Here is a 1,028,795-nt window from a genome sequence, read left to right as displayed (position 1 = left end):
AATCAACAGAATTAGAAATGAAAAATAAGTAACAACTGACACTGCAGAAATGCAAAGGATCATGAGAGATTACTACAAGCAACTCTATGCCAATAAAATGGACAACCTGGAAGAAATGGACAAATTCTTAGAAAAGCACAACCTTCTGAGACTGAACCAGGAAGAAATAGAAAATATGAACAGACCAATCACAAGCACTGAAATTGAAACTGTGATTAGAAATCTTCCAACAAACAAAAGTCCAGGACCAGATGGCCTCACAGGCAAATTCTATCCAACATTTAGAGAAGAGCTAACACCCATCCTTCTCAAACTCTTCCAAAATATAGCAGAGGGAGGAACACTCCCAAACTTATTCTACGAGGCCACCGTCACCCTGATGCCAAAACCAGACAAAGATGTCACAAAAAAAGAAAACTACAGACCAATATCACTGATGAACATAGATGCAAAAATCCTCAACAGAATACTAGCAAACAGAATCCAACAGCACATTAAAAGGATCATACACCATGATCAAGTGGCGTTTATCCCAGGAATGCAAGGATTCTTCAATATACGCAAATCAATCAATGTGATACACCATATTAACCAACTGAAGGATAAAAACCATCCGATAATCTCAGTAGATGCAGAAAAAGCTTTTGACAAAATTCAACACCCATTTATGATAAAAAGTCTCCAGAAAGTAGGCATAGAGGGAACTCACCTCAACATAATAAAGGCCATAGATGACAAACCCACAGCCAACATCATTCTGAATGGTGAAAAACTGAAACCATTTCCTCTAAGATCAAGAATAAGACAAGATTGCCCACTCTCACCACTATTATTCAACATAGTTTTGGAAGTTTTAGCCACAGCAATCAGAGAAGAAAAAGAAATAAAAGGAATCCAAATCAGAGAAGAAGAAGTAAAGCTGTCACTGTTTGCAGATGACATGATACTATACATAGAGACTCCTAAAGATGCTACCAGAAAACTACTAGAGCTAATCAATGAATTAGGTAAAGTAGCAGGATACAAAATTAATGCACAGAAATCTCTTGCATTCCTATACACTAATGATGAAAAATCTGAAAGAGAAATTAAGGAAGCACTCCCATTTACCATTGCAACAAAAAGAATAAAATACCTAGGAATAAACTTACCTTAGGAGAAAAAAGACCTGTATGCAGAAAACTATAAGACACTGATGAAAGAAATTAATGATGATACAAACAGATGGGAAGATAATACCATGTTCTTGGATTGGAAGAATCAACATTGTGAAAATGACCATACTACCCAAAGCAATCTACAGATTCAGTGCAATCCCTATCAAACTACCAATGGCATTTTTCAGAGAACTAGAACAAAAAATTTCACAATTTGTATAGAAACACAAAAGACACAGCCAAAGCAATCTACAAATTCAGTGCAATCCCTATCAAACTACCAATGGCATTTTTCACAGAACTAGAACAAAAAATTTCACAATTTATATGGAAACACAAAAGACACAATAGCCAAAGCAATGTTGAGAAAGAAAAACAGAGCTGGAGGAATCAGGCTCTGTGACTGCAGACTATACTACAAAGCTACAGTAATCAAGACAGTTTGGTACTGGCACAAAAACAGAAATATAGATCAATGGAACAGGATAGAAAGCCCAGAGATAAACCCACACACATATGGTCACCTCATCTTTGATAAAGGAGGCAAGAATATACAATGGAGAAAAGACAGCCTCTTCAATAAGTGGTGCTGGGAAAACTGGACTGCTACATGTAAAAGAATGAAATTAGAACACTTCCTGACACCATACACAAAAATAAACTCAAAATGGATTAAAGACCTAAATGTAAGGCCAGACACTATAAAACTCTTAGAGGAAAACATAGGAAGAACACTCTTTGACATAAATCACAGCAAGATCTGTTTTGATCCACCTCCTAGAGTAATGGAACTAAAAACAAAAATAAACAAATGGGACCTAATGAAACTTAAAAGCTTTTGCACAGCAAAGGAGACCATAAACAAGATGAAAAGACAACCCTCAGAATGGGAGAAAATATTTGCAAATGAATCAACGGACAAAGGATTAATCTCCAAAATTTACAAGCAGCTCGTGAAGCTCAATATCAAAAAAACAACCCAATCCAAAAATGGGCAGAAGAGCTAAATAGACATTTCTCCAAAGAAGATATACAGATTGCCAACAAACACATGAAAGAATGCTCAACATCACTAATCATTAGAGAAAGCAAATCAAAACTACAATGAGCTATCACCTCACACCAGTCAGTATGGCCATCATCAAAAAATCTACAAACAGTAAATGCTGGAGAGAGTGTGGAGAAAAGGGAACCCTCTTGCATTGTTGGTGGGAATATAAACTGATACAGCCACTGTGGAGAACAGTATGGAGCTTCCTTAAAAAACTAAAAATAGAACTACCATATGACCCAGCAATCCCACACTGTTCATTGCAGCTCTATTTACAATAGCCAGGACATGGAAGCAACCTAAGTGTCCATCGACAGACGAATGGGTAAAGAAGATGTGGCACATATATACAATGGAATATTATTCAGCCATAAAAAGAAATAAAAATGAGTTATTTGTAGTGGATGGACCTAGAGTCTGTTATACAGAGTGAAGTAAGTCAGAAAGAGAAAAACAAATACCATATGCTAACCAATATATATGGCATTGAAAGAAAAAAAATGGTTCTGATGAACCTAGGGGCAGGACAGGAATAAAGATGGAGACATACAGAATGGCCTTGAGGACACAGGGAGGGGGAAGGGTAAGCTGGGAGAAGTGAGAGAGTAGCATTGACATATATACACCACCAAATGTAAAATAGATAGCTACTGAGAAGCAGCTGCATCGCACGGGGAGATCAGCTCAGTGCTTTGTGACCACCTAGAGGGGTGGGATAGGGAGGGTGGGAGGGAGACACAAGAGGGAGGCGATATGGGGATATATGTATACGTATAGCTTATTCACTTTGTTATACAGTAGAAAGTAACACAACAATGTAAAGCAATTATACTCCAATAAAGATGTTAAAAAATAAAGATGTAGTATATATATACCACATGTGTGTGTGTGTATATATATATATATATATATACACATATATCCAGATATATTGGAATATTACTCAGCCATAAAAAAAATGAAATACTGCCATTTGCAGCATCATGGATGGACCTAGAGAATGTTATTCTTAATGAAATAAGTCAGAGAAAGACAAACACTATATGATATCACTTATATGTGGAATCTAGAAAAAAAAAACATATCTATATACAAAACTCGTAGACATAGAAAACAAACTTATGGTTACCAAAGGGGAGACGGATGAGGGAGGGACAAATTAGGAGTATGGGATTAACAGATAAAGACTACTATGCATAAAACAAGCAACAAGGATTTACTGTATAGCACAGGGAATTATATTCAATATCTCGTAATAATCTATAATGGAATATAATAAAAAAAATACTGAATCACTATGTTGTACACCTGAGGCTAACACAATATTGTAAATCAACAATACCTCAATGAAAAGAAAGAAAGAAAGAAAGAAAGAAAGAAAGAAAGAAAGAAAGAAAGAAAGAAAGAAAGAAAGAAAGATAGAAAGAAAGAAAGAAAACTAAGAAAATAACAGTGGAATTTTATGATTTATTACCACTCTAGAAGAAAACAGTGCTTGAATATGCAAGTCGGTAGCCCATTAGTAACATAACACAGTCACGTGAAGTATGGTAGTAAATGCCAGGGTGAAGAATTTTGTATTTTTCAAAATTTATGTTAGCAATTCTAGATTCTTTGCTATTTCATTTAAATTCTGGAATCTGCCTGTCAGTTTCTACCAAAAAAACCTTGTGGTGATTTTGATTGGAATTGCATTGATATTGAAATTTTTCTTTTCCTTAGAAAATACATTTATAAAATAACAAATAGGCAGAGGTTATAGGCTGTAGGGAGTCTAATTATTCAAAATTACACTAAGAAAATATTAACAGTACCAGGGGCAATGGCTGCTGTGGATTTCTCATTTGTAAGTAAATTTGTTAGCTTTCTGGCATCACTGCCCTGTGGGTAAATATGTTGTGTTTCTTGAAGACATATTTAGAATTGCCAGTGACAGTGTTTGTCTTCATTTGGTCATTTCACACTACTTTCTTCTTTTCCTACTCCCCCTGCCTCCAGTTTGAAATACGTGCTTCAAATATGGAACTCAAAAGTAGGAAAAATTTTATGTGTTAGTTACATGGTTTAAAATAACCATCTTTAAGAGACATGGTTTCTGATGTAAATTAAATTACAGTAGTACAAGAGGCAAAACAGCATGGTTGGGTAGGAGGTAAATGTATGTTTCAAAAAAGAACTGTTTCAGCCAGATAATGACAGGTTTCTTCATCCTGCTACCAGCGATCTAGACGTTTCTCTCTGTCTCTCTCCATTAGTAAGACTATTTGATCAATCCTTTCAGTTTTAGATAAAATTATTCTAAGATAGTAAAACTATCAGGTGCCATTTGAAAAGGGTTTTGAGGAAGAAAATGTACTAGCCACCCCATTAACTCATTCAGAAATTAAATTAATTTGGGAGATGATTCAACTCCATATTTTAAAACTCATTTCCCCCATTTTATATTTCAGTAGAAATAGCAAGCACATTGCTTGTTTTAACACAGAGGGTTTTTTCTTTTCTTTTTTTTTTAAGGTACAAAACTAAACTAAGCATAGGAAGGGGCAGTTCTTTTATTCTCTGTATCCTCAGCTTAAGTATGTTGTTGATATTAAATGACACAAATTTGTTAAATGAAAATTTAGCCATTATCTGTTTGTGTAAATATCCTGGAAATGATATCCAGTCAGATACCCTTCTAACAATTGCAATCTCTGAGTCTTATTCCATCAAATTGGATTGGAAGAAAACTTAGATCACCTACTTCAACCTTCTCATTTTATAGGAAAGAAAACTGACATTTTAAGTAATTTGTCCAGGTTGTACAATGACTGACTTGAGATCTTGAGCTCAATTTACTATTTGTGTTGGGAAAGATAGATCCAAACACTTTGGTTTTTTGAATGAATTTCTCACTGTAGTTTCATCTTGGTCAGAGAACAGAACTTAAGATGTCCAGTCCCTATTTTCTAAATGACTAGTTTATTAAAGACTTTAAGTTTATGACCAAGGTCAGAAGCAGAGACCAGTGAGATGAGCAAGAGACAGAGGGAAAGGATGCACAGTGGGGTAGTAAACATAAATAAAAAAGGAAGAGTCAGTCTTAGAAAATAAACAAGCCAGGCCATGGAGGGACCAAGGGTTTAGAATGGAGAAAGTGGTTAATTTTATTTTTGTGCTACTTTATATCTTGATCAGTTTGGTTATTCAAGAATCTGGAAACAGTTGAAGACCTATACAGGATCTCAGAAAGAATCCAATTCAACTTTATCATTTTATGGATAAGGAAACTAAGGTTCCCCAATGCTGCACTGTGAAGGAGAATCCAAGTCTCTCCTCATCCAGGAGGCTCTTCATTGTATTATGTTACTATTAATACAAATTTCTTGTTCGTGAGATAAATTAATCAGCTTTATAAAGTCATACATTAAGCTTGTAATTTTTCTTTATAGGTTTCCATACTTAAAAACGCACTGTTTAAAGCAGAAACTAACACACCATTGTAAAGCAATTATACTCCAATACAGATGTTAAAAAAAAAACCTCACTGTTTAAATCTAACTTAATGTTGGTATCAGAATGCCACAGGGACAGCCTTCAAGCAAAAGATACTGTTTCAAATTTATATCTAATTAAATTTTAGCCTTTTTAAACCTAATTGTTGACTCAGGGAAGAAGTAAATTACAAAAACAAAGTCAGAATTTTACATAATAACTTTAAAATCCCTCAGAAAAACTTCTGTGTATGTCCCAGAGCTGCCCCATCTGAATCCCTAATTCTGTACATCCATGTACACCCCCATAGTTTCTATGTTAAAAAGAGGCTGTTAGCGTGTGAATAATGACCCTCATGTACTTAATTCAAGATGCTTAATTATAAATGATAAAATAATATTTATATCTTGTTTTGGGCTAGGGCTAAGAGACAAACTTGTGAAACTATTAATTCTAATCACCTGCAGGTTGCTTCAGGTTTTCTATTTGGATAATCACATCATCTTTGCATAATAGTCTTGTTTCTTCCTTTCCAATATCATTTTTTCTTTTTCTTGACTTACTACACTGACCAGGCCCTCCAGTACAATTTTTAATAGAAATGTGATTTCAAGCATTCCTGTCTTATCACTGATCTTAAAGGAAATGCTTTCAATACTTTACCATTAAATATAAGATTTGCTGCAAGTTTTCTTCTCAACTTAAGGAAGTTCCCTTCTATTCATAGTTTGCTCAGGGTTTATTTTTGTCATGAGTAAATGTTGAATTATATCAAGTGCTTCTGCATTACTAAGATCAAATTATTTTTCTTCTTTAATCTATTGTGAATAGGGCTTAACAGAACCTTTACCCATTAAAAGATGATCTTTGCTTAACTCTAGCTTAGTTTACCTAGTAATCTGATAATATAGTATGTCAACTATGTTGCTAGGCAAACTTGTTTCTGGTAAAAATGATCCCTGATTGGTAAATTGCTTTGGATTGGGAGGAATTCAATCCAGTATAAGTGAACTAGAAATACCCGATAGGGGAGCCAGAGCTCTGGGCTTTCCTGAGTGTGTAACTCTTATAACCAGGTGTGTCATCTATGAGGCGTCTGGGAGCTGGGCTTATGGAGTTGTTACAAGAGTTACTGGCTTCTGTGGAGATGCGACCTTTAAACTGGGGTGTCTACATCCATCTGGCATGAATCTTGTCTCCTGGCATCTGAGACTTTATCTAGGGAGGCAAAGAAAACAGCTCGTGGATAGCTGGTATGAACTGCTGCCAGATGGCTGCAAAGACTCCCAGAGAAGAAAGTGTGACATTGTGCCATTAAGCTCTGGTCCCTGTGCTATACAGTATCTTTCTGAGGATATTGGTACCAAGGAAGGCCTGTGATACTGTTAAGTCTGGATGTTTAGCTGCCCCTAAGACTCCCTAGTTCGCATTGCAGTTCTATTAATGCAGTGAAGTATAATCATTGATTTTCTAATGTTAAATTAATCCAGTATTTCTGGGATAAACCCAACTTGATTGTCACCTATTTGGTTGGTTTGCTGGATTTTTTTGGATAATATTTTGTTTAGGGGTTTTGCACCTATGTTCAGAAGTAAAATCAGACTAGTGGTTTTAGATCCTATTGTCTGCTAAAGTTGTGATATTAAGATTATATTAACCTCATAAAAAGAATTGCTGAGTGTTACTTCTTTGTTTATACTCTGGAATAGTATACGTTAGATTGGCAGTGTTTGTCCCTTAGATGTTGGTAGACCTTCTAAGTAAAACTGTCTGGACCTGGGGTTTTATCTGAAGAAAGTTTTAAAATTAGGATTGAATTTCTTTAATGGTTATAAGACTATTTAGGTATTCTATTTCTCTTTGAGTCCAAGTGATAAGTCCTCACCCCCTGGCCATGAATTTGTCCACTTCATCTAAATTTCCAAATCTTCTGACATAAATGGCTCATAATATCCTCTTAACTGCTTTTTGAGAGTGTGTAACATCTGTTGTAAGGTCCCTTTTCATGCCTAAATTATTTTCTTGACCTTTTTTACTTTTTTTCCTTGCTTAATCTCGTCAGTTTTGTCAATTATATGAGTCATTTGAGAGAACCAATTTTTTATTTTGTTAATTTTCTCTATTTATGGTTCTATTTTACTCAATTTCTGCTTGTATGCTTATTTCCTCCAATTTTTAGAAGTGTATTCTGTTGTTCTTTTACTAACCTCCATAATTTGTATCAGTCACAAAATATTTTTCAGTCTTTCTTTTAGAATATTAACATTTAAGGATATAAATTGCATTCCACACACTTTAAAATTCAGTGTTTCTATTATTGTTCAGTTTTTAATATTTTCTATTTTCCATGACAGTTTCCTTTTGATCACGTGTTACTTAAAAGTACATTTCTCAATTTCTAACATCAGGGGTTTTTTTCTTATTTTTTTAACTATTGTGTACTTTGTGTTATTAATTTCTAATTATTCATTGTTGCTAGAGAAGGATGTCTGTGCGACACTAGTTCTTTAAATGGGATTCGTTTCATGGTGCAGTAAGTGGTCAAGTTTTGAAGTTGTTCCATACTGAGATTAAAAATGTAATTTTTAATTACAGTTGTTCCATACTGAGATTAAAAATGTAATTTTTAATTACATTTTTTGGGAATGTAATTTTTTGGGAATTTTGGGGAATTCCCTGGCGGTCCAGTGGTTAGGACTCTGTGTTCTCATTGACAAGGGGCCAGGTTTGATCCCTGGTCGGGGAACTAAGATCCCACAAGCCGCGTAGCATGGCCAAAAAAAAAAAAAAATGAGCTTTTGGTTCTGTTTTATGTCCATCAGGTAAATCTAGTTAACTGTGTGGTTCAAATCTATATCTTTTCAGCTCGGTGCTTTGTGACCACCTAGAATGGTGAGATAGGGAGGGTAGGAGGGAGAGAGACGCAAGAGGGAAGAGATATGGGGATATATGCATATGTATAACTGATTCACTTTGTTATAAAGCAGAAACTAACACACCACTGTAAAGCAATTATACTCCAATAAAGATGTTATTAAAAAAAAATCTATATCTTTTTTTTGTTTCTTTTAAATCTGCCAATTACTGTGAGAAGTGTGTTAAAATCTCCCACTATGATGGTGAACTTGTCAATTTCCATTTATACTATGCCAGACTTATATATTTTGAAGCCTATATTATATTGAAGGATAAAATATATATTTTAGTTACATATCTTTCCATGTTATTAGCTGCATGCAAATTTTAGAATTGTTATATCTCCTTGTAACCCTCTTCATCTTGAGAAATACCTTAAAGTCTATTTTTTTCCCTAATATGAATAAAGCCACTTCAGTCTTGTTTTGGTTAATATTTGCCTGGTATATTTATGTTTTTCTATCCTTGTCTTTTCAACTTCTTTGTGTCCTTATGCTTATGCTTCTCTTTCAAATAGCATATTGTTGTATTTTGTTTTTCTAATCCAGTCTGATAATCTTTGGCTTTTAATTTTTTTGTCTAGTTATATAAATTGGAATTATTGATACATTTTCATTTCTACCAGCATGTTATTCTGTTTTCCCTTATTTCACTTTCTTTAATTTCTTACCTTTTTTTCTCTGCTATTTTAAAATAAAATTTCAAACTCAGTATTCTTTTATGGTTACCCTAGATATTTTAATGTAAATCCTTAAGTTATCAAATTAATCAATATTTTTATCCTTCTCTTTTTCAATATAAAGGGCTTAGAACACTTAGGTCAAGTCTTTTTTTTTAATGTTTGTTTTCCACATGAACTTACTATTTTTTCAAATTTGTTTGCATGCATATAAATATGTCCATGCATTTAAGCAAAAGAATTTTCTGGTTAATATTAGTTAGCTCATATTAGAGCTTCCTGATTAGTAGCTGTTTTATTATAGGGCTTTTCTTTAAAGAAGATTTTGTCATTAGTTTATTTCATTTAGTAGTCCAGAAGGTCTAATGGGAGCCTGGCAGCACTTTCCTATGGAAAGGAAAAAAAGAAGGTAACTTTCTTCCAACTAAGTTTAACCTTCAATCAAGTAAGTAATATGACAGAATTTAAGATTTGGGAACTTTGCAAGATTCTTATGTTTTTGTTATAGGAATTGAATTGAATTCAAAGGATGAAAATTAAGCTAGCAGGACCCCGTGAAACACATCAGAGAGTCTGGTTTATCATTTTGAAATTTGTTTTGTGGTGGTTTAGTACGGTCACCCATTTGTTGGTTACATGTATTTGATTCCCCAAGTACAAATACCTAAAAACAAAACCAAAACTTTATCAACTGTTCTTTAAAAAGAAACAAAAAATTTAAAAGAAATGATTCCTAAAAGAGAAAATAATATGGGACTCCAGAAGTCATCTGGTCTAACTCCTTCAATTTATAACTAAGGAAACTGAAGTTCAGTTAAAATAAATGATGTAATAAACAGAAAAGAAATTAAGGGATGGTTGTTGGACCAGAAAGAGCCATGCCACTATTTAGTTTATGTCTGTTTTGAATAATTGAATTAAAAGCCAAACCATTGCCATCTGTTATTAACCACTAAAGCCCATCAACAGTTGTAAGTCTTGTGTCAGAGATGCCAATGGTATGAATACTTTGGATAACTTTTTACTTTACTGTGACTCCAGCCCCCACTCAGAAACCCATGGAAGTCTTTTCACTGGTTGTGCAGGAGGCTGATGGCTGCAAGCCTGCTGCCCTAGTGCACCTATAAGAAGGTTCTACTAAAAGAGAAGACATGCTAAAATCTTTAGTAATCACCCCCAAAGTCCCACAACATGCATTCTTGAAAGGTACTGATTTTTCGAGAGAAGTTTGGAATCCATCAGGATTCCACAGTTACATCCTGGCTGGGTACAGCTGTCCTGTGCCCTCAGCCGGTTGAGAGGGCTTTTTTCTAAAAGGTGGCACTGGCCAGGGAAGCCACCCACAGGCTCCTCTAGTTCATTCACTTCCTCAAGCTGGTGAGTTCTCTGGTACTGATGGGCATCCTGGTGGGAGAGTTTAGGAATGATTCCTGACCCTGCCAACCAGCCCCCATTCATTGCTTTCTTGTGCTCCCTCAGCTGCCCAAACAGGATTCTTCCTTTTGAACTTCTATTTTCTGCTCTTTGAGGGTCTGGTCACTTCTAGAGCTGGGAGTTATTGTTTTCACCCAAAAGAATATTTTCCCTTATTTCTAAAACCTTGCTTCAACTATGAGAGACCTTGTGACCCAAGCCTGTGTTTATCCCTAGTATTCTTTCTACCTTCCTTGGATAGGGATGGTTGTCCCCTCTTGTGCAGCTCCTGGCCCGCAACCTCCTGAGGGCTGGTTGCCACAATCATTGCAGGTACTGCTGCCTTTTAAGCAGCTCTGTGCAAACGATGGGAACCCTTTCACAGTTCTTCCCTTACTGAATGAGAAGAGGTCTTTCAAAGGCAATGGCAGAATGCATCCCAGCTGATACAATCTCGTCCAGTTAACTAGGGATTAGCAAGATAGGGGTGTCAGGCTCACTTCTAATTTCAAGTCCTATGAAACAACTAATTATGATTTAGGCTAGGAAAACAAAGACTGAACTCTGCAAGAGAAGAGGGTTTTCCTCTGGAGCAGAGAAGGCCTCTTCTAGTGGCAGTGAGGGCACTGGGTTTAGAATTAGGACTTCTGAGCTAGATTGCCTGTTCTGTCTCTTGGGAGATGTGTGCTCTGCACAAGTCACTAAATATACCTGAGCTTCCATTTCTATCACAAAACGAAGGATCTGAATGAGATTCCTGAGGGACACCATTCTAGCTCTAACGTTCTCTGGTTTTGCAGAGAAGAATTATAGTCTATTTACATTCCTGAGTCCATCTAATCCCTGCGGTTCTTGGAATGTTGTTTTAGCAAAGTATAAACTGATACAAGGACAACCTTATGTGTAAATAGCAGGGAATATTCTTTTTGCAGTGTCCCACTTTCTATAAAAACAAGTCTAATGGCTGTTATATAACCATTTAAAAATATTTTATTAAGCATTGATTTTAAAAATGCAAGAGAAGAATATAACAACTCAGAGCAAATGCTTGAAGGTAAAACAAATATCACTATAAATATTGCACGTATAAAATCTCTTTTTTACATCTTCACACAACTCATTTCTAAAATATCCTTTTACAGAGATGTATAAATAAACTGCTTCCAAACTGTCAACGCTTGATACATTTAGTTTCTTATCACCTCACTAAGTCTGCAGATTTCCAATCGGCTCTCTGCTCCTCTTCCGTGCAGGCAACAGAACTTCCATCAGTGATACCGGAGCTCTCCTACCTACATCATGTGAAGAGTAAATGTCTCTGAATGCTCAATATTTCAGGTTATAAATTTTATTTTCCTACTGAGAAAAAAATAGATCCTTCAAAGGCAGTGACAGAACGCAGCTTAAATGGACACAGTTCACTGTTAACATTGCTTGTTCTTCAAGGCGTCCAGGAGCTTCTGATTCTTGGTCTTGAACATCATGATAAAGCTGTTGGGCATGATTTTGCCTCGCCCATCTTCACCCACTTGGCCCATAATAATGTAGTTTAGACCTAAAAGAGAATATAGGATTAATTTTTTTCTCTATGTGTGTTGGTTTGAAACAACTTCGACTATAACTCACCTCTAGGTAAATGTTCTGTAAATGGTATAATTAGACATTTATCCTATCTAGGATAAAATCTGGTTTAAGACTCTCATTGGAAAAAAATCTAAATTTAACTGAATAGCATGTTCCAGCTCTGCTAACACTAGGAAAGTGGATGGAATGATTCGATCCGGTCATGTCCAGCTCTGCGGAAGGTCTGATGTATTTACTGAGTGTCTGCTATGAACGATACACTGTTTCTGTGAAAGGCTCTCCTTCCTCAAGGGGCCTCCAGGGCTCCCCGACACGCCATCTTCAGATGGTCTCTCCTGGTGTCACAAGGCTTCTGGATCTCCCCAGACATTTGGCAACTAATGATCCATTGTCTTCTGTTGTTGTTGTCTTGAACTTTCTATTAACATCTCCAACATTTATACTATGTAAGTTTTTTGAGGCCATGGTTGGATCATATACTTCTTTCCATTCTTATAGTCCCTTGCAAAAAGATAAGTACTAAAAAGTACTTTATTCTGTTATACTATTTTTTATATATCAGTGTGTCTGGCTAAGGTAGGCCTAGACTGGGGCCCAAGCTGAGCTATGTAGGGTTCAACTCTGAAGATTTATACTGCTTCAGAAAAATGTCATAAAGGAAGTGTGTCTTACCACCCCCTTTATTCTTCCTCTCCCCGGTGTGTCATAAGAGAAATGTGTTTCCTTTTTCTCTTGCATAGGCCTTCCTCTGTGGGCCAACACTGGCATCATAGTGGTCTTGAGCCTGTGAAGCCTTGCTTGGTAGGCTGAGCAGGTAGATGCCACCGAAAGGCTGCACTGTTAGCATCATTATGAGATTTGACCGTGTCTAGATGTGCATTATTTGCTGTTCCGGACAGTTCTGGAAAGAAGTGTTACCTTTTACAGAGTCTTTGCTATTCCCTCTAAAGAGTCAGTGTGAGGCTGCTGGCCTCCCGACTCTTCTCAACAATCTGAATTCATAGTAAAGCATTCTGGAGGTGGATATTCTATATTTCTGTGTGTGTGTGGCAGAGGTTTGGTTTGTTTCGCTTGTAGGAGAGGTGTGTAACAAGACTGAGGAAAGGAATGAGCTGATACTGGATAGAGAAATCATGGTATAGCACACAGTGGAATGCCAGGCATTACTGCCATGCCGAAAAAGAGATCTATACATGCTGTTGATGGAAAGCTGTCCACATATACATCACGAGGGGGAAAAGTTTCAGTAGATCATGTGTAGCATGACCCCTCTGTCTACGTGTGTATGTGCAGGCTTTATATGGATAGAACTTTGTGGAAGGAACTGTTCATTGTGCCTCTGCGGAAAGGGAAAGGGCTTCACTTTTTATTTTATATCCTTCTCTACTTATTTAAACTTTTTAAAAACCATAGAGCATACATTACTTTTATAAGTTAAAGAACCTGTTTTAAAAAAAAAAAATCATGTACCTTTGGCTCTGGAGTAGCTTTTCTTTTTCCAAAATTTCTTAATAAACTCATCCCCATCTATGGATTTAATAATCCTATATCTACAAATGAATCCCAAATCTTTCATTCTAGCCCATAGATACCTCTCTCTTCTGAACTCCAGCTCTGAATTTCCTGTTCCTTGATGGATATCTTCCTCTACACACAGTAGTGGCACCTTAAGTGCAATAATTCAAAATCTCTTTCTCCTGATGTGCTCCTTCTCTGTCTGTTCCCTATTGATCCAACTTCAAACATTTCTTGGACTCATTGATCATTTCCATTACCTCGTCTTCTTCCACAAGTTACCGGAACTGGGATTGGAGCCCAATTCTGGCTGACTCCAAAGGCCCTCCTTCGAAACCACAAGTGGGCAATACCTTAGCCCTGACTTTACTTCCCTAGACCAGCCATGGCATGGAAAGATCCATGATTTTCTCAAAGAGGCTCTCCCGTCCCCTTCTCTGTCCCTGAGCTCCTCTGGAAGAAAGACTGAAGTTTTCCTCAGACTCACCTCTTCTGAGGAGTGGGCACTGCTTGCAGACCACGATGACCTTGGCACTCATGTTCTTGCCGGCCTGCTGAATTGCCAGATTTCCCTCTTTATAGATGTTGATGATTGAGACCGTGGCGTGCAAACTCCCACCTCGAGGGATGGTGGTGATAACAGTGCCGGCCAAGACTGCAAAAGAAAATGTTTTTGAAATAATGGGACAGTGAAGGCAAATGTAAGCAGAACTGAACGTAGTTGTACATTTCTCTAAGTTTCAGATGGGAAACATTTTAATGTTAGAAAGAAGGTCCTAATAGAGCCATTGAATTTGATTCTGTACATTTGTCACCAAAACTCAGGTTGAGAAAAAGGAGTCGTGAAGCTGTAATGTTACCGCAGCTGTTAGGCGTTGATACTGAGTAGGAAAACCAAAATATCTGCGGAATTGCAATCAGTTGCTGAGATGAGGACTCGTTCCAATGTTTTATCCAACGTATGGATCAATTACCAAATAAGGGATGGGCTCATGCGCCTCTACCTGTGAATACTCAACAGGACCTTGTACCCTTAGAGGCAATGCCATACTAAGAGGCTGCATGATGGGGGTTTGAGCCACGAAGATCTGAGTCCTTGTGTCTGTGTGGGTGAGCACCTACCTTTCTGTGTCTCCCCCTGGTTCCTCTCTTTAGCTGGCCTCTCTCCTTGAACTTTTTTTTAATAAAACACATATTTATTAAATGAAGAATCGGTCTTACAAATATCCACTCCCTTAAACCTTCTCCCAGGCTTCTACAGCAAATGACCGATTGCAGGTGCTGGAGGAAACTAAAGAGAATTGGAAGCAGCAGGTTGGGATGGAGGTGGGGGGAAGGAAGAGGGAAGATGGGGGTCAGAAAATAAAAGCCCCTTTTAAGAAAGAGTATCATAAAAGCAGTGAAGGTAATCAGGGTTAGCAAAAACCAGAATTATTTTTGTTCCTTAGACCAACCCCCCCCTTCATCCCTTATTTGTCTTCTCTCAGTGGATATCAGGTGCTCTCTCCTTGAACTTTGATTCATCCATAGATCCCCATCTCCCTCTAATGATCAGTAAATATCTGTCTTTTTCTGGGTCTTTCATATTCTCTTCTTTATCCATCCTGTTTAACGCATTTAACAAGTCAAAGTATAGAACTGAGGTATAACTTAAGACATTTTCTTGCTTAAAAAAAAAAAAATCTAGCAAAATTCAGTTGCTTTTCATTATGTCACTCTCTTTTTACTATGTGACACTCAGAGAAGAGTCTCACTTCTGACCCACAGAAAGAAAGATGCTGTGTTTCTCAAAGGCGTGCTTTTGGCATTCTGGGGTGGGGGGGGGCAGGGGACATTGCATGTGAGGCAGGACTTGCATTGAATGACTTTCTGATGAATCCTGTCTCTACCCAGAAAACCAGTAGCACCCGGCAGTTATTGTGACAATCAAAACCTGCCCCTAAAGGAGTGTTATCAATGCTGGTTGGGAACCAATGGGCCACTGGTAATAGTATTGGGTCATTTTGCCATGGAAGTGAGTCACAGTGGAATAGATCGAGTTTTGGACTTGGCTGATATGACCCTTTCAGGATAAAGTGAGAACTCACTGCTTATGTGGTACGCAAAGCTCATAACATCAGAATTCTTCTCATGCCTTACTTTGACTCTCGGTCAGGAGTGTTTACTGCAAAACGTCAGTCAGTAGCCGAGTGAAATCAGGTGGCTCTGAAGGACAGGAAGGGAGATTTCCTTAAGCACCTCCTACAGAAGACCACACTGGGTGTGGGAGCAATGACACCTCGTGCTACTGGTTTTCATTTTCATGCTATTATTTGAATTTCGGCATGCAAACTCCAGTTAGATTTAGGGCCCTAGATTCTTTAGTGCCTTCATACCTTCTCTACAACATAGTCCGTCTGGGCTGCAGCTACCACTTGAAGGCATAAGAAAAAGCAAGCAAAGCCTCATCTGGGAGGCCTTTGTTCTCGGTAACCTATTTAAAGGCTGTACCAACTTTCTTTTCCTGATAAGACTTCTCTTCGATGTTCCTTTTAAACATAACCAGCATAATTAAACTTGGGACCTTTTGCTCTTAAGTGGTTTTCACAGAAAGTGCAATTTTTTTTTAATTGGAAAAAAGCTCTTAGAAATTCTAAGTCATTAGGTAATATCTCCTCAGGTTCCAGTTTATAAGAGTTTCCAAATGGATTTCAGATTTCCAAGTTTTAATTTACTACTTTGGAAGGACACTACAGAGGAAATACTTGAATTTCTTCTGGGAGAGGCCAGCTTGGATATGTTTCTAATTAACTTCAGTTGAATTACAGATGTGTGAAAAAATACTCAGTACATGAAAACTATGTGAGCAAAAAGGAATACAGGTTTTTTCAGGAATATGGAGCCAGCCAGAATACACAGAGCGGTAGTATCACGTACCAGGAGTCAAATTATTAAGTTTACGTGGAAAATGTATATTTTCTGTACATGAATTTTTCTCAGGTGTGAAATCTAACACTTCAAAAGGCACAAGTCAACATACCCTAGTGTGTAAGAAAATATTTTCTTGGGTAAATGAAGAGTGTAACTGACCCTTTACCATCACAGTCACGGCAATTCCTTTGAGATTAAGCATGCGGTTTCAGGTTTCTGATTAAAGAGGAAAGGCTGGGTTTTATTTCTTACCAAAGTTACTCAAGCAATAATTGCTCTCCAGAGTCCCCGACCGTCTACACTTCTGCTGACACAGGGCCACGGTGGGTTTTAAACCTTCATTCAAAGAAGAAAGACGTAAGATTCAGGAAAATGAATTCAAGTATAATTGGTGTTTAGATCTGAATCTACCAATTTAAAATTCCCATATATTTCCCCGGGCCACCAATCTGTCATTGCAATGAAATAATTAAAAAGCATGCATAGGCAATTCTTCATGCTACCAACTCCTGCTCTAATTTCTTCAGGGTAACTCAATACCCTCTGCTGAGTTTTAAACCTGAGATCAAAGATAACCCAAATTTAGCCCTATTCTCTTCTTCCTTTATATATAACTAATGCTGTAACCAAAAATAGATACAGTCTCATGTGCCCTGCTTAGAAAAACCCAGTACAACAAATGTGAACACAGGAGATGTAGGTTAACTCCTCATTTTCCAAAAGGAATCCTATGGGGCTCCCCCTGAGGGTGGAGGGCGCTTTCTTGGTGCATCTGAAATACACAGTTGCCCAAATGTGAGCAGGACACGTTTCTGGGAACACTGCTCATGTGGTAAGGTGTGCTATAGCTGTAATCAGATGCAACCAATCACTAAACATTTATTTTGAGCCTGGAAGGATTACTCGTAAGGCATTATTCATTGCCTAGAAGGATCTTAAGAACTGAGAAGTAGACACATTTGAAAGTACAACTAAATAGATAACCACAGTGGTTCTCAGTCAGGGGTGATTTTGCCCGCTAGGTGACATTTGGTAATGCCTGGAAATATTTTTGGTGATCACAACTAGGGGATGCCACTGGCATCTAGTGGGTATATAACCAGGGATGCTGCTAGACATCCTACAGTGAACAGGACAGCCCCCAACAGCAAAGAATTATCTGGCCAAAAATATAAATAGTGCCAAGGTTGAGAAACTGTCATATGATGAAACGAAATGAAATGAAAATAATCCTCATTATCATCATTAAAAATGTTTCCAGAATATTTCCTAATGATTCACTTATATGTGGCAACATGCTAGGAAGAACTAAACAAAGCTGTCACAGAACAGTACTTGGTGGGTAAGAATTTACGACTGTAAGATTGCCCTGCTAATATGTTCTGCTCACTTTTCTGTGAATTTACTCTTAATTTGTACCCCTACTTAACTCCAAAAAGGATCCAAAGTGGATTATAGTATTAAAATATATACAATTTAATGTTAAAATACACACAATAGCATATATATACGTCTATATGGAGAAAGAGCTCAGAAAGCATTTAGAGGGACTATTGTTCCAGGAGTTGGGGACCTGAATTTACCTAATTCGCTGAGTCAAAAGGTAGTGGCATTAGTGGTTCTCCCTGTCTGATGAAAGAGCATCTTTTTACGTGGGCCACTGGAAACCAGCTCCTTCTCGGCCTCAGAATGTTAGTCTGGAGGTTGGGTGGGTGTCCCGCATGGTCCCTTCTCTCCCTTCGGGACATCCCTGCTCTCTTGCCTTTAAGTCATCAGCTGTCCCACCCTGACCCTCCTCATCCTCCCGTCCTCTCTCTGCTGCCCTGCACTCCCCAGCATGGCACCTGGGTCTCAGCCCTCCTCTCCATGTGCTCCCGCGCCCATCTCGGTGGGTCCTCCCTCCTCGGGGACGATCCCTCTCGGTGCCGCCACAGCCCCATCCTTCCCAGACACGTCCCCTCTACTCCATCTCCGCCCCTCAGTCCCAGGCTTACATGTCCTCCTGCTGAAGTCTCATCACCAATCTCCCAAATGTAGACACCCTGTCAGCCAGTGTAGCCTCCTCTCCTTCAAGCTTATTTATTTACTCTCGGACTCTCATGAGTACTTGTTTTCTGTCTGTAGAGGTTCAACACATTGACCCCTCGCATTCTTCCCACTCCACCAACCTGGCCCGTCTTCACTTCCTTAGCTATTCCACTTAGTTTCCATGGTCTGTTATCTCACTTTCTTGACAATATGTTAAACTCCCTTTCCCCTCTGCCCCCCAACCCTTAGGAAGCCTGAAGGAGCCTCTGCTTCTCTTTCTGTGCCTGCACGTAGACAGCTGAGGACACAAATGGATCCTCATCCAAGTGACAAGCTGTCTCCAATTTCCACAGCTGTGTTTCGGATTCCCCCAAGCCCCCCGGGGCTCCCACCTCCCTTCTTTCTCATTCTCAGCAGGTGACCTTGCCTATTTTCTGGGGAAAACAGAGATCATAGAAGAAAATGTCCTCGAAGTCCCACCAGACCTCCGAGCTGTCTTTATCTGCTCCCCTCACTTCTTTCCTCCCCTGAGAGAGGCTGCCCACGTCTGGTCTGAGGTCTGTCCTTCCGTGTGTCCTCCGGAGGCCAGACCCTCTCATCTATGTGGAAATTTCCTCTTCAGTTTATTCCTTCACTCTGCCCTTCTGTTCTCCTGCTGTGCCGGCTACTTCCCATTGGCTTTACCACGTTCACACCCTCCCTTAGGCTCGAACCTGTGGACTGAGTTGCTGGACTTAGTTTCCTCGCCCTGCTCCACACGCCCCTCACCCCCATCTGGCTTCTGCCTGCACAGCTCCACTCATAACCCTTGCCAGGGTGTCCAGTAGCCTCCACGTCATGAAATGAGATGGTAACATTTAAGTCCTGCCCTTGTTTGAAGTCTCATCAACACTTGGCTCTTCTGACTACCCCCTTCTCAAAACACTCTCTTCCCCGGCCCCCATGACACCTGGGTTCCCCCCACGTCTGCTGCCTCCCCTTAGCTGCTCTTTTCATTCTTCTCTGCCAGCAGATCTTCCTCTTCAAAGACCTGGAGTTTCTAGAGATTTAATTCCAGCCCTTCTTCTCCTTTCCCCGTAACCTCTCCCTAGGCAATCCCATCCTGCACCATGGTGTCAACCACATATACATTGAAGACTCAAATTTAAATCTCTTGCTTAAATCTCTCTTCTGGCCTAGAGGCCCATAGATCTAACTGTCTATATAACAGCTCCATTTGCTTGTCTTACAGACACCTCTAACCCCACAAGGGCATAGCTTAACTTATATTTTTTTAAAGTCAAATTTAAGTTTATTATACGTATTGTATATATTCTTATGTCAATGCTCTTGCCATATAATAACATATTCAAATAACTTTAATAATATTACGCTAACATGCTTGGATATTTACTATTTATTTGCCAAAGAGTCAGCTGAATATTGTACATGTTATTTCATTTAAATCTCATAATAAGCACAGCTTAACTTATGAATCTACCCCTCAACCTATGACTCTACTTCTATGAATGGTAACGTTGTTCCTCTGAGTTGTGCAAGCCAGGGACCTGGGAGGCATGCTTCTGGATCGCCCTAGTCCAATTAACCGCCGAGCCCTGTCAATATCTCCCAAGGTCTCTGGCCTGCACAACTGTCAGCGTCTCTTGACCGTCTCTGTATTTCTGTCTGGTGCAGTTCCCCTGGACAACCCCAAGAACACGCTGCCCCTCCTGACCCCTACAATCCATTCACCTCACTGGGGCCTCACAGAGTGATCTTCATCAAGTGTGAATCTAATCCTGAACTTTGCTTAAATCCACCAACAGCTTCCCCCCGAACTTAGGATAAAATCCCAACTACTTAGGGCATCAGAAGCGAGGTGGTAGGGCCTAAAGATGAAGCTAGCAAGAGAGGCTAGGTACTAAGTGCAAAGGAGTTTGGCCCCTGTGCTGTCCAATATGGTAGCCACTGGCCACGGAGCTTTTAAATTTTAATTAAATTAAAAACTCAGATCTTTAGTAGCACTCGTCACATTTCAAGTGTTCAACAGTGGCCACTGTATTGGATGGCACAGGTGTAGACAATGAATTTAAGTGGGAGAAGGACACAGTCTGCTCTGTGTGTGTGTGTGTGTGTGTGTGTGTGTGTATGGGGCATTCAGTGGGGAATTAAGACAGAGGAAGGGGACCCTAAGAGTGTGGCTACAGTTGCTGTGGACCATGCTTGGGAAAACGAGTGGAGAAGCAGAACTGAGACAGAAAATAATGTGATAGAAATGAGTTACATTTGCTATGTTTTAATTTAAATGTCTAGCAGTTGCAAAACTCTAGGAGAAAATTACAAATTCATGTTTTCAATTTCAGAGAAAGTTTAGGACTGGAGATAAAAGCTTGGGAACCACAAGATAAAAGCTAGGGAACCACATGAGTGCAGACAGATCATTCACTGGAAAGAATAAGGACACCAGGGTCCGCTGAGATGGGCTGGAGAAATATTGCTGTAACATGCGGCAGTACACTTGCAGGCCACAAGGTGGCACACTGTGGAGTGCTCAGAAAAATCAGCCCTTCTAGAAGTGCCTGTACTCAGGAGAGCCCTGCTCAGGGTACCTGCAGAAAATGGTGGGTAGTAAAGCTGGGTTTATCTCAGCCTATTTCATATCTTAACCTTAGATCCTTCCTTCCCACTTTTTTTCTCCTCCCTGGATTTAGATTTTGAAATCTCAGGCCTGAAATCCTGGTGGGTGGAGCTGACAGGGTGTAGAGACAAGGTACAGGGACCCACACTTGCCCCTCCATTTCTTAGATAATACCAGAGTTTCCCGACTGGCTTCTATAATACCTCAAATATATATATATATTTTTTAACATCTTTATTGGAGTATAATTGCTTTACAATGGTGTGTTAGTTTCTGCTTTATAACAAAGTGAATCGGTTATACATATACGTGTGTTCCCATATCTCTTCCCTCTTGCATCTCCCTCCCTCCCACCCTCCCTATCCCACCCCTCTAGGTGGTCACAAAGCACCGAACTGATCTCCCTGTGCTATGCGGCTGCTTCCCACTAGCTATCTATTTTACATTTGGTAGTGTATAATACCTCAAATATTTTTGATTGATTTACTCCAATTTGAAAAAATAATACATTTTGTATGACACATTTTGGAGAATACCCCCTCCCAAAAAAGCCCAAATACTGGCAGATGTGAAAACAGGCAGGTATCAGGGCCCTGAAACTTTAACCTAAAACACTACAGTTCTATGTAGTAAAAAGAAAAACATAATTTTATAAGTGCCAAGAAAGAAAAAGTAGACTTGTAATGATCTGTGCCAAAATAGGGTTCCTCGCATTTTTAAGTGACCATAATTTTCTTAGATAACATTTTAGAATTATTAGCTTAGAAGCATTCTTACACCTTACATTTTTCTTTAATTCATGGAATCATATTATTCTCTTCCATAAGTTTTCATCTTATTTAACTTATTTTAGTCTCAAGTATTTTCCTCTTATTTAATTTTTTTTTCTACTTCAGAAGAATTTTTCTTATACGCCTCAAGTTTGTGTACAAACTTCAAACGAGAAAAACTTACCTGTAGTCACAGGAAAGGTGGTGGTAACAGGTGGTGCTGTAGTTGCCGGCAATTTCTTTGGCCTGAATTTGTAGTGACCGATAAATCCATCTGCAGTTAAACTTAAGTCTGATAAAAACTGAATGAGAAGTTCATTTCTCTCAGATACAATTGGCCTAAAAGAAAAAAAAAAGTAAATATATATATATTTAAAAATTTAGGTGACACCTCTCTGAAATGTAGAATTTTCTAACTTTCCATCAGTTTCTGACGATAGGTTATTCTTTGTTTAAACTGGAAAGCTGAAATACTTAAAAAGATGATGGTCTTAATCTGCTCAGCATTAATGCGAATAGCTAACATCTACTGAACGTTTGCTCAGTTAGGCACGTGCTTTATGAAAACTGTTGAATTCTGTCTTCACAACAACCCTGTTATTATCCCCTTTTCATGCAATAGGCAAGTGAAGATCGGAGAGTTCAAGTGATTTGCCCAAGGCCCTCGGTTAGTATGTGGGAGAGTCAGCCTTTGAAAGGACCAGGTGCGTTTAGAGACGCTGGTAGACATTGGGACCAATGTAAACACTGAAGCTGCAGCTGGTTCCTCACAAGCACCGCAGGGTTTGCCCTGACTTGGCAACCACACAGCTTCTTTGAACTAAGACTCTGGGTTCCAGCTGGCCTGGGGAGCTAGGGGTGCTGGCCCTGGGGAATCAGATGGAGAACTTCGGTGAACAAATTCCCACACCCTGTGAAGACACCACCAAAGGGATCACCTCAGTGGGCTGGTCACCTAGGGATAAGAAAGCCATGCAGGGTTTAATGGGACTTTCATTTCGTTGTTAATGAGAGTTCCTATGCGTGCCTGAAATGGAAACCTTTCTGTTTATAATCTGGGTAGCAAAATGCTGTGAAGGAGAAAGACAAAGTGATTACTTTGTTTTGATGGTCATGAACGACATCATTAAGAATTCTAATTTTAAAGCAATTTTAGGGGCGTGCTGGTACTAAAGGTTTAGTGGCGATAATAACTGAGGCTCAGAAGCTCTGTTAAATCTTAGGGGATAACTATATTATACAAGACGGTAGTTTCATTTAATCTTGCTATTGTTATTTAAACAATGGTTTAAAAATGCTGTTTGGCTAATTCTATTTTAAAACTATTTAATTCAGAAGTGGAAAATTTATTTAATTGAGTTAATTGGTGGTTTGACTAAACTCCTTTTTTTGAGGCGTCTTCTCAGCTGAATCACTTCTTAGCCCTCACGGACAGTAAGTAATGAGGCAACCTATCAGCTATTTTGAGTGGAGTGGGTGGAGGGGTGGGTAGATCTGGACTTGACCTAACCAGTTAGAAAAACTGCAGGATCTTTTCTGTCCTGAAGGTTATTGCCTTCTTAGCCAAGGGCTGAGACAAACCTAAGAGCAAGCTCTGTGACCCACATTTAGAGTTCCAGTCACAAAAGTGACCAAGGTCATTTAAATAATGCTTCTGAGAATCAAGCCTGGAACAGAAATACTTTATCTTGCTTTTGAAAACACATTCCGTTGAATAAATACAGTGTGCAGGAAACACAGTTTTCAACTAAAAGTACAAATAAGACACGTTAATCTTGTTTAGATGATAAAATTACAAAAAGCACTTCTTATAAGCAGCAAAGAAAACCTTAAGATCCAACCAGGTCAGCCTTCTAGGCATGATGTTATAATCGTAGTGATCATTCACTGCCTTTTCTATGAACTCATCTTGGAAGCACGATATTGGAAGCTGAATTTTCTCAAGGAAGAGTATTTTAGTAACAAAGGTATCTTTAGTTATGCTGCTACTGAGCTTTAGTATGAATGTGACAGAGTCACAGTGCCGTGAATATACTGAGGGCAGAGTGTTGCATCTGCAAATTAATGTTACAAATCGCTAGGAAGGCAAGGGGGCATCTCACGTGTACCCACTCCCCACTGGCAAATCCCAGGAATGGACTGAGGATGCTGACCGGTGTCTTACAGAGCCGGCTATGTGACCTGTCTCTGCTTTGCCATCCACAGCCTTCCTCTTCTTCAATCACTACAGCCAACCAGCCACCAAGTCCTGCCAATTTTGCCTCCTAAATATTCCTTGATCCACCTCCTCTTCATCTCTACCACCCTTCCGTACCACCTCAGCTTCACTGGGACCACTGCTATAGCCTCCTCGCCAGCGCCCTGCTCCTCTTGTCTAGGGCGGGCGTTCTAGAAGCACCGGTCCTGTCACTTCCCCTAACTGCACTTTGAGAGCTCCCATGTCTGCAGGACGCGGACCCAACTCCACTCTCTGCCTCCTCGCTCTCTGGGCGCCCACGCAAGGTTCAGGCTCCAGAAGACCATATATCTCCCCTGTGGATCTTCAATAACGGAGTCCCCTCTGCTTGGAATGAGTCTGTACTAAGTTCTGCCTCTAACTCTCACTCTTGCTTCAAGACTCAGCTTCAAGAGGCATAATCTCTTTTCCCAAACCTCCCCTGACCTCCTGCCACTTGTCCCGACTGGACCAAAGGACTCCTTGTCAGAAATCCACCAGGACATTCCGTTGCCAATTTACCTATCTGCCTTGTTTTGGTCCTTCCCACTACTTACCTCTGTATCTTTTATTTTATCTTTGTGTTCCAGGTCCCTAACATCGTGTCTTCCACATGGCTGGGGTATATATAGTAAATGTTTCTGAACTGAATCCAGTGGTATCGATACCAATTTGAACCGGGCACAGGGATGCTGAAGTGATGTCCCCATTGCCCCCACCCACCCTGAGTTTTGTGCTTCTCCTTTCCTTTTGTCTACAGATTTACCCATACATATGCATCATGAAACCATATATTCTATAGGTTTGCATTTTTTTAAACTTGATATAAATGAAAGAGTATGGTGTGTCTTTTTCTGCTATTTTTTTCACCCTCAACATTATAACTGTGAGGTTCATCCACTGTGCTCGGGGCTGTATAGTGTGAACTATAACAGAATTGAACTATTCTCTTGTTGATAAACATGGTGCTGTTTACTCTCCCCCCAGTACAAATAATATTAATGAGAACATTCTTGTAAATGTCTTGTGATGCACAGGGACAAAACTGTCCACGAGGAGAGTAGGGTATATGCTCTATATCAGGTCAGAGGATACAAGCTCATTTTCAAATTTTTTAAAAAAATTATTTATTTATTTTTGGCTGCGTTGGGTCTTCGTTGCTGCGTGCGGGCTTTCTCTAGTTGTGTCCAGTGGGGGCTACTCTTTGTTGCGGTGAGCGGGCTTCTCACTCCGGTGGCTTCTCTTGTTGCGGAGCACGGGCTCTAGGTGCGCGGGCTTCAGCAGTTGTGGCTCACGGGCTCAGTAGTTGTGGCGCACGGGCTAAGTTGCTCACGGCATGTGGAATCTTCCCGGACCAGGGCTCAAAGCCGTGTCCCCTGCATTGGCAGGTGGATTCTTAACCACTGCGCCACTAGGGAAGTCCTTATTTTCAATTTTATTAGATATTGCCAAACTGATTTCCAAAGTGATCGGATCAATTTACATTCTTGTCAAAGATTTATTCACTGTTCTGCTTTCTTCTTTGGGGCATGACTTTCCATGTCTTTTGCCCATTTTTTCTGAGTTGTTATCTTTTCCTTAACAATTTTTAAGGATTTCTTGATATGTTTTGGAACCTAGACCTAGGTCTTTGTCAAATATATCAAATATTTTACAAATATCTGTTTCCGTTTTGTGCCTTCTCTTTTCCCTCTCTTTAAGGTGTATTTTGATGAGCAGAAATTCTCATTTCAGTTCCCAATCCATCTGTAATTGACGCTTGTGTGATATGAGATATGAATACAATTCACTTTTCCCATAGAAGCAAAAGTTGTCCCTGCCTCATTCTTCAGTAGGGTCATCCTCTACCTGCTGATCTGTGCGTCTCTGGGATATGTCTAATCTGCAGAGACATGTGGCTATGTTTCTGGCCTCTCTGTGGTGTTTTCATTAGTCAATTTTTCTATCTCTCTGTTAAAACCACACTGTCTTAATTACAACAGCTTTCTGACCTGGCTCCACCATGGTTGGTCAAATCCTCCTGCCGGTTTCTTCTCCTTCAAAACTGTCTTAGTTTTGTCCCCTCCCCTAGCAATGCCATGTACATTTTACAGCTGGACTGTCAGGTTTAATGGAAAGCCAATCTTTCAAATTTTTAAATAATACTGATTTTTCCTTTTCAGGAGAATAGTACATAGCTCCATTTATTTAGGTCTTATTAAAATATCTTTTAGTAACGTTTTATAATTTTCTCTATTAAGGCCTTGTACATGATTTGTTAGATTAATTCTTGAGGCTTTTTTTTTGTTATTGCTATTAAGATACCTTTTTAAAAATACAAACTTTTTTATTCAAGCTATTTAAGATAGTCTTATATAAGTTAACGTTTTCAACTAATAAAAACATCAGTTTACAAGTCACACTTTAATTTGGTAATATATAAAATTAAATTAATAGATTTTTCTAAATTCAAACCAACCTTGAACTCCTGGTCATAAAGTATTTTTTGATTGTTAGATTTGGCTTGCTAATATTTTTTCTTTTAGGATTTATTTTTCATCACATTCATAAGTGAGATTGATCTTCAGTATTCTTTTCTTTGCCCTTATCTTGTTTTGGTGTCACTTTATACTAGCCTTGTAAAATTTGTTGTGGAACAATCCCTATTTCTCTCTGGAAGAATCTGTGCAGTGTTGGAATTATCTGTTCCTCAAATGTTGGTAAGAACTCATGGAGAAAAACAACCAGGGCCTGTCTTTTCCCCCCCTTGATAGGAAGACTTTTCAACTACAGATAAAATTTCTTTAATCATTATTTTGGCTTTTTCTTTTTCCTGCGTCCATTTTGCTTGGAAAAAAAAAAAAAAAAAAAGGAAAAGTATTCTCTCCAATGGTTGAATGCAGTGTTCTCTATCCATTAGACCAAGCCTGTTGCCTTCAAATCGTCTACATCCTAATTTCCCATATTGAAAGAGATGTGTTAAAAATCTCCTACTGTACCAGTGGACTTTGTAGATTTTTCTTTTAATTTTTATTATTTTTCTGAATTAGATATTTTGATGTGCATGCAAGTTTATAATTATTATACTTTCCTGATAAACTGCACCTTTTATCATTATATAGGAACTATTTCAGACCTGCTTTCTGCCTAAAATTCTTTTCCCTGATGTCAATAAAGCTATGCCAGTTTTCTTTCAGTTAGCATTTGCTTACAATAGATTTTTCTATCCTTTCATTCTCGAATACTCTGTGTTCTTATTTTTTGGAGACGTGTCTTATAAACAGCATATAACTGGATTTTACTTTGTTATCCAGCCTGACACTCTTTGTCTTTTCATCAATGATTTGATCCATTTGCATTTATATTGATTACAGGTACATCTAGATATATTTCTATGGTCTCCTTTGGTGCTTTTTTAAAAAAATATTTATTTATTTATTTATTTATGGCCGTGTTGGGTCTTTGTTGCTGCTCGCAGGCTTTCTCTAGTTGTGGCGAGCAGGGGCTACTCTTCGTCGCAGTGCGCAGGCTTCTCCTTGCGGTGGCGTCTCTTGTTGCGGAGCACGAGCTCTAGGCGCGCGGGCTTCAGCAGTTGTGGCACGCAGCCTCAGTAGTTGCAGCACGCGGGCCCTAGAGTGCACAGGCTTCAGTAGTTGTGGCGTGTGGGCTCAACAGTTGTGACATGCGGGCTCAGTAGTTGTGGCTTGTGGGCTCTAGAGCACAGGCTCAGTAGTTGTGGCACACGGGCTTAGCTGCATGTGGGACCGACCAGTGATAGAACCCGAGTCCCCTGTATTGCCAGGCGGATTCTTAACCACTGCACCACCAGGGAAGTCCTCCTTTTGTGCTTTTTATTTGTCCTGTCTTTTAAAATGTTTCTCTTTTGTTGCTTTCTTTGGATTGAACTTTTTCTCATTGCATGTTTTCCCTCCACTGTTTTGGAAGTTAAAGACTCTATTTCTACTTTTTTTAGAGGTTGCCTCAATTTAACATCCATATTTACTCTGGCACATTATAAAGTTTCACAATATCTCCACCCTATTCTCAAACAATACAAGGACCTGAAAATCCTTCACCTCTACAACCAGTATCTTTGCTCAGTGTTTCTTCCTGCATCTCAGTCCTTTATTCTGTGATCATCATCTTTCTGCCTGAAGTAAAGTCATAATGAAGTTTCTTTAGTTAGGGTTTGTTGGTAGTAAACTGTCTCGGCTCTTATTTAACTGAAAATATCTTTATTTCACCCACATTCACAGAAGAGAGGTTTTTCTGGGTAAATAATTCTAGATTGACAGTAATTTTGTCTCAACACTTTGAAGATATTCTTCTAAGATCTTCTAATTTCCACTGTTGCTATTGAGAAGTCAGTTGTTAGGCTCTTTCCTTTGTGATAATCTATCTTTTCTTTCTGGATGTTTTTAACATCTTTCTCTGTTGTTCCGTGGTTTTACTAGAATACATGTAGGAATGGATATATTAATATATATGTTGCTTAGGATTTATTGAGTTCTTGAATTTGATCATTCATATTGTTCATCCATACTGGAATACTCTCAGCTATTATTTCTTCAAACATTAAATTTCCTACATTCGGTATTTTTTCTAACGGAACCCTCGTTAAGTATATATTACATCCTTTCACTCTAGCTTCTATGACTCTTAACCTTTCTTTTATATCTTCCATCTATTTGTCTCTTTGCGCTATGTTCCAGGGAATTACTTCACATCTATTTCTCAGTTCCCTAATTCTTTCTGGAACTATGTCAAATCAGCTGTTTCACACATGTATTAAGTTTCTTGTTTAACTTATAGCTCAGTTCTGGAAATTCTGTTAGGCTCTTTGTTAAACCTGTTTGAACATTTCTGAAAGTCTCTTGATTCTTGTTCATACTTTCAACAGCCTGCACTTTATAGGTTCTCAATTAATATACTGTATATGAATTTCTTTAAGCATACTTATTTCACATTCTGGAGCTCATAATTTTACTATATATGCCTCTGTGGGTCTGATTATACTTTTTGTTTCTGCTGATTCTTGTTTATGTTGGCTTTTCCTTTCTGTTTTGTTATTTTTTTGATTGGGAATTGTATTTCTTGAAACTTCATTTGTAGGAATTCTTAAAGCCTAAGTTAAGATGCATTCTTCCAGAAAGGATTTGTGTTTTCCTCTGTCACGCCATGTGGGCACTCTCAACTTGGAAACTCTTTGAAGTAAATTTTTGACTACGTTTTTGGGGGGACAGTCAGATAGTGTAAATTATAACCTCAGATTCACATGTGGGCTGGATTTTGGTTAAGAATTCCCATCAGATGCATAACACAGGGAGATCAGCTCGGTGCTTTGTGACCACCTACAGGGGTGGGATAGGGAGGGTGGGAGGGAGACGCAAGAGGGAGGGGATATGGAGATACATGTATACATAGAGGTGATTCACTTTGTTTTACAGCAGAAACTAACACAACATTGTAAAGCAATTAAAGTCCAATAAAGATGTTAAAAAAAAAAAGAAGTCCCATCAGAGACTACTTCTTCCTTTCACCAAAAGCCAAGACCAAAACAGCCAATCTTCCTTATTATCTCCCTTGGGGAGAAGGGGAAGAATTAGTTCAATCACACTGGTGTCACACATCTGCAAAGCCAAATTTGGGTATAGTAAAAAATGTTTAAATTATAACTAACTTGAATGTACTAAAAATGCTTACTATTATCAAACATAATAAATATAAATGAATTTAAACCGGAAAGTACCTGGCTTTAACTCAAATGTGTCTATGGGAAATCATAGAACTGCATGTAAGATCAAGTGATGCAGATATTCTAATTATGTTGAAGCAACAGAATAAGAAAGGCTATTTAAATTGGCACAGTGGTGACTTTGCCGGCAAGCTGTAGTAATGTCATTGCCACTTTTCCTAGTATTGTATGTGACGGTGTGAAATATCTTGCACCAAAACAGTCATGTGTTGCACCAAAATACAGCACAGAGGAATTAAGCAACTTGCCCAATGTCATGCATCTAGTAAGTGGCAGAGCTCTTAGCTCCATAAATATTTGCTGATAAATACACAGTACCTTTCAGGCTCACTCAGCAAGAATTTGAGCAACAATGCGAGGTGGCGTAAAGCCCCCAAAGTCCAGGGCAGGTAAAATCACCTGGATCTGTCATAAGCTTCCAGGTTTCCTCGTCTGGATTCCCAATAATCAGCCCCCTAGTTTTTGCTCAGAATTTTCCTCATTCCACTCTGATGCTTCAGCTCTCCCTTGCAGGGCAGTGAGGTATCCAGGTCAGGTCTCTGGCTCAGCATCTGCCCCAGGGGCATCACCAACTCTACTTTGGTTTATCTGTTTGGCTGCCGAGCCCTCTCTACACTCTTGCTAATGCTGCCTCGCTCTCTGGGTTGGCTACTCTTTGTGTTGATGATGTACGGGACTCCACTGCCATGGAACCCAAGAATTTGAGAACAAAACAACACCACAAAATCTTCCAGAAAATACAATATAATTGGGCAATTTAATAAGAAACAAGTTTAGAGCCCCTAAAATATTAATGAAATAAAACAGGTGCTACTCACGCAGGGGGGCTGTCGCCACAATACTTCCCAATTCTTTCAGCGTCGTTGATCTCCCCACCGTTAAACACGGCCACATAATCGTACCGGCAGTAGTTATCACGCTCAACATCAAACTTCTCAAACTTTAATTCTATAAGCTTTAGTGAAAGCACAACATTAGAAGTGTCAGAGGAGCAGTGCGGAACAACCTCAAAGAGAATTCTTCCTCTCCCTAGATTTGTAGGGTACCACGATTTTCCTTCTTAAAAAAATGTATTCACCGTGTTTGAATTTTTTCTTAGTGTTTACATACTTATTAGTTATCAAAATTGCGGTATTCTTTGCTTTCATTTTTAATCATTCCGAAAGACCATCTCAAGCCCAAATCAATCCTAATTAGGATCTTAAACGTGGGAACTCTGTTCGCTTACAGCTAAGAAAGTATAAAAACACTATATAACCCCAGAAACCTATGTTAAGACTTAAATTGGGCTTGTGTTGGAGTGGGAAGCAGGGCTATACACCAACTTCATTCTTCTCTAGAGGAAAACTAATAGAAATAAAAATATTATCTACAATGTCCCCTATAGTAGTGTGTGTTGGGGTGCATGAGACGGGTGGACACAACAGTTCCCCTTTCAAGAAAAGGAGACTCACATTCTCACCACGTGTAAAGAAGTCAAATTCTTTAGGACCAGAGGTTCAGGGAAGTGGGAACTGACTATGATGTCTTCTGGAAGTATGTTTGAAAACTGTGCCTGCCAAACACAGTCTACTTGGTGATCTGGTTGATTTTTGAAGAGGTTGCAGAGAAGCATGGATACCAAAGTCAGTGTTAGATTTCTGAAGTATTTCTTAATTTTTTTTTAAATTATTCGAATCAATACGAAGTTTTGATGTAAGAGCAATCATTCCCCTCATAAGCAGAGTTTTCAAGACTCCCTCCAACGTGTGAATCAGAGGAAGTCTCACTGGGTTCATAAATACCCATGGCACCCAGAGAGCTGGTCCCCACTCTTGCTGGATGGCGGGTGGGCAGGCAACCCTCCTTGCTGCTTATGGAACATAACAGGCACTAACTCCTGTTAGGACAGGCACACTGTTACTAGTTGTTAGCTAGCAAAGACTTAGACACAGTAATGTGGGTGAAGGTGGTAACAGCAATGGCACCACAGAGAGACACAAAGGTAAAGTGTGGCTTTGAACATCATTGCCACTTATCTACATATTTATCTACTTTTAAAAAGTCAGCACCAGTGATGGGTGAATAATTGCTTATTCATACTTAACACTGCTTTAAGTTATATTAAAATATTTCCTCTTTGGGTCCTGTAACTCCTTACCAGTTAGTAATAAAATGTGTTCTAGGTTATTAAAAAATTGGCTGAACTTTTTCTACTTAGAAATTAGTCACAGAACTTTTGAAGAGAAAATAAAAATACGTAAATAAATAGGAGGGTAAAGGGGAAAGCTATGATTTTTTAAAAATTAAGCCTTTAATAGAAGAAAATGCCCATAGATTTACATAGAAATTACTTAGGACTTAACTTTCTCATATTATTTTTCTCATTTGGACAGTTTCCAGTGATTTCAGACACTACAACCATGATTAAAAACTCAGCTGGCTGAAGCCAAAAGTCATATAAATAAGATAAAACCCAAATTTAAATTTAAATAATCCAAGAGAGAAACAATGGAAAAAAGATGCTAAATTGTAATCTGTGAGTATAATTAAATTCAAATTATGTAATCTAACATATTTACAAATGACACAGGGAGAAAAATGATCAATACGATCTCAAGAATTACATAATGGCTTAAATGTTTGAGATATTTAATTTTTAAATGTTATTTTAAACTATAAAATGTTTAATAGATCTATCGAATCTTTCATTATCAAATAAATGAACATATTTTTCATCTTAAAAATAAAACTGAGTTTTGGGATTATGATCAAAGTGTGTGAAGTGTGTGTGTGTGTGTGTGTAATCAAATCACTAACTTGCAGGGTATATTTACCTGAATAATTTTCCACTAAAGAAATGAATATATGTCAAATAATATTTGTGTAAGCAATACAAAAGATCAATTTAGAAAAGTTTTTTTAACAGTATTATAATGCTCACCATACAGTGTTTTGATTTAAGTCTATAATGTTTGTAATAATAACAATTTTTTAAAAGTTATTTTCGGAATTCCACAACGTAAGCTTGGTCTATTCTCATGCTAAGTTCTACCCTGCAATTAATATCTGAAAGTGGTCCCCAAAAAGGGTAAAAATTCATATAACCACATACTAATAAACAATGGAAAACTAGACCTTCTCTGTTGATTGTTTTAGAGCAATGAATAAAGTTATTTGTGGGGAACCTACACAAATTTTATTTTAAACAACAACCAAAAGAAAAAAAACCACACACCACCAGTTTTCTCATCAGACACCTTGTTCTTAGAAAAGATGATGTGGTATGCTTGCATTGGCTTTGTTAAAGTGAAGCATTCAGGCTGTTTCTGATTTGGTGACTAAGGGGGCCATTATCAGGACATAATGCTCTGTGAGCAAATGGTAACCTGAAGTGTACATGTACTTGGGGATTTGTTATGCTCCCATGGTTAGCCACTGCTGCTTATAACCCCATGCTTACAACATCTTCCACAGGGTTAAACAATCTCATGTGGAATTTGCAGACCATTTGTATTTCAAAACCTGTTTTGAAAATTACAATTCTGTAATAGGAAATTAAATCCATGACTTTGCAAGTCAAATAGCACAAAGGCAATTTTAACCTGGGTCTTTGCATGAAGAAATACTGTGTCCAGGGGGTCTTCCTCACCCTGTATCTTTAACAGTTCACACTAATTCACACATGCATACTTTCTTCATGTTTTCAGGGAATCTCACCTGATTCTTTGGGGCTACAATGTGCCACACACAAGTGACTCCTGCAGGGTAATCGCGGTCTGGCCAGTTGGGGGTTTTAAAAGAGCCGGAAGGTCTTTCAAGGAGTCCTCCACAATACTGATCCCCTGAAGTTATTGAAAATGAAAAAAGAAAATCCAAGTTTACGGCAATGCAACCATGGGGAAATTAGGAATTTGGAATATTGATAGTATAATAAAGACAATGGCAGATGCTTTTAAATTTTCTCTTAAAAAAATGGTTAGTCTCCTCTAAACCCACCTCCCTCCCTAACACACACACACACACACACAGAATGATCTCTAGGTTACCTGACATATCATATCAGCACAAGAGAGAGAAGGAGTGAAATCAGGGCCATAGCTTCCTTCCTTTTTCCCATTTTTTTGGATGAGACAAAACATTTGGGCATGCACTCATTCAGAAATCATGCAGGCTCATTAGAACTCTCAAGGCAGGGGTATTATTTACTAATAATATTTTTGTCCATGTCCACGGACAAAATCTGAATTAGCTGTTATAGACAACTCTCATTCCTAGAAAACTTTTTATACTATACATCTTTCACCATTTTTTAAAAATAATTTTGTTTGTAAAAACAATACATGTTTATAAATTTTCAGCAATACAGAAAAGCATTAAAGAAGGTGGGAGTGATCTCTAGATTGGGCCTGTGTTGGGCAAGCTCCTTTTTGGCCTGAGAAAGTGACTGCTCCAGAAAACTCTCCTGGACTAACAGGTACAGGTGTCACGGGGGGCCGCTCCGTCCCGCGCAGCTAACCATGACCCTGGACTTGCCGCCAGGCATGGGCAGTTCTGCTCTGAATGAACTCAGAGCAGAACCAAGAAGGCTCTCTCCCAGGGGCCTCAGGAAGGGGTGCCACCGGGTGTTGCCGGGACCTGCTGGAGGTGCCCTCACGCCAGACAGCACAGGCCCTGTGCGTTATGACGGGGACCGTGCTTCTTCAGCCAGTGTCCCTCTGCTGCCCTCTGTCTCCAAACCCCTGGTTCCTCCCTCACCTGCACACTGAGATGGCCTTGTGTGGGGATGACACCATCCCCCTACCTTTTCCTCTATCCCTCCCACCCCAGACCCATAACCTCAGGTAGAGCTCAGACTCAGCAGTGCTGGAGGTTCTCCCTTTATGCACAAGTCTCATTATTTCGCTAGGAGCTTCCAGAAGTTTTACCACAGCTAAACTCAGCAGCATTTCTGATGGTTAGGATATTAAGATGGAGATTTAGTTTCACACTTGGTCTTCAAGAGAAAATTCTGCAGTGCTAGATTCCTGCCCTGTGCCGATATTAGCCTCACTTCTCTGGGACTGAACTGGGTTTCCCAAATATGCCTAGACTCCTAGTAAAGCTGTTTCTTCATTGGTGGGGGAAAAAAAAATTAAAATTAAATTCGGGGTAAGATTACCTCAAATCCCACTAACCACAATGAACATGTGACAAACATCGTTTCAGACCAATCTCTATGCGTATGTATTGGGTTGGCCAAAAAGTTCGTTTGGGTTTTTCCTGTTAACATCTTACGGAAAAACCCAAATGAACTTTTTGGTCAACCCAACACAAAAAGGTTCACAGAAATAATTTTAGAAGGACATTTTAATACAAGTTTTACATTTAATTTTACTTGGACTTAACTAACATAGAAACACTGAAAGGAATTAATATACTTTAATAAAAATATTTCTGTGACACAGAAGCTAATCATTCTTAAAAGAAGTCTCTAAATTTAAGACAATGTGTGATAAAAATTGAGCCTGGAGTAATTCCTGTAACTTTTTAAAAAATATATGTATTTATTTATTTTTGGCTGCGTTGGGACTTCGTTGCTGCGTGCGGGCTTTCTCTAGTTGCGGCGAGCAGGCTTCTCATTGCGGTGGCTTCTCTTGTTGCGGAGTACGGGCTCTAGGCACGTGGGCTTCAGTAGTTGTGGCACGTGGGCTCAGTAGTTGTGGCTCACGGGCTTTAGAGCTCAGGCTCAGTAGTTGTGGCGCACGGGCTTAGTTGCTCCGTGGCATGTGGAATCTTCCCAGACCAGGGCTCGAACCCGTGTCCCCTGCATTGGCAGGCGGATTCTTAACCACTGCGCCACCAGGGAAGTCCATCTGTAACTTTTAATTCATGGAAAATTTCAAGCATATACAAAGTAAACAGAACAATATAATGAATCTCTATGTATTCATCAACCAATTTCAACAATTATCATCATTTTACTATTCTATCAATATCATTACCCAATGCTCACCACCTGCATTATTATTATTATTATTATTTTACAGGTTTAGGGGAGGTAAATTCAATACTCTGAAATGCACAAGTCTTAGCTGTAAAAATTTGAAAAATGGATCTGCCCGTGTGAGCCACACTCCTATGATGATAATAGAATCATTTCCCACCAAATTCCTGTATCCCTTGTCAGTCAATCTGCTGGCTCTTCACACCATTTTTCTAAAAACTTTCACCTTAGATTAGTTTTATTCTAGAGCTTCATATACATGGAATTATACGGTGTGTCCTCTTCTGTGTCTGACTTCTCTTGCTTAGTGCAATTTCTGAGATACATTCATGTTGCTGTGTGTATTAGTAGTTTGTTCCCTGACATTGCTAAGTAGTATTCTGGGGTGTGGAAACCAGAGTTTGTTCACCTATTCTCCTGCTGATATTCATTTGGCTTGCTTCCAGTCTGGGCTTCTGTGAATAACGCTGCTATGAACATTTTTGTATAAATCTCTTTAGGGACATGTATTTTCATTTCTCTTGTATAAATATCCAGGAATGCAATTGCTGGGCCAAGAGTAGATGTAGATGTTTAACTTCATAAGAAACTACCAAAATTTTTTCCCCAAGCGGTTGTAGCATTTTTTACCTCTCAAGGGATGAGCACTTTGGTTGCATCACATCCTTGCCACCATTTAGTGCGGTCAGTTTTTTTAGCCAACCCGGTTGGTATGTAATGGTATCTCATTGTGGTTTTAATTTGCATTTCCCTGTTAACTAGTGACACTGAACAGTTTTTCATGTACTTATGAGTCATTCATATATCTTCTTCTGGAAAGTATCTGTTCAAGTATTTGCCCATTTTTATATTTATGGGGATCTTCATCTTTGTACTGTTGAGTTCTTTATATATTTTGAATACAAATCCTTTATGAGGTAGTTTTGCAAATATTTTCTCCTATTACGTAGGTTGCCTATCCATCTTTGTAGCATTGCCTTTTATAAGCATTAGTTTTGATTTTAATGAAGTTTGCATGGTACATATTTTTCCATCCTTTTATGTTGAACCTATTTTGTCTTTGTATTTCAAGTACTTTCTTTTAGACAATTATGGTTGGGCTCTGCTTTTTAACCCATTCTAATAATTACTGTCTTCTAATTAGAGTATTTATTTATTTATTTTAATTAATTAATTTATTTATTTATTTTGGCTGCGTTCGGTGTTTGTTGCTGCGTGCGCGCTTTCTCTAGTTGCGGCAAGCGGGGGCTACTCTCTGTTGCAGTGTGAGGGCTTCTCATCGTGGTGGCTTCTCTTGTTGTGGAGCACGGGCTCTAGGCACGCAGGCTTCAGTAGTTGTGGTGCATGGGCTCAGTAGTTGTGGTTCGCGGGCTCTAGAGTGTAGGCTCAGTAGTTGTGGCACATGGGCTTAGTTGCTCCGCGGCATGTGGGATCTTCCCAGACCAGGGATCGAACCCGTGTCCCCTGCAATGGCAGGCAGATTCTTAATCCCTGTGCCACCAGGGAGGTCCCTAATTAGAGTATTTAATCCTCTACGTTTAATGTATTTATTGACATGTTTGGATTGAGTGTGCCAATTACTATTTTGTTCTATTTGTCATACCTTTCTCTTGTTCCATCTGTTCTTCCTTTCCTGCCTTCTTTGGGCTGTTCAATAATTCTCATATTCTATTTTAATCTTTTGGCTTTTAGCTAAAATGTGTGCATATTTAATGGGTTCTCCAAGGACAGCTTATTTAGAGTTAACAGTGTATTTCTTCATGTACTGTATATTTCCATTTGCTTCTCCATCCTTTGTTCTATTGTTGTCATATATATTATGTCATACATTACGCTTGCCACAATAGACTGGTAAAGTTTTTTGTTTGTTTTGTTTTGAACAGACACATGTAAAGAAATTAGAGAAGAAAATAAAATATAGCCTTCTATAGTCACCATTTCCAGTGGCCTTCAATCCTTCCATTATCTTTGGGTTACCCTGTGGGGTCACTTCCCTTCAACTTGAGAAATTTCCTTAAATATTTCTTGTGATGCAGGTGTTTATCTGAAAATGTCTTTATTTCATTTTCATTTTTTTTTTTACCATTACTATTATTCCATTTTTTTAAACATCTTTATTGGAGTATAATTACTTTACAATGGTGCGTTAGTTTCTGCTTTATAACAAAGTGAATCAGCTATACATATACATATATCCCCATATCTCCTCCCTCTTGCGCCTCCCTCCCACCCTCCCTATCCCACCCCTCTAGGTGGTCACAAAGCACCGAGCTGATCTCCCTGTGCTATGCGGCTGCTTCCCACTAGCTATCTATTTTACATTTGGTAGCGTATATATGTCAATGCCACTCTCTCACTTCGTCCCAGCTTCCCCTTCCCCTCCCCGTGTCCTCAAGTCCATTCTCTACATCTGCATCTTTATTCCTGTCCTGCCCCTAGGTTCTTTAGAACCATTTTTTTTAGATTCCACATAAATGTGTTAGCATACAGTATTTGTTTTTCTCTTTCTGACTTACTTTCATTTTTGAAGACTAGCTGTAGAATTCTGGGTTGATACTTTTATTCCAGCACTTTAAAAATGCTGTTCCACTGCCTTCTGGCCTCCATTGTTTCTGATTAAAAGAAAGCCATCCTTGATACCATTGTTCTTCTGTACGTAATTTGGGTTTTATCTAATTGATTTTAAGATTTTCTCTTTATCTTTCAATTTCTGTAATTTAATTATGATGTGCCTAGGTGTGGCTTCATTTTTATTTATCTTATTTGGGATTTGTTGAACTTCTTGCCTCTATAAATTGATGTTCTTCACTAAATTTGGGTGGCCTTAAGCCATCATTTCTTGAGATATTTTTTCTGCATTATTATCACTCTCTTTTTCTTTTGGGACACAAATTACACATGTGTTAGACCACTTGACATTGTCTCACTGGTCTCCGAGGCTCTCTTTCTTTCATCTTTTTCCTCCTGTTTCTTCAGCTTGGATCATTTCTATTCAAATCCACTGCGTTTTTCTTCTACCACCTCCAATCTGCTTGTAAGCCCATCAGGTAAATTAAAAAATTACATATTCTGTATCTTTCAGCTCTAGTATTACCATTTTCTTTTTTTATATAGTTTCTTTTCTGAGATTCTCAATCTGTTTATTTTTTACACATATATTTCCCTTTAAATCCTTAAACATTTATAATAGCTGCTTTAAAGTGCTTGTCTGCTAACTGTAACTTCTAGGTTATTTTGGGGTCAGTTTTTATTGACTGCTTTTTTTCTTGAATATGGACACACTTTCCTGGTTTCATCACATGATTGGATACTGGACATTATGAATGATACATTATAAAGTCTCTAGATTCTGTTGTGTTCCTATAAAAAGTGACTTTTGTTCTAGCAGGTATTCAACTTGGCTAGACCCAAGCTCAAAGTCTGTTGCCCTGGCAGTGGGCAGCAGTTGTAATCTCTGTTTTTTTCATCCTTCAGATGATGCTTTTGTGTCAGGCCAACTGAGTTCTCCCTCATATATGCAGAGTTTAGCCATTAGCCAAAGATTTAGCTGGATTATACCTAAATTTTTTGTGCCTCAATTCTTCTTTGGGATTTCCTCCCAAAGGTTCTGGCTGCTCTCTCAAACCAGCGATGTTGCACTATAGCCCAAGGCAAGAAAAGATTAGGAGTGCCTGCAGGCAGAAGGCTGTAAGTTTAACAGATCTTGACCACTGTGGTTGTCTTCCAAGGTAGAGGTTTCTACCCTTGGGAGCGCACATGTACTGACACGAAACGATCCCAACTCGTACTATGAAGTGTAAAGAAAAAGTTGTGAAACAATATGAATGTATGATACCACTTATATATTTTAAAAGCTATTGCAAAAGTTCATACATATAAGTAAGTGCACATAGACGGTATGGGAACTACCAGCCACGGCTATTTCTAAGAGGGGACTACAATGGGGTGAAATGTTTCTATAGCTGCATGTGTATATCTGTGTGCAGGCTTCACATTTTTACTCCATGAATTTCTACATTTGAATTTTTATAAGAATATATATGGGCTTTAAAAAAGACTGATTTTTTTAATGGTTTATCTCAGAATATTGAATATAGTTCCCTGTGCTATACTGTAGGACCTTGTTGTTTATCCATTCTGTATGTAATAGTTTGCATCTGCTAATCCCAAACTCCCTGTCCATCCCTCCCCCACCCTCCCTCCCCCTTGGCAAGACTGATTTTTTTTTTTAAGATTTTTTTTTCATGTGGACCATTTTTAAAGTCTTTATTAAATTTGTTACAACACTGCACCTGTTTTATATTTTGGTTTTTTGGCTGCAAGGCATGTGGGATCTTAGCTCCCCGACCAGGGATCGAACCTGCACCGCCTGCATTGGTAGGCGATGTCTTAACCACGAGACCACCAAGGAAGTCCCAAGACTGATTTTTTAATGGTCTCTTGATGGTTTGGTGGTATTTATTAGCTCTCTGTTTGAGCAGAATTGCTCTTAAACTTTAGATTAAATGAGTAAATCCATATAAAGTGCCTAGAACAGTGCCTGACACAGAGGAGGCATTCAACAACCATGAGCCCTTATTATTGCTGTTATGTGGAAACGATACCTCTTTCATTTGGTTCAGCAGCAGAGAACATGGCCATGAAGCCATTCCCAGCTGTGTTGGCATCGGAAATCATCTGCACCATCATCTTGTTGCCGCTGGACACAAGAGCGCCGGGCCGGAACGTGCCGCAGAAGCGCCCGATGCGCTGGCCATTGGAGTGGCCGTTGTACACGTCCACAAAGTCATAGCGACACAGGTTGTCACTCTCCAGGTCTATGAATCTGAAATTAAGAACTACTACTTTTCCCTCGGGGACCTGCCAAGAAAAGGGCCAAGTGGAAAACCGTGTCATGAAAACATCTGAAATCTTCACATCTAGCCAATTACTAAAATGAGCAGATAAAAGTTTAATAACCAAAATGATGCTTTTTCTTCCCTCAACTCTGAACTAGGCCAGAAAAGATTTTCTACCATAATGCATTCCTAGTAAAAGATAAGCATTTGTTCTCTTTTGACAAATTCCACAGTTCTCTAGGGTACAGGAGCTTATTCCTAGGGAGTTTGTCTCAACAAAGCTGCAAAATATTGGATCAGTCTTATTAATTGATAAGTCATTGCTGACAAAGAATACCAGTCCTGATTGGACCTTAGCACACATTTGCATATTTTAAAGCACCATGGCACTCAGAGATAGTGCTTGGCAAAGCAACATTTGAAATGCCATTTTTCACAAATAATACAATAGGACGATCTCAATATACAGAATGTTTCAATGAAGTTCAAACTGAAGGGGTGATTTGGCAATTGTGCAGTTAATTTACAGATAATCCACTTTGGGTCCTGAAGAATCCCGATCAACTATCTACACTGATTATATTAACTGAGTAATTGTTGAATCATCTCTTTTCAAAGTCGCCGAGTTTTTATTTGTTGTCCAGGTGAAAACTTTGTATAACAGGCAGCCTTGAAACACAATACACTGATGAAAAAGATGTGTTTTCACTTTCTCATGAGACTTTCTTCACCATAATCTCCTCCTCCCTCCTTATTCCCTGAATAGGTAGAGGAAATAGGCTACAAAAGCATTTGTCAGGATTCTTACAAAAGCCCCATTTCACAGTATTTTAATTTCTTCATCCAAGCTGTTTAAAGTCTTGATCAGCTTTCTTTCATACTCAATAGAATAAGAATTTCATTCCGTAAAAGCATACAGATGACAAAGGTCAGTGATTAAAGAAAAAAAAAACACAAGCAACACTGATTGCTTCATCTTAGTTAACTATCTCAGACTCAAAGATCAACAGATGCTTTCATATAAATATGGCTTCCCCATGCTGGTAAATGCCATGAATTTTTTTTTTTCCTATAATAAGAAGTGTTTCAGTGTTATTTGCCTTTTTTGTCAAACACATACACACCCAATGTAGAAGCTGTAACAGAGTAGTCACAAGAAGAGGGATATTTTGGCTTTGACATGGTTGCATTCTAATTGCTCGAAGCTTATCTTAAGTGTGAATATCAGAAGCTCTAAAGCCACAGTCTAAGAAGCTGATAGCAAAAAAAGCAATTAAATTTTTAAGCATGCTCACGGTGATAGCTGTTGTAGAATGCCTTGGTTTTATGTTCTGCTTTGTTGCATACAATCTCTATTTATCCCATGATCAGAAAATGATCAAAATGTGATGCCACGTTTGTAACCCTGAGTATAAGCAAGCTTTCTATGAAATCACTGAAACATTCCCAGCCAGGAAAAACATTTTGAACTGAATTAGTTAGGACTGTCATTGTATGAATAATGACTATTTGTATAAATGTATCGATAAACTCTATGGAGGGCAATTCAAAGCTGTGAGACTCATCCACCCACAGAGTGAGTGTAGATGAAAAAGGGAAGAGGTCTCAGGATGGAGCCCTGGAGCATTCCAATGTCACTGGGTCTCCAAGATGAGGTCAAACCACCACAGAGGCTGAGTCAGTTAAGTAGGAGGCAACCAGAAGGATGTGGTGCTCAGAAGCCTGATGAGGAGAGTGGGTCAAGGAGGAAAGACTGGTTGGCTGAGTCAGGTGCTGCTGCTGAGTCAGGAAGATGAGGACTGAGAAATGACCACTGGGGTTAGCAACCAGAGGTCACCGGTGACTCGGACACAGCTGTTTTGGTGCAGCAGTAGGGACAAAGCCTGCTAAGAGAAGGATCGAGAGAAAATGGAGTGAGAGGAATTAGTGATAATGAATGTAGACAAGCTTTTCAAGGAATTTAGCTGGAAAGATGAACAGAGTAATAGGAGGGTATCTGTAGCTGGAAGGGGATATGAGGACCAGACAGGATTCTTAAATGGGCTGTATTAAGGCATGTTTGCAGGCCAGTGGGAATAATTCTGTAGAGAGGGCAAAACTGAAGTAAAAGAGAGGGAGGATTGCTGGAGAAATGTCGTTGAGCAGGCCAGGGGAGATTTGATCTGAGACAGCGATGGAGGGGGCAGCCTGAGATAGCAGCACAGATGGTCGGCCCAGTGAGAGGAAGGAAGGCAGATGCAGGTAGGTTAGTACACAAGGTTGTGATGGCATGTGAAACTTTTCTTCTGATTGCTTTGCTTTTCTCAGTGAAATAGGAAACAAGGTCATCAGCAGCAAGAGGGGATGTGAGAGGAGCTACTGGGAGTTTGAGAAAAGAAGAGTAGGTGCGTAAACGGATGAGGGAAATGTAGCAGGGCTGCCGTGAGTGCTGAGGGTCCACTTGAAGTAAATGAATTAAAAGTGAGTCCTTTCTACTGTATGACCCAGCAATTCCACTCCTGGGTATATATCCAAAAAAACTAAACACTAATTCAAAGATACATGCACCCCAATGTTCTTAACAGCATTATTTACAATTGCCAAGATATGGAAGCAACCTAAGTGTCCATCAACAGATGAATGGATAAAGAAGATGTGGTATATATAAATACAGTGGAATACTACTCAGCCATGAAAAAGAATGAAATGTTGCCATTTGCAGCAACACGGATGGACTTGGAGGGTATTAGGCTAAATGAAGTAAGTCAGACAGAGAAAGACAAATACTGTATGATATCACTTATATGTGGAATCTAAAAAATACAACAAAGTACTGAATAAAATGAAACAGGCTCACAGATATAGAGAGTACACCACAGTGGGGAGAGGGCAGGGAGGAAGGGCAAGATAGGCATAGGGGAGTAAGAGGTACAAGGGAGTAAGAGGTACAAGAGGTACAAGGGGAGTAAGAGGTACAAGGGAGTAAGAGGTACAAGGATAGAGTGTACAACACAGGGAATATAGCTAATAATTTATAATTTATAATAACTATAAATGGAGTGTAACCTTTAAAAATTGTGAATCACTATGTTGTACTCCTGTAACCCTTGTACATCAACTATACTTCATTAAAAAGGAAAAAAAAGTGAGTCCTCTCTTCATGGTTGCGTTCTTTTTCTCCCCAGCCACGTTCAGCTCCCTGGGTGGAGGTGCAGAGCGGCTGGAGCTGGATTTAAGCAGTGCTGGGTGGGGAGGTTGGGAGGTGGAGGGGTGTTTGCCAAGTGAGGACTATGGTGGGGGAGAGGATGTAGGCAGGAGAATGACCATAATGGTGGACCATGGAATCCAAGTTGGGTTATAAGCATAGAAATCAGGACTCAGTAGGGTGAGGGCAGTAACAACCTAGATCAAGGTAGAGGCAAGGACAACGACAGTGGAAGTGGGTGGCTGAGGAGCGATGGAGGAGAGGAGGCTAAAGACCCAAAGGGGTCATCCACGTAGATATTGAAATTCCTGCGAATGATGACAAGGAAGGTGCTGAAGACAGTGACCATGAGCCAGGGGCTAAAGTTTACAAGAAAGGAGGGAGACTGTCCTGGAGTCTTTGGATGACTGCAACAAGGCGGGACATGGGGCATCACAGTCTTGTTTCATTGGTAGTTTCTCAGTTCTCTGACACTGAGAAAATTGGGTGACTGTGGTCAGGCTGTTGAAATGGAATCCAAGCCTTGGATACTCATTCCCAATGGGATAAATCTTTCCTTCTCCAACATTCTTTATTTGGTCTCGATGCAATGAAAAGTTGAAATTTCTCTGAGAATGAGACACAAATATATCAGCAGCAGAAAATGGGTTACATCGTATAACTTTGAACACAAAACCCAACAACCCTGACAAAAACTCTTTGGAAGGAAGGTTTCAGGGGGAGATCTGTACCCATTGTGGGTCTATTGGAACCACAGACGAATGCCATCTCACACTGAAGGCCAAAGAGAAATTCTACTGCAAGTGAGATGCACACTGCATCAAACCGTTTTGCTGTAACACAAGAGCTGTTCTTCATATTTATATAAGGAACCAAGATTGTCTGATGCTCTGTGAGGTGAACTTTGCTAAGAGTTCCTGTATTATCATTCTAAAGGACTTTGGAAAGCATATTCTCTGAAGATGACCTTCCACTTGAAGAATCTATGGCCTGTACCCTTGATTTTTCTTTGTTAGGGATATAAAAAAATATAGAAAGAAACAGAGAGTAATATAACACACACGTGGGTGCCAACCAGCCAGAATTGATTATTGTTAACATTCTGTCAACACATTTTTTAAAGTCTCCTTTAAAAAGTAAATACATAATTTCAGATAAAATGAGTTTTCCTTTGTCCTCATTCATAGCCTCATTCTCCCTCCTTTCTCAGAAGCAACCACTGTCACAAATTTAGTGAGTTTTCTTCTGTGCCATGCAAAATACTTTTATATACATGTATATGTATCCATGCAAAATACACAGTTATGTTTTTGTGTCCATTTTCCCTGAAAGATGGAGCTCTAGAAGGTAAGGATCCCCCCTGCCTTGTTCACTGTTGCATCCCCATCTTCTGGACAGCACGTGGCCCCAAGTAGAGGTGCATCATAAAGATTTATTAAATGAATGAATCCATCAAGAGCTAAATGGACACCGGCTTCTTTGCACAAATCCTGGACGAGGCACCTTCTGGGTGGCTCTGCCTCTTGGGTTTTAATCTCATATCCCACCAAGCAGCAAAACTCCAGAAGGCCCCTCTCCTTTCTACGTCATTCTTTACCACAAATAGAAGACACATATCTTTGGGGAAACTTTATATCTCAAATCTCCCGTAAATGCTAACACTATGCAGAAACTCAAGTAAGGTCCTTTTTTGGGGTAGCAAATTAGACAAGGCTACCGAGTTGTTGAGATTCTATTGACCAAGGGATTCATTATCTGCCTGTAGAAAAATAATTCTGGGCTTGTGATTTTCCCTACCAGTAGCCGAGTCCTGTGTGGGCCAAAGCCCAGCACTGCAGCAGTGACCTCAGCTCACCCCACAGCCCCTGGGGTGTCCTTATGGTCAGAGGCAAGTACGCCAAGTTGCTGGATGCCAACGCCAGGCTTGCTGCCAGAAAATGAATGGGGAATTGCATTCTGAGCTGGTCATTTGCATTTTCAGGATACTATGAGCAAATGCAAATAGAAGCCAGCTTCTTTGGTGTGGAGGAATAGATTTCGGTAGAAGTGGGAACGCTCCTTTGTGTCTGTATCTTTTCTTCCCCCAACGCATCATTTACTAATTTGAGCAAAAAGATCTGTTGCTGCAGCCTGTCTGATTTTTTAAAAAAGCCCTCGTTTTAATCTTCTTAGATTTTCTTCTTCCACAAACAGACCTTTCGGAAAGTGTGTTCTAAAATGCAGGCCACATTTTCATTTACAGCAAGTTCAAGAGGCACGGCAGCTCTGCGTCAACTCACTTACATCTCCAAATGTAATCCAGAGAAATGTATGTACAAATTACACACAAATATTTGGCTAGGCTTCAAGAGGGGGATAAATCAGAAGCTTCGAGATCTTATTCATGTGTCTCTTCTATTTATTTATTTTATTTTTTTTGGCAGTGCCATGTTGCTTGGATCTTAGTTCCCCGACCAGGGATTGAACCTGTGGCCCCTGCAATGGAAGTGAGGCATCCTAACCACTGGACCACTGGGGAATTCCCATTGTCTGTGTCTATTTAAATTTATTTATTTATTTATTTATGGCTGTGTTGTGTCTTCATTTCTGTGCGAGGGCTTTCTCTAGTTGTGGCAAGCGGGGGCCACTCTTCATCACGGTGCGCGGGCCTCTCACTATCACGGCCTCTCTTGTTGCGGAGCACAGGCTCCAGACGCGCAAGCTCAGTAATTGTGACTCACGGGCTTAGCTGCTCCGCGGCGTGTGGGATCTTCCCAGACCAGGGCTTGAACCCATGTCCCCTGCATTGGCAGGCAGATTCTCAACCACTGCGCCACCAGGGAAGCCCCGTCTGTGTCTATTTAAATACTCCTCTTTTTAAAGGTGGAATCTTATAAACATTTGGAAAATAAAACATACATTTTGATTCATGGAAATAACATGTGATGTTCTGAAAAAAAAAAAAATTTTTTTTTTTGGTTAGGGTTTTTACCAAAAAAGCCCCCTTTACACCCTTACATCTGGAAGGAGGGTGGAAACCCCCAACTACCTCAATCCCAGCCCATGAGAACCAGTGGAGATGAGGTTACACTCCTCTGCTGAAAACTGTCCAAAGCTTTCCCAGCGTGGCAGGAATAAAATCCTCACTGTACCTATAATCACACACTTAAGTAGTGTATAAAAGGTGCCGGTATTTTTCCAAGCCCTTTCCACATATTATTCCACTTAATTACAGCAACCCTATGAAGTTGATATTAGCCCAGTTTTACAATTTACAGGTAAGGAAACTGAAGCAATGAGAGGTTTAAGGTCCTGTATGATACGGCCCCTGACTATCTCTCCGACCTCATCTTTCCTTGTCATGCAACAATCTGGCTGTTCAAGGAACCCTCCAAGCTGGTTCTCCACCTCAGGGCCTTTGCACAGTCTGGCCCCTCTGCTCGGCACACTCTCCTCCCTGATAGTCCCAAGTCTGCCTCTACCTACCTCATTATTTAACTCTCAGCTCAAGTGTCACCTTTCCAGAGGGGTCTCTCCCGAACCCTTCAGTTGCTTTAGATCATGTTGACCATATAACCGTGTTATTTCTTTACAGATTATTTATCATCTGTCTCTTCACCAGAATGTACCATCCAGAGATCAGAGGTTGCCCACAGCTACTTCAAGACTTAGCTATTACAGGAGTTCAAAAAGTAGTTATTGAATAAATGACTGGAATCCTTATAATCTTAATTTTTAAAAAGCAGTGCAGACCACAACTCCTATTACTAGCACGTAAGTTTACGTAACAATGTGAACTAACGAACAGGTACGAGGCAAGCAGTAGTGGCACCCTTCTGAAAAGGAAGAAACAGCTCAGAGCGGTTATGATGACTTACAGCCACCCAGCAAGTCAGCGGCAGAGCCCAGGTGTCCTGACTTCTACCCGACTGTGTTTCCCATGGCCTGACCGTGGCAGAAGCTGAGGAGATGCTCACTGATCTCGGTTCCTTTCCCCAGGCACACAGGAAGTTGACATGCTCCAGCCTGCACTGCAGTTAGGTTGGGGCCAGGTGCCTGGGTCCTGGTCAGTGGGATGCAGGTGAAGTGAGGTATCCATGTCCAGGCCGAGCCATAGAAGTCCTCTGCACAATCCTTTCGGAGTTCTCTTTTTGCTCTAAGGAGGGGACTCAACGGAGGAAACAGGAAGATTCTAGGAGATGGCAGAGCCACACAGGAGCTAATGCTCAAAGGAGAGCTGCCCGGGACAGCCATCCAACTGCACTGGACTGTGGCATGAGCAAGAAATTACCATTCGTTCAGACTCCAAACAGAGAGAACAGACTTGTGGTTGCCAAGGGGGAGGTGGGGTGGGGGAACGATGGATTGAGAGTTTGGGGTTAGCAGACGCAAACTAGTATATACAGGATGGATAAACAACAAGGTCCTCCTGTATAGCACTATATTCAATAGCCTGTGATAAACCATAATGGAAAAGAATATGAAAGAGAATGTATATGTATAACTGAATAATTTTGCTGTACAGCAGATATTAACACAACATTGTAAATCAACTATACCTGAATAAAATATAGAAAAAAAAAAAAGAGAAAGAAATAACCGTTTGGGGCTTCCCTGGTGGCGCAGTGGTTAAGAATCCGCCTGCCAGCGCAGGGGACATGGGTTCGAGCCCTGGTCCGGGAAGATCCCACATGCCGCAGAGCAACTAAGCCTGTGTGCCGTAACTACTGAGCCTGGGCTCTAGAGCTCAAGAACTACAACTACTGAGCCCATGTGTCACAACTACCGAAGCCCACGCACCAGAGCCCGCGCACAGCAACGAAGAGTAGCCCCTGCTCGCCGCAACTAGAGGAAGCCCGTGTGCAGCAACGAAGACCCAACACACCCAAAAATAAATAAATAAAATGAATAAATGTATAAAAGAAATAACCGTTTGTTGTGTCAGGCCATTGAGATTTGGGGGGTTGTTTGGTACAGCTTTACACTTTGGGTTAATTATCCTGATTGACACATGGATAGTGACACGTGCCAGTTGTCCTGACCCAGCAGCTCGGTGACAGGCAACTGTGGAGATATCTTTGTTGTTTTTTGGTGCCTATAAGTTCCATATGAATCAACATTGTAATATGGCCACCAAAAAGCAGACACGGTCTCAGGCTGTGTGAATAGCAGGCGAGGTGACAGACGATTTGAAGCAGTCAGAAAAGAGTGAATTCAGAGGCATCACCGAGGTACGTGCTGTAAATTCAATGGCTCCTGCAAAGTCTAACTGGCTCCTCTGGCACCACCGTCGTGACCCCTGACGCCTTTATCTGTGGCTGGGCAGCGAAGGTGAGAAGACAGTGAGCAGCCATGGGTACTGCTCGAGATGGGAAAAGAAATGGGTCTTCTGATGGAAGACCTGGCTGTGAAATGAACAAGAAGCTGGTCATGCATCCTAAGCCTGAGGGTGAAGATGGAAAAACCAGAGAGGAGAAGGTGGCTCTGGCAGGGCCACTCAAGTCTGCCACAGGAAAATGCAGATGGGAAAAATGTGAAGGCACAACAAAGCAGCACCCAGGGCAACAGGAACTCTGAGGGAAGTCCAGCCAGGATGGGGAGACAGGCAACTGGGCAAAAAGCTACTCATTTAGGTTTTGCCTGGGGGAGGAGAAAAAGTCAGGTTTTAAATGTAGAGTATTCTGTATAGCTGATTCACTTTGTTACAAAGCAGAAACTAACACACCATTGTAAAGCAATTATACTCCAACAAAGATGTTAAAAAATATATATATAAATAACATATATAGAAATTTTTTAAAATGTAGAGTATTCCTTTTTTTTTAAAACTCTGAATGAAGTAATTTTATTTATTTTTACTTTTTTTTTTTTTTTAAACATCTTTATTGAAGTATAATTGCTTTACAATGGTGTGCTAGCTTCTGCTTTACAACAAAGTGAATCAGTTACACATATACATATGTTGCCATATCACTTCCCTCTTGCATCTCCCTCCCTCCCACCCTCCCTATCCCACCCCTCTAGGTGGTCACAAAGCACCGAGCTGATCTCCCTGTGCTATGCGGCTGCTTCCCACTAGTTATCTATTTTACATTTGGTAGTGTATATATGTCCATGACACTCTCTCACCCTGTCACATCTCACCCCTCCCCCTCCCCATATCCTCAAGTCCATTCTCTAGTAGGTCTGTGTCTTTATTCCCATCTTGCCACTAGGTTCTTCATGACCTCTTTTTTTTTTTTTCCCTTAGATTCCATATATATGTGTTAGCATACTGTATTTGTTTTTCTCTTTCTGACTTACTTCACTCTGTATGACAGACTCTAACTCCATCCACCTCATTACAAACACCTCCATTTCATTTCTTTTTATGGCTGAGTAATATTCCATTGTATATATGTGCCACATCTTCTTTATCCATTCATCCGATGATGGACACCTAGGTTGCTTCCATGTCCTGGCTATTGTAAACAGAGCTGCAATGAATATTTTGGTACATGACTCTTTCTGAATTATGGTTTTCTCAGGGTATATGCCCAGTAGTGGGATTGCTGGGTCATATGGTAGTTCTATTTTTAGTTTTTTAAGGAACCTCCATACTGTTCTCCATAGTGGCTGTATCAATTTACATTCCCACCAACAATGCAAGAGGGTTCCCTTTTCTCCACACCCTCTCCAGCATTTATTGTTTCTAGATTTTTTGATGATGGCCATTCTGACCGGTGTGAGATGATACCTCATTGTAGTTTTGATTTGCATTTCTCTAATGATTAAAGATGTTGAGCATTCTTTCATGTGTCTGTTGGCAATCTGTATCTCTTCTTTGGAGAAATGTCTATTTAGGTCTTCTGCCCATTTTTGGATTGGGTTGTTTGTTTTTTTGTTATTGAGCTGCATGAGCTGCTTGTAAATCTTGGAGATTAATCCTTTGTCCGTTGCTTCATTTGCAAATATTTTCTCCCATTCTGAGGGTTGTCTTTTGGTCTTGTTTATGGTTTCCTTTGCTGTGCAAAAGCTTTTAAGTTTCATTAGGTCCCATTTGTTTATTTGTGTTTTTATTTCCATTTCTCTAGGACCTGGGTCAAAAAGGATCTTGCTGTGACTTATGTCATACAGTGTTCTGCCTATGTTTTCCTCTAAGAGTTTGATAGTGTCTGGCCTTACACTTAGGTCTTTAATCCATTTTGAGTTTATTTTTGTGTATGGTGTTAGGGAGTGTTCTAATTTCATACTTTTACATGTACCTGTCCAATTTTCCCAGCACCACTTATTGAAGAGGCTGTCTTTTCTCCACTGTATATGCTTGCCTCCTTTATCAAAGATAAGGTGACCATATGTGCGTGGGCTTATCTCTGGGCTTTCTATCCTGTTCCATTGATCTATATTTCTGTTTTTGTGCCAGTACCAAACTGTCTTGATTACTGTAGCTTTGTAATATAGTCTGAAGTCAGGGAGCCTGATTCCTCCAGCTCCATTTTTCGTTCTCAAGATTGCTTTGGCTATTCGGGGTCTTTTGTGTTTCCATACAAATTGTGAAATTTTTTGTTCTAGTTCTGTGAAAAATGCCAGTGGTAGTTTGATAGGGATTGCATTGAATCTGTAGATTGCTTTGGGTAGCAGAGTCATTTTCACAATGTTTATTCTTCCAATCCAAGAACATGGTATATCTCTCCATCTATTTGTATCATCTTTAATTTCTTTCATCAGTGTCCTATAATTTTCTGCATACAGGTCTTTTGTCTCCATAGGTAGGTTTATTCCTAGGTATTTTATTCTTTTTGTTGCAATGGTAAACGGGAGTGTTTTCTTAATTTCACTTTCAGATTTTTCATCATTAGTATACAGGAATGCAAGAGATTTCTGTGCATTAATTTTGTATCCTGCTACTTTACCAAATTCATTGATTAGCTCTAGTAGTTTTCTGGTAGCATCTTTTGGATTCTCTATGTATAGTATCATGTCATCTGCAAACAGTGACAGCTTTACTTCTTCTTTTCCGATTTGGATTCCTTTTATTTCTTTTTCGTCTCTGATTGCTGTGGCTAACACTTCCAAAACTATGTTGAATAATAGTGGTGAGAGTGGGCAACCTTGTCTTGTTCCTGATCTTAGTGGAAATGGTTTCAGTTTTTCACCATTGAGGACAATGTTGGCTGTGGGTTTGTCATATACGGCCTTTATTATGTTGAGGAAAGTTCCCTCTATGCCTACTTTCTGCAGGACTTTTATCATAAATGGGTGTTGAATTTTGTCGAAAGCTTTCTCTGCATCTATTGAGATGATCATATGGTTTTTCTCCTTCAATTTGTTAATATGATGTATCACGTTGATTGATTTGCGTATATTGAAGAATCCTTGCATTCCTGGAATAAACCCCACTTGATCATGGTGTATGATCCTTTTAATGTGCTGTTGGATTCTGTTTGCTAGTATTTTGTTGAGGATTTTTGCATCTATGTTCATCAGTGATATTGGCCTGTAGTTTTCTTTCTTTGTGACATCTTTGCCTGGTTTTGGTATCAGGGTGATGGTGGCCTCGTAGAATGAGTTGGGGAGTGTTCCTCCCTCTGCAATATTTTGGAAGAGTTTGAGAAGGATAGGTGTTAGCTCTTCTCTAAATGTTTGATAGAATTCGCCTGTGAAGCCATCTGGTCCTGGGCTTTTGTGTGTTGGAAGATTTTTAATCACAGTTTCAATTTCAGTGCTTGTGATTGGTCTGTTCATATTTTCTATTTCTTCCTGGTTCAGTCTCGGCAGGTTGTGCATTTCTAAGAATCTGTCCATTTCTTCCAGGTTGTCCATTTTATTAGCATAGAGTTGCTTGTAGTAATCTCTTATGATCGTTTGTATTTCTGCAGTGTCAGTGGTTACTTCTCCTTTTTCATTTCTAATTCTATTAATTTGAGTCTTCTCCTTTTTTCTCTTGATGAGTCTGGCTAATGGTTTATCAATTTTGTTTATCTTCTCAAAGAACCAGCTTTTAGTTTCATTGATTTTTGCTATTGTTTCCTTCATTTCTTTTTCATTTATTTCTGATCTGATCTTTATGATTTCTTTCCTTCTGCTAGCTTTGGGGTTTTTTTGTTCTTCTTTCTCTAATTGCTTTAGGTGCAAGGTTAGGTTGTTTATTCGAGATGTTTCCTGTTTCTTGAGGTAGGCTTGTATTGCTATAAACTTCCCTCTTAGAACTGCTTTTGCTGCATCCCATAGGTTTTGGATCGTCGTGTCTCCATTGTCATTTGTTTCTAGGTATTTTTTGATTTCCCCTTTGATTTCTTCAGTGATCACTTCGTTATTAAGTAGTGTATTGTGTAGCCTCCATGTGTTTGTATTTTTTACAGATCTTTTCCTGTAATTGATATCTAGTCTCATAGCGTTGTGGTCGGAAAAGATACTTTATACGATTTCAATTTTTTTAAATTTACCAAGGCTTGATTTGTGACCCAAGATATGATCTATCCTGGAGAATGTTCCATGAGCACTTGAGAAAAATGTGTATTCTGTTGTTTTTGGGTGGAATGTCCTATAAATATCAATTAAGTCCATCTTGTTTAATGTATCATTTAAAGCTTGTGTTTCCTTATTTATTTTCATTTTGGATGATCTGTCCATTGGTGAAAGTGGGGTGTTAAAGTCCCCTACTATGATTGTGTTACTGTCGATTTCCCCTTTTATGGCTGTTAGTATTTGCCTTATGTATTGAGGTGCTCCTATGTTGGGTGCATAAATATTTACAATTGTTATACCTTCCTCTTGGATCGATCCCTTGATCATTATATAGTGTCCGTCTTTGTCTCTTGTAATTGTCTTTATTTTAAAGTCTATTTTGTCTGATATGAGAATTGCTACTCCAGCTTTCTTTTGATTTCCATTTGCATGGAATATCTTTTTCCATCCCCTCACTTTCAGTCTGTATGTGTCTCTAGGTCTGAAGTGGGTCTCTTGTAGACAGCATATATATGGGTCTTGTTTTTGTATCCATTCAGCCAGTCTGTGTCTTTTGGTGGGAGCATTTAATCCATTTACATTTAAGGTAATTATCGATATGTATGTTCCTATTCCCATTTTCTTAAATGTTTTGGGTTTGTTATTGTAGGTGTTTTCCTTCTCTTGTGTTTCTTGCCTAGAGAAGTTCCTTTAGCATTTGTTGTAAAGCTGGTTTGGTGGTGCTGAACTCTTTCAGCTTTTGCTTGTCTGTAAAGGTTTTAATTTCTCCATCAAATCTGAATGAGATCCTTGCTGGGTAGAGTAATCTTGGTTGTAGGTTTTTCTCCTTCATCACTTTAAGTATATCCTGCCACTCCCTTCTGGCTTGCAGCGTTTCTGCTGAAAGATCAGCTGTTAGCCTTATGGGGATGCCCTTGTGTGTTATCTGTTGTTTTTCCCTTGCTGCTTTTAATATGTTTTCTTTATATTTAATTTTTGATAGTTTGATTAATATGTGTCTTGGTGTGTTTCTCCTTGGATTTATCCTGTATGGGACTCTCTGTGCTTCCAGGACTTGATTAACTATTTCCTTTCCCATATTAGGGAAGTTTTCAACTATAATCTCTTCAAATATTTTCTCAGTCCCTTTCTTTTTCTCTTCTTCTTCTGGGACCCCTATGATTCGAATGTTGGTGCGTTTAATGTTGTCCCAGAGGTCTCTGAAACTGTCCTCAGTTCTTTTCATTCTTTTTTCTTTATTCTGGTCTGCAGTAGTTATTTCCACCATTTTATCTTCCAGGTCACTTATCCGTTCTTCTGCCTCAGTTATTCTGCTATTGATCCCATCTAGAGTATTTTTAATTTCATTTATTGTGCTTGTCATCGTTTCTTGGTTCCTCTTTAGTTCTTCTACGTCCTTGTTAAATGTTTCTTGCATTTTGTCTATTATATTTCCAAGACTTTGGATCATCCTTACTATCATAATTCTGAATTCTTTTTCAGGTAGGCTACCTATTTCCTCTTCATTTGTTAGGTCTGGTGTGTTTTGACCCTGCTCCTTCATCTGCTGTGTGTTTTTCTGTCTTCTCATTTTGCTTATCTTACTGTGTTTGGGGTCTCCTTTTCACAGGCTGCAGGTTCGTAGTTCCCGTTGTTTTTGGTATCTGTCCCCAGTGGCTAAGGTTGGTTCAGTGGGTTGTGTAGGTTTCCTGGTGGAGGGAACTAGTGCCTGTGTTCTGGTGGATGAGGCTGGATGTTGTCTTTCTGGTGGGTTCGTCCACGTCTGGTGGTGTGTTTTGGGGTGTCTGTGGCCTTATTATGATTTTAGGCAGCCTCTCTGTTAATGGATGGGGCTGTGTTCCTCTCTTGCTAGTTGTTTGGCATAGGGTGTCCAGCACTGTAGCTTGCTGGTCGTTGAGTGAAGCTGGGTCTTGATGTTGAGATGGAGATCTGTGAGAGATTTTCGCCGTTTAGTATTACGTGGAGCTGGGAGGTCTCTTGTGGACCAGTGTCCTGAAGTTGGCTCTCCCACCTCAGAGGCACAGCCCTGATGCCTGGCTGGAGCACCAAGAGCCTTTCATCCACACGGCTCAGAATAAAAGGGAGAAAAAATGGAAAGAAAGAAAAAAAGAGGATAAAATAAAATAAAATAAAGCAATTATAATAAAAAATAAGAAAAAAAATTATTAAGAGTAAATTTATTAAGAAAAAAAAATTTTTTTAATTTTTAAAAATAGATTTATTAATTTTTTATACTAAAAATAAGAAAAAAATTATTTAGAAAAAATTTATTAAGAAAAAAAATTTTTTAATTTTTTAAAATAAAAAATGTGAAAAAACTTATTAAAAATTTTTTTAAAAATAGAAAATAAGGAAAAAATTATTAAGAAAACATTTATTACGGAAAAAAAAATTTTTAAGCCAAAAAAAAAAAAAAAAAAAAAAAAAAAAACGGACGGACCTAACCCTAGGACTAACGGTGAGAGCAAAGCTATACAGACAAAATCTCACCCAGAAGCATACACATCTACACTCACAAAAAAAAGGAAAAGGGGAAAAGTTAATATATCCTGCTCCCAAAGTCCATCTCCTAAATTTGGGATGATTCGTTGTCTATTCAGGTATTCAACAGATGCAGGCACATCAAGTTGTTTGTGGAGCTTTAATCCGCTGCTTCTGAGGCTGCTGGGAGAGATTTCCCTTTCTCTTCTTTGTTCGTACAGCTCCCGGGCTTCAGCTTTGGATTTGGACCCGCCTCTGCATGTAGGTCCCCTGAGGGCGTCTGTTCCCCGCCCAGACAGAACGGGGTTAAAGGAGCAGCTGATTCGGGGGCTCTGGCTCAGTCAGGCCGGGGGGGGGGGGGGGGGGGGGGGAGGGAGCGGTACGGAGGAGGCGGGGCGAGCCTGCGGCGGCAGAAGCCGGCGTGACATTGCAGCAGCCTGAGGCGCGCCGTGCGCTCTCCCGGGGAAGTTGTCCCCGGATTACGGGAGCCTGGCCGTGGCGGGCTGCACAGGCTCCCGGGAGGGGCGGTGTGGAGAATGACCTGTGCTCGCCCACAGGCTTCTTGGTGGCGGCAGCAGCAGCCTTAGCGTCCCATGCCCGTCTCTGGGGTCCGCGCTGATAGCCGCGGCTCGCGCCCGTCTCTGGAGTTCGTTTAAGTGGCGCTCTGAATCCCCTCTCCTTGCACGCCGCGAAACAAAGAGGCAAGAAAAAGTCTCCTGCCTCTTCGGCAGCTGCAGACTTTTTCTCGTGCACCCTCCCGGCTAGTTGTGGTGCGCTAGACCCTTCAGGCTGTGTTCACGCCGCCAACCCCAGTCCTCTCCCTGCGATCCGACCGAAGCCCGCGCCTCAGCTCCCAGCCCCCGCCCGCCCCGGCGGGTGAGCAGACAAGCCTCTCGGGCTGGTGAGTGCTGCTCGGCGCCGAGCCTCTGTGCGGGAATCTCTCCGTTTTTCCCTCTGCGTCCCTGTTGCTGTGGGATCCGCGCTGATAGCCGCGGCTCGCGCCCGTCTCTGGAGCTCGTTTAGGCGGCGCTCTGAATCCCCTCTCCTTGCGCACCGCGAAACAAAGAGGCAAGAAAAATTCTCCTGCCTCTTTGGCAGCTGCAGTCTTTTTCCCGGACTCCCTCCCGGCTAGCACCGAAGCCCGAGCCCCAGCTCCCAGGCCCCGCCCGCCCCGGCGGCTGAGCAGACAAGCCTCTCGGGCTGGTGAGTGCTGGTCGGCACCGCTCCTCTGTGCGGGAATCTCCGCTTTGCCCTCCGCACCAATGTGGCTGCGCTCTCCTCCGTGGCTCCGAAGCTTCCCCCCTCTGTTACCCGCAGTCTCTGCCCACGAAGGGGCTTCCTAGTGTGTGGAAACCTTTCCTCCTTCACGGCTCCCTCCCACTGGTGCAGGTCCCGTCCCTATTCTTTTGTCTCTGTTATTTCTTTTTTCTTTTGCCCTACCCAAGTACGTGGGGATTTTCTTGCCTTTTGGGAGGTCTGACGTCTTCTGCCAGCGTTCAGTGGGTGTTCTGTAGGAGCAGTTCCACGTGTAGATGTATTTCTCATGTATCTGTGGGGAGGAAGGTGATCTCCGCGTCTTACTCTTCCGCCATCTTGCCCCTCCCTCTATTTTTACTTTTTATTGAAGTATAACTGATTTACAATGTTGTCTTAGTTTCAGGTGTACAGCAAAGTGATTCTGTTATACATATATATATATATATTCTTTTTCAGATTCTTTTCCATTATAAGTTATTACAAAATATTGACTATAGTTCCCTGTGCCATACAGTAGGTTCTTGTTGTTTACCTTTTTTATATATAGTAGTGTGTGTATGTTATCCCAAACTCCTAATTTATCCCTCTCCCCCTTCCCCTTTGGTAACCATTAGTTTGTTTTCTGTGTCTGTGGATCTATTTCTGTTTTGTTTATAAGTTCATTTGTATCTTTTTTTTTAAAGATTCCACATATAAGTGATATCATATGGTATTTGCCTTTCTCTGTCTGACTTACTTCACTTAGGATAATCTCTAGGTCCATCCATGTTGCTGCAAATGGCTATATATCATCCTTTTTTATGGCTGAGTATTATCCCATTGTATATATGTACCACATCTTCTTTATCCATTCCTCTCTGGATGGACATTTAGGTCGCTTCCATGGCTTGGCTATTGTCAATAGTACTACAATGAACATTGGGGTGCATGCATCTTTTCAAATTATGGTTTTCTCCGGATATATGCCCAGGAGTGGGATTGCAGGATCATATGGTAGCTCTATTTTTAGTTTTTTAAGGAACCTCCATACTGATCACATCTTTTCACAGATGTGCCTCTTCTGCTTTTCCTATGGCTCATGGTATCACTAGGACCCTACCGCGGATGTAAGTGATGACACATCTTCTGGGCAAGTTATGCATTCGTCATCACTTTTCCTGAGAACTGGAGATTCACTACTTAATTTTTCACTACACGTGAGCTGTCTTTTTAGCTCTTTGTTCTTGAAAGGGTTTACTGCAAAATAAAAAAGCATTACCCAACAATAAAATAAAAAAGCACTACCATACAATAAAATATTGATTTATAAAATAAAGAGCTGTAGATTTATACCAAGCCATAAATAACGAAACCACTGTAGCAAGAGCACTCAGACTGTCTTACAGCAGGACAGCTCAGCCTCCTTTCCCCAGCATATATTTCACGTACAATGAACCTATACTTCCCATGTTGTCCATTGAACCAGCCAACTGGTAGCCTGGTGGCTTCGGTGTCTCACTGGTCACAGCACCCACCACAGCACTGGTGCCACCTGGCTTCTGGGACCAGAAGCATCAAACACTCATCCCTCTACCACCCAAGACTGGAAGGAGTGGCTGAACCTAGTGGCTAAAGCCCAAGCTATTTCACGTGATTAGTGGGTATCTTGAATGCTGTCCTTGAAAGGTCTTAGCTGTGTTGGGAAAAAAGAGACAAGTTTGCACTGGTTGTCTTTCACATTCAGCCACGTGCTGAAGAGAGAACTCTGCCTACTGCATAAGTGTACGATGCCCTTCTAGACAAGACCACGGCAGAAGATGGAAGCACAAAGGGAAGCTCTACCAAACCCAGCTTGCATTATTTTAAAGCAACTCTCAGGAGTAATATTTCTTTTAAAACAATAAATAATCCATGACAAATGGTAAATCACATGAGATGCCCTGAATGACAGGTACACCTCAGAACTGTCCAGGACAAATGAGGACGCCTGGCTATCCTGGCCGCAGGGCATCTGGGTCCCTCCTCTAAAATTTGAAGCTGCCCCAGTAAAAACCAGAGGTTGACTAAATGAAGAGCTGCTGAATGGATAAAAGGATGAGAGAATGGCTTCCTGTTACCTGCAGAATGAAGTCCAAACTCCTTACACTAATGCTGTGTGAGGCCCACCCCTCTGACATTCTGGTCTCATCTTCACCCAGCCCTTTGTATCTTGGGCTCGAATCTCCCCATCCTCGAAAACAGCCAGCCCCTTTCTGTTCCCACCTCTATGAGATCACGTGCGTATCCCCTGCCTGGATTCTTCTCTCCCCATCTCAGTCTATCGACTGCTACCCCGATTTCAAAGTCTGGGCCAAATGCACCTTCTCTAGGAACCCACCAGCCTCCCACTGCTTGACCAGTGTCCACACTCAGGGGGATGTTATCTTCCCTCTTTCCGCTCCCAGAGCCCACTGTTCTACTGTTCTCGCCTCTCTTTTGGTAGACCCCTCAGCATCTACGGGGCCCACAGGGGCCCACAGGGTCTGGGGTGTGTGCTCTGTCTCCAGGCAGACTGTGAACCTTTCTGGGGCAGGACTGCTCCATCCTGATTCATCTGAGTCTGAACCCACAGGCAGCTGGAGTCCAGGCATCAAAAACATGCAGGGAAGGTGAGGATGGAGATGGGGAAGAGTTTTCTATCTTCATTTTAGTCTCAGATCTGCGAACAGTTTGGGGACTTTCTATGCCATTTGATTATTTGTTCTGCAAATCAGCAAGTAGTCGTTAAATAATAGCAGCTGGCACAGTGACACATATCCAGGTGGAGAAAACATAAACTCCGAGGGTCCCTGTGACACAGAACCTGGCAGTGCCTCCCTGGATCAAGTTAGGGCTCCATTAGGACATGTGAGAGAGAAAGCCTGTAAAAACAACACCCATCCCAAGCAGTCTGGTTTGCTATAATCTATCAATCTGCATATGATGGATTATAACTTTTTTAAAGAAAGGATAGTCATTGCTTTTTCTTAGCTGTGTTTCATGATAAAAGACTACAGATAGGTCATAGAATTAAATCTAGCCAATTTCTTCACACCTTCAAAAAATAGAACAAAGTACTTAAGTCATTTTAGGATATATTTTCAATTCTCCAGAAGCTGTCAGCATGAGTTAATCCAGAATGGGATAAACATGATTGGTGGAGATTCATGGAGAAAAAGCATCCCTACTCTAAGCCACTGGTCGGTGTCGTCTGACAGCTAGGCTTAAGGGTAACAGACATAGAAGCCAGGGTTGTTTTTTGCTAGCCAGGGGCCTTTGGGTCATACAGAACCCGTGTTTTCTCCTTAATGACACGTGGGTGTAATTTTTTTGAAAGCTTTTATAGATAGCGCTGATTTCTATGCGACGACCTAAGAAAAAAATCTGAAATGATATTTTCAAGAAAATCCTTTGGTAATCTGTGATATCATCTGAAAAATCTATAATGGCCCAGGAACACAAAATTCTATATCTTACTAGGAATGAAAGAGAAAGCCTTTCCCTTCTGGGATAAGAGAAGTCACAGGAAGGTAATAAACACATTTCAAGCAGAACAGATGCAAATGTGAGCATCTAATGTTCTCTTGAAGGAGTAAGAAACAGGGTTCACGTGGCCGCATTAGGTTGTTACAAGAAAGAACTCAAATTGTTTTCAAACCTAATTCTTTTATCCAAAAAAATCATGTCCATAGTTTATAATTTAAAATAGCACTACAAGGCTTTAACGGAAAATAACAGCCCTGCCCCTCTTCCCATCCCTGATTCCTCAGGGATAACCAATTTAACTCTTTCGACTGTTTTATCTGGCATTTACCTCCTTGCTTCTTAATAAAATGCTTGTGCTTCTATTTCTTGATTTATCCTTTTAAATCTTTATCTCTTTACTTACTACTATTTCCCCTCTTCCTCCATGAAAATTCTGGTTAAATCAATATTTAGGATTTCCAGTACTACGACCACATAAATATTATTCACTACTGAGCTAACTTGTTACATTTCTTGCACAATTTTTTGTTTTTCTTAGGGCTAATTTATTGCCTTGTTCTTTTAAGTTTCCTTTGTTTTCCACGTGCCTGTTACTAAAACCCCTCTCAGTAATGGTCAGCCATGGGTGTTTTATCAGTTCCATTTTCCTCTTGGAAATATCGATTCTGGAGCCTTCCACCCTCCTGCCCTCTGTCTCTCCGGTCTGGTCTGGTTACTCGCAAGTCCTGCTGCACAGCTGTTAGGCTGGGATTTTGCTTAGCCATTAACTCAGGAAATCCCCATGGGGCTCCTATGTCTTCTTTCTTGCTTGCTTTATTCCTTCATTTTTCTGGAGCTCATCCTCTTGTAGTTTTCTTACAAAGGGTATACAGAGATAAAGAGTTTCAGATCTTCCATTTCTAAAAACGCCTTGGGAATTCCCTGGCGGTCAGTGGTTAGGGCTCAGCGCTCTCACTGCCGAGGGCCTGGGTTCGATCCCTGGTCAAGGAACTAAAATTCCACAAGCCACATGGTGTGGCCAAAAAAAAAAAACCCCAAAAACAAACAAACAAAGAAACAAAAAAAATAATGCCTTAATTCTGTGCTCACATTGGTCTGACAGTTTGGCAGGGTATAGAATTGTAGCTTAAAAATAATTTTCATTAGAATTTTAAAGGCATTGTTCCACTGACTTCTAGCTTCCAATAAACTAATGTTCCTTTCCCTTTCTATGTGATTTCCGCCCCCTCCAGAAGCTTGCAGGATTTTCTCGTCTAAGTTTAACAAAGATGTGCCTTGGTGTTTATCTTTTTCATTCATTGTGCTGAGTATTATTTCTTTGATAATTCCCTCCCCTTCGTAGTCTCTATTCTTTTTTTCTAGAACTCTCCCTAGTCAGATGGGGCTTCCTGGATCCTCTAATTTTCTTACCTTTTCTCTCTAATATTCTGCTTTCTGAGTGTCTTCTTCAAGTTTATCTTCCAGCCCTTCTATCAATTTAAAAATTAATTGAAATTAAGTTTTCATTTCTACCAAATTATTAATTTCCAAGAGTGTTTAACTTATATTTTCTTTTTTTTTTTTAAGCATCCTGCTTTTATTTTACATGAACAATATCCTTTTTGATCTCTCTGAGGAGAACAACATTCATTTTGAAATTTTCTTCTGCCCTCTGCAGTGTCTCTGTTTCCTTGGAGTTTTTTGGTTTCTGTCTCTTTGGGATCCACTCTTTCAGGTAAGAGGCTTTCCTCAAATGTCTAGGAACCCTCGACTGAGGCGAGGCAGATGGGAAGCTCTGTGGCAGGGCTAGTCACCACAGCGTGACTGGGGACAGACTGGCTTTTTCCTGGGGTCTCCCAAAAGTCAGTGTCTGGAGGTCCTTCCCTTGGGGCTGTTCATTTTCGGTGAGATCCTTCAATGTCTTGTCCGAGGGGTAAAGACTTTGCTGCAGCTTTCATGAGAAAAGCAGAAGGAAAGGGGATTGGGAGGACCTCCCCAACAGCCTGGCCCCTTCTGCTGGACCTGCAGTTCCCAAGTCCGGAACCTCTCTGGTTCCCAGAGAAGAAGCCCTGCCATGACGGAGGGCGACAGGGAAGGGAGGCAGCCCCCCTGCTGCTGGGAGTGGGGGAGGGAACCTGAGAGGTTAACTGCTCTTAAAAGGCTTTCAAACATAACTCCAATTTATAACCGCCCCGCTCCGCTGCCTTCCAGGAAACCTGGTGCCTCCAATTCCGTGGCAGGGATTCCGTGGCACAAATCACCTTGCTCCTCAGTGGCAGTGCCCCCTCCCCTCTGAAAGACACGATTTCATTCTCTTTTGCTAATTCAGTTACCATTGACCATCTGCTTTCTTATCCAAAATTTTGTTGGTATCTCTCATGTACTGTTAGTACCATTCCAGTTCCCTTTGTCTTTGTGGGTTTAAATTTTTAAATTTCCTTACTGTAATTTTGGTGGGATCTTGAGAGGGGGTACATATAAACACGTGTGTTTAATCTACCATGCTTAACCAGAGGTCACTAAAGTGATTTTTATTAAGAAGTAATAAGAATGATATGACACTACAGTCTTAGGTTACTTGTAAGAGTATGTTAGGTATAACATTATAAAATTATGTACAAGAGTACATTTAAAAAAGAAAAGCCAGATTCTATTAAGCACTTATCAAATACCAAGAATTATGCTAGATGCTACGGAGTAGTGGTCCCCAATCTTTTTGGCACCAGGGACCGGTTTCGTGGAAGACAATTATTCCACGGACGGGGTGCGGGGGGATGGTTCAGGCGGTAATGCGAGCGATGGGGAGCGGCAGATGTAGCTTCACTCGCCTTCCCGATGCTCACCTCCTGCTGTGCGGCCAGTTCCTAACAGGCCGCGGACCGGTACCTGTCCGTGGCCCAGGGGTTGGGGACCCCTGCTATGGAGGACTAAAAAGAACTAAAAGCTACGTTACCATTTTTAATGGCTTTATTCTAATGTATGCCTGTACCATAATTTACAGAAACAATCACATATTTTTCTGCTTTTATATGTTTCTAATAATTTCTAATAAAATTAGTATGTTTCTAATTTTTCATTACTATAAATAATGCTATTATAATAACAATAATATAGGGCTTCTTGTGTTTAAGGGAATATTTCTGTAGGATGAATTCCTAGAAATGGATTTCCTAAGTCAAGGAGTATGGGCATTTTAGATGATTACAGAATAGACCCAGGAAAAGCTGAATTAATTCACAGTCCCATGTTTCACACCCTCAACTACACAGATGCTGTCAAGACATGTCAATCTGGTAGGCAAAAAAATAACATTTTGTTGTTGTTTTAATTTCACAGTGAGCATCTGCAGCGGAAAGCTGGGTTCACTTAAGGTGGTGGGGACGAGAGGGAGGATGGCAGGGAAGAGAAGCTTCACTAAAGATGACCTCGAGGCTTCAATCCCCGCAGGCACCATCCACATTAGAAGGACAGTGAAAAGGAGAAAAAGGTTTTGTGTTGTTTTGTTTTAGAGGAAAGCAGGGTGGAGGGACAGAGGGTGTAATAAGTTTGCTTTTGGCAAGTTTAAGATATTAGAGGTATATGTTTCAGTATCAAAAGGCAGCTGGAACGATGGCTGGAGGGAGGGGAACGACTTTAAAAGGTGTAGTTCTAGACATAGAGAACAAATGTATGGATACCAAGGGGGAAAGGGGGTGGGATGAATTGGGAGATTGAGATTGACCTATACACACTATGGATACTATGTATAAAATAGATAACTAATAAGAAACTACTGTATAGCACAGGGATCTCTACTCAGTGCTCTGTGGTGACCCAAATGGGAAGGAAATCCAAAAAAGAGGGGTTATATGTATACGTACAGCTGGTTCACTTTGCTGTACAGCAGAAACTGACATAGCAGTGTAAGGCAACTATACTCCAATTTAAGAAAAAAAAAGGTGTAGTTCTGTCAGGAAAGAGGACGTGGAAAACTTTTACAAGAGAAAACACAATCTGAGGCCAGAGATGACCCTTACTGTAGCCAGATGTCTCCCAAATGCGGAGCCATAAGAAGAGGGTAAGAGAGAAAGAGGGTGTGTGTGGGCTCAGAGATGCCAGAAGCCACAACCCAAAGGGCACATCCTGGGGATGGCGGTGAGTAGAGTAAACAAAGGCGGCACCTCCATTATTTCCACAACTGTCTTCCCAAGACCAACAACCTAGCTAACTCTGCTTATAAATTCTCCTCCCCTCAGATCCCCACCCACAAAGGAAACTTTTCAAAAAACGTAAATGAAATTAAAAACAAAAGAAAAATGGATAAACTACCGTGCTATTTAAGAAAAACCTCAGGATTCCCAAAGGAGAGTTTAGTCAGCAGGAGAAAAGACACTGAACCCTTCTGTTCACATGGTGTGACATTTAAATTAAATGTTCTGTGACAACACATTTAGGAAAAATCATAAAAAGAAGACACTCGTGGATGGGAAGAACAAAATTGGAGAGAGGCTCAGAACAAACTCACTAGTTCAGACTGCTTGTAACTGGCACAGATGGCTTGAAAAGTCACGGCAGGGCAGGGGTCATTACGTTCAAACGTGGCCTGGCATGGTGTTCTCCTCCACCTCCATGCTGTCCCCTGTCTGTTCTTGTTTCTTCAACTGCAAACCTTGGGCTTATTCATAAAATGAGAAGACCCAAGTTTCACCAAGCACCCTTTCCTCAAAGCCCCTGGCTGCCCTAGAGTGTGGGCTGATGTTGAGGGGAGGTGTTATCTTGTGGGTTTTCAATTCAAGAAAATGATTCTTTTTTTTGGTCACGCAGCATGCTGGATCTTAGTTCCCTGACCAGGGATCAAACCCGTGCCCCATGAAGTGGAAGCATGGAGTCCTAACCAGTGGACCAGCAGGGAAGTCCAAGAAAGTGATTCTTAAAACCAAAGTCCTATAATGCCGGACACGGCAGTTCTGCTTGTATCATTCCCCATTTGGCCACAAGTGTCAGGTAGGGTCTTGGTGTTTCCTTGATATCTCAGACCCCATTCAGGCCAAAATGTCCCAATCCTAAAACACTTAAAAAAAAAACAAAACTTCATTGAGGTAAAACTTACAAACCATACAACTCATTCATTTTAAGTGTACATTTCAATGATTTTTAGTAAATTTTTACAGTTGGGCAGCCATCATCACAATCCAATTTTTTTATATATAAATCTTTTTTTACTTTAATTTGATTTTTAATTTAAAAAGTTTTTTTGGCCATGCCACATGGCTTGTGGGATCTCAGTTCCCAGGCCAGGGATTGAACCCGGGCCACGGCAGTGAAAGCGCCAAATCCTAACCACTGGACCACCAGGAAACTCCCTCACAATCCAATTTTTGAACACTTCCATCACTCCTCAAGCCCATTCAGTCATTCCTCATTCTCATGCCCAGCCTCAGACAACCACTAATCTCTACAGATTTGCTTTTTCCAGATATTTCATATCAATGGAATTATATAACATGTGGTCTTCTGCATCTGGCTTCTCCCACTTAGCATAGCGTGTTTGAAGTTCATCCATGTTGTAGCATGAATTAGTACTTCATTCCTTTTTATGGGTAAGTAATATTCCACTGTATGACATAACACATATCATTGGTTGATGGATATTTGAGATGTATTTAATTTTTGGCTATTGTTAACAATGCTTTTATGAACATATTTGTGCAAAATTTTATGTGGATGTGTGTTCTCATTTTTCTTGCACCTGAGAGTGCAATTGCTGGATCATATAGTAAATGTCTAACTTTAAAAGAATCTGTTTTCTAAAGTGGCTGCACTATTTTACATTCTTACCATCAGTGTACAAAAGTTACAATTTCTCCACATCTTCAACACTTGTTATTATTCTGTTTTTTGATGATAGTCATCCTAGTGGAGGTGAAGTGGTATCTCACTGTGGTTTGGGGCTGCATTTCCCTAATGACTAATGATGCTGAACATCTCTTCATGTGCTTATTGGCCGTTCATATATCTTCTTTGGTGAAATGTCCATTCAAATCTTTTGCCCATTGTTTTTTTTTTTTTTAAATTGTCAACCCTAAAACGCTTTCAAATTACAAATAGAAAGAAAAGCATCAAAACTTAACTTGTAATAAAGATGAGCATCTGAGTCACACTGCAAAATCTGGTTTTGCACATCGATTTCATGCCAAGAGGGAGGGGCAAGGCACCCCTAACAAGTTTGTTTGATGAAGTTATTCTCCACAAAAGAACTGTGAGTTGACAACAGTATCCTTCAAAGAATGCATTGGTTAAAAACACTGGTTTCTCACTTTAATTTCTCAATCCACAACAATTTCTACAAAAGATGTTGGAAAAACTGGAAATCCACACAGAAAAATATGAAGCTTGACTCCCACCTCATACCATACACAAATTAATTTGAGATGGATCATAGACATAAGTGCAAAAGCTAAACCTACAAGCTTCTAGAAGAAAACATAGAAGAGTATCTTTACAACCCTGGGTAGCAAGAAAGCACTAACTACAAGAGTAAAAACTGATAAATGGACTTCAAAAATTTTTAAATTTCTGGGCATCCAAAGAAACTCATAAAATGAGTAGATAAACCACAGATGGTAAGAAAATATTTGCAATACGTATATCTAACAAATAACTTATATTCAGAATAAACACAGAACTCCTATAACTTAATGATAAAATACAAATAATCCAATAAGAAACATGGGTACAAGACTTCAACAGACATTTCATAAAGAAAGACCAATATGCACATGAAAAGCTTTCAACCTCATTAGTCATCAGGGAAATGCAAACGAAAATCACAATGAGACATTACTATACATCCTCTAGAATAACTAAAATTAGAAAGATTGATGATCATCTAAGGTTTATCTATGGTGTGCACCTCAGTGGTGTATTGGTGCTGCTCCAGAGCTCATCATGTTTTCACTCCAAAAGACCTTGGACTAGAGATTCAATATGGGTTCCAATGCCGTGTGGCTGACAGAGTCTTGGTGCTCCAGCCGGGTGTCAGGCCTGAGCCTCTAAGGTGGGAGAGCTGAGTTCAGGAAACTGGTCCACCAGAGACCTCCTGGCCCCATGTAATATCAAACGGCAAAAGCCCTCTCAGAGAGCTCCGTCTCAACGCTAAGACCCAGTTCCACTCAATGATGAGCAAGCTACAGTTCTGGACACCCTATGTCAAACAACAAGCAAGACAGGAACACAACCCCACCCATTAGCAGAGAGGCTGCCTAAAATCATAGTAAGTTCACAGACACCCCAAAACACACCACCAGACGCAGTCCTGCCCGCCAGAAAGACAAGATCCAGCCTCATCCATCAGAACACAGGCAAGAGTTCCCTCCACCAGGAAGCCTACACAACCCGCTGAACCAACCTTACCCACTGGGGGCAGACACCAAAAACAACAGGAACGACGAACCTGCAGCCTATGAAAAGGAGACCCCAAACACAGTAAGTTAAGCAAAATGAGAAGACAGAGAAATACATAGCAGATGAAGGAGCAAGGTAAAAACCCACCAGACCAAACAAATGAAGAGGAAATAGGCAGTCTACCTGAAAAAGAATTCAGAGTAATGATAGTGAAGATGATCCAAAATCTTGGAAATGGAATGGAGAAAATACAACAAACTTTTAACAAGGACGAAGAAGAACTAAAGAGCAAACAAACAATGATGAACAACACAATAAACAAAATTAAAAATTCTCTAGAAGGAATCAATAGCACAATAACTGAGAAAGAAGAACGCATAAGTGACCTGGAAGATAAAATAGAGGAAACAACTATCGCAGAGCAGAATAAAGGAAAAAGAATGAAAAGAATTGAGGACAGTCTTAGAAACCTCTGGGACAACATTAAAAGCACCAACATTCGAATTATAGGTGTCCCAGAAGAAGAAGAGAAAAAGAAAGGGACTGAGAAAATATTTGAAGAGATTATAGTTGAAAACTTCCCTAATATGGGAAAGGAAATGTCAATCAAGTCCTGGAAGCGCAGAGAGTCCCATACAGTATAAATCCAAGGAGAAACATGCCAAGACACATATTAATCAAACTATCAAAAATTAAATACAAGGAAAAAAATATTAAAAGCAGCAAGGGAAAAGCAACAAATAACATACAAGGGAATCCCCATAAGGTTAACAACTGATCTTTCAGCAGAAACTCTGCAAGCCAGAAGGGAGTGGCAGGACATATTTAAAGTGATGAAAGAGAAAAACCTACAACCAAGATTACTCTACCCAGCAAGGATCTCATTCAGATTTAATGGAGAAATTAAAACCTTTACAGACAAGCAAAGGCTAAGAGAATTCAGCACCACCAAACCAGCTTTACAACAAATGCTAAAGGAACTTCTCTAGGCAGGAAGCACAAGAGATGGAAAAGACCTACAATAACAAACCCAAAACAATTAAGAAAATGGTAAAAGGAACACACATATCGATAAGTACCTTAAATGTAAATGGATTAAATGCGCCTACCAAAAGACACAGACTGGCTGAATGGATACAAAAACAAGACCCATATATATGCTGTCTACAAGAGACCCACTTCAGACCTAGGGACACATACAGACTGAAAGTGAGGGGATGGAAAAAGATATTCCATGCAAATGGAAATCAAAAGAAAGCTGAAGTAGCAATTCTCATATCAGACAAAGTAGACTTTAAAATAAAAACTATTACAAGAGACAAAGAAGGACACTGCATAATGATCAAAGGATCAATCCAAGAAGAAGATATAACAATTGTAAATATTTATGCACTCAATATAGGAGCACCTCAATACTTAAGGCAAATGCTAAGACCCATAAAAGGGGAAATCAACAGTAACAAAATCATGGTAGGGGACTTTAACGCCTCACTTTCACCAGTGGACAGATCATCCAAAATGAAAATAAATAAGGAAACAGACACTTTAAATCACACATTAAACAAGATGGTCTTAATTGATATTTATAGGACATTCCATCCAAAAGCAACAGAATACACTTTCTTCTCAAGTGCTCATGGAACATTCTGCAGGATAGATCATATCTTGGGTCACAAATCAAGCCTTGGTAAATTTAAGAAAATTGAAATCGTATCAAGTATCTTTTCTGATCACAATGCTATGAGACTAGATATCAATTACAAGAGAAAATCTGTAAAAATTAAAAACACATGGAGGCTAAACAATACCCTGCTAAATAACCAAGGGATCACCGAAGAAATCAAAGAGGAAATCAAAAAATAACTAGAAACAAATGACAATGAAAACAGGATGACCCAAAACCTATGGGATGCAGTAAAAGCAGTTCTAAGAGGGAAGTTTATAGCAATACAATCCTACCTCAAGAAACATCTCAAATAAACAACCTAACCTTACACCTAAAGCAATTAGAGAAAGAAGAACAAAAAAACCCCAAAGTTAGCAGAAGGAAAGAAATCATAAAGATCATATCAGAAATAAATGAAAAAGAAATGAAGGAAATGATAGCTAGGATATCATAAGACCCCGAATAGCCAAAGCAATCTTGAGAAAGAAAAACAGAGCTGGAGGAATCAGGCTCCCTGACTTCAGAGTATACTACAAAGCTACAGTAATCAAGACAGTATGATACTGGCACAAAAACAGAAATATAGATCAATGGAACAGGATAGAAAGCCCAGAGATGAACTCACGCACATATGGTCACCTTATTTTTGATAAAGGAGGTAAGAATATACAACGGAGAAAAGACAGCCTCTTCAATAAGTGGTGCTGGGGAAACTGGACAGCTACATGTAAAAGAATGAAATTAGAACACTCCCTAACACCATACACAAAAATAAACTCCAAATGGATTAAAGACCTAAATGTAAGGCCAGACACTATAAAACTCTTAGAGGAAAACACAGGCAGAACACTCTATGACATAAATCACAGCAAGATCCTTTTTGACCCAACTCCCAGAGAAATGGAAATAAAAACAAAAATAAACAAATGGGGTCTAATGAAACTGAAAAGCTTTTTCACAGCAAAGGAAACTATAAACAAGTCAAAAAGACAACCTTCAGAATGGGAGAAAATATTTGCAAATGAAGCAACTGACAGAGGATTAATCTCCAAAATATACAGGCAGCTCATGCAGCTCAATATCAAAAAAACAAACAACCCAATCCAAAAATGGGCAGAAGATGTAAATAGACATTTCTCCAAAGAAGATATACAGATTGCCAACAAACACATGAAAGGATGCTCAACATCACTAATCATTAGAGAAATGCAAATCAAAACTACAATGAGGTATCACCTCACACCGGTCAGAATGGCCATCATCAAAAAATCTACAAACAATAAATGCTGGAGAGGGTGTGGAGAAAAGGGAACCCTCTTGCACTGTTGGTGGGAATGTAAATGGATACAGCCACTATGGAGAACAGTATGGAGGTTCCTTAAAAAACTAAAAATAGAACTACCATACGACCCAGCAATCCCACTACTGGGCATATACCCTGAGAAAACCATAATTCAAAAAGAGACATGTACCACAATGTTCATTGCAGCCCTATTTACAATAGCCAGGACATGGAAGCAACCTAAGTGTCCCTCGATAGATGAATGGATAAAGAAGTTGTGGCACATATATACAATGGAATATTAGTCAGCTGTAAAAAGAAACTAAATTGAGTTATTTGTAGTGAGGTGGATGGACCTAGAGACTGTCATACAGAGTGAAGTAAATCAGAAAGAGAAAAACAAATACCATATGCTAACACGTATGTATGGAATCTAAAGAAGAAAAATGGTTCTGATGAACCTAGGGGCAGGACAGGAATAAAGACGCAGACGTAGAGAATGGACTTGAGGACACAGGGAGGGGGAAGGATAAGCTGGGATGAAGTGACAGAGTGGCATGGACATATATACACTACCAAATGTAAAACAGATAGCTAGTGGGAAGCAGCCGCGTGGCACAGGGAGATCAGCTCGGTGCTTTGTGACCACCTAGAGGGGTGGGATAGGGAGGGTGGGAGGGAGATGCAAGAGGAAGGAGATATGGGAATATATGTTTATGTATAGCTGATTCACTTTGTTATACAGCAGAAACTAACACACCATTTTAAAGCAATTATACTCCAGTAAAGATGTTTAAAAAAAAAAAATAAAGAAATAAAAAGAAAGATTGATGATGATATCAAATGCTAGAATGTGGAGCACACAGAACTTTCTGCCATTGCTGGTGGGAGTGTAAAAGGGTCACCACTTTGGAAACTGATCTGGCAGTTTCCTATGAAGTTAAATGTGTACCTATCCCATGACTCATAAATTCTATTCCTAGGTAGCTACACAAGAGAAAAGAAAACACATATGCATTAAAAAGCCCTACACAAAAAGTTCACAGCAGCTTTATTCATAATAGCTCAAATGTCCATCAACAGGAGAATGGATAAACAAACTGTGGTGTACTCATACAATGGAATAATATTTAGCAATAAAAGAAACAAGCTACTGACACAACAGTATTGATAAATCCAAAAACATTATGCTGAGTAAACTCTGAAGAATAAAAAAGAGTGCTTTCCAAATTATTCCATTTTTACGAAGTTCTAGGACAAGAAAAACTAATCTATGGTGCTTGTACCGTGGAGGGATGCTGAATCGTCTGGGAAGGAGTGAGAGCGAAGGTTCTGGGTACTGGAAATGGAGGAGGTGTCAGTTACACAGGTGGGTGCATTTGTCAAATACATTGAATTATAAATATTAAATTTGTGCATTTCACTCTATGTAAAGTATACCTAAAAAAAACCCTCCAAAACTAAAATAAGCAGAAATACACAATGTCATGCAGATGGTACAAACATATATGTATCAGTCTACTGAGTTTAGAACAGTGCTTGCTGCTTACTTAAGGCTCAATAAATGTTGGCTAAAATTACAAGTATTATGTATCATAACACAGCCACTAGTTAAGTGCCATCCACAACACTGTGCAAACTTGAAACCTGCTATTGAGGAATTTTGAAATTGATATGAACCTGAACAAGAAATTGCTATAAAGTCTAGTTATAGTCCATTGCCCTGTGATCCAGTATAAAAATCTCACAACTTACTACAAGCCATATCTAATTTATGCTGTCCTGTTAATGAAACCCAGTCTCCTTAAAACTGAGTTACCTTGCCAAGTTTACGATTAACCTCTCTATCCAAAACTTTACTTCCGTTCTTGTCCCACCCCTGTTCCCCTCAGGATTGAAGAGTATCAAAGAAAAGGGGGGAGTGAAACCAAGCAGGACCCCGTGGAGCCTGCAGAGGTACAAAAGCCACCCCCCTTCGTGTCCCCTGTTTCTTGTGTGCAGAGAAAGGCTTTAGTCTCTTGGGCCTTCCTTTAGTTCCAAAGCACAGACTCGACCAGTTACTAATTAGAGAAGTGGTGGAATTCAGAAACAAAGGAAAAGCAGTTAAGCAAGAAAAGTAGCGTTAGCCTAAACAATAGTTCAGTGATAAAATGAGTCCTAGTTCCGCCTCAAGGGATAGACATAACAATGTGAAGCATATCTTCCAGTTGTTCTGCAGAAACTAAGACCCACACTAAAGTGGAGAATAGTGACTACATGCTGGCCACAAGCTTGTAGACCCCAGACTGGCTGGAAGCAGAAGGTTGATGGTTAAGATTCCAAAAACATCACCCTGTTACCATGCCACAAACCAATCAGAAGGAAGTCCATGATCTGCAACCCTCATCCCAAATGTTGCCTTTAAAAACCCTTCCCTGAAAGCCATCAGGGAGTTTGGGTCTTTTGAACATGAGCTGCCCATTCTCCTTGCTTGGTGCCCTGCAAATAAACACTGTACTTTCCTTCACCACAAACCAGTGTCAGCAGATTGGCTTTGCTGCACAGTGGGCAGGCAAGCGGACCCAAGTTCAGTTCAGTAGCATTAATATCAACTGTATTCTTAATCTGAAGTAACAGCCATTACATAAATGAGTGAAAACAGAAAATATTAGTGGTTAATTTGACAGTTTCCCAAGGGAGTTAAAGCTGAATTGTTGTAGAGGGTTGTGACTTGTGGTTCTTTGTCTCTGCTCAGCAAAGTACCTGAAACGTGTGAGGAAAGTGCAGCAGAATGTGTTGACAATAACTCATCAGTAAAACACAGGAATGCGATGGCTGTAAACTCTTCTCAAACGAATGCAAGTTCCTTGCAGGCAGGACAAAAAAACACAAGGGAACAATGATAATTCTTTTGTTTCTTCTAGGAAGGCTATCCAATTTTTTTCAATAAATTAATCAAATATTTATCAAGGACCTACTATGTGTCAGGTCACCTGCTGGGCTCTAAGGAAAGGATAAACATAACTGTGGCTTCTGCTCTTAAGGAGAGCACTGTCTTGAAGAGTGTTTCTCAAACTTTTGGCCTCCAAGGACCATTTAACAGATACAGGCAATGTACACAGTTTGTCAACTCTAGGCCTGTTTTTAAAAGTCTAAAATTAAATTCATTTACTATCTTACAATTAATAGAATTTTCACATAAACAAAAGGGATGATTCTAGAGTGTGCCAATACATTTGGTAATAGTACCAAAGGCAGTCAGTTTTATTTTTTATTCTTGTCTCTAAAAGTTAGAAAATCCTAAGCATCATAGGATGTCAAGAATGGCAGCAAGTGTTTGCTGGCTTTGTCAGAAAGTTCTGGAGAGTCAAATCAAATTAGGACCCGGAATAACAGAGTGATTTCTCGTTACACACGGCAGCATTCTGTAAAATGTTAGACTGATGGATTTACCACACTCAAGGCCTAGAAAGCTGACTGTTTCAATTTGGGCAAGAGCAGTGAATGGGTTCCTGATTCTGTCTTGATAATATTTAGCTCTAGAAAGTATTTTTTCACTTTCTGCTGCAGCATTTGGGTGTAGCTTGAAAATATGCCCAATGTTAAGTTATTGATTTATTTCTCTGAAAAGTGAAGGAAAACATCCGGTGTTGGGAATATCCCAAAGTCTCAGCAACCAAACACTTTGTACCCCAGTTCAAACTCAAAAGATTCCAATTCCTAATTTTCAATGTAAAATAGTGACATTATGGCTCTGAATAATAGGTTTAGGGTAGGCAAGAAATAGGATTTATTGCTATAATACACCAGAGCAGGTCATTTGAAGCAGAAGAAATGTCTTTATAGACATTAACAGTGAAGTGAAGTGATTTTTTTGTTTTTTACTATATACCTTCTTCATCTCAAGAGCTTCATGAGCACCTTTATCTTCAGCTGCCAGCACACCTAAGCATAGTCCTATACTGCAGCCAGTTCCTTGAACCCCACACTTTAAAGAAGGGGCTCACTGCTGCCATTTGATCAAGTTTGTAACATTTTCGTTACTTTTTCTGAGGCACTGAATCAAGAATAGGAAGCAATCTGTTACCTGCCGCCTGTTCTCTCTGCTGGTTAAGCAGTATCTGGAAGGACATTTTGCTGTGGGGTCTGATGTACACCCCAGCTTAACATGTCAAAACGGAACCCCTGCTCACCACGGCAAATCCGCTCCACCCTACCTTCTGTGCCACCTTGATCTCCTCCTTCCGGTTTGCTCGGGCCAAGAATTCTGAAGCCATCCTTGGCTCCTCTGTTTCTCTTCCACCCCACATTTTGTCCATCGACAATTCTTATTGGCTCTACTTTAAAGTATATCCAGACACTGACCATCCCTCATCTCCTGCATGGCTCCCATGCTGGTCCAAGCCATCATCTCCTCTCATCTAAATTACAGAAAGACCTTCCTACCTAGTCTCCCCTCTTCCACCCCAGCATCCTATGCTCTATTCTCAACACAGCATCCAGGTGATCCTTTACAAGCACAAGTCACATTATGTCACTCCTGGCCCAGAATCCTGATGTGGCTCTGGATGGTTAGTTTCACGTGTCAACTTGGCTGGGCTGTAGCACCTAATGATTCAATCGACCACTAACCTAGGTGTTGCCATGAAGGTATTTCATAGATGTGTTCATGTCTACAATCAGCTCACTAAGTAAAGAAGGCTGTCTTGATAATGTGGGTGGGCTTCATCAAATCAGCTGAATGGCCTTAAGAGCAAAACCTTTCCCTGAGGAAGAAGGAATTCTGCCCCAAGACTGCAGCATCTCAGCTCCCGACTGACAGAATCCAGCCAATTGACCTGACCTACAAATTTCATATTGGCCAGCCTCCATAATTGCATAAGCCAATTCCTTGAAACAAATGTCTTTATATATGTAGGTATGTATGTATATGTGTGTATATATTTATATATACATGTATGTGTGTTTATATGTATACATATATGTACACTATATGCACATGTGTATATGTTTGTATGTATATATGCATGTGTGTATATGTATATCCATGTCCTACTGGTCCTGTTTCTCTGGAGACTGCTGATACAGGCTTCCTGTGCCCAATGTCTTCCATTTGTCCCTCTGGATCCATTCTCCTCCCATCTCCATCCTACTCCCCTTACTGGGTGGTTGACCTAGATCAATGCATCAACCACTGTCTTCGGGTGCTGTGGCCATGGGAAGCCCCAACAGGAAACGGAAAACACGGAAGAGAATTAGGTCAGGATATTAACTTCCCTGGCTCCTTCTCTGTGAGGTCCCCTTGGGTTGACTCCTGGGTTCTAGTAATATCTCCTCTAGGCTTCCCTACCCTTTTTAAACAGCTTCTCTGTAAACAACACCCCATCCCCAACATGCTACTTCAAGCATGCTGTTTTCCATGGAGACCCTGACTGATAGGCTCTCTATCTCACGCACACTGGTCTCCAGGCCTTATAGGATTTACCCCACCCTTCCCTGTCTGACCTCAGTGTCTGCTCCCTTCCCCTTTGTTCACTCCACAGGCTTCTTCGCTGCTCCCAGCACATGCCAGGCATGCAAAGCTCCTTGAGGGCAAGAATCTCTGTCTGCCCGGTTCATTGACATATCCCTGGTGCCCACACACTGCCTAGAACATGGTAGGTGCTCAGTAAATATTTTTTGCCTAAATCAAATAAAATAATTTCATTGATTCCCATACCAGCATCCTTCCTTGTTGCATCCCTCATAGGTGCTCCATCTTGTGTCTTCGTCATAGCTCACAAAGTAACACTAAGTGGGAAGAAAAATCTTGCCTCTTGTTGCCTGGCTTTGCAACAGAAGCTACCATGTCTGTTTCCCTCATAAAAGCCCCCAGGATCACTGAATACATATCTTGGGAAAGTGTGAAAATCACTACTCAGCCAGAGGCAAGTATCATCATCAACAGGATGACAATTTTACTGTTAATTCATCCTCACAAGATGTGAAGAATTCCCCCCAAATGACTTTTTTTTTTTCAAAAGATTTATTGGCTAAATGGAATGAAATACCTAAACTTAAATATAATACTTAAGGTGATATTATTCAATGTTATAAATGCTCATTCAACCAAGCAATTCTACAAATGTGAGAATTATGCTATAATCTAATCTCTTTCATTCAGCCTTCTATCACTTACATTTTTATAAGGATGTGCTGGCTTTAAAAGAATATAACGTTTTTACCAAAGTGAAGTAGCTAACAGAACACACTCTTGGTGGTGGTGGTGGGATGAATTGGGAGATTGGGATTGACATATATACACTAATATGTATAAAATGGATAACTAATAAGAACCTGCTGTATAAAAAAAATTTTTTTTAATAAAATAAAATTCAAAAAAAAAAGAAAAGAACACACTCTTAATTCATATTAACTGTTTATCTATTTCTCTACTTAACTATTTACAAATTCCAACCCTGAATGGTTTTATACATAAAACTAACAGCTTACAAAGTCAACATTAATATTGCAGCACTGTACTTTTTCATATATGAGAAGTGTAATGCATATTTATAGTGACACTGTGCAGTGGAACAGAAGGCACCGAAGAAGTTCACACAATGATGCATCTAAGAATGTTCACCCATATTGGAGAGTAAATATTCAGAAATCGACATTAAATCCACAGGGTGTGTTGTTCTGTTCATGTCACTGATGTTATGCTGACTGACTGGTGGTCACCCAGTACAACCATAAGGTGACTGATAATGCACAAACGCAGGGGGAGGTGCAAACAGCACACATATGGCACACAACTAGAAGCAAGGAGGATGCAGGAAGGGAACATCTCTTTTAACGGTAGCATTCTGCAGATTACAAACATTTTCAGAATAAGTCTCCTTCCCTAGAGATCTTTGGCAATAAACGGATACTCTTCTGCAGAGATCTATAGCTTCTGTGCTGTCCTGCCTAAAAGGAGGTGTAGTCATTGATCTATTCATTCATTCACTCATTCATTCGAACATTCACTCATTTATACATTCATTCTTTCATCAGCTACTATTGCCTGTGTCAAGCACTATGTTAGCTACTAGGAGAACAGACAACTAAAATAAGGGTCTTGTCCTCAAGAGCTTTTCAGTTTAGTAGAGGAGACAGATTAGTAAACAGATGATCAGTGATCAGTGTTGCAATAAAGATACTCCCCGGATGCTACGGGAACACAGAGGAAGTAGATTCCAGTCTGCACTGGGAGATAGACAGTCAGGAATGCTTTCTGGTAATTCCTTTCTGACTTAATAATTCTATGATTTATTTCTCTACTAAGAAATATAGTTTCATTATTTTCAGATATACAAATAGCTAAGATTTATAGAGAGTAATAAAACAATATATGCATTGCTCAGATTTATAGGGATAAATATATATAAGACTTATGGAGAATAATAAAGCAAGTTCATTAAAATTATAAATCACAATTATAATATAATAATTAAAACAAGTATATTGGGCAATTCCTAGGGTAGTTGCATGGCTCCTGATAATTGCCTTGCACTAAAAAAAATTTTTTTTCTACCACATATATGTATCCCCCACACAATAAATGCTTAGTTATAATCCCTAAAGAACAACAGTGCAAGTTCCTATTAGCTTGATGACTGTGCCAGAATCCCCCCTAAAATCTCAGTTGTTTTGGAGTATCTCCAGGGGATGTCTACACAGGCCCACAAAGCTGTCTGGCTCCCTAGTGATAGCGTTCACATGTCTTTCCTCTCTTACTGCTGGAAAGCAGTTCGGTGGCTCCTCATAAAGAAGAGAATTACCACATGATCCAGCAATTCCACTCCTAAGTGTATGCCCAAAGGGATTGAAAGCAGGGACTCAAACAGACACTTGAACACCACTGTTCACAGCAGCGTTATTCAAAATTGCCAAAATGTGGAAATAACCCAAGTGTCCATTCACAGATGAATGGATAAATAGAATGTTCCAGGTGATGGATGTGCCCACCAAGTCCCCTGAACGGGCCGATGAAGAGGAAGCATCTATCTGTTTCAAGGGTGTTATTTTCTGATGCTCCTAAGATTCTACACCCTCCCAAGTTGCAGAGACTTGTGAGCCAGGATGAGGACAACACCTTCCTCCCAACTCTGCATCACTCCGTGTCACCTGGGACCCAAGACAACATTACGCACCAAAACTGACCATTCAGCTCCTCCCCTGTCCACATCCCGAAGCACCTTTCAAAAGTAAAAGCCAAACAAACCAAATATAAAGAAGCAAAGAAGCAAACCAAATCCACTACCCTCTCCACAGGAGTTAACCTTAATTCATGAGCAAGGCCTTTCCACTCGTAATCATCCAGAAGACATTTTGTACTCATATGGGCAAGAAACGTCAGAAGTTGCTTAACGCCCCATCCCTAGTCATCTGCATTCAGAGTAGTGATGACCTCACAATTTCCCCAGGAACCATCAGTGGGGAGATGCTTTGCATCATCCAGGTTTCAGTTCAAATGTCACATCGTCAGCCTCAGTCTCTATTACATCACCTTGTTTTATTGTCTTCATGGTACTTATTCCCACCCTACTATTTGTGATCCATTTTACTGTCTCTCTTCCCCCCAGAGAGTAAACACCATCAGTACAAGAACCTTCACTATTATATCTCCAGAATATAAAACAAGGCCTGACACATATTAAGCATTCAATAAATATTTCATGGATGAATAATACTTTTTTTTCGAGTACTTACCATGTGCTAAGCACGGTTTTGAATACTGTACATGCAATAACTAATTTAATGCCCAAAATGATCCTATGAGGTAGAGAGTATTATTAGCCATATTTTATAGATGAGGAAACTGGGACATGAAGAGGTTAACTAACAAACTCAAGGTCATACAGCTAGTAAGTAACTGTTTCGGTAATCTACTGCTGCAGAACAAAAAACCCCAAAATTTGGTGGCTTAAAAAAACAATGTACTCTTATTTCTTATGGTTTTGTGACTTCACTGGTCTCAGCTGGGTGATTCTTGAATTATCTCATGCAATTACTATCAGTTCTCAGCTAGGGCTTAAGTTGTCTGAAGGCTTAACTGGGGCTGGTCCTCCAAGGTGACTTTCTCACTCATATGTCTGGCACCCCAGCTGGGAATACTGGAACAGCTGGGGGCTGTCTGAGCATCTTTCTCTCTCTCTCCATGAAGCCTCGCTACAAGGCTAGCTTGGGCTTCCTCATAGCATGGCAGTCCTTTTATGGCAGCTAGATTCCCCCAGAGTTCATGTTTTAAGAGACTAAGGCAAAAGCTTTAAGATTTCTTATGCCCCAACCCCAGAAGTCATGTAGTATCACTTCTGTCTCATTCTATTTTTTCATAGGGCCAGCCAAGATTCAATGTTTGGGGGTACTAGAAAAAGGCGTGAATACCAGGAGGTGAGGTTATTTAGGGGTCATCTTTGGAGATTCACCACCGTAATAGGAGAGCTGGGATTTGAACCCAGGCAGTCTGGCTCCAGAAACTGCACTCTTAACTATCAATAATATATCATGGGGTATCTCTATTAGGAATAAATGAATAAATTCATTACTTAATTTGTATAACTAGTGGGGACTATGCTGATGATTTGAGCCTCCAAAAGTGAATTAAAATCCCCATCTCTAAAGACAGAAAATTATTTGCAATTCTTAACTGACAATCCTTCATCTGCCTCTAAACACCCTAGTTTTAAAAGTTAAGGGGCATTCTCAGTTGGTGCTGGGTGGGAGGTGGTTAGCTTGAGGAGAATCAGGGAAGGTTTGGAAGCACTTCTGTGGACAAAGTATTATGAAAGACCGTCCAGCTTGAAATGCGTTGGCTTGCAGACAAGTTCTACACAAACACCACACTTTCATGGCTTATTACAGTCCTGGAAGAGAGGTTGAAAAAAAAACATTTATTGAGTACTTTCTTGCATCAAGGGCCGTGCCAAGGGCCTCTCATCTACCACCTCCTTCAATCCTCATGTTACCTTTACGACGCAGGTCTGGCCATGATAACCAACTTTGGAAAGTTCTGGAAACTGCATCACATTCCTAGTAAATAGCTGAAAAATATTTCAGTATGACTCGCCAATGCCCTTTCTACTAGTCACTGAGTGATGCCATACTTACAACCCTCCACCGTGAACCTTGTTACCCTGTGCTACTGTGATTCATTTCCGGGACATCTCCCAGACTAGTGAAAGCCTCCTTGCCACCCCAAGCCCTGTTCTGGGACATGGTTTTCCAAACATTACAGTCTCTCTGCCCAACCCAGCATCTGATCTCTGGAAGGTACTTTAAAAATAGTTGTAATGAATTATGATTTCTTCCCAGAAGATCAATCATAGCCCAGGGCTTTTAGAAAGTCTATATCAGACCTCTATCAGACACTTACTGAGACAGGCTGGGACCGGGGACCCTCTGCTGCAGTGCTCGCACCTGGAAAAATGTCTCCTCAAGCAACAAAATATAAAGAAACTATAAGGGACTAAAAATAACTGCATGCATGCCCAGTTGGGGCAAATTATGGACAACAAGATACAAAGAGATCAAAAACCCAACTGCCACTTCTGAAGAGCCAGGAGCAAAAACAGGGGTAATGTGCACGTCACTTGCACTCAACTCCGCCAAAAGGGTGGGCAAGCCACCTAAGCCACACCTCCAGCCCCACCCCTGGACACACCCTTATCCTCACTCCATATAAGGAACCAGCTCGCCGCCCTCCCCAAGAAATGAGCAAGGGAACATGTTACTTGTTTTCGCTCCCCCCCTGCTGCAGCAGGGGCCCCAATAAAGCACGGCCTGAATTTCTTGTCTGGCCTCTTATCAATTTCTATCGATTAAGGAAGGTCAAGAACCCTGGTCCGTAACACTATCAATTCACTTCTAGGAAAGTAAGCAGCAATCAAATCTCCACTGGCTTCCCTGTGTTTCTTATCAGCTTGGTCCATAGAACAGACCATCTGTGACCAGAAGGTCTCTCCCTCCCTCTGCACTTTGGAAAACACTATTTTATTATATGTCATGTCCAGGAGTGTCTTGGGGCTGAGGTGGTGAAAGAGAGGTGATATTTAGTGGCAGGGCTTGTGCAGCTTTAATTGCAACTCCCCACGTCTCTGTGGTTGTTCCATTTATTTTTAGATATTTATATTGGTTTTACAGAGACTTGCCACCTTGACTCTTAGGAGCTAACAAATAATATATCTGAAGAAAACACTTCTATTCTCCCAAGTCCCTAGAGAAGAAATTCAAGAGTATCCCCAAAGCGCCATTGCCACTGTCAATAAAGCTGCTAAATTATAACGTGCAGGGGCGTTTTAGTGATTACGTTTTTCATAGGATCAAGGAACAATGATCCACACAGATAAAACTTGACTGTGCAGCAGCTATCCACGGGAACACTTTCCAAACTCTAAAAGCAGGACAATGTGAAAAAAAAGAGAAAGCCTTAGAATTAGGAGCCCTGCAAATGCTTCTCTGGTCTCCAGCATACAGCAACCAACCAATGAAACCACTCTCTTTTTCTTTTTTTTTCTGTCAATACCTGATAGATTGCAAGGAATCTGAAAATTTATGGAACAATTCAAATTTGCCTATAATTTCATATCATAAATTGAACTCTGGGATAGGAGTGTGAAACTAATTCCATCAGTCTTTTTAATAATACAATCTTTAAAACCATTTCTGGGTGTTTTACCTCTGTTAAATGCTTTCTCATTACACAGCTCTTTAATAGAGGGGTTTTAAATGTGTTACCTTGGTGCTCTATTACTATAGTGATGTTTCAGGAAAAATGACTTTTTGTCATTAATATATTACTAAAGAGAATCTCTTTCAGAAAAAAGAAATACCCAAAGAGGACTTCATTTTCATGGTCTCTCATTTTCTTCTCTACTCATTAAGCCCTTTCTAAGGCATCTGCCTTCGACCAGCTCTAAAAATACAAGCGGTACAAATAAGCACATTAATAAAACATCATGTTTTCAATCAATAAAAACATATTTGATTTCCATGTGAGACAGCAAAGAAAAACAAAACAAAACAAGCAACAGAAGCCCTTAAAAGCAAGCAGGAAACTAAACAAATTTAGAAAAATTGGGCTGAGGCCCCAGTGGGAAAACGTCACCTACTTGCTTATTTATTTAGGATTTATATTTCCCCTGCTTCTCAGAAGGACTGAAGGCAGCATGGAAAATGTTTTAATGCTTCCAGTATTTTATCAATTGAAACCTAACTGGGACAGTTTAAGTGTCATAAGAATCACAAAGTTTCTGAATTATTCTCTCCTAATTAAAAAACAGACAACATGTAGCTATAGTGCTCTTTTCCCATTCATATAGCGCTCAAGTTTGGGTATGCAGACATTCTCTGTTAATTGCACTCATCTTTACTAAGGAATTAGATATAAATAATATTAAGTCAAGCATTGGGTAAAATTACTCTTCAGGCAGCTGAAGTAACGAAGCTTAGTCCAACAAATGTATAGGTACATTAAAACAAACCCCATAGTTGACTGGAATTTAAATCTCGATATAATTCTAAATCCTACATGTATTGTAAAGCCAGGAAATATGTGTTTAAGGCCAAAATTCCATTCCGCTATCTGTCCTGCTGTGGTTATGCCAGGCAAATAACAGTTACAGTAATTTTAGAACCCCTTGCCATACCCTTAGGTATAATTAAGCGACTTAAATGTTGAGTTCCTGTCTAAATTCACGATTTGTTTTCTCAAATTATATACCTAGCACCAATCTAAATAGAACATCACTATATGTTTCAATTTTCATGCAATTCCATGCCCCACCACTGCTGACCTGCTTTTCATGAAGCCATATGAAGGTTAGTGGGAAGAGGTAAATCCCAATCACATTTTCAATCTATCATTTCTCTAAAGTAAATGTGAATGCCATTTAAACTTAACCAGGCTTTTGGAGGATGGATTCAGTATGATGACTTTAACACACATAAGTAACAAAATCACCCCATGGTAAGGAATGCCTTTACACAATTGTTTATTAGGTGTATTTGGAAATATCAAGGCATGTGTTGTAAAACAGCCCCGTGCTGTCAAACAAAGGACATATAACAATTTCTCAAGTCTTAGAGCAGCACAGATGTAAAATGGGTCATAACATCTTTTACTCTTTGCATGAGGTAATAATTGTTTTCATTTAAATAATCTAAGAACTTCAATCATTTTTAAAATGTCAATAAGCCTTATTCCACATTATCAATACTTAAAACTACTTACAGTGAGTAGCATAATTATTTACACAACATAATTGCTACTGATTTTCTTATCTAACTACTCTCTACCAGATTATAAACTCCGTAAGCATAGAAACTATGCCTTGACTTTTTACCCCTGGGGCCCAGCCCAATGCTCAGTACATAGCGGATGCTCAATAAGCATTGAGCGAATGTTTATTTGTTAAATAAGTGCATAATAGTGCATTTGTGTCACCGAGTCAGAAAATGTGCTAATCTTTTCAAACCATTTGCAGGGATATTAGGCAAGATACAAGTTCTTTAGACCTCACTTTTGCCATTTGTGAAATGGACATACTAACATGTATCCACTGACATCACGGAACTGGATGCAGATGAAGTAACCACATGTTATTATTTTAGATCTGCGACCTATATAATAACCAGTATATTTAATTCCAGTTGCATAGAAAAAAAAAAGGTAGTTATCAAAATGACAGTACGTGTATTACCTGGGGAATCTGAAGACCTTCTACATATGACAATTTATGCCTTTTTCCTCTGCATGAATTAGCTAAATAAGGAAAAATTTGCCACATACTTTCGGCTTAAGTAGGACTGACTCTATTCACTGCTATAATTCTCCTTCCATTTCTGGCATAAGTCTGTGACTTTCTGATTGGCCCACATTATTTACTTCAGAGTTAAAGGGGCCACCAAGTTTTAAACTGCTCAAATGTTTGCTGGTTTTTTCCTAAGCCAGATTTCTGCTCAAAATAATAACTGAAACCTTCAATAATCTGCTCTCTAATTTCAGTACCTTCAAACTTTTTTTGGAAATAAAAAAGAGATATAAATCATAAACAAATACCTTGTAATTTCGATAATGTTTTATAACAATAAGACCACATACATGAATAATCTCATTTTTAAAAACTGTTTTGTAAATTATGCCCACCTTTAAATCTAAGAACAAAATCATTTTCACTGACATCTGCATACCAACTGCTGTTTCTGTTAGATAACAACAGGAATTCAGATGCAATATTTAGTTTTAACTTCGGGAACCAATTTAAAATAACAATTCCTACATACCTATTTGAGGAGAGTTCCCAGAATGTTCTAGGCTTCAAGTTTCCTCTAATTTGCATAGTTGCTATAAACCAAGTTTCAGCTGGTTCCACTTAGCTGGCTATACCATATGCAGCCCAAGTCAAACTCTGAATAGAGTTGCTTTCACAAGGTATTATTTTGCTACTAAAGCCTCTTTTCTTTTTTTTTTTAAATTGTGTCAAATCATCAATATGAATCTCTAATTCTCCTGGGATTATAAAATGAAGAAGTTATTGATGAAAAGATCAAGGAACCGAAGGATTGGGTGACTTGCCACGTTTGCAATGAATTTATAAGGAAACCGTTAATAGAATGGTGATCTTTGTGCCGGTGGAGCCAAGAAGGCAAGGTGCCTGTTGGGTTTTATTTCCCTTCCCACCCAGAGCCTGGGGAATGCATCATCCCAGGCAGCCTCCCATGCTCACATCTCCCAGGTATTCATCTGTGTGTCTCCAGCACCTACAGCCGTGCTTGGTGGGCTCTTGGTAGACGTGCCTTGCCAGTGTAGCAGTGAGCCACAGCCCACCGGCTGCGCTCTTTTTGACACTGGTCCACTCTCTCTGACTTGTTTTAGGGATCTCAGAGGTCTCTTACTGTCTCCTGCACAGTCTTGCCCCTTTGGGCACATGTACCCAGCAGGGGGACCACTGTGATAGAGCGGTCCAGGTGGTGGTATGTCAATACTTGGAGTTTCATTTCTTGTTGCCGGGCTTGGTACAGGTGCAGTTACTAGTTCTTATCCTTCAATCACTTTGGGTGACTTTTGCCTCAACCCAGTCACGTTGTCCTTCCAAGCCTGCTTAGAAGACCAGCCACCATTTTCCAAAAATTATACTTCCCTTAGCTGTCAAATCATACTTAAGTCCTACCCACCCCCCATGTATGCAGACTTGGTATTTTATGCAGATGCCCCTTAGCTTACAATCCTGAACCTCAACTCTTATGAGAAACTAAGAAACCCTCAACTCCATCATTAGTAACAAAATATTTAACAATTTCTTAACCCTCAAATTCTCTGATTTGAACTCTAGCCATACGTTTTTCAGAACACACTCAGCAAAATTAATTAGTAAAACCTAAGACTAGTTGAGGTCACCAAGAGTTGGTGGCCAGAAAGATAGAGTTGAGTCAAGAGGCTTGAGTTCCAGGCACAGCTTCAGCACTACAGAGAACAAGCATCAGCTTCCTCGTCTGCAAAGCAGAAGTAAGCAGCACGGAGCGCGTGCGTCCTCAACATATCTTCACATGAGTAAAATTAACCTCGAAATTTCTCTAGAACAGCACTGTCCAAAGGAACTTTTTGTGATGATGGAAATATTCATATTATATACTGTCCAATATGGTGGCTGCCATCTATATGTGGCCATTGAGCATCTGAAATATGGCCAGGGTGACTGAGGAACTGGATTTTTAATTTTTAACTTAATTTTAATTAGTTTAGATTTAAATAGCCAATGTTGATAGTGTATTTAGACAGTGCAGCTGTTCAAGAAATAGCAAGGAAAATTTTAAAGTCCTATCATTTAAGGGCAAATCTAAATTTCCATTCTGCAAGCTGTACTTCCATCTCAGAAAGTCCAATACAAATGGCTAGAAAGTTTGCTTGTGACCACTAGCCTTCACCTTTCTCAAAGTATACAGACCTTAACATTAGGCTTTTCCCACCTCCACACCCCCACTGACAAGATAGAGTTTGATGAAGAGGATTTGGTGGTGAAAGCCACCTTGCTGGGACACACCTCTCCAGTCTGGAAGAATGAACTGCCAAGCAGATGAGTGGTGAGAAGCAGGGTCTTTCTAGCTATGGGAACTTGAGTTTGGGGGCTACTCTCAGGCTCTTCCATCTTGAGGGGTCTCTATGATGTTGAATAACCAGTGGGAATTCTATTCTTGGTTTACTGACGGCAGGAGCTGGAAAATGGACTGGATCCACTGGTTTCCAGAAGGCCTTTAATGGACTGCCTTGGATGAGGCCACACCAGAGCACAGCCCTGTCTGGAGCAGATGTCAAGCAAGGGTCCAGAGCCTGGTGCGTTGGGCCTCTTGGCTGGTGCCACTCCACCCTAGCTGCATTCAGAACTGCTAAGACAACTGCTTTAGGCAGAAGAGTCCACGTTTCTTCATCTCCTTGGTTACCCCTCTTGCCCATTCTTCCATCTTCTCTCTCCTGGAGACCACACAGCTTCCTAATTGGTCTCCGTCTTTTCACTCTTAACCCCCTACAATTCATCTTCCACACAGCAGCCAGAATGATCTTTTAAAATCAGAACATCTCACTCCTTTGCTTAAGATTCTCCAGTGGCTTCCTACTCAAAATAAAATTCAAACTCTTCACCATGGCCTACAGGGCCCTGCTCACCTTTTTTACTTCTCCCATCGTCCCCCTTACTCATTCTGTTCCAGACACAGTGACCTCCTGGCTGTTCTTCAGACAAATCAAGCTTGTCTGTACCTCAGGGCCTTTGCACCTGCCGGTCCCTCTGCCTAAAATGCTCTTCCCCAGACTTTCACATGGCTGGATCCTTATCACTCAGGCCTCAGCTCAAATGTCACCTCCTCAGAGTGGCCATTCCCAACCACCTCATCCATAGCTACTTCTATCCCACCACTATGTTATGTTTGTTGGGTTTTTTCTACATATTTCTTGAGGTATATTTAACATATTATAAAACTCACCCATTTTAACGGCACAATTAAATAATTTTTAGTAACTATACCAAGTTGTACAACCATCACCACAGGTCATTTCCACCTTTGAGATCCCTCATGACGATTAACTGTTAATCTCCATACCTATCCCCTGCCCCAGGCAACCACTAATCTACTCTCTGTCTCTACAGATTTGCCCTTTTGGAATTATACAGTTATTATCTAATATTCCACTGCTCTGTTTTATTTTATTTAAAAAAATTTTTTATTGTGGTAAAATATACTAACATAAAATGTACCATTTTCGCCATTTTGAAGTGTATGGGTCAGTGGCATTAAGTTGTGCAACAATCACCATCACCATCATCCATCTCCAGAACTTTCTCATCTTTCCCAACTGAAACTCTGTATCCATTAAATACTAACTCTCATTCCTCTACCTCCCCAGCCTGTGGAAACTACCATTCTACTTCCTGTCTCTATGATTTTGATTACACACAATATTTGTTCTTTTGTGACTGGCTTATTTCACTTAGCATAATGTCTTCAAGGTCCCCCCATGTTGTGGCATGTGTCAGAATTTCCTTACTTTTTAAAGCTGAGTAATGTTCCTTTGTATACCATATTGTGTTTGTCCATTCATCTATGGATAGATACTTGGGTTGCTTCCAACTTTTGGCTATTGTGAATAATGCTGCCATGAATATGGACGTATAAATATCTGTTCAAATCCCAGCTTTAACTTCTTTTGGGTATATACCCCGAAGTGGAATTTCTGGATAATATGGTAATTCTAAGTTTAATTCCTTGAGAAAGTATCCTATTGTTTTCCACAGCAGCTGCACCATTTTACATTCCTACCAGCAATGCACAAGGGTTCCAGTGTCTTCACATCTTTGCCAACACTTATTATTTTCTGTTTTTTTAATAATAGCCATCTTGATGGATATGAAGTAGTATCTATTTTATTTTTATAATTCAGTTATCACTATGTAATATTTTCTTGTTTACTTGTTTGTTTAAACATTAACTGCCTGTCTCTCCAAACTAGGAGAGACATGAGGGCAAGAAGCTTGGCTGCCTTGTTCACCAAAACTCCAGTAGTACCCAAGACCCAACACACATTTGCTGAATGAATGACAGACCTTAGGGTTACCAGCTTCTACAAGCTTTAGTGCTACCACAGTCCTCCTTCTTTTATCAACCCAAGGATATACAGAAGCTAGGGAGCTCCCTTCTTCTACTCTGACACACCAGAGGACCATGAAGAAGAACTGAGAATATTTTTCCCAACGATTCAGTGCTTTTCCTTGTGAAATACAAAGAAATGAAGATATTTTGAAACTGAGATCTTGAGAGCATCCAAGGCCTTTGGGAACATTCTGCTGAGGCTGTAATTATAACCAGGAGAATGTGCTGGGCTCCTCTGGAAGTACTTGGTGCTACTCATATGCAAACGTAAAAGAGACAGCCCCTTGAAACAGAATCAAATGGCTAAGAGTGAAAACTATAAAGCTTTTCACTAGAAAAGCAAATTGTGCAGTCCTTTCTTGTGCATTACCTATGCTTTCTAAAAATATATAGTTTTCAAAAAAGGCTGGCATTTGCTACTCAACTTTTGAGAATTAGTTCAGGCAGCCTGGGCAAACCACAAATAAATATGTCACAGAGACTGCTTGTTGTTTGCTTGTTTTCCCTTCTTTCCACAGTTGATAGAAGACTTTTATTCAAAAGAAGACTCTTGAATTTTAGCGGAGCTCATGGATTCCTGACATGAAGACTTCATTTCAGGCCTTCCCTGCAGCTAGAAGTGGCCATGTAACTCATAACTAGCCAGTGCAATGTAAACAGCAAGGTGCAGGTAATTCTGCACAATGTCCTTAAAGGGAGGATCTGTGCCCTTCCTCTCTTCCTTTTTGTTGGCTAAACCATGAACCTGATGGCTGGAACTTGAGCACACATCTAAGTGGATACTGAGTGCCTAATGATTTGAGGTTGCCACACCAATCTTGGATTGCCTACCTCCAGATTCCTTTACATGGGAGAGAACCAAGCTTCTGGTTGAGCGATTGTTACTTTGGATCTCTGTTACTAGGAGCCAACCTAGTCCTAACGCACACGGAATCTCTCCAGTAAGATTACAGGAGAACCCAAGCACAGAAATAAGTGCTTTCTACATACACATAACAAAGTCTATTGTTCCATCAAAGTCTGAGCTGCTTTAAAGCTGATGCCAAGCCCAGCTTAGCCAATATACTAAGGGGGTGGCAGTGATCTGACATATTGCCTACCAGTCAGAAGAAAGGATGAGTCAATACCAGCAACAACGGTAACGGTGGTAGCTAATGTTTAGTGAGCACTTCTTATATCGCAGACACTCAGCCAAAGAGCTTTATACATACCATCTCATGTTATCTTCACAACAGTCCTGAGGTTTAAAGATAAATCCATCACACGGCTTATAAGTGATGGAATGAGAGCCAGCATGCCTCACCTTTACATTGTATCCATAAGGAGCATCCATTATACTTCCTCTTCCCCACACATAAAAATAAGGTAGTCAGGCCTCTGCAAGGGCACACCCCTCCTTTACCAAGGACAACTTTCACTGGACACCCTTCCCCACCTCCAACACTAACAATGCCCCGAAGACCCAAAACACTGGGCTAACCATGGAGTCTACTTGCTAGGCACATGGTGCCTCTCAGTCACTAATTTCTTTGGGTCATTTTTAACTTACAGCCATTTAATCATAACTGAAACACAACTATAACATAAAAACCAAGTTACATGTTTGTTTCAGAGCCTTATTTCACATTTATGCTAATATCAATATTGCAGAGCTATTTTTCATGACCATCCTCTCCTGGCCCCATGTGTTGCAATAACATAATGAAATCTGTACCAATTCATTAGATAGCCGATATTTTACAGGAGCGCATCAATGCATATAGGAGCTGACTTTTATTTAAGGAAGGAGACCCCCTCATATCTGCCTGTCAAATGACCTTCTTGATGGGAAGGCCTCACTGCAAAATAGGCTTTACTTTGTAGAAAGTTGGACTTACCCAGTGCTTGATCAAGTCAGTTTATATCATTGTTCTAGACCTCAGCTTCCTCATCTATAAAATGGGGATAATAATACCTCCTCACAGTGATTTCAAAGATTCAGTGAGATTATGCTTGTTGCCTACTTGGCACAGTGCCTGGCACCCAGTAAGTGCTCAATAAGAGGTACCTACTTTTAAAAATCATTAATTCATGGGTGGTACAATCTGACTGAATGAAGCTTTCAGTGAACTAATGTGTTCAATTACCAAACAACTTCCCAAAATTGAAAAAAATGAAGAAGATAATGGTCACTACTATGCTCACTTGGAAAGATGACTCACTCTGGCTGACTAAATCCGGACTTATTTTTTTAAGGCTGGCTGTCTCTAAATCTGATTTCTTATCTTGACTCAGCATAATCTATGCCATTACTAACCACCCTGGGCATTTTGTTAGTTTTTGTTTGATATTTAGGCTTTTTCTCCCCTAAGTTATTGCTATTCTCTATTCTTAGATTGCCTTTAGTGGTGGTTTTAAGTCAGAGACATTAAGTGGGATTGTTTTTTCTTTTTCTTTCCCCTCTTTTTCCCCCTAATGGTTATAAAGTAGTCAGAGGTGAGTACTACCTTTGATCTTCTATCCGTCACTGGGAGACATTTATGAAAGGCACAGGCAACAAATAGCTTCTAGAAGTCTTTATGATGGGTTTTTGCCTGAAGATAGCCTTAATTTTGAATCCATGAAACTCAGCTGAGTTAGACTGGGTTTTCAGACACACATCTGCTTTAAGAATTTATCCCTCCAAGCATTATCTCGAGCCCTTTCTAACTGTTAATGCAGGGCACCACTAGTTCTATTAAAAATCTCCTAAATAGTTGAGATAAATCCAACATTTCACTATTACAGACATTTGTCCCCAACCCAAATTCTGACAGCAGAGGAAAACAGCAGCAGCTCTTCCACTGTTTCCAATATTCACTTTTGGAGAATACCCTTTTAAAAAATGCTTACTGTGATTTTCCAGGTACATTTGCTATTTGGAGGGTACACTCCAGGAAAACCTTCGCTGCCAATAAAGCCAGACTCTCCAGTAAGAATGCCGCCACATGTGAAAACAGGTCTGGGAAAATAAAAGAGGAAAAGAAATTTGAAACACTGTCTAACAATTTAACGTCAATTTCAGAAAGATGCAGTCTATTAATATGGATAAAGTGAATACTGACAATTAACTGCCTGCATCATATACGGGATTTGAAATACTTGTTAGCTCTTAGAATAAATTCTAGCCTGATAAAACATTCAGTCCAGCTGCCATCTGTCTCCACCATGATAACAAGATCAATCTATCCATCCATCCATCCATATGCAATCAAGTCCTCCACGTAAGTGGCAAGATCTTACAGGAAAATGGTAAATGGAAAATTTAACTGCGGGGAGTGAGAGAGTGAGAGAGAGAGAGAGAGGGTGAGAGCTAGGCTCCGTGAAGTGAATGGTTTTAAAGCTAGGCAAGTAATTGGTTAATATGAAAAAGTTTTAATTTTCTGGATTTGGAGAGATGCCTAATTGTCTCTTTGTTTGAAAATCGTTGGCCATTGGCAGAGCCTCCCATTGAAAAGGGAGGTTGATGGTGATAGAGGTGGAAAAGGAGATGGCAAAGTTGGCCATAGGGCAGGTCTCCCGGCCCAGGTCCTGGAGCCATCTGGCAGCTCAGAGGCTGAAGAGTTAAACTTGCCAAGAGCCGCTCCCCGGGCGCCGGGCAACTCGCGTTTTCCCCTAGGCTTCTGTCTCTGGGCAAAGCCTCTCCGGGGAAGAAAACAGGAGTAAACCAAAGTCCACACATTTGGGTCCCAGTGCTTCCCAGCGCCCGCCTGAACCTTCGGGGAGAGGAGAGGTGGTGGCCGGCCAGCTGCGGGGCCGTGGGGCGGGCGGAGCTGGGGGGCGCCGGAAGGAGCCCCGAGGACTGGCGCCACCCCGGGGTCCTGGTGGCGCGTGGGTCCCCGGCGCCCCGAAGCGGAGTGGGTAAAGCCAAGCCGTGGGCGAGGGAAAGAGAGGGAGGAAGGAAGGGAGCGCGGGCGGGGGTCGCGTTACCTCTCCGGGGGCTGCGGCCGCGAGGGCTGGGCGGCGGCGGCCAGCAGCAGGCAGAGCGGGGCCCAGGCGCCCGCGCCCCTCATGGCCGGTGGAGACGCTCGGGGCTCGCCCCACCCCGGCGCGCACCCCGGAGCACCGCGCGCTCCGCACCGGCCCGGACTCCCGCCCCGGCGCGCCCCGCACCCCGGCGAGCCCTCTCCCGCTCTCTCGCACGCGCCGCCGCGGGGTAGCCCAGGTAGCCGGGCGTGCGCGGCAGGCTGGGCCGGGGCGCTTTTCTAGAGGCGATTACGGTGCAGTCTGCCTCGCCGCTTAATTTCCCCTGAGGAGTTGCTCTGGCAGCCACAGGCCACTGCTGAATATCCCGTTTGTTCTCCGGCGGCGAGAGGGGGCGGCTCCCAGGCCGGAGCCGCCTCCTCTCTCGGGGCGGGTGGGGGCGCGGGCGGCTCCTCGCTGGCACCCCGGGACCCGCACCCCGCTCACATCCCTCGGGCAGGGGTGGTGGAGAGAAGGATGAAAGGGATCCCCTACCGCGTGGTACCCAAATGGGACCTGGCGCCTTGATCCACAGATGATGGGGTGGGAGGGGGGTTGGAGGGGGGTAGCCTTGGTTTGCTTTGCTTTGGGGAGTGTTTTTCTCTAGTTGCTTCTAAATAAAAAGTATTCGCGCTTGCTGATTGCTGGAAAAGAGGGTTCCTCCTTCCGACATCTAGATCCAAAGAAAGAAAAGAGAAAGTAGAAGAGAGATTCTACTATATTTTAACTCCTACTCTAATTCTCTTACTTTACACACACAGAATCTCAGTAGATTCTTTTTGCTTTTACTGGTGTGTGAGAATAGGGAGATAGGTTCTGAGCGGGAGGCGGGGGGCGGTTTAGAAGTGAGTTTTCAGCCGTGTGATTAGTGAGTGACTTGTCATTACCGTGACAAATAACGGAGACAAACTCCGGATCGTCGGCTCTCACCACCCCATATTACGTCCTGAGAATAGCGCTTCTTTGCTGGCGCCTCTCTGTTCTTCAAAGATCTTTTCCAGCGATGCCTTTTTCTGTAGTATTGATTAGTTGAGATGTACAGAGAATTTGTTTTTCTAAGAACAATTGCAGTCTTATGGAATCAAGGCTTTCCTTTATTACTTTTAATTAATTTTAATTAAAAATAATTTTAAATATTTATTTTGCTAAGTGCTTCCCAATAACTAGGGATTAATAAAAGAAAAACAAGAATGGAATGGAGTCATTGGGTTTTTCAATGACCACGTCACCACAAGGGGATATAGCTGAATTCAGATGCCTCATTTGTGTTGTTCCTCCTAAAGTATTTTCACCATTCTAAGCAAAAAAAATTAAGCCTTAAAATAATACTTATCAAGACTTCATTTCTTTCTTTTTTTTAATTAATTAATTTATTCATTTATTTTTGGCTGCATTGGGTCTTCATTGCTGGGCGCATGCAGACTTTATCTAGTTGCGGCCAGCAGGGGCTACTCTTCCTTGGGGTGGGCGGGCTTCTCATTGCGGTGCCTTCTCTTGTTGCAGAGCACGGGCTCTAGGCACGTGGGCTTCAGTAGTTGTGGCACACAGGCTTAGTTGTTCCACGGCATGTGGTATCTTTCTGGACCAGGACTCGAACCCATGTCCCCTGCATTGGCAAGCAGATTCTTAACCGCTGTGCCACCAGAGAAGTCCTAAGACTTCATTTCTAATAATGAGCCTACAGTGTTAAGAACATAAATACTCCGGGCAAGGAAATAAGCAACAACTGGCAGCAGAGAATAATCTCACTTTTTAGAGGAGGGGAATCCAGGAGTCAATAGTGGGAACCAGAATTTCCCTGTGGGGTTTAGATTTTCTTACTATTTTTGAAAATGCGAAGGAAAAAAACACCAAGAATTACAACTTGTTAAAAATGTTCTGAAGGCACCACACCCTGTATGACTTAAAAAAAAAAAAAAAAAAAAAAGGATTACAGAATTTGGCAAACTATATTACCTCCTGAAACCTACACCCTCAAGGCAATAAAATTGTTTTAAAAGAGCAAACAGGAAAATTAATGATTGTTTATTTTGCACACATTTCCAGAATATGCTGTCCAACAGCCTACATATTTTAGATGATATTTTATTAAAAAGTAATAGTTTTAAATTACGAAGTGAAAATATTGCTTAATTCACTTTCTGGTAATGATTTGAAGTGATCATAGCCAGCAAATACTTCATTCTTCAAAACTAAGCTAAGTTTTCAAAATTTAAAATTAAAAAACAAAGTGTGAAATATGACTAAATGGATAGAAAACTATTTGAACATAAATATGCAACAACTCTTTTCTTAATTTACAGACTGATGACTGTGTTTATATCCTCACTAAAAAGTTAGGGTTCCAACACTGATAGTTCTGTTGTTGTTGAGACATGTAGAAGGACACTGATGTTACCATGTGATTTTAAAAATTTACTAAGACGTTATTATTTGCCCTTAGAAACGCATATTTAACTTGGAACTACAGTTCTGACCAAAATTATAAAGCTTAAATGTCCTGAGAAGCTTAATGTGTCAAAATTGAGACACACCCAAGTGGACTCTGGAGGTTTGTGTAAGGTCCATTTCTGTGAGACCAATTTCTGGACTTCAGAGATGCAATGTTGGTGTAATGGTAGCGAGCCGCAAAACTCCAGGCACTAGGAAAGGAGAGAGGTGGAGAGAACCAAACCCCTGTGGGTGCAGAGTGGTAGGTGAAGTGATCCTTGTTGTCCAAAGTATATATTACCCAGTCTCTGCAGTTAAACAAGTTGCACAGAGACTCAAAATCATGGGAATATGAGAATATTCACCAATGAACTGACCACTTATAAAATTAGACCCCACTCAAAGTACTTTGTTGCATAGTATTAGCACCTAGCTGGGCCCAGTATGTCAACATCTTTGTTGGTTAGTCACTGGTCAATTCATCAACCTTGCAAACATCTGAAAATGCAACATAAATACAATGCACATTTAATCCATGGTGCAGTACTGATCTTGTAAAAGATCCAGAATCTCATAAGATGGATGCAAGTAATATTGAAAGAAGTGGAGGAATGATGGACTTCTTTGACAAATGAACACCTGGATGAATCACTCCAGTGAACAAATGAAGGAAAAAAACTAAAGGTCGCTGACCAAAAAAGAATGATTTTTAATGCCAAAAATATTAAAGAGATACCCATGCGAACAATTGATTCCCTATGATACTTTTTCAAAAGTAACATTCTACTTTATGATGTTGTGAAAATCAAAAGTGTAGGGAAGAATGTTTATATTTTGCTCGACTGTAATTTCATAGGGAAAATTGTGCTAAAAAATCCAGATTTGATTCATTCTTTGTTTATTATGAGAATTGGCACATAGCTGCAAATATAGATGAAATTTTGTTAAATACAAAATAAATTTAACTTTAAAAATTTCAGCTTCATTTTTGAAGGTAAAACCCTAAACACTCTTTCAATATCTGCTATGAAACTTTGGAACCTGTTTTAAGTAAGTGGCCTTTTCCAGTACAGTAAATCCCAGGTATGGATTCATTCAAAATCTCAGATAATTTTTCCAACTATCTTGAAAAGCACCTGAGCAACAATCCAGGGGACTGCATCAGATTGAGGGGGAGAGGCCGGGAGAGGACATAATGGTGGGCTGGGCTCTATCCCTGGACCCCTCCCATTGTTCTTTTAGAGGCATGAGCCATATCTAGAACTCAGGTGTGGTCTGTGCTTCCTTGAACGTGACATTGCTCCAGCTGCACCACATGGGTCTCTAGATTTATAAGTGCTCCAAATGTATAAAAGGAATGAAAAGTATCTGGAAAGCAAATAGTGTGGAAATTCTTTTATGCAGCCCAACTTAGTGACAATACTGTTCGTGACATTTCCATAACATCTGTCATTCTGCAAAACTATCAAACTGGAATTTCCGCCATGTTCTTTTACCTAGGAAAATATAACGTGTAGAGTTATGATATTAATACTTTACTGATGAAGTGCCTTTTCTGAATTCAGCTTTTCAGATACTATCAACGTTTAGGAACTCTGTAATCTTTGAATTCTTGTGCGCAGGTCTATCAGTAGATACTCTTGTGAACAAGGATTTTTAGAATTAAAAGTTAGTTCGATATTTTTTTATAACTTTATTTATTTATTTATTTTTATAAATTTATTTATTTTGTTTATTTATTTTTGGCTGTGTTGGGTCTTCGTTGCTGCGCGCGGGCTTTCTCTATTTGCGGGGAGCTGGGGCTACTGTTCGTTGTGGTGCACAGGCTTCTCATTGCGGTGGCTTCTCTTGTTGTGGAGCATGGGCTCTAGGCGTGCGGGCTTCAGTAGTTGTGGCACGTGGGCTCAGTAGTTGTGGCTCGCTGGTTCTAGAGCGCAGGCTCAGTAGTTGTGGTGCACGGGCTTAGTTGCCCTGTGGCATGTGGGATCTTCCTGGACCAGGGCTCGAACCCATGTCCCCTGCACTGGCAGGCAGATTCTTAACCACTGCGCCACCAGGGAAGCCCTAGTTCAATATTTTTTGATGTTTGGAAGCATACTATTCCTCCTAAGAATAGAACATTACAGGGGAATTGTACTGGTTAGGCTTCTTAGCTACAAGCAATTGAGTCCACTCTGGCTGATTCAAGCAGTATGAGGGATGTATTTTAAAACACAAGGTAGTTCACATTACCATTAAGAAAACAGGAGAAACTTATTCCAAGGCTATTTTTCCCAGAATAGTGGCAAAAAACCTTGCTTCAGAAATGTCCCCGTGAGAAATTTGTTGCCACTACTGCCACCAAGGCTAAGTACTAAACGCAGGTACTTCAACTTGCCGACACTGTGACACCTGTGAGCACAGCAGATGCATTTCTGCCCCGAGAAATTCAATCTCCCAATACTCGTACCCCAAAGGCCAGACAGCTCTGCTGCCACCTACAAATGAAAGCTCATCACTGACCTTCTTTGCTCAGATGGATCTCTTGAATCAGTCTCATGCAAGTGCATATGGTAATGTCTGTGTCACATGCCGGCATCGCAGCTTCAAGAGAGGCTAGGAACACAACTCTTTGTGGGGAATAAGGTCTGCATGCTGTAGAAATTTCCCCAAATATTAAAAAGCTACTCAAAAAATAATGGCAGGCACAAGTATGATTAATGTCCATGACAGGGATATACAAAGTTCAATTAGCCTGTCTCTGTTGACGAAAACGGCTCCAAGGTAGTCTTTATGTATAAGGGTCCCAAGGCAACGTAATGTGTGTTGAATGAAACCAACTCCACTCATCTGCCAACGTTGGACAAAGAAGTCAGCAGCCCTTTGCTGGTTTGGAATGAAACTTTGTCCAATGGAAGCACTCCACGATAAATCATCACCCTCCTCCTCCTCATCATCTCTAACTTTTACTGAGCACTTATTATACACCAGGAACTCTGATATAAATGCTTTACAATAACATTTCGTTTAACTCTGCCAAAAACCCTATAAGGTAAGAGTGATAATCACTATTTTACAGGTGAAGATTCTGAGATTTATAGAGGTTAACCGCTAATCCCAAACCTGCCATACGTAAATGAAATGCTGGGATTTGAACCCCGGTTGACTGGAAAACCCAAGCTCTTCATCAATACTGCACGCCAATCCAGCAGAGCCTCATTTGGGACCCATGAGTTCAGTGTAGATGGAGATGGTGCCTAGAGTGAATGGATATACGCTGTGTATGCACCAAGGATCACCGATTCCATTCACTGCTCCCCCGGGCCCCCGCCTCACCTGCCCTGTGGGGCATGTGACCTAGGACTGTCCAATCAGAGAGCTCTCCCAGGACTTTTCTACCTTTGGTATTGAGGAAAAGGTTCTGCTACCCTGTTTCTTCCCCTGGAAGCAGCATGTAAGCAAACATTACGGGAAAGGAAGAGAGAGCCTGAGGTGAATGATTCAGAGCAACTGGACACCCAACTTCCACATGAAGATGGCCCTCCAAGAATTAGAAAAAGATTCTGTTGAGAACACAGGATTCTACCACATAATATGGAGACTTGGCCATGAGAAAAGATGTCAGTACCAGTGTTAATTAAAAAACGAACTTGATCCTAAAAAATCCTCAGTGTGTGGGCTATTGATGATAATGAGGACCATGAAGTGAAGAGTATAATTAACACCACCAAATCAAACCAAAACGCCTTGGAATTATTTTATTATGTTGACTTTGGGGGATGAGTCTTTGTCTATAAGATAGATTAGTATTAACTGTAGGTAAGAAATATCTTTTTTGTTTGTTAGGTATACTTCCCATAATTAAATAACCTCAATAAATTGATCCAGATATGGATGCTTTTTGCAATTAACTCATCTGGTTCTCTCACCAGGACTCAATATTACTCACAATCATGAGTCATGCCAAGATGGTAGTTGTCTTCAAGGAAGATAGGGTTACTTGGAGGAAAGTGCTGGGACCCCAAAAGTGAGAGGAATGCCACCATGACTGCCCACTAACAAGGAACCAGGAGTCTGGAACAAGAAATGCCAGAGCACCAGAGGGTATTAGCCCAGATCCCTTTGCCCCAGACTACCCTGCGGTTCCTGTGCCCTCCTCACTGATTCTCAAAGCTCGAGGCAAGCATTTGGTGTCAGCACCCAACCCTAACCAACACCAAGGAATGAAAACTGAAGCTCTCTCTTAAGCTGCGTGGGTTTCCATCTTTGGTCACCATCTCTTGTTCCTTTTATTTTTTAAGAAAAAATTTCCCTGAGTAGAAAGGAAATACATGCTCATTATATAAACTCTGGAAAATACGTAAAAAGAGAAAGAAGAAAATCACCTTTAACTTTGCTACCCAAAGACGACACTAGTGTCCCTTTAGTTTTCCGTCCTTTCTGATGTGCCTCTTCTACTATGAAATTATATCTAGGGATTTAAAGAGTTTGTTTTCATTCCAAGTCCTTCTTCGATTTTGGGAAAGTTACCAATAAAGAAAATCAATGATAATGATCTTATAGTGTCAACATTACTGCAGTGACAGACTGAACATGATTTCCTGAGAGGAATGGTAGTGGATCTTTTTCTATTTTCTCCATTCACAAGTCACTTCCTGCTTACTCATTGGTCTTCTAAACTACTGTTTGGAGAAACCAATTCTAAACACAGGCAGAACCAACAAATCTACCTCAATGCAATTGCCTTTTATTTGTTCCTCAAGGAAAAGATTCACATTCATTGCTCATTAAACATCTGGAATAAAAGAATTTGTATTTCTAATTTGAGTCTGGTTTGTTATGAGTTTCAAGATTGCTAAAGGTTATTGCTTTTGAAAAGGTAAGATAACTACCTAAAAGGCATTATCCAAATAAATATTATATGCGAACAAAGACATTAAAACTATGAGACTGAATCATTACGAGATTCTTCAGAGCTCTGTGAATTTTGCAGTTGGTTTTCTTTTAAGTGTTTCTGTAGAGAATTTGCAATTTAAGAATTAACTAAAATTAAATGAAATTAAAATTTAAGAATTTCTCTAAAAACTTTATATATAAAGAATTTATAAATATAAAAAATTATATGTAAAGGATTTATATATACTATAGTATATGAATATATGTTTATATATAAATATACATAAAATTATGGCTATGAACACAGTCCTAAATCCATGATATTAATAAAACTAGTTTCAAGTATGTGTCCTGAGTCCTTTGCCCTCAGAGTTCTAAAAACACTTTATAGTCTTGTAAATACTTTTGAATAATCCAAACAAAAACTTCATTTTTCCTAAGAAACAGGTCAAACTCTGAATACACATTTTTCCACTAAGATAATTGCAAAAGAAGATATATGTGGGAAAACATCACTTTCAGTAAATAAATAAATAAATAAAGCCAAAATGCTTGAACATCAACATATATTTATTGTGGACATTAAACGGTTATTAATTTTAAAAATTAGCCTGAGACTTGTTTGATGGAATTTAATAGGATTACAGCTCTTGATAGAGTCCAGAGCCTTTTCTCAGGGACACTGCAATTTCCACATCTTAACTGAGGGATGTTTGCCAGACGCTAATGACAGGAGTACTCTGGCCTGCTGTGTAGAGCTAATTGCACAAATGGGAAGTTGTAGCAACAGAAGTGCTGTGACTGTGCCTGCAGCTGGCGATTGTCTGTTTCTCAATTGGTAATGTTTCCATTGGCAGTATCTAGAGGAGATTTTTTTGTTTGTTTCATTTTCCTTTGACCTTTGTAGTATATTCTTGGTATATATTGAGAATTCTGAGCAAGGTAATAGGTATATGAATATATGTATAATATATGCATTATTTCCTACACATTATTATTCATGCATATATAGATATGGATGCAGGTTGGAATGTGTGTATGCATCTGTGTGTGTGTGTATCTTCTCCAGACAGTGTTGAGGAAGTAATAACAAATTTTTACTCTTTGACGTTCCCTTTTCTCAATTCAAAACTGACCATCCTCTCCTGTCTACATGTTTTTCCTTCTAATGCTACAGTTTTTTTTTTTTAACATTCACTAAAGCTTAGTTAGATTTTTAATCTCAGCTAATCCAAAATCTTCCCTTCCTCTCTCCCTCTCTTCCTTTCATAAGTTTTTGAGAGGCTACTTTATGCTTTATGCCAACTGCTGCCCTAGGCCCTGCAGATACAGTGTTGAATAGAACAGACCCAGTTTGTATCCTCACCGTTGAGAATGTCCTTCAAGTTTATTTCTCTAAGTAATTAATCTCATTCATTTTGTATTGTGTTGGTTCAGGTCCTCTGAGAGACAGTCACTAGTACAGACTTAGATGTCCACAGATATACTGGGGGAAACACCTGTGGAGGATAAAGGGATGAGGAGGCATGAGTAGGTAGGGAGCCTCAGACTGCAATGCAGGTCTGGCCCCTGTGAAAGGAGTTAGGGAAAGAAGTGGGATTGGGTTGGAAGAACTTTAGGTGACAGTGCAGCCCTGAGTAAAAGCTGGGCCAGGGCAACAAGGACCTCTAGCAAGGAGCCTGTTACAGGAGACCTGTGTTGGCTCTAGTACTTCCGCCATTGGCTGGGAACAGCCTGGGTGGCCTTGGCATGTATCCTGTAGTACATCCCTAAAGTACAGCAGCTGGAGGCTGACAGCTAATGACAGTCCTTACGCCAGGTTCTCTCCTGAAGGGACATCTGTATGGTGTACTCCATGGCTACCACATGGGTAAATTTTAGGGTTTTATATGCAGAGGCAACTTTATTCTCAAGTTCTTGGAAGAGGTGGGAGTGGGAGCAGGAGAAACATTTCACTGCTGCCTCCATGGAAAGATTGTGGTATCAAGAATTTAACTGTGTAGCAACAAGGTCCTACTGTATAGCACAGGGACCTATATTCAATATCCTGTGATAAACCATAATGGGAAAGAATATGAAAAAGAATATATATATGTATAACTGAGTCACTTTGCTGTACAGCAGAAATTAACACAACATTGTAAATCAACTATACTTCAATAATATTTTTTTTAAAAAGAAGAAGAAATAATATGAATTAAAAGTTCAGGTTATGAATTGGCAATGATGGTACACAATTAAAAAGGTGAAATTTAATAAAAATAGTTTTGTGTGAAAAAAAGAAGGAATTTAACTTTGTGACACCCAAACAAGTACATACCTGTGTCCTTCCCAGTTTTAGCAGAGAGGTCATTATATGGTCCAACTCCACTGAAAATACATACAGGGCTATTTTGTAATGATGCATTTCTTCGGATGCCTAAGGCTCCAAATCCTGTATTTCACTCTTGTCCCACAACAGACACCTACCAGCAGTAAGGTGTAGAATTAGATACACAGAAGGCATCCTGTAACACCTATCTCTTCTAGATTGCTTGTGTCACCTACAAATCTAGGACATCTTGGATTGCCTTTCCTCTTGTTTTAAAGCAAAATAAAGCCCAAACCACACCATCCCATACCATCACCACCACCAAAACACTTGTAGCTGAGGAAAAGAAAGACCAAGCAAGAAAAATCAATTAAAAAAGAAAAGCTACAAAATGACATGATTATCTCCAGAATAATTATACCCAACTGCACTTCAGTTGAACCCTCCTCCAGCTTGCCCTCTCATCAGATAGCTCTAGTGGGTCTGAAAACTTACACAGCCCAAAGGATTTTAACCAACAACATACCAGGCCAACAACTCTCCGCCTTCAAAAAGATTACCACCAAGAAAAAATTGAAATACCAAAATCAGCAGTCATCTGAACTCTTCAGGGCAAAAACAAACAGCCGAATAGTAAGTGTCCAGATGGGTAGTATTTCAGATGAATATCTGGTGGTTGGACTTTTTTTTTTTTTTTTTATCTCTGCCAAAAGCACTAGAGAAACAGGAGAAACTTGTTTCTTGGCTTCCAAAAAAGGAAATATGAGAACATTAGACACAATGAGAAGGTGATTGGGAGATCGTCTCTAATTATTGCTGCTCCACGACATTTTTGTGGTTGCATCTCCACTTATCCAAAATACTACCTCCTTACATTAGTTAATTTTGAAACATAACTATGATGTCTTTAATGTTATTCTAAGAAACAGTAAATTAAAACACGGTATAATTTAGCTAAGTATCTAAATCTGTGCTGTTCAGTAAGAGAGCCACTAGCCACCTATGGCTATTTAAATTTAAATTTATATTAATTAAAATGAAGTGAAATTTTAAAATTCAGTTCTGCAGTTGTACTAGTGCCCAATAGCCACAGTGCTGATCTAGATGACTAATTAGATTTTAAATAAATTGGCCTAATATACAGGATAGTCAAACAGCTTCTCACTTGCAAGTGGTTAAATAAATAGTGCATTTCCCTTCAGCAAATGCTTATAACTTCTCTCTTTGCTTTGAGAACTCCCCTCCATGTTTGCCTTCCTCCCTCGTCCTTTTTTCCCTTCCTTTGTTTATTCTTCTGCTGTCTGGTGTGAAGACCAGTCATGCTCCCAAACATTCTCAGCAGGTTTAGCCTGCCCCTCCCACCTCTGGTGTCTAAAGCCCAAAGGAAAAGATAGACCCTACATCAGTTAAAATTTCATAGTAACCAGCTGGAGATTTGTATCCTTCCTCTTGGGAATGAGCTTTCCCGTCAGGTTAAATTAAAGGTTTTGGAATTAAACAAAATCATAGTATCTTAATCCTATATTTTATTTACCCAAGTAAAGATAAAAAGAACTTAGAGTTATAAAAAAAAAAAAGAAAAATATATTTGAACATTAGGCAAAACAGCTTTAACTATCTTTTCAGAGGAAACTTTAAAAAAATCAATGGCTGCTCTCTGAAGACATAATTCTAAAAATGTTTACAATATGTAAAAATCTTACCAGTGTTTTAAAGAAATCAGAAATATTTTTATATTCACAATTAGGGACACTACGTCTATTGCTTAAATCATTATTAAAATCTTGCCTATCAAATCAGACACTAACTTTGAATAGAGTAACCTTTACATGAGTAAAAACATTCATTCATTTTATCAATTGTGCAGTGTGTATGAGTTGTCTAGTGTTAGAGCTAGATGTCATGAAAATGGATATTTCGCTATGCTTCTATAGCTGAAATTACACTATCTCTCAAGCCCTAGAAGGCAGAGAGCCTCGTCTTACCTACTGAATTGGAACCTAAATCACTGCCAGTTTCTTCTCAGTTTATTTTGGGTAGTTACTCAGTGGTCATGACTTCCCTTGTCTTCCTCTTCTTCAAGGGGTGATCTCATTCATTTGTCAAACATTTACTGAGCTGCTACTATTTACCAGGAACTAGGCACTGGGGATATGGTGGCAAATAAGACAAAGTCCTTGCCCTTGTAGAGCATGTGTTCCAGTGGGGAAGGAGGACAATAAGAAAGCAAACAAATAAATACATGAAAAATGTTGACACTAGTTAAAGCTCTAAAGAGAATTAACTATGTCATCTATCCGTCCATCCAACCATCCATACATCCATCTACCTGTTGGGCACATTTCACTGAACATCCAAGAGTGAGGTCCTTCTTCATTCAGTCCTCCTTTAACCCTTACCTGTCTCCCTTCCCTCGGAATCCCTTTGGCCCTTTTTGCATGCTGGGCAGCTTAGCACTTTATGAGATATTACATGCATTATCCATTCTGATCATTGTAATTGTGGCAAGAATTAGGGTAGATATTATTCCCATCTTGCTAATGAGGAAACCAAGCCTGGGGTATTGACATATATGAGTACTCCATTCTCTATTAAATATCCATCTCCCTGGGCTTCCCTGGTGGTGCAGTGGTTAAGAATCCGCCTGCCAATGCAGGGGACACAGGTTTGAGCCCTGGTCCGGGAAGATTCCACATGCCGCGGAGCAACTAAGCCCGTGCACTACAACTACTGAGCCTGCGCTCTAGAGCCCGTGAGCCACAACTACTGAAACCCGTGCTCTGCAACAAGAGAAGCCACCGCAATGAGAAGCCCGTGCACCACAACAAAGAGTAGCTCCCGGTCAGCGCAACTAGAGAAAGTCCGTGCACAGCAACGATGACCCAACGCAGCCAAAAATTAAAAAAAAAAACAAAAACAAAAATCCATCTGCCTACTTTCTTTTTAAAATTTATTTTTTCTTGAAGTATAGTTGATATACAATATTATATTAGTTTTAGGTGCATAACATACTGATTCAGTATTTTTATAGATTATACTTCATTCAAAATTATTGCAAAAGAAAGCTTACAATTCCTGGTGCTGTACAATATATCCTTGTTGCTTTGCCTACTTTCTTATAAAGTTAAACATACACTTTTGACCCAGAAACCCCAGTCCCACATATTTTCTCAAGAGAAATAAAAATGTATGTCTACACAAAGACTTATATACATGAATGTTTATTGTAGCTTTATTCATAGTAGTTCAAAGCTACAACAGCCCAGGTGTTCATCAATAGGAGGGTAGATAAACAAACTGCTGTATATGCGTACAGTGGAAAACTACTCAGCCACAAAAAGGAACGGACTCCTGATACATGCCAGAACATGGATGAATCTCAAAAACATTATGCTGAGCAAAAGAAGCCAGCCTAAAAAAGTGCATGATATGATTCCATATATATGAAACTTTGCATCAGGCAAAACTAATCTGGTGTGGCAGAAAGCGTATCAGTGTTTGTCTGGGGCCAGAAATGGGAGCGGGTGGTGGGTGAGTATAGATTGCAAAGGGTCACAAGGGAACTTTTGGGGGGGGTGGACATGTTCGATAGCTCAATTGTGGTGGTGGTTACATGGGTGTATGCTTTTGTCAAAACTCACTGAATTGTACCCTTAAAGTGGGTGCAATTTATATCTCAATAAAAACAATGTAAAAGTACATATCTACCTATGAATTGTATATACACGTGTGTGTATGTGTGCATCATTTCCCTCTCATCTGTATAAGAAGGGCTATGGGGATATAGGGAAAGTTCCAGACAAGGAAGAAACCGTACCAAGAATGAGAATATTTCTTAGCTTTGAGGATAACATGCAATGAGCAGGTAGAAATAGATTCCAAAATATTGGAGCGAGGCCACTGCACAAACTTGAAGCTCAGCTCCTGGTGGGTGAAGCCTCTAGCTGCTCCTACTAACTATCGGCTCGTAGATTCCAATAGGGTATAATAAAAATAGAAAACTGACATGGCACTACCTGTGGCCTGGCCTTGGTAGGTCCTGGGGGGCAGCCAGGGCTCCCCTGAGACTCCAGGGGCCTCTCCGGACCGCAGCTGCTCGCTGGCTCCCCCCAGAGGCTGGGGGTCTCTGGTGGGAATGAAATAAAAACCTTTCCCAAAGTGTGGGCTCCAGAGAAGACAATGCTTACAAAAGAGATGACCAGAAATTGGTCCTTTTGGAGACTCTGACTTGGTGCTAGTCACCTGGGACTCTGTGGTGTTGGATTGCTTGGTTCCAGGTTCCTGGTCAGAATGACACGCAGCAGCGGAGGTCGGCAGCGCTAGAGCTGAAACGGACGTTCGTGGTCAGCTCCGCATTCCCGTGATCACAGCACCTGGATTGTCCTTCCCCACTCTTAGTGCAAGTTGTCCTGATGAGGACGGCTCCACCCTGACTCTCTGGGGAAAGCAGTGACTCAGGCCGCAGTAAATCAGAGCTTCACACTCCCCTGGCTGCAGTGATCACTTCAGGGATGGGCATATGACTGCTTCCTCCCCAGAGCCCATGGGTTGCCATGAAACATTTTTGGAGAATGAGACATTTCTGAGAAGCGTGGGATGTGGAAGTCTTTTTGCTCTGAAGCTGAAACCTGAGAGGATGTAGGGTCGGATCTGCTGTCACCATCCTGATACTTCTGGAGCCCATCTCAGAGGAAATCAGATGAGAGACAGATAGAGAGCAAGTCCTGGAGACAGTGGTTGGGTCCGGAATCCGGCCATGCCTGATGAGTCCGTCCTTGGCCTTTTTGTTTGCTCACTCAGTTCCCTAGTAAATTCCCTTCTTTTTTAAACCAGTTGGGCTCAGGTTTTCTGTCTCATGCAACTGGAATGGCAAACTCCTGCTGCTTCCCCTGCCAGGAATACCTCCACCCACCCCCATCGACTGGCAACTATCTCCTTCTCTTTCAAGACTCAATTTATGCACCAATCATCTATGAGCCTTTTCTGGCTCTCCTGTCTCAGGGGGAACTGACCCTTCCTTTATTTTCCTCCACTGTACTCTGTACACATCGCACCTAAATTTGTATCATCGCACCTAAATTGCTTTAGAACACTTATTCTTATCATTGTGGCTCTCTCTCGATGAGGCTGTAAAGCTGTTGAGGGCAGGAACTGTCCATTTGTGGGCTTTGTATCCTCAGAGTCTAGCCCAGTGTCGGACACATAGTAGGTACATAACTAGCATTTGTTACATGAATGAATGAATGAGTGAATAGCACAGGAGTCTGCACCCAAGTTTTCCTATAAGTGATATTCACATCTCAGCAGGTGGACAGAGTAAGGCCATGGAGAATTTGGGATACACAATGGAAGGAACCCATCTGTCCATCGGTCAGTCATTCAGTCAGTCTGTCTATCTGAATCTCCTTAGGCATCACTCACAACTGGGATTCCCAGGCTGGGGCAGTGACTCATGCTTGGGAATAGGAAATTCAGGGCTGTTTAAATGTCACCTATGCCCAGCACTGATTTTTGTGACAATCCTTGCCCAACTCTGCTCTCTCTCTCTCAGGTGGGCATCTTGGTGAGCAGCTCTGGAGAGCCAAGGGCACAAAAGCTGAGGGAATGAGGTGGAAGGTGATGGAACAGTTTTTAAGCATTTAATAAGTTCTTATTGCTCCATTGAATTTGTTTCTTATAGGAACTTCTTTTGTCCCCATTAATATGAGAAGCCACTTGGAGTTGCAAATATGACCAATGGCAAAATTAAAAAATGACATTAGTGAATGTAAACAGAAAATGTTTGAAGCATCATTTGAAACACCAAAAGTATTCTCAAGACAATACTATCAGTAAGTAGGTCTGATCACCTCTCATGTTGTGGTGTACTGATCTTGTTGACTTTTCCTGTTTCCCAAATCAGAAGGTCACCAACCCCAAGCTCTGTAATCTACTAGCTAGGAAACCTTGGGCCAGTCGTTCAGCATATCAAGGGTATAATTTTATCACCTTTTCAGTGGGACAATAAAACCATCATCCCTACCTACATCTCATAGTTGAAATGAGGATTAAATGAAGGGAGAAATGGAAACTGAAGTGAGATTGGACGCCTTTTAAGTTCCCTGTCCTATACTGCACATATTACAGACTGCATCTGTCTTGATTTTCTTGGTTGCAAGTGACAGAGAAAAACAAGCCAAACAGCCTTAAGCGAAAACAAGATACACTGACACTCATAACTGAAAAATCCCCAGAGAGATCTGGGCTCCAATGGCATCACTGGAACCCAACCAATCTCTCTCACCTCTGTTCTCCTCAGAGTTGGCTCAGTTTCCAAATATTACTGTCCCTTGACAGTAAAACAATGTAAAAATGGTCACAAGATGCTTCCAGGAGCAGCAGACCTCATTCAAGTCTGTTGGAAAGGAGTAATTATCCTTTCCTTAAGAGTCCCAGTAAAATTGTCATTGAGTTTTATTGACTGTTTGGATCATGTGCCCATCCCCAAACCAATCATTGTGACCAAAAGAAATGTCATATTTTTTCTGATTGGTGAGGCTGAGTGACATGCCCATACCTTGAGCCAAGGCTACAATCAACCCCACCCTTATTTCATGAACGGAGAGAGGAAGAGTTGGTGATCCCCCAAGGGAAATTGTGCTGTGGTTACCAGTAGGGAGAATGGAGGTTAAGTGACAAAACAACAGAAGTCAATTACCCATATGTAACTCTTAAGACCTCAGGCCACACAAGAGTGGTGATAGCAGCTTGAGGCAGATGGGAGGGACAAAGAGGGTCACAAGAGCATACAAACTAGAATTTCTCTGGTTTTATCCCTACCTGCTATGTGAGAACTCCAGACCCTCAGCTTCCTCCCCTATTATTTAGGGAGTCCCTGGAGACTTTATTTATATATTTTTGGCTGCATTGGGTCTTCGTTGCTGCCCACGGGCTTTCTCTAGTTGCTGTGAGCGGGGGCTACTCTTCGTTGCGGTGAGCGGGCTTCTCATTGCGGTGGCTTCTCTTGTTGCAGAGCACAGGCTCTAGGCGCACAGGCTCAGTAGTTGTGGCTCACCAGCTCTAGAGCGCAGGCCCAGTAGTTGTGGCGCACGGGCTTAGTTGCTCCGCGGCATGTGGGATCTTCCCCGACCAGAGCTCGAACCCGTGTCCCCTGCATTGGCAGGCGGATTCTTAATCACTGTGCCACCCCTGGAGACTTTAGCAAGGAGTCTCATGTACACTTGTTAAAGAGTTCTTCTGGGTATTGCTCAGGACCTGTAACCTCTTCCCCCTTTGCTGTGGCCTCTTGTGATGTTTTCTGTGGCTGCCAAGGCCAAGGTATGCAAAGCACAGTGCTGCTGCTACAGTGCACAATGCCCTCCAGGGGCAGCCGAGATGGTGTGCATGTTGCTGAAAGGATCAAACCCTTTAAAAACTGGTGTCTCTTCTCACTTCTCCAACAGGGACTCCATGTGAAGACAACACCCTTCACTCCCATTTTTGCCATTCAGCCCCTCTTACCTGACAGATGGGGCTCAGGTGGTGCATGCCCAGCCAACAGGTAAGCCAGGGGGTGGAGCTGGAGCACAGCTATTTGTGGTTATAAAGCCGAGGGAATGGAGCCCAGGGACATTCCTGGATGCAGTGCCCTGTTCAAGTCCCAGTTCAGAGCCCAAGTCCAGGGACACAGGTGGGCAGATAGTTGAGGAGCACCGATGTGGAGAAATGGACTTGAGCTTGAGTTGATTGCCTGATGAGTATCCCCTCTCCCAGAGTTGCTGGCTGGGCGAGACTGTGCTTATTTGGCCACAGAGATTAGTCAAACCACCCTGTATGTTATTACTTACTCTTTCCTGCAGTCCTCTCCCACTGTGAGTCCCTGCGGGCTGGGCTGGCCATCAGTTGACAGGGTAGATTACTGAGAACCATGCTTTTTCTGCAGGAGTTGCTTACTATTGCTCTTGGACCAGTCCCAGGGTTCCAACTCTTTCTCCCTTAAGGAATGTCCTCTTCTTCATGCAAATCCATGCCTGGAAGGGATGGTAGCGGTGGAGTTGACTGCCCTGCTGGTCCTCCAGGCAGTCCTCAAACACTGCAGAGTGGGCATTATACATAATGATAACAACATCTAATACTGATTGAGAGCTTGCTATGTGCCAGGCAGAGCTTTGTGTGTGCTATCTTCTTCACTCGTAACAGCAATCCCCTGAGTTAGGAACTATTATTATCCATAGTTTACAGATGAGGGCGTCGAGGCAAAGAGAGGTCTAGTAGATGTAACTATACCTTGAACTGGCTATTTGTCTGTCTTGGTCACTGATGTGTTTCTGGTGCTCAGCACAATGCCTGACTTAGAGGAGTTATTCAACAAATATTTTTAAAATTGATGCATATGCAGGGGATGCTGTGGTGGGCCTCCTTGATCTCTCATTTAGGACCAAGACATTCATTCCCCCAGTTGCTGGGTGTCAGCTGCTAACATCTCCCAATTGGCACATGTCTAGGAATTTCCCACAGGACAAGATTTACAACCCCTCCCCCAAGGATGGCACCCAGTGGCTGGTCTATGTGGGAATTAAAAGATCAGTCCCAATTTGAAGGGCCATCCCAGGTCCCACTGGAGATGGAATCAGTTAGGCCTCTGTTGCATCTCCATTGCAGTTCACTCTCTCTCTACCCAGTCTTGCTTTCCTCCTTCTTTTTTCTTTTTTTTAAACATCTTTTTTGGAGTATAATTGCTCGCTTTCCTCACTTCTTTATAGATGTTACTGTTGACTACACCCCTCAGTGAACCACCTGCATGCAAACCTATCTCAGAGTTTTTCTCCAGGCAGCTTGATCCAAGGCGGATGGAATGTGTCATTCACTCAGCCTTGTGGCTCTCACCTCAACAATCCTCTCTAGAGACTGGCTCTTTTTCTAGAGCTGTTTGAGGTGACATGGCCATGGGTGCTGCAAAAGCCTCTGCCTTCCTCCCTGAAACCTCCAAAGTTCAGGAAGATGCCACCTCTCATCACAGCTGCTCTCACTGAAGCTGGAACTCTTTGTTCAGCCCTGATGGCCAGAGATGGCTCTCTTGTCCCAGTGCCCCAGGCCACAGTGATAGCTCAAGACACAAGGAAGAAAGCTTCTACCCTTGGAGATTCTCTCAGGAGCTCCACCCCAGCTTCACAGACCTTCCTATGAACCCTCCACCCTGGTAACCCTCTTGGGTCAGACCAGCTGCCAAGGTGTCACTTACTAGCACCACTGTTCCCCAGTGAACCAATGGCCATGAGTTCGGTCTTCTCCTTCCTGCCAGGTGAATTTCCTTGGAGTCTCTTGCTCTTCCTTTCTCCATCTGCCTATTGTCAGGGCCACATTATGCACATCTGAAGCACAAAATGGGTCCACTTCCTCCCCCCGGCTCCTCTGTAAATTTGCCTGACTGTCCATTCCCCTTGCCTCTCCCCAGGAACCAGCAAGCTCTGAGAAAATTGAATATATTAGAACAGGGAGGGAGGGTAACGTGGGAGGGACATCTGCTTACTGAGATACGATCCAGACAATGTCTCGTTGTGTACAGCAGAGGAGTTAAGGAGTCAGATAAACCCAGCTTCCTAACATACCATCTGTAAAATGGGGATACTTCACTAAGTTGTTAAGATCAATAAGGTAATGCGTGTAAAGCACTTGGCATTGTGCATGGCATGAAGTGAGTGCTCCATACGTGATATTTGTGCCAGTTACTTGGTTTTTGTCTCTCAGTTCTAAACCTACCACTGTCTGCTCTGCTTTGTGGGTCTGGGACTCTGCAGATCACAGTTTTGCTTTACCAGCTACTCCTTGTTGGGCTCTGCCAATGGGGAAACCAGAGGGAGACTACAAGGCTGGAGGAGGGAGAAGGAACGTGCTCCTTCCCTGGGGGCTGGGATCTACTTCTTGTTCCTGTGAGCCTCACGTCAGCAACGCTTATTCATCCCTTCCAGGGGCAGTCTGAATCCAGGTTGCAGTTCCCCCTCACTTGAAGAAGCTGCCTGATCACACCCCCTTGGAGACACGGGCCCCATCCTGCGGAGGTCCTACGTCCCACCTGCACCCTCCTCCTCTCTTCCCCACCTCTAGGGGAGGTAGCTGTTTCCCATAGTTGCTACTGCTGTGATTTCTTAGTGCCTTCTTTCTACCTTTTCAGTCTCCTGGTTAACAACATTATACCTAGTTAACAGCTTTTTAATGTATATGTATATATTAAATTCTCACTGTTCAGATAACTGGTATGGTTTCTTGTCTCCTGACTGGACCGTGATGGATATAGCAGTTTTTCCATTTTATGAATGAGAAAACAGGGGTTCGTGTTGGTTAAGGAATTTTCCAAGGTCACAGAGTGGTTCTTTGGCGTTTGAATCCTGGTCTGCCTTTGGCCGGCACTGCAGTGGCATGTTCTACATGATATAACACAGCTAAGGTAAGCCACGTTGCAGCCACTCCAGGTCACCCTCAGGTTTTCATCCCTGCCTTGGCCTCACCCAGTTGCCTGATGGGATGTACTCCACCCACTACTCTGGGGCTTGGAACTGAGAATAAAGCCCAGCTGCTGCATGGATAAAAACGGGCCATTGAGTGCCTCTCTAAAACCCTGTATTTAAAAAAATTATTTTGACCAACTTCTAAATTTCTCATTAAGTGAACAGGAATAAATAGTAAATCAGTTATAAAGATTTTAGATGCTAGTGAATCTAAAAGGATTCACTAAGGGTGATAAAAGTATCTTGACTGAAATTGATTCTCTAAGCCTGACCTAGAATTTTGTGGGGAAAAAAATTCTCAAAACACAGCTATTTTAATTTCACTTTTATTTTTAAAAGTGTTTCATGAAGCACTTTTTGATGGAGGACAGGTGGTCAGAAAGAAGAAAGGGAGTTAGACCGAAAGAGAAATCTTTCACATCAAACAAGGATGGACTGCACATCTTTAAAAGATGAGGAACCAGCATTCTAATAGATTATTTGGGGAAAAGACACAGTGACATTCCTGGGAATCTGGCCAAAGGAGGAACTATTACTGGATGTTTCTGACTTTGTTCAGAATATTCCTGGAACTCAATATCTTTATAACGCCATAGAGATAGAAGCTTTTCCTAATATGAAGAATGCCACAGTCCATTAGCAGAAATTGAACAATGTTTTAATTTTATTATAATGAATATCTAATTAGAAATGGTACCCCAAAGAAAAACAAATGAGATGTTAAATAATTATTGTCAAGAAATAATGAGTAATGTTATTAGATGAATGGAAAAGGCTGACCCCAACATGTTGGTGAAAACAGAAAATACAATCCAACTTCTGGATCACTACCTAGGAATGAGGGCAGGGTTCTCATTCCAGGCAGTGATAAGTTGTTATGTTTTATGTTTCTCTACTAGAAAAACAAAATCATGTAAGCAAAGAGTCATTTTTACAAGTTTGGAAAACTAAAGCCACAAAATTTTGTCATCACCAAAGAATGTTCCTAGGAAACTCACTGACAAATATAATTTAAAAAAAAAATTGTTTTCAGAATCATGCCAGGGAGTTGAACATTCAGAATTTATTAAATATTAAGTGTTGCCAGATAAAAGCCAAAATAAATGAATATTTCTCCTATCTAGCTACTTCCCTTCTTTCTAGTATTCCAATATCTTGCTTTCTCACCGACTATATTCTACTTGGCTATTTTTTGGAGGTTCCTACTGTTTATGCTATTTACTCATTACCAAATTTTAAAGAAGGAAAAAATGACAGACTCCACTGACTTTTCTACCAGTCTGAAAGGGCTTTCTAAAGTAGCATATTTTACAATCTTTTATATGACTGTTACTGAGAGCACTTTTAAAACATTTCTTAAAATTCTTTTTCTCCACTCTTCAAGTCAGCAAGGACAGCAGAGAGAACACAGCAAAGTCAATGTGCTGTCCTGGATAAGATCACAAGCTCCAAGGGTCAAGAGATCAGAATTTGGAGTTTAGCTTCAGCCATTCACTAGCTGTGTGACCTTTGGGCAAGTTACCTAACCTCTCTGTGCCTTAATTTCCTCATCTATAAAATGGGGTGATGATAGCAGCCACCTCATAGGATTGATGAGTAATATAGATGATATGCCCAGCACATCGTGTATGCCCAGGGAGTTACTATTTAATGAAAATGCAGGGGCCCAGAACAGGATTGGAGTGAGGCTTACCTCTTGGCAGGGCATCAACTGTGTATGATAAACACTTCCATGAAGTTCATTGGAACTTTTACTCATTCATATTTGTTGAACTCATACTGTATAAAAAAGAGCTTACGAAGTGCTAAGTAAGCTACAACCCATGCTTTCAAGAAATTTATAGTCAAGGTGGGGCATGAGGGAAATATCCAAACAACTTAGGGACGGAAGAAAAGAAGGGACTTGAGTGTGGAACAAGCAGTGTGAGCTGTGGAGAGTCTCAGGGTGGAGCATCGTGGCTTTCCTGAGAGCCAGGCGTAGGCGGTACAGGTGGGTAGGGTTGGACCAGGTGACAGGGACATTTCAGGGGAGGGAACAATATAAAGCAAGAAAAAGAGGTGGTGAATTGTGCAATTCGTTTGGGGAACTAACCTATTTGGCTGAAGCACTGGGTGATGGTGAGGGGATAGTAGAAAATAAAGCTGGTTGGAATCAAACTTTGGAGAGCCCTGAATAGTAAGTAGATTAGGGAGTCTCGCTGGTTGGTTGGTTGGTTTTTGTTTTAAATAGGTAGTAATAGGGAGCCAATGGTAGCATTCAAACATGCTCAAGTCTCTTTTACCTTCTTTTCCCCTCCAGATAGGTCTTATCTCTCTCTTCTCCCTTTCAGCCATATTTCTTGAAAGTCTTGCCTAAATACTTTGTCTGAAATTCAGATGTTCTGAACCACTGCAGCCTGGCTTCCGTCCTGTCATTCTGCTTGGAACTGCCTTATTGAGTGCACCAGTGACATTCTTTTTTTTTTTTTTAATTTATTTTATTGAAGTTTAGTTGATCTACAATGTCGGTCAATTTCTGCTGCACAGCAAAGTGAGTCAGTTATACATACATATACATTCTTTTCCATATTCTTTTCCATTATGGTTTATCTCAGGATATTGACCATCGTTCCCTGTGCTACCAGTGACATTCTTGATGCCATTTTGCAGTCCTTATCGCGTTGACACACTGACCCTTCCTCCTGCACTGTCTTCGCTCAGCCTCCATAAACCAGCACCTCCTTGGATTTCATCTAACACCTCGAGCAGCTCTTTCTCAGCTCCTTAGCAGGCTAATATCCCTCTGCCCATCCTGAACTATCAGGACACCTTGGGGGTCTGATCACATGCCTCCTCCCTTCTCCACATCTCTTCCTGATGGATCTCACTGCTCCTCTTCATTTCCACACCCCTTACCACTTCCGTGCTGAGGATGGGTACCCAGATCTGCATCTGCTTCTGAGCTACATTTCCACTTACTTTACAGACAACTCCTCTTGGAGGTTCTTCAGGCACCTTAATCCCAATGTGCCCAACTGAACTCGTTGGTTACCCCTATCCTGTGATCTCTGTCTTAATAAATGGCGCCACACCCCACACGTTACCTAAGCCAGAAATCCAGCATCATCTGAGCCTCTTTCCTCTTCTTTATGTCCCACATTCTGCCACCAAGGCTTATTGCTTCTACCTGTGCCTGTTCCTTGAACCCATCTACCTCTCTTCATCCCCATTGCCATTCTCTTATATTCTCTGCTAGTCCTAAGTGGTCTTCCTTTTCCCTGCGTCCATTCTTCATGTTGCCATCATATTGGGTTTTTTTTTCTTTTTTGCAGTGAAAATATTGTCCCCTTAATGGTACCCATTGCTCTTAGGGATGAGCTGCAGACTCATCACAGCTTACAGGCCTTACAGGATCTGCAGATCTGGCCCTGAAACAGCAAGTGGGTTTTACCCTAAGAGTGCTTAATGCCTCGGGATGCAGGCCAAATGCAGGGAGTCCATCAGATCTTTCATTCTCTGGCTCCTGTCTGCCTTTCCGTTCATCCCTGGGCTTTCACTTACGTGCACCCTGCCCTCCCGTCACCTTGAACCTCTTCCAGGTCCTGGGATGTGCCACGGTCTTCTCTGTGCCCAGCCGTGCACCCGCTGCTTCCTCTGCATGGAGCATTTATCTTCCCTTCTGCACCTGTCACGTCCTGTTTGCTTTTTAAATGATTTTCCTGGGTCTCTTCCTCCAGGGAACCTTCTCAGGTTTTCACGTCTAGGTTAGTGGCCCCTATTAAGTGCTCCAGTTTTTGGTTAGTCCTTTTTGTTTGCTATAGCGTTTATGCTTCTGTACTGTGATTGTCAACTCACTTGCCATGTTCCTCTTTTGGACTGTAAGCTTGGTGTGGAAAGGACCATGTCTATCTTATTCATTGCCTTATTCCCAGCACCATTCGCCAGTGCATGGCACATAGTAGGTATTCAACAAATACGTGTTAGGTGAATGAATGCATGAACTCAGCAGAAGTTATTACTACAATAACGAAAAAATCAGAAACAGCAGCTATTAAATATTACCATTCATTCATTCACTCATTCAATCACTAGTTACTAAGGATTTATCATGTGCCAGGCACTGGCTTAAGAAACTGGTAATGAAAAAGCTACAGAAATATGAATACATGTTTATAATGCAATATAATGTAAAATAAATAAATAAACAAAACCAGAATACCAAACTGGGTGTACACTATGATTACAACTCTGTAAAATATGTAGGAGACAGCCTTGTTTTGTGCAGTGGTTTTAAAGGTTTTCTATTTTTAGTTAAAGGCTTTTTGTCCAAATGAAATCTGAGAAGCCCCGAAATATAAAACAGAAAAAGGCAGAGATTTTCTGCTTGATACAGGGATGGGGTCCGGAGCCTGCCCACGCTTCCCTCCTCCTCTCTGTCCTCTATCCCACCACCTCCACCCCCTACTCCCCAGCCGGAAGGCAGCCACTGTGGCATGTTCAGAGAGGATTAGTTGAAAATCCCCAGAATAGACTTCTGGTTAAACACTGCTGTTTAAAAACATGCACTTTTCTTTGATCCCTTCCAAAACGCCACTAAAATGACAGCAAGCAAGCTAAAATGGCCCAAGTCCACAAGGACAGAGGGAAGAGGTGGAGTCAGTGTCAGTTCTATGGGAACAGAAACAGGGACCAGGTGAGTGGTGAGTAACCCAGCAGAGCTGAGAAAACGGCAACCCCGGCGTCTGCAGATGGGGAACTGTTAAGAAGGAAGCCCGTTCATGGCACCGCACCCCAGAAAGGCCCTGGGATTGGGGGCATAGATCTTCTGAAAGAGAGGGTAGGAGGCAGGGCTGCAAACAGGAGGTTCATGGAAAGTCTTTTGAAGGGGCAGTCAGATTCCCAAATTCCTTCTCTCCACCGCCAAATGACTGCCTTTCTCCCACCCCAGCAGAAACCAGGTTTACTCTTTGGGGAAAGTGAACCAGAGGAGGCTCCAGACTCAGGGATATGGACCAGCCAAGTGTGTACAGAGACTCCGCACTGAAAGAGGAGAATTAACTGATTGGTCTAGTGTTAGACATGCAACCCAAATTGGGTCAGTGTGTCCATCCTTGACACTTTTATATTCTGAAGCTGGGAGAGAAAAGCAGTTAGAAGAAAAGAATGAAGTCAAACACAGATGAGAGAGATTGTGTGTGTGTGTGTGTGTGTGTGTGTGTGTGTGTGTGTGTGTGTGTGTGTGTGTGTGTTGAGGCCCTGGATCTAGTCCTGGAGGTTTTTGGCTTTGACTGGTTCCGGTAACTCTTCCTTCAATTCTATAGGCTACCCAGTATCCTTCTATATTAGTTTTCTAGGGCTGCCATAACAAAGTACCTAGCTTAAACATCAGAAATTTATTTCCTCATGGTTCTGGAGCCTAGAAAGTCTGAGAGGAAGATGTCAGCAGAGTTGGTTCCTTCAGAAGCCTCTCTCCTTGTCTTAGAGATGGCTGTCTTCTTCCAGTGTCTTCACATGGTCTTCCCTCTGTGTCTGTCTGTGTCAGAATCTCCTCTTCTTATAAGGACACCAGTCCGATTGGATGCGGGCCTACCCTAATGACCTCATTTTACCTTAATTACCTCTTTAAAGCCCCCCTCTTCAGACACAGTCACATTCTGAGGTACTGGGTGTTAAGTTTTCAATATATGAATTTTGAGGTGGGGTAAGGACCCCAAATTTAGCCCATAACAACATGTATGGACAGCAAGTATTGAATAAATAACGTTTCCTTTTCTTTCTTTCTTCCTTTTTATAAAAGCTATTCCTTTCTTTTCTTTAAATTGAAGTATAGTTGATTTACAATGTTGTGTTAATTACTGCTGTACAGCAAAGTGATTCAGATATATATGCATAATCCTTTTTAAAATATATTCTTTTCCATTACAGTTTGTCATAGAGGTTTTTTTAAAATTAATTTATTTTTATTTATTTTTGGCTGTGTTGGGCCTTCGTTGCTGCATGCGGGCTTCCTCTAGCTGCAGTGAGCGGGGGCTACTCTTCGTTGCGGTGCGCGGGCTTCTCACTGCGGTGGCTTCTCTTGTTGCGGAGCACGGGGTCTAGGCGCGCGGGCTTCAGTAGTTGTGGCGCACGGGCCTAGTTGCTCCACGGCATGTGGGATCTTCCCAGACCAGGGCTCAAACCCGTGTCCCCTGCATTGGCAGGCGGATTCTTAACCACTGCGCCACCAGGTAAGTCCCTGTCATAGCATACTGAATATAGTTCTCTGTGCTATACAGTAGGACCTTGTTGTTTATCCATTCTATATATAAAAGCTTACAGCTGCTAACCCCAATCTCCCACTCCATCCCTCCCCAAGCCCCCTCTCCCTTGGCAACCACCAGTCTTTCTCTATGTCCGTGATTCTGTTTCTGTTTCAAGATAAGTTCATTTGTGTCATAGTTTAGATTCCACATATAAGTAATATCATACAGTACTTGTCTTTCTCTTTCTGACTTTATAGTATGACAATCTCTAGTTGCATCCATGTTGCTGCAAATGGCATTATTTCGTTCTTTAAAAGCTATTTCTAATTTCGTTTCTGCCACTTGGACCCGAAGAGCTCTGATTTACCACTCCCTCAGCTTTGTGTACTGCCTGGTGCACATCAGAGTCTTCCTTAACTGTTCTTTAAATCTGCACTGCCCTTCACCTTTCCTATATTTATGTCCCTTGAGGCAAGAAGTGGATCACAGTTTGTACAGCCTATGGTGCCGGGTGATCAGATTAGTAGAGGATCTACTTATTAGCTGCTTGATCTTGGTGAAGTTCTCTGTGTCTTAATTTCCTCATCTGTAGAATGGGGATGATGATAATAGCAGGTTGCTGTGAAGATTGATGTGTTAATGAATGTAAAGCATTTAGAGCAGAGACTGGCATATGGTGAGTGTTATACAAGTGTGTCTATTATTTATTCATTCAGTAGTCTCTATAGGAAATAACTCAGGTCACGTACGTGGTGGATGCTCAATAAACATTTATTAATTCTACTTTGTAAATGTATGTGCTATAATAAGTGGTTCTTAAAAGTATCCTCAAACCTTCTTCAATCAGTATCTTGTTATTTGCCAATGTAAGGATATCGTTATAAGTTTCTTTTTCATTGTTTAGTCAGTGGCTACCATTAACAGCTATAATTCTGGAGCACCTATCTTACTTTAAGCAAGTTGATACAATAAACAGGTAAAGAGCCATTTTCTTGTACTTTAGAAGCTCAGTCATATAGAAAAAGAGGTTGGGATAAAAGTCAGTGTTGCTAACTCCTTGTCCTGGCTCTCCCCCTTCTGTGACACTGGACACAGAAGTCCTGTGTTCTCTAGGCTCTGAAGTCTTTACTTACAGACCGAGTCTGGATTATGTAATCTTTAGATGAAAGAACATCTTATCTGAGCTGCTCAGACCCTTTAAAAGTTACATTTTCCCTCTTTTCCTACTTTGAATAGAACCTTTGGTAATTCTAACACATAGTTAGATGTATTCCCCACCCCCCTTCCATCAGTTATATAAATGAGCCATACATTATTAAAATTTGGCAAAGATTAGTATCAGGTATAGTATCTTTTGATAAGTTAAGCATTTTATTTTCTAATGAGTAGCCATCCCTTCCAAAAGAAATCCGAAAGAGGGTAAGAAGAGAATAAGAAACGCTATTTTGTTTTATTGAATTTTAACTCCTTGGCCATTTAAAATTTCCTCAGAATAGTGTTTTGAGTCTTGACCTTGCAGTCAATTGGTCAGTCTGCCACTGTGGAGACTCCGGCACTGCTGGGGGTAGCCATGGGGAGGATGCAAAAGAAGCAAAATACATGATGTCTGCTCTCGATGGGGTCCCATCTCATGCTGGGAATGCTCGTGCTAAACGCTCAGAAACAGGAACACAGGCAGGGGGAAGCCTTGTCAGCCAGGGCAGCTCTCCCCATCCCCTGGCAGCTCTCCCCGACCCCTGGCTCTTAGCTCTGGGGGGCAGTGGTGTGCCCTGTGTATCTGACACACAGAGCACGGCATTGGTTTACAGATCCTCCTTTATACCTTATTTTCAGTAATAGTAATACAATGAGAAAAATAATATGAATAGAAAAAAACCCACTGTGACATTTTTCTTTTATTGAACTTTGTATGTATAATCATGCCAATAAAAATAAATAAGTAATAAAATAAAGGATTCCAGGATCAAAAAAGGGGGAATAGTAATGGATTACTACTTTTTAATTACATTACTATTTTTCAAATGGAGGGGGAAAATATACCTACATATTAGTCTGCCACAGAAACTAATAACATGGCAGGTGAATAGTAATTAAACAGCAAATAAGGAAAATGACAACTAAAAAGGAATCAATTTCAATTTTTAAAGGTATTGTTCAAATGCTGTTAAATTTCACATATGAACTAATTTCTATTTTTATCAGACAAAAATGTTCCACCTTGCAGTTTGCACTGTTTCACTTTAAAATTTTAATCACAAATTAAAGCTCCAAGTGGTCACAGAAAAATGAGAGAATTAAACTGAATGAGAGAATTGAAGTAGCTCAAGTTCTGTTATAATCAAGACTGCCTCTTATTTCAAATCTAGTGTGTAAATGCAAAAACAGAGAACTCCACCGGAATTGGAGACATGAAATGTGCCCAAAGCAAGCATGAATGATTCCAAACCATTAGGAACTAAGCTATCAAACAAACTCTTGCAGATTAGTCCAGTTATGCAAAGGCTTCTGTGAGTTAACTTCCATGTAGAATACAATGTTTATTGAATGATAGGTGACAAAATGTGCTAATTTTACTTATTACAAAGTTGAATAGTAACCACAGAACTTTTTCAGAATTTAGACAAACAGAAGATTTTGGGAGAAGAAGAGTATTTCACATTGTATCTGACATTGTGTAGAATTGCGAGTGTGGGACTATGTAAAAGCAGACCAACTTAGTCTGTTTTATTATTGTTTTAAATCTCTCTACAGACTATTCACTCCCTTATTGCCTGGGACGATTCGTGTGACTACTCTTGGAACACCAATGGCACAGGAAGTGAGGAAAATTAATATAGGAACTATAACTTAAAGCCACATGTATTTAATTGGTAAGACCCTCCCTGCCTCTCTGTTCCAGGCCAGTTCCCAGCCGTGGGAGCCTCAAGAAGCCCCTGCACACCCTCTGGATCTTGCAGCCGGGTGAGGAGACTGCCCAAGGCTGCTTATCATAGACTCTGAGATGATGGCAGAGGCTGTGTGTCTATTGGGTGAGTGCGAAATAGGAGTTAGGGTGTGTATGCGTGCAGACGGGCATGTTTGCCTGTGACGTGAGGTTAGGGAGGCTGGTGAAAAGCACTAAGAATAAACGTAAAACGAATTTGTGCCCTCTCCTGGAAACAATGGGAAATTTTGGTCTGAAAATTAATGTGGATTTAAATAGTTTCTCCGAGTTCAAAATACCTCACAGACATCATTTAATTCATATTTTCAGTTTCCCTATGAGTTTGGCAAGAGATTTCTGTAAGCAGGGGGAAATTGTGGAAGGTATATTCAGTGATTCCCCTCACTCCAGGGTGAATTTATTAAACGGTAGATGAGTTTTAGACATATCTATAGGAAAGGAAAAGAATGAGACCAAATCAGTAAGAAGTAATTATTTAGGAGCGTAATATGACAATACCTGGTACAGTTGAAGATAGACATTCCCAATGATCCAGCCGTTCACTTCTCTTTTTTAAAAAAAATTTATTTTTATACAATTTTAAAGGTTACACTCTATTTACAGTTATTACAAAGTATTGGCTATTTTCCCTGTGTTGTACAATACATCCCTGCAGCCTATCTTACACCCAATAATTTGTGCCTCCCACTCCCCCACTTCTGCATTCCCCTTCCCCTCCACCCCACTGGTAACCACTAGTTTGTTCTCTATATCTGTGAGTCTGCTTCTTTTTTGTTATATTCACTAGTTTGTCATATTTTTTAGATTCCACATATAAGTGATATCATAGAGTATTTGTCTTTCTCTGTCTGACTTATTTTACTTAGCATAATGCCCTCCAAAGTCCATGCATGTTTGCAAATGGCAAAATTTTGTTTTGTTTTTTGAAATTAGCCATTCACTTCTAAATATACACCCAAGGGAAATCTCCTGTATGTACACAAGGAGACGTGTGAGGATGTTTCGGACAGACTGAGTTTCTTAGGCTCAGCCGTGGTTTTCTCAAGACCCCCCAGGAAAATCACCTTCTTTGGAGCCACAAAGAGGTCGTTTTGACCATCGTCGTAGGGAAGCTCATGAAACTCCACCTCTGCAGAAGCCATGCTGTCGTCACGCTCTTCCTGCTCAGCCAGCTGGGCCCATCGTCAAGCTGCTCCCGGTCTCCCAGGTCACCGTGGTACAGCCCAGTTATCACCCGGCCTCAAACCTCACAGTGCAGCCCCTTCGTTCCCACCCTGGACCCTCCCTGTCACCACGGAGGTACAAGATACAACAGAACCACTGGAGGCACTCTGGCTTGAGAGGGCCCAGATGCTGCGGGCTGCAGGCAGGAAGGGGAGGTCGCTGGCTTGTGCCTGCTCACAGGTGGCAGATGCCACTGCTGTTTCTTCAGGGCTGCCAGGAGGAGCCTGCAAACAATGCCGGAAGTGCAGGATATTAACACCCCAATGAAGTAAGTGTTAATCACTGATTCTTTTTTGTTATATTTAGTGTTATTATACACTAACATTATTTTTTAAATTCCATATATAAGTGATATCATACAGTATTTGTCTTTCTCTGTCTGACTTATTTCACTTAGCATAAAACCCTCCAAGTCCATCCATATTGTTGCAAATGGCAAAATTTCATTCTTTTTGATGGCTGAGTAGTATTCCATTGTGTGTGTGTGTGTGTGTGTGTGTATACCACATCTTATAGAGAACAAACTATTGGTTACCAGTGGGGAGAGGGAAGAGGAGAGGGGCAATATAGGGGTAGGGGATTAAGAGATACAAACTATTATGTATAAAATAAGCTACAAGGATATATTGTACAACACAGGGAATATAGCTAATAATTTATAATAATTGTAAATGGAGTATAACCTTTAAAAATTGTGGATCACTATATTGTACACCTGTAACTTAGATAATATTGTACATCAATTCTACTTCAATAAAAAAATCAAAAAAACATTTCAACCACTGAGATGATGGAAAAGAATCCATGGATGATTTTTCTCCATCCTCTCCCCAAAGGACTCTTCTAAGAAATGATTCCATGTGGTCTCTGGAAATTTCCTACATGACTGAGCAACCAACTGTGCCTTCAGTTGGTTGTGCGGGGGGCCAGCTCAGCCAAAGATCACCTTCTGTCTGCTTCCCCTTCCTCATGCCTCAGTGCCCTGTTCCACTTCACTCTTGCTTCCCCGGGTTTGCATTCTTCCAGTAAAGCTTCAGAATGTAAAATTTGCCTCAGACTCTAATTTCCAGGAAACTCAGACTCAGACAAAGAATGCTGACTGCAGCAAAACTGTCACAATGCTCAGACATTGTTTTATGGACACACAAAAAATAATTAAACCATTACCACAGAGAAAAAGAAGGAAAACTAGAGCGAAAAAAGGGAATTTCAAAGCTGGAAACTAAAATGAAAACAAACATGGACTCACAGTGCAAAGAATAGCCTCTGACCTGGAAGAGTTCACTGCTATTTTTTCTCTGCTGCTCACTAGCAAGCTGTCTTGTAAACTTTTTTTTTTTAATTTTATTTATTTATTCATTGGCTGCGTTGGGTCTTTGTTGCTGCGCCTGGGCTTTCTCTAGTTGCAGGGAGCAGGAGTTACTCTTCGTTGCGGTGCGCGGGCTTCTCATTGCGGTGGCTTCTCTTGTTGCGGAGCACGGGCTCTAGGCGTGCGGGCTTCAGTAGTTGTGGCACACGGGCTCTAGTTGTGGCTCGCGGGCTCTAGAGCGCAGGCTCAGTAGTTGTGGCGCACGGGCTTAGTTGCTCCGCGGCATGTGGGATCTCCCCGGACCAGGGCTCAAACCCGTGTCCCCTGCATTGGCAGGCGGCTTCTTAACCACTGCGCCACCAGGAAAGTCCCAAACCTTATTTTTTTTAATGATTACAATATAGTGAAAAGCTTTTGGTTCCTTAAAACCTGCTTAAACCTATGGATGCTAATGACTAGTCTAGAAAAGAAAAAACAATATTCAGAAGAGTAATTGTTGTTTCAGATACAACTTTAGTACATTTTATTTTGTGAAACTGACCAGAGTTTCAAAGGTTCATCCAAGAGTTCTGGGGTCAGGTGACCTGGGATTAAAAATCCAGATTTAGCCATCATTTAAAGGTTACTGCATCTGTTTAAGTTTCAACTTTCTCTTCTTTTAAGTAAGGATAAGAGAGTACCTAAGTCATAGGGTTGTCTTGGGTTTTAAATGAGATAATTGAGTGTCTGGCACTTATTGCTCACTGAATATCGTCACCCATTATAGTCCCGATGAGGGAAATCAATTCTTTGTGAGCAAAAATCGGTGCTGAACAAAGCTACATTTATGCTTGTTATCTTGAGGTAGATAAATTCCAGTTGGAGCTTTTACCATGAAAAGACCATATGATTTTTTTCATCATTTTAAGTGTGTGTTTGTGTGTGTGTGTGTGCGTGAACTCAACCCATTTTACCAAGCACCTACCTTAGGTCTGGCATTTTTCTAGGCAGGAGGATAGATAGAGATCAAGATAAATTAGGTCCTTGTTCCTGAGGATTTCTTGTTCATGGAAAACAGCTTATTATTGTTTTGTTTATTTGTTTGCTATTTCAGAAGGAAGTGATCAGCACATCAGCACTTGACAGGGTGATAAGAAGCTAACAGCCCAGGACAGAATGGAAACTTGGGTCAGATGTAGTGCACTGTCTTTACCAAAATAGTTCTGTAGCCTAATTTTGGCTGTGGTTCTTTCTACCTGGTCTTTGAGCTACCCAATATTCCTTCCTATCCACAAATTTGTTATTTCCTAAGTCAATTGGAATCCATCTTTAGTGCTTAAACTGAGAATCCTCTCTAAAAATTTTAGCGAGAACATCCCCTTTTATTGTCTAAGCCCATCTGAGCTGGACTTCCTATTCCTCGAAGCCAGAAGCACCCTGACTGATGCAGGAGTACCGGCAAGAAGTGTTATCAGAGCTCTGAGCAATAACAAACAGATGGTTAGAGTGGGGTGTGTGCAAAGCTGAATTTAGTCCAGTGCATCTGCTGCAAGCAAGGAGATTGTGGTAGGCAATAGTCATGTGGTGACCATAGTATGGAAAGGACTGCAGGTCTGAACTTAGCTCTGCCGCCTGGCTCCTCCTGGATCTGAGGATAAGCATCATGCCCTCTCCACTGCCCTCTTTGTTGCGGGTAAAGCATGAAGGAAGAGTGACAGGCTAGCTTATCCTTTCCAATTATCGTGTGTTCTCCTTACCCCAATCCCATTCAACTTTGATATTGCTAGCTAAGGGTTTGCATGCCTATCATCATGCTGGTTCAGCAAGGTTGGCTGTCTGTGGTCTAGACTTTCAAGGGATAGGTCTAATTCTGAGATGCCCAGGAAAGCACCCTCCCAGTTGGCCCCTTTCCAGATAAGCGCACTTGTTGAGAATCCCCAGGGTGTACGGGACAGCTATTCAGTGTTGAGTCCTTGTTCATAGGGTCATCACGACATTAGGTTATGAGGCAATGCCCTCACACAAAGTAAGAGTACATTTAGAAATTATCTTGAATAAATAACTACTGGTTTCATAACTATGCTTATTTTTCTGTGTTTCCACTTGGACCTAGATTTTGGCTTAATTATTTCTTACTACTTTGTTAGCTCTTTGATGCCTTTAAGACATATTTTTTTTTCTAATTTAGCCAGTATTTTTTGTTATTTTCAGTGGGAGAGTGGTCCAAAATATCTTGGTAACCACATTGTCATAAATGGAAATCTTCCATTGATTTTTAAATTTCATTACTATATTTTTCATTCTTATGAGTTTCAAATGGTCTTTAAGTCTCTTTGACATTTTTAAATGATTTCGTATTGCCTGCCCAGTTTTTCAAGCTTGTTGTATTTTTCTAAAATAGTTAAAACTAGTTATTTCATATTTTGTGTTTGATATATCCAATATGAGGTCTTTGGAGTCCTTTATTGACATCTACTCTTTCTGCTGGATCTTGCTCATGGTGCCTTATTTCCTAGTATATTTACTATTTTTGCCTGATGGTTGTCTGTTTCTTGGAATTTGTGTGTTTGTGTGAAATTCCAGAACTAATAAAAAAAATCCATAGATTCAAAGAGCCTTCTCCACTCCCGTTAACCCTGCCTCCCCCCACAAAGAAAAATCCCTAGGAAGACAAATTTAAAAACATATACATATAGTGGGAATATAAATTGCTGCAGCCACTATGGAAAACAGTATGGAGGTTCCTTAAAAAACTAAAAATAGGGACTTCCCTGGTGGTCCAGTGGGAGAGAATCCGCCTTGAGATGCAGGGGACGCGGGTTCGATCCCTGGTCAGGGAACTAAGATCCTACATGCCGTGCGGCAACTAAGCCCGTGCGCCACAACTACAGAGCCCATGCGCCCTGGAGCCTGTGCACCACAACTAGAGAAGAGAAAACCTGCACACCACAACAAGAGAGAAGCCTGCACGCCACAACGAAAGATCCTGTATGCCGCAACTAAGACCTGACGCAGCCAAAAAATAAATTAAATAAACAAATAATAAATCTTTAAAAAAACCCCACAAAAATAGTTACCATATGATCCAGTGATCCCACTCTTGGGCATATATCTGGAGAAAACTCTAATTCAAAAAGATACATGCACCCCAATATTCATAGCAGCACTATTTACAATAGCCAAGACATGGAAGCAACCTAAGTGTCCATTGACAGATGAATGTATAAAGAAGATGTGGTATATACACACAGTGGACTACTACTCAGCCATAAAAAAAGAATGAAATAATACCATTTGCAGTAACATGGATGGATCTAGAGATTGTCATACTAAGTGAAGTAAGTCAGGCAGAGAAAGACAAATATCATATGATATCACTTATATGTGGAATCTAAAAAAAATGGTACAAATGAACTTATTTACAAAACAGAAATAGACTTGTAGACATAGAAAAGAAACTTATGGTTACCAAAGGGGAAGGGGTGGGGAAGAATAAATTAGGAGTTTGGGATTAAAATATACACACTACTATATATAAAATAGGTAACCGAGGGACTTCCCTGGTGGTCCAGTGGTTAAGCCTCTGGGCTGCCAATGCAGGGGGACTGGCTTTGATCCCTGGTCAGGCAACTAGATCCCAAGTGCTGTAACTAAAAAAAAAAAAAAAAGATCCCTTATGCCGCAACTAAGACCCTGCCCAGCCAAATAAATAAATACATTAAAAAAAAGATAACCGACAAGGATCTACCATACAGCGCAGGAAACTATACTCAATATCTTGTAATAACCTATAATGGAAAAGGTTATTACATATATATATACATGTATGTATAACTGAATCACTTTGCTGTACACCTGAAATATCACTGATGAACATAGATGCAAAAATCCTCAACAAAATACTAGCAAACAGAATCCAACAGCACATTAAAAGGATCATATACCATGATCAAGTGGGGTTTATCCCAGGAATGCAAGGATTCTTCAATATATGCAAATCAATCAATGTGATACACCATATTAACGAACTGAAGGATAAAAACCATATGATAATCTCAATAGCTGCAGAAAAAGCTTTTGACAAAATTCAACACCCATTTATGATAAAAACTCTCCAGAAAGTGGGCATAGAGGGAACCTACCTCAACATAATAAAAGTTGTATATGACAAACCCACAGCCAACATCATTCTCAATGGTGAAAAACTGAAAGCATTTCCTCTAAGATCAGGAACAAGACAAGGGTGCCCACTCTCACCACTATTATTCAACATAGTTTTGGAAGTTTTAACCACAGCAATCAGAGAAGAAAGAGAAATAAAAAGAATCTAAATTGGAAAAGAAGAAGTAAAACTGTCACTGTTTGCAGATGACATGATATACATAGAAAATCCTAAAGATGCCACCAGAAAACTACTAGAGCTAATCAATGAATTTGGTAAAGTAGCAGGATACAAAATTAATGCACAGAAATCTCTTGCATTCCTATACACCTACAACAAAAAATCAGAAAGAGAAATCAAGGACACACTCCCATTTACCATTGCAACAAAAAGAATAAAATACCTAGGAATAAACCTACCTAAGGAGGCGAAAGATCTGTATGCAGAAAACTATAAGCACTGATGAAAGAAATCAAAGATGATACAAACAGATGGAAAGATATACCATGTTCTTGGATTGGAAGAATCAACATTGTGAAAATGACTATACTACCCAAAGCAATCTACAGATTCAATGCAATCCCTATCAAATTACCAATGGCATTTTTCACAGAACTAGAACAAAAAATTTCACAATTTGTATGGAAACACAAAAGACCCCGAATAGCTACAGCAATATTGAGAAAGAAAAACGGAGTGGAGGAATCAGGCTCCCTGACTTCAGACTATACTACAAAACTACAGTAATCAAGACAGTATAGTACTGGCACAAAAACAGAAATATAGATCAATGGAACAGGATAGAAAGCCCAGAGATAAACTCACACACATATGGTCACCTTATCTTTGACAAAGGAGGCAAGAATATACAATGGAGAAAAGACAACCTCTTCAATAAGTGGAGCTGGGAAAACTAGACAGCTACATGTAAAAGAATGAAATTAGAACACTTCCTAACACCATACACAAAAATAAACTCAAAATGTAAATCAACTATACTTCAATAAAAAATTTAAAAATACATATACATATACACATATCTGCATTTATAAGATTACATCAGCTTGAAGAACAAATATGGAAGGATGCACAATATATTTTTAACCTGGCCATATGGGCATGGAGGTAAAGGTGAGGGTGGAGAAAGAATGATGTGGGTGATGAGGAGAAGGAGGTTGCGAATAGCAAAGCAAAAAAGGAACAAAAGATGCAAAAATTTATGATTATGTTTAGGTATTTTTATAAATGTATATATGTAGAAAAAAGCTTAAAAATAAAATGCATAAACAAAGAAAAACCATATATCTCTGTATAGAGATATTCAAAATAAAATAACTGGAAATTGAATCTAAAAGTGGATTGAGAAAAATGTCCTGCGGTCACATGCAAAGATGACTCAGTCTTAAGAAATATATCAACATTATTCAATATACTGCATCAACTAATTAAAAGTAAAGAATCCTATGTTAGAATAAACATATGTCCCTAGAAGAGGAATTGATAAAATTCAGAAACCATTCCTAAAATATAAAGAACTTCTAAAGTTGGTGAAAAAAAATATCAGCAATCAATTAAAAAATAAGCCAACGACCTGAAGAGGTTAAGTGGCCAATCAAAATATGAAAGAACAGTAAATAGTCATTAAATTGTTAAGGAAACACAAATTAGAGACCTTCAGTTGTCACATCTGCAGCAAATATTCTCTGAATCTGGTTTTCAAATTTTTTTAAAGTTGTCTTTTTATTGACATGCAGATTTTAAATGTTCTCATGTATGCAGATTTGTCATTCTTCTTATGAGTGTGATATCATTTTTACCCTTGAGATTTGTAAAAACGGAAGAGATTATAATAACATATATAATAACATTGTCAAGGATGTGAGGAAACCAACATTCTCATCCCATGTTGTGGATGGGAATGCAAACAACAGATTTTGAAATATAATCAGCTATATGGCTGTTAGCATAACTAACACCTTCTTGGACCCATTTTAGTTCGTCCTGTCTCTTCACTGATGCTACCTAGGACTATACTGTGTGGTAAATCACTTCTCTGTTGTCAAGGGCTTTGTAGTTAAGATATTGTTTAATAATCATTAGGACCAGGTGGCCTCTATGCTCTGTTAGTCTCCAAACAATGATGAAGACCTTCACTGACATATTCCTGGTGCCCATGAGACTAGTCACCCATTCCTAAATCTTGACTTAGGAATGGATGTCCTGTTTCCAAGCACCAACCCCCATACCCTAGGTTAACTATAAAGTTGTTTCAGTGGCCCCTCGGTGGTACTGAGTGCAGCTGCGAATGCTGGATGGTTGTCTGCCCAATCCCCATTACACCCTGTAAGTTACCCTGTAATAAATTGATCCATTGATTAGATGGAGCTGCCTGATAATTTTTTCAGTCTCAAGATGCCTTCCCAGTTTTGCGGGCACTTTTCATTCCTTCTGTCCCCCAGCATCAGGTAACAAATATTAAAACATTAAATATGTTCATCTTTAGAACTTGCAATCCTGCTTTGAGGAATCCATATTGCAGAAATAAATGAACTAGCCAATACAAGGATGTTTCTTGCGGCACTGCTTATAATATAAAACTTTATGGGAAGTGGGGGGAGCAGAGACAGCTGAACATTCATCAGTAATGAAATGGTATACTTTACAGGAATTTACAAAAATGAGGTGGTTTTTTTCCATTATTGACATTATATTACATTGATTACTTTATATGGAGGGATGTCCATAATGTACTATTAAGTAAAGAAAGAGAGATACAGGAAGTAATAAACGAAGTGTTGTTTTTGCTGACCCAGGATTCATTAACCTTTCTGGTAAATGTGGTTTTCCTTTTGGGAGTATTATGAACTGGATGTTTATGCCCATGGCTCCCACCCCGCCATATTCATATGTTGAAATTATAACTACCAATGTGATGATTTTAGAAGGTGGGATGTTTTGGATACTTTGGATATTAGTTCATGAGGGTGGAGCCTCATGAATGGGATCAGTGCCTTTATAAGAAGAGATATGAGAGCTTTCTCCATTTCCTCCTCCTCCTCTTCTTCCCCCTCCTCCTTCTTCTCCTCCTCTTCCTCCTCCTTCATCTCCATCTCTTTCTCTGTCTCTGTGTCTCTGTTTCTCTCTCTCTCAGAGTCTGCAAACCAGTAAGAGTATCCTCACCAGACACCAGATCAAATCCAGCTCTTGATCTTGGATTTCCAAACTCCAGAACTGTGAGAAGTAAATACTTGTTATTCAAGCCCCCCGGTCTAGTATATTTTTGTTATGGAAGCCCAAACTAAGACAGGGAGCCTATTCTCAGTCCATGTGTACCCATGACACATGACTGGAAGATCACAATGAGAGCATTCCTCTGGCCTCAGGAATGGACATTTCATCGATCCAATCAGAGGCAGTGAGTGCAAAACCTCGAACTTTCGTTGATTCTGTTGAAAGAGAAACGTACTCTTTTTTTCCCTGGGTTTGGAGCTGTGAAGATGTAAGCTATTGCCACCACAAGGGAAGATTTGCCCAAGAATGGACCAATATAGAGAAGACCAGCACCAAGACAAAGCAAAACCAGGTGCTGATTTAAGTCCCTAGATCCAGCTATTCTTGAAGCCTTCTCAGTTTAGTGAACCAATAAATCCCCCCTTTTAGTTAAACTACTTTCTGTTTCTGTTACTTGCAACCAAGAGTCCTGATTAATATGTAGAATGATGTGAATGATTTGATTCTGACTTTATAAAACAAGCCTTTACAATTATGCATTTGTGTTTGAGTAAATGTACATATTTCTTTAGTGAGGAGAATATACACTAAACTGTTAACATTGTGCTTCTCAGGGGGATGGAATTGGAGGGAGTGAAGGGAAGATTAATAACTTTTTCTTTATACATATCTGTAATGTTTGACTTTCACACAGGTGTTCTATCTTTTGCAATTTTTAAAACCCTATGAATTTTCATATGTTTTGTGTTTTTTCAAATACAGGAATTTATAAAAGGGGAAATGATGCAAATTACCCAGAAAAAGAAAAAAAAGCTTAAATTTGATACTAGAAACATTTTAAAACAAATAATCATATCAGCTGATGAAAACCTAGTAAAACTTTTATGAGTTAATTCTTGATTTCAGAACTTAAATGTAATTGATTATTGCTTTTTATATCCTTATTTTGAATGCACATGATTAAAGCTTTTTAAAAACATCCTTATTCCTAGTTAACCTGATGCACATATGGCTTTAATTCAATATATTTAGGAATAGGAAACAGGATTTCTCCTCCATGATTAAAATATACCCACCCCTATATTAAGAAAACAAAATAATAAAGTATTTCACTATTGTCCTGGAAATTTGTCTTTCTCAGATTTAAATTCTGAGTTAAAAAACGAATGATAACTTCTTATAACTTATGAAATATGCTTTGAATGATGCCTTCTGATAATGTTTGAGACTTTTTTTCACACTGGCATCTTTTATTTCTTGATTAGAAATGTAACCAAGGGTCTGATCAACCTAAATCAAAAACCTAGATCTTGGGGCTTCCCTGGTGGCCCAGTGGTTAAGAATCCTCCTGCCAATGCAGGGGACACAGGTTCAAGCCCTGGGCCAGGAAGATCCCACATGCCGCAGAGCAACTAAGCCTGTGCGCCACAACTACTGAGCCTGCACTCTAGAGCCTGCGAGCCACAACTACTGAGGCCCTCGCGCCTAGAGCCCGTGCTCCACAACAAGAGAAGCCACCGCAATGAGAAGCCCGTGCACCACAACGAAGAGAAGCCCCCGCTCGCCACAACTAGAGAAAGCCCACGCGCATCAACAAAGACCCAACGCAGCGATAAATAAATAAAATAAATAAATTTATTTTTAAAAAAACTAGATCTTATAATTTTATGAAAACACAATTCAAGGCATATGTTGTTACAGTATTTACATTTGCATTATTTAGTAAGATGGTTTTTTCCCTCCTGGATGTTGGGGAAGGGAGATCAGTGAGAACATTAATGACAGAGCCAGGAGAAAACACTGCCAGCTCTTACCTTTGAGTGGCATTTCACAGGTCTTAACCTCACAGCCCATTTTAAACCCACAAAAGGTTATTTACTTTCTCACACAAGCCTCTAACCCACTTGAGAGATGGGTTTAGTCAAAGGTAAAGCCCCTGTGAATTGGTAACCTGGTTTTGGGAAAAGATTTACATAGTAACTAAGGTGTTGGATAAACAGACACTTACCATTTATTTACAAAGACGCCTCATAGCTATGAGTACTATTTTGATTGTGTCTTCAGAGCACAGTATAGCTGTCTTGGAGCTCCTTTTCCCAAGGAGAGGATCAGTTTAAATATAATTAAAAGTTGGTAATTATTTCCTTGAATTTGCATATATCAGGTTATTACGTTGTATCTGCAAACCCAGTATGCCATGTTTATAGGTAGGAACTTCTAATGTACCATATATTAAATATTATCCATTAAATCCACCAAAATGAAAATCTTGACAAATGACAGTAAGTGAAATAAATAAATAATGTCCTTGGGAAAAAACACAGTAATATGTAAATAATTTTTATCTTATAAAATTAATCCCATAAGAGAACATAATTGACTTTATTGATTTACAGTACCGTCAATATTCTTGTAATGTAACATTTAGTAGCTAGCCTTGGACATTAAATTTTAAACTCAGAATCACCATCAATCTTTTATTTAGATCTGATAAGCTTCTGCGGTTTCTCCAGCAGTGGCATCTTAATATGGTTCTCCCACATGGAGCGACTCACCTTCAGGATATTATTTGTCCTCTTTTACAAATCTATAAGCAAAAGTGTTACCTATTATAATGGAAATAACATATGACTAAAAGTTTTTCGCTTGGCATTGGGATGAGGATTACATTGCCTTGACTAACAGCTTATATATATTTTTTCTCAGCTTTATTAACTCTAGCCAAGTCCTTAATTTTCATGAATGGAATTGAAAATACTGTTCTTTTAATCTTCTGGGTTGAGTTCTGGGTCATGCAAAGATTAAGTGAAGTGATTCCAAACCTAAATCCTATAATTATGAAATGTCTGTTTTAAGTTGCTGCTCCGTCTTCTTTTTCCCTCTGCTTCTAAGTTGGGAAGAGAGCTTTCTGAACTGCAAATTAAGATAGTCTTGGCTTGTTCATCTGTGGTAAAGCAAACAGATTTAAAGAGGCCATCTACTTAGTTACCATTTGTTTTGTTTAATCTGAGATTAGGCCTAGGTTTACAAAAAATTTACTAAATTTAGAGTAGACAGAAGGCTTTAAGAGAGCATTACTTGGTAGTAGTTTCTTCCTACAGCCTCCTCTGAGTGGTTCGTGAATGGGCAACAAAATGTAAATAAGCTTTGACAAATTGGAGGATGCAGTTTTAGAGGGAATCGAAATATCTACAAATTGATCAAATAACAAACTAAAGGACTTCTAAATGGCAGCATATGTTTTTTAACCATTTTTTAAAGGAGCTGGTAATAATTCCTCTAATGATTTACTGAATGTGTTTTTACCACTGACCATTACCTAAGGGAAGAAAGACCATGTGACTCTTTACTGTAATGGCCCAGATAAAGAAACCCCCGTGGGAGGAAAGACTTAGAACTACAGTCTCATTTCTTTTTTTAAAAAAATTTTTATATCTTGATTGGAGTATAATTGCTTTACAATGTTGCTTTGTTTCTGTTGTACAACAAAGTGAATCAGCTATATGTATACATATATCCCCATATCCCCTCCCTCTTGAGCCTCCCTCCCACCCTCCCTATCCCATCCCTCCAGGTCGTCACAAAGCACGGAGCTGATCTCCCTGTGCTATGCGGCTGCTTCCCACTAGCTATCTATTTTACATTTGGTAGTGTACATATGTCAATGCTACTCTCTCACTTCGTCCCAGCTTACCCTTTCCCCTCCCCGCATCCTCAAGTCCGTTCTCTATGTCTGCGTCTTCTTTCCTGCCCTGCTGCTAGGTTCACCAGTACCGTTTTTTTAGATTCCATATATGTGCGTTAGCATACAGTATTTGTTTTTCTCTTTCTGACTTACTTCACTCTGTATGACAGACTCTAGGTCCACCCACCTCATTACTAATAACTTAATTTCATTCCTTTTTATGGCTGAGTAATATTCCATTGTATATATGTGCCACATCTTCTTTATCCATTCATCTGTTGATGGACATTTAGGTTGCTTCCATGTCTTGTACAGCCTCATTTCTAATTGGAGTGTGGTGAAAAAGACACTAGTTACAACTGGAACAAGGGGTCAGGATGGCTGCTTGCCTTGTCTTGCAACCAATAGTCAGCAAAGCTTTGCATCAGCATATGAGACAATTTTTGCAGCCAATTTGGGGGTTTAAATTGTAGAAACTCTCAAAGGGACTAAATTGAGGACATTTCTGAGATTTAGTATTTGACAGTTTAAGAAAGACTACGATCGGTAATGTGACCTTCCACCTTAGAGACAGTATTATTAATTGATGAAGTGTATTAGTTTAGTTTTATTTTTTTAACTCTAATAAACTTAAAGGAATGTCTTAGTGGTCATTCAAAGTGGGAAAACAGGGCTTCCCTGGTGGCGCAGTGGTTGAGAATGTGCCTGCTAATGCAGGCGACACGGGTTCGAGCCCTGGTCTGGGAAGATCCCACATGCCGCGGAGCAGCTAGGCCCGTGAGCCACAACTACTGAGTCTGCGCGTCTGGAGCCTGTGCTCCGCAACAGGAGAGGCCACGATAGTGAGAGGCCCGTGCACCGCGATGAAGAGTGGCCCCCGCTTGCCGCAACTAGAGAAAGCCCTCGCACAGAAACGAAGACCCAACATAGCCAAAAATAAATTAATTAATTAATTAATTTTTTTTAAAAAGTGGGAAAACATATTTATGATGCTGTGCTTTTCTGCTTGTTGCTTTCTCTGCTTGAAGAGCCTGCCAGGAACAGGATGGTGAAGGAAGGAAGGAAGGAGTAAGGACTCAGGGCCAGGCAGCCAGACAGACCTGCGTTCATATTACAGCTCTACATTTACTGGCTGGCTGGTTGCAAGTGTGAAACTGATCCTCTCTGTTTCCTCAGGGGTTCAGTGGAATCAATGATAATTATACTGAGGGGATGTGGAGATAATGAAGTAACATATGCAAAGTACCTAGCACATGGCAGATGCTCCAAAATGTTGCTTTACCCTCTTTCCCTTTGTCTGCCCGGTAAATCACTCATCCTTCAGACTGACTCAACAAACCTCTTATCTTCCAGCTCTCACGACCCTTCTCTTATCATGAAAATGGAAAGGGTGGACTACATTTGGGATATTATTCCCAGGACGCAGAGGACTGCGTTCCTTCCAAAAGACACAGAAGCAATTGTCTTCAAACAGCCAAGATTCCGTCAGAAGCTACAGTAGCAGACTGCTTGGATCTTCAAAGTACCTGGGCCCCTGAATCAGTTAAGGAAGATCTCTTGTTCTCTTTTATATGATCCAATCATAAATTCTGTAAAATCAACTGACTGATAAAAAAAGCTCTGCCTTTATCATTGACCTCCCAACCTAGTAACATTTCACCTACTAATCTTCCCAATTGATTTGCCCTTTGGTCTAGTTTTCCACCTGCTGTTTGTCTGACTGGGAAATCTGCTATGTCTACAGAACCTGACCAGTCAGCATTCACACCAACTCAGGTTGCTACACTGGCTGTCCTTTCAAAGACTTCTTTCCTCCATCTCAGATCTTCAGAGCTACGCTCACTGCTCCGCATAGGTTTCCATCATATGTCTTTGAAGAGGGGCTGCTAAATCAATATTTTTGCTCTCCTTTGCTGCCAGAATTCGATGATCTGTCACAGTTCTTGCCCAATTCGTCTAATCATTATTGTTCAAATGTTTTTAGCTTTGTTTAAAGTATTGGGTTAAGTGGTTTCATAAGCTACCTCTGAGCTAAACTTTGAAGTATAACTTTAGCAACATTTTACTATACTTTTCCACAACCCAGAGTACATACTATTTTATGCTTAATGGTTAATCATTAATGGCATACATCTTTTGCAACTATCCTCCAAGATTTTTCCAGTATTTTCTATCTGGGAAGGTTTTTACTGATAATCATCCTATCCTGAATCATCTCACAAACCCTTCTGTCTTATATTACATTGCTCCTAACCTACAGACCAAGCACAGCTTACTCTAAATAATGTTGAATAAGATGCTATGGTTCTGTAAAGTCTTTGATATTCACATCTGAATGCAATCACTTGTAGATTCATAGAATAAATCTCTCTACAGTGGGAGTGTTTATAAGTTGCTTATGTTAAACAGTTCCCCTATCACGCTTTTCACATTAAATAAAGTAACCCTTTCAAATCAATTTTCTATTGTATCTATGATGTAATCATTCGATGGTATAGGTCAGGGTTGGCCAACTTTTTGGAGGGTCAGATAGTAAATATTTGGAGGGTCAGATAGTAAATATTTTAAGCTTTGCAGGCCACGCAATCTCTGTTGCAACTACTCAGCTCTGCTGTGTAGCAGTCACAGACAATTTATAAATGGATCAGCATGGCTGTGAACAATATAACTTTACCTATAGATACTGAAATTTGCGTTTCATATAATTTTCACAGGTCATAAAGTATTACTTTTCTTTTTATTTTTTTCAACCATTAAAAATGTAAAAACCATTCTTATGGCCTGTACAAAAACAGGCAGAGGGCTGGATTTGCTCTGTAGCTGTGGTTTTCTGGGACAGTATAGTTTAAAGGCAGAAGCAGATCCAGGTTTTGTGAGAAGAGAACTCTTTACAAGGGGGCCTTTTTTTTTTTTTTTTAACAGTTTATCATTTTAATGTTTCAATTTGCATTTACTAAGGATGAGGATATTTTCTTAAGTAACATCAGTAAAACTAATAAATTTATGAAATTTAACAGTAACACAATACTTTATTCTAACCTACAATCCCCGCTCCATTTTATTCAATTATGCCAATAATGTCCTATGTAGGACTGTTTTCAGTACAGGATGCCATCCAGGTCATGTAATAAGTAAAGTCTGCACAGCTCTTTAGCTTAAGGGGTCCTTCTTTTTAAAAAAAAATATAAAATTACAAAAACGAAATTAGATACAAGGCTTTGGGAGGGACCCGTGCAGATGAGAGGCCCTTGAAAATGGAGTCTCCTTGGTGTCCTGGTGAATCTGCCTCTGGTGACACTTGGACAATTCTGCTGTGAGGTTCCCAGACCTGGCTGATTATTCAAGACACCAAGAGAATTTTCTAACGACAGGTTGCAAAGCCCCAACAGAGTGCCTGAATTAGAATCTCTGTCTTGTGAAACTCCCTAGGCAATTCTACTGTGCAGCTAGGTTTGGACACCGCTATTTTACTAACCAATTTATAATAGCATATGAGTCCATTAGAACTAGTACCACAAACACATTTGTTGCCTTAATTGTGTAGCCTGTCCAGAAGTAGGTTTTAACCATTGTTATTGACCCATAGCCCAAATATTTAGTTTTATCCAGAAAGCTCGTGTGTTAAATGGTCTCAGCAGAGCAGATATACATACTCTTAGGCCAGGCCATCTACTCTCTTTTTAGTGAAGGTTAACCCATCCATAGTGGATTGGCTCTTCACCATTTAGACTCAGTCTAATATTTTTATATATTAATCTTTAATTTTAAAACTCTTTTTAAAAGTCTTTTATCTTTGAGTTGGCATTACATTTCAGATAATCTATGAAGTAAATAAATGGCAGTTGAAGAACATCTGAAACTTACGTCATCACAGTTGGGAGAGTTAGTTTATAACCTTAGGCACAAGGTTGTAGCTAAGTCACTTGTCATTGCCTGATTAATTGTCAGATTTATAGAAGCCTGTTTTCATATTCCTGTGAGTATAATGCATTCTTTATTCTTCAAATATAATATTATTTCCATGATGCTGAGAGATCTTCTTAGTCAGAACTGGGTAGTTCTGTCTGTAGAGTAGGTAGATACTACCACATCCAGTCATTTATTCATTTAACTCATTAACTCATACATTCAACAAGTATTAAACAACTGCTTACAATATGCTAGGCACTGTGCTGGGTGCTGAGGATCTAAACCTGCAGCCTTGGAGCTTAGATTCTAATGGGGAGACAGAAACAGTAAACAAGGTAATTTCACATGGTGATAAATAATGTGTAGAAAATAAAATAAGGTAAAGCCATGGTGAATGTGTGTGTATGAAGGGAGGGAGGAGACAGGGGCCACTACTTACATAGTCAAAGGTGGTGGTGACGTTTGAGCTGAGACTCAAATAGTGACAAGGAGTCTGAGCTGTGCTGTCCAGCACATGGGAGATTGAAGCTCCTGAAATGGGGCTGGTGCCACAGGTTGAAATGATAGTACTTTGGATATAGTGGGTTAAACAAAATGTATCACTAAATTTAATTTTACCTGATTTTTTGACCCTTTTAACGTGGTTATTAGAAAATTACATATATGGTTTGCGTTATATTTCTATTGGACGGCATTGATCTAGAAAGAAAGTTAATTCAATTCCAGTTTTTTTCCAGACTGCACACGTGCCCCCAGGGATCCTTATGGATTGGGGATGTTATGAGTTCCTAAGAGTTTGAGCTAATATAACCCTAGCTAAAATGTACTGAACAGTTAGCATGTAGCAGGCACTTAGTAAAATTGCTTTACATTCATTCCTTGAATTCTCACATTGCTAGGACATAAGAAATATTTCCAACTCGATTTTACAGATGAGGAAATGGAGGTCTACAGGGGCCAAGTAACTTCCTGAGATGACAACGAAATCATGGCGTGAGAAATCAGACCCACGTCCAGGTCTGATGAGCGAGAGGCCAGGAGTTGCAGTGGGAGGAGGCCGGAGTTTAGAGGACGGACAGGGTCGGGACCACCGCGGGCTTTCCTGCAGCCTCCCGGGTCCTGAAGTGCGGGTCCCCTGGTCCCCACCGCCGTCCCACCGTCCAGCCCACGCCCCGCGCCCCTGCGCCGGCTCCGGCCGCCCTCCCAGCAGCTCCCGCAGGCCAAGGCCAAGGCCAAGGCCAAGGGCGAGGCGCCGACCTCCCCAAGACACAGGCCGACCCCGCCACCCGCGCCCTCGTCCTCTGGGACCCACCTGCCCCGCGTGCCCCGCGCGCCCATGACCCTCGGCCCTCGCCCCGCTGCCGCTCCAACCCCTGTCCCATGGCGACTACACCCCGAGCTCACCCGGAGAGCACCCCGCATCCCTCTGGCTGCTCGAAATGTATTTCCCGAGCCAGCGTCGGCCCTGCAGGAATTCGTGCAAAAAATCCAGCGAGAGCCGATTTCCTCCCCCTTCCCCTACTGCATGCATCTCCCCATCTGCTCCGCCGGCTGAAATAGGCCTTTCTGGGGACCTTTATCGCTCGAGGGTCATCTCGCCATCTGGAGTGACCAGGGTGCTTGAGTCTGGTGTGTGTATATTTGTCCACAGCTCGTTAGATACCATTCTCTGGAGAGGCAGGATCCCCACCCCACCTCCACCTTGGGGGTCCAGCTTTTTCTCCCCGATTGTCCAGAACTTCAGGCTGCGCCTCCACAAAGCTGCCTGAGTGTGCAGTCATCCAGCACCATGGCCGCAGCGGGGACAGTGGGGACATCGTTCCAGACACAACAAGCAGGCTGGACGCTAAGAGGCCCCAAACACCTGGGCAGCGATTCCAGAAGCGGCTTCGCGTTTTACAGGAGGGCACTGGTTTCCTCTTTGGGGTATCTTAGGAGGGGCTGTGAAGAGTCACTAGCCCCTCGGGGTGGGGTGGGAGGTGGAGCCAAGCAACACCAGCCTTGACAGGTGTCTTTGTCAGACCTATTTATGGCATCGAACAGCAAGGACGGGGAGGAAAAGGTTCAGTTTTTAAAGTACCCTGCTGCTTACATGACGAGCCCCGTGTTGTTACGCCCAGGAAGAAAGGGAGAACTTCATCTTCACCAGACCTGAGTCTGACTCACATCGCAGCTGTGACTCATTCTTCCAGGACTACTTCCCCAGCCACGAAGAAGCAAATGATGGCCCCAGGGCTGAAACGATTCCGTGAACCAGTCTGACAGGGAGACAGGGTAGAATTGCCACCTGGTGCTAAGAAAAACCCTCAACGTTTCCTTTTTATTCTCTTTAAATTCATTTTAGCTGGATTCCATCTGTGTAACCAAATTAAAGGGAGGCACCATGATTTATATGACTTGCCCTGGATCTCCTTACGCGTTCATGTGATACATAGGCGCCTATAAATTAACAAGCTTTACATTTGGCAAGACATAGGTAACATCTGAGATCAAAATGAGGGGCTTCTGACAGGATTTCACATCTACCATTTTTTATATGTGACCCTTTCCTAGGATCTAAAAGTGACAAAAAGAAAACACCATAACCAAAAGCAAAAATTCAGATGAAAACCAAAAAATCAAACCAAAACAAACAACAAGAGAACATGAGGACATGCGCCTTTTTCTTACCTTATATGCAAGATATGATCATGATCTTCTTATAGTTGGTGTATTATATGCATATATCTGTAGAAATATTTATTTCCTTAAGCTCATTTCTTTTTGTACTTTTTGAAATTTCTGTGTAACTAAAATAAGAATATGAAAGAATTCTAAACTGATATTTATAGATTATCATCAAAACAGATTTATAGATGGTAAGGATGAAATAATACAGTGAACCAGTGAATTAGGAGCAGGAGTAAAAACCCACTCAGAGCACCTTTAATTAATAATGTAGCTCTTAGAGGGCTTCCCTGGTGGCGCAGTGGTTGAGAATCTGCCTGCCAATGCAGGGGACACGGGTTCGAGCCCTGGTCTGGGAGGATCCCACATGCCATGGAGCAACTAGGCCCGTGAGCCACAATTGCTGAGCCTGCGCGTCTGGAGCCTGAGCTCCGCAACAAGAGAGGCCGCGACAGTGAGAGGGCGCGCACCGCGATGAAGAGTGGCCCCCGCTTGCCGCAACTAGAGAAAGCCCTCGCACAGAAACGAAGACCCAACACAGCCAAAAATAAATAAATAAATAAATAATTTTTTTAAAAAAGTAGCTTGTTTAACAGTGAAGAAACGGAGATTTTAAAAAATATTATATAAAAAAAATAATGTAGCTCTTGGAGAATTACATTTTGTACTGATAAATGCTCACATGCCTTCTCCCTACCTCTCAGTTTTCTACATATATTTTTACCATTATATAGGTTCAGGATAGGAAGGTTGGGTACTATGTGAGCAGGCAGTATATGGGACCTCTTTTATTAGTCCTATGATTTTAAGAAGTACTTATATTTGCAAAGGTAATGAAATTTCTTAAATTCTACCTTCTTTTAGGAATTCCTTCAGCTCTTGGAAAAAAAAATGGAGGTCAGAAACTGTGAGTGGACTCCTCAGACAGAAAGGAGAGAAAGAAATTATTTACAAATGCTTCAGAAGTCGTCATGACTCAGCCATAAAAAAAAAAAAAAAAGAATGAAATAATGCCACTTGCAGCAACGTGGATGGACCCAGAGATTGTCATACTGAGTGAAGTATAAGTCAGACAAAGACGAATATCATATGATATCGCTTATATGTGGAATCTAAAAAAAATGGTACAAATGGACTTATTTACAAAACAGAAATAGAGTCACGGATGTAGAAACAAACTTATGGTTTTGGGAGGGTGTGGGGAATAAATTGGGAGATTGGGATTGACATATATATGCTGCTATATATAAAATAGGTAACTAATAAGGACCTACTGTATAGCACAGGAAGTCTACTCAATACTCTGTAATGGCCTATATGGGAAAAGAATCTAAAAAAGAGTGAATATATGTATATGTATAACTGATTCGCTTTGCTGTACACCTGAAACTAACACAACATTGTAAATCAGCTATACTCCAATAAAAATTTTTTTTAAAAAGTCATGTCATGTCTACGTGTAGAATTTCCTTTGTACAGATTTTGAGTGGGTGTTGTATCATTCGCTATGCTCTGTTCCTTTCTCTCTTTTTTCTCTGGCCTTCCCATTACGCATATGTTATACTTTGTGTAATTGTCCCACAGTTCTTGGATATTCTGTTCCATTCTTCCCCAGTCTTTTTTCTCTTTGCGTTTCAGTTTTGGAAGTTTCTACTGATGTATCCTCAAGCTCCTTGGTTCTTTCCTGAGCGTCTAGTCTACTAATGAGTCATCAAAGTCATTTTTCATTTCTGTCACCATGTTTTTGATTTCTAGCGTTTATTTTTGATTCTTTCTTAAAATTTCCATTGTTTTGCTTACAATTAGCCATCTGTTCTTGCATGTTGTCTGCTTTTTAAATTAGAGCCCTTATCATTGTTGTCCTAAATTCCTAGTCTGATAATCCCAGTATCCCTGCCTTATCTGAGTCTGGTTCTGCTGCTTGCTCTGTCTCTTTAAACTATGTTTTTGGCCTTTTAGTAGCCTTGTAGTTTTTTATTTAAAGCTAGACGTGATGAGTATCAGGTAAAAGGAACCCAGTACTTGTTCCTGCAGAAGTTTCTGCTCATGGATTCCTAACGTGGCAAGTTATAATTCTTTGCATCCACCTGTCTGGATCTCTAATTTTGAGGACAGTGGTTTGCTCTGTGATCTCACTTCTCCGATGGATCCAAGAAGAGTTGTTGATTTTTTTGGTTTATTCAGAGTTTTAGTTGTTGTTAGGATAGAGTGACAATTTGTAAGCTTTTTACATGCCAGACCAGAAACTGGAAGTCCTCAGTCAATATTCTTTAGTTGCAGGAAATGGAAACCTTCTGGCTAACTTAAGGGGAAAAAAATTTAAAAAGAAGTAATATATTGAAGGCTATGGGTGCCTCACAGGATTACATAAAGTCATATGCAGGCAAGTCATGGAAAGTACAGAATCCAGAGACACTCTGAGCTCGCAGGCCTGCCTTGGGTCACATGCCCCACCCCGCCACTGCCAGGGAGAGCAGTCCCACCAAGGTTGAGTGGGAGGGATTCTTCCTAAAAGGAAATTTAGGGTACTGCTAGAAGAAGCAGGGGGTTGCATTATAAGGATAGAAGGAAATCAAGGGAAAGAGGAAACCAAGCAGCTGCTGAAGTTCCAGCTCACTTCTGATGGCCTTTCACTGGGATAGAGGACCACAATTAATTTTTTAGATCAGAGACTCATGGAATTCCTTTCCAATGTTATAATTCTGTACATTCTTTATATTTAATGGATTTTTGGTTATTAGGGGCTGAGTCTCAATATGAAAATTATAAACACTATGCTGATACATGGGAATGTCACTTATTATTTGTGAGTTTTGTTATTTTAGATTTCTCTCACTTGACATATGTTCTAAGTATCCATGTTATATCTCCCTTCATCTATTTAAAGTCAACATTAAGGGAAAGAAATCCTAGGTAATTCTGTTCCTAATGTTCCTTTTTTCCTTTGAAGTGGAACCAAATCTCTGAAGAGAGTTCAGTCTCTGCCTGATCCAGAGTCTGCTTTGTCTTCCAAGGAGAATTAAGGGTGAAAAATCAGAGGCCTAATTGACTACTTGCTAATGATTGGTTTGGGGAATAAAGAGCTATGATTTCCCATTTCCAGCACTCCTGATCACCATCTTTTTCTGCTTAGCTAGTTTATCAATTTGGAATCAGTTGCAGACAACAGAGTCCACTCAAGCGAGCTGGGGCTGAAGGGGATTTGTTAACTGGCATTGGTTGGCTTAGACACCCACTGAAAGGATTGGAGGAGTAGGCTCAAGGTTGAGCTTCCTGGAACTAGAATTACAATGCCTTGGTGAGTCAGAGAGCTGACAGGAAGTGGCAGAATCAAGCTGCTAACCGAGTCCTTAACGTATACTATACATAGTAGAGGGTCTGCATTCACACTTTGAGAACATCGACGTCAGGCGTCAACAGGGGAAGAGAAGTCAGCAAAGGAGATTATGAAAGAGTAGCCAGAGAGATAGGAGGAAATCCAGGAAGTACGGGGGTCACAGAGGCCGAGGGAAGACTTTCAGCAGAAGGGAATGGAAAAGAGGATCTAAGAAATGTCCAGGACACAATAAGGAGGTTGTTAGAAATCTTGTAAAAAACCATTTTGGTGAGATTAATGAAGCCAGAATGCAGTGGGTGAAGGAGTGGGTGGGAAGTATGAAAACAAAGACAGGTGTACACCACTCTTGCAAAAAGCCTGGCTGTGAAGGAGAAGAGAGAGGGGAGTGGTCGTTAGAGTGTGACATAGTGGGGAGAGGGTGACTCTTTTTTTAGAAGATGGGAAAGACTAGTAGCACATGTTAAAATGTTCATAGGGAGAATCCTATTGAGTAGAAGTAGTTGAACATACAGGAGAACAATGTGTAATACATGGAGTGTGGTTCCTGAAGAGATGGGAAGGGGTAGGATGAGAGATTTGAGGAAAGAGTGGGAGTGGGAGGATCAAAGAGATGAAATACCTGCAATGGAGAACAGGAGGGTCACTGGGCAGCCCCGAGTCCTAATATATCAACAGAAATCTGTACTTTAAGAAGATATTTCAAATACCTGACATACAGATCCTAGAATGGGGGACTGGCTGAGTGAAGGTGAGATGGGGGCTGTGCAAGTCCTATTAGATATAACTGGGACACTAGCAAACCTTATGGATCAGTTGTTTCTGATTACATGCAATAAATACAACTTAAACTAGATTACATAATGAAGGTTTATAAGGAAAAGTCCAAAAATGTGTAGGCTTCAGGCATAGATTGATCAAGTCTCCTTTTGTGATTTACTCTATTTGACCCCACTCCATGTGCTAGCTGTATTCTTATTCTGGCTTCCCTCAGGGTTACACTTAGACTGCCAGCAGCTGCCAGGGTTAAGGATCCCAGAAAAAATTGGAACCATAAAGGAAAAGTGGGGAGGGAAAGGGAAAAAAATACCTGCCTTCTGTCATCTTCCTTCCATCCAATCTCCCAGCATTTCTCTCCTTGGCAGGACCTAACAAAAGCCAGAGAGAAGGGGGCCTAGAATCAGCTCCAATACAGAACAAATGAGGGGAGGGATGGGGAAATGGATCTGACGGCAAACAGGCAGATATCTGGCACAGGCCCAAGGTGGACAGAAATCCTCCCAGCACACAGAACCTGAGGAACTCGTCCTACAACCAGCTCATGAAGGGCTCGGCCTTCCTAGATCATGGGAGGTGATGGCTGCCATTTATTGGTGGCACAGTATGGTATTAGAAGTGGTACAATATTGTGAGCGGGAGTTTGCCTCTCAGTGATCCAATTCTTCTCCGCCTACAGTGAGTTGGGGTGTAGCTGAATGTCTCACTGAGAGGAACTCCTATCGCATGGAGATCCTAGGTGCTGGGAGCTGGCTGCAGTTCTAAGCCAGGACTTTGGGTTGATTTTGGGAAAGGGGGCAGGAACACTTAGATTATACATGTAACGGGGTCTAAGGCATAAGGCAGCATAAGGCTTGCTTGCATAAGGCAAGCATAAGGCATAAGGCTTGCATAAGGCAAGCATATATGGAAAGGAGAGTGTGGGCTAGCCAGCCAAGTGTTGGGCTGTGGTTGCTATTGTTTGGGGCTGCCTGCATGCATTTTCTTCCTTCCTTCTGTAACCAGGTGCTCCAGAACTTGGACGGGAACCCCACATTGGTAAAGACACTCGGCTTAGACAAGCGCCTTACATAGTGCCCATTGGCCCAAACCTTCGGTCTCCCAGTGTCCTTGCCCTCACACTCCCCAGGAGTTGGGATTACAGAGGTATGCCTGTGTACCAGACAGCCAAGGGGATGGATGATGAGGTGGACAGCAGTTGTTTTTGTCTGCCCATCATCCCTTCCTTTGGGGAACTAACTCTTCCTCTCCCTGTGGTTCTGGAAAGAGCTGTAAATCACAAGCACCCATACCCTGACATCAGAAGAGTCCATGTGACCTAAGCTAAGCCAATCAGATACTCCCTCCCAGGAATTTGAACTGGGGACCGATATAACAGGGCCAGAAAACAGCTGAAGTTGCCTCTCTCTGGTAGCAGTACCCTGGAAAGACGCTGGCTTGGGGCCGGAGTCCCCAGCTGGAATCTCAAGCTCTGTCCTGCTCTTCATCCTTCCTGAGGTGTGGGTGGTCAGCTCTGTGCATTCTGGGAACTCCCTAGTATTCTTCCTACAAACCTTTTCGTGCTTAATTGATTTTTTCTGTTCCTAACAACCCCAAACCCCTGAAACAAGAGTCAACATGAGTTAAAGACTTAGCAGTCACCACAGAGCTTAAGAACTGAAGTTGAATCTCCCTTGCTAGTATTATTTAGGACAGAGATGATGCAAAGTTACACAGATCACAGGGTTCTGGAACAGGCTGTATTTGCACAGAAGTCCACGGACCACATGTGCCCTTGAAAAATAGTGAGGTGTAAGGAAAAACTTCATTATCTGGGTTATATGAGTATTTTTTTAGAAGATATGGTTTCAAAGTAAGTCATGAATTTTCTCTTTCTGTTGGGGGGGGATGCCTTGCTGAGCAGCTTGTGGGATTTTAGGTCCCCAACCAGAGATTGAACCCAGGCCCTTGGTAGTGAAGGCACAGAGTCCTAACCACTGGACCTCCAGGGAATTCCCATGAATCTTCTTTTTCATTTAACTAAAATTGTAAAAGTAATATACTAAGGGTGCTTCTTCAGGACAAACTTAACATTCTTCCCTTCTGCCTGCTGATGTCTGTGTCATAGATACTATTAATTTAGGAATAATCTGTTTGCTGAAGGATATCTTCTGGACATGCACAGAGGCGTACAAATGCAGTCTTAAACATGATGCTTACAAATAATTTATTCTTATTTCATACATTTGTTTTTCAGCAAAAAATGAACAGTTATTTATACAGATTTTCATATTCAAGATCGTAGGGAACAAATGTCTCAGAAAACCCAAATCATGATACAACAGAAATGAGTCACAATTTTGTTCAGCTACATGCACAGAACTGACCAAGTGATCGTTATTTCTATGGATTATTTTGCTTAATTTATCAGGTAATAGGGGATTATGATTAAATAATCCTTTCCTGGCCAAATACACCAACGATTTGAAACCACAGTGTAGTCCCTGCTCACACATCCTGAGAAAGCCTCGCCTGCTAGCTAACACAGCTGTTTAAGATCTAGGTGGTGACTGGAGTTAAGGTAGCCTAAGAATTAATTTAGCAAGCAGTGGAAAAACTAGAAACTATTAGTTTCTTTTTTCATGCCTGCATTTTCCTTTACTCCCTTCTTCCTCCATTATCACCATTAAATGAACTTCAAAAATACTGACACAAGGAGGGCTCTATTTGGTCACTGTTAAATCCTCCCTCTGTCTCTGACGTGAGGAACAAAATGAGTATGGCCCTTCAATTAATGCCCTTGACTGCAAAAGGGGACCTGCTGGTTGTACATTCTTGTAAATCTGAGTACAGTCATTGTATTTAAATCCTCAGTTTAGAAATGGATGAACCTCCTAAGGCAGATGGTTTGAGAAGGCCTAAATACGCATGGAATCCTTTTAGAAACCTTTTGTCTTCAAGGCTGAGTTGGAAAGTGAAGGCTTCAGGGGTGATGGCCATGGTCTGGGAGAAGGCTGATACGAAAAGAGTTCAGAGCTACCACGTGCTTTATTTAGAGAAGACAGCGGCCACAGCGTCCTCCCCAAGCCCTGAAACACAGCCTTTTCCTGGTCTATGGATTGATGGCGTGAGGCTTTATTCTCCTTTCCGCTCCAGAGAAACTAGGAGCGGAGTGTCCAGGGCTATACATTTTACTGGCTATGTTATCCACTGTGAGTGAACCCTCATCAAACTCAACTGGGCCTCATTTCTTTATTGCCTTGGTACTCAGTTGCTTAGCTGGAATAATTTTGCTCATAGCCTCCATAAAAGACCAAGCTGGTAGAAAAGGAGACCTTCTGCGCTAAGCCTTGCTGGGAGAGTGAATTTAATGATGTTTCTAACTAGAATTTTAAAAAGACTTAAATTTAGCCTTGTGACACACCTATAACATAGCTGACCTGTTTTCTTCTTTTAAAAAAATTGTTTTACCCTTTTTTAAACTATACACTATTTACATTTTTCAAGACCTTGTAGGTCTTTATCATTTGGGTAAGAGCTCCAGGTGATTAAACTCCCAGGACAAAGATGAGGCTTTCCAAAAAGCGCTGGTTCTCATCTATGTGCAAAGGCCGGTTTTTACAAACAAATTGCTATTATAAACTTTTAAAATATAAAATTAGAATTCTTCTCTAAAAATTTTGCTTATTAATTTTCGTTTTTGCATCCAGCATGTTACAAACAGATGCTTTCTAACTAGAGATGGACCTAAAAGGAGAAATGATATTAATGTGTCCCTGTACTCCATCTGGAAACAAGGGTTATTTACACGGGGTCCTTTCTCAATGTTGTGGTGAGCTGTGAGGAGCAGGGCCATCTCTACAGCATGGTCAGAAAACCAACCGAAGACCCCTCCACTCCTGCTTGAGTGCTTATTGCATATTTTAGGTGGAGTATAAGGCATGAGAAAGGTGGCCAGCCACTTTTACACGCTGGAGAATAATGCTGCACATTCAAGAAATGCCACGGTTGGAATAGCTTTCAGAGACTGTTCAAGAACAAAACGTATTAAAGGTCGTGCGTTACATTTAGAAGCACAATACACTGGAGAACATTTTCAAAAGCTCAAACGCAAAGCTGTGTTCCACTGAGTTAAACAGTCAATAAATGAGCATTTTTGCTGCCTCTAGGTATGTGTTCAGAGCTTTCAAAAGTCACATCCTGCCACAATTAACAGCCAAATGAGCATTCTCGGCCTCTGACCTATCCGTAAACACTAATTCTGCAACTCACTCACAGGCTCTGAAGAAGCTGTCTGCAAACAAAAGAAGCCCACGAACCGGTTAGAAATCTGCAAACCAGAAATGCAATACATTTGTCCTTTTTTTAACAACGACAAAAATTTGTGTTGGCTTTTGGAATAGTGACCAAGAAGAGTAGACTTTCTAACCTTTTGGGGCTTCCCTGGTGGTGCAGTGGTTAAGAATCCGCCTGCCAGTGCAGGCGACACGGGTTCGAGCCCTGGTCCGGCGCCGCAGAGCAACTAAGCCCATGTGCCACAACTACTGAGCCTGCACTCTAGAGCCTATGAGCCACAACTACTGAGCCCGCGAGCCACAACTACTGAAGCCCGCGTGCCTAGAGCCCGTGCTCCGCAACAAGAGAAGCCACTGCAATAAGAAGCCTGCGCACCGCAACAAAGAGTAGCCGGAGTGCTGCAACAAAGACCCCAACGCAGCCAAAAATAAATAAATAAATTAATTAATTAATTAAAAAAAAAAAGAGTGGACACCCACTTTCACAATTAAGAAATAATTATTCATAATATTGAAGGAATAAAATCTTCAGTAGGAAGACATGCAGCCTATCACAACAGAGTACAGCAGTACTCAGCTTCCACCAATGATTGCTGCCTTTTTCAGTTTGTCTAGACTTGTTCGCTTTTTGTCAGGCGATATAGGTCAGAGAATACTGGCAATCCTTCAAGAAAATGATTCAACAGGTGATTTACAATTGGCTGATGCTATCCTCTCATGCTTTTTTGCCTTATGCCCTAATTTTATGGAAACAAATTAAAGACGGTAAACCAGGAGTACATCTGCTACTCAAAATATACCTAGGCACTTGTGCTCAGGTCAAACGCTACAGGATGTGGTCAGGCTGCCAAATAGAATTCCTCGCCTGCCTATCTGAGCACTAATGCCCTGGGAGTGCACATGCTTTTCTAGGGACAAAATGTAAAACTCAGGCAAAATTGTCCGTAGTTCAACTTGTCCCATTCTAACTGTGTGAATCTAATCCTCCTTGTTCTCCCTTCTCCCATGCCTGCTTCCTATCTTTTTCACATCTGATACTTTTTCTATGTAGCTTTCTCCAGATTAATTTTTTTCTAAAACAGGTTTCATAGGTTACAACACAATGACCTGAAAAGAGGAAAAAGGCTAAAGAACATTAGGTAATCTCAGCTAATCTTTGGAGATATAAGCATTTAAGCTCACATTTTTAAAAACTTAAATATGCTATCTGTGAAATGCAGACACTTAATGATATCACGGTTTAGGCACTTTGGATGAACCTTGCTTCATAGTGGTTTGAAAACGATGAAACTTCCGAAAGTGATCGTTATTAGTGTCTTTATTAATTAGCAGTGATGATAAATTTTTCAACTCTTTGTACATATGCCTGCTCTCCCTTCACCTGGATTATGCATTAAACTTTCTAGTTATTTTTACCAAGAAAACTCACATAGGCCTAGGAGCAGACAGAAAAAAAAAAAAAGGAATGAAATCGATTGTGGGTAAATTAGCATGTTAATTGAAATAAGATTCTATGCATTGCTCTTAGGCTAATAGGAGAAAAGAACCAAACTCAGTGGCTTGGGACATTGTGCTTATGGCCAAGGTCAGAGTTGGATCCCTGGCCAGAGGGCCTTTCTGGTGCTCCTACCTCTGTTCCACCAGCAGATAAAAGGGTAATGGCTATAATAATATGGCTGGTTCCTTGCCCAGCATCTTACATGCAAAAGGTTCCTAATGCTCACTAAAGGGATTACGCGAACAAGCAAGTGAAAATCAACTCAGAGTGAAGTCAGCAGTGGCGGACTTCAGCAGATGAAGAACAATCCAAGATGATAGAAAGTACTTAAGTAGCTGACAACATTTTGTTTAAAATTTTATCACCTAAATTCAAGGATAGCCATCTCTAACCTCGCTGTTTTACAATAAGGTAATCAATTAAAGGGGGAAAATATATAGATATCCAATGAGTGTCGGTGTGCTTGGCCAGGCATCATAGCCATGTGAACTAGTAACTCTCACAACTGAGCACACAACCGTCTCCACGTTCTAATTCTGCCACCTTGGACCAACGGTATAACCCTGAAGTGGAGACAACTCCTGCCGTATGTCTCCCACTATAGCTTTGTGCAGATTAAATCAAGTTGTTTAGAGATCTGAAGATTAAAATCCCTGTTTGTTATTGCTGTTGGCTCTCAGATTCAGCACCAAATCAGAAAAAGTTATAAAAATCACCTCTATCCTCAAATTTTGCATTCTTCAAAATGATTCCCCTGAAGTAGTATGATGAATTAAGTGAAATGGTTTTTGACTGCGATCACTTAACAGGCAGGATTTATGAATGGAAACATGGGAAGGCCACTCTGGCCAGCTCTGAAGCCCCATACTTTCTTCCTGGGCTATTTACAGAAAGTGTATGGCCAGGGGAAAAGATCACGTTTAGTTTTCCAAGCCAGTCATGACATGACCGAAGAACTCACTTCCTCTCTCTGGGAGGTCACCTTCTTCACCTGAAGGTGCAGATACAAGAATGGCAGGGAAGAAAGGAACCTCCCCTTAGCCACCTAAATCAGCCTGAGTCAATTCCAGAGACCAACCCACAGGGTGACAGGCATGGAAGTCAAACACCCTCATTTCCCAGGCATGACTCTCTGATGCTGCTCCTTGAGATGTCATCCAGATCATGACTAACAAGTAAAAATAAAATGCATTACATAACGGGCTTCAAAATTCTACTGCTGAAATAGGTTGTACAGAGATAAGGGAGTGCATTCTTACTTGTCATTTGTCCTACATTTCTAACAGCTGAACACAATAAACTGACTGAATTTTAAAGGATGTGGCAAAATGAAGAGTGTGAAAAAATATTTTAAAAGCGATTTTATTCTGATTGTCATATTACCCCTGAAATGTGTAATATACCTGGAGAGTTCCATGCAAATGTGGAGACTGAGTAAATATTTGCTGATTCTCAAATATCATCATTTATCTTGACCGAAATCCGATATCACTTAGCAAATAACATATATAGCTTCACAAATCAACCCTGGTCTTATGTAGTGTATACGGTACCTATTTGGAAACATGAGGTAGAGCCAAACCACTGTTTTCAACTAGAATGTCCTTTGTCAGTGCTGTATGTGGTATATAAAAACGAAGATGGAATGGGAAAGGGAAAGTGCAGGAGGGAAGAGGCAAAGGGAAGGAAAATCAGTCCCCACTCTGCTGAAACCTTCCAGGGGAAAAGTGTGTCATCTTACTGGGCTCATGCATCATAATCACTTGAAAATTATATGGGTATATTTTTATACTTAAGTGGCCTCTGCTTAAGGACAAAGACACAAGGCAAGAAGAGAATATTCTTTGAGGACCTGGAAGATCGCCAACAAAAATTTAAAATGACAAACAGAGGCTTTATTTCTTGTTCTCAAGCTCATCAACCTTTTTTAGAAGTCTGTCTCTAGAAAGTTTCTTCTATTTTACAAGGAAGATCCAAAATGCTCCTCAACCTGTTTTTCTAGCTTCCAAACCAACATTTCTGGGGGCTCTAGAAGAGACGACAATGACATGCAAATGAGTCTGCATGTGGAAATAGCCTGATTTCCACAATTGTCCTTGAATACATGTACTGAATTAAGTTACAGCTGAGGATTAACATCCGTGGCAGCCACAACTCTCAGTCTCTGTAACCTAACAGGAATCTCCTTGCACTTTGCCAAACATGAGACACTGACACCCATCAGCAAAACGTGCAAAGTGCATTTACGATCTCACTAAGAGGTCCTAAGTTAAATATAGACATATATAAAGTTAACTTCTGTGTGCAATTAACACACAAGGATACTGGTTCCTCCAGGGAATTGTGCCCAGCCTCTCTGATTACAAGTACAGTAGTGATTAAAAGCATAAACAAAAAGAGCAATCTTGGCAGGAGCACCAGCCTACCAGTGCTGAGGTAAGTGTTCATCTACCTTCTGTGCTTGATCTAAATTATACCATGAAGTCAAGACTTCCCCATTCAATGACTTATTTGGCTCTTCACCCAAAGGACTTCTCAAGAAGTGTGATGAGTATTTAAATAAGCCACCTCAGTGGTTTGTGTTAGTCTAGAGTTGCCATCTCAAGTCCAGGATAGCGTTTATGAGAAATGTCTTAAGTAACACTAGCCAATGTGGTTGTCAGATAGGATCTCAGGAGCGTGTTTCCCTAATTTTTCAACGATTTAGGGTGACCGCCATTCATTTCCATAGTCTGGATCCTAATGAGACTTCAGTGCTTAACTAGGCAAAGGTCATCTTATTTAACTCAAAATTTTCAGCTATAACTCAAGTAACATACTCCTGACTTTCATATTACAACTACCATATTTACTCCTGAATACTACGATTTTAACTTTAAGCAAGGCTAGATGGGCTCAGTCTAGAACAGTGTCCTTTCACCTTCCCAGATGGCAGCATTAGGAACCACAGCCTCATTAGTGGGTTGATTTCTTCTCCTTGTAAGAGAAGCCAAATGCTCTGCAGGTCCTAGGAAGCCACTACCGGTCCTACCAAAAACTTACAACCCATACCATCTTCCTTCCCTCCTGAGTAGAATGTTAAACCTTGATTTGCAATAAAGTTAAGAAAAGCTTACACCTATTGCTCTCCCCATGCAAGAAACTATGTTTGAGTACCAGTCATTTGGGCATTGCTTCAAAAGGCACATTTATTCCAGTGGCAATTTGAATCAGTAGAGAAAGAGAGAATAAGATTAAAAACAAAACCAAAAAATAGGATGGGTTTTGTGGAATACATTAAAGTAAATAGCAATCTGGGACCTATACAAACCACTTAGCTCCTTCCCAATAGTTTAACCAGAGTCCCTAAGGTAGAATAATTCACAGTTGTATCATGACACACACAGGCCTTCAAAAAATACTGTTTAAAAAAGTAGCTGAGAACTCTCAAGCAGCTTGCCCTGATGTCCAGTTCAAGTATATGCAATGCAGAAGAGCTGCAAGATTCAAAACTACGTGACAAAGAAAATTCAGTGCCGATCACAGACTTTGATAAATTATGAAAAATCATTGTATATATTATTATTTAACTAACATCTAAGAAACATTTTGAAATAATTAACGTGTGTTCACATTCCATGCATTTTCTAACAGGTTAAGCCCTGGGTTAGTGTCTCTGTGCTCTTTTCCTACAAAGCTCTATTCTTTGACAAATCCAAGCATTCCTCACACCGAAACGGAAGTACTCAGGGATTCTGTCTACTTACCCTCTTTACTGCATGCCTGACCTCACAAGGGCTGCTTGTTATTACCTCTGGCAAAAAAGACGACTGGAAGATTGAACTGGTTGGGGTTTTATGTGGGGTTCTATTCGCTGCCTTAGAAGAATCCCTGGATGTCACAGACACCACCTGCATTTTTTCCAGGGGTAAGAACCAGCCGCCCTCTCCCTCCTGCTTGCCCCACCTCCCTCTTCCAAAGCCCTAAGTGCACTGAGACCCTTGTCGCACTGAACTTTTTCCCTGTGGTTTTGCAGCACCCTCCTCGAGCAAAGAAGGAAACACAACAAAACTTGAAAACAAACCAACAACAGAAACTTCAAACAAACAGGTGGGCGAGCCGGCAGTCTCCTCCAAGGCGGAGGCTCACTTTTTACTGCAGAATTCGGTGTTGTTGAGGAACTTCTTGATGACCAGCCCCAGGCAGACAACCAGCAACAACATGTAGCCCACGGTGCCCGAGAAGGTGGGCGCGTCCGGCGGCGCCTGGAGGAACTGGCGCAGGCCCTCCTCCACGTAGTACACCTGGTCGTAGATGCTGAGGAAAGTGAAGATGTGGAAGAGCTGGTGGCTGTGGCCGATGATGTCGAAGAGGCCCGGCTGGATGCGCTCGGGGATCTTGCTCACGTTGAAGAAGGCGGCCACCACCAGCCAGAAGTAGCGGCGGTAGAAGTGCACGAAGAGCGTGGGGTTCTCGCCCCGCAGGTCGAAGAGCCAGCTCTCGAGCATGATGGGGCAGGCCATGCTCAGGGGCATGACGAAGACGAAGGTGCGCAGCGCGAACGGATAAGAGCACCAGTCGGTGCGGCTCTTGCAGCAGGCCACGGTGCAGGCCACGGCCAGCAGGAAGGCCACGGGCAGCACGAGCGCGCGGTAGGCGGCAATGAGGCCCGTGCAGTCCACGTGCCAGCCCAGGCGCTGCTGCACGTACGGGGTCATCACCCTGGCGTCCAACAAGCTCAGGCCGGGCAGCAGGTAGTAGTAGTAGGCCACAGTGCTGCCAAAGCCGTAGTAGCTGATGGACGCGTAGTCCAGGTAGAAGAAGGCTGCGCGGAGGCGCAGCGACAGGCAGCTGAACACGTGCGCCGTGCAGCTCATGGCGAAGGTCAGCAGCACGCCCGAAGCGTAGCACCACAGCGGCAGCAGCCACGGATGGTGGAAGGGCACGTCGCGGCCGCTCAGGAAGAACAGGCGGCAGAACTTGCTCAGGAACAGCAGCAGTGGGATGAAGTGCGTCCAGAAGTTGAGCGTCTCGTTGGTAGGCTTCAGCACCGAGGCTAGGCACTCCTGCGCCGTGCACGGCAGCCGCCGGTAGCCCGACAGGATGAAGCACTCCACAAAGTCGTCGGGCACCTCGTCCCAGCGCAGCAGCGGCTTGGCGGAGGCCGGAGGGTCTCCGGAGAGTGAGGGGTGCGGGCGCGAGGCGGCCTCCGAAGCCGCCGCGGTCGTGCCGGGCGGGCCCTTTGTGCCCGCGCTCCGAGGCTGCAGGCGCCGCGGCATGGTGCCCGGGGCTTGGCTAGGGCGCGCACTGGCGACCTCTGGCGCCGGCTCCGGCGCGCTCGCCAGTCCCCGCCGGCTGCCGTCGGAGCCTTTGTGCACGCGCCGGGGGCGTCGCTGCAGGTTCCAGAGAAGACCTGAGCCTCGGAGCAGCCGTTCCTAAAAATTAAATAAATAAGTAAATAAAAATAGTCATCGATTTCGCAGCCGCGTAGCGACCGGTAGGAGCGCACGGGGCTCGGCGGCCCCTTCGCCAGGCTCCCTGCTACCGGCTCTCGTCCGCCCGCGCTGCTGCAGCGGCGGTGGCGGCGCGGCTGACGGTGGCGCTGCTGCGGTGACTGGGCATCGCGCGGTGCGGGCGCAGCAGCAGCCGCCCCCGGCGCGGGAGGAGGGGATGTGGGAGCTGAGGCGCTGGAGGGAGGGAGGGACGGGCGCACTGGGGGAGGGCGGGGGCCTCTCTGGGTAGTGTTTCGCGGCGGCCTCGGGGGATAGAATTGTTCCTGGGCTCGAGTTCCGTACCATCCCCCTCTCCCTCGGGTCGCAGAAGCCCGAGCTGGCCCGTTAATGATTGATGCGGGAGACCAAAGGCTGCGCCCGCGACTCGGCAGCCCGCGCCGAGGGCGAGGGTCGGCGCGGGGATTCGAAACCCGACAGCCACGCGGGCGTTCGACAGGACACTGGAGAGCCGCGTTCGCTGGGGGCAGGGAGCTGCGGCCGCGGGGGGAGGGGAGAGGAGCGCAGCCGGCGCGCCGGAGCCGGAGCAGGGCGGAGGGATGCGCTGACAGTAATCTCCGGAGGGGGCGGGGGCGCTCCGGAAATCGGGGGCCTTTGAGGCCATGTCTGGATCGGGGCGTGTCATTGTCAGATACCTGGGACTGCTCCTCTCTTTCCGTGCGTGTGCGCGCGCCCGCGCGCGCGGTCCTCACTGTTCAGCACCATATCAAGCATTAGTTTGTCTCCTTTCGTCTAGCGGACTTATTCAGGTGCGTCACTAACCTCCTTTCGTCCTTGTCCGGTCCAAACGAACGGTCCTCTAAACTGGCCTGTGGTCGCGCTCACCAGGCCTCGGGGGCCGCAGCTCACCCGTGCTCCTGTTCTTGTGTCTTTAACTAGGAATTTTGTTTGGAGCCCAAAGTCCTACAACTCAGAGCGGGCTGCTCAAACTCCACGTTTTAATGAAAAATTTCAGGTGAAGACCAGGCGATTCAGAAATCCTGTAACGATCTGAGGAATTTATTAAGAAGGGGTTCCCAAGCAGGGCTGCGCCTGAGTCAAAGGCTGATCATAAGTAGGGGGCGTTGATGACGGAGGACTTCAGGGAGGAGGTGCGTTCTAGCCCGAAATGAAAAGAGAACGGAGACGAATTCGTAGAGACTCGGAGGGGTGGCTTGGAAAAAGCTTATGCATAATTTAGCAGAAGTACCTGGCAGGCTAAGTTTGGTGGCTGGAGCCCAGAAGAAAGGAAGACTGAAGAATGGAAAACAGTTGTGATGCACTGCGCTGTGAAAATATGCCCGTAAGCCTTGTGAAAAGAGGGGCTAAAAAACCTGTCTCCTGTAAAATGTTCATCATTTCACGGAAGTTTCTCTTAGTGATGCCTTGGGGGTGCGACTGAGTCTGACTTGCATCACTGACCTGCTGTATAGTGTCATCGCAACAAGGGCTAACCTTTAAGAAACCAGGCACTGTTCTAAGTGCTTTACAGTTAAAAAATTTTTTTAGGTATTATTATTTTTCCCATTTTGCAGGTAAGGAAGTGGAAGCACCACAACGGTGAATAATATGCCCAATTGGCAGAAGGGGGATTTGAACCCAGCAAGCTGCTGCTGGATCTCGTGTATTTAAAGCAGAACATCCAACAACCTGATTTGCTCAAAAGAAGCTAGTAGGGAAGGATAGTGTGATTTGAGGAAATCCTTTCATGTTCATTTTATAAGTGAAAGGCCACCTTCATCACTATAACAAATCCTGTAGGTACGTCAAGGAAGATTTACTTAGTGGTGGCTCAGAGGACTTAAGTTATGGATAAGAATTATTTATAACTAAGAAATCATTCAGTATTGTAAATGTCTAAAATTACTTAAAGGTAGTAGAAACAGTCCCTTTAGAAGTTTCCGCCTTCTCTTTCAAAAAAGTGTTTGCCATTAGTAACTGCTTTAGCAAACTCTTACACAATTAGACCAAAGGTACACTTGGGTCTTGAGCCTTTCTGAACTATCACAAATTCCTTATAAATGGATTTTAAATAAATGAGATTTTGCCGTAGTTACTTAACTAGTATTTTGTTTTGCCACTGTCTATAGCCTTGTTGTTTTAAAGCAAAACCTAGTTTCCTTTCACATCTGGACTAAGGATCCAGGCTAATTTGTAAAAGGGATTAAGATTCAGGCATTTATAACTCAAACCTGGGAATGATAAAACTGAATCCAGGGCAGGCTGGAAAAAAAATTTTTTTTCTCTTCTCTTTGTTACTCCGCAAACAACCTGAGCTGTAGAAAAATGTTGATCTTATAATAAACCCCATATTTACCAACCTCTTAGTTGCATAATCAGCTCACTTACATAATCGGGGAGAAAGCATAGAAAGTTCACATCAAGTGAAATAATGGAACTGACTGTAAATGAAAGTGAAAAAACTCTGGTTAGATGGAATAACATTTATCTTTATGACTAAGAGTGGTGAGACTGGCTATAATAAAAGATGGTGTTCTTTAAAACATTCAGTATTTTATAAAGTCAAAAGATCTGTTGTAACATTCTTATGTCTTTCGGAAAGCCTTTGTGAGTTCTGCTTTTCTCTTTTCTCATGCGTCTCCCACCGCACATGAGGCACAAAATCAGCTGCTGCCTTGAAGTGGTGTTCCCGAAAGCTCTCTGATGCCAGCCAAGACAGGTGTCCTGGCTATACCTTGACAAAGCCAAGTAAAAAGGAACTAAGGAAACTGCAAAATTCACCTAACTTATTTAAAAAAAAAAAAAAAAAAAAAAAACTATGATTTTTCCTTAATTACTACCAATATGTAGAATTAATTTTTCTTAAGGTTTTTGAGATGTAAAACTGTGTTCCCCAAACCTTACAAAGGCTGGCTTTTGTAGTTTATTTTAACTCCAGTAAACTAACTGCCTCTTGTCTGTGAGAACCACGATTCCGTCCCCTGGGCTTGGCTAAACAGATAGAAGCAGCGGGCTGGCTGCCATTCCCTGAAGGTGCACTGGGAGATAAGGCATCTCTAAGGTAACCAGAACTACCAAGTTCCTGATAGAGAAGAGTCACCAGATATTACATTGGAAAGCCAGTGCCAGCATTTAGAGGCAGAAACCAGCTAGTTCTCCCAATTGAAATCTTGTCAAACCAAGGCTACAAATGTGTTTTTCGCAGTTCTGTGGAGGCTCTGTACATTTGGGTGCTGAGGGGTCCTGGCTGCAAAACACAGTCATAGGTAGGAATTGTAGCAAGCAGGACAAATGGCTTTTGCCCTTGTGGTTTGCTTTGGTGATGTTCTTATAGACCAACTATAGGTTTATTTGTGTTTCTCTCTGCAGTAATAAGATGAAGCATATATAAAAATTCCCCAGCAAATGTGATGTCCTCTAATAAGGATGATGAGATATTTGTAAAACCTGCAGAAAAAAATGTGCTATGATATTTGTTAATACTACACCTGGTTTTGGAGGAAGTAATTTTTTTGCTAGTCTCGTTTTTAGAAAATCAATCAACCAACCGAACAAAACCTACTATGGACCCAGTGCTTAAATGCACCCATGACTCTGTATGAAGAGAATTCTATAAGGTTTGGTCCCTCTCCTTAGAATATGCAGTCTAAACAAAGTGCTTCCCTTTCCTCAAATTGAAAACAGTCATAATGTTATCATCCAAACTCTTCCATGCTGTTTGGGATTAAAATATACACACTACTATGTATAAAATAGGTAACGTGGGAAAGGGACGGTGGGAGGGAGACGCAAGAGGGAGGGGATATGGGGATATATGTATACATATAGCTGATTCACTTTGTTATACAGCAGAAACTAACACAATGTTGTAAAGCAATTATACTCCAATAAAGATGTTTAAAAAAATAGATAACCAACAGGGACCTACTGTATAGCACAGGGAACTGTACTCAATATCTTGTAATATGTTGTATCTTCCAATATACCTATAATGGAAGAGAATCTAAAAAAGAAAAGATATATGTATATATATATATATAAAACTGAATCACTTTGCTGTACACCTGAAACTAACACAACATTGTGAATCAACTGTATTTCAATACAAATTAAAAAAAACAAAAACAAACAATCACTTCCATGTCAGATGTGGTCACTACCAGATAATAGGGTCCCGGCTTCCTAATGGTGGAAAAGCTTCTGGCAGTGGCATCAGGTGTAACTATGGCAACTTTTTCAGGGCAAAGTGCAATCCAAAGCCTGGGTAGAGGGCTCAAAGTGAGACAGAGAGTGGTGGGAGACTGAGTTCTTACCTGGCACCGTTCCTGCCTGGTTACTGACATGGTGGCAGGGTTCTCTCTCTCTTTTTTTTTGGCTGCACCGCAAGGCTGGTGGGATCTTAGTTCCCCGACCAGGGATTGAACCCGCACCCTCGGCAGTGAAAGTGTGGAGTCCTAACCACTGGACCTCCAGTGAATTCCCAACAGGGATCTCTTTTGAAGGAAAGCTAAGGGAGCCTTGTTGAGGGTGTTTTTGCCCTTTGAGGTTCTATGCCGGGAGTGACAATTCCATATGCCCCTCTCTCCACAAGCTCACCTGCTCTCTACCAGTGGTCTCCAGAGTGGGCTGCACATGAAGACCGATTAAGGTGAAGAATAAGATGTCACAACTTCTGTTTCAATAGAGCTCATCCTTCTGAATGTCCATACTCTGTGAAGGTTGTGTAATACGCTTAATGTGGAACCCATGGAGGTAACTTACAAATAATACGTTGGGTCGTGGGGAGCATCTAAACACTGGCAGGTAAAGGGCACGTGATCGAAACTGTTTGACGACTTCTGCCCTAGAGTCCATTGCCCTTGTTTGTCCGGTCTGCTTCCATCCCCTATCCCAGATCCAGGATGGACTCCCCTTTCCTGCCTCTCAGGTTGCTGGAAAGGGTGTTTCGTAGTCACCGTCTGTCCTCCTACAGTCCCTAGGCTCTGATTAGCCCTGCCCAAGCCTTCAGCCCCTCCCACAGCTTTCCTGAGCTAATGCAGTCTCCATTCTGGAGTTATTTCTCCCAATTCTGCCCTTTCTGTTTCCTGACTAGAGCCTGTATTGTCTTCCTATAAAATCCTCGTATTTACGTGTTACATTCACCCTAATTCAGAGTTACCCTTTGGGGAAGAGACTTTTTTGGTAGTGTCTTTGAGGTGGCTTCCATTTATTTAACTTTAGAAACAGTGATACAAGTGTGTAAGATAGATGACTGAGTGCCTGCTTCTCATTATTTATTGACAGTTTTCCTTGAGACACAGTGCTTTGCACATAGTAAGTACTCAACATGTACTTGCGATTGGGGCAATTCTTTTCAGTACTGTAGATCTTTAAAAGGTTAGAATCTTAGAATAGGCATGTCCTGTAACCCTTTGGTCATCTACAGAGTTCGTCATCTAGTCCAACTCTCTTCCCATTTATCATAGTTGTTTCAGTTTATTGATCATACACTGTATTCAGGTACTGGGATAGGTACTTTACCTATATTATCTCTAATTCTCAGAATACTCTTTGTAAGGTAAATCCACTGTCCTCATTTTCAGACAAGAAATCAGAGGCTCAGAGATGTGAAGCAGTTGGGTGGCAGAGCCGGAGTCAAACTATTAATTCCAAACTCCCCACTCTTTCCTTTATGGGGCACTGTGCCTGGCAAGGCTATGGTGTAGCGAGCCTTGAACAGCTCCAGCAAAGGCACCTATTACCTCATATGGTCTCCCCTTCCATTTTAAGCATTTTAAATGGTTGTTGTTGGAGAACTTTGTAAATAATTAAATGAGCACAACTGATGAGAAAAAAGCCACTGTTGCGTCTTGGCCTAAAGCTCAACCATAAGTGTTATTGAATGTGGTCACTGGTTGGATCTGGTTAGAAAGTCCCCGAAAAGAATGATGCCAAATAAGGCGTGTGTGCATGCAGTATGTGTCAGCTGCGTATTGATTATCCACGGCTGGAAGGTACATTTCATACAAAGAGCATTTTCCTGTAAACAATTAACATCTGTTGTTACCAGGGGGCTTGCCATACCCTCGATCTCTACAAAGAGGCAAATAGCAGATTCTGTGATTTCAGAGATGATCCTTGCATTTAGTACAATATTATTGACTACAGTGATTGATTAATACAGAAAGGAAAATATTCTGCTATGGTTTCATTTAGTTTTTTTTTTTTAATTAAGAAAAATGTTTATTTAGGCATAATTCACATGCAACATTATATTAGTTTCAGGTGCACAATGATTTGATATTTGTATCTATTGTGAAATGATCACCACAATAAGTCTAGTTAACATCCATCACCATACATAGTTACAAAAAATTATTTTTTCTTGCATTGAGGACTTTTAAGATCTACTCTCTTGGCAACTTTCAAATATGCAATACAGTGTTATTAACTGTAGTCACCATGCTGTACATTACATCCCCAGGACATTTATTTTTTTAACTGGAAATTTGTACTTTTTGACCGCCTTCACTCATCTTGCCCACCCCCAGCCCCTGAATATGTTATTTTCTTCCTCTGTCTGACTTTTTTCACTAGCATAATGTCCTCAAGGTCCATCCATGTTGTCACAAATCGGACGATTTCACTCTTTTTTATGGCAGAATTATATTCCATTGGTGTATCCATCTATCTATCTATCTATCTCTTCTTTATCCATTCATCCATCTGTGGACACTCAGGTTGTTTCCATATCTTGGCTGTTGTTAATAATGCTGGAATGAGCATGGAGGTGCAGATATCTTTTCGAATTAGCATTTCCATTTTCTTTGGATAAATACTCAGGAGTAGAATTGCTGGATTGTATGGTAATTCTATTTTTAATTTTTTGAGAAACCTCCATACTGTTTCCACAGTGGGTGCACCAATTTACATTCCAATCAACAGTGCACAAGGGTTTCCTTTTCTCCAATACAGGTTATTTCTTACCTTTTTGATAATAGCCAGTTTAACAAGTGTGAGGTGATATCTCACTGTGGTTTTGACTTGCATTTCCCTGATGATTAGTGATGCTGAGCATCTTTTCATGTACTTGTACATCTAGCTTTTTAATATAATGATTTTCTTTTTCTTTGAGGTACAATGTCTATTTGTTGAAAATATTTATCAACATAATTATCTTGGGACCAATCACAAAACTAATCGAAGGTATCGTATCTTACATATATTGATTTTTTAAAGAGTGTGATCTTACATTCACCTTGTGCCCCATTCATGTGAAAACCACAAGAATGTGGGGTTGCAAATAATAGGATTTTCCTCCACACATTTAATTCATTTCTACACAGTGAACAAGGAGCGTTTTTTTAAGGAACATGCGTAGTCCCTTGGTCACCCAGTGGCACGTTTCCTTTGAGCCATGTGTTCTGAGAATTCTATGGTCAAAATGCATTAGTTTTGTTTTATTCTTGGTCCCTGCCCTGCTCCTCCACACTTCCACCAAACTCAGCTTTAGATACCTCATTCTCATACACACTTAACTCACTGATTAGAGATAACCCAGTGTTGGATAGGGATTATTGAATAAATCTATAGTGAGCATTCAGGAGACAGGCCAGTTGTTTATTTAACAGGCAATAATAAACACCACTTATGCACATAGCTGGTACCTATTGCTCAGGGCATGGAAAGGCAGAGGAGCAAGTTGGAGCACAACAAAGAGAAGTCAGAATCATCCCTCTTCTCACTTGGAGGGGCAATGGGCCCACAGTGTTCTAATGCAACCCCTTTGTGATTACTTATTTAATGCAGCCATTTTGAAACAAGGAACATTTCAATGCTGCTTCAAACACCATTAAGCTTCTGATGTTTTTACTTCTAAGTAATGTGCTAGACAGACACCTGCACCCCACCCATGGAGGTCAGGGCTGGGGTGAGGGTTAAGCACCATCTGGCAAGAAAACTATGGAAAACGAAGAGTCGTGACTCATCCACACTTGTTCATCTCAAAGAGAACTGTTATTCCTGGATTATTTGTTTGTCCCTTGGTTTCCATCTCTGTTCTCTGATTTCTCCTTTACTGTACCAATGCCCAGGCTCACTTCTTCTTCTTCTTCTTCTTTTTTTTAATAGATCTTTATTGGAGTATAATTGCTTCACAATACCGTGTTAGTTTCTGTTGCACAGCAAAGCGAATCAGCCATATGCATACACATGTCCCCATATCCCCTCCCTCTTGAGCTCCCTCCCATCCTCCCTATGCCACCCCTCTAGGTCATTGCAAAGCACCGAGGAAGACCTAAATAGACATTTCACCAAGGAAGGCATACAGATGACCAAGAGGCACATGAAAAGATGCTCAACATCACTAATTATTAGAGAAATGCAAATCAAAACTACAATGAGGTATCACCTCAGGCCGTCAGAATGGCCATTATCAAAAAATCTAGAAACAGTAAATGCTGGAAAGGGTGTGGTGAAAAGGGAACCCTCCTACACTGTTGGTGGGAATGTAAATTGGTACAATCACTTCTAATTAACAGCTTTGAATGCAAGAGCATGAAACTGACTTTGTTTTCCACTTTAAATTGCATGAATGTCCACTCCTATGTTTTGGAAGCTTCCTGATTATACTAACTTTATTTAATTGGGTCAGTGTTGGGAGGGAAGGGGGATGGGAATGGAATGACTCTTCGGGTTACAATTCTATCTCCTATTGCAAGCTCCAGACTGCATCGGAAATCCTCAATTACCATTTCTAACAGGTCCTTCAGTAATGTACATATATTCTATCTACTGGCATCAAATTCCTTCGCAATAATTTAGGGGAGACAGGCTAATCCAGGTCTGGTAGATGTCAATGCAACACTTTGTTTTCTCATATTATTAAACAAAATTAAAACAAATATCGAGTAATTAGATGTGGGCTTGTCAAAACCATAAATTTGTAAGACATTTTAAACAATTCAGAAATAAAGTAGAGGGACTTCCCTGGTGGCGCAGTGGTTAAGAATCCGCCTGCCAGTGCAGGGGACACGGGTTCAAGCCCTGGTCCGGGAAGATCCCACATGCTGCGGAGCAACTAAGCCTGTGCGCCACAACGACTGAGCCTGCGCTCTAGAGCCCGCGAGCCACAACTACTGAGTCCGCGTGCCACAACTACTGAAGCCCGCACACCTAGAGCCCGTGCTTCGCAACAAGAGAAGCCACCGCAATGAGAAACCCGCACACCACAACGAAGAGTAGCCCCCGCTCGCCACAGCTAGAGAAAGCCCGCGCGCAGCAGCGAAGACCCAACGCAGCCAAAAATAAAAAAAAAAAAAAAAAAAAAAAGAAATAAAGTAGAAAATGAAAATCTCATAAAAAAGGGGATTAGAGATGGAAGAAGGGGTGAGGAAAGGCTATTTTTCTTGTTTTATTTGGTAATTTAAAAACCGGTAGTGATTTTACACTTATGTCAAGAATCTTTTGACTTTGCTGTGAAGAATGTTCTATCTCAGGAGAGACAAAGCATGGTACAAATACTATAAAAGAAGGAATAAAATGGGGAGGGAGGAGAGGATTTCTCTGTGTGAGAGGGACATGGAAATAGCCTGCCTTAGTTTCCAAATTGGAATGGTATTGTATTAGGGCTGATGTGGTTCTTAAATTCTACGTCAGCCTCATGGTTGATGGCAGAGAATCATCGCCCCAGTGGGGGACGGAGGGGAGTCCCTTGTCGGGGGGAGGGGGGGCTCCTAAATCCTGTCCCATGTGGTTGGTGGTTAGCTCACGGAAGAAAGGGATTTTTAATCTACATCACTCATCTTTTAAGACAGAGGTTGCTAGTTACCATGCTCCCTCATTCAATCCTCTCTCTCATCCGCTGCACCAGCCTTCCTGCTGTCCCTCTAAAAGCATGTGCCCAGGAGAGGCTTCGTGTGGCTGTGCACAAGCTGTCCCCTGCACCACAGCCTGGCAGCAGGGGCAGGGAGGTCTGACAGGCAGCCTGTAATCTGCCGGCCACACTCTGGGCCCAGGCATGGGCTGTCTCCCCAGAAGAAAGGGTGCCTCTCCCTGACTCACTGCTGGGCCGACAGCTGCCCCTGGGCCCTTGCACTTGCTGTTTCTCTCTGCCTCAGATGCCTTCTGCCCTGACATTCTCCCTTCATTCAGTTTTCTGATCAACATCACCATCTCTCAGAAAACTCTGCCACCCATCCGATCTAAAATGACAGCCCCCGTCACTCTCTGCCTCCTCACCCTGCTTTATTTTCTTCATATTTTACTAGCTGACACTGTGTAATATATGGCATGATATATACTTCTTCATTCTTTCTCCCCTCCTGAAATATAAGCTCTGTGAGGGCAGGAACTTTGCTCTCTGCTGTATCCCCAGCACCTATCAGAGGGCCTGGCACATAGAAGGCACTTAATCAACATTTGTGAAAGGTTTAAAAACACCCATTTCCAAGGCTTTCTAAGTCCAGAGTTAGGCTCAATTCAGAGCATTTGTACTGACCCTGTTCAAGCAGACTCTTCTCTAATTAACTGATGTCCACAACCCAGAAAAGCTAAACCAAAAATAGAAAACACAAAAGCTGTTGGCTGAGAACCTGTGACTAGGGCTGTGGTGTCTGCACTTCAGAATCAATCACTTGGGGACCTTAACAACAAAACCCCCAAATGAGGCATGCCACCCCACTCTCACCACTCCCCTCAGCTGAACCACTGGAAAGAGCCCTGTTCACTTGGTGGACAAATCATTTATCTGGAAAGAAACAACATATAACGTGGGCTATTATGATAGGAAGACTTACCAGTGCTTTGATTTGAATTTTAAAGGTCAATTCTAACAAAGTAGTTTGTATCAAAGAGAATTCCTCAAATCTCTTCTATTAATAGCATCATTTTGCACCCGGGCAGCTCTGCAGAGGCTATTTGGGATTGTCTCACCATGGTTTCACCTTAACTGAGATAAAGAAGCAAATGTCAGCGTGGATATAGTGCCACAGAGATATAAAAAATTTACACCCTCTTTCCCTATGGCCTGAGCTTTTAGAACTTAACAGATCCTTTTCCTGAAAGTCTGATTTAAAATGCTTGGAGGTTTGCAAATTTTAAAGAGCTTTTAGGACCACAACACTAATTTAAAAAATTTTTTTTAATTTAAGTATAGTTGATTCACAATATTATACTAGTTTCAGGTGTACAGGGTAGTGATTCAATATTTTTATAGATTATACTCCATTTAAAATTATTATAAAATATTGGCTATATCCCCTGTGCTTTACAATATATCCTTGTAACTTATTTATTTTATACATAATAGTTTGTACCTCCTAATCCCCTACCCTTATCTTGCCCCTCCCTTCTTCCCCTCCCCACTAGTAACCACTAGTTTGTTCTCTACATCTGTGAGTCTTGTTTGTTTTATTTTTCCGATTCCACATATAAGTGATAACATACAGTATTTGTCTTTCTCTCTCTGACTTATTTCACTAAGTATAATACCCTCCAGGTCCATCCACGTTGTTGCAAATGGCAGAATTTCATTCTTTTTTATGGCTGAGTAATAGTCCATTGTGTGTATTTACCACATCTTCTTAAGCCATTCATCTGTTGACGGGCACTTGGGTTGTTTCCATGTCTTGGCTGTTGTAAATAGTGCTGCTATGAACATTGGGGTGTGTGTATCTTTTTGAATTAAAGCTTTTATCTTTTCTGGATATATACCCAGGAGTGAAATTGCTAGATCATATGGCCTGGACTTGAAACATGGCTTTGTTATATATCGGCTGTGTGACCTTGGGCAAGTTGTTTAACCTCTCTGATCTGCAAAGGGAACCCGTAATGTTGTCTTGCAAGTTTGTTGGGAAGATTGATGCATAAAAAGTGCTAGATACAGACTAGGTATCAATAAAGTGTAGCTGTTACTGTTGTTCCTATGCCCTCCCCCCAAAACCTTAGTCAAGGAAAAACAAGCCCAGCCACAGATATTACAAAACACTAGTTTAAGATGGTAGAGCTTTCAAGAGTGTTTATTTTTTAGTAGAGATCCTTGAAAAGAAAAAGCCACTGAGATATAAAGGGATGAACTTTAGTAATGGGGTGGACATCTGGGCACGGTCCAGCTACATGCAGGGGGACGGGTTAAGTGTTAGGGGAACAGTTTTCCCTGATGGTGCTGGGAGGAAGCCAGTGTGAGGAGGACGCGTGAACACATGAAGACAGATAAAGTGGTGTCCAGGCAGGCAGGCAGCCTTAGGGCAGGTAGCTAGCCATCTAGCTAGCCTGAAGAGGGACACGGCACAGCAACCAGAAACCTGGAGGAGTTGAGATGCACACTTGTAAGTCTGAGTAGCTGACATCAGGGCGATCCGTCAGGAGGTGGGGAGACCACAGCCCTGTTCTCATGTTCAGTCCTGGAGACGTTGGTGGTGGGCAGACCGACAAATCCCAACAGCAGACAACTGCTTCTGTGCTTCCCTTTTAAGTCTGGCAAGAGTAGCTTGTGTATGTCGATGTGTCAGTTGCCATTTATTTTTATTTACATAAAATCATATTTTTAGAAATAGAGAATCCTGGGGAAAAAAACGAATTAAATTCTAAACCATTAGAAATAGTCTAAATGCTCTTCTAATCTTTCTCAATATTCCTACAGATGTTTCACATAATTATAATCCATGTGTGAATTCCTTCTTCTGTTCTAAATGTAGATATTTCCATGAATTAACATAGTACACATCCTTTCCATTTTTAATACCTCTGTAATCTTTCATCCAGATTATATCACAGTTCTGCACTGGAAGTATTGGGGATGCTAAGAATTTATCATAATTACCAATTGCACTATTATGAGAATATCTTTGGCCATTTTTTTCTTTTACGTTGTTTCTTTGCCATAAATTCCCCAGAGCAGAATTATGAGATCAAATATATGAACAGTTTGGTGGCTTCTGACACGATTGACAAATTTCTTTTGCAAAAAACCCCTGAGATCTCCCTCTTCAATGCCCTGTCAACCCAAAGCCCACATAGGTCTCACATCCCATGTTCCACAGGGACATGACCCCACCTTTGCCCTGGACCCTGGATAGACACACTTCATGTGTGCATCAAGATTTGAGCAAGGCCGGCTTCGAGGCAGAGGTAAGAGTTGGTGCTGGGCAAGCTGACTCATACTGGCCTCGGCCCAAGGCTGACCTCAGCCCGAGAGAGAGAAGGCAGAGAAGAAATGCTGCTTCTCTTTCTATTGATTCTTAGAAAACATATGGTAGAGGGAAACAGGATACAGAACTGAACTGGAAAAGGACTTTCCTATGTGTAGTAACAGAATTTACTGTACTATACTGTTATCAGGTCTTTTAATGATAAAAGATCCTATTTGTTCGTTTAGAAGTGGAGATAACCGATTCTTCATTCACCAACTGCTCTCCGTTTGGTTGTTCCAAAGGAAAGTGGTGAGTGCATCACAATTTCATCCCAAATGTGTCTGTAAGCTCCATGAGGGGGGGGTCCCTGTCCAGCTGTGCTGCCTCTCTATTCCCAGCACCTGGTACAGCACCTGAAGTGCAGGAAATACCTGTTAAATTCATAAATGAATGAATGTATGCCCAGAAATAGGAAATCAATGAGACAACCCAGTTCTTTTTCAGGGGACTTTCTATCCAAGAAGCTTTCTTGCTTTTCTTTAATAGTTAACAGTGACAACACAACACTTAGCAGACGTAATGTGAACATCAGCCATACCCCGATGTAAAGAGCAGCCCAAACAAAAGGAAATTAATTCCAGAAATTCTCTCGGGAAATGCTATTTAATCAGTACTTTTTAGGGAACCTGCAGGATTATTTTGAATTCGGCTGGTGCACCGGTTCTGGTTGAGGGAATGAAGATCTGATGAGTCAGCCATGCAGCCAGGCCTCTACCTCTAAATGGTCTTTCGTGAATTAATCGTTAGACCACAGGCAGGGCCCCACCCATGTTTACTTTCCATTTGCAAGATTATGTTTCACAAATCCCCAAATAACACGGAAAATAATTTTTCTTCCAAAAAATCTATTAAAAACATAAAACTATAGCATGAATAGGATTTCTTTTCCATTTCCAGTTCCAACTGGTTGTTGTTAATATAGAGAATAGCTATTGATTTTCAATATTATTAATTTTCAATACTAGCCATTTTTTTCAAAATCCTTTAGTATATTTTTGTTGTTGAATCTCTTATGTCTTCTCATTATACTCTCACATCATTTGCTATCATCCTTTTAACACACTGCTAGATTTAATTTGCTAATATTTTATTTAGAATTGTTTATCCCCATCTTCATAAGTAAAATTGTTCCATCATTTTTGTGTTGTGTATTTTGTAGTAGGTTTTGGTATTAAGGATATGGTAAAATCATACAGTGAAATAAAGTGCTTTCTGTCTTCTTCCATGGTCTGGGATGGTTTGGGAAAGATAGGAATAATTATGTAGTGCTTATTCCAGAATTATATCATTTTATAACATTATTAAATATATCAACATTGTCTAGAATATTATAACATTAAAGGTTAAAATTTATGTGATTATGGTGATGTAGATGAAAAAACTTTGACAAAGTAGGTTTTCTAGTAAAAATTCCAAATGTAATAGGAACAAAAGGAAGCTACTTAAATTCGCTGATAACTATGAATTACAATCGGCAACATCATATTATGAGTGAAAAAATCAAAGCTACTGTCATTAAAATCAGGGACAAACCTGGGATAGGCACATTCACCACCATTCAACATTTTTTGAAAGTTTTAACTAATGTGTTTGGGACTCTTCCATAAATTTAACAAGTGGTATAAATATTGGAAAAGAGGATAAACTTTTTGCAGTGGTGTGACTATATACCTAGAAAATTCAAGACTCTGTTAAAAACCAATTAGAACAATTAGAGATTTTAGCTCAGTTGCTGAATGCCAGGTAAATATGCCCAAATCATTGTTTCTTCTATATTAACAATTGTCTATTAGATATGGGAGAAAAATCCCATTCAAAATAGTGACAGAAAGAGCAGATTCAATGATAAAGGCACAAGAATTTTATTTTTAAAAACTCTAACATTTTCTTGAAGAACCTAAATAAATGGGGCATTACACCATGTCCATGGATAGAGATTTAATATATGTGTCAGTTTCTGAACAAATTAATAGGCATATTTAATACAATCCAAATCAAAATGTGAAAATATATTTTCTTTGAAATTGAACAAATGATTTAAACCTTTGTATGGAATAAAAATATTTAAAATTTATTGGATAAATTTAGAAGGGTAGTAAGGGAGTACTCGCCTTACCAGAGAGAGAAAACGTACTATAAAACAACTAAAATCAAGACAATATAGGTGTGACACAACTACAATAGAATCCAGAGATAGACTAGTCAGGCTATATTTGAGAACTTGTGCCATGAAATGTGTGTTTCAGTTAAATGGGAAGGATGCTTCTTAAATGGGATTAGCACAATTAACTGTTCATCTGGATGTTTGGAAGGATAAGGTCCTGAGTGAGATTGCTTGGGTTAAAATTTCATTTTTGTGTCTTAGTAGCTGTGTAAACTTGGCTGGTTCCTTAAATTCTCTAATCCTTAATTTTCTTATCTATGTGAAGTGAATCAAGTGCTTACAGAGCTCCTGGCATATGGAAATTGCTCAGTAAATTTCAGCTATTATTGTTGCTCATTATTATTATTTCTTCTCACTGTATAAAAATAAAGCCCAGATGGGGGCATATATTTAGAAAAGACAAAAACTCTAATTCAAAAAGGTACATGCACCCCAGTGTTCATTGCAGCACTATTTACAATAGCCAAGACATGGAAGCAGCCTAAATGTCCATCGACAGACGAATGTATAAAGAAGATGTGGTACATATAGACAATGCAATATTACTCAGCCATAAAAAAGAGTAAAATAATGCCATTTGCAGCAACATGGATGGACCTAGAGATTCTCAAACTAAGTGAAGTAAGCCAGACAAAGACAAATATCATACGATATCACTTATATGTGGAATCGAAAAAAGTGATACAAATGAATTTATTTACAAAACAGAAATAGACTTATAGACGTAGAAAACAAACTTATGGTTACCAAAGGGAAAGCGGGGGGTGATAAATTAGGAGTTTGGGATTAACAGATATACACTACTGTATATAAAATAAACAGCAAGGACTTACTGTATAGCACAGGGGTATCTTGTAATAACCTATAATGGAAAAGAATCTGAAAAAGAATATATATATATGTATAACTGAATCACTTTGCTGTACACCTGAAACGAACACAACATTGTAAATCAACTATACTTCAATAAAAAAGATTGTATTCTCCCCCTCAAAATAAATAAATAAATAACAAAAAATCCCAGAGGGATTAAAGATCTGTTTAAAATGTAAAACAATAAAAATAACAGAAGGAAGTATAGGAAAGTATTTGTATAATCTCAGTTTGAGGGAGACAGCCTGTAGGAAGACAGAAAACCCAGAGCCATAAAAGAAAAATCTGATGAGTTTGACAACATAAAAATTAGAAACTTCTGCCTAGGAAAAAATGGTAATCAAAGTCAGTATAGGACAGACAAGAAATTAATATCTTTAAAATACAGAGAACTCCTACAATCTGATAAGAAAATAGAAAAAGAAAAAATGGGCAAAGGGTATGAATGATCAGGTCACAAATTAAGAACTTTATATAGCTGAGAAATGTCTGAAAAGATGCTCAGCTACACTAGGCCAGCGAAATGCAAATTATAATAGTACTGAGTTGACTTTTTTTTTTAATCCAACAGACTGACAAAAATCTGTCAATTTATCCTCCAGCTCTGGCTGGAGGATAGAGAAACAGGTGGTCCGCAGTGTTGCCGGCCAGAGTATGCCTGCTACAACTCTCGATAAAGTTAAATCAGTTGGCTAATTAGTTAAAATTAAACTTCCACATACCTTCTGACCCAGCAATCCCACTTTTGCAACTCTAGCCTATAGAAATGAGAGCACAAATCATTAAAGGATAGGATATCCTATCCTATAAGGGAATAGGGAATTTGGTACACCAATTTTTTAGACCATCCCTTCAAAAAAAGAAAAAGAAAAAAAAACCACTGGAAATAATCTGAAGGTTTCTCAAATAGAGAAATGGATGAACAAGAGATGGACTATTATGTCCACAAAGAACACATTCCATGTTATGTATTGATCTGGAGTAACAAAAGCTAGTTCCTGAGTCATGACATAATGGCTGACATTTATTGAGCACTTACAACGTGCTAAGCCATTTAAATATGGTCTCTTCATTAAATATCGTTGTCAGGGTTCTCTCTCACGGGATCTGCATCCTCCTCCCTGGTGTATTCCAGGGTTTGGCTTTCTCTGCTCTGTTTTATCTGAATTGTTTTCCAGAAATTATTGTCCATTGGAGACTTCCTTATCTGTTCTCTTTGTTGTTTTAATTTTATCCCTCCACCCCCCGGCAATTATCTATACAGATTGTCTCTGGAACAACAGGAGACACATGTTTGGTCCACTCTCTTGAAGCAGAATCCTTTAATTTCATGTTGTTAAACAACAGGGAAAAAGCTGCCCTGCATTTGCATGCTTTGATTTATATATAGATTTGTATGAGGGCAGAGGAAAGTAGGAAAGAGTAGACAATGAGTTTTAACATTTGAATTGACACATTGGCAATCTATTGTCCTTGAGTGGAAAGCTCCCATGATTTTGTAAATAACATTATTTCACTTTACAACTGTGGATATCCGTTGTAAACAGATTGAATCTGATTCAGTTGTAAACTGATTCAGTGACCTGAATCGACGAAGGTACAATATCTATTATCATTATATTAATTTGTCAGTTTTGAATTATATACTCACAAAGAGGGTAAAACCCCAAAGCTGCCAAAACACATCATGTTAATTAAGGCCTCCCAGCCAAAGAAAGTCTTTTAAAATCCCAATAGCTAGGAATAATGCATCTTGTTTCAGAATTTAAGAGCACTATTCCTTAGATTTCTAGTTTAAATTTAAAAAAGATCTATAGATAAAAACCTATAGGAAAAGGAAATTACATTTAAGAGCACCTTTGTGCCATGTTCTGAGAGCATAAGGAGATTTAAAAGCTACCTTATTCTTCTTAATGTGTATACGTTTATAAAATTATTTTCTTTGCTTCTCTGCTAGTCAGTGGAGCACACTCATTAAAAGTCAGGGGAACAGCGTGTTCCATTATCAGCACACTAAACCACAGGATTAACGAATATTCTAGCAAAAGCAATCACATTTATTAACGTCCCCATGGAGCTGTGGTCTGAAACAATAAACTTAGCCATAATAATTTGGTATCCATTAGTCAAATAAATTAATTCATCCATCCACGGTTTCGAGTATATTTACAATTTAAAAAGGATAACTTTGGGAAAAGAATAGACCCAAAGGAGTGTACACTATTAATTTGCATTACTTGGCAGCTCCTGATTCTGGCAAACCACACGCAAAGGGTTATTGAGCTGGGTTGACTCAGTTGGTAGCCGCATTCCGTAGTTGAAGGGGGTGGCAGGAATTTAGAACCAAAATGATTGCCTGGGAAGGCAGCAGGGGCACAAGAAGACAGATGGCAGAGAAAAGGGAATGTGTTTTTCTGTGCATTTACCAAATATAATTAAGTACCTCCTTTTTACCAGTGTTAGGTGCTTTTCAAAAAGGATTGCATTTAATCCTCTGACTAACCCTTACAGATGAAGAAATCAGATGAGAGAGAGAGATACTTGCCGAATGTAGCACAGCTAGTAAGTGGGAGAGCAGAGTTTTGAATGCAGTGGAGCGATCTGAGGTCAAAGCCAGAGCTCTATTCTCTGTCACACTGTGTGTGGACTGTTGTCTACACTTGAAATTATTTGCTTAATCTCTGAATCCCTTGCTAGAGAGTAAGCTCCTTGAGGGCAGAGGCTGTCTCCCTGTGGATCCAGGTGTCCCTCATTGCCCTCTACAGAGTCTTCTGTTGGGAGCAGGGCACTTCCTGTTCCATTTACTTCCCATTTGGTGCAACCTGCTAGGAATTTATTCCTTCACTTTAGCCAGGCCTCTGGTGCCCCTTCTGACATTCATCCTTTCTTGGTCTTCTGCTTCCACTCTTTCCCTGGAAACCATTTTTCGTGCAGCAGCCAGACCGATCTTTTGAAATGTAAATCAGGTAGTCTTGATCTTTGAATAAAATCCAAAATCTTACCCGTGGCCTCCTGGCCCAATTACGGGCCCCTGTGAACATGTGCCCTCAGGACTCCAGCCTCATGCCTGTGCTCCAGGCACAATGGCTCTCTTCCCCTTTCTCATCACTCTGAGCTTTGTTCCACCCTGGAGCCTTTGCACAGCTGCTTCCTTTGCTCTTTGTTTTAATTATCCCAGAGAAATACATGCACAAGGAAGCATGTGCAAGGACGTTTATGGAAGCAACTTTGAAATACAACAACTGAAAACAACCTAATGTCCTGCATCAGTAGAAAAGGGCCTATCCACTACAATGTATATCCTCTGTACAGCCGGTCCTCCGTATCCACGGCTACCGGGAGACCATCGTCTTCAGAAAATTCTGCAGCAGTTGGCAACACTGAGATACACGCTGATGGGGGTATACATTCCTACAGTACTTGTGGAAGGCAGTTTGACAGTATCTATCAAAATTAGCAATTCAAAAACCCTTTGTACAGTTTCCCTTTTGGAAATTCACCCTACAGGTATACTTCCACAAGGAAAGTGACATAGGTACAAAGTTCTTTATTGTAGCACTCATCGTAATAGTAAACATTGAAAACAACCCAGGACTCCATCAACATCCATCCAGGAGGCTGATTAAATTACGGTACAGCCATACAGTGGAACACCATGGTGCTGAAAAAAGGATGAAGATATTCTCAATACTCTGGTATGGAAGGGTTTTCAAGATATGTAAAGTCACTTCAAGGTGCAGAATAGTGCATAAAATGGGAGGAAAATAGGAATTATATTCATATTTGCTTGAAATGCATGAAGAATAACTGATGGTAATAAGAAACTAATAACAGTGGTTACCTATGAAACTTGTATGGGAATGGTGTAGATGAGGAGCAAGAAAGGGGAGGAAAACTTCACTGTACATTTTCAAATACTTTTGGGGGGACTTCCGCGGTGGTCCAGTGGTTAAGACTCCGTGCTTCCGGGCTTCCCTGGTGGTGCAGTGGTTAAGAATCCACCTGCCAATGCAGGGGGCACAGGTTCGAGCCCTGGTCTGGGAAGATCCCACATGCTGCCAAGCAACTAAGCCCGTGAGCCACAACTACTGAGCTTGCGCTCTAGAGCCCACGAGCCACAACTACTGAGCCCACGTGCCACAACTACTGAAGCTCGCTCGCCTAGAGCCCGTGCTCCGCAACAAGAGAAGCCACCACAATGAGAAGCCCGCGCACCGCAACGAAGAGTAGCCCCGGCTTGCTGCAACTAGGGGAAGCCCGCACACAGCAGCAAAGACCCAAAACAGCCAAAAATAAATAAATAAAATAAATAAATTTATTAAAAAAAAAAAAAAGACTCAGTGCTGCCAGTGCAGGGGGCACGGGTTTGATCCTTGGTCGGGGAGCTAAGATCCTGCATGCCACGGGGCTAAAATATAAATAAATAAATACTTTTGGGGCTTTAACTATGTGAATATACTACCTCCCCCCCCCTACATACACAAAACAAGGAAGAGGTGGGTCTACATATTCTGACATGCAAAGGTCTGCAAGACAAATTGTTAAGAAAAACAAGCATGCTGCAAAACAACATGCAGACACTTATCAAGGTTTAGAAATATAAGGACAGGGGATTTGGAGAAGGGCGCAAGAGGGGGGCTTGATTTTTAGGGGTGGGCTGGCCAAAGGCAACTTTCCTTTTAGCTGTATGGGTCAATTCTTTTTTAAAAAGAAGAATATAGTATGCATTATTTATGAATTAGTTATAAATAAAGGAATAAAAAATATATCTTGGGTGGAGTACTGCCAGGTGATGACCAGATTAAGGGTTGGGTTCTGGGAGTAGGTGATTGAAATGTAGTGAAGGTGAGGCTGGAGTTAAAGAGGTACCAGACGTGTTGAGCCAAGCTGTTACCCAGAGCTACACACATGGTAAAAAGCCCCAGTGTGATGCTGGGAGCTGGGCTGGGACAGCATGGGGCAGCTCTGAAGGCTGAAAGATCCTCTGAAAGTCTTCATCAGGAGAGGCAGCTCCATGACTCCCACGAGGGCATGGCTGGAGGTTCTAGAGCTGAATGGTCTCCAAGGAGAGATGGCTTTATCTGGTGGTGGAAGAGAAATAGAAGAGAATTACTGTCCAATATGGAGGCCACTGGCCACATGTGGCTCTTGAGCACTAGAAATGTGGCTAGTGCAACTGAGGAAATGAAGTTTTTTATTTTATTTTGATTAACTTAAATTTAGGTAGCCACATGCTTATTTGTGTTTATCACATTGGACAACACAGAGCTAGCCTGAAGCTGCATGAGGAACCGATTCTGGTAGTTTGAGGTATAAAAGAATAAGTAGCCTCTGCTAGAGATACCCAGGGGTGGTGTAGTGGCCTTAGGAGGGGACCTGGATCCCAATGATGCAAGAAGAGGGAAAAAAGTGCTCTGGGGAAAGACTGAATATATAGGAGGTTAGAAGGTATTTATGGGAACAAGGATCTAACATTTCCATCATTGCAGAAAGTTCTACTGGACAATGTTAGTCTACACATGCTGCTACTGAGCCCTTGAGATGTGCTGTGAGCATAAATACACACTGGATTACGAAGACTTAGTCCCAAAAGAAGAATATAAAATATTAATAATTTTAAATATTGATTACATGAAATGATATTTTGCATATATTACATCATATAAAAATATTATTTAAAGTAATTACAAAGGGGGAGGGAGGGTGGGGGAGTGATGGAGTGGGAGTTTGGGATTAGCAGATGTAAACTAGTATATACAGGATGGATAAACAACAAGGTCGTAGTGTATAGCACAGGGAACTATATTCAATATCCTGGGATAAACCATAATGGTAAAGAATATGAAAAAGAATGTATATATGTATAACTCAATCACTTTGCTGTACAGCAGAAATTAACACAATATTGTAAATCAACTATGCTTCAATAACATTTTAAAAAAGTAATTATAGCTGCTTCTTTTTTAAAGTAGCTCCTAGAAAATTTAAGTTACATATGTGACTTGTATTATATTTCTGTTGGACAGAGTTGATCTAAAAAAGTGCAGGGGAAAAGATTGAGAGGGAGATCAGGTCAGAGCAGGGCTGAGGATTGTGGGGATAAGAGGTGCTTTAGTACATTTTGGTCCCAGGTGGTGTCCGGTCTTCTCTCAGTTTGACGGGAAGGACCCCTACGAGACCTGCTGAGGGCCTGGGGTCCCAGTCTAGAAAGCAGTAGTATGGCTTGGGGTGATGTCGAGGGCTTTGTTTGCGGTGTCAGCTCAGGACTTTCCAGATTCTCTTTTCCCCGTGAAAATGTACTCCCCTCTAGTCTTAACTTGGGTGATACTGTCTCCACATCCTATCCCTTTATATGGTAGAGTTCACCCTAGTTAAGACTAGCCTTTCCTTAAATATGTAAAAAAGGTGCTCAACTCACTTATATTAAGAGAAACACAAAGCAAAATACAAGGAGATATTTTTCACATAGCAGATTGGTCAAGATTTAAAAAAAAATTAAGTATAAACTGTGTGGGCAAGATACAGGAAAACAGGGTTATGGGAATTTAGTTAGTACAACCTTTGTAGAAGACCAATTGATAGTGTCTATCAAAACTTTAATTGTGTATTTGCTTTGACTCAATCCTGATATTTATTCTACAGATACACACAGTGCAAAATAACCTTTGCAATAATGTTTATACAAGACATAATTGGGAATAACTTAAATGTTCATTACTAGAGAGTGATGAAATACGTAATGAGTATAATTTCAATAGGATTATAAAATAATCATGTAACTTCAATAGCAGGCAGCTGCTAAAAATAGTAAGGCAGATATAAAGCAGATCCAAACGTACAGAGAAGGATCCAAGATATAGCATTAAGTTAAAAAAAAAAAAAAGGAAAAAAGAAAAGAAGCAAAGTGAGAACAGTGTAGGTAGCACACTGCCATTTCTGTCGGGGGTGGAGCTCAATATATCTGTTCAGTTCTATGTTTATACGTGTATAGATTTTTTTGAAGGTTGTATAAGAAACTAGTAACAATGGTGGCTTCTAAGGAGGGGAACTGTATTGGGGGAAGAAGAGAGACTTAGTATTTTGTACCTTTAAGTTTTTTATGACCCGTATATATTGTCAATCCACTAAAACCAAATAAAACATCTAATGACTTTTTAAGTAGGGAATTACCTCTTATCACAACACCATAGAGCATCTTTTGCCTACACTTCACAGTTTAACTCTTTCCTGGTGCTGCAACTCTCTCTTTTTGCTTTCTAGAGAGTTAGATTTACCCTCTTACTACTTAGCAACTGAAGGGAAAATTGTATGTATTTATTTATTTGATTGTCAAGTACAGTATCTGGATTTACCAATTTTTAGATTTCAAGGATTTTGATTTCTTTCCCTCTTACTTTGTCCCTTTCTTCATGCTTATCGTTAAGTTAATGAGGGTTTTTAAAAATATTCACATTGAACAGCAGCAACTAACACAACAATGTAAAGCAATTATACCTCAATAAAGATGCTAAAAAAAGAAATATTCACATTGAAAAATCAAAGTTCTCTTATTCTTCCTCTTATTCTTTGAGTACTCTTGAAATAAACATTTAAATTTACACAGAAGTGAAATAAAACCAAAATACCCGATGTAGTGTGCCCTCTAGTGGTTAAAGTAAACACTCTCAAACTCACCAGCCCCTTCTTTTCTCAAGAATCAAGAACTTCTGTGTTTTACTAAAAATAGAATTACCATATAATCCAGCAATCCCACTCCTGGGCATATATCCAGACAAAACTATAATTCAAAAAGATACATGCACCCCAATGTTCATTGCAGCACTATTCACAATCGCTAAGACATGGAAACAAGCTAAAAGTCCATCGACAGATGAACTGATAAAGAAGATGTGGTACCTATATATAATACAATGGAATACTACTTGGCCATAAAAAAGAACAAAATAATGCCATTTGCAGCAACACGGATGCAACTAGAGATTATCATACTAAGTGAAGTAAGTCAGAAAGAGAAAGACAAATACATACCATATGATATCACTTATATGTGGAATCTAACATAAGGCACAGATGCACCTATCTATGAAACAGACACAGACTCACAGACATAGAGAACAGACTTGTGGTTGCTAAGGGGAGGGATGGACTGGGAGTTTGGGGTCAGTAGATGCAAACTATTACATATAGAAAGGATAAACAATAAGGTCCTACTGTATAGCACAGGGAACTATATTCAATATCCTGGGATAAACCATAATGGTAAAGAATATGAAAAAAAATGTATATATGTATAACTGAGTCACTTTGCTGTACAGCAGAAATTAACACAACATTGTAAATCAACTATACTTCAATAAAAAATAAATTAATAAAAAAGAATGTGTTTTAAAAATATGAGTGAAAACTCAGTTCTAAAGTGAAAGACAAAAAAGCTATGAAAACATAAACATAGCAGATGTCTTAGTCTATTCAGGCTGCTACAACAAAAACACCATAGACTGAGTGGTTTAAACAACAAATGTTTATTTCTCATAGTTCTGTAGGCTGGGAAGTCCAAGATCAAGGCACCGGCAGATTTGGTGTCTAGTGAAGACTTGCTTCCTAGTTCACAAACAAGCGTCTTTTCACTGTGTCTTCACATGGTGGAAGGGACACAAGAGCTCTCTGGGGTCTCTTTTATGAGGGCACTAACTCCATTCATGAGGGCTGTACCCTCATGGCCTAACTAATCACCTTCCAAAGGTTCCACCTCCATAACCATCACATTGAAGGTTAGGATTTTAACATGTGAACTTTGAGGGGACACGGATATTCAGCCCATAACAGTAGGTATATTCCTTAAATCAGAAACAATAGTAGCTAAGGAAGAAAATGATCAAAACATATTTAACTTGCTTTACCATCCATCTCTCTGGAGCCAAATACACAGATCAAAGGTGACTTTCCAAAGTTTAGATTTAGTTAGAAAGATAACTTAATTGGATTGGAAGCAGAAAACTAACTCTAATTTGCCCAGGAAGGAAACAAAGGATGCATCATAAAGTAAATAGCCATTGGAATTGGTTAATGAAAGAATGCCTGCTTTTAGTAAGTGATCTAAGAACAAAAGTCATAGAATTTTTTCAGAAAGTGTATCACAGAGGGTGATTTGATGGTCAAAGCCCTTGTTTGCAAAGTTTCCTTGGGTCTGGGGATGGTAAACCAGGGCCTCTTTGAAGAAGACTGGAAACCTAAGGAGTGTTGGGATGTGGTCTTCCGAGGGCAGCTTTGTCCAACAGGATGGAAAGTTCAGCTCAGAGTGGGGTGAATGGGGGCCGTCTTGATGGAGGTGACTGACAATTCCACCCATGTCAGTGGAAGGAAAACAGAATAGGTGTGGACTTCTTTTCAAGGAAGAACACCCAGTTCCAATGCCTTTACTCTGGCACAAATGCACAAGATATTAACATGCCACATTCTCTCGGATTTACCACCTGTGAAAGAGGCCCTTACATAGACTTGGTCCCTGGGCTAGCCCTTCCTTTCTCTTGGATCTTGCCTTTTCTGAAGTTGACAATTCTTTAGTGGCAGAAAGGAACACTAGTACAGGAAGGAATGGAAGAGATGAAGGAGGTATCATGTCTATCTTTTTCATCCTGGATCTCAGATGCAGAGGTTTCAAATAATCATACTTCTCATTTCAAGGTACATTGTCATCGTTGTCTGGGTAGGGTTCCTCTTGTGACTGACTGATTTATTAAATAGTTTACTTATTATCTCCTCTTCCCTTATCTGCTTCCCTTTAAGCCTTCCCCCAAAGGCAACTATTATTATGTGTTTAATGTGTATCTGTGTGTATGTTTCTTGCAAAATATATATAATTGTTTTGTGTACATGTATTTTTTTTTAATAAGTACCTGATTATTTTTTATTTTATTTTTATTTATTTATTTATTTATTTATTTATTTTTGGCTGTGTTGGGTCTTCGTTTCTGTGCGAGGGCTCTAGTTGCGGCAAGCAGGGGCCACTCTTCATCGCGGTGCGTGGGCCTCTCACTGCTGCGGCCTCTCCCGTTGCGGAGCACAGGCTCCAGACGCGCAGGCTCAGTAGTTGTGGCTCACGGGCCCAGTTGCTCGGCGGCATGTGGGATCTTCCCAGACCAGGGCTCGAACCCGTGTCCCCTGCATTGGCAGGCAGACTCTCAACCACTACGCCACCAGGGAAGCCCTGTACATGTATTTTTAATTGAGTGGTACTACAGTATATCTCTCATCCTGTTCCTTTTCTTTTCCTTCAGCAGATGCTTCTGAGATCTATTTATACTGCTGTGTGTACTTTTCATCCATTGTTTTTAACTGTTGCATAATATTCCATGATGTATATCTACCATTTTAACAATCCACTGGCCAAGAGATGGATAACCAATTGTCTCTAACTCCCTGCTACCACAGATAATGCTGTCTCTTAATGAATCTGAGTGAGAACATCTTTGGGATATATACTGAGGGATGGAAATGCTGTGCCATAGAATATGAATATGTTTAATTTGACTATAGTACCAGATTGTTTTCCAGAATGGATGAACTAATCTGTACCTCCTATAGCAGAGGGCCAAAAACGTGTTCACAAATTCTCATCAAAAGGTGGAAACTATTTCTCTTCCCTTTGAATCTGATTTGACTTGTGACTTACTTTGAACTGTAGAACATGGCAGAAAACACATTATTTGAGTTCTGACTTTGGACCTTGAGAGTTCTTGCAACTCCTATTGCTGAGCTGGGACCCTTCCACCATCATGTGAACAAGCCCGGGCTAGCCTGCTGGAGGATGAGCGACCATGCGGAGAGAGGACCCAGGTGCCCCAGACACTTTGGCTGAGGCCCCAGACATGGGAGTGAGTGGAGAGTAGTGGGACCAGAGAGTAGGCTGCCTGGCAGAGCCCAGGCCAGATTGCAAAGCCACAGAATTGTGAGCTAAATAAAATGTTTGTTGTTTTGCGCTACTAAGTTTTGGGTGTTGTGCTATGCAGCAATAGATAAGTGATATTTCCCCCCCTGACATATCTCACATTCCCACCAACACTTGACATAATCTGGCTTTCTTATTTTTACCCATCTTATAGGTATAAATAATATTTTATTTAATTTGGATTTTTAGAAGTATACTAATAAAATTGAATATTTCTGCATGTGCCTGGTGGACTTTGGGCTTCCTCTTCTTAAATTGCCTGTTCATATTCTTTGCCCCTTTTTCTTATGAAGTTGCTGACTTTTTCTTGATGATTTTTTGTTCTTGTGTATTAGAGATATTAATCCTTTTCCATTTTTAGACACTATAAATATCTTCTACTATTCTGTAATCTATTACTTTTTATCTGTGATGGCCTTTGTTTAATAAAACTCCTTAATTTTTATGTAATCAAATGCCTCAAGTTTTTGCCTTATGGTTTGTGTTTGTAAATTTTTTTAATTGAAGTATAGTTGATGTACAATATTATATAAGTTACAGGTGTTACAGTATAGTGATTCACAATTTTTAAAGGTTATACTCCTTTTATAGTTATTATAAAATATTGGCTGTATTCTCTGTGTTATACAATATATACTTGTAGCTTATTTTATATATAATAGTTTGTCCCTCTTAATCCCCTACCGCTATATTGCCTCTCCCCGCCCACTGGTAACCACTAGTATGTTCTCTATATCTGAGTCTGTTTCTGTTTTGTTATATTCACTAGCTTGTTGTATTTTTTAGATTCCACATACAGGTGATATCATAGAGTATTTGTCTTTCTCTGCCTGCGTTTGTCAAGGTTTGTTTAAGAAATGCTTCTTAACTCCTAGGGTCACAAAGACATCCTACTACAATTTCCCCCATTAATTTTAGAGTTCTCCCTCAGATAATTAGAACCTTCATTCATCTTGAAACCACTCTGCTAGTTTGAGAGGTGAAAAGGGCATTTTCCACCCTGGTCCCATGTACCAAACTGGATTTTCTTTTTCTTCATAATGAGTCCGTTCTCCCAATACCATCTGTTGAGCAATGCATTCTTTCCCCCATTGAGTGGTGGTGACACCTTTGTTGTGTATTAAGTTCTCCTGTGCAAATGGCACTACGTTAGCTTTTCTAGTCCACTGGCCAATCTTTCAGTCTTGTGCTATTATAACACTGTTTTTGTTTGTTTGTTCTGTTTTGTTTTTACAATGGCAGGAGGTTTGATATTTTATTCTTATGTTCTAGGCATTCAGCCATGTGCTTTCTTTTTTTTTAAATAAATTTATTTGTTCGTATTATTTTTGGCTGCGTGGGGTCTTCACTGCTACGCATGGGCTTTCTCTAGTTGCTGTGAGAGGGAGCTACTCTTTGTTGCGGAGCACGGACTTTTGGCGCGTGGGCTTCAGTAGTTATGGCACATGGGCTCAGTAGTTGTGGCACACGGGCTTAGTTGCTCCGCGGCATGTGGGATCTTCCGGGACCAGGGTTCGAACCTGTGTCTCCTGCATTGGCAGGCGGATTCTTAACCATTGTGCCACCAGGGAAGTCCCAGCCATGTGCTTTCACTCCAGATTCTCACTTAATTCTCTCAGAAGGCTGCAAGGTCAGTATTATTTTTTTATTTTTTACTTTTTTAACTTTTGGAGGTGACTTTATTACCATGATTGTGAGGATCTAGGTCAGTATTATTATCTGTATTTTACATATAAGGAAACAGAGGCCCAGAAAATTTAATTTCATTGCCCAAAGTTCATGTATACTCTTAAATGGTGGAGCTGGGATTTAAACTAAGTCAATCTGGCTTGAGAGCCTGTGTTTTCCTTTCTACAACATGCCCAGCTTGTCAGCTCCTGGTCTGGTTGATCTTTAAGCTCAATGAAGAATCCTGACCAATTGGGAAAGGGAAAAAATGCATCATCTCAGTCTCTTGGCAAACACTGGCATGGTTCTAGGTTTAATTGGCTCATTTTTTTTTCACTCAGTACTACCAATGCTCAAAGTTTTAAAAAATCCATATTCTGAGCTAGATTTAGGTCACTTATGTGATAATTTTAAAAATAAAGCTCCAGGTCTTGGGAGTGATGTAGTGTTTTCTAACTATAGTATATGCAATTTAGCTCAATAGTTAAAAAAAAAATGTCAGAAACCTAGGTCCTCACAATGTAGGAGACAGTGTTGTTATTACCCACTCTCTTCCTTTTCAGCAGAACTCAGATTTTATTCAGATGGCGAATTCCCTGGCAGTCCAGTGGTTAGGACTTGGTGCTTTTACTGCCTGGGCCTGGGTTCGATCCCTGATCCGGGAACTAAGATTCTGCAAGGTGCAGGGCAGCCAAGAAAAAAAAAATTTTTTTTATTCAGATAATGCACACCGTACTCAACCAGGTGCTGCATATAAGCCAATCATGGTCATTCTACTCCCCTTGCCATCAGTTGGTTTAGGCATGAGCATCAACCCATTTCTGGCAAATAAGACATGAAGAGAAAGTCTGATAGAGTGGCTTCTAGGAAGTTTTTTTCTTAAAAAAAAAAAAAAGATATACAAGCTTTCAGGAAGAAAGGAACACTTTTTCCTCTGGTGTGATGTTGGGAGCTGTGGTAGCCATTTTGTGACTGTGAAGGAAATTAGCCTGAGGAGCAGGCTGACCCACTGAAGGTGGCAGAGCAGAGTGATGGAAAGAACCTGGGTCTTTGATGAGACTGAGCTGCTAAATTAACAAGTCCTGGGACAGTCTTGCCTCTGAACTTCTTGATGAGTGAAATAATAAAATTTCCTTACAGTGTAAGTCACACAAGTGACGAGTCTCCTGTCAGTTGCAACTAAAGGTATCCTATACGTGCTTCCTAAGGTGATGTAAGTATAAGTCCTCAAATATCTCTTGTGAATTTAAGTCAAGAACGTGACCTCTGTATGGGCTAACCACATGCACTTGCCCCTGCTCGAGGTAGGGAGTGGGGGAGTGAACAGGGCATATCGTACCACAGTTCCCATATGCCTGCCTTCTATCCCAGCCCCTCTCATCTCCAAGGAGCTTACTGTCTAGTAGGGAAGACAGAAAAATGACATGACAGTGGGTGAAGACCTGCCTGGGACTAAGTGTAAAGTACAGGGTAGCCCAAAGGACTGAGAGACCCACTTATCTGGGATGCATATCCAGGAACAGAATTGCTGGATTGTCAGGTAAGGGCATGAGGATGGTTGGGGCAGGAGTGGGCTAAGGTGTCAGAGGAAGAGCCTCGAGTTGGGTGTTGTGCATGGGAATTATCCGGGGGAGGCCCGGGAGGAACAGTATTCCAAGTTGAGAGGAGGTGTGCATTAAGAGATGGAGACAGAAACAGGCCCCCGAGGGGGAGCTGGAACCCTTGGTGTGGCTGGAGCACAAGGTTATCAGGCCACAGAGAATGGGGCGGAAAAGAAGGCATTTTCCTGTTCCTCCAAAGAGGTGAAAGGAAAGAGTCTCTTTTTCTGTGTGAAGTGATGTGATATGTGCTCAAGTTAAACGAAGTATGAAAACGCTTCTTTGTGAGTTAGCTAATGTATGTCGATATAGAAGAAACGTTCATATAAGAATTTTAGAAATGGGTCTTTGGAATGATTGTTTATTGGAAGATATTAAAAATGTTATTGTCTCTTTGCTCATCTGTTGAATAATCAATAGACTGAAATAGACCAAAGGATCTATATTAAAAAGTAAGTTTCCTCCTGCCTCTGATCCCCAGAATCTTACATTTTCTTTCCTGATGGAGAGCACAGTGGCCAGTGTTTAAAGAACTGTATATATGCATAACAAACAAGCCTTTTGTACTAGTTATCTACTGCTGTGTAACAATTTACACCAAAACTTAGTGGCTTAAAACAACAAACGTTTATTATCTCACGTTTTCTGTGATCAGGAGTCCAGTGGCCTAGCTGGGCCCTCAGACTCAGGGTCTGTCACAAGGATGTCATCAAGCTGTCAGCTGGGAATGCAGTCACCTCATGGCTCCACCCCGGAACATCTGCTGTCAAGTTCCCTCAAGGCCTTGTTGGCAGGATTTACTTCCTCACAGGTTGTTGGGCTGACGGCCTCATTTCTTCACCGGCTTTTGGCCTGAGGCCTCCATCAGCTTCATGCCCTGTGGGCCTCTCCACTGGGCCCCTCAGAGCATGGCAGCTGACTTCATCTGAGCCAACAGTTGAGAAGAGCTAGAAAAGTCAAGGAAGACAAGAAGCCAAAATTTTTTTAACCGAATCTCAGAAGTGACATCCTCTCACCCTTGCTGTATTCTGTTCATTAGAAGCACGTCATTAGGTTGAACCCATACTCAAGGGGAGGGGATTACACAGGGCATGGTTACCAGGGGTTGGAGAGCATTGGAGGTCATCTTAGAAGCTGCCTGGCTCACATGTGTACAAATTTCTATCTATTGATGGCTTTTTTTTTTTAAGCATAAAGTTTCCTACCTTGCTTTTGTCACATAGCAGTGTATCTTGGAGCAATTTCCAAGTCAGTGTATAAAGATCTTCTTGGCATAGCATTTTGGCCCTGCACCACACTGAACATGCTATGGATGTGTTTGAACTTATGAAACAGTCCCTTAGTGATGGACGGTCAGGGCATTTTTGATGTTTTGCTGCACATATTCTTTACTGGAGTGAGAAAGCATCCAGGAGGAAAATTCATTCCTACAAGTGGAATTGCTGGGTCAAAGGGTATGTTCACTTCACATTTTAGTAACTATGGCCAAATGGCCATTCCAAACCCCAAAGCAGAAGAATTGTCTACTTCTCCACAGCTTCTTGAGGCATTTTTTCCCACAAGTTTTAATGAAAAGAGAAAAGAGAAATCGCAGGAGAAAAACTAGAAACCAAACTCTAATAAGTGAGACAAATTGGAGTCATTAATTTTTAGTAACAAAAAGTGGAACACTATTTGTTTACTTTGATCTGGATTTACCAGGGTATTTTCCTAGTGTAATATACAAACGAGAGCAAGGACCCTTGAGTTGAGGCCCCAGTGTACCTGTTGATCATTTCTGGCTCTCGTCACTATAATCTTAGATAATGCTTCCCTCTCTGAGGTTTGTGTGGGTCCCTAACAGCACTCAACAGTTAGCTTCTCAGATTCCAGCTGCATCTGTGGACATGGCACTCATGAATATCGAAATCAAGTTTATAATGAATAATTATTTACTTTGGAAACTTTACAGCTTTGGCTGTTTTTGTTTTCTCTACGGATGTTTCAAGCATTTGAAAGACAGGGAATGTTGGGGTAAAAGAAGTCTTAGAACCCAGATATAGCTCTCCTCCAACTGCCTTCCAAATTCTGGAACCCTTTCTACAAGCAGCTTCTGTCTGTGTATTTTCATAGAGAAGTACTTATTTCATTAAGGTAGATTGTTCCATTGGTAAACAGTTCTAGAGGTTAAAAAGTATTTTGTACATTGAGTTGAAATCAGAAATTTGTTGTTTTGTGCCTCCATCCAGGGCTTCCTCATCTGTCTTAGGGAGCAACAGGGAAAAAGCCTTTGTTCCTTAGCTCCCATAGCTTCCTTCAGTCTGCTCTCCTCCAGGCCAATGACTTTATTTTGTATCATTCTTTCTTCCCGGGAGTTGATTTCCAGATGCACCACCACACTGATCGCTCTACTCTGAACACACTCCTATTCTAAGGTTCAAAAAGATGTCAAGCATGAGGGCACCCACACTGCCAGTTTTTCTGCTAATACCCACTTGAGAGTAGGTATACTTTTAAGACCACTGATTGCTGGTATGTATAAATGACAAAGAGCTGTTGTGAATTCGAGAATGCTCTGACAGTTTCCACAGCAGCATTATTCACAACAGCCAAAAGCTGGAAGCAACCTAAATGTTTATCGATGGATAAACAGCTAAACAAATTGTGCTACAGACATACAATGGAATATTATTCAGCCTTAAAAAGGAAGGAAATTCTGACACATGCTACGTTATAGCTACATTATAGGAGACATTATGCTAAGTGAAATAAGCCAGTCACAAAGGAACCAATACTGTTTGATTTCACTTGTATGAGATATACAGAGTAGTCAAATTTATAGAGACAGAAAATAGAATGGTGGCTTCCTGGTGCCGGGGGTGGTGGGGCAGGGAGGGGAGATAGGAAGTTAGTGTTGAATGGGTACAGAGTTTCAGTTGGGGAAGATGAAAAAATTCTGGAGATGGATGGTGGTGAGAGTTTGCACAACAGTGTGAATGGATTTAATGCCACTATACTGCACCCTTAAAATGGTTAAAATGGCAAATTGTATGTTATGTGTATTTTACCACAGTAAAACAAATTGTATCCTATCAGTCACAGCAGCATCTCCAAACATGTGAAAAACAAATTGTATGTGTGCCTGAGACCTATGATTCCTACACTCTACAGTTAGTTTTGGCTCCTCAACGCCACACCCGACATGAAATCTTCATGCGATCACACTGTAAGCCTCTGGGAGCCATTTGTACCATGTGGCCCTATTTCCCTGGGCGCGGCTGATGAGACCAAGAATGAGCCGCTGATCTGAGCTGGACTATTCAGAAACTCACGGCTGTGATTTTGGAATTTGGTTTCAGGAACTTTTTGTTAGTCTCTGTGTACGGTGAGAGGATATAGGTTTGGGAGCTACAAGGTAGCCATCTTCCATGTTCATTTATTATTTATTCAACAAACGTTTATTGTTTGCTTCTGGGTGCCAGGCACAGTAATAAGTTCTGGGATTCAGCCCTGTCCCTCTCCTTCTCAAGAAACAGAGCAAGCCAGACTGAGAAGATATTACCTCTAATGTCATCTATAATATGTTTGTTATCTCTAAGATTTTGTGAACTCTTCCCTCCTCAATGAACAACACAGCATACCATCGTTTTATCGTATTTAACTTCCCCCTCTACATTATTTTGTTAGCACTTCTTTTTTTTCAGCACTGGAGCTAGCACAACTGCTCAATGAAAGCTTGGTTGACAATGACAGGACACTAGGAAGATTTTTAATTGACAAGAGCACCAGGACCACTCACAGAAGTTGTGTGTGTGTTCACAAGATCTACAAAGGATGGTGGGTGTTTTTATTCACCAGCTGCAGCAGTGCTACCACGTGGCAAAACAGTAAATGATGTTTGTAGTCCGTTGAGCCTGTCTGTAGAAATCACACAATTCTTTTTTTTTTCTTTTTCCTTTGGGCCACTCTGCGTGGCTTGTGAGATCTCAGTTGCCCGACAGGGATTGAACCTGGGCTTCCGCAGCGGGAGTGCTGAGTCCTAACCACTAGACCACCAGGGAACTCCCGAAATGACACAATTCTCGAAAAGAGTTTTTTAAATTGAGGATGAGAGGAGATTCGTATTATTTCAAAATTTGCACAGGAAGGGAGACTTTTCAGTCTGTTTAAAATTAGCAAAATTTGCATTTTCTTAAAATGAGATAACATTGTGCTAAGGTCTCCATCCTGCTCTCTGAGAGCCTCTAGTAACTCCTGGGAGTTAGCCCCAGAGGTGACCTCTTAAGAGCAGAACAGATACCCCCAAAAGTTCTACAGATTCTTTGACGAGGCCTTCCCTGACTCCTCTTATGCAGCACCAGTCTTCTGTGTTCCCAAAAAACCACCTCTGCTGTGGGTTTCATTCATTAGCAAATAGTCATTGAGTGCCTGCATGGTGCTTACTCTGTTTCAGGCACTGCAGACACAGCAGTAAACAAATCGGACTAAAATTTCAATCTTATTACACTTGCTGTGACACATCTGTCTCCTTCACGCCCTGTAAGTCCTCTGACAACAGGGATCTGTCTCATGCCATTTCACTGGAACCATACCTTCTACCCCTTTAATTCCCCAATAACAATTTCAGAGCTCAGTTGCTTTGAGAAGACTATTTATTAGGACCATTCCCATGTTAGTTTTCTGGTCGGATCAAAGCTGTGCCTGCCAGCTTTCTTCTAAGATGAAGAAAGTTCATTTTAGATCCTGTGGTAGGCTGAATAATAGCCCTCCAAAGATGTCCATATCCTGATCCCCAGAAACTGCAGATACATTAATTTACATGGCAAAGGGGCTTTGTGGATGTGATTAAGTTAAGGTTTTTGAGATGGGAAATTATCCTGGATTGCTGTGGAGGACCCAATGTAATCATGAAGGACCTTAGAAGAGGGAGGTGGCAGACTTGGAGAGAAGATTATAAGTTTGAAACAGAGGTCAGAGAAGAGAGAGGATGCTATGCTATTGGCTTTGAGGATGGAGAAGGGGCCACAAGCCAGGGAGTGTAGGTGAACTCTAGAGGCTGGAAAAGGTAAGGAAATGGATTCTCCTCTAGAGCCTCCAAGATGAACACAGGCCTGCTGGCACATTTTACACTTCTGACCTACAGAACTATAAGATAATACATTTGTGTTGCTATAAGCTGCTAACTTTGAGGTAATTGTTCTGGCAGCAACAGGAAGTTAATATAGATTTCTACCCGTCCTCCCTCTAATCTGCTCACCCCACTGCCCATTCTCCCTGGTGCACAGAGCAGGACATTTCTACTCTGTTCCCTTATTTTCCCAAGTCATGGAGGTGTCCTGGGGTTTCTTAACACAAGCCTGTAATAGCCTGTGTTTCTGTCATAGGGTTGTCTGACCATTGGCAGTCTTTGGCATATCCTCAGGGTCCCCAAGTTTTCTATGAGAATTAAAAATTCTGTATTTTCAGTTCCATGCTTGGCTAAAAAATTAATATATAATTAATATATATTAATTAATAATTCAACTTACAACCCCAAAGTCAGCCTCATCCTCGTAAGAACACTAAAAGCATTCTCATCAAAGTCAGGAACAAGACAGGGATATCCATTAGTACCATTCTTACTTATTGTTATTCTGGATGCACTGGCTAATGTTATTACACAAAAGATAGAAAAAAAAAAGTGGGATGAGAGGAGGTAAACTAATAGTTATTTGCCAATGAAGTGAAAGTCAAAAGAAAATGTGAAAAACTATACAAATAATAAAAGAATTCAGCAAAGTGGTAGGTACAACATTCATGCATAGTAATCAATAAATAAAATTACCTAGGACACATAAATAATGGAAAAACATCCTATTTGCAGTAACAGAAAAAATTTAAAAACTAAGAATTAGGGTAACAAGAAATGTGCAAAGTCAATAAAAAGGAAACAGAACAAAACTTGGAAAAGAAGAAAAGTATGCCATGTTCCTTAAGAGAAAGACTTACCATGATAGCACTGTGAAAAGAGAGTCTTATGTGCTTAAGACCACTGCAGCTGGGCTTCTGTTATTGGCAGCCAAATGAAATTGATCAGAGAAATAGTCTTGTTTTATTTTCTCTCCATAACTTCATTCTCCACCTAGCCTTCATATTACCTGGTGGTCCAAGCCAAGCCCACCTTTGGACTGCCAGGCTATGGCAAGTGAGTTCTCCCTAGGAGATGTTGCCCTCTGCTCATTTTCGTGACTTGCCCTGGGCACCTTCAGTCCTCCTTTGTCACACACACATACACACACACACACAAACTTAGGAACACCCATTTCTACAATACCCTATCTGGACCATCCTAGGTTTTACTATATTGTTGATACAATAATTGCTACACAGTAAGGGTAATCTCCCCAGGATCAAAGCTAAAATAGCAATTTTTATTATCTTCAACATGTCACCAGACCATTCTTGGGCTATATGCTTTCTGACACTGTTTTTATATACCTCTTACCTCCCTACATCACGGGCATTGTAGTTTAAAAAAATTCCACTGCTAATTACTATTGTCAAAGGAATTCTATATATCATCAATAAGTACATTTTTTTTGCTGGGGGGGTGGAGAAAAGGGAGAAGCTGTAATTGCCACTGAAATTTTACTTGTCAGGCTAGCATTGTGGGGTGGGGCAGGCGATCAGGTTAATCAGAAAGAATCTTGCAGTCCACACAGACCACACCCTCCTTGGAGGCTGTTACCTGACTATTCCTAGAAGCAGCTAGGATCTCTCAGCAGATAAGCTAAGTCGGATTTTTAGCTCTCCCTTCCTCCCTTTTATCTTCTTTCTGCAGAGCCTGGCACATGCTAGAAATTCAATAACTGCCAAATGAACAAATGGATGGGATTGTCCTTTCACCAACCTATATCCTGAAGCCTAAAGAGCAGGGAGAGCTGCTTAAAAATTCTCTAGAAAGAAAGTGCCACGAAGTAGGAGCAGTTCGTTGGCACAATAGAGGAGACGTCAGCCTTGGGGCAATCATTTTTAAGGTCTCTACCTTTCACTGGTGTACTGTGAAATGCTGCTATTGTTTCAGCCTCTCCACTCCACCTTTCCCTCCCACCCCCCCCCTTATTTTAAAAGAAATTAAAACATTTTGGGAGGCCCCTAAAAGTAAATGGGCCCTAGGCAATGCGCCTTCTGTGCCTAATGGGTAAGTCAGTTCTCCTTGGTGCAGGGGGACTGATTGTTAAATATTTTGATCATTACCCCTGCTGAGACTTACATTGTACATGAGAAGTAGATAACTCATAGGCCCACAAGCAGGCCTGTGTGGGGCACTTGTCCACCGTGTGTGGTGAAGCCCTGGTGAACCCAAGACCCCCTTCCCAAGAGCTCCCTGTGGCTCACCTCCACCGGATTGTTCCCAGACTTGCCCATTTTTCAAGAAAAACTGGAAATCCTGAGTAGAAAAAAGTCAAGTCTCCCAATTAAAAAATGCTCAAAATTCAAAGAAAAAACCCTCTCTGCTTGAGCCAAACAAAACACCTCTGTGGACTGCATCTGGCACTACTTTGTAATCTCGGTCAAATGTAGCTTTGGGGAGAACCCTTGAAAACAGATGACAGGTGTGGGACTAGAGAACCAACACGCCAGGAAGAGAAGAATGGTATGGGTTCAGTGTGATTGTAAAAAAGTAATACTAATTGCAGTAAATTGTATGATTTTCTTACTCTTCATGTGTAGTCACTTGGCAATAATAATTGTGAATCTAATTAAAAATTTCAGGTTCTGTAAACTTCCATTCATATTCATGCCCTTTCATCCTCCTTGATTTGTGGCTTGAGTAGCAGGGCCACAACTTACACGTACCTATCGAGGAGAACTCTACTCTTAATCGTGATTGTGAGTTTTTAAGGTGTACTTAATTAGGCCTTAATAAATGCCTATGTACCATTTCTAGTCAGGTCATATCTGTTTGACTTCCTTTGGGGCTTTACTGTATGAAAAAGAAGAGAGAGAAGAAGTCTATGTTCCTTTATGTTCAAGTCTTTAGGAGTAAACATTTAATAAAAATGATTTTTATGTGAAGTAGGACTTTAGGGATTTAAATGAAAAGTATGTATATATTCACTTTACAGTGACAAAGTCAGCCTGCAGCATTGCCAGAACATGACTAGGCACGGCCAAGCCCACAATTCTCCCTTCATCTCAGCTGATGATTTCATTTTCTAATCCTAGATTGTAAACAGACAATGAAGATCTGGTGCGATGAGCATCTTGAGTGCGAACCAGGTTCCTATGGTAACAGAAGCAGAGTCTCTTTCTTAGGCTTGGTAGGGGAGGGAGGTCTGTAAGTCTTCCTGGAGGAAGGGATATCTTCAATAAGAGTATAAAAAGAAATTGATTAGCCTTCAATTAGCAGTCAGGACAAGGGTGGGTGGGGAGAAGCCCAGAAGTGAAAAAAGCTGGGCTCGAAAATAAATTCAGCAGGACTGGAGATTGTAAAGCATCATTCCATTTCAAGTATAGCACTTGTTACTTTCTGACCATTTCTTGTTTGCTTATTTGTTTACTGTCTGTTCTTCTACCCCCATCCCCTCACACAGAACAGGAGCCCTACCTGGCCTGCTGATTCCTCAGCCTGGAACATACGACTGTTAGTCTTTCCATGTGTCAGATCCAGTTTCCCTCACCACCACGCCAACCTCCCCTCCCTCTCCCCCCAATACCATCCAACAGACAAAATTCTGCTTCCTCAGAGTTGGCTCAAATGCTTCCTTCTCTGTGAAACCTCCCCCCATCTCTTTGCCCAACCCCTACCTTTAGAATTAATTCTTTCAGGGTTCCCACAGCTAATGACCCTTCCTTGCAGCATAAATTGAATTCTACAGCGTTAGTTTGCTGCTCCCTTCTCTCCCCTATTCCTCATTAAATCTTTTTTTTTTTTCCTCATTAAATCTTTTTTTTTTGTTCCTCATTAAATCTTAAATCATATGAAGATAATGTGTTTTAGGCATCTCTGTAAGCCTCTCAACATTTCGTGCAGGCTTTTACACACAAAACGGGCTCAAAAATATTTTGAATAAATGAATTCAGGAGAAGGTCATGAACCCTTCTTCCTCCCTTCCCCCAGTGCTCAGAGCAATCTTTTCAAACTTAAAATCTGACCACATCACAGCCCTACTTAACTGTGGTGAAGGCCGCTCTTCATCCTTGGAATAGAATTCTAACTCCCTAAGCACACTGGTTACCTCAGGGCCCTGTGTGAGCTTGCTCCCATCCACTTCTCCAGCCACGTCGATTCCCAAAACCTGGTCTAATAAAACGGGACTGCTTAATGTGACTGCACCACAGGGCTGTCCTGATTCATGCCACCAGGCTTTTATTTCAACGACTCCCTCTGCCTGGAATGCCCTTTCCGTTTTCCTTGCCTGGTTTGGCTCAGGAATGACCTCAAGCAAGCTTTCCTTCTTTGACTATAGATCCTATTAAGAATTTAAAAAACCAAAACCCAAAAAGCTAAGTACAGAAAGGTTTATGGTGCTGCCCTCCATTTATGTGATTAAAAATGAAAAAACCGTAAAATGTAATTCTTAAATGACACACAACTTACATGGATGCTAGAATTAGAATACCATCTGTTTATAATTTTTCTTTTCATTCACCCGCTCTCTGCATGTACCCATTTTGACCCAGAGTCTACCCGATAACCCCACTGCCGGAATCTCAGGTTGGGTCAAATGCTTCCCTCCTCCGCTTCCGGACACCACTCTATTTTAAATTAACTTGAACAGACTGCAAGTTTGCCTTTCCCACTAGGGTGTGAGCGACAGAGGTGGCGCGAACACCATCTCTGTCCACGGAGCGCCGGACCCCGGTCGGCTCCAGATTTATTTTCTGAGTTGAAGTAAAGGCTCCTCCCCAGCTGACGACGCATTTCTTCTTTAAGAAGACTTTCCGTCCTCGCCCAGCAAGTGCAACCGGCTCGCACCTATCAAGGGTTGGGGCTGGAAAAAGAGCGACCTATCGACCGGCCCTGAAAGCCAGGACGAGAAGATTCTCTAAATTCTCGGGCCCAATAACGCGACACGCCACGGAGACGCCCCCAAATATTCAGCGGAATGGGCGGGCCCGGGAAAAATGACCAACACCGGAAGTCACGTGGCGAAGCTCCTCTTGAATTTCGCCAAGTCGGCAGTCGACTATTCGGTCTTGCACGCGCCTCAGGCGGGCTCCGCTGAGATCCAGTCTTTCGGCGCTCGACTCGCCCGTGCTGCTGCCGCTGCCGAAGGAGGGGCAAAGCTCAAGATGGCGGACAAAACGCCAGGCGGCTCTCAGAAGGCCAGTTCAAAGGTAATTTCTGAGACGACTTCGTAAGTCAGTGAGTGTATCACTGTCGTCTGGGGACTACAGGCGCTTCTGGCCAGAGGGAGGAGATTGGGGTGGGGGTCCGCGTTCTGGTCGCGACGGTAGGCCGGGCGCAGACGCACCGTGGTGCGCAGGTTGAGAGGCCTGGTATCTCCTCTTAGTCCCAGCCTGGATTCGGCTCGAGACTGGCGGGCCCAGGGCGGGTGGCGTGAGTAGTTCGGCTCCCGCTTAGCAGTGGAGTGAAGTCAGTGATTTAGACTGAGGTCTGAAGTCGGGAAAACGCGCCCCTGTATTTCAGCTTATTGAGCTCTGAGGCCGCGGGACAGAGCCTGGGAGAGGCGGGAAGCGCTTCCCGGTGCTTAAGTGTCTGCTTCTGTTTTCTCGGCTCTTTGGGTTTGGACCTCGCACGCTTCCGGCCTCGCTCAATTGCCTTCACGTCCTCCAGGGAATAAATAATCTCTAGGGCCGCAAATTGTGAGGGGAGGACCAATAGTGGAAGGAAGCGGGGTGGGAAGTGCAGTTCTCCTTTGCGGTGATGCCTCGCCAAGGTTAATGCTACGCTCTACACGTGGTCTTAGCTCACATAAGAGGAAGTGTAAAATGAGCCCTTCTTTGGAGGGCTCGTTTTCGAGGACTCGGGGTCTTCCGCTTCTTCTGAAAGGAAAACTTCCATAGACTTGGAAGCCACCTAAGATTAGTAAATTGCTTTTGAGTTTACAGGGAACCGCGTGCACGTATTGTGAAACCACTGAGCTGTAGAAGTGGTTTAGCGTTAGTTAGGTTGTGATTAGCATCAGGTCCTAAGTTGCCATCCTGGACGGGTCATGTAATCGTTTTCTGCTTTGAGTTTTTCATCTCCATCCAACACGATATTAAAAGTAATAGTGCCCGAAGTAGTTGTTAAGCTTTTTGATGCTGATGCAAGAAGTGTAATACTTAAAGGTTCTAAGGACTTACGTCTTAAAGAGTGTGTATGATAGGAAGTAGGTTATTAGGAAGTTACGTTTACGGTAGACGGGGCTAGTCTTGTGTGTACAGTTTGTTCTGGGAAACGTAAGCTATTATACACTTGCTTTCTCAGTTTCTATTAAATCATAGTCTTTATGCCATTTGGTGAATGATGTTTATAATTAGTTCGTAATTAGTAATGGATTTACCAGAAATCTTCTAGTTATGTAGAAACTGTGGTAGAGGGCCAGTCTTGGCTGCTTTACAACCTGCGTTTACTCCTTGTTTGTTTCTCCCCTCCCCAGAACATTTCTCCTTGGTGAGGAGGGGCATAGTTGGGTACATGACTGCCCACTTCCTCAGCGGACTCTGACAAAAACAGCCCTGCTTACTATTAGGGAACTATTACTAAAGCTAGTGCATCCATAAAATTCACGCAGAAGCCTCACTATTTTTGTTTCTACTCAAAGTAATATTTAAGTATCTTCTGTTTGAGGCTTTGGCTACATTGAAAACATATTAATGTATATATATGTTCAGGCCTCCTTCTCTAGTAGTACTTCTCACGGTTGTGACTGTGTGGCTGCTCCCTGTAAGTAAATTGTTGGATCTTCCAGTAATCTTTTTAGTTTATATTGCTTTAGATTATAATCAGTTGATGCTGTTAAGAGATTTCCTACCGATGTCTGTAAAATATCTCAGGAGAGTGCATGATGTAGTGGAGAGATTATGGATTTTGATAACAAACAAAAGGTATTTGGATTCAAATCCTGACTTGGTAATAAATTATATTTGCGATATCAAGGCAAATTGCTTAAACTTTTCAACCTCAATTTCCTTGTTTGTAATATGGACATAATCCCTTTTCTACAGGGTTGATGTAACGATTAAATGAGTGAATATCAATAAAGTACATAAAAAAACTTAGTTCCTTTCCTCTCCCCTTTGTTCTTAGAGGAAATAAAAAGTACTTACTTTTCAAAATGTCAGGCTAAGTTCTAATCCTGAGATTTAGAATCTGTTATCAGTTATCATAATGACTGCTCAGATTACTGCTTTTTATTCCTAACACAAGTCCAGAATTTATTGGAGAGAGTATAAGATCATTTTGGTTAATATGACGGTGTTTGGAATTTCTAGCCTTTGATCTCTGTTTTGATTTCTTCCTCTGGGGAGTGCAGATGAGTGACATAGTCTACCATACTGATGGAGTAAAAAATTCTTTAGTTTCATGTTCATTCTTACTCTTTGGTAGTTAAATTCCCATTGCTATGGGTAGGGATGCTTGTTAATCATATTTCTAGACCCTGAGGAAAATGTTAATTAAAAATGTACAAGAGGATGTAATGTACAGCATGGTGACTATAGTTAATAATACTGTATTGCATATTTGAAAGCTAAGAAGAGAGTAGATCTTAAAAGTTCTCATCACAAGAAGAAAAAACTATGTTTGGTGATGGCTATTAATTAGACTTATTGTGATGATCTTTCTGCAGTGTATACAAATACTGAATCATTATGTTGTATACCCAAAACTAATACAGTGTTGTATGTCATTTATACCTCAGTAAAAAAAAAAAAAAATGGAGGTAATTGAGGTAATTTAAGGTATTGAGGTAATTTAACAAATAAAATGTATAATAGGGTTTTTTGCTATTGACAATGGTAAAATTATTTGATGTGTCTTAATTACAAAATAGATTAAATTAGATAACCTCTACAGTTTCTTTTAGCTTTAAAAATTACATTTTAAGTTTGTATAGTCAAATGATTTAACCTTTATGTGTAGTTGTCCCTAATGAAGAGACCCTTTATTTTCTGTGTAATTTTGCTGTACTTTTTATTTTAAAGCCTGACAAATATAGAAATTCAGTAAATGTTTTAGGAATTAGCTAAAAATTTCCTGTGCGTTTATTCTTGTATCACCAGACTAAAATGATGCTTTGGGGGAGAGGGGTACCATGTTGTAGCTTTGATTTTGGGAGGAGAAGCAAAGAGCCTATAATTGCTTAGAAAAATGTTAAATTTAATATATAAAATTAGAATTTAATTTATAAAAACTAATTTATTTTGATTGTAAGAGTTGTTTGTTTAGCACAATGAGGATATGAAGAGAATGTGGTATTCTCGTTCCCTCTGCAGCTCGTGTGCTGGTAATACTACTAATATAATGGAATTGTGTGCCCTGTTATTTCACTCTGTGACAGTGCTTATTTTTTTGCCATAGTGTCAAAAATTGGGTTAGAGAGGTAAATGAGCTAAGTAGGAAATACTGCTGGCTTCCTTGGACACCCAGTGCTAAATTGGTGTGGGAACTATTTTAATTGACTGCTGATTAACAAAAGTATTTCAGTTGTACGAAATATGTATTGATAGAATGAGGATCCATTCAAGGCTTATCCTTAGGTATATATTACTGCTTGTGTACATTTTTTTGGTGGTACCTGAAGGTATGTAAGAATTAAATATGATCAAAAACTCCAAACAAAACACAAACCTTGAAAAATTAGGCTCTGTTTGCCAGTTTTAGTTTCAACTGAATCTTTATTATGATATGGTTGTAAGATAAGATAACCGTCTTATCTTAAAATATAAGGTGGTTAGTTTTCTGGGTGGAAGGCTGTGTTTTGGGGTGGAGAGAGGAATTAGAAACTTTTGTTTCCTTGATTGGTGTCTTTTAGAAATTGGAGTATTTATAGCACTGGTGCTCGAATATGACTATTAATATGGTTTTAAAAATTTTCTGTCTTATTGGATTGAATTACTTGTTTTCTGAAAGTTTAGTTTTTATTCTCTTCTAGTTTTTATTTCTGAAGCTTTTTTTTTTCCTGGAAAGTATAATAAATTGACAAAAAGATACTCATTTGCCAGTAAGGCAAATGAGAGGAGGGCTCATTTGGTATGCAAGTTGAAGACTCCTGCCTCTCTATCCCTTTTTACAAAGAGCATCATTTTTGAAAAACAAAAACAAACAAAAAAGAGCCCAAAACTTCCTACAGGATATTAAACTCAAAAATATTAATATTACAAATAATTTGCCTCTTATACTGTTAAGTAGCTTTAACAGTTTATTGCAGATTGGCCACATGCTAGATATTTTGCTGAAATAATTTTTTGTAAAAGCAAGATACATTTGCCAATAGCACTTGAGGCTATTTGGTACTGTTAGATGTCTCTTCCTTGAGCAGTTAATTTTTTTCACCAGGCTCTCCTCATTTTAGATTAACTGCAGATCATTCAAAATGTACTTACAACGTTTCGTGTATTGGTAGTGTTTTGGATGTAATTTTAAGGATAATTTCAGGTTTATCATTTAACTCAATAGATTTGATGAATTCTTTTGAGAGGTAGACTTTGGTTTGTGTTGGAAAGTGGTATTCAGCTAGGTAGCTGTTACTTGTTGGTGAGTGGACAGCTTAGTATGTTGATAGTGAGGAGTGCAATTTTGTTGTGTAGGTACTTGTTCCAACTGGGTATGTCAGCAAGTTTATTGAGGCTCCGTCACTTGCCAGATTTTGTTTGACTCTGAGGAAGAAAAAATTAAATAAGATGATAATCAGTTTTGGGGAACATGCTGTCTAGTGGAAAAAGAGTCAACACATGATAGTTCAAAGCGGAGCCATCAGAAGCGTCTAAACCTTTAGGGAAATAAATGACAGCTGGTTGATTGGAGGGTGGGTGGGGAGGCTTCAGGAATAGAGGAGTTTGAGTCTTTTGAAAAATGAACAGAGTTTTGAAGGGTAGACATAGAGGTATAAAAAAGAGATGGGTGAGGTAAAGAAAATAAATCACTGGCAAATGAGTTGATATATGTTCTGGTTTAGCCAATGTATATAGGATATTTGCATAGGGATAAAAGTTTCTGAGACGGAAGGATAAGTTTGAGCTAAATTGTGGCGGCTTTAAAACCTATGGAATAAAATTAGAGAGCCATGGAAGATTCAAGGCAGGAAAGTCCTTTAGGAAAGCTCTTCTGGAGACATAGTTTAGGAAGAATTTGGGAGTGAGGAGGATTAGTTTGAAGATTTTTGTAGTGCTGCTGATAAATATTAAAGATTGCTTCAAAAATCTCACCTCAGATACTCTTTGGGAAGCTTTTCTGACGTCGTCCCCACTCCCATTAAGATTTGCTTGCCCTCTGTGCTCTGGTGGTATAGCCACACTGTTTTACTTGTTTCTCTTATTTATTAGCTCCTAAGGACATTTATATCTCTGATGTAAGGCACAGTACCAGTAAGTGGTTGCCCAGTAAGTGGGTTGAATAAAGGGAAGGTCTGAACCACAATAGTGTCTTTAGTAAAAAGGGTCCCCAGAGAAGAGTTTCAGTAGAGGTGGGGTGAACAGAATTTGATTCAGTTGGTTATGGGGGATAGGGAAGTAGTCAAGGATGACCCTGGTATAATGCTGCTGGCTAACACTCACTGAGCACTTTTATGTACCAAACACTGTTCTTAGTGCTTCACCTGTCTTTGTCCTTCACAACAATCCTATAAGGCAGGTGCTATTCAGCATTACAGATGAAGGAACTAGGCCCAAGCTTACAAAGCTGGTAAGTGCTAAAAACAGGAAGTCTGATTCCAGAGTCTGTGCTCTTAACATTTTACTACTTCCATATTATGACTGATTGAGAGTTACCATTCGGTGTCAGAAGTAAGAAGGTCAACAGGAGAAGCTAGTTTGGGAGGAAACTATATTTTATATATATAGGATGTGAGGAACTTGCAGATATTCAGGTGAAGATGTCCAGGAAGTTGTTTAAGAACAGATTGGAACCCAGGAGAGGCACCAAGGTTGAAGATAAGGAATTGGGAGTCATCTCGGCACAATAAAAGTGTTGATATGCTTCCTATGGGAGTGATTGTTAAACTTGTGGGAATGTAAGTTGATGCTTTAGAGGATGTGAGGAGGAAGGAGGCAGATGGGAATGGAGAGCGGACTAGGCAGAGTGGAGGTGTTGGAGGAATGTTGCTGTGGGTAGCTTGCTAATTTGAAAACTCAGGTGTGGCGGTTTTTCAATTGAAGTAAAGTAGGAGCAGCTGGAAAAAAAAGTTTTATGGTATCGTTTAGTTGGCTTCACCCCTATCTCCTCAGCAGCCATCAGAATGATCTTTTTTTTTTTTTTTCCCTTGCTGTCCTTCCCCACATCTGTACTATATTTGCTTTCTCAAACTTGAGATAAGTTTTTCTTGTGTCTGCTTCTTTATTGCCTCAAATCTCCCTTATTTTGCCCTTTCATTTCTTGCTTTTGGGTCTTTTCATTTGGATGAGGAATTGTGCTGTGGACTTCAGAAGTTTTTTAAACATCACTAATTTACTGTTCTTCAGTAAAAACATAAAACCCAAACCCAAGACAAATAACATAGTGCAGTTCCAGGTTAAGTAGAGGGAAAGACTTGGCTTCAGAAGTAGCGTTACATTTACTGCTTACCTGGACCATTAGCTTTAAAAGTTGGTTATTCCTTTAAAATTTTTATTCACTACTATTTGCATCTCTTTAACTGTTCTCAAGCGTAAAATTTCATTCTGATGTTGTGTAGCTATAACTGCGTATCAGTGGAAAATGTTTGGTTTGCAGTAAATATGACTCAGGTTAATTGAAATCAGCTGATGCATCGTCCTAAGCCATGCTGTTATTTTTAAATCCTAGAAATGATGATTTGGATGTGGTCGCGTAGATTAAAGAAAGGCTAGCACTTTCTTAGCTGCTCTTTTGTGCTTATTCTTCTGGGTGAACTTCAGAATTATTTTTGGCAATCCCCCTTGTCCCCTTGCAGAGACTTCCCTTTAGGATTTTGAGCTGTGGAATGAAATTGCATTAAATGCATAAATAAATTTAGGTGCAGTTGACTTTGTCTTAATAATGAGTTTTCCCATCTAGGAATGTGATGAATCTTTTCAAAAGTTGACTTGAATAACAACCCTTCTGTGAAGTTTGTATTTTCTTTGCACAGGTGGTACATATTTCTTTAGTTGGTTTCTAGGTGTTTTATGTTTTTTCTCACTATTATGATTACCGTGTTATTTTTGTTACCTAGCAGGTTAACACTGGTATATTAGAAGGCAATTGAATTTTTTTTCTCCTCAATTCACTCAGTCTCTTGACGGAACTTTTTTTTTCTTTTTTAAGAGGAGTTATTTATTCTCTTGTATTTTTTAAGTGTCTGCAAATGGGTGCATTTCAAACTTGATTCAAAGTAGGTTTCACAGGGTTAAATTTAAATATAAAAAAAATTTTTTCATGCTATTTTGCCTTTTAGGAAAGGTTAGCAGGGAGAAGAAGGTGAAATAGGAGGGACACAATAAAAGTTGGGGACAGAAAAAAGATGGGTAGAAAGAATGGAGATGGCTGGTGGCTCAGTGCTTGGTTGTCTTGGGCTGATTTTGCCTAGGGTCCAGTATGGAGTTCAAAGGAATAAATTGATTCAGTATGAAAATCCGATCAGCTGTTCTTAGCCTTATGTTTCAACAAGATAAGTAAAGCAGTACTGTGTGGACCCATAGGAATCTTATTGGCTTTTTTCTACATCATACAAATCTTCAATTTTTTTCTTAAAAATGAGTATATTGTCTTGTGCATTACATTTGAAATCTAGAACTGGGAGCTAGGATCGATGAGGTACTTGTGATCTCAAGATTCTTGATTTCACTTTTAATACTTAAATATATATAAAATAAGTAAAATCTCACTACCCAATACCTTGAAAAATAAAAACAACTCAGTGCCAGAGTTAAATTCTGGGCCTCCAATTAAAATTTCAGAAAGATACCACATATTATTTATTTAGTTAATAGTGTTATAGCTTGGCTTCTTCATCCTTAGCTGCATAGTGAAAAATCAAATAAATTATTATATGCCATATGTAATCTGAAATGTAGATCAATTAAAACAATATCAGGTGAAACTTTAACACTTGACCTTATTGGAAAGTGCCATTATTTGAAGCCTGAACTTGACTGACACATTTACTTTGGATCACAATTCTTTTTTGTAAGTCAGAGATTGCCTTTGTTTGGTTTTATTAGCTGAGAAGAAATTGCTACAAGTTTGGAAAGATTGTCTGTATAACACGAGAAATACTTGTTTTGTTAGCATAATACATTTTCTGATTATTTAAATGTTGGCTTTTATTTTTAATGCTTGCAGACCAGATCATCAGATGTTCATTCATCTGGATCTTCAGATGCCCACGTGAGTATAAAAGGCAATCGTTGTCTTTTTTCCTTAAAATTTAATTTCTTATTGTATATATCCCTACTTGATATGTCCCTTATGATTTTACTTGATAAATAAATAGGATTGCATTGTATGTGCATATTTTCTTTAACCTTTTTTGCTAGATGTTCTGTGTTCGTTTTTTGTGTTCTGTTAGTCACGTAAGTTGGCTGCTCAAACCATGTTAGAAACCAAGTGTGTATATTTCCTTTTTTTTTTTTTACTGTGCTTGTAAAATTTTGTACATAGGTGTGTGTGCTTATACATTTTTTTTAAGAAGTTTTGCGTTATACACATTTCTTTTCACAGTGCACAGTACACCTATTGCAAATCCCTGCAAGTCAACAGATACAGCTCTAATCTAGTCTTTCTAATGGCATCGTAATGTTCCACGGGGGAGGTGCAATTATTTATTAAGCTGTTTCTCTGTTGATGGGCATAGACATTTTGTTTCAAGCTTTTTGACATTTTGAATAATACTGTGATAAACTTTCCTTTAGATGTGTTATTATAGCAGTGCTAAAAGTGTGGTCTTCAGACCCCTGGGGTTGCTGAGAATTTTTCAGGGTGGCTGAATTCAGAACTATTTTGTAATAACACTAAGACATCATTTGCCATCACTATGTTGACATTTGCACTAATGGTGCAAAAGCAATTGATGGGTAAACTGTTGGCACCTTAGCATGCATCAAGGCAGTGTCACCAAAATGTGCTGGTAGTCATTGTGTTCGTCCCCACCAGACACAGTAAAAATATGCTAGTTTCACTTAAGAATGTTCTTGATGAAGCAGTAAAAATTATTAATATTAAATCTTGTCCTTGTGTATGGGTGTTTTTAATGTTCTGAGTGATGAAATGGGAGGCACATATAAGGCACTTCTGCTTGCCAGAGTGTGGTGTTTGTCTTGAGGAAAAGTAATACTTGTGGGATTGTTTAAGTTGTGAAATAAAACTGGCTCCTTCTTTCATGGAATACCATTTTTACTTGAAGGTACAACTGACAGACAAACTGTGGTTAGTCAGACTTGGGTGTTTGGCAGATATTTTCTTGAAAATGAAGGAAACTAACCTGTTCTTTTAAGGAAAACAACTATTTGTTAGTGATATAAAATTTGATCTTTCAAGTGCAAGTTAGAATTATTGAAAACTTTCTGTACTTAAGAACTTTTCTGATGAAATCAGTGGTATTAAGGGATGGGATTAAGGGATAATTAGTGAAATATTTTGATAGTGTAAAATGAAGTTTGTCAATATTTGAACATTTGGGTTGATTCTAGTTTCAGTACTACATATATGATTTTTAAAAACTCGTTTTCCTTTTCTCGAAGATGGATGCATCTGGACCCTCAGATAGTGATATGCCAAGTCGGACACGACCTAAGAGCCCAAGAAAACATAATTATAGGAATGAAAGTGCCCGTGAAAACGTTTGTGACTCTCCTCATCAGAATCTCTCAAGAGTAAGTGTTGATAAAGATAAGAAAGGATAGATAATGATTTTGATCTGCCCTTGATTGAATTTCGTAGTTGAATATCTTGGTTTTGTACTTGTTGTTTCATCTTGTACTATTTGAAAATAGAATTCATTATTCTTTTTGGGTTAACAATAAATTCAAACTCATCTAAGGAAATGGTTTTTAGCTCATATGTAAGATATGTTTCATTTAAAAATTTTAATTTTATTTTAAAAAATCAAGGAGTGTTTTGAATGTAAAATGGTTAATAGATTTATTGTTCTCCCCTTATGCCAAACCTTTACTGAACCAAGTGCCAGAGGCCAGTCACTGGAAATACACAGATGATTAAAACACACTTCTTGTTCTCAGCTTATACATAGTCCCAGCCTGGGAAGCTAACAGGAGCAGGTGCTATTCACTCTGGTCAGTGCAGTTCCCAGGGCGATGCAAGCACCCAGAGAAGAAGCATCTTCACTGCCTGTATCTGCAAAGTACTCTCGTGTTCTTTTAGTCTTTTTTAAATTTCAAATAATGTTTTCTTGTCATGGTTAAATTTGGAAAATATAATAAAGAGACAGTCATTAGCAGCCAGTATTGATACTGATAACACTTTATTTTTCTTGTTTAATATTTTTAAGCATAAATATATTTTTACTTTGCTGAGGTCCATTTTACAGGAACACATTTTAAAAGATTCTTCAGGTCTAAATTTTTTTAATTTTAGAAAAAACTCTATAAACAAACTTTTTAATGGATGATTATATTTTTTGAGTAAGTATTCCATAATTTCCTTAACCATTTCTCTCTTAGGTGTCTAAGTTTAGCTCTTAGGATATAAATAAAATTGAGGACAAAAATTTTGCTTTGTAAAATTATGTTTCTCATTGAATTTGTATGTAATTCTACCATTTGTTTAAACTTCAGAAGTTGAAACCAAAGGTGCTGAATGATGGCAAAACATTTTCCTTTCTATTTTGGGAAAAAATTTACTTTGAATATGTTCGTGAAACCCAGTATTGACTTTTGAGTTATGAACTGCTTTATTTTTTTTTAAAGGGATTTTAATGTAACCTTGAAGTAGTTTGCAGCAGTATTACTTTTCCATTTTGTATCTTGCCAAGGGCAAGCCTGTTTAATAACCAAGGGATTGATAGTTTAATTTCATAATTGGTTAACTTCTCATTTTGGTAGGTGAGAGAGAAACCTTCAGATTTCAACTACAGATTAGTATTTTACGCTGTATTTTTGAGTTTTATTTTATTGTTTTATATAGCAGGTTCTTATTAGTTATCCATTTTATACATATTAGTGTATATATGTCAATCCCAATCTCCCAGTTCATCACACCACCGCCACCCCTCACTGCTTTCCCCCCTTGGTGTCCATACGTTTGTTCTCTACATCTGTGTCTCAATTTCTGCCCTGCAAACCAGTTCATCTGTACCATTTTTCTAGGTTCCACATATATGCGTTAATATACGATATTTGTTTTTCTCTTTCTGACTTAACTTCACTCTGTATGACAGTCTCTAGATCCATTCACATCTCTACGAATGACCCAGTTTTGTTCCTGTTTATGGCTGAGTAATATTCCATTGTATGTATGTACCACATCTTCTTTATCCATTCGTCTGTCGATGGGCATTTAAGTTGCTTCCGTAACCTGGCTATTGTAAATAGTGCTGCAATGAACATTGGGGTGCATATGTGTTTTTGAATTATGGTTTTCTCTGGGTATATGCCCGGTAGTGGGATTGCTGGGTCATATGGTAATTCTATTTCTAGTTTTTTAAGGAACCTCCATACTGTTCTCCATAGTGACTATATCAGTTTACATTCCCACCAACAGTGCAAGAGGGTTCCCTTTTCTCCACACCCTCTCCAGCATTTGTTGTTTGTAGATTTTCTGATGATGCCCATTCTAACTGGTGTGAGGTGATAACTCATTGTAGTTTTGATTTGCATTTCTCTAGTAATTAGTAATGTTGAACAGCTTTTCATGTGCTTCTTGGCCATCTGTATGTCTTCTTTGGAGAAATGTCTATTTAGGTCTTCTGCCCATTTTTTGATTGGGTTGTTTGTTTTTTTTAATATTGAGCTGCATGAGCTGTTTATATGTTTTGGAGATTAATCCTTTGTCCATTGATTTGTTTGCAAATACTTTCTCCCATTCTGAGGGTTGTCTCTTCGTCTTGTTTGTAGTTTCCTTTGCTTTGCAAAAGCTTTTAAGGTTCATTAGGTCCCATTTGTTTACTTTTGTTTTTATTTCCATTACTCTAGGAGGTGGAGCAAAAAAGATCTTGCTGTGATTTATGTCAAAGAGTGTTCTTCCTATGTTTTCCTCTAAGAGCTTTATAGTGTCTGGTCTTATATTTAGGTCTCTAATCCATTTTGAGTTTATTTTTGTGTATGGTGTTAGGGAGTGTTCTAATTTCATTCTTTTACATGTAGCTGTCCAGTTTTCCCAGCACCACTTATTAAAGAGACTGTCTTTTCTCCATTGTATATCCTTGCCTCCTTTGTCATAGATTAGTTGACCACAGGTGCTTGGGTTTATCTCTGGGTTTTCTATCCTGTTCCATTTATCTATATTTCTGTTTTTGTGCCAGTACCATACTGTCTTGATTACTGTAGCTTTGTAGTATAGTCTGAAGTCAGGGAATCTGATTCCTCCAGCTTCGTTTTTTTTCCGTCAAGACTGCTTTGGCTATTCGGGGCCTTTTGTGTCTCCATACCAATTTTAAGATTTTTTGTTCTAGTTTTGTAAAAAATGCCATTGGTAATTTGATAGGGATTGCACTGAAGCTATAGATTGCTTTGGGTAGTATAGTCATTTTCACAATATAGATTCTTCCAATCCAAGAACATGGTATATCTCTCCATCTGTTTGTATCATCTTTAATTTCTTTCATCAGTGTCTTATAGTTTTCTGCATACAGGTCTTTTGTCTCCCTAGGTAGATTTATTTCTAGGTATTCTTTTTGATGCAGTGGTAAATGGGAGTGGTTCCTTAATTTCTCTTTCAGATTTTTCATCACTAGCGTATAGGAATGCAAGAGATTTCTGTGCATTAATTTTGTATCCTGCAACTTTACCAAATTCATTGATTAGCTCTAGTAGTTTTCTGGTGGCATCTTTAGGATTCTTTTTGTATAGTATCATGTCATCTGCAAACAGTGACAGTTTTACTTCTTCTTTTCCAATTTGTATTCCTTTTATTTCTTTTTCTTCTCTGATTGCTGTGGCTAGGACTTCTAAAACTTTGTTGAATAATAGTGGCGAGAGTGGACATCCTTGTCTTGTTCCTGATCTTAGAGGAAATGCTTTCAGTTTTTTACCATTGAGAATGATGTTTGCTGTGGGTTTGTCATATATGGCCCTTATTATGTTCAGGTAGGTTCCCTCTATGCCCACTTTCTGGAGAGTTTTTATCATAAATGGGTGTTGAATTTTGTCAAAAGCTTTTTCTGCATCTATTGAGATGATCATATGGTTTTCCTTCTTCAGTTTGTTAACATGGTGTATCACATTGATTGATTTGCGTATATTGAAGAATCCTTGCATCCCTGGGATAAATCCCACTTCATCATGGTGTATGATCCTTTTAATGTGTTGTTGGATTCTGTTTGCTAGTATTTTGTTGAGGATTTTTGCATCTATATTCATCAGTGATATTGGTGTGTAATTTTCTTTTTTTGTAGTATCTTTTTAAAAAAAAAAAAAATTATTTATTTATTTATTTTTGGCTGTGCTGGGTCTTCATTTCTGTGCGAGGGCTTTCTCCAGTTGCGGCAAGCGGGGGCCACTCTTCATCGCGGTGCGCAGGCCTCTTACTGTTGCGGCCTCTCCCGTTGCGGAGCACAGGCTCCAGGTGCGCAGGCTCAGTAGTTGTGGCTCACGGGCTTAGTTGCTCAGCGGCATGTGGGATCTTCCCAGACCAGGGCTCGAACCCGTGTCCCCTGCATTGGCAGGCGGATTCTTAACCACTGTGCCACCAGGGAAGCCCTTTTTGTAGTATCTTTGTCTGGTTTTGGTATCAGGGTGATGGTGGCCTCATAGAATGAGTTTGGGAGTGTTCCTTCCTCTGCAATTTTTTGGAAGAATTTGAGAAGGATGGGTGTTAGCTCTTCTCTAAATGTTGGATAGAATTCACCTGTGAAGCCATCTGGTCCTGGACTTTTGTTTGTTGGAAGATTTGTAATCACAGTTTCAATTTCATTACTGGTGATTGATCTGTTCATATTTTCTGTTTCTTCCTGGTTCAGTCTTGGAAGGTTATACCTTTGTAAGAATTTGTCCATTTCTTCCAGGTTGTCCATTTTATTGGCATAGAGTTGCTTGTAGTAGTCTCTTAGGATGCTTTGTATTTCTGCGGTGTCTCTTGTAACTTCTCCTTTTTCCTTTCTAATTTTATTGATTTGAGTCCTCTCCCTCTTTTTCTTGATGAGTCTGGCTAATGGTTTATCAATTTTGTTTATCTTCTCAAAGAACCAGCTTTTAGTTTTATTGATCTTTGCTATTGTTTTCTTCATTTCTATTTCATTTATTTCTGCTGTGATCTTTATGATTTCTTTCCTTCTACTAACTTTGGGTTTTGTTTGCTCTTCTTTCTCTAGTTCCTTAAGGCGTAAGGTTAGAGTGTTTATTTGAGATGTTTGTTGTTTCTTGAGGTAGGATTGTATTGCTATAAACTTCCCTCTTAGAACTGCTTTTGCTGCATCCCATAGGTTTGGATAGTCGTGTTTTCATTGTCATTTGTCTCTAGGTATTTTTTGATTTCCTCTTTGATTTCTTCAGTGATCTCTTGGTTAATTAGTAGCATATTGTTTAGCCTCCATGTGTTTGTATTTTTTACAGTTTTTATCCTGTAATTGATACCTAGTCTCATAGCGTTGTGGTCAGAAAAGATACTTGATACGATTTCAGTATTCTTAAATTTACCAAGGCTTGATTTGTGACCCAAGACATGATCTATCCTGGAGAATGTTCCATGGGCACTTGAGAAGAAAGTGTATTCTGTTGTTTTTGGATGGAATGTCCTATAAATATCAATTAAATCTATCTGGTCTGTTGTGTCATTTAAAGCGTGTGTTTCCTTATTAATTTTCTGTTTGGATGATCTGTCCATTGGTGTAAGTGAGGTGTTAAAGTCCCCCACTATTATTGTGTTATTGTCCATTTCCTCTTTTATAGCTGTTAGTAGTTGCCTTATGTATTGTGGTGCTCTTATATTGGGTGCATATACATTTATAATTGTTATATCTTCTTCTTGGATTGATCCCTTGATCATTACGTAGTGTCCTTCCTTGTCTCTTGTAACATTCTTTATTTTAAAGTCTATTTGATCTGATATGAGTATTGCTACTCTGGCTTTCTTTTGATTTCCATTTGAATGGAATATCTTTTTCCATCCTCTCACTTTCAGTCTGTATGTGTTCCTACGTCTGAAGTGGGTCTCTTGTAGACAGCATATATATATGGGTGTTGTTTTTGTATCCATTCAGCGAGCCTGTGTCTTTTGGTTGGAGCATTTCATCCGTTCACGTTTAAGGTAATTATCGATATGTATGTTCCTGTGACCATTTTCTTAATTGTTTTGGGTTTGTTTTTGTAGGTCCTTTTCTTCTCTTGTGTTTTCCACTTAGAGAAGTTCCTTTAGCATTTGTTGTAGAGCTGGTTTGGTGGTGCTGAATTCTGTTAGCTTTTGCTTGTCTGTAAAACTTTTGATTTCTCCATCAAATCTGAATGAGATCCTTGCCAGGTAGAGTAATCTTGGTTGTAGGTTCTTCCCTTTCATCACTTTAAATATGTCCTGCCACTTCCTTCTGGCTTGTAGAGTTTGTGCTGAGGAATCAGCTGTTAACCTTATGGGAGTTCCCTTGTATGTTATTTGTCATTTTTCCCTTGTTGCTTTCAATAATTTTTCTTTGTCTTTAATTTTTGCCAATTCGATTACTATGTGTCTCGGCGTGTTTCTCCTTGGGTTTATCCTTCCTGGGACTCTCTGCTCTTCTTGGACTTAGGTGGCTGTTTCCTTTCCCATGTTAGGGAAGTTTTCACCTATAATCTCTTCAGATATTTTCTCTGGTCCATTCTCTCTCTCTTCTCCTTCTGGGACCTCTATAATGCGAATGTTGTTGCGTTTAATGTTGTCCCAGAGGTTTCTTAGGCTATCTTCATTTCTTTTCATTCTTTTTTCTTTATTCTGTTCTGTGGCTGTGAATTCCACCATTCTGTCTTCTAGGTCACTTACCTGTTCTTCTGCCTCAGTTATTCTGCTATTGATTCCTTCTAGTGTATTTTTCATTTCAGTTATTGTATTGTTCATCTCTTTGTTTTTTCTTTAATTCTTCTAGGTCTTTGTTAAACATTTCTTGCATCTTCTCGATCTTTGCCTCCATTCTTATTCCGAGGTCCTGGATCATCTTCACTATCATTATTCTGAATTCTTTTTTCTGGAAGGTTGCTTATTTCCACTTCATTTAGTTGTTTTTCTGGGGTTTTATCTTGTTCCTTCATCTGGTACATAGCCCTCTGCCTTTTCATCTTGTCTATCTTTCTGTGAATGTGGTTTTTGTTCCACAGGCTGCAGGATTGTAGTTGTTCTTGCTTCTGCTCTCTGCCCTCTGGTGGAGGAGGCTATCTGAGAGGCTTGTGCAAGTTTCCTGATGGGAGGGACTGATGGTGGGTAGAGCTGGGTGTGCTCTGGTGGGCAGAGCTCAGTAAAACTTTAATCCCCTTGTCTGTTGATGGGTGGGGCTGAATTCCCTCCCTGTTGGCTGTTTGGCCTGAGGTGACCCAAAACTGGAGCCTACCCAGGCTCTTTGGTGGGGCTAATGGCGGACCCTGGGAAGGCTCACACCAAAGAGTACTTCCCAGAACTGCTGCCAGTGTCCTTGTCCTCACGTGAGCCACAACCACCCCCCGCCTCTGCAGGAGACCCTCCAACACCAGCAGGTAGGTCTGGTTTGGTCTCCCTTGGGATCACTGCTCCTTCCCCTGGATCCCGATGCGCACACTACTTTGTGCCCTCCAAGAGTGGAGTCTCCGTTTCCCCCAGTCCTGTCGAAGTCCTGCAGTCAATTCCTGCTAGCCTGCAAAGTCTGATTCTCTAGGAATTCCTCCTCCCATTGCTGGACCCCCAGGTTAGGAAGCCTGACGTAGGGCTCAGAACTTTCACGCCGGTGGGTGGACTTCTGTGGTGTAAGCGTTCTCCAGTTTGTGAGTCACCCACCCAGCAGTTATGGGATTTGATTTTATTGTGATTGCGCCCTTCCTACCGTCGCAGTGTGGCTTCTCCTTTGTCTTTGGACGTGGGGTATCTTTTTGGTGAGTTCCAGTGTCTTCCTGTCGATGATTGTCCAGCAGTTAGTTGTGATTCCTGTGCTCTCGCAAGAGGAGGTGAGAGCACGTCCTTCTACTCCGCCATCTTGAACCATTCTAGGCTGTATTTAATAAACATTCCTCTCTTTTAAAAGTTTATGACTCAAAATTATCATTCAAATAAATAACTGAACAATTAAAAGTCTACAATTCGTTCAAACCATATTTACAAGGAAATTGCTTCTAAGTTACGTAAATGAAGAATTCATTAAAATACTGTTTTCTCATATTCAAAATTAATTGATGGCTGTTTACTTGTCTGAAACCTAGAACACAGTATGTGATATTTTCCCAGCAATGAAAATGAAATTATTTTGTTCATAAACATCAGTTTTGTTGATGAAGAATTAGGTAATTTACTGAATTACAAAAGGAAGTGATGCGATTTTTGTACCTGAATTGGGGGTTCTAGATGGTAATGATTCCTGCTACTGAACCATGGAAATAGATGCCTCTTTCTCCCTATTTGAATATCTGTTTTCTATCACTGCTTCTTTTGCCCAGAAACATCTATACTTTCCTTCCTCAAGTGCTTTTATTCTTGCCGCCAAGTAGGTTGCATGAGTTCTAAGCCTTTGTGTCTCTCTTTGTGTTTTATTTTTACTTTATGTATTTAAAAATGGCTTTTGTAAGTTACTCACCTTGAGGTTAATACGTTAAATTGAGAGTGTGTATGTAAAGGTGTGCTTTTTCTTTCTTTTCACAGCCTCTTCTAGAAAACAAACTTAAAGCATTCAGTATTGGAAAAATGAGTACAGCTAAGCGAACTTTAAGTAAGAAGGAGCAAGAAGAATTAAAGAAGAAGGTAATGCTTAAAATGTATTTTTAGTTATCTTTATAAGTGTGTCTAAGGAGGCGTTAAGTGTATGGACAGTAGAGAAATGTTTTTGAAAAGAAATGTTTTTGAAAGATTCTTGACCTCCCAGCTGAGCTGTATTCTCAGCTCCCACCCCAAGTTAAGTCTATAACACAAGATATATTCGGAGAAGTCCAGCTTTATCCCTGTCCCCTCCACCATTTCCTCTCTTCTTTGTAAGAGTTTTGATTATTTTCTGGTCTTTTTGTATAAGCAAGTTTGTATAAATGTATGTTGTGCCTGCTCTTTCTTAGATGAACAGTAGCTTGCTATATTCAGTACACTTTTCTCCACCTTGCTTTTTTCACTTAACATTATATCTCAGAGATTACTGCAAGTATATTGAAATATTGCTTGTTCTTTTTTTAAAGCTCTATAGATATGCCATAGTTTATTCACTGAAATCCTACATTCACTACAATGCCTATTGAGGGCATTTGTGTTTTGGTCTTTTGCCGTTTCCAGTAGTGTGCTTAGGGATAGTGTTAGGAATATAGGTTTATTCCTAGTGTATCTTTAGGAGATATTCCTGTAAGTGAGATTACTGGGTTGAATGGTAAATGCATAGCTGTAATTCTGCTAGATAGTGTTAAATTGGTCTCTCATATATATGGGCAGGTCCATTTTGCATCCCTATAAGCAGTGTTTGAGAGGTTGGTTCCCCATAGCCTTGCCAATATTTTTGAAGGACTTTTGCCAGTCTGCTAAGTGAAAAATTGTATCTCGGTGTAGTTTTAAATTTGCATTTCTCTTGTAAGTAAGGTTGAACAACTTTTCTTGTGTTTGATTTTTTGAACTGTCTGCTCATATCTAAACCAATATTTCTCTAAGTTAGTAGGATATCTCTGTTTTTAGAAACTCTTGTTATTATGTATATTGTAACACTTGTCTATGACATAAGGTACAGTGTTTTTACTCAGTTTGTTGATTGCCTTTTTATTTTGCTTCTGGTGTTTTTTTTCCATGCAGAAACTATTTTTTGTTATATGGCCAGATTTATTATCAGTCTTATGATTTCTGGTTTTTCAGTTTACATATTTTTACTCCAAGCTTTTAAAGGAATTTCCTCATGTTTTTCCCAATACTTAAATTTTTAAAAAATTAAATCTGATTCATTTGCAATTTCTCTTGGTATGTGATGTGAAGAATTGGTTCACTTTTATCTTTTTTTCAAATAACTATCAAATTATCCCACCATCATTCATTGAAAAGTCCATCTATTCTCCACTGATTTGAGAGGCCCCTTTTATTGAATACTAAATTTCCGCGTGCAATTGGATTTATTTCTATATTTTCTATTCTGTTCTATTGGCCTTCCTATTCATACATGTTTTGGGGACATTTAGAATAATTATAATTGTCAAGGTTCTTTTGAGGTTTTTTTCTTTAATGCCAACTGTCTGGAGATACTGCTTCTTCAGACTTCTAATACTCATGTCTTTAGTGGTTTGTGAAGGAAATGTTTATATTCAGAGTTAAACTGTTGTGCCTTAGAAATGTCATAAACATTAATAGAATAATATATTTTGTGTAGTCAGTTGTCATACAGTTGGACCCTTGAATTTCCTCTAAACACATTTACTTAGTGGGTGCTTTTCTTGTTCCACAAATTACCTGTAGAGGAGCAAAGCCCCTCTTAATTCCAGTGTTAATTAGTATCTTAAATATCTGCTAAGCATTAGATATTACTGCCTGTTAAGGTTGCTTAATAACCTGCTTTCCCCATTGGAGGGAGAGGTTTTGTTTACATTATTCTTGGATGAGTTTCACCGTATGTACAGTAATTTTTATATCAAGTGATGTTAATATTTTCGTGTGTATTTAGGAGGATGAAAAGGCAGCTGCTGAAATTTATGAGGAATTTCTTGCTGCTTTTGAAGGAAGTGATGGTAATAAAGTGAAAACGTTTGTGCGCGGAGGTGTTGTTAATGCAGCTAAAGGTTAGTGTGAATATTATAGTCCTTGAGCAAACCCAGAAAGTCTTGGTTGAATTGCTTTTGAGTTTCATGTTTCCTTTCTATCAGCACCCTCTAGTGGTGATAATGATTAGTAAAATTAATGGCCAAATGTGGATTAAAGACAAATTGGAGCCAGATAAGTTTAAAAAATGTTTTTAGTACCTTTCAGGTTTCAAGATGGCAGAGAACTTTGCAAACATTTTCAAGTATTTTATAGTTTTACTGTATATTCCTAGGAGTGGAGTTACTACTCATATGGTAACTATTTGTTTAACCTTTTGAGAAACTGCTGTACTGTTTTCCAAAGTAGCATTTTACAGGTTTTATAGTTTTACTATAAAATGATTAAATTAGTATTTTTGAGAGTAAGGCAGTAATATTTGAATAATATTTGAATTAAATTTCATATTTTGTCACTAGTGATACATCTTAATGCTAAAAGCATTTTACTAAGTTGTGTTTATTTTTAATAAAAATAGTAAGTAAACAAAATCTACATAATGTGAAATTAGTTTTAAAACTTAGTATTTTAAATTTCAGAAGAACATGAAACAGATGAAAAAAGAGGTAAAATCTATAAGCCATCCTCAAGATTTGCAGATCAAAAAAATCCTCCAAATCAGTCATCCAATGAAAGACCACCATCTCTTCTTGTGATAGAAACCAAAAAACCTGTAAGTCATACTTAAACAAGTGACCATTTATGTTCAGAGATGACACTGCCAGTAATATTTTCTGTACTTCCACTGTAAGCAGGACTTTGGTTTCTCGTTTCTAATTATTTTGGTAGTAGATGTTGAGTTTTGATGCTTAACCTTCCTAGATGAGAGATAATAAATTAGGGCACATAGATGATACTCTTTTTATGTTTGTTGAGCAGTGAACATTTGCTGTTACTCATAGCATACTGCAAGTTGAAAGTTAACTATAGTTTAGGCATAAATGTAAAGTAATGGGATTGTCTTTTTAAGCAATGCTGAACTTGGGTATTTAAATGTCAGCATGTGTAGTATCAATTACTTTGGAAGACTGTGTACTCCAACAATGTGTCTGTTGCCTGGAACGTTTTTGGAATTTATTTGGATTTACTATTAGAACTAGTGACACTTTCCTTTAAATATTCTCAGTGTTAGAAAGTCTTTATGGTTTGAGAGTGGGATTTTTCATGGGGGATGGTCGGTAGATGTGGGTCTTGTCATTTGGAGCCAAATTTGAGGACATGTGATTATGCTGAATAGTGAGACTGATTTTTCTTCTGTGACTTTTAAAAAAGCTCTGAAAGCAACTTAAAAAACAGCTTTATTAAGTGTTTTTTTAATGTATGTTGACAGTTGTGCAACAGTCACTAATCTCTAATTTTGAAGCATTTTTATCATCCCAGAAGGAAACCTTATACTTAATTTCAGTCATCCCTAACCTCTGGCAACCACTAATCTACTTTCTATTTCTTTGGATTTGCCTGTTCTGGACATTTCATGCAGATGGAATCATACAGCATATGGCCTTTTGTGTCTGGCTTTTTAGCATAATGTTTCAAAGTTCATCTACATTTTAGTATATATATCAGTACTTTGTTCCTTTTTATGGTTGAATAACATTCCATTTTGCAGATATACCTCATATTGCTGATCCGTTTATTACTTGATGGACATTTGGGTTGTTTCTACTTTTTGGCTATTATGAGTAATGCTTCTGAAAACATTCATGTATAGGCTTCTGTGTGGACATATATTCTTAATTCTCTTATATTCCTAGGAGTGGAATTGCTGGTCATATGGTCACTAATTGTTTAACCTTTTGAGAAACTGCCATACTGTTTCCAAAGTAGCTGTACCACTTCACAGTCCCATCAGCAGTGTATATGAGTGTTCCAATTTTTCTACATCTTCATCACCACTTGCTAAAATTATTTTAGTCAACTTAGTGGGTGTGAAGTTGTACCTAATTGTGGTTTTGATTTGCACTTGCCTAGTGATGTTGAGCATCATTTTATTTATCATCCACTTGGAGTCTTCTGTAGAGAAATGTCTTTTCAGATCCTTGGCGCCGTTTTTAATTGAGTTATTTGTCTTTTTATTGTTGAGTTGTAAGAGTATTTTACAGCTTCTAGAGTCAAGTCTCTTATCAACTGTGTTGTTTTCTCCCAGTTTGTGGGTTGGCTTTGCCCTTTTTTGTTAGTGTCCTTTGAAGAACAAAAGCTTTTAATTTTAATGAAGTTTATCAGTTTTTTGTTGTTGCTTTTTCTTTTGTTTCTCATGGTGTCATATCTAAGAAACTATTGCCGAATTCAGGCTCATGATTATTCACTCCTATGTTTTTAGGTCTTATATTTAGGTCTGTGAACCTTTTGAGTTAATTTTTGTATATGGTATGAGGTAGAGGTCCAACTTCATTCTTTTTTATGGGAGGATATTCAATTTCCGTACTTCCATTTGTTAAAAAGACTATTCTCCCCCATTGAATTATTTTGGCACTTTCAAAAGAGGGATTCCAAAAGCATTTTTGGAAGCAGTTTTAAGAGAGGAATTCCAGCGGTGTTACTGTTTGTTTCAGTAATTCATTTCCTTCTAAGGTGATTGTTTTGAAGGGTGCATATTTTTGGTAGTTGTTCATAGCAGTTATTTACATGGCAGTTCAGTTACTTTATGTTTATTAATTTTCCCTCCAGTACCCTTCCAACAATATTCCGGCCTAAGTATTGTACGCTTTGGGGCGGGGGCGGGGCAGGGGATAAAGTTGGTAGCTCCTTTAAGACTGCTGCTTGTTGTTTTAATAATGTGTTAAATTCTCAGTTTTAGAAAATAGGAAGGAAAGTTCAGTGGTAACAGAAGCATTCTTTCTTTTTAATTTAAATAATTAGATCATAATTGGCACTAAAATAAAAGTTTATTTAAAGTGATCTGATTATCGAACCATTAGTTTTGTTTAACCTTGTTTTCTTTGAAGTATAACTTATCATATCCTTCGTAGCCACTGAAGAAAGGCGAGAAAGAAAAGAAAAAAAGCAATTTGGAACTCTTCAAAGAAGAATTGAAACAGTAAGTTTTATAGTGTTGAGAATGGCTCTCATAGGTATTTTGAGCTGATACTTATAGATGCACATATGAAGAATGTAGTCTACCAATTCGTTTTTGGTAACTGGCTTACCATGAAGCTGTTTTAGATATTTTGTGGGTTATGTTTGAAAATGAAATTAGCATTTTGTCCAGCATCTAGGTTGCTTCTATTATGTGGATGCAATTAAATTGATTTAACTAATGTCCAGAGTCCTGTTTGCAGTGGAAACAATATAGTCACTGAGATATGGGTGAGGAGTGGTCAACCTTTAGCTAAGAAAGAACAAATTAAGTGGTTTTAATGTTGAATTTCCTTCTCACCTTAAAAGTGGGCTTTGTATTCCACTGCTTACATGATATATCAGGAGTTTGCTCATGACTTGTAGCTGAGGGACTCTTTAATCTTGGTTGTCAGTACTGGCATTACACACAAATATTTTAGGTTATTTCAAGATGATACCTGGATAAGTTCTGTTATTAAATGTGAACAAACAAATTTTGGCTCGTTATTAGTGATTTATATATATTTTCAACAGAATTCAAGAAGAGCGTGATGAGAGACATAAAACAAAAGGCAGGTTAAGTCGATTTGAGCCGCCTCAGTCAGATTCTGATGGTCAGCGTCGTTCTAGTAAGTGACATTTATTTTAATGTTTGTTTTTGTGACGAACTATTCCAAAAACTAAGAATTGTTTTCTTTTCCCCCTTTTAAAGTGGATGCGCCTTCAAGAAGAAATAGATCATCTGGTGGTAATACAGTTTTTTGCTTTTTTTAATTCATAGAAATTGTCCAAACTTTGTATTTTGCAGGTTATAATTTTTTCTTCTCTTTGTCCTAGTTCTCGATGATTATGCACCTGGCTCACATGATGTAGGAGATCCAAGCACTACTAATTTATACCTTGGAAACATTAATCCACAGGTAATATTAGAAAAGTAAGATGAATGTTGGCTCATATGCTGTATACTTTTGTAGGAAAACTGCTTTGTCAGTCATTAAAAAAAATGAAGTCAAGAATCTGAAGTAAGCAGATGTGGTGGAACTAGATAAGTCTCCCAAATTATCTTGTGAAATTGAGCCTTAGCGGTATGGGCCGAATTTTCTTGCTACAATTCCTAAGGGCTTGTCTCCCCTTTCTTTCTTTTCTTTTCTTTTCTTTTTTTTTTTAAATACATTTATTTAGCTTTGCTCTTCTTCTTATTATTTCTTTTAAATATTTTTGGCTGCGTTGGGTCTTCCTTGCTGTGCGCAGGCTTTCTCTAGTTGCAGTGAGTGGGGGCTACTCTTCGTGGTGGTGTGCGGACTTCTTGTTGTGGTGGCTTCTCTGTTGCGGAGCACGGGCTCTAGGCATGTGATAGTTGCAGCACCTGGGCACTGTAGTTGTGGCGCACAGGCTTAGTTGCTCCGCGGCATGTGGGATCTTCCCACACCAGGGCTCAAACCCGTGTTGCCTGCATTGGCAGGCACATTCTTAATCACTGTGCCGCCAGGGAAGTCCCTGTCTCCTCTTGCTGTAACTGGACTGTCCTCTGATTTTGAAATGTTTTGCTAGGTGCTGATTTTATTTATCAGGATATGACCAGTGGTAGACAATATTCTTTTGAGACTGTCCCCTTCTGATGCATAGCCTACTTCCTTATGGATTTTTTTCTTTTTTCATCTTAATAATAGCAAACTAATATTTCTGCTTTGTCTTTTATATTTTAATTCTTTCCCCTGCTTCATTCTTAATTGTTATGGGGAATATAGTGCTTGTTCTGCATAATAAGATCTTTTAAAAAATAATATATATTTTGGACCTCATTGCATATTTACCCTTTTTTGTTTTCTCTGTTCTTGATTACACTGGCAGCTGGGTGCTGGAAAAAGAAAAAGTGACCAGATTCTTTATTTCTTTCATTGCCAACAAATATTTCCTCCTTGACTTAAGTGTGGTAATCACTGCTGCCTGAAAAAGGTTGCTAAATGCTGAACAAACCATTGCTGTAGAAAGCGTATTTTAGATGCAGGATCTCAGAAGGAGGAAGAGTGAAGGTAAAGGTGTGCTTTTGATTTCTCCAGCCACCCAGCCTCTTCACCCGGCCACTTACGTAAAACAGAATGTTTCTGGTGTGAAAAGATTTGTGCATGCTCCATGAAGGCAGGATTTCACCCTTGTAGAGGTCCCAGTACTTGAATGGAAAGCTGTAGCATTGATAGGTCTCTTCTCATTTTGCAAAAACTGGTCTGTGCTGCATAGAGTTCTTTTTTCTTTGCTTACCAAAAATATCTTACGCCTTTTAATAGATGAATGAAGAAATGTTGTGCCAGGAGTTTGGAAGATTTGGGCCCCTGGCCAGCGTGAAAATTATGTGGCCCAGAACTGATGAAGAAAGGGCAAGAGAGAGAAATTGTGGCTTTGTGGCCTTTATGAATAGAAGAGATGCTGAAAGAGCTTTAAAAAACTTAAATGGTAAGGAAGCCCATCTGTAGAACTCAGATATTGCTTTGGTTTTGAAAAGTATTTATAAAAACTTGAGAGGAAAAATGGACCAGAAAGGTAAAGGTTAAACATGAAAATTAATTTAAATCACCAGAGAGCCTTTATTTTCTTTTGAGAGTTACCAGGGTGACTTTTCTTTTCTTTCTTTTAGGAAAGATGATTATGTCTTTTGAAATGAAGTTAGGTTGGGGTAAAGCTGTGCCTATTCCTCCACATCCAATATACATTCCGCCTTCCATGATGGAACATACGCTTCCCCCACCTCCGTCAGGACTGCCTTTTAATGCGCAGCCTAGAGAGCGGTTAAAAAACCCCAATGCTCCCATGTTACCACCACCTAAAAACAAGGAGGATTTTGAGAAGGTAATTTAAAAAATGTACATAGGGCCGCATCTAATTTGTAAATACTAAATCTGTGGTAGTATTTCTTTTCAACAATTTATAGAAAGTGTGTGTGTAATTCTGTTTGGCATCTCTTAAAGAAAATGAAATAACTTAGATGTGTTCCCTGCCTTAGCCCATGGAAACCCCGTATTGGGATACTAGGTCATATTTTTATTTGTGGCTATCATTCCTTTTTTGACCACTTATTAAGTTTTTTTTTTTTCCTTTGTCCACTGTTGTATCCAGGTTTGCTTAAGTGTAGTATCTAAATTTACTTTGTTTTGAGAAAGTGATACTTTGTATTTGGTTAAGTGCCTTTTCAGTTAGAAAGACTCCTAAATAGTTAAACTGTTTGGATGGCAGCTAGCTAATAACTTCGTTTTCAAGATCTAAGGTATTAGAATATTTGAGAGCATATATGGTTTTTAAAAAGTTAGCTACTCTAGTAAAAGCAAAGGGTATTTTCTTTTTATTAAACATAAAACCAACTTAATTTCAAGTTATACAAATTTGTTGGTTCTATTATGAATTAATTACACTTAAAATGACAGGGCTGGTTTTAAAGGCTTGGGAACAAAGTAGCAAACTGTATGGTCAGAGGCAAACAGTTAATGATTTCACAAATTAAAATCTTTATCTGATAATTCTCAGTGTAGTACCTATTTCAGTGCATTGATGTGCATTCTGGCAGGAATGTTCTGATTCTTTGCATTTGGTGAACGTTTACTGTTCACTGAACACATCCATTTGCATTTATGTAATTGCTTAGTGTATAATTACTTCAAATGCAGTGATTGCCTGCAAAACTTGTGATTAGATGTGTAGTATTTTCAATGCATATGTATATTTTTGCTTGTTACTTGTTAACAATACTCACATATTCTATGTTTATTATCTGATGTGACTTCATATACAGACTCTGTCGCAAGCCATAGTCAAAGTGGTTATCCCAACAGAAAGGTACATGTTTTTCTTTATTATTACTGATCTAAATATAGACAATATCCCCTTCTGAATTAAAAAAAAAATGGTGTTGAGGAAAAGGTAGTATCTTGACTGAGCAATGGTTCCTTCCCAGTACTTTTTGGGGGGGATATGTGAAATTTAATTAACTTTAGTATACTTTGCAATTTTATGTCATTATCTTTTTTGTTTTATTGTTAACAATGTAGGGTATTTTGTTGTAGCTTTAGTAGTTAGAATGTGTTTAATAGATTTAATTTGGAGTTGTTAGTCTAATAACATTAGATTATTGGGATGGGAAAATAGGTGTTTTAAATGTATCTTAAATTTTAGATAATGTTACATTTTGACCCAATCTGTTATTTTTTTTCTTGGTTTCTGAATTGTCTGTGTTTAATATGCAACCTTAGTTTGAGTTTTCCTTACTGAAAGCATAGCTTTATTTTTCCTAAATGATTTTAAGAAGGAATTTCTATTATTCTCGTGAACACTGACCATAACTAGAAACTTTTTTCATGGTAACAAAGGTGTTTGGAATTCTTTTATTTTCCTTTCTTCCGTTTTTTCTTTTTCAACATAATGTTAAAGCAGAAGAAAGAATTCATGCCGTAGGTATGCTCTTGCTCAGTCAAGCTAAGCCTTTTCCCAAACACAGGAACACAACACTGGTTGAATAATAAATGAACACAAAAGAATACCAAATTCTCTTTGACATTGGCCTTGGTGAGCAACACCAGCTGAAGTGTCTGCGGCAGCGGGGGACCAGGAAAGCAGCATGGGATGGATTGGGAAAGTATACAGGTTTTGACCAGACATTGGTACGATCGACTCCAGTAAATGTGGTTTTATTATAATTGAGAGACAATTTTTGTTTTTTTGTTGTTGTTGCCCAGAATAAGATAATTACCATTTTAAAATAAAATAATGCACTTTAAATTATATCATCTTTTTGTACTACACTGTTTCGTTCTGATAGAAAAGTCACCTTTTTAAAAATAAGCACATAATCCTTAAGGAAAAAAGAATGATTACAGTTCTTTAAGAATCTTAAATTTAAGTTAGCAACAACTAATTGTCAGATTTTGATTTTAAATAATCATGAAACATTTTAAAACTTTTTTTAAACTTTAAATTTTCTAAAAATAGATTTATCAGTTACAAGCCTGTTTAAAACTGTAGTGGGTTTTTTTTTCCCGCTGGTAAAGCACTCACAGGAAAGTAGTATATTGGCAGCGCTTAAAAAGCATATATCCAGTATTAGCTTTATATGTGGCTCAGCTTATTTCTAAACAAAATTTTGAGTGTACATTTTGCTGTAAAGTCTTGACTCACCATTACAATGGACCCTTTGTTTTAAACTCGCTAAATCATTTTTCATCTATCTTTAATATGCAAGTCAAGTTGCTTTTGACTTAATTCATGCAAGTTTCTGGATGTGTAGTATTTGTCCACCTAGTCATTGATTTTATATATTATGATACATAAAATTTCCCTTTAATTTGACATATACCAGTGGGATTTTTGGGACTGAATCAATACCATATCTCCCTTCTTTTAAAACAATGTCATTAACCATATGGATGTTGAGAATACATTCTCGTTTGGATATCAAGAACTGCATATTTGCAGACCAATTAATACTTCTGTGAAAGAATTTTTAGATTTAAAATAGATACTTTTGGGTTTTTTAACAGTTTGAGGTTGAATTAATAATTTTAATATATAGTTTTCCCTCTGTTAAAGATTTATTAAACCTTCATATTTTTCTTTGACCTCTATTAGGAGGTCAAAAAAATTCATTTTTTCACTATGTAGAGATTTTAGTGTCCACTTAAGTAGGTTTGTTTGAAAACTGAGAAAATAATTATAGTCAGCATGAGATAAATTATTTTACTGTTCATGTACTCTGAAGCAGGGCTTTATAGAGCAAAAAAAAGGTCTTATTCTATAACTATATATTTATTTATATTCTAGCAGTTATATGAACTTAATTTGAGCTGGGAATGCTAAAGGTGTAATTTAGTGTGTGCCTTGTACCAGGAGCCAATATCCTTTTGCTTTTCCCATTTGTTATTTGCCAACTCTATATGGTGGAGACTGGTGAAATGAGAAATCAGAAGTAGCTATCATAAGCTGAATCATTTTTGCCTGACACTGTAATCAATGTCTAAAATTGTGTTTGGAGCCTAATAAGGTATCAGATTTAAAAAATACTTTATAAGCCCAGTCAACAAAATGACGACTAAAATGTTACATATGTTTATTTTTGGCTTAAATATTGGGGAGTAATTGTTATGAAAAATGGGAAGGGCATATCACCATGTCCCTTATTTTGGAATATTTTGGAAACAGGACTCCATTCGTTTAAGGCTTTGGCAATATAATTGCTTTATTGATTCAGAACACACAGGCAGAATTATGCATGTCATGAACTATGTGAACTAGTTTGAAGTGTGGTCCAAAGGGATGTTGCCTCATTAAAGGTCAGATTCAATAAAAACTCCCATCTGCTATATATGTACCAGAAAAGCACAGGAGTTGGATGGATTTTTTTAATTATTGTTATTAAATCAGACCTTAAACTTGTTAATAGTTGTGCATTTTTATAAATTATAGTCATGTATATAACATTTCAGTATCACTATAAAAGTGCTTGGTTTAGGAATGTTTTAAAACTGAGATAGCGTGTAAGTTTTTAGATGGTTATGATAACATGTAAGCTTTAAGTTTCTGATTTTATATATTTGCAGCTTTCCAGTTAGTTGTGATTCATAATTTAATGTTTTGCATTTGGAAAGTAAACTTAAGTGGTATTTAGAAATTGAAATCTTTATTACTGTGAAGCTGTGTTGTGGTTTCCCACCCTCCCTTCCCTTCCCCTCCCCTCCCACTCCCTTATCCCCATTGCCCCACTCCCTCTTAATGCACAAGGTATTAACATATGCTCCAGGTTACTTTCTTGGTATAAAATTCTGTATTAGTCAGCAGAATAATCTTTTTCTGCACAATTATAGTAACTTAGGTCAAGTATAGTTTTATTTAGTGGTAGGTCTGAATCCATTTTCTTTAACTGTGTTGTTGTTGTAGGAATTTGCTCGCCCTGATACATCGAATGATAGAGTTTGTTGTACGTGAAGGGCCAATGTTTGAAGCTATGATTATGAACAGAGAGATCAACAATCCTATGTTCAGGTGTGCATTTTTTTTATTGTGGTAATAACATTTACATGTAATATACCACTTACCATTTATATATGTACAGTTCAGTGGCATTAAGTACATTCATGTTGTTGTGCAACCATCACCATGACTTTTCACATTTTTCATAACTGAAACTCTGTATCCCTTAAACAATAACTCCCCATTCCTTTGGTCCCTCAGCCCCTGGCAACCACCATTCTACTTTCTGTGAATTTGAATACCCTAGGTACCTCATCTAAGTGGAGTCATACCTTATTTGTGCTTTTGAAATTGGCTTATTTCACTTAGCATAATGTCTTCAAGGTTCATCCTTGGTGTAGCATGTGTCAGAATTTCCTTACCTTTTAAGGCTGAATAATATTCCATCGCATGTATATACCACATTTTGTTTATCCTCAGATGTGCATTTTAAAAAATACTTTAAAATTATTTTTTGGAATTAAAAATACTCAAAAAAGTCCTAAAAGTATGAGGTTATTTTCGTAATGGGGTGAGAAGGCAGTTTTAATAATTAGACTAGAATGTGCCTGGGTCAATTTTCCAGTGATTTCCATGGTTTGATTAATTAAATAGCTTTGTTTTTAGCATTCTCTAGGAGGAAAATATTTTTCATTGTGTTTTTCAATGAAAGAGTCTTTCATAAGCAAAATACGGTAGAATAAATGAGGTTTATAAGAAACTACTTATCTTCTGAATAGTTATATCTAACACTTCATTTGCAATTTACTTAAGTCATTTAAAAACCACTGCTTTTGAAGTTATATCTTGGGAAGACCTCTCCATTGCCAGACACAGTACCCGACACATAGTGTTCAATAAAACTGATTGTAAGACTCAGCAAGATGCATACATACCTTCTGAGTATTAGTGTCAGTCACAAAGGCAGTCTGGGGTTGGGGTGAGGAAGGGGATAGATGGCAGTGGGTGAGGATTTCTCTTCAGGGATCTTTGCTTTGGGTTTTATTTAGAAGTAAATAGGCAAGTGATATTTCTCATTTGTTCATATTTACTTGAAGATAGTTCTCCATTAAAGAATCCAATGTTTAATTTTTAGTTTGTTTTTGTTTTAGATTCTTATTTGAAAACCAGACACCAGCCCATGTTTACTATAGGTGGAAGCTTTATTCTATTCTGCAGGCAAGTATAATCAACTACTTTGTTAATTTTGACTCTGAGGTATTAGATCTTTCTAATAACATTCTGGACACTTAACTAGGGAGATTCTCCAACTAAGTGGCGGACAGAAGATTTTCGTATGTTCAAAAATGGATCTTTTTGGAGGCCACCACCGTTAAATCCATATCTGCATGGGATGTCAGAAGAGCAGGAAACAGAAGCTTTTGTAGAGGAGCCTAGTAAAAAGGGAGCACTTAAGGAAGAGTAAGATTTTTACCTTTCTTGTTTTATATTCAGAAAAGTTGCTTTAATGGTCACTTTAATTAATGGTCTTAGTAAGATGTGTTAACCCTAAAATAAAATGGTTTTTAAAATTTGTAATTGTTTAAAATAGTAACATCTCTTAACGTATGCACTGTAGTTTAAAAAATCTTGGCAAGTATTATAAGTGTGTGTCCTACTCAACTTGACCTCTTCCTACTGATAAAAATTATTGATGATCTCTTAAGTGATGGTACTCCAGCAGTGGAATACTTTATATTCTTATAGAAATTATTTCATGGCCCTTAGAACTCTTGCCTCTTTGAATGCAACGTAAAGAGGTAAAGTTATTTTATGGCTTAGTGAAGTCAAATGGGTGACTGCAAAGCTGCTCCATGAAGTGCCGTGTGCGGCCACCATGGAAACATGTTATTATTAGTGCTCAGTCAGCACTGCTTCAGGGCAGTTAGCCTGGTTTAAGAAGCAGAAACAAATTTAACTATTGAAATGTTTAGAGGAAATTCTGTATACCTGAAGGGGAAAAAAAAAGGCCAAAATAGTTTTTAGCTTATAGGATTATATACTTCACTGTCAATAAATCTTAATGCTAGTTGCATTGATGCATTGTTTGCGAGAGCATTGCTGATAGAGAACTATACCATTTGAGATACTATATTTGCTTCTGAAGATGTATGTTCATCATTACTTTTGCCCAGGGATCTGCATACTCAGCCCATAGGCTAAATCTGGCTACCTCCTGTTTTTGTAAATAAAGTTTTATTTGAACACGGCCATACCCATCCCTTTGCATGTAGTCTGTGGTTGCTTTGGTGTTATAGCAGCAAAGCTGAGTAACTGTGACAGAGACTGTATGACTTTCAAAGCCTAAAATATTCACTCTGTGATCCTTTACAGAAAAAGTTTGTCAACCCTTGCTTTATAGCCTGTCCTAATCCTATGCAGAAGTGCTAAAGTAACAGACTTCCTTCAAAGGAGAGTGAAGGCCATGAAGGTTCTTCTTCAGTGTAATAGGATAATAGTGGGACATTCGCGAAGACTCTTGAAAAAATGCCTATAATTTTAAATTTACTTAATTTGTAAACTAAAAGTCACTAAAATAATTTATTAGTTCCCGGGATAGTTTTCTTCCCCATATAAATTCTTTAAAAAAATGTAACATATTTGGAATACGTAACACAAATCAGACTTAACACAACTTAGTCTTCAGAATTTTATCTGAGTGGGTTTTAAAGAAATTAACGTGCGAGCAGAAACTATAATGGCATTTGAAATTTGTATTTATAAATACTTATAAGTTAAAAAATTCGTATTCAGACAGAGGGACAAATTAGAAGAAATTCTGCGGGGGTTAACTCCAAGGAAAAATGATATTGGAGATGCAATGGTTTTCTGTCTTAATAATGCTGAAGCTGCTGAAGAAATAGTGGATTGCATTACCGAGTCATTGTCCATCTTAAAGACACCCCTTCCCAAAAAGGTATGGGAATAATTTCTCCTAATGGAACATTTAGTTAAGTAAAGGAGAGGTAATAGTTGGCTTCTGTTTGAATTGAAATTGGTTTCCTTTTTGAATGAAGAAGTTGACTGAAGAAATCTTTCTCGTGCAGTTTCATTTTCCTTCTGCCTGGGAAACTTATCTTAGTTATTAACACACAGATTATCAACAGATTGAAATGTAAATGAGTTACAACTTTTGTCCCTGCCAAAGTCATGGTTGTGGTGATACTGAATTTCTTAAAACTCTTCTCATTAGTTAAATTATGAGATTATTAAATTATGGCTAAACATTGGCCTTATGCTGTTGATTCAAAAAATTTCAATATGGAAATTTTTTTAGATACGTTTTTTGCTGTTGGTTTTTATTTTTAATCCATTTTATGCTATCTTTTGGTATTCTAGATTGCCAGATTATATTTGGTTTCTGATGTTTTGTACAACTCTTCAGCCAAAGTTGCCAATGCTTCCTATTATAGAAAATTGTAAGTATAGTGATGTAAGTTGATATGCCTGAACTAAAATATTTAAGGGTAAATAAGGAGCTCAGAAAAGAGGATAGTTTTGTTAATTAATACCCTCAATAATAAGAAATAATTTGAATTTCTTCATAGTTTGTTGAATATTCTAAAAATTGGATTGTATTCATTGAAGTAAACCACTTTAAGCTAAATTATAATCTTTTGAAAGTTTTTCCATCAGTTTCTTGATTAACTTGATAAAAGAACAAATAGGAAGAGTTAAAAAATCACTTTATTCCTATTGTGTATTTAGCCACTTGTGTAATAAATAAGCTGAAACACTAGAAATAGTGGCCAACAAAGGACCAAAACAAAGGAGCATTAACTATTTATAGAATCAGTGTTCTCTGATCATCATTGTATTGATTGTAGTTCATTGTTAATGTTTTCCTAGGCAGTAGGAAATTACGTTGCTGTATAGTAATATATAACTCTTCCTCAGTTCCCCACAGTTCCTTCTTGGTGTTTATTTTATGAATTAGGGAAGCTTTTCTTTAGGAACTGGCTCTGAAGGGAAATTTGGAGGTTTGGGCCCTAATCTTAGCTCTGCTATTCCTTCTTTTGCCTTGGACAGGTCACTTACCTTTTCTATTTCCTGTTTTATAAAACAAAGAGGTTGGACTAGATGGCTCAAGGTATCCTAGATGTAAGAGTTCCTTGTTAATTAAGGGAACTAGTTCTTAAGGCTCTTCGTGCGATTTTGCAGAAGAAAAATTCAGAATAATAGGAGTTAAAGTTATAGTTTTAGAGTTTAAACACCTAATTCTTATTTTTAAAGATTTACTTGATTGATTTATTTATAAAATTAAAAGTCCAGAGTGGTTTTCATTGGCTAGCATGTTGAAGTAGATAAGGATTTTTAAACACATTCTATTGTAAAAAACATATTATTTGAATTTCAGTTTTGAAACAAAGTTGTGTCAGATATTTTCAGACCTCAATGCTACCTATCGTACAATTCAAGGCCATTTACAGTCTGAAAACTTTAAGGTACGTTTATTGTTTGGGTATTTTTGCCCTAGTGTTTTAAATGGGAAGTGGGCGCCGGAAGCACATTGGAGGGCTAAAAGAGTATGTTAAGTAAGTGTAAGACATAACTTAGCTGTTTCAGAAATTATTGTTTTAAAATTTACTGCCATTTTACCTTCAGTATCAAAAAAAGTCTGAAATTTAAAAATATGTCTAGTGTTTTGTTGGGTGTCTGTTTTAGTTTTAAGGATTTTATTTAATCATTTTAAATACTGGTCTTTTCACAGAAAACACTCAGAAGATCACTTGTTTTATAGTGGTATATATTATTTGGCTGGATTAGGAATATAGTTATTCATGTTGAAAGTATATTCAGTTATTAATTTTTTATTAACGCTCAAGCTGTAGACCAGTGTTAAGAAAAGCCAAACAGAATACCTTACTTATAGTTGAAAAAATAGGTACACTTTCATGGGAAGAATACTCATTAAGGAAATTTTTAGTTTGGGAAGATGCCCAATGACCCCACCATTTTAGGGGATTCAGACAAACAACTCCATTAAAATTTTTTTTGACCTTAAATTTTGACCATAGGACAGAGATTATAGAAAAGTTTAAGGAGGGGACAGAGAGAAATGTTAGCCAGAATCAGGAAGTACTTCATTGGACCATAAAGGAATTCAGGTCAAAATGTGGGCTACCTTGATATCCAGCTTTCATAAGTTTTTAAGCTAGTGTTTCCCAGAATGTGGCCTCATGTGTACCACCAGTGGTATGGGACCTTGATCTTAGGTGACTGAGAGCAAACAGTTACTGTTTCTTTTTTATTACATTTATTCTTAGTTTCTTTCCTCTTTTAATGGGGAGGTAATATTGATTTAAAAAAAAAATATTGTAATGATGAATAGTTATTTCCCTTAAACTTTAAAAAGAATATTGGTTTAAAGGAAAATTTAGCAAATTGTGATGGTCATTATCATGAGATGACGTTGGATAGTTATTGCCCTAAATAATAATTCATTGTCTTTTTCCTGTTAGCAACGGGTAATGACCTGCTTTAGAGCATGGGAAGATTGGGCAATTTATCCAGAACCATTTTTGATCAAACTACAAAATATTTTCTTAGGACTTGTAAATATTATTGAAGAAAAGGAGACAGAGGTAGGTATTCAGTGTATTTGTCCGATTATCTTAAAATTTATTTCTGGAATGCTGTGGAGGTATGATATGTTACAGATGTGAGTAACATTTCTTTGTGGAAAATGCCTACTGTTTACCACTAAACAGTGGATTTTTGTTGCTGGGATTGCTGGAGCCCAGGACTTGAAATTATATGTAACAGGAATTCTCTGTTTTGTGTCCTTATGTGAAAATTAGTGACGTTTTTTATTTGATGACATGAAAGGATTTATAGTATATTAGTAGAAAAAAAGCAAGTAATAGAGCAATGTATATAGCATGATTTCATTTTGTTAAACTAAAGATAGCTGTGTAAGTAAACATGTACCTGAAAAGATGCACCACAGTGGTAGCAGATTGTATTCATCACCATTCTGGTTTGTTTTTTTTTTTAACCTCCTCAATAGTTCTTAAATCCATCATCTTCATTTCTACCATCCTAATCCAGCTATCATACTTTCACTTTCACCGCTCCAAACACATGGTCCTTGTTTCAGTTTCTTAAGTATGTTTCCTCCTACCATAGACCTTTGTACATGTTCTTTCCTCTTTCTGGAACATCTCTTCTTTATCTGAGACACTTCAGATCTCAGTTTGAGCATAAATTCATTGAGCCTTCTCAGACCTCTTTAGGTGGAACCTACTTATTACACATTCTAATAATACAGTGCACCTCTTTGTTATAGCAGTCATCGTATATTGTTGTGATTATCTGATTGCCTGGCTCCTTCTCTGCCCCCCGTCCCCCCCCCCACCCCCCAATTGTACTAAGCTCTATGACGGGAGGGACTAGGGGACCAAGGCTCGTTTTTGCTCATCATTGTATCCTCAGTGCCTCACATGGTACCTGGCATAATTAAGTACTTGGTAACTATTTGATAAATATTGCACAGATGAATGTGTCTTTGTCAGCTGGATGATAAAAATGTATTCTTATTATATCCTCACATTGTACCTGGGAATGTTAGTTGGTTTATACCGGATTGCAAGTTAATCTTTTAGCAATATGACTTTAGCAAGCAAAAGAAAATGTTACAGTAGTATGTGTTTTTATAGGATGTACCAGATGACCTTGATGGTGCCCCCATTGAGGAAGAGCTTGATGGTGCACCTCTAGAAGATGTGGATGGAATTCCTATTGATGCTACTCCCATTGATGACCTTGATGGAGTCCCTATTAAGAGCCTTGATGATGATCTTGATGGAGTGCCTTGTAAGTTCAAACTTCAAACTCATTAAATCTAGCTAATAAGTTTGATTCCAAGCCCCTTTAATTTCCACACATGCTGATATGGAAAAAGGTTATAATTTCTCAGTAAGGTTGTCAGTCATTAACTTTTTTCTGTCTTTTAGTTCTGACTTTTCAGAATTGAACTACCCAGTAATACATTTGTGCCAAGAAAAAGGTTTCCTTTCTGGTCACGTTTATTTGTTGGGACAGTCAGCCTCTTAAAATATTAGCAGGTTTTTCCTGTCTTAATTGTTAGGAAACTATAGGCAAAATCTTGTGTTCAATTGTATGCATAATCCCAGGTGCTTGGTTTTATCAGTTTTATTTTTATTATTAGTTTTCCTAACTTATAGATTCAGTTTTCCTAGTTGCCTGGAATCATTTTTGGAAATAAGAAGTATACATAATCTTTAGTACATTTGGATTATATGTTAAAATATTGAATAATATATGAATTCTGCAGTTTAAACAATAATTAGATAAAGGTACTAAAGTTTCTTTTACTTTCTCAGCTTCTCCATTTGCTTGCAATAACCACCTCTATGTTCTGGGTATATATGTGTGTGTGTGTATATATATATATATATATATACACACACACATACATATATATGCATATGTATATATATAAATTATATTTATACTTATATTTAAAAATTGGACCTCAGGTGCAGAGAGTTGGATTAGTCATAATCCTTGTTCTTGACACTAGCATTATTAGTCCATGTGTGACCTTATTTAATTTTACTTTTTAATAATAAGTGAATATTCATGAGCTCTTTAAGTCATCCTCTAGTAGTCGGAGTTAATGGCTCATCTTTCTTCAATAGTGGATGCGACTGAAGACTCAAAGAAGAATGAGCCTATATTTAAGGTTGCCCCATCAAAATGGGAAGCTGTAGATGAATCTGAATTGGAAGCACAGGGTAAGTAAAAATACAATAAATACGAAGCTTTAAAAAATTGAGTACTTAAAACTTTACCAAATCATTGTGTGTGTGTACGTGTACATTTTCCTTTTGTATTTTATAACATGTTTCAACCTTAAGACCCAGTGTTGTCATATTTTATGTCTAGTGGCTACGTTTTCATTGTGGTTGCTGTTTAAATTTTCTTAGATCCTTCAGTTTGGATGCTTCAAGAGTAATCAGAGAAATCACTAAAAACCTTTTAGGTTAAGCCATTTCAGTAGAAAATGTAGATGGGAAGCTGTACCTATTTGGAAATTAGAGGTCAGTTTCAGAAAAACCAAAGCTTTGTCTCTTTTATAATGCTTGACTTCTTAGATGCAGTTTAGACCTACCTTTCATACTTGCTTGGACATGTATCCTAGAGCTTATAATCTATAATTGTTAATTTAGTATTTGTAGGTTCTAATGAAATAAATCTTACCATCTAGCATAGAAATAAGGATGACAACATTATTTGTCACCTCATGAATTTGAATAAAATTATAGTGTAGGTGTGAGGAAAGAAATACATTTAGTACATAGAAATGGCTATTCAAAGAAAAGATAAATGTAGATAACTTCTGTAATATAAACTTTCAGTTCTAAAGCTGGGCTTCTACTGTGCTGCTGCAAAAATGCTGATTTACCTTATGGAATTACATCCTTTTTTTCCTTCCATTCAGCTGTAACAACTTCTAAATGGGAGTTATTTGACCAGCATGAAGAATCAGAAGAAGAAGAAAATCAAAAGTAAGAATCTAAGTTTCGAATATACTCAGTTTCTTATTGCATATGCACTCCCTTTTTCATTAAGAGGTATGCTTGAAATAATAGTGAAGAGGAAAACTTAACTCTTAAAAAAACTTGTTTTAAGAGGATCATTTTTAGTTCTTCATTGTTTTTCCAGTGAATAAAGAGCTTTTGCTTTCTGGTTTTGACGCATCTGGTTTCACTTTGCTTTTGAGTTTGTTTTCCTATGCTAGGTTATACATTCTTACTTTGTAGTTACTAAATGGTCAACTGCATTTATTTTAAGTCTTTGTCATCAAGTATTGTTTTGGCTCCACAAAAAGTGTTTTTTAAAATGTGAATGGGAAGGTTATGCTCCTTTTTGGGGGGGATTGTGCATTGCTAAGAAAAATAATGCATTATGACCATTATGACCGTTACGTTATTTAAATGTTAACACCTCAGAAGAACTAAGAATAACTAAAAGAAAAAAACCATTTTACCTTTATCGTATGGAGAAATTATAGTTTTCAATTTTGCTCTTTGGTAATTACCCCGGTTGATTTTGAGTTTAACACTGAATGTCATTATAGGAATTCCTGCTCCCAAATTCTCCTGTAAGTTTATGCTGGTAGTTTTTTTTTTTTTTTTTTTTTTTTTTAAGATAGCACTTGACACCTTTAAAAATCATTGCAAAGAAAGTTAATTTTTTTTAGTAGGGAAAGAGATGGCATCAAAGCAGAGGTTTCTGGGTTTTTGTTTTTTTTTAAATCTTCTTTTATTGTTTTCATATGGAAGAGTGCACAAAAGGAAAAGTCCCTTTGTGTCCCAGCACAATTTGAGCATTTGTATGGATTCAGTAAGTGGGTGTTAGCATTTAGATTTAAGGCAATATGATTGATCAGCATTTGTGGAAACACAGTTTGATATGATGAAGAAAACTTGGCAATGGTGATGTCTTTCCAGAAACAGTGTGATCAGAACAAGTCAGCAATGATTATGACAACATGTTTACAAAATATAGATGTGGTTCGCTGATGGAAGTACCTCTCTGAGGCTGTTTAGGAGTACAGGAATTGGGAACAGTCCAGTTTGTTTTCATTTTTATGTCTGCAGTCCCATCATTAGTAACATCTCTCACCATTGTAGAATCACTGCTTTTTAAAATCAGTATGTGTATCCATAAAATAATTATTTAATTTAAGGGAAAGGAAGGGTAGAAAAGCCATTGCAGAACTCAAATATTGTTCAAGCGGTTTTGTTTCTAAAGGTGCTAATTTTTTTGCATTGAATTTGATATGTTAATGTTTGAAATGTGAAAGCATTTTTGTGTTGATGGTAATTGTACATTCATATAGTGAAGCATGGATCACTGAAAGTATAATTTATATTTTTGATTTTTCCTAGGAGCTCCAAATAAGTCATGATAACATGAAAATAACTTTTTGAAAGTATAAAGCAGGGAAAATACTTTTTCACATGCTACTGCTTTCTGGTCCTTGAAATTTTCTTGCGCCTCACTGCTGCTCTCTAGTGGCTGAATCCAAAATGCCTTTTTACCAAGGAGCTGCTTTTTTTGGGGGTGGTGGTGCTGAGCTGGGTCTTCGTTGCTGCGCGCAGGCTTTCTCTAGTTGTGGTGAGCGGGCTTCTCATTGCAGTGGCTTCTCTTGTGGAGCACGGGCTCTAGGCACGCGGGCTTCAGTAGCTGTGGCTCGCGGGCTCTAGAGCACAGGCTCGGTAGTTGTGGCGCACGGGCTTAGTTGCTCCGCGGCATGTGGGATATTCCCGGACCAGCGCTTGAACCCGTGTCCCCTGCATTGGCAGGCGGATTCCCAACCACTGCGCCACCAGGGAAGCCCTGGAGCTGCTTTTTGACACTAGTAATTATTGTCTTTGTGGCAGAAGGGTGATTAAAAAATATACATAGCACTACTAATGCTTTGGAGAAAAGTTCCAGTAGTAATTTAATTCGTTGGTAGTGAATTCTGTATGGGTTTAGAGTCTTGAATTTCCAGTTCTTTAAAAGAAGAGCAAGATGAGGCCGTGGTGAGATCTGAACCTAGAGCTGGTAACTAAGAGCTAAAGTCAAAGCCAGTTAGAACAGATCACTCAGGCCTTACAAAATTTAAATAGCAGCTGTAAAGTATGTATGTATTTTAAATTCTCAAATTGTGTAGTTCATTTTAAAAGTCTTAAATAATATGATTAGTGTTTAGTGCCTAACCACCTATATTCTTTCTCTGTGTGTATAAAAACATGCATATCTATTTAAAGCATAAATTATGTAATATTGTACATATTATTCTGTGACCCATGTTTTTCACTCAAGTATCATGGGTTTTGTTATTCCATGTCAGTCCGTATGTTTATCTGCTCTGTATTCTGCAAACATTCAGATAAGTGTACAAGGAAGTTTATCAAGGAATATTTCAAATCGCAAAAAAAATTTTTTGAAAAAATTGTAAATAACAGGCTGGAATTGGTTAAGTAATCTCCATTGCATAGATAACACAGTTTCATTAGCTGTGTTGCATCTTTATTGATTAACTCTTTCCAGAATAATCCTTCAGTAAATAATCTGTATTTACACACACACACACACACACACACACACACACACTTTAACCACTAAAAGCATCTGAGACACTTGTAAAACTATTTTGCACCATAAAACAAGAAATTCTCGTCTTTTAAAAAATTAGCTAAGAACTGCATTTAGGAAGTTTCTGACAAATTAATGAGAAATATTAAGTAAAAGTTTATTTCTGAAAAGAATATGTTTTTTAATCGTTGGTTTTGACTTTTTCCTCTTTTTTTCGTCACCTAAGTATTGTATTGAGTTGTGCCTATATGTGCTACTAATAATTTGTGGGGCTCTGAGAGTATAAAGTGTGAAAAGTATTTTATTGGTATTCTAGAAAGGACCTTTAGATGAGAAATAAAAAAGCTAGTAGCATAGTCCTCTCTTTATTTTTATCTACCTTGCTTAAATTTTTCTCATTCAGTGCGTGACTCTAAAATAATTAAAATTTTATTTGGAAAGAATTTGGTTATAATTGTTTTTATATTATTATGAATAGTTTTAAATATATACTAAAAGAACTCCTCTTATTCATGGTAGAGTGTAGTTAGTACCCAAATACCAATATATAAAGGCTTATCAGGTTCAAATATTAAGGGAAAATGGCATATATTCTAGGCTGTGCCAGTAATGGTCATATCACAATATTGTTTATGAGGAATTTTGTTTGTATATACATAAACATTTTGAGTTTGTACATGGAAGGCTTGTTTTGCCCAGATCCAACATTTACACTCACAAGGCCCAGTCCCAGAGCATACGACCTTTTTTTTTTTTTTAAAGTCCCATCATTCTTTGTGCTTCAAGAACATTGGAGAACATTTGTTAATCCTATCCTGGCAATGATGAGCAGCTTGTCATAGTTGCTTCCCTGTCTGTTTCCACTCGATTGCTTCTGGAAGGACAGGAGAATTTTTCTTCGTTGTATCCTTAGCTATGGTAGTCACTTAGTTTATCATTTTCTTTTTATCTGACATAGAACCAATACAACTTTCATAATCAACTATGACATGAATACTAATGTGTGCTAAAATTTAAAATTAATACACTGTTTTATTCTTAGGGTTATGTGTTAATTAGATAAGGTCTTTTACTTGCTGCATAGAAACTCTGTGACTCAAACTTATGTATTTTCTAGCTTACAGGCTCTGCTGAAGGAAGGGTAAACATTTGGCTTTTTAAACATTAACTATCATGAAATCACTCTGAACTATGAAGTATGCAGAAATCACTGATTGATTATTCATTTCATTTAACTGTTGAAAGTTTGTGGCAGAAGGAAAAGCACAGAGATAACATTAACATAAGCAGAATTTTTAGAAGTGTGATTATGTTGAAGCTCAAATTTTTTCTATGGAGGAAACATAAGAGTTTTATAAAATTGTTATTTGATCAGATATTTAGTAAAAAATGTTTTAGTGATGAATTGTCCTCTTATGTTTTGTTAACATTATTTAAGCTCTAAGGCAGTGAAAAATCAAAAAGCTGTACTGTAAAATGTAATTTTTTTCCTTGCTGTCGTGACATACAATGTATTCTGCTTATTTATTTCCAAAGTCAAGAAGAAGAAAGTGAAGATGAAGAAGATACTCAAAGTTCCAAATCTGAAGAACATCATTTGTACTCTAATCCAATCAAAGAAGAAATGACTGAGTCCAAGTTCTCTAAGTACTCTGAAATGAGTGAGGAAAAACGAGCTAAACTCCGTGAAATTGAGGTTAGTATTGCATTGAAGTTTAAACTACACTACATTGGCCGCCTTTCACTTTTCCCACCAAACTGTGCTTCCTCTTAGCATCGTACCTTGGTCCATACTGTTCCCTCTCTGTCTGGAAACCTTCATACCAGCTGTCTTCCTTCAGGTCTCTTAGTTCAAGCATCTCTTCTGTCTTTCTGTTACGATTTTACATGTGTTGTGGTATGTGTATTGTTTGTTTGGTTTTTTTTCTTGCTTGCTTGTTTAGTGTGTTCCCCACTAGGCTGTGATTTCTGCAAGGGTAAGGGACCATGTCTGTTGTCTGTTCATCATCATATCTCCAGTGCCTGGCACATAGGAGACCCTCTGCAGATATTGATGTAATGAATAGATTATATCTCACATTATGAAATCCATCACATTTTGAGCATAAATAGCATGTAACAAAAAAAGTGAGATATTTTCTGACATGTTCAAGTTATGTATGCATGGTACTATAGTAGGCTCATTTTCAGTGTCTGCACGAGTGATGGGGAGAGAGTAGACGTTGATTGGGGCTTAACAATAAGAAGGGGAATAATTTATGCAGGAATCCAAACTCTCAAGACTTCTCTCTCTCCATTCCCTTTTCTATTATAATGCCTTTTTAAAATTACCAAAGGTATTCAGACACGTCAGTGAGGGGAGGGTTCTGTAATGGGAGACTTCCGTATTTCTTGCCCCAAGGTGGTGGAACATTCCCAGTAAATATTAGCAATCGTGTAGCAGTCAGTCCAGAATCTCAAAAGTGTACATGAGAGTGAATTTTAATACTCTGTCCATTCATTTAACAGTATTTTATATGCCTACTGGTTGTCAGTGCTGTTCCTCTTACTAACTAATAATACCTACCACCTTAATTTCCACTTCTCCACTTACTCACTGTTGGGCTGGTACAAGTTCTTGCCCACCTCTTTCTCGATATCACCAAGCCAAAAAGTTAATAGAGAAAACGTTTTGTTTCAACCTTACACAGAATCAGTATGATGTCAATTTTAAGTAGAGAGGAGGGATTTTCAGAGTTAGTAGGTTGATTCATTTTTCCTGAGGTATATTCATATACATTCTTTATAAAATTGTAGGGGGATAAGATGTTGTGTTATCAGTGAATGTGCTCACCCGTGGACCTTTTTCAAGCTGCACATGGCCCTTAACTCTCAGAACTTCTCCCAGTCTTACTGAACTCTGCCTTACTGACCTGATGGATCTCTTGGAGTAGAAACAAAGATTGAGTTCAATAAAAAATGTATTTTCTTGATAATTGAATTACCCTCTTATAAATGCCAAAACAGACTGTTTCTAAATGTTCTGTTTTCTTATTGACTTGAAAGAAAACCGTATGATATAACTTTTTTGTTAATTTGGATGGTTCTACACTGTATATGTATATACTGATATGTGCTATACATGCATACACAGAGGTGCACATACCAACACACCTTATATATATACATTTCCCTACTTTATATGTTCTTTGAGAATCTGGCCTCTCTCTTTGTTAGGTACTCAGCGATTGTTCATCCTGCTCTCATAGTGGCTACCCTATCGTAATTTACTTACCCTTTTGGGATTTGGACGTGAGCCAAATCCTGATTTTAAAATGTAGATCTTGGCTTTGTTATAGAATTATCTATTCTTCTCCCTTATTTACTCTGAGATTTAGTCGCCTGGAGTAAAGGTCCACAACTGGTGGCAAATTTGAACTAGAACTCAGGGCTCATGAGCTTTATTCATGCACGCTCTCTTCTCTGCCCCTAAATTCAAATGTCAGTTTCTGAATTTAGAATTCAGTGAATACCTTTTTATTGGAGAACCCTTAAATAAAGAATTAAGTTCTAATTAGTTTTATTATATACTATAGTATATATAGTATGTATAATGTATATTTATAGTGTAGTTTTTCTTTCTAAAAGCTCTTTTCTTCCACACATGGGTCGTAATAAAGATGTCTATAGCTGAATCTTTTTTACCATGGGATTAATAAAAACCAAAGGATTTGTGTTATAAAATATTGACATTCTCTGCGAAGCACTTAGAAAACGTGCAGCCATAAATTACAGTGTTTACTGGAAGCACGTTCTTAATCTTTCAGATTCTGCTTAGAGCAGTGCCTAGGCTGGCGTTTTTTTTTCTCATTCTGCTGTTGTCTCCGTTTCTATCAATAAGGGTTGGAGGAGTGGAACTCTAGGTGGGGAGCCAGGTGAAGGGTCTTCTTTGTTGTTGAAGTAGAAAGATCCCTTTTCTGCCCTCATCCCTGAGGAAAGAGTGAATAGTTGAGGGGAAAGGTGATATACTCGGCACTGTCCCAGGGCAGCCAGGGGATAGATGGCTAACAAGCCATTCCATGGGCTACTCTCTTTTGAGTTGGGACCCTTTGTGACCTGTTTCCTGGGTGCCCTGGACTTGTGCTTGTGCCTGGGTTAGGCCACGTCAGCAGAAACTGTAGCTAGGGATTTTATAATGATCTTCAAAAGGTGCTCTAGGAATGCCTTTCTTTCACCAAAGTAACATTCAGGTCTATTGTTTGACTCTTGGATGCTTAACTCTTAAACTGATTTACCACAAATTAGAACAGTCATTTTTGTCAAGTCATCTCGTGTGGCTGTGCAGAGAGCACGTGGGCCAGTGTCTGATTACTTGAATTCTGCATAGTTGGGCTTGTCTGACAAGTGGCCTTCCGATTAGAGAGTTACACATTGATGTTATATTTTGACTGAGTCCTTAATCAGTTACTGTATGTTTTTATGTTTTATGTTGCTATACTTATGCTTTTCGTTTTATACACTTGTTTCAAAGAAAAGAGTGTTTTTTAAAGGAGCAAAGCACTGCTTGAGAAGCTATAGTGATAAAAAGATTTAAATATGTGTTATTTCACAGCTCAAAGTTATGAAGTTTCAAGATGAATTGGAATCTGGAAAAAGACCTAAAAAACCAGGCCAGAGCTTTCAGGAACAAGTAGAACACTACAGAGATAAACTTCTTCAACGAGTAAGGAATAAGTATATGCAGTAATATGCATTTTCCAGAGTTATTTGTTTGACTGCCTACAATATTGATATATTGGGATATTTAAGGAAAAGAATATTTCAAATTATATCCTGAATATTGGTAGCTAACTAGGGACATTTGAAACTTGACGTTTTACAGTTATTTCAGCGTGGAAAGCAGTCTTAGGGCAACAGCACACTGTTTTATTCCTGATACTACCAGTGGAGCATGAAATCCTGCTAAGAACATGCTTTCAGAACTGGAAGATCCTATAGAAAGAGTCACATTTGTGACAGTGAGACACCAACAACCCTGAGAAGTAGCACAGAGTCAGAGATGGAGTTAGGGTTTGGGAATTTCATTTAGGACTCCTTTTCCATTGTGTCCAAGGAGGGACAGCAAGTGGTAGAATATCTCATCTGTGAATTCTAAGCTTTTGAGGGACCTCGTATTCTTATACATAAAGTGTGTAGGGAATACAGAGAATTTTAGAACAAGGAGGCCTACATGATAATTGTTGAAAGAACCTAGGAATTTTATTGGGAGTGCTATTAATTTTTACCTATATCTTGACTGTCATTACAAATAAAAGATTATAGAGAGAAACAGAAACAACTAGAAGGGAGCTTAAAATCAGACAAACCTATTAATGGTGACGGGAGCACAACAGTATGGTAAAGCAGCTTGTCGCTGTGCAGCACTGTGGACTCCCGGTGCCACTGTCTGCTCTGCACTCCCAGGCACGCCACTGAAGCCTGCTTTTACTCTGTGGAACTGGGTTGATAAGTCCCAATTTTGCAGGATTGTGAATTAGATAATAGCTACATTACTCTTTATTATTGAATTAAAGTGTTTAAAATATCTTGAGTGTTTTAACTGTAGTCTGATTTCTATGAAAGTATCAATCAGGAAAATGTATCCTACAGATCACCAGAGGAAGTCAGTCTCCTCAGCATCACTTTTAAATTTGTGCTCAGTATGTTGTATTTGGAAAAAAGATGTTATGTATCTGAACCCCATGAGTCCCTTTGGAGATGGTGGTAGATGTTTGATCTGCATGGAAGACTACACCTTGAGATGCCCACTGGGTCTAATGTAGTAATACATGTATTACCATTTTAGTCTCCTTGCATTCCATGGTTGTAATTGGAGGGAAGAATGTACTTTTTGAAGGTATATACTAGGGGTCAGCAGACTAGGGCCATCACCTCATTTTTGTAAATAAACTTATTAAAACACAGCCATACCCCTTCACTTATTATCTGCGTATTATCTACTGTGGCTTTTGGACTAAAGTGGTAAAGTAGACCGGTTGTGGCCCACAAAGAAAATATTCACCACCTGGCCCTTATGGAAAACATGTGCCAGCATCTCGTGTAGGCTTTTTATCAGATATCAGTTAGCTTTCTTGATGCATACAAATCATAGAGAAATTTAATTCCTGTTAGTGGAGAGCTAAGTTGGCTTTGTGGGTTCATTGTCTATTGCCACTCCTTTAATTATCAATAGAAATCATAATTTCAAGTGAGAAGTGGCAGTTGTAGCAGTTGGGGATAAGCAAATAAGTTATTTTTTGGTTTATATAATTATATAGTCATGTAGTCAGTTTGTACTTTTATAAATTAGGATTTAAAATTTCCAATATGATTGGTACTTGTTTCTCACTAATAGTATTTTCTGATGGACGATTATTGTGAATAGCTCTTTCTCCTTTTCAACATATTACTTCGTAAGGGCTTTCCTTTGATTAAATCAACTTGCTGTACCATTAGAATCACTATTGACAATTGTATTGCAGTCTGAGTTGGAAAGGTCATTGTACTGTTAGCTTTTTCCAATTTTTTTTTTAAGTGGAGGGACAGCACTCTATAGGTAGTGGCTAAGAGAGCCCTGGCTCTAGAGCTTTGGCTCAAATCCTGACTTCACCATCCTGTATGACCACAGGCATGGTACTTAGCCTTTCTGAGTCTCATTTTTCATCTCTAGAATGAGGATAATGCTATTCCTAGGTATGTTTTGAAGAATTACATGAAATGGTATATGGAAAATTGTTTATTAATTGCTTGGCCTGTGGTAGGCACTCAGAAAATGTTTAGCTGCTGTCACTGGCATCACTATTATTATTCAGTATAAGTAGAAGAGTAGAAGAAATGACTGGTTATCTGGAAGAGTAGGTATTTAAAAAAAATAGTTATACCTTCAATAGTAATTTAAAAAATAGTTAACTAGAAGAGGCAATATTGTTTCATAAATGAGATTAACCAGGTTGGTGTTTTTAATGGCTAAATACTTTCTCTTTAAAAAAAAAAAAAACAGGAGAAAGAGAAAGAATTAGAAAGAGAACGAGAAAGAGATAAGAAGGATAAAGAAAAATTGGAATCTCGATCCAAAGACAAGAAGGAAAAAGATGAGTGTACTCCAACAAGGAAAGAAAGGTATAACATTTCTCATTTAATGCCTATACTGGTTTCAGGATTTGGAATCATGTTTCATTTTGTAATATTTTCATCACTGGTGCCAACCAACTGGAAAAGTATTTTTGTGTGTGTGGTAAACATGTTTGGCTTCTGCCTGCAGGAGGCAGAATTAGCTGAGAAATGGGGCAGTCAGTTGGCACTTGGCTTAGTTATCTGGGACATCATCCCTTTACATGGTTCGTATGGTACCTTAGCCTTAGTTCAGTGCAAGAATTCAGTTACCGTATTAGGTATCAAACCTAAGGCTTAAATAACTAAACAGCATGCTAGATCTTACCTGTTGCCTCCAATATAAGCTTTTCTTCTGTGCTGAGGCTGATATCTGTAAACTTGAGTCTCCTGGTCCTGTTTGTAAAGGGAGTTTGTGTACATAGGCCATAGGGACTTGGTCTTCACTTTAAGTCTTTATTCTGATCAAAATCATTTCTCTTTTAGTTTTTATTTCTTACTTTCACAGTTCCTAAATCTCTGATTAGTAGAGAAAATTACTTCAGTTAACAGAACTGAGGTTTTCCTAATAAAAACCAAGCAAATGCCAAGAAAAAAAATTTGGCTCAGTCACTCTACATATAGTTACAAATAACAGTTATACTAATTGGGTAAGTAGTAAATCTATCACTTTTTTGTTTTTTATTATTATCTTGATATAATTTCAGATTTATAGAAAAATTGCAAGAATAGTATAAAGAATTCCCAGATATCCTTCACCCACATTCCCCCAATGTTAAAATATTTCTCCTTTTGCTTTATTTTCTTCTTCCTCTTCCTTTCCCCCCTCATCCCCAATCATTTAAGAGTAGTGTGCTTACATGATGGCCCGTTTTCATATTTAACTACTATAAAAGTTTCAAGATCAAACAACAACGACAAAAAAGTTTCAAGAGCAGGAAATTAACATTTTAAAAAACACTATTGTCTAATCAGAGGCCTTGATGAAATTTGGTCCATTGTTCCAATAATCTTTCTTAGAGCAGGAGAAAATCTGATTTAGTTGAATTCAGTTTTTGTCTAGATCAACCTATCTTTAAGACTTATTTGTTCTTAGTATAAAAGGCTTTGAATGTTGTTGGAAAATAACATTAATAAGGTTAGTGAAAATAAAGATAGTGTAAGCTGGTAGGAATTAAAAGCTAATTTAGTAGAAGGAAAATGAATACCTGATCCTTTGCTCACTTACGGAATGTTTTGGGGGCTTTGTTCCATAGGAAAAGGCGACACAGTACGTCCCCTAGCCCATCTCGCAGTAGCAGTGGTAGACGAGTGAAATCCCCATCACCAAAATCGGAGCGATCAGAGCGTTCAGAAAGATCTCATAAAGAGAGCTCACGGTCCAGGTCATCTCACAAAGATTCTCCTAGAGATGTTAGCAAAAAGGCCAAAAGGTAAACGCAAGTCATTTTTTTGTAATATTTGAAATGCCAGTTTCCTTGTCATTCCACCAGCTTTTGAAAATAATGTGGTTGGCAGCCATTTTTTAAAGGATTTTAGAAAACCAAACAGATATACTTTCATTTTAGAATCTTCCTTCCCATCTCCCCACCCCAGCCTTGTCATGACTAAAGCACAAGAAAGCTTCCAACAAGTAAAGACCAGCCAAGAATTTTAAACATCAGTTTCCTGTGGAGTAGGGATAGCTGCTTTCCTTTCCTTTCTGTTCTTTAGCTTCTGTAGAATATTCTTTGATTTTTGTCAAGGCTGAAAGAAAAATACATTCTCCCTCCCCACCCAACAGTAATCTTATTAGCAAGTTCTTGTGTAGAGGCTTATGGACATAGATACCATTTCTTCAGTGTTTAATTTAGTGTGTTATATACCTTCCTCCTCCTAGTTCCAGAAAGGTGGTTCAGAAATGTTTTATTTATCTAGTGTTTTATAGAAGAATTTTTCTGAGAGCTAAAACTGCTTTTTATCCTAAAACGTTTTTATTGTAACCATTTTTAGTAAAATCTTTATACAACAGATAAGTTTCTTTTTCTAAATGGTGCTTGTGCATATATTTATATACATGTTCATGAAAATTATGTATATGTATATATAATTATTTGTTTTGGTAATTTTCATGAATAGCACTTACAGAGTTATGCTGTCTTAAAGGACTCCCTCAAATGATATTGCAGTAGTTGGTTCTTTTCCCTTCAAGAAGATAGGCTGCAAAACTGCTGCGTTTAAAAGTTTGTGAATGATCTTGGATGCCATTTTGAACTTTGGCTTATATAATCTGGGGAGCTTGTTAAAATGCAAATTCCTAGTCCCTGCCTCTTGAGATTTTGATTCAGTAGAGCAGTGGTAAGGCTCAGTAGTCTGTCTTTCTAAGCGTGCATACCACCAATGATCACTGATGCGGTGCATAGGAAGTACAAAATCTGTGTGTGTGTGTGTGTGCGTGCACACGGTAGGCAAAGTATAAGCTTGGAAAGTTTACAGCCTTTTTTATTTCAGTGACTTTCATTGTGCTCTCTTAAAGATCACTTTAGATAATTTAAGGATAGTCAGTTTTGATCACATGAGTACTTTGGTTAAATTGTTTTTGTTTGTTTCCTCAGATCTCCATCTGGTTCAAGGACACCTAAAAGGTCTAGGCGATCACGGTCTAGATCCCCTAAAAAATCAGGGAAGAAATCCAGATCCCAGTCCCGATCTCCACACAGGTCTCATAAAAAGTCAAAGAAAAACAAACACTGACATAAATTTTTAAGATGCTGTCACTTATTGGAAATGCGATTTTGTTTTGTGCCTGAACGGTCTGTTTTTTAAAAAAAAAACAAAAAAACAAAAAAATCTAATGAAAGAGCATTCCTGGGGTTTTTCTTTGTTTGTGAATGCATGTGTAAACTCATAAGTAACTGCATCTGTAGACCTGTCGTTGTTTTATATTGTATAAATTACTTTCATTGTGGCTGTTTCTCAAGGTGAAATTTTTATTGTGCTAATGAATTTCATCAAAAATGTGTATAATGGATCTGCTGGCAGTAGTAATATTTTGTTTTAGGATGTTGTGACTTAGCAAAAAATAATACAGATGTCTTCCCCCCTTTTGTAGCTTTGACAATTTGAATTAGATTTCAAATAAAATCTGAACAGAAAACTATAACGTTGTTTTTTTGCCCTATCGATGACATCAAGTCCCTTAAAGTCCTACTTCAGTGAGTTTAGCACTTCTGCTGTGTTTCTTATACCTAATGCACTTTACAAGCTCCATTGTTCAGGTAGCTAAAGTTTTATATTTACTGAGATGACTGTCAAAATTTAGGGACCTGAGACTCATATTTGGTAGGTTTGCCAACCAGTTTATTTGGTAAGGTTCCCTTAAGTAATACTAATACCCAGAGATCAAAAGACTAGGCAAATGTGGTGTAGTCTTTTGTTAATGCAATGCCTGGTTAAAATATTTTTTTCTTTTTTCAAAGAAGCAATATGGTTTCAATACACTTAATCTGTGTCCTGAGCAACTACTTATTTTCAGGGAAAAATTAAATTTCCATCTTTTGATTTCATCTTCTGTCATTAGAAACATTTACTTAAAAGAAGTTTTCTAGTAATAGTTGGCCATAGAATTTTTTTTTGAAGGTTACCCTTTTACAGCTCTCTGTAGGCTGTCTTTCAAACACTGGTATCAGAATATTTCTACAAGGTTCAGTTTAAAGCACCTTTGTTGGTTTTTTTTGGTTTGTTTTTAAAGAATTTAGTTTTAGGTTTAGCTTTAAGTAAAATTTAAAAGTAAAATAATTTTCAGGAAACTTAACATCCAATGGTTTGTAAATTAAAGGTGCAAAAAGTTGATTTAAACCATTTACAGAGTTGAAATCTGTAATACAGTGGTAATAAATTGCAGTATGAGGAAGAAATAAAACTTGTGTAATGTTGAATATAATATTGCTATAATGTAATAAAGGGTTATGTAGACTTGAACTGACACTACTACTATTTGTGAATCTTGCTTTCAGTTTTTCACTTAGGCACTTTATACAATGGTTTGATGTTTTTTCCCCCCTCTTAATAGAGTAGAAAACTGTTCTAATAATGGATTGTTTTGAGTTAGCTTGTTTTTCAAAAATATCTTTTCAAGTTGTTTTACTTAGTCTTGCCTAGTCACAAAATAAAAAAGCTGTACTCATGATTCGAGGAGTAGGAATATCAGCTGAGCAGTGAGGCATGTTATTGCCAAACTGGGCAGACCTACAATAGCTGTAGAAATGAGCCAATCAGATTATTTTACTTAGTGGTTCTTATCAACATGCAGTATTGCTTGAAAGTTATTCCTTTATCATTCACTCTTTTGTTTGTCCGTATTGTTAGGGTGATAATTACTAAATGTTGCTCAGAATAATTAAACATGAACATTTGGTGCTGGTTTTTAAAAACCTACAAATATAGCCACTTTTAAAGAGCATGTTTTTCTCCCCTGTTCATTGCCTGGGAGAATGGAATTTTATATAATTACCTTTTTTGCAGAAATAACAGTGTTGAGTTGCTGGTGATTGCGGGCACTCTGTCATTCATTGGTATCTAGTGTAGGCTTAGAAATGATTAGTCAGGAAGTGATTTTGCCAGTCAAGTTGCAAGGAGTGCTTCTTTTTCTCTCTTTAAAAAAATATCCTGGAGAAGCAGGAGTGTGTAGAAATTGTTAGGTCAGTTTCGGGTGCTTATATTTAGTATTTTTTCTACTGCAGTGGGACTTAGCAGTTCTTTTAATCTGCATCCAGATATAACGAACATCGTTTATCTATCTTAGAGTGGGTGAGACTGGCTTCCTTTTGGGTGATGGGTGGGGATTGTGTAGGCTTGGTAGAATATGTATTCTGTGAAGTTTGCTAATGTTCGTATTAGATTGTATTGGATTTTTTTTCCCCTGGAATTGCAAATGGTATTGTTAGATAGGTTATTTCCAACTTAATGAGAAAATATCCAGAGTAAGTGTGTTTAATTCTCCATGGATTCTTAACGGTCAGAAATTGGTGAATTGTAAGGGAGGAGATATTCTCTACCATATTTTTATAGCATGTTATTCCTGTTTCCTGTCTAAAGAACACTTAAATAGATAGCGAAACTTCTACAGGTTGACTAAAATGTTTGTAGGTGTGGCCATCCAGTTATAGGAAACACCCTGTTTCAGCTCTGTGATAGACGGTTATCCTCCACCACAGCTACGTGCAGGAGGAAATCCTGTTGGCTGCTCTTTTTATAAAGGACGTGGCTTAAACCCTTCACTCTCTAACATGCACAGGGATTCCTTACCAGGTTAATACCACTTAATCTCTCAGTCTTTAGCAGGTGAGAGAAAGTAAATCATGTTTGTGAATCTTTTCTTTGACTTTGTATTTCCTTATTACTGTTAATAAGCTTATGGGCACTTCTGGACTGCAACATGTTGAGAAGTTAGAGACTAAAGAACTAAAACCAAAAGCCCTGACCCAAAAGATCACTTTTATTTGGCTCAGAGTGTTCTTGGCATTTCTGCTAAAGTTTGCAGAAATTACTATACACTGACCTAGTTTTTCTTTATTGCAGACCATTCCTGAGACTTTTATCCCAATTAAAGAATCTTAGAGGGAGGAAATACTTGCTTATGATTTTTGCATTTTTTCCCACAAACTTTAATATTCTTGAGCACTTGAAAATATTTTAAAGAAATTCTAATCGTGAGCCAATATAGTTTATTAGAAATATTCTGCACATATTTGCCTCTGTTGTGGTATAAGTTCTGAAAAATTACATGGCCATGATAATAGTATATGATTATTAAAAATGAGATAAAATAAGTATTGTCAAAGTGACTTAACCTGTTCTGATGACCACAACAGTGTGATTTCTTTAGCAGAAAAAGTTGTTTTTAAAAATAAATAGTACCACTTTTCTAAGAAAATAAGAGCTTCTTTTTGCTTTGTTGTTTTCCTCTTCTATTATATATTAATGGAAAAGCTACAGAAAATTCAGTGCAGGTACTAATGAAGACACTAGTATAAGTTTAAAGGAACATGTGACTGTAAAAACTCATGAAGTGCTTGGTTTCTTCATATTTCACATGCATGTTTTAGAGTAGATTTTAGGGAGTATTTAATTCATTTTCCTTTTGGCATTTTTCTTTATTTTGTTATCAACTTCCCAGGACTTAGATGATACACAAATACAGATCCCAGGGGATGTGTTGTGATGCTGGACTAAAAGGTGGGAATGCGCTGCTGTCCAGAGTGAGCCATGTTCCAGTGTTGAAAATTCAATGCCTCAGTGTTTTTTCAGTACCACCTCATGGAGCGTCAGTGTACACGGATTATATGTATAATTGGTTATTTGTATAGTTTTGTAGATCTGTAGATAAATGCCCTCATTCATTTTTATATGTAATTGTGCTTGGAGTATTTTTGTGTTTTATTCTTTGACTTCAACAGGGTCTTGTACGTTATATCTTTGGTGATTTGAAATATCAGGAAAGACAAATTTTCAGAAATGAGAATAATACAGTTGAAATCAGCTTAGCTGAAATATTCTATAGCAAGACAATTTCTTTTGGGTGAACTGATTCCATAATTTAGTTACTCTTGATGTAAGGATTCAGTTTATTGTGGAGTTGCTTTCCAGACTGTCACTTTATAGTTTTTCTACATAAAGATTATATAGTTGCAAACAAAGGTTGTGGAATTTCCTTTTTGTTGTTGTTTTTTGACTTTTAATTACTTTAATAAAATACGTTGTTTTCATAGCAAACTTTAGACTGTTCATGTAATTTTCTCCATACAGTTTTTCTAATGTAAGCCCAGCAAACCATATCTAGTTTTCAGCAGTGTTATCCCAAGTTAAATAAGTGATGTGTCGTATTTATCAGTTATAGCTAAAATGTTACTACATTTTACATGTTTAAACCATAATAAAATATTGTCATGATAGATGATTTTTTTGATTAGGAAATTTTAGTTCCTTATTGGTTCCACTTTTTAAAGAGAGTTTGTTCAGTTTTATGGAGGCAATTTTCAAACATATATGAAAGTAGAATAATAGGATGAGCATTCCTAGTACCCGTCGGTCTGCAAATACCAAGTTATTAGTCTCTAAATGTCTCTAAGTGTTTTCTTTTTAAAACATAACCACAGTATCACTATCACATTAAAAATAATCAATTGGTTCCTTTAAAATCTTTTAAATTGTGGTAAAATACTCATAACAAAATTTACCATCCTAACCATTTTTGGGTGTACAGTTTAGTCGTGTGAAGTTATGTTCACATTGTTATGCAACCTGTCTCCAGAACTTTTCATGGTACAAAACTGAAACTGTGTACCTATTAAACATTGCTCCCCCATCCCCACACCCAGCAACCACCATTTTTTACTTTCTGTGAGTTTGACTACTCCAGATACCGCATGCAAGTAAGTGGAATCATACAGAAGTTGTCTTTTTGTGACTAGCATATTTCACTTAGCATAATGTCCCTTCAGGTTCATCCATGTGGTAGCATGTGCATTGGTTCTTTTTTAAAGCCTACTTTTTCTTTTAAAATTTCTATATTTCCTTATAGAATTTGAAAAGTTTTTTCTGCAAATGGCACATTAGCATTTTCTATTTCGAGTAAAAACTTAAAAAAGAAAGTAATACCAAGTATATATGCCAACCACCGACTTTTTTAATCACTTTTGTGCTGTGTTCTCTTTAAATGATTATGTATGATATGATTTCACATCAACATTTCATAGCATGGGGTGCAAAATACACTTTCAAAGCATATGTGATTTTGAAATTGTAGTGTATTAATATAAATGACCATACTCAAATGCTTTTTTAGTTTATTTATTGCCTGATGAAAAGGAAACTAAAATTTTGGCATCTAGTATACTCAGTGTTTAGATTAGACACTCATTTTGCCACAAAGGAAGAAAAAACTTTTGTTTTAATTTTTTTTTTTTTTTTTTTTAGTTATTTTTTCCTATTAGAAAACACAGAGCATGAAACTGTTTAGAATAAAGAACTTACTTTCTGATTTTTAAATGAGATGTGGCATAGCATAATGGAGGAAGAGGAAGAGGCTGGTCTGTGGCCTTATATTTGAACTTATTTGAACTTGAATACCAGCTCTTCCCCACTACTAGCTGTGTGATCCTTTGGAATCTGTTCTTCTTGCCTATAAGATGGCAATAACCTTGCCTGTTTATTGTAAGGGTGAAATCACATTAAATCACTGGCGTGTAGTTGTCATACGGTGATAGTTTAATAAACTTTCAGTGTTCCTGGAGACTAATGATGGGAACATCTTTTAACTAAAAATAGATTAACACTACAATTCTGTAGTACTGGTATCTTCAAAAGATATATTTGTGTCCTTGATTTGTATTTATTCAACAGATTTTGTGGACTTACACTTGGGGATATGTTGCTTTGTTGCACACTGAATATCACTTCATAATTTGCTGTCAAGTCTTATAGATGACGTTTAATTCTTGATCTCCTTTGAGAAAAACATTTTCATTAAGCAGGTTTTTAAAGATACTTTTAAAATTGTCATTTATTATTATAAAATTCCATTAACCAAAGTTCCTGAAAGGAAGCTCATAAAGCAAAATCCAAATGTAAACGGCTTAAATAGGGTATATGTGTAAAGAGCCTGGAAAATAGTATAAAATAGGATGAAGCACTGGATTCTTTGACCAAGTTCAAAGTAAAAAAAAAAGAAGAAAAGCTATACCAGTTACCAGAGCTGAGCAACAGTATGTGATGTTCACAGAATGAGTGGACAGAACAGCATGAGGGAAGACTAAAAAGAGGGTTAGTAATGTGAGGGGAGTTGAACTCCTGTATTTTGTGTATATTTGCAAGTTACGATTTGTATTTTCAGATTATGCAGAAATAAGAAATGTACCCTAAAACTACTTTTAGAAAGGAGAGCTGAAACTATGTAGAATTTGAAAAGGAAATTACACTTTAAATTTTACTCAGAAATAATGGCTTTGTAGTAAAGTATCTTTCAGGACATTTGTAATGATCTTTGGAGTTCTCAGCAGCTGCACCAACATGAATCTAGAGGAGCAAAACTTTGGTTAAAAACACTATTTCGTTCTCCATATAGCTGAAACACTGAAATCGAAACGAATAAGTACCTCACTATCCATTGGCTACCTTAGCAGCTTAAGTAGTCCTGTTACATGAAGTGCTATTAGATGATTTTTCTTCTTTCAGCATATTTTGTTTCGTTGCTGCAATAACTATTGGGTGTGAGCAGTTTGTTAAAAAGCATTTAGGAAGATGCTTTTCAGATGGTTTTTAGCCATGCTAAGGTTTTAATAAAGGATGTGTCAAACTCTTTACTCACTTCTGGGAAAGTTAGCTATCTGGGTCTAATACAGGCCTCCCTTACAGCGTGTAGTGTGGTATCAAAAACCAAAAGGTGTTCTGAGTAGGTTTTCTAATCTTTATAGTCTCTAATCACAACATTTAGCTAATGGGAATTTCAACTCTAAATTTCGAGATCACATATGTACCTTATGTAGTTCATAGGGTGCTTATCCTCAACTTCTCCTGATATATCCACCTTACTTTAAGAATGTGTCCTCTCCAGAAAAATCTGCAGCATGACCAAGTCTGTGCTAAATACTACTATATATGTGTGCCACAAAGCAAAAGTATCACTCAAGTACTTCTCAAGAGGCATCAACGTCTAAAAGTACCAGTTGAATTCTGAATTGATTGCCCTAAGAGCATGCTTAATTTTACTCAAATAGTAGGCATACGTTAGAGAACGTCTTTAAGCAGGGAATCATCTTTTTACCTGTTCTCTTGACTGACGTGGAACTTGTTGAAACCTGTCAGAATATTCTTCATTTGCATGTATTATGAAATCTAATGTATTCTTTTTCTATTACATAATAAAACGGTGACTAACAATATATGAAGAACGAGAGAAAGTTTTGGTGCTAAGATAAAGAATTACTCTGCCTGCTGTATGTTTCAGAGCTTATGGTACCATTCACGACAAGTTGCAGAATTCTACTGGATCTGTTTCCGTGTATTTCCAGAACAGCTTATCTTATAATAGTCTTCATGATTAACAATCACGGCACATACACTGATATTGTCCTACTCAGTGAATAGTTCACATGATTCTCTTCAGGTACCATAGCCTATCACAATGGAATTCAAAGTACGTAGCTACAGAGATCACCACATCATGGCTTTCCTTGTACCTTATACGTCCTTGGAATATAGGAAAAAAAGCCTTCAAGCTATTTTTAGTGCCTGAGTATACTAGTACCTACCCCTCTTTATCCTAGACTTTGGCCTTTTGTCAGTTTGTCTTGATGTCCTTACATGCACCCATTGGGGATCCAAAGGCCCTTGAAGACCTTGCAAAGCTCCTCATGTCTGTGTGGAAGGTGTTTTACCTCTGTTGAAAGAGACCCTTTTGTTGAATATGGAGGATGATGTGATGTACTTTTGGAGAAAATAGAGGACTTGCCTGACCTCCTTACCTCTTCTGATTGCCTTGTAGTGCTTTTTTTTTTCCCTCCCCACTTTCTCTGAAGTTTTTAGTTCTTTCCTTGCAGAATGTGTTGAAGACAACAAGGTAAACATGATAAAATACCTGATTGTGGCTAAAATGATACTTCTCATTGATTTGTACAGATGCTTACCTCTGACCCAAACACTGCCCAGGGCAAGAAGGAAGACTGAGGCGAAGACACAAAATGTTAGACGTAATCTCTTCCATCATCTCATGTATGAATGAGTCTAGTTGTCAGACCTCAAGACCTTAGAGCTTTTTGGATATTTTGGGTGGAATGTGATTTCTAAAGAAGAATTTCTGACCTTGATCATCTTTAATAAATCTAGATTAGCTCCTACAGGGCTTGATAGAAAGTTCACAGAAGCTGAGTGCCTCCTTGAGAACCAAGTTCTTTGTATTTTGTAGCCCAGCAGGACTTGGCCAAACAATATAACACAATACCCGGACTCCAAAGACTCCCTTCAACTTTGCCTCGTTGCAAGACGTGGCTTCCAATCACTTCCCAGCTGTGTGGCCTTGGTCACAATGCCTATTTCCTTATCAGCACACGTGCACCATCCCCTTTATAGGGTTCATCAACAAACTCAGCATTTGCTGCGCACCTGGCACTGTTCTAGGCGCAGGGGGTATATGGTGATGATAGAACAAGGTCTTTCTCGTGGAATTTACATCTTAATGGGAGGAACCGGACAGAAAATCAAACAAGATCATTTCCAGTGGTAAAAGGTCCTGAAAAACAAAAAGCAGGCGGTGAGACATAAAGTGGATGAGAGGTGCCTCTTTTAGATAGGGTAGTCAAGGAGGGCCTTGTAGTGGTGGTAATGTTTGAGCTGAGACCTGAGTAATAAGGTAGGACTGGCTGTGTGAAGATAGGGCACTGAGTGCTCCAGGCCCAGGGAGCTGCAAGTATGGCTGTGTTAAGGAAGGAACAGTGTTGGTGTGATGAATGGAAAGCAGTCAGTGTGGCTCCAGTGCAGTGAGGAAAGGAAGGCGTGGAATGAGGTGAGGTTAGGAAGAACTTGACAGTTTTAAGCAAGGGAGTGATGTAGTTTCAGATCACCGGCCACTGTGCAGAGAGGCAAGAGGGGAAATGGAACTTAGGAAGTTCTTGGCTGTGAAAATTAAATGAGATCGTATGAGTGAAGTATCTGGCATTGCCCTGAGCACATAGCAGCTCTCTAATAATTCAACCTCTCCTCTCATCATTTTCTTGGATCTTGTGATTCCTTTCTTCCCAGCAGAGGCTAAGCATTCACTTTAAGATTAACTTCACTTGACCTCTCTTAAACAGATTCAACCAGATCAGGACACAGCACCCCTGTTGCTGGTATATGGGGAAATTATAAATTGTGTAGACTACATAGCATTCCTTCACTGCCACCCGCTGCTACTACTGCCTACTGCACTGCAGGGTGTTAATAGGCACTACTTGGAAAAAGGAGTTGTGTGGTCAAATCAGTTGAGAAACACCAGGCTAAATAGGCTTCTTTACAGCAGTCCTTCTCAGAACCTTGACTATGGACTATGCATGCCCAGGCAGGAGACATTATGTCATATTTCCCAAACGTATTTGATCTCAGAGGGCTAAAGTTCCACTGAACATACTTTGGAAAACACTTTCAAACTATGATTGGGCAACTTTATTTTTTGGAGTCTGATAATCTGATTAATGGGTTGGTTAGATGAGTCAGAGTCCTTGGGCACAAGTCAGTGAGACCATCTCTCGCTAAATTAAGCAAAAAGGAATTCAGTGGAAGCCTGTCTAGACTCAGAGAACTGACAGTGCCATATGGAAAGCCAGATGTGGAAGTCAGCAGGAAGTAGAGCACAGCAGGCAAGGGAGCTGGAATCACAGTGGTGGGCAGTCTGGCCAGGCCCCCACCAGGAAGGATCACAGCTCCAGCCTTCTTCAGCCTCTTTGTTCTTCTCCTGGAGGTTTGGGTTCCAGGAAGGGGGCACCTGATGGACCTAGCTTTCCAGTCATAAGCTTTTAGAAAATATATAACTTTAATGGCTACAAACAATCCTTTACTGTAGTTTGCAAAGACCCTGTTAGAAACTTGGGTTGTTTCCACTTTTTTCTAAACAATGCTGTGATGAACATCACCATGTATAACATTTTTGTTTTCATTCTTCAAAAAACCTTTTGGATTATTCCCAGATATGGAATAATTGGGTCAAAGAATGTAAACATTGTAAAGGTCATGTGATGCATGTTGCCAACTTTCTTTCCAAATAGGTACCATTTTAGACTTTATGTAATGTTGGGGGATGGGTATTTCACCACACCTTTGCCACCATTGGGAACTTGTGACATACAATTTAAAAAAGTAATTCAAATTGGATGAAATTACTTGCTCCCAGCTGGGGAGATATCTGGAATCCATAAAACAGAGGGTGATTTTGGCAGGCTATATAGATGAATGAGGTAACTGGTCCAGTCATCTGAAGAAATGTGTAGGTTTAAAGCAATCCCACTTGCAGGAGCCATACTGAGTGGCAGCCATATCCCTAGAGCCACACTAATTTCCTCTGACATCTGAGGCAAAAGGCCAAATACTCCTGATATGAATCTATTGTAACTCAGTTTTTTAAAAAAATCACTATTTTATATTATCTTTAGAAGAGAGAAATTATATATAATAAATGTAAGTCTTTGGGTGGCTTTAGCTGTTTTCAATTTTTTGTGTAATTTTGGCAAGTTAGTTTTCCATGTGCATACCTGTCTGAGTATGGTTATGTGTTACAGAAGGGGGCTGGGGGAGATAGAAAGGAAGACACCTCTGGTACATGAAAAAATCAATCCAAGCAATGCTGTGTGTCCTCTTTTCCAGACCAGGGACCACCTAGGCAGGTTTCCATTTTTCTACTATATCCTGGTATGTGGTTAAGAGGAAACTTCTCCTCCCAGATAACTCGAGATGGAATACTGCGAGATCTTCCCTCACTGCGTCAATAAAAAATTGGACCTTAAGGTCCTTATCTTCCAAATCTAGTGTTTGATTAAGCTAAAGAGTAGCAATATTGAACGTTAAGCATGGTAGATAGCAAGGTGGAAAGGGGAACCATACCTCCCAAGCTTCCTACCCCCATCACCATGCACCCAGTGATGAGACACCCCCAGCTTCTGGGCCAGGAAGGAACCAGTGCTTTTGGTGTGGGTTTGCCCCTTTAACAACAGGCGTCAGATCAGCAGTGAACCTCCCTTAAGCCTCTACCGCCATCACCAAATGTCAAGAAGAGGTCCTCACATCTCCTGTGGTCCAAAGAAAACCACAGACACCCAACTTTCCCTCTCTCCCTTTCCCTTCTCACAGCTTCTCACAACTGATTCGACCATTATTTTTCTTTCATCCACCAAGGCTGCATTTTCCCAATCCTTCAGCCCGGGTTATGTCAGTTATCATGAGGAGCCCCAGACTCCCACGTCACCCTTCACCTCCAACATTCTAATACACCTTCAGGCTGAATATTCCCTGTTCTGTTCAGGATTCACGGACCAACAGAAACAAAATCCCCAGTGTCCTCAATCTCCTTTCTGAATGTTCCTGCTGCCTTCTGGTTTTCATTTGAGCAGAATGTAACAGGGAACATTCAGAAAAGGTGTTGCAGATACAGGAGATTTTGCAACTGTTGGACTGTGACTCCAGGAGGACAAGGTTTATGACCTCCGTGTATAATCTCATTGGGAAATAACATTGGAGATCTTTTTTTTGAATTTTTGAATTTTATTTTATTTACTCTTTTATACAGCAGGTTCTTATTAGTTACCCATTTTATACATATTAAGTGTATACATGTCAATCCCAATAACCCAATTCATCACACCACTACCCCCGCCACCCCCCCCCCCCGCCGCTTTCCCCCCTAGGTGTCCATACATTTATTCTCTACATCTGTGTCTCAATTTCTGCCCTGCAAACTGGTTCATCTGTACCATTTTTCTAGGTTCCACATATATGCGTTAATATACGATATTTGTTTTTCTCTTTCTGACTTACTTCACTCTGTATGGCAGTCTCTAGATCCATCCACGTCTCTACAAATGACCCAGTTTTGTTCCTTTTTATGACTGAGTAATATTCCATTGTATATATGGACCACATCTTTATCCATTCGTCCGTCGATGGGCATTTAGGTTACTTCCATGACCTGGCTATTGTAAATAGTGCTGCAATGAACATTGGGGTGCATGTGTCTTTTTGAATTATGGTTTTCTCTGGGTATATGCCCAGTAGTGGGATTGCTGGGTTATATGGTAGTTCTATTTTTAGTTTTTTAAGGAACCTCCTTACTGTTCTCCATAGTGGCTGTATCAATTTACATTCCCACCAACAGTGCAAGAGGGTTCCCTTTGCTCCACACCCTCTCCAGCATTTGTTGTTTGTAGATTTTCTGATGATGCCCATTCTAACTGGTGTGAGTTGGTACCTCATTATAGTTTTGATTTGCATTTCTCTAATAATTAGTGATGTGGAGCAGCCTTACATGTGCTTCTTGGCCATCTGTATGTCTTCTTTGGAGAAATGTCTATTTAGGTCTTCTGCCCAGTTTTTGATTGGGTTGTTTGTTTTTTTAATATTGAGCTGCATGAGCTGTTTATATATTTTGGAGATTAATCCTTTGTCCATTGATTTGTTTGCAAATATTTTCTCCCATTCTGAGGGTTGTCTTTTCGTCTTGTTTGTAGTTTCCTTTGCTTCGCAAAAGCTTTTAAGGTTCATTAGGTCCCATTTGTTTATTTTGTTTTTATTTCCATTACTCTAGGAGGTGGATCAAAAAAGATCTTGCTGTGATTTATGTCAAAGAGTGTTCTTCCTATGTTTTCCTCTAAGAGTTTTATAGTGTCCGGTCTTACATTTAGGTCTCTAATCCATTTTGAGTTTATTTTTGTGTATGGTGTTAGGGAGTATTCTAATTTCATTCTTTTACATGTAGCTGTCCGGTTTTCCCAGCACCACTTATTGAAGAGACTGTCTTTTCTCCATTGTATATCCTTGCCTCCTTTGTCGTAGATTAGTTGACCATAGGTGCGTGGGTTTATCTCTGGGCTTTCTATCCTGTTCCATTGATCTATATTTCTGTTTTTGTGCCAGTACCATACTGTCTTGATTACTGTAGCTTTATAGTATAGTCTGAAGTCAGGGAGCCTGATTCTTCCAGCTCTGTTTTTCTTTCTCAAGACTGTTTTGGCTATTCGGGGTCTTTTGTGTTTCCATACAAATTGTGACATTTCTTGTTCTAGTTCTGTGAAAAATGCCAGTGGTAGTTTGATAGGGATTGCGTTGAATCTGTAGATTGCTTTGGGTAGTATAGTCATTTTCACAATGTTGATTCTTCCAATCCAAGAACATGGTATACCTCTCCACCTGTTGGTATCATTTTAAATTTCTTTCATCAGTGTCTTATAGTTTTCTGCATACAGGTCTTTTGTCTCCTTAGGTAGGTTTATTCCTAGGTATTTTATTCTTTTTGTTGCAGTGGTAAATGGGAGTGTTTCCTTAATTTCTCTTTCAGATATTTCATCATTAGTGTATAGGAATGCAAGAGATTTCTGTGCATTCATTTTGTATCCTGCAACTTTACCAAATTCATTGATTAGCTCTAGTAGTTTTCTGGTGGCATCTTTAGGATTCTCTATGTATAGTATCATGTCATCTGCAAACAGTGACAGTTTTACTTCTTCTTTTCCAATTTGTATTCCTTTCCTTTCTTTTTCTTCTCTGATTGCTGTGGCTAGGACTTCCAAAACTATGTTAAATAATAGTGGTGAGAGTGGACATCCTTGTCTTGTTCCTGAACTTAGAGGAAATGCTTTCAGTTTTTCACCATTGAGAACTATGTTTGCTGTGGGTTTGTCGCATATGGCCTTTATTATGTTGAGGTAGCTTCCCTCTATGCCCACTTTCTGGAGAGTTTTTATCATAAATGGGTGTTGAATTTTGTCAAAAGCTTTTTCTGCATCTATTGAAATGATCATGTGGTTTTTATTCTTCAGTTTGTTAACATGGTGTATCACATTGATTGATTTGCGTATATTGAAGAATCCTTGCATCCCTGGGATAAATCCCACTTGATTATGGTGTATGATCCTTTTAATGTGTTGTTGGATTCTGTTTGCTAGTATTTTGTTGAGGATTTTTGCATCTGTATTCATCAGTGATATTGGTGTGTAATTTTCTTTTTTTGTAGTATCTTTGGTTTTGGTATCAGGGTGATGGTGGCCTCATAGAATGAGTTTGGGAGTGTTCCTTCCTCTGCAATTTTTTGGAAGAGTTTGAGCAGGATGGGTGTTAGCTCTTCTCTACATGTTTGATAGAATTCACCTGTGAAGCCATCTGGTCCTGGACTTTTGTTTGTTGGAAGATTTTTAATCACAGTTTCAATTTCATTACTTGTGATTGGTCTGTTCATATTTTCTGTTTCTTCCTGGTTCAGTCTTGGAAGGTTATACCTTTCTAAGAATTTGTCCATTTCTTCCAGGTTGTCCATTTTATTGGCATACAGTTGCTTGTAGTAGTCTCTTAGGATGCTTTGTATTTCTGCAGTGTCTGTTGTAACTTCTCCTTTTTCCTTTCTAATTTTATTGATTTGAGTCCTCTCCCTCTTTTTCTTGATGAGTCTGGCTAATGGTTTATCAATTTTGTTTATCTTCTCAAAGAACCAGCTTTTAGTTTTATTGATCTTTGCTATTGTTTTCTTCATTTCTATTTCATTTATTTCTGCTGTGATCTTTATGATTTCTTTCCTTCTACTAACTTTGGGTTTTGTTTGCTCTTCTTTCTCTAGTTCCTTAAGGCGTAAGGTTAGAGTGTTTATTTGAGATGTTTGTTGTTTCTTGAGGTAGGATTGTATTGCTATAAACTTCCCTCTAAGAACTGCTTTTGCTGCATCCCATAGGTTTTGGATCATCGTGTTTTCATTGTCATTTGTCTCTAGGTATTTTTTGATATCCTCTTTGATTTCTTCAGTGATCTCTTGGTTATTTAGTAACGTATTGTTTAGCCTCCATGTGTTTGTGTTTTTTATGTTTTTTTCCCTGTAATTGATTTCTAGTCTCATAGTATTGTGGTCAGAAAAGATGCTTGATATGATTTCAGTTTTCTTAAATTTACTGAGGCTTGATTTGTGGCCCAAGATGTGATCTATCCTGGAGAATGTTCTGTGTGCACTTGAGAAGAAAGTGTAATCTGCTGTTTTTGGATGGAATGTCCTACAAATATTAATTAAGTCTATCTGGTCTATTGTGTCATTTAAAATTTTTGTTTCCATATTAATTTTCTGTTTGATTGATCTGTCCATTGGTGTAAGTGAGCTGTTAAAATCCCCCACTATTATTGTGTTACTGTCGATTTCCTCTTTTATAGCTGTTAGCAGTTGCCATATGTATTGAGGTGCTCCTATGTTGGGTACATATATATTTATAACTGTTATATCTTCTTCTTGGATTGATCCCTTGATCATTATGTAGTGTCCTTCCTTGTCTCTTGTAACATTCTTTATTTTAAAGTCTATTTGATCTGATATGAGTATTGCTACTCTAGCTTTCTTTTGATTTCCATTTGCATGGAATATCTTTTTCCATCCCCTCACTTTCAGTCTGTATGTGTCCCTAGGTCTGAAATGGTTGTCTTGTAGACAGCATATATATGGGTCTTGTTTTTGTATCCATTCAGCGAGCCTATGTCTTTTGGTTGGAGCATTTAATCCATTCACGTTTAAGGTAATTATCGATATGTATGTTCCTATTACATTTTCTTAATTGTTTTGGGTTTGTTTTTGTAGGTCCTTCTCTTCTCTTGTGTTTTCCACTTAGAGAAGTTCCTTTAGCATTTGTTGTAGAGCTGGTTTGGTGGTGCTGAATTCTCTTAGCTTTTGCTTGTCTGTAAAGCTTTTGATTTCTCTGTTGAATCTGAATGAGATCCTTGCTGGGTAGAGTATTCTTGGCTATAGGTTCTTCCCTTTCATCACTTTAAGTATATCATGCCACTCCCTTCTGGCTTGTAGAGTTTCTACTGAGACATCAGCTGTTAACCTTATGGGAATTTCCTTGTTGCTTTCAATAATTTTTCTTTGTCTTTAATTTTTGTCAGTTTGATTACTATGTGTCTCACTTGTTTCTCCTTTGGTTTATCCTGCCTGGGACTCTCTGCACTTCCTGGACTTTGGTGGCTATTTCCTTTCCCATGTTAGGGAAGTTTTCGACTATAATCTCTTCAAATATTTTCTCAGGTCCTTCCTCTCTTCTCCTTCTGCGACCCCTATAATGCGAATGTTGTTGCTTTCAATGTTGTCCCAGAGGTCTCTTAGGCTGACTTCATTTCTTTGCATTCTTTTATCTTTATTCTGTTCCGCAGCAGTGAATTCCACCATTCTGTCTTCCAGGTCACTTATCCGTTCTTCTGCCTCAGTTATTCTGCTATTGATTCCTTCTAGTGTAGTTTTCATTTCAGTTATTGTATTGTTCATCTCTGTTTGTTTGTTCTTTAATTCTTCTAGGTCTTTGTTAAACATTTCTTGCATCTTCTCGATCTTTGCCTCCATTCTTTTTCCGAGGTCCTGGATCATCTTCACTATCATTATTCTGAATTCTTTTTCTGGAAGGTTGCCTATCTCCACTTGATTTGGTTGTTTTTCTGGGGTTTTATCTTGTTCCCTCATCTGGTACATAGCCCTCTGCCTTTTCATCTTGTCTGTCTTTCTGTGAATATGGTCTGTGTTCCACAGGCTGCAGGATTGTAGTTCTTCTTGCTTCTGCTGTCTGCCCTCTAACATCGGAGGTCTTAAATGTGAGTTCCTGTGTGCAGATGTGGCTTGAAAGTCCTCTTCTTCTCCATGATAGACACTGAGGTCCTCACGGATCAGGTAGCACCATGGGACGATGATTACAGAGTGATGAAAGATCCTAGACAATTCCCAGGGTGCCTTCCAGCCACGTGTATTTAAACTGGGTCAAAGCATCATGTTGCCTAAGAGGGGAATACATTTAGGAGTGAAGGCATTTGCATTCAAGAGGCTGCCTATTATTCTGAAAATGATCCTGGGCCAGAGTCAGGCAACTTGGGTTCTTCCATGAACTAGCTGTGTGACTTGGGCAAGAAATGTGCTGTCCTTGCACCTCAGGGTCCTTGTGAGTCAAACCACTGTTTCCCAAACACCAGTCCACAGACCAGCCACATCAGAATCACTGGGGAGATCTCAGAACTCAGATTCCAGGTCCCACCTCTGAGATCCTGGTTCAGCAGGTCTGAGGTGGGACTTAGGACCTGATACATACATACATATATATATATATATATATATATATATATATATATATATGGCTTTACTTTTAAGTATGGAAAATTCAAACATATGCAAAAGTAGAAAAAATAGTATAATGAACCCCCCGACTACATCACCTGGTTTCAACAATTATCCCTTCACAGCCACTTTAATCTGTATAAATCCCAGACATGTTATTTTAATCATACATATTAAAAAAAAATGTTTATTGGAGTATAGTTGCTTTACAATGTTGTGTTAGTTTCTACTGTACACCAATGTGAATCAGCTATACGCATACATAAATCCCCTCTTTTTTTGGATTTCCTTCCTATTTAGGTCACCACAGAGCATTGGGTAGAGTTCCCTGTGCTATACAGTAAGTTCTCATTAGTTACCTATTTTATACATAGTATCAATGTTTCTCTACAAGATACAGACTTTAAAAATATCCACTATGCCATTATACACCAGAAAAAAATTAACAGTAATCCCTTAATATCATTAAAAATCCTGTCAGTGTTCACAAATCCACAATTGTCTTATTAAAAAATGTGGTTTTTTCCTGTGTGTTTGAATTGAAACCCAAGTAAGGATCCTGCATTATGATTGGCTAATGTATCTCTTAAGTAACTTTTAATCCATTGGTGTCCCTCATTTTAATTTTTTTCCCCTTAAATCTTTTGTTGAAGAAGCTGGGTTGTTTGTCCTGAAGAATTTCCCATAGTCTGGATTTGGTTGATGGCACCTCTGCCTCCTACCAGGTTTATTCTCTGTAAAGCAGTCATTTGATCTAGAGGTTTGATGCCTTGGGTTCAAAAGCTTTGGCAAGGAAACTTCATAAGAGGTGGGGTGCACTTCCATTAGGGGCACATAATGTCTGCTTGTGTCTCTTTTTGTGACATTAGCCGCCACTGATGGCCATTGCCTGTGTCTATTAATCCATTATGGTTGCATATGGTGATGTCCTAAATTTATCATTCCTTTTCCATTTGTTAGCTGAGATGATACAGAGAAACTTCCCCTCATCTACTGTTTGCTCAGGCCACAGTACAGTTCAGATAGGAAAGGCAACCTAAATGCTTGATTTTTGCCCTTTATTTTGCAGTTTGCAAAATCATCTCGATGCAGGGAATATCACTACCATCCTCCAAAGTGACCATTAAAGTTTTATTATTATTATTAGCATCATTATAACCTCATGGATTTTTAACATGTTTGATGTGCTTTTATCCATTGCTTCCTGAGTCTTTTTGACACATGACATTGGTCTTTCATAGCTTCCTTGTTTTCTGAAATGACAGAGTCTCAAGACTCATCTTGTGCATTTTTTACCCCCAGACGTAAAACAGCCATTTGTCAAGCTTTAGTGGAATGAGTTCCACTAAACTCATTATTTAAATTATTAAAAGACTCCTCAGGTAATTCTGATTTGCAGCAAAGTTTGGGAACCACTGGGTTGTATGAGATTCCTTCCAACTCCAAAATGCTATTTTTTTCTTCTTGCTAATTATAGTAGCAAAAATATATTTGAAGTGATTTTAAAATATTTATATGAAATACAAATATATTTCCATACCTGATATTCTTTTCCTTTGCTCACTGCACTTTAAATTGGTACAACTTTTTAAAATGCACTTTGACCACACCCTGAATATTTTCATACACTTTGACCCAGAAATCCCACTTTTAGAAATCTGGTTTAAGGAAATAGTAAAAAATATATATGTATCTGGAAAAAGATGCATGCACCAACGCTTTATTTGCAAACTGTAAAAAAAAAATTAGACATAGCTTGAACATCCAAAAATGGGGGAACAGTTTGGTAGATTGTGGAGAATTTACTGGAAGGAATATTATGAGGCCATTAAATAATGCCTGGGAGGACTATGCAGCCAAGATGCAAAATTGCATTTATGACGTTATGTTAAAATATGCATACGAGGGCTTCCCTGGTGGCGCAGTGGTTGAGAATCTGCCTGCCAATGCAGGGGACACGGGTTCGAGCCCTGGTCTGGGAAGATCCCACATGCCGCGGAGCAACTAGGCCCGTGAGCCACAATTACTGAGCCTGTGCTCCGCAACAAGAGAGGCCGCGGTAATGAGAGGCCCGCGCACCGCGATGAAGAGGGGCCCCCACTTGCCACAACTAGAGAAAGCCCTCGCACAGAAACGAAGACCCAACACAGCCATAAAAATAAATAAACAAAAAACAAACAAACAAAAAACCAACTGATGGATAATTAAAAAAAAAAATGCATACGAAAATATTTAAAATGGAATATATCAAAATGAGAGCAGTAGGTTAGTAGACTTAAGGGTGATTTCTCTCTGCTCTCCCCCTTTTCCAAAGTTACTTAAACGTGTATTTAAAAATTCTACGAGTCTGTGATATTTCATGGTTAAGTGACTTGCAGTGCCCTGTCATTTAGAAACAACAGGGCTTGGGGAAAAGGGGCACAGAGCATAAGGCACAGCCCAGAGTTGGTGGGGGGGTGTTACCTAGGGAGTGATGGGGGAGGGGACACAAGCAGCAGGCTGAGAAGGGCCAGTAGGGATGACAGTGGATGCGACTGTGGCTCCCCTTCGGTCTTACCTGAGCTTTGTCTCCATCATGCTCACGAACAGTTCAGCTACAAGCATGGGCTTGGAATCTTTCCAAGCTCCTAGTCTCCTTGGTGGACCCTCAGGCATTTCATCGGGGCTTGATGGCAGGGATGACTGTCAGCCTCGCAGGCTGAGGAATTTGGCTTCAATATATTCAGGTAACCAAGGGAGTCAATGAAAATCTGTTTGGGGTTTGCCCTTTCAATTATTTAGACTTAGAACAAGCGTCTTTGGGTTGTATTTATCGGTATGTGAAGCATCTTTTCTCAAACCACTCCTCACATCTGGAAGGCCCTCCCCTGGCTTTCTCTCTCTCTTGTTAGGAGGTGGTGCCTGAGGGGAAGCTGAGGGTGAGGAAAGGGATGAGCCCAGGCCAACTGCCAGCACCCTTTGACCCCGTCTTTTGAACTCTAGTCATGAGCCCTTATGGCCCCAGGATTTCCCCCTCACAGGAGAGAAGACGTGAGATGCTGGGATGGAAAAGCAGAGAGAAGCCACATTACAGGACTTGGAAGGCCATGCTGAGAATTTTGGACTTTCTTCTCTAGGAACTACAGGGGGTTTTGAGCAAAGAAGTGATGCAATCTGACCTATAATTTAGGAAAACCACCCTGGCAGCTGAGAAGGAAAGACATTGACATGAGGTAAAGTCAGTGGGAGGGCAGCCAGAGCCAGGGGCCAGGTGAACAAAGGGATCTTGAATGGACATGGCAGCAGCAGAAAGGGTAGCATGGATTTCCCACTGAGGAAAAGGCTGCGATTATTTACCAGCGTCTGTTGCCTTTTCCTCCTTGGCACGCAGCTGGACCACGTGTATTTGTCCCAGTGCTGCTGTAACAAATGACCACAAACTTCGTGGCTTAACTCAACACAAATTTGTTCTCTTACAGTTCTGGAGGTCAGAAGTCGAAAATCCAGGTGTTGCAGAGCTTTGTTCCTTCTGGAAGCTTCAGAGGAGACTCCGTGTCCTTGTCTTTTCCAGCTTCTAGAGGCACCACCTTGGCTTGGGCTACTTCCTCCATCTTCAAGGATGTTACTCCAACCTCTGCTTTCATCTTCACATCTCCTTTTCCTGACTTTGACCCTCTTGCCTGTCTCTTCTTAGGACACTGTGATTACACTGGGCTCACCCATATCATCCGGGACAATCTCTTCATCGCAGGATTTTTTAACTGAATCACACCTGCGAAGTCCTTGTGGCATGTAACATAGAACACAGGTTCTGGGGACGTCTTGGGGCCATAATCTGCCTACACACCACTCATCCCAGGCTCCCACAGTTAGGTGGGGTTATGAGGCCAAATTCCAGCCATTGGAATGTGACCAGAGGATGTGATTTCTACTCTTCCCTTCCAGGCCTGGACCATAAAGTCTCCCTTGTTGCCCTCCACACTCTCTCCCTTTCCCTGTGCTGAGGACACAAAGGAAGCAAAAGGCAGAGATGTACGTGCCTGGGACCCTGGATGGCCAAGCAGAAAGCCGTCTGCCACCGAGGAACAGCCACATTGGACCTAGTTGAGTGGAAAATAAATCTCTGTGTTAAGAAACTGAAATTTAGGAGTTTGTTGTTAGCATTACTTACCCTAATACCTCAACTGGCTGACTGTTATTCAGGATTGAGAGTGAGAAAGAGGGATGGTTTAGAGTCTTAGGAGGTGGGGAGGCTGGAGGCCCTTAGTGAAGATAAAAATTCAACTTGGGGTGTACCTTGAGACACTTTTGACTGAGATGTCGGGTGGGTGTCCCGTTCCATATCCAAAGTCGAAATGTGAAAATAAGAATACATCCATAAACACACACACTACTATATATAAGACAGATAACCAACAAGGACCTACTGTAGCACAAGGAACTCTACTCACTATTCTGTGACAACAGAATATATTGTTGAGAAAAGAATATGAGAAAATATATATGAGATATGAAAAAAGAATATGAGAAAAGAAAATAAAAAAGAACAAATATGTGTATATGTATAACTGAATCACTTTGCTGTACACCTGAAACCAACACAACATTGTCAATCAACTCTACTCCAATAAAATTAAAATATTAAAGAAAGAATACATCCATACCTCAGAGTGAAAACTAAATAAGGCAAAAGATCTGAAAGACATTCTATAAATGCTTCTTCTCCTTTCAGTATTCTCACTGGGTTTTTATAGGAGCCCATTTCTGGGAAGTACTGAGCGTATTTAGATGCAGCAGATTCAGCTGTAGTCTTGCTTCAGTCAGGCACCTGAGAGGCTTCACGGCAGCGAGTGGAGAGTTACAGGGCTGGGACGTACAAAGTAAGAGAGAAAAGGGACAGGGCTTAAAGGACGAGGGGGGAGCGGGGAGGGAGCAGCCCGGCTGGTGGTCAAGGTTTCTGGATGAAAACAGTTTTGGTGAGGGTTTTAAGTATTTTTTTTAGTTCTACATAAGCTCAGAAATAATAAAAGAAGTAACTTTAAAAGTTTAAAATTTAGAGTGTAAGAGTGAAAATTCCTGGTGGCAATGGCTAACGATATATTGTTTCGATTTTCTGATTTTTTTTTCTATTCATGTGCTAACACACACACACACCCATTTTCAACTTGCTTTTTATACTAACTAGATCTTGAATATACTTCCTCGTCATTACCTATAAATCTGCCTCATTCTTTAACTACCATTGGTAAACATTTGATTCCAGACACCGTATCAGTGAACATCCTTTGAGCCCCGGGAGAGCACTTCAAGGAATCTATCCACTGCAGGACAAATAAATCCCTTGGAGTGGGATTGCTGTGTCAAAGTGTAGAAACACTTTATAACTTTCACAGGTATTTAAGTTTCCCTCCAAAAAATATACCAATACCCCCTTTTTGAGGGGCAGAAGTTGTGGAGTCAAGGAGGTGGGGCGTGGTGTGGAGGGAGGGTGGATTGTTGTGTGGGGACATGAGGGAGACGGGAGGATGCGGCCTGCCCGCCGCCTGGGGGCCCAGGGACCCAGCCCTGGGAAGAAGGGTGTGTGCTTGGCTTGATGCTCTGTTGTCACTGTACCAAAGCTCTTAATTTTTAACAAGGGGCCCCCCGTTTTTATTTTGCTTTGGGCTCCACAAATTATGTAGCCGGTCCTGGTGAAGGAAGAAACAGGGGCAGAGCCAGGGAGCGCTTGTCCTCGTGGTGACGGGGTGCTGCCTGGACAGCCCTTGGCCCTGAGGTCAAAGCGAATGGGCCTTGGGCCGGTCCAGGGACGTCTGGACTCCTCAGGAGGGGGGCTCACAGTGAGCAGGGGATTGGGGCGCCCCGCAGAACCTGTGTCCACTGGCCCCCTTAGAGTGTCCTAAACCAGTGACCCATCTTGGAACCCCACTGGTTCTAGAGTGTGGTCCCCAGGCCAGCTGAGGCAGCATCCCTGGCGACTGGTTAAAAACGCGGATTCTAATGCCCCACCCCAGACGAACAGAATCAGAGACTCTGGTGGGGCCCATCCATCTGTGCTCCCGCCAGCCCTCCAGGGGTTCTGATGGGCGCTGAAGTATGAGAACCCCCGTCTAGACCAACTCCTATCCTCAGGTCGCCTCTCGGAGCTGGTTTCCAGAAGAGCGTAAACCTTCTGGCCTCTGAAAGGCAGAAGTGAGCCCAGTGAGGGAGCCTGCCTTTTTTCTTGCCCAGGCTGGGGCTTCTCCCTCCTGCTTCGGCCTGAGGGAAAAGCTTTGGACCATTACAAGTCTCCTGGGGTGTCAATGTGCTTTTTCTCCCTCTCCATCATGAACATAACCTATTGGGCTAATGACATGCTATGCAGACCTCATTTCTGTGGTCCCCTGGTGGATCCAAGATAGAGTCTATAATAAGTCCTCCTCACGTAGGGGGATAGAGGAAAGCTAGGCAGAGATGAATATCCTAAAAGACATATTAATTATGTGAGTTCTGCTTTGGAGAAGCTAAAAACCACTGTGTTAGCTAATAGCTTTATGATCATCTTTTAGACTCCTGGAAGTTACACATATCTAAGGTAAATATCTTTGTCAGGAAAGGGGCCTCTTGGGATGCACACAGTATGAGAATATTAGAATTAGAAAGGGCAGCTAGAGATGGTAATAAAGTTGAGTCTCATCAAGGAATAATATTGAAAAATGCTAACACGAATGGTTTAAACTCTCTGAAGAGTCAGGATGGACTGTATAGCATGGAAATTACAGGCACGTATTGGGCCCTATGTTGAGTCCAGGTCTGCACGGCCCCCTCCACATCTCCTTGGGCTAGGGAGAGCCGAAGCTATTTGAACTTGTAGAGGCTGACGCTCAGGGCTGCACACGTTTTGAATGCAGGCGAGGGAAGTGCCCATCTCTGACTGAGTGGCGGCCTTTCACTGTGCCTTAGCGACGGGCACCGTAGGCTGAGGACAAAGCTGGGGCTCCCGGTATCCCCTATTCTGGGAGCTGGGGCACCCCAGGCCTCTTGCACCAGGTTCAGCTGATGACTTCAGAGGTACAGGGAGAGGTTGGAGCTGGACCCTGCCACTGCCTGTCTTCCTCATTTTTTTTTTTTTTTTGCCTGCATGTGGGATCTTAGTTCCCCGACCAGGGACCAAACCTGCAACCCCTGCATTGGAAGTGCAGTCTTAACCACCGAACCGCCAGGGAAGTCCCTGTCTTCCTTCCTCTTAATCCTACAAGTGCTTGTGAGTTTGTCTGTCTGCTGGGCACTCCCTCCAGGAGTGTGGAGGGATGAACAAAGTCAGCCTCTGGGGGGAGCCCAGCGGTCCTCTCTCTGCCCCTCGGGCCCTGTGACCGGGGTCTGGTTCTGTGCAGACAGCAGGAGGTCTGCAGATCCCTTCTGGGCGCCTGGGCCTTGAAAATCTTTCGGTAGCACCTTCCCCTAAAAGGGATCTCTCTTTGCCTCCAGCCAGCTGCTGCAGCCCCATCTGTGCCTGTTAGAGATGTGCAAAGGGTGAGCTGGTGACAGACTGATTCACAGAATTGTCCCTAAGCTGCAGGTGTGAAAAGAAGATGGGTTCAGAGCATCATAACTGAGGAACAAGGCTCAGTGGAGTAGACGTGACTTTCCAAGTCATTGACACCGGCAGGAAATGTTACCTCTGGTCCCAGCAGCTTGTTCTGGTCTGATGTCCCGCACTCCCTGGGGCTCCCTCCTCCCCGTGGGGTCACCCAGGGCTGCCTCTTGTTCATTGTCTGCAACACATATGCAGCGAGAGGGGGCACGATGTCCTTGGATGGATTTGCAAGTGTGTGATATTCTCTAAAGGTTGTGGGTACCTTGACCTTACAGGCTTTAAAAGAAAGTCTTAATGAAGCAGTAGTCTCCAGATGCTCATTTCCTTTTTTATTTTTACCTGTAAGTGACCTTTTCTTCTAAGAATGGGCTTCTGATGTGCAAGGTTTTCTCGTGTTTGCTGCTTTTTTTTTTTTTTTTTTTTCCTTCTGGGCTCATTCTTCGTGACTTGATTACCATGTCCCTAGCCTCTACCTTGGATGCTACAATTGGACGTTACAGCTGGTGAGAAGAAAAAGGCTCCAACAGATGAATTCTTAAGAGACCGAGGTTCTGTATTTATCTCAGCAGCTTAAAAAAGATACAGGGAAGGGAAACACAGAGATGCTGTGACACACAGGTGGAATTATGGCTAGGTGGGATGCTTTTCAAAGCTTTAGATGGCACTGTTGGGTCTGTGAAAAAAACCCGTCTCTTCTCCTAGGTGGCTCCATAAACTCTGAAGTCCAGTCAGGTGGCAGTGCGGGCTGGATTTCCACTTACTGCCTGAGGGATCTAGAACAAGGATATTCTGTGCAGTATTTCTGCATGGAGGCTTTTGTTTTCTCCTCTAGCTTTGAAATTTACATTCCTTTTAATAAAACGTGCTGGTTCAAAAACATGTACGCATATGTGTTTTGTCTATGTTACTTCATTTCAAAAATGTTTGCGTTTTTACAAGTTATTCTTGTCAAGAATTCGGTGAAACAGAGTGGTGTTAGTAGCTCCATGTTTTAGGTGGGAAACAGAGGCACGTTTGAGGTCTGGTGTCTTGTCCAAGCACAGTGTTCTCACATTCCTTGTTCAAAAATGAACGAGTCAGGTTTTCTTTTTGTTTTTAATTTTAATTTTTTTTATTGAGGTAACATTGGTTTATAATGTCATATAAATTTCATGTGTACAACTTTATGTTTCTATTTCAGGATACCCTGCAGCATACTCACCACCAGAAATTTAGTTTGCATCCATCACCTTTATCTATTCCCCCACCCCCACCCCCATGGCCCCCTCCTCTCTGGTAACCACTACTCTGTTCTCTGTATCTACATGTTTATTTCTCTTTGGTTTGGCTTGTTCATTTATTTTGTTTGTTTGTTTTTTAGATCCCACATATGAGTGAAATCATATAGTATTTGTCTTTCTCCTTCTGACTTACTTCACTTAGCATAATACCCTCAAGGTTCATCCATGTTGTTGCAAATGGCAAGGTTTCATCCTTTTTATGGCTGAGTAATATTCCATTGCATATATGTACCACATCTTCTTTATCCATTCATCTGTTGTTGGGCACTTAGGTTGTTTTGATGTCTTGGCTATTGTAAATAATGCTGCTATGAACATTGGAGTGCATATATCTTTTTGAATTAGTGTTTTCATGTTCTTTGGATAAATACCCAGAGTAGAATCGCTGGATCATATGGTAGTTCTATTTTTAATTTTTTGAGGAACCGCCATACTGTTTTCCATAGTGGTTGTACTAGTTTTCATTCCTACCAACAGTGTACGAGGGTTCCCTTTTCTCCACATCTTTGCCAAATAAGCCAGGGTTTTTAGTTGAATGCAACAGAAACTGACTAGTGCTGATTAGGGGGAAAAACAGTTACTGGGCACCTCCTAGAATCACCAGGACGGCAGTGAGCCAGGCTCACAGAATGAGTGGGAATAGAGGTGCTGGGGCACAGACGGCTGTCGGGCTGGATTCTCATCTGTTCTGCATCTGCGAGGCTGGGTAGTAGAACTGTAGCCACAGTCCTGGGCCCTCCGTACAGAGCTGGGGAACGTGAATTTCAGCCCCGCTTTGGCTCCTCTAGTGGAATGGACTCATGTTGGGGAAGTTTCCAAACATGGGAAAGGGATTTGGTTGCTGGCGAAGTGTCTGTTCATATCTTTTGCCCATTTCTTTATCGAGTTGATAACTCATTAAAAAAAATTCTTTCTGAAAAGTCCTTCTTCAACATCTATCTTTGGGAAATTTCTGGGAAACAATAAAAAGCTTAAGAAGCTGAGAGCTAGCTTATCCCTAAACCATACATTTATAATTAAATATATTTATTTCTCAGACTAAAATATTTATTGTCAGCGGTGTATTATATAGGGTTATTTGGGAATGTTTGGTGTGTAGAATTAATAAGGGGTCCTGAGATGCCTTGATCTCTCATTTTTCTAGCTATCAGGCACAATCCCAGGGGTGAACAAAAAATAAACAACTGGAGAAAAAAAAGAATCTCATTTGCTGTGTTTTTGATTGTCAGAAAAGATAATGTTCTCAAGACATAACCTCAGAAAACTAAGGAACAGTTTATTTGGAGCCCCTTGTTTGAATCTCTTAGTTTTTCTGTAATTGTAATAAAACACTTAACCCAGAGTGCATTGATCTGCTAGAATTTCATACCACTTGTTTCAACTGCACAATCCATTCTTCCTACCGCATCTACGAACATGTATCGAACATTCAGGACAACCTATCATTGAGGAGACGTAGAAACACCCAATCTCGAAGTGTTTACCAATTAGGTGAACTGAGTCGGTTCCCCGTGAGAGCCCTGCATTTAGCTACTGCAGTTCATGAAGGAGCAAGGCTGCTGGACCTCCCAGCCTCGGAGAAGTCAGCCAAGGACCTCACCACTCGATTTCCGGCTTGAGGATCTGGTCAAGATATTTCACAGGCTTTTCTAAGGGTTATATCTTGAAATTTCCCTGCTTCCTGGGCCCACCACCATTCGACTCCTCTACTTTCTCCCTCCCCCTTTCCCTCTTCAGACTCTGCACACACCTGACAGCCACAGGGCAGTGCCCTCTGTCAGCATGTTTCCTGAGAAAAGGGAAGAAGCTGTCCAGTCTTTTGCCTCAAAGGGCCAGTGCAGGCCCAGTGCAAACAAGGGAAAACTCAGTTCCCAGATCAAGAAACAAAATCCGAAGATCCCTAGGCATCTTGGTGGAGTGGCGTTTTGCTAGATTTAGACCAATTCTCTGGTCCAATTACAAGTAAGAGTTTTCATTTAGTTCCGTGATAGGCTTTCTCGTGGAAATCACGTACACTTGTATCCAGGGACCCTGGCACCAATGCTGTGTGAAGAGTTGATTCCTATGATCTCAACTCTGTGGGTTAAGACTGTGAGTTTGTGACACAAACGGACTTAGAATATGCCAAGCATTCTTCCCCTTCTTACTCCTGCACTCTCGCCCAGACTATGCTTGGCTGGCTCCACTCTTCCTTCCATCTTGGTGTCCTGGACGTCCTTTCCTCAGAGACGCCCCTCTGACCACTCTCCGAAATGCTCCAGCTCCTCATCTTTCATGGTGCCTTCATAGACTCACAGACATAGAGAACAAACTTGTGGTTGCCAAGGGGACTGGGGGATGGAGAAGGGATGGATTGGGAGTTTGGGGTTAGCAGATGCAAACTATTGTATAAAGAATGGATAAACAACAAGGTCCTACTGTATAGCACAGGGAACTCTATTCAATGTCCTGTAATAAAGCCTAAAGGAAAAGAATGTAAAAGAGAAAAAAAAATACAAGAAAAAATGATCTGAAGTTGAATAGGTAAAATCCAACTTCCTTAGTTCTTTAAAATTACTTGGATAAATCACCAAAATTAATGTATAGTCAAGGAAATAAAAAAGAACAACCAAAGCATCTTTTTCATAAAAAAAAGACTGTGAGTTTGTGGAACTGGTGTGTTGAGAGCGTAGGAGTCCCGAGGACTAAGAAACCGCTTATTCTCTCATCTTGTCCCTTACAAGCCTCTGACTTCTTCCCATAGGAGGAGAGAGAGAAATATTCTCTCATCTCTCTAAGAGGTTTCTCCATCATCTCTCAGCTTCACCCCTTTAGTACCCTCAAGGTGGCATTGGGCTAAACATTGCAGTTTTTGAGCCCCTCTTTTGCAAGTCTTGTATGGGGGTGTCTAGTACCAACCTGTGAAATGTGGAGAGTACTTGACACTTATTGATTTGTTCTTTTTTTAAAATTTTATAAATTTCAGTTTTATTTGACATTTAAAAGAGCTATGTTGACAAATATTACTGTAATACACAAGCCTTCGATATCATAATGTATATTGTATTCTTCAACCTATTGATTTGTTCCTGACCATATGGAGTTTTGGCCAAAACTGAGACTGACAGAGGCCCATCTTAACATTCTGTTGTGTGTGTATATTGTATTTGCATCTTCATCATCATCACCTCCCAGCTTGTTCTGTATCATATTTAAGGTACCTTTGAAGGATACAAAAAGCGAATAATATGGTGTAAAAGGAAGTAGGTAGAGTTTAGGAAGGAGTGATACAAACAAGAAAAACAAGCATGAATATATAAAAATGGAGTGAGGCTAAAACCAACACAGTTTCCGTCCGTGGACCAAAGTTGGGCTCTGAACTTTCTGGTTAAAAGAGGAGGAGCAGCTGGTCTTCGAATGTGAGCCAGAAGGAATTTCTTTTGGGTCCAGGTAATCAGTAGATTGTGATGATCAGAGTACTTTTAATCTATTTAAATCAGATTTATTTTTAAAAGCTGGACAACTATAGTGATATTAAATGTCCTCTGTGACCCAATCTTCCTCCTAAAAGACTCCAACATCAAACCAATAAACAACATAAGATCTCCCCCAAAGAACCAAGTCTGCCCAAAAGACACAAAAGTATTTTCACCTTCAGAATAAAGTTGGTGAAATACTCTACCCATGAATATTTCTGCAGAGGCAGTTTTCAGTTAAGAAGGAAACAAGAGTGGACGGTGGGTTTTTTGATGGTGCAGCACCCATTTTATCATTGCACCTGAACCAGTTGCTACGAGGTGGTCAAGGGACCCAAGCAGGATGAAGGGAATTCCCTCCCTGGAATTTGAATCACTTTTTGATTTGACCTAGGGACAGAAGATGCTTGGCGTCATTCACTCCAGCGGGGCTGTGTCTGGCGGAGGCTGGAACACAGTCTCCTGGGCACCCGCCGTCCCCTGACCAGAGCACACTGGCTCTGTCCCTTGTGAGCCTGGGACTTCCACCTTCCTCTCTCCTGTGACACTGCCCTCCCCTCCCTCCCAACCACCCCCATAGCTTTCTAATAAAATCTCCATTCATTTATGATGGTCAGACTCCATTCCTGTTTCTTGGCTCCCAAGTATTCTGACACTTTCTCAACGTGGCTTCAGTGTCCTTGGTCCACCGTCAGGAGCCAAAAGGTTAGAAAGTTGTTTTTTTTTTTAATTTTATTTATTTATTTATTTATTTTTGGCTGTGTTGAGTCTTCGTTTCTGTGCGAGGTCTTTCTCTAGTTGCGGCGAGCGGGGGCCACTCTTCATCGCGGTGCGCGGGCCTCTCACTATCGCGGCCTCTCTTGTTGAGGAGCACGGGCTCCAGACGCGCAGGCTCAGTAGTTGTGGCTCACGGGCCCAGTTGCTCCGCGGCATGTGGGATCTTCCCAGACCAGGGCTCGAACCCGTGTCCCCTGCATTGGCAGGCAGATTCTCAACCAATGCCAGGGAAGTCACCAGGGAAGCCCCAAAAGGTTAGAAAGTTTTTATCTCGGGTTGTTCAAAATTCTGCTTATAAAATATCCCCTGCACGGAACACTTTCCCACAAAGAATCTATCAGGTTTATCTGTATGCTGAATTTCTGAGGTAGCTAATATGTCTTGCGTCTAGATGCCCAATTATCAGGAAGAAGATGCAGCCTCTGCACATTCTTTGGTTAATTAGATCTGCTATGAAATCATTCATTTGATGTCCACCTAATGAAGCTAATAAAAGCCTCCTCTGAAGCGGGCTATTCTTCGTACCTTAAATACTGTACCTCGCTCAGCGACGCTGGCAGCTGAGCTAACAGACTCATTATCTTCCAAATTCTGATGTCTATTTTCACGCTCCGTTGATTTCATTAGATACAAAATAAAATCACTACTTATTAAAATTGCATTAAAGTCCTAACTTAAACTGACAAAAGCTTGGAAACTTAGAGACCGGGCTGTTGTTCAGCCTCCCGTATACGAGAAAGTCCTGCATTTTGCAGACTGAGTGGATTGGGCCTGGCCTGTACTTTATGGCCTAAACATTCGGTGTTTCCCCAGGCTGGGTGGGGAGCCAGCAGTGCCAGCTGCCAATGAAATTACTTGGTTTCTCATCAGTCAGTGATTCAACCATATTTTAATGGGTCAGCGGTTATTTTCTGATGTCTGGAATCAAATGAGGCAAATGTGAGGATGGGAAGAGAGACAATTTTTACATGGCCAACTGCAATGTCTTCAGAAAAGATCACCAGTAGAGATGTTTCCACTGTTGATGCTTTGGGGCTGCTTATGGAGAGGCCGGTAGATTGGTTATACTTGCATATCACATCATCAATGTTACTTCCCGCAGAGAATGTAAAAAACAAAAAATAACCAAAACCAGCCTTGGTTCTTATAGAAAATAGGAACAGAGGGTTAAGTGGCCACGACTTTCCAAAACCAACGTGTAACCTGACTGTATCCGGGGGAGAGAGGCAGAGTGGGCATCCGAGGGACGCTTGGAAGCACGAAGCTGGCGGTGGCACAGGGGAAAAGGCGTTGGCTGAGAAAAGAACTCTGTCGGGGTGAGCTTGTGACCTTCAGCCAGTTATTTTGTGGACTTTGCTTCCTCATCTGTAAAATGGAGCTGTCGTACTATATTATACTATTACTCTCACCAGACAACTCAGTGTGTGTGTGTGTGTGCACGTGTACATGTGTCTTTGTGTGTGTGTGTGTGTGTGTGTGTAAATTTTTAAAAGCTGCCCCCCTCAAAATTGCCCCTCCTCAAATTGAGTACCACTGTTCTAACCCATCCTTCCTGTGGCTGCCAGGGAATGTCCCCTTTGGACCCCACATGAGGAATTTTGTTCTGATCACCTTGAAGACTGCAGTTCTGACAGCCTCTAAATCAGTGTTTAGGAGGACAGTGGCCGGTCATCACAGGCATCGGAGGAGGGAAAACTCTGCCTCTTCTCCTCCCCTCTTCCCACATTTCCGCATCCCCTGATTTCCATTTGAACTCTCCCAGCTGATTCCTGAAGTTGGGACCTCAAGGCAAAGATCCAGGAGGTGACAGGACACTGTCCCTGATGCACTCACTGAGATCCTGGCGGGTGCACAGCTGCTCTCTGGGTGCCATGACATTCTAATGAAAATTGCCATGCAGTTGAAGAATGATACAAAAACGTTAAAGAAAAACTGACAACAAAGCCACTGTTTGTTGACCGCTTGTTATGTCTGAGGCGCTGTGATAAAATACTTACATACACTATCTTGACTCCTTATGACAACCTAGTAAACATTATTATCCCATATTACAGATGAGAACACTGAGACTCAAAGAAGTTAGGCAATTTTCCCAAGGCCTCAGAGCTCCCTAAGTGGTTGATCCAGGATTGGAGACAAGCAGAGCTCCTTACCACCTGGCCAAAGAGGAATCATGGAGCAGACTGATTTTTGGTTTGTGTTGCAAACAATTTATGGGTCATGAAAATAATTCAGAGGTTAAGGACAGTATTAAAAAATTAGAATAGACTAGAAAATATCAGAGGACCTCTCATGTTTCGTGAGTGGCACACATGCGCACTAGTTTGCGTGTGTGTCTGTGTGTGTGAATGAGATGGAGTGAAAAGGGTTAGGTGTTGGGGAATCTAGGTTTTTCCATCCAGAAATTGACCATTAATTAGTTTTTGCATTTCAAACGCTCTCATTACATCTCTCTCTTCTTTTCTTATCGTTCTTCCTAGCTCTGACATTCTATGATCTTTTGAGAAGCACACACAGTTAATTTGTATCTTAGCAGTTTAGAGCATGACCAGGTCCCTGGGCACCGAGGAGCTTTATGGGAGATGTCACCTGAGCAGAGAGGAGGAGGCTATCTTTCCCGGGCAGGGGGACCAGCCGAGCCAGGGCCTGGAAGTGGGGCTCCGGGAGTACAGGAGTGCAGGGGTAACACAGGAGGGGTGAGAATGCAGCACTGCTCATGCTGGGCTGAGGACGCTGAGCCAGATCTTGGCAGTGGGGAGCGAATGAAATCTTTGGATCAGGAGAACGGATTGATAAAAGTGCATTTGATGCTGGGATTGCAAATTTCTCCGAAGCTAGGCAGGTACCATGAACGAATGAAGTGCACCAGGTGTGGGCTCTGGTGAGCTGTCCATCACATGGTCCCACTGAGGGGACAGCCACCCCTCAGCTCTGGAAGATTATCTTATGAGAATGCAACTCCAGTGTTGCTAGATCTTCCGATTTTTCAACAGAAATCTGAATTTTTATGTGAAATCTCCTGATTGGCAGTGTAGGCAACTGTATTAGTTATGGTAAAAGGCAATGCTGCTGTAACAAATACATTTCAAAATACAGTGGCTTTAAGAAGATGGACCTTTATTTCTCTGAGGTGGTGGCCCAGGCTGGTGGGCTGGGAGGTTGGGGGCCAGCTGAGCTCCACGTGGTCATTCAGGGACCACGCTCCCTCCATCTTGCTCTGCCATCCTTTAGGGGACCGTCCTTAACTGCAAGATCAAAGCTGGGTCACCAGCCTGTCTGTGGTCCAGCATCTCTGCAGCTGCGGTCTTTCTGCTTTTGATCGCTCTCATTTCTCTCTCCCTCACTCCTTCTTTCCTTCTCTTCCCCTCCATCCCCCTCTCCTTTCTTTCCTTCCTTTTCTTGCTTTATCTTCTTCTCTTTTTACTTCCTCTTATAAAATATACCACACATAAGAAAAGTACATAAAATATACATTATAATAAACACCCTCTAAGTTAAGAAATGTAATATCATGAGCTCCCTGAAAGCACCCCCACCTGCCTTCTCAATCAACATTTGCTTTCTCCTCCACAGAGGTAACCACTACTGACTTTCGTGGAAAGCATTTTCTTGATTTAAAAAATATATAATTAAAAAAATATGTAAAGAACATAGTGTAATTTCTCCTGTTCTTGAACTTCATAGGAATGAGACAATACTGTATGTCTTGCTTCATTTTTACTCAACGGTGTCTGTAAGATTCATGTTTTTGTTTATACTCTAGTTCATTTCTTTTCATGTCATATTCCATTGTTTGACCATATAATTTATTGATCTGTTTTGATGTTTTGGATTTTATAAACACTTCTGGTCTGTCTCCTCGTGCCCATGTCCACAGATGCTCTAGCAAATATGCCCTATGTGTAGAACTGCTGGGTCATAGAGATGAACTTTTTCAAGTTTATTAGATAATGTCAAAACTTTTTTCCAAAGTAGCAATAGTTTATGATTCCCACCAGCAGCGAATGAGAGTTCCTTCCTCACCAACAGTTGGCACTGCCAGATTTTTTATGTCTTTAGCAATTTGGTGGTGTGTAGTAATATTGCTTTCTGGTCTTTAATTGCATCTCCTTGATTACTAATAAGATTGAACATCTTTTCATGTATATTGGCAATTTCAGTTTATTCCTTCGTGAAGAGCCAATTCAAATCTTTTGCAGTTTTTTCTATTAGGCCACCTGCCTTTTTCTTACCAAGCTGTGAGAATTCTTTGTGTAACGTGGATTGAAGTCCTTTGAAACTTACATGTGTTGCAATATCTTCTCTTATTCCACGGTTTGTATTTCCATTTCCTTTATGCTATTTTTCTGCTGAACGGAAGCTCTTATTTTTAATGTAGTTAAATGCATATATATATTTTTTCTTCATGGTTAGTGCTTTTGTATGTTTACAATTTTTTTTCTCTATTGAGATCATTAAGCTATTCTTCTACGTTATCTCCTAAGAGCGTTAGTGTTTTATCTTTCACATTCAGGTTTGTAATTTAGCTGGGCTTGAATTTTATGTATTGTATGAGATAGGTGTTCAATGTCAACTTTTTCCATATGGACATTCAATTGTCCTAGCATCATTTATTGAGAGACTGTCTCTGTCCTACCCCTTTGCAGTGGCAACTACATCACAGCTCAGGTCCGTATATGCATGAGTCTGTGAAGGAGCTACCTGGTCTATTCCAGTCCATGCTCGATTTTTCTGTTCCTGCACCAATATCACACTGTCTTAATAAAGAGAGCTTTATACCAAGTCTTGATATCTGCAACAGCAAGTCTTCCTATTTGTTCTTCTTTGAGGTTTGCTTGGCTTTGCTTGGTCCTCTACACTGTATATCCACTGTGAATGAAAAATGGTGCTTGCCTTCTCAGTAAATAAAGGATGCTGCAGCCATCAAGCCACTACAGCTGCCCCTGACGGTGAGCCTTGAGGGAACTCAGGATGGAGACAAACAGGCTGCCCGCTGCCAAGCTGTCAGCCACGGAAGGCACCCCCTATGGTGCACCCTGAGGGGACTCGGGCTGGGAAAGCACAGGATAGTGGCCTTACCTAGCTAGCTGAGGTACATATCAAAGGAATGATTTCAATGAGCCCAGACTCTTGCATCTTCCCATACATTAGGAAAGTGCTAATTTCATTAACTTGAGGTGGCTAGTTTTCTTTAATTAGCAGTAATCTTTTGATGTTCCAACTACCTGGTGTTTTGTTGCAAAAACCTCTATGTATCCTGGGTCCTTCCTTCCTTCCTTTCTTTCTTTCTTTCTTTATTTTATTTGGTTGTGCCGGGTCTTAGTTGCGGCAGGCGGACTCCTTAGTTGCGGCATGCCTGTGGGATCTCATTCCCTGACCAGGGATCTAACCCAGGCCCCCTGCATTGGTAGCGCGGAGCCTTAACCACTGTGCTACCAGGGAAGTTCCCTCCCTTTCTTCTTCCAGTCAGTCCCTCAGAGATGTCTGATTGGCTGCATCCCAGGGTTAAGTCCTCAGTATTGTCTGCCAAATAAAACATAATTCTCAACTTTTAGGCTGTGCATTTTTTTTCAGTTGACACCACGAACTTTCAGTAAGTGGGTATGTTAATCCAAATAACCAAGTTTGTCACTAATAGAAGCAGTACCTTCTGAGTAGAACATTTATAAGGATTTGCATATGTTACCCCCAAATGGCACTCTAGAAAACACGATACAAATGTGCACCCCCAAAGCAGGTCAGAACAAGATTTAGCATGGCGAAGGACCATTTATATGTTTTGTGATTTAATTTAGGTGGTGGTATAATGTTGACCTCATGCCTCTAGTAGCTGTTCAAAAAGTATGTGCTGAATATAAGAATCTTTTGTATGAATAGAAATGCCGAGTGTAATGGCAAGCAGAACGTGTTTTCCCTTCTCATTGTAACTGTATGTGTGGTACTCATGTGGCTTTGATGCTTGAAAATAATTGATTATATACTATTCTGAAAAGAAGAATGAGATACACTTAAAAGCAAGTTGAGTGTTTTAAAAAGGTCTTTCTTAACTCTAAACCTTCACAACAAAAGCGAATTGTATGTATGTATATAGTTCACAGAAGCGTTTCAATGGAATTATCAGATTTGGGGTGCATGGAGTTTGCCAGCATCTTTTGCAGTGCTCATGAGCCTGGAATGGAAATATTTACTGTTAAGTTAAGAAGGAAATAGCATGAAGTTGTTCAGTGAGCTGGAGCCAGGGCTGCAGGTTGAGCATAACTGCTTTGGGTTGCACAGGCGTAAACACAAACCCTCAGCAACGGAGAAGCTAGAAACTGGAGGATTAATATTAGACATACAATCCTAAACCAAAACCGGAACATAAAAACCAATCAGTGGCTCTAATAAACCGTGTGGTTCATGACCTAACCTAAGTGAATGGGGTGATCTGGCATGCCAGATGGAAAGTGTAATAAACAAACAAAAAACCCCACTTCAGCCTCTGTTAATGAGCATTCTGACCCTAATCTAATCACATGCAAATCAGGAATTGTATAATCGGAACTCACCACACAGGGGAAGGAATTCATGGGGTAGAATCTGCATTGTACCAGGAAGACCCTGAACTGGACCACTAAATGTTAATGGAGTAATTAAATGAAGGAAAGTTGCAAAATCAAATTTTACAGGCAAGATGTTTGTACATTCCCTCATTCATTCACTCAACAAATATTCAATCTTTGTTCAGTGCCTCCATATGCAAGGCACTTGTGCTAAGTCCTAAAGCAGTTTTAAAGATGTACATGATGGTATTATAAAACGTTCAGACAGATTTCTTAAGTGGCAATCTACTTTTAAATTGTTACATTTCCCATAAAATACAGTCCTTGTCTTTGAGAATCTTCAATTTCTGGCACGGTGTTTCTTAAAGACTAGGAGCCCTACCACTCATGGTATGTCAGATTGTTTTCAGGAAAATGAAGAATAATTTTCAATTTCGGTCTGGGGCTGGTCTGTCTTTAATACCTACTAATTTCCCCCTCCTTTTAAAAACAAAACAAAAAAGCAAAAACAAAACAAAACAAGACAAACAACAACAACAAAAAACACAAAAAACCAAAACAAAAAAGAAACCAAAAACAAAGAAAGGCTATAATCTCACTGAATTTAATAACTTTCTTTTGTTTTTTATTACATTTGTATTTGGTTACTTTTCATTTGTAAAAACTGATAATGGTTTTCCATTTATAGTGGTGATAGACAATTTCTACCTGAAATAAATATAGGTTAGCTCTTGAACAGTGAATCAGATAAAATAAAATATTAAATAAACAATAAAACAGGTGGTATCTGGACATGACAAGAAGGAGTGAAAGTGGAAGAGGAATGAATGAGGTTTGGTAAACTGCCAGAGGAGAAGTAAGAGACGCACACACATATCTGCTCAGCTAACTCAGTGGTTCAGACATGAGCTACAGACAGAAAGAGCTCTGGGAATTGGCTGCTTTTCTTCCTGTAGTAATCATGGAAGGCTCCCTGGAGGAGGCTTTTCAGCCTATCTATGGATGGGAACTAGCATTGGAGCCAAGGGCCTTGCAAAACGGGGGAAATGACTGTGAAAGCCTGAGGGTCAAGGCGTGTGCTGCAGTTGACAGTGGTCCCCCCATTTAAGTGCATCAGAATCAGCTGGAGAGCTTTTCCAGGACCCTGCCCTTGGAGATAATGATGCTGTGGGTCGGGGGAGGGGAGTGTTTAAACCTCACTTTGAGCAGGTCCTTGGACCACAATTTGAGAGGGCCTGTGAATCTAGAGACTAAACACAGAGCTGGAGGTCAGAGCCCATTGAGCATGGAGTCAGCATCCCTCTTGTGGTCATAAACTTGCAACATGGCTGGGCTGCTTCCACTTTCCTGTGTCTTCACTGCAATCCCGGCTAACATCAGTTTCAGCACTCTCACGTGGCCCATGAGGCTTATACACATATTTGCTACAGGTTTGGTGGTGTTTTTGTGGGAGAGATTGGGAGGAGAATGCTTGGATGTGGGAAGATGGAGAGAGAAGATCTGCTATGAGTTCTCTGTTCATGCTTTCTATATAAGCCTCGTGCAGGGCTAGGCATCCAGTACTGGGTCCTTGGAGGACAGGATGAAATAAGGATGCTAAAATTCTGCTGGACCTAGCTATTCATGGGTAAAATTAGTGCCTCATTTCCAGTCTTCGTGAAATTTCTACCCTTCTCTGGTGGGAGGTTATAAGGACGAGCTTCTGTAAATTGCTTTGAAAGTGAACCATGATTATGCAAACAGATGACATTATCTACCTTCTACTGACAGCAAGAATTGGTGATATGGGGAGTCTTGCAGGTAAATAAAGACTTTTTGAATCAGGAGGAACCATGGGATTAGACTAAATGGGAGCCCCCAAAGCACACAGTGCATCTTCAGCACTTTGACTTGAACTACCAGATGGATAGTAATCTGTTAGGGGATATTCTGAGTGGGTTATTTAAAAGGATGTAAAAGATTGCTGACCCAGGCTGGGACTGTGGGCAAGCTGTGGGCACATCTGCAGCTATTGAGTACATATTTCTAAGGGTTTCCAGCAGAACATAAGCAAACAATTGCCTGCCTGAGTGATATGGGAGTTTCATAATAGCCATAAATACTTAAGTTGATGGCCAGCATGGTTGGACAAATCCAGCTGTGTGCAGAAACAATGTCGTTCAGCCAAAACATACCAAATGGCACCATCTCTCTTGGGTTCTTCTCCAACACAGCACACCAGGCAGAAGGGCAAAACTTGAGCAATGGATACCCAAGTGCTCTGATGTGGTGACACCGGCAAAAATGCTGCAAATAGGGGAAGATGTTGTGGCTTTCAAGTCATTATGGACAGAGTTCAACAGGCCAGGGATCCAAAAGCTTCCAGAGCAGTGCCATGCATATTAATTGAGAAGAATTACTTTTCACCAGAAGGAGAGGGCTTTCTTCTGTCATTAGTGACCATTATTCCCATTTTGTTGGTACTGCCATTCTGTCAAGCACATCATCATATGCTATGATGCTGTCCATCTTATCTTTATTCTCTGGGTACAGAGTCCAGGCGGTGGCAATGGCTGAACGTTGCTTCTCTATAGTGAGTATAAAACCATGACCACTATGGTCTGGGCAGAGGAGATTTGAGGGAAAAAGAAACAAAACATCCATCATTAAAACGATAATGGAAAAATAAATCTGGAGGAACCCAGATGTTTGTCATAAAAATCAAAACAGATAGTTTAGTATAATAAATTCCTAATTTCTTACGTTGTACTGAAATTTCATCGAGTCAATTAGATCCTGAAATAAATGAGAAATGGGGCATTGGCTGGAGATGAAGGGAATGATATATTTTTGTACGAAGGCTAGGAGTTTAGACATTTATTGGATTGGAATTTGACCTGTGGCATTAAGATGTAGATTGTCTCCCAAAACTGTAAGTGGGGCACGGATTTGCAGAAGAAACTTTTCTGCATAAAAAGTTGTGTCCTAACAATGAAATCTTGCATAAAAATAGACAGCTAACAAGGCGAAGGAAAAGAAACACTCAACAGATCAACAGAACATTTTGTGCTCTCAAAATGGAAGTGGCAGAAAGCACGCTTAAGTCGAAAGGTTGCTCCTTTGAAGGAAGTAAAACCACTTGTTACATCGTGACTGAGAAAAGAGAAATCTGTCGAAAGACAAGGATATATCATCTGAAAACTAATGAGACGTTACATTCTGAGCCAAAATTGCGTCCAACTTTTCAGCATGTAACTAGGCAAGATCTGAGCCAAAGTATAAAGAGTTGACCTAAAACTTTGGGAATTCAGAACTCAGAAGCTGCCACAGAAGATGAAAGCGGGGTGTGGGCCAGGGAGGGGGGAAGACCAACTATAGACGGAGGAGATGCAGAATGCAACTATCTAGGTCAAGACCTACTTCTTTCTCTGATTTTTTCCCCGCTTGGATTTTCTATCTTGTGACTGCCAAAACAATGTATGCATGAAATTCTGCATTCCCCTGCATTCACCGACACACCATAGAAATTACACACATAAGCATGGAGGTCACCTGTGGAAAATCGCTGGCTTTCTGCATAATAGTTTGTCTATAAGTTACAAGGACGGAGATAACTTGGCCCATAATGGAATTTGCTTTTGTGCGTGGCGCTGAGTACCATGAGACTCAGAACATGCCCAAAGCACTCGTCTTTCTTCAGAAAAAACTGATGTCACGATGGGTTGCTACTGTAATTAAGTGCGGGCATAGTTTCTTTTTTTGGTTTCTACTTAATGCCCGCAAAGCAGCTATTTCTATGGCTTTAGGTAAATACAGAAGTTGAGAGTGAAGGACTAGTTCTGGAAATTTGTATTATTTTTACTTATTTTTGTGCCAAGAACATTCCCTCGTGTGGTTGTGCAGGTTGTATTCTGCACAAAGTTTCCAGCATCTGCTCCGCTGGCTGCGCACCCTGGCCTGGGGCTGTACCTGGGGTGGGGACGGTGGGGAGGAAGCATTTCTTATTAATATGTGTGCTAGCAACTGCTCCACAAGGAGCCTGTACTAGCCACCTGATAATCCTGCGCAACAGAAAAGGGAGTGAAAAACCAGTCCACCCACCTGCGTGACCTTAAGTTATTTATTTAGGTGTTCACGCCCATTAACACCAGAATGGCTGCTACCGGGCTTCCCAAACTCTAACGTGCAGACCAGTCACTCAGCGATCTTGTTAAAATGCAGATTCTGATGGAAGCCGTCGGAGGCCTGCGATTTTGCATTTCTAACAAGCTCTCAGGTGACCTTGATTCAGCCGATCCACTGACCATATTTTGAGTAGCAAGGCCCAGGGGACGTCAAGGCCAATGAATCCCAAGGTCAAACTCCAGTCATGATGGCCTCATCCTTCTGCTAACCACTGAATCCTTCTCCCATCTTTCTGCCCCTACAAATCTCAACCAGAACACTCCCTACCCTGAAAAAAAATCCCTCGCTGAGCCAGATCCCCAAATGTCCTTACCAAAAAAGGGGTAGAAAAAGTGATATGGCATCCTTCTTTTTGCAGACCCCAGAGTTCACTCCTCCCTAAGGAGAAGATGCCCTTCACCTGGGTGGGGGGCAGGAACTGTTATTTACTAACCACTCTGAGCCACGCTGTGTGCCTTCCTTCTGCACTTGCCCTGGCTTTTGCTAGCCATTCGAGGAGATGGCTATTATTATCCCATTACTACAGATGGAAAACTGAGGCCCGAGTAGATGACATACTTTGTCTGGGAACATAGAACTAGTAAGTAAACTTGCAGGGAATTGAATCCAGGGCTGATTTCAAATTCTGTACATGAGCCACTATATCTTTTTTTTTTCATTTATTTTTAATTTTTTAATTTTATAAATTTATTTATTTATTTTATTTTTGGCTGCGTTGGGTCTTCGTTGCTGCGTGCGGGCTTTCTCTAGTTGCGGCGAGTGGGGGCTATTCTTTGTTGTGATGCGCGGGCTTCTCGTGGTAGCTTCTCTTGTTGCGGAGCACGGGCTCTAGGCATGGGCTGCAATAGTTGTGGCATGTGGGTTTAGCAGTTGTGGCTCGCAGGCTCAGTAGCTGTGGTGCACGGGCTTAGCTGCTCCGCGGCATGTGGGATCTTCCCGGACCAGGGCTCGAGCCCATGTCCCCTGCATTGGCAGGCGGATTCTTAACCACTGCACCACCAGGGAAGTCCCATGAGCCACTATATCTTGTTTCTCCATCTCAAGGAACTTAATTTCTTCTGTCAATAAAGAGAATGTTTTCCAATTGACGGCCTTTTATCAGAGACTGCGGTACCTGTGGTAGGAGTCACATTGAAGGCATGGGGGTATTACACTAGACAGATCTTTGTTTTAAGCAGAATTCTATTACTGCACAGACACGTGGATGTCCCACGGAGTTTCTACCAGTGTGACATTATCTCTGCTTCCTCATGACAGTTGATTTTGGTGACTGGTTGACTATTTTTAAAGTACTTCCGATCATGGACGCAAACTTCAGTGGCATAGCTTCTCCAGTTTTTCAAATGTTGTGTTTCAAAAATACAGTGAAAGTCATTGCTCCTGACCGACTGGGGCCAGGTGAGTGATGTGTCCAGAAGGTCCACGGTGAGGCGGCTGGCCGTCTCTCAGGGCCTATAGGGAGGTCCAACCTCCAGGCATCCAACTGTTGGGGGACAGGCTCTCCATGGAGAGAACAGATTTGCTCCAAGGAGCAATTACTGCAAACTGGAGCTCCAGCCTGGGGATGAGGGTGGTGGTTAGAGCAAGGCATGCTGCCCGCTCCCAGTTCAACTCCATTTAGTGTGTTCATAGCTCACAAGTCCTGGGAAACTGAGGGGGACAGCGGGGTGGGGAGGGGGAAATGAAATGATTTTCCAAATGCTTCAAGACCACTTTCTAGCTGAGGATAGCACAAGACACAGCTCTTACTGCTGTTGGGAGATGTTTGGCATGGAGATGTGAAAAGAGTTGACAGAAGCTGAGTCTCTTGTTTCCAGGCAGTCACTTCTCCAAGAAGCCTCTTCCTAGAAGGGATTCATCCCTACACACTTGGGCATGAGAAATAGCTTAATGCAGCCTGCTGAGATGAGCCATCAGGCCAGACCATCAGAGTGGTAGATGTAGCCCACACTAGTCCACCTTTCCTGAACTGAGCATTGATATTATGACATTAGATTGCATTGACTGGGCTTATAAGAACCAGCACCTACTGTCCCAACTCTATAGTTTTTTTTATTGTAGATCGTGGAGACATATTTAAGGACATAGTACACTTTCCATACTGCGTAATTCCTTCTTAAGGACCCATAGTAATTAGCCAACAAATATTTATTGAACACTTATATGCCAGATAGGGTGCTAGTATTAGGAATAAAGCAGTGAACAAAGAAATCACATGAATGAGTCTTACAATACAAAGAAGAGAAATTATTTTCTTAGTTCTCTATGTCAGGCAAAGCTGTCAATCTCCTGAGCAACTTTCCTTCTTTACAATGCCTACTAGGAAGCTCAGAGCCAATTTTTGGACTCACCTCTTGCAATTGCACAGGACCTCGTGAAATGAATTGTTGTACAGACCATACCCCTGGCTTCATGTTATTTTTCCCTTTGATCATTTTTCTTGTGTTTATCTCTGTGGGCTACCTCACATTCCTGCTTTTTTTTTTTGAATGGGAGGTTATAATTAAATAATAATAAAAGAGCCCAGCAGATCAGGGGTTATGAGTGAGCAGCCCAATCAGTGTTAGTGTGAGATAATGAGAAATATACATATATTGGTCTCTGCCTTTGGTTCCCGGCACAGGACTCCTAAAACCCTTGCAATTTCCTAAGTGATAAGAGTACTAGGAGCATCTTTTGTTCTAATGAGGTGACTCTGGGTAGGCTCCTGGGTGGCTCCTGGATAAGGGCTGGTCACCAGAAGGACCAAGCCATATTAGAAACAGAATTCTCAGCCCCAGCCCCCATCTTCCAGCGAGGGAAGAAGAGCTGGAAATGGAGTTAATCACTGGTCATGACAACATGAGAAGCCTCCATACATTCCAACAGTAGGGGGTTCAAAGAACTCCTCGCCAGTGAACACGTGTTGGTGCCGGGAGAGTGGTGAGCCCAGAGAGGGTGTGCAAGCTCCGTGCCCCTTCCCACATACCTTGCCCTGTGCATCTCCTCCATCTGGCTCTTCGTCCATATACTTTATCGTATCCTTTTACAATAAACCGATAAACATAAGTAAACTTCTCCTGAGTTCTGTGATCCGTTCTAGCAAATTAACTGAACCCGAGGAGGGGGTCGTGGGAAACCTCTTACTTAGGACCGATTGGTCAGAACCCCAGGTGGCAATCTGGATTTGCGATTGGCATCAGAAGTGGGGGGCAGTCTAGTGGGACTGAGCCCTTAACCTCTGGGATCTGACACTATCTCCAGGCAAATAGTGTCAGAATTGAGTAAAGTTGCTGGACACCCAGCTGGTGCCACAGAATTGCTTGGTGTTGGGGAAAGAATCCACATGTTTGGTGACCTGGAGTGTCAGAAGTGAAGTGAGTAGCAAAGTGTTCTGTGGAGGAGAAAGACACAGGTGGGAACCTGTGGGTTCTTCTCATCCAGCTGGTGATAAATAAGGCCAGGGAGAGGTGTGAGTGGTGAGGTCACTGGTGCTGATGTAGAGGCTGGGCTGGAGTTCCTCAGGATGACTGGTGGCTACATACTAGAATTTGAAGGTGGGAACTCAAAAGAGTTCCTTCACAGCCGTCAGACGATTCAGGCTATTTCCTTTTTTGACAGTTAAGGCAAGCCCCTCTCCCCCCACCCTGAACTTGACCATTTCATTTCAGCTTTTAAACTCAATTAAGCAGAGCGGTTACCTCTGGAGGTTCGTGGGCTCTGTAATGGGTTCATGAGTATTCATTATATTATTTAAAATCATATAAAAAAGAAAAGGGCCACCCTTGGACTAATGACAACAGCGTGTTTTAGCATTTATTTTTATTATTATTATTTATGTATTTATGGCTGTGTTGGGTCTTCGTTTCTGTGCGAGGGCTTTCTCTAGTTGCGGCAAGTGGGGGCCACTCTTCATCACGGTGCGCGTGCCTCTCACTATCGGGCCTCTCACTATTGCGGCCTCTCTTGTTGCGGAGCACAGGCTCCAGACGCGCAGGCTCAGCAATTGTGGCTCACGGGCCTAGTCGCTCCGCGGCATGTGGGATCCTCCCAGACCAGGGCTCGAACCCGTGTCCCCTGCACTGGCAGGCAGATTCTCAACCACTGCGCCACCAGGGAAGCCCAACAGCGTGTTTTAAATCAAGGATTATGATTAATCCAATTCTGTGCACTCAAGTTCCCCTGACAACGCATATTCGCTGAAACGATGACTGACTGAATCTATCTTGGTGCCCGGGGGGCAGGCATTCCCCAGAGGGGAATCTTGTGGTTCCACAGTGACACAGACAGGCCTGGACGGAAACTGGCAGGGTAACCCAGCCTTACATCTTTTCTCGACAGACTATGGAGGAAGGTCTGGGAAGATCTCTCTGCCACGTCCCACAGGCTGGGCTCTGGGCCTACAGCACCCCAGAACGTTTGGCCTCCTATCTGTCCAGGATTAGGTAAATGCCACAGCAAGTTTCCAACAGCAGTTTCCTTTCCACAGCCCGGACCGCAGAGGACGGACTGAGGAGCCTTGTGGAAAAGACTCTGAATTGCAATAAACTCAACAGTGAGCTGAAATTAAGGACAGCCCTGTGGCCTGACTCCTCTGGCAACGAAATTATGTGACTTCTTATAGGTCTGGGTCATTACTATGCTAACGGGATAAGTGGCTTAAAATGAAAGGACATCCTGAACCCACGTGGGAAGACAGGCATTATCAAGTCTTTGGGTGTCATTAGTTGTGACGAAGGTTGGAATTAATCGTGACACGCAAAAACGGTAAAACATTTGCAAGCAAGGAGAGGGTGGAGATGCTGGAACCTGTAAATTGATGCCAGCTGAGCACTCACTGGGGGAGTGTCTGGCAAATGGATTTACTATTTTGCCAACTTCAGGAAAGTGTTACAAAATGGCAGACAAAACTGTTTCTATGCAAACAATTGTTTAGAAAAGGGTCCTTACAGCAAATAACTGCAATTCAGGGGCTTTCTGAGTAACCACAAAGCCAGGGACTAAATTTTAGATATTCGACATTATTTTTCTTGGAACCAGGCTGAATACTAACATTGAGGTTTTCTTGCCTCCCTAACTCCCTCTCTTTCCCCAGTCTTTTAATGTGTCAATATCACTTCAGTTTTGTGGGGAAACGGTAGAGGGAAAAAGGGAGAGGGATAGAGACAGCAGAGGGAAGGGCAGTGGGTGGGCCCAGAAATGGAGAGATGGGAAGTCACTCCATTAAACTATCACCTTCATCTGTAAACAGGGATTAAAAATGTCTGTCTGTCCTGACACGCTCCCAGGAGAAATGCCATGCTGCTTGAGAAAGCTGTGAATAAAATTCGATCTCTACTCTCCCTCCCTCTATTTGCATAAAATCTGTCCAAGAAACGTCTCACCCTTACATTTTATCAGAACCACAGGGGGAAAAAAATTATCTGAACTCTACCCGTGGCATTATGGATTTTTCTGGAAAACGAGGCTAGGTCAAGTTCTTGGAACATTTTTCTACCCTGAAAACTGATATGAATTAAGTCACTTTCTAAGACTCCTTGCACTCCGAAGATTCGTACTTCAGTAAGACTCACTGAAGAATAATGGCGCAAACAACATTTTTTAATTTAGAAGGATCTTGCTGAGAAAGGCTGCCCCAAATAGTACAAAGATAAATTCGCAGTAACTTTGTCAAACTTCTAAAAACTCCATCAGGACAGGAGGCAGCAAAACGTCTCCAGGAGATCAGTCTGTTACCAGCGGCCCGTGAGCTTCAAGACCGGTCGCAGTTCGTACCGATTCAGCCCAGGGCTCAAGAGGGGTTTAATCATCTGGGCATCTAGCTCCCCATCACCGTTCAGTTACTGGAGGCTATTATAATTGTCCCCATTTTGCGGATGAAATTGGGCTATGGCTTAGTCTCTTTTGGTGAGCGATTGAGAGAGAAAGAGAGAGGAGGAGGAGGAGGGGAGGGAGGGAGGGAGGAAGGGAGGGCTGTTTCTCATTATCCTAAAAAAAAAAAGTACTTAAACCTTAACTTAAAAAATGATCTACTTCCAAAAACTGCGTTTCCTTTAGGGTGAAATCGTTTGATCTCATCTCTAACACCAAGAAGCAAAACAAGTATTTTACTGTAAATTGGAACAAAGAGTCACCCTCCGACCCCCCATCACCCCAATTCCCGAGGACGTCAGTCACAGCGGACGCGTCATTATGATCGGAGGTGGGGAGAGCGTCTGCTGGGGGCTAATAAAACCGAAGAGGCCCTCTCCGTAGGTGGAGTAGAGCGGGGAGAAGACGCCCCGCTGGCACACACCTCCGGAAAACTGAAGCTTCTTCTTTGACCCAGGGGTCAGAAAGATTTATTACTTCCTCGGTGAGGGAGAAGCCTCAGGCCAGCTGGAAGGGACGAGCCGGGAGTGGGAAGCCTGAGAGCCCCGCTCGGCCTCCTCGGAGCGCTCCGGGGCGCGGGTGCGTCCTTGGTTCCCGGAGAGGCCCGGCGGTGCCGACCCCGGGGGAAGAGCGGAGTGGGAGGCCGCTGGGGGATTTCTGCCCAAACTTTATCACCAACTCTTTCCGAGAGCAAAACTGTGCGGTTAGGCACGGTAGGGGCACGGAGAATCCACGTTTCCCAGAGGTCGGGACGCCCGAGCGCTCCGAACCCCGCGTCCGTACCCTGGCGCTTGGCGCACGGATTGCTACGGCCTACGCCGCGCGGATGGCGGCCCAAGCAGCGCCGCTGTAAATCGGCACCCGCATCTCCAACCCCCAAGGTGGCGGCGGCGGGAGCTGGGCGCTGCAAGGGGGGGCGGGCGCGGGACGCGCGGAGGAGGAGGGCAGCACGCCGAAGGGGAGGAGCCGCAGCGACAGACGGCGGCGCGCACCAACCCGGCGCCGGCTGGCAGGAGCCGCGCAGAGGCTGGCCCGAGCGCGTTGCAGCCGCTCCGCGTAGGGAGAGTCGGGTAGCAGCATCCTCCCGGGCGCCGGCTTTCGCGCGGCGGCTGCGGCGGCGGCGGCGGGGTTTTCTCTGCCCCGACGCCTCGTTGACCTGAAGAGGCTGGTGCCGCGGGCGAGGCGGGCAAGGGAGCGCTGCGGACCCCGGCTCCTTTGCCTAGAGCTGTGTGTGTGTGTGTGTGTGTGTGTGTGTAGGGGGTTTCCGGGCCAGTCGGAGGCTGAGGAGCGGCGGGGGCTGCCGGCAATGCCCGCCCGGGCATCCTTCGGGTGATGGAAGAAGCAGCTGCTGCCGCCGCCGCTGCACAGTCGCGCTGCGCCCCATCTACCACCGCCAGAGACATGGGAAGATTCGGGGAGCGGAGGCCGAGAGCAAGAGAGGCGGAGCCGCTTTGCCGGGAGCTGGGTCGCGTATAAGCCCCCTCCCCCTCCCCTCCCTCGGCCAGCTTCACCCCCCCAGAGCGAGGAAGGAAGCTACAGTCCCGAGGGGGCGTTGGAGACGCCGATGGAGCCGGGCGCACTGGACTCAGCGGAGCGCAGAGCAGGGCTCCGGGCCCGGTGAAAGTTTCCCTTCCCCAGCCGCAGGGCGCCCGCTGCCCGGAAACTCTGCCCAGGGCTTGGGCTGCCAAGTCCCTCGGCCCCCTCGGAGGCGCGCGGACCCCGGGCGGAAAACAGCGCTCGAAAAGGCGAGGAACGAGTGACAGCAGGACTGACCGCCGGGCCGTGCTCCCGGGCCGCTCCGGGGAGCGCCCGCGGCTCCAGGTTAGCGGGGTAGCCAGGCAGACCCGAGGGTGGGCGTGAATTAGGGGGAGGAGGTGGCTGGGGAGGAGGATTGGGGCGCACCAGCTTACTCCGCTTCCCCTCGCAGGTCCTTCTCAGAGCCGCTGCCATGGGAGAGCCAACCCTGGGTGCCGGGGACCAGCCGCCGCTGCTGCCGCGCCTGCCTCGGAGTCGCGGCCCAAGTCCCAGCGCCCGAATCCGGGCCGCTGCGTCCTCCTCCCGGGTTGCAGGGCCGCCTCCGCCGCGCTGCCGGCCCGGGTTGTGCCTGTGATGAGCCGCAGCCCGCCGCGAGCCCTGCCCGCGGGCGCGCCCCCCCGGTTGCTCCCGGCCGCGCCTGCCGCCGGGCCGCGCGCCTTGCTCCCGCCGTGGCCCCGGCGCCCGGGTCGCCGCTGGCCCGCGTCCCCGCTCGGAATGAAGGTGTTCCGCAGGAAGGCGCTGGTGCTGTGCGCGGGCTATGCGCTGCTGCTGGTGCTCACCATGCTCAACCTCCTGGACTACAAGTGGCACAAGGGGCCGTTGCAGCAGTGCAGCCCCGACGGGCCGCTCGGTGCCGCGGCGGGGGCGGCTGCGGGCGGCTGGGGGCGTCCGGGGCCTCCTCCGGCCGTGCCGCCCCGCGCACACACCCGCTCGGACCCCCGTACCCCATACCGCTCTCCCGTCGCCCCCGTCCGGGCGGCTCCGGCAGCCGGGGCGGGGGCGGCGGGGGCCGCAGCCCCTCCGGGTAATGGCACTCGGGGCACCGGGGATGGCGGGGACAAGAGGCAGTTGGTGTACGTGTTCACCACGTGGCGCTCGGGCTCGTCCTTCTTCGGCGAGCTTTTCAACCAGAACCCCGAAGTGTTCTTCCTCTACGAGCCAGTGTGGCACGTGTGGCAAAAACTGTACCCAGGGGACGCCGTTTCCCTGCAAGGGGCGGCACGGGACATGCTGAGCGCTCTCTACCGCTGCGACCTCTCGGTCTTCCAGCTGTACAGTCCCGCTGGCAGCGGGGGGCGCAACCTCACCACGCTGGGCATTTTCGGCGCGGCCACCAACAAGGTGGTGTGCTCGTCGCCACTTTGCCCCGCCTACCGCAAGGAGGTCGTTGGACTGGTGGACGATCGCGTGTGCAAGAAGTGCCCGCCGCAGCGCCTGGCGCGCTTCGAGGAGGAGTGCCGCAAGTACCGCACTCTGGTCATCAAGGGCGTGCGTGTCTTCGACGTGGCCGTGTTGGCGCCACTTCTGCGCGACCCGGCCCTGGACCTCAAGGTCATTCACCTGGTGCGGGATCCCCGCGCTGTGGCCAGCTCACGCATCCGCTCGCGCCATGGTCTCATCCGTGAAAGCCTGCAGGTGGTGCGCAGCCGGGACCCCCGAGCGCACCGCATGCCCTTCCTGGAGGCCGCTGGCCATAAGCTGGGCGCCAAGAAGGAGAGCATGGGTGGGCCTGCAGACTACCATGCCCTTGGCGCCATGGAGGTCATCTGCCACAGCATGGCCAAGACGCTGCAGACGGCCCTGCAGCCCCCTGACTGGCTGCAAGGCCACTACCTGGTGGTGCGGTACGAGGACCTGGTGGGAGACCCCGTCAAGACCCTACGGAGGGTGTATGACTTTGTGGGGCTATTGGTGAGCCCTGAAATGGAGCAGTTTGCCCTCAACATGACCAGTGGCTCAGGCTCCTCCTCCAAGCCTTTCGTGGTGTCAGCACGCAATGCCACGCAGGCCGCCAACGCCTGGCGGACCGCCCTCACCTTCCAGCAGATCAAACAGGTGGAGGAGTTTTGCTACCAGCCCATGGCCGTGCTGGGCTACGAGCGGGTCAATAGCCCTGAAGAGGTCAGAGACCTCAGCAAGACCCTGCTGCGGAAACCCCGGCTCTGAGAGGGGTTCCCGGGAGACCAGACTCCCTGTGGTGACACCCACAGAAGGATTGTGGTGTGTTTCAACAAAAACAGCCCAGATCCAAACTGAGGAAGCCCACACATTCTGTTATAGATACATAATATAAATAACCACACAGGCACTTGCTGTCAGTGTTTTGAGTCATTGAATTTCAAGGAACAGCCACAATACACACACATCTCAGAAAAGGCAAGGCTTGAAAGTTCTGACCCGCTGCCCTTCCTCTTCTCTCCCCTGCCTTTTCTCCCTTTTCTTACCCTCTCCCCTACCTGCCTTCCATTTTGAAGTGGGATGTTGATTAAATCAAGATCCAGTAACCCAAATCTTGTTTCCAAAATTTTCGTGGTATCTGTGAACATGTAGAAGAGTCATTTGGATGTCGGGGGTGGGGTGGGAGGTGTGGGAGGGTGGAGAAAGGGGAAGTGGTCCAGGAGCAAAAGCCCCACTGGGCATGCTAAACCAAGGAGGCATTCTTCTAAGTAGACTTTTGTGTAAAAAGCAAAGGTTATACGTGAGTATTAATAAAGAAAATAATAAATAATATTCTTTTTTATATTTGCCTCCATTACTTTGGATTTGCCTGTGTTCCTTGTCCTGTGCAGCTTCAGACAGAATCTGCTTCTCCTCCCCCCACCCCCTTTTCCTGTCTGTTTCCTAGAAAACAGCTAAGATGGGTGGGAGCAGCTTCAGACTCCTTGATAAGAGCCTTGGAGTTGTGTTCTCCCGTGTAAATCACAGCCTGTCAGGTGCCCAGGAATGGGAACAAATCTTCAGATTCTAAAGGCAAAAACCAAGCAGGGCAGTGGAGGAAAAAGCACAGCACTACTTTCCTGTTGCACTTGGAGCACAGAAAGGAAGAAGCAACCCCTCGAGGATCTGAAGGCATTCGGTTTTGATTACTCTTGCGTTAACACTGGGAAACCTTGAAGCAGAGACCAGTGTTTTGGTCCTGAGCTTAGTTCAGAAAAAGGATTTTTTAAAAAAGAGAAGTATGTAGTTCAAAAAACTTCTGATGATAAGAACACAAACCTCAAAAATTAGCGTGAACGTTTTTGTTGGCAGCGGTAGCAAGTTCTTTGGTTAGAAAAGTGACAGAAGTATTTGAGTTTGGAGTGTTTTTCTGCCTCTGACACAGTCCACGGAGGCATATGAAAAGGGAAGTTTGATCTGGGAACTGTAAGGGTACCCACAGGTTATCCCCCTTATTCCTGGCTTCCCATCCAAATTAGTGCAAAAGAGAATGTGAATTTATAATGGTTTACTTAGGTTGCTTGTGGGGTACATTGCTTTTCTTTTATCATGTTTTCTGAAAGTAAAAAATTGCGAAGAAGCTACGTGTTGCTGACAGTATAAGTCTTCAACCAAGAGCTTCTTTCAGATATGAAAATAAATTATGGGAAAGAGGAAATGAAAATGAATTATGAGTTTGTATGTTGGATTTTGAGATTTGGTATTTTCCAGGGAAAAAACCATTGCAATTTTCCTGTAGTGGTAATGGTGTTGCTGCTGTCCTGAGCCCATTTGTACTGAAGCATTCTGCAGAATGTTGTATTATGATAAGAAGTTACGAAGCTAAATAGGAGCAAGAGAGTGTAGTTGTATATTACATTAAATACGGTACAAGTTCAAGTTCATCATAATTTTATTTTACTGTAATTTATTGTGAGATTTGTGCAAGCCAATCTGTATAGGTTAAATGCTGAGGATTTCATTTTAAGGAAAATATAATGAAAAGGAATATGTACATGGGAAATACTTTAAGTATAATTTTTATTACAATGTGAAATCTAACTACACTGTGAAGAATTCTGAGAGTTTAAAAGCACAGAGGTTAAAAAAAGGGATGTATTTAGCAGTGGATTTTATAACACATTCTAGAATGGTTATTTCTTAATTTACTAAAATCGTTTATAGTAATTGTGTTTATTAATCCAGATTACAGCTATAACACATTGATCATGGTTTCTATGATATTTTCATGGTAGCGCCTATGCCGAATTATCTTCAGCAGCAGTAGAATATTTGTAACAACTTTAATTTAAGAATACTTTAAAAGTAAATGAACAAAATAAATATTAATGTTGGATGACTAGAGATGAAACAGGTTTAGCAGGAAATTAAGACAGCATCATTAAAAAGCAACCACTCTGAATAAAAGAACCATTTAAAAACAAATTCCATGTGGCATTAGAATCAACTCGTTTCACTTAATCACAGTAAAATTCATGCTTAGTGTTTGAGTGAAGGATTTTTAAGCAGTTGAATTCATTCTTCTCTCTGGATAGCTAAGGACTTTGATTGCATTAAAGTGGAATCACGATGTTTTTGAATCTTGTATTTAAAAAATGTGAGATGCCACGTAGAGGCTTTGTAGCCTGCAGCACATTCGCGGTCTCTGCTCCGATGAAATTTTAAGCTAAACACCAACAGTTCTCCCCTTGCTGTGTGTGAACGGGGTTTCCGCCCATAATATCCTTGTTTTGTAGCAGCTGCCTTCTCTCCACTCTGCCACTCCTGGGCTCGGTAATTTGACAGGGTGAATTGTTGCTCCTGGAGATTTGTACTTCGCTGCATTCTAGGAAAGCGAGACAGGTGTAGTTCCCACTAACAGCCGAGATCGTCATATCAGTGACATTCACCTTCTACAAGTCTGAGAAGGAGAGAAGCAATTTTGGACGTTAGTCAGCTTCTGTCAGCCCCCAGAGCAAGCAGACTTGTGCCACAACAATTTGTGACAGCCTGTGACCATTTCTGAAGCAGCAAATGTGAAGGAGTTCCTTTCACCGTTCCCAACTTGGCAATAGGTCCATCAGCAGGAGGACATATTCTTCAGAGCAGGTTATCAGAGTGATTTTTATTTTCACATTCTGCTTGACTGATAGCACGCCTGATTTACCCCATTGACTTTGGAATGCCTTTGTTAATTAGAAAGCTCTATTTGTAAAACAAAGTCTACTCAGTGCATTTAGCCAACAAATATGAGTTTGGAACAAGGGCAGCAGCTCAGGCTGAGTGCTTGAGTTTCAGGGAGCTCAGGGGCACTCAAAGGCCTCATTCAGACTGACCCGTGGGTACCTTGTGGGCGGGCATGGGGGCAAATCCTGTACCCTTCAGTGTCTACTACACAGTGGGTACTTGATAACTATTTATTGAGTGAAATATGTAACTATCCAATTTTGAAAGTGCTCAGAAGGGAGAGAGTGGGGAAACGAGTTACCTGTTTGGAGAAAGTGCCAGGCTGTTCATCAAAGTTTGCTGAAGAGAATGGGCCTTAGGCTCTATTTAGATGTGGGGCATAGGCACTAGGAACACCTTCAAGACTTCCAGGGGGATCTGCGTATAGACCAATATTTCCCGCTGATGAATGAGAATTTCTGAACATGGAGAGGTAAAAGTCTCCAAATGAGGAATTCTGTTTTTATTATTTGTTTTTCCAACGGCATGAACAAGATAAAAGGCAGGGATCAGAACATACCGGCAGAATAAATGCTGCCCTGGTACCTAAGGGATGTTGTTCATGATTGCAGAAGCCTGTGATATTTATTTATGGTTTTGAGTGCTGTGAATTTCACGCAGGCAGAGAATAGTTACTTGCAGGAAGCGAGTCCTATTGTGGATAGTGGACGAGACAATGGCTGCCTGTCCCCATGCATCCCCTGCCTGGCCGTGGCCAGTTCTGTCCAGGATTTCTGTTGCACACTGGAGAGTTGTGGCTGAATTACCCTGTCTGTTTGAAATTAATGTGAATCTGAGTGAGGCCGTTAAATGAATATTCCCTTGGTCTGAACAATGAAATAAACATCATGTTGGAAACCCAGTCTCTAGAGATGACTTCAGAAAGACTAAGAGGAAAGTAAAAAGGCGTGTCTTATCTGTAGTCGTGAATAAAGACGAGGTGTCACTTTACCACCCTCCCCCGACCTCCTTCCCTTCCCTCTCTACACACAGCACACATGCCCGCCCGCACATACAAGTGTGTTTGTGCACTGTCTTGAGGTCTGGAAGAGAGAATGTTTTTATACCAGCTAATGGGTGTGTGGTGAGGGACACTTTTTGATCTCAGGCCTCTGAGAGCTCGTGGGCGATGATTCTATCAGAACCAGTGACAGTTCTGTGTCAGGATCCAATGTGGACAGGTAGAAAATGTCAGTTGCAATCTGCGGAATGGCTTGAGGTAGCTGATGGGATGTCCCAAGGTAAATGCACAGTTTGTAGACCCCTTTTGTCACTCACCTTGAGAAGGACCCTTTCAAATCTGTCATGGCTAAGAACACAGTTGGTTTCCATACCTTCCCTTCTTTCTGGCAATCCAGCTGCTACTTTTGCAGTTCAAGTACGAGCCACTGAGCTGCTTGGGTATGGGCTCTGGTACAAGTGTTTAATAATTGAAATTACAGGGCTTGACTTTTATTACATCTGATACAATTCTGCACACCCTTCATCAAATTATGCTAAGGAAATGGTTCAATTCTGACTAACACATTAAGTTTGTAGAATGGGAAACTTTATGAACCAGTGTTTGGGGGGTGGTATTGTTTATAAGCTTGAAGGAGCCTTGAAGAAATAGGGCCTGTCTGTATACCTGGCAGGATGAGAGAGGATGGCCAAGGCCAAAGCTTAACTTTTGACCAAGCCAGTTATTTGTAATCAGACATCAAATGTGTTCTGGGGCTGTTTGAACATTCAGGTTGGTGACAGTCACCCTGCCAAGTAAATGACTGTGAAAATGGTCACTGTAACCAAAAGCTATACTCAGAACCATTCAGTAATGGCTCCCATCCTGAGTGTGTAGACAGGGCTTGATAGAAATTCACCTTGAGGCAGTGAATCCTCGAGACAGGACCAGCTACATAATTTGTGGGGCTCCGTGCAAAATGAAAAGGCAGGGCCTCCTGTTAAAAAATCATTAAGCATTTCAATTCTGCAGCAGCAGAGAATTAAATCAAGCACGGGCCCTTCTGAGGGTAGGGCCCACAACCTGTACGGGTATTTGCCGTGAAGCCAGTCCTGCATCCAGATACAGAAACGAAATGCTTAATTATAGGACAGAATAAATAACAGTGGCCTACAACTCCCTGGAAAGTGGCTGCAGGGTATCGTGTGTAACTATAATTAAAGCACAGACATCCTAGCGAGACAAGTGCACTCTGCATGATGGAATTCTAAGGAGGTGAGTGCACACATGACAAATAATCCTTGACGATTGTAGCAAGTGATTGACAAGGCCCTCTGAGTCATCAGTTGGGCTTGAGACAACTTGGGACCAATCCTGTTCAGGATGGATATTGCTTTAGTAACTTCTGGTCCTGATTTTTCTTCCCTTGTAGCTAACCTGTTTATTCTTTTTGTTTGTTTTATTTTCTTTTGTTTTTTCCTGTCTTCCAGAATTCTTTTTATGAAAACTTAAAATTTCAAACTTCCGCAAGAACTAGTCTCTTTATGTTAACTTTGTCTAGTATTCATCAAGCCCATTTGATCTGAATATTTCCTTCTTAAGTTCAAGAAGTTATTTTCTATAACTTTATATAAATACAAATATAAATATATATATATATGGCCTGTGCCGTCAGGGGAATCCTTCTGGCAAGAACAGGTCAGATAGTCTTCCATGAGGATGGAGAGCTCGACCTCCTTGTCCTCAGCGTGGGGATGCTAGCAACTTCTGCTGACAACCATGTTCCCTTCCTTCTGAAACTACTGTGGGACTCTCTGCATTTGCTTCGTGTATAATAGACAGGGAGAGTCTATGCATAGAAAAGCAGAAGGTCAGGTTACAATGAACGCAAGGAGTAAAGGTGCAGGATGTGCTAAGCCAACAGCTAAGCCTCCTTATTGTGCCCAGTCTCTTTGGCTAAGTTTATTTCATTATAGGTGTGGATGTCCCGCTCTTCTCTGGGGAAATTTCTCTGCACTCTCCTCCCCTCTCCTGCCTGCCATGTCTTCTCTACTTAGTAAATTCCTACTCATTATCGAAGAGCCTAGATCTGTTTGAAGCTTTTATTTATCAGCCCTGCTCCAAGATGCAGACGTGTCTTTCTGTCTCCTATTCCCTCCGACTGCCTCGTGCATGGATCTATCGGTATGTATCCCTGCAGATTGGGATTCTTTGTTTATAATCCACTTCCTCTTCTAGCCATGGTCCTTCGAGAGGAAAGAAACTGGATCGTATTTGTGTGTGTGTCTCCCCAACACTGAAGCAGCATCTTGCTCTTAGGTCTTTAAAAAGTGAGTGCTGGGGACTTCCCTGGTGGCGCAGTGGCTAAGACTCCGATGCTCCCAAAACAGGGGGCCTGGGTTCCATCCTTGGTCAGGGGACTAGATCCCACATGCATGCTGCAACTAAGAGTTTGCATGCCACAACTAAGGAGCCCGCCTGCCGCAACTAAGACCCGGCACAGCCAAAAAAAAAAAAAAAAAAAAGTGGAGTGCTAAATAAAAGAGATCACCCAAGAAGCCACCACAGCAGAAGGGATTGAGGGGAGCAGACACTGTCAGAGGCTTTCGAGTTGGGATGTGACATTCCACCATGGTCTGAGCTTCATATGTGTGCCAGACAGAAGCGGAAAAAGCCAGACAAATCAATACGGACGAAAAGGAATTCCAAAAAGTCCTGTGGAAGGCCACAAATGTGGTCTTTCCATATTAATGTTTGAAACAGAGGAACAATAAATTGGAGCCCCCCAAAGAAAGGTAACAACTGAATTACAGTCAATAGAAATGATACAATTCTTTTGGTCCTACCCATGCACGTAATATATATGTATTCTTTTTACATATTAAAAAAATTTTAATACAATTTTTAAAGGTTACTTTCCATTTACAGTTATTACAGAATACTGGCTCTATTCCCCGTGTTGGACAATACATCCTTGAGCCTACCTTACACCTGATAGTTTGCACCTCCCACTCCTCTACCTCTACCTGCCTCTCCCCCTCCTCCCCACTGGTAACTACTAGTTTGTTCTCTATATCTGTGAGTCTGCTTCTTTTTTGTTATATTCACTAGTTTGTTGTATTTCTTAGATTCCACATATAAGTGAGCTCATACAGTATTTGTCTTTGTCTGACTTACTTCACTTAACCTAATGCCCTCCAAAGTCCATCCATGTTGCTGCAAATGGCAAAATTGCATTCTTTTTTATGGCTGAGTAGTATTCCATTGTGTCTGTCTATCTATCTATCTATCTATCTATCTACCTATCTATCTATAGATATAGATATATATACAATGGAATATATATATGCACAATGGAATCTATCTCTACATATAGATAGATATATACACAATGGAATATATATATATATATACCACAGTTTCTTTATCCATTCATCTGTTGATCGACACTTAGGTTCCATATCTCAGCTCTTGTAAATAGTGCTGCTATGAACATTGGGGGGTGCATGTAGAAATGATACAATTTTTAAGGGCCCACTAGGAAAATGTATTGCGGTCATGTAGGCTGAGCCCGTGTATTTATTTTGACATGCGGAGCTCATCACTGGTATGATCATCTTTTAACTTTTTCAGGGACTGGAAAAGTTTCAAGGAACAATGTGGAGGTCTGAACATTACATTTCCATTTTCAGATGTCCCAGTTACTCTGGCAAACTCTTATTCTCTCTAGGACTGAACTGGCTCCTGGGAGGAATTAAAATATTTGATGTTCTCATATTCATGCTCAGCATCTTTAGATGAAGGAGGTTATTATGTTATTTCTTTTCTAAAAGAAAAATAGAAATGAAACACATTTTCTTTCTGAAAGAATGGGCATTCACATTTATAGTTTTTAACCCTGTTATTTAACCAGCCATACTTGCTGGTGAGACCAGTATCCTTCCAGAATGTGAGCTCCGAGTGCACTTTTTTAGGTTAAGTCTTCATTTATATTTTTACATTTCCCAAGTGACTTCTCGATGTGTTGTGCTTTTTATAAGTTTGTATCACCATTTTAGTTTCACTTTCAAATGCCCTAATTGTGATGGTGATAATAATACTAATACTGTCATTTACCCTTTGTAGAGCATTTGCTATGTGCTAGTCAGTGTGCAAAGTACTTTATATGTAGGATTCTATTTGATTCTCATAACAATCCTATGGAATAAGTATTATGGTCTCCATTTTTTTCTTCCAGTTTTATTGAGGTGTAACTGACATATAGCACTGTATAAGTTAAATATGTACAGCATAATGATTTGATTTACATACATCATGGAATAATCACCACAATAAGTTTAGTGAGCATCCCTCATCTCATATAGACACAAAATTAAAGAAATAGATTTTTTTTTTCTTTGTGATGAGTGTCTCCACTTTACAGAAGGGAAATATAGGTTTAGATGCTTAATTTTCCTCAGGTCACACAGCTATTTAAGTGACAGAGCTTCTTTCTTTTTGCTTGGTACATGAGAGGTCACACTATTTCCATATAAGGGATACCAACAAAATAGCAAAGCTTTTTATTCCAGCCAAATGCTTTCTGAGAAATGCTTCCTAAATGCTGGAGGCATTATGCCTTCAGCCAGAGAACAGGTGTTATCAGTATTGTTAGAGATGCATTTTTTGCAGCAGAAAGAAGGAAGCAATTGTTGGTCAGAATTCCTCTTGGAATGACCTTTGTTTAGCAAAACATGTAATAGGCCATTTTGGTGGTGGGAAGAAGGCGTGGAAAATCTGAACAGGAAATTTGGGGATTGGGAGAAAGAGTTTGAAAGGAGAGGGGAAGAGGTAGAGGGAGGAGACAAGCAACATGACGGGATGCTGGAGCCCAAGGAGGGGACCCTGAAGTGATGTTCCGGGAAGAGAAGGGAATGGCCAGTGACAGGAAGAGCCATGTTCAGCCTGGAGGTATTTGCCTTCCTCAGCTGCAGTGTGTAGTAGCCTCTGTTACTCCAAGCCTTCAGCAAGGCTGCTACATGCTTTGCCTTGAGTGGGTGGTGCTTTGCAGGCTGAAGGGATCAGAGTAGTGCCACCCAGGATGACATGGCGTGAAAAACTACAGGAGGTGAAAGGCAGGGAGGCAATTGCAAATTCAGTGGAAGCAGGAACTCAAGCTAGAATTGACCTGTGGGAGTGTGGGCTTACCCCAGGACTCCCTGGAGGCGTTGGGCAGGGAAGGAAACTTCTCTCCCACTGTGAGATGGGGCTTCTAGGCAATCTTATTTAAAATTTCAAGGATGAGGTGGTGTGAGCACTGCTCAAGGAGTAGGGATGTCCAGGAGGTGGATATATGGCTTGTGACTCCAAGGCTTTGCAGGTAGGGACTTAGTGGGCCGGTGGAGACCTAGCAAAGTTAGGAAATACTGGCATGTCATAAAGGTTGATGTGATAGAGACAGCTCAGTCATCTACAGGTGTGGAAATTGAGGTGCAGAGAGGCTGAAAGATGTCCTCTGTGTCTCTAGTCAGAGAAACTGCCCAAACTAGAAATCACAGCTCTTGGTTTCCCGACACATCCTTGCCCTAAGACTTATTTCCTTGGCTCCTACCAGCTTTTTGGCCACTCCAGTGTTTCACAATATCTCTATAGAATGTCTGGGAATCAGAGAAGAAGTGCCCTTTGGGATTCTGGTCAAGTTTTAGTAGGAGATGAGGTTGAATCCAAAGCAGGCAGCTGGGTTTCTGGGTGGTCTGCAAGTGTCATTCTCATAGGCATCAGTCAAGGTTCTTTGGTTGAAAAACAGACTCAATTACAGTAAGTAAAACAGGAAATAAGCTGGAAAATATATTGGGAAGCCACAGAATTGAAGAACAGTTAAAAAGCAAGGCCGGATACACTGGTTTTCTTGTTTCTTTCTTTTTTCCCTCCCTCCCTTCCTTCCTTCCTTCCTTCCTTTTCTCCCTCCCTCCCTCCCTCCTTCCCTCCCTCCCTCCCCTTATCCCTCCCACACTCCCCCCCCCTCTTTTTTACTCCCTCCCTCCCTCTCCTCATCCTCTCCCTCTCCCTTTCTCTCTCTTTCATTTGCCTTGCTTCACACATTCAGAATTCAATGTCTAGGAAGAGAGAGTTGCATTGGCTGAGGTTGGGGCACCTGAGCAGGGCACCTTGACTGACAGTCCCACTGAGGCAGGAGATAGATGGGCTCCAGGCTGAGCAGCTACAATCTGTCCCCTGTGGACAGATACTCCAAGATAAAGATAATAGCAGCAGCAAGGAGGAGCTGAGTCCTGCTTGGATAAAAGACAAAGAGACCACATATTTCTCATTCTTGAGGTCAAGGAGACCTGACTACACATGCACAGAAACGCTCCTTGGGGGTCAAAAAGGGAGGGGACACCACCCCATAATAAGTGGTGTCAACCTTCCCACAGGCCTCTGTGCTGGAATCCATCTTGGCTAAGAGATGTGTGTGCATGGGGTGGGGGGACCTTGAGATAAACCAAATATGGACTCAGAGCCAGGCAAAGCAAGATGATTGGCCAGAGAACCTGGCAGAAATGCCCCATATAAGTGATTCGAACTACCACAAATCGTGACTCTCTCTCAGAGCCCGCCGGTGTGTGTCTATTCACAGGTACTTTTTCCCTCCTAATAAACACTTTACTTGTTTTACTACTTTCTGCCTCTTTGTTGAAATTCATTTCTCCAAAGCCGACAAGCCAGGGCCTTGTCACTAGCCACTGGCCCTTGTGGTCTAGTGGTTAGGATTCATTGCTGTCTCTGCTGTGGCCTGGCTTCAATCTCTGGTCGGGGAACTGAGATCCTGCTTCAAGCCACTGCAGGCCGAGGCCACCCGAGTTCACCACCAACCTGCACACAATGTGGGAAAGTAGTTTTCCACAAGAAAATCAGGGTGCAATGATCAAAAGTAGGTGAATAAATTCCAGGTGGCCTTAAACCAATAAAAGTCTTCTACATTCATTTACATACTTTCTTATTATCTCCTGTTACCTTGAATAATTGGGACCAATCTTCATCAGAGCCCACTACACAAAAGGTGGTTCGCTCTGCATTGCTATGTTAAAATGTGGGCAGCGATATACCTTATTAGTGAATTGGGCAGCCATGCTCGTTGGATGTAAATAAGAACATTCACTTATTTAAGTGATGGGGATTAATTCAGGTAATGAAATTCATGTAGACAGTGCATTTTGTGATGTGCTTTCATTCAGGTTTTAATAATAACGCCACCTTACACTTCTGCAATGCTTTGTAGTTTACTAAGTATGGCAGGTATTGCTGGTTTCCTACCCACTATCCATTATCCCCTTCTTTCTTACTCACAGAATCTTAGGAGGCAATATGCTCAGCTAAAAATATTTCCCAGTCTCCCTTGTAGGTAGGAATGATCCTGCTACAGCCAATGAGATGCAAATGGAAATCTGCTGGGGATTTTTAGGTAAGTGTCATGTTTCTGATAGAGACAGAGCTTTTTCTTGCCTGTTTTGTCTTCCTACCTGCCTTCTTTCCTTGTTCCCTTCCTCCTCTCCCCCCTCCTTTCTGTCTATCCGTCTGTCTGTCTGTCTTGAGTCTGGAAGGGGAGACTCTATGCTGTGGCTGAGACGTGGCCATGAAGGTAAAGGCCACTTGCAGAAAGACAGAAGCCAGGGATGTTGATGAGATCATGAAGTCATCACACCATTCGAGGACCACCAGCCTTCAGAATACCTGTGTTGTAGGAAAAATAAACACCTAATTGTTTAAGCTACTGCTGTCAAATTTTTTGTTACTCGCAGTCAAACACAATCCTAATGAATACACTAAATATTCTCACTAATACTTTATTAGATTATTAGAAACTTGCCGCCACCCGGCAGAAGTAGGAGTATGATCCATCCTTTATAGGAGAAGGAACTGACTCTCAGAGAGGCTAGTGGCTTGCTCAAGGTCAAAGTACCTACAGTAAATGTCAGTTTTGAGGTCCAAATTAGTACTCTTTCCAAATTAGTACTCAACCACTGGTTCTCAACTGTCCTTTCAATCTGCTTGGTGGGGAGGATTGAGGGCCAGCCTTTGGAAAACTGTGTGTGTGTGTATATATGTGTGTGTGTTTGCCATGACACTGGCATTTAGTGGGCTGGGAGCAGTGTTGCTGAATATTCTGTTGTGCACAGGACTGTCCCAGGTAATGAAGAATCGTCCTGCTCCAAATGCCAATAGTGGTTCCTTTGAGAAATACTGAGCTAAATTAAGCCAAAGAGAATTATGTACTTACTGACTCAGAACCAACAATAAAGCTGCCTCATAATGATACTCCATAAATGTTAGGTGATAATGATATCACCACCATCGTCCACATCATCATCATCATCATTGCTATTTGGGGCATTTAAGGCGGTAATGAATTTAAAGTTTGCATGTTTCTATAGCTACATTCTGCTGCTTTAGGTCAGGTGTAGAGAAGATGGCTGATTGGATGATGGGTAAAGGATAGGGAAAAAGTAGGAGAGATGCTGAAACTCTCAATGAGGGCAAAGATTTGAGATTATATATATACAGTTCTGGCAGGATAGATTATAGAACAAGCAGTCAGGAATTCTTGAATCCTATATTTCTGAGATGGTGCAGTTGTTCTCAGTCAAGGGCTAAGGTAGTTGTGTGGATTGAAGGGGAACATGTTAAGGAGCTGAAAAAGTCTAGGATATCAGATAGGTTCCCAACGTGGACACTCAAATCATGGATAATGGTGGTCTAGGCCATGGTCGTTGATCTGGGCGCTCAAATCTTGCACTTATCCCTGGTGTTTGAAGTTGACACTGTCCTCTTCTACAACTTGTTTAGTCTCTTCATGTCCCAATGCACAAGCTAGCTCATTACTGCAACTCTGTGTTCATGCCTGTGGAAGCTTCTGTTCCAGCTTACACCAATGCCTCCTTTCTTTGAGGACAAATCAGTACTTAGCTACACAGTATTTTTTTTTTTTAAGAACATTGAAGTTTTTTTTTTTTTTTAAAGGAATTCCTTTATTTTTATTATTTATTTATTTATTTATTTATTTTTGGCTGTGTTGGGTCTTCGTTTCTGTGTGAGGGCTTTCTCTAGTTGTGGCAAGCGGGGGCCACTCTTCATCGCGGTGCGCACGCCTCTCACTATCGCGGCCTCTCTTGTTGCGGAGCACAGGCTCCAGACGCGCAGGCTCAGTAGTTGTGGCGCACGGGCCTAGTCGCTCCGCGGCATGTGGGATCTTCCCAGACCAGGGCTCGAACCCGTGTCGCCTGCATTGGCAGGCAGATTCTCAACCACTGCGCCACCAGGGAAGCCTTACACAGTATTTTGTATTGGCTTTAAAATATTTGATGTGTCAGTCTGGTCTATATTCCAATTTAACTCTAATCTGGGAAACAATTAAACCATACTTTTCACTTCTCATTTCCTGCACGGAAAGTAATGAATGAAATATTTCTGGAGTGACTGAACTACACCATTGCTGAGGTAGAGGTGGAGCAGTGTCGTGTTAAAGGCCCCCAAGAAACCAATCAGCAGTCTGTTCCAGATTGGGCACTGTGTGTGCTTTGCCTGTGGCTGGTGACACACACACACACACACGCGCGTGCGCGTGCATGCGTTGTCAACAGTATTTATCAGGTACCAGTGTTTTTCTCTATGCGCATGCTTCTATCACACCTCTGTTGTGGTGACTGTGGCCTTTTGGCTGCCTGGCATCCAACCGCTGATTTTCTTTTGGGAATCCATGCCTCCTGCTCTTTTGATGCACGTGGTTCTGCTGGGGCTAACTCCACCCTAAACACTAGTGTTTGCCATGGTGGAAGTCTGACTTCCCAGGACACAGTGATTGGTTAAGTGTTGAACACATGACCCAATTAGAGCCAATGAGATACCCCGAGATTTTTGCGGAGATTTCTGGGATAAGCGGGCACTCTTATTAAGAGGAGAAGAAATATGGACTGGTACCCACATGGCCTCCAAGAGAAAAGAGCCAAACTACAGGAAGCAGAGCCAAAAGACTGAGAGAGAGAAACCAAGTACTGGTGGAGAAAGAGAAACTAGGTATTCATGATGTCATTTTAGCCCTACTTCAAACCGGACCTGAAGTCACCTTACCCGAGCTTTGCAATTACAGGAGCCAGCTACATTCCCTTTGCACTTGAACCACTTTGGATGGGTGTTTCTTGCTTGCGATGCAAAGAATCCAAACGACGGCTGAATTTTCCCAGAGTGTTTTAAGCTGTCTCTCCTATGACACCAGCTTCTCTAAGGCAGGGCCCCCGTCTTATCTTTGTATTTCTAGGAGAAGGCACAGTGCCTGGCACCTGGGATGCCTCCAAGCCATGTTTATTTAATTGTGAAGGGAAGTGGGGTCCTCAGATCAGTAGCATCAGCCCCTCCCTATCCAGCCAGATTGGAATCTGCATTTTAATAGGCTTCCAGGTGATCGATGTTCACATTCAAGTTTGTGGCCGACCTATAGGCAATTTCATTTTGCCAACATTCAGCCTGGAGTGGTTCTGTACGAGGAACACCATCGCAGTTCAGTAATTCTGGCTGCATGCCAGGCTTCTTTCAGTGGGCATCTTGCTCACTTCCATAAATGTATAGATAAAGATGCTCAGAAAGACAGGAGCAGCACGTGTAGCTGGTCCAGTCCCATGGAGTGAGGGACGTGAAAGCCCCCCATGGCTTCACCATGGATACCTGGATGCCTCCCTGCACCACATTCCTGGCCACCTGTCAAAGGACCAAACATTTGTTTACTTATGAATATGCTAACAACCCACTAGATTCTTCTTGATTTGGAGAGCCTGAAGAAAGCTACTTGAAACCTGAATTCTGTCACTGTCTAGGGAATATTACATGTTAAAATGAATTCTGGGCTTCCATCCTGCAGCATCTGAGCCATGTGGCTGACTCCAGAATTTGATTTTTACTCTTTTTGAGTGTGCATTTTTAGAAGGACCAAAGGCAAACAAGCATGGTATAAATCACAGAAAAAATGACGGATATTCTCATTTCTTAGCATGTTTTCAGGTGATAAGAAAACTTGACATACCAGACCCTCTAAAGATTAAATGCTGGTTAAAAATGACAATGTCAATCTTGTTCTTTTTTTCTGATTTCTGCTCACCTCAGTTAATAAGAATATATTTCTACCATAAGAGCTTTACACCCAATCATAACATGAATTTTGAGTAAATTTAGAGTCTCATCTAAGGGTCATATATGCATGTTTTATACATATGTACATGTAACATAAATAATTTGCATAACTTTTGATTAATACAGGGTAGGAAGGATGAGTCACTTCTTTTCTGTAACTTAAGAATTTGTTTAAAAATGGCTGGTTGGAGACTTCAAGCTGAGGGTAGGCGAGGAACACAGTCATATGCTTCCTAGCTGCGGTTTGCTCTCCAGGACGAGGGAGTGATGACTGATGCAGCACCGTCCCCAGGGGGGACGTGGTCCTGGCATTGCCATTGGCAGTTGCTCTTCAGAAATAACTTCAGACTTTTGGCTTTCATTGCTCAGTGTAGAGCTGAGAGTCAGCTGTGGATCCGTTATCTGGGCTGCCGTGATGTCAGGATGCCTGATGCTAATATCTAAGGACTTCCAGGAGTTCCTAATGGCCTAGTGATGATTCCCTAACCACTCTGATGAGAGCTGCCCAGTGTGGTAACTTACATTTTAATATCCAACATGTTACTCATCCTTTGTTTCTTTGTGGCAGGTTAAATACCTTCGTTTCCACAATATTTGCCAGCCAACATTGTTTACAGCTCCAATAAATGGTAGAGAGCAAAGACACCACAGCCTAAACACGACACATTGTGGCACACCCTCAACCGGCCGTAGCCTGGAGGAGCACTTATGGGGCAAGAGCTCAGGACAGTTGGCCACACCAGCTCTCATTGCTAAGGCTGAAGCCTCAGAGTGTGAGGAAAATCAAGATCGTGGCCATAGATGGTTATCTATATATTATATCCATTTATCTATATAGATACATACATGTATATGCTTGTGTGTATACATGTATTTTAAAGGAAGCCATTTTAGGGACAGACAGCACTTTAACATATCAGAGCTGAGCAAAGAGGGGGAAAACACCCCCCTTGGGCTTGAGTGCACCTCCCAGGTGGTACCTAACCTAACAGCTTAGGGCCTGAGTGCACCTATCAGCCAGCTGGTGCAGGCAATGCCTTCTTCCTCCAGGAGAGGTACCAGCCCTTTTAGATTTGCCAAACTGGTGGTTGGTTGGCTCACTTTTCAAAAGCAACTTTATACTGACAGTGAATGGGTAGGAAAGATCCTCCTGCCTTCGACCTTCAGAGGATGATAATAATTTGCTGACCTCCACTGGGTGTACTGTTCTGGCCACTGTGCTATGCATATATGTCATCCACCCAGTGAGCCTCTAAGGTAGCCACTTCTCTTAGCCCCATTCACAGACAAGGCTCAGAGATACAGTAACCTGCCCATGGTCACACAGCCAGTAACCGGGAGAGCCAGCAGTCTCAGCCCAGAGCCCAAGATCTTACCATGCAACTCTTTTTCCCAGTTAAAGAGTTTGTAGTTGTTCTCATTTCAGACCGACATAACTACCTTCTAAGTTGAAAACCTAGAATAGACCTAATGATTTGCCACGAAGAGGAAAACATCACACAACTCCTTCTTTACATGTGGGTAATTATGGAGGGATCTTTGTTTTTGGCTTTTTCAGGCTTTCTATTCTTTCTTTCTTTTTTTAAAGAAAACTTCAAGTTGTTTATCCAGAGACCCAATTAGGATCTAATTTCCTATTTGAATCATCATCATGTATCATCCCTATTTTGAATCAAATGAACAGTTTGCATGGAAACGTCCTATCTGGGTGCAAGAGGAAAGCAATTATTTCTGTTTTGGTGCCATTTAGAATCAGCTGACAAGGAATGATTTAGGAGGACTTATTTACATGTTTTCTTAATCAGAAGTGTGAGTGGGGGACTTCAGTGACCCCATTGCTAATAAAGATGCACATTGAAAACTTAGTCACACGTGGATGTTGGTTTTTTAGAGATTGAGTCCTCAAGTCATTATGAAAATATCCGGTGATGTTCTGAGCAGGTTGAAAAAAAAATTGCCAAACCTGTCATCTTCCACAGCATTATGTACTTAAAAATAAGGATAAAGACATTGCCTGTGTGTGACAACTGTTACTGTTTCATGTCATAGCTCTGTGTTCACCGACAGGAGACGGCTGTGGAGCACAGATTTGGTTATCCAGGGAGTACACACAAATCGCTCTGGCCTGTTGAACAACCAGTAAAAAGGTAGGGAGATTTTGATTAAGGGTGGTGTTATGGGCTGGTGACATCACAGACTAGTATGGGCCAAGGACCCAGAATGATGTATGGGCTTATTAACTTCCTCGAGAAAGGGTTCCTGGGTTTTCCTTAACTTTCCTTGAGTATTCAAAGAAAACGTTATATCTTTGGCTTCTTTTCCCGGGTGGGAGGTGTCTGATGCGAAGACATTGTCATTTACCAGCTGGGGACCATTCTGATCCCTGTTTTGTTATTGACCTTCTATCATCGGCAAGAAAATTAAAGGAGATGAAACTTCTGCTGCAGCCCAACGTTTAGAGGGCTCGATGTCTAATACTGAAAGAACTCTTCCTCACAAGAAAAAAAGCAAGCCCTCCATTGACAAACTCATGTTCAAAACTCTGATTTGGGAGTGAGGGAAACGGCCCTCAGGGAGGAAAGGACGGTGAGCAGGGGTTCTAAGCCCGGTAGTAGAATGAGAGTTAGGATTAGGTTTAAGATTAGGTTTCCTTCAATACAGCATCCTTAGCAATCGGTAACTTTTTTTTTTTTGAATACATAATTGCACGAAGGAGGAGACAGAGCAGAAGCACATTTTTCCTATCCCCAAAGCTAAAGCTACAAACAGAAAACAGTGTTGAATCCACAATCCAAAATTTTGACTGGAGGATGTTGCTAGCTGTGTTCTTCCAGGACTTTCCTTTGGCCACCATCCCTACTCTGTTCAGAGAGATGCCCCAGACCAAGGGATGACCAGGCTTCCAATTTCCTTCTCTATCTTGCTTCCAAAGTAGTGATTAAAGGTAGACGGCTGGGAGGAGTGAATGAAGGACCCTCCAGTGAAACTTTTAAGACACTCACTAATTGGTAAGTTTTTATTCTTCCATCTGAGCTTAATATTTTTCTCTCTTCCCCTTTGTTGAAACTTGGACAGCAAACAGCCTAGAACTATTGATATATCCTTCACTCTCCTACCTCAAGCAAACCAAAACAAACATTGAATCCACAAACATGTATTTGAGACACTGATTTGGGACTCATGGAAATGGTATCAAGCAAGGAAATTTAGAGTTTTGGTTGAAATGCCCTTTCTCCTTGGCTCATATAGTTTTGTGTACAGCTTGCAGGGCACCGAAGGAATTAATCTGGAAAAAAAACAATCAAAGGCTTTTAACATTAAACAGGCTTCTCATGTTCATAAGCCATCTGTGCTGTGACTTAACCAGCAGAGTCCTGATGTTGCCACCCGAATGCTCCTTGCCCAGGAAGCGAGCCTGTGCTGTCCTGATCTAGAGACGGCCCCCAGTCTGGCTGATTTCACGGAGGGAGGCATTGGTGATGGGGCTCTGTTGTCCTCCAGCTCAGCCAGATGTAAACAGGAGTTGGGAGCCGGACAAACATTCCCAGGGTCCTGTGGGGCCCACAGCATCTGGATTCCTTCCTTTCTTAAGCAGTGGGTCTGATTTCACTGGTATCTTCTCTACTACCTGCCTGGGTCCAGGGTGGTTATGTTCATGCCAAGAATATTCTTCCACTGGGCAAAGCAACAGTAGCTTGGAAATTCAAATACAGATTCTCAAAAGTATATATGCTTAATAATTCAGCAGAAATTTAAAGCACTGTAATGTGCAAGGGACACAGACAAGCATATTCTCTGCCCTCTTGGAGTGTACATTGTAGTAGGAGAGACAGACTAATAAACAGTTTAGGTACAGTGTGACAAGTGCCACTGTAGGACAAGTTCAGGGACAGTGAAAGACTTGCATGGAGGGAGGAGGACCTAATCCCTACTGGGTGGTGATGTGGGTGCTAGAAGTCTTCCAAGAGGAAGTGATGTCTCTTCAGGGGTCTGAAAGGTGAAACAGGATTTTCTAAAAGGTGTGGGGTTGAGGCCAGGCTAGGGCACCAGGCAGAGGGAACAGTGGGTGCAAAGGCCTGGGAGAAGTGGAGTGGGGCTGGCGTCTAGAGTGGGAGAGATGAAGCTGGTGAGATTGGAAGTACTGCTGGTGGCTTCCGAATAGCATCATCCTCTTCATCTACAGTAATAGAACCACCAAAAGCTAGCAAGGCATATGGCTGCCCAGAATAAAGACTACATTTCCCAGCCTCCCTTGCAACTGGATGTTGCCCATGTCTAAGTTCTGGCCAGTGAGATGGAAACAGAAGTGAGTGTATATCCTGTTGGCTGTGCCCTTAAAGAGTGTGTCCTTCCTCCTGCCCTTTCCTGCTTCCTGTGGGCAGGAATGTGAATGAGGTCATGAGCCTTCTGGGAACGGCCCTGCCCCAAGAGTCCTGTTCCTGGAAGCATCTTACAGTTATGGGCTGCTCACACTCAGATGACTATGTGAGAGAAGAATAAACTTCTCTCTTATTTAAGTTACTGGTCTCTTGGGTCTCTGTGACAACAGCTGTATTTCTGTTCAAAATAATTCCAGAGGGAAGCTGTGCCAGATGTTTCTTTCTTCTATTTGAGTAGCATGCCTTATTGAGTGTCTGCTCTGTGGAGGGACCATGTAAAGCTGGAGTTACTGAGGTCACCACGCTGGACAGAGTGCCCACTCCCATGGAACTAGACTCTAGTGAGGCTGTTTGTAAGGCTTTGCAAGCAGAATCATAATAATGATGATGATGGAAAGGAGTATGATTGTTAGAGCAGCTAACATTCATCAAGAGCTTTCTCTGTGCCAGACACCATGCTAAGTGCTTTTCATGTTATGTCATGTAACCCTCACAACGGCCCTATGACCTACCTGCTATTATGGCCCCATTTTGTAGATGGAGAATGAAGAGGTTAAGTACCTTGTCCAAAGCCACATTAAGGAGTTTGTTCTCTATTTGGAGAGCAGTTGGAAGCAGGGTGAGGTCTGAAACATATGTGGGTATAAATAGGTGTGGCCAAAGGTGTGGGTTCGGGTTAATAGGTTAGTGCGGGGTTTAGGCTTGATCTAGACCTTGCTCTTTCAGGTTACTGCTGCCTCCTGTTGGTGGCTGACGCCTTAGCTCTCTGCCAGACCACACAGTTTAGTCTCTACAAAGCTAGCTGCCCCCTGCTTGCCAGCTCCAACCACAACCCCAACGGGAACCATTATAAACATTTTATCTTTTAATGCTTAATTTTGAAATAATTTCAGACTTACAAAATGTCGCAAGAATAGTACAAAGAATTTTCTTATCCCCTTCACTCAGATTCCCCAAATGTTAACATTTCACATAGCCACAGTAAAATGATAAAAACCAGAAAATTAACATGATGCCATACTGTTATGTAATCTAGAGACAATATTCACGTTTCTCCAATTGTCCATCTAATGTCTCTTTTCTGGTCCAAGATCCAATCTGGGATAGCATGTTGCATTTAGCTGTTATGCCTCCTAGTTTCCTTTAATTTGTGACAGCTTTCTCCTTAGTCTTTGTCATTCATGACGTTGACCTTTCGTGGAGAGTACTGGCCAGCTACTCTGTGGAATGTTCCTTAATAGGATTTGTCCAGGTTTCATGATGATTGAATTCAGGTTATGCGTTTTTTGTTTTTGTTTTTGTTTTTGTTTTTTTTTAAGTTGTTTCAAACTAGTTTATTTAGGGGTTCCATTTTCACTCCTCAATAGATTTTATGTATTTCTCATATGCTTCTTCACTCATTAGTTCATCTAGTTCTGAAGGGTTACTGAGTGTCATCTTGATCAGCCAACCATCTTCATAACAAGATTTGTTGACAAGTCCTGGATTTTCTGCTAGAGCTTCATTAATTTCAGTTACTTCTCCTGATAGAGGAGAATAGAGTTCACTAGCAGCTTTCACACTTTCCAAAGCACCAAATTCCTCTTGTTTGTTCAATTTTGTCCCAACTTCAGGCAGACTACAGTAAACAACATCTCCCAAAGCTTCCTGTGCAAAATTGCTGATTCCCACTGTTCCAACACCGTTTTCTGTTGTTACCCATTCATGTTTGTCTGTGAATTTACGACCTCAGAGCTAAGACATTAACTGGTAGAAAGGCAGCCTCTGCTCGACATTCACTGGACAGGTTAGCCCTTGGCTTTATGAGCTGCTTCTCTTCAAATACACGGCTGGCCAAAATACTCAAGGATTCTTGGAAGAAAGACCCGACAGCAAAGCGGGGCCGGTGTGCAGCGCCCGGACGGCGCCCGCCCGCAGTCCCCAGGGCCGCGGCGGGCAGGGCGCGTTGGGCGCAGAGATGGCGCGCAGGCTGCAGATCGCGGCCCGCACGCTGCGCGCCACTCGCAGCGCCATCAGGTTATGCGTTTTTGACAAGAACATCACAGAAGTGGTATTGTGTCCTTCTTGTGCAACGTATCAGGAGGCACTTGAGATTGATTTGTTCCATAACTGGGGATATTAACTTTGAAAACTTGGTTCAGGTGGTGTCTGACAAGTTTCTCCTTTGGGAAGTTACTATTTCTCCCTCCGTAACTAGTAGGTATTTTAGGGGGAGATACTCTGAGACCATGTAAACATCCTGTTTCTCATACTCGTGCCTATTAATTTTAGCACCCATTGATAACTCTTGCCAGAAACAATTATTACTGTGGTATTTGTCAAATTCTCTACTGTCATCATTCTTTCTACATTTATTAGTTAGAATTCTACTGCAAGAAAGAGCTTTCCCTTCATTCTCATTTATTTGTTTATTCTCAATTGTTTATTTATATCTGTATAGATTAATGCCTTTTATTTTACTCTATGGGCAATTATCTATTACTATCTTTATTTATTTTATTGCTGAAATTGTCCCAGATTTGGCCACTTGGATTCTGTGTCATTTTGACATATCTCCATCATTTTTTGAGCATTTCTTACTCTTTGGCGCCATAAGATGGTCCAGGTTCATCTTCTTTTCTTTCCCTGTCCTGGAATCAGCCATTTCTCCAAGAAGCCGTGATTTCTTTTATTGTAGAATGGTGTTTAGAAATTAAGATCTGAGTGCTAGATCTGGTCATCAACTAGAACAAGTGTAAGCCTCTATACAAGGGGGCATGGTTGCATGTTGCCACTTTTCATTCTTTTCAACTTAGTTTTATGGCCTGTGAGATATTGGGATAAAAGCCACTGTTCTAACAGTCACAGAAATATCAGTGTGCGTATTTATGTTTATTTACTATCTTTTGACAAATATTTATTGAATATTTACTGTTCTAACAATTCATCTTTTTACCTGTGAGCATCAAAATTTATTGCTACTAGAGCTGAAAAGAAAATAGATTATGGATAATCTAACTCTGATTATATACATGTATGTGTTGGTGTGAATAGACTAGATCTATTTAATGCCTTATCACCTGGTTAACTCAGCCCATTTGCTCAAGCTACTGGTCAATTTAGTAAATCAAAAATCAGCTTGGCTAGTTGTTTGGCATAGTTAGATCCTAATCAGCTAACTACATTTTTCATTTTTTAAATAATTGTACTGTTGTGTAGAGACAGCTTTAGTTAGAAATTCAATTTCCCAGTTTGTAATACATTTGCCAAGATGGTTGAGTCATATCAAATCAGCATAGCTAATACTTCTTCTCCTGATGGATATCATAGTTATATGCATAGTCAACAGGTAATTTATGAACTCTAAGGCCAAATCTCCCAGTGCAAAAGCTAATCCTGGTCTGTTTTGGTGAAGGATGTCTCTATTTCATTTTCGATGGATTCCTAAGCAAATTCACTCTATAGATCAAACAGAAGTGCAGTGAGGAAACCCTTGGAACATGATTCAATCATGCTGATTTAGCCAACAATTTCCCACATGGGTAATGCAGTTAGAGCAATCATATAAATCAAAACACCTAATTCTTCTTATCCAGAAAGTCAAAGACTTTTCTACATTGTATTTGATGTATTTGGTGGCACATAACAGATTAAGAAGGAAAAATACAAGATTTCAAAAGAGAAGTTAGGAGGAATTATATTCTTATAAAAAGATTTTTTTTGTGTTGCTATTGTCCAGAGCTAGTTCCCCAAAAGATGAGCAGTTCCTGATATGATCAAACCCAGGTTGTGATTATAAAAGTAGTTGCTGTTCAAGAGATACATCTGAATAGGTTGTATACCAGACTTGACCATGGCACCATCCTTCCAAAGAGAAGGACACCCCCAATAGCCTTGGAAAGATCACCCAGATATCTCTATTACCTCCTGTGTGCCTCACGGGACTATTTCAACAGAACAGTGCTTCTTATGGGTAGTTCTTCCCTTAAAATTGTATTTTGAAAAAATAAGGTCCATTCAAGTCTTCCATCTTAGCCTCTTGAGACACACTGTGATACCATTTTGAAGCCACTTGGGAGCATCATTTCTTCATTCAGAGCTCCTGATGGAGGGAAAGTCAACTTCTCTCACCCCAGCACAGAGACTCCTCTTCCAGTTGGCTCCTGCTCCAATGGATAGTCCTCAACTCCAATTCTCCTTCGTAGATTACCCCCGAGGGCAGATGTTGCTGCCATCATGAGAATCGTGGGGAAGAGGAAAACTCGAGACCGACCCAGATCAACCAATTTGGCCACAGAATATGCTCTCCCTCAGTATTTGTTAAAAACCTAACAAACAACCTGGTGCTTGTTAAACACCTTCTCAGGACCACCCCTCAGCCCCACATACATTTTGAGTCCATGTGTCGTTTCTATTGGTAATTGCCCCTAGAAGGTTCAGAGGGGGTTCTGCAAACCAGTTCTTGCACCTTGAAAACAGCACTTATGTTCTCCTACTCTCCTGGGATTCTGTGCCCTTATGATTCTTTAACATTACATTCACTTCTTCAAAAAGGTGCTCATTTTCTATGTTAGAAACATGCCCATGTTCTACCCTGGAGAGCTAGGCCATCTGTTCAAGAAATGCTGCAGTGAGATCTGACACGACATGGACCTGTTTTGATGGTGAAAGGAAAGGAACATGGCACAGACTCACCCCAGGGCCTTTGCACTTGTGGTACCTTCTGCCCAGAATGTTGTTTCCTGAGATCTTTGCATGGCTGTTCCCCTCTGGCCATCAGGTCTCGGCTTAAATATACCGTCCCCAGAGAGGCTTCCCTGACCGCACAGGCACTCTCTTTCCTGTCCCAGTTTTATTCTCTTCATAGCACTCATCATGACCTGATATTATTTTGTTGGTTGATTTGTTTACTCGACACTTGGGGGCCTAGAATAGGAAGCCCTTGGGAGCCGGGACCTTGTCTGTTTTGGTCGTGAGCATATCCCCCTGGTTTAGAATAGGAACGGCGAAAACTTACCACATGTTCACGATGCTTGTGTCAATTTGTACATAGAACCGTCAACTTTACCTGGAAGAAACAAGTATGTACCTCCTTCATTTGTATGCTGTGGTCTCAGGTACATCCCAAATTGTAAATCCACATGCCCCTGTAAGCTGCCTGTCTTTTGGAATTTTATTATTATGATCACCCTCTTTGTAAGAGATTAGAAAAGATGGATTTTGGTGGCAAGTGAAGGGTCATTTGCCTCTTACTTACTTCCAAGCCTTCTCCCCTAGCTGAACATTACATAAATTAAGCAGTTGCAGCGTCCAGGCCAGCAAGCTGTCAACTGCACGCCAAGTGTACTTCACACCGTAAGTCAGTTCATAATGTAGGGGTGCCGATAGGATTTGCTTTACTCTGGCATCCGAGTCTGGCTGTGGCTTCTCAGGGGCAGAAGAGAGTCTGTGCCACTGGCCACCTCCCGGGGTAAGCCAGCTCTGAGCCCTGCCATCTGATGTCTCTCTCCTAGCTCGTCTCTCCTCACCCCAATTAATATCACGAAAGGGCAATGTTTATGTAAAACCACATGCCGAGCGGCCTTTCGCTCCTAATTTCAACTATTAAAATGCCATTAAGAATTGCACAGCACATTTCAGCACTGTTTTCCTTCATTATTTCTTGTTGAAGAACAGCCACGTGGAAAGGAATCCGTTTTGTTTCTGTGCAAAGTGGAGCTCGTTTTTTTTCAGGATGGTTTATGGTACCCACTGGTGGAATTTATATCCCCAAATCCAATCCCCCCCCTACCCAGAGATGGAGTTAGTAGATACACTTTCTGTCAGCGAAACTCAGGGCAATCAATACGAACATACCAAGGCATTTCTTTTAAACATTTGGCTGAATAAATCATCGTGGCCACCACGCCGGAGACAGCCTTCATTTCAACTGTGGAACGTTTTGGAGCCTGTGAAATCTCTATTCTGTTGCTTGTCTCTTTTTGATAAAGCATCAGCCTTTACTGTACCATGGCAAATGCCTCATCAGAGGTTACACCTGCTGCTCCGATGCAAAGCTGGTTATCCAAAGACCAGTTCGTATGTCACGGGAAACTCTTCATGAATATATAGTCTACCCGCAGGGCTTGTTATTTTTGAAATTTTGGCCCAATTTACATTGTTTGGAGATTAAAACACACGCAGTTTCATCTCAGCTTTGACCTTTTAAGTTGCTACAAGTTAATCTTCGGTTAAAAGCATAGAGAGTGGGAATAATTATATTTTGTGAAGGAAGCAGGCTATGCGCACAGAAGGGGACCACGGTTATGGAAATGTGTCTCTTAGAGAACGTTTCAATGCTAGAAATGGTATCAACAAAGAAAGACGGTGTTTTCGTGCATCTTTAAAATTGAAAACGTGCACTTAGATTCTGGATGGCTGCTTTGCAAGCAAGCTGCTCTTGGGTGTTTTTCTTTGCCCTACTTGTCTTCGTGGGAGGGATGGTGTCCCCAGGCAGACGCACCCGAACGGTTCATTCAGGGAGCCAGTGTGGTTGCATCTGAAGCCAGGGTCCCTTTAGGCAATGTCTTCCTGACCTTGGAAGGAAGAGCAATTTTTGCCTTCTCTGCCCTGTTAAGGTCCCACAGCTAGCTGGGTGGTAGTCGCTCCCCCGGGACCCTCCATTTCCAGCTGAAATAATGACGAGCTTGCTCATCATTGCCTGCGCTGAGCTCAAGGCTTTGCATCATGAGTTCATCCAATCCTCATGTCCACCCCTGAGGAGTGCACCAGCTACCCCATTGTATTGCTGGGGGAAACTGAAATTATTCACCCGGTGGCTGGCAGAGATGGGAATGGAACCCTGGTCCGTCTCACTCCAGAGCCCATGGCAGGCTCCAAACCATCGTGATAGGTGGCCTGTCATCTATGGAATTCGGAAGGTCCTTCAATCCCACCATTTGCTAGACTGAGGAGATGAGCAGAAATGCCGAGAACTCTCTATGCCCCGGTGTCCAGGGGAATACATTCTGCAGAGAGGGCCTGACGATATTTCCTCCCTGGGGACAAGAACGACCAAGCCTTCACGTAATGACATCTCAGGAGTTGTGATTATGAAGTAAAATCAATGGCTTTTTAACACACATAGGGATGGCGTCCTCCACAGTCAAAGCCTGAGCCACGATGGGCTGATTCCAATGACACCGCCAGGTCTCTCTTCCTCTGTCTCCTCGGCTTCTGTATCCCGTCCTGGACAATGAAGCTCCTCTTAGAAATGGAGGAAAAGCACAGGGTTTAGTGTCCTAAGATGAGAGGTCAAGCCTGAGCTCCACTGATGACAAAATAAATGACCTGAGGCCATGGAGTCAAGCTCTGAGCCTTCGCTTCCTTCCTTGTAACTTGGAGCTAATTAGAACCTCGTCATCATCTCCAGTGATGGGCCAATCTTTATCCTTTGAAGGTGGGTTTGATTTTTGGATTAGAGCTAAAAATCTTTTGCAGAAAGGGGCTGTGAATAAGGTGAGCTTTCTCTCTGGGAGAAGCTGGGCCCATACGATGAGACGGCCGAGTCATAATGCTCCTTTCCTCGTGTGATTTGTGAATTGGCTCTACGGAGATTTCGGAAATGCCTTCCTCTTGGCATAATTGTTGGAGGAAGTATAGCACCTTTTAAACTAAGATGAAAGTGTCCTGTTTGTTAAACTCTCTTATGGATCATAGGATGCTTTATGGATCTTTATTTCCTTTGAGACTGTGATTGAATGTTTACTGCCTCTCAGATTTTCCTGGTGAAGATCTCAGCCCTGGGAAGGCACTTAATTCTTTTACAAGATGGTGAAATTTGGTGAATAGGAATACCAATCCTCCACCCCCTCTTTATGACACAACTTTAGACAATTCATTGAAACTCTTGAAGGCTCTGTTTCTCAATTTAAAAATGGAAAAATGCTGCCTTCTTTACAGGATTGTTGAGAGGATTAGAAATAACGTACGAACAGCATCCAGCACATTGCTGGCATGAAGTAGGTACTCAAATTATATCTGTCCTCATTGAAATTGCCTTAGCAGAAAAAGATAACTATTTTCACAGTTGGCTTTAAAAATGTAGGTTATTTCCAACAAACGATGACTCTCCCAAGCATTTAAGGACAGTCATACAGTTTTTTTGTTTTTGTTTTTTTTTAATAGTGGTTTTCTTTTTTTTTTTTTAATTTTTCTTTATTTTGGCTGCTTTGGGTCTTTGTTGCTGCGTGCGGGCTTTCTCTAGCTGCGGTGAACGGGGGCTATTCTTCGTTGTGGTGCGCGGGCTTCTCATTGCAGTGGCTTCTCTGTTGCGGAGCACGGGCTCTAGGTGCGCGGGCTTCAGTAGTTGCAGAACGTGGGCTCAGTAGTTGCGGCATGCAGGCCCTAGAGCACACGAGCTTCAGTAGTTGTGGCACGTGGGATCAATAGTTGTGGCGCATGGGCTTAGTTGCTCCATGGCATATGGGATCTTCCCGGACCAGGGCTCGAACCCGTGTCCCCTGCATTGGCAGGCGGATTCTTAACCACTGCGCCACCAGGGAAGTCCCAGTCATACAGTTTTTAATAAATGTTTACTAGTGCCTATTTTGTGCTGAATTCATGATGCGTTAAACGAGGCCTGGGGTCACTTCAAGCAGTGGGAAGAAGGGAGAAAAAGATTAAGAAGTAAGGATAACGGCAGAACTGAATGAAGTCCCTGAACAGTAGACAGACACTGCTACAACCCATCCCACTGTGTTGTGGAAACTTCTACAAGGTGAAGGCAGAATAAAGCAGTGGCTAACATCTTTGCTCTGGAGCCACTGTCTGGCTTTGAGTCCCAGCTCTGCCGTTTACTGTGCAACTTTAACTTCACTGAGCCTCAGTTTTCTCATCTGAAAATGGGATGACAGCATTTACCTCATAGGGTTGTTGTAAAGTTTAAGTGTATTAATATATGTAAAGCATTGAGAATCATGCCTGGTAATATTTGATAAATGTTTACTTAGAAGTTATTGGACTGACATTTATTGAGCATCTTCTCTATGCCAGGCACTGGTCCAGGCACAGGAGAGAGTGTTGGCAGAATACTTGCCCTCGAGGAGCCTTTAGACATGTAATAGAGGCACCAGGCAGGAAAATAGAGAACAAGGAAACACCAAATGTATTAGGGAAGGTGGCCAGGGAAGGCCTCTCTGAGCAAGTGACATTTGATGTGACATATGATGGATGTAGGGTGATCTTAGAGTCTAGATCAAGGATTGGAGGTAGAGAAAGACTAACTTTCACGAGAGTTTCACCTGTGACATAGTCCTGTGGTCAGGATCTCCCTGAGATATTATGTTGTTCCACAGCCACTCCTTTCAATGGAATTAGACACTGGGTAATTATGGGAACACGTCATCACAAATGGTAGACTCTATGCAGAGGCGGAGGAGAACTAAATCATATACATGTTCCACACTGTTAGGAGGGCTATTTGCTCCTTCTCCTCACCAGATAATTCCAACTCTGCTTAGACCCATTTCATAGATGTAGACAACTGAGCTACTGACAAGACTAAGTCATATACTACACACTTATCAGCATTATACATTAATATAAAATGCCAGTGTTCTTCAGACAGCCACCTGAACTCAGCAGATTACAACACAGGAACTGAACGACAGACCCACTAATTGTCTGGGCTGGTGCTTGTGATCGTACATGGTATAATTAGCTCAACTCTTGCGGTGGCCCTGCTGTTGCCTATCCAATATGTATTTTAACTTTATTAATAGAATGGTCATTTTGTGTGGGGTTGGCGTTGTGTCCCACTAGAAACGCACACCTCTCAGTCTCCATTGCAGCTAAGAGTGGCCATGGGACACTATTCTGGTCACTGAGGTGTAAGCAGAACGCTGCTAAGGGGGTTTTGGAAAAGCATTCGCTTTCTGGATGCAATGCTTCCCCTTTCTGTTTCTTTCTTTTCTTCCTGCCTAGAATGTATATGCGATGACTTAAGATGCAGCAGCTATTTCGGAGCCATGTGGCAACAAGCATGAGAACGGAGGCCTGAGATACAAGACTTGTGGGACAGAAAGAAGAGAAGAACCTGGAATCCTGATGCCAGTGTTGAGTTTCGGAGCTATTGCGAGACTGCAGACCCCCAGATTGCTTCATGCATTAGAAGCAATCCTTATCTATTTAAGTCCCTGGTAGTCAAGTTTTCTTTTATTTGCATCTGCACACATTTCTAACTGATACAAATAGTTTCCATAACAATGGGCTAGCAGACAGCAATAAATTTCCCCATTTGGAAATGGGCACTCGATTTTATGTGAAAACAGAGGGCATATGAGCAGATAATGAAAACAGTATACGGTCTAGTTCTCTGTAGGAGAATTGGCTTTTCTAGCTACTGCTTTGTCTTAACTTATGGCATCTGGCTTCCTATGTCTTTTGTTCCTTAAAAAAATTTAAATTGAAGCAATCATTTGTGAGGACGCCGACAGGCCACTTACATCTCCAGATCTGGCAGGGTTCCTTCTGCTTCTATTTAGCCTGATTTCTTGTCCTGGCTCTTCTCCTCTGGGTCACATCCCCCAGCATCTTCTTGGCTCTGTCTGCCACCCAAATATTGCTCTCTCTGCAGTTAATGATTTCGGAGGCAGTTCTTGTCTCTTCATTTTGACCGGGAGTGACTTGACCTAAAGCCATGAGAATGGCTCAAGAGAGACCCGTGTAGTCCTAATTTCTTTTCCTGGCCCTTCAAAAAAGAAATTCAACAACCAATACATTCGGAGGTAATTGTATTATCTCAATTAACCCCCTTGTTTTAGCTCCTGGTTTACTGGATGAGAAAGAGGAACGTGGTTTTAGGCAAAAGGCTCCTGGTGTGCAGTTACAGCTCGGAGTCTGGTGCCCCCCTACCCACTCTTCTGTGTAAAAGCGAGAAAGTGCTGGGAACAGCCTATGCCTGCTCCTTTAGCTATCAGAGAGTAGGGACTCTGATGTCTGCCAAGATGGGACCAAGCCTTCAGATTCCTCTTTGTTTGTGTCCACATCTGCCCAGAGATGTCCCAGATTGAAGAAGTTCACATATTTCCTTTCCTGAAGTGATGAGGGTCACGTGGAGACAGCCTGGGGTGAAATGCAGAAGTGAATATGGTTATTTACGAATTGCTCTTACACGTGGGAAATAATCACCTTCCGAGTCCCTCCTTTTCCAATAAACATATAATTGCATTCTAAATCAAGAAGTGCCAATACCTGCAAAAGCTGAATGTGGTAAAAAAAAAAAAAAAAAATTCAAATGAATGGGCCTCTCCAAAGACGTTTTGCTATGCTGTGTGCTCTGGCAGCTACCGCCTGCCAGAGGAGCATGCCTCATCTAAACTCCTGGTTGTGTCAAAGAGATTTTTTCCCTAGTCTCCAATTTCATTTTTTTTCTCCCTTTGTCCTTGTGTTATTTATGGGACAAGGCTGAGAGTGAGTTGCTGAGGCACTTTTCAGCATATGCTTCATAAGTTTTATGAACCTCAATTGAATTTGCTTTTTTGTCTCCCTAGTCTAGGCTGAATAACTCTTTTCTGGAGTATAACCTATCAGCCTGCTGAAGGCAGTGGATACAACCCTCCAGCCCTTGCAGCCAGCCAGCCAGCCTAGACACTTCCCAATCATTTGCTTCATTTCCTGATGCAATGGGGCACCTGAAATGGGGCTCATCGTTTCAGCTGAAGGCTGCGGGACAGGGCATCGGTCACTCCCTCTGCCCCTCAGCTCAATAAATACTCATCTCGTGGATGCTGCCACTTCTTCAGAAGTGAAGGCGCCTCTTCTCTCTGGAGCTTCCCTCCCTCACGCGGTTTGTGAAGTGCTAAGCTGACTTGAAGTGCTGGAAAATCCAAAGCAAATAAATTTGTTACACCAAGGCAAGTGGACCAGCAGGTGGGGCATCTCTTCAATAATCAGGCAAAATCTGAGTTGAACTACCCAAGTGTGGTGGACATTCGTCATTGTCGGCTTTCTCAGCATCAAAGAACCCTTCTTATTTGAGACAAGCCTCTGCTTGTGGGAGTCTTGGGGATGGGCAGGGCCCAGATGTCCATGACAAAAATCAAGGAGAAGGACAGATACTCTTTACTCCTTACTCCTTGCTTGCTTGGCAAATAAGACGCTTCCCTCAAGGCTTGGAATTTTCAGGGAGTGATGCAAGGATGCAGGGTCCATTGGAGCAAGTTGTAGCAGGCAGAGGTGGGTGCTTTTGGCTCTCCTGGGGGTGACCTGACAACACCCTGCCCGGATGGGAACTTGTCTATGTTCTTGGGCTGCCCAGGCTGCCTTTTTCTGTCTGTTTCCCAAGCTTACATCTTCAGTCTTCCAATGGATTCAGAGAGTGCCTCCATCCTTTCAATACATCCCTTTTGGTAAGACCTACAACCATAACTGGCACGTGAAGGAAAAATTAAATCTCCATTCCTCCCTCCACCACCCAACCCATTAGAACAAAATCAGGAGAAACTGATAGGTGTTCCCTTTCAGTCATCATTTCTACTGAGATGGACAACAGCCCATTTCTTGTATGAGAAGAATGGCACTCCTCACCCATCCCTATCATGATCTGAATTAAAGTCAGGATTGTTTTCTTTATTGCATTTTCAGGAGAAGTTTGGAGGAGGTGACCGATTGCTCATGTTTTTACCACACTAGTAATACATGAATGCATAGTCCTCATAAAAGACTCCAGCAATGCAGGAATATTCAGAGGGAAACAATGTAGGAATATGCAGACAGCCTCCCTGACAGCATGCCCCCAACCCTCTTGCTTCCTGCCCCAAGAGACAAGCACTGTGAACACTGCTCTGCATTCGTTCAGTCCTTGCACTTTTAAACACATAAATGGGACATACTGTGGGCTTTGCTTTGTGACTTGGTTTTCAATTAACAATTTGTCTGGAAGATCTTTCTATAAAGGCTCAATATATTCTTTTAACAACTGCACAGTATTCCATACCATGCTTTATTTAACCTCTTCCATTTAGGAAGTAGGAAAAAATTTTTTTGCTGGTAGAAAAAAATGCTGCCGTGAACAACCTTGTATATCTTTGTGTTTATACATAATTTTCTTTTCTAGAATAGATTTTTCTAGAACTGAGTTTTTTCTAGAATGATTTCCTAAATCAAATATTATATGTATATTTTCAACAAGGACCTACTGTATAGGACAGGGAACTCTACTCAATATTCTGTAATAACCTATATGGGAAAAGAATCTGAAAAAGAATGGATATGAGTATGTATGTATATATGTATAACTGAATCACTTTGCTGTACACCTGAAACTAACACAACATTGTAAATCATGATATTGTAATATAAAATAAAAATAAAAAATATTGTATACATGTACAATTTTGATAAGTGACATCCAACAGCTTTTGAAAAAGGTTTTACCAATTTACAGCCCCTTTAATAGAACGGCCTAGAGCCCAATTCTCCAGCCCTTTCAATGATTTTATAGGCACTTAATTCTCTTTCCACTTAAAATTGCCAAAGTGCTTTTGATTTCCTGCAACAGAATCCTGCCTGATAGTCCACGCTATGATCACAGGACTCCTCTGCTTAAACCACTGCTGTGCAAAAAAACCAAACAAACCAATCAAAAAATGGGCAGAAGACCTAAATAGACATTTCTCCAAAGAAGACATTTCTCCAAAGAAGACATACAGATGGCCAACAGGCACATGAAAAAATGCTCAGCATCGCTAATTATTAGAGAAATGCAAATCCAAACTATACAGTGAGGTATCACCTCAATCTGGTCAGAATGGCCATTATCATCAAAAAGTCTACAAATAATAAATGCTGAGGTGTGGAGAAGAGGGAACCCCCCTACACTGTTGGGAGGAATGTAAATTGGTGCAGCCACTATGGAAAACAGTATGGAGGTTCCTTAAAAAACTAAAAATAGAGCTACAATATGATCCAGCAATCCCACTCCTGGGCATATAGCCAAAGAAAACTCTAATTCAAAAAGATACCTGCACCCCAGTGTTCATGGCAGCACTATTTACAATAGCCAAGACATGGAAGCAACCTAAATGTCCATCGACAGATGTATGGATAAAGAAAATGTGGTATATATATATACATGTGTAAAATAATGGAATGTTACTCAGCCATAAAAAAGAATGAAATAATGCCATTTGCAGCAATATGGATGGACCTAGAGATTATCATACTAAGTGAAGTAAGCCGACAAAGAAAAATCTCATAAGATGTCACCTATATGTTAAATCTAAAAAAACAAAAAATACAAATAAACTTATTTACAAAACAGGAAGAGACTCACAGACATAGAAAACAAAGTACAGTTATCAAAGGGGGAAGGGGAGGGGAGGGATAAATTAGGAGTTTGGGATTAACATATACACACTACTATATTTAAAATAGGTAAATAACAAGGACCTACTGTATAGCACAGGGAACTCTACTCAGTATCTTGTAATAACCTATATAGGAAAAGAATCTGAAAAAAGGAATATATACATATATCTGAATCACTTTGCTGTATACCTGAAACTAACATGACATTGTATGTCAACCGTACTTCAATTAAAACAAACACACTCACATACAAAACCCCACTTCTGTGTATCAAATACAGTCCAAACTAAAACATTCTGTGCTTCCCTTGAGTCCTACTTTTCCTCAAGAACCAACCACAGTCTCTCTTGCCTCTAGCATCCAGAACAACTCAGGCCGCCTTTCAGGCTCTCCAGAATTCTGCTCCATTCCCAAGTTAGTCAGTGTGGGTTTGTGTCCTCACATTCATCCCGTGCTCCAAACGAATGTATCTCCCACTGGTCTGCCTTCATCTGTAAGAATAATGGAAAAATAAGTGAAAATGGCTGGCATCTACCCACATGTACTCCTGTCTTCATGCCTTTGCTTCTTCCCCTCTCCGGCTCAGTTGTGCCCCCCAAGGCCCATCCTTTCCTTGTCGGTGCGTGCCACGCTCAGGACTGTCCCCACTGCTCTTGAAGGCTGCCCAGGGGATGCTGGATCACATTTCTCCCTTCTCTACTTTTGTTTGGGTTGTGCTCTGGTACACACTGTCCCACTCTCAGGTGAACGCAGCATTTGATTATATCAGAGGGTAAAGCCACTCTTTGGTCATTATTTTACACCTGTGTACATTTTGCCCCAATCTAGATTATAAGACCCTAATGTAAAAGGGAGCACATCTTGTTTTCCTTTTGTATTCTAACATGCTTAAAACAAGAGAAAAGAAAAGAAAAGAAATTCACTGAATACTTACTATGGATAAAGTGCTTTCCTAAGCATGACCTCATTTAATATTCATGATAACTCTGGAAAGATCTTATTGAATTTCAGAGGTGTGAAACAACTTTCCCCTGACAAATTCCCAAAGTTCAGACTCAGATCTGCCTCAGCCCAGTGCCACAGTGCCTCCTAAATCCATTGCCTCATCAATGGCCCCTTAGGGCTTTATACTCTTAGCGGGGAGAAGCGGTGAATTCCTACTGCGAGTTACTAACTCATGAAAAATGAAAGTGTGCCTTCTTTGCCTAGAAAGATGATGTCTCAGGACTCTCAAAGTTTTCACTCTGTGTGCCTGTATTTTTCTTCAGATATTTAAAAAACGTTTAATTTTGAGATAATTTTAGACTTTCAAGGAAGTTGCAGAAGTAGTACAGAGGGTTCCATATACCCTTTATCAGGCCATCCCTAAGGTTAAGATCCTATAGAAATGTAGTATAATTATGAAAACTCAGAAATTAACATTGGCACAGTACTATTAACTAAACTACAGATGATTTTAGAATTTCCTGAGTTTTTCTGAGAATGTCTTTTTCTGTTCCAGAATTCAGTGGGAATGTGCTTAGGCATAATGTCCCTTTAGTCTCCTCGGATCTGTGACAATCTCCCAGCCTCTCCTTGTTTATCATGGCTTTGATAGTTTTGAAGAATACTGATCAGAGATATTGTAGAATGTCCCTATGTCGGGATTTGTCTGATATTTTCCCGTGAGTAGACTGGAGCTATGGATTATTGGGACGAACACCACAGAGGTGATGTGCCCTTGTCAGTGGGACATGTTGGAGGGTACATGATGTCATAATGACATCACTAGTGATGTTAACCTTGATCATTTGACTAAGGTGGTTTCTCTGCTGTACAATGACCATGTTTACCTTTGAAATGAATACATATTTATTTGGGGGGAGATAGTTTGAGATTATGGAAATATCCTGTTTCTCCTTAAATTTTCACTCACTAATTTTAACAACTATCAGTGGGTTGTTCCTCCAGTGGGCACTATGGTGGTGCTCTAATAGTGATTTCCTATTTCTCTCATTCCTCCTACACTTTTTTACTGGAATTCTTCTGTAAGGAAGTGTTGTGCCTTCTCTTCTATCTATTAATTATTTAATCATTCAATCATTTATTTAGCTCACTATGGACTCGGGATATTTATTTTAATCTTTGGATTATGATCCAATACTTTTGCTATTTATATTGTTGCACACATTGTTCCAGCTTTAGCTATTTCAGGTTGGCTCCTGTGCTTTGTAGCATGCCTTTATCTTCTTATTTTTTTGTAGAAAACCTCTTTTAAATTTTCTGCCAGTGTGAGATGCTCCAAGTTCATCTTTTTTTTAAATAGCAGAATGGAGTTTTACTTTGATTTACTGGAAAGATAGACATTAATAAGCAGCCAGTTGATAACTAGTCACAAAACATAATTGTTGGGCATCAAATTATTCTACCTTTCATTGTAAGCTAATCAAGATTTTAGACACAATGCAGATTAATGGCCATCTTATATTTTTCCTGCTCCAGCCCTGGAATCAACCACTTCTCCAGGGGGCGTGGGTTCCTGTCATGGTTGCATGGTATTAGAAACCAAGATCAGGGTAGTAGGTGTGCTCATTGCTACTGGGTTATTACTATTTCTAGAGATTTTTTTTTTTTAATTAAAAAATTTAAAAAATTTTTTTGGCTGCACCACACGGCACATGGGATCTTAGTTCCCCAACCAGGGATCAAACCCCTGTCACCTGCATTGGACACGTGGAGTGTTAACCACTGGACCACCAGGGAAGTCTCTATTACTAGTTCTAGACTCTCTCAGGAGACACACTGAGCTAGGACACACATGTGTGTATATTAACCTATGCAGACATCTATATTTCCTTCTGTATTTTTGTAGCTGTATATATACTACAATTAACCATGAGCCTTGATAGCAAAACCAAAGACACTACAAGAAAAAAACAATGGGACAATAAGAAGTTATCATTTAATGGGTACAGGGTTTCAGTTTGGGTTGATAGAAGAGTTCTGGAGATGGATAGTGGTGATGGTTGCACAACCGTGTGAATGTAGTTAATGTGGTTAATATTTTAACCACACACAAAAAATAGCCATAAATTCACGTTGCTACCTCCCACTCCCATCTAGCAGGACAGGGATTATTCTAGCCTCCTTCTTGCCTTATTTGGAACTTCTTCCTCTAGCAGTAGGAAATTTAGCTCTCATTATCAGCAATGTATGTTCTTGTATGTTCAACTCTAGCATACATAGAAAATGGTTTCAAAATTGCTAACCCAATACTCCTGTGAGAAACAAAGTTACCAACTAGAGTACATTCTTTATGTCTTTAGCCTTGTAGTATCCAGTCAAGATATTGTTTTCCAAAGTTACTTAGCTCAGTTCCTTCCTTCCTCACCATCTTCAATGTGGTTATGTTGTTCATTTGTAATACACTTGGATTCATTTGTCACAAGTGCTGGCTTGACGGTCAGTGAGATAATGCATGTGAAGTGCCTAATGCACTGCCTGGCATGGCTCAGGGTCTGAAGAAATATGAGCTGAACCTGAATTTGTGGCAGTGATTAGCGTTGTCCATCAGCTTCATTACTCCAGCCCCGTGAAATGTCAAAAGAGCTTTGATCGGGTTTCGAGTGCCATTCTTGGCTGTGACTCAGAACTAAGGTAACCAGCCCACAAAAATCAAGTCAGAAGTGCTGCCCTCATTAGCATCATGCTCTAGGCAGCTGAGTTACCTCTCACAGGACGATAACTCTATGGGCTTAAAAGGTGAGTAACCGTAAAAGGTGTGAATCATGCAAGGGACAGGGAATTTCAGGGGTTAAAAACTATCTAGAAACCCAACAAAATTAGAGCCTATTCCTTCATCTTCTTGTTTCTCGAAACAGCCCCATTTCTCCACTCATTTGCTCTCCAGTAACAGTCACCCTCTGATCTCTGTAGTGGATTCTAAAGGTTCAGACTCACCGGTGTCAAGGGATGCCTCCCCTTGGGCAACTGGAGATTCAATTAGGATTTTTTTGGTTGCAGGCAACAGGAAAAAAACCCTAGCTACCTTAAGCAGAAAAGGAATGTGCTGGAGGATATGAGGTTGCTCACAGAATGGAAGAGAAAGCTGCTGGACCCTGTGTCAGAACAACAGGGACTTAGAAGCTCTGGGAAACTCCACAGCAGGAAACAATTGTCACTGTGTCCAGGCCATGGCTGCCAGAATGAATCAATTCCAGAAACGTCTCTTTGTGTCTCTCCACACAAGACTCAATTTCTGGGAGTGTTCTATTGGTTTAGCCTGGGCCACATGCCCACCTCTGGTTGTGGGAAGGCAGAGCACCTTGAATAGAAACCCGCCAATGGGGAGAGGGGGGTAAACTGCCAATAACAGAAGTCCAGTACTCTCTGTGATATGGTCATCTTTCTTCCATCTATTGTGAGCTCTAAGTTAATTTAGCAATAAAAAAAAGAAGTTGAGCAATAGACTGTCTTTCCCCATATTCCCTACATGCATTCGCTGTAAATCCTACAAAGTTCTCCCCTCCCTGCCAGGGTAAGTGTGAGTCAGATGGTGACACATGGTTGGCTTTGCTGTTGTCCGAAATGTGCTCTGGCTCATCCTTCAGGGTGGAGTGTAGCAAATGGTCAGGGTGTGTCACTTGGACGTTCACCCAGCTTCTCTTGAGACAGTCCTTTACTGTGGAATTGGGTGTTGGTTTGAAGCCCTGGGATTCCCCTGATTTCACATTTTATGAAATCCTCAAATAAAATGCAAATAGAAGTTAGGTTGGGTGTGAAAGTCAATTTAGTACAATACCAAGTTGAAGAGCGTGGAAACTTGGAATTAGAATGACTGGAATTCAAGTCCTGATGTGGCCACTCACCAGCTGTGTGTTCTTTGATGTATTATCTTCTCTAGGGCTCAGCTGCCTCATCTGTAAAATGTGGGAAGGTCTCGTAGTCAAAGGCACAAGCAATGGGATCAGACACTTGGATTGATTCCATGGTCCACAATCCCTAGCTATATGACCACGGGAAATAGATTTAGTGTCTTTACATTTATTTAATGTCTTTAAATTCTTTCCTTATCTGGAAAATGGGATAATGATATTGCCTCCCTCCAAGGCTTGATCTGACAAACAAAATAATTGACATAAGTTGCCATTGTTATTATTATCACAGAATTTCTGTTTTGTTTTATTTTTTGGCTGCGCTGCGCAGCTTGTGGGATCTTAGTTCCATGACCAGGGATTGAACCCTTGCCCCCTGCAGTGGAAGTGCAGAGTCCTAACCACCGGACAGCCAGGGAAGTCCCAATTACAGAACTTCTTGAGGATTAAATTCCTGTATGTGAGGTGCTGGGCATAGGGCCTGCCCTACTACACTAAACCTTTAATAAATGGTGGCTGTTGGTATTATGTGGCTTAATGGCAGTTTGTGAATTACCTGTTCTTCCTTTCATTTGTCTGGGTAATTGAGTTCCTGTGTTTGTACATATATTTTAACCAAATTGCCTTGTATCTGGTGAGAAACTATGTAGCTTTTGTTTTCTTCAGAGACTAATAAAAGATTACAAAGACCTCAGGAGACTTTCAGAAAAAAATGTTTATTAAACTGATTTGATTCAACAGTCTAACTTTCTCTGGAGCTACTGAAATGGTGAGCCTTGTCTTTAATTGCAAGGTTCTATTTGTAGAGCTCGAAAGGTAGTGCTGAAGATACATTCTAATAATTCAGATGAAGAAAGCAACAGACAGTCCTTTCTTAAAAAGCCTGGATCCTTTGTCCCCAGTTTCCCAGGGATGTGCTGAATTCTCTGCTTTGCTTGTGGAGACAGGGACGTTTGACTGTGTCCCGATAGTAGGAGTGGTCCACAGATCCCATGAAAGTGATTTTCTTTTCTTTCCTTTTTTTTAAAATTGGAGTATAATTGCTTTACCATGTTGTGTTAGTTTCTGCTGTACAACGAAGTGAATCAGCTATATGTATACATATATCCCCTCCCTCTTGGACCTCCCTCCCACCCTCCACCCCCATCCCACCCATCTAGGTGGTCACAGAGTACCGAACTGAGTTCCCTGTGCTATACCGCAGATTCCCACTAGCTATCTATTTTACGCATGGTAGTGTATATATGTCAGTCCTAATCTCCCAATTTGTCCCACCCTCCCCTTCTCCCCACCCCCCGTGTCCACATGTCTGTTCTCTACATCTACGTCTTTATTCCTGCCCTGCAAATAGGTTCATCTATACCATTTTTCTAGATTCCACATATATGTGTTAATATATGATATTTGTTTTTCTCCCATGAAAGTGATTTTAAAGCTAAACTCCTCATCGGCTTTTGCATCCGAGTGTTTCTCTTTCTACCGCTTAGATTTCGTTCTTTGTCATGAGTTCTACCATTTTGTTTTTAATGCCTTCTGAATTCTTGGACAACTGGCCTTCTGTCCTCATGATTGATCACCTCTGTGTTTCTCTAGAGGCTGCCTTACCTCTTCCCTTGAAACCTTAGCCTCTAGCTCTGGTTACCCCATGATTTCTTGCTGACAGTGTCTTTGGGATGGAAATTGTTCCATCATCCATCTCTTCTGAGGGGCAGGCTGTTTTGAAGAACTAATTTAACTTCTCAGTAACCACGCTCACCCCCTGTGTGGGCTGTGGATTCTTTGACCCTCAGACACCCTGCCCTACGAGGGCCTGGCTTCTTAGCTGCATTTCTTGGTGCCCTTTGAGCTTCCAGTGTGGGCGTCTGTGGCCAGCAGGTCAGCTCAATACCTTATATCTTTGGGACTCCTTAGAAGCCTCCTTTTCCAACAGTGCCCCATGATTCAGTCTTCAGTTTCTTTTGTAATTCCTCTGTGTCTAGTGGCACATACATGTTTCATATTTATGACAAAGCTACAGTTTTCTGGAGACTTAACTATTTTTGAAGGGAATTTACCTATTAATTTCTTTTTCTTATTGAAGCATAGTTGATTTACAATATTATATTAGTTTCGGGTGTATAACATAGTGATTCAATGTTTTTATAGATTATACTCTATTTAAAGTTATTACAAAATAATGGCTATATTTTCCTGTGCTGCACACTATATCCTTGTTGCTTATTTATTTTATACATAGTTGTTTGTATCTCTTAATCCCCTACGCCAATATTGCCCCTCTCCCCTTCCCTCTCCCCAGTGGTAACCACTAGCTTGTTCTCTGTACCTGTGAGTCTGTTTCTGTTTTGTTATATTCACTAATTTATTTTTAGATTCCAATATAAGCGATAACATAGAGTATTTGTCTTTCTCTGTCTGACTTATTTCACTAACCATAAAACTCTGCAGGTCCAGCCATGTTGTTGCAAATGGCAGAATTTATTCTTTTTTATGGCTGAGTAGTATTCCCCCCACCCCACCCCACCCACACACATATATTCTTCCTAATCTGTAAAATAGGGAAAATACACCACAGGATTGTGAAGATTAAATATGATAACATGGTAATTGACTGATGTGCCAAGTTATTTCAATGAAAGACAAGAAAGTCTTTTCAACAAACTGTTCTGGAACAATTGGATAGCCCTGCAGAGGGAAATGAGCCTTGACCCCTACAAGTCCACATTTAAAACTAATTTGAGATGAATTATAGACATAATATATAAAATCAGAATCCTAAATCTTCTAAAAGAAAGTATAGGAGAATATCTTAGTCAAAGATTTCTTTGTCAGGATGTGGAAAGCACCAACCATAAAAGATAAAATTAGTAAGTTAGACCACATCAAAATTAAAAAATTTTTGTTCATCAAAAGATACTGTTAAGAAAATAAACATACAAGATACAGACTAGGAGAAAATATTTGTAATACATGTATCTGCATAGATCTGACAAAGAATTTGTATCCAGAAAATACCAAGAATTCTTACAACTCAACAGTAAGACAAACAACCCAATAAAAACATGGACAAAGGATTTGAGCAGAGAAACTCACAAAAGAAGATATATGAGTGGACTAAAAATACATGAAAAGATATTCAATATCTTTATTCATCAGGAAAAGGCAAACTAAAATCAGAATGAGATACCACTAGATATCCATTAAAATGACTAAAATTAAAACAACGGATAACACCAAGTTGTAGAATACCTGGAACATTCGTATGCTGCTGGTTGAAATTTAAATGGTGCAACCACTGTGGAGAACTGTTTGCCAATTTCTTATCAAGTTAAACATACATCTACTCTATGACCCAGTAATTAAACCTGTAGAAATTTATCTAAGAGATAAGAGATATGAAAACTTATGTTCACAAAAAAGGCTTGTGCAAGCATATTCATGGCAGTCTCATTCCTAATAGCCAGAAACCAGAAACAACCTACATATCCATCAACAGGTTGAAAAGATAAGCAAATTATGGTATATCCATGTGATTGAATACTGCGCAGCAATAAGGAAGAACAAATTACTGATACATAACAACATGGGTGAACCTCACTATGCTGAGTGAAAGAAAACAGGTACAAAAGAGAACATACAGCATGATTCCATTTATGTTAAATTCTAGGACAGAACTAGATGAATCTAGAGTGATAGGAATCAAACAATCGTTGTCTTCATAGGAGGGAACTGACTTGAAAGTGACACAAAGCAACACTGGGGTGTGATGGACATGATTTCTATCTTTACAGGACTGGTTGCACGAGTGCATAGAACTGCCAGAACTCATTGAGCTGAACACATAAGATGTGTGCATTTTACTGTATGTAAACTATTCCTGAAAAAAAAAGGACAATGTGATAAAGGGCACAGTACAGGGTAACTTCTCAGTAATGGTGGCTGTGGGTATTACAGGCATGGACAACAATACCAGTAGTTTTAGTTTTGATCTGCTGCCCCAATAAGTCAGAGGCTCTGTCAACCATCTCCTTTGCCTAGCAGGGTCCTGTGGACTCACAGGGGACTTTTAGTAGATGTTCTGATTTGATTATTGTTACGCACAATGATGCACCTGAATTCTTTTTTTTTTTATTAAGGTATAGTTAATTTACAATGTTGTGTTAGTTTCAAGTGTACAGCAAAGTGATTCAGTTATTTATATATATGTATTTTTTCAGATTCTTTTCCATTATAGGTTATTACAAGATATTGAGTATAGTTCCCTGTGTTATACAGTAAGTCCTTGTTGTTTACCTATTTTATACATAGTAGTGTGTATATGTTAATCCCAAACTCCTACTTTATCTTCCCCCCACTCCGCTATCCCCTTTGGTAACTGTAAGTTTGTTTTCTATGTCTCTGAGTCCCTTTCTTTTTTTTTCTTTTTTATTTATTTATTTATATTTTATGGCTGTGTTGGGTCTTCATTTCTGTGCGAGGGCTTTCTCTAGTTGTGGCAAGTGGGGGCCACTCTTCATCGCGGTGCGCGGGCCTCTCATTATCGCGGCTTCTCCTGTTGTGGAGCACAGGCTCCAGACGCGCAGGCTCAGTAGTTGTGGCTCACGGGCCTAGCTGCTCCGCGGCATGTGGGATCCTCCCAGACCAGGGCTCGAAACCGTGTTCCCTGCATTGGCAGGCAGACTCTCAACCACTGCGCCACCAGGGAAGCCCTGAGTCCCTTTCTGTTTTGTAAATGAGTTCATTTGTATCATTTTTTTAGATTCCACATATAAGCAATATCATATGATATTTGTCTTTGTCTGACTTACTTCACTTTGTATGATAATCTCTAGGTCCATCCATGTTGCTGCAAATGGCATTATTTCATTCTTTTTAATGGTTGAGTAATATTGCATTGTCTATATGTACCACCTCTTCTTTATCCATTCATCTGTTGATGGACATTTAGGTTGCTTCCATGACCTGGCTATTGTAAATAGTGCTGCCATGAACATTGGGGTGCATGTATCTTTTTGAATTACGGTTTTCTCTGGGTATATGCCCAGTAGTGGGATTGCTGTGTCATATGATAGCTCTATTTTTAGTTTTTTAAGGAACTTCCATACTGTTCTCCATAGTGGCTGCACCAATTTAATTCCCACCAACAGTGTAGGAGGGTTCCCTTTTCTCCACACCATCTCCAGCATTTATTTGTGGACCTTTTAATGATGGCCATTCTGACTGGTGTGAGGTGATACCTCATTGTAGTTTTGATGTGCATTTCTCTTATAATTAGTGATATTGAGCATCATTTCATATGCCTGTTGGCCATCTGCGTATCTTCTTTGTAGAAATGTCTATTTAGGTCTTCTGCACATTTTTTCATTGGGTTGTTTTTTTTTGATATTTAGCTGTATGAGCTGTTTGTATATTTTGGAAATTAATCCCTCATCGGTAGCATGGTTTGCAAATATTTTCTCCCAGTCTGTAGGTTGTCTTTTTGTTCTGTTTATGGTTTCCTTTGCTATGCAAATGCTTTTAGTTTAATTAGGTCCCATTTGCTTATTTGCACCTGAATTCTTAACTCACACATATTCTCTCTCTTTCTCCTCATCTCTCTCTCTCTCAAACACACACACACACACACAGAAAATCATGGACCCTCCCTTCCTTTCTTCCTTTCTCCTTCTCTCCTTCCTTCCTATTCATTTCTCATCTTTATCCCACCTCATTCCAAAGTCAATTTAACGCGGTTATAATAATAGAGTCAGCTACTGGATAAAATGGTGTAGGAAATAAATGTAAACCTAAAGCCACAAGGAAATAGACACCATTTGGTTCTCAGCCCTTGCTCGAGGTAGGCTACAAATTGGGCTCTGAGCTTCCTAGCCACAGCAACAAAAAGGGAAATATGATTAGTCACTAAACAGCCCACAGAGCAGATTCACAGATGCCCTCAAACAGCATCTTGAGCTGGTACCTGTTATTCAGAGCCCCAGGTGTCCAAATTTGTTTGCCCGAGTGGTGGATTAGTGGTGAGGCGAGAAGGAACTAGAGATTTATTTGCTCTTGGCTCAGTTTTCCTGGCGGGGAGACATTGAAGGTTTCCTTCTGGAGGCTAGTGTTGCCAGGGCTCTCCATGCAGTGGAGATCACATTATTTGTATTCTGAATCTCTGTGGTCATCCTCTGGGTGAGCAACCCACTCCACTGCCCAGTTCATCCTCACGCTGTTTTTCTGCAGTTTCAGTTTTGATGTTGACACCTTTTCTTGAGTGGTATTCTGGCAAGACAAGCTTGTTGCTGAATGGCCCTTCCCAGCAGAGGTCTCTTTCATTCGTCTTGGCTGTTTTTCTTTGATTATGGTAGACTTATTTTTTCCCTTCCCCTTCTCAGGGTTATTTTAAACTTTAAAACCTCTTCTTAGGGTTTCAGCCGAGCTATCAAGTGCATGGATGCAGAAATTTTTTAGATGGAGAGCCCTCTCCCATTGACCCTTTTAAGAATGAGCTTCCTAATAACAGGGAGTCACTGGCCTTGCAAGATATTACAGATCCATCTCCCTCTTGTCTTGAAGAGTTACTTTCCCTAAGAACCTGCTGTTTCGTAGCTGGAAATGAGATTTTCAGGCTGCTCACTGGAATTAAACCTTGACTTCCAAGAATGAGCAACTTGTAGTGTCAAGTACACCAGACTGGGTGTTGGCAGATGTAGATTCCAGATGAACTTCCAGGGCTGACCCACTGTGTGATGTTAGGCAAGTGCTGTAAACTTCCTGGGCCTGCTTTCCTCATGGTGTAATAGAGGAAGTAATCTCAGAAAGTCGTTGTGATGATCAAACAAGATATAACACTTGAAAGTGTTTTGAAAGTCTCAGTGCTTTAAATTCTAAGTCTGTAATAGAGAGGAAATGAAGGAAATAGATTTTCAGTAGTATGGAAGTTGCAGGTTGTATTCAGTGCCTTGGTGTAAAATGTAAAACATTTACTCTTGATGGCTCTCTGAAGTGTTTGTTTTTTTTTTTTTTTGGTCTGAAGATTTTGGAGTCAGACTTGCTTCTTTAACCTCTCTTCCTCTAAATATTTAACTTCTTCCTCCTCACACTGATCTCTAGGCATTACAAAAATAGCTCTTACCTCCCTTGAATAGTATGTTTCAGATAATGAGAATTTCAGAACTCATCATGTTTCTCTTTTTGCTTTGGCTACCAGTAACCTCAAAGCCATAACTATTGCTTAGTTTAAATAAACATGATACTCATGGTGCTTGAAACATTTCCTTTTGCTTCTTCTTTTTCCTACCTGATGTCTGACTTTTTTATTTTTGGCATTTGAATAACCTTACTGAAGATATCTTTTTTTTTTTTTGCTGCAAGTTGTTGCGGATTATTTTTGGCAGTATAAATAATTTATAAATTAATTTGGAAGTATAAATAATGCCGGCACATAACAACAGATAACAAGCACTGTCCAATGGGGAAAATGTATTCTGAGTTCTAATTCAGCATTTCTCCTGCTGTCTCAGTGGTTGAAAAGAGGACTCTCTTGAATTCTAAAGCATCAGTTGTAGCAGTCAGTGACTCCCACTGAAGGAACTGGGTGCCAGGTGGGAGTCACTGACCACTTGAGAATTCTCTAGATTTGTTTAGGAGAAGGACAAGCTTAGGACTGGTGCTTTCTCAGTAGCTCAGAATGGTCTGTTCAAACAGATTTCCTGGTCTCCATTTGTAGATATATGTGTAGCCAATGCTTGGCACTCAGAGCAGTTCTCCTCAAACTTTAACATGCCTATGAGTCACCTGTGGATCTTATTAAAATGTGGATTCTAATTCACTACTTGTGGGATGGGGCCCAAGAGCCTGCATTTCTAACAAGCTCCTAGGTGATGCTGATGCTGCTGGTCTGGGGACCAGACTTTGAGTAATGAGGACTTAGAAGTCACTCAACCCAATCTGTTGAATGGATGAATCTGACTTGTGCATGAGTCATACTTCCTAATTTTAGAACCATTATATTGCTAGACCTGTCTTCTCTTAAGAACCCTAATTCTTCAACGTTCCTAATTTCTTGCTGTCAGTTGAGCATCTCTTCCACTTCTTGATGAGCTTTCGCCTTTCTTTTCTTCCCTCCTGGCCTGCACCAAACTCAAGTCCATTCCTAAAGGGAATATACTGTGAGCTGCAGTGTCACTGAATGGGTCCAGTCTCTCTAGTCTTAGAGGTAGACTAGCTTGTACTTTTCCTTAGAACTGGGGTGATGGGGAGAGGGGTGGGGTGGGTCTGCAGGGTTTTGTGCCTAGTGGGTGCTTCTTAGATATTTGTTGCTTGATTGATTTGCCTGTGACTGTAAAGGTTTTCGATAATGGAGACTGAAAAATTGACAAAAATTGGCTATCCTTTACCGACCTCTCCCTGCCTACAGAAGCAGAGGCTAATGGATGCAGTAGTGATTGAATAAATCACTGTGAAGATTAAGGCCCTACTCTGCAAGGGACCAAAGTGAGAGAATGGGTACTGGGGTCCAAACACTGGTGCATTTGGGTCAGGCTCTCAGGCAGTTCCTGTAATGCTGGTTCACCACAAATTAGGCAGCAGAGACCAAAGATATTCACAACTCAGTGGCTGGAAAATGTTACAAAGTGTACTGTGAGGGTTGCATATTTGAAACCATCAATACTGCCTCTATACCACATGCTCTCTGCCATGGTCCTTTTCCACTCTCGTGATTCTCCGTCACTTTCCTCCCTGCTTCAGTCAGAGAGATGAATCAGAAATGTAAGGTGCAATTAGCCAGGATTCCTTTACCTGCCCACATGACATGCAAATTAGTAATACAAAGTAATACTTAACGCTGGCATCTTAGAACTTACATATCTGCATAAATGACTCTCTCTACTGAGTCCTTCATCTTGGAATAAGATTATAGTTGCCCCCAACAAGGAAAGTTTCCATTTATGTTGCAGAACATCAGTCACGAGGTGTGTCAAAACAAACTTGTTATCAGTCATGCTTACAGCATGCAAGTTCACTAACAATGTATTTAAAAAAATAAATTAGAGTAGATTCAGGGATTTCTGTCTAACCATTTCATTCTCACTGACTTGCATTTGATATGGTCTCATGAATGAGTGGGAGAGAAAGGTTTTGTAACAATTAGTGAGTGGTAACTTGCGTATCCATCAGGTGCTGAATGGCACTTCTGCCATCTTGAAAAATTCAGCTGAAGTCCCAAAGCCAATAATGATTGGGTGATAAGTTCCTAGGGAGTTGCTGTTAGCCATGTCCCTGCAGCCCCTACTGAGAAGGGGTCAAACCAGCCCAGTGAACCTCAGCCCAAGAACCACCTCCAACCTATATGAAGAGAAGACGAGAACTTCAAAAGGATCATCAAGGAAATGAGTGACGTGGCTTTGGCTCTTCCTTCCAAGCCTGGGATGGGGGCTCCCCCAGGGCACCAACACTGAATCACAAAAGCACTGATCAGGTATGTCCACTTTACCCCATCCCGCTTTCCCTGCTCCTACCCGAGAAGAGAACTGGGTGGAGGTGGAGGAGGCGTGAAAGGGTGGTGGAAATACAGACAACTCTCCAGCCTCTGCAGGTCAGTGCTAAGCTTGAGGGGACAGGGTATCAGTGGTTGAAGGAGAGGAGGTTGAGCCTTGAATTGCATGGGACTGATATTTTGATTTTGAGTGGACCAGGCTTGAGAGTGAGTCTTGATGGCCAAAATGAGGCTTGTTCTTAGAAGTGGCAGAAACAGGAAAGTTATGGGATCAGTCAAGTATGTCAAGGGGTAGAGGAGGGCGGTCTGATAAGGCAGATCTGAGGGCAGCGGCTAGAGGAAAACAAAGCTGTTTCCTGTTTGAACCCTGCTTGCTTCAGACTGTTCCATGAGCTGGTTTCCCACGTGAGCCTGGGTACACCCATGGGAGTATGTTCTGTCCGTGACCATCACCTGACCTGGGTGTCTCAGGGGAAAAAGTGTAGGGAGACTTGGGGCTACAACTTCTTTATCTCCCAGCCTCAAGGAAGACCATCCTGGTGTGGAAGGGGCTTTCTGAGGACTAGTTGTGGGTGCTGTCCCAAGATACGTCCCTTGAAGATATTCTCTCATTTGACACCTATTTCTTTGCATAAGCAAACACATGTTTTTTTTTTGCCTTTATGGAGTCTTTAAAAAAAATTTTTAAAAATTTTAGTTTTATATTGGAGTATAGTTGATTAATAATGTGTTAGTTTCAGGTATACAGCAAAGTGATTCAGTTATACATATACATGTATCTATTCTTTTTCAAGTTCTTTTCCCATTTATGTTGTTACAGAATATTGAGCAGGGTTCCCTGTGCTATACAGGAGGTCCAGGAAGTTTTAAATTGAAATATAAATATTTCCAGGAGGGCAGCACCTGAGGTAATATTAATTAGTGGCTTTGGGGAATTGTTTGGTGGGATCAAGTCCCCATCCCTGCTCAGAAGCCTTCAGTGGCTCGCCAGTGCCCATGTGATTAAGTCTGAATAGTCTCGCCTGGTCCACAGGGGCTCTCAGAACTAGTGCCAGGCTACTCTTCTGGACCGGACTGCTCCTGAATTCTCCCATCCTACCCCGCAAGTCAATATTACAGCTCTTCCGGAGTCCGTGCATCTTCTTGAATGTGCTACTCACTTTTCCCATGGATTCCCATCCTGCTGTCCTCCCATCACTGTCTTTAAAAAGTCTACCCATTGGACTGTGTTCGGATGCCACCTCCTACAAAAAGTCTTCCTTGAGCTTCCTAATTCATTTCTCTCTCCCTTAGTGATCCTTAATGCAGAAACCAGCCCCTACTTTGATAACATAGCACATCAGGAGTTAGAGAAAGAGAGGTAAAGTTTCAGCAAAATGAAAGCTCGTGAGAATTTTATCTGACAAACACTGAGACTTTTTTCAAGTGTATCATCAGCAACTCCCCTTCCTCTCCCCCGCATTTTTTTTTTTTTTACAGTTCTAATGTTTACCCTTCCCTCTCATATGCAGTCTAATGAGATCTTCTCTCCCCTGAGTGTCATCTGGGTCCTCTTACCCTGCTGACCACAAGGCAATTCTCAGAGGGCTTTGCTTGCAAATTCTATGTGTTAACTGGCTGATGAGCACTCCCCTCCTCCCTTCCCTGCAGACCTTAGTACCACAAGGCTTTAAAAAATTCCTGTGTCTGTAGCCATAATATTTACATCACCCTATAGCTTGGTCTGTACACAATTCTAGCACACAGTACTCCTTGCCAGCTTTAGAATTTTCTGTCTGCTCCCCTGACAGATTGTATAATTCTTGGCCATCCCTTCATGCGGTACACACGTTCTACCTACTTCATGTAGAGAACTTTGTAGGGGCTTAGAAAATATTTGGTGAATGACAACTCATGAGATCTAAATCTGCAGGTGAAAAACTCCAGAGAGAGGCTAAAAGAGAGCTGTTGGAGGAGGTGTAGAACTAGCCGTTCTGTGGACCAGCTTCCGTCATGCTGCCATTTTGTCTGAGATTGATCTGGAATCAGGCTGCAACATCCCTATTCACATAAGGCTACAGACCTCCAGCATATAAGGAACATTACACCTTTCTCCTTGACTTACCTCTTCATGCCTGCTCAGGCACTCACGTTGGGGTGTGTGTGTGTGTGTGTGTGTGTGTGTGTGTGTGTAAGATGGGGGCAGGCAGCACACGTGGGCTTGGGAGTGAGGGAGGTTGTAGTTTTGACCGCTTACTCCAATGTTTGAGGAAGAGGGTTTGAGTTTTCAGTCTGGTCTCAACACCAGGTCTAGGATATTTCATTCTTCCCTGGCTGGTTGGCAAAGTGCAGTACACATGTTATACCCAGACTAAAGAGCGTGTGAGAGACACACGAGTGTTTCCAGGGTTAATTCTCCCTTCTCCATGAAGCCTGCAGATTTTTACAGTCTACACACATCACCCCTTTACAGAAGATTCTACAGCATTTAATACTTGATACTACTCCAGCCCTTGATTATAGCCATTTTTGGTTAGTTTCTTTAATAACGTCTGTCTTTCATTTGCTTCAAAGCTCATCTCTTCCACTGCTCCCTTGCTTCCTGTCATATGAAGCAGTGTTGAACATGTAGGAGGATCTTGGTAACTATTAACTGTTTTACTCTCTAATTAGATCCACTATGGAGTAGCTACCAGAGGGTGCTGGGTTTTAGGGGGTGTAGGAAAGTAATTTGGGGGAATCACCTCTAAAGACCAAATGTATGAATATTAATTTAGGTTGCTTCTCCGTAGACCTCATGGGATTTAGATCAGATCAACAGACTTTTCAAGAAATAAACCACAAGTAGCTGAAAAACACAAAAGTTCAAATTACATCCGGTGTAACCCTGTGAGAGAATTTCTACAGCAGAGGAAGTCTGTTATTCTTAACCTGAACTTCAGTCTTCTGCGATAACATGGGGGATGCAAAAGTGTTTCTAATCTCACTGATAAAGTTATATTCTTACCCATAAATCTATCTGCAATGAGAGGGACCAACTGACTGAGAGCAGAGAAAAAATTTCCCCAGTGACAGTACACAGTCTATGCATATGTGTATATATATTTAAATCAAAGTAATTGGTTAATATTATGGAAACTTCATCTCGGTTTTAAGTGGTGTTTCTCTTAATTTGATGTGCATTATTTTAAAAACATGACACAGATGTAGCCTTTAACAGCCCCCGACCTCTGGCATTATTCATACTGAAGCTTTCAACCAGCCGAATAGGAAAGCACTTTTAACTACAGTCCACTTCATTAATGTTTCTGCTGTCTAAGCAGAAAAAATTGGGATATGGCTCAGCAAAAGGCTGAGGAAAACATAAAATAGGAAGAGTAATGTATCTATTTCTCATAGAGTTTTCCTATGTAAGGAGCATCTTAATGATTTTCTTTCAATTAACATAGTTTCACACATCTGAGAATGAGAAATGCAAGAATATATTGTTAGGATAATCTGTATTTCCCAAGACGTGTTCAGTTTGGAGTTGCTGGTCTTCATTCAGCTCTTGCTCTGCCAGTCTTCTCCTTCTGGGCCCTCACAGCTTGGTGTCAGCTCCTGATCTTGCTTCTGGGCTCCAGACTGAACTTTTTAGCTCTCTAATAAACATTTCAGAAAAGTCCTATTGAAATTTCTAACTCAGCAAGCTAACAGTGACCTCAAGATATTATCCCCAAGCAATATTTGCATCAATACCATTGACATCCTCCACATGCCTGAGTCAACTTTGACTTATTTTTCTATCTCCTACAATCAATCTGTGGTGGCTGAGTCTTGTTGATTCTGCCTTTGAAATGTCTACAGAATACGCTCTCCAGTTTCCAATTCTACTTCCACTGCCATAGTTCCTGCTTGCCTGGGTCATGACAGCAAAGAATTGTCCTAATTGGTCTCATGGGCTGCCATCGATTCCCTCTCAAAAGCACCCTCATGAGGCCTCCGGGTTGTCTTCCTAAAGAATGACTTGGGTGATGCCCTTCTCCAGCTGAAAAACTTGTGGTGGTTCTGCCACTACCTATTGAATCTGTTTCCAACCTAACTCTTCAGCCTCATTTTCTGCAACTCCCAGCCATCTCCCCACACTGAGCTCCAAAAGACAACTCACTTTGCTCAATGAGATGCCCACTGTGCCTTTGCCTGGGCTCTTTTCACCCCCAAGAGCCTCCAGCAAGACAACATGCAAATATCCTGTATCTTCCCCTAGCCCCTCACCCCCATCTGGTCCAAGCATCATTTGTCCTCTGTTTTAAAAACAACCCTTCTTGGCAGGCTTTCTGGAGACTTTGTTTACATTTCTGTCTCTCCTGTGCACCAGATCTGAGCTCCTGGAGAGCAGGGACTATGTAATTTTTATCTTTTTTTTTTAATTTAGAAGATTCAAATTAGTGATGGATATGTATTCACTGCTCAATGAATTCTTCTTGTTGAACGGATGAATAAATGAATTGTTACCGCCTTTGTGAATATCTGATCCTCTGAAGCAAAACTATTTTTCTCCTTTATGTGAGAATAACATTTTGCATATTCTTCCAAGATTTTTCTCTTTGCATTTGGCTTTTAGCAGTTTCCTGTGATGTGGGTTGGTATATTTTTCTTGTATTTATCCTGTTTGGGGCTTGAGTGGCTACTTGAATCTGTAGCTTGATGTCTTTTTTCAGCTTTGGAAAATTCTTTGTTATTATTTCTTCAAATATTGCTCTGCCCCTTTCTTTCCTTCTTCTCTTTGGGGCTCTAATTCCATATGTTAGATTTTTCTACTGGGTCCCCTATATCTCTTTCAATATTTTCCATCTTTTTTTTTCTCTCTGTGCTTCATTCTGGATAATTTCCACTGTCCTATCTTCCAAATTATTAGTCTTTTTTCTAGCTGTGTCTAATCTATTAAATCTATTTATTGAGTTCTCAACTTCTGATATTAGTTTAGAATTTCCATTTGATTCTTTTTTATAGATTCTAATTCTCTGGTGAAATTCTCAATCTTACCATCTATTTTTATTAACCTAAAAATCACAGGAGTTTTAAAGAATTTAAATAACTCCTTGGATTGCTGGAGGGGGAAGGTCTGTTTCTACTGTCTTTCTCCCCTCTTGGTCATCTCTCTTGGATGTCTGAAACATTTTATTGAATGCCAGATATGCATATAAAAATTTGTAGAAATTATAATAACACTTTCTTTTTCCAAAGAGAATTTTAAAAATCTTCCAGCACTCTGGTGCTGCTGATAGCTCTGCCCAGCATGTTATAGTCTTAGAAACCACTATTTGCCTTTCCTTAGGTGCTTCATATGAATCAGTAAATGCCTCAAGGGTAAATGCTGCTCAGATTGTTGGGTTCACCCCTCTGCTTCCCTCCTCCCTGCATCTTGGCCTTTTAAGTCCTGGCTGTCTTGCTGGCTCTGAACTCCAATTTTTGTCTCCCTATCTCTGTGAGATGGTGAAAGCTCTGCTCAGCCTTTTTGTCTCAGCAGTTGCTTTCTGCTTGGCTTCTCAGCCATCACACACACTGTGTATGAATCAGAAAATATCCTAAAGAGAAAAGTGATATGAAATATTGGGCTCACCTCAGTGAGTTTCTCCTCTCTCTGGGCTCCTGCAAATCCTGGCTTCCTTAAGAGTTTCCAATGTCTTCAAACAGATTTTTTTTTTTTCATTTTAGCACATCTTTGTAGTTTGTTCAGTGGGATGATTGCTCTGCTATGACATAGTCTGCTGTAGCTGGAAGTGGTACTCTGTGTATTCTTCTATTACAGCATGCTCTTACATTATAAATTTTCAGGTGTGTTTCTTTCTCCTCATTTATGACTTCCCTGAGGTCAGGAACAGTATTTTCTTTCATTTATCTTTCACAAAATGCCAATTCATTCATCAATTCATTCAATGATTTTGTTTTTGAGCAGCTACTATGGTACAAATGCTGAAGATACATCAGTGAATAAAATAGACAAGGTCTCAGCTGTTATGGAGCTCATGTCCTAGTGGGGGAGAAGGTACACAAACAAACAAATGAACAGCAAAAAACCCCACCCCCAAACCAAATAGTAAAAGATGTTATGTACAGGATTAAATTAGAATGCTGGGGTCCAAGGTGAGTCACCATTGAGATCTAAATGATAAGAAAAAGTCAACCATAAGGAGATCTGGAGAATTGCAGGTAGAGAGAGGAAGCAAGGGCAAGGAAGGACCCAGCATGTTTGCTAAAGTTGATGAATTTTGTGAGAGTCTAAATTAAAGATTTCAACATAAGCTTTTTCTTTTTTTTTTGAGACCATTAATTTATACACTTTGAAACAGTTCAAATATTTGCTAAATAACTGTCTCTGAGGTACTTTACTCATTTAGGAATCATGAATGTTACTTATGGTTTTTAAGAGTTAAAATATCTGCAATAGGCATAGCTCCCTATAGGAGGGTCCCTTGCTCACCAGGGTGGCAGAGCTGAGTAGAAACAATAATTGTTCTTTTCTTACCTTTGAGGTTATGTGTATCTGCAAACATGCTATTTTTGTTTAATAATTACATAAAAGTATTATATTTTTAGGTCTGCTCTATATCAGTCAGGATCCCAACAGTAAACAGAAGCCCATTCATATAGTTCAAGAGACTGCAAAGAAGATCCTGCTTAGAATAAAAAAGAATGAAATAATGCCATTTGCAGCAACATGGATGAACCTAGAGATTATCATACTAAGTGAAGTAAGTCAGACAGAGAAAGACAAATATCATATTATATCACTTATATGTGGAATCTAAAAAAAATGATGCAAATGAACATACTTACAAAATAGGAACAGACTTCAAAAACAAACTTATGCTTACCAAAGGGGAAAGGGCAGGATAAATTAGGAGGTTGGGATTAACATATACACACTATTATATATAAAATAGATAATCAACAAGGATCTACTGTATGGCACAGGGAACTCTACTCAATACTCTGTAATAACCTATATGGGAAAAGAATCTGAAAAGGAATAGATATATGTATATGTATAACTGATGCACTTTTCTGTACACTTGAAACTAACACAACATTGTAAATCAACTATACTCCAATATAAAATAAAAATGAAAAAAACGTTGATAAGGAAAAAACAAAAAACAAACAAACAAAAAGACGAGGCTGCTTACAGGGGTAGGGACAGGGCTAAGGGAACAATCAGGGATGGTGAGGCCCCCAGAGATGAGCAACGGCAGAGCCATTACTGCCCCAGATCTGGAGGGACACGGAGCAATACAAAGTGTGTTGCTTCAGCCCCGTGCAAGCTGCAGTCAGGGAGGGATGCAGCCACTGCCAGAAAACATGGCTTGGAGCAGGGAGGGAGCAGGAAAATGTACCCTGTCTTCTCTTTCCTCCTGCCTTGCTTTCAGGTGTCTCCCTTGGCCAAACCACCCAAGAGCCAGCTGGCAGTGGATCCTGGTTGATCCAGCCCATGGGAGTCAGTCTCCAGGACTCAGAACTGCAGAGAGAAGGGCCAAGATGGACCCAAGGAGAGGCAGCCAACCGACCACAACACCAAAACTCTCAGTTTTGCAAGCAGTAATGAATTTGAAGAGAGTTTACAGGATTCATTTGGAGCTCCAGCCTACTAGATTTTTGTGATATAAAGTACATATGTACAATGGAATACTACTCAGCCATAAAAAAGGACGAAATAACGCCATTTGCAGCAACATGGATGGACCTAGAGATTATCATACTAAGTGAAGTAAGCCAGACAAAGACAGATACCATATGATACCACTTATATGTGGAATCTAAAAAAATGATACAAGTGAACATATCTACAAAACAGAAACAGACTCACAGACATAGAGAACAGACTTGTGATTGCCAAGGGGGAGGGGGTGGGAGAGGGAAGGACTGGGAGTTTGGGATTAGCAGATGTAAACAATTATATACAGGATGGATAAACAACAACGTCCTACTGCATAGCACAGGGAACTATATTCAATATCCTGTGATAAACCATAATGGAAAAGAATAGAAAAAAAAGAATTCTATATGTGTCTAACTGAGTCACTTAGCTGTACAGCAGAGATCGGCACAACATTGTAAATCAACAATACTTCAATAAAAAAAATGTAAAAAAAGTGCTTTTCCCAAACCAAGGGTAGAGAACCCGAAAGATCTTCAGTCATGTCTTTAAAGACAGAAAATTATTTCGAAGCAAGTTGAAACCAGCTTGGGAGAATATGAGGCTATGAGATTGGAGTGCTCCGTGGAGTTTTGAAGGATTATTTTAAGGCAGAATCTTGCACTTGTGATGATGAAGGAAGAGATAGACCAGGGGAGAGCGGGCATCAAGTTGCAGGCCCGAGAGAGGGAAGAAGCGGCCTGCGGTGGGACACGGATTTCTCAAGGTATAGTCAACAATATACCAAAAAACCCAAAATCTAGTTATATCCTGAAAATCTGCTTGCTCATGAAGGGTTCGTGGCATTGATATCAGTATGGTTTTATGACACAGAAGTAGTTATCGTTTCAATTCAGCAATTTAAAATACCAGAATCTTAAAAATGTTATTGCCCAGGGTACACAAAAGCACCCGGACACACTTGTCTGCACACCTTCCTTGTCTGTACACCTGAAACTAACACAACATTGTAAATCAACTATACTCCAATATAAAATAAAAATTGAAAAAAACTTTGATAAGGAAAAAACAAAATATAAATATCCAAAATATCAATGTTCCTAGGCCTGAAGACTTGGTGGACTTGGGCTAAGTCGTGTTTAATTCATGCCCGTGTTTTTCTCTAAAATATCTCAAACTGAACAATCTCTCATTCCACATCTGAATATTGTGTAACTTTTCAGTCAATATTTTTTAAATGTCTAACTTAAATTTCCATCATTTCTTTCTCACATTGGAAATGGGACAGTTCTTAGATGGGGTGTGGCAATGGGATAAATCTTATTGGTTCAACGGGTATGTATACTCGTTTGTTCCTGAAAGTTTGAAACAATTTAAGTCACATATTACTTTTCAAAAGCTTAGTGTTTACCATTCTAAAGTACTTTATAAAATTTTAACTCATTAAATTTCCAGCAATGCTGTCAGTAGGTACTATTATTATTATCCTCCTCATTACACGTATGGGGCAGCTGAGAAGTGTGGACAGAGGGTTTAAGTACCTAACACAAGGCTGCACAGTTAATAAATCGGATTAAAACTGGGATTCAAACCCAGGAAGTCTGGCTCCAGAGTCTGTGCCCTGAACCACTATGCCAGGCTGTCTGCATTCAGTGGAGGCTTGAGTTTACAATAATTCCACTACTGTGGGGTTCAGATTTCCATACCATGAATTGAAGTGTTTATCAAACAATTAAACCAAGATTTTCAAAAGTGCCTAGTAGATAAGTCCTCACCTTAAAAAGACTGTTGATTAGACTTTTACCATTAGAGAATCCATTAATGTGTCTTTGGGCCAAAGACACATTAATGAATTCTCTTATGGTAAAAGGGAAAGATCTAATTAACATTTCTTAAAATGTGTTCCTTGCAGGAATGCCCTTATAGGATGCTCCCTGTAAAAAGGTTTCCATCATCAAATAAGTTTGGAGAACCTCACATGCTATATACGACATTCATAACACACATATTAAAGGTACTGAAAAGTCCTTCAGGAAAGACACTTTCTTAACTTTTTTCAGCCTAGAATTTACCAAGTTAAACTGACCAAAGGATTATTTTTTCGCAAAATTCTTATTAACATCCTATAGCACCAGTGTCGTACAATTTTAATCGGGTTCCTTAAAATCAAAGTGTTGGCTCTGAGGCTTCTAGAAGGCAAGCAAAAAGGGGCTGAAAAAAATGACCAAGAAGTGAAACAATGATACAGACGATTGTCTTTTTGCTTATACTGTCTGAATTCACCTTTTAAGTCTATGATAATCTGCTAAACTGACATTTCCCATCATGGAATAACATATTGTTGGATTTCTTCCTGATCTTGGTCAGCTCTAGATGTAAGCTTGGGAAGTATTGTGGAGAAGCTCACTTGCCCTCCCCATGTGTGCTGTGGATGTCTCCTCAAATAGCCTTGCTTTGTTTGATATTTTACAGTGATTTCTAAATGCTCAGAAAGGGCAGATTCTAAATCCAGATCTGGTGAGAGACGTTGTTACTTATCTGAGAAGAACAGCTATGCAGTGCACACACATATGTGAAAAGATCTTTTTAAAACAAAGAAATGAGAGAGAGAGAGAGAGAGAGAGAGAGAGATCGAGAACTTGATATAGAGATTTGTCATGTCCTGAAGATTCTGTATTCGTCATATCACTTCATGCTTTGTCTACATCTGGGGACTGGAATTCCCAACCACATTCTGAGAATACTGTTAAAAAGATTGTATGCTCCCTTCTCTGCCATACACTCTCTCTCTCAACACAGTCAGGTTTAAGTTCACCGTATTTTGGACACCTGGTTCTGACTATGGTGTTGAGCCCCTGGCTTTGTCCTCTCTCCCTACCCCTTCCTGATGGTAGTCACCTCACCCCCAATCTTTTGGTTCCAACAATCCCAAGAGCAACACAGAGGACAATTTCCCTTTCTCACGGTCATTATTGCTCTTCCTGTTTCTCTCCCTCAACCGGGATCCCAAAGCCCAGGATGGTCGGGAACCACTGTCTGCAGGGACCCTGGGTGCTGCCCTTCAATTGTCCATTAGACTCGGGCCTGCTTGGGCAGGAAGGAAACTGCTCTCTGAAAGTGAACCTGTGACCTGTGCAAAATGAATTCACTTTTCCATGGCACTAGAGGGCTATTTAGTAAATGACTATCATTGCACAGAATTCCACCCTGGTGTCCTGGAAGACAAGACTGGTGTCACACAGGTGAGCTATTTTCTCCCTGAGCAAAAGTGTTCCTACACAGAGGGCTCTGGGGGGCCCATGTGCCTGAGTCTTGTAGGCAGACTGAAGGATGTTTGGCTGAAGGTCTGCTGGCACGGGACAAGCATGGGGATTGTGTTTGGCCCCTGAAGCTTCTAGACCTGGGTCAGGAGGATTTTCTGGGGGACTCTGAAAACTGAATTCTTGACCACATTTTGTTGTGGCAACATCAGTGATGACCACAACAGTGGTAACAACTCCTTAGGTGGCTCCTATCAAATTCTGGCACAGTTGAGGATACTTCACACACATTATGTCAGTTAATTTAGCAATAGCAACATGAGATATGTTCTGATATCATTTTATGGATGAAGAAATGAAACTTGAGAGGGTTAAACCCCATACTTAAGGTCATGCACATAGAATACGATGGAGTGAGGGTTCAAATTCATTCATTTATTCAACAAATATTGACATTCTAGGAATAGTTCTAAATGCCAGGGATGTAGCAGGGAACAAAATCCAAAAGTGAATATAGTCTATTAGAGGATGAGAAGACTAATGGAGAAAAACAGAGCCAGATGAGGAGATAGCATTTGTGTGGATGACTGTTCTACTTCATGTGGGAAGGGATCAGGGATGTCCTCTCTAACAAGGTGACATTTAAGGACAGAGTTGAAGGAAATGTGGAAGCAGGCCATGTACATATTCCAGAGATAAGGGAACAGTAAGTGCAAGAGCCCTGTGGTGGGCGTGTGCTTGGCCGGGTCAAGGACGGAGAAGACCAGTGTGACTGGAGCAGAAAGGGTGAGGGGGAAGTGAGTACTAATTGAGGTCAGACAGGTGGCCAGGTCATGTAAGGCCTTAAAGGGCACTGTTAGGGCTTTGGTACTTACTCTGAAAGCCATTGGAGAGTTCTAGCAGAGTATTGAGGTAAAATGTGGTATTGAGGCCTTACATTTAATTTTATTTTCATGATATAATAAAGGACATTTTAATCCAACAGTAATTCATTTCTATATTACATACTTTGAACATTTCTCTAATTTCTTAAATGTAATTAACCAATTAACTACCAGAGATTCCCAATAATGTAACAGAAAGAAGGTAATTCATAAATTTCTGTTTTTGAAACTATGAAAAATTATTAAAACATACCAGGTAGAATTCTTAACATCTTTACTTTTTCATGGTATTTGAAAGGCATTATAAAATATCATAAAAGCCCTTCAGGAAAGAAATCAAACAAAGTGACAAAGGGACTATCATACTTTACAAATGCAGTATAGTATTGTCTCTGGGGTCAGAGGCCTTACATTTTAAAAAGCTGATGTGGAGTATAGACTGTCAGGAGGCAAGGACAGAAAGTAAAATACCATCATGAGCTCTTGTAATAATCCAAGCAAGAAATGATGTATTGAGGCCAGGATGGTGGCCATGGAGGTGATGAGAAGTGTTTGAAGCCAGAGGCTACAGGATTTGGTGATGGTTTGGATACAGGATGTGGGGAAAGGAGAGGAGTTGAGGATGATGCCAAGGTGTTTGTGCCAGGAAACCGAAAGGATGCCATTGTCATATATTGAGATAGGAAGACGGTAGGAGGAGCAGGTGGGGGAAGGGTTGGGAAGGGCAGATCAAGAGCTTGGATTTGGACGAGTTAAGTTGGAGATGCCTAGTAGATACCCAAGAGGTGAGACTGAGTAGGTTGGTGTACATATAAGTCTGGAATTCGGGGCGGAGGTCTGAGTTGGAGATCACGAATCTGGGATTCTTGCTGTTTTCTAAACCATGAATCAGAAGAGATCACAAGGGAGTGAGTGTAAATAGAGGATAGAAGAGGTTGGAAGCCTGAGCCCCAAGTTAGGGACATGAGATGGGCATGAACATAGGAGACAGAGAAGAACCAAGGGAGGGTGAAGTCCTGGAAACCAAGTACAAATGTGTATCAAGGAAGAGGATGTGATCTTCTATGAAAAAATGCTGCTGACATTTCCAGTAAGATGAGAGCTGGGAATTGACCACTGGATTCATTCATTCAACAACAACAGCAGATGAATAAATTCAGTAGAAAGGAGCTGTTTTGGCAAAGTAGAGAGGCTGAAAACCTGTTTGGAGTAGGCTCAAGAGAGATGGGAACAAGAGGAATTGGAAGCAGTGGATAAACAAAACAAAACAAAACAAACAAAACAAAACAACCCACCAAAACTCCTTTGAGAAATTTTGCTGTGAAGTGGAGTTTTGGGATGGCATGGGGAGCAGAATTAAAAGATTTATTTTTTAAAAGATACTTGGTATTAGGGCAAGTTTATATGCAGATATAAACAATCTAGCCAAGAAAGGAAAAAAATGATGCAGAAAAGATGGGGTAAATGATGGAGCAATATCGTTGAGTGGGCAAGAAAGGAGGGGGAAATCTTGGGCACAAGGGGAGAAATTGGTCTTAGAAGTATGGATGGTTTATCCACTGAGGGAGAAGGGAGGCACAAAATAGAGGATCACATGGGTGGATGGTAGGAGCATGTGAAAATTCTTCTCTGATTGATTCTATATTCTCAGAGAAATTGGAAGCCAAGTCGTTAACCAAGAGGGAAGATGGGGAGGAGATGTTGGAGGGTGTAAGAGAGGAGACAGGAGAAATCTAGGAGTGAGGAGAGTGAGTGGACTCAGGAAACAGATGTGGTGGCAGCATGAAAGGCTGTAGATAATGGTCCTGAACTTAAGTTGGGACCTGTCAGCCTGGTTGTGTGCTTTTCTCCAGCTACATCCAGCTGGAGTGTACGAGTGTGGATCAAGGAGGGTATGAGGTTAAACTACGGCTGTGTTTTTTTCCAGATGAATAAGAAGAAAGGAGGAAAGGGCAAGGGAATGATTACAATGGTGAACCATAGATTCTAAGCTATGTAGAGAGGGAAGTGAGAATCTGAGCAATAAAAGTGGTAGGATCAATAGATTTTATCCTGGTGGGTCAAAGAGTTGTTGCAGTTGGGGTACCAGAGGGAGTGATGTAATTGGTGAATGGGCAGCAGGAGAGTTAAAGTGAGATTGCAGAGAGCATGTAGTTATTGATACTGACAAGATTTAGGGCGACCATGTGACTGAGCAGTTGAGGTAGGTCAGCAGTGGTGGGGGGAAGGAACAGATCATTGGAGGAAGGGTAGGTCTACGAACTGGGAAGCCAGAATATTGGAAGGTTCACTTCCATGGATCTTGAAATCAGTGAGTATTAAGACAGGCAGGTGCTAGTTTGTGAACTTGTAGCTAAGAGCAGTAAAGAATGAGGGAGTGTGACGAGGGTCTTGAGATCATGGCAGCAGGAGAGGTAGTGGACGTCTAGGCTGATAGCTGGCTGTGCAAAGCTGGGAGACTTTTAGGAGATGTGAGATGTCAGTGAGAAGCAAGCAAGTCACCCACTCCACCTCCAGGCCCTGTGAAATGATGACCGTGAGACAGAAAATAGCTCACAATGCCTGAGGGCTGAAGGGGAGGCAGCGTCCTCAGATGACAGGCGGTTTCAGATGGAGCAGGGAGGTGACGGAAATGTTTAGAAAAGATGTTGCGATGTGGGATTTTGTGGATGTGCAGTGAGCTTCAGAGGACACAGTGGTAGAGTTTCAGGAGTTGGGGAGGGGTGGGAGGGAGAATCAGAGTAGAGGACGTCTGGGATGAGGGCTGGGGTATAAGGGATGACCTGGAGTAACGCGTCTGTAGAGGCTGGCAAACGGGGATCCAGATGGTCTCTACAGCAGACAGTGATGTTGAGGCTGTGAGTGTTGGTGGTGGGAGGGGGCAGGAAAGGTGTGTGGGGTCTTCCCAGGAACACACAGAGCTTTGGAGCCCCCTCTTGTCTCCTGCCAATGAGGGTGTGGGGACATGGCTGGGTGGTGGTATCCAGAGCACCTGAGCTTTTGGCCTCATTTCCATTCCTGTGGACAGAGGCCATGAACTAGGTGCCAGAGTTTGTGCTTAGCACTGAGGACCAAAGCAGGTCAGTGGCTCCTGTGCCATGGTGAGACTGTCACATGTGGGTGTCCTGCACAGGAGAAACAAGATCATCTAGCCACCATCTCTCTTCATTTCTTCACTCTGCTCTCCACTGAGTTGTCTTCATTTTCAGGAAGATTCTCTCCATGCCATGGTAAAGTCAGCCTAGCAGCTCCAGCCTTGCATCCATTCATATGACCACCCCTTAGGAAAGAAACCTCTCCCCCAGTGATTCTCCAGAAAGATACCTTGGGTTCTTCTCTCTGGCGTAGCCTGGTTCATATTCCCATTGTGGCCAAGAAGATGTGGAACTGCAACTGGCCAGGTACCCGCCCCCCCCATCCTGGAGCTGGTTCACATGAACTGAGAGTGTGGGAGGATAGGTCCCCGAAGGAAAAAAATTAAATGATTTGCATCACGTTTATTTGGAGGAAATCTGAGTGAAGAGATTGAAGGCTGTGGGGACAGCATGTCCAGCCTTCCTCTGTTATCCTGAACAATTCAACATTGGCCCCAGTTTTGCATAGATGTTCAGCTGAGCAAAAGCCCAGCAGTTCATCAGACCCATCCATTTTGGAAAGCAAGTTAGGCATCATCCATTGTTAATTACCTTTTTCCAACATCAGTTAAGATAGTCTAGGTTTTGTCACTGTTACAAATAACTACCAAAGTCTTAGTGGATTAAGCTTAATTATGGTTCATACGAAGTCCACTGTGGGTCCCGGCAGCCATCTGTCATGTGGTTCCTCAGGGACCCAGGATGCTTTGGTCTTATATGGTTTCACCATCTCAACACGAGGCCTCCCCGAGAGCATTGTACCAGGATGAGACGAGACTGGAGAATTGGCGGGGGTGGTGGGAGTGGGGGAGCTTGTCACCGTCTCTGCTTGACGTGACAGACTTCACTTCTACTCACATCTCATTGGCCAGGACTTGTCACGTGTCTGACGGGAGACACAGGGACTCCTCTTTGCTTCCATAGATACCTGTGCACTCCTTTGTCATAACACCTGCTTTACAGTGTGGGAACTAGCTGTTTAAGTGTCTGTCCTCCCCCAAAGGCCGTGGGTATCTAATTCATCTCGGTGTCTTTGGTGCCCAGTACCAGCCAGACACATTACAGCATTAAAAAAATGTATGAATTGAATTAGTCCAACCTATTCATTTGGCATAGAAACCAAATAAGACCCCTAAAGATGAATGAGCTCAGAGAGGGGAAGTGATTGACTCAAGTTTGCATAATTAGAACCAACACAAGAACCCAGTGCAGCTGACGTTTAGTCTGCTTCCAGCCTGTGCCACCATGTATTACATGCAGGTTGTGCATTATAAGGGGGACACCTGGCTGAGCCCATGTCAGGCCTGGTGTCCTTGTTATAGGCTGTGCTTGCTCAGAGGAAGCAGAGGCCTTTTCTTTCTATAAAGCACTGTGTGCTGCTCAAGCCAGGTACCTTGGAGGCTGCATCTGCTGGGAGAGAGTGTCTTTTCCTGATTTGCATTAAGGTACTGAAACATGGACTGAATGTTTGTGTGCCCCTAACATTCATATGTTAAAACCTAATCTCCAATGTGATGGTATTAGGAGGTGAGACTTTGGGAGGTGATTAGAGCACTAGGGTGGAGCCCTCATGAATGGAATTAGTGGCCTTATAAAAGAGACCTCTGAGAGCTTCCTGTTTTTTTTTGTTTTTGTTTTTGTTTTTGTTTTGCCATGTGAGGACACAACGAGAAGAGAGCTGTTTAATTGCCAGGAAGTGAGCCCTCATCAGACTCTGAATCTGCTGGTTCCTTGATCTTGGACTTCCCAGCCTCCAGAATTGCAATAAATAAATTTCTTTTGTTTATAAGCCACTTAATATATGGTATTTGTGTTATAGAAGCCCAAACGGACTGAGATGTACTATAAAGACCAGTAATGGTTCCTCTTTTGCCATGGGACATGTCTAGCACCTAATACCCTTTAATCACCCAGGGTCAGGTGACCTAGCCTCTAAGGCCCAGGAAGAGAATAATCACTCTCTGGGCTTCCAAGAATAGATCACAGATAGATGCTCTGATTCTTCACCCTTCCAGCCAGGGAGAGATGGGAAGACCCCCTTTACCCCCCTACCCTTGTACCTTTTAAAACTTGCATAGGAACTGAATTGCTCAGCAGAACAGCTCTGAGGAGGCCTCTGCCATCCCCTAGACCCACGCACCACTTTGAGCCTTAAGAATGGCCAGCTTGTTCTGGATCTTTCCACATTTCTTCTTGAGAGACTTCTTGGACCAACCCCCTGTGGATCATGAATATTTTGGCCTTAATCCTTACTCCCCATCTGATAACCCCTCACTACCTGCATGTTGCCTTATCCCTACACTGCTCTGTACATCCTAAAATATGACCCTTCTTCCATGCCTTTGCATCTGTCCAAACCCTTCCATTATGCCCTTTGGAGCTCCTGGTTTGTCTTTATCAGACATAAATTGTCATCTTTTCCCCCGAATGTTCCCTTTACCTTCTCACTCTAACTGGAACCTGGCTCTCCCTGAGGACTCTGCTTCCTCCACAGTCCTCTCAAGGAGAGACTTTGATTTCATACCCCATGGATCTGAAAGCCTGGAAAAAGGGTAAGTCTCTTCCTTAGCCCCCTTTACTGCTTCTAATTAATCATTGCTCTTGCTTCTAACTTCAAAGACCTGAGCCCCTTTGAAGCACAGCATCAGATGTTACCACCTGCAGCACCTGCTTGCTGCTGTCATTCACTGACCTTAGTCCTTGGTGCTTCCAGCATCTGCTTTGCTGTCCTTATCTCTACTGCCAATGATAATGACAACGATAGTTAGCATTTACCAAGTGCTCTCTTTTCTCCTGGAACTCTTCTAAGCTCTCTAAAAACATTATTTTATTTAACTCCTATAATACTATGAGATGGGTACTATTACCATCCTCATTCTATAGATGAGTCAGCTGAGGTGCAGAGAGTAATCAAATATCACACACAGTTAGTGACAGAGTCAGGGCTGGAAATACAGTCGGGCTCCAGAGCAAGTGCCCCTAAATACTATATTAAGCTATTTCCCTGTCAACGTTCCTGGCAACCTTAACATCTCTGCAGATGACCCACTTGACACCCTGGCCATTCTGCTCCTTAATCTCCGTGGTTCCCCTGTTCTACCACAGCTGCCCACTCCTGCGATCTTTGCTTCAGTTACAACAGCATTATCTCCAAATATGGATTTCAAGTTCCCTCCTGTCTGGCATCAACCCCTGTTTCTCTTTTTCTTTTTCTTTTTTTTTAAATTTTAATAAACTTTAATTAGCATACAATAGGGAATCACTGGAGTTGTTTTTAGTAGGAGCTTGGCCTGAGAACATGTTAGGAGGACCGATTTCCAATACTGAGCATGTTGGATCAGAGAAGAGGAGGAAGGAATCAGAGAAACAATTCAGGAATGTGTCCCAATATTCCAGGAGCAGAAATGAGGAGGACTAAACTCAGGAATGAAATACAGGGAACAAACGCAAAAGATATGGTGACTGAAGAATCAGTGACTTGGTCTGGTGTGACAGAAGAGACTGAGGGTATCACAGGGGAAACTCAAGTTTCCCCTGAGGGCAAATGGCCCTCAGAAGAAGAGCTGATTTGAGGGACAGTGAAATATTGTCTGGCTTTGGGCAAGTTGTCAACTCCTGTTTTTCCTACCCTCTACTGTAGTGATCCCACTCCAGAAATTCCTCAGCCTCATGGAAGCCTCAAATCCAACAACTCCATTGACTCTGTATTATTTCACTTATAATAACACCCCTGAAATCCTCATTTCCTTTTGGTGGACGATGGCAACAAGCTAGGGGAGCACTTCCTGTTTCAGTTATGTAATGCCGTGTAACAAATCACCCCAAATCTTAGTGGTTCGAAACAACAAGCCTTTTATTCGCTCACAATCCTGTGGGTCAGAAATAGAGCAGGGCTTGATGGGATGGTTCTTCCGCTCCAAGTGGCATCAGCTGGAGCCTCTCATGAGGTTGTAGTCAGATGGTGACTGAGATTGGAGTGTCCATGATGGCTTCTGTCTCATGTCTGGACCCTTGGTGGTGATGGCAGGGATCTCTCTCTTTCTCTCTCTCTCTCTCTCTCTCTCTCTCAATTCATACTGCACTGCAAGTGTCCATCCTGGGCTTCTTTACACAGCAGTTGGATCTCAAGAGTGAGTATTGTAATTAACAAAGCTAGAAGCTGCAGAAGTTACACTGCATCACTTCTGCTGCATTCTCTTAGTCCGAAACAAAATGTATGGTGAGCCCAGATCCAAAGGGAGGGGAAACAGACTGTGTCTCTTGTGGGTGAATGGCAAGATTACACTGCAAAAGAGCATGTGGAAAGAGGTGGGGAAGATTGTTGACACTATCCTTGGAAACAATTTAATTATGACACAGCATTACAATTTCTCCTTGGAATGGGCTTGTACCTCCCTTATCCTCTTTCTCTTCCTCCTTGCCTGGCAATATTCCTGAGCTGGTCAAACCCAACTATCAATTGACTCCATGTTTGCACCTGAGTAGATGAATGTTTCTGGAGAAAGACCACACAACTTTCTAATTATTCTCACTTTTATATTATTACCATGAGTCTCAAACGATCTCTGAAGACTTCTAGACAATCTCCACACAGTTTCCTGATGTTCACCCTTCCACTCTCCAGCAGGACCATTTCACACCTCTTCTCCTTCCTTAAATCCCCAACATCATTCTATCCCTCTAGCCCACCCTGGGGTTAACTTTACCTCACAAATTATATACACAATCAGATGAGAAGTACCTCATTTTCCCATCATCATATCCATCAACTTACAGGAATCTGCACTCACACACTTTGCCTTCCATTCTGTTGAAGTGGAAAAAGAACCCCTGATGCCACCCAAGGCAAACCCTTCCAGTCGTGCATGGCATCCTTTATCCTTTCTCACCTCATTAAATACTTCATTCCTGCATCTCTCCCTCCTCTCTCTAACATCATCAACTTCTCAGTCTCTGGGGATATCTTCTTGTCTCTATTTGCACTCTCTTCTTCGTGATCACAAATAATCTCATGGTCTTAATACAATCCGTCCTTTGATGATTCCTAAATTATATCTCTAGCTAGGGCTTGTTTATCCTGCTGCCTACTTCATGTCTCCACTTGAATGTCTAATAGGCATTTCAAAATTAACTCAGCTAAAACAGAACAATGGATGTAACCCCCTTCTCCTACCCTAAACTGCTGTTCCTCAGCTTCCCACTGGAGCAAAGCCCACCACCATCCATTCTGTTTCTCATGACAAAAATCCCACGGTCCTAACAGATCCCTCGCTTTTCTCCATCCATCCCTCCCTCCCTCCATCCATCCACCCATCCACCCATCCACTCATCCCTCCCTCCCTCCCTCCCTCACTCCCTCCCTCCTTCCATCCCTCCCTCCATCCATCCATCCTTAAGTCCTTCCACTCTACTTCCAAATATTCTGAATATGACTGTTTTACCATCTCCACTGCGATCATCCCAGTCCAAGCCACAATAACATCTTATAGCTGCCCATCCTGCCTTCACTTTCACTGGCAGCAACTTACTTTATTACTAGTTGGGTAAAGCCATCACTATGTGGTTAAAATCACAGTGAATTGCATCAGACTGCCTGATTCAAATGACAAATTAATTAAAGAAAGTGAGAGACAGCTTATTAAGGAGAATATCAGGCCATCTCACTCTTCTCCTTAAATCCCTTTAATGACTTTTCATTGTAATTGAACAAAATCAAATGGTTAATCATGGCTGAAAAGGCTCCTGCCAAACTTTCTGAACTCAGTTCCTATATTCAACCTCCCCTTTTCCTACTCCGTTCCAACCAGCTGGCCTTTCTAGCCTGAGAACATTCTCCTTCCAGTCTCAGCCCTTTGAATGTGATACTTCCTGCATGGCTGCTCTGAGAGCATCATTCACAACTCAGTTCAAGTCACCTCCTCCAAGAGGCCTTCTTTGATTACTGTAGGTAAAGGAGATTTCATGTGACCCTTTGTAGACTCTATATCAGATTACTCCATTTTCTTCATAGCAATCACTATCTAAAATTTGCTTATTCATCAAGTTCCAAGTTTATTGTTAATCTTCCTCACCAGAATGTTAGTTTCTTGAGGCCAAGGACTCTCTCTTGTGATTCTCGGAACCTAGATGAGGCCTGGCACAGAGTATGTATCTGTAAATATTTATTAACTAACTGGACCAATGCTTCTTAATTTATTGAATAATATGAGTAATTCAAACACATGAGAAAAATTTCAAATAGCATCAAGGCATAAAATGAGTAAAATTATCCATCTTTGTGTTCTCAGGACACCATCCCCCTCACCCCCATCTGGTTCTCACTCCCAAGAAGTAAGTTGGTTTTGGAAGTTTGTAGAATTTATCATATTACCATCACTTCTCTCCTCTTCTTTGTCCATTTTTAAAAGTTACATTATTGTTTAAAATGTCTTCTTTTGGTTAACTTTATAACCATAAATAGCACACATAAACCACTATTTCTTGTCTCCCCATTATGGAAGAGGAGAAAATATACACAGATACTTCCTTCCCCTTTTCTCTGGCCCCTCCCCTCTTAGCTTCAGTCATTACTTTCACATGATCAAGGTTTATTACATTTATATTCTGATCTGTAACTATAATTAAGTCTTCTGTGCTTTGATGATAGGTTAGTTTCTTAAAATTGAATACTATTAAATGGCAATTGGAAATTATGATTATGTAAATATTATTCAGTGTAGAACCAAGTAGTTTGATTAGACTTGTGGAGAAGGAAAAATAATCCCAAATTACCAAACCCATGAAATGCAATGGAGAAAAATCCAATCTTCAAGGTCAAATTAATTCTCTGTTTTCCACCCCATATTCTTTTACTTGCTAAAGTCACCCTGCGGTTTAATTTGCTTTGACATATGACATTTCTTGACAGCTTTGTTTTGTTTTTTCCAAAATCTCTAATTGCCTTTTTTTCTGTTGATACGAAAATTATAACAATAAAAAACTTTCTGAGGGCCAGGCACTAAATATTTTGCATGTATTATTTCATTGAATACCCACAATGACCTATGAAGTAGAAATTATTTTTATACCTATTTTTCAAACAAGAAAACTGAACCAAAGAGAATTTAAGTAACTGTTCAAGGTTACACACATAGCTTGTAATTTGAACCAAGCAGTCTAATTTTGGAGACTGAGATTTTAATCACTTTGTGATGTCTTTACCCAATTAGTAAGCATATCAAACTTCTTAATTACACTGTTATTGAAGTAAATATTTTTTTCTAAATTGAAGACCTTTTGTGGGAAGGTTTCTGACATCCTGTTTCAATTTAAACTTTCAGGTTTAGTACTGCTGCATAGTTGTCATCTTGACATTTTTTATTTTATTGTACTTCTGGTTTGGTCCATGTCTTCCTCTTTCTTTTATTTCACTTAAATTTTTGCTGGCATGCAATGACAGGTAAGTTCTTCAGAATGGGTAACTGGAAAGTAAAATTTCTGAGTCATTGTATGTTTAAAAAGTTCTTGCACTATGTTGCCCTCACACTTGACTGATAGTTTGGCTGGTTATAAATTTAGGTTGGAAATAATCTATTAAAACTTTGTCAATATTGCTCCACTATCTTCCAGCATCCAGTATAGTTGATGAGAAGTTTTATGCCAGTTCTTTTGAAGATATTTTTCCCCCTCTGGAAGTTTTATGTTCTTTTTATCTTTGATGTTTCAAAATTTTATAAGAATATGTTTAGGTGTGGGCCTTTTTGTTCAGTAATTGGTACATCCCAGACTTGTGCTTCCTTCTACTCTAGGAAATTTTCTTCTATGATTTATTTGTTGATTTTCTTCTCTCCAGTTCTTTTTTTTCCCCTCTCCTTCTAGAACTCCTGTTGGATTGGTGTTGGAATCCTCAGAATGAAGTTAAATCTACCATGTTGCTTAAGTTTTTCTCTTTTTTTTCTTTAAAAAATTTTTCCTTCTTTCCTTTCTTGTTTTTTGTTTCTTTATAATGTACAATCTTTCTTTGACTTTGTCTTCTAGCCCTTCTATGATTTTTCTTTTGACAATTACTTCTTTAATTTCTGAAAGGTTGTAGTTGTCTCTGCACATGTTCAAGTGTCCTGTTCAATTTTGATGGATGTGGTGTCTTTTTGAATCTGTCCATGTATCCTTGGTAATCAGTTGCTTTGTTTACCTTAGAGTTTCTTTCATGTTGTTGATTTCCTTAACTGTTTGCTGAGACTTGGCTGCTTATTTCTCTTTGTAATAAAAGGATTAGATTTTCTACTATGGGCCACTAAAGTAAGTTTCTTCTGGAGCTGATTAGATCTGTTTCTACAACTGATATCATCCTTCTCTTTCAAAAAAAATGTCTGAGTTACTCATCCTCCGGGGTCAGTATATAACCCCTTGTATTTTTATTCAGGTGAAGCCAGAATAAAGTGAGTCTTGTGGGAAGATTTAAGAGAAAAAGACATAAAAAGTCAATGTGTGGCTTGAGGGATAGATGTGCAGAAGGGGAGTCTGTCTTATAAGTGGAGGTTCTGGCATGGGTTAGTATTTAATGTGGCTGATTGTGTACAAGGGAATCTTAGAGGGTTTTTTTGTTTTGTTTTGTTTTTTTAAAGAAAAAATTTTTAGAGCAGTTTAAGGTTCATAGCAAAATTGAGGGAGAGTTACAGAGGTTTCCTGTATACCCCCTCTCTCCTTACACGTGTAGCTTCCTCCATGATCCACATCTCCCACCAGAGTGGTACATTTGTTACAACTGATGAACTTACACTGACACATCGTTATCACCCAAAGTCCATAGTTTACATTATGGTTCATTCTTTGTGGTGTACACTCTATGGGTTTGGACAAATGTGTAATGACATGTATCCATTATTCTAGTATCATACAGAGCATTTTCACTGCCCCAAAAATGCTCTGTGCTCCACGTATTCATCACTCCCTCCCCCCAACCTCTGGCAACCACTGATCTTTTTATTTTCTCCATAGTTTTGCATTTTCCAGAATGTCACGTCGTTGGAATCATATAGTAGCCTTTTCAGACTGGCCTCTTTCACTTAGTAATATACATTTAAGGTCCCTCCATGTCTTTTCATGACTTGAGAGCTCATTTCTTTTTAGGACTGAATAATATTCCTCGTTTGGATGTACCACAGTTTATTTATACATTGAACTATTGAAGGACATCTTGTTTGCTTCAATTTAGAGGATTTTTGAAGGTTGCGGGTTTTTTCTCCCCTTCTCAAAACTCAGAAATCAGAACCGTCTCCTCCAGCCCCTGGACACCTACAAAGTCACTTCCCAGCCATAACCATTAACAGCACAGCAGACCTCTAGGACTCAGAATATAGGGCCACTGTTTAAATCTATATTGTTTAGAGAAGGGGATGGGCATGCTACCCCTGGACCAGCTCTGGCCTCTTCCTAACTTGGTATTCTGTATTATTTTACTAATAACATTTTTTTCTCTTGTGAATATAAGATCATTGTGAAAAATTTGAAAAATTCAGAATTTAAAATATTAAATATCACTCAATATTCTACCACCCAGAAAAAAGGTTACAAATTCACTGTATACCTTTCCAGTTTTTTGAGAAATAGATAGCATACGATGTACATAGTTTTATTTGACTTTAGAAAAATTTATAGTTTATGTCTTTAAATATTCTTCAAAACATGATCCTTGATGTTGCATGATATTTATCACATGGCTACAGTACAGTTTATTTGCCTATTCTTTACTTTTGATTTTTGGAGCATTTCTAGATTTTCTATTATGAGTCATACTATGAGAAATATCCTTGTTCATAAAGCTCCTCCCGCCCCCCATCTCTTAGTTCCTTGGATTAATTCTTAGGATGGCAGATATAGGCCAAAGTGTTTCAGCACATTTTAAAGCTTTTGGTACATACTGCCAAATTGTCCACCTGTTGAGATAGTATCAATGAACACATTTTTTTGTTAGTATGTAAGAATTCCCTAACATCTAAACTTGATGTTATCTTTTAAAAAAAGAGAATGGGAAAAAAGATTTTCTATCAGCATGATAGAAGAACATGTTTTTCTATGTTCTTTTTTGATTCTTACCAAAATTAAATATGTCTGTCTGTCTATCTTTCTATCCTATTCGCATTTCTTCTTTTGTAACTTTTCCTGCTCAGATCTTTTTGCCTATTTTTCTGTTAGTGTGCCTCTCTTCTATTATTTATAAGACGTTTATGGATTAAGAATTCTTCTCTTCCATATATATATATATGGCAGAGAAGAATTCTTGAATATATGTATGTGTATACATATATGTATATATATTCAAACAATTTTTTTAGTCTCTGAATTTCTTTTTAGTTTTGTTTAGGACCTTTTTTTGAATAGAGAAGTTTTAAGTTTTTTGCATGAATCCTTTCTCTTATGGGTTTACGTCTTTGGCACTTTTGAAATTTAAATCTTTAAACCATCTGGAATTTACCTTTCTGCAAGTGTGATATAGAGATCTAACGTTATTGTTTTGCTAAACATATGGCCAACTGTACCAGCACCATCCACCGAATAATATTTTATTTATCCACCAAATAGAAATGTTATTTTTGAAATATACTTAATTCTTACATACGTTGGGATCTGCTTCAAGGATATCAATTCTTTCCTGTCACTGTATCTGCTTACTGAAGTGCTGCTACACTGTTCTAATTATTGTATTTTTACAGTATATTCTTATAAGTGGTAGTGAATATTCCAATGACTTGCCTTTCTCATATATTTAAAAGCAATTCTTGCCTACTTATTCTTTCATATGAACTTCAGAATAATTTAATCACACTCTTTCCTATCCCCAGTCTACTTAATCTAATGTGTTAAGCCTATAAATTAATTTGAAGAGAAGTAGCATCTTCTCATTACCCAGGCTTCTTTTCCCAACATGATCTATCTTCTCATTTATTCAAATAGCTAACTTGTTGTTATATTCAGTAAATTATCTACAGTGTAATATCTTTGATAAACCCATAAAATCATGAAAAAATGTGATTTGACCCAAGCGGTCCTGGAACAGAAATCAGGAAACTTGGATTCCTGCTCCAGCCCTGCCACCAATTGACTGTGTAAACTTGGATGATGAGCATCTTTGGGGCTCTGTGTTTTCACCTGTAAAATGAGGAAGTCTTGATAAAGACTTCTCTAAGATCTCTCCAGCAACAGCATCTGTGATTCCATGAATCATGATGCAAAATTTGTACAGCAAGTGGTCCCCCACCAGGAGAATGTTACTCTAGCTCCCTGCACTGGCATCATAGGCGTGCACAGAACTCTGAACACATCCACCCACCATTCCTTACATGAAAGTCAGTAAGAAAGAGAAGAACTGTGCACACTATGGAATTAGTTTCATTTCTTACATTTTCTACCTTTCAGTGCTGTGATAAAAACAAATTTAAAACCACCTTACCAGGCCATTGTTGCTGTTCCAAAGCTGGGTTGAGATGTGAGCTCTCAGTGGGAGGAGGGGGGCCTCATGGAGGGGCATGGAGCCGTGGGCACTGTTACCATTTTGCAAAGCTCCAGGGAAGCGAAACAAAAGAAATGGAGCTGCTTTGAAGGTCCCTGCCAAGCTCTTCTTAAGGGCAACGGGATTAGGAGGAAAATGAGGCTTCTAAGAGCATGACCAAGCATTTAATACCCCCTGGCACCCACAAAACAAAAGCACAGTCATCTCCATCTCACCAGTAAAAAGAAAACACGAAGGACAGTGGCTTTGCTTGATCTCATTAATTGGATTATAAAGTTTTTATGGAAATTCTACTGCAACGAGGTGACCAAAGCTTTATGGCCAGGACAGAATAACTCAGAGCAAAGCTACAGGTCCACCCAAGAGCCTTCATCCCTAGAAAAATGGGGCTTAATTTCCACATCATAAATGGTTTGAATCTGCACAACTTTTCCTATTGCTTTTGAAAACAATTCAGTTTCAAGAACAATGGAAGATTGAACTCAGTTTGGTGATGGCCATTAATAGTTCTCATGCAGAAGGATATTTTGGAAAGCTCTTTTTTTCCCATTGTCACAAAAAAATGAACTGGTGATGCCTAAGCCAGCGCTAGAAGAAGAGCTTAATATATTGGCAGATAAAAACACAGCACATACTGAAGGAATGTATTATGGACGTAAGCCATAAAAATGTTTTCAATTTCTTTTGGTGTTAAGCTACAGTGTAAGAAACTAGTCAATTTCTGGAGACTCACTTGAGGCAATTTGCATGTAGAATGTTTATTGCAGGATGGCAGCTGTGACTATGAATAAATGCAGCCAGTTCTTGTGAACGTTGCCTCCCATCTCTGTCCAGGCTACCAGCATCTGGAAGTTGTGACCACGCTGCATTAAGAAAAATGATTCAAGGGACTGAGAGACAGTGTTCAAAGTTTATATAATTTTAACTTAATTTGCAGCTAATTGATGTAGTCCTTTATGAGGTTTCTGTGAGTCTTCTTAAGGAACTCTTCCAACATCAAGAGAAATAAATGTTTTCTCCCAACTCCAGAACCTTCCTTTTCTTTTCCTTTGTTCTGCTTTTAAAAGGATAAATTCACCCTGTCGGTACACATTGAGATCCTGTCCCTTTTCTTTTTGGAAAATAGCTTACTGCGAAGCCTCCTTTACAACTGGATTCTGGGGAAGCATTTAATTACACACCAAGGAAGGAAGGTGCTCATGTGGATAAAAGAATGATGAAAATGCTATGAAAAGTGACAAGGATTGAAAGAGAGGATAATATGCCAAATTATAAAACCAAACAGACAAATGTCTTTGACTTCATTCTAGACCTAAGAAAGAGGGAGTGTTTACAAACCATCCTGCAAACAGAAGGCTTGTTTTCTCTGGGAGCCCTGGGAAAGGAAGGGGGTGGAGGCAGCAGAGCCAGCCCACAGGTTGCAGCTCCTGGGAATTTCTCGCTCCAGATGCAGTGAGGGCAATGGACCAGCTCCGCTTCCTCTTCCGGTTGCCTTTGAGGTCTGGTCCTAATGCTGAGCAGCCCGCGAGCTCCACGCCAGCCTCTCTTCCCGCTGCCCTCCACAGGCTCCCAGAGTTTCTCAAGAGCAAATGTCACCAACGGAGGTTGGCCTTCCACGACCTGCAGGTCTAACTCAGCTCTCCCAGTTGTATTTGCTCGTGGCATCCTGTGGGTTTCCTTCCCGGCTCTCACAGCCGTCTGTAAATGTGCATTGACTTGTGTGCTTACTGGTTTCTCTGGCCAGGTTGTACATCCCCGTCAGGGCTCCGCTGGGCTCCCCAGCACCTGGAACAGGCTTGGCACACAGCAAGTGCCCAGTACATCCTCGGTGACCAATGAGCGAACTTTGTGGTTTTCCGAGGAGGACTCATCTCCACTCCCGTCCCTGCCTTGTCCTGGCAGAATTCTCCAACAGCTTGATTTCCATCTGTCTCCTTTTTACTTTCTCACTCCCTTCTTCTGTCCTTCCCTCCTTCCCCTATTCATTTGTAACAACTTTATTGGTTTCCTTGTTTTTTCTCCCATACAGCTCTAGAAGGAAACAGATGGGTAGAGGATTTCGGATGAATACTGAATATCACATCCCCATTGATGAGATCATTTTGGAATTTTCTAAAAGTACTCTTTGTGGTTACATGGCCAGGGAGAAAATATCCCTGGGTTTTTGAGAGTGGGGATGCTGCTGCCAGGTTTAAGTCATTATTAAAGAGACAAAGACTCACCAGGATAAAGCTGCTGGAAAGTTTTCTTTCTTTCTTTAGCAGTAGAGCATATTCAATAAATAGCACTCACCTGGAGGTACGCTGGATGAGATCTCCTTCTTTCATGTGTGTGTGTATGTTTATGTGTAATTACTTGTCACTGTATCGAAATGTCATATCTGGGAGAAATTATCTTCCTTTAGACATTTCCAATAGCATCCACTTTGGGACTGCCAATAGGAGATTACTCGGCCCCAGAAAGAAGATTTTTAATGGCTCATATTAATAGCATATGATTTTCCTCCTCCCTTTAAAAAATGTGGGCAAATGTGTCAGAAAAGCAATGTCGTGCCTTGAGCATAGGAAAGACGTTCCAGGTATTATTGCCTGCTTGTTACGTTTGATTATCTCATCCCTTACTCTCCAGAAAATGAAGTGCATACGGACTTGGCTCCTTCAGAGAGGCAATCTCAACTTTGTCAGGGTTAAGCCCATCGGCTGGGTGTTGAGCCGTCTCTAGCATTGATACTACAAGCTGGGTTGTTAGATTCAAAGAGCAAATGGACACTGCCATGGTACTTGGTGGCTAAATGCCCTCTCTTCCCAGTGATGTCCACAGCAGTTTGACTCTAGGTCAACCACCTCTCTCTCCCACCTTCATCTCAGCTTGAGAAAGGCTGCCCTTGGTGCAAAGCTGCAGCGAGTCTCGAGTCTCGACATTTCAGGGAAGACAGGGAGATCTGTCGGTAACCTAGCAACGTGGCGACATAAGCATCCGTGTGCTGTTTAGTTTTTCAAATAATGAAATGATAGTCGCAACATTTTGCATTTAAACAGCACAGTCTCCAAAGACCTTACAGACTGTTGTAAATAGAGAACAGGAGTCACAAGAACCTGCTCTTCTGGAGATGGTTAGCTCTATTTTACAGATGGCTAAGCTAGAGTAAACACAGCACGAAAGTCCATTTTACATGAGCGGCAGAACTAGCTAGGAAGCATGCAGAACTTCCAACCAATGGAAAATGCTAAAGAAAAGGATCTGTAAACCAGCTCATGTTTTCTCATTAAACTTTTCAACTCCTAGGGAGCAGAGAATGTGTTCTTCATATATTTTGAAAAGTAGTTGCCTTACTGATTGCTAAATGGTAGATGAAGTCAGTGGGTAGGTGGTCTGCCTTGCAGCCTCACTGCTGAAAAAAGAATCAGCTCTAGGAAGGGTTTGCAAGATGTTGTTAGTTTTCTAAACTTGTGGTTATTCTGGGATTGTTTTCTGAAAATGAAATTTATTTCTGATCTGAAGGCAGATGCTGTTATTTATCTACTCCTTTTTTGCTAACAGTGTGGTTTTTAAAAATTGGCACAATTTTTTTTTATGATACTCCTTCCGTTGAGAGATAAGGTCTTTGTAATTTCTCCTTGAGTCTGGTGGGCTTATGACTGATTCAACCAATAGACTATTGTGGAAGTTATGCTAGATGACTTTCTAGGCTGATTCATACAAGGCAATACAGCTTCCCTCCTGTTCACTGGAACATTCACATTGGGAGCTCAGGAAGCCATGAAAGAAGTCCAGCTACGATGAGGCCGCCATGCTGTGTGGAAACCCAAGTCGCACTGTGGGGCTATGTGTAGGCATTCTGGTTGACCCCCCCAGCTGAGCTCAGCCTTCGAGTCATTCCCACCCGGCCACCAGATACTTGAGTGAAGAAGCCTCCAGATAATTATGCTGGCCACCACCCCACTCTGGCCATTCTCATTGTTCCATCTGAAATCCCAGACCTTGTGAAACATAATAGCCATCCTTTCTGCACCTTTCTAAATTATCAGTAAGAATGATTAACTCATCATTATTTTATGCCACTATGTTTAAGGAAGTTGTTTAAGCAACAGTAATAACCAGAACACTCAGAACCCCTGTCGTCCACCCTCCTCTGCACGTTTATGTCCTGAAGCAGAGGCTGTGGCCCTTTCTTGACTCCTGAGGGTGAGTATTTATTTGTCTAAGGCAATTGTGGCCATCTCATTTCTCTTACTATGTGTTTAGGTTGCGTATGGTCGGGAGATGCAATTCTGGTCAATTAAGTGAGTAGAAGAGTTTGCTGGGGCTGCTTTTGGGAAAATTTCCCTTCTTCTCCATAAGATTTGAAGGACAGACTGGTTCTCCATGCTACCTTTGGATGCTATTGTCTGCATATGACGCCTACACCCGTGGTACCCATCCTAGGACTGTCAGGAGAGCAAAGAGGACAAGCCACACACTGAAGGGAACAAGTCAAAGAGAAGGATGGAGAATCTACGTCCTTGATGACGCTCAACACTGATGACGCTCAATCCTGGAACTATCTCTGCTTTTGCACTTCTTGTTACGCTAACATTTTCCTCATTGTTTAAGCCTGTTTGTGTTGGGCTTTCTGAGAGCTTCAGCCATAGATTTCACATTTCAGAGCATAGGTTTTGGTCCTAAAGATCTAGATTCAAATTTTGGTTCTGCCACTTATTAGCTGTCAAACTTTGAGTTGTTCTCTGTTTTCTTAGGCTAAAAAAGATTTTCATCATTGAATTCTTGCAAAAATAAAATCAGTCACACAGAAGGTGCTTATTGAGGGCCTGCTGTGTGCCAGGCGCCATTCTCAGCTCTGGGGAAATGGCTTTGTATCAGACAGATAAGCTTCCAACCCTCATTGTGGCTACATTCATGTGAGGGAGATAGATCGTAAATGAGGACATAAACAAGATAATCTCAGGTACAGGCAAGCACGATAAAGCTAACATAAGATGAGGTCTGCAGAATGCTTAGCACTGGGCCTGGCACAGTGCAAGCAATCTGTAGTGGCATCTATTACCTTTATGATTCAAGTTAATAAATAGTATTGAAATTGCCATTAGGGAAAGTAAGTGCGCATGAGTGAACTTTGATTTTGGTCTGAGGATTATAGAAACATGAAGGCTGTTTGTTCCCCCTCCCCCATTTCCATCCATTAGGATTCAGTGGGTAAGGCCTTCTCTGCAATGCACTGGCCTGAATTTTTACCCTTCAGGATCTTGCAATTGGCTCTTCCTGGGTGCTTCCCCTCCCCAAGTGAGCCAAGGAGAGATGTGTGGCTGGTGGGAGAGCTCCATGGACAGTCCCCCGCTGGCTCTCTTCTGACCCTTGGGCAGCCAGGGCTATTGAAGTATGTCAGATGGAGGTGGCCAAGTGCCAGCATGTTCCCCTCCATGGTTGTCCCCTGCCTCAGGTCTTCCAACCCTGCAAAGTGGGTAGATGGGTAACACTGGCTCCTAGAGTCCACACTGAGGCTGTGCATTGGAAGGCGTGAGGGCTTGGCTTGTGATGAGGCTTGTTTAGACTTTAGAGCAGCAGTTCTGTATAAGTACAGCACGCTAATCGATTGTGCCACTGGAGCTCCTAGAGCAGCAGTTTTCATTCTGAGTATCCCAAATACCTAGAAATTGGAGAATAATGACAAAAACAACGCAGTATGGATTTTTGGTAGGGACCTACAGGCCAGGCATTTGTGAAGTATTTTTAAATTATAGTAGTGTCTAAGAAAGATTAATGTATGAAATGTCCAATTCTCAGCTCCAAGTGGCAGAGCAAATTCTCTCATAAAATGGCCCGCTGCTAATCCCCTTCAGTGACAGAGGCTGGACCATGTTTTCTGCACTGTCTTATTTCTCTGTTAAGGCATCCAACTATTCCTGTTTGCTTTCTCCCTAATATTCACAATGCTAAATAGTGCTGAAAAGCAGTTTTGAAACCTACCCACACCTCCAGCTGAGAGATTTAGTTGAAGGGTTCTCTGCCCGTGTGTTTCGAAACATTGCTTATGCCATGCACTGCCTTGACCCTGGTTATCCCGAAGAATATCCCCTTCTCACGTTTCAGCTTGCTGAGCCGGGTTGGAATTCAATCTGGCTGTCTTGCCAGGCAGCACTTCAGACCTGACTGAGGTCTTCAGGTTGCTGCTGTCAAGTGTGGAGAAGAAAAACAAGTCACGTCTGCCCAACCCTGTCTGCTGGGCTCCTGAGAACGGCAGCTGTGTAGCCTTGGTGTCCTGAGTGATGGGCCACGACCACTCAACTGTGCAGAGTCTCGCCTCCAAAAATGCACATGCAGCCCTTTCTTTTTGTGTGTGCATTTGCAGCTGCTCACTGAGGCATTTCCCTGGAGCTCAGGAGAGCGCATTTTTTGTTTAAAGGGGATTTTTGGTTTCAAGCGCTTCTTGCAGTCTTGTGGAGGAAACCTGTTGAATCACCGCGGGTGGCCAAATGCAGTGGCCAGAGGTGGCATCTGATGGTGTTTCTGATGGAGGGGCCACCGACAGTTCCAGCCTTAGGCATCTGCAAAGGGATGAGGAGGTCTTATTAAGAAGGGGTGTAGGTAAGTAGTTGCCTTCTGGGACCCTACCTGTCATCCCACATTTTCCATCTCCTTTTTTGGTTATAGAGAAAATCCCTGGGCTCTTAGACAGACCTAGGTTTGAAAGCCGAACTTGCCATCTAGATACGGTTTGACCTTAGGTAATACACTTAACCTCTCTGAGTCTGTTTTTTTTTTTTTTTTTTTTGCCTATGGAAATGAAAATAATGTTTAACTCACAGGATTGATGGAAGAATTAGATGAGCTCACTGTATAGCACGGGGCTCAATAAATGTCTCATTTTAGACGTCCTCTTTGAAAATACAAGTGTCACATCAAGGATTCCTCCAATACAATGAGTGCTTATCAATGAGCACTCACTCAACACTTAACGATAATTAAAACAAGGATTGGCAGGAATTAAGTGGAGAGGGTCAAAGGGGAGAGAGAGAATCTTGTAGGAAATGGGTAATAGCACCAAAGACGTTGATTTTCTCACCTCACAGCTTTCCTGGATGTCAGGCCTTTTATGGAAAGCTAGTATGTGTGTGTGTATATATATATATATATATATATATATATATATATAAAATATATATGTTAAAATCAGTTCTAAGGTATATATATATATATATACATACTATATATAATATGTATATATGTTATACATATTTTAAAATCAATTCTAAGGTACACATTTTTAAAAGTTAGTATCTGAGTTTTGAATTCATTTGACAATTTATGACATTAATAATTACAATTTTTTCATGGTATATGAAATAACATATCTCGCAATTGATGGCATCTTAGTTTGGATGAATAGGGTAATACTTTTTATAAACAACAATAGTTTCAGGAATCTAGGGCCTTCTTTAGGATCTCTTAGAACTGCACTTCCCAAAACTGTAGCCACTAGCCCCATGTGGGTTTTGAGCACCTGAAGTGTGGCTAGTCCAAATGATGATGTGCTGTAGCACAAAATACTTACCAGAGTCTGAAGACTTCTGTATGGAAAAAAATAATGCTAAGATATCTCCTTAATACTTTTCTGTTGATTACATGTTGGAATGATAATATTTTGGCTATATTGGATTAAATAAACTATATTATTAAAGTTGATTTCATCTGTTTCTTTTTCCTTTTGTAAGGCTACTAGAAACTGTAAATTTCCATATGCAGCTGGCGTTTTTTTCTCCTGGAAAGTGCTGCCTTAGAACAAAGATCTCAGAGTTGGTCTGCTGTGACCACCCGGTAGAAGCTGGATGGGCTTCAACCCTAAATTTGGTTCAGATGTTGAGACTGATTATGCCACATAACAAGAGGGTACGAAAAGGTTTGCTACTCACGTAATGAGGCTTTCTGGGGAGAACAGTGTAGGTCCTAGGCAGTTCCAAAAATACCCTGAGAGCGGAGGGATAGGAGACTGGGGTGAGGGTTCCCATGTGCTGGCAGAGGCTTGAGTGACTAGAAAGTCCCCGGAGGGAACATCTGGGCTTTCTTTTCAGCTTTTCCAGATGTGGGGCAGAAGGGGAAGGGGGAGGGGGAGGTTAAAAGCTGTCAATTCCAACTGCTGATCATAAAAGAGTCAGACTTCTTATTACATGACCTAATCCTGTGCCTTCATTTTACCCATGAGGACTCAGACGCAGAAAGGGAAGGTGACTTGCCAAAGGTCACACAGCCAGCTAGTGGCAATGCTGGTGCCGGAATCCAGGCCTCTGGAGACCAGAGATTTTTCCTCCCCTTCACAGCACCTGGTGGAAAGTCTTCTTGGAGGACAAGGAAATTCTTTCTCCAGGGGACAACAGTCTCCATGTTTTGTGGATCTGTTGGGAAGAAAGAAGTGCTGAAGGATGGCGGTCAGGCTCCGCATCAACCACCTGGGACTCGCTCTCTCTCTCTCCCTCTCTCCCTCTCTCGCTAGCGCAGCTCCAGGCCAACTTGCCTGATGTTTGCTGACAAGCTGGCTCAGGAAAGTGACTTGAAAAGTAAATACTAACTCAACCTAAAATGAAAAGGAAATCAAGAGCTGAAAAGGAAAACAAAAGAGAAAACCCCCCAAAAATCAAACAAATCTGTGAGAACAGAGTAGACATTGTGCACTCACTTTTTTGGATGTTAAAGTGGCTTTGAATCAAGCCAGAAAGCTCTCACACCTACATTCTATGTGGATTAAAAACTTCCACGAGAGGTTATGAGTCCAGGGACAGAGGGTTCCCATTGCAGGTGCAGAGCTTAAATGCTTTACAAAGGAAAGAAAATAAGCTCGTTGGGGTTTGTTTGAATACTTCCAGGAGAGTCGTTTCAAGTTGACAGCATGCATTTTGGAAGCCCGAGTACTTAAAAACACACTTGAGAAGGAACTGGTTTTAAAATCTGAAACTTTGCCTGGTTCTTGGTTTCTCTGAAGTGTCAGTAGTTTTGTGTTTTCTATTTATTGTATCACACAAAAATCAGTCTGAATTTGTTTTGATCTTTCTGATTTTCTCCTACCCAGGGAAATTGAGCTACCTTCTCAGTGGAAATAAGTTTGCATAAAGTCTCCAATAATGACCAGTTTCAGCTGACACTCGATGGGACCCTGGAATACGCTCTCTCTGCTGCCTTCCAGGAAGAACAAAGGGTAGAAGAGGTTGATTGAGAAGCAGATAAAGAGCTCCTCCTGTGTCATGGCCAACCAAGAGAATTTCATCCCTATTTGTGTGTAGGGTCAGCCCACAATTGTGTGGCAAATGAGACATGATGGATAGAAAAATGTGACAGCTGTGGATGATACCCAATTACTTATATTTAGCTTTGAACTGTCTTTTGTTGGGTTGTGTCTTTTGAATATGGGGAATTTTATGGTTATAGCAATACCAGCATATATCAAATTATATATTCTATGCCTACCCTGGGGAAATAACTTGTGATATTGTCTCTATTGATTCTATTATTTACTATCTGAAGGGCATTTTTTTGCTTGGAGAGGAATACTCGCTACTACCTATCTTTCCTTTCATGCTCAATTTATTAATTTTTTGGACTTTATAAAACAATAAGCATTCACATAATTAAATAATTAATATTCTTCTAAATATTTGCATGCTATTCAACACAGCTAATAAGTCAAAATTTAGGAGTTTGAGAAGATATTTTCCCCCCTCACAAACTTAGAAAATTATTTGATTAAATGTTTTCACACAGTAAATCTTTACAAGTCCTATGTATCAGGATTCTCCTAAATGCTCTAAACACCCAAGAGGGAGGTAAAACACACAGAATATCACAATGATTGCAGCCCTTATTCTTATAATTACACTATTGGTTGCAATGTTTTATTGTTTCTATCCAAATCTGTATCCTCATTCTCATCTGTATTCTTATACCTTCCCAGGGTGGCAGTAAGTTTACCAGACCAACTTAGATGCCAAGTTCTGGGATGTATCAGCAGATTCTTGGTCTGGATGTAGGACCTGTTTTTTAAGTTCGAGATGATTTAAACCAGAACCCTGGTCAATGGCCCTGGCTGGGTGCACTTTTTAATTGTTTCTCTTGCTAGTCATGAGATTTTAGATTTCTGAGGCTTTTAGGCTTTTGATATTTGTTGTTCTTTCTCACTATCCTGCCATTATTATATATTGGCCAGGTCTTTAAGTCTTATTGGAACGTAGTTATGCATTCCTAGAATCTCATTTTTATTAATAAATGCATTTAGAAGATTAGGTTTGTACGGTAAGTTCTCTTCTTTGGGTTACATATTGGATGCTGTGATGTGCCTTCCAGCTCCTCCCCTGAGGACTGGGGCACTCATTTCCCAGTGGGTAGGCATGTTGCCTGCTGACGGCTCAGCAGAAACTGTCCTTGGGCAAAGGAAGCTGCCTTGCCCCAAAGACAGGTTGGTGTAGTGGTACAAATGCTGATCCCCTTGCTTCAATATTCTAAATCTTCAATATGGGAGCCATTCCAGTTTTGGAGCTCCCCATGGGCTTGGCTTAGGCTTTGCTGCCATGCATCACAATTCAACTCCCCCCACCCCATTCTGCTTTCCTCACTTGCTTACAGGAGTCTTTTCCAACAAGACACTCTAACAAACCTCTATTTCAGAGTTTGTTTCCAGGAAGCCCACCTACAAATGTTTGTGCCAGGCATAGTCCTAGCAAGCGGCATCCAAAGTAGAATTTTGGAGCTGGATCACTGATCAGGTGGCAATGAGGACCCCATCATTGGTGGTAGCCCCCTGATATGTGGTGCAATTGCTAAAACATCCCTGGTGGTGAACCGGGATGGGGTACTGGTGGAAGGGAATTCACTGGCAGATGCAATACCTCAGCAGTCGAGAGGTTCAGGGAAAGTAAACTTTTTTAGGATTATGGAATTGGATGGTGGTTGGTTGGAGATCTCAAGGTACTGAGAGAAGGAAAGGCTGAGGGTGATTAATCACCAATTTCAGATGAAGTGTGAAAAGCAGAGCCAGCCCGCATGTCTGGCAGCTTGTGAAGAGATTCTCATTTCCTGCAGCCAAAGGGCAGAAAACAGTCAGCATCAAATCTAGGACTTCATTATAAGAGTGATGGTGCTCCAGAAGAGGTTGAATTCTTAAACATGGCAAGTCTGCCACCCCAAGTTTAGGGTTCTCATGAGAAAGGTGTAGGACTCTGAGACTTGGAATGGGGCCATCTGGGTTGACGTAATTAAACTCAATGCCTGGAGTCCCCCAAAGTCTCTGAGCTTGTAGAAATGGTCAGAGTCCTCACTATTAAAGACTAGTGTATTCCTTTCTTGGAGACAAGAAGGAAGTCTCTGCCTTGAAAAACAATACATCAGCCATGCCCGCCATCCCCAGGATCTATCTCCACCTCTTCTCTAGACCAGTAACTAGAGTTAAGCCACAGTATAACCTGGCCAGAGAAGTGCTGGGTCTGCTAAGGGAGGAGAGGGAACAGCAGTACCTGGGCAGCACGTGGTTCTCAGAACTGGGAGAGTATGAATGGGAGGCTAGATCAAGTCGGGGTGAAGGTGAAGAGGAAATACAAGGTTGGTTAAAGGGGAGTTTATGGATATGGGAACACCCTCACAGGATACATGATTTAACACCTTGGCAAGGACCCTGGGGGATGAGGCTGACACGTTGCTAGCACATTGCTCTTAGGAACTTAGAGAAGGTGACGGTCTACACTAGGTGAAGTAGAAATTCCAGAACTGTGGCAGATGGTGGAAGGGATCAAAGGCTCAGAGAACTGAGGATGCTAGAGAGAATACACTAAGGAAGGATTAAAAACTACCAATTAACTTTCTGGCGTTCCATGAGAAAGCCAGAAGAATAAGGTCAGAAGGATACCAGCCTCACTGAGCAGTTCAGTGGTGGCTGTGTTCTGAAGGCCAGGGCTAACACAAGGTGATGCTGTTATAGCACCTAGTTTGGTGACAGCAATGGGGCTGATAGGATCCACAGGACTTCACTCTCAGAAATGAGGAGGGCACAGTAATCATAATAAATGGCAAGATCAAAGTGACAACCAGAAAACCTGACCCACTGAGAGCTATGGAGATGGTTAGTAAAATGTAGCATCGCTGCAGGTGAGATAGATGGGCAACCACAAAGGATTGCTCAATCCATACAATCAAAAGACATCAAGGCTAGATGATCAGGAGGTTGAGGGAACTAATCTAATAAAAATTCATGATGTCCCTTGTCTAGTTTCCAGGCCTGAGCCGGTTTTTGGAGTTGGAATTTTTCAACTGAAAGAGAGGTAGAGTCCCTAGGAGGAAGGACCCTGCAACACCATGGCAAGGGAATATGATATAATTCCTCTGGGTAATGATACCCCAGAGGGCATTCCAATCGTTTACTCAGTTAACTGTACACTGGATAAAGGGGAATATCCAAACATTTCAAAGACTGTTGGCAACAGAGTTGATATTAATACCTGGGGTCCCTTCCTCTTCAATAGCATAGTCTAACTCACAGAGTACATTGAGTTCATGGACTCATCCAGAGGTCTTTCCCTGGAACAGACATACTTGGTAGTTCGCAGAACCGCCATATTTATTCCTTGGTTCTAAGCTAAGAGATACCGTAGTGGAAAAGGCCAAGTGGAAGACTTCGCTGCAGCTGCTCTCCTCCTAATGGTCAATCAGGCAGTAACTTTGGTGGCCCTGAACGCACCACACCTCCCAGTATTCACAGCTTTGAGTTGTCCCCTCCAACACTGAGTCTGAGCTTGGGAAAATGGGTATGAGCAGGCATGATAAGACGTGATAAGAGTTTGCACATAAGGGCCTGTCTTCTTGGAATGCTTGCTCTTGAGATTGGCTGCCATGTAAAGATGTTCTAGGTAGCTACGTGAAGAGATGATGTGAATTGCCAGCCATCTCTGCTAAGATGCCAGCCATGTGAGTGAAGACATCTTGGACGTTCCAGCCTCAGCTGCCATCTGGTTGCATCTGCGTGAGAGACTCCAAACAAGACCAACAGAGGGATGATTCAGTTAAGCCCCTGTTAACCCACAGAATTGTGCTAAATAATAAAATAGTTGCTGTTTTAAGCCACTCCATTTTGTGGTAATTTGTTATTCAGCAAGAAATAAACAAATGTAAATAAAAAATATAACATCCTGGGGGAAATGGCAGCAATTAGCATAACTGATAAAGACCTAGACCATCTCAAAGGGCAGAATTTTGAGTGTTGCATCTGGTCTATACTTTTAATGACTGGTTGGTCAGAGGCCTGGCAGGAGAAAGATTAGCAGACTGGGGACAAAGAGGTCTAAGAAAGAGGTGCCAACTAAAAATCGGCATTTGCCATCTGCCTCTACAAGGATTAAGCCACTGCAGCCGCTGACCTTCAACACACCCTGAAAGGAGTTCAGGGTGGAGACCAGGAAAAAGGCTCTCTGTACTCTGGCAAAAACTGGCAGAACAAGCCTTCAGAGTGTTAGATATTTTCAGGAGAAGATTTTATAAGCCCATTTTTTGCCTCTCCTTCTGTCTAGAAGAGCAATAAAATCATTCATGGTGACACCTGCTGCTTGTGACTAGCAGCAACTTTCTGCAAAAATCTGTGCTTGATTGCATGTACCTCCCTTCACCAAAATCATATATATAATGACCTTCCCCTCTGCCTCTTCGGAGCAGTTTCTCAGAGCCATCTGAAATGCTGTCTCCTGGGCTGTAGTCCTCATTTTTCCCCAAATAGAACTTAACTCACAACTCACACGTTGTGTGTTTTTTTTCAGTCTACAGAGGCATGTGGATGGACCTACAGGAGTGGCCACAAGGTGTACCCTGTGGGTCCTGGAGGACATTTCACTTCTCTGGTCCAAGCATCTCTCCTCCATGCTGTATGTGAGAACTACATTCCTAAGTTGAATGTCTCTGTTATTTTTGTACCGGTTTATACCTTCCTAGGAGCAAGTAGGTCATTATATGCCTAAGGCTGAAATGACTTTCCTGATGGTTGGGTCTGCATGTGGTGAGAAAACACCAAACCTTCCTTCCTGGGGGATGGACTAGGGTTCAGATGATTGTGCAATCACTAATGACTTTTTTCTCATCTATTGGTTTGAACTCTGAGGTTTGCACAGATTGTGAACGAGAACTGCTACGTCAGTTCTAATTCATCCTTAACTATGTAATCTGAATCTTGAATCCAAGAAACCTGTCCAGAGATAGCCAGGATCACACTGCAATTTATATTATTTGAGGTAGAAGGTCATATCTTTCCTTGATTAAGAGGCCTGAGTAGGTAGTTGGCTTGGCCTTTAACTTGAGTAGGTACCTGGCTGCCTTCCCAGCTCACACTTCATAGAGAAGGACTCCTGTCCTCACAGGGGTCTTGTCCTGCCCGCCAGGTTTGTTCTCCTGACGCTGTCTTTCTGGCCACGGTGGATTGGAGCCAAGGTGAGCAACTGATCCACGCTGAACCAACCATATTTTTTCTCCTTGGAACTTGGAACTGAGCTATGACCCAGTTAGTCCTGGCTGGTCTATTGAAGCGAGAGGACAGAGGCTTGGGAGCTGAGACATATTCACCCTTTGCTCACACACGCACAGAGAAGCATCAGAGGCCCTTCAGAGGGAAAAGAGAAGTGGATTCCACAGAGCTTTCCTCTTTTTGGCTTCCAGATCCCACCTTCCTTTTGCTTCCTGAATATTCTTATATCTTTATAAAAATTCTTATATCTTATGTCTTTATTCCTATATCTTATGTCTTATATCTTTAAGCCAACTTGAGTTACTTTCTGTGACTTAAAACCAAAGAGATTTAACTAGCATAGACCCATTTTCCTGAACATACTTCTGGTGCCTGGATATTGCTGCTTGATTTTCCTTTCTTCCTTCTTCCCTCCTGCTCTTCTTTCCTCTCTCCCTCCCTCCCTCCTTTCCTCCCTCCCTCCCTTTCTCCCTTCTCTCCCTCCCACGTTTTTCCTTTTTTGCTTTTCATTTACCCCCAGGACTGCATTGCCATTGTGTATTCAGGTTACAGAGAATCCCTGTTCTAACCCAAAGTGGTTTTCTTGCCAGGAATCCCATAGGTACAAACCCTCAGCTTTGAAGGCTAAATTAAGCTTAAGGGTATACCTCCCAGAATATAGCTCACAACCTATTATCTGAAGAAAATAAGCAAAGTCATTGTTCTTCCCTAAAGGCAGCCTCCTCTTAGTTAAGTACGTATGTCTAGTTCCATTTGTGTGATCTTCAACAGCTCTTTGCACTGAGAAGGGAATAACAAACCCCCAGAGACAAGGGACAACAAGAGGGCCTTTCACATGAGTTTCTTCATCTTTTCTCAATGTTCTTTAATAGAGAAGAAGAGAGACTTGACAGTCCCTTCACCTGTCAGTCCAGGAGAGGTAAAAATGCAACGCATTTGTTTAAATATATTTGATAAATCTCCACTCAAATTCAAGTACTCTTGCTTGTCATGGCAAAGAGAAAACAACAAAAGCCTGGAAGTAGGACACATTTTCAGAAATAGGAGGATGGTTGGAAAAACTATGATCACCCACACTTTAGAGAATTGAGCGATTATTAAAAAGAATGATTGGGGGCTTCCCTGGTGGCGCAATGGTTGGAAATCCACCTGCCAATGCAGGGGACAGGGATTCGAGCCCTGGTCCTGGAAGATCCCACATGCCACGGAGCAACTAAGCCCGTGCGCCACAATTCCTGAGCCGGAGCTCTAGAGCCCGCAAACCACAGCTACTGAGGCCCGCGTGCCTAGAGCCCGTGGTCCACAACAAGAGAAAACACCGCAGTGAGAATCCTGTGCACCGCAACGAAGAGTAGCCCCCGCTTACTGCAGCTAGAGAAAGCCCGCACGCAGCAACAAAGACCCAGCATAGCCAAAAATGAATAAATTAAATAAATAAATTAAAAAAAAAGAATGATTGGTTATTAAAAAGAATGGTTATTAAAACCAGCAATATGTATTATAGTAAGAGCTTTATCTGGGGCAAAGTTTGTGCCCCACCCCCCAATAAGTCTATCCCTTTCCATGAAATTTAGCTGGCCACATAGCTGCCAGGGGAAAAGACTACATTTCCCAGCTTTCCTTGTAGCAAAGTGTAGTCACGTGACCAGGCCCTGGTTAATGACATATGTGGAGAAGTGAGATAGGCAACTTCTGGGCATGTCCTTTCCTCCCTTCTTTCCTTCATCTTATTTCCTGAACGTGGCTGTGATGGCAAACTTAGGCCATGTGGATGAGGGGTACTGCTTGGGGAGAATGGGTAACAAGATAGAAAATTTTGGATGCCTGGCCCACGGTATGGGGAAGAGTTCCAGAGGGCCCCTTGACCATCTACCTAGGGACTGTTAAGTCAGATAGAAAGAAACTTCTGTCTTCTTAATTTGGATCTCTGTTACCTGCAGCCAGACTTACAGCCCAATTAATACCTCATATAAGTAGGAAAAAATTTTCAGTTGTAGAGTCATGTGTATAGTATGATATGATTTTAAAATATCTGTGAAAGAATTTGCCTTGTATGTATGCATATATGCTTGAAATGTTTAAATGATCTTCAAGAAAGGTGGGAAAGTATATGGCCAAGCTTCTAACTTTGATTTCCTAAGAGGTGGGGTAGAGAGAAATTGTTCACACTTTCAACATCTTTTTTTTTTTTAACTTATTATAACAATCAAAACATTTTTTTAATTTATAGAAAAAATTATTTCAAGTCTTCCTGAAATAGGAGTAGCTAACATGAAGGTGCTAATTAAAACCGTGCAGTTGGAAGGCTTTTGGGCTATAAGTTCAGGAACAGAAACCCAGCCCGCTGTTCTGCTGTGGCAGGATGCTATATCTGCCTGAGAGACTTATGTGTGGGGGGCTATTCTTTTTTTTTTTTTGGCTGCATTGGGTCTTCATTGCTGCGTGAGGACTTTCTTTAGTTGCTGTGAGTGGGGGCTACTCTTCGTTGTGGTGCGCAGGCTTCTCACTGCGGTGGCTTCTCTTGCTGTGGAGCACGGGCTCTAGGCGCGTGGGCTTCAGTAGTTGTGGCTCGTGGGCTCTAGAGCGCAGGCTCAGTAGTTGTGGCGCACGGGCTTAGCTGCTCCGTGACGTGTGGGATCTTCCCGAACCAGGGCACAAACCTGTGTCCCCTGCATTGGCAGGCGGATTCTTAAACATTGCACCACCAGGGAAGTCCTATATGGGGCTATTCTTACAAACTTCTTTCTAGATAGAGGTCCTGCTGGCTCTTTTATGTGGTTGGGTAAATGCTACTGAGGAGGACTGATTATTTTGTAGTAAAAAGAGAGGAACTATTTTGTTTCATACAACATTATCTCTCTATTTGCTTCTATTATGGAGCAATTGTGTGACGAGGTGGACAGAATAAGTGAGGGAAATAATTAAACTGTGGAAAGACATCTCCCTAGTGACTTCTGACCAGCTGACCACATGGCCAAAACTCAGAGTGAGAAGGGGTGTCTGAGAGCCATGAATTTACTGCCCGCAATGAATACAGCAACATCACCCGCAGGACGCAGAGAGATTTGCACATTTGTTGATACGGCCCCAGTTGGAAATGAAAATTTGGAAATCCTGGGCTTCAGAGTCAGTAACCAGCAGCAAAAGCTTTCAAATTCTTCTTCTAAGCATTTGTTGAGACGATATTTTTTCTTTTTGTACTCTGCCCTACCTCCCTATTTTTCTAAGGAAAGAATGATGCCACAAGACTATAGTTTGACAATAGTTAAAACGGCACTATTCATTGAGAAGAGGAGCTAATTAAATTTTTCCACTTGACCAAGGAAAGGGAAACTAATAGCTTCCTCTGGTTTTCCATATCTGGGTAAAGTGGTCAAAAATCACTGAGAAGAGAAGGATGTGGCACAGACACATTTGAAAGGACATCTTTTCCAGGACCAAAATGAAGACTATCCAAAAAGTACTAAATAAATTCTAAATGGAATTCTGAATTTGAATTTGGAGGTTGTCTGGCATAATAGAAAGACTAGGGAATTTGGAATCAGCTAGGTGTGGGTTCAAATCCTGATTTTCCACTTATAGCAGTGTAATAGGATGTTAAAATAAAACTTTTTTTTGGTATCACTTTTGGCCAGGGCTTTAAGACCATGATATTAATTTACATTACAAAGTGGGGAATGACACCACCACGTAGGACTTGCAACAAAGTGTTTAACACCATTTTGGGACTCTTATCTCCTCAGCATCAAGGATATAAAAGGGTTGAATAGAGATTAGAAGATTTTTATTTGGAAAGGTGGGACATTTTTCTTTTACCTCAAGCCCAGGGAGAAGGTCTTCAGTGGGACCATCAGTGAGTTTGACATGTGCCCCAACGGATTGATGTTTGAGTCACGCTGAAGACATCAGAAAGGTAAGAGACTGTTGTGGCTTCGTTTCACCAAGAGAAGAGTGAAAAGATGCTGCATAAGGATGACTTTCACTCCCCACGCTGACTGGGGCAAAGAGCCTATGTTTTCTTCTGACCAGATGTTGCCCAGGAGGGCTGTCTTAGCTGCCAACCAGGAAGGTTGCCTGAAAGGGCAAAGTGAAGTCAGGGGAGAGTGTGGTTGGGTCCTGCTGGGTGAGGTTTGTGGGAGAAACCCAGTCTTTGAGGAGTCTCTGAAGAACCCACAAAAGTGCCCCTTGAAACAAAGAGTCAGTTGTATACAGCTGCCCATCCTAGGAAGTGCTGGTGTCACAGCACTACGGTGGCAGGTGGGGTAGGATTGCTAAAGAAGACTCACAGGACCTCAGTAGTCAGCGCTTATCAATCTACAGTTCATTGCAGGAAAAGGATGAAATAGAGCATCAGCATTAAAGCCAGGACATACATCTCAGCCAAGGGCGGCCTCACAGCAAGGGGTCAGGAGAGCCCAAGTTCCAGGTGTCTTCCTCTGTAAGGGCTGAGGTGGGATGCCCCTGCTCTGTCAGCTCAGGAACCACTGATGTGTGCACAGAATACTTAGGAACCGGGGAGCCCAGAGGAGAGTCTGGGCCAGGGTTTCTCATGCTCTGCTGGTCACGTGGGTATAATTTGCTATGCAGCCAGCTCCAATGGCCAAGGTTTTTGGGGGGGGGGGGCTCTCACCAAGACCAGGTGCAAATCATCAGCCTCACTGTTATCCAAAAAGATGCTGACAAGTTTGTACAAACCACCCCAAACTCTTCAGACACATGGTTATAAAGTGACACTATTAATCATGCCTTGGCATGTCAGTGCCATGCTGGTGCATTTCATATCTGAGTAAAACAGCTCAGAATTATTCCAGGCTTGCTGGCATTAATCCTCTCCATGCACCAGCTCATGACTATCTCTGTCTAATAAGAATATTTCTGCCCCTGGCTTCCCCCTGCCCTCTAAGCCTAGAAGAGGTGAACGTGGCCTAGGGATTGGAGGGGAACAGAAACTCAAGATGAAGAAACAGAAAAGGAGCTGACCACATCTATTTCCTTCTCAAAGCATGTCTGACAGGAAGAAGATGTCATTTTAAATGTAATCGAATCTTGTGACTCTTCCGTAAGACTGGATATTTTAATTATTGAACTGAGACTATTTTCATGAACTACACATAGCTGGAAAATTCTTTTTTTTTCTTATTGGTGATGATTGACCATAAAACCATGAGACTTGTCTTCAATTTCATCTAGCAAGCAGGGAAAAAATTAGGCCTCACAGGATGTGTTTGAATAGGTAGGAGGAGAAGATGATCAAGCCACACATGAGCTTGATTCTTTTCATATATGGATTCCATGAGAATATCAAAGGTGAAATTGGACAAGTGTTAAGGAATGTCCCAGAAAAATGAGAGATGTTAAATAAGTAAAAATTGATGATTAAAACTCTCCCTTTCCCACTTCAGACCTAACTAGAAATAAGCACTGGAATCCTATTGCTTTCTTTTTTTTAAATTTTAAATCTAAATTTAATTTTTTTTATTGAAGTATAGTTGATTTACAATGTCTCAGGTGTACAGCAAAGTGACTCAGTTATACATATATATATATATATATATATTTATCTATTCTTTTTCAGATTCTTTTCCATTATAGGTTATTACAAGATACTGTGTACAGTTCCCTGTGCTATACAGCAGGTCTTTGTTGTTTGTCTATTTTATGTATAGTAGTGCGTATCTGTTAATCCCAAGTCCCTAGTTTATTTCTCCCTCCCTTTTCTCCTTTGTAACCACAAGTCTTTTCTTTTTTTTTTTTTTTTGCTTTTATTTGCATTTATTTTTTGCGGCATTTATTCCCAGGCCATAAGTTTTTGTTTCTTCAGTTTCTTCTGGGATATCTTTTTCTTCTGGGCAATCTCCTCTTCTGGTTTAGGAACAATCTGTTCTTTTTCTGTGAGGATCATCTCAATGTGGCAGGGAGAGCTCATGTATGGGTTGATCCGACCATGACCTCTGTAAGTCCTGTGCTGCATCTTGGGGGCTTTGTTCACCTGGATGTGCTCAATGACCAGAGAATCTACATCTAAGCCCTTAAGTTCAGTATTACTCTCTGCATTTTTGAACATGTGCAGTAAAAATTCAGCACTCTTTTTGGGCCTCCGACCCTGTGTCCAGCCCCATTGTTTGGCCTGGGCACACCTACCGACTCCACCATTGTAACAACGGAATGGCACACATTGCTTCTTTAAAGTGACACCCTTCAGATACTTGGTGGCTTTTCGGATATGCATACCCTTAATGGCCTGGGCAGTTTCACGAGTGTTCTTAAAGTGAACACGAAGATTTGAACCTCTTGACTTGCATGATTTTGTGGGTTTTTCTGGGTCAAGTGATAACAAACCATTTTTAGAGGTCACCTCAGGCCGCTTATTGGAAAAGGAAGCGCAAGTCTTTTCTTAACAAAGCAAAATGTTTACTTATATCGTTTGATTTTATGATGAAGGAAAAGGGATTAAGATACCAGTTTCATGAGTTTTCGAGCTGGTTTGCAGGATTAAGAGAGATCTTGAACAGCTGGGAAGATTGCAGGGTTGACACATGGGATGTGCTCTTCCAGGCCACTAAGGCACGTCACCAGGAACGGAATGATAGCTCCTTTTCCCCAGGCCCCCTTGCAGTTCTTGGTTTCTGGCCATCCGATGAGGGAGGAAGTGGTGTAAGCCACTTGCAGACCTGGCTCTTAAAAGCCAGGCAGACTCTCCAGATTCCTCTTTCTCTGCTACTCTGAAGTTTTCTAGATGAAAACAAGACAGAGGAAGTTCCCCTGACCTGTATAGGGCTTTGTGTGAGCAAGTTCAGCCATAGAAATGTTGGGTTAACTGTAGGTTAAACCATCCTGACTAATATATGGGAAAAAACCTAGGAAGAAAGTAAGCAGCAAAAACATAAAGCAGTTTTCCCAAAAGAGATCTAAAGGTGGAATCAATATTTCTCCTACATCAATATTTGTTGAAGAGAGCAGGGAATAGGGAAAGAAAGAAGAAATGATATTAAATAATTTTACCTTGTGGTTACACTAAAAAAAGAAAAACTTCTAAAAAAGAATAATACATATAAAGAAATGTATAAAAATCATACAATTTTCACAAACTGAATATGTCCATGTAACTGACAAGTGAGTAATAATAATAATAATAATAATAATAATAATAATAATAATAAATCAACCCAGAGTATTACCAGGATCCTAGAAGCTCTCTTCATGACCCTGTCAGTCACAAGCCCACAGAAATACCTCTGTTCCGACTTCAAACTCTGTGGTTGCGCCTAAGCTCTGCTTGACCATGTGGTTACAAATGAACCTCACTCCCCAGACCCACTTAAGTTTCCATATTACCCAGAAACTCCAGGCTTCTCAAAGTTTCTTAATTTTTTTGCTTTCATAACTAGTAGAAAAAAAATAAGTTAAAACAATGAGGACTTGAATGAAACAATTATCAAACTGAATTTAGTTCTTCGTGGGTTTTATTTTCATTAATTTTAATTTCATTTTCTTGGGATAAATATCATATGTGTGTATGTCCACAAAAATTTATAAAACTAGTTATATGTTACCAAAAAAGGTCATCTTATTACATTTTTAAAGGTAGAGATTTTACAGGCAGATTGTATGGTTGTAATTCAATACAATTAAAAACAAAGACTGGAAATACCAAAATATCACTGCATGGAGAATAAAAATAAATAGAAAACACTTGGTACAATCCAAAATCAAAACTGAAGTTACAGTCTTTTTAAAACCATGAAAATAATGCTTTATCTTAAAACCTAATAGCCACTGCAAAAGCTATTCTCATAGAAAAATCCATAGCCTTAAATATCTTTATTATTATAGAAGGACTGAAAATAAACATTGCCTATCTCAGAAAAAAATATAATAAATCAAACAAAATAAGCCAGGAAGTGAGGATTACCATATTGCATCAATTCTAAGGCCCACTTTCCTTTTTCTTTTGACATCTCTTAAATCAGAACATGTCCTCAATTTCTGCTGACCATGTAGCAGTGTGACCTCGTTATTATCTGTGCCTGTAAGAACTTGGCTGTTCTTCCTGGTGGCATGATTGAAATCCCTTTAGATGTCAGTCAAAAAACCATTTAAGCACTGTTTGAAGAAGGGCTACGAATACTGGTTGATGTCTGAAATACTTTGAATGACACTTCCAGTAAGAGAGAACTAGCATCAAAACTTGAAGAGTGAGTATCAGCAATTCGGAAGAAAATCTTGGAAACAGTTGTGGGATGCTCTTAGGAAATGCTGTGTCACCAGCACGGAGGACAAAATTGTGTGGAAAAATTGGAACATTGATGACTGAGTGGATGATGATTTAAAAGAGCTGGTCTCTCAATCAGAAGACATCTTAGAAGTACTTTAAGTGATTTTATGTTTTCTTTTATGGATGCATAAGAGAAATATGATTAAAATTTATGCCTAATGAGTCTAAAAGAGCTCTTCCAATAAGTAAAAATTAAACATTCTAAGTGATAAGAAAGCCTTATGTCCTAGATAATGTCGAAGAGTTTTATTTTTTTAGCGGTGTCCAAAATAATGATGAAATGTGGTTACATAGCCAAAAGTTAAAGTTATGAAATAGAAAACCGAAAGAGTAGAATGTATAAATAAATGGAAAAACTAGATTTTTGCAGCGATTGGTAACGTATACATAAACTCTTCATGAGTCTGATTAAGGACAAAAGTGTGGGAGCAAAAATATACAGGATTAAGAGTAAGAAAAGAGACAGAACTAACAGAGAAGGTAGACTGAAACAGTAAGAGAATATTACATGCAAATCATCAGCAACCTATTTGAAAATCAAGAACCGGGGTTGGTTGGACCTAGAGTCCGTCATACAGAGTGAAGTAAGTCAGAAAGAGAAAAACAAATACCGTATGCCAACGCATATATACGGGATATAAAAAAAAAAAAAAGGTATGGATGAACCTAGTGACAGGGCAGGAATAAAAATGTAAACATAGAAAATGGACTTGAATGTAAAGCAATTATACTCCAATAAAGATGTTAAAAAAAAAAAAAGAAAATGGACTCGAGGATATGGGGTGGGAGGGCGAAGCTGGGGTGAAGTGAGAGTAGCCTTGACATATATACACTACCGAATGTAAAATAGATGGCTAGTGGGAAGCAGCCGCATAGCACAGGGAGATCAGCTCGGTGCTTTGCGATGACCTGGAGGGGTGGGATAGGGAGGGTGGGAGGGAGGCTCAAGAGGGAGGGGATATGGGGACATGTGTATGCATATGGCTGATTCGCTTTGGTGTACAACAGAAACTAACACAGTATTGTGAAGCAATTATACTCCAATAAAGATCTATTAAAAAAAAAATACCAGGGGTTGGCCAACTTTTTCTCTAGGAGGCCGGGTAGTAAATATTTTAGGCTCTGTGAGAGGTAAATCGAGGCTATTACGTAGGTATTTAAATAACCATTTAAATATTTATAGAGAAAGATGTGGCCAAGATGGTGGAGCAGGAAGACCCTGAGCTCATCCCCTTCCATGTGTACACCAAAATTACAACTATTTACAGAGCAACTACTGATGAGAATGACCTGAAGACTAGCAGAAAAGATTTTCCACAACTAAAGACACAAAGAAGAAACCACAAAGAGATGGGTAGGAGAAGTGGAGACACAGTATAGTCAAGATTCATCCCCCTGGGGCAGGCAATCCACAAACAGGTGAACAATCACAATTGCAGAGGTTTTCCCCAAGGAGTGAGAGGTCTGAGTCCTGCATTAGGCTCCCCAGCCTGGGGGTCCTGCACCGGGAAGATGAGCCCCCAGAATGCCTGGCTTTGAAGGCCAGCAGGGCTTGCGTACGGGAGAGCCAGAGGGCTGTAGGAAACCAAGACTCTGCTCTTAAAGGATGCACACAAAAATCTCACATGCTCCGAGTCCTCGCACAGAGGTAATACTTTGAAAGAAGCCTGGGTCAGACCCCCTTGCTGATCTTGGAGAGCCTCCTGGAGAGACAGGAAGCAATTTGGACACCCCCTAGGGACAAAGATGCTAGCAGCAGCTATTTTGGGGGAGCTCATTCTATCCTGAGGACACTGGTGATGACAAGTGCCCTTTTTGGAGTCCTCCCTCTAGCCTACTAGTGCCAGGGGCTTACTGCCCACCGGCAGGCCAGCACCAGTCTTGGGACCCAGTCCCCCCCTACTTATGGGCCGTCATCAGCCCTGGACACTCTGGGCTGTGCAGCCAGCTGCACAGGGACCTGGCCTGGCCCAGCAGGAGGCTGGCAACCACCACACCAGGCAGGACCTGGCAGCCAACTGGGCTGAGTGCCAGCTTCAGTGACCAGTGGGTCCACAGCAGTCACCCCTACCACAACAGAAAGGCCCACACAACCCAGATGAGGGGCACCCCTAGAGCATAAAGCTCTGGTGACCAGCGGGGAGTGTGCTGCTGGGTCCCACAGGAGGTCTCCTATATACAGCCACTTCTCCAAGATCAGGAGACGTAATTGGCCTACATAACATGTACAAATAAATACAGCAAAGTACCGAGTGAATGGTATATTATAACCAAGGAGAAAAGGCAAGGGAGGTTGCCTCTAAATTATCAAGAAATTTATCAATAATTAATTATATCAGCAAATAAGAGAAAAGCAAATATGATCAGAGCAATAAATGCTAAAAAAATTTGATTAAAAGCAACTGCAGCAGTTATTCCTAAAAAAAACCCCTCTAAATAAATGGCAGTTAAGAAAAGCTATTTAAATATGATTAATGAGTGAAGACGGTCAAAATATACAAACTTCCAGTTATAAAATAAATAAGCCATGGGGATGTAATGTGCAACATGGCGACAATAGTTAATAATACTGTATTGCATATTTGAACATTGCTAAGACGTAGATCTTAACAGATCTCATCACAAGAAAAAAATTTGTAACTATGTATGGGGACAGATTTTACCTAGACTTATTGTGGTGATCATTTTGCAATATATACAAATATTGGATCATTATGTTGTACATCTAAAACTAATATAGTTATAGGTCAACTATACCTCAATTAAAACAAAAGGCTCTTTTTTGAAAACGAAATAGGAAACATCACTATATGTACTGAAATGATGAAGGCAAGTCAATGAAATTCAAAAAAGACGTGCCAACTATTACCTTTATCATTCTATATTATTTTGGAGGTTCTATTGTATATACTAAGACAAAATAAAAATAAAATACAGTAAGTCCCCTACATACGAACCTTCAAGTTGCAAACTTTCGAAGCTGCGAACGTGCATTCCATCAACGTCTGGCATGAGTGAAATTGCAGCTTGCCCTCCGTCTGCTATTGCTGACCTTCCTTCAGCTCTACCATCTCCCTCCTCCAGTCAGTAACTCTTCTTGCCTGTTCACTCGATGCCAGCTCCTGGATGCCAGCTCCTGTATTCCAGGTGTTATACTGTACTACTGTACTTTTCAAGGTACTGTACTGTAAGATTAAACATGTTTTATTTTTTGTGTTTTTTTCATGTATTATTTGTGTGAAAAGTATTATAAACCTATTACAGTACAGTACTATAAAGCTAATTGTGTTAGTTGGGTACCTAGACTAACTTTGTTGGACTAACGAACAAACTGGACTTAACGAACGCACTCTCGGAATAGAACTCGTTCATATGTAGGGGACTTACTGTAGTAAGTATAAGCAATGGAGAAAAAAGAGGGAAACTGATCATATGATTCTACACCTAGAAAAACCAAGAAATTCTAGTTTTAAAAATTTCTAGGAAAAGAATTTTTCCTGGAGAATGAAGAGGAAATAAGAGAATTTGGTGATGTGGGACACAAGCTTTTCTTTATTCTAGAAATAAGACATGGAAATGGGAAAACATTTCATTGATAACAACAACAAAAATTTTAAAATATAGATAAGAATGGTACAGAACCTGTAAAATAAATGATAGTATGAGATGGAAGGATGTAAATCAACATCTGAATAACTGGAAAAACTTTCATGTTCTTGGATTGGAAGTGTTAATATCAAACAAAATCAATTATGTCACTACTAATATGTCAATGCAATTTCAATTAGAATTCCAATGAGAGCTTTTGGGGGGATAATTGATTATGATGATATTACATTTCATATGGAGGAAGAAATGCCTATGAACAGCCAGCAAAAGTATAAAAAGAAGCATAGTAAGGAGGCATCTGTTTAACTAAAAAGCCATCATAATAAATCAGTATGATACAGGCATAGGGATGGCCATATAGATCAAAACACAGATGGACACTTCAGAAATAGATCCCATTTTATAGGATTTAAAAAAAAATTTATTGAAGTACAGTTGATTTACAATGTTGTGTGAATTTCTTCTGTATAGCAAAGTGATTCAGTTATACATATATATATTCTTTTTCATATTCTTTTCCATTATGGTTTTTCACAGGATATTGAATATAGTTCCCTGGGCTATATAGTAGGACCTTGTTGTTTATCTATCCTATATATAATAGTTTGCCTGTGCTAGGATGATTTTACATATGAAAATGTGGTATTTCAATTCAGTGGAAGAAGAATGATTTATTTAATAAATAACGTGTGCAACAGGCTATCTATCTGGAAGAAAATTAAAGAGGACTCGTATCTAGTATCATTTATAAAAATAAATCCCAAATAGATGAAAGGAATGAGACTTGTAGGGTCTCTTTCAACGGATGGACTTCACATTTTGAAACTCTACTTTGGCCACTGTATCTGGAGTCAACCCCGTCCAAAGTCCTCACAGGATGAAGGGGAAGCTGGCATCCTCCCATCTGCCTAGCTGCAAGGGAGTGGAGGCTTTGAACACAATGAAGGAAGACAAGGAGAAGGCATACTGAGTAGGCGACTGGTGGCATGTGCTGAAGAAAGCCAGTTGGAGAGAGAGAGAGAGCGAGAGAGAGTTTATATTGGAGCATTTTTGTCATTGGCTGGGATCCATTGCTGTTGCTGCAAGACAGGATGGCTTTCCCTTGCTTTGATTGGCTTTGGCTTCTGGCCAGGTCTTTGCTGTGGTATCTGCAGCCCCTAGGAGGACAGGAAGACTGACTTCTATCTTAGGTACCAAGAAGGAAAGAGTCCAAATATCATGTCTAGGACACCCGCCACCCCCTGTCCCCAACTCTCTAGAACCGCTCTTTTGCAGGAGGGAAAAGAAATGTAATGACTGCTGCCTCTTCCTTCATATTTAAATACTCTGAAGAAAAGGGGATGAAAGCCAGGAAACTAAGCAGAAGGCCAACTGCTTTCTTCACCCACTTTTAAAGGATGCCTAAGACAGGTGTGGGGTCATTAACCATTTCCCCAGCATCCTGCACAGGAGGACCCTTGGGTGGGGTGTTTGGAAGTGAGCCGTGAAGGCCCATCGGATAGTCGCCCTTGAAAGACGTCCTATTCCTGGTGCTTCTGGCATCTGGTCCTGAGAGACAGAGGGCCCAGCATCACCTGAGGAGCGGTGGGTGTGGGGAGGAGAGAAGAGAGGTCAGCTGAGCAGAGAGCCCGGGAGAGGACCCTGCACTGTCCTCTCAGGCCTGGGGCTTGCTGGGGGAGCCGCTGACCTGAGCTGAGGACCTCAAGGAAGGGAAGGAGCCCTCTGCCACGCTGCTCACGGATGCAGAGGACGCTGAGCTCGGATCCCGAGGCGAAGCATCGCTGCAGCCACAGGTAACCGTCTGAAGGACTAGAGGTGCTGGCGAGGGCAGGGGTGGCATTCTCCCCAGATGCCAGATTACCCTGCCCTGGCCAGAGAGGTGTTTATTTAAGGGCAGAGGCCGGGCACATCCAGAACCTTCAAGGCTTCTGTCAGGGGTTCTCTGACAGAGCCGGGGCCTGGGTGGGGCCTCTGTGCCCAGGAAGTGACAAAGAGGCACAGCACTAACAGTGACCCCCCCCAACCTTGCCCTGTCTCTGGCTCTCACCAACAGTGCCAGCTCGGGGAACTTCCCGAGCATGCAGTGGTCAGGGCAGGCTGCCCCTCAGCAAGGGTGTCTGAGGGAAGAAGTGTGGTTTTGGGGTCAGACAGACCTGGGCTTGAGTCCTGAGTGACCCACTTGCTAACCAGCTCTCTGATCTGGGGCAGGTCTCAGTTTCCATGCTGTTCATTTGTGAATTAAGAGATCACACAGAGCTGGGGGGAGTGGTCAACAGGAATGAATGACATGGCATTTAGCACAGTCTGGCACAAAGTAGGCACTTAATCAATGTGAATTTCCTTCCTTCTCTCTGAGGAAGCAAGGTGGCCTTCCACGGCAGGCATCCTGGAGGTCCTTTTGTTTTCCTTTTGTTGGGCTCACCTGGCCCTGCCTCTGGTGGGTGCAGCGGGCATGGCTTAGTGAGCTCTATCTCCCGGCACCTTAGCTTACATTGCTACCTGCTGCTTTATCTAATTTCTTTACTGTTGTTTTGCTTTGCCTAGGACAGTGCCTGGCACATAGTAGGTGCTCAGTGAAAGTGTTCAATGAATGAATGAATGAGTTCGTCTCTTCTGTCCTTAGACTGCTTTGAGTGAGACCCCCAAAATTCTATAATTTGCACCTTGACGATTACTGTCACTTGGAGATCCATCTCTGTTTTTTGGTTTATAGTTTTTCACAAAGAACTGTCACATTCTAAGGTCAGTACCAGGTTTCAGACCACATTCAGACATTATATGTATTAATACACACCCAAAGCCTGCATTAGAAAGAACTATTTTGCTGTAAAATAAGCCAAAGATTTCTTTAGAAATTATTGGCTACTGGAAACTTACTTAATTGACAATTTGCTAGGATTTCTTGGCAATCATCGTGCCTGCTCAGGAGTTTCTGCAAAGTGAGCAAATCTGACTTACAAATGGTTTTCAGATGTAATGAAATTTTTATGAATACTAAGCTGAACAATTAACGAGGTTGAAATAATGTTGTATTTTGGCAATAAACATTTATTAATTTATGTTTTGCTGGTTTCTTTTCACATTTGAGAGCCAATGATTTTATATTCTGGCCTCAAACATTTTTGTAGGTCCCTGAAGAACTCATGTGACATGAGCACTGGGCTGAGAGCGTCTGTTGGAGAAAATAGTCTCAGAGGATTGTAGACTCAGAATGTCTGTAACTTATTCTTATCTAGAGTGGGTCATGGGCTATCTTGATAAAGGGAAAGGACATCTTAGGAGACTGTCTTTTAGCTCTAGCCTCTTCGGCATTCAGCCCTGATTCTCCTTTTAGTGTCTTTTAGTATCTTACCCCCTACCTATTTCCTTTTGGTTTTCACCCTCTGCACTGAAACCTGTTATATCATTTGCCCTCAAGGCCACAATTCTTGGCTTATCAGGCTCGCTGATCTGCATTATTAAATTCTTGCATCGTTGGGCTGAGTCATTCATTTTTGTATTCCCTTAGAAAGGAAAGTTAGTAAATGTAAGTTGAAGGTAAGAAATAGTAGATGAAGTCTTTACATCAACTAAAAGGCATCTTCCCTTCCCAGGTAATGTGGCTATATCCCGTGGCCTCTGGTGGAGGTGTTCCTATCTGGAAATCCCCTCATTCTGTGTCCCTCTTCCTCATTCTGGCAGACGCCTCCGGTCTTGTCCCTTTTCAGAGACAGGACAATGGGATGAGGGGGAAAGGAATGGAGAGTGAATATCTGAGAACAGCTTATCAACTGCTTTATTAGACTGCTACGCAGGCTATGGTCTGAGGGCAAGTAGTATCTGTACCCGCTGGGGGCTTGTTGGAAATGCAGAATCTCAGGCTCCACCTCAGACCTGCGGAATCAGAAGCTGCATTTTAAGAAAGTCTCTGGGCGAATTCGTGTGAACATTAAGGTTTGAGAAGCCCTGGACCAGACATCATCACCTGGATGTCCCTTAAGTACTCAATGTCCACAGGTCTGAATCTAAGCCCATCATCTGCTCCCACAACTTGCCCCCTCCTGAGCTTCTTCTCTTCCTCTGCGTTTCCAGGGTGCCTGAAATTATATTTCATCACAGGACTTGTTTATTGTCTATTATGTTACTTTTTTACTGTTTTCTCCCAATTAGATTGTAAGCTTCCTGAAGACAGGTATTAAGTCCATTTATTTTCTGTCACCAACAGTGTTCGCTGAGCCTGAAACACGTTTTGGCTTCTCTAACCTCAGTTTCCTCATCTGTAAGGTGCAGGGGCTGGGCTTCATCTCAAAGACTCTGTTTACCCATAACATTCTGTGATTCTATGATGTGCCTTAAAGAATCAGAACTGCAAGTTTGAGAAACACCTTGGAAGTCACCTAACTCGACAACTGCTCCCCAAACCCATATTGCCCCATGATACTCTGGCTAAAGCAGAAGCCCCTTCAGCCACATCCACATGTAATGACTGTCCCACTTAAGCGTGGACATCTTTAGTGACAGAGAAGTTAGGACCTCTGCGGTCAGTACATTCCATTTTCAGAAGGCTCTACCTTTTTAGAAACTTATTTTATATTTTTGAGGCTTCATAGCTAAATAAAAAGAGAATGGATATTGGAATAGGATAGAATTGGTCTCCAATTCCACAAGAGTTACTAACTGTGTGAGTTGAGCAGACTCTAAGATGAGCCCATGAGCCCTGTCTCCTGGTGTTCCTGTCTTTGTGTAATTCACTTTCCTTGAGTGTAGGTGAGCCCTGTGACTTATTTCTAACCAACAGAGTGTGGTAAAAGTAATGGGTTGGCACTCCTCTGGTTACATTATGCTATGTAGCCAAGGTGATGTCACTCCCATACCTATGATATATAAGACTCCATGTCCCTCACAGACCACCTCTCTATCTTCAATGCTGGCTTTGAAGAAGTAAGCTGTAATGAATTTTACAGCCACAAGGAAATAAATTCTGTCATCAGCCTGAGAAAGCTTAGAAATGGAACCTTCTCCAGTCAAGCCCTCAGATGAGAACCCATCTCTGACTGGCACCTTGATTTCAGCTCTGCAGAGGACACAGCTAAGCCATTCCCGACCTCCTGACTCTCAGAAACTGTGCAATAATCAATGTGTGTTACTTTAAGCTGCTATTTGTGTATTTTGTTACACAGCAAAGAAAATGAATAACGTACTGTATAATCTTGGGCTTGCTTCTTAACTTCGTTGATTTTCTATAAAACATAATAATACCTACCACCTAGGGTTCTTGTAAGGACTAGAGACAATTTGCTTGCCGATAGTGGGTGCCATCAATGGTAGCTTTTCTCCTTGTTATTGTTATTTTCTCCTTGTATCTCCTGAGGCTTCATAGCCAACTTCATGAGAGAGTTGTCTTTGGAAGCCATCTCCAATTCCTTGCTTCTCGTTCACTGGTCAGCCTTCTCCCATGTAGTTTTTGTCTGCATCACTCCATTGTCAAGATTACCAGCAACCTCTAGTTTAAAAATCCAATGTCTCCTTTATTCTGTCATCAGTTTACTGACCTCTCAGAAGATTTTGTTATAGCTGACTGATCACTCCTTCTTGAGATACCCTGTTGATGTCCATGATAGAACACTCTTCTGGCTTTTCTCTTTGATGCTTTTTTTTTTTCCTACTTGGCTGATAACCCATCTCTACCCAGTCTCTAAGTTCTAATACAGCATGGTGTTAAGCCCTCCATTTCCTTACATACTTCTCCCTTACATGATTCATCCATTTTTTCCATGGTTTTCATTAGCATCTGCAGGCTCCCAAATTTGTAGGTCCTTCTCTGAACAATCCTCTGAGCTCTAGACTCATATATCCAACTGCCATCTTGACTCCTCCATCTGGCTACCTCACAGGCATCACAGATTAACATGTCCAAAACTGAACACTCTATCCTCTTTATCCATTCCTCTGTGGATGGACACTTAGGTTAGTTCCATGTCCTGGCTATTGTAAATGGTGCTGCAATAAACATTGGGGTGAATGCACCTTTTCAAAGTATGGTTTTCTCCAGATATGTGGCCAGGAGTGGGATTGCTGGATCATATGGTAGCTCTATTTTTAGTTTTTATAGGAACCTCCATACCGTTCTCCATAGTGGCTGCACCAATTTACATTCCCACCAACACTGTAGGAGGGTTCCTTTTTCTCCACACCCTCTCCAGCATTTGTTATTTATAGACTTTTTGATGATGGCCATTCTGATTGGTGTAAGGTGATACCTCATTGTAGTTTTGATTTGCATTTCTGTAATAATTAGCGATGTTGAGCGTCTTTTCATATGCCTTTTGACCATCTGATAAAGAAGATGTGGTATATTTATACAATGGAAAATTACTCAACCATAAAAAGAATAAAATAATACCACTTGTAGCAACATGGATGGACCTAGAGATTATCGTGCTAAGTGAAGTAAGCCAGACAAAGACAAGTATCAAATGATACTGTTTATATGTGGAATCTAAAAAATGATACAAATGAACTTATATGCAAAACATAAACAGACCCACAGACATAGAAAGCAAACTTATGGTTACCAAAGGGGAAAGGTGTGGGGAGGGATAAATTAGGAGCTTGGGATTAACATACACACCCTACTCTATATAAAACAGATCATCAACAAGGACCTACAGTATAGCACGGGGAATTATACTCAGTATTTTATAATAACCTTTAAGGGAAAATAATCTGAAAAATATATATGTATATATGTATAACTGAATCACTTTGCTGTACACCTGAAACTAACACAACATTATAAATCAATTATACAAAACAAAACAAACAAAAACCCAAAACCAAAACTGAATGTTCCATTCCCCACTCTCCCAGACTATTCACCAGCCTTCTTCCTCATCTTGATAAATGGTATCACCATCCACCAATTTGTTTCAACCAGAATCACCCTTGATTTCTTGCTTTCACTCATTCTTCCTGCCCCCCTGTAAGCAAGTCCTATCTATTACAACTAAAATAGTATGTCTTGAATGTGTCCCCTTCGTTCCCTCTATACTGCCACCACTCTGTCCAAGCCCCCAGGAGCAGCCCCTTGAACAGGGACAACATCTAACTACTCTCTGCTCTTTCCCTCAGGCCTCTCTTCAAACCATTCTTCAGGCCACAGCCAATGATCTTTTAAAAATTTAACTTGAATTATATCCCTCTACTTTTAAAAAACTTTACAGGCTTTTCTTTGTATTTAACATAAAATTCAGACTTTTAAATGGCCTAAAGCCCTATATAGTGTGGGTCCTCCCACCATTTTCCTGTTCTTTCTTTTCCCGTTGTTACCTCACCTTAAATATTCTTCCCCTTGTTCTCTGAATAGTGTCTTCCTTTCAGTGTTTTGGCTTCAGTTTAAACATAACTGCCTTAGAAACATCATTTCTTACTGCTCTATTTACTTTAGAATTCTGCTCCTCTTCTCTAATTCAGCGCCTTGCTTCATTTCCTTCTTTGCACATTTTATACTTTGTAATAATTAATTTGTTTGCTTATCATCCATCTGCCCCACTAGCCCATAAGTTTCATGAGGGCAAGTTCTGGCTGTTAGGTGGCAACTTGGTAGATCTTTATTAAATGAATGAATGAATGAATGAATGACAATAATGTATTCTATTCTTACCCTCTGGGTCCACCCAGAAACAGTGTCATCCCTCTCACGCACTCTGCCCCTTCAGTTCCTTGAAGACACGCTCCTTCCCTATCCCAAACAAGGCTTCTTCTTCCCTAAAATAAAATATTTTCCAGCTTTCCCTTTGTCACGTGATTTTGATGTCACTTTATAATCCTTGTTATTCATTCAATAAATCTACTCAATAAAATAACAAATATTATTCACTCTCCTTTGGACAGGCCTCAGCTCTATTTTGTCAGGTTCTTATTAATATGTGTTCCCCTGCCCCCAGTAAATGGGTATTTCCTAGAGTTGAAGAAACTCTTGTAGATGTTGACTGACTGGTCCAGCTCAGAGTTGACGAGGACTGTCATATCCCTCATTTCAGAGTCCATACTTCTATTGATTCATCCCAAGTGGGAGTTTCAAGAAGTCTAGAAGGGAAGGTGACATCATCACAATAGTGGGGAGGCGGGAAGTGTATCAATTACATGACTTTGGGTGAAAGTAACAGAAAGCTCAACTATTAACAATGGATTGAACAATAAAGATGTTTAATATCTCATATAACCAGAAGCCAGTCTTTAGGCTTGGTTAAGAAAGTGGTTCAGTGATGTCATTAAGGACTTAGGTCTTCAGTGTGTGTCTTTGTCCTTCAGTTTGCCTTCCTCTTGCTTGCAAGATGGCTGCAGTAGCTCCAGGCATCACCAAGCCCAGAGGTAGAAAAGGCACCTTTCTTTTCTTCTCATGCATCTTTTTTTTTTTTTTTTTTGGGTCTGGTAAGTTTAGGTTGAATTTATTAAGAAACATTATCAAGTTTATAGCAAAACTAAATTCCAAAATCATTCAGTACTCAATAATCGTGTCTGAGGACAGTTCTCATTCAGAAAAAATTCAGTCTCAGTCCTAAGCTCCAAAAATTAAAATGTAACTTTACCACCATTAAGACATTAAGCTGCTATAAGGTAGGACAAGTCATTATATTCACCTTCTACTTCTGACAAAAAGTCGTGGAACTGATGATATTTAAGTCCATAAGAGTAAGTAAAATACCCCATGGACAGTTCTGTTTCAATAACACATGAATATTTTACACAAGTGCTGATAAATAGTACAAAGAATAAAGATAGACTTTTAGAATTTTACATTTTAATAAATTTAAAACGTAAAATTTGTAAATTTCTCTAAACCTTTTTCTGTCCCACATGTATTTTTATCACCATCAGTTGTAACACATCTTAGCAGATTCCACTTCAGGTTGTAATAAATTAGTGTTTTTTCAACTTCTTTGGAAAAAAAAATATATTTTAAATTTTTATTACTATTCAGAAAAGCTTAATCCAAATGGTGTTAACTGAGGCACCAACTAACTTTTGACCCAGTAGGAAAAGATGCAATAAAAAAATAGTAAAACTAGGACAAAATCAAATACACAAAGCACTTACATACATAAGTAACATTCAAAAGCAAGCTAATTGTAAAATGTCTCAAAATTCTACTATTACATTATAAAGTCACAACTAATATAAATCTAAAAAATGTAGCTGGATCTCTTTTTTCTTTTTCTTTTTTTTTTAATTTTTGAATTTTATTTTATTTTTTTATACAGCAGGTTCTTATTAGTCATCAATTTTATACACTTCAGTGTATACATGTCAATCCCAACTGCCCAATTCATCACACCACCACCTCCACCCTGCTGCCGCTTTCCCCCCTTGGTGTCCATAGGTTTGTTCTCTACATCTGTGTCTCAATTTCTGCCCTGCAAACCGGTTCATCTGTACCATTTTTCTAGGTTCCACATATATGCATTAATATACAATATTTGTTTTTCTCTTTCTGACTTACTTCACTCTGTATGACAGTCTCTAGATCCATCCATGTCTCTACAAATGACCCAATTTTGTTCCTTTTTATGGCTGAGTAATATTCCATTATATATATGGACCACATCTTCTTTATCCATTCGTCTGTCGGTGAGCATTTAGGTTGATTCCATGACCTGGCTATTGTAAATAGTGCTGCAATGAATATTAGGGACATGTGTCTTTTTGAATTATGGTTTTCTCTGGGTAAATGCCCAGTAGTGGGATTGCTGGATCATATGGTAATTCTATTTTTAGAATTTTAAGGAACCTCCATACTGTTCTCCATAGTGGCTGTATCAATTTACATTCCCACCAACAGTGCAAGAGGGTTCCCTTTTCTCCACACCCTCTCCAGCATTTGTTGTTTGTAGATTTTCTGATGATGCCCATTCTAACTGGTGTGAGGTGATACCTCATTGTAGTTTTGATTTGCATTTCTCTAATAATTAGTGATGTTGAGCAGCTTTTCATGTGCTTCTTGGCCACCTGTATGTCTTCTTTGGAGAAATGTCTATTTAGGTCTTCTGCCCATTTTTGGATTGGGTTGTTTGTTTTTTTAATATTGAGCTGCATGAGCTGTTTATATATTTTAGAGAATAATCCTTTGTCCGTTGATTCATTTGCAAATATATTCTCCCATTCTGAGGGTTGCCTTTTCGTCTTGTTTATGGTTTCCTTTGTTGTGCAAAAGCTTTTAAGTTTCATTAGGTCCCATTTGTTTATTTTTGTTTTTATTTCCATTCCTCTAGGAGGTGGATCAAAAAAGATCTTGCTGTGATTTATGTCAAAGAGTGTTCTTCCTATGTTTTCCTCTAAGAGTTTTATAGTGTCCGGTCTTACATTTAAGTTTCTAATCCATTTTGAGTTTATTTTTGTGTATGGTGTTAGGGAGTATTCTAATTTCATTCTTTTACATGAAGATGTCCAGTTTTCCCAGCAGCACTTATTGAAAAGACTGTCTTTTCTCCATTGTACATCCTTGCCTCCTTTGTCATAGATTAGTTGGCCATAGGTGCGTGGGTTTATGTCTGGGCTTTCTACCTTGTTCCATTGATCTTTGTTTCTGTTTTTGTGCCAGTACCATATAGTCTTGATTACTGTAGCTTTATAGTATAGTCTGAAGTCAGGGAGTCTGATTCCTCCAGCTCTGTTTTTTTCCCTCAAGACTGCTTTCACTATTCGGGGTCTTTTGTGTCTCCATACAAATTTTAAGATTTTTTGTTCTAGTTCCATAAAAAATGCCATTGGTAATTTGATAGGGATTGCATTGAATCTGTAGATTGCTTTGGCTAGTATAGTCATTTTCACAATGTTGATTCTTCCAATCCAAGAACATGGTATATCTCTCCATCTGTTGGTATCATCTTTGATTTCTTTCATCAGTGTCTTATAGTTTTCTGCATAGGTCTTTTGTCTCCCTAGGTAGGTTTATCCCTAGGTATTTTATTCTTTTTGTTGCAATGGTAAACGGAAGTGTTTCCTTAATTTCTCTTTCAGATTTTTCATCATTAGTGTATAGGAATGCAAGAGATTTCTGTGCATTAATTTTGTATCCTGCAACTTTACCAAATTCATTGATTAGCTCTAGTAGTTTTCTGGTAGCATCTTTAGGATTCTCTATGTATAGTATCATGTCATCTGCAAACAGTGACAGTTTTAATTCTTCTTTTTCAATTTGTATTACTTTTATTTCTTTTTCTTCTCTGATTGCCGTGGCTAGCACTTCCAAAACTATGTTGAATAATAGCGGTGAGAGTGGACATCCTTGTCTTGTTCCTGATCTTAGAGGAAATGCTTTCAGTTTTTCACCATTGAGAATGATGTTTGCTGTGGGTTTGTCACATATGGCCTTTATTATGTTGAGGTAGGTTCCTTCTATGCCCACTTTCTGGAGAGTTTTTATCATAAATGGGTGTTGAATTTTGTCAAAAGCTTTTTCTGCATCTATTGAGATGATCATACGGTTTTTATTCTTCAATTTGTTAATATGGTGTATCACATTGATTGATTTGTGTATATTGAAGAATCCTTGCATCCCTGGGATAAATCCCACTTGATCATGGTGTATGATCCTTTTAATGTGTTGTTGGATTCTGTTTGCTAGTATTTTGTTGAGGATTTTTGCATCTATATTCATCAGTGATATTGGTCTGTAATTTTCTTTTTTTGTAGTATCTTTGTCTGGTTTTGGTATCAGGGTGATGGTGGCCTCATAGAATGAGTTTGGGAGTGGTCCTTCCTCTGCAATTTTTTGGAAGAGTTTGAGAAGGATGGGTGTTAGCTCTTCTCTACATGTTTGATAGAATTCACCTGTGAAGCCATCTGGTCCTGGACTTTTGTTGTTGGAAGATTTTTAATCACAGTTTCAATTTCATTATTTGTGATTGGTCTGTTCATATTTTCTATTTTTTCCTGGTTCAGTCTTGGAAGGTTATACGTTTCTAAGGATTTGTCCATTTCTTCCAGGTTGTCCATTTTATTGGCATAGAGTTGCTTGTAGTAGTCTCTTAGGATGCTTTGTATTTCTGCGGTGTCTGTTGTTACTTCTCCTTTTTCATTTCTAATTTTATTGATTTGAGTCCTCTCCCTCTTTTTCTTGATGAGTCTGGCTAATGGTTTATCAATTTTGTTTATCTTCTCAAAGAACAAGCTTTTAGTTTTATTGATCTTTGCTATTGTTTTCTTTGTTTCTATTTCATTTATTTCTGCTCTGATCTTTCTGATTTCTTTCCTTCTGCTAACTTTGAGTTTTGTTTCTTCTTCTTTCTCTAGTTCCTTTAGGTGTAAGGTTAGATTGTTTATTTGAGATTTTTCTTGTTTCTTGAGGTAGGCTTGTATAGCTATAAACTTCCCTCTTAGAACTGCTTTTGCTGCTTCCCATAGGTTTTGGATCATCATGTTTTCATTGTCATTTGTCTCTAGGTATTTTTTGATTTCCTCTTTGATTTCTTCAGTGATCTCTTGGTTATTTAGTAACGTATTCTTTAGCCTCCATGTGTTTGTGTTTTTTATGATTGTTCCCTGTAATTGATTTCTAATCTCATAGCATTGTGGTCAGAAAAGATGCTTGATATGATTTCAATTTTTTAAAATTTACTGAGGCTTGATTTGTGACCCAAGATGTGATCTATCCTGGAGAATGTTCCATGCGCACTTGAGAAGAACGTGTAATCTGCTGTTTTTGGATGGAATGTCCTATAAATATCTAGTAAATCTATCTGGTCTATTGTGTCATTTAAAGCTTCTGTTTCCTTTTTTATTTTCATTTTGGATGATCTGTCCATTGGTGTAAGGGAGGTGGTAAAGTCCCCCACTATTATTGTGTTACTGTTGATTTCCTCTTTTATAGCTATTAGCAGTTGCCTTATATATTGAGGTGCTCCTATGTTGGGTGCATATATATTTATAATTGTTATATCTTCTTTTTGGATTGATCCCTTGATCCTTATGTAGTGTCCTTCCTTGTCTCTTGTAACATTCTTTATTTTAAAGTCTATTTGATGTGATATGAGTATTGCTACTCCAGCTTTCTTTTGATTTCCAATTGCATGGAATATCTTTTTCCATCCCCTCACTTTCAGTCTGTATGTGTCCCTAGGTCTGAAGTGGATCTCTTGTAGACAGCATCTATATGGATCTTGTTTTTGAATCCATTTAGCAAGCCGGTGTCTTTTGGTTGGAGCATTTAATCCATTCACGTTTAAGGTAATTATCGATACGTATGTTCCTATGACCATTTTCTTAATTGTTTTGTGTTTGTTTTTGTAGGTCCTTTTCTTCTCTTGTGTTTCCCACTTAGAGAAGTTCCTTTAGTATTTGTTGTAGAGCTGGTTTGGTGGTGCTGAATTCTCTTAGCTTTTGCTTGTCTGTAAAGCTTTTGATTTCTCCATTGAATCTGAATGAGATCCTTGCCGGGTAGAGTAATCTTGGTTGTAGGTTCTTCCCTTTCATCACTTTAAGTATATCATGCCACTCCCTTCTGGCTTGTAGAGTTTCTGCTGAAAAATCCGCTGTTAACCTTATGGGAGTTCCCTTGTATGTTATTTGTCATTTTTCCCTTGCTCCTTTCAATAATTTTTCTTTGTCTTTAATTTTTACCAATTTGATTACTATGTGTCTCAGCATGTTTCTCCTTGGGTTTATCCTGTATGGGACTGTCTTCGCTTCCTGGACTTTGGTGGCTATTTCCTTTCCCATGGTAGGGAAGTTTTTGACTATAATCTCTTCAAATATTTTCTCTGGTCCTTTCTCTCTCTCTTCTCCTTCTGGGACCCCTATAATGTGAATGTTGTTGCGTTTAATGTTGTCCCAGAGGTCTCTTAGGCTGTCTTCATTTCTTTTCATTCTTTTATCTTTATTCTGTTCTGCAGCTGTGAATTCCACCATTCTGTCTTCCAGGTCACTTATCCGTTCTTCTGCCTCAGTTATTCTGCTATTGATTCCTTCTAGTGTAGTTTTCATTTCAGTTATTGTATTGTTCATCTCTGTTTGTTTGTTCTTTAATTCTTCTAGGTCTTTGTTAAACATTTCTTGCAACTTCTCGATCTTTGCTTCCATTCTTTTTCCTAGGTCCTGGATCATCTTCACTATCATTATTCTGAATTCTTTTTCTGGAAGGTTGCCTATCTCCACTTCATTTAGTTGTTTTTCTGGGGTTTTATCTGGTTCCTTCATCTGGTACATAGCCCTCTGTCTTTTCATCTTGTCTCTCTTTCTGTGAATGTGGTTTTTGTTCCACAGGCTGCAGGATTGTAGTTCTTCTTGCTTCTTCTGTCTGCCCTCTCACATCTTTTTTTTTTTAATCCTAGAAGTCTTCCCTCCCCCTCCCACTCCCATATTTTCACATCTCATTGGTAAGAACTGGGCCACATGTCACCCCTAAAACAACCAATGGGAAAGAGAAGCAATCATGATGTTGAGATTGATTAATGAAGCTTCTCTGGAGTGGAGAAGGAACAAGTCTCTTCTGAAGCACAAGGCCCTGTCAGCCTTGAATCAACTCCGGGTTCTGCTAGCAAGGAAGGCAGGGCAGGGGATGACAAGCAACAGCAACTGCTTTAGGGCGGGTGATGCTTTTGGGTACGCAGACCTGTCTCTATGTCTCATCAATGTCTGCAGTGGTTGCCCTCTCCTGAAATGTGAACTTATCTTTTTCAAATTCTCAAGCACTTTAAAGGGTTTTCTGTGGGGTGAAACTTATTCTGGACATACTATATTTCATCAAACCTAAGAAACCATAGACTACAAGGTTCACCATTACCTAGTGAACTTCTAAGATAGAAAAAGTTATTTTAAACTCTTACGTAATGTCTTAACAGTCATTCTGCATTGTCCTTGATCGGTCATACTAACCTGTGCTGCTTTGAAATTCCTTTCATCTCTTCTGAAGGATTTGTCAATTTCTCCTGCATTCAGTTGCTTTGCTGGATGTGGGGCAAATATAACTGCTTCATTTCTTGTAGATTTCATCCTTTTTGAGGTCTTGAAAGAAGTTGATTGTTGCTTTGTGAGAAAGTATAGAATGGCAGTTTTCCTGTAGCAACAAATACTTGCTTCACAAATGTCAAATTTACAGCCCCTTCCTCTGTTTCTTTTTGCATCCACAATAGCTCATTGTTCGAATACCAAAATATAGGATAATCTTTGGAGGGCCTTTTAAACGGCATTGAACCTCCACACCTGTCCTTGCAGCCATGCATTGAACTCAGCTGAAAGTATGATAGCATGAACAGCTGTGACCAAGTTTGCCACACAGAGGCCATGACAACTATCCCGTGATTGCCTTGATTCTAAGGCACATTTTGATTTTAAAAGATGTTAAAATGTGGAGGGCGGGGAAGCCTGTCTTAGAATCTGTGAAATATGGTACATCTAAATAGCATGGTAGTCTGTGGCTTAATCAAAACTATTGATGGTTTCATGTCCCTCATTAATGGCCAACTCGGGCATGGGCCTGCGTGGACTAAAAATGCAGAGACTGGCTGGGCAGCCATGGCCCGAGTGGTTCTAATTAGATCAGAGTGATGTGGAGCAGGGCTCTTTGCTGAGCTGGCTGTTCGACATGAATGGTCCCCACTGGAGCCTGTGATTTTCTTATTGCTAATTGGACAAAGGCTTGTGTCGTCTGTCACTTCCTGCATTTGTTTTCTGCTTCACTGCACTCTTTGCCAAGGCAGTAAGATGTGGCTAGAAAGGAAGAGGGGTGTGTGTGTGTGTGTGTGTGTGTGTGCATGTGTGTGTGTGTGTGAGAGAGAAAGAGAGAGAGAGAGAGAGAGAAAGAGAGAGAGAGAGAGAGGGAGAGAGAGAGGCAGGCTTGCCAGTCTTGAGTTTAGTGATGAAAAACACTCATCTTTAAAAAATAGGTTCCTGGACTTCCTTGGTGGGGGAGTGGTTAGGAATCTGCCTGCCAATGCACAGGGAACACGGGTTCAAGCCCTGATCCAGGAGGATCCCACATGCCGTGGAGCAACTATGCCCGTGTGCCACAACTACTGAGCCTGCGCTCTAGAGCCCGCGAGCTGCAACTACTGAACCCAAGGGCCACAACTACTGAAGCCCACGTGCCCATGCTCTGCAACAAGGGAAGCCACTGAAATGATAAGCGTGCACACCGCAATGAAGAGTAGCCCCCGCTCGCCACAACTAGAGAAAGCCCGTGCGCAGCAATGAAGACCCAACGCAGCCAAAAATAAATAAATAGGATAAATAAACTTATAAAACAAAAATAAAATAAAATTAAAAAACAAACAAAAACAAAAAACAAAAATCGGTTCCTGAAATAATGGGATCCAGTAGGCCATGTGAAATCAAAGAGGAAAACACAAGCCCTGGGTGGGATTCTGGCAAAGGGGCTCATGGGCACAATTTTCCTCCAGGACCCCGTCTCTGAGGCAAGGTCGGGCTCCTGCTGTGGCTGGGTCTGGACACTGCAAATCATGGAAAACAAAACCAGACCCAAGGTCAGACTGCTTTCTGATGAACCTAGGGGCAGGACAGGAATAAAGATGAAGACGTAGAGAATGGACTTGAGGACATGGGGAGGGGGAAGGGTAAGCTGGGACGAAGTGAGAGAGTGGAATTGACATATATACACAACCAAACGTAAAATAGATAGCTAGTAGAAAGCAGCCACATAGCACAGGGAGATCAGTTAGGTGCTTTGTGACCACCTAGAGGGGTGGGATAGGGAGGGTGGGAGGTAGACGCAAGAGGGAGGGGATATATGTATATGTATAGCTGATTCACTTTGTTATAAAGCAGAAACTAACACACCATTGTAAAGCAATTATAGTCCAATAAAGATGTTAAAAAAAGATGACCAATTAAAATAAAAAAGAAAGGAAAAAAAAATGTGCGAGAACCGTCTTGTCTGATGTCAAGCAAGTGAAAAGGCCCTCTCGGTTCGGATGATTCGCTGAAAAAAATGTGCCCTTTCGGCCAAGCTCCCTCTGCCTTGAAGTCTGTTGTTTTCAGCGTCTCAGTCCCCGGCCCACCCATTCTGCATTGTGTTCGCAAACCATCCTAACATGTCAGCATGTGCTTGTCAGCTTCAGAAAGGAAGGACCAGACGGAGGTCTGTTCCCTATGGTGCCCTTTTTCCCCCAGCACAGGCAGGCTGGGGCAGAGGCAGTTTCTGTTTCTGTTTTAGTAATCCACGCCTTCCTTCTCAGTCCTCCTAGCCCCCAAATCATGGTTTCTTCTTCTAATGTTTGCATTGTAAAATTTCGCCTCTTGGTAAGGAGCAGAGGGAAAAAAATAGTTCTTTTCTTTCTGGAAATAGTAAGTGGGATTTGCACTGCAGGTTAACTGTTTGTGCTCTGCACTCTGATAAAACTGGCGGCAAAACCCGGCTCCTTCCCTTATAATGTATAACCCGGGGCAAATCCCTTAACCTCCACAAATCTAGGCTTGCTTATTTGAAAAATGAGGACAGAAATGGGAGACATGTCTCCGATTGTTTGGGGATGACATGGGATCACTCATGCACTGCCTGGCACCTGCTAAGTGTCCAACAAATGGTAGCCAGCACCGGTGTATTATTTTTATGCATTTGAGGGGCTGTAAGTTTCTTATTAGTCATTACAGAGTCCATCACTGTCAACCCCTCTGTTTCCAGAGGGAGGATTCTCGCCTTGACTACGTGTGCATCTCACAAACACGCTTTCTGTGGGCAATCACATCTCCCTCCATCCTGTATCCCCAGTTTTGTATTTCTATTGTGGTCAAGCCTCTCATCCCAGCCCCAGATTTACACATTCACCTGCTGACAGGACCCAGCTTGCAACTAACACTAAAACTGAACTCTCTCCAAACACGCTTTCCTCCATGGTTTCTCTCTCACCAGCATCTCCCAGTCACCCAGGGCAGCAGCCAGCTCATCCCAGCCCCCACTTTCTCTCCTCCTCACTCCTGCCTTGGTGCCCCTTGATTTCTACCATTTTATGCAACGAGCATTCCCAACTGGCTTCCTCATTTCCATTTTCTCCATCTTCCAATCCATCCTTCACTGTGCTGGTCTTATCCATTCACGACACTGTTTAAAACCTTTGGCGACTCCATGTTACCTTCCGTGTAAAATCCAAACTCCTTAATGGGGTCCTCAAAAGCCCTGTGATTTGGTCCACCCCTCCTGCTCATCCCATCTCTTTCCCTTTGTCTTTAAATTCCTCACACTCCAGCTGTGCTGGATTGCTTGAAACACTCTTCCTGATCCACGGACATGTCTTGGACTTTGCATAAACTCTTCCCTCTGCCTGGAATGCAATTTCCATAATTTTTCTTTGTGTTATTTATTTCATCTCAGTTGAGACTCCCATAAAGCCTTTCCTGACTAAACCCCTCAAATCTGGCTTTTGTTCCCCTCACATTGCACATTGCATCCTAGGCATTCCTTCATCCCAGCTCTTACTGAAATGGAGCAGGACCCTATGGTCCTTCCCCACCATGTCCTCAGCCTGCCTTTTGTCCACGGAAAAACTTTAGCCAACGAAGAAGTTTAATCAAAGAAGTGAGAAAATGCAGAAACAAAGGAAAACATCCAACAAGACTAAATAATAATAGTTTAGTCAGTAAGCAAGGTCAAGGACCTTGAGTTCCTCCTCAAGGGCTATAGATAATATTCTGAGCCATATCCTGTGAGCTGTCTTATAGACACTAAAACCCCCGCCAGGTGGAAGATGTTAACTACATGACGACCAGACTGTAACCATGACATAAGCTGCCACAATTCCAAGAATTAGCCTCAAAGAAATGGGAACAAACTGACCCTGGAACTGAAGATTCATTGTGCTTAAAACAATCAAGATGATGCTGATCAGAACATTGATGACCAATTTCAAGATGACTGTCAGAGCTGACTGTGCTGTTTCTGCATGTGACCCCCTCCCTCCATCTATAAAAGCTCTTGCCCACTGATTGTCAGTGGGGGGGAGTTGGCCTTTGGACAGGAGTCCGCCCTACCCCCGGTTGCTGGCATCCAAAATAAAGCAAACTTTCCTTTCCACCAACCTTGCCTCCACCAACCTAGCCCGACCCCACTTTCGGTTACATTACCACACTCCTTGAACGAAGGGAATTTTTTTTTTAAGCTTGGTATCCACCATACTTTGCATTAGGTCTGGCACACCGTACAAATATAATATGTTTCCTGAAAGAGTGAACAGAAGAAGGAAGGAAGAGATGAATCATTTTGATGGGAATAAATCAAGAAGGTAGGGACTTCCCTGGCGGTCCAGTGGTCCAAAGCAGAGGGTGTGGGTTCAATCCCTGGTCAGGGAGCTAAGATCCCACATGCCTCACAGCCAAAAAAACAAAACATAAAACGGAAGCAATATTGTAACAAATTCAATAAAGACTTTAAAAATGGTCCACATCAAAAAAAAACCCAAACAAACAAAACTTAAAAAAAATAAATAAATCAAGAAGGTAGATGGTTCTCCAGGATAATATGTCTGCATCTCGGTGCTTGCCGCAGGGGATGGCATCCTGAGATGAATTGCCTGCGTTCCATCTCGGTTATCTGCACACGGAGAGAACCCTAGTTGCTTCCTGTGCTCTCCAGAATCAAATAACATTGCCCACTAGGGTCAGGTCCCCGGCCTGGGAGGAATTAACCAGCCGGCTTCCCAAGTTCTGTCCTTCTGACAATGGCGATCACATAAAGAGTTTAAGTCCACTTTCTCAGCTACTCGACCTCGGAGTACTGAGGACTTTGGAAGAACGAAGGCTAAGCTGCATCTGTAAGTCAGTCCTGACCCTGGTCTTTCTCACTGGATATCATTGTTTAGTTTTTGTATCGGTTTTTATTGTTAAGAAGGCTTGTCATGGTTAATAACTTTCTACCCTTATTTCCTGTTTATCTGTAACAAGAAAGAAATTTTGATAGGGCACGAATTCATCTGTAGATATGCGGTGCTCTTTGAAAGCTTGTGGGTTTTTATGCTTTTTTAACAGATTGTTGAGACTTCTGATGCTCTGATTTACCCTGAACATATTTCAACTCTGAGTAGCTCTGATCAGTTTAATTTTCAAAACATTTATCTTCAGCGCACTGAGGGAGCTTTAATATGTCCTTAATCTAGTTTGGTGCATTTCCAGTGGTTTTGTCTCTTGTTTCTGTAAATAGAGAAGTAAAGCAATGGGGAGGGAGTAAAGGTAGCATTTATCAGGAGGAATTGTCCTTCTCTCCCATTAACAACTTCTGTGGGCTGTTTTTTCATTCATTTATTATAGGTCAAAAGTTACTTTTTGATGAGAACTAATGTCTTTTGTTTCTTTAAAGGATCTTTAAAGGGCCAAGAAGGCCATGCCTATTCCTCAAGTGGGTAAACTTGACAAGGGAGGTTAATGGATTTATCCAAGGTCATATAACAAATGAGTGTCAAAGTCTGGGAAGAACAAACACCCAGGCCTAGACATGGTGTCACTGTGAGATTTTGCTAACTCTACCCTGGTGGTCTGATCCTTTATAGCTTAGGGGACAGGTTTCCTTTATCTGTCAGTGTCTTCCTTTGTGAGTAGACAGTTTTCTTCCACATAAGCACAGATTCGCCCTCCTTTAAAGCTGACCTCAGGATCCTTTAATTCTTAAGCTCATCATCCTCAGGTATTCAAGACACAATGAATGGGACACACAGTTCCTAGGATGTTTGTAGATGTCTCTTCCCAGGTGACACCAGCCTGCAGATGAATCAGAAATCATGATCTGGACTCATTCCCTGAGAAGCCCAGCATCTTCTAAGCCAGGTGTCCCCAACCCCCTGGCCGTGGACAGGTACCGGTCCGCAGCCTGTTAGGACCCGGGCCGCACAGCAGGAGGTGAGCGGCGGGCGAGCGAGCGAAGCTTCATCTGCCGCTCCCCATCGCTTGCATTACCGCCTGAACCTCCCCCCCACCACCCTGGCCGGTGCCTGGTGCCAGAAAGTTTGGGGACCGCTGTTCTAAGCAGTAGTTCTTAACTTAGCTTCACGTTTAAAAGAAAATTCCAGAATTTAGGCCCCAACCTCAGAGATTTGTATTTAATGGGTTTGGAGTGAGGTTCTGGCATGGTAATTTAAAAAATTCTCCTTGAATGACTTTAACGTATAACCAGGGTGAAGAACAAATATTCTCGGCTATCTTGCCGATTTGGTGTGGAACCACTTTATCCTTAAAAGCAGGCTTTGTAGAACCATGGCCAAGCGGGTTGGAACCTTGCTCTATTTTTTTTTTTAAATTAATTAATTTATTTATTTTTGGGTGGGTTGGGTCTTCGTTGCTTCGCGCGGGCTTTCTCTAGTTGCGGCGAGCAGGCCCTGCTCTTCGTTGCGGTGTGCGGGCTTCTCATTGCGGTGGCTTCTCTTGTTGTGGAGCATGGGCTCTAGGTACATGGGCTTCAGTAGTTGTGGCACGTGGGCTCAGTAGTTGTGGCGCACGGGCTTAGTTGCTCCGCGGCATGTGGGATCTTCCTGCACCAGGGCTCTAACCCGTGTCCCCTGCATTGGCAGGCGGATTCTTAACCACTGAGCCACCAGGGATGCCCTCTATTTTTAATTTAAGCCACATTTATTGTACTCTGCAGATGCTGAAGAAAAAATCTCATCCTTGGGAATTACAAACTGATGATATAACTTCTCTGTAACGAGGCTGAGACAGACAAAGGAAAAAGAATCACTCAAGAGTCTTCTAAAGCACCTGGATGGGTAGAATTTGAATGGAACAAGCTGGCTTGCCTTTGGAGTGGGTAAAATTATGCCTCTTGAACCTGTCAGAAGTCCTTGAAATAAAAGGGACTAGTGGCTATAATTCATTTAGTCTTTCCAGAAGCCTTTGATAAAGTTCTTCATGAGAAGAGAACCTGGTAACTGGGGAGGGAGACTGCAGAACTGCCAGGGATTAGGACTGATTAGGAACTGGGACCCCTGGGGTCAGGAACAAATGTCTGTTTTCAGTGTAGCCAGCTTCAGCGGGGACCCGCACAATGATCTGATCAACAAACTTCGTGATATCTAAGATTCTCTTTTGTTTTTATTACCCAATTTTACAGCATCTTTTAAGAGACAAGGGTTATCAAGCCAAGTGGTTAATGACCAGCTCTCTGCCCTCCTCCTTGTCTATGACAGCTTGTCCAGAACAGGGCGGCAAGGTTGAGTGGCTATTTGTCTGGCTTTGACCCCAGACCTTGATTCACACTCTGAAAATGTAAGATCCTCTAAAGTGCTGTAAAGAAAATGAATCATGGGTATTCCAGAGACTGGAAAGGCTGATGGGATGTGGTAATCTACATAATCAAAGGCAGACAGGGCAAGAATTATAAGCAGAAGAGCTGCTAGGAAGTTATGTGTCTCTCCTCCCATCTCTGGGGTCTGCTGTATTTGCTGGGGACATTTTGTTGCTCAGTTAACCCAGGCCCCCTGTGTCTTAAGTCCCCTGGAAGGTTGTGCTTCGCCGGTGTCTATTTCTGCTTCTTTTAACCTTAGCACTTTTCTCTTTCTTTGGCAAACTACTCATCACCCACTCAATCCATGGAGCTCAGGAGGGAGCTGTGACTCACCGCCCTCCCAGCACGCACCTATCTTAGCTCCAAGGTGGGCATGTTCCCTCAGCCTGGCCATTAGCATATTCCATCTCTTTGGCCTCAGTGACTTGTATAGGGCTGGTAACCTTGCCCAAGTTGGTCCAGTGAATTCCAACCCAGGGATTTTGTTGGAACTCTTGAGAAAGTGGCTCCTTCGGTCCATTGTGTTTGCTAAGCTGGTGACCAGGGGCCACCCTGAAGAGGGTAGCTTCTTGAGACAGGGAAACAAAATGGAAGAAGGCAAAGCCAAGAGGTGGAGCATGACACACTTCTTGACAACATCTTTGGAGTGTCAGGATCTAGGCGTATTTACGAGATATGTCCACTGGACTTCTCTGTTATATTAGTCAACAGATTTTTCATCCCACATAGTCTTTCCTTAAGCTTCTTAAAGCTGTATTTCTGTCACTTACAGGATCCTTTCATAAGAGGTCCCTAAGTGAATACCCTCCTACACACCTTAGTGACCCATCCCATTAAAACTAGTCTTTCCTGTCTCCTTAGGGACAGGCTCTCTGGACAGTGGTAGTGGCAAGCTCATCTAAGAAATGAGTCTGTGTTGAGGAGCCAGTCAGGGGGTTGTCTCAGGTAAAAAGTTTACATTAAATAAAAATTATTTTATTGAAGTATAGTTGATTTACAGAGTTGTGTAATTTCTGCTGTACAGCAAAGTGACTCAGTCATACATATATATATATATACACACACACACACATATAAATATATATTCTTTTCCATTATGGATATTGCAGGATATTGAATATAATTGCCTGTGCTATACAGTAGGACCTTGTTGTTTATCCATCCTATACATGAGTTTGCATCTGCTAATCCCACATTCCCACTCCATCCCTCCCCCACCCCTGACCCTTTGCAACCACAAGTCTGTTCTCTATGTCTGTGAGTCTATTTCATAGATAAGTTCATTTGTGTCATATTTTAGATTCCACATATAAATGATATCATATGATATTTGTCTTCCTCTGTCTGACTTACTTCACTTAGTATGATAATCTCTAGGTCCATCCATGTTGCTGCAAATGGCATTATTTCATTCTTTTTTATGGCTGAGTAATATTCCATTGTATAGATATACCACATCTTCTTTATCCGTTCATCTGTCGATGGACATTTAGGTTGTTTCCATGTCTTGGCTATTGTGAACAGTGCTTCTATGAACATAGGGGTGCATGTATATTTTCGAATTATAGTTTTGTCTGGATATATGCCCAGGAGTAGGATTGCTGGATCTTATAGAAACTCTATTTTTAGTGTTTTGAGGAATCTCCATACTGTGTTCCATAGTGGCAGCACCAATTTACATTCCCACTGAAAGGTTTACATTTTGACAGCATTTTTCTGGAGCCAATAGTTCTTCTTTTCAGTTAACCCAGCAGAGTGATTGTGAGGAACACAGGGAAGGAGGGGATCGGGAATGAATTGTCACTGAGCATCTTCTACATGCTGGGTCCTGTGTCAGGTGCTTAACATAATGTTACCTCATTCTTACACAAACTGTGTGTATATTATTATCTTTGTTTCACAGATGGGAAAAAATATCAATAACAATAATAAATAGCTACAATTTATTGAGTGCTATGTTCTCATGTTAGCTATAATTCTACTTTATTCATTACAATAGTAACCTGCAAGGTAGAGATTAGAACCTATATTTTATAGATGATGAAGCCAAGGCTCAGGAATGTTAAGTTCACTGTCATGCAGCTAAAAAGAGGGCAAATCTGTATCCAGACAGACTCAAGTTGGAAGCCAAGCTTGATAGGAAGCAGGTCTTCATTATAGGCTTGTGATGGGGCTGGATGGGGAGATATTTGGGGCTAAGGAGGGACTCTTGCCATGGACGCACAGTCAACAGGAATAAGTCACAGATAACGTTGACCTGAGCTACCTGACTCAAGCCCTGGCATACTGAACACCAACTTTAGTTGGGACCTCTGGTCATGTTACTTGCTTGATGAGATCTAAAGGAGTTTTCTACCTGGGACTTTATAAAGAAAAGAAGAAAGTATAATTAAGAGCACAATGTAGAGCACAGTTGTCATCTAGCCTATATATTGTAAAATAAACCCTAAACATACTGGATGCTCCTTAATTTGAGCATCAGTGTAATTACCAGTTGGTAAATGTGGAGCTGACTGGGGCTTGGGATGTCTGCCGGGCACTGTTAGTATTCTCTCCTAGGTTGTGCCAGTCCTGGGAGTTCTGTTGGTCCGTGCTAATGTCCTGTGGTGATTTGTGTCCCACATGGATCCATGCCAGCCCCCTTCAGATGTGCAGCTCCTTTCTCAGTTAGAATGGATATCCAAGATACAAAGAGTTCTCTGTCTTCTAGAATGCAGCCCCTTGGAGCTCAGTCTTTAAGGTTTATCAATTGCATTTCAGTTGTGTCATTTACTTCTGTCCCAACTGTTACATTAATTAAACAAGGAGGCCATTAGACTGGCTCCAACGCCTTGACAGCCTACGTAAACCAACCAACATCTGAGCCCATAAATGCCTCCAGGTTACAAATCCAAAATGCTAAGGACAACGAATCACAAACAGTCAACCAGCCTTTACACTACAGGCAATCAAATCATTTCCTTTCTTTGCTTTTGCACCTTCTCTGCATAAGTCTTTCCCACTGTGCCTGTCTGCAGAGCGCTCCTAACCACTTCTGGTTTGGTGCTGCCCCAATAGAAGAGATTTTTGCTCAAACTCTTGAAATTTTAAATATCTTACTTTAAATATTTTATCTTTCAACACCACCCATGGCTATGATGCTGTTGTAGGCTGGAAATGGCTCCCACAGACATCCAGGTCCTCATCCCTGCAACCCGTGGATGTTGCCTTACGTGATGAAAGGGATTTTGCAGGTGTGATTAAGTTAAGGCTTTTGAGATGGAGAGATTATCCTGGATTATCCAGGTGGGCCCAATTACAAGGTCCTTCTAAGAGGAATGGTCAGGCGGCTCAGAGTCAGGAGAAGGAAATACGATCACAGAAGAGGTTGGAGTGGTGCGGGCAAGGGGTGATGAACAAAGGAACATGGCAGCTTCTAGAAGCAGAAAAAGGCAGAGAGACTCTCTTCCTGATCCTCCAGAAGCAACCAGCTCTGCCGACACCTTGACTTTAGGCCAGTGAGGCTGATTTTGGACTTCTGACCTCTAGCACTATAAGATAACAAATTTGTGTTGACTTAAGCAACTGAATTTGTGGTAATTTACAGCAGCAATGCTCCAAACCATAGCTTAGATGCTTGAGGGACTTTTTTGTTTTCCTCCAGCAAATGCTTTTAGCAAACACATGCCGCACATTGTTTTACTGATGTTCGTGAAGGTGTACAAATGACTTCCCCTGAGCCACCTGGGGTGGGGGGTTTCAAGGGTTCCTCTGGCTTGAAGAGGGGAGAGAATAACTTTTGGTTTGTGTGCATCCTCAAAAACGCTCCCCTTCCTTACAAGGTCTCGATTCTCCACTTGCTTCCTGTGTTGCACTAACAATCGCCTCCCTTGCCACAGCAGCTGCCCGTAAAAACTGTCCCCTTGCTCTTTCACTGGGTTTTACTGTGATAGAAGAGTTTTCGTCAGTTGATGGATACAAAGTTAACCATTTAATTCACACTTACATGTTGTAATTTGAAGATAGTGGTGGAAGGCCAGGTTCTACTGGGTTACTGAAGGCCTTGGGGGGTGGTGAATTCATCACGGGACTGGGCTTCAGCTAGACAGGAGAATAACTTGACTTGGGATATGACTTGTGTGTTATTGGAGACAATTAAACTCAGAAGAGACTGATGATTCAGCTGGATTTTATACATCCATAACTGAGCGTATTGAATGCCACCGACTGGTATTGATACTTACCATTTGGAGCCTAAGGAAGAAGAATTATCAGAAGCTTCCTTGGTAGACAGGAAGTCAGAGCAAAGGGAGGTATTAATATATCAGAGTTTGGGGACATTTAATTCAGGACAGTTTTCAAAAGAAGGCACTTAAAAAATGTTTGGGGAAGTCTAGTATGTGGAAGTTGGTGCATCAGGGGTGGAGGTTCCTCCGCCCCTGTAGTGGCCCCCAAAGGCCCTCAGAAACCCACCAGGGCTCTTCCAGGGACAGGCCTGGTGTGTCAGCCCTGTGCCATGGCAGGATATGCCTCCTTGCTGATGCCAGCTTTGGGATCTCTCCCATCCAGCCTGACAGAGCTGAACAAACACTGTCAGTGATGGGGTCTCTGGGCTTCCCTGCTGTGTGCTCCAGGCCAACCACGCCCCCTGAGTTCCAGAGACTGTTCTTAAACTTGGTACAATATAATTGATTAGGATTGATTTTTCTAAATTACAATTACAGTTTGGTTTTGTTTCTTTAAAATTACGCTCTGGTCCCCTTGATTGGAGTTTTGAATATTCCCAATCTTTTCAGTTACACGTTTACAGTCTCTGGGTTTATTTCCACAGATGGCTGAACTCATGCATTATGTATGGGTTTTACAGGTGGTGTCTCGGAGGGCAAGTCTGTCCTTGAATGTTTGCTGGGTCCTATGGTCACTCCCATGTTTTATCCACATGTGTGGTGCTGTCTCCCCGTTGAGTGGGGCTGCTGATACTCCTCACGGGAAACCGACCCCTTAGCATTGCCAGGGTACCTGTGAGGGAGTCAGGATGTGTTTTCATCTTCCCCCCAGATTCCTGTACCGGGAGGGGATTGTAAGTGTTGACATTGGATCAGAACCGTCAAAAGCGTATAAACTCAGCTTCAAAACTTGAGAAACTTGAGTTGTGGTTCTCTTTGTTCTGCAGCAGGGCTAAATCCCCCCGTTTCTCAGCAATCTAGAACAGAAAAACAAAGAAACACATGGAACCCTCGGGTGCAACTCAACTGATGAGGACACTTCCATCCCAGCATCCCTGTCCTCAGGGTGGCCGTGCTCACTCAGCTTGGGTTGGCTGAGGACCCAGATTTCTTACTCTCCTTTAATCAATTGCGATTTCAGCTGTGGTTGGGTGGGACTTCTTGTAATTGTGTTTAATTAACATTGATGTCGAAACAAGAGTTCCCCCCTACCCACAGCCCCGGGGGTCCTTCAGGGACTGCGCCTATAGTAGAGCTTCTGGTCGCCCTCTCTGCTTCCTTTTCTCTCCCACCTCCACCAGCTGTGCCCTCCCCTGGTTCAGAATTCCTGTGAAAGGCTGAACGGGAGGAGCAAATACACCAGCACACGTCAATCACGTGCTCCCTGTCCCCCACCCCCAACTCCCGTCAACACTTTAGTCGCACACTGTAAGGTTCAAACTATCGTCCTGTCTCCCAGGGCATCAGTGTTCGTTCAGAGACCCTCAGGGCTCCAGCCCTCTCTCCACAGAGGGCTTGCTCTCATCTTCTGCAGCTGTGCCACCTGCCTTCCTCCCTTGAACTTGACCTACTAATGCTTCCCTCCAGAGGATCAGCACAGTGTGGGAGATGCATCAATGGGCTAATTACATATGGTGGAGAAAAGTTTACCCCTCAGAGCAGGAACTCTTTTGAGGTTAAAGCCACCATAAGCGCTTATGAAATGCTGATGCCTGGGCAGAGAGAGAGAATCATTCCTTCTGCCCCCTGCATCATTTCCAGGCCACAGGAGAAAGCCAAGGCTAGTGGGTGTTGGAGGAAGGAGCTGTCATTGGAATAAGTGTGATGGCTAGAGGTCACCTTACCTGAGCAGCTAAATGGAGTTGTGTGCTTTGTCTTTTTAATGTGGGTGGGTCACTGTTTTTATGGCTGTACTTATGTCATCTTTCTTATAACTGGCTTGGCTTATTGGCACCGCTGGGTATTGTGGACTGAGAATTATTGGGAGTAATTTTTTCCCCTTCAAATGAAAAGCCTGCCCTACTTCTTCCGAGCTTATCCGTCAAAAGTACTTAGTATAACCTGACTGGTGGTAAGTGAGTGACTGAATTGGGTTTACTTGCAGCTTCTTGGCGTGTGTTTCTCAGAATGTTAGCCTACCAGAATACTTATCAGACATTTGATACACCCACGGACCACCGTTTTCATAGAAAAAAGATGCAACACAATTTTTAAAATAGTAAGGTGAAAACTGCATTCAAAATGAAAAACAATGTTTTTTTTTTTTTTCCCGGTGAGAGACATGATATAGTTTACCATCTTTCACTAATGTGTCCATATCCATATACAGACCCATTATAACGTATCTGTTCAGTGGGGGAGAGTTTGAGCCACAGATGAGTTTCCCTATAACCTATTACTTTTTGGTTTGTATTTCTCCTAAATTTGAAAATCCTTATTCATAATTATGTGTTTGGTAATGGAGGGACATATAGGGTGACTCTGTCAGATAGTTCTGGATATCTGCATAGGAAGGGCAAGAACCCCAGATTATGGGGTGCTTTCTCATTATTGTCTTTCTGCCCATCAGCCCCTTGTCAATTAACACGTCCTACTAATGGGGATATTTCAACGAGGAAGATGATGGCAAATGAAATCCTTATTTCTTCTTTGGTTTTGTTTGTAAGTTTTCTTCATATTCTTCTGTAATATTCAGATATGGATTTTCAATATGCCCATTAATAAGCCATATATTTCTCTCTATCAGAAGACAAGAGAAATTGTTTTGGAAAATAGCTACTTCCAGGGATGGAGTTGTCTGTACCACTGTTTGTTTCTTAAAAATCCAGATGTCTCATTTCCAATATTAAAAATGATGGCATTTCAGCTCTGAAGTGAGAGTTGCAGGCTGTTTAAGACACTGAAAGTTCAAGTGTGATATGTAACTTGAACAACACAGTTGAAATGATTAGTTACAGAAATGGTTCCTACTGGAATCCAGAGTCATGAAGTAAAAAATCATATTATCCATTAAAAAAAAAAACTACGTGAGTCCCTTTCTCCTTGACATTCAGGATATTTTGGTGAGTCAAACACAGAGGACTCCCCGTCCATGCTTTAGGTGGTACACGGAAAAACTCTATACTTGGTGACCACAATTTGATTTGATATGCCACTTTTTATTGTTAAATCAAGATCATGGCTTAAAAGAAAAATACCGTCTGTATGCCAATGATTCTCCTGAAAAGAAAATTCCAGGTCTAGCCTGCTGGTCCCAGAGGAGGATGGGATGGGAGGTACAGCAGGGCTAGACCGGTGACCACCCCAGTGGGACCCAGCCTGGATTAACAGACATGCCCCCCGCCCCCCAACAAATGACTCATGACACATGAGCTAAATAAATGCTTACTGTTTGTATTGCTGAGATTTTTGTATTTGTTTGTTATGTAACAATAGCTGACCAAAATACCTTATTTCTATCATTACCTTCCTAGAGTCTATTTTCAACACAGCAGATGGAAGGATCCTTTTAGAAGCCAGATTTTGTCAGTTATGTGCTGCCCATGCCATCGGTTCTCATTTCACTAAGAGTCAAACAAAAATTTTTACAAGAACCCATATGGACTACCTCTTCACCCTACTCATTTCCTCCTGATTTCATCGTCCACAAGCCTCCTCCTTGCTAGCCCTCCTCTAGTCACACTTATTTCCTTGCTGTCCTTAAACATTCCAGACAAGACTAGAACTCTCTCCCTGCAGGTATCTCCATGGTCTTTGCTCAAATGCCATCTTCTCAGAGAGGTCGCCTCTGATCATCCTACTTAAAATCCCAACTTTCATGCTACTCCTCATCCTGTAATCTCAACCTCCCTTACACTGCTCTATTTCCTTCCCCTATGGTGCTATCACTCAGTAATCTACCACTCAGTAATCTACCAGACAGTCATTGTTAAAGTCTGTCTTTTTGTGCTAGAATGTAAGTTTCAGAGGACAGGAAACTTTGTTTTGTTCACTCAGTATCCTAAGCACCTAGAACCATGCCTGACATAGTGTAGGTGCTCATTAAATATTTGTAGAATAAATAAAGGTCAAGAGGTATACTGGTGACCAGAGAGGTTCTCTCTGAATAATGTAATGTGTGGATGGACATTTCTGCTTGCTTGTCAAAGCCCTCGCTGGCCACCTAACAGCATTTTGTCAGTATGATCCAAGCACACCTTTCCTGGTCTACCTCACCAGGTACGAAACAATCATTTCCAAAATAAAGAGTCTTTTCTGTAGCAAAGGTTTTTAGTAACAAAGAGAACAAAAACTTGCAGGGCATTTTTTACTTCATTTATTTATTTCATATAAGCCTAGAGCTGATTTACATTCTATTCAATGGTGGTATTATCCAAGCGAAAACTGAAATACCCACTCGCAAACTCACAAGATCACAAAGACCTTTCACCTTGAAAATCGTGTCCTAAAGTTTACTCTTGTTTTCCCTCTAAGCGGAGTATTTATAATTAAACTGGTTTAACAAACATTTTGGCGAAAAGTATAGTTTGACCCATTTTTTGCTGTTAGGCATACAACTTTGAATGGTGTTTCTGTGGCTTATAACTCTTCTTCAACTTTGGGCCAAATTTGTTAATTTTGTACTGGAATGTATTATTTTGTATTTGTTGTAGAAAAATGGAAAGATTTTTTTAAAAAATTTATTTATTTATTTTTTATTTATTTATTTTTTTGGCTGTGTTGGGTCTTCGTTTCTGTGCGAGGGCTTCCTCTAGTTGCAGCAAGCGGGGGCCACTCCTCACCGCAGTGCGCGGGCCTCTCACTGTCGCGGCCTCTCCCGTTGCGGAGCACGGGCTCTAGAGCGCAGGCTCAGTAGTTGTGGCTCACGGGCTTAGTTGCTCCGCGGCATGCGGGATCTTCCCAGACCAGGGCTCGAACCCGTGTCCCCTGCATTGGCAGGCAGATTCTTAACCACTGCACCACCAGGGAAGCCCCAAAATGGAAAGATTTTACCACAGAAGGAAAAGAAGTTTCCCTCTGTGCTCTGAAGTGGAAGTAAAGCTTTATGCCCTCCTCTGACAAGTTTTGTAAAAGATGATGTTCTTCGAGGGAGGGGTGACCTGACAATTGAGTTTCAGATACTTTTCCTTTGTGCTGCTTGTGTGCAGTTGTCATTCGATGAATTCACCTGCCTGGTCAGACACCAGAACCTCAGAAGCAAGCTCTCGCTCGAGTCTTGTTTGCTACCTACGTGTATAACATTTTGAATTATAGTATTTACATGATTATTTCTATCCCGACTTTTATGCTCCAATGAACTACTTTTGAGTCATCGATCCATCTTTGGGAATGTGGTGACACAGTACTAAGGACAAAAATGCATATATGACAAACATAGCCGTTTTGCCCAAATAAGGAGAAAATATATTAATTAAGATGAGTTGCGCCCTGTAAACTGAAGATTAGATAACTGAAGGATTAGCTAACTGAGAAGTAGCTGGGGAAAACTGAGTGATACTATCCTTACCAGACACGGACAAACTTTAAAAATAGAAGAATTTTTGTGAAGATCACAGTTAATATTACATTTCATATGAGTGCCCTGGCTGCGAACCAAATGGTTCTGTCACTTCATTTCTGAAGCCGCCAAACAGCTTGCAGACCCCTTGTCAGATAAAGACTGCCTGTTAACTGCATCCCAAGCCTGAGAAACACTGCTCTGGCCTCCAGCTACTTGAAGTGTGGTCCAGGGACCAACAGATCAGCATCACCCAGGAGCTGGCTGGAAATGCAGAACCTCAGGTCCCGTCTGAGACCTTCAGAATCTGAATCGGTATTTAACACAGTCCTCAGGGCATTCAAATGCCCTTTAAAGTTTGAGAAGTGATGCTCTAGACAGCCCTTCTTAAGATGGGTGTCAGGAGGGCGGGATTACTCTCCTAATAAAGAACAGCAGCCTTGTAGGCCTTCGAGGATGGCAACGACACCAGCTGAAGGGGCAATTGAGGGCCAGCAGAATAAGCCACCCCTGAAGGTGCCACTTGGGCGTGTGGATTATCTCAGCCTGAAGACGATCGGGGCCCAGCAGGCTCAGGAAGAGCTTTTTACCTCCCCTTTAACTGCCTAAAAGAATTTAGATAGGGGGTCTGTACCAGGAAGAGAGCTATTGCCAGAGAGAATTTTTATACCCAAAAGACTCATCTGCGTGGCGAGGCAAACATTTGTTCCCAAACGTTGGCTCTTCCCATCTTCCTGTGAATTGTCTTCCTCCTCTTTGAAGCCCCAGATCCCTACTCCCTTCTCCTTAGCTCAGGATGGTATAAAAGCCTCAATTACCTGACTGCGGGGGTGTGTCATATTGTTATGGGGCTCCCATATGTACAAAATTTGTTTTTCTCCTGTGAATCTGTCTTACGTCAATTTAATTACTAAACCAGCCAGAGAACCTAGAAGGGAAGGAGAGAAGAGTTTTCCACCCTACGCAATCCCTGACTGTATCAAGAGTCATCTCTTGGGCTTCCCTGGTGGCGCAGTGGTTAAGAATCTGCCTGCCAATGCAGGAGACATGGGTTCAAGCCCTGGTCTGGGAAGATCTCACATGCCGTGGAGCAACTAAGCCCGCGCGTTGCAACTACGGAGCCTGCGCTATAGGGCCCACGAGCCACAACTACTGAGCCCGCGAGCCACAACTACTGAAGCCCGCACGCCTACAGCCTGTGCTCTGCAACAAGAGAAGCCACCGCAATGAGAAGCCTGCGTACCGCAACGAAGAGTAGCCCCCGTTCTCTGCAACTAGAGAAAGCCCGCATTCAGCAACGAAGACCCAACACAGCCAAAAAAAAAAAAAGAGTCATCTCTTCATTTCTAGCAGGCACAGACTGTTGGGGGAGGGTGGGAGGGGCAGGGCTGGCTCTTGGTCAAGGTTTCACCAGGAAAAGGATGCACTTGGAGACCAAGCCCAGCTCCTGATGCAGTTCGTATCTTTGGACCCAGTGGTATGAAAAGGAGACAATTTGAAGTGATTTGGCGGGTGACGTTGCACGGTCACGGGGGCTTGAAGGGAGCAGTTATTTTTTCTTCTTTTGTTCAGGCAGCAGCTGTGGCTCCCAAATGCGTTGCCTGCTGGGGATTTAGAACTTGATGATTCACAAGTTTTGTGAGTTGGTGCTTTTCTAGCCGGACAGTGGTCTCGGCCGTGCGCATGGTTATAGCCTGAGGGTTGAGACTTAGACACAAATGAAGGCAGCATCCTCATGACCTCTGTTACTTCTTAGCCATTGTGTGGTTCCTTGTTGCCCCAGCAAGCAGGATGCCAGGGACGCGCCCTGCGGCCCCTGCTGTCACAGTTTGCCCTGCTCTTCCCCTTCCCTAGACTGTCCCCCCGCCCCACATTCCCAGCCTGTACTGCCCGTCCCAATCACCACTTCCTCTTTGATGATTTTCTGCAACTGGGTGATACTGCTCCCTCCTCCAAAATCCCTTTCATCTAGTGGTTTGCAACCTTGGCTGCACATCAGAGTCATCTGAGAAGCTTTAAGAAATCCTAACGTTCAGGCCACAGCCCAGACCAGTTAAGTCAGGATCGCAGGGGGTGGAGCTTGTACAGCTCTCCCGGTCCCTCCAATGTTCAGCCAGTACTGGTACCATAACACTTGTCTGGTCACTGTGAACCGCATGAAGCTGAGGTACATCTGTCTGGCTTTCTGCCCCTGGTGCTGGGCCATCAAGGGTTCTTAGTGCATATTGACAGACTTGTGCTAAGTCTGCCTGCAGCCTGTTACAATTGCGGAAGAAGTCATGGTCTTTGGAACTATACGGTTCTGGGTTCAAAACTCCCCTCTGCCGTGAATCAACTGCGTGATCTTAGGCCAAGACTTAACATCCCTTTCTCCCAGGTCCACGCACGTAAAGCGGGAGTGGAAATGTGATGCTCCCAGGGTGGTTGTGAGGATGAAATGAGATATTGTATCTGGAAAAGTGAAGCCCATATCAAAAGGTCAACTAATATTTGTTTCCTTTTCTTCCTTTTGTCATTTTTCCTTTTTCCCTTTAGGCATGGTGCCAGGTACAACCAAGCTTTACCAAGCCATGACTGAATTCAGTTCAGTTCTGTTAAGTCAGCATATCCTGAATGTTGGCCATCTGCAAGATAATGAGTGGACAGTGGGGTTTCAGGGAGGGGGACCTGGTGATTTTGGTTAACTGAAGGCTGCCTGTAGACCAGGCAAAGGATGGGTGAGTTTCACAGTATGACTGCATTGCTTAGGCCACATCCTGAAGTAAGGGGCATTTGAATCTGATCTCTTGTGTTTGGTCCTTGCTGAGGTGCTCCCCTCCCACTGACCAGTTCCCAGTGGGGAGGGGGCACAGAGGAGGATGCTGATCTGCAAAGAATCTGCCTCCTGTGGTGCCAAGGTGCAGATGGCCCAATCCCCTCCTTTACCTCCAGGCTGGCTTGGTGGAGCTCCCCTCTCCTCTGCACTCATTGCTAAAACTAATCAGTCTGCCTGTTGAGGTGATGCAATGAACCAAGATGTCTTTGAATTCATGTGCTGTCTGGACTCATCATTAGTCATCTGTGCCATCTTGACTGATCCCATTAATGATGTTGACACTGGCAATTCCTAACTTGGATTATCAGCAGTATATTGTAAGCCTCTAACAAATGTTTGTGAAACTGAAGGAATGACAGGCTGATGGACAATATTTGGGAAGACTATGGAACCTTCCATAGGCAGGCGTCTTACTCCTTGCAACCTCCCCAATCCTAGCCTAACAGCTGCCCACGCTCAGTGATAAACACACCTGAAGGCTTCTTGGCTGATCTCACAAGTACTTCAAGAGTGTGCTTCAGGATCGTCCTATGAACATCAGTTATCCTTGAACTGTGCTACGTATCTCCACACACAGGGATAAGAGACTGGGGCAACACTATGAGTAACTCAGAATACAGCATGGAAGGTGGTTTCTTTAGAAACAAATCCCTGAAGTGCTCCTTTCAAAAACATTTGAATTGATCAAATAATCTACCTGTTTCATTTATTTTTTATTTTATTTTATTTTTTTAACGTCTTTATTGGAGTATAATTGCTTTACAATGGTGTGTTACTTTCTGCTTTATAACAAAGTGAATCAGTTATACATATACATATGTTCCCATATCTCTTCCCTCTTGCGTCTCCCTCCCTCCCACCCTCCCTATCCCACCCTCCCTATCCCACCCCTCTAGGTGGTCACAAAGCACAGAGCTGATCTCCCTGTGCTATGCGGTTGCTTCCCACTAGCTATCTATTTTACATTTGGTAGTGTATATATGTCCATGCCACTCTCTCACTTTGTCACAGCTTACCCTTCCCCCTCCCCATATCCTCAAGTCCATTCTCTAGTAGGTCTGTGTCTTTATTCCCATCTTGCCACTAGGTTCTTCATGACCTTTTTTTTTTTTCCTTAAATTCCATATAGATGTGTTAGCGTATGGTATTTGTTTTTCTCTTTCTGACTTACTTCACTCTGTATGACAGACTCTAACTCCATCCACCTCACTACAAATAACTCCATTTCATTTCTTTTTATGGCTGAGTAATATTCCATTGTATATATGTGCCACATCCTCTTTATCCATTCATCCGATGATGGACACTTAGGTTGCTTCCATGTCCTGGCTATTGTAAATAGAGCTGCAATGAACATTGTGGTACATGACTCTTTTTGAATTTTAGTCTTTGTCTTTCTGTTCCAGTCTGGAAGGAGAAGGGAGGGGAAGAGGGAGGGGAGAGAGATCAGCTGAGGAAGGGCATATCTCGGCAGGCAGGCCATCAGAGTGGGCAGTTTGGAAGTCTCTGCTGTGAGCTGACACTGCGGTCACAAGCAGAACTTCTCCTCCTCAGAAACCTCAGTTCTGCTCTGAAGGCCTTCAACTGATTGAATCAGGCCCACCCAGATTAGCTAGCCTAGTCTCCTTTAAAGTCAACTAATGATGGATGTTAATCACATCTACAAAATATGCATTCATAGGAACACCTAGATTAGTGTTTGAATGACTGGGGATTATATCATAGGCGAGTTGACAAGTGAAACTATCACAGCTGAGGAGAGGTAGGGACGTCGTACACGACCTCTAGAACAGTAACGGTAGAAATCGATGTTTCTCTGAGCTAGTTCCCTGTCCCCGGAATGCCAGAGCTTCTTGAATTCTCCGTGAGGGCTCATCCAGGCTCTTTTCACGGGTGCACACTCTGTCTATCCACTGAATGTAGCACTTAGCCTCTGTCCGATTCTCTTTTTCTTCTTATTGTCAGTGGTTCTCCCCAGGGATTGAGTGAGAATCATCTGTGGTGCCTTTTGAGGAAAAATATGCTTGTCCCCTTGGAGATTCTGACACGGTCCTTTTGTGGGGAGGGCATATCAGAATCTCTTTGCAGGAGTTAGAGAGAGGTGATGAAGGTCATGTGGCATTTGAGAGACTCTTCAGTGAAGCTGTGACGCACATCTCGTCCCTCCAAACACACACCTCCAGCCTGGACATTTTCCTTAAACTTCAGATCCTTGTAAACCTCTGGATAGCTCCATGAAGCTCTACATGGGAACCTCAGGCTCAGCATGTCCAGAGCTGAATCCACTGGCTTTTCCTTGTTCCTCCTCCTAATACCCTCAGTGAATGGAGCCATCAACCTATTGTCACCTAAGCCTTAAACTTGGGATTGTTCTGGGCTCCTCCAGCTTTCTCACCTTCCATATCCAATCAGTTACCAACTTTGTAGATTCTCACTCTGAAACCTATCTAGAAGGTGCCCCCTCTCCATCCTCCTTGATTCCACCTGAGTTAAGTCTCTTATCATCTCTCTCCTGGGCTAGTAAAATAGCATCCTAACTGGGTTATTGCACCAACTCCCAGTCTTACTTGCACTCCGTCTCCTCACAATACATGTAATTTTCTTCCCTGTTTAAAATATTTCAATAGCTCCCCATTCTCAAAGGATCATGGCCCAGACTGCTTCATTTGATCTACATCTCCAGAATTATCTCTTATTCTTGCATTTTCTCACACTCAAACACATGAACAGCCCCATGTGGAATAATTTATAGTTTCTCTAATGTGCCAGGCTGCTTCATACCCCTTTGTCTCTGCCCAGGCTGTTCCCTTTGATTGGAATGCCTTTGCCATATTCTAATGATCCACCACACCTCTTGCCCCACGGACCAGCACCCATCATGTCTGCTTGGTCAAATCCTCTCATCTTTCAAGACTTCACTCAAATGTAAGTTCCTCCTCGAAGCCTTTCTTGACCATACCTTCACCCCCCACCCCCATCTTGAAGCCAGAGCCACTCTAAGAACAGATCATACATGAAAATGGTATCATTGTAAAAATTAAAAGTAATGCGGATAAACCAAAAGGCTCTCTTGATTCAGTCCTCCTATTCCCACTCCTCTTTTTGTTATCAGTCTGCTGTGGATCATTCCAGACTTTTTTCACTAACAATTTATCTTGAAAATATTTCCATGTGAGTGCGTATGTATGGGTCCATCTCTACATAGAGTATAACTGCTTCAGAGTATGGGTATAATACAGTTTAGTTAACTCTTCTGCTATTTTTTTTTTAACCTTTTAAAAGGAGTTTTATTGATGGTGTGCTATGCAGGCATTAATATTTCTCAAAAAATTTCAAATAGAAAGAATTAAATTGCTTTGCTTAGCAATCTTTTTTCCACTAATTTATCTTTTTTTTTGAATTTTTGAATTTTATTTTATTTATTTTTTTATACAGCACGTTCTTATTAGTCATCAATTTTTTTTTTAGTCATCAATTTTATACACATCAGTGTATACATGTCAATCCCAATCTCCCAATTCATCACACCACCACCTCCACCCCCCTCCGCTTTCCCCCCTTTGTGTCCATATGTTTGTTCTCTACATCTGTGTCTGTATTTCTGCCCTGCAAACCGGTTCATCTGTACCATTTTTCTAGGTTCCACATATATGCGTTAATATACGATATTTGTTTTTCTCTTTCTGACTTACTTCACTCAGTCTTTAGGTCCATCCACGTCTCTACAAATGACCCAATTTCGTTCCTTTTTATGGCTGAGTAATATTCCATTGTATATATGGACCACATCTTCTTTATCCATTCATCTGTCAGTGGGCATTTAGGATGCTTCCATGACCTGGCTATTGTAAATAGTGCTGCAATGAACATTGGGGTGCATGTGTCTTTTTGAACTATGGTTTTCTCTGGGTATATGCCCAGTAGTGAGATTGCTGGATCATATGGTAATTCTATTTTTAGTTTTTTAAGGAACCTCCATACTGTTCTCCATAGTGGCTGTATCAATTTACATTCCCACCAACAGTGCAAGAGGTTCCCTTTTCTCCACACCCTCTCCAGCATTTGTTGTTTGTAGATTTTCTGATGATGCCCATTCTAACTGGTGTGAGGTGATACCTCATTGTAGTTTTGATTTGCATTTCTCTAATAATTAGTGATGTTGAGCAGCTTTTCATGTGCTTATTGGCCACCTGTATGTCTTCTTTGGAGAAATGTCTATTTAGGTCTTCTGCCCATTTTTGGATTGGGTTGTTTGTTTTTTTTAATATTGACCTGCATGAGCTGTTTATATATTTTGGAGATTAATCCTTTGTCCAACTTTTCTGCTATTGATGGACATTTTCCCCCCAGTATTTTGCAATAACAGTGTCACAATGAATATCATTTTGTACACTTCCTTATGCATAAATGCCAAGTATTTCTTTTCTACAGGGATGCCTAAAAGTAGAAGTCTGGATAGAAGGTATACATATTTGATTCTACATTTCTTGACGTATTTTTGTATTTGGTAGTTTTTTTCTTTCTTTTCTCATGCATCAGTAAAAGTTCTTTGCATATTTTGAAGAATGATCCTTAGTCACACAAACAAAAAGTATATATATATATACACATATATATTTCTTCACTTCATTTAAAAAATTTTGCTTATTGTGTCTTTAATTATAAGAGATTTTGTATTTTTATGTAGTCAAATGCATCATTCTTTGTTTTTGGTTTTTATCTTTCTCAGGAAGACCATCCATATGCTAAGGTTATTTACATATTCTATTTTATATTTTTTGTTATTCTGTAGCTTTATTTTTTACATTTAGCTGTTAAAGTTACTTGGAATTTAATTTTATGATGTTTGAGGGTATTACCTAATTTTCTTTCTTTTTCCAAATTGAAAGTCCACTGGTCCATACTATTTATTGAATAATAGTCTATTCATCCATGCCCCCAAGTTGAAATGACATTTTTTATGTATTAAGTTTCTAAATATATTCATGAGTCCATTTCTGTCCTTTGTAGTAGATTTTCTTGATCGCTTTGCTTATTTCCGGGTCAATACTACACTGTTTTGGTTACTATAGCTTTATCGTATGTTTTGATACCTTATAAGGAGTCATTATTTTTTAGCTGTCTGTCTCTACTAGATATGGGCTGGATGGGACTGAGTCACATGTCTTTGAATTTTAAAGATCTTTTACATAGTTTGCGTCCATGTGTGTTGAATGATGCAAATGAATAAACCAGAAGCTATTGGTGCTACTGATGCTATAGTTTGTATTCTCAAGGTCTCAAAGATCGCCGTGTAAAATAGCTTTTCCAGTCCTTACTTCCTATTGCAACTCAGTATCTTAATGTGTTGCTTCATAGGAATCTTCTTCTTCTTCTTATTTTGAATAAATAGTGCATTTACAGTGTACAAAACCCAAAAGCTGCAAAAGTGAGAAATCTCTCTTTAATTCTTAAGAGGCAATCATACTACTAATTTCTTCTTCAACATCCAGAATGACAGCACACCATCTGTTCTGCACCTTGCTCTTTTTGTTTAACAATATATCTTGGAGATCATTCCATATCAGTACTTACGGTGCTGTTTCATGAGATGGCTGTGCCATGTTTTATTTAACCAGGATGGCAATTCAGTTGCTTTAATAAATATTCATTATATGTATAAAATTCTCAAATATCTGGAATAAAAATTTTGCTTATGAAACTGGGGGGTCAAAGGGTATTTGAATTTTCAGCTTCGATTTATATCATTAAGTTGTCCTCCAAGAAGTTTCCAGAAACTTCATGAATGAAGACCATGATGGCATTTGCCACCAGGCTTCAGACTTGGTCAGACGTGTGCCGAGTACCAGGGAGAACACTACAGAGACGTTAGCTGGGACCCTGACAGTGAAAGGAACTCTGTGTGTGTGTGTTTGTGTGTGTGTATGTGAGTGTGATGTATACACGGTAAGAAGTTCAAGGAAGAACCTTAAGCGAATTAATTAGGGTCCTGTTTAAAGCTCTAATAATGAATGCAAGCATTAATGGTTTGAATAAAGCTCCTTTGCCTTTATTATTCATTAGAAACTGGCAGTAAATAATAGGTTTGAATTCCACCGTCCTGATGCTGCTAATCAAAGCACAGAGCATTTCTTAAGATCATAAATTATTATCCTTCACAACAGGAGCAGAAAGGGAATTTGGTTTTATGAATTGCTAACTGGGACACTAGCTAGCCTCTGTTCTGGTCTTGGTCTGATTCAGAGGGAAAGAGGCTGGTTATCACATCTTGAAGCTGGAACCCCGTCCAATTGGGCGGGACACACATTTCCTCAAACTCACAATATCATACCTACCTGGAGTCAGCTGGGATAAGTGGTCCAGCCCAGATTAAACAGCCCTCATTCTCCTTGTGGGTAATGGTTCATGATGTTCAGATGGAAAGAGATTTTTTTCCAAGCAGGAAGAGGGCTTTGCCTGTGGGCCAGGAGGCTATTTTGTTGTCTGCCCTCTTAGCCAGTTGGTACTGGGTATAGACGGTGTATCTTCCCCTCTCCATCCCACCTCATTTCCATCCAGTGTGTCTTATTTCTCTCCCTTCTCTCCACTCCTTCCCTCACTAACATTTGTCTGTTTTGGGGGGATCTTCTCTTTCCCTGATGTGTCTTTTTCCACGCAGAGGAAAAGAAACAAAACACCGAGTTCTCATCCCTCCCTTTCACATGATAAAGGCAGAAATAAGATGAATCCTTCTCTCCCGCCTTTCCTTCCGTACTTTCTCCTCTAGCACCTCCTGCCCTGTTTTGCAAGTTTCTGGTCCCCCGCAGTGTGAAAGGAGAAGGAGCTCCCCTCTGCCTGACTCCGCCTTCCCTTCTCACAACCTTCCAGCCCGCTGTGCTCTCTCCACGCGTCACTGACTAGGCCAGTAGCCCCCATGGCTCTTCCTGGCCCAGAGGACCCCTGCATCTCCCTTACATCACCTTTCAGTCCCCCTTCACCTGGCACTTCGAGAGCAAGGGCTTAGCACTGCCAATTGGCGTGGACAGTAGAAGATGGTTTTAAATACATAAATAAAACAATCGTGCTTTTTAACAAAATTTTATTAGGATTAAGTCAAATTAGAAAACTTCCTGCTTTGCCATTTGCCACATTTACCCGGAATGACCATGTTATACTTAGCTGAGTAGAAAACAATTTGTGCCCCTGGATTCTACTGTTTGGAAAGCAAGAGAATCTGCGTAGTGGCGTGCCCGGCACCACCATGGTTCACGTCTAAAGCCAAATAACTGGTCAGCAAAGCCTATGTTACTTCCGAGCTTTGGGTCCCAGGAAGATGCCATTCCTAACCTGTGACTGCGGTCTGCTTTCTTGGAGTCTGATATTAACATTTGTATTTCAAGAGAAGCTGTGTTTGAGGTATCTTAATGGCTTAAAAGTTGTGCAGCTAAATTAAAAGCTATTGCGTTGGTCTCCCCGCCATGGGCCGTGAGCCATGCCTTGTAAAAATGCTCCTGATGCTGCGTCCTTGTCTCCTCCGTGCGGTCTCTGCGCACCCTCAGCCCTGCTCCTCTCGCTCCTGCCCCTGCGCTGCTGCTGAGCTGTGAGAGTTGGAATCGGAGGACAGGTCAGGGCTCCTGTCCCGACTCCTGCTGTGTGGAGAGGAACCTGTGCTAAGGAATCTCATCACTCAGCAGACAGAGGGACCTGCCACGGAGCCTGGAAGTGACTCAGATGCAAGCAAGGACAGGAAGGCTGAAACATGGTACGGAGGAGAGGACCCCGCTGTCCCTGGAAGGGGTCCTACCAAGGTGAAAAGTGGCACTGCATTTAGTGCAGAGCGCAACAAAGCTGTCACCAACGGCTTCAAGCAACGGGAGGAGCAACTTGAAGAGGATGCGGAGGAGAACAGCGGGTCCCCAGGCGCCGTGGGTTCTGTGAGGCCGTCAACAGTGGTATCAAGCAAGCACTTATCTGGGCAAATATCCCCGGATCATTAGGAGCGAGTGGGAGCCTAGGTTCTAAACATATAAAACATCTCACTTTCTGAAGAAGTGGGCATTCCCTCCAGCTTAGGAGCCACACATTTAAGCTCAGAAACTCTTCTTCTGATTTTTAAACTCTCCTTAATGAAGGGAAAAGAATCCCAAATCTGAGTGAAGGGCCCAGAGAGCTGCACACAGAAAAGAAACACCCTGCAGACACAGCACATCTGTTTCATCCTCCCAGCAGCTAGACTCCTCCCTCCCTCCCCCCCGCCCCCCGCACCCTTCCCACCCCACCCAATTCACTAATAAAAATGGCGCTGTCAAAAACTTAAATGCAGTTGCGTAATATAGAGGGATGATAATAAATTCTCATTTCTGCAGGCACCAGAGGATACACGTGATAAGGTTTTGAATCTCTCCAATTTATGCCCTTCAGACATTTTCCAGCCTCTCCTCCATGCAGCCTCATCGGCTTGGCTTAATCGTCAGTGATCCCTGCATTACCTGTGATTACCTCGGCGTTGTTCACGCCCATTAATTCAGCTGGGATTCACCCGGAGTTTGCTCAAGCTTGAGTTCATAGCCTCCTAAGCCAAGGTCCCCCTCATAAATGCTTTCCTTGCTTGGAGTCTGGGGTGAAGCTTTCTGGTCCAGACCCGGCCTTGCAGGAGGGCTGCAGGGTGAGGTGGTTTGTTCCTGGTAATTCATGGCCAGTTCATCCTGGTTTACAATACATTCTACATCATCCTCTTTGAGCTGTTCCTGGTTTTGGAAAGAAAGAGAGGTCACTTCCTGATAAAAGCAGAAAACAATAGCAGTCCTACAGTGTTAGAAACTAGGATGTTTGCTTTCCTTTTTTAACTGCCCTGTCTTGTCTTGGCTGAAGTGGCTGGTATGGCAGATGTCACGTTTTCCCTCTCTGTGGGTAAGAGAACATGTGCTAATTGAGCACCTCTGTGGATAAGGAAGTTAAAATAAAATGCAGTGGATTTTTTGAATGGATACCTAATCTGGGTGAGAGGTGTTAGGAGTTTGCAGAATCCTGTGACCTCAGAGTACAGAATGATTCTCAATGTAGGTTTTGTAACACTCCTGCCTATCACAAAATTCTTAAAACTCAATGTCTGTTATATTTTCTTTGAAAAGTATATCCTCACAGCATGTTTCTTGGGATGAGTGTCACAGGGCTAAACAGGGTTGGAAGTTACCATAGCAGATAATGGTGGAAATGAACTAGGTCCGGCCACTAAAGTTTTCCTCAGACAGAGATTCCCTTAAAGAAAGGAATTAAAATCTCAACTCTTCTTCCATTGGTTTTTGGAAGACCACACGAAATTACCTGTAGAATGAACCCTGGCTAGGTGACCTCAGCTCAGTGGTTTCCAACTTTGGCCTGTCTTGGAATCACTCGTTGAAGCACAGATGCTGGGCCCCTGAGACCAGAGTTCTGATGTAGGGCCTCAGAATTTGCAGTCCTAACAAGTTTCCAAGTGATGCTGAGGCTGCCGGTCTGAGGACACACTTTGAGAACCACTGGCTCAGGCTGTGGTGTCCTGAGCACGTCTGAGATCTGAGACGCCTTTTTCTCTGTTTAGACAAGGGGTCGGCCAGCTGGACAACCTCCAAGGGTGCCACAGACTCCAAGATTCTGCTCCTCGCCAATCCCTGACACTCTGATTTACTGATAAGGATTCTCATTGCTTCTCAGCATTTTTGATTCCACCCCCTTGAGCTATAAAGCACAGGCCTAGTGTTCTAAATCTCAAAACACAGCACTTTGTGAGGGCACATTCCTTCTTTTATATTTTCTAAATTCATTTTATGGTTAAAAATAGTGGTCACAATAAAAAAATTGCATTTTTAAAAAAAGAAGAATGAGCCCACATCAGCAACAACTGAAAAGAGAAGAGAGATGATTCTTGGTGCCGTGAATTTTAAAAATGCTTCCTCCTCAAGCTGGGAAGAAATCGCTCCGAGGTGCCCGGGCTCATCAATATTCACCATGCCTGTCCCTCTCGGGATATTTACTCACCCCGTAGGCCTGAGGACTGGTGAGCAGTCTGGAAATTGGGTCGCACCATTCAGGTAATGTTGTGGTCAGCGGAGGACCAGAGTGGGTTAAAATTGGTTTCAGATATCTGCGAGGGCTGTTAGGGAATACTTGCCAAGAGGAAGCCAGGATTTAGTTTCTTACACAGCACAAACATTTGCATGCCGCGAAAGAGACAGTTATTTTTACATTTAAATCGCCTACTCCCTCATTTAGGAGGTAATTTGGCCCGCAAAAATGGCTAGTTATATTCTTTGCTCCACACACGTTCCCAGCCCTCCTCGTAGTCTTTAATCATGGAGAAATGGCGCCTCGACCTGAATGACTTTAATAGCAGCATACAAGACTGTGTTTTCCTAAAACCCCACACACATCTTAAACCAGAGGTAATTGTCACAAAGAAGCAAGAGTTATTTCATAAAACGTTCACTCATTCTAGGACTGGGTAGTGAACAGAGATTGTTTACCAAAATACTTTATTTTCACTATTCAACACAGTCACTTTATACTTCATGCATCAATGCATCTCCATACGAAATAATGTAAATAAGCTGGAGCCAGGTTTATTCTACTGTCTAGCACCTGCCTTTCTCCTCTCTTCATCCCAAAGTGCTCTAACAAGTTAAAAGAAAAACCTGTTCATCTAAAGCCGTTATGTTTCCCTCTCATCTATCTATAATGAAATCCCTAGAGGCTGCCTCAGGTTGCCTTATTTATTTATTTTTTTCCTCCAAGAAAGGTAGTGAAATTATTTCACCATTCTATCAGAAACAGCTTTTAAGCTTTGTATTATTTCCTCTTCTGGAGAATAGCTCACCTCATCGACTTTCTGAAATGCTCTAATAAATAGGGAAAGGGAAAACAAAATGGAAAGCAGTTACCATTGGCTCGTGAGGATGTACAGTCACCCCCAGGCACTCAAGACAAGAGGTAATCTAGGCAATGGCTCATCTGGAGCCCACCCACCGTTGGACGACACCATTCTGTCATGCCCTGGATGCTCTGAGCGTGTGGGACAGAGGGAGGATGCAGCCCACATGGGCCAGGAATCTGGTTGCCTCTGGCTTCAAATCACTCACCACCACAGTGGGGACAAAGCAGGCGAGGCTCATGAACACAGCCTAGTTATGATGCGAGGAGAGGGACTGAAAAGATGCTTAAGAGGGTCTGTAATTGCAACTGCGAATAGAAAACTTGACGACTCTTTTCAGATGAGCAGCTGTTGTGCTCAGTTAAGGACCGGGAAGATATTAAAGTTCAGAGCCTGGCATTCTCTGCAACATCTTGTAAGTCTATCTACAACTCTGGGAAGCCCTTGATGATTTGCCATTAATTTTTATTACAGAGTGTTACTACCTTCATTTTATGGATGAAGGAATTGAAGCCTAGAGAGATGATGATTTTAAATAATCCGGAGGCTCCCTTTGCTATTTGAATCCACCACCGTCACCCCCTAGTGAAAGGTAATTTATCAGAGCAGAATCGTGCACGTGACCAGCTGGTTCTCTAGAGAGAAAAGCTTGCAGACAGCACCCCTGCTGGTGAGCTGCGGACCCTCTCAGGCAGGGGGCATGTGGTCTTACTAGCTTTTATGGTGTGCATAGGTCAGGGAAGATTTTTTTTTTTTTTTTTTTTTTTTTAGGGAGGTGAGGTGGACGAGATATATATAATATACAACTGGAGTATAAATCAAAGAAAATCCAGCCAATTTTATTTCCAGATGGAAAAGTGACAGCAAGTAAGCAACATTTTTAGCGATGTTGTGTAAATAAAAATGAGGTCTGTTGTTCAAGAGAGGCCTGGGCAACTTCCATTGTTTGAGGTTCTCAGTATAATGAAAAATCAAAATGCCAAGATCATGTTACAAAAGGAAAACACAAATTTAAACTTGCACAAGGCACATTTTCTTCTTTTCATCCTGATGAGGTATCTCTTCAACTTTATGTGTCTTGTTTTTGGAGCTAACACTTAATGACTTACTTTGTAGCTTTTTGTGACTGTGAGGCCTGGACAAAATGGGTTACCATCTGGCCCCTCTGGACAAGCTCTGGGATTTTCGACTCAGAAGACCTGGGCACAACTGCCAGCTCTGCCCCTTCACTGACTCTATGACCTGTGGTCTAGTGATTGACCCCTGTGAGCCTCGAGCATTGCCAGGGATATTAACTGAAATAACACGGAAAAGAGGTGTTACGCTTTCACATGCCATTCAAATGCTATTTTATTTAAAAACATTATTTTCTAAGCAATACTTTCTGGAGAGAGTGGTGTGTCAATTATTGTTCAAATAACAGAGGGGAAATGATATGAGGGTAGAGATGAGAGAGTGGCACTCCTGGCATTTGCTGCGGCATTGGGAGTCGCAGGCTAGTTAGTGGTTGGAAGATTTGAGCTGCTCCTACACCAAAAATAGCTATTTGGGTTAAACATTGTTGTATGGGGGGCTGGCGTCAGGTAGTAGGTGAGAGGTGGGAGAATTTGCTGACATAAGACTCTTCTAGGAAACTCATGATGCCATTCTGGCTGTGCTGGCATCTCAGTAGCGGCAAGTCAAAGGAAGGACACATACACCGCGTGGCAAAAGTGAATGGAACGTGTAAGCACCATCCGCAAACACGGCAGATGTGGACCAGAGTCTACGTTCTCCAACGTCTTGGTTTGCCCAGTGCTTGCCATATGTAATGTGCTCAGTGGATGTTCGCTGAATTTATAGTTTAGGAAAATATTCAGGGGTATTATGAGTGATGGAGGTGGATTCTGGGTGACTGTGTCAAAGGAAGAGAGAAGGGAGCAGATTATAGCCAACAAATGAGGATTTCCTGAGGATAAAAGCCTAAGGAAGGTCAAGTCAGAGATGGAGCTCTTGGGCCTAGGTTATCAGAGAAAGGGGACCATGTGGTAATGGCATAAAATAAAGTGGTTAGAAAACAACTTTGTGCTTCACTCATTCAATCATTCATTTGTTCCTTCATATACTCACATGTTTTTATATTATGCGCTAAACTACTGAAGTACCCACACAAGGAAATTAACAATTACATTATAGAATGGAAAGCTCCCTTGTCTCTAGACGGTGGTCTCCTTGAGGGCAGGGCTGTCCCCTTCAGCTGGATACAATGCTTGGCACATTTTAGACGTTCAAGAAATAGTTGTTGAATTAATGACGAAAACAGGCTCAAAGAGAGTAAAAGAATTGCTCAGTGGAGCACAGCCAGTTAGCTATTGGCAGAGCTGGGCCCGAGACCCCAGACGTTTCCACCACATTCGGCACCTTCCTGCTGGTATAGAGACACTGAGTAACAAGTCTCATCTAATTGGATAACTTATTTGGAATTGGGGACTCAGTGACTTTCTGTGTTCTTCATTGCTGAGCAGTATCTGGGAAGTGGCTGGATCTCTAGGATTACCTGAATTATTAAAAAGTAAGAAAACTCTTTTGATCTACAGGAAACCCCAACTGCCAATTTTGCAAAATGTGTTATTTTTCTTATCAGGTTCTAGTATATGTTCGAAGAGAGAGAGATTCCCCATTGGGTATTTCTGGTACAGCTAGTTTTGCTTTTCTAATAAGCTTGAAATGCATCGAGATGAAATGTTAAGCTCTGGGGGGAAAAAAAACAATGACTTTTCTCATCTTTAAAGGGCATAAGTTTGGGAAGAGCAGTCTGGTTCAGGAGATGTAAGTAAAAGCTGGAACTCTACCCGGAATTTAACATGTGTGAAATAGGAAAGACAATTAACTCAGGCCAAAGGAGAAAATGCATCTGCTATCAGCAGGTCCAGAGCTAAATTTATTGCTTAACTGAACCAACATCCAAAATAGTGGTGACATTGATTTCTCTCTTTTGTTAGTTTCTGTTTTGATTATTCTAAGTCCTCATGTGTTGTCCCTTGTAAGTTGCCAAAACCAGTGGGTGCACAGCTTGCACTTATAAGAGGCCTATGCCTCTTATAACACGGTCCTACATAGATTGGTCAGATGCAGAAACCCCAAGCAAAGATCCAGCTCCACAAAGAACATCTGCCCCTTTGAAGGGAGTAAGCCCCATTGCCCTGTACTATGGATTGAATGTTTGTGTTCTCCCAAAATTCACATGTTGAAGCCCTGACCCCCACTGTGATGGTATTTGGAAATGGCGCCTTTGGGAGGTAATTAGGGTTAGATGAGATCATGAGGGTGGGGGCTTCCTGAGGGGATTAGTGTCCTTCTAAGAAGAGAATCCAGAGAGTTTGCTCTCTCTCTCTCCACATGTCCACAAAGGGGTTGTGTGAACACACAGTGAGGTGGTGCCTGTTTGCAAGCCTGGAAGAGAGTTCTCACCAGAACCTGACCGTGCTGGCACCCTGAGCTCAGACTTCCAGTTCCCAGAACTGTGATAAGTTTCTGTTGTTTAAGCCAGCATTTTATGGTATTTTTTATGGCAGCCTGAGAAGACTAACATGCCCCTGTTTCTGGACTTCTTGAAAAGTCTTTGATTTTAGAACCCTGAAGAGCTATGTTCTATCTTGGCTTTCTCTAAACATGCCTCATCGTGAAGACCATCTTGGCATTTGTTAAAAATTCAGATGTCCAAGTCTTGCCCTGGAGATTTTGATTTGGCAGCTCTGGGAAGTGGCCTGGGACTCTGTATTTTCAATGGCCCAGGTGACTGATGATCAGGCAAGTATGGAACACAGTGGTCTCTCTCCAGAGTATTGCCCTCCATATGAGATTTAGATCTTAAATAGGAAGAAAAAGAACATGGCCTCTTATGTCCATAAAGTCATCATTTTTAGGGTGAGGATAGGTATAAGATAAGCCCATTTTGCCCAGAACCCAGACCTCACTAATGCCAATTGTTTCAACTTGTCCCTGGGGGATGGGTCAGCAACTTGGCTCAACAAGATACAGTCTTGATGATGTTACACCTGAGAGTGGAGTAATGAAGCATCGCATCTTGTAGGAAGACTTTGTAGGAAGTCTTTGTAGGCTTGTGTAGGAAGACTTTGTAGGAAGACTTTGTAGGCTTGTGTAGGAAGACTTTGTGCCTATTGGGAGCATTTGCATGTGTTTGTATGTATAAGCTTGATAAATGGTCTTGTTATCAGGAAAAAATTCTTGTTAATTCAGAGGTGTGTAGAGAAGGAAAGCACATTTATCTTTTTAGGAATACATCCTGCATCTTTTTATTTATAAGACATTTCTCTATACCTTATTTTCTCTTTACAACTGTAGGTGGGTATTATAGTCCCATTTTATAGATCAAGAAATGTGTAATCAGATGGCTTTTCGATTCTCTTCTAAACTATCTTTACCTCCCTTTCCAGAGTGCATTTAACTTCCAGGGCTGACTTGCTACCAGAGATGGTCAGGGATCAATGGCAGGTGGGTGGGGAAGGGTAAGTGCATCCCAGAGTGGGAGCCGACCTTGCCCTCCAAGCCCATATGTTACTGCAGGAAACCAGGTCCCATTTGCTATGGATTTGCTGAGTCCCCATGCTGGTATTTACTCATCCATGAACAGAACAAGTAGAGGATACCCCCAAATTGTACACACCCCATCATTCTTTGATTCCAATATACAAATCACACCCTTTATGCTTTATTTCACAGGAAATGTGGGCTAACAAATTGAATTGAGTGTGTTCTCCCTCTTCCTTAGGATATGTTGGATTCTGTAATTGGACACACTGTCTTGCCATCTTGCTTAAGTATGTGATGAAAAATTTTGCTGAGGTGTATTTGGGGTTCAGGTTGGAGGAAGGCTTTAAGACTCCAACCAAAAGCCCTCTTCTTTAAGCTGTTTCATCACTCAGTTCTCTCTAGCTTGAGGGAGGACTTCCCATTCTGCACTGGCACACGCAGAGAACATAGAGGTGTGGTCCTGTCTTTGCAGCAGCCACTCTATTTCAAGAACAAGCTATCAAGAATATACAATGGAATGTTACTCAGCCATAAAGATGAATGAAATTGTGTCATTTGTAGTGATGTGGAAGAATCTAGAGTCTGTCATACAGAGTGAAGTAAGTCAGAAAGAGAAAAACAAATATTGTATATTAACGCATATATATGGAATCTAGAAAAATGGTACTGATGAATATATTTGCAGGCCAGAAAAGAGACACAGATGTAGAGAATGGACTTGTGGACACAGGGGGGAAGGGGAGGGTGGGACGAAGTGAGAGAGTAGCACTGACATATATACACTACCATGTGTAAAATAGATAGCTAGTGGGAAGCAACAGCATAGCACAGGGAGATCAGCTTGGTGCTCTGTGATGACCTTGAGGGGTGGGACGGGAGGGTGGCAGGGAGGCTCAAGAGGGAGGGGATATATATATACATATAGCTGATTCACTTCATTCTACGGCAGAAACTAATACAACATGGTAAAGCAATTATACTCCAATTAAAAAAAAATAAGAAAAAAAAATAAAAACAAGGAAAAGGCAGAAACCCGCTATTCACATACAAGGGTGAACATGTGTTCCTTTGGTTGACAATCCTAACCTTTACCATTTTAAAGGAAATTGCCCTAGACAACTGCTAGGGCAGAAAGGAAGCCCGAATAAACACCCTGAGCAGTAAGCAGAACTGCCCGGAATAAGATAGCAAGGAGTGACTGCAAGCACCTTCAGCCTGGTCTCTGAGCTCTGCTACTCACATGTCTGTTTGGAGCATGGCTCTCCCTTCAAGGCCAGGCTGGTGTGTCCCTTCCTCCCAATAGCCATCTCAGATCTGCCACGCTGAACTGCTTCAGCTCCATGGCGGATCCGGAGCAACATGTATAATACATACCTGCCTGACAGCATTTATCACATTGTCTTAAAGCTGATTGTTTACATCTCCATCTTCCTCTTTAGACTCTAAGCTCCTTGAGGGAGCTTATAAAATAAAATCTTTTTATTGTAAAATGAAAAAGTGATACATCAAACATCACAAATCTAATGTGTATCTTAATGGATCATTATAAGGCATGGAAACCTTCCAGATTCCAGGAAACGAAACTATGTCGCCTACCCTTGAAGCCCTTTTCAGGTGTCTCATCCTAATCAAAACTTCTTCCTCCCTCCGAAAGTAACTACTATCCTGATTTTTATACAAGTCACTTCCTTGAGTTTTTATTACAGTTTTGTCACTTAAATGTGCATTCTGGCACACTACAGTTTGGTCTTGCCTATTTTAAAAAATGTGTTATGTCTTTTAATCTATAGATTCCTCTTCCACCCTTTTCTTTATAATTTATTTGCTGAAGAACCTGGGCCATTGGACCTGTGGAGTTTCCCATGGTCTGAATTGCTGATTGCAAACTCATGTGCAGCCCAGCATGTTCCTCTGCCCTTCGTATCTCCTGCAAATTGCCAGCTGGATCCAGAGACTGGATCAGATTCAGGTTTTATTCTACCCCTTCTGCAAGACTAAAGAAGGCACATCATATCTGGTTGTCTCTCTTTGTGTGATTTTAGCAGACACTGATGTGTAATAACTATATCTATTTGCTCACTGGGGTGTACAAACAGTGAAATTCTAATTTTACCTTTTTATTATTTTATTAGGTAGAATACTTTTATAAAGAGACACTTTTCATTTGTCCTATTGGGATATTCAGTGGAATAGTAAATACAGGAAAGGCAAGATAAATGTTTCATTTATTCCCTCTATTTACTAGTTTTCCAGATAATGATTGGTTATGACCCTCTGAAAATGACTGATTCTTTGTTTAAATATCACCATAAAGTAATGCATTTAAATGAATTTGATTGCAATTTTTATCACTCTTGAGGTTCAAACTGAAGCTCTTTGGTCAATGGGAATCTTCAGATTGGCTTCTGAGTCCTATTGACATGATGCCAGTATCTTTGATAGCTTCCTTGTCATCTGCATGGCAAGTTGTAGGTTCATCTTATACATTTCTGTTCCAGACCTCAAAGAAGCTATTTCTCCAAACTTCTCTGGGTTTTTTTTTTTTTCAGTGAGAAAGGATATTTTAACAGCACAACCTGGGCACCAAAGGTTGCAATATAAAATGGGGTGCTGGCAAATGTTTAACAACTGACTCTCTTAAAAAAAGGGCAGATTTGTAGCATTTCCCAATTTTCATGGTGTAAATACTCCCATTATGGCTGATTCCAATATACCAACATGGAGTCATTAAATGTGGAGTTGGGACAAAATGTGTACAATCTGTTCTTACCAGCTCTTGTAAACCAGCTTCACCATACCACTGATTCTATATCTCATGAGTTCCTATGGATACTTCCAATTCAAGTTCAAGAACTTCTGATTCTCAAGGACATAGGGGATGATAGAATTAGAATACTCCACAATGACTCATTTGTTTTATCCATAGTATTGTACTTACAGTAGTCTCATAATCATAATATACTACCACCATAATAATTACATCATATATTAAAAATTTTTGCTTATCCTTCCTCCATTCTAACTTCTCATTAAAAAAAGAAAATCTATAGTAGAACTATTCATAGTTGTACTATATTTACATTGTCAGAATATATAACCATTACATTCTATACTCTCTCTCAGCCCTCATGTAATCTTAGCACTACAGGTAACTGTATATTTAATGTTCACCTTCAGGCCTTATGTCAATGTCTTTCTAGTCATTTTGATTCTTTGAACCTTGTTCTTTAGTAGATTCCTTAGGAAGCACTCATGGAAACATTCTCTGAGTTCTCGACTATTGATAAGAGTTAGTGCCCTTTATATATTGAAACTCTGTTTTTCTGGAAATAAAATTGTTGGCTTATACTTTCTTTATTTGATTACTTAAATATGTTTCTATTTTCTTTTAACATAAGGAGTTGCTCCTGAAAAGTCTAATGAAAATATAATTTTCTTTCCCTTATAAATCACGTTTTTTTCCTCTAGATGTCTGAAGGACTTTTAACAAAATTTCTTTAATTTCACTAATTTTTTTCTGATGTTTGCTGTTCCTAGTTGATAGTCTCAGGTACATGGTGTGCTCTTTCAATGTGTAGTTCCCAATGTGTTAAATGTGTTGTATTTCAGGGAAGTTCTCTTGAGTTAGGACTTGTTCTGTTTCCTTGCTTTGCTCTTTTTTCAGGGATTCCTGTTTTCTAGATGTTCAATCTCCTGTGCCTATGTTCAATATTTGTCACTTTCTCTTGAATCTTTTTAATCTTTTTCTTCATTTATTTTTGACTTAAAAACTTCTCTTTCTTTTCACTTGCATTTTCTCTTAAGGTATTATCCATTGTGTTTATTTGCTTTTGTAGTCTTTCTAATTTACTATTCATTTCTGAAATAATTTTTTAAAAATTTTAAATTGTTTCCAGAGTCTTTTTCTAACTCTGATTTATTTCGTTCTTTCATAGCTCGTTTCATTTTCTTAACGTCTTTTAACTTGTTTTAATATAGTATGTTATAGTTTTGATCTATTTATGGGCACATCTTTCTGGCATGCTTTCATTATTTGTAGAGATGTTATTCTGCCCCTCATCCTCTTTTTTTTTTTTTCCTTATAATAAGTCTCTATGGGATTTGACTTCTATTCTTTTCTGTTGTTCGTTTTTATGCAAAATTAGTTTTCCTAAAGTTATAGAATAAGGTAGGGTTCAGGAAAGCTGTTCTGACTTCACAGGGTTCCCTCTTCTGTTGTTTTTATATAGTGGTAAACATGGTGGCTTGCATTCTGAGATTTCCTGCCCTGTTTCCTGTGCCCACCGCACTCCCCCCTACCCCCCAGCTGATCTGGACCTTATCTTTCCTTTATCACTATTGTCTCTCTGCAGCTCAATTTTAACTCCACTCCAAGGCCATTTCTCCTGAGTGTAGGGCCCTGACCTGGAAGGGAGACTTCCGAAAAAATGCCCGTGTGCTCATCACTCGTGTACAATTTTGAGAGACCTCAGGGTTCTCGACAGCTCCAGCCCTTTCAGTCCTTCTTCCTGGGACCTTCCACTTACTCCTCTTAGAGGAAACTACATCCCCCACTCCCTGCCCCAACACCAGGTTTAGGGATGTTTATCAAATTTGTCCAACTACACTTTCCAGGAAATACTATTGGCCATTCAGTTCTCCTGATTTCAGGTCCCTCAGATGCTACCCTATTGCTTCCTTTTTCCTCCTGAATGGACACTTGTACTATTGGTGGTTTGTTTCCCCTCACTTTTAATTTGGAGTTTGTGAGAAAACTTGCCCATAGTTTTGCTGTAAATGTGTCCATGGATTTTGGTTTTGTCACCTAATTGTTCTGCCTATTTTTTTTTAAACTTAAAAATTTTTTTACTTACTTTTTAAAATTGTTCTGCCTATTTTTACGTAGGGATTTGGAGAGATTGAGAGACTGCTGTTGATGCCACTGCCATCTTCCCAGAATCCTCCAGGACTGTATTTTATTTGATCTTCTATCTTTGGTGATTAGTATCTAGCACATTACTAATGAATGGGGATGTGGTCTAGTTAGATTTGTAAATTGTGCTCTGTCTGATTGCCTAAGCTAACTGGGGACTGTCCATAATTCAACCAATGTGGCTTAGATTTATCAAAATGGACTTTCTATGTCACAGCCAGGTGAGTTGATGGTACCTGGAGCCATGATTCCTAACCTTCCCTGGCCTCGGACTAGCATCTCTGAAAGAATGCCTGTGTGCTCATCATTTGCGTAAAATTTCATGTGACATTTCAGAGAGTTCCCAGATGCCTTGAAATGCATCCATGTTCCCCTAGAGGTCCTGAGCTAGGAAACTCTGGTAATTAAGTATTAAGGACAAGGGCAGACTAAAGGCTGATAAAATGATGTGCTTGCTATCTTGTTTGTACCGGGAGTTGGTTTTATCAGTGATATCTATAGGATCTACCTATCAAATGTTAATTCTGTTGGGCTTCTCGGTTCCAGATAGACAATCCAGTGACAGAGAAAGGGCAGTGGAGTTTGCTGAAAGGTTAAAGGAAAGAAGACAGTTGTAAGATACCAAAGTAGCCAGTGTAAGTAGGGCAAGTGGACAGGAGATAAGCAGGGGGAAATATTGGAATCATGAGGCTGGAGGAAACCTGAGAGTTCATCTGATCCACAGCCTTGGATCTAAATACAAAAGAAAGTCTAAACCTGGGGTTTCTCCAAGTATGGTCACCTGCTCATCTGCGTCAGAATCATTGTTGCTTCTTAAAATGCAGATTTCCAGGCCCTTGACCCTGACCCCCTTAGGTGGGGGCCTAGCAATCTGCATATTAAGAACTCCCTGAAAACCACTGGTCTAAATGATGCGGAGCAGAATGGCATCCTGACTCTTGAAGAACTCTGGACGTGGAGGTACAATATCTATGAGCTGCACAGTGCAACAATAACAATAATAACAATGATGACAATAGTATTACTTTCACTCTTACCACCATTGCTTCTCCTCCTACTATTGTGGCCTTAACCTTTTTCCCTTTGGGCACAGGATGGGATCACAGATTTCCAGGAATCTTTGCTGCCTATCGGACGCAGTTCAATCCATTTGCACCATATGGGAGGTGACATTTGGCTCATTGTTTCAAGAGAAAACAGTTCTGGAGAAGAATGCTGCTGATACTTACATGAAGTTGGTCTTGGCTTTTCGTGGCCTTCTGGTTGTTAGGGGAAGTGCTGCCAAAGACCCAGACCTCCTCTGTTAGCTCATGGTGATTTTGACAAGAGGCCTTTATGGGTCACCTCCCTTGCGGTGTTTTGGAGAACCGGGCTCTGAGAAGTAACTCTGCTCCAACGTTCCAAGTCTTCACTCTTGTTTGGAGGGAAAATTTTATTTGATTTCTTCCCCCCAACACTGATTGCGTCTGGTCTTGTGAGTATTGGAGCCTCAGCTGGCTACCCCAGGATTCACATTTAAGACGGAGGTGGCCAGCCCTGCCCAAGCCCTCTCTGGCTCATCCATGGGGCTGGGCCCTTCCAGAACAGAGTGTGTACCTGAGGGACATGCTTCCCCATGTGGGCATGGGCAGGGACCCCCTGGGGATGCAAAACTGTACTCATCTTCTACCTCTAGGGAGCCAGGAACAGTCACTTTTGCACTGACAACTTCAGCGTGGACTCCATGGGTCAGGATACTCAGAGCACAAAGCTAAGGAGGAAATTACCTTCAATGTTTTCATGGGGAGGCAGATGGCAGACACCAAACACAGATGGCTGAGGTTCTGGCTCCATGACTGCTTCTCAGTTTGAGCAAAAGTCTCCAACTCTTTGTGCCTCTATTTTCTCATTACTGAGGAGACTCATAATGCTATGTTAGATCCAGTTAGGTAAGTATTTAGAGATTGCAATTACCTCGTGTCTTTGTTTCCCAGGGCTGCGTTAACAAAGCACCACAAACTGGGTGGCTTAAAATAACGGCAATGTATTATCTCACAGTTCTGGAGACTGGGAGTCTGAGGTCAAGGTACTGGCTGGGTTAATTCCATCTGAGGGCTCTGAGGGCCAAGCTGTCCCATGCCTCTCTCCCAGCTCCTGGTTATGGCCAGAACTCCTTAGTATTCTTGGCTTGTAGGTGCATCACTGCATTGTTACCTTCATCTTCCCATGCTGTTCTCCCTGAGTTATCACAGGACTGTCTTCTTAGGAGCAAACCAGTGATATTGGATTAGGGACATGCCCTATTCCATTATAACTTCACCTTAATTTAAGTAATTACATCTGCAACGAACCTATTTCCAAATAAGTTTACATTGTGAGGTACTGGGGCTTAGGACTTCAGTATGTCTTTTTTTGGGAAAATAATTCAGCCAGTGATTTCCTGCTACTTCCGAATAATCCCAAGTCTTCTGTGTGTTTATCTATTTATTTTGGGGGGAGTAGTTAAAAAGGCAGACAGGCTGGGTTGGAATCACAGCTCTTATTATCTGTGAGTAAGCAAATTTCCTAAGCTCTTTGAGCCTCATTTTTGCCATCCATAGAATGGAAATAGCTTACAATAGTGACTTCATGGGGGGGATTAAGTGAGATAAAAATAGATACTTTTTTAAGCACAGGTCTGGGCACATAATAAGCACTCAGCAAACATTAGTTAACGTTATTATTATTATAATTTTCACTGTGTCCTTTGAGGAGTTGTATGTATTAGAAATATATTCCAAATATCCCCAAGTCAATTTACTCGTGAAAACACCTCCATGTGCCCCAAGGATTTCCTAATATTTCTTCTGCTGGCTGCTGGAGCCCAGAGGAAGGTACTGCAAAGTTCCTCTCAGAAGATTCCCTTCTGTTCTTGGAGCTGTGCCCCACGTGATGGTGCCCAGGGAGGATCTGCTCACTGTTTCATGCCAGCAGGGTTTCAATGGAGCACTTACATTCCGAGGCTCCTGACACAGGAACGACCTGTCTCCACGGGAGTGAGGCACTCACTCAGAAGGGGGGTGTTTTCATGTTGGGCATCGGGTTTTTAAGGTCGCCCTAGAGCAGCCCTTTCTCATCATTGTATTTGTTTCTCTGGGCTCTGGTTGTCCTTGAGGCCTATCCAACTTTCGTGTACTCTGAAGACACCATCTCTTCCTGGCTATTTAGTGAACTCCTTACTATTGAGAAAGACAAATCTCTGTCGCTCTGTCTCTCTCTCTCACACACACACAAACACACACACCCTAGCAACACTGACTGCTGTAACCCACTGAGTTAGTTACGCATATGGGAATCAGGGTATGTGACACTGGGTTATTTGGAGCTATGGAATGAAGCCCCATTCAGGAGACATTAGAAACTCTTTTTCCTTTGACTGAGAGGACACAGGAGGAGAGCCCTTTGTTGTTACAGGGTCACATGTCATAAATAATCTCATTCTGCTCTCCAGGCACATTTTTCTCTCAGATGCAGCCACTTTCAAACTTTTTTTCACCTCTAACCCCTACCTGGAAATACAGTTTATAATTGCTTTTCAGTACGTGTCCTAACATCTGCCGAGTCATAAAACTAAAAATACTGCTGTGATGCACTTGGGTCTATTCCTATTCCTATTTTTATTCTTTGTCCTATTCTCCATCCTATCCTATCCTACCCTACCCTATCCTATCCCATCCCATTCAGTCTGTCTTCTATATGTTTCTCCTGAGCATTGCTAGGATGCACCAATAACCAGGTCTCCTCATCTTTCAGGTACATCAGCATCTTTGAAGAAGGTGCCTCGGCTTCTTTGAAGTAGGTGGGGCTATATCACTAATTCTGGCCAATGTGCTGTGGTCACGGTGACTAGTGTCACTTCTGCGCTGAAACATAGGAAGCCAGCAAACCTCCAGCTGACTCTTTCCCTGATACAGTGATCCCAGGAGGCCTCAGGTTGAGTTGGTGGAGCCACAGATCAAAGCTGCCTGCATCACTGAGTTGCCTCATGGAGGTCTGTTGCCCTAGAGGGTCACCTGCATCCTTAGCAGCCTTGAAGTAAGAGAGAAATAAAAATGTTTGATGGGCCACTGAGATTTGGGAAGTGTTTGTTACCACAGGATAGTCTATCCTATTCTAATATGGTATTCTCGTGTATTTCTTTTCTTTCTTTTTTTTAAGAAATGCTGGTCCTGGGTTACTGAAACGATTCCATGACCCACTATGGGTAGCCTCCTACAGTTTGCAAATCTTTTTTTCAAAGCATCTGTCACATCGATAGCTCCAAAGTTTAGATAGAGAGAGAACGCCACAGAGGAGGGCACACACATGTCAGTGCTGTCTCTCCTCAGGGTTCCAAATACTGGGGATTGGTTGACTTAGGACTACTTGGTTGTATGACTTGGGACCTAGAGAGTGAGGTTACAATAGTTTTGGTGGGGAGACACCAGAGACTAGTTCCAAAGGTGACTGAGTAGTGCATTTACCCTTTCTGTGGGACTTTTTTTTGCCTTTTGGATGTACATGGATCCAGATTCAGGCCTCATATATACTGCATTTTATCAATAGTCCTATGTGCACTGAGAACCCAAATAAGCAGGGTATCCTGCTTATTATTAAAAGAAGTTGGAGTACAGTCGCATGACTGCTACTACTGTACTGTCAAGTGGTGAGATCAGAGGCCTCCATCATGGCTGCGTCCTTGACTAGATACTTGAACTTCATTATCCTCTCCTGATCCCACTTACTTTCCCAACCCTATTCCCCATACTTTTCCACAATCCTTAGTTTCTGATAAATGTAGTTGGGCACTGATTCCTGTTTATGTATCACTGTCTCTCTGGGCCTTTGCATATGCTGTTCCCTCCATTTGAACAGCTTTTCTTTTCACCTTGGCACTTGGAAATCCTACATCCTTTCAGACACAGCTCAACTGTCACTGTCTCTGAAATCCCATTGATCTTTTATTTACTCCTCTTCTAGGACTTACCACTCTCTACCTTATGATGATTAAAGTTCAATTCTCCTCCCGCAATCCTACCTTGAGCCAGAGCTGCTCTCTTTTAGCTTTTTTTATCTTGGGGTTCCTCATAAAATTCCATCTAAATAAAAGGCTGCCTATGAACAACAATAACCATAACACATACCCTAAAGTTAGAAAATCCACTGACTTAAAAAAATAAGGTTGGGGCTTCCCTGGTGGCGCAGTGGTTGAGAGTCTGCCTGCCAATGCAGGGGACACAGGTTCGAGCCCTGGTCTGGGAAGATCCCACATGCCGCGGAGCAACTGGGCCCGTGAGCCGCAACTCCTGAGCCTGCGCATCTGGAGCCTGTGCTCCGCAACAAGAGAGGCCGCGATAGTGAGAGGCCCGCGCACCGCGATGAAGAGTGGCCCCCGCTTGCCACAACTAGAGAAAGCCCTCGCACAGAAACGAAGACCCAACACAGCCATAAATAAAATAAATAAATAAAATTAAAAAGAAAAAGAAAGAAAATGCTCCCTATTTCACTTACAAAATTAATTTAAAAAAATAAAATAAAATAAGGTTGAGGGACTTCCCTGGTGGCGTGGTGGTTAAGAATCCACCTGCCAATGCAGGGGATACGGGTTCGAGCCCTGGTCCAGGAAGATCCCACATGCCGCGGAGCAACTAAGCCTGTGCACCACAACTACTGAGCCTGTGCTCTAGAGCCTGCGAGCCACAACTACTGAGCCCGTGTGCTGCAACTACTCAAGCCTGCGCGCCCAGAGCCTGTGCTCCCCAACAAGAGAAGCCACTGCAATGAGAAGCCTGCGCACCACAACAAAAGAGTAGCCCCCGCTCTCCACAACTAGAGAAAGCCTGTGTGCGGCAATGAAGACCCAATGCAGCCAAAAAATAAAAATAAAAATAAAAAATAATAGTAAATTAAAAAAAAATAAACCAAGGTTGATTTACTAAGACATGGAAGGCCTTTGTAGGCTACTCACTGTTCCCATATTTACCAAATACTATACGGACTTTTATCTTTGCATGCTCTGTTTCTTTTACAAGGAATGTCCTTCCTCACTATCTTTGGGGGAGGCCCATTTATTCTTTAAAGGCTGTGGGATAGATTGCTTTTTGCCTATCCAATATCCAGTCTCCCTTTCTTCCTTATGATAGCAAGCGGTTCTATTTCCTCAGCAGATTAGGTGGCCAGTGAAACTGAAGAAGTTTGTTGGGTAGAGTTTCTAGAGAAGCTCTGCAAAGAGAGCTTCAATTTTGTCCTTTTTCCTTTCTTGCCTGGGACTTGTATGTGCTGTCTGAAGCTCCAGCAGCCGTTTCGGGGCCATGAGGTAAACTTGAGGATAGAAGCTGTATACTAAGGATGGTAGAGGAGAAAGATAGGAGGACCATAGGAATACTGATGACATCATAGAACTCTGTTACCAGCTGTAGACTGTTTAATGCTGGACTTCTTTTACATGAGATGAAACCTCTATTTTGATTAAGCTATTGTTATTTGGATTTTTGTTATATGCAGCAAAACATAATCCTAATGGATATGCCGCTCAATTCTTCTTTGTCACCATCCCTGTATCCTAACTAGGGAATTTTTTTACTGGGGTTCCCACAGGCCTTCACTCAACTTTCTGAGTATATTTATGTTGATATATAAGAACTATTTGACTATATATCTCCTCCCCTGTAAGGCTGTGAGCTCCTTGAGGGAGGAACATTGTCTCAGTGTTTTCTACTCATTTCTAGCTACTGGACATTAAGCACTGCAGACACTTTTTGTGTCTGCAGTGCTTAATGTCCAGTAGCTAGAAATGAGTCCTCTCGATGTTTGTTGAGTTGAATTGAGACTTGAAAAGGATTTCGGGTTTTCTGTTAACTTGCAAATTCTTTGGGAAAGGGTATTATCTGAAACCTGAACCTTATTTGGGATTTAGTTGGTAAGAAATAAAGTCATGGGAAATGACACTGGACGGGGGCCTTTGGGATGAGGGTGTGAGGGATGAGTAGGGCTGAACTGGCCACAGGAGGAAAGGTGGGAAAAACCACAGCCATGGATTTCAGCCCATCTGGATCTCCCTAGGGCAGCTCTTGTTTGCTGTTATGCTTTTCTGTACACAGAACCTCGCTCCCTGGAGAGCCCTAGAGGAGGCTGCCTGCATTAGGAATGCTTTACCTTGTCCCTCCTGCCTCTCTGAGAGGCAAAGCTTCTCTCCCGAGACCAGGTATCACAGATAACTGGCTCCTTGGGCATAGCTGCGAGTGCCTCCTGCATGCCCCAGCCCTGTCCCCTTGGTCCTCCCAAACCACTTTGGAAGGGTCTGTCACTCTTGAGTTGCAAGATTAAATGAATGCATGTTTGGATAAGATGCTTTTGGGCCCTAGATCAAAGTCTTCCCTACCCGGGCTCTAGACCCCTTTCAGAGCGAGTATAAAACCTGCCCCCCCCTTTCAGTGAATTACGGGTGCAGAAGGAGAGAAGTCCTACATATCCACCGTATCAACACATCTTCTCAGGAGCAGAGCTCAGGTGGTGTCCTCTGAAACCGGTGCGCTGAGAAAATGGAAAGATGCACTTTCTATTAAAACCGTTCAAAAATTTTATTGGCATGGACAAATATGATCCTTTGGCTAAATAAAACCACTGGAGGGCCAATTAAACCATGCCACATGATATGATTATTCGCTCCTTGTAAAAATAATAAAAAATGTTTTGGTAGGTTTGCTGTACTTTTGTGTGTCTGCTTTAATAAACGGTTCCAGGGTCTTTTTTTTTTTTTTTTTTGTAAGTCACAGATCTGGATATAAGCCAAACCAGTGGCAGGAGCTGTCCCGCTTGCCACAGAAAAGGAAGAAAAAGCACCGAGTCGTTGTACAATTTCACCCTCCTAAATCAAACCTTCCATTTGCCACAATTATTTACCATTGCTTTGTAATTGTGAGGAGACAGCTGAGTGGAGCTGGAAGTCTATTCATTCTTTAAAGTGACATAAAATGGTACTTGGAGTGCCAAACGATAATTGTTCTTTTCTCCTTGTTAATATCCAACCGCTGCTAGGAGTTCTGTGAAAGATTCATTTAATGCCAGCTCCAGAAACTTCTGTGGGATTTGGCTCTTGGCCTCTCTTTTGAAAACCAATTTGAAATCACCCTCAGGAATTGGGAAGGCTGAATTGGTTGTGACTTTCAGTCAGAATTCCTCTCTAAATATTTTAGCAGGATGGAGAAATTTCCCTCATTTACAACCCTATCCTACTCAGTACGGGTATGTGTGAGAAATATTGGCCGTTTCTCAGAAATATGATCACTTCAAGGACATTTCCAGCCCCACCTGAATCGTAGGAACTGGAATTTGGTAAGGAAACTAGATCTTATGAGATTTTCACCTAATCTAATAGGACCTTGGTGGCGAGACAAAAACTTGAAGTCCATGGGAACCACTCTGCAAGGATGGGAGGGTCCTTGCTCTTTGGCTACGCTCTCAGGGGTTCCCCCACCCCACAATGAAGTGACCATTTATGGGTAAATCTGCCAATCCAATGAAACTTTCTGCTGACAAAATGAGCGATACAGATTGGCTGCGTCCTTTGGCTTTACGTGAGTTTCCAAACACCCTTGAGATCCCTGTTGATTGACTACAAATAGGGTAGGGAAGGTAAAGACGTGCTGATATCAATGGGCCTTTCTACTGTACGGATGAGTTTCTGCTACTCCTGCCCTCCAGTTTCACATTCTATGCAACACTGTCGAGTTTCTGACCTGGGTTAGAATCAAAAGCAGCAAGCTCATGCCTCTCTGACCCTCTGGCTCAGAATTGCAATATTAATGGTGCCCAGCATTTATTAACACTAAGTATATTGGAAACTCTGTGTTAAGTGCTTTACATGAATCATCTCCTTTAATCCTAGGAAGTAGCTTTATCATTATCCCCATTTTATGGGTGAGGAAACTGAGGCCCAGGGAGTTGAAGCCATTCAGCTAGGAGATGGTGAAGCCAGAATGCACACTTGAGCTGCTGCACTGCCAGCCTCACTTCCCCTCGCTTTGACTCTGGAGCTCAGAGCACGACGGTCACATCCCTGGCTTCGGAAAAAGTCAGCAGAGGTGCCTCTTAGAAAAGACCTTCATTTTCTGTATGCTCGGAGCCTGCTTCAGCACCATTCATACCTGAGGCCATCAACCCAGTAGGTGACTGTGGCCCAGGAACTTTGTGGCATGATAATGGGCTTAGGATAGGAACAGAATTATTGGTGTGAAAAGATTTGCCATGGGGCAGACTTCCATTTGCAATGGTTGGAGTTTTAATAGTTTGTCCCACGTAGCCCTGGTTCCTTGAGGAAAAAGAAGAGAAGGAGAGGAAAGCAGAGACACCCTGGAAGAGGAACTGGGCTGTCTCAGCCTCCTCCCTTTCTTTCTACTACATATAGTTTTGAGGTTCTATTCATGAGCTGTAGTGTTTTGAGCCTTTTAGGAATTAAATACACAGTTGAGGGAGTATGAGATGTGACTTAATAACCCAGAACCCGGGAGAGGTTGGATACAGAGTTTAGTAATGTACTCAGAACTGTAAGATTCTCTTCTCTTTCAACCAACAAAAGGCAGACCAAGGACATTCAAGAGTTGGTGACTTTGGAAGTTGGGGAATTTTCATCTTCCACGTGCCATCTGCTGATTGAACAGTAGTTGTTATTTTCTCCTAACTGAGCTTCTTTTTTTGAGGCTGATTTTAAGAGTGTTTGCAAAGGAAGGCGAGTGTGTGCTCTGGAGGTGGTAGGGGTAGGAAGCAGTGGGGTCTCGATAAACCTTCCCAGGATCTGCCTGAGAGCTTCGGCCAGGCCCTGGGCCTGTGCACACAGTGTTGCCAGACGTCTCTGCGACCTTCTTGAGGATTTGGAGGAGGCCAAGCCAAGCATTCTACGGCTCTTTCTGTTGGCTCCTGCAGGGCCACAGGGCTCCTGATGCTATTCAGAGCCCTTGGAGTAAATCTGACATTTTGAAAGGAGGCCAGGGCATTCTCGGTATAGGCAGTGCCCGGGCTCGAGCCGATTACCGAGGTTTATAGCCTGGTGACATTCCCTCCGGCTCCCAACCTTCCTCTCGGCCAGGGCCTCACAGGGTGTTCTTGTTCAGGCTAAGGCTGCATTGTTTTGTGCTGTGGACGGACATTCTTTTTCTCCCATTGATTCTTCCCAGTTTAGGGATGCAGCTCTGTCTGGATATAAACGGAAGTGGAAACAATCACACCAGATTTCAGTGACTTCAGATAACCATCACAGTGGTATCTTCTGGGGTTTCCCCCAGGAAGTAAATAACTCAGATTAACTCCAAACTCTTTAGAATAAAACTTCATAGTGTCTGCTAGACTATGAAATGCAGGTGCCAATGCAGGTCACCTTTGAGTCATCATAGCCCATGACATGAGAAGTCTTAAAGCAAAATGTGGCTCCCCTATTTCTGGACCTCACAAGGTAGGTGTCAGCAAAATTCTCCATCTCTCAACCCCTTCTCTGTCCTAGTAGCTGGGCTGGTGAGGAATGGGAGATAACTACTGGCAAACAGGGGAGGCCCAAGAATGCCTGGCCAGGCAGCTCTAGAGGGGCCGCTGGCGTGACCTGGACGCCGCGGCAAAGCAGATACCATTTCCTAGTCTCTGTTTGACCTGAGGCTTGGCCAGCTTACACCCTGGGCAAAAGTCTTGCATTACCAATTTAGAAGAGTGCTAATACAGCAAACTATGAATAATTGGATGACTCAAAAAATAGCCTGTTAAGGGGCAGACATCAAAGGGTGCAATGGACCAGAGGGAAAAATTCTTTTCTCTCTTCTTTATCCTCTGGGAGCTTCTCTTCCTGTGCTTACCATTGCTAGCTTCTCTTGTGATTTCGCGTCTCATTTCTGTGATTCACAGGTGACTGAAGTGGAAATACGAACCAGGAGCAGATCGCCCATTGTTTTGAGTTATCCCTGCAAATTCACTCTCTTTGCCGACACAATGAAGGAGCTGACTGTGTAGCTATTCCCCCTGGGTTTGGAATAATTCCCGTTGCTGCTATTCATGCAGGACAGGACAATCATCTTCCCATTTTCTGCTCAGCACCTTGTCCTTCAGTGGTGATGGAATAATAGTTAGTTTATAGAATCGTTGTATCTATAGACCTTTGCACTTTAATTAGGAATGGCCTGGGCTAAGAGGAGAATTTGCATGAAGTGGATGCCAAAGGGGATTTTAGAGATTAAAAAATGTCCCAGAGGTAAACTATTTGGTTTTTCCAGAAGGGCTCAAAATTATGCCAAGTGCTTACACTTAAGTATCACTAGGATGTTATTCTCCAGTAGATTCTGGCCTGTCCCCCCAAAATGTCTTCCTGGAAGAAAAACAAATTTAGGCTTTTGATTGTTTTGTTTTTATTCAGAAAAGCTGAAATGGAATTAATTTTATATGTGGAGAACTGGTCTTTGCTTCTACTGCTGACAGTAAGTACTACAATAGGAAAAAAATGGAACATTTCCTTCTGAACAGAATTGTAGTGAATTGAGAACTAAAGAGCTTATGGAAAATAGCTTTCAAATGATTATTTTTGTTTGCTTAAATGCTTGATTATGATGATTGTAATTCCAGCTATACACAGAGAGAGCATGGAAAAAAAGCTAAGCCTAGACTCCTGTTATAACAAAAACCACAGAACACATCACACTTCATAATATCCAAGTGCTCATAGGTTTCTTGGGACTGCTAAGTAAAATATAAATACACTGTTCAGGTTCTACTTGTTTGCATTTTCAAGGCCAAGAATTCTTTTTAGGCTTTCTTTAAAAGGTTTACCTTGGCCTTGGGTCACTGTAACACTTATGAAATGAAACTTGAACTTGGAATTTTCTTACTGTGCCTTCAAAGGTTGGCCCTCTGGATTACAACAAGAGGCTTTTGGGGGTGACGAATACATCTGCTGATGGCTCAGGGTTTCAGACAACAGGATCATTCCAGCCCCTGAACTGGACAGTTTTTGGTGGGATGATTTCATCACTGCCACAGAGGTGAACCCGGCTACAGCATCACTATCAAGCAGAGCCCTATTGACAGCCATGTTCCGTGAAGTAATTTTTCTTGTTCTTTGCTTAGAAAGAGTAGGACCATTACAGACATGCAGTCACTTTAACTTCTCAGACCATGACCAAGATGAATAATATGAATAAACCCTGAACCAAGAACCTACAGGCAAACATGATGGGACAATCAAGTAGAGAACTTCAAATGATCTTGGAAGATCCAAGAGCTGCCTTGGCAATTTTAAGCTCTGATCTTCTCTGGCCAAAAGCAAACCAAATCCCCTTGCCTCTGCCCTCATGCAACCTGCACAATGGCCCCAGGGGTGATGAGGAAGCAGTGGCAAGAGAACTGACACTGTTGGTGGATGGCTCAGGGGGCTGGCAAATGGCTTCGAGAGCATTCCACCGTCAGCCTGTAAACCTGCCTCAGCCTGAGAAGGACTGAGACCACGTGATAACTGCTGGTTTGCTCAGCGGGGCTGTCAGTGGCAGCACAGGCCGGGAGCAGAACATTCTGTGCTCAGGGTGGGTGGAAGGGATGCGTACAGGGCCCTTGTCTACACCTGCTCTGCTTCAGAGCGAAACAGATGAGCTTGGTGTTGGAGGCTCAATTCACTGCCTCCCAAAAAACCGGCAGCCAGCGACACGTTGTGCCAGTAGCAAGGCTGCTCCGGTACACTTTGACTGGGCTTTTTGTTTCATTCAGTTTCAAGAATGTTTGTGAATCGTTTTTTAAAAATGCCCCCCTTGTCTTTACCCTTTCAGCCCTCAAGCTCTGGAAGAGGCCAAGACACGGCAAGGACACTTCACATTTGTCCTGGCCAAAATCGACCTCCTTGTCTCCCTCTCCCTAAGACCTGTTCCTCCCCTTATACTCCCTGTCTCACTGAAGAAGACTCCATCATCCAGTTTCATGCTCAAGCATGAGGTTGCCCTTCAACTCTCTCTTCTTCCATCCCCACCACAGCCAATCAATCAATCAATCACCAAGTTCTATCTATTCTACCTGCCAAAGACCTCCCTATCCATCCATCCATGCATGCATGCATGCATCCATCCATCCATCCGCTTCTCTCCAGCCCACAGCTGCAGTCCTCACCCAGGCTGCCAGCACTTCTCCCCTGGGTGGCTCTAACAGTCTCGTCACTGGTCTAGGGGCTCTGCCGACTGACCCCAGTTCACTGCCCCACTTCCACTCCCAGTCACAGAGTGGTTCTTCTTCAATGTCGACTAGATCATGATACTTCCCTGCCTACAACACCATCAAGGGCTTCCCATGGCCCTGAAAAGTCTCACCTCCTTAGCCTGATACAACTGGACTCTTTGAGACCTGTCTCCTTCAATGTAACCACACGTGCTGAGTCCTATCTTTTCTCATCCTTTGCACTTGCTCTTTCCCCCACCTGAGTGCTGACTCCACCACTGTCCGTGGCTCCTCTTCTTCCTCAGTTTTCAGGACTCAGGGGTCAGTTCCTCCCAGAAGCTTCCCCTGACCCTCCCTCCTCTGGACTTCCACAACCTGCACCCATTGTAACTAGTGGGACGTTGTAATCTAATGTCAGAACTAGGACACCTATGGGAGTGAAAGGGGCACTTGTACATATTATGCACAGACAGCAGGCAAACCCAGGCTGTATGGTCACCCTTATCATGGCATTTATCACACCTTCAAATTGCTTGTTAACTGGCCAGGTCACTCCCTGCCCTGGCCGGCAGACGGCAAGGTCCCTGATGACAGAGAATGCCCAGTTTTCAATGTAGTTGTTTCCATAGTAGGTGCTCAATACATATGTTTTAAATGAATGAAAGGAGGGATGAAAATGACTGAAACAAATAAGAGTCTGGTCATGTGGTCCCAGACTCCAGAGGCTGATGTAATGTCATTTGTCCCCAAACCCTGCTGGTAAGCCTTGACGTCTAATGGACCTAGGTTTTCTCTCTGTTTCTCCTCTGAAGAAGCCCTCAGCCATCACAAAGAGCACAGAGAAAGGGTGTACTAGATTTCCTTGCTAACACTCCCAAAATTCTTCATTCCAAAGCACGTCTGGCTGAAATGAAGCGGATGGGTCGGGTCTCGAAGTGTGTTTCCTGGCGGATAAGCACCTTAGGATGTTGCAACGTGTTAAATGATAAACGGGTTCTGGGCCCAAATGAGTCATGGAAATTAAGCATGTCTCTTTATTGCTAAGGCTCACTGTGAAATCAGCAGTGTTTCTGAAGTTTAGATAGACACAGAACCTATCCCCCTTACCTCTCCCATCTCCCAGCCTTCATGTTCCATGGAACCTGCTTTGAGAACCAATAACATCATGTTGCCAGGCCATATCTATGTAGGTGAAAGCTTTGAGTCCCTCAAGGCCAGGCCTGTACTTTACTCATCTCTCCCCATTGCCTAGACCAGTTGGCACACAGTTGACACTCAAAAACATGTTTGTTGCATGTGGACTGAAATGCCATGCACTCAATGGAAGACAGAAGAGCTTGGGGTTGGGGGAAGCCATGTCACCCTGCCACGCTGGCCCTGCAGGTGGCCTGGGAAAGGGGAGGAGGCCGACTTGCCTGAAAATGATACAGGGAAGCGATGAGGTTGGTGACACTTGTCTGTCACGCTTTGAGCCGTGCCCTCCTTGACCTCATACCCTGTTCCCATCCCACCTCCCCCATGGGATTTGGCTGTCATTGTCTGTTCACCAAAACACTGAGCTGGTGAAGCTTAGTCTCACCCAGTGGTGTTTGCTTAGATGGTTCCTGCTAACACCCTCTGGCCTCAAGGGAGAGCAACTCGAGTGGCAGAAGGCCAGGTGGCAGGGCTTATTTCAAGCAGGCTCCTGCTGCCCCACTAAGGTATGTTGCATTTCTCGCTCTGCCCACTTGGGAGGTTGGCCCCGATCATGCACCAAAGCCAAACGTTCTGTCCATCGCCCAGAGGGGGGCCTCACGGGTGAGTGTTCAGAATGGAAGAGTGTTCCTGAGACATCAGGAAAGAAAAGCACAAACCCAACCTAAAACCACCCAATGAGGGAGGAAAAAACAAAGATGGGGCTCAGAAGTTAAACGCTGCTCCTTTGGAGCAGGTTTAAAAGTCCGTCTTGAAGAATTTTTTGGCAGTGTAACTTCTTTTTCCTTCTGGGATACTATTCCTTCTTCCAAATTAATTATTTATTATAGAATGACAAAATTTCATGAAGCTACAAGCTGAATCTTCTCCTTTGTCACTGTCCTTTTTCCAATCTAAAAGGAAAAAAACAGTCAGAAGATGCCATCCTGAAACTTGGCAGTTGAGCCAGTATGGGCTGCAAGCGAGTCCAGTGGGAGGGCCTGTCACCCACAGGGCTGCTCTAAGCCAGCGGGGCTGGGGCCAAAGGGACTCTCCTAGGAAAGAGGGGGGCCCATCTGCAGGGAAATGAATTACTTTAAGCTTTTAGAATATGAGTCAATCTGACTTGTCCCTCTACCTTACTAAAGAATGCTTTAGACTTTTAGATTTTGCTCCTATAAAGAGGAGCCAGCCTCTTGCCCTAACCTGCTACCAACCAGAACAGCAGGCAGGAGCCGGGGGCTTAGAAACAGCAGAAGCCTCTTCACTGAGCACGTGGGATGAGGACACAGAGCCAGAGGGCTTCCATGCGGCTTAGAAGCCCCTGGACTGGCCCCTGGCATGGTGCTCGGCTGCCATGGGATTAATAATGACAATATGTAGCCTCGTCCCTTCAGGTCGGCTTTTACCTCCAAGTAAGTTCAGTCTGGGCTGACTCCGCTACCACATGAATTAGGAAATGCTTTTGTTTTTCAGGGCCGTTTAGATTTCTGAACTACTGACGACAGCTTGTGGATTTATACTATTATTTCCATTGTAGAGGTGAGTCACCTGAGGATCAGAAAGGTTAGGGATTTGGTGCAGTTTATACATCTGTGATCTGAACACAACTTGGCCTACTTCCAGAACCCATGTTCTTTCTACTACATCCTGCCTCCTTCTGGCCACATGGAGGTCCACTGCTTGTGTTTTCCTGCGTCTATGTGGCTGGGGGATGTCCCAGAGTTGTAAAATGAGAGCTGTGGATTGGATGTTCTAGAAGGTTCCTTCCTGACCTCTCATTCCATAACTCGAAGCGAACACATGTTCCACTGTCTACAATGGGGTATATACATCCAAGTGGATGCCTAGGAAGGGAAATCTGCCCCCTTTAAGACCTCTTTTCCAAAATGTAAGACCCTGGTGCTTTTGGACCAAGTGACATATGTGAATCCCTTGATCCCTCTGTGCCGTTATGGCACTTCTCTGGCTGCAGCATGGGTGGTCTTAACTGAGACAGGGGCCCCGGGCTGGTTAATGCTACACTTGGTAGGGGGCAACATAGAAGACACTTCAGTGCACTAAGGCCCCAGAGCTATAATTAAAGCTCTGATTTTTTTTTTTTTTTGGAGGAGTTGGGGGTGAAGGTGGGGGAAGAGACCCTTTAAATTGAAGAACTTGTGGGTATAAATCTCTCTTCTCATCTGTCTTTATTTTGGAGTGTGTTTAAGGATACATATATATAATATGCATTCCTCTTCCCATATATCTCTATGCTTATATCAATTCATAAATAAAATGTACAGCTGCTCGGCTGAAATGTATTGCTTGTCTGCAAGATTCCTCCTGCAGGTTAATATCTCCTGCCAGGGGAGCTGCCCTGGTTTGTATTGACTTTCAATGACCTACTTGTATGCACTGGTTCAGGCAGGGTTTAACAAGTGGTCTGGTAGATATGTGCATCTGCATGTATTCTTCATTTTTACTTTATTTTTGTATTATTTGGCTTCACTATGCCAAAAATCAATAGTATGTGTATAAAGTTAACTTGGCAATTGCACCTTTAGACAGGAAACCTGTCATGAACAGATACTTTAAAAAAAAAAAATAAATGTATTTATTTATTTATTTAGGCTGCGCGGGCTTTCTCTAGTTGTGGCGAGCGGGGGCTACTCTTCATTGCGGTGCACAGGCTCCAGGTGTGCCGGCTTAAGGAGTTGTGGCTTGCGGGCTCTAGAGCGCAGGCTCAGTAGTTGTGGCGCACGGGCTTAGTTGCTCCACTGCACGTGGGATCTTCCCGGACCCGGGCTCAAACCCGTGTCCCCTGCATTGGCAGAAGGATTCTTAACCACTGCGCCACCAGAGAAGTCCTGAACAGATACTTTTGGAAATGGCTCCGGAGGGGAGACTAATTCATGCTGTTTATCATTCTACAGCTGTTCGGTTATTGGCATAAGCGGCATTTTCCCGATAACTGCCTTCAAGATCTTCAGTGCTTATGGGAGAGAGAACCTTGAAAATGGAACCCACCTGAGGACTGCACATCATTTTGCAAGTTCCCTTTCTGTTGTTGAATGTGATCTGAGACTGAGGTTGGCGGCTGTGAATTTTAGTATGTTACTGTCAATCACGGGAGCTTATCTGAGTCTATTTGGCTTGGAATTGGAAATTCCTGAATAATGTGACACTTAAGCATTGGGTAGTCTCAGAATCAGAAGGCAGTTTAATCTCCATGATCAGATTTTAAAATATGATTCCTACAGTATTTACTAATACTGAAGAATTCCATCTTTGAGCACAAGTCGGTGTTTTGAATGTGCCTGTAACCCTTGCAGGAGGTATTTCTTGTTAAAACCAAGCATTCAGTTAGGGACCAGAGAGCAAAAAAAAAACCATTTATAAACCTCTTTTCTTACACACATCTGTAAAAACAAATAGAACAAATAATATGAGATGATGAAACGTAAATTCATATAAAATGTTGTAGAATATACTCAGCCAAGTCAAGCACTTGGTGCATTGTGAATAACTGTTTCTTGTAAACTAAATTACAAAAAATTGGATAAAAAAATCAATGGACTATTATTTATGTTCCATTTAATCTAGGTGCTTTAATAATGTCTATCTGGCCAAATACAATATTGATTTTTCATTGCTGTGGGATTCACTTAACCTCAAACAAAACTAAAGAAAACTAAACCCCAATTGCTTACCCTCTCTTGTAATTGTTGGTGTTTACAGTGGGAAACAACACGTTGAATTTAGGCAACTGATGGGGAAAGGGGAAGAGATGTAGGAGCCTTGGTTTTCTGCCTGTTTTCAACTGACAAACACTTATATTAGGTGTGAGATAATAGAAAAAATATATATATATGTATTGGTCTTTGACCCTGGTTCCTGACACTGGGCTCCTGAATCCCTTGTAAATTCCTAAGTCATAAGAGTACTAAGAGCATCTTTTGTTCTAATGAGGTGACTCTGGGTGGGCTCCTGGGTGGCTCCTGGATGGAGACTGGTCACCAGAAGGACAAGCCATGATTAGAAGCTTAGAATTTTCATATCCACCCCCATCCTCCTGAGAGGGGAGAGGGGCCAGAAAGGAAGTTAAAAATTGGTCATGACTACGTGAGGACGCCTCCATAAATTCCCTACAGTAGGGGGTTTGGAGAGCTTCCAGGTGGGTCACCACATCCATACCAGGAGGGTGATGCCTCCCAACTCCACGGGGGCAGAAGCCTCTGTGCTCGGAACCCTCCCAGACCTTGCCCTATGTATTGCTTCACCTGCTGTTCATGTGCATCTTTTATCATACCCTTTAATAAACTGGTACATGTAAGTAAGTATTTGCCTGAGTTCTGGGAGCCTCTCTAATGAGTTAATCCAACCTCAGGAGGGAGTCGTTGGAACCTCCTATCTACAGCGCAGGTGATAAGCTGGGCTTGTGGCTGGCGTCTGAAGTGCGGGTAAGGGTAGCCGCCTTGTGGGACTGAGCCCTTACCTGTGAGATGTGATGCTATGTCCTGGTAGGTAGTGTCAGGATTGAGCTAAATTGCAGGACACCCCGACATCTGGTGACTGGAAGTGTCAGAAGTGAAATGCGCTAGGTGAGTAGTAAAGGAGATTACCAGGAAAGAAGCACAGCAGAAAGGAACTGGGTTTCCTCTACTCTGGAAGGAAAAGTCTGGTACGAGTAGGGTAAGGCTCAAATTCGTACTGTGCATTTTCAAATATATCATATATCAAATGATAAGGCAAAACTATTGCCAAACAAGGTACCCAGTAAGTGTGTGACAAGGAAGCCCAGAAGTCTAGTGGAGGAGACTGCTTCAGACAAAAGTAGAAGTTCCAGTTTCTATTTTACATTAACTTTTTGAGAAAATCAGTTGTATTCCAAGTGGGTTGTCCAAATACTGAAAGAAATTTTCAGGTGAGGGAGGGTAGAGGGGTGGAGGGTGGGCAGTGGCAACCCCTAGGGCCTTGCCCAAGCTCTTTCTGACAGGCCTTGTGCACTATAACTTCTAATAGTTGCCTAATTTAAATCTTATTTCGATTTTGTAATTCACATGTCAGTGTCTCCATTTTGCAGAGGAAGAAACTGAATACTCAGAGAGGTTGAGTTGCTTGCTTTAAGGTCACACAGCTCTTGCTTAGCAGGGCTGGGGTTCTAAACTTGATCAGACAACATGTTTTTTCCACACATGTCCCATGTAGGAAATAGATAGAAATGTGTCAAAAATAACATTATCGGGCTTCCCTGGTGGCGCAGTGGTTAAGAATCTGCCTGCCAATGCAGGGGACATGGGTTTGAGCCCTGGTCTGGGAAGATCGCACGTGCCGTGGAGCAACTAAGCCCGGGAGCCACAACTACTGAGCCTGCGCGTCTGGAGCCTGTGCTCCGCAAGAGAGGCCGCGACAGTGAGAGGCCAGCGCATCGCCATGAAGAGTGGCCCCCGCTCGCTGCAACTGGAGAAAGCCCGCACACAGAAACGAAGACCCAACACAGCCAAAAATAAATAAATAAATTAATTAATTAATTTAAAAAAATTAAAAAAAAAAACAAAACATTATCATGGGGATTAATATTTACAGGTACAAGATGGAGGAGCTGATCAGAAGATCATTGATTGAAGTCCTATCTGTGATAAAGTTTAATGATTTGAGATTGGTTTAGAGAAAGCTGAAGTCACCTCTGGAAGTCCATGAACGGAAATTAGTTTGCAGATAGGTTTTGTTTTGCCTGTTGATGAAACAGGTAAACATCTGAGGTTAAGATTTTTTTTGAGCTAACATGAAAACAAACACTAAACCTTATATAAACTTTATATAAAAATCTGAATAATCAGCAGATCTGGCAATTGAGTCTGCACTCCTGAAAGGTAACAAACAGTTGGTTCTGAGTACCAGCTGTTCACTTTAGATGTTGTCTGCAGTTTTCCACTTTGCCATAGTCCCTACCAATCCCTAATGTCTCCCCGACACTGAAGCCATGTACCGATTGCTTTTACTTCTTTTTTTCCCCTCAAACCTGGCAGCTCCCTTTATTTGTCCTGCCTGCTTTGTCCCTGTAGGCACTTTTAGGTGGCTTTCCTGCTACAGAAAGCAGTAGAAGCTAAAAGAAGAGAGACTTGCATTCAAGAATCTACCATGCCACTAATCAGTTCTATGATCTCAGGTTAATGCATTAACCACTCTGAGCCTCAGATTCTTCATCTGTTACGTGGGAATGATGAATGATTTGGGGAAGATTAAATTAAAAAGTTCATGAGATTAGGCTCAATAAATGTTAACTGACTCTAAGACATTCTTAGAAAACAGTTCCTAAAGAAATTTTGCCCTCACCACTAATCCACAGAGGATGCTAAAACTGACAGTGTACCAACAGCCTCTCACATCCATCTTATAGCTAACCTTTCAAATCACCTACACCCTTTTCTAGACCATTTTTTGCTCTCTTTCATTCTTCCTTTAGTCAAATGATTTTTAATTGTGCTTCAGACTGTTTCCAACATTACTGTAATTACATAGCAACATCTTTTCATAATACGAAATGGAGCAATTGAGCAAAACATGCAAAGGCCCCTGCCTCCCCAACACCCCTTCACACAGCTGCTCATGGTACCCCTTCTTTGCCCATTGGGAGATGAGGCACCCACACTTTCTGGCATGTGGCTACCATTTTGGATCTTTCCATCATCACTCCTGTTTCAAGGGCCTACAATCGTTAATAATATGGTATTGCCCAATCATGTCTGAATAGCTTTTTTCTTGACTTTAATCTAAGAGTCAGCCACAGTGGTGGTGTATTTACTTGGAAGGTACAATGGGAAGTGGCATTTGGAGTCCCAGTAGTGACAAGTAAGCGGTAGTAACCCTTGGGCTGGATGCAGGTTTTCAAAGAGTCCCTGACTTAACCTCAAACAAGAGGGAAAATGGCCCATGGAGGCCCTTACAGAAATAACTGACCTGCATTTTGGCAAAAACGTATAATTCAAATAAAATTACTCAGAGTGGAAAAGTACTCAGAGTGGCTTTCTCCTTGCATGAATGAGAAAGGTTGAAACGCAATTTTTGTTTTGCCTGCTGATTTCTGCATAGCATTGATCTCTTTGGACCAAGTGTTGGAAGGGCGCCCCGCATCTTGGGGTTCAGATTAACCAGTGTGTGTCCATCCTGTGGAGAAACGTGGCGATCCGGAAGAGGGTGTTTAGAGATTGTTCTGGGCAGGTGCTGAGGCAAGCAGACAGCAAAGGAAGTCTGTATGGATCCACGACCCAATGCTAACCTTTAACCAGGTGTCCGTCTCATTCTGTGATTGAACTAGCCAGTGTCCTTTCTGTTGGACTTGTCGGATCATAGCTCAGAGCCTTCTTGCATTTAGTGGCATGAACGTGAGCTCTTACTGGGGATGTGGGGAGGACGTGGCTCACTGGCACTATCTTCACGTGTTCCTTTCTCTTGGGAGTTCATTTCCCAAGTTCTAGGTGTGGCAAAGAGGTTCCCTGGTCTTCTGAAGAGCGAAGCTCAAGGCTGCTTAGCAGGGCGTTGGCAACGCAGGACCCGCTAACTTGGAACATTCGCTGCCGCTTAAGAATAGATTTCTAAGTGTTTCAGGGTGCTCAAGCACAGCTGAACTATTTCATTTTCCATGGCTGATCTATTCTTATGCTTTGAGAGCAGCTTCCATAGTGCAGCCAGAACACACAAGAGGGTTGTTGAGCTAGGCATCCCGGGGCTTTGAGTAGACGGATCTATTTTGGGAGCTTGCTGTGCGATTTCTGAAACCCAATCATTCCAGATACTGAGTGTGCCCTAAGCTCTTTACCTTTCCTGCTGGAGAGGAAGGAATACAGGAGCACAGGCTGTTGGAAAAACCCTGGGGCTACCATTGCCACTTTGTGATTTTAGGCAAGTCACATCATCCCTCTGAACCTCAGTTTCCCTATTTCTCAGACAGGGATCACTCTGTTAAATGAGAGGATAGGTGAGCAGGGTACATATGCTGTATCGCTGTATGCCTGATGCCTGGCACACAGTCGGTGCTCAAGAAATGCCAGTTCTCTTTTCTTTTTCTGATGCCCCCGTGTTTCTTGCCCTAGCAGAAAGTGAGCTGAAGGCATGGAAAGAGTGCTTAATATTTAATCTGTTATCCATCATTTTCTTTCTCTTTTCTAGAGCATTAGGGTTCTTTCCTGAGAGGTGAAGAAGGCCCTAAAAGATTAAATCAGCATGTAAATTTCAGCTTAGTTCAAAGCTAAGCCCCTTAAGAAATCTTTATTTTGCAGAGGGTCCCCTCCTGTGGCAGGGGCTCAAGCACAGGAGTTGCGGGCAAGCACACTGGCAGGGCCACTGGGGCTGCTTGCCTTAGTGTGCTGGCTCAGGATGGCCTGGAGCGCTTGTTAAAACAGCTTGCTCGGCGGGTCCTGAACATTTGCATTTCTCACAATTCCCAGAGGATACTGATGCTCCTGGTCTGGGGACCGCAAGTGGAGAAACAGTGCTTTGTGGGAGGAGACACGCAGGCAGTTGGGACTCCAGGGCTCTGGACCCATGCTGGCTTTGAAAGGCTGCATGACCTTAGGTAAGTCACGTAAGCCCTAGGAGACACGGCTTCTTCTCTGTCCAACAACAGGCGAATAGTGTAATTTGGAAAAAGTACAATTTAGAGCAGAGCTTCCTAATCTTTTTTCTGTAGCGAGTGGCCACCCCAGGTCCTGCTACACTGATGGAGGGCTGAGGGGATCACTATTTTGGCACATCTGTAACCCATCCCGAGTGTCTGGCTGGGAAAGTCAGATTAAGTGGTTAAGAGCCTGTGCTTTCCAGTCCTGGAAATCTTAGGGTAAGTCCTCCCTCTGCTTATCTGTGTGGTCTTGCAGCTATCCACCTAGGTCTGAGCCTCAGTTTGGTCAGCTGTGAAATGGGCCCAGTGCTTGTATCTATATCTTAGGTTTGTGGTGAATATCAAACAAAGTTGTGCACGTAGAGTGCCTGGCATGCAAAGTACCTTGCATAGAGTGAAGGCTAATAAATATTAGGTAATATTTCTTATTACTAGCTATTATTATTTCCATTTCTAAAATTCTGTGATTCACTCTTGCACCTATTCTGGACCTTATTGGAAGAAGGAGATAAACCTTCAGTGTTTAGAAATGTAAGAACTTTTTTGCTTTATAAATTTTTTTATTTTGGCAGGGGCATGGCTCTAAAAGAATGCTTCTCAGACTTGAATGTGCATCCAAAGCACCTGGGGTTCTTATTAAAATGCAGATTCAGGGGGCTTCCCTGGTGGCGCAGTGGTTGAGAATCTGCCTGCTAATGCAGGGGACACGGGTTCAAGCCCTGGTCTGGGAAGATCCCACATGCTGCGGAGCAACTAGGTCCGTGAGCCACAACTACTGAGCCTGCGCATCTGGAGCCTGTGCTCCGCAACGAGAGAGGCCACAATAGTGAGAGGCCTGCGCACCGCGATGAAGAGTGGCCCCCGCTTGCCACAACTAGAGAAAGCCCTCACACAGAAACGAAGACCTAACACAGCCAAAAATAAATAAATAAATTTTTTAAAAAAATGCAGATTCAGGCTCAGTAGGTCTGGGGCGGGGCCTGAGAATCTGCATTTCTAAGCAGCTCTCAGGTGACGCCCACACTCCTGGTCCAGCTCCTACTCCACAGACCTACACTTTGAGTGGCAAGTCTCCTCAGCAGTTGCTCTTGAACTTGGTTGCACATTGGAATCATCTGCGGACCTTTAACAACCTCAGACCATACTCCCAGCCAATTAACTCCCAGTCTCTGGGGTGGGGTACAAACATCAGTCGTGGCGGAAGCTCCACGGCTGATCCCAACATGTAGTTTTGACAGCACTGGTTCTCAAAGTTGGCTACATATTGGAGAGTTTTACAAAATAATGATGCTTGGGTCCCACTCCCAGAGATTTTGATTTGGTCCAGGGTGAGGCCCGAGCATTAAGGTTTTCAAAAGCTCCTGGGTATCTTAATGAGCAGTAAAGTTTGCGAACCTCTTTCTAAAGTCCAAAGCACTCTTTAGTAAGGCAAAGGGAGAAGTTAGATTGACTTGTATTCCAGGAGATTGAAGCAATTAATTTCCTTTCAAATGGGCCCCCTTTTCCCTAGGAGATCTGCATTGAAATATGGCCAAAATAAGAATATTTTTTACTCTTATTTTAAAGGCAAAAAACTGTTTAACATCTGTATTCAGGAAGCTGTGTTGTACAGTAGCTCAGAAATAGGCTCAAGAGAGAGCATTCAGCACCTAATTCCTTCCATCACCACCTTCAGCGTGACCTTGGAAAATCTTTTCATGTTTATGTTTCCATATTTTCTCATTTGCGAAACCTGGCTAATCCTACAAAGTGACCACAGGACTGGTGTATGGTCAGCTGCGGCTTCAAAAACACTCCTGGGGCACTTCTCCTGAATTGTTCTAATTTGCTGACTACATTTGGACATTTATGCAAAATGCATACTTCGTGAGTCTTGAAAATCTGTCACATTTAAACTATAGTTTTCTATCTCTCTCTTTTAAGGGTACCAGTTGCTTCCTGTTCTATTCACACAAAGTTTAGGCTTAACACACCCCAGGGATTCAGAAAAATCAGCAAGAGGGCGGAAATGGTTTTTGAAAAGCTGTGGTTTTGCAGGCTTCGCAGGGTCAGTCTTTTTCTTGACCCCCTAAGTGGAAACGTCCCACAACTTTCCAGTGGTCCACTTGGACCCCCGGCTCGCGCTTCTTCTGGATGATTGCCTGTGCTTTAGCTTTATGAAACAAGCTCGTACATCTTTGTTTCCCTAGCGCTTAGCACACTGCCTGGAACATAGTAGGTGCTTAAGAAGTGCTGGTCCAACAAATGAATGAAGTGGCAGAAAGAAGTAAAATCGGACAGTATGGAGGAGCCAAAGAATTTCAGGAAACAGAAAGGATACGATATTTAACGGGAAAAGTAGGTAAAAATAAGGTATTGATGCTAATAAATATTGAAGGGAATGAAGTGAAGGGCTGAAAAACTCAGTAAATGAGATGCAGGAAAGGCCAGGAGGCCTGAGTGAGGTTTGTGAGGGGCAGAGAAGATGAAGGGGCCCCTGGGACAGCTAGAGAAAAAGGGGAAAATGACCGGAGAGAAGGAAGTAAAGGTAGTGACTGACGAGGGACCTCGGGCAGTTGAAGATAGAGGAAGGGGGTGAAGGTAGGAAGAAGGAGGCGGGGGAGGGGGAGAGCTGTCATGGGGACAGAGCCTCCCAGGACCAGGACAGCTGGTCCCCTCGCTGAGGACAGACAGGAGTGGTTCAGGTCTGACTGAGGCAGGAGGGAAAAGCCAAACCGGTGCGAGTGAAGTGGGCCACTGTCAGGGTTCATCACGTTTCCTGGAATCGGATATTTTCAAACTGCATAATTCTCTTTGTTTTCAATTATCCTCTGCGAGAGAGCACAGTCCCTGCCACCTTACAAGTCCACCTCGGTTAAGCCCAGACAGCCACTGCTAACACCGGGATGACCCCTTGGCCGCCTCCCGGCCCTCCCTTTCCAGCCACCGCATCCTGCCCCTCCGCCCCCCGAGCCTCCGCTGCATCTCCAGTCATCTCCCTTCCCGACTTCCAGGCACTGCCGGCCAGTGTGACACACGGACTCTTAAGCCGCCTTCCCATCCCCACGGACCCTCGTTCCTCCAGGGCCGCTGCCAGCCTATCCGCAGCCTTTGTGCAGTTGGGAAAAAGGGGCCCGTGGGGTCCTGGGCAGATGAGTTGGAGAAAAGTGCCGGTGGGATAAAACAAGACTTGTGGGCTTCCCTGGTGGCGCAGTGGTTGGGAGTCTGCCTGCCAATGCAGGGGACACGGGTTTGAGCCCTGGCCTGGGAGGATCCCACATGCCTTGGGGCAACTAGGCCCGTGAGCCACAACTACTGAGCCTGCGCGTCTGGAGCCTGTGCTCCGCAACGGGAGAGGCCGAGATAGTGAGAGGCCCGCGCATCGCGATGAAGAGTGGCCCCCGCTCGCCGCAACTGGAGAAAGCCCTCGCACAGAAACAAAGACCCAACACAGCCAAAAATAAATAAATTAATTAATTAATTAAAAAAAAAAAGAAATACAAGAGGATGAAAATGAATAATGGGATTGAAAAAAAAAAAAAACAAGACTTGTGTCGCAGTCAGCAACTCTGCGAGGATGGGGTGTGTGTGTGTGTGTGTGTGTGCACGGGGAGGGGTGTGTATACAGAGGTATTCGGCGGAAGCTGCTCATAAAAAGTGATATTTGAACTGAGTTTTCAAAGATGAGCAAATGTTTTCCCTCTTCCAGATGGTTTTGCGGGGGGGTGGGTGGAGCAAAGGGAAAGAACTGCTTTGGGGCAGGAATAGCGTGTGCAAAGGAGCAGAGGTGGGAAAATGTGATTTCCAATATTGCTGGAGTGTTTGTGTGAAAGGCGGTTAAGAGGGGACCCAGTGATGGAGATGAGGTTAGAACAGGGAGGCAGGACCCGGTCACAAAGGAACTTGAATGCCAGGCTCAGGACCAGATATCACTTTACAGGAACTAGGTAGTGTCTGGTTCGAAGCAAGGATGAGATGTGAGATTTGCATGTGAGAACGATTACTTTGGAAAGGTATTATTATTTAGTTTTTTTAATATATGATCAAACTCAGCCTCAGAGGGGTATTTATAAATGACCTGCTCCGTGTTGCATAGTTAATGGCAGAACCAGAACTTGACTCCGTTTTGCTGTGCTTAAACCTGGATCTCTTTACCCAGACCTCAGGTCTGAGTGACCTGTGAGATTTTCCTTGCAGAACTTGCTAGGCCCATCTCACCTTCAAAAGCCACAAAGGACTAGATTCAGGCCAGTTCAGAGAATGCCCCTTGGGCCCCTAAAGAGATACTTTAAAAAATCTAGTTGCTTCACTTCTTAACAGAAAGACTTTATTCATACTAGGTTAGTCTTTAGAAAACTGAACCAAAAAATGCTCCATTGGGCATTTATTGGCACTGATTTCCAGAAAATATTTATATTGTCAGCTGGAAAGAGGGAAAGAGGGAAATTGGGGGAAAGAGGACTCAGTGATCTCTTAGATTTCCGTGGGAAGACAGCAACTACAGTCAATTGTTAGTGGCCACTGGATGGTGTATCTACTGGTTTTGGTCTCTGACCTCAACATAACTTCATTCCAGGTCTGCTTATGAAAACAAAATGGAATTCCTTCAGCGTTTTTCTCCTTTTCGTGTCTCCTATACATAGGTGAGATTTCTACCAGAGAGAGATGGCCTCAGGGAGGAGAGAAATGATAAAGAGCCTTGAAAATCCAATTTCTGGGGTTCATCTTCTGAATCACTGGTGGCCGAGGCATCCAGGAGATATCCACCTTAATGGTTGTGCCTGGGAAGTGCCTTTGTTCCACTCCAGCAGTGAGAAACTGCTTCCTGTGTCTAAGACATGAAACTGAGAGAGGAACCCAAAGTCTCTTAGTCATCTGGAGTTCTGCAAGAGAGGCACTTTGGGATTAGAGGGGATGTTTATACCTTGTTTACACTCAGCTTCATCTTGGTGGCATTCAGGCCTCGGTCAAGAACTTGGTTTCAAGTTGACAGACTTGATAACAGTCCAGCCAAGGCTGGCTCATGAATGAGACACCCAAGGTCTATCTTCAGAGCAGCCAATAACTTACTATTATCACTGCTGATAAGGCTGAGTTCTTTGAGATTTCTCTAAATAAAGATAATGCGAACAACAACGACTTCCCAGAATGTTCCCACAGACATTCAAAATACATCTTCTATTAGTAATTTTTAAAAAAGCGTTGGTTTAACATCCTCTCCTTCCTTCTAGAGTATTCCTATTAAAACTTAAGTCCAGTGACATTAAATGTGTTAGTTTTACACACAGATTTTTTTTAGTTTTATTTAAAATTTTTTTTTTATAAGTTATCTATTTTATACATGTTAGTGTATATATGTCAATCCCAATCTCCCTATTCATCCTACCACCCCCCACCCCTGGCTTTCCCCCCTTGGTGTCCATACGTTTGTTCTCTACATCTGTGTCTCTATTTCTGCCTTGCAAAACGGTTCATCTGTACCATTTTTCTAGATTCCACATATATGCGTTAATATGTGATATTTGTTTTTCTCTTTCTGACTTACTTCACTCTGTATGACAGTCTCTAGGTCGATCCACATCTCTACAAATGACCCAATTTCGTTCCTTTTTATGGCTGAGTAATATTCCATTGTATATATTTACCACATCTTCTTTATTCATGCGTCTGTCGATGGGCATTTAGGTTGCTTCCATGACCTGGCTATTGTAAATAGTGCTGCAATGAACATTGGGGTGCATGTGTCTTTTTGAATTAACACACAGATTTTTTTTAAGGGTTGACCATTTGTAAGCCCAGGTGAAGAGCAACCCCACCCTTAGGTCACAACTCCCCTGTACACACACACACACACACACACACACACACGCACGCACCCACACACTGGCATTCTAGCTCCTCCTGCTGGTGGCCACTCAGCTCTGCTTATAACTTTATAACTCAGGGTCAACCAATTGATCTGGGTCTATAGATAGCAGCTTTGGAGAATATTTTATATTTTGATATCTGATCCTGGACCAGATGTCAAAATTAGATTTTTGGGCTTAAGAAAAAATTCCCTTTTCCTTTGCTCAGGAAGTGACAAGGCAAAGTCACAGTTTTTTTATTAGTATCTTGGTGCTCAAGAATCCTAATGCCAACTGTTGTGGGCCATTTGGGTAGATAGGGAAAGGGAGAGTTGAGGCCAACTTTTTGAGAAGCTCCGTTAGGCCATTTTCCTGCTACTTCTCACCCTGTTCCAGCAGGTGACCCCTGTCTCCTCTTCTAAACCTCTCACTGAATCATGATTATTTTGTTACGCAGCGGTGGCTACCGATGGTGATGCTAATAGCGATAGATACACTGAGGGCTAAGAACCTCATATTCTTTACCTCATTTATTCTTCTTGACAACCACATAAGGTAGGTAATGCCATTTTACAGTTGGGAAACTCAGGTTCAGAGAAGTTAAGTATATTTCCCAGTCACACAACTTGAAAGTGGTGGAAACCAGTACTGGAACCGGGTCTATCTGACCTCGAAGTCTGAAAGCAATTTTGTTGTCTTCATAAAAGTTCACGACTATTTGGATTTCACTTTCCTTATGACAGGGTTGCTGGGGGGAAGTGAACTGATAGGAAGAGAAGGTCTAGGGAAGGGGATGCAAATGAAAATATAAATAGTAGAGTGTGGATTGGTCTCAAGGAAATCTTTTGGCAAATTTGATGGATCCGGTCAATGACAGTCAATTCTATTTAAGGCCTCTGATCAAAACTAACTGGCCATCACTCCATAAAAAAGAAATGACTGAAGATAAAAAGAAATATATTTTTAACCAGAAGTGGATTGGCAGAAAACCCAGCTCAAGTCATAGAACCATCTCCTCGACTTCTTTCCTGGCTTGTCTCAATTTCTCAGCTGTGAAGTGGTGAAGAAGAATGTTTGCTATTTGTCAAAGTCATATTTATTTGAGAGTGAGCAAAACAGTCTAACAAAACCTCCTTTTGTGGTATATTTGGTAATTTAATCAGATTATGAATATTTGTTTTTTTTCTCTTTGGCACGTATGACCTCAAAAATCATAAAAGTGGAATTCCTTAAAAACATTCTGAGACACTGACAAACATGGACATTGTTTTCCTTACTGTCCTACTCCAGCCTTATTTTTTCCTGAAAGATATTAATGCAGCTCAGAAGCACCATCAGGGAGGCTGTGGGGAAGTGCAGCAGGGGTGCTGGGTAAGAAGGCAGGAGTTTGCTGGCTCCCTGGAGGACCCGGCCTCTTTCTGCCATCACACCGGCATCCACCTGCCTTCCAGCTAAGCCCAGGCACCTGCACCATGAACTTACCTGCTTTCAGTTTAAGACCTAATATTTCACGCAAGGGTAACATTTAGACCTCCCCTCTAGAATTATTTGAGAATTAATGAGGCAATGCATGTAAAATGGTACTGCATACCATGCCTGCCATGCAGGAAACACTCCAGAGTTAACTATTATTGTACCTTTTAAAACAATTTCTCCACTTGCCTAGAAGATCCATGAAGGCTGGGGCAGTATTCTCACTGATGAATCACCAGGACCTTGCACAGGTATATGTATATGGCACAAGCTCAATAAATACCTGTTAACACAAATATATAAAACCTGGCCCAGGACGCCAGCATCTTCCACCTGGGATGCTGCCATGGCCTGCCTGGTCTCCCTGCTTGCCCTCTTGCCTCTAGACACATTGCCCACACTTAGCCAGAGTGATGGTTCTAAAATATAAGTACTATGTCCGTGGCTGCCTTATCATAACACCCAGCTCTGGAAGCTGGTGAACTTGGCCCCTGCACTGTCTAGCTGTCTGACCTCTGCTTCTCCACAACCTTGTCTTTCCCTGCTCCAGCTCTTTCTCAAACATGCTTTCCTTTCTTCCTCCCTCTCTTTCCTCCTGGCCTGCAAACATGCTGTTTCCTTCCCCTGGTCATGTCTATGGTCTCACATCTATGTCTTCAGGTCTCAGTAGAAATCTTCTTCCTCAAGGAGGTCCTCCCTGCTCTCTGTCCAAAGTTATATTGACCTGTTTCCTGCTCTCCTTTTTCTTCTGTTAAACTTCCAGTGTTATAGTTTGTTCTTTCTAATAGATGGTAGCTCAGTGATATGCTGGCATAGGTTCCCTAGAGCAGATTCAGCACAACTTTTCCCAACTCTGTATTCGGTGACCTCACATTGGTAGATTGATATCAGCCATGGTGGGAATATTTATACCATGGAAATTGGCATATGTGACAAAACAATTTTTTACTTTTTCTCCAGAAAGCTGGTTGTTAAACATTTATTAGCACACCATTGGTTAGTCCCACAAGAGCTGAAGGTATCCCCGTCCCTCCCACAGAGGCTGGCTCATAATAGGGTTCTTTAGATATTTATGGAACTAAATAAGTATAAATTGAGACTTTCAGGGTGACCATACTGAACTGTGCACTCTATCTATCTATCATCTATCTATCTACCTATCATCATCTATCTATCTATCTAATGTCTCATTCTGACAATGACCTCATGAAGTAGGTACTGTGTCTCTTATTTTTCAAATGAGGAGAGTTAGGCTCAGCAAAGTAAGTGATTTCCCCAATGTCACAGAGTGAGTAAGCTGAAGATCCCTTGAGCCTGTGCCTTAGGGCTCTGCTCCAGCCTGCTGCCCTCTGCTCTGGCTGTCTGCACCCACACTGTCTCTAGCCTGGCTTGGTTCTCTGAATATGGACTGAAGCCTACCTGTTCCCAAATAGACTGGTCCCTCTGGATTCACTTGCCTGGTCCCCAGTCTCACAATGACAGCTGGTTGGTTGCCCATGCTCTGCTATGGTCTCCAGCCTGCCCTCTGGATGAGCCCTGTCTTTGGGGATCTACATGTGGCCCAGTGGGCACAGGACATGGCACAACTGATAAGGTCTGGGAAGCCTCCAGAGCCCCATGCCTGCGACTGCATAGTAGGGTAACCAACTCATCTCGGTTGGCCCTGGACTTTCCCAATTTTAGCACTGAAAGTCCCATGTCCTGGGAATCCCCTACAGTCCCAGGCAATCTGGTATGGTTAGTCATCCTACTTAGAATACAGAGACTTCTGAGGCCAGCAGAGGAAGGGAAATCCCAAAGGGGCTTTGGAAGCACAGCATCCACTTAGCCAGTCACTTTGGTCACCTTCACACTGCCTGCTGACTCTGTACGTCTGTGTCCCTATCTTTGTGAGTGGCTAGGACCAAGAGCAAGCCATCTAATTTCTCTAAGTCTCTGTTGATACATCTGTAACATGGAGATAATGAGGACCAGCTACATAATTTGTGGGGTTCAGTGTGAAACGAAAATGGGGGATCCCTTGTTCAAAAATTAAGAATTTCAAGATGGCGATCGCAGAGCACAGGGCCCTTTTGAATGGTGTCTGTCTGCGACACCACTGGTCTCAAGCCCATGAAGCTAGTGTTGGTTATCGATAACACCTATCATCCAGAGGTGTGGGGATTCCATGGCCCAAAGCATCGACAGCATTGAGCATGGTGCTTGGCCCAGGGAAAATGTCCAGAACGCGGGGGTGATTGTTTCTGTGGTCTGGCCTGGCTCCCCCTGGCCTGCTCAGCCTTTTCCAGAACAAATCCTGAATTCTTACCTTGATGGTAATGTGAATCGGGTGATTTTTTGTAAGTCACTTCAGCTTTTCTAGGCTCAGATTTGTCCTTCTATAAAACATGGGGATTGCAGGAAATCTCTAAAGAACTTACCAGCTCTAAATCTGTTTTGGCCAACTCCGTGACATTTGTACATACGAGCAAAGTCTTAATGTTCTTTTGTAAGCAATTTCTCCCTCCCTGGGTTTGCTGAGATTCTATTTGGCCCTCAAGTTCATTTCATATCAAAGAGTCTTTCCAACCCTGAATACATAAATCAGGGTATGTATTCTTTCAAAAGTTCCTCTAATTCAAAGGTCAACCCATTTTACACGCGAGCAGTCTGAGGCTTGGGATGGCTGAATGCCTCTCTTGGGGCCGTATAATGAGATGGAGGAGGGTAGGAATCAAGACCTGCTCTTCCACAGGATTATAACATTTCTTTCCTGGTGAAGGAGACATCAGAAGACATCTTTATAATCATATTTTGCAATTATTCTCCTCTGAAAAAGTTTTCATAAAAACCAAGAAGAAGTAGAAAAGAAAAAAAAAAAAAAAAAAAAGTAAATTTTCCTTTAGGCTGACCGGATGATATTTTTTTCAAGTATGTTCCTACTTTCTCAAATGCAGGACACCTGACCCAGGCTTAGTTTCATGATTTCTCCAGTAATTTCTACTTAGTAAGGATGAGGGTTTCCTCTCTTCCCATTTGAGTGTAGGATTCCCAGACCCTTTCTTCTCACGTTTCTGTACTCCAGGGTGAATAAACAGATGTTCCTTTAAAAGCACATCTTCTTTTATTTATTTATTTAATTTTTTAAAACATCTTTATTGGAGTATAGTTGCTTTACAATGTTGTGTTAGTTTTTGCTGTATAACAAAGTGAATCAGCTATATGTATACATATATCCCCATATCCCCTCCCTCTTGCGTCTCCCTTCCACCCTCCCTATCCCACCCCTCTAGGTGGTCACAAAGCACCGAGCTGATCTCCCTGTGCTATGCAGCTGCTTCCGACTAGCTATCTACCGGTCAGAATGACCATCATAAAAAATCTACAAACAATAAGTGCTGGAGAGAGTGTGGAGAAAAGGGAACACTCTTGCACTATTGGTGGGAATGTAAATTGATACAGCCACTATGGAGAACAGTACGAAGTTTCCTTGAAAAACTAAAAATAGAACTATCATATGACCCAGCAATCCCACTACTGGGCATATACCCTGAGAAAACCATAATTCGAAAAGAGTCATGTACCACAATGTTCATTGCAGCTCTATTTACAGTAGCCAGGACATGGAAGCAACCTAAGTGTCCATCGACAGATGGATGGATAAAGAAGATGTGGCACATATATACAATGGAATATTACTCAGCCATAAAAAGAAATGAAATTGAGTTATTTGTAGTGAGGTGGATGGACCTAGGGTCTGTCATAAAAGCATATCTTCTTAACTTTTTGTTTCCCTCTATCTCAACTGGTCTTTTGGGGATATCTAATCATTCCCTTAAAAGAAAAGGCTGAAAAGAAGGAAGGAATATTCTCAGTCATTCCCTGGGTCTGGTCCATGTGAATTCCCAGTAGACCTCTCCATGGGGCATCTGGTCATGTGCCTAGTGGTTGGAAATTTTTGAGCTTTTCCCAAGGTTGAGAGTTAGAGACAAAAAAAAAAGTCTCTGTCTCTGGAAATCCTGTTACTTCCAAAAATCATACCCACCCCCATTTGTGCTGGTTCTTTCACTGAGGGAGCCCTGGCTGGACAATGGATCCAGCTCATTTTTGAGTGATATATTTTTAAATTTAAGGTTGCACTTTTCACATGAACTGGCTCAGGGCCAGACTAAACATGTATTGTTTTAGTGGGAGTGAAGACTGTAATGTTATCCCTTCTCTTAGCTTAATCTGCCCTTCTTCTGCTGTAGTGGTCCTGAACTGACAGATACTTCAGAGACAAAGGGAAAGGGTTTTTTGTGGCACTCTCAACATTCATTGAGATTTAAGGCCATATGCCATTTTCTCCATTTTCAAACAGCTTAGAAAGGAAGCCCAAAGGCTCAAATTCTAAGGAACTGTGATTTGCCAACCAGTTTGAATCAGCCTGTGAATGAGGTTTGTAAACTAAGAACAGTTTCCAGTGGGCACTCTCTCCCTTTTCCATAGGCTGTGTAATAATCTCCTTTCTAGAAGAAAGTCACAGAAGTCTGGGGCTGCTATGAAATTTTCAGCTGGTATCAGGCCAGAATGAGGGCTGAGAAGCTTGGAGTGAAATGTGGAGGTGGTGTGGCCTTTACAAAACAAACCCAGAAAGTCTTGCACTTAAAAAAAAAATCCCAATTTAGAATCTAGGTTTCCACCAATTTCAGAAATGGATACTTTCTGCTTCCTGCCCCCATCCTGACACAAGGGATGTTTTCTAGTTGTAGGGATTATAGAGTTGTAGGGGTAGTTATAGCTGTGTAGGTAGATGGAGCATTCCCTAGAGGGACTAGGAAAACTAGGGGGCAAATCCTGTGTGTGCAGGAGAGGGCAGTGATGAGAATTGGTGTAACCACAAGAATTTGTGTCTCACAGGCTCATGAGATCGTGGAGACACTAATAAGCACAGGTGGTCATAATGTTCATAAATAGAAAATCAGAAGAAAATTTCAGATCCAGAAAGATATTCTGGGCCTAAAATCCTTCAGGGCTAAGAATGTCCTCAAGTCAAACCGGATTGTTCATTTGGGAGCATGTCAAATGTCCTTAGACCTCACATGGTTTAGAGATCAGAAAATGGGCACCCTGAAAGGTTGAGTTACCAGAGGTTGTAAAAGCTCTCTGTGTAAACGACTTGATTTCCAGAGAAATTTTCCCACCCAGTTTAGCCCAGACTAAAACTGGCTTCTTACCTACCCTACACGGTCAGTGGGAGATGGTGGTCTTTTCTTTAACAGCAAGTCCATCGTGCTCTAATTGGCCCTTGGTCAGCTGCCTTGTCTTTAGTGGCCAGGACTCTTCTTACCTGCCCGGTCTCTCTCTTGTAGGAGGGTTTATACTTTGCAATAAAAGGAAGGATGTCTCAGTGAGCTGAAAAGACAGTGAAACACTCCTGATAGCCAGAAACCAAAATCAATACTGATAGTACAGGTTTTGATAATTTGGGCCTACCTAGGGAAGACCTTACATGGCTGGTGAAGTGAAATGGCATATTATTTTGGTATGGGATCATAAATATTCTACATTAATAAATTAATGTGCCTGCTTTCCCTATTGGTTATGACCTTCTCTTACGGTTAGTTGGGAAATGTAATGGAACAAAACCATTTAAATATCATTCAGTATTATACATTTGTATAGCACTTAACAGTTAATGAGAACACAGTGTTTCATCTGCCCTAAATGTCTGTTTTGTGAGGTATGTGTTCCCATTTTCACAGATAAGGAAATTAAAAACATAGGGAAGAATGACTTGCTCAAGGGCAGTAATTAAGTGGCAGATGTAGGGCTTGACCCAGGGACTTTTTATTCCAATTCAAAACTTCCCTTCCATCTTAAAACAATTCAACTTTTCCAGGTTATGAGAAATTCTTCTCTAGGACCCTGGTGAAAGCAGACTTCACTCCCAGGCAGGTTAGGTGCTTCTACTGACAATAACTACACCTTTTACCTTGCGGAACTAAACAACAGTAATGGGGGAGATTAGGACAAGTAAAGTTGTATTAGAAGCAGGTGATAGGTCAGGTCTTATTACATAAAATAAAAATATTGGGAAAAAATGTCTCTTCTAATTATGTTGACTTAATTAGTGGGGAGAGGAACTATCTTCTGAATGTTCTTTTGTCTCTACCTGTTGCTCTGGCTGACTTTGCTCCCCTGTGTACTGAATACCAACCCTAAACATTGTGAGACTGAAGAGTGATGGTTGCCCTTCCATATTTTAGTTTCTCTGAGACCGTCCTAAGTTCAGCCTTAGAAAATAATTTGAAAATATATTATACTTCCCTACCCCATGGGGAAAACAAAAACATTAGATGAGTTAGTCCTTTTGAGGGATGAGAGACATCCTATTTGTCTACCAGAAGGTGAAAAAAAGCATTAAGCTCCAATCCTCACGCAGAAACAAAATCTGAATGCTGACCATTTGGCCTGTTAAATCTTCTTTAAGTTACAGAGAGTCAAAACACCCCAGGAAAATACTCAGTTGCCCTCTCTGCGTGTCAGAGGGCACGGTGTAACCTACTTCTGTCATTTGCTGAGCAAGGATTGATGTGTGGGCACGTGGGTGAGGGATGGTGGTGGATGGTTGAAAATGTATTGCAACAGGGCTCAATTCAACAGCAAGTCAAAGGAACCGGAATGAACTTTGGAGGAAACACAGAAACGGTTGCCAAAAAGTTAACCCTCAATTGTAACGTCACAGAAGCACCTCTACAAAAGGTCTGGCCGTGCTGTTTCCAGAAGCACGAGCATTTGTCTGGAAAAAGGCTGCTCTCAAATCTTTGCTCCAACCTCCATCTGACTCTCTCTGAATCTGCCCCAAAGGAGAAAAGCAGGTTAGCTGCTTGATGTCACACCAGGGCGGAAAAGCATGGCCTTTCCAAACTGGACCCTGGCTCACTGGGCCTGAGGATGAGGTGGGACCCAGTGAAGTCATCTGTTCCATCATGCTGCCTTTCTCTAGTGGATGAAAACCTACCCTGCTTTCCACAGCTGGCAGAGAAGTAATATTCTACACCTTCCTTCAGGCAACTCATTCCTTGGGGTAGCAACCCCACCTTCCTAGAAGGTCTTCTCACTTTTGAAACTGAGTTCCTCATGTCGCATCTTGTTTCAGTGCAGCTGGCTACCGTCTTCTAATAATATCAGACATTTGGGGACTGACGTTATCTCCTTCTCACCTCTGATCAATGCTCAGACCAAGATGGCATCTCGTGCCCCGTGACAACCCGTGCCTTATGTTGCTGACTCAGAGAGCTCCCCGGTGAATCCTCCATCCCAGAGAACAAGCTCTTGTTAAGACTATACCTCCTCTTTTCTCAAATATCCTCTTTCAGGTCATTCTCTGTGCAAGAGAGCTAACGAATTCGTCTTGTGAGACTTCGAGAAAGCTAATAATATTACATAGGAAACAGTGCAAAGGGTCAGGAGGTTAAAAAAAAACCTTAAAAACTAGAATTAATTGATCTTCTGCTGTGGACCACATGGACCCTCACAGTTAATCCTCAGGATGGCTCTTCAAGGTGGGTTTGGCTGGTGCTAGCTTTGTACTTGAGGAAATGGGGCCTCAGTTCCGTAGCGAATAGAAAAGCTGCAGTTCAGCGTCTTACTGATTCTAAGGCCACACACTCCGGGAGGGCAGGGGCCCAGTGATGGGGAAGGGTTCCATGCCCAAGGTTAAATCCTGTCCCTGCCTCTTTTTTTGGGGGGGGGGGCCACACCACGTGGCTTTTGGGATCTTAGTTCCCCAGTCAGGGATCGAACCCAGGTGAAAGCACAGAATCCTAACCACTGGACCACCAGGGAATTCCCTGTCCCTGCCTCTCTTTGAATTTTTTGGTCCCCTCGTAGCCATAGGGACATAGCTCCACAAAACACAGCCAGGGCCCAGCTGGTTTGGGATTGGCAGAGTGCTCTAAGCTACAGCCACGCTTAGACCCAGAGCCACAACAGCCAGGACCTGCTTGCTGCCTGTCGTGAGATTCTTCATGCTCTCTCACCAGAATGTCAATACCTCTGTTTTCTCCCTGAATCCTCCCCAAATGTTCTAAGTGTTATTCCCATCCTACAGATGGAGAAACTCATGTCCTGAGAGCAATGAAGGAGTGAAAGTTCACACTCTTTTTACCTCTTGGCTTTTGGGGGCACACTTGGGTCTTTCCCTTTCTTCCATTCTTGGTAGAGGCAAGGCAGCATGTCTCTCTTCTCCTGGACTGTCCTGGAGAATGGCCCTGCCTGGGATGCTGGCCTTCACAATGCACCGAGCGGACCACGCCGCCAGACCTGCCGCTTTGTGGGACTGAAGATGTGGGTGTGCTCGGGAGGGGTGGAGAGTAAGTTCAGCAGCCCTCCTGGGAGCTCCCACTGCCCTTGTGCCCACCTCCGTCATGGGACTTTTAACTCTGTGAATTATGACTTTTTAAGTCCCTGTCTCCCCATTGGACCATGAGCTCCTTGAGAACAGGATTTGCATCTTCTCATTTCCATCCCGAGCAGGCAGCATCGTTTGTTAGCACATAGTAGCTGTTCAATAAATATGTCATGGACGAGTGGAAGGAGAAACATGGCTGCCTCCTTCCTTACTGCTGAGATCACAGACTGCTCTATTCCATATGTTGTCAGGGTCCCACACTCCTCTTGCTCACCTACCTCTCCCCACATTTTGCTGGCCCTTCTCCTTCTGACCTGTCCCCATAGAGGGGCTGGCCCCAGGGAATAGAGGTAAGGAACCCAGCAGACAGAGCCATATGCATGAGCTTGATGAGTCGACTTGGGGGTGGGGAGAGAATGGTTTGAATTCTACTTTTCCAGGGTTTGAAGGGGAACTGTGTGAGTGACACACAGCAGCTGTTTCCACTTAAAATTGATTACCAAGTATCACTACAAATGGGCTCAGAATTTAAAACAAAACTCCATGGAAATGAGTCATTCTAAATGGGTTGAAGGAAAGACGTTTCTCCAGCTGAAGACCAAAGAGATCTCTGTTATTCCTCCTTTCCGCCTACTGGACAGTCCTTCTAGAGGCTACGGTTCCCCCCACATTACAGAGATAAAACGAATCCCAATTCTTTCTTGCTGGCTGCTTGTCACGAATTCTACCTGGTCCTGAGCAAATGCCCTGGCACTGTCGGCAAAGCTGGAAGTAAAGTGTCGCCGGAGACGGAGGCGGCCAGGCTAGCCTCACTCTACTTTGGGGCAAGAGCCACACTCTTGGAGATGAACCTCAGAGCAGCCCTTGGACTCTATCACAGCCCTCAACAGTGAGCAGCTGATAGGCTGGTGGGCAGTGCCATTTCCATTAGCCCTTCAGCACCTGGGAAGTTAAACATAAAATACTGTTTGGTTTTTGATTTGTTCTTATTAGAGAATTAAGAGTCTAATTCATAGAAACAAATAACCTCAAGGTGTGATACTCAAGGAAATTTCGGAGAGTCCTGGGGTTATTAATGGCCATACCATGGGCAGTCTTCGTAGAAAGCCTGATAGAGGCGGCAAATCAAATAAAGAAAATCAATTTTTGAGAATAAATTAAATTTAAAACGCATCAGCTGAAAGGCCCCAGCAAAGACAAGTTATAGTACATCTTCTGGTCATCTAACTAATGGAAGTCACATTTTATTCCCATTGTACTGGGCACACATTACTGAGCTCTGATCTCTCTAAGATTAGACCTTTGCAAAGAGATTGTTGGCTCATCCTGACAGAGCTGATGGGTGGTGAGAGCCTCTAGCAGCGACACGCTCCAACGGGGAAGATTCTGTTCTGCTCAGCTCTGTAAAGCATTCTTTGTGTTTCAAGAATTGATGTACTGCTGTGCGGCCTGAGAAAACAAAACCCAGCGGTCTGGTCTTCTTTCCTCCGCTGCTGAGCTCATAGAGTAGGTACACGGCTGGCCCTAATCAACATCCAGGTCACCTCCAAGGAGAACAGAGATGCCACTTAGTCCCTTTCCTACCTAGATTTGTTTAAAACCACGTGTGGGGATCATGACTCAGGAGCCATAAGATAATAAAGACCCAGGGGGTTGCTTGTCCTTTGGTCAAGGAGACTTGACAACACTTACTTGTTGTCTGTACCGGTTTTAGGCTTTTATATGATCTTCCTTAATTGGAAGAATTCCCACTTGGGTAGAGCTAAAATAAACCCAGGGTTTAAAGCTTCTCTGGGGTAATGCTAAAATGCGTATTAATTGTGTGCCGGTAGAGTGAACGTGATCCCATGGCCCTGTGCTGTGGAAGGTCCTGGAGAAGACGGAGCCTGGGATCTGGATGGAGAGAAAAGGCCTCCAAATGGCAGCCAGGAAGGACCTCTGGCTGATGAAAAAAGCCAGGAGGCAGTGAGGGGAGACGGTGACACCTAAGTCCCCTTGCCCAAAGCTACAGCCAGAAGGTTCTGTGATAGGTATCTGAGTGTCTGAGCCAGACTAATTGGGTTACACTTAGCGGAGGTACCCAGCACTGAGGGATGCTGGGGCGTTGGAGGGTTTGAAACTAGATATGAGGAGGAAATGACGCGTTGTTGAAACTGCACAGGCGAAAACATTCCCACATCTTTAAACATTGAAAACCACTTGCCACTCACAAGACCACATGGGCAAAGGGGGTTGCCAGCTTTATTTCATTTTCTTGATCGATCCACCCAACATTTACGATGTGCAATTACTACATGTCAAGGAGCTTGCTAGGCAATGGTGATACAACCATAATTGTGACATAGTTCTTGCCCTCAGACTTTCTCCTATTCTGGTGAGGGAGACAAAAAGTAAACAGGCAACTTCAATTCCTGTGCTCAGTGATCTGAGAGGGTCTGGATAGGAGTCTTTGGAGCATACAGGACTGGAAGTTATTACCAAACTCAGTGGCAAGAGGACCCCTCCTACATTCCCAGGAGAGCTGGTATGCAACAAAGTGCCAAGCAGACAACACTCCATGCAGTGAATTGCTCTGGAGATGGGCCTTTAAGACTGCACGGATGTTGATACCACAATGATATTAATAAAACACCTAGTTGTCCCCATATCAGGCATGTAAATATGAAGTAATGCACTCTCGACATTTGATAGAACCCTGACCATCTGACTTGGACAGACAGTGAAAAAAATCAGTCCTGCTGGGAATCAGCAGGATATAATGGATGCACCAAGGAATAGAGAAGAATGACGCTGGCAATATTAACAGCTAATTCATATTGAGCACTTAAAACAATTTACAAGTGTTACTGCATTTAATTCTCCCAGCAGCCCTCCCAGGAAAGAAATGATCGTTATTTCCATCTCATAGATGAGCAAATCAAGACTCACAGAGGTCAAGTAGCTTGCGTGGGCACAGTATCACACAAATAGTAAGTGATGAACGTAGGAGTCGATCTTAGTTCTGATCTTCGGGTTGTCATGAGGACTAAGCATGTGCGAAGTACTAGGAACGGGGCCTGAAACGTAGCCAGCACCCGATGACAGTGAACCATTATTACCAACACAGATAAATCTCGCCTGCAGATCTGTTTCGAGAGAAAAATAAATGATCTCCCCTCAAATGACCAACTTCATGCAGACCTCTCAGTGATTAAAGGCACTGATTACCTGCGCCTAAAGGAGAAAACAAATGAGGCGAGAGCTTGCCAGCCCCCTGTGTCCAGCCAGGGTCAGGCTCGCGGTGTGCAGTGCAGGTGGCCCTCCACGGAGCCGGCTCCACGATGCTCCCTGCCCAGGTAGAGCCCAGCGGGGGCCCTGGGAGCCCAAGGCGGGGACAACTCCCACCCCATTTGTCCCTCCATTTTCTCTTGGGCTGGATGTTTCAGTGTTACTGATTAAAAGACTTTCTTCAGTCAAAATCCTCCTGATTCCCACGCCAGCAGGAGGGCGTGAGGTCTTTGGTGGGGCTCGGGGAGGGGGAGGGGTGGGGACGTGCGGGGAACAGGTGAGATGTGATGAACCACACTTCCCAACAGTGTTTTCCAAGACGCAGGCATTCTGGGCACTGGAGAAAGCAGACATCTATTTTCTTTCTTTTAAAGAAAGCAGTTTCTACCAAATGCATTATTTCTAGAGAGTTGATATGCTCTGTATTTCATTTCTTCCTTCTCTCCCCATCCCAATCTCTTTATAGGCTTTTGCCACCCAGCGGGATTTCGAGAAGTTTGTTACAACCGCCAGCAGTGGGGCTGGATGATGATATATAGTCATCTTTTAATTTTTACTTTTTATTAGACAATCTATTTTTAGAGACTATACCTAAGGTTGTTTCTCCACTGACTAATAAATACTCCTGCATGCATTTCACCCTTCTTTCAACAAATCAAGACTGGGATATTTCAAAGGGAAGATGAGAAATAAATTAAAATTGTATTGAGAAGAAGCTGCCATTATTGCAATCTTTAAAATAAGAAAGATAAGCAGCATTTTTGCATTATTTCTTTGAGGAACTCAAAGTAACATTCAATTAGCCCTGTGAAGTAAATACGAGAGAAATGTGATTAGGTGCACTTCTCTCACGAGGAAACAGACATGGAGAGGGAAAGTGACGTGCTCGCTCAGAATGCACAGTGCAGTCAAGCAGAACTTGTAACTACATACAGCCCTCACAGTTAGCCGGTAAATGTAGTAGGCAACCTCCAGAAGCACACATTGGACCAAAGAAACCAAAACAACCTATCAGTCCCAAATGGCTGCCCTTTATGGGGCATGAACCTTGGACTTGCCGGAGTTCCCACCCCTTCTCCCAGACATGGGGTGGAGTCTCACTTGTCATTCCTGGTCTTTACTTAGCCTGTGATACCCATTTCTGTTGCCTGCCTGAGAATAAGGTACAAGCAGTGGACACAGGTGACAGGACCAACTCAAAATAATATGACAGGGAAGCAAGGGACAGTCGAGGACTATCAGCCCATTTCAGAGTTAGGAAAATAGAAACACAAAATAGGAAGTCATTTACCCATAGTTCCTCCAGGCTTCTACTCTCTCTGCTACCATTTTGCCCTGATAATCTTGCAGATGTTTCCTGAAGATCTTAAATTTCAGTTGCAACAGAAATCCTTAGTGGCTTGTTACTCTCACCACTTAGCTTTCCCCCCAGTACATCTATCCTTTAGGAGTTTGTGACTTGCGACAGACTGCAAATGTCAGATGGGGGAAAAGAAAAATGATAATAATACGCTGGGAGTTGTAGCCTCTTTGCTAATTCACAGAAGCCGTTTCCAGAAAAATATTGCCTGCTAATTAAACAAACCCCCTTTTTTTTTTCTGACAGATGAAAACATGGGAAAAATCTTATCCCATCAGATGGAGAGCAGCCACTGCCCTGGGAGGTGGCTTCTTTTTCTAAGGGAATTGACTTCTTGGGAACAGCCGTAAAAAGCTTTTACAGTAGGTAGAGCTCTGATCTTCAAGCCACTTGACAAACCTTAACTAATGAATATACCCACACCCTGTGGGGAGGTATCATTCATTAGCTCCACTGCTTCAAGGTCTTTGCTATGACGCCCTACAGACACGAGTTGTCTGTCATTGGAGGTCCACCCAGTTCTCTGCCACATGGACGGCCACTTTGGAGCAGCTGGGATGACGGTTCTTATCACCCTCTGAAGTTATTTTACTTGTTTACTTGTTCATACTCTGTCTCTCTTCACAGCACTGTGAGTTCCATGAGGACAGTGCTGGCAGATGCCCCTTGTCCATCTTATTCACTATGGTATCCTCTGTGCCTGGGACTGGCCTGGTGTATAGTAGTTGCTCAATAAACACTGCTTGGATAAATTTACTGCTTATCCTCTATACGCTACCACTTCAATGACAACAAGCTCCTGTTTAGAAGAAGAGGAAGTTTCTGTATTTGAAGTGTTGTAGTTGAATTGTATCCCCTCCAAAATACATATTCAAGTTCTGATCCCCAGTACCAGTGAATAGGACCTTATTTGGAAATAGGGTGTCTGCAGATGTGATCAAGTTAAAATGAGGTCATCCTGGGTCAGGGTGGGCCCTAAATCCAATGACTGTTGTCTTTATAAGAAGAGGGGAATTTGTACGTAGAGACACAAATGCCCGGGGAGAAGACAATGTGAAGACGAAGGCAGAGATTGGAGCAAGGCATCTACAAGCCAAGGAAGTCAGAGTACCTGACAGCAACCACCAGAAGCTAGAAGAGGCAAGGAAGGATTCCTCCCAGGGGCTTCTGCAGGCAGCATGGCCCCGCTGATGCACTGATTTCCAACGTCTGGCCTTCAGAACTGTGAGGGAATACATTTCTGCTGTTTTAAGCCACCCAGTTTGTGGTACTTTGTTACAACAACCCTGGGAAACCAATCCATGAAGGTTATTACAGATCAGCAAGAGACCCTTTGGGGAATGAGTCATGAAGCTCTGCTCACTTTTGCCTGGAAGCTCAGTTTACTTATGGCCTCCACTGCAGAGCAAGGCAGTATCATAGCAGCTTTGTCAGAGTGGTGGTAATAGATACGGATGGGAAGAAAGGGAAGTGTGTGAAATTTACTGAGGCCTTCCCTTTGTGCCCAGGAGCCCTCTGACCCAGGTGGGTCTGTCTGGTCTTCAAATAGGGCCCCCCTGAAGTCCTTCACATTCCAGGAGGTGTTTCTCCTGGGATTAGCTTCTCTTGGCATGTTCACCGTCATGGATACCACCAGCCACCTATTGACTGGCTGCCCTTCGTTTTGGAGCTTCAAGCTCTTACTTTGCATGGTCTATAGTCTCTGTTTCTGGTGAGACAAATGGGTCTGCTATGGGCACTGCAGTCTGTGTGTCAGGTATGCTCTAGGACATTTCCCCTCACATTAATCATAATCACTGAGGTCCAAAGAGTCAGCTGAAATAGTACATCCATTGCTCTGAAGTATATTCCTTCTTGTAACTAAGGAATATTTAAAACTTTAAGTAATTTTGGAATGTCAGTGGTTCTTGATCATGATTTTTAGCTCCTTAGGAAGACTCTGGAGCATGATTCTTAGACTTTTTAGGTGACAGACCCTTTGAGAGCCTGATGATGTTATGGAGTCTCTCCAGGTGGACATCCATACAATATCTGGATGATGCTTTAGGCCCTGGATCCTGAGTTAGGAATTCCTGCTCTGCCCTAGGTGGATCACCTTTTTCTTCACCTCAGCTTGTCAAAAGGAGAAGCTGCTTGGCCCTTCCAAGGACTTTTCAGAAGAGGAGTCCTGGCCTCTGGCTTTTGGGAAGTTAGTGGAGGAGCCCTGACCTTTTGGTTGATCGCAGCTGACTTTTTCCCTCATTTACATAATTCACCAGTAGGACGGTTAATATTATTTGTCAACTTGACTGGGCTACGGGGTGCCCAGAAATTTGGTCAAACATTATTCTGGGTGTATCTGTAAGAGTGTTTCTGGATGAGATTAACACTTGAATCAGCAAACTGAGTAAAGCAGATTGCTCTCCCCAGTGTGTAAATATGTATGTATATCTCCTGTTTATTCTCTTTCTCTGAAGAGCTCTGACTAATATAACCAGGGAAAGAGGAGTCAGGATCTGTACCTCATTTTGCCTGTGAACTGCTTCTTCCTCAGTGGATCTAGGCCCTTCGTGTGTGTATGTGTGTGTGTATGTTTTCAAAGTAGAAATTCCAAGGCTTACTTTTAGGGTATTAATTAGTGCAAAATAGGTTGCCTACAGATTAACAGAAGGAAGAAGTCTTCCAGACCAGAATGCCTGGCATGGTCTTCACACAGGTGTAATCATAAAAGATGGTTATGTTTGCTTTGTTTCTGGCATATGGATCCATTTATAATACATATGCGCCCTGAGGAAACTAATATTTTTAAAATGGATTCTTGAAGCTGGCTTATGTTAGTCTTCAGTTTGGCAGCCTAAGAAAATGGTTACCTAATCTTCCAATTATTTAGTTGGCCCTCTATACTTGGTCCCAATGTATCCAGTTTTCTTTGCATTATATTTATCAGTCTGTTCTTGGTGGTGGAGGTGACAGTTCAGGTTGAAAGTTACGTCCTATGCTGTTCTTTGCTGTTATCATCACCTCTCTCCTTTGCTCAATTTAAAGCTCCTGCTCCCCTGGGAAAGGACAGAGATGGGGTCACGGGAACAACAGCAGCCTTCCTTGAATGAGACTTATTGAACGAGTGGGAGCACCGTGGGGTCATTGTAACGCTCCCCAGGCAACGGGTGAGCCTGGTCTAGGTCTTGCTCTCCATGCCCACAGCCTCCCTGTGTCCCCGAAGCTCCAACAGCATAGCCTGGTGGGAAAGCACTCTGCAGTCAGACCAATCTGGGCTTCAACTGCAGTCGGGGGCCCTTCCTCTTACTAGTGTGTGACCCTCGTTGGGTGAGTTCCTCCATCTCTGGAAGCAATACCTGTCTCTTGGGGCTGAGTGAGGAGAGTGTAAATGTAAAGGCCCTCGGGTGGTGCTGATACGGCGTGGATGCTTAGTAAATAGTAGCTGCTTCTCCATTCATCTGCATTAAGGCTCTCAGGGCAGCCTCTTAGAGGCTACTTCTCCCACCTCCAACACGGCTGTCAGCTTACTCTTCTTAATGTCATCAAAAATCTTCTATGGAAAATAGGTAAAAATTCCCCAAATCCTTTACTCTGGTTGGTCAGATTATGGACGACCTGCTGTTTTCTTTTTTATGTGTTTCTGTCTCTTCTCACTGACCAGAAAATAAATAAATAAATAAATAAAAGCAAGCCTCTATCGCTTCTCCTTTTTCCACGGTGGAGAGAACAGTTCCAAGCCTGCTCTCCATTGGCCCTGGTTGAATTTGTCCTCATTGGCTATGTCACTATGTCACTTAACCTCCCTCAACCCCAGATTCTCCTCACCTATAAAATACTGTTTGTGCAAGGACTGAATGGGAAAATGCATGTAAAATACCCAGCACAGTGCTTAAGCACTGAGAGCTTTGAGCGCCAGGAAGTGCCTGAAATACTGGCCTTGCTAAGGGTTTGTTAACAGATCTGCGGAATATAGTCAATTACGTCTCTCATTTCTTCACCCTCCGTAACCCAAAACTTCTCCCTTGGCCTCAGTTCAGACAGAGCTTACTGTCAGATTGGGTTCTGTTCTGGCAGGGTCAGCTTGGCTGTCCTTTTCGTGTCCCCTCTGTCTCTGACTGCAGGCTCCCAAGACCAGGGCCCTGCCTTATATGCCACACGTGCAAATCAGGATCAAAAGCTTCCTTGCCTTTGCTAAGGGTGAAGGTGCTGTGGGTAGGAGTAACTGAGAGGAACAGATACTCCTGGACGGCCTTGGCCTGTTCCATAGGACAAGACATCCCCTTGGGCTCTGCAGTGTGTTCAAATCTTTGAAAGCCCGTGGCCTTGTGCCAGTCAGGATTATCAGCAGGGGCATCAAAAGGTACAGTAATGGACTGTTTATTGGTGCCTTGTCAGTAACTGTTTAAAGTGAATCCTTCAGACCTGGTCTCTGCCTATAGGATGAGCTCCGGGCAGACACAGAGGGTGTGTCAGCCATCACTCGCGCAGGTTCTGGAATGTGCTGACGTGCCCTCAGTCAGTCCTGAGGCATTGCAAATGTGTCCTGGCTTAATGTTTTGCTTAATGTTTTTGCTTTAGGAAGGATGAATCTATTTTCTTATAGTTCAAGCTCTGATACCACTTGGTATTGGTTTTCTCTTCGTGCACGCAACTGTTCTGTGAGTGCTTTATGTATTTGCTTGCACGTGAATATTCATAGAAAATTCAATAAAAAGTTGTTTGCAATAATGAAAAGAAAAAAAAACGTACAAATCTTGGATGTGCAGCGAAAGGAGGTTTTGACTGTCTTTGGACCCAATTATTGGAGAAATGAATACTTTGAAGGAGCGGAGGAAGGATTAGAAGAAATTTCTCCCTATGTCCATTTCGTCCTCTGTCAGCCTTTCTGGGTATCTCTTCTTCCCAGGTACCTGTGGGGTGTTTGGGTTTCATTCTACAAAGAGTTTCTAGTTCTGTAGGCGTTTCTGAAGTGACTTAGTGTTAGCACCTGAACAGGGACACATTTTGTGGCAAGTAGAGAGGCTTCTTCTGGAGAAAGGAAAAAAGATCTTCTCTCGGAACAGTATTGGAGGAAATCATTGACCTGAGTTGTGGTAACAAACCTCAACTGGGTACTTAACTGTGCTAGATGACCCTATTGTGTTTTTTTAAGCAGATTTGCTTTTCTTCCCTGAAATGACTTGCCTTTCTCCCCTTCAGCTTCCTGCTCCACCTTCACTGTCAGCTGATGACCTCACCACGTACTCTACTGAAAATAAAGAGGAACCATCAGCTGTACCAGACGGGAGCCACCTCCCCTTCCCACCATCAAACTCCCACCCAGCTGGCCTATGCTCTCCTCCTCTGTTCCTCTTTCTTCTGTTTGTCCTGCCCCCTCAAAGGCCAGTCCCTCCTCCTGGGACTGGGAGTCCATCCTCTGTCACCTTTTCAGGGAATTCTTTTTTTATTCACTCTTCAGCAGTGCTGTCTCCCTCCCTCCCGAATCATTTCCATCAGCTACAGACCAACGTGATCTGGTATCTTCCATATTTCACTTTCCTCCATATTTTGCCCCATTTCTTTGATTCCTTTTAGAGCTCCAGTACTCAGAAGAGTTAATTTATGCTCACTACCTTCACTTTCTCATTTGTATTCACTCCTCAATCTAGCCCCAGCCAGCTTTTGCTCCACTGAATTTGCTCTAGTCAAGGTCAACCAATGACTTCTGTGGTGCTAACTCCAAAGGACCCTTCTCTGTGTCCCTCAGCCGCTGGCACAGTGACCATCCTTCTCCACACATCCTGCTACCTGAGTTCTCAGGTCTCTGCACCCTCTTGCCTCCCCACCTGCCATTCATGGGCCTATCCTTTGAAGTCTTCTTTGCAGACTCCCATCCCTCTACTTAAGTCTAAAAACTGGTATTCCTGGAGGGTTTGTCCTGGGACCTCCTATCTTCCCCCAAAACACCATCTCTCTAGGTGATCTCATCTATGGTTTTAAATAGTGTCTAGAGATTAACAAATCGCATATAACAAATATTATATCTCCATCTGTTTTCTGAGCTCTAAATGCACATATCCAGCTGGCTACTTACCAATTCCATTGGCCAATCTCAAACTTAACTAATCTAACCCTGAACTCTGGAGCCCTCCCTGCCCCCACCAGTCTTCCCTATCTCAGTAAATGATATCACCAGCCACATGGTGGCTGAAGTCAGAAAACTGGGAAGTCAGTCTTGACTCCTCCTCTTCCCTCACCCCACCCCCCATACCAATGCCTGAAAGTCCTGTGATTCCACCTCCAGACTAGATTCAAGGCACCACGATTCCCTGCATCCAGGCCACCGTTGTCTCTTGCCTGTACTAATACAACTGCTTCCTAACTAGTCTCCCAGACGCCATGTTCACTCTGCACAGCATGACCGGAGTGATCTGTAAAAAAGTAAATTAGATCACAAGATTCCCCTGCTTAAAACTCTTTGATGCATGTTTATTTCACTTAGAATAAAGTCTACCCTCTTCAGCCCGGCCTCCAGGCCCTGCGGGATCTGCCTTCCTCACCGGATTTCCCTTGGACCTTGCCCCTCAATCATCCTCTCTCTCAGCCACACTGACTGCCCTTCTGTTTCTTAAACATGCTAAGCTCTTTCCCTGCCAAGTCTTTGCACGTGCTGTTCCTTCTGCCTGGAACCCTCTTCTCAAAGCTCCTCAAGAGCCTGGGTCCTTCTCATTTTTAGTTGCTGAAGGAAAGCTCTTCCCTGACTGCCTTTAACGTAGCTTCTCCCCTCTATGGTTCCTCTCCATCACGGTAAAAAATGACCGACTCTGTAATTATTCCACTTGTTTGATTTGATTTTTGTTTTATTTCCCTGCTAGATTGTTAGGCTGCAAGCTGCATGATAAGAGGGGCCATGTCTTCTAGCCCCAGCCCAAGTACAGAGCCTGGCGCTTAGTAGGCACTAAATAAATATTTGTAGAATCAATAAGGTGTTATATGTTTGCGCACTTAAATCAACAGTCACGTGTGTCTCTGCCTCAGGGGTCCATTTTCTCTTGCCTGTGTTCATAGTTCTTACAAATGGTGATAGAGGCCACTCATGTATCTTGTGGTAAAATAAAGTAATTTTTTTTCATCAGCAGTAATGATCCCCTTGAATCTGTCAGCAGACATGGGTTCAGAAATAAGTCTTTTTAGGATAATTTCAGTTGAAAAAGCTCAGAAAGGGTCCTTGCAAGTATTCTGAGAGGACAGTGGAAACCTGGAAACACATTTTTCCAGAACTTCAACTAGAACTCTCACTTGCAGAAGCTCTTTCAGACAGGAAAGAAAGAGGAAGGAAGTCTAAAGTCTCCAAAAATTGCAAATGATAAATCCAAGTGAGAGCTAAACTTCCTCTCTTAAAAAATCACAACCTCCCACAATGAAAGAAAAAAATCTATAAAAGTAGACTTGTGGGTGTGAGGTAGAGTGGGGCGAATGAACAGTGAAGGAACTTGACTAGTAAATGTGGGGAATAAAGAAGAAAACCAACTTAGACACTTGGATCAGACAGTGCGAAAAGAAGTTCCTTAGTACAGCGCCATATGGAACAACGATTTTAATCAAGAGAAGGAGACAGAGCTTTTGTCTGTTTGACTTTTTCCATCTCCTCTTATTATTACTATTAGATTGATTCCATTTCTTGCCCCCTGAGGCTTTTCTTGTTTCCTGTCATTAGAACTTAGAAGTATTTTCCTCTGTCCCCCACCCCCCCTTCATTATTCTTAGCTCTTCCACAAACATCCTTCATCTATGGTCACCTACTGGAGATAGAGAAACAGCCTCTAACATCTTTTGTGTTCAGTGTACTTGAGGGTAATACTCTGAATGTAACACAGGATTAACAGGACATTCTGATCTCAAAATTTTTGTGTTCGCACACTGTTCCAGAATGTGGTAGTAACTAGATTTTCCAAGCTATCTAGGGGAAAAATCAAGTACATGTAATAACTTTTGTGAGAAGCAGTGCCAGTTCTTCCAAATTCATTCTAAACTCTTTGAGCACTAACTAGTCCAATCCCCAGCTTTCATGTTCCACTAGAAGTTGCAAACCTGGATGAACTATTCTTACTAAGAAAAGAAAGGTTCTGAAAGGCTCCTCTCTTCCTGCTTGCAATGTGTGTCAACAGAGGGAGTTTTTCTACATAAACGTTTCTGCTCCTTGTACAAGTACTATCTGTTTTCCTTGCCTGCAATAATAGATACTTATTTTAATCAATAATAGATAGATATCTAGAAATCAGAGTCTCAGCTGTCTTTAAAAAAGTAAACTATTACATATGTTACTGTAATGGTGGATACATGTTATTCCATATTTGCCAAAACCCATAGAATGTACAGCAGAAAGAGTGGAACCCAATGTAAACTATGGACTTTAGTTAATAATAATGTATCAATATTGGCTCATCAATTGAAACAAATGTACCACACGAATGCAAAATAATAATAGGGGAAACTATGTGCCGAGAGAGGTGAAGTATATGGGAACTCTGCTCAACTCTGCTCAAAATTCTGTAAACCTAAAACTGCTCTAAAAAGTAAAGTCTAGTAATTAAAAAAATACGAAGTAGTTACAATCCCTCTGGTTTCAAGATCTTTCATGATATTAAAGATTGTTTCACAGAACCATTCTGAAGAGCCTGAAAACACAGCAACAGTGAGCCATAAAGAATCAGGGGAACTCTGCCGTCTTAAACGGGTGCTGACGTAACACTGGAGTCTAGATGCCCCGATCATGTCCGACACATTCCCCTTCCTTCGTCTCCCTGATTCAAAACCCTACACGGTATTCTCAGCCCAGTTCCGTGAGATCCTCTTTTTCAGAGCATCCAGTTCTCCACCTGGAAGTAATTTTGTCACCGTTCCTGGAACTTTCCCAGCTTCCACAAGTTGTACACAGGGCTTCTGCTGTTTCTGTCACTAGTTAGCTTTAGCTGCTGGAGGATATCTGGGTTGTTCTCCCTGATTAGCTTGATCTGTTCCCCCATTACCCTATTTGTTATGGACCCGAAAGATTGTTAGAACAGTACCTGGATTTTCCTTGCTGGTAATGCTGTTCTTGCCTGTCTGCAAGTGTGCTTGTTTTGTGCTGTTTTAGTACTCTGCATCAACTTTGCTTGACCACATGTGACCCATTTAAAGATCTCATCAAAGAGCCCTGAAAATATAACCTTCTTGCCTGATGTGGGCCCCAAACTTTCCACTCAAGTTGATCTTTGCATGTGGCACTTGCTCTAAAAGGGTCAGGAATGCCAACAGCTGACTTTCAAGAGTCCAACCATTTAAGAACAAGGAGCTGTTTCTGAGCCTCAGGACAGCCGTGACCCAAACAGCACATTGCTCCATAATGCTGACAAGAAGTCCTACCGTATAAGGAATGTTTCCTACTTAGAGCAACCTTTTATGGATCTAGTAATTTATTGCCCCTTGAAGTGTGTGTGTGTGTGTGTGTGTGTGTGCGCGCGCACACACACACACACACACACATTTGGGGTGGAAGTGGCGGTACGGGAGTTGATGCAAAAGGTGAGAAGCTGAGCCCAGGGGCAGAGCAGGTTACTCAGTAGAGCCAGGAGGAACAAAATAGCCAAATGGGAAAAATGAATAACTTGTAGACCCTGTAAAGAAAACGCCCCTGTGTGTTGGTAGCAGTGGGTCTCTACTGACATGAAATTTAAATTCATTGATTAGCAAAACAATTTTGATTTCCCATCAGATTCTTGGGGGGGAGGGTGGTTACATGGGAGAAGCTGGGCACACCTGTGTGCACGACCCTCTGCCTCCCGGTGCCCGCCTGGTGGGGCCTCGGGTCTCCTCCCGGCCCAAGGAGCACCTTTTCTCTTCCATTCGTCTGCGCAGCCTCCCAGCGGTTCCCCCTCGGGAAGGGCTGGTCCCGGCCTCCGCGGGAACTACGGGGTCCTCGCTGGAGGGACCTCAGGAGCCCGGGGTCCAGGTCCCTGGGCGCGGCTCCCTTTCCCCGCAGCTTTTCTTCAGCACCCATACCTGCAGGCTTGGCTCTGTGGGGGTTTTTTTCTCCGTAATATAGGAGGGAGGGTAATTAGAAGGAAATCCTGAGAAAGAGCTTTCAAAATCCTTTTTACAAAAATGCTGGAGGTGCAATTCTAGGAAAAGTGGAATTTGACTGGGCTATGACCCGCCACGCCAGGCTTTTGAGTCCGAGGTGGAGGAAACAGATGGTGAGGTGAGGGACGGTGTGTGCCACCTGATGTATGGGCCAGGGCCATCGGCGGGACGGCACAGCATCGGAGGGAGTAAGTAGTGTGAGCACAGGGCAGCCCAACTGTGTTTTAAACCAACATGAACTTGAGGGCAGGAGAAGAAGAGGATAAAGCGCTATCAATGGGAAGTCAAGACGTTTGTGAACGGAATGAGTTCAGTCATTTTATTTTAAATTCAGTGCCAAGTGATGGGGAGCGGACTTAATTAGTTTCAAGTCTCACCTTCAACACTGGGGACAGGCAGGTCATCAGAAGCCAAGAGGGACAGTCTCGACAGTCTTGGTCCGTTTCTGAGGACTTTGACTGACAGTCAACTAATCAGACCTGAACTGCGGGATAAACGGCACTTGGACGTACCCCTCTTTTTTCATTTAAAAGTAGTTTGGATATTATTTTGAGAGTGTTTCTTTAAGCACCAATTTATTATTAATGGCTAATATTTTAGGATACGGTTAATTACATTTTTCTTGGGTGTCAAGCACATGCTGTTTCCTGAAAATCATTGAAGATCTTCCTTCTGTTCATAGGAGTGACACATCCCATTGTCTTGTTTCCACAATGCTTAACTGTGTTAGAGCAAATGCCAATAGCGAACTAACTATCCCTTTGACTGTTTCAAATGTGACTTTTAATTAAGTGTATTAACCTGATGAATCATCACTTGAGCAGCAACCAAAATAAGATTATAGGCATTTTCAACTTTTGGATGTCCACAGAACATGAAAAGCACTTTATGAGGCTTGCATTAATGCATATTTCATTGTAATGTAATTCTATATTAGATATGCCACTTATGCATGGAGCCAAAATAGTTTCTGCTCTGTAGCGATGATGCTGATTTAAATGAGTAAACCACAAGGAATCGAGAAAGTTTAACTCTTTGGGTATCTCAGCATGGTCGTGTTTACAAAAGAATTCTCTGGGGGCAGAATTTCACCTTTAGCTAGTGGAGAGAGTACAGCATTTATGTTTCAGGTGGGATGAGGTAAGAAAGAACGGATGCAGCATTTCTTCTGCACATTAACTGATTAAGGATAATCCTGAGCAAACCCTGAGCACTTTCCCTTTACTCCACACAGACAGCTGATCAGTTTCGCTGTACCGAGCAGTCAGCAAGGCCAAGTTGCACACAAGAGGGTTGTGAGGGGCTGGTGGGCTGCCTTGACCACCTGGATAAGAAGAACACCTGCAACAGAAATGCATAAAGAAACCCTGGGAACTAAATGGATGGCCCTCTGCAGGGCTGCCATAAAGCACCCTGCACAATATTACTAATAGACCTTTTACAATTTTTATAGCTTCCCGAGTTATTTTTGAGTCAGTGCTAGCATTCAATTATTTCCTGTTGAATAAGGAACAAAACAGGCCTAAAGACTGAAAGGAAAAGCTGCTGAGGGGAGTGATCTCTCCAGATGGAAGTTTTCTGGCAGATTGTGATTTGTGACTCACAATGAGCCCAGATCACTGTGCCATATGGATGGCAGCAGAGCCTTTAGACACTGACTCAGTCACTCAGCAGACTTCTGAATTCCTACTATGCGTCCGTTATTAGCTGGGCATTGGGAAGCAAAGATGAGCAAGCAATGGTATCTGCCACCAAGGAGTCCATTCATTCATTCATTCATTCATTCTTCAACATTTACTGACCATTAATGATGTGCATCGTATACTGGGGGACTTGAAGATGTAAACAGAGAGTAAATTACCATATGGTACTATGACAAAGTCAGTTATAAAAATAGGGGAAAATGCTTCGCAAGGATGGAGGTGGAGAGAGAGACTAATTATATCTGGCATCGTCATAGGAAATTGATAAAGTGACCTTCAGCCTGAATTTTGAAGATGGATTAGTGGATTAAGAAGTGGTATTGGTGGGGTGGGAGGAGGGCAAGGCCCTTTCCTTTCCTAGCAAAGGAGTAGTATGAGCAAAGTCACAGACTTAAGGATTCATGCTTGGGAGGAAAAATAAGAAAATAAGAAATTGATTGTGGATAAAGCTTGTGGCTTCATAGACAGGAAATGGAACTAGAGAAATAACCTCTTCAGCATCTCCAATGTCATGTTAGAGCTTTAGCTTTATTCTATATACTGGGAATGGCAATCCCAGAGCTTCCCCCTTTCTACCCTCATGGCAGATGTCCCCAGTCTGCCATGAATGGCGTTCTTTCCTGCTGAGCCCAAGCCGACCCATGGAATCTTTCTCTGCACAGGGCTTTAGGAAGCCACCTCCACCTTACTAGGATTGGAACATAGGAAAAGTATATTCACTATCTTTGCTGTAGGCAAAGGAAGTATTCTAAGGTTTTTAAATATAGGAATGACAAGGTCAGATTTGATTATTGGGAAGCCTATTTTACTAGTACACTAGAGAATGGATTGGAGTGGGCAGAATCTTGAATCAGAAAAACCAGTAGTAAACTGTTTAATAGTTTAAGCCATTGGTTCTCAATCCCGGGTGCACACTGAAATACTTGAGTGCTGGTTAAAAATATCTTGTACCTAGGTCCCACCCCAAACCAATGAACCCAAATGATTCATGTGTGCCCAGGGGTTGAGATCCACTTGTCTGGGTATTAGTTAATGAGAACATTTATTAAACGTAATAGGTTTTATCTTCCTTCATGATGATCTTGGAGAGGGGAGAAGATGACTTGGGGAAGATGGGAAAGGATTTGCCCTTGTTTGGCCTTTATTCAAATAGTATAACTAATAATGACTGTGCTTTCTTGGCAGTCTTCTGTGTGTTTATGTGTTTGCTAACTTATATGCAGATGTATAATTTCACTTGATCCCCACATTAATCCTGTAAATATGTATTTATTATCCCCAATTTACAGCTGAAGTAACCACATCTCAGAGACCTTAAGTAACTTGTTTATGATCACAGGGTACTCTGATGTCAAGAGTTATATTCTTTTCACTCCTCCATGTTACTTTCAGGACTTTTAATTTAAATCATATATAAAACGCAGGAAATACATTAGAAGAAATAAGAGCAGTTGAGGAGTGTATTGTTACTCTTAGGTATGATCAAGTTCACTTTCGGGAACTCAAACCTGAGCCTCTTGCTCTGTCAAGTAGGCTGGGCTGGCCCTGTGGCTCAGGAAATGGGTGACTTTTAAAAAAATTTATATTATTGAAGTATAGCTGATTTATGCTGTATAGCAAAGTGATTCAGTTATACATATATATGCATTCTTTTTCATATTCTTTTCCATTATGGTTTATCACAGGATATTGAATATAGTTCCCTGTGCTATACAGTAGGACCTTGTTGTTTATCCATCCTATGTATAATAGTTTACATCTGCTAATCCCAAACTCTCCATCCATCCCTCCCCCAGCCCACTTCCCCCTTGGCAACCACAAGTCTGTTCTCTATATTTGTGAGTCTGTTTCATAGATACGTTCATTTGTGTCATATTTTAGATTCCACATAAAAGTGATATCATGTAGTATTTCCTTCTCTGTCTGAGTTACTTCACTTAGTATGATAATCTCTAGGCCCGTCCATGTTGCTGCAAATGGCATTAAGGAAATAGGTGATTTTAAACCTACTGTAGTCTTTTTATGGAAGACTGATGGGAACATCAGTGTTTTCCTCTGGTCCGGACAAGGTAATTCCCACCCACCAGGAGCTATGCTTTCACTCTGTGTCCTGGTTGGCCTAAATCCTCATTGTATGCACATCACATCATTGCCCTGACTAGGTGCGTTTGCTTGGTTGTGATTCCTGTGAACAGATAGTACAATGAAACATCTAAAATTAAAAGACACATTAGGTCCTTTTGCAAATGTATATAAAACTTGGATTTGTCCGACCAATTGTTATTTAGCAACAAATTAATGCTCCGAGGCTACCTAACTATCTAGATCATTTCAGAACTAATAAGCTGGAAACTAGTGATTCACAGGAAGCACTAAGTTCTTACTTGGTCTGAAACTTCAATTCTATTATCTCTCTCTATACAACAGAGGCAGCTAGAATAGCCAGCAGCCATGACATGTGTTGAATTTGACAACCTGTATCTCATCTACAATCCAGCAGGCTGCTTCCTGGCCTGGGTGATTGGCCATGAAGGTTGGGCTTGAGGAAAGCATGTTACTGCAGCTAGGTGAGCCCCATGGCTTGCCCTGGTAATAAAAGCCACCAGCAGAGGAACACATGACAGAGTGCAGAAGTCCCTAACTTTGTCTAAAGTCTTCAATTATCAGATTGTGTTAATTCCTAACAATGGAGCCAAGTAAGGGGTGTTTTATTCATTTGTTATGTTTTACTCTCTCGACAAAATCTTATGCATTTCATTAGCATCTGTTTTTTTTTTTAATTGCAACGAGACCCTAGGACCTTGGCTTTCCAGCTGTGTTCTGTGGAGTCCCAAGATTCCTTGCTGTATGGGAGGGACCTCAGTGGATGTCATGGGGAGGAGAAGAAGGTAGGAGAGAGGGTTGGACTCTAGGCTCTAGGATGTTCATCCCATCTTCAACCCGAGCAGTTTTGCTTTTACTAATTTTATATCTGAAAAAAAAAAAGGCTATAATTTGTGTGAAGAGCACTGAACTAGACATAAGAAATCCCTGGATAAGCATTTGCATGTGTCAATCAATTGGACTTCTTTTAATTTTGTCTGGAAATTCAATTTTGACCCTGTGCATGTCTGAAAAAGTGGCCTGAACATAGCAGAAAAGAGGTGTCACAAAGCCCATGAACTTGACTCTCGGGAGAGATCTGGATCTACCTACATGCCCTTATAGCATGACCATAGAGTTAAAACGGGTTTAAAGTCAAGGTTTCTGATTTAACAATCCTGGTTATTACATTTCAACAGCATATATTAGTAGAGAGCTGTTGGAAGCTGACATGCGGAAAACTAATAGAAGCCACAGCAGAGGAAGTGACATGAGACTCAGTCACCCACTGCACTGGAGGGACTATCCCACCGTGGGTCACAGTGTGGACTATGGAATCTAACAGATTTTGGTTCATGAGCCAATTTGGCCCCTTACTTACTTTGTGACTTTGAGCCTCAGTGTTCTCTTCTGTAAAATGGGCACAGTAGTCAGGCTCTACTGGAATCTGACAGGGCAGCTCCTTCAGAGGACTTCTGGACTTTCCCAAAGCTTTCCTGTTGACCTACTCTAGCAGAATCCCCTGGAATACTGGTTAAATATACAGATCCCCTGGCCTTACACCCAGGCTGCCTGAATCAGAATCTGCAGGGGGAGGACCAGTGATCTGAACTTTTAATCAGTGCCTCGGGGGATTCTGAGCTGCCTCCATGTTTAGAAGCTACTACTTTAGAGGCAGCTTGACAAACCCTGATGGAGATTCTTGGGGAACTAAAGAGTGGGAAGGGGAGTCTCCAGCCTATGGAGACCCTGGCCTTGCACCCACATCCCTTTCTTCCTAGACCTACATCCTCTCTGTTGGCAGAGGAGCATCCTTGCCTGGGTACTTTGAAAGTCAGAACCCACTGCTGCTTCTCGTCAGGGCCAGAGTGGAAGCAGTCATGACCCCATGAAGGAGAATCTCATGCTTTTTGCTTTTCTCTCAAGCAAGGAGGGATCCTTGAATGCCAATTAAGTGACTTTTATATATTATACAAGAGACTACTATGGATGTCTCTTTAAATAAAAAGCCCTATTAAAACATATACTCATGTGGTTTTGGAGAGGTATGGAATGTGTATTTTTTGTACCAGGTTGAAAACTGGCCACATTACCGTAGTGGTCTTGCAGAGTTTCAAGAAAGAAAAGGGCTCTCATTTTTTATTGCAATGTCAAAGTGTTATGGTTGTCAACCCAGTTGTGCCTAAATCCATTCTAAGAGGCTTCATTATAAATAAAACTGAATCCAGTTTTCTGTAATCTTTCAGTTTGCACAAAAAATGTGGCAAAGGGAAAGGCATTGTAAACATCTTTGGCCTGATTTGGTCTGTGTTTTTCTGTGTCAAACTGGAGCTCCTGACAGGCAGACAGGGCAGTGTTATATTAACAAACACCTTTGTGAAACCCATAGAGAGAGAGGGAGAGAGGGAGCAGGTGGGAGCCAGTCAGCTCTGTTTAATCATTTACTTTTGATTTAACTCATTCCTAGCCTAGAGTGTGTGTACAGAACTTGGGACATGCATACACATAGTTTTAAAAGATTCTTTAAAAATAATGACACACCTGACTGCACCCAAACCAGGTGATGGCCTTACACAGGTGTTTGCTTCCACTCACAGCTGCCACTGGGTTGAGGAAAACAGTCAGAATGGTCCAGGGTAATCAATCACCTTTATGTTAAAAAATGACTTAAAGCAGCCCGAGGATTGTATGTCTAGGTGGCCAATTGATTAAAATAATCATGCATGTGGGTATAGTGCTTGATACTTTGCCATTATGACAATAGCTTCTTCCTGTTTTGAAGATTACGAAAGAGATTTGAAAAGTGACTTGGCCAAGTCACTCAATTATTAAGTGAAAGAGACAGGGGTCTGAACCCATGTGCTTTGAATCCAAAGACCTTCAAAGTTCCACAAGTCACACCACCTTAGCTTATAACATAAAAGAATGCCATGTGATCTCTTCCCTATTAGGCCTTGCTGGAATTATACCCAAGGAGTGCTTAAGAATGCTGGAAACCTTCAGATTCCGTAATTTAAATCTTACTGATGCCTCCTACACAAGGCTCTGTGTCAACTGACAGCCCGAGGGATGGACTTTTGGCTACGCCACTACCTGCCACCGAGAGCTTCACTCTCAATCATCATCAATGGTTATTTGTGCGTCCCTGGAACGCCACCTCGCTCTGTCTCACCGTCTGCTCAATAGCGCTCCCTCCTGGTGTGGAGGCTCATCACACTGCTCGCTGGACAGGTGCCCTCAGCCTCCTTCACTGCTAGTGTGTGTTGGCTGTCATCTTTCGCTTTTGTAATTAATTACAATTTGCCGCATAGGAGCTGAGTGGCTGGAGGGAAGAAATGCAGTTTCCAGCTCTCTCGCTCACCTACTCGGCTCAAGCCTCGGATGAGGATCTTCTCCAACTGGGCTCCAGGCTGCTTGATTCTCGCGCAATGCACAGAATTCCTTTTCCCTCCTGCCTTCCTTTATGTCACATTCCCTCCTTCTGCATTGACATACTACTTTGCTTCTAATATGAATAAATGATTCTTCAGATCCTTTTCACTGCTGTTCTTAAGGCTCTCCATCATATTGCATTGCCCCATCATTGAAAACCCTTGCTGCGCCTGGTGAATGATAGTTGTCACTACAAGAGCAGATTGTTGATGTGTTTCTGGAGTTCTCAACAATCACACGACTCTGATCATTTCCTCTCCTGTTCCAAAGCTGAGCTTGGCTGTGTTCAGTTCTGATCATTAGGTTCATGTTTACAACTGTTGCTCAATTCACTGTTTTCTCACAATTATTAATACAACTCTGGGAGTGACAACTGCTTCTGTAAAAGAATGGTGCTGCCTGAATTATGGGGTGTGCTACATACAATTACAGCTCCCAAAAAGGTGTTAACTGACATGGAAAAAAGCAACCAGGTCACAGACTAATGCATAGGAGAATTCTAAAGAGCATGAAAGACACAACATGAGAACGTGTGCATCGTGACATTGTAAACAAAATAATCAGTGTCTTGGAATCATGGTTGATTACATTCCTGTTAGAAGCCCTCAGCACTATTATATCATGCTTAGTCTCCTAGGCACCCTTGCACATTATCAGCCAGCAAACTATAATTTCATGCTTGAATGGCCTAATACAGTCTTAGGTTCCAGGTTCTGTGCACAACCACGCTAAGCCAGCAAAATTAAGTGCAAAACAAATAAATAAATGAAGCAGTGGGCAGAGGTCAAAAGCCAATGCCCAACACCAGCCTGAAATAGAGCAAGCCTTTTTGTGGAATACGTTCATGTTTTTACTATTATTTAACTGAAGGACCTTTTTGATTACCTGCCGATTAAACATTTACTAGAACACCTGCTATGTGCCAGGCACAGTGGTAGTCCTAGAGGCTATCATGGTGAGCAAACAGTTACTGGTGAGCAGTTGGGATTTCTCAGTGGAAAACCAAGATGGGTTCCTATCTCAACCACTCTATAGCAGAGTCTGAAGAGACACTGTCAATGAGGCTTTGGTGTGGGCTTTGGCAGCTTTCCCAGGGCTCCCTGTTTGCACCCTCTTCAAGATTTCTTCTGGAAAGGGGGCACCAATCCTTTTCCAGAGGCTATTCTTAATAATTATTTGCCCTTACTATACTCATCTGTCTGTATTTCAGAATATACTCAGAAAAGGTCTTCTGTTCAGATCTTATCTCCACTCAGTAAAGGGTCTCTTAAGATCCAAAAACCTGTCTGCAGGTGCCCTTTCATTTGCTCTTTCTAAGATGACAGTGTGAATGGCTTGGTATGAGGAATGTAAAAAAGAGAGATGAGGAATTTATTGAAATTTGTCAGTCATCAGGACAAAAGTTTTTATGCATTTCTACATATTTTGTGCAGTTAGGATCATCTGAACTTTACCACTCTTGCTGGTAGCAGAATCATAATTAAAGCTGAAAACGGTACTTAATTCAAAGAAAATTCTTTAAGAAATCCTTAACACAACTCTTAGGACTGCCCCCCCCCCCACTATCCTTTAGGCTGAAAAATCTGCCCAAATGCCTTTTGGCACTTATATTGAATATAATCACTTCTTTTCTCTGGGTTTATCTCAGAATAGCATTAATTTGGTATGATTGGGAGGTAATTTTCCTTCATTAGGCTTTTTGTCACTGTTCTTTAGTGTTTCTATTGTGCAGACCCTTTGGGGCAGAAGGCCTACAGGTGCCGAGCTCCCATGAAGTCTTGATCATGAGAACGTATGCCTGAGATGGGACCAGTTTGGGAGCCTCCAATGCTTGAAGTTAAGGATATGTGGTCTGGGGTGGTTTGGGGGATCCAGAGTAAGATTTCAAAGGAATCATCAATTCATAACTGTATCAAGTGGCAAAGGAAGGCAAGCGAGTCATTCTAGGTCATTAGCTGTACAGTGCAAATTTAGACTGAAGAATGAAAGGTATTGGAGGACATCCTGTAACAAACATGACTGGGTACCTGTGAATTTAAGCACACTTTTCAGGAGGTGACAAGGTACTTGCCATAGTATGATGAGCAGGAGAAGCCATGCAAGGTGGTTGGGGAGAGATGTGGAGAGGAATAACATTAGTTTCAGATACCAAATTGAGGATTAAACTTCCCGAGGAATTTTTGAGCCCTGCTGAAGTAAATTGAAAATATATTATTTTACCAAAACTGCTCCAATAAGCAAATGCAGAAAATGGTGCTAAATGGGTGCTAGAGATTGAAATCTTTCACAGTGATGTGACACATATTATTACAGTAAGACCCACAATAGATCGTATTTGCTCTATCTTGCTTACTCAAATGAATAGGAGTGGATCCAGATTTTGTGGAGCCTGAAGGCTATCCAATCTGGGGGACCCTCCTTAACAAAAAGAATATAAACTTTGAGTATAAAATAAGGACAGATTCTTTACAAGGGGCTCCCTCAAGTGAAGGGCCCTGAGAGTTGAATGTCATCGATTCTTGGCGAATCCACGTCTGGATGTAGAGCTGTGTTATGAGCCATGTCATGGGAAGGGTCCAGCTCCCCTGCCACCTCAGTAGGAGGCAGGCAAAGGTGACTGTGGAAACTGTGGTTCCAAGTTTCAGATTTTACTTAGCACATCCGAGTGCTTTGCTGACCATGTTGGAAGCTGCTTGTTGATCCCTTAGGAAGGGAACTCTCAATGAAACAAACGCCAGAACTTGTGCTTCCTTATGACCAGAAGGCCCTAATCCAGAATTTACTGAGCTGGAAGATTCCTCATGAGGCCACTTATAAAGCTTTTGGGGATGTATTCCTGTTTATCATTGAACTACCTTAGATTTAAAACACCCCACCCAATGCTATTATCTAGGTAGCCACTAGAGCAATAGCCACAAATAACCTTCAAGGCCAAACAGCTGCCAAGAACTGGATTTGTCAAGATTAACTTGAGCAAGTTAAAATGTGGCAATGCTGTAGACACATACCCCTGCGGAGACCATAGCATATCATGTTATTTCAAAAGACCAAGCAAACTGAAAATTAGCTGCAAGAATTCCTTTTGGGTGATCTGTTTAATCACTCAGGTTGGGTACGGTATGTCTAGTGCATGTTCAAGCCGGGACATACAGGCATGCACACAAACATGTCTCTCTTTGTGAAAAGACTCTTCCTTCTTTCTATCTTATCTCTCTTTGGAAAAATTGTCAAAACAATCCTCAAATGCTACATAATATAATCCTCAAATGTTAGTAATATAAAAATGACCGTAATAATACAAGTGGTATTATTGCCGTTCATGGCACTGACACTTTGACTGTTTCTCAAATCTGCAACTATCCTATTTTCTAGTCTTTATTCTTTTATCCGCTGAAATGACTGATATGGGCAGTTTAGACACCCAGAGAAGGATATAATGGTTTTGACCTTAATAGATGGTTTGACTGTGTAGCACATCCCATAGACTTCATACCAGAAGAGCTTATGAATGCTTTTTTTCCTTGGTTCTCTCCCTCTTTATTATGAAGGGATTAATTTTGTGTGATCAGGCTCACACGAGTACATGTGTGACAGGAAATATTAAACTCCTTTTGATTTCTCACTTTGTAGTGACAGGAACAGGAGGGCATTCTTTTAAAATTCTTCTCTTTTTCTAAGCAAAGTGTGGGAATGAAGGGCGAGAGTAAGCCAATTTTCAGAATGAGATGTTTTAGCAAGATGTTAAGAGGGAAAAAAAGTAATTTTCAACAGCTAAGAGAGAACTGCCACAAGTGGTAGTCGATCAAATCAATGATATGGCTTCATAATGTGGTCTTGGATTCAGCAAAAAAAAAAAAAAAAAATGCTGTAAAGAGAAACTGCAGGAGTCCCCATTGTGTCCCCCCAGAATGAATTTAAAGGGTCTGCTGGAACTTGGAAGGCTGTGAAAGTGGCCTGACTACCACTGATTCTTCTGATGGTGTCAAAGATGATTCATGGTTATATATAAAAGGAAGCACTTTTGTCTGCTATTCATAAGTTAAAAATGACAGAGGGTGTACATTTTCACTAGGCTATTTACCCAAAACTGCTGCCTTGGAAGCCTGGTTCTAGGTCCCATGAGTTCCAATGAGTTCTGTCTCTGTGATCGGAGCTCTGAACAAGGTCCTGAGCTGACTACCTGAGCAACATTATATCTAAACTAACAGCCAGGTGTAGTGATCAATGATCTGAACAGCTCGCGAGTTAAGGCTGAAGGAATGGCTTACCCATCAAACCCACATAACTCTCAGAATAATGATTCCAGCTCTTGGGCTGGAAATTATTTAAATGAAAGATTATTTACAAAGGGAACAGCAGGGAGAAGAATCATGTAAATTAGATTCATTAAGTGGACAGATTTATTCACAGTTCATTTTGGGATAATTTATGCCCGTTTTCTCTGATGTCATCTGTTGTTCAGGTTAATAATTAGTCATGCTCATTATTAACTGATGGAGGTTGTTTTGTAGTTTGGCAGAGGGAGGCGTACTATTTGAGAAAGCTCCTATCGATATTCCTATGAATACTGAGCTTTCAATATAGGTAGAGGGTTTACTTGCAAAAATACACCTCTTTCATTTTTCCAAACAATGCAATATTCTGATGCATTTAGTTCTATATTCTTAGGAGGTTTTACAGAAGAATATTTCATTCTTTACTAGTGTAAAAACAGTCAAGAACAAAAGAAAACAGGGTAAAATGTTCATTTTAAGTCTTTAGTGCTTTCTGCTTAGAACCAAAGATAATATTTTAAAATATATTAAGACATCTCTTTTACAGGCTAAGTTACAGATCTCTTGAGAAATCCAATACGATGAGGAGGCCCATTTAAAAGATTTTATGATCAGAAAATTAACTTTAATACTCTGTTTTACAATTCCTCCAAATGGAAGAAATGTATGTATCTAAGAAGATATGACAATCCATTTAGACCTTTTGAAATTCTTGGGTGTAGCTGCGAGAATGTGTCTCAGTCCTGTGTAATTTCGTGACTCTGACCTTGAGAAGGTGACAAGAATGATGCCCACTATTAATGTTGTTTTTCTTTAAAAAAACAAAATATTTCCTGGCATGTAATTGTTTTGTTTTGTTTTGTTTTCAAAAAATACTTGATCCTGTGCAGTATTTTACACTTACATCATTTCCCATTTATAATTCTTTCTTGTTTCAGTGTGTTGGAGGAAAAAAAAGGTGTCAGGTAGTTCTTCTAAAAAACTCAACCAAACAATAACAATCAGAACATTCTAAGCTATCCTGAATGTAAATTCTGAAGGTAGTAAAACTGGTGAGAGATGATTTACATAACAGCTGGATAAAGGAGAGGGAATCCAAGAAAATGCTCGAGCTTTTTATCTGTGTTAACAGTACAGAGGGGACACTGGACATGGATTAGTTTTGCAGGGGAAATTCCTGAGTTTAAGGCATATGTGTGGGGCTATCAAGTAAGTTGCATCTACATACCTGGAGTCTGACAGAGGTTTAAATTTGTGACTTATCTCTGTTTCCCTGTTATTTTAATCCAAGAGTATAGATGGACACTTAGGGATAGAGAAGAGAGTGAGAAGAGGGCCTTGGATAGAATCTTGATTAATCCCGGCATTTAAAGGACAAAGAAAGATGAGCCTGAAAACGACTGGCCAGAGTGACAGGAGGAAACTCAAAGAGAGTGTTGAGTCAGGGAGGACAAGGGAAAGAGCATGACAAGCAGGGAGCCATCAACAGTACCACATGCTGCTAAAAAGACACGTCAGAAGAGAACTGAAAAATATCTGTATGGTTTAGAGATCTGGGGGTCATTGTGGACCTAACAAACTGCTTTAGTAAAGTGGTTGAGACGGAAGTCAGAACTGAGTGGGATGAGGACTGAGTAGAAGGAGAAATAAGTGGAGACAGTGATTATAGTCATTTTTCTGAGAATTTCGACTTTAAAAAGGAAGGTGAAAGAAGATGATTGATGAAGGGGTTGTGAGGTTACTGAAAGTTTTTATTTATGTAGTTGGTGTTAAATGGTTAAGACTTCTTAAGTTTGGGGAAAGGGATAAATTGGGAGTTTGGGATCGACATATACACACTACTATATTTAAAATAGATAACAAACAAGGACCTACTGCATAGCACAGGGAACTCTGCTCAATATTCTGTAATAACCTAAATGGGAAAATAATTTGAAAAAGAATAGATACATGTATATGTATAACTGAATCACTTTGCTGTACACCTGAAACTAATACAACATTGTTAATCAACTATACTCCAAAATAAAATAAAAATTTTTTAAAAGTCATTTCAAAAGATTTAGTTGAGAAGGAGTGGTTGACAATATAAGAAAAGAGAAAGTGTAGAAGTAGGTTGGTTTTAACGTTTGACAGATAGATGAGAGGAGTTCCCATCTAATGGCTTCTATTCTCCATTAGCCTCCTCTCTCTATTAGGAGGGGAGCTCATTTGTTGAGAGCGAGATGGGAAAGTTGGAGAGTTGAAGTTTCAGGAGAGCAGACATAGGTTTGAAAGAGTAATTAAAGATCAAAGTTATGAATGTTGTGAAGTAGGAGAGTTGAGCAGTACAGATCCATTTGAGGTTGGTATTCAACAGTTTAATGGAGAGCAAGTCTTCCCAGGTGTGTAACTCTCTCTAACAGGGCTCAGCAACTCAGATGCAGTTTCCCCCAAAAGCAGAGAGTTGGGTTCGCCACTGCTTGGGGTTTTGTCAGATGGGTGTACCAAAAGGATAGCGGACAAAGGAATCTAGAGTGCTTGGAAAGGTGTTATTGAAATGATGGAGCATGGATTCCAATCTAGGTAAGTAGAAAAGTGGGGAAAAGATAGACCTTAGTGAACTGGAGTCTCTATCACATCAAAGAATGGTCTCATCTATGCCTATGCCCCCCTTAATACAGCTTGTCTACAGAAGGAGGAAAAATAATGTCTTATTTAAAGTTATAGATATTTAAGGCCACTGAATATAAAGAATTTCTTTTTGATTAAACTAAAGGGAAAAAGAGAACTAAATCCAATTTTAACTACTCCCTCTCCCTTCAAATTTGTAGGAAGGTCCAAGCACAGAAAAAACGGATTTCAAAGACAAGCTCAGACTTGTACAAATTCTTATCTGAATATAGATTTCTCCCTATATGCCAGTTAAAACTCTCTCAGCATAATAAATTTGTGGGAAAAACGCTCTCTTTTCATTTGGCTAAGGGTAAAGGAACACCACTGTGTAAAAAGAACTGGAGACCAGATGAGGAAAAAAAGTGGAGAGAGAGGATGAAAAGCATAACTTTACTCAAAGGGGAACCTCATTAATTTTTCCATTATTCTCAGCAAAATTAGTGCTGAGCTAATTGCAAGAGAAAACTGATACTTGATGTTGTAAAAAATACACTTAAAAATAATCATACTAAAGTCTCATTTCTTTCTCAGCACTCTGTGGTCTTTTTGTATTATATTATTTTTATTAAAACCTTTGGATAAAATGAAAAGGAAAAGAAAACACTAGCTTTTAGAAAACAAGAGAAAAATCATGAGAAAAAACATTACATTCAATCTCCTCAAAACTTTTCAGATGACTGTTGTCAATTTCCTTCACCAAATAATAAGTAATATCATAGCCAAGGGCAAGTTTAACTTTTCTTTTTTTCCAGAAAGGAAAATGACTAGTTATTCCGGAAAAGCAAATGAAAGGAAACGGAATTTCTCCTCACTAGCTAAACCTCAAATAAACAAAAAGCATCTAACAATCCAAGGACATGAACTTGGACCTGGTAGGGGACATAACTGAAGTAATTGCTAGAATCCCAGAATGTGCCCATCTGTGAGCCTATGAGATAATGGATAGCATTTTTCTCAGCAAGGAACATCGAAGATATATTTCATCATTGAATTTGGTCATGTACTGGTTCAAGAACGTTCCCAAGCACGGCAACTAATTTAGGGCTTTAATAGAGAAGCGGCTTTATGTATGGTTCAATCAGATGGCAGCATGGGAAAGGAGCATTTGTTTGCGTTAACAAATGGAATGATGAGACAGATAAAAGGGGAAATCAAGAAACTCACTCAAGGAAACAGATAAGTGAAGGAATAAAAGTGAAGTTCAAAATTCCTCCAAAGAGAATTTGTTATAAGAAAATGTAGGTGTTTTCGGCTAAACCAGAAATCAAACGGCAGCTACTCCCAGCTGAAGTCCAGAGCGATAAAACTCAAGATAGGGAAAGGGCCCCTGGATGGGGGTGTCCCATGCCCAGGGTTTCAGGCCCAGCTCTGCTGAGCCTCAGTTTCTCTACGTGTAAAGAGAAAGAAGCATCCTGCTCTGTGAGAGAACGAAGAGGCCACCACTGTTGTCACCTGCCCACTCTTATCCACAGCCAGACGTAGCAGAGCAGCTATTTCTAACTCTGTCTTGAAAGAATTATTTCGAAACCAAGATGATGAAGAGGATCCAGTTAGAAAAAAAAAAAATTTGTAAGGTGACAATTTAAGGAGCATCATAAAAAGGTGAGTTCATGGCTTGTCAAAAGTGATTAAGATTTCTTCCTTTGTTTCTATCAGAAATAGGGTAAAACCAGGTCTTGCTGGAAGCTGGATGAGAAGGTAAGCAGCTATTGATGGCAGCTTATTGGACTTTATTTCATTTCTTTCTTTCATTTTCACGTATGCTTCCTGTGATTGAATCATAGAAAGTCACCATGTCAATTATTTACTTCCTGGAAGTCTAAGAAAGAAAGTACTTTTATTTACTACATGCCATCCAAATGGGATGTTACATCTTGTTAAGTCTGCAAGGATAAAAACATGACAAGTGTGCCCTATTTCTGAAAAATAGACTCCAAGTTTGCAACAGAGAGCCAGGAATGTCTTTCCTTTCTTCACTCAAAACCACGGGAGAATAAATACTCCTTTTCATAAAGGTGGCTTTTTTGGGGCCAAATTCTCACAGAAGAATTTGTTTTAAGCACTTGCGTTGTACAGTATGGTGTTGGCTGGAAGCATAAATAGACATACAAGACTGAAAAATGAGCTCTAATTTCCAAGCCTATAGAGATAGTCGGGGTACTGTGTGGGAATCATGGGTTGTCAAAGCTTTGGGTTCCTGAACTTGCACGGGGAGTGCCCTGTGTTGGGGTAGTGGTCTCCTTGTTAAAGAACAGGCAGGGGCATTCCAGGTCCTCACAGATGAGGAGACTGGGGCTGGGAGGGGTTGCCTCAAGCTCACATGGCCTGCAAAGCCAGGACCCCAAACCAGGACTTCCGCCTCATATTCTTCCTGCTTTGTGACCTCTGGGGCCCAACTGCATACTCTCTGAATATGATTTCTGGTTTAACTGACTTTCTCACAAGGAACACTCTATTCACATCAATAATTGCTTGGATGTAATGCTTGAAATCATATTTTATGATAGAAAAATAGGCACTTTATTTACATGGCCAGATGGGATTCCCCAAGGATTTTTCTGATCATGGGGCAGGAGGAAGCCAGCTGTCCCAGGTCTCAGCTGACTGCAGCCATGGGAATCCTGTCTTCCCCCAACCCCTGGCTACTGGGTGACTTGAGTGGTACACATGTAGGAGTCCTATTTCTGTGTGCTTACTCCCAGTGAGGGACACCTAGCATTTTCGGACCACTGTTGAGCTGGAACAAAGTAATTTTGCCTAAAGAGCCTGTAGGTGGGCTTAAAGCAGAGGGGCAGTGATAGCTTTTTTCTCCTGTAGACATAGGTGCTGCCAGGTCAGTCCTGGAAGCCCCTCTCTTTGAGCAGAGCCTGGGTAAGCCTCATCTTGTGGAACTAGGGAAAAGCTGTAGTGTGTGGTTAGGAAGGAGTGTGGAACACATCCATTCATATCCTTGAGTAAGAATAACAATAGCAGCCCTTTACTGAGGGCCTATTTTTTTAAAACCCTATTCTAGGTATGTTTAACATTTCGAATCTTACAACAATCCTGAGAGATAGGTATTATTGTCATGGTCATCATCATCATTTCACAGATTAGGAAATTAAGGTTCAGAGAATTCAAGTAGATTCCACAGTGTCACACAGCTAGTAAGTGGCAAAGATCTAAACCCAGCTATTTGACTCATCCTCCATGCTGCTCCAAGCTAATGAGTTTGAACTTGACTTGGTAGGTTATGGTATCAGGGCTATATTCATAACATAAGTTAACCTGAGGTTTAATTTAAGCAAAGTCTACAAATAGAAGACAGATTGATGAGACTGAATTTTCACAAAATACTAAAGTGTTTTGCCTCTTTTTGAGTAGAATTTTTTTTTTTTCTAAACATCTTTTTTGGAGTATAATTGCTTTACAATGGTGTGTTAGTTTCTGCTTTATAACAAAGTGAATCAGTTATACATATACATATGTCCCCATACCTCTTCCCTCTTGCATCTACCTCCCTCCCACCCTCCCTATCCCACCCCTCTAGGTGGTCACAAAGTACCGAGCTGATCTCCCTGTGCTATGTGGCTGCTTCCCACTAGCTATCTATTTTACATTTGGTAGTGTATATATGTCCATGCCATTCTCGCATTTTGTCCCAGCTTACCCTTCCCCCTCCCCGTATCCTCAAGTCCATTCTCTAGTAGGTCTGTATCTTTATTCCCATCTTGTCCCTAGGTTCTTCATGACCATTTTTTTTGTTTGTTTTTTAGATTCCATATGTATGTGTTAGCATATGGTATTTGTTTTTCTCTTTCTGACTTACTTCACTCTGTATGACAGACTCTAGGTCCATCCACTTCACTAAAAATAACTCAATTTTGTTTCTTTTTATGGCTGAGTAATATTCCATTGTATATATGTGTCACATCTTCTTTATCCATTCATCTGTTGATGGACACTTTGGTTGCTTCCATGTCTTGGCTATTGTATATAGAGCTGCAATGAACATTTTGGTAGATGACTCTTTTTGAATTATGGTTTTCTCAGGGTATATGCCCAGTGGTGGGATTGCTGGGTCGTATGGTAGTTCTATTTTTAGTTTTTTAAGGAACCTCCATACTGTTCTCCATAGTGGCTGTATCAATTTACATTCCCACCAACAGTGCAAGAGGGTTTCCTTTTCTCCACACCCTCTCCAGCATTTATTGTTTGTAGATTTTTTGATGATGGCCATTCTGACCGGTGTGAGAGGATATCTCATTGTAGTTTTGATTTGCATTTCTCTAATGATTAATGATGTTGAGCATTCTTTCATGTGTTTGTTGGCAGTCTGGATATCTTCTTTGGAGAAATGTCTATTTAGGTCTTCTGCCCATTTTTGGATTGGGTTTTTTGTTTTTTTGATATTGAGCTGCATGAGCTGCTTGTAAATTTTGGAGATTAATCCTTTGTCAGTTGCTTCATTTGCAAATATTTTCTCCCATTCTGAGGGTTGTCTTTTCGTCTTGTTTATGGTTTCCTTTGCTGTGCAAAAGCTTTGAAGTTTCATTAGGTCCCATTTGTTTATTTTTGTTTTTTTTCCATTTCTCTAGGAGCTGGGTCAAAAAGGATCTTGCTGTGATTTATGTCATAGAGTGTTCTGCCTATGTTTTCCTCTAAGAGTTTGATAGTGTCTGAACTTACATTTAGGTTTTTAATCCATTTTGAGTTTATTTTTGTGTATGATCTGAGGGAGTGTTCTAATTTCATTCTTTTACATGTAGCTGTCCAGTTTTCCCAGCACCACTTATTGAAGAGGCTGTCTTTTCTCCACTGTATATTCTTGCATCCTTTATCAAAGATAAGGTGACCATATGTGTGTGAGTTCATCTCTGGGCTTTCTATCCTGTTCCATTGATCTATATTTCTGTTTTTGTGCCAGTACCATACTGTCTTGATTACTGTAGCTTTGTAATATAGTCTGAAGTCAGGGAGTCTGATTCCTCCAGCTCCGTTTTTCTTTCTCAAGATTGCTTTGGCTATTCGTGGTCTTTTGTGTTTCCATACAAATTGTGAATTTTTTGTTCTAGTTCTGTGAAAAACGCCATTGGTAGTTTGAGAGGGATTGCATTGAATCTGTAGATTGCTTTGGGTAGTAGAGTCATTTTCACAATGTTGATTCTTCCAATCCAAGAACATGGTATATCTCTCCATCTATGTGTATCATCTTTAATTTCTTTCATCAGTGTCTTATAATTTTCTGCATACAGTTCTTTTGTCTCCTTAGGTAGGTTTATTCCTAGATATTTTATTCTTTTTGTTGCAATGGTAAATGGGAGTGTTTTCTTAATTTCACTTTCAGATTTTTCATCATTAGTGTATAGGAATGCAGGAGATTTCTTTGCATTAATTTTGTATCCTGCTACTTTACCAAATTCATTGATTAGCTCTAGTAGTTTTCTGGTAGCATCTTTAGGATTCTCTATGTATAGTATCATGTCATCTGTGAACAGTAACAGCTTTACTTCTTCTTTTCTGATTTGGATTCCTTTTATTTCTTTTTCTTCTCTGATTGCTGTGGCTAAAACTTCCAAAACTATGTTGAATAAGGGTACAATTTTAATTGCAGAGCATCTCCCTGTGAGAGAGCAGCTCGGGAGAAAAAAACCAAGTTCACTCAGAGGTCAAGAGAACTGTATTTGCAAGGCCAGACTGGGCCAGTGGCTTGTTTTCCCCCCAAAACAGGCTAAGCAAGAACACAGAGCAGGTTCATATAAATAGGTTTCCACCTGGGGGGTTACCAACCGCTTCTCCCCATGAGAGTAGTCTTCCTGCCTCCTGTTTCTGTGACTGGCAGAAGCAGAGGGTTGGAACCTCCCCAGCTACCCACAGCCCCCCACTCCCTAATAACTGCACCTCTTGGCCCTTCCTCTCTGCAGCCCCAATACCCCCAGTACCACAGCATCAGATTCTGTGGATTTGGGGCCAGGGTTTTCTAGCATCTGTCCCTTTTCTTTCTAGTCCCGTTGCCACTAGTCCCATTTAGGCCCTTGTGACTTCTCCCTAATCAATGCTGTTAGATCAATCTTTCTGAAACAAGACTCTGTCACTCCTGTGTCTACAAATCATCCGCTTCCCCATTATCTACTGAATCAAATCCAGACACCTTCACCTGATACTCAAAAGCTTTACAGATTTCCCTAAACACAGCTTTTTAGCCCCTTCATCTCTCATGGCCAGCCCTACATGTGCCAAGCTGCCATCCTCCGTCTATCCCAGGCACAGTCTCACCTTCACGTGAGACCTTTGCTTTCCCTGGAAAAACTTACTAAGCATATCTTGTGTTTGTTTGATATTTCCTAGTTTTCAAAGTGGTTTCACTTACCTTATTCCATTGGAAAATTGTAATTACTAAGCAGGGCAGAGAGCAGATTAGAAAATATTGGCTCTGAGCAGGTCTAGAGCCTGAGGTTCCACCGCTGAGAGGCAGGCCTAGGAGCCAGATCTTCAAATTCCCTCTCTCCACAGCTCTGGGATGCTTTTCTCTCTCCTTCGTCTGCCTTTCCTCTGGCTCCCTCCAGTTTCTACTTGTCAAGTTCTGCCTTTTTTCCAAGTCCAGCTCAAATCCACTAGCTCCATGAACTCTTCCAAAATAACCCATAAGAGTCAATGGCTCTCTCTTCCCTACGCTCTTACAGCTCCTCACCCAACTACCCTGGCACTTAAAGCAATTAGGTGAAAAGGCCTGAGAGTTCCAGGATAAGGGTTTGAGGCCAGCATAGATCAAGGTTTCAAGTCTTTCTGATTAGGATTTCCATTAAGAAACATATTTTATATCACAAAGTAGTGTACACAAACACCCACACCCCTGAAACAAGTTTCATGATACAGTATTTCTAATGCTGCAATGCATTATCATATTTTCTCTAGTCTATTTTTTTTTTTTTTATTAAAAAGTACTAGTTAGGAACCCACTAAATTGATTTTGAGGACTAATGAGTCCTGGTCAGCAGTTTGGAAAACTGATTTAAATTTAATCTGTCCTTTTAAATGGCCTAGACAACATTTTCAAAGATTTGTAAAAGACTGAGCTAGCAAGAGAACTATGTTCGTTGGGGGTTTAATCTGTGCTTCTTATCAGGAACACAAATACCTCTCACAAAGGCGAGGCCAGGAAGGAAGGGCCTCAGTTGGAGAGCACCAGCTTCTACTTGCTGGAAGGTCAAGAACAGGGATGTTTTTCCCCAGCTTTATTCAGGTATAGTTGACAAATAAAAATAGTATATATTTAAAATGTACAACGTGATGTTTTGATATATGTATATATTGTGAAATGATTACCACAATCAAGCTAATTAACAAATCCATCACCCCATACATTTACATTTTTTTTTTTTTTGGTGGTGAGAACGCTTAAGATCTACTCTCTTAGCGCATTTCAAGTATAGAATACAGAATTATTAACTATAATCACCATACTGTACATTAGATCTCCAGAACTTACTCATCCTGCTTAACTGAAGCTTTGTACCCTATGACCAACATCTCTTCACTTCCCCCAATTCTGCCCCTGGTAACCACCATTCTACTCTCTGCTTTTATGAGTTTGACTTTTTTGGCTTCCACATGTACGTGAGATTATGCAAGGAGAGGCATTCTTAACGGGCTAATTGATAGAGGAATGGGATGCATCCATTTCACAGTGGATCATCTTCAAAAGAGAGTGCCAGAGATCTGGGGAGAAAGATTTCTCAGTAAGGCACATCTGCAGACTGAGAGCAGATTTGTGTGCTCGTCATAATCTTGACTAGAGCAGGAAATCAGCTAGAATTTAAAAATAATAAAAATGTAATACAATTTTTTGTTTATATCTGCATAGTGAGTCTGAGGGCCTTCAGGCCTATAAACCTGTCAATGAATTTAGTATCATTTCAACTTTATGAAGCACTTGACGTTTGCAAAGTGCTTGTACAGTTACCAATTACCATAATGTTCATCTTCCAAACACTGCGGTTCAGAGAAGGCCTGAGGACTTTAGACTGAGAGTAAAAATTAAAAAAAAAAAAAAAAAGTAAAGGAAAAAGAATTGGTCAAGCTAAAGACCAGGCTTCTGGGCTTATGCTGCCAGAGCTGTTCAAGATGTGGTGTACCTGCTTCTGAGTACGGTCCCCTCTTCCTGAAATGCATGCAGCCAGCCTTGGCACGCTGCTTTTGGAAGCTCCAAGCATGATCTGCGTCTACATGAAGCAGGGGAGGGAAAGGCAAAGGGCTTGGCACCTGCAACCCAAGTGCTCCTGGTGTTGAGGGATGTAGGAAGAGGTGTTGGCGACTGCTGGGAAACGGTAGTGAGGAAAGGGACAGAGGAGTTATGGTCTTTCCTGTTCCAGCTATTAAAGGCTTTATGTATAAGCTGGAAATCAGCTCTGGCTATGTTTACAGGCAACAGGTCAGTGAAACTCAACACACTGGTGTACTTCCAGGAATTCCAAGGAAATGGCTTTAAGGAATGTCAAAGACAATGCTTTGAGGATGTGTCTGTTTCCTCTGGAGAAAGGTTAGCTCTCCTGTGCTTCTTCCCCTCCATTTAAAGTCATTGGTTACCACTGGCAAGGGGCTCACCCCAGGGCTGAGCGTGGCCTGAGGGCTGGCGGTGTTCTAGTTTATCAGTTTAGGAACAAAAAGCAGCCTTTTCTTTGGAAGTGATTTTTTTTTTTTTTTTTTTTTAATTCTTACCATCTTAGTGAGGGTTAATTTTTTTTAATTAATTAATTAATTAATTAATTTTTGGCTGTGTTGGGTCCTCGTTTCTGTGCGAGGGCTTTCTCTAGTTGCATCAAGCGGGGGCCACTCTTCATCGCGGTGCGCGGGCCTCTCACTATCGCGGCCTCTCTTGTTGCGGAGCACAGGCTCCAGACACGCAGGCTCAGTAGTTGTGGCTCACGGGCCCAGTTGCTCCGCGGCATGTGGGATCTTCCCAGACCAGGGCTCGAACCCGTGTCCCCTGCATTGGCAGGCAGATTCTCAACCACTGCGCCACCAAGGAAGCCCATGGAAGTGATTTTTAATCCAACATTTTCTGTTAGATTAGTTCAAACCTCTGTCGGAAGGGCTCCCTTTTCTGACCATGGTTAGGTAACAGAAGCTGAGCTGAGAGACTGAGTTGGCTTTTGAACCAGAAAACCTCCTGGTAGACCCTAATAGTTTCACCACCGGATTTTCCTTAGTGGAAATTTTAAAAAAATCAATCTCTTAATGAAACGATACCTTTCTATATTAATACGTTTGTGTTTTGAAACACATATTGAGCGTTCCCAGATGCTTTTCAAAGGAGAATGAGACCATTCCTGTCCTCGTTTTTATCCACATAGAAAACGGGTGGGTGATTTTGAGAGCAACTGTCCAGAATCATCCTAAATTTATTGTTCTCTCAGTCGCCCCCTTCCACACAGCCACAAGTTCTCTTCATTATAACAAGTCGGACTGTGTGACTCCGTGCTTAAAGCGTGGCATTGGTATCCTGCTGTCAATAAGATAAAATCCATTTTCTTGACCGTGACACACGTGGTCCAGCCCAATCGGTTCACATGAGAACTCTCTAGTTTCACCTCCCACTGATCTAGCTGCCCTGAATCTCTTACCATTTTCCAAATACCTCACACCCTGTTTGTGTCTCTGCCTGAGCTGTTTTATTGCAAAATGCCATTCACATCCTCAGCCCAGCTCCTTATGGATTCTTACTTTTTTTCTCCACCTGGTCTCTAACTTACTTCTGTGTGGCTTCTCTGATTCTCCAAAGCTGGTGAGTGCATTGGCTACACCCGCCTCTGGCTTCCGTAATACTTTTTGCTCATAACTTTAATACAGTTCTTAGTGCATTGGTGGCTGCTGTCTCTACCTCGTTAGGTTACTGGCATCTTGAGGGCAACCACCATTTCTTATTTAATCTCTGTGACTTCAGAAGCCAGAAAACATGCTCATATTTTTTTTTCTAGGAAAAAAGTATTAAAACTAAAGTCAGTTAAAACAATTAAAGAAAATTTAAGCAAAATACTTGTTTTCTTCCAGGAGAAATATTAAAATTAAATGTAATTCTGGAAACATTAAATGTGTAGGTACCTGATAAATGACTGTCAGACAGATGAATCAGATTTGCGACAGAAAGGAAACTTTAAAGGCTCTTTAACCTGTGACACACTGCCCTACCTTTACCCATCTGAGTGACCAAAACAAAGAAATAAAATTAATACCAGTGGGAGAGAATTCTGATTGCGCTAGGTGTAGGGAATAAGAGTCTCCTCCTTTGCTTCAAAGGCTGACACTATAGTTCTCTGGAGACCACCTCCTTTCTCTTCTCCCAATTCTGTGCCTTACAGGCAGCTTTACTCAGGCTTCTTTGAGCTATTCATGCCACACTTGTCATGGGACCATCCTCCATGGTATTCCCTCCACGCAGAATGCTCTTCTTCACTTCCCATTGTTTAATTTCATGTTAGGAAATCCCAGTTCCTCCATGGACTCTTTCCCACATGATTAGAAGAACAGTAGTGATTTCTCCTGTAATCCCTTCTTCCATTCACCGTCAGCGCACGTACCTCTTTGCCTGCTCTTATTTATGCGTTGGTGTGACATACGTTGAGAAGGTGTTATCACCATCCACCTTGTGGAGTGAACTTTAATTAGGGTGGGGTCATGTCTGCCCACATGCCTCGTGCTGTGTCTACCACAGCTTCACAATCAGACAAGGGCTGAGTACTGCTGTCCACGAGATAGACTTGGCCTCTGTCTCCCTGTCAGGTGAGAATATGTGAGACCGGCAGCCAAGGCTCATGCTGCTAAGGTGTCTCTGGTAGCTCCTGAATTTGTTGGCAGCCTGTAAACACCTTGTCTCCTACAGCTGAGAAGGAATGACCAAGTAGCAATTAAAGACAATTTAAGCAAAATACTTTTTTTTTCCCATGGGGAAGAAATACTGAAACTAAATTCAAAACTGGCAACATTAAGGTAATACACATGTTTTTGTCAGTCTTAACATTGTTTCCTTCTCCTTTATTTCTAATAAAATGATTCAATATGTACTGACCTAGAAATCTTCAAATGTAACATCACACTGCTAATGACAAAACATGATGGCTTCACCTGAAAGGTGCAATTAAAAGATTTCCTTTATCACAAGAAGGTACAAGAGGAATAAGTATCATCAAAGGCTTGTATTGCTTCCATTGTGGGACAGGAAAATTGTTGCACTTTTCTATCAAGCGAAAATCGCTTTCTGTGGTGTAATTTCCAGAAAAATAACTATGGGACAAAGTACTATAACTTAGGAAAATTGTAAATGAAACAATCACATGTGCAGAACAGGGGACACAAGGAAGCGCCGAACACCCAGCAACTTCCGTCTACTCAAGAGCAGATCAGAAGAATTGTGTCTGATTTATAGCCCGCGTGGAATCTTTTGTTTCTGGAGACTGAAGACTTTCTTAAGGTATTAAAATATGGCTGTTACAACAAAAAATTATTACAAGCATACAAGACCATGGATATTTTGGTCACTCAGAAATAATAAATGACAATGAATACCAAATACATTACATGATGCTGCCCTTTAAGAGAAGCAGACATCAACAGGTAATAATGACAATAATAAAGCTCACATTTTCGAGCACTTATCTGAGTGCTTTAACTCATTTAATCCTCAAAACAAACCTATGACGTAGGGACTTGTATTATCCCCATTTTGCAGCTGAGAGACAAGGCACAGAGAGGGTAAATAACTTTCCTAAAATTACACAGCTAGTAAGTGGGTAGGCTACAGTAGCAAATCAATAAATCCTGACTACTGAGCCAGATTTCCCTCTATTTGATGAAAACCAATAGTGGAATGTCCAAGTGTATCTTTCTTTATACCATAGTCATTTCCTGAAAAGACATCTGTAAATCAGAAACTTAAAAACAGAACCAGATTGGAATGTAAGCTCTGTGAGGATTTGTCAACAGCTGTATCCCTACTGCCTAGTATATATAGTACATGGCCCATGGTAGCCTCTTGATAAACATGTGATGAATACGTGAATAAATAGAGAAAAGAGGAGAGTCTAATACAGTGCTTTGCAATGAGAAAGTGCTCAACAGATTTTTAAAATTGGATTTAAAGGAAATTTGTTTTATGAATCCATTCGAGAAGAGGAGGATTCATCTTCTGATTTCCTGTTTGTGTAAATCCAGATTTTCATATTGTTTGCTTACAGTGAAGATGAAATGAGAAAGCATTCTCATTTAAGAGAAATATTATTAAAACTTTTACAGGGGAAAAGGCAAAACAAATCAGGGTTGCCAAAACTCTTGTAGAATCCTAGGATTATTGTAGAAAACTCAGTTATCATCTTGGGATCCACAACTTTTCACCTTCACAGCAGAGTATCCAACATGTTTGGGCAACAATTCACAATGTCATGCTTGTAGTCACTTGTCAGGACTCCAGAAGAGTTTAAGTCCAGTTATGGAATATTTCAACATATTTAGGCCACAGGGTCTTAAGAAAATTGCACTATTTAACTGTTTTAAACATGTTTTGGCTCTGAGAGATAAGTGAACAAGTTACCATCAGTAGGAAGCTGTTTTAATAACTAGCCAAATTTTCCAATGGATTTAGCCAAAACAGAAGATAATATTTATTGTTCCCATTATATGGAAGAAGAAATCATGGAAGACCCAAGTTATGACCTGAACAAAAGACAGCTCATGTTTCCAGGCACTGATAACACCCCCTACATTGGTTCTCACCAAACAGTCAAGGAATATAAGGATCCAGGAAGCTAGTGTTTTCTTTTAGTGAATTTTAATTTCATTTCACTTAGGTGCTAAGTCAAGGGCTATCTACAAGATCTTTCTACACTAGCATTTGTGAGGACAAGGATGACCAAAAGGCAAGCTGCATACCCAATGGATTAACCACCTGGGTGGGAGTGCTGGCTGCACTACTGCCCCATACAAGCTCAGCTTCTCCCTATAGCCAGCTTCCCAGGAGGAAAGCAGTTATAATGCCATGTACAACCTCACGGGGGATACCACTGGGGATGTATTTAGAGAGAGTCTTTAGAAAGCTGATTGCTTACGTTTGTTTCAAATATTTTGAAACGTTGGTGCTTTCTGAAACCGCTTGTGGAGCTATCTGGTTACATTTTGCAAGTGAGGGTTACAAATTATTTTAATTCATGGCTCCCTAAAGAGTTCCCCCATTAAACTCTGGTGATGCCAATGTCTCTCTTTCCTACACTAAGGGCCACCTGTCATTTCAAAGGGCTTTGGGGTCATGACTCATTTGAATGAATCAAATAAGCAAGACTTCATGAGAGTCAACCATGCCTACCTTGTTTGCTGTTGGCCTCAGTACCTCCTGTATTGCTTGGCACATAGTAGGTGCTCAATAAGTTGAACAAAAAGCATCTTACTTACATCCTCTGCTATCCCTCTGGCTTTCTACTTAAACACACCCTACCTCCAGACTGGTGAAGATTTTGATGAGCCACCCAAGAAGCTATCATGTCAAACTATCAATTGTATGCCAGGCACACTTAACAATAAGAGCATCACACACATATTAATGCCACCAGAGCTCACTGGATGGATTACCCGAACCAGGACCCATGGATTCTTCAGGTGGACACAGCCCACTCTTTGTTGGTTACAAATGCTGCCTCCAAGTCCATCACTGACCTTGGGTGTGCCTTTTCCCTCCTTTGGGCTCAGTTGCCTCATCGATAAAACAGCAATCACAGAGCTAACGTTCCTTGTTCCTCTGAGAGTTTTTTGCTAAGTGAACTCAAGTCATTCACAAGGCCACAGTACCAACCCAATAAATAATTCATAGATGCTTCAGCGAGTCAGAATAAGAAAAAACTGCAATGCAGTTATCATCATTTAAAATGGAAATTGCTGCTTACAATATTCATACCTATGATTTAAAATAAGCATGACTGTGTGGGATATAATGAATTCTGTCAAGTTTTTGGAGGAAAAGCGTTCTTTTCCCTTCTTGTTTTTTTTTTTTTGTTGTTGTTGTTTAAAGACTACAATGCCGTTACATTTAAATCCATTAAATACTTGTTTCCAAGTATCATTTTGAATGATCCTGATGTTCACGTTTATTTTTCCTAGAATGCGGTCTGTCACACTTTGGTACAGGAAGGGGTCTGGTACCTGCCACTTTCCTTGCCAGACTTTTTAATGGAAAACTCAAGAGCTGCAACATCCACACATCTGCCATGGGCCTTTCATTTTCTTGGTAACATCTCAGTGCACAATTCATTTCAAGCCAGTGATGGGAAGGGTCTCCATCCATGTGACTTTGTAATTCTGTTACTGTGTCAACTTGCCAATCCATTGTTATCTTTGTGCTATCTTTACACTTATGTGAAATGTTGGCAACCACAGGATAACTCCTTATTTTCAGTTGATGTCGGCGTACAGAAAGCGCTAAAAATGATTTTAGGCTGCCCTTTTTATTTTGGAAGAAGTCATTCTTATCCTCTGTCATTCACATTTGTAGAACTAATATATACACATGCTTAAGGGGAGAGATGATAAATGATAGAATGGATAGAGACTGTAGAAAGTAGACAGTCCAGCAGCATCATTAGTCACCGACGAATAAGGCAACCTACGATTCCCACACCAGCTGCAACACTGCGAATTCAAGCAAACCGTTTTATCTGATGTCTTAAAATCTGAATAAGGGGGCATCAATTTCTGCTTCTAACCTTCTCATTATAAGAGATTGTTAGTGAGGATTATAGGTGGCTCTAAATTCTGATTTCTGTATACAAATAAAATCAACACACAATCGGTGAGATAAGATACAGTCACCCAGACAGAGAATGGCTTCTAAGCCAGAGCCAGGCTTGAATATATGAGATCGGGTGTACGAATTAAACCTAAGGAAGGATGGACCAACCATAGGAAGGAGGTCAGTGAGGCAACAGGGATCCAACTCTGCCATGGTGGCTGTCCCTGCCCCGGGAGAGGGACCCTGCAGCTGGGGGAGGGGTGGGTGTCCACCCGGGGTGTGCCTTTTGGTGCCGAAGGGCAGCCTGGATGAAAAACACTAAGATTATCCCCTCTGCCTTGCTCTGCTTTCAGACTCACTTAGCAACCCTCAGATAATTAATTGGATTTTTCTGCTACATCAACGTTTTAGAGTAAATGTGCCCTGGATAGAAAATATTGCTTTCTTGCTTGATTCATTCATTCAGTGAATATTTATTGAGTGTCCACTATATGCCAAACACTGCTCTATGCTTTGATTACAGACCCAAATCCCTGTCCGCAGGAAGCATACATCCTGGTTGGGGGAGAATATTATAACAAATGCATAAAGTACATGCAGTGTCAGATGGTGATAAGCATAATGGTGACAAACGAAGCGGGGAAGGGGAGAGGGAGTGCTCCTGTTGGGACGGCTAATTTAAATATGGAGCCAGGAGAGTCTCACTGCCAAGTTGGATGAAAGAGGTGAAGGAGGGAGGCCTGTGAATGTCTGAGAGAAGAGCATCCCAAGCAGGGGGAAGAGGAAACAGTGCAAAGGCCCTGAAGCAGGAATGTGCTTGGTGTATCTCAGGAAGGCCGGGGCGCTGGACCAGGGTGAGCCAGTGAGCAAGAGGAAGAGAAGGGGCCGGAGGGACACTGGGGACCAGATTGCGACTTGACCCTTCTAAGGGCTGGGAAAGAATATCCCTCCCCATGAGGATACATACGATGATTTAGGAATTTGATGTCTGGTTTCTACTTGTGCCTCCTTGAGCTTGGCTAGAGTGCGTCCATTTCTATGAAACTAAACCATTCTCGGAGTCTTTGGTATATTGAACTTTCTGCCTTTGAAAAGTTGAGAACATGATTCAGAAACTTGGAGACTCCTTTATGGTGGTGTTCTTAGGGTGACCGACCAGGACCCCTAACCTTATCACCTCCTATATCTTCAACAGATGTTTGGGATGTGAACTCTGTATGACATAATGTAAGCAGTCATAACAGTCATTGCTTTAATAGTGACATTCTCGACGTATGGAAATGGGGTATATGTGTAGATAAGAGCTATCATGGACATAGAGTTGTCAGTGAGAGAGTTCATTTAAGTATATTTATGGATTATATCGTTATGTAATGTCTTTCTTTGTCATTACAGTCTTTGTTTTGAAGTCTTTTTTTTTTTTTTTGGCCGTATCGTGCAGCATGTGGGATCTTAGTTCCCTGACCAGGGATCGAATCCAAGCCCCCTGCAGTGGGATCGCAGGGTCCTAACCGCTGGACCGCCGGGTAAGTCCCTAATTTAGATTTCCACAGATCCGGGCTTGGATCATGGAATTGACACTAGCTATGGAAACTTAAGAAAGTTAAGTTCTTGGAGACTTTGTTTCTTCCATCTCAAAGAGAGTCTTTGTGAGAATGAAACCGAAAGGGTGGTTATTAGGATTAAACGAAAGAATGTTCTCGATGGCAAAGCACTGGTGCTCATAACATGGCTCCCTTTCTCATCGCCCCCTTCTCAATTTCTGCTTTGCACCGCAAGACTCAGAATTGCTGCCCACAGGGAATCATAATGAAATCTTAACTAATCGTCAATTTTGGCACCATAGGCTTCCGGAAACGTTCTTGAACAGGAGAGCACAGGCTGTTTTTTTTTTTTTAATTTATTTATTTTTATTTGTTGTGGTGCGTGGGCTTCTCATTGCAGTGGCTTCTCTTGTTGCGGAGCATGGGCTCTAGGCGTGCGGGCTTCAGTAGTTGTGGCACGTGGGCTCAGTAGTTGGTGGCTCATGGGCTCTAGAGCGCAGGCTCAGTAGTTGTGGCGCACGGGCTTAGTTGCTCCGCGGCACGTGGGATCTTCCCGGACCAGGGCTCGAACCCGTGTCCCCTGCATTGGCAGGCGGATTCTTAACCACTGCGCCACCAGGGAAGCCCGCACAGGCTGTTTTGTCAGAAGCCAAGACAATCAGCAGTCCATTTGTGTGGTACTATACCCTTGGACCCACCCTCTTACAGAGCTGTGGAGGTGACATGAAATTATAACGTAAAGCACTCAACACGGTACTTGACCGTGGTTCATCCTTATGGAATGTTAATTTTTATTAATTTTATTTTTCTGTAGCTTTTGGAAAATTTTTATGGGAATGCATATGTATTAATTATGCTATGAAAAAAAGAAAACAAAACTATATGAGCAATAGTGACTCGTTTTATTGATACCGATAATGAGTTAAGAGCATCTTTGTATCCTTGGGTCTGAATATTGGGCATAAGTTCAATGTGAATTGAGTACTGTGACACTTAGTTTTACATGTTTACTTGACCAGGCTACCTCGTTATTCAATCAGACCCTAATCTAGGTGTTCCTGTGAAGGTATTTTCTAGGTGTGGTTAACATCTACAGTCAGTTGACTTTAAGGAAATGATCCTCAATACGGTGGGTGGGCCTCATCTGATCAGTTGAGTGGACTTAAGAGCAAAACTGAGGCTTCCCTGAGGAAGAAGTATTGTCTTAAGATTGCGGCATCTCAGCTCCTACTGGAGAGTTTCTAGACCGAGAGCCTGCCCTACACATTCTGAACTTGCCACCTTCACAATCACATAAGCCAATCCCTTGAAGTAAACCTACGTGTATGTGTATGTGTATTATATGTATATGTATGTATGCATGTGTGTGTGTGTGTGTGTGTGTGTGTACTCCTGACTGGTTCTGTGTCTGTTTCTCTGGAGAATCCTGACTTACAAAGGTGCATATGAAGGCTCATTTCTTCTTCTTCTTCTTTTGTCAGTAATTCTTTATGATGCCTCATTTGCATGACGCAATTTTACTAAAATGAAACTTGAACAGCTCCAAACTGCATAATCCATTTCTTTCAGCCTCACAATTTCTTTTTGGCCTCAGCCAGGCAATCTGATCCCGGAGTTGGGGGGATCACCCCTACATTGACAGCAGCTGGCATAGTCTACCCATGAGGTTCATGGGGCACGTCGCCTGGGTTCTAGGTGGGCAACAGGATGAAGATAAATGCCAAGGGGATAATTTGTCTCTAAAAATATGGATAAATCAAGAGTTTACAGAGTGGAAACTGGTTGGTTTGCTACACTCTGGGTATGAATTCAGAGCATAACTAGGATATAAAAACTCTGTTGTCTAAGTGAAAATATATTTATGCAGTGATGGTAGCCCCGCAATTTCTAGGATGAATGCACAGGAGGACAAATTACCATGAGAAGAGATATTACTGAGAGTGTAAGTCTGCTTTCATTTTGTGCTAGTTTGTCCATAATCATATGGAAATAACCCCCCGGTGAAATGTGAGACAAAAACTATGACATCATCTGAATTTAGTGTCACTGCTCTAAGCTAAAAATTTGGGTGGGTTCCTACTTACATTTTCTTGTCTCCAAGTTATCTTTTCCATTTTGCTCCTTTTCTTCATTATAAAGCATTCCTTACAACACTGTCAGAATTTGAACAAAAACATCTTTTATCTAATTTCTGATTTGCCATTTTGTGATATTGTGATTTATAATAAGAAATAGAAATTTGGTCTTCATCCCCAGTTTTGGCAGAGAGCTCCTAAAACCCTTGAATTTCCTAAGTGATGAAAGCAAAAAGACATCCTTCTGTTATGTTAATGGATGACGTTTGGGCCCCAACTAAGGTTGGACGCTGGATGCCAGGAGAACCCACCATGTGATTAGAGGGTTGGAACTTTCAGTTCTCGCCCTCACCACCTCTGGGGAAGAGGAGAGAGGCTGGAGATGGAGTTCAATCACCAATGGTCAATAATTCATCAGTTGTGCCTATGCAATGAAGCCTCCATAAAACACCAAAAGGATGGAGTTTAGGAGAATTTCCAGGTTCGTGATCAGGTGGAGATTCGGGGAGAGTGGTGCACTCAGAGAGGGCGTGGAAGCTCCATGTCCTTTCCCGTACCTTGCCCTATGCACCTCCTCCATCTGGCTGTTCCTGAGTTATATCCTTTTATAATAAACCAATGATCTAGTAAGTAATGAGGTCTTCTAGCAAATTAATCAAACCCAAGGAGAAGGTCATGGGAACCTCCAACATGTAGCCGATAGATCAGAAGCATAGGTAACAACCTGGGCTTGTGACTGGCGTCTGAAGTGGTGGTGGTAGGGGCAGTCTTGTGGGACTGAGCCCTTACCTGTGAGATCTGACACTGTCTCCAGGGACATAGTGTCAGAATTGAGTTGAGTTGTAGGACACTGACCTGGCGCATTGCTTGGATGGGTGGGGAAGCCCCCCTTCCACAAGTTGGAAATCGGGTCCTGGAACCCCAAAAGACACTTTCTTACTGTACATCTTGTCATAACCAAGCAGCCTTTATATGTACTCTTTAGCCACATTTTTATAACTTCCTACAAATTTGGTTATCAGATACTTTAAGCAATGGCAGGAGAAAATTTTGTTTCCAGAAGAGAAACAAACTGGAACATAAACCAACGTAACCTGTTAAGAACTGGCTTCCCTCAGAGAGACCAGTGACTGGTTAATGAGGTACCAGAACCTCCAAGAGGCAGTTAATGGCCAAGATGGACCACTTTTAGAGTGGTGGCAACCTACACTGTCCATGAAAGCTCAAGATCGAGTGAGGAAAGGTATTTGCCCATAGATAACAGAAGTATGGAAAAGCAAAACTGTAGCCTCAAAAAGCCTCTACCTTCCACATCTCATTTCATAATTCTTGGAATGTTCTACTTTTTCAGAATTGCTTTCTAATTTTAACCTTGTTTTACTTTTGCTTATCTCTGCAATCTTCAATTGGCTTCTCTTCACTTCACTCTTACTTATTTTTTTTTTTCTACAGTCATTCCTCGAATTTGCTTTCCTTTCCTTCCTGCTGTGAATTTCCTGTATTTCTCTTGCTTCTTCTCCCCTTTCCATTTTTACCTCTTCTTCATCTTATTCTTTGAATTTCTTTCCCCTGTGCTTAATTCTTCTTCCTTTCCCTCTGATCTGTTGTGGCTTTAATCATTGCTGAGCTGCTTTAAAATCACCCAGTGACTGACATTTTCTCCCTGAAAGGAGAGGGATTTGTGACTGTGGAAAACTAACTACAAAGACCCAACACATTCAATTTTCAGCACAGTTCTTTCCTTTCTTCTGTGGCGCTTTTGCCTGGGATTAGAGGTGGACCGCTTATTGCAACTCACAATGGCAAAGCCCTTCAGGCCTGACTTCTCAGCTCTGTGAGTCGCATGGCAAGGTGTATCTGAGCCACTATGTTTACACTGATTGCTAGAATTTTAAAATTGCCCGTCACTAGGAAAAGCTTACTCAAGTGTTTCCTGGAAAACAAAGTAGTATTATTTCACAATGTGATGACCAGACTTATTCTTCTCCCTGGGCTATTCGTCCTCCCTACCCCCTCCCCCTTCATTTTTTACAGCATGAAACAAAAACAGACAAATGTGTTCCTGGCAGAAGGGTGAAGGAGCTTTGTCACCCTGGCTGACTGCACCAGAAGTAAGATTTTTACAAAGGGACGAACAGTAAAATTAGTAAAATAGATCAATTTTTCAGGACTCTATGATTTTATCATAGGGCATTAGGAAATAGTACATTGCCACGAACACACCAAATTCATTTGCCTCTGAGAGATTTCACGTTAGCTCTTTGTAACACCTAAGTATGGACTACACAGCTTTTTACGTTTTGAAATCATTCTTTTGGCTAAACTGGCTCGTGAATTCGCTTTACCTTTCTGTGTTTCTTGAAGAGCAGGAGAGCATACCTCGATGGTTAAGTGCTCGAAGCCAGTGTCTGTCATGTAGCAGGACCTGGGAGATTATCATTATCAAAGGATACTTGTGGTCAAAGCTGTACCACATTCTGAAGAGACAGGCAGTCTCTGTTTTTGTCGTGCTTTTGCCAGAGTTGTTTGCTTCCTAGCGAGAGACAACAGAAAAAGGCATTGGATAAATGATCAATAAAAATATTGATATATAATATCAACATTAATATATAGTATGTAAATAATATTAACATATTTTAAGTATAAAAATATGTGTCAAGCCAAATTAAACTTAACCACTTTTAAAAAATCTTTCCAGATACAAGTATTTTCATCTAAATGCTGAACCTGCTGCCAAGCAGATTAGCTCATGGATCTTGCCATATGGGTGACGTTTTTGTGGCACAATTCAACGTTGACTTTTTTTCAAAATTCCTATTTTATTAAACAGCTAAGAAATGCCACTTTGTTGACACCAGCGAACATGATATTTCTGTCAGATTGCTGTTGTGGGAATTTTGCAGTTACTTCTGTCAGATTTGGATGGTATTTATTTACGATTTACCAAAAGGTCAAGACTAAAGGGATAACAGTCTAATAATTGTTAAACTAGTTTTCATTCATTTTATTTTTGATAGATCACTACCAAAGCCTATGGTTAATTTTTGATATGTTCCCCCTTCGATTCTTAAGTTTTGAAATAGATATTCCGGTTAAGAAGCCTGGAATAATTTAATAACTGAATGAATGTGTTTGTCTCCCCCTGACCCCATGCTCACTCTCTCTTTTTTTTTTTTTCCTCAAAGGACCACAGTGGGAGGGAGGAAGAAAAGGACAAAAGAGAAAGCATTTGATAGGTGTTTATGTAACAGTAGAGGATGAAAATGTGAGAAAAAGGGAAAAAGGTGACAAATTTTTATGAACTTTAGGTAGATGATAATGAACATTGCAATGTGGTATGAAGGAGATTCAGTGACATTTTTACCTCTTCTGTGTATCTCATTTTGCATTTTAAGAGAATTCCAGACTTCAATCAGTTGTAATTATCTTCATCATTAAAAGCATTTATATCTTAACATGGACTTCATTGCTTTGTTTGGGCCCTCGGTTTCCAGCCCAAATTGTATCAGGAGTTCACAGCCCAGTAATAATGTGAACATTCTCAAGAAATCATGAGGCATGGAAGTCAGTGAGAAACCACTGGCTGCTCCAAAGCTAGCCCTTAGTTGAACCCAAGTTGATTTACTTTACTTTGTTTATTTACCTTTTTGCCCCTTTCCAGACAGTTCCACTGATGGTTCATGATAAATAACTGAACACAAAAGGCTGTATTCTGCTCTCTGAAACACATGTAAAAGCAGATGCTGCACTCCCATGCCCCGCAAACAAAAGGGGAATACAAGAATGCTAAGTGTGGTCCCTCCCTTTCTAGGCAGCCATTTATCCTTTGTCTAAAATGGTTGAAGCAGACACTCAACAATAAAATGAAAACCCAAACTGGCAGCCCTTCTCACTGGTTGTTTTAAGATCTCTGATTTCCAACACTGAACAGTTTCCTAAAAGGCGTTGCTTAGTATGCCACTGTTCTACGTGATGTTGATGGAAATTCTGTGCCGATCGTTCAGGAGAGGATGGGTTTGAGAGTGTCAACCAGGTTTGTTATATTCAGAAATTTTTGGAATCTTTCATTTGTAAATGATCCTTGTAAATCTTTGAGAGGGAAGCCTTTCTCAAACTTACCTGGTCATGGACCACAGGCCCCATTCCCAAGTCCCACAGTGGGACATCTGTGATCTTTTCATGGATGTTAGAGTTTCATAGATCTGTTTTCTGATAGACCCAGAGTGCCATGCCCTGTTATCTAGAGCTAGAATGTACCCATCACATTTCCACAAAAGGGCAACCAAGGTGTCTAGTTCAATTTCCATCCTTCCCTGAACCTTTCTCTAGCTATTTCTACCCCAAGAAAGGTGTCAGGTTTGCAAAGTCACTGCTATACTTAGTGTTTTCTTCATCATCTTGCAACATTTGCAAGTTGTTTCTGAGTCACTGTCTCTCAAACAGGTCAGCATGTTGGGGCTCAGCTGGCAGAGTAAAACTGTTATCCCTAAACTAAACTAGGTAGTAAAGCTCTGGGCTAGCCCTGGGGAGTTCTCGCTCTCTTTTCTTTTCTTTTTTCTTTTCTTAAGAACAATAAGGAGTTACAAATTTTATCCATCCAGAGGCACAGGTAATTTTGATAGCTGACAATATCTATTGATGACAAGATAGTCATTGAAGAAAATTGATAGAAAGGAGTGTAAGCAAATTCCTGTTTTTTTGTTTGGTTGTTTGCTTCTAAGTTAAGGTGGGCTGTGTAGTGTTGAGCTTGGCTGGCAGTCAGGGGCCCAGGATTCTAGCACCCACTCCACAGCAGCCCAGCTGAATGACATTTGTAATAATATTCCCCAGCTATGGAATGCTCATTCATTCCTAGGCAATGTGCTGGTCACATTATCCAGTCACTAACTTTTTCAGTCATTGTTTTTCAATTTTCACAACAAACCCTCAAGGTAGGTTGCGTTATACCTATTTTACAGGTGAGGACCTAGAGAGGCCCAGAGAAGGGAAGAGATGAGTCCAAAGTCACACAGCCAGCAAGCTACAGAGCTGGAATTTGAACGTAGGACTAAAGGACTCCAAAGATGATGTTCTTTCTGCTGGTATCTCACTCAGCCTTTGAACTTTGGAAAGCACACACACTGTATGATAGGCTATTTGGGCTGCAGTTTCCTCGTCTGTAAAATGAATTGAGGAAGTTGGATTGGCTGGTCTCTGAGGTCCTAATCATATGGAAAATACTGTTTTTTCATTAATGACAACAACAACAATAACAGCTGGCACTTCTTGAATAGACGCCATGTGCCAGACACTGTTCTAAGTGCTTTTCATATATTATTATTCCTATTTTACAGATGAGGAAACTGAGGCAATTGGTGCACAGAGAGGTTTCCAAGCACACTTGTGGCCTCTCAGCAGCAGCCATGATTCCTGTCATCTAGGTGGGTGTAAGTGAAGAGCAAACTAGGGCAAATGGGCATCCGACTAGCAGATGAGGTCAGGATACTGAAGGTTGAGATGCAGCAGCTATATATCCCCCCAAACCTAATGAAAATGCATAGCTCCCCTCAGCTGGGTGAACGCTGATGGGTTGGAAAATGTCCCTGTAGAAACTTAACTTCAGTGTTAGAAATTTCTCTAGACTCCTAAATACTGGTTTCAGGGATTTCTCAAGGTCTTGGAAACCCTCCCTGCCTTTCACTCCCTTTTTCCTCTCCTTTTTGTTTTATTTCCTGAGGGGAATATATCAGAACTTACAGGCACTCCTGAAAGAGCTTATACTCTATTTCTGGGAAATCTTCCAAGGTTATTTTTTGCCAGCTGATGAGAGCAACACATACTAGGTAGCATTTTGGAAAAAATGTTAACACTTGCAATCTATTTTTCAAACCTTAATTTACTTGGGATACTGGAGATGTTATTCATTTCACTGCTTTGTAGAGAAATAAACTGGGTTCCAATTAGAATGAAACATAGAAAACGTTCTTCCAGGTAAGGGAAATACCATGGATGACCCAGCATTGACTTTTCTGCTGATCTGAGATAAAATGTTCAGTGTATGTCTTAAATACCTGTTGGCCCAGTTCTGGATCCATTCATTTATTTCTCTGAAGTTATGGATGACTTAATAACTCGGTTATGAAAGGCCATCAATAAATGAGTAGAAATAAATGAGTTCGTCCACTGTGTGCTCTGCTTGTTCACTGGGGGCTGAAGATAAATGTGCCAAGGGAAGGCCAGCCTTTGCAGTCACCCTGGAACAGGGAAGATACCCAATGAGGCAGCGCAGAGGGCAAGCCCCTGGGAGGGCCCAGATGGGCAGAGGACAGCAGGTAGCCTCAATTTACCCGGATTATTCTGAAGCAGAGATCAGATCACACCCAAGGACAATGGATATAAGCAGCCATCAGAAGAAGAATCTGGAACTTGGTGACAGTCTCTTTATTGCTAGCAATATGTCTTCTGTTTTGAGTTCTTTGATGCCAGAGGGGCAGTGGCATGCATGTTGGAACAAGCAGAGGATCCAGAAACTGAAGACCAAGATTTGAGTTCTGACTCTCTACTGTCTACCATTTAATAATAATGATACACTTTCCAGATCTGAGCCTCATGTTTCACAGCTGTAAATGGGAACTGGAGAACCAAGGGCATTGAATGTTAGCTTTTATTTGCCCTTGCTACTTCTAAGAAGCAGAGTGTTTGATATATGTGTAATTTCTGTTTCCTTTATTATCCTCCATTTCTGGGAAAATGTAAAAATGACTGGGGCATTTGATATCCTTCCTTTTTCTCCTTAAACAAGGGAATAGATTAGAGGTTGGGAAGTGGCTGAACACAATAAGGAGTGAGTAGTTGTCTTTTAAGTGACCCCTCTAGCACCACCCTAGACAGGGAGCAACAGGAAAATTAGGAAGGTACTCTTTGTTTTATGCTTATTTGGATCCCTGAGAGAAAACAAAGGCTCTGGCCAGAAATCTTTAAAAAACAGACACTGAAGCAAGAGGGGATTGTTTGCTGTATTAACCTTAATGAAAAAGAACTAAGCAAATGTAAATACATTCCTCTATCAATATTCAAATCAGGGGCCTTTGCTAAGTGAACCGGAGGAACTCTGCTCTGGGCTAGTCATATGGGATTACTCCTCACTTCAGGCGGATTCAATGGATTAAGAGAGAGAAGATTTTCCTTTCTATTTCTAAGATTTCATATTCAATACTAATGTCAGTGGAGGTTGTACAGAATGATGACAAAGGCAGATAATTATCATAACAAATCTGTAGAGTTCCTTATGGGTTCCAGAGCACTTTTTCAAGCAGTAAGTGTGAATGGGATTTGACAGCAGTACTTTTGCCTAGCCATCTCCCAGTGTGGAACGTATTCATGTAATAATTTCAAGTTTATTGCCTTGATTTTCTGATTACCAAGGAGAAGACCAGATTCTCTGTCCCTAAAGAGAACGATTTCTGGATTCTGAAGAAGGGGGACATGATACAGTTGAGAGTCAATAGGAAATTTTTTTCAAATTTATGTTTTAAAAGGTAAAATTAACTCTTAGCCTCCACATAGAGAGTATTTTATACAAATATTTTCACCTTCCTCACACTATGATAAATTCATAAACGTTCCCAAGAAGGTATAGTCACAAAATACATGCTTAGGGAGAAAGAATGAAGGAAACAACTAGATAAGGATGGGTAAAAATGCCAAGAGGAAATGTAGACATCACAGATACACTACCAGATGGGCTAAACTCATGGTTTAGCTACCAAAAAAAAAAAAAAAAAAAGGTCTGCTTCAAATAACTTTGTCCGTACAAGAGATTCAAGTTAATCCAGGGAAAAATAAATTGTTTGGTTCAGGTAAATATAATATTTTGGTGATTTAAAAATGTATATTCACAAATTCTTTGGTACTTGTCCCTTTAAAAGATGGAGACTAATTTCCCTTCTTATTGAGTGTGGACGATACATAATGACTCATTTTTAATCAATGGAATGGGGCAGAAGGGATGGTGATATACAAGGCTAGGTCATAAAAAAAACATTGTGGTTTGCTCCTTTCTGTCTGTGTTGAACCACTTGAGGGAAGTTAGTTACCATATTGTGAGGACCCAAGCCACTCTATGGAGAGATCCATGTGGTAAGGCTCCGAGTCTCCCTGCCAATAGTCAGCAAGGCACTGAGGCCTCCTGCCAACATGGAAGTGAGCCTTTCAGACCCACTCAAGCCTTCAGATGACTCTAGCTCTGGCTGACATCCTGACTGCAACGTCATGAGAGACCCTGAGCCAGAAACACTCAGCTAATTTGCTTTCAAATTCCTGACACTTAGAAACTGTGAGATAATAAACGTTGGTTATTTTAAGCCACTAAGTTTTGGGATAATTTGTTCAGCAGCAATAGAAGGCTGATGCAATTACATTTTGGAATTATAAGCTCTAGATGTAAAAGGCACTGGAGTAGAAAATGCACCTTGGAACAAGAAGATCCTAGCTCATGCTGTTCCCCAGTGACAGTGCCCCAAACCACAAACACCATAGCAAAGTTAAGGGTTCTACATTTAGACTTGTGATTTGAGCATACAGTATTATATTTTTGTCTGAAAACAAAACAAAACAATGTTTCCCGCTACAAAACTACTTGCAAAATACATAATGGCTGATAAGAATAACTGGTATCATAAATACATGATAGAATTCAGATATTGGGCAACAGGCAGCAAAGGGCAAATGAGGTAAGCCCTATATTCTCTTTTCTTTCTGCCTGGAGGCCCTTTCCCAATTGTAGTACAAGCAGCTAGAGTCCAAGCAGAGAACAATTCAAGCTGAGAGCAACGGTCTTACTGAGTTGAAGAAATACAAATTGGAGATTGGGTGTTATTGAAGTGGCTGGAATTTTGTTGTTGTTGTTGTCTTGGGAAAGTTACTTTAATTCTTCGAACTTCAATTTCATCATTTATAAAATGGGGTTTATAATATGTATCTCGATTGGTCAAGGTAAAGATTAAATGTGGTTTTACATATGGCACCTAATTGCTAAATTGAGGCTACCATCTTCCTCCACTTCCTCTTCCTCATTATTATTTCTGTTTTCTAGAGCATGTAATTATAGACTCTGTAAATATAGATTCTATATTCTATTCCATATATATATATGGAATTTAGTCTTAAGCAGTAAAAATGTAGTGGGGAGGGTGTATACTTTTGGGTGTATAAGCCGTAAGTAAAACCAAAATAAATTCAGTGTTGGCCAAGGGAAAACCCAAGATACTTGCTCTGAAATAGTCATTTTATTTTTCTCAAAGTACTATTAGTTGCAATAACATAAAAAAACCTTCATCTGGGTCAGGTCAATTTTAGAGCTTACTGTTCTATTTCTGAAATATTTGTTGGTATAGCATGGAATTTACATTCTGTGAGGCCAGCTCCAACAGCATGGGGACATAGTATGGAAAAATATTGATAATTGTTAGATCTGAGGAACATATACGTGGGAATCTTTATTCCGTTTTCTATAGGTTTGTTAGCAATATCTAGAAAATATTCACAAGGCAAAATTAAATTTTATTTAATGACTAGATGACCCTACCATCTGCTAATCTCTTTCCCTCTTGAACCTACTTATGTTTCCAGCATTTAAGTATCAATTGTGCAGAAGAACACATACTTTTATTCTTCTCCAAATGAGCTCTTTCAGTTTTAAGGGTGCTTTAAGTTATGGTTTTCTGGGATTTGGCAAACAAGTCTTTGTTCACCTGACTCATACCCTCCATATTTTTACAGACACTTTGTTGTATCCCTTCTTAGTGCTAGTCTTTCTGCTGGAGAAACCGTAATTCTTTTAATCTCCCTTTGCTCATTGAAGCTGCCCTTCTCTGGACCTTTCTCAGCTCTGCTTTGACTTTCTTGAGCTGTGGTGACCAGAACTCATCTACCCAGGTTACACACAAGCATAAATGACAACCAAAAGCAGAATTCAATGAAGGGACTTCTCGAAGCAAAAATAAAAGTGGAAGTTAGCATTAAGAGAGCACATAGAGAAGCCAGCATAGTGTTCAAAATAAAATTATGTTGGAAAAGATGAAAACTAGCCTCACGGTAACAGTTGGCAGAGTCGGAGATGGAAGAAAAATGAGTTTTTAAAAAAGTTGATTCCATTACTTTTAAGTTCCAAACCTGTAAGTTTTTGCTGCCATCACACATAGAATGAAATCAAACTCACCACTGTGGCCAGTGATCTGGCCCCTCTCGGTCTCTCCTAATCCACCTGCATTGGCTCCCACCTTGCTCACTGGGCTCCAGCCACACTGGCCTTCTTGCTGCACGTGGAACGCACCACAACCCACTGTGAGGCCACGGCCTTCATCCTTGCAGTTCCCTCTGGCTGGACTGTTTCCCCCCAGAGCCCACATAGACATCTCACTTCTGCACATCGTTCAGGACTTTGATCAAATGCTACTTCTTCAGAGAGGCCTGCCCTGGCCAGCCATAGCCTCTCCTCCATTGTTCTCCATCCTTGTACCTGCTCTACTGTGCCCATTCTCTAAACATATAGTATGTAGCTGTTTACCTTTTTGTTCCCAGTGTCCCCCATTAGAGCGTAAGCTCTGTGAGGGTGAAGACTTTGAATTGGTAACTGCTGCATCTTCCTCACACTTAGATTCGTGCCTGACGTGGGTGGGTTGTATGAATGAATAAATGAATGAACGAATAGACTCATGCACACCAATTAAGAGTGGAAGTTCTAGAACCAGACTGTCTGGGTTCGAATTTCACTATGTGTCCTTTGGTATGTTATTTAACTTCTCTGTATACAGTTTCCTTATTTAAAATATAAGCATAATAACAGCACCCACCCATAGGTTTATCTTGGAAGATAAATGAGTTAACACAGATAAAGTGCCTAGAACAGTGTTAACAACAAGAGTCAGTACTCCACAAATATTAGGATGATCATGAAAAAGGGCAAGAAGGGAAAAAGAGAAGCAATCCTGGCAGCCCTTCTTGGGTAGCGGGAATTTTCTATTGAAAGATTAAGGTGGGCGTGATGCTCCAGCAAGTCTCACCTTCTTTGTAATGCCGGGCTGCCAAGGACACAGGATCAATTACAAGGAAAACTTCTTGTTGGGGCGAGGGTGGGGTGGTGGAATTTTGTCTGAGGGTTTTTTTTGTTTTTTTTTTACATTTAAGAGACATAAAATCACAACTGCGATACCTTCCATTTCTCAAAGTGGCACATTTGCATAGACTATATATTTAAGGTTTAATACTTGCTTGTGGAACATTCTTTTTTAAGCTTCTGGGTCTGGTATGAGTAAGAATGTAACACCATTCACACTCTCAAGGTATTACAAGGCATAAAGGAAAATTGTTACTTTGCTGGTTAGTCACAGCCACAAGTTCATATTTCCCAAAGGTTATTATTTTACTCTCCAGAAACAGAGAAAAAGGAAATTCCTTCAAAAATATGTACATGTCATTACATATGCTTATTATTGATTTTGAGAGTATATGATCAGTAATTGCCACAATTATCTGAAAGTTTTAGCTTTTGGCAAGTAAGAATAAAGTCTTTATTTTCAGAAGTTGACCAGTGCAAAGATTATCCTATTTGTTAATGCAAGACCAATTTAATAAGTGCAAGCTGAGTGGAAAAATGCAATCCTCCTAAGAATTAGGTTTCTGGTCTGTAGTCAGAGCAACAGATGTTGATAATAAGCGAAGAGTTGTCAGGCAAAATGAGGGCCGACAGGTTCTTGACACATAGTTTGGAAAGTACCAAAAAACCCCCTCTGTCCAGGTCAAGTGGCAGCTGCATGGGCACTGTGGTTTGTTACTTCTGGCCTGAGCCCACCGTTTCCTGTACTTGACATTGAACATAAGAATTATTCCAAGGGTGGAAAAAACCTTTTTCTGAAACGTAATTACCTCGGTAGTCAACCATCATGAATAAGAACACTTCCAGGACACTTTTTAAAAACAACAGCAGCAGAAGATCAGTAGGAACTATGTAAATTATGCCAAGATTAGTTAGATAACTCTTTATGTGTCCTCTACAGGAAGCCCCAAGTGAGAAACTGTGGCCTGTGAAGTTCTGTACAGCTTGAGGACAGAGTATAATTTTCCCCTCTAATTATAGTAATTTAGTATATTACTGGTCATCATTTCCTTTCCCCCCCTTTGGTTACCAGAAAGCTTACTTGTGGTTCAACTTTAGCAAGTACATAGGACTTTATGATCTGCTTATTCATGATTCTTTTTACTCCTCTGGTTTTGTTCCTGCTTTCATTAATTTTTTTAACTGAGTTTTAAAGTTCTTAAAAAATATTTTACTATTATTTTATCATATGTGGTGATGTAGGCTGCTTCATCAAATCCTTCATGAGATAAGATGGTTTTAATGAAATTAATTAAGTTAGGTAGTTTTCATAAATATAATTCTAACAACCTGGAGAAGTAGACATTATTATCATTCACATTTTACAGTTAGGAAAATTGCAATTCAAAGATGAAAAAACTTGCCCAAGGTCCAAATACCACGTAGTTTTCACTGTACTATGTTGTACTATCTCATTTCTCTAATAACAACAACAAAAAATACTTTTTACTAGTTTAAGTATCTTCAGGTAAGAGTAATTACTAAATTGACAATGGTACGAATGAGCTAAAATAAAGTACATTTAAATTACAAAAGAAAAAAATTAAGCTAGCAGGTAACCTTACCAATAATTATATGTAATTGTGAAATATTAGGCAGTTAGAGGAAGATGAAGAATTTTCTTTGATGAATTTTCTTATTCTATCACTTTTCTTTTAAAGAAAAAGATATAAGAGAAGGACAAAATTTAGATAAAAGTTCTACGTGAAAGTAGGAGAATGGATTAGTTGATCTATATGAGATTTATAAAATGCTTTGTGAAAACCTGTACCACCAGCCCTTCCTAAGGACTCATTACAGCCCACCAGTGTAAGGAGATGCTTTGATCCCCTTTCGAAGGTCACCACTCTGGCCCTAATCCCAGTACGCTGACACCCTGCTGGGCTCAGTCCTGCAGTTAAGTGTCTTTCCTGGGCAATAAAGTCTGTGAAAACAGCACCAGCATGGGCTTGGAACACATGTGACAAAAAAATTCAAAGGACATATGAGCCAGGATCATTGCCAACTTCATTTTCCAGCCCTTTGTGTAGAGCATAGGATCCTTCCCTCTTTACGTGAACCAGGAAAGCAGCAGCATCTTTCCTGGCGGCACTAACCAGCTGTGCCTCATTGATGGGACTGTAGGAAAAAAACCCATGAAATAAAAGAGAGATGGATCCTCTTCAGATCCAGATATGATCAGGCCACAATTCATTAAGCAGCACTGCTTATTTAAGATGTTATTCTCTCATGTCTGTCTACCTGCAATTTCAGCAAGAGGTGCAACGTTTCTACACAATTGTTTGCTTTAAGTACTGAGTTAAAAATGACTAAAGCAAAATTGCCAATGACAGGTTTTACTCTGATGTTAGATTCAAGTCCAGAGTTTGCGGAGACTACACTTCCCTTACTCAAGGCGATAGCACGTTGTTCTGAATAATTTTCCCTAAGGATTTTCAGGCTGTGCTTTTGCAGCTTTTCAATGTTTCTGTATTTCTATATACCTGGACCTGATAAATGAGAAGTCATGCAGGAGAAGCAGGCCCATCTGTTGTGTGCCCAACATGCCTCGAACGTGCATCAAGTAAATTTCACCGAGATGACGGCGCTAGCAAGTTGCTGGGCAGGGATTTGAACTCCGGGCTGCCTGATTCCAAGAGCTGTGCTCTTGCTCCTACACTGCAGTTTCCAGGCTTCCTGCAGCCACAAAGAAGGCACGAGTGTATGCTAGTTCTAAGCACTCTAGAGGTTATGCAAAGGTTATCGACACCCTGAATTCCTGCGTATTTTAGAGTCATCTGATTTATTTTATCTGCGGGGGCAGCCCCCTTTAGAATGAGCCTCCTGGCTATGCAACAGAAGATCTCATATCGCTGTACTCTGTGCATCGGCTTCTTTGACTTGCCTGGTGTGAAGAGGGCTCCTGCTTCTGATCTTCATCTGGGTCCACAGCGACCCTGTTAAAGAAAACAGAGGACTGGTAAGGGCCTTGCTGCAGATGAGATGAGACAGCCTCTCGTGTCAGATCACCTGAACCAAAGACAATATGAATCAGAGGAAAGGTTCAGCAGAAAACCCTCCTACCTCTCCCTGAATCAAAAGAACTTCAAATAGATGTATGGCAAGAGGAGAACTTGTACAGCTGGGCCTCTGCACAGCTGGTGAGATCGGGCACCGACAGCTGTTCCCTGCTGCTGTCTTTCCCAGCAAAAGAGCCTGAGAACCTGGGATAGGAGCGCTCAGGAAAAGACCTCCATGGCCCCCAAAACAGGGATCCTAGAAGGAAGGCCACCTGCTCCTCCTGCAGGACTCACTGACAAAACTGCTCTGGGAATGTGGTGGCCCAGGCTGGAGGAGGCTCCCCAGGACAGAGAAAAAACAGATCCTTTGTCCAGATGCTCATGGAGGCTGGCAGCAGGGAGGATCCAGGTTTGTGGGGCCTGAGACTTATACAATTTGGGGGGCTCTCTTTAAGCAAATTAGTACAAAAATACAAATAGAAAATTAGGGATGAAAGTGACTCTTTGAAGAGAAAGAGAAAATAAATTATAACACATTTCATAATTTTAAAATCTGGCAAATGCAACAGACATCTCCACATCTATAAAATATATAATATTCTAATTAATTTACTGCCCGACTTGCCTCTAAAATAACTTTTTCCTCCTAAGTTTTGCCTGCATACTTTGTTACTCTCTTTATATGATATAATGATTTTGTACAAGAGAGAATAGGAGGACAAGGTAGTCTCTCTTCTAGCAAGAGTCATCACAATTATTAATAATTGGGAGGCATTAAAACATGGTTCCTTACACACAGCCACGCTTGCTGTGTGCAGCACTGCTAAAGGTTTATACCCCGAAAAGACAAGATTTCTGATTAATTTCACTTCACGCAATTCTCATCAACAATACCCAGTACGCTTATCAGTGTATATGCTGCATCCCTGAATGTACGTATTCCTGAATTTCCGTTTTGACAGGGCATCAATGAGAACAGAATCCTCCACTTTGAACTGCACACATCTCATGACTGGAAGAATTTTCCACAGGCTAGCTTCTGGCTCAGTGCATTTGAAGCCTTGTTTTTCCTCCACTACCCCCAGACTTGTGAAGCCAGGCGCCATAGGACGTGTTCATCTTCCATCCAGCCTCGTGACACGCTGCCTGTAAGCCGTCGCTGCAGGAGGCTGGCCAGCAGTGACTTGCCCTTGCACAGAAGTGACTGCAGACCACACAGCCTCGTCCCACTAAATGCAGACTAAATGCGCTCCCAATTCAGCTTCCCCTTGGTCGGACCCCACAGCTGCCCAGGGCCACTCCAGAGCCATCTGACCAGGCGACAAGTATGACGGAGGGGAAACTGTAGTACAAAGAAACAGTGATCAAACCCAACAGTGGTTAAAATATATTCCTTTTGCAAATCTTACGAAAACATAGGACCATGGGAACACAATGCAGGGGCTCTTCCCAGGGCCTTGGAAGGGCCGGAGCATGTGAGGGCCTGGAGCTTGAACTTCCTCTGCTCCGGAGAGCGGGCCTCTGCCTGTGGTGGGCGGCATGGGGGTGCAGCTCAGGGCCTCAGCCACCTGGCTGGGGCTCCGCCAGAGCCTTTCCTGAGAACGTCACAATTTCTAGAGCTTTAGAGTCTTTCCTTCCACTCCGGCCCCTGTAAACACTTCTGCAGTGCCCTTGTTCTGGTCCCTAGATGGGGGGAGGGGAAGCAGGTTAGAAGCTACCAGGCCTGCAGATGTGTTAGCCTGTGAAAGGAAAGCCAGGGTGGAGAGGTGGCTTGTTTAAAATACCTCTGATTCTTCAAAAATTAGTGTCCTCTGGGCATGAATAGCCCCTTTTCTCTAACCCAGAGGGTGAGATGGGTGGCTATTTATTGTGTGCTGAAACTTTTGGCCTTCAGGTAACTAGAAAGAGCCTCTGGTGCGGACTAACCTTTGATTTTCTTAGAGTAGAAAGAGCTATTTGATCTATTTCGTTGAAGTTGGAGGGAGAGAAGGACAGGAAGAGGGAGGGGGGGGAAAGGGGGTCAGGAAGGAGAAAGGAGGAGGGGGGAGGAAAGAGAAGAGAGAAGGGAGGGAGGGGGCGGTGTAGGGATGGGGGGAGGAAGGAGGGGCAGGGGGGAGAGAAGACTGGGAGAGGTGAAGGGGGGAGGGTGGGAGGATAGAGAAGAAGAGAGGGGGAGGGAAAGGAGGAAAGGGTAGGGGAGAGAGAATGGAGGGGAGTTAAGGCCCAGCCTCTCAAGGTGGGTCTAGACAGTGACCTTGGGGTATGGATGGCCTGAGTCCAACCTCTATGGACAGTGGGGTCCCAGTTGGAGGCACCCTGGCCCCCTTTCTCGTGGGGCTGGGCCACCTTCAAGCCTCTGGTGGATCTGAGCTCTCTGGCGGATGCTGGGAGCCCCTAGGAGCCTTTATTACTGAGCCCTAACCCCTTTCCCAACACCAGGAGCTACAGGCACCCATGCAAGCTGTGAATTGAACTGAGGGTCCTGAAGTTCCCACTGCTTCATTTGTTTAGGGCCTTTTTTTTTTTTTTTTAGTTCTCTGTCTAGAAAACTGGAGAGAACAGAAATCAAATTTCACAAGAAACCCAACATTTAAAGTTTGAGGCAGCACTGAGGCCTTCCCCCCCAGCAGCAGTCATAGCAGACATTTCTAGTTTCAATTATTCTAGAAGCCAGATGGAGCGGACGAACGATAGCAGTGGATTAAGTGCTTCAGTTTTATGTGGGACTCGGTGAAAAGCATCTCAGGGGCCCGAGAGATAGGCTGTTTTCCTCGGAGCAAGAATATATCTCCTCCCTCCTCCCATTTCAGGGAAGCTCAGGGTCTGCTCCTGGGGCCAGGCCTGCAGCCCTCTTGCCTAGAGCAGACTAAACATCTCAAGAGGCTTGAGGAAAGAGAGACTCCGTGTGAGTTATTCCATCCTGGGGCAGCTTGTGGGGAACAAAGCAGATGTGGTCCCTGCCCTCACAGGGCATACGGTTAAGTAGGTTTAATTAGAAAAATCTGAAAAGTTTATTATAATTTTTTTGGTTTTATTTTTTAAATTAATTTTTATTGGAGTATAGTTGCTTTACAATGTTGTGTTAGTTTCTACTGTACAGCAAAGTGAATCAGCCATACATATATATATATATCCCCTCCCTTTTGGATTTCCTTCCCATTTAAGTCACCAAAATGCATTAAGCAGAGTTCCCTGTGCTATACAGTAGGTTCTCATTAGTTCTCTACTTTATACATAGTATCAATAGTGTATATGTGTCAACCCCAATCTCCCAATTCCTCCCAACCCCCCTTCTTCCCTTAACCCCTTGGTATCCATACATTTGTTCTCTATGCTATTATAATTGAGGTGCTATGAAGGAAAGGCACCTAAGAATGATGCCTTCTTTCTCTTATGATTTTGCCTCCTTTTCATAGCAATCTTGCTAAAATATATTACCTGGCCCCTTGCTTCCTTAAACAGAGTGTGATGGGGCTACTCGGAACTTTACTGGAGGTTTCCGTATCACCACTGGCCCCATAAAATCTAACACTCACTTGTTATAATGATTTCCAAGAGGTATGTGAACCTCTTTATGCCCAGATTAAATGGTCCCTGGCTACTATTCTTTTTCTTTTTGAAATTCTTGTATCTGCCATTTAGATTGCCTTGATTTCCTACCTGCAACAATATGTTAGAATATTGTCTCTATGCTTGCCCCCTACTTTTTTTTTTTAAAACATCTTTATTGGAGTATAATTGCTTTACAATGGTGTGTTAGTTTCTGCTGTATAAAAAAGTGAATCAGCTATACGTATACATATATCCCCATATCTCCTCCCTCTTGTGTCTCCCTCCCACCCTCCCTATCCCACCCCTCTAGGTGGTCACAAAGCACCGAGCTGATCTCCCTGTGCTATGCGGCTGCTTCCCACTAGCTATCTATTTTACTTTTGGTAGTGTATATAAGTCCATGCCACTCTCTCACGTCGTCCCAGCTTACCCTTCCCCCTCCTCGTGTCCTCAGGTCTATTCTTTACGTCTGTGTCTTTATTTCTGTCCTGCCCCTAGGTTCTTCAGAACCATTTTTTTTCTTTTTTTTTAGATTCCATATATATGTGTTAGCATACGGTATTTGTTTTTCTCTTTCTGACTTACTTCACTCTGTATGACAGGCTCTAGGTCCATCCACCTCACTGCAAATAACTCAATTTTGTTTCTTTTAATGGCTGAGTAATATTCCATTGTATATATGTGCCACATCTTCTTTATCCATTCATCTGTCAGTGGACATTTAGGTTGCTTCCATGTCCTGGCTATTGTAAATAGAGCTGCAATGAACATTGTGGTACATGACTCTTTTTGAATTATGGTTTTCTCAGGGTATATGCCCAGTAGTGGGATTGCTGGGTCATATGGTACTTCTATATTTAGTTTTTCAAGGAACCTCCATACTGTTCTCCATAGTGGCTGTATCAATTTACATCCCCACCAACAGTGCAAGAGGGTTCCCTTTTCTCCACACCCTCTCCAGCATTTGTCGTTTGTAGATTTTTTGATGATGGCCATCCTGACTGGTGTGAGGTGATACCTCATTGTGGTTTTGATTTGCATTTCTCTAATGATTAGTGATGTTGAGCATCCTTTCATGTGTTTGTTGGCAATCTGTATATCTTCTTTGGAGAAATGTCTGTTTAGGTCTTCTGCCCATTTTTGGATTGTCACCCCCTACTTTTTAATTTAGTATGGTACCGATAGGCTGAGAGTCAAATTTAGTACATTTTTGTTCTTTTCAAGTTTATAATACACACACACATACATAACAAAATAATACAATTGAAACATTACAGAAGGGCTTACAAGAAAACACAGTAGTCTCCTGCCACACCCTGCACACCCACAGAGCGACTCCCCTCCTCTGAGGGCAGTTTTCTGCCTTTTCTCCATTGTGATGTATAAACTGGCATCAGCATGCATGGCACATTCACACAGCATCCCCAGGGTTAAGCAAACACGCTAGCTGTGTCTGTATCTCTTACTCTCCTCTTCAAGAAAGCAAGTCAGAGTGTGAAAGTAACCCCCTAAAGGGTTAACCTTGAATCCACTCACTTTTATGCATAAGAGATCATTTACACACTGTGGGTTCTTGAGAGATTATTAGAAAGAAGACACAATGAACCCTGGCATGTGGCACCACAGGTGTATACATACAGCAGCTCCCAAGGCGAGATCACAGATGTATGGGATGAAGTGCACCCTCCTTAGGTGTTATCCAAGGCTCTTCAGCACCTTTCCCACAGCCTTGTACCACCCTTTCTGCTCATCTGATCTAGACGCAGTGTTCCAGGGCTGGTAAATGGACCTGTCCTTGTTTCTGAGCCTCAGTACCCAATCGGGCCCCTGAGCTCTGGTCCTGCCTGGATCAGTGCCTCTTCCATCGACTGAATCCCCTCTCTCCAAACTCTAGTTGGTGGTTGGGTCATGCTGGCCATCACTGGCCATCTGTGATGCCCCGCCTCCTTTCCTGAACTTCCCTCTCCTGCCCTTCCTCTTCGGATCACCACCGTGGACCATCCGTTTTGTTGCCCTAACTTGGTTCAGATGCCCCATCACTTAAAGTGTTCACTGACTTGGATGGCAAGTAGCCATACACCTTCGACTCCGTCCTCTGCTTCCCGACAGAACCCCTTCCGGGGTGTCTGTGATTGTCCTGCTGTGTCCCTGGCCCACCCTGTGTTCACCTCTTTGGTGCCAGCCAGCCGAGTGGGGCTAGCCAGTGCTCTTCAGGATATGCCAGCCCTGGCTGGAATCCCAGGACTCAGGATCACCCTGTGGTTGTTGAGGGGTGAAGTGAAACCCCGCTGTGAAGAGCCTCTCACTACTGTGTGACCTGCATCACCCACTGCCTTGGTTTCCTTGCGAGTACAATGGGGATAATGACAGAACCTGCTTCCTATAGTTGTGGCGAGGATTAAATGAGAAAATACTTGCAAAGTGTTAGCTTAGGGCCTGGTACCCACTGACCTCTCAAGACACGAGAGCAGCTGTTGTCCATGTTATTATTTGTATTATTATCAGTACTTTTTTTTAAATCAGTGGGGCCAGAGCTCAGTACTGCCATGCTCACTGCTCAACCCTTCTAGTTCCTGGTTCTGCACTGGGCCACCCTTGGGTATAAACTAACAGTTACAGCTGAGCCACAGGGAGTGGCCAGTGCACAGCAGGAATTTCCAGTTTCACAGTAAAACATCATTTCTATTTACAGAGGGCCAAGCTTCCCAGATTGGAATTCATTTACAATTTACTGGTAGGCTAGGGAGGTAAGAAGGCAACAAAGAAGGAAAGGGAGGTGTCTAGAGAGCAAGGGGAAGGAAGGAAAGTGTAGAACTGAGCAGAAAGGAGCAAAGAGAAGGCAGGTGCAAAGGAAACAGTATCTTACTATAAAGAATAGGTACGGGTGGTGGATAAATAACCACAAAGGTGCATGCAACTTTAGAAAGGGAAGCCAAGGGTGGGTGGAGGAACAACCGCACAGCCCAGGAAAATCTCTAAAAATATAGAGAATTGAAGAGACAGTAAAGGATTAAAAAGCAATTAAAGAGTCTGGTTAAAATTTTATACCATGTTTTGCATTTTTGATGTACCTTTTAATTTTAAACAAGTCGAGGGCCGCCTCTGTGGTATTCAGATGAAAATGAAAACGAGCTTTGCACGTATTCCCAGCTGTGCCCTCCAACGTCTCCCCCCGGGGTCCTCATTTACGGCGAGCAGCCAGCGCCGTTTTCAGAGCCAAACACAACTCTGTGCACCATCGTGCACCTCCCCTCCCATGGCACCTCCATTCTTTGGTGAGTTTTATTAGACATATTAAAGTCTCAGGATGCTCCCATAACCAACCACGGCAAAAAGAATGCTCCAAAGTTGGGTTTTTTCATAGAGGGGAAGCAAGGTAAGTAACTAACAAAAGGCTCGCTTTTCCCATTAAAGCCAACAAAATCCATTCTGATCCTTATCACTTAGCACCTCCGGAAAGGCAGTGAAATATTACCAGGGCTTAGTCTCATTGTGTGAATTCCAATAGTCTTGCATTCTGTTTGGTTCTTTTTGACCACCCCCCCCCCGCCCCCCGCCGCTGACAGGGGCCAGGTGGTGAGGGAGGAGAAACCATTTCCTCTAAGAACTGTATTTGATGGCTAAATGTAAAAAATGACATTTTCAGTAAGGGAAGAGCGACTGGATATTGAGTGCAATAAATACAGCAGGACAATGGAGGAGTCTGAAAGACACCCACTGGCATTTGCGGACTATTGTGTAGCCATGAGAACATCCCACAGGGGCCCAAATCTGGTACTTCACCCCATTTCCACCCTATTTTATTTGAATAAATATTAGTGGGGCTTGTGTATGACCCAAATCAATCTAATATAATCACTCAAATATTTTAAATTTATTTTGGGGAATTAAGAAAATGGACTAACGTAATTGGAAAGGCTCACCTCAGTTCATTTTGTGGTTTCGGCGTGGCACAGTAGTTAGATGAGTTAGGAGCCTGCAGCCAGGCTGTATGGGTTCAAATCTCACTCCTATGATTTACTACACTTGTAACTTGGGGACAAATTACTTAATCTCTCTAAACTTCAGCTTTCTCAATTGTAAATGGGGATATATATATATTAATGTAGGGGTTATTATAAGGATAAAATGAGTTAATACATATAAAGTGTGTAAAATATTGGCTGCCACTTAGGAAACACTCATGAAACATTAACTGATATTCTTGGTGTTATTAGCAAGAAATTGATGTACCCTAAATTGAGTGGTAAATAGGTTAAAGCCAAGAGTAGATTGTCTATAAATGATAGATGCTAAGCTATAAAGATCAATGACAGGATTCCTGCCATCAATGACTCCAGATCTAACAGCAAAGACAGACATTGGAAGCAAAGAACTAGAGTACAGTGAGGTAGGCGTTGTACACAGAATTATTGGAACACACAAACAAAGAGCCCAACCAAAATGGGTTGTGGAGGGATTGGGCACATTTCAAAGAGGAGCTGGGTAAAAAAAAAAAAAAAAAAAAAAATCATCCCCAAACCATATTCCACAGCCAGGTTAATGAACTTTCATTCTTTGTACACTGCAATATAAATTGAAGAGGAGTGTAATTCAACTAACTAATTGAATATTAGTTGGAGTTTAGAATAATATTAAAATTTAAATAGCTTCATCAAGTTAAAACAACAACAACAACAAAAAACCCCACAAAAAACAAAGAGCTGGGTATTGAAAAGGGAGTGTAGTGTATGTGCTTGACATTAAGATTTGATTGCCGAGGGGCTTCCCTGGGGCTTCCCTGGGGCTTCCCTGGTGGCGCAGTGGTTGAGAATCTGCCTGCCAATGCAGGGGACACAGGTTCGAGCCCTGGTCTGGGAAGATCCCACATGCCGCGGAGCGACTAGGCCCGTGAGCCACAGCTACTGAGCCTGCGCGTCTGGAGCCTGTGCTCCGCAACAAGAGAGGCCGCGATAGTGAGAGGCCCGCGCACCGCGATGAAGAGTGGCCCCCGCTTGCCGCAACTGGAGAAAGCCCTCACACAGAAACGAAGACCCAACACAGCCATAAATAAAAAAATAAATAAAATTAAAAAAATAAAAAAATAAAAATAATTAAAAAAAAAAAAGATTTGATTGCCGACGCATCCATTTCTAAAGACATCCATCTTCTATAAACACGTTGCCTGCTATATGATACAATTCCTAGCATAACAACCAGACGAGGAATTAAGCTGCCCCACCCATAAAGTTCCCTCTTTCAGAAAGCCCTGGGTAACCCAGATGACTGACTGCTTGAGTGACCCAGGTTCTTCTTTCCCATCCTCGAATTCCTACTCTTATGCTTTAAATTAGCCAATAAAGAGTGAGCACCCGAAAACCTAGACACCCCACTCTCAGACCTAATAAAGGCAGAGCCCCAGGTCCATTCTCTCTCTCTCTCTCTCCCCCCACCCCCATGACCTTGTTGTGTGGCCTCAGGGGTGCTGAGTACACCCTGTGAGCAATAAAACTTGTTCCTGAAAGTTCCCTGATGGTTTTTGGAAGTGTGTCATGCAATCATAACAAAAACCACAAGGGCTGGTCCAGCCAAAACATTGGCCCCAGTGGCAGAAATGTCTGTGGGGTCTCCCTACGAGGAATATGGGCGAGTGAGTGCCTCAGGCATTCCTAACTCATAGCATCACTATCAATAGACTGGGACCCACACCACATGAGGATTTAGTGAAAGAGAGGTTGGGAGAGGGTACTCCAGGCTGAGGGCACAGCATGGGCAAAAGGGCTAGAAATTTAAAAGAACAAAGTAGACTTAGGACATGGTAAATAATTGTGTGAGTAGATTGGGAGGGCTATCTATGCATGTTGAGGTGGGCAGAATTGCTCTGGGTGAGATCAGAAAGTAATTTGAGGCCAAATTATAAAGGATCTTGAATGCTATGCTTATGAGAGTGTTTTTTGTTTTGTTCTGTTTTCCTGTAGGCAGTAGGAGTTGAAATAATTAGATTTATGTTCTAGAAAAACAACTGGTGGCAAAATTGTGATATTAAGAAACTGGAGGCATGGAAGTCATTTAGTAGACGACTGCAAGAGTCCAGCCAAGAGTCTAAGCTAAGACACTGATGGTGGAGAAGAGATGAATTTGAGAGATGTGTACATGGAGGGGGCGGGGGGTGGTGGTGGTGGTACATGATGGACTGACTGTGGAGGGAAGGAGAGGAAACTACCGAGATGATTCTGAGTTTTTAACTCAGCACACCTGAATGATGGTTCACCCCTGCCATTAACCATATATGGAAGGCGTATGTATGGATTTTCTTTCTTTCTTTTTTTATAAAATTTTTATTGGAGTATAGTTGACTTACAATGTTGTGTTAGTTACAGGTGTACAGCAAAGTGAATCATATATATATATATATATATCCATTCTTTTTCAGATTCTTTTCCCATATAGGTTATTACAGAACACTGAGTAGAGTTCCCTGTGGTACACAGTAGGTCCTTATTTGTTATCTATTTTATATATAGTAGTGTGTATATGTTAATCCCGATCTCCTAATTTATCACTTCCTCCCATATTTCCCCAAGGTCAGCCCGATACATTCTTATCGGCTCAAGAAAATAGCCCCTCCTCCTTAAGAGTTTTAGCTATTTGCTTGTCTGAAGTGGAGGTTGAGATTACATGGTAAAATCCAAGGAATAAGGGAGGGAAAATGGGTGTTTCAAGGCCAAGATCAGTGCACTGGAAATGTTCACGGAAGCTGGAGAAGGGTTTATCACAATCAATATTTGAAGACAGTTTGGACATCTTATTTGAGAAAGGCTACAGAGAGGCTAAGGAAAGAGGCTCAGGAGAGTAATTTATCATAGTCTTGAAGAGAGGTGAACATTTTCTGGATGAAAGCTGTGGCAATACAGGTAGAAAAATTTCAGTTTGGATTAACCTTCGTTACATGAGACAGACAGTACCACATGGGAATTACCCAAATGTAGACAATGTGGGCTCAGAATCAAGAAAAGCACCCCACCTCCCCATTTCTTGTTTGCTTTTAAGCAAAGAATGATGGATCATGTCAGAGGTGTGATAGTGAGTCCCTTGGTCAGTAACTGGGTAGATGGTTTACACTTCTATCAGAAGACTGGATTTAGAGCGCACAGAGGCATTGAATTTGAGGAGTGATAAGATAATATATCTGCCAATGAAGTGAAGGGAGAAAGGGAGGTTCCATAATTTGGGGATATGAAGCATTTGATATGACTGTGAACTCCACACACAAGTACGATACTGGTGAGTCTGGGGATGCTGCTGAGAGCAGAGCTGTCTCTCTGGGTTTCCACCAGTGCATGGACACGCTGTCATCTGTTGGTCTCCTGTACGCTCTGCTAGATTACACTTTCCCACCCCTGGGACTTGACTGATCACTAAACTTGAAAACGGCTAGATCAAGTGTTCAGGTGACATTCCTGTCCTGGTGTCCTGTGGCTGCCCACATGACTTCTGTTTTTTAGGAGATTATGGATGTGGAACAGATTCCTTGGGTCACTGTCAGGCTGATCAGACTAGAGAAGGGTCTGATCTCTCTTTAACTCTTTGCTGATACAGTTTACTAAAAATACTAGGTAACAGCTAACAAGGCATATAGCCTAATCATTAGGAGGTAGACACCCTGACAAGCTGGTCCCACCATTTACCTGTGTGGCTATAGGCAAGAAGCTGTGCCTCGCTTTCCCCTTCCATAAAATGGAATATGAATAGTAACTATCCATGGGGTTGTTGTGAGTTGGTGGATGTAAGGGCCTCAGCGCAGGACTTCACCAAGAAGTCCTCAGGAGCGGTAGCTGCTGTTATTGTTGTGGTTCTTGTTGATGTTATCCTTGCTGCTTAGGCCTTCTGGATAGAGATTTAACTGTGAGTGTCTCCAGCATGGGAGTTATGTTTCACCCTTCATCACCTGGCCTTAAAGTCCGTTTTCCATGTAACTCCCGGTTCCAGAGGAGGCTAATTTACAGTGTAAACACTGAGAAGAGGAGGTGCTTTCTGGATGCATAGGTGAGCCATCGGGCTCGTGTTTATAATCTCTGACAATTTAGAAATACATTTGGGAACATATAAGTATGCTGAAAACGTTATGTTCTTTGAAAAATAAACACCAGTAAACAAGTACATGTCACAGACACAAACCAGATCTATATCCTGTTCTTTAAGTTTGGCAAAACGTCCCTTGAGTTTGGAGTGTTTAGTTTTGCCAGGATGTAAGCTAATTTCAGGCTACAGATAACAGTCAATTAGAAAGGGGATTGGGACTGAATACCGGACTAATTTCTTTTGACCTAAGCTGCAAGCACACTGACACACTTTGGTGGGAAGACAGATGTCATAACTTATCAAGGCATCTGGCCTTTCTTCCCTAAGGCTTCACTCTGGGTGCCCTGTCTGGGCAATTAGGGATTTATCAGAGCCAAGCGTTCATCCCCTTTCAAGAAAAGCCATCCTTTCAAGTGGATTAGCTTGCTTACATTCTAGTGTGTTACCAGGTGAGGCGTCTTCTCAATGTCAAACTGAAGACATTTTATGAGAAAAAAGAGAGACATTTTATTACCAGATATAAAGAGGTTGTAGGAGCCTGCTTTAAATGTTGGTGTGAAACCAAAAGTGGTTGAAAATAAATCCCAGACTGTCAGCTGTCTGAGTGAGAAGTGGAAAATTTAAAACTTGGAAACTATGGTGGTTCCTTCACAGTCAAATAGCCTCCCGTGGCAATACCAGAACTGCATCTCCTTCCCTCACTCCAAACCACCCCAGGCTATAAGGAACTCAAGGTGGAACTGTGGCCTAATCCCTGCTCTCCAGGAAAGACCACACTTGGTATGTAGCGCTGGTCTAGAGGCCATCTCAGAGCAAGACTTCACACTGCTGTTCTCTGATGTGCTCAGACTTCAGTGGGAAGGAGCCTGGATGGGGATGTGTCCTCTGGATGCAAGGAGCATATTATCCCCATGAGAAATCACCCACAAAAATCAAGAATGGACTTGGACGATAAGGGGGAAATACATGAAACATACATTTAGGGAACCATTAAATTTCTTTAAGCAATAACCCAGGAGAAAAGTTGACCCAGCCAAAGTAAATGATGGCCAGGAGACATTTATGTGGAATGATGTCCTGGAAATTATCCTAAGAGGAGAACAACAAAGCTTTGCAACATTGATGGATGTTTATCTACAGTACAGCTGTTGCAGGAGGTATAATTCCAGTGGCTGGTTCTGAATTCTCCATCCCAAGTTGGCTTTACCTGTTGGTAGGGCAGGTAATCTACAAGGTGTTTTGAGAAGGCTACCTCCCCAAATCGTGACCTTCTCTAACTTCTAATGCCTGAACTTCCTTAACATGAGATAAAGTGCTTCATTCCCAGTTGAAGATTAGACCTAAAGGCAAGGACTTGGTAGAGGCAATATTTGGACTTGTATTCACACAATGTACAAGTGACTGGATTAGGCTTATCCCTGAGAGCAGGAAGAGGTGAGAACAAAAGCCCAAAGGGCACCAAGGTATTGAGAGAGGGCATGATGGAACGTGGAAGTAAGGGCGGCAGAGTGTGAAAAGGCACCTGGAAATGTAAACTTAATAGTAGCAACTAATATATATTGAGTGCTTAAGGAGTGTTAGAATAAGCATTCGGTAATACTCCTGTTTTATCTAAAGCATATGGAGGTGGGGAAGAGGATCTTAAGTTATCATTGTAATACCATGTATTTTAATAATTAAAGATTTTAAAAAGATTTATAACCCATTTCTTTAAGTTAGCCATTAAAAAGCACTTGCAACTGGGTTCTATAATAATTTTGCACCAGTAAATCTGCTGCTTCTGGCTATCCATCACCAACATCCTGCAGATAGTACAGAATTATTAACCATGTGGACGTAAGACATGAAAAAATAGCCAAAGAAAATTGTTTCACCAACACTAATAAATCACTAAAATTGAAATTAAAACATCTTTGGGGTAAATAATGGTTGCCCAAACCATTACTTAAGCCCCAAATTGGAAGTAGATTGTGATCCATAATCTCTGCAAACAACTGAAATCTTATTCTCCTTTGGGGTTAACACTTTTTAAGGCCATGTGATGCTATTAATAATTAATACTCAGCCTTGCGATATACACATATTTAATTTTTTAATGAAAAAACTTCTTCCTTATCCTCAGAAGAGAGTTAAGTCAGAAATACCAGTCTCAATATTGCATTATAAATGAGTAAATGTCTTAATTTTAAAAGGGAAATTCACAGGAAGAGGTAATGGCTAAGCTAGGAAGCTGTTACTGCATGACTCATCAAAAAGAAGAAAATAATGTTAGTTTCTTGCAGAGAGGGATTAAAGTAAATCGCTAGAAAAATAATGTTTTCTCTGGCCAAACCAGCTGCTATTAACCATGAGACTGGGGTGCATGCCTGCATGTAGGACTGTGTTAAAATGAAATGAAAATTTTAAACTTTAAAGTAAAAGAATTCATGGTTAATGCTAGAATTACACTGAAAACTGCACTTTGACTTCAGAATCAAAGGCTTAAAATCAGGGATGTGAATTGAGAATTAATGAAATGCCATTGGGAAGAAGTTATCTTAGAGCAGATGAGAAAGAGGGAGGTGAGAAGAGTGAGTGAAAATCTGCTGTAGAACGGTTTCAGATTGTCGTGAAGACTACAGAAAGTGCCCAGCGTGGACACAGGATTAGTGTCAACTTGGCAGAAAATGAAATAATGAGAGTTAAGTGAATGCTCATGGTGAATGCAACATTCAGGCTTTTTTAGCCTATCATTGCAGAAGATCGTGATGAGAGCTTAAACTATTGTATACGAACTAGTATTTTTCCTGACACCACACTATCCAAGCCCTAAAAGGAAATATCAGCTAGGACAGGAGGACTCTCTCATTCATTCCCTCCTTCACTCACTTATTCATCCATTCATTCATGAAATCCTGGTTGAAGATATACCATGACCATTATTACATCCTAGGTACGTGTTAAATCCAGATACATGATCAAAGTATTTACACTGAATTTCATCAAATCAAAGATGCCGTCAATTATAAGGCACACTATTACTCTGTATACCTCTAAGAAGAAAAATGCTGCTAATTGTACTTCTGACATCACTGATGATAAGACAAGATTGACTTCAGCAATGTTAAAATGTAAAAAACCGTGCGGTTGGAATCAATGACACATCCACACAAAATAATCAAAATCCAGGGCTCAATGCCAATGCCGGGCCGTTAATCACACTGGCCTCTGGACACTTCATGTATGAGTAGTGTATTATCTGCCTGGACCTCGGGGGGGAAAAGTCTAAAGAGATATTTTTAAAATCTCTAAAGAGATATTTTTAAATCTTCGAACAAATGCTCGTTTTATACTTACAGATGAAAAGGTAGTACATTCCCTCTCTTAATTGTATTGCAAACAACTCTTAAGTCCCTGGGTGAATCAGGGCTGGGACTAGGTGACCCCTCTTTCCAGGTCAGGAACGTGCTGATCCTCAGCCTGATCCTGAGTGAGCACCTTCTTAAATTTTGCATCCTAGGTACCTTGTTTGCTTCACTCTAGTCTTGATCTGGGATAAAATAACCTCACAATTGTTTTTGCTGCCCCACCCCTGGATTTGGGAAACGCGTGACTTTTTCCATTTGCCCTTCTACCTTCTCCACACTGTCCTGGGCTCCGGGGTGCTCACCATTGTGAACAACATTAATTGTGTTCTCTCGCCCTCTGACTTTAGATTGGTTTTGGCCAAAGGGAAGCACTGGCAGAATATTGGAAGGAGGGAGGAGAGTGAAGACAGGGTATTTATTCCTTAAGCTCCCTCCTTGCTAGGTCACCATGGTTGTCTGTGTCCCTCTCCCAAAGCCTCAGCTCCTAATTGGCAGCCTCCTCTATATAGCTTCTCTCTCTGGGTCCTGGTCAGTACTCCCTCTCCCTATCCATTTGGGTGGGAACTTCTCTCCACTGATTCTAGGCCTGGGGTACTGCACTATCCCTTGTTGGTTTTCTTAGGCCAGCCCGTATCTTTGTAAATATTCCCTTTATTAACTTTCTTTAAATGAGTCAGTTTGAACGTGCTACTTGTTTCTGCCTAAACTCAGGCTAGTATAAAATATTCCACATCTGGAAGCATGCAGCTGCAGTAAGTTCTTACTTTGAACTGGGAATTTTGTAGGCACTTGAAATTTCTTAAGGAACTCATGAATATAATAAACAAATCTTAAACAGAGTTTTGTTTCCAGCCTTAAAAGTTAAAATTGCGTTTTTGATGGTTTCTCTAGGGCACCTGCATATTCATGCCCAGCTTGACATAAACTGCTCTCAGCCCTAGGCTGGCTTAGATTTTTCACTAGGGAAATCTGCTGACTGCAGATATTAGGAGTGCAGATCATACCACAGACAGGACCTAAACAGGAGGAACTGGGAGTTTCGGTTTGACATATACACATAGCTGTATTTAAAATAGATAACCAGCAAGGACCTATTGTTTAGCACAGGGAACTCTGCTCGATATTCTGTAATAACCTAAATGGGAGAAGAATTTGGAAAAGAATAGATACATGCATATGTATAACTTAATCACTTTGCTGTACACCTGAAACTAACACGATGTTGTAAATCAACTATACTCCAATAGAAAATAAAAATTTTTGAAAAAGTGTTTCAGAACCGAATCCACTTATTACAACCAAAGGCAAAGTGTGCTTTATTAAATCTGCATCTTAAACTACTGAATTCTGTAGAAATGTTAAGAGTTTGCAGAAGTCTTTCTAGAAGCTGAAATTGTAACCCAGTGAAGCAGTGAGGTGGACCTCACCAACTCAGCAATCAGGATCCTGCTGACCTCCTAATGGTGAGCTTGGTGAAACGGTTCACACCAGGCTCTGAAGAGACCTCAGGTGGTCTCATTCTACCACATCGTTTAAAAGATGAGAATGCCAAGACCCATAGAGATTACTTGGCAGAGGCAATTAGGTTGTAAGTAATAGAAACAAGACTTAAATCAGTTTTTAAATTTAGGTTGTTTCAACTTTGTATGTTGCCTACCTTAAATAAGCAAATGAACAATGATGGGGGAGATTATAAAATCTTTTTTATCCTTTGGTGAGAATGGACTTTTAGGAGAGGGAAAGATTAAAATGAAAAGATTAGTGGAAGATACTTATTGTCTGAGATGTCAGGATATAACAATGCAGAGTGAACTTGAAATTTGAGAACAATATAGCCTTAATGTGGCGTGAGGTGGTATTTCTCAAACTCTAGTAATTTGCTTAGTCCCTTTGTGATTTTTTACATTACTGAAAGCCACTTGTACCATTATTTCTTTAATATTTTTCTTTGAATTAACTTTCCTTTCTTCCATTCTGTCAGTTTTGCTTCAAGTATTTTGGGGCCTTATTGTTCAGAACGTGTGTTTATAATTGTTATATCTTCCTAACGAATTGACCCTTTTTATCATTATAAAGGAGTCCTCTAGCAACGTGTGTGTGTGTGTGTGTGTGTGTGACAGTCCATTTTGTCCACTATTAGTATACTTCTCCAGTTCTCTTACAGTTACTCTTTCCATGGTGTATCTTTTTCCATCCTTTTAGCCTATTTGTATCTTTGAATCTAGTAGGATCTTGTCTTTTTAAAATCTAGTTCAATAATCTCTGCCTTTTGATTCGATTGTTTAGTTCATTCACATTTAGTTATTGATATGGTCAGATTTACCTCTGCCATTTTGGTATTTTTTTCTATATCTTTCATGTGTTTTTTATTCTTCTGTTCTTAATTTATTGCTTTCTTTTGTATTAAATGGATATTTTCTGTGTACCATTTTAATTCCTCTAATAACTTTAAAAATATTTTTGAGTAATTTTCTTAGTGGTTGCTCTGGGGATTACAATATACATTTTAACTTATCAGACTCTATGTCAGATTTATACTAAATTAATTCCAGTGAGATATAGAAAATTTGTTCTACTGTATTCCCTCTCCCCTCTTTTGTATTATTAATACAATATATATCACATCTATATATGTTACAAGCACAAAAATATAGTGTTATAATTGGTGCTTTATATAATCTTATGTCTTTTTAAGAAACTACAAAAGCAGAAAAATATATTTATAAAGTTGTTTATTAATCTTCTGATTTACCATTTCTGGTATGCTTCATTTCTTCCTGTGGACTCGAGTTATCATCTCATGTCACTTCCTTGCTCACTATAGGTAGCTTCTTTTCTTCCTTTCCCCTTTGTATGATTATTATGCTATAGGCCCCATAATTCAATTTTATATGGTTTAATCTTGTTGTCTTTTAATTAATTAAGAAAGGAAAATAAATATGTAATTATGTTGTCTTTTATGCTTAATATATGATTTCCTCTGCCAGCACTTTTTGTTTTTCATATGGATTAAATTAGTCTAGCCTTAACTTCTTTTCAGTTTAGAGAATTCCTTTAGTAATTTTTGTAAGGCAGGTCTGCTGGCTACAATTATCTTAGTCTTTGTTTATCCTGGAATGTTTTTATGTTTTCCCCACTTTTGAAAGATATAGTGTTCTTGGCTAACAGTTTTTTTCTTGAAGCAGTTTAAATATGCTATCCAGTGCCATTTGGACTCTACCATTTCTGATAAGAAGCTGTAATGTCATTGAGATTCTTTCCTATGTGATGACATTTTTCTCTGCTGCCTTCAAGATTTTCTCTGTCTTTTACTTTCAACATTTTGACTATGATATGTCTAGATATGGCTCTTTTTTGTTTTTCCAATTTGGAGTTCATTGAACGTGAATGTGTAGATCAATGTTTTTCATCATACCTGGGAAGTTTTCAGCCATTATTTCTTTGAATATTTTTTCTGCCCCTTTCTTTCCTCTCCTTCTGGTACTCTCACTACATGCATGTTTGTGTGCTTAATGGTGTCTCAGAGGATCTATTCATTTTTCCTCATTCTTTTTTCTTTAGGTTTTAAGATTGTATAATTTCTAATGACCTATCTTCAAGTTTGCTGATTCTTTTTCCAGTTCAAATCTTCAGTTGAACCCCTGTAGTGAATTTTCCATTTCAGCAAGTGTATTTTTCAACTTCAGAATTTCCATTTTTCAATTTGATTTCTATCTCCTTATTGATATTCCCTATTTGATGAGTCATGGTCATCATACTTTCCTTTAATTTTTTAAAAATGGTTTCATGGTTTTAGTTGTTTGAATGTATTTATAATAGCTGCTTTGAAATCTTTGTCTCCTTCACCTGGACTCACTCAAATGCAGTTTCTATTGCTTACTTGTTGTTGTTTTCCTGTACAAGGATCACAATATCCTGTTTCTTTCCATATTTTATAATATTTTGTCAAAAACTGGACATTATACTGTACCAATTCTGGATTCTGATTCGCCCCCTTTCCCACCCCCAGGGCATGATGATGTTGCTATTTTTTATTAGTTTATCTGTTTAGTGGATTGCCTGGACAAATTATGTAAAGTCTATTTCCATTTTGGCAGTCCTGCTCAATTGATGTTTTACAAGCGTAGTATATCTTAAGCAATAATATCTATGAAATTATGGTTTGATATGCTAGCTATGTATTTTATATATCCCTTTACCCTCAGTATACCATCAGCATTCATTGGATCTAATTTTAGTTTTTGAGTTTATTTTTTAAGTAGTTCTATTTGTAAGTATTGCTATTTCATGATATTTTCCTTCTTTCTTATAAGTCTTCCAAAGCTCAAGGAGAAATCTTACATATTAAAAAAGTAAAATAATACCAATTTTTTTTTCTTATAATTCTAACATAGGTCCACTGGACCCTTTTAAAAAGCTAAAATATATTTTAAAATCTTAGTGATCTTATTTTTCCTATCTTGAAAAATTTTGCTATTCTGTCATCCTAGAAATTATGTCCTCATCACTCATTATTCCAAATGATGCTATAAAATACTAAATTAAGAAGAAAACAAGAAACCTGATGGGATCACCTAGATACACTAGTGATATGAGTCATCATTATTTTATTATCCTTTAGCTTTCTTATTATGTTGTCTAAAGTATTGCATTACCTGTTGAAAAGGTGTAAGGGAAGACAGAAGACACTCTCTTTGTAGTCGTAGTCTGCTTTTAGTTTTCGTTGGACACAATTGAGAATTCAGAATTTTTTCATTTCTCACCCATAATGATAAAAAGAGTAGAATTTACAACAGAAGACATTTCACAATTATTAGACAAATGAGAAAACAAATGCAAAGAGACAGCAAAACTCTATTCTCTAAGGATGATGGTCAAATTGACTGTATTAGCAAAATCTTAGACAGTAATTCTTCCAATAACAATATCCTAGATGAATTGTTTTAAACTCCAGAATCCATGAGTGATGAATATAATTCTAAGAGCACAAAGGAAATATGGCATTCTCATCAATTTAGTCATTGAACAGGAAGAACTTTATCATGTAATATTTTGCAACAAGAACTTGGATTATCCCATGTTTCTAAAAGGACATATCCATTATTTTTTTATCTTTTATGATGCTTTTGTGCCAAAATTATTTGATATGATTTGTAAGTAGACAAATGCTGAATCAGATATATATACAAAGATGAGTGAAAGAAAATTAAAACAATTCAATAGACATTATTATTTTAATTGCTGTTTGTAAATCTAAAATGGAAATGTTTTGTAATGTGGAATTAAACATATGGCCTCTTCAACGAAATTATGATTAATCAAAAATTTAAAAAGTCTTTACGTTTTCCATTTTCATGATGCAAATGCAAAAAGAAGACCCATAAGCTAGATCTTCTTAGTGATATGTTTGAAATCTGGAATATGTTCTAGGTGCATGCATGACAGTTGACAAGCAATTAATTGAACTAAGAGAATGTTGCCCAGTTCAGATTTCTCTCTCTCATTTATGTACTTAGAGAAAGAGAGGAAAAATATATAACAAAAATTGTGTTTTATGTGTTTGTATTCTTAATAAAATTTTGAATAAAGTTGCTTTTCACTATCCTTTTTTAAATATCTTTATTGGAGTATAATTGCTTTACAATGTTGTGTTAGTTTCTGCTGTACAACAAAGTGAATCAGCTATATGTATACATATATCTCCATATCCTCTCCCTCTTAAGCCTCCCTTCTACCCTCCCTAACCCACCCCTCTAGGTTGTCACAAAGCATCGAGCTGACCTCCCTGTGCTATGCAGCAGCTACTCACTAGCCATCCATTTTACATTTGGTAGTGTATATATGTCAATGCTACTCTCTCACTTCGCCCCAGCTTCCCCTTCCTCCAGTGTGTCCTTAAGTCCATTCTCTACGTCTGTATGTTTATTCCTGCCCTGCCACTAGGTTCATCAGTACCATTTTTTTAGATTCCATGTATGTGCGGTAGCATATGGTATCCTTTTATTTTTCTGAAAATTATTTATAAAATGTTTTAAAATATAAAATCAAAAGCATATTTGATCTAGATAGTAAATGGTGATGAATATTCTTCCTATTGTACTAGGCATTAAACACAAATGTGTAACTTAAAAAAATTTAAAGTTCATCATTGTACCTCTTAAAATAGTCCTGCATGCATGTGTATCACACTTTAGGCAAAGGGATGTGCTAGGATGCCTAATGGTTTTGGAACCAGGATGACCCAGGTTTGAATTTTGGCCCCACTCCTTTTAGCTGTGTGACCATGGACAAGAAACATCCCTTCTACAAATTCTAGTTTATTCATCTATAAAAAGAGGATAATAGAACCTGCTCTGCAGAGTTAACATCATATTCAGAGATGAAGACAAAACACCCAATGTATTTACTAGGAAACATTAGGTGCCCAATAAATGCTCTCTTCTTCCTTCTTTCCTTTTGGTATTAATAATCTTTGTTGAGGAAGATGCATGACTAGACTAAGACTAGTGGAAAAATAGGTCTGGCTCAAAAGAAACATAAATAGAGGAATGGCACTGTGTGTGTGTGTTTAAAGACATATAATTAAGTGAAAATAAACAAATCTTAGTGGAAAAATGAGACGAAGAGTGTTTCTGCATGGATGAAAGAGAAGTGGAAGGATTATATCCTGGGAGTATTATACAAACTTCAAGGCCAGGTAAAGGCCTTGACATACTCTCTTAGTATTGTGTACAGACCCATACAGAGAAGAGCTCCTACAGCTAGATCTTCAGTGCTCCAGATATCTGTTGGAAGTTTAAGTTGTTTTTTTTAAAATATAGGGCATCTGATTATTTCTTGGTTTTCCCTGCTGACAATTTCATTATCATTACTCAGAAGAAAATGAAAGTAACAAGAGGGATTTCTATTTTGCTGTCAATAATGACCAAGAAATCAGAACAGTGATGACAAAGAAAGAATGGAAAATTTAGGGAAGGTTTGGCACATTATCCTGGACTTTACTAATGTGAAGGGAAAAAAATGATAGGCTCAATTAGGTACACCTCTGGCTTTAGGAAGGCATACTTCATAACACTCAGGAAAGACATGGCTAAACAGTCAGTGGTATTAGAAATTGCTACAGCTCTTTTGTAGAACAATTAGGCAATATGTAAAAGTCATATACTGTTTGGCACCAAAAGCCTGCTCCCGGGAATTGATTTTATTTCAAATGCCCAACTGACATTTCAAATAAAACCTAAACTAAAAGCAACATCATGTTCACCATAGATTATCACCAACAGTCCAAAAACCTATCTAGAAACAACTTAGGTTTCATCCCTTGACCTCCACTCCAATTCCCCTAGAACTGCAGTCGGCAAATGCTTTCTGTAAGAGGCCGGTAGTGATTTAGGCCATACTCTGTTGCAACTACTCAACTCTGTCGTTGAAGCATGAACCCACTCATAAACAATATATAAACGAATAAGTGTGGCTGTGTTCCAATACTTTATTGCTAACTCTGAAATTTTAGTTTCCAATAATTTTCACATGTCAAGAAATATTACTCTTTAAGAAATGTTTCTTCAACCATTTAAAAATATAAAAATCATTATTAGCTCATGAACCATACAAAAACAGGTGGCACACCTGCCCAAGGATGCTCCCACTACTGTGGTAGAAGAGAGTCTTGGAGAGGGTGGAGCCCTTCTTTCCTCCCACTCCAGAACTGGGTCTGGATTTTTCTGGTACCATCCTATAGTAAACATGTATCTCTTGCTCATTTGTCACTTGAGATGCCAATTCCTATTTGTAATGTTCTTTTTGAGAAAGACACATTTGTCCAATGATAATGTTCTTCTGGTCATGCATCCTATCTCACCAAATATTACTGATACCAAGGAGAAAGAAGGAAGAAACAAGTATTTATTGATTACCTTCTATAATGGAAAAATATTCAGGTTTCTGAAAGGGAGTAAATGTGATTCCAAACAACATAGCCCTGTAAACGTGATGGACCCCCCAAATAGACTGAAGAGCCGACTGATGCCACATAAAAATAAATGCACCTGTAGGATGGGAAGCCTCTGGTATAATCCAAAGAATTGTGCTATTGGTTCAATTTTGCACCATACAATCCCTGTTGACCCTCTTATAGAGTCCTCCTGAAAAAGGACTGTAGCTTTCTGTGCTCACAGATGTGTAGGGTTTTTCAAGGAGCACCTCTTCCCTCTTAACCAGAGAACCAGGATTCTCTTCATTTCAGAGATTACGTGGCAAATTGAGGCTGGCAAGAGTCTTTAGAATCAAAGAGTCAGGGTCTAACCAAGCCTAAGGCTCATTTCAAAGTCCATCCCAGTCCATGACTCAAGTTCTTTCCATGGGAAAAAGACAGAACAGGGAATGGGTTTAAATAACACCTTGATCAAGGTTAACTAAGCAGTGTCTTGCTCATAATTTAATATGCATACTCATCATCTGAAGATATTGTTAGGATGAAGAATCTGATTCAGAGGGGTTTTAGTCAGCTTGGGCTGCCATGACAAAATACCATAGACTGGGTGGCTTAAACTACAGACATTTATTTCTTACAGTTTTGGAGTCTGGGATGCCCCAGATAAAAGTAGTGACTGATTTGGTTACTAGTAAGATCTCTCTTCCTGGATTGCAGATAGCTGCCTTCTCACTATGTTCTCACATGACCTCTTCTTTGTGTGTATGGCAAGAAAGAGCACAAGCTCTCTGGTGTCTCTTCTTATAAGGACACTAATTTGATTAGATCAGGGCCTCACCCTTACAACCTCATTTAACCTTTATTACCTCCTAATAGGCCCTATCTCCAAATACAGTCACATTGAGGGTTAGAACTTCAAAATATGAATTTGGGGTGGTGACACAATTTAGTCCATAATAGTAGGTGTGTGTGGCGCCTGAGATTCTCTATTTCTAACAAGCTCTCAGGTGATATGGATGCTATCTGCCTTTGGACCACATTTTGGGTATCAGAGAACCAAAGTTAAAGGTCCCAGGTCCTGCTTTAGGACAGAATCGGGGTGCTCAATTATAAATGGGATGACATGGCTAATCATGTTTGTAAAGCTTGTTCAGGAATGATGCCAATGAGAATCACAGCATTGCATCCTATTGATGTGTAAAATGTCATCAAAGAAAGCACAAAGACATGAACAGATTAGCACAATGGCAGTCAATTCTTCAACAAATGACCCTAAGTGAAACTGCCTTGAATGGTATCTTTCAGATTTCTGGATTTTTTCTAAGACATGTGAAGTTCTCCAGATGAAATGCTTATGCCTCCAAATCTGAAAGCTTATTACCAAAGATCCCTTCTCTGGAGCATTATTATATTTTCAGCAAAGAGACAAAAACATCATTACTATATGAGAAAAATAATCTTAGCACATAGAGGGGAAAGAAGACTCCGCCTGAATTTCCAAATTTGTACTACCAGTAACTCTACAGAGACAGATGCAACTTAGAAAAAGATGAAGAATCAGGCCGTTTTGCCATCATTTTCTTTGGGCTGCTGATAAGCATCACCAGCCAGGAGAAATGAGGACTGACTTTACAAAAGAGCTGCACACACACACACACACACAAAAGGAAAAGAAAAAGAAAAGAGAATGTCTGCCCAGATGTATTTTGACAGTTTCCTACAAATGAGGCAAGTTAATTCTGGGCTGAGGAATACCATTTTTCTCTAGTGATATGTCATTGGTTCTCAGAACTACTTTGGGTATCTGTGCCTTTATTTTCCTTGAGCATGAATCAGGCTCATTTGGATGTGAGGTCAGGCCACTGTGCGCATTAATGTTATTAATTCAAAGACAAACTTTAGAGACTTCAACTGTAAATAGTGTGATATCCTGCTATTCCTTCTGACTGAAAAGTGGTGGGTAAAAATAATTATCTGACCTTCCATGGCCTGAACATGGAAGAACACTTCTTGGGATACTGCACAGATGTTCTCAGATACAGGCTCATGGCTGGAGGACCGAACTGAGTTCTCCATATTGTAAGCATCTCTGGGAGTCCAGAATAGTGACTTAGCCTCTCAGCAACAAAGTATAGCCTCAAATGAAGGACCAGAAAGGTTTGATTAAAATCAGCTGCCAAAGCACTATTTACAGTAGCCAGTACATGGAAGCAACCTAAATGTCCATCGACAGAGGAATGGATAAAGAAGATGTGGTACATATATACAATGCAATATCACTCAGCCATAAAAAGGAAAGAAATAGTGCCATTTGCAGAGACATGGATGGATCTAGAGATTGTCATGCAGAATGAAGTCAGAAAGAGAAAAACAAATATCGTATAATAATATCTCTTCTACGTGGAATCCAGAAAAATGGTACAGATGAACTTATTTGCAAAGCAGAAATAGAGTCACAGATGTAGAGAACAAACTTACGGTTATCAAGGGGTGAAGGGTAGGGTGTGACGAATTGGGAGAGTCGGATTGACATATATACACTACTATGTATAAAATAGATAACTAATGAGAACCTACTGTATAGCACAGGGAACTCTACTCAATGATCTGTGGTGACCTAAATGGGAAGGAAAGAGGGGATATATGTATACATATAACTGATTCACTTTGCTGTACAGCAGAAACTAACACAACATTGTAAAGCAACTATACTCCAATAAAAAAATAAACAGCAAAAATAAAATAAAATAAAATCAGCTGCCAATATTCAATGTTTCCATTTCATTCACAGGTTAAACCTCACCAAAAGACTAAATTAACATGGCACAAATCAGTGGTAGAGAATTAAGCAAATATACTTTGCCTGAACCTATCCTTCTCCATCAAAGAGAAACTCAAGCTGGCCTAAGTAGAGGCACAGAGCAGAAAAGTCTTTCCTGGATGCTTCACTGCCTGGCTCTTTTTTTCCCCCCAAGCAAATATTATCATCGACTTGCTGCTTTTCTAGAAGCTATGCAGGAAGATTGACTTGGATGGAATCCAGAATGTTTGTTACCAGTTTTGTTTGAAAGAGTTATCTGAATATTAAGAGATCTTGACCAGTGATTCTTTTATTTGATTCCCAAGATCTAGATTTCTCAGTGATATGTTGTTAGGGTTCTGGACTGCAGGGGCAGAAGGAAAGAAGGACAAAGAAAACATACATTGAGCTGAAGTGCTAAAGCTGTATTAATAGTCATTGAGTTACAACTGTGAAGTTGTGTTTAATTACTTTAGGAACAAGTCTCTTGGGAAGCTCACTTGTTCCCTAAGTAGGACGTTAGAGTTGAATAATGAGGCCTTGAGGAATAATAATGAGGAAATGCTGACCTTGCTTGTTTCTCTCTGTCCCCACCCTCCATCCCTAATCTCCTAGGACGGGCCCTCTGAACTGTAGCAGAGAGGGTTGGAGAGGATGGAGCTTTCTTCTCTCTCACTCCAGAGCTTGGCTGGACATTTCTGGAATCAGTCTATATTAAACATATATATTTTTGATTATTTATCACCTTTATATGCTAACTGCATCCCTGGACTGGTGACAGAGGCATCTGGGTGAGCAGGGGCATATTCAGATTTATGATGAGTACAGCGCCTCATAAAGTGCCTTGCCCATCACAGGCACCTCAAATGCTATGTACTTGAAATTGAACTTCATGTCTTCCCTCTCCAACTTATTCTTCCTCCTCTATTTTCTGTCTTACTAATAGTATCACCTTCACCTGATGACCCAATCTCCAACTCTCACTCCTCTTTGACTCCTTTTACTTCCTATTTTCTGCTTCCAAATGCCAGGATCATTTCATTCCAGAACAGCTTCTCAATCCAGCTCTTCTTTCTGATCCTGCTGCTTTGGTATTTTAGGCTTTCATCACTTTGCTGCAGAATTATCTCCACCCTTATCTCAGGGCATTGCTGCCGGAATTGTCTTCTTCTGCACTTTGCTATCCCTCTTCTAGTTTCTTAAGTTGAATAGGTACATTTTATTTATCTTCAGTCTTTCTTTACTTTCATTTTAATTTTTCTAATATACTAAAAGCATTTAAAGCTTTACATTTTCCTTTTGAATACAGTTTTAGCTGCGTCCTGTACTCTTTGGTATGAAATATATACTTTTTTGTTACTCTCTAGATAACGTCACATTTTTGCTAGGACTTGCCTATTATGCCAAAGAACGTTTCTTAATTTGCAGGTAATTACACTTGTTTTGGGTAACCATTTGTTGTTGATTTACAATATACAGTAGACCCTTGAACAACATGGGTTTGAACTGCATGGGTCTACTTATATGCAGATTTTTTTTTTTCAGTAGTAAATACTACAGTACTACATAATTCATCCGTGTTTGGTTGAATCCCTGATGCAGAATTGCGTATATGCAAGAACCTTGAATACGGAAGGTAGACTACAAGTTATAGGAAGATTTTCAACTGCACTGAAGGTCAGCACCCCTAACCTCCATGTTGTTCAAGGATGGGGATTATGATATTCTTTCCTTTCCCTTTCAGGTGAATGATACTTTGGCTGGATAAGATTTTAGGATCATAATCTGCTTTTATTAATAATCTTCCTTTCTCTGTACAGGTGTTATTTCAGTGTTCTTTAGATTCTAGTATTTCAGATGATGAACAAGTGACCTGTTCTTTCTGTCAGAAGGTCTGTAATATTTCCTCCCTGTCTTTGAAAGGTAGAAATTTCACTAGAGTATGTCTCAGGTTTTTATTGTTGTTGCTTTCCCCTCTTAATTCATCTTCTCTAGGACTCAGTGGAGCTTTCAGTCTGAAGGACCAAGTATTTCTTCAGTTTAGGGAATATTTTCTTCCATTATATGCTTATTGCTCTGCACACGTTACTTCATATGTTAACATGGTGGATCCTCTGGATGTGTCTTCTAGGGCTCTTTTCTCATTCCACATGACTTATACTTTGGGGACTAGTTCTCTGTGTCTTGAGATATTTCTTTAACTTGATCTCCCAGAACATGAATTCTGTTCTCAGCAGTGAGCATTCATTTTTTTCAATTTGTCTACTGAACTTTTAAAATTCAGAAATATCATTCTTGTTTCCAGAAAGTCTTTCTGTGCTCTAATTGGATCTTGCTCTAATTACTGTTATTAATGTCCTCTCTCTCTCTTCCATTAGTTCTAATGTAAATGAAGTTGCCAGCTTTACTTGCTCAGCCTTGTCTTTCTTTCTCCCTCTGTCTAGAGAGTCCCCTTAAGTGGCTTGTAATTTTTCATTACCTACTGATGTTGTGTGCTCCCTCAATCCGTGTACCCGTCAGCCCATTGGGGAATTCTATCAGTGATGGCAGAGCATGGGGCAGGAGGCATGCCAGTACCCACTTTTATGGGCTGGCGGCCAGGAAGCAGGGAAAGTGTTACCTTCTGCTGAGGTGCTGATCGAACTCTCTCTCAATAGAACAGACCCAGCCCATCAGGGAAGCCCCATGTAGGTCCAAGAGGGTGAGCATAAATTGGTGACCTCTTCGAATTCCACATCTGTAGTCGGGAGAGACACAGCCCCCACTTCCGAGGGCACAGACAGACATCTGCCAGATGGGCTTCTTTGGGGAGTCACAAAATCCAAGGTCCTCACTTTATGGCTCCTCCTCTGCCATTGGTCACCCGGCCTTGCTGGTGGCTGCCAACTACAAATTGGCACTTGCTAACCATGGTAGCATGGTTAAATTATGAGCTGCTGCAGCTGCTGACCTTCAACACCCCCTGAAAGGAGTTCAGGGTAGAGATCGGGAATGAGGCACTCTGTGCTCTGGGAGAAAACTGGCAGAACAAGCCTTCAGATAGTTAGATATTTTCAGGAGGAGAATTTATGAGCTCAAATTCCTGCATCTTCTCATATCTAGAAAAGCATTAAAATCCTTCACGGTGACATCTGCTCCTCGTGACTAGCAGTAACCCTCATGAGATTAGAAGCAACCGTCTGCCAAAAATGTGCACTTGATCGCATGTATCCCCCTTCACCCAAATCACATATAAACTGATCTCCCCACCACTTCTTTGGAGCAGTTCCTCAGAGCTCTCTGAGATGCCATCTCTCTGGCTATAGTCTTCATTTTGCCCCCAATAAAACTTAACTCACAGCTCTCACGTTGTGCATTTTTTTCCAGTCAACACTGCCATGGAGCCCGAAGTCCCCAACATGCTCTCCCTCGTTGTGCCCTCTGGACTCTGGCTCTAGGCTCACTTCTATTGAGAAGGACAGGGGACAAGGCCATGCTTTCTCTCTGGCAGTCCCCTTCTCAGATTCCAAGTTATCTTCCTAAAGTGTAGGCAATACTAATACCTTCCAGTGGCTCCCCTCTCCTATAGCACAATATCCAAGCCCTAGGCCCTATGAGCTGAACCCTCCTTAAGTTGGATGCACTGAACCAGGCCTCACCCCCTCTGTTTTCTGTCATACCTGACTCCTCACTTTCTCCAGACCCATGCCGTGTATTCCCTTTTTGTGTTGACGTGCACGTTCCCTTCATCGGGAAGTCCCACCACTTTCCCTTGCTCTGACTTCCGGCATCCTCTTCATTCTCTGATTCAGATACCACCTTTTACAGGAAGCCTCAGTTGGAATTTATTCTTCCCTCCTCAGTGCCCCTATCGATCCTAGTTGTTCCTCAGTGGCAGCACTTCATACAACCAGCCTTTTCTTTTCTTTTCATTTGGCCGTGCCGCGTGGCTTGTGGGATCTTAGTTCCCCAACCAGGGATCGAACCCGGGCCCTCAGCAGTGAGAGCGCCGAGTCCTAACCACTGGACTGCAGGGAAGTCCCAACCAGCCTTTTCTTAAATTACCCTCTCCCTCCCACCCCAGACCCTAAATAACATGAGGGCAGGTTCTAGGTCTGTTTTAATTTATCTCTTCTCACAGTGTCTTCCATGAAATGGATGCCCAATATTTGTAGTGTTGAATTGACAATGGAAAATGATTAAACTGGACATTGGTGGAGCAACCCTGAGCTTTTTTTTTTTTTTTTTTTAACTATTGGTGGAAGATAGCATCATTAAGATCTCCTGGAGGGGCTTCCCTGGTGGTGCAGTGGTTGAGAATCTGCCTGCAAATGCAGGGGACACGGGTTCGAGCCCTGGTCTGGGAAGATCCCGCATGCCGCGGAGCAACTAGGCCCGTGAGCCACAACTACTGAGCCTGCACGTCTGGAGCCTGTGCTCTGCAACAAGAGAGGCCGCGATAGTGAGAGGCCCGCGCACCGCGATGAAGAGTGGCCCCCGCTTGCCGCAACTAGAGAAAGCCCTTGCACAGAAACGAGGATCCAACACAGCCAAAAATAAATGAATAAATAAATAAATAATAAAAATAAAGGAATTCCTTTAAAAAAAAAAAAAAGATCTACTGGAGTTTAACAGAGGAACTGACGTCCTCAGCATCAGTTTACAGACTTGCACCTTCAGAAAAGGCCTCTGAATCTCATGGGAAGGACTACTAATTATTTTCTCCTACCCCACTGACATGTTATTGTAAAGAGAGAGACGGGATGTGGGTAACAAGGTTTGTGGTCAGTCACAGCCACTGCATGTCATGCAAAGCCTCTCCTCAGTTGCCTGGAAGTATGCAGCTTAGTCAGGTAGAAGATGGCCGGAGAAAGACCAGAGGTTCGTGCTTTTCAGAAGACCTGTCTGTCGTACGTGAACCATTGCAAAGATAAGCTGTGAGGGGGAAATGTCTCTGACACTTCAGGAAGTTTGAAAAGATTCATCATGTTAAGAAGTAGAGAGATTAGTCAAGCAAGGTGCAGTCCTACAGAACGCACAAGAAGAGTTGGGAGGTGCCTTTCCCAAGGTGGCTGATTATAATGAAGCAGGACTCACCCTACTTCCACCTGCTTGCAGACTCCCACTTCATAGAGAACCATAACTTGCTGAAGAACACTTCACCTGTCACCAGACCTCTGTGTGACTTGGGAATGAGCAAAGATGACACAATTGGATAATCAACAGTCTAACCTTGACTAGCTTAACCATTTTCCTGCCTGGGGCTCCTTGAAGTAGCTGGTCTCACGGTGCCATTTTCTTGCTCTTGTTTAGAAAGCCAAGTTGAAGGTACTAAAATACAGAGACCTGTATTATTAACTGAGTGTGTGTATGTGTGTGTGTTTATTGTAAAGATGTATTAGCAGCAGCCTTCCCTCGGTGAGAATATATTGCAGCTCTTCCTGGAAAGGAGCCTATTGGCCCCTTTAAGAATCCCATTTAGCACACTGTCACTTTAAATGCACCATTTAAAGGCAAGGGCCAGTGCCTCACCCAGGGCCAGACACATAGCAGGCTCTTGAAAAATGTGCTGAAAATGGAATAGTCAGTATTCAGCGGAAAGGTAGAGATTCAGTCTGATCTTTCCTTTCTTTTTGGCCTTTACACCATTTGTTTTTGTAATTGCATTCCAATTTCTCCTTTCCTCTTCACAACCTCTTCAAGACTACATGTGTATATGTGTGTGTTTGTATGTGTATGTGTATATGTGCTTATGTGGGTAAAGTTGTATATGCTTTTATATATGTGTGTATATGTGTATATCTGTATATATGTCTGTGTATATGTGAATATATTTTTGTGTGGAGGAGTATATGTGTGTAAATCTGTACATATCTGTGTATGTGTGTATACTTGTATATATCTACATGTATGTGTTTATGTATGTTGGTATGTATATATGTGTGTGCATACACACATTTAATATATATAGTATCAATATATATTTTATAAATAAAAAATGTGTATATCAGATACCCACTACAGTTGATGATCAAGCCATTTCTTCATAAAAGCTAGCCTGAAAAGAGTCTAAACGACATCTTGCTTAAGTTTATTCCTTGATTCTTGTAGCATTACTGGAGAAGGACAGGGGAATGGGGTATAGGAGAACATTTGGGATGCTGATATTAGCCTTCCAGTCTAAAGGGAGATATTGATGGTACAGGAAAAGGGAGAGGAGGACTGAAGGAGGGAAGATCTGAGAAGTGAGAGAGGATAGAATCCAGAGCTCAGGGGAGAGGTTGCTTTAGATAGGAGAAGGGGCAAGCCTTCTACTGGGTTAGGAGGCTCCTTCCAAGCTGGGTGACCCTGTTTCTGTGCTCTCAGGGCAGTAGCAACTGTAGCAGAAGGCTCTGAAATTCTCCTTGCTATGCACTGAATTGGGTCCCCTAAAATTCATACTGAAGCCCTAACCCCCATGTGATTGTATTTGAAGATAAGGCTTTTAGGAGGTAATTCAGGTTTAAATAAGGACGTAAGGGTGAGGTCCTAATCCCATAGGATTAGTGGCCTTATAAGAAGAGGAAGAGAGATAAAGGTCTCTCTCTCTACCTGCACACACTGAAGAAAGGCCATGTGAGGACATAGTCAGAAGACAGTCATCTGCAAGGCAGGAAGAAGGTCCTCAATTGGAACTGAATCTGCTGGGACCTTGATCTTGGACTTCCCAGCCTCCAGAACTGTGAGAAATAAATTTCTATTGTTTAAGCAACCCAGTCTCTGGTATTTTGTTCTGGCAGCCTGAGCAGACTAAGATGCCCCTCCTAAGGACTCTTACCACACAGCCATTGACCGTGAAACAGTAGCTTCCAAGGCCCAGAGGGACTCTAGCTTTGGAAAGAGCACATCTTTGCTTTGTGCGATGGTCACAGAGGCTGGGACAATGGGAGACTCTCAGAGGAAGGAGTATCAGGATTCCGTAGCCTTACTCTCCAGTGCAAGGAGCTTTATTACATGCATTTCTTGTGCTCCTCTACCATGGCATTCTACTTGGATAATTCCTACTCAATACCCTCAAGAAGGAAGCAGACCCAGCAGGAGGGTCTGTTCTGAGCACAAAAAGGTTGACATAAAAATTCATGATTTATTGCCTCTTCTTCCCACTTCTGCTACCCATGCTTCATGGTGAGGCTGTACCGGTTTAAGAATTCAGTCTCTGGAGCCAGATGCCTGGGTTCGTCACTTTACTGGTCTCGTGACCTAGGGCAGATTGCTTCACCTCTCTGTGCCTTTGTTTTCTTATGTGTAACGTGGGGACAATAACACCATCCACGTTGTAGGCTTGTTGTGGAGAGTCAAGAAAGTTAATATATGTAAAAAATCTTAGCATGTGGTAAATACTTAATGTTGGCTCTTATTATTTTTTTCTGTTCTTCTTCCTTGAGTTCATTAGCAGGGGACCCATGGCAGTTCCTGGAGCTGAAGCATGGCCAGCTCAGTTAGTCCAAGGCATGTGCTCCTAAAGGAAAATTGTCTTGACTGTATCGGGAGAAGAAGATGGGAGCAAGTGAAGTTGGGGAGGCAGGTTTGGTAGTGGAGGGTGAGAGGGTGTGTGCCTGCTGGCTGCTGTTTTCTCAGTGAAGCGCGAAACAAGGTCATCAGCTGATGGGCAGCGTGGAGGAGGGGCCGTGGGAGGCTTGTGAAGGCTGGAGAAGGAATGAGTTAGATGTCTAAGAGAGGGGGAAAATGAACCTTCTAGAGAAACCTAGCAAGCTTGCTGAGGAATACTGAGTGCCAATCTGAGTCTTGAGATCATGAATTTAAAGTGAAAACAGAGGCTTGATTGTGTGAATTTCTTCCAACACCCAGCAACCCAGGGTGATGCAGGGAGAAGGCGTGGAGCTGCTTTCTGATCGACTATCCTCGTTTGCAGGGCTGTGTGTCCACTGTGCACTAACATCTGCTTTTATACATGATGATTGTGCCGGTTTTGTTCATAACACACTATGTTAATGATGAAGGGAAATACTCTAGAGTCTTCTCACCTTGTTGTAGCTTCATTTTCATTTCCTTGTCCCTCTCCCCTGAGACCACATGTGTAAATTACCAGTTTATGGTAATTTAATTTGTAGAACGCTTTGGACAAAGAACTCATTTTCTTAGTTTATGTGGCTTTGGGTACTATATATATATTTTTATTACCCTATCAGGGTTTTAATCTCTTTGTGCCAAAGCAACAAAGGCACAAGATGACAACGAAAGCTCATACTTCTAGAGCACTTACTATGTGCCAGGCACTGTTCTAAGCACTTTACATATATGAACTCATTCATTTTTCAGGTAGGGCACAGGGAGCTTAAGTAACTTGCATGAGGTCACACAGCGAGGAAGTATCAGAGCTAAGATTCAACCAGGCAGCCTTGCTCTGGACTCCATGCTTTGTACCTCTATGCTTCTCTAGGGCATCCTTGAAAAGAAGTTAAAAAATTTGTGTCTCTTTAAAATATTTACTTTCTGAGAAAATTTATAATAGCTCTACCTACCTCTAACTAGGCTATTTCCTTACCTTCCTATCACGTTGCATGTACCTCCCCGCTGTTGACATCATTAAGGATAAAGATGACCAGTACCATCTCTCCAAACAGCCAACATATATTTATGAGAGGCCTACCTTGTTTTAGCACGAATGAGATGAAGATGATCAAAACACTCTCCTTGCATCCCCAGAACTCAGTCTAGCTGGGGATCAGACAAATGGACAGGGAAAGTACAACAAAGGATACAGGGAAACCCCCAGAGACACAAGATCCTGTGAAAAAACGAACTACATAAAGAAAAAGAACAGGTCAATGGTGCTGAATTTATTTCATTCTCAATGGCAGCCTTTTTAGTCCCTGAGCAGATGCCAGCTCTTCTGGTTGTGTTACAGAAATACTCTGGCAACAAGATGCCAAAAACCCTAGTCATTGTGCTCTGGAGTTTCCGGAACAAGGGGAATGTGGAATGCTGGGAACTGGAGGTGGTGTTCTGAGCTCATTGTTAGCAATTTTAATTTGCCTCTTTGGCCAAGTGGGGCACGGTCAGAGTTCCACAAATCAACTGGATGGGGTCACGTCCTGGGCATATTTCTCTTGACGAGTAATGTGACAGTGGGCTGAACAGAAGGTAGGTCTGGAGCCCCTCACACATTGGATCCAATCTGGACCCAGCCATTTACTGGCTGTGCAGCCTTGGGAAGACATTTAAGTTTTCCAAACTGCAGTTTTCTAATCTATGAAATGGACCTTCCTTGCAGGGATGTTGTAAGGATTGGCAATGAGTTTGCAAACTTCCTAGTATAATATGCATTCAATCAACCCAAAGCCATCATTATTTATTATTACACAGAGTTAAAACTCTATGGTAAAATTTTCTTAAATGCATCCTTTATTGCTGCAGCCGTCATCTCTTCCTCCTAGTTCTATCGCACCTTGGAAATATTCAGAGAGGGTGAAAATGCCACAAAAATACAACTTATTATACTCAATTGCTCTTTTAGAAGGTTATCTCACTGAACCATACTTAAGAAATTACATGATCATTTTAACTTCGCTGCCCATTTTTTAACTCTATATAGGTATAATTATAGTTGTATTATTATTGTTACTATTATTATTACTTAACATTGTGGTGAGGGGAAAGGTGAAGGGAATAATTATTTATTAATTGTTTCTATCTACCAGGCACTCTGCCAAGCAGTTTTGCATACAATTAAATATCACAACCACTTGGGAGCTTGGTGGTAGTATTATTTACATTTTAAAAATGAAGTAACAAGGCTCAGAGAAGTTGAGTCACCTTTTCAAGTTCACACAGCCAGTGGGTGTCAGAGCCAGTCTGGCCACAGGCCCTTTACTCTGACCTCCATCCTGTGTGTCCTCCTGAAACAGGTATTATGGTCACAGCTATTTTACAGATGAAGAATGGCAAACCGGAGCAGTTAAGTGACTTGTTCAAGATCATACAGCTATTGAAGAGGAGGCCTGGGACTCAGTCCCAAGTTTCAGTGCAGTTTTCTTCCTTTTCCTTGAACCCCAGGGGGCAGACAATAGAGTAGAATGGTTAAGAGCACAGGCTGTTAGGTTTCTTGCTGTCAGAGATGGAAATATGGAAAGGGAGAAACTAGAACGGTATTAGACTAGTTTTGAAGGCATGGTATGAACTCATATATAAAGGTATATGTAGCCACACCCAGAATAGAAACGAACGTATATGTAAATCTCTCTCTCTTCACGTATACACATAATTCCTAATTCTTTCTACCTAGACGCCCAGCTTTGAAGCAGCAATGAGCACACCAACACCACATCTTGGTTTCTAAATAGCGTTCTTCATTAAAAGAAACCAGGGATCCTTGGAGAAATGGTTGATGCCAGGGCTGGAGCAGGGAAGGTACAAGATGAGCCTGGAATATCTTATTGTGCCAATTCGCAAGGAAGTGCTCTAAAAATGATGGGAAAATTTAAAAAGACAAAGCAGACAGGTTGAAGGGGCTCCCAATAGGCAAACTGAAGACAACTGGAATATCAAAATAAAAAACAGTAGTAATACATTATAATCCACTGAATAAGTAGAAAAGCACAAATCTATGCTGGTATTCATAAATAAATGAATGACTTGAAAATTGATAAGGATTGGAATATTTACATAGCTTCAAAATACCCCCCCCACAAAAATACTTGTTAATTATGGAGGGTAAAATGCAATGTGATAAGTCCAAATCATGAGCCCCCGATAGCACGCAATGAGAGGAACTCAGCATCACTTCTGTGATATTCCCGCTAAAGATGAAAATCTGAATCTAATCATGAGGAAATATCAGATACCCACCAAAGGAAGGATCTCTACAAAAGATCTGGCCTGTAATCTTCAACGGTATCAAGGTCATGAAAGTTAAAAGATTGAGGAACTGTTCCAGATTAAATGAGACCAATGAGATGTGACAAATAAATGTAACACATGATTTTGCTTTAAGGGACATTAGTGGTAAACTGGTAAAATGTGAATGGCGTGTGAGAATTAGATGGAAGAAATGTTTTGAATGTTAAATTCCTGATCTCAGTGGTTGTGTTGTGGTTGTGTAGGAGAATATCTGGTTTATTGGAATTACATTCTAATATATTTCAAGGCAAGATGTATCAGGTGAACGACTTACTCTCAGATGGTTCAGGGAAAAAAAGGTCTTTGTATTGTATTTGTTTTCAAGATAAAAAGTTATCTCCCCCAACAATAAAAATCTCAGAACAAAAACAACAATAAAATGGAACACAGGTGGTACATGCAGAAGTTATAGTAAAGTGGTTAAAAATATTCTTTAGGCTCTGGATTTGAATTCCAGCTTTGCCACTTACTAGCTATGTGAACTTAGGCCTAAGTTATCTGTGACTTACTTTCTTGGTCTATAAAATGGGGATAATAAAAGTACCAACATAGATTCTTTGTGGATTTAAATGAGTTAGCAACCATAAAGTACTTGATATCGTGAGGTCTATAATCAGTGCTTAATACCGCTGGTTGTTCTTCTTACATGGTAGGCAATGATACGGTTCTCTGTAATCCACGTTCCCCTCAAGGTGTATGCCAGGGAGAGAGATCTGGTGTACTCCTTCCGACTTATTCAGCTAGAAATAGAATTCAGCTAGAAAACATGTGCTATGTGGTCAATCCTATTATTCAGGCAGATGGCTGTAGATTTCACAGACTGAGAACGTTTAAAATAACACAGATGTGTTTGTAATCTTTGGATGTATACTTTTTGATGTAGGGCCCAATGGGGATTCGTTTTTTTTTTTAAACTATACATAATTATCGTATCAGGCCAAGATATTGTGTTAGGAATAATCTAGGCATAACTATGAAGAAAAAGTGATTATCGCATTGACAAGATGTTTCTTAAGCAGTTTAAAAAATATACATGCATGGCCTATTATAAAGGATTAAAGTGTATCCACTACCAACAGTGGCTAATTCAGTTAAAAGTGGAAATAAAAAATGGAAATTAAAACAATGTTCTGGCTGGGAAGGAAGCACAGACAGCACTTTGATGTTGATTCTTTGAAATTATTCCTTTTCTGCCCTTTGGATACTTAATACCGAGCAGGAATGACACACAATATGAGAAGCTGAGTGTGGGCGTGGGAAGTAAGACTAGTATTTTGCTAGTTATCTTCAATGCATATTTTTTGGGGGGTCCATCTCCACAAATGAAATTCAGTTTTAAGAACCCTGCGTTCTTTTTCAGTTAGCTTTGGCTGACATGAGAGCCGATGGGCTCTGACAAAGCCTCTTTGCTCTCTCATATGGCAGTCTTTGAAAATGTTACTTGAAAGCGTTTTAGAGGTTCACAATGACCACTGCTAACATGACAAAATGGGATCCACCTCACCCCTTGGAAAAGAGTGACAACCTCCAGCTGGGCTGAGCTCTAACCTTGACCCTGGGATGTCCACTTGAATACGCCCATGTTCTGAACTAAAGAGCCACATTGGCTTTTTTTTTTTTTTTTCTTCTCAAAAGGCAGAGAATTTTTGATGCACCTTTAAGATTCCATTTATATCAGTGACATAATAGTGTCAGCTCTTTGAAGGAAGAAAGAAGAACAGGCAGCAACTGGTATTATATTGTTAAGTGCCCAAGAATCAATTACACCCTTGCTGAGACAAGAGGCAATTTTCCCATTTAAACTTCACAGATGCACGGACTGGCAAATTATTGTTGGGTTGTTGCTTCTTTTATGATAATTAACAATTAAAAAACACACTTTATAATGTAATTAGCTGTTTACTGGCTGTTACTGGCTCAGGTCGTAGCCGGGACTTTACTTTCAAGGATATGAACTACTAAAAAAGTATTTTAATCAACTCTTTTAGATTCAGTCACTAGTGTGGAACCATTTTGGCCCCTCACAATTATGCCACTGGAAATTTCCAAGCTGATCTGGGTTTATAAGAAGCACCTTGTGGAAACCTATCAGTTTCCTTTCTTAAAACATTCAGCTGGGGGCTTCCCTGGTGGCGCAGTGGTTAAGAATCCCCCTGCCAATACAGGGGACACGGGTTCGAGCCCTGGTCCGGGAAGATCCCACATGCTGCAGGGCAACTAAGCCCATGCGCCACAACTACTGAGCCCGCGAGCCACAACAATTGAAGCCCGCGCGCCTAGAGCCCGTGCTCCGCAACAAGAGAAGCCACCACAATGAGAAGCCCGCGCACCGCAACGAAGAGTAGCCCCCGCTCGCCGCAACTAGAGAAAGCCTGCGTGCAGCAACGAAGACTCAAAGCAGCCAAAAACAAATAAATAAATAAATTTATTAAAAAAAAAAAAAAAAAAAAAAAAATTCAGCTGGGAGTTCACTGATTCTTCATTTCTGGGAAACGTAGAAGCAATTTTCTTGCCTTCCCCCTCCCCCAACCTTTTTCCTCTTGTTCATCCTTAAATAAATTCTTTTATCTCCATGTAGGCTCATATTCTTAATATTTTTCAAATACACACACACATGCAGAACACACAAGAAGCTAATTTTGTTCAAGGTCAAATAGAAATTTTCTGATTACCCTTACATGGCCAACCGGTTTGAAAGAAGCTAATAATTTAGATAATAAGAAAGGCCATGTTGGAAAATGGCACTAGAAATGGAAATTGTGAAGTGTAACAATGGATGACTGTTTATAATTATAAAAGCTAACACTTACAGGGCACTTATTATGTACCAGGCACTGTTTAAAGTACTGTATACGCTGTCCACAATTTAATTCAGTTAATGACCTCACAATGACCCTCTGAGGTGGTTTCTATTATAGTCCCTAGTTTAGAAACAGAAAAGGGAGGTGCCAGGAGGCTGGGTGATTAGGTCATGGCTATGGAACTTGCAAGTGGCAGAGCTGGATTCAAACCCAGGCAGCTGGCCCCAGAGCCCATGCTTTCAGCCACTACAGTCTACTAGTATCTACAAAACATGATGACTGTTGAAGCAAGGTCAAAGCTCTTTGTTTGTTTGTTTGTTTTTAAATCCATAAAAATGAAGTAAAAGAGATTTGAGAAGCAATGTCTTCATATACTGATTGACAATCCGCACTGATGAGATTCCTGGGGAACATACATTTGCTTACTATGAACCAGGCTAAAGCATGAAGTGGGTTAAATGTCCAGAAAATATCCATGGAAATAATGGCAAAAGTTATGCTCGTGTAACACACTCATGCACGTAAGGTTATTGAAGTTACCCATACCTCCTTATGTGGTCTCATACGCTAAGAAAAGAAACCACCATATGTTGCCACATATTTAAAACTATTATTGTTATTATTCACAAATTTAGGCTACTTTTTAGGTATTTAAAACTATTCTTGGATCTTCTTCTTATTGCATCAGGGCATCTTGTGTAGAGTAAATGGTCTCTAATAATGATCAAGTAAGGTACTTCTTACCCATACCCTATCCTTTTACAAAATAGGAGTTGAGGCAACTTACGACAGAAGGTCACGTAGTTGGACAAGGACAAGTGTTATGTCATGATGTGGGGGATGGGCGGGGGAGGGGTGGGTAGAAAATGATGGTTTTAGAAAACTTAGGGCTGGACATAGTTACTACAACTGAGCCCAGCATTTCGTGCTTAATTGGCACCAAGCAATGGTGTGATGTTGGTGAAATGTGTCTTAGCTCCTGATATTCCATCTTTTATCTTCGTTCCCTGCCCGGCTACTGGTACTTAATGGTGATATTTCTCTCCACATGTCTCCTGAAGCTCCTTCCTCCCAGGGTCTCTCAGCTGGCTGTCAGCTCATCTCTTAGAAGTCACGGCTTGATATCGGTTTGAGAAACTACCTCTCCCAAGAGAGCGGGGTAGAATAAATGAGAACACTTGGAAAACTTGAAAAGGTGTTAGAGGTATTTATTGTTATTATTAATGGGACAGTCAAAGCAATAATACCTTTAAATTAGGGGACTGATTCAAGTGGTGACTCGGGCAGCTGTATAGGCTGTGAGGATGTCTGGATGATGTTTGGGGTAAGGGGTCAACTTGGGACTCCCTAATAAGACTGTATGTAAAGCAGGCATTGACTTGCATTAGGAAGAGAGGAGAGAAGGCAGGTAAAGGTAGAATTCAAAGCCCCACTGAGTCTAGCTGCAAGGAGAGGAGTGGAGAAAGAGGTCTATCCCTGCTACCTTTCTAACCACAATTAGGGCAGTTCATCTTTACAAACATCTGTTGAATGCCTGCTGTGTGTCAGCACTGTGCTGGATGCTATGGTACCATGGTGACCCAGACACATCCCTGCCCTCAACATGTTGATGGTCTAGTGGATGACACTAAGAGGCAGCTCCTCTCCATGGCTGTCCACACCAAGATACTTACTTTTAGAGGAAGTCAGACAGAGGTCTGGGAGAAAGGGCTTGCACACCTGGCTGGAGATCACCCCTGAAAAGGGAGAAGCAGAGTATCTGTGGTCCTGGTCATCAGATAGTGTGTAGGACAAAGCCTGCATCCACGATGGCCACTAAGGCCCAGCGGAGGCCAGAGTCACGGTGTCCTGGGTTCATTACTTGGCTGTATTGGCCTTAGAGGTCATCTCCTCCAAATCTGTTATTTTACAGATGAGGCAACTGAAGCCCGCAAGATATACTGATTGACTGGGCAGTGAGTGGCAGAGCTAGAAATAGAAACCAGATGCTCTGATGCCCTATTCATGCCACACTTAGGCCTGAGCCACAGGGGCTTGGCAGTTATGAAAATAAAGACACACTTAGGGGAGGGGATATTTTCTGTCTTATGAGTCATTTACACTTCAGGGGTAGTGACTTCATCAGAGCCTCTAGGAGAATAGATTTGGAAAGAGGGTGCAGAGAGATAGGCAGCAGTCACCCGGGGTCGGGGAGAGCTGGTTGCGGCCATTGAGATCAAGTTTTGCAGACTCATAATGTGGCTCAGTCACACACAGCCACGGGTGCCCTCACACGCGTGCCTTCCTGCTACATCACTTAGGCTGACAGGACAGACGCCTCTTCTGACAAAACACAAGCGAGCTCTGCAGGCTTAGGGAAATTCTGAGTGTTATATACACGCGTACATCCCTCTTCTCTACTGAGAGGCAGACCCCAAAGGCAGCGTAGGAGCCCAACCCACGGCTGAGTCAGTGGTGCTCACAGACACACAGGAAAGGCAGGACTTGGAAGCCCCAGCTGGCCCACCTGGGCCCCTGTGGAGGGGGCGGGGCAACGACAGCCAAGGCTGGGAGTGGGTGCTTCTAGGCAACCCTCCTTCCACTGACCCCGCCTACAAGGGGTGGGGAGGCCGTGCAGCTGCACGTGGCCTTCTGGGAAAGCATCCTCTTCACTTGCATCAGCTGCATGAAGAGCTCGTGGCAGCGCTGTTAGTCATGGACACACCTGGTCCACCTGGTCCACCACCCCTTCTGCTCAACCATCTTCCAGGTAGGGATGGTCATGTGACCCAGTTGGGCCAAAGATCCATAAGCAGAAGCTGTTGGATGGGGCTTCTAGGGGATCTGCTTTCCTGGTTAAATAAAGGAGGTGACAGGTTCATGTGTTACACACGCTCTCTTCCCCCCTCTTCCTTCTGAGGACACGGATCTGTGGCAGCCTCTTATGACCGCGACAAACTAACACGACGGAGATGATGGAAAGAGCCTGAGTCACCATTGTCATCATCGATTTTCTGCACTAGTTCTGGACAGATCCTTGGATTTCTTAATATGTGAGACAAAGAAGACCCTATTTGTGTAAGCTACATAGTTGGGTATTTTCCTGGTATCATAACAAGTAACAACCTTGGGATTCAAGGCCTTTCACAATCCGATGCCACAAAACCTTTCCCGTCTCACCTGCTGCCACCTCCCTCCCTTCTCGAAAGCCCATTCCTCCGATCCAAATATCACAGCCCTGAGAAGTCCTCCGGGGAACTGGTCGCACACCCTGCTCTACACTCTAACCTTGTTCGTACCATTGCCACGACACATAAAAACATGTATTATTTGCTGATTTGCTTAGATTCTTTCAATTGCCTCCTAACTTGACTCCCAGCCTCCACCTTTGCCTCCCTATGGTGTATTCTCAGGACGAGAGGTTCCTTTGAAACACCAGTCAGATACATCCCTCTTCTTTGTAAAATCCGCCAGTGACTCCTCGTTCTTTCAAAGTAAAAGGCAAAGTCCTTACAATGGCTTGTAAGGCCCCGTACGACCTTCCTGCCCCCATTTTTTCTCCAGGGTCTCCTTCTAACTCTAATTCTTCGCCCACACTGGCCCGTAGACACTGCCTCAACGTGTCACGCTCGCTCTCACCTACAGTCTGTGTAAGCGGCTCCCTTTGCCAGAGCTCTCTTCCTCCTCCCCCTCCTTCAAGTGTTTGCTCAAAAGACACCTTCTCGTTAGACCTACCTGGACCACCCGAACTCACACTGCAACCCAACCCCATCCCCTGTATCCAGCCCTCCACTCTCCCTTACTCTGCTCTATTTTTCTCTATAGCACTCACCGCCTTCTAATATAATGTATAATTTACCTATTTATTGTGCTAATTGCTTATGGTTTACTTCCTCTTGCCAGAAGGAAAGCTCCCTGAGGGCAGGCATTTTTGTCTTTTTTCGATAGCTGACTTATTTCAAGTGCCCAGAATTGTGCTTTGCACATAAATATTTGTTGAGTGTATGAATAAACTGATTCGTATAAGATTAATATGGCACTGAGGACCTACCATGTGCCATACCCTCTCAGGTCCTAGGGATGTGGCGGGAATGAGCTACGATCCTGGTTCCTGAAGAGTCTGCAGCTAGATGATTGTTTACCGTCCCAGTTACCCTACTTAGACTAGTCTCACTAATAGGTAGAGGGTATATTCATCATATAAAGGAAGAATAAGAATTAAAACATTAATTTCTGGAGGGCTCCTTCATTACAATCCCATCCATAATTCATACAGAAAGGGAAACAGATTGGGTCCAGGTTTTAAGGAACTTTACAAAGAAAGATGTTATTACAATGAGCAGGCTGCCCAGGAATCAGTATTTGAAGGGCTTTTTTTCCTTGAGATGGAGGCCAGCTGGCTGATCTTGCCCACATTTTATCTTATCTGAAGGCACTCTCGCCTTTTTGACTACACCTGAAAATCAGCATCCAGGACATAATCTGATTGGAGCCACAGCATCAACCAACTCCCTTGGGAATGAAGTTACAGCCCTGGTAATTTCTTTGAACTTAACAATGAAAGGGGAAATTTAAATAAAAGCCTTGAGACAGCATTCCTTTTCATGCACATCTAATTGGACTTGATCATAAGATTCAGTCTTGATAAGTTTGCTCCTGATTTCCTGGAAAGGTGGACAGTTCCCGTAATGACTGCAGAGGTTTCCTCCCTTTACTCAAATGTGTCAGGGCAACAAGAGCACCTCTTGATTTTGACTTTATGGCTTTTTTAAAAGAGATGGTCATTTGGTCTTTTTTGGGGGGTGGGGGGTTTATAGCACAAGCATCATGGAGATTTATTTACTTGTATTCAAAAATAGTGTGGTGAATAATTTTTATTGTGTGTTTTGACTCTGCTTATCTCTTTGATGGAAAAGTACTTTATAACTGATAGGCATTTCAGCAGATCAAGGAGATTCATTACCCTGGCGGTTTTTCATTTTCAGATAGGAATGAGTAGAAATTATCCAATTTCTCTTTTTGTAATAACGTCCAATACATTTAGTGTCCAATTTCACACTGCCCCTTGATTTATAGCATTTGCCAGATTGATCAAGATCTGCTGATATTATAAAAGGTTGGTGTCTCTTAACCCTATGAAGCCCAGGAGGCAGGCATATAGAACCACACAAGGATTAAACCTGTCTGACTCTCATACACACTCCAGAAAGCAATTCATTTATATTCTGTTTACTCGTGTGTTTCTATCTTGTCCTACCCTGCCCCACATCTTGAGGAAATGTGCAGATTCTTGGCAGCAGCAGGAGTCTCTCAGAAACCTTTATTAAAACCACCCATAAAGTAAAGTAAGTGGGGAGTTGCATACCAAACCTTTAGTGTTTCAATGGTTTTGAAGTTTCGAAAGCCTATTATCTTCCTTATTTTGCACATCAAGTTTTCATTTAGGTGTCTTCCTACCTGATCTCTGCCTCACTAGAGGGTGATGTGCTGCCGAGGGCCTTCGGGGCAGGCTCTCCTGGCTCTGCCAGAAGACATGCAGATGGCCAGCACACACATGAAAGGATGCTCAACATCGCTAATCATTAGAGAGATGCAAATCAAAACTACAATGAGGTATCACCTCACACCAGTCAGAATGGCCATCCTCAAACAACCTACAAACAGTAAATGCTGGAGAGGGTGTGGAGAAAAGGGAACCCTCTTGCACTGTTGGTGGGAATGTAAATTGATACAGCCACTGTGGAGAACAGTATGGAGGTTCCTTAAAAAACTAAAACTAGAGCTACCATATGACCCAGCAATCCCACCACTGGGCATATACCCTGAGAAAACCGTAATTCAGAAAGACACATGCACCCCAATGTTCACTGCAGCACTATTTACAATAGCCAGGTCATGGAAGCAACATAAATGTCCACTGACAGATGAATGGATAAAGAAGATGTGGTACATATATACAATGGAATATTACTCAGCCATAAAAAGGAACAAAATTGGGTCATTTGTAGAGACATGGATGGACCTAGAGACTTACAGAGTGAAGTAAGTCAGAAAGAGAAAAACAAATATCGTATATTAACTCATATATCTGGAATCTGAAAAAATTGGTATAGACGATCTTATTTACAAAGCAGAAATAGAGACACAGACTTAGAGATAGAGAACAAATGTATGGATACCAAGGGGGAAAGGGGGGGTGGGATGAATTAGGAGATTGGGAATGACATATATACACTATTGATACTATGTATAAAATAGATAACTAATGAGAACCTACTGTATAGCACAGGGAACTCTACTCAGTGCTCTGTGGTGACCTAAATGAGAAGGAAATCCAAAAAAGAGGGGATATATATATACATATACCTGATTCACTTTGCTGTAAAGTATAAACTAATAAAATATTGTAAAGCAACTGTACTCCAATTTAAAAAAATGGGCACAAGAATAAGATAAAAAGTCAAGTATATGGCACATAGTAGCACTACTACTATACATGCATTCCTCTCCCCAACACACACATACTTAGTTTCTTCTAATTTATGTAATGTTTCAAGTTTGCTTCAAGTTTCAGCATATTTTTCAAGGTGGCCTTTATCATGAACTACAGTATGTGATGCTATGTTGACATGTGGATGCAGTTCTATCTCTGCAAATATATTGAGTCATTTGAGAATAGGAACTAGGTGTTAAATTGTGTTTCTTTGGTTTCTTGCATAATGTGACTGCTTTATAGATATTTAGTGACTGATGACTTAAAAGAAAGAGAGACGCAAGAAAGGAAAATGAAAGAGAAGTTTTATAGGTTATCTTTCGCGCTTATTTAGAAATCCTATGTTTAGCTTTCATTATGCTGGCATCTCCTCTAGCGCCTCTGAACTGAAGAAGTTCTCATGGAAGAACATCCTGTAACTTCTCCTTTCCAGCCTCTGTATTGTGCTGTAATTTTCCTTTCCAGTGTTCTATTGCAACTACTAACCACCTTGGCCTCCTCTTGCTGGCCCCATCCAATCTGAGGGCACAGGTTGAAAGAAAAATCCTTTTTTCTCTAGAATCTACTGGTTCTGTCTTGAAAATGCCTCTTGTGTCTGCCCCTTCTCCCTATCCCCACAGCTACTCCCCTAGGTCAGGTATTCATCTCATCTCATTTGGATTCAGTTCCATAACCTTCCATCTCTCCCCACCCCCATCCATAACCTCTGCTGCTGGACCAATCTGATGTGGGTAGAGTCCTCATCATCTCAATGCCTCTGATGATAGAATCATCTCCCTCAGCCTGGTCCCCAGTACCCTCCATGACCTCTCCACACCCAGCTCTCTCAGCCTTACATCCATCTCTTTATGTCTCCTGGGCTTCATGCTAACCAAGCTCATGTGGTCCATCCCACGAGCCTCTTCTGACCTCTCTCCTACCGCTCATGTTAACCCCTTTTTTGGTCATCCAATATTGCCCTTGACTGCAGCTCTGGACCCTGTTTTCTTTCAGGCATGGCTCCTGTGCTTCTTCATCATCAAGCTTTCCCAACCTTCAGCTGGAATAAACACCTCCTACTGGCATCCCTTAGACCTTATCAAGATACCTTTTAAAATATTTATCCCTCTCAATCTTGTCTTATATTTAATATAATATTTCATATATTTTGTATTATAAAAAATTCTATTTTGGGATGTATTTTCTCCCCTACCTATCTTTTTTTAAAACATCTTTATTGGAGTATAATTGCTTTACAATGGTGTGTTAGTTTCTGCTGTATAACAAAGTGAATCAGCTATATGTATACGTATATCCCCATATCCCCTCCCTCTTGCGTCTCCCTCCCACCCTCCCTATCCCACCCCTCTAGGTGGTCACAAAGCACCGAGCTGATCTCCCTGTGCTATGCGGCTGCTTCCCACTAGCTAGCTATTTTACATTTGGTAGTGTATATATGTCCATGCCACTCTCTCACTTCATCCCAGCTCACCCTTCCCCCTCCCTGTGTCCTCAAGTCCATTCTCTACGTCGGCATCTTTATTCCTGACTATCTTGTAAGCATCTTGAGGACAGAAGGCATGACTGTGTCTTTGCTTTTTAAAGAAGCTTTTTTTTTTTTTTTCTCCCCCATTATAAACCCAATGCACCTGATTCTCTGAGTTGGAGGAAAGGCATTGTAGATAATGAGAAAGTTGGAGTCCAATAACCTTGTATTTTCTTGATGAAGAAGACAGTAAAGTCAAGGTTTTAAAGTAAGAGTTTCAAGTAACTTTTTAAAAAAAGTAATAATTTGCTTATGTATCTAATAAATGCTTAGCTTACATATCCATTTTCAATTATAATTCTACAGCAAATCCTACTGTCCAAAAAAATTTGCAGACTCATTACAGAAAATTTGGGAAATTCAGAAGTCAAAGCAAGGGAAAATGTCTTCATTTTGAGTCTAACACATTGCCTGACACCTTAGACTTTCAGTAAATTATCTTTAAGTAATTAATCAATGAAATCAAGCTTTCCAGGAGATAAGGGCTTTGGAATGAGAGGGCCAGGGACATGGAAGCCTAGGGCAGATTTCAGAGCAGCCTGTGGAGTGGCAGGATTTGAGTGGTGACAGAAAGCCCCACTTAGATCTCTCCCAAAGGGTGCCAGCTTGAGTGCCACTCAGTCTGAAATGGCACCTGAGAATCCATCTCTCTACTCTGCTTAGTCAAACCACTAATACACCTGGAGGACTAACATAATTATATACAAAACAGGATTGCGCCACACATGTTACATCCTTTCCTCCCTCGAGGGACATAGTGGCGCTGGAGGTAGGACCAGGAAGAATCTAGGACCAGGAAGAATCGTGTAGAAAGATAAGTCACAGACCCTGACCCTAAACCTTTAAGATGATTGTGCCAGCTTTTATGTCACTGTAATCAACCCCCTAGGCCCTTTTTCCTTACCCTCCCTCATCCTCAAGACAGGCCTTTCCTGCTTTACCTCTAGTCTCTCTTTGCCCTTCTCTTGCTCCAAGTTCCTGTCAATCAGCCCTCACAGCATCTCTTCAGACACAAGGGCCATGGGGGCTCCCTTCTCCATGGGGAGAAGTAGGTTCAAGTCTGCATGAGGCTCACACTCGGTGTCTGTGCTGAGAGCACTGGCTGGTGGGCACAGGGTCTAGCCTTAGCTGACAGGCTCAGCTCATTACCCCATCCCGGGCATGCCCCTCTCCCACCCCAGGTGGCTAAAGAGCCAGACCTGTGAACATTTAATATGAGAGCACTTAGCATTCACACGAGACCCTGTTACCTGTCATGCTCACAAAACATTTTGAGGCCTTCAGGTGGAAAGTGCTATAAATGCAAAACAGCCTCAGTCAGACCTTGTTCGGTCCATCAGCAAATGAGAGGTGAGTTACCGTCCTGTTCCAACGAGTCCCTTGCGATTTGGTCAGATGATTTGTGAAAATCAGAGCAGAAGCAAGGGCCTCTCCCTTGCTTTCTTCATGGCGCGGATGGAAGAGGCAACAGTGAGAAGTACGGCTGCCCTGATTCTTGGTCTAATATAGCAAAATAAAATACTCCCTCTTCATGGACAGTAATTTGTGACTAATTAGGCATAAGTACTTTCTGGCTGACCAGCTCCAATCCAGAGGTCAGCTGGTGTGTTTCCTAACAGATCAAACACAGAGAAGGCAAATGCCTGTCACGGGGAAATGAGCTTCCTTAGCTGGGATGCTTGGCCGAGTCTGTGGTAGCCTTGCTGCTCTGTCTGCATGGGTCTGCCTGAGCCACCTTCCTCCTAGTTAACTCATCTTTTATGGGTTCACTCACAAGTCACTCCTTTCTAAAGGCCTTCCTCCACTCCCTGGATTATGTAGAGGCAGGCACCGAGTTAGATCCTCCGGTTATGTCTCATAGTCTTGTGTGCCCTTTGTGTACAGCTCTAACCAGAGTATTATCATCTCACACTTGATTCAGCTTGTTCCTCCCACTAGACTCGGAACTTCGCGATGGCAGGACTGGGTCTGCCTCGGTTCCCCACTATTGTTCCAGCCACAGAGGCTGCCGCTTAGCGGATGCTCAATAAAACTGAAAGAAGGAATTGCAGACTGTTAGCACTGGAAGGGACACTGAAGCCCCCAGAGGTGACATAATGTGTCCAAAGACACAGTGTTCCTTAGAGCAATCATATTTTCCTGATTTCGAATTCCACATTCCTTCCCACATTCACTTGTGAGGCCCTCTGCCTTCAGAATGAAACGGGTCACTTCCAGAACTACCCTGGTCCTTGGCCTCAGGCTCAGATTCCAGGATGGTAATCAGTGGACATAGGGTGGCTAGAGGAAAGGGATGCCCAGTGCGGGTCCTGTCATATTCAGCACCTTCAGACGGTTAGTGCAACCTGCTTCCTTTGAGGACTTGGGATACTGTATTGAGCTAAAGATCTAAGACCTTAACCCAGAAAAACAGCTGATCTCTACTAGACAAACATTTGAGGCCCGAGGCAGCTCAACAGGCAGAAAAGTAGGTCAAGTTAAATTCTGTACACAGGGAGATCTGTGGCTAAATGATGGGAGGCGTGTTGTGATCCCACTGATATGGTCTCAGGGAAAGAAAGATTCCCCACCCCCTAGTCACCAAATTGGAGGAGGAAAAAATGAAAGGGTTTTACTTACTAGAAACATCTTTTCTGTTCAGGGAAGAAAAATAGCTCTTAAGAGTGTTCAAGAAATAATTTCAATCAAGAGCAAGGCCATAAACATAACAGCATGAATGGTACAGAAGGATGTAAAGAGCCCGGTGCACCAGGAAACACACTGTCTTTAAGTTAAACAGCTGGTTTCCCTCTTATGGTCACTAGAAAATTATAGAGGGGAACTGTTAGCTTGGCATTTCTTTTTTCAATAGGAAATCAATGGATCCTTCATTTTCACTAAATCGTTTTCCTGCCCTCCAGGGAAAATATGACACAAGCATAATGCAGATGAGGAAAGGAAAGGCCAGGCTGGGACAAAACATTTAATTAAACCCCCTTTTATAAAACAACCTTCCTTCAGCTTGACAAATGGCATGGAGCAAAATGTGCTTATACAAGCAAAACAATTAACCAGGTCCGTACAGTTTAGAACTCGCAGGGATCAGTCGCAGGTGGTAACTCAGCCCATTGCTCGTCAGGTGTGCGCTGTGGGAAGGGCCCGGGGGCGGGAGGCCCAGTCTCTGCAGAAAGGTGGCTTCAGAGCAGCAACTTTGCACTTCCTTCACAGAGCAGAGGTTTATGTGGGATTTGGCAGTGCCCAGGTTTCTGTGTTTCTGGAGCAGGGTGGAGACGGATTCTACCGAGTGCCCCCTGGTGCGCATGCGTGTGTGTGTGTGTGTGTGTGTGTGTGTGTGTGTGCACGCATGCGCACGCACACGCGAGGTAGGGGCTGGGAGGGAGCGTGGTGGAATTCTACAAAAGAAGTACACTCCAGGGTACGGCCCGAAAGCCATCTCTGCCTTCCAGCCTGAGAAATCGTCTAGCTTAGTTGTTCAGAAACATGTGTCTGAGATTCACAAACACCTGGGGAGTTTTTAAAAATGCAGATCCCCAGCCCCACTCGAGACAGCGGAATTGGTCTCCCAGGGAAGAGTAAGAACACTATCTTACAAGCCCGTAGTCTGGAATGACCCACAGGGTTTGGGGCCCTTTGGTCCGTCCAGCGCCTGCTTTTGGCAGCTGAGGAAACCAAAGTTTGAGATTGTTGGAGCCACATGGATCTTGAACCTCTGATCAGGGAGTGGACCCCAGTCTCCAGAGCCACACCCCACCGCCTTTCTTCAGGAATGCGGTTGCTGGAGGACTCAGGGGCTCATTTGACTGAGGAAGGTCACACTGCCGCTGGCTGAACTCAGGCCTCCCCGTTCCAAGCCCAGGGCTATTGCTACAATAAGATGCTGCTTCCTTTGTCCTTGCTAAGGTCCTTTCGCTTGTTGATTCAGTCATTTATGCAGTTGTTCAATTTGTACAGTGTTCACCTTGTGTGATTGCCCACTCTGTGCTACTCACAGCTGCAAGGGGTGGGGATATAAAGTTAAATGAGCAGTGTCTATATCCTAGGGAATAACACAGCCTAACAGGAGTGACAGTAATAATACACAACAATTATAGGAACTTATCACTTGCAAGGCACTGTTTGGAGCCTTTTCTGTTCACTTAGTTAATCCCTCACAATAACCCTGTGCAGTAGGTGCTATTGTCCCATTTTGCAGATGAGAAAACAGAGGCACAGAAAGACTTGCGTCAAGTCACACAGCTAAAGAGACCTAGGATTTAGTACCTTGGTAGTTGGGCCTCCGAGCCCGTCTTCCTAGCCACAGCCTCGCACTGCCTCTGGCTAAGCTCGCTGTACCTTGAGAGTCCAGTGGAGGCACAGGGTCAGTTCTCCGTGGGATCAGGAAAGGTTCACAGATGAGAAGTCGCCACAATCAGCACCAGGTGGAAGGTGGAGTAGGAAGAAGAATTAAGGCAAGAAAGGCAGCCTGAGCTCTGGGGGTTCAGGAGTACAGGACGGAGGAGGGACCTCCCAGTGGGTTACCTGTCACTTCCTGGTTTGTGGAGTCATGTGGCTTTCATGTGTAATCTGTCTCCCTAGTAAGGGGCCACCTTTTGGGACCATGCCATTCCTATGTGTCCCCCACCCAGAACCCCCAATAAATACCAGGTGAATGAAAAGGAGAGGGTGGGGCAGAGAATGCAGGGACCCTGGCTCTGAGGAGAGGAGACAGTTCAGGGGCAGCTGTGGCCACAAGGACGAAGCAGAAGCCAGTCCTGCTAGGGGCAGAGGTGGCTCTTCTAAAGGTCTGGCACCTACGTCTGGGCTTTAAAGGTAAGCCCACAGTGGCCCTATGGGTTCAGGAGTTCAGAGGCTACCCTGGTGCCAAATTCAGCCTGCCCCTGACCTTATGGGCTTCCCAGGGCAGCAGAATTAGCCAATGCAAGTTGCTTTGTCTTCATGCTCACTTAAGCCACATTCAAACTGTGCTTAGAGCAGGAAAGGGACAGTTAAGATGGAGTGAATGGTGCAGGAAACAAGGGGAACACAGGCTGATGCTAGTGGAGAGTGTGTTTGACCTTGGTTTGCTGCTTTCCTCGGCAGGGGAGACCCACCTAAGGATTTTACAAGCTCTGAGAACACAGCGACTTCATGTTTCCTGTAGGAAATCAAAAGGTCCTTTAAGGCATTCTAATGATCTCTTTTAATCGCCGCCATGCTAATGTGGTTTGAATTCTGGGAGACTTCCCTATTGTTTATTGTTGCCAGAGTGGGGACACATCCCAATGGGTACATGAAGTTCTTTATGAAATGAGCCATAGGAACCTGGAGGGGTTCGCCGAGGGCCTCAGCAAGCCTCCGCTTCCCAAGGCAGGGTCTTTACTGGACATCGAGATGCTCTTTCTCTCTTTGATGCGAACTTCCAGAATGATCACAGAGGGCTTTGTGGTAGAAAACCACTTGAACAAGTACATCCCCCAGAGGAGCTTTGCTGGCAAAATTGAAACTGTTTAAATATGTTCATACAGAAGAAACTTTAAAATAAGCCTGGCATAACTTTTGTGGGTTGTTATTCTACAGAGCTGGGTCCAGAACTATAGATTTAAAGATGCTGTTGTTGGGAATTCTGTTCACTGAATTGAGCATCCTGAGTGGTTTGGCCTCGCTAGAGTGAGAGAAGGTGGGAGGGTGGAGCGGGAGCCAGGGCTGCAGAGGCAGGCGCTGGTACAGCGGAACGCTGCCTTTTAAGTACCATATGAACCAAAATGGACACGCAGTGACAATTTCACGCAAACAACAAGCTGGACTTCCGACAGAGCGGTTTCTGAAAGGACTCAGCGTGTTGTTGGAGAACAGCATCTTGGCGCCCTGGTTCAACATAACGGAGAGAATCCGCTTTCAACTCCCCAGTTCAGAATGTTCGCCAAGCTCTCACAAGGCTAACAGCCAGACAATGGCAGGGTGAGCAGCTTTTGTAAACTGCTTGCTACCCACGCAAATCCTAACTGTTAAAAGCCACCTCTTTCAAGTATCCTTCATTAACAGGGGAAAGCGAAACAGGATGGGTGAGGCCAGTTAGTAGGCTGGGTTAGGTGTGTGATGGGCTGCGAGGGTCCGCAGGGTCGTGTAAGGAAACTGGGTGGGTTTGTGGGGTAGGAGCTGGCGGTGAAGGACAAGGCTTTTCCTATTTCAGTTGGTAGAATGTTCTCTGAGGTTATAATCCTTTGTTTCCAGTACTTAAGCATCATCAACTGCCCTTTAAGCCGTGTAAAGTATGACTGAGGACTCCGGTTACAGCCTCTGGGAAAGAAAGGAGTTTCTGAGCCCTCTGTAACCCTTTCTGGCTGAACAGACACGTGAAAGCACAGTGTACAGCAAGCCACCCTATAGGTGAACAGAGTAGGGCAGAGGTGGGGAGGGACGGAAAATTACATTTCGAAGCAAGGTTTAGAATAATTTTATCATCACGTGCTTCCCATGTATGATTTCTCAAAGCCACCCCAAGTCTCCTGTGCACTGCTTGCATAGGCGCCTCCTATACTGATGAGGTGAGCATTGTATTCAGGTTTTAAGCATAATAGTGTTTTAAGATGTAACCTTATTTGCTGCTCTTTTAATTGCTGCTTTGCAATGTTTTATCTATTTTAATTACTGTTTTAATGTGCTGCGCGTATCCCAAGATGCTTCTGTGAAGGGTACCATTTTAAGAAGTGAAGAACTAAATAAATAAATCCACATAAGGATAAGATTACATTAGTCAAACCTGTGTCTAAATGAGCATTTTTTAATTTGCCCAATGTTGAGTGTTAATGAGCAATAGTCTCTCTTTCAAGTATAAGGACTTAGGTGTGATATCCAAGGTCAGACATGGAGCATGGGTCGAACTGGGAGTGGAAGGCAATATTCCCAAGGGCTCTCTTCGTTTCCAATAACTCGAATCCATGCTATCATGTTTGAGTTTGAGCTTATGTTCTCAACAAGTCTTTAAAAGTAACAATAGCTCTAATGAAGGCAAAAGTATATATTTTCCACTTAACTCTAGCAGCAATTGAATTGTAGCTCTCTTGGCCGGGAAACAAATTCCACAGACCCAGTTCTTAACCTGAATCATGTTACCCTTGGTCACACACTCAACTGCGTTCCTTGGCTTAGTAAAGTAGGAAACGGATGGTGGGTTCGGAGTTTCCTGAAGCTGAAGTAGGTGCTGTAATGACATAAGGCCTCTCCAGTCCCCTACGGCCACACCAAGCTTTTTATTTCTGGATTTAAGCACAGGCAAGGTGAAAACAATAGCTGAAATTTCATAAAACAGTAGTAGTTACACCTAAATGTTTTTACTGACTTCCTAAAAACACATTGGAATCAGCTCCAACTGCGTTTATAAATGAAAAAGGAAATGAAGTTCAACACCCCCACTGCAAAATTCTTTGGTCCTGAATTGGCCAGATGCCTAGATTTCCTTTACGTAAACGGGGTCAAATGTGAGGGCAGCCAATTGTAAACTAAGGTTCTGGCCTCCTGGAGCCTCATGATCAAAGATGTCAGTGAAGACACCACGAAGTCGTGATGTAACTTCTTAGTATGGAGAAAACCCAGGCAGATGGAAGCAACGAGCCCAGGGGTCAAGAGCCCTTGGAGCGAATGTGGCTCATGCAGCAAGAAAGAAAACACCTTTCTCAGGCCTCTCTTCCCTCCACCCAACACACACACACACACACACACACACACACACACACACACATCTCTGCTTCTACAGACTCCTTCTGTGGGGCTGGTCCTATGACTTTTTATTACTCTCCGATAGATAAAAAAAATAGCCCTCTGATCAAAACAATGAGGAACCACCTCACTCTGGGCAGAATGGCTATCATTAAAATGTCTACAAATAACAAATGCTGGAGAGGGTGTGGAGAAAAGGGAACCCTCCTACACTGTTGGTGGGAATGTAAATTGGTGCAGCCACTACAGAAAACAGTATGAAGGTTCCTCAGAAAACTAAAAATAGTGTTGCCATATGATCCAGCGATCCCACTCCTGGGCATATATCCAGCCAAAACGATACATGTACCCCTACGTTCAGAGCAGCACTATTGACAATAGCCAAGACATGGAATCAACCTAAATGTCCGTTGACCCATGAATGGATAAAGAAAATGTGGTACAATATATGTATATATATATGTATATATACACAGTGGAATAGTACTCAGCCATAAAAAAGAATGAAAAATTGCCATTTGTAGCAACATGGATGGCCCTAGAGATTATTATACTAAGTGAAGTAAGTCAGAAAAAGAAAGACAAATACCATATGATATCACTTATATGTGGAATCTAAAATACGACACAAACGAACTTATCTATGAAACAGACTCACAGACATAGAGAACAGACTTGTGGTTGCCAAGGCAGGAGGGTGGGGGAGGGATGGATTGGGAGTTGGGATTAGCAGATGCAAACTAGTATATATAGGACAGATAAACAACGAGGTCCTACTGTATAGCACAGGGAACTATATTCAATATCCTGTGATAAACTATAATGGAAAAGAATGTGAAAAAGAATGTATATATATGAACCACTTTGCTGTACAGCAGAAATTAACACAACATTGTAAACCAACTCTACTTGAATAAAATACACTATAAAAAAGAGTGTGTATAGTATGTTATACATATGGGTGGGGCAGACTTACTTTTCATTATTTACTCTTTTGTATCTTTCAAATTTTGTACTTTATATATGCATTTCCTATTCAAAAAGAAATAAAATAATTTTAAAAAGAGTCCTCTGGTCACTTGTAATCACAGAAATAGTCTCAGGTAATAACTATGTTCAGTCGCATGTAATAGTATCAGAATCTGAATTTCATTCCAAGTGAGTTCCCTTCACCAGCTTGGGGCTGCTGCAAGGATCCATCTTTCTTTTGATCCTCCTGATGTTTCCCACTCCACTCCTACTTGCTAGCTTGCCTTCTCCAAGGTTAGGGGACAGGAGAAGGAGGAGAAGTAAATAGGCAAGAAAGGTTTCATTTGTCTGGCACAACTAAGATGCCATTTCCCTTTGGCTGTGACAGATGTTGGAAGTTGACTGGTGTGGGCATTTGTGAGGGCTCTTCAGGAAGCCCAGAGGGCTCTCTAACCTGTGGTTTCCTACATGGTTTGTGCGTTTCATCCACCCCTCCTTTGGCCCCTGAACAACCAACTGTATAGCCCTGGCTTTCTTCCGCTGTGATCCCTGGCCTCTCCAGGTGACATTCTAGGGCCAGGTCTATGACAACTCAACACAACAGGATCAGCCTATTACACCACATGATCAGTCAACAGGAAACATGCTCCTTAGATGCGTTCTCAGTGGAAACACATCAACTTCCTAAACTGTGGCTCTCACTCTGTTGCACGCTGTTTCAGCCAGCTCCTGGCCCTTTAGATTTCTCAGGTGAGTCAGGCAGCAGGTCTGACACTGGGTCTCTCAATCCTCTGGGGACATTCATCAAGCTTGTCAATGGTCTCAATGAACCTCGTCTCAGGGGCTTAAGGGGAGGGGCAAACTTCATCTGTGTTGTCCCTTTCTTATACATGATGTGACTCACAGATTTACTTTGCCCAGTGGAATGTGAGTAAACATGATACACACCACTTCCAAGTGGAAGCTTTTAGAGACTTTGGAAGTTTCAGCCCTTTCTCCTGTCATGGGAGAGGAGCATGCTCCAGATAAGGCTGCTCCTTAGCCTGGGTTTTAGGATGAGAAAACAGATGGCAGAGCTCCAGCCAACCGGCAGCCAAGAGGAGTCAAGCCCAGCTGAGGTGCAGCTAAGTAGAGCCCAGTAGAGGCAAGCAGACATGTCGGTGACTCCTAGCCTTTACATAACTTGAACAACAAACATCAAACATCAACAAACACCTTTGTGGTTGCAGATCACTGAGATATTTGGGCTACTGTCCCTGCTGCAAAAACTGACTAGCTAAGTAGTGGCACAGTAGGTATTAGGAAAATTAGAGGGAGTATGTCCTAGAATCCAAATGAAGAAGGAGGTTTCAAGTAAGAAGGAGGATCAATTGAGTTAAATGTTGTTGATCGTCCAATAAAATGAAAACTGAGGCTTGACCATTGGATTTAGCAACATGCAGGGGAGCATCAAGACTGGTAAGAACAGGGACTTCCCTGGTGGTCCAGTGGTTAGGACTCCGCGTTTCCACTGCAGGGGACCCAGGTTCGATCCCTGGTCGGGGAACTCCTGCAAGCCCCGCAGCCAAAAAAAGAAAAGAAAAAAGACTGGTAAGAACAGTTTGGCGGAATGATGAGGGCCACTGCAATATCAGAGTACATTCAAGAGAGATTGGGAGGAGAGGATTTGTAGATACGGTGATTTGAAAACTCTTTTGAGGGATTTTGCTATAAAGGACAGCAAAGAATGAGGTTATAGCTGGAGGGGGATGTGTGGGCAGGCAATGTTTTTTGTTTTTACTTAAGATGAGAGTGATTACACTAGGTTTTTAAATTATTCAGGGAAGGGGGCAAATGGGGGCAAATGATGATATGAGAGAGAAGAGAGATAAATGTTGGAGTGATGTCTTCCAGTAAGTGAGAGAGGATGAGAGTAACATGCAAACAGGAGGATGAGCCTTAATCGGAGCAAGATCAGTTTGTCCCTTGTAATACAACAAGGTGGAGTTTAAGGGCATTGATACAGGGAAGTAGGTAGATGAAGGGGGAACTTGTGAAAGTTATCTTCTGATTGCTTCTGTTTCCTTAGTGAACTGAGAAGATCATCAAAGGAAAGAGAAAGCTGGGGAAGAGGTGACGGGGGCTTGTGGGGAGGAGAGAAGGTACGAATGAGTTTGTCTAGCAGAGTGGGATTGTTAATGGGTTAGGGAACTTTAGGATTATTTCTGGGCAGCCCTCAAAGGCTCTGAGTGCCTTCTGAGTGCCAAGCATGATGCTAAAAGCTAGGAGACAAAGGGAAGAGATCCAGACCATGCCCTTGGGAGTCTCACAGTCTAAGGTAGAGAATGCTACCATCAGCAACATTCTGCCTTTTTCCCATTTCCATTTGATATGCGTCACATACTTGAAACTACCTCTGTATCCCCCCCAAAGCCCCACCTATCGCAAATACACTTGGCAGAAGACAAAATTATGATGTTGTTATTTATTTTTATAGCATGTATTAGAACTTATGAGACACACTGAACAATCCAATGAGAAGTTAACTGTAAGATGTAAACACAGGCCAGATTTTCATTTCACCATAGTATCCTACTGAGTTAGACAGGATTTGGCTCAGTGACAGAAAAAAACAAAATCACAGCCAGATGTTTGTGTTGAGGATTGGAGGCAGAAATAGTAAGTAAAACAAAAAATCAAAACTGTACTATCAATAATCATCAGTAGCTTTACAAAATATATTTACTCCTATACTTTTGTGCTTCTTTTGTTGGGTTGCCAACAAAAAATTTCTCCGAAAATGATTGCCTCAAAGTTTACCCGGAAAAAAGGAAACAGAGCAAGTCGAAATTTGCAAATGCCCTGTGTGACTTCTGTTTAAAATGATTTCACATTAGCAGTCCCTAATGGTACCCCTCCTAATTTCCTACTAAAATGCTTTTGAAGGCCCAGAAAAGGCCAACAACTCCAATACCATTGAAAACCTAAAATAACGGGCAGGCTAGTGCTAGAATCTCACAGGAGTTTTCAATAATCATAAGCTGGAGGAGGGACCTTCAAGACGGTGGAGGGGTAAGACGTGGAGATCACCTTCCTCCCCACAAATACATCAAAAATACATCTACATGTGGAACAACTCCTACAGAACACCTACTGAACACTGGCAGAAGATCTCAGACTTCCCAGAAGAGGCCTAAGGGTGACCTACACGCAGAGGCGGGGCCAAATCCAAAGCTGAACCCCAGGCGCTGTGCGAACAAAGAAGAGAAAGGGAAATTTCACCCTGCACACTTGGAAGCAGTGGATTAAATCCCCTTGATGTACCCTGCATCTGTGGAATACCTGAATAGACAATGAATCATCCCAAAATGGAGGTGGTAGACTTTGGGAGCAAATGTAGACTTGGGTTTTTCTATCTGTGACTGATTTGTTTCTGATTTTTATGTTTATCTTAGTTTAGTTTTTAGTGCTTGTTATCATTGGTAGATTTGTTTATTGGTTTGGTTGCTCTCTTCTTTTTTTATTCTTTTTATTTTAAAAATTAAAAAAAATTTTTTTCTTTCTTTTTTTCTCCCTTTTCTTCTGATCTGTGTGGCTGACAGGGTCTTGGTGCTCCGGCCTGGTGTCAGGCCTGAGCCTCTGAGGTGGAAGAGCCGAGTTCAGGACATTGGACCACCAGAGACCTCCCAGCCCCACATAATATCAATCAGAGAGAGCTCTCCCAGAGATCTCCATCTCAATGCTAAGGCCCAGCTCCACCCAATGGCCAGCAAACTCCAGTGCTGGATGCCCCATGCTGAACAACTAGCAAGACAGGAACACTACCCCACCCATTAGCAGAGAGGATGCCTAAAATCAGACTAAGTTCACAGACACCCCAAAGCACACCACAGGATGCAGCCCTGCCCACCAGAAAGACAAGATCCAGTCCCACCCACCAGAACACAGGCACCAGTCACCTCCACAAGAAGCCTACACAACCCACTGAACCAACCTTAGCCACTGGGGGCAGACACCAAAAACAATGGGAACTATGAACCTGCAGCCTGCAAAAAGGAGACCCCCAAACACAGTAAGTTAAACAAAATGAGAAGACAGAGATACACACAGCAGATGAAGGAGCAAGGTAAAAACCCACCAGACCAAACAAATGAAGAGGAACTAGGCAGTCTACCTGAAAAAGAATTCAGAGTAATGATAGTAAACATGATCCAAAATCTTGGAAATAGAATGGAGAAAAAACAAGAAACATTTAACAAGGACCTAGAAGAACTAAAGAGCAAACAAACAATGATGAATAACACAATAAATGAAATTAAAAATTCTCTAGAAGGAATCAATAGCAGAATAACTGAGGCACAAGAACGGATAAGTGACCTGGAAGATAAAATAGTGGAAATAACTACCACAGAGCAGAATAAAGAAAACAGAATAAAAAGAATTGAGGACAGTCTCAGAGACCTCTGGGGAAACATTAAATGCATGAACATTCAAATTATAGGGGTCCCAAAGAAGAAGAGAAAAAGAAAGGGACTGAGAAAATACTTGAAGAGATTATAGCTGAAAACTTCCCTAATATGGGAAAGGAAATAGCCAGTCAAGTCCAGGAAGCACAGAGAGTCCCATACAGGATAAATCCAAGGAGAAACACACCAAGACACATATTAATCAAACTATCAAAAATTAAATACAAAGAAAAAATATTAAAAGTGGCAAGGGAAAAGCAACAAATAACATACAAGGGAATCCCCACAAGGTTAACAGCTGATCTTTCAGCAGAAACTCTGCAAGCCAGAAGGGAGTGGCAGGACATACTTAAAGTGATGAAAGGGAAAAACCTACAACCAAGATTACTCTACCCAGCAAGGATATCATGCAGATTCAATGGAGAAATTAAAACCTTTACAGACAAGCAAAAGTTAAGAGAATTCAGTGCCAGCAAACCAGCTTTACAACAAATATTAAAGGAACTTCTTTAGGCAGGAAACACAAGAGAAGGAAAAGACCTACAAAAACAAACTCAAAACAATTAAGAAAATGGTAACAGGAACATACATATCTATAACTACCTTAAATGTAAATGGATTAAATGCTCCAACCAAAAGACACAGACTGGCTGAATGGATACAAAAACAAGACCCGTATATATGCTGTCTACAAGAGACCCACTTCAGACCTAGGGACACATACAGACTGAAAGTGGGGGGATGGAAAAAGATATTCCATGCAAATGGAAATCAAAAGAAAGCTGGAGCAGCAATTCTTATATCAGGCAAAATAGACTTCAAAATAAAGACTATTACAAGAGACAAAGCAGGACACTACATAATGTTCAAGGGATCAATCCAAGAAGAAGATATAACAATTGTAAATATTTATGCAGCCAAAATAGGAGCACCTCAACACATAAGGCAAATGCTAACAGCCACAAAAGGGGAAATCGACAGTAACACAAACATAGTAGGGGACTTTAACACCCCACTTTCACGAATGGACAGATCATCCAAAATGAAAATAAATAAGGAAACACAAGCTTTAAATGACACAGTAAACAAGATGGACTTAATTGATACTTATAGGACATTCCATCCAAAAACAACAGAATACACTTTCTTCTCAAGTGCTCATGGAACATTCTCCAGGATAGATCATATGTTGGGTCACAAATCAATCCTTGGTAAATTTAAGAAAATTGAAATCATATGAAGTACCTTCTCCGACCACAACACTATGAGACTAGACATCAATTACAGGGGAAAAAAAACTGTAAAAACTATAAACACGTGGAAGCTAAACAATACACTACTAAATAACCAAGAGGTCACTGAAGAAATCAAAGAGGAAATCAAAAAATACCTAGAAACAAATGACAGTGAAAACATGACCACCCAAAACCTATGGGATGCAGCAAAAGCAGTTCTAAGAGGGAAGTTTATAGCAGTACAACCCTACCTCAAGAAACAAGAAAAATCTCAAATAAAAAACCTAACCTTACACCTAAAGCAATTAGAGAAAGAAGAACAAAAATACCCCAAAGTTAGCAGAAGGAAAGAAACCATAAAGATCAGATCAGAAATAAAGGAAAAAGAAATGAAGGAAACAACAGCAAAGATCAATAAAACTAAAATCTGGTTCTTTGAGAAGATAAACAAAATTGATAAAACATTAGCCAGAGTCATCAAAGGAAAAAGGGAGAAGACTCAAATCCACAGAATTAGAAATGAAAAAGGAGAAGTAACAAGTGATACTGCAGAAATACAAAGGATCATGAGAGATTACTACAAGCAACTATATGCCAATAAAGTGGACAACCTGGAAGAAAAGGACAAATTCTTAGAAAAGCACAACCTTCCATGCCTGAACCAGGAAGAAATAGAAAACATAAACAGACCAATCACAAGCACTGAAATTGAAACTGTGATTAAAAATCTTCCAACAGACAAAAGCCCAGGACCAGATGGCTTCACAGGTGAATTCTATCAAACATTTAGAGAAGAGCTAACACCTATCCTTCTCAAACTCTTCCAAAATATAGCAGAGGGAGGAACACTCCCAAACCCATTCTACTAGGCCACCATCACCCTGATACCAAAACCAGACAAAGATGTCACAAAAAAAGAAAACAACAGGCCAATAGCACTGATGAACATAGATGCAAAAATCCTCAACAAAATACTAGCAAACAGAATCCAACAGCACATTAAAGGGATCATACACCATGATCAAGTGGGGTTTATCCCAGGAAGGCAGGGATTCTTCAATATATGCAAATCAATCAATGTGATACACCATATTAACAGACTGAAGGATAAAAGCCATATGATAATCTCAAAAGATGCAGAAGAAGCTTTCCACAAAATTCGGCACACATTTATGATAAAAACTCTCCAGAAAGTGGGCCTAGAGGGAACCTACCTCAACATAATAAAGGCCATATATGACAAACCCACAGCCAACATCGTCCTCAATGGTGAAAAACTGAAACCATTTCCTCTAAGATCAGGAAAAAGACAAGGTTGCCGACTCTCACGACTATTATGCAACAAAGTTTTGGAAGTTTTAGCCACAGCAATCAGAGCAGAAAAAGAAAGAAAAGGAATCCAAATCGGAAAAGAAGAAGTAAAGCTGTCACTGTTTGCAGATGACATGATACTATACATAGAGAATCCTAAAGATGCTACCAGAAAACTACTAGAGATAATCAATGAATTTGGTAAAGTAGCAGGATACAAAATTAATGTATAGAAATCTCTTGCATTCCTACACACTAATGATGAAAAATCTGAAACAGACATTAAGGAAACACTCCCATTTACCATTGCAACAAAAAGAATAAAATACCTAGGAATAAACCTACCTAAGGAGAAAAAAGATCTGTATGCAGAAAACTATAAGACACTGATGAAAGAAATTAAAGATGATACAAACAGATGGAGAGGTATACCATGTTCTTGGATAGCGAGAATCAACATTGTGAAAAGGACTATACTACCCAAAGCAATCTACAGGTTCAATGCAATCCTTATCAAACTACCAATGGCATTTTTCACAGAACTAGGACAAAAAATTTCACAATTTGTATGGAAACACAAAAGACCCTGAATAGCCGAAGCAATCTTGAGGAAGAAAAAAGGAGCTGGTGGAATCAGGCTCCCTGACTTCAGACTATACTACAAAGCTACAGTAATCAAGACAGTATGGTACTGGCACAAAAACAGAAATATAGATCAATGGAACAGGATAGAAAGCCCAGAGATAAACCCACGCACATATGGTCACTTTATCTTTGATAAAAGAGGCAAGAATATACAATGGAGAAAAGACAGCCTCTTCAATAACTGGTGCTGGGAAAACTGGACAGCTACATGTTAAAGAATGAAATTAGAACACTCCCTCAGACCATACACAAAAATAAACTCAAAATGGATTAAAAACCTAAATGTAAGTTCAGACACTATCAAACTCTTAGAGGAAAACATAGGCAAAACACTCTACGACATAAATCACAGCAAGATCCTTTTTGACCCACCTCCTAGAGAAATGGAAATAAAAACACAAATAAACAAATGGGACCTAATGAAACTTAAAAGCCATTGAACAGCAAAGGAAACCATAAACAAGATGAAAAGACAACCCTCAGAATGGGAGAAAATATTTGCAAACGAATCAACAGACAAAGGATTAATCTCCAAAATATACAAGCAGCTCATGTGGCTCAATATCAAAAAAATAATCAACCCAATCCAAAAATGAGGAGAAGATGTAAATAGACTTTTCTCCAAAGAAGATATACAGGTCGCCAACAAACACATGAAAGGATGCTCAGCATCACTAATCATCAGAGAAATGCAAATCAAAACTACAATGTGGTATCACCTCACACCAGTCAGAATGGCCATCATCAAAAAATCTACAAACAATAAATGCTGGAGAGAGTGTGGAGAAAAGGGAACCCTCTTGCACTGTTGGTGGGAATGTAAATTGATACAGCCACTATGGAGAGCAGTATGGAGGTTCCTTAAAAAACTAAAAATAGAAGTACCTTATGACCCAGCAATCCCACTACTGGGCATATACCCTGAGAAAACCATAATTCAAAAAGAGACATGTACCACAGTGATCATTGCAGCTCTATTTACAATAGCCAGGACATGGAAGCAACCTAAGTGTCCATTGACAGATGAATGGCTAAAGAAGATGTGGCACATATATACAATGGAATATTACTCAGCCATAAAAAGAAACGAAATTGAGTTATCTGTAGTGAGGTGGATGGACCTAGAGTCTGTCATAGAGGGTGAAGTAAGTCAGAAAGAGAAAAACAAGTGCTGTATGTTAATGCATATGTATGGAATCTAAAAAAAATATATATGGTTCTGATGAACCTGGGGGCAGGACAGGAATAAAGAGGCAGATGCAGAGAATGGACTTGAAGACACAGGGAGGGGGAAGGGTAAGCTGGGACAAAGTGAGACAGTGGCATGGACATACACTACCAAATGTAAAACAGATAGCCAGTGGGAAGCAGCCGCATAGCACAGGGAGATCAGCTCTGTGCTTTGTGACCACCTAGAGGGGTGGGATAGGGAGGGTGGGAGGGAGACACAAGAGGGAAGGGATATGGGCATATATGTATACATATAGCTGATTCACTTTGTTATATAGCAGAAAGTAACACAACATTATAAAGCGATTATACTCCAATAAAGATGTTGAAAAAAATAATAATCACAAGCTATTTTGAGAAGAGCAACCAGTGGCCTATCCCTACCCCTACCCCACTTCATGGAATACAGCATCCTTGCCTGTCTGCAAGACAGCTGAAACCCACTATGTTCTTTGTCTCACTATCTGCTGCAACCTAGAGAACTTGTATCAACGAAACAACCTAGAGCAGAAAGTCATAGGGTGGGATGCAAGGTGGCAGTTGGGGGTGTTGTGTCAGCCTCACAAAGGCAGGGACTGTGGTTTCTTGTATTCTATGCTTTATCTGGTGGCTGGCGCAGAGTAGAAGCTCAATAGATATTTGCTGAATGACTGTGAATGACTGAAGGAAAGGACGGGGGACAGAGGTCAGCATTTGCAATGGCACATTGCATTCCAGGGGTATAAATGTCCCATAAGTAAAGTGGTAGCCAAGGGTGGAGGTGGGGAGATGCCAGGAGCAGAGTGTGGAGCACTGGTTCAGAGGGCCTCAAGACTGAGAAGTGAGGATGACAGAAAATTCTACACATAGGGCATAGCTTCAAAGAGGAATATTTGCTTCATCCTAGAGCCTAGGTTACAAATGTTGCATATTGACTTGCTTGCTATGGCTCCCAGAAAATAATGTGATGAACAACCAGACGGCCGTTTAGCGGAGCCAGGGGCAATCCACATACCTGTCTGTTGGCAAATACCAAGTCTGGAAATCTTTCTCCATATTCAAATACTACTGGAGACAAGAAAAATCACACAGAGCTTACCAAGATGTTTTATAGAATGAAGAAAAAGGAACATCTTCCTGAAGACCTAGAAGAAATGAGCTTCTGGAATCAGGAAAAAATTTTAGAAAACTGTTAGGCATCCTCAAAACATGCAGTAATCCTGGACTATAAGAAACAGGTTGGAAAGTCACCAAGCAGAGAATAGATTACATTGTTCGTGTTATTAACCTGACCTTACTAGAAACAATTTGGCAAAATATATTTTGAGCTCTAGAAAATATTCTACCCTTGACTCCTTAATTTCATTTTTATTCTAAAAAAAAATCAGAGATACTAAAAGTTTTATGCAAATATGTATGTATGTATGTATGAAATAATTACATCATTTATAACAGTTTAAAATAAATCTAGTCTAATATATTCTAATGCCGATGTAGATAAATAATTTTGGCATATTCATGTGATTTTGTTATTCAGTCCTTGAAAACATAATTTCAAAGGATAGCTAATAAAATTGGAAAGTTATCATGCTATATTTTAAGTAAAAAAATAACAGATCTGAGTTTTGTTTAAAAAAAATTGATTTCCAAAAAAAAGTCTATAGAAAAATGTACTGTTAGTAATTATCTCTGTATAGAAGGACTTCAGATGAATTTCTTATTTTAAAATAATATTTTAGTTTTCTAATTTTATATAATAAGCATGTATTAGCTTATACTCATAAAAATTAAACACCTGCTTAAATGCCTGGTAATGGCTCATGAAAAACAGAATTAAGATTACTGTTTCAAACATTTGTATTTTCTCCCCTTTCTCTGAGAATCCCTTTGAAATGCTAAGAGCGCTGTATAAAAATGAGTAGATCCATGGCGACAGTAAAATAAAAAAAAAGAGAAGGGTGGGATTATTTTGCTGGCTAGACCAGAATAAACTGCAACCCACATGGACAAAGGCTGCAGGCAGGCAGCTGGTCTCCCCGGCAGAGCCCCAGGAGGGCCACGCAGAGGGGCAGGTGAGGAAACCCAGGCTGTGGTGGCCGCAGAACGGACTGAACCAAACCCATTCCCAGCTGGAACTTTCCAAACAAAGATGATCATTTGCTTGGTGGGGACTCATGTGTGGGTGCTGTGCCCAAGGAGAAAGAGCCACAAGGAGGCTCAAGGGGACATGCGGTGACCTTTGAGGTCCACTTTGAATCCTGCAGAAAATAAGAAATAAGCAGCCAGTGCCACTGAGAAGTCAACTGTTGAGATGCTTTTCACCCTCATCTCCAAACATGAGTGTTGCTTCATAACTGGCCAGTTATACTCTGCACTACAGATCTAGCATTGGGAAGCATCGAACACTCTGCCCATTAAAAAAAAGAAGAAAAAGAAAAGAACAGCTAAGACTCTTCCAAACATTCCTTGTACCGAATACAATGAAATCTGCATTAAAGCATATTTTGCCTCTAATGGGCAATTCCCTGTCTTAAGCAATTTCTTCCAAGTGACTCTGTGTGATAGAATTCAACACTTATTTTTAAAAACTCCAGTTAAAATCCCATATTTTGGCTTGCAATTGATCTCTAGGGTAGATGCTAAATGGGAGCTTTATTGTAATTCTTTGGATTTTACACATTTTAAACCATAAGGTTTAAAGTGCATACTAGCAGGTAAAAGATTATAATAGATTAAAAAAATAAGACTTTATTTTCTGAAGAGAAGTTAAGGACTTCAGGGAATGAAATGATGTTGATCAAAACACTGAAATCTACTAGCTCACTGCTCACTTATAACCAGAATGAAATGGAGGAAATAGGGAGTCCCCACTGTCTAGTGCTAATGAAAATGACTTTTCTATATTACTTTTACTCTTTAAGATTCCACATTATGAGAACTAGGGGATAGAAGAGGGGCATGAACATATAAGAAGGATACAACCAGTTTAAGTTTCATTTCTGGGATGAGAAAGACATACCAGACAATTTGAAGATTCCCTGTCATAAAATGGTGTACTACACACAACACATCAGAAATATGTGAAAGACTGTATAAAATTAGAATGCAAGACCTTGATTACAAAAAAAAAAAAATTATAGTGGGAAATTTAATGTACCTCTTTCAGAATCTGACATCTAGTAAAAATATAGATAAGGATATAGGGAATTTGAGTAACATAATCAAGAAACTCAATACATATGTACAGAACTTTTTTCTTAAAAATAGCAAATATACTTCTTTTCATGTCCATGGGATATACACCCAAATCAGTCATGTACTTGATCACAAAGAAAACTTATATTTTATTATTTAAAAAAATATTTTTGATGTGGACCATTTTTTTAAAATCTTTATCAAATTTGTTACAATATTGCTTCTGTTTTACGTTTTGGTTTTTTGGCTGCGAGGCATGCAGGATCCTGGCTCCCTGACCAGTGATCGAACCCACACTCCCTGCATTGGAAGGCAAAGTCTTAACCACTGGAACACCAGGGAAGTCCGGAAAATCTTACATTTTAAAAGTAGAATTATTACTGATAACATTCTCATAATTTGATAAATTAGAAATAAATTTTTAAAAAGGTGATCAAAACTGTGATCATTTGGTAAACTAAGAAACTGTCAAAAAATTACCTATCAAAGGAAATCAGAACTGAATCATCTCAAATGTAATCATTGAATCAGACAAGGATCATCAATGGATGCTAAAAACAGTGGCTTACAGAGAGATTGGAGACAGGAGATTCACACAGTGCTCAAGTATTGCCCCACAGGTTAAAAACTAATTCCAAAGGTAAAACTATACTTTTACAATGGGGGTTAGCACTATAACCATATGAACAAACTTAGCATCACCAAGAGTGGGACAACTTGACCTTACGTGCTTGTTGATACGAAATACGCATTATTAATTTTTTTTTTGAAATACATATTATTAAGCATAGAGCATTACCAATGAATATTCTTTTCTTTTTGGCTTAAACAACAGACATTTATTTTGTCACAGTTCTAGAGGCTAGAAGTCTATGATCAAGGTGCCAGAATGGCTAAGTTCTAGTGAGGGCATTCGTCCTGGTTTGCAGACAGCCACCTTCTCCCTGTGTCCTTGTTGCGTTCCTTGGAGCGTGTGTGCAGAGAGACAGCGATTGATCTCGATCTCTCTTCTTACAAGTCCACCAGTCCTGTCAGCTAGGACCCTACCCTCATGATATCATTTAACCTTCATTACCTCCTGAAAGCCCTGTCTCCAAGTATACTCACACTGGGGATTAGGGTTTCAATATATGAATTTTGAGAGGACACAGTTCACTACACAGCATGGTAAGTCTCAGTTTGGACTAGCCACATCCACATGGTCAAAAGACATGGGGCTACCAGGTACCGTGTGGAATAGTACAGTCCAACAGTTGTACTTGAAGCATACCCCTAACGAGTGAGAAAGACTTGCGCATTTGCCAATGAATATACTTGTCTAAAAGGTTCAACCTGAATTTCAAGCCTTGACCTAATTTCTAGTTTACAGGAAATACAGCAGAGAGAAGAACATATTAATGGATGCTAGGAGGAAACAAACAAGTCCAGAATGTGGAGTAGTGTGCAAAACAACTGACCTGGTTTCTTCTAAAAATCAATGTCACGGGGAAGAAAACGAGAGAAACTGGTTTAAAGAGACTAAAAAAAAAAAAAAAAATTGACCAAATATAATACATAATCTTGATTCGATCATGAATTAAAAAACATCTACACATAATTTTTTGCAATAACTGGGGAAATTTGTGTATGTACTGGTAAAATTATTAATTGTTTTTAGTATTTTTAGACACAGTAATGGTATTTTGGTTACCTAATAGAATGTCCTTGTTTTTCAAAGTTGTATCCTTCAGTACTTAGATAAGAAGTGTTATGTCTGTTTTTACATTGAAATGATTCAGTGAAAAATAAAAGAAATAAAAACACATTTAATATATGTGATATATATATGTATATATGTGATATATATGTATCTATAAAGGCAAGAAAGCAAAACGGGCATATTATTAACAGTGGATAAAACTAGGTAAATGGTATATGGATATCCTTTTTAGTTAAACTATATGAAATTGACAATACTTGACCATTTTTGAGTTTAAAGAAATGACAATTTTACATTTGAATACACCAATTACCATAGGAGACACTGGAAGGGTGATTAAAAACCCACCATTAAAAGAACTCCAGGAACCAGATGGGTTTACAGCTGACTCCTAACTAGCCTTTAAAAATCTGATCATTTCTATGCTATGCTATTTCAGGCCATGAAAAAATAGAAAAGTCTTTAGCTCATGCTATGAATGTAGCACTTCCTTAACACTATTTAAACCCAATAAAGGCAGCCCCCTCTACCCCCAAAAAGAAAAAGAAAAGTATAGACTAACCTCAGTTATTGTTATAGATAGCAGAATTGTAGGAAAAAATAGCTATACTGAGATTGTAAGAATAACTCAATACCAGGATCTCTATCAATATATTTCATCACATCAATAAAGTAGAGGAAAAAACTATGTGATTATCTCAATATATGCTGAAAATACTATTAAAATTTATCTGACATTTTCTAATAAAAGCTGTGAGTAAAATAAGGTTACTAATGAGTGCTTAGTTCTGCTTAAAGGACTTTAACATGTATTTTCTTATTTAATGTTCACACATTTAATCTTCAGAGACAGATCCTTTTATCCCCATTTTACTCTCTAGGCTTAATGTCTAGAAGAGGGAATGTTGAGTCCTATAATAATTGTATGTTTAACTTTATAAGAAACTGCTAAAGTGATTTACAGATTGGCCATAACGTTTTGCATTCCCACCAGCAATGCTTTCTCTTTAAGTGTGAGTATGTAGCTTGTATTTTCATTCTCTTAACAGTGTCTTTTGCAAAGCGAAAAATATTCATTTTGATGAAGTCCAATTTATCATTTTTTTCTTTTGTACATGATGCTTTTGGTATAACATTTAAGACTCTTTTGCCTAATTTACGGTCATGAAGATTTTTCTCTTATGTTTCCTTTTAGAAGTTTTATAGTTTTATACTTTACATTTTGATCTATGATCCACACATGCCCTGCATGTGTGCCATCCAGTGTATAGTCTGGGACCTGAGTGATGCTGTATCTTGTAGCTCATGTCTCACACTTTGGTGTGCTGTTTAGGGTCAGATACATGCTTACATAGCTTGGAGGTGAGCCCAAAAGTTTATACACAATTTTATCAGATCACTTTCTTGTATTCCCTCTACTCCACAATCTCTTCCATGTTTTCTGGCTTCCCAAAGCCCAGGGCTTTCGTTTCCCTACACTGCTACATGTTTCCCATGATTTTTCCATAATATTGGGCCCGTTTCCAAGCTCAAGCAATGATAAGATTAAGAGAGAAAAAAATGCAGTGGGACTTCTTCCCAAGGCCTCTGGACCTCAGTTCCTCTGGTTGGGAATTTGGGGTCCACCCAACTGTTGCTGCCATCATTACCACTGCTGCCCCAGGTTTGCCTGGTATTGGGATGAGAATGAAGTAAATGATAACAACAAACAAAAGAGGGATTTCCCCCACTCTTTTGACCCACAGCAGTCCTCTGTCCTGTTCCTTATGTCCAAAACAGATAATTTCTTCTGCAGTTCTGTCTGCCTTCCTTGTTGTGCAGTTCTGGCCTTTAAACTGCCTTTGAGTTCAGGTCAAGAGATTCCAGAGGGGGAAAAAAGATGGGAAATTCATCACTGTTTTAATAGTATTCTGAATTCTGGTTTCCTTCCCCAATCTATCTGCTACCACTTGCTTTTAAGAGTCCTTAGATGACTGCTACATTCATTCTGGCCAGGGATTTTAGTTGCATTCATTGGAAGAGACAGAGGGGAGTAAGTGTGCTTACACCATCTTGACCAGTACTGGAACCCCTCCGTAGTCTTTTGGATCACAAGTTCTATCTATTGCATTTAAAGTTTTTTTTTTTTCAGACTTCACCTATTACCCAAAGTAAAGATACATCTATGACTTAAAGTAAAGCACCTACATTTGATCATACTTTATGGTAGCAAGCTAATAAATTCTCTTCAATAGAGAAGAATGTTCACTGTTTGGTAAACTTAATAAATGGGTGAAGCTTATTAACATCGAAGTTCTCAAGAGCATGTTGGAGAAGATAAATAAGAACATGCCTAGTGGAGGATAGCTGGCAGTTATGAACATAAAGACTATTATCTCTGAAACTGGGAAGATTCAGTACATAGAAAGCATATTAATGAACCCAGATGGCATTGGAGGCAAATTTAGGAGCTGTTAATCCCTGCTTGTTAAAAACCTAGGATAGGGCTTCCCTGGTGGCGCGGTGGTTGAGAGTCTGCCTGCCAATGCAGGGGACACGGGTTCGAGCTCTGGTCTGGGAGGATCCCACACGCCGTGGAGCAACTAGGCCCGTGAGCCACCATTACTGAGCCTGCGCGTCTGGAGCCTGTGCTCCGCAACAAGAGAGGCCGCAATAGTGAGAGGCCCGCGCACCGCGATGAAGAGAGTGGCCCCCGCTTGCCGCAACTGGAGAAAGCCCTCGCACAGGGACGAGGACCCAACACAGCCATAAATAAATAAATAAATAAAAATTAAAAAAAAAATTAAAAAAAAAAAAAAAACCTAGGATATATTTAGGTTAACAATAGGTTACTAGAGTTATACAATATCTTTAATAAAATATGTCAAACTAGATTGATTTAAGCAATAAATATTTGGAGTTGTGAAACATTTTTTAGAAGAGCCTACGGAAAATAGAACGTAATTTTAAATGGGGGTGAGAGGTAGGGGATATTAAGTATAAGTTTACATTCAAATGAGTAAACTGGTTTTCCATGTTTCATGACAAAGGGTATTTCTCGGACCTGCCAATTAATAAAAATTGAGACAAAATTTACAAATTGGTACACAGTCAATGCAAAATAATGAATTGATACACATTGATGAAGCAGTGCAAATTAAATATCTGAAGAGATCCTAAGCAAAGATTATCATGTTCAGAAGGAAATAAAGCAAGCTCTAGAAAGAATCTTTCTGAGCTGTTGGATGAATATAACGCTTTTTGTGAGCATTTTTCCTTAAGAGGTTTATCATTTTGAATGCAGAAATAGGAGCTGCCTGTAAAACTGATGAATCTAATAATTGCATAAAATGAACTAAGCTCCCCAGAGGCTATTTCTTTCTATTCCCCATGTAAACCATGCTTTCATAAATACAATTAATTAATAACACTTTATGCGTATGTATGTGTGTGTGTATATATATGCCATAGGCAGAAAAAGAGTGTTTGGATAAGAAAAGGCTCATAGGTGGTCTTTCGGGTAGTGTTACGCAACATTTATTGAGCACTTACTGTGTGCCCTAAATTTATACGTGCAATACTTAATCCATATAAAAATCTAAAGAGGCAGGTATTATTATTGTTCCAAGTTTACAAATAAGAAAACTGAAGCATAGAGAGGTTGAATTTCTTGCTCAAGATCCCACAGCTAGTAAGAAAGGGAGGCATGGTTGGGCCCCATACCATCTGCCTCCAGAATGTGTGCACTGATTTACTATGTTAATACACCAGTGAAGTAAATTGTTACACATGCATGAGACTTTGGATGCCAGAAAGAAAACCAGGCACAACACAGCTGGATATGAAGGGAACTTGACTATATGTATTCTTCCATTATATAAAATTGACATTGCCTCACCTCAGCAATAAAGGAAGTCTGTATGTAAGCAGGTATATTTAACTCTACTATTGTTTAAGATTAAAAACTATTACTAAAGACAGTTCTCTCTTTACCACTGTGTGCATTCCCATGGTGGCTGTTATTATAAACTTTGTAGCCAGTGGGTATATGTGATAAAGAAATCATTCTAGGATGACATAAAATAGGATGGGCCATAAACCCAAAATAAATTTTAAATACTTAACTAAAATAATGGTAGTGGAGACATTGCACTAGCTAAAAGTTATTCACTCTGCAATGGACACAGGGCAGTATGTGTGATTTTTTGTTTGATCTGAGGAAGGGGCTGACAGCAGGCTGACTTGGGATCCCGAATGGGGTTGGGAAATGAGCCTGAGGGTAACAAATTCCTCTAATTCCAAATTCCTATAATTGAGGAAGACAAACGTCCCTGCTTGGCTACCTGAGGTCAGGGCTGGCCTTGTTTACCTTTAACTTTTCTAGGTCAAGGAAAAAAATCTGCAGCAAGAAACTTCTGTGTGGCACTAGCAGGTCAACCCCATCACTCATGAGGGATGAAGATTTCCTGTGTTTGTTTTTAACTGGCCTGTCTTGCTCATAAAAGTACATCTCTTTTTCCCCAGAGAGTTTGTTAATCAAGGTAGTTTGCAGGCTTCAGGAATTAGCTCATTTATTTGGGGCAGCAGAAGAATGAACCAGTTGGGAGCGCAGGCCCTGGGCTCGGGCTGCCTGGCCTTGTAGTCTGACTCTGTAGCCGGACAGTGGGGTGACCCTGGGCCACTTTGCCAGGCCTCACCCACCCTAGGAGGTAGCTACTGCTATCATCCCCATTTTATAGATTAGAGGCTGAGTGACAGGGAGGTCTTATGCCTGGCACTTTATTTTCTAAGTATCTAGCACAGAGTAAATAGTCAATAAAAGCCAGTTATTACTCTTTGAGATGTTCGAAGCAAAAATCTGGAAACTATAGAAGTCATCTGGCTGGGGGCACTTTCTCATATTGTCTGGAATACAAGTTCTGAATTGCTCTGGTGTGCAAGGCTTTCTGTACTGTGGCTGAGGTATTTCGAAGAGATGGGTCCAGCGTTCCTATCTGGGAGAAGCCAGGAAATGTTTGCACTGTGGTATGGGCTCCATTCTCATGAGTTCTGTTAACTCCATGTGACACCCTACCCTAAACTAAGGATGGGGCTACCATCCCAGATTACTTACCACTGCCGGAGAGCTATGCCCCACTGGTTTCTGAGGTGTATTTGTCGGCATGTGTAATTATTTGGTGGACAGTACTGTTTATTGGCCTCTGTAGGGCAAAGCCTGACACCTTTGATCTCTTGTTTCTTGGCTAACAGCAGAGCTAGTCCTTGGAGACTGGGAGCTGGGTTTTCCTCACCACTAGTATTAATGTAATTCACAGAAGGGAGGATATCTGGATTCTAATCGAGAAACCATTCTGCTTTCTTTTACATGAAAACCTCCAAAATAATACTGGGGGAGTCTTTTCTTTTTCTCTAGAATTTTAAGAAACAAAGATTCGCGATTTATTTCAAATGCTGCATTAAAAATATTTGTTATTATTAAAAAAACAACAGCTTTAGGACAAGAAATTTGAATGCGCTTAGGATAAAACTTAACCAATGAAGAATTTGTTTCATATGTTAAGATCATGCTGAGTCCCTTTAAGCATGAAGTCATTGCTGTTTTAAAGTTTTTCTATCAAAGTGCAACTCATATTAATATTATCAATTTTTACCTTACATAAAACATTTTATCTGCATCTTACGGTGGTAGTTTGCAGCTGAATGGCAAATTTTATAGGGACTAAAAAAATAAATAAATAAACTCAAGTACATACTTAATAATTTAAGAGAAAAAAAATGTAGAAATTTAAAAAAACCAAAAAGGGAGGGCAATGTAAAATGTATAAATAAATCATAACCAAGTGAGGAGGCCTGAGTTCATTCAATATTACATTTGTACACCTGCCCCTTGGGTTTCCCTTTATGTATCATTTTATTAAAGCCCCAATTTACTAACATTCTGGTGTTTTATGGAAAGAAGCTGACATGAAAGTTGGTCAATGAGACGTTGCTCTGTAAAGAAGCAAAGTCTTGCTAAATATAGTGTAAATGATGGACAACTATCATTTAAAAGCGATAATGAAATGAAGGATTTCTTTGATAGCATTATAAACCACAGTGGAAGTGGAGCATATGCTGGTATCACTGTAACATGGTCAAACTAAATTTATGTCGTGCTTGTGTGTGTGTCTGAACACACACTAACTTATGATCCTATTCTTTTATGCTTATTCTATTGTGCTCTATTTCCTTCTCGTTGATCAATGCACAATGAATTTTTCTCTTCAAGTTAGCCCCTGCTTCCCTCCAGCATAGGTGCTAAAATTTTTAAACTTGAGGCTCAGGTGTGGGGCCCTGGGCAACCCCAGCCAAATCTGACAGTATTTAATATTAGCCCCATCTCTATGTGGGGTTATAAGTCTAAACCAGTGGTTCTCAAAATGTGGTCCTAGAGCCAGCAGCAACAGCATTGCCTGGAGTGTGGTTAAAATGCAAATACTTAGGCCCTGAACCAGACCTACTTGATCAGAAACTCTGGGGCAGGGGCCCAGCAATCTGGGGGTTTAATGAGCCCTCCAGTTGGTTCTGATGTTCATGAAAGTTTGAGAGCCTTTGGTCTTAACTTGGTCTTGCTGCCCTGTATCCTGTCTACCTGGGTTGACTTCCTAGCTACACACATACCTATAAAGCTCAGTTATCCCCTCTGATTTCCTCATGACTGGGTCTCTGTCTCTCTGACTGGGTTTATGCCCTGATTTCAGATTAACACTCTAGCTCCCAGCTGGGATTTCCACCTGGCCTGCTGGACCAGAGCCCTGTCAGCTCCCTTCCTTAAATATATCACGGTCCTGCTTTTACTCTTCTCCCCTCCTGGCTGGTGGACAAGTCTGGCATTGAATCAGCTGGGTCATTTGGAGCCAGTTCGCACTGGGGCATCTCCATGACCTGGCAACTCCATGCTGTGCCTCCCAGCAGGCCATAATAGCACTGGCCTAAGATGACCTCCAGGCCCCTCACCTGTGGACGTTATAGTTGACATTACTATCCTTCTTTATTAGTCCCTGTCCTATAACCTGATAAACATTCTAACCTGCCTAAGGCCCCATTTTATATTACCCTGTCCCTACTGATCTGGATATCAAGAGACTGCATAAGCTATGACATCTATCTGAAGTCAGTGGATACCTTTGGAAAACACTACAGTAGAGTTAGGGAAACATTTTAGGGTAAAACATGGTATTGATTTGGGGACAAATCCTTCAGGGTAAAGAAAGACAATAGTAGAAAATAAGTTATATTTGAATTACTTTAAGAAAATGTTGCCGGCACCACTTTATGTTCTGAATATTCTAATTTACCTGATAGAGCATTCAATACATTTATCTTGTGAGGATTGGTATCTTCTAACTTCTGCTTTCCAAGTCCTAATTTTTCCATGCATGGATCCACCTACTGAATTTATTTTCCCGAAACCTGAACACACCATTATCTTACTATCAGTTTACAGGAGACTCAACACTATAGCGTTTAATAAAATATTCGTGCTTATCCAGAGGAGCCTATAAGCAGCTACCACCGTGAAAGAAATTGAAGGTCACATTTATATGTCTAGAAAATAGTTCAACAAGTATTTCAAAACATTCTCCATTTCAACCTTTGGTCAAAGCCCTTTTATGTGTTAGCAATATTCACAATACTTGAAGAGGCCCTTTTTTCCTTGAATTCGGTTTAATGCATAACCACTTGGCCCAGTTTACACATAAGCTTTCTTACCCTAAACTCATGAGTCCTGTTTCTGCTTCTATTTGTCAGATGGATAGAAATTTGTCAGTAAAGGCTTAACAAAAGGAATTTACATGTGTGGTTATATTCATTCAATTTTTCATGGAGCAATTATTTATTCCATTCTACTATGTGCCAAGCACTACATTGGTGCTGGAATACCAGAGTCCTTGCCTGAAAAATATCTTCTTGGAAATCCCCTCCCAGTCAGATGGATCTTTTCTTGTCAGAGGTGGTGGGTATGGATTTGCCTCACAGAGAATGGGTGGGGACCAGGGAGGGGCTGCATGATCATCAAGATGTATGGCTTTGGAAAGTAAAATGTGATTTATGCAAAGCACTGTTACATTCTGGGATATGAAAATGAGGACCCAGATCAAAGAAACAAAGACAACAACATTTTACTTTTTCACAATTGGCACAAGCTATTCATTTTTCATCAAATCTTCCACTACCTGCATACTTTGGGTTAATAGCAATCATCTTCCAAGCACTGCTTATTGGACGGCCCCTAACTGAAGCCTTGACCCCATTTTCCTTTAAGAAATTGTCTAATCTGTGTCTGTAGCATCCCTCTGGCCAAACACATGGCTGAATAATCAAATACATTTAAGCATTTCCTGTGTCTCTAATTCTATCCTAAGTGCTGTGACAAATTAAAAACAAAGCAAATTCATTTTCTCCTTGGTATTATAGCTTTTTCTGTATAAATTCTACTGTATCATAAGTATCTTGAAGACAAGATCATCTCTTACTCATTTTTGTAAACTCCATAGATTATCACATTATACTCAGTAAATATGATTGAATGGAAAAATTCATAAAGAAATTCATTTCTAGGGACTGTAGACTACAAACATCATCCTGAGATTTCTAGAACTCTTGGAAAAGTCAATTCTGTTGGTGATAGGTCATACCGTTTCACCTTGTGAATGAAGGTCAACTTGACCCCAGGGAAAGTTAGTGTACAGACATGCCATTGTACTCTTGACCAGTCAGCAACACCAGAAACGGAACAGTGCAGCCATGCCTCATAATGATTTCCTTTGTTAAGCAGTGTCACTCACCTGATCTGAAGCCAAGTCAGCATGGGGGTTGTTCCTCCTCCGAATACCCAGACTGTGAAGAACACCAGGAGCAGAGTGGTGGTAAACATCATTTGCTTGGGCTGAGATCCTGTGTTCCGAATAGCTAAGGCAAAAGCTATCGCTCCTCGCAAACCTTACAGAGAAAAACCAAAGAAGGAAAAGAAACATCTGCACGAGTGTCATTCTCATTTCATTGAATTTATCTTTACAATTTACTGACAAACACAATTACATTTTAAAATTAAACTTTTAATTTTGAGATAACTGTAGACTCACATTGCAGTTGTAAGAAATAATAGGGACTTCCTGTGTGCCCTTTCCTTCTCCCCAGTGGTAACGTCTCGTCTTGCAAAACTATCTAGTACAATATCACACCCAGGATTTTGACACTGATATAGTCAAGATTCAGTACAGTCCCAACACCATAAAGATCACTCATGTTGCCCTTTATAACCACACCTACTTCTCTCCCACAAACTCAACATCTGGCAGCCAGTAATCAATCCTCCATTTCTATAATTTTGCCGATTCAGGAATGTTATATAAATGGAATCGTGAAGTATGTAGCCTTTTGTAATTGCCTTTTTTTCACCCAGCATAATTTTTGGATACTCATCCAGGTTGCCAAATGTATTGATAGTTTGTTCCTTTTTATTGTTGAGTAGTATTTCCATGGTATGTATATTCAACAGTTTGTTTAACCGTCAACTGTTAAAGGACATCTGGGTAGTTTCCAGTTTTTGGCTATTACAAATAAGGCCTTTGTGTGAGTGAACGTAAGTTTTCAGCTCTCTGAGATAAATGCCCAGGAGTGCAATCACTGAGTTATATGGTATTTGCATGTTTTTTTTTTATTAATTGATTTTAATTAAAAATTTTATTGAAGTAACATTATTTAAATTTATATGTATAACATTGTATATATTATAACATTGTTTCACGTGTACATTATATTTCTTTTTTTAAATTTAATTTTATTTATTTTTTTATATAGCATGTTTTTAAAAGAAATTACTACCAAACTTTTCCAGAATGGCTCTACCATTTTACATTCCCAGCAGCAATAGATAAGTCATCCAGTTTCTCCGCCTTTACCAGCCTTTAGTGTTGTCATTATTTTAAATTTTAGCCATTTTGATAGCTTGTTGGGGTTATAATTTCCATTTTCCTAATGGTATTGTACATTTTTTAATGTGCTCATTTGTGATCTATCCACCTGCTTGGGTGAAATGGCTCTTTGTGTCTTTATCTCATTTTCTAATTGAATTGTTAGATGTTTGTTAAATTCTGAGAGTTCTTTATATATTCTAGATAATAGTCCTTTGTTGGATATATAGTTTGCAAATATTTCCTCCCACTTTGTAGCTTTTTATTGATAAAGTCTAATCTGTTGATTTTTCCTTTTATAAATCATCTATTTGGAGCCAAGTCTAAGAACTCTTTACGTAGCTCTAGGTCCCAAAGATTTTCCCTTATATTTTAAAATTTTTTCTAAAAGTTATTTAGCTTTACATTTTACCTTTAAGTCCATGCTCATCTTGAGTTAATTTTGGTATAAGGGCAGAGTTTTAGGCTGAGGATTTTTTTTTTTTTTTTTTTTTTTTGCCTGTGGTTGTTTAATTGCTCTACTGAATTGCTTTTGTACCTTTGTCAAAAACCTATTGGGTGCATTTGCATGGCTCTATTCCTGGGTTCTCAATTCTGTTCCATTGATCTATGTGTCTATTCCTGTTCTGCTGGTACACTGTCATGATTATTGTAGGTATATGGTAGGACTTAGTATCGGGTAGACCTCCTGCACTGTTGGTGGGAATGTAAATTGATACAACCACTATGGAAAACTTTATGGAGGTTCCTTAAAAAACTAAAAATAGAACTACCATATGACCCAGCAATCCCACTACTGGGCATATACCCTGAGAAAATCATAATTCAGAAAGAGTCATGTACCACAATGTTCATTGCAGCACTATTTACAATAGCCAGGACATGGAAGCAACCTAAATGTCCATTGACAGATGAATGGCTAAAGAAGATGTGGCACATATATACAATGGAATATTACTCAGCCGTAAAAAGAAATGAAACTGAGTTATTTGTAGTGAGGTGGATGGATCTAGAGTCTGTCATACAGAGTGAAGTAAATCAGAAAGAGAAAAACAAATACCTTATGCTAACGCATACATATGGAATTTAAAAAAAGAAATGGTACGGATGAACCTAGTGGGAGGGCAGGAATAAAGATGTAGACATAGAGAATGGACTTGAGGACATGGGGCGGGTGGGGAAGGGGGAAGCTGGGGCAAAGTGAGAGTAGCATCGACATATATACACTACCGAATGTAAAATAGATAGCTAGTGGGAAGCAGCAGCATAGCACAGGGAGATCAGCTCGGTGCTTTGTGATGACCTAGAGGGGTGGGATAGGGAGGGTGGGAGGGAGGCTCAAGAGGGAGGGGATATGGGGACATATGTATGCATATGGCTGATTCACTTTGGTGTACAACAGAAAACAACACAGTACTGTGTAGCAATTATACTCCAATAAAGATCTATTTTAAAAATAATCGGGTAGAGTGATTCTTATTTTTCATTTACAAAAGTGTTTTAAATATTCTAGATCTTTTGCCTTTCCATAAAATTTTAAAAGAATATTGTCTGTATATACAAAAAAAATCTTTCTGGGCACAAATACTTTTAGAAAATCAAGTGTGTTAGACAACAAGGAAAACCAAGCTTACGGACCATTGAAAATTAATAAACGATTAAATGACATTTAAGAATTATTCCAGCCTGAGAACATACTTTTACAAGTCTATAATCTAAACTGACCTATTAAAACCTGCTTTTTTGTCTATTTTTCTTCTTTAATAATAATATGTTAATTGAATTTTTATGAATCCATATTAAATATATTTGCAAGAAGAGGTTAAAGAAGATTAAATGCTAAAATTTCAAATCAAAGTGTGATGACATTATAAAAACAGATGTAGACTTTGAAGAAAAGTAAATAAAAGCACAAGTAGTAAAATAAAAAAGTTAAAATGGAAAATCTCTCTTGGGTAACACAAGACTTATAAGACATTTACAGGCTCTGTTATACCACGCAACAGGGGCAAATAAACATTTATAATGATAGCAAGTATAAGTCAAAGGTAGTGATTTTTGTTACTTTTATAGGAATGTTTAAGTCACATACATAAAATTTCAATGGCCCATGTTTTATAATATTTATTGTATTAATATCATCTAGGTTTCTAATTTTCTAAATCTTTATTCATACATTAAAAGACTTTTAGAAATTGGATACAGGGTAGGATGAGAAAAACTGTAACTACCTTGGTCTTTATCCTTGGCTTGGCAACTTAGAATATAATGCTCCTTTCTCATCTTTACACTGAGAATATACAAGAGACAAGTTGCATAACACAAGATCCAGAGTATTAGAATAGAGAGACTTAATATATTTTGCCTGAAACAAGGAAGCCTCAGAAAGAGAGAGGAACATGCACTCTGATTATAAAATTACCTTCAAGGAACAAAATGTAATGGAGGAAGAAAATTATTCTAAATCTCCATGTAGACAAGGAAATGGCCTGAAGATAAGAAAGATAACATTTGAAGTAGATATTAATAAAGAAAAGTTCTTATACATCAGAAATTCTGAACACTTAGATGGCTGTACTCAAGAAGAGAACACCAGAGACGTTCATGCACTTAGACCCAGCTGGGGACAAGAGAGTGGGGATATTAATAACCCTTATTACTGGAGAATATTTCAATAATGTTCTCTCCAGGAAATACAAATGCTGTCATTAGGGAATGAGAACTGAAAGAAACAGTTTTCCAACAGCCTTCTATATCTGAGGAGAAAATTTATAGGTTAAGGTAAAGCTGCTAGCAGTGTTTAATCAGGACAAGACTGGAGATAGAAAGTGATCTTTTCTTTTTCTCTTTTCCTCAAGCTCACATTGCCAGAAGTGTCCATAAAGAAGCATTACTCCAGTTAAGTGGTGTATATTAGAAATATTAAGTGATAAGACTCTAAGTATTTGTTTTCATTATATTGAATGTGTGTCTGTGTGTATGTTTTTGGCTTTGTTTTTTCATTTTTTGTTTTGTTTTTACTTTGAATTTTGTGAGAAAGAAAAAAATAGAGACTGGAATAAAAGTTAAAACTTGCTATATCATGTTTATTGTAAAGTTCATGTTAGTTATCAAGGGCAAGGAAGGACATAATCATTTATCTTCCTGAATATGTTTAATAATGTATTGTTATTATGTTAAACTAGCATAACTAGGCTCTTAAATCTAAATTATCTATACATGAGCAGTTCTGAGTTTAAAAATATACTCAAAAGATATATGTTATTCTGACTTCTAAAAAAATCTATATCCTATAAATAAAACTCTATATTTACAGGAGATGCAATGTAGAGATCTCTTTAAAAAAAAGAAGAAAGAAAAAAGCAGCCACTGCCTTGTACTTGTACTTGTGGAATATTAAGAAACATTGATATTTAGAACCAACTTCAAGATGGCTCGATAAGAGGAGCCCTTCCCCATATAATGGTCACCTAAAAAACCACAGAAACAGTGTGCTTTTGGAGAAGAGAGTATCCGCCTGTAGCCCTGGCCACTTGTCGCAAATATGGCTCATGCCACATGTGAGATGGCCTAGTAGCATGGGAAGCATGGAACTGAGAAAGGTGAGGTCACTAAGTAGACAAAGTGAAGCTCATTTAGAACTCTAGATGAGAACAACTGCCTACATACCATTCATCCTTTATGATGCCAAAGTTATTGATCACACATTTGGCACCTAGACAATTGTCAAATCAATGGCCATTCATTGCTTCATTCAGCACATATGTGTCTTAGTCTGACATAACAAAATACCATAGTCTGGGTGGCTCCAGCAACAGAAAATATTTCTCACAGTGTGGAAGCTGGGATGTCTAAGATCAGGGTGTCAGCATGGCCGGGTCTGGTGAGAGCTTTCTCTGGCTTGCAGAAGGCTACCTGCTTGCCATGCAAGAGCAAGCTCAGTGGTGTCTCTTCTTAATTCTATCATAGGGCGCCCCACCCTCATAACCTCATCTAAACCTAATTGTCTCCCAAAGGCTCCATCTCCAAATAACATCATATTGGAAGTTAGGGCTTCAACTTATGGATTTGAAGGGGACACAGTATGTGAGGGGAGTCCATAGCAATATGTATGGATTATCTGTTATGTGGAGGCTCTGGGCACACTTATCCTATCTCCTTCACACCATGGATTGGGAAACAGAGGACTTTAGGACTGAAATAAATTACTTAGGCTACCAGCAAAATACTAGAAATTAAAGATTAGTATTGACTTAGGAGTTTCTTTTAGCAAAACACTATTTTCCAAGAACACATGCCATTTTGCTTACAAACCAGGAAATTCAGAACTCATTGTCAAAACTTGTGTTTTATTTTGTTTTATGGGTACTTTGATTCTTTGGATTTACCTTTCTTTTTCTCTTTGTTTTGGCCAACTAATGGGCATAATTTTATACTTTTGGGGGTTATAGACTATATCACCTCATTTTAATGGGTTTACTGTTCAGAGACTTTGACATATTTCACATACTCAGTTGGAAAGTTAGCATCATCTTGGGGAATAAAAGAATTACCTGAAATTAAATGTGGTTTCATTTAAAATTGGCCTCTAAGGGATTCTTATGTTAATTATGTTGATGTTCTATTCATAACAATAGAAGACTATTGAACCAAGGAAAGCTTTCAGGCAAGGACCCCTGCTGCAGAAAAAGTGCAGCTTCCTGTTTATCTTTAGACAGCAAAAGTGAAACTTAATCTGTTATAAATCTGCAAATGTGTTCTGAACAGGGTGAAGGTCATATACAGCTACATTTAAATCACAAGAATACAAGCACCCCTTAAGGCATTTTCATTGAAGGTGCAAAGCAAGAGTCTAAACCTAAACATTTATTGAGCACTCACTCTGTGCTACCTGTTACCCAAGGCACAGTGGGGAGATGCAATGGTGAGGAAGCTTGGGCTCCTCTATTCTAGGGCTCATGGTTCTACAAAAATGAGTCTCTTAACAGGTAAATTATGATAAAATATATTAGAGGTATAAAGAGTATGCTTTGCATGTAGAATCTGATGAAGAAAAAGGTGAGATTGCTAAACTTCATGAGGGCCCAAATCATGACCATTGTCAACAAATGTGCAATGTTTAAGGCACTGAAATCAATGGTGGGGTGAAAGAGGTCTTTGCACATGTGGTTTTCTATACTTGAATCATTTTCTCCCATTCAAATTTTCTCTAGTTCTTTCTTCTATAACCCTCACCCAAATTTCACCTAATTCCAACTGATCTTCAGAACTCAGCTGAGCCTCTGATTTCTCTATGAAGCCTCCACTGAGGTCTGGGCCTGGGTTAGGCTAACTGACATTCCCAGTACAAACTGTGCTTGGCCTATCAGGTGACTTACGACATTACACTGTAATTGGCTGCCTCTTTGTTTATCCACACATGTAGAGCAATGCCAAGCACATAAAAGGTCAATGAACAGATGAATGTTCTGATTCTTCATGATTCTTGATTACAAATGGAAAAGTGATTGATACCTCTTAGTTCAATGGAATGGTTGAGTAATTGTTTCTTCAAGTTTGGCTTCTGCCCTTTTATTATTTATTGAGACCCTTAAAGCCTCGTACTGAGAGTCAAGAGACCTGGGATCTGTTCTCAGGCCTGCCCGACAGGATGCATGATCATTAGCCTCATCTGAATCTGTGTTGTCTCATCACTAAATGGAGGTTTTAAGACTAGCTTGCGGTCTTTAGCCAGAAGTGCACATCAGAATCAACTGTGAAACTTAAAAATGTATGAGTTATTCATGCTAGTGTCCTGACTCTAGAGATTTGGATTCAGCAGAGAATGAGTTACCTGAAAGCTCAGGCTCCTCTCTCTTCCCTCTGTACCACCTTGGTCCAAGGCCCATCACCTCACACTCTGACTGTGCCCCTGACCAACACCCTGGTCTCTTGGCCTAACAGCCTCCATCCTTTCTTCCTTCCAGACTATCGATGTCCCTCTGAACAGTTTCCTCAAAATCTAGCTTTATGAGGTGGTGATTTGACCCAGAAACCATAAGTAGCTTCCTACAGCCCATAGAAACACTTCAATCAGAATTTTGCCCCCCTTTCCAGGTCTACCTCCCCTTGTCCACTGAGAGCTTTGCATACCAACAAGGTGGTCTTCTTCCTCTCCGTAAACAATTGTTATCCTTGCCCCTATGCCATGATCCCACTGTTAAGCCTGTGTTTCACTTCTTTCCGCCTCTATTCCACCCCCATGAAGTTTTCCTGGAATACTCCAGTCCACATTGCTCTCTCTTTCTTGGAAATCCTATAAAACATATTGCTCATGCCACTCATATTATTAAATGATAGTCTGAGATGAATCAGTAGTTTAATATGATCTATTCTTTACTCTCAATTATTAATCTTTTAAAAGGTTGGAATTACAACTTCTTTACACAACTTAATATCTCTCATAGTATCCAAAACATGAAACTCAGTAAACGCTTTTGAATTGAATGATTACAGTGGCTTCAGACTCTCGAGATACGAGGTGGTGACGTTCATGTGTTCCTTCATTCATTCGGGCTCTAGGGGACAGCAGAAAACAAGAGATAGTTTCTGCCTTAAAGGGGCTTCCAGATTAGTTTAAAAAAGAAAAAAAAAAGTAATATGTAAGTTGTTGTGAAGAAAACAAAAGTAGGATAAGAGGATAGAGGATATATTTATGTGAAGAGTTGGAGTGTTCAGGGTGGTTAGGAAAGCCACTTTGGTTAGGTGACATTTGAGCATAGACTCTAATGAGGGAGAGGCCATGTGGGTGTCTGGAAGAAAAGCACTCCAGGCTTCTGGAACAGTAGGCGCAAAGGCCCTGAGGCAAGGATATGCCTGATATGTTCACATAGCAGCAAAGGGGCTGGTGTGGCTAGAATGGAATCAATGGGGGGCGGGAGGGTGGGTGAGTGGAAGGAGATAATGCCAAAGAGGTAACCGAGCCAGATCATGCTGGGCTGTTGAACAGCAAGGCTTCTGAATTTTATTTTGAGATGGAAAACTTCAGGAAGGTTTTTGGCAGGGTAGTGCTAGGATCTATTCTATGATTAAAAGGATCACTCTGGCTCTGCTATGAAAAACAGATCTCCAGGCTGGAGGCAGGAGGTCAGTGAGAAGCCTGCTGCATAATCCAGGCAAGAAGTGGAAGTGCATCAGAACAGGATGGTAGCATGGTAAGTACTGGAATAATGTCAAAGGTTGACAATATTTGCTGATGGGTTGGATGAGGGGTATGAGAAGAAGAGAGAACTCCAAGAACTTATGGCCTGAACAACTGGAAGAATTGGGGGAAACTGTGGGAAGAGCATATTGGGGTGTCTGGGGGAGATCAAGGGTTATATTCCAGCCATGTGAAATCTATGATCCCTGGTAGTCATACAAGCGCAGAGGTTGAGTGGGTGGTTGGATCTAAGAGTCTGGAGTTCAGGGGAGAGGTTAGAGTCTTTTTTACTGGAGACAGTGGGGAGTTCGGAGGAAAGTTTGGAGTTTGAAAAGTATGGGAAGATAAAGCTTATTTTAAACCATGTTTTATCTTGCTTTAAGGACTTTGTGCTGCTCTTCCCAGGCTTCCCCTCGCCCCCTTCCCCAGTCTCCCTCGCCGGCCCCCAGCCCTGGCTGCTCCTCCTCATCATTTCAGTCCTCAGAAAGGCTGCCTTGACCATGCCATCTAAGTGCCCTCCACTTGAACCCAGGCCTTTTTTACATGTCATTTATTACACTGATCACCATCTGAAATTATATGTTTGTTTTTTAGCCTTTAAGACCTGTGTCCCTCCACAAGAAAGTGAGCTCAGTGACGGCAGGCCCAGTGCTAGGATGGTGCCTCTCATATAGTAGGCACTCCTTAAGCATTGGATAAATGCATGAGTGAATGGATGAGGGAAAGATCATATTTTGCCTTTGAAACACAATTGGAATCCAAAGGAAAATGAACAGTAGTTGGACAGGGATGGAGAAATGTCCCTGAGAAACTGACCCATTCTTTAAAAGAAATATCCCTTAGATAAGTTATTTTGCTGCCTTTCTTTTCATTTGGGATATAATCCATTGCAATACCTTTTTTCCTTTCATTTCAAGTACTGTGAGGGGGTTGATTTCAAAGATTTAACACTTTCTCATCACTCTGATAAATCAAACCCTAGTTTGAGTCTACAATATAATTATGTATTGCTTTTACCTTTGCTGAAGTCCCATCGCCTTGCAAAAGGTAACTACTTTCAGCAAAAATGTCAGTCTGATTTCAAAATACATTTTCCAGGATAGTACAACCTTGTTATACAGTCCCATTTTCAGTTCAACGTCGTTTTATCACATGGAAACGAAGCCAACAGATTGTTTCAGTGAAAAAGCCTCTGCATTCAAAAATAAATTGAGTTTTTCTGGAAACTAAGTCTGTGTTAGACAAGCAGAACTTTCTTTCCTTCATCTCTCTTCCTGAACTTGAATCATTTAAACCTAAGGCCACTGAGAAGGAATGCGACATAACTTCAATATATTTTTGCATAAAATGAAGTGTGTTTTTGGACACCTTAGGAAGCCAGGAAGGGTAATTGTAAATAGGATTAGCTCTGTCACAGCTCTGAGTCAACATGCATAGATGCCTCTGTCTTTGGAAGTTTATTTTTACGTAGGGAAGGTAGATGTGGTAGGAAACTGTGGAATAATCCTTGCCACTAGCTGAAATCTTCAATGGAGGGTTTCAAGAGAAAGGCTAAGAGAGATCAGAAGAAAGTCAACTTTCTGTGAGCAGTATCCAACTTATGGCCTGCTTGTGTTTCAAAGGTCAACTTATAAGTTTCCTATTTGACCAGTGGTTCTCAACTTCGGTGAGTTTGTCCCCCAGGGAACATTTGGCAATGTCTGAGGACATTTGTGATTGTCCACAACTGGAAGGTGGGAGGCGCTAACGTTAATCTAGTGGGTAGAGACCAGGGGTGCTGCTAAATATCCTACCATGTACAAGACAGACCCCACAAAAAGGAATTATCAGCCCCCAAATATCAATAGTTGCTGGTTTGAGAAACCCTAGTTTAGACACTGGATTGCTTTTTCCCATAGGAGCAACGCTAAAAATGTTCCTACTGCAGAGGGCTATTTTGGCAAAGATGGCTATCTGTCCACCGGAACCTATTTTTATCATCCATGCTATGCTGCTATAACTGCATAAACTACATTTCCTAGCGTCTCTTGCAGCTAGGAATACAGCTGGTTCTCACCAGAGAAATGAGAGCAGAGGTGATACATGTCATTTCTGGGCCCAGGCTTTTAAGAAAAGCTACCTACCCCAGTCTCTCTTTCCCGTTCCACCAGCCAGTTATAAATCATGATGAATCCCTATAGCAGTAGCTCCCAGACTTTAGCTACATCAGAATTACCTGGAGGACCTGTTCAACCTTAGATTGTTGGGCTCCACCCCCAGAGTGTCTGATTTCAGTTGGTCTGTGGTGGGGCTTGAGGATTTGCATTTCTATCAAGTTTCCAGGTGTTGCTGACACTGCTGGTCCGGGGACCACACTTTGAGAACCCTTGACTTAGGGGATTATGATGCCACAAGATGGAAGGAGCCTGGTGATATCTGAATCACCACCTGGAGGAGAGGCATCTTTCCCCCACCCTCATGTTAATATCAACCCTACCTGTGACTTGAATGAGAGAGGATTTACTACTGTGGTTCAACAACTGAATTTTAGGAGTCTGTGTGTTCTAGCAGCTTAGCCTATCATAAGGCTCTCTACATCTACCTACCCTACATCTCTCTCCCTTACATGTCCCTGTAGAATCACAGAATATTTTCTTAACAGATGAGGGAATATGGGCTGGGAAGGATGGAGTAGCCAAGGTTACATAGTAAATGGTATGGCTTGTTATTCAATCTGTTTCATTCCCCCCATTGAATATATAACCCATAACAAAGATAAAAAATCATGATTATCTTAATAATTTGAATTTTTAGGAAAGGTGCGAAGAAGAAAATTTTCTTCCCCTTTCCTAGGCAGACGATCAACCTGAGGCAACATTTTGAAAAAGATGTTTTGCCTTTGCTCTCCCTCCCCAATGCTTTCTGTGCCTTCTCTCTCTGTGTCTCTGTGTCTCTGTCTCTCTCTCCCTTTCCGCGCATTACTGCCATCATGCTGCCCTCCCCATCCCAGTCCCAGCCACCCTACTCTAAAATGATCGGTTTTTGACTCTCCAGTCAAAACCCCCATTTCCGCATGCAGCCAAAATGAGCTTCCTGCCAGGAAGAAAACAATTGGAAGGAAGAAATCTGCTGGGGAAGGGTAGCACACAATTCTCCTGAAGGGCGTGCTTTTTAAAATAGTTAACATGCGTGCTTTCACGTTTACTTGTGGAATTTAAAACAGCTCCAGGAAGGTCTAGTGACAGTTTTCAGGCACTGAGGGAAGTGGACGGTGAGTGGGACTGAGGATCCTGTAAAGGGAGGAAAAGGCTGTTATTCACAGGCAGGGCATCTCTGGTGTCTCCTTCTGCCCTCAAGTGCGACCACAGGTCTCTAAAAGTTCCTGGTGCTTTTGGAAGAGGGTCAGTGGGAGGCTGGGCAGTGCGGCTGGGACCCAGCCCTACTCACAGAGGTTTGGTCTGTCTGTGAAGGATTTGGTTGCCCAAACAGCACTGGAATGTCCCCGGTATATTACAGCAAGTGCCGAAAATTCCTAAATGATGTAATTGCCCTATGGAAATTTAGCACAAGGCATTTTTAAATGTAACTGCTTCTTGCTTATTTGCACATATAACTTACTAGAGTCAGTCCTATTGACTTCTTCTGAACTCCATCCACAGAACCTGAGGGCAGAATTAGAGGGATTTATGCATGGCACAGACAGACTTATTTTTTGAGCTTGGTTCGTGTATATCGATGGTTTTCTAAGGTTATGTCTACCGAATGCCAAAAACAAGCAAGCAATTAGCAAGCAAATTCAGGCAGAAAACAGGGAAAAACAATGGGGTCCTTTTGTTTGCCTCAGCGGACAGGTTAGCTTGGTTAAAACTATCAGTCAGACGTTTGTGATATCTGTGACACTCCTGAAAAACCGAAATGCACACAGAAAGTTCCCAAATTAAATAAGATTATTTACTTTTCTGTATCTAAGGCCTTATCCTTGAAACACAGGGAGAGGTGACAAGTGTTCTGGGTTGTCCCCTTTCATTACTCAGTGTCTCTCAGGGGCTAGAGTGTTCTTATTGGCTACTCTCTCGATATAGTGTGGTTGCGTAATCTACAAGGCCTTGCCACTTTCTCACACTCAATAAATGTCTAAGTAGATAGTGGCATTTTGTACGTGTCAACTTGCCCCAGAGGGGGTTACAATATATTTTCCTCACAAAAACTGGTATTTTGAGTTTCACTTTTGAGTTTACAGCGTTTCATGTCTTAGTGCCAGGAGTAGGTCACTGCTGCAACTAAAGGTAGAATATCAGCAATTGTCCTTAAATGAAGGGGAGGGGAGTGGAGCCTTGGATCTTGCCTTCCACAGGTATGTCACTGGCACTTAGCACTGGCCTCAGACTAGGTCCTCAGCAGTGATCTGACGGTCAAACCTTACTTAGAATAAAAACCTTAATCTCTGATGGGAGGTTTTTCCGAGAGCAGTTGTGAGTTTATATGAATCATGTCTCTGTGAAGTCCTAACGGCTGTCTCCTCTATGGTGGTTAAAGAAAGTGATGGAAACTCCCAATTGTCGAATGTGGCCTAAGTGGTGGTCCCTGTGTCAGGCATTTTATATACACTTTGTGCTCTGGTTTTCAGCACTGACCGTCTAAGGTAAGTACCGTTTTACAGCCACGGGAGCTGAGGTTTAGAGAGAGTTAAGCATAGAGCAGCCCATGGCTGAGACTGCTTCAGAGCCTGAGCCCTCTGCATTTCACCAAAACAGTAGTTCCTATTTAGAAAATATGTGGGCTGCCCAATAGAATCTAACATGCTGCTTAAAAATGCAAGAGCTAATAACTTTTACTGTAAATTTATTTTGGAACTAAGTGAAGAATATGCTATTTTGACCTAATCATAGGACAACACTATGGGGCTGGCTGTAGCTCAGAGCTCGTTCTCAGATGTTCTGAATTTGTCATCATCACATAAACTTTTCTCAGCATTTGAAACCATGAGGACTTAATGGGATCTTCAGTTCATACTGACCTACCGTGCTTGTCTACTTTGTCATGGCAACGGGGCACGTGGTTATTTGTTATTCAAGATGTCTTTTTTCTGACTGTTTGATACGCTGGTTAGAACATTTTCATGACTCATTTTCTGCATAAGCTGGTTAACCCTGCCCCATTTGAAGACCTCAGAAGACTTTCACCGGTCAGCCACCTGTTCACTAATGCCTGCCCCAGGCCACAGTGGGTGCCACGTGAGAGAGGTGGGGACTTGGTAGAAGTTCATCCACTCTAACAGAAAAAATGTCCTCAGCCTATGTCCCATTAGCTGGTTAGTGACCTTGTACTGGTAAGGAAGAGAGAGTGGCCTAATTAATTGCACAAGATACGCCCAGAGCAGGAAGGAGATGTACCACCACGGGAGCGGGAGGGAACACTGGACTCTGGGGGAGAGGCTGCAAAGAGGAAGGCTTGGCAAGGAATGCTTGACAGCATGATGGCGTCATCTGGGCTGTCGCTCTCTGGAAGGATGAACTAAGGAAGAGACAGGAGAGAAAGAGTCCTGTCGGGAATTCCCTGGCGATCCAGTGGTTAGGACCTGGCGCTTTCACTGCCAAGCCCGGGTTCAATCCTTGGTCGGGGAACTAAGATCCCCGCAAGCCAAAAAAAGAAACAGTCCTGTTGCTTAGAAGACTCAGACTCTCAGACAACCCTTGTACATACATTTAAAGAAATCTTTTTCCCGAGCTGAAGTCAAGCCTGATTCTTGATTCAAATCATTTGGCCCATATAAAAGTCCCAGGGTTTTTAATGAGATCTTAGGTCTTTAGCTGGAAATCATAAACATCCATCCAACACAAAGCAAGCAAAGATTTGAAAAATAGTTTCATATCCGAATGCTACTGTTGAGGAAGTGTTAACAATGTTTACTGTTACGAATGCTCAGGGAAGGTTTTTTAGCCTGAAGTGAGTAGGTGAAAAATATTTTCTTTTATTTAAAAAACAAAAGTCTTTATTTGTTGATCTCTTTCCTTAAATTTATAGTTGCTTAGCTCCCACCTGGGCAAACATGGTCTGAGAGCTGCCTTTGGGGTCAATTCTGGATTCAGAAGTTCCCAGGCTGATAGAACAGGAATGGATAGTCCTTAAGTGAAATTTTAGTGAAATGTACACTTTTAGTTGCATAGACATTGTTGTAGGTTGTTCATTCATTTGCCTATTCATCCATCAATTATTTGTGGAAGGTTCAAGTAGTGGGCTGGGTGCTGAGGTACAGAGTGAATGAAACAGATAAGTATTTGGCCTCACAAAGCTCCCTGTCTAGAGGGGCACACAGGCAGGCAAACCAAAAATCATGGTAGAATGTGATGGGTACTAGGAGAGGAGAAATATTGGGTGTTATGGAAACAGAGGAGAGGGACATCAACCCAGACTTGAGGAGTTACAAGGTTTCCTATAGGATGTGATGTCTAAGCCAAGATCTGAAGGATAAAAGGTTAAAGAGTGAGGGTGGTGGGGTGTGGAAAGGGGTCCGGGCAGATGGAGAGCCTGAGTGAACAGGGAAAGAGTTCCACATACTCGAGGAACTGGAGGAGATTCTGTAACTGGGTAGACATTGCTGTGCTGATCAGGTGGCAAGGGGAAGGACAAGAAGCAAGACTGGTACCCAAGAGGGTCCAAAGCAGAACAGAATAAGGTGGGAGGGATGGACTGAAGAGAGAGCTTCAGAACAGAAACCACAAATCGTGATTATGTTCTGGGATGCGCTTCTCAAACTTTCACATGCCTGCGAATTGCCTGGGGATTTTGTTAGAAAGCAGATTCGGATTCAGCATTTCTAAAGAGACCCCAAGTGATGTCGTAGCTGCTGGCCCCTGGACCACACTTTTGGGTCTGAAGGATCAACAAAGCATGGATGTGTCCCTTTTACATGGTGGCTGGTAGCTATTGTGGGACAGTCCTGGTGGCTTACTAGTGTTCCATTAATTTGGGTGGTCATAGATACAGAGTCCTGTTCCTAGGCGCTGCTGAAAAAAATAACCTTGACTCTTCACTTTCATGAATTCCACTTATGTTTTCTTCCTGGTTGTAACTGATAAATCAACTGGGAAGGCCACTTCTTGGTCAAAGTCTCAGACTGGCTCTGACAATGGCCTGATTGGTGGCTCACCAAAAAGACACTGAGAAAGGTCGTCACCTGCACCTGGGCAGTGGTCCTTAAGCTGTCCTTCTGTAGAACACTGAGGTTCTATACAGTATTTCCCAGAACTTGAATAGTAATGGCAGTCTTTTTACCATTAAGGGGGAAAAAACTGAATGCTAATGGGAAAATTTTCTTAAAGTTTTACTTCCAGGCCTTTCTCTCAGTTCTTTGGTGCCAGCAGCTGTCTGAATGCTAATGAGTGCTGGGGACAATCAAATGAGAGACAAGCAACATAGCAGCGAAGCCTGGCCACGCTTGGTGCTCTTGTCTTTATGGCTATGTAGACTCATGGATGAGGTTTTATATTATATCCATACACTGAGGTCACATTTCCCTGGTTAAAAACCCTTCCCAGTTTATGCAATAGGACACATCAGGGTTGCAATGTCTCTTCAAAGTGCAACAGAAATGGACAAATTGGAGAATTATGTCCTGTGACACACCGTTGGGCCCCTTGAACCTGCCCGGGTGCTTCAGGGCCTCTGTTCCGTCTGGATCAGCACAGCAGCTCTGCACGGAGCCTCTGAAGCCCAGTAGGCTAAAGTCCCCAGCCACGGTGGTTTCAGGAAGGCTGCTGGGGCTCAATTGGGCTTGGTCTTTCCCCTCCTTCAAGCAACTCCCGGCTCTTATTTAGTTTTAAATTAAATCAAAATTGCAGCACATGGATTTGAATTAAAACAAGAGGCCCGATCTTTGTAATATGCACCACAGCAATAGGAAAAGTAATTTGTGCAAAGCACATCCCCTCCTTTAATTTAAACCACAGAGCTCTGCTTCTCCGGTTTCAAGGGAGCTGAGCACTGGGCAGGGCAGCTCACGCCAGGCACTAACTAGGGCTGTGCTGAGAGGGACGGGAACAGTTTCAGGGGAGCTTAGCGGTCCTCTTAAGCCCTTTGTGCTGGGTGTCACATGAAACAGCAGAGCAGTTATGAACTCCTGGCCTTGAATTTAAAGAAGGTCTGAAAATGTCTCAGGGTAAACTTCCCCAACTGACTCTTAACTGCAACCTAGCTACCAAAAACAGAATTTGTGTTATTAAAAGCTTCTCAAGGCAAATGAGGCAGAGAGACCACACTACTCCTGACCTTGAGACCTCATTTTAAGGTTCCAAGGCTGCATGTGTGTGGATTACTAGACTACACAAAACCAATCGGGTAGGGTCTGTGCTAGGTGAGAAATTCAATCTGGGTCCTGACAGTCGCTTCGCTCAGTTTAACTGGCTCTAGAGGCCAAAGGTGGAGATGGTGGGGGGGGGGGGAGGGCACAGGGTGGTGGAAGTGGCAGTAGGGTCATCCATGAACCATGTGAGCTTTGCTCAAAAACACTGCTGTACCCCAGCCATCTACACAGCTCCGCGCCTTGCTTCAATGCTCACTGCCGGTAGTGTATGCTCCCCACCAGGAGGTAAGTCATAAGCAGCTGGATCCCTCTGCAAACTGTCACCTCCAGGCGCATCCAGATTTGGAAACGGGTCTGATTCAGGTTTTATGGGGCCTGAAACTTACACATTTTTGGATCCTCTTTAAGAAAAATGATACAAAAACACCTTTCACAAATTTTATATACCATTAGGACACACTGCTAGCGCCCATCCCAGGGTCTTGGAAGGTGGACACGGGGAGCTTAAAACTGAAGCTTCTTTAACTTTACAAGTAAATCCACTTCTGCTTGAAAAACATCACCAGTTCTCTACCTGCCCAGTGCAAAAAGGCATGCACAAGGTGAGGGTAAAGGTGATGGAAAAGGCTTTGTCAAATAGGAGGTGTAATTGACTAAGACAGAAGTTCTGGCTCTTATTTGATTGGTCTTTGAACCATCTGTGTTGCATGGGCTTAGTGAACCAAGCTTGGCCCAAAGCCAAGTTCTCTCTCTTAGGCTGCAAGCCACCTTAAGGGCAGGGTTCTCGTCGCTGTCTTCGTTCACCCAAATACCTACCAAAGAGAGCCTGTCAGGGAGTGTCTGCTGAATGAGTGGCTGGGTGACTGATTGAGGGATTGTGTAAATAAATTCACGCCCCCATTTTAGATCGAGGGTCATTGTTGTTTACCTTCTCCAGAGGACTCTTTGAAAAATGTTTTAAGCTATGTAAAGAAAGGCTCCATCTAAATTTATTAGGGAGGCATGGACAACTAGTTTCCACCAGAGAGCTTCTAAACTTATCCTTCTTACTGGATGACCAAAACCACTCTAGACACAATCAAGAACATTAAACTATATTATAATGCAAATATTCTTCAAGGGGTTTGGCTGTTTCTTCTGGTTTCAGCAGCTGTGGTGCCCACACACCCAGAAAAGGCTATTTGATCTGCTTTTTCACTTCCTCCTCAGGCTGACATTACCTTACGTTGACCTTTTAAATTCTTTACTTCCTGGCAAATGTATTTAAAACTTTAGGTCCTGAGTGAGGTACGGCATATCAGAATTCATGCAGAAAATCAAAGCCCGGTCTGAACCATTCTCTTTTGAAGAAAAATACTGGGTTGCACATGGTGAACTCCCCTGATCCTTCCTACACTCTGAAGGGGGTCAGTGGGTGCAGTGTAGAACCTGAGCCTATGGCTGGGAGGGGTGTCACCCACGTGTGTGGTTTACTGTGAACAGGATCGGGGTCAGGTTTGCATGAGAGACATGTTGAGACATGCTGGAGTTGGCCTGGGCTAGGAAGGGCACGGTTTTGATTTAACTTTTGTTCTCATGACCTTGAGGGTAAATCTGAAGTTGTGTCAAGACAGGTGAGAAGGCTCTAAGTTCAAAGTCAAGAGCCCTGGGTTCAAGTCTCAATTTCATCTCTTAATGAGTTGTCAGATCGTGAGCAAGATACTCAAAAACTCTCCATGTCTTTCTCTCTCTCTTTCTTTTTTTTAATCTGCAGGAAGAGACCAAGAGTGCCTATCTTATCTTGCCCTGGCTATGAGTCTCAAAACATTACCCACAAAAGGCCTTAGAAAGGTATAAAGTGACTTTGGAGTTGAGCATCTATGATTCCATTACATAACCATGTAACATTACAATCTCCTCATTTTAAAGCTAAGAAGACTGTTTTTAGTGGAAAATCCAATGTTCTTAATGATAGGAACTAGCAGGTGGATAGTCCCTTGAATTAAACTATTAACGCCAATCCCATTAAAGTGATGGGGTTATTATTTTTCTTCTAGAGGATGAAGATGATCTAGAACAGGGCCAGATAGTAAATATTTTAGGTTTCGTGGGCCATACAATTTCTGTTGCAACATTCACCTCTGCTCTTATAGCACAAAAGGCAGCCACAGACAATATGTAAACAGAGGGGTATAGCTGTGTTCCAACTTTATTTACAAAATTCCTGTGGGCTAGATTTGGTTCAAAGGCCATAGTTTGCTGACTTCCTGATTTAGAATATCATAAAGGTATCACCGAATTCTGGGCTTCCTCACATCCCCTGGTCATACACACCATACTGCTGGCCTCAGTTTTTAATGCAGCTCCAATCCAACAGCTAAGCAAACATAGAAGGTGCCAAATCCAGAAAACCACCAAGCCACGAGGTTATTTGGGCAGACACTTCACATCCCAACACGGCTATCTAAACCTTGCATTTCTCTCACAATCTTCTTTGTAAAAAAACAGCATTGTTTAAAATATAATCTCCAAGTTTTAAAAATAAACCACCATTCTCCAGAGTAAAGCTACTGATATTTTGATGGGAAAGAAGAAAAAGTGCTTCCCAACTCCTAGAAATGCTTTGCAAAAATGCAACCCAGTGCCGACTTCTTATTTATGTGATCCAATTTGCCTTTTGCTTTCCCATAACAGGAGTCAATCATTACCAAAGTTCATCACTGCTCTAAGTCAAAGATCACCTATCGGTACGAATTATCCTCTGTATGACTCCCTCTCTCACCCCGCCGGCATGTCTGGAAATGTAGACTGTCAGAGGCCTACAGAAGGACATTTTTAAACTCTGGGTCTCCATTTGCCAGTACTTGATTAAATGACTCGTTCTCAGCCTGAGAGCTCCCACCCTTTACTGTGTGGAACAGGCTAGGAGGGAACTGAAGGTGAAACAAGCCTTTTATTCCTAGTACTACTTCTAAAAATGTAGATTTGGGACACTTAGTTGGGTTTGAGGTGAAGTCTCACAGACCTGGGTTTAGGGATGATTTCATCCTTGGCCAGGTTACTTGACCTCTTTGAGATCCTGAACTTCAGTTTTTCCATATACAAAATGGGTTAATATCTGCTTTATAGGATTGATATATAGTGAGTGGCAAACAGCAGATATTCAATAAATGATAGTTTTTCTCACTCTTTCCATATCTCCCTGTATAACCCAAATTTTGTTTGCTCTATTCTGAAGCAGTTTTGTTTTACTCTCATGCATCTTCCAATGAACTACGTCTGAGTGTAATATAAGTGTACAAATACATAGAAGGCATGTAAGGGGAAAGGTCTCCAAACAAGAAAAGGCTGATGGTAGGAAGATTAATTGAACAGAGACAAACAGAATCTCCAGAGTAGTTCAGGGTCAGCAAATTCATTTTGTTTATTTTCTTTGGGAAAAAAAGAGCCTCCAGGTATGGTTTGAGAGCAGAGATCCTGTCGATTTCATCCACCTGTGCCTAGAACGGCTCTTGGCATTTGGTGAGAGTGCAATTAATACTTGTTTTCTCAACTAATAACTGATCATACTTAGATATGATTTGCTTTTGTATTAACCATAAGAAGTTCCTGGAGCTTGGCATTAGGGAAGGAGCAGGGGTTCTAAGGAGAAGGAGCTTTAACATTGAACAAAAATGGTACCATTTACACACTATTTACCTGCCAGTATGCAATTTATGAAATTATTAAATTATGCAAATTCTCCCAAGTGAAAATTGATCTGAAATAAGTCAGGGGAAAGTCCAATGCCTATTCCAGGCCAGTTTCTGGCAGATACTGAACCTTGAGACCATTCCAACAAGATTACCTTTAATTTCATTTCCCTTCTGGAAAAAAAAAAAATCCCATTGTTGTTCAGAACTTATGGATATCCACATGGTAGTATGTACAATGGGATAAAGAGAAGTTATGCTTCCCCAGGAGGACTCCAAGTATCCTCATGGTTTTCCAAGTACTGGGAAGTTACGAGAGAAGACGTGCACTGACACACAATGTAGTTCACATACCTGAAAACATCATCATGTGCTGAAAGTTCCAGGGGATCTTGTGTTTCCGGCCCAGATTCAGGAGGAAGGAGAGGGGATATATGTTGCATGCTCTGGCTACAAAAATTGCTAGCTGTGGATAAGCACGGGGAAACATTGAGGAAAATGTTGCTGCAATAAGGGTGAGAGTTCTTGAGCTTTAAATATTATGTCCTTAAGCTTCTCTATATTACGACCCAGAAAACAGGAATAAACATGTCTATACATGTATGTCCAACTTGCTTCCAAAATTCATTTTTCAATGCCAGTTCCTTTCCAGAAACAGTAGAGAACTCTGTCTTCTTTGAACATATACTCGGTTTAAAATTGTTAACCCAATACCATTTCAATCACTGTAAATTTTCTCATCATGTTTATGTGGCTGATAACTGACTCTACACTCAGTTCTGCTGCAAAATGTGAGGCAGAGACCGTTCCGAGGCTGTGGCATCATCCTCTCAAGCAGCACTTTAGAAAGGATAAATGTGCTTCAGCTCACGATTATCATCTTACTTTCCATCAGTTTATACTCCTTAAACCTAGCAAGTTTCACTTATTTTTTTTCTTTTAGTGGATTTAATTATGAGAGGAACTGCCTGTCTAAATGTATAATACAACTTCTGCTTTAAGAGGCGTTTCACTAAAATCCAAGCTTTCTAGGTTAAAATTCTATGAAAATATTTGTGGTAGTCATCTCTCCCCTTTTGACATCTTGGACTCCTTCCCTGATAGTCTGTCTATTCTAGTTTGTCCTCAAATGGGATGGAGTTATTTGGGAAGAGGGAGCTTCCTTCTAAGATCCAGGTTTTGGATGGAATTTGAAAATTCACTTGACTGCTCAATGAAAAGAGAACAAGAGGTAGGTGCAGGTGCTTAGTTGGGCCCTGGTTTCCAGAAAGGAGTTGGCTTTCTTGGCTGTTACGATCATCTGCCTGTGATCCGAGAGGGCATCTGCCCATTTTCCAAGTGGGAACAAGGACAACAGCTGCTGACTGTCCTTGGGGACATCCGCAGTGGCTCAGTATCCTTTCTGATAGACATCGCTTCCTACTGGGAATGCTTATACCCCAGACCTAGAGCTAGAAAAGCCCCCTGCATTAAAACTGAAGTCTAGATTTTACCTGTCCTTTTACTTACAGGAAAGGGGCTATCTTATTAAAATAAACTTACATGTGCACAGTGCTTAAGACATTGAAAGCACATCTATCATGGTAATTTCACTTGATCTTTATTCTATCTTTTTTTCAAAGTCCTCACTGGAAAAAAAGATTTTACCATCTTGCCCTGAAAGTATTTCTGAAGTTCTAAATCCTGGCTGTCTTCTGACACATTCTAATGCAGATTAAATATAAAAAATGGATTGACATAATTTTTATGTAAATGATTCATAATGTGAGTTAAACATATTTTGAATATTCAAAAAATGTCATTTTCTTTTAGTTTTTCCCCCTTACTTCCCTCAGTATTTTCCAAACTTTTTATCCTGAACCATAACATTGAATAAAGGCCCCAATTTCTTAGGATGCTTTCCCCCCCTAATTAGAATTACTTGTCTGCCTTGAATTTGAGCTTTGCAGTAAACCTGAAGAAATTACTTTAACAATTTAACAGAATAATCACTAAAGGTAAGTAGTTTGTTCTCTTTTCTCATCACCCATTGTTCTGTATTTCAAAGGATACAAAGGCTCCAAGGATGAAAAGAGCATTAAAGATATGATTCTGGAACGTGAACAGCGCCAGGCCCATGTAACAGAAGATGACATTCTCAGCCAAGAAGTTCATAAATTCAAACAACTGAAAACAAAACAGAAAACAAAACCCATGAATTATGACTCAGCTTTGAGTCCATTTAATTTCCTGTGACTGTATTTGGTGACTGGATGGTCCTCCTGTATCTGGGAAGGCCATCCTTTGGCCTTTTGCTCAGCCTCTGGCGGGGTGCAGGGGCCCTGCCTGTCCTGCCAGGTCAGCTGACTCTACCCTGGCTCTCTACCCAGTGACAGATGCTGCAGCCGTGTCAACATCCCACCCTCCTTTCCAACTGCAAGGCTGCCAGAGATACCCCAGGGTGCGATTAACTGGCATGATCCTCCATGGAACAATTCCTACTAGGATGAAAGAATAGTCCCTGTTACAGAAACTGAAACTGCATGATTTGCTTAACGTGTACCGTAGTGAACGATGCAAGAATTGTTTAGCCCCTTCTGCACATCACCCAGTAGATGCACTTGAGTTCCCAGACCCTGAGGAACTTAAAAAAAAAAAAAAAAAAAAAAAAAAAAGCTTTAGCTAAATTACCTTCCTCAGGCAGGCCAAACCTGGAAAACTTAGAAACCTGTAGTGAGGATGAATGTCGATTATATTTCAACATTAAAATAATCAGTATATTTCAAACTTCAGACAATGAGACTCATTAAATTGACTGATGCAGGTATATCCATTAAATGTCTACAATCTCTAGCTGGTAAAAAGAAAATGATTAATCCCAGGGATCAGTTAATTCAGCAAGAACACAGTAGATACATCAAATTCAGTCAGAGGGACAGAGTAATAACATGTTATGCTGAGGGATGCTCTCAAGCGTTATCCTTAGACCATTAACTAAACAATTTAAGTTGAACAAGAAAAACATTCTCCAACTTCCAGATGAGAAGTGAAAGGGAAATGTGTCCAGGGGCTACAGCAAAGGCAGATTTAGAAGAGATTTTAGTTTATGTTCCAGACTCTTCATTTGGAAGTTCTGAAACTTCTTTCCCAGACCTACATAAATCACCATGTTAGGTAAACATCTCCGGAGACATTTCTCTTGATTTTTTGAGGACTCGTTATTTTTTCATGTAATGTATTTACAGCCCCACAAATAATGCCCAATACCTGTTCACTGACAGCTGACAGAAAGAAAAGGAGAATCTTGTCAGACACATTATTTAAAACCAGTAATAGAAAGAATGGATTAAAAAAAAAAACAGCTCTTTTGGTACAGGATGGTCTTTCTGCAGGGGTAGCGATCGTCAATTATCCTGAGTACTTACTTTACATTCTAGGCCAGCCCATCTAAACAAACACCGTCACTCAAATAACCACAGACAACTTGAAAATATGGGGGGAAATATAGGAGATGGGGGACACTTTTCTATCTCATTAGGTCTTTACTTTTTCAAAAAGTGAGATTTGGCTGCTGTCTTAATCTGCCATAACATGTCAGGCTGCTATAACAAAATACTATAGACTGGGTGCCTTGAACAACAGAAATTTATTGATCATAGTTCTGGGTCTGGGAAGTCCAAGATCCAGGTGCTGGCTGATTTGGTTCTGGTGAGGGTCCTCTTCCTGGTTTGCAAACAGCAGCCTACTTGCTGTATCCTTACATGGCAGAGAGAGAGAGAGATCTTCTCTCTTGTGTCTCTTTTTTCTGAAGGCACTAATTCCATTCATGAGCACTTCACCCTCATGACCTAATTACCTCCCAAAGGCCCCACCTCCAAATGCCATCACACTGGGGACTAGGACTTCAACAAATGAATTTGAAGGGGGTTAGGGGGAGACATGCAGTCCAGAGCAGCTACCCAGTTTTTGACATTAATAATCACATATCAAGGCTAAATTCATAGGGCTTCTCCCTCTCCAGTCCCCATCCCAAGTGTATTTTACTCTAGAGGGGACATTTTTCTGACTAGGATCCATTCAGCCTCTTGTTAGTGGTCATACCCCAATTTGCCTCTGGGGTCCACCTCTTTCCCCACGCTCAGCCCAGCGTGTTTGGTTCAGAAATGTGTGTGATGAATTCAGCAGTTATTAGCTGGAGTTAGGACTTCTGATTGTGAGACATTAAAAAAAAAAAGTAAGCTAAGGAAACAAAGGATATGTTTGTATACATATGAATCCATCGTGTATTAACATATACATATACATATACACATAACTTGCACTCCACTTTATAGACATTTGACATTCCTCTTAAATTTTGTTTTTTACCATGAACATGTTACTTTCATAGCTTAAAAAACTGAATTAAATTATAACAAAAATTTTAAAGTGGAATAAAATACTTCCCAAATGTTTTCCTTCTTTAGCCTTGCTCAAGCACCAACTCTTCATCTTTTTACTTTCAGGAGTTTATCTATTTCTAATATTTTTCTTATTTTCTTTAAAAATTGTTCTTGAGTGCAGGAAAATACAAACAACAACCAAAAAAAGCACTTATCTTTTTGTGGAACATCTTTTTCAGTGATCTCTTTATTCACAGATCCATAGATTATATAGACAACATGCATAATGTTACATAAATCTGACTGTATTTTTATATAATTTACTTTAATTAACTCAGTAATATTTCACAAGCCTCTTTCCATGGCAATAAAGCTCAATCTACTGAACAATTTTTAATGGCAGCACAATATCCCTTTGTATCTTCATACCCAATTTTATTTCACTGTATCTATTATTACCCATTATTAGACATTTGGTTGCTTCAGATTTTCCCCTTATAAACAATGCTGCACTGAGCATCTTTATACAAATCTCTCTCCCCAGCTGAGTGATTACTCCTTAGGTGAAATTCCTAGATATGGGTTACGTCTGTCAAAGGATATATATTAATTTTTCTTTTTCAACATACTACCAGTCTGCCCTTCAGAAAGATTATACCAATTTACATCTCTAATAATGGTGTAGAGGCTGCCCTTTCCTCACACTCTTGCCAAAATTAATTTTTATCCATTTAAAAAAATCTTTGACAATCTAATAGACTCACTTATTTTAAATTGTAGATGGTTGTTAGCATTTTAAAAAAGATTCCCTTCATAGCAAGGCAGCAGCACTGATTAGCACTCCTTTGTCTATTTATATCATGTAACAACAATCCTCTGAATGAATAGGCTTCATAATAACTTCCTTCTCAGGGCACTTAATGAAAATGTGTGGGCAAATTCAACTTTGTGTTTCACATGCAAAAATCTCCTGAAGACATGTTTCAGAAAGAGAATGTACATTAAGGCCAAGCTGACAGAAGCAACCAATTTGACCATTAAACCTTCATTGCCTGAGTCTGGCCCAGAGTAGTCAATTACTGAGGGAATAGATTTACTGGTCAATTTTAGAAAAAAGAAAACAGAACAAACTCCACCCCCAAACCAATAATAATAATAATAATAATAAATGTCAAACTAGTTAATTCAGTATTTAATATGAATAACCTCGAATCTACTTCCTTCCCACTCAGGGTCAATGAAAAATAACTTGAGTCAACATTTTATTTATCCAGTACAGTAAGCAACATTTGTTTTATTTCCCTTAATTCACAGTTTGTGAGCCTGTGGAGGGGACCCAGGTTAAAAGTAATATTTGCTTAGCAAAGCTTTTCTTTAGGAGAAAACAGCACGTTTAATAGGGCAAGCAAGACTTGCTTTAATAGGGCAAACTGCATAAGAGGACAATCTGTGTTTAAAAACTCTGAAAGTTCATGGTAACAACTTACATGTTAAACAACTTAATCTGGTCAGCAAACCCTGTTCTCTAAAGACTTATTCGATACTATGTTTTTCAGTTGGTGTTACTTACTGTACTAACTAGAAAGTAAGAAAAAGTCGTATCTGTTTTATAAAATATGTTTATTACTAATTCTGATTGACTTTTTCTCCTATTAGTAAAAGAATGAAACAACCATATTACTGTGGTTCATGTACAGAAATATTACAACAGTTCACTATACCCTGCTTAACTAATACTAATTAAATTCACATGAACTCCTCAATATGGCTTTTATTTGACTTTAAGTTTGTTTCAACATATTGACTTTCATTTACTTGGCCAAGTAATGCACTGATATTCATTTTAATTGGGATGTTAAAGAACCTACAAAACTATAATAAAAGTGAAAGGAAATAAAGAACTAAATATATTCTTTTATTTTCCCCATAATTTTGTCCTGGGATTTTTTGTTTGTTTGTTAATAAAATTTGCCCTTATTCCTAACTGGGAGTCTTCTTTAGAGAATATCTCAGATTTCATTTTTTTATACATTATTGGGTATATCTATAACTACTCTGAACAAACTGGAATACAAGTAAACAATTTTTATTCCTATATTGGGGGATTTGCAAACAAACATTACAATATATTCTATTAAAATTATAAACTTTTGCTCCTGGGATTCTAATATTTGCTTAGTCCCAAGTCCTGAGGAAATATGTTCAAGGTGAACCCAATAATTCCTGTGGGCTGTACAGGTAGCATAGGACTTGAATTGTGCTGAAGACCTGTGACCTTTACCACCAGGACATAAGGGATCTGAAAGCTTTGTTGCCAGTCAAGGTCATGGTTCCCAGAGTGAAGCCTCTCCTTAGGAAGCCGAAGATCTATAGTTACAAATAAGTACAAGTGCAATCCTTTGAGACCCTCTTCTAGATTTAGGACACTGTAATAATATCAGTATTACAACTTCTAAAATAGTAATAATGCTAATGGGACTCATTTTTTTAGGGCTTAACTTGTGCTAGGGAATGAGTTAAAGGCTTTTGCTTACTTTAAACATTTTTAGCAATTCATGTCATTATGAAAAGAAAACTCATAAATTGATAATATTATTTCTATTTTACAGTTGGGGAAATTGCACTCAACCATAGTAATGCATTTGCCCATGTAAAGCACAATAAAGGGAAGAACTGAGTTGTCCTGAGTTTTGTCCAAGGCCCATGCCACTTCTGCCAGACTAGGCTGCCTCTCCATTAGACAAGATTCAGGTTCAGGGACAGCAAGAAGTTTGTAATATAAGTATTGGTGAATATTTGTAACACATTACAGTCTGCAAAGTATAGTTTCATTCATATATACATCCTGTTTGATCATCAGAGCAACTCTTGGTTGGTAGGGAAGATATCTGTGACTCTGACTACATTGTTTTTCAAGTAAAGAAACCCGAAAGGTAAATTTCCTTCTACCCAACTAGTGGATGCAGGGGGTGACTTGAGGTAGGGGATACTTATCCCCCCGCAATGTCTATTACCATCCGCTCACCAAAGTCAATTCTTCCAACCCTTTCCCTCCTCTCAAAATACAAAAAGTAAAAACAAAGGTCTTGCCATGCATTTGTAACTTCAAGACAAATCTCCTTCCCAATCACCCCTTTCCCCTTAGAGAAATTCTGGACTTTTCACTGTGCCTTATATAATGATTGTATATGGTTTTATATATATATTATGATACATATATATATATATCTTTATATCTCTATCTATCTATCTATGGCCTAAAATAAGACAAACTTCATGCAATGTCTCTGCCCCATTTGCAGGAGGTGGACTCCAAATCCAAGATCAAATTCTTCAAGGTTAGGACTATACAGGCCCCGAAGTAAAGAAGGTTCAGAGAGCTCCTTTACTGAGCTAACCAAGCTGGTGCAAATGATTTTCAGCGCTTGATTTGGGTATTTTGAGCATGTCGGCTATCTCCCGCGTGGTATAACATTGATTGCTCTCAAGTAATGTCTCGATTTTATCACTATCAACTTCAACTGGTCTACCCAACCGCGGAGCATCATCCAGCGAGAAATCTCCAGTGCGAAACTTCGCAAACCGCTTTTGACGCGTTCAATCGGTCACAGCACCTTCTCCATACACCGCACAAATCTTTTTTTGCATCTCAGTTGCGTTTTTACCTTTCTTGAAATAAGAAAGCATAGTATGCTGAAAATGTTGCTATTTTTCTTCCATCTTCAATATTAAAATGGCTACACAAAAATTCACCAATTTTGATGTCTTTTTAAAATGCATGCTGATAATGACAGCTGTCGCATACAATCTAACAAAATTGTTTCGAATGAAGTTAAAGACAGCTAAGTGCTACTAGAGCCATCTTACAGAAAAAAAAAACAAATGAAACTTTTGGCCAACCCAATATTTCTTTGTTTGAGAATTCTTGGGTTCCTTATGCACTCCTGGCTGCTACTCAGCTCTCTCCCGTCCCCTGAATTTTTCATTGTTTTCTTTTAAACTTAATTTGACTTTTTAAAAACATGAGAATTTCAAAAGCACAGCCTATAAAAACACAACAGAACACATTTTAAGAAGATGAATAGGCATCATTAAGTAAGTAAAGCTAATATAGGAAACAAATATAGTTACAGTTACAAGGAATTGAGCTTCATTAAACTGAATAAATACTATAGCCAGATTTTCTTGAAATCCTTGAGCTTATAACTTAAGGGGAAGGTTATTTTCTATGAATTTGCTAAATTACTTTAGCCAGTAAACACTGATAATAGTGTTCTTATTTCTGGAGGTTTCCCAGTTTTGATTCTTCCTTTTTTGGGGGCTATTAAGGTAAAAGTGTAGAGTTTTGTAAGGTTGCATTTAAGTTAATACACTATTAGGTTAAGAATAACTTCTCAAGTCTGCAACTTCAAAGTTCTTATTATCATGATATTGGTCAGGAATATTGGTTCCCCAAATAAGACTGGCCTTAGATCTATTTTGATGAATTTAAACACACACACACACACATGCACACACACAGGCACACCGCAATATAGGAACACAAATTTCAAAGGTAGAGTCACCTTGTGATGTATGTAGTCCAGACATCTAACCAATGCTTGATTGCTCCAACACTCTTGTTAACGGGCTCTCCAGCTTATAACTGAACACAGCCAAAGGCAGAAACCTCACCACTTACCAAGGAAGCAAATGGCATGTTTAGACATCTATAACTGTAAGAAAATCTTTCCTTATGTTGAGCTGAAATTTCGTTCTCTATCACTTTCAACTACTTCTCCTACTTCTACTTCTTTAGCTCATAAAAAAAATAAGTCAAGTAGGGTATCATTTTATTCCATACTGCTTTGCTCTAACAGCAGAAAGGGGATTTCTATCAGAAGAGTTGCAGTTTAGGCAATTTTACAGTGTAGGCAGCAAACGCCACTTTTCATCCTATAGTCTTGTTAGTCTTGAAAGTAAACATTTTGCTAGGAGTTTGTGGTTGGCACGTGGAGCCTCTAGTCTAGAATACCTGCAAAGGCTTGGGGGGCTAGAGTAACCAGAATTATGTTCAAATAAGTGTTCTCCAGAAGGATCTTCTCAGCAAATCTAATAGTACTGGCCTTTAGGAGAAAAAAAAAAAAAAGGAGACGGCATAACATAATTTCTCGGTGGTTTGGCCAACAAATAAATTAGCTAGTTGAAACAATATATTTTCTTTGAAGAAATTAAAACCATGCTTTAAAAAAATCTCTTAATGAAAAAACCAAGAGAAACATTGATATTGTTAGGCATTGGTATAAAAAAATTCACACATTATCAAAATTTTTAAAGGTCAATATCCCATTTCTTCTACTTTTTCATTTAGTTATTCTTAATCTCTTTTCTTATTCATCTTGTGTGTCTTTTTACCTTTATAATTAGCCTATGCTGAATTCTTTCTTGAGCGGGAGTGTGAAGAATGTACACAAAAAGGAAGATTTCTAATGATGTCATTTCTTTAGGTCTCTGAGTTGAATACCAATACCCCAGCCCTTGCCACTGATCTGAGTGACAACCACCCACAACAGGGCTGAGGATATATTGCTCCATCCACCATGAGAATACTGTGCTCTTTCTACATGAAGATTGGCCACTGGCAACGTACAGTATATTGAGCCCCAAACACTGTGAGCTGTGTTTGACTTCTTCCTGCCATCCCATTTCCTTGATGAAAGTGTTACAAACTAAAATGCCTAGGATTAAGGACATTACTCAGTGTTGTTTTATGATCAGCTATTTCACAATGTAATGCATAAAATATCAGGACAAATGCAAAACACTAGAGCCAAACCGGTATTCACTGAGAAAGGCTTTGCCTCAGTATTTCAGATTGAGAAGTTGAAGCATGTGTTTGGAATAACACTTAGTTGTAAAGCTAGCTTGAAAATTTCCAGAGATTCTTTGCTTCATGTTATGTTACACCTAATAAACACTGTCATTTATGTTAGTGTATCTACCATATTTGAATTCCTTTGATAAACTTTCTGAATTAGATAATTTTGAATAATTTACTGTAATGGTACGACAGTAACCAGAACTTCTCAGAAAAAACTATTTTACCACCCTTACCCCATCTCCTATTTTTGAGGGAAAGTAATTTGAAGACTAGTTCAACTGATTTGCTATCTAACCTGACCAAACTCTTTGTTCAACTTTTCCTTTTGCTTTGAGGTCATCTCTTGTACAATACATGGAGGTAGGTTTTTCACAATTTAGAATGTAAAGAGGTATATATTTTTTCTTATGTATTTCAATCTGATTTTAAGTCTGATAGAAGTATATAACACAACTTTATATTACATGTAAATGGTAATATTCAAACTCTTAATTTTTTGTTTTCCAGATGGTTAAAGAGTTCATTGATTTGACTGACAAAGAAAAAAATCACAATGAAGGGTTAAAAAGCATTTTAATTATGAAGAAGATTTTGAATTCAATTTCTGAACTATGGTGGATTGGATTATGGAAAGGCATTCAATAGAAGGTTTGAAGCTTAGAGTAGAACATTGTGCTAAACATGATAAGAAATTGGAACATGTGCAAGAGTCTTTATAAATCAGAGAAATCAATGAAAATGAGACAAAAATATATGACAACTGAATAATGCCATGTAATTAGAAAACAGCTGCCAAATGATTTTTATGAAGGCACGAATATCACTAAATCAATAGCTGATGAAAATTAAGTTTGCTTGACTTGTTGCTTTGTAATGGAGAGTTAAAATGTAGTGAATGTAGATTGTCAGTGCTTGTATTGAACTCCAGAAAACTCTTATTTTACACCGATTAACTTTGTTGAGCTTCTTTTTCAGCAAGATTTATAAAGCTCCCTCCCTGAAGCCTCTCTGTATTGAAGCTACTGCACACCCTTGACAATATAAGTAAAATGTCAAAAATTATGCATGATTACAGTACGTGAATGTATTTCTCTTTGTTTCCAAGGAAGGCAATTATGTTTTCACATTAAAACCAGGCATGCATAAATCGATTCTGAATGAGAGTTTTAGCTTTGACTTACTTTGGTGGTTTGGAGCTAATTTTATTTTTGTTCCAAACTCTTTGGGTACTTCGGAGTTACCACACAAAGATCCCTCAGAAAGTTCTCTTGGGCTACATGTGTATTTTTGATGATATTCAGAATGAGTTTGTATGCAAAACAAATCATATTCAAATATCGAGGGAAAGACTCAGCTGTAGATATGCCCTAGAAGATCTTAATCAGTCTCTACTCTCTAGTTTAACCCTCCATTCTTTTTTACCACGTAAATTTTTAGGCTTAATGAGAGTCAGTTCCACTTGTTCCAAAGTCTGTTTATCTTTGCTTTAAATTGGTATTTGTAATTGTTAATTTAACTACGTAGATTAAGTGTGACTATGAAAGAAAGAGTTGATGCTTTTCAAAACTAAGTTAAATATGTAGAAAAGACTTGGTAAAATTTAGTTGCATAGAAAATGCTACTAAATTAGTGGTGAGCAGGACAACTATAAAACGTTTAAATACAGAAAAATTCTTAACGTATATGCTTTGCCGATGTCTTTAATTCTTGGCTCTGAACTAAAGACACAGAAATAGAAACTGGAAGTTCTGGTAGATATATTTTGGGTGTGCTTTGTGCAAGAAAGGCATCCGAGAACCCTAAGATTCAAAGAAAAAGCATTGAATCTTTATCAAAAGATTGGCAAATGAATATGCATTTATGTAAGTGACGATTAAATGTTGGAGGTATTTGTATCACTTTAAAATGATTCCTTGCTTTAACTGACTTTTCCATTAATTGACTGATGCTAATTTTGTTTTAGATAAAAGTGGTGCCTGTTTTTCTCTCTTTTAACACTTTTTTTGTATTTAATATTTCCATTTGATTATTTTTTACAACATCTTGTACCTGTTCCAAATTACTAATATTCTTCTTTATCTCTTTAAGGATACTAATTATGTGTATTTTAAATTGTTGGCTTGCCTTTTCCAATAGTTTTGCTTCTTGTGGTCTATGTCCAGATTTTGGTCTCTGTTTTAAGTGGTTGTGCTTATTGGGCATTTTGTTATTTTGGCCTGTGAGCCCATATTTTCCTGGGGTCAATCCTGTCTGCCAATGTTATGAGGAAATGTTACGAGGGACACACACTAGAGTGTTCCTTCAGTGATTTTTAGGAGATGAGCAGGGATGAGCTCCAGGGTGGAGAAAGCCCTCAGCACCATCAAACTTTTGATCACCCCCCAAAAATGAATTGGTTTCACTCCTCTGGCAATTCCTCTGTCAGGGATTCACCCTTAAACCCTTAGAACATAGCAACACTGGGAAGAGGCAGTCTCTCTAGGTCATTTTCCATCATCCTGGGGGTTTGGAGGCACAGGAGATGGAGGACAGAGGATGCTCAAAGGCAGGGCAACTGGTCATCCTGCACTTTTATCAACTTCTTCACTGCCCAGATGCTACTTCCAGGGCTACCACAATGGATGCTCTAGGCTATTGCAATGAGGCAGGCGAAGATCACCCCAAAACAATAAGGGCAAGAGGCAAATGCAGAAGTTAAAATCTCTAACTGATTCTCTCTTCGGGCTCCTGCTTTCGCTGCTGTGCAGGTGTGGCCATCCTTCATACCACTTCGACCACCTCTGGCCTCTCCAGGTATTCTTATAGTTTTTATTACTTGCTTGGTTCCATGTTTTCTCTCAATTACGTAGTTTATCCAGGTTTCATTTGGGAAGAAGGAGTCAGCAGCTGAAGCTAGTTTGCTATCTTGTCATCACTGAATTTTGTATTATTTTTAAAGTTAAAGTTACTGATTGAGAATGATAAATGGTATTGAAGTGTTCTCCTCCATAGGGGTTTCTGAGTTTAATTTGCGTCAAACTACTGAAAAGGCAAAACTGGGGATATGAGGTAGTCTATGGCCTATGCCCTTGGCCTCTCTGTGTGTGGCACTTCCTCCCTTTCCATGGGTGAGGAAATCATATATTTCAGACTTTTGGGGACCGACCTATTTTCAGACACTTTGTTCTTTTGTCCCCATCTAAGTACTATTGTGCTTTTCTATCCTCTATTCTATTTTTGGTTTGGAAAACAAAGTTACTCTACCCCAAGAGATTTCATTCCTTGTACCCCTTATACTTCAGACGCCAAATATCCTAGAATCTTGACTTCTGGAAAATCAAACCGAAAATTCAGAAAAATGGATAAGTCACAAACAAGCAATTTCTTAAAGAAGATATACAGATGACCCCAAAACTAATCTATAAGTTTCAGAAGGGCACCTAGCACATTTGTTGTGTTTGTCACTGAACACCAACTCCCAGCAGAGAGCTTAGCATATCATAATGCTCAATAAATATCTATTGAATAAACAAAGTGAATAAAAAGGGAACTCTAAGGAATTGCCTGTGTCACTGTAAGTTTGCACAATCTTCCTTCATGGAAATTTAAGAAAATATAATAAAATTTATAAGATGTAAAACCTAAATCTGAACAATTCTACTTCTTGGAATTTTTCCTAAGCAAATAATGTGACAAGTATACATAGATTACATCAAGATGTTCATTGCTTAAAATAAAAAGATATGGAAGACAACCAAAACATACATCAAAAGAAGAATACTTAAACAATTTAAAAGGGATTACACTTCTGAAGGTTCACTGCCATGTATGATGTTTCCTATGGCTTTTTACCAGATACATTTTATCAGATAAAGGAAATTCTTCCCTTCTATACTTTGCCAGGAATTTTTAAAATAAATATTTGTTGAATCTTTCATATTCAGTGCTTTTTCTAAATCTACTGAGATATTTTCTTTTCATTTGTTTATGTGGTAAATTATACTTACAATATTTTAATATTAGAGCATTCTTACATTCCTGGGACAAACCCAGCTCAGTCATAATGCACTTTTGTTTTACATTGATGAATTTGGATTGCTGATATTGTTTTCACAATCTTTGTATCTATGTTCATAAGTGAGATTGGCATACATGTTTCATTTTTATTACTGCCATTGACTGGTTTTTATTTCAGGAGTATTATAATAGTGTCATTAAATGACTTGGGAAGCATTCCTCCTTTATCTTTTTTCTTAAAAGGTAAGTATAAAATTGAATGATCTGTTTCTTGAAAGTTAGATAGAACTCACCTATGGAACAATCTGGGCCTTGGTTTTTTTTTGGTGAATGGATTTTTAGCAACTGATTCAATTTCTTTAATGATTATAGGTCTACTTAATTCTTTTTCCCCTTCAGACAGTTTTTTTTTTTTTTTTCGAGTATCACAATGTTTATTGATAGATACAAGTATATAAAATCAGGGCATGAACATGACTTGATAAATTAAGTAGACTTAATTTCAATACTATAATAAGAGGGACCAATTCAAATTCTCACCATTTGTTTCACACCCACAAAGACCACTTCAAGGGCATTTACGATCTCTCAAAACTGATCAGTTTTGTGCAAGTAAACCATGTTTCTTTTAAAAAGACTTGTGCACTTGCCCAGGCTCAAGGATATTAAAATCTAGCACATAAAGCCCTTTACTAGAGGTAGAAATACAGGCAATAACACTATTACGGCAGCAACCATCAATTACAGTTAAGCATTTTTCTGTAACAACCAAATGGATAATCAAATATTGCAACAACTCAAGTATTACTGAGCAAAGTGCATTTCTACAGTATTCAGTGTTGCTCTTCAGTTTTCTAACTTAAAACAGCCTATCGGGCTTCCCTGGTGGCGCAGTGGTTGAGAATCTGCCTGCCAATGCAGGGGACACGGGTTCGAGCCCTGGTCTGGGAAGATCCCACATGCCGCGGAGCAACTGGGCCCGTGAGCCACAACTGTTGAGCCTGCACGTCTGGAGCCTGTGCTCCGCAACAAGAGAGGCCGCGACGGTGAGAGGCCCGCGCACCGCGATGAAGAGTGGCCCCCGCTCGCCATAACTAGAGAAAGCCCTCGCACAGAAACGAAGACCCAACACAGACAAAAAAAAGAAAAAACAAAACAAAACAGCCTATGATAACTGGCAGCAAAGAAGGTCCTTGCGATAGACTGCCTCTGCTTGAGAACTTGATGTAATTATTGCATGCTGCTAATATACTATCTAAACATTAAAGATACTCCTAAAATATTTGACGGTAGACTATGATTAAGACATTACACAACAAAAAAACCTTATGCAGAAAGAAATCCTAACTGACGTGCTTCTGCTTTAAATATTGTGAAAATGCTACAGTGGAATGAATTTTCGTAGTGGTTAGGTCAAATGCAGTTACATCATAGCACCAGTATGTTTTGCACAATTTAAGGCTTTGGCTGGTTTTTTTAGTCAGCTTCTTCCTCTGATTCTTCTTCTCCAGCAGTTTCTAGCCAGGTTAGCCACTGATTCACCTGGAACAAAGCCTTGCCTTTCCCTGGAAACTCTTGGGTTATATCTTCTTTCCAAGCCAAGAAAGCTTCTTCTTCAATAATCTCCATGTCATAGAAGTGAACAAAATGTGAAGTAACATGCCTTTCAGGAAGTTGCTATTGTAGCAGTGCACCTGAAGAGCATAGAGGGCACTGACTTGTAGATCAGCGTGATCATGAAGGAATTTCTGCATTACTGGCTTGAAGGAAAGAAGCAATTGTTTTTCCTGCTCTAACTGTTCTTTGGAAGGAGCAGAGGAAGAATCTGTTTCATCACTGGGTGGGTTTACTTCACTAGAAACGTACTGTAAGAAGCTAGTCATTAAGATGTTCACAAATCCTTTATCTACATGAAGTTTGGGAGAGATGTTATCTTTAATCCACTTATACATGGTTTGAGGAGATGGATCCAACTTTATTTGCTTTAACAGTTCCTTCTCCAATTGGAGGAGCGGGAGTAAGAAACTGTCCCTTTCCTTCCAAGATCTCCAACATGCGGTCCTTATTCTGGTCAATTTCTGGGAGCATTTTCTGCATATTGACCTTGCTTTGTTGGAAAAGCTCTGTTAACCATTCTCGAGCTTGTAATTTAGCTAATTGCTGAAGACAAAGTAAGAAGAGAGGAAAATGGGTGCCACTTTCCAGTGGTTGAGCTAGTTCTGAAATGCTGCAGCTCCAAAATGATAGCACGAGCTGCAAACTGTGCTAAATATGATTTCACCAAGGGGATGTCAACCTCCAGTTTGGGGCACTGGTCCAATACATTAAGGAAAGCCTGCATGAAGTTGTCACTTGTGGCTATCCCTTCCTGTTTGAGTAAACTGATCACAGAACTTGCTTTTTCTTTATCTTCATCACTTCTGTCTAGTGACAGGATGATTACTTTGCTTAACATCTCGGGGAGAAAATGTTTAGGAGCCCTCATCTCTCTTACACCATTGACAGCTTCGTTTACATTTCCACTATTCAAATATTCGGTTACGACAGTTTCGGTTAATTTAAGCAGCTCTTCCTTTGATGGTGGTGGCTTTTTACTGGTCTTGGCAGGCTTTTCCTGAATAAGTGGTGGATTAGTTTTGAGACCAAGCTGAGGTGTCTGTCCCAGAGGTGGTGTTTGAGTGAGTGGTGGTTGTGCACTAGGAGAAATCATAGTTATCTGGCACTTGATTTTTATTCATTAGGAAAGACTGAGCAGGCCTCAGGCTAATCTCATTTGCATTAAGCTGTCCTTAGAAAACCAAGGTGGCATATCCTTCGACTGTCCTTGCAGCTGGGATAAGAGTCCCTGACTCTCGTTATGGTAGAGCTGGTTTAGCCCCTGGTTTTCATAAACTTGCCTCCCATCTCCCTAAACTGCGATTGTGTGGGAGGCATGATGTGTCCCCCATGGCCATTGAAGAGTTGAGTTGAACGATGATGCCCCAGGGTGGGTGAAAATCTATCCTGGATAACTCCTGGACCAGTACCAACTCTGCTACCTGGCATTTGTCCAAACACATCAGCAGGTCCTCCAAGTGCATCCCTATCCATTTTCATCCTGGGTGGCATGAACGGTCCCTCCAGAAAGAAGTCACTTCTCATCCCTTGAGCCATAGGAGCAGGAATAAACACTCCTAGATCTTTTAATGCATCTTGATGGATTTGATTGATCGTCTTTGTTCCATTGTCAAGAAAAGCCTTGCGAGGAACTCAATGGTGTTCTCTCAACTCTACAGTATCCTGCAGCGGCAATTCCTTACTTAACATCAAGGAGCACATTCGGGCAAAGTACTGATCCACTAAGGACTTGGCTTGTTCATGGTCTAACCTAGGTCCCACTGTCCTCATTATCTGACAGAGGCACTCTAAATCCTCTCCCATATCTTTGAGTTGGACTCTCTTCTTTTTTTCCAAAAGTGTTTTGATGCACTTATGAAGGATAGATTCATGAATAAGATCAAGCTTTCCAAGTTCTCCAATGAATTTGATGTTCCCCAACATCTTGATCTTAGCAATGGCTCTCTGTTCCTCCTCCTCGGGGAGGAGGGGATTTTCATGCTTATCACAGACATCAACATTTCTGGTTCGGTTTTCAAATTCATCTTGTAATTTGGAAATTAGGAGGCGTCTGAATGTTGTGCTTTGCTTCTGTCCTGGTTGACCCTCTGCTGCTGGACCATCAAAGTTTGGTGCATCTTCTGCCAATCACAGACATAGCTGAGCATACAGTGAGCTATATTTTGGCTCTTCTAGGGCTTTGTCCACAATCAGCAGTATGACCCCTTAAAGGATGAGTTTAGACTCTACACCCACATTGAGGAACTCAAGGCATAGCTTGTCAAACTTCTCAGGAGTAAGCTTATTTAGTATGCCTCTTACTTTCCTGAAGATTGCATCATGTTCTTCTTTTTTTTTTTTTTTTTTTTTTTTTTTAAACTTTGGGTTTATTTATTTATTTATGGCTGTGTTGGGTCTTCGTTTCTGTGTGAGGGCTTTCTCTAGTTGCGGCAAGCGGGGGCCACTCTTCATCGTGGTGCGCGGGCCTCTCACTATCGTGGCCTCTCTTGTTGCGGAGCTCAGGCTCCAGACGCGCAGGCTCAGTAGCTGTGGCTCACGGGCCTAGTCGCTCCGCGGCATGTGGGATCTTCCCAGACCAGGGCTCGAACCCGTGTCCCCTGCATTGGCAGGCAGATTCTCAACCACTGCGCCACCAGGGAAGCCCATGTCGTTCTTTTTCATTTGCGGAGTTGTTTGCTGCGGAGTTGTCATCTCGTCTAGTGCTTGATGCAGGAATCCATTTCTGAGCGTTTTGCCCTGGGGTTTTCCCCAGGAACTCGCTGTTGCCAGCAGTCTTGGGGTAGCGCTGAGGTGCACCCTTACTTCCTCCTCCGCCCGAAGAAGCACTGAAACGAGAAGCAGCCGCTTCTACCATCGCACTCTCCACTTTGGCAGCTTGACAATGCAGAATCTTCAAAAGAATAATATTAATGCATGGGGTGGGGAGAGAAGGGGATGGGAGAAGTGAAAAACCTTCACCGAGAATTCAGCAGCTGCCCCTGCAGCTGTCTCCTCAGGATCCAGTCGTCCGGGACGGGGAAGGGAGGGGGAGGGGAATGGAAAACAAAAAACGGGGAGCCCCTTCAAACAGTTTTGGTAAGTTATATGGTTCTAGGAAATTGTCCTTTTCACCTAAGTTTTTAGATTTATTTGCATCGATTGTGTATGACATCTTCTTATCTTTTTAACCTCCACAGCACCTATGGTAATGTCCTCCTTTTCTTTTCTAACATTGTTAATTTTTGTTGGTTTTTTTTTTTGCCTTATCCAGATTGTCTATTTTATTGGGTTTTTTCCAAAGAAACAATTTTTGGCTTTGTTGATCCTCTCTATTGTAGTTTTGCTTTCTATTTCTTTTCTTTCCTTTTTACTGCTTTTACCTTTATTTTTTACTTAATTTTGTTCTTTGGACTTGTTCTGCTTGTTCCTTTTCTTAACTCTTAAACTGATATTTTTACTCATTAAATTTAAATTCTTTGTAGTTTTTAACATAAACATTAAAGGATATAAATGCTCTAATTTCATGTCAATACTACATTTAATTAGTTGAAAATTTTGATGTGCAGCTTTAATTGTATTTCTTTTGTAAAATTAAATACAATTAAACAAACAATACATAAATATGCTTAGAAATCATTAGAACATTTCAGATGATAGAGTCCCCTTTGACTATTCCTCCTGGTCCCTCCCACATCCATCCCATGTAGTCCATTTTTATCTAGAAAGGTATTCTCATTAAAATATATTTTTTGTACATGTTTTTCAAAAACAGTATTATTTTGAAAATATGATAAAGGAAAATATAGTATCATTTAAAAAATTTGCTGGTTGTAGGTTTACACATGACTAATTTAATAGATACTACAAAATTGCCCTCTAAATTAGTATATTTTTTACCTTTTCATGAGCAGTTTATTAGAATATCTGGTTCCCTAAAACCTTAAAACACCTAGCCTGGTCAACATTTTAAAATTTTGTCAATCTCATGAATATTATCTTATTATCATTTTATTTGTCGCCCTGATTAATAGGGAGTTTGGGCAACTTCTCATGTTTATTGACCAATTGGAATTGCTGTTCAATGACTAGCCTATCTTTTTCTTTAACCATTTTCTTTAGATTTTTGTTTAAAATTATTCTTGTTATATATTGAGTAGACAATATGGAATACTTATAACCATGAAATATAAAAATAGATAATATAACATATGTCTACACATTCCCCATACTGTTAAAGAAAAAGAACATGGCCTTTATACTTCAGAATTGCTCTCTGCTCCTCTGTGATCCCATCCCTTCCTTTCTGTCCCTGTGGTAATCACTATCCTAAATTTTGTGTACCTTATGGCCTTGTTCTTTATACTTTTTCTGCAAATCTTAATATCTGTAAACAATATATTATTTTGTTGTTATGTTTTTCAAATTTATATAAATGAAATCACATTGAATATATAGCTCAATATTTTGTTTTTGAGATTCATCGTGTTGTTTTGCTATAGTTCTGATTCATTCATTTTCCCAGCTATATGATATAAGAAATGGAAATGCAGTTATCCATTCTACTGTTGATGAACATTCAGGTTGTTTCCAGTTCTTTGCTTTTACAAACGGTGGAACTTTGATTATTCTTGTACCTGTCTCCTAATGCAGGTATGAAGCACTTAACCAGAGAGTATCTACTAGGAATGGAACTGCTAGGTCACAAGGAACATCGATCTTTTGCTTTACTGGTACTGTCAAATTGCTTCTCAAATTTACACTCCCACCAGCAATGTGTAAATGTTCCAGTTGCTCCACACTCTTGCCCAAACTAGGCATTCACTCATTCATTCATTCATTTATACATTCACTCAACAAAAAGTTATTGAGGACTTACTATGTACCAGCCACTATTCTAGGTGCTGGAAATGCAGTAGTGAACACAACTGACAAAAACACTTGCCTTTTGGAACTTAAATTCTGTAGAGGAGACATTAAACAAGATAAACAACTAAAATATATAGCATATTAGTGATATGAACTAAGGTTAAAAAAATAAAGCAGGAAGGGAGATATAAAATATCAAGGTTTTTTTTCCCCCTCCAAGGAGTTCACTCTGCTGCCAGGGAGATGAGAGCCACAGCTGTTAGACAGCAGTCCTGATACTCTTGCCTGCAAGAATGAAGGCTAGAGTTAACGACCCCCCTCCCCCCAGGAGAGGGCAAGCCTGATGGAGAAATATTGAGAGGGAAAGTGCAGAGGTCAGAAATGATCTGACGTGCCACGTGGCCAAGACAGGAAGCTAAGTAGGAAAAAGTAGGGTTATTCAGTGTGTTGGCTGAACAACCCCCTTCTTCTCACTGACTTTGTCCCAGAAATTTCAATAGCTCTGGATTATTTTTGGCTTTTGGTTTCCCCTCACTGGAGGCTGAAAAATTATTATCAAGGTGGATGTTGAAATTTTAGATAGAGTCCAATGAAACGATTACTGACTTAAAGTAGAGACAAAGTAAAGACCTAAAAAAAAAGTAAAGATGCAAGCCAGGTAGACATTTGGAAGAGGGACAGCCCGATTAGAGCTAGCAGCAACACAAAGGCTCTGAAGAATATCAAGGAACCCAGTGTGGTTGGAACAGAGAAGCAGAATGCAAGAGGTCAGAATGAGAACCATAAACACGGTGATCTAGGAACTTGAAGGACTTAGTGAAGGATTTTGGCTTTTACTGAGGAAGATGAGAGGCACTGGAGGGTTTTGAGCAATAGAGTGACATGGTTCTGATTATGCTTTAACACCATCCTTCTTGCTACTGTGTTGCAAATAGAAGCCAGTGATGAAGCAGAAGGGCCAGTCTGATGGTTATTGTAATAGTCCAGGTGGGAGATGTCAGTGAACCTGGACTAGAGTGGCAGTGATGCGGCTGGTGAGAGGAGAGAATATTCTGAATATATTTTTAAAATAGAAGTGAGATGATTTGCTGAAGGCCAAAGATGAAGTCAAAGATGACACAAAGATTTTGGCCTAAACAAATAAAAAAATCCTAATGAGGTTAATGCCTCTATGAGGTAGGAAGAATGAATAGACTCATTTAATAAATGAGGAAACCAAAGCCCAAAGAAGTACAGTAACTTGCCCAAGAGCAAATAACTACATATGTGGATCTGGGATTTGAACCCAGCTAGGCTGACGCCAGAATCTGTACTCTTAACCACTCAATTATATTTTTCAATTTTTTTCAACCTGGTAGTTATGGTTTGAATTCCCTATGTGACCACTGATTTGAATATTTTGTGATATATTGATGACTATTAGGATTTCTTCTCATATGAAATATCTAATATCTTTGTCCAGTTTTTTTTTTTTTTTAAGCTTTTTTCCTCTTGTTGTATCTTTTTTTTTTTTTAATTTATTTATTTTTGGCTGTGTTGGGTCTTCGTTTCTGTGCGAGGACTTTCTCTAGTTGCGGCGAGCGGGGGCCACTCTTCATCGCGGTGCGCGGGCCTCTCACTATCGCGGCCTCTCTTCTTGCAGAGCACAGGCTCCAGACGCGCAGGCTCAGTAGTTGTGGCTCACGGGCCCAGTTGCTCCGTGGCATGTGGGATCTTCCCAGACCAGGGCTCGAACCCGTGTCCCCTGCATTGGCAGGCAGATTCTCAACCACTGCGCCACCAGGGAAGCCCCTAGTTTTCAAATCAATGGGTAGTTTATCTTTTTCTTATTGATTTGTAGGAATTCTTTATATATTCTGGAATATATGATCCTTTGGTAGTTATATGTCAAATTGCAAATATTTTCTCTTGTTTATGACTAGCCTTTCTCCTGTTTTTATGATGTCTTTTGATGAACAAATGTTCTTTATTTTAGTGAAGTCAAATAGATCAAACTTTTCCTTTATTTATTTTTTGTACTTTAGAAGTCTTCTGAAATAAAAGGAAAAATTAATCTATGCTGTTAGAGTCAAGATTGTGGTTACTCTTTTGGGGAAGAGCAGGGAAGTGACTGTAAGGGGCATTAGAGAGGCTTTTGAGGTGCTGATAATGCTTCTTGACCTGGGTGCTGTTTACACAGTTGAGTTCAGTTCACAAAAATTCAGCAAGCTGTGCACTTATATGTATTTCTCCTATGTATACTATAATACTTCAATTAAAAAATTTTTAAGTTAAATCTGACAGTCCCTTCCTTTTAACTCATGAGTTTAGTCCATTTACAGTTTTGTTCACTATTAATGTATTTGATTTTATTTCTACTGTCTGCTTTCAAATTACTCTGACTTTTCTATGCTTTGGGGGTTTTGTTGTTGTTGTTCCCATTTCCTGCCTGCTTTTGTATTGATTGACTTTTTTCCTTCTTTATTTCCCACTGGGTTGGAAGTTATGCATTCTATTATAACATACATATCTTATGTAAAGTGAATTTCTGTTAGTACGCCCTTTCAATAACTTATATTAAAATGCTTTGATCTGTTTGTGCCTCATTTTAATAATTTACTTTATTTTCTCATTTTTGCTTCCATCTTTTATTTCTTTAATATTTTAAATATAAATTTTTATAATCTTTATCTAATTATTTATTGTATCAAAATCTTGAGGTCTAGTTCTATTGTTTGCTATTCCTGCTGTCTCTCATGGTGGTTTGTTTCCTTGTGTGTTTTTAATTTTGATCTATGAGCTAATGGTGGAGTTTTAACAGAGTTGATATCTTTGTGGCCTTTGTCTAGAATGTGGCTTGCCAAAGATGCTTTGTTTTTGTTTTTGCCAGTTGTTCCAGGCATATTTCCAACCTGGACCACATTTTAAATTTATTTTTTAAGTTTGGGTATTGTGGATATCATAGGCAATATAAATTTAAACCATAAACTCTCATAAGGTCAAGCCTGAAGTCTAAATTTCTCAGGGGATACATCTTTCCCCACCTAGAACCCACCAATGTTTTCTGAGATATTGTAGATATAGTAGCTCATATGTAAGAACTATTTAGGAGACAAGTCTAGCCCGGAAATTAGAGTTGAAAATAGTTTAAAATCATTATTTGTATCCTCTTAATTCAATTCCCATTTATTTCCAAATATTGGTTGACTGTTTGCCTTATGTTAAAGATGTGCTAGTCACTGGGGATACAATAAGAAATAAAACATAATTCTTATTTTCAAGGAAATAATAGTTGGATAGAGAAATTTACAGTCTTGTTACATAGAAATGGTCAAAACCTAGTATGTGTACCACAAGTTCTCCCTTGTATGCCCATGACAGGTATTTAATTGGTCCCAGCTTTCTTTTCCATTGATTTTGGAAACAGCCATAAAACTCCACCTCTACATCATATTGTCAGTTCATCTGAGTCTTCATATATCATCCTTTCTTGTCTTTCCTGACCTAGAAGAAAGACCTGAAGCATCTAGTATTCCCTCCAATTATAACCAGCTTCCAAGGGCGGAAAAGACTGGGCACCAGGGTGGCATAGAAACAACCAGATCTAACAAGGATTTCCCTGTGCTACTTTAACACTGCCCTGGATATTTACCTACACTGTGGCACAACCTTGCCACTTCATGCCATTATATTCACTACATTAGAAACTTATAAGAATGTAAGAAAGCATAAGTGAAAATATGCTTAAAAATTCAGTAAAACACAACCTAAAAGATTACCCTGAAAAATAGAAAAAAGGTAGTAGAAAGAAACAGGATCTGTAAAGTTCCTCATTAGGCCAACTGCCTGCCTCTCGTTACCCACACCTCCTGATTCTCATTGGGCCTGCCCGGATTTCATTTGGTTCTCAGGTCATTGCTTATTTTCATATGGGGGCTACATAACAGGGTCTCTTCCAGTCCCAGAATTCCATGGAGAGAAAAAGAGAAAATGTCAATAATTAATGAACTGTCAGGGAGACACAGCTTCAACACGTCCTGAATCATGTAAAAATTCCTACTCTACAGCTTTTAGGCGTGACCAGCAAAAGGCCAGCATTTAACTTTTCTGAATGTATTTTCATATAATGCTTATCTTTGCTTCCAAAACGCACGATTTCATAAGGTAGGAAAAAATTGATATGTAAATTAAAATGAAAAATGTGGATAGGAGTGACTTATTTTTACTTTTCACAAAACTCAAACTTTGCAGAACTTCATATTTTTCTTAATTTTTAGAAAAACAAATGAATAAATTTAAAAAAACCATATAATTAATTTTATCAAAACTCAAAGCTAACCCCAGTAATCACCCCTCCTAATAATTTGTACCTCTTAGGAACTGTTATACTTAATGTCGAGTCATAAAAAGAAAGTGTTGAGTTATAAAGACACAGCTTGAATCCCAGCTCTTTGGTTGCAAGCTGTTTGAACTTGAAAACTTGAAGCCTCAACATTATTCCATGTAGAATTGGAGAATTTAATACCTACTGTGCAACATTGTTGTTATGTAAACCTTCTGGCAAACATGAGGGGCTCAATGAAGGGTAACTGTTATCATTATATTTTTCTGTAATCCCCTCAATGTCTAGCACATAGGGATTCTCAATTATTAATCGTTGAAAGACAACCAATCATGACAAGATTGTGTGTATTGTGAATATCTAAGGTAAGAAGGTAATGAGAAAGAAACAAAATATTTATGGTACATATATTTTATTTTTACTTCTGCCACATAAGCTATGTAAAAAGAAGAAAGAGTTGAATATAGATGTCTCCTTTACCCAAGTCAAACAATGAAATCTAATAATAATGTTACATTTCTTTGATATGCTGAAAGGACATGATATTGGGGGTCCTTTTTTTTTTTCTTCTTTTTTTGGCCTCACTGTGTGGCTTGCGGGATCTTAGCTCCCCAACCAGGGATGGAACCCTGGGCCCACAGCAGTGAAAGTGCCAGGTCCTAACCACTGGACCACCAGGGAATTCCCTGGGTGGTCCAGGGAATGGATGCCTTAGCAGAGCAGATGCAAGACTGAAAAGGGAAGACCAGAAAGGAGGAGGAAGATCAGGAGAGGACTGACTGTCTCAGAGAAACCAAGTAAAGAGGTGGATTGAAGAATGTATCTGTTGTCTATGATGAAAAACACTGTGCTGAGGAGAAATAGCTAGAAGGGATGGAGAGGTTGAAGACACACGGGGGGAAGAAGATGACCCAAGTCCCTGAGGAGATCCAAGTCCCTGCTCTCACAGGAGAGGAAAAGGATAGAGGCTGAACTGAGATGAGGGATCAAGGTTAATAGGTTCCCCATCCAACTAATAGTCTCAGGTATCACAGTCAAGCTGAAGGCAAGGGTGGCATAGGATTGGAGAATGTGCAGAAAGAGGAGAAAGTGGATCAGCTTTAATAATCAGGGAAGACTGTGTGGTGGCCACATTGTTTCTTCATACGTATATAGTTGTTTCGAAAATGCTTGACTGTACTAAAATCAGTTTTTGCATATATTTTTTGAAACAAGACCCTAGAATTCTACCTATACTAATCGTTTGGGTTTCCAGAGTGTCCATCATTATGACCAATTAATGGAATTAGATTTCTTGAGATCTATATCCATACTCAACCAAGATGAACAAAGTATACTGAATGCTATACAGATGTCAAAAGAAATTGTCAGCCTAGGAAAAATATGGCTACCTGTTGTAAAAAATGCTAGCTAAAGGAGGATGCAGTTAAGGAACTGGTTCTTATATTTTTAAGGCTTTTGAAAATGTCATTTCTCTATTTTTATATTGTTTAAATTCACACAAATCCATTATGAAAAAGACCTCATCTTGCATAGTAAGGACAGAGTTCCAACAAGCATCGATTATATGCTAGTGCACCTGCGTGAGGTAAGTATTATTTCTCCCATTTCCCAGAGGAAGCCTCTGTGGCTCAGATTGTTGAGTGACATATTTAAGATCACATAGCAAGTGACAAGTAAGGACCCTGGCTCTGTCAGCTTAGTGACAGATGCTCTCTCTAGAATGCTGAAGTAGCATATGAATCTCGTCCTTCAAATCTCCCTACCATCTTCTCTTTGCTCTGTGAGTCTCTTGGGGAACCATTTCTTCTTTTACTTTAGGAATTAGCATTCAAACGTCATTACAACCTTAACAGCATATTTCTGGGTCTGTAATGAAGAACAATTTTATCCCTTTAAAACATACCCTTTCACTTAGATGGTGTCAATAAATTGTTGCGGCATCTGATTTAATCTGATACATAAATAAGAAAGAATGAAATGATAAAAATCCACAGGTTGTGAGAGAAGAAAAGTAGATGGATCTAGATACATCTATTTGACCAGTAATGACAAAACAAAGAAGACTTAGAATTAATGGGAGATGCTTAGTTTGTAACTGTCAAGTAGATGGTGCAGGATACAAAATTGTACACACACAGTTTATTCTTGACTAAATTAAAATAGCTAAGAAAGACTAGCAGAAAAAAATGCCAAGTTCAGGTAATATGCAATGAATTCTTAGCATACATTTGTAAATCCTGGAATTGTGGGTAAATAAAATACCTATTAGTTGTTCTGATCAGGAATGGAGAAACTGTGTTGGTTCTTTGGAAATGCAATGATATTCTAAAAGACAAAGAGAAGTGATGATTTGAAAGAAAAGCAGTTTGCAACAGATCAGCAAAAAAAAAAAAAAAAAGCCAAAGTATTAGCAGTTACAGTGGTTGCTTTTAGGCAGTAAGATTTTCTTTCACTCTCATTATTCTGTTTTATATTTACTGGTATACTACAAGAATTATGTTATTTTTATAAATAGAAAAAATAACAAAGTCAAAGCCATTACCAAAAGCTTTTGGCAGGTGCCTCTGAAGTCTGGGTCTTTTAAGTCCACAGGGGGAACGACACCAAACCATCAAACCACAGAATCCCTGCTTGTATGGGGCAGGGAGTGACAAAGCAGTCGCCAGAAGCGCCACAAGGAAAAGTCTCTTGGGCTTGTTGTCTTGTTCCAAGGAATAGCCCGAATGCAGGTCTACACAGGATTGTTTCAATTCACCTGTCATGGTGGCGAGGACGTGAGCAGCCGCCCAGAAATGCTTGGGAGCAGGCTGCTCTGTGGGCACGCAGTAATCAAAGAAAACAGGCAGTAATCGTCCAGCAGTTCCAGCTGTCTTTAATGTAACTCCAAGCTAATATACTTACTTCCTGTATTTTAGCATCTACACTGGGTTTAAAGAAACTGATCTGCCAATAATTTAAGAGAACAAAGGCCCCTCTGAGCCCACACACGCCCCTCCCCAGCATTGCATACTGCCCCCTCGCAGCTGTGCTCACCTCCAGCAATCAGTTTCATTTCTAAGGAGACAGAACAATTTATTCAGCTTCAATTTGCTGAGAGGAAAACCTCCTATTCTCTAATATTAATTCTTGAAGCAGATTCAAAAACAATTTTTGTTCCTTGCCAAGGTTTGGGGCTTTGAAAGATATTAATGTAGACAGTCTTTGAAATATTAGGAGTTGGCAGCCATTGTAAGGATCTTGAACTTAGCAAGGAAGTCTCAGTGCAAAGTATATGCTATCTTATGTGTTGAAATATATAGCAAGCTTCCTGTGCGGTGAGGGGCTTGGGCACCCTTGCGGAACTATGGACGTGGACGTGGACAATTGTTGCATTCATTTCAAGCAGATCTACCCCGTATTAGGGACCAGGGTTATTTGGGGAGATGTTTTCTTATTTTAAAGTAGGTTTTTACATTTCCAGTTCTGAAACTCTTTCCATGCAGTTTTAGGCAAATCTACTTGGAATGCACAAAAATATACCCAGAACAGTGATGACCTGTTTCCCCTTCACAGATTTAACATTTTCATTTTTGTTTTTGCTTTTCACCATCTTTCATAGATAGCATGAAATATGTTCTGTCGTTCCTTTTTACGCCTTAACATAAGATTAATAGACTATCATTTTAACTAAACATATTAGCCGTATTGGAGCACAGTAGGATCCAGTACAGCGAAAAGTATTTAATTGACACTTGACAAAACTTGACAACTTGTGTCTTTTCATTGTTAGCATTTTCTATCGGTTCAGGAGAGTGAAAATCAGGAAACATGATCACAAGGCTGATGTAACTGGATTAGGATGATTGTTTTCATCTAATTGACTAGTTGTCTTGGTGCCACACAGTATACGCTGAGCGCTATTGCATCAGAATTTGCCGGCTCTCATATGATGAAAGCAATCCTAGAGACTCCCTGCCCCAGCCCACCTTCTGACTTATCTTTCTAAAACACAGTGTGCCCCTGCCGTTGCCCATCAACTTTAGCTGGCTCCTAACTGTCTGTCAAATAAAAGCCAAACTGCTTAGCATGACTTTTAAGACTCAACACTCTCCAAGATCTAGCACCAGGCCCATCTCCTGATGCTTAGCCCTCCTCCTCTCTGCCCCTTAGTAGTGGGAGCAGAGCCAAGGGGTGGTATGGGCCACATATGAAACTGTTTTGCAGGGAGTGGTGGTCCAGGCAGAGGGGAGGGACAGGCTTAGAGGACAGAGAGTGGCACCTCATGTTAAGAGCCGGGCATGTGCACCTGGGACAAGGTGACGAGAATGCCACCAGGTTGGGGCTAGGCAGTGGCATGACCAAGGCTAAGTGGCTGCAACGAAAGTAAATATCCAGGGCATGGAAGTGGGAGGGAAAAAAAGAAGACAAAAGCCGGAGACGGATGGAGAAAACTATATCCATTCCTTTTCCTCAGAAACCACTTTCATCGGCAGACTTTGCAGAAACCATAGACACCCAAGGAAGGGAGAAGTGAATATTTCTCCTTTGAGCACTAACTTTGGGTTCAGATTCTTTGGGCTCAGCTCCCTGCTCCACCACTGCAGGCTCTGTGACCCCAGTCAGGCAACTTTGCTTTTCTGTGCCTCCTTTTACCCACTGGTAAAATGGAGATAAGAAGAGTTCCTACCTCATAGAATTATTGGAAGGATTAAACAAATTAACTGAGGTGTCTGCACATGGTGGGTCTTCAATAACTCTTACTGATGATTATATTTTTATGATAAATTTGGACATTTTTTTCTTTACACATTTAGGAAATAAGAAATCACAGAAAGCAGAATTTGACTGTAGTGTACTGACTAGGGTGACCAACTAGTCTCAGTTTGCTGGGGTCTTTTCCTGTTGTAGCACTGAAATCTCACATCCTGGGAGCCCCTCAGTGCTGGGCTAACCAGGACCATTGGTTGGTCACCTAGTAGTGAGTGTGGGAACTCTTTGCAAACAGAATGCCCAGCTGCTTAGCAGCATGGTATTAGTTGAATCATACGAAATTGCCATTCCTGTAGTTGAAAACATCAAATAGCCACAGTTTCATATGGTCCAACATAGTAAAAAGTCCTAACATGGCTAGGAGTGGGTAAGGAGAAGAAAGTGCCTTCTGTACTTTAACTTGTGCCTTTAGCTTAAAAGAAATAAAAGGCAACAAAGATTTCTTGAGTATTTACTATGTGGTAAATCAGGACTTGACTTTGGTTAATCGTCATGATTCGTAAGTGGGGGAAATCAACAACATGAAACAATGGAAATATAAAGCCAGCAAGAGCATTAACTTGAAAGGAAAAGAAAAAAAGCCTGAAGGAGAACACGTGCATCCTAAAGATGAGGAGAGAGCCAGGGCCATGGTGGGAGGAGAGAGAGCGTCTGAACAGGATGCAGTGACCCTTGGGGGAACCTAACTCATTGAGGTTCAGATCCAGAAGCCTCTGGAACAACAATCACAGTATCTCACTCCAGGGTGGGAGATGCCTTTCTGGAAGGAAGTCAACCTTCCATGGCCTAAACCACAACACTGAGATAGTTAAGAAAAACATAAGTTAAACTTAAAAAAATTGTTTTTTATAAAAACACAGGAGGGAGAAAAAGTCCAAGTTCATTGGCTTTTGGAAAAGACCTAGAGGATTTCGTATTCATCTGAAGCATTTTGGCCCCATTTCTACTAAAAAATTTTAATTGTTTTTGATATGTAATCCTCTCTAGGGGTTTGGATAAAACAAGGGCATTATGAAGTTGTGTTTGGGGAATGTCATCCCATAAAAGGATCTGTGAGTGGATTTTGGAAGGATCCAACACTGTTTTGTTGGATAGTTTTATATATTGGATGAACTGAACACACTAGAGCAGGGATTTTTAACTCTTAAGAAAACTCGAAGTACATTTTAACAGAGAAGAAAATAGAAGTCGTAGCTTTCAATTCCAAGGACTCTGTGACCTATGAATGGTTACTGGCTTCAAGGGAGAGATTGAGATTTATATAAAGTATTTGATATTTATATAAATTTGTATAGTATTTATAAAGTATAAAGTAGTTGATATATATTAAAAAGTGAAGAATTCAAAAATGGAAGCTTAAAAAAATTGGACATTATATCTGATGCTGTATTTTTAGCTAATTTCTCAAAAGAAAAGTCTGTCTAAGGAGTGCCTTACTTCATTTTAAATTTATGATGGGAGGAAGGGATGCCACCCCCCATGACTCCAGGATGGAGGAGTGAGAATGAGAAATCTGGGGTCATGCTTGCCAAGAGTCTAGCCTGAGTATCACCTGTTCTTAGAGCCTGGAAGGCAGCTGCAGCCTCGTTTAAGCTTTATGGTTTATTTCAGCCTGCATTTATTGAGTCTGTGACACACACTGTGCAAGCAGAAGGGAAGGAATACCTGCCTTTGAGGAATGGAGAGGTTTGTGGCTAATAAACAAGAAGTGGCTACTAAGCAACTGAATTATCATGGTTGGTAGAATATCCAAGTTATTTTATCTGGTCAAGGTTTTCCCTTACTGACCAGATGGAAAAATGCCCATGCATTTTCTCAAGTCTGTCAGAAGTCTTGAAAACACTATCCAAATAGTTGTTGCAGCACACAGCAAACAGAGACAAGAATCAGGCAGCTAAAGGGCAGATATGGCCTCTCACTGCTCTGTCAAGACATGCATTCCCCACTACCTGTTTTCTGGTCTAACCAGCTTCAGATTGGTTGCTACTCTACCTAAATTCATTGAAAAATTGCTATAATGTGATCCATCATTTGCCTATGTCAACTGAGCTTCTTTTAGCATTTTAAATTTGACTTCATGGAATAAGATAATTCTATTACAGATCAGAAGCTTGAACTGCAAGATGTAATTATGAGTCCTAATTCTAGCACTCAGAAAACAAATAAAACAAAACAAAAACAAAATAACCAAAACCAAACCTAACATGCATATAAGTGCCACAAATGCTGTAAAAATGAGTGTGTGAAAACTTATTTAATCCTCACCACAATTCTATTCATTCGTCAACAGCTATTTAGTGAACTCTGTTACAGATTCTGATGCCGTGAAGTAGAAGCTATCATTATCCCCATTCATGAATGAACCTGATTCACCCCCTCAGGCCTCCTTTTGGGTATCCTGGCCTCACCGACCTCTTGAGATTTTGAATGCTCTCTTGGCAAGGAAAGCAAACTGCAATCCCCAAACTTCCTCTTTCCTGAGAGTTCTGCTCTGGACTCTCCTGAGCCCACAGTGGATTCAGCTGAGTTTTACTTATTTGATTCTCTTCAAAAGAGTAGCAAGGGCACCTTTTCTTGTCCTTGGGGATTGGGACTCAGATGAGGGAATGAAAGAACCCACACCACAAGTGGTCCACAGTCCGTCCTCCTGCTGGAAGTGCAGTAAACCAGGGAGGACATGACATGTGGGAAACTTGTCTTAGAAAAGAGGCAGTCTATGCAAACCTTCCTTCACTGGGTTCCTTCTCATTTCCTCTTTATAGCTTAACTCTCTATAAAATACAAAATGTGGGTGTAGATGATGAGAAATGGTAGGAAAAAACAAGACCAAATGGTCTAGGTAATTGTTACTCAGCATATATCCACAAGCCTCATTTTAATGAAGGATATCTATATCGTGGCCTGGAACATTGCCCATGACATAGTAAGTTAAAAAATAGTAAAAAGTAAAAGAAAGAATCTTTGGTGTAGGGAGATACCACAAGTGCATGAGCAGACCCAGGCCGAGAGCCCAGGTCTCCCATGTCCAGTGTCAGTTGCCCTACCTTCCCTGTTTCCCAGATGCCAAGGTTGTGTGAAGACTGACTTGGAGACACACAGTATAATTCAGTACTTGTATTCTCTCGCTTCTGGGAGGCATTGTGCAGGTGTTAATGATTCAAAAAGTCATGGCTCTAACCCAGCAGAGGATGCTTTGAAAAGGACAAACACACTGAAATCTGGGAAAGTGCAGTAAGTGAGGCTAAACAGGTAGAAGTAGTCAGATATATGAGCATACCACATGCAAAACATAGCAAAGCTGACCTTTGTTGTGTTACTGATGCATAACCATGAAAAAAACCCTACATCTTTAAATATCATATACCTTCGAATCATCTGGAGGTAGAGGTATGCTAAAAATGTATCTGAGAGAGAGAGAAAAATAATTCAAACAGACCATTGTAGCCAACGCGCCTTTGTCAAGGAAAGGTCTTTGTAGCTAAAGTGAAATGGCATTTCTTTTTTAATGAGGTGAACATTTGTGAAGAGCTATTATGCATATTTTTCAAAAAATAATAGCGTAGATCTCTCCTGTAAAGCAATAAATGTTGGGTTTAGTCCACCTAACCTATTGTCTAAAATATAATGCAATTTTTAACATAAGCATCTACGAATAAATTGAGTTATATATTGCAAGTTGGAACAATTCACAAAGCTATAGCAAAAAGCTTTTCTTATTAAAGATTTCATATGGTAAAAACTGAGTGTAATAATTATCTTGCCCAGATTTCACTTAAAAAAAAAAAAAACAGTTATGTTTGTGGGAAGAAAGCCCATATTTTACACATTAAAAATTAAATCAGTTGTCAGATGATACTTTGAAACTCAAGACCAGCTCATAGTAATTAAAAGATAATAATGTTTCAAGAATCAAGTAAATCTGAAAGTCAATAAAACACAAAAATAATTTATTGGTGCTTTTAAACATTTGAAAATAAATTCTAAAAAATTATTTTAAATGATGTGTAACTTCTGTGCAGCGGAACCACAAACAAATCATCTCTCTGTTCACCTAGTTCAAAGTTTGAAAGGTAAAGCGTGACTTTTTGAAGTTGACTGACCGTAAAATGTGAATTTTTTAACTGGATTTCTCAATATTCCTGTGGTAACAGATTTCTCCAGGAGCCCACTGCATTTGGGCACCTCTCCCAGAACCCTGGAACTACTCCCCCAGGGTCAGGCAATGATGTGTTTTGGATGCAGGTGTTGGGCATGTTTTAGCAAGAGGATCATTTGTTCACATTAAAGATCATGGGATCATTTAGGGACCCCAGACTCTTTTGGTCCACAGAGCTCGGGTTTACTCCCAGGGCGGAGCTAGGGGTCCTGGCATCCCTCTGAGTCTTTTGTGCTGACCAGCAGGGTAGATTTAAGTGTTTCTTTATCAACCCTAGTGGTTGCTTGGCTTGACATTTGGAAACTGGTGGAAGAGTTGGGATGCTGGACAGTGGGATCAGAAAAACATATTTGGAATAAATAAGTTTGGCATGAGGTTTTCTTTGAACTGCAACCCTTAAGTCATTGGGAAACTAATGGTACAACTAACATTTTACTTAAAAAAAAAAAAAAAGGCTTAAAGTCACTTTTGTGTTCTGTGGCATAAGCTGAAGCTTCTGTTGCAATTTAAAATCAAAAAGCATTTTCTTTTCAAATGGAATTTCTAGGTTGAGGGAGGCCTTTTAAAAAATGATAGAAAAAGAAGCTTTGATTGCATAAATCGTTAAATCATTAGAATATTCAGATGAACAATAGAAATGAAATCATCTCTCTTTTAAAAGCAGATCTGAAGTTTAACTCCTGTAGGCTACCACTTAAATCATCATAATAAATCACAGCCAAGGAAAACACTTAGGAAAGAATCAATCACTTAAAAGCACTTAAAAGTTCTGAGAAGGCATAGAATATATACATTCAAGTCAAAGTAAAATTAAGATACTGATGAACATAGAGATTGGAGCAAGTCTCAAGGCAGCTTAGAAGACTTTAGTGTTCTGTCATAGAAGTTTCTATATCACAAAATCCACTAGCACATACTGTTTCTGAAAAAAAATTCATGTTAGAAGCAGGACCTGGAGTCAGCTTCAATCCTATCACTTTCTGCCAGTGATACCTGGGTGTTTTATTTTCATGTCCAGTTGAACATTGTCAATGAATTTACATTTTTTTTATTTTGCTTAACTCTGAAAAACATGGTGTAAATTGCTTGAAATTAAGTACTAATATACGCTTTTGGAAACAGCATTTTTTTTCTATCTATTTCCAAGTAGTTGAGTATGTTCCTTATGGTGATATGAGCTTTCAGAGTACTGATAACTTATGACACAAATGTGTTCTTTGTGGGGGAAGGATTCAGTGAATAGAATAAGGTGTTCTAAGATGAAAGCTCTTGAGAATGTTAAAGAATCTAAAATTCTTGGGACTTCCCTGGTGGTCCAGTGGTTAAGACTCCGTGCGTCCAATGCAGAGGGCATGGGTTAGATCCCTGGTTGGGGATCTAAAATTCTTAAACATGTACAATAATTGCACATAGATTATAACTTTAAACACATGTTTGATTCTTCTTTACATGTCTACCTCATCATATAGAAAACATTAAACTTTCTTTTGTACAGTTCTGAAAATTATCAAAGTGTGCCTTAGCCATAGCTTCTGAGAAATAGACATGGCAAGTTTTCTCTCAATTCATACATGGTAGAGTACAGTAATTAGAATCACTGTCATTTAAGAATACCACCTCCTTAGCTGAAGACATTGGAGATTTGATTTCAACATTCTCAAGAGTATTGACTCTAAAAAGATATTATTTATTGAGGCTTCAAATAATTTTAGGTGGCAAAAATTCTCTATCCTAGAATTATCTATAGTATGGGATACTGTAGGTAAGTCTAGATTCATATGGATCGTATACTTAGCAACTTTCCAAAGGTATTTCATGAAATTCATCACAAATAAATGCTCCTATGAAACTAAAACTGGAAATGAAAGTTAAACTGTGGGATACTTTTAAGTCAATAAGTAGAGGTGGAAGAAAGGCAGCTTGGTGAGGTGGGAAAAAAAACCTGAACTTGGAATCTGTCCTAAACCCATCCAGGTCTATTTGTTGTGTGATGAGTTAGCTCTCTGTGTGCCAGTTTCCTCCTCAGTAAAATAGCTGCTTTTAAGACCTAACTGACCAGTTGTTGTCATGAAGATGAAATATACTAATTTTCAGTAAACCACCTTAGACAGTGACTCGCACCTATTAGATATTCAATAAATATTAATCAAATCTGCAGTCTCCCAAGTTAAAGATGAAAGTAGTGAAAATAAATACCCCTAAATAGCTCATTCTAGTTGAAGCACCATTTTTTATGTAGTGCAACAGTTTTGCACGCTGTGATCACTACAGTGAATCTGTGACTTTTAAAGTGAAACCTCCATTTGTCTGCTTCAGACAGGTGAGCAAGTCACCCTACGAGGGGTCTGTCAATTGTTCTCTTCGGCTTGTCAGTTTGACTGCCTTCCCAGATCTAAGAACTGTGGAAATACTTATCCGGGTAATGTCCCTGAAACATCCTGACTGCAAATATAAAGGCATTTGTACAAACATCTAAATCCTGATGGCCCTGAACCTCCACCTACTCACACAGAATGTAAAATCCCTTCCAGAGTCTCCTTTTCTCTTGAATGTTTATGGGAATCCCAAAGGGGAACCTCATGAGTGATGTTAATATCCCCCAAGTCACTGGCTCTCAAGCGTTGCTGTACATTAAAGCCACCCAAGGAGATTTAAAGAGCTCTGCTGCCTGGTCCATCCCACCCCATGCCAATTAAATCAGAATCCCTGCGTGAGGCACCGGGCACAACTCCTGGGTAATTCCAGTGTGCAGCCTGGTCGGAGAAGGGCCTCAAGCCCACCGGCGTGCAGTTCCCACCCCACATGAAGTCCCCTGGATAGTTTGGCTTCTATCTGCTGGATCAAAACCCCACCTGTCAAATGACAGAACCCCAGCCCTTCCTTGTCCAGTGTCTTTCTAGAGTCCCAGCTTTGGTCCCTCATTAGTATCACTTAGGTAGAGTTAAAAAAAAAATATTGCAGCCCAGGCCCTACCATAGAGTAACTCAATCAGAGTTCCTAGGCATCTGGGATTTGTAAAAGCTCCTCAGTCATTCTAACAGAGTCCAGGGTTGAGAACGCCTGCTCTGAGGGCTTTCAGGAGGAGGGAGTGGGGGTGGGGGTGGGGGGGCACATATGACCAGAGTCTGGAACTTGCCACGCCTCAGCTCCAGATGCCCACATGCTTGCTCGGCTCAGCCACAGCCCTGCTACCTGCGCCCACCTACTCTCGCTGTGCTCCGAGCTGCTGGCTGTGCTCTCCATGCCGCCTGCACTGCAGCTGCCAGCTGCCTGCAATTCTAGGACAGCCTCATTCCTGGGGGCACCTGTTATTTTCGCCACCAGCACCTGAAGCTCTATTTCTGCCTGCCTCCTGGTCTTTGCCGCTTATCTCTCCCTCCAACTTCATTTCCTTGTGTCCAGTTCTTTTAGAGATGGTCCCTTAGTAGAGGTATTTGGACACCCACTTAAATTCTTTCTAGTTTACCAGCCAGCATTCTGGGAAGAGAAGAGGGTCCCAGCAGGGACACAATGCTGCCTCCCCCTCTCCCCATTTTACCAATTAGCGCTCTCGTCCTCAGAGTGCAGGCAGGCCAGCAGGTGGATGGATTAGGAGGGCCTTGTCCATTCTCACAAAGTCCCACAAAAAGGTGCTGACACTCAGGGCTGTACTAGACCTCTTCCCATTTATAGGAATTTCCCACTTAAGGGTTTGGTTATTCCTCTCTGTGTCTGGCTTCTGTCATTAACCCCTTCCTCATACATATATCACTACATGCCTGAAGCCCAATCAGGAATAAAATTCAAGCTCCTTCCCTTGGGTTGTCTGGACCTTGGACAAATCAGGAACTAGGGCTAGATGCCTGTATTAGTGCCTGGGAACATTCTGGAGCCTTTAATAAGGTATTTTTTTGTCCAGAACATAGGGAAGACCCTTAAGGAATGGTGCTTTATTCCACAGGCCAGTGTATCTGAGACCTAGCAACAGTCCAGCCATTACATGAAACATTCAGTAGGGCCAAACAAGCCAGAAATGTTCCTTTAAAATCAGACTACTTTTTCCTGGAAGGTTAGATGGTTTCAAACTCTTTTGACTCTAATAAACTTGGATGAAGCAAAAGACCCCTGTAGACTACCTGCCCCCACTTGGTACTATAAAAGCAAGACAAAAACTGAACAATAAGTCAGCACAAAGGGGAAGGATGGTGGTGTTTTCCCTAAGAGGGTGGTGTAAATCATTAATTTATGTCAGAACAGAGTACAGGCAGTGTCATAAAATTGAATCATTATGACACTAGACTACAAACCACCATTGGGAACACCTGCAGAAGGAATAAACAGTTAAGATATAGTTCGCCTTGTGACCCTAGGAAAGACCCCAGAGGCTGCTCATAGAACTTCACAGTAACTCTCCAGAAACCTGCTATGTCAGAACTCAGAATAGTGAAACTCGGCTGGTTCTCATCTCATCGCACGTGCTACCTGAAGCCCTTATCTGCCTGTCTGTTGCTAGTTGGCCAAGAGATCTTCTACCTCGGCCCTGTGTTGTAGGTCCCTGTGCTATCATCAGAGCAGCATCTTTAGACAAGAAAAGCAAGTCAGAGGATGACTAGTGCTGAGGTCTGAAGTCATTGTCCTAGAAACCCAAAATAACATTTTTTCCATATCTGAGTCCCAAGGACCACATTTTCACAGATCTCTGGGGAAGAGAAGAGTTGTGTAAATTCAGTTACCAATAATGACAGAAAAGATTAGACATTCTTTCTCAACAGAAGAATTCCTTTATTTTTCCATCAGGCATCTTTGCCCCTCTAGTTTGTCCTTGAAAATTTAATTGGAATGGAGCAAGGCACAGTACGAAAAGGGAATAGAAGTATGTTTTCAAGCATAATTTTTAACATCTTGGAACCAATGGAAAAATACATCAAGAATAGTTTGTTATTTGGGTGTTCACTGCTAAAGCAGTCCATAATAAGGGACATTCTCTTCTCCCTCAAGAACAGATTGGTCACTGCTGACTCCAGTCAAGTTCTTTCTCAATGTAACCCAGAACAATTGCATTAAGTGACTTTCCTAAAACCAAAGTCTTATTCTCATTTATTAGATTTTCCTTTCAGGTAATCTGGAGTTCTGTATCATCTCTCCACTGATGAGATTTTTTGGATTTTTGAGCTGTGCCTCCAGAAGCAATTCAATTTCTCTTCTGGAGGAATTGCACAAAGACTTAACATTTTATTAAATCCATTTGCTGCATCTTTCAAGACCATCAAGGAAATGGCATCCTTAAATTTGGCAGTATTCTTTAACAAACACACGCTCTGGTGCATGTATTCAGCCTTGATGTTTTCTGTGCTGCATCAATCAAATTTAATTAAAATGAGTAGAAAGATTACAGTAATTTCCATTTATCATCCGAAAATGCCATTATGAGACTGAAGCCCCTCATACCTGCACCTGTCAAGCATGGTGATAAAACTATAATGGGCTATTTAAGGGGGTTATGTCATTGCCATCCTTAGAAATTTTAAGGTAATAATGAGCAACCATCTGTCTTGAATGTCATCAAAATGGGGACCAGGCCAGCTGATCTCTTAAAACCTATTCAGATAAATTTTTCCCATTAAGCAGTGAATCAGACTCATACATAGAAGGACATGGATCATATATATTTATATGTTAATACTTAAGCATTAATAACGATTTTTTTTTCTTGTTTTCTAAAGGTGAAAGAAATGAGAAAAAATTGAGACAAAGGGCAAGAGAGCGAGAGGACCATTTCTCTGAGAGGCTGAAGCTCTACATAGTGGTAAAGAATACAAAGCCATTATTTTGGGGAAAATGTAGTAAAAAATTAAATTTTAGAAAATGCTGAATGAGGTAAGTATACTTTCTTAGGGTTAAGATAAGACAAAAATGAAGAGAAGACTTTGAATCTTGTTGGCAAGAAATGTCATGGTGAATTAATATGGATCCCCAAAATGTTGCCTATTGGGTAGAGATAGACAGTCCTGGCAGGTGACTCAGATATAGAGCCTTTTATGATCGGGATGAAGAAGCAGAAGAAAACAACAATAATACTCAATTACTCTTAGCTACATGGAGTACTGATGAATCCTGAAGAAAGAGGAAAACAACAGCAGCAAAATGGAATAAAATATCTGTCACAAGATAAAGAGGTGAATAGGATAGAAGATGTGACAGCATCGATACTTTGGTGGAAGAAGAAAAGTCATTCTTGGTTCTACTTATCAAGGCCATCTCCGGTTAGTGTTAAGGCTGAGAAAGGAAAAGAAGAGAAAAGGGAGGAGTGTTGGTCGGCAAGGACAGGGTTACTCGGGTTCATTGTCATCTACAAAGGGGACAGGGAGGAAGAAGCGAAGCCCAAGGAGAGGAAGAAAATGACAGTGATAAAAGGAGAGAGGAATGAATTAGAGAACATGGTAGTAGAATAGATAAACAAATCCAAGTGCTATTTCTTAAAATGATCAGTATAATATGCAGTTTCATAACTTAAAGAAGGGGGAATATACATACACATCACTTTCTACAGGAAAAGTCTATAACCAAATATATGAAAAAGACATTAAAATAATAATGGGTTATGGTGCACAACCCTATCCTTTGGGTGACCTTTTAAACTTCTCTAAGGCTTGTAAAATATGATTAATATTATTATTTACCTCATGAATTTTTTGGTGAATTTTAATTGGAATCATTTATGTGAAATATATATTTATAATGCCAGGTAATGGTGTTCAACAATTGTTGTTATTAAAATTTTTGAAAAGCTGGAGAGAATAGATGGTTTACTAGGAAAGTAAAGTTGACTTTTACAGTAAGTAAAGTTGAACAGTTTACAAAAAACTGTTCACAGTGGAAGGACTTCACAAATTACCTCTAAATGTGTGGCTCAGTCATTCGTAGCCCCAACACTACTTACACAGCCCCAGTGGGCATCGCTGCCAGCTGGACTCCACTGCCTAGAGAATGGCTCTATAGTGTCACCTCCCTCAGCCACGCTAGTGAGGAAGTAGAAAACCTAAGTATTCAATCACATAAGAAATTGAAACCATGATCAAAAAATCACTTCCCAAAATGGCATCAGGCTCCATGGTAGTTTTAAAATATGTTCACAATTCTTTGAAACTCCTCCTTTCAAGAGGTGGAGCTTAATTCCCCTCCCACTGAGTGTGGACTGGTCCTAGTGACTTGCTTCTAACAAACGGAATATGGCAGAAGTGACAGTGTGTGACTTCAGAGAGTAGTTAATAAAGGGCCTTGCTGCTTTCTTCTTGCTCTCTCTCCTTCCGGTTTCACTTGCTCTGGGGGAAAGTTACCTTCACACCATGAGGACACCCAAGCAGCCCTATGGAAGGCACATGGTGAAGAACTGAGGCTTTCTGCCAATGGCTATGTGAGTGAGCCATGTTGGAGTGGATCCTCCAGGCCCAGTCGAGTCTTCAGATACTGCAGCTGTGGCCGGCAGCTTGTCTGCAACCTCATGTGAGACCCTGAGCTAGAACTACCCAGCTAAGCTGATGCTCCTAGACTCTGATCCCTCAAAAACAATACAAAATAGTACAAGTTTGTTGTTTTAACTGATACATTTTAGGGTAATTTGTTACACAGCAATAGATAAGTAATACACCAAAGGTTGCTTTTTGAAGGTGGGTATTGCGTATTTTTAGCTTGCAGGGCATATCCCTTGAGCATTGGTCTATGCCCAGGTTGGCCCCTGGGTTGCAGAACTGACTCTACCCCTCAGGTCATCGAACTTCCTTGGGCTTCAGTTTCCTCCAACATAATTCTGGGTTTAAAAGTTTATAGTCCCACCTTGCTCTGAACTTCTTCGATTTTATGACTTAAAATTCTCAACTGCAATCATATACTATGATAAACAAACACAGACGTGTGGTTAAAAGAGTAGCTAAAATTTAATCGAGAAGTTACGGTACCATTATGTTACAGATTTATCAGAGAAAAAAACTTACATGAAAAATTTTCAAGGGAAAGCACATCTCATGTCTTACTTGGCTTTATTTCTCCCTGGGCCCCAGTACCTGGCATATAGGAGATACCTATTACGGAGGGTGCCTAATGGTCATTTGTGGCCCCTACTATAATCCAAGTTGGTTGTGGCATACAGCTTCTTAACTAGGGGTTCACAGACAATAATTCTTTCTGGGCACCGAAAGTACAGTGTGTTCTTGCCATTATGTGGGAGCTCCACTCTCATTAGCATTTAAAAGAGAACACTTATTAGCTGAACTACTAAATGTCCTTTATACAATATAATGAGTTTCATTGAAAAGAATCACCAGCTTAGCTAAGGAGAAATTTAAACACTTTGCCATCATTTATGAATTCAACCCTTCTAGGATGGTATTTTTAAACGTACTTTGAATGAAGGGAAGAAGAAAAGTGGTAGAAATCTTGACAAAAGAAATGTAATTAGAGTTTTTTAAAAATGGCAATTCTATGCTTTATGAAGATATCTTTGATCTTACTTCTCAGAAGCCAGGGAGACAGGGGCATTGTTGCCCCCGACTTTCTCTCTGCACTGTGCCTCAGAACAGGTAACTGGGATGGAACGAGCTTGCTTTTGTTAAAAGTGATGGAGAAAAATTGCACAAAACCATAATCAAACACCACTGTAATGCAAATCAATAAGGCAGAGGCACACTGCAGGAAACAAGCAATGGAATTATACTTGATCTTTCTTTCAATGTCTCAAGATTACCCTAGACATTTGCTTTGTACATCCAATTCATTACATTTAAATTAATGCATCATATCAGAATTAAATAAAACTATTAATTAGCATACATTGTTCCCCCTCTCTATTTTTTATCTTGGAATGTTAAAGGTCATAATTCATTCACTCATTCATTTATTTATTTATTAATTCAGCAACTCCTAAGTTCAAGACAAAACTAAATGGTAAATTTCCATAAACTTTTCATATAGACCACAACATCCTAAGAGATTAGACAGGACAAAAGTATACCTAGAGCCACAGAAGGTTAAGGTAAATTTAGATGTTACATATGTAAGCATTTATCAAAAGGAAGTGTGGTGAGAGCAGGGAGATTGATGTCATGGGTTGATGTCATTTCCTTCATGATCCTACCTTCATTATGTTTGTAAGGCACAGATCTGATTATTATCATCATCTCTATGTCTAAAAGCCTTAAGCAAGTATGAGCCTTATAGAATATAGTTCTCCTAAGCGTAGCACAGTGAGACACTAAAATGTCCACCTGAACTCACCTCTCCATTTTAATCCTCAACCCTGCCCCACACCTTTCCCTTTCCTGCTCCACAACCTATACCAGCAGCCCAAACCCACCCCTATCTACTTCCCCAAGGCAACCTGAGCCCCAGGCAGAGTGTGCTATCTCTTTGTTTCTAGGTCTTGTCAAGATCATTCTTAGTTTTCTGGTTTTGCATACTCTTTTCTCTTTGTTTTCATTTCCCATGAAATCTGCATGATAATCTCCGAATTATCTTTATAGCCATCTCTAAAACACCCAACCCACAATCAGCTTCCCGTGAACACCTTGCCTCCAGGGAGCAATTCAGTCCCCTGGTTGCCTTTTTTTTGCCTTTGTCTCCCTGGATTCTAGCATGGTGCCTGCCACGCAACCATATGGTGCTTAGTCCACACTCGGTCCATGCTTGAAATGAAAAGCTGGGAAGCCCTTCAGTCAGACCCTGACACTGAGTGGTAGCAATGTAAGCTTTGTTCTCTCCACCCCAAAGAAGCAGGCAGTCTTTGAAGAACCCATTACAATCACTCACGTAGGAACAGAGAATTTTTCCAGGAAAAAGTATCCAGCCCTCAGTGAAACTTTTCACCCCAGGATAAATCAAGGACTTTGATGTTCTACAGCTTCATCCTTGGATTTGATTTGACAGCTTATTAAAATGTCTACCCAACGATTTGTCAACAAGAGTAATGGCAAACTTTGACTGCTCCTCTCATCTCTATGCATTGCACTGTAATTAAGTGATCCCTGCCCATCCCAGTCTGGAAGAGGGAACCAGATGCGTGTTTTATGCTCTGTGTCAAGTCAGAGAATTATTAGGTTTACAGCATCCTCCTTAAAACCCAGTCATATAGTTCAATCATTCATTTTACAAAACTGAAGCTCACAGGTGTTAAACTAATTATCCAAGGCCCCACCATTAGTTGTAGAGATAATGGGCAAACTCCAGCTTTCTGGACTCTCGCTGAAGTGTTCTGTTCACCATATCATCTGGATTTCCCCACATTCCTGTTCTTTTTCTTGAATTTTTATTTTACAAAGTCATGCACAGCACATCTAATTTGGCTCCCATTGTCTTTTTTTTTTTTATTATTGGAAATTTAAATTTGGATTTGCATTGCTGCTTTTCCATTCAATGGTGATAAACACTTAAAATATCATCTGGGGAGAATGGAAATAAAATAAGCATCTGGAAAGAATGTGCTGTAATGAAGATGTCATTGTTTGCCCATAAATGCTAGGCAAAGAATCTGGCTTTTCAAAAATAAATGCACGAAAACATCTATGTCCATCTCGATCTATATTTTAATAAAAAAATTAAAATGCACTGAAAGACTTTCAAAGATGACAGAATTAAATATAAGATAAATGACTAATTAGCTGAAAGGATAATAAAGATAGCCAAACATTCATTCATTCATTCACTCATTCATCTATCCATCCACTCAAGGTTTACTGAATAAATGACGCTAAGCCCCCCAACTGCTACTAAACCCATTTATTAATCAAAGAATAGTAAAAGGCAAAACAGTTTGAACTACAAATCAAAAAATCTAAGTTAAAAATTTCCCTCTGCCACTCATAAGTCTTGGCAAACCCTCTAACACACAGTCTTCTACTCTGTATTATTCCCATCAGCATACAAAAGTACTGTTATTTCTCCCACCTTAAAAATAAAACGATTTGTCTTTCAGCCTCACTTTTCCCTCCAGCTATCATCTCATTTCTTTGCTCCCCATCCTTTGAAAGACTCGTCTATACACACAGTTTCCAATTTCTTTCCTTCCATTCTCTCTTGAACCCATTACATTCAGGCTTTTACCCTGACACTCCACCAACACGGTTCTTATCAATGTCATCAATGACATTCATGTTCTTGACCTTACTTGACCTTTCAGCAGTATTTGACACCATTCGTCATGCTCCTTCTGAAGACTCTCCATCTGACTCCCAGGACACCATACTTTCTTGGTTTTCCTTCTCCCTACTGGCTTCTCCCTCTCGGTCTCCTTTGCTGGTTCTTGACTTCTTACCTCCATTGGAGTGCCTCAAAGCTTGGTTCTTGGATCTCTCCTCTAGTACTTCCTTAGAGATCTCATCCAGCCTCATGTTTTCAATATCATCTCTATCCTGGTGACTTCTAAAATTATACTTGTAGCCTAAACTTCGCTCCTGAACTCCAGAATTCTTTGTCCAACTGGCTACCAACAGCTTTGCTTTGTGGACTAATACGCATCTCAAATGTAACAAATCAGCACTTGGTTGTCGATTGTCCCTCAAATGTGCTATCTTGCAATCTTCTCCAGTTAATACGTGACACCTCCCTTCTTTTCAAATTTAAATCGTATCATGCCATGCCTGAACTTAAAAGCCTCTGGTGTTTTCCCACCTTGTTCAGGCTTTCCAGGACCCGTCCCTTGTCACTGCTCAGATATTGTCTTTCATGCTCTCCCCTGGTACACTCCACCTCAGCCACACTGGTCACCTGTCCCAGGGTGCCATTGTGTATGTGGTTCCCAATTTCTGGATAGCTCTGCCCCAAATGTCCACATAGCTCTCTCTTTTCTTTCTTTCAAGGATCACCTTCTTTTTGAGGCCTTCCTTGGCCACCCTGTTTAAAGGAGCAACGCTGCCTTCCCATATACACACACTCCTTCCTCCCTTCCTTGCTTTATCATTGGCCTTATAACTTACCGTGAATGCTCTGTATGTTTTGCTTATTTATTTTGATTACTCCAAACTCCTCTACTAGCAATTCTTTTTGATTCACTCTTGTATCCCAGCACCTTGAAGAGCGGCTGGCACAAAATAGGTTCTCACAAAATATTAGATGAATGAATGAAGGTAATCAGTGATAATAAGAAGAGCTACCACTTAGGTAGAGAAGTAAGTAAAAATTAAATAAGTACTTTGTACATGTTAATGCATCATAGATGTTAATTATTTAAATTAACATTATACACCCATGTGTATCTGTTGGAAGTAATTTTTAGGTGGAAACTGCAGGAAGGGAAGGAGAAATTCTAATTAAAAGGGATGGTAGATCTGTGATAAACCATAATGGAAAAGAATATGAAAAAGAATGTATATATATGTATTACTGAATCACTTTGCTGTACAGCAGAAATTAACACAACATTGTAAATCAAATACACTTGAATAAAATAAATTAAAAAAAAAAAAAACCCAAAACCTTGGAGGGAAAATTAAAGAATACCCTTTAATCTTTAAAAAAAAAAAGGACGGTAGAGAAGTACATGGTTTTGCAAGTCAGCCTCAGGCAAGGAAGAGACAGCTGATGGAAACACCCCGGAATCTGGCCCAGATTATCAGCTCCCAGGCCTGCCTAGGGGGTGAGGGCACGAGGGAAGAAGGGGTTGGGAGGCAGGCCGGGACTTGTGTGAGTGGGGTCAGGAGGTCAGTATGCGGTCTTCTGGATGCTTCAGGGTGAGACCTCTAGGCTCACAGACTGCCCTGTGCTGATGTCCATCTCGAGTATCTCTAACGGTTCTCAGTTTCTAGGTCAAGAGTCAGGGCTTGCAGTATTTGTCTGTCTCTAGGGCTAGATGTGCATACCCTAAAGTAAGCAAACCGCTTTGAGTCCAGGGAAAGGGTTGCCACGTATGTTCATATACTCTTTACTAGAGTGCTTTGCTATGAAAATAGAAATCCTCATGGTGGGTAACAGCACCAGAATGTCTCTATTATGCTGCTTTGTGCCTAACACACACTGATGCTACATGTTTCTTCATGGCTTGGAGTGAAAATCAATTCACCGGCATCTAGATGGTCATTATCAGTTACAAAACATATTTTAATGTAAAACTGCAGTTTTAAAAAGGCACTCTAATTCTTGAAGCTACAAAGGATATATTAATTCTCAAAAGTCTTTGTATCCATATATAGCCGTTTCATTAGCTGATCTAGGCACAGTCCAGGAATAAAATTCTTTTGTAAATCATATTACCTAAGCATTTTTTTTAATATATAAATTTATTTAGTTAGTTATTTATTTTTGGTTGAGTTGGGCCTTCCTTGCTGCACACAGGCTTTCTCTAGTTGCGGTGAGCGGGGGCTATTCTTCGTTGCCGTGCGCGGGCTTCTCATTGCTCAGTAGTTGTGGAGCACGGGCTTAGTTGCTCCGCGGCACGTGGGATCTTCCCAGACCAGGGCTCAAACCCGTGTCCCCTGCATTGGCAGGCCGATTCTCAACCACTGTGCCACCAGGGAAGCCCATAACTAAGGATTTTATAACACAAAGTTGATTTTCATTGATTTTTTCCTACACTTCACTAATTGACTTCCTTCACTCCCATTAAACAGTCCTGGGGACAGAGGCAAAGAGGCTATTTCTCCCACTGACAATGAATACAACTCAGGGAGATGCAGAGGAAGATAATGTATTCTGTAACCATGTGTTGTCATATAATACTTTCTAAACCTTTGCCCATTTCTAAAGGAAACAGTGACAATCTCTATAATACCTGTCTCAGCTCTTCTTTACAATTTATAATTGGTTTCCCACATGAAGTTTAAACTTTGCTTGCTACGTTGGTGCAGATGTGGCCAAGGACTTCTGATCTGAGAAGTTCATTAAAGTACTTGATCTCATTTTTTTTTTGTAAATGGTGACCTCGGACTCTATATGCTAGAGTGGGGAATATGTGTGTAGATGTATGCATATATATTCATGTATAAATATGCACAGTTGCTATGTATGCATATATTGAGAGAAAAAATAAATAGAAAATGAGAGATCCTGAAAGAAAAAAAGTGAGAAAGGTATGAGAAGGGAAGGGAAGGGAATTAGCATTCATTAACCAGGCACCCAGGAAAGAAGGCGATGGGGGGAACAAAGATGGAGGGATGCAATTATCTGGATGTTAAAGAATGAACTTGTAAAAATCTCCTTCCCTAAAGGAGACTGCTGTAAAAATGGATGCTGGCAGCCCATCAGGGAGTGCTTGTCAAGCCATTCAGAGGAGAACAGAAGGCTGTGGGGCACTGATTTTGGCTTTGTCTCCCCTAGGTGCTGGGCTGCTGTCTCGCCATGAGATGAGTTATCTTTGAAGTTCTGCTGAGCAGTCTAGATAGCGTGACGTAAAAGTGCAAGTCCCTAAACAGAGTTCAGCCTTTCAGAATACAAATGCTCAGAGAACCATATGAGGTCAGAAAAAACCAGCCCAAGATATTTCCCTTTAAATTCTAGAGAATGCTAGTAGTCTCCATAATTAAAAGGATCCTAGGAGACTATGTATTGGAAGTTTCTAGGTACTGGTATCAGTTTTTTGGTTCACTTTTTAAAATTGGGGCTCCTTAAAATGTCTGTAATTGCATCTTCTGAGTCCTCTGATGGGCAGAGATAAGGGTGACCTTGCAGGGTCCCTGCTGGGTAGGTAGGAGATGGGCTCAGGTCCAGCTGAGCTTGGGACATGACAAAGAGAGAAGGATGAAAACAATAGCCATTTTACAGAGCTTTAAGGTAAGTCTTCGAAAACTGTTTAGGAATTCCTAGCCAATCACAGGTTTGCTTAGATGTCTTTTTGGTTTTTCTCCACTCCCACTGCCCCAACATCAGATGTTCTCAGCATCATTGGGCTTATTATAGGAGCCTATCTACCTCCATTTGCATTTTGGGATAGATTGCAATAATTTGGTTCTCTTCTTCATAATTTTCTATATCCATGTTCCTTGTCATGTAACTTTACAGTGCTCTCTCACTGTGAGCTAGTGACCTGCTCAGCCCCTTAACCCTGGGCTCAGCCATGTGATCTTCTTTGCCTATAGGATGTTTAGGAAATGTGATGCAAGCAGAAGCTTGAAATGAACTGGCACACGGGGATTTGTTCTTCTGCCAGGAGAAGAATGACAGACATAGGGCACTGGTTAAGGTGCTCTAGCCAAGCCCACTCTAGCATAGAGCCCCACCAAACCCACAGACAGTGAATCATCCTAGTTGAGACAAGTAAAGCCACCCAGATCAACCCAGATCAAAAGAGCTAAGCCCTGCAGATGCACGATAAATAAGTGTTTATTGCTAAATGCCACTGGGGTTGCTTGTTATACAGCACAAGCTAGTTGATACAAGTGCCATTTGATCCATGCTCTTCTTGTCTGTCAGTTGATATTTCCAAAATGGAACTTCAATTATCTGAAAATTACTCTACCTAAGACACTTCAAGGACTTCCTGTTATGGGCTGAGTGATGTCGTCCTAAATTCATATGTTGAATTCCTAACCCCCAGTACCTCAGGATCTGACCTTATTTGGAAATAGGGTCCTTGAAAATGTAATTAGTTAAGTTGAGATGAGGTCATACTGGAGTAGGGTGGGTCCCTATTCTAGTATGACTGGTATCCTTATAAAAAGGGTAAATTTAGAGACAGACATGCTCGCAGGGAGAATGTCATGTGAACATGAAGGCAGAGATCAGGATAATGTGTCTACAAGCCAAAGAACACCAAAGATTGTCAGAAAACCACCAGAAGGTAAAAACAAGGAATAGAACAGATTCTCCCTCAGAACCCTCAGAAGGAACTAATCTTACCTATACCTTGATCTCAGACTTCTACCTTCCAGAACTGTAAGACAATAAATTTCTGTTGTTAGAGCCACTTCCTATTACCTTTAGGTTAGAGTCTAAACTTCTTCACAAGGTATGAAAGTCCTTCCATAAGCTGGTCTCTGGCTGTGTATGTGGTCTCATCGCATACTGTATTCCACTAACTTCAGCCTTACCCCATTCACTAGCCACATAGAACTATTTAAAGTGCTCCAATCAACTGCTTCAGAGCTTTTGTCCATGCTACAACCTTGGCCTCGAATGCCCTTCCTGCTACCTTCTCATCCCCCACTGGATCCCACTTCTTTACCTAATTAACTTCTATTTGTATTCCAAGCTCCAGATTGGGCTATCATCTCTGGAAACTTTCTCTTCACCTTCCCAGTCCTAACCATGGGAGGAGGCCCTATTGAATTCTCCCCAAACAACTTAGATAGACATTTCTATCTCAGTACTTATCACACTGTGGATAATTAATTGCTCACTGCACATCTTTATCATCCTCAACAGACTTGATAATGAACCACTTAAAGGCAGCGTCATATATTATCTGCCCTTTTATTCCTTGTACCCAGCACGGTGCTTGGTACAGAGTGGTGATGCAGCAAATGTTTGTGGAAGGAATCTGTGAGTGTTTATGCGCCAATATCGAAACAGATGTGTTCCTGGCATATGGGAGATACATTCTGCTTATGTGACAACTGGCAGTTGAGTTTACTTGGAAGCAAAAGCACCCAATTAAAGACCAAACATTACTTCCTTATCCTTCTTCATTTCCTTCTTTCTATAAAACTACCCAATCTCACATGCTTTATAATGCTTTTAGATGTAAGTGACTGTGAATTATTACTGACGGTGGGCCTTTCATCTTCAAGACTGACAGTCTACGTTCCACATTTCTCAGGAGGGAGAGACTATTATAACTAGATTTTTGCTTACCAAGAGAATTGTTAATAGTTATCCTGAAGAAAAAAAAAAATCTATAAATATCCAACCTATAACAAAGACTTCAGCTTACTGTCTTCCTCCACTAATGAAATTCTTTCCAAGTGCCCTACCAGAGTTGCTACATAACCATTACACTGAGAAAAGAGACAAAGCCTGTAGTGAGCTTTTTCTTTTACCTGTTTAGTCCTCATTTTGGAATCCAACGACAGATTGTTGTAGGTATAATGTGCCTGTGTGACTCCACAGAAGAGAACAGCAACTATCCCTGAAATTTAAAAACATACCAGTCAAAATCAATTTTCTTTCCCATCTAAGTCAAAGGGGTAGGGCTATCCCAGCTGGAAAACAGACTTGGTATCAGTAGAGTTAAAATTGCTAATAATTATGATGATGAAACCTTTGGTAAACCTGGCTGCTTACTTTAAACATGGAACTTAACAGGATTAAAGTTAAAGAAAAGCATTAAGAAGTAGATTCTTCCTGGGGATAAATGATTCTCTGGTCATGAGTTAGGAAAGTTATACTTGGAAACCCATGAACAAAAGACTGTATAGTCAATTCCAGGCCTCTCACAGCTACTGCCAACTACTCGGCTGCATTTTATACTAAATGCTGGCATATTTGCTTAGACATTTGCTTTCCACTGTGCACCTTCAGGAGCCTGAGAAGTTCCTATCATACCATAATTTAGTATTAAAAACCACGAGTCATAAACCTAAGACATCGACAAGGGTTCAGTTGCCTCGGCCAATACTCCTACTTGCCAAGCCCAGAAAGAGATCCTTGTTTGCCTCTACACCTCCTTGGTAAAGCTGGGGGCTTTGTCTTTCTGCTGCTGGATAATCTCGTGAACACATCCAAGGCACACACTCCTTGAAGGTAAGCTGGTCTGTTCTTGCATGCTTCTTATCCACAGTGGGCCCTCAGCTGCTTCTTGGTTGGTTGCAGGATTTATTTCTTAAGCCATCATTATACCCAGCTTTAAATGCTACATGAAGCCACACATACACTAGATGCTGTCTGGGGACAGAGGAGGAGCAACCATGGGACAAATGTGTTATTTGTCCCTGGGCTCTGTTATTCTCTGTGTTATTGCCCCTGAGCTGGGGTGGGGAAGCGGTAGGGGCTGCATTCTACCTTGGATTAGAGATTTGATTAGCTATGGGAAATTGGGCATAGAGGAGGGCTTTGGGAAAAACACAAGATGTAAGTAGTCTTCAACCCAAACCAAGGGGATTGAATTGAATTTTAAACAGCACACTCTTTCCAACTAAAAACACTCATAAATTAAATGTTGATGATTCTTAAGAGTATAGAGATATGTGAACTGAATACTGACATTTCAAATGAAATAAAAATTCTGCAGTAAAGAATTTTAAAGAACCAAGCATATTTTTTATATGTACACTGTATGCTTCTATTTATATGTTGGTTATTTTGGGCGTTGGCTTTGGATAAAATATTGCTAAGACATATTTGTCTAATACATTTACATCACTTATTTCCTTCTAATATTATGTTTCAAACTTTTAGGCAAAAGAATAAAAACAGCTAGGAAATTGTGCCAAGAAATAATATATGCAGTAAGCATTTATATAGTTGCTTTGGGTAACTTTTCAGTTTTCTAGCCTCTCTTCAGAAATTCAAAGAAAAAAATGCTTATGAAATACTATATTACACTCTTCACAGAATTTCTATTAAAAAACCACCAGTACCAGGGAAACCTTGGGGGTACTGAAGTACTTCAAGGACTTCGAGGAACTAGGAGGATTGCCATGCATGTTGTTTTGTCATCAAGTAGTTTTCTTTCTTTATTTAAAAATGCAATTTATCTACCTCTGCTGATGCAGCAGTCTGTTGGAGGTTTTTCTGGGTGAGGTTTAGCCGACCTCCCACTGTTGTGGAAATGTTTTGGCTATATATTGATCTGCGGAGAAGTAGTGAATAAAAAGGGAGCGGGGTGTGGGTAGTGCACAAATGCATTCTGAGAACAAAAAGAAGTAACAAAGAATTAAAGGATAGGTAAGGGCCCTAAGATTGGCTGAATGCTTATTGTGGGCAAGGAACACACTAGTTTTATTCACATCATCTTATTTATTTCATTGATTTATTATCTCACAACAGGCTTCGCACGATTCACCAGCCCTTCCCGCTCTCTTCCCCTTCTCAGTAATAGCATCTCCATTCTTCCTGCTGCCCAGGCAAAAAACTCTGGGAACACTCTTTACTTCTCCCCTCTCTGTACATCAGCAATGTTGTTGACGGGTCCTTCAAAACCTACCCGGCACACAATCACCTCTCAACACCTCCACACCAACACCCTTTTCTAAGCCACCATCATTTTCTGCCTGGATTACAGCAAGAGCTTCCTAATTGCACCTCCGACCCCGTCTCCCTTGTTGGCCCCCCACAGTCTACCTTCCACCCAGCAGCGCTAGTGAATCTTTTAAGACAATTCAGATCATGTCAGTCCTCTGCTCCCAGCTCTGTAATGGAAACCCATAACAAGCAGGCCCTGTAGGATCTAGTCCTGTTCCCTCCTCCCCTCCCTACAGCTCCCTGATCTCCACTCTTACCATGCTCCCCCCTTGTCACACACCGTCTTCGTCTTCGCTAAGCAGGTTCCACCACAGGGCCCTTGCATGTCCGGTTCCCACTGTTTGGAAAAGTCTTCTCCAGACATCCACATGGCTCCCTCCTTTCCTTAAGATGTTACATTATCAGACTGGCCTCTGCTATGCACTCTAAAAAAATAATCCCTCTCGTCGTTCTCTACTTGCCTACCTTGACCTATTTTTTTAATATTATTTACTGCCACCTAACATTTTATATATTTATAGGTTTATTTTCTGCCTTCCTGCACTGCAGTGGAAAGCTCAGGGAGTGCAGAGTGATTCACTGGTCCCCAGCCATTAGAGCAATGTCAGGCACATGGTAGGCACTCCACATATTTGCTGAATAAATAAATGAACATTCCTATCACCTGGTAACAAGAAACCAAAGTAATTTACTCAAGGTCACCTTGAAAGTGGCAGAGCTAAGATTCAAAATTCCACAGACTCCCTGTACTTTTCTGCCTGTAATAGACCCTCCAGGAATGTTTTAAGGTAACCTTAAGCCATCTAAAAAATATCATTTCTGATGTTCCAGAGAAAGAGTCAGAGATTTGATGATGACGATTATATACCTGAGTTGGCTGGACATCTCCTTTGAGGATATTTTCTACAGTAGCTCCATTGGTTTTCCCATTAGAACACTAATAGGCAAAGTTTCTGCTAATATTTTTTGAGTTTTGTCTACAGATATGTCACACGAGCAGCAAACAATGGAGAGTCTGCCTACATGACCAGAGTCTTGGTGTTGTAATTAAAATAAAACAACAAAGCTGATCTGACCCTTAGTATTAGCATATATAATCATAATTCTATGGCTTGGTAATTAATTAACTCACACAAATTAAAACACATTTTGAAAATGTTTCACCCGAATACATCTATTAGCTATAAAGTTCTCCACCATCTAAACAGATTCACAGTTGCCAGTTTTCTACCTTACAAAAGTATATTTTAATTGCCACTATATTTTTACATCCCTGTGCCTGCTAGCCCTAGTTGTACCACTGTTATGTGAGGCCCTAGACCACTCTCTTGCATGCTCTGGATCTCAGATTCTCAGTTGTAAAAAGGAGGCGGAGGGGGACTAAGTGTTCCTTGTGCCAGTCTGTGAACTAGTGTCTCAGCCCCAAGCCCACCCTCCTGTGCTGGCTCTGTGACCCTGAGGCTGGGGCTCTCCAGACTACATCTTCCTTTGCCTGATGGGCTCTGTGAGCTGCATCTCAGCAATGGTTCTGCACCATAGCTTTGGCAGCTGGTCCCAGCCTTGTTTTCTCTTTTTGTTTTTTGTTGTTTTCCTTCACTTCCAGACCAGCCTCCTGGGACCCCCTCAGAGAAAGCAGCAGCAGTCAGGCAGTGTCCTCAGAGGTCTGGGTCCCAGCTCCGTGGTTCCTTCTTGGGCACTTCTAGATTCTCTTCCCTTTGCTCCTCCAGCCCAAGGGGGTCGCACTTGCTTCTTGCAGTGACGACCTCTGTGCTGCCTCAGTGCCCCTTTTTTACTTTCGTAGCTCTTGCTAACCATAAAAATTTTTCTAAATTATATTTTTGTGTCTTATTCTCCATTTTTTCTTTCTGTGACTTTCTAGAATCGACATGATTCCATGAAATAATTTTAGGGTCATGGAACAATTATCTATTAAGAATGTTTGAGAAGTTACAAAGTTTTTTCTTTATTTTAAAATTATTTTTTAATCCCAGCAACACTGGAATATAAAAGAAATCAGTTAACATGGAATAAATTGATGATATATTTTACTATCAAATAGTTCAAAAATTCTTTCCCCCTCTAAAAATCAAAACACAACAAAACAAACAAATTGCATCCTTTGATCAAAATGTTATAAAACTGGAAATTAACAAAAAGCATAGCTACATAAATGTATCCATTAGAGATTTTTAACTGTATTCTTTTAAATAAAATTGGAGTTGAAGATGAAATCAAATTTGAAATTTTAGCTTATGTATAGATAAATAACAGTAAGTGTATAGTACATTTCTTATCAAAACCAATGGGATAAAACCAAAGGATTATTCAGAGGAAAGGTTATAGTCTAACATGCATTCTATTAGAAAAAATAAAAGGAAAATAAATGGACTATTTACCTAAAGAATCTAGACAAAAGACATAAAAATGGAACCAAAGACAGTAGAATTAAAAACTTAATAAAGAAAAAGGAAAAAATACAGCCAAAGAGAACATTCCTAATAACCATATTGTTCATGCCTCTCAGGCCTTGGGGTCCTTCAGGTGTCCATCCTCCCCAGGCTGCTGTTCTCTGGCCATGGCTGCAGGTATGCAATGTGTGATGTTGGCCAAGGGCTTCACCCACCTAAGACTCAGTTTTCTCATTTGGATAGGGCCCACCTGTCTCACAGGTCTGTTCTAAGTATAAAGCAATACAACGGATTTTAAAATGATTTGTAAACTAAACACTAAAAAGTAAATATAAGGTTTTACTATAATTACTAGAAGTAGGTGAAAGGAAGAAGACACGAAAAGAAGGAATGACTCAGAGAAGCTCATTACAGGTCTAAACACAACAGCATTTCCTATTCAACAAGTTGCTGGGGGAAGAAATAAAAAACATCTAGCACGTCTCACACATTTTATGTCCTTAATCATTATTTGTTGCCTTCTCTTCCACACCAACTCCTGCAACAAGGAAAAGCAGATGAAAATGTGTGCCTCACTCCTAGAAATCCAAACTTAGACAATTCTCAGTAATACTACAGTTAAGGTATCAGATTTTTGCAAGTTCTATCTATCTACTGAGATATTCAATGAGGAAAGCATGGGTTATGGATATGGGGAATGCAAGGATGAATAAACGCAGTCCTAGACCTCAAGTAGCTTTATGTCTCCTACCAGAGACAACACATACACAGAGATATCTAAAAGCAGGTAGAATGAAGTAGGTGATAAGAAAATGGGAATTCTGAAGGAGTGATTTCTTTGGGGCTGGGGAAAGTGGAAGAGAGATGGGGAAAGTTTTCCTAAAGGACACAGAGGAATTTAGGTCTTGGAAGATAAGAAGAATTTGGAGGTGCAGGGTTGGGGGTAGGGAATTCAATGTGAGTGAAGGGCAAAAGCTAGGAAACTATGTGGCATGTCCCAGGAACATGCAGTTTACCTGCACACTTTGGGTTTGAATCTGTTATAGGTTAGGGAATAAATACACGTTGAATTAATTAATTACATTTTTCCAAATACAAAACTTAGAAGAAACATCTAATATGCTCTATGTTTAAAATGATCAAACTAATTATTATAAGTATGAAAGTATTTCTCTTACATGCTGTATTAGTCCTAGTATCCATAAAATAGAACTATGAAACATCTAATATGTTGATCTTCTGCTGGTAAACATTACTGCATTTTCTTTCCTAACTAACTGAGGTAAAATCTGATCATTCTGCTTCCATCTCTTCTGAAAAACACAAGCGGTCATTAAATGCAACTACGAGGGTTGCATGTCTAAGGTTTTGGTTTCAAGTTGTATTTATGGGGCCCTGTAGCAATGGCAAGTGGAAACAAGTACATACATCCAGATCCACAGGGACGGAGCATGCTCAAAAATATCTGAGAACTAAAATAGAGAAGGAGCTCTGAAAGAAATCAAGAAGTAGCTTAGAGAAAATAATAATAAGGGTTTCTGACTCACGTGTGTGCTCAAAATTGCCTTTCAGTTTGCACAGTGAGCTTTCAGTGGTGGGCAAGATCCTTAAAGAGCTGTCTGCAAGGACTCATTTGTGCAATTTTGAATAAGAACTAGAACCGATACTTTATGACACTAACTAAAAGAGCTGTATGAGAAACCACAAAGAGGTACACAGTTAAATTCAAATTATTGGCAAGCAAAGGAGTTTAGAAAACAGCATGAGGAGGTCTGTAATTCTTTGGGAAGAATAATGATTCTGCTGGCAAGGAAATTCTTTCCAGAGAGATCAATTTTGAGAGGACAATTATCTCCTTTTGGTTAACAGAACACCATTTACACTCTTCTCCATGATTCCCACTTCTGGACCTTCTCAGAAAGCATTAGTGTTACTAATGCTTGTGCATATACAATATTTAGTAACATTAACCTATGCTTACACACATCACACACAAATCTATGCTTACGTGACATCAAGGTTCATTGTGTGGTTGTAAATTATGTAAGAAAAAATGTACTACAATGGGTGTCAGGAGACCTGGGATCTATCTGGCATAGTTCGGACACTTAACTAGTTGAATGACTAATGCAATTCAAATTCATTGCCTGGTCCATTGTTTTCTTCTCAAAGAATTAAAGAAGATGGTCTGCATTAGTGTTCTTTAGATTGGGGTATGCAAGAAACCCACTGAAGGGTAGAAGAAAGTATAAGAACTTCATAAATTTTTTTTAACTTTTTATTTTATATTGGAGTACAGTTGATTAATAATGTGATAGTTTCAGGTTCATAACTTTTAATTAGGACTTTTGTGTATTTTAAGGTAAGTAAGTACCATTGTGGGCAAAAAAAATACGCTTGTGTGCAGATAAGTGCATGATAAAACTATCTTATTTTATTTTTTTATGATAAGGGTCAAGAAACTGTGGTAAATACTGCTCTAGATGATCTCTAAGCACCTTCCCAACTTAAGTGTCTGTGATCTGAATTGCTGTTTTTACATTTGCTTCAAGGACTGCATATATGGAATTGAAGAATTACATGGGACCCCCACGGCCTCATGTGGGCTTCCTGACAACTAGATTACCTTCTCGACCTAGATCTCCTCAAGGGCTGGGTCTATGACCTCCTTCTTTGTATTGCTCCCCATCCCATAACAGTGCCCAGTAGACATCAGACACTCAAGTGCAGGTTTGTTAAAGTAATGAATCTCTATTTCAAGAAATATTTATCTGCTCTAAAAAGAGAATGAAGGAGAAATTATTTTTGATCCTCACATACAAATAGATGTTTATCTGGATTTATTAGTGGCAGAGTCTATTTTCTTCTAACATTTAAATTTTCTTATTCAAGACTATTGTCACGTTCGGTCTCTGCTACTAATAACATTATTCAGTAGTTCTTTTCTCATTAAAAGTTGATGAAGACTTCAGATACAGAAGCTGAAAAATAAACATCTGCCATATGGAGCATGATTTTCTTTGACATTAAATGCAGACTTGAGGGGTTTCTAAGACTGGAGAATATTGCGTTTTTGGACAGGAAATATTGATTATATCATCAGAACACAAAAAGAGAGAGAGTGAGAAAGAAAAAAATGTGTCTTGCTCTCAGGCGGCACTCTGAGGGGTTTTAAGGTTGATGCGTTATTTTTCCATGCCACACTTTTATTTATTTTTGATCTAGTAAAACGAGACGTTTCTGACAGGTTTCCTACCACCACTGCTGAACGTGAACCTGGAACTGAGAAGTCAAAGATTTAACGAAATGGAAAACTCCTTCAGGGAATATGAAGGATTCCAAGTTTGCAAAGAATACAATTACTGTCTAGTTTACTATATTTGGCAATGCTACGGTTGGCAGATGAATGATGAGTCTGTGGGATACAAGAATATCAATATAGAAAACAGCACAAATCTATGTTCTTCTTTCTCGATCCTCCAGTGCAGAGGGTAGGCATGCAATTAAGATTACTTCTTGTCTGTGTTGCAAGGTTTATAAATTTCCATTTAAAACAAAAAATTCCTTTAATAATGTAGTAGTGAGTACTTATGCAAACTTAACTTGAGGTCTGGAGGAGAAGAAAAATATCCTTTTGTTTAGATCCCTGGCTTTCCACCTCAAATGTTGGTGTTGTCAGGTTTACTCCTTTTCAGTTTTCATTTCCTTGGAGTCACTGAATACATGTACACCAATTTCACCTAAATCTCTAGTCAGCAGCCTCATCCCAGATATCCATGTCCAATTGCCCACTGTACATTTCCATGTAGAAGTTCCACACTTGTATAGAATCCAGAAGACTTTCAAATGAACTATTTTTTGTGTCTCTCTTTCTGTTACATGTATTCACTCACATTCCCCATTTTGGTGAAATGAACCATTGATCCATTTGATATAATTCCCAGTATCCTCGACTCCTCTTTCTCCTTCAACTGTGTTAATCATTCGTGCCATCCGCCTTCTGAAAATTTCCTACACGCCTGTGCAGGACATGAGCAACTTTCTCTTTTCCCTATGGCTGCTGGCACCGTGAGGAGATGTTAAGTAAAGACAGAAAACATTTACAGTGAAGAATGCAGAGCTAAATTTGTCCACTATTCAAGTTACATGTGCAAGATTGTTTGAATATTGAAACGATGAGCTATTTGGTTCAAGAAAGTGCAGGTGTGAGTTAATGAGTTATTATGCTAGGAGATGTACTCTGCACCTGTGTTTATTGAGATGGCGTCTTTGCGTGTTTGCCCTTGGTTCAGCAAGCTAGTTGATAAATCCCCTTGAGAATTTTGGGTGTCTATTGCTACAGCTTGAATGCCTAATATTTTGAGCCTCTGGCTCTATTTTTGGCTTGGAAAACACTCAGTGCACCTCATTTGTTGGTGAATTGTTGGCTAATTAAGTTGGATTCATATGGTCCTGTCAATATGAAAGCAAGAACAGTTTGAAGCTGAGATGTCAGCTAATGACATGTATTTAGGAGCTAAAACCGGCCAGATTTGATTTGAGAAACAATTCAAACTAAGTCCTCCTGGTGATTTGTTTTATTTACTGAGATCTAGAAATATATTTCCCATCCAGTCATGCAATGCATCAGTGGCAAGCCAAATGGAACACATTTATCTCTGAACTAGAAACCTTCTTAAGAGTTTCAGACAAGTATTCGCCAAGTCGAGAGATGATGGAGATGAGAAGTAATGAGCCAACTTACTTACTCAGATCAAGTAAAGTCTCAACGTGTCCAGTAATAGTCATTTCGTTTGGAAATCTTTCCTCGTCTGTTGCCAAAAAGAAAGACATTCCCAGTTTCCCCTTTTCCCGACTACTTATTCTACAAAAGCCTTTCAAGAGCTGACCTGACAGATAAGCAGGACCTGAGCTTTCAGGTGTCAGCTTTTCCTTATCATGACAATGTAATTAGGCCCTTGTCATTTGAGACCAATGGGGGAACAAGGCTGGGTGATGGGATTGAGGTGAATTGACTGTTTATGTTGTGCTTCATGTTTGTGTGTGCTGAGTTCTTCTCTCGTTCAGACACCTTGGTCAATTCCTTAGTGAATGGGCCAGAGCGACATGTGTTTTTACCCTTCTACATTCAAAATTTTTTTCTGAGTCTCTTACTCTCTAGAGTCAGAGTACAAAGCCCAATAGCATTGCTTAGTACAGTAATCAGGACTTTTTTTTTTTCAGATTTTTACACATTTGTTTTCTTAGATGGAAACCATTCTAAGCTGAGTAAATAGTGGGCTATACTGTTTAACTTTTTGTATGAGAAAGTGAGGGATGCCAACTGCCTCCCTCCTCCTCCTTCACTTCCAGCTGACATAAAATATGCCCCAGGAACCTAAAAATGGAAGCTGCCTTTATTACAACAGTGCCTGGAAGCAGAGAAATCATTAGATGCAGTGTCAATGTTGCCATTAGAAATCTTACTCTTTGGGTGTTTAATGACAGTCCCTGAAAGTTTGCTTCTGGCAAAAACCTGACCCGCAAAGTCTCAGCTGGGAAACAGATTATAAAAATGAATTTTCAAACCACCTGTCCAGCTGTGCTTTTCGGTTATCTTTATAAACTGAAAAGCAGCTTCTATGACAGGATTCAATGCCACCAGAGATTATGCTATAAATAATACTGCTGAATTATTTTCAATATTCAATTTAAAATAATGGCTCAGTAACCTAATGACTTTTAGAAAATAGGCCAAGAAAAATTCTACTTGATCAGAAATTAGGTATGCATGTGTACCAGGTACCTGACAGAGAGAATACCTCGGGTCATGTATTTACTCAAAAGCCACATTTTGTATGTGTGCCATGTCCTTCCACTACAAAATAATAAAATCTTTTTACCTCAGCAGTAAAGAAAACTGAGATACCAATTAATAGGGTGACATTCCTATCCGTCAGCAAGTTAGCAGAAGAACTAGAAATCTGAGACATACCCCTTAGTGGCTGATTTTGTAATTAGGGCAGAAACTTCCATATACATTCTCTTCCTTCTGTGCTCTCCCAGCTTGTGAGGACTCCCTAAAGTCCATTTCTATCTACACACCCTCATCTTCTAGAAAGACTTCTCACTTGCATTTGATATTCTGCCCAGTCTTCGTAAATAAAAGTTTTCTCAGACAGCACTTGTACATTTCCAGTAGCAGAGCATCAGACCTTTGGGTAATAGAAATGCCAACCTTCATTTGCATGTCTAAAAGCCACTTGTTTCCATAAAACTAAGTGCTTCTGTGTGACTATTGAACATTTGCAGGTGCAATTTCCAAGAGACTGAGATGAGGCGGCTGCAAATGTGGCCCTTGAAGTAAAAGATGATCAAAATAAGTCAAATGATCATCATCAAATTAGTAACAACTAAAAGTGAAAGCAGCAAATGTGGTCATGAGCAAGCCCCGCCCACCACACTGAAGTGTTCGTAATGAATCTTATAAGGAGGCGAATCGAAAAAGAATAATGAAGACTGTGCAAACTGTCTTTGTAAGCTTGATTCTTTTTGTTTGTCTATCACTATGCACCTGGCATGAGATGGTCCCAAGCATCCTAGCCTAGAGGCTGTGCTGTCTTTGAGCCTCTCTTCCCTTCTGAATTGTCACCAAGTTATGCAGCTTCTTTTGTTGAAATACCTCATAGATTATTCCTTCCCTTGTACTATTTAGATTTCTTTGTTTGCAAGCAATAAACACTGATTCTGGCAACTGTAATCAGAAACGAATTTATTGGAGGGAAGAGGCATAAAGGCAGCTCCAGAGATCTGTGGCAGGAATAAATAGAGGGTCCCAATAGGGTTTTGCTGTTGGAAAGTCCGGGTGCCAACAGTTGTATATACTTCTTTTTTTTTTTTTTTTTAATAACATCTTTATTGGAGTATAATTGGTTTACAATGGTGTGTTAGTTTCTGCTTTATAACAAAGTGAATCAGTTATACATATACATATGTTCCCACATCTCTTCCCTCTTGCATCTCCCTCCCTCCCACCCTCCCTATCCCACCCCTCTAGGTGGTCACAAAGCACCGAGCTGATCTCCCTGTGCTATGCGGCTGCTTCCCACTAGCTATCTATTTTACATTTGGTAGTGTATATATGTCCATGCCACTCTCTCACCCTGTCACATCTTACCCCTCCCCCTCCCCATATCCTCAAGTCCATTCTCTAGTAGGTCTGTGTCTTTATTCCCATCTTACCACTAGGTTCTTCATGACCTTTTTTTTTTTTCCCTTAGATTCCAAATATATGTGTTAGCATACTGTATTTGTTTTTCTCTTTCTGACTTACTTCACTCTGTATGACAGACTCTAACTCCATCCACCTCACTACAAGTACCTCCATTTCGTTTCTTTTTATGGCTGAGTAATATTCCATTGTATATATGTGCCACATCTTCTTTATCCATTCATCCGATGATGGACACTTAGGTTGCTTCCAAGTCTTGGCTATTGTAAATAGAGCTGCAATGAACATTTTGGTACATGACTCTTTTTGAATTATGGTTTTCTCAGGGTATATGCCCAGTAGTGGGATTGCTGGGTCATATGGTAATTCTATTTTTAGTTTTTTAAGGAACCTCCATACTGTTCTCCATAGTGGCTGTATCAATTTACATGTAAAAGTATGAAATTAGAACACTCCCTAACAGCATACACAAAAATAAACTCAAAATGGATTAAAGACCTAAATGTAAGGCCAGACACTATCAAACCCTTAGAGGAAAACATAGGCAGAACACTCTATGACATAAATCACAGCAAGATCCTTTTTGACCCAACTCCTAGAGAAATGGAAATAAAAACACAAATATACAAATGGGACCTAATGAAACTTAAAACCTTTTGCACAGCAAAGGAAACCATAAACAAGACCAAAAGACAACCCTCAGAATGGGAGAAAATATTTGCAAATGAAGCAACTGACAAAGGATTAATCTCCAAGATTTACAAGCAGCTCATGCAGCTCAATAACAAAAAAACAAACAAACAACCCAATCCAAAAATGGGCAGAAGACCTAAGTAGACATTTCTCCAAAGAAGATATACAGATGGCCAACAGACACATGAAAGAATGCTCAACATCATTAATCATTAGAGAAATGCAAATCAAAACTACAATGAGATATCATCTCACACCGGTCAGAATGGCCATCATCAAAAGATCTAGAAACAATAAATGCTGGAGAGGGTGTGGAGAAAAGGGAACACTCTTGCACTGTTGGTGGGAATGTAAATTGATACAGTTGTATATACTTCTAACTCCCTCCTAAAAGCTCATATCACAGGAAAGGAGTGTCTGGTTGACCTAGCTTCGGATGCCCCTATTCTCTTCAGCAGGGGAGGGTGGGGTACCTTGGTTAAGAAGATGGTATCTGATGGAGGAGGGGTAGTTCCCCAAATAACATCAGGATGCTATTCTCAGTGAAAGTGAGAACAGGTGCTGGGCAGCCAAAGCCGACATATGCCCACCATATTCTTTTAGATTAGGCTCTTGTTTCCCAAGGTCTCCGTGTCTCCATTTTAACTTAAAGAGTTAGGGAAATGAAACTGAAGATTAATGTAATTTATGATCTATCCTTTAGTTGATGTATGAATCTGCTCTGAAATATCCTGACTGGTGGACGTAAAGAATCTACAAGGATATTATCAGGCATAAGGCACTCACTAACTCATAAAACAGTCTGTTATTCAGATTTTAGAAAATTTTCCTTTTGTTAAGCTAAAATCATTCATTCCATTGTTCAAAAGATATTGAATGCCTAGCACGCTTCAGCCACACTGCTGGTGTTGATATAGTCCTCACAAACCTGACAGTCTAATATAATTTTGGCTCATCAATCCAAATTCTACACATCAGCTATGGTTCTATATTTCAGAACTGCGGAGAGTAAATCAAATAGCATGGTGAGGTCTAGATGCACATAAACAAACAATAGCCTTCCAGAAACTATAATGGAAGAAGTTTCCATTCATCATAGTACGCCAAAATATAAAATAGCTTAAAAAGTACTTAACAAGAAATTTGTAGGTCTAATGTGAAGATAACCATAAAAATTTACTAAGGGCCATAAAAGATGAGTTGAATAAATGGAAAGACGTAACATATTCCTCTGTGGGAAGACTCAGCATTGTAAAAACACCATTCCTCCTCAAATTAATCTAAAAATTCAGTACAACCCCAATCATAATCCTAAAGTTATTTTCTGCTTGAAACATAAGAAAGTTATTTTAAGTCATTCTGGAATATAAATATGTGAGTATAGCAAAGAATCTCTTGAAATTGGGGAAGGGGGATGAGAAATGGATCTATTAGCTATTAAAAGGAAACATGGAGTTGAAATGATGAAAACTCATTGAAATGAGTGGAACAACAGAAAGCCCAGAACATATATACACATATATGTACCTACATACATGGACATTATATTGTAAATTCATAGGTTAAGTTTGAAGGGCGTTAGGATGAGTGAAGAACAATCTAGGAAGAAAATCAAATCCCTACTATATCTCGCACCTCATAGCAAGACAAATTCCAGATGGATTCCAATGCAAAAATAAAACCAGACAAGTATTAAAAAAAAGTATACATTATTATTAATAACAGTGGGCTTTATAAGTAGAAATCAATAAAATCTTGGGCTTTCTAAGGAAGAGATAAAATTAACCACATGAAACTTGAAAATGTCTATACCTACCTTTCCCTTACATAAACAAATAAAGCATAACATATTTAAAAGGTAAAGCCATGAATTGGAAAATATTTATAGCCTACATGACAGTCAAAAGGTTAATATGTTTTAATAGATAAAGAGCTTCTGAAATTTAACGTGACAAAAATAAGCACTTCCATAGGAAAAAAGGACAAAGGTCATAAACAGGTAGTTCACCAAGGGAGAAATACAAATTGCCAATGACATATAATTAAAATGATTTCCTCAGTAAAAATATAATGAATTTAAATCAGAATAAGATGGAACTTGATCATTGCAGCACTATTTACAATAGCCAGGTCATGGAAGCAACCTAAATGCCCATCAACAGACGAATGGATAAAGAAGTTGTGGTACATATATACAATGGAATATTACTCAGCCATAAAAAGGAACGAAATTGAGTCATTTGTTGAGACGTGGATGGATCTAGAGACTGTCATACAGAGTGAAGTAAGTCAGAAAGAGAAAAATAAATATTGTATATTAACGCATGTATGTGGAACCTAGAAAAATGGTACAGATGAACCGGGTTGCAGGACAGAAGTTGAGACACAGATGTAGAGAACAAACGTATGGACACCAAGGGGGGAAAACTGCGGTGGGGTGGGGATGGTGGTGGTGTGCTGAATTGGGCGATTGGGATTGACATGTATAAAGTGATGTGTATAAAATTGATGGCTGATTAAAAAAAAAAAAAAGATGGAACTTGATTATCAAATTAGCAGGGGTGAATATGAGTTCGGGTGATGAAGATGTGAATGAATGAGCTCTCTCTTACGTCATTGGTGAAGTATAAAGGAATGCAAATTTTCTGGAGGATAACTTGGATAAATTTTTCCAAGACATTAAAATGTTAGCATTCTTGTTAACCCAGGAATTTTATTTTTAGGCAGTTATATAAATAGAAGTTCATACATCAAGCTATAAGGATTACCATTGCAATCATATTAACAATGTTGAAAACTATAAACAAGCAAAAGGTTGGTATAATAAATTATGGCAAGTTAATATGATATAGTACTAGGCAGCAATTAAAAATAATAATATAGAAGAATATTTAATGCCATGAAAAACATTCACTATAAATTGTTCAGTGAAAAAAAGCAAGTTACTTAAAAATAAAAATGTAATTACATATATGTATGCATGTATATATTTAATTACGTATATGTATTTGCATATAATTAGATCATTTCAGACAAATACTAACAATAGTTATTAATAGGCAGGTAACTCTAATTTTATTTCCTTCTGTAAATCTACATTTTCCAAATTTTCTACAATGTATATGCCTTACCTTGGTAGTAAGAAAAAATAAAAAATATATTCTTAAAACTGATATATTTTGTTTAAAGCAACAGAAATCCTTTTTTTCAAATGAAATCTTAGGTGAAAACCCAGTCTGTGGAACCAATAAGAGGGGTGAGGTAGGGATGGCAGGCCTAGAGGTCTGCTCCCTTGATGGGCACCCTTGAGCCCTCACCTAGCAATGTCAGGGCTGGGGGAATTCTGCTGAGAACCCATTGTGTGTAAACACCATTTCTAGGTCCTACATGATGTGTTGTCAGTGAACCCATTCAGGGCCCCAGGATGGCTGGTTACCACTACAGTTACTCATAAACTATTTAATAGCTCATTTCATTTATTTCACTATATTCATTGTCATATGTTCATTCGTTAAGCACTTTCTGAAATTTTTTCTAGATTTTAGCTTTGCGTTATATTAGTTTACTTGTGGATTAGAGATAAAAAGATTTTCTTACTGCATGAAATATCCTCAGAGAATATAATTTGATTCCACACCATCAGATTTTATTGAAGGTTGATATGAGAAATGACTACATGAAGAATGGATCTCCATCTTCCCTAAAACAATACATTGTCCGTTATGGTGCTCAAAAGCCCTTACATAAAGATGCATGTGATAAATTCCCCTAAAGTTTTAGAAAAAAAGGTTGCCCATTTTTATAAGTAATTGTAACTTCCTTTTATAGTACTGTATTATTCCTATATAACTCATCATGTTTCCCTTTTGGCTTTGGCTGCCAGAAAGCTCGGAGCTATATTTATTGTTGCCAAACCACAGCAATGAACAGCTGCCTTATTTTGCAGAAAAACTCTATCCCGAAGCACTTGAGTGTCTAGCCTCAACTAAATGGTCCCATGATATGCATGGCTCATGTTATGAGTTGTCTCAAAGCCAATTTAGAAATAGGCAAGGATTAAATGATAAACAAACAAACACATAAGTAATTTGGACTAAGCAGGCTTGGTCTTTGGCAGTACAAAATGCTCACACCTAAGGTTTGATGTGTATCAAATGCCTTTCGGGCATGTTGCTTAATCTGGAGTACTGTTCTGGATGAGCGCTCCCCTGGGTGCAGACGTGGACATTTGGGTCTTTCTGCTACCAAGGCCCACACATGCATCCACCCACCCCATGATGCTGGCTCCTCAGAAGTGATCTGCATGGTATCCAATAAGGGTATCAGGTCAAAAGCATAGCAGAAGAGCAAGGCACAGATAAACTAAGAGTTTATACGTGGACCATAACCTTAAAAACAGTTAAGAAAACAAGATATTGCTGAACTGGATCAGGAAATAGACAATCTTCACAAACAGAAACAATCTTAAGCATTGGGATGTGTGTATGTAAGTGTGTGAGTGTGTGTGTGTGTGTGTTTATTACAATGATCAACAGTAGACTAAAATATATCAGGTGAGTTAAGGTGCTTCTTTACCTTTCCAGAAGGTCAACTATGTATTCTTACTGTTAACATTACTTACATCATTTTACAATATGGTAAGTGCTGAAAAGGGCATAGAATGTGGAGGAAAGGGAACCACAATTTTTTGAATGACGTATGTAAATTGTTTCCTCCATTATTTCATTTAAGAGACACTCGTATCCTTTTTCTTTGCAATGCATAAGCTCTTCAGCAACCTTTCTAATAACGTGGTAAGGCTCTAATATAATGGATGTTGCATTAGAATGGTTTGGAATGATACTGGGCCTGGTAGGGTGGCCTCTGGTAATGCAGTCTTGATTATAGTGTTATAATAACTGGCAGGTGGCTGTCTGTATCAGCAACAGACACCCTCAAAGCCTGTGGAAATAGCTTGGTTCCCATGGCTATGAAGTAAGGTGGGTCAGCTGCCCAGAGCAACAGATTATCATTACAAAAAAGATTTGCCCTGGCTTTCACAGGAGAGGCCAAACCAGCCTAGAAGCAAATGGACGAGGCAGGCTTCTGGGGCCCCAAATATCTTCCTACTCCTAGGAGTAGGGGGCCTGCCTCATATTCTATAGATAGAATTTCATTCAAGGTAGCAGTGCTTGGTACCCATGAGCCCAGGCTCTAGAATCAGATCTCCTTATTTGAAATCCCAGCTCCACCACTTACTGTTGGCTGAGTAAACTGGGCATAGTCCCTAACTTTGGGTCCTTCTGCAAATGAATGAGAAAATCCATGAAAGGCAGTTAGCCAGCACCTGGCTCATGGTATGCTTTCACTATATATCAACTTTTATTATTACTTACACTTAAAGTACCACCTTTTAAAATGCAAGTACCCAGGGAGGCATACCTTATTCCCAGTTAGTACTTCGGAGGGGGCGCGGTGGGGGGAGTCTCACCACTTGAAAGTCAATTAAGATGTAGTGAGCAGCAAGGGATCCAGGCCTGAAACCCGGGAGAAGCAAGGAGCTAAGCCAAAGGAGAGAAACAGCTTTGAAAGTTTGCTCAGAGCCACGGTGATTCCTCTACATGGCAAGGTACCCAATCGTTGCAGCTAGCCAAGCGCAAACCCTCGCTGTTGCAGAAAGGCAATCTAATTGCCGAATCCAGATACAAGGATGCGTGGCCCCTGGGACCTTAGGGACTGCCTCTCTCTCTATCAACTGCTGCATCTCAGAGGACTCTACATACAGACTTTCTACAGTAAGAGACATTAATTAAACCGTGAAGCCACCAAGTGAGCTCCTTGTTTTCTGGCCTGCCACGGAGCGTATGCAAAGATATTTAAACATGGCTGTGTGTGGAGGTGAGCACACCAGGAGAGGCTGCCTACGTGGGCGCTGCTGTTAACAGCCAATGGAAAGCCACCACTCTTTCCCCCAAAGCGGCTGTGCATCCCTTCACGCTCTGAGCAGAGACTCCTATTTGTAAAGTCAGCCATCACCTCAGTATACCAGTCATTCATAGATTTCAACATCCCCTTCCTGACCAGCAAGGGGAGGAGAGCAAACGGCAGTTTGGAGACTTTCAGTTGACCTGTTGTATAAATGGATGATTTTTTTTCTTCTCCCCAGGGTGCCCAGGAGAGGCTGATTCTGACACAAACCTATAGAAAAGGGCCTCCATTTCACCTCCGGCTGGGTCAGGGAGGGGGGCATGGGGAGAGGCGGGGGAACACATGTGTTCACACATCCAGTTTGCTGCGCTGGACGAAACACTGACCTGTTAGGCCAGCGGCCTCGGCAGACAGGAAGGCGCTCCAAGACAGGAGGAAAAACAGGCCCGTTTCCAGCATAGGGAACTCACACAGTTTGGTAAATTTGGTCAAGTGACAAAGACGCGTTAAGGGAAATAACAACTGCTTTTATGAATAAATCTCCTTTTTGGCTGAGAAAAACTAATGTGGTTGTGTTTTAGATGAGAGAACTAATTTTCAGACCTGACCGTAACTCTGACTGAGACTTTACTTTGAAGGCCAGCAGGAGTCATGCTTCATTGCGGGCTGAACACTCCTATAAAAATGCAAACTGGTGTTCAGATAAAAAAGACGTCTTACTAAGAGGATAAAATCAGCTAAGTGTAGACACAAAACTTCTAAAATTTGGCCTCAGCCCTTGGGGCGTGCCCCTCAGAATACTGGCAGATCTGGGAAAACAAAGCCAAGGGCAGTGAGGCTGGGTGAGACGCTGCCAGTGCGTCAACACTTCAGGAGACCACTGCTGCCCAGGGAGTGCTGGTCTGGGGACAGATCACCTTGGAGAGCCTTCTCTCTTGGGGATAGAAATTGGATCAGGAGGAGCATTTATGTTCAGTGATAGGGAAACTGCCCGGACTCTCTTTGTAAAAGTAGGATGGAGCAAAATGGGTATTATTTCTAGGTCAAGCAAGAGGCCCTTTGGCGGGCAATGGTTCATTTTGGCCAGGATGACACTTGGTCAATAGTCTATAAATTGCAAATAGAACAAAGGCACAGTGATCTGAGTCAGGCAGAGAATGGGCTATGGGGAGATGATTAGGAGTAAGTGATGGATGGGAAAGGGCTACATTGTAATTGTGTCCACCACTAGGTGGAAAATGCCCTGACAGATAAAAGAGATGTTATGCTGTTGCATTTTTTATGTTTCTACAACAAAGTGTAAGGAAGATTCCATATTAAGAGATGTTTGGCAGCAGGGCAAGGAAGCAAAAAGTATGACCTCTGCGTTAGAAGATCTGGCTTTGAGTCTCGGCTCTGCCAGTCACTGGCTGTGTGATTTCTGAGCAGCATGTTAACCTCTGTGAGCCTTATTTGCATCCTAGGTGAACTGGCAATAAGAATAATACCTGCTCAGACAATGTGCAGCGTAACATGCAATGAAGATACTAAAAATGTTTTGTAAAGTCTTAGAAAGCACAAAATACTAAGGATAATGCCATGGTTGGGAGTGTGGCCTCTGGAAGGCAACTCTACCTGGGCTCGTATTCGTTGTATCAGCTTAGACGGGTCCGTGGGCCACTCTGCGCTTCGGTTTCCATGTCTGAAAATGGGCCTAATAGTGCAACCTACCTCCTAGGTATATAAACCACTTACAATATGTTAAGCACTCAGAAGAGTGCCTGGTATGTAACAAAGGATGTGTAAGTTTTTCAATTAGTGTGATTTAAATAAATTTGTCTTGTAAAACACCTTTTCGGGAAAGAGATTCAGTAAGGGTCTGGAAGCAATTCTTTATCTGGAGGAAAACATGGGCTGCCCTTTGACCCTTTTCCAGTGTCCCCTCTTCTTACTTGGAGGGAAGCCTTTGTTTCTAAGGGAGTTTGTTCCTCTGAATTCCCTCTTCTAGTTTGTTGTAAAGATAAGGCTCAGGCCGATTTGAGTCACAGAATACCAACTGGGAGTAAAGTGTTCTTCTCTCTCCATGGCCTCCAGGAAGTTGTTCAGTTCTGAGTCAAGCCCTAAGCTTGTCCGGAGCCCAGGGGCCCACACACTGAGGAGCCTCTGCCTCACTGTGGACAAGGCATCCAGGCGGTTATGGTGGAGGAATGGACTGTGCCCCTGTCCCCTTCACAGCCTGAGTTTGTGACCCAAGGCCATCAGGTGTTGCCACTGTTACTGAGCTCCTGTCTCTTCCTTTTCTCCACCCCTTTCCCCAGATCTGATCCAATGTCAGGGCAGACTTCCAGCCTCCAGGAATTTTTACCTTCCTTATCAATTTGTTTACTTATGTGTCCATACGTTCCCTGCACACTGGGCAGAAAAATGTTCCAGTCTCAGCCCTTCCACCTCGTGCCGTCCCTGGGACCAAAGGCCTGGTTTTAAACCCCTGCCCTGAAATGTCCTAGCTGTGTGGCCTTAGACAAGTTGTCTAACCTTATGTGTCAGTTTCTTCAGCTGAAAATTGGGGGAATAACAGTATCTCCCTGCCAGGGTTCTTATAAAAACAATCTGAGATAATCTATGCAAAATACTAAGGACAATGGCTGGCACATGGTACAGTTCTGAACATACGTAAGATGACATAATTAATATCATGCCCATTATTACTGACATGTGACTCAGTGAGCTACTTAACCTTCTTGAGCCTCGGTTTCCTCCTGTGTAACCCTGTGTCTTACAGGGTTAATTCGAATAAGAAGATATATATAAAGGCCCATGCTAGACATTCACTAAATGCTGTGATCATTATTATTACTCTACTCCAAACAACATGTGACTTCCATCGTAATTCCACTTAATAATTAAGAGGCAACAGGGAGTAGTGATCAAGAGCATGGTCTGTCTCTCGGTTTCACTGCTTGGGTTTGATCTTGGCTCTACTTCCAAGCTGTATGACCTTGGGCAATAGCTTACCCTTTCTAAGCTCCAGTGTCCAGTAAAAGTAATATGTGTGATACGACCATTGTGAAGGTTAAGTGAGTTATTGCATGTAAAACAAGTAGTAGGGGGCCTGACACGTCTCCAGTACTGGGTAGATTGTTAATCCTTATTTTTAGTTGGAAGTCAGCCCTACCTTTTCCGACTTACTTTTGTCAATGGAGTTGACATTCTCCAAGGTTTCCAGGACACGACTTTGGGGTGGTCTTTTGATTCTCTCCTCTTCCTTATCTCTTAGTACCAACCAATCACTAAGTCCTAGAGATTCTTCTAAACATTGGCCTCCTTCCCGATTTCCCCCCACAGGTTATCATCACAGTTTTCCTTGATCTTAATCTTCCTTCTCTCATTCACCCTACATACCAGTTCCTTATTTATGTTTTAAAAACAGGACTTTCATTGTGTCCCTCTCCTGAGCAGAAACCTTCAGTAACTGTGGACTATAGAAAGATGCCCGGGCTCCTTTGAATAACACTCCAAGATACTCCACAAGCTGACTCCATCCCACCGTGTCCCCTCATCTTCCACCGCTCACCAGCCTGAGCCCTCAGGTCCTTTCAGGCACAACTGCCATGTGCCATGTCAGTGCCCCCTCCGCCACACCTCCATGGATGCTGGTCTTCTCCTGAATCTCTCATCATGTGACTTCTGCCTGTATCCTACCCATCTTTCAGGTCAAGCCCAAGTCCTACTCTGCATGTAAATACTGCTTTTCAGATTATTTTCCAGAATCATAAGACTGGCCAAGAGTCTATTGGACTATCCCAGACACAGTGGCCTCATCATCATTTGAATTTTTATAATCTTAATAAGGTGGCTGCAGCTTTAGCCCTCACTTTCCAACCAACTCTTACTGTAGAGCTTGTCTTTCCAAGTTTGTCATTAGTTGAAGGCAGAGTCCATGTTTTATTCATCTTCTGACTTATCTTAAAAAACTTTAGTAGAACCTAGCCTTTTAGCAGTTGTTCAGTGAACTGTTAGGCTAGTCCTCATGAAAAAAGACCCCAACATCTTGCTTTCTTTGCCTTGATCCCTGACCCTTCTTGCATCTTTCTCCTTTCTTACTTCTCTTTTCCCCAAGGTCTCCGGTCCTTTGTTCTGTCTCTTCTCTGTAGCCTCAGTTAACACTTGACATTAGCCTTCTGGCTTTCCTCTTCAAATCTGACTTACTTTTGTCCCATCCAACTGCTGTGAGTGAAGAGCTCACCAGACCAGCTTCTTTCCCTGGTTCAAATCCTCTAGGAACTTTACCCATCCTCCCACCTCTCTGCTGAAATAGAGGGAGTAAGAAAGATGACACAATTGCCTGGATATGGCAAACATCATTTCTGCTTTGCTTGCTGTTCCCCTTCCATAAAAGAGCTATGGATGCTCGTTTAAACTCACGGTGATCTTTGGCTTGGCCAACCCTGTGAACTAGTGATTGATACAAGTTTGAAAAGGAGGCAGAGAACACTTAGTTTATCACTCCCAGTCAATCATGCTTTATTCTTGAACTTGGATCTTCAGTTCTTCCTCTTGACCTTAATATATCCAAGCCTGATACCCACTGGCCACCTATATTCCTAGGTGGGAATTTTTTAAGACTGTTGTTATCCTAGGATCAGACAGCATGAGCAGTGCTAGAACTGGCCTTGGACAGGAAAAGAGCCTGGGCCCTTCTTCCACTGGTACCGACCTATGCTTCGAGGGGTGGCTCGGAATCAAGATGGCTCCAGTGGTGCCGTACTGCACTTGAACAAGACTATCTAACCATTTCCTAGCCTGGAATTTGTCAGTCCTCAGAAACGTTCCAGGGAAGTTGACTGCTCTTAACAAGTCCCCAGCTTTCCACACAAGACAAAGGATATCAGTGCCGTGACAACAGCATACGCAGACCCCATTGCAAATGAGCCGGCGAAGATCCCCAGGAAATTCCCCACGGACTGGAAGAACGCCGCAGCATCAAATGCATTCGGATTCTCCTTGGGACTGTAAATGGATATAGAACTGAAAAGAGAAGAGGGTGAAGGTTAGTCCGCGACTCCCATCTCGTGGCCCAAACACCAGAAGTCAGAATTTAGCACCCACTTTTGGGAAGGGCACGTTTTCCTACGAGGTTAGGTGCTGGTTGGAAGCTTTCGGGGGAAACGGATGAGGACAGGGAGAGGTGGAGAAGGCAGAAAGCTTTCCGCTTCCTTACAACCCAGTTCCATGGTATCCATATATTGCTGCCTGTCAGTAAACATTTTTATATAGGAAGGGTCGTAAGGAATATTGTTTCTGAGCAAACTAGGCATTAAAACATGGTAGGTGTATAAGGAACCTGCTGAGGAGATGATAGATAACTGTGAATTATTTAGTGGCCATATGTCTTCAGTGCTGTTATATATTCACAAATGTTCCTGATAAAAAGTGTACTTTTATGGCCTGTGCACAAATGGGCGATACAAATCACAGCATGCACAAAATACTCTGCTGTGATCTTGTCATAAACCACAAAGCATTGCTCCTCTCCAGTGTAACCCTTCAGAAACAGAGCCCAGAGGACGCTCAGCTGCCTGAGGTCATCTTTTATACCCCAATTCTGGTGGCTGCCAACAGATTTATATCCACAGAGAAAAATCAATCCACCAATAGGCAGTCTGTTCACTTAAATATTTTTGAGGATGTCATATTTGCTTTTTTTTTTTTGTAACCCGGGCCTCAAATCCCACAATGTTAATGTAAAGGACAAGGTGTGTCTTATGTTAGGAAACATGAGCTCCGTATTGTAGCATCAAAATGAACAGATGTGCTAGAACCAGTAGCTTTCGGGACACTAATGAAGTAACTTTTCAGATTTTTTTTTTGCACTTTTTATTTTAATACAAGGTCTTTAAAGGTAATCAGACAAAATCAATAGTTTCTCAGCGGCTGCTGGGAGGGACTTTGTAGCTCTTAGAGAGCAAACAGTACACCAGACACACTGATTTGAGATTAGACAGGATTTTACAGAGATGTAACTGAATCTCTTGTGGCTTGGATGATGAGAGTACGTTAACTCTCTGACTTGATTTTTTGTGTCTAAAGACTAGTTAAGAGAGAACAGGGGGAGTGGGTTCCAATTTTCCCTGGATGTCTTTAAACCCCCAAAGTAGGCCAAACACTTCTGCTATTTTTTTTTGAATTTTATTTAATTTATTTTTTTATACAGCAGGTTCTTATTAGTTACCCATTTTATACATATTAGTGTATATATGTCAATCCTAATCTCCCAATTCATCACACCACCACTTTCCCCCCTTGGTGTCCATACATTTGTTCTCTACATCTGTGTCTTTATTTCTGCCCTGCAAACTGGTTCATCTGTACCATTTTTCTAGGTTCCACATATATGCATTAATATACAACATTTGTTTTTCTCTTTCTGACTTACTTCACTCTGTATGACAGTCTCTAGATCCATCCACATCACTACAAATGACCCAATTTCATTCCTTTTTATGGCTGAGTAATATTCCATTGTATATATGTACCACATATTCTTTATCCATTTGTCTGTCCATGGGAATTTAGGTTTCTTCCATGACCTGGCTATCGTAAGTAGTGCTGCAATGAACATTTTGGTGCATATGTCTTTTTGAATTATGGTTTTCTCTGGGTATATGCCCAGTAGTGGGATTGCTGGGTCATATGGTGATTCTATGTTTAGTTTTCTAAGGAACCTCCATACTGTTCTCCATAGTGGCTGTATCAATTTACATTCCCACCAACAGTGCAAGAGGGTTCCCTTTGCTCCACACCCTCTCCAGCATTTGTTGTTTGTAGATTTTCTGATGATGCCCATTCTAACTGGTGTGAGATAACTCATTGTAGTTTTGATTTGTATTTCTCTAAAAATTAGTGATGTTGAGCAGCTTTTCATGTGCTTCTTGGCCATCTGTATGTCTTCTTTGGGGAAATGTCTATTTAGGTCTTCTGCCCATTTTTTGATTAGGTTGCTTCAAACACTTCTGCTTTGATCATGTAATTGGATAAGGAAGATGAATGTGGATCTCAAATGGAGCCTTGATATGTATGTGAGAAAGGGACTGCCTTTGAAGTGTTCTTCTTTTTGTAAAGTGTTGTGCTTTGCAGAAAAAAAGGAAAAGCAAACCCATATTTGGGTCCTTTATAGCTGACAGTCCTGGGAAAGGGTGTAAAACCCCATGGCCATTCTGAAACTTGGTGCCCATGGCTGCGTGTGTAAAAAAACAGTAGTGATGAGGAAACATTCCAGCTGCTGTCTGTCTTTCAAACAAAGGTTTTTGCACAGTAACACAGTTTTGTAAATACTTCTGTTAATTCCTAAGGCTGCTCCCAGAAGATCTGATCCTTAGAATAGGCATCTCTTCAACCCCATCTTCACCTTCGCACTCGCTGGAAGTGTTTTCTCTGTCCCGATGCTTCCCTAGCTTGAAGCACCACCATCACTTCTTTTGGCCATATTCCATATCATTATTTATGTAATGTTTGTTTTTAAATCAACTCATTTTTATTCAAATGCAAAAGCTTTTATTAAATAATATGTATGAAATCATAGTTTTGATTTGCTTCATATATTGCTTTTTAATACACATGAGATTATGTAATTATTAAATTTGAAAAAAAAAGTTCCCCTTTGTGTCACCTAAAATCGTCTGGGTATCTCCACTGGTCTATAGTCTGCATCTTGGGAGATGCTGTTTTCTTCCTGGGCTCTGATCCCCACCCAAAAGGGTGCAGCCAAATTTCATACCTTCCCTGTGAGATTTGATTTAACTGAAGGGAAGAGCTTAATTTTCCTTGACCTATGGAGACTCGTTCATTGATTTGCCAGCCCTAAAGCACTTCAGGATGTTAGCCGGGATGCATGGGGTACCTGCTATGTACCAGGTGATGGATTCGATGCAGGGAGTGGCGGGCAGGCAGGGAAGGGCATGAAAAGGAGAAGCAGAATTTGAGCCAACAAACATTTTACTGACCATGTGCAAGGTATAGGCAGAGAAGCCTAAGATAGAGATGACAACTAGCTCAAGTCACAGTGCCCAGTGTGATTGTGAGAGATGTGCAACATTTAATGGGGCAGATGAGGAAAGGGGCACTAGTTTAGAATAGAGGGGATGGCATTTAAGCAAGTCAACAGTCAGTGATGGGGAGCAGGCATTCCAGGTAGTGGAAAGAGTGGAAGCAAAGGCACGGAGGCAGGAGAGTTGAGGGCACTTCAAAGTGGAACTATACAGTTATGGCTGGAGCCTGGGAGCATGTACGTGGGCACTGGCGGAGGGGTAAAGGCAGGTAGGTGGCATCACTCAGAGCTTTAAATTCCACCTTAAGAATATACAAAAGCCCTCACATTTATGTAATATTTAGTCCTTTTATGCCTGCATTATAACTGTATTTGATCCTATCACATCTCTGCCAGGTAATTAGGGCAAGTATATGGTTATCCGTCCTTTTCTTTCTTTTCTCCCCCCTGCTTTTTAAAAATAAAATACAGAAACTAAGAGTCAGAGAAATAAAGATCATGTAGCTACTAAGTTCAAAATGTAGATTTCTTGTTTCTCCCTTGAAAAAGTGATCTTGTTGGGAGGCAAACATGAACCCACATCAGGACCATTGAGTGAGTGTGGTTCTGATTCTAAGGGCAATAGGAGTTCAGGCACCAGAACCTTGGGTTTCATGTGTGGATGGAACATGAGTGGCACCCTCCCATGTGCAAGGAGAGCGCGGAGCACCTTGCATGGGGCAACAGAACCCTCTCTCCCGTCCCACTAGCAGGTGAGACGCAGGGCTTCTCCTGGAAACCTGCTTTCATGCCTGCCTTCCGCTCCTGGACTTCAGCTTTGCTAGGCCTGGCCTGGGTCTCTTTCCTCCTTGTATGCCCAGGACACAGCCTGATGCCCGGCCCGTGGCAGGCTATATAAAGGCTGAGGGAACGAGGGCAGGCTGACGGAAAGCAGGAAGGAAATAAGGAAGAAATGCAGGAAGAGAAGAGGCTGCAAAAGCTAGTCATCTTTAAAATGGATCATCATCTACAAGATTTTTTATTACGCATTGACTCTATGTAGTCATGCTGTGGGTACTTTTAGGGTCATCAATCCAAGCTTGAAGTTAACACTTGAGACTCTTTACTTGAGCCTCAAAGATCTCATCCTTATTGGCTGTATGGCCTTGGTTAAGTTACTCCATCACTCAGGCTCGGTTTCAAAGTCTATAAAACGGCCATAACAGTACGTATCCCACAGAAATGTGTGAGAATATGAGGTACATTTAAAAACCTATAAAAAAAAATAAGAGGGACTTCCCTGGCAGTCCAGTGGTTAAGACTCCGTGCTTCCATTGCAGGGGGCACGGTTTCGATCCCTGGTTGGGGAACTAAGATCCGGCATGCCTCAGGGCACGGCCAAAAAAAACCATTAAGATTAAAAACAAAACAAAACAAACCTATATATTTATCTTATAGGTTGTAGGGCCATTCATTGAGTGCTGATTATGTGCACAAAACATAGGCTCTCAATGAATGTTGACCATCGTCACCACCACTGCCATGATCATCATCATTCTGCTAAGAACTTCCACAGGCTCACAATGAAAGAGAGCAGAGCACTGTGGCTGAACCGGGCCTTGGTTCCAACTACGGGCCGATGGGGTGTGGCTTCCCTCCCAGCACACTGTGCTTCTAGGTTGCTGCAGAGGGACAAGTCACTTTTGCATGGGAACATCAGGGTCTCCAGGGAGGAAATGGCCATAGAAGTGACGCCAGTAGGTTGTTACGTTTTGCCCGGAGCTCTTGGGTCCGTGGATTAAGGAGGAAAGGAGCGTCCTCAGTAGCCTGGACAGGGACGTGCCCCAGGACAAGAACAGGCCAGGAGACTGAACTTGAGTTACATCTCCCCAAGTTTAGCAGAGGACACTCTGCAGGCAAAGCCCTCTGGCTTCTGGTGAGGAGTGAGGCAAAGAAAGCAGGAGCCTTAGGTCCCAGAGACATTGTATCTCTCCCGACTGCCAGGGTTTTAGGACGTTGTTCCTCCAGGCTCTAAGCCCTGGCAAAGGAGGCATCTCTCTGGGCTCTGGTTTGCAGCTTCAACACTAAGCCTCTGGATTATAGAGCAGCAGCTGCAGAGGGTGTTTTCGGAAATGACCAAGGGTTTGGGTAGCATCTGTAGAGTTTTCTGACTTCAACCTGAGAAAGGATGGAAGATCATGTTCTAACGGTTTCAGCACTTTGGACTTAAAAAGGAAATACCTCCTCCCGTGCACCAAGGGAGATGCTTGAACCATTAGCGGAATGCAAATATCAGAGCGGGGAGAGGCAGGGAAGAGGAACTGGACTTCCTGCTAATCTGTGTGGTGCTTGCTCTTTGGGACACCACTCTGAAGAGGCACTGTTTATAGCACATGCTGGTGAAGATAGATCTGTGATCTGCAGATTTCTGGAAAAGAATGTTTGAGTTGGATAGAACCGATATCCTTGAAAAGGATATGACCAGAAATACACAGTCATGTTTAAATATTCATCTTATAAATTGGATATAAGTCCAGGTTATTGATTCTGATTCCTTCTGTTCAGGAACAGATTATTCACCAAAAACTAGTTTGATGATAGTGTATTGCATACAGTCTCAGAAATAAATATGCGTATCTTTTATTCAAAATTTTTGAAATGGATGAAATATCCTAAATTCCTTTGATGAGAGCAACATGAACAAGGATCACACTGCTCGCTGTATCATTTAAGACTCACAGACACCATCGAAACTCCAGGGTTTCTCAACAACCCATCTTTTCATCTTTATGATGTTCCTACAGGAAACCCCCTGGCAACTTAGGCAGCGTTAAGGGCATGGTATCTGAATCTGAGATCTGGGTTGAAATCTCAGCTCTGCCACTTACCGGCTGTGTGAACTTGACCAAGTTACTTAGACTATATGCACCTCAGTTTCCTATGATGATCATAATTAAAAAATGATAATAAAATGAGGATGATAATAATAGTACCTATCACATAAGGTTGCTATGAGAAGTCAATCAGTTAATGTTTATAAAGCATTCAAAATGGTACCTGGCACATAGTAAGAACTAGATAAGCATTTATTAAGTTAATCATCCTTCTTCAAATAACCCATCCTCCTCCTCTTCCTCCTACACTTACTCCTTCTTCTTCCTCTTCTTCCTTTTCTCCTCCTCCTCCCCCTCCCCCTCCTCCTTCCTCTTCTTCTCCTTCTTCTTCGTCATCATGTTGTTTGTCTGTCTTTCCGTCTCTTTCTCAAACTGAGAGATTGGTTTAGTTCTAAAAGAAGTATCCCAAACTAGATGTCCAATCAGTACCTCAACCAAAACAGAACTGAGATGTCATCACCTGTCTCTCTCACACTCTGACTGGTCCCTGGTCTAGAATCTCTTGGTATCAGGGATCATTTGATCATACAAATTGTTTTGTGTAGAATGGCATATGGCACATATGCTCAATAAATGCCAGCCATGAGGAAGAAGGAGAAGGGGGGCGAGGAGGAAACGAAAGAAGAAGAAGTAGGGAAGAAGTTATTGCAATCATGCTGAGAGTGAAGATGAGATAATGTATAGAAAGTATTCTATAAATGGAACCACCATCACTGCCGCCAATGCCATCGCTTCCAAAACTCTGGCCACCTTCCCATTCTGGACCCTACTGAGTTATCTCTCTCCTGATTCTTACAGTCTTTCTCAAGACCACCTAGCTTCCATCACCACCCACTCCTGTTACTCTTTACTGCTACTGCTAAAATATTTTCCCCGTAATTACTCACAGAAACTACTCAACAACCTCAAGCTCCTGGGCAGCCTTCTTTCATAATGATGCTCGCCTCTGACAGGTCCTCCCAACTCCCACAATCTACTCACTATTCTGGGTGCCTGGTTGGTACAACCTGCTTCTCTATCTCCCAGTCCAGTCTCACTTCTCTTGTTAACATGAATCAATGCCACTTTAAAATTTTAAAAGGAAAGTTTTTTTTTTTAAATTATTAGCACCTTTTAAAATTATTTATTTATTTATTTATTTATTTATTTATTATTTATGGCTGTGTTGGGTCTTCGTTTCTGCGCGAGGGCTTCCTCCAGCTGCGGCAAGCGGGGGCCACTCTTCATCGCGGTACGCGGGCCTCTCACTATCGCGGCCTCTCTTGTTGCGGAGCACAGGCTCCAGACGCGCAGGCTCAGTAGTTGTGGCTCACGGGCCTAGTTGCTCCGCGGCATGTGGGATCTTCCCAGACCAGGGCTCGAACCCGTGTCCCCCGCATTGGCAGGCAGACTCTCAACCACTGCACCACCAGGGAAGCCCGAAAGGAAAGTTGTAAGCATATACATCACATCCCTTTTTGAATTTCTATGAATGTAATCAAGAAAAAGATGGGAAGATGATTACTATAGCCAAAGATATACAAAAAGGACCTTCCATTTTCTCTGCCAAATCTTTAATCCCTAACAAAAAAATTTAAACTACTAGCACCAGTTTATTACAGAGTTCTTGATTCTTCCAACTGTACTATATTGAATCCTCTTTGTGCTGGGTGTATAGGTCCATTAATGATGTCTTGGTCACATTCCATTGTTCAGTTCCTTTCGGTTGTCACAACTTAGTGCTGTCCAGCTTAAAACCTAAATCTTCAAAGCAAGGTTCTTCTTCTCCCTGCAGAATATTCTAGAGCAGCAGGCAGGATGACTTGAAAGGGAGGAGTGGTGCACTTGGTGGCACAGTGGTTAAGAATCCGCTTGCCAATGCAGGGGACACGGGTTCAAGCCCTGGTTCAGGAAGATCCCACATGCCGCGGAGCAACTAAGCTCGTGCACCACAACTACTGAGCCTGCACTCTAGAGCCTGTCAGCCACAACTACTGAAGCCCGTGAGCCTAGAGCCCGTGCTCCACAACAAGAGAAGCCACCGCAATGAGAAGCCTGCGCACCACAAGGAAGAGTAGCCCCCGCTCACCGCAACCAGAGAAAGCCCGTGCACAGCAACAAAGACCGACGCAGCCAAAAAAAAAAAAAAAAGTGCTCAGGAATGCTCACCTCCACCTCCCTCCTGAGCACCAGCGCCCCCTGGTGTTAGAGGCATGGAGGAGTGATGGGGAGCCAAGCTCTCCACCTTTTGTGGCCAATTGTTTGGCAACAATGGACAGGGTCCCTGGCCTCACTCTTGTCCCTGCTTGGTCCGTTTCTTGGAAGCCCCTGCTGACATAGTGGCACCTCCAATTTATTAAGAATCCCCTCACAGGGACCACTCAGTTTTCCTTCTGCCCTGCCAGCTCTATATATTCCCAGCCCTTTTCTATGGCTTGGATCAGGGGCCACTTGGGGAATTCGGTGGCTCTCACACCTCTCTTGATCTCCAGTCCCCTTTAGTTGGGGCACCCCTGAGCACCCTCCATGGGCCATGGAGCACGCTTCTAGGAGGGCTCACCTTGCCCACTCCCCAAACACACCAGACTAGGGAGCCTTCAGGTCCTGCTGACACAGAGGACTCCAGCTGACTCCTTTCAGAAATCTGTAGGCCAGTCCCTGTGTTCTGCTCTCTCACTCCAAGAAGCCACATCCAAGAACCTCCTTCCCCGCTGTGTTTTGAGAGGGGCTCAGCCCCTCGGCAGTTCCTCCCATGGGGACAAGCTGGCAGCCTTCCTCTTGCAGGCAGCCTCCATCTATTTGGGTGATTCCAGTGGCGTTCCTTCCACTTGACTTAGGGGAGAGGAAGCTCCCTCATGGGGAGGGGTAACAGCTTCACACCTCAAACACTGCAGTCTCTCCAAGGAGGACCCCCTTTCTTTCCCACTCCTTTCATACACTGTTTTGAGACCAAGGAGATGGGGTAGGAATTGGAGGAAATGAGGCTGATTCTGTTGCTAATTAAGCCTGTTGGGAGGTGTGTGGTTCTAAGTGCTGGGGAGCCCTGATGCTCCTTTTAGTACCAAGGCATTTAGCAACTTTTGTTTCAGGTCTGCTCCCTAAACCCAGTTTGGAAAACAGGCAAAACCCCACAGGATGACGCATCTTGTGACCTTTATGTCCGGGTGCTTCTAGTTTCTTTTCTCCCCATCTATCTAGAGTTGCCTTGTCATTCTGCTCTGAAGGATACATTTTAAGGAGAAATACAACATAGAGGGGTGATGGAAATTTGTAAAAGCTGCTCTGTTTGGTTGGCCCTGAGTTTCACAGGTAAGAAAGTAGAAGAAAAACTAATTACAGTGCTATTTTGTGTTTAAAATTTTTTATCTCCCCCCCAAAAAAGAAACAAGTGGATCCTTATCTATTATTTATCTTTTAATAACTCTACCAACCTGCCCTTTCTCAAGAAGTTGCTTAATTATGAATAAGGAATTGATTTTATGGGGCCAAGAATTGTGTGTACACATTGGAATTCATTCTGGCATCTGCCTGCCCATTATTCTGGCTTATGTTCTGCCAAAGGCTGATGAAGTTCTGTCAGGAGAACCTGCTGTAAAACATAATGACTTCAGGAATTGGGGGCATTCCACGAACCCTGGGAGGTTAGAAAAGCTGCCTTTTAATAATAAGTGGTTCTGGCCAGAAGTTCACTGAGCTTGAGTTAGAACCACAGGGTCTCACCTTCCCAAGGGCCAACAGCCCTGCAGGGTCAAGGGCTGTGTTTCAGGAGGGCCATTAATGAACTCTTTCAGCTTCTGAAGGACTGTTTAGTTAATGACCGCTCCCTTAGGGTCCAAATTCACACCAAACAGTGATTTTTCCAAATCCTTGACAAATATCACTTTGCCATTTTGATGTCTGGCACAACAAGACAAGGAGAACTTTGTGGGAATTATGAGTTAGTATATCACGGCTGCCCCCAGAACAATACGATCTCAGGCTGAATTAATGGATTCATTCTAACAACAAATGTTTCTTGAGCACCTACTATGTGCAGACATTGTTCTAGACACTAAAGATCCAGCAGGGAACACAACAAAGCTTCTGACCTCATGTTCCTTACGTTCCAGTGGAGAAAACAACATAATAAATAGCTAAGCAAGTAAACATATGATTTAAGGAGAGACAGAAAAGAGAAAGAAAGCAGCATGAAGGGATGGAATAGAGAGGGATGAGGGTGCTGTTTTAGTTAGGATGGTCAGGAAAGGCTTCTCTGAAAAACATTATTAAGTGGAGTCCTGCGTGAAAAGAGTGGGGAGAGTTTTCTAGTCCCTGAAGCAGAGGCAGTGTAGCTGGAGGGGATTGGGCAAGGGGAGAGTGGTAGGAGACAGGGCTGGAGACTGGGCTGGGGCCAGGTCTTGTGGAAGTTCTCGGGACTTTCTTAGGGCTTAGGATTTTCCTCTAGGGGTGAAAGGGCATCCACTGGAGGGTTTGGGGTAGGGGAGCATGGTATAGAACATTCCAGGTGAAGGCTATGTTAATAACAGTAGAGGAAGCTAGACAGGAGTCAGCATGGTCCCGGTGTCCTCCCCCATGGCTGGATCAGACGGGGCGCTCTTCTTTGGTCTGGATGGCACCATCTGAACGAAACCTGACAAACCATAGCAGACCACAGGAGAAAGAGTAGGGTGGTGGGGAAGAAGAAGTAAGGAGGGAGGGGAGTTTAAAGGATAGATGAATTTAGCAGGAACAGCTACAGTGAGCATTTGAAAGGTGGTCATGCGGAGGAAGGACTGGCCTCATTCTTTGTGTTTCCAGAAGGCAAAATAAAGTCCACGAGTAAAACATCAGAAGGAGAAAGATTTCAGCTTTATATTCTATTGCAGAATTTCCTAATTCTTAGATCTGATGAAAAATGAAATGAGATCTATAAAAGTCAAGTTCTCTGTCGCTGGAGATACTTAAACATAGACTGAAAGAGTTACCTGTCAGGGTGTTATGGAGAAAATTCATGCACTAGACAGTTGGATAATGTGGCCTCGAGGAACCTCCTGCCCCCAGGGTCATTGACTCCCTATCTATTTCCAGCTTCCTCCAGGACTATCAGGAGAGGAATGGAGGGTACTTGGCTTTCTACCCAAATCCTGCCATTGGAAATGGCTGAGTATTCAACGAGCAAGGGGCAGTACTTCAGTGGGGATGCAATGAAGGCGCCGATGATTTAGGTGGGAGCCATGTTGATAATGACATCAAGAACAGTTACAAATTTCAGCACGGAATAAAGTCTTTGACAGATTCCTAAGTGGCTCTGGTCCATTAAGTTCCAACTTTAAAGTGACAAAGAGAGCTCTGAGCTTAAAATTGGTTAAAAGGGAAGAAGAGTTAAAGGTTTGTTATGAATTATATGTACATTTTCTTTGAAAGGAGATCTTAAATTACTTTGCGATTCAGCCTGAAAAGTCTTGTCAGAATTGGATTAGTCTGTGGGCTTTGAGAAATTTTCTCTTGCACCTAATATTGAGAGGAAAGTGAATCTGAGATAGTCCTAAAGGTAAAAGTAACTCGCAAATACTCTTATTTTGTTTTCTTTCTTTCTTTCTTTTCTGAAGCAGAAACAGGAATTTGAATTCCACTACTGTGAACCTATTTAAAAGAGAGAGAGAGACACTAATTCTCATGATCTAATGGGAACGTCAACCCTTTCTCCAACTTTTCAGTTCCTTTAATCCTCACTAATGAAATCTTAGCTCCAAAGAGTACTGTAATATGTGAAACTTTTAGTCATAATAGATATAAAAAGATATAGAAAAGTAGGTTAATAGCCACTAAAGATGGAAATCTAATTAAAATTAAAATATAATCATTAACAGGTGTAAGAAAGACCAAATATTAATCCCCAAGGTTGAAATGGAGAAGGGGGTCAGGTGCTCCAACATTTACTGAGAACTCAAAATACATATTATTCACTGTATTTGCTACTATGGAGCATTCACTATGTGTCAAGTGCTATGTTAAGCATTTTTATAAACATTATCTCACTGAACCCTCACAGTGACCCCCTGAAGTAGGTGCTATTATGATTTCCATTTTATAGATGAGGAAACCATGGCTTAGAGAAATTAAGTAACTTTATATATCTCACCTCATTTAATCCTTCCAACAATGTAATGAAGAAAGTATTTGCATTTTAGAGATAAACAGACTCAGGGATGGTAAATCATTTGCCCCAAGTAACTCACTAGTAACTGGAGTGGCAGCCATTCAACTCAGGTCTCACTAGTGAAAGCCCGTGTGCAATGTAGACTGGGAAGTGAAAACACTTGGATCCATCGCCTGAGTGTACACCCAGATAAATAACTCAACAAACCTTTCACGTTCATAGGATAGAGGCAAAGGCTACTCATGGAAGGTTAAGACTTTAGGACTTCTAGTACTAATTTGTAAGAAAAAAACTGCATTAGTGAATATATTCACTTCAATATGAGGAGTTTTGCTGACCACCTACTGCTGCTTGTAGGCCAGGATTTCTTCATGGAGGGCTCTTCTCCACATCGAATGAGTTTGTTATGAAACTACGTACACTCCGTGTTTCTTGATGCTCATGCCAGCACCAACCCAGGTCTCATATCATCTCATGCAGTTGTCCACCCTGTGCTGCCATGTGGTGACTACTGTCTCTTTATGGTAATTACTTACTTGTGTCACAGTGTCTTCATCTAAAACATGGTGAGAATAACAATTGTGCCTCCTTCATAGAGTGGGGATTAACTGGGTTAATACGTGTACAGTGCTTCTACTTGGAACATAGAAAGCACTCCATAAATGTGAGCTGCTATTATTGTTGTTACTGTTATTTATATCAATATTATTGTTGGAATGATTATCTTTCACCATTTGCTCAAAAGAAATCAATAAAAACTGAGCTCTTCTTCTAAGAATATAGAGGCATTCAGGAATTCCAACTAAGGTGTCAGAACATTATAAGAATCTTCTGAGGTGGAATGAGTAATACATTTAGAGTTAGATCATGTACTGAATTCATCTTTTTCTTAATGAGGCCTATAAAGCAGAAGGTTATTGGGATAGTACCAAAAAAGAAGATGCATGTAAATTGTTAACAATAGTTAAGACCAAAAGATCCACGGTTGTTCTACAAATCCAGCAGAGTTTAACTTCCAGCAGCCTTGCTGGAGAAGGGGACACCAAGATAGACATACCACAGAAATTCCGTTGCTATGCCTGAAGCAAAAATGTTCATGAAAAGAAGGTAACTAATGAAGTTGTATAGAATTGTGGATCAGCAACAATCAAGGAAAAATCATGAAACCGATGGAGTTTGCTTTCATGGCGATCACCAATTCACAGCTCACTGCACGCTACATAGAGATAATAAGAATCCGAAAACAGGCACTTGCTTTCATTGGGGCCTGCAGTGCTTCACAGATGCTGTGTGCTGAGGACAGAGATGAGGGGCTGAATGACACACTAGCTTCCTCTGGCTGGGTCAAAGGACTTTTCATAGACAATGTCCTATGAAAAGCTTTCCTAATCTGGGTGCCTTTCATTCCTGTGTTAAACAAAACTCACTCCTGTTATAAACAGCTTCCTGAGACAGCCTGATGGAGTTTCACCTGGTGACAAGCCAACTCCCAGAAAATATTTGCACTGATCAACTCATATCCCCAGATCCTTCTCCTGTTCTTCTATTTATTAGCAATTAAGTGAGCATCTGGGCCCCAAATCACAACCTAATTGAGAATCTGCATCCATAAATAGAGTTGCAACTAAATAGAGTTGCAGATAATTTTGCTTGAGTACAAGTTTATCTTTGGGGGCAAAGCACATAGGTATGTTGCCTCCCCTCTACAGATTTTGATTTTATGTTTGAAGCATGGGAGCTGTGGACCAACAAATCTTACCAAAGAGAGTTTTGCTTTCACATAATGCTTTTAAATTACATTATATGTGTCTAGCAGTTGCTATAAAGTATATATTGCAGAATGCTAAAGTTCCACAGTAGAGTCATCTCTGATACTGCATCTTCAGGATACAGCTTTATCTAGGATAACAATGTAGACTTTACAGTATATTTGAATCTCAAACCAATACAACTTGTAAAAATTGAGAGATTTCTAACTCAAGCAATTAATAGGTTTTTCCCACCCATGTAGTAAAGATAGTTACTAAGACTTGGAGTCAGATGCCAAGCACCAGGATGAACACTTCATTTACCAAGGCCATTGCTGAGTTGTGAAGGAGCACAAGCTCCTAGGGCTAGGGCCCTGAGCCCTGGGCCCTGAAGCAGTCTTAAAGATTCAAGAAGATAGATTTTGCACATCTAGGGGGACAATAGGTCAGAGGCTGGGGAAAATGCAGACTGGAAGACTTGGTGGAGGACTGGGGTGGAGGCAGGTCAGTAGAACACTTCAAGTTAGACCCAGGTGAGCAAGCCACAATGAGTGTATATACAACCAGCAAGGCAGCCAGGGAATCAACGATTCAGGGAGTCCAGGGATGGATGTGAACCCAACATAAATGCACACAAGCACTTTGCTGGAAGGAGAGTCCTTAACTTTCATACACCTTTGCCATTTATTCCATGACCTCAAAAAGGTTAAATACCACTGAAGTAGGGGTACACAAATTCTGATGGCAGAACAAGGAGGGAGTGGTCAGAAGCTGAGGCTAACAGTGGTCTGCAGAAGGGGAGATAAGAGACAAAATCAGATAACCAGACCAAGGTACAAGAAACAGGAGTGGGGTCATGGAGGAAACCCCATGCTTAAGCCATGGCCTTTCACTCACTGCCTGCTCGGGTAGGGGTCGTATATGGCAGCTGTGGGCTAGCAGGCGATGCACGGGAGAATGTAAGTAAATAATGACATCTAAGTATATCTGGAGAGAAAGGTGAGGTTTTGAGAGTTGTATTTACATAGGAATAAATGACAGAGGAAGTATAGCAGATAACATCGTGAAGCATAAATTAACTGTGGCTTGAATCAATCCTACTCTCTATTCAGGGTTTAGCTTATGTCAACTTTATTGATTCAAAACATCCAAAGTCACTCACCATCACCACCACCACTACCAGGGCTTGGTTCTCCCCTTATGTCAATCAGAATGTGTGAGACACAGCAGCTCCCAGGCCTTGTTCAGTGCACCCATGGCAAGATCTTCAAAAGATCTACCGTCTTTATTTATATGTCATGAGAGCACATGGGAGAAACAGGGAATTTGGGAGAGAAATGTTCCTTGATGACTCAATTATGAAATAAGTAACATGTTGGTAATAAAAAGCATTTGAGATGTAGATGTCTCTCTCTGAGATGGGTTAAAAACTAGTGAATTGTTCATATTGTTTGTAAGGGAAGAAACTGGTAGCCAGGGTGGGTCAGAAGGAGGGGCTGGAGATGCGGCTCCTCCTATTTGGAGGGCAAGTGGCAGGTGGTGAAGGCTGCTTTTGGATAATTCCCCTCTGCTCCTTTTATGGTAGGGGGTCTCTCTCTCTCTCTCTCATTTTGTTTTTTGTTTTTTGGATTTCTTTGGTCAGGTCTATTTTGTATTACCATTCTACCCACCACTAACTGGGTATGCTACCAGCTAGTGTTGAACTTTACTACTTAAATGGGACTAAGGTTATATAGAAATTACAAAGTCTTTGAGATAAAGGGCAAAATTCAATAATTATACCTCACTGTCTCCTCTGGATTAAGTGTATTCATTAGATTTTTATTCAAACCTATTACCACCTCCTTGGAAAATCCAGTTTTTAAAAAAATGCCTCAGGGCCATTGCTAGAAAGCGTCCAAATGGAAACAGAGGTGAGCCAGTGATAGAAGAGGGGAATGCCATTTAGATGAAAACAGTAGAGGATTGTGCTGCTTTCATATCCATTTTGTGTGTGTGTGTGTGTGTGTTAGAGAGAGAAAGTGAGAGCAAGAGTGATAGCGAGAGAGAGAGAGAGAGAGAGAGAGAGAGAGGCAGAGAGAGAGAGAGAGAGAGAGAAAAGCTCTAAAAAATCTTATGCAGAGAAATAGCAAAATCCATGTTTTTGTGTGTGAACAGCCTGCTTTATCCCTTAATGCTAATGAAACATCGTCAGGAGGAGGCCAGTGCATAATTAGAGATTATAGCACCATGGATGCGTATGGAGTGTGATGGTGAAGCCCCAGGTGACTTCATCACAGGAAAAGTATGATAATCCCCGCAAACTTAATGCCAGAATTTGGGGAATGTAATGAAATGGAAAGTCTCAGAGAACCAGACAAGCACCTCTGCCATCTTCTGCCTTGGATTGCCTGACAATCTTTGGCTCTGGCACCAACCGGTCTGTGTAGGTGGCAGTGGAGAGGAAAGAGAACACTGGTCCTATTAAATTATTTACTTTGAAAACGTTTTCCCTTCAAACTTCTGGATTTAAAAAAAAAGGACTCAGTAAATTACCAAAATGATGACAGAGAAAAAAATAATAATTTCTGGCCTTTCAAACCATAATAAAATAAACTAGTAAGATATAAAAAGATAGTTTGTTGGTAAATTGAGCGATCAGTCCGTGCAATGCCAGCTTAATTGTAGAGTCTTAAATACTGAATTTGGAAAGCATATATGGTATGTTCCTGCAAAATATTCAGTGTTAAAATCCTCTTGGACTTTGTGCTTTCCACATTGCAATGCTAATAGCTGCCACTTATTGAAGCCCTCTTGCAAGCCAGAACGGTGATCAGCATTTTGTATACATTATTTGTAATCGTTCCAACAACCCCACAGGAGAGATAATATTATCTACATATTACAAGGAGAAACTGAGGACATTGAGGAAGGTTAAGCTACGTGGCCAAAGACACATGGCAAGTAAATGGTAGGGCCAGCGTTAGAACCCAGTTCTAAACCTCCTGTGTTGCCTCTCCCTTACGGCCCCCTCCCAGTAAACTGTCCTCAAGTGTGCATCAACAAAAGGGTAGCTATATGTGGTGTTCCCAATAGGTAAGTCCTTCCCTTAGGTAATCTCTACTGGTGAGGTGAGGTCTTTAAAGTATCTATGTGCATATTTCTTTAGTTCTTCCTTTGTGTGTTTATTTAATAGCAAACCAGCAGAAAAAAAAAAAAAGGTCCACAGGGCTATTGAACCTGAAGTTGAACAGGAGTCAGCTCTCGTCCAGACTTTCCCCTAGGCTTAACAAAATGTTTGTGTTTGAAAGGTGGAATGTTTTGTCTGTTATCTGGCAGGAAGTAGCATATCTGTCCTTGGCTGCTACTAAATTTTATGGATAATCAAAACATTATTTTTCTATCAGAATGGAATGTAGTACCAAACAGAGTACCCAATGATGGAAGCCTACACCACCAAAGCAGACTTGAAGACAGATGTCACCCAAAAATGCAACCCTTGGTGAGTTCTCCTTTGAACACACCAGATTTTGGGACAGTGGTTCCTTGTGACCTAAGCACAGCAGCAAAGGTGGATCTGATCCACCTTTCAGATCCAAGATCCTCCCAACAGAATCATACTCCTTTGGCTTCAGAGTGGTCCAGCAAAATGGAATACATTTATTAAATGAGAAATTAATTACACTAAGATGCATTTCATGCCAGATGGTGATTCCTTCTCAACCAACAACTCTTATCAAACATCTGCCTGAGGCTACCAGATCCAGGAAAATGTATTGACTTCTTATGAAGAGAATGATTATCTCCCTTCTTTACTGCTGCATTCCTTTCAATGTTCCCTTTCCTGCATCAGGATTAAATCAGCACGTCCTCCCTTTTTGCCTAGTTCAGTGAAAATAAAATTGTTAGAGTCACCTTCCTCTTGAGTCTCTCAAGTAAGATATGATGCAATGCCATGAATAAACTGAGTCGGGTGGTATGGGTGAAGTGTAGAAATAAGTGCAGTGCCACGAATGCACGGGTTTGGGTGGTATGGGTGGAGTGTAGAAATAAGGGGAGGGGTAAATCACGAGCACTGAAGATTTCTCTGGAGACAGTCCATCAGATGGTGTTCTGATCCCAAATTCTGGCTTATTTTGTGTAACAGTTGCTTGGTTGGCTTGAATGGGGAACAAACTTGGCAGCAGAAAGGAGAGAGATGGGACATATTGCTTGCTGCACAATAGATTCTAATATGCTGCCTTGTCTTCTAATAAACAAAAAACAATCCCTAGTGGCTGGGCTTAACGGGGGAAAAGTTTTTTGTTTTACAGTCATTTCCTGGAATAGGATGAGACGGAGCCTTTTTGCAATACGTTGCCTATAGCCCAGGGCAAAAACTTTCTCCATGGGCTTCTCTGCTTCTTCCGAGTGATGGGAGGAAAACAAACCATGGCACAGCATAGTTTAACCAAGTTCAGATGAAATATAACTTTGGTGGTGAAATATACACTCTAAAACTTTAGGGTCCAACAACCAGAAAAATATATGGAATAACTTTTATTTAAGGGATTTGAACTTCGTGAGAGATAGAGCAGATCATGTAAATCCTAATCTTTTTTCAACACACACACACATACACACACACACTCAGAGACATAAGTAGCCACACACCCCTGCACAAATGAAGCACCTCATCGGGTGTCAGAGTTCTTTGGAAGTGAGTGAAAGACTTTGGTTTTGATGGATGTTTGTGCTATGCTCAAGGCTTATTTATCTGTAGTCTTAGAGACCACAGCTTTTGGAGGTTTTATTATTTCCATAAGGTACCCCAAATTGGTATCGCGTTTCTGTTTCCTTATAGTTAAACACTTCCTGTTGAATTATCTGGCTGCTTCCATCAAGAACATGGTCTACGGGATCATTAAAATGATGTGACATCATGCTTAGGGAACATGAAAAACTTGTTCAAAACTCAGCATGCAGAAGCTCCCCCCATAACGTATAAAGTCTTGAACATATGTCCTGGCAATCTTCTTTGCTAGCTTCCCTTTCACTCTACTTCTTAATGCTTAGCAAAGAGAAAGTGCCAGAACGTTTAGCATGAGCCTATGAAATATGTCATTAATCTCAGAACTGAGTTAAAAGAAAACCAAAACTTACTCTTAAACTACTTTATACTTATTGGCTGAGATGAGAGCACATTGGGTCCTATAGTCCCAAATTTAGAGGTTCCTCAAAGTTCGAAGGAAGGTGTGGTGCTAAAAGCAGAAAACTGGCTTCAATTAATTCTAATCATCACTATCCTTGCTATTAAGCAATTCTACTTAGAGTACCACATTAGGTACCATGGAGTTAAAAACAAACAATGAGCACCGCTCTCCCTAGAATCCCATTTTTGGGAGCTAGTAACAAACAGTTGGATTTTAACTCAGGGGCCACAGATGAAAGCCTCCATTCTTGCTTACCAATTCCCTGAGCTCTCCAGTTCCCTGCTAAATTTCTTTTGAACACACTCTTATACTTTTGTATTTTTTAAAAATGGAAATGTTAGCAGGAAAAATCCACTCCACTGTAAGGGGCACATTATTCTGAGAGCACAGCTTTCCTCACAAATACCAGCATCACTTCCACTGCTCTGTAATAAGTGGCTGCAGCTGTTGCCATGGCGATTTTCATTTTTAAAACACTGTATCCACACAAAGACAGGCAACACAGCTGTTTCCAGGAGGAATCATAAAACACGTCCAGATGTAATGATGCTACTGTCTTTTGCTGGAATAAGAGGGACAGGCGTATAAATCTAAGCAGAACTAAAGATGGGGCTGTAGCTATGCTCCCATCAGGGCTTATCGGAGGGTAACTTAAAGCCGATGAAAGTTCAACTTATACCCAGTTTTCTCAGGCAGATACTTAGCACCAGGTTTACATAATTTTCTCCAGTAGCTGCCTTTCCAAAACATACCCTCATCCCCCAAATCTCAACGTTACCCCAGAACATTCCAGAAGCAAGCTCAACTGACAGCACTCACTCAGTCCTTGTTTATTTGAAGTTCCATGGCCTCCTACCTATGTGCTATTAAAAGGCTGCAAGGAAGTCCACACAATGTATTTAAAATCATTCCCCACTTTCCAGTTGGGGAGAGTGTGCTGCCTGCTGCTGTCCTGGTCCTTCAAGAGGGAAAAAGTTTGGTCTTCTCTGTGTGGGGTGCAGTAGGCATCAATAAAGACACATAGATACACGTGGAGCTGCCATTTCTTTAACAATGACATTATGTTTCTCAGGGAGCAGGACCCTTTTGCTTGTTGTTTTGGTTTTTGTTTTTAAGGCCTTGATTTGCTTGGCAAATCAGATGCTGAAAATTATGTGAGTAGCTTCAAAATGTTGGTGGCCTCAATCCCTCATTCTAAACAAGATTCAAACTAGTTATCCCTTCGTTAACCTGAAGGGACAGTTCTTGCTGTCACACAGGCGCAGTGGGACTCTGGCAGCAAAGTAGGAAAGGAAAGCTTACCATATGCCTCATGGGAAAGGGTTCGAAAAGAAATTATATTCCCTGTCTCATATCATTATTTAACTCTTAAAAAACATAATTATGTTTCTGGAATTCTCTGTATTTTATCAAGCAGTTGGTTACAGTTATTTTGTTATCACTAAGAGCATTGAATTATAAATGGTATAAGTCACCAAATGCCCAGGAATCTAATAATAAAAGGACTTTACTTGGAAAGCATAATTGGTCCTTTTATTCTGTGAGGAGGGCCTTTGTTTGCAAAGAAATACGGCTGTGCTTAACATCTGAGTAATCAGCAATCTTTGTGGTGGTTATTGTTATTAAACATAAGGTTGAGATGCGACCCACAAATAATCCACGGGAAGCTGTGGGGCTTTATGAGCTAAACAATTGCCTGTGTTTGGTCCTAACTTGCCACTGACATTCTCTGTGACCCAGCAAAATATCACTTCTCTCCTTTGTACTACTGCAATACAAATGTCGCTGAGGCTGACCACAGACAAGGCTGTGAGGAATAAGGAATCCAAGTTCCTTCACAGTGCCCTGAAGTGTTCAGTGTCATCCATAATGAAGTGTATAATAACATAGAAATAAAACAAACTCGTCTGGGTCCCTCGAGACCTATAAGAAATCAGTGTCGCAAAATATTCCATTTGTCTTCTCATGATGTCACAAAGTAGGAAATCAGTGGCTCTTTCCATTTTTTTTTAAACTCAGAAACCAAAGGAAATATGGAGAATGAAGTCACTTGTCAAGGGTCATGCAGCTAATCAATAACTGTCCCAACTATTATTTTCTTGGCCTCTTACCTATCAATCAGTCCAGTGCTGCTTGCAGATAGTCTGCTGCCCTGAAAGGCAGCAAAAACAGAGAAGTTTCCTCTAGACAGATTAGAATTCTTTAAGCGTGCAAAAAATAAACAAAAGTAGAACTCATTAATTTATCAGATTTAAATATTAACCTTGGTAAGTCAATCCTTAAAGCTAATAAATATTATTAATAAAAATCATTAATTAAATATTAATGATGTACAGAGATTGGTGACATTCTTGTTCCTCAGTGGATTTGAGATGACTGTCCCCAAACTCAACTCCCAGCAAATCAGAAAAACTGATCAGTATGGAAATACCTATGTTGATCAGCAACCATGGCTAAGGAAAGAATTGGGAAATGATTTCATAGTCGTCTAGAGGAGCTAAGGTAATGAAATATGGGCGATACAGGCTGTAAAATAGACCAGAAGGCCGAAATATTTTTTTTCACAAATGCTTTCAACTACTTCAAATCCTCTTTTTCACTGTGCCCAAGGCTGAGAGAAGAGACCCACTGGGCTGTCCCTCTAGCTCTTGGCAGAGCTTGCTGAAGATCAGAAAACAATATGGGGAGGAAGCTCTGTGTGATTTATTTTAACTGAGCACAAGAAAGTGGCAATTGGGGATGTAAGTGTAAATGCTGCAAGTGTGTATTTGTTTAGGTACACATTTCATTTCCCCTAGGCATGGGACGCTGAGGGGAGAAACAGTCTCAATAATGATAGTAGGGGAGTTATTTTTCAAAATTTCTTCTCTTTAATTAAATTCCAGTATGATTATTTCTATTGGTTTTCATGCTTATTCATTCAATGAATATTTGCTGAGTGCTTACTAAGTGCCTGGCACTATTGTAGATGCCATAGGTGAATATAGAGGGGGGAGGCAAAGAGACAGAAAATAAATATGAAAATCAACAATCAATCTTTTGAGATGGGGAATGATCTGTGACCCTCCCCACACAAAGATCTGAAATAATTCAGAATTTAGAATTATAAAGTGACTTCATAGACAATATCTTATCTGAGTTTCATCATATTCCAATGATATAAGTTTTGTGGTGAAAGCTCCATTTTGTAGATTTGGGAATTGAAATTAAGCAAAGTGAAGTGACTTGGCCAAATCCGTTTAAACAGTGAATGTTACGGGCTGGGGGGGTGGGGGGAGATGGTGAAGGGGAGGGATAGGTTGGGAGTCTGGGATTGACATGTATACACACTACTATATATAAAATAGATAACCAAGAAAGACCTACTGTATAGCATAGGGAACTCTGCTCAATATTCTGTAATAACCTAAATGGGAAAAGGATTTGGAAAAGAATAGATACATGTATATGTATAACTGAATCACTTTCCTGTACATCTGAAACTAACACAACATTGCTAATCATCTATGCTCCAATATAAATAAAAAATTAAAAAAAATGAAATACGTAAAAAACAATTATCAAAAACAAAAACAAAAAACAGTGAATGGGGAAGCCAGGGTTTAAATTCAGGACACCTTTCTTCAAAACCTCTGCTCTTTTACTGTATCATACCACCTCCAAAGATTGATTTAAAATTTTATGTGCCTATGTACAGTTTCCAAATCCAGTATTAAATAATTCTCCAAATTCATGTATTTAACCCTCCCACTCCATACTGCTAATTTATAGCTTTGTTGTTTAACCATGGCTTTCAAATTTCACTGTGCAGAGATAGGAGGGCTGGTGCCAGACCCTCTGGGTTTGAGAGTAAGTTCTATCACCCTGGAGGCAGCAATTTACTGGGCAAGTCACTCAACCTCTCCAAGTACAGAAACTTACAGAACTGCTGTAAGGATTCAGTGGGATAAGAGGCAATGCATGGCACATGCAACATGATGGTTACAGATGTAACCCTGGGGAGTTTCCACTACTTTTCTTTGCCTCTGTTGGCTCACTGGTAAAAAGGGAATGATAATTACGTTAGTTTACCTTATTTATCTCTTAGGGTGGTCATAAGAAACATATTGCACGACAGTCGTAGGAAGACTTTGTGAATGGTGAAGTGTAATTATCGCTAAAGGAATCCTCTAAATCAGATGCCCGACAGAAGACATGTAGCTAGACTAGGCTTCTCATTATTTCCATTCACGAAGAGGACCCAAGTGGTCTGCTGAAGTTTGGGGCCAATGCCATGGTGTGAGCAGAACTCCAGCTAACAGACCAGGTGGTCTAATTCCTAGGTTCTCAAGCCCAGAGGGCTGCAAAGCACACCTTTTGGGGGGCTATTTAATGAGCCCATTATCTAGCTCTCATATGAAGTCACCCAGAAGGAAGACCCAGTTCTACATATTTTGAAAAATGCCTGAACTTGATGGGATGTGTCCACGTGTTTGCACAGGAGCACTGCTCCCTCTGTAGACTCTTGTGGAGGAAACACCCTCGCTGGGCCCAAGACCCTCTCACTCGCCCTCCCCTCACCCCTCACGGCTCCCACACTCATCCCCACCTCCTGCACCCCGAACCCCTACCACCATCCCTCCGAGCTCTCACACTCCCCTGGCTAAGACTTGAGGCCCTGCTGGAGAGATTTCCTGGAGAAATTCTCCTCTATTACATTTCCAGCCTGTATATAACAGCTTTCTAATGTTCTCTTTCCTATTTATTTTAAATTTTTCGACAATGCCTTCTTCAATTTTTAAAAACTTATTACTCCTGCAGGCTTTATTCGTCCTTAACACTATCATATAAAAAATTAACTTTGCTGTTGTATTATTCAATGTTTCAAAGCAGCCAAGAGTCAGGGGAGAGAGGAGGCCCGTTGAACCAGTTTGCTTTGAAAAATCGCTGGCTTGCTCATTGTGGGACTGGCGGCACGTAGCCAGCCCCATAGTCACGGGCCTCCTTCCCGTGCATGCTCCTGACCCGGGCTGGAGGCTCTGACTCAGATCCAAGGACTCTAGGTCAACACCTCTCAAGATCTCAATGGTGAGATCTTAGCTAAAGTCTGCCCCTTAAGAAGTTCTTCCCGGTGAGGAAAGCCAGCTGCGTATCATGTCAGTTGCTCCAAACATTTACTAGTTGCCTACAAAAGGAATTAAAGCAATTTTTTTACACTCTAGAAATTCTTAATATTCAAATACATTACTTTAACTCTGTTTAATACTAGCTTTTGTGCTTCTTTTAATTAATATTTCATTCATTTTTAATGGTTTAATAAATCCTTTTAAAAGGCTAAAGGAAATATGGGTATGAGTGGGACAAGTCTGCATGTAGTCTAAAATGAGAGCGCCTAATCTCTTTTTTCCTGGCTGAATATATCTGATGCTTAGCTCTGTAATATTGGGTAAATTACTTAATCCCCCTGTACAACAGGGATAACAGTACCTGGCTTTCTCCAAAGGAGTCCCTTTCACATTTTAAGACAGTTCCCTTCTTTAGCTCTGTCCCTGAGGACCATTTAAGATGCAGTCCTACTGAAAGTCAAGCATGTGAAATGGCATTTCTAAGACCTGTGGCTGAGAAGGCCTGTGACCACACATGGCTTAAAAGTTTTAAAGCCAAGAGTTTTTCTTCCATATTTTACATGCAGAAATCTATGTGCAGCCTTTTTGAGTAATTAAACATAATCAGATTTCTTTCAAGGAACCTGTTGGCTTTATCACTGCAGGGGTGGGAAAGAAATATGCACATCAGGTCTGCACATTTTCACCCCGCACCAGGTACATTAATCTCCTGAGACTGGAAGTATATACATCTCTCATTAATCAACAACATAACTATTGACTTGCAACCTCAGAAGTCGACTCTGAATGGTCTTCATGTACTACTTATAAGTGCTCACCTCTGAGATTCCAGAAGGACCATCTAAAGTACATGAGAACCAAACATTCTTCGGTTGCTTTGGCAGCCATCCTTTGAGATGGCCTCCAATGATCCCTGACACTTGGTATCCGCACCCTTGTGTAGTCCCCTCTCCCTTTGTACCAGGGCTGATCTGTGTGATCAACAGAAGTGATAATATGTCGTTTCCGAGACTAGATTGAAATCGTCACCACGGCTTCCATTTTGGTTGCTCTTTCTTTCTCTCACATGTGCTACATCGTAATCTTTCAATCTTTCTCTTGGATTGCTCTCTGTCGGGGAAGTCAAGTCATGCCCAGCCCTGTGAAGGAGAATGTGCGGCATGGCAGTTAAACATTCTGCTGACAGCCATGTGAATGTGCTTGCAAGTGGAGCCTTCAGTCCCAGTTGAGTCTTCAGAGACTGCAGCTCTGGTCAACAGCTTAACTGCAAAGTCGCAAGAGACCTTGAACCAGAACACCCAGCCTCAACAGACCCTCAGGAATGGTGAGATGAATGTTTGCCATATTAAGCAGCAAAGTTGTGGGGTAATTTGCTACCCAGCAGTGGATAACTAACAGTCACTTAAGCTCTAACTTTGTTTCACATCAGATCATCAGGAAACAACTTTAAAGAACTATTATAGTAGTGGCTTTATTTAGTTAGGGATTATTGCTCTACTTTTAGCTTTGGCAGAGGGCGGATTTTAGAAGGTCAATATGAAGAATAATTTTGTGTCTTTCATAAGACTGTAGTCAAGAACATTGTCTACTATGTCACCCTATGCCTTATTTCTCATGGAGTTCAATAACAAACAACACTGGTAGAGGATCTGTGTGTTTCCTTTAGCTGGCTTGAAGAACTATATAAACTGATGTACTTCCCTTTTCACTTTGTCGCCAGGAGGCTCTGAACAAAATTTAGTGCTAAATTAAGTATCTAAGTGGTGCCAGATACTCATGGTCTTGTTTCTTTTAAGAGATGTCTTTTCATCTTTTACTTATTATCCTTTTTGAAAATAAATAATTCCTTAGTCCCGTGAACTAATTCAAGTCCTTTCTGGACATAATTAAGTCTAATTCAAGATACTGTGAGTTTGTTGAGTAACTCTTAGGTGCCAAGCAGGGTACCAGGCCCTAGAAATACAAAGATGAATAAGACAAGAAGTAAGGCTTGCTTTTAAGAAGCGCAACATCTAGTACTGAACAGCTATGTGGAGAACCAGTCATAAAACCAAGTGACAGTCATTCTCATCACAGAGTGAATGAAGCAGGATGAAAGTGTTAGCAAGAGAAAATGACTCCTGACTTGAGACAAAACCAAAACTGGTCCTGATGAAGAGGGAGAGGCTGGTGTTATGTTTCAGGGAAAATAAGGGTCATCTAGGATATGGTGAGAAGCTTAGTGCGGCTCAAGTGGGGGTGAAGTGGAGGTGGAAGTGTATGGGGTACAAATGAAAACAAGTAATATGCTTCTGAGTATCTGGGAACACAGTTTACATGGAAGAGGTTGTAACACAATAAAGCCTATTTTTTCCACATGAGTACTGACCAAATTAATAAATAGTTAACCTACCAGGAAATAATAAAGCTATTTCATAACAGTTTACAGCACCCCTACTTGGCTGTGATACTGCTGAATTCTTGCAAAACTAGAAAGAAGGAATAATTTAAAATTGGAAACATGTCCAATTCTTATTAATTACCCACAGATTCTACCAAGTTTCCAACAAGGGGCCCACTGGTTGAAACAAGAGTTAGAGAAAGTTCTGGAGGCTTTGCTTCCAAAGAAACCACGAAACATCACAAAGATACAAATGCACAAATACGAGGCAAAAATGAAAGGTTTTCTGCTCTTTTTTGCTAGTCTAAGTCACACGGGAACCCATTGTGTTTATATTTACTAAAATTAGTGTCTGTGTTTTCTTTACAGGACCTCGGATTACTCCCCAAAATAAATATGCTTCCCTTGGAGTATGTCAAAAGAGCAGATCATCTTTCTGACCGTAGCGAGTTAAAGTGCCTACATGCTAAAGCGAACTAACCAGATTAATCAGCCCTTTACATATTTATTAGCAGCTGAATGGTGACGTATTTTGTGGCACTCCACAAATTTTTTACTTCCTTAGACCAGAAGTTACAAACCCAGGTGCGTGCAAGGCCACACCTTAATGTAAAGGAACAAACAGTCTGTGGAAACAAGGGAGAGGAGTGAGAACTCCATCTTTCAGTACTGGCACAGGCATGCAGGAGGAACTGCATTTTTTTGGTTACTTTGTTTGTAAGAGACACTAAAACTCTTAACCATTATATAAAATTGGCCAATTTTTAAATGTTGGAAACTAATACAAAATTTTAAACATTGTGTGGACTAAACAAAATGTGTCTGGAGATGGGATATGAGCAGTGGACCATATGTTTGTAACTTCAGCCTTAGAAAATTATATTAGCACGTATTATCTTTGGCACATATTAGAAACCACTTTTAAGATTTGTATTTGTTTTCATTGACTTTATGACATCACTGAGTGCTGACAGGAGTACAGAGCAGTGTTAAGGAAGTTAAGTGTCCTCAGAAAGCCATTAATAGGTGGTTCATGCAACCAGTACAACTAAACTAATGTAGAGTTTCTTCCCGTATTAGTGTATATAAATTTAAACGTAAATTATAACAACTTTTTGAACTCATAGCTGAATGTGAAATAAAGAAGTGGAAATCCCTAGGAGTAAGAAACAAAAGGAAAACTGAAAGCAAGAATCAGCTCCACTTGATGCTACTAAAAAAAACAAAACCTTCACAAAAGACAAGTTTGTGTGCTTTCTTTAACGGACTTGGAGGACAATTTAAATCAATATCCTTCACTTTTCATTCTAACTTTGTTTAACAAAAAAATTTGAAAATATATACATAGTGTAAAAAGAGAAACCACTATGAGGGAGAGGCAGAAAATAAAAAAAATTTAAAAATGGAGAGCTAGAACCATAAGAAATAGAAACAGCAGCACAGTCTGAAAATCCCTCCAAAAGAGTTACATTTAAAACGATTAATGGTAAGTTAAAAATAAATATAAAATATAATGAAAGAACATAGCCAATTTTAAAAAGAAACAAACCAAAATCTAGAAAGTAAACTGCAGGCAATGAAATTAAAAACTCAGTTTGCACAGCTCAAAAGAGAAGTAGAGAACAAGATCTGAGGAAATCACTCAAGGAACATAAAGAGAGAAAAAATTTTAAAAAATAAGACACATGGAGAATAAATTGAAAAGATCCTATATATATCTAATAGCAGTTTCAGACGAAAGAAAAGAGATGAGGGAGAGACAATATTCTAGGAGAATTTTATATAATTGAATAATCATTATTCTGAGTGGAATAAAGTAAAATTAATGCATACTTAGACTTGCTGCAGTGAAACTGCACAATTACAGTATATAAGGAGAAAACCAAAAATCAACCAGAGAGAAAAGATAGATTAGTTTTAAAAAGATAACGATTATAGAGCATATTGTTAATCAATAGCAACAAAGTCCAAAATACAATTTTCTAACATGTCTAAAGTTCTGAGGGAAAATATTTGTCAACTTTGAATTCTATAACTAGATAAACTATATTTCAAAAGTGAGGACAAAATAAAGAAAATTCTAAGCCAAAGACTAATAATTTACTGCTAAATTACCATTACTGAGATAATCTGCTAATCTCACGTCTTTAGCAAAAGAATCATTACAGAAGAAGCTTCAAAAAGAAGAAAACTGAACACAGAAGAAAGAGTAGGTTCATGAAGCAATGTTGATTAAAGAAACTATTAAACATGAAGATGAACCAAAATAAGCATTAATTGTAACAACAATAATTATTATTGAATGGTTAAAAATGAGGTGGAATTAAAATACTAGCCAATTAATAACATGAATGATGGGAGAAGTAAGAAGAGTTAAAGCATTTTAATTTCTTGGTATTATCCAGGATGATGCTAGAGATATTTATTTATTTCAGACTTTGTTAATTATGAATGCTATGTGAATTATATATTTAAAATTTAAGGATAATGACTAAGGTAACAAAAAGAAGTGAAATGAATCACTCCACAGTAGTGTAACAACAACAATATAAAAGGGACATAGAGCACTCAATATTCCAAATGAAAAAGCAAAGGAGAAAACAAGAAACATAGAAAAGCATTTACATTGAAAGCACAAAGTAAGGTATATGTACACACATATATGCACACACGTGTGTGTGTGATCAGAGATGAAAATGACATGATCTATCATCCTATTTCACTATTTAAAGATATATTTTATATGTATTCAATAATAATATATAGTATACTATATATAATGTAGTATGTAATATATGTATTATATATTACATCTTTATGTAATCTATATGTATCATATATACAATTATCACATGAGTACAAAGATATATATATATATATATATATATATATATATATATATATATATATACACACAAGGATTTCATTTTTGTAATAGTGAAAATATGGCAACAACTTAAAGGTCCACCGATAGGAAAATACTCAAATAAATTTTGATATATTTATATAATGAACTATTACTCAGCAGTTAACATGAATGGATTATATCTAGAATTACCAATATCGATAAGCTGAAAAAAAACATGACGGCAAATGGAAAAAGCAACTTTTAAAAGAATAACCTAGCAGACATCATGACTAGCTACTTAAAAGTTAATAGCCCCCCTTTTCCCCAGTGACTTTCTCTACTAAGGAAGCTGAAAAGCTAAAATATTCAATACTTTGCCCTCTCTTGTAGCAAAGGGTGTATCAGTTCTAGCAAATGAGTTGTAGTGAAATTCTCTGGGTGTCTTTTCCTTCCCAAATAAAATGACAAAACTTAACAAGGAAAAGACTGTTGCCTTCCCTCTTTGTCCTCCCTGGAATGTGAAGTCCTGAGGTTTCGTAGCCAACTCACCAGCAGGTGAAGAGTTACCCACTGTGACAGTGGAGCAGGATGACAGATAACATCACTATCATCTCAGATGACATCACTGAGCCACTGGATCACCACAGGACCACCTTTCCTTAGACTTCTTGTTTTGTGAGACAAATAATACTCAATTGTTTACTACCTTATAGTGTATTTTCCTGTTACTTGCAGCTGAATGCAATCTAATTGAAATAAATAAGTATAATACCATTTATGTAAATTTTTACATAAAATTTACAGAAATATGTTATATGTTGTATACAGATACATACAGACATAGGGCATAATAAAAAATGGTTGGGAAGGGCAAACACTGACTTTAGGGTAGTGGTTACCTTCGGGGAGAAGGGAGCTGGGGGAAGGAAGAGAATAGGAAGGAACAGGACTACAATAGTAGCTGTATTTTTATTCCTTTAAAAAGAGTTCTAAGGTAATATCAATCTTTTGAAAAAAATCTGAGTAATGGGTATATTTTTTTCCTTATACTTTCACATAGTTGAATCATTTTAAACATTTTCTATAAAACAAAAGAAATGTGAAATCATGTAAAATCTCTAGTTATCTATGCTGGAACATGGTTTGTTGTGTCCCTTGTAGGTGGTGATCCGTAACTCCATTATCTGACCTATTTCCACACTCCAGGGAGTTAAAGCAGGGGAGAAGATAAGTCTATTCTCAGTCTGTTCCAGGTACAGATCTGCTATAACTGTAGCAAATGACCTAAGAGAACAGATATCTGGGAAACTTTTATGTTGCAACAGAGTAAGTAAATAAAAATAGTGGAGAGAGTGTTCTAAGAAGCAAGCAAGAAAGCATGATGATTTGCAGTTGGAGTTGGTGTAGGCAAAAATATGGGATGATGACAAGCCTGAAGAAATCCCAGCTCCTGGGCCAATTTGTTACAGGGAAGCCAGCCTAGAATCAATATTTTTTCAATTACATTTAAAAACTGTTTCACAATCTAGTATTTGGACAGCAAGCTAGCAATGTTGTAGTTATTAATTTTTAACAAAATTTTAGCTATACAAGATATGTATTCTCATGGGAAAAAAACTGAAAAAAAAATTCAAAGAGTGCAGAGGGTATAAAATGAAAAGTGAAAGACTTTTCCTTCCTCTCCAGGCCCCAATTCCCACTCCCAGAAGTACTATTAATATTTCTTCTGCTTCCAAAACTTTTATGTATGGATTAGCAATATATACCCTCTCTTATTTTTAGAAAAAATATGAGAAAATACCATACGTATTATTCAATAAATTGCTTTTTAACTTAAGTGATATATTGGATGTCTTCCAAATCAGCTCACATTTAATGATTTCATTCTTTTGAACAGTTGCAAATATTGTATGAAGTGATCACGTTTATTAAACTAATTCCATATTGGTGGACAATTCGGTTGTTTTTAATTTTTTGTTTTTATAAACAATGTTGCAATAAACATCCTGCTATAATTCATCTTTTCCCTACAGATATGAACAGCCACTTTTATCATATCCAAAATTCCCACATGTGTTTGTTTGGATTTTTTCTAACTCTAGTCTTCCATAAAGCTGCCAGCCTTTTCCTTCACAGCACCAAACTTTGATGGCTAGAGCCTCACAATACATTTTAGGATCTGGTAGATCATGTACCTCATCATTACTCAGGACTTCCAGAATTTTCCTTGAATGTTTATTTTTCCAGATAAACTTTAGCATCATTTTGTTAAGTTTAAAATATCCAATCTGTTTCTCTGAGCTGTCAGCCATTATTGTGCACTCCATCTCCAGAGGATTTACTTAAGAAATTGAGGCAGGGAGGGTCTGGACTGGGGACAGCAGGCACAGGGGAGGAAGACTGGGATACAGAACTGAATAGAGGTGGGTTAAATAAGAGTCCATACCATAAACTGTGAGAACCCCTCGATCCTTTTCCATGCAGTGCTCCCAGCATGTTGGTAATCTACTTACACCTCCCGTTAGAAGGACTATTTGTAGACGCTGACTGGTTCACAGGTACTTAGATTTGGAGGTGCCCCCAAATAAAGGCCAGGTTCCCCAATTACCCTACATTGAGGCTCACCAGTTGATAGCCAAGACTTGCCCCAGCCCACATCCTGTGCCTTCTTAGGCTTTTTCTCCCCCCTTTACTCTTAAATATAGATATTCAGCCAAGCCTGTCTAGAGAGGTGAGGAAAAACAGAGAGCAAAATGAAAAGACAGGAAAAAAAAAAAAAAAAAAAAGAATTTTCAGAAAACAGACACAACTTAAGGTACTGAAAAAAATCTTCCAAAACCTATTATCAGTATTTTGAGGCAAGAGAAAATATTGCATTCATGAAGCAAGAATAGGACTCCAGAAAAAGAAGCAATCAGAAAACAAGAAAGGGGGCTTCCCTGGTGGCGCAGTGGTTGAGAATCTGCCTGCCAATGCAGGGGACATGGGTTCGAGCCCTGGTCTGGGAAGATCCCACATGCCGTGGAGCAACTGGGCCCGTGAGCCACAACTACTGAGCCTGCACGTCTGGAGCCTGTGCTCCGCAACAAGAGAGGCCGCGATAGTGAGAGGCCCGCGCACCGCGATGAAGAGTGGCCCCCGCTCGCCGCAACTAGAGAAAGCCCTCGCACAGAAACAAAGACCCAGCACAGCCAAAATAAATAAATAAATAAATTTAAATATCACAACACCAATTCATGATAAAAAAAATAAAAAATAAAAAATAATTGCTCTTTAAGTTCCCTTTGCAGAAACATACTAAAGGATATGCTCCATGAAAATATAGGGGAAAGATGAAATAGAGCGTGGATGTGAAACTATGAGAAGAGATAAGTTATTGAAGGGAGTAAATGCCAAGAGAGAAATGGAGGTGAGGACAGAGACTTAAGCCTCATAAACTTGGGACCAGGAGAAAGATACAGTTAAGACAAAACAAAAGGGGGTCTAGAGAAAGACAGATGGAAAGCTAGGTTAGTGCAGAGTTGAGAATAGATGGAAGTGGAGAGAGTCCTAAAAAGTAGGTGGTTAAACAGTTTTTGATGCTTCAGAGAAGAAGTCTGAATTCTTGGAAAGCACAGTTTGAATAGACACAAAAGGAATGGAGAAGCAGGTTTGTTGAGTCAATGGGATGGAAGTCAGTTTACAGGGGTTAAGAAGGGATATGAGAAAGTAGAGTAGAACAATTCATTTACTAGTTTGGTGATGCAAGGAAGAAGAAAAATATATTCGTAGTAAAAATCGATAGTAGAGACAAGCAAAAGTACTATTTAAGGAGGGGAAAATAATGGCATAGCTGAAAGAAAAAAATAAAGGAGATGATACAGAAGAAGAGATACAGCAAAACAGAAGAAGAGATGAGCTTAGAAACAAAGTCTTAAAATGGACACAAAGGGATGAGAATCCAAGTGAAGTCAGTCACTCTAACAAGAAGGAGAGTTTATCTGAGACACATGAAAAGGTTAAGAAGATAAAGGCAGGAACGATGATATGTTAAGGTCTGGTTGACTGTGTAAATGTTAATTTATAAGCAGTGACTTGGGTATTACTATAAATCAATGCCTGAAGGAGAAACTCAGAAGGAGGGTAAAAGAATCAGAGGTTTAAGGAGCAAGGAATAGATCTGAAACGTTAAATGGCAGAACACTTGGGGCTCAGAAAGAACCACTCTCCTCATGAGAGACAGACACTTGCAGCAAAAAACTTTAATGGGACCCAATAAAGGGACTTGGTGATAGGAAATAACTAGTTCACGAGAAATGTGTTAAACAAGATAATTTAGTCAAAAGAATGAATGGCTGAAAATAATTATCAAAAACACTTTTTTTCCCCCACAAATAGGTAACTTGGGTGCTCCTTCAGTTTTATTTATAATGTTTCGTTGTTAAATATTTTTGTCAATTTCCAGAATATTTTTTCCTTTTTCCTTTCTTAAGTTTTCAATATCTATTTTTATAATTATTACTGTACTTATTTGTAATAGTAAAAATTTACCAAAGACACTCACACACACTCACAAATAAAACTAATATCCAACAATAGATGATTGGTTAAATGTTCTCAAACACTAAGTGTGGTATGATATAATTTCTGAATAAGGTATATATGTATATGTTATTCATATGTATGAGCAAAGAAATGGTACATTTATAATAGTGGTTGTCTCTAGGTTGGATCATGGTGGGGTTTCTGATGTACGTCTTTTTGCTTGTCTGCAATTTATGATTTTCTTCTGAAGTGCGTAAATTACTTTTATTTATAGGTGAAAAGAAAAACACAGAAAAGGAAAAATACTAAAATTTTTCAGACTTAGGCCTTTTAGATATTTTTCTTTAATTTATAAAGTTTGAGTTAATTCTTAGTCAAGTGTGTCTACTCAGCTATTAGGCCTGTTCTGTGGTCTCCTCATATACTACCTCATGACCTTTATACAAAAAGTTATAAAGTCTTGATAAAGTGAAGGGAAACATTCATTTTTTCACCCTCAATCCATTAAAAACTTTTCCAAACAATTATGGCGGGTATAACCCCCAACTGTTGAGTATTTAGGTTTTTTCAACTTATCAATAATACATTTTTTTGAACATTTAGTTCCCCTTGTATTCTGGGGGATAGGGGTGGGGTGGGGAGACTTGGAGGAAACAGCAAAAAAACCAAAAAGAGATGATCAGAGGAGAACAAAACATTTCAAAAGTGATCTGGTGCGCTTCAAAAATCGAACTGCTACATGAAAAAAAAAAAACCAGAATGGAATTGATTTACGGAAAAAAATTATTGTATTGATAGATCAATTTGTTTGCAGCCAGTTGGTCTTTAAAGTTGTTTTAAATTGGATCCTGTCCTGCAAGATGACTAGGAAGTGTTCTAGGGCCTGGGAGCATGAGTGAAAAATACAGAGTGGGTTGACTCAGAGTGGATCTTGGTTGGAAAAAATCAAGAGGTTAAAGACAACGATATTATAGAGGTCGACGTGAAGCAATTGGAGATTAAAGCAGGGGATACTTTTTTTTTTTTTTTTTTTTTTTTTGCAGGGGATACTTTTAAGTCAATGCTTTAGGTCAATCGTCAATGTTCGAAGCATTCAAAAGACAGATAATGAGTGCTAGACTTCACGCAAGGCAGGATCCCAGCCTGCCCCACGTGGGGTGCGTCATTGCAGAGTTACACTGGCCCTGTCTCCGTGCACAGACAGTGATTGCCATTGACAGAGCAAGCTTGAAGAGAGGTAGGTATCACTATATATATAGCAGCACGGCAGTTAAACTTTGCATTTTCGGCCTGTTTCAAAGTCTCAAACCCTGAACCCATGTGAATTTGCATGAGCGCAGCCCAGTTAAATGAAATATTGTCTGCAAGGTAGAAGCAAATCCTATGCAATCCTATTGCCTTCAGACAGTCTGTCTCACTCATGGACTACTCTTACATAAATAAGCAAGGATCTGGCTTGGCTTTCAATCACACTGACCTTCAGGGCGGTGCCCTTGTGCTCTGACAGGTTTGTAAGAGGAACGGGTTAGGATGCCAGACCACCAGTATGCAAGCCGATTGAATACAGAGGTAAATAATTTCTTCCCTGAGGTGATTTCAAGGTTCTCCGACAGAACTGTTTATCAAACCTCCATTTCATAGTATCCTTTTGTTTATAGAAAAACAGACCAAAATACCTGCAACTGTCCTGAGCAGATTTTAAATGACATGAGCGGGAATTCCCAGCTAATTTGCACCAAGTTACATGTTCATACATCCCTGAGGGCAAACTCTGTGACACCTCTCACTGAAATGTTCCAGCTGACACTTAGAGAGGACGACTGTGATTTCAATTTGAATATTACATGTAAACAAAAGGAAGTACCTCAATAGCAACTTACTTAAAGGACTGCCTTAGAAACCTGAAGCACTTTAAGAAAGCTAAATCAAACCAATACGGATTTTTTTTCCTAATGTAGAAAAAAAGAAAAAAAACTAACACAGCAGGGGCTGAAATATGTGACAAACAATTTGGAAACAGCTGTGCAGATTGCAATAGTCTCCCAATAATATACTGCTTGTATTTTCTTCTCAGTTTGATTCCTTGACTCCTGGAAGTACTGAAAAGTTACAAGATATTTTCTTATGGCAAGGTGTTTTACTGTGATCAATTACCTTTCCTTCTGTGTGCTGTGCTGTCGTTAGTCACATGATTAATGTCTAAGGGGGCAGAGGGGGCGGGGCCCCGAGGTATGCTTGTTTTTTTTCTTTTTTTCTTTCTTTCTTTTCAAAAAACATCTTAGAATTGAAAAGTGTGTAAAAGGAATTCCAAATGTCAATAGCAAATGATTAATTTCCCGGCAGTTATGGATAATAACTTACTAAAAAGAAAATTAAGCATGGAATCATAAAGAATTTGTGAAATTTCTGTAATTTTAATATGTTTGAAGCCTTGGCAACCAGTCTTCAGAATATATCAAAACCTCTCAGATTTTGCAATTAAATCTTATGGCCACAAAATCTTCCACAAATATATTTATTAAGTGCTACTAGCTAGTATTAAGTTGTAGTAAACCTAGTATTTCTGGTGATTTTACGTACATTTTTTTACATGTCATCTGGAATTTGTTTTCATGTAGGGTATGACAGTAGAGTTATAATCTTTTCCTCTTGTCTTTTTATAATTAGCCAGCAAAATGTCCCAACTTCATCTTCTTTTTAATTTTTCACTGAATTGTAATGTTACTTTAAACATAAAACACGTGTGCATACATGTCCACAGACACACCTCTGTTTATTTCTGAGTGTTCTATTTTTTTAGTTTGACTTGTCTATTCCTGTACTGGTACCATATTGCAATAATTATAATTGTATCATGCCATTAGGCTTTCTTTTTCAGGATTGCTTTAGATATTATTCTAACTCATTTATTCTCCTATATAAAATTTAAATAATTTTATCCAGTTTTAGTAGAAGTGGTCATATTACTTTTGGGAATTGCATTACATTTTAAAACTAATTTGGGGAGAATTAACATTTTTAATAATGAGTTTTCTTATGCAATAGTATATCTATCTCTCCCCTCTTCAAATTTTATAATTCTCCTCCTATAGTTTCTGAGCATTACCTCTGCTTGTGTTTTCCATCGCCCATCTGCTCCAGAGCAGGACCCAGTAGCTTGAATGAGTCTGGGTTATTCCCCTGTTTGCGTTGGGGGAGTCTTCAGTGAGCCATGTGATGAGTACCTCATTTCTGAGGAATAAGACTAGTGTTTCCTAGGCTCAGTTTCTCTCTAAAAAAGTCATTCTACTCATTTGTGGTATGCTTGTATCAGTTTCTGATCCCCTTTCCCCCTCCCTCCACTCTTGCTACGTATCATTTGGTAAGCTGTATATTTAGTTCTTTGATCAGTCTTTCTGGCCCTCAATCATTTCTAACTCTCCTTTCTAATGAACCACAAAGCTTATTCAGAGACACCTCTAGCTTGGGAGAAAATAGACTACGCAGAGCTCTCTTCTGATTCCAGGCACTTTAATTCACAGTCCTCCAACAGACAATAAGAGTACATCTTACTGATTGCCTAATAAAACCAGGAGAAATTGCTCTCTCAATGTGCTATAATTGGATCATATCTTTGCTCACATGGCATTCAATAGGGATCCAGGACAATTTAAGGCTTTTGGTTTTTTTTTTTTTTTTTTTTTTTGGTTTCTTTATTAGCATAAGAAAGATATAAACCATGGTTAGGACATTGAAAACTTTCCACTCCCATGATGGGTGGTGGAACTATCAATTCAGATTCTACATTCATGGGATCTTTTTATGTGTCAGATGGGGTACTTGTTCTCTCAGATACTATCTTGCTTTATGACAATCTCAGTTTTTCAAAAGGTAGCTGTAAGCCCAGACATTTGAAATAAAAAATAATAGGTTATGAAAGCTTAAGTCCATGTATTAAAATGATCACAGGAGATAAGTCAGAGCCAATAGTAATAGTAAAATAAATGTAGCAGGCATCTCTTGTTGAGTTTTTATTATGTACTAGATGCTATAAATAATTTATCATCATTGTTACAACAACTGCATGAGATATGTAAAATTAGCCCCATTCTATAGATGAGGAAAACATCTCAGAGAGATTAGGTACCTTCCCCAAGGCTGCACATTGTGAGTGAAAGAAGGAGGAATTGAATCTTCATCTGACTAATGTTTGTGTTCTTTTCAGTACAGTATTTTGCTTCCATTCATCCTTACTATCTACACAATTCTAAGAAGTTTAGAGAAGTTGATTATCCAGTTTTATACTGTAAAACATATTAGAAATGGCAAATTGGAAAGAGTTTGAGAGAATTCTGGAAGTACAAAAGATTACACTGTACAACAATGACAGAGTTAAGTTGCCACAGAGACCATATGGCATAAAAACCTAAAACATTTATCATCTGACAATCTACAGGAAAAAGTTTGCAGAACCCTGGATTAGAGTAGATGGAAGCAGGGGGACAGATTATTTACTGATGGCCTATGGGCTTCATCTGATTGCCATGTTTTATTTGGCCTATACATTGTTCTTTTGTTTGTTTAAAAGAAAATATGAAATCTTTTCAACATTTAAAATTGAGATCACACATAAAAAAATCCAGATTCCTAGTTACTCTTGAAAAATCAGAAGTTCTAACAATTTTGGATGTAATTTTCTGCACAGCAAGAATTAGAGCTGAGTAGGGGCAACCCCCTGCATGGGCATGAGCTCTCCATTTTCCCATTGTCCTTCCACTCCCAGCCTAATCCACTCATCTATCTACCTCTGTCCTGCAGGAATCTAAGAGTACAAACTCCAGAAGAAGCTGGAGATAAAGGCAGTAGTGATTCAGTAAAGAGCTAGGAATGCCCTGTTGAGGAGTTTGAACTTGATCCTGAGGCGCCGGGGAGCCACTGAAAGGTTTGAAAGAGACAACTGACCTGAGGAGACTGGCCTTTTAAAGAACAATACTCTGATAGCACCATGAAGAATGAACTAATGGAAACAGTGACTAGAGGCAGTAAGACCAGTTAAGAGGCTTTTGAAGAAGTTCAGTAAAGAGTTGAGGGAGGCCTTAACTTGGTGTCAGCGGGAAAGTAAAGAGGCAATCGGTATTAGGAATATTTACAAGGCAACCAAGAGCACAGCTGGGACTGAGGTACAAAGAGGAGATATTAGATTGACAAAAGCTCACCACTGCTACTTGTACTAGAATGGTGTGGGGAAAAGCGTTAGCACTGACCATTTTTTGAACACCCACTTGGGGATTGTCCACAAACTCTTAAAGTCAATAAGGCATAGGGCCTGCTTTGTATGGTTGACTGATCGACCTTGGGTCAAGATAGCTTATGTATCAGGAGCTTTGGGGATGACAGGCGTTGAGGTGGGGCAGAGAAGCTCTTCGGAAGAGACTATAAAAAAAAATATCTGGGGCCAGTGGCCTTCCATTATAGGTAGGTGTAGAATATTAGGGTAGTTGAAGGGAGAAATGGCTTTGTTGGGAGCCTTGGGGTCCAATGTACATCCTAGATTTGGAAAGTCTGGTAGATACAGATAGATATAGAGACCTCACCGGGGCTCAAAGATAATACCAAATCCACATGCCTCTTTCTACTCCTTCCTAATTCTGCCTCCAAAACCAAGGATGGTTTCTGATGGTGGAAGAGCAGCTTCCTCAGGACTAACCTAGGACTATGAAAGGAGACTTACCATTCCTCTCAGCCTCCTTAGATGCACAGCAGACGAGTCACTTCTTGCCTGCTGGAAAGACCCTCACGAGCTTTCCAATAAGGATCTATTCCCACCTAATAGTAAGGAGAATTGAAATGCTACTTTCACTTGCGAATGGAGAGATAATCTCAAAACAGTCATTTATTTGAAGAAAAAAAGAAAAAACAAGTACTCAATAGCATTTTCTAAAGATTTTGACCAAATGGAGAATGAAAGACACAGAGGGTTTAAGCCATTTCTCTGAGAAGACATGGCAGTTTCCATGGAGCATCACATCAAAGGAACTCAAACCACAGCACCCTGAATTTTGAAAATAATGGTAGCTTCCCCAATCAAGTTCATCATTAACAGTGAACTGAATCTTACAAAAGAGAAAGGATTTTTCCTTAACAACCCACACACCTCTGTCGAATTCATTCAGAAGAGTAGCTGAGGCAATTTTCTAAGCCCTATATTTTACCAGTATTATAGACAGGTGCTGAAGAAAGTCCACAAGGAGTAACTGGAACACAAGGGGAAAAGCAAAGAGGTTAAAAGGGAAACCTAGAAAATGCTGTCAGTGTAAAGATTACAGTTTCTGAAGCAAAATCTCAGACAATGCTCACTGTTGGAGAGAACTTGTGATAACTGCTCTAAGCAGAGTAATTTTGTTTGTGTACGGAGAAAGAAGAAAGAAAACACATTTTGAAACAGTAACTAATATTTAGAAAGGAAACTTACTGGAAACAAACTAGAACCATTATGCTTGTCTGATAAAAATGGGATTTTCAAATTTGCAAAAATTTGCATTTTATACATAATGCACACACATTTTCCATGCACAGCATTCAAATATTAAAATCTTTACAGAGCTTTTTATTTAGTGTAATGCATGTGTACAACATTTTGCACTGCCCCAGATAAAAATTCATCTTGTGGTGTCATGCTGTGTTGATCCTGAGGAAAGGCACACAAATCCTCATTTTAACAGGACAATAGCTTTGGGTAAGAGGATAAGCTAGTCCTCCTTAATCTCACTACCCAGCAGCTGACTCTGGAGGGCCACCCACATGGCCAGAGATTTGAGGAAGAACAGAGGTGAAGCATTTCTAAGAATGGCCTTTTCTTTCTCAGTATCTCAACAACTTCTGGACCCACTAAAAGAAGAGACCAAATAATAAATACCACTTTCATGGTGTTTTACAGTCAACAGAAAGCCCATCTCATTAAGTTTTCATAAAAGTTGCTGTTGATGACAGCAATGCTGGTCAAATAGATTGAATAATTGTCCTGGATCATTAGGAGGTGGCAGATGCGGGGCTTCAACCCAGGCAGTGTTTGGGTTGTCACAGCTGTGCCTTGGCCAAGGAACAGCAGCAAGAGTGGGGGAAGCCCTCTTCCCTTCAGTGGCCCCTGTGTCCGGGAGTCATGACATGATACTTCAGTTCATTTTCAGGGAGGGTCCTTCTCTTGCAGGTCCTCTTTCTTTTGACATTTATTCTATAATATTTATATCACTTCAAATTGTACCAACTATCTGTGCAGTGGCTCCATTACTAAGTTCTGCCACTTTCTAACTTCTAAGGAGTTTTAGGCAAGCAGTTTAACATCCCTGAGCCTAGGTTTTTTAAAATCTATTAAATGGGGATAAGAAGTATCTATCACATAGCATTGTTGGGAGGATTTAATGTAATGGTGTATGCAAATCACTTATCAATACATAACACATACTAAACACTCAATAGATAAGAAAAAAAAAATTTTTTTTTAATTAATTAATTAATTTATTTATTTATGGCTGTGTTGGGTCTTCGTTTCTGTGCGAGGGCTTTCTCTAGTTGTGGCAAGCGGGGGCCACTGTTCATCGCGGTGCACGGGCCTCTCACTATCGCGGCCTCTCTTGTTGCGGAGCACAGGCTCCAGACGCACAGGCTCAGTAGTTGTGGCTCACGGGCCCAGCTGCCCCGCGGCATGTGGGATCTTCCCAGACCAGGGCTCGAACCCGTGTCCCCTGCATTGGCAGGCAGATTCTCAACCACTGCGCCACCAGGGAAGCCCAAGAAAAAATTTTTTTTAAATTAGCAGGAAGCTGGTAATATGCAAGTTCAGTGGAGAACATTTACTTCTCCAGTTAAACTGTGAGCTGTCAGGAGGACAGGCCATTATTTATTTAATGTATCTGTATTTATTGTATTTTATTTATTTTATTTAATGTAGTCTGTATTCTACCCTGGGGCTCTCCCTAAGAATATGTTAATCCTTTCTACACACTCTTAGGAAAACACTACTTTCTCACCTCTTAGAAGGAAGATGGTCTTGTTTAGAATGTGAGAGCCTAGGGGGCAGAAGCTATTTCCCTAAGGGACAGATGGATGGGGATGGAGAGATGGAAGGATAAAAGGGTAGAGAGAATAACATAATAACTCACTCTTTAATAGTTATCGTTAGTTAGATGGAATATAGAGACCTATTTGAGTCACTTAAATTGATTATTTCTGTTAGAACAATCATTTTCTGAACTAAGTTATCTTCTGAACTATACTTTGGGATGTCAGAGTTACACTACATAAAATAAGAGGCATTTCATTAACACTCATTTTGCAGATGACATAAATCAGGCCCAAAGAGTATTTTCAAATATGTCTTTGAAATGTCATAGTTAAACCACCTTATTTTCTCCAAGATTAATGCATTCAAAATTTCTTCTTGTGCAAAAAACAAAAAAGTAAAATACATTTTAAAATTTAAAATGCAGCTTAGGGAATTCCCTGGTGGTCCAGTGATTAGGACACGGGCTTTCATTGCTGTGGACCCGGGTTCGATCCCTGGTGGGGGAACTAAGATCCCACAAGCCGCGCGGTACAGCCAAAACAAAACAAAACAAAATGTAGCTTAGTTAAGTATTTTTCTTTTGCTAAAAAGATTAAAACAGACACAAATACCAGCATTAGAGGAGCTTCAGTATCAGTGGTTTACTAATCAAAATCTCTTTTGGGTAAGTTCATGACCATTTCTGTTTTCCTCTGGATCACCTGCACTTAGGTCACTTTTTTGGTGATGTCATCAAAAGAAAAAGGTAATATTCTTTAAATGTAACTGACTGCAATCAGTCACCATGTGGTGGGGGGAAGCACTAAGCAATAAACGGTCTGTCTACGCAACTCATCAATCAATTATTGAAAAATCATTTATTAAGCTTGATAGTTCATCTGATCTCCAATCAACTCACTCAACAAATACGTATTAAGCATCTACTAGTGCAAGGAACTGTTTTGAGTGATAATGACATGTTGGTAAGGAAAACAGACATGGTCCTTGCCCCCATGGAGTTTACATCATAGTAGGGGATAAGAGACAATAAATGAGTAAATAAATGAATATATAATTGCAAAGCATGATAAGTGCTATGATCAGGGCACCATACTTAGGGTTGCCAGTATTAAACTTACATATACTAAAAGAAATTTTCATTGCTGATCTGAAGTTCAAATTTAACTGGCAGTCCTACATGTTCATTTGCTAAATCCGGCAACCCTACCGGTATAGAAAATAAATGTGTGTGTGTGTGCACACGTGCGTGCATGCGTGTGTGTGTGAGAGTCGGGGGAGAGATATATTAGATAGGATAATCAAGCAAAGCTCACTCTAGACACTCTATTTAAATTGAGACTGAACAGATGAAAAGGAGCCAGCAAGGAAAGGAATAGGGTGGCATATGGTGGGATGTTGTTGCAGGTATGGGTAGGGGGTACAGAATTCCAGACAAGAAGGGGTTCATAGGGGGTTCAAAGGGGTTCAAAGGCCCCGAGATGTTCATTCATTCAGCAAGTATTCACTGAGTGTCTATTATGAGCCAGGCCCTGTGCATTGGGGGTACAATGGTGAGCAGGACAGAAGCATTCTCTACTCTCACGGACCTACAAGTCTAAAGTACCAACTGAGGATGACAGGGCACAGCAGCAGTGAAATCATATTTAGCAAGGGGACGGAAGATAATTCAACTATACCATTTTTATTCCCTTAGCTGCTAATATGAGGCTCAATGAAAAAACAAAAATGTGTATTTGTTGAATTCAATACCCATTTATCCTGAACTTGGCCAGGGGAAAAAAAAGAAAAAAAAAGAAATTGACAGACAACCTTTTGTTATCCTTTACAATAATTGTCTTTGGGTTGCTCATCAATAAAATGCCTCAAAATTAATGAGAAGTAAAATGAACCATCTAGAGAAAATTCATACTCGTTTAAATAACTCCCTAAACCAATCAACTCAAGTGCAGAAAAAAGGCAAAAGGCACAAAGACATGAACACAAAACAACCACTTGGTTGATCCAGTGTGCCTCAAGAATAGCAAAGATGCTCTGGATGCGAGAAAAGACCAAAAAAAGGATAAATTCTAGAAATATAACCATCTGGAAAGTTCCAGGATAACCACAAATATCTTATACTCCAGTGAATTGTCTTTTTGCTCTGAAGATCAGTTCATCTGGGGGAAAGGAGTGATTTTTGTGGATAAGAGCACAGAGCCATCCCTCTCATCATAGAAGCTAAGGCAAATTTTTTCTGCCTTGACAATTATCTGAGATTTTTCAGATAATATCCATTGTATTAATGGTAATGCAGTTCAGGAAAAATGATCAGAGATTACCTTGCAAGCCATGAGTTGAGTTCATTATGTGAAAATCTAAGGGGAAGAAATAGAATCTGATTTAAGGCTCAATTTTTAATTTGCTTATCTGAGCAAATTAAAAAATGAATTCATATTCCAATGTATTTTATGAATATTACAGACTTTGCTTAAAGTATATTTCTTTGGAAATGCTCTTACCTAGGTTTATTCATCAATTAATAGCCCAAAACAAAACAATCTGATAGGATAATTATGATATGATAATAATTCAGAGACTAGCTGTGTCAAACTAACCTTAAATACATAGGGTAGTCTATTTCTCCAGCCTATTGTTTTCTCTTGGAATCTCAATATCATATTCAGTCTATTTGCTATACCTCTTAGAGTCATATCAATTGCAAATTTGACAAGTCTGCAATCTGTCCTTCCATGTCAGTCACCGATAAAAATATTAAACAGAATAAATCCCTCAATCGAGCTCTCTGCCAAGCTACTAGAAATACGGACTTTTATTGCTACTTAAATCAATACCCAATTACTTAATTTTGCTTCTTACTAACTCTAACTTCTCCATATTATTCCACAAGTTTCTGATGAGAGGCCAAGTGCCTTGCATAAATCCAGACGAAATTTAGTAGGGATTAAAAATAATCCCTGCATTTGGGTCAAAAATTCTAATGCACTTTTGAAAACATAGCAGCAAACTCGTTCACAGTACAGCAGCTAGGATGATGAATGAAATCAGAACTATGTCGTATGTAGAACAGAAATAGGGATTTGCAGAGAAGAAAACATTGAATTTTTTTTTGATAGTTTTTTTTTTTTTTCTAACGTATAAATGGCTTTCATATGAAAAAGAAGGTGTTCGTCTTCATTGCTAAGGTGGCAAATTCAAACTTCCACAGAGGTCTGGCAGGCAATGTGAGTGAGGGAGGACAGCCTTACTCTTCCTTTTCCTCCTTTGATAGAGACAGAAGCACAAGAAATAATGCCTTTCCTCTTAACTCTCCTGTAAAAAGGCACTGTGTAAACTCAATAGCCCATGACGGACGATCCCTGGGCTCAGTTTAGGGGCAACACGGAGTGGTGGCAACTGTGACTAACTGAGGTATTCTTCGCGGATTAAAAGCGGGGGCAGCTCGGTACTTTGTGACCACCTAGAGGGGTGGGATAGGGAGGGTGGGAGGGAGGGAGATGCAAGAGGGAAGAGATATGGGAACACATGTATATGTATAACTGATTCACTTTGTTATAAAGCAGAAACTAACACACCATTGTAAAGCAATTATACTCCAATAAAGATGTTTAAAAAAAAAAAAAAAGCGGGGGCAGCCGTTTCCTAATGCCAGCTCATTGTTGTCAGGGGAGATGTTATCTATGCACTCCCAATATCAGTACAGCTAACAGCTTTTTCAAAAGTAATCAGAAATCTGGATTTTTATCTTAATTCTCTTGATTTTTAAATCTGGGCAATAAATTCAGAGTTTAAAAAGAAAACAAAAAACTTTGCCAGTCAACACTGGGGAAGCCCAACAAAACCAAGCTTCTAGTTACTATAGGATTCCCAGAGGTGAGACCAATGATTTGCAGATACAGGGAAGCAGGTAGGAGGTGAGTGGAAAGAAGCACTCGCTGCTCTCCAGAGCTGCCCTGCTTTCCCTCCAGATCACCAGCTCTGGGTGGAGTGACCTCCTGCTGGTCATGACGGAAGGCAGCCTTATCTGAGACTGCACTGATTGAATTTTAATGCCCAGTCTCACTCTGAGAGGCTATGGTTCCAAATAAAACTTTCCCTGGTGGTTCAGAGAAAGGCATCTATGGCTGGAAGGTTCTTGATAGTGTTTGTTGGAGAGGTAGGACGTAATCTCAGCTTTGCAAAACAATAACCATTTGGAGACAGAAGACTTGGGAGGGAATTCCTAACTGATAAAAGAGCAGGCACAAAAGAATTAAGGTAGAAATGAGGATAGACTGAAATGGAGATGGCAATGAGAAGATTCTAATGGAAGTGGATTGTTTGTGTCACTTACACCTAGGGTCACAAACTGGCCCCCTCCAGTTAGGCTTGGCTATCACAATGCTTAACATTAAAATTGAACCGGAAGTACTTTTGGAGGGCATGCATCCTCCACTTAGTCACTGGCCCCACCACTTTTTGTTGTCTTGTGTCCTGGACCATCACAAATTCATATTACCTGCTTTGTTCACAAACTACTTAGGGCTGTATTATCATTAACACAAAGGCAAATTTTTTTAAATTTTATGTGAATATATTTTCCTGAGTCAAGTTCATGATGCATACATCCAATACGTCTTAAACATTCTTATAGGAATTTGGAACTTCGAAAAAGATCTAAATGAATTGGCCAAAGATTTCAATTTTCAATCAACTGTTCTGGCATCCGAGACACACACATTTCTAGGGTTTCACTCTTATAATTTAAAATCAGGTTTTGCTGTCACACAAATACCTGTGCTTGTATAAGCCTTTTACAACCATCCTCCCATTGGATTCTCGCCAAATCCTTATTCATTCATTCATTAGACAGAGGCCTACTAACTACAGATGGCCAACTATTATGCCAGTTGTAGGTGCTCAGAATGTAGCAATAAACACAACTTAAAACCTCTACTAAGTAAGCAGGTGAGGCACTTTTTTTCCCATTACAAATGCATTTACTACAGAAGTAAAACAGAAATACACCCTCTGTATTGAAGATTAAGGCAATGCAAAAGTGTACAGAGTAAAATGTGAAAGCCATTCCCTTACGTTTATATGCATTTACATACAGATGTCATTTTTGCATAAACGCTATTATACAATATGCACTTTTCAGAAACATTATTTTGTAACTAAAAATGTTGATTTTTCCATGTCTTCTACTTTTTATAGGCTCCAAAGTCTTCCCTGGTTTGTACGTAGTACAATATGTATATATATATATTTAATCCTTATTGGAGAATAATTGCTTTACAATGTTGTGTTAGTTTCTGCTGTGTAACAAAGTGAATCAGCTATATGTATACATATATCCCCATATCAGCTCCCTCTTGAGCCTCCCTCCCACCCTCCCTATCCCACCCCTCTAGGTGGTCACAGAGCACTGAGCTGATCTCCTTGTGCTATGCAGCTGCTTCCCACTAGCTATCTATTTTACATTTGTTCATGTATGTATGTTAATGCTGTATATAGTACAATATATTTAATCTCTTCCTTATCAATAGACATTTTTGGCTGTTTACATTTTTGTTGTCGTTATACTGATGCACTATATAGGTATCTTTGTCAGCATAAGGAAATATTTCTTGAGGTATATTACTAGAAGTAGCTTAACTGAGTACATTTAAAATGTTGAGGGATACCGACAAAAATGTGTATAAGAACACCTGATTCTCCTCATTCTTGCCAACACTGAACTGAACGTGAAAAAACTCTTTAAATCTTGCTAATCAGATGGATGTAAAATGTCTCATTTGAATTTGTATTTTCTCCATTTGTAAATAAACATCATTTTACTTGGCTATATATACGTGTGTGTGTATATATATATATATATACACACACATACAGAGATCTGCAAATTATTTTTTCATATTTTTATTCAACTTTCTATTGAAAATGTTTCATATTGATTTGTAGGTGTTCTTTGTGTATTTAAAATATTAAGACTGTAAAGATGTTGCAAATATTTTCTTCTAGTCTGTCATTTGTCTCCTATTTATGCAACTTACTTTTAAAAATTTGTGTATAAATTGGTTAATTTTTAATTTTACTGTTTTTAAGTTTTGAGTGGTATTTTTTTGAGTGTTATTTAGGAAGACCATCAACATTTCAAAATTATAGAAATAGCTCCTGGTATTTTTATAGTTTTTTCTTAACATTTTGCTCTGTAACCCCTCTAGAGTTTCTTTTTAGGAATAATATGAATTAGGCATTTAACTTTGTCTCCCAAAGGAATAGCCCATTGACTCACACTATTTATTAAAACACCTAATCTGTTGCCTTTATATTGGAAGAACAATTAGGCTTGGGTTTCACATTCTGTCCCTCAGAAGTAAAAATGTGCTGCCTTTCCATCTTCTGAAATTGAATGTCACTTGGGCCTTGGTCAAGTCCAAGGCCAACCTGATTATTCCTGCTTTTGTAAGTGACTTGGATTTTCTGCTTAGATGGCCCCATAATTCTTTCTTTAAACTTGAAATTCAATAACTTTGCCAGATTGTCTCATCGTGTTGATGATTCCAAATGAAAATTTCCTGGCATCTGATGGGTCCTTTAAGTCTTTCCATCCACTTATTACATCATTTCAGGAGAATATTGTTTTATTATGCTTTAAAATAATTTCCATGTGCTTTCTTCTTCAAAAACACTCAACTATCTGCCATCCACTTCTACCGTATTCCCTACAGTCATTACCATAACTTTGTTCTTTTCTACTTTGTTTCATGTTATTTCCTTAAATCTATCTTCTATGTCCCTAACAGTGCTTTCAGAGAAGTTCATTCTATTTTTGTTGCTTCTAAAGTCTTTTTTATCTCTTAAGTGATTTTATTTATCTCTCCAACTTTTCTCTTGAGCTCTGCTGGCACAGTTTTAATCTCCCTTGATTTTTTTTATGTCTCTTCTGTGAAATCTTTAATGATATATCTATATCTATCTATATCTGCATCTAGAGAGAGAGAGAAAATTCATGCTGTCCTTCATAATAATGGAGAATTCTTTGTCTAAACTTTTCTTTAATACTTTGGTAAATTTGTTTGGGGCATTGTGGGCTCTTCTTTGGCTTAAATTAAAAAAAAATATTTTGCAGTTTTGATGAACATGTCCCACTCCCTCCGTTTTGATTATTATTCATCTTTAAAAGAGACTGGCTATTTATTAAAGAATAGTATAGTGCAGGGATACAGGGAAATGGGTGGAATAGAGTTGAGTAAGCGGAAGCCAATTGCAGTTCTAATTTGGGTTTTGTTCTGGTTATCTATCATTGCAAAACAAACCACCCCAGAACTTAGCGGTTTAAAACAACAATCAGTTGCTTTGTTTACAAATCTGCAAATTGGGCGGAGCTCAGCAGGTTCACCTCATTTCTGCTGCACGTGGTATCAGTGGGGCAGCTCTAAAGAGGTTGAAGGATCCACTTCAAGGATGGACCACCCAAAGGTCTGGGAAGTCAGGCTGGCTGTCATTCTCTCCCCAGGTGGTACACTTCACAGAGAGGCTTGACTTCACGGTAAGGTGGCTGCGTTCCAATGGGGAGTGTCACAAAGAACAGGAAGTGGAAGCTGCTAGTTTCTTAAGGCCTGGGCCTGGAAATTGGCACAGCATCCCTTCCTCTGCATTTTATAGATTTACGGGGACAAGGGGAGGGAACATAGACTTCACCTCCCCATGGGAGGACTGTCAAAGAATTTGGGAGCCATGTTTGAAAAACTGCCCCAATTTGTCTGTCTCAAGCATTTGTTGCTAAATCTGTTTTCTTTCTTTTGGGAATACATCTTTTTGCAGTCCATGGCATTCAAATTGAGTGTCATAGAGAAAAGATCCGTAAGTTACAGATAAAGTATGTTTTGGTTTGGAAATTTTTGCCTCCCTCCTTCCCCACCATGCAAATAGCCTCCTGCAATGCCCTAGCTGAGAAACTAGAGTGTAGGTCAGCATGATTTCTACTCATCTTGCATTTTGAAGGGTCACATTATTTTCCTCCATTTCTTCCTTGGCCCATCCAACCTGATCTTATCTGTGCTCTAAACAATGGAATGTTAGCTAGGCCTTTCAGTGATGTGATATGCTGTCAAGTCTGAGAGGAATTGACCTGGCTCAGCATCTTTCCATCTCTTGTTCAAGATTTCACATTATTTGGCAGCAATACTTCATACGTAAATATTTCATAGTTTGTGGTTTGGAGTTGTGACTGTTTCTATGTTTCACGTGCTATGAAAATTTCCTCTCTATTTTTCAATGTTTTTCATAGTTTTAGTTTGTTTTGAGGGAGTCTAGTAGAATAAATATTTTATCCTCCTGTTTTAAGCAGAAGCTCCATGTGAACTTTAGATTCACCTTAAAAAAATCTGTTGGGATTTGAGGAGGCAGATTATTCTGAAGGCACAGATTACTTGGGGGAACGGCTGACTATTTTACAATATTAAATCTTCCCATCCTATTTCGTAGTAGGGCTCCTCATTTATTGAGGTTGTCTTTTTTGTCCTTCACTGAAGTTAAGATTTTTCTTCTCACATATCTTATAGGTTTATTATTTAGGGCTATTCTAATTATTTTAGATTTTAAAATGTTATCGTGAGCAAAATAATTTTCCCATGACATTTTATCATCAGTTGTTACTGAAGTCTAGAAAAGCTATTGATTTCTGTGTGTCAGTCTTCTGTCCAGCCAGATTTCTGAGCTCTCTAAATTTTGCCGTTTGAGTTGCTTGTATTTTTAAGTAGACAGTCGTATCAGCTCATCTATTAAGTATTTAATTCTAATTTTTATATTTTAAATTTGTATGATTTTACTGTTAAAATTTCAACTTATCCCTGTCTTCAGGATATAGTCTTTTATCCCATCTTAGTAAATAATTATACATGTTTTGGGCTTTGGTTTTCTATAGTTTTGTTTTCCCATGACACTGATCTTATTGCTTTCATAATCTATATCTTCAGTGCAATCTCGCTTCTAAAATCCCAACAGATTTTTACATTTTAAATTGGGATAGATGTGTATACTGAGGCTGCCATCTTGATGAAATTAGAAAGCAGACTTGAAGAAACTGACTGACTTGCTCAGTGGTATAAAGCTAGTAAATGATAGAGTCATCATCCAGACTCCCAAACCAGCCTTCGCTTCTTCGTGGAGAAGATAAAACACACATTCCACACATGAGGTATGATCTAAGATTAAAATTCTTCCACCAAAACTTTTACCAGAACTCTAATAAAACTAAATTGAATGCATACATGTGTATATTTTTTACTTTTCATAACTTGTTCTTATAAACATGCTAATGAAAAGGCTAAAAGCAGACTGCTGTTAGAACAGTAGGCAATGTCTGAAAATCTAAACGTTCAATAGTCACATAATGAAAAATTAACTCTGCTTTGAAGATATTCTGATGTCCATAAAAACAAAGTAGGCAGATGAGGGTGGGGATGGGGTTAAAGATAAAAAAGGATAAACCTCCAAATATATTGGGGTCAGGATTTAATGTAATGGCATCAGGGATAGCATGCTCAATCAATGGCATTAGATCAAATTTGACCATTTAGCTGTCATTCTGGAAATAAGCTAGTTGGCGCAGGCTTCAGAATTTGACTTTCATATATTCAGTTGAATTAAGTACCTTTAGAAAAATCAGATGGAATTACATAACGATTCTGATATTATAGGATAATGCCAGCAAGCATGTGGTCTGGATTTTATGTGTTTCATTTCATAAAAGAATTCACTGGGCACTCACTCCACTATCTTTTGAAATGAGAAACTCTTGATGTTAACCCATGAAGAGCAACCTAAATACTGGAAGAATTTTTTCCTTTTCCCTTCAACACTGCCTGTCATTCTGGCAATGAAAAAAAATGATGTATTTGAGGACCCCCGGGACAGGAAAATTGATAAGAGCTCCCAACTTCTTTTCCATAAACAACCGATCTTTTAAAGCTATTAACACAGGAGCTGGGCATTCAAAGACAGTTCATTTATCATCTAATAGCAGGCCAGGGTATTAGGCATTATGGTCATGCTCTGAAAAATGGGCCCTGAGTTCACCCTCTATGGCTGAACAGCTGCTCCTTCCCAAAGTTTTAATCTGATTCCCTGAGCATTACATGCCCCAGTTAGGCAGAGCCCACATAAAACCTGCAATAAGCCTGCCATGTAAATTCATTATGGAGCCCAAATAACATGAACAGATTATATTCTCCAGGCCAAGAGAGAGCTTTTAATTTAGACCAAAATTATGATCGCATACTGATTCGACCCCTTGTTCTCTGGAAATTTTTTTCTTGGGAAAAAATTCAGAATTGATCACCTAAAATAAAAGGCATTGTCTTGGTTGTTCAGAATGAGAAGTCAAGCTTAAACACATTGGAAAGAAAATATGCTTTAGGACAAAAAAAATCTTAACCCAGAGCTCCTGAAATATAAAGTTTTGTCTTTTTTGTTTAGATACACTTCCCTCTCTCTGACGTGAGAGCCATAGCTTTCTACAGATTCTAAAAGAAGTTTATGACCTCCTCCCCAAAAGTTTAATGTGTAGTGTTTTAGATCATGTTATGAACAGAAGCCAGTTTGGCAATGTTGGAAATCTTACCTCACGTGAAGCCAAAGCCATGATTGGTTCTTCTCATAGATGTCCCTGATACCTAGTTATGAACTATCCTCCAACACTAGGCCACTGCCTTGTGAATCTATGCCACTGGTCACAACACAGAGAAGGAGAGACAATCACTATTAATTCCCCCACCAGATATTAAAGGACATTAAATAGAGACAAAGGCATTCATGTGTAGTGACAAAAGTGCAATGTATCAATCAGAAGAAGGACTGACTAGTCATAGAAGAATTGAGAATCATAGAATCAAACACTGCAAGTGACCGTCCCAGGTTTATCTAGTGGGGAGAAAGCAAGGTTTAGTTATCCTAACAAATGCAGAATAGTTTTAAATTGTCTTAAACGTCGGTATGGATTTGGGGAGTGGTTGCCTACCACTTCAAAATTCCAAGTTCAGTTGGGAAAAAAAAACCTTTTGTGTGAAAGATGCAGATAAACATCTGATTCATCAATTTACCCTTCATCTGTCCCCATGCTGAGCATACAACCCTTTGGATATTATTTGTCTTTATATGCAGGTCAGCCCACAGGAAATATTGCTTTTATCATGTGATCTTTGGGGTACTTGAAATCCCGGTGACAGTAATTTCCTGTGGTGAATTAATAAAGTGGATGCTGATTATGATTCAGCTTCCTAAGTAGCTTGACTATAGAAAGAAAATGAGCTGATCATGCTAGCATGGATAGTCTGGTCCATGGGTCAGTAACTTCTTGGTGTTTACTGTATCAGCACCCTGGTGTCCACCTCTGCCTCATGCATACTTGGCTTAGTGCAAATCATTCTCTTAGTACATGGCTGGCCATGCCAGGCCTAAACTAAAGAATATCACCAGGTTCTTCAGTGTAGAGAGAGAGCCAACATTTCAAACAGGGGCTAAAATAAATAAGGCACTACTATGACTTGGTGACAATGTACATCAAAAGACAGAACTACCTCTTTCAACTCTCTCTCAAGACTGGTTTTTTGCCTAAAACATTAGGTCACAGTCATTTGTGCACATAAAGAACAATTTTTAAGAGAATCTCCATCACACAGCATATCAAGAACTGGTGTGGTAGAAAACGTCCCCTGCTTTCCACCCATGGAAGTAACCTCTTCTCAGGAATTGGCAAGAACTGAATAGATGAATTCCTAGTGTGGATCATAAATCTGGCAATAAGAGAACATGAGGAAATCAGAACAGAGAGTAAGCAAAAGTAGGAAGACAATGAGAAAGATGAAGGATAGCCTCCAGAGAGAACATGACGAGTCCCACACTTGAGACACTAGAGGTACAAAGGATACAGCCTATAATCTTCAACAGAAAAATGGAGGGATCCCAGGGAAGATACTTTACCAGCTTCCTAATGTATAGAAATACCTCGTACAGTTTGAAATTATAAAGACTATCTAAAGTTTCAGAGCAAGTATAAATTGATTGCAGCATTTCCAAACCAAACTGAAAAAGATTATTTGTTGTCAGACTCTTGCACCATTTTGAGAAACATTTCGATAAATACGGCTACTTGAGTGAAAATTGGATTGCTTTAAAACAGCTCTTTTGCTGTGTCTCCACTTCTTCTATATACCATCCATCACCTCTCAGTCCATTATCGTTCAATGTCCACTATCTCTGAATATTGTAGTGGATAATATAGTGCTTGTTTCTTCCATGATTTACCCCCCCATTAATCATCATTATTGTTGTCACAGTCATTGCTTATTAGATTTATGATTGTTTCACCAATATCTTTGCTCACCACTCCTTGTCTCCCAAGTCTTTGTGATTTCAGTTTCTTATTTCTATAATTGATTATCTATGAGTGGTAAACTCTATTTACCTGAAAATGTCTTTATTTCATTCTTTCCCTTGAATAGTATTTTAGTTGAATTTAGAACCTTGTTTGTAGGTTATTTTCCCTCATAACTTTGTACATATTATTCTACTGTCCAAATTGTTTTCCACTGTAAGTAATTCATCATCTTTCCTCTCTGGTTGCTTTTAAGATTTCCACTTTGTCTTTGATGATCTCATATTTCACTATAATATATTTGGATGTGGGTTAGTTTTAATTTTTCCAGCTCTGGACATAATATGATGTTTCAGTTTTTCTCTTCAACTCTGGAAAATTATCATCCATTATCTCTTCAAATATTGCCACAGATTAATTCTGCTCTGCATTCTGGGTCATTTGCAAACTTTATCTTCTGGTTAACCAGCTGCATTTAATAGGACATTTATCTCATCCGTTTAGTTTTTAATGTCGATATCTGCATTATTCTTTCCTAACTTGTTTTCTGTTCCTCCATTTATCTCTTTAGTCATTTTAATATGCTTATTTTATAATATATCTCAAGATTTTATAATTTTTGTTTAGTTCCTTAGGGTGCTTGCTCTTCTGATTTACTTTTATCTCCTGACTTTTCTTCATAGTGGAGTTATTTCCTTTTGTGGCTTGTAAATTTTTATTGTGCATTTATTTTCAGGAAGGGTTGTTTTTTTTCTGTGGGATTTCCTGGTGTCTGGGTTGAGATAGTATCACTTCAGAGAAGTTTAGCATATTTAGAAATAAGGAAAGGGAAATAATGCTGGGCCAGATGTTTCAATAGTCCTAAAATCTTTTAATCTTAATTCATTGGCTTGTATTTCCTACACACAACTTCCCAGGCCAGGGATTCTGATGCAAAATCCAGATAAATGACAAGTTTCCTCACCATTTTTAAAGGCTGACGGACAGAGTCTGTGACGGAGGGGCCACTCTGAGAATCCAGGCTTTATTCAAAGAGCTTTGCTCAAGTTTATCATCATGAGTGAGCCTACAAGAGAAAGGGCTCTGATTTCCACATGGAAATGGGACTCCAGCTCCAAAACCTCTGGGTTTATATCCTATACAAAATCATGCAGCTACTGACAGTGGTACCTTCCCACTCTTGCCTTGTACACCTGGGAATTTCCTTTTCTCTCCTTCAAATCAATTCTACATTTAGCAAAGATTGTTTGCCTTTTTAGATAAAACTTTTTTTTTTTAACATCTTTATTGGAGTATAATTGCTCTACAATGGTGTGTTAGTTTCTGCTTTATAACAAAGTGAATCAGCCATAAATATACATATATCCCCATGTCTCCTCCCTATTGCGTCTCCCTCCCACCCTCCCTATCCCACCCCTCTAGGTGGTCACAAAGCACCGAGCTGATCTCCCTGTGTGATGCAGCTGCTTCCCACCAGCTATCTATTTTACATTTGGTAGTGTATACATGTCTTAGAGAAATGGAAATAAAAACAAAAATAGATAGATAAAGCATTTTTTAAAGTTTGTAAAGGCATAGGGCCTATGTGCTTCATTTCAATTCATTATTTTCTGAACATTTCATTATTGTGAAATACGGTAGTTGTTGTTCTGGGATTAAACTTGACTTCCAATCACTTTCTTCTAATAATAGATTCCATGCCACTGGCCACAAGGATGGGGATATCATTCAGATCTGGCCAATCACCATGTTTAATTTCCATAGAGTACTATGTGATTGGCCTAGAGGTGATCTTCTGATACAAGCAGAGCCAATAGGAGTCCTTCTCTGTGGCTGATATGCAAATATTGGGAGAATTAAGTGTTATTTTGAACTAGAAAAATATAGGCCTGGAGATGCCATAAGTCACTCTCTCCTACTTCGTAGTCATCTATCTGTGCAATCATCTGTCTGTACTAGGAAAGAATGACACTAGCACTCAGAGGGAATCAGAGCCAAGAAAGAAAAAGAAAGAATAGACAACCACATTTGAATCCCTAAATCCTGGCATGCCCAGAGTCAGCCCAACTCGTGTTAAATAGGCCAGTGAATTCCTTAAGCTAACTTGAATTGGGTTTCTGGCACTTACATCTGACTTATACACCAATAAATTAAAGCATAAATGGAATTGAGATAAGAAACCATCAATATGGATTTCATTTTTTTCCTATTTTTAAAAATTTTAATTAATTTATTTATTAAGTTTATTTATTGATTTATTTTTTGGCTGTGTTGGGTCTTCATTGCTGCGCACGGGCTTTTCTCTAGTTGTGGCGAGCGTGGGCTACTCTTCACTGTGGTGCGCGGGCTTCTCATTGCGGTGGCTTCCCTGTTGTGGAGCACGGGCTCTAGGCGCGCGGGCTTCAGTAGTTGTGGCTCGCGGGCTCTAGAGCGCAGGCTCAGTAGTTGTGGTGCACGGGCTTAGTTGCTCCGCAGCATGTGGGATCTTCCCCAACCAGGGCTCGAACCCGTGTCCCCTACATTGGCAGGCGGATTTTTAACCACTGCGCCACCAGGGAAGTCCCAATATGGATTTCTTTTATTTATTTATTTTTGGTAGTTCAGTCTGTAGTGCGTGGTTTGACATGAAGCAAAGCAAGTTCTGAGTTCCTGAGAAGCAGTGAGTAAACATCAGATCTAATCTGAGAGGCAAGGGATTGGAGTCACAGGATAAAGTCAATGTCAATTCCCAGTAATCTGAACAGGGACATTAAAAGATAGGGTAGGGGAGATGCCAGAGTCATAGCCAGGAAACAGGAACCAGGGATCAGGAATAAGGAAAAGCAAACAAGGCCGCAGCAGCAGGCAGAGGTGTGGGCAGCAAACACTGGGCATTCTGAGTTATGCTGGAGGTCAGCTGAGCTTTGCCTCCCAGTAGCTTCTTAAAGATGCCAGGACGCTGTCCCATTCCTGCTAGGTGGTGCCACCTGGTGTCCAAAAAATGAAGTTGGCATGGAATTGACTGTTAGGGCAAGGAGTCCTTAAGCAAAAAGGACCATAATTTTTTTTTTTCTAATTATGTATCCCAGCAGTATCTAGACAGGCATCAAAATAAATGTATTTTATGCTGATTATCAGTTTCCAAGGCAAATATCAAAGTGACTTGCCCTCAGAAAGATGTGTCAAGATATAAGAAATTTGTTTTTAAGTTAAGCAGATTCATGAGAAATATTATACTTTCCGGTGGTAATAACAGTTTTGGTTCATTCTCATCAAAAGGAGACATCTCCTTATCCCCTCTATGTTTACAGCTATGGGTAAAATGGGAGAAGAAGTAGCGCTAGTGAGGATAACTAATAAGGCGTTTCATAGATTTAGAAGAAGCAGTATGAAGAATATTAAACATCCATCCTCTGGAATGCATTTTAATGAGAGGATTAGTAAAATGTCCCCACCTGTGTCTGAAAGGTTGAGAAACTTCCAGATAATTAGCTGCATGCCATGGCGGATGGAGTAAAGTATATCTTTCGTTCAAGGAGCTTGTAATCTACTTAGAGATGATGGTACCAAGAGAAAGAATAGATTTCCTTAACGATATATGTTTAGAGCCAATCCCTACATAGCTATGTTCTGGGATAATTTATAGAGCAAGTTTTTGTTGCACATATTAAATCCTGCTTTAGCTATCGTTTGCCTCGTTTCGGTGAAGAACTGTTGAGAGTAGGGATGAGTGACTGTGCCCCTCCGTCTACATTACCAACGCTCGGCATAGAGTCGGGCACATACAGGTCCTCAGTACATTTTTGTCAAATGGCTGGATGACATCTCAAGGTTCCTGTTAGTCGCATGGTACTTGGAGTCTCACAGCCATCCCGTTAATTTCCATGTTAAATTTCCCTTAAGATGCATGGACTATAAGAAATGTGGTCTTTCAAAATGTCACTCACTCTTAAGTGCCAGGCATTCACCAGAATCACACTTGAAATGACATTTTCTAGTAAGAGCCTCTCAGCAGCATAACACTCTTATTTAAAAAGAGAAAATGGTGTCCATTTCCCCATCTCTTTCAATAATCTATATTAAATTTCCTTGTAAGCATTTGCTTAACAGAAAATAAAGGCACCTAGTATGTATTTATTATCATCCAAGAGCCAGCTGTTTAATGAGCTTCTTATTTTATCTCTAAGAAAATCTGGAGGCATTTGTATACTGTGGAATTATTTTACAAGATGTTTCAGTACAGTACTGGCAATATTTCAGTTTCGCAGATAAATGGCTGAGAACAAATCATCATCCTCTTTCTTCTCTTCCATGGGTAGAAAAAAATTTCAAACTTAAACCTCCGTAGAATATGCATTTAAGTGAAGATTGCCAATTATCAAGTATGTTAACGGGGGATTCTTTGGACCAGAGTCGATCATAAGTAGTTTAATCTATTTCCAATACATATATACAAGCAAATAGGAGAAAATAAAAATCACCTGTGATCCCACCTAACACTCTGATTTTGTATATAAATAATAATGTGTTCTAATTATACACCCACATGCATACACACACATGAATTTGGCTGTGATTTTTTTTTTAACCAAAATAGATCTTAGAGTATACACCATTTAAAATGTTTCCTATTTTCTTAAAAAATATATTGCGAATATCTTTTAACATCAACACTTTTTTTCTATCATTTTTCAAATGTCTGCATAGGATTTCATGATCTTAATATATTATAATTTACTCAACCAACTAGTAACTTATGTACAACTTTTTGTTCAAATCAATGCATTCATCTTCATGGAGAAATTTTTGCGCATGCCCTTAACTGCTTCTTAGGATAAATTTCCAGAAATAAAATAAATGGATGAAGGGATTCACAAAATCTAATGACTGTAAATATCGCCAAATTGCCTCTGTAAAAGTTCTATCACTTGTCTCTTTTTGCTCAGTAATGTGGGAGGGTTCCCATTTCCCCAAACTCCGATTTACCCCAAGTATGATTGTTTTTTTTTTTTAATTATTATTTATTTATTTATTTTTATTTTTGGCTGTGTTGGGTCTTCGTTTCTGTGCGAGGGCTTTCTCTAGTTGCGGCAAGCGGGGGCCACTCTTCATCGCGGTGCGCGGGCCTCTCACTATCGCGGCCTCTCTTGTTGCGGAGCACAGGCTCCAGACGCGCAGGCTCAGTAGTTGTGGCTCACGGGCCTAGTTGCTCTGCGGCATGTGGGATCTTCCCAGACCAGGGCTCGAATCCGTGTCCCCTGCATCGGCAGGCAGATTCTCAACCACTGCGCCACCAGGGGAGCCCCGATTGTTCTTTTCTGAGTTCTGAAAATTTGAAGATTCGCTAGGCAAAAAATGATATGTAATTTGTTTTATTACTAGTGAAGGCGATCTTACTTAGTGGAGCATCAGCCATTTTTGTTTCTTCTCTTGTTCATTATTTATATCCTTTGTCCATTTTTCTATTATGCTTCCCTCTTCTTTATTGGTCTTTTATAACAGAAGTAATATCAGCAGCAAGTATCTAATGTTTATTGAGTGTTATGAGCCAGGCCCTGTTCCAGGAGCTTTATGTTTAATCCCACCCAACGAGATAAGTGCTGTTACCACCCCTATTTTATAAACGACACATCTGGTGCGCAGAGAGGTTAAGTAATTTGCCTCAGGTAACATAACTAGTACATTTGGTAGATTAAAAGGATTAACAATCATTATATATATTATAAAGACTATTAACCTATCAATATGTGTGCTGAAACTGCTTTCCTTGGTTTATCCTTTGTCATTTAATTTTATTTGTAGTGAATTTTGCCTGCTAGGATTGCTTGACTCTATTCTCATCAAATAAATTGGCTTTTATTTTGATATTTGATCACCTGAAGAATGTTTTATATAAATATAATTCAAACACATACAAGCATTCAGACAGTATGAGAGGACACAAAGAGTTAAATTATCTTTTCCCCCTTTGTCATGGTCCTACAATAGCAAAATTATCTCCTTTTAACCATTTATGGTGTTATTTCTTCCGATGGCTGCCCCTTGACTCTAAATAATATGTATATGCTTCCATTTCTTGATTTATCAACTCCACACATATATATTGATTTCTTACTGTGAGAGATGTGACATTTTAGGTAACTTAGCCCTGCCTTTTTCTCTCTCCACCTCCAATTAACTTCCACAAGTAATGTCAATTTTGGTTGTGAGTACCTGTATAACTTTAAGTAATATACTTCAACCTCTAGTTCTTTAGACAGTGTACCTTAACTAAGTGGTTCATTCCTAATGGGGGAAATCACATGGAAAAATGCTTATTCTCTCTATTCCTTGGATCATAAAATGCCATATTTATGAAGGAATGCTTCACTAGAAGCAGGTCTATCTTTAGTCATAACAATGAAACCAGAGAGATCTGTGTAAGTACAATGAAAGATATTGATATACGTGACTATATAAATTATAATAAGTATATACATTTATAAGCATAGATTATGTAGATTATATAGATTATAGAGTTTTTCCAAATATATTGCTTTATTTATTGCCCAGAATAATTTTGTAACGTATACAGAACAACTATTCTTACATATTATAGGTGAGGAAACAAGCATGAAGAGTTTATGGCCATATGAAGTCACTTTCGTGGTCTTTTAGGTTTTGTTTTGGTTTGGTTTGGTTCTGACCCGCGTCCACTTTTCCTTTTTCGTGGCAGTATTACTCTGAGCAATAATCCCATCTTTCTCCAGTTCATGTGCTTCTAAGTAAAACCAATTACTGCCCTGAATTCATGAAAAATGTGACTTAGACCTGAGACAGTAAATGAAGCACATTTCCCTGGCCAAGTGGGTCTGGAATGGCATCAGAATCTATAAGGTGTACTAAGATTTATGTTGGGAATAATGGGACAAAGATTCTTGCTCTATCCTCCTGAAGAAAGATGCAGCCCTGGGACTCGCTGGCAGCTATCTAGTGACTGGGTGAGGGAGATAACTCTGAAGAAGCTGAGCGACGTGAGAGCTCAGCTCATTTCACTGGATCCTTTCCTGAGCCATTTCTACTCCTGCTGTTCAGTTACATCAGCCAACACAGACTCCCCTTGTGTTTACTCCAGTTTGGGTTGATTTCATGTCAACTGTAATAATTGTACAGTTAATTCGTGACAATCCTGACACCACCACTTTTGACTTAAATCTAGGGCTCTTTCTACCCTACCATGGTGCCTCTGAAAGTAATGTCTTTGTTCAGGATTCAAAAACACACACCTTTCAAGATGTCTTCATTATATCTTTTGCCTTCCTTCACAGTCTATTACACAATCTTTAGAAATGCAAATCCATCACATGGAATTCATTCATGAGCCAATACGCATACATATTTGGGTATGACATTCCCTATATACTTGAAATAATAGCATGGATCAGAGAAAAGCTAATTTCAAAACTTTTTTGTTAAATAAAGTTACTTTTATCTTAAGATAATTCTGGATCATTTTAAGCCTTAGGGACACCACCCACCACGTGCCGCTGTGTACAAGAGTTGTGGTCATCAAATTCAATTATAAATTAGTTGTCTGAAATTCAGAGCACATTTAACCGAAGAAAAAGTATTATAATTAGTTACTCACTTCTTAGATTAGCACAGAAAAGCTGATTTAATCTAAAATGTGGCTAAATTACTTTGTATTTGAATGAGAAATATTAGAGCACATTACTGTCAAAAAACTAACAATAAAACTTTTTTAAATACTAAGAGGATGGTTCTTAAGCAAGGAGATTTGCTTGTAGAAGATGGAAAGACAAATGAAAGTGTGTGGTTATTCCAAAGAGGCTCTGGAGTCACTGCCAAGGCCATAGTGGCTGATGATTTAGGTCATTTACTGTACTTGATTTCACATCAAAATGTGTCTTTTCCTTTCCATGGTACAATAAAAGCTCTACCTCTGTTCTTGAACTTCAAAACCACACAAAGATGGAACTGAGAAAGGGAAAATACAAAGGAGGTTTTCATTTGCTCTTTTAATGTACGTTTCAAGTGCAAAGTCTCCATCTTCAGAAAGTTACTATCTAGAAAAGCAAATATACGTGTAAACCCAAGATTGCATGGCCGAGCTGGCAAGGAATCGATGGAGGCACATACAGAGGTGGAGGAGGGACTTACTTAGCACGTGGGCTAGTGGTTCCCAAAGGAGGAGACTGAGGTACATGGTGAAAGACTTGATGCGGCAGAAGCAGGAGCTGGGAAGAGAGAGCTTTGCGCCTGTGAAGAAAGGCATGAGGCTACAAGCCAGAGAGATGTGTCTGGCTACTATGCGAAGTTAGAGTGAAGGAAGAGAAAAATGGAGAGACAAATGTTTGAACTCCTGGTCTGAAAGTCATGGAAAACTGTTAAATAGGGTTCTTCCATGGGAACTAGAAGATAGCTGGAAGAGAGAGGGTGGGGATGCAGCATTAAAGGAGAGGGAATGTGTGTGTAAGTAGATGTATAAAAAGAGATTGTCGCATCGCACAGGGAGATCAGCTCGGTGCTTTGTGTCCACCTAGAGGGGTGGGATAGGGAGGGTGGGAGGGAGACGTAAGAGGGAGGAGATATGGGGATGTATGTATATGTATAGCTGATTCACTTTGTTATACAGCAGAAGCTAACACAACAATGTAAAGCAATTATACTCCAATAAAGATGTTAAAAAAAAAAAAGAGATTGTCATACGTGCTGTAAACTAAGTTTAAGAAGCAAGTGAGAAAAGTGAAGAGTAAAACACATGGAGGATTGTGTAAGGTGAAAGAAGAAGTGGTCAACAGACGGCACAGGCAGACAGAGAGTGTAGACCCCGGGTAACCTAGTTACAGGAGGCCCTCCGTATTCGCGGGTTCCTCATCGAACAATCCGAGGTTAGTTAGTTGACCCAGCAGACATGGAGCCCACGGATAGAGAGGGCTGACTGTACTATGCCATTTCATATAAGGGACTTGAGCACCTGTGGATTTGGGTATCCACAGGGGGCCTGGAACCCATTCCCGGTGGAGACAGAGGGACAGCTGTACATTAACGCTAAGTAGAGCTCCTGGAAGAGGCTGGTGGAGTCCAAATGCACCAGGTGGAAGAACGAGCTTGCAGGTTTGAATGTGTGGAACTTTCCGTGTCAAGTATTCCTAATTTAGAATTATCTTTATTTTAAAGTTGAAACTCACTGGGGTCACTCTGCACAATACCTGAAATGCCAAAGCTGGGAAGCACAAGATTTCAGCTAGACTGGCACGTGTCTGGTGCCTAGAAAGGAAAGGACCTTGCCATGGTGGGAAACACATTTTATTAAGACATGCAACGCACGGGTAGGGGAGTACAAAAGGCGCTACCAGTAATAACCACATATTGACCCGAGGAGATCTTAAATGGACTGTTTCAAATGCCCCCCAGGCTTGTGCTCAACAGTGTCAACATTCATCCTCGGAGTCTGCATTTTTAATGGAAAACTACTGTGCATGGTAGTGCTGAAAGTAGAGAGGCCAAACCTTTCCTTGGCTGTAGCTGCATGATTCTTTCCCAAGGCTCATTTGTGCTTTAGTCTTTTTGCTTTGCTTGGCCTTTTTACAACATGGCAGCTCAGGAAGTGAAGATGAGGGACTCAGCAGATTTTTAAAAATTTTTCCTCCAAATGTTCCTTTAATACTAGTATATCTTGGACAAAGATCCCTGATGTTTTAATTAATTGTTCTTGGTGTTTCTTTAAAAGCATCCTTTGGCATTTGTGAATCTGCCATGGCTTTTGCTCTTAATTTGCACTCACTGGTATTTTCCTTTAATGCAGGAGAGGCACTTCTCAGTAGCCAGGTAAAATATAAGTTTTTTTGGAGACTCTTTCTTGAAAGTTGCTGAATTCAGTGGTAACTTTGGGGTGGCAGCCTTGAGAAATGTCAGCTGGCAGAAAAACAGAATAGTGCGGCTCTGTTGCTTCTTACTCCCCTCTGGGCGATCTGACTTTTAAAAATCCTTTGTTACTTTGCGATACATTTTCAAATGCATTTGAAGTAATTAACACCCTGAATTGAATCTTGTTGTCACTTTTAATTATTAGATAGCTACCTTCCTTTAGGGTATTTGACTGTTGCCCAAAATGTTGGTCTTAATCTAAAACCAAGAAGAGACCTCTGACACAGTGAAAGCCACCAAAGTGTCATTTATTAAATATAAATGGTAAGCATCTAAAGGGGAGGTGAGGAAAGAGCACTAGTTCTCATCTGGAAAAGTAAATTCTTCCAGGATGAAGGGAAAATTACATTAACTCTTAGCAGACGAAGCTCCATCATTTTTACTTGTCACGTGATGATTTTAAAATGTGTGTGTTCCTATACCGTGTTACATTTGCACTGATAAATAAAGAATATTCCAACTCTCAACTTCTATCTCCAATTTGCCAAAATTAGTATAAATACAACGGTTTCTCTTAGTCTATTGTCTGGAAAGTGACTTAAGGAAAAAAATTAAATGATATTGATTTGAAATGAAGAAAGCTTATTTATGTGCATTTTAGGAAGCCTAAGTGAATCAGCTAAATACATACACCGAGAAAAAAAAATGTTACCCTTTGAGTAATATCTTGTAATAAGCTGGAAACATGAAGTTTATTAATGGTGTTAGAAATTAAGTGGCTAATGAAATGTTCCTATTCTTGGACCTGTTCTGTGATAATAATTCCTTAAAAGTTAGAAATTGACTGTATCTCTACGACATAACAGAGAAGATACTATTAAAGCCATTAGGAATTATCACCAAGTAGAAGCATATTTTACACGGTCAAAGAAGCACAGGCCAAGTTCTGGTACTTACTATGTAAGGACTATGGCAACTGCATCATTCAACACACTCTCCCCAAACAAGAGTGTGTACAGGTCGGGGTCGACATGCAGTTCATGGAAAATGGCCAACACCGTCACTAGGGAAGACACACAGATATGCAGAGTTAGCTGGGACGTAGCCATGGACTTGTCCTTGGTTGTGGTCACCTGTATAAAGCACTCATTAAATGTTCATCTTCTCAAATCCATCACTATACACGCACCGAACCTTTAATCAAAAAACAATCTGACTGTTCACTCCCCTGCTTAGAGATTTCTCTGGGCTCCCCACTGCTTACAGAGAAAGTCTGAGCTCCTTGGTACAAGTCTTCTATAATCTTCACACTCTTTACCTTCCAGCATCTCTGTCTGCACCACTCCCACCCCCCAACCACCCTTTGCTGCCTCCCTCAAGCCACAAGGAACTTGCCATAATTTCCCAAACACATGTCATTTTTTAATTACCTTGGCATTTTGACTCACTTTACCAGAGCAACTATTTGTTTCCCATCCAAGTGCTACTGTTCCCCTCCTTCCTTAAATACATAAACACAGACACACACAGACACACACACATGCACACACACACTTCCTGCCCCCAAAAAAGCCAAAACAAAGCAAAACAGAAAACCTTTATTCCATCTTTGAAAGCCTTTCAAATTTCCCCTCCACCCCCCTGATCCCTCAGCAAAGACCTGGGTCACTCCTTTTTGATCCCAGAATTTGGGATCGCAGAACATATCACAGAAGAGACTATGAGCTCTTGGCAAACGCTCAATAAATGTTTGATGCGTGAACGACTAAGTGAATGAATAAATGAATGTTGTTGCAGCGACTTATTCCTGTGAAGGGAGAGGTAGTCAGCACCTGGCTCTCATTCTCTCGAGATCACCCTCATCTATAAAGATGGACTCAATGCTCCTAAAAGCAAGACCTGAGGATTCATTTTTGGCAGCCTGCTGCATGGCTACTATATACCTCATGTCCGTATGGAGGCTTTGGGAGTACACCAGGCAGTAAATAATCACACACTGATTAGCTGTGGCCATCAAAACTATTCAGTGTCTTGATGCTTGAAACAGTCATGCAAAGTGTGAACAGCAATCATTAAGAAAATGATCCATTGAGTTGATTGCCAAAGGGGAAAAGAGGGTGGTTGAAAATGACACTGATGGTAAATTTTTGAGGCAGGGTGGGCATTTTCATTTCTGCTCTTTCTTTTCCTATTTCATGGGCCGTGAGGTTAGTAACTGTGTTGTATAAAAGAGTGCTGGGGGGAGAAAAAGCTGAGTTGGACTGTTTTGTAAGTAGAATCAAGAAGTTTGGCACTTGTCCTGCCATAATGGAAGGGTTTTAGTCAGACAGTGACACAACCTAATTTAAACTTTGGAAATTAAGTTCAGGCAGCAGGGCAGAGGGCAGAATGGACATGTGGCTAGAAGCTTTCCCAAATGTTCTGGCAAGAGATGAGTTGTACCAAGACAGGAAGAGTCCTAGATTCAGTCTCCTAAACTCTTGCACATCCTGCTCTGCCCTGAACATCCACCACCCTGGGTTCTGAGAGGTCAATGACCACCGTGCTTTGTACTTTACTTACTCGTTGGCTCTCATCTTCCCTCTGTGTCACTAGCCCTTAGCACGGTGCTAGAATATAGCAAGCCTTTAGTGAGTGAATGAATAAAAGATAATGTCAGGGAGGATAGAGCAGAGGTGACAATACCCACAAGATATTTGGGATGGAGAATTGGTGGGTCTTGGTGCTTGAGAGACAGCAAGGAGTGATCTTGGTTTCAAGCCTGGGCAGTTGGTAGATGGGCTGCATAAGAGACATTAGTTTGTAGACAGGGGCATTTTGTAAGTTTGGTTTTTGACATGTTGACTTAAATAGCCAGGTAGAATTTCCAATGGAAATTGCAATAAGAAAGCTGGAAGTAAAAGGCTGTAAGCTGAGTTGGACAGAGTTAAAGCAGAAGAAAGATTTTAAGTGTTATAAGCATGTAGATGGAACATAAAGCCACAGGAGTGGCTGAGATTGCCTGGGCAAAGTATATAGAAAGAGAAGAGAGTTCATGAGAGATCCTTGGGGAACACTTACAGCTAAGGGGTACGTGGAGAAAAAGAAGCATGAAATATATGCGTGGGATATTTGCCAAACCTGACCCTAAGCATGAACAAGTTGGCTGAAAACCATATTCATCATGCATAGAGTTTTATTTACCAAAAATTATCCTAGGGAAAGGAGTATTGAATTCAACAACTAGCTCTGAGGTAAAGAGACAACAGATATAAAATGTCATGAATTGGCATGACAATTAGCTGGCTCCCATTTTACTAGGCATAGAGTCAATTTCATTATTCTAGCTGAGTAGATCCTTAATCACGATAGGCAGAATGGCAGAGATGTCCTCTCTACTAGCATGTAGCTGTTCACATTTGCCACCACCCTTAGCCTTTGCATGCAGTCGTAGGAGGGGCTAACAATTACCTCTGCTAAGTAACCTCTGTCTCCTGCTAGGATAGTCCAGACCCTGCATCTAATCAAAACAAAGAGACTTCCATTGGGGGTTTTAATTAGCAACATTTTCCTTTTGCTAGGATTTTGTGGAATAAAAATAATTTTTAAATTAGAAAATTCTATCATGGAAGCTCTATTGAATATTGGCTGTTGTTTTATTGTGATTGTTGATTTTCCAAGCTTTGAAGATGACTTGCAGCTTGTCTGCACTCCCAGACACACAGGTTTCCTGGGCTCACGAATAGGGATGTAAGGCCCAGGGTTTCTTTCCCCACGTCCCCAGTTACAAAGTCCACCCTGGGCTGGGATGGACTCTGCACCTTTCCAGTGAGAGCTCTGGGCCTTAGGAGGGAAAGGCTTTTAACTGAATATCCAGTTTTGTTCAAAACTGTTCTGACATTCCCACAATTCCTTTTGCACAAAGAACTGAACTCCACTTCATAAACGTTATCCCACACAAGAGAGAAAGCTATTACTTTGTGCATTCCTATTTACCCTGTGAAGAAATGGAACGGCTTGGAAATAGAGCCAGGCAGTGTGTCCTACAAGAGGGAGTATTTGCTGGGACCACAAATGAGTTGAATAGGTGAGTCAGGAAATTAGCCGCCCACTCTCGCTGCTAAGCTTAGAGCTTTTAAAAAACACATTTAATTAGCTCACTGGCAGGGCTCAATCTCACACACAATGTCCAAGACTCTGTGGCACCTTCCCAGGAGAGAAGCTCTTGGAACAGCTGTGGACATGCTCACACCAGCTCTGCCCACGCGTTGCTGGGTTTGTAAGGACAACCTAGGCCCGAGGCTGGGCTGAAAAGCAATGCATAGTTAGATGAGCCTTCTTGTGACAGTATGAGGAGAACATTCTAGACCCCATGTGGATAAGAAGGGGAGAAGACACAATCCAATTTCTTAAGCCTCTGATTTTATCAGGGGATTTAGTCATATTTGCCTTTGTCATGCTGTAGTTGTACCCATCGCTTAGTGGTGGGTTGAAAGCTCCGCTTGGGGCTCGGGGCCCCTCCCCAACACATCCTCTTTCTACTTGACCTTTTAGCTGGAGAAATATCCGCTTTGTCTCCCAAATTGGTAGTAAGGAATGCAAGCATATATAACTTTATGCTCAAACACACATACACACACACACAAACACACACAACTACCCCCAGGTAAGAGCAGTGGATGGTTGAGAAATGCCACTGACTCACTGGAGATATCTGAGAAAATAGTTTCAGCAATCAAACAGCGAGGGGTCTTGGGGGAATGAATGAGGCAGTGGTGTGGATGGCACTTCTGAGAAGCTGGTGATAAAGGGAAGCCTATGGAGCAGAAAGCCAAGCGAGGCTTTCTCTTCAATTTCTAAATCACAGATTGAGAAGAATAAGCGGAAAGAGAAGTTGAAGAGAGAGGAAAAAGAGGGGAACCCCTTTAAAGCATTGAAACTAATATTTTCTCATCTCACATGTAATAACCATACCTAGAGATAAAAATTCAGATAATGACTGGCTGACCCCATCAGTACCTCAATGTGCTGACTCTTAAATGATGGTTTGCTTTTTTTCTTTTTTACTGCTAGCTTTTGAACTGACCTCTTTCCTAATGCTCTTTCAGTCACTTTTAAGTCTTTAGGGTGATTTAGTGACAGTCCCTTCCCTAGAATCTCCATTAGCAGCTCTCTGACCCATATTTTCTTGGTGTTTTACAAGGAATTTAAATTTCAAATGATATGGGTCTATGGACAACATCACACAATAGTTCCTACCCCTGTTGCTCTAAGTCATCACTGAGCCTTGTCAAAATGCTGGCTTTCCCTAGAGAGTGCTCTCTGTGGTTTTCTGTGCAAATCAGTATGTATGACACTTGTCCCTGACACATGGAGAATCAAAAATGTCTCTGGCTTGTGCAGCTGAACCACGTCAGGCCTGACAGGTGGAGAACCCTGGTAGTCTCAAAAATAAGGTAGCATTTTTGCATTTCCACAAGTGATTATTGGGAAAATGTGGGATTTTTTTTTTACTCCTGTAATTCCTATAGAAGAAATTCTCCTGTAACTCTTCCCACTTTTCTGAAATACTATACAGAGTGAGATTTCAAGGAGAGGCTTCCAAAAAAGCTGAGGTATCCTAGGCTCGAATACTGGAATTATTTTGAGCCTAAACCTTCTCAGTGAAGCCTTGGCAGCAGAATCAGTGCATGTACTGGTTTTGCCAGTCAAGCTTTGCTAATCATATCCTAGAATTACAAGTAGAAAACCTAACCCTTCTGAAATAAGTCAGAGAAACTATGCCAGATCTAGAAAGCTAACCACTAGATTTACTTCTTTGAGGTTATTCTAAATCAGAAGTTACACAAATCATTGTGGATGATTCAACCCTAAAACACTGCAATTTTATTTTGGCCATCAATATGATATGTTATTTTGGTACCGAGTTAGTAGCGGAGAAAATACCATATGCAAGCACACTATTGCAGCCCTCTTCACCAGGGATTCTTGGGAGAAACAAGCCCTAATGCCCCAAGGCAATGGTTTCAAAGTATGGTCCAGGGTCCTTTGGGAGTTCCTGAGACCTATCCAGGAAGATCCCCAAGGTCAAAACCATTTTCAGAATAATATGACAATGTCACTTGAGTTTTTCATTCTTATTATGTCATCTGTGTACAGTGGAAATTTCCAGAAGCTATATGATGTGTGCGAGTGCAATTGAATGCAGAAACAGATGTGAGAATCCAGCTGTCTTCTACTACACCACACATTAAGGAGATTTGAAAAGATGTAAAACAATGTCACTCTTCTCAGTAAATTTTTTTGTTTTGGAAATAAATTTATTTTTATAAAAATATGTCATTTAGCTTATAAATGGTTTATGATGGCTATTTTAAATAGATCAATGAAAATATGTTAAAAAAATTTAAAGTTCTAACATGGTAAGAATTGATAGATGTAACACCCATAAACAAAAAGCTCCTTGAGGTCTTTCCTAATTTTGAAGAACCGTAAAGTGGTTGTGACACCAAAAAGCTTGAGAACCATTGTCCAAAGGCATTTGTTGTATATAATGAATTAATTTACATCCTATGCAGCCAGAATGATACTGGCTAAGCATCATCTTTCAGAGAAATGAGAAAATAGTTGCTCAAATCATTTTCTGTAGAATTTAACTCTCTTGTTGGATTTCTGTTGAGAAAGCCTTCCTAGATCTTAATATCTTTTGCCACACTATAACCAGCTGATTCTTCTGGCATATATGTAGAGGATTTCCAAAACTCCCACATGAGGAAAATTATTCTTTTCATATTAATTCCACTGGCACATTTCTGGAATCACAGTTCTGTCATGAGTGTTTCTATTTGTTTAAGTCCGTTTTTGGAATGTAAGTGCTTTGTGGACAGAGATTATTTCTTCAATATATGAATAATAAAAACACTGACAATCATACGTCCTTTCCTTGACTTCAAACATGGCTGAATGTTGTTCCAGAATAATCTACTTCCTCTTTTGCTTTAAAACCAGGAGTACAGTCCTTAGCAGTTACTGAGAATATAAAAAGGTAATCAGAAGATCACAAGGTTTGGTATTAAGAAAAAAAAAAAAGATATTTAAAGATTAGGAAGGGAGAAACCTGAGAATAAATACAGGGGTCGGGGGGATGTTTCCCAGATTCCACATTTGGGAACTTATGGGCTGAAATCTGTTGGCACTTTAGCTGGTGCTTTAAAATTTTTCCCAAAGGTACCTGCAACAGAAATATTCTAAATTTAACATTAGCACAGAACATAAACATTTAAAATAAGACCCAGTTTTCTCACCAATGGGGTTTAATGAGCCATGGTGCAGTTTAATGGGGAATCTTTGCAGTATGCTCAATATCTGAGTGAAGATGACTCACCCTGTCATCAACAAGCATTCTCCAATCAGGATTACGACAAGCATTTTGCCATTTTAAAAATGAACACAGTAGGCAAGGGTTTGCCTACAAATCATGAAATAAATTCAGAGAAAAGCTCAGTGGAGCCATAAAGCAGACAAAGCTTGGATGGGTCATCAGTGGAAGGTAAAAATATCACTGTGACCCATTAAATGTAACAATTGTAGGAAAAAAGATGGTAGTGTTAGTCATGATCATAATATAAGTGGGTTTCACAAATAAATTTTTCTCTTGCTACAAAAAGATATGAAATAAGCAGGTATCTTATACCATCATTGCCCAATCTGTGGATCAAGACCCTGAGGGACATTACAGAAAGGTTTCAAAGTAGAGGGTGCATATTCCTGCTTTCTAAGCAGTTTAGACAAGCTGCTAAGGGTGAACAAGAGTAATATTGAGAAGAGTCCACACTGGGCGTGTGTGAGAGAGAGGGGAAAAGGGACAGGAGGAGAGGATCATACCATGTGTCCAATCATTCATGTCATCACTCTGTGAGGTAGGCTGGATAATGCCTGCCCCCTCCCCCCACCGCCAAAGATGTCCATGCACTAACCCCTGGAACCTGTGCATATATAACCTTACATGGCAAAAGGGACTTTGCAGATGTAATTAAGGTTCCCTTAAAATGGGCAGATTATGTTGGATTATTCAGGTGGGTCCAACCTAATCACACAGGCTCTTAAAAGCAGAGAAATTTCTTTGCCTGGTCAGAGATGCAGTTGAAGGCAAGGCAGGAGAGACTGAAAAAAAGAGGGAGTCAGGAAGATTCCAAGTGTGAGAAGGATTCAACACTCCATTGCTAACTCTGAGATGTAGGGACTCACTTGCAAGGGCCAGAGGGAGATCTCTAGAAGCCAAGGTATTCCCAGCCTTCAGCCAGCAAGGAAACAGGAACCTCAGTCCTGTAACTGCAAGGAACTGGATTCTGCCAACAAACAGAATGACCCTAGGAGAGGATTCTTCCTAGAGCTTCCCTGTAAGAGCCCAACTAGCCAACACCTTGATTTTGGCCTTGTGAAACCTGGAGTAGAGACCCCAGTTGAGCCAACCTGGACTACTGACCTATAGAAATGTAAAATAATAAATTTGTGCTGTCTTAAGCTGCAACATTTCTGGTAATTTGTTATAGCAGCCCTAGCAAACGAATACACTCTGCTATCCTCTCACCATAGGAACTACAAAATTGCTAAACTTCCAGGCATTTGACTTTTCAATATATGAGTTACTGAGTGGGGATGTAGCTAGAATGGCCCTTCAGTCCTCCCTGCCCCTACCCCACCACGGGTAGAAAAGAAGTCACTTAGACAAATCTTTTAGCTCATGCTTAGCAAGGGAAAACCTGGACCGATGAGAAGGCTGTGGCTTTGAAAATATTTGTGCGCATGGGACCCTCTGTGTTAATTAATTATCCGTGTGAGTCACCCTTGGTACGATCATCACACACAACAGATCACTCATTTACTCAGAATGTATTACTTTATAGCTCATCAGATTACTTTATTTTCCGGTGTTTATTTTATATGACCTACACTGTGAAGAATTGGTGCTGAAGTGGGAATGATGACTTCCAAACCAGGGTGGAAAGTTAGCACAACTGGGTAAGCCAAGTCTAAAGCGAGCAAGCCAAAAGTCATAAATCAGCTCTCAGAATAATTTTTATTTTTCTTCTTTGAACTTTGTTTTGTATTTTATAAATTTTTAAAAATAAGCATGCATTATTTTTATTTTTCATTTCGTGGCCATTTTTATTTTTCTTCTTTGAACTTTGTTTTGCATTTTATAAATTTTTTACAATAAGCATGCACTATTTTTAGAATAAGAAAGGTAAAAACCATCTTAAAAACTGGCCAAACTTAATAAGGAGATACAGCATGGAACTCGGAGTCTCTTCCCACGGCCCAGGATGCCATATGTGAGGACCCCTCACCTCCTCCCTTTCTCTCAGAACTTCCTCCCTGGGCTTCCAGACTGTTGAGCCCTCTATGTGACATGACACTGTGGACACTTCTTGTCTCTCCAAGTGCTCTCCTTTGTGTTGGGGATACAAGCTTCACCTAATTTCCCTTCAACCCCTCTTGTCTCTTTTTCTCTCTCTCCTGTGTAAACTCAAACCTTTTTCTCTCTCTCCTGTGTAAACTCAAGCAGATGCTGTCCAGGAACTCCTCCTCGGTTCCCTTCTCACTCTACCAACTCTCCCTGAGCAATCTCATCCACACTAAGTTATCTCAATCTCCAGCCCATCTCTTCCTCTCCCTCAGCTACAGACTCCCGTGTCTAGCCACTGCCAAGACAACTCCACCTGGAGTTCTTCTACTGGAACAAATACTTGTTAAGCATCACTGTGTGCCTGGCACTGGGTATGGATGTGCTATAGATTCCCTATCCCCTAACCAGCCTTTGTCAATCGGCTGCTCTGGCTCTTGACCTACCCATCTCAAGGAATGGCATCATCACCTACCCAGAAACTTTTTGTTTGTATTAAAAAATGTGACTTATCTTATTTACAATGGAAAAATCTCTGGCATTATAGGATATAATTTCAAGAGACAAGCCACACTTTGCAGTTCAGTGGTTTACAAGGTCAGTCAAGGAAAGAAAAAGAAACCAGTTCCAGAGGTGCTATATTACATCAGATACTGCAGTGTGAACTAGCTTTGTCATATCTGAAATTTTAGCCCTCTACAGTAATCCTTTCTGGATTGGAAAATAATATAAGCGGGCAGAAGTTCAGGTGCAGATAAATGCTTTTTCTTATGTGAAAGCAGTATTAAAAAACAAACAAACAAACAAAAGCACCTCCCAAAAAACAGCCTGCAAGCGTTTTTACTTTTCTTTAAATTGGTCCCCTTGGATAAAAAGTTGGTCATCACTGGTATCGGTTATTCATCTATATATTTGTTGATGCCTTTGATGGTTTTGGCAAGCAGCAGGCAATTAATTCTGTTGACCTAATGAGTGAACAAATGAATGAAACTTGAAGGTCATGCGCCATGTGGCTAACACCTTGAAGATCAGACCGGCTCCTGCCTCTCTTGTGTCCTCCCATTGTGGTCAATGACTTCTTTGCCCACTCACTGACCTGATAGCACTTGTTATAAAAAGCTGTCTCTGTTTCAGTTCAAAATAATACATTGAACACTAGGATGTATTTTTTTTATAGTACCCAGGTAAAAGGTCAGCCCCTGTCCTTTCTTGGCTGTGTTCTAGAAGGAGGGAAACCACTTTTCAAGGAATCCTAACCCCAGGGGCCTCTGAGAGGCTTTGTAGAGCAAGGGGACTCAACCCAGGCTGCTACTTGGGGTGACCTCCTGGCTCCTTAGGCATCTCACCCTTCAGGACGTGCTCACTTTCAGGTTGTGCGAGTGCTGACGCTGCACTTACGTGACTCTGAGAGTGAGCGCTGCCTTCAGTGTGACTCAGTAGTTGCCTCACTGCCCCACGGTTTTGACCTCAGTCAGCCAAGCCAAACCCTAAAGGGAGCCAGAGGGTGCCCTTGTCCAAGGAAACACTCTCCAAGAAATTTCTGAATCCAATCTGCCCCCATATGCAATATCTTCTTTAACACATAAATGGAAAGTGTGGGCTGGACACTGACTTTCAAAACTTCTGCTCTGCAGGTCTGTCTTTGAGCACTGCTGAGAATGAACTGCTTTCATTTAAACAGAGCCATTCTGTTCCCCAAAGCAGCGAGCCAGAGAGGTCTGTCAGCCACAGCTGTTTCCCAGCTGTCCACGGAGCTGTTGAATCGCTTCAAATGGTTTTTCAGTGTGTTCTTGAAATCCCATCCTCAGAACACCTGGAGTCTTGCTTTATCCACTCTCAATATCGCGGGCATTTATATAGTTGGTTGTCACCCACTGTCTTCTCTCATTCTGTTCTGTGGAGCTGACTTTCCATAACTAGGCTTCCAATTTCTGAAGCAAGACCTTTGTGCCAAGACCTTGCTATTCACAACTCTGTTCTGAGGTAGACATAATGGTTGGGAACTTGACTCTGACGTCAAACCAACATGTGTTCGGATCCCAGCTGCAATGCAAATGAACTTGGTGATCTTGAGCCAGTTACTTAACCTCACTAAGCTTTCAGTAAGCTTCATTGGCAAAAGGGAGATAAAAATATTCCCTCCCTCGTAGGTTTTTGGAGAATGATTAAGTGGGATAATTTATGTAAAGTGTCTGGCATATTGTATTTCAGTTAATGGTGGTTACCATTAACGCTATTATTCATGTCATCAAAACCTTCAGAGGGTTTGTCCAATATAAAATGGCATGACACCTTCTACTTGTGTGTTTCCCCTTTGATACTCAAAAATGCCTTCAAGAGAGGTAAATAGATATTATCAAGCAGAGAAGTGATGAAAACTCTTCTCTGCCTCCCTCCATTTCTCACAAATTACCCCTTGAATTTCTGCATTTGGAAAGAACACCTACTCCTACCCAACGTACATTTACTTTCTCTTTCTGAGTCTCAAGGTCCCCGTCTAAAAATGAGATTGAGAGAGCTTGTCTTTAAGGTCCTTCCAAAACTAAAATTCTATGGCTCTCAGACCTAAACTCCAAACTGTAGCCTCTGGGTGTGGAGAGTGCATATTTTCCTAATTATGCTGATGGAGCCTGGGTGGGAACTGAGATCAGGGGTTGCAGAGCAACAGGTGCCTAATAGTGTCAAAGACAAATGATCATGAGCTTGACTCTTCTGCATAAGTGAGGAGAGAGCTGTTATAATAGCAAGAGTGTGTGCTCTCGACTTGACCCTGGCCCCCAGAATTATCAAGCCAGGACACCCCCAAAGGGAGTCTGAGCCTAGGAAGATCTTGCTAATATTGAGCAGGTCATGCCATCTGTGGCCTGAATGGGAATTTAAAAAAAACCCTACTCATACGACCACCTCTAATAGGAGAGAAACATGGTTTGTGGTTCCTCCAACTGACATGTTGTCTTCTTCAATCAAGCAAAATACTGTCTTGAAGGAGGTCCTATGCCTTCCCAGGACCCTCTTCCCACCAGAGTGATACAAGAGTTCATGGGGCCTTTCCTCCGAGCTCACAAAGCTGCCTGACTACCTCTGTCTTATCTTTTAAACTTACTGCCAGTCGTCATATTTATATCCCCCTTTAGACTGGAGTTTCCTCCAGTCTAGATCTAGTCTAGAGGGCAGGATCTGTATTTTGCTTCTCACTCCCTCCCTCAGTCACTCCTATAGTACCTAGTGCATAGCAGGTGCTGAATGAAATCAACAATAAAGTGAGAACTTGACTATTAGGTTTCATTTTGTGCTAAGCCTAATGGGCACATCACTGTTCTATAGTATTTTGAGAAATAACAGTGGTGTAGGACAAAGAATGTTGGATACACTTTGTCTCCCATCTCTGCCACTTATGACCCTTGTAGACTTATATAAACCACTTAAGTATTTATAATCTTAAGTTTCTTAAAATGGAGATAATTGACTGGCTGTGGTGATGATCAAATTATATGATATATGTGTACACACTTAGTTAATTGTTGTTATCACTAAATGATATACTCTCCAGGTAGAAAAATTCAGATGGATGTTTTCGTTTGCTACCAATTGGTGGCTTTGGGTTCTAAATTTTGACTTAACAGATGCTCTGATAGTTAGAATAAGGACATTACTGATTTTAGAGCTAGCTGCACGTTAGCTGAAGTCAGTAATACATTTTGATCACACAGATGTTAGTGTCTTCTTATAGAAAACATAGTCTAATCATCTAAGAAAATAGAAGTCCTGGCTTTTGTGTCAATCTTTCATTGACTTACTATAAAATCTTAAGAAAAACCCAACATTTCTCTGTGCCTCAATTATTTCATCTAAGAAATGGATCCTCTCTACCCAAGAAAACTACATGAAAGTAATTGAAATACTGCGTGTGGAAGCTATTTCAGTTCACTGAAAGAGATACATAATATAAATTCAACCTGTTCTTTTTATTTCTGGATAAATTAGCTCAAGAATAGAATCTGGGTTTATATGATGGTGTTTTATAGACCTGGGTTTATGTAGAGACTTTTAAACTGATGCTATCCCAGTGTGTTTAACATGGAATTGGACGGACACAAAAACATGCAACTGAATACTATTAAATGACACTGTGTACAGGTTTGAAGCACAGATTGCCTCGTAAAACTGGCTGGTCTGTCTGCAGTCTCTAGAAGCCTGCTGCCTTCTATGGGAAGTACGCTGGTCTAATATCCTCTGACTTCCTCAGAGGTGTAATTGTTTTCTACCTGGAATTCAATGAAAACGTATGAAAAGACCCCGAATGATCCCTCACTGCTTGCCTTCTTCCACAGCAATACTAATACAGTACTTCTCTACCAAATATTAAACAACAGAAGTAGAGTCACCCAAGTTTCTCTACAGATAACTAGGCAAATGATTTAGGGACATAACCTTATACTGTATGTGAGCTTTATTTTTTGGAATATGGGAATAAAACAATCTCAGTCTCTTCCTATGCTGCTTAGCAGATATTAAATGAATGTTGTCTTTGTTCTCAAAGCCAGCCCTGGTGCTGAAGAGACTGCTTTGTAAATTACATCTTATTTTTTTTTGTCTGCAGATAGAAAGTTATTCATTTTTCTCTTGAGTTCCTGTGTAGAATGCTGCTAACAGCAGTGTTGAGAAACCACAAACTTGGTGTATTCTGAAACTCTGAAATGCAGAGGCAGAGAGGACCAAAGAAGAAAAAGAACAATATATATGACTGTAAAAAAAGAAGCTATAATACAAACAAAAGAAATGAATGAAGACCACAATTAAATATTGAAAAACAATAGTGAAGAGAGTGTGTGATCAAAGGGACCTAAGAAAAACAGAACTAAACAATGAAAAGTCTTCTGATTATGACAATGTTAATAACCATTCCTCCCATATTAAAAAAAAATCAGGGCTTCCCTGGTGGCGCAGTGGTTAAGAATCCCCCTGCAAATTCAGGGGACACGGGTTCGAGCCCTGGTCCAGGAGGATCCCACATGCTGCGGAGCAACTAAGCCTGTGCGCCACAACTATTGAGCCTGTGCTCCAGAGCCTGCGAGCCACAACTACTGAGCCTGTGCCCACAACTACTGAGCCTGCGTGCCACAACTACTGAAGTCCGCGTGCCTAGAGCCCGTGCTCCACAACAAGGGAAGCCACCGCAATGAGAAGCCCGCGCACCGCAACGAAGAGTAGCCCCCGCTCGCTGCAACTAGAGAAAGCCCACGCAGAGCAATGGAGACCCAATGCAGCCAAAAATTGATTAATTAATTAATTTAAAAAAAATAAAAATTCTAACCAGAGAGTTCAATGACAAATGAAAAAATATGAGAGACAGCCCAATTAAGTCACCCTTACTGGAGAGGCTTTTCTCCAAAAATAACAGTTCTGCTTTTAATTATAGATTCTTGGGTCTATTAATCAGCCATCTTCCTCAAGGCTAAGCTTGGTGCAAATAACAGAGAAGGATTCAGCAAAATGCCTTGTTTAATTAAAAAGAATTTAATTAAAAATATTTTTATACACATGACCAATCACCATTATTTATGCAGATGTTCCTTCGTGCTTCTTTGGAAAGGCTTTTCTTTCTTTTCCTCCTTTGTTAAAAAAATATGCTGTTCCTCTGCAAGAACTACTGAGAAATGAGAAGCACCATGACTGGTAGTTAATACCTATTTTTATCAAAACAGCAGTGTAGCTCGCACATCACCCGTGCAGCCGTAACCATAGTAACCCCAAATAGAAAGGGTCTTCTTCGGATTATCAACACGATCAAAGGTAAGATAGTTCATGTGCCTCTGGAATACTTACACTGCAGCAAACTTTAAAGAATAAAGGTGGCTTTTTTCCCCTTACAACTTAAATGTTAAATGAAAATAGTGACTTGCAAGTATGGTGTATAAAAACACCTTTCATTTTGGAAGACTCTTATTTCCTCAAAGTGTTAATAATAGAAAAGATGAAAACTCAATGCTGTTCATTTGTCCAGTGCTTCCATCTGATTATGCTGAGAAGACAATAATAATCATTTTGCCAAGTTGGAGAATTTGTGACAGGTAAAACCCTACCCTTGGGCGCCCTGCAGGATGAGAAGTCATGTTTTGTGCCCATGCACTCAGAGGGTGGCTTTGGTCAGTGGTGATTGTAGACACACATTACATGGGATAAGCTATAGTCAGTGACTCAAGGTGTGGGCTGGCAGTCAAATTATGAAGAAAAGGAGCCTTTAATTAGAGAAGTGGAACTCGTTTGAAAGAGCAGTGAAGTACCAACCTAAACACAGATCTGAATTTGGCTTTCTAATTTGTGGTAGTATTAGAATGGGGTGAGGAGGGATGGGTGAGCAGGGAATAAAAGGCTAGAGCACTCATTCTTAATTATTCCATGATCTATATAATCCAAAACAGAGGCTGGTATTCAAGCCTTTCTACTACATTTTGCAATGCCTCATATGACTCTAGGAGCAGCATCTGGAAGCACAGGGAAACTACTCTGAATTTTAAATATTTAAATAACACACACTGGGAAACCATCAACAAAATGAAAAGACAATCTACAGAATGGGAGAAAATATTTGCAAATGATGGGACCGACAAGGGCTTAATTTCCAAAATATACAAACAGCTCATGCAACTCAACAACAAAAAAACAAACAACCCAATCCAAAAATGGGCAGAAAACCTAAATAGACGTTTCTCCAAAGAAGAAATACAGATGACCAATAGGCACATGAAAAGATGCTCAACATTGCTAATTATTAGAGAAATGCAAATCAAAACTACAATGAGGTACCACTTCATACCAGTCAGAATCGCCATCATCAAAACGTCTACAAACTATAAATGCTGGAGAGGGTGTGAAGAAAAGGGAACCCTCCTACACTGTTGGTGGGAATGTAAGTTGGTGCAGCCACTGTGGAAAACAGGAGGTTCCTCAGAAAACTAAAAATAGAATTACCATATGATCCAGCAATCCCACTCCTGGGTATATATCCAGACAAAACTATAATTCAAAAAGATACACGCAACCCTATGTTCATAGCAGCACTATTCACAGTAGCCAAGACATGGAAACAACCTAAATGTCCTTCAACAGGTGAATGGATAAAGAAGATGTGGTACATATATACAATGGAATACTACTCAGCCATAAAAAAGAACAAAATAATGCTATTTGCAGCAACATGGATGCAACTAGAGATTATTATACTAAGTGAAGTATGTCAGAAAGAGAAAGATAAATACCATATGATATCACTTATATGTGGAATCTAAAATATGACACAAATGAACCGATCTATGAAACAGAAACAGAATCACAAACAGAGAGAACAGACTGGTGGTTGCCAAGGAGGAGAGGTTTGGGGGAGGGATGGAGTGGAAGGCTGGGGTTAGCAGAGGTGAGCTTTTATTTATAGAATGGATGAACAACAAGGTCCTACTGTATAGCACAGAGAACTATACTCAATATCCTATGATAAACCATAATGGAAAACAGTATAAAAAAAGAATGTATAGCTACTGCTGCCGCTGCCGCCGCTGCCACCGCCGCTACTGCTGCCGGCAGAGCTGCTGGGAGTGAGTATCCCCATCCGGGATACCCACCTTCGTGGCATTTCCTGCGCGCCCTGGCCCCAAACGGACCTGCCAGCCCCAGGGAACAAAAGCGGAAACCCCTCGCCCTCTCCTGCTGCATCCGGAGGATGAGTCGAGAGGGCTAAGCGCAGAGTGAGGTCCTCGGCGGCGGGCGGGGAAGCCGTGTGGATGAAAGGCTCTTGGTGCTCCAGCCAGGCATCAGGGCTGTGCCTCTGAGGTGGGAGAGCCAACTTCAGGACACTGGTCCACAAGAGACCTCCCAGCTCCATGTAATACCAAACAGCGAAAATCTTTCAGAGATCTCCATCTCAACATTAAGACCCAGCTTCACTCAACGACCAGAAAGCTACAGTGCTGGACACCCTATGCCAAACAACTAGCAAAACAGGAACACAGCCCCATCCATTAACAGAGAGGCTGCCTAAAATCATAATAAGGCCACAGACACCCCAAAACACACCACCAGACGTGGACGTGCCCACCAGAAAGACAAGATCCAACCTCATCCACCAGAACACAGGCACTAGTTCCCTCCACCAGGAAGCCTACACAACCCACTGAACCAACCTTAGCCACTGGGGACAGATACCAAAAACAACGGGAACTACGAACCTGCAGCCTGTGAAAAGGAGACCCCAAACACAGTAAGATAAGCAAAATGAGAAGACAGAAAAACACACAGCAGATGAAGGAGCAGGGTCAAAACACACCAGACCTAACAAATGAAGAGGAAATAGGTAGTCTACCTGAAAAAGAATTCAGAATAATGATAGTAAGGATGATCCAAAGTCTTGGAAACGCTGCAAGCCAGAAGGGAGTGGCAGGATATACTTAAAGTGATGAAGGAGAAAAACCTACAACCAAGATTACTCTACCCAGCAAGGATCTCATTCAGATTTGATGGAGAAATTAAAACCTTTACAGACAAGCAAAAGCTGAGAGTTCAGCACCACCAAACCAGCTTTACAACAAATGCTAAAGGAACTTCTCTAGGCAAGAAACACAAGAGAAGGAAAACACCTACAATAACAAACCCAAAACATTTGAGAAAATGGGAATAGGAACATACATATCGATAATTACCTTAAATGTAAATGGATTAAATGCTCCCACCAAAAGACACAGACTGGCTGAATGGATACAAAAACAAGACCCATATATATGCTGTCTACAAGAGACCCACTTCAGACCTAGAGACACATACAGACTGAAAGTGAGGGGATGGAAAAAGATATTCCATGCAAATGGAAATCAAAAGAAAGCTGGAGTAGCAATTCTCATATCAGACAAAATAAATAGACTTTAAAATAAAGACTATTACAAGAGACAAAGAAAGACACTATATAATGATTGAGGGATCGATCCAAGAGGAAGGTATAACAATTGTAAATATTTATGCACCCAACATAGGAGCACCTCAATACATAAGGCAAATACTAACAGCCATAAAAGGGGAAATTGACAGTAACACAATCATAGTAGGGGACTTTAACACCCCACTTTCACCAATGGACAGATCATCCAAAATGAAAATAAATAAGGAAACACAAGCTTTAAATGATACATTAAACAAGATGGACTTAATTGATATTTATAGGACATTCCACCCAAAAACAACAGAATACACATTTTTCTCAACTGCTCATGGAACATTCTCCAGGATAGATCATATCTTGGGTCACAAATCAAGCCTTGGTAAATTTAAGAAAATTGAAATCGTATCAAGTATCTTTTCCGACCACAACGCTATGAGACTAGATATCAATTACAGGAAAAGATCTGTAAAAAATACAAACACATGGAGGCTACACAATACACTACTTAATAACGAAGTGATCACTGAAGATATCAAAGGGGAAATCAAAAAATACCTAGAAACAAATGACAATGGAGACACGACGACCCAAAACCTATGGGACGCAGCAAAAGCAGTGCTAAGAGGGAAGTTTATAGCAATACAAGCCTACCTCAAGAAACAGGAAACATCTCGAATAAACAACCTAACCTTGCACCTAAAGCAATTAGAGAAAGAAGAACAAAAAAACCCCAAAGCTAGCAGAAGGAAAGAAATCATAAAGATCAGATCAGAAATAAATGAAAAAGAAATGAAGGAAATAGCAAAAATCAATGAAACTAAAAGCTGGTTCTTTGAGAAGATAAACAAAATTGATAGACCATTAGCCAGACTCATCAAGAGAAAAAGGGAGAAGACTCAAATCAATAGAATTAGAAATGAAAAAGGAGAAGTAACCACTGACACTGCAGAAATACAAACGATCATGAGAGATTACTACAAGCAACTATATGCCAATAAAATGGACAACCTGGAAGAAATGGACAGATTCTTAGAAATGCACAACCTGCCGAGACTGAACCAGGAAGAAATAGAAAATATGAACAGACCAATCACAAGCACTGAAATTGAAACTGTGATTAAAAATCTTCCAACACACAAAAGCCCAGGACCAGATGGCTTCACAGGCGAATTCTATCAAACATTTAGAGAAGAGCTAACACCTATCCCTCTCAAACTCTTCCAAAATATTGCAGAGGGAGGAACACTCCCCAACTCATTCTACGAGGCCACCATCACCCTGATACCAAAACCAGGCAAAGATGTCACAAAGAAAGAAAACTACAGGCCAATATCACTGATGAACATAGATGCAAAAATCCTCAACAAAATACTAGCAAACAGAATCCAACAGCACATTAAAAGGATCATACACCATGATCAAGTGGGGTTTATCCCAGGAATGCAAGGATTCTTCAATATATGCAAATCAATCAACGTGATACATCATATTAACAAACTGAAGGAGAAAAACCATATGATCATCTCAATAGATGCAGAGAAAGCTTTTGACAAAATTCAACACCCATTTATGATAAAAGCCCTGCAGAAAGTAGGCATAGAGGGAACTTTCCTCAACATAATAAAGGCCATATATGACAAACCCACAGCCAACATTGTCCTCAATGGTGAAAAAGTGAAACCATTTCCACTAAGATCAGGAACAAGACAAGGTTGCCCACTCTCACCACTATTATTCAACATAGTTTTGGAAGTTTTCACCACAGCAATCAGAGAAGAAAAAGAAATAAAAGGAATCCAAATCGGAAAAGAAGAAGTAAAGCTGTCACTCTTTGCAGATGACATGATACTATACATAGAGAATCCTAAAGATGCTACCAGAAAACTGCTAGAGCTAATTAATGAATATGGTAAAGTTGCAGGATACAAAATTAATGCACAGAAATCTCTTGCATTCCTATACACTAATGATGAAAAATCTGAAAGTGAAATTAAGAAAACACTCCCGTTTACCATTGCAACAAAAATAATAAAATATCTTGGAATAAACCTACCTAAGGAGACAAAAGACCTGTATGCAGAAAATTATAGGACACTGATGAAAGAAATTAAAGATGATACAAATAGATGGAGAGATATACCATGTTCTTGGATTGGAAGAATCAACATTGTGAAAATGACTCTGCTACCCAAAGCAATCTACAGATTCAATGCAATCCCTATCAAACTACCACTGGCATTTTTCACAGAACTAGAACAAAAAATTTCACAATTTGTATGGAAACACAAAAGACCCCGAATAGCCAAAACAATCTTGAGAACGAAAAATGGAGCTGGAGGAATCAGGCTCCCTGACTTCAGACTATATTACAAAGCTACAGTAATCAAGACAGTTTGGTACTGGCACAAAAACAGAAATATAGATCAATGGAACAGGATAGAAAGCCCAGAGATAAACCCACACACATATGGTCACCTTATCTTTGATAAAGGAGGCAAGCATATACAGTGGAGAAAAGACAGCCTCTTCAATAAGTGGTGCTGGGAAAATTGGACAGGTACATGTAAAAGTATGAAATTAGAACACTCCCTGACACCATACACAAAAATAAACTCAAAATGGATTAAAGACCTAAGTGTAAGGCCAGACACTATCAAACTCTTAGAGGAAAACATAGGCAGAACACTCTATGACATAAATCACAGCAAGATCCTTTTTGACCCAGCTCCTAGAGAAATGGAAATAAAAACACAAATAAACAAATGGGACCTAATGAAACTTAAAAGCTTTTGCACAGTAAAGGAAACCATAAACAAGATGAAAAGACAACCCTCAGAATGGGAGAAAATATTTGCAAATGAAGCAACTGACAAAGGATTAATCTCCAAGATTTACAAGCAGCTCATGCAGCTCAATAACAAAAAAACAAACAACCCAATCCAAAAATGGGCAGAAGACCTAAATAGACATTTCTCCAAAGAAGATATACAGATTGCCAACAGACACATGAAAGAATGCTCAACATCATTAATCATTAGAGAAATGCAAATCAAAACTACAATGAGATATCATCTCACACCGGTCAGAATGGCCATCATCAAAAAATCTAGAAACAATAAATGCTGGAGAGGGTGTGGAAAAAAGGGAACACTCTTGCACTGTTGGTGGGAATGTAAATTGATACAGCCACTATGGAGAACAGTATGGAGGTTCCTTAAAAAACTAAAAGTAGAACTACCATACGACCCAGCAATCCCACTACTGGGCATATACCCTGAGAAAACCATAATTCAAAAAGAGTCATGTACCAAAATGTTCATTGCAGCTCTATTCACAATAGCCAGGACATGGAAGCAACCTAAGTGTCCATCATCGGATGAATGGATAAAGAAGATGTGGCACATATATACAATGGAATATTACTCAGCCATAAAAAGAAATGAAATGGAGGTATTTGTAATGAGGTCGATGGAGTTAGAGTCTGTCATACAGAGTGAAGTAAGTCAGAAAGAGAAAAACAAATACAGTATGCTAACACATATATATGGAATCTAAGGAAAAAAAAAAAGGTCATGAAGAACCTAGTGGCAAGACGGGAATAAAGACACAGACCTACTAGAGAATGGACTTGAGGATATGGGGAGGGGGAGGGGTGAGATGTGACAGGGTGAGAGAGTGGCATGGACATATATACACTACCAAACGTAAAATAGATAGCTAGTGGGAAGCAACCGCATAGCACAGGGAGATCTGCTCCGTGCTTTGTGACCACCTAGAGGGGTGGGATAGTGAGGGTGGGAGGGAGGAAGATGCAAGAGGGAAGAGATATGGGAACATATGTATATGTATAACTGATTCACTTTGTTGTAAAGCAGAAACTAACACACCATTGTAAACCAATTATACTCCAATAAAGATGTTTAAAAAAAAAAGAAAAAAAAAGGAACGTATATATATGTACAACTGAATCCCTTTGCTGTACAGCAGTAATTACCACAACATGGTAAATCAACTCTACTTCAATAAAAATAAATAAATAAATAATGCACACTGGATGCTACAAAAAGTAGAGAATCCACACAAAGATATATACAATTAAATTGTTGTTTCTTTTTAATCTTTTTACATTCGGGATTTACCTTGAAAGTGGATGGAGAAGTAATGAAATATCATGAGACAACAACTGTTTCATCATGGTTACTTAAGAAAAGAGTGGATATCTGGCAATTTTATGTTCAATTATAAACAAATAAGAATGTTTTGACAGTGTCATCTAAAAAGTCAATAAAGTGACTTAGAACAACTCACTGTTAGTAAAAATTTGTTTAATAATAATACCTAGCAATTTACAAATAACAATATTTCTTTTGATCTCACAAGAATTCTGTGAAGAAATTGAAGGTACTTGATGTTTTGTTTTGTTTTTAAAGTATCTATTTTAAGGACATGGAAAATGAAGTTCAGAGAAGTTAAATCACTAAAATGTGGTGCTCCATTCCCCCATGACACTAATCTTGCCTTAATGAACATATACTTTCAATATCCAGGATAATTTGGCCACTGGAAGGCCCCATCCTGACCTCATTTTTAGGTAACTCTCCTACACCATCACACACCTATTTTATTTTTAGTGGCACTTCCTCTTGGGATTGAAAGTTTATGATCCATCCCTAACTGTGATCCTTTTATGTGGAGAATTTCCTAGGCCATCTCTTAAATGCTTTAACCCACAAACATAGGAGCTGGTAATGTATTCCCCAGTGCCCTGGCTCACTCTAGCTTTCCACTTGAGACCAGCTAGCCCCAGAATTAGAGTGACACCTAGCTGTGATTTTAGGTAGCACATGCTGGGAAAGCTGGGCAATGGAGGCTGCCCTGCCAGGAGACAGTCAGGTGTGTCTCAGGAGGGAGGTCACCACCTCCCGGAGGTGGAAGTCTCCGAGGTATTCTAGCAGCACTTTCTATACTTCTGCGATCTCCTGGGAACTAGGACATTTACAGTTCACATTCTCTGAGGAGGGAACACATATGGTGGTGAGAATTTATCTTTACTACAATTATCCTAAAAAGTTCGTTTTTGCCACCCTTGAAATTACACACATATCCTATAAGTGCGTAAACCGATATTTACCTCAACCTAAAAACATCAGTACTGAGCCTACTTCACTCTCTATGATTCACCATGTTTACTCAGGGTTGCAAATATTTCACTCATCAGCTCTTATATTCATCAGGCTTCTTTCCGGACTAGCATCATTAGCGTCAGTTGGACATTTGTCAGAATTGAAGTTCTGGATTCCACCTGGACTTACTGAATCAGAATCTCTGGAAGCAGAGCCCAGTAACCTGCATTTTAACAAACTCTCCAAATGAGATTTACATACGCTCAAGTTGGAGAATCACTAATGGAGAACAGGAAGTGAGTGACCTCAGCAATCATCTAATTCCTCTAGGAATATATGAGGAAACTAAGCCTAGAAAGGTTAAGAGGCCACCCAAATTTGCCCTGTGAGTTAGTAGCAGGAACTGAACTAGACCTTAGATCTCCCAATGCCCAGTTACAAAAATAACATGGTGCTACAACACTTGTCAAGAAGCTGGTTGGGCTCAATATTAGCAAAGCAGAGACTTAGACTTTGTATCCATATTCCTCTTGGCTTCTAATTTCAATAAATGAATTATCCATGCATTTAATTTGGGCTGCAGAGAGGATAATGTCAGAGTGAATATTGTAAATTCAATTAACATGAGCCAGTGATCTCCTTATGAAAGCCAACACCCAGGGTCCAGGGCTTCATCAAGCACTTGGGATTCTTAGCACACTTTAGCTGCCAGATCAAGTCAAGATGTGTGACTTACATGTAATATGCAAAGTCGTTGAATTTTTTTTTTTTTACTTCATAGTATGCATAATATCATATCGAGTTTGAAGATTTTCTTTTAAGATTTTCTAATTACACTTTATAGTGGTTTAATAACATGACTTTAAAAAATTCATCAATTTTCCCATTTCTATGAAATTTTGAAGTTTTCTTTTTTGCATACATAGATGTGCTTCCATATGAATGCATAAATATGTAAATGTCACATTATATTTATATATTTTTTGTTTGCTTTGTTTTAATAGTCTTTTTTTTTTCTTTTCCTCTTTGACATGTCTCCCTTTTCCCTATCTCTTCTTTTCCTTCCAAAGTAACCCAACTTTACAATCTAGTACATGTCCCACCAATGTCTCTTCATATGAAAATTCTCTTTATATTAATCACATACACACACATTTGTAACAGATTAAATCAGAAGTTTAAACGGAGGAGAAAAGAAAAAAATAACATTTTCCACAGTGAGATGCACAATTTTAAAGTACTTATCCAAAAACCAGTTACATGATTCCTTTAAACCTCTCACCTACCTTAAGAATGTGAAAGGGTCTCTAGACTCTAGCCTAGCAGGTTAAGATTTGTGAACGGTGTTCTGCTACTTGTGAATTGTGAATCTCACACTCCCACATGGGGAGGGCTGGGGGTGTTTGACCTCATCTCAAGCCTATGAAAAGGAGTTAGAGTCTGTCATACAGAGTGAAGTAAGTCAGAAAGAGAAAAACAAATACAGTATGCTAACACATATATATGGAATCTAAGGGAAAAAAAAAAAAAAAAAAAAGGTCATGAAGAACCTAATGGCAAGACGGGAATAAAGACACAGACCTACTAGAGAATGGACCTGAGGATAGGGGGAGGGGGAAGGGTAAGATGTGACAAAGTGAGAGAGTGGCATGGACATATATACACTACCAAACGTAAAATAGATAGCTAGTGGGAAGCAACCGCATAGCACAGGGAGATCTGCTCCGTGCTTTGTGACCACCTAGAGGGGTGGGATAGGGAGGGTGGGAGGGAGGGAGATGCAAGAGGGAAGAGATATGGGAACATATGTATATGTATAACTGATTCACTTTGTTATAAAGCAGAAACTAACACACCATTGTAATGCAATTATACTCCAATAAAGATGTTAAAAAAAAAAAGAAAAAAAAGAAAAGGATCTTTGCCTAGACCATCAGACAGCTTAAGATGTGACCCCTGGAGTTGGGGAACACAGTGGAATATTGGTTGACTCTTGCCTGAGAAATCTAATGGGATGTGGCTGTCCAGCTGCTCTAATGGTGGCTTATTGTTAATCAAATAAAAAATTTCCTTACTTCATCTCTGCCCGCATCTTGTAGGAGTCAGGAACTGCATCTAGCAAGGGGTAGATGAGGCATGTGAGAAAGAAGACCCCAACCAACCTGCCTTCAACGGGCTAGGAGATGTGGGGCAAAGTCTTAAATTAAATTGAAAACATGCAATATTACATGATATTGGACATGTTCGTTGCTGAATTGAGACTCTGATTGCAACTTAAAGACCAAAAGTTTTCATCCACGTGGGAAAGGAGTAGTCTTTTAAAAGAATACTTTTAAAAGAGCAATGGGAGAAAAAAAGCCGTTTCTACAGTTATACCCCATGAGTCTTGCTTTATACATATATATGTATATGTAAATACAAATACAGGCATTCCCATGTATTTATGTATATTTATGTATATAAATGTATTTATATACATAATGTACATACATAAATACATGGGAATTATTGTTGTTTTTAAAAAATTTGAATCATATATGTACTTTTCTGAATTTTGCTTTACATAGTCAACAGCGCCTTCTGGAAAGCTCTCAAGTCAGCTGGAAGAGCACTAATTTTCTTTTTTAATGGCTACATGACATCGTGTAGATGTCCTGCAACCTATCCAACAATTCCCTTATGGATAGGATTCACTTTGCTTCTTTGTTTTTTCCCCTCCACTTAAAAAGATGTTGCAATAAACATCCCTGTCCATATATCCTTAAGAACCAGTCTTTTTACTTGTGTGGGACAACCTCCCAGGAGTCAGATCGCTGGGAGAAGGGGCTATGTATTTTAAATTCTAATAGCTGTTGCGAAATTGATTTCCAAAAGTCTGTTGATGATTTAAATTTCCACTAGAAATGTGTAAGAGTCCACTTTTCCCTGCCTCCCTGACAGCAATGACTGTTACTTGGTGTTACAATTGTTGCCAAACTGCTAGGGGTAAAATGATATGCTGTTACTTTGTTTTACATTTCTATGGTTTCTGATGAGTTTGAATAACTTTTCACATTTGAGGCCCAAGAGGATTTGCACTTCTATGAATTGTCTCTTTATTGTCTTTGCCCATTTTTCTGTTATTTATTGCCAGATTGTCCTTTTTAAGTGTCTTTGTATATTAGAGACAATGATACTCTGTCCTCTATATTTAAATGTTTTTTCCCCAACAATTTAAGCAATTTAAAAATTGTTTTAAAACAATTTTATATAGTCAAGTATGTCTATTCTTTATTTGTAGATTCCAGGTTTCCATTCTTTGTTAAGAAGAATTTCCTTATCTATAATCTGCAAATATAAATGTACAGATTTTATTGCAGGAGTTCTTTTACTTCATTTTTTCACTTACATTTTAATTCTTCTAGGTATATTTTTGTAAATGGTAGCTAAGTATCCAATTTTAATGTCTTCTAAATGGATAGCCAGCCAATTTTACAAATATCATTTGTTAAATACACAATCTTTTTCCCACTGAATTGAAATACCACCCCTCAAATTCCCATTTATACTGAGACTTGTTTCTAGATCCTCTATTCTTTTCCACTGGTCTCCCTATTCCTAGGCCAATACCATATTAATTTGATTATAATAGCTTTGTAGTTTATTCTTATATCTGGTTAGGCAGTTCCCCTCATGCTTTTATTCTACTTTATAAACTTTAAGATAATTTTATCCAGTTCCAAATTTTTAAAGTATTAGGTTTTCATGGGAATTGCATTAAATTTTTATATTAATTTGAAAAAAAGTGGCATTTTTATCATAGCATTCTTCCCGTCAACAAGACGATGAGCTAGTGTAAGCTACTGGCTTCCTCCCCTAAATCAATGATAGAGAAAGTATACAAAGAAAATGGAATTGGAGCTAACAGACAATAATAACAATACCAACAAAAGCCATGAGAAATCCCCAGGAAGAAAGAAGTCTGTTTTGAATTGCTGCTTGTGGAAGGGAGGTGAGGGAGTTGGGAAAGGTACGTACATAAGACTCCAGCAAAGGGCAGCTATACACAGCAGTGAAAAGACAAATTAGAAAAAAACAATATAAGTGCCACCCTTTTGGCTCACTTGCATTCCATGGAGTAATTATTGCTCAGCTCCTTGCCACACTAAGCATACACAATTAGCTAGACACTAGAACAAGTGTTCATGGGAGTAATATCGGGCAGTACAAAAGATCTCCTGGCATAAGGAATTGACGAGAATCTTAAGTCATTCTCTTTCCATACAAATCCTGGGGCTGGTGGATTCCCAGTGCTGTCTTTCCTTAAGGGTCTAAACCCGACCCGAGAAATTAGCTAATGTGGGTTTCTCAATTTTGGCACTATTGACATTTTGGGCCAGATGATTATCTGTTGTGGAGGGAAGGTCTTAAATGCATCATCCTTTGATTTACCTATTCAGTTGCTTACTTGGAAAAATCATGAATTTTATCTGCCCTTGATCCTTTTAACTTTTCTTATAAAAATGTTGTTCAAATTGTCCTCTGACTACTTCAGAAATTTATTCTCTCTGTGTGTGTGTGTGTGTGTGTGTGTGTTCTGTTTGTTTTGACTGATCTTCCTATCTCAGGCTACTGAAAGGCCATGTTGTGTTTTTATTTTTCTTTGTTGGGTTATTGGGGCTTAAGACTGTTTGTTGGACTACCCTCCAAGACAGCAGTCCCATAAGTGGCAGAAAGTAGGCCAGTGGTGTAGAAGCATGTGGGCTACCCTCAGACAGCTAGATGAGGCTACACCTTTGCCTAGTAATCAAGGAAACCAAGTTCACTCATACAGGATCAAGTGGGTCAACCTATTCCCCCTTTTCCATCACCAAGATCCACAGACTTCTGCAAACCCAAACCTTTGTTGAGTATTCATAGCTTTCCAGTCTCCATCTAAAAACATCTGTGAAGATGGCATCTGGATGCTCATGCTACTCATGGTAGAGAAAGCTCAGTGCTTGTTATTTCACTTGTGGTGGGCTCACTGTTTCACCAGCACTCAGTTGCATATAGGCTTCTATCTGATTTTAGCAAAATCAGGTAGATTAGAGTGAGTAATAAAAGGCAAGGAAGTCAAGTTAAGGCCATCACTTTCCCAGAACTCACTGCAGACTTTCATGAATTTTTCAGAGTGACTATAATGTTGTTTTGACATGACTGTCTTAGGGTCAAGTAATTGACCTCTAAACCTTAGTTCACTCTTTTGTAAAATAAGAGTGTTACCTTGAATGATTTCTAAAGTCTCTTTCTGCAAAGTGGGAGGGAGACGTAAGAGAGAGGAGATATGGGGATATATGTATATGCAAAGCTGATTCACCTTGTTATAAAGCAGAAACTAACAAACACACCATTGTAAAGCAATTATACTCCAATAAAGATGTTAAAAAAACAAATAAGTAAAAAAAATTGAAAAATAAGTTAATTAATTTTAAAAAATCCTACAATTTTATTATTTTAAATTACTCCTTATATCATCCAAAAGCAATGTGCAGACATTGTCTTGACCCTTGGTCTAATAGAGAAGCTATAAAAAATTTTATGAGACAATTTGAGAAATTTAAATCTAGCTATATATTTGATAACACTTACAATTATATTAGTTTTCTATTGTTGTTGTAACAAATTATCACAAACTTTAAACAAAACAAATGGATTATCCTATAGTTCTGGAGGTCAGAAGTCTGACATGAGTCTCAATGGGATAAAGTCAAGGTGTCAGCAGGGCTGCACTCCTTTCTGGAAGCTCTATGAGAGAATTGGTTTCCTTGTCCTTTTCAGATTCTAGAGACCACCCCCCACATTCCTTGGTTAATAGCCCCTTTCCTCCATCTTCAAAACCAGAAAAATTTTACCTCTTTGTGCCTTTCTTCCATAGTCACATCTATTCCTGATCACTGCCAGAAAAGGTTCTCCAGCTTTTAGGGACCCATGTGATAAGATTGGGCCAACCCAGATAATTCAGGATAATGCCCACACTGCAAGGTCTTTAATCACATCTGCAAAGCCCTTTTAGCAAAGTAAGGTAACATATTCACAGGTTCTGGAGATAAGGACATGGATGTCTGTGGAAGACCATGATTTTGCCTACCACAAAAATTATTGTTAATATTTTAGTTGTGATGATGGCATTGGGGCTATGTTTTAAGCCAGATGTTTAAAATGGAAATTTGTTTACAGCTGCTTTATTTGACCAAAGATCCAGATATTGTCTACTCATTCTTTTTAGATGATATAAGGATTGGTTTAAAGTAATAACATAGGATTTTTTGCAGCAATAATAATTCTAGCTAATAATTTGAAAGAAATGACAAAATTAGAAAAGAATCACTATTTTGTCAATCTTAATGAAACTAATAGGTTCAGACAATAAGCATCAATGGATGAAACTATTACATGAAAATTTCATGGGAAAATTCACAAGGAGGAATCAGGTTGTCACCACCTGAACTCAACTGATCACACTTAACATCACTAAAAGTCAACACCCAGAGAATGTGTAACTTCTGATATGATGCAACATGAGCTATACAGCATCCCCTATGCAGCATTTTTGCAAAACTGGTGAACGTGAATCTAATCAAGATTTTCTGAGCTAACTTTCAAAATGGAAATACAGGAACAATTAAATGACACCACCGGTAAGTGAACAGACAAATCTAGAACGTGGGACGTCCTATAGAGCTGACCGATTTCCTCAACAAGTCAATAGCATAAAAAGTGGTGGGGTAGAAGAGGGCAACACTGCTTTGGACTAAGAGAGAATGCAGAGATATAACACCTAAATGTCAAATGTGAAGCTTTTTTGGGTTCTGATTAAAGTAAAAGGTAAAAATCAGGGAAATTGAATGTGGACTGGGTATTAGATGATATCAATGGATTATGGGAAATTTTGCAGGTTTGATAATAGCTCCATGGTTATGTAAGAAAAATGATCATAATTATAGAGATGCATATCAAAACACATGGGGAAAAATGGCAATGTCTGGGATTTGCCTTCACATATTATCTTCTACCTGTGAAATATAAATATAAAAGTGTATTTGTGTTTTATCCAAAGCAAAATTGTCACATTATATATGTTATACTCCCAACTCATGAACAAATGGAGGTGGTCAAGGGAACATTCCACTAACCAAGTATGTAGATTTATGGAAATCCATTTACTATTACCAGGAAAACAAGCAAAAATGTGCATCTTTCACTTGCTGATGGTAAAATAGCAGCCTCATCTTAATACAGCATAAAAATAACAAGTTAACAATTTTTTAAAATGTTATCTTATTTAATTTTTATTTTATTTTATTTTATATTTTTTAACATCTTTATTGGAGTATAATTGCTTTACAATGGTGTGTTAGTTTCTGCTTTATAACAAAGTGAATCAGTTATACATACACATATGTCCCCATACCTCTTCCCTCTTGCATCTCCCTCCCTCCCACCCTCCCTATCCCACCCCTCTAGGTGGTCACAAAGCACCGAGCTGATCTCCCTGTGCTATGTGGCTGCTTCCCACTAGCTATCTATTTTACGTTTGGTAGTGTATATATTATTTAACTCAATACTCAATTAATATTATTATTTCAAAATGTAGTCAGTATAAAAATTATCAGTGAGATACTTTACTTTTATTCACATTACATCTTTGAAATCTAGGGTGTATTTGATACATACAGCCCATCAATTTTGACTAGCTACACTTCAATAGCTACGTGTGGCTCATAGCCACCACATTGGACAGAGCAATGCTCAAGTAAGCCCTATTTGAGGTTGCCTAAGTCAGGACAACCTGAATTAATTTTCTTGAGAGAAAATAGGACAAGTCTACACAGTAAGAATTATTTTCTAGTTTTAAATACTGGATTAATACTTCTGGAGTTCAAAATAGCACAGCTGTATTTGAGTCTCAAAGTAGCTGCATCACATAAAATGAAGACATTTTAAACCAAATAGGAAACAGGGAAATTGATGAAGTGAGAAAATGCACAGCCCACTGTGCATTTTCCTGCATGAATGGCTCCCTTGAGACCTTGGAAGAAACGTCAGTCCTGTAAATACCAGGATGAGTTTCTGGCATCTTCTGGGTGATTAATATTTAATGTATTGTGCTGACTTCTTCCTTTTCCTAAAGGAACCTCCTATTTTGGACATCTTTCAACCTGAAAAAAAACCCCACACTGTTATAACTGCTTCTGCAAGTCTACAATCTATGGCTTGGTGCTCTCTGGAAAGTGTTAAGCTACTGACCACCGATGAAAAGGGGGAAAGAAATATTGGCTGCATGGTTGAACAAAAAGAAAGACACGTTTTTGTTTTAGCTGAATATATCTTTTTTCTTTGGAGGACAGAAACTAATATTTGCCCTCAGCTTGTGCTGGAAGCTCAGCTAAGTGCTAGGAGTTCCACCTTCATCTCGAGTCACTGTTCCTCCTGGGGCCATGAGACTCCATATCTCCAAGGGTGAGCTGGGACATTCAACTGCTTCACATTTCACATTTGAGAAGAGATAACCTTTCAAGCTCCACACTTTGCTCTAGCAGTTTCTTCCACAAATTTATTAATTCATTAATTTAACAAGCATTTATTGAAAACCTACTGTTCTAAATACTAGAAATATAAGAGTGAAAAGATAGGGAAAAAAAACCCCAGAAAAAATAGAAAAAAAAGAGCTCCTCTTTCAGAGGGACAAAGAAATAAGGAACAATAAGGAAATAAAATAAATAGTAGATCAATAGTGATTAGTGCTGTACAAGAATGTAAGTCAAGGAAAAAGGATGGGAAGCACAGTGATTTGGGGAGAACTGTGTTGGGGGGAAGAAGGGTGTGATTTTTGATAGGATGGTTAGGGAAGGTCTCATTGAGGTGACATTTGAGAAGAGACCTGAAGAAGGTGAGGATGGAGAAACAACAAATGCAAATGCCTGGAGGCAGCAGCAAGACTGGTGTGTTCCAGCTAACATCATACTCAATGGTGAAAAGCTTAAAGCCTTTCCTTTAAAATCAGGAATAAGACTAGGATGCCCACCCTCACCACTTCTATTTAACACAGTATTGGAAGTCCTAGCCACAGCAACCAGACAAGAAAAATAAATAAAAGGCATCCAAATTGGAAGGGAAGAAATAAAACTGTCACTATTTGCAGATGACATGATACTCTATACAGAAAATCCTGAAGTCTCCAAACAGTCTTCACGTATTATTAGAACTAATACATGAATTCAGTAAAGTTGCAGGATACAAGATTAATATACAGAAATCTGTTGCTTTTCTATACACTAATAATGAACTATCAGAAAGAGAAAACAAGATAACAATCCTGTTTAAAATCACATCTAAAAGAATAAAATACCTAGGAATAAATTAAACCAAGGAGGTGAAAAACCCATACTCTGAAAACTATAAAACACTGATGAAGGAATTTGAAAATAATACAAGTAAATGGAAAGATATCTCATGTTCTTGGATTAGAAAAATTAATATTGTTAAAATATCCATACTACTTAAAGCAATCTACAGATTTAATGCAATCCCTATTAAAATACCCATGACATTTTTCACAGAACTAGAACAAATAATCCTAAAGTTTATATGGAACCACAAAGACCCAGAATTGCCAAAGCAATCTTGAGAAAAAAGAGCAAAGCTGGAGGTATCACACTCCAGCTTTCAGACTATACAAAGCGACAGTAATCAAAACAGCATGGTACTGGCACAAAACCAGACACATAGATCAATGGAACAGAATAGATGTCCAGAAATAAACCCATACACATATGGTCAATCAATCTACGACAAAGGAGGCAAGAGTATACAGTGGAGAAAAGACAGTCTCTTCAGTAAGTGGTGCTGGGAAAACTGAACAGCTGCATGTAAAGCAATGAGATTAAACATTTCCTCACACCATATACAAAAATAAACTCAAAATGAATTAAAGACCTACATATAAGACTGGAAAGCAGGAAACTTCTAGAAAAGAATATAGGCAGAACACTCTTTGACATAATTCCTAGCAATATTTTTTTGTATCTGTCTTCTAAGGCAAAACAAATAAAAGCAAAAATAAACAAATGGGACCTAATTAAACTTAAAAGCTTTTGCACAGCAAAGGTAAACATTGACAAAATGAAAAGACAACCTACTGAATGGGAGAAAATATTTGCAAATGATATGGTCAATAAGGGGTTAATATCCAAAATGTATAAACAGTTCATACAACTGAGTATCAAAAAACAATCAACCAACTAAAAAAAGGGCAGAAGACATTTTTTCAAAGAAGATGTACAGGTGGCCAATAGGCACATGAAAAAATGCTCAACGTTGCTAATCACCAGAGAAGTGCAAATCAAAACCACAATAAGATATCACCTCACACCTGTCAAAATGACTGTCATCAAAAATTCTCCAAATAACAAATGTTGGCAAGGATGTGGTGAAAAGGGAACTCTTAGTACACTGCCGGTGGGATTGTAAGTTGTTGCAGCCACTATAGAAAACAGTACGGAGGATTCCCCCAAAACTAAAAATAGAACCATCACATGATCCAGCAATCCCGCTGCTGGGTACATATCCAAAGAAAATGAAAACGCTAATTCCGAAAGATACATGTACTCTGATGTTCATAGCAGCATTATTTACAATAGCCAAGATATGTAAGCAACCTAAGTGTCCATCAACATACAAATGGATAAAGATGTGGTATATATACACAATGGAATATTGCTTGGCCATAAAAAAAGATTAAAATTCTGCCATTTGCAACAATGTGGATGGACCTAGAGGGTATCATGCTTAGTGAAATGTCAGACAGAGAAAGACAAATACACTATGTTATTACTTATATGTGGACTCTAAAAAATAAAACAGATGAATGTATATAACAAAACAGAAACAGACTCAGATATAGAGAACAAGCTAGTGTTTACCAGTGGGGAGAAAAGGCGGAGGGGCAAGATAGGGGTATGGTATTAAGAGCTACAAACTAATACGTATAAAATAAATAAGAAACAAGGATATATTGTACAGCACAGGGAAATATAACTATTATTTTGTAATAACTTTAAATGGAGTATATTAAAATATTGAATCACTATGTTGTACACCTGAAACTAATATTGTAAATTGACTATACTTGAATAATAATAATAAAAAAAAGACTGGTGTGTTCAAGGAATAGCACATGGGTACAGTGGAATTCCCAAGTATCTTTACATACCTTAAAGACCTCTCTGTGTCACTCACTCCGTATAAAGGGACATTTCAGACTTAATAATAAAAATCGTTATCTTGGATAATCTAAATATACCAAACTGGGACCCAAGTCAGTGACGAAAGGGACAGGAGGATAGTATGAGGTCGGAGAGACTCCTAATGGGCTTTGGCCATTTGTAAAAAGAGGGATATTAACTATAGCATCTATTTCCAGTTGTTGGGTCTCTTACTCTATTACCATTTTGTTGATTGTTTCTCTCCCCTCCTCCATCCTCCTATTTTTCCTTGTCTAAACACACCTGAAGATGGGCTGGTTCATCGATCAAGCCCTGCAAGTACTTCTCTCTTCCCATACCCTGCAGTTTATCATACATGGTCTCTTTGGGGGCTCTGCCTTTAGTTATCCACTCTTTCTGTTAAGGGATGCTGATGACATTTACATCATCAGCAAGATCTTCATCAGTGAGGAAAGGAGGAAATTAAATCAATCAAATAATATCTAAATCACCCGAACTGGAGGTAAACTGAAAATTGGCTGAAGAGAGTCTGAAATATGCAGGAAGAATTAGATTTAAGTCTAAATATGTAACTGTAAAAGAAAAATATGAATAGTTAATAATACCTCGCTAAGATTTAGCTAAGGCTAAATGGGAAAGAATTAATTTAAAGAAGACCAAGAAAAATCAGACCTGGAGAGCATAGGTTCTCTTTCATAAATCAGTGAGTCACAATAATTTAGGCAATAAATGAATAATTGTGGGGTAAGATTAACTAGGTGTTTAAAGGTTGTTGAAGATCTTAAATTGCACCAATTTAGCAGAGAGTAGATTCAGTGTGTTTGAATATAACAATTAGCTCCCAGAAGAAAAGGGAGCTTAAGTATTCCTGTTCATGCGTGGGTCTCTGCTATGTGAGATCTTCTCTAACATTTGCTGAGTTGGTGTTAGAACCCCCAAATGTCTGAGTGGAGGGCTTTGGGTTCATTTTTAACTACTTTAAAACAAACACTTGTTTCAAAATAAAATTTAAAAAAAAACCAAAAAAGCAGTCTCACAGAAATAAGTGCCAAATGTTAGAGCTGGAAAGGGCTCTAGTCGAAACATTTCATTTTACAGATGAAAAGTCAGTTTCTTCATCTGTAAAATGAAGGGGTTGGAAAAGAGGAGATCGAATATCTTCCACTTTCAATCACCCATAAAATCTAGAGACGCTAAGGGGTGCCCAAAGTTGTTCAGCTGGTCTGTGCCAGACTTGGAAAGTGGACTTGATTCCCAGGATTCTCGTTATGGCTGTGAGTCAATTCTGTATTTTAAAAAATTCAGTCAGCTCAGTTGTTTGATACCATGTAGATAAATAACCATCTTACTGAGCTAGATTTTTTTTTTTTTTCTATTTCAATCAGTTTTCCTGTGTCATGTAAACATAACCTCAGGAATATCACTAGTCACACAAGGAGCAAAGCTTGAACACAACACACTTGGAGCCGGATGAATCACTCCATAAAATACAACAACTTGGCCATTAGCATTGGGACCAAGAAACAATGGATGCAATGCTTTTCAAAATGCAGATTTGTGCACAGGTGACCTAAAATGGGACCTGACCATGAAAAGCAAAGTATCCATATATGGCAGAAGAGAATAACTTGAACTAACTAGAAATCACTGATGGATTGAAAATAATTTACTTGAGGCCCCATTTCCATGGATGCCAAGGGACTTCTGCATTTCCCTGGGGTTGGGGGATGGTAGCATGAAATATTCCAGCAATGAACAGCAATGAACAGACCTAGTGGCCAGGTCTTCTCTAGGCCTGGAGATGGAACGGTCTATCCCTGTACACCACTCTGGGACTCTGATCTTCTAATCGACACCACGGGTTCTAAATCTGAGACATACTTTCATTTCATCCTCTTCCAGGAAGCAGGTCAACATCATACATTAAAAAATGCTTTTTCCTACCCCATCCCATAAGCAAAATAAAACAGACAAAAATGTGCAAAAAATATTTGTAACTTATATTACAGACAAAGGGTTAATATCCCTAGTATATTAAGGGCTTCTAAAGCATGAAAAATAAAAGACCAACAACGCTACTGGAAAAAGGGCATCTTATAAACATTTGATTTTCAGAAAAAAAAATGCATATGTTCCCTAAACGTATGAACAAATGTTCAACCTTACTCATATTAAGAGAAATACTAAGTCAAGCCACAGAGAGATACAAATCCTCACTTATTGTATGGGCAAAAACCCAAAATTGTAACAGAATTCTGCATTGGCAAGGCTGTACAGAACAGATACTGTCATACGTTGCTGGTGTGAATGCAAAATGGTACAAACTTTACGGGGAGGAATTTGGCATCTAGGAAATTACAAATACCTTTTAACCTGTTTCTACAAATCTATCCCAAAGAAACAGGAGCAAAATGTGGAAAGCTATTAATTTTAAAGTTATTAACTGTAACACCATTAATAATTGCAAAAGACAAAAAAGAACCCAAATGTCCATTAACAGGCAACTGGTTGAATAAACTACGGAGTACTCTGCAGCTACAAAAGAAAATGGGAAAACTCTTTATATGTTGCTATGGATTACTCTTCAAAATACTGTTAATTAAAGAAGAGCAAGGTGATGAACCATGTGTACAGTAGTATATAGTCAAGCGTGTTCATGTTTGTTTGCTTAGATTTAAAAATAGAAGCATACCAAATGTAAGGCCAGACACTAAAATTCTTAGAGGAAAACATAGGCAGAACACTCTATGACATAAATCACAGCAAGATCCTTTTTGACCCACCTCCTAGAGAAATGGAAATAAAAACAAAAATAAACAAATGGGACCTACTGAAACTTCAAAGCTTTTGCACAGCAAAGGAAACCATAAACAGACAAAAAGACAACCCTCAGAATGGGAGAAAATATTTGCAAACGAAGCAACTGACAAAGGATTAATCTCCAAAATATATAAGCAGCTCATGCAGCTCAGTATCAAAAAAATAAAGAACCCAATCCAAAAATGGGCAGAAGACCTAAATAGACTTTTCTCCAAAGAAGATATACAGGTTGCCAATAAACACATGAAAGGATGCTCAACGTCACTAATCATTAGAGAAGTGAAAATCAAAACTACAACGAGGTATCACCTCACACCAGTCAGAATGGCCATCATCAAAAAATCTACAAACAATAAATACTGGAGAGGGTGTGGAGAAAAGGGAACCCTTTTGCACTGTTGGTGGGAATGAAAATTGATACAGCCACTATGGAGAACAGTACGGAGGTTCCTTAAAAAATTAAAAATAGAACTACCATATGACCCAGCAATCCCACTGCTAGGCATATACCCTGAGAAAACCATAATTCAAAAAGAGACATGTACCACAATGTTCATTGCAGCACTATTTACAATAGCCAGGACGTGGAAGCAACCTAAGTGTCTATCGACAGGTGAATGGATAAAGAAGACGTGGAACATATATACAATAGAATATTAGCCATACAAAGAAGCGAAATTGAGTTATTTGTAGTGAGGTGGATGGACCTAGAGTCTGTTATACAGAGTGAAGTAAATCAGAAAGAGAAAAACAAATACCATGTGCTAACACACATATATGGAATCTAAAAAGAAAAAATGGTTCTGATGAACCTAGGGGCAGGACAGGAATAAAGATGCAGATGTAGAGAATGGACTTGAGGACATGGGGAGGGGAAGGGTAAGCTGGGATGAGGTGAGAGAGTGGCATTGACATATATACACTACCAAATGTAAAATAGATAGCTAGTGGGAAGCAGCCACATAGCACAGGGAGGTGAGCTTGGTGCTTTGTGACCACCTAGAGGGGTGGGATAGGGAGGGTGGGAGTCAGATGCAAGGGGGAAGGGATATGGGGATATATGTATACGTATAGCTGATTAACTTTGTTATACAGCAGAAACTAACACATTGTAAAGCAGTTATACTCCAATAAAGATGTTAAAAAAATAAAGATAGAAGCGTAAACTAAAAACCAACCAAAATGGTTGAAAAATTAGGATAGAGAGGACAGGTCTAGAAGCTAGATTTCTCTTCTTTTGTCCTATGGTTTTCATTTTGGAATTCTGTAGATATTTAATCTAATTTTAAAACAAAAATTAAAAGCAAAATGAAACAAATATAATTGACTTGTGGCTTACCCCCACAGAGGATTATTTCAAGAGCTCTTAAAACAGAGTAATTTTTAACTGTTCATCCTAGTGGCATATACACAAAGGTTAAAAAGAACCACAATGAAATCTAAGCAGTTTTCAATAATCATATTTTTAGTAATAATATGTGTATTGTAAATTTGAAAATATATATATTTAAAGGAAGTAAGAAATTATATTAATGTAATAGAAAGAAGAAAAGTAGGCAGAAGAAAAATTTAAATGCAAAATAAATTCAAGGCAGTTAAGTTAAATTTCTATAATCCTAAATTGGAAGTAACAACATTAATATGGATTTGTGATATTATTTCTCCTTCAAAACAAATAAAAATATGTAGAAACAATGACCAATACAATAGTAATGAAAACACCCAGTGCCCACATTTTGGTCTCTAAATAAATTTCCCTCGTAGAAAGAACCAAGTCTTCTTAGAGAAATGTCTGGTTCTAAGTCAGGGTACAGGAAACATACAAAATAAGGTTGGAACATCTAGTCCTGCTCCAAAACAAGAAATCTATGAAAGACTATTGGGTTTGTGGCAAAAGGATATAGGAGAAACTTGAAGAGGCTCCCAGTTGTCAAAGATGGAATATTTTGACCAAAAAGTATAAATACAATAGTAGATTGAAACATATCAACTATGTTTAAATCCATGTGTTGATATGATACTCAAAAAAAGCCCCAAACCACCTCCTTGATCATATGTGGGAGATGATAGAGAAACAACTCATTATTTTGAAAATTAGAACATTAGTAAATAAACAAAAAGAATAAATAATTTATCCTGATTTTTTGTTCAAATAATTATCACAGGGTGCTCAAATAGTTGATCTGGAAAACTGCTTCTTTCAGGAGAGTACCAGCTAATACATGCAAAATGTAGGATAGAATTAGCATACCACTAGTTTGTAACCCTTAACAAATACTAGACTAAGCATAACCATCAACAGGTACTAAAGCCATTAGCTAAAATGGGCAAGTCTAACATTAAGAGCTTCTCAAACTTTACTGTGCATATAAACCACTTGAGGATATTAAATTCTAGAATCTGATTCAGTAGTTCTGGAGTTAAGCCTGAGATTCTGCATTTAAAACAAGCTACCACATGGTGCCAATACTGCTGGTCAGAGGGCCATTCTAAGAAAGAGAAGAGCAGCCCCTAGTATACGGGAGCTGGCCTGGTACTATCAGCTGGGCTTTGTTGTTCTCTTGTTGAGTGTAAACAATTTCACAGAAAACGTCAGACAAGTTTACTCTGTGACCATGATGGATCAAGACAAAAAACAAGCCTACTGTGTAATCACATCTAAACACAAAAAATGAACACTGTCCAAACCACAACATCCCTATCTTGGCTATTATAAGTGGCGCTGCTTCTTTACAAATTGTAGCCTTAGGCTCTATTCAGTCTTTCCTCCTGCTGGACAAGACTTACTAAAATGCCCAATCACTCATGCTTTCTGACAGCATCTAATCCAGAGCAAAGCCCCAATTCCTTAAGCCTTCCCTAAAATCACCAAGCATAAGCCCAAGTCCTATAACAAGTCCTTTCTAACACTCTCTGAGATGTCCCATGGCTCCTCTGGTGAGCATTCTCTTCATTACAACATGTAATAAACACATCTTGTTCAACTACAGGTGTGTTCTGGTGGTCTTTGCTGGAGTAGCAATTCAGTAGTGTGATGGATCAGGCTGACAGGTGAGTCACTAAACAATATGTGCTTCCTGATGTGATGCTATAGAGATTCATAGCAAGCAAGTAATCTTGCCACAAAAGATGAACGCTGATCTGATTAAACCTCTAGATTTAACCATCAGTTTACAAGAAATACAGAAGCTAGAGGAACATTTTAAGCAACCATATTTAAATCAACCACGAGACAATTTGCCTTTTTTTCCAACAAATAAGTGACAAGAAAAATAGAAGACGGAAGGGGAACATATAGATTAAAAGAAACTCAATAGTCATATCCATCAATTGTAATGTGTAGCCCTTATTTGGGTCCTAATTTATACAAATTACTACACAAACTAATAATGATAATGACAAAAAGACAATTGGGGCTATATGAACAGAGGCTAGCTCTTTGATAATATTAAAAAAGATTATTAATATTTTTAGGTTTCATAATGACAATGGTCATTTTTCAAAACATTTACAAATAAAATGATATGCTGTCTAGGATTTGCTTTAACATAATTCAGTCATAGCGAGAAGGAGTATAGAAGGGTATACATAAGAACATTGGCCATATTTGATAATCATCATAATTAGATAATTTTAAGGGTATATGACAATTCTTTTTATAATTCTCCCTACATTTAATATGTTTAAAACATTACATAGTAAACAATTTAAAAAATTATTTTTTACCATTTAATTCAATAGAGCATTTTTGAAAGAAGAAAGTTAAATAGAGAGAAATTAAGGACCACAGCTCAAAATGGCTACATATTCTACAGAAATAAACAGTAATGAATTTTAAAGAGTCTTTCCCATTACTGAAATTGCTTTCAGAACTATTTTTTGAGAGGTGTTAGAATATTCACCTGTTTCTTTTCTTTTTTTTTGTAATCACTAACAGATGTGTCAACTGCAAGTGAAAAGGAATAAGGAATATTATTATGTAGACTCCGGTGATGGTCATTAGAGAAAAATTCAATTTAAATGTTTGACTCTTAGAAAGAAGGAAACATATTATTTGGGCAATTACCTGGATCTGTAGCAGACATCAGTGAACCAAAAAACAAACAGTCAGTGAAGTGAAAGTCTCCATTTTTCAGCTGGTCAGCATATACCATAGCCTTCACAAAGCCATACATAATTAACCTGTTGAAGAGATAAATATGATATTCAAACATCAACTTGAATCCTGTGTAAACCCATGCCATCATAGCTGACATGCTAATGGGCTTCCTGAATAAGCATGATGCACAAATTACCACTAGTCTGCCGATTTGTAGCCATGCTAGTTCTCAGTACACTGTACCAAATATCACAATTTATTCACCTGGCAAAAGGTAAAAGAACATTTTATAGTGTACTTCAGTGAAAACAAATCTCAAGGATATAAAAAATTATCTGTGAAATATGGCATAGCAAGTCATACCCACAAATATAGTGGCTGGGTTGACATCTGTAAATGGATTGCTTTTCAGTTTTACTGTTTTGTCTGCTAGGGTGTCTGAAAAGGGTTCAAATTTCAAGTCTGTCACTGTGATGAGAAGGATACTGGCCACTCACCGGGCACTCAGTCAACCAGTTACTTTACAATAGATGAGTCTCTACTACTGGTGGTGTCAGGACACTTCCACACCAGGTAGAGAATCACTGTTAGGTTTAGAGCACCTGTAACTTCAACACACAGTTGAAAATGAATCCTGAAATGGTTACATTTTGATCTTGCAAAGAAAGCTATTCTTTTCATGAGATTATGTTTACCAAACCCATGGAGAGCAAATTATCTGTTTTGGTCATCATTTGCCACCCTATAGCTTTTAAATTGTATTTAATTATTTAATTGACTGATTTTTCTAAATCCTAGTGGAGGAAACACAAAAATTGGTGAACTGGACCATGGTAGAATCGCTAAAACTGACTGTTAAGGGTCCTTAGAAACCACTGACTCTCAGACAAATAGACTGTTGCTTAGATATTCACACGTATTTAAATTAGTTTCTTGAAAAATGTTCTAGGGTTGTGAGCATGACTAAAAAGACTAGAAATCAGATATTTGAAATTTTAATGACAATGAGAATGTGGATATTTCAAATTCTCTTATGAAAAATTTCTCTATGAGAGAATATTTCAGACACACCTGCATTTAAATCCAGTTTCTACCACTTACTAGTTATGCGATTTTAGGGCATTACTAAAACCTTCTGAGGTAGGGATAACAATTATGGTTAGTCTACAGAGCTGTTTTAAGGATTATCTGAGGTAATATAAATTTGGGTTTTGACACATAGTAAATTCTCAATGAGATTATTACTGCTAATAGTAATTATCAAAATAGGTAATATTCACTTTCTATATCTATTTCTTCACACGTTTTAACTCATTTCATCCACACATTGATCCTACAAGGTAGGTACTATTTGCATTTTACAGATGAGAAAACTGAACACTGTGTGATCAAGTAACTTGCTCAAGGTGACACAGCTATTAAATTGTGAAACCCAGACATGAACTGAGGAATTTGACTCCAGATCCCGGGCTTTTAATTACTACATCATATTGCCTATATGAACAGTTCTATATTGTACATTATATGTTATTTCATACAACATACTCTTAACTAGTCCATAAGGTGGTTGTTCTATGTAGGACAAAGGTGCAGCAATGGAGTATCCCTAAGAACTTGGAAATACTACTACCCATGAGTTGAACTATTAAGACAACCAACATGGGTTCGAGCAGAGACCCAATATTGCTGTGAAGCGTGTGGATTCTAGCAGGGGAGGCTGAATCTTAACTAGGCTGCAAGTGTTAACATATCTGAGAAAGCCTGTGTCATGCGACACAGCAATGGTTTCTGGGAAGAGGCCTCAATCATGGCAGCTCACCTACACTTATCTTGGAGAGGGCATTCTGCTGGTTACCAGGGTGTGCAGCCTCTGGACAGGTTAAGAGTAGAGTCATTCAGCTTGTTTATTCAATAGATATTTATTACTGAACCCCTACTATTGTCAGGCTCTGTGCTAGGTGTTTAAAGTACATCAGTGAACAAGACAAAGATCCCTGTCCTTATGGAGCATGTCTTTTATAGCAAGGCAGATGGCAATAAATATAATCATAGGTTTTAATTATATATGTTATCCACATCACCCTCTGAATTAGAATCTGCATGTCTGATGAACACTGAGACTTTCTGGACAGTCACAACATTACCAGGGAAATGCTCTCCGATAGTCATCCCGTCAGCCTCACCTGGTGTTAACCTGACTTCACCACAGTTCTTTCTCATTTGAGCTACACTTCCAATATGGAGCATGGACAGGCTCTGGAATCAGTATCAACTTTATGACCTATGACTATATTTCTGAATTCTCTACCCATTAGTTAATTTTACAAGTTAGGAATCTGAGGCTTAGAATTAAAATGACTTGCCCCATATTGCCCTACAGAAGCCATTAGATTGGGTAAGATAAAAAAAATATATGCATGCATATATATTACCCAGGCTTGGGAAGATTACTTGGAAACTAGAAGCCTCATATATATTTGATGAAAATAAAATTAAAGTCTTTATAAAAGCCAATTTGACAATTTATTTTAAAAGTATTAAATTTTTTATATTCTGTAGCTTATTAAATGATTTTCTATGAATTTTTGCCAAGAAATTAATCTTAATACACACCAGAAGGTGAGTATTTAGATTATTTCAGATTATTACTATTCATGAGTGAAAAATTCAAAGCAATCTAAATGTCCAGTGAATAAATTACTGAACACACATATAATGAAACTATTAATACTATATACAAGAGTGTATATTAGGCATAGAAAAGTAAATTGATAAAGCAAATTATAAAGTGGTAATATATAATAATTTCTAATTTTATAAAAATTGAATATATTTAAGCACACATATAAACAGAAAAAGATCAGAAGCATATAGTCTGGGATGTTAATAGTGGTTATAAAATGACATGTGACTATTTTCTTTTTTCCTATTCTGCATTTTTCAGTTCTTTCTAAATAAGAGTCATAATAAAAAAATAACAATGTACATTAGTGAGTGCTATTATGTGACACGACATTCATTATGTCATTTAATCTTCATAATACTTGAGTTAGGTACTATAATTATTCCTTTTTACAAAGGTGAAAATTAGGATTCAGAGAGGTTAAGTAAGTTGCCTAAGGTCACAGAAGTTAGCTTGTGACAGAGCTGGATTTGAACCCAGGCAGTCGGATGCCAAAACCTGCATACGCAACCACCATTCTATAAAGATTCGGAATTGTTTTGAAATCAAGAGAAACACATGTGCATGTACACACACACACACAGGCACACACATACACACATACCCCTATACACACTGTTTGTTCTTTTAAAAAAAGGAAGTAAATGATTTGTTTACTCCAAATCAACCCCTGGACACAAAATAACTATAATTCCAGTATCTTCCTTGAGATAATACCTTAAAAAGCAAGAAAAACAGAAAAAGCCCAGTGCAGTATGAGCTCAGTATGATCATTTTGTTATTATTACCAATAACAATGGTCATTGTCACTGATAATTATAATGTCAATAATTAGTGTGTATCTATTATGTGCCAGGCACTTTTTTTTTAAATAAATAGCTATTGTTATTGTTGCTACATTATTATAACTAACTAATTATAACTATATTAACTGGGAGGACAAAAAAATGAACCCATTAGCAACCACCGCATTCTCACAGGGTGGTATGTTCTATCAGCACTTCACAGAAGCTATTTCAGATGGCTCAGGATACAGGAAAGATGTGGTCTGATGGGGAGAGGGAAGCCAGTGAATTCCAGTGCACGCAATGCTGTGAAGATGGTGGACCCAAGTGAGATGTCCTTCTGGGGTCAGCCTGTGCTTAGGGACAGCCCAGGTCACAGGGATGGACAGAAGCAGAACTGCCATATAAAAAGCAAAATTGCTGATAACATTGATTTCAACAAATACCCACTTAGTGCTATTCTTTAAAAAGCAGAGTGCTTATGCTACAGAGGATACAAAGGTGCAAATCCATGACCCGCCTTCAAAGAGTAGAGTTTCACAGGATGGCAGTCATGTCACTTATAGAAGGCACTGGGTAAAAGAGAATTTGAAGAAATGTCCTACACAATGCTCCACATACTCACCTTATTGAGTGTTTGTGACACACGTACTGATTTTAAATTTCATGAGCTTGTTTCACACTATTAAAGCTCCACACCTAAAGGCATGTTGTAAAAATGTTTCAAAACAGAAAGTTCCAGAAGGCTCAATTGCTTGGATGATTTTTAAGTATGCCATCTTAGTCTCTCTCAGTATTTTTTAAAAAGAATACATCTTCTTTTTTAAAAATAGTCTTGATCAAACTATGAATAGATCTACTGGAAAAAGCAGTTTTTTGAATTGCTAGAGATATGCAAGGGGAATTGCTGTCAGTTTGGAAACAGCTGTGTGGACCAGGCCTGTTAACTGTCAGAAGAGCCACATTCCTGCCTGTGAGAGCTTGTGAAACAGACCATTACGTGGACCTCACTCTGCAGTGGGAAAGCCCAGCACCAACAGGCTCTGGAAGCAAAACAAAGATTATAATCTGCACCTAAATTTCTGATTTCTATACTCAAACATTTCCTCTGGATAAGCATCTTTATTTATTTGTTCACATTTTATGGATAGTTTCAATCTCACAGTTTCTTTTTTTTCTGGGGCATGCATTCAAGGGCAATACCCCACTAGAGAAGTCATAAATTCTTTTTCTTTACAGCTTTACTGAGATATAATTCACATATAACATTGTGTCAGTTCAAGGTATACAATATGATGATTTGATATATGTATATATTGCAAAATGATTACCACAGTAAGGTTAGTTAGCATATCCATCACCCCACAGTTATAATATTTTTGTATGTGGCGAGAACTTTTAAGACCTACTCTCTTAGCAACTTTCAAATATACAAGAAAGCATTATTAACGATAGTCACCATGATATACATTACATCCCCAGTCATCTTATAACTGGAAGTTTGTACCCTTTGACCATCTTCACTCACTTCTCCCACCTCCCCTTTGCCCCCTGCCCCTGGCAGCCACCAATCTGCTCTCTGTTTCCATAAGAGAACTCATAATTTATTAATGTTGGGATGGATGGAATTGGGAAGGTCTTCTAGCCAAATTCATTCACGCATGCATTCATTAATTTGCTCATTAACTCATTCATTCAACAAATAAGTACCAACAGACATAATTCCTCCTCTCAGGGAGCTTATATTTTATTGGGGGAGCCAGATGTTTAATAGCTAATTTATAATTTGTTATTTTAACAGTATTGTGGTTAAGTCCTATGGAGAGAAGTACAGATTGCACATGTGCACACTTCTATTAGCTGGGAACAATAAAGGGGGACTTTATTTAATAGGAAAGATTACACGTTCAACTTGAGAAATGTTGAGATTGAGGAACTGGTGAGCCTATTGGGTATTCAGAGTTGGGTGTGAATGAAAATGTGAAGAGAACATAAAGTGGAAGAGGGCCCACGACTGAGGCCTGGGAACTCCAGCATTTGAAGATGAGGTAGAGATGATGAGGAAAAGAGGATACAAAGAATTGGTCAACAGAGACATGAGTGGAAATCTGGTAGAGTGCCACAAGAGTCAAGAGAAGAGTGTTTCAAGAAGGAGGGTATGATACATAGGATTGAATGTGGCCAAGCGAGCCCTTTCATTTAGTGCCATTAGGAATGCGGGAGCTCAAGCGAGATTAGAATGGCTTGAAGAGCCCATGGAAAAAATGAGGAAATTGAGACAGGCAAATACCCATCCTTTTGGGAGGTTTGGCTATGAGGGAAATCAGGTCTGTCTCCAGAAGGGGGTTTAGGCTGAGACTTGAGCTGATCTTAAAGATGTGGGGAAGAAGCTGTGAAGAAGCTCACATCTCATGGGTGCTCACAAACAGGAGTTACAAAATAAGAATTCTGCTTTGTCAAGAGTAGTGGCATGAGATGGTGAGTCTGATTTTAGGTGAAACTATATGGGTCTTAAAGGGTCTGTAGGATCATTTGCTCCTACGGGTATCAAAGAAATGATTCTCCTCTTTTGTCACTGTTTCTCAGTTTGTGTGTGTGTATATATATATATATATATATATACACACACATATGTTAATATATATATAAACTCATACATATATATGATAGTAAATTCTCTCTCTATATATATATTTATATATATAGTATTTAATATCATAAAAGCCTTTACTAAGGCCTATGAGAAATGCAAAGATAAGTCAGGCACGATTTCCATCCTCAGTAGGGAGAGACAAGTCACCTACAAAAGCAGAATACGTGATAGAAAGTGTTATGTGTCCTAGGTGAGTTGCAGATCAAATGCACTGAGTTCACAGAGGAGAAGCAGCTCTCTTGGGGACTCAGGAAAGGCTTTGAGAGGAAGGTGGCATATTTGCTGAATCTGAAATACACATTCAAGTAAGGAGACTGCCAGCTATATCCCATCTATACGTGAGATGCCCAAACTACTGATTTTCTTCCCCTACAATGCAAAACTGTTCCTACTGAAGGTGGTTTCTTCTTGGATCAATAAAAACACAATGGACAAAGAAATGAAACCTCTCCTTTAGCAATCCAGGAAACCATCTGCCATCTGCCACCCACTGCAGAGATGGCGGGGAAAGACTTGTCCTGACTGAACTGTGTCTCTAGTTATGGCCTTTATCTCAGCACCCAGAGTGGGCTGCTCGGCCCCAAGAAGCCCACGAAGCCTGTGGGCCCTGCTGTAGCTGAGTCAGGTGCTAAGATTTCATACACTAGATGACCCCTTGGCCCGTTCTAGTTTTCCCACCAGTCCCAAGACTTTGTTCCTTCTGTTCTAGTGAAAGCTGAGGAGACGAGGAGGATGAAGGAGTCAACTGGGTGGCTTGTGGGCATGTTAAAGGAAAATGGGGGATCAGGTGAAGCCCCAGTCAGCTTTGCTATGGTGACAAGTGAGCTCCTGCACAGTTCCTCTATCAGGTATCTTGTACCAGCAACTAGGAAGAGTGTAGACTGCCTGCCCTTAATCCTCTTTCCTCTGAAAGGGGTAGAGGGAGAGAGGATTAGAGGAAGGGAAAGGTTGTATCCAACTTTTCTGTCCCTAAGTGGAAAGAGGAGGCTGGTTAGGGAAGGGTGTGGGGGTAGGAGGAAGAGGAGAGATGAGGGGAGGGTTCATTGTCAGGGGCGTAAATGCGTGCGTCAGGGTTGGGAAATTCTATGCCAGAACATTTGACCGCTCAAAAATTTTGTTTGCGACAGCCATCAGCAAGACAACTGTACCCCCATGGCTTCTACTCTCCTACTCTCTTCTTGGCTGCCAACCCCATGGAACTTTAATTCTTTTCAAGGCGCTGAACTGTCATTGGGTAGTTGGCTCTCTGGCCCTGAGATTTTAAGGAATAAAAGTATTAGGAATAAAAATGGGGGAAGGAGGAAGGCAATGAACATATGAACATATGAGTTCCTACTCTGTAGAGCTCCCATGTGAGTGCATTTTCTATATTTTTTAAATCTTCACACACACACACACACTCCAGTTGGGCAGCCATCAGGAATCTTATATTACAGACAAGGAAATCCAGTTAAGGATAGAAATGAGATTTAAATATATGTTCCTTTCTACTTTTTAGTATTGGACACTGAGTAGAAAATTTAAGATATCTTTGCCTTGGCTTCCCAAATTTTAAAAGTCAATTACTGTATTCTTTGTTTCTGAAAGAATGTTTTTGGCATGATACATAATGGGACCAGCTTTTTAAGGGTTAGGAATGCCTTGAAGACCTTGCTTTTCGGCATCAAATTTGGCTGTAAGAGGGTTTGGAAAGCACCATACCTTCCATGATTTTCCCTTTAAGTCAGTTCTATATCAGGCTTCCTATGGGCCTAGAAGAAAACGTGGTCGCCATGTCTTTTCAAGAATGGAAAGGGTGCAGAGAGGAGGTTGTGATGAAATACACTGTTTTTTAACCATGGCTGGGGTCTGAGGCTTTGCGACCTTGGGATCCTTGGAACAAAGTTAAGTGAGTCCATTTTTCCACATACTCTACTGCCCACTTGCCTGTCAACTTGTCACTTTCTTGGACCTCCCAGAGGCCCTATATCAACCTACATAGTTGCCTGCAGGGAAACAAGCTTCCCTCCTGTTAAGTGCGTCACAGTTCTTGGAGGAGATGTGATATAAATCCCCAGCAGGAATATGGAATGGCAGAAGTCACAAAGCTGAAATGCAGTAAGACGTTGAGATCTACTGAAAGGTGAACTACACACAGGTGAGAACATGACCAGGTATCCTAATTGCGTGTCTACTCAGATCCACTTTCTGGGAGTACGCTGGCTCATCCAGCGGTGAAAGAGGATTGCTTTTGAGAAGACTGAGAGGAACAATGAAGGCAGCGTGGGAGTCAGTCACACTCACTAAAGGCATCAGGTACCCTAAATGACAACCTCCCTTGCAGAGTTTGTCAGCCTATGCCAGCAGCCAGGGATGCCTGGCCCTTAGAGTGCTCTGAGTCATCTCAGCTCTCTCTACAACCTGGGCACCCTGCCTTCTCCTTTCAGAAAACCATGCCTAATACTTACTGGATATAATCACTGCTCTCTTGCTGCCATTCCTCTTTCAACTTGTATCCCCACTGTCCACCCTTTGATGTGGTTACCAAATCTCTCTTCTTTATTTCATCCAGATCCTAAATTCCACTCATGCATTCTTCGTGTGCCTATCTTACCTGACTAATTTGAAGAAAGACAGCACATCTGGACTGTTCTGCCTTCTTCCCTCTCTGTTCCCATCTCCATTCTATGCACATATTACCCAGCCTTGCTAGATACTAAAGGTTACAAAGATGAATCTGATACGGCTTCTGCCCTCTAGGAGCTAATAGCTCCTAGAGAAGGGACAAGCTAAGTATGTAAATAACTGGATTACTACGTGAAAAATAACAAGTTTGGTAAGAAAGCTAAAGGGATATGGGGCTCAGGGGAGGAAAGGAGAACTATGGTCTGGGGGAAGAAAGCACTGGAGGTGCATATTTCTTGAAGGACCAATGGGGTCAGACATGAGTTGTAGTCATGTAAAGGGGTGGTCACTAAGGAAAAGTTAACATGGGCCACCAAAGCAAGTGGGTGGCAACACATGAGGTGTGGACAATGAAAGTTGGGTAATTTAGTGTGATGGATTCTTCCACTATGAATTACTATACAGTCTAATTCAACGGTTCTCAAATTTTGGTGCATATTAGAATCACATAGGGAGCTTGGAAAATCATGATGCCCAGGCTACATCCCAGACCAAGTATACCAGAATCTCTGTAGGTGGGACACGGGCATTAGTATTTTTTTAAGTTCTTCCACTGTTCCACTATGCAGCCAGATCTAGACCAAGTGTTCTAAATCACCACATCATGTCTCTAGTGTCCAGACCAATCACCTAAGGATCAGCCAGGAGAGTGTGGCCTGCCATTCTGCCTTTCTGATGAGCTCCCAGGTGCCGATGCTGCTGGTCTCATGCCACACTTTGAGTAGGAGACTCTAAATGAGGACGCTGCTAACTAAGCAAAATCACTGAGACACTTGTATACATTCTGGCTCTAATGGTAAACTCTAGGCAGCACTTTGAATTCACACATGGAGCTTGCCTGAGATGCAGTTAATACAGGTTCACATACAGATAAGCACCTAATACTTACTACCCACTGCATGGTGACTTGGTCTCCCTGCTGACTTGTGGATGAGTGATGAGGCTTATTGAATAACATATGAAGATTCAAGGTACTGTTACCTCTCAGTTCCAATCTGGAGCTCTTTGTAGAAGAAAATTTAAAAAGAGGTGGGGAAGAGGGAGTGAAAGAATGTCTCTCCCAGTAAAATGTAAAATTTAACAGACTTTCATTATGCCTTTGATCTACAGCTCCACGGAGACTTCTGTCCTAGGTACAGAGACCCACCCTTCACTGACACAGGGAAAGAGCTTGGGTGACTGCTTTGGTCTCATCACATCTGAGGCTGGTCACTGCAAAGTTTTACTGAGTCTTCAAAAGTGATAAAGGGTATCTTCAAGCTTTTCTTTTTAAATTTTTTTTTTTTTTACTCTTAGCAGAAATTTGCATGTCTGTTAAAGGAATACTATGCCTGTTAAATAAAACAACCCATTTCTTTGCTTTGGGCTGAACTATATCAACTCAGAAGCTCTGATTGGCAGTACAAATATGTGTAATATACACATGCACACACACGTACATACACATATATGTATACACATATATACATATAATCTTTGATATTAATAACAAATGAGCTTGTACAAAATATCTCCAACTATGAAATTCATCCAGGCTAAAGCAGCAAGAGAGGACCCTGCTGCCCTGTACAGTTAGGCCCTTAGCCACTATTTTTCATCTTTAAAAACACATGCATGACTGTTGCCTCACTTGCTCTCACCCTTCCTGGGAGGTGGATAAAGTCAAGCTCCATTATCCTACTTTCACAGATGAAGTAACCGTCACAAGGAGCTTAGCAGCCTATTACCGCCTCACAGCATTTGCTCCACCATTTTTCCTCAGGTGTGAAACTGAAACACTTTGGAACCAGTTGTTTAGATCTGGGAAAAAAAAAAAACTTAAAAAATTATTCAACTCAGAATCCCTATTTAAAAATATAAAAGCCATGACTCACCTAGGTTAGTGGCTTGGTCAAAGTCACATTGAACCCGGCTGGTAGGGGATCCAGGACTGGAATGCCAGTTTTCTCCTAAAGAGATTTTACCAGAACTGGCAGATACCACAGATGCTCTGCTGCCTAGGATTTCAGCAAAGGGAATAGAACCTGTGATTTGCATATAATTTGCCTAATCTATTATTCCCAGAAAACTTTTCATCCCTTTTCATATTCCCTAAAGCATATTTATGTTCTTCAGCTGTACCATTTGGAAACCTAAAGCCAACTGCTGGTTGCAACAGAATGTAAATAACAAGAAAATGCAACTCTTTGGATTTTCCCCAATCAGATGAATTTTCCAGCAAGTAGCAAGCTCATAAATAATGTAGATGTGTAAAACATATTTAGCTCAAAGTAAGATGTTACACTATTCACTGTTTGATTGATGGCTTTAAAATATATTACCATTATTGGTGACAAGATAGAATGAACAATATATCTTGTGAGTGATGAAAATCAAACATTAATTCCTTGCCCTGATTCTTCTTTTTCAACCATGTCAATATATTTTTGAAAACTTTTTCATCTAGAATGGAGAGTTTCCAATGGTCTGTTTTGCTTCTGATGCATGTAATACAACTTCTTACTTGAAATTCCTTTGTACTTGTAAAGTGAATTTCTTTTGGAATATTTCAAATCAATTATCAGAGCCCAGAGACAGATTGTTCTCATGGGCTTCTCTACTAATAATGGAGTTTACCAACTAATCAAATATAGAAAAAAATCACCCAAATGATTTAGAGAACAAGAAAACAATTAAATACTTAGTGCCATAAGGAAATTATGTATTCCCCTGTAGATCCTGAGCTTTGAGATCACTACTCCTGCTCCCCATTAACCCAGCAACACAAGCATTTCCTAAAAAAGGCCATTTGGTTTGTTAAATCTTGTTACTCTCAAGTGTCCCTGTCATAATATTAAATGACCAGACTCCAGGGCTAGATCTACGTGGGGCCAGCCTGACCAACCTATGGGGACATTTCTGACAATTACCCACCTATCTGGTCTACACAGCACCAGACGATTGATATAACTACTCTTCATCTATGCCCCTACTTATTGTCTACTAACCCCCATCCACCTGACATACAGACTGCTTTACACTATTAGGCATTGAACTGAAATGTAGACAGTTGGGCATGTCCCCATGTGATTTGAATTGAATGGGCTTTTAATTCAGCTGTAAGACAGACATGGTGGTATGAACCATCTGCCGAGGACTCACCCAAGTAAATGGGCCAATAGTTAATGATTTAATTTCTTAACAACTCTACACCTCTGAAGAACAAAGCACCTGTTATTATCAAGCATAATTTCATCTTTAAAAACGCAACATATCAATAGAAGGAGTAAATGTTTTCTTCTTTATAAAAAATGAGGCTCAGAGGGAGAGGTAAGAATCAAGTTTATTTATTAAGCCATACAATACATTTTTAATTGAGTGCCTACTATATACCCAGAACCCTGCTAGGTGCTAGGCATAAAATGGAAAAAAAAGATAATGAGCAGTCTACTCAGGTATGTACAGAATTAAACGGATTGTTAAAATCTGTTATGGTAAATGCCTCTGCTGCTTTCTAGCTCTTAGACTTTAGGCAACTTGTCTATCTCATCCTTTCCTCAGTTTCCTTGTCCATAAAATGGGTATAATAAGAGTCCTCCTTTTGTACAATATTATTACCAGAGAACCACTGCTGAATGACCCAAGGGCTTATTTAGTTATTCCAGCTCTTACTTTTGTTGAGAAACACAAAAGGCCATCTAGCCTTTGAGACCATCTCCCTCAAAGAATCAGCAAATTGAGAAAGGCTCAGATTTGGAGTTATCAAGAGAAGCCTTTAATAGGTTGTTTTCAACATAGAAACATACATTTTCATCTAATTTCATTATAGAAATTTGCCAAGACCTCATTGGCAAAGAGATCACTCCTTTAAATGATTCTTCAACCGGATCTAGCGTTGTCAGCACAGCACACAACTGAGAGACCACCTCCCCCGACCCCACTGCATCAAATTTTGGGCCCCCCTGAAAAAAACCAGCAAGTAGCCAAGCAGAAGATGGTGAAGAGAAGCTTGCCAGGAGGTCACGAATAGCTTAATTAGGTTTATTCACACACATAATGAAAATATTCAAACAAATATCACAAAATTCCCAACGCTAGTGACGTGACAAGAGAATATAAGAGAAGACAAATCTATGGCAAAAGAAGTAGTGGAGGGGAAAGATATCTGTATCGATGAAAGTATATTTGTGCAGACCTTGAGACATACTAATTCCACTGTATTCAAAATTGGTCTGATCTCAGCTAAAATATCTTCTTTTTTTTTTTTTTCACACACACACACACACACACTGTATTTTATTTTTACAAGAGATAAATAGACTGACACCAAGCATTGTACATGGATGACCACAACAAAAGCAACAATGATTGCAATTACCAAACATGAAACACACTCATACTATGTCATAATATTGACATTCAGTCCAGTAATCCTCCATTGTAACAGCTCCTTTACTTTGCAGTGAAAATTGATTTGTACATTCTGTGCCTCTGAGTCCTTGTGGGATTTTTTTTTTTTTAATTCAAACAGAAAGTCACAAAAATTATACTCATCCTCATCAGTTCACTCAGTCCCATGTAATTAATTTTTTTTTCATCTTGATCTTTTGTTAGCACTTTTATGAGTTCATCAGTTTTTCATTAGAGTTCTGAAAATGCTTATTCATTCAGTTCAGCAGTACAGTCAGTTACCAGAAACCTGTACTTGTCAGAGTCTTTCCCATGAATTTCTTGAAGATGAAACCCTTTTATAGGAACATATTTGCAAAAGCATCAGAGTACACCCAGAACTGTCTGTAAATGACAAAAGACTTAAGAATGACCGCGGTTAAAGATTTGATGAAAGTTCATAATAAAGCAGTTGACAAGAAAATTAGTTATTTCTGAGATATACATTTTAAAGTAATAACTAGGATTATGACTTATAACATTATACCAGAACATATAAGATTTTTAGATAAAATATTTTCGTATTCAAAACACCCCATTGGAAAATGGCTCTTAAGATACTGAGGGGTTAGAAACATGTTAGATGGGCAGGAGATGTAGAGCTGGGTTTGCCACCTGAGAGAAGGCCAAGAAGCAACATGGCACCCAGAGTTTAGAATTGGAAGGTGGTCATTGGAAGGGAGAAAGAGAATTTAATCCATGTTCCTCCAGACAATCAGGACATTACAAAGAGTCAGATCAGCCTATTGAAGAACTGTCCACAGTGTGGTAGAAATCCACTATGGTGGGAAGCAGTGAGTTTCCTTCCCTGGAGGAATTTTTTTTTTTTTTAACATCTTTATTGGAGTATAATTGCTTTACAATGGTGTGTTAGTTTCTGCTTTATAACAAAGTGAATCAGTTATACATATACATATGTTCCCATATCTCTTCTCTCTTGCATCTCCCTCCCTCCCACTCTCCCTATCTCACCCCTCTAGGTGGTCACACCCTGGAGGAATTTAAGCATCCCTTAAGTATTCTACAAAAAGGATGCTGGCTTATTATATGAAAAGGATACAGGTGTACTTGAGGGAGTGAATTTAGGGGGTGGAACTAAATAAATTTTAAGGTGATTTCAAACTCTAAAATTTCATGATTTTATAAAAATCTGAAGAATAAAATAAAAGCAAAGACCAAGAGAGGAAGATGGGACACTTCATAATTGACAATACTTTCCAGCATTTAGTCAGTTATCAAAGTAAAAATAAAGACAGGTTTGACAGGACCTAAAGTCTGGCACCAGGAACTGATTTTATTAACCAGCACTCTTTTCCTAACTTGACAGTAGCTCCTTCACAAATGCTTATTTTGGAATAGAATGCAAACAGATGAAGTTATCCTTGCCTGTGTCAAATACCTCAACCTTCCCAGGAGATGGGAGGAGACATTCACAAAACTCATTGAATTCCCCAAGACTGGGGAGGAACTCATTTTTATTTCCCAGATGACACTGAACAGGATGTCTAGCAGCCTCTCTACCTTATCTAATACCCAGGCTCCTGTTCTGGCTTCTAGGAGGACCTGTAGGCACCTCAAACTCACTAGCTTTGAGTCTGAACATAGGATCTTCTCCAGAACCCTGGGGTTATTCCAGTGTCTTTTTTCTTTCTTTTTTTTTCTTCAGCAAAGGCAGCAACTCCTACCCAGAAAACTGGAGGTCATCTTAGATATATCTCTACCTCCTCCCCATGCCCCTCCCTGTAGGCAATCTATCACTAAACTGCTATTTTACCTATTGAGTTGGTTTCAAATACATCTATCTAGCCTAGGCCACATCTCCTCCAGATATCTCTATGCTTGCTGAAATTGTCTCCATGTATCCCTTCACTTCCCACCAATGTGTAGCCAGAATCATTGTAAAACACAAATCTGACCATATATCTCCATGTTCAAAACCTTTTCATGACTTCCCATTGCTCTTAGATTAAATGCCAGAATACTTGTGGTGGCTATTCCTTTCCAGGCCCATTCTCCATCCTTTCCACCCTGCTCTGTGCTCCAAGAGGCTGACATGTATGAGCTCCATCAGTGGGCTCTCCTATTCTCTGGATTTTGGTTTGATTTGACCAACAGGTCAAAGGGGTGAAGGGACACTAGCAGGAGATCAGAGTGGCAGACAAGCATAAGGTTGGGGTATTTATTCTTTATGCTTTCAGTTCTCTCCCTTCAGGGTCTATATGTGCTCTTTGTCCTTCAATAAAGGTCACACCTAAATTCAGTTGGTCCTGTCCACACAGATCTCTTCAGTTTCTAATACCTCTTCATCACTTCCCCCTCAGATAATTGTGCCCCACTATTACCAGCCCTGGGAAACCAGACTACCCCTTATGTTTTTTCTTTGCCCTGCCCACATCTTTTAAATAGTCCTCAAACATCACACTTTCAATGAAACTATTCTGGACCCTCCTGCAAGAGTCAGATCTGCCTAATAAAAGCTTTTGTCCTGCCTTCTCTTCTTCATAGCACTCACCATAGAATTAAATGATTAATTGCATAATAGACTGTCTAATATCTGTCTTTCCTGCTAGGATGAGGGTAAGGACCATCCTGTATTAGCCATCCCCAAATCCCTAGGACACTTACACATAGGTGCTCAATAATTATTTATCAAATAAGAAGGTTAGTGAGAGTGGGGAAGAGGGATAGGTGGAGAGGAAGGCCAAGGCAGGAATGAAAGAGCCCCAGTCAGATTGACCAGAGCCATCACAAACCAAAAACTTCCACACTACAAGGCCAAGAAGTGAGGGCAGCATAGACTGTCCTCTAATTGTCATAGAAAATTTGGGGGAGGTATGACATCAAAAAATTGTTTGGCAGGATATTTTTCACAAGGAGCTTGTCAAAGACTTCAATTAAATGCGTTTTCAAAATGTGAGGTTTATACCCCAAAGAGTAAGTCATTTTCTGTTACTGCACACAAAGCCACCACATAGCAACTTGGCTGGAGTTGACATAGGCGTTGCTTTGAGTTATTTTCAAAAGAGAAATGGTGTTTTCTCTTCAAGACTCAAATATCAATATTTTTCAGGAAAAAAAAACCACATACTTAATTTCTTATTAAGCACTGCTTGTTAATTATCAGTTCATATCAAAGAAGAGATTAATTAAAGTGTCTCATTCCAGACTCCTGGCAAGTCGCGAAGAGTGGCCACAGTTAGCCCCGGAGCCTATGCTGAACTCTGGCAAGTTTCTCCTGTTACGTGGCTGTGAGAGGAGAAAGGACACTCAGAAGAAGCATCATCAGAAAGCAAAAGGTCGAGGTTTTCGAAATCAGTCCAGCATGCGGTTGTCAGCTCAGAGGGCGATGGACAAAGGCTGAGGCGAAACAAAACAAAACAAAATCAAACAAACAGAAAACCAAGCAAGATGATGACCAAGGGAGAGATGGTAAGTGCGGCAATGTGCAGCAGGCAGAGGGAGAAAAAGGAGAGATAATTATAGAGTGGAAGTGGAGGAGGTTGTTAAAGCCTTTTATGTGGCTCTTTTGCTGCTGGCTTGGATGTCTGGGAGATCTATGGGGAGCAACAGACATGTTTTCTCCAACCACAACTGGTGAGACCCGGGATGGGGCAAAGGAGGACGAGCAAGAGGGTGAGGGAGAGAGGACTGCAAACGAATCACAACCTTCAGCTGCTTTACTGTCTGTAGCTCCTTGAGCTTAATAAGCCTCTTCTGGTGCCTCCCAGGGTGGGTGAACATGGCGGAGCCCCTTTCCAGAACATCAAAGTTGTCCTTACACTAATCATCACCTTATACAGATATCAATGCTTCTTAATCTGTAATGTACAGATCAAACACTTAGGGACCTAGTTAAAATGCAGATTCTGATTCAGTAGGTCTCAAGTGGGGCCTGAGATTCTGAATTCTAATGCATTCATATTTGAATACAGGTGATATGAATACTGCTAGTCAATGGACCACACTTTAAGGAGCAAGGTCCCAAACTACACACATGATAGGCATTTTCCAGTGAATGGCACTATCTCAGCATGGCGCCTCTATTTCATTCCTCACCTACCACAGAGGCTGTAATCTGGCTGCTGAGAGGCAGTTGAATGCCTTGAAAATTGTTAGGATTAGTGGCTAACAGTAGAAGATCACACATAAAAATTCAGACTATGAGCTTCTCTTGGAAAATAAGATCTAGCAACGTTGGACCATGTTTCCCTCATGGAAGCAGCCCATTGGAACTGAGCGGTGGCTGCCTGCTTCCCTACCTGACCACAGTCTGAACTACTCTTACATCTAGCTGGCTTCAATCTTTACATCCCCTGCCGCACCCACTCTGCATTTGTGTCTGTGAATTCTGATATATTAGTCTGAACTGAGATGCACCCCGTATTTTGAAAGAGAATTTTGCTTCCAGTCAAGTCTTTTTAGTTATCAACACATTTCTCCATTTTAGAAAGCTATGTCCCTGGTATTAAGGATGCAGACAAGTTCAGAAAGAACACATTTTCTATGGCAAGGTGGCCTTATCCGCTTGCAGATAAAGAGAGAAAAATGATTAGTTGAATAAACAGTGGCAGTGTTAGTAGGTCCACATGTCACAATGTGGATGTAACGTTCTCAAGGGGTAAGAATTAAGCAGCTAATCATGTTCAATGATGACTGAAGGATCCAGATGGTGATGGAAAGTTCAAGCCACAGAAGGTGAAGATCAAATAGGTTATGAGGAGTTAAACAGGGGAGAAGAGAAGGATTGAAGCTAAGAAGAAGGAAACAAAAGATAGCGCAGCCCAGCTAAGCCATTTCTTAGGAATTGGCAAGTTTACACGCCTCTGACTTGAAAACATTAAGAACAAAAAAGAAACATTCAGAGAGAACAATATAAAGCTGAAATAACTCCTTTTTCCTCCTTGCCATCTTGGGATGTGCAAGCTCGCCTACTGGTTTGATTTGCACTGTTTACTTACATTTTTCTGTTCTTCTCACATATTTCTCTCTCCCACACATACACACATATTTGAGAAGAAACTCAGGGGAAAATGTTTTCCTTGCATAATGCTTTCTTGTTTTTGTTGAAATGGTATCCAACAGAGTCCTTGCAGAGTGAGCATTTCTGCCCCTGCTAGGGAATCAAGCGCTTTGAATGAAAAGCACAGGCAGCAAAGTGCCAGCGAGACTGGATTGGGCTCAGTTACGTCCCTGCTGTACCAGCACCTCTCACCTGGAGCTGAACCCCTCATGGGGTGAAATAGCTGGGCTCCACTCCTTCCCAGCCCATTCCCACTTACCACTTGGACAGGCAGGCTCTGTGATTGCTCTCGAGCCCTTCACAGCTCCCCTACAGGTGGCCCATGCCCAGCCCTGCAGCAGCTCACCTGGGTCAGCCCACCCTGGTGGTATCTCATGGATCAAAAATTTCCTTATCATTTCTCGTCTTATAAAAATTATTTAATCTTGAATTCCATTCCTTAGGACCCTGCTTTCTGAGTTTAAAGGTGAGAACTGAATATAGGGGAAAGAGCATTTGACTCGTCATAAACTCTGGGTTCAACTCCAAGCGCTGCTATTTAGTAGCTGTTTAAACTAGGAAAGCTCAGCTTCTCAGAAAGTCAGTCTCCTTCTCTGTTAGATGAGGATAACAATACCGACTTGGAAGGCTGTTACACAGCAGGTAGCCAAACAAATGGCTGTTGAATCTTAAACAGATTTTTGAAAATCCATGCTAATATGTTCATGGACATTAATTTCGTAATGTGTTCTTTCAATTCGCATTTGCTTCTTTATAGAACATAGTGCACATTACTGAGAGGCTCTAACTGTGGAAATTTGTATTCCATGGCAGATAAAGGGCTCAGATTTTCCTCCTGCAGACAGGTGACTTGCCACCTTCTATTTTACAAGATCTTTGGGCAGGACTCGTAGCTCCCTCAAGGCACCTCCATTCCTATGGGGAGACATCTGGGCTGCAGCAGCCCAGGGGCACCAGACGCACAGGCATGATGCTTGATGATGATAAAGTAGATTGTAAATTTAAACCCTGTTTTTACTTGGGAAAAAAGTCCCTTTTCTTGTGTCTTTAATAAAAACACAAGCAACCAAAACATATCCTTTAGCTTTCAAATAAGCCCTTTCAGGAACGGGAGAAATTAGTTTACAAGACAGTTTTGGATCTTCAGCTTTTAATTATCTTTGCCCTAATTAATCTAGTCACTATTTTATTTGAGTATTTGCTTGTTTTTCCTAATAGGGAGATGGTGAGAGTCTTAACAATGTGGAAGACGTGGTACTGGAGAAATACGAGTCCCTATTTTTACTTGAAAATAAAATATATGCAAATATGTGTGTGACGTTCCTTGTTGAATAACATGTCAGGCTGATAAAATTGCACCTTGGTACTTGCTGTTTCTTTCACATGGAATACCTTCTACCTCCACCACTCCCACCCTTGGACAGCCCCTGCAGTAGTCCTACTCGTTCTTCAAGTTTTAATTCAGGGGCTGCTATCTTTGGGAAGCCATCTGGACCTGTCCACCGTTTACGCTGGGTCTTCCAAGGTAGTGTTCCCTCCTTCCTTCTCCTATCCGTGATTCCATGGTAGATGTAGCTTATCTTGTCATTTGGTAACATTTGTTTACTTGTTGTTACTAGGCTGTGTATGCCCTCTGCAGGCACCATATTTAATTCTTCTCTTACCTTCAATACTTAGTACAGTACCTGGCCTTTAAGAGGTGCTGAATAATTGCTTGTTGAAAACATGTATGATAAATGAAAACAAAGGAATACTGTGGTAGCTGTATTGAACTATCTCCAATCCTAGTCCTGTGTATGCCCTCTTGTCATTCTGGGATATCACCTTCCATTTTTCACTCAGCCACCCATATGTGTGTAGGTCAAACATGGTAATACTTTCAATCAGAGAATCAGAGGCCCTCCTACATGGAGACTCCTTGAAGTTCCCTCCTGAAAAACTGCTTCTACTATTGTTCCTACTGTTGAGTAGATGCCCAATAATTATACAATTAAATAAATAATCTACTTTTTATTCTCATGCTTGGCTGTAATTCCTAACCCTAAATAACTGCCAGTATTTTTAAAATAGTGAATGTTCTAAATTAAACCCAGTTGATATTTGTAAAGATTCTGATGCACACACACACACCAATGTGCCACACTTGGGTTCTCTACTGGAATTATGAGGCAGATATTCCAAGGGTTCTATCCATACAGCTATACACATGATAAATGATTTGAAAAAACAAAAGAGATTTCTACCTAGGCCCAGGGTTTTTCTTTGCTGTTCTTTGCCCAGCAATCAAAGTCAGGACTAACTGTGAGGCTGGAGGCCACCTGAGGAGGATGCATTTGGCTGCCAACGACTCGGGTCTCACTTGCTGAGGAAAGAACAAATGAGCAGGTGAGGAGTTTTACTTTTTTTAATTCAAGCCAGACGTACAGAGATGTCAGGAAATCAGGCTCTCCTGCCAGTAGAAGCCTCCTCAAAAGGCTTAGGCCTAGGTCTCCTAGGCCTACGGGTGTCCGGTCACACCCTTGCAGGGATAACTGCAAAGAGCCAGTATCCCTTTCTACCTCCACCTTCTGTTGCTTCCAACAGCCTCAGCTTCCCCCTCATTTCCACCCCCCTGTCTCTGAGGAACACATGTAGCCTTCAACAGGAAAATGGGCAGAGCATTGAAAAGTGCCTTCTTAGGTTCTCATGTTCAACCCTTTTCTAGGCCCAGTTTAGGAAGGCAAAAGAATGGGTAAATGAAAATGTTAGCTGTCTAGGTATAGGAAGAATTGATTTAATATTTTGAGGCTATAACCCATGTATCGTTCAGTCCTTAAGTATTTTCCTTAAGCTTTATCTTTGTTACAAGAACAAAGTCCAGGTCATCAGATACAATTTTTGAACCTAAAAATGCCCCAACAGTACCTCTTCAAAATCCTCCCTCACATCTCCCACCTGCTGCAATCGCATGCCACATCCTCAGAGCTTGTGGGAGGAAGCTATAGGAGAGGACCAAGTCAGAAACCCCTCATGTGGGCAGACAGAGGGAGGAGAAATGCTAGCAACTTCCGTTCATTAATCCTTTTAATGGCATGGTGTAAAGAAACAGAAGTGGTGAGTTCTTTCTTTAGATATCAGTTCAATTACCACTTTTTTGGAAAAGCTATCTTTTACTCACTGACTATATAAATTCCCGCTATTAAGTTCTTCTCAGCACTTACCAGTGTTATGATTCTACATTTATTTGAGTAGGTCTTTTATTAATGTCTATCTCATTGAATTCAAATTCCATGAGGAGAGGAAATATGCTCTTTTATTTTTTTGTCCTCATCAATGTATCCCCAGCACCTAGACAATACTGAGTATCTAAAATAAGAGTTAAATATTGTAATGCTATCAACATGTTATCAACAGAAGATTGTTAAATGAATTAGAATTCATCCACAAAGACTTTAAATAGAAGGAGGAAGCTCTTCTTCATACACTAATATGGAAAGATCTCTAAGCTATGTTGTTGAGTTAGAAACAAAAGAGGAGGTGGAAAAGGTATGTTCTACTATAAAATAAATAATCCAATGTCTAACTGAAAAAAAAAAGAAGTGGTGAGTTTCCACTCTCTGAATCTGAGGATGCCTGTGAAGTTGTAGGAAGGGAATCTCTGGAGAAGGAGGTAGTTAATAAGAAGAGAGTGGAGGGGGGCTTCCTTGGTGGCGCAGTGGTTGAGAATCAGCCTGCCAATGCAGGGGACATGGGTTCGAGCCCTGGTCCGGGAAGATCCCGCATGCCGCAGAGCAACTAAGCCCGTGCACCACAGCTACTGAGCCCGCGTGCCACAACTACTGAAGCCCATGCGCCTAGACCCTGTGCTCTGCAACAAGAGAAGCCACAGCAATGAGAAGCCTGCGCACCGCAATGAAGAGTAGCCCCCGCTCGACACAACTAGAGAAAGCCCGCATGCAGCAACGAAGACCCAACGCAGCCAAAAATAAATAACTAAATAAATAAAAAGAAGAGAGTGGAGGGGAAGAGCTGAAAGTGTGTCTCAATCATCCATCCCAGGTCCCGGGGAGAGGCCTTGTTACAGTGGCTGTGGAGGTGGGTAACTCCCCTCCAGCCGCATCCCCCTAACTTCTTCCCAGCAGCCCAGGCTTTATAGAGTCCCTTGGGCAGAAGTGAGGCACCGAATCACTGGTGGTTGTGGTTGTACGGCTCAGCGGTGGTGGAGACTGAGGAGAGGGGAGGAGGGAGAGAAATCCCAACACAGTTGCAGCTCAGCACACGGAGAGAAAGTGGCCAGCCCTTTCTGAGGTGACCTTTAACACCGAGGGTCGGATGGACATCAGACAAAGACCAGATGAAGAAGAGCCCAGGAAAACATCATTTTTTAAACGGAAGGTTTGCTTTTATATCTCAGCAATCTGACAAGTCAGTGTCTAAAACAAAAGTATTATTGAAAACATGGCCTTTACGAAGCTTTTTGTGAGCCAAAAAAAATTTTTTAAGTGAACGAAGGAAAGCAGTATCATGTTAAGTTTTAAAGAATCTGATGAATGGAGGGGTGGGGGGTATGATGGGGAAATAAGGTGCAATTTTGCCAGGTGTAAATCTGGTAACACTCTCCTTCCTCCTGAATTCAACAGTTTTCTGCAGGCTAAAATGAGTCGTAGTCATCAATAAAATTGATGGCACACCCTAGGGCCAAGCCAGTGTAGCGAAGGTCTGGCTTCCTGGAGTCTCACACAAACTGCAGAATCACATAGAATGCAGGTTTCCCTCTCTCTCTCCTTGGTCAAAAATTCTCTGGCCTTAGCTTTCTTTTCCTTCTGTTCCCCTTCTTTGGGAAGAGGACATTTTCTTTTCACTCCCCAACTCCCCTTCAATTTCCTTTTCATTTTTGGTCAATTTTGTCTTCAGTGGCCAGTAAATAGTCTCTGTGCTATGTTTCCAAGACCATTTTCTGTTTATTTATCCATTCTCTATTCCTAAGGACAAATTATTTTTGAAAATTGGTATTTTAATATTTGCTGAGTACAAACAGGGCTCAGAACACCAATAACTTGGCTGTCTCCTAACTTTCTCCCCAGCCTCCTCACTATAGTTAGATGATTAATGTCCACTTCACTCCTAGCTAGTCAACCCAGCAGGCAGGTTGGGTTCTGGTACCCCTACAGATAAATAAACCCAACAACACATAAATCTGCTCTGAGTTTCAGTATCTGCCTTCTTTAGGTGATAAAAATAATATGTCTCCCTGGTATGTGATTGATGGAACAAAGATTGCTTTTAGAAATCAACAAACCAATAAGCAGAAAACAAAGCAAAACAAAACAAAAATACCTGTGTTCCTGAAAACCACAGTCAGGAGAAAAATTTGGTCAGACTCTTGCACACAGAGAATTAGAAGCTAAACTCCAAAAACAAGTGTCCTGGGTAGAGAGACCCAAACCTGCCATTGCCTTAAGTTTAAGTCCATCAGAAGGCCAGGATGGTGATGGATGGGGCCTCTATTTCCTGTATACAGGTCCCTAGGGTTTTAGGGCAGGAGATAATTTTCATATTTTTCATGTTAATCCAAAGAATGAAACATTTTCTAGCCAGAAGGCTAGACTAATGGGTTGGTTGCCCAATGGAAAATGTGTGTTTCAATGACATTTTCAGAGGGCTGCCTCTAAATTGGACTCAACTCTCTATATTGGACTCGATTCACAGGAAGAATATTCCCTGAATAAGTTGACATTTCTAAACTATGCACCTTTTATAACACAAATAACTTGAAGTAGAGCGGTCAGTAGGTCAGTTATCCAGAAAAGGTGATCCATCTAACACTTCACCACCTCAGTCACCTGTCCAAGTGTGTCCTTGGTCCAAAAGCATCCACACCACCTGGGAGTGTGTTAGAAATGCAGAATCTCAGGCCCCTCCCCACATCTGCTGACTTGGAATCTGCATTTTAACAACATTCACAGGTGATTAGAATTTGAGAAGTTTAACCTGTGAAAGTTTGAGAAGCCTAATGAACAAAAATAAAACACCCTTAATAGTCAGAGAAGCTAGAATAATGTTTAAATAATTGCCCAATTATTTACTGGAGATGGAAGTTTTACCCTTGCTGGAATTGAAGACCACTGTGGAGATCTCTTTTCCTCTGTCTTCACTTGCTCTCTCATTTCCTGTTTGAGTTGTAACTTTCTGGAGATTTAACTTTTTGGAAAGCCACCTTTGAGTAAAGGAGACTGGTCAGCAGGGGAGATGATGGACAACTGAGGACAGTCTCTTGCAGCTATATCCTGGCTAGAAAACATCAATTAACATATTTCTCAAACTGAACCAAAGAGTAGCTCCTTCAAATTATTTCAAATTATGTAAGTAGACTGAAATAAAACTCTATTGATTGCTTCTGATGAGAAGATCCTAATATGCTAAACACCAAAAAAATTAACTTTTATGAAAATGTGTTTGGTGAGTGAAGTCAGACATTTTACCTACCACAGAGTAATTACAGACTTCCGCACCAGTGGTGGTCCCACGAACTTGAGCATTCACTCCTCACAAGTAAAATATAAAGGCGAGACACCAGAAGGGCCTTCAGAGGTCAGGTGGTTCAAGCTCCTCATGTTATAGTTGGGAAAACCAAGACAGAGGGTTAGAAATAGAGTCTATACAAGAAAGAGCCCAGGCCTTGTATGTATTGCTTAATCCACGCCTCTTCCCACCCCAGCACTGCCTGCCCCCAACCCCCGTGATTCTTGAGTATGTTACTATCTTGCTGCTGAATTTCTTCAGTGTCCATTTTCCCCTCTCCCATTATTGCATAAGGGCTTTGAAGGCAGGAGATGTGTCTTGTCCTTTATCCTGCCCAGTGATTAGGAGAAAGTTAGAAATACAGAACTAATCAATGTTGCCTATGGTGAGGATGAGGATGACTGACTGCAGAGGGACACCAAGGAAACTTTTGGGATGATGAACACATCCTTCATATTGATTGAGGTGGTGCTTAAATGGGCATACATTTGTTAAAGCTTATCTGACTGTACATGTAAAATGGGTGTCTTTTATTGTATGAAAATTATATCTTGATAAAGTTCATTTTAAAAGGTAAAAGAAAAGACTATCAGACATAGATATCACACATAATGATATCACATCATTAGATTTGTGCTTGCCCCTGAATATTCTGAATACAGTCTGTGACATGTCTTTTCAGTGGATAAGCTACTTGTCCATGAATAAACTATAATATAAGTATGTTCAGATAGGAGGCAAGGAGAGGTGAACTCTGGCTTTTGTAGTCAGAATTTTAAAAAGTATTGACCCAGTTAATTGAATAAGGTCTTCAGAGATGGAAAAAAAATCCACCTCCTTTCTAAAATGCTTAAGGAAAATACTCTGGGAGAATATGGTTGACTGGAAATATAATAACAAAGATAGCAGTTATCTTTACTTAATTCGCAAGGAATCCATCATTCCAGCATAACGTATAAAGGACTCATCCCAGTGCCTCAAGATTGGACTTACTGCATCACTTGGACTATTTAATAATCACTTGAGGATTGAGATGAATCACAGAAGATTTTAAACATAAAAGACCCCCACCCCCACAAAAAGTCCTGAGTAATTGTAAAAAAAAAAAAAAAAAAGAATAATAAAAAAAGAAGATCCACCAGAGGGTAGACAGCAGAAGCAAGAAGAACTATAATCCTGCAGCCTGTGGAACAAAAACCACCTTCACAGAAAGATAGACAAGATGAAAAGGCAGAGGGCTATGTACCGGATGAAGGAACAAGATAAAACCCCAGAAAAACAACCAAATGAAGTGGAGATAGGCAACCCTCCAGTAAAAGAATTCAGAATAATGATAGTGAAGATGATCCAGGACTTCGGAAAAAGAATGGAGGCAAAGATCGAGAAGATGCAAGAAATGTTTAACAAAGACCTAGAAGAACTAAAGAACAAACACCCAGAAGAATTAAAGAACAAACAACTAGAGATTAACAATACAATAACTGAAATGAAAAATACACTAGAAGGAATCAATAGCAGAAGAACTGAGGCAGAAGAATGGAAAAATGACCTGGAAGACAGAATGGTGGAATTCACTGCTGCGGAACAGAATAAAGAAAAAAGAATGAAAAGAAATGAAGACAGCCTAAGAGACCTCTGGGACAACATTAAACGTAACAACATTCGCATTATAGGGGTCCCAGAAGGAGAAGAGAGAGAGAAAGGACCCAAGAAAGTACTTGAAGAGATTAGAGTCGAAAACTTCCCTAACATGCGAAAGGAAATAGCCACCCAAGTCCAGGAAGTACAGAGAGTCCTATACAGGATAAACCCAAGGAGAACCACGCCAAGACACATGGTAATCAAATTGGCAAAAATTAAAGACAAAGAAAAATGATTGGAAGGAGCAAGGGAAAAATGACAAATAATATACAAGGGAACCCTCATAAGGTTAACAGCTGATTTCTCAGCAGAAACTCTGCAAGCCAGAAGGGAGTGGCATGACATATTTAAAGTGATGAAAGGGAAGAACCTACAACCAAGATTACTCTACCCTGCAAGGATCTCATTCAGATTTGAGGGAGAAATCAAAAGCTTTACAGACAAGCAAAAGCTAAGAGAATTCAGCACCACCAAACCAGCTCTACAACAAATGCTAAAGGAACTTCTCTAAGTGGGAAACACAAGAGAAGAAAAGGACCTACAAAAACAAACCCAAAACAATTAAGAAAATGGTAAGAGGAACATAAATATCAATAATTACCTTAAACGTGAATGGATTAAATGCTCCAACCAAAAGACACAGGCTTGCTGAATGGATACAAAAACAAGACCCATATACATGCTGTCTACAAGAGACCCACTTCAGACCTAGGGACACATACAGACTGAAAATTAGGGGATGGATAAAGATATTCCATGCAAATGGAAATCAAAAGAAAGCTGGAGTAGCAATACTGATATCAGATAAAATAGACTTTAAAATAAAGAAAGTTACAAGAGACAAGGAAGGACACTACATAATGATGAAGGGATCAATCCAAGAAGAAGATATAACAATTATAAACATATATGCTCCCAACATAGGAGCACCTCAATACATAAGGCAACTGCTAACAGCTATACAAGAGGAAATCGACAGTAACACAATAATACTGGGGACTTTAACACCTCACTTACACCAATGGACAGATCATCCAAACATAAAATTACTAAGGAAACACAAGCTTTAAATGACACAATAGACCAGATAGATTTAATTGATATTTATAGAATATTCCATCCGAAAATGGCAGATTACACTTTCTTTTCAAGTGCGCACAGAACATTCTCCAGGATAGATCACATCTTGGGTCACAAATCAAGCCTCAGTAAATTTAAGAAAATTGAAATCATATCAAGCATCTTTTCAGACCACAATGCTATGAAATTAGAAATCAATTACAGGGAAAAAAAACGTAAAAAACACAAACACATGGAGGCTAAAAAATACGTTACTAAATAACCAAGAGATCACTGAGGAAATCAAAAAATACCTAGAGACAAATGACAATGAAAACACGACTATCCAAAACCTATGGGATGCAGCAAAAGTAGTTCTAAGAGGGAAGTTTATAGCTATACAAGCCTACCTCAAGAAACAAGAAAAATCTCAAATAAACAATCTAACCTTACACCTAAAGGAACTCGAGAAAGAAGAACAAAGAAAACCCAAAGTTAGCAGAATGAAAGAAATCATAAAGATCAGAGCAGAAATAAATGAAATAGAAACAAAGAAAACAATACCAAAGATCAATAAAACTAAAAGCTGGTTCTTTGAGAAGATAAATAAAATTGATAAACCATTAGCCAGACTCATCAAGAAAAAGAGGGAGAGGACTCAAATCAATAAAATTAGAAATGAAAAAGGAGAAGTTACAACAGACACTGCAGAAATACAAAGCATCCTAAGAGACTACTACAAGCAACTCTATGCCAATAAAATGGACAACCTGGAAGAAATGGACAAATTCTTACAAAGGTATAACCTTCCAAGACTGAACCAGGAAGAAATAGAAAATATGAACAGACCAATCACAAGTAATGAAATTGAAACTGTGATTAAAAATCTCCAACAAGGGCTTCCCTGGTGGCGCAGTGGTTGAGAATCTGCCTGCCAATGCAGGGGACACGGATTCGAGCCCTGGTCTGGGAAGATCCCACATGCCGAGGAGCAACTGGGCCCATGAGCCACAACTACTGAGCCTGCGCGTCTGGAGCCTGTGCTCCGCAACGAGAGGCCGCGATAGAGGCCCGCGCACCGCGATGAAGAGTGGCCCCCGCTCGCCGCAACTAGAGAAAGCCCTCGCACAGAAACGAAGACCCAACACAGCTAAAAATAATAAATAAATTAAAAAAAAAAACGTTCACAGTTCCTTCTTTTAAAAAAAAAAAAAAAAAAAAAAAACCTCCAACAAAAGTCCAGGACCAGATGGCTTCACAGGTGAATTCTATCAAACATTTAGAGACGGGCTAACACTCATTCTTCTCAAACTCTTCTAAAAAACTGCAGAGGAAGGAACACTCCCAAACTCATTCTATGAGGCCACCATCACCCTGTTACCAAAACCAGACAAAGATGTCACCAAAAAAAGAAAACTACAGGCCAATATCACTGATGAGCATAGATGCAAAAATCCTCAACAAAATACTAGCAAACAGAATCCAACAGCACATTAAAAGGATCATACACCATGATCAAGTGGGATTTATCCCAGGGATGCAAGGATTCTTCAGTATACGCAAATCAATCAATGTGATACACCATATTAACAAACTGAAGAATAAAAACCATATTATCATCTCAACAGATGCAGAAAAAGCTTTTGACAAAATTCAACAACGATTTATGATAAAAAAACTCTCTAGAAAGTGGGCATAGAGGGAACCTACCTCAACATAATAAAGGCCATATACGACAAACCCACAGCAAACATCATTCTCAATGGTGAAAAACTGAAACCATTTCCTCTAAGATCAGGAACAAGACAAGGATGTCCACTCTCACCACTATTATTCAACATAGTTTTGGAAGTCCTAGCCACAGCAATCAGAGAAGAAAAAGAAATAAAAGGAATACAAATTGGAAAAGAAGTAAAACTTTCACTGTCTGCAGATGACATGATATTATACAGAAAGAATCCTAAAGATGCCACCAGAAAACTACTAGAGCTAATCAATGAATTTGGTAAAGTTGCAGGATACAAAATTAATGCACAGAAATCTCTTACATTCCTATACACTAAAGATGAAAACATCTGAAAGAGAAATTAAGGAAACACTCCCATTTACCATTGCAACAAAAAGACCTGTGTGCAGAAAACTATAAGACACTGATGAAAGAAATTAAAGATGATACAAACAGATGGAGAGATATACCAATGTCTTGGATTGGAAGAATCAATATTGTGAAAACGACTATACTACCCAAAGCAATCTACAGATTCAATGCAATCCTTATCAAATTACCAATGGCATTTTTTATGGAACTAGAACAAAAAATCTTAAAATTTGTATGGAGACACAAAAGACCCCAAACAGCCAAAGCAGTCTTGAGGGAAAAAAACGGAGCTGGAGGAATCAGACTCCCTGACTTCACACTATACTGCAAATCTACAGTAATCAAGACAATATGGTACTGGCACAAAAACAGAGATATAGATCAATGGAACAGGATAGAAAGCCCAGAGATAAACCCATGCACCTATGGTCAATTAATCTATGACAAAGGAGGCAAGGATATACAATGGAGAAAAGACAGTCTCTTCAATAATTGCTGCTGGGAAAACTGGACAGCTACATGTAAAAGAATGAAGTTAGAACACTCCCTAACACCATACACAAAAATAAACTCAAAACGGATTAGAGACCTAAATGTAAGACTGGACACTATAAAACTCTTAGAGGAAAACATAGGAAGAACACTTTTTGACATAAATCACAGCAAGATCTTTTTAGATCCACCTCCTAGAGTAATGGAAATAAAAACAAAAATAAACAAATGGGACCTAATGAAACTTTAAAGCTTTTGCATAGCAAAGGAAACTACAAACAAGACGAAAAGACAACCCTCAGAATGGGAGAAAATATTTGCAAATGAATCAACGGACAAAGGATTAATCTCCAAAATATATAAACAACTCATGCAGCTCAATATTAAAAGAACAAACAACCCAATCCAGAAATGGGCAGAAGACCTAAATAGACATTTCTCCAAAGAAGACATACAGATGGCCAAGAAGCACATGAAAAGCTGCTCAACACCACTAATTATTAGAGAAATGCAAATCAAAACTACAGTGAGGTATCATCTCCCACCAGTTAGAATGGGCATCATCAGAAAATCTACAAACAACAAATGCTGGAGAGGGTGTAGAGAAAAGGGAACCCTCTTGCACTGTTGGTGGGAATGTAAAGTGATACAGCCACTATGGAGAACAGTATGGAGGTTCCTTAAAAAACTAAAAATAGAATTGCCATATGACCCAGCAATCCCACAACTGGGCATTTACCCAGAGAAAACCATAATTCAAAGAGACACATGCACCCCAATGTTCACTGCAGCACTATTTACAATAGGCAGGTCATGGAAGCAACCTAAATGCCCATCAACAGATGAATGGATAAACAAGACGTGGCACATATATACAATGGAATATTACTCAGCCATTAAAAGGAACGAAATTGGGTCATTTGTAGAGACGTGGATGGATCTAGAGACTGTCATACAGAGTGAAGTAAGTCAGAAAGAGAAAAACAAATATCGTATATTAATGCATATATGTGGAATCTAGAAAAATGGTACAGATGAACCAGTTTGCAGGGCAGAAATAGAGACACAGATGTAGAGAACAAACATGGACACCAAGGTGGGAAAGTGGCGGGGGGTGGTGGTGGTGGTGGTGGGGTGAATTGGGAGATTGGGATTGAACATATATACACTAATATGTATAAAATGGATAACTAATAAGAACCTGCTGTATAAAAAAATAAATTAAAAAACTCAAAAGAAAAAAAAGAAGCTGCCTCCCTAATTATAGTTCAAACAGCAAAAAAAGGCCTAGAGTTTTAACATGACAAAGGAGAAACAAACTTTAATTAACACTGTCTGGTACATAGCAGATATTCAGTAAATATTTGTTGTCTGATAAGCAGGAATTAAAAAAAAAATTTCTGAGTACTTTGAGAAGAGGATACAACTGTCTAAAATCTTATCTTTATTTCTAACCAAGGTAGCTCAAACACAGACTGCGTATTATCCAAATATAAAAGGTGAACAGTAAAGAAAATCTGCGTTATTAAATGCTTCCTCTGTAAGTGCTACTTGGGGCATCAATGGAACCATTGTTACGTTTTAAAATCCAACTCCAGGGATTGGATTGGTGTGTTGTGCTGTTTGAATTATAAAATTTAGAATTAAAATATATCCCTATCCATGCATTACCCTATGCGGACCAAAGATTCTCTGGCCACTCTTTAGCCTTGACACTTGTTTCTCTCACTATTATTAGATTACTCTTAGTGAATCATATTTTATTTACTACCATGGGAAAAGGCTTCTGCGTCTCTCCTGCCAAAATTTTATGGCTAGCAGGGCTCATCTTCCATAACAAATTATATCTTGGCTTCAAATTTGTATAGTAAAGAAAAAAAGACAGCTGAGAAAATAAAACAGATTAATTCACTGTGTGCTTTCCCTTCACAGATGAAGAAAATGTTTTAGACAGTGACCCAGCTTGGGCTATTACTTCTACTTGCCACTGTGAGGTCAGTTAGTATTGGATTATTCATCTGTGTCAATAGATTCAATCATTTAGCTAATATTAATTTATTTAACAAATATTTATTGATGACTATTTTGTGCCAGGCACCGTCCAGAGGAGTTACCATGTCCCCATGCCTCCTAAATTGAATTTATCATCATGCTTCCCTATATTTCCTGCACAAATTTTTATTTCTTCTCCGTATTCTTCTATATCTCATACTGTCCCTTAAAGTTGTTTTTAAGTCTTCAGTTATTAGTTGATGGAGCTGTTATTAAACAATTAATGGGAGACAGCCACACTTCTAAGGACTGTGGCTATTCTGGGCCAGGCATTCAGGGTAAGGTGTGAGCAAAACAACATGGTGCTGTCCTCTTGCAAGTTTACAGACCAGCAGAAGAGACAGACATTTAATGAGCAAATAGCATGGTGACTTCTTGTGGTGAGGATGCTAAGAAAATCACAATATCAATGATGGAGAACAAATCAAAGTAGGATGGAGGAGAACGGAAAGAGGAATCAAATAAAGCACTGTTTAAGCTGAAATCTGAAGGATGGAAAGGAGGAAGTCATGTAAAGATCTGGAAGGTGGTCATTGCAGGCAGGAGGACCAGCATGGACAAAGACCTCGAGGCAAGGGATATAGTGTATTCTAGGACCTTGAAGGAAGTGGAGCAAAATGGATGAAGGGGACAGAGGGGTGAGGTAAGCTTGGAGAGGAAAGCAGAGCCTTGACAGCCATGGTAAGGTATTTGGATTTCATCTGAAATACAGGAGAATCCACAGGAGGATTTCAAGCAGGGATGAGGAGGTAGGTGGTCTGAGTTACATTTTTAGAAAGTTGCTGTGGCTGCTAAGCAGAAGTGCAAGGTCATGAAGGAGGCCCTCACCGTATCCAGGTGAAGAATGATTTGCTCGAAGTTGGGAAGTGGCAGTGAGGATGGAGCAGGGAGAATACTAGAGATATATTTAGAAGGAAGAAATGGCCTCACTTAACTCTTGATTCATTGGATAAGTGGGTAGAGGTATGGAAAAATCAAGGATGACTATCAAGGTCTAGTCTTAATCGAGTAGATTATGGTTCCAATAACTGAGGTGGTGAAGATATTTTGCAGGGAGCTGATGATCGTGACATGGTTGAAAAAGAAATGTTTTTTGGTCAATGTCCTATCCTTATAATATAAAGGTCATCCATAATCTGGTTGCTGCTTACACATTTAGACTCATCTCCTTCCCCTCTTGCCTCATAACGTATGTGATACCAACACCTAATTCCCTCTACCACCAGGCAGTTCCTTACCTCCACACCCTCGTTCATGCTCTTCCCTCTGCCTGGAATGTCCTTCCTTCATCACCTAGCCAACTCCTTCTACTTTTTAAAACTTAGCTTATACTTCATCTCCCTAAGGAAGACTTCCTTGATCCTCAGCCTAAGTACCACTCTATTGAGTTTCCAAATTTATACATTATTGTGTTGGCTCTGGAATACAACAGACCTGAGTCTGAATCCACACTACTTGTTAGTTTAGCTGCGAGGTCTTGGAAAAGTTACTTGACCTCTCTGTACCTCAGTTCCTCTTCTGTAAAATCAGAATAATAATATTCTATTATTGGTATGTTGTGAGGCATACATCATATAATTGAGGTAGAGTGCTAGCACAAGGTCAAGGCTCTTCAAACATTAACTCTCCTCACTCCTGACCATGTGTCTATCTCCTCCACTGGTCCAGGCCTACTGGAGAGTAGGGATTAAAACTTGAAATTGTATCTGTGGATCCTAAAACTCCTGGGCACATGGGAGACACTCAACATATATATAATCAATGAAATTCAAACTCCTCAAGACTGCATACAATACCTTTATTGGTCCATAAGCCCTCTCCATCTTGTCACCTCACACCACTCTCTCATCCACTTCTCTGTGTCACACCCCCAATTCACCTCATTGTACCTTCCTGCCCCCTAGAAGATTCTCACCTTAGATGCCCTCTTCTTCTGGGGTTCCCTGTTTTTGTTGGTCCTTCTATCTGGAAGTCCATTCCCAACTTGGAAACTCCTACTATTACTTACCATTCAGAACCTACAGAAATACTATCTACTCTCTATATGTGGCCAAGCTCCCCCCATTGTATCCCTCAAGGATTTCACCTGTGTACATACTTTTATGGTAATGTTTTCTATTGTATGATAGGTATGTGTTATGTGTGTGTTTTCTCTTCTATCCTGTGGGTTCCTTAGGTACGAATCCTGGTATTTATCTCTGTATCTTGTTCTTCAAACTGTATCACATATAGTAAGTGGTTGATTACATAAATGTTTTCAGAATTGAAGTGCACATGTTAAGGCCAAGTGTAGTGGCCTTATATAATTCTGACAATCAGAACCAGAAAGGGGGTCACAGAAACTTCAGGGAGCATACTCACTGTTGGACCACCTTTGAAAGGGAGGTATTTTAGAGACTTTGGCATGACTGTGTAACTCAAGAGCAAGGATTAGTCTTATAACCCATCTTCCATCATTCCTCAAACCTACCTTCTTTCCCTTGCAGCATCTAAATAAGTAAACTGTCTTCCTTTTTTGTTCACCATTCTCTTAGATTCTCTTATGATGCAGACGGTCCATTTCTACGTAGCCTGCCTTTCTGAATGGATTTACATCTAGGGGTGAAGCAGTTGGGCTTTCCTTACTACCTCTCTTCGCTTTTTCACTTCCTACTCCCTGAAACATACTTTCTGCTGGGCAAGTTCTAATCAGTCTCTGTATGTCCTACTCTACGTCCGACCTGGAGATTAGAGCTCATCACTACCCACTCTGGACTACCAAGACATTTTGTACATTCCTATCTTACAAGACATATCATACCATCTGTTAATAGGGTTATGAGCACTGCAAGGGCAGGGGCTATTTCCAATTCATCTTCATACCTTCAATGCTCATCTAAATGCCTGGTATATTGTAAGCACATAATAAATGATGGATGGATGGATGGATGGATGGATGGATAGATGGGTGGAAAGACAGAGCAGAAGATAGAGCCTTGCAGACTAAGCCACCTCCCCTCCCCCAGACCTCTACTAAACTTTCAGAAAAATTAGCATGACTTAAAAAAAATCTGTCAGTTAAGATGATATAGGTTGCAAGTGACAAAACAAAACAAAAAAACCCAAAAATACCTTGATTCACATTGGTAATTTTCCAGCTCAGCCACTTTCACCTGATCAGCATAGACTGTTTCCTTGTGGTCACAGCCTGGCTGCAGTATCTTGTTCCAACCCTTATATATAGACACAATAACCTTAGGAGAGAGGAAACCTTTCCCGGAAACCCCTCAGAGGCATTCCTCACAAGCCTCATGGGCCAGAACTAGTTCACCTGCCCACCAATCTCTGGCAAGGGGCCTAGTCATGCCTACAGAGATTTACTCTTGAACTAGGGAAGAGATCACCATCCTCAGAGCCATGCGGGTAATGGGTAGACGCCTAAACAAAATAGGAGTGCTGGTAGCAAGGGGGAGGAAGAGAGGATGCTGGGTAGATATCTGTTCCTCAAGCCGAAGTTCCCAATTGATTCCCTTATTCAATATGCATACCCAAACAGGTTTGAGTTTGAATTCTACTGCTCCTTCCTGGCCTGTGCAAGGTCTAGAAAGGGACGAGGACAGTGTCCCTGCTTGTTATCAGCCCTCACTTCATTCCCTCGGTGTCTTGATTCTCGTACTCCACAGTCTGTTCTCACTCATCTTCCCACCTGTAGGTTCAACCACATAATGTGTCCTCAGACATACTTCCGAGCTAGGAAGTGCTTGAATATACCTGTCCTCCTCTAATATCAAGTATTCTTACTGTTAAGATGACTTGTGATGCAGAGCCCCACAATGAACATAATAGTCTTAAGATGCGAAAAAGTCCCCTTTGCTGCACCCCTGACCCAGGATAGGTCCTTGGTGCCCAAGTTGCAGTCACCTCTCCATATTACCTTGCCCTTTTCTGAGGAGATCCTACTGCGTCTTTTGCTCCGGTCATCTTTGAATGAAATCATTCCTTTCCAAGTGGTAACATATCCCCATGATCTGTTTGCTTCTATCACTCTCCAACTGTCAAAGGATGTGAGACGTCACTTGAAATTGTGCTCCAGTGGCTCCTTTAAGCACTTCCCTTGCCCGCCATCTGTTCATCTATAGCAGGATGCCCAGGAATTGCCTTGATGTCTTAGTCTGGTTCCTTCTCAGTGCATGACCTGCTGAACAGAGTTTATTTACATGGCTCCTGTTCTTGAGGATTGGATCTGCTCCAGGAACCCTGTGTTGGTTACTGACTAGGAGCTGTAACTTGATGTTTACTGGAGCATGTGTCACTGATTCAGAGGATGAACTTGACGACAACAGAAGGTCCAGATCTCACACTTCAAAAGATAAGCACACTGTGCCATGAATTTTAAATATTTCACTTTGTCTGAAACTTGGTGGCAGTTTATGCCTCTCTGTCAAAAATCCACAAGTCCCTTAATTTGGCCTCCTAAATTTTATTTCGCATTTTATCTGTAAATATCTTAATTTGCATTTAATCTGTGATCTCATCATGGACAATGTAGAGAGTTTACAAAGAAAAGTGGGGCAGCTCTTCATCATTCTCTCCTTATGTGACAGAGATCCCTCAAGTACCATTAATGACCCTTTTCTCATAAATGAAAGTGTATGTTTATGGTGTTAACCTCAAAGAAAGAGTTTTAGGCAACACTGCCTTCAGCTGCATGTGTGAATGTCTCAGAGAGACACATGGGAATTGTGAATGGGGATTTAAGGACAGCCTTTGACCACTTTAACTTCTCATTAACAAAGCCTTTGCTTAAATGTTTAATGTCCAATTTTACAATAGACAAATACATGCTTCACTAGAATCTATCTAAATACTTCATTAACCTTCTCCCTTGCCACACCTCCTGGGAATTCAAGGCACCGCTGAGTTATCTCCTCTAAAGGAATTTTGTTACTCACAGAAAATAACAATGACCAGTTTGTGAACTCCAGAGAAATGAAATTTGTATCAGAGATAAGAAAAGTGGTAAAATATGACATGATCATCACTAGAACCAGTTTAGTCGGACCACATGGCTGTCTTAGACTGAATATGCTGAGTGGTAACTAGCACTTGGAATGGTGAAACGGGGCTAAAAAGTTGCCAAAACCATCAACTGACCTATCAGTTACTAAAGACAATACTTTGCCATATTCTCTATATCAACTGGATATTTTATTTTTTCCTTAATTGTCTGTTCCATGAACTATTATTACTTCTTTCCAGTTTCACTTTGGCTCAGCTTTTGGCTTTATAATTCTCAGATTTTGAACTTTAAAATTGACAAATGTTGGCGAGAAAATGGCTTTTGAGTTTTTCTCAAAAGCTTAGGTTTGGAATGTCAAAAGCAAAGGCCTTGAAGGATTCAGTCATAATGACAGATATGGAAGGATATGATTTCAATCATATGCCAAGTTTTCCAATCCCTCTACCCTCAGCACCAAATCCAGATGAGGGACAGTTTTCCAGGCTAAACGGAGAGAAGAGATGGGGATGGGAGGAGGGTTAAGAAAAGACTTTACACAGTGGTTCGTCCCTGGCTGCATGTTGGAAGTGGGGATGGGAGGATAGATGCCACTCCTTGGGTAGACTTGGGGTATTTGAGAGCATGGGCTGTATGGATTGTTTTCTAGGTAGGTCCCAGAGAGGGCACCTACCTCACCTTGGTCACTGGTAGAGCATGCCTTGAGAGATGTCAGGTAGAAACAGAGGTGTGAGGTATCCACACACACAGGCCTAAGACAACTTTTCCTAGGTACCGTGGTGTGATTCTTGGCAAACAGGCAGATAGCCAGCAGACCCAAGAGGTCTTACTATACAAACAATGAGGACATGGTCATCACCTATTTGAACCAAAGATGAGAAACTACCCAGGATTCAGATCTAGCCATGGACTGTGGACAGAGGACAATGAAATAACAAATGCCCTGACTTTCTATTTTTCTCCTAAATTCCAGGAGTCCAACACTGTGACTCCTGGAATTTAGAGAATCCCCAAGAAAAGAGAAAGAGAACATCTTGAACTGACTGAGGATAATTCGGATTGACTAATTAAAACCTTGAATTGATTGAGATTAATGTAACTAGTCAAGATTTTGTTTTTGCCCCCAGGCATAATGGTGATTTGAATTATGGAAAACATAAAGTTACATGGCTTATATACCTGAGATTTTGACGGATTATATATATCTATAATTTATGGAAAAAGAAAAGAAATATACAAAATAAACTCCAGGATAGTAGAATTATGTCTTATTTTTATTTCTTCTTCATATATTTTTTTATTTTAAACATGTTTCAAGAGGCATGTGAACTTCAATATTGGAAATAAAACTATTAGTTACAAAAGAAAGAAGAATTTGACGTAAGTAACCAGTTTGTGAGCATCAGAGAAATGAAACATCAATAAGAGAAGATCCTATCTAAGCCCTTCCTACTCTGCAAGCTGTTTAGGAAACCCCGTGAGCACTTCTGTCCCAGGATGTAACGGGATGCGTTTGCTCACCTTAGGCCCTTTCCTTCCCATCTTTCTTGCTAGCAGAGCCCTGAGTTTGTTCAGGTAGCCTCCCTTGGTGCACTCTGGGTGAGAGGCCGCATGCCAGGCCCAGGGGTGAAGCAGGACAATCTAAGCCAATGACACACGAGGGGAAATCTGCTAGGGGTGGGTGGGTATTGTGGAAATGTTCCTTAGCTCTTAAAAGGAGACTCAAGATGGACAGAGTCCCCCTTTCAGCTTCTGGTCACTTGTGTGTGAGAAATAGCTGCCTGGAACTGTTTCAGCTATTGTCCAACCTCACAGCTATTGTGAGGGAGTTAGCTTGGTGGGAAGAGACTGAAGATAGCAGAGCAAAAAGTTGAGAGGACACTGGCCTGGATTTAAGTTGCTCAGTTAACCAACTGTGAGAACTCCAGATGTCTGGTTATTTGAGACAGTAAATCCACTTATTGTTCAAGTCATTTTGAACTGTTGTTGTTTTCTTTTACTTGCAGCCCTGTTACATGGTGCACATACTTAGCACATGGTACGATCAATAATGACTGATTTACTTGTTTGTTTACCACTTTCCATGTGTCCTTCCCTCATCCTGCCCTGCATCATGACCATCTTGAGAACACAGATTATGTATTATTTATTTATCTTTGTATGGCTGACCCAGGACTTTGAAAATGTAGCTTAGGCTATACAAAAATTATTCAGTCATAAAAAGGAGTGAAGTCCTAACACGTGCTACAACATGAATGAACCCTGAAAACTTATGCTAAGTGAAATAAGCCAGACACCAAAGAACAAAGACTGTATGATTCCACTTACATGAACTATCTAGAATAGGCAGATTCATAGAGACAGAAGGTAGATTAGAGGTTACCAGGGGCTTGGAGGAGGGAAGAATGGAGAGTTATTACTTAATGGTTACAAAGTTTCTATTTGGTATGTTGAAAATGTTTTGAAAATAAATAGTGATAATGGTTGTACAACATTGGAAATTCAATTAATGCCACTGAATTACATACTTAAAAATGTTTAAAATGGCGTTTTACGTTACAAATATTTTTTTCACAATTAAAAAAAAAGAATGAAGGAACACTGTCCCTACTACCTACTACTCATGGGTCTTACATTCAGGATGGCCACAAGGAGGATTTTGACAGGGATGGGGGGCAGAGGGGAGGGGAGAGCAAGCTAATGGTCACAAGGCTGTAGGAAGCCTTCTTTAGGGGCTCACAATTCAGAGGAAGGAATGAAGGGGGATAATTTGTCTCTTCTTTGTCTTCCATTTGTAAGGGCCCAGGAATCCCACAGTAACCACTTGTGATTTACAGGCATTTTGACCACTGGACAGATCATTCCAAACAGGTGCTCTGAGAGAAGGATCAAATTGGAACCAAAGGTGGAAGCAACTGCCCAGTGGAAACAGAGAGAGGAAAGTCTGTCTACTTGAGTCAGTAATACTCAAAACTGTTAGCTGTTCATATTTCTTTACAGTTTTATTTTTCAGCATTTGGAAAGATGCCCTATTTTCATTCACTCAACACTTAACTACCTCTGAGCACTAGTTTAAATTTGTGCTAATATAATAGAAAAACACATAGAATCATTATGGTAGCTGTCACCACTACAGACCGCCAAGGGGAAAGCCTGAGGTCGCAGCCTGTCATGTTACAAGCTCAGAACTAGCCCAGCTTCTCCTGGGCCCACCTCAGAAGCTATGAGCAGCAGAATACCTTTCTCTCCTGCCTTTGTTGCAGCCTCGATTCCAGGGCAACTACCACAAGGGCAGTAGAACAATGTCTATCTGGGGCCCAGCCCCCTGCATGCTGAATCCTGGGTAGCTAGTACAGCATATTCCACAGGTGCTGTCAAAACAAGCATTTTGGTATCCTTTTCTCCTCTTATTCCTTCTCATCACTAAGCCTCATTGCCAAAGAATTTCATCCTCTGAGACACTTGAATCTATTTTAGTGGGTGTGGTTATTTCTAAATTTATTATGCAATATTTAACATATTCAGAAAAGTAAGGAATAAATCAACATACAACTGTAGTAACTACATACCCACCCAGCTCAGAAATAATATGTTATCAAGACAGTTGAAGGCCCCTCTTTAATTACATCTCCATTCTTTTCATTTCACCAGATAAAAGAATTTTTCACCCCCTCTCAGTAATAACCCAATGTTCAAGAAACATAAATACTAGGAAATTATTCCACATTTGCTCATTAATTCATGTATGTTTTCATTCAACTAATGCATCAAGAGTCTAGTGTGTGCAAATATCATGGGAACAACTTACTTGTCCTCTACTCACCATTCTGTATCGTAGGCCCCAATTTTCCTACTTTGTATTCAGTTAAATGGCAAACAACCGATTGCCATCTTTGGGATAATAACCATATTGCTCAACACCATTAATAAATTGTCTTCCTCCTTCTCATCTCTAATACCATGAACCTCAGTCTCTATAGTCTTCCATTCCAAAGCTCGTTCTTCAACCTTCAAATTAATCTTGTGGTTCTTCTCTAACCCTTTTCCAATGTTCTCATGTCCTCCCATGTATATGTGCTGTTACACTAATGAGTAAAACATCTATGGTTCCTAGAAAATAATGTCAGCACTTATTGATTACTGATTATGTTCTGGTTACTTTACATATAGCCACTATCTTTTATCTTCATAAATACCCTTCCTAAAAAAACCTGGGGAGGTTTGTGGATGAGCAGACTCTATTATGGAGAGATTCAGTAATGTGTTCAAGGTCACAGAGGTGAGAGAGTTGGGAGGTGAACTAAGGTGGAGTAACATGGCCACGCTCTTTCCTCTACTCTCCCTCTCTAAAAGGCTAAAGAAACTCCCTGGTGAAGTATCTTGTGGTTAAGTCATAATAAAGATGATCAGATTGTGAATTGTGTTGTCACATGCACTTTAGTAAAGATGCATCAGTCAATCTGGCTACAGCTCAATCAGATCCATTTAACAAATGACAATAATTAGTGTACTCAGAGTCACACACTTGCTTTGTGTAGAAGGAAGGGCCTGTTCACTAGAACACAGAATGCAATCCCTGACAAAATCAACACTAATCCATGTGAGAGCCACACTTCTTGTCCTGTTGGTAAAATAAAATTCCCCATTCCTCAAAGAGAAAGCAATCACTAGAATGGCTTTTGAGGACCAACTACCAAAATGAAAAGCTTAATAATGATTAAAGCTTCTGCAATCAATAATGTGAAGCAGAAAAGTAGACAACAGACCTCTAAAGGCCTCAAATAAAAGAACTCCTACCCTTTGGGGAACCCCAGGAATTACTCAAGTAATATTTTGTTCAACCTTGGAATCCTAGATTTAAAAGATATGCTATCTGTAAAATTAGATTTGCAGGAACACTCCAGTGAGCCTGAGAAAGTAAAGTTGGAAATTAAGACTTTCTCATGGTCTGTCCCACGAAGCCCAAGGTAAGGAGTGTTACAGAGTCAATGCTCAGCACAATGCCTGGCATACATGAGCTATGAACTGCTGACTGAATGAAGGAAGCAATGAACCTGCGGAAAGCTGAAGGGATAGTAAGACTCTGTAAAAACATTCAAACCATAGGCTTCCTTCTTTAAGACTTCATGCTCACCAAATAAGGCTTTGAATAACTAATCTAATTTCTCAGGTATAATAATTCAAGGAAAAAATTAACTAAGTGGATGCCTCACAGATACTGCCAAGAGTTAGTGTGTAAGATCATGGGTTGTAAAGAGAGATGAACTCAAATCCCTGATCTCCCATTTGCTACTTGTCTAACGTTGAGCAAGCTACTTAGCCCTCTCTAAGCCTTAGTTTCTTCAACAATGATTTTAACGTGCCCCTTTCAGATTCCCCTGGCAACTTATTTGTTCTTTCCCATATCTTGTCATTTTTCTTTTTGAAAATCACGACACAAAATCTCAAAAGTTAGTGGGTTATGCAGACAACTTCCCTTGAGATATTTTTAATAGAGGATGCTCTTCCAGGAATCCATACCTTTATATATGTTGTGTTCTTTCTCTGGAACCTTTCATTTGGCTTGTGGAGTTCCTAACGATTCTTTAAAGTCTATGCATCTCCATCCTTGGAAAGTTTGCTCTGCTCCTACCCCACCCCCCGCTCTTGACACAAAATTTAGTCTCTCCCTGACTCACATTCTTCCTTGCACCTGTATTATAATAGTTCATCACCCACTACCTTATAGCTATTTGCTTATGTGTCTGTGTCTCTTCTAGCCTGGGAGTTCCCTAAAGGTAAGAACAATGTTCTCTTTGTCATTATGCACGAGCATCCTGTCAAGTGTTCATTTGCTCATTTACTCATGTTTACTGAGCATCGACTACATGCCAGGCACAGTTCTCAGCACGTGGATTCCAAGGTGATCAAGGTAAAAATCCTACCCTCTTAGAAGTTATGTGCTAGAGGAAGTGGATATTCAATAAATGTTGAAGAGACACAGAGTACACCCTAAGTAGGGGGCTCTGTGGAAGTAACTATTTACTCCCTCTTTCAAGTTTTATCTAAATTTCTGGGGTTTGTTTTAACCAATAGCAAGAAGGTCTAAGACTGAGAAATCTCTGTCTTATTTGCTGTTAGTTCTCATGATATTCAAAATAAATGACTATGGTAGGTGACATCTGTAAAAGACAAACACACCACAATTCTATGCTCCTGCACACTAAGGAGAGGGTAGTTAATTGGCTCACTAATCAGTTTTTGAGCAAAGGGCTAACAGGATAATGGGCCAGTAATGAGATGACTCTTCCAAGCCAGGCTGCCAGCTAATCACATCTGGTTTGTAAAGTATTAATCAGCTCTGAGTCAGTGGGTAGGGAACATTAAGAATGCGGTTACTTCCTAAATAAATTATTTTCCACTTACTCTGACAATCATAATTGGAGCATTTGAAAGAATTATTTTAATACACTAAGTAAAGAAAAGCTCAGATATTGAGTCATTCTAATAATATTCTTTGATTAAAAAACCAAGTTATAATATTTTATATTATTAAAGATTTATGGTAATAATAACTCAATAGACTTCATGCCACATTAAAAATGTCAAGGCAGTATGTCGCATTTTAAGATTTGCTCTGGAAGTACCAAGCTTTCTAAGTCTTTACATCATTTCATCATGAAAACAACATTTTCTGCCCCAGTATTTTAATTAGTCCTTTAACTGGAATTGTCTCCCTGGGTTCGCTGAAAAATTAGCTCTTTTCATTTTCCTATTACTCTTTATGTTCCAGGTACATTTGATGTTCTTCCTGTTAGTCATTTGCCTTTTCCAATTTTTACCAAGATGTTCTCACAGGAATTGGATGCACTTTTATTTTTGGAAGACAGCAGGTAGAATAATTAAGTTTGAATCACAGAAATAAAGGCTTGACTCAGAATTCACTCAATACCTAAAATAAGAACCCCACTAAAGGGAGTTTTAAAACTCCCATGAATGGCAAAGCTAGTGAAGATTGTGCTGATGGCATGTTTCCATCTCAGGCTTCAAACATGTGCAGGATGAAGGTCAATGTATTTGGTTTGTGTAGAAAACATATTTTGCTTATGAGTTTATGTACAATTTCTTCTAATATGCTGTCCTATACTAATATTTTTATATTAGTATAATATAATACACCTACAGAAAATATGATTTCCTAGCATTTATGTTGGTATTTAGTTTTCTTCTAAATATATAATAAGCTTTTACTGTAGAAAATTTGAAAGTGGGGGAAAAGTATAGAGCAAGACATTATCCATCTTCTCCCTCACCCTCTAAGACCTTATCATCATCATCATCAAGAATGTTTACACTAATTCAATACTTAAAATGTGTTCACATGCTCTGTTAACACTTCACATGAATTTCTCACTTAATCCCCACAAAATCCTATGAGATAGTATGCTAGATTTTTAAAACTATTTTAAGTGATTAGCTTATAATATTCCCACGCTTCTTTGTGCCTTTCCTTTATCACAGGGGCTGGAAGACCAAGAACTACATGTCCTAGACTCCATTACCACTTAGGCTCTGCATGTACTTTATATTTTGCCGTTTAGTGAAATACTCTAGCACTAGATGTGGGAGACAAGAGGGAGTCAGAATTCATTCTTCTTTCTCCTGCAGTGGCAGATATGTGGGCCTTAGGAGAAATCAGTCTTTCAGTGGCATCTGAATCCCCTTCCAGTCACATGCCATAGGACACAGGCATAACTGGGATAACAGCAAGGTGTCCTACAGTCCCTCACCACTGGATGGGATCTCTGGGACACAGTTGTAAAATCTAATGGCCACCCTCTTGACTTCCCTCTCCAGCCCTTCCAACAGCTTTGTAAACCCCTAAATATTATTACATAGTTTCTGCTTGAAATACCTAGAGTGGATCTGTGTTCTCAACTGAACCGTTAGCGTTGTAGCTAAATAATAATATGACTCCTGGGGCATTTTACAACATCAATAACCAATTCTCCAATTATCTGGACACCAACTAGATGTCCAACAATTTAATTTAATTCTGACACTATCTACTTGGAGTTAGCATCAAATTCTACAAGTTAAAGGGCTCAGTTCCACAAGACTGCCCTCAATTCAAATGCCAGTTACAAGTCCTGAGCCACTTTTAGTTCTGACCCACCAGCTATAAATCGGGAGTTTCCACAGCCCCTTCTCGGTTCAGTAACATGCTAGAATAGCTCAGAGAACATGTAAAAACTTTTTACTCATTATTACCGGTTTATTATAGAAGATACAACTTGGGAACTGCCAAATGGAAGAGATGTATAAGGCAAGGTATAGTGGCAGCGGGACGGCGGGGGCAGGGGGTGGGGTGGAAAGGCACACCACCCTCCCAGCCCTTTGATGTGATCACCAACCTGGAACACATCTTTGAACCCCATCATTTAGGGCTTGCATAGAGGTTCTATTATATAGGCATTGTTGATTAAATCATTGGCCATTGATGGCTGACTTAATCTCTCGCCCTTCTTGCTTCCCTGGAGGTCGTGGGGTAGGGCTGAAAGTTCCAGGCTTCTTTCTGATCATGCCTTGGTCTTTCTGGCAATCAACCCTTGTCCTGAAGCTATCTAGAGGCCTGCAAGAGTCACCTCATAAGCATAAATGCAGGTATAGTTGAAGGGAGCTTATCACAAATAATGAAAGACACTCCTATCACTCTGAAAATTCCAAAGATTTTAGGAGCTGTGTGACAGGAAGCCAGGAAAAAGACCAAATATATATTCCCCGTTGTACCACAACTCCCATTTCACAGTGGAGAACAAAAAGAGACTAACAAACTCATTCAAGGCCACACGACTAGAAAGTGTTAGAGCTGAGGTTTATGTCCATTCAGTCTGCATCCAGAGGCAGCACTTTTAAGTCCTATGATAAATTGTATATAACTTTAGCACATTTTATGCCAATCTAATTTTTATGCATTTTAACCCATTTGTGACCCATACCATTTATAAAATGTTGCAAATTGCTATTTTTCAAATAGTACATGATTTTCTTTCTCGTTTACACACTTAACTTATAAGAGTCATAGAACATTTCATTTTATTTAACATAATATATTTAAACAGTCTTTTAACATTGGACATTGAGACAAATTCCAGTTTTTACTCTTAAATAATGCTCTCAAGCTTTACCTGCATTTCACATTGTACCATAAAGAGAGATTCCTAAAAATTGGGTTACTGTATCTCAGGCTACAAATTTCTTTAAGATTTTTATACTTATATTTTAAAATAATGAGCAAATGAAAAATGAAGCAAATTTGAGGTATATTTCCAAACTAAACAAAGTAAAAGAAATTTCTTCATGCCCAAACCACTTGTTCCTATTAACCACCACCCCCAAAAAAGCAACAAAATGTTCCTGATTTTAAAAAGGTCAAACCCAAAGAGAATAGTTATTTAATACTTACTTAAAATCTGCCATGAAAGGAAACAAAGATGATGATGTTGATAATTGTCACGTTTATTAAATTTGCAGGTTTAATATTTCCTTACTAACCTTACCTGGTCTTGTGATCAGTGACCACAGTAAAATTAAGGAAGCTCCAAAGTTCAAGTTTAATTTCATTTAGATACTTAAAGTTTCATTTGCCTTCAAGCAATGATATTTTCTATAATAACATATACAGGGTTAACCTGTTCTTTTGCTTCTGTTAAGCCACTGCCTGAACACCTGAACCAATGGTTCTCACAGTGTGGTCCCTGTACCCCAAACGTCAGTATCTCCTGGGAATTTGTTAAAAATGCAAATTCTTGGGACCCACCTATACCTACTGAATTAGAAACTTTGGGGTGGGACCTAGAAATCTGTGTTTAAGAAATCCTCTAAGATTTTTTTGTCTATTTTTTAAATCTCTATCCCTATCCTTGTCAAGGTATCTTGGTCTTACCTATGCTCCATCTGAGATGCTATTTCTCTTGGTTGGGTGTCTGTAAGGTGAGTTAGAGCATTAGTGTTGTCAACCAGGACTGTCTTATTTAAGAGTCTGACAAAATCCAGCTTCCTCCATTTGGAGATCCTGGAATTCTCTAGAGTATACCATTTGAAGAAGTTGTGAACTTAGTGAGAAGTTGGCCAAAGTTATGAATTGACTGTTGCCTCATGTGTTGTAAAATTAAATGAGACTAGATCAGAGAGAGCAGCGTCACTACTTTAGACAAAAAATTAAGAGAAAAATATATAATGTATAACAGATCATTAATATCTGTACCCCAGATGGTTTTGAACTGTTGAGAATGTTGTAGGTTGAGGATCTGAGGCTGAAGCAGGATTCTCAGTTGGCTATGCATTAAAAGTAGATATAGGTATGATGTAGATGGGCCTTGTGCATAAATTAATTCAGTTGTTCCCAGACTTCAGCCTTTCCCCGTCACTGCCAATTTTCATTAATAGGACCCAGTTTTAAAATTAAATATACTTACCTTTGTCCTCATCAATAATTGTCACAAAATCCTAGTTTTGTTAGGCTAGTTATATACTTTTTTCCAGTACAAATTAAAATGAATGCATATCAGTGATATGTTTGGTAAATATGAGATTAATTAATTTATTAAATTATCACATCTCTTCATTAGAGAATCTCAGGAAAGAATGCAGACTTTGACAAGAGTATCTAGCTATAGCACAAATGTATGAAACAACTCACTAAAGGAGGAAGGAGGAAAAGGCTGACCTAAAACTAAAGGCAAAAGGAACTGCACATAAATACTTTAATTGATAAAATTGTTTTCCATGGAGGTAAAGGTTAAAAACTCTGATACTGCTATACATGTATATTGAAATTAAATAAGTAAATGGTTCTCCCCTTTGGAGAGAAAATTTATAGGTCAGCAAGGGGAGGAGGCTAGAACAATCCTTGTGGTAATAGAGTTGGAGACTCGGTAAGAACTCATGTTTAAGTTAATATAGATTCAGAAGGTTACATATAGAGATATTTATAGATATATGCATGTAGACAGTATACACACATATATTTCCTTGCTCTGTCAGCTGAGAGGCCTAAAAGAGAGGACCCAGTAGCAATGAGTACACGTAGCCCTCAGATCTTGGTTTCTAACATCATTCTCCAACAAAAGAAACCAGTGTTCCCTAGAGAAATGGCTGATTCTAGCGCTGGACAGGAAATATACAATCTGAGCCTGGAGCATGTTGTAGCCCCAGAAAGTAAGGAAGTGACCCACCCCCACTCAAGGAATCCCACAGTGATGGGAATATGTCAACGGGGTATAGGCGCCAACTGAAAGAGTTCCCAGTGGCCAAAGCTATTTATGTGAGCAATAAAATAAAGTAGTATTGGATTATCAACCAAAATATTAAATAAATATCCATGAGTCCATATGGAAATAAATAAATAATTGAACAAATTAATAAATGGGGGAGAAGAGACAAATCTCTCCATGTAGAATTCCAAAAATTGATGCAGAAACTCCATGGAAAGGAAAAGGAACATAACTCTCTATGCCATAAGTGTGGGCTGCACATAGTGACTCCCTTCCAAAGAGTAATTGGAAGGAGGGGAAAAGAGTAACTTTATAGTGGAGAAACCTGACAAACACACACTAATTCAGGCAGGTGACCAAGGTCAACATCAATAGTCAAAAATCATGTTGAAACTTTGTACCCTTGATATGATATGATGAAAATGACAATTTATCTTTGTGAACTTTCTCCCTAAAACATATAACCCCAGTCTTAATCATGAGAAAACTATCAAACAAATTCCAGTAGAGGGACATTCTATGATATATCTAACCAGTACTCGAAATTGTCAGTCATTAAAATCAAGAAAAGTCTGAGAAACTGTCACAATTAAGAGGAGCCTAAGGAGACATTATAACTAAATGTAATGTGATATTCTGGATGGGGTCCTGGAACAGAAAAAGGACACTAGGTAAAAACTAAGGAAATCGGAATGAAAGCATGAACTTTAGTTAATAATAATGTATCAGTATTGGGTCATTTGTTGTAACAAACGTACCAAACAGTTAAAAAGGAAACAATGGGACCAAATGGAGTCACTTGTGGTAAGCCTCATGTCAGCAAATCAAGACTTAATACCTACCTTAAATGCAGCTACAACCTCTCCCAGGAATGTAGTCTTAGCCAGTCAGTCTGGAAGTCTAGTCAGGACCAATGCGGTCATCTGCCACATGTGCCCTTCCAACCCCCATAGGGAGGAGGCACCTAAGCCTGAAGTCTACTCTTCCTCCCCCTCTGCCTATAAAAGGCTTCCATTTTGTACAGCTTCTCAGAGTTCCTTTCTACTTGCTAGAGGGGTTGCTGCCCGATTCATGAATCGTTCAGTAAAATCAATTAGGTCTTTAAAATGTACTCAGTTGAATTTTTGTTATTTAACAAAACTAATGTAAGACGTTAATTATAAGGGAAACTGCATGGGTGGGGGGTATGGGGAGACATAATGGGAACACTCTGTACTAGCTGCTCAATTTTTCTGTAAATCAGTAACTGTTCTAAAATATAGCCTATTATTTAAAGAGTTAAAATAAATGTATCACAGCTCTCCAGGAGAGCCTGCTGCCTGTTCCCAGGAGGTTCTCTTCATCTCATTCCAATTTATGCCAATTCAGGAGGGTGATTCGGGGCTTCAGCCCAACTCTCACTCTGCTTATACAGCCCATGGCCCAGGTAATAGACTGCACCCCTTCAGAGGGGTCAACTTTGTGTAATTTGTATAAAGGCATTGGTATATGCTTGTAATTTGCATAGATGCCTTGGTATGTGCTAGTTCCTGTGTTAGTTTCCTGCGACATTCCTAATTATTTCTGGAATGAAAGCATGAGGGTGAGGAGAATTTTTTTTCTGCTGAACAATTCTTTAGACATGAATGCAAGTGAGAAGTTCAACTTTAATATATTCTGACACTTTTAAGCCCCTAAAGGCAGAAGTCTGGACCAGATGACCATCTAGGCTTTAGATGGTCTAAAGAATTCTGATTCTGTGGATGCAGGTAGTGAGTAGCTAATATGATTAATAGTAATAATAGTAGCAACGTCGGTTAAATACTTAATCACATCCCAGGCACCAGCAATATAGAGTTCAAAGTAATTTTTGAAAAGTCCAGAGTCTTTAATGCCTCCAGGCTATGCCAGTTCTCAGTTTTGCTTTAGAGCATCACCATGTTCCAGTTGTGCCCTAGGCTCCGGTGTCCCCAGGCATCGGCTCAGCTGGTAGAAACCTGTTGCTGCCCCAGTCCTCTTCAGGAACGCTGGCAAAGGCTACTTCACACCCATCAAAGACATCCCTCATGGCACCTCTTGCCTGGGGAGACCGTATCTCTAACAGGCCCTGAATATGTCTCCCTCATCACGGGACTCCAGGCTGTGCTAATCAGAAATGACAGTTACCTGTACGTAGTCATTTCCCACACAGGTGTCCCTAACTCAAAACCGCTTCAGAGCTGAGCCACAATAATAGAAAACTTGGCTCGCTCTCTCCCCAGGGCCCCATCCACTCACTCCCCAGCCTACCCAGGCCCTCCCTGCATGTGTTCCTCTCACCATTAAAAAGAACTTCCTGTTTCTTTTTTTTCCCCTGTCTTATTTAGATAATAATTAGAATTCACCATTTTATGCTCTAAAGGTTTTAAAAGGCTTAAAAAAATCTCCACTGGTCTTGTAGCTTTTTTAGTCAAAATGATTAAGTGAAAAACAGCTTTAAATGTTTCCTGAATTAGGCAAATGAATAATGATCAAGTCTGATTAAGTGGAGAATCAGAGGGAAGGGGTGTGAGCCAGGGGTAGCTTTTTATACCAGGTATTTACTGTGCCAATATCCAGAGGAAGTTTTTAATGAGAAAGGAATTAGATGATACTTATCTGAAGTGAGCCCACTAAGAGGAATTACCTTAGGTTTGGTGGATACCCAGAATGCAGAGTTAGGCATTCGTTTTTAAATCAGTCCAAGTCTAATGGCCAATTAAGTCCCATTTGTTCAACTCTGCCATCCTCTTTTGTTGTTTACTGCTTCGACTTTGAATGCCAAAAGCTTTTTAAAGAGAGCTTGACCTTTACACAAAGGAGATTTTTCAGTTTAACTTCTAATTTAATATGACTGGCATACAAAATATACTAGTTTGATGCTCAGGCAATAACTCACAGGAGACAGAGAGAGATGGAGCTTCCAGACAAAACACGGCATAGAGACTGATAAATGAAAAATACTGACCAGTGAGCATTTTCAAGCAACCAAGATATGTTTTTATAATAAGTTTCTTTGATTGCAAAGCATTTACAGATATTTTTATTGTTGCAGTACAGAAAAAAGCCTCCAGAAAAAAAAAAGAGAGATTTTCAAATAACTAATTCAAATCATCACAATTGTATCTCCTGGATTGTTCTCATTTTAAAGTGATACTGTTATTTTTTAAGACCATTTTTACTCCTGTGTCATAATTCTAGCTCAATGACTAGCCTAGAAGTCTGCAAAGAACACTAAAATCATCCTTCATGAAAATTTTACAGCTGTGCAATGCTGCCTTTATGGGATTAACTCTTAAGCCTACTTAAAGGATTGGGATAATAATGTCACCAATACTTAGAACACTAGGGCTTGCTGTACATTTTTCTGGAAATTCTCTTCATCAAGGTCCTGACTTTGGGCAGTGTAGATTTAGAGTTTTCATATAATGGCAGGGGTCAAAGTTTACATCTATCTTGAGACAACCAATAGGGATAAAATGTATAAGATTAACAAGGTCCTGCCTCATGGAAACTGCATTTCAACTGAAAAGAAATAAAATAAACACAGGAAATCACTTTGGAAATTGATACTTGCTGTGTGTGATCAGACGAATGAATTCCTCTATCAGGGGGACACCTGAGCAGAGACTAGATTGAAAAGAGAAGCTAAGGTAGAACAAGGGAAACTGCAAGAGCAAAGGTCCTGAGGCAGGAATAAGCTCAGAGTTTCCAGGAAGAGAAAGAAGGCCAACGTGGCTGGAGAAAGTTGACCATAAGCAATACTCTAAAGGTAGGCAGATGCAAACTGGTATATACAGGATGGATAAACAACGAGGTCCTACTGTGTAGCACAGGGAAATGTACTCAATATCCTATGATACACCATAATGGAAAAGAATATGAAAAAGAATGTATACATATGTATAACTGAGTCACTTTGCTGTACAGCAGTAATTAACACAACATTGTAATTCAACTATATTTCAATAAAAAATTAAAAAAAAAAAAAAAAGGTAGGGCTTCCCTGGTGGCACAGTGGTTGAGAATCTGCCTGCCAATGCAGGGGACACGGGTTCGAGCCCTGGTCTGGGAAGATCCCACATGCCACGGAGCAACTGGGCCCGTGAGCCACAACTACTGAGCCTGCGCGTCTGGAGCCTGTGCTCCGCAACAAGAGAGGCCGCGCCAGTGAGAGGCCCGCGCACCGCGATGAAGAGTGGCCCCCGCTTGCCACAACTAGAGAAAGCCCTCGCACAGAAATGAAGACCCAACACAGCCAAAAATAAATTAATAAAAAAAATTAAAAAAAAAAAAAAAGGTAGGCAGAGGGTAAACCATGTCACTTAGGCCATAGCAAGCAGGTGGAATCTTATTCCCAATATGCTGAGAAACAATTAGAGGGTCTTAGGCAGAGAAGACATGGATTTCCTGCATGGAGAATAGATCTGGTGGGCTAGTTTGTAAGGTCTGAGAGTGGTTCAAGCAAGAAATGATGGTAGCTTGAACTCGGAGCAGGTGCAGGAGGTGTTAGGGAGGAGACAGCAGTGTCCATTCATTCAAATATTTACTGAGTGCTCCTTGAATGTCCGATAGTTTCCTATGTTCTCTTTTTTCTCCTCCTGAACCTTCAGCCTCAGCACTTCCATCATATCCCTCTCATAGCACGTACCACATTGTATTTTCATTTTCTTAACTGTTTGTTTCTGTGTCTCTTCTCACATGCTAAATTGTGAGTTCTTGAAGGACATGTATGGAATATAATTTATCTTTCTATTTCCAAAGCCCAGGGCCTGGCATCTAGCGGTGTCTCAATAAATGTTTTTGTGTTTAATTAATATGTTGAATTGAATTCAAGACTCCTATCTCAAATTCTCAGGAAAAAACTTGTCATCAAGCCCTGCCCATCTGAGTACATTCACCAATTTTTTAAAGTGCTCATATAATTTCCTTCCAAGGCAGTGTGGTTTGCCACCTGCCCATTCCAAATAAAACTAGTGCTGATTAATATAAACAAAATAGGAAAACAGTTGGCTAGAAATCTTTGCTTTCTTCTTCATCTGCTATTAGTTTTCCTCCATAACCATGGAAAAAGATGACCAAATAGAAAATTTTTGTCTTCACTGGTGATGGTCTTGACAACATCCAAGATGAAAATACTTATCTCTCTATATTAAATCATGCGACAAATCTAATTGCTTTTTCCCTCAAAAGTAATATTTTTAATTCTTTTGGACCAAATATTATAACTTGAACCATCAGACAAAGACAGTGCAGTGGTAGGCTGAACAGTGAGCCCAGAAAATGTCAGGTCCTAATCACCAGAACCTGTAAACATTATGTTATATAGACACAAGGACTTTGCAGCTATGATTAAGTTAAAAATCTTGAAGTGGGGAGATTATCCTAGATTATTCAAGTGGGTCCTAAGTGCAATTACATATACCCTTATAAAACAGAGGAAGAGAGAGATCTGAACACACAGAGAAAAGGAGATGTGAAGATGGAGCAGAGAGATTTGAAGATGCTGGCCTTGAATATCGGAGCGATGCAGCCACAAGCCAAGAATGCCAGCAGGAGCTGGAGGAAGCAAAGAATCAATTCCCCATTAGAACTTCTAGAGGAGAAGCAGCCCTGCTGAGACCTTGATTTTAGACCAGTGAAACTGATTTCAGATTCTGGCCTCCATAACTGTGAGAGAATACATTTCTGTTATTTTATGCTTCCAAGTTTGTGGTAATTCGTACAGCAGCCATAGGAAACTAATACAGCAATGTTATGCTTTGAGTTATTTTTTTAAGACTTCTCCTTGGGCATCTGGTCTGCTTCCTGTCCTCTGCAGCATCCCACTTTACCTCTCAGCTCACTGCACAGGCAGCACTGCTCTCAGACCTGGTGAAATGACCACCTGTCCAAGGTCCTGTGCTCTAGAGACCCAACTACCGACCTTGTCCAGATGTCCCCTCTCCCCAGGGTGGAAAGTGTATGGGCCAATGAGATGTGGCCACCCTGAACCCATAACCCTGCTATCCAGGCCACACTCTTGTTCTCAGACTCCAGGATCCCCTGCCACTAATGGTGCCAAGCCAGCTCCTGGGATTCTATGGGCCCTTTTCCTAAGTCTGAGATGGAGCCAAAGTGGGTGGCAGCCAGGGACCAGAGACTCACACTCTCACTGCCCCTATGTTCCGGCACTGAACTTGGCGTCTTGAGAATTCCAAATTGGAGTTGGCCTTCCAGGTCATTATAAAGGTATATTTGTCAAGGTATAAGTATGAACATATTTATTTAGCAGTCTTTGGGCCTGCCTTTTACCTTTAAATATGTAGGCTTATGATATGTGGGTGTCCATCTGTGCTCTTGTCCTGGTCCCCACAAATGTTATAGACCCAGGAATAGGTCTGGGCTTACCAAGCTGACGTCTTGTGACTTCCCCTTCCTTGCCCAAGTCCTAGTGTCTGATAGCTAGTTTAAAGATCATTCCATGTTCTTGAGCTCCTTGATCAGAGTTCTTGTATAATACAAGTTCCTGGCACATTACTACAACCAACAGGGGCGAGGATGCAATAACAGAAAGAACTGGGGCTTTGGAATCAGACTTGGCATCAAATCTGTGCTCCACCACTGGTGGCACATTCTTTAAGTTCATGGGGCTTCAGCTGCCTGTCACTTGCCCCACTGCAGTGACCTCAGAGTCTCTACTCTTGCCCCCCAAAGCCCATTTCCCACCCGGGAGCTGGAGAGATATTTTTAATAAGACAATCAGGTCATGTCACTGGCAAAGACTCTCACCTTTGTCAAACTTAGTCAGGCTCTTGCCCCTTTTCGATTAGGCCCTGTTTGGGGTCCTTGTCCTCAAGAGCAAGAATCCTTCTAAGTCAATTTATGGAGAATCCTTCACCCTCAATATCTGATCACACTGGCCTGCCTTCAACAAGAAGCCTGTTGAGTTCCTTTAGCCAGAATCCCCCCCTCAGCCCTAATGTTTCCTCGAATATTTTTTTTTGTCCACTGACCCTCACCCTGCTCATTGGTTGTAAATCCCCTCTTGTCCTTGTATTCAGAATTGAGCCCAGTTCTATACTGAGGTCTCTTTCCCCCATTGCAATAGTTCCTGGTTAAAATCAGTTTTGACCACTTTACTGTGCAGCTCTGGTTTTTCTTTGGCATCAGTCCTCTGCGGAAAACTACCTAAGGACTTCCCATCACACTTAGAAGAGCCAAACTCTCCAGGACAGCCCACAGTTGGGGTGTGGCTCCTGTCTGACTTCCTCTCCTCCCTGCTTCTCCTTGCTCACCTTTCTGTAGACCCACCTGCCTTCCTTTGTTCCTTGAAGATGCTCTATTCATTTCCATTTTAGGGTCCTTTGTATCTGCCTGGAATGTTCTGCCTTCACATTGCCTCAGGACTGGACCCCTTCTTCCAAGTACCTCCCAGCTCAACTATCACTTCCTGAGTGCCACTCCCAGGCTCATTCTATCACATGTTCACTTGTTTGTTTCTGTACTGGCTGTCTGTTTCTCCTAACGGAGTGGAAGCCCCGTGTGGGCAGGGATTTGCTGACTGGTTCCCTGCTGTATTCTCAGTGCCTAGCATAATGATTGCTCTGTAAGTATATCCTGAATGAACACTTGTCAAGGGCTTGCTCTGAGGGTTCAATGAATCCGTCACCCATCTCACATGAGATTTTTAATAAATGCCAGTCTTCCTCACCCTCTTCCCTTTGACAGGATGTGTGATTTATGACCCCCTGGGCTCACTACCTCTTACTTGTTTCAGGAATGTTCATGCTTTATCTGGTACCCCAGTGCTTCTCTTTCCCATCATAAACAGAAAGAACCTATTCCTCCAATGAAGCTCCAAGAGTTTATTATTTTACTCTTGCTGCTTTGGATTTTGTTGCCTTGATAACAGAGAGGACCTTTCTCATGGAGAGTTCCTATTCTTCCTTCAGGCCTAAGCACAAGTATTTCCAGAACTTATCTCATGGAACAGTGATAGCTTGTATACTATTCTGTCCTTTCCTATGACCACAAGCTGCCTGAAAGCAAGGGTCACATCTTATCAACCATTTCTTTCCTGCAAGTGACAAGCATATCCAATAATCCCAATGAATATGTAAGTTAATTACATACATTTAATATATATGAAGTCTAAGAACAGCTTTCTTCCTGATTGCATTCATTTGTTCATTCAAGTACAGCCGTGTAAGAGGTGCAGGGCCATGCATGCCTATATATATATATATATTTTTTTTTTAAGATGTCTTTGTTCATTTACTTCCTTGCTTGCTACCACTATCCTCCTTCCCAAACACACACACGTGCACACATATATATAGACACTTTCTTTATAAAAAAAGATTTCAGGGGGCTTCCCTGGTGGCGCAGTGGTTGAGAATCTGCCTGCCAATGCAGGGGACACGGGTTCGAGCCCTGGTCTGGGAAGACCCCACATGCCGCGGAGCAACTAGGCCCGTGAGCCACAATTACTGACCCTGCGCGTCTGCAGCCTGTGCTCCGCAACAAGAGAGGCCGCGATAGTGAGAGACCCGCGCACCGCGATGAAGAGTGGCCCCCACTTGCCACAACTAGAGAAAGCCCTCGCACAGAAACGAAGACCCAACACAGCCATAAAATAAAAATAAATAAATAAATAAATAAGCATATATGGTTAAGAAAAATATATTTAAAAAAAAAAAGATTTCAGAAGTCTTAAAGAGGTAATGTAAAATATGAAAGATTTATTTCAACTATATAAAATAGTTGAAAGTAGCGTAAAACAAGATATAAAAAAAAGGATGGTACTAACTGAAGACAGGAATAAAACTAAAATTGCAGACCAAAAAAACCCAAACATAATAAAGATGTGCATAATAGAATTATACAAGCATGTGAATAATAAAAGTGTCATTTTTCATAGAAAACAGTTAAATATGGCATATATATTTTCTAACTAAACTTAATTTTTTAAATCTTTATTTTTTTTCTAGACTTTCATGCATTTTATGGATGCAAGTACAGACTATTTAAAATTTAAAGCATTTTATTACTATAAATATTGTGAACACATGGTTTTACTCATTTGCTTGTTAGTTTAAATTGATATTCATAAAGCCTACATAAATCTCTTTGCCTTGTTTTGGAGGAATTGAAACTGTTGGGAGGTTTAAAACAGATAGCTATGGTGTCATTCTTTATCATACACAATCAAGATGCTTTCTTCCTTTATTCTTTGTTTTTTTCCTTTTAGAAAAATGAATCCATGGTTAAAGTTAAGAAGAGAATTAACTGTAAAATCACATTTTAGAAACACTACAGTAACTTGAAAGACAACCCACAGCAAAATGCTGCAGCATTAAAGAGCTAGGCTAAAAATTCTACATCTGGAGACTTAGCTGGAATTCCTTTTATCCCACTTAGGAAAACATTCCTAGATGCCAAAGATTAAGCACGCTACTTTATGGGACTAATGTTTAATGTTCTCTACTTCATTCAAAAGTGAAAAGCAAATCATTCATAAAGCTCAACAGTTTATCGGAAGCCTAATATTTGTGTTACATCTTAAAGCTAGAGTTGAGGAGAATGGCTTTTTGGGACAACACTCTTGATGTTTAGTTGATTTCAAGGCCTAAGTGGCTCAATAGTTGATTTGCTTCTTATTATAATTCTCAGATAGCCAAAATTGCCCTTGAACACCCCTTATTGGTCCATGAGGCATAACTATCCTGGTTTCAAGAACATATTTCTGTACAGTAATCCTTGAGTATACCATTAAAGTCTCAGAACCACTGGTCAGACTAAAATAAGGAACAAAAGGAAAATCTATATGCCGATGCTTCGGCATCTAAATTATTCTGCCTTTCAGATATGATTAAACCCTAGCAGTGAGTAGGGGGAGAAATGTAAATTATGCAGGCTCCTCTGCAGGTGTTACTCCATTTTTTGGTAAGACTAAGCCTTCATGATCTTAATATTTGTTAGTAGATTTATCGTTGTAAGGATAAAAGTAAGTCAGCTTATGGTTAACTGCATGATACTGTATTGTCTTGGTTTTGCAGTTAAAAGCGGCCCTAAATTCAAATAGAAGACTACTAATGCATCAATACCATCTTCAGTTACATCCATTTATTTTGAACTTTGTTCTAACTTTCAATTGAGCCTTTAATGGCTTAGTAAAAGACAATGTGTTTAAATTTGCACTGACATTTTCTATTTTCACAAGCTTCACATTTCTTCAAAGAGCCCCAAACTCAGTGGCATATTTTTTGTAATACCTGTAATCAAGGCCTTCACCCAGGTCCTAAGCAAAGCTAACAAATAATTATCCTTCACAACAGAGCTAAAAACAGGAGTCTAATTAATTAAAGCACTAATTGAACTTCCCCATTACTGATACATTAGTTCCTGCTCTGACATAAACATTAATCAAAGTCGTTGAATAATTCAGCTCTCCACTTCCCCCACCTGTGTAGACAAATCTACCCACTATCCTATAATGATAACATAGAAGAAAATGTTTCATAATGCTGTTTGGTAATGTCTTTGTTAAGTACCAATAACCGATAACTACTCTACAGAAAAGTGGGAAGAAGGTACAGGGTAAAAGCAAATTGTAATCATATATATGACTACATATGGTATGTAAAATATATACTTAAATAAAATATATTTCTTATTTAAATAAAGTATATTAATATTACATATAAATATATTTATATATTTCCTCTTAAAAAAAATAAATCCATGGAGGAAAGAGTCTTTTCAGGAAATATTTTTAAGTATTTCACAAAACTTTTGCATTTTAATGAAGTGGGCCATTTAGATTGCAACTGTACAGGGAGGGACAGTGGATTTCCTTTAATTATGTGATTAGATAAATATTTATATTTTTTTCTCTGTGTTGAAATTCAGGCTTCCTGTTGAGTCTAGCTGTTGGCTCTCTCCTTTCCAGCTGGCAGAACCAGTTTCCAGGGCTGCTGGAGGAGATGCACATCAGATGCTGCTTCGATAAGATAGGAAGTTACCATTATGGACAGTTCTGCTTTTGAAGCCAGGCTGGCGGGGACCCCAGTCCGGCATTGCAGGATGAGTTGTGGTGGCTGCTCTGGCCACCCCTCCATCAGGTTCTTGCTGATGCACAGGTTCTTGGACAGGAGGATGTACACTCTCAGAGGGCACCTTCCTTTCTAAGCATCTATCACCTTAAAATCACTAGTAGGATGTTCCTAGAAGGCCCACCTAATGGTTTAACATGGAGACTGTAGTACATGATATGATGCATGGCCTCATCTCCCTTCAGGAATGCAGGACTTATTCCCCTGCTGCTGTCAGCCCCTTAGAGGGATTGCCCTGGTTGAAGAGACTCACCTTGTATAAGGGCATAGTTCCTTCCAAAGGCAGCTTACATCCAGTGCTATAAAGGGTATAAAGGCCTGGCCTCCTTGTGTCAGTTTGGGGCAACTCTGAAGGGTGGTCCTGGCTCGAGGGTCTCCCATCCCCTTGGGGTCAGTTAGGGCCTTCCTTGGGACTGCGTTGTAGCTCAGCTTCTCCCTCTGCCCCATCCTACCTCCTTCCACAGGCCTGTATCACGAGAACACTTCCTAATCTCTGCACACTAACCTTTGCTTCAGAGTTGGCTTCCTAAGGAATTGGCCTGTGACAGAAATGACAGGAAGTTCCCTTCCAGAAGAAGTAAATGGTTTTTATTCTTCAATTTGTTAATATGGTTTATCACATTGATTGATTTGCATATACTGAAGAATCCTTGCATTCCTGGGATAAACCCTGCTTGATCATGGTGTATGATCCTTTTAATGTACTGTTGGATTCTGTTTGCTAGTATTTTGTAGAGGATTTTTGCGTCTATGTGCATCAGTGATTCTGGCCTATAATTTTCTTTTTTTGTAGTATCTTTGTCTGGTTTTGGTATCACGGTGATGGTAGCCTAATAGAATGAGTTAAGGAGTGTTTCACCCTCTGCAATTTTTTGGAAGAGTTTGAGAAGGACAGGTGTTAGCTCTTCTCTAAATGTTTGATAGAATTCACTTGTGAAGCCATCTGGTCCTGGACTTTTGTTTGTTGGAAGATTTTTAATCACAGTTTCAATTTCATTACTTGTGATTGGTCTGTTCATATTTTTTATTTCTTCCTGGCTCAACATCACTAATTATTAGAGAAATTCAAATCAAAACTACAATGAGGTATCACCTCACACCGGTCAGAATGGCCATCATCAAAAAATCTACAAACAATAAATGCTGGAGAGGGTGTGGAGAGAAGGGAACCCTCTTGCACTGTTGGTGGAAATGTAAATTGATACAGCCACTATGGAGAACAGTATGGAGGTACCTTAAAAAACTAAAAACAGAGCTACCATATGACCCAGCAATCTCACTACTGGGCACATACCCTGAGAAAACCATAATTCAAAAAGACACATGCACTCCAGTGTTCTTTGCAGCACTATTTACAATAGCCAGGACATGGAAGCAACCTAAATGCCCATCGACAGATGAATGGATAAAGAAGATATGGTACATATATACAATGGAATATTACTCAGCCATTAAAAGGAACAAAATTGGGTCATCTGTAGAGACGTGGATGGACCTAGAGACTGTCATACAGAGTTACGTAAGTCAAAAAGAGAAAAAAACAAATATCGTATATTAACACATCTATGTGGAATCTAGAAAAATGATATAGATGATCTTATTTGCAAAGCAGAAATAGAGACACAGATGTAGAGAACAAATATATGGATGCTGAGGGGGAAGGGGGGAGGAATTGACACATACACACTATTTATACTATGTATAAAATAGACAACTAATGAGAACATACTGTATAGCACAGGGAACTCTACTTAATGCACTGTGGTGACCTAAATGGGAAGGAAATCCAAAAAAGAGGGGATATATGTATATGTATAGTTGATTCATCTTGCTGTACAGTAGAAACTAACACAGCATTGTAGAGCAACTATACTCCAATAAAAATTAATTAAAAAAAAAGAAGTTAAATGGTATGACACTAATCACAGTCATTAACAAGGTGGGCATGGCGTCAATAGGCAAATGATAAAAGGATGTGAAAGAAAGTAGTTGGAGGTACGGGGGAGAAGTAGGTCACACTGGAGACTAAAATGAAATAGGCAATGTTTTCCTTTCTCCTCAGGCTGAGTTGAGTCAAGTGGATTCTGGACCAGAGCCTGGGGCCTCCTCAGTGAGTGTCACTATTGAAAAATCTGTTCTCACCAACATGGCCCGCTGTTGAGAGGAAAGGACAGCTAGGGTTGGGAGGAGAGACTATTCCTCCATCCACAGTCTATTTAATCACCTCTTAGACACTCATCAAACTCTTCAGAATCAGCTTCAGAGTTACTTCAAAGAAGCCTTACTTCAAAGTGATGTTCAGAGATTTGAATAAACTCCAGAGTTCTCGGAAATCTCCTCAGCAGCAGCAGCAGAGTGGGCACCTCTCCTGCCCTTATCGTGGTTGGGAGACGGCAGCCCAGGGATCTGTCTCATTAGCAGAGAGAACAGCAGCCCATCTCTAGCACTGCTGATACGCACACAAACTGTTCACAGGTTTCTAGCAGAATCTGGCCACCAGCCCGTCTGTTTTGAATTCTCCTTTTTATCACCTTCACCATAGGTGGTCTAGTAAGTCTCCAGATGAGACCATGGACTTTAGACACCACTACTTGATGAAGGTGAGACATGATTTAACACAGGAGGTCCTCACTGGGCTTTACTGACCAACGTGCAAAGAAAAACCATCATAGCTGCCAGCATAGGCCTACCCACCTCGGGGGAGTGAGGGTGGGTGTTGTAGGAAGGCAGAAGGTAGAGGCACGAGTATGGCAGCGACTTTAAAGAAGAATAAGTGTAGACCTAATACTTGGCGATGTCTTTATCCCCCAAAGCCTGGCTGTCTGCACACAGCCCCATCTCAGGAAAAGGCCACTGGGAGAGCTGTGTGAAAAGGTTCCTTTTCTGTTCTTTTTTTTTTTTTTTTTTTAAGTTATCTGCCAGATGCTCTGAAAAGAGCTTTATGTGTTGAGCTTAAGGCAGCTCAGTTTAACTAGCAGTAGGCAGAGCATTGTTAAAATGGATAAAATGGGAGATAAGCTTTGCTCCCACAATCTGCTTCCAATGGATATGGAAAAGAAAAGAAGTGCCTCCTCGGAGGCACATTGTTGCTGCACTTCCTGGGCTCAAAGGCCTTCCTCTAAAATTAATATTTACCTCCAATTACAGTTTCCTGGGGTAAGGAGTCCCCACTAATGATCCCGTTCTGAAAAGCTTTGATTTGTTGAAGGGGTAGGCAAATCCACTCACTTAGGTACCCCCTCACAGAAAGCGGCCAATGAAAAGATTAAAATCAGAGCAGGAGGAATGTTTTATTTACATTTCTTTGAAGTTCAGGCCTTCATTCCTTCTCTTTCCCCACTCCCTTGAGCAGAATGGCGCCAATAAGTTTTGCTCTGCTTTTAGAACGCTCACATCTGCCCCTTGGCTGTAGTTTTGCTTTGTATTTTGCCACATTTGGAAGGCTTTTCTGTCTCCTTGAAATTAGGATTTGGCCCGTGTGGAAAAAAAAAGAAAGATGTAGATGTATGACTTTGCTGACTCCACATGCATGCAAACCGGGAAGTAGCAGACTAGCTGAACCTTGCAGAGATACCAAACATCAATTGAAAGCTTGCTTTCCCCTCCCCACCAGCCCCATTTTCAGTTAACTGCAGCCATACAGAGCTCCAATCCCTTCTTTGGATGGGTGAAAAAAACGAGGTGGAATTTTTCCTCCAAGAGAGGAAAAGAAAGGAAGTCGACGGAGGCCGTCCCCTGGGCCTGATGAAGCAACGGCCTTTGTTCTTTCCTGGTGCCCTTCAGGACCCTAACAGGTTATTACAGCTGAGTTTTGGAATGGTGACCATCCATGACAACGTTAGAGGATTTCCAGGGATGATGCTGTACTCCACTGCGGCAGTCCCGGGAGCTTTTCAAACCCCTGTGGCCCCTCACTGTAGATGGGCATGGCTGAGTGTGGAGGGGACTTAGTCCTCTCAGGCCTTCAGCCTTGCCAATCCTCAGCCTTGCCGAGATCACCTGCATATCTCTACCGGTGCTGCCCAGAATGGTGTGTAGTTATAACAGATATAAGAAAGTATCTTGAAACTAATTTTTTTTTTTCTTTTAGGAGTCAGTCATTTTTTAAAATTTTATTGAAGTATAGTTGATTTACAATGTATTAATTTCTTCTGTACAGCAAAATGACTCAGTTATGCATATATATGTATATATATATTCTTTTTTATATTCTTTTCCATTGTGGCTTATCACAGGATATTGAATATAGTTCCCTGAGCTATATAGTAGGTCCTTGTTGTTTATCCATTCTATATATAATCGTTTGCCTCTGCTAATCTCAAACTCCCAATCCTTCCCTCCCCTAACCTCCCTCCCCCTTGGCAACCACAAATCTGTTCTCTATATCAGTGAGTCTGTTTTTGTTTCATGGGTATGTTGATTTGTATTTGTATTTTACATTCCACATATAAGTGATATCATATGGTATTTGTCTTTCTCTTTCTGACTTACTTCGCTTAGTATGATAGATCTCTAAGTTCATCCATGTTGCTGCAAATGACATTATTCTTTTTGATGGCTAACATTCCACTGTATATATATACCACATCTTCTTTATCCATTCATCTGTCAATAGACATTTAGGTTGTTTCCATGTCTTGGCTATTGTAAATAGTGCTGCTATGAACATAGGGGTGCATGTATCTTTTCGAAGTATAGTTTTGTCTAGGTAGATGCCCTAATTCTTTATGTGGAGAGAGGAAGGAAAAAGGGATACTGAAGAAGAAAGATTTTTGATAAAGAGAAAAAGTAAATAACTTACCATATATTGTCTGATAACAGGGAACAGACCAAGACATGTGCTGAATCTTCCCCTATAATCAGGTATGTCTGGATGTCTCAGGATTTCTCTTTCTCCTCCTAGGAGCCAGGAAAAGGGCTCGAAGCCCAACCATCCTCCACAGTTTTGGACAGACCTTTCAGAGATCACGTCTGAGAGACTCTTAAGACAAAGGTATGGAAAAGAGATGGCCAGCTGTCAGGATTAGCCACCTGAATCCACAATAGGGGAAAAGTGAGACCGAAGAAATAGAAAATACAGAAAAATGTAACCACTGAGCTGATAAAACAAGGGAAAGTGTTCTTGCAGCCACCCTGTCTCAGTAAAATTTAGTTCCAATATGGTAACCCCAGGGTCAGGCTATCATGCTTTGGGATTTTTTCCTGCTCTTATCCCTCTGAACAGCAGTAAGGTCTATGGCCAGGAAGCTCCTGCCAATGAATATTTTCTATTCTTCCTTTGTCCGGGTTTTCCTTTTCAAGCTCCCAACAAGATCATTTTGCCAGGGGAGTGTTTTCTTGTGTGTGAAGGGTTTGGGGGATTGTTTGTTCTGAAAAGCATCTGCAGACAATAATTGGGAAATGTGTTAAAGCTGCCATCAATTTGCTTTATTGATATGGAAGCCTCAGTGGGTCCCCGAGGAGAACAGACATTTTCCCCATATAAGCAAGCGACTGAAAAGGCTGAGACACTGAAAAGGACGAGTCAGACAGAGGCAGGGGCCAGGAGAGGAAAGTGACAAGGGGAAACGGAGGGGCGGAAACTGAGCCAGAAGTCCTAAGACAAAGCCTGCGATGAAAACAAAATCTTCTCGAGATGTTCAAAAGGAAAGCTGGTTATCACAGGAGCTCCTCCAAAAAAAGGAATTTTCAGGGATTAAGACAAGGGTGGGTGGTGACAAGAGATGAGCGAACATGTGTATCAAAAGAACCTCATCTGGATGGCATGGTTCCTGTCTGTTAAGCAGTTTAGTTTTTACAAAAGCTTTCTCCCCCCATTACAGCATAGTGTTTAGTTCTGCCATAGAGAAATCCAAAGTCTCTTGACTTGTTGTTTATGGCACCTGGACAAATGGTAATTATCAGCCTATAATTCCCTTGAGGGGAACTGATGTTTCAATAAATTATAACAGCTGAGTCTGAGTGGTTTACAGCACCATCAAAACCTTGCTATGGACATATAATCTTATAACCACAACTTGCTAGTGAATAGGTGTTTGCACAATGGGTGATTTAGGAGCTTCCAGCCCTTCTCAGGGAGCAGTGTGGGCTGCCAGGCTCTCTCCACCTGCCCCCAAGCCACCCTAGAATGAACTGAAGACACTTCCCCTCTCAGTAGGTTGCCAAGGCTCACTGCCTTGGCTTCTCCAAGGTGAACACATTTGGAGCCGCACTGGTCTACACATCTATCAGATTTGTTGATTCCCCCAAAAGAGTACTCCCCAAAATGACCACAAGTGTGTTCTCAAGCGTTTAACATGTTCACAGGTATCTCAGAGCAAGGAAGAGCTCTACAGATTATATTCAAGGACAGAGCGAAAGAGGGACTGCCTAAATCAGTATGTAACCTTGGTCGTGGTGATTTAATAGTAAAACTTACAAGACCTGTTTTGAAAATGTATTAGGGCCCTATTAGAAGCATTGGGTTCAAGACATTCAAGAAATATTTATTGTGAGGCTCCTACATGGACAGGACATAGAAGTGTCCTGTTAAACAGTCAGGCGGAAGATAGAAATATGGCAGGATTGCTAAAAAGCACTAAAAAAAATCATAATTCATTACTTATCTAGTGTGTTTAAAGTATATACTCCTGTGACTTCCAAAAATAGTTTGAAGTTGCTTAGAATATAATGTCATAATATATATTATGCCAAATATATCTATTATATATGCAAATATGCATGCATGTGTATGTATGTAATTTTTAAAACATACCAAGGGAAGAGTGGGAGAGAACTGTATTGGATATTAAGAAGTAAGTTAAAGTAATTTGGCTCTAAGTTTCTCTTTGAACTTCCTAGAACAAGAAAAGAATTGGAAAAAAAAAAAAAAAGAAAAGGAAAGAAGAAAGAAAAGATGATGGATATAACTGTTGAGGAAACTGAGGTTCCAGTAAGAAACCTCATCAGTGGCGCGTCTTAGGTAATGCAGTGGGGACTCCAGGGCCCAAGTCTCTAAAACACCATGGCAGGTAGAGCACCATTCCTTACCAGTCGGGTTTTCTTCCTCCTCTCTGCACCCACACAAAAGCAAACAAATCACTTTTCATCCATCACACTGTCTCATAAAGAGAAAATATCTACAGGCCTTTCTGCGCCTATGGTCACAAAACATGAAGGCCACAATCCCACAATTAGACCTCAGGATTCAGGAAAGAAAAGCTCTTCTTCACAGAACAGTGGCAGTATCCAGGCCTTATAAATCCTTGGAATAAGCCAATTAAAGCCACTGACTCACCAGGCAAGGGCTTTAGCATGAAAAGAGAGTTATTGCTGTCATTTCCATACACTATCTCATTCTAGTACCATATTTTTAGTGTGCTTTCTTAAAAATATCTATGCTCCAAATTGCCTGACAAATTTTAGCACAAACATCCATTTGCCTTATAATCTTTGCCCTACGTATGTTAAGCCTCCAAAGATTTTCAAAAGTACTTATTTTCAAAAGCATTCATTGGTCCTCCATACCTTCACACTTCAGAAACTAAGGCACTCTGGGGAGAGTGTTGGTTTATTGAATGGATAATCCATTTTTGTAACAATAAATAGAGACAGGCTGAACATGTTAATAGGAATTACCACACTGTAAGAATTTCTGCAATAAAATATTTTCAGACTTCAATATCAGCTCAAGAGGTCTGTCCCTCCAAACAAAGGTGTATGCTTCCGTTAACTGGGCAAGAGAATTCTAGAGTCTATTCTTTGATTAATCCAAAGCACAGAGTTAAATGTCTGACTGAAGAAACAAATTAATCCTGGTAGTTCTACTCCTTCTAATTGATCTCTTAAATGGTTCTGTTTCTATTTTTAATTGTCCTGTTACTGTAAGCTGCCTCAAAGTCTTTTTTAAAAGGTGTAAATCATGTATAAGCAAATGTAATAAAACACAAATGCTTTCTACAGGAACTTAGGTAAAATGCAGGATGAAACAAAAGATGCATATCAGGGTACAAGACAAATGAGAATAAAGTTTCCTTGTGATATCCCAGAAACTGTCCCCTGGAACAATATCAGGTCCACAGAGCCAAACAGTTTACACGTGCTAGAGGAAGAAAAAACCAAACTAGTAACAGGGAGAACTCAGGGTTCTCTTTTCAAAAATATAGATTTGTGACACCTAAACCAAAATCACTGGGCAAATTTAAATGCCTTCAAGTTGGAAGTGTGGGTATAAATGAATGAAGTGGTAAAAAACCACAAAGGGTGGGCCTTATGGGGAAATGGAAAATGTGCCTTCCCACCATTCAAATGTAAATTTTTATAAAACATGCCTCAAGACAGACAAAATATTGTACATCTGTTGACCACAGTTGTTGGCTCAATGGCTATGTTGTGACCCCTGATCTAAATAACCAATATATTTCACGCCACTAAAGTTTCTCAACAGTGGAACTACTGGCACTCGGAGTGGAACCAACTTTCACTGTGCAGGACTTTGCTGTGCATTGCAAGTCTATGGTCATCCGGGTCTCCCAGAAACCAAAAGCTATAGCACCATTCAGGCAACTGAAAGTGCTCCTCCCACCACCCCACAAATTTCAAATGTGTGTTTCCCACCCCTCCACCCCCCCACCAAAGTGGGAACTAGTGTCTAGTTCCATGTCTAAACTATTCTGCCTCTTGGTATTTTCATATCTCACCTTGTATTTTTCCTTCTTCACCAAATGATTTTCAGGATTTAAGAAGAACAGTATAATAGCAGGCCCTTTCCTTTGTCTTACATCGAATTAGAAAGGGTACTATGAAGGGGCTGGCGGGAAATATGAAGATAATGAGATGAGGGGGAAGAGAAAATGATCAAGGGCAAGTCAATACAGTCACTAGGCAAAGGAAACAGTAGGGAAAGTATGTGGGGATGGAGGCTGGACTAGTGATTTTTATTATTGCTACCACCACACAGTTTTTCAAAGCTGCTCTCTTTCATCCTCTTCCATCACCTTGGAACTTTCCCAGAATGCCCAATTTGAGAAACTTTGCATTTATATCTTTGGCCCCTAAATTAAGTTAGAATCCTGTCTTAATGACCACCATTTATAACATCCAGTTCTACATAATGAGGCCATTGCCAACTCACGGTCAACAGCCCACAGTAACTCAAGGTTGCTGTTATGGATATAATTAGCTTCCTTAAGTGAAAAACTCATGTAAGACAGATGTATTCCCAAGTCATTGTTCATTTACCAGTCAACCTAGTTAATACACCTATTGATATAGTGTTTCATTCAGAAATAGAAATTACTTTTGGATGATTGCATGTTATAATAGCCTGTGTAAATCTGGCATCAATTCTCAAAGTTCAGTTTTTTGTTTCCTCTGAGTGGAGAATGTTGTAAACTATAAGGACTTGATGACTGTGGGGATTCCCCCTGATGGAGAAATGGCCCTCGCATTTTTAAAAAATGGTAAAAAAAAAAAAAAAAAAGGTCTCAGGGATATACAGATTTGAAGATGTTTGGAATAAAACTGTTAACAGAGAAGAGAAAATGAACCAAGGTGGGGGTGGGAATATAGGTGTCAGATAATTTAGAAAGTTCAGAATAGAGGAGTGTCAGACATAGGTAAAGCAGGGTGGAAGAACCAGTGTAAGGAAAGGTCAGGAGGTATAACTGACACTAAGCTTGGTTCTAGCAGAGAAGCAAAGACTAGCAGACTGGGCGTGTGTTGCAGGGGAGACAGGGGATATGGGGGAGGGGTGGGTTGGGGAAGGAGTGCTCTAAGCCTTGGCATAAAGCTGGGCTTTTAAATGTAATGTCCACGCTTATTGACAAGGAAGGGAGGATTACAAAATAAGAGGTCACTAACAAGTTCCTACAGCCTCAGAAACTGATTCAAAGTAACTCTTGATATGTCTTTAAAACATCTGTACTTTTTAATAATCATGATAATATCAACAACTAGTTGATAGTTCATTCGTTAAGCTGTAGGCAATGTTCTATTAACTTTACATGGATTAGCTTCTTGCATCTCAACACTATGGGCATCCTCATTTTACAGCTGAAGAAACTAAGGGGGAGAGGGTTAAATAACTTGTTCAACTCTGTCACATGGGTACTAAGGGGAATTTGAAGGCAGGCATCTGGTTCCAAATCCCTGCTTTTAACTGTCAAGTGACACTGCCTCTTTTCACATCTGACACTCTCTGTTATTCCCAGGATGACAGACCCCTTGAGAACTACCTCTACCCCACCAAGAGTGGACCCCAGAAGCCCTGCATGCACTATCCCCTCCCCAGGATGGAATTGTTCAAATCAAGGTAGGCACCTTGCCCCAAACTAATCCCTTCAGATTCTCCCCCACCCCAGTAGTTTGGAATTGGGATAGAAATAACCAGTGAGCTTGGTCTTTTATGCTCAGAAATGTCACTGTAGGGGCTACCATGTATCTGCCTTCTTCCCTTCAGGTCTACTGAGAGACAGAAGATGGGGAATGAGTGGAAGGACACAGAAAAGAGATAGAAAGGGAGCATTTCCTAGGTCCTTAGTGGGTGTCCAGCTCCTTTTTTCCAGGCCAAACTGAGGCCAGCTCCTTTCCTGCCATTAGATTCAGTAAAATGCCCTCTATCCTCATAATAAGAATCCCTTTTTGCTTATCCTGCTCTGAGTTGGTTTCTGTCACTTACAACCAGAGATGTAACTAAAATAACATAGAGACCTCCAATCTGTAGTTTCTATCTCTTCCTCTGTATTTTACTGTCTTAAGCATTTATTCCTTTCATCAACATTTTCTGTCTTCTTTCAGATAAGAAACCCTTTCCTAAATCCCTCTGAGATTTAGTCTTAGAACAATAATAATATCACAGACACCAGCAGACCTCCATCTCCTACTAGAAAGACTGGGAACAAAATAACCACAGAGTGTACAGTACATATTTGCTTTATGGAAATGATTTTTAAAATGATAACAATAGCCACCACCACCATCACATCTGATATCATAAATACCCTTTATATTTGTAGAGTAGACATTAATTTTAATGGTATTTGGGCTCTTTTGATAGTCTACCAATTTCATTAAAATGGAGTTCTACTGTAATCCCTGATAAATAATTAAAATAGCCCCTGATAGAAGCTTCACTTTTATACTCGCAAATAAAACTTTGCAATGGATTGCTTTAATAGCGTGATGATCTCCAAAGCAACTTTCCCACATCAACTATGTTTTTATGAGGGGGATGGAGGCAAGGATACTGCCTATGGTTATTTTCTCAAGTTGACCTGAACTTGCCTGAGCAATTAATATGCCTGTGACTAAACACAGATAGAACAGAGAGACCTTCTCCATCATTCTCATTTTGCAGATGAGGATGCTGAGGCCTAAAGAGCAAGGTCACACAATTTAGTGGCAGTGTTGGCACTGGATCCTGAGTCAGCTAATATTCCTGATTTAAAGCTCTTTACATTTCACCTCTTTGAGAAGGCTTTGTGGCTTTTACAAGTTTCATAACATTAAGAGGCGACCTAAGGTTGAGGAACTCAGATCAATTCACATGAGAAGTATCCAGTAGAATGGTCAGGCACTGGATGGGGAGTTCTGGTCCAGGCTCTGCCATTTACAGAGCTGTGCTTTTGGGTCCCATTTGAAAAAAAAAAAAAAAAGGTGAGGAGATGGAACTAGTTCCAATGGTTTCTTGACATTTTGGAGAGTCCTCAGATGCCTCTAGAAAACCTGGCTAGCCTCCCATTGGGGCTTTTGGTGGCAGCTTCTACTGGCTTTGCTATACAGGGATCAGAACTGGACATTCATAGGCTCTTCTTGTGAGCCAAGGGAGTTCCCCACCCTCTTCCTTCAGAACCCAGATAATGTGCATGAGATTCAACCCACAATGACATTTCAGATATGTGTCAGTCACTAAAGCCAGAGCCATTTAGTTCACAAGCTTTGGAAATTTACATCCATCTACTTTTTTTTTTTTAACTTGACTTTATCTTACTAGTTTCTTTACTGAACAAAGAAATTTTGAGTTCAAAAAAATCTGTTAATCTGACTTAAGGTAAACGTCTTTATAAACAGATAAGTTCAAATAATAGACGTGTGATTTGGTCACTGTGGTTCTAAAACAAAGCACAACCCCCTGCACTTCTCTTTTATAAGAAAATACCATCATGGATTTTGTACTCCTAGTTTCTGGTATCAATTCAGCCTCCTGCGATAGGTGTTACTAAAAATCTTTGGAGTGCTTGTTTGTACATGCCAGATTTTCTTTAATATACCAACCAATAAATAGTTCCACTCTGCAATCTTTCAGAAGGAAAAAAGCTATGAAAAATGAAGTAAAAAGCAAAATAAAATATTTTCCACATTTCTTCATTTTTGTCCTAAAGCATGGAATGTGGCTCAGGATCTCCACCTAGTGGAATCTTTAAGGTGATAAGTCTGTTGTAAAACCTCTAAAACTTAAGAAATTTGAGGATGGGGCCATCAAGCCAGACGAGTGATTTTTTTCTACACAAAATGTATTTATTGAGAGTCTGATATGATAAGTCAATATTGCTTCTTTTTAAGTGGGAGGGTTCACATTTCCTAGGTTACTATTAAGAGATCTTTTTCAACTAAGATCTCTGATCCCTGAAAGCCATCCTTTGTCATATCATAAGCAGGGTACTTGGGTTCTTCCTCTTTCCCTTTGCCAAGCTCATATCAGAAGACAGTGCTTTATAAAAAATCCACTCTGAACGGGTAGGGAAAAGAAAGGGACTGTTGATCAGGAAAGGACATTTTTTCCTAGTTATTAATTCTTATCAAAAGGTTGATGGAGAAAGTTGCTGATAAGGTATCTAACAAGGTGATGTAAGTGCTCTCAGATAGATTAAAGAGACATAATAAATCATGGGGCTCTCATCTACTTCTCAGGATGAATACAGATTATATCTGTGTAGACAACTGAATGAATTTCAATGATAGCATGTAATTTTCCAGATAGACCACTTCTGATCATTTTTCCCTTTGAAAGGTAAAACGTATGCAACGCAAGTTACACTTCCACAAGCAGTGCTAACTGCTGCTCTCAGAGTAACTTTTGGAAAATCTTTAGGTGCATAGTCACCACCTCATGTGTCCACCTCAGTGATCTGGAAAGGCTAAGACTTCCTTTGCTGAATTTTCCATCTTCTCTTCATCACGTCTGGTATTTTGTTTCTGGCATCTGTGCTCATTACCAATGATCCCTGAGAGATCATTGAACCAAGAGGGATCCCTGAGTTCATATCCTATGAGTCTGTCACACTATCCATATGCTGCCTAGAAAGATGTGGGGCATTTGGGGTTCAGTAGGGATCTTGTTATAATTATGCTGTTCAATAGACTAGCTGTTTATTCATGGCCAACACATAATTTATACAATAATTGTCCTTTACTCCAAAAACAAAAAGCATCAGTGGTCAATTGGTATAAAGACTGCTATCTATGAAAAATATAAGCCTTTGATTGCTGATATAAGTCACTGACATAAATCTGTGCTTCATGGTCACCCTGGGCTCTGTGCAGCCAAATTCAAATTACTTTCCTGTCATATTTTGGTGTAATGATTGCATTAATGGCCCCAATTCCTCACCCTTCCCTCTATTTGCCATGTCTCTTCGTAATGCTCTCTCACTCTGCCTATGGCCTCAGCCCTGTGGCTTGTTTGGCCAATAGGATGCTAGCAGACTTGGGTCAAGCAGGTGCCTGGCAAGGTACTCACACCATTCTGCTTCCTGTCTCACATCACTGCCATCACCGTGAAAACATATCCAGGCAAGCCTGCTAAAAGATGAGAGGTAAGTGGCCCAATCACTCTTGTCACCCTAGCTGAATATCAGATAGGTGACTGATACCAGTTGATATAAGAAGAACCAGCCAGCAGAGCAAAGCCTAAATCACTGACCTATAGATTCTTGAGCCACTATTACCTTAAGCCACTGGGTTTTGTGGTAGTTTGTTACACAGCATTACTGAGGCAATAGATAACTGATAGAGGATGCACACTAAATTTTGGGATGGCTTAGGGGTTAACCAGAGGAAGTTCTTATTGAAAAATAGTCATCTGAGAGCAAAGAAGAACTGTAGTTTGGGATTTTGAAAAATGAGAGCTACAGGGAACAAAAGTGAAAAAGTACTTTGTGGTGAAAATAAGCGGACATTTAAAAAAGTTGAAAAGGATATAGTATCAGGCAACAAGGCCAGAACCAATATAACCGTGCTTAGTGAATGTGTGTGGAAGGAAGGGATTCTGATGGAAGAGAATGGCTACCACACAGGATTTGACCTCACCACATATTTAAAAATAGCGGGATGAACATAGGCAGAACACTCTCTGACATATATCGCAGCAAGATCTTTTTTGATCCACCTCCTAAAGTAATGAAAATAAAAACAAAAATAAACAAATGGGACCTAATTAAACTTAAAAGCTTTTGCACAGCAAAGGAAACCATAAACAAAACAAAAAGACAACCCACGGAATGGGAGAAAATATTTGCAAATGAAATGACTGACAAGGGATTAATCTCCAAAATATATAAACAGCTCATGCAGCTCAATATCAAAAAAACAAAAACCCAATCAAAAAATGGGTGGAAGATCTAAATAGACATTTCTTCAAAGAAGACATACAAGTGGCCATAAAGCATATGAAAAGATGCTCAACATCCCTAATTATTAGAGAAATGCAAATCAAAACTACAATGAGGTATCACCTCACACCGGTCAGAATGACCATCATCAAAAAAATCTATAAGCAATAAATGCTACACTGCTGGTGGGAATGTAAATTGTTACAGCCACTATGGAGAGAAGTATGGAGGTTCCTTAAAAAACTAAAAATAGAGCTACCATATATCCACAATCCCATCTTGGGCATGTATCCAGAGAAAACCATATTTGTAACAGTACATGCACCCCAATGTTCATTGCAGCACTATTTACAATAGCCAGGACATGGAAGGAATCTAAATGTCCATCGACAGAGGAATGGATAAAGAAGATGTGGTACATATATACAGTGAAATATTAGCCATAAAAAAGAATGAAATAATGCCATTTGCAGCAACATGGATGGACCTAGAGACTGTCATACTGAGTCACAAAGAGAAAGACAAGTATCATATGATATCGTTTATATGCGGAATCTAAAAAAATGGTACAAATGAACTTATTTACAAAACAGAAATAGAGTCACAGATGTAGAAAACAAACTTATGGTTTCCAAGGGGGAAAGTCGGAGGAGGAATAAATTGGGAGATTGAGACTGACATATACACACTATTATATATAAAATAGATAACTAATAAGAACCTACTGTATAGCACAGGGAACTCTATTCAATACTCTGTAATGACCTATATGGGAAAAGAACCTAAAAAAGAGTGGATATATGTATATGTATAACTGATTCACTTTGCTGTATAGCAGAAACGAACACAACATTGTAAATCAACTATACTCCAATAAAAATTAATTTAAAAAAATAAAATAAAAAACAAAACCAAAAAACATAAAAATAAAAATAGCGGGATGATTGCTTTAACCATTAAGGAATTGCAAATTGCAGTTCTACAAGTAGGTCTTGGTTTTTTTTAGCTGTAAGTGGAGGCGTAGACTAGAAGAGTTCCAAAGCTCCTTCCACATGTCCCATAACCCTATTATCTCAGTATACCAATTCATTGTTTTGAGAAACAATGCATGGTAGTCATGCCCACAATTACTGTATGCAATTAGAAAGCAGTATATGTAGCATTAATACCACTATGATTTGAGTGTGTCTGAGCTGAAGAATACTTCATGAGAATTATGCTAATAAGATGGTTAGGGGTTTAGAGCATATGTCTCATTCAGGAGGTATGCCCCTTGATTGGATCTCCAGAAGTTTCTGCAGGGGACAGAGTGAAAGAATTGATGTTTGACTACAATAACAAGGCCAAACTTCATGCATGTTATTCATGTCTTCATGCCAGGGTATCTTCAGACAGGATTGGGCAATAAGACCTCTGAAGATGTGGATGATCCCCCAGCTACATGCAATTTTCCATACTGAGTAAAGCTATTTACTCCTTCCCTATCATATACACACATGAGCTGGCATGGCCCTTCATATGATTTGGTTACTGAAACAGAAACAGAAAGAGAGAGAGAGAGTGCAAGAAAGTGAAAAAATAAATTGACTTCAAAGGCTACCTTAACTGACTATCGTGTTTTGGGAGAGGAAGGATAGTTTCATGGGCAAATATCTCATTAACCTCAACTAGAAAGCTCCCTGTGGCCAGGGACTCATCTCACTCTTAAATACCTGCAGCATTCAAGCCCATTGGAATGAACACTGTAGACCCTCAACAAATATGTTCTATTTTTTCTCCTCTTTTGTAGTAGGGGACTTTTAGTGCAGCCTTGTTTTTTCGTTTTTGTTTTGTTTTGTTTACAACTTTATTGGAGTATAATTGCTTCACAGTGTTGTGTTAGTTTCTGCTGTATAACAAAGTGAATCAGCTATATGTATACATATATCCCCATATATCCTCCCTCTTGCATCTCCCTCCCACCCTCCCGATCCCACCCCTCTAGGTGGTCACAAAGCCCCGAGCTGATCTCCCTGTGCTATGCAGCTGTTTCCCACTAGCTATCTATTTTACATTTGGTAGTGTATTTATGTCAGTGCCACTCTCTCACTTCATCCCAGCTTACCCTTCCCCCTCCCCATGTCCTCAAGTCCATTCTCTACATCTGTGTCTTTATTCCTGTCCTGCCCCTAGGTTCATCAGAACCATTTTTTTTTAAGATTCCATATATATATGTGAGCATACGGTATTTGTTTTTCTCTTTCTGACTTACTTCACTCTGTATGACAGACTCTAGGTCCATCCACCTCACTACAAATAACTCAATTTTGTTTCTTTTTATGGCTGAGTAATATTCCATTATATACATGTGCCGCATCTTCTTTATGCATTCATCTGTCGATGGACACTTAGGTTGCTCCCATGTCCTGGCTATTGGAACTAGTGCTGCAATGAACATTGTGGTACATGTCTGTTTTTGAATTATGGTATTCTCAGGGTATATGCCCAGTAGTGGAATTGCTGGGTCATATGGTAGTTCTATTTTTAGTTTTTAAGGAAACTCCATACTGTTCTCCATAGTGGCCGTATCAATTTACATGCCCAGCAAGAGTGCAAGAGGGTTCCCTTTTCTCCACACCCTCTCTAGCATTTACTGTTTGTAGACTTTTGATGATGGCCACTCTGACCAGTGTGAGGTGATACCTCATTGTAGTTTTGATTTGCATTTCTCTAATGATTAGTGATGTTGAGCATCCTTTCATGTGTTTGTTGGCAATCTGTATATCTTCTTTGGAGAAATGTCTACTTAGGTCTTCTGCCCATTTCTGGATTGGGTTGTTTGTTTTTTTGATATTGAGCTGCATGAGCTGCTTGTATATTTTGGAGATTAATCCTTTGTCAGTTACTTCATTTTCAAATATTTTCTCCCATTCTGAGGATTGTCTTTTTGTCTTGTTTATGGTTTCCTTTGCTGTGCAAAAGCTTTAAAGTTTCATTAGGTCCCATTTGTTTATTTTTGTTTTTCTTTCCATTTCTCTAGGAGGTGGGTCAAAAAGGATCTTGCTGTGATTTATGTCACAGTGTTCTGCCTGTGTTTTCCTCTAAGAGTTTTATAGTGTATGGCCTTACATTTAGGTCTTTAATCCATTTTGAGTCTATTTTTGTGTATGGTGTTAGGGAGTGTTCTAATGTCATTCTTTTACATGTAGCTGTCTAGTTTTCCAGCACCACTTACTGAAGAGGCTAACTTTTCTCCATTGTATATTCTTGCCTCCTTTGCCAAAGATAAGGTGACCATATGTGCATGGGTTTGTCTCTGGGCTTTCTATCCTGTTCCATTGATCTATATTTCTGTTTTTGTGCCAGTACCAAACTGTCTTGATTACTGTAGCTTTGTAGTATAGTCTGAAGTCAGGGAGGCTGATTCCTCCAGCTCCATTTTTCTTTCTCAAGATTGCTTTGGCTATTCAGGGTCTTTTGTGTTTCCATACAAATTGTAAAATTTTTTGTTCTAGTTCTGTGAAAAATGCCATTAATAGTTCGATAGGGATTGCATTGAATCTGTAGACTGCTTTGGGTAGTATAGTCATTTTCACAATGTTGATTCTTCCAGTCCAAGAACATGGTATATATCACCATCTGTTTGTATCGTCTTTGATTTCTTTCATCCATGTCTTATAGTTTTATGCATACAGGTCTTTTGTCTCCTTAGGTAGGTTTATTCCTAGGTATTTTATTCTTTTTGTTGCAATGGTAAATGGCAGTGCTTCCTTAATTTCTCTTTCAGATTTTTTGTTTTTAGTGTATAGTAATGCAAGAGATTTCTGTGCATTAATTTTGTATCCTGCAACTTTACCAAATTCATTGATTAGCTCTAGTATTTTTCTGGTGGCATCTTTAGGATTCTCTCTGTATAATATCATGTCATCTGCAAACAGTGACAGTTTCACATCTTCTTTTCCGATTTGGATTCCTTTTATTTCTTTTTCTTCTCTGATTGCTTGGCTAAAACTACCAAAACTTGTTGAATAATAGTGGTGAGAGTGGGCACCCTTTTCTTGTTCTTGATCTTAGAGGAAATGGTTTCAGTTTTTCACCATTGAGAACAATGTTGGCTGTGGGTTTGTCATATATGGCCTTTATTATGTTGAGGTAGGTTTCCTCTATGCCCACTTTCTGGAGAGTTTTTATCATAAATGGGTGTTGAATTTTGTCAAAAGCTTTTTCTGCATCTATTGAGATGATCCTATGGTTTTTATCCTTCAATTTGTTAATATGGTGTATCACATTGACTGATTTGCATGTATTGAAGAATCCTTGCATTCCTGGGAAAAACCCTACCTGATCATGGTGTATGATCCTTTTAATGTGCTGTTGGATTCTGTTTGCTAGTATTTTGTTGAGGATTTTTGCATCTATGCTCATCAGTGATATTGGCCTGTAGTTTTCTTTTTTTGGTGACATCTTTGTCTGGTTTTGGTAACAGGGTGATGGTGGCCTCATAGAATGAGTTTGGGAGTGTTCCTCCCTCTGCTATATTTTGGAAGAATTTGAGAAGGATAGGTGTTAGCTCTTCTCTAAATGTTTGATAGAATTCACCGGTGAAGCCATCTGGTCTTGGGTTTTTGTTTGTTGGAAGATTTTTAACCACAGTTTCAATTTCAGCGCTTGTGATTGGTCTGTTCATATTTTCTATTTCTTCCTGGTTCAGTCTTGGAAGGTTGTACTTTTCTAAGAATCTGTCCATTTCTTCCAGGTTGTCCATTTTATTGGCATATAGTTGCTTGTACTAGTCTCTCATGATCCTTTGTATTTCTGCAGTGTCAGTTGTAACTTCTCCTGTTTCATTTCTAATTCTATTGATTTGCGTCTTCTCCTTTTTTTTCTTGATGAGTCTGGCCAATGGTTTATCAATTTTGTTTATCTTCTCAAAGAACCAGCTGTTAGTTTTATTGACCTTTGCTATTGTTTCCTTCATTTCTTTTTCATTTATTTCTGATCTAGTCTTTATGATTTCTTTCCTTCTGCTCACTTCGGGTTTCTTTTTTTGTTGTTGTTCTTTCTCTAATTGCATTAGGTACAAGGTTAGGTTGTTTATTTGAGATGTTTCTTGTTTCTTGAGGTAGGACTGTATTGCTATAAACTTCTCTCTTAGAACTGCTTTTGCTGCATCGCATAGGTTTTGGGTCGTCATGTTTTCATTGTCATTTGTTTGTAGGTATTTTTTCATTTCCTCTTTGATTTCTTCAGTGATCTCTTGGTTATTTAGTAGTGTATTGTTTAGCCTCCATGTGTTTGTATTTTTTACAGTTTATTTTCCTGTAATTGATATCTAGTCTCATAGCATTGTGGTCAGAAAAGATACTTGATACGATTTCAATTTTCTTAAATTTACCAAGGCTTGATTTGTGACCCAAGATATGATCTATCCTGGAGAATGTTCCAGGAGCACTTGAGAATAAAGTGTATTCTGTTGTTTTTGGATGGAATGTCTCATAAATATCAATTAAGTCTCTCTCCTCTAATGTGTCTTTTAAAGCTTGTGTTTCCTTATTTATTTTCATTTTGGATGATCTGTCTATTGGTGAAAGTGGGGTGTTTAAGTCTCCTACTATGATTGTGTTACTGTCGATTTCCCCTTTTATGGCTGTTAGCATTTGCCTTATGTGTTGAGGTGCTCCTATGTTGGGGGCATAAATATTTACAATTGTTATATCTTCTTCTTGGATTGATTCCTTGATCATTATGTAGTGTCCTTCTTTGTCGCTTGTAATAGTCTTTATTTTAAACTCTATTTTGTCTGATATGAGAATTGCTACTCCAGCTTTCTTTTGATTTCCATTTGCATGGAATTTCTTTTTCCATCCCCTAATTTTCAGTCTGTATGTGTCCATAGGTCTGCAGTGGGTCTCTTGTAGACAGCATATATACAGGTCTTGTTTTTGTATCCATTCAGCCAGTCTATGTCTTTTGGTTGGAGCATTTAATCCATTTACATTTAAGGTAATTATCGATATGTATGTTCCTATTACCATTTTCTTAATTGTTTTGGGTTTGTTTTTGTAAGTCTTTTTCTTCTCTTGTTTTCCCGCCTAGAGAAGTTCCTTTAGCATTTGTTTTAGAGCTGATTTAGTGGTGCTGAATTCTCTTAGCTTTGGCTTGTCTGTAAAGCTTTTAATTTATCTGTCGAATCCGAATGAGATCCTTGCTGGGTAGAGTAATCTTGGTTGTAGGTTTTTCCCTTTCCTCACTTTAAGTATGTCCTGCCACTCCCTTCTGGCTTGCAGAGTTTCTGCTGAAAGATCTGCTGTTAACCTTACGGGGATTCCCTTGTATGTTCTTTGTTGCTTTTCCCTTGCTGCTTTTAATATTTTTTCTTTGTATTTAATTTTTGATAGGTTGATTAATATGTGTCTTGGTGTGTTCCTCCTTGGATTTATACTGCATGGGACTCTCTGCATTTCCTGGACTTGATGGACTATTTCCTTTCGCATGTTAGGGAAGTTTTCAACTATAATCTCTTCAAATATTTTCTCAGACCCTTTCTTTTTCTCTTATTCTTCTGGGACCCCTATAATTCGAATGTTGGTGAGTTTAATGTTGTCCCAGATGTCTCTGAGACTGTCCTCAATTCTTTTCATTCTTTTTTCTTTATTCTGCTCTGTGGCAGTTATTTCCACTCTTCTATCTTCCAGGTCACTTATCTGGTCTTCTGCCTCAGTTATTCTGCTATTGATTCCTTCTAGAGTATTTTTAATTTCATTTATTGTGTTGTTCATCATTGTTTGTTTGCTCTTTAGATCTTCTAGGTCCTTGTTAAACATTTCTTGTATTTTCTCCATTCTATTTCTGAGATTTTGGATCATGTTTGCTATCATTACTCTGAATTCTTTTTTTTTTGTTTGTTTTGTTTTGTTTTTTTTTTTTTTACAAAAAAGAATTAGATTCATACATAACAATCTTATTTCACTTTTCAATTCTGGTTTACTAGATGTTTCACTGCATGGTTTGTCTCCTCAGTCATTGTCCACAGGACTCTGAGAAGCTGTAGGAATATGCAGGCGCGGACTCAAGGCCCGGCTTCATCTCCAACGTTGTGGAAAGGGACTGTACATCATGGGGCAGAGCCCTATGCTCCCCTACGCCACCAGGACATGAATTCTTTTTCAGGTAGACTGCCTACTTCCTCTTCATTTGTTTGGTCTGGTGGGTTTTTACTTTGCTCCTTCATCCGCTGCATATTTCTCTGTCTTCTCATTTTGTTTAACTTACTGTGTTTGGGGTCTCCTTTTCCCAGGCTGCAGGTTCACAGTTCCTCTTATTTTTGGTGTCTGCCCCCAGTGGGTAAGGTTGGTTCAGTGGCTTGTGTAGGCTTCCTGGTGGAGGGGACTGGTGCCTGTGTTCTGGAAGGTGGGGTTGGATCTTGTCCCTCTGGTGGGCAAGGCCGTGTCTGCTGGTGTGTTTTGGAGTGTCTGTGAACTTAGTATGACCTTAGGCAGCCTCTCTGCTAATTGGTAGGGTTGTGTTCCTATCCTGCTAGTTGTTTGGCATGGGGTGTCCAGCACTGGAGCTTGCTGGCCATTGGGTGGAGCTGGGTCTTAGTGTTGAGACAGAGATCTCTGGGAGAGCTCTCACTAATTAATATTACATGGGGCTGGGAGGCCTCTGGTGGTCCAATGTCCTGGACTCAGCTCTCCCACCTTGCAGGCTCAGGCCCGACACCTGGCCAGAGCACCAACACCCTGCCAGCTGCACAGCATGGAAGAAGAAGAAGAAGAAGAAGAAGAAAAATGAACATACAGAACCCCAAAGCAAACGTTAAAAGCAAAACTAAACAGACAAAATCATACACACACACACACTCACGAAAAGAGAAAAAAAAAAAAGGAAGAGAGCAACCAAACCAATAAACAAACCCACCAATTAAAACAAGCACTAAAAACTAAACTAAGATAAACATAAAACCAAAAACAAATCAAATGCTGAAAGAAACCCCAAGTCTACAGTTGCTCCCAAAGATCATCCCCTCAATTTTGGGAACTTGTTTTGTCTATTCAGATCTTCTTAAAATGCAGGGTTTATCAAGTTGATTGTGGGGATTTAATCTGCTGCTCCTGAGGCTGCACAGAGAAGTTTCCCTTTCTCTTCTTTGTTCGCACAGCTCCTGGGGTTCAGCTTTGGTTTTGCCCCCACCTCTCCATGTAGTTCGTCCTCAGGCGTCTGTTCCTTGCTCAGACAGGAAGGGGTTAAAGCAGCAGCTGATAAGGCTCTCTTGCTCACTGAGGCTGGGGAGAGGGAGGGGTACGGTAGTCATAATTGGAACACGGGGCGTGCCTGCAGCGGCAGAGGCTGGCATGATGTTACAACAGCCTGAGGCATGCCATGTGTTCTCCCAGGGAAGTTGTCCCTGGATCATAGGACCCTGGCAGTGGTGTGTTACACAGCCTCCTGGGGGAGTGTGGGTAGTGACCTGAGCTTCCACACAGGATTCTTGCTGGCAGTGGTGGCAGCAGTAGTGGTCCATGCCTGCCTCTGGGGTCCAAGATGATAGCTGCAGCTCACACCTGTCTCTGGAGCTTGCTTAGGCAGTGCTCTGCTGTCTGTGGGCACATGGAACAGGAATCCCCTCTCCTCGCGCATCCTGAAACAACAGTCTCTTGCCTCTCTGGCAGGTCCAGACTTTTTCCCGGACTCCCTCCTGGCTAGCTGTGGTACACTAACCCCCTTCAGGCTGTGTTCACACCACCAACCCCAGTCCTCTCCCTGGGATCTGACCTCCGAAGCCCGAGCCTCAGCTCCCAGCCCCCGCCCGCCTCGGCGGGTGAGCAGACAAGCCTCTCGGGCTGGTGAGTGCTGCTCGGCACGGATCCTCCGTGCGGGAATCTCTCCGCTTTGCCCTCCGCACGCCTGTGGCTGCACTCTCCTCCGGGCCTCTGAAGCTTCCCCCCTGTCCATGCCCCCGTCTCCGCCCGCGAAGGGGCTTCCTAATGTGTGGAAACCTTTCCTCCTTCACAGCTCCCTCCCACTGGTGCAAGTCCCGTCCCTATTCTTTTGTCTCCATTTTTCCTTTTTTCTTTTGCCCTACCCAGGTATGTGGGGAGTTTCTTGCCTTTTGGGAGGTCTGAGGTCTTCTGCCAGTGTTCAGTAGGTGTTCTGTAGGAGTTAGTTGTTCCACATGTAGATGTATTGGTGATGTATTTGTGGGGAGGAAGGTGATCTCCATGTCTCACTCCTCCACCATCTTGAAGGTCTCCTTCAAGAACCACGCTTTGAGAACCACCATCCTGCTGGTCTTGGAGAGTCTCTGGGAGAGCGGAGGGCGTGCAGCTGTGGCTCACCCTGGGAATGTGAACACTGGTGGAGGACACACTGAGGAACATTCAGCCGCAGGAACACTGCTGCTGGAAGCTAATTTCTTGGCTCATTTGCACTGAGACCTGGCACCACCCAACAGCCCGCAGGCAACAGTGCTGAGACGCCTCCAGCCAAATAACTAGTTGCTTGTTTTTATAGAGGTGAAAAGCTTCAGAATTTTTTCAACAGTAAGTATGAATCTTCCTTCATCCTTTACAGCATGATTTTTTTTAAAAAATCATGGAATGTTTAAAAATAACAGCCTATTTCCTTAATGAAATGGCCATTTAGATGTCTGGTTTCCCAATCATCTTTATCACTTCATGCATTTCTGTGACACCTCTCTATCTTATAACTAAATGATTATAAAGGAGAAGCCTAATGGTTTACACAGACAGTAATTATATCTTTCCAGTCTCTCACTCCCTCAGAATTTTTTAATGATCAAAATATATTCTCTTGGGCTTCCCTGGTGGTGCAGTGGTTGAGAACCTGCCTGCCAATGCAGGGGACACGGGTTCGAGCCCTGGTCTGGGAAGATCCCACATGCCACGGAGCAACTGGGCCTGTGAGCCACAATTACTGAGCCTGCGCTTCTGGAGCCTGTTCTCCACAACAAGAGAGGCCGCGATAGTGAGAGGCCCACGCACCGCGATGAAGAGTGGCCCCCGCTCGCCGCAACTAGAGAAAGCCCTCGCACAGAAACGAAGACCCAACAGAGCCATTAATAAATAAATTTAAAAAAAAAAAAGAAAATTCTTAAAAAAATATATATATATATTCTCTTGAAGAGAGCTGGTATGAATTCTCATGTTTGCTCTGTTTGTTGCAAAGTTTGTACCAGGCAATTAAAGGTAAGTAGATGACAGCTATAGAGATACTTTCCATAACCACCTTGTTTGCTACACCCCCTCCAGCTGGACTTTTCCACATTTCTTATCATTTCCTTTCCCCTCTTATTCTTCACACCACCCCCTCTTCTTGCTTGCATGCAATATCCACCCATTAACTGCTATACACTAAGTTTACACACCTGAAGGGCTCCTCTCTCTCAATGATTCTCAGTCAGGAGGAAAAATCATATAAACATTTCTACCTATATATAACAGTGATGGCTGTGATAATAAGCAATCAGAACACTACTGACTGAGGGGACAAAATGTATCTGGCATCCTTCTAAGAACTTCTTATATATTAATTCATTTAATCTTGACAACACCCTGCCCTATATCTTGTCCCTAAGTTATAGATGCTGAAAAAGGTTGTTCTATTTTTTTTAAGAGAATGAAACATGGTTCTCTTGGAATCAGATGCACCACATTCCTCTGAGCATGTGAATCTAGTAATAGAACATGATTTAATGAGGTATTGAAACTGGATGGAGTGTATCTCATCTAACCAAACACAGGAGGAACTGTGTTTAAGATACCAAAGGGCTACTTCAGGTGAAAGAACTCCTACTCATGCATACAAAAAGACACAGATTCTTTATAGTGAGGTTACTGAGATGTCCAGTGCTATATACATAATAGGTGCTTTAAAAGTAATTGCTGAATAAATGGCATGGCATGTTAATGCTCTATGAATATGTCTTCATTCAGTAAAATGTGGTAAATAAAGGGAAATGGTATTTCTTGGTAAAGTTTCCAATTCCAAAGTACTAACTCTATTTAAAACAAGATTATATACCTCTATGCAACATTTAGTACAAATGTTTATATTTTGTCACTTTGAGTAAATGTTTCACATTAAAATATGAATAATTAAAAATAATAAGGTTTTTTAGTCTGTTGTAAAAGGTTAAGCATGGATTAGTGGTTAAGTGTTTAAACATTCACTCAAGTTCCCCCATTTACTGTCTGTGAGACTTTGGCCAAATTATTTAACTTTTTCAAGCCTAGATTTCCTCTTCTACAGAGTGGAAAGAAACAACATGATAGAGTTATCAGATTAAAGGAGAAAATGTAAGTAAAATACTTAGCAACTGGCACATAGTAGATAGTAAATGTTGTTACTACCGGTAATTAAAGGTGAGGCAAGGAGCTGTCAAATTAAATGAAAATAAATTGTATTTTATAATCTTAAAAATACAGGAGTGGCTTCTTCAATGCTTACTACAACCTGAACTTGCTTTGGCCGCTGCTCTGCATCATGCTTATCCTATGCCCAGAAACCAACACTTCTCTTTATTCCCCTCAGTGGATTTATACAATCTTTATCCATGTTAACATTAGTGAAAACAAGCCCATATTGAATTCAGTTGCTGATACCAGCCTAGTCTTTTTAATGTTTTATTCTTCAGTCCCTAAGGTATTCCTCTGAAACAAAAGCAAAATCAGAAGAAAACACTAGAAACTGTGAGAACTCTCTTTTCCACACTATTACAAATGTTCTCTTTTGCTATTTTCTAAGAGTAGCTTGCGGCCACCAAATTTCCAGCAAGCTGTGCTAACTTGTAATTCCATGTAAGCTAATGAATAAAAAGTACAAGCAAACATACAAAAACTAAAAATATAGCAGCGAGTTAGGCCAATACTGATCTGAAAAGGTAGTACTCCAGGAAAAGGTCAAGAAAGCACAGCAATCTGTGTTAGATAAACAGGAGTATAGGCTCTGGCTAAAATTCAAAACCTTTTTCCTCCCAATGTGACACAAGGATGGATGATGTTTACATGAAGAATACACACCCTTGAGTACAGAGATAAGATATGCCAAGAGATGTGTGGAATTCCTAGGGAGCTAGCTGTAAGCTTGGTCTCTTTTTCCCCAGTTCAAGAGAAGATATAGCTGCATGCAAGTAAACATGAGTGCTTATGGATAGCCTGAGAGTCATTCTAACTATATAAAGCATATAAATTATTTCCTCTATTGATACTTTAACATTCAGAATAAATTACTTGCAACATATCATGTTTCTCGAGTAGGAGGACTCATCCTCATAAATATACAAATTTTTCACAAGTTAATTTATAAATTTAATGCAATCCCAGTAAAAACACCTAGTTCTGGATGATTTTGGTGCAAGATTTTACAGGTGATTCATAAGTTAATACTGAAAATAAACAAACAGGAATAGTCAGAACAATTCTGGGGAAAAAAGGAAGAGACACTAGCCCTTTCATATATGCAAACATATTTTACAGCCATAATAATTAAGAAGAAGGAGAAGAAGAAGAAAAAAACAGTGAGGTACTGGTGGTGCTTAAAAAAAACAATCAATAAAACAGACTATACTGTTCAGGAATAGACCTAAATAAATGTATAAATATAGTATATGACAAAAATAGTATTTAAAATAAGTGGGCAAAAGATTAGGTGTTTGACAAATACTATAGGAATAAATAGCTATTTATTGGGGGGGGCGGTTTGGATGGAGGGTGGATAAAGTTAGAGCCTTACATCATAACTTTTATGCCAGAAATTGAAGACAGACCAAATAATTACTACAAATACAAACAGGCATGAAAGCACTTGAAGAAAACACGGGAAAAAATTAATAAAATTTAGACTGGGAAAGGCATTTGTGAGAAAAATCTAAACGCCACAAAATAAAGTATTGATAACAACAGTTATATGGGAAAAAAAAAATTTCCTGAAAATAAAAGTGACAAAACTGGGAAAAATATTTGCAACTCACATCACAGTAGACTAATCTCACTAATGTATAAAGAGCTCCTACAACTCAATAAAAGACAAAATAAATAAAAATTATGAAGAAGACGATTCACTGAAAGGAAATATAAATGGCTCTTAAACAAATTTCAAGATGCTCAGCCTTACTCACAGTAAGAGAAATGTAAATGAAAACTACAAGCTATTTTTTTTTTTTCACCTATCAAAATGGCAAAGATCAGATCAAAAGGTTTGTAGAAGGGAAAACGCCTCCCCTGTTATGTTCCACTTGGTGCCCTGATTCTAAGCACACATTATATAATATTCCAGCTTGGCTGCTATAACAAAATGCCATACACTGGGTTGCTTAAGCAATAGACATTTATTTCTCATAGTTCTGGAGGCTGGGAAGTCTAAGATCAAGGTGCCAGCAGATTACATTCCTGCTGAAAGCCCTCTTTCTGGCTGGCAGATAGTTGCTTTCTTGCTGTGTCCTCACATTGGCAGAGAGAGAGCGAGCCCTGGCCTCTCTTCTTCTTCTTATAAGGACACGAATTCCATCATTGGATCCTACCTTTCTGTTCTCATCTAAATTTAATTACCTCCTAAAGGCCCCACCTCCAAATACCATCACTTTGGGGTGTTAGGGCTTCAACATATTAATTTTAGGAAGGGGATACAAATATTCAGTTCATACAACACAACAATGCAAAGAAGCAAAGGGATCTCATCACAGGCCTGAATTGTAATGGCTGATGAGAGCGTCTGTAGGGAACTGGGAAAGGAGTATTCTCTACATAGAACCAATGTTCACTGAGTGCCAACCACGTTAAGGAGGAGGAGGTATTCTTTATGATATTTATTTCCTTCTTATGACGTGTTGGGTGGGATTCTGATTCAACTGCAAGTAGTGCATGGCATGTACCAAAGAAGGGAAGCGATGGAGTGACTAGACTGAGTGAAGCTTGCTTTTTCAGATTAACACTGTCATTATTAGTCACACACACATACACATAGACAGACACCCTGACCTTGCAGAGAGTAGGTGTCATGGGGGAAAGGCTGAGATCTCAAGCTCAAGGATAAAGAGACTGAATGGGAATTTATCCTCTACACTGAACTGTCCCGTTGTAGGCTAACTTGTCTTTGAAAACCCAGGAAACTCCTTAATTATAAACAGGAATTTTATTGACATTGGGGTAGACTCGGTTAATAAGACATTATGATTTCCTCTCTACTCCTGTTGCCATTCCTTGTCATATTTTTGGCTGTGAAAGTAGTGGAAACCACTCAGACTCTTTTCTCTTCGTGCCATCACTTGGAGAAGTGACCACTTCCCCTTCCTGAATTGACAGGAGAGGAAGAAGCAGCCTCCTTTCCAGACTACCCTCCAGTCTGGGCAGCAGATACAGAAGAAGAAGTGCTCAGGGATGGCCAGATGGTCAGCTGAGCCACAGCTGGGCTTCCAGCCTAGGCAGATGGGTCCAAGGCAGCCTCAGAGGAGCTCCCGAATGTGTGTGCGGAGGGGCAGCAGAATGTTTCTCGTGGGTCCCAGAGTGGCACACTCACGACTCAGACTGCGGGAAGCCCTGGCGAGACTTTGCTGCCAGGACAAGGAAGGGTATACAAATGAAATGTGTAGACCAATGCCTGAAGTCCAGACTATGGTGTCTCTGTGAATGCCAGCGTGCCCTGGTAACATCCAGGAGGCCCCCCACCCTGATACCTTGGGGCTCCAAAGTCTCCTGGTATTGGACATGATCCCAGGGAGCGAGATTTAGCTTCAGCCACCCAGACAGGATATTAAAGCCTCAAAACAGAAACAAATTTTAGTTACAGAAAAAAAAGTAAAGAAAAGTTTCTTTCTGGTACACTCAAGCTTGTGGATTAAAGGACAGTCAGTATAATCAAAGACAGATATTTGAGAAGGAGGGTTCTAGTTAGAAGGGCCTCAAACTCCAGGTTGGGTTATATGTAGTTTATCCTGTAAGCCCAGGGACTCTGTGGTTGTTTCCGAGCATTCTCTCTGCCTAGTTGTAACCTGAAGTGAAAGCAGGTTCTGGAAGGAGCTGTAGCACTTAACCCCTATTAGTTAAATACTACAAACAGCCTTTTCACTTCAAAAGAAGAGTTGTGACCACTTTTGTGAAGTGCTAATTAGCAAGCTTATTGGTTGGCCCAAAGTCCAGTTTGTGGAAAACTGTCAGATTGGAGCTGTGACTGGAAACATTTATAGAGACACCACTGCCCCCAAGAGGTCCTGCCCAACTGATTCCAATTTCAGAAGTGTGGCAGCAGTTCTGTATTTCCAACTGCAAATTCCAGAGAAATATGGAAATGAAGTTGATTTTAACTATGCTGAAAGGTAATACTTTAAAATTATCATTGTTGGAGACCATGGTGGGTTTTGGTGTTTGTTTTATTTATTTATTTTTGGCTGTGTTGGGTCTTTGTTTCTGTGCGAGGGCTTTCTCTAGTTGCGGCAAGCGGGGGGCCACTCTTCATCGCGGTGCGCGGGCCTCTCTTGCTGCGGAGAACAGGCTCCAGACGCGCAGGCTCAGTAATTGTGGCTCACGGGCCCAGTTGCTCCGCGGCATGTGGGATCTTCCCAGACCAGGGCTCGAACCCGTGTCCCCTGCATTGGCAGGCGGATTCTCAACCACTGCGCCACCAGGGAAGCCCCTTGGTGTTTGTTTTGTTCAGCTTTTTTTTTTTTTTTTTTTTTTTTTAACATTTTGAGTATGTGTATTGCTCAAATAACTAGTTCCATTAGACCAAGAATTCTTTTTTTACTTGTATATTAATCTTCACTGTATCTAGTGGTGTGCTGCTAAATGTTTAAAAACTAGCTCTTTAAGAAGAAAAGCCCTGATTTATAGCCTTTGCCGATTTCTATGATGTAAATACACAATAGCCAATTTCAAGCTACCAATGTGAGATCTCTGAAGTAGAGTTGGGAAAAAACGCACAGTTGCTAGCACATTCTTACACTGTGTTTCCACCATACAGATACACTTGTAAATAACCTCAAAAGCATGAATAATAAAATGTAGTGAAAATTAAGAAGTGATGTTTTTACTATTAACTTTGTTTTAATATAATTTATATATTTGTATATTCACATAATTTAATAATTTTTAATAGTGGATGTGTTTGACAACTGACTCACAAAAGTCCTGAAACGTTAACCATTGGCTCTTGTGAGCCAGTACAAGCCACTTCAGTATGGCACTGATCATCACACTGTCCCTAGCATGGTGATTGCCACCTAGTAGGTGTTTTACATATGTTTGGTGAATTAATTGGTTCATTAGTTAATGAGTAACTCTCTGAGCCTAAAAGTCTTCCAAATGCAAATGAAATAAAAGATTCAGGTCTGTTTAAAATCAAGTAAGGGGTGGAGGGGGTGACCCCCTCATATAAGGCAAAAAGGCATGTAAGGCAAAAATTCTGTTTTCTTGGCTTTAATAAATAATAAATCAACTAGTAAACTTCCACTTTTGCTACTAGGTAGCATCCATATAAACTCAACGGCTGAGTGTTAAACTCAGCAAGACATCATAACCAACTGTGGGACAGTCACTTAGCCTTTCTGAGAAAGGAACCTTCACTGGTTGAGGGCCTCACTGGTACCAGTGATGCCTTTCATTTCTAGAGTTGAGCCAAGGGTTTAGAGGTGTTTGATTTATTATTATGCTTCATAATAGGCATGGCATATTGGTTAGGAGCATAGGTTGAAGCCGGCTGGCCTGGGTTTGAACCTTCACACGTACTGTCCATGTGACATGTGTCATGGTTCTTATTCCCACTGGGCTGTGGTCTCCTCACCAGCAAACTGAGGACACCACCACCAACCACTCCATGGGGTGTTTGTGAGGACTGAATGGATTAAGATATATGAAAGGCTTGGAACAAAATACATACATAAATGATGGCCTATGAGGTTAGCTATTATATTATTATTATGTGTATCATGTATCATATTATAAAGAAGGAAAGAAGACAATCTTTAAAAAACCAAAAGTGGAACTACATATTGCTGCAACATTTTCTAATTCTAAAAATGTTCATATTATGTACATATTTTCCAACTCTGAGCCTTTCAAACTGACCTAGCATATGTGGACAAGCCCAAGGCTGGGTGAAAATGCCCCATCGTGTTCCAGCCATCCCCCACCCCTACCCCAGGACCCTCCTCTTCCCTGCCTCCTTGGTTCATTTTCTCCTCAGCTTTTTCAGCTTCACAAGCCTCATTGTGGCCCACTGCCGTGGACTTTTGTCCCCACCTGGCCCCGGATAGGTGACCTGGAGTTGGATTTCCCGGTCGCATTGCTAACTTGTGTGAAGGACCCCAGGTCTCACTAGTCAAAAGAGAGCAGCACCTCCTGGGACCCACCCCTACCCTGCTGGCCTTGCCCCTCCTTGGCCCTCTCTGAAAGGGGAGAGGAAGTAAATAACATTTAAAACCTGTATTTGTGGGGCTTCCCTGGTGGTGCAGTGGTTGAGAACCTGCCTGCCAATGCAGGGGACACGGGTTCGAGCCCTGGTCTGGGAATATCCCACATGCCGCGGAGCAACTGGGCCCGTGAGCCACAATTACTGAGCCTGCGCTCCGCAACAAGAGAGGCCGCGATAGTGAGAGGCCCGCGCACCGCAATGAAGAGTGGCCCCCGCTCGCCGCAACTAGAGAAAGCCCTCGCACAGAAACGAAGACCCAACACAGCTAAAAATAATAATAAATTAAAAATAAATAAATAAATTTATAAAACCTGTATTTGCAAATATGAGTAGACTGGAGATGAGGCTTTAGCTCTGGGAAGACCTTAAGGTAACAGGGGAATGAAGAGGGAAAGTGTTGGACTGAATTCAGAGTTAATGAGGTTAAATGAAATGATGATTATATAGTGTCTGGCACTTAAGAGGTATTCAATAATTAATATTTTCCTGGGACAAAGGAGAACTGAATAATAGATAGTTCACTTTTTTTTTAAGCCTGACTAAATTATTTATCATCTCCAGGTAAAACTGGGAGGTTGGATTAGTTGATGCCGTAGGCAGCCCTGCCTCAAAAAATCAGTACATATTCTCCCTTAGGCTAAAGTTTGATTATACATAAAGCCCAGAAATAAGAAATAATAAACCTTGTTGAGTCCGTTCGAAACTGTTAAAATTGTGATTTATAAATTTTCCCACCAGAGGGCACAATATAAAAGCCAATGGCTGCTGAGCTACAGCTGGTGTATCGTTTACTGTGTATAATCATTTCATTCTGCTGATTTTGGAATGGAGTTTCAGCTTCCTAGGTGGTGATAGTTGCCCCCTCCTGTTTAACATCCATTTTAATATAATCCACACTCCATTCTTCACATGTTTAGGGTTTGCCTTGAGTCTGAAATCCACAAATAATTTTACCAAAATGGCTTTTCACATCTGCTTATTGAAACAGACTTTTTTTAAGTTCCAACTTTTCTTTCTAATAGGCAAAAGATTGTAACTTTGAAATGATCTTGAAATGTAAACTTACAATAACACTCTATGGTGCCTTTAAACACTGCCAAAATCTGTCTTCAACTCTGTGTGGGTGTTAGTGGTTAAAAAGCAAAGGGTGTAGCTTTATCAATTTGTTTTGTGCTCTGAATCTAGTTTACATGCAAATTCTCAGGACACTGAGAAAATATACACATCCTTATCATGTTCTAAATAAAATCTATCACCTTCAAAATTTAAATGTATGTTCTTTAAATCTAAAACATCACAATTTTAAAAACTAATTTACTATTCTTTTCTGCTTTCTCAAAACATGTGTTTATTTAATATAATGGCAGTTTGAAAGGATTTTAATACATGTAATAATAAGCTATGTATTATTCCTATCCTTCACAAGGAATAGGTATAAAGATTATCATTAGATCTTTTATTTATATCTTTGTGGCAATTGTATAATTTTTCAAACCAAATTTTGTTAAGGGAATTTCCCCCTATTGAGATGTTCTTCATAGTAATTTAATGGACTTATCCAGTGAAGTTGTAAACTAGTAAGAAAACATGTGAACATGTGAAAAAATCTGAACAGCAAGGCAGGTGATGAAAACAAACTCTAAAGCATTATAAAGTCAACTCTTCCGTTCTAAGGAATATAATTTGTAATGTTTTCTCCCCCCTTTTATTTTATTTTAATTTATTTTTAAAATATATAATTATTTATTTATTTTCTCCTCCTTTTCTAAAAAGGATAAAGCAGGAATATGCCATGTAAAATAAAGCTATTTCCCATAACTATAACTTCTCCTACAGACTTATGGATTTTTAAAAACCGTGTAACTGGAGGGAAAAAAAAAAGACTAAAATTCAAATTAATAAAACAAAATGTCTCATAAATATTATTAGATGTTAACATTTTAAAATCTGAGAGGGGGGGATATTTTTCTAGATCAGAATTCTTTTCAATTATAAGTAATGTTTTGAAGCAATATTTTACCAATATTTCCCCTTCAACATGAATGAATTTCACACCCTGGTAGGAATGTTGCTTCAACTGAGGAAAATCTATCCCTACATATGTTTGTTATTTTAGAAAGACTGCAAATTTTGAACATTTCCCATCATAAGAATTTTGTAAACTCACTTAAGAGAATGCTAAGATATATTTTCAATATAAAAATTTTCTTCTGGGGAAGCAACTCACAACATTCAGGAACTGAATATCTATCTGGTGAAAGATGCATTAGTTCAGTTCTTTGGGGGACTAAGGAGGCCACCAAAAGGCATTTTTATCACCTCTTCCTTGGCCCCATTCTCTCTTTCTTAAAAATACTAGGCTGGCGTTGGTGTACGCATCACAGAGATCATGCCTGAATCTCAGTTCTACTGGACCCATCTTGGAAAACAGCCATTTTTATTAAAAACTAGATAGCCAGAGTTACTTGAAGTCCGGCTGCCTCAAAGAAATTTACTCAATATGGAAAGCTTACATCAGGAAGAAACGTAGTTAAGTTAGATTTCAAGTATCCAACTGAACTGCCTCCCTTTCCTCCCTGACTCCAATAAAAGAAAATTTGAAGCAAAGTTTATCTGAGGTATATTTTTATATATATCTTAAATTAAAAATCTCCTTCTTGAAAAAATGTTATGTCATAAAAATGCTTCAGTAATTTTCTGATGAACTTTAATGGAATTAAGATTTGTTCTGAGAAACTAGTTATCCACCTAGTGGACTTTAACCAAACTGTTTTTAAACCATAACCTAGAATTGATTTTCTAACCATTTTCTTTTCCTCTATGAAATGCCCCTACCATAAGGACATTTTTGAATTGACCTCCTTGAGCACTGCTTCTCAAACTCTCTGTGGTGAAGGAGCATTAATCAATTAGTTAATTATTATTATTATTAATTCCAAACTATTGCCACTGATACTTTTGTAAAATGCAATAAAAATGAAATGCTGCATAAAGTGTATTTTTACATTACACAAAATGCAAGTCCAAATATTTTATTATTCAGTTCAACAGATATCAAATGACTGTGGATATTCCTAAATGCTTATTCTCAGTTTTTGTAATTATTCCTCCCAATCTAACAGCACCCAGCTCACAGACCAGCACCAGTCTGCAGATAACACTCTCGGTAGCATTGTGCTCATGGCCTTTCCTCTTGCAGCAAGGTTGTAAAAAACTTGACATGTTCTCATAGCTACATTGCCTGAAGAGTACTAACGCTGCTCAAAATATGTTTCAAAGTATCTAAATAGCTATGAATGACTCAAGGTTTAAGTAAAGTCCCTTTCATCTTGCAAAACGTTAAAATCAAAATCCCATAACTATTACTGAATGCTGAAATTCTTCAAAATGGGAGGAATGGAGTCAGAGAACGGCTTTTGGAACCGTATATCCGTGCTTAACTATGTCCCTTGTAAACGTATCCATCTGGGAGGCAGGGAGGAAGAGAAAAAGGAGGGTTGGAAATCATCTGGCAACTATGTAAGAAAATATCTTTAAAAATAGCTGTATTTTCCTAACCTGATATATGGAAAGTTAGTTAAATTTAGAAGGAAAGAGAGAAAAACCTTTGGGGAAACTTCTGTACTTTTTCCCAACAGGAAAATCGATTTCCTTACAAAGAGTTATTCATTAGAAGTAGCCAAGCTAAACTGCACACCAGTGGAAGTAATAGAACAGTTGAATCTAAGATTAGAGACACAGCTCCTAAAAAGTATAATTTGGGCTGCCATTGAGTGAGTTAATGCTGGTTGACTTGCATGCCCTGTGTATGTAATTTCCTCTAGAGATCAACTAAATACAGTTCTCCAAACTTCTGTGAACACAGCACTATTTCTTTTTTTTTTTTTTTTTAAAGGAATATTTTTCTTTTTTTTTTAATTAATTAATTAATTAATTTATTTTTGGCTGTGTTGGGTCTTCGTTTCTGTGCAAGGGCTTTCTCTAGTTGCATCAAGCGGGGGGCCACTCTTCATCGCGGTGCGCGGGCCTCTCACTATCGCGGCCTCTCATTGTGGAGCACAGGCTCCAGACGCGCAGGCTCAGTAGTTGTGGCTCACGGGCCTAGTTGCTCCGCGGCATGTGGGATCTTCCCAGACCAGGGCTCGAACCAGTGTCCCCTGCATTGGCAGGCAGATTCTCACCCACTGAGCCACCAGGGAAGCCCCCACAGCACTATTTCTAATGTAGGACTCTTGCAATGACATGAAATTACACCTCCAGTGTCCTAAACAATTTCACTGGATTTATATTCATTTCTGGATCTGGCTCAGGGATGTCTTTGGGTGGAAATCTCACATCCCTGCTGGCTTGATAGGCAGTTAAAATAATAGATGTAAAAAAAATTAATTAAAAATTGAAAGTGGTGTGTCTGTGTGTGCGTGTGTATGCGTGCGTAGGTATGTATATATATATTATGTACATATGTGTATGTATTATACATATGTATATATGTATATGTATACCTGCAGTGTATGTAATACACTATTATTTATCATGTCTATTATAAGTCTCAAATTTCACTTGTTGTATTGAATGATCAGTAAGAGAATAGATTTCAAGAGTGGGATAGCCCTTAAACAAGGATGTAAAGCATTTGAAGAGATCTAGGAATTAGAAAAAATAGATATTATTTCCAGTTTTGACAAATACTAATGAAAAAAGTATCTTAGAAAGTAATTTAACTTCTCTAATATTCAGTTTTCTTATGTATAAAGTAGGATAATTTCTGCCTCTGCCTGTCTGGTATGGTTGTGGTAAAATGCAAATGAATACACTTTGTGAGGAGGGCAAGGGACTATGAGAATAGTACATTTTGCCCATATTTCTAACATGAGTATCACTTCTATGAAAACAGGCCATTTGAAAGTAAAATTTTTTCCTAAAGCATGTGCCATCCACAATAACCACTTACATTCTTCCAAATGAGTCTCCATCTACTTTCCTCCCTTAGAGGATAATGCTTACCTTTTCCTACACTCTTAATTTCTCTCTGCTGGGATAAGGCTGTAATTGTATTTAGCCCTGTGAAGCACAGTGGATAACTTGTTAAATAATCAGGTTATTGATTCCTGTAGAAGTCTTAAATTTGTGACCTAGAATAGATATATTTTTGTTGCAAATTAAAAGCAATGCCTTCACAATCATGTAAGCAATTCATCTATCACATATACATATAAATATACATACACATATACATATACATATGTTAGAAGCCATAGGTCACCTGGATAGAGGACAGCCCAATAACAGAAGCCAAGCTATACAAAATCAACAGGAAAAACTAAACACATAAGTAAACTTTGAAACAGAAGTGGCAGGTATTATGCAGAGAGAAAGAATCAATTAGTAACAAATGACTAAACTATGGTTAGTATTTTGGAGGGAAGAAAACATTGGCCCATTACATGCAACCAAAAAACATAATGAAGATATTATGATCATAGCCATGGAGAAAATGATCTTGAGAAATGTGATTAGTGAATCACAGCCAATTAGGGATTGATGATACCTTATGATCACTCTCATGAAAAGTTTTATTCAATCATGAATTTGTCAATAGTGTAGTTTGGACACTGAAAGAGGAGAAGCAAGAAACTCACGAGTGCTAATATCCATTCTGTAAAATAGAAGAAATATGATTTAACTTGGGCAATTAAGAAAGCATCATCCTCATAACACCTAGTCTAAGGGATTGGGGAGGTGGCCACCATATAATAGAGGCTAACCAGAGGGAAAGTTTCCCAGCAGCCATAAAGAGTTCAGCTTCTAGTTCTATTATTCTTAGGACCCCTGGTACTATGATAGAGAAGAAGTGTAGTAGGGCCATTGCCAAACTGGTCAACTAAGGTGCTAACACTAAAACAGCCTAAGTGGACTTTGGGAGTCTATTAGCCCAAAAGAGTTACAGTTCTAGGTTTAGATAAGGATAAGAACCTCTAGTTTTCATCCAATATCGGACCACTAGGGCTATAGGAAATATCTGGTATATTCTATATGTTATCAAAGAAAGAGGTTGTGTAAAAGATTTATAAAGCGGACATTCTTTTTTTAATTAATAGACTCTACTTTTTTGAGTGGTTTACAGAAAGATTGAGTAGAAAGTATTCAAAATCTCAAGATAGTTACCCATACACCCCTTCACTCTCCTCCAGTTTCATCTACCATAATCCAATATTGATACATTATTATTAATTAAAGTCTGTAGTTTACATTGGGGTTCATTTTTTGTCTTTGTGGACATTCTTCCTTAAGAACCCTAAGCTTCTACTGTATATTAACAAAATTCCAGCAAGAGTCTATTCCATAAGTAAGAATATTTGTGAAAGTATTTTGCTAAACTTTTTAACATTCTAAGGAAAAATTAAAAATTGTTTTAGTAAAGAATATGAAAATGTATATTCTTATGATGAGAAAAATCTTTAAATGGAGGGTTGTGATAATGAATGAGTTTAATGTGTGTAAAGTGCATGTCAGTGGCTGGCACAAAGTAAATGCTCAATAAATGCAAGCAATTATCATCATTAGAGTCAATAGTTCTCATAGTTGTACACCTTATTCGAAGAGGGGGACCAAGTGATATGGTATCCTTGAGAAGCTAAAGAAGAGATTGAGTAATCCACTTCACCAAGCACTAGAACAGAGTTGCCAAGAAAAATCCAGTCAAAAGCAGGTCAAATTCATATAGATGTTGAAATCACAAGGAGGAAGGAGATGCAACCACAGGGCAAATAGTCAAGAATCATATAAAAATAGATCGTAGGTATCTATCATCCAGTAGCAATGACCTTCAAGCTTAAACTTGCTCATTGATGCTAAAACAATAATGTCATCATTCATATTCATGATTCTGTTGATAATGTAGCTTACCTATTGGAAACCTTTATAGCTGCCTCTCATGCAGAGGGAATTAGTAAGTAAGGGTGAAATAGAGCAATAAAGCATCTCAGAGCTGTCGTTAAGATTGACTTCTATTCCTTTTATTGGGGCCATTTCATTTTAATGACATCAGAGAGTAATTGCTAAATCAGGTAGAGTACCTCCCACACTGATACTGCTAAAACCCTTAGACCAGAACTTTGGGCATTTCTCACTGAGATGGCTCTATGTGCCCCACTAACAGTAATCTACCAATTACCTTGTACATAACACACATACAATATTTGACTCGGATGTGTGCACAGACACAGATAGCTATATAAATCTTGTGGATATAAATTCTGAAATTAATTGATTTGGTTTAGTTTCAGTGATGCCTGGGTAATATGAATTAAACGCAAGTTAAAATCATCTTGATTCCTATAGTCTGTTCTTACTAAATCCCTAAGTAAGGTATTAAATCTCACTACCAGTTTGGAAGTGCAGCATAGTAAATTTACCTAGGGCTTTTGTTAATGTGCAGATTAGGACTCAGGAGGTCTGGGATGAGGCCCAAGACTCTGCATTTCTAAGAAACTACAGGTGTTGCTGCAGGTACAAAGATGCAACTTAAGTTGTAAGGATGCGTTTAGCATACGAGCTCTGGAGTCAGTCACGCCTTGGAAAGATTACTTAAGCAATATGAGCTTCATACTTCTCACTTACAAAAAGGGAACAATAGAAATTATCCATCTCTGCTGTTTGTTGTGAAGATTAAATGAGATAGTAAATGCAGAATGGTCAGTTCAAGGTCAGGAACCAAAAAAAATGAACCAAAAAGCTAGCTTTTGTTGAAACTTTTGTTACTTCTACTACCTCTTTGTCAACCAAAGGATATACATTTCTCAGATCTTTTCATTAATTCATTGATTCACTTGGCAATATAGTTATTGACTTTTACTGAAAGTAAGGGCATGATTACCAAGAGGTTAATTCTATTAGGTAACATAAGACAAGGATGGAAGGGGATAGCACATAAGGTCCAAACGGTGCTAGATTTGACAGTCAAATTCAGAGCGAGCTTATGGTTGAAGCCAGAAGATTGACAGTTACCCATGATGTCCTTTATTTCTCTAAATCTGACGAATGGCCATGTCCTGTCAGTTCCATCTCCCAGTCAGCTCTCAAATCCAACCAAGTAGTCTCCAGGTTTAAAGTAGCATCACCTCCTAGCTGCTCTCTTGTTTCCCACCTTGACTTTCTCGCATCCATTTTCATATTCCAATTGGAGTGAAGATTTAAAAGTGCGTATCTCCTACTCCACGGCCTACAGAGTTACGCCCAAACTCCAGGACAAGGTCTCAGGTTCCCAGGAAAAATTTTGCCCTCATCCTGTGTATCTCCCACTGCTTCCTATCCATACTCTGGCCTCCCTGGACGAAAGCCAGAACTAAAGTTTCACCTTGCTGCTGGCCTCCCACGTGCTACACTCTCTGCCTGAAATGTCTTCTCTCAGATCTTTTCCTGGCTTCCTCCTTTGAAATAAATGTAAGATCTCAGGTTAGAAGTCATTTCCCCGGAAGCCTCTCCTGGCCTCCTTAGTGTGCTCCCACAGCTCCCTCTACCTACCCCGTCAGAGCTCTTATCACTCCAGATCCAAGCCTCAAGCAGATCCTCCAAGTCCCTGATCTCTTTGCAGCATTCACTTCTCTTTGCTCACACTCTCTGTAGCTGTGCTTTTCCATGTGTTCATGTGACTCCCTCATGAATGCCTCCCTTGTAGACTGTAAGCTCCAGGCCAGCTAGAAGTGGGCCATTTTATTGCTTTTCAAGACTGCTAAATTGCAACACTAAGAAAATGAAATGTTGAAAATAAAACCATTTATAATATAATACAATATTCCTAGGAATAAATTCAGTAAAATTTGTGCAAGACTGTTATTGGAAGACTTAAAGAAAACGTAAGTAAAAAGAGATATCAGATTTTAAGAAAAGAAAGGCGATATCATAAATATGTCAGTTTTCCCTAAACTGGTCTATAGATTTGATGCAATTCTAATCAAAATACCAACACAGTGAGTCAAAGAATCTGATGAGATGATTCTAAAATTTTTACAGTAAAAGAAAAAGATCCAAAGAGCTATGACACTCATAAGGAATACTGTAGGGTGTGTGTGGTGGGAGGAGGGTAAGGTTGTTCCTATTAAATATTGAGTTAATTACTAGAAGGCAACAATGATTAAAGCAGTGTGATACTGTCACAGGGCTAGACAAATTGATCCTGAAGTCTGACGATACTAAGCACTGGTGAGGATGTGGTGCAATGGAAACACACCAGCTGGTAGGGATACCACTTTGGAAAACAATGTGGTATCACACATTCCATTTCAAGTTCATTGTTTAAAGAATCTTTTACAAGAGCCCCAGGTGACTTGTACAAGAATATTCATAGATGGGACTTCCCTGGTGGTGCAGTGGTTAAAAATCTGTTTGCCAATGCAGGGGACACAGTTTCGATCCCTGGTCTGGGAAGATCCCACATGCTGCGGAGCAACTAAGCCCGTGCACCACAACTACTGAGCCTGCGTGCCACAACTACTGAAGCCCGTGCGCCTAGAGCCCGTGCTCTGCAACAAGAGGAGCCACCGCAATGAGAAGCCCACTCACTGAAATGAAGAGTAGACCCTGCTCGCCGCAACTAGAGAAAGCCGGCGTGCAGCAACGAAGACCCAACGCAGCCAAAAATAAATTAATTAAACAAAAACAAACAAAAATAAATCCAGCTTTTTAAAATAAAAGAATATTCATAGATGGAAGCAACTCCATCAATAAGAGAATAAGTAAAGCGTGGAATATTCCCACATTTGCATGTTACCAATGACAGTAAATGAAAACCATAACAGCTGAAAACCATAACATGGATGAATCTTAGAAGAGTCATGAGTGGGGGGAAAAATGAAAATCGCTTGATGACATAAAGTATAATACTGTTTTTATAAAGTTCGAAAGCACATGGAAAGACTGTAAATAAAAATTCAGCGTAAGATTTACCTCTGTGGATGGGGGGGAAGGAGAATGGGGAGGAGCACACAGGTAAGTTGGACAGTTTTGGCAATGTAGCTTATAGTTTAGTGAAAGATTCATGGGTTTCCATTTTTAAGGTAATTTTCAAGGCCCTGAAAACATACAATAAAGGCCATGTGGCATAATTCCTTAACCTTATTTCTTCTTAAACTGTTCAAGCAAAATGAATAAGCTGCCAAGATCAAGCTTTAGTCATCTCCAAAGCTCCACCATTTCCCAAAGCACCACAATCAGTCAGACAAAAGTGGATGCAAATCAGGTTTGTTATGACAGCCCTTGGCAAGGGATGTGCAGCCATGAAAGAAACCTCCTCAGCAAGGATGTTGTTGCCTTTACAGCTAACATGGCCACACCTTTGCCTCCACATTCTCCGCATCACCGGTGGGAAACAGAGCAACTGAAATTCTCAAATTAAATAAAACTTTTCCATAGTTCTCCACTCTAGCTGAGCAGGGCTCAATTTTCCACGAATGCCATTTGCTTTGGTAGCATAAAATCTTAGTGAGCCATGCTCTCTACTTTATTTCCTTTGAACTTTTGTATATTTTTGCATAAAATTTTATATCCAAACATAGAATGTTATGATACTTCTTCAAAAGTCACTTAAGTCATCAGGGTACAGATTCATTATTACTCTTTTCAGAACATCGGGAAGTGTAACAGAGAAGGCTGGTGAGTTGGCCTTTCTAAGGTCAACTTGATTCCCCATCATGTTTTCCTTTCGTAGCCATAGGTTTCACACCAAGTTTTGAGTCCCATTTTTTAATGCCAGCTCTTACCTTGATATCTCTGAAGATATCTTATAGTTCCTTCCTGTGGTAGAATATTTGCAAGGATGACCACAATAATTTTCCCATCCCCGTATGCATACCCCTTTGTAATGTGACTTTATCACATCCTGCATCAAGAGCTGGAGCCTATTTCCCCACGCCTTGAATCTTGGCTGCTCTTGTGATAATTTGACCAATACAATGCAGTGAAAGTGATATTGCAAGACTTCTGGGACTGAGCCTTAAGAGTCTTACAGTTCGGTTCTCATCATCTTGGAATGCTGCCCTGAGACCACCATGGCAAAAAGCCAGGGCTAGCCTACTGGGGAGTGAGAGGTTACATGGAACAGAACTGAGTCCCCAGACCAACCAGCTAATAATCAGAATCAGCCACCAGACATTTGAGTGAGCCCATGTTAGAGCACCCAATCCCTGTCAAGCCCCAGATGACTGTGGTCACGTGAGTGACCTCAGATGAGAACCACAGAACTGCTCAACTGAGTCCAACCTAAATTGCTGAGCCACAGAATTGTGCACTAATAAAATAGCTGTTTTAAGCCACTAAGTTTGGGGAGTGGTTTGTTACACAGCAACAGATAACTGATATATTTCCCTTCTTTTTTTTTTTTTTTACCTTTTATCTGCAAGGGCTGTGGTGTGTGTGTGTGCATGTAGAAGCGGAGCCACATTTAAATTTTCTCCATCAGATTTTGGTCAAATTGAGAAAAATGTTTGACTTTGTGCCCAAGGGTACTGAAGAATGAAGATAAACTAGGTAATTCCAAGACTTGAATATTTCATTTAAAAGGAATCCCATAGGGGCTTCCCTGGTGGCGCAGTGGTTGAGAATCTGCCTGCCGATGCAGGGGACACGGGTTCGAGCCCTGGTCTGGGAAGATCCCACATGCCGCGGAGCAACTAGGCCCGTGAGCCACAACTACTGAGCCTGCGCGTCTGGAGCCTGTGCTCCGCAACAAGAGAGGCCGCCCGCGATGGTGAGAGGTCCGCGCACCGCGATGAAGAGTGGCCCCCACTTGCCGCAACTAGAGAAAGCCCTCGCACAGAAACGAAGACCCAACACAGCCAAAAATAAATAAATTAATTAATAAAAAAAAAAAAAGGAATCCCATAGTTAGAATCTTTAGAATACATTACTTAATAATAAGACTTATCAGGTAAATTATTTTTCAGAATAGATTGTTTCAATTATGTTTATACTTTTTTTATTATTATATATTTCTCTTTTTCCATGTCGACAATCTCACATATTTTGTTCCTTCTACATGATTTTCAGCATTTCTCTTCCTAATTTGGAGTTAGGTTTTATTTGCTTTCCTTTTTGAATCTTTCAGAATTTGTTTACTTTTCTCTGTCCTGTGCTGTCATTCTTATTCCCGACATCTTCAAGGCTGTGATAGAAGGAGTAAAGTGGTAACTAATGCATAGATCCATATGGTGCTCTGACGGCTTCACCTCCTTTACCTCCAAACTACATCTCTGATATTCTCCACAGTCCCTCCCTCCCTCCCTTTTGTTTCTTTTCCTCATAAACTTCACTCTCCTCTTTGCTGCCAGAAATACAGCCCGTGCCTGCTGTGATATGGATATGAGAAACCACACTGCTAAGCAGCTCGGGCTGTACTTGACAGATTAGAGATTATTTTTTTCTCATTTGGCTGTGTCAGGGCAGCAGCATATTTATTTTTCTCTTTGACACCAGTGACAGCTATTACTGTGCCAGCTCCGTATCTAGAGAGTAAATGAATGCACTGAGGAGGTATGGGGCCTTCTAGGCTGACTCAACACAGCCTTCCGAGCTCTGCTGTGTTGCAGCCTACTGAAAATGGAGTCTCAGAGAGCAGCAGCCCAGACAGAGTCTCTGGGGACAGTGAGAAAAACACGGTTGGGATGGAAGGGAAGAGAGTGGGGAGAAAGAAGAGAGAAGGTGAAGATAGATAAGGGAAGAGAGAGGAAAAACAGAGGGCTTTGCGGTTGATAAGAATTAACCAGGGGATACTGGCAAATACACTCTTGGCACCTTTGCATCTCTGTTACTGCCTGCCAACCAGAGTTGTTCTTATTAAAACACACACAAAGAGAAACAATAGAAGAGTCTGAGTTTCCCAGAAATGGAAGTAAGCAACGTAAGCAAGCTGCTTATATTTATAAATCTATTAAATAGCTCCTTCAACTTGTTTTCCCTTTTATTTTCTTTTTAATACAATTGACACATGCAAGAGAATATATAGAAGATATATGCAAGTTATAAATTATAGTAGTATATTGAATACCTGGAAACTCACTCCAACCCATGAGCCAGAATATTACCAATAACTTATTTCTTCTACGTGTTTTTTTCCATTCCATTCTTTTCCCTGTTTCCCAGAAATTACCACTTTGCTGAATTTTGTGTTCTTAATTCCCTTATTTACTACACATATGCATATATGCATTCTCACCTATATGCATGTATGCTTATGCAACATTGTTTAATCTTGGTCATTTATGAACATTATAAAAATAAGGTCTTATGGGACTTGATTTATTGATCTTACCTTATGTTTCCAAGATTCACCTCTATTGTCATTAGCAATTTTATTTCATTGCTTTTCACTGCTGTATAATATTATACACATTTCTCTTTTCTCCTTTAATGAAATATGAGTTGTTTACAAGTTTTTGCTATCATATAATATATATATTAATAATATATATAACTATATATGATAATATATATATTATTATATAAAATTGCTACAAATGTTTTTATGCATGGTGCACATGTGCAAGGGGGTCCCTAAGGAAAACACTCAGAAATAGAGTTATAAGTTATACAAATATGTACAAAGTATATAAGAATGTATTTATAAATTTTAAAATTATATACTCATAAATATATACATTGGAATAAATTTATATTCAAGAGTAAAGAAATAATAATCGACAAGGTACTCATGAAGAAGAGTTTCCTTTTAAGATATAAAGACTTATTATGAAGCCATCATAATTAGGACAGTGTGGTATTTCTGCAGGGATAGATTAGAGACCAAGAAGATAGAATTAATGGTCTAGAAACAGAAACCACAACACATAGTACAGGAGGAACTGTAGATACTGGGGAAAAGTGGGACTAGACAATAAATGATATTAGAATAATTGGCTGTCCCTCTGAGAAAGAAAAATTTAATTGGATGTCTACTTCATATTATACACAAAAATCGATTCCGGAAAATGGACTTACTGCAAAAGGCAAAACTTTAAAACACTTTAGAAGAAAATGTCTTTCTGATTCTGGGGTAGGGAAGGATTTTTTAAATAAAATACAAAAACATTAACCATAAAAGAAAAAATTATAAATTTAACTACATTAAATTTAATAAATTCTGTTCATTAAGAGACATCATGAAAAAGTAAAAGCACAAGACACAAACTGGGAGAAAATATTTGTGGCATATGTAACTGAATACAGACTACCATGCAGAACATACAAAGAAATCAGGCAAATTAATGAAAATATGGTAAAACAACTCATTAGAAAAATGAACAAAAAGTTTGGTGAGGTATCATGTGAAAATATAATCAACTTCATTAACAATCAGAGAAATACAAATAAAGACCACAGTATAATTTCACTTCACACCTATTAGATTGCCAAAAATTAAGAGGAAAAATTGGTACAAGTGCTTTGGAAATGATTTTGCATTATTTTGTAAAAATGAGTAGTATTTTGCAGACCCTACCACCTGGCACTTACACTCTTAGGCATGGATACAGAATGGCCACCAAGTCTGGGACCATGGACAAATACGTAATAGCTAGTTTATTGTTCTTACATTATAGTACATGATAAGATAATAGCATGCATATTTCCAGACTTTATGGCCACACTGAATGCAGTCTAGAGAATTCTTCAGTTCTATTTAAATATGGAGATATGTGAAATCCTTCCTTTCCCAACCCTCTCTTTGCTTAGGCTCTTGAAAAACATACTTGTCCTTTGTCAACTTCAGTCTCTTAGCAAAGCTGATGAAACAGTGAAATCTATGCAGACTCTCTCCCATGAAAAGTTCATGGATGATTTCAGGGGGTTGAATGCCCCACCCTGAAGTCCTTCTATGAACCATTTAAGGGTCTGTGTTTCCTGGATTAAGAACTGGATTAGGAATTAAGAACTACTCTAAGTCATTCTCTTTCCAGTGTTAGAACTTAAGGCACTGAGGTATCACTCGGCCTCCATCTATGAACTAAACCTCTTCAGGTTTTGGTTCTAGACACTTGTTCCTTCTTCCAGGTTTAGGAGTCAGCCTTTTGGGACTACTGAACCTCAGCATACATTATCCCATTTAAGGACAGAGCAACAGCGATTCCAGAACCAGCACCATGGGCACTTAGACCTACGGGTCCCCAGCTCAGCAGGCATGATGACACAAGAGGGCAGTGTCAGGCATGCTTCTGTGGTATATTAAGGAGCCCAGCAGGAAAATCAACATTCCTGAGGAATGTTGATATGAATAATATAAACAACCTCACATTCCTGAATCCAAATTTTCCAGAGTGAGTTACACAGAGTCCAGCAATTCTAAGCAAGTAAAATGGATTCATACCGTCCCTCCAACTACCTCCAGTAAGAAAAGACAGGTTCCATTTCTACTTTGCAATTATATTCACAGCTCATTCTTAAACATTCAGATTTTTCATAATTGCTAGCCATAATGATAAATACAAGAATCTGAAATTATTGAGGACTTGGTTTGTCTGGCATATATAGTTATTAATTGCAAAACACTACAGGAAATGTAACGCATCATCTTAGGAGGAGGAGGAGGACAAGGAGATTCTAAGTGTATCTGTTCTAAAGTCAGACTGGCTATGCCATTTAATACCATTTACTTACTGTGTAACCTTGAGCAAGTCTCAACCTCAGCATCCTTGTATGCAAAATAAGGATAATAATAGTACCTGTCTCGTAGGGGTATTATGAGAATAAAATGAGATAGAAGCATAGGTCAGTGTCTGGTACATGGGATGCGATATAAAAAGTGAGCTAGTTTTAACATTAACACCCCATTCTTCATCATTTAGATCCATGTCCCCTTTCTTTCTTTCTAAATTATTATTTATTTATTTATTTTTGGCTGTGTTGGGTCTTCGTTGCTACGCACGGGCTTTCTCTAGTTGCGGAGAGCGGGGGCTACTCTTCGTTGCGGTGCGCGGGCTTCTCATTGAGGTGGCTTCTCTTGTTGTAAGCATGGGCTCTAGGCACACGGGCTTCAGTAGTTGTGGCACGCCACGGGCTCAGTAGTTGTGGCTCACGGACTCTAGAGTGGAGGCTCAGTAGTTGTGGCTCACGGGCTTAGTTGCTCCGCGGCATGTGGGATCTTCCCAGACCAGGGCTCGAACCCGTGTCCCCTGCATTGGCAGGCGGATTCTTAACCACTGTGCCACCAGGGAAGTCTTCCATGTCCCTTTTTTCCAAATATTTTTGAAACTGTGACATTTGTTTTAATTCCTCATTAACAGAGAAGCTAAAAGGGTATCATTTTCATTGCTCTTGAAGAACAAGCACTTCATGGGTACTAATGAGTTCTTAGAACAAAAATGTATGTGCTGACAGTAAGCATTAGGTAGGTTGTCATTGTGATGACACATCTGTGTGGCCATAGAGTGGAAACATGGAGTCAAAGATAAAGGAATAGTCCCCAAAGATGAAGGAGATGAATAGCAAAATCATTCAAACACATGGGTTTTATTTAAAAAGATATGTATTTAAAATATTGCTTGAGTGATAAAATGGGGGAGAAAACTAGAAAAGATGGTTTGATTCTTTAAGAACAATCCATCCTATAAAAAAATCGTTAAAGGTTTCTTTGACTTTATTGCCAGGAGGATACTGTTAAACTTTCCCATGTAATATGAAAGATGATTTACATCTAATTTTTGAAATGAAATGAAGTTAATAAAGGTTAATAACTCTTTCATTTAAATGGACCCAATGATCTAAATTACTAAAGCCTCTGAATCCAGCTCTAAAACCAACCTGTAGTTTGATTACAGTGTTTACCTACAGAAGACCATGACCCACTACCTGATTTTTCATTCATATTCCACAGTCACTCTTTGTGACCTTCACATTCTCATAAGTTTCTGATCCTGGGGCTTCCCTGGTGGTGCAGTGGTTAAGAATCCGCCTGCCAATGCAGGGGACACGGGTTTGAGCCCTGGTCCGGGAAGATCCCACATGCCGCGGAGCAACTAAGCCTGTGAGCCACAACTACTGAGCCTGTGCTCTAGAGCCCACGAGCCACAACTACTGAGCCCGGGTGCCACAACTACTGAAGCCCGTGTGCCTAGAGCCCGTGCTCCACAAGAGAAGCCACCACAATGAGTAGCCCCCGCTCACCGCAACTGGAGAAAGCCTGCAGGCAGCAATGAAGACCCAGCGCAGCCAAAGATAAATAAATAAAATAAATAAATTTTAAAAATAAAAATAAAAATATAACATATTTCTGATCCTGGGCTTCATGGCCATCTGTCAGCTGACTCTCCAGTATTTTAGTTCCCACATTCTCTTACATTGCTCAGTGAGACTTACTCTCTAACTTGGAAACTTGCACAATATTCCCCATACCCACCAGGACTAATGCACTTTAGAGTATGGAAAATCCAACTGCCTCATCCCTCTTCACTAAATGACTACCCAGAATCTGCCTCCTTTATAAAATCATTCTCAGAGTCCAATCTAACTGACTGTCCTGAATCCCTCCTCTTGCCCATTTTATGCAAGTATAAATAGATCTGCATAAACTCAGGCCTCCCCCTTCTTCCCCTTAAAAATGTGGATTTCTTTTAGATAGGGTTCCTTAATAGAAATCTCTCATGTCTGTGAGAATTTTTAAGGGGATAAATGAAGAAACAAGGGGCATGTTAATAAATATTGACTGATTTACACCATTTATTCTTTAGTTTAATATTCTAAATGCTATTTTTTAGTGATACCAATACATAGAAGTAAAGCACATTTTTTAGCATTAAGAATTTGACTCTGGAGCCAAACTCTTTGGTTACTAATACCAGCCTTATTACTTACACTGTGTTATTCTTTCTGAACCTCAGCTGTCTCAACTGTTAAATGAGGGTAATAACAATATCTACTTAACAGGATTATTTGGAGGATTAAATGAAATAATCCATGTAAAGTACTTTTAAAAAGGGCATGGTACATATTAAGCACTGAATAAATGTTTGTTGCATTGTTCTTACCACCATTAATTTATCAGAAAATATAACTGGTCATTTTCTAAGACTTAAGTGTAAGTTTGAGTGACTCACAACAGGAGTCACCAAATTATGAAAGTGTCAGTTTGGTCTGAATTTAAGTGTGTGCCTTTCTTTCAAAATTTCTGATTGTATCTGGAGAACAGCATAAAAATAAATGATTGTTTCTCATCGTACAGTACCCCAAACAAATGAACCTACCAATACTCTTCCTCTATTTCTGCCCATAGCATAAGTGTGGAGTCGCCCATCATTTCCTAGGGGTTGAATCCAATGGACCTATGCCTATCCCACTTGACCTCTCCTGTGTTAGACACTGTCCACCCTCCATCTACCTTTTCCTTTAACTTCCAGATACATTCCCTGCTGGTTTGCTTCCTGTTTCTTGGGCCCAGTACTTAGTCCTTCGTGGGCACCTCTTCCTTTCTTCAAATAGTGCTGTTGCATAAGGACCTTCCTTTCTCACTCCACATGCTTGCCCCGGATGACCTCATTCTCTCAAGATTTCAACAAGTTGATAGCTCCATATCCACCTTTACTGCCACTGCCTAAGACTAGGCCCTCATCACTTCCAACCTAGCCTGGAAATTGCTTCTAAAATAGTCCCCTTGTTGCCCTTTTCCCACTTCACATGGCCACCAGAATGTCCTTCCTAAAGTATAAATCTGACCTTGTCACGCTCAAGCTAAAGCTATTCAACGGTTTCCCTTACCTTGCTGGATAAGATCCTAAAATCTTTAAACTATCTAACCCTTCTGCACTTTAACCTAATGACCCACATTAGGAAGGCACCCTACAAGATTTTGTTGTTCAAACAAGGAACATGGTTCTAAAAGTTTTGCCAGGGCTGTACTTTTTATTCAAATCACTTTTCATTATAAATTATTGATCGCAGCCTTAAAAATCAATTAGAAGCGTTTCTCAACTCCAGTAAATACATATCACTAGATCTCTTGAATTGAAATTTTTAAGAACAAGTCAATTATATACAATGCGCAAGTGCAAGCATACACACCCACCCACACACACACACACACTATACATTATTGTGCTTTAAAAATAGATGTATAGATTTTTAATAATAGTAAAGCGTATTATATAAATGCATACACTTATGTATACTTAAAATCAGTTATGCAAAGGAAACAGAGTAATAATGAAACTGATTATGCCATAATTTGACAGCATTGTCCACAAGTTTAGAATTTGGATCTATTATAAATCTCAGATTTCCATATTATAGAACTGCTAAAGATCAATCTTGCTATAAACTGATAATCATTTGTAGAGTCCACACATCTCAGAGTCTTGTGTCAATGTATAGGAATAATATTAGGGATGTATAGAAATTCAAGATAAATTGCTAAATGAAGAGGGGGGTGATGGAAAGACCTACTGGATCAAGAGCAGAAGTTCTGAATTTTGTCCTGACCAAGGTCCTACTTCTCATAGATGGTGAGACTGAAACAATTAATTAGCCTTTCAAGATATTACATTCCGCATCTTCAGAAGGAGGGGTTTTAACTACACAGATCTCTGAGGCCCTTGCCAGCTTTGAAATTTGGATATTTAGCTATGGCATACCCACAGAACAGAGAAGCCCCTCCCCACCCCGAACAAGCTTTGAGCAAGGTCAAGTCAACTGTGACTCTCAATCACAAACAGTTGACTGATCTCTTAGTTGTCCAGATTTTATAAGGCTCCCCAGTCTACATCTCTGCAAGCCTCCACCTTCAGGTGCTAAAATCTTCAGCTTCCTCACCGCCTTAACCATGCTGGACATTTTCATATAACGTAGCCTGAGTTGTTCTAGGCTTGAATCAATAAAAATTTAACAGAGAATTCAAAATAACCCCCCCACCCGCTCCCCACTTTCAGGTCCAAGTAATGATAGCTCCTTAGCCTTCCAGTGACACACACTAAACATTTCATAAGAAAAAGGCTGGATGAGTGACTAATGTGTGTTTTTAGCCTCAGTTTCTTGTGTTAGGGATATAACAGCTGTATGCAGTAAAATTCCAGGGTAGAACTGGCTGTATCGACAATTTAAGACATCCACGCCACCGTAGTCATAGCAGCTGTACATGTTTTCTGCAGTGGAGATTTAACGTATTGGATAGGATTATAAGTGAATTGGATTGGCTTCACCATTTTGTACCACATTTTGCTTTATGATGAGCTGCAAGCCAGAGTCCGTATAGTTAGACTTGGGGCTTAGCAGCATAACCAATAAAATATAATGAGAAAAAAAACAAGTCTGCGTTCTACAGTGTATCCCAGCATTAAACAACTCTGCTGATATTGAGAGATGTCTGTCTCAGACTGCTCTCTTGTAAACTTTCCCTTAGAAAGAAAACCCTTAACGTATAGTTACTATTTTACTCCCATCAACTATAGGTAAGGTTCTGCCAAGAAGAAGGAAAACGAATGCGATGTGCACATCTGCGTTATTTAAGCCAAAAAAGGCAACGTGCTTCACATAACTCAAACCAAATTATCCACATTCCCTAAGTCAGAAGTTCAAAACTCACAGAGAAAATCCAACAGTCTAATTCTAGTTTGCTTTGATTTGAAGACTTGTGTTTGTCAGAAGACATGCAAGCCTTGGAATTGAGTCAGAAAAATGTGTAAAGAGGTGATATACTGAAGAAAATAGACAATTCACCCAGTCAGTGTGAGTCCAGGAAATGTGAGATTCCTCCCACATTTCCAGAGCGCCGGCCCTACAGCCTTCTGGAACTTGAGCTCCGAATGTCACTTACCCTATGACGATACAGGAGACGGCAGTTCCCAAGAAGGCATATGTTAAAATAGATCCTAAGTTCTGAAAAAAGTGTCTCTGGGGAGAAAAAGATATATTTTATATAGTACATCAGCATTTTTCTTCTTAGTGTTAACAGGAAATAAAAATAAATGCAATAAATTGCCCCACCCTTCCCTCACTGTTCAGGCAAATTTTGTTTTTGGAGCATTAGTTCCTGGTCTTATTGTACAAATAAGGCTTAACTGATTTACACAGCAAAGGACAGAAGTTTCAAAAAAACAGGGGAAAAAATACACCTGGAAGGAGACAGGGTAGAGATGAGGGAAACTACTGCCAAAACTGGCTGGACCTGAGAGAGAGGGAAGGGACTGGGGCAATGGCCATGCAGGATGCTGGGATGATTAAAGGAAGACAGAGTTTTTCAGAAGTTTTGTTGTCACTGAAACCCCTTTAGCACTTTAAATACACTATTCTAAAAGATTTAAGTTGTCTTTTGACTTTTATTGGATCTCTGATTTACAGTTCTTCTGAATGTGATGAAACAAAACCTTAATCACATACAACAGTTTATTCTAATGAATCACACAAAATGATGCCTAGTCTTGGGGCTGGGGATGAGGAAGGATGACTGGAATAAGTCTAGCTTTCTAAATCTTTTCAAATGCTTGCTTGGGAAAACTCCCTTCCAGTTCTGTAAGTGGCATCTGAGTAGCCAGAACTGACAGAAAGAGGGAGCCTGGAGTACACAAGAAAATCAGGCCTGTGCTGAAAAAGCAAAGGCTGCTGGAGCCCACAGGCCAAAGGAGGAGAGCCCTAGGAATCTCTGGAGTGGGTGGTGGGCAGCAGAAAAGCAACTACACTACCTCTGCATCTCAAAACTCATTCAGGCCAGAACCTCACTCTACAGCACTGGGGATGCTAGCACCTAAACTTTTATGTGAATTACTAATTTAGGAAATGTGAGCATTCAGGCTGCACCTAAGTAATGTTTTGCAAGTGCATAGAAACTGCAAAACCGGACTTTGTCTCTATGAGCATCAACAGCTGAGTATTAGCAAAGCAATCTTAAGTTCTCACCCAATGGGTGATGGGTAAACCCAATGTAATTCACAGCAAACTCTTTGGTTATAATCATCTAGAATAATATTGCTCAGTAGAAATATAATGTAAACCATATATGTCATTTAAAATTTTTCTAGTAGCCACATTAAAATAGGTTTTTTAAAAGTAAAATGAATGTTGATAATAAAATGTTTTATTTAACCCAATATATTCAAACATTATCATTTCTATATGAAATCAATATAAAACATTATTGAAATAATTTACATTATTTTTTGATACTGAGTCTGTAAAATCCAGTGCATATTGTACACTTAAAGCACGTCTTCAGGGGCTTCCCTGGTGGTGCAGTGGTTAAGAATCAGCCTGTCAATGCAGGGGACATGGGTTCGAGCCCTGGTCTGGGAAGATTCCACATGCCGTGGAGCAACTAAGCCCAGGCATCACAACTACTGAGCCCGAGCGCCACAACTACTGAAGCCCGCGTGCCTAGAGCCTGCGCTCCACAAGAGAGGCCACCACAATGAGAAGCCCGCGCACCTCAACGAAGAGTAGCCCCTGCTGGGCACAACTAGAGAAAGCCTGCGCACAGCAATGAAGACCCAAGGCAGCCAAAAATAAATAAATAAAATAAACTATGATAACTGTAGAAAAACGACTGATTAAAAAACCCCAAATATTAAAAAATAAATAAATAAATAAAAGTAAAAAAAAAAACAAAAAAGTAAAAGCACACCATTCACACTAGTCACATTTCAATGGCACGTGGCTATCGGTCAGTATATTGGACATAGCAGGATTTAGAAGAATTCTAAGCATGTCAGATTTGAATCTGTATCACATATGATCTAAGATAATGATATTCTTACCAAATAGGTAAACCCATAAAATTAAATAATTTTTTTCATTAGTGTTGGCAAAATTCTCTACTTAATGATAAAAGAAGAAAACAATCACTGTATATTTACCTTCTTTAGGCTATATCCAGCATGAAATATAATTGGTGGCAGTAAAACATTGAAGAAGATTTCTGGATCAAATGTCATCTGCCAGAAAAGACAAAAGTATAGTTAAGAAGATGCCCCTTTGGGCTACTAAAAGTAAGTTTAAAAAAATTGTTATAGTCACCCTTGCTAAGGTTGTCTGAGGCATATTAACATGATATTAAATTAGCAAAGATGAAAATAAGAGAAAATGCAAACTTAGAAATTCATAATTGAATACAACTATAAAGTAATATTTTAAATGCAAAACTTACACTCTATTCTGTAGCTAATAAGAACATCAAAAAAACCTCAATGAAACCTCTCTGGGCAAAGAAAACCTTTTCCTTTTACTTTGATTAGTTACTCATTCCTCATATTTTCAATGTTTTTATTCTATTTTATTTTTTTCTGGTTGAGGGGATTGGTAGTGTTCCAACATTTTAGCTCTGGCAAGGATTTATTTAAGGTTTTCCCAAATAAAACATTTTTAGAAATTTAGTCTTACTTTTCCCACTTTATCCCATTCTGAAGTTCAAAATATTTTCTGGACTCTGGAAAAACACATTTGAAAGTGAAACTGGATTTTTCTAGTATTTGTTTATTGGCTTTTACTTAAATGTTAAAATAAACTTGGCAAAAAATTCCTTGGTGTGAAGTACAGTGAAATGAGATGTAGAAATTCTTGAATCCAATATCTGCTATTTGCTGGGTAGTCTGAAAATGATAACTCATTTAATCTTTAAAACCTTCCTTAGGCTCATTCTCTTCTTCCACACTTTCCCTCTCTCTCTCTCTCTCTCTCTCTCTCTCACACACACACACACACACACACACACACACTGCCATTCATTATTTCACCACTAAGGGCTTCTTACCATTACAGCACTCGTCAAAATCTTTGAGATGTATGGGTTTCACAACTATACTTTCTAATTTCCTCCCCCTTTTTGCCTGAATTCTTACTCATCTCTGAAGCTGGATCTCAAAAGCTACTCCTCTCTGAAACATGCTTTGATTTCCCAAGTCAAAACTGACCATTCTTTCTTCTATGCTCTTTCAGCACTTTGTACCCTCCCTTGCAGCATATGTGTTTCATAACGTATTTTACGCGATTATTGCTTTCCGTTTGACTGTTTTCCCAGTTAAATTGGGAACCCATCAAGGATCACAATGATGTCTTAGTCAATTCTGTGCTGCTTTCGTCCCTCCCAGTGCTAGCCCATTGCTCAAAATATATTTGCTAAATTGGAAAAAAATTAATTGCCTTTGAGAGACAAATCTATTAAAATGGAATGAATTATATATATCCCTAACAACCTTACACATTACAGGTAAGAATTACTTAAGTAAAAATTAAGAAAAGCCTTTCTTAACTCCCATTTTTTACTTTGGGCCTAATTGAGCATTGCCAGAGTCCCTCTTAGCTTTTCCGCATACTGGCCCCTCAACTCTACTCTTCTAATATTTGGGAAGGGGAAGGAGGAGAAGTAGGAGCCACCTAACTCAGCTGGGCACCCTCTCATAAACCTAGTTATTCCCTCATTGATGCTACAACTTCTTGTACCAGTGAGCATTCAGATAGATCAGCTTGGCCCATCCCTAACTCTCTGTGCCAGTTTCTTCATCTTGAAAATGAATACAATAATCTGGTACCTAATTTTAAGGTGGTTATAAAAATTAAATGAATTAATAATTACAAAGCCCTTGCAGCATTGCCTAACATCTAGTAAGCACTTTTAAGTATTTATTACTAAAGAAAATGAAATATCTGAATTAATATTTTGAAGTTATACTATTTGAAGAAGTTGCCCTGTTGTTAGGAACTCTTCGAGTGTTACAACTGTGTAACATTTGGGCAAAGATATTACTTTTCCTTCTAAGTTTACTCTTTTTTCTAAGATTATCTGAAACACCATTATTGATCTATTTTTGAAGCCTCTTTGAGAGTGTATCAATTGCATATTTGAAAGTTTTTAGCAAAGAGATGCATTTCTGAGTTCTGGAGGAGAGAAGCAATGCAGCCGTGACCATCTGGAAGAGAGAATTGCAGTGGCACAACATCTTGGACAGAAAATCCCTCGCCTTGGCAGTTTTTCTGCAAAAATCAGGTTAATCACTCAACCAGAACATTTCAATAATCAGAATGCCCCATTCCCTGCATGCAGGTTAACTAATGTGTTATTGAATTATATTTTCTGGAGCAGCCAGATGAAACTGGCAGGCTGAGAATGGCATGCAGCGTACGAGGATTTATTTGTATATACAAAACAGATTTGTGTTCCTTTCAGACTTGCTATAAGCTTGGGAACTGCTAAATCAGAGTTCTGGGAGTAACTCCAAACCCAGACAATTTCTCAGAATGGCTGGATCTGCCGCTGCACCAACCTCCAGATGGCGATTCCACATGTCATTTTCCTCAGACTTTGTGTTCAAATCGTGGCCTTGGAGGTGAGACTATTTTTAAGGCCCAAACAATTAAAATTTTTCATTATAGTATGAGGGGGGAAAAAACCTAAGACAGGTGTGAAAGGGAAGAGCAGAAAGTTAAAAATCTTCCAGCTAAATACATTAGTCTTAAGATACAAATTTTATGGACCAGCACTGTCCAGTAGGACTTTCTGTGATGTGAAAATGTTCTATTACTGTCCTGCCCAATACAGTAGCCATGGGTCACATGATCTATTGAGCAATTGAATTGCAAGCTACTGGAATTGAGGGACTGAAATTTTTATTTTCTGTGGCTAGTAACTATTGGACAGTACATTTATAGACAGTTACTAGAATTTAAAAATTCAGACCATTCAGTTCTTAGATGGTTTATCGTCCCATATAAGGAACGGCTAATTTGGAGCAACCGATCTGAGACTCAGGTGGTAGAATTATGGATGCTTCATGAAAACTGTGAGATTTTTAAATACTGAGATTCAATTCTTAAAATACCAGATAATATGAGACAGAAAAATACCAATATGTTCAACTACTACAAGGATGCAGTAGTTTTACCTATTAACTCAAATATGCACCAGTATTTGGCTAGGAATGGCCTGGACATGTTGATAGAGATAATCAACTTGAAAACTTCTAAAAGCAGAAAGCAAAGGTACCAAGTTTAATTCTCATCAGAAGGTTATAGATACAAAAATTCTGTTTGGGGCTTCCCTGGTGGCGCAGTGGTTGAGAATCTGCCTGCCAATGCAAGGGACACGGGTTCGGGCCCTGGTCTGGGAGGGTCCCACATGCCACGGAGCAACTAGGCCCGTGAGCCACAACTACTGAGCCTGCGCGTCTGGAGCCTGTGCTCCGCAACGAGAGAGGCCGCGATAGTGAGAGGCGCGCGCACCGCGATGAAGAGTGGCCCCCACTCGCCGCAACTAGAGAAAGCCCTCGCACAGAAACGAAGACCCAACACAGTCAAAAATAAATAAATAAATAAATAAATTAAAAAAAAAAATTCTCTTTGGTCCTGAGTATTAAGGCATCCAGCAACTCAATATGAACTATCTAGGAAGAAATGTCAGTGTTCTAGGCAACTACTAAATAAATAAGCACTAAAAGAACCACTTCAATAGGGGACTGGGGTTTATGTGGCATATTACTCCCAAAGAGGCCTTTTAGAAACATAGTTTCATCAACTCTGACAGCATTCCTGAGTGGTAACTGGCAAATGCAATTATCCCCCTTTTCCAGAGACAGGAGAAGAAATGAATGGCATGCCCAGTGTCAATGAATGTGTCAGGGATATTGCTGGGAATTGGGTGTATCTGCATGGGCAAGCTAAATGTGTGCTTTCCAAGGGAGAACCAGGGTAACATAACTACTTAAAGCAAGACTTAGGAGTGTTTAAGAGAAGTTGGGACTCAGAAGTAGGCTTTCATTATTTTGGTAATTCCCAATTCTTTTGGAAAAGTAAAAGTGGTTAACACAATAATGCGTTCACTTATCTTCAATGCTTTGTTCATTAGAAATCTAACAAGCCTCTTCTCTGTTGCAAAGTTCTTGAAGATATATGATAGATGGACTGAATCCATGAAGGTTATAGTCAAAAGAAAGATGCTGTGTAGTTTCAGTACAAGGCACAGGGTTACGTTGTAGTTCATGGTTCTCTAGGACAGAGACACCACTCTGGGCTTGCTGACCCTGCACGGAGGCTTGATGTTGAAGCAGCGTATGAGCTGGGTTTTGAAGGATGGGTAGGAGCCTCTCCATGGGGCACCAACATACAGAACCATGCTCCTTTGTCTGCCCTGGAAGCAGTGGGCCAGGGTTCACCAAGCCACAAGGGAAACTGGCAGCTTCCTGGAGTTTCAGTTATACTTGATAGCAAGCAGTTTGAAATATTTTAAATATTTTAAAAATGCAGATATATGTAAAAGTGAAAATCAAAACCCGTATGCATTTTTAATATAAATATGAGAATTCAAAGAAAACTTGGCTTGCTCGGGAGAGGCAGCTTTGGGATATACATAGAGACAACTCAAGGGTGTGCGTTTCCTTTCCTCTGCCCTAAGTTTTGGTATGAAAAGCACCAGAGGCGGAGAATGGAGAAAAAATTCAGAATATCTGATGAAAATATACCACCTACTAATTAGATGAGCTTAGTTCACTTAATCTCTCCGAGGCTCAGTTTCATCATTTGTAATATGGGCATGCAAATGCCTACTTCCTAGACTTGCTTTTGAGGATTACATGTAATAAGAGATGTAAAGTGTTCTACTTGGTACCTGACACTGATTGTTTCTCAAGAAATGCTCACTATACCTGAATTGAAATGGAAGAAACTGTTGAAGCAATGGGTTAAGGATTGGAGGCGCAAGGTGCACTTGGGGAACAGAAGTAGAAAATGTAGACCTCCTGAGTGATGTGGGAGGAGGTCAAGGCCTGGCTCTGCATACTGCCCAGACTATGAACCGCTCTAACCCAGCGGAAATGAACTGAAACTATATTCATTCAAACACGGAAAAAAGTAGAGATATTTTACACAGCAGGATTAAACAATAAAATGGCTATTGGGAGTATAAATTTGTATAACCTTTTAGTAGAGTCATTTAGCAAAAGGTATCAAAATGTCAAATATCCATACCATTTGTTTTGTTTTGTTTTTGAATTTTATTTATTTATTTATTTTTGGCTGCGTTGGGTCTTCGTTGCTGCACGCGGGCTTTTCTCTAGTTGCAGGGAGCGGGGGATACTCTTCATTGCGGTGCGCGGGCTTCTCATTGCGATGGCTTCTCTTGTTGCGGAGCACGGGCTCTAGGCGTTCAGGCTTCAGTAGTTATGGCACGTGGGCTCAGTAGTTGTGGCTCGCAGGCTCTAGAGCACAGGCTCAGTAGTTGTGGCGCACAGGCTTAGTTGCTCCGCGGCATGTGGGATCTTCCCGGACCAGGGCTCGAACCCGTGTCCCCTGCATTGGCAGGTGGATTCTTAACCACTGCACCACCAGGAAAGCCCAAATATCCATACCATTTGATTCAGCAACACCTCATCTGAGAATTTATCCTGCAGATATGCTTGCACATGTGTGGAATGACATAAGGGCAAGAGTATTCAATGCAGATGAATAAATGGGAAAAACGAAAGCATTGAGGATGATTGAACAATGGACTGGTTAAATAAATCACAATATTCAGCTGACCCTTGACCAAGGTAGGGGTTAGCGGTGCTGACCCTCCATGCAGTCGAAAACTGGGTATAACTCACAGTTGGCCCTCTGTATATGAGGTTCTTCCCTTTCTGCAGTTCCTGCTTATCCATGGTTCTGCATCCACAGATTCAACCAACTATGGATCGTCTAGTACTGCAGTACTTGTTATTGAAAAAAATCTGCATATAAGTGGACCCACACAGTTCAAACTTGTGTTGTTCAAGGGTCAACTGTAATCTGTAAAACTGAATACTATGCAACAGTTAGAAAGGCTGAGGAAAGTGGCTATGAACTGATATGGTTGCTTTCTAAAATTTGCCATCAAGCTAAAAAAGCAAGGTGTAGAACAGTCTGTCTGGCATGTGTAACAAACACTGCTATGGCCTCATCACACCCCATTTTCTTTTTGTCCTGGCCAGACACTTAGACCACATTTCCTTGTAGTCACATGGGGCCATATGACAAAGGTCTGGCCAATTGAATATGGATAGAAGTAATATAAATAATTTCCAACCCTGGTCTCTAAAAATCCCCTAAATCTTCCATGTTCTCTGTCTTTCTGCCTTTGTTAGCTCCTGTAGAACATCTGGCAGAGGTCCCAAATACTAGGGACTCGCAGAACCGTTAGATTAAAGGAAGTTGGGAATGATTAATGGCCTCTGGAGAAGACTACAGTGGTCCCCTCATGGCCCAAAGGCCACACTGGATTGGAACACAAGCCAGAAATAAACCTTGATTGTGTTAAGTCATAGAGATTTGAGGGTAGTTTGTTAAAGCATTTGGCCTATTCCATGATTTGTGTGGAAAAGGAGAACGTGTAGAATATTTACCTGCATATTATAAATATGTGTGTGTGTATATATGCATATATATATACTATTGTCTATTGTATATTATATATATAAGTTATACATATATATATATATACAATCAGTTGCTTCTGGGGAGGCCAGGGAGGAGAACTTGATGGCAGGAAGTACGGGGGTTGGGAGAAGGATTTTCTGTATATACTTAGTGAGGGATGACTTTCTTTGCCCTGGCTTCATATCTATGGATACAGAGAAGACTGCTGCTTAGAGCAGGGCATCCCAGCATTTTTGCCATCATGACACACACACAGAAAATGAGTATATTGGGTCAATGGGGTAAACTGTGGGGAAATTAGGGTCCTGATGAGACTACTCAGGGATGAAAAGATGAAACTAGGACTCTGACCATCCTCTGCCTGAGGATGAAGGGACTGATATCTCATGGCACACCTGTAACCCATCAGCATACCAGCTGCGGAGTGCTGTACAGGATTTAACACTCCTGGCCCTGGTCCCACCTTTCACTCACTCTCCCTAGGAAACAGAGAGTGACTAGTCTAATTGGTAAGCTGGAGTAAAGGAACTGAGTGTGTGCATCTCAGCTCCCTCTCTCTCCATGTTGGAACCGGCCTGCTTGCTCAAAGGGGATGCCACTGGCTCCTCCCAGACCTAGGGAAGGCTCATGCTGTCCAGCTGGGTCCGTGGCTGGGTGGGTCAGTCTTTCTAATTCTGGGGTAAAAGATGAGTAAGCCAGCTTACAGACTGAGACTCATTATTTTACCTAGCTTTTGCTCTCCGTCTTTCTCATTCCTGTATCTATGTCTCAACTAGCTATAAAATCAGATGGGCAACTATACTTCAACAACAACAAGTCTTTTTTAATAAATACTATCAAGTTAAAAATCAGATGGGCAAAAGAAATGATATTGAATAATGTCTTCAAGATTCCAACCTACCTTTTTTGTACCTTTTGAACGTTGAGCCACATGAATGTATTACTTACTCAAAAAATAAAGTCATTTAAAAAAAAAAAAAAGTGTCTCAGGTAGATTAGTTTGAAGGGGCCTCAAGTTTAGCCTGGATGAAGGGAAACCATTGTCAAGTCACAGAACCAAAATGAGCACAAGGTAATGACAATGTCATTGAAGGTGACTGTGACAGAATGGAAAGAAAGGACCAAACCCAGGACACATCCATTCATTCAACGATATTTACTTAGAATAAGTAAGATCAGGACAAAGAATGGTAAGGATATAAGTTTAGGGAGGTAAGGAAGCCATACAAGCAGCAAAAAGATAATAAATTACTGTTTTATAAAAATGGGGAGAAATCCTGTTCTTGACATTCAAATCTGTGGAACGGCCAGGTTAGGAGATAGTTATTCACAGTGAAAAGCATTCTTCCATTTTTCCAGATGGAAAAATGGTTTCCTACAGAGCTCTTATATGCGTCAGGGACTCATCAGAGAAATAGGCTTTACCTCCTGTAGGCTGTCGTTTAAGAAATACATAGTGCCACAGACACACAGGCTGTCAGAAGGAGAAGCTGCCTTAGAGGTCACCCAACTTAGGGGTCTGCAAACTGATTTCTGCCAATCCCTGGGCTCCACGGAGGGAGTGGTGGTGATGGCAAGTGGAGACAACTGCGCTGCGTCCACTCTGGCTCTGCCCTCCAGGTTCTGCCTGAGCCGTTTTGATTTCACCTGTTTCACACATTGTGAAGGATTTTCAGATTTTCTTTGAATGAAGTGTTCCTCTGCTAAAAAATGTTTGAAACCTTGACCTAATGTTGTCCCCCAGAAAGTTCAAGGGATGTGTGGAAAATCACAGGATCACTCAGAGGCACCACTGAACTTTGAAATCCTAAACAAGAGCTGTTTCTCTTTTTATTATATTTATATTCTTAATTTTGCTTCAAACAAGTTTTAAATGATGTGTCAGAGTTGAAGACCCTTCCCCAGAAGTGACCAACACTCTGAAGTTAGAAAGTGTTTTCCGTCCATGACTGTATTCTTGTACTTCATATACATGTATCCATAGCAATAATTAATATTATTTGTGTATTTTTAAATTTTACAGAAATTTAGCCATAAATAGCCTTTTGTATCCTGCTTTTTACATTCAGAAGTGTTCTTACAATTTATCTACGTTAATACATGTGCATCTTGTCTATTCGTTTAAACTGCTGTATAGCCTTCTGTTGGATGAATATATCACGATTGTTTTTTCCCTTCTCTGATAAGAGAATTAGGGCAATTAGGTATTTTCCTATTTTCACTATGACTAAAAATAATGCAATAGATTTTCTTGTACTTAAGCCTTTGCATACATGTGTAAATTTCTCTAAAAGAGGAAAATACATAGCAGTAGAACTGCTGGATGATAAGGTATACGACTCTTCAACCGGAGTAGGTTGAAGTAACTTTAAAGTGATTACACCATTTACACTCCACGGGAAAGTACAGGAGTATTTCTCCACCTTCTAGCCAACACTTAGTACTGACAAATTTCTAATTTTTACCAGTAAGATATATATGAGCTGCTACCACATTACTGTTTTCTTTGCATTTCCCATTACTAATGAAATAAGCATATTTTCCTTGTTTATTGGCCTTTTGTGACATCTCTTTAGTGAATTTTTGGATCATACCTTTTACCCAGTATGACTTTTTCTTGTTTATTAGTTCTTCACACAACCTGATTACTATTCTGTTTTGGTTATTTACACTTCAAATACATTCTTCTGTTCTCTCACCTCCTTATACTTTTTAACATTGTTTTTTAACTTTGTCAGTGGTGTCTTTTCATGCAAAAGTTTTTCATTTTAATGTAGTAAAATTTATTCCATTTTTACTTTGATTCAGCTTTTGGTAACTTCTTTAAAAAAATCTTCTCTTATCTTGATGTCATAAATATATTTTCTCCTAAAGTTTTATAATCGGCTGTTTACCCTAAACTTTTAAAAGCCTGAGGAAAGGTAAGTGTATAATAATAAATAAATAAAGCAAGTTGCAAAGTTTGAGAGACCATCTGATTTAAATCACATAGAAAATTATGTAAAATATATGTAAATATATTTTACTTGTAATAATAATTATAAATTATCATTGAGAAATTGTGAGATTTCTCACAAAACTATGATGACTTTTCAAGTAATTAAAATTCCAGAAGTTAGAAATACACTATTGTGAACATTGTACATGCAAAAATGACAGATATAAGCACTGGTATTTCATTGGAGGTAGGTAATGTTTATAAACCCAGGCAAACTTAAGTGGAGAATTGAGAACAAAACATTCATATAATTCTAAATATTTAGCTTGGCAACATGGAGGTGTGGAAAGAACACTGAACTCAAAGTCAGAAGACTTGGTCCTAAGACCAGTTGGGCCACAGATCAATCTTGACCAAGTCACATAAGCTTTCAGAGCCTCAGTTTCTGAAACATAGGGGGGCGATATCTGATCACCTCATGGAATAATGGTGAGACTGAAATGGAAATAACAACTACTGTGGAAAAGGGAATGCACAGTCATTATAATTTAGGCAGGGCTGAAGCTCAGGGTCTGTCTTCCTCACTTATAGACTACTACAGTTACCACTTGTCAATTAATTACAATAATAAGTAATAATTTTAAAAAACCTGACATTTCCATAAGGCTGTTACAGTTTTAAAAGTGCCTTCATACATAGACTCTCATTTTTTGTTTACAACAAACTTTTGAGGTAAGTACTGTGAACACCCCATGTTTACAGAGGTGGAACCAAGGCTCAGAGAGATACGTGGCTTTCACAAAGTCACACCTTGTAAGTAGCAAGACTTGGACTCAAACCTTAGCTTCTAATTGTGAGTCCATTGCTTTGTCGATAACAATAAAGATAATAAAACTAACAGTTAATATACCTTGAACACTTACTAGGAACCAGGCACTATTCTAAGTGCTTTACATGTATTTTCTCATTTGCAACTCACAATGACCCTACAAAGTATTGATAGTTAGGAATATCCCATTTTACAAATGGGGAAATTGAAGCATAGGGAAACTAATCATCTCACCCAGCATCACACAGCTGATAAGTAGCATTTGAACCAAGCAATATGATGCCAGGGACCGCCTTCTTAACTAAAATAGTCCATCTGCCATCCACCTATGGGTTCAGGTTATCCACTCCACTATTGGATGTGTCCTCATGAGCTTCAAATACATAAAGACCACCTACGTTTTCCAGATCATTGCCACAGCACCTAGACACCGATGGGCAGAGTCTCCTATGTTTCTGCATAAGATTCTTGACATATGAACTTACCTCTGTTACCTTTGTGACCCTTTACTAAGGTAACCATACCTTCTGGTTTGACCAGAACAGTCTCAGGTAATACCTGTTGTCCTGGCCTAATTATTTATCATGCCTCACTTAGCTCTCAAGAGTTCCAGTTTGAAAATCAAATGATATGGTTTCCTACTCCTGACCCTAGACACCCAGACTCCTGACCTTTTAACTCCCTACATATAGCTTGGATTGGCTGCTGGTGCCCTTTGCTGTGTGGGTTGCCTACCCCCCCTTACCTCCACTAGCTGTGGTACTAACATGACAGGGGGACTCCCTGGCTACAGATCAGCAGGGGAAGAGAAAATAATAGGTGTGTGTGAGAAGGGCCTGGTCCCCCATCTCACCAAGAGTATTCATTCCTCAGTACCCAGGGGAGGGTTGCAAAAGGAAAGACATCCAACACAACTGAAAACCTGTGCCTCAAGAATGGTTTCCCCCTAATCTGGAATTGATCTTAATCTTGGCCAATTTTTATATTATAAGCCAGAGAAACTGTGCTTTCCAACCCTCGGAATATACAGGAGCATCACAGTCCCACAGAGTTTCTTTCTGGCCTTACAATTTTTCTGAGTTTGCATTATCTTTTTGGGCCTTAGTTTTGAAATGTGCTTGCAGCTTCCCCATCACAAGACCTCAGCAGGGAGCAACTGGCCTGGGGAATCTGGACAGGGAAGGCCTGAGTCAGCAAGGACCACAGTCACAGCAGGCATGCTTGAGGGGATTTGGGGGAAGTGGGGTGGGGGGGGGAGGTGCTGAAATCAGCAGAAAATGATGCCAAACATCTTGATTTAAAATGAAAATGATGTATTTTTCAAACAGTGCATTCACCTTAAAAATGATGCATTAAAAAACACCACCAAACTTCCTTCAACATGCCCACTTCAAACTTTGTCCCAAAGGGGAAATCCATGCTTGCCAAGGGCCGATGTTAAGGAAGCAGAGTAATATTTACAGCACACCTAACACTAAATAACTTTTTCTCCTTTATTTTGTAAAGCTAAAGTGGGTATCACTGATCCCTGTTTTATAGATAAAGAAAAATATGAGAAGTTAACTTCTCCAAGTCTCAATGCTGAAAGTGGCAGAGGTAGGATTCAGTCCTAGGTGTAATTGCAAAACGGCAATGGACTGAATATTTGCATCTCTTCAAAATTCATATGTTGAAATCCAACCCCTAAGGTGTTGGTATTAGGAGGTGGTGCCTTTGGGAGGTGATTAGGTTGTGAGGGTAGAGCCCTCATACATGGGATTAATGTCCTTATAAAAGAAAACTGAGAGAGCTCTCTCATTCTTTCTATCACATAAGGACACACAGCAGGAAGATAGCCATCTATGAATCAGAAGGCTAGCTCTCACCAGATACCAAATATGCTGGTGACCTGATCTTGGGCTTTCCAGCTTCTAAAACTGTAAGAAATAAATGTGGGCTGTTTAAGTCATCCAGGCTATGGTATTTTTGTTATAGCTGCCCAAAAGGACAAAGACATAAACCTTACGCATTTCTCTATATCACCTTAGAGGTAGTCAGTTCAAGCTGAAGATATGAAGCTCTAATAGTGAAATTTTAAGACAGTCATCATGTGAGAAAGAACTTTTTTGTGAGATGAAACATGTGGTTTGTGGGTATTTTCAGTTCTCCTAAAAATGCAATGATATAGGCATATATTCAGTGGTGTGCTAGTAAATCATCTCTCTGGAGTAAAAAAAGCCTACAGGCCCCGATTTGCAGTAGTTGACAATTTCTGTAGTCTAAATACTCCTACCACGGCCCATTTCAAGTTGCCAATGTTTGATCAACTGGCTTGCAAGATTCCTGGATATTTAATAAATAATCAGCTCTCAGAGCACAGACTCCTAGTACTCCACTGCATTATTTTACTTCAACTATGTTTTAACTTATCATTTGGGTACTCTTCTTGCGCACATAACCTATATAAAGCTTCTCAGACTACTGAAGGTATAGGAGACCAGAATATGTTATATCCCCCCAAAATATGCCTTTTTGGCCTTAGAATTATTTTGACCTGATTATTTTGAGAAACAGCAGACACAGGAGAAGCTCTGAAAACAGACTAGAAGTTACCCTTTTGTAAGGGAAACTTACATTAAGGAAACCTCCGTTTGTAAGGGTGTTTCCTTCTAGGAAGAGAAGGATGACTCTAAATCATATGAAACTTATCAATAAAAAAGGCACAGACTTAAATCTGCATAATAACCTTACCCTCTTTACCATACATGTCCTGGTCACCGTCCTAAAACTTGCCTGCCCTACACACTTTTCGTTATTTTAGCTAAAGATGGTACTGAAGCCTGAATTCTAAGCCATCTCTTTGGGTTACTCATTCCCTAGATTTCTCCCAGGTATACATGAAATAAATATGTTAATAAACTTCTGTTTGTCTTTCTCTTGTTAATCTGTCTTCTGTTACAAGGGCCCTAGTCAAAAACCTAGACAAGCAGAAAGAAAGATTTTTCTCCCCTACAAGGGTCAATGTGTTAGATGCTGGGATTTTCTTTCATTGAAGGCTTTGTCACCTCTGCTGCTTAGAATGATGTCAGCCCCTTCAGAGACTGCCAACACTGAAGAGAGCCAGCTCACCCAAAGTCACGCCCTTCCTAGAGTAGCCCACATCCAAAGACAAAATGATTTGGTATTTTAGAGTCCAGGCCATCTCAGTCCAACTGTGGATGACTCTGAAGAGCCATTCTAACTCCAGAGCTTCCCAGGGAGTTAGACAAAATTGTTGGGCCTGCATCACAGCTTAACTTCTCCCTTGGCCCTCCCAGGCTTTCTTCCTCTTCCATTCATAAGGTGTTGATCTCAAGGGCACTTAACCATCCCACAGAACTCCACCTCTGAGTTCTCTAGAAACCCAATACTCAGAAAGAACGAAGAGGGGAATTCCCTGGTGGTCCAGTGGTTAGGACTCTGTGCTTCCACTGCAGGGGGCACGGGTTCCATCCCTGGTTGGGGAACTAATATCCCGCATGCCGTGCGGCATGGCCAAAAAAACAAAACAAAACAAAACAAAAAAGGAACAGTGAAGAGAACCTGAATTTGTAGACATTCTCGATTCACACACCTCCACCTGAGGCAGAACTCTGTAAATCAGACCATGTCTAGCTAGCCTTATAATTAAAAATGGATCTGAGAGGAGCAGCTGGGAGACCCCTAACACAAGGCAGGCTTACATGGCATCAGGAGACAAGCCAGTTAAATGCACAGCTTCCTTAAGGTTCTCACCTCTCTTGAAGGGTTCCCACCCTTCCTGTGCCACTGATGCATATCCTACCTTCAGGCTGTATAAGCTACTAATGAGGAGCTTCTTAATGACCTTTGGGAAGAAGCAGGAAATGCAGTTGGATGGAACCTTATATAACTACTCACTGGAGCCCAGCAATGATAAATGCGCACTCTCGCCACAGTTTAATGTTTTAGAAGGAATAAAGCAAAGAGGAAAGAAATTGAAAGATCCATTTTAAGTTTTATCTACTCAGACTATAAGTCTTATGAGAAATCTCTCTTTCTCCCTCCCTCCTTCTCTCTCCCTCTGTTTGTCTCTCCTGTACCCAGCCTCCTTTTCTCCCTCTCCCTCTACCCTTACTCAATTATTTGGAGATGAGACTGCCAGTAATTCAACCCTCCAAGTAGCAAAAAGCCATCACAAAGTCCTGGTACTTCACTCTGAGGAGAAATCTGTGATAGATACTTGGGTATAAAATGGCTGACAACTAAGACAGGACACAGTAGCAGTGAGAAGTCGCAACTGAAAAGCAGAGAAGAATACTTCATTATATCACCCACTCACTTGCCAGGGTCCACAGAGTATCAACCATATGCCAGGCACCAGCACGCCTGTGCTGTCAGCTGGGAATACAATGTGACCACAGACAGACCTGGTTCCTCCTCTCCTGGGGCCTATAGTCTGGTGAGGAGACAGACATTAATCCAACATCATAGATATAAATTTTAATTTACAACTCAGCTAAGATACAGTAGGAGAACACCAGCTGGAGCTTTGAGACAATAGAACTAGGTACTGAAGTATGGCAGTGTGGGATCACTTGGGGTGGGATTGAATGTTCTCACAAAGCTAACAGCCCCTAAGAGCGTCCCTATCTCAGGCCAAGAGCCCATGTACATACTGGTGCTGCTGAGACTCAGAATATAGTAAGATTTCAGAGAAGAGCAGCATTTTTCAGGAAACGTATCAAAAATAGTTAAAATAAAAATAAAATTTTAATAAAATATGAACTATTCTATTGGTCCTTAAGTTGAGGTGTACATATGTTAGGAAGTAAACAAGATGATCCACCTGAGTGTGCAAAAAACTTTTTATATTTTATTTTTATCTCATCCTTTAAAAAATTCTAGTTTGATACTGCTTTATAATATACACAGTACATTGGTACAATAGTACTTTCATCTCATTTGTAAATAAATAGGCATATATTAGGTACACATAATAGTGTTTTACTGATGCACATATCAAAGTATGGAAATCAGTGTTTTAAAGTACTTAGCAGTTAGCTGGTGCTTAATAATAACAATTAATATTTACTGAGGACTTATTAATGCTATAACATATTATCTGGTTATATGAATTATTTAATTTAGTCCTCATAATAACCTTTTGAGGTTGGTACTAGTATTGCCTCATTTGACGAAACAAAGGCACCAAGGGTTAGGTCACATGCTAAAGATCAGGTTAAAGGTAGACCAGGGATTTAAACCCAGGTATTCTGATTGCAGTGTGGGGCTCTAACCATATTATGCTGCCTCATACACGCCAGTTCCCAGCACGTATGTGTTGATGTTTAAAAGAATAATATTTTGGTGTTTTTTGGAAAGATCACCTAGGAGGAATATTTTGTTCTGAGATAACACACAATAAATACAAGACATTAATAATTACAGAAAATAGTATCAAATAACAAGGTATAAGTCATTTTTTTAAGATTGGTCTCTCATGGAATATATTTCACCATGATCTTGAACTGAGTAGGATAGGGAAGTGGAGAGAATAGCTTCAGAGCCCTCAGCCACACCCCTCCCCATAAAATAGCTTTGAAAACCTGTCCTTTGATAGCTAAGTGGATGGCTACTCAGCACCCCAAAATGCCAGTCCACGGTGTGGTCTGCCGTGCTGGCTCCCATAGTTCCTAAAAATGTGTCTGTGCTACCACTTTAAGTCCCTTCTGGAACCAGGCAAATGGATGACCAAATGGATGTGCTACGATAGTCCAAGACCAGGCAATAGTCAGGAGGCAGAGGTGACTGGGAGATGGGTGGGCATCTCAGTTGTTTCTCCCCATGGTGGTCTGGGATATTTTCTCGGGCTTGAAGCCAGGAATCTGAGAAGCTATCCCTTTACTCCATAGCTGCTCTCCTTTTATCAAATTTTGTCATGTTAGAAAGAGCACCACGCCAGTGTTCATCCTACTCATACACTTTCACATGACTTCTTTCCTTTCCCAGCGAAGAGTGAGTGTGAGAGATATCAGTACCATCTGTGCTCTAATCACATGACACTCCAAGAGACCACTGCCACCAACAGTTTTTACATTCTTTTGAGTAGCTAGTCTTTTTGTTAAGAAATAAAATCAGACAGCTGGTTGGAATGCAATCCCTGCCACAAATAAATGTTCCAGTGGTCAGTTTCCTTAGAACATGAGTCCTGAGTGGTGAACTGTGAAGAAGAAGAAAGGAAGTCATAAGAGTTTTTGAGTGCTGCCTCCATAGCCCTGTGTTAGAAAGCCGAGCTGCCTTCCAGGTGGCAAGGGCTTAATCCAAACTCTGCCACATAGATCTGTCTAGGGTAATTCTTCATCCTGCATTGGGGGTGCTCCAAGTTACAATCAAACTGTAGTAGAACAACTCCTTCACGCCTGGACTGTGCATTCTGAAGGCCAGACTGCAAAAGTTGCCAGGATACTAGGCAGAGCCTGAAAGTCTTTGGGGCACGATGTTCTGTTATTTCTACATTTTCTGCATTTTCACTGCCCATTCCAAGTGGATGTCTCTCTTCTTCTCCTCTACCCTTCTCAACCACAAGAAATAGAATTTTTCCAGAACTTTTTGTATAGACAAAAATGGTCTTGGATGTTGATGAAAAATATAGCAAAGAACTGGCAAGGGAAAAAAGTGACCTCCAGAAAGCAAAGGCATCTAGTCTTATTTAGTTTTGCCCTCTGTTTTGAAATTCTCCGCTTACAGATCTCTGCGTGGCTCACTCCAATTTCATTCAGATCTTGGCTCCAGCTTCACCTCCTCAATGAGACCTTCCCTGCAGGACATACCTAAATACACTTCTCTCACCATCCCCTCATTTTGTTAACCTTTCTTTATAGCACGTGTCTCCTGGCATTAGATTATGAATGCTTATGTTGAACTGTACTTTATCTATCCCTCCCCTAGAACCTAAGCTCCATGAGATCGAGGACTTTGTTTTGTTCACTACTGTATTTGCATCATCTAAAACAAACAAAATATGATTAGTGCCCAATCAATAAATATTTGTTGAATGACTAAATGAATAAAGAAAATCTATGTTGTTCAATGACTAAATTAAAACCAAATGGAACTAATCATCAGGGAAATGCAAATCAAAATCACAAGGACATAGGAGATATCATCTCACACCTGTTAGAATGGCTATTATCAGAAAGACAAAAGATAACAAGTGTTGATCACGATGTAGAGAAGAAGGAACACTTTTCACACTGTTGGTGGGAATGAAAATTGGTGCAGCCAGCATGGAAAACAATATGGAGGTTTCTCAAAAAATTAAAAAAATAGAGCTACCATATGATCCAATAATCCCACTTCTGAGAATATATCCAAAGGAATTGAAATTAGGATCTTGGAGAGATAGCCACACACCCATGTTCATTGTCTCATTATTTACAATAGCCAAGACATGGAAATGACCTAAGTGTCCTCTGATGGATAATTGGATTAAGAAAATGTGGTGTATATATATAGATATATGCAATTGAATTATTCGACCGTACAAAAGCAGGAAACCCTACCATTTGCAACAACATGGATGGACCTTGAGAACATTATGCTAAGTGACATAAGATAGGGAAAGGCAACTACTGTATGATCTCACTAACTTGGAATCTAAAAAAAAAAAAAACAACGAACTCATGGAAACAGAGAACAGATTGGTCGTTGTGAGACCTGAGAGATGAGGAGTGTGAAAAATGGTTGAAAGTGGTCCAAAGATACAAAGTTCCAGTTATAAGATAAATAAATCCTGGGGATATAATGTACAGCATGGTGACTATAGTTTAATAACATTGTATTGTATATTCGAAAGTTGTTACAAACTTAAAAGTTCTCATCACAAAAAACTTTGTAACTACATGAGGTGATGAATGTTAACTAAACTTATTGTGATGATCATTTTGCATTTGATACATATACAGATATCTATATATCTATATAACATCATTATGTTGTACACCTTAAACTAATGTAATTTTATATGTTAATTTTATCTCAATAAAATTGGAAAAAAATTTTAATGGAATATTTAGAGTCGAGACATTTCTGAAATCATTTCTCAGGCCAATGTTCTACAAAGAAAGTTGAACAAAGGTGGAAGAAAACAGATAAAACGAATTTAAAATGTTAGCTTTCTTTATTAACAACAGATCTCTTAACTAAGACTTACGATGGAAGTAGCTAAGTCTATCCAAACAGCCTCATGCTCTGCCAAGCTTGAGATCCCCCAGGACAACCTCATGTGTAAGAGTCAAGAATTGTCATGACAAAGAAACATAAATCATGGATCCCTGTTCTCTATAGAATGGAGAAATAATTGATAGTGTCCTACAAATGTTTCTCCAAACCCAAAGTGCTGATTTATCGTGATGCTTGCTTCTCTCATTGTGCCTAGAACAGTTTTAGAGATTTCTTTCCCGTCTTTTCTTTATCCTCTCCAAGTGTCCCAGCACTAACTGCACATATTTATCTCATGGTCTAATGACTCCTCCTGATCAAGCTGTTCCTGTTACCAGAAGAGCTGGCCTCTGAGCCAGAATAATCAAGCAAAAAGAAAGACTGGAAAGAACAGAAATAGTTTACAAATAAATATGTGAGAATTAAGACTCTCAACCACAAACAGTCAAAATCACCATCAGAAAAAGTTGGACAGTGAGAAAAATATTAAGACACTGATGTTTTGATACTGCAAATACAAAATTATTTTTTAAAGTCATATAATTAGCTGTGGCTATAAGGACTTCCTTAAAATATCTCAAAAATATACAGTATTATCAACACAATTGATAATAGCTTCAGTGTGACCTATCTGCCTGGTAATTCTCTTTACTGAAACAATAGACAGGACAGATTACTCAGCAGTGTAACTTACTCCAAAATAACTTTCCTCACCAAATGATAGTGTCACTAGTCACACAGGAAGTGAAGACTTGGCAAACATTTCACTGGGTAGTTTCCTTTGACTTTTCACATTACAGTCAACTGACTTATAAATTATAGGAAGTATAAATTTAACTGTGCTGACAACTTTTTGAAAACCTACTGGGTCTGCAAGACTTTTCCAGCCAAATGGTCTGCTGACCTTTCCAACTCAATGTGGAAAAACATAATGTGTTAAATCAATGATAAATAAATTAATGATGAGACAAATTAATTCATTCATCAGTTTTAAACTATACTTGTGATTTTCCACTACAAACCAGCTCCTTCCCTTAACTTTTAAGGTCCCCATTTCTGTCCTGCCACTCTCTGTGAACCCACAAGAGAGGGTAGCAGAATTAGCTCTTCTCTCTTCCTCCTTGTGCCCAATTGGTCCAAACTCTACAGCGTCTTCCTTCCTTGCTTCTCTTCCATCTGCCCCTTGGCTACCATTCAAGCTTAGCCTCATCTGTCTCTCTGCTTTCACTCTCTACTTTGTACACAGGAGCCTAACTATTTCTTTTCTTTTGTCAACATTGCACTCTTCCACTGACTACCAATAGAGTAGGCATTACTCAGCCTGGCATTTAAGGGATTCCGTAACCAAGATCTGCCTTTATTCCCACCCTATGTTTCATTGGTCTTCCGTACTTTAAATTTTTGGAAATGTTTTTCTTTCTTGGAATACTCTCTACCCCTTTTTCTACCTCCACATCATGCTTTTACCTCTGCTTGGAATGACTCTCCTACCTTCACACACTACATATATCACCACCAGAGTTAATCAGCTATTCTTCTTTGAAATCTTTCCTGTCACCCTAACAAGAAATAATATTGCCCCCTCTGAATGTCTGTGGTATCTGACCCACTCCTTTGATAGCTGTCTTGTGGTGTATTTGTTCATTTATTCATATGCTGTGTTTTCCCCAATTTACTAATAAACTCTTTGAGATCATTCTTTATTTCAGAATTGAAACGGATGAGACTCACTCAGTTCACTTGTGTTGAAAGAATGAATGAATGAACGAGTGATGGAGAAAGTTCTTTTATCTCCCGCTCTTCAAGAGCAAGGTTTAGACTTCCTATTGATATGAAATTCAGAAATGCTTCCTAGACATTTTAGTATGCCTAAATACTCTGTAACAAATTAATGTCTGTAAAGCCACTGTGTAATAGAACATAGGCCCCACTCAGTTAAAACTACTTAAGGATACATTAGATCCACAGAACAGTTTGACAAACAGTGTTGGAAACATTAACTGGATAGATACAAAGCAACACGATCTAGTTTTATTCTCTCAGAAGGTTGTTTTGAGATCATCAGCTGCTCATAACATATAGAAAAATACTGTTTTCACATATCTTTAAGCGAAAATATTTTTTCCTTATCTGTATTGAGCATGACCAAAAGAAGCTTGGCATATGGTATTTCCTGAAATTTTTATATGTTTATAATGTGGCATAGAATCACAGTACACTGCTGCATATATATATGCCAACAGCTCTCATATTTTCCAGTTTTACACCTTCTTATTGGAAGAAACTCAGGGAGCCATCAAGCCCAGAGCTGTTTCTAAACACATCAAGGCCTAACCATCTCAGAAATACACGTGCTCTTACAAGTATTCCAAGAGATGATTATATAGCACAGGAATTTATTTCAGCCTCTTCAAATCCTGAAGTCAGAAATTTCATCCAAGCCCTTAAACTACATTCTTCTGAGAGTAAAACTCATTTCCTCATCCTGTAACTTTTAGAAACAAAGGCCAAATACTCCCTTAAATCTGTACCACAAAGAAAAAGGTGCCAGTGGAGCCGCACCAGTGGCTTCTGTAACACCATGGTGCTAGACCTCTTTCTGTAATTCTGACCATCCTCTTCTCTTTCCAGCACTGGTCCTCATCTCCTTCCACCCATCTCAGTGTAAGATAGCCCAGGCCTCTGTCCTTCTCTGTCCACAGGGCCACTCAAGAGCCTGTCCAATGGTGTGGGATACGATAAATCACTCAGGACTCAGAGTAAAGTGCTATGGGTCTCAGTTCTGCCTCTGACCAGTAGTGGGGCCCTGGACCCACAATGTAATTTCTCTGGATATGAATTTCTATCTATATGTACACAACTAAGATTAGATAATATCTTAGTCTCTTCAACCATTAAGTATCCAGGACACTATTCTACCAACTCCAAGATGATAACTTCCAAATAGTCTACCTGTATATACTCCACCAATCTCTCAGATTCTTCCATTTACTCATTCATTCATTCACAAACTATTTATTTAGCAGCAATATGCATCGGACACTGTGGTAGTCTTTGGGGATACACTGATCAATAAAAAAGGCATGATCCCTGCCTTTGTGAAGTTTACAGTCTAGTGGACATCAAACAATGTAAGAATGATAATTAATAAGCAAGAAAATACATGTAAAATTTCATATGGTGCTAAGTACTTTGAAACAAAAGAGAGGGCAGGAGAGAAAGAGAGAGAGGGGATACAGTGTGAGAAAATCACAGGGCAAGCCCTCTCTGAAGGGATGGCATTTCAAGATTCTAGGGATAAGAAGGAGGCTGACATCCAAAGAGAAGGAGTAAGACCATTTTAGGCAAAAAGAATAACATGTGTAGAGGTCCAGAAGCAAGAAAAGTACTTTGTGTATAAAAGGCGCTGATAGATCTGCAGCAGTGGAGGTGAGGAGAAGAAGCAGAAAAGTGGTATTTCTCTCCTCACTATATTCACCTGAACACAACACAGGACCAAAATCAGTGGTTCCCAAACTTGTATGCACATTAGAATCACCTGGTGAAAGGGGGGAAAGCGGGGAAAGAGGGGGGAGTTGAATTGAGAGACTGGGATTGACATATATACACTAATATGTATAAAATAGATAAGTAATAAGAACCTGCTGTATAAAAAATAAAAATAAAAAAAAAGAATCACCTGGTGATCTTCTAAAAGTTCCAAAGCTCAGGTAGCACCCCAAACCAGTAAAATTACAAACTCCAGGGGTGGGACACAAGCACCAGGATTTTTTGCAGCTTCAAATGATCCCAAACTTCAGACAAGTTTGAAAATCACTGACTTAAATCAATTTTAGGGCTTAAGTTCTTCTTTGACTCATCTGTAAAATGATGGAGTTCGGCTTAATGAAGTCAGGGCTCTTTCTTGCTCTAAATTAGATGATCTCTCTCCAGATGCAGATCCACAGTCATTTTCACCCATCCTCTTGCACAAATCTTCCTTCCCTCTATCCTAGGACTCCCACATTCTCCCAGCCAGACCTGAAACCTTAGAATCTTAGATTCTTCTCTTCACAGTGTTCCTATAAATCAAGCAGGTTCTGTTGATTCAAAGCGTTGATGAAGCCCTTCTTCCCTTTTCGCCTAGATAACCACTTCCTGCAGCCTCACCCTCGTCCTGCCCACATCTTTCTGAACTCAATCCTGCTGCCTATTCAAGCCATATCTACATTTCAAAGCCCTTCTCAAGTTCCACCTCCTCCAGGAAGACTCCCTAACAAGCTCAAGTATCTAACAAGCTCAAGTATCTATGACAACTAATCCGTAAAGCTTCATAATCCTCATTGTCTATATGATACAATTTAGAACTGAATTATATACTAGCATATATTATACATTGGTCTTATCTCCCCAAGGCATGTTAAATAAATGGAAAAAAACCCACATATTTTATTAATCCCTGGCATATATTAAGCGTTCAAATATTAGTAGCAGCAATGGTAGCACTGGTCTTAGAGGTAGTGCAGTGGTGATGGTGTTGGCGGTGGTATTAGAAGTGGCAGTGGAAGTAGTAGTAGAGGCAGTGACAGCAACATAAAGGGCCTTATGGCAGTCAGGTACTTTATATACATGATCTCATTTAAACATTAAAACAATCCTACAAAATAGTTCTAATCTCCCCACTTTACAAATAAGCAAGTTGGAGATTAGGAAGTTCAAGGAACTTACTAAGGATAGATGGCAGATCTATCTGGTCCTGAATTTTTTTCCCATTACTCCATGTTACCTCCCTATAAGCCTTCCAATAAATAGGTCCTTTTTTGGAATTCTTTTGCATCTGACATAAATTAATTGCTCGATTGATATGAATACTTGCATGCAGTGGACAATTCCCAGTAACAAATACAGACTATGGGCATTTCATTTTTGCAGACTAACTAGGGTCCCCCAACATTGGCACTTAAGCAACAAATGTGTGTTAAGATATACTCTGGCCATTTATAAAAAAGATCTTTTCCACTTAAAGTTGTCTAATATGGTAAGTGTACCAGTGGATGCCCCTTTCTCCACCAGCAAGGAGCTGGGGGATTTACCCTGGGTACTGAGCTGCCTATTGCCAACCTGGGATGCCACGAGGAACAAATGCTAATTGTGAGTCAATAAGTCACACAATTTAGAAGTTAGTCTGTAAAATACTTGAGCATTCAAGGTCAATGAAACATTTCATGTGCAGAACTCATAATCCACCCAATGGAAAAAACAAGAAGGCCCCAGAAACTTAGACATTTTCTCCATCTCTTGCCTTAATTTTTCAAAAGCAAACACTGGAGTTTGGCTGCTGATAAAAAAAAATCAATAGGTCAACAACACAGTAACAAAATTTCTGATCAGGTGTTTGTAGGCTATCCTGTTAGAGAACAAGTTGCTATAAAAAAACCAGAGATAATTATCAGCATCTTTGGGGCGGGGGGTGGTGGTCAACCTGTTTGGAGAAATAGTGCTGCTTAGAAATGCAGATAAAATAGGTAAGAGAGTGAGGAGGGAAATAATTTATGTTCCGATACTAAGCAAAGTAAAACTGAAGACAGTGTTTAAATTATGCTGCTAACAAGGTCACTTTAAAAAATTATTTCAAGATAGATAGTTTTCTATTATTCATGTAAATAGAAAGAATCTCATGGAAGAGATCATCCAAAATAGCAGATCTAGAAGTTGCTCCTATTTACTTCAGAAATACATTATTTAATTTGCTTTTTTGTGCTTCACTTCACTTTACTAAGTCTGATTTAGGCTAGTATTATAATCAGTTTGACTTTCCTGAGCCCTCACCAAGTGCTAGGAGGAAGTTAATCTAGAATGTGCTAGTGGAAGATAATGTGAAAAAAAAACACTAGAAATTACTCTTCTTGAATGAAGAAAAATCCAGATCATGTACCTCCCCTCCTGTCTCAAATCTCTCGAAATGGAAAAAAAAAAATGTGTATTTTAAAAGAAAACTAAATTTATATGGGATAAAATTGATAAAGTGCACTTCCATAATAGCAAGGAAGTTCTCGGCTCTAACACAAAATGATCTAGAATAAATCTCATAAGATCCTGATTCTTAGCATGTACTTGTGTTGTTAAACACAAATTCACTTATTCGCAAAACTGATCCACACACAAGACACCACAGAAGGTAACCTCACCTGTTTTCTGACCCAGAGTCCTGAGAGCAGAAGGAAGTTTCCCTTCTAATAACTGAAGCAATTCACGCATTTGCAATAATAAAAACATTTTTAAAAGATGAGTAACTTCACAATCTTCTTTTTTCAATCTAAGATTCCCTAACTAAACTGATGGAGTCAAGATCTCTTGAGACTGACTGTGTGTCAGTGTATTTATAAACAGCCAAGTGGCCAGTGTTTTGTGTGGGCAGCTAAAAGTCAGCCATTCTAGATCAAGGCTTGCAAGTGAAAATATTTTTATTCTCCTCCATTTTCCTTTTGACTTAAGGGAGATTTAAACTGTGTAGCCAGCTGGTAATATATACAACAACACTTAAAACACACATGTGGGACTTCCCTGGTGGTGCAGCAGTTAAGAATCCGCCTGCCAATGCAGGGGACACAGGTTCCATCCATCCTTGGTCTGGGAAGATCCCACATGCCGTGGAGCAACTAAGCCCGTGCGCCACAACTACTGAGCCTGTGCTCGAGAGCCCACAAGCCACAACGACTGAGCCCAACTACTGAGCCCAAGCACCACAACTACTGAGCCCGTGTGCCACAACTACTGAAGTCCGCGTGCCTAGAGCCCATGCTCTGCAACAAGAGAAGCCACTGCAAGGAGAAGCCCGCACACCACAACAAAGAGTAGCCCCGGCTCACCGCAACTAGAGGAAGCCCATGTGCAGCAACCAATGCAACCAAAAATTAAAAAAAAACCCAACGCAACCAAAAATTAAAAAAAAAAAAATGTGAAAACTTGAATCAAGTAACATGAAAGGCAGAGTCAGCTTAATTACTATTATCTTTTTACCTTATGTAACTGTGGCTTGCAAAACAGTTATAATAAAAAGCATTATTTTTCCAACTTCTAGAAAAAAAATACAGACAACTGAGCTTACAATCAGAGTATATCAAGGCATTAACCACTTAGCTAAATCGCCCCGTTAGTGTGGTGTTGAGAAAGGGCATATGTATGTGTATGGATGCATTACTTATGGTGGCTCATATATGATGCAATTATTTATACTGGAAAACAAAAATATGTGACCAGAGAGGGAGGATCCTTACCTTTTCAAGTATAGCGTTGCCTTGATGAGGATTGATGTTGTGCCGGCTTATTTCTCTCTTGTATTTATATTCATAAACTTGGTCAGTGATATTAATCAGCAGAGTTGAAGGGCTGAAGACCAGTTTTCCACAGTCATACACAGTTCCACTTTCAATATCAGTTGGTGCTGTAGCATATCGTAAAATTAATCCCATTACAAGGCCTAAAATAAAGAATAAATAATTGCACTGGAGAAATGTAATCTAAAATGTTCATTACTAGATGCTTTCAAATATATGATTTGTAACTTGTATAGGTGGCAGGAGAAAGGGTCGTTGCCTGGTTTAGAAAATTGTTCACTCTTCCATAGATACCAGCTCAACAGACTGTATTGTTAAAATATTTGCGATGGACACTGTTAATACTTCTCCTTTTTTCCTTCCTAATGGACCCACAGATTTTGGAGAGAAGAGCTACCCACCTCTTCTATCCATCCAAGTGCTCAAGAAAACCTTGGCTCCATGAGAGATACTGAGTAATCTAATCAGTCAGGAGATGGAATTCCCCTGGAGAAAGTTTCTGGTCCACAGATCAGCACATATCTGAGACAGCCCCATCAGACTAAAAGGTTGCACTTATATACTGTGGTTAGGGGACAAGTGTTCTTATTCTCTCCCTCAGGACATGATCAAGGCAATATGCTTCTCTACTTTTTGCTGGCAGGTATCTTGTGACCTTGAGGGGATATAGTCCAAGGACACAGTCAATATACTGAGGATGGCTGGACTGAGATATAGACAGAACCCAGGTCCTGGATGGCTTCACTGAGCCCTGGATCAACCTATCCTGGAGCTACCCTAATTCTAGACTTCCTGTTATGTGACATAATACATTTTCTAATTTTTCAAACAATGTAAAATCAAGTTTCTGCTTACCTGCAGCCAAACGCATTCTAATGATACAATATTCCCTTAGCAAAGAGTTGAACTCAAGTGACAATCCTTGACTTTTGAGTTTACAAACTCTGTTAGGATGCTCATGGTAATCTGATAAATGTGAACTCTCTTAATATTGTGGATTTATTAACAAAATCACAAAGAAACTTTAGAGGTCCACACATTCCTCAATTTAAAATTAGGATTGATGTATTTGTTTTAGGATAAATCCACAGTTCAGTCTTTAAAACATCAAAGGTTGGAGGTTTTACCACTCTTTTGTAAATCTAGTCATCTAATGGCCTTTCATTTATTCAATAAAACATTTGTTGGGTGCATATTTTGTTTCAGACATTTATAGACTTAAAATAAAAATACAGTCCCAGTCCTACAGGAGCTGAAGTTTGTAAAATGAAGATCCATAAGCAAACAATTATAATACAATGTGACATGTGCTATGACAGCTGGTAAGTACCCTGTGTTATATGAGTATAGAGAGGAGACACTCCAAAGCTCTTTGAATGATGCAAAGCTTTAGATGAATCTTAAAAGGTCACAAAAGATTTGTCCAGATGACCTGAATCAGGGAATGAGTTGGGATCCAGGCTGCACATGTGGGTGGCAGCACGTGAGTAACGGCAGAGACAGATAAATGTTCCTTAGGATTTTTGTTTGCCGATGTGTGGAATAGTTGTCAGGAAGTGGCTGCTTGGCCAGAGATTGTGTTTCCAGCTCTCTGGCATTTGGTTGGGTTCTCACCAATGGAATATAAGCAAAAGTGATGTGTGCCAGAGCACTGAAGAAGTAGGTGAGTTTTCTCCCTTCTCTTTCCCCATTTATCAGATGGATGGGGCGGAAACAAAGGCCCTATAGGTAGACAGAGTCACCACACTGAAGAAGTCTGCGTCCCTGAGACACCAGGTGGGGGAAAGCCATCCACCAACCAGGAAAACCTGCACTGGACTGTTACTTGAGTGAAAAGTTAACTTCACTTGTGTAGTCACTGAAATGTGAGTGGTTCTGTGTTAACAGTCACTAGGATAACCTAATAATATAATGTATAAATACAGAGGAATTTAAGAAATCTGATGGATTTAGGGAATCAGCAGTGGAGTAAGAAGAGAATAGGTGGAGAGAGAGAGAGACAGAGACAGAGACAAAGAGAGAGAAAAACTCTAGACCAGAGGGGCCAGGTCATAAAGATACTCCTCTGTCATGCTAAGAAGTTTTTATTTTTAACCCAATGGTAATATAGAACTATTGAAAGATTTTAGGCAGGACAGTAAAACAGTCAGATTTTCATATAAGATCTATCACTTTGGCAGTAATGTAGAGAACTAGAGTAATAGGTGAGAATGAAAGCAGATTTCTGTCAAAAATATTTTTACCTTACTTGTTCCTGCTTCAGTATTTGGCCCACTCCCCCATAATAGTGAGAAATATTTTATCTTAACCTTTGCCGGCAAGAAAAAATAAGTGATGGGTATGTAACCACCATGAGCACTTGACCCATCACAGAACAGTGGGCAGCCCTCCATGTGCAGTGTCAAATGACTGCAGTAAAACTAGTCAGGACAGAGAAGGGAAGACACACCACATACACTGCACACGGTTTAGGGTGCCTGCGTAAGAACATCACTTTTCCAACACTCTGGCGGAATCCTGGGAAGGACTCGTTTTCTAAAAGTGACTTGGCAATTACCATGAATGATACTATGACCTCTGCTTTCTGCTAAGTGGAATATAAAGAAGGGAAACAAGGTACTACATGCATGGGTCCTGAATGGAGAGAACCTGGATTGATAATATCTGAAATTCCCAAAGGGTGAGCCGTGAGCCGCTTATTTTTGCAATATGCTTTCAGTGCAGTAACAAGAAGTAAACATGAAGTGTCCACCGTTTTTTCTCAAGCAGGGCAAACAAGCATTTGTCATAATAACAAGTGCTTAGTACCTGGGTTTCTGTGGTTAAATTCATACAGTGCTTCAAAAGCTAAATGGCCGTGCCTGGCCCTCTGCACCATCTCTGGTTCCAGCCTTCGAGAGGCGGCACACTGGAGTAAGTGGAGTAAGCTGCTCGCTGCCAGAGGTGACCAGATGTAATAGCCATGCAAATGCACCTTGCAGATAGATCTCCCACTATGAGAAGTGTGTAGTCTGACCGATGGTCTGGAATTCACGACTGCAGTCATGCTGAAGCCAGCCAATGACTGATCGCAGCAGGGGCACTAAGACAGGGAGATGGGACTCCTCTGAAGGGTCACCATGGCTCAAAGACTCCGCATCAGCTTTGCCCAACCTTTCTTAGAATTGCACCGCAGCCTAAACCTTTTCCTACGCAGCCTCCCCTCCTTCCCTCTCTCCACAGGGGTTGGTTGGGCTGCTCCAAGACCTGATAGCTGGCCCAGCATCCGCAGTCTCCCTCCCCATTTTTCCTCAAAGGAATTTTCCCCAATAAACGTTTTGTGCAGCTAATCTCTCTCCAGCATCTGCTTCTTGGAGGACCCAAATTAACACACTAGACAGAAGGCCCTGGCCCTCCTTCTCCCCAATCCCAAGGGTTGAGAGGAATCAACATCTTGGCACAGTACGAGGGCCAGTGGGGAAGCTGCAGCTTCACCATGCACTCGGTTAACAAATGCATCCACCCATTTGTGTGCAGTAGCAGCAACGAGAAAATCCTTAATGTTGGAGGTCAGACACCTACTCCTAGAGCCTCATAATGCTTTTGACAGCCACACAGAGCTTTAGTTGTATGCTGACACAAACGGAGAATGTTGAGTTAACACGCTCCAGACCAGTATTGCATGAGAGCAGGTGACAGATAAAGTAGGACTGCTAGTAGGAAGAAAATGCTAATGAAAAGGGGTTATTTTTATACCGCCACAAAGATACAGGGTAAAGAGAGCATCAACCACTTGTGCACAGAAGAAGAAAAGACGGGACTGTCTACCATGACTTATGGACACAAACCAGTACTCTCTTTGGTAAGCCATGAACCAGAACCCTACCTGCCTGGGGAGAAAAGGAGGCAGCCTGTCCCAGCAAAGCAATACCACAAACACACGTGTGCATAGCCCTGGCCCCAGGTTGTATCCTCACAAGCATGACACTTTGCTGAGCTCTGTCACTTGGCTGGCTGGTGGCATTACCTTCTCCAAGCAGAAACTGTAGCCCAGATGCATCCCCTGGGTCTACAAGTTTGAGCATCTGGGCAACTAGGGTGACAGTAGTGGGAACTTGCTTTCTAGTGAACGCTGACCTTGCCCCAGAAGCACACAAACCCCCAAGACAGATCTTGGACAACAGACCTCATCCCTAAGGTCCTCACAATCCTACAAAGTCCATCTCAAGTCCCAGCTGGGGGACCTGTGCTCTGATGCAGCCTTTACTCACTAAGTTCCCTAATCTTTGAGTACTTATAGTTTGCACCACACCCTTTTTGGCCCCATTTTATATAAAGATGTATATTGTTCAGCACTGCTCTGTAGACTTTGGCTTTGTCACCCCTACTGGATAATGAGACTGCTTAGGGCAGAAGCTGTGCTATTCTTCATCTCTTTTTTTCTCTAGAAAAGCCAAACACTTTAGGCAGTTATAACCCAACTTTCTCCAAGTCCACAAACTCCCTTGGATTCAAGAAGAAAAGGATCCTCTGAGTTTATGTAGTTAGTCAGTGACATTTTAAAATGTCACATGTAAGGAGCATCACACCAAATGTTGTGATGTCCCTGTCCTTACAGAGCTTGCAGTACAACTCTCATAGCAGATGCCTGACATACAGTTGACATGGTGATGTCTGTGGGAGAGGAAAGGAGGGACAGAGGAAGGAAGGAGGAAAGAGCCTCACGAGCACTCAGAATGCGAACCATTTAGAAATATGAGCCTCCGCTTTCTGGACTGGCTCTCCATTCTCCACATTGAAAATATGAGAACACCCCACTCCCTTCCTCCCTCCTTCTGCTTTCATGCTACAGACCTGGAAGGCATTGCTCTAGGACTTGTGGGAATTATAAAAATGAATAAAATATGGCCCTGATCATAAAATATTAAAATATTTTAATCCTACCAGGCCTCTTCCTTCCGCCCAATCCTGTGATCCTGATTTCCAGTGAGAATAAAGTACAAGGGTTTCCTAAGTGTCTTCTTATATTAAGCCTGCATTTCATAACCAGTTCCCCTGCATCTTATTTAGTCATTCTACATGATGCTGAAATGTTATCCTAAAGAGAATTTTCTCAGAGGAATATAGATGGGGATTTACTTTTATATATAATGATCATATTTATATATAATGAAATGGATAACAGGGTGGTTTTTAAAACACAACATGTTGAAATCTCTTTGGCTATGTTCAGACCGATGATTGTGTTCACACAGTATCACACACACTGCCACGCCGCATGGCACACTCCAGCGGGCTCCTGTCAGATTCTCTTCCTGTAGGAGTCACACAAAGCAACAAGCCCAACTATACACATGCATCTAATCAGACTATCACACAGGTATATTTAAATGCCACATGACACTGGAGAGAATTTAGGAGCCTCAAGAAAATGTAGTTAATACATGAAGATTGAAGAACTGAGTTTTGTAGTTCTTTCACTCGCTATGCACGGAGTGACTACCAAGAATAATCTAAATAAATGAGGTATTGTCTCTTACTGAAAAAACAAGATAAATTCTTAAACTACGTAATATATTTCAACTTAATAAGGGTATCAGACACTGCTGATTGGCAACTCAGCATCTATCCCCTCTTTTTCCCAACAAAACCCTGATTTGTTCGGCTAACCATCCCTCCTCACATGTGCTCAGGGTAAGTTGACCTCTCTCTCAGTTCCAAGGGTGTTTCTATTCCCCTTGCTGATAATTGGTACTAGAAGGCATGTAACTCTATTCTTGTCAATAAAATGTGAAGAGAAGCTTGCTAGGAGGCTTCTAAGAAAAGTTTTGACATCCTAAAAGAGGGGCAGAGGAGAGATGAGCTCTCTTCTTCCTCAGGCTATTATTGTGCCTGGTCAGGACACCAGGAACAGCCATGCCCACCTCGCTCCCAGCCTGGCACTGAAGTCAGCACTGGGAATGGCAGAGCAGAGAAAAGGAAAAAAAACCTGCGTCCTTGAAAACAATAGCAGTTGCTGAATCAGCCAGCCCTGAAGACTACTTTTCTCTAGACTTCTAGTTATGGGAGATAATTAATTGCCATACTGCTTAAGTCTGTTTGAGTTAGGGTTCCTGTGACTAGCAGTTGAACACATCCTAATAGATACAGTTTTTTTTTTTAACAAGTGAATGCACAAAGTCCCAAAGAACCCTAAAGGAGAGATCAACTAACTCCACCCCCTAAAGTGTTAAGGAAGGCTTCGCAGAGGAGCTCCTTAAGGATGCACAGGATTTGCAAGGGAGAGAAGAGGGCGTGGACTTTATAGGGAGAAGCGCATGGAAATCAATAAGTGGGGTGCTAATCGGGAACATCGAGCAGTTTGGGTGGCCCACTAGGGCACCTGAGACCAAGGACCCCAGTGCAGCTGAGAAAAAGAGGGTGTTCAAGAGGGAGAGATGGTTGCCAAGAAGATCCTGAGGAAGAACAGAGTGAGCTCCTTTTGGAGAGGCACATTTGTTCTGTTTCGGGGCAGAGGAAAGAGCGTTTGGAGAAAATTATCCGAAGAGAGAAAAGAGAATTGAGATACAGTGGGAACATGGAGAGGAAGTTAACATCAGAAATAGTGTCTATTTATGTGAAAAAGAATTTAGCAAAGGAATTTAAGTAGAGGAATTTCAAGATGACGAATAAAATAAAGCCAAGGAAGAGTGTTCTTTACCACTCTTAAGACTTTTTATAGTGGGAGACTCTTTAAGGCAGGGAATCTAAGATGTTATTTCAGTCACTCAGATTAAAAAAATATGAACTAGGGATCCAAATGTGGAAATGAAGAAGGAAAGGGTGTGATAAATATTCTAAGGAAGCCAAATCAGTGGACATCATTTAACTGTAAGATAGTATTCACAAATATTAGACATTACGTGTTATGGCTACAATTTTTAACTGTTTACTTGATATTTATCCACCTCTACCATCTTATCAAAGCCTTTGTCAGAACACTGATTTAGAGGGGATGATATGGGTTTGAGTTTCAAATGCTAAATGCATTCCCTAACATTTTCCTTTAGCAGTTTAGTTTTACACTGAGATTAGTCAGGGATACAACCAAAAGTAAAAATATACAATGCCTTCTGGCTATTTAGGGCTTTTGTTCTCTCTCTGCCCTCCCACCAACCTTCTAAATTCAAAGGACTAAAGGAAAGTGTGGGTGTTGTTAAAAGGGACATAATTTATTGCTTTTTGCTGGCTCACTATCAACTTGCTTTGCTGAAGAAAAGTATCCCATAAAGATTTCAGAACAGGTCTGTCTGGGGCATCTGCCCGCAAGAGTATCCCATGATATTCCAAGGTGGAAAGTGGTCCATGAAGCTGTTCCACCTTGGGATGCTTCATCCATTTAAAGTTCTATCTTCTCACAGGTTAGAGTCATATGCGAAATGACAGAGTCCCAACCATGAGATCTTCCACCATGGTAGGCTGCCCGATGTGCACATCCATCTTTGGTGCATACCAGACAACACACACATGCACACACTCGTGCACACAACACACACAAACACACACATTTCACAGCACTCTGGGATTCCTAACATAGCACTATAGATAACTTTTCTCTAGAAACTATCTCAGCCACAGCTTATATGTAGCTAATACCCTTCCTTGAAATCATCTTAGGAAGTTTACAAAAGAAATATAGAGATATCTAACTAGATAAATACTGACTAAAACAAAATGACTTATTTTATAATGTTTACACAGAACAGTCTATTTTTTCTCAAACCAGAGGTGGAAACGTCACAAAGTATTCTAGATAGTGAAAGAGGAAGGGACTCTCCAATACATGGAGATTGTCTCCCAAACTCTCTCTTCATCACAGCAGGGTAATGAAGTGAGAAAGAAAAAAGATAGGAGAAAAGAAAGGAGACAAAACTAGAAACTGCATGTTTCATTTTCCTAGTGGAGTAGTTCTCAGACTTTAGTGCATCAGAAACCTCTGGAAGTTTCATTAAAACGCTGCTTTGCTGGACTCCAAGTTTTTGACTTAATAAGGCTGGGTTGCGGGCCACGTATATACATTTCTAACAAGTTTTCAGGTGATGCTGCTGCTGCTGCTTCTGGAACCCTACTGTGAGAAGCATTGTCTTGTAAGACATCAGTTTCTACCAATACGACTGCCGTCACAGTCACAGAACTCCATCAAAATCCATGTCACCTCAGGTTCATGCACACAGGTTTCGTCAAGCTTGGAGAACCCAGAGGTATAAGTAATTTTATCTTCAGTCTCTTCCAAAAATTTAATTCCATTAAACTAAGATTAGATGAAAGCCTAGTTTTGCACACTCCACATGAATAAGGCATTTGCAGTTCCTTCCCCACCCATTCTGACAACCACAGGCATTTAAAACCAGAATCACTGTGGACTTGCAACGCCGCCTTCCTTGATGCTGGGGCAGGTGTTTCCGGGTCAGCATCATCACTCTCACTGGCACATTTCAACCCAGCTGCTTGGCATGGATGTGCTTTCACAATATTGCTCCCACTGTCTTTCCCATGCTGGGCTTTTTGCTATGGACAGTATAATGTTTCTGAGGCCTCAAGGTAAAAAGAAAACTTAACGACCCACCTCCCTTTCCCAACCTCTCCTCACTCCTAACTTCCTGGGAGAGTTAAATATCAATAGCAGACTTTGATGAGAGGACAACTGTGGCCAGAATTTGAGAGCACTAGCTTCCAAAAATGGTGTTTCTCCCAATTATTGTGGGCAGCCTTGGCCATAGTTGTAAATTTTTTGAGTTTCTGTTTCCTTATATACAAACTGAAGATCCTCGGCCTATTCTGCATGGATATGGTGATGATTAGCCATGAGGGTTAGTATGTAGTTAGACCTTTCAATCTCTGTCTTTCTTTTATAAACTTTCTAAAGTATTATCACCTGGCACAAAATAGACATTTATTAAGTAACAGCAACCCTTCTAGGGCTAAATGTGTGATACAGGTGAAAGAATATGGGTTTTATGATCATGGGTTTGAAGTTCAGCCCTGGTGGTTACCAGGAAGTCACTTTATGTCTCTGAGTGTTGGTTTCATCATCTGTAACATAAAAATGACAATACCTCCCCCGTGCAACACACACATGCACACACAAACACACCCATGTTTGTGATACCCAGTGGCCCTATGGAGCCAAACTGCCAAGGTATGAGTCCCAGCTTAGGTATCTAGTACATGTGTGACCTTAAGGAGGTTACTTAATTTTTGGTGCCTCAGTTTCCCCACATAAAAAATGGTTGTTGCGAGGATTAAATGAGTTAATATATGTAAAGTGCTTATGACAGCATAATTCACACTGTAAATGCTATTTGTGTTAGCTATTTTCATTATTGTTACTTCTTAAATTGTTATTTTTATTATGTTACTTTGACATAATAAATGTTTAACAAATATTAGTTTATCATGTTCCCACTTGCCTAACCATTTAGACCATATATAATATCTCCATAAACAGTGTAAATCAAAAATTCATTTTCTTGATGTGCACACTCATTAGCCTTTAGCGTCTGAGATGGGATCCTTTGAGGCAACACGGTAGTTTGCTCTACGGGCTTCCTCTGTAGCTCCTTAGTGATTCAGAAGCACAGCAGAATATATAGGAGGTTATTTTCTTAAAATCAACTTTTAAAAACCTACACAGAGCAATACGTCTTTGATTTTTTCCACTTTTTCAAACTTTCTTTGGCTAACACTTTACAGCATGGAAAACCTTGCCCTGATCTCCGAAGCTTCTTAAAACCAACCTTTTTTCCCCCCCAAGAGGGAAAGCAAGTTTAATTCATTAGGCTCTTAACCCTAATTACCTTTCCTGCAGATCCCTTCAAATCAAACCAGAGCCACTCTGGTTTTCATATGACATGCATCCACAGATCCCCAAATCCACAGCCAGACCTCACTGTTCTGATGGTGTAACTTTCTCTCTTTGCCTTTCTAACAGGAATTCAACAGGATTTACTGAGCATTCCATATAAAATCAGAGCAGGACTGGAAGAACTAAGAATGGTAAAATAACACTAATTAAAATCCCATCTGGGAGAAAGACTCAGATGTCATTATAGGCTGGTAGGGTTCTGGGAAAAAAAGCTATTGGCTTGAGTTGGAGCGGCTGAGAGTTGCCTGATGGCTAATGTCAGTCTTGGCCTGAATTTTGAAGGACTTTTGCAGCTGGAAGGAAGGTTAGTGAAATCTATTTCATTTCTTCCTCATTTTATAGATAAGAAAACTAGGGCTAGAGATTAAATCGCTTGCCCAAAGTAATGCATCTAGCTACTGAAAAAAAAGAAAATCATAAGGATTTAAAAACCCAAATCCTCAAGAGAGCATCCAATGCTTTCTCCATAAAGCATGCTACATTTGAATAAGTAAAAAGCCTCAGAAGGGCCTTCCAGGCAGGGAGAAGGGTGTGAAGTGGCAGTCAACATCTCCTATGGGCCTGGCAGTCAAGGAGGCAGGGCTGGACTGAAGCAGAGTAAAATGCATCAGGAGGGGAGAGCCACACCATGTCCACCAACCCAATTTTATCCTGAGGAACCTCCAAGCAGTGCTAGGATAAAATTAATGCCTTACGATTTTTTAAGAAAAATAGCTTTTAAAACCTTAGTGCTTGACTACGTAACTATGTTTTCTTTAAATCTTGAAAAACAGGCTGTTGAGTGAACTCGATTGGCCTTATTAAACTGCTAAATATATTCTTAGAGGATCAGACATAGTTTAATAGGTTAATATAATATAGTTTAATGAATTCAAAATCTAAACTCTGTGGCTTAAAATTTCCCTTCAGCCCACTAAACAGTGAGCAAGATTTCCCCTTGTATTTGGAGACTGTCCCTTATAGTATAAGGCTGTGAAATCAAAGGTAGAATTCTAAGAGATTTAAATTGTTCTGTCCCTAAACTCGGATCCCAACCCTCACATGCATGGCATCATGAATGTCCTACAAAGTACGCGAGCCCCCAGTGATGTGTAATGGAATTGTTAATGCTATCAGGGAACAAGGAGCAATTTTTCTTTTACGAACAACGAGCAATGGATACAGGGCCCTAAGCGAGCAGCGCTAAGTACACCATCTGCTGCCAGTCAATATTTTGACCATTAACAGTCTCTTAAGCTTTTAGTCCAATTTAAATGACTATCATCATGGCTTATACTTTAAGCCAGTTATGGATTCTAATCCTTTGATTCTGAAATAATGAGAGCTGTAGAACGTCATGAGACACAATTACCAACCACTGTTCCTGGTGAAGCAAAAATATTGTTAAAATGCTGCCACTAATTTTTAAAAGCATCCTAGGACCCTTGATACCAAGAAAGGTAGATTATTTGTATCTGGAGTATCAGAATTATCTCCAGTGAACTCCAGAGTCACACCAAATACCACCCATGATTTTTCTTGGCCTCTACAACACTTCATATAATATAAGGTTAACAACTTGGAAATTGTTCCTATAACAATAACTATAAAAGAGCAGTTAAATGTTCTGTTTGATCACTTTTCTCCTCACTTTTATTTAATTGCTCATTTCCTAAGACCCTGCTCCCTAAAATTTTTTAATTGGATTTCCCCATATACAGATAAAATGCATCAACATCTAGTGTGTCTTCTAAAGGATAACTGACACATATCGGCGGAATAGTGACAGAAAGGCAAAAGGCTGGCTGGGCTGAAACAGGAAATCCAGTGCCTTAGAAAAATATTTATGGTTCTTGATGCAGAGGAAAATGAAACGTTATACAAATAGTTGACGAGAGTAAGAGCAGTAGTCAGTCCAGTAGGGGAACTGTTAGTCAAATTCATTGATAAGCGTCAGGTACAGGACCAAGCAATTTTAGAAGGTGTTTCATTACATGCATATCTGTCTGTAAGATGGAGATGACTGAAGTACAGTTTACTTTCAAGTGTTCATCTCCTTTAAGATAAAAAAAAAACTTTTAAAAGTTCAACGTGAACCATAGTTTTGTTTCTTTTCTTCCGCATTGATTATCACCAGGCCCCTGGCAGAACTCTCGCAAGAGCCATGGCTTCCATCCTCTGGTGATGAAGGCCTTTATTTGGTCTTACTCTGAAATTTCATTCTTTTGGACTTTCTGGAAAATAGAATCTATCTGACTAATCTTGAAAGCATAAACAATATGAGGATGCATCTGGATCTCACAGATACATCTTCTCTCTACGACAATCATTGAAAGAATGTATTTATTTTAAAATATCTTCAGCATCTCTTAATAGAGATAGATAGATAGCCCAGCTCGGTGGCTAATTACATGACCTTCATATCTCTAAGTCTTCATTTCCTTACCTGTGAGATGAGGATGCTGGACCTACAATCTCTGACTCCTTCCCAATATATGAATTTCAAATTCAGTTATAACTACTGGGAGATTCATTCACTTGGCATCTCCCTTCCCCTTACCATGCTAGTGGGAACCTGCTGTATAGGGCAGGGAGCTCAGCTTGGTGCTCTGTGGTGACCTAGATGAGTGGGTGGGGGTGGGGGTGGGAGGGAGGTGCAAGAGGGAGGGGATATATGTATACATATAGCTGATTCACTTCATTGTACAGCAGAAACTAACACAACATTGTAAAGCTACTATACTCCAATAAAACAACAACAAAAAAAGGTTTATCTGAATGTCCCATCTTATTTCTCTGTTGTCGTTTCAGACGATTTTATTACATCACTGACAGAAAGTCCCTAATAAATATTTTAGACATAACACTTAGATCATCCCTGAAGAAGAAATATGAGATGTCACCAGTGCTATCCATATGGACTATTTTCAGAGATTATCAGTGAGAACTCTTTTGAGATGAACATGAATCTTATTAGACATGTGGATGAGTAAAATCACATGGACGCCGCCATGAGTAGCTATTCAGTTTGGGGGAAGTTCACTTCTTTGAGATGTAGTTTCTTCCTCTGTATAATGAGGTGGCTAGAGAAAATAACCTTTAAGATCTCCTTAAATTCCAACAATTATAATTCTATGCCAATAAAAAAAAAACTAAACAACACTAAAATAAAAGTCTTTTCACTGATTTATACAGTTCAAGATAGCTCAAAGATACTAAAAATTCTAGTAATGGGATAGTTATACGTATATATGGATGTCTCCATAATTTTTACAATCCTTATACATTGCAGTGTTTCAGAACTTGCTTCCAATAACTTCCATATAAAAAATTTATAAAAGAAGGACAGAAATCAGACAGCTCAACTTAATCCCACACAAACCTTAAACTGCCTTAAGAATGGCAATTTAGAGAAACGCTATCTCAACTATTGCTCAATGTACTAATTTTTTTTTCTTCTTTATTGAAGTATAGTCGATTTACAATATTGCATTAGTTTCAGGCGTACAGCAAAGTGATTCGGTTTTACATATATATACATACACACACACACACACACATATATATATATATGTATATATAAAACCGAATCTTTTAAAAACTCTTTTCCAGTATAGTTTATTACAAGATATTGAATATAGTTCCCTGTGCTATACAGTAAATGTGCTAATATTTTATGACTTCAACCACAACTTAAAAGTATTTCATGCAGTTTTTAAGGATTAAAGTTAATCTGGGAATTTTCATGTTAAAAAGTAAAAGTTACATTTATGTGTCGTGAGTACAAAGTATGTCTGAATTTTAATAGGTCACCAAAATTTAATCGAATGTTTTACAAAACAGTATCTCCATCATAGATAAGCTGAAATTGGTAAATGAGTCATAGTTAATCAAATTCAGGGCTGTGAAGAAATCTTCCCCTCTAATAAAGGTTTATAATTTTAAAACCAGTGTTGTTTTGCTAAACTATATATAGCCCTTTAATGTAATGCCAAGAATTACATTGTTTCTGGCTTCTCAGATTACATCCTATATCCTCTTTGATTATTTATTAGAAGAGTCAGTAGAAAGCCTGGTCCACTGATGGTGGAGAAGGGCAGTGACTGGCGCCGAGGGCTTTACATCTGGTGGTGTCACTTCCCTTCTCTTTGACTATTTCTCTTTAACCTAGTTGTAAGTTTTTCCCCTCAAATGAGAGTTTTGTTATGTGTTTTAAGTCCCTCAATAGAAAGGAACTTAACTGTGCTCTGAATGGACCAGCACATCAGCTTCCTGAAAGAAATTACACTGCTTAGCCTAAAACTTCTGCCTTGTAGCTCAAGTATCTCACAGTGGGATCCAGTTAAGGCATCCGATTTCTTATGGTCTCAAATCATGACTGTACATTGTTATCATCAGGACGTCATATGGTTAGCATATAAAATGTGCACTGATCCTGTTCCCTGAACCTCAGGGGTATAAAAGGCTTTAGGACTTCCAAAATAAGGGAAGTGAAATATAAAAGTATATTCTTTACTAGGACTTATAACAATGCCTCAGCTGTTTCCATTGTGTTCAAAGTTCCTATCCATTATCAGGCTAAGAGTGGTAAAGCAAACTATTTCATAAATCAGATCAGTTTTAAAACTACCAGTGTCTTACACTTTACTTTAAAAGATGCGAGTACAGACTGGATAATCTCTGTCACATTTTATTAAGCTTTCTGAAAGGAATGACGTGGTAAGTTGCAAAGAAAGAGCAATACCTTGGGAGTTTAAAAGGTTAAATTCTTTTCCACACCTTGTCCCTCCCTCCAAAAAAGAAGATACATAGTAAATCATACTAATAATAACAATAATTATAAACTAGAAATTATGAAATCGGGCTAAGAAATGAAGAGCACTGCATAAAGAAACCTGTGTATTATAAGAAAATAAAACATGCTCATATAATTAAAATAGATTTGAACAAAATTACTCCAATAGTAGGGGTGGAATACATACATTTCTGCAAGTTTTTTTCTTGAAACTAGTTGATGTAAGAGGATTTACTCAATACATGTTTAAGTGATGTTATTTCTAGGACTTTATAATGCTCATCAGCCCCTCCAGTGAAAGAAGGCTGCTCTCTGTGACTTCCCAATATCTATCATTACAAAAACAAATAGCTAGCCCTGTTTGTCTCCCCACATGACAATGGACCTGCATCTGTCAACAGACTCGCATTATGTGCCGCGTGAGAACATGACTGTGACAATTACTCTTGTGACAAGGCAAATTTTGGCAGCTCATCTGGATAGAGATGAGCATTCATTATGCTGCAGCACCTTTCATCAAGCTAATGACATTTCAATCAGCACGTTTTCTCCAGTTTCGGTACTTTGCCATCTGAGCACAAGTCTGTAATTACGCCCAAGCAACAAGTTTCACATCAATCCTACAGTTTCTGCACTCACCGTACACCATCGCTCCTCCGGTTTCATGCAAGAAGCGAAATCGATGATTTTTAAATAACCAGATTGTCAAAATGGTAAGGATGAGCAAAAAATTAAAGACAAGCAGCTCCACCGCTCCCTGATGTTGAAACTGATACTCGTCCCTCTCTGACATGAACCTTTGCTGTCTCTCCATTCTCCAGTCTACTCGGGATTCCTTAGATAAAAACCTGGATAAGGACTGTTTTATCAAGGTTTGCCTAAGACGGTCTGGCTGCCTGAGGATTTCAGGATAACACTGCCACTTAAGTTGCTACTTCATGAGCATTCTGCCTTGGCTTAGTATTCAGATGGCTTCTAGTTACAACTTCCTGTTTCTCTCTTAAAGCAGCCTCGTCTCTTTTCAAACGCCAGAGTGTGGTTTCATCATCGACTCTTACTGTCTTTAAATGATTCATTCCATGAAATTAACTTTCATATCGGACAAACCTGCTATCAGTCATTCTGAGATCTTGAGTCATGATCTTATCGTTAGAACAAGTCTTCTTAAGCTGCATAACAGGTGAATTGTAGATTAATAATAAAGCAGATCACCTTACATCACCAACATTTTCTAAATTCAAAAAGCCAATTCCTGAATCATAACCTCACTCACATGAGAGATTTTTCCTTTCCAACCAAAGCCTAGCAATGTGATGGGGACGGACTGAAAATGATTTCACAAGGATTTTTTTTTTAAGTTTAGAAGCAAGAAATAATTTTGTGTATGACTGTCTCTCTCTCTGGTTTTATATAACTGGTGGTCACAAGAGCAGTATTTAAACTCTGAATCAATTGCTTTTCTTTTAACAAGAATAAATGAAAGCACAAGACAAAAAGAATTTTGTCCTATCTCTACAGCTGTGTGCTGTTTTTATATGTTGAGTCAAAAAAGAAAAGAAACTAAACACGTGTCTTTGAAGGAAGAAACCATACAGCCATTCCCAGTAATGCCACATTTGTGGATTTCTCTTTGAAAAGCTCCTGGTCCAGAATTTCAGGACCCACAGAATCTGCCACGGATCACAAATCTCCTCTGTCCTATATGCAAAACAATGTGGTTCACTGAGGAATAGTCTGCCACCAACAATGAAGTTTCCAGAATTCCAGGGCACAGACAGTGATGATTCTTCAGATCATCTTGCATGTGGCAGGTTAGTTCTGTTTGAATTAATATTCTTATGTTTTTTGAAAAAGATCAAGATAACACTACCATAGGCTCTGCTGTTTTCTTAGTAATTGTTATGATTCGTTTGCCTTATTGGTCTTATGACACAATTAGATACAGGGTTAAGTGAGGTTCTTCATCATTTCATGATATTATTATAACTCAGGGGTTGTAATAATCATCTAGTATCCCCATACTTGACGGAATTAGTATTCAATTTATATGGTGTAAGTGATTCATTGAGTAGGATGAGTCCAAATAGAGCCTCAGAATATCTTGTCACCAAAAGCTAGAGGTCAAACACAATATATTGGGGGCTAAACTAGCTCCTCAATAACAGTTTTACCCACAGAGAAAGTCTATCAACCACTTAATATAAAACTCTGCTGTTTCAGCTTCTTTGCCTTCTGCAACTTTTGAAGCTGATTTCCTGAGTTTAACTCAGCAGGGGGTATTTATGTGGGCTGCAGATGTTCTTTTAACACACTACCCTTTTTGGCAGACATACCCGTGATGACTAATATTCAAACTGTTTTGAAATCTGTCAGATAATGCTTGCAAGCATTTCATGAAGCTTTGCTAGCAGGTTCTACCTTTACAATTTTGCAACCCCTCAGGTTTAGTCTTGAGTTGTTAGATTTACAAGATAACCCAAATCCAAAACGTGGCAATTTCCTATCTTTTTTTTTCTTTTTCTTTTCAGTCATCATTTAATTACTTTGGTTTCCTTTTAATAATGATGCTTATTCCATCTGGCCAGAATAAACTTTCTTCAGTTGTCTTATTACGACATCCAATTTCACTCTCTTACCCAATGAAGCAACTCAGTGACAGGATTAAAGGCCTATGGAATGTTTTGATTGGCTAATACACTGTTTTTAAAAATCCTAAACTTGATGTCAACATATGAAAAAAGGTATATTTCACATAAAAATATCAGACACATGGTTTCTCTAGAAAAAAACTGGTAAGATCTGGCACGCTGGACCCTCCTTCCCATGTGGCCACAACCTGTTAAGGCTGAGGGGTTTCCTGTTTGCCACAAGTCCCATTCATTCTATTTCACTCATTTATGTTCCCTGCATGACCCCTACTGTCATTTGAACATGTGGCCCCTGGTTCATTCCAGGAATGGAACACGTTCACTATTCCATTGTCCAATCCTGATACTGTTTAACATTAGGATGGGAAGCTGAAAAGAAAAGGGGGTTTAGGAAACTTTTCCAATTCTTCCATTCAGAAAAGTATTTCAATTCCTCCTATCTTGTGTTTTCTTCTCAGAATATCATTTAATATTCTTATGTACCAAGAAAAATAAGAAAACGAAGTAGAAGCACATATTACTTTGGTATCTACTATGAGCCAGGAAGTATGCTGGGAAATTTAATTTAACGTAATAGTCATAAAAACCCTACGTGTGAGGCACTTAAGGCTCAGAGAGGGTTGGTAATACATCCAAGGTTGCACAGCCAGTAGGGGTTAAATTTACACACAGGGTTTAGTGGCATTAAGATGGCATTTTAGCTGGGGTGATCAATTCACCTTGCCTTGTTAGAGACTTTCGTGGTTTTAGGACTGAAAGTCCTGTATCCCAGGAAACTCCTCAGTCACAGGCAAACCAGCACAACTGGTCACCCTAATGGCCAAGGTTCCCCAAATTTACAAATCCTGTACTATCAAAAATGACTGCTCTTTATGAGATTCCTGAGGGAGATATTCACAAAAAGAAGAATATCAATTAAAAATTAAGGCAGTATTTTATTAGCTGGTGACATAAACCTTAGTACTAGGTCTCTGACGAAGCTGGGATCTCAAAACTTAAATACAAAACTTAAATACTCCCAAAGAAGAATTCTTGATTGTCTCTAATTCAGATCTTAACACCTATTGGCCACTGAGTCAAAGGTTCTTGCTGCAAGATGCAACATGCCAGTAAGAGGAAGGAAGTAAAGAGAAAAACAGGATGGCCGAGCTTATGCAGTGAAATTCCCCTGTCTCAGCTTGCCCATCTAGTCTCATGGAAGGAAAAACTTGAAGAGAAGACACTTCCAAGCCAAGTAACTTGGTATAGCATAATAACCCCACCCTTAGTGAATGTGACCAGTTAGAACCCCTAGACTGTGTTTCATAATCTAGCCAATCATTTGAGAGTTCCTTGTTCTTGGAGAGGACAGTGGAGATTGTGGGCTCAGAGGATGGAGAAGGGAAACTTTCCTAGGGTGAGGAGAGATGCTGGGAGTTCCTCTTCCCTGCTCCCTAGAGCCCCACTCTGACCAGTCTTAGTTCTCTCTCAACCATCGGGCTTAACAGAAAATACTTAAGTCAATTCAGGCCCTGGGTTAGAGGAAAATCCCATTTCCTCATTCACTTGGCCTTTCTCCTGATACTTATCCCTCTTTAAGACCAGTGAGATGGCAGTTTCATATTTTGCCCCCAAAGGTTCTAAAATAGACCAGGACAGGACTGTAATTAAGTTTACTTGAAGGTCACACAATGCACTAAACTGAAGATTCACTCCCTCTTCTATTTTCAAACTTGCCATAAGTCCATCTGTTAAAGTAATTAAATGAGACAACTATTAGACTGGGGTGACTCTAATGCCTTGGTCACCTATGCAAGCAAACCAAACCTAAGCCAGAGTCAATGGGCTCAAATCCAAGAAAATGAAATTTAAGAACAACCAATCACAAATGGCCAACTAAGATTTCCCAAATAAGGCAACCACGAAAGCTATAGCAAATCAAATACTGTCCTTGCTTTGTTTCCCTATCTTTTCTACAAAAACTTCTCCCTAAGCTTCTGTTGGTGGAGTGCTCCTAATCACTTTCAGTTTGGTGCTGCCCCAGTTTGAATGCATGTATGCACAAATAAACTCTTGAAAATTTTAATGTGCTTCAGTTTATCTTTTAACACATCTTAGCTTTCCCTACCCTCCAAAAGTCACATGTTAGCATAAAAATGTCCCTGATTTGAACAATATGAACTGCTCCCATTAGTAGATTCCCACAGAGAAATGAAAGTTCAAAAATTTCACAGAAAGTTAAATTCCATGTAAACACTTGGACAGTATTAAGTTCCAAAGACATTCACTGCCTAATACCTGGTTTTCCTCTTCAGACTCTGAGGCTATGGGACCAAGGACCATGAACCCAGGACATAACCCCCAAGTGCATGTTTTTTCCACTGCTCTTCATTATGGCATCAAAGTGAAATAAAGTTCACTGAAAACTAGTGAGAATGAGAGGGCTTGTATAATTTCATTAAACAACTCATGTATAGAAAAATGTGTGCATGAATGAGGATCTCTTCCTTCTTCTACCCCACCAAGTTCCAGCCATGCTCTGAGGAAGGAAAACTGGGGTACAGACCTTACTGTTTTCCAAGGTGAGGTCTTATCTCTAGATTGTTCATCCTTGATGTACACAAGTACATAATAAGGACCCCAAACCAGTGATGACCAGAGAAAAGGGGAATCGCTTTACACTTGCACTAGATGCCACTTGCTGGCTTTGTCCCAGCAAACATATACTGGATCCCACTTTTTTTATTTAAGCATTGCTTCATTGAAGGGTCCCAAAGCTGTGCAGAGATGAAGGGAGGCAAGGCTGGCATTTTGCCTGTGATCTAGCCATGTCATCCCTGTGCCATCAAAGGGCCTCAACAGCTAAAGCCTCAGAGTGACGAGGGTCCCAGATAAATATCCCTTGATTCCTAATTCTGCCTCTTCTCTTTCTTTGTTCCTAGACTTCTATCCACAGCATATCACCCCTTTTCTTTTGTAGAGGGTACCACTGTAAGAAATAATAAATGTTACATGTCAATTATATCTCAGTTTTTAAAAAGTTAAAAAAAAAGTAACAAGCTTCGGTCCATTGGTCCCCTCTTCTGTCTTGAACATACTGAAGGGTAAGTTGTGAGAAAAATTTCACTCACTGCCTTTTCATTTTGTTCAGTCAGTTCTTCACGAGGCAGGGCAAGTGCTGGCTGGCCACAGTGGCTGAAACCTCCCCACAACCCAGGATGGAGACTTCAGAGCTGGAAAGAAGTATGAGCTCTGGAGCCAAAGACAGGGAGGACGAGATGGAGAACTGACACTCCAAGCTGCATCTATTGATAGTTTTAATGCAAAGTTTCTCTGATCAAAGACCTGAGAAAATTCATTCCTTTGATCGCCTAAGTGTCTACAAGATAAATTCACATTCCTCTTAGGATGTAACTTCTATTCTGTGTCTTACAAACTAATAACTCTGACCTCCTTAGCTGAAATATATTGATAGTTTGCCCTGTCACTTCTCCATTAAATTATTAAAATTTTATATAAACTAACAAAGAAAGGTACCATGCCCCTCACCTCTCCCTGGTCTCTGCATATTTCTCCAGTTAGAGAAACGTACACAGGAGGAGAGAAGACAGAGTTCCCAACAACATGAAGTTGTATAAACTTGGAAATATTTTTCTGAAATGAAGTACATAAATGCCAAGCAGATTTTGACAGAAATGTCTCTTAGACACTGGGTGGGGGAAAGAACTATTCCGCAAAATATTATCAGGGCTTATAAATCTCAATTAAGCTGTAACAGAGAACATTATGTTATAGCAGGTCCTCCAGGTTCCCAGATTCTTCAAAAAAATTACTTTTAAAAGAATAGATAACTTTGAATATTTATTCACTCTTAGTATCCTTGTTAAAAGAAGAATTTTTCTTCAGTACATTTGGGCTTCAAAATTGAGGGACTATAAACTATACAAGTTTTTAAATGTTAAATGAAGAATCTTTTTTTTAAAACAAAAATGCCTTTCTAACTCTACTTTCAACTTACTTAAACCTTGTCTGTTAAGGCACTCTAATTAAGAAATATTGAATTTGGAAAAAGCAGAATCAATTGGTTGTCAGCAATTTGAGATTGAAACAGTATTGGATTCCACCAAAATCTACTGTAATAGCTAGATTCATCTCCATGTGAAAAATGGAATTGTTCTGTTGGAATTGTTAGGCTCCATGAGCAGCCTAACCTCACAGCTCCTCCCTGCCACCAACTTAACCAAAGGAGAATACACGCAAAACAAATAGCTGAACAAAATAGTCACATCCGAAATATAAAATTTTTGTGAACTATGTTTGAGAAGGTGGCTTAGACCATAAGTCTCCCAGCTCATCCCAAATCTACAAAGAGGCTGAGGAGAGCACATTCTGAGACACACCTAATGATGTAAGACCTTATCAGCAGAGCAGAATACACATCCATGCACTCAGCCTGTTTTAAGGAGGTCTCCTGCAGAGACACAGCAGGAAAAAGAAAGAAAGAATGTTAGGGCTTCAACCACCCCTTAACCTTCTGGGCTCACCTTGACTGTAGTAGTCAAAGACAGAAACGGTTCAGACTTCTCTGCTCCTAAGCCCAGGAAACTCCCCTCTAATAAGGCGTGGCCCAGCCCATGTGATGCCTGGATCACCCACTGAAAATTCTTGTTCCAAGGGATCAAGAGTGAAGCAGAAGCTCCTTCATGGCACTTGCAAAAGGTCAGAAGCATAGGTAGAAGTTTTCTCCTGCATGAACCAGTGTGGAAATGTGGGTAAAGGAGCAGAAATGTTCCCCATAAACTCTCCCCAGGTATTTGTTAGACTTCACTGCCAGGCTTGTGATCAACCAGGAGCAGACTGACCCGCTCCAGAATGGAAATCAGCATTGTATCTAAGCAATCATGCTCCTGTGTTCAAGAGGATGCTTCTTTTGCATCCACCTGGGACAGTGTGTTGAGTGGTCTAACTACTGCTCCCAAAACCTGTGAGGAAGGATAAGAACTCATTAAATTTGCCTTAACTCCACCACACACCAAAGGATGAAAAGTCACTCCTATTCAATTCTTTTTTTTTTTTTGGTAAGTTGTGTTGATCCACATTATGCAGCTCACAGCTTAAAAAAAAGTATAAAAGCTCCATGTGCCAGCATAAAACGACTCAAAAAACACACCAAACAAACAACATTCAAACACCCCAAATTTGAATATTAATGATTTGATTGTTAAATTATGAGAGAAAGTACTAATATTCTAAATCAAATTCCCCTTCTCCTTGTAAACTAAATTCAATTTTTTTTTTCTGTCTCTTTCTGGGTTTAATGGATTCATCTCACTCTGATGTGGCCAGCTTTCTTTTAGCAGCTGCAGTGTTTCGCGCCATCTCTGAAGCACTAGAATAATTACAGCTTCTTCAGCGGCTACAAAGTTGAATTTACCCAATTACAAATTACTCATGCATTCTGCTGTGCCTGAGAATCACAGCACCAGACTTATTCTCACAAAGTTTAGAAAATATAAGCAAGCAACTCCTGTGCCACCAGAGCATTATCCCAAGCAAAATTATCTGTCCAGAGTTTTGTAGACAGTACAATCTAGGTCTGTATTTTTGTTATCTGCAGAACATTGCTGAGAGTTTTATCCTAGGGAAAGACAGGCACGTGAAGAAAACACAGTTATAGATAAAATATTTTGGTTTCAGGCTAACCGACAGACATCAATCTGGGCATGTGGTCCAGAGGCTATTTCCAGCAAATTTAAACCCACAAGGGAGAAATTGCCCATTAATGGTCATACCGTGTTTCCTGCAACGATGGGAAAATTCACTTGGATATATTGTCTCACCATTTGAGAGAGGCATTTAAAATGCTATCTTCTTGCAGAAAAAGCATTTGATAAAATTCAACATCCATTCATGATAAAAACTCTCACTAAAGAGGGTATAGAGGCAACATATCTCAACATAATCAAAGCCATTTATGACAAACTCACAGCCAATATAATACTCAACAGAGAAAAACTGAAAGCCTTCCCACTAAATTCTGGAACAAGCCAAGGAGACCCACTCTCACCACTACTATTCAACATAGTATTGGAAGTCCTAGCCACAGCAATCAGACAAGATTAATAAGAGGTATCCAAATTGGAAGAGAAGAGGTAAAATTGTCATTATATGCATATGACATGATACTTTATATAGAAAACCCTAAAGACTCCACACAAAAACTATTAGAACTAATAAATGAATTCAGCAAGGTACCAGGATACAAGATTAATATACAGAAATCTGTTGCATTTCTTTACACTAACAATGAAATATCAGAAAGAGAAAGTAAAAAAAAAAAATCCTGTTTAAAATCACATCAAAACAAAAAAAACCCCAAAAACCTAGGAATAAACCTAACTAAGGAAGTGAAAGACCTATATGCTGAGAACTATACAACATTGATAAAAGAAATCAAAGATGACTCAAAGAAATGGAAAGATATCCCATGCTCTTGGATTAGAAGAATTAATATTGCTAAAATGGCCATACTATCCAAAGCAATCTACCGATTTAATGCAATCCCTATCAAATTACCCATTGACATTTTTCACAGAACCAGAACAAATAATCCAAAAATTTGTATGGAACCACAAAAGACCCAGAATTGCCAAAGGAATCCTGCGGAAAAAGAACAAAGCTGGAGACATAATCCTCCCAGACTTCAGACAATACTTCAAAGCTAAAGTGATCAAAGCAGCATGATATTGGCACAAAAACAGACATAGAGATCAATGGAACAGGATAGAGAGCCCAAAAATAAACCCACACACCTATGGTCAATTAAGTTTTGACAAAGGAGGCAAGACTACACAATGGAGAAATGACAGTCTCTTCAGCAAGTAGTGTTGGGAAAGCTGGACAGCCTCATGTAAATCAGTGAAGTTAGAACACGCCCTCACACCATACACAAAAATAAACTCAAAATGGCTTAAAGACTTAAAGATAAGACATGACACTATAAAACACCTAGAAGAGAATATAGGCAAAACGTTCTCTGACATAAATCGTAGCAATATTTTCTTAAACCAGTCTCCCAAGGGCAAAGAAGTAAAAGTAAAAATAAAGAAATGGGACCTAATCAAACTTACAAGCTTTTGCACAGCAAAGGAAGCCATAAGCAAAACAAAAAGACAGCCTACAGACTGGGAGAAAATATTTGCAAATGATGCAACTGACAAGGGGTTAATTTACAAAATATACAAACAATTCATATAACTCAATATCAAAAAAACAAACAACCCAATCAAAAAATGGGCAGAAGACCTAAATAGGCATTTCTCCAAAGAAGACATACAGATGGCCAACAGACACATGAAAAGATGCTCAACATCACTAATTATTAAAGCAATGCAAATCAAAACTACAATGAGGTATCACCTCACACCAGTCAGAATGGCCATCTTCAAAAAGTCTACAAATAATAAATGTTGGAGAAGGTGTACGGAAAAGGGAACGCTCCTAAACTGTTGGTGGGAACGTAAATCGGTACAGCCACTATGGAAAACAGTATGGAGATTCCTTTAAAAAACTAAAAATAGAATAACCATAAGACCCAGCAATACCACTCCTAGGCATATATCCAGAAAAGATGAAAACTCAAATTCAAAAAGATACATGCACCCCAATGTTTATAACAGCACTATTTACAATAGCCAAGACATGGAAGCAACCTAAGTGTCCATCAAGAGATGAATGATAAAGAAGATGTGGTATATATACACAATGGAATATTACTCAGCCATAAAAAAGAATGAAATAATGCCATTTGCAGCAACATGGATGGACCTAGGGACTGTCATATTGAGTGAAGTAAGTCAGACAAAGACAAATATCATATGACATCGCTTATATTTTTTATCTAAAAAATAGTACAAATGAACTTATTTAAAAACAGAAACAGACTCACAAACATAGAAAACAAACTTATGGTTACCAAAGGGGAAAGGGTGGGGAGGGATAAATTGAGAATTTGGCATTAACAGATATACACTACTATACATAAAATAGATAAACAACAAGGATTTCCTGTACAGCATAGGGAACTAGATTCAGTATCTTGTAATAATCTATAATGGAAAAGAATCTGAAAAAGAGTGTGTGTATATATATATATATATATATATATATATATATATATATATAGGTAGATAGATAGATATCACTTTATATATATATATATATAATTTATCACTTTGTTGTGCACCTGAAACTAACACAATATTGTAAATCAACTATAGTTCAATAAAGAAATTTAAAAATAAAATAAAATGGTATCTTCTTCTAAAACTTTGAAATGTGCAGGGGTGACACCTCTAGTCTAGTACCCCGGGTTAACCCAATGCTTCATTGGTCCGCTCTGTGTTTGTCCTGTATGTTGAAAACCTCTTAATTATTTATTAATGAAATAATAAACATCTGGACCTTTAACGTACTCCACCATAAAATCATGTGAAGGAATAGTTAAAATAGAATGGCAACAATTTTATGGTTGCTGTGACTGCATAATGGGAATGTTATATTATTCTATCTATTTTTATGTGTAATTCAAAATTTCCACAATAAAAAACTTTAACTATATTTTTATTTCCTTCTTGATTGCTGCTTTTGGAGGATCCAGTTCCTCCCAGAGCTTGAACTCTGTCTAGTGATACTGCCTTCATCCCCTTCTAAGCACATTCATGGCCTAACATTCTATGTAAACTCAACCTCTTTCCTTCTCTATTTCTGCATCCCCAGTAGAAACTCAAAAGGATTTTAGCCTGTGCTGGGGCAGATTTGGAGCTGGAATTCCTTTAACCTTAATCTAAGGAACCATATCTTATAGATGCAGTTCCCTCTTATCACCCTGATGGCCTCATTTAAAGAATTATCCTCAGTACACCCCTAACTGAATCCTCTGTGGATAGTTCTAAATGAGGATCATTGTGTTCGTTTTCATGTCCTTTCCGCCCAAACCTTGCCTTTCCTTGGCTTTTGGACTTTTCAGACCTTGAACGTCTCTCTTCCCACATCATTGGTAGCAGAGCTATTCATTCAGCTTCATCTTTTCCTACAGCAGTTTAATATCCCCTAATGTTCCATTTCCTTCTCTTCTTCCATGAACTCTGCAGGCTCAGCAGATCTTTGAATCTTCTTTCCTCCTGGGTAGCACTTATTGCTGGATCAGAGTTCCTGACTTTTTTTTTTCAAACCAGACAGTTGTTCTGGGATCCCCTACATGAAATCAGTCAGTTCTGGGTCAGCCAAATGTGTTCACTGTTCAAACATATCCAATTACCTTCACCATCCCAAGCTAGATAATTCTACCCATAAGTACCTTCCATCAGCCTAGCACCTGACCCTGGCCTGGAATTGATCTCTTTTAAACCTACCAGGCTCCCCTTCACTGTACCTCATTTTCCCTAAATCTTTGCTCAGAGTCTTAACCCTATGATTTTCCTGGACATCTTCCCCCAAGCAATGGCCATACGAGTTTGCCACCTGAAATGACTATGTTACCTTCAGACTCATCAAACAATGTTTAATGTATTCTCTGCTAATCTTCCCAGTCCTTCTATCATAAATGTTGTCCACTTTTTCTTTCTTTTTTTAAAAATTTATTTATTTTTGGCTACACTGGGTCTTCGTTGCTGCACACGGGCTTTCTCTAGTTGTGGTGAGAGGGGGCTACTCTTCTTTGTGGTGCGCGGGCTTCTCACTGAGGTGGCTTCTCTTGTTGTGGAGCATGGGCTCTAGGCGTGCAGGCTTCTGTAGTTGTGACACGCAGACTCTAGAGCACAGGCTAGGTAGTTGTGACACATGGTCTTTGTTGCTCCGTGGCATGTGGGATCTTCCCGGACCAGGGACTGAACCCGTGTCCCCTGCATTGGCAGGTGGATTCTTAACCACTGCACCACCAGGGAAGTCTCCATACCCAATTTTTCTGCAACCACCCAATACAGCATTTCCATGAAATGTCCATGAATATATGGATAATAATACACGCATAATATGAGGGAATTATTGTTAATATATTTAAAGACAGTTTTTAGAACAGTTTTAGGTGTTACAAAAAAATTAAAAGGAAGGTGCAGAGATATATAGTTTGCCCACACACATGCACAGCCTCCCTATTATCAACATCACTCATCAGAATGGTATATTTTTTACCAAGTATGAACCTACACTGACACATCATAATCACCCAAAGTCCATAGTTTACCTTAATGTTCACTCATGGAGTTGTCCATTCCACGGGCTTGGACAAATGTATGACGGCATATATCCATCATTATAATATTATACAGAATTTTTTCACTGCTCTAAAAATCCTCTGTTCTCTGCCTATTCATATTTCCCCTCTCCTCACCCCCTGCCCCTCACTAGCAATCACTGATCTTTTTATTAGCTCCATAATTTTGCTTTTCCTATAATGTCATATAGTTGGCTCATACAGTATGTAGCATGTTCAGATTGGCTTCTTTCACTTAGTAATATGCATTTAAGATTCCTCCATGTCTTTTCATGGCTTGATAGCTTATTTCTTTTTCGCACTGAATAATATTCCATTGTCTGGATGTACCACGGTTTATTTATTTATTCACCTACTGAAGGACATCTTGGTGCTTCCAAGTTTTGACAATTATGAATAAAGCTGCTATAAGCATCCATGTGCAAGTTCTCGTGTGGACGTAAGTTTTCACCTTCTTTGGATAAATACCAAGGAGCAGGATTGCTGGATCATACGGTAAAATTATGTTTAGTTTTCTAAAAAACTGCCAAACTGTCTTCCAAAGTAGCTGCACCAACAATAAATGAGAGTTCCTATTACTCCACATTCTCCTCAGCATTTGGTGTTGTCAGTGTTCCAAATTTTGACCATTCTAATAAGTGTGTAGTATCTCATTGCTGTTTTAATTTGCATTTCCCTGATGACATATGATATGGAGCAACTTTTCATATGCTTATTTGTCATCTGTATATCTTATTTGTTGAGCTCTATGTTCAAATCTTTTACCTATTTTTACTTGGGTGGTTTATTATTCTATTGTTGAGCTTTAAGGGTTCTTTTTATATTTTGGATAGCAGTCCTTTATCAGATGTCTTTTGCAACTATTTTCTCCCAGTCTGTGGCATTTCAGCACCATTTACTGAAGAGACTGGTTTTGCTCTATTTTATTACTTCTGCTCCTTTGTCAAAGATCTGTTGACTACACACTGAAGTAGAGATTCAACACATCTTTAGACTGGTTTGGGTATATTAGGAGGATAATATATAAAATCACAAAATATGAGTATCTGTTATGTATAAGAGTATGTTATATATTCTAAGAAATATAAAGAGATTTAAGGCACAAGTCCTCTTCTTTGGACCTACACTGGACTGCGTCAGGGTCCCCAAGACCACCCCTGGGTTTGGTGATTTCCTACAAAGACTCATAGTACTAAGCATATAGTCATACTGATGGCTAAGATTTATTAGAGCAAAACCAGCAAAGGGAAAAGGCACATGGGACGAAGTCCAGAGGAAACCAGGTGCAAGCTTCCTAGAGTTCTCTCCTGGTAGAGTCACTCAGCGTGAGCTTAATTCCACCATGGTTGAATGGTGACAACGTGTGAAATGCTGTCTCCGGGGGAACTCATTTGAGACTCAGTCCTCAGACTTTTAACTGGGAGTCGGTCACGTGGCAGCCTCTGCCTAGCATGTACCAAAATTCCAGACTCCCAGAAGGAAAGCAGGTGTTGAACACAAACCACCTGGTTTACCCAGACAGTTTTGTTTTGAACTCTACTCCAGCTTAAAAAGCTGACATAGCTCCTTTGGAGAAATTCCATATTCCTCTTTGCCTGTTGCACTACCCTTCCATGGTTGAAGCTGTAGTTGGGATAAATCCACACCGATGAGCAGAATTGCTAAAATACCCATTTCAGAGCCAATTTACAACCCAAAGGTAGAGGTTGTATATTTCCAAAATCCTATAATGGAGCCTCATGAGCCCAAGAGACTATTTGTAAGATTTGGAACTTATCTTGAGCTGCTACACAGGCCTGATGCTAACAAACTGGAGGTCAGAATGAACACATTAGTGTCCTGTGCCCCAAGCACTATATGGAGAAAAAAGACACTACGAAAGTAGTAATCATTCTTTCTACAAATGTCTAAAAAGGCCTCACATAGTGAAGACCACATGTTTTGAGGTGGCATTTAACCAGAACTCTGCTTCTGAGCATCCCGTGCCTTATGTACCAGCTATGGCTGTATAATAAACCACTGGGAGCTGCCCCAGCCCAAGCTGACCACTGAGTCTTACACTGAGATCCTCAGTCTCCCTAGGTTGCCTTTTGCTGCCCACATGCCCATCTTATATATATACTTGCTTCCCAGCCTATGTTAGAGGTCTTTTAGATCTAAAATCCTATTCTGCTCCCCTTCAGAGTGCTGACTGATAAAGCAAACACTTAAAGAACAGATAGCCAATTGTATGAACGGTTTAGCAGGGCTTCTGCTAAAACATGTTGGAGACCACAGCTTAGACCTGAAGTTTTCTTAGATCTAGGATCTGCACATTTACCCTGGGGCTGTGTCCAGGTTGCAGATAGGACTCTGTGTCCACTTACCCAGTCAGCTGCAAGGACCAGGCTGCATTGTGTACTGTCTCCAGCAGGGACTGATGCCCGTGGAAGGGCGCTACCCAGGTGGGCTTACTGCTTGGCCACAGAAGTGCAGGTAAGCCTGTTTGCACCTGAGAGCCCAGGGGGTCACAGAGATTAAGGTGGCCCCCTCCTCTTTTTATGGCACAGTCCCCACAACCAATATGGCCCAGTGAGTATCACGCTCTGTCCACAGCAGGTGGAGGGAGGGGCACAAGCTTTCTCACCAGAGCTATTCTGAGAGGACAGAAATATTGGTGAATGCATCCTTCTCTCTGGGCCAAGATGGGATCATGTGAAGAAGAGGAGAAATTTTTCTTTACAACTTTTTTTTTTTAATTGAAGTATAATTGGTTTACAATATCGTGTTAGTTTCAGGTGTAATACTTCCTTCACAACTCTTAAGTTTGAGGTTTTAAAATTGAGGAAACTACAGTGGGAAGGCCAGAATTTCAAGTGAGTCATCTAATCAGAGAGAAGTCACAAATTCAGAAACTTTCCTGAAAAAAGTCATAGAACTCTTTGATTTTACTATTGATAAAATAATATAATTGATAGTTTTGTATAGTAATGCTTCTCACAGTTTTTCTAAACTCTAAAAATTCCATCCTTGGAAATACAATCTTGTATTTTAATATCTCTGCAGTAATAGAATTTGCACCCAGTAGGAACACTCTATTATTTATCAAATACTGTGGTTCTCAAAGCGAGGTCTGGACCAGCAGCATCATCATGGCCTGGAAACTTGTTAGAAATGAAAATTCTTCCACTCCAGACCACTGCATACGTAAGAAACTCTGAAGGGGTAGAGCCCAGAAATCTATGTTTAACAAGCCCACCAGATGGTTCTGATGCTCATTCTAGTTTGAGAACGACTGGTCCAAGAGATATCTTGATAGATGTACGAATTGATAGAGCAATAAATGACTCATATCGTAAAGTAAAAGGAGCAAATATACAAATGAAAAAGTGCCAAAGCCTGGTTTAAAACTAGTAAAATAACGGGTATGGAACATCACATGTAAGTAATAACACACATGCCAAATCCTCAAGGTGACACCCAGTCTCAGATAAATTGGATGCCAATATGCTCTTCTTTAAGAAACAGTTGTGTGTAGCCAGTGCTATCATTTTTTTTCCTTTTTTTTTTAAATTGTGCAGAAAGATAGTAAACATCCTGCTCATTTTCACAGGCATTGCATCACTTTCATTTCCAAGGGTTCAGCATTAGCGTCTCCCTGTGGTGTCTTGCAGGACTGGCTTCCTATCTCTTCCTTCATCATTCATCCAATTTCTCCTCCCCTTCATACACTCTGCTTCACCAAAAGCCATCATTATTCTGAAACAGTATTGGATGTGGTTCTGCCCACAATGTCACTAAGAGCTTTGACACAATAGACGTAAAGATGATTATTAATCCAGACATCTAGGATGACACATAGTGTTTTCTTATTCCTCTAACCTCATTTTCTCCTACCTCCTCTACTCTCAAGAAGTTCCTCCTGACACAGTGTCTCCTCTCTCCATTCCTGTATCCAGTTCTAGCTCAACACTCCAGTGCAAGCTTCCTAGTGATGTCTCTGTGATTCCATGCTTGTCCCATTCTCATGCTTTCATCTCTTTCTTCCCCATATTATCTCATTTTCTTCCTTCTTTTCCTTTCTCTTTCCCTTCTCCTTAATTTTCCCTCACTCCTCTGTATTCTTCATTGGTTCTCTCTTTTTCCTTGTTGTCTTCTCTTCCTCACCCTGCTTTCATCGTATTTCCCCTTTCAGTCTAGCTTACTCACGAGAGACTGAGCCACCTGGGAGGCAGAAAGGAAACATTAGAGGTGCTCTTGGAACACTGAGGACACTTGGTGAAGGGCCCTGTCCTGTGCTCGGTGCTCTTGGCAGTAACAATATTTAGAAGCCAGGGCTGGCCTGACAAGTATGTTATGCACATTTCTTTCCTGGAGTTTACCCAGTTTAATTCTTCCAGTTTCAAGCACTTGACTTCTCTGGCTTCATTTTCCTATCTCTCCCCCAATCCAATTACACTACATCCTGAAAATATCTGTTTCATAAAACAGGCAAGATTGTCACCTCACTCCCCTGTTCTAATTATCATAAAACTGTTGCAGAAGAGGTAGGTAACAGGGACTTCCCTGGCGGTCAAGTAGTTAGGACTCCATGCATCCACGGCAGGCGGCACGGGTTCGATCCCTGGTCGGGAAACTAAGATCCTGCATGCCACACGGCACGGCCCAAAACATAACAGTAATAAAAAAATAATTTAAAAATAAAAATAAATAAAATTTAAAAATTAAAAAACTTATTTGTTAAAAAAAAAAGAAAAAGAGGTAGTTAACAAATAAAATGTACATATGCAACAGCCTTTAAAACATCAGGTGGCAGAGATTTAAATATCTTACAAAATTCTCATTTTCCCAGGGTGTGTGCTATTCCCATAAATTCATAAGCCTCAACAAGAATCCAGAGGGTTTATCAGAGTTCTACTATTCAGGCTTTCTGGGAAGGCATCTGCTCCTTGTTGTGACCAGTAATAATCTGTTAATAATTTTTGATAATCTTCTCCCATTTACAGTGGATTTCTGCTGAGGAACATCCCTGTTTCTTGCTGAACACCACCTTCTTCATTCCTCAAATTCAGCTATGTCCTCTTGAATCCAGTGACCATTCTTGCCCTTAGGAATAGCAGAACTGGACAAAAGTGTGCTCTTTGTCACCTCTGAACAATCTACCCTTTAGTATTTTACAAAATGTGTTTGACATAGGTCCTGCAACTTTGTAGTATGTGTCGTAGGTGTCCCTGACTTAGTTGTGCTGATTGTTTCCTGGTTTTTACAGACAATAATAATAGCGAACATTACTGTGACAATACCATTTCATACAATCCACTTAACCACCCAATGAAGTAGATACTATCATTATGTCCATTTACCACTTGAGGAAATTAAACACAGAGAGAGCCACTTGCCCAAAGTCCCATGGCTAGGAAGTAGTAGAGTTGGGGAAGGAAATCTCTATATCATCCATCTCTGGATTTGAAAATAAAGATAGTAATAATATAGACTTAATTAAGGCCTTTTTGTATTTCTGTTTGAGCTCTTTTTTTCCTTTTCCTCTCTTTGATCTCATGTCATGTAAATCTTACTAAGTCAGAATTTGGATAAAAGGCTTTGAAATGGATACATTTTTTCTTGAAAATAACACCATTAATTAAGGGCCAAGTTTCTTTTCGTTGAACATAACATTATTAAAATTGCCAGAACATTTTCTTGGGTTGAAGGTGGAGGGAGATTCTCAGCAGCACAATTCTGAATGAAGTTTTGATCACCGATGATTTTTCTTCACTTCCTTTTTAAAGCATGAATCCACTTCCTGTTTAGGCAGTTAGATATTCTCCTTATTTTGCCCCTGTTTTTTTCAACATGTAGTATCAAAAGAACCCCCTTTTTACTGCTTATAACAATGTACGTCAGGAAAATAACAAAGTAACATGACCTCATTTCTTTTATGCCAGGATAGGATGATGCTTTCAGTGTGTGTCTTAGTTTGGGTAGCTATAACAAATTATCATAGACTGGGTGATTTATAAACAACATAAATTCATTTCTCATAGCTCTGGAGGCTGGAAAACCCAAGGTCAAGGCACCAGCAGATTCAGTATCTAGGGAGACCTCCTTCTGGTTCAAAAACTGCCATCTTGCTGTATTCACGTGGTGGAAGGGACTAAAGAGCTCTCTGGGGTCTCTTTTTTTAGGGCTCTAATCCCATTCATGAAGGCTTCACCCTCATGACCTAACCACCTCCCAGATGCTCCACTTCCAAATATCATCACATTAGGGATTAGGTTCAACGTATGAATTTGGGGGGCACACAAAACTATTACACAGTATAGAGCAGTATGTAAATAGACTTAAGTTCATTACTGGTAGAGGATATTATTTCCTTGCCCTCTTCTAATGTTGTGCATAAAGGCATTTTATTCACAAGGATAAAGAGTATAAAGTACATGGTTAGCTGGATCTTAGTTTGAATATACATATACTATGAAACTTTAAATGCTTAGGGCTTAGGGCTTCCTCGGGCTGTGTCATGTCCTGCATATCAAACTTACATGAGAAAGCCAATTACACACTGGACTGTTAGATTCTTTGATTTTTAATTCTGAGTCTGCCACAGGCATATGTGTCTCTGAGAAAGTCTTTGAAAAGCCTTGTTTTCACTTCTACCCTTGTAAAATGAGATTTTACAATCTGCTAGGGAAATTCTGAGGATTAAATATCAAATGATAGCAAAGCACTTTGAAAGTACTAAATGGGGTTATTAATAATTTAAGAGAGAAGCAAGCCTTCATCTGAGTTGTTGAAAGGAATATGTGGCATATTTATTTCAATCACTTATCATTTCACTGAAACTTCCTCTACCTTGAGCTACTCAGAAAACATCTGATTCCCTTAAAAATAGGACTTTAAAATTAGTTCTCTTTTTATAGTTTTTCAAAGTACTGCCACACCAGTTATCTTGTTGGATCCCCACAAAACCCCAGGAGATATAAATAACATATTGTATAGAAATTTTATAGACTACAAGGAATAGAATACCCTACAAATACTTGTTTAAATAAATAGACGTTTATTATTCTCACTTAAGGAAAAGCCCAGGGGTAAGAAATTCAGGGCAAATGCAGAGACTCAATGGTGTCATCAAAGATCTTAACTCCTGTCTTTTTCCCTCTATCATCTTTGGTGAATTGACTTGTCACCTCATGTTTACAAAATGGCTGCTATATGACTCCAGGTGCCATATTTATTTTTAAGGTAGGAGAGAAGGAAGGAGGAAGTCCTGTCAATTATATCTTTTTTTTTTTAAATAAGGAAAACAAAAGCTTTTCTAGAAGTTACTCCAGAGTTCCACTAGAACTGGATCATATGATCCCTGCTAGGGTGAGAGAAGGGAGGGCAGTAAGTGTATGGCTTTCTATGCTCTGTGGCAAGGAAGAAAGGGGCTGAGAACATTGAGGGAACCCAATGCTAGTGTTGATGAAAAATGACAGGCATTAAAAAGTCAATTTTTCAAGGTGGCACAGCAGAGGAGATTAAAACAGATCCGAATCGCTCTGCTCAAGTGGAAAAAATCTAACAGTAAATTGTAAAATCAACTGAAATTCTTTCGGGGGTGATCACACTGAGGACTACTCCAGGTACCCTCACTACATGACCCCAGTGCACTCCCATAACAGTGCAGCAGCAGAGGAATGGCTTTCTCCCTTGTGCACATGATGAACTTGTTTGTTATTTTTTGAGGAATCATCCTTTATCAGCAATCCAACTCCTTAGCCCGCACCCTCCTTTTCTTGTTCTCCTCCAATATATAGAGAAGCTCAGCAAGGTCACATGGAATAAGTTGGAAAAATTAATCACTTGACAGAGGACTACCATGGGGAAGACAACTTCTGTGGCTTCCTCTCTGAATCAGTCAGAGTGTGGCTGCAAGAAAAGGAGCTGAAAGGATACAGTGTAGGAAATTGGGTGCTTCTGTTAGTGGTGTAGGGGCTGGAGGAATTACTCCCAAACAACGTCATGCAACAAGCCCTCCAAGAGAGCTGCTACCTCTGACACGTTCGGAAATGTGGGGTTTCAGGAGTTGACGTTTGGATTGGTTGACCTCAAAACCCACTGCCACCTACTGCGATCCAGGGATCAAGAAGCTGAAGCACTGCCCTCCCCATCACAGCTGCCTCTCAACACACATGGAACTAGTGAAGGGATGCTGGACTTCTCCAGAAAAATCTCAAAATCCTCACAACGATGTTTGCCAGTAAGATCCAAAGCAACAGGAAGATGGCACCCATCTCATGTCCACCTTAAAGACTCTGCATAAGTGTGTCAGATTAAAGAGTTAATCTGTACCCAGAATACCAGCTGTGTGGAAGTTTAGGAAAGGTAGGTTTCAGTATGCCAGTCTCTGCATGACTCCAAGCACATGCGGAGGAGTTTGGAACTAAGGCTGAGGACCAATCTACCATATCCATAACATCCCACCACTCCCAAATATCGACGGAGAGAGGAACCAAAGGGCAATAGAAAGGAGTTTCCCCATTAGCATCTAACTTTTGGCTGGGACTTGCTCACACTTGATGAATTTAACTTGATTGTAAGTTCCAGTGACAAAGACTTAATTTAGGATAAATTCTACAGGATATCTGATCTGATGTCTGGAATATAAAAGCAGGAGTCATTATTCATTGAGGACTCATTTTGTGCCAGCCACTATTCTTAGTGCTTAGCATGTAATTTATTAAAACCCACAATAACCCTGTATGGCAGGAAATGTTGTTAGCGCCCGTGTTCAGATGAGAAAACTGAGGCACAGAGAGACTACTTGCTAAACGTCATAAAGATGCCAGTGGTGGAGCCACATTGAGCAGAGCCATCCAGCTCCAGAGCCCAGGTTTCTAACAACTATAATGTATTGCTGCTCCATAAAATTAGTTTACATTTAAAGCCATACTGGATAAATTTGTCCTTCACAGTCTCCCCTTCGATTTACTATTAAGATCCTGCTGGCTCCCTAATCAATTGATCTTGACGATTTTTATCGAAGATCCAAGATGGTACCATTAGAAGAATTCCTGTTCAGCTAATCCTATTTGACACTGATTCCCATCATAAAATTAGACCTATCTTTTGCTTGAGATTCTGAGATTTAAACTCACACAGAAAGCAATTTATTATTTTCCTAAGAGTTCCCCCAAAGTCAAAAGTGAGGACTACTCGTTTTGCAATTTTCTCTTCTCAGAAAATAGCCCCAATTCTCCGGAGGAGTCCCTAGGGCCAAATGTTATAGGACCCTCCCTTTAGGCACATTTGATTGGTCCAAAGTTGTTCATAGGATATTGAACCCTGTAACTAAGAAAAGAGGTTTAGTTCTTCTTAAAGGGCCAAGCTGGGAATTGGGAATTGGGAAAGCATACCATGCAAATGAAGCCAAAAGACCTAAGAGAATGATATCCAGAAAAAAAGCAGCAGCAATGACCAACGGATGGGGAGAAACTGATATAGAGAGAGGAAATTGTGGAAGTGACCAATCTGATTCTAGCTGTGCCCGACACCAAGCTGTATCCCTGCCTTTATTTCATGAAAGTGCCTCAGAGGTCTTCTTAAAAACTTCCAACAACTTCCCCTCTGTTCTAGTTATTCATTCATTGCTGTGTGACAATAAACCATCCAAAACTTAGTGGCCTAAAACAATGTATCATTTATTTTGCTTATAAATCTGCAGTTTGGGCAGAGCTGGGAGGGGACAGTTTGTCTCTGCTCTAGTCAGCACCAACTGAGATGGCTTGAAGGCTGGGGGCTGGCTCACTTAATCCCAAGTCTGGCAGTTGGTACTGGCTGCCACCTGGACCTCAGTTGGGGCTGGGGTGGAAACACCTTTACAAAATCTTTCTAAGGTGCTACTTGACTTCCTTACAACAATGTAGCTAGATTCCAGGGGCAAGCATCTGTAGAGAGAAAGAGAGACTGGAGCAGCTATATCACCTTTTATGACTTAACCTTGAAATTCAAATAGTCGTCACATGGTTCCAGGCCCACCCAGATTCAAGAGGAGTGTCAGCATCATATTGTAAGAAGAGCTCGTGAGATGGGATATATTGATGTAGCGACCTTTGGAAAATATAATCTGCCACATCCTCTGTAAAGTGATATCGTGTTACTGTGATGGAATAAATATATGTTTGGTCTTTGTCTGCGGTTCCTGGCACACAGCTCTTAAAGCCCTTAGAATCTCTGGAGCCAAAGAGTGTCTCTTGTATGCTAATGAGATGACTGCTGACTGAGGGCCCCTAGATAGCTTCAGGATGGGGTCTGGTTGCCAGAAAGACCAAGGCACTACTTGAGGGTTGGAAGTTTCAGTGCCATTGCCTAACCTACAGGAAAGGGACAGGGGCCAATGACTGAGTGAATTCCTGAGTTACACCTTTTATGATAAACCAGTAATCGTAAGTAAAGTGTTCTCCTGAGTTTTGTGAGCTGTTCCAGCAGATTATCGAACCTGAGGAGGGAGTCATGGGAACCCCAATGTATAACTGGTTGGTCAGAAGCAAGGTGATCCGGAACTTATCAATACAATTGGTGTCTGAAATGGGGGCAGTACTACCCTGAGAACGAGCCCTTAACCTATGGGGTCTGTGCTAACTCTGGGTAGTTAGTGTCAGAATTAAAATGAATTGTAGAACACCCAGTTGATGGCTGAAGAGTAGGAGAATTTGTTGGTGCTGGAAGAACACCATGCATTTTCTTTTATTTTTTTTTTAATTAATTGATTTATTATTGGCTGTGTTGGGTCTTCGTTTCCGTGCGAAGGCTTTCTGTAGTTGCAGCAAGCGGGGGCCACTCTTCATCGCGGTGCGCGGGCCTCTCACTATCGTGGCCTCTCTTGTTGCGGAGCACAGGCTCCAGATGCGCAGGCTCAGTAGTTGTGGCTCACGGGCCTAGTTGCTCCGCGGCATGTGGGATCTTCCCAGACCAGGGCTCGAACCCGTGTCCCCTGCACTGGCAGGCAGATTTTCAACCACTGCGCCACCAGGGAAGCCCTACACCATGCATTTTATGTCAGAAGTGTTGTAAGTAGAAACAGCTCACAGTTACTTAAAAGTGTTTGCTACTTATAAACAGAAGTGTGTGTACAAAAGATTTAAATAGATGATATACTTGTGCGGTCCAAACTTCAAACAAAAAATAATTTGTGTATTTGTATCTGTGTAGATAGATAGAAATATAGTGAAAAATGTCACTCCCTCTCCACACCCGAGACCTCCAGGTGCCCTCTGTGGGGACAACATATGCCATCAGTTTCCTGAGCTAATTTTTGCTACTATACGAAAATGCGGGACTTCCCTGGTGGCGCAGTGGTTAAGAATCCGCCTGCCTATGCAGGGGAAATGGGTTCGAGCCCTGGTCCGGGAAGATCCCACACGTCGCGGAGCAACTAAGCCCGTGCGCCACAGCTACTGAGCCTGAGCTCTAGAGCCCACAAGCCACAACTACTGAGCCCGCGTGCCACAACTACTGAAGCCTGTGCGCCTAGAGCCCATGCTCCACAACAAGAGAAGCCACCGCAATAAGAAGCCCACGCACCGCAACGAACAGTAGCCCCTGCTCGCCAAAACTAGAGAAAGCCTGCGCACAGCAACGAAGACCCAACGCAGCCAAAAATAAATAAATTAATTAAAAAAAAAGAAAATGCTGTACATAAATAAAGACCTCCCCTTCAACTATTCTATACATGTAGTGGCCCCCTTTCAATACTTTGCCCTTTTAACTTATATTTAGAGATCATTATGTATCTATGTATATTTTCTCGGTCTTTTTTTTTAACATCTTTGTTGAAGTATAACTGCTTAACAGTGTTGTGTTCGTTTCTGCTGTAAAACAAAGTGAATCAGTTATATGTATATATATATCCCCATGTCCCCTTCCTCTTATGCCTCCCTATCCCACTCCTCTAGGTGGTCAAAAACCACTGAGCTGACCTCCCTGTGCTCTGCAGCTGCTTCCCACTAGCTATCTATTTTACATTTGGTAGTGTATGTATGTCAATGCTACTCTCTCACTTCATCCCAGCTTACCCTTCGCCCTCCCCATGTCCTCAAGTCCATTCTCTATGCCTGCATCTTTATTCCTGTCCTGCCCCTAGGTTCACAAGAACCACTTTTTTTTTTTAGGTTCCATATATATGTGTTAGCATACAGTATTTGTTCTTCTCTTTCTGACTTACTTCACTCTGTATGACAGACTCTAGGTCCATCCACCTCACTACAAGTAACTCAATTTTTTTTTCTTTTTATGGCTGAGTAATATTCCATTGTATATATGTGCCACATCTTCTTTATCCATTCATCTATCGATGGACACTTAGGTTGCTTCCATGTCCTGGGTATTGTAAATAGTGCTGCTGTAAATAGTGCAACATTGTGGTACATGTCTCTTTCTGAATTATGGTTTTCTCAGGGTATATGCCCAGTAGTGGGATTGCTGGGTCGTATGGTAGTTCTATTTTTAGTTTTTTAAGGAATCTCCGTACTGTTCTCCATAGTGGCTATATCAATTTATATTCCCACTAACAGTGCAAGAGGGTTCCCTTTTCTCCACACCCTCTCCAGCATTTATTGTTTGTAGATTTTTTTGATGATGGTCATTCTGACCGGTGTGAGGTGATACCTCATTGTGGTTTTGATTTGCATTTCTCTAATGATTAGTGATGTTGAGCATCCTTTCATGTGTTGGTTGGCAATCTGGATATCTTCTTTTGAGAAATGTCTATTTAGGTCTTCTACCCACTTTTGGATTGGGTATTTTGGGGTTTTTGATATTGAGCTGCATGAGCTGCTTGTATATTTTGGAGATTAAGCCTTTGTCAGTTACTTCATTTGCAAATATTTTCTCCCATTCTGAGGGTTGTCCTTTCGTCTTGTTTGTGGTTTCCTTTGCTGTGCAAAAGCTTTGAAGTTTCATTAGGTCCTATTTGTTTATTTTTGTTTTTATTTCCATTACTCTAGGAGGTGGGTCAAAAAAGATCTTGCTGTGATATATGTCCAAGGGTGTTCTTCCTATGTTTTCCTCTAAGAGTTTGATGGTGTCTGGCCTTACATTTAGGTCTTTAATCCATTTTGAGTTTTTTTTCTGTACGGTGTTAAGGAGTGTTCTAATTTCTTTCTTTTACATGTAGCTGTCCCAGCACCACTTATTGAAGAGACTGTCTTTTCTCCACTGTATATTTTTGCCTGCTTTGTCAAAGATAAGGTGACCATATGTGCGTGGGTTTATCTCTGGGTTTTCTATCCTGTTCCATTGATCTATATTTCTGTTTTTGTGCCAGTACCATACTGTCTTGATTACTGTAGCTTTGTAGTATAGTCTGAAGTCAGGGAGCCTGATTCCTCCAGCTCCGTTTTTCTTTCTCAAGATTGCTTTGGCTATTCGGGGTCTTTTGTGTTTCCATACAAATTGTGAAATTTTTTGTTCTAGTTCTGTGAAAAATGCCACAGGTAGCTTGATAGGGATTGCATTGAATCTGTAGATTGCTATGGGTAGTATAGTCATTTTCACAATGTTAATTCTTCCAATCCAAGAACATGGTATATCTCTCCATCTGTTGGTATCATCTTTAATTTCTTTCATCAGTGTCCTATAGTTTTCTGCATACAGGTCTTTTGTCTTCTTAGGTAGGCTTATTCCTTGGTACTTTATTCCTTTTGTTCCAAGCGTAAATGGGAGTGTTTCCTTAATGTCTCTTTCAGGTTCTTCATCATTTCTGTACAGGAACGCAAGAGATTTCTGTGCATTAATTTTGTATCCTGCTACTTTACGAAATTCATTGATTAGCTCTAGTAGTTTTCTGGTGGCATCTTTAGGATTCCCTATGTATAGTATCATGTCATCTGCAAACAGTGACAGTTTCACTTCTTCTTTTCCGATTTGGATTCCTTTTATTTTTTTTTCTTCTCTGATTGCTGTGGCTAAAACTTCCAAAACTACGTTGAATAATAGAGGTGAGAGTGAGCAACCTTGTCTTGTTCCTGATATTAGAGGAAATGGTTTCAGTTTTTCACCATTGAGAATGATGTTGGCTGAGGGTTTGTCATATATGGCCTTTATTATGTTGAGGTAGGTTCCCTCTATGCCCACTTTCTGGAGAGTTTTTATCATAAATGGGTGTTGATTTTGTAGAAAAGTTTTTCTGCATCTATTGAGATTATCATATGGTTTTTATCCTTGAGTTTGATAATATGATGTATCACATTGATGGATTTGTGTATATTGAAGAATCCTTGCATTCCTGGGATAAACCTCACTTGATCATGTCGTATGATCCTTTTAATATGCTGTTGGATTCTGTTTGCTAGTATTTTGTTGAGGATTTTTGCATCTATGTTCATCAGTGATATTGGCCTGTAGTTTTCTTTTTTTGACATCTTTGTCTGGTACTGGTATCAGGGTGATGGTGGCCTCACACAATGAGTTTGGGAGTGTTCCTCCCTCTGCTATATTTTGGAAGAATTTGAGAAGATTAGGTGTTAGCTCTACTCTAAATGTTGGATAGAATTCACCTATGAAGCCATCTGGTCCTGGGCTTTTGTTTGTTGGAAGATTTTTAATTACAGCCTCAATTTCAGTGCTTGTGATTGGTCTGCTCATATTTTCTATTTCTTCCTGGTTTAGTCTCAGAAGGTTGTACTTTTCTAAGAATATGTGCATTTCTTCCAGGTTGTCCATTTTATTGGCATAGAGTTGCTTGTAGTAGTCTCTCATGATCCTTTGTATTTCTGCAGTGTCAGTTGTTACTTCTCCTTTTTCTTTTCTATTTCTGTTGATTTGAGTCTTCTTCCTTTTTTTCTTGATGAGTCTGGCTAATGGTTTATCAATTTCGTTTATCTTCTCAAAGAACAAGCTTTTAGTTTTATTGATCTTTGCTATTGTTGCCTTCATTTCTTTTTCATTTATTTCTGATCTGATCGTTATGATTTTTCCTCCTGCTAACTTCGGGGTTTTTTGTTCTTCTTTCTCTAATTGCTTTAGGTGTAAGGTTAGGTTGTTTATTTGAGATTTTTCTTGTTTCTTTAGGTAGGATTTTATTGCTATAAACTTCTATCTTAGAAGTGCTTTTGCTGTATCCCATATGTTTTGGGTCGTCGTGTTTTCATTGTCATTTGTTGTAGGTATTTTTGATTTCCTCTTTGATTTCTTCAGTGATCTCTTGGTTATTTAGTAGTGTATTGTTTAGCCTCCATGTGTTTGTATTTTTTACACTTTTTTTCCTGTAATTGATATCTAGTCTCATACTGTTGTGCTCAGAAAAGGTACTTGATATGATTTCAATTTTATTAAATTTACCAAGGCTTGATTTGTGACCTTAGAGATGATCTATCCTGGAGAATTTTCCATGAGCACTTGAGAAGAAAGTGTTGTTTTTGTCTTCTGTTGTTTTTGGATGGAATGTCCTATAAATATCAATTAATTCTATATGGTCTAATGTGTGTTTTAAAGCTTATGTTTCCGTATTTATTTTCATTTTGCACGATCTGTCCATTGGTGAAAGTGGGGTGTTAAAGTCCCCTACTATGATTGTGTTACTGTCGATTTCCTGTTTTATGGCTGTTAGCATTTGCCTTATGTATTGAGATGCTCCTATGTTGGGTGCATAAATATTTACAATTGTTATATCTTCCTCTTGGATTGATCCCTTGATCACTATGTAGTGTCCTTCTTTGTCTCTTGTAATAGTCTTTATTTTAAAGTCTATTTTATCTGATACGAGTATTGCTACTCCAGCTTTCTTTTGATTTCCATTTGCATGGAATATCTTTTTCCATCCCCTCACTTTCAGTCTGTATGTGTCCCTAGATCTGAAGTGGGTCTCTTGTAGACAGCATATATACAGGTCTTGTTTTTGTATCCATTCAGCCAGTCTGTGTCTTTTGGTTGGAGCATTTAATCCATTTACATTTAAGGTAATTATCGATATGTATGTTCCTATTACCATTTTCTTAATTGTTTGGGGTTTGTTATTTTAGGTTTTCCCTTCTCTTCCTGTGTTTCCCGCCTAGAGAGTTCCTTTAGCATTTGTTGTAAAGCTGGTTGGTGGTGCTGAATTCTCTTAACTTTTGCTTCTCTGTAAAGGTTTTAATTTCTCTGTCGAATCTGAATGACATCCTTACTGGGTAGAGTAATCTTGGCTGTAGGTTTTTCCCTTTCATCATTTTAAATATGTCCTGCCACTCCCTTCTGGCTTGCAGAGTTTCTTCTGAAAGATCAGCTGTTAACATAATGGGCTTTCCCTTGTATGTTATTTGTTGCTTTTCCCTTGTTGCTTTTAATATTTTTTCTTTGAATTTTTTTTTTATAATTTGATTAATATGTGTCATGGCGTGTTTCTCCTTGGATTTATCCTATATGGGACTCTCTGCATTTCCTGGGCTTGATTGACTATTTCCTTTCCCATATTAGGGAAGTCTTCAACTATAATCTCTTCAAATATTTTCTCAGACCCTTTCTTTTCCTCTCCTTCTTCTGGGTCCCCTATAATTCGAATTTTGGTGTGTTTAATGTTGTCCCAGAGGTCTCTAAGACTGTCCTCAATTCTTTTCATTCTTTTTTCTTTATTCTGCTCTGCAGCAGTTATTTCCACTATTCTATCTTCCAGGTCACTTGTCCGTTCTTCTGCCTCAGTTATTCTGCTACTGATTCCTTCTAGAATATTTTAAATTTCATTTATTGTGTGTTTGCTCTTTAGTTCTTCTAGGTCCTTATTAAACGTTTCTTTTATTTTCTCCATTCTATTTCCAAGATTTTGGATCATCTTTACTATCATTACTCTGAATTATTTTTCAGGTAGACTGCCTATTTCCTCTTCATTTGTTTGGTCTGGTAGGTTTTCACCCTGCTCCTTCATCTGCTGTATATTTCTCTCTTTTCTCATTTTTTTAATTTACTGAGTTTGGGGTCTCCTTTTCCCAGGCTACAAGTTCATAGTTCCTGTTATTATTGGTGTCTGCCCCCAGTGGATGAGGCTGGTTCAGTGGCTTGTGTAGGCTTCCTGGTGGATGGGAGTGGTGCCTGTGTCCTGGTGGGTGGGGCTGTTTCTTGTCTTTCTGGTGGGCAGGGCTGCGTTTGGTGGTGTGTTTTGGAGTGTCCGTGACCTTAGTATGACTTTAGGCAGCCTCTCTGCTTATGGGTGGGTTTGTGTTCCTGTCTTGCTAGTTTTTCGGCATGGGGCGTCCAGCACTAGAGCTTGCTGGCCATTGGGTGGAGCTGGGTCTTAGTGTTGGGACAATGATCTCTGAGAGAGGTCCCACTGATTGATATTACATGGGGCTGGGAGGTTTCTGCTGGTCCAATGTCCTGGACTCAGTTCTCCCACCTTGGAGGCTCAGGCCTGACACTTGGTGCTTGGCTGGAGCACCAAGACCCTGCCAGCCACGCAGCTCAGAAGAAAAGGAAAAAAGAAAGAAAGAAAGAAAGAAATGAACAGACAGAACCCTAGGACAAATGGTAAAAGCAAAAGCAAACCTATAGAGGCAGAATCACATAAAGAAGCATACACATACACACTCACAAAAAGAGAAAAAGGAGAAAAAAAGAAAAAAATATATATATATAAAGGAAGAGAGGAACCAAACCAATAAACAAATCCACTAATGATAATAAGCACTAAATACTAAGCTAAGATAAACATAAAACCAGAAACAAATTAGATGCAGAAAGCAAACCCCAAGTCTGCAGTTGCTCCCAAAGTCCACTGCCTCAATTTTGGGAACTTCTGTTGTTTATTCAGGTATTCTTAAAATGCATGTTTTATCAAGTTCATTGTGGGGATTTAATCTGCTGCGCCTGAGGCTGCTGGGAGAAATTTCCCTTTCTCTTCTTTGTTCGCACAGCTCCTGTGGTTCAGCTTTGGTTCTGTTCCCGCCTCTGCGTGTAGGCTGCCTTCAGGCATCTATTCCCCGCCCAGACAGGAGGGGGTTAAAGCAGTGGCTGATTAGGGCTCTCCTGCCCTATGAGGCTGGGGAAGGGGAGAGGTACGGTAGTCATGATTGGAATGCGGGGCAAGCCTGAGGAGGCAGAGGCTGGCATGACGTTGCAACAGCCTGAGGCACGCCATGTGTTCTCCTAGGGAAGCTGGACCTGGATCACGGGACCCTGGCAGTGGCATGCTGCACAGGCTCCCAGGGGTGTGTGGATAGTGACCCGTGCTTGCACACAGGATTCTTGGTGGCAGCAGCCTTAGCGGTTCATGCCCGTCTCTGGGGTCTGAGCTGATAACCGCGGCTGGCATCTGTCTCTGGAGCTCGCTTAGGCGGTGCTCTGACTTTTGTGGGCACAATGGGAAGGAATCCCCTATCCCTGTGTGCCCAGAAACAAAAGTCTCCTGCCTCTCTGGCAGGCCCAGACTTTTTCCCAGACTCCCTCCTGGCTAGCTCTGGTGCACCAGCCCCCTTTAGGCTGTCTTCACGCAGCCAACTCCAGTCCTCTCCCTGGGGTCTGACCTCCAAAGACCGAGCCTCAGCTCCCAGCCCCAACACGTACCGGTGGGTGAGCAGACAAGCCTCTCAGGATGGTGAGTGATGGCTGGCACCGATCCTTTGTGTGGGAATCTCTCCACTTTTCCCTCTGCACTCCTGTTGCTGAGCTCTCCTCCATGGCTCTGAAGCTTCCCCTCTGCCCACCCCACATCCGCGCCACTGAAGGGGCTTCCTAGTGTGTGGAAACATTTCCTCCTTCACAGCTCCCTCCCTGAGGTGCAGGTCCCATCCCTATTCTTTTGTCTCTGTTTTTTCTTTTTTTTTTTTTTTTGCCCTACCCAGGTATGTGAGGAGTTTCTTGTCTTTTGGGAAGTCTGAGGTCTTCTGCCAGCGTTCAGTAGGTGTTCTGTAGGAGTTGTTCCACATGTAGATGTATTTTTGATGTATTTATGGGGAGGAAGATGATCTCCACATCTTATTCCTCCACCATCTTGAAGGTCTCCCCCCTTCTCAGTCTTTTTAAGGCTGCTTAGTATTCCAATGTAGGGATGTAGTACAATTTATCCAACCCCTGATCTATTAATAAACATTTAAGATTGTTTCCAATAAAGCTATTAAGAACAACTCTACAATAAACTTCTACATCTGTCTAAACCATTAGCCAGACTTATCAAGAAAAAAAGGGAGAAGACTCAAATCAATAGAATTAGAAATGAAGAAGAAGAAGTAACAACTGACACTGCAGAAATACAAAGGATCATGAAAGATTACTACAAGCAACTCTATGCCAATAAAATGGACAACCTGGAAGAAATGGACAAATTCTTAGAAATGTACAACCTTCCGAGACTGAACCAGGAAGAAATAGAAAATATGAACAGACCAATCACAAGCACTGAAATTGAAACTGTGATTAAAAGTCTTCCAACAAACAAAAGCCCAGGACCAGATGGCTTCACAGGCAAATTCTATCAAACACTTAGAGAAGAACTAACACCTATCCTTCTCAAACTCTTCCAAAATATAGCAGAGGGAGGAACACTCCCAAACTCATTCTACGAGGTCACCATCACTCTGATACCAAAACCAGACAAAGATTTCATAAAACAAGGAAACTACAGGCCAATATCACTGATGAACATAGATGCAAAAATCCTCAACAAAATACTAGCAAACAGAATCCAACAGCACATTAAAAGGATCATACACTATGATCAAGTGGGGTTTATCCCAGGAATGCAAGGATTCTTCAATATATGCAAATCAATCAACATGATACACCATATTAACAAATTGAAGGAGAAAAAACATATGATCATCTCAATAGATGCAGAGAAAGCTTTTGACAAAATTCAACACCCATGTATGATAAAAACCCTCCAGAAAGTAGGCATACAGGGAACTTTCCCCAACATAATAAAGGCCACCATATATGACAAACCCACAGCCAACATCATCCTCAATGGTGAAAAACTGAAACCATTTCCACTAAGATCAGGAACAAGACAAGGTTGCCCACTCTCACCACTATTATTCAACATAGTTTTGGATGTTTTAGCCACAGCAATCAGAGAAGAAAAAGAAATAAAAGAAGAGGTAAAGCTGTCACTGTTTGCAGATGACATGATACTATACATAGAGAATCCTAAAGATGCCACCAGAAAACTACTAGAGCTAATCAATGAATTTGGTAAAGTAGCAGGATACAAAACTAATGCACAGAAATCTCTTGCATTCCTATACACTAATGATGAAAAATCTGAGAGTGAAATTAAGAAAACACTCCCATTTACCACTGCAACAAAAAGAATAAAATATCTAGGAATAAACCTACCTAAGGAGACAAAAGACCTGTATGCAGAAAATTATAAGACACTGATGAAAGAAATTAAAGATGATACAAATAGATGGGGAGATATACCATGTTATTGGATTGGAAGAATCAACATTGTGAAAATGACTCTACTACCTAAAGCAATCTACAGATTCAATGCAATCCCTATCAAGCTACCTGTGGCATTTTTCACAGAACTAGAACAAAAAATTTCACAATTTGTATGGAAACACAAAAGACCCCGAATAGCCAAAGCAATCTTGAGAAAGGAAAAGGGAGCTGGAGGAATCAGCCTCCCTGACTTCAGACTATACTACAAAGCTACAGTAATCAAGACAGTATGGTACTGGCACAAAAACAGAAATATAGATCAATGGAACAGGATAGAAAGCCCAGAGATAAACCCACGCACATATGGTCACCTTATCTTTGATAAAGGAGGCAAGAATATACAGTGGAGAAAAGACAGCCTCTTCAATAATTGCTGCTGGGAAAACTGGACAGCTACATGTTAAAGAATGAAATTAGAACACTCCCTAACACCATACACAAAAATAAACTCAAAATGGATTAAAGACCTAAATGTAAGGCCAGACACCATCAAACTCTTAGAGGAAAACATAGGAAGAACACTCTATAACATAAATCACAGCAAGATCCTTTTTGACCCAACTCCTAGAGAAATGGAAATAAAAACAAAAATAAACAAATGGGGCCTAATGAAACTTAAAAACTTTTGCACAGCAAAGGAAACCATAAACAAGATGAAAAGACAACCCTCAGAATGGGAGAAAATATTTGTAAATGAAGCAACTGACAAAGGATTAATCACCAAAACATACAAGCAACTCATGCAGCTCAATATCAAAAAAACAAACAACCCAATCCAAAAGTGGGCAGAAGACCTAAACAGACATTTCTCCAAAGAAGATATACAGATTGCCAACAAACACATGAAAGGATGCTCAACATCATTAATCATTAGAGAAATGCAAATCAAAACTACAATGAGATATCATCTCACACTGGTCTGAATAGCCATCATCAAAAAATCTACAAACAATAAATGCTGGAGAGGGTGTGGAGAAAAGGAAGCCCTCTTGCACTGTTGGTGGGAATGTAAATGGATACAGCCACTATGGAGAACAGTATGGAGGTTCCTTAAGAAACTAAAAATAGAACTACCATATGACCCAGCAATCCCACTACTGGGCATATACCCTGAGAAAACCATAATTCAAAAAGAGTCATTGCAGCTCTATTTACAATAGCCAGGACATGCAAGCAACCTAAGTGTCCATCGACAGGTGAATGGATAAAGAAGATGTGGCACATATATACAATGGAATATTACTCAGCCATAAAAAGGAACGAAACTGAGTTATTTTTAGTGAGGTGGATGGACCTAGAGACTGTCATACAGAGTGAAGTAAGTCAGAAAGAGAAAAAGAAATACCGTATGCTAACACATATATATGGAATCTAAAGAAAAAAAAAATGGTCAGAAGAACCTAGTGGCAAGACGGGAACAAAGATGCAGACCTACTAGAGAATGGATTTGAGGATACGGGGAGGGGGAAGGGTAAGCTGGGACAAAGTGAGAGAGTGGCATGGACATATATACACTACCAAATGTAAAATAGATAGCTAGTGGGAAGCAGCTGCATAGCACAGGGAGATCAGCTCGGTGCTTTGTGACCACCTAGAGGGTTGGGATATGGAGGGTGGGAGGGAGGGAGATGCAAGAGGGAAGAGATATGGGGACATATGTATATGTATAACTGATTCACTTTGTTTTAAAGCAGAAACTAACACACCATTGTAAAGCAATTATACGCCAATAAAGATGTTAAAAAAAAAAAACAAAAAAAACCACTTCTACATCTGTCACTTTGCCTGTGTGTGAGTATATCTATAGGATATAGGAAGTGGGACTTATGGGTCAACAACTATATGCATTGTCAATTTTGTCAGATTTTGCCAAACCTCAGCACCAATTTTGAGGTATCTGTTTTCCAACATGTTCCCTAACACAGCACGTTATTAGGGTCCTCTTGCCCGCCACCCAGCAAAGCCAGTCTACTGATACCTGGTTGTGGTGAAGGAAAGTACAGTGTTTACTGCAGGTGCCAAGCAAAGAGTACAGGTGGCTCATGCTCAAAAGACCCAACTCCCTGATGGTTTTCAGGGAAGCGTTTTTAGAGGTAAAATTTAGGGGTAGGGCTGCAGGGTGTGTGACTTTCTTCTGATTGGTTGGTGGTGAGGTAACAAAGTGGTGTTCCAGGAATCTTATGCCAGGCTTCTGGTTGGGGTCTGGGGTCCAAGTTTGGTTCCGTAACAAAACCTGAGTGAAAAGTGATTCTTTTTGTTATTTTCTTCCAGTGTAAGCATAATCTGTAGGTTTTGTTTGCTTGCTTGTTCACTTTTATTCACCTTAGAGTAAGTACCTTAGAGTAAATTATAGACTAAGATTGAACGGAGTTAATAATGTCAGTCTAAACACGTTAGTATAAAAAGAGAATATTGATTGTTTCTCCTGCATGAGTAAAACATAATCTGCAACTAGGTGTGTGGACAAAATGAAAGATAACTAAGACTTGTTATCATTAAACAGATACATTAAACTGCAAGTAGCACAGTGTTCCCTTTGTGCAATGAGAGCATTCATACTAGAAAGAAGAGGGTCTTCTGGGCAACATGCTAATGCTCTCACTGGCCCTCTATGGGTTCCCTCTTTGAGTTCTTTTTCCCACTCTCACTCGCAACACAAAAGTGAGTTGTAGCTAAGATGTCAGCTTTTGATGCTTAAGACTTTGCTTTCACCAGTGTGGAGTTTAAACAAGGGTCCTTTGAAACCTAAGAGCCTTACAAATGCTGACATGAATGGCAGAACTTGGATATTAATAGCTCTTGAGTGTGTGTTGGCCGGATGGGAAAGGCAGGTCCACTGACCAAGACAGGAAGGGGTGCTTCCAGATAGGGACAGCCAGGCTAGCATGGACCTTCAGGGTTGAAGATAAAAATAAGGAGTAGGGTAACATTTTCACATATCACCCAGTGTCGTTTCTGTGTAATTCAGATGTTTTTTTCCTCTTCAGCTCTTCATCATAAAGACAAATCCAGAAAAGCAACAAACTGGTAAGACCTGAAGTTAAGAAGACTTGTTTGAACTTTTTTCCTAGCAAGACTTTTTTTTCGTACTAATAACCTGACTTTTCAATGTTTTTATCAAATATCCCACAACTTGGTTTTCACACATCAGGATCTAAATCTTGAAGATCAGACAAGGAGGAAAAAGGTCAAAGCTCAAAAGGAGAAAGCTCATCCAGAAGCTAGAGGGAGAAAGTGAGTTTCCCAAAAGTTCTCGGGAAGGCAGGCTCTGGAAAATTAGAAAACAGTGGGACGAATTCCTTTCTCTCCCTGTGAGGACCCTGGGAAAACCGCCAGCCTGTCATTACTGCCTCCGACAGCCTTGGCAAGGCAAGGTAATGTAGCAATGCTTGTAGAATCAAGGTACAGACTTGTACGTAGGTATGGGAACAACCTCATAGGGTCCAACTTCTCCTGTGAAGAAGCAGCCAAGGGTTCCTGTAACTGTGAAGAAGGGGTCCCAAGGAGACCTGGGGTCAAATGAGAAGCCCACAGTATGAGGGAGCCTGACATCTGGGGGCAGTGAAAAGGTCCATGGACATCCTGACCTAGACACTTACAGACTGTGGGCAAAGTACTTACTCTCTCTGAGCCACAGTTTCCTTATCTGTCTATCTATCTCATAGAGGTGGTATGAGGATTGCACAAGCTAGTACCCCTCAGGTTGTTAGAACGTACAACCTTGCACATGATATGTGTTCAATAAAAGCTAGTTGTTATAAGCATCAGTTACAAACACTGCCCTGAACACCAGGTGAGACCATCCTCACTCCCATAATTGATGGAACAGGACCCCAGTCACTAAGGGGCCAGGAGACACTGAGGCAGATGTGGCAAGTGGTCAAATGAAGTGAGATACTGTAAGCAGGTCCAGCAAGGATGAAATGACACGTCTCTAGAGCAAACTCATAAAGCATGTCCCCCAGATTTACATCAACCAAAGAAGGAAGTGATGGAATAGCACAGTGTAATTACTATTTTAAACTGTATGAGATGGAGACACCATCGGCCGACAAATCAAGTATTTTCTACCATAAGAGGCATGGAAGGATGTAGAATAAAATGGGACCAGTTATTTAAAAAATAAATAAGTAAAGGAAATTCCTTTTTATGAACATCTGAGCCATAGACGTGAACTGAAATCTTGTTATAAGGTTCTCTGGCCTTGTTTTGTAGGAAGGTAATTTAATTTTATGCACATGTGTGATTCACATTCATCAATCCACCTGTCTGTGGAAGTGTTAAAGACTGCCAGCATTCATTGATCAGTAGTTTCTCTGTCAATCATAATGATTTTTAAAAATAAATTTTATAGGCTTTTCTGATTCTAAACATAGTAAAATTTGAAATTTAAACAAAGTATAATGAAGAAAATTTAAATCACTAGTTATCCCACCAACCACAATTAACCACCGGTAACATTGTAATGATTTACTCCAATTTTAAATTTATGCATATGTATTTTTAATTATAATTATACGATATCTAAAATTTTGTATTTTGTTCTTTTACTTAGCAATTTCCCAGAAGTAAAAATTTGTTTGGAAATCATGGCAATACCTATATAATATTCAATCATGTGAGTAGGCAAACAGGTATTAAACTTTTCCCCTATTGTTGGACATTTAGATTGTTCCCGATTTTTTATTATGACTAATAATGCTATAATAAGCTCCTTTTACCTATATCAGTAGGTATGCATATTCTGGATTTATAGTTGAAACTACTACATCTTAAAATGATATGAACTTCACAAAATTTACATTCTTATTTCCAAATTTTTTCCCCCAAATATTGTCTAAATATACATGTCCTCAAGCAGTATATGAGAGTGCCCTTATCAACTAGCCAGTGATGAATTGTATCCTTTCTTTAAAAAGGACTCTTCACAATTCATTGGTCTTTTTTCTTCTAGTCATCCATCCATTAATTAATTCCTTCAAAAAAAACTTAGTGAGGGTCCACTCTGTGCAAAGCACTGTTCTGAGTGACAGCGATAAACAAAGTTCCTGCTCTCACAGAGGGCTAGGGTGTGAATAAGGTCAGAAATGCATCCAGAACCAGATGGCAGGAGGCTTTCTGCGCCATGGCGTGTAAGGCCTTTGGATTTCACTTTTAAATGTAAGGAAAGCCATAAAGAAAATTCAGGTAGAGCAATGACATGATCTTGTTTACATTTTTAAAGGATCATTCTACTGTTGGTAGTGAACAGCACATAAGCAGACAAGAGAGGCATCCATTAGCCTAAATTGCTATGCTTTTGGGCCAGGAAATTGGTAAGTGGTTTGTACAGGGGAGGTGGGGTACAGGTGGTGAGAGGTGGACTCCAGATTATTATTTGTAAAAGTGGTTTTTTTAATATAATTATGTTTATTAGCTTCTTATTTGTTATTTTGTTGGAGATATATTCCTGGTTGTCATTTAACTTTTAAATTTGTATACAGTTTTTGATGTACAGATACTTAACAATTCCATGCATCAAATCAATTATTTTAATGCTTCATAATCCTCTCTTGCCCTGAAATTTTCTTTTTTTTTTGGTTTATGAAACATGATAAATTCATGATAAATTCTAATTCTTTTTATCACAGTTTTTTCTGAGGCCTAAAAAGCGCGTGACAAAAGAAAGTGCGTGGCAGGTGCTTCCACATTCCAAAGTGGGACGCCTAAACTTCAGTGACTCAGCAGCGCTGCAAAGGAATGACAAACACCAGTGCGTGGCCCCTAGCCAACTGTGGAGAAAGGCCTACAAGGACTGACGACGAAAAAGCCAAGGGAGGGTAGCTTTCTTTAGAGAGAGTTGTCAGTGGGGGCCCCACACCTACTCCGAAGGGAGAAATTGGGGACTCTTCCCTTTCACCACAAGCCCAGTTGGGGGCTTCTAGGAGGCCCCTTTGAGAGCCTGGTGCATAGTTCCCTGGTATTTGGGAACACAGTGGAGCAGAGTAAGACTCAAGTCACTGACCAGTAGTGATCCATGGCCTCAGAAGGCTGTGTTTGGGACGTAATAGTGGATCAAAAGGGCTTATTTCTTAGGAGCCGATATAGTCAGGCATGGTCGTACAGAGGTGTTTAAAAGGGACCTTTGACAGTGACCAATCGTCCTGATTTGTCCAGGCCTGTCAAAGTTTTAGCGCTGAAAGTCTCATATCCTGGGAAAGCCCTCAGTCCCAGGCAAACCAGGGTGGTTGGTCACCTTACACATTGCCCAAGAAGTTATAAAAAAAGAGGCAAAACAGCCCTCAGGAGAGGCTAAGGTGGGAGGCAAGAACCAGGCCAGGAGGAACTCTGCCCCTCAGGGGATCTGCAGTGGAAGGGATCCAGCAGGGGCCTTTTAGGGTAACCACGCCCCACCCCGAACACTTTTGCATAATA

At 40.5% G+C, this 1,028,795-nt stretch overlaps 7 protein-coding genes, 1 non-coding gene and 1 pseudogene across 11 annotated transcripts; 2 read left to right on the top strand and 7 right to left on the bottom strand.

Annotated features, from left to right (window-relative positions):
- Nucleotides 1-11,758: 11,758 nt before the first annotated feature.
- On the bottom strand, nt 11,759-93,209 carry PCOLCE2 (procollagen C-endopeptidase enhancer 2). Its single transcript, XM_061193594.1, has 9 exons — nt 93,100-93,209; nt 92,023-92,131; nt 40,633-40,888; nt 33,763-33,887; nt 30,882-31,018; nt 22,299-22,453; nt 16,952-17,035; nt 14,277-14,444; nt 11,759-12,245 (listed from the first exon to the last, which is right to left on the bottom strand). The coding sequence occupies exons 1-9, from the start codon at nt 93,180-93,182 to the stop codon at nt 12,115-12,117; spliced, it is 1,248 nt and encodes a 415-aa protein (XP_061049577.1). The 5' UTR covers nt 93,183-93,209; the 3' UTR covers nt 11,759-12,114.
- Nucleotides 93,210-156,570: 63,361 nt separating this feature from the next.
- On the bottom strand, nt 156,571-157,704 carry PAQR9 (progestin and adipoQ receptor family member 9). Its single transcript, XM_061193593.1, has one exon. It carries the CDS (start codon nt 157,702-157,704, stop codon nt 156,571-156,573), a length of 1,134 nt encoding a protein of 377 aa, XP_061049576.1.
- A 40,744-nt stretch (nt 157,705-198,448) lies between these two features.
- U2SURP (U2 snRNP associated SURP domain containing) lies at nt 198,449-249,726 on the top strand. 4 transcript variants are annotated; one of them, XM_061193590.1, is made up of 28 exons: nt 198,449-198,597; nt 206,705-206,749; nt 208,102-208,233; nt 216,320-216,418; nt 218,295-218,409; nt 218,968-219,101; nt 221,398-221,465; nt 222,020-222,114; nt 222,198-222,230; nt 222,323-222,405; nt 223,771-223,936; nt 224,118-224,329; nt 225,267-225,310; nt 228,401-228,505; nt 229,585-229,651; nt 229,731-229,894; nt 231,227-231,389; nt 231,812-231,891; nt 232,830-232,917; nt 233,935-234,057; nt 235,132-235,288; nt 236,137-236,232; nt 236,940-237,006; nt 241,124-241,283; nt 244,179-244,289; nt 246,606-246,724; nt 247,972-248,148; nt 249,310-249,726. In XM_061193590.1, the coding sequence occupies exons 1-28, from the start codon at nt 198,553-198,555 to the stop codon at nt 249,446-249,448; spliced, it is 3,087 nt and encodes a 1,028-aa protein (XP_061049573.1). In that variant the 5' UTR covers nt 198,449-198,552; the 3' UTR covers nt 249,449-249,726. The 4 variants fall into 4 exon arrangements, with proteins under 4 accessions (XP_061049573.1, XP_061049571.1, XP_061049574.1 ...); XM_061193588.1 differs by having other exon boundaries at nt 222,198-222,233; XM_061193591.1 differs by lacking the exon at nt 247,972-248,148 and having other exon boundaries at nt 222,198-222,233.
- A 47,369-nt stretch (nt 249,727-297,095) lies between these two features.
- On the top strand, nt 297,096-300,215 carry CHST2 (carbohydrate sulfotransferase 2). The gene is made up of 2 exons (XM_061194585.1): nt 297,096-297,996; nt 298,103-300,215. Exon 2 carries the CDS (start codon nt 298,285-298,287, stop codon nt 299,875-299,877), a length of 1,593 nt encoding a protein of 530 aa, XP_061050568.1. The 5' UTR covers nt 297,096-297,996; nt 298,103-298,284; the 3' UTR covers nt 299,878-300,215.
- Nucleotides 300,216-320,654: 20,439 nt separating this feature from the next.
- Nucleotides 320,655-321,342, bottom strand: LOC133093659 (glycine cleavage system H protein, mitochondrial-like). The gene is made up of 2 exons (XM_061193587.1): nt 321,195-321,342; nt 320,655-321,056 (listed from the first exon to the last, which is right to left on the bottom strand). The coding sequence occupies exons 1-2, from the start codon at nt 321,340-321,342 to the stop codon at nt 320,683-320,685; spliced, it is 522 nt and encodes a 173-aa protein (XP_061049570.1). The 3' UTR covers nt 320,655-320,682.
- A 73,288-nt stretch (nt 321,343-394,630) lies between these two features.
- LOC133093658 (large ribosomal subunit protein uL22-like) lies at nt 394,631-395,153 on the bottom strand. The gene has a single exon (XM_061193586.1). It carries the CDS (start codon nt 395,069-395,071, stop codon nt 394,631-394,633), a length of 441 nt encoding a protein of 146 aa, XP_061049569.1. The 5' UTR covers nt 395,072-395,153.
- A 48,755-nt stretch (nt 395,154-443,908) lies between these two features.
- On the bottom strand, nt 443,909-990,053 carry SLC9A9 (solute carrier family 9 member A9). Its single transcript, XM_061193585.1, has 16 exons — nt 989,745-990,053; nt 974,389-974,591; nt 948,644-948,721; nt 946,612-946,688; nt 834,383-834,498; nt 793,774-793,879; nt 728,644-728,782; nt 724,162-724,267; nt 705,415-705,503; nt 656,625-656,738; nt 654,927-655,038; nt 634,313-634,466; nt 555,619-555,670; nt 544,054-544,133; nt 445,438-445,543; nt 443,909-444,167 (listed from the first exon to the last, which is right to left on the bottom strand). The coding sequence occupies exons 1-16, from the start codon at nt 989,917-989,919 to the stop codon at nt 443,940-443,942; spliced, it is 1,935 nt and encodes a 644-aa protein (XP_061049568.1). The 5' UTR covers nt 989,920-990,053; the 3' UTR covers nt 443,909-443,939.
- Nucleotides 670,251-672,623, bottom strand: LOC133093656 (eukaryotic translation initiation factor 4 gamma 2-like; annotated as a pseudogene).
- LOC133094152 (small nucleolar RNA SNORA73 family) lies at nt 915,392-915,577 on the bottom strand. The gene has a single exon (XR_009701371.1). It is a non-coding gene; the product is annotated as a small nucleolar RNA SNORA73 family (small nucleolar RNA).
- Nucleotides 990,054-1,028,795: the final 38,742 nt, after the last annotated feature.

The sequence above is a fragment of the Eubalaena glacialis genome, chromosome 6, assembly GCF_028564815.1.
Source record: "Eubalaena glacialis isolate mEubGla1 chromosome 6, mEubGla1.1.hap2.+ XY, whole genome shotgun sequence".
Taxonomy (NCBI): domain Eukaryota; kingdom Metazoa; phylum Chordata; class Mammalia; order Artiodactyla; family Balaenidae; genus Eubalaena; species Eubalaena glacialis.
This window is presented reverse-complemented; position numbering and strand designations above follow the sequence as displayed.

Coding starts and splice junctions, on each gene's coding strand:
- PCOLCE2 (XM_061193594.1), bottom strand. CDS start 93,182: ATGAGGGGCGCGGGCGCCTGGGCCCCGCTCTGCCTGCTGCTGGCCGCC. Junction 31,019..33,762: donor TTGTAGCCCCAAAGAATCAG/GTGAGATTCCCT, acceptor CTTTCACTAAAG/CTTATAGAATTAAAGTTTGA. Junction 14,445..16,951: donor TTATTGCTTGAGTAACTTTG/GTAAGAAATAAA, acceptor TTTCTTTTGCAG/TCTTGGCCGGCACTGTTATC.
- PAQR9 (XM_061193593.1), bottom strand. CDS start 157,704: ATGCCGCGGCGCCTGCAGCCTCGGAGCGCGGGCACAAAGGGCCCGCCC.
- U2SURP (XM_061193588.1), top strand. CDS start 198,553: ATGGCGGACAAAACGCCAGGCGGCTCTCAGAAGGCCAGTTCAAAG. Junction 208,234..216,319: donor CTCATCAGAATCTCTCAAGA/GTAAGTGTTGAT, acceptor TTCTTTTCACAG/CCTCTTCTAGAAAACAAACT. Junction 246,725..247,971: donor ACTCCAACAAGGAAAGAAAG/GTATAACATTTC, acceptor TTTGTTCCATAG/GAAAAGGCGACACAGTACGT.
- CHST2 (XM_061194585.1), top strand. CDS start 298,285: ATGAGCCGCAGCCCGCCGCGAGCCCTGCCCGCGGGCGCGCCCCCCCGG.
- LOC133093659 (XM_061193587.1), bottom strand. CDS start 321,342: ATGGCGCTGCGAGTGGCGCGCAGCGTGCGGGCCGCGATCTGCAGCCTG. Junction 321,057..321,194: donor CGGCCCCGCTTTGCTGTCGG/GTCTTTCTTCCA, acceptor CTTAGCTCTGAG/GTCGTAAATTCACAGACAAA.
- LOC133093658 (XM_061193586.1), bottom strand. CDS start 395,071: ATGCATATCCGAAAAGCCACCAAGTATCTGAAGGGTGTCACTTTAAAG.
- SLC9A9 (XM_061193585.1), bottom strand. CDS start 989,919: ATGGAGAGACAGCAAAGGTTCATGTCAGAGAGGGACGAGTATCAGTTT. Junction 946,689..948,643: donor CTGGATATAGCCTAAAGAAG/GTAAATATACAG, acceptor TTTTCTCCCCAG/AGACACTTTTTTCAGAACTT. Junction 834,499..946,611: donor GTCTCCTGTATCGTCATAGG/GTAAGTGACATT, acceptor TCTCTTCAACAG/GTTAATTATGTATGGCTTTG.